The 1153433-nt window shown below is 39.7% G+C and overlaps 3 protein-coding genes and 3 pseudogenes across 15 annotated transcripts; 4 read left to right on the top strand and 2 right to left on the bottom strand.

Annotated features, from left to right (window-relative positions):
- Positions 1–206056: 206056 nt before the first annotated feature.
- On the top strand, positions 206057–647054 carry LOC140716830 (protein Aster-B-like). 2 transcript variants are annotated; one of them, XM_073029779.1, is made up of 31 exons: positions 206057–206157; positions 211285–211334; positions 213725–213919; positions 277148–277888; positions 308303–308380; positions 336826–336852; positions 352998–353024; positions 481227–481434; positions 498211–498231; positions 500714–500737; positions 528837–528857; positions 541828–541851; positions 565746–565830; positions 569507–569610; positions 576514–576609; positions 577706–577786; positions 579809–579924; positions 586513–586669; positions 588643–588820; positions 589433–589471; positions 591397–591540; positions 593437–593555; positions 593914–594056; positions 598869–598972; positions 602559–602762; positions 604711–604801; positions 612520–612627; positions 618177–618297; positions 625495–632331; positions 641522–641651; positions 646988–647054. In XM_073029779.1, exons 4-29 carry the CDS (start codon positions 277554–277556, stop codon positions 625579–625581), a joined length of 2742 nt encoding a protein of 913 aa, XP_072885880.1. In that variant the 5' UTR covers positions 206057–206157; positions 211285–211334; positions 213725–213919; positions 277148–277553; the 3' UTR covers positions 625582–632331; positions 641522–641651; positions 646988–647054. The 2 variants fall into 2 exon arrangements, with proteins under 2 accessions (XP_072885880.1, XP_072885881.1); XM_073029780.1 differs by lacking the exons at positions 206057–206157; positions 211285–211334; positions 213725–213919; ... (7 more) ...; positions 528837–528857; positions 541828–541851 and adding an exon at positions 552068–552599.
- Positions 321008–321136, top strand: LOC140716989 (U2 spliceosomal RNA; annotated as a pseudogene).
- A 75-nt stretch (positions 647055–647129) lies between the features above and the next one.
- Positions 647130–691242, bottom strand: scn3b (sodium channel, voltage-gated, type III, beta). 7 transcript variants are annotated; one of them, XM_073029787.1, is made up of 7 exons: positions 690602–691242; positions 689966–690071; positions 669270–669433; positions 664517–664742; positions 661167–661305; positions 659032–659128; positions 647130–654000 (listed from the first exon to the last, which is right to left on the bottom strand). In XM_073029787.1, the coding sequence occupies exons 3-6, from the start codon at positions 669366–669368 to the stop codon at positions 659062–659064; spliced, it is 531 nt and encodes a 176-aa protein (XP_072885888.1). In that variant the 5' UTR covers positions 669369–669433; positions 689966–690071; positions 690602–691242; the 3' UTR covers positions 647130–654000; positions 659032–659061. The 7 variants fall into 7 exon arrangements, with proteins under 7 accessions (XP_072885888.1, XP_072885882.1, XP_072885884.1 ...); XM_073029781.1 differs by lacking the exon at positions 689966–690071; XM_073029783.1 differs by lacking the exon at positions 689966–690071 and having other exon boundaries at positions 647130–653981.
- A 45004-nt stretch (positions 691243–736246) lies between these two features.
- On the top strand, positions 736247–756464 carry LOC140716705 (potassium-transporting ATPase alpha chain 2-like; annotated as a pseudogene).
- On the bottom strand, positions 752966–1147299 carry LOC140716828 (uncharacterized). 6 transcript variants are annotated; one of them, XM_073029773.1, is made up of 152 exons: positions 1147169–1147299; positions 1144241–1144367; positions 1141608–1141695; positions 1139341–1139529; positions 1138524–1138632; positions 1136916–1137110; positions 1136588–1136821; positions 1133121–1133372; positions 1126971–1127175; positions 1126250–1126365; positions 1120078–1120282; positions 1117113–1117274; positions 1112058–1112248; positions 1110292–1110380; positions 1107066–1107179; positions 1105890–1105976; positions 1105052–1105279; positions 1103454–1103607; positions 1103060–1103178; positions 1100665–1100888; positions 1099766–1099862; positions 1098898–1099021; positions 1095522–1095718; positions 1094025–1094150; positions 1090778–1090975; positions 1088854–1088938; positions 1085130–1085318; positions 1080982–1081086; positions 1077740–1077931; positions 1077339–1077449; positions 1075611–1075803; positions 1072619–1072755; positions 1071913–1072137; positions 1067556–1067697; positions 1065385–1065508; positions 1062496–1062687; positions 1049668–1049805; positions 1046616–1046798; positions 1044996–1045193; positions 1041060–1041208; positions 1038828–1038996; positions 1038029–1038163; positions 1034626–1034778; positions 1032519–1032720; positions 1032292–1032432; positions 1031896–1032081; positions 1029262–1029333; positions 1028488–1028614; positions 1028053–1028192; positions 1025119–1025322; positions 1023698–1023847; positions 1018047–1018226; positions 1017113–1017229; positions 1014891–1015040; positions 1013681–1013833; positions 1012730–1012945; positions 1010185–1010289; positions 1008853–1008997; positions 1007122–1007336; positions 1006634–1006852; positions 1004555–1004661; positions 1002342–1002495; positions 999067–999166; positions 997378–997544; positions 989755–989988; positions 986951–987138; positions 981117–981237; positions 979969–980119; positions 976852–976991; positions 976623–976769; positions 974787–975035; positions 970723–970857; positions 968609–968729; positions 967107–967309; positions 966516–966749; positions 963812–964063; positions 962313–962447; positions 956240–956386; positions 955310–955486; positions 954836–955003; positions 954495–954605; positions 953831–954016; positions 951111–951326; positions 949824–950002; positions 948641–948743; positions 948288–948452; positions 946853–947015; positions 945550–945653; positions 944223–944390; positions 943899–944006; positions 943149–943284; positions 941697–941830; positions 939131–939340; positions 936164–936361; positions 935222–935323; positions 928495–928650; positions 926256–926438; positions 925209–925370; positions 923835–924041; positions 922924–923103; positions 917142–917291; positions 915836–915958; positions 914236–914370; positions 908774–908998; positions 904514–904645; positions 903132–903296; positions 901315–901437; positions 900103–900280; positions 898949–899088; positions 897676–897867; positions 896849–897070; positions 894408–894557; positions 891454–891557; positions 882063–882280; positions 880516–880736; positions 879614–879760; positions 877817–877981; positions 876133–876278; positions 871927–872095; positions 865791–865899; positions 863485–863633; positions 860215–860340; positions 858266–858445; positions 857164–857388; positions 856323–856449; positions 854357–854556; positions 851440–851652; positions 848732–848877; positions 847580–847707; positions 845014–845161; positions 844468–844600; positions 841796–841969; positions 839641–839766; positions 839317–839443; positions 837018–837223; positions 833856–834018; positions 833186–833265; positions 832149–832309; positions 830552–830669; positions 828126–828298; positions 827124–827199; positions 822254–822388; positions 819572–819907; positions 818159–818298; positions 812156–812274; positions 806429–806565; positions 787321–787407; positions 782473–782589; positions 781924–781998; positions 780614–780730; positions 765950–765989; positions 752966–757079 (listed from the first exon to the last, which is right to left on the bottom strand). In XM_073029773.1, the coding sequence occupies exons 1-152, from the start codon at positions 1147206–1147208 to the stop codon at positions 757037–757039; spliced, it is 23652 nt and encodes a 7883-aa protein (XP_072885874.1). In that variant the 5' UTR covers positions 1147209–1147299; the 3' UTR covers positions 752966–757036. The 6 variants fall into 6 exon arrangements, 5 of the variants coding, with proteins under 5 accessions (XP_072885874.1, XP_072885876.1, XP_072885875.1 ...); XM_073029775.1 differs by lacking the exon at positions 765950–765989; XM_073029774.1 differs by lacking the exons at positions 752966–757079; positions 765950–765989; positions 780614–780730; ... (1 more) ...; positions 782473–782589; positions 787321–787407 and adding exons at positions 798884–799422; positions 800099–800236; positions 801873–801913.
- Positions 755600–818521, top strand: LOC140716829 (potassium-transporting ATPase alpha chain 2-like; annotated as a pseudogene).
- Positions 1147300–1153433: the final 6134 nt, after the last annotated feature.

Below are 1153433 nucleotides of genomic sequence, written 5' to 3'. Positions count from 1 at the left end.
CCGCACATACTGAGGTCTATCTGTCAAGTAGTCCACTATCCAATCCACCATGTGAGAGTCTACTCCCATCTCCGTTAGTTTTGCCTTAAGATCTTGGGCTGTTGAATTAATAGCTGCAATTAGTAGGCTTAAATTAAGCAAGTCACCAGGATCAGATGGGTATACGACAGAGTGGTACAAAGAATTTAAAAATGAGTTAATTCCTGTTTTACTCCCCACACTGAACTGGGCTCTAAAAAAGGCACAAATGCCACCCAGTTGGAAGGAAGCGATAATCTCAGCTATACCGAAAGAAGGCAAGGATAAAATGGAATGCGGGTCATTTAGACCAATATCTGTTCTTAATGTAGATTATAGATTATTTACCTCCATCATGCCCAAACAATTAGAGGAGTTTCTACCCATACTGATATGTAACGATCAGACAGGTTTTATACGACAACGCCAGACACAAGACAATATACGAAGGACACTTCACATTATGGATCATATACAAAAAAATTAAATTGAAGCAATAGTGATAAGCGTGGACGCTGAAAAAGCATTTGATTCAGTTAATTGGAATTTTCTTTACAGAGTTTTACATAGATTTGGTTTCCAAGACACAATTATTAAAACTATACAGACACTATATGACAATCCTACTGCTAAGATTAAAATCAATGGATATTTATCAAATAGTCTTACCCTAGAAAGGGGCACGAGACGGAGTTGTGCATGGTCACCGCTACTCTTCGCATTATATCTGGAACCATTAGCTCAATACATCAGACAAAATGAAGATTTTGGGGGAATTACTATTAAAGGGACAGAGCATAAATTGGCTTGTTATGCGGATGACATTTTGATCTATCTAGGGCAACCAACATACTCTTTCCCTAAATTGAAGCAATCCTTTGAACAATATGGTCAATTGTCAGGATACAAGATCAACATAGATAAAACCCAATTACATTCATATTACTATAGCCCACCAAGAGAAATTGAAAGTCAATACCCCTGGGCATGGCACACAGAGTCTTTCAAATATTTGGGCATCATTATGCCAAAAGATTTAGCAAAATTATCAGAATGTAATTATCAGCTTTTATATAAAAAAAATTAAGGAAGATGTGGCAAGATGGAACCTGGTTCCTTTTTTCAGTCTCAGTTCAAGGATTGAGTCTATTAAAATGTATATACTGCCCAGACTGTTATATCTCTTTCAGACCCTACCAATAGAGATTAATCAAAATCAATTCAATGAATGGAACAAGATGCTATCAAGGTATATTTGGCAGGGTAAAAGGCCTAGAGTTCGTCTCAAAACTTTGCAGTTAGCAAAGGAAAAGGGGGGATGGGGCCTACCTTCTCTTAGAGATTATTATTTTGCAGCACAGTTGAGAGCTGTGATATGTTGGTGCAACCCATCATATGATGCTCAATGGAAAAACATTGAGGAACGGGTACTTCCCATCCCCATACAAGCAATTTTGGCTGATAACAACCTGCAAAGGTACATAAATACTATTGATAACCCATGGGTGAAATTGACTCTTAAAATATGGAAAACTACTATAAAAGAATATAATCTAGAGGGAGATATTGCAATTCTTAAATGGTGTGCATATAACTCAGATTTTACACCAAATAAATTGGATGCTAGATTTAAAGACTGGACAGCTAAAGGAATAACAGTTGTTTGCAACATAATGAAAGAAGTTTTGAAATGCTTAAAGAGAAACACTTACTGGAAAAACAACATTTTTATTGGTATTTATAGATGCGACAATATGTTAATAAGACGCTTAAAAATGTAACGAAGGCAAGTACATGCTTGATAGAGCTCTTTAGAAAAGCATATAATTGAGATATTGGTAGTAGAATCATTTCAAGCATGTATAAGGGGTTGTCAAATCTTAAAACACATTTGACTTCATACATTAAAACAAAATGGGAGAAGGAAGGAGGGATAATTATATCGGAGGAAGAATGGACAACAATATGGAGGTATCAATGGAAGTGTACCAGTTAACATAAATGGAGGGAGGTTGGATGGAAAAACTTGATATTTTATTACACCCTCTCAGAAATCCCATTATGATAGTAACCTCCCTGTTTGCTGGAGAAATTGTGGAAATCAAAATGCAAATAATTATCATATTTTTTTGGCACTGCCCTGTTATCGAAAACTATTGGAGGGGGATACACAATGCCCTACAAGACATCTTTAAATGTGAAATACCCTTAGAGAGTAAGACCATATATTTTGGATATATACCTCAAGAATGGTTGAAAACAGTTAAATATTTAATGAATATACTGTTGGTGGCTGGTAAAAAGACTTTTACTTGGAAATGGTTATCACAGGAGAGCCCAACTTTAAGTACATGGATGGAAATTACAACGAACATTTACAAAATGGAGAAGATAACAGCATGTTAATCATAAGCTGGAACAATTTGATTCATACTGGGAAAAATGGTTTAACTACATAATGCCTCATAGGCCTGATTTTATTCTCTCAAATCAATGAATCTGCTGTAAAAACAAGATCACTCCCTACTTGTACATAGTTCTTTCCTTTTGCTTGTTTTTTCTTCCCACTCATTTCTATAAGTGTATACCTCAGATAAATACTTTGTGGAGTTTTGTGATATATATGATTATATTATATATGTACAATGTCTGAAATACATCTTATGGAAATGTTTGATGAATTTCAATAAAAAAATAAATTACAAAAAAAATGTATGTATCACTTGCTTATCAACTGTTATCAAAAGGTTAGTCTTGACTGTCTCCTACATACATTGCATGAAAATTCTTTCCTGAAACTTCATGCTCTCAACAATTAGGCCATTAGTGGCACGATAACATATCGGTTAGCATAACGATATTACAGTACCAGCTACCCGGGTTAATTTCTCACAGCTGTCTTTTCATGGTTGTTCTCTATGTGACCACCTAGTTTCCTTTGCGCGCTCCAGTTTCATCTCACATTCTAAAGACACGTGTTAGTAGTTTAATTGGTCACGTGTAATTGGATGGCATGGGCATATTGGACCAGAAGGGCCTGTTACTATGCTGTATCTCTAAATAAATAAAATAAATTTAAAAATATCCTTGTTAAAAATTTTTGAGGGATAAGGAATTGGTTCAGAAAAATGATACTGAAGTAAAAGATTAGCTACTATTGTATCAAATATTGAGGGGATGAATGGGCCACCCTTGCTTTATTTTTCTTCAATGGAACGACCAAAAAGGCTTCGTGAAATAAGGCCTTTTGGCTATATTATAATTATTCAAAGAACTATGCCTGGAAAAGTGGCAATTGCACTTGCTGCTGTGTTCATTTTTCATACATAAAATATTACAGATTAAACTCATGGGTTAAGTATTCCTGTTTTCTATTTGGAGAGGTTATTCTTCCCAATGTCAGTTTGGGGAAAAAAAACTTTGAAAATTTAACTGAACCTTGAGATAATGGGAAGATTTGGTTATCATTAAGACCTTGGCTTTTTGTGATAAATCAACTGAACTTGTTCCTCTATCCTTTGAATCTCAGCTGTAATACAGAGTTCAAAGTAAATCTAATATCAGACTACATATGTCACCCTGTACAACCCTGTGATTCATTTTCTTGTGAGCATGCTCAATAAATCTGCGGTAGAATAATAACCATAATAGAATCAATGAAAGAGCACACCAACTTGGGACACTCAACCAGAGGGCAAAAGACACAAAGCTATGCAAATACAAAAATAAAGAACTAATAATAATAAATAAATAAGCAATAAATATTGAGAGCATGATATGAAGCGTTCTTGAAAGTGAGTCCATAGGTTGTAGGAATATTTCAATGATGGGACAAGTGTAGTTGAGTGAAGTTGCCCCTTTCACTCACGAGACTGATTGTTGAGGGGTGAGAACTGTTCCTGAACCTGGTGGTGTGAGTCCTAAGACTCCTGTACCACCTTCCTGATGGCAGAAGTGAGAAGAGGGCATGTCCTGGGTGGTGGGAGTCCTTGATGATGGATGCTGTTTTCCTGTGACAGTGTTTCCCATAGATGTGCTTAATGGTGGGGAGTGCTTTACCCATGACGGACTGGGCCATATCCACTACTTTTTGGAGGATTTTCCATTCAAGGGCATTGATCTTTCCACACCAGCCTGTGATGCAGTCGGTCAATATACTCTGCACTGCAGAGCTATAGAATTTTGTCAAAGTTTTTGATGTTATGCTGAATCTTGCAAACTCCTAAGGAAGTAGAAGTGCTGCCTTGCTTTTTTCATAATTGCATTTGTGTGCAGGGCCTGGGACAGGTCCTCTGAAATAATAATGCCAAGGAATTTAAAGTTGCTGACCTCTCTACCTCTGATCCTCTGAGGACTGGCTCATGAACCTCCAGTGTTCTCCTGAATTCAATAATCAGCTCCTTGGTCTTGCTGACATTGAGAAAGAAGTTGTTGTTATGGCACCACTCAGCCAGATTTTTAGTCTCCCTCCTATATGCTTATTCATCACCACTTTTGATTCGGGCAGCGACAATGGTAATGTCAGCAAATTTAAATATGGCATTGGAGCTGTGCTTAGCCACACAGTCATAAGAGGAAAGCAAGTAGAGCAGGGGGCTAAGCACATAGCTTTGTCGTGCTCCTGTGCTGATGGAGATTGTGGAGATGTTGGCAATCGAAACTGACTAGGATATGCAAGCGAGGAAATGCTGAGCTGTAGTCAATAAAGAATATCCTAATCTATGCATCTTTGCTGTCCAGATGTCCCAGGGTTGAGTGAAGAAGCAAAGAAGTGGCATCTGCTGTGGACCTGTTGTGACGGTAGGCAAATTGAGGCAGATCCAAGTTGTTTTTCAGGCAGGAGTTGATAGGTTTCATTACCAACCTCTCAAAACACTTCATCACTACAGATGTAGGACGGGGGTTCCCAATCTTTTTCATGCCATGGACCAATAGCATTGAGCAAGGGGTTTGTTGACCCCAGGTTCGGAACCCCTGCTAAGAGCTACTGGAATATAATCATTGAGGTAATACAATTAGTTGAAGATTTTGTTTTCAAATGAATCTCTTTGGCAAAATCTTATTGCCACTTTCTTCCCTATCTCCTTCTTCTTCTTGAAGTCACTGTCACCTTACCATCCTCTCTTTTTCTCAAGCCAGTTTTGGTTTCTATCTCACATCTTCTTTCACCATGTCTCCTTAAGACTTGCCGGATTCAAATCAACTCCAGACCATTAATCCTGGTATCCTGACTTGCTGGTACTATTTAGAACTGTTTTTGCTTTTCCTTCAAAAATCACTGCCTTCTCTATCTTCAAAAACTTCTCCATGCTTCCTTTAGTGCTTGAAATGCTTTGTGTCTGGACTTTTGCATTAAGAAACTACCCATTTCGATATTGAAGTAAAAGCCTGCAGATACTAGAAAGCTAAATTTAAAATCAGATTGCTGCCAATGCTCAAGTAAGATGGCATCTGTGGATAACGTTTGAGGTCAATAATCTTTCGCCAGCATTGAAAAATACTATACGTGCTTAAAGTTACAGAAAAGATAGACAAGTAGGGGAGGTTCAGGGAATGTTTAGAAATCAAGAGACTGAATGACAAGAGGTGGGTGTGTGCGATGAGAGGTGTTGAAGGCAGGTTAATCACAACAGATCAAAGATTCAAAGTAAATTTGTTACTAAAGTATGTCTATGTAACCATATACTATCCTGAGATTCATTTTCTTGTAGGCATTATAGTACAAATAAATACATCTATCAGTGAAAAGCTACAAGCAAAGACTGACAAGCAACTAAAGTGCAAAAGATAATAAGCTGCAAATACATAAAATTACAAATTATAATAAATAAATAAGTAAATAAATAATACTGAGAATGAGTTGTAGAGTCATAGAAAAGTACAGTACAGCACAGCACAAAAGGAGGCCCTTCAGCCCATCTAGTCTGTGCTGAACTATTAATCTGCCTAGTCTGCTGACCCATGACTGTGCTGCAACACACAGTTCGAAGCATAACATCAAGTTCACCAGTGACACAACTGTGGTGGGTCTCATCAGCAAGAACGACGCGTCAGCTTACAGAGAGGAGGTGCAGAGGCTGACGGGCTGGTGCAGAGCCAACAACCTGTCTCTTAATGAGAACAAAACAAAAGAGATGGTTGTTGACTTCAGGAGGGCATGGAGCAACCACTCCCCGCTGAACATTGACGGCTCCTCGGTAGAGATCGTTAAGAGCACCAAATTTCTTGGTGTTCACCTGGCGGAGAATCACATCTGGTCCCTCAACACCAGCTCCATAGCAAAGAAACCCCAGCAGCATCTCTACTTTCTGCGAAGGCTCCGGAAAGTCCATCTCCCACCCCCCCCTCCACCCCATCCTCATCACATTCTACAGGGTTTGTATTGAGAGCATCCTGAGCAGCTGCATCACTGCCTGGTTTGGAAATTGCACCATCTTGGATTGCAAGACCCTGCAGCGGATAGTGAGGTCAGCTGAGAAGATCATCGGGGTCTCTCTTCCTGCCATTACAGACATTTACACTACACGCTGCATCCACAAAGCAAACAGCATTTTGAAGGACCCCATGCACCTCTCATACAAACTCTTCTCCCTCCTGCCATCTGGGAAAAGGCACTGAAGTATTTCAGGCTCTCACGACCAGACTATGTAACAGTTTCTTCCCCTAAGCCATCAGACTCCTCAATACCCAGAGTCTGGACTGACACCAACTTAACTGCCCTCTACTGTGCCTATTGTCTTGTTTATTATTTATTGTAATGCCTGCACTGTTTTGTGCACTTTATGCATTCCTGGGTAGGTCTGTAGTCTAGTGTAGTTTTTTCCTGTGTCGTTTTTACGTAGTTCAGTGTAGTTTTTGTACTGTTTCATGTAGCATCATGGTCCTGAAAAACATTGTCTTGTTTTTACTGTGTACTGTATCAGCAGTTATGGTCGAAATGACAATAAAAAGTGACTTGACTTAGTCCCATCGACCTGCACCAAGACCATAGTCCTCCATACCCCTCTCATCCATGTACCAATCCAAATTTCTCTTAAATGCTGAAATTGACTCTACATCCACTATGTGCGGTGGCAGCTCAATCCACACTCTGAGTGAAGAAGTTCCCTTTAAATATTTCACCTTTCACCCTTAACCAATGACCTCCAGTTGTAGTCTCACACAACCTCAGTGGAAGAAGCCTGCCTGCATCTACCCTATCTATACCCCTCATAATTTTGTATACCTCTATCAAATCTCACCTCAATCCTGTACGTTCTAGGAAATAAAGTCCTAACCTATTCAACCTTTCATGATAGTTCAGGAACTCAAGTCCCGGCAACATCCTTGTAAATTTTCTCTGCACTCTTTCAAACTTATTTACATCTTTCCTGTAGGTAGATGACCAAAACTACACAATACTCCAAATTAGGCTTCACTGACATCTTGTACAATTTCAACATAACATCCCAACTCCTGTACATTGATTTATGAAGACCAATGTACCAAAAGCTTTCTTTACGACCCTATCTACTTGTGATGTCACTTTCAATGAATTATGGATCTGTGTTCCCAGATCCCTCTGTTCGACCACACTCCTCAGTGCCCTACCGTTCACCATGTAAGACCCACTGGTTGGTCCTCTCAAAGTGCAACAACTCACATTTGTCTGCATTAAATTCCATCTGCCATTTTTCAGCCTATTTTTCCAACTGGTCCAGATCCCGTACAAACTTTGATAATCTTCCTCACTATTCAAAACACTCCCAATCTTGGTGTCATCCGCAAATTTGCTGATCCAATTTACCACATTATCATCCAGATCATTGGTATAGATGACAAGCAACCAGAAGACATGAGCAGAATTGGTCCATTCAGCCCATCAAGTCTGTTCTGCCATTTCATCGTGGCTGATCCCGGATCCCATTCAACCTCATACTCCTGCCTTCTTGCCATAACCTTTACCCTGACAAATCAAGAAATTACCAATTTTCACTTGAAATATACTTTCTGTCTTGGCCTCCACAACTGTCTGTGGCAGAGCATTCCTCAGATTCATTTCTCCCTGCCTAAAAAAAAATCCTGCTTACCTCTGTTCTAAAGGGTCACCCCTCAAGTTTGAGACTGTGCCCTCTAGTTCTGGACACACCCACCATAGGAAACATCCTGTCCACATCCACTTTATCTAATCCTTTCAACATTTGGTAGGTGTCAATGAGAACCCCCCCCCCCCCCCCCGCATTTTTCTAAATTCCAGTGTGTACAAGCCCAAAGCTTCTAAACGCCCCTCATATGTTAACACCTTCATTCCGGGAATCATCTTTGGGCCTCTCTCCAATGACAACACATTCTTTCTGAAATATGGGGCCCAAAACGGTTGACAATACTCTGAGTGTGGCCTGACTAGTGTCTTATAAAGCTTCAGCATTATCTCGTTTTTATATTCTGTTCCTGTTGAAATGATTACCAACATTGTATTTGCCTTTACCACAGACTCAACCTGTAAATTAACCTTCTGGGAGTCTTGCATGAGGATTCCTAAATCCCTTTGCACCTCTGATGTTTGAATTTTCTCCCTATAATAGTTTGCATTTTTGTTCCTTTTACCAATAATGGACCCAGCACTGATCCCTGTGGCACACTACTTGTCACAGTCCTCCAGTCAGAGAGGCAGTCATCTACTACCTATCTCTGTCTTCTCCCACAAAGGCAATGTCTAATCCAATTTATTACCTCCTCTTGAATGCCAAGTGACTGAACCTTCTTGACCAACTTCCCATGTGGAACTTTGTCAGAGACCTTGCTGAAGTCCACATAGACAACATCCACTGCCTTGCCTTCATCAGCTTCCCTGGTAACTTCCTCAAAAAACTCATTAAGCTTGGTTAGATACGACTTATCACGCACAAAGCAGTGTTGACTATTCCTAATTAGTCCCTATCTATCCAAATACTCATATGTCTGGTCCCTCCAGAAAAACTTTCAATAACTTTCCCACTACTGATGTCAGGCTCACTGACCTATAATTTCCTGGATTAGTTTTAGAGCATTCCTTAAAAACAATGCAACAACATTAGCTATCCTCCAGTCTTTGGGCATGCATTCCTTAAACAATTCAACAACATTAGCTATCCTCCAATCCTCGGGCACCTCGCCCTAAGGATGTTTTAAATACCTCTGCAAAGGCCCCTGCAATTTCCATGTGAGCCTCCCACAGGGTCTGAGGGAATGCCTTGTCAGGCCACCCTAATATGCCTCAAGACAGCAAACACCACCTTCTCTGCAATCTGTATGTGATCCATGACCACACTGCTGCATTGTCTCACATCTGTAGGCTTTGTGCCCATCTCCTGAGTAAATACAGATGCAAAAAAGACATTTAAGATGTCCCCCATCTCTTTTGGCTCCACGCATAGATTATCACTCTGATCTTCCCAAGGACTAATTTTGTTCCTTGCTATCCTTTTGCTCTTAATATATCTCTAGAAATCCTTATGATTCTCCTTCACCTTGTCTGCTGGAGCAACCTCATGCCGCCTTTTAGCTCTCCTGATTTCTTCCTTGAGTGTTCTCTTGCATTTATTATACTCCATAAGTACCTCATTTGTTTTTTTTTCTCTTAACCAGGGCCTCGATATCTCTTAAAACCAATGTTCCATAAGCCTTTTATTCTGACATGAACATATATAACCATATAACACTTACAGCACGGAAGCAGGCCATCTCGGCCCTTCTAGTCCATGCCGAATGCTTATTCTCACCTAGTCCCACTGACCTGCACTCAGCCCTTAACCCTCCATTTCTTTCATGTCCATATACCTATCCAATTTTTTTAAAAAATGACAATATCGAACTTGCCTCTACCACTTCTACTGGAAGCTCGTTCCACACAGCTACCACTCTCTGAGTAAAGAAGTTCCCCCTCATGTTACCCCTAAACCCCTATGGTATTCCAAGATGGCAGCACGACGCAGCTTGCAGTGGCCACTCCGGAGCTGATTATCTGTTAGTTGTGAAGCGGGGTGCCGTGCGCAATCATAATTGGATGAAAAATGGACGTGGGAGCACAGAGGAACATCTGGAAATCTCCAGGAAGACCTTCTTTGTTGCTGCTGCTGCTCTGAGGTCTGGGTCTCTGCTGGGAAGAACAGGCTCCCAGTTCTCGGGGTCGCGTTGCCGATGGCCGTTGGTGGGGGTGTCTTAATACACTCGGCAGAGGATGGTGCTCGGAGAAGCTGTGCCGGAGGGGATGGTCGGAGGCTCGGAGGTTCAATGGACTCTGAGTCCACTGCAGTCAAGTTGCTTCCAGTGTGTGCTGTGTCTGCGAGGCTGGGTTCGACGGAGCTTTCATTGTGTGCTGCGCCTGCGAGGCTGAGTCGGGCGGCACTATGGAAGTCCATAGCGGGGGTATTCCCTTCTGCTGCCTGCGTGAGATGACGAGTCTACCGGGACCCTGAGGACTTGCGGAAACTGTGGTGATTTCTTTTGAACTTATAGTCTTTTAACATCTTTGGACTATTTTTACTGTGCCCATGGTCTGCTTTTTATCAATTATGCTATTGTTTGCACTGTTGTAACTATAGTTGTAACTATGTGGTTTTGTGAAGGTCTTGTAGCTTTATTTTTTGGTCTTGTTTTGTCTGGTTGGATTGGAGCTCCTTTCCGGGGAATGCGCTAAGATGGTAGTGCAATATTAATACGCAGCAGCCTCTCCGGACTCTGGATTGAGGATTGCCAAACGTTATGTGGATTTTCTGGTGTAGTCTGTTTTGTCAAGTGCTTTTGTGATATCATTCTGGAAGAACATTGTCTCATTTTTTAACTGCATTGCATTTGTGGTTTCTAAATGACAATAAACTGAATCTGAATCTGAAACTTTTGCCCCTTAATTCTCAACTCATGTTCTCTTGTTGAATCTCCCCTACTCTCAATGGAAAAAGCCTATCCACGTCAACTCTATCTATCCCCCTCATAATTTTAAATACCTCTATCAAGTCCCCCCTCAACCTTCTACGCTGCAAAGAATAAAGACCTAACTTGTTCAACCTTTCTCTGTAACTTAGGTGCTGAAACCCAGGTAACATTTTAGTAAATCTCCTCTGTACTCTCTCTATTTTGTTGACATCTTTCCTATGTAACCAGAACTGTACACAATACTCCAAATTCGGCCTAACCAATGCCTTGTACAATTTTAACATTACATCCCAACTCCTATACTCAATGCTCTAATTTATAAAGGCCAACATACCGAAAGCTTTCTTCACCACTATCCAAATAAGAATCCACCTTCAGGGAACTATGCACCATTATTCCTAGATCACTCTGTACTACTGCATTCCTCAATGTCCTACCATTTACCATGTATGTCCTATTTTGATTAGTCCTACCAAAATGTAGCACCTCACATTTATCAGCATTAAACTCCGGCTGCCATCTTTCAGCCCACTCTTCTAACTGGCCTAAATCTCTCTACAAGCTTTGAAAACCTACTTCATTATCCACAACACCACCTATCTTAGTATCATCTGCATACTTACTAATCCAATTTACCACCTCATCATCCAGATCATTAATGTATAAAACAAACAACAATGGACCCAGTACAGATCCCTGAGGCACACCACTAGTCACCGGCCTCCAGCCTGACAAACAGTTATCCACCACTACTCTCTGCCATCTCCCATCCAGCCACTGTTGAATCCATTTTACTACTGATATGAGTAAAATATGATACATATGAGCTCAGAACTTCACTTGAAGGCCTCCCAGTTACCAAGGTTCCTACCTTTGCCAGAAAACAACCTATCCCAATCTACTTTTGCTCGATCCTTTCTAATACCATCAAAGTTGGCTTTTCTCCAATTTAGACACTCAACTCAAGGACCAGACCAATCTTTTTACTACTTTGAAACTAATGGTATTATGATCACTAGATGCAAAGTGTTCCCCAACACAAACTACTTCTGTCACCTGCCCTGTCTCATTTTTAATAGGAGATCTAGTATCACACTCTCTCAAGTTGGGACTTCTAAGTACTGATAAAGGAAACTGTCCTGATCACATTTGACAAACTCTTTCCCATTCAGCACTTTTACAGTATGGGAGTCCCAGTCAATATGTGGAAAGTTAAAATCATCGACTAAAACAATCTTATTTTTATTGCAACAGTCTGTAATTCCTTGACAGATTTGTTCTTCTAAATCCCGTGGATTGTTGGGTGGTCTATAATATACCCCCATTAATATGGTCATGCCGTTCTTATTCCTCACTTCCTCCCATAATGCCTCTCTAGATGAGTTCTCCTGTCTGTCGTGACTGAGCAACGACATGGCATTTTCCCTGATTAGTAACCCCATTCCTCCTCCTTTAATTCCTCCCACTCTGTTGCATCTAAAGCAATGAAACCCTGGAATATTACACTACCGGTCCTGCCACTCCAGCAACCAAGTCTCACTAATGGCTGTAATATCATAAGCTCATCTGCCTTTCCTACAATACTCTTTGCATTGAAATATACTGTATGCAATTTAGGATATTAGTTCCACCATGCTTAACCTTTGATTCCTGGCCTTGTATGTAAGTTTAACAATGTCTTTCTCTACAAAAAATTCACTCTGTTCTGGCGCTCTGGTTCCTATTCCCCTGCCTCTCTAGTTTAACCCCAATCCCCATGCAACTCTAACAAATCTTCCCACTAGGATTTAGTCCTCTTCAAGAGGTAAAGTCCCAATAATCCAAAAATCTGAAGCCTTGAAAGTGAATCCGTAGGTTGTTTACACTAACATTCAAATAAATTATGAGGGGAGTAGGAAATTCTCTTGGCAGAATCCTTGGAGTAGGATGAAAGCAGCTGCCCTCTTTGACGGACACCTGCAAGCTCCACAACTTTCTGAATGTAGACAATCTGAAAATCAGCACTGATTTTATGATCGTACTCTGACATTCGACAATGTGAGTATAATTATTCAACAGAGTTTGCTGAGATTTGAATTCAGATCTGTGAGTCCATTGGTTTGAAAAGGGATTATATGACTGGAAGGAAGAAAACCTAAAAAAGGTTGTTGCATTTTAAAATTTGTTTGTCTAATGCTTTAGAACAGCATATAGCACAGGAACAGACTCCTTGGCCCACAACGTTGTGCTGAACTAATTACATTAGTAATTAAATACCCAACTAAACTAATTGCTTCTGTCTACACAAGATCTATGCCCTTCAATTTCCTGCACATTGTAAGAGTGCCAAAGAGTCTCTTGAACACTTCATATTTGCTTCCATCACCCTTGGCAGTGCATTCCAGGCACTCAACTTGCCTCACATTTTATTTGAATTCCACTCCCCCGCCCCCCCCAATTTTATATGCACTTTATATTAGAGCAGTGGTTCCCAAACTTTTCTATGCCCCACACCCCTAGGAAATGTTTGATTAATGTTCGCACCCTTACAAAAGTAATATCACATTTGAAGATGAAGAAGTCTACTTTCTAATTTTTGAACCACATACAATACCGCAGGTGAACAAATTGAACTTAAAAAAAATAAGCTTTTAACTCAGTGCATAAAATGCAAATATAAATTGAGCAATTAGATTCTAATTTATTCAGAAAAAATTGTAAACAGTAAAATCAATCCCAATTGTGAACATAAAATTCAATGACTTTACTCCTGCTTCTCATTCATGATTTTGTCAAAACGTGGAAATTTCTTGCTGACTGCGATCTGCAGGTATGCCTGTGGATTCAGGCAATTTCTATATTTTGTCTTGATTGACAAGAGAGAACTGAATCCAGATTCACAGAAGTATTTTATTGCAAATGGAATGAGGACACGGAGTGCTTTTCCACCAAGTCTTGGGAACATATCCAGTGCTGCACACCAAAACTCCTCCAAAGTCTTGCTTTCAAATTGCATTTCAAGAGCTCGATTTGTCCGCAAATCAATAAGATCTTCCTTCAGCTCTTCATCATCTGATTTTAAGAGGACTAGCACTGACATCTGAGATGACTTGGTCCAAAATATCTTCACTCAAATCACTGATTCAGTTGTGAATGACATTATTTGATAGGGGCACCTGTTCACATTTTTTTTCTTGCGTCTTTGCCCAGGATAATTGTTGCCATTTCCAGTGCACATGCCTTGATGAGATCTTCCACAATTGTATGGGGCTTCTTGGATTTGGCCACTTTATATGCCACTTGGTATGAAGCAAGAAGTAGTGGTTTTTCAACAGAAACAAAACCTAATTTTGGAAGAGTTCCTTGTAAATCAAAACAAGCTCTTTTGATTTTCAATGACCCAACATCATGTCCTTCAACATCAGCTCCGCTATGCTTGTTCTTGAAGTACTCTTGAAGCTTGGATGGCTTCAGATTTGAGTTGGAAAGCACAATGCTACAAAGAATGCACTGGGGTTTTTGCAAGCCATCATTTCCTGTTGTGCAAGTGAAACCAAAGCACACATAATCACCATTCCATTTCCTTCTTTTTGACATGATGAAGGGTTAATGAAGGGTTAAGGGTAAAGAGAAAAATATGAGCTAATATGAGAAAAACTATCTGACTAAGTCAGGGATGACTGCTTTACTCAACCAGACATGCCTATAGCAAAGTATTGTGAGAAATATGCTTTCAAATATTATATTATGATATTATCTGCAGTTACGACAAGATAAATCATCAGGTGGAAATGCTACAGGGACGCGACGCGATTTATTAGGCTACTCTCTACTGAATTTACATACCTATTTCCGATGATTACTGGAGATATGAACTCCCATCACACGATTCAAAGTCCTTGGTGCTAACCATGCTACCTCCTCAACTAACACAATTCAAAATTATCAATGATTCAAGAGAAAAACCTTTTAAGAGAAAAAAAACCTTTGAAATTCAAAAACTTCTTTAATGCATTGAGACAAATACGAATGAATGACTTCAGCTGCTCTTTATCAAAATGCGGCTTTTTAAAATTTTATAATTGAATAATTTACCTACTGTCTGCGGGTTTGGTTTTAACGCGAAGTTGTTACTCGACGGTTGATTCGGGATGTATAAAGATTTTGGCATTATGAGATGATTTTAAACTCTGAGATGTAACCTTCTAGCTAACATTGATGAGACTCCTCAACTCTGAGTTGTAACTCCCAGGTAACACTGATGAGATTCCTCAACTCTGGGGTGTAACTTCACAGTTAACACTGATGAGAATCCTCAACGTTGACTCAGGCAGCAGGAGACTGGAGTGAGTTTACGTCTCTCTCAACTCGGGCAGCGGGAGACTGGAGTGTGCTTGGGACAAACATTACTACCACTTCTCAAGGCACACTGGCAGCTGGCTGAGTGATGACTCTTAACTTGTCACTCAAGGACACAAGCCACTCTTTGTCGCACCCCCTGAAATTCCATCTCGCACCCCCTGGGGGTGCGGGCACCCCAGGTTGGGAACCCCTGTATTTGAGATTTCAACCCTGGATGGAAGATACTGGTTACACACACAAAATGCTGGAGGAGCTTAGTAGATCAGACAGCATCTGTCTAAATGAAGTAATAGGCAATGTTTCAGGCTGAGATTCTTCTTCAGAACTGGAAAGGAAGGGGGAAAACAACAATAAAAAAGTGGGGGAGGTGTAGAAGGTTAGCTGGAAGGTTGAAATCAGGTGGGTAGGAAATATAAAGGGCGGAAGAAGAAAAAATCTGATAGAGGAGAGTGGACCATGGGGGAAAGGGAAGAAGGAGAGGCATCAGGGGGAGGTGATAGGCAGGTGAGGAGAAGAGCTAAGAGGCTAGCGTGGGGAATAAATGAAGAGGAAAGGGGGGTAATAAAATTCTTGGAAGAAGAAATTGGTGTTCAGGACATCAGGTTGGAGGCTACTTTGATGGAATATGATGTGTTGCTCCTCCACCCTGAAAGTGGCCTCATCGTGGGAAAAGAGGAGGCCATGGTCTGACATATCGGAATGAGGATAGGAATTAAAATGACATGTACAACAAGCTGGAGGAATTCAGCAGGTTGGGCAGCATCTGTGGAAACGAGCAGTCAATGTTTCGGGCCGAGATCCTTCGTCAGGACTGAAGAGGGAGGGGCAGGGGCCCTATAAAGAAGGTGGGGGGAGGGTGGGAAGGAGAAGGCTGATAGGTGTCAGGTAAAAAACCAATCAGAGGAAAGATCAAGGGGTGGGGGAGGGGATGCAGGGAGGGGATAGGCAGGAAAAGTGAAGAAGGAATGTAAGGGGAAAGCACTATGGGTAGTAGAAGGCGGCAGAATAATGAGAGAGGTGATAAGCAGCTGGAGGAGGAGGCAGAGTGAAACCGGGATGGGGGAAGGGAGAAGGAGGGAATTACCGGAAGTTGGAGAATATGGAGCCCCATATACCGTCTGAGTAGTCTCCAGCCCCTTGGCATGAACATTGAATTCTCCAACTTCTGGTAATTCCCTCCCTCTCCCTTCCCCCATCCCAGTTTCACTCTGCCTCCTCCTCCTCCAGCTGCCTATCACCTCTCATGATTCTGCGTTCTACTACACATAGTGCTTTCCGCTTACATTCCTTCTTAACCTTTCCTGCCTATCCCCTCCCTGCGTCCCCTCCCCCACCCCTTGATCTTTCCTCTTACTGGTTTTTCACCTGGCACCTATCAGCCTTCTTCCCACCCTCCCCCCACCTTCTTTATAGGGCCCCTACCCCCTCCCTCTTCAGTCCTGACGAAGGGTCTCAGCCCGAAACGTTGACTGCTCGTTCCCATGGATGCTGCCCGACCTGCTGAGTTCCTCCAGCTTGTTGTATGTGTTGCTTTGACCCCAGCATCTGCAGTGTACTTTGTGTTTAGGAATTAAAATGGTTGGCCACCGGAAAGTTCCGCTTTCCACTTTGGCAGATGGAGCAGAGGTACTTGACAAAGCAGTCTCCTGGTTTATGTCTGGTCTCACCAATGTAGAGGAGGCTGTATTGGGAGCACTGTTGCAATGGGCAACTCCAGCAGATTTACAGGTAAAGTGTTGCCTCATCTGGAAGGACTGTTTGGGACCCTGAATAGTGGTAAGGGAAGAGGTGAATGGGCAGGTGTAGCATTTCTGTCACCTGCAGGTATATATGATAGGAGGGAGATTATTGGGCAGGGATGAATGGACAAGAGAATCGGGGACAGATCAATCTGCGGAAAATGGAAAGTTGGGGGAGGTAAAGATGTATTTCGTGGTAGAATGCTGTTGAAGATGGCGGAAGTTGTGGAGAATAATGTGTTGGATGTGGAGGCTCATGGGGTGGTAGGTGAGGACAAAAGGGGCTCTATCCCTGTTAAGGCAGTGGGAATATGGGATTGGTGTAGATTTCTGGGAAATGGAGGATATGTGGGTGTGGGCAGCATCAATGGTGATGGAAGGGAAACCCTATTCTTTGAAGCAGAACATCTCTGATGTCCTGGAAAGGAAAGCCTCATCCTGGGAACAGATGTAGCAAAGTTGAAGGAACTGAGCAAAGGAAATAGCATTTTTACTGGAGGCAGGGTGGGAAGAGGTATAGTCAAGTTGGCTGTGGGAATTGGTCTGTTTATAAAAGATGTCAGTAGATAGTTTGACTCCAGAGATGGAGACAAAGAGATCAAGAAAGAGGAGAGATGTGTCAGAAATGGACCAAGTGAATTTAAGGGCAGGGTGGAAGTTGGAGGCAATGTTGATGAAATTGACAAGCTCAGCATGGGTGCATGAAGCAGCGCCAGTTCAGTTGTCTGTAAAGCACAGGAAGAATTGGGGAGTATTACTAGGGAAGATGCTGGATATGCCTCAGTCTTAAACCTCTGAGACTTCCCTTTAGTCTCTGCCACTCCAGAGAAAACAAACCAAGTTTGTCTAAACTCTCCTTATTGCACATGCTTTCTAATCCAGACAGCATTCGGGTAAACCTCTTCTGTATCCTCTCTAAAGCCTGTACATACTTCCTATAATAAAGCAACTAGAACTGAATAGTCCACATGTGCTATAAGTAGTGATTTACAAATCTGTAACGTTGACTCTGAAACTCAGTTCCTTGAATATGAAAGGCAGGAATACCATGTGGCTTCTTTACCACCCAATCAACCTGTATAGACTACAAGGCCAAAATGCATTTCAACATTATTTAAAGTTTTGTCATTACATTTTACATTTGAACTTCCAAACTGCAACATTTCACATTTGGCTGGGTTAAACTCCATTTGCTATTTCTCTACCTATAATACATCTGAACTATATCCTGCTGTATTCGTTGCCAGTGTCTTTGCTATTCACAACACCAGTCTTCATGTCTTCAAACTTACTAACCTACACATCTACATTTCTTTCAGGTCATATCAGTACCAATCTCTGAAAACGATGACTAGTTACAGATATCCAACCAAAATAAGTCCCATTGATTACTGTTTTCTATGGGCAAGCCAATTCTGATTCCAAATGACTAATTCACAGTGGATCCCATGCATCTTAATTTTCTGAATGAACCTGCCATGAAGGACCTTGTCAAACACCTTAATAAAATCCATGCAGACAATATCCCCAGTTTTACCTTCAATCATAGTAAGACACTACCTGCCTCGCAGAAAACCATACTGACTGTCCCTAATCAGGACTCATAAGTATTTGGAAAGCCATGGCCTACCTCCAAGAATTCTTTCCAGTAGCTTATCTACTGCTGACACAAGATTCACTGGTCTATTGTTTACAGGGTTATCCTGTTTCCCTTTTGGATAATGGAAGGACATCAACTACTTGCTAGTCCTTCAGGTCCGATTTTAGTGCCATTATGGTATTTATCATTTTTGTCATAGAAGAATAGTTACTTTTGTTTGGGAGCATGAATTTTGGATTGAGATTAGTTTATTGTAATTTTCAGAGTGCAGAGTGGAATGAAATTCTTTGCATGAAGCTCACTGTAAACTGCGTACATAGTAATGAATACAGCAAATGCAAAATTACAGAATGATGCAAATGAGTGCAATCTGAAGTAATGCAAAAAGAAATGCTGTTGTGAAAGTAATGGCTTAACCAAGAGAGGTAGATTGAATCTGAGAATGTGACAGCAAGATGGTCAAGTTTTTTTCTGAATGCTATTTTTCCCCTTTGTATGCACGTGATTACAAACCATCAATGTAATTGACTCTTCTCTGCCTCCTCAGTTCAGAGGTAATTAGTAATGAATAATAAATGCTGTCACTGTTTGTGACATCCACATCTATGGTACATATAGTTTGTTTTTCTTGTTGTTTTAATAAGGCTTTAAGTTCATTAGATTACACCTCAAGATCAGGCTCAAATGTAGCTAATTTACATATAGCAAGACTCTACAACTGGAAAATGAATAATTAATCAGATAACCTGCTCTTCGGCTTACTTTTCTGAAGGAAGACTGTTGCAAGGACACTGAGAACTGTTCTTCCCCCCCCCCCCCCCCCCCCCCCCCCGTAGAGAGGTGTTGCATATTCATAGTGCCTTTTGTAACCAACATATTCCAAAATCCTCCAGTCAATGAAGTATTTCTGACGTGTGGTCATTGTAACAGTCAAGTGCAGTAGGTAGCTTACAAGAAACAAAAAACTTCAAACAGTAATATATTCAGTGTTTGACTAGTTATTTAATCAGTCTGTTTATAAATTTGAAATTCGTGCTTCTGAATGTACTTAATAAAACCAAAACATTTTCAAAATCTTTCCAGATCTTTAAAGTAGATTGCACACTGTAGTTGAATCAGAAATAGTTAACTTCTTTTCTCTTGTCAGAAAGCTGGAAGCACATGAGTGTGAATCCCACTCTGGGGCCTTGAGCATTAGAATCTGGTATGACAATATTGGGGAAGAGCTAGACTGTTGGATGAAATTGTAAAGTGAGGTGTCATTTGTTGTTTCAGGTGTATGTAAAATATTTCATTTAAGTATTTCTGATAAAGAGCAGGAGAATTGTCCTTAATGCCTTGGCAATTATGGATAATTCTCTGTTAATTAAATTAAGAAAAATAGGAATCATCTGCCTATTTTTTCACAATACTATTTATGGAATCTTGTTTACAAATTGGCTGCCATATCATATTTCAAAACATTTCATTGGGTAATAAATGTTTTGGGGCGGCTTGTATGATACTGTCTGTATAAGTGAACGTTATTTAATTGCATCTAATCATAATAGTTTGAGCACTAACAATTTGAGACAGATCAAATATGACGTAATTCACTCATGCGATTGCAAACTTTTGCAGTTAATACAGCTGTGATGTACAAATTCCACTTTTGTGTTTAAAGAAGAAAATCAATTTTTTACTGACAGTGTACTTTGTCATTTACTAAAAGATGTTTGACATTCTGACAGTTTCAATAATGAACAATATTTTTTCTCTGAAGGAGTTCAAGTGCAAATACCATATTATTTTTATGCTATGACCTCCATTTTGATTGCAGACTTCATTTTTGACAAACTGAACTAACCTAACACTAAATTTTTGTTTTAGCAGTCACTTTGCACAAACACATGGAGATGGTTATATTTTCAATGGTAAGTTTAAAAACAGTTTTTATCTTAAGATTGCATTTAAAGTAATACGCGTGAACGTATTGGTCAAACATTTTTCTCTGAGTAATATTGTCTTTAATTAAGAAAAGCTGATGAATTTCTTTTCAAATAATGTATTCATGAATCAGTTTGATTTAACTGGGAAATCCTTGTAAAAATGGTTTATTAGAATGTCCAGTAACTGACATCACATAGTAGGAAGTTTTGTCATATTGCTCTGTATCAGCAAGAGGTATAAACATTTTTGCTACCTAAGCTATATTTAAATTCATTTAAGAGGGGTCCAACTATTGTGAATTCTTACAGGATACATTATTTTGTAGGAAACGGAAATGTAAGAGGCAACTGCTAATAGGGTTCTGGATCAGTGGGCTGATGTGTACAGCTGATCTAGGGAAGGGAGAGAACAAGCACTGAAGTTCAATTTGAAGCCAAAAATATGCCAAATAAATGACTGCCAGATCTCCTGAAGGTGATGTCAAATCTAGCTGTTTCATTCTTTGTGTAGTAGTGAGGTTACAGGTTAGCATTGTACTAGACATGGCAACAAAGCATGTTACTAACATTATAAAAGCAACTGGTCTCCAAAACTACTGATTGTGTTGCTTGCAAAGTACTCTGAGAACTGAGGTTGGGAAGATGTTATATAAATGCAATTTTAAATTTTTTTAAAAAGGTAATATAACGAATATTAATTGCCCAATAATAAAATCTAAAGTTTGGTAAAGACGGTCCTCCATCTTTTTTTGATTTTTGCAATAAGAGTTTATTCACTCTAGAGCTTTTATTATTCCAAACATAAGATAAAATCAAAGAATCTATTTTATCAAAAAATGTTTTTGGAACAAAAGAGGGAACTGCTTGAAATATATATATCAAAATTACGGTAGAATAACCATTTTTATAACATTTATTCGACCTATCAATGACATGGACATAGGTGACCATTTAGAAAGCGCCTGTTGAGTATATTCAACTAAAGGGAAGAAATTATACCTATATAGGTCTTTAAAATTTTTTGTAATTTTGATACCAAGGTAAGTAAAATGGTTTTTGGCAATATTAAAAGGTATTTGATCATAATCAGAATAATTATTAATAGGAAATAATTCACTTTTATTTAAATTAAGTTTGTATCCAGAAAAAGTACCAAATTCCATAAATATAGATAACATAGAAGGAATAGATTTCTTAGGATTTGAAATGTAAACTAATAAATCATCTGCGTATAATGAAACCTTATGTAATTTATCCCCTCTCCTAATACCCTGCACAGAATTAGAATCCCTAAGAGCAGTAGCAAGTGGTTCTAAAGCCAAATTAAATAATAAAGGGATAAGGGGACAACCCTGACGGGTACCTCTATATAATCTAAAGTAAGGAGACTTTGGATTATTAGTTAAAACCGCAGCTATCGGGGCATGATAAATCAATTTAATCCAGGAAATAAATCCTGGACCAAAATTGAACCTCTTCAAAACCTGAAATAGATAAGACCACTCCACCCTATCAAAGGCTTTCTCTGCATCCAAAGATACAATACATTCCAATTCTTTGGCTGAGGGGGAATAAATGATATTTAATAATCTTCAAATATTAAAATGTAAATACCTATTTTTAATAAATCCTGTTTGATCATTTGAGATAACATTAGGCAAGATAGTCTCAAGCCTATTTACTAGAATCTTAGAGAGAATTTAAAAATCTACATTCAGTAAAGAAATAGGTCTATAGGATACACATTCCAGTGGGTCTTTTCCTTTTTTTTGGAATCAATGAAATTAGTACTTCATAAAAAGTTTTAGGAAGGTTCCCAGAGGATGTAGAGTCGGTAAACATTTGATGAAGATGTGGTATAAGCATTTCATGAAAGGTCTTGTAAAATTCTACCATATAACCATCAGGTCCCGGAGCTTTACCTAATTGCATAGAGGATATAGCCTTGTCTATCTCCTCTTGTTTAATAGGTGCATCTAACATATTGGCATCTTGAATCGAAATTTGGGGTATGTTTAACCTTTGCAAAAATTTATTCATAGTCATAGTACTATCAGAGAATTCAGATGTATAAAGATTAGAATAAAAGTGCATAAATATCTTATTAATTTCATAAGGATCTAAAGTTTCTGTTCTATCTGGTCGGCGAATTTTTAAAATCTGTCTTCTGACCATCCCAGCCTTTAACTGACCCGCTAAAAGTTTAGCAGATTTTTCCCCATGTATATAAAATAAAATTTTAGATTTAAAAATTTGCTGTTCAATGGGAAAGGTCAGAAGTAAATCATACTGTGATTGAAGTTCGACCCTTTCTTTATATACCGTAAGTCTTCAGTAGGTTTAACTGATCGGTACCATTTGTGTTGTGTTATTTGTCCTGAATGGTGTTGACTTTTTTAATGTTCTTAAGGGTTGCAGTCATCCAAACAATGCACAGTTCAATCATAAACAAGAGGAAGTCTGCAGATGCTGGAAATCCAAGGAGCACACACAAAATGCTGGAGGAACTCGACTCTATTTCCATGTTTTAACTGCTTAAACATAGGACTGAGCAATTGTGTTAAGTTAAAGTTAGCTGTGTGCAGCATCTGCTGAGCAAATAATATTGCATAGAGAATTTATCTTAAGGAGCTTCTGTTTTGTAGAAAAATTGAACAATTTGAACAACACTGTGCTCTGCAGTAGTCTGTAATTCTGTAGTAAATTGCAGCTGCCTGCCCATGTTAGTGCTCTGTCAGATGTTTCTTAGACTATGATGGCAGATACTGTTTGAATATTCCAGCTACTTAATAGTGTAGAAGGTAAGCTTTTTCCAGAAGCAAACATGCTTGTAACAGAAGCTATGAAGAAAGCTATTTAATGTGCAAGCTGTTGTCAATTTACTGAATGTTGGTTTCAATTGTATGTGCTTCCATTTAGTACCCATATGATTTCATACTTGGCATACAAATTGATACTTGAAGATTCAGTTGCCAATAAATGATACATCAGGATTCAATTTATATGCAAGTTGAGAGGAACATTTGGTATGAAAAGAAATAATTAAGAACGTGAGCAGGTCAGTTGTTCAATTCCACAAGGAGATATAAAACATTGCTTTGTGAAGGATAATTTGAAATGCTTCTGATGACATAAGAACATGAGATTTCCATTGCTAGTGTTAATGATAAAGTAAGCTTAAAAGCAAAGAATAACACTGTTATTCTGAAAACCCAGTGGCCACACTTTTTAATTCCACGTCCCATTCCCATTCTGATATGTCTATCCATTGTCAAAATGAATCCAAACTCAGTTTGGAGGAACAGCACCTTATATACCGGCTGGGTAGCCTCCAACCTGATGGCATGAACATTGACTTCTCTAACTTCCATTAATGCCCCTCCTCCCCTTCTTACCCCATCCCTGACCTATTTAGTTGTTTGCCTGTTCTCCATCTCCCTCTGGTGCTCCCCCCCCCCCCCCCCCACTTTCTTTCTCTTGAGGCCTCCCGTCCCATGATCCTTCCTTCCCTTCTCCAGCTCTGTACCACTTTCGCCAATCACCTTTCCAGCTCTTAGCTTCATCCCACCCCCTCTGGTCTTCTCCTATCATTTCGCATTTCCCCCTCCCCCCACTACTTTCAAATCTCTTACTATCTTTCCTTTCGGTTAGTCCTGACGAAGGGTCTCGGCCCGAAACGTCGACAGCGCTTCTCCCTATAGATGCTGCCTGGCCTGCTGTGTTCTACCAGCATTTTGTGTGTGACGTTGTTAGATATGTGGGTTATGACTGAAGGAAAAATGGCTGGAGTCCCTTTGCACTACAGTGTAATAGTGTTTATTAAGTGCATCATAAATCTAAGTTTCAAAAATTAGCGAAAAGAAAACTGCCAATATTTACAAAAACTCCAGAGGAAAAACTCAATAAATAGCTCCATTGTGGCGACCCACTTTCTGCACAGGCGAACCGGCTCACAAATAGCCAGCGCACGGGGGGAGACTTTAGTAATGTACCTCTGACGTCATTTCCGCCTGGAGAGGGCGGGCGCTAGGGATTTAAATGCCAGCACCGCGAAGTTTGAATAAACTAGTCTCGAAACGACTTACCGACTGCGTGTCATTATTTCAGCGCTGTGTGTAGCACATCGCTACATTGGTGACCCCGACGGTCCAAACGGGATTTGGACCAAAGATGACCGACTATTCATCTGTTCACGCAGTTTTGCTAAAACTGCCGACTTTCTGGACGCTGCGACCATGCGTGTGGTTTAGCCAAGCAGAAGCCCAGTTCCAGATTCGGCAGATATCCTCTGATTCCACGCGTTACTACCACGTGGTGAGCACCCTTGACCAGCAGACGGCCACCCAGCTTGCGGATTTCATACATTCGCCCCCGGAAGAAGGCAAATATGAAGCATTCAAGGCGTTGCTCATTGGGACCTTTGGCCTCTCACGGCGTGAGCGGGGTGCCCGCCTGCTTCACCTGGACGGTTTGGGGGACAGACTGTCGTCAGCATTGATGAACGAGATGCTGTCCCTGGCTGACGGACACAAGCCCTGCCTCATGTTCGAGCAAGCGTTCCTAGAGCAACTGCCCGAGGACATACATCTGCTGCTGGCCGATGCGGATTTCAGCGACCCCCGGAAGGTGGCGGCCTGGGCAGATGTGCTGTGGAAAGCCAAGAGGGAGAGCGTGGCGTCCGTCGGTCAGATTACCAGAATAGGCCCGGCAGGGGGGCGCACATAACACAGAGGCAGGAGTGAGGAGGCCAGTGAACAGTGGTGTTTCTACCACCAGTGGTGGGGCACAAAAGCCTGCCGTTGTCGCCCGCCCTGCAAGGGCTAGGGCCAGCTGCCGCTAATGACTATGGCGGCTGGCCACCAGGACAGCCTCTTGTACGTCTGGGACAAACAGTCGGGACGCCGCTTCCTGGTCGACACCGGAGCGGAGATCAGCGTCTTGCCCCCAACAGGGTACAACACCCGCAACAGGAAGCCAGGACCTACCCTGAGGGCCGCAAACGGCAGCACGATACGGACCTACGGCACCCGCACAATGCAGCTGCAGTTCGGCGCCAGCCGGTTCAAGTGGGTCTTCACACTGGCCGCCGTGGCCCAACCACTCCTTGGGGCGGACTTCTAGCGAGCTCACAGCCTGCTGGTCGACTTGCAAGGGAAAAGACTGATACATGCCGAGACTTTCCAGACGTTCTCCCTGGGTGAAGCCAAGTTGCCGGCCCCACACCTGGACTCCATCACGCTGTCGGACAACAAATTCACCAGAATCCTGGCAGACTTCCCATCGATTCTGGCACCGCAGTTCACGGCAGCCATGCCTAGACATGGGGTACAGCACCACATTCCGACCCAGGGACCACCCCTCCATGCCCGCGCACGAAGGCTCCCCCCGGAAAAGCTCCGCCTGGCGAAGGAGGAATTCAAGCAGCTGGAGGAATTGGGGATCATACGGCGGTCCGACAGCCCATGGGCCTCCCCCCTGCACATGGTGCCCAAAGCAACAGGGGGCTGGAGACCATGCGGTGACTACAGCAGGCTGAATGAGGCTACAACACCAGACCGCTACCTTGTGCCGCACGGATCTTCTCCAAGGTAGACCTCGTCCGGGGATACCATCAAATCCTGATGCATCCGGACGATGTCCCCAAAACGGCACAGATCACCCCTTTCGGCCTTTTCGAGTTCCTCCGCATGCTGTTCGGTCTAAAGAGTGCCGCACAGACATTTCAACAGTTAATGGACGCGGTGGGACGCGACCTGGACTTCGCTTTCATCTATTTGGACGACATCCTCATAGCCAGCAGCAGTCGTCAGGAGCATCTGTCCCACCTCCGTCAACTCTATGCCCGACTGAGTGAATACAGCCTCACGATCAACCCGGCCAAGTGCCAGTTCGGTCTCGATACCATCGACTTCCTGGGCCACAGGATTACTAAAGATGGGGCAATACCTCTGCCCGCCAAGGTAAACGCGATCCGCCACTTTGCCCGGCCCAACACGGTCACAGGCCTGCAGGAGTTCGTTGGTATGGTGAACTTCTACCACCGTTTCCTCCCCTCAGCAGCCCGTATCATGCGCCCTTTGTACACCCTGATGTCAGGTAAAGGCAAGGACATTACTTGGGACGAGGAGGCCGCGGCAGCTTTCGTTAAAGCCAAGGAAGCCTTGGCAGATGCTGCAATACTGGTGCACCCCAGAACGGACGTTCCGACCGCCCTCACGGTGGACGCATCCGACACAGCAGTCGGTGGGATGCTGGAGCAGCTCACGAGGGGCGCTGGCAACCCCTGGCGTTCTTCAGCAAGCACCTACGACCACCCGAACTCAAGTACAGTGCTTTTGATCGGGAGCTGTTGGTGCTATACCTGGCGATCCAGCATTTCAGGTACTTCTTAGAAGGCAGGCCGTTCGCCGCGTTCATGGACCACAAACCGTTGACCTTCGCGTTCACGAAGTTGTCCGATCCCTGGTCGGCTCGCCAGCAGCAACATCTGTCCTACATCTCGGAGTACACAACGGACATCCAGCATGACTCGGGGAAGGACAATGTTGTGGCGGATGCACTCTCCAGACCAGCTGTCCAGGCTCTGTCCCTGGGGGTGGACTTATGCAGCACTGGCGGAGGCGCAGCAGGCAGGCGACGAGATGCCCAGCTACAGGACCGCAGTCTCGGGTTTGCAGCTGCAGGACTTTCTCGTAGGCCCAGGTGATGGGACCCTCCTGTGCGATGTGGCTACCGGCCAACCTCGCCCCATCGTCCGGCAGCCTGGAGGCGGCGGGTTTTCGACTCCATACACGGTTTGGCGCACCCATCTATCAGGACAACCGTCCGGCTGGTCTCCAGCAAGTTTGCGTGGCACGGACTTCACAAGCAGGTCAGTGAATGAGCCAGAACGTGCACACAGTGCCAAACAGCCAAGGTGCAGTGGCACACTAAAGCCCCACCGCAGCAGTTCGAACCCACCCACCGGAGGTTTGACCACATTCATGTGGATGTAGTGGGCCCCCTACCAGTGTCCTGAGGAGCGCGGTACCTCCTAACGATGGTAGACCAGTTCACGAGGTGGCCAGAGGCGGTCCCACTCACCGACACAGCTGCTGATTCCTGCGCCCGAGCACTGATCGCAACCTGGGTAGCACGCTTCGGGGTACTGGCCCACATTACCTCCGACAGAGGCGCCCAGTTCACCTCCAGCCTGTGGTCGGCTGTGGCCAGCCTGTTGGGAATGCAGCTGCACCACACAACTGCCTACCACCCACAGTCGAACGGACTGGTGGAACGCTTCCACCGTCACTTGAAGTCGGCTCTCATGGCCCGCCTGAGAGGACCTAACTGGGTGGACGAGCTTTCCTGGGTCCTGCTTGGAATTCGTACAGCGCCCAAAGAGGATCTGCACGCCTCGTTGGCCGAGTTGGTGTACAGCGTGCCCCTGGCCGTCCCGGGAGAGTTCATACCAGTCCCAAGGGGGCAAGAGGAAGAACCCGCAGCAGTCCTGGACAGGCTACGCGAAAGGCTCGGTAACCTGGCCCCCGTACCAACTTCACAGCACGGACGGACCCCGACCCATGTACCCAAAGACCTGCAAAACTGTAAGTTTGTGTTTGTACGAAGGGGCAGACACCGGGTGCCGCTACAGCAGCCGTACGAGGGGCCGTTCAAGATGATCAACAACAACGGGTCCACGTACGTTCTGGACATTGGGGGGAAAGAGGAGGTTTTCACGGTGGACTGACTCAAACCAGCCCATGTGGACTTGGTGCAGCCGGTGGAGGTTCAGGCACCGCAGCGCAGAGGCAGACCTCCCAAACAGAGGCTGATCCAGACTATGGACATTAGGGGGTGTATCGCCAGTTCTGGGGGGGAGTTATGTGGCGACCCACTTTCTGCGCAGGCAAACCGGCTCACAAGTAGCCAGCGCGCGGGGGGAGACTTTAGTAATGTACCTCTGACGTCATTTCCACCCAGAGAGGGCAGGTGCGAGGGATTTAAATGCCAGCACCGTGAAGTTTGAATAAACTAGTCTCGAAACGACTTAACGACTGCGTGTTGTTATTTCAGCGCTGTGTGTAGCACATCGCTACACCATACTATTTTGTCCAGTGTGAACGACTGGCAGCCCTGATTTTTCTCTCTGCTGTTGAGAGTGATCCACCCCATTTTTTTTTTAGGCACCAGGACATACCATTGTAGTTACCCACAAAGTTAACTTAAGACGACACATGAAACAGAATATAATACACCCCACTATGTAGTTACAATCATATTACAAAATAAACAGAAGTATCGACCTTAAATACAGTGCACAAATGACGTATACACATTTACACATCCCCTTTTCTAAAGAAATGGAATATTCTGTCATATATGGTGGGAAAACACCACAAAGGCAATGCATTATAAGACATTAAAGTACAGGGGACTTACATTTTTCGAACGTTTATTTTACAACACTTCGCTGTTACGAAAGACCTACCGGTATATTAGTTGCCTGTTTTCGCTAACAGAAGGTGTTTTCACTGTTACAAAAAAAAGAGCAGCGCACGCCCCGAGCAGCCAAGCTCCTGCCCCGGAATTGCATTCTAGCTGGCATTACTTAAACACGTGCCTGTGAGCATCTGTGCCTTGTGTTGATTTATTTTGTGCATCGGCTAGCAAGTTGAGTTCTAAGGTTGACATCAGTGGTTGGGAAGTTGTTGGAGTCGATTGTCAAGGATGAGGTTACGGAGTACCTGGAGGCATATGACAAGATAGGCAGAGCTCAGCATGGTTTCCTTAAAGGGAAATCCTGCCTGACAAACCTAGTGCAATTTTTTGAGGAAATTACAAGTAGGCTAGACAAGGGAGATGCAGTGGATGTTGTGTATTTGGATTTTCAGAAGTCCTTTGACAAGGTGCCGCACATGAGGCTGCGAAACAAGATAAGAGCTCATGGAATTACGGGAAAATTACATATGTGGATAGAGCGTTGGTTGATTGTCAGGAAACAGAGAATGGGAATAAAGGGATCCCTTTCTGGTTGGCTGCCGGTTACCAGTGGTGTTCCACAGGGGTCCGTGTTAGGGCCGCTTCTTTTTACGTTGTATATCAACAATTTGGATTATGAAATAGTTGGCTTTGTGGCTAAGTTTGCTGATGATACAAAGATAGGTGGAGGGGCTTTTAGTGCTGAGGAAACAGGGAGACTTGGATAGATTGGGGGAATGGGCAAAGAAGTGGCAAATGAATTACAATGTCAGAAAGTGTACTTTGGTAGAAGAAATAAACGGGCAGACTATTATTTAAATGGGGAGAAAATTCAAAGCTCTTGAGATACAACGGGACTTGGGAGTCCTCATGCAGGATACCCTTAAGGTTAACCTCCAGGTTGAGTCGGTGGTGAAGAAGACGAATGCAATGTTGGCATTCATTTCTAGAAGAATAGAGTATAGGAGCAGGGATGTGATGTTCAGGCTCTATAAGGCACTGGTAAGACGTCACTTGGAATACTGTGTAGTTTTGGGCTCCTTATTTAAGAAAGGATGTGCTGACATTGGAGAGTGTTCAGAGAAGATTCACTAGAATGATTCTGGGAATGAGAGGGTTAACATATGAGGAATGTTTGACCGCTCTTGGACTGTACTCCTTGGAGTTTAGAAGAATGAGGGGGGAGCCTCATAGAAACATTCCTAATGTTGAAAGGCATGGACAGAGTGGATGTGGCAAAGTTGTTTCCCATGGTGGGGGAGTCTAGTATGAGAGGACATGACTTGAGGATTGCAGGGCGCCCATTCAGAACAGAGATACGAAAGAATTTTTTTTAGCCAGAGGGTGGTGTATCTATGGAATTTGTTGCCACAGGCAGCAGTGGAGGCCAAGTCATTGGGTGTATTTAAGGCAGAGATTGATAGGTATCTGAGTAGTCAGGGCATCAAAGGTTATGGTGAGAAGGCGAGGGAATGGGACTAAAGGGGAGATTGGATCAGCTCATGATGAAATGGTGGAGTAGACTCGATGGGCCAAATGGCCGACTTCTGCTCCTTTGTCCTATGGTCTTATGGTATCGGAAAAGCCTAAAAGAGCTCGTAAGGGTGTTACACTTAGTGTAAAACTAGACATACTTAAGTGTTTAGATCGTGGTGAATGATGTAAGGACATAGTGAGTTTGGCTAAGGAGGCTGGGTTTGTGGAAGTTGACGAAGATGATGTTGAGGTTTTGGCATCCCATGACCAAGAACTGACAGATGAAGAGCTGATACAATTGCAAGAGGAAAGGATAACAATTGAAACTGAATACAGTAGCAAACGGTTCGAAAGTGAAGTCATCCAGGAACTGAATGTGAAGCATTTGCGTGAGATTTTCTCTGTGATTGACAACGCTGCAATGATTGCAGAAAAGTATGACTGTAATTTTGAAAGGGTACATAGGTTTAGGGTGTATTTGCAGGATGGTTTGAGTGCTTACAAAAAACTGTATGATAGAAAAATGTGCGAGGCTAAGCAGTCAAGCATACTGTTGTTTTTCACGCCTTCTACATCAACCACAGCAGACGACGAACTTTGACATCGAGGCAGGCAGACGTAGAAGAAGGTGACCTGCCTGCCCTGATGGAAATAGATGACGATGAGATGACACCCCAGTGTACCACAACCTCAACCTCGGACGACTCAGCCTTATACGCCATCATCATTGTGCTCACTGTATCACTGTCTCAGTGTGCTCACATTAGTCTGACATCGGTGGTGGGGAAAATGCTAGAGTTGGTTATCAAAGATGTGATAACAGTACATTTGGAAAGAGGTGAAATCATCGGACAAAGTCAGCATGGATTTGTGAAAGGAAAATCATGTCTGACGAATCTCATAGAATTTTTTTTTTAATTTTTTTTATTAGTTTTTCAAAACATTTTACAAAATTAAAAACCCCAAATCCCAATGAGGAGCATTAATACAGAGCAAGGTTAAGCATACAATAACAATATGCTACAAAGGAAGAGAATTTACCAAAAAAGCACCTAAATTAAAGACAAGTGAGCTTAGTGTCCTCCCCAAACCCCACAACACAAGAAAAAAACAACAATTCCAGACCAACCACCACACAATATAGAGAGTATAAGTCCGGACAGTCAAACTCCCAGACTGAGAATACACTTAGCAACAGAGGATAATAATGCCTACTACCAGAAAAAAAAGGAGCTGAAAGCAAGGGACCGAAAAGAAAAAAAAACCCTAGTCAAGAGGAAGGTTATGAAAGTACTCGATAAAAGGCCCCCAGACCTTATGGAACTTTAAATCCGAATTGCGAACTGAATAATGAATTTTTTCGAGGTCCAAGCAGGCCATAATGTCGTTAAGCCATTGCGCATGAGTGGGCGGGGCAACATCTCTCCATCTAAGGAGGATCAAGCGTCTCGCCAGGAGAGAGGCAAAGGATAGTATTCGGCATTTGGTCGGACCCAGACATAAATCTGTCTCGCCCCAAAAACCGAACAGAGCAATTAAGGGGTTAGGTTCTAGGTGCTGATTCAGAATACCCGATAATGTAGTGAAGACATCTTTCCAGAATTTCTCCAAGCTAGGACAGAACCAGTACATATGGATGAGAGAGGCCACGCCCCTCTTGCATTTATCACGGAGCGGACTAATGCCAGGGTAGAATCGAGATAGTTTAGATTTAGACATATGGGCTCTATGAACAATCTTAAACTGTAAGAGACAATGGCGAGCACAAAGAGAGGTTGAGTTAACCGATTTGAGAACTGAGTCCCAGCTCTCCTCGGATAAGGAGATATTTAAATCCTGCTCCCAGGCCATTTTAATTTTATCCACAGGGGCCCATCGTAAGGCTGCTAGTTTATCTTGGATAATTGAAATTAAACCTTTACCTAGTGGATTAATGGAAAGAAATGGGTCCATAGCATTTTTCGCAGGCATTTCAGGAAAGTTAGGAATTAAAGGAGCAGTAAAGTGTCGGATTTGGAGATATCTGAAAAAGTGAGTGTTAGGCAGGTTGAACTTAACAGAGAGCTGTTGAAAAGAAGCGAAGCGATTATCAATGAAGAGATCTTCAAAATGTCTAATGCCCTTCCTGTACCAAACATGGAATGCTGAATCGAACGTGGTAGGTAAAAAAAGGTGATTATGTGCGACAGGGCTAGAAACGGAAAACCCCTGGAAACCATAGCATTTCCTGAACTGAGCCCATATACGCAAAGTGTGTCTAACCAGAGGATTAGCTATTGATCTGGGCAGACTGCTAGGGAGTGCAGAGCCAAGAAGTGCAGATATAGATAATTCTTTAGTGGAGCTCAACTCCATTGCCACCCAGTTAGGGCACTCAGGTTGACCGTGGAAGAAAGACCAGAAGGCAGCACAACATATATTAGCTGCCCAGTAATATAAGCGAAAGTTAGGTAAAGCCATGCCACCCTCTTTTTTAGATTTTTGGAGGTGGATTTTATTAATTCTAGAGCGCTTATTCTGCCACAGATATGACAAAATAATAGAGTCTAAGGAATCAAAAAAAGATTTAGGAATAAAAATTGGGATAGATTGAAATAAGTATAAAAATTTGGGGAGAACATGCATTTTGACAACATTGATACGACCTACCAAGGACATAGATAGAATTTTTTGAAGATGTAATTAGTAGAGTGGATAGGGGAGAGCCAGTGGATGTGGTATATTTAGATTTTCAAAAGGCTTTTGACAAGGTCCCACACAGGAGATTAGTGTGCAAACTTCAAACACACGGTATTGGGGTTATGGTATTGATGTGGATAGAGAATTGGTTGGCAGACAGGAAGCAAAGAGTGGGAGTAAATGGGACCTTTTCAGAATGGCAGGTAGTGACTAGTGGGGTACCGCAAGGCTCAGTGCTGGGACACCAGTTGTTTACAATATATATTAATGATTTAGATGAGGGAATTAAATGCAGCATCTCCAAGTTTGCGGATGACACGAAGCTGGGCGGCGGTGTTAGCTGTGAGGAGGATGCAGGGTGACTTGGATAGGTTAGATGAGTGGGCAAATTCACGGCAGATGCAATTTAATGTGGATAAATGTGAGGTTATCCACTTTTGTTGCAAGAACAGGAAAACAGATTATTATTTGAACGGTGGCCGATTAGGAAAAGGGGAGGTGCAACGAGACCTGGGTGTCATTGTACACCAGTCATTGAAGGTAGGCATGCAGGTACAGCAGGCGATGAAAAAGGCAAGTGGTATGTTGGCATTCATAGCAAAAGGATTTGAGTACAGGAGCAGGGAGGTTCTACTGCAGTTGTACAAGGCCTTGGTGAGACCGCACCTAGAGTATTGTGTGCAGTTTTGGTCCTCTAATCTGAGGAAAGACATTCTTGCCATAGAGGGAGTACAGAGAAGGTTCACCAGATTAATTCCTGGGATGGCAAGACTTTCATATGAAGAAAGACTGGATCGACTAGGCTTATACTCGCTGGAATTTAGAAGATTGAGGGGGGATCTTATTGAAATGTATAAAATTCTAAAGGGATTGGACAGGCTAGATGCAGGAAGATTGTTTCCGATGTTGGGGAAGTCCAGAACGAGGGGTCACAGTTTAAGGATAAAGGGGAAGCCTTTTAGGACCGAGATGAGGAAAAACTTCTTCACACAGAGAGTAGTGAATCTGTGGAATTCTCTGCCACAGAAAACAGTTGAGGCCAGTTCATTGGCTATATTTAAGGGGGAGTTCTATGGCCCTTGTGGCTAAAGGGATCAGGGGATATGGAGAGAAAGCAGGTACAGGGTTCTGAGTTGGATGATCAGCCATGATCATACTGAATGGCGGTGCAGGCTTGAAGGGCCAAATGGCCTACTCCACCTATTTTCTATGTTTCTATGTCTTCCCAATTCTGGTTAGTGAAACTATACTGTACATAAATTACTTCTATTTTATATAGGCTGTGTATTTTTATGTGTTATTTGGTATGATTTGGCAGCTTCATAACCTAAAGGTTACTGGAGAGAATGCTTCTGCCGAGAGCGCTTGCGCCGAGTGTTTCTGCTGAGAGCGCTGTCGAGAGCACTTTATTTATCATATCATTCCTGCTTTTACTATATATTACTGTTATTTTAGGTTTTATGTGTTATTTGACATGATTTGGTAGGTTATTTTTTGGGTCTGCAAACGCTCACAGATTTTCCCCATATAAATAAATGGTAATTGCTTCTTCACTTTATGACATTCTGGCTTACGAACCATTTCATAGGAACACTCTACCTTTGGATAGTGGGGGAAACCTGTACACATACTCAGCTCAATGATGGCAGAATGACAAGGAATTGTGTATTCGTTTTCGTTCCCTATATTTCCATGGTTTCAGGAAGGGTCGCCAGGATCCTGAAGAAATAACTGATTAATACCATCCACAAACCTGTAAGGAAGCTCGAGTCACAGCTTGTGCGGTCAAAGATGATCTGAGATTCAGATCGCCTGGTGTTTACAGGATTCCCTGTGAATGGAGGGCAGCGTATATTGGTCAGACCGGATGCATGGTGGAAACCCATATCAAGGAGCATAGGAGGTGTATCTGTTTGGGTTACTTGGAGAAATCAGCAGTAGCAGAAAACTGCTTTCAAGATTCAAAAACTTCATTGTCATTCTAACCGTACATCAGCTCTGCAGGGCAGAATGAGACAGCGTTTCCCAGGAGCAGTGCAATCATAACATAACAAACGCAACACTAAATAATAAACATAACAATAAATAGTAAAACACAACAGCCACATGTCAGTTAAAAACAAGTTATAAGTGTCCAGTGCAAGTTAAAAGTGTCCAAAACAGAGTCAGGTAGAGCATCTATTTAGCAGTCTGACTGCTTGTGGGAGGAAGCTGTTTAGTAGCCTTGTGGTTTTAGTTTTGATGCTCCTGTAATGTTTACCTGATGGCAGAAGAACAAACAGTTCATGGAGAGGGTGTGAGGGGTCTTTAATGATGTACCATGTCTTCTGGAGGCATCGACTCTGAAAGAGGTCTTGGACAGAAGGTAAGGAGACCCCAATAACCTTCTCTGCTCCCTTAACCACCCTCTGCAAGGCTTTTTTGTCGGCAACACTGCAGCTGGAGTACCAGGTTGTGATGCAAAAGGTCAGCACACTCAACCACGCCTCTGTAGAATGTAGTTAAGATGTTAGTGGGGAGTGATGCTTGTTTAAGTTTCCTCAGAAAGTGCAATCTCTGCTGGGCTCGTTTCACAATCCCAGTGGTGTTCCTGGACCAGGTGAGATTGTCCGAGATCTGCACCCCAAGGAACTTGATGTTTTCCACTCTCTCCACTGTGGAGCCGCTGATGCTGAGGGGTGTGTGCTCAGGCTGAGACCGTCTGAAATCGATGATCATCTCCTTGGTTTTGGTGACATTAAGCATCAAGTTGTTGTCACTGCACCAGCTCTTCTAGGTGTTTGACCTCCTCCCTGTACATTGTTTCATCATTTTTGCTGATGAGCCCCACCACTGTGGTATCATCAGCAAATTTAATGATCAGGTTCTCCTTGAATCTGGCTGCACAGTCATGTGTTAGCAGTGTAAACTGCAATGGGCTAAGCACACAGCCTTGTGGGGATCCAGTACTCAGTGTGATGGAGTCAGAGATGTTCCTGCCAACACGGACTGACTGTGGTCTCTCTGTCAAGAAATCCAGAATCCAGCGACACATGGCAGTGTTAAGGCCAAGCAGCGACAGTTTCTCCACTAGTCTCCGCTGGTATTGAACGCGGAACTGAAATCAATGTACAGGATTCTGGCTTAAGTGTCTTTGTTGTCCAAGTGAGAGAGAACTGTGCAGTGTGGTGGATATTCCATCCTCCGTAGAACGATTTGGACGATAAGCAAACTAGAGGATCCAGCGTTGAGGGGAGGCTGGCTGTGATATGAGGCTTGACAAGCCGTTCAAAACATTTCATCACTATGGCGGTCAGGGCAACGGGACAGTAATCATTCAGACAGGCTACAACTGATTTCTTTGCTACAGGGATGATTGTGGAGGTTTTGAAGCATCTGGGGACAATGGCTTGACTAAGGGAGATGTTGAAAATGGCTTGACTTTGATGGCACAAAACTACTGTGCCATGCCAATGGCATTCGGGACCTCCTGGTAAAAGAAGCTATTGAAATAAAACTAGAGGAAAAGTATTTTAACAAAGACGCAGGTCTCACTGCAAGTAAAAACTAGAATTCAATTGTAAGCAAGGTGGGCAAGTGTAAACCTGATTGGATGAGGACTAGACAATCAGGAAATCGGGAGGGATGGACTAAGGGGGTATAAATGCCACTGGAGTAGACATGCTCAGGCATCATCCCTGATGAAGATGACAACTTTTGTCATCAAAATATTGGTTATAATTGATACCTGTACCTGGCTGGAATCCCGAGAAGAGTTTATTCGAAAATCAATATAGCTGCACTTTTTGCAAATCTGCAATTAAAACAAAAAATGTTGTGAGTACTTGTCTTTGACCTAAAGATGTGACCTAACCTGCTGAGTATCACCAACATTTTTGTTTTTAGATTTATTAGTTCAAAGTTCACAGTAAATTTATTATCAAAGTACATATGTCACCAGATACAGCCGTGAGTTTCATTTTGGATCCATAATAGAATAATGACCATAATAGAGTCTATGAAAGACTGCACCCATTTGGGTGTTCAACCAGTGTGTAAAACACAACAAACTATGCAAATACAAAAATAAATAATAATAATTTAATAAGTAATAAATATTGAAAACATGAGATGAAGAGTCCTTGAAAATGAGTCCATAGGTTGTGGGAACATTTCAATGATGGGGCGAGTGAAGTTATCCCCTTTGGTTCAAGAGCCTGATGGTTGAGGGGTAATAACTGTACTTGAACCTGGTGGTGTATGCCCTGAAGCTCCTGTACGTTCTTCTTGATGGCAGTAGTAGTAAGAGAGCATGTCCTGGGTGATGAGGGTCCCTGATGATAACTGCTGCTTTCCAGCGACAAAGTTTTGCGTGGATGTGCTCAATAGTGGGGAGTGCTTTACCCATGATGGACTGGGCAGTATCCACTACTTTTTGTAGGATTTTCCTTCAAGGGCATTGGTGTTTCCATACCAGGCAGTGATGCAATCAGTCAATGTACTCTCCACCACACATCTATTGAAGTTGGCCAAAATTTTAGATGTTATACTGAATCTTAGCAAACTCCTAAGGAAGTAGAAACACTGCTGTGGTTCCTTTGTAATTGCACTTGTGTATTGGGCCCAGGACGGGTCCTCCAAAATTATAACTGAAGAATTTAAAGTTGCTACCCTCTCCACCTCTGATCCTTTAAAGTGGATCAGCTCATGGACATCTGATTTCCTTCTGAAGTCAATAACATGCTCCTAGGTCTTGCTGACATTGAGTAAGAGGTTATTGTTGTGGCACCACTCAGCCAGCTTTTCAATCTCCCTCCTACATGCTGATTCATCACCACTTTTGATTCGGCCTAAGATAGTTGTGTCATCATCAAACATTAATATGGCATTGGAGTTGTGCTTAACCACACAGCTATAAGTGTAAAGTGAGTAGAGCAGTTGGCTGAGCACATAGCTTGTGGTTCACCTGTACTGATGGAGATCATGGAGGAGGTGTTGTTGCCAATCTGAACTGACCGGAGTCTGCAAGTGAGGAAATCGAGAATCCAATTGCACAAGGAGCTGTTGAGGCCAAGGACTTGTTTGGAGTTTATTTGTAAGTTTTGAGGAGGTGGTATTCAATGCTGAGCTGTAGTCGATGAAGAGCATCCTGATGTACACATCTTTGCTGTTCAGGTGTTCGACAGTTGAATGAAGAGCCAATGCATCTGCTGTGGACCTGTTGTTACAGTAGACAATTTGAATTAGGTCCAAGTTGCTACTCAAGCAGGAGTTGATATGTTTCTTTACCAACCTCTCAAAGCACTTCATCGCTGTGAATATAAGTGCTACTGGATGATAGTTGAGGTAACCTGCATACACTTTGTTTCATTGCTTCTAGTCTTGGATAATATGAAGGCAAAATCTATTTCGGTTGTCATGAAATTTATAAAAACAGTTGTAGAAGAGTGTGTCTCCACAAAATTATTTGGAGTCTTCCCCAACCAGAAGCCCTGGATGAACCATGAAATCTGCTATCTGCTGGGGGCCAGATCAGAGGTATTCAGGTCTGGTGACCAAGTAATATACAAGAGGTCCAAGTACAATCTCCAAAAAGCCATCTCATGTGTGAAGAAGCAATTCCGGACCAAACTTGAGTCACTGAAGGATGATTGACAGCCGTGCCAAGGCTTGAATACAATTACCTCTTCCAAAGTGAAACTAAGTGACATGGGTGACAACGAGGCTTTGCTTCCAGATGAGCTCAATATCTTCTTTGCTCATTTTGACCATCAAAACATGGAGGAACCTTTACGAACTCCCACAGCCCCAGATGACACTGTGATTTTAGTCTCTGAGGCCAACGAGAGCATCCTTCAGGAGGGTGAACCCATGGAAAGCATATGGTCCAGATGGCCTGGCCAAGTACTGATCAGGACAGGTGTTTAACTGGCTGGAGTATTCACTGATGTCTCTAACCTCTTGCTTCAGCAGTTTGATGTACCCACCTGCTTCAAGCAGACTTCAATTAGGTGCCTAACAAGAATGTGTCAACCTGCCTCAATTACTATCATCTAGTAGCACTTGCATACACTGTGATGAAGTGCTTTGGGAGGTTGGTTCGAAGTTCAAAGTATATTTATTATCTAAGTACATATATATCATCATATTCAACCCTGAGATTCATTTCCTTGCGAGCATACATAATAAATCCATAATAGAATAATAACCATAACAGAATCAATGAATGACTGCACTAACTTGGGCATTCAACCAGTGTAAAAAAAAAAACAAAAAACAATAAACTGCAAATACCAAAAGAAAATAGTAATAATAATAATAATAAAAAAATAAAGAATAAATATTGAGAACATGAGACGAAGAGTTCTGGAAAGAGAGTCATAGGTTGTGGCAACATTTCAATGATTGGGCAATTGAAGTTGAGTGAAGTCATCCCCTCTGGTTCAAGAGCTAGATGGTTGAGAGGTAATAACATTTCCTGAACCTGATGGTGCGAGTCCTGAGGCTCGTGTGCCACTTTCCTGATGGCAGTAGCGAGAAAAGTGCATGTCCTGGGTGGTAGGGGTTACTGATGATGGCTGCGTTCCTGAGACAATGCTCCATGTAGAAACATGATGAAACATATTAGCTCCTGCCTGAGAAGCAACTTGGATCTGCTCCAACTTGCCTTCCATCATAACAGGTCCACAGCTGATAACCATTTCTTTGGGCCTTCACTCAACCTGGAGCATCTGAACAGCAAAGATGCATATGTCAGAATGTTCTTTATTAACTGCAGCTGGGCATTCAATACCATCATCCCCTCAAAATTTATCAATAAGCTTCAAGATCTGCACCTCAATACCTCCTTGTGCTATTGGATCCTCTATTTCCTCACTTGCAACCCCAGACAATTCAGATTGGCATCAACATCTCCTCCACAATCTCCCTCAGCACAGGTGCACGATAGGCTGTGTGCTTAGCCTTCTGCTCTGTTCACTTTATACTTATGACTGTGAGGCTAAGCACAGCTCCCAAACCATATTTAAGTTTGCTGATAACACCACTGTTGTTGGCCAAATCAAAGGTGGTGACAAATCAACATATAGAAGGGAGATTGAAAACTTGGCTGCGTGGTGCCACAACAGCCTGTCACTCAATGTCAGCAAGACCAACGAGCTGATTATTGACTTCAAGATGAGGAAACTGGAAGTTCCTTAGAAATTTGTAAACTTCCTTAGAAGTTTGCAAAGATTCATCATGACATCTTAAACTTCAACAAACTTCCATAGACGTGTGGTGGAAAACCTTGAATGGAAAATCCTACAAACAGTAGCAGATATAGCCCAGTCCATCACAGGTAACGCCTTCCCCGCCATTGCATATATTTACATGGAGCACTGTCGTAGGAAATCAGCATCCATCATCGTGGAACCCCACAATCCAGGCCATGCTGTCTTCTTACTGCTGCCATCAGGAAGAAGGTACAGGATACAGTTCTCACACCACCAAGTTCAGAAACTGTTATTACCCCTCAACCATCAAGCTCTTGAACCACAGGGGATAACTTCACTCAACTTCATTTACCCCATCACTGAGCTGTTCCCACAAGCAATGTACTCACTTTCAAGGACTCTTCATCTCCTGTTCTCAATAATGATAAATAAGTAATAAATATTATTATTTGTTTTGTATTTGCATAGATTGCACATTGGTTGTTTGTCCATCCTTTTGGTTATGGCCTTTCATTGATTCTATTGTGTTTCTTGGATTTACTGTGTATGCTCACAAGAAAGTTAATCTCATGGTTGTCTATGATGACATATATGTACTTTGGTAATAAATTCACTTCAAACTTCGAACTTTGAACCCACTTATCTATCTCTAGTCTACTCATAGGACTATTTACATTGACCAATTTTTATTTCATAAATTTAGCAACCATGCCTTTGATATCTTCATCCAAATCATTTATGTATGTTGAAATAATTTGGGACAGTAGCACAGTAGCACATGATGTACCATTTGTTACATGTTGCCAGATTGAAATATGTTGGTTTGAGGATGGGGGGGGGGGGGTGTTGTTAGTTATTGGTGGATTAAGCATTTAGGATATTAGTACAGATTGGTATTGTGAGGATGGGGAATGGGAGGATGAAGATCTGCAGCAAAAGATGTAAATGATGGAACTGAACACAATCTGAGCCTGGATAAGTGTTACTAAGCACTACCTATTATTTCCAGAATTACCCATGGGGCAGCATGATTTGACCTAAAAATGGTTGCGTTCCCCTTTGGGGATTGGGGGGGGGGGGGGAATGGGTGATTGGAATTGGTTTTTCAGTTTATTGTTGCCAAAACTGTACTGCATATCTAGGTTTCAAGGCATAGCTAATAAAGTTTATTACAACTTGTGCTTTATAAATAGTGAAAGACCACTAAATTAAGGAGGGAAAATTAAATACATGATATTCATTGATTGTGATATGGTGCAACTCAAACTACCTGCGTCTCAATATCACCAAGACCAAGGAGATGGTGGTGGACTTTAGGAGATCTAGGCCTCATATGGAGCCAGTGATCATTAATGGAGAATGTGTGGAGCAGGTTAAGACCTACAAGTATCTGGGAGTACAGTTAGACGAGAAGCTAGACTGGACTGCCAACACAGATGCCTTGTGCAGGAAGGCACAGAGTCGACTGTACTTCCTAAGAAGGTTGGCGTCATTCAATGTCTGTAGTGAGATGCTGAAGATGTTCTATAGGTCAGTTGTGGAGAGCGCCCTCTTCTTTGTGGTGGCGTGTTGGGGAGGAAGCATTAAGAAGAGGGACGCCTCACGTCTTAATAAGCTGGTAAGGAAGGCGGGCTCTGTCGTGGGCAAAGTACTGGAGAGTTTAACATCGGTAGCTGAGCGAAGGGCGCTGTGTAGGCTACGGTCAATTATGGATAACTCTGAACATCCTCTACATAGCACCATCCAGAGACAGAGAAGCAGTTTCAGCGACAGGTTACTATCGATGCAATGCTCCTCAGACAGGATGAAGAGGTCAATACTCCCCAATGCCATTAGGCTTTACAATTCTACCGCCAGGACTTAAGAACTTTTTAAAAGCTATTATTAATGCTTTTTGAGATAGTGATTTAGATGCATATCATATTTTTTACTGAGTTAAGTATTGTATGTAATTAGTTTTGCTACAACAAGTGTATGGGACATTGGAAAAAAAGTTGAATTTCCCCATGGGGATGAATAAAGTATCTATCTATCTATCTATCTAGAATATTGGGCTGTGTAGTAGGCCATATTTTAGAGAGAACTTCAAGAACATAGGGAGGGTTTTATAGGTGACAATATGAAAGTCCAAATTTAAATAGAGATCAGCTAAGAGGTATTTTTTAATATTGCTTTTTGGTCAGGTAAGTTTAAGGAAGCCACTTTTGCAGTTTGGTGTGTTAGTAAATGAAGAACATTAACTTAAGATCATCAAAAGAAAGGTGAACAGGAGAATTGCTTTTATTTTCAACACTTGTTACGTGTGTCACCCTACCAGGATCACGGTGGCAGCAGAGTTTCTTAACTGAACATGGATAAATGGTTATTTCACAAGGAAAAACTGTAAGAGAACAAGTCTCTTTACCCTTTCAGAGATATACCACATGCATAATCAGAATCAGGTTTAATTTCAGCAGCCTATTTAGAAATCTGATGGCAGAGAGGAAGGAAGTGTTCCTGAATTGCTGAGTGTGTGCCTTCAAGCTTCTGTACCTCCTTCCTGATGATAACAATGAGAAGAGGGCATGTCCTGGGTGGTAGGGGTTCTTAATAATGGATGCCCACTTTCTGAAGCTCCACTCCTTGAAGATGTCTTGGATACTACAGAAGCTAATACCTGTAATGGAGCTAATTTTTACGACATCTGTATCTCTCTCGGTCTTCTGCAGTAGCCTTCCCCCCCCCCCCCCCCCCCCCACCCCCCCACCATACCAAATGGTGATGCAGCCTGTCAGAATGCTCTCTATGGTATATCTGTAGAAGTTTTTGATTGCTTAAATGTAACATTTAACAATTCTAATTTTATAGTTAATGTTTTACTTTTCCATAGATGAAATAAACACAGAAAATGCTGGAAACACTTGGCAAATTAGGCAGCGTTTATGGAAAGAACAATGCAATTAACATTACTGGTCTGCGAAAGGATCTCAGATGTGAAGTGCAAACCCATTTTTCTCTACACAAATGCTGCCTGGTCTGAAAGGTGCTTCCAGCATGTTCTGTCTTTTTTTCAGATTTCCAGCATCTGTGGTTTTTGATCTTTATTTTATAGATGATTGTATGAAGAGAATCTGGCAATTATTTTTGATAGAGATGTATCACATTTCCTAATTTCAGTAGCTTATGCTGCTCATCTGTTTTGATTTGAATTTTTTTTTGCTCTATTGTGTGTATTCTGGTTTAGCAATGCAGGTGCACCCAAATGGGTACACCACGTGTTTTAAGTAAAAACATGCCTGTGACCATTTAATTTTGTTGGTCTGCTTCTTCACACTATAGTGCCCAAGCCCTTGACATTTATGGAATTTTTTTTGTTGTGGCCGGGGATTAGACTGATTGTTGTCAGCATTAGACTAGGTTGTCAGCATACAATTAGGTGAATGGGGTGAGGCCTGTCCAAAAGTAAAATTTAAGCCAGTGGAAAGTGCTCAAGCAAGATTAAATCTTGTCATTCAAATATCTGCCTGTTCTCTGGCTCACACCATGACCCATTCACCAATCATATATTGTATTGTTTGACATCAGCACACGCTCCACGTTGAACAGCAGTTTGATTATTGGAATGTTCCTTGTTGCTTTCAAAGCATCTTCCCCATGTGAGAGCTCTATTCCAGCTCCTCAGCCATTTCTGTGCTGATCCAATTCTTGTGCATCCTTGGTTTTAATTGCTCCAAATTGGCATCTACAGAGATGCTAATATCTGGATCTTGCTCAGTAATTCTCTATTTCTTCCTCTTTAAAACTGCATAGATAGAATTTCAAAAGCAATTTGGCAGTGCCGGTCATTGAGTCTCTGCTGTGTGCAAGATCCAGTATCTACCATACAACTGATTGAACGTTACATTTTTTTTTCAGCATAGAAAATGTGCTGCCTTGTTTTCTGTTAACAGACTAGGTTCATGATGGTTAGATGGTCAACCTGTTTGGTGAATTGCAAGGCGACCAATATTAGGGTAGGGGAAAGGATGGAGTAAATTGCAGCCTTGTACTGGGGTAATCATGTGGACAGTGGCTGTAAATCCTGGTGTTGAAGCATAGGATAAGGGTAACTGGATAGAGCTGGTGGGAGGACTGGAACTTGTGCTGGTGGGGTGTTGCTACAACATTGGTAAGTGTAGGGTTGAAGATTAAGTTGTTGATTTAACTGGCAAGATTATCAGCTCAAGATTTTGCTGAGAAGAACATATTGTGAAGCAGTGTACAGCCATGGTCGTTCCCAGGACAAGATGGTCCACGTTCTATGTGTTGCTTCAAAACAAGTGTTTTATAGAGAATGATGTAATTGATACTGATTGTAAGGCATGGCTGATGCAGAATAACCCATAAGTGGCTGTTAATAAATTTCATTTTTGGGAGAGTTTTAGGGGTAGGTGGGAGTCTAATTTTTATTTTTAAAGCATTCCTTGATATCTAGCTCTCATTAAGCTTCTTTTATGGCCATCATCTTAATAGTTCTTTGTTCTTCATTGGCATATTTTAGTTGAAAGTGATCGTGTGAAAGGCAACATGTTTTAAATATGTAACAGGAACATATAAATACAAGTTCTTATCCAGAGTAGTGCTGCATGGTAGTAAACACAGTTATATTTTTCAGTACTGCAGCTGCTCACATACAAGCTTGTACTTGGCATAGATAATTGTAACTGAATACCCTGATGGTATAGCTGGTTTCCATCATTGTAACTAATGATGTTTTATTCTGTTTTCATCTCCCACCATAGTCTTTCATCAGCTGTTTTCTAGGTATTGAACGGTATCTAGGTATCACTGAACGAAAGCATTTGTAGTTGTTCATACAATTTTCCTGAACTCGCTACTTAAAGGACATAAGGTATACAGGGAAACTTATTATCTTGTATCAAAGCAAGCATTTGTGTGTATTTTAGTACATTTAAACTTTAGATTTTTGTAGTTTAACTCCCTGGAGCCAAGTCAGCTATGATAAAACTGTAATTGCACACACATTTTCTTTGAAGGCTGAGGAAAGTCCGTCTCCCACTCCCCATCCTCATCACATTCTACAGGGTTTGTATTGAGAGCATCCTGAGCAGCTGCATCACTGCCTGGTTCGGAAATTGCACCATCTTGGATCGCAAGACCCTGCAGCGGATAGTGAGGTCAGCTGAGAAGATCATCGGGGTCCCTCTTCCCGCCATTACAGATATTTACACTACACACTGCATCTGCAAAGCAAATAGCATTAAAAAGGACCCCACACACCCTTCATACAAACTCTTCTCCCTCCTCATACAAACTCTTCTCCCTCCTGCCATCTAGGAAAAGGCACCGAAGCATTCGAGCTCTCACGACCAGTCTATGTAACAGTTTCTTCCCCCAAGCTATCAGACTTCTCAATACCCAGAGCCTGGACTGACACCAACTTACTACCCTCTACTGTGCCTATTGTCTTGATTATTATTTATTGTAATGCCTGCACTGTTTTGTGCACTTTATGCATTCCTGGGTAGGTCTGTAGTCTAGTGTAGTTTTTTTTCTGTGTCGTTTTTACGTAGTTCAGTGTAGTTTTTGTACTGTTTCATGTAGCACTATGGTCCTGAAAAACATTGTCTTGTTTTTACTGTGTACTGTACCAGCAGTTATGGTCAAAATGACAATAAAAAGTGACTTGACTTGATTTTCAAGTGGTATTTGTTTTGCTTAGTCACATATTTGAAGGTATAATTTTACTCTGTGAATGTATGTCTATGCAGTCATGGACATGTATGTATGTTAGAAACGTATATGTGATTGCAGTACCAGAAACAATCATTAATTGACTATCACTTTTTAAGTCTTTCCTCCTTCTCAAGATTATATAGATAGAAGTTCTAAAGCTGTTTGATACCAGTGGTTGTTGCCTGGGATGGGCTGTTTCAGTTATGTGGAGATACTGGATAGACTGTGTTTGTTTTCCTTGGAGGGTGGGAATGGAGGGGACCTTATAGAGGTAATCAAAATTATGTGAAGCACGTGTTAGGTTGATAGTAAGAAGCTTTTCTTCAATGCAGAGGTGCATAGGTTTAATGTGTGGATTAAGAGGTTTGGAGGAGACCCGAGGAAGATTTTTTTAAATCCAGAGGATATTTGCGACTGATGTGCACTGCTTAAGGTGGTAAATGTACTTAAAAAGTATCTGGATGAGCACTGGTAAATAGGATTAGTATATGTAGATACTTGATTGCCGGCATGTCTATGATAGGCCAAAAGGCTTGTTTCTGTGCTGTAAGACTCTTTGACTCCATGCGTCACAAAAGCCAAGTCTATAAAATTGGCGTATTATCACAAACAGCAGGGGTCCAAGTACAGATTTCTGTGGAGCACTACTCATCACAGACCTTCATTCAGATTAAGTCCCATTGACCATTACCCTGTGTCTTCTGTGGACAAGTCAAATGCTGCCTTTACCATTGTTTCCTCTGTGCAGCCACTTTCAGGGAGCATTGGACTTGGACTCCAAGGTCTTGTCTGTACATGAATGTTGTTCTGTCCACCCAACCATGTTTTCATCCAAATCATTTATATAATATCACAAAGAGCGGAGGTCCCAGTACAGATCCCCATGGAGCGCACTAGTCACGAACCTACAGCCACAGTAAGTTGCATTGATCTTTATCCTCTATCTTCCATGGGCAAGCCAACTATGAATCTAAGTGAGTCACTGTTGATGACATGCATCTTTTTTCAGAATCAGTATCCGGTTTATTATCACTGGCATGTATCGTGAAATTTGTTAGCAGCAGCAGTTCAATGCAATGCATAATATAGAAGAAATAAATATATAAATAAATTACAGTTTATATTGAATATATTAAAAATTGTGCAAAAGCAGAAATAATATTTATTTATTTAAAAAGTGAAGTAGTTTTCATGGATTCAGTGTCCATTTAGAAATTTGATGGCAGAGGGGAAGAAGGTGTTCCTGAATCGCTGAGTGTGTGCCTTCAGGCTTCTGAGCCTCTTTCTGATGGTAACAATGAGAAAAGGGCATGCCCTTGGTGCTAGGGGTTCTTAATAATGGGTGCTGCCTTTCTGAGACACCACTCCGTGAAGATATCCTGGGTACTTTGTGGGCTAGTACCCAAGATGGAGCCGACTATATTTGCGACCCTCTGCAGCTTCTTTCGGTCTTGGGCAGTAGCCCCCTCCCACCCCCCCACCCAATACCAGACAGTGATGCAGCCTGTCAGAATGCTCTCCATGGTACATCTATAGAAGTTTTTGAGTGTATTTGTTGACATATTAAATCTCTTCAAACTCCTAATGAAGTATAGTTGCTGTCTTGCTTTCTTTATAACTGCATCGATATGTTGGGACCAGGTTAGATTGTCAAGAGATCTTGACACTAGGAACTTGAAACTGCTCACTCTCTCCACTTCTGATCCTTCTAGGAAGATTGGTATGTGTTCCTTCATCCTACCCTTCCTGAAGTCCACAATCAGCTCTTTCATCTTACTGACGTTGAGTGCAAGGTTGTTGCTGCAACACTGCTCCACTAGTTGGTATAACTTGCCCTCTGTACTCTTGGTATATCTTCTCCATCTGAGATTCTACCAACAATGGTTATATCATCAGCAAATTTATAGATGGTATTTGAGCTATGCCTAGCCACACAGTCATGGGTATAGAGAGAGTAGAGCAATGGGCTAAGCACACACCCCTGAGGTGCACCAATGTTGATAGTCAGCGAGGAGAAGATATTATTTCCAATCTGCACAGATTGTGGTCTTCTGTTTAGGAAGTCGAGGATCCAATTGCAAAAGGAGGTACAGAGCCCCAGGTTCAGGACTGTGAGAATGATGGTGTTAAACGCTGAGCTATAGTCATTGAACAGCATCCTGACATAGGTGTTTGTATTGTCCAGGTGGTCTAAGGCCGCATGAAGAGCCATTGATATTGCATCTGCCATTGACCTATTGTGATGAGAGGCAAATTGCAGTGGGTCCAGGTCCTTGCTGAGGCAGGAGGTAGTTCAGTCTTAATTTTCTGTATGAGCCTACCATGAGAAACCTTGCTAATCTATGTAGATAACATCCACAGGTCTACCTTCATCACTCAACTGATAAAGTTAGAAATGCATATTGCTGGGGGTACAAAGGATGACATTTATTATAGAATCCTCCATGAAACTTTGATAAAATTCACCTTTGCTTTCAGTGCCCCAAGAGATTAGAATGCAGGTAGATGAAAAGTTTCAAGGATATGCTCAAAGTCAGCAACCACACTTTGATCCCTGGCTCAAAATGGAGAAGAATCATTTGAGTACTGGTTACACATCATGTGGATGAATAAAATATGTCTGTGGTGTTTATGTGTCTATGCTGACATCATGTGGTATTATGATACAATTGCACTTTTATTTTTCTGCTCCATGCATAGTTGAGTTAAATATCTAGGAAGACATAATTTTACATTGAACTCTAGGTAGAAGGAAGATCTGGCATTGTTTACTGAAAAAATTAATGTGTTTATCTTCACAAATTGCATTATCATGTAACTGTTAACAGTTTATTTTTCAATTGCTCTGCGTTGCCTGTTTCCTCAAATCATAAGTAACAAATTTGAGATAATAATATCTTGTCTGATGTGATACAAATACCGCAAAGTTTGCTAAAATTTATGTACGAGGAAGTAAAAGGATTTTAAATCATTGGAGACCAATACCTTTTCTTTCCTGATTGGGAGAAGTTGTTCTGTATCTTAAGATGTATATGCTCTTGATATAGAGGTGACTTGATGAGGGCTTGATTATCTTGATGGGTAGGTTTGTAAAAGAGTAGGGTTAGATTAGATGTGATGCAGCTGATTTTTCAGAGGATAAGAGATTAATGGAAAAGGTGGTTGAATATAATAATTGTCATTTAAAACATTAAATATCTGATGTCTTCTATTGAAAGATCATTGAACTAAAGTAGTAACTTTTTTTAAACCACCTCCACAATTACTGTTTGACCAGTATCTGTTTTTCACCAGTTTCTGTTTTTATTTAAGGTTTTTAAGCATCTGCAGTTTGCATTCTTGCTAAATTAATTAAAACTTGATGAGAATGAAGATCTTAGAGAAGTTCACCTTTTGGTTGCCAGCTGTTTTTAATTGTGCAATGTTTACTGTATGTTTGAGTTGTCATGTACTGAGCCATGCTTGTGTAAATTTTGCCTCATGGGCAAAGCAAAACAAGTTCTGCTTGATGAATAGCTCAGAAAACCTTTTATGGATGGGAAACCCACATCCACAGCTTTATTGTTTGCCAGATATGTCACTTTTTTAATGTTTCTCGGTAGGTAATAATGAATTCAAATAAGCAATTTAAAAGAAATATTTTATTTAAAAAAGTCATAAAACACTTTGAATGATGAAAAGCATTACAACAAACTAAGGTGAGTCGAACTAGATGTCATATGTTTAGAGAGAAAAGTGAAGTATTGAAGTGGAACCTGAGGGGTAACTACTTCACTCAGAGGGTGGTGCAAGCTGTCAGTGAGCTGGAATGAGCTGGAGTTGGTGGATGTTAGTAATTGCAACATTTAAGAGAATTTTGTACAAGTACATGGATGGGAAGAGTATGGAGGGTTATGGTTTGGGTGCTGGTAGATGGGACCAGGCAGAAAAAAAGCAGGTCAGTATGGACTAGAGGGACCAAAGGGCCTGCTTCTGTGTTGTGTTCTTTGACTCAAGTGATGATAAAATGTACTGTTCTGTCTTTGTCACTTCTATATTCAGTAATTTATTCTAAAGTGTTTAACTGTGTGTCAAATAACCTCCCATAAATGTCTACACTACATGATTGTGCTGTTCTTTTCCTTGGGCAGTCTCAGCATCAAACAGATCCAAGTTATTCTTCAACAGTGTTCATTTGTTCTAATTTAAATTTCAAGTAAATTTAAATGCATTTTAGTTTTCTAGGACTGATATTAAATTTGTTCATAGCGTTTTTGTCCTCCATTTTATTATCCTAAAATTTTAAGAAATTTTGATAGCACTTGCTTTAAAAGTCTTTCAATTCAAGTTCAGTTTCTAAGGAGGGAGACATTTTCAAATACCTATTTCATCTAAGCAATTTTAATTGCAGTTGTTAGATATCAAAGTTTCATTGCTTTACAGTGAAGAATCATGCAGTGGATGGAGCAATTGTTCCAGCTGTCTGAATGACTATTGAGGCTCTTGAATTTAATTGACAATTTAAGTAATCTCATTATCTATTTGCCCCAAATATTTTTTCTGGCATGGTTGAGATACCATCAAATTGGGATTCAGGCTGAGTACTTGAGTCAAAGATTGATGTCATTCAGAAAAGCACAGCCTGTATTATTTTGTGTATTTGACTAACATAGCCCAGTTCTTTCCTATGGTGGAAGACTCAGCATGTTTTAGAATGTGGAATCTGCAGACAGGTTAAAAAATAAATTCTTAAAGGAACGGAAGAAATATAAGCAAGTGGATGCCTTGTACCTGTCAACTCCCCTCCCCACTAACCCCATTGAGTGGTGCAATAGGAATAAGATGGCTGATCCCCTATTTAAAGTGCATTCTTATTGGAACACCAAATATTTAGTTGACTTAGTTTCTAAGCATTTATTCAGTAAGTTCATCACTGCTGCAGCTGTCATCTGTGCAATCATTCTTGTACATCCTTTAGATGCATTTATCACGTCCAAGGAATTTGTGCTTTTAATAATGAACACAATTTAAAAATTAATATTAATTGAATTTAAATGTATTTCAAATTATATAGTCATTATAAACTTGTTTCCTTAATATTTTTGTCACATTTTATTGTTTTCTACCACTGTGCAAAATAGCTTAATACCTTCGACATTAATTTACCATCAATTCTTCTGCCTCTGCCTCTAAGTCTAAACATTTATGTTCATTTTCATTTCTTTCTTACTTAGCTGTACAAACACCATCTTTTCTTTAAAAAAACTTTACAGTTTATTCTCACGTTCTTCATCTGTATCAGCTTTTGCTGATCCACTGCTACCTCTTTGAAGTCTCCCTGGCTGGATTTTTTTTTCTAGCTAAGCAAGAGGGGAGCATGGCTTAATTAACAAATCAGAGATTTTTATTGTCTTTGACGTTCTTTAGTTCTAATCCCAGCTCCTCAGAATCTCTGTTGATCTGAGCTCTTACATAGACTACAACCACAGGACCATTTCCCACCCATTCTTGCAGTTCTGTGTTCTCATCTGTGTAGACACCAAGTATTGAGTTTGTTTGACAAAGTGAAAGAAAAGGTAAGTCTTTAGGAACTTGCAGTTTGAATGACTGATCAGACAGGTATGCCTCTTTAAGATCTCTGACAAAATTTTTGGTAATTTTTCTTCATTTACTTTTAACTCTATGTTACCATTAACCTTTCACCAATAATGGATGGTGCCTTTTTGCTTGGAGTTTTTATTCTTTAATAAAATGTCTTTAAATGTGTGCCATTGCCTATTGTTATGCCTGCAGCCCCCTCCTTTGTGAGAATCGCAGGTGTTATGCCCGCAGCCCCCTCCTTTGTGAGAATCGCAAGAGCACTTGGGGGGGGGGGGGGGCTGGGTCAATGGACCCAGGAAATGGGAGAGAGACGTGCCGGATGCCTCGTTCCCCGGCGATGCAAAATAACGTGACATTGGCCATTGTCTCTTGGAGACACATTTGTGGATTGGGGACTAGGATACGTGCAAGCCCTTGGGCAAAGTGGGCTGGTTGAGAGAGAGATTGCATCACCCCCAACCTGATTGACATCTACTACCCTGCGAGTCAAGATAAAAGAGGGGCTGTAGAGACGGCCCCTCAGACGCACCAGAAGAAACGCTAGTGATCCCGTAATAGCGGGAAGCCATTTGAAGGAAGCCACGTGCGTTCGGTTCCCTTGCATGGGAGCCGGTGGCGGGTACCGCAGAAACGATTTTCTTGAACTAACAACGGGGAACCAACTCCCCCGACTCAACGGATTGGCCTCATCAAAAGACCCGGGCAAGTTTCTTTTCTCACAAATCTCTCTCTCTCCAACAAGTGAAAACCCAGCGGTCCCCAAAGGCTGAAGCCTGCAGGACTTGAGTGACTTTTATATTTCCATCGGACAATATATTATCCCCTAGACTAACGATAGAGCTATTTCTTATTGATGATTATTACTATACCCGCGCTTTTAGATTGAGTATTGACGACGTATATTATCTGAATGTTTGTATTAATCTTATTTTTGTGCCCCTTTATAAATAAAGACTTTTAAAAATAGTACCATCAGACTTCAACGGACCTCTCTATCTTTGCTGGTAAGTGACCCAGTTACGGGGTACGTAACAATATCTACTGGCAAACCGTTAAATCTAATTTCCCAAAATAGCACAGCCATTTCTTTACTTTTCCCGATGCAGTTGGCCTTATCTAAGCTAAGCACTCTTGTTTCCTATCAGCTCTGTCACTGTCAGTCTCTTTCACTTTGTAATTATTTTTCCGTACTGGATCCTACACTGTGACATATACTAACCAACCATATCTGATTATAATAGGCAAAGTATAAAGTAGCCTGTTTTCAGTGTGCCCTATGATAAATTGTTCCAGAAGACTCACGTGCATTCTATGAAATCTTTTTGTGTTATTTCTGCCAGTTTGCCAAGTCAATGTGAAGATTAAAACCCTCATAATTATTGTATTATTTCTAGAACAGACTCTCTTTATTGTTGATTAATATTATACCCAACAGTGTTGTTGTTAGGGAGAGTGTAAACTAATTTTACTGTTTATTTATTCATGTAATCACTTCATCTATTATACTTCTATCTCTTGTTCTTCCAGCCTCCTGAAAATTTATACAAAACAACTAGACTCAGTAATGGTAATCATGAACTTTAGTAAAAAACCCATCAGGTTGTTTAATATTGTTCAGGGATAGAAATGTGTCAGGCTTAGCTGGTCTAGTCCGTATGTGACTCCAAAATAACTGTATTCCTGCTCTTCCCCTCCCCCCCCAACTGAACTCATATAAAAACTTGGCTCATTAACTGGCTCTGCGAACAGCCACAGGAAGATCACCTTTTTTAAACAATATACGTCTAGGGTCAGTATGATTTGGATCCAACCAAACAGGAAAGTTAGGATATTTTGATTAACGGAACCACGGTTTGAGCGAATGCTGTGTAAATATTGCCCATACACAACTATCTGTCAGCAAGAAATAACAGTTCATACACCACTTACTACTATAATGAAAGTATATTTACTAATTTCAGCTTTATCAACCAGTTATTAAGAGGAAAAGAGGAAAAAAAAGAGCCCATTACAATTAAACCAGTCTAAGTGTGCACATCGTTGGAGCTTGTATTGTCCAAAAGCTGGGTATGACCGTTCCTCGTGGCGCTGAATTCTCATCCTCGATCACTGATAGAACTTCCTATCTTGGACTCCTTTGAATCGCAAAGCACTCCTTACAATTGCATCTTCCCGTCGGATTGAATCCTATGGCCATCTCTTCCATTCTTCTCCTCTCCTGCCAGAAAGACCACAAAGCCCACCAGTGTTCGTCACAAATCTTTCTCCACCTTGCTTTCTCGAGAACTTAATTCCACCATCCTGATTGGCTGACACAACATTCCTAAGTTGAATGTCATAGCCCCTTATCTTTAGCTGAAACCCAAACATGCTATCGCAGGACACACTGGTTCTAAAGAAACCTGCTAAATGAAACACCCTGCAATACCAGCAGTTAAAATCTTAACCAGGGCAATGCATAACAAATATGATTAATTCTTAACTGCCTCCTCATTTCGGGAACAATTACAGATAGACAATAAATGCTAATTTGTCAACAACGTCCATGTCCTTGGGCAAATGAAAAAAAATCCCTTCCTCATTATCTTTGTTTATCATTACTTGTTGGCTTGTTTAAAGGTTTTTACCATTTTCCTTGCCAGAAACCCCCCTTTTCAGTTAAGCTTTAGATTGCAGAAGATATAAATAGCTTGTTAGATGGGCAGAAAGATAGCAAATAGAATTTGATCCAGAGAAGTGTGAGATAATGTCTTTGGAAAGTTGCAATAAACCAATAGGATATATGATAACCCAGAGAATATTGGGAGTTGTGGAGGAACACACGGTCCCTGGAGAGTAGGTCATCAGATGCTCAGCCTTATGTACAGTCTTTTTTATCCGATTTGTCATGACTTTGTTTTAATCCATTTTAAGTGAAACTTGACTCCCTCTCTCCCAGTACTTCACATGCCACTCATAATTTCAAGTCTCTAATCTGAAACTTGAAATAGTAGCTCCAAAAGTGGTTTGCGTGGTTTAGTAACCAATCAGAGTTTTTTTATTATCTTTGAAGTTCTTCAATTCCAACCCCAGCTCTTCATATTCTCAATGGAGATCGTTCTATGTAGATTGCAACCACTGACTCCTTCTCCCTCTCCAAGTTTTTCTCCAGCTGATTGCACCTCAGAGATTTTTTTCAGAGATTGTACCTTTTAGAACTCTAAGTCATGGCTGCATAGAATGGTATCTGTCCTGCTAAATTGTACTCCCCTGCCACTGCAACATTCTCATTACCTCTCAATGTTTGAATAGCATCTTGAGCTACTGTGCTGGGGTCTCATTATCTATTTTTGCAGTCCTATGCTTTCATCTGTATAGATAGCAAGTACTTTATTACTCTAAGCCTATAATTTTGTCCCACAATTACAGAGTACTACAGTAAAGAAACAGGCTCTTCAGCCCGTCTAGTTCATGCAAACCTGGTCTTCTCCATAGTCCTATCTACCTGCACTCAGACCATAGTCCTCCATTCTCTCATCCATGTACTTATCCAAATTTCTCTTAAGTGTTATATTTGAATCGGCATCCACCACTTCCACTGGCAGCTCATTTCACACTTGCAGCACTTCTGAGTGAAGAATTTCCCCCTCAGGCTCTCCTTTAAGTATTTCATTTTTCACCCTAAACCTATGACCGGAGTCTCACCCAACCTGAGGGGAAAAAGCCTGCATGCATTCACTACCTATACCCCTTATAATTTGTAGTTGAGGTTCTTAAGTTCCAGCACATCCTTGTAAATTTTCTCTGCATTCTTTCTATCTTGTTGATATCTTTCCTATAGGTAGATAATCAGAACTATGTACATCACTACAAATTTGGCCTTGCTCAACTTCATAACATCCAAACTCCTGTAATCAGTACCATGAATTATGAAGGCCAGTATGCCTAAAGTTCCTGTTATGACCCTATCTACCTACAATGCCGCTTTCAAGGAATTATGGATCTGTGTTCTCAGGTCTCTTTGTTTTACCAGAGCTTTACCATTCACTGTATAAGTCTTACTCTATTTAAAATCAATAAAAAGAAAGAAAAGGAAGTCTTACTCTGGTTTGCCCTTCCAAAGTGCAACATGTCAAACGTGAATTTATTGTCCTATCCTCCTTTTCATTCCTACTGACCTAGATCTAAATAATGCAAGTGTGTGACTTCCTCTTTGATGAAATTACCTTGCTAGCATTCCTGTTCCTGGTGTATTGAGTTAGAGTCCAAGCTTCAGACATTCTTGTGATTTTTGGAGCTAGTGTGCCTCAAAACAGGGTAATTACTGGAAAGTAATTGTATGGTTTCTCACAGGTCTGTACCAGCTCAGATATGGTTTAGTTGTACCAACTTACCTATCATGCCATTTCTATCAATACGCCTTCATTTATTCAGTTCTGTTGCATTTTTATTCAAGGTTTTTTTTGATAAATTAATATAATATTGCATTAGTTATATTTTGCTGGTTATTTTTTCAGCTCAAGTGAAGGCAATGTGATGAAGTTTGCATACGTTACAAAGTTGGCCTTCTAGATTGAAAGTAAGGAGCAAACTTTTAGATTGCAGGGTGATTTAAATGGCTTGGCATATGGACAAAAAAATCACAAAAGAAATTAAATCAGTGGAGTGCAAAGTAATTCCTTTGGGAAGATGCAATAAGCCAAGAAATTGCTCTCTTTCTGCACTACTTATTTATTTTTTAAAAATATATTTCTTATCATTATTTATAGTTTTATTATTATGTATTGCAATGTACTGCTGCTGCGGAATAACAAATTTCATGACATATGCCAGTGATTTTTAAACCTGATTTTGATTCTGACAACTGGCAAGATATTGATAGATGCGAAGGAACAAAGGAACCCTTGTGAGTAGGCACAATGATACTTAAAGGGTGCACATCAGATTACGGTAATAAGGCATTAAAAGGGGCCTGTGGGGCACTTTGCTTTTATTAGCCAAGATGCAAAACACAACAGCAGAAAGGTCATGCTGGAACAATACACAACACTAGTTGGGCCACAGTTTGAAAACTGCTTGCAGTTCTGATCACCACATCCCTTCATGGCACTGGTGAGGATGCTACCAGGCTAGAAAATTGTAGCTCTGGATTAGTTTGATTCATTTCTTTGGAACAGATGACCCTGAGAGTAAACCTTGGGACCGAGATAGTGTGTATTGAATGACTTATTTCCTACAGCAGGGCAACCACTGGGCAGGGAGATAAGTATATACAGAGATTGAAAGTCTGGAATTTATTGCTTGAAAAAAGATGGGTGGAAGAACAGGTAGTGTTGAGGGAGCAGGGAGTCTGCAGAAGAATTTATGGCAATGAAGTGGCAGATGGAATACAGTGTAGGGAAGTGTATGGTCATGCACTTTGGTAGAAGTAATAAAGGCATAGACACTTGCTACAACGGGGAGCAAATTCAGAAATGGGTGCAAAAGGACCTGGGACTCGGAGTGTAGGATTCCGTAAACATTAACTTGCAGAATGAGTTGGTAATAAGGAAGGTAAATGTAATGTAGCATTAATTTCAAGAGGACTAGAATATAAAAGCAAAGATGTAATGTTGAGGCTTTGTTAGGCATTGGTTAAGTTTGCATTTGGCGTATCTAAGAAAGGATGTGCTGGCATAGGAGAGGGTCTGGAAGAGATTCACAAGAGTGACCCTGGGAAAGAAAGCATTAATGTAGGAGGAGAGTTTGATGTCTCTGGGCCTGTACTTGCTGGAGTTTAGAAGATTGAGGGGGAGATTCGTTAATATGCCTAATTCAGTTCCTATATCTTATGGTTTTATGGTCTAACATTTGTTGCGTGTGGATATTGCTGCAAAGCCAACATTAATTATTGATCCCTAATTTCCCTTCAAATGAGCAGTTATCTCATTGCAGATATTTTGATACATGTGGGGTAGTAAGTTCCAAGATAAGATCTTGCAGCAGTGAAGGAATGGTAATATATTTCACAGATCAACAAGTGTCTGACTTCATGAGTTACCCGCTCTTGATAGCGTTCCCACAGACATGCTATTTTTCTTGGTGGTGGAGGCAGCAGGGATTGAAGGTGCCATCCATCCAACAATATCTTTGATCCCCGTACCGTCAGGCAGAAGGTATTGTAGCATTGGGACAAGGGCTGTTAGGATGAGAAACAGCTTCTTCCCCCCAGGCCATGAGTTGACTGAATTCCTTGCCATCACTCAGGTTTCATCAGATATGACGGGCCAGTAGTATTATACTGTTTACTTTTTAACTTGTGTCATAAGTGCATCTTATTATTTGTTAATTTATTTGTGGTAATGTTCCTTAATGTGTTGTGTGTGAGTTATATGTACTGTGTTGTGCACCTTGGCAATATACCTGTATATGGCTGAAATGACAACTAACTTAAGCTTGTGCTATCAGATAGAGCAAGTGAATAACTGTAGTACATTTTGTCACATTTCCATCTCTTCTCTGTATATAATAGTCTTTGGGGTGTGAGTAGGGTAGTCATTTAGCATAGATATTTGGCTTCTGACCTGCTGCAATAGCTGCAAAGTTTATTTGGCTAGGTGGCTTAATTTTCTGATAAATGATTACCTTCATGATGTTGATACAAGGTTTTGGTGATACAGTGGTGCAGTGGATGAGTTACTGAGCAAGTAACCAGAGTTCTGGACCATGGAGGTTTTAGTAAAGTTAGCTTTAGTAACAACCTATTTCATTTGCCATTGTTCTTCAGAGAAGGAAATGTGCCATTCTTGAAAATGTAAAAAAGATTGCAACCCCTTTTTTTACTGTGTGTCTCTAGAAATATGGCTGGTTAGCCCCTCGATAACAAGCCAATGGACTCAGCGGTGAGAAAAAGCCACCTTTCTCAAAATCCAGATGTCTCGGGTCGATATGACTTAGGTCCCACCAGACCAGGGGAGCTGGGATATTTCAGCCACCAGCACCCCAATTTGAGCAAATACTGTGTAAATGCTGCCCACTTGCAATTACCTGTCGCCAAGAAATAACAGATCATACATGGCATACAATTATAAGAAAGGTGTATTTATGAATGTCACTTAATCAAACTGTTTTTAAAGAAGAAAGAAATAAAGGAATAAAAAGAGCCCATTATAATTAAAACAATCAAATGTGCACAAAGTTATAGATCAGATCTTCCAAGTGCTGGAGGTGTCAATGTTCTTACAGCGTCAACTCCTATTCATCAATCACCGATAAAACTTTCCATCTTGGATTCCATTGAATCGTGCATTTCGGTTGGATTGAATCCTACCACTGGTTCTCTTGATCTTCTTCTCTCTCCATTTCCTGCCTAAAAGACCCTCTACCCCTCTAGTGTCCATCACAAAACTTCACCGCCCAGCTTTCTCTGGAATTCTCTCCCAATTCAACCATCCTGATTGGTTGACCTGACAGTCGTAAACTGAACAAGGCAACCCCTTATCCTTAATGGTAACCCAAACACTACCGGCAGAACACACTGTTTCTGCAGAAAACTATTCAATGAAATACCCTACAGCATTAGTAGTAAAAGCTTAACCAGGGTGTTACACTGGAAAACTGACATAAAAGCAGAAAATATTGGAAATACTCAACTGATCAAACAGGTCAAAACCCTGCAAAAGGCACGGGTACAGCTTGACCCACTGATTTCTTTCAGTCTTCTGTTTTTAAAAAATTATATTTTCCAGCATCTGTGGTCTTTGTCGTATTGAATAGCTAGACTTATCATAGATCTTGTGACCTAATCAGCAAGATAATAAGGAGATGGAAAGGAGATAAAATGATAAAAGGTTTGAAGGGGTATGTCTTAAATGACTTGCCCCATATTCTGAGAATGTAATCATGGATTATGAACTGGTCGGCGTGTTGTGACATCCTCTATGTATCCCTTCATGCTCTGACCAATCAAGAACCTATAAACCTCTGCCTTAGGTACACCCAATGACCTGGCCTCCACAGCCGCCTGTGACAATGAATTCCACAGATTCACCACTCTCTGGTTAAAGAGATTCCTCCTCGTCTCCATTCTAAATGGACATCCTTCTATTATGAGGCTGTGTCCTCTGGTCTTAAACTCTCCTACCATAGGAAACATCCTCTCCATATCCACTCTATCTAGGCCTTTCAACATTTAATAGGTTTTCTTGAGATTTCCACCCCTCTCCCCCATTCTACTAAAACTTATTGAGTACAGGCCCAGAACCATCAAATGTTATTATTCCCAGAATATTATTTGTGAAATTCCTTTTGAACCCTCTCCAATGTCAGCAAATCCTTTCTTTGATAAGGGGCCGAAAACTGCTCACAATACTCCAAGTGAGGCCTCACCAGTGCCCTATAAAGCCTCAGCATTACATCCTTGTTTTTATATTTTAGTCCTTTCAAAATGAATTCTCACATTGCATTTGCCTTCCTCCCCACCTGCAAGTTAACCTATAGGGAATCCTAAATGAGGACTGCCAAACCCCTTTACACCTCGGATTTTTGATTTTTCTCACCATTTAGAAAATAGTCTACAGCTTTATTCTTTCTACCAAAGTGCATGTCCGTACCACTTCTCAACACTGTATTCCATCTGCCACTACTTTACCCATTCTCCTAATCTGTCTAAGTACTTCTGCAACCATCCTACTTCCTCAACACTAGCTGCCCCTCCGCCTGTCTTTGTATCATCTGCAAACTTGGCCATGAAGCCATCAATTCCATCATCCAAATCATTGACATACAACGTAAAAATAAACTGTACCAACACCGACCCCTGTAGAACGCCACTAGTCACCAGCAGCCAATCAGAGAAGGTTCCCTTTATTCCCAGTCTTTGCCTCCTGCTAATCAGCCAATTATCTATCCATGCTAGTATCTTTCCTGTAGTACCATGGGCTCTTATCTTGCTAAGCAGCCTTGTCAAAGGCCTTCTGAAAATCCAAGTTAACCATATCCACTGACTCTCCTTTGTCCATCCTGCTTGTTAGTTCCTCAAAGAATTCTAGCAGATTTGTCAGACAAGGTTTTTCCCTTAGAAAAACCTTGCTGACTTTGGCCGATTTAAATTTTTTTTTTTATGTACCCCAAAACCTCATCCTTAACAATCGATTCCAATGTTTTCCCAACCACAGAGGTCAGGTTAATTGGCCTATAATTTCTTTTCTTCTGCCTCCCTCCTTTGAAGAGTGGAGTGACATTTGCAATCTTCCAGTCCTCCAGAACCATGAATTGAGTGATTCTTGAAAGATCATTACTAATGCCTCCACAATCTCTTCAGCTACATCCTTCAGAACCCTGGGGTGTAGTCCATCTGGTCGAGGTGACTTATCTGCATTCAGACCTTTCAACTTCCCAAGCACCTTTTCCCTTGTAATAGCTACTGCACTCGCTTCTGGTCCCTAACGCTCTCGAATTTCTGACATACTTCTGGTGTTTTCCACAATGAAGACTAATGCAAAATACTTCTTTAGTTCGTCGGCCATTTCCTTGACCCCGTTACTACCTTTCCAGTGGTTTGATATCTACTGTTGCCTCTCTTTTACTCTTTATACATCTGAAACTATTTTGGTATCCTCTTTGATATTATTGGCTATCTTACCTTCATATTTTATTTTTTTCCCTCCTTATGGCCCTTTTAGTTGCCTCTGTTATTTTTTTTAATCTATTATATGCTCTCTCTTTTGGTTTTATGTTGGCTTTGACTTCCTAGTCAGCCACAATTGTGTCATCCTGCCTTTAGCATACTATGACAACTTTGGGATGTATCTATCCTGCACCTTCTGAATAGCTCCCAGAAGCTCCAGCTCTGACATAATCCCTGCTATTGTCCCCTTCCAATCAACTTTGGCCAGCTCCTCTCTCATGCCTCTGTAATTCAGTTTACTCCACTGCAATACTGATACATCGGATTATAGCTTCTTCTCAAATTGCAGGGTGAATTCTATCACATTATGATCATTGTTTCTTAAAGGGTTCCTTTACCTTAAGCTCTCTCATCAAATCCAGTTCATTACACAACACCTCATCCAGAATAGCTGATCCCCTAGTGGGCTCAACCACAAGCTGCTCTAAAAAGCTATCTCATAGGCATTCTACAAATTCTCTCTCTCTTGGAATCCAAAATCAGCACCAACATGATTTTCCCAATATACAGCACCTATATATTGAAATCCCCCATGACTATTGTAAGATTGCCTTTTTGACATTTATTTTCTGGCTACTATTTGGAGGCCTGTTTTTAAAAAAAAACACAACAATAACAACTCCCATCAGGGTCTTTTTACCCTTGCAATTCCTTAACTCTACCTACAACGATCCTCCATCTTCTGATCCCATGTCACCTCTTTCTAAGGATTTGATTTTTTTTACCACTAGAGCCATGCAATCCCCTCTGCCTTATTGGACTGTCCTTTCAGTACAATGTTATCCTTCGATGTTAAGCTCCTAACTATAATCTTTTTTTTCAGCCATGACTCAGTGATGCCCACAACCTCACATCTGCCGATCTCTAACTGTACTACAAGATAATCTACCTTATGTTGTATACTGCGTGTATTCAGAGATAATACCTTCAGTCCTGCATTTGTCAGCTTTTTTGATTTTAGCCCCCTGTTACACTGCCTCATCCCACTGACTGCAATTTTGTCCTATCATCTGCCTGTTCTTTCTGACAGTTTCACTACACAATGCTTATATACCAACTGTCCTATCCTCAGACCTGTGACTCCAGTTCCCATTCCCCTGCCAAATTGGTTTAACCCCTCCCTAACAGTTCTGACAAACCTGCTGCAAGGGTATTGGTCCCCTTTGTATTCAGGTGTAAACCATATATTTAGTATAGGTCATACCTTCTCCAGAAAAGATCCTAATGATCCAGATGTGTGAAACCCTGCCCCCTGCACCAGTTCTTCAGCCAGTCATCCTATTCTTACCCTCACTGTCATGTGGCACAGACAGCAATCCCGAGATTACCCTGTAGGCCCTACTTTTCAGCTTTCTACCCAGCTCCCTAAATTCTCTCTTCAGCACCTCCTCCCTTTAACTACCCGTGTCATTAGTACCAATATGTACCAAGACTTCTGCCGGCTCTCTACCTCCCTTTAGAATGCTGCGGACCCGATCAGAGACGTCCCTGACCCTGGTACCTAGGAGGTAATATACTATCCAGATTCATGTCTACAGAATCTCATATATCTACTCCTTGAACTATGGAATATCCTATCACTATTGCAGTCCTCCTCTTCCACCTTCCCTTCTGAGCCACAGTGCCAGACTTGGTGCCAGGGACCTGGTTGTTGCGGCTTCCCCAAGTAGGTTCCCTCCCCCAGCAGAATCCAAAGTGGTATACTTATTATTGAGCGGAAAAGGCACATGGGTATTCTGCACTGGCTACCAATTTATTTTCCCTCTCCTGACAGTCACCCAGGTACCCGCCTCCTGCGACTTAAGGGTGACTGCTTCCTGTAGCTCCCATCTCGCATCTCCTCAGTTTCCCATATAAGCCAAAGGTCATCGAGCTGCAGCTCCAGTTCCTTAACATATACTCTGAGGAGCTGCAGTTCTAGTGTAGATGGAGTTATCTAGGAGGCTGGAGTACTCCCAGGATTCTGACATCTCACACAAAGAACAAGACACAACCCTTAGAGGGACCCTCACTGCTTGAAATATGTACTAACAGATGAAAAATGAAGAAGAAACTTAACAGATACATACCTCACCCAAGCCAGTTCTTACCGGAGCCTGATGAGCCAAAGCCTCTGCACATGAACACTGGTCTGCTCACACATTGGCTTCTCTGCTTAACCCTGCCTTATTTTTATTTGCCCTTGCTAATAAGTTGCTAATTGATTGGGCTGCTGAAAACCCATGAAGTTCATTTTTAAAAAATCTCAGTCATGGAGCTGTGCATTGCCTTCACACTTGCTCCCGTTTCTGGTACTAATTAACTGGTACTCTGTTATGTAGTTCTGGAAATATATATCAGAAGTTAGTATTTATGGAATCATGCATTACGAATTTGGTGAATTAGAAATTCTTTCAGAGCTGTTGATTTTTTTTGGTACTTTTTATTTTGAGCAACATGACCACCGAGGGGAAATTTCAGTTTGAGTGAATGTGATATTAGAGGTAGGAGAGACCATCTGTTAAATGTAATTTTTGAACAGTAGGTGTAGTTATTTTTAGAGTGCAGCATGAAATTAATGTTTACCTTTCCAAAAAGGATTCATTTCATTAGACTTCCATTTTTCAAATAAATCATATTAGTGCTATTTTAACATCAGATATGGTTGTCTGCAGGAGAAATGAACAGACATGACAAGGAAGAGTGATGAGGACATTCTAAAAATTATGAATAATTGTTTCTGGGATCACTTGTTTCTGACTTCTGAGCAGAAAACAGAAAATGATCATTTGTTTTGCAATATTCCTTTAGTCCTATGATTTATACATTTATTATACATTGCAAGTGATTTTTTTTATTAAGCCTGTTGTTGAAGCTGTACTGTGTTCTGAAATAAAAAGAATTTTAGAGAACATTTCTTTTTTGTTCTTTTTACATTGCAGGTGATTTAAATAATCTGTTTAAATTTTATTTTTACTGTGGTTAAAGTCCTGTATCTAAAATGATGGGTGGGGGCGTGGCACTGTTGATCAGGGATAGTGTCACAGCTGCAGAAAAGGTGGACGCCAAGGAGGGATTGTCTATGGAGTCTCTGTGGGTGGAGGTAATGGGAGATTTTAATTTCCCAAATATCGATTGGCATTTTCCTAGAGCAAGGGGTTTAGATGGGGTGGAGTTTGTTAGGTGTATTCAGGGAGGTTTCTTGACACAATATGTAGATAAGCCTACAAGAGGAGAGGCTGTTCTTGATTTGGTATTGGGAAATGAACCTGGTCAGGTGTCAGATCTCTCAATGGTAGAGCATTTTGGAGATAGTGATCATAATTCTATCTCTTTTACAATAGCATTGGAGAGAGATAGGAACAGACAAGTTAGAAAAGTGTTTAATTGGAGTAAGGGGAATTATAAGGCTATCAGGTAGGAAATTGGAAGCTTAAATTGTTCTCAGGGAAAAGTACGGAAGAAATGTGGCAAATGTTCAGTGGATATTTGTGTGGAGTTCTGCATAGGTACGTTCCAATGAGACAGGGAAGATATGGTAGGGTACAGGAACCGTGGTGTACAAAGGCTGTAATAAATCTAGTCCAGAAGAAAAGAAAAGCTTAAAAAAGGTTCAGAGAGCTAGGTAATGTTAGAGATCTAGAAGATTATAATGCTAACAGGAAGGAGCTTAAGAAGGAAATTAGGAGAGCCAGAAGAGGCCATGAGAAGGCCTTGGCGGGCAGAATTAAGGAAATTCCCAAGGCATTCTACAAGTATGTGAAGAGCAAGAGGGTAAGATGTGAAAGAACAGGACCTATCAAATGTGACAGTGGGAAAGTGTGTATGGAAATAGGAAATACAGAAGGAAATAGCAGTGGTACTTAATGAATACTTCAGTATTCACTATGGAAAAGGATCTTGGTGATTGTAGTGCTGACTTGCAGTACACGGAAAAGCTTGAGCATGTAGATATTAAGGAAGAGAATGTGCTGGAGCCTTTGGAAAACATCAAGTTCGGTAAGTCGCTGGGACCGGATGAGATGTACCCCAGGCTACTGTGGGAGGTGAGGGAAGAGATTGCTGAGCCTCTGGCGATGATCTTTGCATCATCAATGGGGACAGGAGAGGTTCCGGAGGATTGGAGGGTTACGGATGTTGTTCCTTTATTCAAGAAAGGGAATAGAGATAGCCCAGGAAACTATAGACCAGAGAGTCTTAGCTCAGTGGCTGGTAAGTTGATGGAGAAGATCCTGAGAGGCAGGATTTATGAACATATGGAGAGGTATAATATGATTAGGAGTAGTCAGCATGGCTTTGTCAAGGGCAGGTCCTGCCTTGCGAGCCTGATTGAATTTTTTGGCCTGTATTGTGCTGTAGGTTTTCTATGTTTCTCTGATAAAGCATGGCTTCTGTACTTGAGCCTGACAGCAGTTGATATGTGTGTTATATTATGTAACTCCAAAACAAAAAAATGAATTAAAAGGAAAACAAGGAAGCTGGAAATAACTCTTGTATGTTCTTAGTTTTACTTTTAGTGAGATGTACACTAAACACTATGCACACTATGACATGGCATGATGATATATGCCAATTGTTTACGTTTACATATAACTTGTAATGAATTCTTTAAACGAACAAGAATGCTTCAAGCAATATGCTTACAATATGACTCAAATATTACTGAAATATTAAATACACAACCTTCCTGCTTTGCTACAACTTGTATATTCTCCAACACACTCATACACACATGTATACTGTAACACCTGTAATACAGCTACTATACAGACATCCACAGCATAGCAAATTTTCAATTGTCTCATTTAGGCCTAAAGATTTAATCACTGTGGAGGATCTCTTACTCTTGTGGGACAATATCTTTCCTGGCTAGGGAAGTCACTCTGCTTGGCAGGTGGGACTTGTGGCTGTGAAACAATCTTATGTTCAGGTACCTCCTTCATGGTGGTTGTAGGCATTGACTCTGGGACTACAGGAAGTGGTTCTGAATGCTGTAAACACCTTTCTTCTGGATGTGTTGACATCCAAAACAGTGCATGGCAAGCTTCACTGCATGATGTGGATCAACATGTGAGTACACTGTCTGAAAGACCATTTCCTTTACCTTTTGAAAAGCCACCTTGCACTGCTTTATCCACAGCCATTTCTTTCTGATCTGTAGCAATGACTTCTCGGGGATGGAGCACAGTAGCCAGATTTGACAGGAACCTATTGTAGTATTTGACAAATCCTAAAAAAGGACTGCAACTATGACATGTCCTTTGGCCTTGGGACATCCACCGCTGCTTGAGTTTTCTCAGCATACTTGTGCTTCAATGGTATGACTACAGTAAATGATGCTTGGATTAAAGAATTCATACTTGCCGCATTGTGCTCTGAGCCCATCATCCTCTAATCTTTTTAACACTGTCATGAGATTTTGGAGATGTTCCTTGACATCCTTACCAATGACAATGATGTCATCCAGGTAACACTGAGTGCCTTGACAGCCTTGCAGTACCTGGTCAATAGCTTCATTCCAGAGTGCGGTTGCAGATGCTACTCAAAAAATAAGTATTATACTGATAAAACCCTTTGTAAGAGAGTCTGGTGAGATACATTTTGGACTTTTCTTCTGTAGGTAGGCTTCAGCAAAGTCCACTTTGCTGAAATGTTTTCCTCCAGATAGGTTTGAAAAGATTTTCTCTAGATAGGTTTGAAAAGATTTCCTCTATCCTGGGCAGAGACCATTGATCTACTTTCAGACTGGGTTGATGGTAACCTTAAAATCACCACAAGATCCTGGCAGACCCATTTTTCATGGCTACTGTGACCACTGGTGTTGTCCATGGGCTCCAATCAATCTTGTAAAGAATTCCTTCAGCCTACATGTGTTCGAGCACACTGGCTACTTTATCACAGATGGTATGAAGAATTGGACAAGCTTTGTAAAACTTGGGTTTGGCATTTTCATTTAACACTATTTTACCCTTAATATGCTTGAGTTTTTCCAAGGCCATCCTTGAACACTGATGCAGTATCATCCAGTGCCTTTCTTAATTTGCTTTCAGTTGACTCAGTTGCAGGGGAAGTGGCATGCAAATTGGGGATGGGTCAGCAATCAAGTTGTAGTTGACTCAGCTGCTCATGTCCCACAACGCTGGCCCTCCTGTTTTTACCACACACAAGTCCAATGTGGCTTGTTGGATCCTGCTCAATGAGTCCTGCCAGAGGGTTTCGGCCCGAAACATTGACTGTAATCTTTTCCTAGATGTTGCCTGACCTGCTGAGTTCCTCTTGCATTTTGTATGTGTTGTTGTGGGTTAATGGTTGTTGTATTTCACTGTTAGAAATATCATTCGTACAGGAGTTATATTTTCTAAAGTACAAGTTCTTAGTTCGATATCTGCAGTTTCAGTTTAGTATCTTTGTAATGCCATTCCAATGTCCAATTGTAATGTCACGCCAATGCCCAATTCAATTTTAATTTCCCTTTTACTTCTGGTGTAATCCAAATTGCTTGCCTATTGGTAGTTTTCACCAGTACTGCATCATTCTTATCATCAGATTTTTCACCAGCAGCATGCAGATTTGTACTCTTTTTGAAACTGCAACTTCTCATTTTTTTCTCTTCACCATGGAATCCATTTATTTTTGTCTGCCTAATGTGCTCTTTATGTGTGTTTGTGTTGCATTTTCTGCAAGCTTCGCCTTTAGACCTGCATTGGTCTGGTGTATGTGAGCCCCTTCTCTAGTGCCTTTAACACCATCCAGCCCAAGATCTTAAGGCACAAACTAACGGAGATGGGAGTAGACTCTCACATGGTGGATTGGATAGTGGACTACTTGACAGATAGACCTCAGTATGTGCGGTTGGGAGACTGTAGGTCTGACACGGTGGTCAGCAGCACAGGAGCGCCGCAGGGAACCGTACTCTCTCCGGTCCTGTTCACCCTGTACACATCAGACTTCCAATATAACTCGGAGTCCTGCCATGTGCAGAAGTTCGCTGATGACACGGCCATAGTGGGGTGTGTCAGGAATGGACAGGAGGAGGAGTATAGGAAACTGATACAGGACTTTGTGATATGGTGCAACTCAAACTACCTGCGTCTCAATATCACCAAGACCAAGGAGATGGTGGTGGACTTTAAGAGATCTAGGCCTCATATGGAGCCAGTGATCATTAATGGAGAATGTGTGGAGCAGGTTAAGACCTACAAGTATCTGGGAGTACAGTTAGACGAGAAGCTAGACTGGACCGCCAACACAGATGCCTTGTGCAGGAAGGCACAGAGTCGACTGTACTTCCTTAGAAGGTTGGCGTCATTCAATGTCTGTAGTGAGATGCTGAAGATGTTCTATATGTCAGTTGTGGAGAGCGCCCTCTTCTTTGTGGTGGCGTGTTGGGGAGGAAGCATTAAGAAGAGGGACGCCTCACGTCTTAATAAGCTGGTAAGGAAGGCGGGCTCTGTCGTGGGCAAAGTACTGGAGAGTTTAACATCGGTAGCTGAGCGAAGGGCGCTGAGTAGGCTACAGTCAATTATGGAAAACTCTGAACATCCTCTACATAGCACCATCCAGAGACAGAGAAGCAGTTTCAGCGACAGGTTACTGTCGATGCAATGCTCCTCAGACAGGCTGAAGAGGTCAATACTCCCCAATGCCATTAGGCTTTACAATTCAACCGCCAGGACTTAAGAACTTTTTAAAAGCTATTATTAATGCTTTTTGAGATGGTGATTTAGATGCATATCATATTTTTTACTGAGTTAAGTATTGTATGTAATTAGTTTTGCTACAACAAGTGTATGGGACATTGGAAAAAAAAGTTGAATTTCCCCATGGGATGAATAAAGTATCTATCTATCTATCTATCTATCTATCTATCTATCTATCTATCTATCTATCTATCTATCTATCTATCTATCTATCTATCTATCTATCTATCTATCTATCTATCTATCTATCTATCTATCTATCTATCTATCTATCTATCTATCTATCTATCTATCTATCTATCACAACGGTAGCACTATTTGTTCAGTGGTTCTCTTTTGATGTTGCCATTTTGATCACACTCACTTTCATTCCCGACTGCAACCTAATTGTGCCTGTCTGCTGTTTCCATTGATACAGCTTTTTCAAATGTTCTTTTAAATGTAAATTTTGCCTCCGTTAAGAGTCAATTTTGCATGCTTTCTTGTAAGATTCCACAAACTAAAGAATCTCTCATTGCATGATTAAGCCCATTGCTGAACTGACAATGCTCAGATAACTCTTCAATTCAGCCACGGATGCTGAAATGGACTCCACTTTGATATCTCTTTAAACCTAAAGCTTTCTGCAATCAATATTTGTTACAGTTCTAAATGTTCCTGTAGTACTTTCACGATATCAGCAAATCTCATTTTGGCTGATTTGGTTGGTACAGTTAATCTTCTCAGCAAATTATATGCCTTTAAATCCAATGCACTCAGCAAAACTGGCACTCGCTTCTCACTGGCTATTTTGTTTGCTTCAAAATACTGATCAATTTGCTGAGAATACATGAACCAGTTATCCACTGAGCAATTGAACCCATCTGTGTTTCTGAGGTAGCCAGTCATTTCTGCTTATGATTATGATTATTTATATCCGGTACTCGCTGTTTATGAAACTGTGACTTTGTCTTCTACCATTTTTAAACTTGACCATGTTTTTTTAACTCGTGCCCTCCCTGCTCCCCCTCCACCCCCTCCTCCCCTTCCCCCTCCTCCCCTCTCCCCCTCCTCCCCTCTCCCCCTCCTCCCCTCTCCCCCTCCTCCCCTCTCCCCCTCCTCCCCTCTCCCCCTCCTCCCCTTTCCCTTCCCCCTCCCCCTCCCCTCTCCCCTTCTCCCTTCCCCCCTCTCCCCATTCTGACGAGGCACATGCTGCACTGTTTTTTAAACTTGCAAGTCCCACCTACTTCAATGGGTAGGTCGTTGCCTCTGGTTTGTTTTAAAAATACCTTGTTGCCACTCTTGTGTTCTGTAGCTCCAAAACATAAAAACTAATTGAAAGAAAAACAAGAGGGCAGGGAATAATTTGTGTACATTCTTAGTTTTACATTTAGCGAGACGCACGCATATGACATGGTGGTATGGTGATGTCACCCACAATTAAGCAAACAAGAATGTTTAATCAAGCAATATGTTTACAATAGTACTCAGGTATTACTGTAATATTAAATACACAACAATATGTATTGGATATCAAAAAATTATTAGGCCACTGGCTTGGTTCATTTTGGTTAACCTCTTTATTGATGCATGTACTTGGTTTCAGTGCCGTGGAATGAAAAAGGATTGAATATGCACATAACTCTGCAAGTACAAGCAGCATCAGGAGTGATTTTGGTTTACTTTTCAACATATGGCTTCCATATACATGAAAATATTGTATATTTGGGCTCTTATAGGTTAAGATAGGCTGGGTTGGTTTTATATTATACCAGAGCAATTCTGTATAGGGGGTCTGCAGTCAATATGAAATTCCTGAAGTAACAAGTGGTTTTTCTTGCTTAGAAAAGTGTTTGCAGGTGACACTAAAATTGGTGGTATAGTGAACAGTAAAAAAATTGTTTAAGATTACAACAATGTATTGAATATCTGGGAAAATGGGCAAAGGATGTATAACTAAACTCAGACAGATGTGAAGTAATGCATTTTGGGAAGTTAAACCAGGCCGCGACAGGACCAGTGAATGCAGGGCTCTGGGAAGTTTTATTGAAGAGAAAGACCTACAGGTACAAGTATATAGGTCCTTAATAAAAATGTCACCACAGGTAGAAAAGGTGGTAGAGAAGTGTGCCACCTTTAGCCATGGCATTGAGCAGAACAATTTTGATGTCATGTTTCAATGGTACAAAATATTGGAGTATGCGGAGTATTAAGTGCAGTTCTGGTCACAACACTAGGACAGATATGAGTAAACTGGACAGTGCAGGAACGATTCACAAGGATGTTGCCTGAACTGTTGGGCTGGCTTATAAGGAAAGATTGTTTAGGCTGGGAGCAAAGGAGGCTGCAGGGTGACCTTACAGAGGTTTATAAAACTGAGGCGCATAAATAGGATAGAGAGCTACAGTCTTTTTTCCCCAGAGTGGAGGAGTCTAAAACTACAGGGTGGAGGTTTAAGATGAGTGGCTGGAAGGGCCTATTCCATGCTGTATCTCAATAAGTAAATAAAAAAAAGTAATTCAGAAGTTGAGACTGAGCATCATGCTTTTAGATGTGTAGATAACTTTCTCTTCAGAGATTATCTTAAGAATCACGAACATCTTTTAGACTAGTTTGTGTGCATGATGGAATATATTTGTTCATATATATTTTGCTTGATCTCCCACGAATGTTCATTCTTTTCTCCATGGTGCCGAGGCTGTGAACCAATCCAGGTGCTGTGTGTTTTTGCCCTGCTGGTTTGATAAACTGGGACCAATGGCTGGGCCTACTCCTGCTGCTCCAGAAGCCGATCTGGGGAGTCTCGTTCAGAATGCTGTTGGCTTGCATGATTTTTTTTTCTTTCTTTGCACGGAGGTTTTTGGTCTTTCTTTTTTTTAAATTGGATTATTTGGGTTTCTTGCTTTGAGGCAGCCTGTAAGTGATACATACATTCTTTGATAATAAATGTGCTTTGAATTGTGAGTCTTTGAATATACAAAATGGACTGAAATGTGCAAAATGATTTGGTGTGCAAAGGATTTTGATATGGGTTAATTTGGTGCATGCTATTGATGAAACATGGTAACACCATTATTATAAAATTTACTCTTCCAAGGTAGCATCTCATTTTACATTTCATTATCTTTTATTGGGAGCTTCTGTGGTATATCATACACATTAACAAAATAAGTCAAGGATGTCAAGGATTAACTCCCAATATTCATGGATCATCATCAGCATATACCTGTTACACTGCTGGCATTTAGAGCAGCAATGAAGGTTGATATCTGTTTGTCCTTAGCTATCTTCTCTATTATGCTCCAGGTATGGTTCAGGGTCCTAATTTCTGCCTCGACAGTATGGCGCCAAGTTGTCTTTGGTCTCCTGCATTTCTTCCACCCTTCAGGGGTCCGATGAAATGTTGTTTTGAGTTTGCCTCTCTTCTCATCGTGTGCCCAACCTATCTCCAATGCTTCCTCATCATGACTGTAGCCATGTCCTCTTGTCCTCTTGGTGACACTGAATAAGTAGGGCTTGGTTGGCAACACAAGCCAGAACACAGCTCTGGTACAGCTTCTCCTTGGTGTGGACCCTGTACTTGGTTGATCTCCATATATTGCTCATTGATCTCAAGATGTTTCTAGGTTTGCAGAGACTGCACTGAAGGTCGTCCTTGGTCCCACCACCCTGCCAAATGATGCTGCTCAGGTAGGTGTATTTGCCATCTGCTGGTGCTAGGTAAGTTGATGCCATATGGCTTATTGGGAGGAGGAGACTCTGCATTGAGAGTCATGGTCTCAGTCTTTCTCTGGCTTATTCTGAGTGCAACCTGTCCACCAAAGTACATGGGTGCTGAGTTTTTTCTTGCATGTGCTGGTATGTATGTGAAAGTAATGTGAGATCATCTGCAAAGTCAGTATCTTCTAGAGAATAAAGTCCACCTAATGCTTCTCTGCTATCTTTCGTTGTTTGCCTCATAACCCAGTCAATCACCTGGTTAAATAATATCGTCGATATCACACAGCCTTGCCTGATTTCTGTCTTGACTTTAAAGCTCAAATTGCAGTCAACTGTGCAGATGAAGTTAGCATGGGAACTCTGGATAAGCTGGACAAATTAGGAAGGGATTCTGTATATTCATGAAGTTTGAGAAATGTTCTTGAAATCTATCAGAAATAGATGAATGAACTTGGCAGTGATTAAAAGGCTGTTGTTATGCATCTGGATAGGTTTTCCCAGAACTCCTGGTCCCTAATAAAGGTGTCTTTCATAGAACAACATAATGTTTTCAGGTCGTACAAAAAAGCTGGATGAACTCAGCAGGTCGGGCAGCATCCGTTGAAAGGAGCAGTCAACGTTTCGGGTCAAGACCCTTCGTCAGGACTAAAGAAGGAGTGGGCAGGGGCCCTATAAAGAAGGTGGGGGGAGGGTGGAAAACCAATCAGAGGAAAGATCTAGGGGTGGGGGAGGGGATAGGCAGGAGAGGTGAAGGAGGAATCTAAGGGGAAAGCACTATGGGTAGTAGAAGAAGGCAGAGTCATGAGAGGTGATGGGCAGCTAGAAGAGGAGACAGAGTGAAGGTGGATGGGGGAAGGGAGAGGGAGGGTATTACCGGAAGTTGGAGAATTCGATGTTCATACCAAGGGGCTGGAGACTACCCAGACGGTAGATGAGATGTTGTTCCTCCAACTGAAGTTTGGCCTCACCATGGCAGTAGAGGAGGCCATGTATGGACATATCTGAATGGGAATGTGAAGGAGAGTTGAAGTGAGTGGCAACCGGGAGATCCTGTCTGTTGTGGCTGATGGAGCGTAGGTGCTCGATGAAGCGGTCCCCCAATCTGCATCGGGTCTCGCTGATGTAGAGGAGGCCGCACTGGGAGCACCGGATGCAATAGATTACCCCAACAGACTCACAAGTGAAGAGTTGCCTCACCTGGAAGGACTGTTTGGGGCCCTGAAGGGTGGTAAGAGATGAGGTGTAGGGACAGGTGTAGCACTTACGCTTTAGGGATAAGTGCCAGGTGGGAGATCTGTGGGGAGGGACGTGTGGACCAGGCAGTCGCGGAGGGAACGATCCCTGCGAAAAGCAGAGAGGGGTAGAGAGGGAAAGATGTCCTTAGTGGTGGGGTCCTGTTGAAGGTGGCGGAAGTTGCGGAGGATAATATGCTGGATCCGGAGGCTGGTGGGGTGATAGGTGAGGACAAGGGGGACACGGTCCCTGTTGTGGTGACGGGAGGATGGGGTGAGGGCTGAAGTGCGGGAAATGGAGGCGATGCGGGTGAGGGCATCATTGATGACGGCAGAAGGGAAACCACAATTCTTAAAGAAAGAGGACATTTGGGATGTCCTGGAACGGAAAGCCTCATCCTTGGAGCAGATGCAGCGGAGACGGAGGAACTGGGAATAGGGAATAGAATTTTTGCATTTGGCAGGGTGGGAAGAGGTATAATCAAGGTAGTTATGGGAGTCAGTGGGTTTATAGAAGATGTCAGTGGATAGTCCATCTCCAGAGATAGAGACCGAGAGATCGAGAAAGGGGAGAGAAGTGTCCGAGATGGACCAAGTGAATTTGAGGGCTGGGTGAAAGTTAGAGGCAAAGTCAATGAAATTGACGAGCTCAGCATGGGTGCAGGAAGCAGCACCAATGTAGTCATCGATGTATCAAAGGTGTTACGAAGGTGAAGCAACTCTGAGGGGCCGAAGGGTACAAAGTCGCCCCCTCCTTTTTGAGAATTGCAAGATCGCTATTATTTCGGGTCTGAGACCCAGGAAATGAGAGAGAGACATCCAGAATACACAAGGTTTGGAATGTGTCCTGACATCAGCAGAACGGAACCACTGATAACTGCTATTGTCTCGTGGAGACGGAATTGTGTATTGAGTACTGTACTATTCATTGAAACCCCTCAGGGAACAACCAGAGTGGTCTGGTTGAGGGATTGCATCATCCCAACCTGATTGACATCGGAGACCCCGTGAGTAAGGATAAAAGAGGGGTCTGGGGGAACACCCCTTTAGATGCACCAGGAGAAACGCTAGAAATCCCGTGACAGCGTTTTGTAGCGAAAGCCAGTGGGGGCTCGTGTGCGTCCTCCCTTGCCTGGGTGGTGAGCTCACCACGGAAGAACGGTTTAGCTAAAGGAGAGGTCACACTTGAACGGCCACGACAATGAGACACCTGACGGATCGAAATCATAAAGGACAGCCGGCAAGTTTTTCTCCTAATCTCTCTCTCTCTCTCCAACAATTGCAACACAGCGTTCCTCAACGGCTGCAGCCTGTATGAACTGAACGAACTATATATTTCCATCGGACAATACATTATCCCCTAGACAATGATAGAGCTTATTTCTTATTGATTATTATTATACCCGCACTTTTAGATTTGGTATTGACGACGTATTTTATCTGTATATTTGCATTGATATTATTTTTGTGTATTTTTACTAATAAATACTGTTAAAAAATAGTATCATCAGACTTCAATGGATGTCTCTATCTTTGCTGGTCAGTCACCCAGTTACGGGGTTCGTAACAAAGGAAAAATTGGGGAGCAGTACCAGCACAGGTTTGGAGCATAGACTGTTCCACATAACCCACGATGAGGCAGGCATAGCTAGGGCCCTTGCGAGTGCCCATAGTTACACCCTTGGTCTGAAGAAAGTGGGAAGAGCCGAAAGAGAAGTTATTAAGTGTGAGTACCAGTTCTGCCAACCTGAGGAGTGTGGTGGTGTTGGGGAACTGGTGAGGTCTATTGTCCAGAAAGTAGCGGAGGACTTTGAGGCCTTCTGACACATTTGTGTGAGCAAATTGTGAAGCTCTCTTATCAGTCTATTACCCCTTTGTTTCTACACCTGCTAAAATATCCAGTTCCAAATTTTGTTTCATGTTAATGTAGCTATAGGAATCGTGATGTGTGTATCTTTTTTTAAATTTTTTTAAATTAGTTTTTCAAAACATTTTACAAAATTAAAAACCCCAAATCCCAGTGGGGAGCATTAATACAGTGCAAGATTACGCATACAATAACAATATGCTACAAACGAAGAGAATTTAACAAAAAAGTACCTAAATTAAAGACAAGTGAGCTTAGTGTCCTCCCCAATCCCCACAACACAAGAAAAAAACAACAACAACTCCAGACCAACCACCACACAATATAGAGCGTATAAGTCAGGACAGTCAAACTCCCAGACTGTGAATACACTTAGTAACAGAGGATAATAATGCCTACTACCAGAAAAAAAAGGGAGCTGAAAGCAAGGGAAAGGGAAAGCAAAAGAAGAAAAAAAAAGAAAAGAAAAAAAAAACCCTAGTCAAGAGGAAGGTTATGAAAGTACTCGATAAAAGGTCCCCAGACCTTATGGAACTTTAGATCCGAATTAAGAACTGAATAATGAATTTTTTCGAGGTCCAAGCAGGCCATAATGTCGTTAAGCCATTGCGCATGTGTGGGCGGGGCAACATCTCTCCATCTGAGGAGGATCAAGCGTCTCGCCAGGAGAGAGGCAAAGGATAGTATTCGGCATTTGGTCGGACCCAGACATAAATCTGTCTCGCCCCAAAAACCGAACAGAGCAATTAAGGGGTTAGGTTCTAGGTGCTGATTCAGAATACCCGATAATGTAGTGAAGACATCTTTCCAGAATTTCTCCAAGCTAGGACAGAACCAGTACATGTGGATGAGAGAGGCCACGCCCCTCTTGCATTTATCACAGAGCGGACTAATGCCAGGGTAGAATCGAGATAGTTTAGATTTAGACATATGGGCTCTATGAGTGATGTGTGTATCTGTACAAGAGAAAGACTTGGGATAAGAAAATAGATAATATGACAGTTGGAAAACCTTAGAGCAAGGGTTTTCAATCTGGGGTCCACAAATCCCTCGGTTAATGGAAGGAGTCCATGGCATAAAAAAAGGTTGGGAATTCCCTGCCTTACAGAGTGCACAACTGTTTGCAGAACAAATGAATTTTGAAACTAAAAGAGGTGGGTGAGGGTGATAATTAAGTTTGTTAGGTAATTTGGAAATCCCAGAATTGCTTCAAGCAGGTTGAGCACAATTATTGGTACTGAGACTGTTGTCTTCTTTGCCTTGTCTATTTGTATATTGTATCATTTACGATGTGGGAATACTCATTTATACTGTAATCATTGTTCTTGTAATCTTTTATAGTTAGTTGAAATATGTACGTTTGTAATCCCATTATCTATGTATCAATTTTATTTTGTTGTTATTAATAATGATAATAAAAAGATGGAAAAAGAAAGAGAGACTTTTGTCTTCAACCTCCAAATTAAAAGACCAAAGTTAAAGGAATAGTGGATGTAATTGTATGTCTACAGAGTCTTACTATGCAGTAAGACATATTATTACCCTCCACTTTAAATAGACCCATTGACTTGGACTTCACAGCTGTCTGTGGCAAAGAATTGAACAGATTCACCACAAGACTTTCCTCCTTGTCTCTGTTCTAAAGGGATGTCCTTTTATTCTGAGGCTGAGCCCTCTGTTCATACACTCTGTCACTATTGGAAACATCCTCTCCACATCCACTCTATCTAGACCCTTCAATATTTGGTATGTTTCAATAAGATCCCCCCTCATTATTCTTAACTCTAGCGAGTACAGGCCCAGAGCCATCAAATGTTCCTCATACAGCAACGTTTTCTTTCCCAGGGTTATTCCTGTGAACCTCTCGATCTCCTCCAATGCCAGCACACCCTGGCTTAGATTTGTGGTCCAAAACTACTCTCAGTACTCCAACTGCAGACTGACCAATGCCTTATGAAGTCTCAGTATTATATCTTTGCTTTTGTATTTTAAGTCCTCTTGAAATGAATGCTAACATTGCATTCACCTTCCTTATTACCAACTCAGCCTGCAAGTTCAGGGAAATCCTGCACTAGGACTCCCTTTGCACCTCCGTTTTCTGAATTTGCTCCCTGTCAAGAAAACAGTTTATTCCTCTGTTCCTTCTACCAAAGTACATGAGCGTACACTTTTCTACCTTGTATTCCATCTGTCACTTTTTATCCAATCTCCTAATCTGCCCCAGACCTTCTGCAGACTTCCTGTTTCCTCAACACTGCTTGCCCCTCCACCTATCTTTGTATCAACTGTAAGATTGGCCACAAAGCCATCAATTCCATCATCCAGATCATTAACATATAACACGAAGAGTAGCGGACCCAACACCGATCCCTGTGGCACACTACTAATCACCGGCAGCCAATTAGAAAAGACCCCCTTTATCTCCACTCTTTTCTCCTTTTCAGTCAGCCAGTGATCTGTCCATGCTAATATCTGTCCTGGAAGACCATAGGCTCATCATGTTTAGCAGCATCATTTGCGGCACCTTCTGAAAATTCAAGTTTTAAAATAAACATTCACTGACTCTCCTTTGTCTATTCTGCCTCTTGTTTTTAGCACTCCATCCCCAGGGGGAAAAGGTTATGTGTTTTCACCTTGTCTTTGCATTCACATGATCTATGCCTTGATCAAGTCACCTATCAATCTCCTATGGTCCAGGGAGTATATGTGGTTGATGGGTAGATAGAACCAGTGGTCCATTAACAAGCCTTAATAAGGGGAAGAGAGATAGAAAAGAATAATAGAGAGAAGGAACTTGGGTGGACTGGTGGGAGTAGGAAAGGAATACAAGGGATGTGGGTTACCTGAAGCTGGGCAATTTACTGTTCGTACCATTTGGGTTGTATAATACCCAAGCAGAATATGAAGTGTTGTTTTTGTCATTTTCATTTGGTCTTATCATGGCAGTGGAGAAAACCAAGAACTGACAGATCAGTATCGAAGTGGAACGGGCAGTTGCCAAAAGCTCAAGATAATCACTGTGGACATGGCGCAGTTGCTATTCAAAATGGTCGCCTAGTCTATAGTTTATCTTGCCATTGTAGAGGAGGCCACATCATAAGGACTGAGTGCAATAGACCAGGTTGGAGGAGGTGCATGTGTATCTCTGCCTAACATGGAAAGGCTGTTAACATCCCTGGATGGGAGCAAAGGAGGAAATGAACAGACAAGTTTTGTGAAGGAATATACAGACACTGGAGTCTTTGAATAAAATTAAGAAACATATACGAAGTTTTAAGAGTAATGGGAAAGAGTTTTAAATTAATAGAAATACCAGTTTCCATTTATTAATATAAATTAATAAATTCTTATTAGTTTCAGCTTAAAATTATTTCCAGAAATTCCAGCACCGCCAGTAGCAGCCATAATCACGCCATGGCTGCTACTGGTGTCCTGGAATTTCTGGAAATACAAATAGCTTATTTGTAGGTTTCAAAAGAAAGAAACAAGGACATGGCAGACCAATTGAATAACTACTTTGGTTCTGTCTTCACTAAGGAGGACATAAATAATCTTCTGGATATAGTAGGGGACCGAGGGTCTAGTGAGATGGAGGAACTGAGGGAAATACATGTTAGTAGGGAAGAGGTGTTAGGTAAATTGAAGGGATTAAAGGCAGATAAATCCCCAGGGCCAGATGGTCTGCATCCCAGAGTGCTTAAGGAAGTAGCCCAAGAAATAGTGGATGCATTAGTGATAATTTTTCAAAACTCCTTAGATTCTGGATTAGTTCCTGAGGCTTGGAGGGTGGCTAATGTAACCCCACTTTTTAAAAAAGGAGGGAGAGAAAAACCAGGGAATTATAGACTGGTTAGCTTGACATCGGTGGTGGGGAAAATGCTAGAGTTATCAAAGATGAGATAATAGCACATTTGGTAAGAGGTGAAGTCATCAGACAAAGTCAGCATGGATTTGTGAAAGGAAAATCATGTCTGACGAATCTCATAGAATTTTTTGAAGATGTAATTAGTAGAGTGGATAGGGGAGAGCCAGTGGATGTGGAATATTTAGATTTTCAAAAGGCTTTTGACAAGGTCCCACACAGGAGATTAGTGTGCAAACTTAAAGCACATGGTATTGATGTGGATAGAGAATTGGTTGGCAGACAGGAAGCAAAGAGTGGGAGTAAACGGGACCTTTTCAGAATGGCAGGCAGTGACTAGTGGGGTACCACAAGGCTCAGTGCTGGGACCCCAGTTGTTTACAATATATATTAATGATTTAGACGAGGGAATTAAATGCAGCATCTCCAAGTTTGCGGATGACACGAAGCTGGACGGCGGGTGTTAGCTGTGAGGAGGATGCTAAGAGGATGCAGGGTGACTTGGATAGGTTAGGTGAGTGGGCAAATTCATGGCAGATGCAATTTAATGTGGATAAATGTGAGGTTATCCACTTTGGTTGCAAGAACAGGAAAATAGATTATTATCTGAATGGTGGCTGATTAGGAAAAGGGGAGATGCAACGAGACCTGGGTGTCATTGTACACCAGTCATTGAAGGTGAGCATGCAGGTACAGCAGGCGGTGAAAAAGGCAAATGGTATGTTGGCATTCATAGCAAAAGGATTTGAGTACAGGAGCAGGGAGGTTCTACTGCAGTTGTACAAGGCCTTGGTGAGACCGCACCTAGAATATTGTGTGCAGTTTTGGTCCCCTAATCTGAGAAAAGACATTCTTGCCATAGAGGGAGTACAGAGAAGGTTCACCAGATTAATTCCTGGGATGGCAGGACTTTCATATGAAGAATGACTGGATCAACTAGGCTTATAGTCGCTGGAATTTAGAAGATTGAGGGGGGATCTTATTGAAACGTATAAAATTCTAAAGGGATTGGACAGGCTAGATGTAGGAAGATTGTTTCCGATGTTGGGGAAGTCCAGAACGAGGGGTCACAGTTTAAGGATAAAGGGGAAGCCTTTTGGGACCGACATGAGGAAAAACTTCTTCACACAGAGAGTGGTGAATCTGTGGAATTCTCTGCCACAGGAAACAGTTGAGGCCGGTTCATCGGCTATATTTAAGAGGGAGTTAGATATGGCCCTTGTGGCTAAAGGGATCAAGGGGGTATGGAGAGGGTTCTGAGTTGGATGATCAGCCATGATCATACTGAATGGCAGTGCAGGCTCGAAGGGTGGAATGGCCTACTCCTGCACCTATTTTCTATGTTTCTAAACATGAAGCATAATTTTAGATGTAGATGAGGTTGACATTCATATGATGAGAAACATTATATACAGCAAAATGATCAAACCTATTAACATGTTAGATAATTTGGTTGGAGGAGTTTAAAAAAATAAATGTTGACATTGATTTGAAATTGAAATATCTTGTCATTGCATACTACAATTTGTCATGCACCAATATAGCAAAAATGAGTTTGCAACCCTCGTACTCAATGCTATAAAACAACAAATAAAATAAATAAACAATAAATAAAATCAAATAACCATATATATGATCCGTAGTTAGTTTAAGTTGTCAAGGGATAAGAATTTCATTTGACCAAAAATGAGCCATGGATAACTAAAAAGATGGTGCACTGCATAAAATCTACAGAAAAATCTTATAAAAAGATGAGGATTGGTATAAATCCATTAGCTTTGCAAAACATAATGTAGCAAGATTTGCCCACTTCTCCTTGCAAAATTGCTCAAGCTGTGCCAGGTTAGTTGGGGAGTGGTGGTGGACTGTAATCTTAAGGTCTTGCCAGAGATGTTTGATCAGGTTAAGGACAGGACTCTGAATGGGCCACTCGAACACATCAATTTTCTTCATTTGAAGCCACTCCATGGTTACTCTGGCAGTGTGCTTTTGTTGTTGTCGTGCTGAAAGATGAACTTCCTCCCCAGTTTAAGCTTTCTGTTGGAGGCTATCAGCTCTTATCCATTTAGAAGCATTAATCCTCCCTTCAATCCTGAACAGATTCCAGTCCCTGCTGGTGAAAAGCATCCCCATTAGCATGGTACTGCCTCTGCCATACTTTACAGTAGGGATGGTGTTACCTGGGTGATAAGCAGCTTTAGATTAAAGCCACACATACTACTTAGTGTTAAGGCTAAAAGATTTAGATTTACCACTTTAGTCTCATCTGACCACAAGATCATCTTCCATGTCTTTACAGTATCTTCTGTGTGATGCTTTGCATAGTCTTTACGGGCAAGGGGATGTTTTTGTTTTTAAAGTCAGGGCTTCTTCCTTGCCACTCTTCCATAATACCCTTCTTTCTTTTGCAAGGTCTTAAGATAGTGGAGCCGTGAACTTCATCTCCAGTTGCAGCTACTGACTACTGCAGCTCCGTAGCCTCTCTTACAAGTGCCATTCTTCTCCAACTGTTTTGAATGGAAGCCAGACCTAGGCAGTGTGGCTGTGGTTTCTTATTTTTTCCACATTGTCAAGATGGACTGCACTGAGCTCTGAAATGCGTTCAGTGCCTTTGAGGTGATCTGTACCCTTCCTCAGATTTGTGCTTCTCTATTACCATTTCCCTGACTTGCCTTGTTTGCTCTTTTGTCTTCATTTTGTTTGGTCTGTTGAAAATCTACCATACTGTTGGACGTTACAGAGAGAAGGGGTATTTATTCAGGTGATCATCCAGTTTTCTACATAGCAAATTGGATGAGTTGGTAAGGTAATATACAGTATTGCACGTGAAGAAAGTTATTGTAGTAATTACCAAAGGGGATGAATACTTTTTCCAGACTTGCAATTTTGTTTTCTTTTGATTTGACATGCACAACGTTTTGTAGATTAGCTCAAAAAATCCTACTTTAATATATTTTAAGTTTAGAAAATAAGAGTGAAATGTGAAAATAGTTGGGGATGAATACTTTTTCAAGGCACTGAAGTTAAGGTACAAAGAACAAAAATGACATTTGTATGAACTACAAAGAGAAAATGGGAAAAAACACAAGACAACACAAAATTACAAGAAAATTGGGTGTCAGGTACAATGTAAGCTTTTTAAAAGCTGCTGACAGTAAAAATCTGCATGAGAATAAGGAAAATGTATACATGGAATAGTTAAATTGTGCTAGTCATCAAGGCAGAGGAAAGGGTAACATGGCAGATGAGCATAAAATAACATAGCAGCACTAAGAGTAACAGAACTCCAAAGACAAATGGTTTCCATGCTAAATATTGAGATAGCTACTGGAGGTTTCAGGAATATTTTTTTTTAAACTTGTGATCTCTAGGGGCAGATTTTGTTTATATTTCTTTCAATTTTAACTTTTACATTTCACATTGCAGTTTCATTGGTTTTGTGATTATGCTGCCTGTCACTCTGTATCTCCCTCTTTCCTCTGAATTGAATATTTCCTCTTTTGTACCATCTCCACTTATAAGACCTTTGGAAATTACGTGGTAATTTACCTGTAGTGATCTGCATGTAGGTTGATGTTGATTAGGCTTAGCAAATCTGTAGTATACTGATAGAAAATTTATTCTTTCCCATAATATTCATGCAAGGGAGGGAAATCACTAGCTAAAGACAAACAGTGGCAGCGCTGTTATTATATGAATTTCTGTCCCTAAAATGTGTTAATTTAGACAATTATTTAAATGCCATTTCCTGACAGTGAACTGTTTTATTTTGTGATTAGGTTATGGCTGATTAATTTACTTTGCATATTAAATGTAGATTTTAGTTTCATATTTCACCATTCCCAAGTCTTAGTTCCTGAAAATGTTGAAAAAGAGGACTGTTTAATATTCTTGAACTACACTACCTAATAACAAAGCAGTGTTGCTTTGACAGACTCAAGCTAATGGCTAAATTTAAATTTATTCCAGCCCAAATATAACATTGGAGCCAATTGACAATCCATAAAAGCACATAACAGATAAGCAGGTATTTTGCAGAGGCTTCCATTACAGAGAATATCCTAGAAATAGCTGTAAATTGGGATTTGGAAGGGAGATGGAAATTCAGGGAAAATTGCAGTCATCAGGAAAGATGTGCTGAGAAAATTGTTGGATCTGTAGCCGACAGATCCCAGCTTCATATATAATTCATGCTGGGTTTTAAGTGAAGCGGATAGTGAGAAAGTTGATGTGTTGATTTTAATATTGTTAAAATCCCTATATTTGGGAAATTCCATAGTATTGGAAAATGGTGAATATAGCTCCATTATTAGAAAAGGGTGGGAAACAGATCACAGTAAAATGCAGGCTAGTTAGCTTCTTTCATAGGGGGAAAAAGGGAGCTATTAATAAAGATGTTGCAATCAGACTGTTAGAAAATTTCAAAATGATGGAGCATAATTCAAATAGTTTAGTAAAGAGAAATCCTGTTTGAGCAATTTATTGAAGTTCCTTCAATATTGTGAATATAGAGGATCCAGAAAGCATCAAAGGTTATTACAAGAACTAAATGCTCCTGGCATTGAAAGTTATGTCTTGGCATGATAAGAAGATTGGCTTGTTGACAGGAAGCGAAGAGTAGGTATAAATGGATCATTTTCTAGTTGATAAATTGTAATCAATACTGTGCCCAATGGATCAGTACTGGTTCCGCAACTTATAATTTATTTGAATGACAGATGAAGAGACTGAAGGTACAGTTACTAAATTTGCTAATGACACCAAGATTGGTAGGGAAGTAGGTTGTGGAGAGGACGTAAAGGGCATAGAGAGTTTAAGTGAAAATGTTTCATTTTACAGGATATTCTAAATAGCAAGAGATTGCAGAGCTAGATGCAGAAGGATCTGGGTGTCCCAGTGAATGGCATGCAAAATGCAAGAATGTAGGTGAAGCAATTAGGAAAAAATGCCTCCATTGCCAGTACATTTCAACAACATCAAGACCTCACTTGATTGGTACTTGGAGGGACTTTACCCATCAGATCCTTTCATTTTATTTTAAAATCTTTTTATTATTATTGAAGAGTAACAAAAAAAGATACATTAAGTCAATATGTTATATACAATAAGGAATTAAATTAGCAAATATCTGATTAACAAAGCTAAGCAATATATCAATAATAAGAGAAAATAAAGTGTTAAGAATATTTTTTGAAAGAAAAAGGGAAAAAAAGAACCCCTACTAACTTTAAAAAAACCCTACTAACTGGGGGAAAAAAAACAAAAAAAACCCCGTCGGGAGCACAGCCCCGGAGCTACACATCATGCAAGCTTCCATTAAAAAAAAACATCAATCCGACAACTCAAATCCATTTAAAGAAAAATCGGAAGGAAACCATATTAATTAACTCAAATTAGATGATAGTAGCGGGCAAATGAACCCCACCTTTTCTCAAAATCAACTCGAGGATTGAAAGTTCGACTTCTGATTTTTTCCAAGCTAAGATATAACATCACCTGAAAAAACCATTGTATCAAGGTAGGAGCAGAAGCATCTTTCCACTTCAACAAAATAGCCCTTCTGGCCAATAATGTAACAAATGCAATTACATGTTGGTCTGATGGACAAATACCATGAATATATTGAGGGATTATACCAAATAAAACTGTCAATTTATTAGGTTGTAAATTAATTTTTAAAACTTTAGAAATTGTAGACAAAATAGATTTCCAAAAATGTTTCAGTACAGAACACAACCAAAACATCTGTGTCAACGTGGCTGTCTTGGTTTTACATCTGTCACACTGACTACCAACATTAGGAAACATTTTAGACAGTTTCTCCTTTGTCAGATAGTAACGATGTACAATTTTAAATTGAATTAAAGAGTGATTGGCACTGATGGAAGAAGAGTTAACCGACTTCAAAATCTGCAACCAATCTTCTGTTATCAGGGTCATGTTAAGCTCTCTCTCCCAATCTTGCTTAATCTTAAGTGAAGGGTAATTGTGCTGTTTGTTGTAACAATAAATTATAAATTTTCCCAATAAAGCCCTTCACTAGAGGATTCATTTTTAAAATAATATCTAACAGGTCAGAATCTTGTATATATGGAAAATTACTTAAGTATTTTTGTAAGAAGTGTCTGACCTGAAGATATTGCAGGAAATGTGAATATGAGAGAGAGTGCTTAGTTACTAATTTCTCAAAAGACATCAATCGGCCATCTTGGAACAGATCCATGAAGGAATAAACCCCTTTATTCCTCCAAAAAAAGAAATGTAGGATCACTTAATGAAGATTTAAATAAATAATTTCAATAAATTAAACTAAAAAGTTTAAATTTTTTAAGACCTAAAAAAAGTTACGAAACTGGAACCAAATTCGTAATGACTGCTTAATCACAGGATATAAATTTAAATTAGTAATTTTGGCCAGTTGTACAGCTAAAGAAGCTCCTAATAATGAGGTTAAGTGAAACTGTTTCACAGCATTCAATTCCAAATCAGCCCAAGGCGGTCGTTCATCAGCCCAATATAACCAAAAACACATATAACGTATATTGACAGTCCAGTAATACATTCTTAAATTAGGCAAAGCAAGACCTCCATCTTTTTTTTAACTTTTGTAAATGATATTTACCAATTCTTGGTCTTTTATTATTCCAAACAAAAGATGAAATAATAGAGTCAACCTGATCGAAAAACTTCTTAGTTTAAAAAAAGGGATATTTTGAAATACATATAAAAATTTTGGTAAAATCATCATTTTAACTGCATGAATTCGGCCAACTAACGAAAGTGTAGGTGGATTCCATCTACAAAATAATTGCTTCATAAAATCCACTAAAGGAACCAAATTAGCTTTATAAAGGTCTTTATGATTTTTAATGATAATAATACCTAAATATTTAAATGAGTCCGTAACTCTAAAAGGAATGTCATCATATATAGAAGCAGAATCATTTAGGGGAAATAATTCACTTTTATGAAGGTTTAGTTATATCCCAAAAACTTTCCAAAATTGTTTAATAGTTTCAATAAACTAGGAATGGATTCTTCAGGATTCGAAATATAAACTAAGAGATCATCGGCATAAAGAGAGATCTTATGAACAGTCCCATTTATGAAAATTCCATGTATATCTTTAGTTTCACGAAGTGCAATAGCCAAGGGTTCCAGCTCCAAATTAAATAACAAAGGACTTAACGGACATCCTTGTCTTGTACCCCGCGAAAAAAAAATCTGCAATTGTTAGTAATAACAGTAGCAATAGGGCTTTTATATATCATTCTAATCCACTTATTAAAATTAATACCAAAGCCGAATTTCTCTAAAACACTAAATAACTATTTCCATTCAACTCTGTCAAATGCCTTTTCAGCATCGAGAGAGACAACACATTGAAGTCATCAGATCCTTTTTGCATGATCAAACTCTCACTCCCAATGCACGCTGCCCTCAGTAAGCTTTGTTGTCTACCTCTTTGTGGACTGTGCATTTTTGGATAAGGGTAAACGTTGTCAAGGTTTGTCTTAAGTAGCTGCATAATATCTCTCTGACCTATAGGCTGTTCCCCGGGGTATGTACAGAGACAGATTTAAACTGTTGCAGGAAGCTCATTAGCCCAGTGAAAGAGACATTTTGGTCTACTTGAAACTTACTGACTGGTCTTCCAGTGTAGAGAAACAGCCATAGATGAATGCTGCCTGTGGCACTTGCCAGGCTGCAGGTGTAAATTAAATGCTGAAGGGCGCACTGGTGCTTAGTGCAGATGCAATAAAGTCTTTGTGAAGAAGGACCACATCGTAAGGTCTAAGGGACTGGGCCATAGAGTCATAGAGGAATACAGCACAGAAACAGGCCTAATCCCATCAATCTGCACCCGGACCATAGCCCTCTATACCCCTACCATCCATGTACCTATCGAAACTTCCCTTAAATGTTGAAATCAAACTTGCTTGTACCACTTGCACTGGCAGCTCGTTCCACACTCTCACGACCCTCTGAGTGAAGAAGCTTCACCTCATGTTCCCCTTAAACTTTTTACCTTTCACCCTTAACCCATGACCTCTAGTTGTAGTCCCACCCAACCTCAGTGGAAAGAGCCTGCTTGCATTTGCCTTATTTATGCCCCTCATAATTCTGTATACCTCTATCAAATCTTGTTTCAGTCTTCTACTTTCCAAGGAATAAAATCCTAACCTATTCAACCTTTCCTTATAATTTAGTCCTGGCACCATCCTTGTAATTTTTTTCTGTACTCTTTCAACCTTATTTACATCTTTCCTGATGGTAGGTGACCAAAACTGCACACAGTACTCCAAATATTACTTCAACATAACATCCCCCTCCTGTACTCAATACTTTGATTTATAAACGCCAATGTGTAAAAAGCTTTCTTTGCGACCCTATTTAGCTGTGATGCCACTTTCAATGAATTATTGATCTGTATTCCCAGATCCCTTTGTTCTACAGCACTCCTCAGTGCCCTACTGCTCACTGTGTAAGACCTACCCTGGTTGGTCCTTCTGAAGTGCAACACCTCGCACTTGTCTGCATTAAATTCCATCTGCCATTTCTGCTGCAAGCACTGATAGCCTTCCTCACTGTCCACTCCACCCCCAATTTTGGTGTCATCTGCAAATTTGCTGATCCAGTTAACCACATTATCATCCAGATCGTTGATATAGATAAACAACAATGGACCCTGCACTGATCCCTGCGGCACTCCACTAGTCACTGGCCTCAAGTCAGAGAGGCAATCATATACTACCACTCTGTAGCTTCTCCCACAAATTCAATGCCTATTCCAATTTACTACCTCCTCTTGAATGCTGAGCAATTCAATCTTCTTGACCAACCTTCCATGTGGGACCTTGTCAAATGCCTTGCCTAAGTCCATGTAGACAACATCCACTGCCTTGTCTTCGTCAACTTTCCTGGTAACTTCCTCAAAAGTCTCTGAGCAATTTCTGCACTTGCCTCTCACAGGGTCTCAGAGAACACTGTGTCAGGCTCTAGGGATTTAGCTACCCTAATTTGCCTCAAGACAGCAAACATTTCCTCCTCTGTAATCTGTAAATTGTACTGTGTAACACTCTCTGAAATGTTTCATGGGTATATTGTTTAGAGAGAAGACCAAAGTGGCATTTCTAATTTTTAGGGATAATTCCTTGCTTTGATGGCAGAATGGTCGGACTGATCTGACGTCAAACTGAATATTAAAAAAATTGTGATTGTATTTCCTGTATATATTATGAATAAAGTTTTAAGAAATAAAACAAATCAGGAAAACAATATTTTCATTTCTGGTAAGAAATCAGAATACAAAGATAAGGAGGTCATTGTTCAGTAAGTTGGGTTGTTAGAGCATATCTGGAGCACTGTGTACAATATTGGTCTTATTTAAGTAAAAATATGAATACCTTGGAAGCTGGTGGGTAAAGGTTTTTGAAACTCAAAGCTGGAATGGTCTGGCTGTCTTATGAGGAAGGTTTGGACAGGTAAGGCTTTATCCATTAGAGTTCAGAAGGGCTTTTATGAGAACGGGACGTGGTTGTACCAGACAGTGGAAGAGGCGACTACAGACATGAAGGCCAGAGGGTTGCCCGTTAGTGTGACCAAATCGAAGGAAAGCCTGACTGAGGAATTATCCCGCTCTGCTTGGGAAATAGTGCGAGAATCGAGAAGGCAGGAGATGGGAGGAGGCCGAGAGAAATATATCAGGAAGAGACCGGGAGTTTCCTAAAGACAGTCCTCACCCCCTTCAGAAGAGCCATAAGGTTTGGCTAACTTTAAAAATGTTGAGAAGCTAAACGGAAGCAAAAGTACACGGTGATATACCTATCTCGAGAAATACTTATTATAATGTGGATTTTATATTACTTAGTTGTTATTCTTTATTCGCTCACTTACTCCTTTTTCCCCACCAAAATGAGAATATATATATGTAATGTGTGTGTGTGTATGTGTGTATATATATATATATATATATATATGTATAGGAGGAGTACGCAGGAAAATCTTTTCTGTGTAATGGATTTGTTCACTGACTTTTATGAATACTGCAGTGGGGGCCCTCAACTCACAAGTAAGAGGGGTTATCCCCTACAGCTAGACATTTCCTCCAGCTCAATGCAGGGTCATCTACTAGAGACCTCAGCCTTGGAATCATACGTTTGTTGCCATTTTTGTTATTATTTGCGTTTCTTGGTTCTTATTTGTTCAGGGAGTAGATCGATTAAGTTTTATTCTAATTTCAATGATACATTGACAGATAAATACAGATGGCTAAGGACAAGGTAAAATTCATTTCTTTTAATGTCAATGGGCTATTAAATCCAATCAAATGTAAGAGAATTTTATCCAATTTGGAACAATTTGATTCATACTGGGAAAAATGGTTTAACTACATAATGCCTCATAGGCCTGATTTTATTCTCACAAATCAATGAATCTGTTGTTTAAAAAAAAGATCACTCCCTACGTACATAGTTCTTTCCTTTTGCTTGTTTTTTCTTTCCACTCTTTTCTATAAGTGTGTACCTCAGATAAATACTTTGTGGAGATTTGTGATATATATGATCATATGATATATAGGTACAATGTCTGAAATACATCTTATGGAAATGTTTGTTTGATGATGAACTTTAATAAAAAAATAAATTATAAAAAATAGAGTTCAGAAGGGCAAGAGGGGACGAGAAAGAAATGTATTTGATCCTGTGGATTTTGTGTCCAGCATCAAAGGAATGGTGTCATTGATTCAATCTAAAGCTGTCCACAGAATTTATGTAGAGTTTTTTAGTGGCAATTTTCTGCCATTGAGTAGATAACCAGGATTGTACTCACCATTTAAAAGCTGTGATCTATGGGCAGGGTTGATCAATAGCACCTCACTTTATTGATTCTAACTAAAGAATCCCCTTTGAGAAGTGCTAAAATTAATCAAGAAATATCAATAAAAGGCTTAATTTTAAAATTGTACATAGAAAGCCAATTAAGGGAAAGAAAGATGGAATTAAAAGAAATGTGAAAATCAAGAAAATATTAATTTTAATTAGTGTTGGTGAGTAGGTACAGCGGGTTTTATGCCTTCTTTGAATTGCAACTCCAATTCTGTCAAGTGATGAAGATTGCAACGGGGACACAACGAACAGGAATATCCTACTGTTGGTATTTAACTGCGTACGCGAAAACTCGGAGTTGCCGACTTATTCCAGAATGATAGTGAGTACTTACCTCTTCGTTTTTTGTTATCCAGAGGAGAATAAGTATTCATAAATCTAGATTTTATGTTGGTGGCATTTAGTACAGCACCTTTATTGGCCGAAAGTTGCAGTTGATTCAAGTTGAAGCGCTGAGTTTTCCTTATACGCGTCAGCTTTGAAATGTATATGGAATACGTTTTGAAAATGACTGCGGATATATGTTTTTGTATTTATGTGCATCTTGCTGCAATTCGATGGAATATTATAGCCAGCCATTGTAGAGTTACAGTAGAACATGAACAGGCAAGATTTATCATCCTGACTCTATTTTTAGTTTATCCATGCGCCTACTTTGTCGTCTCACAACAACCTTTTTGGATTTCGATAACAGTTTGAATATAATGGTAATGTGTATTACCTAAGCAGTGTCCTGGTGGCGAACCTGTTTGTGCTACAGAGGCCCTGAATTCTGCCAGTAGGAGGCACTTGATTACAAACACTCCTTCATGTTCACTCGGAAAACCTCGGGCGTCGGAGTATGCGAAATACGACCCGACCTTTTCTGACAAGGAAAAGGCAGCTTGTCCAGTTCTTGGCTGCGCTAGTGTTCTGGGTTAAAAGGTTACAGCTTTTGTGTTCAATCAGTTGAAATGATTCACTGTTTCAGCAGATCCAGGTACCGGGATTGCACAACGCTATTCTGTTTTATTTTTAATTTTCGTATGTACTTAACACTGTTCGTATTTATTATAGGGTCTGTTTCTGTATTTCTGAAACTTCAGTAAGAACAAGTTAAAGGTGTAAAAGGAATTTGTTGGCTGTTTTACATGGAATGTGTTTATTGTTTGATATGTGAATGTATGATTGCTTTCTTCTTGAAAAAGATTTTAAGCTCCAACAAATCTTTTATTTTCCATGAATCTGTGGATTCATTGATTTAAAAATTGGGTCCCGAATTCTCTCAATACTGACTGCCTCACTACTAATGTTGAACCACTCTGCGATAGCAAGTGTCTCCAAACCTATAATGCCTGCTATTTTGCTCCTGTGAAATTACTTGCATGATATACAAAATGCTGTTTTTCTTTCCCTTCAAAATTGTTTTGGTTTACAGAATTGAGACTGAGATATCTAAGAGAAGCCAATGGCAGACTATTTTCAATTTTCTTCTTAGTGTTTTGAAGGCAGGAGGGCACTGTATATAACTGAAAATATTTTAAAATGTTATTAATGATCAAAATCAAGACAGCAATGTTGTTATAGTTTAAAATAAGTAACATGTCTGTACTGCACTTTAAATATTTCTTAACTGCTTTGAGAGACTGTTGGTCAATATACATTGAGTGTGCAACAGCTTTCTGAAGGGCATCAAGGGATTTTTTTATTATTGAGTATGTGTAACAGCATGGTTTGGCAGACAACCAATCTTTTTGATTTTTCTCACACCCACAATAATACTCCCAACACCAGAAGTAGAAAATGTGTGCTAGATGACTGCAGCTTGAAATCATGCTCTTAGTTTAGTAGTAGTTTACCTTGAGACATTATCATAACCATTTTCATAAGCAAACCTCCATACATTCCTAAAAACTCCCTCTGAGATTTTGGGTACCTATTCTAACGTGTTAGTGCCGTGGTATCAAATAATACAAATGCAAATTGGTGTTATTGTCAAACTTCCTGACATTAGAACAAAGATATATCAGGAATCTTGATGAGTTTTTTTTAGTTAAATTTGTGCAATTTATCACACTGTTTGTGATGCTGATAATTATATATTTGGATTAGGTGCAATGCAGATAGTGGCTATGACATCTGTCACAACAGCATATGTTCTATTACAGTATTTATAAATGGATTGCATTGTAAAGAATTTACTTGGGCTCAAACAGGACATGGCTTCTGATGAATCTTTAAATAAGCCTTGTACATTTTGATTTTTATTGGTCTGAATATAAATACAAAAATTTTCAATTCATTTTAACATAGAAATCTACAGCACATTATAGGCCCTTCAGCCCACAATGTTGTGCCGACCATGTAACCTACTCTAGAGACTGCCTAGAATTACTCTACCACATAGCCCTCTATTTTTCTAAGCCCCATGTCCCTATCTAAGAGTCTTTTACCATCATCGCCTCCACCAAAAATGTCAACATTTTTGGACAGTTTGCTTCTCTTAAAAGGAGCAGACCATAGTGGATTGAGCACACTTGGAGAAGAAGAAATCTTCTGTTCTGGTGGTATTCTTGGTTTTGATTTTGAATGGTTAATTGTCATATACATTGTGCACCAGTAACTAATTTGAAATAAATACGGATTCAAAAATAGCTGAATGATTGATCAGAATTAATTGTGAGAAAAATATATTCAGCTCACTGCCTTAGCATTGTTTAATCATTTTACACTCTTTCTTCTAGCAATAGCCTTTTAAACTACAAACGAGTACCACTGGAGGAAAAAATAAATGTCCAAATTATAATTAGTTCTTTTCATTATTAGTCTTGAATTCAGTTATCTTTTTAACATATTCTTATATATGCATTAGATGCAGCCCATAATCTGTGTTTGAATACTCATTGCAGTTTATTCCCATTATGTTTTAAACATTTATTGGCTTTCAAGATTAAACATTTAATGTTTCTCTTCCCTGTATGGTAGCAAGTATTTTAATATGATCTCAGTGTTTTTGGAATTATTTTTAAACATATAGCTGCATTGTTGGAGCAGCAGCATGTTTTTGAAATGAAAATTTTAAATTCAAGATTCTAAAGGAGTAGATTATCCTTTTACAGGCTCATGGTATTGTAATATAAAAGTTCCTGCCTCCAATTTACATTGGAGAAAAGTCAAAATAATGTGTACACCAAGGCACTTATACAGTCATCATTCACGAGACACACCTTTTGGTAAAGTATCAGTTTCTTACATGCAGCTTATAAATATCCAACAATGATTTGTTCTTTGATTGTGAATGCTTTGGATATAACAGTAATGGTTACTAAACATGGTCAATTGATTGATTTAATTTTACATCTGGATTGAAGTGACCAATCAAAATATAATTTTAATTATCTCAAACTATGGTAATGATGCTTTTCATTGTGATTTAAAAACAGATTAGGATGAATAATTTAAAATTGATCTTTTAAGTTTTATTGTAATACTGAATTTTCTGCACTGTGCTTGTCCATGAATTCTAACAAAGAGTTATATGCACCATTCCTTTAATTTCATGTCATTTTCAAGGTGCAGAAAATAAAACAAATTATAAAACGTAGCTATGCAGCTGCACTTGGATCTTGATCTAATTGAGTAAGAATAGGTAGCATCTATTCATTTTGTGAAATCAGTTATTTTTCAGATTCAGTAACTTTAAAAATCGTTTGGGGCTTCTGGAGGTTCTAAAGGTGGTTGTCTAAGGCATTTTTCTTACCTGACACCATCTGTTCTGTTATGAATGGAACATACTGAATCTTAGAAGGGTACATGCTGTATACGTTGATACCCAGTTTAGTGCTAAACTGCAGGGTGCTGGTGTTATTACGATCCAGGTTCTCCCAGACTTATCACCCATAGATTGGTGTATCCCCTTGCTTTAAAAAAGACATCAGTTTGGATTGTAGACTGTTGTGCTATCAGTCTAATGTTAATTCCTTCCCCTCAGTTGGTGCTCCTTAGCAATGAATTACCCTTTGATTTGATGTGATCGGGCTGTTCTGAAGGCTAGTGTTGGGTAGGCTAGTGCAAGTGATGCAGTTGCTTAGTGTTGATATGTGGGGTTCACAGCTGTATCCTGATTGGTACAGTGACTGTAGGCCCTTGTTGAGGATTAGTGTACTTGCTCCCTTCCTTAATGATCATTTGTTTGATGTGATGGAATATGCTTTGTTCAGGGGCACAATTCACCTCGGCCCGCTGAGTTGTTACCATAGCAAAATTGCAGGTGACTAGGAAAGAGATGGAGTATTCTTCACTTGTGTGGAGATATGTAGCTCCAATAAGGATGTTTACTATTTTGATCTAGTGCCTTTCACAGGTTTGTATTATCCCAAAATACTTTATATCCAAAGAAGTATGTTGAAGAATATGCAGCAGGCATTAGTGAACACTATCACTTCAAATTTCTCTTCTAAAATACACAACATCTAACTGTTGTCACCAAATTGTTGTTGGATCAAAATCTGGGCTGTGAACTGAACAGCACTGGAGCAGAAACTGCCATCACAAAGATTGCACTAGTTCACTTATTGCCACATTCATAAATGAAATTGGAGATGGCCGATAAACAATGCCCTTCTATGATGTAACTGTTCTTAAACTGCTTCGTAAGAGAATCAGAATCAGGTTTAATATCACTGGCATATGTTGTAAAATTTGTTTTGCAGCAGCAGTACATTGCAATAGATAATAAAAAAAGACTATAAATTACAATAAGTATATACAGAATTAACTAGGTAGTGCAAAAAGAGGGAAAAATAGTGAGGTGGTGTTCATAGGTTCATTGTCCATTCAGAAATCTGATGGCGGAGGGGAGGAAACTGATCCTGGAATGTTGAGTGTGAATCTTCAGGCTCCTGTACCTCTTCCTTGATGGTAGTATTGAGAAGAGGGCATGTCTTGGGTGATGGGGGGGGGGGGGGGGTCCTTAATGATGGCGCTGGCTGAGTTTACAACTTTCTGCAATTTTCCCCCAATCCTGTGTATTGGCTCCTCTATACCAGATGGTGATGCAACCAGTTAGAATGCTCGCCACAGTACATCTGTAGAAATTTTGAGTGTCATTGGTGACACACCAAGTTTCCTTAAATTACTAATACCCACTGTTGTACCTTCTTTGTAATTACATCAACATGTTGGACCCAAGATAGATCTTCAGAAATATTGACACCCAGAACCTTGAAACTGCTCACTCTTTCCACTACTGATCCCTTGATGAGTTTGATGTTACTTAACACAATACCCTTTTAAAATAAGACGGAGACTTGTGGATGTTTGAAAGCAGTCATGGTTCCACAGTTATAAATAGCAGCCTTTGATACATTACTAATTATAATGAAATTACCTGTTAAACTTTGTTTGCAGATTAGATACAATTAATTAACTGAGGTAAAGGATTTGTAATGCACATTTTACTACAATCTGGTGCTTTAATAAGCAAGGCAGCAAATGTGGATAAAACTCCATTAATTTCCTGTTTATATGTACCAATACTGATTTTGCTTTAAGCTACTTTCAGAACTTTGGCTCCAACCATCTGTCAGCAGCCGTTTTGCTGTATTGGCAAACAGCATTGAGCTGAATGTTTAATATCTGTATCAATGTCAGGTCACATAGAGCAACAGAGCTGGCATCAATTTGCTATTTAACTCCCTCATTGATTACCAGAACCATCTCTGCTATTTTCTTTGAACATTTAAACTTTGTGCAGAAATTTAAGAATTAAAGGTGATTGTTACTTAAGTAAGCATAGGAAATCAATCTCTGGAAGTGTGATAAAAGTAGTATACCAGGCATGCCTTGTCAAGTGCAATTATTAAAACTTATTCTTCAAAATCAAAAAAATTGCAGATACTGAAAATCTGAAATAAAAACAGAGAATGTTGATACAGTTAAGTTGGGCTGAAAGTGAAACTGTTATTCTTTTCAGAATCAGGTTTATTATGAGTAAGTCATGGAAGGGGTTATTATGAGGAAGGGGTTGTCTGCAGAGTCTCTGTGGGTAGAGGTTAGGAACAGGAAGGGTTCAATAACTCGACTGGGTGTTTTTATAGACCACCCAATAGCAACAAGGACATTGAGAAACGGATAGGGAGACAGATTCTAGAAAGGTGTAATAATAACAGGGTTGTTGTGGTGGGAGATTTTAATTTCCCAAATATTGATTGGCATCTCCCTAGACTTGAAGGGTTTAGATGGGGTGGAGTTTGTTAGGTGTGCTCAGGAAGGTTTCTTGACACAATATGTAGATAAGCCTACAAGAGGAGATGCTGTATTTGATGTGCTATTGGGAAATGAACCTGGTCAGGTGTCAGATCTCTCAGTGGGGGAGCATTTTAGAGGTAGTGATCGCAATTCTATCTCCTTTACCATAGCATTGGAGAGGGATAGGAACAAACAAGTGAGCAAGTGTTTAACTGGAGTAATGGGAAATATGAGGCTATCAGGCAGGAACTTGGAAGCATAAATTGGAAACAGATGTTCTCAGGGAAACGCACGGAAGAAATGTGGCAAATGTTCAGGGGATGTTTGCATGGGGTTCTGCGTAGATATGTTCCACTGAGACAAGGAAAGGATGGTAGGGTACAGAAAACGTGATGTACCAAGGCTGTTGCAAATCTAGTCATGAAGAAAAAAAGAGCTTACAAAAGGTTCAAAGGAACTAGGTAATGATAGAGATCTAGAAGATTATAAGGCTAGCAGGAAGGAGTTGAAGAATGAAATTAGGAGAGCCAGAAAGGGCCATGAGAAGACCTTGGTGGACAGGATTAAGGAAAACCCCAAGGCATTCTACAAGTATGTGAAGAGCAAGAGGATAAGACATGAGAGAATAGGACCAATCAAGTGTGACAGTGGAAAAGTGTGTATGGAACCGGAGGAGATAGTAAAGGTACTTAATGAATACTTTGCTTCAGTATTCACTACGGAAAAGGATCTTGGCAATTGTAGGGATGACAGCAGACTGAATAGCTTGAGCATGTAGATATTAAGGAAGAGGATGTGCTGGAGCTTTTGGAAAGCATCAAGTTGGATAAGTCACTGGGACCTGATGGGATGTACTCCAGGCTACTGTGGGAAGCAAGGGAGGAGATTGCTGAGCCTCTGGCAATGATCTTTGCATCATCAATGAGGACAAGAGAGGTTCTGGAGGATTGGAGGGTTGCGGATGTTGTTCCCTTATTCAAGAAAGGGAGTAGGGATAGCCCAGGAAATTATAGACTAGTGAGTCTTACTTCAGTGGTTGGTAATTTGGTGGAGAAGATCCAGAGAGGCAGGATTTATGAGCATTTGGAGAGGCATAATATGATTAGGAATAGTTAGCATGGTTTTGTCAAAGGCAGGTCGTGCCTTACGAGCCTGATTGAATGCTTTGAGCATGTGACTGAATACATTGATGAAGGTAGAGCCGTAGATGTAGTGTATATGGATTTTAGCAAGGCATTTGATAAGGTACCCCATGCGAGGCTTATTGAGAAAGTAAGGAGGCATGGGATCCAAGGGGATATTGCTTTGTGGATCCAGAACTGGCTTGCCCACAGAAGACAAAGAGTGGTTGTAGACAGGTCATATTCTGCATGGAGGCCAGAGGCCAGTGACCAGCAGTCTGCCTCAGGGATCTGTTCTGGGACCCCTACTCTTTGTGATTTTTATAAATGACCTGGATGAAGAAGTGGAGGGATGGGTTAGTAAAGTTGCTGATGATGCAAAGGTTGGGGGTGTTGTGGATAGTGTGGAGGGCTGTCAGAGGTTACAGCGGGACATTGATAGGGTGAAAAACTGGGCTAAGAAGTGGCAGATGGAGTTCAACCCAGATAAGTGTGAAGTGGTTCATTCTGGTAGGTCAAATATAATGGCAGAATATAGTATTAATGGTAAGACTCTTGGCAGTGTGGAGGATCAGAGGGATGTTGGGATCAGAGGCCATAGGACACTCGAAGCAGCTGCGCAGGTTGACTCTGTGGTTAAGAAGGCGTATGGTGTGTTGGCCTTCATCAATTGTGGAATTGAATTTAGGAGCCGAGGGCTAATGTTGCAGCTATATAGTACCCTAGTCAGATCCCACTTGGAGTACTTTGCTCAATTCTGGTCGCCTTACTACAGGAAGGATGTGGAAGCCATAGAAAGGGTGCAGAGGAGATTTACAAGGATGTTGCCTGGATTAGGGAGCATGCCTTATGAGAATAGGTTGAGTGAACTCAGCCTTTTCTCCTTGGAGCGACGGAGGATGAGAGATGTCCTGATAGAGGTGTACAAGATAATGAGAGGCATTGATCGTGTGGATAGTTAGAGGCTTTTTCCCAGGGTTAAAATGGCTAGCACAAGAGGGCACAGTTTTACGGTGCTTGGAAGTAGATACAGAAGAGGTGTCAGGGGCAGGTTTTTCACGCAGAGAGTGGTGAGTGCATGGAATAGGCTGCTGGTGGCGCTAGTGAAGGCAGAAACAATAGGGTCTTTTAAGAGACTACTGGATGGCTACATGGAGCTTAGAAAAATAGAGGGCTATGGGTAAGCCTTGGTAGTTCTAAGGTAGGGACATGTTCGGCACAGTTTTGTGGACCGAAGAGCCTGTATTGTGCTGTGGGTTTTCTATGTTTTCTATCACTGGCATGTGACGTGAAATTTGTTAACTTAGCCCCAGCCGTTCAATGCAATACACAATATAGAAGAAAGAAAATAATAATAATAATAAATAAGTAAATTAATTACAGTACACATATATTGAATAGATTAAAAGTGCAAAAAACAGAAATACTGTATATTAAGAAAAGTGATGTATCCAAGGGTTCAATGCCCATTTAGGAATCGGATGGCAGAGGGGAAGAAGCAGTTCCTGAATCGCTGAGTGTGTGCCTTCAGGCTTCTGTACCTCCTTCCTGATGGTAACAGTGAGAAAAGGGCATGACCTGGGTGCTGGAGGTCCTTAATAATGGATGCTGCCTTTCTGAGACACCACTCCTTGAAGATGTCCTGGGTACTTTGTAGGCTAGTACCCAAGATGGAGCTGACTAGATTTACAACTCTCTGCAGCTTCATTTGATCCTGTGCAGTAGCCCCCCCATGGTACAGCTACAGATGTTTTTGAGTGTATTTGTTGACATGCCAAAGCAATTCAAACTCCTAATACAGTATAGCCGCTGTCTTGCCTTCTTTCTAACTACATTGATATGTTGGGACCAGGTTAGATCCTCTGAGATCTTGACACCCAGGAACTTGAAACTGCTCACTCTGTCTACTTCTGATCCCTCTATGAGGATTGGTATGTGTTCCTTCGTCTTGCCCTTCCTGGTCAAAAACCTTCCATTCGAGTGTGTTTTGCTATTTTAATGTCAGTAGTAAATGCGTATGCCACTTTTCTGTTGTTATTTTAGTAAATTTTAATTTGTATATGACAAAATAATTTGAACTCAAATTATCTGGAAATTTATCCTTTATTAATAGCACCAAGCATCATAATAGCACCAATATGTTGATGCAGTTATAAAGAAGGCAAGACAGTGGCTATACTTTATTAGGAGTTTGAAGAGATTTGGCATATCAACAAATATACTCAAGAACTTCTATAGCGGTACAGTGGAGAGCATTCTGACAGGCTGCTTCATTGTCTGGTATGGGGGAGGAGGTGCTAGTGCACAGGACCATAAGAAGCTGCAGAGGGTTGTAAATTTAGTCAGCTCCATCTTGGGTACTAGCCTGCAAAGTATCCAGGACGTCCTCAAGGAACAGTGTCTCTGAAAGTCAGTGTCCATTATTAAGGACCTCCAGCACCCAGGGCATGCCCTTTTCTCACTGTTATCATCATCAGGAAGGAGGTACAGAAGCCTGAAGGCACACACTCAGTGATTCTGGAACAGCTTCTTCCCCTCTGCCATCTGATTCCTAAATGGACATTGAACCCTTGGACGCTACCTCACTTTTTTATTATATAGTATTTCTGTTTTTGCATGACTTTTAATCTACTCAATATAGGTATACAGAATAAGATTTACTTAGTATTATTATTATTTTTTCTTCCTCTACTTTATCTATTGCATGGAACTGCTACTGCTAAGTTAACAAATTTCACGTCACATGCCAGTGATAATAAAGCTGATTCTGATTCTGGGAAAAAAATTCTGCCTTGGAAATTAATTTCTTCAAAGTTACTAGACTATATTTAGGAGAGTAGGTTCAACATGTCACAAATATATAACACCTTAAGCACAATTTCTTGGCATATTCATGTATATTAATGCTAATATAAGCAAATTTCTTACAGTAAAATGACCTTGTACATTTATTTCTATCACTATTCATTTCTTGTCCAGAAATGTTTACATTAGTGAATTGAGAAAAAGTGTGTTTTTAAAACTGAACTGAAATAAAGTAAAATGTTAAAGGAAAGCATTGTGGCAATAATTGAATTTCTACATCTGCCGCCATATTGACTGGATTACGGTCACTCGTGGCATTCTACATAATTATAACAAAGATAATTTAATGTTCCTTGTCAGTCTTGACCTGTGTATAGCCATATATATCTGATTTGCACATCATTTAGTGTTTCTCTGCTACAATCTGCATCAATGGAACTGTGCTGCCTTGATTACATTCTTGTATATCCATTTGTAGCCAGAGAATCACCAAAAAAAACCACAGGTGCTGGAAATCTAAAACAAAAACAAAACGTGTTGGAAATACTCAGCAGGTCAGGCCACACACAAGTCATATAGGAGGAGAAGCAGGAACAATGTTTCAGGTTGGAGAGCTTTTGCCAGAATTTAAAAGGAGATAATGGAAGCTTATAAGATAGCAGGGAGGGATGGAGAGTGAGGGGATACATCTACAAGGTTATATGGCCAATGAATGAGTGGGAACAGTGAGAGAATGAGAAAGCCAACAGAAGAACATTTGTCTTTATTTGTCAAAAACAATTCTTTTGTTTATGTTCTAATTCTGTAACTGCACCCATTCACTCATTGTGCTGATATTTTTTTTCCACTGGTCCTCGTGTTCATAGTAGCTTTATCCTATCAGTGACTTCCCTTCTCCGTTCTCCTTGCAGCATTACAAGCTTGCTTTATCTCTTTTCGGTTCTGATGAAGTGTTTCTGACCTGAAACGTTAATCGTTTCTCCTCCCATAGATCCAGCCTGACCTGGGTATTTCCAGAATTTTATGTTTTTGTTGTAAATCACCAATAATGGCAACTCTCTCCACCTCTCTCATCAATTCTGATGTACCCCTTGATCCCCCCCCCTTATTTGTCAGTCTCTAGTTGCCAGTTGGAAATAACATCTAAAGATATTAGTTAGTTTTAACTTGAGCTCATCTCTTCATCTCTTGGTCCCTCAGTTAACTAAATTGCCTATCTGATTGTCCATTAGAGTGTCATAAGAATTTTTGATTTCTCTGTGAAGTCAATTAAATATTTAAAAAGTATTTTCCATGATATTTATTGGCCTTTAGAAGTGTGTTTAAGGCAAGATATTTATTAATTCTTGTTCTGATTTTTTTAAAGTAAAAAAACAATCTTTTCCATGTTTTTTAATATTTAGCTATTTTCCCACATGTGCCTTGATCACCTCTTACGAAGGATGGAAGGGTGCTTTGCTACTAGACCTGTTAAAGTTCAAAGTTAATTAATTATCAAAGTACATGTATGTCAGCATATACAGCCCTGAGATTCATTTACTTGCAGGCATACTCAATAAATCCATAATAGAATAAAAACCTTCTTAGAATTAATGAAAGACCGCACCAACTTGGGTGTTCGACCAGTGTGCCAAAGACAACAAACTGTACAAATATAAAAAGAAATAAATAATAAATAAACACTAAATATCAAAAACATGAGATGAAGAGTCCTTGAAAGTGAGTCCATAGGTTTTGGGAACATTTCCATCATGGAGCAAATGAAGTTGAGTGAAGTTATCTCCTTTGGTTCAAAAGCCTGAACCTGACGGGGTGAGTTCTGAGGCTCCTGTACCACCTTCCTGAAGGCAGCAGCAAGAAGGAGACCCTGATGATAGATGTTGCTTTTTTGAAACAATACTCCATGTAGATGTGCTTAATGGTGGGGAGGGCTTCACCCATGATGGACTGGGCCATATCCACTACTTTGTGTAGGATTTTCCATTTAAGGGCACTAATGTTTCCATACCAGGCTGTGATGCAGCTAGTCAATATACTCTCCATTACCCATCTACAGAAGTTGATTGAAGTTTTAAATGTCATATTGAATCTTTGCAAACTCCTTAGAAAGTCGAGGCACTGCCATGCTTTCTTTGTAATTGCACTTACCTGCTGGACCCAGGACAGGTCCTCCAAAATGATAATATGGAGGAATTTAAAGTCGCTGACTGTCTCCATTCTGATCCTCTGAGTACTGGTTTCCTCCTCCTAAAGTCAATAATCAGCTCCTTAGTCTTGCTGACATTGAGTAAGCGGTTGTTGTTATGGCATCACTCAGCCAGATTTTCAATCTCTCCTACATACAGAATCATCATTACATTTCATTTGGCATATGATGGTTGTGTGTCATCAGCAAACTTGAATATGGCATTGGAGCTGCGCTTAGCCACACAGTCATGAGTGGAGCAGGGGGCTAAGCACACAGCCTTGTGGTGGACCTATACTGATGGAGTTTGTGGAGGAGATGTTGTTATCAATCCAAATTGGGGTCTGCAAGTGAGGAAATCAAGGATCCAGTTGCACAAGGAGTTATTGAGGCCACAGTCTTGAAGCTTGCTGATAAGTTTTGAGGAGATGCCGAGCTGTAGTTGATAAAGAACATCCTGATTTATGCATCTTTGTTGTCCAGATGTTCCCGGGTTGAGTAAAGAGCCAATGAAATGACATTTGCTGTGGACTTGTGGTGGTAGGCAAATTGGAGCAGATCCAAGTTGCTTCTCAGGCAGGAGTTGATGTGTTTCATCACCAACCTCTCAAAGCACTTCATTACAGTGAATCTAACTGCTACTGGACAATGGTCATTGAGGCAGGTTACCACATTATTCTTGGGTACCTGTATAATTGAAGTCAGAAAGTAAGTTAGTATTTTTTTATAACTGTTTGTCTCTCACATAAACAGCTTGGATGAGTTGTTTGCCAGTACTTCCTCCTCCACAAGAAGTTCCTGGCATCATCTTGTTGTGCATGATTGAGAATGTGAATTCACAGTGTGGAGAACTGCAGCTGCATAACTACTGATTTGTCATATAATCCATTGATAAAAGTCAGTACCAATCAACTTAACAATCAACAATGAACAAAAACAGAATGCACACATCTGAAATTCATGGCTTTCTCTTCTCAGGTATACTTCAGCACTTAGAAACATAGAAAACCTACAGCACAATACAGGCCCTTTGGCCCACAATGCTATGCCGGACATGTACAGTACTTACTTTAAAAATTACCTAGGCTTACCTATAGCTCTGTTTTTCGAAGCTCTGTGTACCTATCCAGCAGTCTCTTAAAAGACCCTATCGTATCTACCTCCTCCACCGTCTCTGGCAGCCCATTCCACACACTCACCACTCTCTGCGTAAACAACAACAACAGCTTACGCCTGACATCTCCTCTGTACCTACTTCTATGCACCTTAAAACTGTGTCCTCTTGTGTTAACCATTTCAGCCCTGGGAAAAAGTCTCTGGCTATCCACACGATCAATACCTCTCATCCTCTGTTGCTCCAGGGAGAAAAGGTCGAGTTCACTCAACCTATTCTCATAAGGCATGCTCCCCAATCCAGGCAATATCTTTGTAAATCTCCTCTGTGGCCTTTTTATGATTGTCTGTTCCTATCCCTCTCCAATGCTATGGTAAAGGAGATAGAATTGTGATCACTACCTCCAAAATGCTTTCCACTGAGAGATCTGATACTTGACCAGGTTCATTTCCCAATACCAGATCAAATACAGCATCTTCTCTTGTAGGGTTATCTACATATTGTGTCAAGAAACCTTCCTGAACGCACCTAATAAACTCCACCCCATCTAAACCCTTCACTCTAGGGAGATGCCAATCGATATTTGGGAAATTAAAATCTCCCACCATGATAACCCTGTTATTATTACACCTTTCCAGAATCTGTCTCCCTATCTGCTCCTCGATGTCCCTGTTACTATTGGGTGGTCCATAAAAAACACCCAGTAGAGTTATTGACCGCTTTCTGTTCCTAACCTCCACCCGCAGAGACTCAGTAGACAATCCCTCCATGACTTCCTCCTTTACTGCAGCCGTGACACTATCTCTGATCAGCAGTGCCACACCGCCACCTCTTTTACCTCCGTCTCTGTCCTTTCTGAAACATCTAAAGCCATTCCTGCCCCTGGGAGCCATCCAAGTCTCTGTAATGGCCACAACATCATAGCTCCAAGTACTGATCCACGCTCTAAGCTCACCTGCTCGTTCATAATACTCCTTGCATTAGATGGACACATCTCAAACCATGGGTCTGAGCGCACTCCTTCTCTGTCACCTGCCTATCCTTCCTCTCGTGCTGTCTACAAGCTTTCTCTATTTGTGAACCAACCGCCCCTTTCACTGTCTCTTCAGTTCAGTTCCCACCCCCCCCCCAACAATCCTTGTTTAAACTCTCCCCGGTAGCCTTAGCAAACCTCCCTGCCAGGATATTGGTTCCCCTGGGATTCAATTTCAACCCATCCTTTTTGTACAGGTCACGCCTGCCCCAAAAGAGGTCCCAGTGGTCCAGAAATCTGAATCCCTGTCCCCTGCTCCAATCCCTTAGCCACACATTTATCTTCCTCCTCATTCTAATCCTATACTCACTGTCGTGGCACACATGATGGGGTGAATAAATGAAATGGTAGGCTGAATATAAACTCAGCTGCTATGTTTATGCTATTTTCTTAGCGATTCTTTGCACATTTGGAACTGGTTGTGGTACTTTGATTCCAATTTGCCTACCTACAAAAGTTTATAAATTATTTTCATTCTTTATTGTCACTATTAAAGTGCTTTTGGGTATTGCACAATTATAGGAATCCTGTTAAAGTGATTACATTATATGTCATGTAATTTTCAAGATAGATCATCCTCATTTTTTATTAAGTACACTATGTTCACTTGCATCTTGATCAGCGTTTTCAAGTAATTGTGGGTGTACAATTTATGAAAAATGCAGGTTAGGATTTATGAAATCAACCATGAAAAATCTCAGTCAGTAGTCTTTTGTGTCTACTCAAGTAACTAACTAGCTTTCTTTAATAGTAATTATTTGTGAATTTTCAGTAGAATTGGGACTGTGGCATTTAACATATAATATGCTTCTCATTGCACTTCAAACTCTCCCTTAGGAATTAAGAGATCATCTGGAACTTGCTTCACTTGGGTGTGCTACTTCCAGCTTGTCCTTTCAAAAGCTATTTTGGACTTTTATGTTGCTTTATGGATTCGTCCTCTATCATGAGAGCTGTTTTCCCATTCTCATTGTGTTGGTCTGCATCTTCTTAATAGACAAGAACAAATGTGGCCATCCTCATTTTAAAAAATAGATTTGATCTGTTTTCTTATTGAATTCAGTTGAACTCTGAAAGATCTGTACAGAATCAATTTTCTTTTTAGTGTTATTCACTTCAGGTTAATGTGGCAGGAGTAGTGGAAGATTATTCCCTTTTTAACCAATGGAGTATTTGCATTGCAATTTGTCTAATGCTGGTAACACGCAACGGAACATGAAGTTGGCAGTCTATGTGTCTTCAGATTTATAGAATGAATGTAATGGAACTAAAGATAATAATTTCCTCCAGAATTTATTTTTCTGTCTCATCTCTATTTTTTCTCCTTGTTTTGTTTCTGCTTGGTTGTATCAATAACTCTACATGCCTCTCATTTTTTGTTTTGTTTTTAATGTTCCTTTGATTTACTTGTTTCAAACATCTTTTCATTACAGATGTCTAATCTCTCTTTGATTCTGCCCCTTCTCCATAATTTCATTCACAGGCCCAATCGTCCCCATTCATCCAGCTCTGGTCAATCTGGTAGAGCTTGTTCTCATGTTAGATAATTTTTAATTGACTTAGTTCCTCCAATAAAATGTGTTTCTGAAAGATTGATAGCAGTTCCAACCTTTGTAAAAAAAAATGTAATATTCATTGTTGCAATAGTGATTCAGAATACATTTCTTGTCTGTTTTCCAAGAACACCCAAGGAAATAGGAGCAGGAGTAGGCCACCAGGTCACTCAAGCTTGCCCTGCCGTTCAATACGATTGTGGTTGGTATATTGCTTTCTGTAGCATTGTACCTCCCAAAAATGGAAATACCAGCAGTGCTTTTCCACTTACCCACATTTTGGCCCATCATTCTTTTCTCAACTTGACCTTCTTTCTCCATTTTTCACCATAAACTACTCAGTACAAACCAGTAAACCTTATTGAAATTTCTTCTTATCCTGCCCTCTGTAGAAAAGTCTAGTTTCTCTGAGTCCATTGAATTTGTTTTTAATATTTCACTTCCTGATTTGTGCTTTTGAGTGCTTCCATTTTCCTCAACAAGAATTCCCCTTGCACCATAGGTTTCCAAAGCATTGACTATGTTCTACCACCTACAGTTGTGTTTTTGCCTCAGTCCTGGAATGCTGATATGAGTTGTCCTTCCCTCACCTCCCACGCATTCAGTTTCCATATTCAGTGGATAAAACATATGTACATCCCTCTCATTTCAGCATTGTATGTAAATTCTAGTATCATATGTTACTTCTGCAATATTCTTGTGCACTGTTTAATAATTTCAATACTCCTTAGTAACTCGTTCACTTTACCTCTTACAGTGATATCATGGAACATAGAAATCTACAGCACATTGCAGGCCTTTCAGCCCATGATGTTGTGCTGACTGTATAACCTACTCTAGAAACTGCCTAGAATTACCTGCCACATAGCCCTCTATTTTTCTAAGCTCCATGTACCTACCTAGGAGTCTCTTAAAAGACCCTATTGTATCCGCCTCCACCACCGTCACTGATAGTGCATTCCATGCACCCACTACTTGCTGTGTCAAAAACCTACCCTGAATCCCCTGTGTACCTACTTCCTTAAAACTATGCCTCCTCGTGTTAACCATTTTAGCCCTGAGGAAAAGCCTCTGGCTATCCACACAATCAATGCCTCTTATCAGCTTACACATCTCTATCAGGTCACCCCTCATCCTCCGTCGCTGCAAGAAGAAAAGGCCGAGTTCACTCAACCTATTCTCATAAGGTATGCTCTCTAATCCAGGCAACATCCTTTGTATCTTGTATCTACCCATAAAAGCATAGAAAATGCATTATTTAGTAGTACCTCCTCCTCACAGTCTTAAAGGACTATAAACACAACTTTCAGGTGAAACTGATTTACTGGAGCTCCTTACTTAAATGTAATACAATGCGTTAGCTGATTGTAATATAGCTGCTTCTACATTGAGGAGATTAAACTGAGATTGATCACTTTGCCAAATGTTCCCCTTCTGTCATTTTTATCACCCCAGTCGTCTATTCACCTATCATTTTAACCATCCTCTTTGCCATCTCTTTAATCTTTTAGTCATTCTCCAATAACCCCATCACATACTTGTTTTCTTCTTTACTGTTGTCTCTTATTCTCTTTACTAGCTTTTTACTTAAAATCTCTTGCATCATTAATTTGATTAAAGACACAATTTCATTCTCCACAGGTACAGCCTGACTAGCTGAGTATTTTCAGGATAGTGCTTGCTTTCTCTAATTAGTATAATGTTTATAATTACTACTTCAATGTTACATTGAATATGGATTGATTTAATTTGTGAAATAGAATATTGATCAGTTCTTATCCTGATTTTTTTAAGTTACAGTAACACTTTAATGACAAGATTGTTATTTGTGCACTTTTCTATGAACAGGTTGAATCATACCAGGCTTTCTTCTGTATTTAGTCCCCACGGATCAGCTTCAGCTTGTTAGCAGGGAGGATGATGCATTTTTATTTTTTATTCATTTAGGGAGCCGTATCACCCAGTAACTCGCTTATTTAACCCTAGCCTAATCACGGGACAATTTACAATCACTAATTAACCTACTAACCTGTAGGTCATTGGACTGTGGGAGGAAACCAGAGCACCTGGAGGAAACACACACGCACTGGAAGAATGCACCAACTTTCTTACAGAGGACACTGGAATTGAACTCTGAACTCCGATGCCTAACCACCCTTACTTTGTCTTTTTTATTTGTTTAAGTTTATAATCAAAAGTATGTATATGTCACCATATACAACCTTGACATTCATTTTCTTGCAGATATTCACAGGAAAATAAAGAAATACAATAGAATTTATGAAAAAAATTACATTGACAACAACCAATGTGCAAAAGATTTAAAAAAAAATCTGTAATACTGAAAACATGAATTGTAGAGCCCTTGAAAGTGAGGCTGTAAGTTATGGAATCAGTTCAAAGTTGAAGTGAATGAAGTTACCGGCACTGGTTCAGGTGCCTAATGATTGAAGGGTAATAACTGTTACTGAACCTGGTGGTGTTGGACATAAGGCCCCTGTACCTCCTGCCTGATGGTGGTAGTGCGAAGAGAATATGGCCTAGATGGTGGGGTACCTTTATTAAACCTTTATCTTTATCCCATTTGCTGGGTCTTTTCCCAGCAAATGAAATAAAGATAAAAGACCCACTCAGCCATTTTATGAAGTAGTATTTGAGAAGAGGAGAAGTGTCATTATAACACTGTAAATGGTATTTTTAAATTTGAATTTCAGTACAAGAATTAAAAATTTCATTATGTCTTCTTTAAAAGCATGATTTCTGATGTTTACTGCGATACCAAAGTGTTAATTCAAAAATCTGTTTCTGTTTGTGAATTTTGTAGTATTTAGTACTTAATGCTCTGGTTTGGAGACATTTGCAGATGCACAGTGGTTTGACCTAACAATAGGATAAAAATAGATTGAAATGAAAGTGTGAATTAAGATTTTGAAAAGATCTTCTGATTGTCTAGCACTGGGAGTGTTTTTTTCAGAATCTGCTTTGGTGTATTCAAGTTTTTCTTTTTAATACACATGGTTCAGCACAATGGAAAAATCATTGCAAAAGCATTCAAGGAAGACAGTTGAATATCAGTATTTATACACTTTTAATTACAATTTTTTGTTTTTAAGATGTTTGCCTTTGTATGAATACTTGTGAACAAGAATTCTGTTCAACATGGTTTATCTTTTAAAAAAATTCTTGCTTGAATTGGTTATTTTAAATGACCAATGACATACCATTTTTGTGATTCATAATCTATTAATGTCAGCCTTTAAGTCAAATATAGATTTCCCCAACAAATGCATTACTTGTATTCTATTACTCTTATTCATCTTTCCCCCTTGTTAATTCTTGAAAGTGCTTCCAGTTGCACAGCATCACCCAGCTCTATTGATCCTCAATCAAGATGTATTATGCATTCAAGCCTGTATTGCATGATATTTACTTATTTTAACAAGAGGACACCAAAGTGATTTGCTTACTCATATACAATATGAAGTGATGTTTTCTAATATCTGAAAAAGGGCAAAAAACTTGCAAAGCATGATTAACTCAAGAAAGTTGATGACAATGCAGTGACATTCTAGCTTTGTGGTGCCTACTTAATGCTCAGCTAGTATATATTGTGCTGTTCATTAGTTTGGCATAGTATAAGGGGATCAATACCATGAGTGGATAGTTGGAAGTTGGACAGAATGAGAATGTAATTTGGGAAATACTGAAGAATGGCTTAACATGGGAGAGTAAGGACTCTGATTTTTCATACTGGAGGCTCTGGAAATGGGAGTACAGTGACGTTCATTTTCACTGCAAGCCAGATGGTTCTTCAAGCATGACCTGACAAATTTGAGAGAGTTTGAGGGACCATGGACATCACTGCAAAGGACCTGGATGCAATACACAAAAGTTCATTGATCTCAAACGACTATTCAATGTCAGCAAATGCCACATCTTGCAATCTACATTACTGGCCTCAATTTATTACACTCCATTACTAACCCCACAGTCAAGTATGTTGAGAGTCATACAAATATTGTCTTGGTTTACCTCTTCCATAGTATTGCACGAGCCACTGTACTGTTTTGACTGTGGTAACCATGTCATAAAAAATGCGCAAATCTCTCTAACATACTTTTCTCCTCCTTTTAGGAGTGAGTAATGCACTACTAAGGCAGCAGATGTAATTTGAGGGAAGTATGGATATCGTATATATCATAACTCCTGTAGAGTTACATCTATGAAATATTTGATTCTGCTGATTATTGCTACAGCCAGTGCTGAGGCTATGGGCAAGGACAGAACTGAAATACTAAAGATGATAATCCCATCCCTCTCCTTATTCTCCACCTTTTTTGTTGGCCCAGACACACACTTTTAATTTACAAGTTGCAAGTGATGTAAGCAAGAAGCTGACTGGGTAGTTAAGGACCAAGAAGAATCTGGCAAACTTGCAAATGAAGCTTCTGTGAAAGTTGTATGCAGGGTTGGTGTCGGCCTCTGCAGTGCTCTCTTATGCTTCTGACAATTTTTCAGAGACCACAAATATTCTGAGTATCTCAAAAAATTCACCCAATAGCTGTCACATTAAAATCCTCATCTGAGGCACTTAAAGCAAAACTAAAGTGTGAACTAGTCAGCTTTTCAGCAGAGAAATTAGGTTGTGGCTGCAGCACTGCTGACATTGTATTCAGAAGCAATCTTTTTCCAGTGATACTTCACGATGGACCTTGATGCTTTCTTGGCACGGTGACCTCTTTCCTCTTCACTTGTTTTGCGGGGGAAAAGTCATGGTGTCCTTCCTGCTCCATGTTCTTCAGGGATTTATCCAACATTCTGAGAATTGCTAAATGACTTCATAGTTGTTCAGGTAATGAGAGAACCCCTTTTGTGTTATGGTCATGACTTCAATCAATGGTAATTATTCAGATACTGTCAACTTTGATATTTGCATCTTGTGAATATGCACCAGTGCATTAAATAACCTTCATTCTGGCTGAATATTGCTATCATGATAAGTTATGTGCATAAATTTTAGGTGTGGCCAACATCAGGCCTGATTGACCAATTTCTCATGCACTATATTTTATCCTTGTTATCCTTTTCTGTTTTGTGAATTTGTAAAGTTAAATGCACTTAATACACTTTGAGCCTTACTGAAATACAGGAGCTCCAAATGAATTTCAGCTGAGATTTAGCATTCAATGGACTAGTGAAAAATAAATTCATGAGTTTGTTCAATAACAATCCATTAGTGAATTCACTGAGTTGGAGTCAAAGCAAGAGTTATCTATTTTCAAAACACATAGGATCCAATAAGATGGATTCCTGACATTTACAATTATTATCCCGGGATTATTTCTTTCTTATCTATTATATCGCTCATTGTATTCTCAGTAGAATCCAATTAAATTAATTGGTTGATTGATACTATATGTTAAATGGAACATTTTGAATAGTGTGTTCACTGTCTGTATTTAATGAGATATAATAAACTTATGCACATATCTGTCCTTTGACTTTGGACATTTAATTTTTTGGATTTAAGTCTTGCAGATTTTCTCAAATTTGTACATTCAAGAGCGAGATAACTCACCAAAAAAACTTTGCCTTGCTAAATGCAGTAAATTCTGATATTCCCATCTTTATAAATTAAGATTGATTCCTTATAAATTATGGACTTAAAAAGTAAGAAGGTATCTTTAAAGGCAACACGAGTGAATCTGCAGATGCTGGAAATAAATAAAAACACAAAATGCTGGCAGAACTCAGCAGGCTCTATGATTTGGCATTGAATTCATACCTTTTTGATGTGAGAATGTCCTGGGTTGATTGTAAAAGTTTTCTGCAGTAATGTGTTTAGGTAGTTGCAGACGTATTCAAAATAACATAAGCGTCCAAAACAAATCTAATTATAAACTGAATTAGAAATCTGGCTCAGCAAAAATGGTTTTGGAAAGAGAAAACAATCACATTTGATGCAATTGCAGTGCAGGTCTGAGATTGAATTTGGAACATACTATCGAGTTGAGAGGATTGTACACCTAATCATGCTTTATCTATTCTTAATATATTAGAAATTTTGATTGGCCGAGGTGATGCATTCTGACTGGTATACCTCAACTCAATGATTACAAAGTTCAATATTGTGTTGTATGTCTGTTAAACTGGTTCCAAAATATTGTCTGGTACACAACTTGTGGCTTGAGTGGTGTCAGCAATTACTGCAGGTTATCAATCAGTATCTTGCTTCAACAGAATCAAATTATTTTTAATTATTGCCGATGTGATATGTGACCTTGAATAGAGGTCAGGTCCTGGTATTGTGATGAGCTCCCATTCTGTGGCATTCTGCTGTGCAATCTTCATTTGAGTAACTGCAACCAACCAAAGAATCTGCAAGCAGTTAATGGTTATCTGTTGATGAAGTGGCTTAGGAATCTAATGTGCATGTGCTGCTGCAGACTGTGTCATTGATGTGTTGAAACAATACCTCAGCACTGATGAAGACCTCAGACTGAACAGAGTGTGAGTCAGGTTTTGTGATGCCGAGTGATTTGTTTCTTTTGTATCCAATATGAATGATGCATAAATGTAGTTTGAAATGTTAGTTTTGTATGGCTTTTCTGATCACTGAGTATCACCTTGGAGCTTATTTTAAGTTTTGCTTGTTCCAGTGCTGCCTCAGTGGCTAACAGCAGGTCTTGAGGAAAGTTGCCAACTTCCCATGAAAGTGACCAGGGATGACAGTGTGTGATCTTGTCGTTCTGGGGCTAAAAGCCCTGACATCAGATTTGAATCTTTTCAGCACGAGTAGCAGCCTATTTGTTACACAATATCAAGGTTATTGGTAGAGTAGAAGCACTGGGATCTTGGGTGTTAACTGTTGGAATATTGACATATCCCAAATGGATGTGGCAAGGATTTCGCAATCTTTATTATTAATTGGAACTTAAATTGCTGATCTGATGTGAGAACTTGCAGGTCCTTTTGAATGATCCTAGCAGTGAAATGAGGCAAATTGTAGTATGAGGATATATGATAGAGGTTTGAGTTTCCACTGTTGCATTCAGGAGTAAAATAGATTTTGCTGAGCTTCAGTGGTTTTCTCAGCTTCCATTCATGATTGGGTCTATAAATGTTCTGACAGTTGTTTTAAAGTTATATAGTCCATTTTACATGGAAATGGGCCCTTCTACCTGTTTTATCTGTGCCAACAAACAAGCAAACATGTGACTCCTATATTAATCCTATTTTATTCTAATATTCCAATCCACACCCCACTCCCCAAATTCCGTCACTTGTCTATACAATTCAGGCAATTCACAGTTGCCAGTCAATCTGTATAAAGATTGGATGTTGGAGGAAACCAAAGCACTCAGAGGAAGCTTGCGCTTACAGGAAGAATGTGCAGACTCCAGACGGAAAGCACCATCTAGATAACAATTGAATCCTGGCTGTTGGGTTAAGAGGCAGTAGGTCTACTAGTTGCGCCATTATGCAGGCCTTGCAGTGTGCTCACCACTTTTATTTCCATGTTATTGATCCCCATTTTCTGCACAAAACTTTGTGCCGATTTGGCACAATACTTCGCATAAATATACTTTCCAGTGAGTTACTGCAGTTCATTTATGCGCATCGTCTCGCGTCATTCAGATTTAACCTTCTAACCTACATTGAGAAGATGTGGTTGTTGATGTTTAATGGTATTTGACAGCTGCAGCTGTTAAATTGACAAAAAGATATAATTATGTTTTCTCTAATGTCCAGCTCTTCTGTTAATGCCTGTGCCAATGTATAATTTTAGCTCTCCACAAGGGGAAAGGCTTACTTTTATTAAAATGAGGGGTGGATGTGAATTAAGAGGAGCATGTTTACAATACCTGTAGATCAGACAAAATTATGAGATGTGGGAGAATGAGATGAGAAAAGATAATACCATTTTCTATTGTTTTGGTAGACTGCAGACCAGACAATAATCCCTATTGATTGCAAGCACCATTTTCATGAGGATATGGTAGGTTGCCAGACTTGTCTTCATCTGATTGGCTGTAGCCATTCCAATTATATGTCACCCTGGTTTACCCAACGAAGAAGAAGTGTGTCAGTGAATGACATACAATTGGTGGTGCACTGCAAGTTTTTGGAGGAAGAGCCAGAATTGTAATCCAAATGACCTTGCCGGTCTACTGATGACAAACATAACCAAACACTTGTGCTTCCTGCCCGTTGTTCCACTTGCTGTCAGTTTGCTACCTTCAGTCTTTGTTGTTCCAGTTGCATACATGTGGTTTTTCTTTCCACACATATGCCCTAGTACAGTGACAGATCAATGCCCAGAAGAATGGTATTTCTGAATCTGGAGCAGGTTGAAACTTATATTTGATTTAGATTTGGGTTCAGAAGATAGAACTGAGTCCAACATGGTTTGTGGATATCTTGTCCCCAGTGGTAAGTTTAATCTGGGGCCGGTAGCTGAAAATTGCCCAAGGACTCAGGCCTAGTATTGCATGGTCCCTGGGGAACAAGTTAGAATGGTAAGCCCAGCTCAGTCTTGATCTGTAGCTGCTGCTTTTGCAGTTTTCCTCCTAGTCCCACGCACTTCCCCGATGATATTATGGATCGCTCCTTTTTAATGAACTGGTGTTTTTCTAGGGACCTCTGGCTACTGTAGGCAAACCTTTGGCTGCTTTAGCTATCAAAGTGAATGTAAGGTTGTGAGGACTAGGATGGTGAGTATAAGCCAGACAGAACAGTTGCAGGCTGTATCTGTTCATGGCATACCTTGGAGATGGAAGGTGTGGTTGAAGTAAAGTTATGAATGTCCTGATTAAAAGTTGGTAAGGTGAGTAAATTGTACATGGTTGTTTAAGGACAGTTATATAGTTAGAGAATGGCATTTAAAGGTTGGTACATTGAACTTGTATGAGCTCATTGAATTACTTGTACTCCATGCAAATTCTTAGGCTTTAACTGCTGGAATAGATTGCCATTGCTGTCTAAGTCCACTGCTGTAGACTTAGACTTGGAAAGCATAGTGTGGCTGAAAGGCCTATTGAATATTTGTGAATGTAAAGTGGTGTTCCTCTGCTGTCCCCAGATGCACATACCATCTGTGGTATTCTGACTTTGGGGAAATTTGCAATTGTACTGGAGTCATTTGTTCACTCTTTTGCTTGCCCATGGCGTGCAAGAATGAAATGTTGCTGGCTTTCTTTGAATAAAAAACATCAGTAACCTTTCAGCATTCAGTTGACAGGACACAGTGTTGTATGTAAATACAGCAAAATATTCCATATGGTTCATTTTGTTACAGACTGTCTTGTCAAGCAAATTGGCAAAGCTATTGAAAAGGTAAGGCAACTTGTACAACTTCTTGATTTCCATATTTTATCATTTATGCACAGATGCTGGAATTACTTAATGATGGTGTGTGTTATTTGCATTGCAAAAGCAAGACCAATGACTTACAGAAAATGGTTTATTGTGCTTTGCTTGATCAAGGTATCAAGCTATTTTCTGGAAATTTATGACAATTGCTATAATTTAACATAAAAAAACTTGTTAAGAATTAAATTATTTTGAGATACATCAAAATTCTAGCACATTTCCAGTTCTTTATTTGGAAACCTCACATTTGATGAACATAACAGGGTTATGGGGCGGGGGGGTGGAGAGAAGTAGATGGTGGAGATGAGTCCGTAGCTAGATCAATCATGATCTTATTGAATGGCAGAGCAGGCTTGATGGGCCAGATGGTCTACTCCTGCTCCTGTTTCCTATGCTTTTGCATTTCAGAGAGTGTCCAGAGGCTTTTCACATTATTTTAGATGAATTCTTATGCAAATGTTTTATTTGGTTCAAGTTTTATTTCCAACTGTGTGCCAAGTTTAGTTACTTTTTTTTACTTATTATATTTCTATAAAATGCTCAAAGCATTTCTTATTTCAGGCCCTGAAAAGTGAATGATCTTGCAGCCAATTTGAATCAATGCAGTTTTGATATTTTACTTCAACATACAAAAAAACCCCACTAAAAACTAAAAGAGAACAAATACTCTTAAACTAGTCATTTTACAATCAGCCATCTATATAGACAAAATATAAACTGCTCAAAAATGGACTGGTTCTCAACATTTAGATTCATGTGTGACCTTCTGAACTCTTGGTGCTTCTGAAACTTGTGTGGTTAATATTAACGTAATTTGATATTAACTGTGCATTGGTTACTTTAAAACAAATCAAAGCTGCTGAGAGACTCAGCCAGGATTTCAACACTGTATGAGGTGCTTTCAAAATAACGAAGTTCTAAAATCAATAAAGGTACGTTTGATCCTTTACTACAGTACCAGCAAAAATGAGCAATCTTGTAGTGATACAAAACTAAATTAGCGATATAGCATTCAAATTAGTGGAGTAATGAAGTTAGTGGTCGAACTAACATATTTAAAGCTCTAGTTAGTGTTCTAATAATGTCCCAATTAGCGGAACAAAGCAGTCGAACTAAATTAGTGTTCCAATAGCGTACAAATAATGGTCAACAAAAAAATATTCTCTGTGGTTCAACTTTCTCCACCAGACTAAACCAAGCAACTGACCAAGTGTGAACATGTAACTATACATGTTTGATTTTACCCTGCCCCAACCTCCCCTCTCTCTACCCCCTCTCTACCCCCCTCTCTCTACCCCGCCTCTCTATCTCTCTCCACCCCGCCTCTCTATCTCTCTCCCTCTCCTCACCCCTCCCTCTCCCTGCCTCTCTCTCACTCTCCACCCTCTTACACTCTCCCTCCCCCTCTCTCCCTCCCCCTCTCTCCCTCCCCCTCCCCCTCTCCCTCCCCACCCCTTTCTCCCCACCCTGTCTCTCACTCTCCCTGAAAATTTCATTCCTGATATATGTCAGCACAGACGTATTATCGGTCAAAAGCACAGTATCCTGAAGCTGTATAGACAACACCTTCTACAATGTGTCCATATGGCTTGCCATCGTAGCAGCGGTGAGCTCCATATGATTGATGGAAACTAATGTCAGTAGAGTTACTCTACATTTTCCCATGATAAAAGCACTGTGCACCTGAGAGCATGTGTTTTGCAATAATAGGTAGGTCATTGCTCCATAGCCGTCTTTGCTTGCATCTGTAAAGTGGTGTAACTGTGCAGCAGTAACTTCTTCAAAATCCGAGGTTTTCAACTTTCTAACAACGTTGAAGTCTTGCAACTGACAAAGTTCTTCCAACCAGCTAGCCCACTCATGTTGGTATAGTGTCATCTCAGCCAAGCCCTTTCTTACATGTATCTTCTAGGATCTCCTTAGCAAATAGCATCACTGGACTCAATATTCCTAAAGGATCATTGATGGAACTAACTGAAGAGGATTTCCCTTGTGGTAAGTGGCCTATCTTGGATGGTGACTGCAAGCTTGAAATTATCAGACTGAATGTACTATTTTACACCTAGTACTCTCTAGTGAAGGAATACAAGAAGCTAGACTGGACTGCCAACACAGATGCCTTGTGCAGGAAGGCACAGAGTCGACTGTACTTCCTTAGAAGGTTGGCGTCATTCAATGTTTGTAGTGAGATGCTGAAGATGTTCTATAGGTCAGTTGAGGAGAGCGCCCTCTTCTTTGTGGTGGCGTGTTGGGGAGGCAGCATTAAGAAGAGGGACGCCTCACGTCTTAATAAGCTGGTAAGGAAGGCGGGCTCTGTCGTGGGCAAAGTACTGGAGAGTATAACATCGGTAGCAGAGCGAAGGGCACTGAGTAGGCTGCGGTCAATTATGGATAACCCTGAACATCCTCTACATAGCACCATCCAGAGACAGAGAAGCAGTTTCAGCGACAGGTTGCTATCGATGCAATGCTCCTCAGACAGGATGAAGAGATCAATACTCCCCAATGCCATTCGGCTTTACAATTCAACCGCCAGGAGTAAGATATGTTAAAGTGCCGGGATTAGGACTCAATGTATTTAAGTAAACTACTTAAGAACTTTTTAAAAGCTATTATTAATGCTTTTGAGAGGGTGATTTTAGATGCATATCATATTTTTACTGAGTTAAGTATTGTATGTAATTAGTTTTGCTACAATAAGTGTATGGGACATTGGGAAAAAATGTTGAATTTCCCCATGGGGATGAATAAAGTATCTATCTATCTATCTATCTTTATCCAAATTCAAATCCAAATCAGCATAAAAGCAATGCCATACCTTACCCACTGTCTTGCAACTGAACTGTTCTTCATTGCATTTCCTAAGAGTGAAATTGGCACAGCTCCATGATGAAGTTGCTCCTGTGATGGGCAAACCAAGTTTGAAACAGGGCCCAGAATTGACCCTATGAACTGTGCTGCTATTGAGAGAGAGAGAGAGAGAGAGAGAGAGAGAGAGAGAGAGAGAGAGAGAGAGAGAGGCGTCCAGCACAAATGAGAGAGGGAGAGACAAGATTTAATGTTATGGTTCCACTGCTGATTGTTTACCTATCTCCAAGGACACTTTGCCTGCTTGTTAAGATTCCTGCAGAGAGAGCAGGGCGGAGCCGATTGATGGACTGCTGGTGTCCAGCATATGGAGATAAAAAGCAGGTCCACTGGGACACAGACGGACACACCGTGGAACACTGAACGAGCTTTGTGCACCCATGTGAAGGTGGGGTTTTGGAGGATTGATTCAAGGAAATCAATGAGTGGCTCACAGTGTGAAAAGGTGCGACTGGTGGGGAATTATCTGTGTGTCCACCCATGCCTGGGTGATAGTTCTACCACTGAAGAACGGTCGTACGTAACCTGATAATAGTCGGTGACCACAACAGGACTTCGGAAGTCAACGGGATGATCGACGGCAATGGCTCTCTCTCTCTCTCTCTCTCTCTCTCTCTCTCTCTCTCTCTTCCCCCTCTCTCTTCTTCCATCTCTCCCTCTCTATCTCTATCTCCCTCTCCCTCTCTCTCTCTCCCCCCTCCCCCCTCTCTCTCTCTCTCTCCCCCCCTCAAATAACTACCTCGAACTGAACTGAACTCTTCACCATTGTAAGACTCTATCCATTTACCCCTAGCTTCAGAAGAGCCTGTTTTTGGTTCATTTTTCCACACTTCTGTATATATCATTGCTAACCTGTTTCATATATTTGCATTTTATATTACTGTATTGCTTAGTTTACTAATAAACACTATTAGTCACTAGTAATACCAGACTCCAAGTGTTTTCCATTTCTGCTGGTTCTTTAACCCAGTCACGGGGTACGTGACACTTCAAAGAGAATCCTCCATATCTTGGGTGAGGTCACCATAAGGCCACCAGAGAAACCTCAGGAGATCATCTTCTGCTGGTATTTTAACCTGATGAAACAGTGATTCAATATCTGCCATGATCACCACTGGTTCTTTTCTGAAACAGGTTATGACTCCAGTCAGTGACCTAGTAAGATCTGGCCCCTGTAAAAGCTGAGCATTAGGTGATATTCCCTGAAATGTTGCTCCACAATCAAACACAACATGAAGTTTCCCTTTTCCGGGGTGATAAACACTATCATGTGGAATTTACCAGACTTTTCCTTTCACTGCATTCCAGATCCTCTGCTGGTACTCTTTCGGCATAACCTTTGGAGATTACATCCTTCACGAAACCTGTGTAGTCAGTGTAAAATACCAAATCCTTCTTAAACCTCTACCTTAGATTTAGAGCACACTGTTCAATCTTCCTATTGTTTGGCATGTTAACCTCCTCCTTTCTCAAAGGTAAACTAATCTGGTAGTGGCCATCCATCAGTTTTGCAGAATTTGTAACCAGCTCCATAAACTTGTGGTCTTCTATTGACAAAACAGGTTGTTCATCCTGAATGCATTCAGGGAAGTCTGCCTTGAACTGCCGCTGCCAAAGCTCATCCAATTTCAAAATTGAGATAGTGTTAACTGTTAGTTCCTGCTGTGCATAGTCTCTTCCATCACCATGGTCTCTTTTCAGAGGTCTATTCACAGTCCAACCCAATGTTGTTTTAATTGCTTAGGGTCTATCACTAGCATATAGGGCAATTTCTTTATAACAATTGACATATTAGCAGGCATGTCCAACTCACACATGTACTGCACTTCTTCCATGGCATTGCAACAGCCTTGAAGAAAAAGACTAGTCTTAAGAGTTTTTATGTCTTCAGATTTGATAGGTACCCAAGAAAGAGCCTTCCACATGTAGGCGAGTGCAATTTTCTGTTCAATACCAAAATGTTCCTGTGGTAAAGCCTTAGCTTTTACATATCCTTTACATGTTTCACATGCTGACAACTTCAGGGAAGTTCTCTATGGAAACCTCTTGTGTATTGTTCAAGTAAATAAAGACAGCCACTATAGCTGTCAGTCTTGCCTTCAACAGAATCTTCAAAAGCCCTCATGAATACATGCTACTTCAATGGATCACCATTGAAGATTTGTATCTGTCTTTTAGGCAACATTAATGCATTGCTGTTGTACCAATAAGGTTGTAATTTCATTTTGCTTCCTCATAATATCAGTAATACTATACTGACATCTATTGTCTGAAATAAGAGTGTTTCTATGGTGTTAGTAGAAATCCCCATGAGCCCTTTGAGCTGTGATATAGGTTCAGAGTGCCTCCTTATTGCAGGCTGAGGATAAACACCCTGAATTACCTTTTGTAGGTCATGTTCATGTTTCACAGACACTTGAAAAAATGAAGCAACATTGACATTGAATATTCATGTTTTCTTCTGTGCCCTTTCAATATAGGAACGCACACAATAGGACTATCCCACTGGAGCACTTTTAGTACTCGCCATACTTGAAATCCTTAGCACATTAGCTTTGACCACCTGTATGGCAATTTCTTCCTGCAATTTAAGCTGCTCCTTCCTTTTCTGTAGCTGTTCCTCTTGCTCTTCCAGTGCATGTTTGTGCTTCAATAATTTATGCAGCTAAATCAGCCTCCATTTTAATGTGTGCAGAGAAGGTATTAGATACAGAAGATGCTCTGCCTGCAGTAAAACTTTTGAATGCTGACATTTGACACACTGTCACTTGGGACTATGTCATTCTGTGGGTCCTCTGCTCTATGCATAATCAAAACATGCCTTGGAATTTGAGAAACATTGTCTGATGGAAGGTGAGACATGTATTTACTTGTTGTAGCAACATGACCTTCAGTGGAACATGTTTGGGTCAGCCATTGTTTCATATCTTCTATGAGCACACTACTTAGGCATCCAATGTTTGAAAAACACTGGTCCTGTTTTTCTTACTCGATGTTGGGAAGTAATGAGATTAGCATGTGATGTTGCTTAGCTACAGATTTACAGAGACTAGTCAAGTCCTCAAGATAAGATTGCACTTGTAAGGTATTTTCCTTATTTCCCATAGTTCCTTAATTGATGGTATTAAACCTTTAATTTTGTTCACATTTGTTTTACATTCATTTTGAAGACTTTTGATTCTACTCACTGAAGCTTTCGAAGTAAGTTTACTTGCTCTTTTGCCAGCCTCGATATGAGGGTCGCTGGTGTCAGTTCCATGCTTTGACTCACTCTTGTTACGTTCTCCTTATTGTGTCACTGGCAATTAATTCTTTGTTTGCCCATAGCACTGGCGATATTACGATCAATACACGTAAGCAACAGTCTGTGCATCCATAGCGCTTAAACTAGACTGAACAAATAGTCTTCAAGTCAAATGTCGGCAACAGGAATTTTTCAGTACTTCAATAAAGCAAAGCGACAAGCCCTCAGGCAAACACCACACAGTTGAGCAATGGTTCCCCAATGGACAGGCAGCGCTGACCGTTCAAAATTGTTCAAACCACAAATACACAGCATGAATCAAAAAAAGGTTGTTTACTTGCTGCAAGATGCTCTAGCTTCTTGGTGTTGCAGTTCCAATTTCACCATGGTCTGAGGCAATCCTTTGCCATAAACTGATGTTCGTTTAGTCTTAACTATTTTTTGTTAACAGAATGTGGCTATTACTTTAAAACAAACCAAAACCACTGAGAGACTAAGCCAGGAGATTAACACTGTTTAAGGCTCTTCCGAAATAACAAGGTTCCAAAACTGAAAGGTATATTTGATCCTTTATTCCGAAATCAGCAAAGATGAACAATCTTGTAGTGATTTTTAACAGAACTAAATTAGCAATATAGCATTCAAATTAGCCAAGTAACAAAGCTAGTAGTCGTACTAACATATTTAAGGAAGTTAGCAATCTAGTAAGCTTTCCAGTAACGTCCCAATTAGCAGTCTCAATTAGTGTAACCAAGTAGTTGAGCTAAATTAGTATTCCAATAGCATACTAATAGTGGTCAACAAAAAAAAAATCATTCTTTGTGGCTCAACCCCTTTCCACTAGACTAAGCAACTAAAGTATGAATACATAACTTTTCATGTTTGCTTTTACTGTGCCCCAAACCACATGACATATTGCCATAGTAAATGCCATGGCTCCTACAAATTTATTGGGTATAATGGCATTGATCACAAAGTAAAAGCTAAAATGCATGTTCTTTTTTAAAAAAAATTGAATCTATTGTGCTATTGTTGATGGAGCAGTTTGGTTGGGTTTCCAAGGATATGAAAGCCTTTCAGAGTAATTAAGGGAAATTGGGAATTGCACTGAAGTAAATATTTGATGGATTTTTGGGAATAAGTTGACATGAAGGGTGGCGAGGCTTTATCAGTATTTGATAGCTAAAAGACACATTGGAGAAGTAAGTATTTACAAACCCCATTTCCTGAAAAGTTGGGATATTTTCCAAAATGCAATAAAAACAAAAATCTGTGATATGTTAATTCACGTGAACCTTTATTTAACTGACAAAAGTACAAAGAAAAGATTTTCAATAGTTTTACTGATCAACTTAATTGTATTTTGTAAATATACACAAATTTAGAATTTGATGGCTGTAACACACTCAACAAAAGTTGGGACAGAGGAATGTTTACCATTGTGTTACATCACCTTTCCTTTTAATAACACTTTTTAATCATTTTGGAACTGAGGATACTAATTGTAGTAGATTTGCAATCGGAAATTTTGTCCATTCTTGCTTGATAAAAGACTTCATTCAGCTGCTCAACAGTCCGTGGTCTCCGTTGTCTGATTCTCCTCTTCATGATGCGCCATACATTTTCAATAGGAGATAGATCTGGACTGGCAGCAGGCCAGTCAAGCACACGCACTCTGTCTACAAAGCCACGCTGTTGTAGCCCGTGCAGAATGTGGTCTGGCATTGTCCTGCTGAAATAAGTATGGACGTCCTGGGAAGAGACGTCGCCTTGATGGCAACATATATCTCTCTAAAATCCTAATATACGCCTCAGAGTCAATGGTACCTTCACATACATGCAACTCACCCATGCCGTGGGCACTGATGCACCCCCATACCATCACAGATGCTGGCTTTTGCACCTTTTGCTGGTAATAATCAGGATGGTTATTTTAATCTTTGGCACAGAGAACTCGACGCCCGTTTTTTCCGAAAACTAGCTGAAATGTGGACTCATCTGACCACAGCACATGGTTCCACAGTCTTTCGGTCCATCTGAGATGAGCTCGGGCCCAGAGAACTCGCCGGTGTTTCTGCATAGAGTTGATGTATGGCTTCCTCCTTGCGTAATACAGTTTCAAGTTGCATTTCTGGATGCAGTGACAGACTGTGTTAAGTGACAATGGTTTTCCGAAGTACTCCCGAGACCAGGTGGCTATAATTGTCACAGTAGCATGACGGTTTCTTAGGCAGTGCCGCCTGAGGGCTCGAAGATCACGCGCAATCATCAGTGGTTTCCGACCTTGCCCTTTACGCACTGAGATGTCTCTGAATTTTCTGAATCTTTTCACAATATTATGTACTGTAGATGTTGAAAGACCTAAATTCTCTGCAATCTTACGTTGGAAAATGTTCCTTTTGAACTGACTAACAATTCTCTCACGAATTTTGGCACAAGGGGGTGAGCCACGACCCATCCTTGCTTGCAAAGACTGAGCCTTTGATGGACGCTACTTTTATACCCAGTCATGATACCTCACCTGATACCAATTAGCCTGCTTAATGTGGAGTTGTAGTGGTGTGCTACACGTAACGCTGAAATAATGACACGTAGTCAGTGAGCTGCAGTTGCAAAGAGGTTTATTCAAACTTCGCAGCCTCGCTTTAAAGCCTTCCTGTTCCTGCCCTCCCCGGGCGGGAATGCGTATTCACAGTTCCGTCCCACGCGCGGGCTTTTCCCCTTGCTGGTGAAGCAGGCTTGGCACCCTCTTTGGGACCGGCCTCAATGCCGATGCTTGCCACTTTGTGAGCCGGTTCGAGTGCGCTGTGAAGTGGGTCACCACATAACCACCCCCTCCAGAACCGGCGATACACCCCCCAATGTCCTCAGTCTGGGTCGGACTCTGTTTGGGAGGTCTGCCTCTGCACCGTGGTGCCTGAATCTCGACCGGTTGTGCCATCTCCACATGGGCCGGTTTGAGTCGGTCCACTGTGAAAACCTCCTCTTTCCCCACAATGTCCAGCACGAATGTGGACCCGTTGTTTCTGATCACCGTAAACGGCCCCTCGTAGGGCCGCTGCAGCGGTGCCCGATGTCCGCCCCGTCATACAAAAACAAACTTACAGTTTTGCAGGTCTTTGGGTACGCAGGTCGGGTTCTGCCCATGCTGTGAAGTGGGTATGGGGGCCAGGTTACCGAGCCTCTCGTGTAGTCTGCCCAGGGGTGCGCCGTACACCAACTTGGCCAGCGAGGTGTGCAGATCCTCTTTGGGCGCTGTGCGGATTTCGAGCAGGACCCAGGGAAGTTCGTCCACCCAGTTAGGCCCTTTGAGGCGGGCCATGAGAGCCGACTTCAGGTGACGGTGGAAACGCTCCACTAGTCCGTTTGACTGTGGGTGGTAGGCAGTTGTGTGGTGCAGCTGTGTCCCCAAAAGGCTGGCCATAGCTGACCACAGGCTGGAGGTGAACTGGGCGCCTCTGTCGGAGGTAATGTGGGCCGGTACACCAAAACGAGATACCCAGGTTGCAATCAGTGCTCGGGTGCAAGATTCAGAGGTGGTGTCGGTGAGTGGGACTGCCTCTGGCCATCTTGTGAACCGGTCCACGATAGTCAGGAGGTGCCGTACTCCTCACGACACTGGCAGGGGGCCAACGATATCCAAATGAATGTGGTCGAAATGCCGGTGGGTGGGGTGGAACTGCTGTGGCAGCGCTTTGGTGTGCCGCTGCACCTTGGCTGTTTGGCAGTGCATGCACGTTTTGGCCCATTCACTGACCTGCTTGCGGAGTCTGTGCCAAACGAACCTGTTGGCTACCATCTGGACGGTTGACCAGATGGAGGGGTGCGCTAAGTTGTGAATGGAGTTGAAAACGCGCCGCCGCCAGGCTGCCGGGACGACGGGTCGGGGTTGGCCGGTGGTGACGTCACAGAGTAGGGTCCTCTCTCGTGGGCCTACGGGGAGGTCCTGGAGCTGAAAACCGGAGACTGCGGTTCTGTAACTAGGGATCTCCTCGCCTGCCTGCTGCGCCTCCGCCAGCGCTTCATAGTCTACCCCCTGGGACAGGGCTTGGATGTTAGGGCGGGAGAGGGCGTCCGCCACAACATTGTCCTTTCCCGAGACATGCTGGACATCCGTCGTGTATTCGGAGATGTAGGACAGATGTCGCTGCTGGCGGGATGACCAGGGTTCGGATGCTTCCGTGAACGCAAAGATAAGAGGTTTGTGGTCTGTGAACGCGGTGAAGGGCCTACCTTCTAAGAAGAACCTCAAATGCCAGATTGCCAGGTATAGCGCCAACAGTTCCCGGTCGAAAGCACTGTATTTGAGCTCGGGTGGTTGTAGGTGTTTGCTGAAGAACGCCAGGTGTTGCCAGCGACCCTCGATGAGTTGTTCCAGCACTCCACCGACTGCCGTGTTGGATGCGTCCACTGTGAGGGCGGTAGGGACATCCGTTCTGGGGTGCACTAGCGTTGCGGCGTTTGCCAAGGCTTCTTTGGTTTTAATGAAAGCGGCTGCGGACTCCTCGTCCCAGGTAATGCTCTTGCCCTTACCCGACATCAGGGTGAATGGGGCACATGATTCGGGCTGCTGAGGGTAGGAAGCGGTGGTAGAAATTCACCATACCCACGAATTCCTGCAGGCCTTTGATTGTGTTGGGTCGGGGGAAATGGCGGACCGCGTCTACATTGGCGGGCAGAGGGGTTGGCCCGTCTTTAGTAATCCTGTGGCCCAGGAAGTCGATGGTGTCGAGCCCGAACTGACATTTGGCCGGGTTGATTGTCAGGCCGTATTCACTCAGTGGGGCGTAGAGTTGACAGAGGTGGGATAGATGCTCCTGACGACTGCTGCTGGCTATGAGGATGTCATCCAAATAGATGAAAGCGAAGTCCAGGTCGCGTCCCACCACGTCCATTAACCGCTGAAACGTTTGTGCGGCATTCTTTAGGCCGAACGGCATGCGGAGGAACTCGAAAAGGCCGAACGGGGTGATGAGTGCCGTTTTGGGGATGTTGTCCGGATGCATCGGGATTTGATGGTATCACCGGACGAAGTCTACCTTGGAGAAGATCCGTGCGCCGTGCAGGTTTGCTGCAAAGTCCTGAATGTGCGGCACAGGGTAGCGGTCCGGTGTTGTAGCCTCGTTCAGCCTGCAGTAGTCACCGCACGGTCTCCAGCCCCCTGTTGCTTTGGGCACCATGTGCAGGGGGGAGGCCCATGGATTGTCGGACCGCCGTATGATCCCCAATTCCTCCATCCTCTTGAACTCCTCCTTCGCCAGTCGGAGCTTGTCCAGGAGAAGCCTTCGAGCACGGGCGTGGAGGGGTGGTCCTTGTCTCGGGATGTGGTGCTGTACGCCGTGTCTGGGCATGGCTGCTGTGAACTGCGGCGCCAGAACCGATGGGAAATCCGCCAGGACTCTGGTGAAGTCCTTGTCGGACAGCGTGATGAAGTCTAGGTGTGGGGCCGGCAACTGGGCTTCACCCAGGGAGAACGTTTGAAAGGTCTCGGCGTGGACCAGTCTCTTCCTTGGCAGGTCGACCAGTAGGCTGTGAGCTCGCAAAAAATCCGTTCCCAGGAGTGGTTGGGCTACGGCGGCCAGTGTGAAGTCCCACGTGAACTGGCTGGAGCCGAACTGTAGCCACACCATACGGGTGCAGTAGGTCCTTACTGTGCTGCCGTTCGCGGCCCTCACGGTGGGACCCGGTTCTCTGTTGCGGGTGTCGTAACTCGTTGGAGGTGAGACGCTGATCTTGGCTCTGGTGTCGACCAAAAAGCGGCGTCCCGACTGCTTGTCCCAGACATACAGGAGGCTATCCCGATGGCCAGCCGCCATAGCCATCAGTGGTGGCTGGCCCTGGCGTTTCCCGGGAACTTGCAGGGCGGGTTACAGCGGCAGGCTTCTGCGCCCCACCACTGGTGGTAGAAGCACCATTGTTCGTTGGTCTCCTTACCCCTGCCTCTGGGGTTAGTGGGCTCTGCGGCTGGGCCTGGTCTGGTTTGCTGCTGGGAGCGTGGCCTGGTGATCTGTGCGACGGACGCCCCACTCTCCTTCTTGGCTTTCCACAGCACGTCCGCCTGGGCTGCCACCTTCCGGGGGTCGCTGAAATCCGCGTCGGACAGCAGCAGGCGTATGTCCTCGGGCAGCTGCTCCAGGAACGCCTGCTCAAACATGAGGCAGGGCTTGTGACCTCCGGCCAGGGACAGCATCTCGTTCATCAAAGCCGATGGTGGCCTGTCCCCCAAACCATCCAGGTGCAGTAAGCGGGCAGCTCGCTCGCGCCGTGAGAGTCCGAAAGTCCTTATGAGCAAGGCTTTGAATTCTGTGTACTTGCCGTCCTCCGGGGGCGACTGTATGAACTCCTCAACCTGGGTGGCTGTCTCCTGGTCGAGGGAGCTCACCACGTAGTAGTAACGTGTGTCATCCGAGGTTATCTGCTGAATGTGGAATTGGGCTTCTGCTTGCTGGAACCATAGGTGAGGTTGCAGCGTCCAGAAGCTTGGCAGTTTTAATGAAACTGCATGAACAGATGTGGCGTCATTCATCTGCGGTTCAAGTATCATTTGGGCCGTCGTGGTCACCAATTGTAGCGGTGTGCTACACGTAACGCTGAAATAACGACACGTAGTCGGTGAGCTGTAGTTGCAAAGAGGTTTATTCAAACTTCGCGGCCTCGCTTTAAAGCCTTCCTATTCCCGCCCTCCCCGGGTGGGAATGCTGTAGGGGGCGCGTATTCACAGTCCCGTCCCACGCGTGGGCTTTTGCCTTGCTGGTGAAGCAGGCTTGGCGCCCTCTTTGGGACCGGCCTCAATGCCGGCGCGCGCCACTTTGTGAGCCGGTTCGAGTGCGCTGGGAAGTGAGTCGCCACAGAGTCTTCCAAACCAGTGTCACTTGAATATTCTGTGCACTTTTCAATCTTATTTTAACTCTGTCCCAACTTTTGTTGAGTGTGTTGCAGCCATCAAATTCTAAATTTGTGTATATTTACAAAATGCAATTAAATTGGTTAGTAAAACTGTTGAAAATCTTTTCTTTGTACTTTTGTCAGTTAAATAAAGGTTCACGTGAATTAACATATCACAGATTTTTGTTTTTATTGCATTTTGGAAAATATCCCAACTTTTCTGGAAATGGGGTTTGTAAGAGCACTTGAGTTTTAAGGAATTGTGTGGGTGCTACAAATTTATTCATGTGTATGGAAAGAAAAGAAGGCAAATGAACCGAGTTTAAAAGGGATAGTAGAAAGAGAAGAAAACAAAAATCAAACTACTTGATCTTGGAAGGTCAAGCAGCATCTGTGAAATGAAGGGAGGGTTGGTGTTTTGGATAGTTGATCCATCAGGACTGTGTAGAGTGGATTTTAGCTTTATAAAGAGATAAGGAGGGTGAAACAGGCTTATAAATGAAGGCAGACAAAGGTGGGTGGTGATGTTGGGATTAACAGCTGGTGCATGATAATTAGAGAGGTAAGAAGTGAGAGATTTTAAAAAATAGGGGGAAGATAGATCCAGGCTGAGGAAGGGGAGGTTGGAGAAAGAGAAGGAGGCTGGAAAATGATGAGAGGAGCCATCATTCCTTCTGATGCATCCAGGTTCTCCCCTCCATCACCTGGTCCTTTCTGCTTATCCCTTCTTTGTTTCCATTTATCACTTTCCTTGTTCATCAGATTCCAGCAGCCGCAACATCTCGTGTCTCCACTTTTCACCCATCAGCCTTTGTCTTCATGTCCACCCAGCAGTGTTCCACAGTGGCCCCATTTGGCTTATTTACTTTCTGTCTTTATCGATCTCTACCAATAATGCATCATCTGTTCTCACCCAACTCCACTTTTCACCCTCTCCCAATTGTCTGTCTTCCCATTTCCCCTCTCCTTACCTGGTTGCACCTATCACCTGCTAGCCACTGCCTCACCCTTACTTCTTGCCTCTTTTTTTTTTACTGGTTATTGCCCCTCATCCCTCTGCACACTTGGTTCTGATGCAGGGTCTCAACCAGATACATTGACTTTCCCTTTGCCTCTACAGATGTTGCTCAACCCACTGAGTTCTTCCAGCCCTTTGGTTGGCTGCCAGTGACTAGTTGTGTTCTGCAAGGGTCAGTGTTGGGACCACTTTTTTTATGCTGTATATAAATGATTTAGATGATGGAATAGATGGCTTTGTTACCAAGTTAGCAGATGCTATGAAGATTGGTGGAGGGGCAGGTAATGTTGAGGAAACAGGTAGGATGCAGAAGGACTTGGACAAATTAGGAGAATGGGCAAGTAAGTGGCAAATGAAATACAGTGTTGGAAAATGCATGGCCATGCACTTTGGTAGTAGAAATAAATGTATGGACTATTTTCTAAACATGGAGAAAATCCAAAAATCTGAAATGCAAAGGGACTTGGGAGTCCTTGTGCAGTACACCCTACAGGTTAACTTGTGGGTTGAGTTGTTGGTGAGGAAAGCAAATGCCATGTTAGCATTCATTTCAAGAGGTCTAAAATACAAAAGCAAGGATGTGATGCTGAGGCTTTATAAGGCACTGGTGAGGCCTCACCTTGAGTATTGTGAACAGTTTTGGGCCCCTCGTCTCAGACAAGATGTGCCGGCATTGGAGAGGGTCCGGAGGAGGTTCACAAGGATGATTCCAGGAATGACAGTGTTATCATAAGAGGAACTTTTGATGGCTGTCCTTGCTGGAATTCAGAATGATGAGGGGGGGGGGGGGATCTCATTGAAACCTTTCTAGTGTTGAAAGGCCTGGACAGAGTAGATGTAGAAAGGATGTTTCCCATGGTGGGAGAGCCTCAGGATAGATTGGCACCCTTCCAAACCAGAGATACGGAGAAATTTCTTTAGCCACAGGGTGGTGAATTTGTGGAATTTGTTGCCATGTGCTGCTGTGGAGGCCAGGTCGTTGGGTGTATTTAAGGCAGAGATTGATAGGTTTTTGATTGGACATGGCATCAAAGGTTACAGGGAGAAGGCTGGGAACTGGGGTTGAGGAGGAGAGAAAAAAGGATCAGCCATGATTGAATGACTGAGCAGACTCAATGGGCCAGATGGCCTAATTCTGTTCCTATGTCTTATGGTCTTTATTTCTTGAAAAAGGGTTCTCAAAAGGTGTGGCAAACAATAAGCATGTTTAAACAATAATCAGTATATTCTGTTGTAAATAGTTTTTGAAAAAGGTTGATGGAAAGGCCTTAAGAACAAACCTTTTTTAATAAAGCAAAGCAAAAATAGATGGAGTAACTGCAATGGAGTAACAACTAAAAAGACTATAAAATGGGAAGGATATTTAGTTTCAAAATACAACAAAGAAGAAAATAGCATAGAACAAAAATTGAATAACTATTGTGCAACCATCAGGTGTCTATCTGTACCATTCCCATTAACCAGCAATTAACCTCTCACCTTCTATTCATTGGCAATTCAATGGCTCATCTAAGCACCTCCCAAATTTTATGAGAGTACCCATACAGATTCTAAATGTTCTCTGGATGGAGAAAATTCCTTCTCTTGATCCTCTTTAAACCTCTCACACCTCACCTAGCTCCTCTGGCAGCAGATGCCCCTGCCACAAGAAGTTTCCTACTGTGTACTCAATCTATGCTTGTGATAATCCAGTATATCTCAGTCAGATGCCTCTCCTTGGACTCCACCATTCCAACAAAATTCAAGCCTGGCTTATCCAGTCTTTGCTCATATTTGACATGTTTCATCCAGGCAACTTCCTAATGAATCTTCTCTGCACTTTCTTCTCGTCCCTCCTACAGTCTTATGACTTGAACTACACATTAGACTCCAGTAATGACATTATCAGTGTTTATAAAGTTTACCATAATCTAACTGTTCTTGCACTTGGTTCTGCAGCTAATGAAGATAATATCCCATATAACTTCACCACCTTATCCATCTGTACTGTCACCTTCAGAGATCTTCAGACTTCAGATGAAGGTTGCTCTGGTCTACAATGCTCTTTTGGGCCTTACCATTTATTGTGTGGGCCCTGTCTTTGTTAATCCTTCCAAAGTACATCCCAATTATCAGGACTAAGATTCATCTGCCATTCCACTGTCTACTTTATCTATGGTGAATATGAATAACTTGCCAGTCATACCTCTTACATTCTTATCTAAATCATTAATACAAGGATTTGTGGAAATTTTTTGTGGAACACCATAGGTCACATGCTTCCAATCACAGAGTCAACACTCTAGCATTATCCCCTGCCTTCTACTATCAAGCAAATTAGGATTTAATTTGCTCAGTTGCCTCTGATCCCATGGGCTTTTTTTTTTAGACCCATTTCCCATGTGGGTCGTTGACAAAGACCACCTGAATTTGAGTGAAGACCAGCAGAAGTTCTCATCAACACACACAAAATGCTCGAGGAACTCAGCAGGCCAGGAGGCATCTATGGAAAAATGTACAGTTGACATTTTGGGCCAAAACCCAAGGGGTAGCCATGGGTACTCGCATGGGTCCCAGCTATGCCTGCCTCTTTATCAGCTACGTGGAACAGTCTATGTTCCAAGCCTATGCTGGTGACCATCCCGCACTTTTCCAATGCTACATTGATGACTACATTGGTGCTGCTTCCTGCACTCGTGCTGAACTCGTCAACTTCATCCACTTTGTTTCCAACTTCTACCCTGCCCTCGAGTTCACCTGGTCCATTTTTGACACCTCCCTTCCATTTCTCAATCTCACTGTCTCTATCTCTGGAGACGGCTTATCCACTGATGTTTATTACAAACCCATAGACTCTCATAGCTACCTGGATTACACCTTGTTCTACCGTACTATTTGTAAAAACACCATTCCCTTTTCTCAATTCCTCTTTCTCCACTGCACCTGCCCTCAGGATGAGGCTTTTCATTCGAGAATGAAGGAGATGGCCTCCTTTTTCAAAGAAAGGGGCTTCCCTTTCTCCACCATCAACGCTGCCCTCAACCGCATTTTGTCCGTTTCACGCACGTCTGCTCTTACTCCATCCTCCTGCCACCCTACTAGGGATAGAGTTCCTCTTGTCCTCACCTACCACGCCACCTACCTCCACATCCAGCACGTAATTCTCTGAAACTTTTGCCACCTCCAACAGGATCCCACCACCAAGCACGTCTTCCCCCCCCCCCCCCCCCACTTTCTGCTTTCTGCAGGGAGCACTCCCTACACGACTCTCTTGTCCAGTCATCCCTCCCCACAGATATCCCTCCTGGCACTTATTCTTGCAAATGGAACAAGTGCTACTCCTGCCCCTACACCTCCTCCCTCACTACCATCCAGGGCCCTAAACAGTCCTTCCAGGTGAGGTGACACTTCATCTGTGACTCTGTTGGGGTCACTTACTATATTAGGTGCTCCCAGTGTGGCCTCCTGTACATCGGTGAGACCCGACATATATAGGGAGACCACTTCGCCGAGCCTCTATGCTCAGTCCTCCGGAACAAGCGGGAACTCCCAGTGGCCATTTTAATTCCACTTACCATTCCCATTCCGATATGTCAATCCCTTACCTTTTCTACTGTCATGTTGAGGCCACACTTAGTTTGGAGGAACAACACCTTATATTCGTTTTGGTAACCTCCAAACTGATGGAATGAACATCGATTTCTCAGACTTCTGTTAATGCCCCCCCACCTTCCCCACCTCTCCATTTCCCACTCTCATCTTATCTCATTTTTAATCTCTCCCTTTTCCAGTGTAGAGTGCCCTCCTGTTTCAAAACATCCACCATTACCCCTGTACCTAAAAAGACCAAGGTAATATATCTGAATTCTGGTGTCCTGTCACAGTCACCTGAATAATAAGCAAATGCTTGGTCAAGGATGACATCTGCAGCTTGCTATCACCCACACTGGGTCCCTACAGTTTGCCTACCGACACAACCTCTCGACAGATGATGCAATAGCCACAGCTCTACACACCATCCTTACACATCTGGAAAAGTAGGATGCTTATGTAAGAATGCTGTTTTTGGACTATAGTTCAGCATTCAACACCATAATTCCCTTCATGCTTGACAAGAAGCTCAGAGATCTCAGCCTTCACCTTGTCTTGTGCAGCTGGATCCCAGACTTCCTGTCTGAAGTGTGTTGGGCTTTAAATTCTGCCCTGTGTTCGTTTAGGAAGAGAGACAACCAACACCGGAATATTACAAAACTTGGCTTTAATGCAGAACCGTGACTAGCACAGCGAATACAAGTATCGCTGGAGAAGGCGCGTTCTGCCCTCCCCTTACATTCTTTTCTTATTTATACCCCTTTCCCTTAGCCCACCCCTCGTTACACATATTTGGTAATGCTGGACACTTGTGTCCTTCTCACTGGTCTGATGCCATTCTTTCACAAGTTCCCTGTTTTACTGAATCACGTGACACTAGCAGTTTCGGCACAAAGGAATCCTTTGTTTCGCTCCCTCCCTCCCTTGTATTTCTGTCTTCTAATATCACGCGAGCCACTCCTGACTTGAACTGGCAGTCGCAAATTAACCCTAACAAGTGCAAAGTGTGGGCTCCCTCACCTCTGCCCCTCTGGCCCTCAACACAGGTGTGCCTCAGGGCTGTGTCCTAAACCCCCTCCTTTACTCTCTGTATACCAATGATTGTGTCGCCACCCACAGCTCCAATCTGCTAATTAAATTTGCTGATGATACTACATTGATTGGCCTAATCTCAAATAATAACGAGGCAGCCTATAGAAAAGAAGTCTTCACCCTGGCACAGTAATGTCAAGAAAACAACCTCTCCCTCAATGTCACAAAAACAAAGGAGTCGGTTGTGGACTGCAGGAGGAATGGAGACAGGCTAACCCCTATTGACATCAGTGGATCTGGGGTTGAGAAGGTGAACAGCTTTAAGTTCCTAGTCATAAACATCACTGAGGATCTTACCTGGTCTGTACATACTGGCAGTGTGATGAGAAAAGCACAGCAGTGCCTCTTTCACCTCAGACAGTTGAAGAAGTTTGGTATGGGACCCCAAATCCTAAGGACCTTCTGGAGGGGCACAATTGAGAGCATCCTGACTGGCTGCATCACTGCCTGCTATGGGGACTGTACTTCCCTCAAATGCAAGACTCTGCAGAGTGGTGCGGACAGCCCAGCGCATCTGTGGATGCGAACTTCCCACTATTCAGGACACTTACAGAGACAGGTGTGTAAAAAGGGCCTGAAGGATCATTGGGGACCTAAGTCACCCCAACCACAAACTGTTCCAGCTGCTATCATCTGGGAAATGGCGCAGCGTAAAAGCCACGACCAACAGGCTCCGGGACAGCTTCTTCCACCAGGCCATCTGACTGATTAATTCATGCTGATACATTTGTATTTCTATGCTATATTGACTGCCCTGTTGTACATACCATTTATTACAAATTACCATAAATTGTGCATTGCATATTTAGACAGAGACATAATGTAAAGATTTTTACTCATGTATGTGAAGGATGTAAGAAATAAAGTCAATTCAATTCCTTGCCTGCCCATCACCTCCCTCTGTGCTCCTTCCCCCTTTTTCTTTCTTCCATGGCCTTCTGTCTCTTTCACCAATCAACTTCCCAGCTCTCTACTTCATTCCTCCCCCTCCAGGTTTCACCTATCACTCGGTGGTTCTCTGTCCCCTCCCCTCACCTTTTAAATCTATGCTCAACTTTTTTCCTCCCGTCTTGCCTAAGGTTTTAGGCCTGAAATGTTGACTGCACTTTTTTCCATAGATGCTGCCTGACTTGCTGAGTTCCTCCGGTATTTTCTGTGTGTTGCTCGGATTTCCAGCATCTGCAGATTTTCTCTTATGTACAGTTCTTATCGACACATTGTCACCTCTTCAAAATAATCAAGTTGATGAATCAGGAATTCTCCCTAACAAAGCCATACTATACTTTGCAAGTGTAGAATAATTTTGTTCCTCAGAATTCCCCCCCCCCCCCCAGTAAATTGCCTACCATTGATTTGGGACTCGGAGACCTTTATTTGCCTTCTTCATACCTGGTGATTCTTAAATAAAGATTCCTGCAATGTGTTCATTCATTATTTAATTTTTAACTTTGAGTATGCAGCCTAATTATTTTTTGACATGTCCATTTCATGTGGTTGAAACGTCATCCAATTAAATGATCTCTGTGGGCCCTTCTATCTAGCACATAGATTAGGAGAAGAGTAGAGATTATATTTATTCAATGTTTTGAGACCTTGAGTGAAAGCTGAAGCATTTAGGTATATTTTCATAGTGAACCATATTTCAGATGCATGGACATGATCCTTGGATTCATGATTTTGTCTAAGCAACCAATGCCACTGAAATATACTTCATATAATAACTTGCCCTTTTGGTGAAATGCTTCAACATATGGTCGGCTCCAAATTTATGTACACTGTTTTGTGATAAAATATTTTGTTTTTGTACAGTGCACCAATACGCAGGTTACAATGTTGATATTTGATTTCTCTAGTTACTGGCTATGATTAGACTAATTGTAAGCTAAACAACTCTGGCTTTTGTTATTCTTATCTAATCAGTTCCAGGCAAATGCTATAAATAACTTTATTTTTGTGCTTGAATAACCTTTCAGCAAACTGACAGAGTTCTGATATTTGGTAGCTAGTTCATTTGAGTCAAATAAGGAGGTTGTTTGCCATGCAGTTGTATCAAGTTGCTAGCCAGAAATACCAATTTGTTTATAATATGCAAATATAAATTAAAACTGTTTTAATTCCAAGCCTAGAATGCTAAATAAGGCGTCAATTTTCAATGTAGATCAATAGCATTGCAGTCCATGTAAAACTCAATTAATTTAACGACAGTGCCTTGAAAAAATATTCATCCCCGACACCTATTTTCTTAATTTATTCTCACATTTTCTAAATTTAACATATATTGAAGTAGGATTTGTTCAAAAGATTGTGCATCATGTCAGACCAAAAGAAAAATTCCAAAACCTGCCAATGATTTACTAAAAATTAAAATCCAAAATTGTGAGGCTGGAGACGTGTTCACCCCCTTTATAGTTATTATGCTAACTTTCCCCATGTGCAATACTGTATATTACTGGACCAACTCATCCAATTTGTTATGTTAAAAACTGGAGGATCACCTGAATAAATACCCCTTTTCTCTGTAACGTTCAACAGTATGGTAGATTTTCAACAGACCAAACCAAAATGAAGACAAAAAAGCATTAAGGATAATGTTAATAGAAGAGCGCACATCTAGGGAAGGGTACAAGACCACCTCAAAGGTACTGAACAGAACTCAGAGATCAGTGTAGTCCATCATGAAAAAGTGCAAAAGAATATGAAACCATACCCACACTGCCTAGGTCAGGCTGTCCCTCTATATTTAGATGCTGGAAACGAATGGCATTTATAAGAGAGGCGACTGTGATGCCAACAGTCACTCTGAGTGAGCTGCAGAAATCAGTAGCTGTAACTAGAAATGAAGTTCATGGCTCCACAATCTCAAAGGCCTTGTATAGAAGGGTATTTATGGAAGAGTGACAAGGAAGAAGCCGTGGCTAAAAAAAAGCATATTCGTGCCCATAAAGACATTGCAAAGCATCACTTAGAAGATACTGTAAAGATGTGGAAAAGGGTGCTATGGTTGGATGAGACTGACTGAAGTGGATCTTTTTGGCCTTAACACTAAGCAGTACATGCTGCATAAATCTAATACTTCGCATCAGCCAGGTAGCATCATGCCATAGGGAGGCGTTTCAGCAACAGGGACTAGAAATCTGGTCAGGACGGATAAGAAGATGAATGATGCTCTGGATAAAAGCCTGCTAGCCTCCGCCATGATGTGTTTGGGTGGCCCAATCAGAGTCCTGACCTTAACCCGATCGACCATCTCTGGCAAGAGCTCGAGATTGCTGTCCACCCTACTCTGCAACTAATCAGGCACAGCTTGAGCAATTTGCAAGGAGAAATGGGCAAATCTTTTTCCATCATGTTGTGCAAAGCTAATAGAGACTTATCCAAAAAGACTACTGACGGTAATAGCTGCAAAAGTTGGTTCTACTAAGTATTGAGCAGAGTATTTTTGAACTGCTGACATCTCAGTTTTTGAATTTCTAGTTTTTCATGCTTTACAATATTCCCTGTATTTTGGCTCCACTGAGGGGGAAAAAGGAACATATGATTCACAAATAAAAATTGAGTTGAAGTGATCAAAATCACTGGTTGTAATATTCATTTATGTGAACAGAGGGTTGAGGGCTGAATGCTTTAACAAGGCACTGTAGATGTGCAATAATAGATATGGTATGAGAGGAAAGAAAAGTTTACAACTTGGTTCAACACAGACTATATTGCCAATATTTAGTTTGCCTTTTAATATAATAAGCAATCTACCAAAGTGAGGATTTTATGAATAATTCACCAATTTGACACCGACATACTTAAAATTTCAGTCTTCTGAACCAATCTGCAATTGGCCTTCTGCAATTCAGTGGCATCTGTAGCGTAGCAGTTAGTGCGATGCTATTACGGCTTGGGACGTCGGAGTTCGGAGTTCAAAGTTCAACTTAGTACGTTTAAAGTACAACTTGGTACAGCATCCTTAATTAAAACAACTTTTGATTGATTAAAGAAGTCCTTTTGAATTCACTTATGAACTTTGTTGAGCAGGCTGAAAATTTGCACCTTACAGCTTCATAGCCTGATGATGCAGTGATTCTTAGTTTTCACAGTTCTGTCCAAAAAGTTGGTGCTACAGCAATATTTACTTCATGTTATTTTAACGTGTGCTTTCGGTACCAAATGCAATGAAACTCTTCCAAAAATACATACTTCAAAGAAATCTTGAGGTTTAACAAAATTACTTGCAAACCAGAATTAAAATATGGTACATCCATTGACTATTTGTTGGATTGTGGAACCAGTTTAATATTACAAGGGACCAACATTGGTCTGGGCAAATAATTTCCAATTTAACATCCTCTGGATCTTGCTTAGGCTGTCCCGTTTTGAAATTCCATTCTAAATTGTACTAGTACTTCAGTTGAAGGAGCAAATATTAATTGGGAATAAAGGACTTCTCTTAGCTGTATTTCTTAGATCACTGCTAAGTGGTATTGTAACCAGGAGCTATGTTCAGATTACTTTTCTGACTAGGTAGCCATGGGTTGGTAGGTACAACATAAAAAAATGTGCAGAAATATATAATAACACACTATTTCCCATGCCTGCCCACTGAAAAAGAGCTACCCAGTGTATCCTGTTTGTTTCTAAACTTGCCAGTAAAAATACGCACTCTGGCTGGTATTTTTGTTTCCGTAACAATCTCTGTATTCAAAATACAGATGGTTTATCACAAGAATTAAAGAAAAAGTTGTATAGCATATATTCCTTAATATCAAATGATTTTTAAATGATTAAATGACATTCATGTAGAATAGTATGAGGATCTATATAAATTTCGTTCCCTCTGCCCATTTACAGGATGTGCATTGCACAGGTGCAATATAACCATATTTTTCAACTAGATGCAATCAATGCGTGCTGCACCTTTTTGAATATGGCATCTGTGTCATTTCCTTAGAATGGTTGCCCTCCTGATAAAGGCCTACTCGGGTACACTACAGGTGAAACAAGATTGCAGTTGTTGCTTTAGTCCGACCTTTGAAGGATTCTCTCTAGTGTTATTTGGACTCTTGCTCATAGAGAAGCTTAGGATACACCGCAAGTAAAATGGTTTCTTCCAGCCAAACATGTTATCTGTGGGTCTGCTATATGTTAGATGAGCTTCCTAAAAGGTATATGGTAGTTCGCAGACCCTTGAAATTCTCAAAATCAAGAGGGGGAAAAGACTCAGCATTATGCGTTTTGATCATAGTTTTCATCTTTAATGTCTACAGAATAAAATGGCTTCCCTGCCTCAGGAAGGAATTATTTCCAATAGAGGGAGTGCAGTGAAAGTTTGGCAGATTGATTGTCAAGTTTCTTACCTTGATGTATGAGCTAAAACTGAGGTTTGGCCTTGAGTGCAGAAGAATGTAAGATGATCTTATTAAAATGAACAAAAGTCAGGGTAGTTATAGAATTGATATTTTACTTAGCTGGAATGCCTAAAATGAGGCACCACAATAGGGCAATGGCCTACACACACACAGATGCCTTGTGCAGGAAGGCACAGAGTCGACTGTACTTCCTAAGAAGGTTGGCGTCATTCAATGTCTGTAGTGAGATGCTGAAGATGTTCTATAGGTCAGTTGTGGAGAGCGCCCTCTTCTTTGTGGTGGCGTGTTGGGGAGGCAGCATTAAGAAGAGGGACGCCTCACATCTTAATAAGCTGGTAAGGAAGGCGGGCTCTGTCGTGGGCAAAGTACTGGAAAGTTTAACATCGGTAGCTGAGCGAAGGGCGCTGAGTAGGCTACGGTCAATTATGGAAAACTCTGAACATCCTCTACACAGCACCATTCAGAGACAGAGAAGCAGTTTCAGCGACAGGTTACTATCGATGCAATGCTCCTCAGACAGGATGAAGAGGTCAATACTCCCTAATGCAATTAGGCTTTACAATTCTACCGCCAGGACTTAAGAACTTTTTAAAAGCTATTATTAATGCTTTTTGAGATAGTGATTTAGATGCATATCATATTTTTTACTGAGTTAAGTATTGTATGTAATTAGTTTTGCTACAACAAGTGTATGGGACATTGGAAAAAAGTTGAATTTCCCCATGGGGATGAATAAAGTATCTATCTATCTATCTATCTATCTATCAAGACAGAAAAAAAAAATTGTCCCCCAGACAGTCATGAACCTTTGAAATTAGTAACTCAAAAGAACTTTGGAGACTCAGGTGTTGAGTATAGTTAAGTCAGAGATCAATGCATTTGCAGAGACTGAGAAAATGATACGATATGGGGATCGTGTTTTTAAATAAAGTGGTGCTGAGATAAAATAGTACCGGTAGTTCTGACCTCATCGATCAGCAGAGTAGGCAGGAGGAAACAAACAGCCGTCTCCCGATTTAATTTACTATTTATCCACAGCCTTAATCGCTGTAATGAACTTGCATAATTTATAATATTCTTTAAAATACTGATGTAATTCTATATTAAAAATATCTTTTCATTTGTTTTTGTTTTTCTTTAATTATTAGAATGGCTTCAGAATAAAAAGTTGCTGCAATTCTGTCACCTCATTCCATGCCTGAGGTGTTGAAAACATTAAAGGTTGTAGAGTGCCATAGATGCCTTGATTTGTTCTCTGTTCCTGTTTCCTGACCTTTATGTTTATGTTCTGTTCTGTTTTCATATCTATAAGTATAATTGACAGAGAGCTGTTTGATTTGCAGGGCAGCTTGAGTTCTATAGTAGATTTATTAATTAAAAGCAAAGCTTAGTTACAACTATGATTATCAGTCCATATTAACATCTGCCATGGTTTTTCTTTTTTGCTACAGCATTTCTTATTAATAAGTTTAGTTGTTTAGTGCTCCATACTGCAGAGTAATCTTGAAAACATATGTAAGAATATTTCATTTTTAATTATTATTTCAAGAATGGATGTGCACTGACAGTTTATTTTAAAATCAATTATTTTTTCTTATTTACATTTTGAATGTTCTCTACAGCTGTAATATCATGGTAGGATGACCATTCCCCAGATGACTGACAATGCCAATAAAATAGATATACACTTGTTCTTCACACCATAAAGCCTTGGATGCATTGTACAGCATCTGAAAATGGAAGTTGAAATCATAAGCATACTGTATTTGATCTGAGGCATCTCTTTTACATGTTGTAAGTAATAGACTAGACTCATACTTACCAATTAGTTTTGCTTTTGTACCTTGTTAGCTGGTGCCTCAGTCAATTTCCCATGGGAAGAATCATGTATTTGTGACTTTCTCACTACTGTGATGGTAGCTAAGTTTGCTTAATGTTTATAATCAGTTCTAACTGCTTTGCATTTGTTAATGTTGTGTGCATTGTTGCTCAAACAGTAGTAGAAATCACGATGGAGCCATTTCCCAGAAGCTTCAAGGTTCAAAGCAATAGTTGACAAACTTCATGATGTTCACAGATTATATAGGAGGCTTTGGTGAATGATATTGAATCAGTACAGTATTAACAGAGGACCAAGATGTCCACCTGATAACTGCTCAAAGGATGAATACCATGAACTAAGTTCTGACATGAATATGCTGTAAGGAATTAAATATGATTATGATAAATTAGTGAATCTTCCAATAACATATCCCACAAATTTCATGACTGATAGGAGTTATAAACAGATCTTCGAACATTAGGCAGGATGTGTAGTATAACTTACAATGGGAGATAGAAAAGGCATGTAAAAAGGACAGTCGTGGAGGATTTCAGTATACAGATAGATTGGGAAAATCATGTTGGTGCTGGTTCCCAAGGGAAAGAATTTGTAGAATTCCTGCAAGATGGCTTTTTAGAGCAGTTTGTGGTCAAGCCTACAAGGGAAAAGGCAATTCCTGATTGGGTGATATGTAATGAACTAGATGTTATTAGGTAGCTGAAGATAAAGAAACCCTTATGAGACAGTGATCATAATACGACAGAATTCATCCTGCAGTTTGATAAGAAGCAGCTAAAATCAGATGTCTATGTTTGGCAGTTGAATAAAGGGGACAACAGAGGCACGAAAGAAGAGCTGGTTAAAGTTAGAAGGGATCAAGGATGATGGTAGAACAGTAGTTGCTGGAGTTTCTGGAAGTAATTTGGGAGACACAGGAACAGTACATCTCGAAGGAAAAACATTCTTAAAGCGCTAGCAAAGGAAATCAAAGACAACATAAAAGCATAACCATATAACAATGACAGCACGGAAACAGGCCATCTCGGCCCTTCTAGACCGTGCCGAACGTAAGGATCAAGGATCAACTTTATTTGAAATATACATGTATTAGGGGTTTGTGTGATGTATTAGCACGGTGTGGAACAGAAAACAAAATTCAACAATTATAAAGAATGATATAACAATAAACTTAAAGAACAGATAGAGGTTAAAGTACAGATAGAGAATAAAATATGCATGAATACATAAATACCAGCATTTATTTACTATGCAAACAGCATTCTGAAAAGTGTTTTGAAGTGTTTACAGTGCAGCACAGTGACTGAGGTAATAGATAGAGGGGACTGGGGTGCTTTACTGGAATGGTTGATCAGTTAAGTGTCAAGGGAAATAAATTTTTAAGATAGTGTGGTTTTTGTTTTAATAGCCGAATCGTGCTTTCCAGAAGGAAGCTTTTGGAAAAGGCAGTTTGCTGGGTGGATGGTGTCTGCAATGATTTTCCTTGTCTACTTTTTTGCCCTGGACGCATACAAGTCTTGCAGTGATGGTAGACTGCAGCTAATTGCCTGTTCTGCTGACCTGATAGCTTGCTGTAGTTTTTGCTTATTGTGAGAGGATATGCTGCACAAAACCAGACAGTAATAGCTGATGTGAGGATGCTTTCTATGATGGCAATGCAGAATTGCTCTAGTATGTTCTGCAGAAGATAGAATTTTACCACCTGCCACAAGAAGTACATCCTCTGCTGAACCTTTTTGTTAGTGAAGTAGATGTGGTTCTCCCACATGGGGTCCTGTGAAATAATGGTGCCCAGGAACCTGAATGTTGAAATGGTGCTAACTATAGAGTTGTTGATGATTGGGTGGTGAGGAGACACATTTCACTTGAAATTGAATATGCATCTCCATGGCTTTGAGGGCATTCAGCTCCAAGCTGCTGTGATTGCACGAAGACAATAGGTTGCTTATTTGCTGGTGGTAGTTGGATTAGTCATCTCCCGTAATTAATCCAATGTCAGTAGATCATTGGAGTGCAGTCATTGGTGTAGGTAGAAAATAGGAGATGGGAGGGAACCCATCCATGTGGCACTCCAGCATTGACTGAGTGAGATGTGTTTGCCTAGTCTCACAATTTGCCTCCTGTCAGAGAAGAAGTTTGTGATCCACCTGCAGATGGGACTTGGTACATTAAGTTTAGAGAGGTTCTCTTGCAAAGCTCAGGGATGATGGTATTAAAGGTTGAAGTGACATTGAAAAGAAAATTCTGACATACTGTATGTACGAGAGGAGTCAAGGTACTGCATTGGTTACATGCAAGGCAGAGGCTTGATAAATCAGAGTGTCAAAAGTTATTGGGAGAAGGCAGAAGAATGGGGTTGAGAGGGACAATAAATCAGCCATGATGGAATGGTAGTACAGAATTGCTGACAGTAGGTGAACTGCAGTGGATCTAGAAAATTGAGTTATGGATTTGAGAAAAATTAGGAGCAGAATTAGGTCATTTGGTCCCTCGAGTCTGCTCTACCATTCCATCATGGCTGATTTATTGTCCCTCTCAACCCCATTCTCCTGCCTTCTCCCAATAACCTTTGGCGCTCTGATTAATCAAGCCTCTGCCTTGCACATAACCAATGACTTGGCCTGCATAGCTGTCTGTGGCAAAGAATTCCACAGATTCACCACCCTTTGGCTAAAAAAAAAAATCCTCATCTTTGTTCTAAATAGATGTCCCTCAATTCTGAGGTGGTCCTAGACTCTGCTACTATAGTAAAACATCCTCTCCACATCCACTCTATGCAGACTTTTCAATATTCGATAGGTTTTAATGAGATCCCTCATTGAAACGCTCCTCATATGTTAACCCTTTCGGTCTTAGTATCATTCTTGTGAACCTCCTCTGGACTGTCTCCAATGCCAACACATCCTTCCTTAAATAAGGGGCCCAAAACTGCTCACAATATAAGTGCAGTCTGACCAATAACTTGTAAAGCCTCAGCGTTACATCCTTGCTTTTCTATTCTCATTTTCTTGAAATGAATGCGACCATTGCATTTGGCTTCCTTACCATCGACTCAACCTGCAAATTAACATTTAGAGAATCCTGCACAAGGACTCCCAAAGTCCCTTTGCACCTAAGAATTTTGAATTTTCTTCGTATTTACAGAATAGTTAACACCTTTATTCTGTCTGCCAAAATACATGAGTATACACTTCCCTACATTATATTCCTTCTGCCAGTTCTTTGCCCATTCCCCCAATCTGTCTTAAGTCTTTCTGCAGACACCCTGCTTCCTCAACACTACCTGCCCTTCTACCTATTTTCATATCGTCTGCAAACTTGGCCACAAAGTCATTGAAAAGAAGTGGTCCCCACACCGACCCTTGCAGCATACCACTAGTCACCAGTAGCCAACCAGGAGAGGTCCCTTTATTCCTACTCTTTGCTTCCTGCCAGTCACCCAATCTTCTATCCATTTTAGTACCTTTCCCATAATGCCACAGGCTGTTATGTTGTTAAGCACCCTCTTGCAGCACCTTGTCAAAAACCTTCTGAAAGCTAAATAATCAACATCCATTGACTCTCCTTTGTCTAACCTGCCTGTTATTTCCTCACAGAATTTCAACGGAGTTGTCAGGCAAGATCTCTCCTTTAGAAAACTCTGGCGTATTTTATCATATGCCTCTAAGTACCCCAAACCATCATCCTTAATAATATACTCCAACATCTTTCCAATCACTGAAGTCAAGTAAACTGGCCTATAATTTCCTTTCTTCTGTCTCCCTTCCTTCTTAAAGAGTGGGGTGACATTTTCTAATTTTGTAGTCTTCCTGAGCCATTCCAGAATCTAGTAATTCTTGAAAGATCATTACTAATACCTCCACAATCTCTTCAGGTACTTCTTTCAGAACTCTGGGATGTAGTCCATCTGGTCCAGGTGACTTACAGAGCCTTGTAAATGTATTCAGCTCCCAAAGCTTTCTCCACATAAATGAGTATTACAACCAGGGATTTTGATCAATTTAATCGAGAGTTTTTATTCGTGAATAACATGCTCCTTTTTTCACAGTGGAGCCTAAAAAAAAAACCCAGGGAAAATTGTAAAGCATGAAAAACTGAAAGTCCAAAAACTGAAATGTCAGTAATTCAAAAGTATTCATCCCCTTTGCTCAGTGCTGACAGTGGTGCTAGAAAGCTTGTGAACCCTATAGAATTTTCTCTATTTCTGCATAAATATTACCTAAAATGTGATCAGATCTTCATGTAAGTCCTAAAACTAGATAATGAGAACCCAATTAAATAATTAACACAAAACATTATACTTGTTCATTTATTTATTGACCAAAATGATGGACTGGGTTGTATTCACTACTTTTTGTAGGCTTTTCTGACCTTGAACCTGATGTTTATATACCAGGCCATGATGCAACCTGTCAGGATACTCACCACTGTGCATCTATAGCTTTACTTATGATGATGAAATATACAATAAGGGGAGTAAAGATGAACTATGAAGGTCAGCTAGCCAATAATATAAAAGAGGATACCAAAGCTTTTTTCAGTTATATAAAGATTAAAGAGGCAAGAGTGGAGAGGTAGTAATAGGGAACAAGGAAATGGCGGGCAAACTGAATAAATATTGTGTGTCTATCTTCACTATGGAAGACCCCAGCAGCAGGCTAGAAATTTGAGATTGTCAGGGGGCTGAAATGAGTTTAGTCACTATTTCTAGGGAGAAGGTGCTCAAGAAGCTGAAATTTTTGAAGGTAGTCGAGTCACCTAGATCAGATAGACTACTCACCAGGGTTCTGAAGGATGTAGCTGATGAGATTGTGGAGGCACAATAACGCAAAGGTTGATAGGGTCTTAATTAGTAAGGGTGTCAAAGGTTACAGGGAGAAGGCTTAAGAATGGGGCTGAGAGGGAAAATGAATCAGCCTGATCAAATGACAGAGCAGACTTGATGAGCTGAATAGCTGAATTCTGCTCCTATGTCTTATGGTCACAGTGAAATGTGTAAACTCAACACAAAGGTCTAGAGGTTAGGATTGAACCCAACAGCTCTACTCGCTGTGCTGACCATCTCTTTGGAAGCTTTTACGGTCTTTTTAAGTTCTTGACTGTACCCTCTTATTCAGATTACACTTGCTTTATCAGGGCTTGTGCCCTCTTTACTGAATTCTGTAATTATTGCCATCCCTAAACTTTCCTGGATCAGTGCAAGCTTTTTTCTATGACCTAATACTGTCCATAACTTCTCTTATAGTGAAGCAGAATACTTTTTGTTGGATATTTTTGCTCTCATAGGATATAAATTGCTAATAGCTATTAATTATTTAATTGTTATTGATTGTTTTCTGTCATAACAGATAATGTATCTTCCTTTTCTAATGTGGCTAACTCAGGCCTCATGCATTCATATTGTTTTATTCTGATATGATCTGGTCAGCAACCTCTCACTCAAAGTCAGCAAGACCAAGGAGCTGGTTATTGACTTCAGTAGAAGGGAACCAGTAGTCTGTGAGCTAATTCTCATCAGGAGATCAGGGGTGGAAAGAGTCAGCAACTTTAAATTCCTCAGTGTTATCATTTCATAGGATCTGTCCTGGGTCCACCACGGAAGTGTCATTATGAAGAAAGCACGGCAGCGATGCTACTTCCTTAGAAGTTTGCGAAGATTTGGCATGACACCAAAAACTTTGACAAACTTGTGTGGTGGAGTGTTTCTTGACTGGTTACTGAGTATGCCCAGAAGAAAATAAACACCAGGGTTGTATATGGTGGCATATATGCACTTAGGTAATAAATACAATGAAAATAATTTTTTTTCATTTTATGATCAAGTCATCCACAGAGGCCTATCAGATGATGAATTACCCTTTTTTTTAAACCCAATTGGACTGTTTAAGATTATAAATAGCTCTTTCTCTTACAGTTTCTTCAACATCCCAGTCTCAGATCACCTCTTGTACACTCCATGACTTTGCCTTCTGTACAAATACTGCTAATTTGGCTTGCCCAGTTTCTGTAAATTACACCTCAATGACTATTGTAGTATACACTTCTGGCACCTTTAATTTCTTAATTTATTCTGCTCTGTTGGCCACCTCTATTTAGGGTCTTATTATCCAAATCGCAACAATGTTTTTGTCTTTACTGTTTCTTATCCCTTTAGAACAGAGATGAAAATCATGAGGCCGTGCTGTCTTCTTTTCTGAGGCCATGCCCTCTGGCCCTAGACTCTTGCACTATAGGAAACCTCCTGTTCTGTTAGCTCTATTTAGGCCTTTTAATTTTTGGTAGGTTTCAATGAACATTCCCCCCCCCCCCCCTAAATCTTCTAATTTCATATTGGCTGTCTCTTTCTCAACAAATGTAAAATAATCTGCTCTATGTTGTGGTTTGTTTAAGTTTCTATATTTTGCATTGTTTATTTTTTGTTAATATTGCTAATACAGTTCAAACATATTATTTTGAGCTCACTCTTAAGAAGGAAGTTGAAATTATTCTTCTATTTGGTGAACTGGTCAGAAATATGAGGTAGTAAATAATTGCTCTTGCAAAAATACAAATTTGCTTCCACCTCTGACATGTATTATGTTATTACAAAACAGAATTCAACAATAACTAACAGGTGTCTTCAGATTTTAAATCCTGACCCAATAGAGAAAGGTTGTTTAAAATTGCTCAATGCTATTCAGAAACGGGTTTTTAGTATTGCTATCGAAGTAAATGTTAGCCCTGAATTATCTTTAATATAATTTTCTCTGCACTCAAGAAGTCACATGCTTCATTAAACAGGAGAGTGGGCGTATGAATCATGTCTACCAGCTCAGCTTTCAATGGTTGTATTTCTCAACATGCAGACGTGCTATCATTCCCTGCAGGTTGAGAAGGCGTTAAAGCATTTCTCTGAGGTGCAAAGATCCAGTTTGCAGCCCAGCTGAGATTTGACACTTCATCAGAGTTTAATTTCTGTCAGAATGTTTTTATTAATTGTGAAACTTTTTTATTATAGAGTTCCTCTTACAAGTGCTACAAGCCTTGGCATCCAGCACATCATTCTCCACAACTTCCATCATTTTCAAAGGGATCCTACCACTAAGCATATCTTTAATTCCCCCTGTCGTTCCCCCCCCCCCCCCCACACTCTCTGCTTTCCACAGGAATTTCTCTCTCCATGACTCCCTTGTCCTTTTGACCTTCACTACTGATCTCCCTCTTGGCACTTATTCCCTCATCACCATTCAGAGTCCCAAACAGTCCTTCCAGGTGAGGTAGCACTTCACCTGTGAACCTGTCAGGATCATCTGCTGTATCTGGTGCTCCCAATGCAACCTCCTTTACATTGGTGAGACCCAATGTAGATTGGTGGACTGTTCTGCTGAGCATCTTTGCTTTGTCCGCAATAGGCAGAATTTCCCAGTGTCCAACCATTTTGATTCCACTCCCCATTCCCATTCCAATGTTGGTTCTTGGCCTCCTCAATTGCCAAGATGCGGCCACTCACAGGTTGGGAGAGCAACACCTCATATTCCGTCTGGATAAACTCTAACCTGACAGTATAAACATAGATTTCTCTAACTTCCAGGAATTTCTCCCCCATCCCCTTCCTCTCTTTTTCCGTTCCCTTTTCTGGCTCCTCACTTACCGTTTCTCTTCTCAACTGCCAGTAACATCTCTCTGGTACCCTCACCCCCTCCCTTCCTTTCTCCCATGATTAACACTACTCTCTTATTGGATTCCTTCCTCTTCAGCCTTTTCCACCTGTCACCTCCCAGCTTCTCACTTCATCCTAACTCCCCCACCCATCTGCCATCTCCTCACTTCACTTCACCTATCACCTACCAACTTGTACTCCTCACCCTCCCCCACCTTCTTATTCTGCCTTCTTCCCCTTTCCTTTCCAATCCTGAATAAAGGGTCTTGGCCTGAAACGTAAACTGTCTATTGCACTCTTTCGATGCTACCTGACTTGCTGAGTTCCTCCAGCATTTTGTGTGTGTAACTCCAACATCTGCGGAATCTCTAGTTTACTTTTCAATGGTTCAATTTTTTTTATTCATTATTTGATTCTGACTTTCACAGTCCTGGTCTGCAGTCATAGAAACATAGAAAACCTACAGCACAATACAGGCCCTTCGACCCACAAAGCTGTGCCGAACATGTCCCTACCTTAGAACTACCTAAGGTTTACCCATAGCCCTCTATTTTTCTAAGCTCCATGTAGTCATCCAGGAGGCTCTTAAAAGACCCTAACATTTCCGCCTCTGTTACTGGCAGCCCATTCTACGCACTCACCACTCTCTGCTTTAAAAAAAAACCTACTCCTGACATCTCCTCTGTACCTACTTCCAAGCACCTTAAAACTATGCCTTCTCATGCTAGCCATTTCAGCCATGGGGAAAAGCCTGTGACTATCTACATGACCAATGCCTCTCATTATCTTGTACACCTCTATCAGGTCACCTCTCATCCTCCGTCCCTCCAAGGAGAAAAGGCCGAGTTCACTCAACCTATTCTCATAAGGCATGCTCCCCGATCCAGGCAACATCCTTGTAAATCTCCTCTGCACCCTTTCTATGGTTGCCACGTCCTTCCTGTAGTGAGGCGACCAGAACTGAGCACAGTACTCCGTGGGGTCTGACCAGGGTTCTATATAGTTGCAACATTACCTCTCGGACCTTAAACTCAATCCCACGATTGATGAAGGTCAATGCACCGTATGCCTTCTTAACCACAGAGTCAGCCTGCGTAGCAGCTTTGTGTCCTATGGACTCGGACCCCAGGATCCTTCTGATCCTCCACACTGCCAAGAGTCTGAACATTAATGCTATTTTCTGCCATCATATTTGCCCTACCAAAATGAACCACTTCACACTTATCTGGGTTGAACTCCATCTGCCACTTCTCAGCCCAGTTTTGCATCCTATGAATGTCCTTTTGTAACCTCTGACAGTCCTCCACACTATCCACAACACCCCCAACCTTTGTGTCATCAGCAAATTTACTAACCCATTCCTCCACTTCCTCATCCAGGTCATTTATAAACATCACAAAGAGTAGGGGTCCCAGAACAGATCCCTGAGGCACACCACTAGTCACTGGCCTCCATGCAGAATATGACCTGTCTACAACCACTCTGTCTTCTGTGGGCAAGCCAGTTCTGGATCCACAAAGCAATGCCCCTTGGATCCCATGCCTCATTACTTTCTCAATAAGCCTTGCATGGGGTACCTTATCAAATGCCTTGCTAAAATCCATATACACTACATCTACGGCTCTACCTTCATCAATGTATTCAGTCACATGCTCAAAAAATTCAAGCAGGCTCGTAAGGCATGACCTGCCTTTGACAAAGCCATGCTGACTATTCCTAATCATATGCCTCTCCAAATGTTCATAAATCCTGCCTCTCAGCATTTACCGTTATTACCTTACCTGAAGGAAAGTGAAGATCATTCAAAAATAAAGATAAATAAGTGAAAGATAAAACTTGGCAATAATCTTTGAAACTATTAATGTCTTTAATGCTTGATACATATTTTACACATTTTTTGATAGGCGTGTCATAATAATAATAAGACACTGGTTTAAGATAACATATTTTTCAGCGTAGTTCATTAAAGTAGTCACACAATAATTGATCTTGTAGTGAAAGGAATGTAATAGCACAGAATTTGTTTTTGGATTCATATCCAGGGTCTTGGGTATTGATTTAGAGACATGAATTTTAATCCTGTTACTCCCTTCCTGCTCTCCTCTCCCCATAGAATATTGAAAGCATAAATTTAACCAGTCACATAATTCTCAAACCACAAGCAGATATTAACAATTATGACCATGAAATTTGCAGATTCTTGGAAAAGCACACTTAACTCGTGTATGTTCTTCAAGGAAAAAAAATCTTTGCAATCTCTGAATCACAGCAATGTATTTGATTCTTAAACTAATAAGCTACTTGGTTTGAGGGCACATCCTCTCAACATATAAAAAAAGAGTTACAGTGTTCCAGTTTTATTTCTTTCTTTTCTTAGTTGTAACTAAAGTAGGGTTTTAGTTCAATACAGAAGCTTGTTGGCAGAGCTCAAGGTTTACAGTGGGAATGGTCTGAATGGTTATTGATATTTGAGTGAATGGTTATAGGGCTAGTAGTCTGGAATGTATGAATAAACCTAAGGTTTCCTTGTAATTCTAAGGTGAATAAGAATTAAAATAAATGTGTGAAATTTGAAATTAAAGTTAAAAAAAGCTTGAAAATCTTAACAGAGCAGGTAGCATCTATGAAAGGAGAAACAACTAATATTTCAGTTGAATATTTTGTGTCAGAACTAGGTTAGAAAATAGGTTTAAAGTTGTAGAGATGGTAAGGGAGGAATGGATTAGACACAGAATATCTCTGATGGGGTGAGGCTGTGGTTGTAATAGTGATAAGTGATTGATGAAGCAATCTTTTTATTTGAGTACATCGAGAAAAAACAAACTAAGTAAGCAATCAGAGCTTGAGGAAATACCCAGAGATCAGGCAGTGTAAGTGTAGAGAGACCAACAGAGATAATGATGGAACGCTTATTACATTATTATAATGTAATGTAAATATTACTATTTATAATGTAATTTGGGTAGAATTGATCAGTTCTGATTCAAGCAGAGAAAATGAGTTGATTTAATTGATAGAATGGTGCAATATGCCAGATGGAAAATGAGATGGGATTCCTCAGGTTTACTTTGGACCTTGTTAAAAAAGTGTAGGAGAACACAGATGGATAAGCCATACAGGGAGTGGAACAGAAAAGTTAATGTGGCAGGAAACTGGAAACTCAGGATTGTCCATGTGGACTGAGAATGATTATATAAACTGCTTTTGATTTACCCAGTGTATAGTAGACCATGTCATGAGCACAAATGTAATGTGTTCATTTGGAAATACTGCAAGTAAATTGCTACTGCATCTTAAAGAACTCTTAGTGTCTCTCTGTGGTGCAAAGATAAAGGTGTTTCATCACAGCAGGTGAAAGTCATAACCTAAGAGAAGAGAGTAGGACTGTTACAAATGTGGGAGGTCCTCCTCAGGCACCGGAAGGGAAGAGGAGAGAAAGACTCATGCAATGACTTTTCCTGTGGCAGAAAACAGGAAGTTTTCGCTATAACTATCACAACCTGGTGTCTCCTTACTTGAAGCTAGTTATCATTACAGCTTCTCTAGCATGCTCTGTCTTTTAAATGTATGAGGAAAATGAGGTCATAGATTTGTATTTGGATTGCTTTTCACCATGTTTAACACTGCAGCATGATTTCATAGTGTTCAGTCCTATCTTTTCAGTGGTTGTACATCCTTTTAAACCTCTTGTTTGGGTGGGTTATGGTAGGATTGCAGAATGAAACATGCTGTAACATAGAGTTAAGGTCATTCACACAGTGTTTTTTCCAGTGGATGTTGACCTTGATGTATTCTGCAAGGTTATCACACAAACTGCTTTTGGTTCATCCATCCTTGTACTTCAGTGAAGTTGGTGATTGGCCCATATTTGGTCTTCACAGTATTGAAGAATCTGTCCTTGAATGCATGTTGATAAATATTGATCGTCCTGTATTTCAGGTCATCATTTTTCCCTTTTGATTCCAATAGGTTACTTCTTCCCCTAGAATTACAGTGGTTCTTCCAGTTCAAGAATGGCAACATGGATGATGCCAACAGGCTCAATAAACTGTTTAGAAAGGTTAGCTCTGTTATAGGAGTCAAACTGGACACTGGAGGCTGTGGTAGAACAAAGCACCCTCAGGAAAATCCTGGCAATTCTGGACAATGTTTCTCAGCCTCTGCATACCACCTTGGCTGAACAAAGGAGCACTTTTAGAATAGACTAAGACAACTGTGCTGCTCCAAAGAGTGCAATATGAGATCATTCTTACCCCCGGTCATTAGGCTCTATAACGAGTCAACTGCTTGATGGGGAAGTGATGACCCCCCACCCCCCCCCCGTTAGATTGTTTGAGGTAACTTATTTTTCTTCTTATATTTTTATATCTGTGCACTTGTAATACCACTGTGATACTGTAATTCCCTTTGGGATCAATAAAGTGTCTGTCTGTCTATCTATCTATTTATAATGTAATAGCCCAATTTCCTGGCTTTTCCTATCAAACCATACAGAATGCTTTTGGGTAGAAAAAAACATGAGCTAATTTGAGTAGAAAAGGCGAAAAGTGTACAACAGCCGAATTGATGTGTGAAAGATTAGTAACATTTTAAGATGTAACATTTTATCAAAACATAATTTTCATATGCATCTTGTCCATTGCCAACATTTTTGGCTTTTAACTATTTTAGGAATATTGCTGCTGACCTTCCTCTCATAATCTTAAATACTACAGCTGTTGGAACTGAAAGCAGGAAAACATTTTGCCTTTTATTTCGCTCAAAATATATTATTCATCAGTAGCCAGTAATTTGATGTACAATTAGGTGCCTGATGTCAGCTGTATGTGCCAATTGTGTCTCAGTGTTAATATTTTCACTTTTGATTCGAAATTGATTGGGTTTAGTCTTCATTCCAATTATTTAATTGTATAATCTGATCTGACATTTCAGTGCAGTACAAAGGGCAAACTGCGTTGTCAGTTGTCTTCTCCTTTGGAGAGCCAATACTTCCGATGGAAGCAAAAGAAAAGGTACTGGAATATTGATATCCAGGAAAGTACTTTTTCCACATTCAGTATTGAACAATGCATCATTATCATGACATTTATTACATTGCTGATAAGATCTACAATTCCCAGCATTACCACATTGATTAAACTTCAGAAATACTTCATTATTTGTGAAATGTTTTGTGCCACCATGAGGATACAAACAGCTGTAGACAAGTTCAGTTTTGATGTTTATCTTGGTTTATTTGGTTTCATCCTGAACAGCTGGGAAGTCAAAATGAAGCCACAAACTGGGTTTCCACATGGCAGCAGATGCCTGCAGCCCCAGAGTAACTCTCAAATTCATACAGCCAATCTCCCAAATGCTTATTCATTTAGACGGCTTGTACGTACATAAGTCGAGCTCAGGACAACTTGCATTCTCAATCTGTTGAACCCCACCAGTACTGAACAGTAACAGGTAGAGGATTAATTTAGGCTGTCATCAGTACATGAATTGCAAACCCAGAGGTCTCACTGTAACAGGAAAGAGAAACCTGTGCTCTGCTAACTTGGCTCAGAAAATTACAGAATTTACTGTACATGTGGAGTATTAACTACTTTTCAACATAAGTAACTACTTTTATTCATGCATAAAATCATAGTTTTTGTTGATAAAAACACTTTTAGTAGTAAAAATGCTGATTAAGTTTAGTTTATTGTTTCAATGTTTTCACCATAGGATGAACTGGAGTTACATTTCAATCAGGATTGCTGATAAACACTGGTATTTGATCTCTCAGTATGATAGCTAGTGAAGTGACACTTGAAATCTTATTTATGCATTATGATTCATGATCAACTTGCATTAATGTTTTTCAGCATTCACAATGCACTACATGTGTGTAGCTACACTGTTGTTACTCATAGTGTTATGTTATACAAATGTAATGTCTTAAATAGATACTGTGCAAGTTCGTAATTGTAGGTTTTTTTCAGAAAATTCATTGGTCTGAAGTGAGGAAAAAAACTTGGAAAACAATTTCTTAAAGTATCTTCCAATAAATGTTCAATTCCTGAAAATGGAATTTAACATCTAGAAAGTACAGAAACTGGGGAAAACAACTCAAGGCTTCATGCATGGGGGTAAGCTTATTAGGCACTACTTAGAGAAATGAGATAAATCATTTTACCAAATAACTACATAAAATTTCATGGTGATTTGGTTATTAATTTTATTACAATCCCATTAACAAAGGAAGATGTATGACTACAATTGTGTAATACTGTTTTGGGGAAATTTAGCTAGATTATCCCATAGCAATCATCTTTAATCAATCCAAAATATCCAGATCGTCATATCACTAGACTGAAACTTTGCTGAGATAAGTCACACATTTACACTCTTTGTGTCCCACCCATTGGTCAACTCACAAAATGGAAACTTAGTTAACTTGGGCCCTGAACCACAACCCAAGTCTTGAAGAAGGGTCTTGACCCAAAACCTTGACTGTCAATTCATTTCCATCGATGCTGCCTGACCTGCTGAGTTCCTCCAGCATTTTGTGTGTGTTGCAAAGATCTTTTCTACAGTATCATCTTCTGAGGCCCTATTTTCCTTTAGGTCCATAATGAAAGGTGTACCCAGCAGGTGACTGAAAAACTGTGCCAGTCAACTGGATGGACTGTTCAAGGGCATCTACAGCCTCTCACTGCTGCAGTCAGAGGTTCCCACCTGCTTCAAATGGCATCAATCATACTGCTGCCCAAGAAGAGCAGGGTGGATTGCCTCGACAATCATCACCCAGAAGTGCTCACATCTACTGTGATGAAATGCTTTCAGGGGTTGGTAATGGCTAAAATTAGCTTCTGTCTGAGCAAGGATCTGGACTCACTACAATTTGCCTAGCAGTACAATAGGTCTGCAGCAGATCCAATCTCACTGGCTTACCACTTGTCCTTGGAACACCTGGATAACAGCAATAACTATATCAGGCTGCTGTTTATAGATTACAGCTCAGCATTCAACACCATCATCCCCTCAGTACTAATCAATCGTACGGTACTAATCAAACCTGGGACTCCCTCTGCAACTGGATTCTTGATTTTCTCATTGGGAGACCACAGTGAGTGCAGATCAGAAATAACATTTCCTCATCACTGTCAGTCAAGACAGGTGTGCCTCAGGCATGTGGGTTTAACTCGCTATTCTGTCTTTACACTTATGACTATGTGGCTAGGCACAGCTCAAATGCTACCTATAAATTTGCTAATGACACAATTGCAGAATCTCAGATAGTAACAAGGTGGTGTACAGGAGTATGATTCAATGGCTGGTTAAGTGGTGTCACAACAACAACCTTGCATTCAATGCCAGTAGGACTAGAATTGATTGTGGAGTTCAGGTAGGGGAAGTCAGGATAACACCTACCAATCCTCATCAAGAGGTCAGCAGTGGAAAGGGTGGGTAGCTTCAAGTTTTTGGATGTCAATATCTCTGAAGATTGATACAGTTAATAAGAAGGCAAGCCAGTGGTTATATTTCATTAGGAGTTTGAGGAAACTTGTTATGTCACCAAACTCCAGCAAATTGCTACAGATGTACTGTGGAGAGCATCTAACTGGTTGCATCACTGTCTGGTATAGATGTGCCACTGCACAGGATCAGAAAAAGCTGTAGAGGGTTGTGCTGTGTTTACTATTTCAGTAATATCGTAAATATATTGTTTGATTAAGTATTCTTTATTTACATAATTCGTTATGGGTTATATGTAAGGAGTACTTGAATGGCATATGTCATTATGCTACCACGTCATAAGTGTGCACCTCATGAAAAGTAAAACTAGATGTACATGAGTTAACACAAGGAAATCTGCAGATGCTGGAAATTCAAACAACAACACACACAAAATGCTGGTGGAACACAGCAGGCCAGGCAGCATCTATAGGGAGAAGCGCTGTCGACGTTTCGGGCCGAGACCCTTCGTCAGGACTAACCAAAAGGAAAGATAGTTAGAGGTTTGAAAGTAGTGGGGGGAGGGGGAAATGCAAAATAATAGGAGAAGACCGGAGGGGGTGGGATGAAGCTAAGAGCTGGAAAGGTGATTGGCGAAAGTGATACAGAGCTGGAGAAGGGAAAGGATCATGGGACGGGAGGCCTCAAGAGAAAGAAGGGGGCGGGGGAGCACCAGAGGGAGATGGAGAACAGGCAAACAGCTAAATATGTCAGGGATGGGGTAAGAAGGGGAGGAGGGGCATTAATGGAAGTTAGAGAAGTCAATGTTCATGCCATCAGGTTGGAGGCTACCCAGCCGGTATATAAGGTGTTATTCCTCCAACCCGAGTTTGGATTCATTTTGACAATAGAGGAGGCCATGGATAGACATATCAATGGGAATGGGACGTGGAATTAAAATGTGTGGCCACTGGGAGATCCAGCTTTTTGTGGCGGACCGAGCGTAGATGAAAGCTACTGGGAGACTGTTTCACTGAACACCTATGCTCGGTCCGCCAGAAAAAGCAGGATCTCCCAGTGGCCACACATTTTAATTCCACGTCCCATTCCCATTCTGAAATGTCTATCCATGGCCTCCTCTATTGTCAAAATGAATCCAAACTCGGGTAGGAGGAACAACACCTTATATACCGGCTGGGTAGCCTCCAACCTGATGGCATGAACATTGACTTCTCTAAATTCCGTTAATGCCCCTCCTCCCCTTCTTACCCCATCCCTGACATATTTAGTTGTTTGCCTGTTCTCCATCTCCCTTTGGTGCTCCCCCCCCCCTTCTTCTGAGGCCTCCCATCCCATGATCCTTTCCCTTCTCCAGCTCTGTATCACTTTCGCCAATCACCTTTCCAGCTCTTAGCTTCATCCCACCCCCTCCGGTCTTCTCCTATCATTTCGCATTTCCCCCTCCCCCCACTACTTTCAAATCTCTTACTATCTTTACTTTCGGTTAGCCCTGACGAAGGGTCTCGGCCCGAAACGTCGACAGCGCTTCTCCCTATAGATGCTGCCTGGCCTGCTGTGTTCCACCAGCATTTTGTGTGTGTTGTTGTACATGAGTTATCCTGGGCTCCTGTGTTATTCTTTAGATTAGTTTTGTAGTTACAAAACGTAACAGTGGTGATGAGGATGTTTTAAAACTAACCCGAAACGACTACCTAGCAGGATTTTTTCTTCTCAAGTGGAGAGATATGTTCGAGTTTGGGGGAAAAAAAACACAGGATGTGTTTCTTTGGAAGGGGAGAGGGACAGTCGAGTTTAAAAAAAAAAGGTGGAAAACAGACAAAATTTACAAGCACTGTGAATGGCCACGAGTTCATAAACAATGTAATTCATTCATTCAGTATGTGCTGTGTCATGTGATGTAGGCTATCATGGTCTTGCCTATGATTGTTCTTCGCACGTTTTTCTACACAAGTGGTTTGCCATTCCTCCTTCTGGGCTGTGTCTTTATAAGACAGGTGACCCAGCTGTTATCAATACTCTTCAGAGATTGCCTGGTATCAGTGGTCGCAAAACCAGGACTTATGATATGCACCAGCTACTCATACGATTATCCATGACCTGCTCCTATGGCTTCACGTGACCCTGATTGGGAGGCTAAGCAGGTGCTACACTTTGCCCAAGGGTGACCTCAAGGATAGTGGAGGGAATGAGCACCTTAAACCTCCTTTGGTAGAGATGTATCTCTACCCCATAATCCAAAAATTTAAAAAAGCAGAAATGTCTGACCACATCAGAAAGATAGGTATGTTCAATTGCACAACAGATAACTGAGCTAAAGTGTTGATATGATCAAAATGAAAGACCTGAAGCTTTCTCAGATATGTTGCCAACAAAAACTGCTGTAGTCGGACCACTGCTTTTGTCACTTTCACGATTCCTCTGAGCAGCGTGGTCCTTACTTGGTGCAATATGCTTTCCAACCAGAGGCACAGATGTTGGCACCAACACTTGATGTCCTCTGTTGGACAATGGTTCATGGTATTTGGCATGGAGAGAATTGTGGCATCAATCAGTATCTTTCTTAATTCACTCTATATGAATCCATGAATTCCTCTGTTTTCAGACGTTTTAAAAAGAAAATGTGATGATTGCCCATTTGGTCATGTGAAATCGGGATTTCATGACTGGATATTGAAGTAACTACTTTATAACTTTTGAGCTTTGCCTCACAAAGTCCTTCAACAATATTTTGAAGTATCCAAATTCTCGGCCTGAAGAGTTAGTGTTAATTTCAATTAAGCCAAATTTTTGAAGGAATAGAGTTAGTAAATCGAATCTGTGGTTACTTGAACAAGTTGGAAGGAGGGGTAGAGGAGGGCCAATAACTTACAGAAGGTGATTATTAAATCTATTTACCGCGGTTTCAGAAAAATACGCAACTTTGACATGTAAACAAATAATGCTTGCTTGAAAAGACAACATTCACGTCTATTATGTTATTGTGCAAAGATTAAAATGTTTAGTTTCTGTCTTTCAGTGTATTTTCCCAATAATGCAATGTAGTTCTAGGGTGAACATTATTCTTTATCATTTGGATTTTGGATAATTATGCCAGTCTTACTTTCAGTCAAGGGTGTGATCAGTCAAAACTGTAATGTAAAATTGTTGGTGTTTTTAGTTCCATATTGTGATATATAATTGCTCCTGAGACTTAAAAATTGTTTTGTAAACCATTGAGATCCTCCAGGATACAATATATATAGCAATATATTTGAAAACTAATTTTGTAGCAAGGAAAGTATTTCATTGCCTTTTCTCTCTGCTCTCAAATGGTTACAAATGCATGAGTTATTTTGCAAGAAACTGTAAATGTGCTCAGTTTGTGACGAATCTTGAAATCCAATTTTAATCTAAAGGGGGGGGGGTTGCATTTATTTTGTATGTTCTTGGGACTTCCCAAAGAACAATTTTGCTAAATAAATGCATTTTGAGCATTATTGTTAAATGAAGAAAAACAAGAAAGGCCTCATGAGTGACAATAACACTAATCTATTTTAGTGATTGGTTTATTTAAAATTGTGACCATATGTTTGAGTAATATGAAAATGATCAGGGATCTTTCCAAATACTATCAATGTGGAGGTATTGTGTGCATGGAGTCTAACTTTGTGACTTCCAACTACAAATGTACTCTCCATCAATCAGAAGAAATAAATTAACCTTAAAGCTCTGTTTGGCTTGTTCAGATAAGAAATTGCAGTATTAGGTTATTGGAAATGTGGGCTTAGAAACTGTGCAGTACTTATGTGGGGCACCTGACTAGGCAGCGAGTATGTGAGCATTTGAATCAAAAGTAAACATGTTTCATATTCTTTATTTTTTAACGAGGCAAATTTTATTCACCTGTGACAAATGATCAGAATAGCTTTGTATTTGTACACTGCAGGCTCATCTATTTCTGCAGTAGACAATACAAACTAAACCAATTATGTTCCTAGATTAGAGTAATAAATAAATTAGGGTACTAAACTTAGAATGTTTATTGAATAAATGACTAACATCAAGTATTCAAGAAATGTGATTTAGCATCATGATTTAAATGCTATAAAAGGTCTGCAAACTGTTTAAATAGTTTAAACTATTTGTGCTTCCTCCACCAAATGATTTTAGCAAATTACCACAATTAATAAATGTAATTGTAATTTTTCTATTTTATCTGGTTCATCTTCAACCACAGCTTTTGAAATTTGTCCCACAAGTACGATGCAAAATTATACCTGGTCCCTATAATTGCTTTCCTTATCTCCTTGCATTTTAATCTTCTTTACCTTTTCTAAAAGGTCCATCCATAAAACAGACATTGTTAAAGTGCAATAATTGTAGATGACTTGCCTGGTAAGTAAAGAAAAATAGTCGCATTTTTGCAAAAATGAAAGCACCATCTGAGCACCTATCTGCCTGGCTGTCATGGAAACCTTTGTGTATGTGATAAACTGGGAGCTTTTTCTGCCTTCCTTTGTCGCTTATTTTCTCTGAAAGCTCTCATTATGAAGAATGGCATGGTACCATGATTCAGGATGAACAGCAAATCATCATGAATAAATACTTCAGGAATTGAAAAAGAGCATCATTTAAATCCGATATTTACGAGTTGTGTAAGTGAGTTAGAAATTATGAATTTTGTTAAATTGACAAAGATTTATTCAATTCTACAGCAAAACCCTGATAATTTTGATGGTTCTATATCTGCTTAGCAGTGAAATATTTTCCAAACTCTCTTTATACTTTCCAGGGTCTGGTTCCCACATCCCTTTTAAACCTACAGGTGCCCCGTTCCCACTGGGACCTCATTCTAAATATCTTTTTAAATTTACTGGTGTCCATTTTCCAAGCTCCTTTTAAACTCACCAGGTTTTGTTTGCTGCACTCTCTTTAAACTCGCCTTGATCATGGAACAATTTACTATACTATTATGTAGCATGAAAAAAATTATGTAGCATGAATTGTTTTAAAGTGGGTTGGAGTATTAACAGGAGGAGGGTCAATTGTCTGAAAAATCTGCTAGTCTGACACCACCAAAATCTCGAAGGTGCTGGATTATTTCTGTTTTATTATATTTCTGCTTCTGCTAATGCAAGTAGTCATTAAAATTGATCAAATTAATTAACATCTTGATCACAGGTGACACCTGAAACTGTGTTTAGTGAATACTGTGTATTATGGACAGACTGTTTTGAAAAGAGGATATCAAACAAGTTTTAAGTCCTAATTTGCATAAGGAAATGGTAGCCTATGTTTGAGTGGGAATCCATGCTAATCCATGTTTGGAGCTAGTATGCCCCTCACAAAATTTGTGTCTGGTATGTTTTTTCCAGGCCATGTGATATAATTTCAATAAACTTTCAATTGCAAAATTAATTTTTGGACTAAATGCAAGTTTCATTTAGTTCTGCTTTTCTTTCAGGGTGCTCTGTGTATCTGGTGCACTAATGCATGAATGATAATGAGCTATAGAGTCAGAATGGGTGGTCTAACTATGTTGACTTTATGAGGTCATGTTAGGGATTTCAGATTGTCCTGTTATAATTTCCTTAGTTTTAACGTTTTTCCTGTCACTGATGTTAGGCTTTTGGAATAGACCGAGAAAGAGAGATAGACAACAAATGGAGAATAACATTAGAAAATGTGGGGTATTCTGTCAGAGAATGATGAATAGAAAATCAGAATATTATGTTGGACGAATGTTAGGGCTTTTGTTAGGTTTCTCTTTTGACTACTAGTAATACTTGCTGTTATGAAAACAAGTTATGTTAAAATGGTCTTTTGCACCTAATACATTCATTGGATCAACAGAAATTTTTAAAAAAATGAACCACTGTTCTTATGAGATACCCTATTTAATCTCTAAACTCTGTTTCTCAGACTCGTTGGATGAATTTTCATCTGTGGGTTCATCTACATTGATTGTAATTGTACCCAGGCATGTAAACCATTCTACAGCTTGATTAAACTGTCCAAATTCATGTCGGCATTATCAAATGAAAGAGGTACCATATCATTGTCAGCCTTCATAAAACACGTTCCATGTAACGACAAGTGGAGATTCCACCTTCAGTCTCTTGCTCACAAATTCAAATTTTCATTAGCACAATCTCGTTAGAGTTAAATTAATTTTTTTTCATTTTGTCCTAATAAACCATCAAATCTAGCTAGAAGTTTCTGCAACATCATATAGTATATAAAATTAACAAATAATAAACTCTGGAATCATGATAGTCCTAAAATTCTCTTGTTTTTGAGTGGCTTTTTCAAATGTTTGTAGAAATTGCTCACCCATATTTTGTTTTAGGTTCTGATGCAACTTAAAAGCCAAGGTACTACAAATCTATCTCTCTCTCTCTCTCTCGCTCTCTCTCTTTTCCTTCCCCCCCCCCCCCCATGGAAGAGTCATCAGAACAAAACCTTTTTTTTTTTAGTTTTTTTTTATTAGTTTTTCAAAACATTTTACAAAATTAAAAACCCCAAATCCCAATGAGGAGCATTAATACAGAGCAAGGTTAAGCATACAATAACAATATGCTACAGAGGAAGAGAATTTAACAAAAAAGCACCTAAATTAAAGACAAGTGAGCTTAGTGTCCTCCCCAAACCCCACAACACAAGGAAAAAACAACAATTCCAGACCAACCACCACACAATATAGAGAGTATAAGTTCGGACAGTCAAACTCCCAGACTGTGAATACACTTAGCAACAGAGGATAATACTGCCTACTACCAGAAAAAAAAAAGGGAGCTGAAAGCAAGGGACCGAAAAGAAAAAAAAAACCCTAGTCAAGAGGAAGGTTATGAAAGTACTCGATAAAAGGCCCCCAGATCTTATGGAACTTTAAATCCGAATTGAGAACTGAATAATGAATTTTTTCGAGGTCCAAGCAGGCCATAATTTCGTTAAGCCATTGCGCATGAGTGGGCGGGGCAACATCTCTCCATCTAAGGAGGATCAAGCGTCTCGCCAGGAGAGAGGCAAAGGATAGTATTCGGCATTTGGTCAGACCCAGACATAAATCTGTCTCGCCCCAAAAACCGAACAGAGCAATTAAGGGGTTAGGTTCTAGGTGCTGATTCAGAATACCCGATAGTGTAGCGAAGACATCTTTCCAGAATTTCTCCAAGCTAGGAAGAACAAAACCTTTCCTGTGTCCTCACCACAAAATTCAGTGTCAGAAGTTTGCAAAGGAACATCTAAACAAGCCTGATGCATTTTGGAAACAAGTCCTGTGGACTGATGAAGTTAAAATAGAACTTTTTGGCCGCAATGAGCAAAGGTATGTTTGAGAAAAAGGGTGCAGAATTTCATGAAAAGGAGACCTCTCCAATTGTTAAGCACAAGGTTGGATCAATCATGCTTTGGGCTTGTATTGCAGCCAGTGGCATGGGGAACATTTCACTGGTAGAGGGAAGATTGAATTCAATTAAATACCAGCAAATTGTGGAAGCAAACATCACACCATCTGTAAAAAAAAAAGCTGAAGATGAATAGAGGGTGGTGTCTACAACAGGATAATGATCCTAAACACACCTCAAAATCCACAATGGACTCCCTCAAGAGGCGCAAGCTGAAGGTTTTGCCATGGCATTCACAGTCCCCCGACCTAAACAATATCGAAAATCGAAAAATATCATCGACCTCAAAAGAGCAGTGCATGCAAGATCGCCCAACAATCTCACAGAACTAGAATCCTTTTGCAAGGAAGAATGGGCGAAAATCCCCCAAACAAGAATTAAAAGACTCTTAGCTGGCTACAGAAAGCGTTTACAAGCTGTGATACTTGCCAAAGGGGGTGCTACTAAGTACTGACCATGCAGGGTGCCCAGACTTTTGCTTCGGGCCCTTTTCCTTTTTTTGTTATTTTGAAACTGTAAAAGATGGCAATAAAAAAAAATCTTGCTTAAAATAGTAAAGAAATGTGTCATCTTTAACTTTATGCCTTTTGGAAATTAGTTCATCTTTTACTCACTTAGCCATTCACAGTAACAGAAATTTTGACCAGAGGTGCCCAAACTTTTTCATGCCATTGTGTGTGTACACGCACACACACACACACACACAGAGTCGGCCCTCCTTATCCGCGGGGGATTGGTTCCAGAATCCCCCGCGGATACCAAAAAATGCGGATGCTCAAGTCCCGTATTTAACCTGTCTCAATGTAGTGGTCTTTAGGACCCAGCGGAACACCGGACCTTATTTAACATGTTTCAGTGCAGTGGACTTTAGGACCTGACGCATCTCTGAATCCGCAGGGTTTCTGTTCACAAAAATAATCACGATTGAAAATAAAGTGGAAGTAATAAAGCGATCGGAAAGAGGTGAAACTCCATCGGTCATTGGAAAAGCGTTAGACTACAGTCGGTCAACGACTGGAACAATTTTAATGGAGCATTTGAAAGGCCCTGCCCCGATGAAAGCTACAATTACTACTAAGCAACGCAGTGGTTTAATTATTGAAATACATATGTTTCTTAAGTTTTTTATATGCATAGAAAGGTAAAATATACACTATATACTAAGACAAACGTTTTACTAACTGAGGCTACATAATACCGGATGTACCTGTTCCGACTTCAAATCCGACTTAAAGACGGACTCAGGAACGGAACTCGTTCATAACCCGGAGACTGCTTGTGCTTTAAAATCATCCCTAGATTACTTATAATACATAATACAATGTAAATACTATGTAACTAGTTGTTATACTGTATTGTTTATGGAAAAATGACAAGAAAAAATAGTCTGTACATGCTCAAACTACGAGTGCTGGAGAGAAAACTTCTGGGTTTTCCTGATCTGCGGTTGGTTGAACCCGTGCATGCGGAACCTGCGGATAAGGAGGGCCAACTGTGTGTATATATAGGTGTGTGTGTGTGTGTATCACTATATCTCTCTATTTCTCTCTCCTCTATTAACTGAGTAAAAATAATGTCGTCCACTGTACATAGTTTATTTTGAGAGTGAACAAAACAGGATCACTAATGCCTCCCCCCCCCCCCCCCACACCAATCGATGAGTTAATAGTTTTGGATTGCTTAGCATTGCTGCCTCACATTAACCCATGTACATTGGACTGGTTCTTCTTGTCCTTCAAAATCAATGCCTCATTTAAAAACCTGAGCAAGAGACCCTTTCTTACTTCAACTCTTGATTGCTACAGCAGAACTTACACCTTCACCATTTTGGTAACATTATTCTGCTCATCATTTCCAAACTTTTCTTTAGTTGTATCAGCATTATTCTCCTCATGTTGCATTTTTCCAGCGGTGTTCACAGCACTGCTCTGACAAGCTGCCCTTTCCAAACCAGATTCAGCTTCCTGCATGTGGTCAAACACTGTAGTCTGCCTCTCATGTTGTATCTTTTTATTTATCTCGGTAGACAAATTGCTTATAATCAGAATATTAATATTCTTCTTTCCTAAAAACTTCTCAAGCTGTAACAATCTCTTTGTCGTCTATCTATACTTGATTTGACAGGGGCATTATTGAATTTCGTGGCCCCTGTGTAGTGTATTTCATTATTACTGATTGGTGGATGATTATGCCTCTTCTGCTGTCCTAATTGTATTTTAGAGACAAATGAAAAAGTTTCAAATTGAGCACATTGATCAATTTCACTAAGCCTAGCTACTTCTACATAATCAAATTTAACTAGACCACTCAAACACTTGGAAAAAAACAACTTGCTATTGTGTGAATTTGTTTTGCTACACTTGGATCATGTGTTTCCTCTCTGAGTATTTAACAAAAATCCTTTGTACATGTCACATAACAGCATTTTAAGATGATTAATGATTTTGCCATCAACTGTTCTAACACTGTCTTGTCCAGTACTGTGCTTAGTACCTATAATACTAAAATTTCCCACATTTCTATTATTGTCACTGTTGCCATTCCCACCAAAGGCTATAAAGGTCTTGGCCTGAAACATAGACTTTGTATTCCTTTCCATAGATGCTGCCTCATCAGCTGAGTTCCTCCAGTATTTTGTATATCAACTTTGTTTTGTTTCAAAATGCTTAACCTAATTGACCATCAATATCAATGCTTAAAGGCCTTAAACAGCAAGTCTAAAATCATCTTTAAAAAAGGTAAAACATTGATTGGCATTGCAGACAGGATAAAATATATACAGTTCAACCAGAATTCTCTGATTTTTCACAATCTTCAGTATCATTCTCAGTCTCAGGATAACAAATAAACTCAAATGGAGCTATATGAATGGTCAGGAGAACTCAAAATTTCTCAGTTAAAATAAAGTCACCTGATAAATTTGTAGCAACAAACTTAGTAACACCAGCCTTGCACTCAGTGTCTTCCTGACCAAGACCAAGGAATTGTTTGTAGACGAAGGAGAAGTCAGGAGACAACTGTTACATGGTGGGCAACAATGAATATAGAATTGAAACAACACACACAAAATGCTGGTGGAACACAGCAGGCCAGGCAGCATCTATAGGGAGAAGCGCTGTCGACGTTTCGGGCCGAGACCCTTCGTCAGGACTAACCGAAAGGAAAGATAGTAAGAGAATTGAAAGTAGTGGGGGGAGGGGGAAATGCGAAATGATAGGTGAAGACTGGAGGGGGTGGGATGAAGCTAAGAGCTGGAAAGGTGATTGGCGAAAGTGATACAGAGCTGGAGAAGGGAAAGGATCATGGTACGGGAGGCCTCAGGAGAAAGAAAGGGGGGAAGCACCAGAGGGAGATGGAGAACAGGCAAACAACTAAATATGTCAGGGATGGGGTAAGAAGGGGAGGAGGGGCATTAACAGAAGTTAGAGAAGTCTATGTTCATGCCATCAGGTTGGAGGCTACCCAGCCGGTATATAAGGTGTTGTTCCTCCTACCTGAGTTTGAATTCATTTTGACAATAGAGGAGGCCATGGATAGACATATCAGAATGGGAATGGGATGTGGAATTAAAATGTGTGGCCACTGGGAGATCCTGCTTTTTCTGGCGGACCGAGCATAGGTGTTCAACGAAACGGCCTCCCAGTCTGCGTCGGGTCTCACCAATATATAAAAGGCCGTACTGGGAGCACCGGACGCAGTATACCACACCAGCCGACTCACAGGTGAAGTGTCGCATCACCTGGAAGGACTGTCTGGGGCCCTGAATGGTGGTGAGGAAGGAAGTGTAAGGGCAGGTGTAGCACTTGTTCCGTTTACAAGGATAAATGCCAGGAGGGAGTTCGGTGGGAAGGGATGGGGGGGACGAGTGGACAAGGGAGTTGCGTAGGGAGCGATCCCTGCAAAAAGCAGAAAGAGAGGGAGAGGGAAAAATGTGTTTGGTAGTGGGATCCCGTTAGAGGTGGCGGAAGTTATGGAGAATTATACGTTGGACCTGGAGGCTGGTGGGGTGGTAGGTAAGGACAAGGGGAACCCTATCCCGAATGGGGTGGCAGGTGGATGGGGTGAGGGCAGATGTGCGGGAAATGGGAGAGATGCGTTTGAGAGCAGAGTTGATGGTGGATGAAGGGAAGCCCCTTTGTTTAAAAAAGGAAGACATTTCCTTCATCCTGGAATGAAAAGCCTCATCCTGAGAGCAGATGTGGTGGAGACGGAGGAATTGTGAGAAGGGGATAGCCTTTTTGCAAGAGACAGGGTGGGAAGAGGAATAGTCCAGGTAGCTGTGAGAGTCTGTAGGCTTATAGTAAAATGTGTGGCCACTGGGAGATCCTGCTTTTTCTGGCGGACCGAGCATAGGTGTTCAACGAAACGGAGATGGAGACAGAAAGATCAAGAAAGGGGAGGGAGGTGTCGGAAATTGACCAGGTAAATTTAGGGCAGGGTGAAAGTTGGAGGCAAAGTTAATGAAGTCAACGAGCTCAGCATGCGTGCAAGAGGCAGCGCCAATGCAGTCGTCGATGTAGCGAAGGAAAAGAGAGGGATGGATACCGGTATAGACTTGGAACATGGACTGTTCCACAAAGCCAACAAAAAGGCAGGCATAACTGGGACCCATATGGGTGCCCATGGCTACACCCTTGGTTTGGAGGAAGTGGGAGGAACCAAAGGAGAAATTATTGAGAGTAAGAACTAATTCCGCTAGACGGAGGAGAGTGGTGGTAGAGGGGAATTGGTAAGGTCTGGAATCCAAAAAAAAGCGAAGAGCTTCGAGACCATCTCGGTCGGGGATGGAGGTATATAGGGACTGGACGTCCATGGTGAAAATAAGACGGTGGGGGCCAGGGAACTTAAAATCATTGAAAAAATTCAAAGCATGAGAAGTGTCACGAACATAGGTGGGAAGAGATTGAACAAGGGGGGATAAGACAGTGTCAAAGTATGCAGAAATGAGTTCAGTGGGGCAGGAGCAAGCTGAGACAATAGGTCTACCTGGACAGACAGGTTTGTGGATCTTGGGTAGAAGGTAGAAACGGGAAGTGCGGGGTGTGGGAACTATGAGGTTGGTGGCAGTGGATGGGAGATCCCCAGAGCTGATAAGGTTGGTGATGGTATAAGAGACAATGGCCTGGTGCTCCTTAGTGGGGTCATGATCAAGGGGTAAATAAGAGGAGGTATCAGAGAGTTGTCGCGGTGCCTCGGGCAGTTAGAGGTCAGTACGCCAGACAACAACAGCTCCCCCCTTATCAGCAGGTTTTATAGTGAGGTTGGGATTAGTGTGGAGGGAACGGAGAGCAGAGCGTTCGGAAGGAGTGAGGTTCGAATTGGAACAGGGTGTGGTGAAGTCAAGATGGTTGATGTCCCGTCGGCAATTAGCAATAAAGAGATCCAGAGCAGGCAGAAGACCAGAGCGGGGTGTCCATGAAGAGGAGGAGGGTTGAAGACGGGAGAAGGGGTCATCGGTGTGGGTAGGAGAGTCCTTGTCAAAGAATTAGTATAGAATTAATATAGAATTGAGTCAGGTTTTATAAACAAGCTTAAACATTTATTAAACTCTGCTCAACAAAAGTGAAAAGTAAACAAACGACTAACTTAACCAGAAGTTTACTGCTATACAGCAATTTAACAGCCAAACTCTGGAATAGTTCTTAAAGTGGTAAATTCGAGCACAGTCTTAAAGTGGTAAATTTGAACACAGTCTTAAAGTGGTATCCAAGTGATTTATACAGTCAGTAAGGAGAGACTTCCCTGAAAACTGATTTCTTCGAAGACATGGCGTTACTGCTGATCCCAGCCGAGATATGTCTTGTCCAAAGGATTCACGATGAAGGAAATAAACAGCTTAAAGGATCTGACCTTTTTGCTGGAGGGTGAACACTGCACAAACCTTCCTGATCTTGCAGGGATTCTCTCAGATGCAGGCCATTATTCCTGAACGAAGATTCAATAAGGTCGATACTTTATAAAACTGCTGAATGACACCAACTTTACTCAATCCTTCGGGTTCCTGTACTTCAGTAAGGTCTTCACTCTCCAATACTAGACTGTAGAGGTAAAACAAAGGTGCACAAATTAAACCGGCAGCGATTGGTGAAACTGCCGGCACAACAGGTTTGCACCTTGCAATAGAAAGTAAAACTCCACTTTAAAATGAAACTGTGTCATGAGGCGAATACGTAGCAAAACTAACTCACGAACTAACCACATGACAACAGGGGTTTCCCCTTAATATACCTGTTGGAACATGCCATCACGTGAACTCACACCGCAGGAAAATTACATCATGTGACCCCACACTGGCGGGAAAATTATATCACCTCACCATCACAAGACAATTACATCGTGGTCATAAGACAGTCACAAGATACCTACAGGGTATGTAACACATCACACCAATCCTCAGTGAAGGGTCAGCAGTGGAAAAGGTGAGCATTTTCAATTTGCTAGGTGTCAACATTTCAGAGGATCTATCCTGGGTTCACTATATAGATGCAATCATGATGAAAGCATGTCAGCGGCTATACTTCATTAGGTATTTGAGGAGATTTGGTATGTCACGATAGAATCTGTAGCTAATTTCTACAGATGTATCGTGGAGAGTATTCTGACTTGTTGCATCACTGTCTGGTGCAAGGCTCCAATGTGCAGGATTGTAAGAGGCTTCAGAGGGTTGTAGACTCAGCCAATTCAATCACTAGCATAAGCCTCCCAACCATTGAGAATATCTTCCATAGGCAGAACCTCAGGAAGGCAGCATCCATCATTAATAAACCTCACTACCCAGGACATGCTCTCTTCTCATTACTACCATCAGGGAAGAGGTACAGAAGCCCGAAGACCTATACTCATCATTTTAGGAACAGCTCCTTCCCTTTAGCTATCAGATTTTGAAATGGATCGAGAACACTAATTTTCTATTTTGCGTTCCCACTATTTATTTATTTATTATTATTAGAATGCATAGTCATTTGTTATGCCTGCACAGTACTGTGGCTACAAAACAACACATTTCAGGACTTATGTCAGTGGAAATAGACCTGATTCTGATTTGGATCCTGGCTTTAGTAAATCTTTCCATAATTAGTGTGTTTATTGAAAGATATCCCTATGGAGATCACAGCAATGGTTTTATTCATTTCGGTATAGCCCCACGTGAATTTGAAAGCTCCTTTGGGAATACAACTCACTGACATTTTTAATGTCAGGTTAGACAAAGCACTTACTATGCAGCAGTTCTCAAAGAAGTATTAGCTATTAAAAGCCATTGCCCAGGTGATCCATGTGAAAGTTGGAGATTGTGGCTTTAAAGTATAGTTTCCGGCAAGTCATTTATATAATTTCTAGTGGGTGAGGCCTCTGTTCATTCATATGTCCCAGTTGCTGAATATTATGATCTAAGGTCTCATAAGCTCATACTCCAGTATTTTGGCTTCTTGTTTCTTTTTACGTCCACAAAGCTGATTTGACTACCCGATCTTTTGAACTCTTGATTCCAGATTTTTTTCTCAGTAATGTCCTAATGTCATCCTTTATCATCAGATATAACCCAACCACTCATAACATGTCATGCTTATTAGAAAATTCCTTTTATGCACCTTAGGAAGAGGCTGGTCCATTCTTAGCACCGTATGTACGTGCCTACAATGCTGCTGCAAGATTTTCATTGTACCTCTATTTCATTGTACTTGTGCACATAGTGATAAACTTGACACTTTCTGATTTTGATAGACATTTCTATGTGCTATACAATTTCCAGTTTGTTGCCTAATAAAATTCTGAGAAGTTTACTTCATAGATAGTTTGAATTATGTGCATATAGTTAAAATGTCAAATTAACTTGCACTTACTTTGCTTCTTTAATGTAGCAAAATATCAAGGTGCTTCATATAATTCACACAAGTGATTAATTTCTTTTAAAGAATTTTCTTCCTCTTAAGCCCGTCACCCCTAATGAGGCATAAACTATCGATAACAGCTCACAAGAATTTTCTGTCCTTGGCCGATAGAAGGGTCATCGGCCCTGTGGCTTCTGCTTTTAGCACATGATTTCATATTTCGGTGAAGATCCTCCTTCTCCCAGGAGTGAAACTTTCAGAGCTTCTGTTGTTATTTTTTCTGTAGCTCTGGGTTTTCGCGGAATGAGATTGCTAGCCCCATGCTCAACCTTCCTTTTTCAGCCGGGCTCTGGATCCCCAAGGTGGAGTTTTTAAAAGAATACAAACCTTGACATGAAGTGATTGTCCATCAGCTTCATGGGAGCTTATGTTAATGAGGTCCATAAATATTAGAAAAAAGATAAACGTGAATATTTTAATATTCATGTCCTTGTGAAATAATAAGCAAATTATTTAAAGATTTATTCTCTGTGCATTCAGAATCTCATTTGATAATGATGTATAAAACTGTCTACTGATGATGATTAAACTATGTTTCATATTTCTATATTTCCATGCTGTGTAGTCATTAATTTTGTCCTACGGTTCAAAAGAATCAATTTGTCTTGTGTTTAATTATTCATATGGTATTAAAAGATGTTATTGGAAATAATGAGGCACTGGTTGAACCCACATGTTTTTATAAAGCGATGAATATTTTTTGTGGAAGCTTTATATTCTGATTGTTTGGTTGAGGTAGAGAACATGAGGACAAAAATAAATGGTAGTTAACTTAGCATTTGTGCCAGTTCATATGAAATAAAATGAATAGTAACTTGTTAATCAAGGTCACTTATTGTTTGCTTGCACTTTGTTCAAAGTCAAATGAGGGCAGTTTCATTATAATATTAAAATAAATGATACAAGAACCACATTTAGAATACCTCTCAAGTAATTTTCTGGTGTTTACGCTGAGCTGCAGCATTTCAGTGGCCACTCAGAAAACTGATGTCCATCAATGTTTGGCAGTGAGCAGCAAAGAGCATTAAATAAAAGCAGGGTAAAGGTCAACTCCTGAGTTTTTAAGGCCACTTTTTATTCTATGCAATCAGGTTTATAGCATTTATCAATGGGAGTACTTTTTGTTGTTTGGTAGTCCCTTCCGATCAAGGGTGACTGGTTTCCACTTTAGTTTTGTGAGCTCTGAAGTGGATAAAGAAGCCAATGTAGGAACTACAAACCCTTCCACAGATAGGATAGGAAGGTGGTTGACAAAGCAGTACTCCTTAGCAACTTCAATACATTAGTGAAAAGAGACTCAACCTTCTGGCAAGGAAGAAGAAGGAAAGACCAATTCCAACAGGATCCTTGTCTTGACAAAAATGCTTATAATAAACACACTGCTTCATCAGAGGGGTTAAGTATAAAAACCCATGGCAAGGTGGAGAAGAAGGCATATGGGATGCTTGCCTGCTTCGGCTGTAGCTTAGAATACAAGAGCTGGGGTATCATGTTACACACTTGGGATATTGTGTGCATTTCTAGTCACTACACTTCTTTTTCCATAGTGTGGATGTCTAAGACAAGAGAACATAGGTTTCGAAGTGGAGTCTGGAATGTGCTGCCTAAGAAGGTGATACACCTCCTTAGGTAGATGTACTGAGTCATCTAGTCAAAAACTTGAATCACCAAGGCATAGAAGGCTATGGACCTAATGCGGGTAAATGGGATTAAAATTGGTGGATATATTGAAAGAGTTGCCAGAGGGGATGACAGAGACATGTACAATTAAAATATTTAAAAGATATTTCAACAGGTACATGGATGATAGACAAAGTCTGGAGCTGGGGTTCTTAATTTTTTTTTATGCCATAGAGCACCTCGGCAGTGTGGTGAAGCCTTTGGATCCCTTCTTAGACTAATGTATTAAAATATATTAAAGAATACATTACAAAAGAAACCAATTATTTGAAATAGTTATCAAAATATTTTTTTAATTGTGTTAAGTAATGTGTGTTTCTTTATTAACATTGGTAACAAGACTATACATTTAAAAATATAGAAAAGCTAAAATTATTTTTTTAAAGGCATATCAGTGCGATGGCTGTTGTTGCTCAGCTTGAATAAGAACATTAAACTGTGGGGTGGTCTTTGACAATACGTCATATTTAACATCCAATTGATTTTGATTTTTTTTTTGTTTTAATGGTTATGTGTTGAAAATCACGATTCTCAAAGCTATGTTGTTATAAATGGAATTAAAGCTTCCATGGTTCACTTTACAAGGTAAGGACAGGCTTCCCTCAGGGAATCCCAGTATTCTCCAAGGCTTTTTGAGTTATCCTTTAATTAAAGTAAGTTTTTTGTCCTAAGATCAATGAGTTTATCTTTGGCTAGATCGACACCTTCGATACAGTTAATATCAGAAAGAAAAGGATTGTGGATCTATGGTTCAACTTTAATGCTGTCAAGATAGAAATAACTTGAAAGAGTTTCCAAGTGTTCACAGATGTCCCTCTTCAAAGAAATTGACAGAGAAGTTTGTATCTCAACTCCATTTTTGGTAAAGCATTTCCTGCAGCATTTCAAAGTTTGCAAAGATATCAGCCACTATTTTCTTCTTCCATATTGGCAGCTTAGCCAAGAAAGCTTGTTATTTTTCAGTAGCATCCATAATAGTGACTTCAGGACCTTGAATTGAAGGATTTCTTTCATTCATATGGTTAAAAATATCTGCCAGGTAAACCAACCCATGGATACAAACAAGAGAAAATCTGCAGATGCTAGAAATCCAAGCAACACACACAAAATGGCTGGAGGAGCTCAGTAGGCCAGGCTGCACCTATGGAAAAAAGTAGTTGACATTTCGGGCAGGCCTGCTGAGTTCCTCCAGCATTTTGTGTGTTCCATGGATACAATCCTTTTTTTCAAACTGCTCCAAGAGTGGGTTTTCTTTTTTTCAGGAAAAAGTGAAACTTCTATTAAGCGCTTCAAGACTGGTCCTCTTGAAAGCCAGAGAACTTCTGTGTGGTAGAGAAGCACTTCATACGCTGCACTTATTTCTCGACAAAGTCTTTCAAAAAGTATTCATTCAGAGATCTGCTTTTAATAAAATTGTTGACAAACCTTTCAAAGTTGTTGGAAGAGTCTTTGTTGCCAGTGCATGTCTGTGTAGAAAAAGCAATGAGGAGCTCCATCTGTGCAAAGAGTATGAAATTTTTCTCTTCAGTCAAAGTTTTCAGAATCAGGTTTAATATCACTGGCATATGTCATGAAATTTGTTAACTTAGTGGCAGCAGTACAATGCAATGCATGTTAATATAGAAAAAATCAATTACAGTAAATATATATGTGTGCACATGTGTATATTTATTAAATGGTTAAATTAAAAATAGTGCAAAAACAGAAATAATTAAAAAAATGTTTTGCTTGGAAAAAGTAACTTTTTACCTTTTCCAAGATGTCGACGGCCTTTGTAGTTTCCAAAAGGGACTCACAAAATAAGAATTCTTCTTTGATGGCGTCAGCATGCACATAATTAACAAAATCAAGGAGTTGACTACATTAAGAAATGTCTGTAGTTTCATCCAGTTGCATACTGAATGGGAATTGTAAGGCTACCAATTCCTCAATGACTTGCTTCAAAATGTTAAAAGAAGTATCAACTCTTCTAGAAGGTATCACATAATTTGATAAGGAAACTGCTTCCAGCTTTTCCCTCTGTTCTAGTCCACAAACCAGCTTGACTACTTCCGGTGCACATGACTTAACTAATGTCTCTCCAATAGTGTGGGGCAATACTGGTAAGCAATTTTATAGGATGCTTCAAGAAAAGGTATTTGTGAAATGGCAAATCCAAGTTTTGGAAGTGTTGCAACATTTTTGAATTGAGCTTTCTTTGCACAAAAAAACCCTTATCTTTAGATGTATTTTTGGGATGAACAGACATGAGGTGCTGTTTCAGTTTTACTGGCTTCATACTTACTTTCACAAGAATTTTTCTGCATAAAAACACCATGGCTTTTGTGTTCTCTTGTGTTCATTAATGCAAGTGAAACCATATAATATATAAAATAAAGCTAAAATAAAATAATTGATTCAATTAACATTTTTTGAAACTCAATATTTTTGTATGTTTCTTAAGTAATTTGATAAATCTGCAAAGAAATAAGTAATCAGAATCAGGTCTATTATCACCGACATGATTCGTGAAATTTGTTAACTTAGCAGCAGCAGTACAATGCAATACATGATAATATAGGAAAAAAACTAAGTGAATCAATTGCATTAAGCGTGTATGTATGTGTATATATGTGTATATATTAAATAGACTAAAAATGGTTCAAAAACAGAAGTAATATATATTAACAAAAAAAAAGTAAGGTCATGTTCATGTGTTCAGTGTCCAGTTAGAAATCGTAAGGCGGAGGAGAAGATACTGTTCTTGAATTGCTGAATGTGTGTCTTCAGGCTTCTGTACCCCCTTTCTGACAGTAGTAATGAGAAGAGGGCGTGCCCTGGGTGATGGGAGTTCTTAATAATAGACGCTGCCTTTCTGAGGCACCGCTCCTTAAAGATGTCTTGGGTACTGTGGAGACTAGTAACCAAGATGGAGCTGACTAATTTTACAACTTTCTGTAGCTTCTTTTGGTCCTGTGCAGTAGGCCCCACCGCCAATACCAGACAGCGATGCAGCCTTTCAGAATGCTTTTCATAGTACACCTGTAGAAATTTTTGAGTGTTTTAGGTGACAAACCAAATTTCTTCAAACTCCTAATGAAATATAGCTGCTGTCTTACCTTCTTTATAACTGAGTCGATATGTTGGGACCAGGTTAGATCTGCTACGACCTTGACACCCAGGAACTTGAAATGGTTGATGTTCTCCACTTCTGATCCCTCAGAGGATTAGTTTGTGTTCCTTCGTCTTACCCTTCCTGAAGTCCTCAGTCAGCTCTTTTGTCTTACTGACATTGAGTGCAAGCTTGTTGCTGTGACATCGCTCAACTAGCTGGTATATCTCGCTCCTGTACGTCCTCTCCTCTCCGTCTGAGATTCTCTCAACGACGGTTGTATTGTTAGCAAATTTATAGATGGCATTTGAGCTATACCTAACCACACAGTCATGGGTATAGAGGGAATAGAGCAGTGGGCTAAACGCACACCCCTGAGGTGCACGAGTGTTGATCGTCAGTGGAGAGGAGATATTATCACCAATCCGCACAGACTGTGGTCTTCCGGTTAGGAAGTTGAGGATCCAATTGCAGGGGAGGTACAGAGGCCCAGGTTCTGTAGCTTATCGATCAGGACTGTGGGAATGATGGTGTTAAACGCTGAGCTATAGTCATTGAACAGCATCCTGACATAGGTGTTTGTATTGTCCAGGTGATCTAAGGCCGTGTGAAGAGCCATTGAAATTGCGTCTACTGGAGACCTATTGTGGTGATGGGCAAATTACAATGGGTCCAGGTCCTTGCTGAGGCAGGAGTTCATTCTGGCCATGACCAACCCCTCAAAGCATTTCATCACTGTAAATGTGAGTGCTACTGGGTGATGGTCATTAAGGCAGCCCACATTATTCTTCTTAGGCACTGGGCACAATTGTTGCCTTTTTGAAGCAAATGGGAACTTCTGACCGTAACAGCGAAAGGTTGAAAATATCCTTGAATACTCCAGCCAGTTGGGTGGCACAAGTTTTCAGAGCATTACCAGGTTCTCCATCAGGGCCTGCTGCCTTGCAAGGGTTCACCCTCCTTAACGACAGTATAACATTTGCCTCTAAGACAGAGATCACAGGGTCACCTGGTAGTGAAGCATCGCTGCCATTCATGCTATTGGGTTTTGATTTGAAGGAAGTAATGTCCTGCTAACCCTGCCAGAGTTGACGTGCCCCCAATGTCGCTTCCAATCTCACTCAGAATTGCTTTTTCACTCTTGAAATAGCCTTTTTCAAGTCATACCTGGTTTTCTCATACAGACCTGGGTCACCAGACTTAAATGCCACAGATTTAGCCCTCAGTAGGTGACAAACCTCCTGGTTCATTCACAGCTTTTGGTTTGGGAATGTACAGCAAGTTTTTGTAGGCACACACTCACCCAGACAGGTTTTAATGAACTCGGTAAAGACTGCGGCATATTCATCCAGATTCAAAGATGGATCCCTGAATACAGTCCGGTCCACTGACTCAAAGCACTCCTGTAAGTGCTCCTGTGCTTCCCTTGTCCATACTTCCTTGATCCTCACTACTGGTGCTGCAGTCTCCAGTCTCTGCCTATACTCAGGGAGTAGAAGTACAGTTAGGTGATTAGACTTCCTGAAGTGAAGGTGTGGAATAGTATGGTAGGCATTTTTAGGTGGTGGTGCAACAGTGGTGTTGTTTGACTTGGTACTACAGGTGATTTGTTGATGATAATCATTTAGTGACTTTCTCAAGCTGGCCTGGTTAAAATCCTCCGAAAATGATGGTGAAAGTGATGGTGATCCATGAAGGGTGTGCTGTTTTGTGCATGTTGAGCCCATTGCTCAGATCGTCCAGAGCCTGTTTGACATTGGCCTGAGGTGGAATATACACCGCTATCAAAATGATCACAGAAATCTCCCATGGCAGGTAAAATGGATTGCACTTGCAAGGTATTCTGGGTCTGGTGAGCAGAATTGGGACTACACTGAAATACTTGTGCACCAAGAGGAGTTGATCATAAGGCATACACCTCCACCTTTGCTTTTGAGAGACTCAACAGCCCTTTCCTTTCCTGACAGTAAACACGTCAATCTGAATTGCTGCATCTGATACAGAAGAGGGTTAATCAGGATTCTATGAAACAAAGGACGTAAGCAGTTCCAATGTCGCTCTGATACAGCATCCTAGCTTGGAGATCTTCGATTTTATTTACCAGTGTTACGATCCAGCAACAATGAATATATAATTGAGACAGGTATTTTATAACAAATAAAACATTTATTAAACACTGCTTAAAAAAAAGCCCAAAAGTAAACAAACGACTAACTTAACCGGAAGTCAGCTGTGATACAGCAGCTCAAACAGTTCTTAAAGTGAGAAATGCGAACACAGTTCTTTAAAGTAGTATTGCAAAAAGTCCAAATGATTTACAGTCAGTTAGGAGAGACTTTCCTTGAGGTAATACATTCTCCTTCATGGCGTTACTGCTGATCCCAGCTGAAGTATGCTTTGTCGAGGGATTTACGATTGGAGGAAATAAAACGGCTTAAAGGCACTGACCTTTCCTTGGTGAAACTCTGCGTTCAACTCTTTCTGCTCTTTTGGCAAAACAGGAGTTATCTTAGACACAAGTTACTAATTCCTTGTACGAAGATTAAATAAAGGTCGAACCGGTTTTACCGCCGACATCAACTTTCCTTGATCCTTCAGCTTCCCGAACTTCGATAAATCTTCACTCTCTGACTGGACTGAACTGGCAGTGATTTCCAGAACTGTTGGCAATAACCTTTGAGACTTAAAACTCCAATTTAAAACAAAACTGCATCATAACATTGAATATGCAGCAGAACAGTCACTGGCGAATTCAACCATGAACTGCCCCGCGTCACAGGGAGGGGTTCTCCTTTTATACCCTGTTGAGAAAACTATCACGTGACCTCACTGGCGGAAAATTACGTCACTCCACCATCACAAGACCATTACATCATGCCCAGCATATAGCCTCAATTACATCATGGTCATGTGACAGGCACAAGATACCCACGGTTACGTAACACTAGAGACTGTATGTTTTCCTGCAAGATAGTCAGTATTGGGAGTTGAAGACCCCATTTTCTTAAATGTACTTGTGTCCCTGACCAGCAGCCATGTTTCTGATGAGGAGTCTGGCGAGAAGTACAGTACAGCCGCAATTGGCATTAAGACATCTTTATTAACTGTACAGACTGAAACAGGAATATTTAATCGTATTCATCGAGCTGTGCTGCATGAGATCGCAGTCTTCAAGGCGCCCTGGAAGTAGAAAATGTATCCTAATGAAGTGAAGTGTAAGGTATTCAAGAAATTTGTATGCCAAATAAGTAAAATAAGGCAGAGTTTATAATTTATCAAACTTTTAACATTTTAGTGACTTTTAGATACTCAGATAAACACAAGGATTACATCAGTAGCTTGTGTCCTTCCTGGAATTAGGCTATTGGTGCGCATGGAGTCGTGTGGTATTACAGAAGGTCATGCGGCCTTATGGAGAGTTAAGAATTCTCATTTGAACTGTCTCGTTTTTCACAACTTTAACAAATAATAAAAGCAACTCACCTCCTTCTATGCATTGATCCGCGAGTAATTGTAGGCAGGAAATAATGGAGAGCAATGTAGATGTCTGGGTCACAAATGTGAGAACAAGCGACTTCACTGTTTGTTGACTGAATGACTACTAGGTGCATGGCTACCTGATAGGTGGCCAGCTATGTTGCTTGAGCATCTGCAGACAGTAAGACTGCAATCACATTCGATCTAATGATGGGTTTCCTAACAACCGTACTTTTGAAGTAATGATGATCATGCTGTAAATGATATTTTGAGATATTTGTAACAACTGTAATGTGTGAAATTATCTGCGATTTCTATTGGTGACAAAGTCACAGGTACTGCTAATGCTACTGTAGTTTGTTGCCTACATTCATAATTGAAGGAAATGTTAAATTTCAGTTAGAGCATATATGTCAAACTCAAGGCCCGTGGGCCAAATCCGGCCCGCGATGGAATTATCTTTGGCCCGCGAGATAATATCTAATTACTATTAAAGCTGGCCCCAGTAATCGAAGCGCCTATGGCGTATGATATGGCTAATGCTGAGTTTATTCAGGTACCAGGTTTTCAGGGTTTTTAGTGTTTATTCGGCAGTCTTGCTCGGCAGTCTTCTTCATAAGAAACAGAATTTGTAAAGTGAAACACTTTGTAGTTATAGCAGAGACTGAGACACATGAGAGCAGGCTGAAAAAACGGAGGCAACGAAAGCTGCGTTCGCACGCATCCGACTGATCCGGCCCGCATGAAGCTGCATTTTGCTCAATCCGGCCTGTGACCTAAAATGAGTTTGACACCCCTGAGTTAGAGATTTGTGAAAATAAAGATGTAAATTTTAGCCCATCCAAGTTTATGAACCTCTGGTTTCGAGGAATATGGGGTAAATGCAGGTAAATGGGATTAGCACAGGTAGATTTGGGCAAGTTGAGCAGGAGGTCCTGTTTCTGTGCTGTGCAACTCTATGAATCTATCAGATCGCTGGCAGGTGGTAAGAGTAGGCTCCCTCAACTCTGCCCCTTTGACCATCAGCACAGGTGCCCCTCAGGGCTATGTCCTAAGCCCCTTTCTTTACTCTCTGTATACCCATGTCTGTGTCATCACCCACAGCTCCAATCAGCTAATTAAATTTGCTGACAACACTACACTGATTGGCCTAATCTCAAATAATAATGAGGCAGCCTACAGAGAAGAAGTCATCACCTTGACACAGTGGTGTTAAGAAAACAACCTCTCACTCAATGTCACAAAAAGAAAGGAGCTGGTTACGAACTACAGGGGGAGCGGAGACAGGCTAGCCCCTATTTACTTCAATGGATCTGTGGTTGAGAGGGTGAACAGCTTTAAGTTCTTTGGCATAAACATTACCAAGGATCTCACGTGGTCTGTACATACTGGCAGTGTGGTGAAAAAGGCACAATAGTGCCTCTTTCACCTCAGACAGTTGAGAAAGTTTGGTATTGGCCCCTAAATCCTAAGAATTTTCTACAGGAACACATTTGAGAGCATCCTGACTGGCTGCATCACTGCCTGATATGGGAACTGTACTTCCCTCAATCACAGGAACTGCAGAGAAGTAGTGCAGACAGTCCAGTGCATCCGTAGATGTGAACTTCCCACTATTCAGGAGATTTACGAAGAAGGGTGTGTAAAAAGGGCCCAGAGGATTATTGGGGACCCAAGTCACCCCAACCACAAACTCGTCATGAGGCATCTCAAGACCCAGCTGCCCCCCTCACTGGATCCCCTGCAGTTTGCATACAGTCCCAACCGCTCAACAGACGACGCCATTGCCATCATCCTCCACCTGACCTTAACCCACCTGGACAAAAAAGGCACGTACGTTCGAATGCTGTTCATAGACTTCAGTTCAGCATTCAACACAATCATTCCTCAGAAACTGATTGGAAAGCTGAGCCTACTGGGCCTGATCACCTCCCTCTGCAACTGGATGCTAGACTTCTTGATTGGGAGACCTCAGTCAGTCCGGATAGGGAGCAGCATCTCCAACACCATCACACTGAGCACGGGGGCCCCCCAGGGCTGTGTGTTCAGTCCACTGCTGTTCACTCTGCTGACCCATGACTGTGCTGCAACACACAGCTCGAGCCACATCATCAAGTTCGCTGATGACACAACCGTGGTGGGTCTCATCAGCAAGAACGACGAGTCAGCTTGCAGAGAATAGGTGCAGTGGCTAACGGACTGGTGCAGAGCCAACAACTTATCTCTGAATGTGAACAAAACAAAAGAGATGGTTGTTGACTTCAGGAGGACACGGAGTGACTACTCCCTGCTGAACATCGATGGTTCCTCGGTAAAGGTCGTTAAGAGCACCAAATTTCTTGGTATTCACCTGGCGGAGAATCTCACCTGGTCCCTCAACACCAGCTCCATAGCAAAGAAAGTCCAGCAGCGTCTGTACTTCCTGCGAAGGCTGAGGAAAGTTCCATCTTCCACCCTCCATCCTCACCACATTCTACAGGGGTTGTATTGAGAGTATCCTGAGCAGCTGCATCACTGCCTGGTTTGGAAATTGCACCATCTCGGATCGCAAGACCCTGCAGCGGATAGTGAGGTCAGCTGAGAAGATCATCGGGGTCTCTCTTCCCTCCATTATGGACATTTACACTACACGCTGCATCTGCAAAGCAAACAGCATTATGAAGGACCCCATGCACCCCTCATACGAACTCTTCTCCCTCCTGCCGTCTGGGAAAAAGGCACCAAAGCATTGGGGCTCTCATGACCAGACTATGTAACAGTTTCTTTCCCCAAGCTATCAGACTCTTCAATACCCAGAGTCTGGACTGACACCTTACTGCCCTATTGTTTTGTTTATTATTTATTGTAATGCCTGCACTGTTTTGTGCACTTTATGCAGTCCTGGGTAGGTCTGCAGTCTAGTGTAGTTTTTTTCTGTGTTTTTTTTTTACATAGTTCAGTCTAGGTTTTGTACTGTGTCATGTAACACCATGGTCCTGAAAATAAGTTGTCTCATTTTTATTATGTACTGTACCAGCAGTTATGGTCAAAATGACAATAAAAAGTGACTTGACTTGACTTCCAGCTGCTAGCATCTGGGAAACGGTACTGCAGCATAAAAGCCAGTACCAACAGGCTCTGGGACAACTTCTTCCACCAGGCCATCAGACTACTTAATTCATTCAGATGCCACTGTATTTCTATGTTATATTGACTGTCCTGTTGTATATAATATTTATTCTAAATTACTATAAATTGCAGATTGCATATTTAGACAGAGACGTAACATAAAAGTTTTTTTTCTCCTCATGTATATGAAGGGTGTAAGTAATAAATTCAATTCAATTCAACTCAGTCTTGATGTAGTGTAATTAATCTTGATATGGAATGTGTTCAGTTCTGACAGTTAACATGACAGTTAGGTTTACGCATGACTGAAGTGAATCTGATTTTGACTATTAAATTGTAAATTCAGATACTGTGAAACGGAGCAGATTAATGATTTTAACCAGGGTTCATCTTATTTAATGGTATGATTTTGCTTCAGTAAAACTGGAAAAAAGTATCTATAGGCACAGACTCTGAATTCAAGGTTGGAACATCCAACTATCATAATGAAAGTCCTTGGGTAACATGATTAGCTTGTTTATGCACATTACTGACGTCATTGTTTCTGCAAATGTATTTGTAATATACCTAATGCTTAAAAGTAATACTCTTTGAAGCAAACATTTGTAGAAAGTTATGTTGCTGGATCTGAATTTTAGGATGGGTTTGGTTGACTGGGGTATATAATTTAGGTAATTTGAAGCCACGCAGACACACAAAGGACACACCAGAACACATGAATGCAGTTTATAAAGCAAAATGTCAATTAGCAGTTTTCTTCCAAGAAAGTCAAGAGAGGAAATAAAAGTTAATTAAAATTCTCATATTTTACAAAGAAAACCTATTAGATAGATGTTATTTTGTTAGATTGTATTATAAATATTGTATAGAATAAATGTTTTTTATTTGGCTTGAACTCCTCAAAGGCAACATCATAAAAGCAAACTCATTGCTAGCAGGTATAAGTCATTCTGCTCCATGTGCCTACCCACCATTCAATACGATCATGGTTGACCTTCTTTCTCAATATCTACTCTAATTCTGTGTTGCTTGATTTCCTTAATAATCTAATGTACATTGATCTTGTTATTAAATATATTCGGTGACTTGTCCTCAAATTTCTTCTAGGGAAATCAAATAAGTTACTATTCTCTGAATGCCTTCTCCCTCATTACAGAATGACAACCTCCCTTTTATTTGAGACTGAACCCCTGGTTCTTGATACTGAAGACCGTGAAACCATTATCCCTATACTTAAACTGAAGAAGTCCATAAGAATCTTAAACACGAGAGATTCTGCAGATGCTGGAAATCCTTCCTTCTCATTTCATAACAAATTCAGCAATGTGTGTGTTCCTGTTGTGTCCTCCAGTATATCAGTGAGACCCGACGTAGATTGGGAGACTGTTTTGCCGAGCACCTATGACCCGTCCACTAGAAAAAAACGGGACCTCCCAGTGGTCACTCATTTTAATTCCACTTCCCTTTCCATTCCAACATGTCAGTTCATGGCCTCCTCTACTGTCAAAATCAGGCCACACTCTGGTTGGAGGAGCGATACCTTATATTCTGTTTGGGTAGCCTCCAACTTGATGGCATGAACAAAGATATCTCGAACTTCCAGTAATGCCCCCCCCCTTCACCATTCCCCCATTCCCATTTCCCTCTCTCACCTTATCACCTCCCACTGCTCCTCCCCCTTTTCTTTCTTCCATGGCTTACTGTCCTCTCCTATCAGTTTTCCCCTTCTCCAGCCCTGTATCTTTTTCACCAACTTCCCAGCTCTTTACTGCACCCATCCTTTCCCCCTACCACTCCTCATTTTTTTTTATCTCTAGTCCTAATGAAGGGTCTTGGCCTGAAATGTCTGTACTCTTTTCCATAGATGCTGCCTGCCCTGCTGAGCTCCTCCAGCATTTTGTGTCTGTTGCTTTGATTTCTAGCATCTAAAGATTTTCTCTTGTTTGTTTATTCTGTAGTTTACTTTTGCCTGTACTTATGACCAATTTTTCATTAAACTATCAATTCAATCTTAAAATGTGTATTCTATCATAGCATAATCACTGAATTGTTACTGGTCACTCACCCAGATCTAAAATAGTTTATTTTCAAGTTCGTCTGCATTCTTACCAAGAAAACTGTCCTGACATCCTTGTTTTAATTTCATTAATTAGTAATTAAATTTCAGCATGATTCCTTGTCCTGTGCTTTTAGATATTACAGATATTTTTTACATGTAATTGACGACTTGAAAATGACACAATGCTTCACAATTCAGAAAACTCTGTGTTTAGTTGAATAACTTAACAACTGCAGAAGCAGGTGTGTTTATGACTCTTATGACTACTGTGTACTTGGACATCGCAGGCAGCATGCTAGCAATTGCCACGATTTACTCTTTACATTCCTCTTTTCACTCTGGTGACTCCCTGTGGAACAATGCAGATAACAATGAATAATTCTGAATTCTGCTCATTGATCATAATGACTTCAAAGATACTTCAGCTTTTCACAGAAAATAATATTCTTGCATTTATTGAATGGAATTTATTCCATAATTCACTGATAGTGAATTTGTACATGTTTTTCAGTCTTAAAACAGAAATTTATAGTGCAGAAGGAAACCATTCTTAAAACATTTTTCCCATTGTACTCTTGTTCTGATGTATTAATATGCAGGAGCATTGTGTATTACCTGGAGACAAATTCAGCTACGAAATATGTAATTCATACTATTAGGAATGCCAGATGAGGTGTGTACTCAAAACATTTAGGCTGGTTTAACAAGTAGGTGGCATCAGAGTTTATTTTACTGCATGTGGTAATTGCAGATTGTTGAAAATATTTCTTTCTTTAAATCTTTACCTTTTTAATTATTTTAATTGTCACAGTAGTAGTCAGATTAGATAACTTCTTAGAAGCAGCATATTTAATTGTTCATTTAACCAAGTTAACTTCAGTTAAAGTTCTTTAAACAAAAAAAACACTTGTGACTTGAGAACTGCAGATGTCCTTGAAAATTCATTATTTTTGTAATGTTACTGAAATATAGTATTGGATAAACAATTGTTTTTAGCCAGCTATGGTTGCAATGTTGCCTCCAACTTTTGGCAACCTCAAGGAGGCGCTGTGGGTTAATATTTTACTGTGATTAAATATAAATTCATTATTTAGAACTATAATGATTTACCATAACCAACGAATGAGAGGTGTTAGTTCATCTTCATCTGGTCCTGTGTACCACGTGAATTTAATTATACCTCCTTGTACAGGAGTTCAAAGAAATGAAGAAAATAATGTCCAAATGAGACTGTCTTTGAGGAAGAATTCCTGTGAATCATAGCTAGGTAAAGTTTACCATATAGCATAGTTGAAGTTTAAATCATTTGTAGTCCTTCATCTTAAAATGATTCGTACATTTTGTCAACATGATACTCTGCTCCAATATGAAGATGAAATTGCATTTTCAGGTAGAAAAAAATGGAACAAATAGGTATAAAATGTTCTTCAGCATGAATCTGGAATGTATTATGTGTGGTTTGAAATCATTTGCATTAGATTCAAAGTATTATCACCAGTAAATAAGTGTGAGTACTTTCTTTCATTAACCTGCATACTCTGTTCATAATTCTAATGGAGTGTATTATGCATTCAGACTCATTCACAGGTGATGCTGTGGGATACATTGTCTGGTAGTTCTATTTATAACATGGCACAAGGGAGTTCATTTTTGTTCACTTCAGTATATTGCAGCTCATTATCTTAGAACTTCATAAAATATACCGTAATTCCATTGATCAGAATTTCTCCATATGTAATTGAGCTCTTGCAGTCCCCTTTGTTGAAAAGAAAAATTGAAAAAAGCAAAATTTGAAATGTAAAAACTGCTGTAAATTCGCTCTGTCTCAAAAAAAGTCTGTGTCAGTTGGGGGGGGGGGTAGAATTTTGTCAATTTTCTGTTTTAAAAAAATAGAATTAAGTCAACCATATTCATTTTTTGTTATGAATTCTGTTGATTGTCAAATAAAGGAATGTTTGCTGAGGAGAATGGCCTTCAGTTTCAGGGTCAAACTCATTATCTGTTAATCTATTTTGTACCATATAATTGAGTTCGTTTGTGGAATTTAACTAGAATAGCATAAGATGCAAGCAGATGTCAAAAAAATTAAGGAAGTGAGTTCATGCAACATTATTTTCTTATAGAAGTAACAATGTTTACTTTAAAAGAATGCTAGAATGTGAGCTGCTCACTCCTTATATACACCTTCTGCACCTTCTGTGCCTTTGATTTCAAATGAACTTATTGTGTAAGAAGTGGGTACAGACAGCACACAGATACTTTAATATTTAGTGCTAGCAACCAAGAGAACATTTTAACCCATAATTGTTAGCTCTTTTGAGGGAGAATATTGCTATTCTAGAGAATGGGAATTGTACCTGCCATTTAAAAAAAAATATTACAGTCATTCAGCATGGCCTTCAGAGCAGTGAATTGTGCCAGCCATCAAGCCCCTAATTACTCTATCCTTATATCAATTCTATTTTACTCTCCCACACTACTCTCACTTCCTCCAGATTCTATCAGTCAACAACATGCTAAGTACAATTTACAATTAACATAATAACTTGACACGTTTTTGGGATGTGGCACAAAACCAGAATAAACAGGAAACCCACATTGCTACAGAGAGAACATGGAAACTGCACAGGCAGCACCAAAGATGATCAGTTGCTGGAGCTGTGAGGTAAGAGCTTTACAAGCTGTGCCACTATACAGTCCTATTGAAAAGGTGCTTCGTATGATAGTCCATCTACTGCATTATAGAGTCCTGACTTATTTTTTAAGTTTCTTTTTCTGGTGATTCATTTGCATATCTGTGGAAACATTTGTCATTCTGCTATCATTGCTGAACGATCATGTCACTGGGATGATGAACAGAAATACACAATCAAAAAACAACTATTTTATGCATAATCTCTAAACTACTGTGATGTGATTTCTTCAGGGGTTTTCCTAAATTCTCCTTTATTGTAGAGAGAAAATCATTAAAAACTTACAGCTACAACAAATACCTTTCTTCATATGATTTCTTTTGCTGAAAACAATGAATGATCAACAAGCTTTGGTGCATTTTGTTTCATGCTGCCAAAGAGTAGTGCTTGCCATTCAAATTACGAGTTTCCAGAGCTTTGTCATCAGTAGAAGTTTCCTTTAGTTTGGTGTCTCTTCATGATATGTACAAAGTTTCTGATATACTTATGAAGAAGTAAATGAATGCCAAAATATAGCTGAAGTAATAATCATACTGAAAAATCTAAATTGTTATCAAAGTTTCCTGTTGTTAGCCTGTGCATATTTCATTTTTCATTTTTAGAATCTTTTTATTGATATATAATCTTCAACAGCGATAAAATGATACAAAACTTCAACAGATTAATATGTATACAATTAATAAAGCTGAAGAAAAAGACAGATCTTAAAATATAAAAATGGATTTTTTTTTATATATATAGGAAAAAGAAGGAAATGAAAAGAACCCCATCTAACTAGGAAAAAAAACCCCACTAACTACAAAAAAAACCCATTAGGAATCAACCCCCCCGGAGCAATACATTTGACCATTATCTAAATATATAAAAAAAAGTCATCAACTGCCATTTCATATTTATAAAAAAAATAAAATTGGAAGGATGCCATATAACTTAATTCAAATTAAATGATAATATTTAGCAAAAGAACCCCATCTTCTCTCAAAATCAAATCGAGGATCAAAAGTTCTACTTCTAATTTTTTCCAAACTAAGACATAACATCACTTAGCTATACCAATCACAGTGCAAACACCATTGATGCACATCATTTGTTGGTGATTTCTGGAGTCCCATGCATAATTGAATCCTATGGTAATTCATGTCACGCCTGTATCTTTTGAATGGGAGTAGTCACTGATTTCAACTACTGCTGGATGTCATGGCATAGGTTTGTGGATAGGGGTTGTTTTTAGAACAAGTTGCAAATGGAAACAGATATGGGCACCTGACTGAATAGATACAAATAGTGGCCAAAGAAATGAACACTCAAGAGAAATTTGAAAATCGGAGTTTTGGAAATCCATTGAGGGTAAAAATATTAGACCAAAGAGAAGAAGTAATCAGAGAGCTCAATTCTTGGATTGGTGCTTGAATTATCTAAAGGGGTGCAAGAAAAGGAGGAAAAATCCCTGCCATTGAAACTGGCACATTCATCCAGCATCTTAGATTTTGGCACTTTGCTGATGTAATCCAGAGGCTAATCCACATGTCCAGTGTGAGAGTAGTCTATAGCTCTCACCCTTCCCTAAAGTCTGCTGTGCCATTATAAGTTCATGGTAGATCTAATCCTGCCCCCAGTACTACTTTCTTATGCTTTCACTTGTCCTCCTTGACTTCCTTGAGTTTTAAATGTCTGTCAATCACTGCCTTGAAGATGTTCAATGACTCCATAACCATAGCTCTTGGATAGAAAATTTTAAATATTCAATTTCCTCAGAAAAATGGAAATCATTCTGATCTTTATCTGAAATAGATCTTTTTCTGGAACTGTGTCCAAGTTCTGGATATCCCAGTAGATGCAATCGACTCTCAGCATCAACCATGCCAATTTCCCTTCATTAATAATTTGGCCCACTCCAGTCACTCATCTCAAGTTTTGTTTGTGAGTCCATGCTATGTGGAAATTTGCTGCTCTATATGACAACATAATTTAGTCACACAGATATTGATCAAATTTTTAATTTCTAACTACAAAGGTGTTTGATTGTCAGCATTGAATAAAAGTTGTTTCAGTAAATGTTGCAGGTACAGAAGTGTAATAGTCAATGGAAAATATTAATCCAGCAAGTATGGACTAAAAGAAATAGTAGAAATTTCTGTGTAACGTTGACATGCTTCAGATGATCTTGATTTTGAGGATATTTTCCCATTAAAATTTGATATCGAGAACAACCCCACAGTTAAATAATTTATTTAACATCTTTAAGAAGCATTTTGCATAATGTGAGGAATATAAATATAGATAAGTGGATTAAATGTTCTCTAAAACATCTATCTGACAGTGGGAATATGGAAATGTCACTACAAAGAAGACTGCTTTCAAGATGACAATGTTAAAAAGCCATGTAATTTTATTAGGAAATGTTTTTGTTCATTTTCTCATGAACAACAGGAGTCTCTGATTATAGGAGATTTTAGCTTTTGCCTCTTCTGAGTGAGCGAAAGCTTGGGTGGGTGTGAGATGAGAAGAACATGTGGGTGGCATCATAAGTGTGTTTCTGATCATAATTTTAAAAATCTTGCAAAATGGTTGTCTTGAAATGGTTACAAATATTAATTTTCATTTAACGGGATCCAAATCCTTTCAACTCGGTATTATAATTACCACTCTGAAGAATTACCTCCCTTGTACATGCAACTTAAAGCTGTTGAAATCATAGCGGTACATGTACATAATTTCATTTTATTTCTTCAAAACATGCCTAAAGCTATTACTCCTAATTTTTCATTTTAAAATTCAAGGCAAAATTGTTTTAAAAAAAATGCCAGTTGTATTCAATAATGACAGTCTTTCTGGCCAAGTACAATTATTTCTAGTACAGTTAAACATATCTTCCATTCAGTGATGTATGGCTTTAACTCCATAATTAGACTGACAACTCACTGAGTGGATAATTGTTCCATGATTCAAAGGTGCAGAATTCCAATGTACAGTTCTTTCAAGTGTCAATATCTTGCTCTACTTCCTTTCCTCCCCTTTCCATTATCAACAGTCAGATTTCTATCTGCTCTAATGACAAGGGAAGCACCGGTGCAGTTATAGGGCTGGGATTTTTGCCACTTTTCCCACAAAGCTGTGTATATCAATGATGTAGTGAGCTATTAAAAATAATATTCATTTCTATTGTATGGGAATTTGAAGGCACTTGGATAAGATGCAATAATTATGTCTGCTAATAAAGCAGCTGAGGAAGTTAGCTTTACTATTCATAAAATATATTAATGATCATTGTAATGCATTTTGAAACAATTTCTAATTGAATAACAGCGTGGAAGGTAGGGTGGTGAACATATTTATAGATATTGTAGAAAAAAATTTGCTTATTTTGGAAATGTTATTCTGTATCAGGCACAGTGTTGGCATTGGATTTCCTGTATGCTGAAGGGTAAGATTGTTTGAGTTATAGCCCTGTATTTGTCAGGGAATACTCTGGAGTTATGTGGATATTGTTAAGTACCCCGTAACTGGGTGTCTTACCAGCAAAGATAGAAGTGTCCTTTGGAGTATGGTGGTACTATTTTCAACAGTGTTTATTAGTAAAAATATACAAATCAATATCAATGCAAATATACAGATAATACATGTTAGCAATAGTAAAATCTAAAAATAATAAAACAAGCTCTATCGTTGTCTAGGGGATAATGAATTGTCAGATGGAAATATAAAGTTCAGTTCAGTTCATGCAGGCTGTGGTAGTTGTCGGTCGATGTGTTGCAATTGTTGGAGAGAGAGAGAGAGACTAGAGAAAGAGAGCGCGCAAACAGTAACAGCTATGGTCTTTGCCAACCTTCCTTTACGATTTCGATCCGTCGATGTGTCGTTTTGTGGCCATTCAAGTGTGACCCCTCCGTCCTTTAGCTAGACCGTTCTTCCGTGGGGGACTCGTCACCCAGGCAAGGGTGGACACACACACAAGCCCCCACCGGTCTCGCTATAAACACTGTGAGTTAAAATTTACCGACCCTTCGTTCGGTCTCCGATGTCCCACACTGTCTCGTGGCTTTCTGCTGCTCACTAGCGTTTCTCCTGGTGCGTCTCAGGGGTGTCACCCCAGGCCTCAATTTTATCCCCACTCACGGGGTCTCAGGTGTCAATCAGGTTTGAATGACTTAACCCATCAAACCAGCCCACTCTGGCTGTCCCCTGAGGGATTTCAATGAATAGGACAGTACCAAGTAAACAATCCTTCTCCCAAAAGACAATAGCAGTAAATCAATGGTTCCGCTCCTCTTTTGTTAGTAGGAGCCATTCCACCATGGGGTACCTCTTAGCTGTGTCTCTCTCTCTCATTAACTTTCATGAGCTGTTATCAATAACAACTGCCCTGGCAGATTTCCTTTTGTCTCTCTTACTTCCTTGTTAGCAGCATCGAAATAGTAGCGATTTGCGATTCTCCAAAAAGGGTGGGGCATGGGCCACTCTGCACCCTTCTGCCCATCAGAGTTGTTCATCCTTCGTAACAATATATTATTAATTTAAACAATCTTTAGTTATTGTAAATGTTGAAAAGTTCAGGACCCTTGCAATTGGCCTTATTGTAAATTGCTAACAGTAAATCAAAGTTAAGTTGGCCCACAAACTAAGAGATTGCATATGCAACAGACAAACGTTAAGACAATGTAGTCGTGTTAATTGACTTGCATCAAACCAGGCAACATGGGCTAATTTATTTGCACCATTGTGACTTGAGTTCAAGCTGGCAGACCAGACAGAGGGATGTTGTTGTGTAGCATATCAAACATGGCCGCAGATATAGGCAATTAACAGTTTTTGTGTACTTACAATATTTGTGTACTCAGAGACAGCCCTGACATTAATTTTGGGTGTCTGCCTGTCGTCAAAAGGTTTGAGAATATTGGTGTTAATTAGTTTCTTCCAGAGGTGTTCAATCTTGAGAGGAGTCTTATCAATTACAAAGTGTTTCCACTATGTATCTCAAAGGAACCATTTGTCCACCAAAGTACAGAAGTAAACAATGCCATTGTAACTATTGAAATGGTATTGAATCACTTACAGTGAGTGATTAGATCTTACGGGTGTAAAAATGTGATGTTCTTTCGGGTTTGTGAGCCTGTACCGAGAGTGTTACTAGAATGATGCCTACTTGTTGTGCTGAATAAAGACGTGGATCACCAGCTTCAGTGCCTCTCCAGTGACTTTGATCACAGTCACAGCACTTGGGCTTGTCCCCCGGGATATGTACTTGGTCCACTGTGTGGCCAGTGACTTTAGCAGTCTAAGGGGAGTGAGTATTTTTTTAAGAGTCATACCCATACCCCTTCCCTTCACCATTTCTCATCCCCTTGCCCACCACTCATCTTATCTCCTTGCCTGTCCATCGCCTCCCTCAGGTGCTCCTCCCCACCTTTCTTCTTTCTTCATTGGCCTTCTGACTCTTTCACCAATCAACTTCCTAGCTCTTTGCTTCATCCTTCCCATCCAAGTTGTTTCACCTATTGCCCCTCCCCCCACCTTTCAAATCTGCTCCTCAGCACTTTATCTCCAGTCCTGCCGAAGGGTTTTGGCTCAATACGTTGACTGTGCTTTTTTCCATAGGTGCTGCCTGGCCTGCTGAGTTCCTCTAAGATTTTGTGTGTGATGCCCATACTTAGATCTGTTTAGGATCACAAAGTATCAAAGGACACGGGTGGGGGAGAGCTGAACTGGTAGATATACAAATGTGGTGTGTGTGTGTGTGTGTATGTGATTTTCTGTGTTTGTGTAAGAGACCAGCTACCAGACCAATGTTCCCTCTTTTTTTTAACAGCTGCACAGACCAACCATTGCTTTGAGCAGGAAATTTTTACACGGCCTGAAAACTCCATGGCACTTTAATAAAACATTACATAAAAGAAAATTCCAACTGCACAATGCTGGGTAGTTTATTGATACAGGGCTACCAGTTGCAAATGATGGTTACTGTTTGGGATGCCAGAGAAGGTGTGTATATTTGTTCAAGGAATCATTTGTGTGTTTCTGACTTTGGGGAAACCTGAAAACCAAAGCCCAAGACAGGCAATAGTGCAGAAACATTTAACTTTCTACAGAAAAGGGATACAGCAACATTATGGGCATAATTGTGAAGAGGGGAGAACTCAAAAGAGTGTATATTCCATAAACTTGAGGAGGTTGAACAGGAATGGACAAAACTGGGTGGGCTAAGTCCTGGAACATGGACAGTAGTGAAAAAGCCAATCAAAGAGGAAGGGAAGTTGTAAGGTGGCTGTAGTGAATGTAGCTGCTATGACGATGCAGAAGACTTGCTATGTGTGCCAGCAACCAGGACATCTAGCAAGGGAGGGCCAGAATAGATGTGGAAGGGTAAAGGAGATTTTTTTAAACAGCTGTGGCCTATTGGGCCATCGTTGGAGGCACTGTCCTAAACAGGGAGAAGGTGTGAGAGTAACTCACCAAAATTTTCAGAATTGACAGCAGTGCCCTCTCTGTCCAGTTTAATTGCTGACCAGATTATGGAGCTAGAGAAGACAAGATCAAGGTCAGACAAATGGCTGACGGCAGCCTCCATCGGCAGTACTTGTCACCCATGGATATATACAAGAGGTTTATTCCGGGGCTGGCAATGTGAAATGTAAGTAGACACAAGGATGTCAGTATTGATAATATTGGACAACAACGATTTTGCTTCCTGAATACTTTTGGGTGTATCTTATGGATTTTGGGCTACTGATCATGAAAATCAACATGAAATTTCCCTATCATGCACCTTTTTTTTGAAATTGCCAGTGTTTGTTATTTCAATTCAAAATTCAGATCAGAATAACTGATGCCAAGATTAAGGAAGGCATCTTTTTGAAGTCATCATCAACGACAGGCAATTTGAAGAACTCGTGGGACCAGAAAAAAATCACTTGGACACCATTCAAGGATGGTGTTGAAAATTTTCTTGGCAACTGCAGAGCACCAAACTATGTACAGCTGGTTGTCAACATGTTCAAACATACAAAACCATGAAGTGCAACATGTGACTAAAGATTCATTTTCTGCATCCCCATTTAGACTTCTTCCCTGCAAATCTTGACACTGTCATTGACGAGTATGGTGAAAGGTTTCACCAGGACATGGTGGTGATGGAGAAATGGTATCAGGGCAACTGGAATCCATCAATGACGGCTGATTATTGTGGGACATTTAAGTGAGAAGCCTCAGATACTGAGTACAAACGGAAATCATCAACAATCATTTTTAGCTGAGTTGAACTGTTACAAAATGTCAGCACCTTTTTTTTTAAGGCATCCGTTAGTATCGTGAGACCATGGATTTGCGCCTTGGAAGGTTTCCAGGGCGCAGGCCTGGGCAGGGTTGTATGGGAGACCGGAAGTTGCCCAAGCTGCAAGCCTTCTTGTCTCCATGCCACTGATGATCAAGGGAAGGGCACTAGGACCCAAGCAGCTTAGCACTGGTATTGTCGCAGAGCAATGTGTTGTTAAGTGCCTTGCTCAAGGACACAACATGCTGCCTCAGCTGAGGCTCGAACCAGTGACCTTCAGATCACTAGACCGATGCCTTATCCACTAGGCCACGCGCCAACACTCAAATGTCAGCACTATTATGCAATTAAACGCATCATATTCAATAGAAGTTAATTTCTAGTTTCTCCAAATTCCTACGTGATGCATGTTGTCTAAAATTATTTTTGTGTTCCACTTCAAGTGGTCTATCATAACCAAAAAAACATTTCTGAGGAAGCAACACTTTTGAAAAAATTTGTTGTCCAGTGTAACTGATCTACCCTTGCCCACAACTGAAGAGGCCACTTACATGAACAGTGCAGGAGGTGAAACAATGAGAGCTTCTGGTACTTGAGATTGAGGGGATACAGCTTCCTGTAGATTTCTGGGAGTGCCCAAACAATGAGGGCACTGTCCTGGGGATAGACACACAAAGTAAGACAGTGGCTACAATCATAGATTTAGGAAAAGGAAAATAACATGGATAAAGACAGGGACAGGAAACATGTATGATCCCCTGAACAGACAACACAGCCTACAGGGAGACAGCAGCCCCAAGCAGGGGTAGGAAGTAGGACCGTGATTATGAATAATGTCAGAAGGTCCCAAGGGTAGGGACCCAATGTAGACAAGAACTGTTAGAAGCAGTGCAGCTGCCTGCAGAATTAGCAGCAACTAAAATAAAAGCTCACTGAAAAGGGGAGAGTAAGGAGCAGAAAGGGAATGAGTTATATAACTCATTAATTCAGTTGATGAGTTATATAATTGAAGTTATGTCATGGGGTTGATGATATAAGTAAGGCACAGCATGATTATGACCCTCCGGCAGGCCTAGTGGTGGCCAGGGATGGACAAGAGATGTTGCAAAATTCTATCGCTGTTGTATCATTTGTGCCCAGCATAACTCTGGTTAAGGCATAAAGGTGCAGCTGGCAAACCAGCCATGGCTGAGGAGGCCCTGGGGAAACATCCCGATGGACTTTATGGGGCCATAGCTACAATCTGGTGATCATGGATCACTTCACCTAGTGAGTAGAGGCTTTCCCAATGAGAAATTGTACTGGCAGCATAGCAGCACGGATTTTGGCTCAGGAAGTCATCCCCAGGTAGGGAACCCCAGCCCAGGTGGTTTTGGATCAGGGAGCACATTTCACAGGGAAAGTGATGAAGAAAATATGTACAGTGTTAGAAATTCAACAAAGATTCCACATATCCTACCAGCCTCAGAGCTCCGGGATGGTAGAAAGGATGAACCAACCAATCAAAATTGCCTTAGCCAAAGCTATTACATAGGCAGGAATGACATGGGTTGATGTATTGTCAGGAATCCTGATGAGATTGCAGGCAATCCTGAATTGCATGTTGGGTCTGAGATCGTACAAATTACTGATGGGGCAGGTAATGTGACTCTCTTAGGGGGTGACTAGAAGTTGCAATGAACCTGAAACTTACAGGGGTAAAATGACCCAGTGTGTAAAGGTCCTCTGTAACCAGCTTAAAGTGTCGAGGGACTGCACAAGAGCAACACATTGCTGATCAGAGAGACCAGAGGGAGAGAAGATAATCCTCCCACAGCTGGGAGACCAAGTCATGGTAAAAGAGCTTCCTCAACAATCATTGTTCGCTCCCATGTGGTGCTTCTGACAGATGACAACTGTGCTTGTGTGCAGACCCGGCGAGGCAACCAGTGGAAACACTGGACTCAGGTTAAACCATGTGACTCACCTTGTCACCTTCACAGACAGAACAAGGGATCAAGTCCACCCATTAACAATGTCATTAAAGAGATCTTAAGTGATGGTCACCAGCCTGATGCATCACATCTGACCACACCTGATGGAAGTAGGCGCACAAATGAAAAAGAACGGAAGCGCAAATGCAGAAGACGGAGTGTGTCAGTGAACCATAAATAAAAAAAAGTTTAAAGTGTAATGGTAGCTATACTTTGTAATGAAGTCTGGTTCTTGGAGATATATGATTAGTTGTATTAATCAGAACAGAAAGGTATTGGGGAAAATGGAATGGAAGGGATCAGAGTTCCGGCTGAGACATCAAGTTCCACAACCTCCATGGCAAGGCTGACTGAGAAAGAGAGAAAAGTTGCACACAGCGTCAGAAGGCAGCCACTCCAGCTGAATGGGGAGTGACAACAAATAAACTGGACCCTTTCAGTGGTAGGGCCAGTGATTGAAAGGACAGTCTGGGAGGAGGTGCTATTGGGACGAGGTCCTTGCAGTTATGTGAATAGAGACCACCCTTGACCTTCCTGAAGATCAATCTAAAAGACTGGTTGTCAAGATCATTCTGATAATCCGTCATGGCATGGAATGTGAACTGTTGCCTGTGAACCTGAAACAAAGTTACTTTGCTGTGACCCTGCCCAAAGAGTGACTACTGATGGTCACTACTGACAGTTTTAGCTATCAGCAATAGAAAGGCCAAAGAGGATGTGATCAAATTTTTGGAACATTTTCTTGCCATCTCTGCTCAGTCTTGTAGATATCCAATTAGGCATGTTAAGAAACTGTATATGTAGGTACACATAGGGACATGATAGTTTAGAAATTGGGGAAGGGATCCTAAGTGAAAGGCATTTTTGCCACCCTGTTTAAAGTTTCAAAAGTTCCAAGCACATTTATTATCAAAGCATATATAAATTATACACCTTGAAATCTGTCTGCTTAAAGGCAGACACAAAGGAAGAAACCTGCAATAACCCAATTAAAAGAAGAAAGACCAATAACCATTGCTCAGAGAAAGAGAGAGAGAGAAAAATACAAATCATGCAAACATTAGAAACAAGGCAACAGCATTCCAAACCAGACCGAGTCCCAGATCCACTCCTGGAGCAGCCAGAGAAGGGCTGTGCCTCAGTCCCAGTTCACCATACCAGTGGGGCAAAAAAGCAAAGCAGACAGATCAGTTCACAGCCTTGGTGCTGCAGAGAAAGGAATAAATATTTGTGGGAGAGTGAGCGAAATTAGCCTGACCCTTGCCTCCATTCCCTACATTCAGCTTCCAGACTCTATGTGTAGGCGTTTAAATTGCCTAAGGTAGTGTCTTGCTCTAGGACCTGGACCCCAGCACCATGATACACTTGGGCAGCCTAGACTGAAGCTATTCTCGATCTCACCAAATCAGCTTGGTGCTTGGAGTGATCCGGGCTTGTGCCGGGGTTGGGTGGATGAGCATCAAAACTCTTCCGCATCAACTCCTTTCCAAATTGCTCACTCGATCTCTGGCAGTGATAGGAACTCTGTCTGCGACCCTGGCTCAAACGTGTTGCACCTCGCAATGCTTGTACACAGCTCATTCCCCGAACCACCCTCACAGTCTGTGGTGACAGTTCATCACAATTTGCTTTAGAAAAGATATTATAAGTAATGTTTTTAGTTGAATCTCTTGCCTTTTGATCTACCAGTAAGCTGTCACATGCCTTTGGTAGCGCTATCTTTTTAGATCTTGAACAGATCTTCCTTAAGGTTGGTCTTCAGAGGATGGATTTCTGTCCAAGGGCCAAGAGGAGGGTATGTTAGGAAGTATTCTGGAGTTATGTGGATATAACAGATATTAATTCAAACAAGAACCAACCTTCCGTTCTTATTGTAGGTTGCAAGCAGTAACTTGAGATTAAATTGACCCACAAACTAAGTGATTGTATACGCAACAAATAAGTGTTAAGACAATGATAGATAGATAGATAGATAGATACTTTATTCATCCCCATGGGGAAATTCAACATTTTTTCCAATGTCCCATACACTTGTTGTAGCAAAAACTCATTACATACAATACTTAACTCAGTAATAATATGATATGCATCTAAATCACTAACTCAAAAAGCATTAATAATAGCTTTAAAAAAAGTTCTTAAGTCCTGGCAGTTGAATTGTAAAGCCTAGTGGCATTGGGGAGTATTGACCTCTTCATCCTGTCTGAGGAGCATTGCATCGACAGTAATCTGTCGCTGAAACTGCTTCTCTGTCTCTGGATGGTGCTATGTAGAGGATGTTCAGGGTTTTCCATAATTGACCGTAGCCTACTCAGCGCCCTTCGCTCAGCTACCGATGTTAAACTCTCCAGTACTTTGCCCACGACAGAGCCCGCCTTCCTTATCAGCTTATTAAGACGTGAGGCGTCCTTCTTCTTAATGCTTCCTCCCCAACACGCCACCACAAAGAAGAGGGCGCTCTCAACAACTGACCTATAGAACATCTTCAGCATCTCACTGCAGACATTGAATGACGCCAACCTTCTAAGGAAGTACAGTCGACTCTGTGCCTTCCTGCACAAGGCATCTGTGTGGGCAGTCCAGTCTAGCTTCTCGTCCAACTGTACTCCCAGATACTTGTAGGTCTTAACCTGCTCCACACATTCTCCATTAATGATCACTGGCTCCATATGAGGCCTAGATCTCCTAAAGTCCACCACCATCTCCTTGGTCTGTTATTTGACTTGCACCAAACTAGACAACATGGCTAAGTTATTTGCACCATTGTGACTTGAGTTCAAACTGCCAGACCAGACGGAGGGATATTGTCACTTAGCATATCAAACATAATCACAGTTACAAGCAATCAACAGTTTGAGTGCTTGCAATATTTTGTGTACTTGGAGACAGCCCTGACAGCATTAATTTTGAGTTTCTGGCTCTCTGTCATCAGAAGTTTTCAGAATATTTGTGTTAATTAGTTTCTCCCAAAGGTGTTTGGATCTTCAGAGATGTCTTGTGAACCCAAAGTATTGAAGTGAACAATATTGGTAACTACTGAAATTGTATTGAATCACCTGCTGTTACCTTTGATCCTATGGGTGTAAAAATGTGATGAATCTTTGGGTTTGCAAGCCTGTACTGAGAGTGCCCCGGAATGATGCCTGCTTGGTGTGCTGAATAAAGATTTGTATATCACCAGCTTTGGTATCTCTCTGGTGACTTCTATCACGGTCACACCACTCTTCATTGCTGTTGATGTGGTTAATGTGCTGTTAATGCCTTGCACTTCAGATATGTGAAATTAAGTTTCCTTTTGTATCTTCTTTCTTTTGTATTATGTTAGCATTTATGGTTTTCTGGGCTCTTGCAGAATAGACCATGGAGCAAGAGCTTATTAACTACAGAACTACAGTTCACTGTAGTCAGGTGTGTGTTCAATTTTTAGCAATATGTTACAGTTTTCTTCTTTCTTCGTTGATTGGCAGATATATTTGTAATAGGAGATATCAGGAGTATAACAGTGGGTAGGGTGGTGCTAGAAATAATTATTTCAAAACCAGGCTTTGCAATACCAATTCTACTGCTGTTGCACAATTGAATTGCAAACAGAAGTGTTACCATGACATTAAAACTTATTAAATTCTGAAACACATTTTGGTTAACATGTATCTTGACATTTCATTTATTTTCCTGTCACAGGGTAGGAAGTATATGTTTGTTTCAGCTTTGCTTGAATGGACTGCAAGCAATTATAGGTGGTTTTACTTTGTTGTATCTGTACAGAAAGGTCACAAGTACATATTTTATATTGTATTTTGACTGAAGTATTGCAGATCACAAATGTCAAAGAAAATAATGGGCCAAATTGTAGAGGATGCATTCCACACATCATCCTGGTCAGAAGTGATTATAGTTCAATATATGTAAATCAATCAATACTCTGCCATGTGCAGAAGTTCGCTGATGACACGGCCATAGTGGGGTGTGTCAGGAATGGACAGGAGGAGGAGTATAGGAAACTGATACAGGACTTTGTGATATGGTGCAACTCAAACTACCTGCGTCTCAATGTCACCAAGACCAAGGAGATGGTGGTGGACTTTAGGAGATCTAGGCCTCATATGGAGCCAGTGATCATTAATGGAGAATGTGTGGAGCAGGTTAAGACCTACAAGTATCTGGGAGTACAGTTGGACGAGAAGCTAGACTGGACTGCCAACACAGATGCCTTGTGCAGGAAGGCACAGAGTCGACTGTACTTCCTTAGAAGGTTGGCGTCATTCAATGTCTGCAGTGAGATGCTGATGATGTTCTATAGGTCAGTTGTTGAGAGCGCCCTCTTCTTTGTGGTGGCGTGTTGGGGAGGAAGCATTAAGAAGAAGGACGCCTCACGTCTTAATAAGCTGATAAGGAAGGCGGGCTCTGTCGTGGGCAAAGTACTGGAGAGTTTAACATCGGTAGCTGAGCGAAGGGCGCTGAGTAGGCTACGGTCAATTATGGAAAACCCTGAACATCCTCTACATAGCACCATCCAGAGACAGAGAAGCAGTTTCAGCGACAGGTTACTGTCGATGCAATGCTCCTCAGACAGGATGAAGAGGTCAATACTCCCCAATGCCATTAGGCTTTACAATTCAACTGCCAGGACTTAAGAACTTTTTTTTTTAAAGCTATTATTAATGCTTTTTGAGTTAGTGATTTAGATGCATATCATATTATTACTGAGTTAAGTATTGTATGTAATGAGTTTTTGCTACAACAAGTGTATGGGACATTGGAAAAAATGTTGAATTTCCCCATGGGGATGAATAAAGTATCTATCTATCTATCTATCTATCTAATTATAAGTAATATAACATTAAAAGATAGAAAAGCATTGCCATGCAAGTAAATGGTACGGCCCTAAAAACTTCATTGAAATAAAGTGGTGGGACCAAATATGAAGTGTACTTCCCTTTCATGTTGTGAAACTGCCATTAGTTCAGCATGTTGTGAGACTGCCATTAGACTTGATAATGAGTTCAGCATCGAGCAAGCATGGAACAAAGATCAAATACACTGCTATCGGAAGTTTGGCCCATTTTGTACCTTTCTACTGCAGGAATTAGGCATACAACACCAAAATATGCAGATATGTAAACAGAAAGTACACTGCGGATGCTATGGTCAAATCAACACGTACAACAAGCTGGAGGAACTCAGCAGGTCGGGCAGCATCCGTGGAAACATTGACTGCTCGTTTCCACGGATGCTGCCCGACCTGCTGAGTTCCTCCAGCTTTTATGCAGATATGTGTTGTAGCTAGCCTAAGATGTTTTACAGAATCTCTGGCTAACTATTAGCATGACTTGGCACATTGAGCTGTCTCCATATAAGTAAAATGTAGAAAGTGATGCTAGATTCAAGGCATCAGACATTGCAGGAGTCTTCTGATTAGATGGTTGTCTTGCATTGAATCTTAAATTCTGTCCAGAACATCCCTAAGTGCAATTTTTATTATTTTCACTTTGGTACATTTCACATCATAAGAGTGGGACGATTCACTGAGTGTGAAATTCTTTTGAATACCCAAAGTATGAACTAAGTGCTTTATTTATTTTGCTTCAAAATCAGAATGACCTGAATCATTAATTCATAAACTCCTGTAGGGCCTGTGTTTCCTGATGAAGTATGTTGCAACATAGTTTTCATATTATGCTGGTTAATTGTCCAAAATTCAAAGGTGTTATTAACAGCTGATCTCAAGTTGTGAAAGCACATGTATGTTTTGCAAATTCAAGTATAACTTAACCATGAGAAAGTTGTTCAGCCATGTAGTCAATTAAAAACATAATACTGTAGTAAAACCTTCTATAATTTTTCATTGTTCGTACTTGTGCATATGGCAATAAACTCTACTTTGACTTTGAGATATGAAAAAAAATCTTTGAGTTAATATGGGTCCCTTACAGACTGGGATGAGAGAAGTTAGTTGAAGAATAAAGTAAAGACAGAAATATTTTCTGCCTGAATGAAGACAACAGAGAATCTCCTAGAAATAGTGGAGAACTATGTGTCTTGAGTGAAGAAAAAACATAGAAAAGTAGGATTATTTAAAAATTAGCTTTCGAAATGAATGGGGCTGAAAGGCATCAAATCCACTGGACCTGATAAAGGTGCCATGAAGTTGGTGGATGCACTGATTGTCATTTTAGAAAAGTCTATAGATTCTGGAATGGTTCCCACAGATTGGAATGTAACAAATCTACTATTTAGAAAATGAACAGAGAAAATAGAGTGGATCTATAAAATCATTAGCCTGACCTTAGTAGGCAGAAAAATACTGGAATGTATGATTAAGCAAGTGATCAAAGGGAATTTAGAAAATAGCAGTTATCTCAGGCACAATCAAGGTGAATTTATGAAAAGAATATCATGCTTGTCAAAACAGTGAATGTTTTGTATTTAGACTTTCATTAAGGTGCCATGCAAAGATTGTCAAACAAATTTTAAGTGCATACTATTGCAGATAAAATACTGGTGTGGAGTAAAGATTATAAACCAAACAATGAGTAAATAGATCATGCTTGAGTTAGGAGGTTGTGAGTCGTAGATGCTAAAAGGATTGTTGCTATTGCCCAAGCTTTTTGCAATTGATGTCAATAATTTGGACTAAACTATTTAGTGTAATATATGCAAGTTTTGCAGAGGATCCAAAAATAAAGGTTTTGATAGCAATATTGAGGATATAGAAAGCCTTCAGGGGAATAAATACTGGTTAAATGTATGGGTTGGGATGTGGTAGATGGAATATTATGTGGGAAAAATATGGGGTCATCGACTTTACTGAACAAAATAGAAGCTAGGAGTATTTTTAAATTGTAAAAGATTGAAAGGTGTTGACACTCAGAAATATCTGCATGTCTTTGCATGTGGTACTTGGCACATGGAGTACTGCTGAGATTACAATTCCAGAGGTCCTTCTTTTTAAGACTCAGCCTAACTCCAAAAATTCTCTTTTCAGGACCTTCCTTCTTGCCTGTGTTTTTACTACAAGTATAGAGAACAACCTCTAGCTGGTCACCCTCCCATTTCAGCATAGCCTTTGCCCACTCAGAGACATCTTTGTTCCTGCACCTGGGTATCAACAGTCTATCTTGGAATCAGTGACTATAGAAACCCCTCTTGGCATGGCTTGCCCAGACTTTGCCCTATCCCACTGTACAACATAGCTAGTCATAGTTCCACTGATCTAGCTGCTGTAATTTCTTCCTGAGACCCGCACCCACCATATCCAATGCAGTATACTTACTTGAGAGTGGAATAGCCCACAGGAGAATCCTGTACTATCTGCCTTTACTTTCTGGTGGTTAGCGATTTTTCTGGCTGACCCTTCGGTGTGACCATCTCCCTGAAACTCTAACACTATCTGCCTCCTATATGTTTCTCAGTGTGTCCAGTTGCTGTTCTAACCAATCCAGTTGTCTGAGAGGAGCTGTAGTTAGATGCACTTCCTGCATAGTCACCTGAGGTATTTGAATTCCTTGCTTTTTACAGGCGAAACTACCACTCCACTGACTGCCATCACTATTCCTTTGAACAACTTGTGGAGCCAAGGAATAACGAGTTGATTCAGAAATTCAGTCTTGCATCAGTAAAAAAAATCTGGGCACTAGTCTGTTTTGCTCGGATGAAATTACTCTTAAATTTGTGAACAGACAAATTTAAATAATTCTAAGAATTGAGGTAAACAATAAAGTTTTCTGTAATAGCGCCCTTGTCCCACTGCTGGAGCCATTGAGAAAACACTCTATTTGCTGTGCAAATCATAAGGAAAAAGCTTTGAAGGCCTGAATATATTCTGTTGCTTGTGTTTACTTTCATTGCAGTTGGACTCGGCAAATGGACATTTTAAGCACAATCATCAGCTGTAAAGATGCCATTTAAAACTAAATGAAAACAACATTTTCATATATTTCAACTCGGACGTATGACTAGTTCATGCAGAAGCTCATGGAGCCAGTTATGTGATGGTTCACCACTTCTGTCTAGACCACTCTCGCAAAAATTAATAACAAAATAAATCCTGTGCCTGTGACGTTGTAGTGCGTTTTTAATTGCTTGCCCATCAAGTAGCTTTGACTTGCTGATAGGCTGTTTTCAGTGGTCTGCTACATTTTTTACGCACACCATGTGAGAGGCAATGTTTCTAACGGGATCGTCTTAGCCCTGCCTCCGACCTGAAATAATTGGTGCTCTGTTGGGACTTAGTATATACAACCCGTTATGTGATTGGTAAACAAAACTGTCAGTCAAAACCTTGAGCCCGCACTGTTCCTCTAAGTTGAGCTGGCTTGAATGGAGGCAACTACTATTCATGTGGGGGCAGCTACTTAGGTTATGATTTTTAATTTTCACAGAAACATATTTTAAACCTACTGTTCTCTCATGTTTACTAAATTACTTCAGTACCGGTTCTAACATGAAATATAGGTATTGCGTGGTTGAAAAAGTTAGAGAAATTATGTGAAATAGTTCAGAGACTTTGCTGTAACCCCCTAAACTGCTAAATGTTTGCTGTATTTGACAGGAAATCTAGAGTGGTGAGAAAAAGAAATCTCGAAAGTAGAAGGAACTGGTGTTCCGGTTCTAAAATATTTCAGAGACCAAGTGAGGATTAATATCTAATTTTGTGTTTAAAGTGTAAGGTAAGTGAAATAAGTGGCGATTTTGGGAAGAGGGTTAGTGTAAGGGGAGTTTTAAAAACATATCTGTTTGGATGATATCATCAATTTGACACACTGTTTTCGCGGAAAGTTTTGGAAGAACAGTTATTCCAAGAGTTAAAGGCCGTCCGAGCATCTTGAGTATATATAGAAGTAGGACAATCCGACCTCCCCGCAGGAATAATCGTCATTCTACGTGCCCGCGTTGTGAAGTAGCAAATACTGAAGTCGCTTGAAACTTTATTATGTGCAATTATTTTTCCGAAAGTGTTCTAGAAGTATTTGATTGAAGTACTGTTTTATTTCGGAGTAGGGTCATTAACAAGATCGTGAGACCATACTCAACTATTTTTAAGTAGGTTTGAATTCTTTGCAATTATACTGTACATTATTTCAATGACATTATATACTCGCCTTAGAACAAGAATAAATATATATATACATATATATATCCTAGTTCTAAGTGATGTAGAATACTGCCATGAATGTTTGATTTCTGCTTTGTCAAACTGGGGAGGCAAAGTGATGAGTGACGTTTCAGATCAAGACCCTGCATCAGGACCTTTGTGTTCTGTGTATGTTGGTTAAGATTATGTATATGATACTGCAGTTTTAACAGTTTAAACCTTTTAAGATTGCACATTATAATCATAATTAGATTTATTTTTGGGAGGTATAATGTGTGGTGCCAATTTTATAATAGTAGAAAATATTGGAATTGGAAACTAATGATTAGAGTGAATTGTTCACATGAAAGGGTCAGATAATAAAGGATTATAAATTTAAAACTTTGGTAAAAGAAGACCATCCTTTACTTTTATTGTAGTATAAGATCATATTGAAGGTGTTTGCAGTAAATAGATCCCATATATAAGTAAATACACCCTTACGGAAGAAGGCATCAGCAAACGTTGGGAGAAAGTTTTGAGACCAATCAAAACATCTTTTTTACTGCTTCTAGAAAATTCTTCATTCAGTTTCATTTATTTATGGTAATTTGCTGTGCACTTTTATTTTATGCTGCATCCTAACAAAAAATTGTAACACATCAATCAAACTTCTGAAGAAGAAAGTAACTTTCCAGTAGAATCTTTTCTGTGACAGAAGTCAGTGTCATTTGAGCCTCATAATGTAGTAAATGCTGTTGCCATTTATCTCCTGACTGTGAAGCAAAAACTTCCTACTCCTTTCTAGGCACTTTGTCTCTAAATTAAAACCTATAATATTGTTTCATCAAATTAAAAGACATTTGTTGAAGTTGGCTCCCCTTCCCCACACTTGTATCCCATGTCAAGTACAAGAGGCCTTAGACCATGAATGGCATGGGACTAGTGTTAGAAATAACCAGTGATATACTGCCTAATCCAGCTGAAGGAAAATATCTTAATTTCCCATGCCATACATCCTTATTACTTATGAGTCATTGGGCTGTAAAACATTTTTTTGCAATTACACCACACCAAATAATGGGCAGTTTTGTGGACTGATCACCAGAGACAAAGCAGTTGACAACCCTAATCTGGGCTGCAGTCAAGTTCTAAGTTTAAAGGAGACAGGGTGGAGTATACCAGGCAATTCTCACCTCAAGAAACGTTTCATCAAATTTTATGGTTACTTCTAACCCTATTGGAGGATTTGGTTTTTGTTGCCCTTAGCAGTCTCTTCAGAGCATTTCTTTATGTTCACATAACAAAAATGTGGTGATATAGTAGTAGGGCATTTTGCTGTTATTTAATTTCAATTGATACATGAGAGTGGAGGTGACTTAAAACCCAGGAGTCTGAAAAATTCACAGAAAGTGTTTAACTTACAGGAGCATCATCCTGAGAATGGCTTCTGTTACTTTTAGATTTCCTCATTAAAATTGCTCAATGTTTTCCAGAAATAGATCATGTCAACAGAATTCTATCACTGGTGCACTGCTTATATGTGCCAAGATATTCTTTATGTTGTTAGCCAACTTCCTAAAATTAGATGCGAGACCACCATGCCCATGATGCACACAGACAGAATTTCACAAAATTGCATTGTGCATCAAAAAAGCTGTGAATGTCATGGACCTTTCACAATAAAGCAACAAAACATTTTTTATCTGGAGAGTTTATTTAAAGTAGTTGACCTTAACCTGGGCTGTTGACATTAGTGTTGTCAGTGGGCTCATATTGCACAGGGTGCCTGTTATTTAAGCAGAAGCTTAGCTTCCCAATATGGTATCAGTATGGGATATTTGTTTTCCTCATATAATTTTCCTAAACTAGATTTGGCCTTTGGCGAATAGGTCTTGAGCTAGTACCAAGGCAAATGGGTTTGATTTGGTATTTGTCTCTGTGTCACTCTAGTCACTGTTGCACGCAGTTTTACAATCACCATTGTCAGTTGGCCATTGTCCTTTCAAAGAAATTGAAACCTGCCTTGGAGTGATTATCCCAATTTGATTGCTGCTATGATGACTCCTTTGTGAAGGGTTAGATAAAACCCTGCCGACAAAATAATTTTGTAGGTAGCTTAAATAAGCCAAACCTTGATAGAGTCGATTATTAAATTTACATTTAAGTACTGCTGCTACAAAAGAATGTGATGTGGAAGAAGTTGAACAATCAGCAATTTGCAGATCCTGGAAATCCAAAATTAAACAGAAATTACTTAGAAAAACTCGTAGATCAGGCAGCATCTTTGGAAAGAGAAACGTAGTTAATATTTCAAGTTGAAGGTCCTTCATTAGAATGTTATTGGGTAGGATAGACGGGATGAAGAGAGGCAAGAGAACAACAATGTCCGTTGGAGACGCTTAAGATCATTCTTTAGGTTCCTCATAAGATTTCTTTCTTTATGACTATTCTTAGCTCTATTGCTGCCAGCCTTTTTTAGACCTCAATAATCTACTAAATATCTCCATGATGAAAATAGGTCCTCAAACTTCACCTTGACCTCTCCCTGCCCTGCTTTTACCCCCAACCCCAACTATAATGCAGTGCTATCTTTGCCCTCTTCCTGCCTATGCTCACCCCAAACCCACCTGCAGTCCTCAATTTGCTGCATCTTCCTCTCTGTCCTTTCCATGTCTTCCTTTCTATTCCCTTCCCAACCCCCGCCCCACCTTACTTACAATATCCTCCTTGCCTTTCCAATCCTTAACCCTAACCATGAGCCTTCTCTTTTTTCTGAAACTCTGTGATCCCTTTCTCTTCCACTTCCTGGGGTATTTTCTATTCACCTTTTGGATCTCTTTCCCTCTCTGGTACAAATTCTACTGTATGTACACAAAGGAATAGTAAGTACCTTGTGTGTAATTTCCATTTAATCTCTGTAACCCTGTTTTATCTTGGATTTGTCATTAACTGTGATTGACTGTAAATTGAACAACAGAGTTTAAATTAGACTGCCATTTAAGTCTTTAGACTTAATGTGGAAATATTTCACATTAAACTTAATTGTTCAGACTAAACTAAAAATAGTATTTTAAACAAAAAATTACAACATTGAATGCGTGATACTGTATTTCAAAGATAAATGTAAAACTACAAGCTCTTTGAATTGTCAGCAACCTTTGCCCAGTTTTTAAACTTGTTAAAATTGTCAGTAAATATTTTCATTAAAAATGTCACATAAAAGTATGTAAACCAAACAATGAAAGGACTAACAGCTGAAGTACATTTTAGTGTCCTGTTGCAAAATTGAACAGTTGAATGCTTGGTCTTAATCTCATATTATTTTTTAAATTTTGTTTACTGTCCATTTATAAATACTGTGATAAATAACTATTGTCTGAAATCTTTCTTTCACTATACATCCAGGCATCAATAGCCGAAGAATTCTCAAAGGCCAATATATTAGTCAGTCATCTCACAAACTAAAATATGTGCAGTTTACGAGGGGTGATTGATAAGTTCGTGGCCTACGGTAGAAGGAGTCAATTTTAGAAAACCTAGCACATTTATTCTTCAACATAGTCCCCCCTACGTTTACACACTTAGTCCAGCGGTCGTGGAGCATACAGATCTTGGACCTCCAGTAAGTGTCCACAGCATGGGTGATTGATAAGTTCGTGGCCTGTGGTAGAAGGAGATGAGTTATACAGCTCTCGTTACATGCACATGCAGTTCAACTCTTTGAGTGATTATGCAGAAAGTTTGAAATTAACTCATCTCCTTCTACCTTAGGCCATGAACTTATCAATCACCCCTGCTGTGGACACTTTCTGGAGGTCCAAGATCCATATGCTCCACGACCGCTGGACTAAGTGTGTAACTGTAGGAGGGGACTATGTTGGAAAAATAAATGTGCTAAGTTTTCTAAAATTGACTCCTTCTACCTTAGGCCACGAACTTATCAATCACCCCATCGTACATCAAGATTAAGAAAGTAAATGTATAAATCTTGTTTGTTTTAATATTAGATGTTAATGCAGAAATCAATGACTGTGAGCTAAATCATCTTATCAAAATAGTGGGTAATTAATTTTAGCAGTTTTTATTAACATGGCATAAATTCTCTTCCACTCAGAAGCTTTTTGTTGCAATTACTTTGAACTGCAAAAGCTTCATATAAAATATGGACAACAGTCATTCTAATTTTCTGTGGTGGCCTTTGTTAACTAGAATTGAATATTGCCTGGATGCCATTATAGGAAGAATGTTGCATGGTGGAACTCTGAATATTAAAACAAAAATAGTGAGGTAGTGTTCATGGGTTGGTTCTTTGAGAAATCTGATGGTGGAGGGGAAGAAGCTGTTCATAAAGTGTTGAGTGTGGGTCTTTAGACTCCTGTACTTCCTCCCTGATGGTAATAATGAGAAGAGGGCATGCCCCGGAGGCTGAGCATCCTTTGTGATGGATGCCACCTTCTTGAGGCACCACCTTTTGAAGATGTTTTTTTTTGAGGCATCCATCATTAAGGATCATCGCCCAGGACATGCTCTCTTCTCATTGCTACCATCAGGGAGGAGGTAGAGGAGCATGAAGACATAGACTCAATGTTTTAGAAACAACTTCTTCCTCTCCACCATCAGATTTCTGAATGGACAATGAACCCATGAACATGACCTCACTATTTATTTGCTCTCTTTTTGTACTACTTATTTAATTTTATTTTTAATTCTTATTGCACAGTATTGCTACAGCAAAGCAGCAGATATCACAACCTCAACTCAAAGTTCAAAGTAAGTTTATTATCAAAATATATAGTGCCAATAAAAAGTATTAATCCCCTATGGAAGTTTTTATGTTTTATTGTTTTAGAACATTGAATCACAGTGGATTTAATTTGGCTTTTTTGACACTGATTAACAGAAAAAGACGCTTTCATGTCAAAGTGAAAACAGATTTCTGCAAAGTGATCTAAATTAATTACAAATATGAAACACAAAATAATTGATGGCTTAAATATTCACACCCCCCCCCCTTTTTAATATGACACGCCAAATCATTGGTACAGCCAATGGTTTTAGAAGTCACATAATTAGTTAAATGGGGATCTGATTTTGGAAGGGTCTCGGCCCGAAACGTTGACAGTGCTTCTTCCTATAGATGCTGCCTGGCCTGCTGTGTTTTGTGTGTGTTGTTTGAATTTCCAGCATCTGCAGATTTCCTTGTGTTTGATCTGATTTTGGAAACCTGTGTACAGTCAAGGTGCTTCAACTGATTGTAGTAAAAGTACACCTGTGTCAGTATCCTGGCAAAAACTACACCTTGAAGACAAAAGAACATTCCAAGCAGCTCCACGAAAAGGTTATTGACGAGCACAAGTCAGGAGCTGGATACAAGAAAATTTCCAAGTCACTGAATATCCCTTGAAGTACAGTTAAGTCAATAAATACTGTAGAAAGAATATGGCACAGCAGTAAATTTGCCTAGAGCAGACTGTCCTCAAAAATTGAGTGCTTGTGCAAGAAGGCGTCTAGTGAGGGAGTCCACCAAGAGTCCTTTGACAACTCTGGAGGAGCTACAAGCTTCAGTGGCTAAGATGTGAGAGACTGCACATATAGCAAATGTTGCCCGGGTCCTTTACCAGTCACAGCTTTATGGGAGAGTGGCAAAGAAAAATCTTGGCTAGTGTTTGCCAGAAGGCATGTAAAGAAGAATGGGAAAAAATTTCAGTGTCCAGGTGTGCAAAGCTGACAGAGACCTGTCCACACAGACTCAAAGATGTAATTGCTGCCAAATGTGCATTTGATAAATACTGACTTGAAGGGGGTGAGTACTTATGCAATCAATTATTTTATGTTTTATATTTGTAATTAGATCACTGTAGAGATCTGTTTTTACTTTGACATGAACGAGTCTTTATTTCTGTTGATCAGTGTCAAAAAAGCCAAATTAAATCCACTGCGATTCAATGATATAAAACAAGAAAACATGAAAGCTTCTGGGGGAGGGGGATTGAATACTTTTTATAGGCTCTGAATATGTTACCATATACAACCCTGATACTAATTTTCTTGTAGGCATACTCAATAAATCCAATAACCATAATAGAATCAATGAAAGACCATGCCAACAGGGCAGACAATCAGTGTGCAAAAGACAACAAGCTGTGCAAATACAAAAAGAAAGAAAAAAGATAATAATAAATAAGCAATAAATACTGACAACATGAGATGAAGAGTGACTGGGTGAACAAGAACTAACTGGGATCTGCAAGTGAGGAAATAGAGGATCCAATTGCACAAGGAGGTATTGAGGCCAAAGTCTTGAATCTTATTCATTAGCTTTGAGGGGATGATGGTATTCAATTTTGAGCTGTAGTTGATAAAGAGCATCCTGATGTACGCACCTTTGCTGTCCAGATGTTCCAGGGTGGAGTGAAGTGCCAATGAGGAAGTGATGAAGTTGATATGATTCATCACTGACCTCTCTTACTTCACCAGTGTGCTACTAAGGGCTACTGGATGATGGCCATTGAGGCAGGTTACCATGTTCTTCTTAGGCACTGGTATAATAAGAAGCCTGCTTGAAGCAGGGGTACTTCAGTCTAGTGAAGCAAGAAGTTAAGGATATTGGTGAATACTCCAGCCAGTTGATCAGCACAGGTCTTCGGTACTCGGCCAGGTACCCCATCTGAGCCTGATGCTTTCTGTGGGTTCATTCTCCTGAAGGATGCTCTCATATCGACCTTAGGGTCTGAAATCATAAGATCATTGGGGCTGTGGGAGTTCGTGATTGCTCCTCCATGTTTTGACAGTCAAAACGAGCATAGAAGGCATTGAACTCTTCTGGCAGCGAAGCCCTGTTGTCATCTGCATATGTCACCACTTTGTAAGATGTGAAAGCATTCAAGCCCTGGCACAGCTGTTGAGCATCCTTCATTGATATAAGTTTAGTCCAGAATTGCCACTTTGCCTGCAAGACGGCTTTCTGGAGACAGTAGCTGGACTTGTAATTTTGTTGGGCACCAGACTTGAATACCTCTGGTCTGGCCCTCAGCAGATTACAGATGTCATGGTTCATCCAGACTTCTGTTTGGGGAAGACTGAATGATTTTGTGGGGACACACTCATCTACGGCTGTTTTTTTTTATGAAGTCTGTGATAACTGTGGTGTATTTATTCAGATCCACAGATGAGTCCTTGAACATGGTCCAGTCCACAGACTAGAAGCAATCCTGTAGCTGCTCCTCTGCCTTCCGCGACCACCTATTTGTTGTCCTAATCTCTGGATCCTTGCTCTTTAACCTCTGCCTGTATGCAGGTAGGAGAAGCACAGCCAAGTGATCAGATTTCCCGAAATGCAGTCTGGGCATGGAGAGGTAGGTATTCCTTATCTTAGTATGACAGTGGTCCAGTGTGTTGGGACCTCTGGTGCTACAGGTTAAATGCTGATTGTAATTGGGCAGGTATTTCTTCCATCATGCTTGTTTGGTGACATTATCATGCAGTATCTCAAGAGCTTGATTGGGGACAGCCGCAGATGGTATGTAAACTATGGTTAGGATCATGGAGGAGAACTCTCTTGGTAAATAGAATGGTTGGCATTTGATTGTTAGGCATTCAAGGTCTGGGAAACATGAGTATGCCAAAACTGCCTGATCAGAGCACCACAGAGATATGCCAGTGATATTAAACCTGATTCTGATTCTGGTGGGGAGGGTTGTGCCTATGACAGAGCTGGTTTAGTCTACAACACTCTGTGGCTTCTTTTGATCCTATGCGTTGGACCCTCCATACCAGGTAGTGATTCAACCAGTGAGAGCGCTCTCCATGGTTGTTGTTGGTAGGTCACATCTGGAATTGCCAGTTGGCGGACGATTGCCCTCCATGCCACTCTGACATATATTGGGAAATCCTGTTTGTGGCAGGTTACAGCAGTGCTTTGCCTTCTGCTGGGTGAGTTTAAAGAGATCACCACCTCTAGCAGTGGATAACCAGGACTTCTAAGTGCCTTGTTGTGCTCTTAGCGCTCCACAAACGCCTGCTGGCCTGCCTTCTTGACCGTTGGACCATTAATTGGTCTCTTCCACTGAATCCACCATGGCTAGACTTCACACGCTGGGACAGACAAATCCCCTACCTCACTGAGGGTTGAAGACCCATCAGCTACCCTCACCTGGTTTGGCCCGTCTGTCAAGACGTTTTACTGGGGTGCGGCTGCTGCGCATTACAGCTACTTGGAGCCATAGGTGAGAGCTGAGCACCAGGTGGGGTCCAAATGTGGATGAGCTGCCCTGAAAAAGGGCATAGCAGGCCCTCTCCCTGCCATAGGTGCTACCCCTCCCTAGACACCCCATACACCCCATGATACATCTGTAAAAAATTTGTTGGTCTTTGGTGACGTACCAAATCTCCTCAAACTCCTAACAAAATAGAGCCACCGGTGTGTCTTTGTAATTGCACCAATATGTTATACGCAGGATAGATTCTCTGAGATATTGATGCCCAGGAACTTGAAACTGCTTACCTTTTCCACTGCTGACCCCTCAACGCAGACTGTTGTATGTTATTCTGACTTACCTTTCCTGAAGTCCATGACCAGTTCCTTGATCTTGCTGACGTTGACGGCAAGATTGTTGTTGTGACACCATTCAACCAGCCAAGCTATCTCACTCCTGTAAGCCTCCTTGTCGCCATCCGAGAATCTGCCAACAGCAGTGGTGTCATCACCAAATTTACAGAAAGCGTTTGAGCTGTGCCTAACCACACAGTCAGGAATATAGAAAGAGTAGAGCAATGGGCTAAGCACACACCCTTGAGGTGAGGCAGAGACGTTATTACTGATCCACATTGATTGTGGTCTTCCAATGAGGAAATCAAGAATCTGGTTGCAGAGGGAAGTACACAGGTAGACTTTTACCTACTTGGTGTAGGTAATGGTTGCAGAAAAGGAGAAAGTCATAGAGGGATGATCTACTGAGTCAGTGTGGTGGAAGTCAGAAACAGGAAAGGGGCAATAACTCAATTGGGTGTTTTGCATAGACCTTCCAATAGTAACAGGGATATTGAGGAGCAGGCAGGGAGGCAGATTCTGGAAAGGAGCAATAATAATAGGGTTGTTGTGATAGGAGATTTTAACTTTCCTAATATTGATTGGCATCTCCTTAGTGCAAGGGGTTTAGATGGGGTGGAACTTGTTAGGTGTGTTCAGGAAGGTTTCTTGACACAATATGTAGATAAGCCAACAAGAGGAGAGGTTGTACTTGATCCGGCATTGGGAAATGAACCTGGTTAGGTGTCAGGTCTCTCGGTGGGAGAGCATTTTGGAGGTAGTGACCACAACTCTATCTCCTTCACCATAGCGCTGGAGAGGGATAATTTGGGAAAATATTTAATTGGAGTAAGGGGAAATATGAGGTTATCAGGCAGGAACTTGGGACCATAAATTTTGGGAGCAGATGTACTCAGGGAAATGCACAGCAGAAATGTGGCAAATGTTCAGGGAACATTTGCATGGAGTTCTGCATAGGTATGTTCCATTGAAGCAGGGAAAGGATGGCAGGGTTAAAGAACCATGGTGTGCAAAGGATGTAGAAAATCTAGTTCAGGAGAAAAGGAAAGCTTACAAAAGGTTCAAGAAGCTAGGTACTGTTAGAGCTCTAGAAAAATACAAGGTTGCTAGGAAGGAGCTTAAGAATGGAATTAGGAGAGCCAGAAGGGGCCGTGAAAAGTCTTGGTGAGCAGGATTAGGGAAAACCCCAATGCATTCTACAAGTATGTGAAGACCAAGAGAATGAGCTGTGTGAGAGTAGGACCAATTAGGTGCGATAGTGGAAACGTGCATGGAGTCGGAGGAGGTAGCGGAAGTACTTCGCTTCAGTGTTCACCAGGGAATAAGACCTTGGCAATTGTGGGGATGACTTACAGTGGACTGAAACTCTCGAGCATATAGACATTAAGAAAGTGGATGTGCTGGAACCTTTGAAAAGCATTAAGTTAGATAAGTCACCGGGACTAGATGAGATATACCCCAGGCTACTGTGGGAAGTGAGGAGGAAATTGCTGAGCTTCTTGTGATGATCTTTGTGTCATCAGTAGGGATGGGAGAAGTACAGGAGGATTGGAGGGTTGCAAATGTTATTCCCTTGTTCAAGAAAGGGAGTAGAGATAACCCAGGAAATTTTAGACCAGTGAGTCTGACTTCAGTGGTGGGCAACTTGTTGGAGAAGATCCCGAGAGGCAGGATTTATGAGCGTTTGGAGAGACGTAACCTGATTAGGGATATGAGCCCGATTGAGTTCTTTGAGGATGTAACAAAACACATTGATAAAGGTAGAGCAGTGGATGTAGTATATATGGATTTCAGCAAGGCATTTGATAAGTTTCCCCATGCAAGGCTCCTTCAGAAAGTAAGGAAGCATGGGATCCAAGGAGATCCAGAATTGGCTTGCCCACTGAAGGCAAAGGGTGATTGTAGATGATTCGTATTCTATATGGAGGTCAGTGACCAGTGGTGTTCTGCAGGGATCTGCTCTGGGACCCCTCCTCTATGTGATTTTTTAAAAAAATTTTTTGGATGAAGAAGTAGAAGAGTGGGTTAGTAAGTTTGCTGATGACACAAAGGCTGGGGATGTTGTAGATAGTCTGGGGGGTTGTCAGAGGGTAGAGTGGGACAATTGATAGGATGCAGAATTGGGCTGAGAAGTGGCAGATGGACTTCAACTCAGATGAGTGTGAAGTTCATTTTGGTAAGTAAAATTTGAAGACAGAATATAATATTTGTGTAAGACTCTTGGCAGTGTGGAGGATCTGAGAGATCTTGGGGTTTGTGCCATTAGGACACTTGAAGCTGCAAGGTTGACAGTGTTGTTAAGAAGGCGTATGGTGAGTTGGCCTTCATCAACCGTGGGGACGAGTTCAAGAGTCATGAAGTAAAGTTACAGGTAGATAAGACCTTGGTCAGATCCCACTTGGAGTACTGTGCTCAGTTCTGGTCACCTCAATACAGGAAGGATGCGGAAACTATAGAAAGGTTGCAGAGGAGATTTACAAGGATGTTGCCTTATGAGAGCGATGGAAGATGAGAGGTGACCTGATAGAGGTGTATAAGATGATGAGGGGCATTGATTGTGTGGATAGCCAGAGACTTTTTCTCAGGGCTAAAATGGCTAACACGAGGGGGCATAGTTTTAAGGTGCTTGGAAGTGGGTACTAAGGGGACGTCAGGGATATGTTTTTAACACAGAGAGTGGTGGGTGTGTGGAATGCACTGCCTGCAGCGGGGGTGGAAATGGATATAAAAGGGTCTTTTAAGATCCTCTTAGATAGGTACATGGAGTTTAGAAAAATAGAAGGGCTATGCACTTGGGAAATTCTGGGCAGTTTCTAGAGTAGGTTACATGGTTGGCACAACATTGTGAGCCGAATGGCCAGTAATGTGCTGTAGATTTCTATGTTCTATGGATTTGCCATTTGGGGCACACTTCCTTTATCTTGTCATTATCGTTTTTTGAAAGAATCCTTCCCCATACTGGCTCTTTAAATTTCTGTTCCAATACTTCTTCCTCTCACTATTTGCTTAAGAAAAAGACTGAAAAGAGTGACATTTTGATTGAGAAGCAAACTGTGATTTTGTTTTTTAAAGAAGCAAAATATGCATCATTGCACAGAAGTGGAGAGATATTTTGTACAAAATATTTCACCAAAAGTTACCTTGACCTTCAAACATGATTTTTTTTTTGAGGATGTGACTAAACACATTGATGAAGGAAGAACAGAAGATGTAGTGTACATGGATTTTAGCAAGGCATTTGATAAGGTAACCCATGCAAGGTTTATTGAGAAAGTAAGGAGGCATGGGATCCAAGGGGACATTGCTTTGTGGATCCAGAACTGGCTTGCTCAGAGAAGGCAAAGAGCGGTTGTAGATGGGTCATATTTTGAATGGAGGGCCAGTGGGGTGCCTCAGGGATCTGTTCTGGGACCCCCACTCTTTGTGATTTTTATAAATGACCTGGATGAGGAAGTGGAGGGATGGGTTAGTAAGTTTGCTGATGACACAAAGGTTGGAGGGGTTGTGAATAGTGTGGAGGGCTGTCAGAGGTTACAGCGGGACATTGATAGGATGCAAAACTGGGCTGAGAAGTGGCAGATGGAGTTCAACCCAGATAAGTGTGAAGTGGTTCATTTTGGTAGGTCAAATATGATGGCAGAATATAGTATTAATGGTAAGACTCTTGGTAGTGTGGAGGATCAGAGGGATCTTGGGGTCCGAGTCCATAGGACGCTCAAAGCAGCTGCGCAGGTTGACTCTGTGGTTAAGAAGGCGTACGGTGTATTGGCCTTTGTCAATCGTGGAATTGAATTTAGGAGCTGAGAGGTAATGTTGCAGGTATATAGGACCCTGGTCAGACCCCACTTGGAGTACTGTGCTCAGTTCTGGTCACCTCACCACAGGAAGGATGTGGAAACCATAGAAAGGGTGCAGAGGAGATTTCCAAGGATGTTGCCTGGATTGTGGAGCATGCCTTATGAGAATAGGTTGAGTGAACTCAGCCTTTTCTCCTTGGAGTGATGGAAGATGAGAGGTGACCTGATAGAGGTGTAAAATAATGAGAGGCATTGATCGTGTGGATGGTCAGAGGCTTTTTCCCAGGGCTGAAATGGTTGCCACAAGAGGACACAGGTTTAAGGTGCTGAGGTGTAGGTACAGAGGAGATGTCAGGCTGTTTTTTACGCAGAGAGTGGTGAGTGTGTGGAATGGGCTGCCGGCAACGGTGGTGGAGGTGGATAAAATAGTGTCTTTTAAGAGACTTTTAGATAGGTACATGGAGCTTAGTAAAATGGAGGCTATAGGTAAGCCTAGTAGTTTCTAAGGCTGAAGGGCCTGTATTGTGCTGTAGGTTTTCTGTGTTTTTATGATATGCTGTATATTTTTATACATGTACTGTCTCCAATGTAGCCTTATTCACTGTAGCTGTTGAACCACATTTTTTGAAGGTGGAAATAATTCAAAATTAGTTTTACATGCTGCTTTAATCTGTTAACTGAGCAGAGCCTCCTTGTTTTTAAGTCCATCTGATTAATTGGCATTTTATTTTATCCCTTCCAATCTATTTATACCAATATATGAGAGATGTACAGTACAGTGCATATATAACATACTGTACATATATAAAAGGTGTGTATGTATATAATTTTGGCTTTCACAGTACTGTAGTAGTTTTATGTATTGCATTGTACTGCTGCCACAAGGAAAAAACATGAGTGATGTTAAACCTAATTCTGATATAGGCCTCTATTGTGGACTGAGAGTGGGAAATCATTGTTGGGTAAGGGGAAGGAAGTGGGGAGGGAGCGGGAGGCACCAGAGGGATGTTCTGTAATGATTACTAAACCAATAGTTTGGAATCAGATGACCTTGCCTGGTGCCTCAGGACTGGTTATGCCTGCTGCTGTGTCAACCCCTGCCCCTGGCACTCCTTCCCTGCCACCTGTCCCACACACTTCCTGCAACACTCAACCCTCACTATTCCTAACATCCTTTGCTCCTGCCAGATTTACAAACTCACTGTTCACTGCACATTGACAAATACAGTACTGTGTAAAATTCTTTGGCAGCTTAGATAAATGTACCTAAGATTTTTGCACAGTACTGTAAATGTTATGTAGATTCTAGCGATACTGTGGTATAGTAGTTAAATTACTGTGGTATAGTGGTTAAATTACTGAATTGTCAGTTCAGTGTTGTTGTCAGTTCATCCAGAGAACTTAGTACTAATTCCTCCATCAAAATTTAATTGAGTTACTTGGCAGGAGGACTGATTTCTTTTAAAAATCTCTTGAAAATTGATGACCTCGATGATGGAAAACATTGGGCATAAGTTTTGGAATCCACTGTGCTCATTTGTTCTATTGGAGCAGGTGTTGAGTAGGGATCTTCTGCTAAGTAGAAAGATGTGCTTTCCCTCCCCAATGAGCCAAAGTAAATGGAGGAATGGCTGGGTCAAGATGAGCAGAATTGAAAGCGCAGAGCAGACTTAACAACTGAGTCAATTAAGCCACTTTTACTGTGCTTGCTTGCTCTGCTGTGTTAGCCATTTCAGAGATCTTGGTTTTTGTTCACTTTAGACTTGCAAACAAATTGGATTATTAACAGTTCTCAGGAACTGAATCTTTGTATCCTGGGAAATGACTGTCTAGGCAATAATTTCTATTAAAAATTATGTACATTTATGCAGTGCCTTTCATGGCCATTTGAGGAAATTCCAAACTCCTTGCAGTAAAAAAAAACAACAATCAATCTTAACGACCAGGTATAAAGACTGTATAAATCCAATTTTTGTTGGCTTAAAGATAAAAATATTGACCAGCAGTAACTTCTTCAAAATAGTGGCATGGGATTTTTTACAACCAGATGAGCGCACAGAGAGCATTAGTTCACACTCCAAGCATTAGTTTTAACACCTCATCCAAAAGAAATTAAGCTCTTGTCTCACCTAGGTGTAAAACAGATTTTCTATGTTGATCGTTTAAAATCATATTATAGCCAGTCTTTTATTAAATGCCCTTTCTCACCACCATATCAGAGACAAGACACCTATACTGTTTCTTCAACACACCTGCAAATAATAAATGCGCTAGTACTTACCCTAAAGCAACTAACATTGAAAGCTCATTACAGGTTAGCATTTACATTCGACCATTGAGATGCTAAAATAGCAAAGTTATATTTCAAAGTTTCATAAATCTCAAACCACATAAAAGTAGCTTATTATCCTAAAAGGTGGCAATAAAAATGCTGTAAAATATTTAAACAATATTTCAGTAATGTTCTTTCATATATAAGCCGTAAATTCAGAAATGAATGTTGAGTTAATAGACGAAAATAGATAATAGTTGAATATTCCTCTTCACGATCAAGAATGTGCCTCTACTCATTTTGGCGAATGGAATTAAGTAGCAATCACAATCAAGAGTATTCTACTTGATCTGCCTTAGATTTAGCAACTTAAATGCTTTTAGTTTTGATGCTGGTTCTTTTTTCCAACATAATTGCACATGAGGAAATCTGAGTGATGAAGGTGGAACTATTTATTTACACACAATTTGAATTGTGTATCACTGATATAGAGAGTGGTACTAACGTTTTGATCATTGTAACCAACTTTCATTAGAAGATTCAACAGGTAGAATTCACTCTCCTGATTCCTGATGCTATCATTTTCTTCCATTTGTTGTACAGCAGGATTTTTTGAATCTGTTCTTGCTGCAAACAAAAATGTTTTACTGATGAAGCTTTTGAATACTTTTTCATATAGATAGTAACTTGTGTATTGTTTCTATATGTAATAGTTACATTTAGATTGTTTCTATGCTTATTAGATATTATCCTTAGTTACATGCTATTGAAAAGCATTTTGTGTATACAGTCAGTCCTCCTTATCACCTTATTGCTCAAGTCCCTTATTTAACCTGTTTGAGTATCATGGACTTTAAGACCCGGCAGTGTTCCGGACCTTATTTAACCTGTTTCAGTGCAGTAGACTTTATAGGACCTGGCAGAGCTTGGGACCTGCCGCCCACAGTGTTTCATTTCCGTTGACGGAAAACGATCACAATTGAAAATAAAGTGGAAATAATAAAGCGATCGGAAAGAGGTGAAACGCCATTGGTCATTGGAAAAGCGTTAGGCTACAGTCGGTCAATGATCGGAACAATTTTAAAGGATAAAGTGAGAATAATGGAGCATGTGAAAGGCTCTGCCCTGATGAAAGCTACAATTATTACTAAGCAACGTAGTGGTTTAATATTGAAATACATACGTTTCTTAAGTGTTTTATATGCATAGGATGGTAAAATATATACTATATACTAAGACAAATGTTTGACTAACTGACGCTAAATAATACCGGATGTACCTGTTCCAACTTAGAGAACTTCTGGGTTTTTTTCCGATCCTGATCTGTGGTAACCTATGCACATCCTCCCGTATACTTTAAAACTTCTCTAGGTTACTTATAATACCTAATACAATGTAAATGCTATGTAAATAGTTGTTATACTGTATTGTTTAGGGAATAATGACAAGAAAAAATAGTCTGTACATGCTCAAACAACAAGTGCTGGAGAGCGAACTTACGGGTTTTCCCGATCCGCGGTTGGTTGAATCCGCACATGCGGAACCTGCGGATAAGGAGGGCTGACTGTATTTTATTTGAAATAGGGGGAATCCATCAGAGATGTTGCATAATGTTGAAAGGGTCAGTGATATACAATTTTAGGACATTGTATTGTTTTGAAAATTAACAATAAATGTTAAGGCAAATAATTTTCCCCAGTTTTTCTTATAACTGTGGGGAACACAATAAAAGATCTGTTTTGTTATGCAGTGGAAGATGAAACCTCAGTATCGATTAACAATCTGTTCAGGAGCAAAGATACAATATAGCCTTTATGCTGGAAAAACAATGATGTCATATGTCATTTATTATTCATTTCCCAAATGGGTCACATTGTTCCTATGCGGATAGTTAGTTTCTGCATGTTGCTAAGAAACTGTCATCAGAGCATCTTTACTATTGCATCATAATAATTACAAAATCTAATAAAAATCATAATATAAATGTTAATTTTGAAATTATGTTTTGTTTCAGTGCATTTCTTGTGCAATTCTTTGTACTTGGTAAGGTTTGCTAAAAAGTATAGAGGCAGTAGCATTCATCAATAAAAGAAGTTCAGCCTTTTTGGACCTAAGAGAGGAGAAGAAAGTGGTTAATGTGTAATGATTTCTCAGCTGTTACATTAGTGGTGAAAATACCAGAGTAAATCATGAGCTATCCAGTCAAACGTGATTGCAATCTGAAATTGAAATTGAGGGTCCATGGCAGTGTAATCAGTATCATTAGCTGAAAATTTTGTGGATATCTATCACTACAGACTTTGGGGTAGTTTTGTTTGCTTTATCTAATTTTGAAATTAGTTGTGGTTGCTATGATTTCCATGAAGGTTTACAGGATAGGCCTATTGTCTCTGCCTGCTCCTGCTTCACTGAACTCGTGTCCATATAGCTTGACTCCATTCAATCCCCTTTGATACAATCCCTTCCCACCTCTATCCGCAACCTTTCATGTGCCCTCAATATCCTCAACAACTTTCAATTCCCAGGCCCTGACCGCCTCATTTTCACCATGGATGTCTAGTCCTTATACATTTTTATCCCCTGTTATTAAGGCTGTAAAGCTCTCCACTTCTTTCTCCACAAAAGAGCCAACCGGTTCCCCTCCATCACCACCCCTTTCTGTCTGGCAGAACTGGTCCACCCCCTCAACAATTTCTTCTTTGCACTTTACACAAACTCAGGGGATAGCCATGGGCACTTACATGTGCTCCAACTGTGCCTGTGTTTTCTTTGGTTACCTAGAACAATCCATGTTCTAAGCCTTCCCTTGTAATGTTACCCAACTCTTTCTGCACTACATTAACGTCTGCATTGATGCTGCCTCATGTACCCATGCTGAGTTTGTCAATTTCATCAACTTTGCCTCCAACTTTCACCCCTGCCCTTAAATTTAACTGGTCCATTTCTGACAGCTTGTTCCCATTTCTTGATTTTTCTGTCTCCATTCCTGGAGACAAACTGTCCAATGATGTATTTTATAAACCTACCTACTCCCACAGCTATCTTGTCTATATCTCTTCCCACCCTGTCTCATATAAGAATGCTATTCTCTTTTCTCAGTTCCTTCGTCTTTATCGCATCTGTTCCCAGGATGCCGCTTTTCTCCTCCTTCAAAGAATGGGGTTCCATTCATTCACTATTGAAGCTGCCCCCACCCGCATCTCCTCCATTTCACAGAAACCCACACTTAGCCCTTCTTTCCAACACCTTGACAGGGATAGAGTTCCTTATGTCCTCACTTACCACTCCATGAGCCTACCCATCCAACACATTATTCTCTACAACCTCTGCCATTTTCATTGGGATCCTACCACCAAACACATCTTTACATCCCTGCTCTCCACTTTCTGCAGGGATCATTCCCTCTGTAATTCCCTTGTCCATTTGTCCCTCCTCACTAATCTTCCTCCTGGCACATATCCCTGTGAGCGACAGAACTGCTACACCTGCCCATTCATCTCCTCCCTTGCCTCCATTCAGGGTCCCAGACAGTTAGACAGCACTTTGCCTGCAAATCTGTTGGGGCAGTCTGTTGTATCCGATGCTCATCTACATTGGTGAGACCCAATGCAAATGGGGGGGGGGGGGGGGACCTCCACTCTATCCCAAGCAGAATTTCCTGGGGTCATCCATTTTAATTCTCCATTTCTGTTCCAACATGTGGACCCATGCTTCCTCTTTTTGCCATGATGAGGAGCAACATCTCTAATTCCATCTAGGTAGCCTCCAACATGATGGCATGAATACTGATTTCTCCTTACAGTAACTTTATTCTCCTCCCCTTCTATTCTTCTCTGCTTCTATTCCCCACTCTGGCCTCTTAACATTTCTCCACACCTGACGATCACCTCTCCCCAGTGCCCCACCTCTTTCCCTTTTTCCCATGTTCCACACTCTTCTATCAGATTGCTTCTTCTCTCCCCCCCCCCCCTTTACCTTTCCAATTCACCTGGCTTCACCAATCATCTTTTAGCTTGTCCTCCTTCCCCTCCCCTATCTTATTAGTTTAGTGTCTTCCCTCTTCCTTTCTAGTAATGAGGGAGGGTCTTAACCCAAAACATAAAGAAGTTGCCTGACCTGCTGAGGTCCTCTATTATTTTGATTGTGTTTCTTTGGATTTACAGTATTTGCAGAATCTCCTCCGTTTAAGGTTTACAGGGGCTTTTTTTGGTGGACCATATCACAATTTCGAAGAAGCGTGGGGTTTAGATGGGGTGGAGTTTTGTTAAGGTGTTCAGAAAGGTTTCCTGAAACAATGTGTAGCTATGCCTACAAGAGGAGAGGCTGTACTTGATCTGGTATTGGGAAATGAACCTGGTCAGGTGTCAGGTCTCTCGGAGAGCATTTTGGAGATCATGATCACAATTCTCTCTCCATGCATTGGAGAGGGATAGGAACAGACAAGTTAGAAAAGTGTTCAATTGGAGTAAGGGGAAATACAAGGCTATCAGGCAGGAACTTGGAAACGTAAATTGGGAACAGATGTTCTCAGAGAAATGTACGGCAGAAATGTGGCAAATGTTCAGGGGATATTTGTGTGGAGTTCTGCATAGGTATGTTCCAGTGAGATAGGGAAAGGATGGTAGGGTATAGGAACCATGGTGTACAAAGGCAGTTGAAAATCAACTCAAGAAGAAAAGAAATGCTTACGAAAGGTTCAAAAAAACTAGGTAATGATAGAGATCTAGGCAATTATAAGGCTAACAGGAAGGAGTTTAAGAATTAAATTAGGAGTGCCAGAAGGGGCCGTGAGAAGGCCTGGGCGAGCAGGATTAAGGAAAACCCCAAGGCATTGTACAAATACGTGAAGAACAAATGGATAAGACATGAGAGAATAGGACCAATCAAGTGTCACAGGGAAAGTGTGTATGGAACCAGAGGAGGTAGCGGAAGTACTTAATAAATACCTTGCTTCAGTATTCACTACGGAAAAGGACCTTGACAATTGTAGGGATGACTTACAGCACACTGAAAAGCTTGAGCATATAGACATTAAGAAAGAGGATGTGCTGAAGCTTTTGGAAAGCATCAAGTTGGATAAGTCACTGGGAGCGGACGAAATATATCCCAGGCTACTGTGGGAAGCAAGGGAGGAGATTGTTGAGCCTCTGGCAATGATCTTTGCGTCATCAATGAGGATGGGAGAGGTTCTGGAGGATTGGAGGGTTGAAGATGTTGTTCCCTTATTCAAGAAAGGGAGTAGAGATAGCCCAGGAAATTATAGACCAGTAAGTCTTACTTCAGTGGTTGGTAAATTGATGAAGAAGATCCTGAGAGGCAGGATTTATGAACATTTGGAGAGGCATAAAATGATAGAAAGAGTCAGCGTGGCTTTGTCAAAGGCAGATCATGCCTTACGTGCCTGATTGAAATTTTTGAGGATGTGTCTAAACACATTGATGAAGGAAAAGCAGTAGATGTAGTGCATATGGATTTCAGCAAGGCATTTGACAAGGTACCCCATGCAAGGTTTATTAAGAAAATAAGGAGCCATGGGATCCAAGGGAACCTTCCTTTGTGGATCCAGAACTGGCTTGCACACAGAAGGCAAAGAGTGGTTGTAGATGGGTCATATTCTGCATGGAGGCCGGTGACCAGTGGTGTGTCTCAGGGATCTGTTCTGGGACCCCTACTCTTTGTGATTTTTATAAATATCCTGGATGAGGAAGTGGATGGATGAGTTAGTACATTTGCTGATGACACAAGGGTTGGGGGTGTTGTGGATAGTGTGGAGGGCTGTCAGAGGTTATAGCGGGACATCGATAGGATGCAAAACTAGGCTGAGAAATGACAGATGGGGTTCAACCCAGATAAGTGTGAAGTGGTTCATTTTGGTAGGTCAAATATGATAGCAGAATATAGTATTAAAGGTAAGACTCTTGGCAGTGTGGAGGATCAGAGGGATCTCGGGGTTCGAGTCCATAGGACACTCAAAGCTGCTGCACAGGTTGACTGTGGTTAAGGCGTATGGCGTATTGGCCTTCATCCACTGTGGGATTGAGTTTAGGAGCCGAGAGGTAATGTTGCGGTTATATAGGACCCTGGTCAGACCCCACTTGGAGTACTGTGCTCAGTTCTGGTCACTTCACTACAGGAAAGATGTGGAAACTATAGAAAGGGTGCAGAGAAGATTTACAAGGATGTTGCCTGGATTGGGGAGCGTGCCTTATGAGAATAAGTGGGGTCTCAAGATGGCGCTTATGGAGTGAAGAGGTTTTAGGCTTTGCTCCAAACCTTTTACTCTTTTTTAACCTACAAACACCCCCTAATTGATCTTTTTATACCTATTCTAAAGGGGTTTAAACATATGAAATTTTTTTCAACTCTTTGAATTACTTTCAACTTGCTGAAATGTCTAAAACAAAGGAATCGAAACAGACGAAAGAACCGGTAACTTTAGAAGCAATTGCGAATCTTATGGACGACAGACTTGGAAAACTGGAGAGTAAATTAACGCAAAGCTTTCTACGTTTGATGAAATTTTAAAGTCACTTGATGTAAAACTTCAAGCGCTTACACTGGAATCACAAGAACAACAAGCAAGTATTTTAGTTCTTGAAGAAGCCGCTCGCCAGAGAGATCGTATTATTGAAACTTTGCAACAACAGCAAACTTCGACTTCTCAACAGATGGATCGTTATAAATCTAAAATCACCGATCTTGAAAACCGCTCTAGAAGACAAAATCTTCGGCTAATTGGGATTCCGGAAAAATTTGAGAATAGCGATCTTACTGTTTTCTTTTCCAAATTTTTAATGGATGTCTTTGGCTCAGAAGTACTGGATTCCCCTCTAATAATCGACCGTGCACATCGCATTTCTCGTTTTCATTCAGATTCAAGTTTGAAACCACGACAAGTTATTCTCCGGATCCATTACCCCCATACCAAAGAACGTTTGATTCGGGCTGCACGGAAAAAGGGTATGATCAGCTTCCAAGATTTTAAATTCCGTATTCTGGAAGATTACAGTCCCGAAGTTTTAAGGGCAAGAATGGCTTTTAAATCGGTTATGTCGGAAGTTCATCAGAAAGGCTACAAGCAAGCGCTGTTATTCCAGCACATTTGAGAGTTTTTCTCGAAGACGGAACTTATCGGTTGTTCAAATCTCCAGCGGATGCTCAAAGATTTCTGGAAGAATAACATTTTACCGGGTTGACTAATATAATAATTAGTCTATAGATTTGGATCTTTTATAAAATGATGTTTTTCTTTACTATGTATGGCTTACATGTATTTTTTATACATGGTAAAAGTTTGATTTTGGTTTATTCTGAGTTTGTTATTTTTTCATATTAATCTGTTAGTTTTGATAGTAATTTACTAGGGTTTTCTTCTAAGTTCGTATATACTTTTTAATATTTTTAACATTTAAATATTAAGATTTTTTAAAAAATAAAATGTCGTTTCTTCTTCCCGAAAGGCTTTAGTGCTTGGAACGTCACATCCGTTTTGATGTGTTTGAATAAGTTTTAAACTTTCTTTTAAAACACTAATTCAGTATTATTCATTTATGGGTTTTATCATTTTAATTTTTATCTTTAAAAGTCCTTTTGTTTTATATATATAATACTAACTTTATATTTTAATTTTTGTCATACCAACCCTTTCTTATAATATGGGTGGTTTGTATCTTTTATTCAACTTTTTTCCTGTTTGAGTTGCCGTCTTGAGACATGGGGGTAATTTTAGTGTTAGATTGCTTGCTTGCCTCTTTTTGGCTTTTTTCCTGGGGTTTTGAGGGTGGAGGGAGGGGGATTTTTTTTTCTTTCTTTTCTTTTTGCTTGCTTTATGCTTAGTTTTACTTCATGGGCTTATATGAAACTACAAAAATGGTTGCAGTGTCGTGACTTCTGGTTCATCCTTGAACTTACTTTCCTCTTCCGGATTCATGAGTTCATCTTTTCTTTAACCTTATGTGTTAATTGTAATAAATATTGTCAATATGGATAGGGTTATTAATTTTGTTTCTTGGAATACTAATGGTTTAAATCATCCGATTAAACGGAAAAAAATATTCAAAGTATTCCATAGAATGAATGCTAATGTTATCTTTGTACAAGAGACTCATGTAAGGAAGGTGGATAGTCAACGCTTTTTTAGGTTTTGGAAAGGCCAACAATATCACTCGAATTCTCAAGCCAAAGTAAGAGGCGTTTCCATTTTTATAGATTCTTCAACCTCCTTTATACTTCATGAAACAATTTCAGACCCACAAGGTAGATTTTTGATTATTACTGGTTTACTTTTTAATCAAAAAGTTGTTTTAGTTAATGTTTATGCTCCAAATACTGATTGTCCTGAATTTTTTAAGTGTCTATTTACATCCTTTCCTAATTTGAATCAGTACAGACTGATAATGGGTGGGGATTTTAACTGTTGTTTAAACCCTTCGATGGATAGATCCAAGCCCATACAAGTTCTTCCGAATAAATCGGCCTCTCTTATCAATTCCTTTATGACTGATTCAGCAATTTGCGAAATTTGGCGTTTTCTACACTCCAATGACAAAGAGTTTTCATATTTTCCTCATGTTTATCATAATTATTCAAGAATTGATTACTTTTTCATTGATCAATGTTTACTTACAGATGTTATCGATTGTAAATATGACTCTATTACCATTTCTGATCATGCACCTTTGAAGTTATCTATTAAGATAATGGATTCATCTATTAGCGCTAAATCATGGAGGTTCAACTCTATTTTATTGCAGGACTTAGACTTTGTTAATTTTATTAAACAACAAATTCTACAGCAGAGATCTCTAGTGGAATTTTATGGGACACTTTTAAAGCATTTATTCGTGGACAGATTATTTCATACTCTGCTGGAGTTAGGAAACGAACTAATTCTAAAATACTAACATTGGTTGATAAAATCAAAGCAATTGATAAGATTTATTCAGTGACCCCCAGCAAAGAACTTTATAAAGAAAGAGTGGAACTTCAAATGGAGCATAGTTTGTTATTATCCTCTTCGATTGAAAATCAGTTAATTAAGTCTAGAACCCAGTTTTATGTATATGGAGATAAGTCTGGTAAATTATTGGCTAATCAATTGAAAACTGCTTCGGTTAAACGACAGATTACTAGGATTCGTAAACAAGATGGCACTTTGACGATCGACCATAAAGAGATAAATAAAGCCTTTCAAGATTTTTATAATTCCTTATATCAATCAGAATTTGCTGAGGATTCTTCTATAATAGATGAATTTTTAAGGAAATTGAATATTCCAAAATTAACATTAGAGGATAGTGTATTCTTAGGTACACCTATCACGGAAACTGAAATAAAAAAGGCTATTTTTTCAATGAATTCCGGTAAAGCTTCTGGTCCAGATGGTTACTCTGCAGAATTTTTAAAATCCTTTTCCTCTATACTCTCTCCTTGGCTTTGTAAAATTTTTAAAGATGTGTTAATTATAGGCAAATTGCCACAATCTTTTTATGAAGCTTCTATTTCTTTAATTCTTAAAAAAGATAAAGACCCTATTGAATGTGCATCCTATCGGCCTATATCCTTGTTGAATACGGATTTTAAGATTTTTAGTAAAATTTTGGCTACTAGATTAGAAAATATATTACCTCGAATCATTTCTGAAGATCAGACTGGATTTATTAAAAATCGCTATTCATCTTTTAACATTAGAAAATTAATTAATATTATCTATACTCCTTCATCCAAAATACCAGAATGTGTCATTTCTTTAGATGCTGTAAAAGCATTTGATAGAGTTGAATGGCCATATTTATTTAATACGATGCAGCATTTTAATTTTAGTTCAAAATTTATATCATGGATTAAATTAATATACTATAAACCCCTGGCTTCTGTTTTTACCAATAATCAAAGGTCTCCTTTTTTTCAGTTATTCCGTGGTACAAAGCAAGGATGTCCTTTAAGTCCTTTACTATTTGACATTGCTTTGGAACCTTTGGCTATAGCTATTCGTGAATCACCCAATATTTTAGGTATTACTCGTGGGGAGGGGACGTATAAGTTATCATTGTATGCTGATGATTTGTTACTATACATATCTGACCCTGAAAGATCTATTCCTGCTATTTCGTCCTTGCTTGCTCAGTTTAGTAACTTTTCTGGTTATAAATTGAATTTTAATAAGAGTGAATTATTTCCATTAAATATGCACGTTCCAATTTATAAACATTTACCATTTAAAGTTGTTACAGATTATCTTACTTATTTAGGTATTAAAATTACTAAAAAACATAAAGATTTATTTAAAGTTAACTTTTTACCCTTAATTGACCAAATTAAGCAACTTGCTATCAGGTGGTCTCCGCTATCTTTGTCATTGGTTGGTAGAATTAATGCTATTAAGATGATGGTATTACCCAAATTCTTATATTTATTTCAAGCATTACCAATTTTTATTCCTAAATCTTTTTTTGATATTATTGACTCCAAAATATCTTCTTATCTATGGCAGAATAAAAATCCTAGACTAGGCAAAAAATATCTACAGAAGCCTAAGAACGAGGGCGGTTTGGCTTTGCCAAACTTGAGATTTTACTATTGGGCAGTTAATATACGATATTTAATATTTTGGACACAAGAATTGACTACAGCTGCTTGCCCACAATGGGTAAATTTGGAATGTAAATCTGTACAAGACTTCTCATTGTTTTCAATCTTAGGATTTTCACTTCCTTTTTCTTTATCTAATTTGAATAAACAAATAACTGATCCTATAGTCAAATATACATTGCGAATTTGGTTTCAATTTCGTAAATTTTTTGGTTTGAATAAATTTATTTTATCATGCCCTATAATATCTAACTATTCTTTTCGGCCCTCTCTTATGGATCAAGCTTTTCTTTTATGGAAAACAAGAGGTATAACATGTTTTCGTGATTCGTTTTTGGATAATAGCGTTATGTCCTTTGAACAGCTATCTAATAAATATAATTTACCTAAAACCCATTTTTTTAGATATTTGCAAGTTAGAAATTTTTTGTACAATGAGTTACAGTCTTTTCCGAAATTATGTCCATTGGACATTACGGAAAGAATTTTAGCTCTGAACCCTTGTCAAAAGGGTTTAATAGCTGTTATTTATAATATGATCATGAAAATACAGCCAGAAATATCAGGAAAAATTAAGAAAGAATGGGAAGAAGAACTTCATTGTCTTATATCCACTGAGCAGTGGGAGAAAATTTTACTATTAGTCAATTCGTCCTCTATTTGTGCTAAACATACCCTAATACAATTTAAGGTTGTACATAGAGCTCATATGTCTAAGGATAAACTTGCTCGCTTTTACTCTTATGTTAATCCAACCTGTGACAGATGTCACTCTGATGTTGCTTCATTGACCCATATGTTTTGGTCTTGCCCTTGTTTACAAAACTACTGGAAAGATATTTTCAGTATTATTTTAAGAGTTTTGAATATCCATCTCCAACCACATCCTTTTACTGCAATTTTTGGTTTACCAATGGTGGATAATAGTTGTTTATCCTCTTCATCTCGACGAATGATTGCATTTGTTACATTAATGGCTAGAAGATCTATTTTATTGAATTGGAAATAAATTAATCCTCCAACTATATTTCAGTGGTTTTCTCAAACTATCTCTTGTTTGAGCTTAGAAAAAATTAGAAGTGTTGTTTTTGATCCTTCAGTTAAATTTGAAGAAACTTGGAGACCATTTATTCAACATTTTCATATGAGTTAAATTGTCTTTTCCTAAACCTCACTTTGATTATCCTTAATTATTTGGATGGAGGTTTGGAGTTATTGGCACTACTGTATGTATTTAACATTATGCAATGGCCCATGTTGGTTAGTGTTTTTTTCTCTCTTTTTTTTGTTTTTTTTTCATTTTGTCTCTTTTGTTCATAAATACCATGAGTTTGGGAGGCTATATATATTGATTATTATATATTTGAATGTCTACTTAAAATATTAGTTATGTACTCTCAAACACTTTGTATTCATGTTTCATTTATGTTTGTTTAAAAAATTAATAAAAAGATTTAAAAAGAAAGAAAGAGAATAAGTGAGTGAACTTGGCCTTGTCTCCTTGGAGTGACAGAGGATGAGAGATGACGTGATAGAGGTGTATAAGATGATGAGGGGCATTGATTATGTGAATAGTCAGAGGCTTTTCCCAGGGCTGAAATGGTTAACACAAGAGGACACAGTTTTTAAGGTGCTTGGAAGTAGATATAGAGAAATTGTCAGGAGTAAGTTTTTTATGCAGAGAGTAGTGAGTACGTGGAATGGGCTTTTGACAATGGTAGTGGAGTCGGATACAATAGGGTCTTTTAAGAGTCTCCTGGACAGGTACATGGAGCTTAGGAAAATAGAGGCCTATGGGTAACCCTAGGTAATTTCTAAAGTAAGTACATGCTCGGCACAGCATTGTGAGCCGAAGGGCCTGTATTGTGCTGTAAGTTTTCTATGTTTCTTACTCATGTAACAGTAGTTCCTCATGTATTGATTGAATGGGCGTGTAGCTAAACCTCATTAGCCCTATATAATCTGAGACATAATTGATACTTTCCATTTGTATATAGTTTGTTTTGCATACCTTTATTAACCCTCTTGATGAAGGTGTTCAATACCATTTATTGATCTTTTATTCAAAAAATTTTGTTTTTTATGTAAGAATAAAAGAAGAAACATTGAAAGACAAGTTCTGATAATTGATCAAATTGGCTATTCAGCCCTTGAGCTTGTTCTCTAAGGTTAAATGTCTGTTGGCTGTACATGATCTGATGCAAGGATTTACTTAATGATAGCAAGGTGGAATTTCTTTGTCCCTGGTGACCTACCTTTACTAAAAGGAAAAAGTGCTTGAAGTCCTCAGTGTATCTGGCATGATCCTTTGAAGGGAGAAATAGAGTTAGAACACTTCAGGGGCAACAGTCTTCAATTGAGTAGACCATCTAGAACTGAAAGGGACGCAATTCATTTTCTCTGAGAGATGAACCTTAGGACCACTCTATTGTGGATGGCTCTGATAATGCAGTAATTGAATACATTCAAAACTATAATTGATCGATTTGTCAATTTTATGGAAATTAAGAGAATTTTGTGCAGGAAAATGAATCAGAATCAGGTTTATTATCACCAGTGTGTGTCTTGAAATTTGTTAATTTAGCAGCAGCAGTTCAATGCAATACATAATATAGACGAAGAAGAACAGAATTAAAAATTTAAATCAATTACAGTATACGTATATTGAATAGATTAAAAATCGTGCAAAAAAACAGAAATAATATATATTTAAAAAGTGAGGTAGTGTTCACAGCTTCAATGTCCATTTTGGAACTAGATGGCAGAGGGGAAGAAGCTGTTCCTGAATCACTAAGTGTGTGCCTTCAGGCTTCTGTACCTCCTACCTGGTGGTAACAGTGAGAAAAGGTCATGCCCTGGGTGCCAGAGGTCCTTAATAATAGACGCTGTATTTCTGAGACATCGTTCCTTGAAGATGTCCTGAGTGTTTTGTAGGCTAGTACCAAAGATGGAGCTAACTATATTTACAGCCCTCTGCAGCTTCTTTCGGGCCTATGCAGTAGCCCCCCCCCATACCAGACAATGATGCAGCCTGTCAGAAAGCATCATGGTACATCTATAGGAAGTGTTTGAGTATATTTGTTGACATACCAAATCTCATCAAATTCCTAATGAAGTATAGTTGCTGTCTTGCCTTCTTTATACCTGCATCGATATGTTGGGACCAGGTTAGGTTCTCAGAGATCTTGACACCCAGGAACTTGAAACTGCTCACTCTCTCCACTTCTGATCCCTCTATGAGGATTGGTAGGTGTTCCTTTGTCTTACCCTTCCTGAAATCCACAATTAGCTCTTTCGTCTTACTGACGTTGCGTGCAAGGTTGTTGCTGTGACACCACTCCACTAGTGATGAACTATAATAACAGAAAATCAACCATAATCTTGACTAAAAGTAGAACAGTGTTAAGGCTGATGACTTAATCCCACATATAATTATTATGTAGGGGGCTCCACGGCAAAATTAACTCAAGGATCTTGATGGGAAATTCATCTGTTTTGTTTTTGTGAAATGTGCAATTTGTTGTCGTCACTCCATTGTAATCAGGTTACAAAATGCACTTCATTTAGTTTACTGGTACTGCAATACTGGTACTGCAACCTTGTGTGAATGCAGAGTAGACCAGAGGTTCCTTAAGGTTGTCATAGCTGAGAAGAGCAATGGGGATAAGCTCCCAATCGCTGTTAAGTGCTCTCAATAGCGTATGTCTCAAATAGCCTCTGAGAACCAAGTGTAGCTCCTGGCCTTATTGTGTGGCTTAGCTACTAAGCCTGGCAGAACTGTTTCTACTTGTCGGGAGAAAGGGCAAAGGCAGGTCATTGGCACCTTAGAACCAGTCGCTCTGGACAGATAGGGCTTATTAACTGTGGTTGGTAGCTGATCCAGGAGAAAGAGATCTCCAATCTCAAACCTCCGCTGCCTTGCGGCTATACCCGCTCATGGAGAAAGCTTTGGGAGTAAACCTTGAGAAAAAATCTGGATTTGGAGTCCTTAAGGCTGTCCTATATTGGCTTCCTCATTGACAGGCAATTCCTGTAGCACCACTGGTGCCAAACTGTATGGTCTCTGCTGTTCCTTGAGATTCATCAGCTGTGTGGAAACGGAGAGCCTGCTACAAGGGTAACAGCTTGCTCTCCATATTGTACTGCCATGGCTTATGTAGACAGCTAGGATGCAACATCCATGGTCGAACCTGATCAATGGAGGGCCTACTACTGGGCCAAATTATCAAAGGGGACATGTCTTCATGATTCTTGATTAGTTGTAGCCAAAATATGTGCCACTTGATTTTATTGATGAGGCTACTGAACTATTGATGCAGCTTGGTAGATGGATCATGTGCCAAAATCTATAACTTGACAAGTTAAGTCTGATACCTGAATTCCTTTGTAACATATGTGTGAATAAAATTTTGTCATGTTGATTTGTTTGATTCTTGAAAACTCAACATTAAAACAATGTGTAATACAGTGGATTCCGGTTAATTAGGACACATCGCAGCATAACAGCCAGGACCAACGGGCTCCGTGACAGCTTCTTCCACCAGGCCATCAGACTGATGAACTCATGGTGATTTTAGTGTACTCTATATTACGTTGACTGTTCTATTTATTATAAATTATTATAAACTACTATGATTGCACATTTAGATGGAAATGTAAAGATTTTTACTCCTCATGTATGTGAAGTATGTAAGAAATAAAGTCAATTCAATTCAGTCGGGACCAGTGCATTTTGGCTCAATTAAGCGACTGCCCCAATTAGCCAAAGTTTCATGGAAATAGTGAAAAAGTATAAAAAATGACAAACTGAGTCACAAATTCTAACTGAAATACAGAACAAATTGGAACACTACCAATAGTACTACAGTACTTTAAAACAGTATTATTTCTTAGTAGTTATTGATGGAGGAATTCATCTGGTGTACACATTGAACAAAAGCAGTGTAGACACCCAGTGCAGATAGTGGATTGCCTTCATTCAATGCTATCGATGATTGGATCCCCTAAATCTTCATTTTCATTGTAACATTCAGTATGATTGTGGATACCTTGTTGAAGTAGTGAAATCATTTCATTTTCACTTCTGGCTATTTCTGGTATCTTCAAACCTGAATGCTCAAAACCGTACTGAGCAAAATAGTTTGGAATTGTCTTACTGCTTATTTCTCAGAAACTTTTCAGTGACAGAAATCACTGCTTTTTGAACACAAGCATATGCAACTGTCGTGATTTAAAAGTTGTTTAATCTATGCACGGTGTAGTGTCTAACGGCCACACAAGTGCGCACGACTGATGCTAGTTAGAACCTGTTCAGCGACAATCTCCTACCCAAGTTAAGCAGCATAGTGTCCCAATTAAATGAACGGAATCCCAGCTATTTTCTTGATTAGTTTTTGTTCTTCAGGCATTGACCCATATAAGTGGCTGTCCCGATTAACCGTTGGCCCAATTAATTGGAACCCATTGTAATTTAAAACAGCTGACCAATAAAGCACGGACTTTAGAATTACCAATGAAGAGGAAGTCTATTCTATTTATGCTTTTGAATAGGCAAAGCATTTAATCCTTTTTTATATGTGCCTTTACAGGCTTCAGATGCATCCAGTTTTATTTAATAGTTTGTGTTTAATAATTATCAATGTTCTGATGGATTTCAACACTGTGGAGTGATATGGAATAAAAGTGAAAAGTAGTGCTCAGGATGTTTTCCTGGTATTAGTACAGTACTTTGAAACAAACCTAGAAGCATACTAAATTCAAATTCCTATGTTTGTGTGCTCATGAGATCAACCATGGTGAATTATACTGAGAAATTTTGCTTATGTTTTTGCTATTGATACCCAACTGGCAAGTTTCCACAGTGTATTAGAAGATTAAGGATGAGATATTGAAAAGCACTGAAGGGACTGCAGGATACCTTTTTAACAAGGAAGAAGAAATCAAATTAAATAATACCATAGCCATTTCCATTAGTTTTAGCACATCATATAGTATAATTTTACTTTGTTAACTGGCCATTCATTTTGAAGGAGAATGCTGCTTTGTGCTGGGTAAATAATTTTCTATTTAGAGCATGTGACAAAAGATGTAATTGTATTAGAAGTAAAACTAACTGTAATTGGAAGTCTCGGCTGAGGTAAAATAGATTATAGATTGAAGGGTAATACTACAGAGTATTATCTCAGCCTATGTTTGGGTTTCCATTAGGATGCAGATGATAATCTGGCTTGAATCTAATATTTTTGTAATCAACTAATAGCCTACACTCATCCATCCTTCCCAGTTTTAAGAGATAAGCAAGATAAAAGCCAACAAAGGAGCTATGAGATGCAAGTTTCCCTGTCAAATAATTTTATATGCAGGTAGAAGGCTGTCACAGGGTATCTTCTTTTTACTTTTTGTTCAGACGGATCAAATAATGCAGTTGAGAAATGTTTATTCCTTCATATTGTTTGGATTAATTGATATAAATCTAAGTATTATAATAGATTTGTACATAGAAATAATAAATTACCTTTTATGCGATGTGGATTTTTAAGAATTTCACAAAGATAGTGGGTTTGAGTTATCTCCATGAAGGAGGAATAATTTAAAATTTTATGTAATTTTACTCGGCAGGTTGTACTGCTTGGGTAGAATAGCTTCCTATTAGGTAGATAATTTTCTGCAATGAACAAAAAATCCCTAACACAAAGCACAGGAGTTACTTTTGAGTGCAGACAGGCTAACAACTTGCTAATTGTTTTGCAGTACATGCTAAAATAGCATCAGTTCTAGGTTGTTAAATGCCAGTTATCTGAGACTATTTTAAAGTTGGTCTGATTTGATTCCATTTGTCAAATAGATCATTGAAGATTTTTGCTGCATTCCCATTTATGATGACTGATACTCCTGCCTAACTTCACCCCACCACTACCATTCTGTTCCCACTTTGCTCCATTCTTCCTCCCACTTCCTGTTTCCCCTCCCACCTCCTATTTCCCTCTACTTATTGTAGACAAAACTGAAGCCAATCTTGTATCCTGACATCTCAGTTTTTCTGAGTCCTCACCAATCAATGCTAGATTGGCTGGTGGAGTAGTGGCATCCGTGCTGGACTTCGAGGCAAGTGGTCCTGGGTTTGAATCTGGCCGGTTCCTTGCATGCTTTCCATCTGTGCTGGGTTGAGCGTTGAGCTGCCAACTCGGCCTTGTAAAAATACAGACAAATGCTCAGGAAACGGCAAAGGCTGCTGCCTGATGTGCCACAAGGCAAGGAGAGTAACAACAAAAAAAATCATGTCCAGTCGTATTAATAATTTTCTGTGAAACAAGGAGCGGTAGAAGAGGGTCTCCAACCTGAAACATTAATTCTGTTTCTCTTCTCACATGTGCCATCTGGCCTGCAGTGTATTTTCAACAATTTCTGTTTTTGTTTTAGATTTCTTGCATTTTTAAATTTTTGCTTTCTAGAAGAGGAGACTTCCTGCTGACATGAAATTTGAGAGGTTTAATTTCCATTGACATAATAAGGGGCCAACTCGACTCGAGAATGGACAGTTCTCATTTTAGTGAATGCTGAGTGACTATGATACTCTGCAATGTAAAATGGAGGTTTGTACAAACGGTTACATCTGTAACTACCAGTGTTCCAGCTCAGCATATTTAGTGGTACTGACTAGGAGGAATTCTGGAATACTTATTGCAATAATTCTTCTGTATAAAGATTTAAACTGATAAAATATATTTAACACAAAGGACTGAACAAAGCAAAGTATTGCACCAAACATTGTTAGACCTCATTCCAGTAAACTGCAAGTTTCCTGTTAGATTGATCCTTCCCTAGATTGTAAATTATTTGAATTTTTTAATGAAACTTAACTTAACAATACATTTACAAGCTGTTGCTGAGACTCTAAAAGCTCCATTATCTAGCCCATGGTAAACTTGTTTTAAATACAAGGTATGCAGTCATTTCCTATAGACCCTGACCCTAACCTGATTATATCATGCCTACGGTTTTCTTGCATTAGATATGTGAATAATGCTATCACATGGCTGTATTTTAACCATTACGTGTCAACAATTTTCAGATTGCTTGCCTTTTCCTTGTAAGTTCGAAAGACTTCTGATGTTCTTATGTAGTATTTAATATTTCATGAAAGTACACCATTTTTATGCAGACTCATGAAACAGAAATGACTTGTAATTATTAATGTGGAATTCCATGTTCAGATCAGATCTCCTAAGAGCTAAAAGAGTTACATGAAGAATGCTGCTCATAGATAACAGTATTTGACCTTTAAAACATGATGTTTCCTTGTTTTTCTGTTAGAAAAAAGAATCAGAATTACAAATGTCTAGTGATGGTATTGCGGTTTTGTATGCTTGTCATAAACATGAGAAATTCTGCAGATGCTAGAAATCCAAAACAACGCACACAAAATGTTGAAGAAACTCAGCCGATCGGGCAGTATCTATGCAAATGATTTCAGGACTCAAGAAGGGTCTTGGCTTGAAATATTGACTGCTTAATTCATTTTCATAGATGCTGCCTGACCTGCTGAGTTCTTCCAGCATTTTGTGTAGATATGCTTGTATTGTTCGCTTATCAGCTAAGGTTAGAAAATCAATATTCACACTTCTTTCTACTTCCTCTTGGCAGTGTGACTTAGATAAAGACATCTGCCTGGCCATTAAGTTCCTAATTTGTTGGGTAAACTGCAAGACTCCCACTTCCGATGCATTACTTCCCTAGTGATAGTCCTGATGGTGTGACATTAAAGGTATAAAGTAAAATTTTTAAAAATCATTGCTGTGGAAAGGACAAACAACCCATTAGCTGTATAAAATTGCACAATTTTGCAGCATCCTATCCAATCCTGGTATAGGCTACAAAGCTGATGATCTTGCTGAGCAAAAATCTGAATCAGTTAAGTAATGAGGAAAGTTTTCTATGACTGTTTCTATTGTTTCTTCTTTGAATTTTGTACTGAAACAGCAATTTAAAGGCATTGTCATTTTTTTTACTGATAGGTAGAAGAACATATTTTCCTCTTCTGAGTAAGGCTGCAAGGGCATCCTTGACATTTTCACCCATGTGCAACACACACAAAATGCTGGAGGAACTCAGCAGGTCAGGCAGCATCTATGGAAATGAATAAACAGTTGATGTTTTAGGCCAAGATCCTTCTTCAGATCTGGGAAGGAAGGGGGAAGATGCCAGAATAAAAAGGTGGGGGGAGTGATGGATGGAGAAGAAGGAATCTGATAGGAGAGGACAGTGGACCATAGGAGAAAGGGAAGGAAGAGGGGATGAAGGGGGAAGTAATAGGCAGGGGGGAAGAAGTAAAAGGTCGGAGTGTGGAATAGATGAAAAGAGGGCAAGGATTGAAATTTGTTTACTGAAGGGAGAAATCTATATTTGTACCATCAGATTGGAGGGTACCCAGACAGAATATAAGGTGTTGCTCCTCCACCCTGAGGGTTGCCTCATCTTGGCACAAGAGGTGGCCATGGGCTGACACATTGGAATGGGATTCAGAATTAGAATGTTTGGCCATCGCCAAAAGGGCTATTGCAGTTACTTGGAAATGGGATACATATTTAAGTATAGATCGTTGGAAGAAGGAAATTTATAGCTGTATTCCATTTGAAAAAATTACTTATAATTTAAGAGATAAATATGAAACATTTTTGAAAATTTGGCGCCCTTATTTACAAAAGACAGGATTAAATATATAGGTGCTCCGAAGATGAAATAATTGGTTATTTGGGGAAAAAAATATATATACTAAAGTTATTACGAACTCCATGGAGCATGTGGGGATCTTCCGATATCCAGGCACTCTTTCTTTTTTTTTTCTTTCTTTTTTCTATAGGGGTGTTAGGGGGGAGGGGGGAAGGGTATATATATATTTTTTTCATATATTTTCTTTTATTTCTGTAATTATTTGAAAACTCAATAAAAAAAAGTCATGCTTTTGGCGGATGGTGCGGAGGTGCTTGATGAAGTGGTCTCACTAATGTAGAGGAAGCCGCATCAGGAGCACCAGACACAATAGATGACTCTAATGAATGCTCATTTAGATTGTTTTCCTCTCCCAGAATATTTTAGGGTGCTTAATTTTGGGCTTCCTGTTTACTTATTTAAAGGTACAGTGTCAGAATCAGTATCAGGTTTGTGATCACCGGCATGTGACGTGAAATTTGTTAACTTAGCAGCAGCAGCTGTTCAATGCAATACATAATTTAGCAGAGAGAGAGAAAAAAATAAAACATAATAATAAATAAACAAGTAAATAAATTATGTATATTGAATAGATTTTTAAAAATGTGCAAAAACAGAAATACTGTATATTTTAAAAAAGTGAGGTAGTGTCCAAGGGTTCAATGTCCATTTAGGAATCAGATGGCAGAGGGGAAGAAGCAGTTCCTGAATCGCCAAGTGTGTGCCTTCAGGCTTCTGTACCTCCTACCTGATGGTAACAGTGAGAAAAGGGCATGCCCTGGGTGCTGGAGGTCCTTAATAATGGATGCTGCCTTTCTGAGACACCGCTCCCTAAAGATGTCCTGGGTACTTTGTAGGCTAGTGCCCAAGATGGAGCTGACTAGATTTACAACCTTCTGCAGCTTCTTTTGGTCCTCTGCAGTAATCCCTCCATACCAGACAGTGATTCAACCTGTCAGAATGCTCTCAACGGTACAGCTATAGAAGTTTTTGAGTGTATTTGTTGACGTGCCAAATCTTTTCAAACTCCTAATAAAGTATAGCCACCGTCTTGCCTTCTTTATGACTACATCGATATGTTGGGACCAGGTTAGATCCTCAGAGATCTTGACACCGAGGAACTTGAAGCTGTTCACTCTCTCCACTTCTGATCCCTCTATGAGGATTGGTATGTGCTTCTTCGTCTTACCCTTCCTGAAGTCCACAATCGGGCTCTTTCGTCTTACTGACGTTGAGTGCCAGGTTGTTGCTGCGGCACCACCCCACTAGTTGGCATACGTCACTCCTGTACACCCTCTCAGCACCACCTGAGATTCTACCAACAATGGTTGTATCTTCAGCAAATTTATAGATGGTGTTTGAGCTATGCCTAGCCACACAGTCATGTGTATACAGAGAGTAGAGCAGTGGGCTAAGCACACCCCTGAGGTGTGCCAGTGTTCATTGTCAGCAAGAAGGATATGTTATCACCAATCCTCACAGACTTCCGGTTAGGAAGTTGAGGATCCAATTGCAGAGGGAAGTATAGAGGCTCAGGTTCTGCAACTTCTCAATTAGGATTGTGGGAATGATGGTATAAAATGCTGAGCTATAGTCGATGAACAGCCTCCTGACATAGGTGTTTGTGTTGTCTTTCTTTCTTTTTCAATCTTTTTATTAATATCAACATATTGAAAGTAACAGATATTGATACAGAATTATTGGGATTACATTGTTAATAGTTAACATATATATATAATTGAATATATATTCAATTGGTACAAGGGACAATTGGTACAAGTCTCCCAAAATTGTACAAAATACAAAGATGATGTACACAAAGCAAAGAAAATTGGAATAACAATAAGAAAAAAGAAAAAAAAAGGAAAAAAATTATATATACCCCCCAAAAAATTAATCTATCCAAAGCTAACCAATAACTAAAAAAAAGGAAAAGAAAAAGAAACATGGGCTGTTTATAATATCTAAAAAAGAAAAAGAACCATAAGTGTCATCAATTTTGATCCTCTCTACATGTATAAAACCAGAAGAAAAAAAAATAGGTTTGGAAAAGATCAGATTACATCATATGAAAATATTGAATAAATGGCCTCCAAGTCTTTTCAAATTTAATAGAAGGATCATATATAACGCTTCTAATTTTTTCCAAGTTTAAACATAACATAGTTTGAGAGGACCAATGAAATGTGGTAGGGGGATTAATCTATTTCCAATTCAACAAAATAGATCTTTTAGCCATTAATATAAGAAATGCAATCATCCGATGAGCTGAGGAATGAATTGGCCCTATCATTGGTAAACCAAAAATTGCAGTAATAGGATGAGGTTGTAAATCAATACTCAATACCGTTGAAATAATATCGAAGATATCTTTCCAGTATTTTTTCAAAGACAGACATGACCAAAACATATGAGTTAGAGAAGCTATCTCAGAATTACATCTGTCGCATATAGGATTTATATGAGAATAATAACGAGCTAATTTATCCTTGGACATATGGGCCCTGTGCACTACTTCAAACTGTATCAACGAATGTTTGGAATATATAGAGGATGAATTAACTAATTGAAGAATTTTTTCCCATTTTTCAATAGGTAAAGTAAACTTAAGTTCCCTTTCCTAATCATTCTTAATTTTGTAAGATACATCTGAACATATTTTCATAATTATATTGTAAACAGTTGCTATTACACCTTTCTGAAAAGGATTTAAATCTAAAAAAATTTCCAAAATACCCATAGAATCCAGATTCGGGAAGGTAGGAAGCACAGTGTTTAAAAAGTTTCTAATCTGTAAATATCTAAAAAAAAAAGTGGAATCTTGGCAAATTATATTCATTAGATAATTGTCAAAAGACATGAAACAATTATCCAAAAATAAATCAGAAAATCGTAATCTACCTTTAGTTTTCCAAGCTAAATAGGCTTTATCCATAATAGAGGGATGAAAAAAGAAATTAGATATATTAGCAGTTGCTAGAATAAATTGATTCAACCCAAAGAATTTCGGAAATTGAAATCATATTCATAAAGTGTATCTAACTATCGGATTATCCATTTGTTTATGCAATTTAGAAAAAGCAAATGGAAGTGAAGTCCCTAAAATAGAACCCAATGAAAACCCTTGTACAGATTTGGTTTCCAAATTTACCCAGTGAGGACTTGAAGTTATATCCAAGTCCCATAACCAAAATTTCATCTATCGGATATTAATTGCTCAATAATAAAATCTAAAATTCGGCAAAGCCAGTCCACCCTCCTTTTTAGACTTCTGTAAGTATCTTTTACCTAACCTAGGATTTTTATTCTGATATATATATATAGATATATAAAGAAATTTTAGAATTAACATTATCAAAAAAGGATTTCGGAATAAAAACTGGTACCGCTTGAAATATATATAAAAATTTAGGTAAAATAATCATCTTAATAGTATTGATCCGACTTATCAGTGATAGAGACGATGGTGACCATTTAGTGAATAAATGTTTAATCTGATCGATTAAAGGTAAGAAATTAGCCTTAAATAAATCCTTATGCTTTTTTGTAATTTTAACCCCTAAATATATAAAGTGATCTGTAACCAATCTAAAAGGTAAACTTCCATAAATTGGAACCTGCATATTTAGGGGAAACAGTTAAGGTTATTAAGGTTCAGTTTGTAACCAGAAAAATTACTAAACTGAGCCAACAAGGATATAACTGCGGGAATGGATTTCTCAGGATTAGAAATGTATAATAACAAGTCGTCTGCATATAATGATAACTCATGTGTCTCCTTCCTGCGAGTAATACCAAGAATATTAGGTGATTCTCGAATAGCAATTGCTAAAGATTCCAGGGCAATATCAAATAGTAATGGACTAAGAGGACAACTTTGCCTTGCCTAATAGGCGAAAAAAGGGAAATATTTGATTATTAGTAAGAACCGAGGCTACTGGGGTGTGATATATCAATTTAATCCAAGATATAAATATCGGAGTAAAATTAAATTTCTCAAGCACAGTAAATAAATATGGTCATTCAACTCTATCAAATGCTTTCTCAGCATCTAATGAAATAACACATTCTGGAGTACTACGTGAAGGAGTATAAACAATATTCATTAATCTCCTGATGTTAAAAGATGAACAACGGTTTTTGATAAATCCAGTTTGGTCCACAGAGATAATTTGAGGTAATACCTTCTCTAATCTAGTCTCCAATATATTGGAAAAGATCTTAGAATCTACATTTAACAGGGATATCAGTCTATAGGATGCACAATCAGTAGGATCTTTGTCTTTTGTTAGAATTAAAGAGATAGAAGCTCTATAAAATGATTGTGGTAATTTACCTAATCCAACTGTTTCTTCAAAAACCCTACATAACCAAGGAGAAAGAGTAGAAGAAAAAAACTTGAAAAATTCTACTGTATACCCATCTGGACCTGGTGTTTTACCAGAATTAATTGAGGAAATGACAGCTTTTATTTCTGCATCTGTAATAGGAATTTCTAATGTTGAACGTTCTTCAGGTAATAGTTTCGGAAAATTCAATTTCCCTAAAAAATCATGCATGGTATTGGGATCATGAGGAAATTCAGAGTGGTACAGAGAGGTATAAAATTCTTGAAAAGATTTGTTTATCTCGTCATGATTAACTGTCAGATCATCATCCTGTTTACAAATCTTGATAATTTGATGTTTAACAGAGGCAGTTTTCAATTGGTTAGCTAATAATTTGCCCGATTTATCACTGTGTATATAAAACACACTTCTGGTTTTCAGTAATTGATTTTCAATCGAGGATGTAAGTAATAAGCTGTGATCCATTTGAAGCTCAACTCTTTGTTTATAAAGCTCCTTACTAAGAGTGATAGAATATTTCTTTTAAATTTCTTTGATCTTTTCAACCAATAGGAGAGTTTCATTCTTAATGCGCTTTCTCAAACCAACAGAATAGGAGATCATCTGTCCACGTATATATGCTTTAAAAGTGTCCCGCTGGAGATTTCCTCCATAGTATTAGTTGAAAAGAAGAAATCAATCTGTTCCTACACAAATTTAACAAAGTCCAAATCTTGAAGCAGAGTAGAATCAAATCGCCATTGTCTAATACTAGGAGCTGTATCCATTAATTTGATAGAAAGTTTCATTGGAGCATGATCAGAAATGGCTATAATGTCATAATTACAATCAATTACAGATGGAATAAAATGAGAGTCAATAAAAAGTAATCAATTCTCGAATAAGAATGATAACCATGTGAGAAGAATGAAAACTCTTTTTCCTTAGGGTGTAGAAATCTCTAAATATCCAAAATTACAGAGTCAGTCAAAGAAGAGTTGATAAGAGTAGCCGACTTATTTGGTAAAGTGTGAGTAGATATGGATCTATCCATCAAGGGTAGACAACATTTGAAATCACCACCCATTATCAACATATATTCATTTAGATTAGGTGGAGAAGTAAATATAGACTTAAAAAATTCGGGATAGTTCACGTTTGGAGCATGAACATTGACCATAGCAACCTTTTTATTAAAAAGTAACCCAGTAATTAACAAAAATCTACCATTCGGATCCAAAATAATATCATGCTGAACAAATGTAATTGGGGAGTCTATAAAAATTGAAACTCCTTTTACTTTGGCATGCAAGTTCGAATAATACTGTGACCCTTCCAAAACCTAAAACAACGTTCATTGTCCTCTTTCCTCACGTGAGTTTCTTGTACAAAAATAATGAGCATTCAGTCTTTGGAATACTTTGAAAATCTTTTTCCGTTTAATTGGATGGTTTAAACCATTTGTGTTCCAAGAGACAAAATTAATAATCTCAGCCATATTTCCTAGGATCAACCCTTTGGTATATAAAGAGTTAAACATACTGTGACTCATGAACCCAGAAGAGGAACAAAAATTCAGAGAAGAACCGGAAGTCACGACACTGCAGACATTTTGGTAGTTCTAAATCAGCCCATATGAAAGAACTAGAAAAATTAATAGAAAAGATCCCCCCACCCTCCACCCACGAAGACCCCAGACTAAGCCTGAAGAAGGCCAGAAAAAAGAATAATACTAAATCTCCATGTCATACATGGACCCATGTCTCCAGAAGGCAACTCCAAAGATATATATTAAAAAACAAAGAACCATCCAAAATCCAAAAGAATTGTTAAACACTATACTAAAACAATCTTCATAATATAGTTTCTAAAAAGAGAGAAGAGAGTAAGCACTGATACATATTCTAAGTCAGGTAAAAACCAAAGCAATTAAAAATAAGATTACAAAAAAAAGGCATTATGGGAAGAAGAACACGAAAAAAGATGGCGAGGTAAAAGAACAAAGGGTGTTTTAAAGAAAGGAAAACAAACTGCCATCTTAATTAAACGAAAAATGAGAAAAACAAGATATTCATCCTGAACAATAAAAATTCACCATCAAATTATTAATGTGTCCAGAAAAAAAATTGAGTAGTTAAAATTAGTAAATTAAAAAAGGTAAATACATCAGCAAAGAAAAACTTTAATTGAAATATAAAATGAACCTACACTAGTAACCAAAAACAAAAATCTTAAATTTACAAAGATCAAACTTTGTAAGATGATTATAGACTTTAAAAAAATACGAAAGAACAGAGCTGCGAAAGCCATACATTTATTAGAGCTGAGAGACCAAAACAGTAGGATAGTGCTCATCCAAGAAACTTCGAGCTTCACTTACAGAGAGAAAAATACGACGTGGTCCTTCCGAGGGTGAGATTCTTAGATGCGCAGGATATAATAACGCTGGTTTGAGATTTTTCTCATAACATTCCGACATCAAAGATTTAAAAGCGAGCCGCGCCTTCATCACTTCTACCCTTCTACTCAAATCTACCTATATCTACCCTTGACTCTCTTACCCTTTATATACTTAAAAAAGTATCTTCTTTGATATTAGTTGCCAGCTTCCTTTCATAATTCATCTTTTCCTTCCTAAAGACCTTCTTAGTTTCCTTCTGCAAGTTTTTAAAAGCCAAGCTATTGGTGCTTGGATGAATGAGAAAGAGGCAAGACAACATGTACACTTATAGATGGATCAAAACAGAATATAAAAGAATTATATGGTGAAAGAATAAGTTGTAATAATAATAGAGATCCCTGAAAAAGAAAGGACATGGGAAATTAACTTGAGACAAATATTGGAAGAAGAGACATTGGGATTACTGTAAAATCATACGATGATGATAGTCTCATCTGCAGACTAGCTGCTACATAACAGTCAGAAAATGTTAAAGTATAACTGATATCGTGTACCATTCAGCTAGGTCTTCTAACCTAGAGTAATAATCTATAACAAGTTCAGAGTGGATCAAATTATAGGTGCATTTTATTCACTTCCAAAGAGGCTCCTCTACAGGCTATCGTTGGAGAATAGCTTCAATCTTGTAGCTCAAACAAACCACTTTTATAAGTTTTACAGAGAACAGTAATTAGATTGTTCCATTCCATGATAGCATTCCTCCATTATCTGCAATCAGTGTTTGTCATGTATATTGCAAATGGAAGAAGGTAAGGAGTTTCTCCAGACGTCTCTACTCTAATACAGGATGTGGGTGATCTCTTGTTGACCTTCCCAAGCAAGGAAACTTGTGAGTTTCAGTTCCTGACGCTTATTCTTCAGTTTGTCTTTAGAAGCTTTATCTTGTTTTTCTATGTTGTGAAAACGTCCCCCTTCAATAAAACACACAGATCCCCTGCCATAAAACACTCATAGACTTGTAAGCTTCCTATCTAAACCAGCAATGCACCCTGGAATGTCACAGGTTCCATTTTGTCACATTAAATTTTATAAAAGTTACAAATTCGTTAAGACTTCAGGGTTACAGATATTCCCACATTCTCTCCTTTTTGTCATTTCATGATCTTCAAAACACAATTGTTAAAATGTGAGTGCAATAATCAAAGCAATTTCAAATATTCATATCATGATACAGTCTCAGAACTTTAGTTAAGCAAAGTCCCCATTTTCTAGTCCGGACCAAAGGTGGAAATATATCTGTAATCCTGAGCAAGCTCCTGTAATGCTGCCAATAGTTTTGAATTTTTAATAGGGGAACCCCCCCCCCCCAGTCAAAAATCCCTGTAATTTCCAAATCTGTCCATAATCAGGTGCTCCTTCAAAGGTTCAGCATGAGTCAGTATAAATATTAGCAATTTGGCCTTTAGCAAGTATACAAGCCCTAGTAGGCGTAAAGAGCTCGCTTGTTATCCCGAAATCAACATGGGAAGTGCCGCTGCCTCCACAACATGGATGAGGGAAGCAATTGCATATCTTGAGCATGGTTTTCCCATACTGTTAAGTAAAGCCAAGCCATCAACAAAACCATCAAAGGTCCACGTGGGGTTTTATTACTTCTTGTGCAACAGTTTCACAGCAGTGTGGATCGCCGTCTTCCTCCATGGGGAGAAGTGTGGCTTGATTACAAGTTGCTCAGTGGGTAATTTTAACTTAGTTTGCCTAGTTCAGGTAAGGTATTATGTGGCACAACGAGTCAGTAACGTTTTCACTGAATGTGGGACATAGACATGAGTAAGATGATTAAGAATCAAAGACTGCATGTGCTTAACAAGGCAAGTGGCTGCCACCGCTGGAAGACAGCCTGGTAAACCTCTGGCTATTGGGTCCAAATGAGCACCAAAATAAACATTTGGTCTGTGTCTTTCCCCGTGCGTTGAGTCAAAACGACCTGAGCAATGAATGATGAACAAAAAGGTGAATCTATTTCTATAGTGTGGGAGGCCAAAAGCTGGGGCAAATATCATTGCCTCGTTTAGACGTTTAAATTGTTCTTCAACTTCTGGCATCCAGCATTACAGATCTGGTTGACTGGGAACAGATGTTTTCTGGACAGGCCTAACATTAGCAGCATAATATAAAATTCACTGTCTACAATACTCAGTCATCCCCAGAAAATGCTTCATTTCCCTGAGTCATTGGCTGCGGGACTTAAACTATTGCATCAATCAGAGTCTTAATCAATGATCTTGTGTCCTGTGATACGGTGTGTCCAAGACAAGTAACTTCTGGTACAAACTGTACTTCCTGCTTTGATACTTTATGACCTTTATTAGCTAGTTTATGTAAAAGGTAGAGTGAGTTCTGCTGACAAGTTTCCTTGCTTGGGAAGGTCAACAAGAGGACATCCACATCTGGTATTAGAGTAGAGTCCTGACGAAGGGTCTCAGCCCGAAACGTCGGCAGTGCTTCTCCTTTTGGATGCTGCCTGGCCTGTTGTGTTCCACCAGCATTTTGTGTGTGTTGTTAGAGTAGAGTCCCCTTGGGAAACTCGTTACCTTCTTCCATTTGCAATATACACGACAAACACTGATTGCCTCAAAACTATTTTCCAAGGAATCTCAAACTCAAAATCAATATGTTAAAGATTCCGAACAACATATTTTAGGTTCTGTAAAAAACCAGTCTTATTAGTAAAGCAACTTCTAGAATTGCTCCCAAAAATATTCCAATCGTATCATAATTGTTCATTTCAAATTCCCCATTTAATTATTTACTGATGAGCAATTTTCCCCAGATGCACAAATTTCCAGCTTTCTTAAGCCCAAATTCACTTGGCCAGTGCAGAATCGGGGTTCTCTAAAATCAATTCCATTGGAAACAAACAAAAAATACAAACCAAAAACACAGACAAAATAAAAATCCATGCTTGTACTGTTCTTCCATGTAAATAACTGCAAAACTCAGAATAAGCAGTTAATCCTCACTGTGAAAACTTTCACATGTTTTACAAAGAATCAAGAGAGAGGGGAAAAAACCTGCCTCGTGGAGCCCTGACACATGTACACATTTTAAAACACAAAAGTAAATTCAACCCAGAGTAAAATATTTCACTTTGATCTAAAGCACTAGATTAATCTGAATATCCCAATATCAATTGTGCAAACACAGAACCTACTCTTTCCCTCTTCCGCCCCTTCCCTTCCCCCACATACTTAAACTCACCAGTGAACTCATATGTGGCCACACTTCACACAAAAGATGCAAACCATTCACACTTTAAAACATTTCAGAGAATCTCTGGTTCCTAAGGGTTTAAACTGCGACCAAAATATTCAATTACAATCAGACAAAATTGAGGAAATAAGTTATTTTAATACTTTAAAACAAAGAAATGTTGGAATCTATTCATAATGCACAAGTAAACATTGAGCAACTTTAAAGCATGACACCCCCACATTAACCAATATTGCAACATATTCTGACCATTCTGTAACTCCTATCTTTGATTAAATGTTAATCCATATATTCTTTGGAACACCATCCATAAACAGGATGCAAATACAATGGGGTATTCTCCTTTCCTCTGGTAACATTTGGCTAGTGCATCTACTGGGTCCCCTCTGTTAACACCTACAACAGTCTATATTGCATTCATTAATTCCTCATTTATTCTCCCAGCATGTCGCTGTGCTTCTGGCAAAGTGGAGTGTATGTTCAGATAGATAGATACTTTATTGATCCTAAAGGAAATTACAGTGTCACAGTAGCATTACAAGTGTACAGATATACAAATATTTGAAGAGAAATAAGAAAGAATAAAAAAATAAGTTACCACAAATAATCTAACAGGAGGAGGGTCATCACTTCCCCAGCTATAGGTTGACTCATGGAGCCTTAATGCTGAGGGCAAGAACGACCTTATATAGCGCTCTTTGGAGCAGCGTGGTTGTCTTAGTCTATTACTAAAAGTGCTCCTGTGTTTAGCCAAGGTGGCATGCAGAGGGTGAGAAATATTGTTCAGAATTGCCAGGATTTTCCCGAGGGTGCTTTGTTCTACCACAGCCTCCTATAACATTGGATTGCATCTCACCAACCTCTCAAACCACTTCTTCACACTAGATGTGAGAGTCACTGGGTGATAGTCGTTGAGGAAGCTCACCCTGTTCTTCTTGGGCACTGGTATGATTGTTGCCCTTTTGAAGCAGGTACGAACCTTTGACTGCAGCAGTAAGAAATTGATTATGTCCAAGAACACTCCTGCCAGTTGGTTGGCACAGGTTTTCAGAGCCCTACCAAGTGCACCATTAAGGGCCGATGCTTTTCACCCTCTTGAAAGTTGTTTTGATGTTGGCCTCAGAGACAGAGATCACAGGGTCAACAGATGTTGCAGGGATTTGCAAGTGTAGCTTTATTCTACCTTTCAAAGTATGCCCAAAAAGTGTTGAACTCACCTGGGAGTGAAACATTAGGCATTCATGATGTTAGGTTTTGCTTTGTAGGAAGTAATGGGCTGCAAACTCTGCCAGAGCTGATGTGCATCCAATTCCATCTTGAACCTCAACTAGAACTGTTTTTTTTGCTCTTAAAATAGCCTTCCATAGGTCGTACCTGGACTTCCTGTATAGGCCTGGATCACCGATCTTGAATGCCACAGATCTAGCTTTCAGCAGACTATGAACCTCCCAGTTCATAGTCTGCAGCTTTTCGTTTGGGTATGACTGGTATGTTCTATTAGGCACACAATCATCCACGCAGGTCTTGATGAAGTCAGTGACAACTGAAATGTATTAATTCAGACTCAAAGATGAATCCCTGCATAATGATGACCCGTCCTCTGACTCAAAGCAATTCTGTTAGTGCTGCTCTACTTCCCCTGATTATACCTTCTTGATCCTCACCACTGGTGCCGCAGTCTTTAATCTCTGTTTATATGCTGCGGATTAGAAGCATAGCCAGGTGATCAGACTTTCTAGAGTGTGGGTGTGGGATGGCACAGTAAACATTCTTGATGGTAGTATAACAGTGATCAAGTGTGTTGGCTCCTCTCATTTCACTGGTGATATGTTGGTGATCGTTGTTCAGACTTATTCAAGCTGGCTTGTTTGAAATCTGCAATGATAGGGAAAGCATTATGGTGCGCAGTTTCGTGCAAGCTGATTATGTTGCTCAGCTCCTCCAGTGCTTATTTGATGTTGGCTAAAGGTGGAATATACACAGTTACTAGGATGATGGCGGAAAACTCCCTTGGCAGATAAAAAAGATATTTGGCCGCTAGAAGTTCCAGGTTGGTTGAGCAGGATTGAGGCAGAACTGCCACATCTGTGCACCATGATGAGTTTAATCATAAAGCATACTTAACCTCTTCTACCTTTAAACGACTGAGCTGTTCTGTCTTTCTGGAGAATGATGAAGCCATCGAGTTGCAGTGCTTCATCTGAAATGAAGGGGGATAGCGATTTTTCTGTGAAGCAAAGTATACAGCAGTCCCTGATGACCCTCTGGTTTTACAATCTTGCTCAGAGGTCTTCAGTTTTATTTTCCAGAGACTGTTCATTTTCCAGCAGGATAGTCAGGAATGGAAGTCTAATGCCTTTGTGTTTCAGTTGTACCTGTAGACTGGTGTGTCATCCGCACTTCTGTTTTCTTAAAGGGAAACTGCACTTGCGATCCAAGTCTGCTGTCTGAGGTTTGTCGATTTTAAGTATCGACCGACTTTTTAAAAAAATGTCTTAATATGATGCTGATTACTGAATACCCAATACCCATGGCTGTGACTGTGGATTTCAGCTGTCGTAGTCCTAAACGGGAATATTTGATGATTCCCTTCGGAGCTAAACACCACTTCATGCGCCACTTACTACTTCAGTCAAATGCATTCTGTGAAACAACACCTCGTCTTCTGCTGAATTAGTCTACAGCTTCCTGGTGTGAATAATGGACTTTACATTTTCAGGTAATTCCACATCTCCTGTGGCTTTCTGTCTCCTTCTGTTCTATCCAGGTTCTCTCATTCAACTTTACTGTACCTCCTCTCTCAGGCCCCTGTAATGTAATTTCATGCCCCTCTTCCTTACCCAATTCCTCCTGCCTGTCACCACCAACACACTTTACCTACTGACTCTCTAATTCCCCTCTCTCAGCTGGTTTCAGTGTCTTGTGTCTCCAGTTGTCACCTTCTAGCTTCTATCTCTATCTCCATCTCCACCTCCTTAAAAAAAAACTAGTGCCATCTGCTTTTTTACTTTTTCTCCCCATCCATTTCTACCCATCACCCACGAACTGCATTCTACCAAACTCCACCATCCTCTTCTCCGACCTTACTCTTCCTGCACATCATCTCCCTTCTCACCTGGTTTTGAAACAAATCCCATTTTCCAATTAATTCTTCTGTTTTCCTTCTCTGTCTTTGTTCACCACTCCTAATTCTATGATGTGTTGTTTTCATCCTTGTGTAAATTTATAATGTAGAAACACTATCATATTGTAATTATGCAGATATTGCCCTTTTAAAACAGATTAATACTAATTAACTAAATGCAGCATGTGTTCAGTACTGCCCATAGCTGTGGCTGAATAAAAACTGGATGAATACATTGCAGTAGTTTTGGTCAAGTGACTTAGATCTTACCCCAATGTGCATAAAATATTGTGTTGGGTCCTTTTTGTGAGTGGCTAGAATTGTGTTGCCAAGCCTAATAATTACTTAACTACACAAAGTTCACCTGTGTCACAGGTGTTTTCACAGACATAAAAAAAATCAATGTAGCCCCATCTTCGTAGTGTTAAAATTGATTCTATGAAATAAATAAATTAAAGAAGTTTACAAATGTGTGCAAACATAACTTTTAAAAATTGAGATCACAGAGCAGTGTTTGCTTCTCTGCGAACAATATACAGTGGCATATGATAAAGCTGTAGGAACTGCAATGGAGGCCAATGTTATATTCTGAAGTATCACTGAATGTGTGAAAGATCGCAGATTAAATTAATCAAGCCATTTATTTTTAAGAATTATCTTTATTATTTTATGATGAAAGTAGAAGCTCTTTAAAAGCAATTGTAATTTTGGGAGAAAGAGTGCAAATTGCAATGAATAGTGAAACTAATTCATGTTATTTGAAGTGGAAAGCTGATTTCAAAAAATCAATTCTAGGTTGTAAAGCAAGAAGATATTTTTAGTTGATCCAGGCTAGTTTTTTTGCAGCTGAGGACTTTTGTTCTTTTTTTATATAGTTAAAAGCAATCATTCTGTGTTACAGCAAAATTGGACAGATGTGAAATATGTTTAATTAAGACCTTGGAAGCAGCATCTGGCCTTAATTACTGACAGATAATGTGAAGTGCTGTGTTGAGCATTTGTATTGGAAACCAAATAGTGGCAACATGATTTCCATAATTGAAGTGTGTGAGCAGCAAGATGGAGAATGAGTTATTTAATCACATTTACCCTCAATGTATGAATTGCAGTTACAAGGCTTCCTCTAACTTATCCATTGAAATAATTAGTTCTGTTATGACCCCAGCCCCCTCCTTTGTGAGAATCGCGAGAGAGAGAGAGAAGCTTTACAGCTTGGAATGTGGGCTGGCCTCTCAGCCAGACAAAAGCCATGGACATAGCCATTGTCTTGGGAGACACCTTTGTGGAATAAGGGACTGGACTACGTGCAAACCCTCAGGGCAACGTGGGCTGGGTGATGGGGGAAAGATTGCCTCACCCCCACCCTGATTGACAACTACAACCCTGCCAGTCCAGATAAAAGGTGGGCTGCCGAGGCGGGGTTTCAGACGCACCAAGGAGACACACGAAGAAGACACGATAGCGCATCCCATCGGAGCGGGAAGCCATTTTGAAGGAAGCCACGTGCGTTAGATTCCGGATCGGGAGTCTGTGGCTGAAACCAAAGGAAAACCGTTTTAACTAGCAACAGGGATTTGCTTCGCAAAGACGACGGGCAAGTGTTCCTTCTTTCTCACCACTCTCTCTCTCCAACATGTGAAATGCCAGCGGTTCCCAAAACGGGAAAGCCTACAGATTTTGAGTGACTCTTATATTCCATTGGACTCAGTATTATCCCCTAGACAACGATAGAGCTTATTTCTGATTGATTATTACTATACCTGTGCTTTAGATTGAGTTTTGACGATGTATATGATCTGAATGTTTGGTATTAACCATACGTTTGTGCCCCTTTATAAATAAAAACGTTTGAAAATAGTACCATCAGACTTCAGCGGACCTCTCTATCTTTGCTGGTAAGTCACCCGGTTACTGGGAACGTAACAGTTCACATAAGCTTAGCTGTTGTCTATTTTATAAACGTTAGTCATTTTACATGTCATTATACCACTAAGAACCCAGTGGTATTACAGTTGATTTTTTGTTGAACCAAACGTTCCAATGAATTGAGAGCTTATGACCTTCAATAAATATGTTGAGAGTTCCACCTTTTTTTTGTCCGTGCAAGCAGTAATTCAGGTGCAACATTGATGATGAGGGTGAGATGTTGCAGCAGGAAAATAGAAATTGTACTGCACTTTGTAAAGCAGTGATTATCTTAGACAGCGGGTATGAAGAATAGATTGATGAGATTGAGATTGAGAGGTATAAGTGAACAGAATCAGTAAGCTCTCAGGGAATGGTACTGAAGGAGGTTGCGGGTATGGAAGAAGTGGCACACTCTCGAACAGTAAGTACAGGGGCGTATCTATGGAAAATAGCGCCTATGGCAAGCACTGAAATTGCGCCCCTGTTCAAATATCTGACACCCATCTTTTAGATAACTTTACCATTATATCAGCTCAAAAATACAAGTCAAGCTCATTAATCTTTTAATTAACATATTATGGCACTACATGAAAATTGTAACTGCGCCTTCCTTGCTTTCACTGTTGCAAATTGGTCTATGATGTGATCAAAGTCAGTTTTTTCAGTTTCTTCTCTTTCTACACTCAGCAGAGCAAGATCAGAGTCTGCCTTGACCCATGGAGGCTCTCAAATACGAAAGTATTAGTTTTAACTTGCTGAATGATCTCTCACAGCTGGCGATGGAAACTGCGATGGTTAGCATTATCTGAATAGTAATGCGAAGATTGGGGAAGACGCTCTCATTTCCATACTGAACAATAAATTCAAGAAGCTCTTCAGGTCTTGATATTTTCATGTTGACCCGCCTTGATAGCAACATTCTGCAATCCAAACTTACTTCATATTTACTTTGAGGAGATGCGCAGGGATTTAGAGAGAGTGGATTGGGTCAAGTTGTTTTATGGGAAGGATGTAATAGAGAAATGGAGGTCATTTAAGGGTGAAATTATGAGGGTACAGAATCTTTATGTTCCTGTTCGGTTGAAAGGAAAGGTTAAAGGTTTGAAAGCGCCATGGTTTTCAAGGGATATTAGAAACTTGGTTTGAAAAAAGAGGGATGTCTACAATAGATATAGGCAGCATGGAGCAAAGGAATTGCTCGATGAATATAAAGAATGTAAAAGAAAACTTAAGAAAGAGATTAGAAAAGCTAAAAGAAGTTACGAGTTTGGTTTGGCAAATAAGGTGGAAGTAAATCCGAAAGGCTTCTACAGTTATATTAAAAGCAAGAGGATAGTGAGGGATAAAATTGGTCCCTTAGAGAATCAGGGTGGTCAGCTATGTGTGGAGCCGAGGGAGATGGGAGAGATTTTGAACGATTTCTTCTCTTCGGTATTCACTAAGGAGAAGGATATTGAATGGTGTAAGGTGTGGGAAACAAGTAAGGAAGTTATGGAACTTATGACAATTAAAGAGGTGGAAGTACTGGCGCTTTTAAGAAATTTAAAAGTGGATAAATCTCCAGGTCCTGACAGGATATTCCCCAGGACCTTGAGGGAAGTTTGTGTAGAGATAGCAGGAGCTCTGACGGAGATCTTTCAGATGTCATTAGAAACGGGGATTGTGCTGGAGGATTGGCGTATTGCTCATGTGGTTCCATTGTTTAAAAAGGGTTCTAGAAGTAAGCCTGGCAATTATAGACCTGTCAGTTTGACATCAGTGGTGGGTAAATTAATGGAAAGTATTCTTAGAGATAGTATTTATAATTATCTGGATAGACAGGATCTGATTAGGAGTAGCCAGCATGGATTTGTGCGTGGAAGGTCATGTTTGACAAATCTTATTGAATTTTTTTGAAGTAGTTACGAGGAATGCTGACGAGGGTAAGGCAGTGGATGTAGTCTATATGGACTTCAGCAAGGCCTTTGACAAAGTTCCACGTGGAAGGTTAGTTAAGAAGGTTCAGTCGTTAGGTATTAATGCTGGAGTAATAAAATGGATTCAACAGTGGCTAGATGGGAGATGCCAGAGAGTAGTGGTGGATAATTGTTTATCGGGATGGAGGCCGGTGACTAGCGGGGTGCCTCAGGGATCTGTTTTGGGCCCAATGTTGTTTGTAATATACATAAATGATCTGGATGATGGGGTGGTAAATTGGATTAGTAAGTATGCTGATGATACTAAGGTAGGAGGTGTTGTGGATAATGAGGTGGGTTTTCAAAGCTTGCAGGGAGATTTATGCCAGTTAGAAGAATGGGCTGAACGTTGGCAGATGGAGTTTAATGCTGAGAAGTGTGAGGTTCTACATTTTGGCAGGAATAATCCAAATAGAACATACAGGGTAAATGGTAGGGCATTGAGGAATGTAGTGGAACAGAGAGATCTAGGAATAACAGTGCATAGTTCCCTGAAGGTGGAGTCTCATGTAGATAGGGTGGTGAAGAAGGCTTTTGGAACGCTGGCCTTTATAAATCAGAGCATTGAGTACAGAAGTTGGGATGTAATGTTAAAATTGTACAAGGCATTGGTAAGGCCAAATTTGGAATATTGTGTACAGTTCTGGTCACCGAATTATAGGAAAGATATCAATAAATTAGAGAGAGTGCAGAGACGATTTACTAGGATGTTACCTGGGTTTCAGCATATAAGTTACAGAGAAAGGTTGAACAAGTTAGGTCTCTATTCATTGGAGCATAGAAGGTTGAGGGGGGATTTGATCGAGGTATTTAAAATTTTGAGAGGGATAGATAGAGTTGACGTGAATAGGCTGTTTCCATTGAGAGTAGCGGAGATTCAAACAAGAGGACATGATTTGAGAGTTAGGGGGCAAAAGTTTAAGGGAAACACGAGGGGGTATTTCTTTACTCAGAGAGTGATAGCTGTGTGGAATGAGCTTCCTGTAGAAGTAGTAGAGGCCAGTTCAGTTGTGTCATTTAAAGTAAAATTGGATAGGTATATGGACAGGAAAGGAGTGGAGGGTTATGGGCTGAGTGCGGGTAGGTGGGACTAGGTGAGATTAAGAGTTCGGCACGGACTAGGAGGGCCGGAATGGCCTGTTTCCGTGCTGTGATTGTTATATGGTTATATATGGTTATATAGCTGCTGTCCATCAACATCAGAGCTGTGCAATTTGCCCAAATTTTCGCACTTCTTCTTTAGGTCGTTACTGTCGGCGCCGTAACACAGTCCCTCAACATCGAGAAGGAACCCAAACTTGGCTTCAGTGTCATGCAAACGAGCGAACCTTTCGTTCCATTTCTCTGTGAAGACAATCGATTGTTTTCTTCATGACTCTTTCCATTTTCTCCTTAGCTGTTAACCCAACGTCTCTCGGGTTTTCATCAACCATTTGTTTCTTTCGTCCCTGATGTCTTTCAACTTCAATATTCCATTCTTGACAGAGACCGACTCCTTCTTCGAGTGACTCACTGACCAACACTTCTCTTTCATCATAAAAATGATCTCGGAGGGCTTTCAAATCCCGGGCAGCATCGTGGAAGTTCATGCTTGGATCCTGTAGCCTCTTTTAAATATGGTCAATGTGAATGAGTATTTTGTTCCAAAATCCCAGCAAAATCAGAAGATCGTAACTCAGCATGCAGTTGTACAGCAGCCTTGCGTCACTTCTTGTTTCACTGGTCTCGTTTTCATTGTCTATCATGTCCTGGAGAACTTGAAGTATCTTCTCAAGGTACTTGTTGATGGCTTCACTGCTTCTGTCCTTGCATTCCACCTGGTTTCGGACTCCGACTTAACAACCACAGGCACAGTGTTTTTGAGCTTTTCCCAGCGCTGTGTTGAACGAGAGAAAATCACATAGAGAGCTTCGATGGTTCCAAAAAACGTGACCATCATTGTATCCTGCTTGGCTGCATGTATACCCACCAAGTTGAGTGAGTGATTGTCGCAATTCACAAACACTGGCAGGTTGTTTTTCTCACTTATTCTTTGACAAACACCACTTCTGTGTCCAGCCATCACAGCAGCGTTGTCATAGCACTGTAACTGACAATCTTGTAACACCATTTTGTCCTTCTCTAGCTGTTTCAAAATGTCTTCAACCAAGCTGTCAGCATCCTTCTGGCTTATCTGGATAAAACCAAGGAAGGACTCTCTAACATGGACTGTTTTCCTCTCAAAATCAATTTCCACATACCTTGTTACTTCTGACATCTGCTCACAGTGTGCCTGATCAGGAGTCGAGTTGAACATGAGACCATAGTACTTGGCTTTACCGTTTACGAATGCTTCTCAGTAAACTCTGGCAAACAGTGGATGCCATCATGTGGATGAATTCGTTCTGGACACCTGGTGAAAGATAAGACTTGGATCCAGGATGACTTTCCAAATGAGTGAGGTGTTCTTTTATGACAAGGTCAAAGATGGCCAGTAGTTTCAGTAAGCCAAGGAAATTTCCCTAATTGGAGTCATTGTCTAGCTGAACTGACTCCCTGTGACCTTGCAAAGCCAGGTTCTGAGTTGCAAGGAATTCAATGTAGTGAAAGATTCTCATCAAGATATCACGCCACTTCTGCTTTTCCTTCTCAATCTGTGACTGAAATACCGCGTCAATAACTCCTCTGTTTCCAGCTAGATTTCTTTCCATTTATTTTCACTGTGTGAAGCATTCCCGATGATTCTTGGCATTTTCATGAACACTAATCCTTTCAAGTGCTTTCCACTGGTTGAATCCACTTTCCTGCTCCAATGAGGATTGATGGTCTGACTGGGAATAGAGAAGACAACAGATACAAAATGCAGACTTTTTAGAAGGGGACTAGACCAGCCATGACTGAGGCACTTCCTCACCACGTCCATTTCCCAGTTTCCTCTTGAACCAAATTTTGTTCATTGAGCGGTTATTTGTTGGTAGGAAAGGTAACTCATTATTCTGGAAATTCTTCAAACCCAGCTTTATTATTTCTGTTCTCGACGCATCAGGCAGAATTGCTTTTCCAGTATCCATGTCGAACTTCAGAAGTCCAATGTCATGCTGTTCAATCACTTCTGGTATGACATTTCATGCTCTTTGACACCATCCAGTTCACTAGGTTCAGTGTCGTCAGGTTCAATCTCGTCAGGTAAAACTTCGTCAATAAACTCAACATCACCACCACCACCACCGTCTTCCACTCCTGTCATGTCCACTTTCTCTGTGGTAGCCTCACACATAATCTCGTCATACTTGGATTTATCTGACTTGACTTCCTCCTCAGCTTGTGACGCATTTGTATTTGATCCACTTTTAGATTCTAACAAACTTGTAGCAGGTGCAGGCGACTCCATGGAACGTGTCGAACTACTTGTGTCGGGCTTTTCAAAGAAGGGCATGAAGAACTTGTTTGACTTCTTGGCTTCCTCCGCCTTCAACTTTCGTCTCTTCCGTCCTTCAGCTCCACTTTCCTTCTTCTTCACGAAGAAACGTCTCATGGTCTTCTTTCACAATGCTCTGAGTCAAGGCTATCCTAATGCTTTTCACCCATGATAATCAAAGACAGATCATACATCTGAAGAAAACTTTTTTTTCAGTGTCCGACAATGGCTTGTCTGACTATAATAGAAACTGCTCAGTGGCGCCCCCTTTGAGTTGCGCCCAGGACACATGCCATATCTGCCATACCTTAGATACGCCACTGAATAAGTATAAGTACCAAGATGTGGTCTCATGTTGAAAATCTGAGGAGCTTGCATTTAGTGCAAGGTGTCTTTTTGGTGAAGGGATTAAAGCCTATTCTAGACACGAGATTCCACAGATGCTGGAAATCTTGAGCAACATGCACAGGCATGCCTGACTTGCTGAATTTCCTCCAGCATTTTGTGTGTTGCTCAAGCCTGTTCTAGGATTGGTTTATGGATTCTCATGAAGTGTCTGATTGATATTTCCTAGCATTCATTAAGGCATCTGAACAGTATTATTGAATATCTCGTCATTTCTCTTCTGAATAGCAGCTAACTAGACAGGAGTAAACCAGTTGTTAATAATTGATTTCAAGTGGTATTTAAAGAGATACATGCTATTTCACGCGCAATACTACTGGAATTCTGATACGTGTTGAGTCTTTCTGGGAAACTGTCAAAATTTGCTATGCCTATTTTCATAAAGATAGCATCACCGAACTCTTCAGTAGAACTTTTCTCTCATTTTCCATTAAAAAATTAAATATCCTAGTGTCTGCCCACATTGTACTGTGTTTGTAAAATATCAATTTCATTCATGAAAATGGAGCCAACTTTTGACTGTGGAGTACAGCTGCTACTAAACTCAGTGGCCAATTTATTAGGTACTTACTGTACTTAATGAGTGGCCACTGAGTACATATTTGTGGTCTTTTGCTGCTGTAGCCCATTCACTTAAGGTTTGATGTGTTGTGTGTTCAGAGGTGCTCTCTGCACACCACTGTTGTAATGCATAGCTGTTTGAGTTATTGTCACCTCCTGTCAGCTTGGACCAGTCTGAACATTCTCCTCGGACCTTTCTCAATAACAAGGCTAATTAACTCACAGAACTGCCAGTGACTGGATGCCTTTTGTTTCTCACACCATTTTCTGTAAACTCTAGAAACTTGTGCATGAAAATCTCAGGATGTTAGCAGTTTCTGAGATACTCAAGCCACTCCATCTGGCACCAGCAATCATTCCATGGTTAAAGTCACAGATTTCTAGTTGTTTGGTCTGAATAACAACTGAACCTCTTGACCATGTCGAGTTGCTGCCATGTGATTGGTTGATTAGATATTTGCTTTAACAAGCAGATGTACCTATTAAAGTGGCCATTGAGTGTTAATTCTGTACCTAGCTTGTGCCATTGAGTGTGAACTTTTATTGCTTATGATATCTGTCAAGTATATTTCATATTTCTAAACTTTGCTTATTTGTGAGTTCCTTTTATTATGTCATAATAAATGATATTTTTATATATGCAACATTGAGAGACAAATAAGTTGGACTTTTACAAAATTTGCTTTTCCTGCACAGGTATGGAGTCCACTATCTTGAAAAGTTACACAGTATCTTGATGTTTATTTTAAACATCAATTTAGAAGATGCATTAGGTGTAACACCTGTCCCCCTCCAATCATGTCATTAATTTGGACGGGTGTATTCCTGATAATGAGAATGTGATAGAGCTAAAGAGGTAAAATGTAGGGAATGTAGTTTTAAAATGGTGACATGTCTGAATGCCTAAATACTTTCTTCGGAGCTGTTGTATACTTTCTGCATCTCCTCATTGTCTCATTACCAATTGATGACCTTTCATCTTAATGCTATTATTTAGTAGAAGAATGAGGGTAGATTGTTTAGTTTGAATTGAGCAATAGTTAATACTTGATTTGTTCAGAGAAATTCTGGGATTAAAGTTTCATTTGTAGATCAGTAGCATTGCACAACATTAAAACTCAAAGTTTTTTAAAGACTTTATTTGGAAGAAATTACGTAAATTATATTGCTCATATTATTTAAGTATAATTAATTAATTGAAATGAATCCCTAAATGTGAAATCTTCCACCTTAGTTCCAGATTTCTTTTTACCCAGAGTTGGGTTGGAATTGGGAACAATGCCTTACTAAATGGTGGGGCAGGTACTTGCACAGCTTTTAACCAGTTGACCTATCTCACTCTGGTAAGCTGAATAACGGGGAATCTTACTCAAACATAAGATTCTGACAAAGATAAGGAAGAGTTTCTATTCTCAGAGTTATTATGAACCTGTGGAATGCTCAACCTCAAAGCTTTGGAGATTGAATCATTTTAATTTATCTGGTGTCTAATATAATAAAGTGTTCAAAGTCAATTGACATGAATACTATCAAACTAAATACTGAGAATCAAAAAGTATCTCCTCTGGACTAGGCAGGTGGAAATTTGAAAGGATATTCTTGTTCTTGGATAATCAGTACAGGAAGTTTAGTACTGGTGTTTTTAGTATTGAAGCAGCTGTTGACTATTTTGTCGGTAGCTGCTAAGTTTAATGCAGTGAGTGAAGCAACTGCTTTAGTAAATGATCTACAAATATATGTGTATAACTTACACTGGGAGCTTTAAGAAGTTGGCTATTTTAATCAGTTATCAAAGCTGAAAATCTTCAGGCTTCACCATCATCAACAAATATTATTGACTTCTTAGAATAGGATTTCATTTGTATCTGAGGCAGATTGTGCACAATTAAACCTGTGGCACAGCATATATCTGAGAATCACAATAACAAATGATTGTCAATATATAACTTAGTAAATAAGAGCAAAAGATTGAGTGACATGATCCTCAGCAATTCTTTTAAAATTATCTTAATTGTACAGAATGTGCATTTCTTTGACGGCTTTTCTCTATTTGACAATCTAGAAAATTGTTGTCTGATTACTTACTATTTACTCCAAAATGCTAGATAGCAAAGGTTTTGCTTGTAACAATTAATTGAATGGGGTACAGAAGTATCATAATTTGCATTCTCCTTTCTACATTCCTCAACCTGAGACTATGTGTTTATTTCCAGTTAAATAACAGTAAAAATAATTGCTAATTTTTGTGCTGTCTGTTCCTTGTTTAAATGTATGATTTTCCTTGTATCCAGCTTTGAGCAAGAAAGATTATTGTGTATTTTTATGTCTTTTGTCTGAGTTCATCTTGCATTTGGAATTCATAGCTCTGTGATGGATTCTTCCGGAGAATGGTGTGGCATGCTGATACCATCATGGGCTACTGTGATACTGTAATTTCCTTTGGGATCAATAAAATATCTATCTACCACAGAAGTTGTCAATATACAATGGTAATATAGGAAAGGATGAATTCCTACAAAAAAAATGGATTTAATGTCATAAATCTAAAAGGCTCGGCAACTCTATGATTGTAATTTTAGCACAATATATTCTTGTGCACAGTGAATGTGTGCTATTCATTGTTGTGAAGTACAGAGTTGTAAATTGAAGACTGGTTTTCCAAAAAGTTGGTCTTTCTCTTGGAGATGCAAAAATTTAATGTTTGTAAATTAAGAAGTACCTGCAAAGCACAATCATTTTTATTCATAGAGCCATTTAAGTGTATAGTGCAAACCTCTCAAGTTGGCCTTAGCCAGATTTTAAACCATGCATGGCCTATCCTTGAGTTGGGAAGATCAAAAATTTCTGCATGGTCAGCATATTGCCCAGATTTCAGATCTTGCCTCATAGCCCATTTTCTTTCTGTTGGCTCCTAACTGGCCAACCCGGGCACATGTGCAGATTGTAAGTAATCTATTTTCCACTGCCCTGCCTGTGCTGACTTCACTGCCAGTCTCTGCAAGTTGTGCCTGCCTTGTGAGTAGCTCTTTGGCTGGCCATAGCTCTGAGAATGTTTAAATTTTTATTCTAGTGAGGATGTCTGTTAATGCTAGAGAAACATTGCATGAATATAGAGGATCCAAAATAAAAAGAGCAGAATGAGCTGCCTCAACAGCTATCGCCCAGTGGCACTCCCATCTACTGTGATGAAGTGCTTTGAGAAATTAATCATGGTTAGAATCTACTCCTGCCTAAGCAAGGAATCGAACCCACTCTATTTGCCTATCACCACAATCGGTCTACAGCAGTTGCAATTTCACTAGCTCTCCAACTAGCTTTAGATCACCTGGACACAATAGTAATACCCAAGTCAGGCTGCTGTTTATTGACTACAACTCAGTGTTCAACACAATCATGCCCTTAGTTCTAATTAACAAGCTCTAAATCTTGGGTCTCTGTACCTCCTTCTGCAACTGGACCCTTGACTTCCTCACTGGGAGACTACAGTCTGTGCATCTTCTCCTAGCTGACAATCAACACTGGCACACCTCAAGGATACATGCTTAGCCTACTGCTCTACTCTCTCTACACTCATGATTGTGTGTCTTGGTACAGCTCAAATGCCATCTATAAATCTGCTGATGACACATTATTGTTGGCAGAATTTCAGATGGTGGCGAGGAGGCATACAGGAGTGAAGTAGTGAAATGGGTGAGCAGTTTCAAGTTCCTGTGTGTTACCAACTCTGAGGAACTTTCCCGTGTCCAACATATTGATGTAATTACAAAGAAGGCACGGCAACAGCTATATTTTATTAGGAATTTGAGGAGAGTTGGTATGTCACCAAAGATGTGCAAATGGGGTGCCATGGAGAGCGTTCTAACTGGTTGCATCACTATGGGATATGGTGGGGTCACTGCATATGATCAGAAAAAAACTTCAGAAAGTTGTACTGTGCCAGCTCTGTCATGGGCACTAGCCTCACCAGTCTCCAGGACCTTCAAAAGGTGGCATCCATCATTAAAGACTCCTATTACCCATGGTGTGCCCTCTGCTCATTGCTATCATCAAGGAGGAAGTACAGAAGCCTGAAGACACACACTCAATGTTTCAGGGCAGCTTCTTCCCCTCTAAGATCAGATTTCTGAATGGATAATGAGCCCATGAACACTTCCTCAGTATTTTCCCCCTCTCTTTCTGCACTACTTAATTTTGCACATTATGAAAATGAGCAGTAAATTATTACCTGAAAAATAATCATCCAGAAATTTGCACATTTAAAATGATAGGTACACATACCAAAACCACGAGGTTATTCTTGCGCTATATTTTCTTTGTGTTAATTAATCCTCAACCTGTACCAGTATTTTACTCCAACCTCAACATGCCTAACTTTTGTTCATTAGCCTTCAGTCAAAAATACCAGATCCCTTATGTATTTTGCTGGTTACTGTGGTAACTTCTACTTTGAAAATGGACCACTTGACAACTTCATGCCCAAAGGAACAACTTTATCTGTCATGACAAAACTGATATTTACATAAAGAGGCTTTCATTGAACTGTATTACATGGCAGAGGAGCTATACACATGCACACCTGACAAGAGGAAGTAAACCCCCCCCCCCCCAACCCCGGAACCAGCCTCTCTTTACAAACAACTTCCCCTAGCGCGAGTATTGCTATATTACCATTATCCTAATTAGTATTAACTTATTTTCATAATGCTCACATTGCAACAGGTACATCCTCAAAACATTAACAGATTATTCTAACATGATTTCCTTTTCATAAATGCAAGTTGACCCTGTGAAATCCTTTTTTTTAATTTTCTTAGTGCCCTGTGACCATTTCCTAGTGTTCTAGCATTTTCCCTACAAATGAAAACAGGTCAATTGATCTATAGTTTCCGGTTTCCTCTTTCCTACCTTTCCTAAACATCAGATTCACATTTGCTACTCTTCAATTTGTAGGAACCATTCTGGAATTAATGGAATTGTGTAAAGCACCAACAGGTGCACTCTAATTGTTTACTCTAAAATTTATTGCCATTCCTGCTTTTTAAAATTACTCAAATCATCAAAATCCATCCAAAACACGTGGGGCTACTTACACAGATGATTTGACAAGTAGAGGGCTTCATCTACACTGGGCACACTTTAATAGCTGCACCTGACAAGTTGACTTTCTACTATGATGTTAATCAACCTAAAGTCTTTCCATGAATATGGTTGTTCTTGGCACATTTTTCTACAGAAGTGTTTTGCCATTGCCTTTTTCTGGGTAGTATCTTTACAAGACAGTGACCCCAACCATTATTAATACACTTCAGAGAAGTTGATAGATTTTGGCATGTTAAAGAGTATCAGAGATTGGGGATTTGTACAGGAAGGTGTCACTGAGAAAATATCATCCATGCCCATATTAAATCATGCATTATACTGAAATTCAGAGGACTGTTGCTGAATTGAAAATTTTCTATGAACTTGCAGGGAAGTTAAAATTATACCTTGGCAAAAGTGGTGTAAATACATTGAAACAATAATGGCAAAAGGAACAATTAATTTAGGAAAAAGATTAAAAACAATTGGGGAAGCGGCAGATAAAATGAAAGTATCAATATATTTAGAAATATGTCAAATACAGAAATAAGGAAAAAGCAAGATAAGACTAAGGTAAAACTGAAGCAAGGATTCTGAATAAATTGCTTTTAATTTCACTGGTGAGGTTATTAAAAGGAAATTATGATCGTGGAAGAAGTCCAAAAGAACATTAGGGCAACTAAAATACAAAATAAAGAATAAGTCAGATTTGAAGACAAGCATGCAACACCACAGACTGCATTCAGCTAAGTTAATTTAGAGACAACGCTAGTATTTTTGTTAAATAATTGAAATTAAATGGAGAAAAACAGGAATAATTCCACAAAGCTGGTAACTATTTTGGTATTATCATATTTTTTGGGCAATGAGATAAAATAATCTAATAAACTTCAAAGCAGTTGAGAACTACAGCAATTTTGTTACTATTCTCTCTGTGAACATGTGTGATCTGAACTTAGGACTGTTAATGATTATCATCAAATTGTTCTGTCTACTATTTCAAATATTTGCGTTTTGTCTACAGACACTTGACATAGAAATAAGAGGGCAGCTGTGTCATTGCCATAGGTAATACTCATTCAGATTATATTACAGAATATAGGTAATGAGAAAATCAACAAGTGGATTTAAAGGGTCAACAATTTTTTTTCTTTTACTGGGTCCATGCCAGATCCCAGAAGGGCAATGACATCAGTTCCATTTGCCCTCTCCTTATTTTCATTGTAACCTCCCTTTTCTCAAGACTGTCAGCAACATATTTGAGGAAGGAAGGTGAGCTTTATAAACATTATACTACTTTAAAGAGCTGACAGTGACTAGAAGATAGTGAAGGCTGTAGATTATGTCTATATTTGTAAATTTCTGGAAGACATTTGTAATAGTTACGTAAAACAGGCTTCTAGGGCAGGGGTTTGCAACAGGCTTCCAGCACACATCGTGCCCACACAAAGCAAGATACCATTGGGGTACCATTACTATTTGGGTGGAGTTAAAATTCTTCTGAAGTATATTTGAGTTCAATATTTTAAGTGCTAAAACATGCTACAAGATAGGGGCGTCCTTATGTACTCCATGAGATTTATGGGAGGTCTGGAAGGAATGCAGATGGAGAATTAGAGGAGATCTACCGGAGCCAGCTACTGAGAATTTGACTCATCATCTTCAAAAGCATTATTCATGATTGGAATTTTGAGGGTGAATCCCACTGATGGAGCGATTCATCATGAAATTGTGATCTGTTCAAAGGTCCAATTTAATGTCAGAGAAATGTATACAATATACATCCTCAAATGCTTTTTCTTCGCAACCATCAACGAAAACAGAGGAGTGCCCCAAAGAATTGACAGTTAAATGTTAGAACTCCGAAGTCCCCCCCCCCAGCTTCCCTCCCATGCATAAATGGCAGAAAGCAACAATCCCCCCCTCCCCCACCGGCAAAAAAAAGCATCGGCACCCGCCACTGAGCAATAGCAAAGATACAGACTTGCAGTTGCTGCAAAGACTTTACATTTCACCCAGTATATGACATACCACAGGCTCTCTCTCTCCCTAATAAGGGAGAAGGGGGTGTCTCTGTTTTCCCAGCAGGCGGGGAGACATAACAAACAACTCGCTGGTTTACGATGTTATAAGTCCCTTACGTTACTTTTTTCAAGTTCTGTGCCTAAAGATCTCGGGTCTCCAGTCACACAGCTGTAGATATTTCAACTTCCCTGACGACACACGGGTCTTCTGCCGTGACACCGACCCTCATTCGACCCGTCTCCAGAGCCCCAAGGTCCTAGGCATCCAAATCTGAGCTGGACTCCTAGGCTGAGCCCTTGGCATGCTGAACAACGGCCAGTTATGAAACCCTGAGAGTGGGTCCCATTCCCGCAAAGAACCGAAGTCAGCATATAACTTCAGGTCAGGGTCTTCAAAAGAACCCTGAAAGGGAAAAATAGAGATATTAAAGATAGAAATAGAGCTGTTTCTGAAGATGCAAGCAAAGGAGTCACCGTTTAGCACCATCATTACTCTGGATAAAGTAACAATTTAGCTGTAACACTGAAAAAAAATGTCAGTGAAGAAGTTCAAATTTCTAATCTGTGCTTTCCGTGTTGTATAAATTTCCAGGATGGGTTGTTGAACAAGCTATTATTTTTCTTTTTTTCGTTAATTTAAATTTAAGGAGCACCAGAGAAGTGGGCTGGTTGGTACATGGGATTTCTCCTGCCTAAAACTATTATTAAATGAGTAAGTTGTCAAACATTAATAGCTCCTTTACCAATAAGCTCTCTTCCTTGACATTTGGTTCATTTAAATTTCAGTGCTGCCAGTAGAACACATGTTTTCCATCAGCTTGTTGGTTGTGTTTTAACTCTAATGGAACACATAAGAAGACCAGATCCTAGTCAGCAGCTCAGTGACACCATATCATTCTATTTAGTAACACATTTTTGGTTCTCAATAGCTTGAATGTAAACATACTTGCAGAAGCCAATTGCTGTGCGAGTGAATAGATTATGTTCTCTACCGTCAAATAGTTTAGGTAGTAAATTACTTTTAGGGCTGTAGTTTTAGGTCTCTGTGCAATGTGATGCCCATGAGATGATATGTAGCTGTGAACTATTGGAAAGTAATGCAAGTACGGCATCCTCAAAGTAGAAGAGGTCTCCTTGGTGTAAGAATTTACTTCTACATCTCTAACACTGTAGGTAGTTGTACACAGAAATTAGATCTTCAGTGAGAAGGCAAGAAGGTAATCATGAGTTGTCAGCAAGGGTAGGGTTTGAATAGGATTGAAAACTTGTGTGTGGTTATTTTGGAGTCTGTAAAGTAATCCTTGATTGATGTGAGAATCTCAGGTAGTTTAGTAACTTACAGAATAATTAGGTTACCAAGTAACATGAGGTAGCAACAGAAGAGTAACTGGAAAAGAAAAACACTGCATATAAAGTATGTGGGATTTATCCAATATCGATTCAGAATGATGAATAGGAGAGGGGGTTATTGGTTTATACCTTTGGGTTCCTTTTCTTTCTTGAAGCATTTTCCTCAGCTCAATTGTAGATGTATTCACTAGTTTCTTATATTTTCTGTGGTAGTTTCAATATCTATTCTATTTCTTTGCTAAATGAGATGATGCATTCTGAAATATATCAGCAAGGGGAGTAAAGTTAGAGAGGAATCTTGTTTTGGGATTTGTTGTATTTTTTGATAGAAAGTTGTAAAAATGTTGTGTCCTGCAGCAGTTGGAATATATGCTGGACTGTAGAATAATTACCATACTCAATGGGTCAAATTAATCAGAGATGTTGTTTTCCAAACAGATTGTGAATCTTTTCATTTCTATTGGTACTTGGAATTCTGTTTATGTATAAACTGCCTTCAGTTGAATGTTAATTTTAAAACATTTTTCCTTTGTGTATATTCTCTATTGCCAATTCATTTATGTGGCAGGATGTCTGGAAGAGAATTCTATTATCTAGTCTACCAAACTTTCATTCTGATTGTTATCTTCCTGGTTCAAAGTTAAAAAATTCAAAGTAAATTTTATTATCAAAGTACAAATATGTCACCATATACAACCCTACGAATTATTTTCCTGTGAGTATACTCAACAAATCAATAGAAAAGTAAATTATGACAGGATCAGTGAAATATCAACCAGAATGCAGAAGCCAACAAACAGTGCAAATGCAAACATAAATAGTAATAAACAACAAAAACATGAGATAATGACATAAAGAATTCTTAAAGTGAGATCATTGGTTGTGGAAGCATTTCCAGTGGATTGGCAAGTCAGTGTAGTTAACCTCTTTGTTCAAGATCCTGGTGGCTATGGCGTAGAAACTATTCTTGAACCTGGTGGTGTGAATCCTGAGGCTCTTGTACCTTCTATCTGAAGGCAGCAGCAAGAGAAAAGCATGGCCTGGGTAGTGAAGATCTTTGATTATAAATGTTGCTTTCCTACGATATGCTCAGTGGTTGGGAGGGCTTTACCCGTGATGTACTGGGCTGAACGCTACCTTTTGTAAGATTTTTTGTTCAAAGGCATTGGTGTTTCCATACCAGGCTGTGATGCAATCACCGCTTTCCACCACACATCTATAGAGGTTTGTCAAAGCTTTAGATGTCATGCAGAATCCCCGCAGACTCCTAAATTAGTAGAGGCACTGACATGCTTTCTTTACAACTGCACTAACGTGCTGGGTCCAGGACAGATCCTCTCAAATAGTAACAAGCAGGAATTTAAAGCTGCTAACCCTCTCCACCTCTGATACTCTGATGGGAACTAGCTCATGAACCTCCTCCAGAAGTCAATAGTCAGCTCTTGCTGACATTGAATGAGAGGTTGTTGTGGCACCACTCAGTCAGATTTTCAATCTCCCTCCTATATGTTGATTCATCATCATCTTTGATTTGGCCCACAACAATGGTGTCATCAACAAACTTGAATATAGCATTGGAGCTGTGCTTAGATGCACAGTCATAGATGTAAAGTGAATAGACCAGGGGGCTAAGCACACAGCCCTGTGGTACACCTTTGCTGATGGCGATCATGGAGGAGATGTTGTTGCCAATCCGATCTGACTGGGGTCTACAATTGAGGAAATCAAAGATCTAATTGCATGAGGAGGTATTGAAGCCAAGGCCTTGGAGCTTATTGATGACGTTTGAGGAGAATAATGGTGTTAAATGCTGAGTTGTAATCGATAAAGAGCATCCTCATGTATGCATCTTTGCTGTCCAGATGTTCCAGGGTTGAGTGAAGAGCCAATGAGATGACAACTGCTGTGCCTTTGGTTCAGAACTATTACAAGGAATAACTTCAAATATCTTAGAAAATTCTTTAATAACAAATAATTCTGTTTAAATGAAATCTATAATCAGCTGATTTAAGCTGATGTTATACTGGGTGAGTTATGGGTAACTTGGTTGCTTATGATATTAAAATTTTGCTTATTACAAAGAAATTTCACACAGCAAATTTTCTCACCAAAGTCATTTATGTGAGTTGTTCTTATTTTAAGAATAGCCTCACCTTAAATTTTCCATTAGCCTAATTAAAAATAAAATTATTGTTAGTTTTATATCCCAAAACACAATCAAGGTTCCAATACGCAAGTGTAAAGGGGAACAAACTAAATGTCATTAAACTTTATTATGAAAGATGATAAAAGTGAAAAGTAGAAATTAAATATGAAATGGCTGGAATTGTTAATTTTCTAAACTAGTTGTATGTATGTATGTTGAATCCAGAAGACTACAATATGCTTTATCAGAAAATTAGTGTATCATGTGTTGTACCATTATGCAGTTTTCAATGTGTAGATTTGGCATTTATTAATACAAACCCCATTTCCAGAAAAGTTGGGATATTTTCCAAAATGCAATAAAAACAAAAATCTGTGATATGTTAATTCACGTGAACCTTTATTTAACTGACAAAAGTACAAAGAAAAGATTTTCTATAGTTTTACTGACCAACTTAATTGTATTTTGTAAATATACACAAATTTAGAATTTGATGGCTGCAACACACTCAACAAAAGTTGGGACAGAGTTAAAATAAGATTGAAAAGTGCACAGAATATTCAAGTAACACCGGTTTGGAAGACTCTACATTAAGCAGGCTAATTGGTAGCAGGTGAGGTATCATGACTGGGTATAAAAGTAGCGTCCATCAAAGTTGGGTCATGGCTCACCCCTTTGTGCCAAAATTCGTGAGGAATTGTTAGTCAGTTGAAAAGGAACATTTCCCAACGCAAGATTGCAGAGAATTTAGGTCTTTCAACATCTACAGTACATAATATTGTGAAAAGATTCAGAGAATTCAGAGACATCTCAGTGCGTAAAGGGCAAGGTCGGAAACCACTGTTGAATGCGCGTGATCTTCGAGCCCTCAGGCGGCACTGCCTAAGAAACGGTCATGCTACTGTGACAATTATAGCCACCTGGGCTCGGGAGTACTTCAGAAAACCATTGTCACTTAACACAGTCCATCGCTGCATCCAGAAATGCAACTTGAAACTGTATTACGCAAGGAGGAAGCCATACATCAACTCTATGCAGAAACACCGGCGAGTTCTCTGGGCCCGAGCTCATCTCAGATGGACCGAAAGACTGTGGAACCATGTGCTGTGGTCAGATGAGTCCACATTTCAGCTAGTTTTCGGAAAAAACGGGCGTCAGGTTCTCCGTGCCAAAGATGAAAACGACCATCCTGATTGTTACCAGCGAAAGGTGCAAAAGCCAGCATCTGTGATGGTATGGGGGTGCATCAGTGCCCACGGCATGGGTGAGTTGCATGTATGTGAAGGTACCATTGACTCCGAGGCATATATTAGGATTTCAGAGAGACATATGTTGCCATCAAGGCGACGTCTCTTCCCGGGACGTCCATGCTTATTTCAGCAGGACAATGCCAGACCACATTCTGCACGGGCTACAACAGCGTGGCTTTGTAGACAGAGTGCGTGTGCTTGACTGGCCTGCTGCCAGTCCAGATCTATCTCCTATTGAAAATGTATGGCACATCATGAAGAGGAGAATCAGACAATCGAGACCACGGACTGTTGAGCAGCTGAAGTCTTATATCAAGCAAGAATGGACAAAATTTCCAATTGCAAATCTACTACAATTAGTATCCTCAGTTCCAAAATGATTAAAAAGTGTTATTAAAAGGAAAGGTGATGTAACACAATGGTAAACATTCCTCTGTCCCAACTTTTGTTGAGTGTGTTGCAGCCATCAAATTCTAAATTTGTGTATATTTACCAAATACAATTAAGTTGGTCAGTAAAACTATTGAAAATCTTTTCTTTGTACTTTTGTCAGTTAAATAAAGGTTCACGTGAATAAACATATCACAGATTTTTGTTTTTATTGCATTTTGGAAAATATCCCAACTTTTCTGGAAATGGGGATTGTAAGTGCTGTTGATCCTACAATTTTATCATGCGCATTTATAAAGCCTTTTCTTTCTCCGTTGAGTTTTGGACTTGCATGTTACTCTTTTGAAAGAATGCAATTCCAGTAAGCTCTTGTTCATCTGGAATTCTCATTCAGCTGGCAAAAGTTAGCTGGAACGTTAAGCAATTTCATAATTTTTTTTCAAATTTAAATTTGGCACTCTGGGTTCTGACATAATTCTACCTCCCATCAACCTGCAACACAGCAGCTTGACTTCAGCCCCTTATGTGATTGCAGGTTGTAGTTTGTTCCAGTTGTGTTCCATAAGCTACTTTACTCAACTATCCACTGTGTCAGATATGAACACTCCCAGTAAATGTACAAAGTAGAAGCATGTTGAAACAGAAAATGTAAATATGTTAGACTGGAAAAAGGTGAAAATTGTTCTGAGAACAAATCCAACATCGGTCCCTCAATAATTCATGGCATTAAATCACAAAGTGGAAAATTTGAAGAGTTCTTCCTAAACTTAAAGGGATAAAAGGTTAAATGTATATAATGCATACAGCGAAGCTTGTTGATCTGGATCATGCTTTATATAACTGATATTCCTTAAGGAGATCAGAGAGCATTTGTATTTCAGGGCTAATGCCAGTTGAAAGAGCAAAGAAACTTTATGAAAATCACAAAGCCATGTGCTTCTTCCCAAAGGTTATGATAGAATGTTAGTGTGATATATAGAGTAAATTTTTGAGCAATTTTCATAACACAAGCATATTCTTGCTACTGGCAACCCCATTCCCCTTGGATGCCAGATGTCTGAGAGCATACTGTATTTCAATGATGGGAATTCTTTTAGTTCAGCATTGCTGCAAACTTTGAGAATTAACATGCACATTCCAAATGCGGATTAAGTTGTTTGCTTATTCTTTCTGAGACTGCCATTTTGGGAATGCAACATTTTTTTGCACGTCATGAAGTGCGGTATCCAATGTTCAATATAGCTGAGAGAATAAACCTAATATAAAATCCTGGTCATGTTTATTCATTTGCACATCTATCCTCTGTCAGTGAAATGTCTCAGTCTTAGTCTTGGAACGTTGTTGGTTATCCTCATCTCAGTCTAATGTTTTCATTATTGTAGATTTTATTTATTTTGAGGATTGATTCAGTTTCATGGTCTTGTGCCCTACATAGATAAGTATTTTCTCGGCAAGAGGACATATTCAAATAGGGATTATTTTGCATACTATCTTGAGGAAGATCAAAAATCCAGAAAATTTTCTCCTTGCATGTACAACTGTTTTAATTAAGGCTCACTTATATATTTTATTCAATTGTTTTGAAATAATATTTTAAAAAAGTTTCAAGTGAGTGTTTTAAAAAATGTCTCAGTATTCCCCTGCACGCCCTCACCTCCCCACCAACCAAACATACACACACAATGAATAAAAAAAACTTCAATAATTTTGAATCACAACACTGGTATGTCAGCAAAGAATTGTGTTGTTTCTTCAAAATGTTCAAATATATTATAAATATGAGTTGTAATAAATTTTTAATGACTAATTACTCAATTCTCATTTATGTACTGTATGTTTAAGTGGTTTAGTGGATGCATACAGTATCTATGCAGTCTGGTTAGTCACATTTTTAAATATTTCTCCAAATCTGCATGTATTAAAATTACATTTTGAAAAGTTGTGTAAAATAATTGAGACCATGATGGTCTTGTGCAGATCTGAAATTTGGTGGTTAATGATTTCATAACCGCTGCTGCTCAAATAAACAATATTATTCCCATTGTGATTTTGATTGGTTTTTAACTTTTGTTTACAGTATCTGCACTCAAATGGTTTGGGTCTGTAGTCGTCCAGCCTACTAATAGCTTGCTGCTGACAGTTTGTCCATTCAGGAGGCCTAAAGGACAGCAAAGAAGTTCCAGCTATATTATTTCAATTTCACGAACAACTAGAAAGACAACTACTTCCAAAATCTTAAGTTCAATTTATATGAAGTGTTTGACTGCACAAAGCCCTATTTTACCTAAAAGGACCACCACAGATAAGTAAGTTGGAAAGGTACTGGATCTAACCCTATGAATCATTGATTTTTCCTATTGATTTCATGGTGACACTTACCAGTTTCTGGTGTGTCTTTGGTGTGCATTCATTATTATTTGTTTAAGACTGTTTTTAGAACTATGTTGAACGGCTCATAAAGGAATCTTGCTGAAATCATAGAAATGACTGATATGCTGCAGCTTCCTGCTGTACAGATTTCATCTTCAGTCAGTGTGGCCTGGTCAAGATCATCAACTCCAACACTTCGAAGAAAACGTTTCAAAATGAAACGTTGGAAGAATGTTCAGAGTGAGAAGGAACAAATGGTGAACAGTATTTACTGTGGCTCAATAGCCAAGGAGTACCTTCAGCTTCCTTCGATTGAAATCACTCCCTCAAGCGATGAGGATACTCCATGGTCAAATTGTTCGACGCCAAGTGCTTCCCCTCGTCGAAAACGTTTCCTGTTGAAGAAATGGCTGAAGGTTCGTGAGAAGAGGGATGCAAGTGAAACCAGGTAGGTATTGAATATAGAATTGTGAATTGAAGAAGTGATGTATTGTGAAACAGAAACTGTAATGCATATAATTACTGACACTACACTATCTATTTCTAACACATATAAATATGAGCTATAAGTTTTTTATTTGTAAACAATATCTCTTCTGAAATATGCAAACATTTTTCTATACATGTTCTAAACTTTAGGGAAAAAGTAGGACAGGAACTTCAATTCACAGGGCATAAGGATGACTTGCTCCAGAGAGTAATTGTGTTTCCCGATTAATTATGACATTTATGCAAGGTTATTGAAAAGCTTCTTGTTTTTGATGGAGAATGGCTAATCAGTTCATTCACCATTTTTACATGTAGTTGTAACTAAATGTTCAGACATATTTTAATCTCTTGATTTCTAGCATTGTAAGGAATCACAGCTGTCCTTAAATAAATTGATCCGTTTTCTTGATACATTTTGAAAATTACTTCTTGTATATGGTTCATGCAAGATTGTCAGTTCATCCTATTAGGAGGTAAAAATAACAGAGTAGAAGAATCTGTCTTTATCTAGCCGAGAAACGGATTAGACATTAAGTATTAGATTTCTCATTTAACCAATCTAGCAAAAATAATTGTTAACTGGAAGGTGTACTCATCAAAGGTATAATATGTTACATAAAGGCTAATGCAATGCTAATTTTTATCTTTACCAGATTGGAATACATAAAAGATGAAGTAACATTGTATAGAGCAGGGTATAGTTCTCACTCTATATGTAGTACTATATTCAAATTTGGGCACAACATCTCCATAACAGCTTGGGGTGTTGGTGACAGTGAATAGGGTTGCAGCTACAACAATGCTGGTTTACTAAAACAATGACAGGCCTAAAAAGGTTAATTCTTGAATGGATGTTTACATTTGGTTTGTACTTTGTTGAGTTTAAAAGGTTGAAGGATAGTTTAACGTAAGTATTAAAGTGCTTAAAATGTGTTTGTGGTCGATGGTTAAGAACTATTTTGGTGAAAAACATCTCAAAATTAGAACTGGCCAGTTAAGTCTAAAATCATTAAACATTCTGCACACACAGTGTAGTATAAATTTGTAATTATTTCTTGTAAAGTGCTTTGAATATCAGATTAATTGAAATTATCAAGGTTCAGATTTTTATTAGGCAAATGTAGTGGAATATGTGAGATGAAGTATATAGCATCTCCGTTTGCTCTGATCGTTGTGCTCTTTTGCGGTTGTATTAAAGCTAATGTAAAGTTTCGCAGGTTTAAATGTCGAAAATCACTTTGATTCTCACGTTGATTAACATCAGGACATAAATATGCAGATTTAAAGAAAGTTTTAAAATAAAGACAATTAATGAGAAAGAATAACCCAGCAGTTATACTTAAGGCAATTATTTTACTTGATTGTGCTGCTTTATGCTGCAATTCTTAATGTTAAAAATGCGATATGATTTTTGGCCTGAGTACAAAAGTTTTATATATAATGTCTAGGATGAAGCTATAGTACAGAACCTTTTAATGAGTCAGTTGCCCTCACTGTGGAAATGTGAACTGAGGTAATTTAAATGTTTGAAATGGACATAAGTGTTGCTGGACTCTAATTGAAAAATCTGCTGTTACATTTCTATTTCTGTGCAAGTTTGCTAAGTGCTAGGTTCAACATAATGGAAAGGAGAAGAGTAGTGGGTAGGGCAATTGACCACAATGTGGTAGACTCTCTGAATTTCCCATCCATATTTGCATTTAGGACTTACCAGCATCATTTGTGTAAAGCTTCTGTGGGTTGATCATGGTTGTGGTAATGCAGCACATTTGCCGAGAAAATAAGTTATGGAAATTACAGTTTTTAAATACAAGATTAACATTTTATTGGACGTATCTATATAATCATTGACATCACTTTTTCTCTTGCCAGACTAAGATTTTCATTCATCAACTATTAACCTTTCACATATGGGTTGGCAAGATCTGATGGGTGCATTCTTTCTGAGTAGGGATAGAGTTAACATGAAGTTGTTGTATTCACAAAACACTGCAGCTTCCTGTAATTTCTGATGAGGTGATATTTGCAAGCACTAGTGGTCAAGATATCATTTGAATTGGTTCCTTTTTATTCACTTCTTTTAGACCATTTTTTCCTTTATCTTGGTGGTGATAACTAATAGGCAAAGGAAAATCTGTCTTAAAGCAGCCTGTGAGAAAGCTTTTAGATTCTTCAGCCTCATGAAATGGGAGTAAAGAAATAACATAGGAAGCAAGTTCTAGATTTTCATGGTCAAGAATAAATTCTATTCAACTTTAGGGGATCAAAACTAATCCATAAGATCTTTGCAGAATGGTGATGTGTATCAGAGCCATTTCCATTTCCTTTTTTTTACAGCAGACAGTGAGAGCAATTGTATTGGTCCTACTTTTTGGCTGATATCAGGAGTGTGAATGAGTCATCTATCAGGCTTAGGATCTTCAGAGAGCTTATAAATTTTATGTACCAGCCCACCAAGTATGTGTAAAGTTTGAAAACAAACCAGAGGCGATGGGTCCTATTTCCTACTGAAGCTATGAATGTGTTGCTAATTTGAGCTGAACCAGAAGCACTGTTATACTTTGAATTGCTCCTTAGTGACTTAAAAAAAAATAATTGAACTTATTTTATTTTGATGCCATACAATCAGTCCTTCATTAATTTTTCCTTGGGTCTTTCGCAGAATTTGAGAGTTGACGAGGTTATGCCAGTAAACAGCATTTTGTTTTCACTTTTGAAGAAATTTTTCTTAGCTGGTCCTACTCAGAATAAAATCTTCAAGTATAGTAAAGTGATATTTTGAAATATTAATGGATAAAGTTATTGTTATTAATCATATATATTTTGTTCTGTCTGGTTTATTATAATAAATTTTAAATTACTTGAATTTTCAGCACAAATGAAATTGCCAGTGATAATTTTTGATGAGTAGATTTTGAACAGATTGCGTTGGTGCTAGAAGTTCATAACCTTACTTTCAAATGACCATATTTATATCTAAACAGTAAGCACTGAGAGGACAAATCATGAGAGTAGAGAAGACAGAGTAGAGAACCAATATTTTATATAGATATTTCAGGCACAATGGAGCGGAGAACAAAAGAGGTGTGGCATTGCATTATTGATCAATAAGACCCATCATTGCAGTAATAGAAGATATCTTAGAACTATCCTTGATCATCTTACTGTGATTTAAATGTAATGTAATTCATATTACTTGTATCCTTATGAACTTTGTATTTATACCCATGCAATTTATATAATATTAGTAAAAATATAGAAAGAGAACTATCCTTAAATGTGGCCAAAAGAAAAGGTACATTCAGTTTGTTGAGATCACTATATAGGCCTTCCAAGAGTTAGCAGGAGACATGAGCAGATAAGTAAGCAGATCACAAAGAGGTGTAAGAGGAAAATTGCTGTGGCATTAAGGAATTTCAACTTCCCCAATATTAACTGGATCTCCTTAGTGTGAAAGAATGAGATGAAGCATTTTTAAAGTGCATTTAAGAGAGCTTTTTGTGGCAATACACAGACAGTTCTACTCAGGATGAGAAAGTGCAAGACCTAATCCTGGGGAATGAAACAGGCAAGTAGATGAAGTGTGGTGTAACTGGGCAAGCACTGACCAGCACTTGATGTTTCAAAGTGCTTTGGAAGGAGGGTAAATATTCTCAGGAAATTAAAGTCGATAAGTCTGAACTTGGAGTATAGTGTTCAGTTTTGGTCACCCTGATGTAAGAAAGACGCCATTAAGCTGGCAATAGTGCAGAAAAGATTCATGAGGATGTTGCTGGACGTGGTTAGAGGGAGAGGTTGGGCAGGCTAAGACTTTATTCCTTAAACCATAGCAAACTGAAAGGTGATCTCATAGAGGTGTATAAATTATTCAGGACATACAGTGCCTTATGAAAGTATTTAGCCCACAACGCTTTGTTCAGTATTAAAACCAGCGATTTTGATCAATTTAATGGAGAATTTTTATTTGCGAATCACATGATCCTTTTATTCACAGTAGAGGCCAAAAAACAGGGAAATTGTAAAGCATGAAAAACTAAAAATACATAAACTGAAATGTTAGTAGTTTAAAAGTATTCATCCGCCTTTGCTCAGTACTTATTTGAACAACCTCTTGCAGGTAGTACAGCCAGTAGTCTTTTTGGATAAGTCTCTATTAACTTTGCACAACGTGATGGAGCAAGATTTGGCCATTGCTCCTTGCAAAATTGTTCAAGCTGTGCCAGGTTAGTTACAGAATGGTGGTGGACAGCAATCTTGAGGCCTTGCCAGAGATGTTCGATTGGGTTAAGTTCAGGACTTCAACTGGGCCTCTCAAGGACATCAATTATTTCCATTTGAAGCCACTCCATGGTTTACTCTGGCAGTGTGCTTTAAGTTGTTGTCCTGCTGAAAGATGAACTTCTTCCCCAGTTTAAGTTTTCTGGTAGAGGCTAGCAGATTTCTATCCAGAATCTCTGTACTTAACAGCATTCATCTTCCTATCAATCCTGACCAGATTTCCATTCCCTGCTTCTGAAAAGTATCCCCACAGCATGATGCTACATCCACCATAGTTTACAGTAGGGATGGTGTTACCTAGCTGATGTGCAGTATTAGATTTATGCAGTATGTACTGCTTAGTGTTCAGGCCAAAAAAATCCACTTCAGTCTCATCCAACCACAATACCTTTTTCCACATCTTTACAATATCTTCCAAGTGATGCTTTGCAAAGTCTTTATGGGCATAAATATGCTTTTTTTTTAGCCAGGGCTTCTTCCTTGCCTCTCTTCCATAAATACCCTTCTATACAAGGCCTTTGAGATAGTGGAGCCATGAACCTCATTTCTAGTTGCAGCCACTGACTTCTGCAGCTCACTCAGAGTGACTGTTGGCATCACAGTCGCCTCTCTTACAAGTCCGGTGACTAAGTTTAGAAGGGTGGCCTGACCTAGGCAGTATGGCTGTGATTTCATATTTTTCCCACTTTTTTACTATTGACTACATTGAGCTCCGTGGTATGTTCAGTACCTTTGAGGTGGTCTTGTACCCTTCCCCAGATCTGCATTTCTCTATTATTATTTCCCTAACTTGTCTTGAATGTTATTTTGTCTTCATTTTGGTTTGGTCTGTTGAAAATCCACTATACTGATGGACTTGACAGAGAGAGGGAGTATTTATTCTTATGAATTCATTGCAAACATGTGATACTCCAATTTTCTTTATCAACAAATTGGGTGAGTTGGTAAGATAAAATACAGTGTTGCACCTGTGGAAAGTCAGCGTAGTAATTACAAAGGGGATGAATACTCTTTCAGTCTCACAATTTTAATTTGCAATTGTTGACAGGTTTTGCCATTTTTCTTTTGATTTGACCTGATAGACAATATTTTGTAGATTAGCTCAAAAAATCCTACTTTAGTATATTTTAATTTTTGAAAATAAGACAACAAAATGTGAAAATAATTGTGGGGCTGAATACTTTTTCTAGGCATTGTAGGTAAGATGAATGCACAGTCTTTTTCCCAACTATGGGGAATTAGATGGCATATTTTTAAGGTGAAAGGGAAAAGATTTAATAGGAACCTGAGGGGCAAATTCTCATTAAGAAGGTGATACATTAATGGAATGAGCTGCCAGAAGAATAGGTATAGAAAAGTACAACAACATTTAAAAAGATTTGGGCAGATACATGGATAGGAAAGGTTCAGAGGGAAATGGGCCAAATACAGGGAAATGGGACTAGGTTAGGTGGGAGTCATGATTGGATGAGGCAGTTGGGCTGAAGGGCCTGTTTCTGTACTTCCCTCTGCAATTGGATCCTCGACTTCCTAACTGGAAGACCACAATCTGTGCGGATTGGTGATAACATCTCCTCCTCGCTGAGATCAACACTGGTGCACCTCAGGGGTGTGTGCTTAGCCCACTGCTCTACTCTCTCTATACCTATGACTGTGTGGCTAGGCATAGCTCAAATACCACCTATAAATTCACTAATGATACAACCATTGTTGGTAGAATCTCAGGTGGTGATGAGAGGGTGTACAGGAGTGATATATGCCAACTAGTGAAGTGGTGCCGTAGCAACAACCTGGCACTCAACGTCATTAAGACAAAAGAGCTGATTGTGGACTTCAGGAAGGGTAAGACGAAGGAACGCATACCAATTCTCTTAGAGGGATCAGAAGTGGAGAGAGTGAGCAGTTTCAAGTTCCTGGGTGTCAAGATTTCTGAGGATCTAACTTGGTCCCAACATATCAATGTAGTTATTAAGAAGGCAAGACAGAGGCTATACTGTATTCGGAGTTTGAAGAGATTTGGCATGTCAACAAACACACTCAAAAACTTCTATAGTTGTACTGTGGAGAGCAGCTGACAGGCTGCATCACTGTCTGGTATGGCGGGGCCACTGCACTGGACCGAAAGAAGCTGCAGAAGGTTGTAAATGTAGTCAGCTCCATCTTGGGTACTAACCTACAAAGTACCCAGAATATATTTAAGGAGTGGTGTCTCTGAAAGGTAGCTTCCATTATTAAGGACCTCCAGCACCCAGGGCATGCCCTTTTCTCACTGTTACCATCAGGTAGGAGGTACAGAAGCCTGAAGGTACACATTTAGCGATTCAGGAACAGCTTCTTCCCCTCTGCCATCGAATTCCTAAATGGACATTGAATCTTTGGACACTACCTCACTTTTTAAAAAAATATACAGTGTTTCTGTTTTTGCAGGTTTTAAAAATCTATTCAATATACGTATACCACAATTGATTTAATTATTATTATTTTAAAAATTTATTTATAATTTTTTTCTCTGCTATATTATGTATTGCATTGAACTGCTGATGCTAAGTTAACAAATTTCATGTCACATGCTGGTTGGTGATAATAAACCTGATTCTGATTTATTCTTGCTGAATTGCTGAATTAAAATGGATTTTCAAGTTATCCATGCGTTATACCAGCCAGTATTTATTTATTTAATGATACAAAGCACACTGAAGTAGTTTGCATTCACTACAAGGAAAACAGATCTGTTCATCATTTATAAAAATGGCTAATTATTGTTAATTTTGTCTTTGTGTTTATGGAGCAGTACAACACAGAAACAGGCCCTTTGGCTTATAATGTTCTGCTGAGCTAATTAAACCAATAATTAAACGCCTAACTAAACTACCTTCTGCTTTGTTTGCACATCCATGCACCTACTTAAGGGCCTCTTAAACACTTTGATCTGCCCCCACCATATTCCCTAGCAACATATTCCAGCTGCCCACCACTCTGTGTAAAAAAAACTCTTGCTCCGCATATCTCCTTTGAACTTACCCTCTCAGCTTAAATGCATGCCCTTTAGTATTAGACATTCAGACCCTAGAAAAAAAATATATAGCCTGTCTATCTATACCTTTCATAATCTTAGAAACTTCTATCAGGTCTCTCCCCCCCCCCCCCCCAGCCTTCACTGTTCCATAGAATGGAACCCAAGTTTGTCAAACCTTTCCAATAGCAGGCCTTCTAATCAAGGCAGTATCCTGGTACACTTCTTTTGCACCCTTTCCAAAGCCTTGACATCCTTCCTGTAATGGGCAATCAGAAAATTATGCAATACTCCAGATGCAGCTTAACCAGACTCTTATAAAACTACAACATAACTTTTCGACTCTTGTACTCTCCATTCCCGAGGATTCTGAAGTCAGTACAGTTGTGAGCCCTGATGAGCACAATACCTGATCTCTGCACTTTGCAGTTCAGATTGCTAACTATTATATTGAAAGGGAATATTGACTGAAATTATTATAGATTTGAATATGGTTAAAGGAATAGCTGTTTGTTCTTATTGCCTTCCGGGGGGAGGGGGTACAAAAAAGCCAAGTGGATAGGTATATAGATGATAAGCAGGTTGTACCTGGTTGGGGAGGGTAACTAATCAGGATAATATAGGGCTGGTGGGTGGGTTGGAGGGAATGGAAATGGTGAACAAAGGGATACGGAAGACCAGTAGGTGTTGGAAAGGAATATAGATGTGAGTGTTGTGTGTTACGTGCAATTGAAAAATTCAATGCTCACACCATTGGGTTGCAAGTTTCCCTAGTTGAATATGAGGTGTCATTCTTTTGGTTTGTATTTAGCCTGGCCATGGCAGTGGAGAAGGCTGAGGACAGACATATTAGTATGGGATTGGAGTCTGGAGTTGATATGATATGCATCCAGAATATCAGGAATTCTCTTCCTAAATGTCTATTATTATCAGATGTCCTTTAAAACCTACCTCTTTGGTCATCACTTTAGTCTTTTGGTGCCTAATGCTGTCTGATAATGCTCCATTGAAGGACTTGAGACATTTTCTTAATGTTTGCTGTCCTCTGCAAATGTCACTTATGGAACAAATGTATTAAATTTTAAGAAACTTCTTGCTAATTTTCAGGAATCATCTGAGCAATTATGTACTTTTTCACTTGTCTGAGAAGGTGGTAGGGAACTATTATTTGATAGAGTTGATGGCAGTTAAATATAAAATAGAGTGGGATTTGAATCATATTGGGGCAGACCACACAAAGAAGGAATATTTTCTTTATTCTTAAGAGACAGTATTACTGAACTTGCTAGTTTCTTTCATTTTAAGCTGTTTAATGTATTAAAAATGCTTTACTATAATTGGTAATGCTAATTTTCCATTGTTTAGAAAGTGATGAGATAATGAGTTGAGTTTATAAACAAACCCTTGTGAATTCTGTGAATCGCTAGTTTTATCAGTAAGAAACCACAGAAATTGCAATCAAGCATTTTGTTTGTTGATCTTCTTAAACTGACATTACTGGGACTACTAATCCTTAGAATTGAATATTTAGTCTCCTGGGATTTCTATTGATCTCAAGATGGAGAATATTGGAAATCACTTATTCAGTCATGATTAGCAAACAGTGATTGGAACCAATATTCATGATTGTTCATTGTCTTTCTTGAGTACACAAATGTGCAGGGAAACAAAATGATAGTTACTCCAGATCCAATGCAGCATGAAAAACACAATAAATAAAATATGTAAGATTAGTTTATATGCATAGACTGATTTATGTACATTAAGTGACACTAGGTTCAGGAGTATCTGTACATAAGGTATCTCTATGGGTTGACTGTTTGACGCAGAGGTGATCTGGTATACATTTTCTTTCAATTATACCCTCCAACTGATTCTATTAAAAAGTCAGGGGTAATGAATAGTGCACCATGGATTGCATCTGACTGGATTGACTGGACATCTTGTCCAGATGGGGGTGTGTGCATTGACAAACTGCCTGTATTAAGGTTACCATTAACTCTGGGTAGTGTTACTCACAAGCAATTGAGTTGTACTGGTGATCATTCATGTGGTAATACTTGTTATATTAAAACCTACCCGATGCTTGTATCAAAAATACATTATAATTTAATGCACTCTGGACACTTTCTGTTTAATTAATGTGGTCTTATTCTTTCTGTATTACCAACCTTGTTGAGTCATGTTGCATTACTTTCCCTGGTGACCAGGCTTTCTGCTTAAGATGCTATGGTGTAAAAGTGAAAAATCTGCAGTGATAGGAATCTGAAATTGGAAATAATCAACAGATCAGATGGAATCTGGGAACAGATGAAATAAAATCAAGCTTTAAGGTCCTGAAGCAAGGTTATCAATGTGAACAGCTAACTTTTTCCAATATTTTCTGTTTTTATTTAAAAAATAAAATTCTGCTTCTATTTATGCCCATGCCCATACAGAAACCCACATGAAGTATTCATAGCCATTGCTGGAAGATCAGGTTTCCGCTGAACTATAGCTGTGTTTTGTCATTGACTACCAACAGTTATGAATTGAATATTTTAACTGTTTATGGAGGAAGCGGAGGGTTTGATTATTAGTAGATGGAATTCGAATGATTTTAAATTTAAGCAATAATTTGAGACCACAACTTTCAACTCCCAAACTCAGTCATCAATCAGAATTGTTTTATTATCACCAACGTACTGTATGTCGTGAAATTTGTTGTTTTGCGGCAGAAGTATAGTGCAATATATTAAAAGTTATAATAAATTACACCCAAGCTGGAACACCCAAGCAATCTCCAAACTTCCGCACTCCTTGATGTTTCAATCACCCTTGTCAAATTTAATCGGTGAAATGGGGTCAAACATTGGCTTACATGGTATCCTGCAGCCTTCTCACCACGAGGTTTGCTCAAGCTGCATTTGAATCCTGGAATTCTCTTGGAGACTGCAGAACGCTGAAGCACTCAAATGATCTCCAAACAGCAAAACACAGGCTCCAACAGTTCCAGAATCACATTCAAGACAAGAAGAAAGCATAAAAGACATTAAAGAAGTGAAAAACATGGTTTCATGATCTATCCAGAAGATGTTAACCAAAGGAATGTTGTACGCAGTCGCCATCTTGACTGGAAGGAAGATGTTAAACTGAGGCTGCCTTCCTGAGTTGATTGGAGACATCAGATGGTTAGTAGGGAATTTTCTCAGCAAGTATTTAGCCATAAGCCTGAATCATTGGTTTATATTTTACAGGGCTCTCACAGTGGAAAAAATAGTGCCCACAATGATCAGATGACCTATTTGTAATGGCTTTCCTCTTCCTTGAAATCAATTGTCAGTCACCAGATTTAGAAACTTTCTGCAGTGATGATGCTATCAAGCAGATTGGTCAACCAGTCATACTGAAGAATTCTCACAAATTTCAAAAGAAAGTACATAATTTTTAACTGACATTTTAAGTATGCCCAGAAATGTGAAATATTTGAGCCTGCACATGGAATTAGATAGAAGCTGAACTATTGTAAGCTTTGCAGCATAAAAATGATCTTTCACTATATCAACACACAGAAATTTGAACTAATAATTTCAGTAAATAGCAATTTACATATACAGTTAGCCCTCCTTATCCGCGAATTCTGCATGTGCGAATTCAACCAACTGTGAATCGCGAAAACCTGGAAGTGCTCTTCCAGCACTTGTTGTTCGAGCATGCATAGACTTTTTTCTTGTCATTATTCCCTAAACAATACAGTATAACAACTATTTTACAAAGCATTTACATTGTATTAGGTATAAGTAATCTAGAGATGATTTAAAGTATACGGGAGGATGTGCGTAGGTTATCGTAGATCACGATCGAAAAAAAATCGGAAGTTCTCTTACTAAGTAAGTCGGAGCAGGTTCATCCAGTATTATTTAGAGTCAGTTAGTCAAACGTTTGTCTTAGTATATAGTATATATTTTACCTTTCTATGCATATAAAACACTTAAGAACCTATGTTTCAGCGTCGGGCCATTCCCGAGTTCGATCCAGTGACAGATTGCTCCCGAGAGCGCTCTCCGCCGTGCTGGGTTGATGTGGAGGATCAAAAACCCAAAACCCAATAATTAAACCACTGCGTTGCTTAGTAATAATTGTAGCTTTCATCAGGGCAGAGCCTTTCTCACTTTATCCTTTAAAATTGTTCCGATCGTTGACCAACGTAGCCTAACGCTTTTCCAGTGACAGATGGCGTTTCACCTCTTTCCAATCACTTTATTATTTCCACTTTATTTTCAATCATGATTGTGATTATTTTTGTGAACAGAAACACTGCAGATTCAGATCTCTGCTGCCGGGTCCTAATGTCCATTGCACTGAGACAGGTTAAATAAGGTCTGGGGTTCCGCTGGGTCCTAAGGTCCACTGCATTGAGACAGGTTGAATAAGGGACTTGAGCATCTGCGAATTTTGGTATCTGCGAGGGGTCCCGGAACCAATCCCTCGCGGATAAAGAGGGCTGACTGTACTCAAAGAAACGTAAACTTTAGTCTCAACACATTGTGGAAGTTGGCCATATTGGAAGTTCCCATGCCAAGGCAACTTGCACCTATGGGATTAATAGGAATTAGAGAGCGGGAGCTTAGTAGGGATGATGATTGAAGAGAATCAGAATTACACTTAATATCACCGGCATATGTTAAATTTGTTAACTGCGGTAACAGTACAATGCAATACATAATAGAGGGAAAAAACTGTCAATTATAGTAAATACGTATACAGTTGCAAGAAAAGTTTGTGAACCCTTTGCAATTACCTGGTTTTCTGCTTTAATTACTCATAAAATGTGGTCTGTTCTTCAACTAAGATGTTTCAATCACACATTCACTTTAATTGGTGCACAATTAAAGCTTTAATCAACGAAATGGAGTCAAACATTGGCTTGTACCCCGTCTCGCAGCCTGCCTGCCAGAAGATTTACACACACTGTCTTCATCTTAGTATAAGAGGGAGATTTAAAATCTGGCTGAGTGGTGCCATAGCAATAGCTTTTTACCCAATGTCAGCAAGTTTAAGGAGCTGTTTATTGACTTCAGGAGGAGGAAAATAATGGTCTGTGAGCCAGTCCTCATCGGAGGATCAGAGATGGAGAGGGTCAGCAACTTCAAATTTCTATGTGTTATTATTTCAGAGGGCCTGTCCTGGGCCCAGCATGTACGTGCAATTACAAAGGAAGCATGGGGTTGCGAAGATGACATCTAAAACTTTGACAGACTTTTATAGATATGTGTGGAAGAGTATATTGACTGGCTGCAACACAGCCTGGTATGGAAACACCAATGCCCTTGAATGGAAAATATTACAAAAAGTAGAATATGACCCACCATTGAGCACATGAAGCATTGTTCCAGGAAACCAGCATCCATCATCAGGGTCCCCCATCACCCAGATCATTCTTTCCTCTCTCGACTGCTATCAGGAGCCCCAGGACTCTCACTACCAGGTTCAGAAACAGTTGTTACCCCTCAGCCATCAGGGTCTTGAACCAAAGGGGATAACTTCACTGAATTTCATTTGCCCCATCAGTGAACTGTCCCCATAACCTATGGAGTCACTTCTAAGGACTCTTCATTTCCTGTCTCAATATTTGTTACTTGCTTGCTTATTTATTTATTATTGATTTTCTTGTATTTGCACAGTTTATTTTTGCACATTGGTTGATTGCCCAGTTGATGTGGACTTTCATTGAGTTTTTTATTGAGTATGCTCACAAAAAAATGAGTATCAGGGCTCTATATGGTGACAAGTATGTACATTGATGAGAATAATAAATAAGCAATAAATATTCTCTCCCTCTCCCCCTCCCCCTCCTCCTGTCACAGATAGTACCAGTACTATCACCAGAAAGCACTAGAGATTAGGATTGAACCTGAGTCTTTGGATCTGTGAGATAGCGGTGTTTCTAGTTGCACCATTGTACTGTTCACCTCCGTGTGGAAATCTCCACCTTTTATTTTGTAGCTTCCTCTTGATGGCTTGGAATTCAATATGTGCAATGGTAGGACACATACAATCGTTCTGTGCAACATTTGATATACCAGTGTAATATTTCAATAATCAGTCGCAGCTTATTCACCTTACTAAAATAGGCCATGTTCCTGTTTATAAACCTGAGATGATCTGAAGTTTTGCTGTCAGTGTCCCAACTTGCTCCATTACTATTTAGCCTTGATGTCTATTCTTGCTGACCTAATTAAGAGTTTTAAAATTCTTATTTATGGCCTTACACACCCTATCTTTGAAATCTAAGCATCCTGCCTACAGAGTCACTCTTCTCGTTCTGGTGTCCTCGTCATCCATGAACGTAAATATGACACTAATGGCAGCTATAATTTCATATGTCAAACCCTAAACTCTGAAATTCACATTAAATATTGGTAGCCTACTATCTCTCTTTCCCCCTGAAGTTATCTCTCAAAACCCACTATTTTGATTGTGATTTAAAGTATTTGCACCAATATGTGGCTTGGTGGTGCCACTTCATTTGATGATATTTCATTAAAATGATGTGGACATTTTTTTAAGTTAAAGTAATTATGTAAATACTAATTGTTATTAAAGTACACAATGGGCACCATGATGGCATAGCAGTTAGCGTGACGCTAATACAGCTTGGGGCATTTCGGTATTCAGTTCCAGCGCCGTCTGTAAGGAGTTTATACGTTCTCTCTGTGAGTGTGTGAGTTTCCTTTGGGTGCTTCAGTTTCCTCCCACAGTCTAAAGATGTACTGGTTAGTAGGTTAATTGGCTATTGTAACTTGTCCTGTGATTAGGCTAGTGTTTATAGGTGGGTTGCTGGGTGGTGTGGCTCATTGGGTTGGCAGGGCCTGTTTGGCACTGTATCTCTAAATAAATGACAATGAACTGTACTGGAGGAAGTGTTTATTGCTGCAGTCTTCCAAGTTGCAGAATGAGTTTTTCACTACAGGCTATTGTAAAAATTAACCTTAAGAAAACAACCAGGGTCATCAGATCACCCCTTTTACAATTATTTATTTAGTTTTTTTTAATTCTACTGTATTTGAAGCTTGAGAAATATATTCTAAAGTAGAAGTCCATTGTTTATTAATGCTATCAAAAAGTGCACAGTAAATGCCATCATCTCTCAATTGTAATAATTTTACCACATGTTGTAAGGTGGTTGTGATTATTATAGAAGACACATGTTCAGAACTTGAAGTTTAACTTTTCAGAATCACATTCTCACTTTTGCAATTTTCACAGTATGAGCACAAAACATGATATTAATGGAAAATTATCCCTTCAACCATTAACTGTAACTTTACTTTCCCCCTTACCTTTGATCCCATAGACAATTATAGATATAACAGGATTTAGCTGGTACAGAGTAATTTAAAGTATGTGTGATTAAGAGGAATGCGGGACTCTTGAATGCAGTTTTTAGATTTTAGTTAATAAGTAGTGCCTTACAGGTTTAATACTTAAGCCATTTTGGTTAGTTTTTCCAGTATTATAGTGCTATCTCATCTTGCTGGAACTCCCATACAGTGGGAAGTGTGAAATTTTTGTATGGTATGACTGAATACAGGTAACAAAATTGTCATTGAAGCTTCTACACCAGGAAAGATAAAACTACACATTTTCATTTCAACCTATTCAAAGCTGTAATTTTGCTTTGGCCTTCTTAAATGGCTAATAGCTATGATCCTTTCGCTTGTTATTAGAATTTGTCGATGATAAATCGGAATAGGAGGAATCTAATACTAGATGCATATTTTCTTTGAAACCTGTTTAGCTGCAGTTGATCCTTAATGTAAAATGTGAGCGTAAGTAAGAGTTTAATATATGTAATATATAAACAATTTTTTTGTTCAGACTGATGAGTCAAATTTCAAGTTGTGCATACATACTTTACAAACATTTTTAAAGGGAAGTGTACATACTTTCTTTATTTTTAAGATAAAGTTAAGTGTAATCTTGGATTACATGTCCCTAAAAAGACGAATCTGTTCTCTTAAGTGTTCTAAATATGTAATGTGATGGCATTATTAAACAATTCAGAATTAATCTCCAGTAAAGAAGTGTCTCTTTAATTAATGTGTTTTAGTACCACGTTATTGGCAACTTAATTGTTGGAAATTTATGTATACAGTTTGGTAGCCAGTTATTTTGATCAAATTTATATCTTTTGTCAATGTAGCTTACTGTTTTGGGTGTTTCAAGCAATGTGAATGTGTTGCTCTGTGTGTGTGTGCACGAGCAAGAGAACACAACGAGGTTTTAGCCATATCCTCTTTTTTAGTTTTTTATTTCAAAGAAATACTTCCTTTAGTAATGATAAATTTACTATAAAAAGCAACATTTTATGCTAATAAAGCTTATATTGATATGGATGCAAATCAAAACTCAGTAATTTCTAGCACTGAAGTAATGGTGTCAAGTCACAGCAGATGTGATAGAGTTACTGCCTTAAAATCATTTGCCATTATTTGTTTGGAATATTCTATATGATGCTAGGTTTAAAATAAATGAATTTCATTTTATAGTGCTGTGGAATGGAGTGTGACAACTTTGTGAAGGAGGTGCTGTGGGCCATGAAGTTATATTGTATATTATCTCTGATTCCTCAAGTTATTAACTTGTTTATCAGTTAGTTATCTGGGATTGAAATGCAAAAATATTATTTCACAAATATGTTATAAAAAATTTTGTGAAATGTCATTTGTCAACATATAAAATGGAAAAATAATTTGAAGGAAAGCAATTTTATAATGACAATTTTATTAAAATTTACAATTTCATATAATTTACAATTTGATTAAAATTAGAAGTAGAATAACATTGGGAAAATAAAGATTAATGCATGAGCGGAAATTTTAAATGAAAAGAACAAAATGCAAGTTTATGCGATTTGTCAGCATAATTCAATAATGTGAGTGAAGTCAAAATAAATCTGTGGTTCAGAGACCTGAGAAGATACAAATGGGTCAGTTGGAAAATGAGAAACTGGGGAGTTGTGAAGACAGCATGTAACCAGAATGCAGAAACTTCTAGCTTTCTGGTACTTTGTTTATAAATTCATGAGGCAGAAGCTCAACTTTCAGATCATTGCCAATGAAGCTGTCCAGTCTCCATCTGCCTCTATACAGAATATTTCTGGTCTCTGTTTGATGAATGGGCAGTGATTGACATTGCACCAGTTTTTCTCCCTTCCTTTTCAGGCATATTATTTCACTTAGGTGGATTGAATCACTCTCCAAAACTGCTGATACTGCTGTTTTGTTGCTGACTGCAGTTGTGCATTTCTTCCGTTACAAAATAGTGATGAAGAGTGAAGTGAAAATTTAATACACTATTCACTAACAGCAAGCCAGCTTGAGTAATAGGATATCTTGAAACTCAACCTTAACCCTTAATTTTCATGAGTTCGTTCTCAACAAAATATCATGGGTCATCCCGAGTCCTAATCATAATTCTGAGTAAAGTATAGCTACAATACCCCAATGTTACTTATATTTATTTGTTCTAATTCTGATGTGTCTTCCTTATGTATTATATACCTTCCCAACAAATGCCAAACAGAATTCTCTGCAGCTGTGTTAACAGCATTCCAGTGATATGTAAAATAAAGGCTGCATTTACACTTAAAAATTTTCCCTCAGAGATTATAGTGAAGTGTCATGCCATAAAGAGTTTGTAGTTTCTCTTAAAGACTGTAAGGGATGTTTGTTTAATCTGTTGTCTTTCACGAACACTTTAACTTGTAAATGCAAAGATTAAATTTCCTAGATGAAAGCATAAATAAATGGTTCAGAATATGTGGCTCTTAATTTCCTCGGCCAAAATTACTGACAAAATAGTCATATATGTTCTCATTTTCATTTACCAGTGAAAGGTCATCATTAATGATTTAGAAATGATTCTAGTTTCAATTTAAGTTTCCCACCATGCATACCTGTCCTACTAGTTAAAGTAATTTACTGAAATTGTTTGTTATAAGACTGACTAATTGAAGATCTCCTTTGATTATTATTTGAAGTTTCTAAAGGATGACATGTGTCAAACATTTTTGTAATCTCTCATAAGTAACCAAATGCACTACTTTGTAGTCACAGTGAATTTATTTTTGCAAATTTTGCATTAATCTTCAAAGATTCTTTGATGTTAGCTTTTGATAACTATTATTGCCTTGAAATTGGGCCATGTTAACATTTTTTTTAAAAAAACTTTAAGAAAATGAGAAATAGAAAGTTGTCATTGAAGTCCTTTAACCTGATTCTTTCAATAAGATTGAGGCAGAGCTGATCATTGTCCTCAAATCCATTTTCCTTCCTGATAAGTATAGAGCTGCAGAATGGTTAAGTTATTGGGCTGAGAAATAGTCATAGAAGTTGTAAAATCATAGAAAAGTACAGCGCACAAACAAGCCCTTCAGCTCATTTAGTCTATGTAGAACCATTTAAACTGCCTACTCCAATCGACCTGTACTGGGACCATAGCCCTTCATACCCTTACCATCCATGTACCCCTCATAATCTTGGAAACCTCTATCAAATCTCTTAATCTTGGCTCATTGGCTCAATGGGAGAAGTCAGAGTGGTAGTGGAGGGATTGCTTCTCTGAGTGGAGGTCTGTGACTAATGGTGTGCCACAGGGATCAGTGTTATTTGTCATCTATGTCAATGATCTGGATGATAATGGGGTAAATTGGATCAGCAAATTTGCCGATGATACAAAATTGGAGGTGTAGTGGACTGTGAGGAAGGTTTTCAAAGCTTGCAGAAGGAACTGGACCAGCTGGAAAAATGGGCTGAAAAATGGCAGATGGAGTTTAATACAGACAAGTGTGAGGTATTGCACTTTGGAAGGACAAACCAAGGTAGAACATACAAGGTAAATGGTAGGGCACTGAGGAGTGCAGTAGAACAGAGGGATCTAGGAGTAGAGATACAAAATTCCCTAAAAGTGGTGTCACAGGTAGATAGGTCAGTAAAGAGAGCTTTTGGTATGTTGGCCTTTAGAAATCAAAGTATTGAGTATAAGAATTGGACTGTTATGGTGTGGTTGTATAAGGCATTGGTGAGGCCGAATTTGGAGTATTGTGTGCAGTTTTGGTCACCGAATTACAGGAAGGATATTAATAAGGTTGAAAGAGTGCAGAGAAGGTTTACAAGGATGTTGCCGGGACTTGAGAAACTGAGTTACAGAGAAAAGTTGAATAGGTTAGGACTTTATTCCCTGGAGCGTAGAAGAATGAGGGGAGATTTGATAGAGGTATATAAAATTATGATGGGTATAGGTAGAGTGAATGCAAGCAGGCTTTTTCCAATGAGGCCAGGGGAGGAAAAAACCAGAGGTAATGGGGAAAAGTTTAAAGGGAACATTGGGGGGGGGGGGTCTTCTTCACACAGAGAGTGGTGGGAGTGTGGAATGAGCTGCCAGATGAAGTTGTAAATGTGAGCTCACTTTTAACATTTAAGAAAAACTTGGACAGGTACATGGATGAGAGGTGTATGGAGGGATATGGGCCAGGTGCAGGTCAGTGGGACTAGGCAGAAAAATGGTTTGGCACAGCCAAGAAGGGCCAAAATGCCTGTTTCTGTGCTGTAATGTTCTATGTTCCAAGGAATAATGTCCAAACTTATTCAATCTTTCCTTATAACACAGGTTCTCCATACCCAACAATATCCTTCTAAATGTTCTCGATGCTCTTCAACCTTATTTATACCTTTCTGTAGGTCGGTGACCAAAACTGCACACAGTACTCCAAATTAGGCCTCACCAAGGTCTTAAACTGTAACGGTGATCAACCTGATGTATTGAAACAAGTACCACAGTTGATTCTTTTCCACCTTTATTAGTAGCAAGCTATGAGAGAGAATCTTTCGTCTGCACTCACAGAAAATCAGACACGGAAGCCTCTCTCTCGAAGCACAGAGATACAGAGTTTTTTATACAATCTTTGTCACGAAAGCCTAGCAACAGTGATAGTCCAAGACAAAGGCCACTTTATCACCTAAAACAGAAGTAAACGTACTTGACAATGAATACTTAATCACATCAGGCAGAAGAAACCGAGAACAGAGTATAATTAATTCTCAACACATACAAACATGCTGGAGAAACTCAGCAGGTCGGGCAGCATCCATGGGAACGAGCAGTCAACGTTTCGGGCTGAGACCCTTCGTCAGGACTGAAGGAGGAGGAGGCAGGGGCCCTATAAAGAAGGTGGAGGGAGGGTGGAAAACTAATCAGAGGAAAGACCAAGGAGTGGGGGAGGGGATAGGCAGGAAAGGTGAAGAAGGAATGTAAGGGGAAAGCACTATGGGTAGTAGAAGAAGGCAGACTCATGAGAGAGGTGATAGGCAGCTGGAAGAGGAGGCAGAGTGAAAGTGGGATGGGGGAAGAGAGAGGGAGGGAATTACCGGAAGTTGGAGAATTGGATGTTCATACCAAGGGGCTGAAGACTACCCAGACGGTATATGAGGTGTTGCTCCTCCGGCCTGAGTTTGGCCTCAACTACCTCAATCAAAGCTTTCCGTTGTAGTTTATTCTCATAGACTGTTTTGTTTCTTCAGTAACTTAAAATTCTGTAGTTCTTTCAGAATTTTGGCAAATATTCTGGCTCTGGCTAATGCATTCCTTTAGGGGGAAAAAAAGGAGCAATGGGAAGTGGTATTAGAGTTTTTATTGTATGTATCTAATGCATCCAAAAATGATTGTAGACAGCTTGCAGCTATTTTTCCACATGTAAATTAATTTTTCAACAAGTATTTTAACTCCAACTCTGTGCGCTCTTTAGCAACTAGGGGTATATTTTCTAGCTTTTCTGCTGAGAAAATCAACCTTCCAATTTGCATTTCTGGTAACAGCAAGGTTGCTGGATCTCATGAGAAATTGGACAAGTGCTGTTTCATATTTAATGTGGGATGCAAGACTTAAGGTCACTGCTCCCACTGAGGACGTGAATGTTCCAGCTTCAAAAGCAGTGTATGTGCTTTTAAGTTTTGAAGACTGGTGCTTTTCTCAAGTATGACTAAAAACAAAAATTAAATATTTAATGCATAGGGCCGTTGTTATCTTTTTATTAAACGTGGAATATTTGGATAGGGATAAAATCACACGTGCATGCATACCTTTCATTGTTATTGCCACAAAATTAAATTAATCTTTACTGGCTGGCTGAATTTTTAAAAGTTCTCTTGGATAACTATAGCAGAATATTGTTATAGCAATACTTTGGGCTCCATAGGATGTCCATTTTCCATGATATATAAATAAAAGTGGATTTCGTAGTTTTACAATGTTTATTGTGAGTCTACAATTTCATAATTTTAAAACATAAATTTTAGCTGTTTTGTCAAATATCAGTCACTTCCTTCTTGTTGCTTTGGGATATAGAGATGATGAGCAAGGCCAGCATTTTGTTCTCCATCCATAGTTACATCTGAAAAGGTGTATGCATTCTGTTTGAATCATACTACTGGGTGGGAAAGGTACTCCTGCAGTACAGTTAGAAAAGCAGTTTGATTCGGTAATATTTTCAGGTCCAAGTGTTTTATGCATGTGAGGGGACTTGTTATTTACTCTTTCATTGCATATTTAGAGCAGTGGGGTTGCCAGGCAGGATAGTGAAATGATCCTCTTGCAGGATGTGGGAAGGCAGGGAGTCCTCCAGTGTCCCTGACGACTACACCTGCAAGAAGTGCATCCAGCAACAACACCCTTCCATGGCACTGGGACTTAAGAGTCACATTGCTTTCTTTGTGCTTATAGATAATTGATTGTATTGAAAATTAAAACTTCTGTTGTCATCTTTAATAGTGCTTATTCATCAAGAAATATTCCAAAGAAAATGAAAGCTTCAATTCAGCTGTCTGCTATTAAGTTCTCTAGCAATGGATAAAGCTATATTTTTTTAAAAATGAAAAAAAACTGATGGAAGAAGATGACTGATGAAAATTCATTTGACAAATATTTAACTCCAGTTAAAGTCTGGCTCATTTCAGATATCTTTGGTCATTTTATGGTTGCAACACCTTGATATCTGATGTATTTAAATTGTTGAAGGACATGACTGTAGATTATAAGAACATAATAAATAGGAGCAGGAGTAGGCCATCCAGTTCATCGAACCTGCCCCGTCATTCAATAAGATCATGGCTGATAAGTCCGTAAACTCAGCTCCATCTACCTGCCTTTTTCCGCATAACCCTTAATTCCCTTACTATGTAAAAACCTATCTAACTGTTTCTTTGATATATTTAGTGAAGAAGCCTCAACTGTTTCCCTGGGCAGAGAATTCCACAGATTCACCACTCTCTGGGAAAAATAGTTTCTCCTCATCTCCATCCTAAATCTTCTCCCCTGAATCTCGAGGCAATGCCCCCTAGTTCTAGTCTCACCTACCAATGGAAACCACTTTCTTATTACTATCTTATCTATCCCTTTCAAAATTTTGTATGTTTCTATAAGATCCCCTCTCATTCTTCTGAACTCCAGAAAGTATAGTCCCAGGTGACTCAATCTCTCCTCGTAGGTTAACCCTTTCATCCTTGGAATCAACCTGGTGAACCTCCTATGCACTGCCTCCAAAGCCAGTATATCCTTCCTCAAGGATGGAGACCAGAACTGCACACAGGACTCCAGGTGCAGCCTCACCAGTACCCTGTATAGATAGATAGATAGATACTTTATTCATCCCCATGGGGAAATTCAACTTTTTTTCCAATGTCCCATACACTTGTTGTAGCAAAACTAATTAAACTAATTACATACAATACTTAACTCAGTAAAGAATATGATATGCATCTAAATCACTATCTCAAAAAGCATTAATAATAGCTTTAAAAAAAAAAGTTCTTAAGTCCTGGCGGTAGAATTGTAAAGCCTAATGGCATTGGGGAGTATTGACCTCTTCATCCTGTCTGAGGAGCATTGCATCGATAGTAACCTGTCGCTGAAACTGCTTCTCTGTCTCTGGATGGCGCTATGTAGAGGATGTTCAGAGTTATCCATAATTGACCATAGCCTACTCAGCGCCCTTTGCTCAGCTACCGATGTTAAACTCTCCAGTACTTTGCCCACGACAGAGCCCGCCTTCCTTACCAGCTTATTAAGACGTGAGGCGTCCCTCTTCTTAATGCTTCCTCCCCAACACGCCACCACAAAGAAGAGGGCGCTCTCCACAACTGACCTATAGAACATCTTCAGCATCTCACTACAGACATTGAATGACGCCAACCTTCTTAGGAAGTACAGTCGACTCTGTGCCTTCCTGCACAAGGCATCTGTGTTGGCAGTCCAGTCTAGCTTCTCGTCTAACTGTACTCCCAGATACTTGTAGGTCTTAACCTGCTCCACACATTCTCCATTAATGATCACTGGCTCCATATGAGGCCTAGATCTCCTAAAGTCCACCACCATCTCCTTGGTCTTGGTGATATTGAGACGCAGGTAGTTTGAGTTGCACCATATCACAAAGTCCTGTATCAGTTTCCTATACTCCTCCTCCTGTCCATTCCTGCCACACCCCACTATGGCCGTGTCATCAGCGAACTTCTGCACATGGCAGGACTCCGAGTTATATTGGAAGTCTGATGTGTACAGGGTGAACAGGACCGGAGAGAGTACGGTTCCCTGTGGCGCCCCTGTGCTGCTGACCACCGTGTCAGACCTACAGTCTCCCAACCGCACATAGTTGCAGTATGACCTCCCTGCTCTTGAATTCAATCCCTCTAGCAATGAAGGCCAACATTCCGTTTGACTTCTTAATAACCTGTTGTACCTGCAAGCCAACTTATTGTGATTTCATGCACAAGCACTCCCATATCCCTCTGCACAACAGCATGCTGCAATCTTTCACCATTTAAATAATAATCTGTTCTTCTATTATTCCTTCCAAAGTGGATGATCTCGCATTTAACAACGTTGTATTTCATCTGGCAGACCTTAGCCCACTCACTTAGCCTATCTATATCCCTCTGCAGACTCTCCACATCCTCTGTACAATTTGCTTTTCCACTCAGTTTACTGTCATCAGCAAATTTTGCTATGCTACACTCAGTCCCCTCTTCCAAATCATCAATGTAAATGGTAAACAGCTGCGGGCCCAGCAGCGACCCCTGTGGCACATCACTCACCACTGACTGCCAACTGGAGAAACACCCATTTATACCAACTCTCTGCTTTCTATTGGTTAACCAATCCACTATCCATGCCAATACACTTCCTCCGACTCCATGCATCCATAATCTTAAAGTCTCTTGTGCAGCACCTTATTGAACGCCTTCTGGAAATCCAGGTATACGACATCCACCTGTTCCCCTCTATCCACTGCACTCATTATGTCCTCACAGAACTCCAGTAAGTTTGTCAAATAGGACCTGCCCTTTCTGAATCCATGCTGCGTCTGTCTAATGGAACCACTCCTTTCTAAATGTTTTGCTATTTCTTCCTTAATGACAGCTTCAAGCATTTTCCCGGCTACAGATGTTAAGCTAACTGGCCTATAGTTGCCCATCTTTTGCCTACACCCTTTTTAAAAAAAGTGGCGTGACATTTGCTGTCTTCCAATCTGTCGGGACCTGCCCAGGGTCTAGAGAATTTTGGTAAATGATTACCAATGCATCTACTATAACCTCCGCCAATGCCCTCAGCACCCTGGGATGCATCCCATTAGAACCAGGGGACTTATCTGCCATCAGGCCCTCCAGTTTGCTCATCACTATCTCTTTAGTGACAGTGATTTTATCGAGGTCCTCACCTCCCATTTCATTCATACACATCATTCTTTTGCATATTAGATGTGTCCTCCACCGTGAAGACCGACACAAAATAGTCGTTCAATGCCTCAGCCATTTTCTTATCACCCAGTAACAATTTCCCCTTCTTGTCTTTCAAGGGACCTATGTTGACTTTAGTCACCTCCTTCTGCTTTACATATTATCTTCCCTTTCCTTACTTCTTGTTTAGTTGTTCTTTCTTTTTAAAGTTTTCCCAGTCCTTCAGTGTCCCACTACTCTTTGCAACTTTGTACACAAGCTTTTAATTTGATACTATCTTTTATTTCCTTAGATCTAATTATTTCATCCCCCATCTGTATGCGAATTTCAATCATACTATGATCACTCTTTCCAAGAGGATCCCTGACTACAAGATTGTTAATCTTACCTGTCAAATTGCACAGGACTAAATCTAAGATAGCATTTTCCCTTGTAGGTTCACTAACATGCTGCTCAAGAAAGCCATCACGGATGCGTTCTATGAAGTCCTCCTCAAGACTTCCTTGACCATCCTGATTCACCCACTCTATGTGAGGCTTTTTCCCAGGGCTGAAATGGTTGCCCCAAGAGGACACAGGTTTAAGGTGCTGGGGAGTAGGTACAAAGGAGATGCCAGGGGTAAGTTTTTTACTCAGGGAGTGGTGAGTGCATGGAATGGGCTGCCGGCAACGGTGGTGAAGGCAGATATGATAGGGTCTTTTAAGAGGCTTTTAGATAGGTACATGGAGCTTAGTAAAATAGAGGGCTATAGGTAAGCCTAGTAATCTCTGAGGTAGAGACATGTTCGGCATAACTTTGTGGGCCGAAGGGCCTGTATTGTGCTGTAGGTTTTCTATGTTTCTATGTAGAAGTTAAAATCCCTCATGACAACTGCTGTTCCGTTCTTACAAGTCTCAGTTATTTCTTGGTTAATCACCTCTACCACTGCAATAATTTTATTAGGTGGTCTATAGACAACTCCCACCAGTGATTTTTTTCCCTTTACTATTCTTAACCTCTACCCAGATGGACTCAATATTCTGCTCTGTAGATCTTATATCGTCTCTCACAATCACCCTGATCTCATCCTTAATTAACAGCGCCATCCCACATCCTTTGCCTTCCTGCCTATCTTTCCGTATTACTTGATACCCTTGGATATTTAATTATCTGTTTATCTTGCCTCAATCATCTTAACCTGTACATCTGATTCCTAGAACTTCCTAGAGTAAGACATCTACAGCTGCCAACTTGTGCAGCGACTGTGCTGTAACAGGTACTTCCTAAGTAAAAACAAGTATTGTAGATGTGAATTTGAATTAAAACACCAAGATTCTGAACAAGGATCGTTGCCCTGAAACATTAGCTGTGCTTCTCCCTCTGCAGATGTTGCTTAACATGCTGAGTATTTACAGTGTTTCATGTTTTTATTTTGTGCTTGCAAAGCTTGTGAGAAGAGAACTGTGGTAAAATAATTTGATAACCTGTAATGCACACTGGCTACAAAATGACCCCACTCACATGTTCACAAAGGGAAATCCAACAGCTTTATTTTTACTCATAAAGAACCCGCAAACATCAATTTAAATAGTGACTATTTTACTTTGGGTGAGTGATAACTGTTGGCTAGTTCATTATGGAAAAACTCTGTTCTTTGCTGTAAGTTTCCAAATGAACAGGCCTCTGTTTAATATTTCATCTGGAAATTGACACTGAACCTAAGAGAGATAAACAATAGAAAATAGGTTGGATTAATGATTCTCAATGAGGAAAGTTTCTTGATTATAATAAAAGGAGGACATTTTGGAAATTTGGATGTGAAAGATGGAATGGATCTGTGTAACATTGTAGTGGCAGCAATGAAGTTGTCAGATCTTGCAAGAAGTAAGGTAGGAGGAACTTGAATGAACTTTTTTCCTGAGCTCTTTTGCAACTATTCGCTAGGTGAAAGATTTTGTCTCAAAAGTCTTTACAAACTATAGTAGTGCATTTATAAATGAATGCCACGTGTGCCAGCATTACAGGTAGTGACTGATTGGTATGCAGTTTAGATATCAATCCATTTGTCATCTCTCATTATCTGTTAAATTGTCTACCACAATTTAGTGAAACAGATGGAAATATCGCAGGGGAATTGGTTTTGATACTGTCAGAAATGTCAAAGTTTGTTGGCTAGACTCATTGTTTCAGTTAGTTGTATTGCTTGAGTCATGCCATTTATCACACCAATCTAGAAAGTTCCCTGAGGCTTGCTACATGCAGATATGAACAACTTCATTAACTGCATGAAAACATTCAGCCCAGACTGGGTACCTGGCCAAATACTAAAGACCTGTGCTGATCAACTGGCTGTTCACTGATATTTTTAACCTCTCGCTTCAGCAATCTGAGGTACCCACCTGCTTCAACCAGGATTCAATTATATCAGTGCCTAAGCAAAATGTGGTAACCTACCTCACTGACTATCGTCCAGTAGAAATTACATCCTCCATGATGAAGTGTTTTGAGAGGTTGGTGATTTTGACTCCTGTCTGAGAAGCAAGGTGGATTCACTCCAGTATGCCTACTGTCACAACAGGTTCACAGCAGATGCCATTTCATTGGCTCTTCACTCAACCCTGAAACATCTGGACAGCGAGGAAGCATACAACAGGATGCTGTTTATCGACTGCTGCTTGGCACTCAATACTATCGTCCCCATCAATAAGCTTCAAGTCCTAGGTTTCAATACCTCCTTGTGCAACTGGATCCTAAATTTCCTCACTTGCAGACCCCAATCAGTTTGGATTGGCAATAACATCTCCTCCACAATCTCCATCAACACAGGTGCACCACAAGGCTGTGTGCTTAGCCCCCTGCTCTACTCACTTTATACTTATCACTGTGAGGCTAAGCACAGATCCAGTGCCATATTCAAGTTTGCTGATGACACCACTGTCGTAGGCTGAATTTTTAAAAAAGTGACAAATTAGCATATAGGAAGGCGATAAAAAATCTGGCTAAGTGGTGCCACAACAACAACAAAGCACTCAATGTCACCAAGACCAAGGAGCTCATTATATTGACTTTAGGAGAAGGAAACCGGAAGTCCATGGGCCAGTCCTTCGAGGTGCAGTGAGTCCTGCCTGACCTGCTGAGTTCATCCAGCTTGTTTGTACGTGTTGATACAGACTCAGGAAAGCAGCATTCATCATCAAGGACCCCCACCGCTCAGGCCATGCTCTCTTCTTGCTGCTGCCATCAGGAAGAAGTTGGAGGAGCCTCAGGACCCACATAACCAGGTTTAGGAACAATTATTACCCCTCAAACATCAGGCCCTTGAACCAGTAGGGATAACTTCACTGAAATGTTCCCACAACCTATGGATCCACTTTCAAGAATGCTTCATCTCATGTTCTCGATATTTATTGTATATTTATTATCATTAATATTATTTTCTCTTTTTTATTTGCACATTGGTTTGGTTATCCATCCTGTTGGGTGCAGTCTTTCATTAATTCTATTGTATTTCTTGGATTTACTGTGTATGCACGCAGGAAAATGCATCTCAGGACTCACTGCACCTCAGGTATATGGTGACGTGTATTTACTTTGATAATAAATTTACTTTGAACTTTTTTGAACTAACCACAACGGCTTCCATCACTTTGCACAGAGTTGAGAATAGAATAATGAAGCATGCATGTATAGTAGTGACTCAACAAGCCTTCTCTGACAGCACTTCAAGCTCATGACTTAGATCATACTGAGGGAAAGGGCAGGAGATAACAGGTAATGATGCTATTCTTTAAGTTCCCTGTCAAATTACTCACCATTCTGGTTTTTACATATACTGTATCTGTACTTTCTTCAAAGCTGCATCAAACTCTGGAACTGCTTATCATGCAGAACTGTGGGAGTACCTTCGTCATATGGTATACAGTTTTCTAAAAAGCATTTGCTGCCAACAAAAATGGTTAAAGTTTGGAAAGTTTAGAATAAAAGGATGGTTGTTAAAGTTGTTGAGTATAATTAAAATGCATTGAATTATTTGGATCTGAAATGTGGTGTTGATCACTGAGATACTGATCACTGAAATAAATATTATTATGTTGTTACAAAGCCAGATTCTTGTACAAAGGAGAATATAATATTCAACAATTTATTTCTTCTTGTTCCGAATTGTGTTTGGGTAGAGTACAGAAAATGTGTTACTGGAGCAGAACTGGATTTGCTTCAAAGCAATAGCATTGCCATCAGTCATTGTTGGACTTGAAATCAAGTTTGATTCAGGCTCCTTGATTGAATCCTGTAGGTCCAACCTTATTTGACGGTTTTGAGTCAGGTGAACATTCAGAAAATTTGAGTATTTTATTTGGATTGCCCTAAGCTTATCAGCTTCATTGCTTTATCCAGGTCAGAATCATTGTATTTAGTTTCATTTTAATGAAGAATCAGTTTCAGATTGATTATCATCAGTTTGTGTTTTAACTTCATAGCAGGACAGATTTCTGAACCGAATTTATTTTCCTGTTTATCATATATGGATAACTGTTTTCTGGACAATGCTGCCATCTCGTGGCCATTCCCCATACGTGACTTTTTGTGCCATGAAATTTACATTGCGTTTACAGAGTGTGTAATGAAGCGAGATTTGCAGGCTAAATCATTAATCCAAAACTGTGCAAAGCTGAATAATGATTCAGATTGTTCATTCGGAGTGATGTTATTGCATATTTTAAGGCAAATGTCTAGGTAGGTTCAGATACTCAAGTTTCTAATTTTTTTCTATATCTGTCTTTTCAGTAGACATGACAGTAAAGCAAAAAGTGAATTGCATTTGTTTTTTTTAATCAAATAGACGCAATTTGAATTAAGGGACTCTGCCTTCTGAATTTAAAATCAAAATAAACTGTCACTAATAGAAATCAGAAATAAAACCAGAAAAATGTCTGAAACACTCAGTAGGTCAAGCGACATCTACAGAAGAAGAAACAGTCAACATTTCAGCATTACTGCTTGGCCTACTGAGTGTGTCCAGATTTTCTTTTTTTTTCCACAGACTGAATTTTTCCTCTGTTTAATTTGATGTGTATTGAATTAACTGTTCTGAAATGTGACAATTAAAACCCTGCGTTTTGATGAAGAGTTATTTTGGTGAAAACATTGACTCTGTTTCTCTTTCCCATGGACGCTGCCTGACCACGACATTTTCTGTTTCTTGCTTCTGCTTGTTAGTAATCTGACATACAGTTAGTGGTACAGAGTCATAGAACACTACAGCACAGAATCAGGCCCTTTGACCCATTTAATCTGTGCCGAAGATTAATCTGCCTAGTCCCTTGCGCTGGCAGTTTCTTCCACACTCTCACCACCCTCTGAGTCAAGTCAAGTTTATTGTCATTTTAACTATAGACACGTATATAATGTATATAGAAACGAGACAACATTTCTCCAAACCTGAGTGTAAAGAACAGTAGTACACATAGCACACAAGAACTTATGAATGTAAGGATAAAATCTACCGATGAATCACGCATAAATAATGAACTGAAGTGCATAAATTAAATACTGTGGTAAGGTACAGAATAGAAACTGTTTCCCATCCTGACTCTTTTTTTATGCATTGGAGTCTCCTGCCTGATGGTGTGAAGAAGTTCCCCCTCATGTTCCCCTTGAACATTTCACCTTTTGCTCTTAACCCATGACCTCTTGTTGTAGTTCATCCAACCTCAGTGGAAAAAGCCTGCTTGCAGTTACCCTATCTGTACCTCTCATAATTTTGTATATCTCTATCAAATCTCCCTTCACTCTTCTATGTTCTTGGGAATAAAGTCCTAACCTATTCAACCTTTCCTTGTATCTCAAAACTAGTTGTTGTTTAACTAGTTGTTTTCCCTCTTCACAGATGTTTTTACATCCCTTGGAGTGGAAATCAAATAGACAGGATTTTATTTTCATGTCCTTGACTTTGTTCTAATTTGACAACAAGGCTACTAGGCATTCTACATTAGGCTGTAAATCAGAGAAGTGGCTATGCCTAGTTTATCTAGCCAATCAGTGTTTTAAAAAAATCAAATAGAAATAGCTTGTGCTATGCATAGCATTTTGTAATTCCACGTCAGTTAACTAAGTGCTCTTGTTCTGGCAACCAATTTAATGTTTAAACATCAGGAAAGAAAATTACTGTTTATTTTGTTGAAGTGTGTTAAGCAGAAGATGACCGAGGGGGTAGGTCAGTAATTCCTGGTGCCACATATTCAGAGTTAAAATAATTTTAATTAAACAAGAGACATTAATACTAAGTCTTGCTGCTCCTACTATTTGTGATTCATCGTTCTTTTTCAATCTTCAGCAGCCAGCAAAGCAGTCAACAAAGCAGCCATGATGATGATTCTTCTCGGTTCCTGACTCCACACGTTCGAGAGGAAAGGTGAGCTTTGGCTCAAAAATCGTTCAAGCTTGGTTATTGTGAAATATGTGTATATGCTAGTAGGTCATTGACATCTGGACATTGTTGTAACTCAGAGAAATAATTTGTTTGGAAAGCAGAACAAATTCTAATGGTACAATTTATCATACAAAGGCAATGTTTGAATAGTGTGGATATTACTATCTACTATAAAGAGTCTTGGTAACTTAGGACTTGAATTTGTTAGAGTGTTAGTATATTGGGATGGTACATTCTTAAGAAAATATATTTCTTTATAATTGAGATTTAACTGAAATAGTAAATTAGTTCCTTATCTCTTAATTGGAGAAGCAGAATTTTTGATCACTATCGTATTTTCTTCCTATTCTCTTTCTAAATTGTCAAAAAATTAGGAGATGCAATATAAAGAAAGTACATAATGATAAGGTAAGGGTTAGACATGGAAGATAAACATAGTCTTCCCTCAGGATGAATACCTTTTAGTTGAAAAGGTTTGGAAGACTTGTCCCTGACTGACTGATGAGTAGGATTTTACAGTCTTATGAATTGTAACACTACAGATTCCATTGAAGGTTAAAAATATCCATCACTATCAAGGGTAACAAAAAGCTTTGGGCCTCAGATTCTGGTTACTGCAGAAGAGACATGTAGTTTCAGCAACTGACTTATGTGGGCAGATAGTGCTCTAAAACCACAGGTCATCTGACCCTGAGCTGGGCTATTTGTTCTAGTCTTATACTGGAACCCACCTTCCAGGACTTTAATGTGGTGAAAGGCACCGTAGGGCCCCTACATTGTGGGCAGCCTGTGTTGTCAAGATATCATTCTCAGATATCTTAAAGGAGGGGCTAGTTCAAAATGAAAAAAAAATCCTTCCTTACATTTAACACAGTAAAGTGCACAAACTAAATAATGAAAATCATTGAACCTAACTCTGAGGAATAGTGATTACTTTAATAAGTTTTACTATAATAACCTTTTGGCCCATTATAAGACCATAAGATATAGGCAGAAGTAGGCCATTCGGCCCATCGAGTCTGCTCCATCATTCAGTCATGGACTGATCCAATTCTTCCAGTCATCCCCACTCCCCTGCTTTCTCCCCATACCCTTTGATGCCCTGGCTAATCAAGAACCTATCTATCTCTGCCTTAAATGCACCCAATGACTTGGCCTCCACAACCGCTCGTGGCAACAAATTTCACAGATTAATCACCCTATGACTAAAGTAATTTTTCCGTATCTCTGTTCTAAATTAGCGTCCTTCAATTCTGAAGTCATGCCCTCTTGTCCTGGACTTCCCTACCGTGGGAAATAACTTTGCCATATCTAATCTGTTCAGGCCTTTTAACATTCAGAATGTTTCTATGAGATCCCCCCCCCTCTTTCTCCTGAACGCCTGAGAATACAGCCCAAGAGCTATGGTGCTCAACGTTAAACCTTTCATTCCTGGAATCATTCTTGTGAATCTTCTCTGAACCCTCTCCAATGTCAATATATCCTTTCTAAAATAAGGAGCCCAAAACTGCACACAATACTCCAGTGTGGTCTCACGAGTACCGTATAAAGCCTCAACATCACATCCCTGCACTTATATTCTATCCTTCAAGAAATGAATGTCAACAATGCATTTGCCTTCTTCACCACTGACTCAACCTGGAGGGTAACCTCGAGGGTATCCTGCACAAGGACTCCCAAGTCCCTTTGCATCTCTGCGTTTTGAATTCTCTCCCCATGTAAATAGTAGTCTGCCAGTTTATTTCTTCCACCAAAATGCATGACCATACACTTTCCAACATTGCATTTAATTTGCCACTTCTTTGCCCATTCTCCTAAACTATCTAAGTCTCTCTGCAGGCTCTCTGTTTCCTCAACACTACCCACTCCTCCACCTATCTTTGTATCATCGGCAAATTTAGCTGATTGATACATTTGCCGTAATACCGTAGTCCAAATCATTGACATACATCGTAAAAAACAGCGGCCCCAACACCGACCCCTGTGGAACTCCACTGGTAACTGGTAGCCAGCCAGAATAGGATCCCTTTATTCGCACTCTCTGTTTTCTGCTGATCAGCCAATGCTCCACCCATACTAGTAATGTCTCTGTAATTCCATGCGATCTTATCTTGCTAAGCAGCCTCATGTGCGGCACCTTGTCAAAGGCCTCCTGAAAATCCAAGTACACCACATCTACTGTATCTCCTTTGTCTACCCTGCTTGTAATTTCCTCAAAAAATTACAGTAGGTTTGTCAGGCAGGATTTTCCTTTCAGAGAACCATGTTGACTTTGGCCTATCTTGTCATGTGCCTCCAGGTACTCTGTAATCACATCCCCAACAATCGATTCCAACAACTTCCCAATCACTGATGTCGGGCTGACAGGTTTATAGTTTCCTTTTTGCTGCCTCCCACCTTTCTTAAATAGCGGAGTAACATTCGCAATTTTCCAGGCACGAGGTACAGTGCCAGAATCTATCAATTCTTGAAAGATCATTTTTAATGCCTCTGCAATCTCTCCAGCTACTTCCTTCAGGACCGGAGGGTACATTCCATCAGGTTCAGGAGATTTATCCACCTTCAGACCATTAATCTTCCTGAGCACCTTCTCAGTCGTAATTTTCACTGCACATACTTCACTTCCCTGACACTCTTGAATGTCCGGTATTCTGCAGATGTCTTCCACTGTGAAGACTGATGCAAAATACGCATTCAGTTCCTCTCTCATCTCTGCGTCTCTCATTATAATATCTCCAGTGTTATTTTCTTTTGGCCCTATATCTACTCTCAACTCTCTTTTACCCTTTATATACTTAAAAAAGCTTTTAATATCTTCTTTGATATTAGTCGCCAGCTTCCTTTCCGATTTCATCTTTTCCTTCCTAATAGCCTTCTTAGTTTCCTTCTGCAAGTTTTTATAAGCTTCCAATCCTCTATCTTCCCACTGGCTTTGGTTTCCTTGTATGCCCTCTCTTTTGCTTGTACTTTGGCTCTGACTTCACTCGTCAGCCATGATAGTGTCCTTCTTCCATTCGAAAATGTCTTCTTATTTGGAATATATTGCACTTCCCTCATTTTTTGCTAAACTCCAGCCATTGCTGCTCTGCTGTGCTTCCTGCTAGTGTCTCTTTCCAGTCAACTTCAGCCAGTTCCCCTCATGCCATTGTAATTTCCTTTATTCCACTGAAATACTGACACATTGTAATTTAGTTTCTGCTTCTCAAATTTCAAAGTGAACTTCATCATGCTGTGTTCACTGTTCCCTAAGAGTTCCTTAACCTTAAGCTGTCTTATCACCTCTGGATCATCGCACAACACCCAAGCCAGCATAGCTGATCCCCTAGTGGACTTAACAACACGCTGTTCTAAAAAGCTATCACTTAGACACTCTACAAATTCTTTCTCTTGAGGTCTAGTACTGGCCTGGTTTCCCAAACCACTTTCATGTTAAACTCCCCAACGATTATCATGATACTGCCCTTCTGACATGCCTTTTCTGTCTCCTGCTGTAATTTGTAATCCACATCCCGGCTGCTGTTTGGAGGCCTGTATACAACTGCCATTTGGGTCCTTTTACCCTTGCCATTTCTTAACTCAACCCATACAGACTCTACACCTTCCGATCCTATGTCATCTCTTTATAATGACTTAATATTATTTCTTGTACACAGGGTCACACCACACCCTCTGCCTACTAACCTATCTTTCCGATGCACCGCATATCTTTGGATGTCCAGTTCCCAATGGCAGCCGTCCTTTAGCCAAGTTTCAAAGATGACCACAACGTCATACTTGCCAATCTGTAGCTGAATTTCAAGATCGTCCATTTTATTTCTTATGCTGCATGCATTCAAATATAACATTTTCAGTCCACTATTTGTTGCTTTCTATTTTAACTGCACCACACCTCTATTGCTCTATTATATCCATGCCAACCTTTTTTCCATGTATTCTACTGATTCCGGTTGCCTGGGTTAGGACTAATTCTTTCTATGACTTCCCTATCAAATGTCTGTCAAAATGATTCTTAAGCATAGTAATTGTATCAGATTCCATCACCACCCCTGACAAAATGTTCTAGATACCAGCCAGTTTCAATGTAAAAATAATATTTTTTGCTAATACTGCTTCTTCTCACTTTAAACCATGACAACTTGTTATTGGTATTCTTATCATGTGGAAAAACATTTTGATTATCTATCCTATCTATTTCTCATGAAGTAAATATTATAAAAATCTGTGCTCTGTCTAGCAGCTGATGTCTCCTTTAATTGAATGGGGCTCAGCGGGTAGGTTTCCCAGTGTAAGAACTGGGAGACATAGAAAGATCATATACTGTTGTATTCTGATCGCTTTCAGTTTATATGCCAAAATGTTTCTGGAAACCAGAAATTTCATGGGGAAACAGTTGAATTCCAAACAAGTGAATGCACCATTGTTCTGAGAATTTATTCACCTGGGTTTGTATTTTGTTGCACGCCCTCTGTCAGTTTCTGGTACCTGTGTTTTACATCTTGTCCACTAAAAGGCAGTAAAATCAAAAGTATGAACATCAAGTGTTTTACCTTATAGTTCGGTTTTCATTAATGCTTCCATTGATGTTCCTCCAAAAACCTAAGAGACTCAATGTTTAAATATAAGAATGTAAAATTTACCAAAAAAATAGGATGTAACATTTCAGACAAATTGCTTGGCACAAAAAAAATTACAGAGTAAAGGTCAACTTTTTACCAGTTTTTCACCCTCCACCCACCCCCTTTTACCCCTCTCTCTCTCCCTGCTCTCTCTCCAACCCCCCTAACCCACTCTGCCTCCCTCTCCCTCCCCTCTCCCCTCTTTCTTTCTCACCCCCGCTCTCCCCCTCCCCCTCTTACCCCTTCTCCCCGCTTTCCACCTCACTCTCCCCCTCTGTCTCCCCCTGTCTTCCGCCCTCTCACTCTCTTCCCCCTCCCCCCTCTCCCCCACCCGCGCTGCACCCCCTTGCTCTCTTCCCCCTCCTCACTCTCTCTCCCCCTCCTCACTCTCTCTCCCCTCACACTCTCCCCCCTTGCTCTGTCCCCCCTCGCTTTTGCTCTCTTCCCCACCCCCTTCGCTCTCGCTCTCTCCCCACTCCCTTCATTCTCTGGTAACTGATTTGTCTTCAGAGCAGTCAGGTTACAGTAAACTTGCGGAATGGTGTCATCAGAAGCTCCCAATTGATCCACTGCTCGATCCTGCCCTTGTTTTCTGTCCACCTGCACCATGATGGCAACTGACACATGGCTTTCACCCCCGGGGCAGGAATGCTTTCCCACTCTTCGTCCCTGTCCAGCCCTTCATGTGCATGTCAGGACAAAGCATCAGCATCAATGTTGCTGCTTCCTGGCCAGTACTTCAGGCTGAAATCATAGGCAGACAATGCTGCCAACCACCGATGGCCTGTGGCATCCAATTTTGTCGAGGTCAGGATATAAGTTAGGGGATTGTTGTCCGTCCTCATCTCAAACTTGGCACCATAGGGGTAGTCAATTAGCTTATCCACCATAGCCCATTTCAATGCCAGAAACTCCAACTTGTCCGTGGGATAATTTTTCTAAGAGGGTGACAGACTCCAGCTGACAAACGCAACAGGTCTAAACCTGGTGCTCTGATCCTGATACAGGACACCCCCTAACCCCTCTCTGTTGGCATTCGTATGCAGTACATACAGCAATCAGGGGTCTGCAAAAGCCAGCACAGGTGCCTGGGTCAGCATCTCCTTCAGCAACTGTAAGGCCTCTTCACATTTCACATCCCACCTCGGTCCAAAAGGCTCCGAAGGGCTAAGATACTCTTTACCCTCCTCCCTTTCTTCCCCAAGGGAGGGTAACCACACAGAAGCTGTTTCAATGGTCGACTTACTTTCATGTAACCCTTCACGAACCTCCGATAGTAGCCATGGAACCCGAGGAACGAGCGCAAAGCGCTCACAGTCTGGGCCCTTGGCCGTCTCTATCTTAGACGGTTCAGTAGCTACTCCACACCATGAGACTATGTGTCCAATGTAGCTAACAGACATCTTGCAGAACTGGCGCTTGTCCAGGAAAAGTTTTAGCCCTTCAGCTTTCAGGTGGCCGAGCACCTTACGTAGCCTCATTTCGTGTTCTTCCAAGGTGGACCCAAACACTATGAGGTCAGCCAGATACACCAATACCTCAAGCAAGTTTATATCCTCCACCATTTTCTCCATGACCTGCTGGAAGGTTGCAGGGGCTCCCGATATGCCCTGGGGTATCGTTTCGAACTGGAAGAATCACAGTGGACATATAAGTACTGTCTTCTCTTTGTCAGCCTCACTCATGGGGATCTGGTAATATCCACTCCTCAAATCTAGCACACGGAACCACTTAGCACCACTCAGACAGGCTAGCACGTCTTTGATTCTTGGGACCGTATACTAGTCGGGGAGGATACGCCTGTTCAGAGTCCTGTAGTCCACACACATCCGTACCATCCCATTCTTCTTTCTGGCCACTACTATTGGGGGCTTTGGGACTCGGTGATGATCTGAGTTTCCTTCAACTTACACAAATGCTGGTGAGTGTCTTCCACCTCTGCAGGGGCCAGTCACAGCAACACCTCTCTGACGGGGTGTCCTTGGTCACCCGGATAGTGTGGCGAGTGCTCTTGGAACAACCTGCATCAAACTTGACAGTGGAAGAGACACCTTAGAGCTTCAACATCTTCTCTATCAACCTCCTCTTCCAAACCACAGGTACCAGGGAGTCCCCGAAGTTGCTCCACTTTACAGAGGTTTCTCCCTGGCTTGTTTCACTGGGCAGCTAGACATTACCATCACCGGGAACAGATGTGCCAGGGGCATCCCCTGCTTGAAAGTGACCTCCCTCTTCGCAGTGTTCCTGACATTCACTGCCATCCTGCTCGCCTGTACAACTGAGGGCTTCTGCGGTTCGGGCCTCACCAGTACCCCAGCAGGAAATCCCGATGACTCCTCGTTGTCTTCCAGAACCTCCAATAAGAGGGTCTTGCCCTAAGGCATTCCGGGAAATTTGGGTGTCCCCATCACTCTTGCTACTTCCTCGGGCTGTAACATGATTGGCTTTAACTGGGTGAACCACACAGTCCTTTGTCTGAATTCAGTATCCGGCCCAATGCAGCCACACACTTCTTCAAAAGCAGCCCGAAACACCAGGTGCATGGACAATGTTCCCTGAAAGCTCTCTCCAGCGTTCTCCTTGTAGGCCCCTATGAGCCTCCCCACAAGAGGAGTGTTGGTCCCCTCCAGAATTGAAACACCGCCATTCTCAATGGGGTCCGGACAAACCAGTACTAATGTATCAAGGACCTCAGCCACTCCCACATCGGCCTCCAAAAACTCCAGCTTCACTGACAGATAACCATCGTATGGATAATCACCAGCACTAGGACCCCAGATCTCCAGTGCACTGAATGGTGTCAATGGTAAATGCGTCAGATACCGGTTGTAAAACGAAAGGTACAGCAACGTGACCTGCAACCCGGTGTCGAATATTGCTTTAGCATAAATACCCTCTATCTGTAGTGATACACTGAAGCATGGCCCCACTAAGCCTTCAGGAATAGGGTCTTTCACTTTCGGGGGTTCCTTGGTATATTGCTGGGAGTATGTTCCCCCAGAGACACCAGGCTGTTCCCTCACTGCGTCACCTCTAATTTTCCTGATGTACCCCTCTGCTTAAGTACCTGGGGGATCACTCTCCGAGTGGCTTCCCGCCACTCACACTCCTGCCTGAAGTGTCCCTCCTCACCACAGTTATAACAGACGATACTGGCTGCTCCCCCTTTTCATGGAACCCCGGCCACCGGCAGCCCTCTGTGTAGTCTGTTCCCTTAGGGGGTCCGTCTCTCTGTCAGTCCCATCATACGGGGGGTGGGGGGGGGGCACACCTGCTGTTAACAACCGGGACATCTCAGTTCTCAACTTTGCCACAATTTCCTTTACCACTCCTCAGGTTGGGCTAGCCATGGTCACTTCACCACAAGGGGCTGTTACCGAGGACTGTACCCTGCTGACGGAGCCCTCCCGCGCCTCCGACGTGTTCTCCTTCTCCCGTACCTCTCTGATCAGCTCGACAAAAGAGGGAGGGAGACATGTCTTTCTTATGAGATAGTCGGAGATCCCAAGCGATCAGGTTTTGGGTCTGGGCGTCCTTTACTATTTGGTCTTAACTGATCCACCTCAACCACCTGAATGACCCCTCTGCACCGCAAGCAATTTAACTGCCTCTCTAGATGAAAAATGTAGGCAGAAAGCTTCTCCCCTTTCTCCTGATGCATGTTCTGAAGCCCTGAAATGAGCTCCATTGGGCTCCCTGTCATGCCAAATGCATTTCTCAGTGCTCCCATTTAATTGGCAGCATTGGCTAAGGGGCACCGGGACTTCACGGCTCTCACCACGTCAGCACCCCTCAAAGTCTCAACCAAACTCTGTCGCTTTACGTCATCAGAACACTGCCACTCATCTAACAACTGAGACGTCTGCTCCGGCCAAGTCTCATACTCCTCTTCCCCCTCGGGGTGGGCATTATTCCAGAGAATATCTTACCCTCTGGTGTGGACCGTCTGCCTGTGCACTGGGCCACTTATTCGCCAGAGTTAAGAGCTGATGCGAACTCAGAACTCTGACTCTTCACTGGGAGACGGGGACTAATTAGACTTTCCAAATCTGACCACTCCTCAGAAACAATAGAGCCCTGTCTTTGAAATCTCCGCCCCCAGCTATGGGAAACTCAACATGATTCGGCCCGCTCTTCTACATTGTCCTCCTCCCTGAAAGTATGGACAGTCCACGCGCCCCCTCCCCCCACCTGGGGCACCAAAAGGACTGGGCAGCTCCACTGCCATTACATCAGCGCTAGTCTGCAGTAAAATGAGGTACAATCGTAACTTTGCTGAACTTTAACAATACTTAACAGGTGAATTAACAATTCATCCAGAGTACAAATGTCTACCCCACTCAACATGCACACATTAGTTACTGGTTAACCCCGTGGAGGCACACCACTGCTCCACTCTGGCAGCATCCGTTCCAGCACAGACTTAAAACACCCAACCCACTGGTTCAATGCTCAGGGCAATCATACAGCATCCATCAAAATCAAGTCCCAGATGAGCCCCCACAATTGTAATCCTCAGGTTCGGCCAGCGGTGTCAGTCTAGGGGAAGATGGTCTCTGGCCCCGCCAAACTTGTGAAATCTTGTTTGTGTGGATTTTGTATGATGTATTTCCCTGTTACAAATCAGTATCACGAAATATCAGACAGTACACCATATGCAAATAAAGCTCAATCATTTAAGATTCTTAATTTAACTATAGGGTTAGTAAAGAAAACAAAAAGAAAAAGGGTCCAGTTTAATGAAACAGTCTAATGTGCACGTTGGAGCTCACAGTTTTCCATTCATTAGTTCCCCATCGATTTCCTTCAAGCGTTGTCGACTCCCGGACCTTCACTTCAAGTCCACTCTGTCCTGCGGTCTAACAGCTCTCTCCTCTCGCACCTTCTCTCTTCATCTCTCGTCAGTAAAAGACCGCGAATACCTCCTCTCAGACACACAAGGAGGAAACAACACTCCCCTTATTGGATGGCACACATTCCAAAGCCCCTGCCCTGTTATTTCTAGTCATAATCCAAACACTGCTGCTACAAAGAAACCATAACATTAGCAGTGAATCCTTTCCCAGGGCATTACACCAGGATGCAATGAAATTCTTTGCTCCTGTGAAGCTCACAGAGTAAATAGTATGTGTGATAATAATAAATACAATAGTGTGTGCAAAATGGCAGAATAGTGCAATGATTGTATTGTAAATAGAAATGCTAATTTGACAATAATGGAATAACTGAGAGAGGTAGAATTAAGAGTATGTGAATGTGGCAGCACTACTGTAAAGAGCACATGAAAGAATTGATTTCTACAAAAGTCTGCTGGCAGTGTAGAATAATTTGTTCTTAAATCTGGAAGTCTTGGCTTTTAAAGTCCTCTACTTCTCCCAGAAGTTAGAAGAGACAAAGGGAAATGCCTTGTGTGGTGGGAATCTACAACAAAATTATTAACCTTCCTGAAGCAATACACCATCTAGATTAGGGGTTCCCAACTTTTTTTTTATCAAATGGACCCCTACCATTAACTGAATGGTCTGTGAACCCCATTTGGGAACACCTGGTCTAGGTGGACAGGATGTAAGTGATAAATAAGCTTGTGATGGAGAGGGCTATATTTACCACACTCTGCCAGTTCTGCCAATCCAAAGCAGAGCAGTTGCTGCACCAGGCTGAGAGATTTAACCTATCAGGTTACTTTCTATGGCATTACTGTAAAGGTTTGAGAGAATCCTATTGGACAAATGGAAACTTCTCAGGTGTTCATGGACGTAAACACACTGTTGTGCTTTCTTGATCACTGCATCAGTGAAGTTGGTGGTAATATAGATGCCAAGGAATTTGAAGTTGTAACTCTCTGTAGCAACTCCTTTGATAAGGGCAAGGTTGTGTTTAACATCTGCCAATTCCTTGGATCTACAACCAACTCTTGTCTTGCTGACATTTAGGGCAAGCTTGTTCTTCCAACGCTGTAGCATAAAGGTTTGCAATCTCTTTCCTGTACTCTGTCTGATTGTTGTGATCTAGCCCACAACAATGGTATCATTGGCAAACAAAGATTCAGCTGGTGCTGGATCTGTTACGTGGTCATGGTATACAGGGATTAGAGCAGGGGACTGAGCACACAACCCTCAGGAAGACTAGTGTTGAAATATTATGACCAATTTGAATTGACTAAGTTCTGCTGGTCAGGAAATTTAGAATCAAGTTGCAGGTGTAGACCCCCAAGGTCAAGGTCCAATAATTTAGAGGTGATCTTATTTGGTGTTTTGATGTTGAAGGTTGAGCTATAGTGTATGAATAGCGTCCTGGTATGTGTATTTTTATTATCGAGGTGATCCACAGCTGAATGCAGTGCAATGGAAGTGCCATCCTCAGTAGATCTATTTTTCCTGTATGCCAATTATAAGAAATCTAGGTTACACTTGAGAGGCTGGTGCTGATCTGGACCATTATTAGTCTGTTAAATGATTTCATATGACAGACTTCTTTCTCTATCTTGTTCACTTTAATACCAAGTTCCCAGTTTAATGAGGAATACCAGCAGCGTCTCTACTTTCTGCGAAGGCTGAGGAAAGTCCATCTCCCACACCCCCTCATCCTCTCCACATTCTACAGAGGTTGTATTAAGAGCATCCTGAGCAGCTGCATCGCTGCCTGGTTTGGAAATTGCACCATCTCAGATCGCAGGACCCTGCAGCGGATAGTGAGGTCAGCTGAGAAGATCATTGGGGTCTCTCTTCCCGGCATTACAGACATTTACACCACACACTGCATCTGCAAAGCAAACAGCATTGTGAAGGACCCCACGCACCCCTCATACAAACTCTTCTCCTTCCTGCCATCTGGGAAAAAGCACCTAAGCATTCAGCTCTTACGACCAGACTATGTAACAGTTTCTTCCCCCAAGCCATCAGACTCCTCAATACCCAGAGTCTGGACTGACACCAACTTACTGCCCTCTACTGTGCCTATTGTCTTGTTTATTATTTATTGTAATGCCTGCACTGTTTTGTGCACTTTATGCTGTCCTTGGATAGGACTGTAGTCTAGTGTAGTTTTTTGTGTTGTTTTACGTAGTTCAGTGTAGTTTTTGTACTGTTTCATGTAGCACCATGGTCCTGAAAAACGTTGTCTAGTTTTTATTGTGTACTGTACCAGCAGTTATGGTCAAAATGACAATAAAAACTGACTTGACTTGACTTGATGTTTCCATACCAAGCTGTGATGCAGCTAGTCAATGTACTCTCCACTACATATCTTTTGAAGTTTGTCAAAGTTTTAGATGTCGTGCTGAATGTTCGCAAACTCCTAAAGAAGTAAAGGTGCTGCTATGATTTCTTTGTGCTGGGCCCAGGACAAATCCTCTGAAATGATAATGCCCATGAACTTAGAAGTTGCTAACCCTCTCCATCTCCGATCCTCTAATGAGGACTGTCTCATGGACCTCTGGTTTCCTCCTCCTGAAGTCAATATTCAGCTACTTGGTCTTACTGACATTGAATAAGAGGTTGTTGTTATGGCACCACTCTGCTAGATTTTCGATCTCTCTCCTACATGCTGATTCATCACCTTTGATTTGGCCAATGACACTGATGTCATCAGCAAATTTGAATATGGCTGTGCTTAACCACACAGTCACAAGTGTAAAGTGTGTAGAGCAGGGGACTAATCACACAGCCTTGTGGTGCACCTGTGCTGATAGATTTCAAGTCATTCCAATTTACTGGATAATGTGTATTTATTTTGGAATAAAGTATATTTTGTTTAAATAAATACAATAACCATTCAAAGACTTTCAATTCTTTACAGTTGGTACCATTACTGTCTTTACATTTTCAAAGTTCTAATGTTTTGCCACCCGCGTGACACTTTATTCTTTCATATTTACATTCAGGGGGTATACCCCCAACCCCTTACACTTCAACTCCCACGGGAGAAGGACCCTAGACTGTGGTCCTTCCCCATCGGGCCCTTGCGGTGGCTGCACCAAGTTTGAGTGCGTCCCTCAGCTTCTCGGCCTTTTGGCTAAGATCAAGTGTAGTATCTGTTCTTATCAGATCAGAAGGCGGAGAAGGTTTTGCGCTGATGCAGGGGTGGATCCTAATGCTGACTGGCTCCCAATCTAACACCCCTTTCCAGCGACGACAATGACAGCGATGAACAGGATGGCTGAAGACAACAGCGCATCGGCCCGAGGGCTGGGCATCAAGAACGCTGTCTGGCTGACAGTGCGACGCCAGAGGGCAATGGATTCACGAGAGTGACCTTCATCCAGAAGGTCCTGATGGACTGCTGTGGATTTACGATTTGACGACATCTACTGTGTCCAGGACTTTGCTGGGTACTTCGACGTCACCTTCCGACGACCCGCAGGGTGGCAGAAGTTGCTCCAGCTATTCCAGGAGAAGGGGAGAGAGGCGCCGCTGTCGCTGCTGCAAGCACAGCCCCTCTTTGCTGCCGCCCAGCAGGAACGGACTGCCACCGTGCAGATGTTCAACCAGTACGTGCCGGTGGCCGACGTCCTTACATTCCTCGCTCGGTATGTGGAGAGCGAAGGAGCTTGTCTGGATGTGAAGGATAGCCTGGGGTGCTGGACCAGCAAACGGCAGGTCAAGGTGAAGCTGAGAGTGGACTCCAACGACTGTGTCGTCCACCCGCCCTCGGTCTTCGCCATCGGAGGGAACCGAGGCTACCTGGTCTACGCCGGGCAGCCCAGGGTGAGCCGCAACTGCGGCAAGGCGGGGCATGTCGCAGCCCAGTGCAGGGCTACAATCTGCAAGAACTGCAAGGTGGAGGGCCACCTCATCAAGGACTGCACGCAGGACAAGTCCTGCAATCTCTGCGGAAGCACCGACTGCCTGTACAGGGCCTGTCCGAAACGTGCCGGGACCTATGCACAGGCGACCGGGGAGGTGCTGGCACTGGAAGGGCCCCGGCAGGATCGGATGTACCCGCCACCCCTGCTGAGGCGGCACCCGAAGCGACGGAAGACGCCAGTGGAGGAGAGGACGCAGCCACCCCGAGGGCCCCCTCCCCCTTGCAGACCCTGCAGGACCCTCCACAGGAAAAGGAGGAGGAGTCCATGGAGGAGGGGAGAGATGAGGGGGAGGAAGGCTGGAGTGTGGTGGGCAAACGAAAGAAGGCCCAAAAAGCTCCGGCTAAACGACAGAGGGCCGAAAGAAAGGAGGGCATGAAGAGAAGGGCAGGGGACCACACAGCCTGCAGCAACCTGTCCACTTCAGACGAGGAAGGGGTTGGGGAAGGCCAGCAGCAGTCCCAGAAGACGAAGCGGTGGGCAAGGCCGGCAGAGGGGAGGAGAGAGAGTGAGGAAAGCCTGCTGGCCACCTCCCAAGCACAAGCAAAGGAGGCGGAGACCACCAGGGACCCCCAGCTCCGGGAACCCGGGAGCGGAGCCACGTATGGCGCCTCGCAGCCTGAAGGGGCAGCAGGCCTGGGAGACACCAAGCCCCCAGGCACAGAACAGGAACTGCCACACCCAGGGGAGAATAACCTGCAGTTCCTGGGCCCACAGAAGGTGAAGGACTTCACAAAGGCCGTGGGCTTGAAGGCTCAGGACTGCGAAGGTAAGGACAGTGTGCTGTTAAAATAAAGAACCTTAATGGCAGACATTTCACTGGCATCAGTTAATGTGCGCAGTCTGAAGAGTACCGGGCGATGCGTCAGCACGCTCCAGTACTTGGACTTGGGAAAGGCCGACGTGACCTTCCTCCGGGAGTGTGGACTGCCACACCTCCGCAACTACCGGAGGTGGTCGCGTTGGTGGACCCGGGGTTTGTCGGTGTGGTCGGGGGGCAACGATTGTCGTGCTTCCAGCCTGAGGATTCTGCTACGGTGAGGCAACTTCTCAATCACCCAAACCAAAGAGGTGGTTGCCGGGCGCCTCCTGGTAGCAGACGTCAAATACCGGGGCACTCTGCTCCGGCTGATCACCGTGTACGCCTCCCCCGTGCGGAGCGAGCGGCTCCCACCGTTGCTGGTGACGGCCCGGCCTGTCGTTCTGGCTGGAGACTTCAACTGCACCATTGATGTGGCTGGACGATCCGGCAGCGCTGACGGCAGGCTGGACAGTACCTCCAGACTCCTGATGGACACGGTAAAGACAGCCAAGCTGCGCGACGCCTTTGGCGCCCCCACAGGTGCAGCTCAGCCGCAAGCTACCTGGACACGATCGGACGGCTCAGCCCGTTCCCAGATCGACTTCCTCTTCCTGTCAGAGTCCCTCACGGTCAGAACCACTGACGTCACGCCGGTGTTCTTCTCTGACCACTGCCTCCTGCGAGCCACCTGCCACCTACGGGAGGACCGGAAGGCAGGGAGGGGGACATGGAAGCTGAACGTCAAGCTGCTGACCCCAGAGAACATCGAGGAACTAGAGAAGGAGTACACAGGTTGGAGAACCTTGAAAGCCTTCTTTGATTCCCCGGTTCACTGGTGGGAAGCCACCAAGGAGAACATCAAGAGGTTCTTCATCCGCAAGGGTATCCAGAGAGCAAGGCAGGGGCAGAGGGAACTGCGTAAACTCCAGACAGAGTTGCAGCAACTCCTCCTTCTGCAGTCGAGGGGGGTGGATGTCAGGGAGGAACTGTGGGAGGTGAAGGGCCGGCAGGCCCAGCACTTTGCCGCCGAGTCCTCCAAGATCATCTTCCGATCGAGGGTCCAAACCGTGGAGCAGGACAAGACGTGCTTACGATTCTTCTTCCAAAAGGTGCACAGGGGGAGCTCTGTGATCCACGACCTTAAGGAAGAGGACGGCTCAGTCGCGTCCTCGCAGACAGACATACTGAGGATCTGCAGGTCCTTCTATGCCGGTCTGTACGGAGAAAAGGCCACAGACTCCACAGCCTCCCGCAACTTCGTCGTCTATCACGCAGGTCTTAGACGACGGTAAGCAGGAAAGTCTGGAGCAGCCACTGACCCTGGACAAGCTGACTGGCTCCATTCGTTCCTTTGAGTCGGGTAAGACTCCCGGAAGCGACGGCTTACCGGTTGAGTTGTATTCGGCTCTGTGGAACCGGATGGGCCCCGACCTGCTGGAAGTGTACAACGCTACGCTGCAGGCAGGCAGCATGTCCGAATCCATGCGGAAGGCCATCATCACCCTCATCTACAAGCAGACGGGGGAGAGGGAAGACATTAGAAATTGGAGGCCCATCTCACTTCTGAATGTGGACTACAAGATCCTGTCCAAGGCTATCGCCAACAGGGTCAAGTCTGCACTGGAGCAGGTGATCCATCCGGACCAAACCTGTGCTGTACCGGGCAGGAAGATCTCAGACAGCCTCGCGCTGCTGAGGGACACCATCGCCTACGTGCAGGACAGGGTGGTGGACGCCTGCCTGGTCAGCTTGGACCAGGAAAAAGCCTTCGACAGGATATCGCACACTTACACAGCGGATGTACTCTCCAAAATGGGATTTGGGGAGGGAATCTGGAATTGGATCAAACTGCTCTACAGGGACATCTGTAGCACAGTCCAGGTCAACGGGTGGGAAACAGACAACTTCCCCATCAGGTCTGGAGTCAGGCAGGGCTGCCCTCTCTCCCGTCTTGTTCATGTACTGCATAGAACCCTTTGCCGAAGCCATCAGGAGGGATGGGGGCATAAGAGGGGTGACGCTGTCAGGCAGCGGAGGGACACAAGTCAAAACCTCCCTGTACATGGACAACGTTACCGTCTTCTGCTCCGATCCGAGGTCCGTTCGCAGGCTGATCAGCATCTGCGAACAGTTCGAGCAGGCGTCGGGGGCCAGGGTCAACCGCACGAAGAGCGAAGCCATGCTCTTCGGCAACTGGCCCGACCGATCCAGTGTCCCCTTCACCATCAGGGCTGATCACGTGAAGGTGTTGTGGATCTGGTTCGGAGGGGCTGAGGCGTGCAACAAGAACTGGCGGGAGCAGACTGCCAAGGTGAAACAGAAGCTGGGGCTGTGGGGAGGGCGCTCCCTATCGATAGCGGGCAAGAACCTGGTCATCAGGTGTGAGGTGCTCTCAGGGCTGCTGTACTTGGCGCAGGTGTGGCCAGTCCCCCGCTCCTTCAGCTCGGAAATCACCTGAGCCGTCTTCAGATTCATCTGGGGATCCAAGATGGAGTGGGTCAGACGGACCACCATGCACAAGTCCCTGGACAACGGGGGCAAAAACGTCCCCAATGTCGCCCTCACCCTGATGGCCAGCTTCGTGTGTGGCTGCATCAGGTTGTGTGTGGATCCCAGGTACGTGGGCACCAAATATCACTATGTGCCCAGGTTCTACCTGTCGCCCTGGCTACGAAGGATGGGTCTGGCCCCTTTCCCGCGCAACACCCCTGTCAGCTGGTCGTTGCCGCCATACCTGTCCTTCATAGAGAAGTTCTTTCAGGTCAACGCCTTTGACCACAGGGCCATCAGGCAGTGGTCAGCACGTAAGGTCCTGCAGGCACTGCAGGAGAAGGACGAGATGGACACAGTGGGGTGGTTCCCTGAGCAGACCGTCCAGTTCATCTGGCAAAAAGCCTCATCGCCAGACCTCACCAACAGGCACCAAGACCTCGCCTGGCTGGCGGTGAGAGGGGCCCTCCCAGTCCGATCCCTCCTGTTCGCCCGGAACGTCGCCTCCACACCCCTCTGCCCACGGGAGGACTGCAGTGAGGAGGAGTCGGTGACCCACCTCTTGGCACACTGTGGGTTCGCGGAGAAGGTGTGGAGGAGGATGGAAGGGGCTGTGTCGAGGTTCATCCCCAGCAGCTGCGTAACAGAGGACTCTCTGATCTACGGGCTGTTCCCGGGGACACACACCGAGACCAACATCTGGTGCTGCTGGCAGATCATCAACTCGGTCAAAGGCGCTCTTTGGTCGGCCCGAAACTTGATGGTCTACCAGCACACGGAGATGTCCGTGGGGGAATGCTGCCGACTGGCACATTCTCGGCTGCAGGAGTACGTGCTGAGGGACGCACTCAAACTTGGTGCAGCCACCGCAAGGGCCCGGTGGGGAAGGACCACAGTCTAGGGTCCTTCTGCCGTGGGAGTTGAGGTGTGAGGGGTTGAGGGTATACCCCCTGAATGTAAATATGAAAGAATAAAGTGCCATGTGGGTGGCAAAACATTAGAACTTTGAAAATGTAAAGACAGTAATGGTACCAACTGTAAAGAATTGAAAGTCTTTGAATGGTTATTGTATATCATTTTATTTTGGAATAAAGTATATTTTGTTTTAAAAAAATGTGTCTGCTCCATTGTAAATGTTGCTTGAAATAAGAGGTCAGTCTTGACCTACTTGTGAGTATTAGAAAATTGCTTCTGCTATTTAAATAAATTCTCACAGAATGTTTGCAGTGATATTTAATGATGCATGAACTATTTTAGTGATGAGATCGGCAGGCTCTACCATTCAGCTCTCCAGTAGGATAAAGGGAAATGCCTGGAGATGGTCCCTGAATCCAGAAGTATTAGATTATTCTCAAGGGTTTTGAAGATCTGGAATTTATGCAATATTTGTTAACTTTTTGAATATCACATCTGACGAACACATTGACTATAGAATAATATTTGGGCTCCATGGGTTAAATTACTAGAGATAACTAGATTGGATTGCTAAACCTCCTCAAGCAAAAGAAGAGGTTCATAGGTTTAAATGGCTTACTCCTAATTTTATTTTGTTCTCTCTCTTAATCTAACCCTTCTTTCTCTCTCGAACTAAATTTGATTCTGATTCTCCCTATTTTGTTATTGCTATCTTTCCTGTTTTCTTTCATTCATCATTATCACAAATGTTATCTTGTTACTTACTTGCATTTCCAGAAATATCAGGCTAAATGATGAAGAAAGAGGTTCAACAAGACAGCTAGTGTCCTGTGGGCTACTTTCAGCAACTCCTCAAACATGCGTGTTGAACTCTTTCAGCCCTTTTAGTCCAATTCATATTCTTCTAATTCCCCTTCAACTCCATGTTAAAGTTCATCCCCTCCTGCGTTTTCTTCCTGGATAATATCCAGGAATAGAATCAATTTCGTGCAAAAAAAATCTTTGATAATGAGAGAATTTCCAAAAGAAATCTGTAATCTCATTCTTGAATATGGGAATCTTTCATTGTGATTCATGTTAAGTTATGATTCTTCTTTGAAGTGTGTGGCATCTGTTAGTCTTGTGAGACCATGGATCTGTGACCTCTCCAGAGCACAGGCCTGGACAAAGTTGTATGGAAGACTGGCAGTTGCCCATGCAGTGAGTCTCCCCTCTCCACACAACTGATGTTGTCCAAGGGAAGGGCAAAGGCCGATACAGCTTGGCACCAGTGTCGTCACAGGAGTTGCCAGAATGAGGTTGAAGACAACGTCGGACTGCCTTAGGGACTCCAGCTCTGGATTTGTCCTCAGGGTTTACTCCCGAAGCCTTTCCCATCATTGGGTATGACTGCAAGGCAGCGGAGGTTTGAAATCAGAGAGTGAAACTCTTTGAAGTAATATTCAGATAAAACCATAAGGTTAATTACCCTGATTGATTTTCAGTGAAGAAATAAAGTTTCCAATAGAATCCCAGAAGATAACTGAAATCAATTGGCAGGCCCAGTTTGAGCCATTAAGTGATGGTACTATAGATATTGATGTTGCTAAATTTATGTACAATATCACTCGGATGCTGTAGACATTTCAGTGTAAAATTTAAACATTTATCATGTAATTACCGTGTGAGAAAAGCAATTACTAAGCAGTTCATCTCCAGGAAAAAATAACTGTTGTTTAGGAACTTTTTTTTTCTCAGCAATATTTTTATTGGTTTTTTAAATCAAGAAAGCATAGTACAAAGGACGTTTGTGCAGTACATAACAAATGTACAATTCACATCTACGAAAGAGATGCACCCATAGTACAATCATGTTTTGGAACATTTTTAAAAAAAGAGATGAAACTAAATTCTGAACATACAGTCAGAATTGCCTGAAAGAGTTTTGAAAACTGATTCACTGATGGCCTTTAGTATACATTTGAATGTACATATTTAAAAAGACATTTTCAGCGCAGTGGGAGTTACTCATAGAGCCGGCAAAGATATATTGGGCTAAATGGGCTTTTATTAGTCTCACATCAATATTTTAATTAAAGTAAGGAATATTACTCTTTGATATACCTTTGCAAGAAAATTTGTGTTAGTAATTCAGTGCATTTTCACAAGTTCACCAGCATTGTGATTGATCTTGAGTTTATTTCCCCATTCCACATGCATCTTCATTGAAATTTTTCTTAATCAGCATCCTGCTTACTTTTTCAAGCTCGTTCAACTTATTGTTGCTTGTATCCTTGCTTATTAGTCTTCAGTGATGCTGTCTCCTTTACCAATGTCACAATTCTGCTTTGCTTTGAGTACTTACAGAATCTTCCAAGTAACATCTTTCAGTTCTGTTTCTATCTTTTGATTATGTTACATTGTAAAACAGGTAGTCCCCAAGTTACGAACGTCCGACTTACAAACAGCTCGTACTTACAAACCGAGGAAGGAGAATGCCGTCCGCCATTTTAAGTTGGATCGTGACGCTGTCTGCCATTATAAGTTGGATCACGACGCCTTCCGCCATTTTAAGTTGTTGCCGTTGATACTGTGTTGAGTGTGTAACTTTGTATTTGGCTTAAGTTTTTCTGAGCAAGATTCACCGTGACCCCCCCCCCCCCCCCCCCACTTTTCCGGTTGGCTGGTGGCGCAGTGAGATCAGCGCCGGGCTCGAGGACGAAGGTTCCCGAGTTCGATCCAGTGACAGACCGCTCCTGAGCGTGCCGGGCTGATGTCGAGCTCGCAACTCAACCTCGTAAAAAAAACACAGCCACCTCCAGTTTAAATTCTCACGTGAAATGTTGGGGAGGATCAAATACCCAAACCAAGCACAGCCCCCACTTGTCCCATTTAACCTGCAGTGGACTTCAGGACCCGGGGAATTCAGTGCAGTGGTCCTTAGGACCCAGTGGACCTCGGGAACCGGCGGACGTCGGGACCCACCGCCTGCAGTGTTTCTGTTCCATTGACGAGAAGCGATCACGATTGAAAATAAAGTGGAAATAATAAAGCGTTTTGAAAGCGGTGAAACATCATCAGTCATTGGAAAAGCGTTAGGCTACAGTCGGTCAATGATCGGAACAATTTTAAAGGATAAAGTGAGAATAATGGAGCATGTGAAAGGCTCTGCCCTGATGAAAGCTACAATTATTACTAAGCAACGCAGTGGTTTAATTATTGGAATACATACGTTTCGTAAGTGTTTTATATGCATCGAAAGGTAAAATATATACTATATACTAAGACAAACGTTTGACTGTTGCTAAATAATACCGGATGTAATTGTTCCGACTTACGTACAAATCCGACTTAAAGTCGGACTCAGGAGCGGAACTCGTTCGTAACCCGGGGACTGCCTGTACAGACTGAGGGAATACAAGGTATCGGGACTGTTCCTGCTGTCTCCTTCTTTATTATAAAAAACAAAAACTGTTCTGAAAGCATTTCTGAACATGAAGAATAGAGTCATAGAATTATAGAAGCATAGGCATTACAGCACAAAACAGGCTATTTTGTCCATCTAGTCCGTGCCAACTTGTTTTCTATCTAGTCCCATCGACCTGCACCCACACTAAGGCACTCCAGATTAAATTAGATTATCTTTATTTGTCACCAGTACATCAAAACTTGCAGTTAAATGTGACACTCGTGCCAGCAGTCAGAGGATGTAGAAGTGTCACCATGCTTCTGGCACCAAAACAGCACGCCCACAACTTACTATCTTTGGAATGTACGTCTTTGGAATGTGGGAGGATACTAGAGCACCAGGAGCAAAACCCTCACTGTCCCTTACAAGCTCCTTACAGACAAAAATGCCCTGTACTTCAAACCCCCTTCCTCAATTATCTATCATATCCCTGTCTACATCTATGCTATCATCCCTAATGGCTACTCACAAGGCTCTATGCAGAGATCATTCAAGAAGTTGGACCAACTGTCTTTAAAATGTAGCTTTGTCATTCGTATGCTTGTTGACTTCTTCGCTGCTGGCTGATTGTGTTTTAATCACGTTCATCTTCACTCTATTCTCTGATAGCTCAACTCAGCAGTGGTTATCCTCTGGTCAGGGGCACCAGCAAGGTAAATGTATCAGGCTCACAGGCAACAGTTTACACTCCATGTCATGACAGCAGATTGTCAGATTCTTGACAACTAGTCTTTTAGACATTCTCATTAATATACAGGAGGGGTTGGGGTGCTTTCTATTTGAATGACTGCAAGGACTTCTCCCCGGTGGCACTCCCTTCTGGACTGTACTGTCAATTGCTGGCCCAACCACTGATAAGGCCCAGCTCATTTGAATTCACTCCCTATTCAAGCTGCCTTTAAATGCTGTGTGTAATTTCTTTGTTCTTGGTCTGCCATGAAATTGAAGTCGTGGAACCTGATGTCTCTGCTCTAACTCAAATCCCTTCCCATCTATTTTTCCCAATATTTTTCTATTCTGAGTTATACAACTAATCACCTACCTTCAGCAACCAGCCTTCATTACAGAGTACCGTTACTGTTATACATTAACATGCTGTTCATGACTTGCTGTCACGTTCTCTAGGTGTCTTCTGCTTTTGTATTTGCTCTGGGTCTGCTTTCATCAGGTGTGGTCAGGTCTGATGCAGCCAGCTGGTGTTCATCACTTAGGTTCCCTGTAATGACACAATTACCAGGTACACTTGATCTTTTGCTCTGTCTGTGGGGGCAACAAGAAGGTGAGTCATATGGTTTAACATGTGGCTGCCTCACTGGGACTGTGCACCAGCAGAGGTATCATCCAGAGCACCGCCTGTGTTTCTATCTACCTGGGAGCAAAACATGTCTTTTCAGCCAGTTCCCTTGCTGTGACTTGGTCACCTGGCAATGGGAGGACCATCTTCTTGGCCCAGGTTCTCTCTGATTAGCAATATGTTGCTGCTGTTTTGTTCAATCTGTCAATGTGTTACCCTGTTTACAGTAGTTTTTCACATCTCCATGCAACCTTACTAGCTTGGTATTTGTACTTTTTTCCTGTATGTTTGTAATTTCTGTTGCTTCTTGTTCTTCTGCTGCCTTCCTCGTGCTGATGTCTGCCCATTCATTCCCTTTCTGCTCCTTACTATCTTCTTTCTGGTGAGTCTTTACTTTCATCACTGCTACCTCTAACAGCTCCTCACTATGCTTGGCCCTTACTCTTGAGACCTCCTGACGTAATTCCCACACACTCCCCTGTCTCTCTGCCTTACTTGGGATTGCTGTCTCTCTGTGGGCAATGGTAGCTGCTCTGTGGGTCACACATGTTCACTGTTCCTGTCTCCTCCATGTTATTTCTCCTTTTCCTGAGTCTATGATAGCACCTGCCTTACTCAGTTTGTCTGTCCCTGGGATAGGACCTACATTGTTTGGGCACACCCAAAAATATGCAGAAAGGTGCACTCCCTCAATCTCAAGTAACTGGGGTGACTTTTCTCTGCCCTCAATGTTTCACCTTCTGCACTGGTAATGTAAATCGCCTTTCCAGTTGTGGGCAAGGGTAGATTAGTTATCGATACTGAAACCCCGTGTCCACTAACGTTTTACATTGCTGGCCCCCTAATAAACCTCCTGTGTACACCTGTGGATGACCACCACTGGCAATAGAGGCTGCCGTTAGTCATTTGTTTGCCCTCACCAGCTTTATAATCTGGTCAGCAGCCAAATAAGAGAGAGAGGACGCTGCTGTGGATTCTGCCTGCTTCGGTCAGTGATTCTCACACTTCCCTCTGTTCTCAGGACACTGCTTCTAACCATAGTCTGAGAAGCCACAGCTGTAACAAATCATCTCCTTTACTCTTCTATGTCTATTCCAGCAGTTCCTTGCTAGATGTCATGGTTGTTGGCATACAAAGCAAGTCTTCAATGACGTCACAGCAGCCACATCCACTGCAGCTACTTTATGACTTCTCTTCCCTCTCCTCTGGTATACCTCTACAGCCCATGATGCTATCATGGGGTTGGTTGACCCCACCGCTATCCCCAAGTCTAAAACTTCCTGGTGAGCTGAGCTCAGGCCTTCCATCATCATTTCCAGGAAGACTGGGTCATCCCTCCCTGGATTATCCAACCCTGAATACTGCTCATATGTTGATATTTATGTTTTGCATAATCCATGGCAGGCTCATCAGCTCTCTGAACCACTGACCTTATCATTCCCTAGTTACACTCACCTACCCTCAGTCACTGCCTCACTTCCTTTTTAAAGAAGTGATATCTCTCTTCATTGCTGGAGTTCCCTGTAGTTGTCTGTGTACCATACTGTCCCATGTATTCTTCGGGCATTTTGCTTTTACCAACACGTGTATACCTTTCGGGTGCATTTGATGAATTTCAACCATTTCTTCAAGCTTACGCCAGAATTCTGCATTCCCACAGACGATTTTCAATGAGGGCAGCTCTGATAAAGTGCTCTACTTTTCCTCAGGGGAAAGGGCTTATCGATGGTCATAATCAAGGTCAAAGGCTGGCTCTGGTTGTCAGGGTTTTCAACCTGATGTTGCCTGACCTCAATCGATGCCATCCCAATATATATATATATATCTGGGTATAACCTCTCCTTCAAAGATCTCCACACTAATCCCCATGCTACGCAAAATATAAAGAATGGATAAAAATTGTACAATACATACTTAAAACCACAGAGTATGTACTCTGCAATCTGCCACTTATCTGTGTCTGAACTCATAATGTCTGGTATATTCCTTTGCATTTAAAACTGTTAACCCAAGGTTACAGACGTATTCTTACAACAAACAAACACATTTGCAAACATGTCTGCTACTATGCAGTTTCCCCGAACAAGTATCCATGCACCCCACTGGCGTCCCAAATGGTCAGTAACCACTCTTCACAACAGCTGGCCCTGTCTCACCAAATTACACAAAAATATCTAGCCTCTTACATAAACACACATGCTTGCACACATACCACACTACTTTTACGTCTACCGGTTCAGTTCCCCACCCTGTTCGTGATACTTCGTGATCCTGTGGTCTCCAACCTGAACAGATCCAAATGTGTGTGCTGATCTTAAAAATAGTCACTTGCTAAGATTGCTGGCCTCACAATGGGTCATGAATGTATCCTGGACAAGCCCCAAATGTTGTGACTGTGAAGTCACCAGAGAGACGCATCTGGTAGATATAAAAGTCTTCATTTAGGACACATACAAACTGACAGCTGTTGGAGTCATAAGAGAGAGAAACAGACTCCCTGATGCAAGATTATAGCACATTTTTATATGTTAAAGAACAAAGGTTACAGGACAATTTCTATAGTTACAATGCTGTCATAATGCTGCTTTTGAGTTGCATGTAATTTTTCAAATGCCTGGATTTTCTCATCAATGTAACCAAAATGAGTGGTTATTACTGTGGACTCTGAGTCGTATTCACGCGGTGGGGTGTTGATTGCGTCCATGCAAAAGCAGACATCTCAAGTCAATGGGATGTTTCCTGGTCTGCAATTTATTCTAAAATGAAGCTTCAGGAAGACCATTGTTCCAAACTACATTGTAAATTTAATCTACAATCCATATTCAGATCTGAAGACTGGCTGCTGTTGAAATTAGTATTTGATATATATCATAACTTCAGAATACACCCTAGCACCTATATCCTTTATTTCTAGTCTCACCCTAGTTTGTTGTAATAGTTTTAATCATTTAAAAGTGTTTTATGGTTTCATTTTTTTAATATTTCTTTTAATTGCCAACATGAATTTATATTTGAAAAAAAGTGACATATTTGGTAGAATATAAAGTTGTGAGTGTGAATTTCCCATCCATAAAAGGTTTTCTCAACTATTCCATAGGCAGAGCTTGTTTTGTTTTTCCCATGTGGAAAAATTTACACAAGCAAGGTCCAGTACACATAAACCATGTTTATGTGATCTGGTATTTCACCATCTCGTGAAGATAATAAGGATGGAAATTCATCATGTGTCACCAGCACCAATCACATGCCATAATACTGATGATTGTCATAGTCAATTCAAATATACAGTTCCACTGAGGTATGCATAAACAATGCACAATTGAAAAATGCTGGCAACCAAAGGTGGACCAAAAATCTTCTTTCTAGCCAAGTTCTAATAGATTTTGCAAAACAAAACAAAAATGTAAATGCTAAAAATCTTAAATAATAACAGAAACTGTTGAAAATACACAGTAAGTCAAAGAGCAATTGTAGAGAAGGTAAAACAGAGTTAATGCTTCAGGTCAATATAATGCATCATACACAACTGCATTGTAGAACTAGATAGTTACTTTTTTAATCAATGCACACAAAATGCTGGAGGAACTCAGTAAGTCGGGCAGCATTCATGGAGGGGAATAAACATTTGATGTTTTGGACTAAGATGCTTCATCACGACTGGAAAGAATTGTTGATCTTTTTTTGTAATGGACTAGGTTGATTGGACCCAAATGGGCCCAAGCAATTCAAGTGTCCAAGAGATGTGGTAATAAGTAAACAAGCACAACATGTAAAATGAGCCTAATTTATTATCATGGAATAGAAAGCAGAAATGAACTACATAAAATACCATGTAGTATGTTACAAAAATTTTCACAAAGATTTCAGGGTTCAAAATTCTTAGTCTCCCCTTGATTGCTGATATCATTGGAGGACTTGATTGTCACTGTTGTAGGGGGAACTTTGAATTCCAAATCGTGAAACCACCCACTGTCTGGGTCCAAGGCAGCTGATCATAATTCTTCGGTGTAGGTGAAGTCTCAAGAACTGAGTGAGATTTACCCCAATAAATAGGGAGTTCCAAAAGCATAGAGATTCACATGGAGGCAGACCAGTTCTTTGCTCTTTTATTCGCATGCCACTAACTCAGCATGTTTTCTTTAGGAGTTCCACAAGCATTGAGAGACACGCAGATACAGATAAACTCTTTGGTTTTTTACTCTCACGCCACTGGTGCCTGAGGCCAAAGAAGACTCGAGCACCATCAGTAATCATTGGATATTAACAATCCTACAGTGTTTAACTTTGCCAGGCGCCTTGACACCTTGCATGCTGTGGGCTCACAAAGAGTTAAAATTTCACTTGGAATTGTTTAGAATTTCATCCAATATTTTACAAAATTTAATACATCACAACAAACCTTTGCTTTATCCACCACAATAGGCAGGATTTCTCAGTGGCTAGCCATTCCATTTCAACTTCCCATTCCCACTCTGATATGTCTATCCATGGCCTCCTCTACTGCCATGATGAGGTTAAACTCGGGTAGGAAGAACAACAGCTCATAATCCGTCTGGATAGCCTCCAACCTAATGGCATGAACAGCAATTTATCGAATATCCAGTATTTTTTCCTGCCTTCCTCCTGCTCTCTTTTTCCATTCCTCATTCTGGTTACTGTTTCTCTTCTCCTCACATGTCTATTAATCTGGTTCCCCTCCTCCTTCTCTTTCTTCAATGGCTGACTGTCCTCTCCGATTAGATGACTTCTTCTTCAGCCCTGTAACTCTCCTAACTATCCCCACCCAGCTTCTTACTTCAACCTCCCCTCACACACCCACCTTTGCCCTCTCTTGGTCTCCTCTATCATCTGCCAGCTTGTACTCTTTCCCCTCCCCCACATTCTCATTCTGGTTTCTGCCCCTTTTCTTTCTAGTCCCAATGAAAGGTCTCAGCCCGAAACGTTGATAGATTATTTCCCTCCATAGATGCTGCCTGACTTGCTGAGTTCCTCTGGCAATTTTTGTTGCTAAATATTTCAGCAGCTGCAGAATCTCTTGTGTTTACTTTTTAATGTGTACTTTAGATATGATATATTGGATTCCATGTTGATTAATTGCGATAAATGTTTTGAGAATGGTTTTCAAATGCTCCAGTTGGTAATTGTGAAATTCAAATTCTTCCTCTTTTAGATATCTAATTAATTACATCAGATGTAATATGTAACTGTCTTAACATTTAGATGTATGCAATTGTTTCTCCCATTGGGATTGGTCTTTCGTTTTATGAAGTGATGGCATTTAAATTGAAAATATTTATTTTAGAAATTCTAAATATTTCCTATAGATTTCACTTTATTATATGTGAGGAGATATGTTAATCAATGGCAAAAGGTAATAAATTGTATAAAGCCTCAGCAACCGAAAGATTTAGTAATAAGTATGAGATAGTTGAACTAAGCTTGTATATTTTGTGAAAACCTTACTCGTTGCATTGGATGAAATTGCACTGCAAAAAAAATGCTCTTCCACAATTGGGCCAACAGGAAGCTCTGCTCAAAGGCATTCACCTTAGCTTGAGTTTGCAAAAACAAATGTAAATTGGTTGCGACAGGAAGGTCATGTTCCCTGGTTATGCAGTTCTACCCTCTCAATGCAGTCTTGCAAATAATAGGGAATGAAAATTATTTATTCTTAAAGTTGAGTATGATTTGAAGCCACACACTTCTGCAAGACTGCAGTCTCTAATGGACCTGACATTCTGCAACACGGAGGAAGACAGATACTTGAAAATGCACCTGTGCTGCTTAAAACTCAGAGTATTTACGTATCCTGCAGAAAACTGCTTTATTTCAAATTTGAGAGTAAAATTTTCACTGTTTCTGAAGATTTTTTAAAATTTCCTCATGTATGTATGACAACACTAAAATGCACACTTTAAAGCTATTTGGCTGCTTCTAGTTGCTGGACAGGTTAGTGTGAGTTGATTAATGATGTTTGAAACAGAGAGTGAGACATCGGAGACCATTTCCTGTACGTCAGCTGTAAAACAGAGCTGCCATTTCTGTATTTTTTCTTTCAGAAAGCGACTACCATTCAAAACATCCAAGTAAGTTTTTAGATTGCTTTTTTCCATTTTTGACCACACTTTGCAGTAAGCATTTTCTCTTCTGAAGTATCAATTGCACAAATAGTAAAATGAATATACAATTATTGCAGGATGGTATGGTGAAAGTGGTATGCTTTTTCTTAATATCCTTGTTTTTATCTTAAACGGATATGTAGTCCAGGCAAGATCTTTAATCAATTCACAGGAAAATTAATGTAGAAAACAATCTACCGTGATCATATTATTTTGTTTTCTGTCCCTTAGTTTTATTTGCTGTTTCACTACTCTGTATAGTTTCCAACAATAAATGTTGAATGGTTTGTTCATGCTCTTGAAGTTCTACTGCTAAGTGGTCTGGAACATAATATTATGTAAACATATTGTTTCTCAGAGAAAAATGTGTTCTTTTAGTGACTATGTCTTTGTCATAATTTCTAGTTAAAGCAATTAAAAACATAAAATTATGTATTGACATATTTTTGCACATGGTAGCATCAGAATTAGGTTTAATATTACTGGCATATGTTGTGAAATATGTTGTTTTGTGGCAGCAGTACAGTGCAATACGTGATTTTAAAAGTTCCTATAAATTACTGTATATAATATAATAAGTGGTTCTTATTCTCTTCCTGTATGAGGATTAGAAGCACAGCCAGGTGATTAGACTTTCAAAAGTGCAGGTATGGGATGGCACAGTAAGTGTTCTTGATGATGGTGTAACAGTGGCCAAGTGAGGTGGCTCCTCTGTTTCCACAGATGATATGTTGTTGGTAGTTGGTCAGAGACTTCAAGCTGGCCTTGTTGAAATCCCCTGCAGTGATAGGGAAGGCATCAGGGTGCTCTGTTTTGTGACTGCTTATCATGGTGTTTAGCTCCTCCAGTGCCTCCCTGATGTTAGCTAGGGGTGGAATGCACACTACTACCAGGATGATAGTGGAAAACTCCCTTGGCAGATAAAATGGGCAACACTTGACTGCTAAATGTGAGGTGAGGTGAGTTCAGGTCAGGTCAGGTGAGCAGGACTGAGATGGAACCACCACGATTAAATCAGGTTTTATTTGACTTAAAGAAAATATAAGAAATCAAATATCCACAAAGATGAGATTTCTGTGTGTGATAAGAAACAGGGCAAAGAGTGATAAAAATATTGGTATAATAGTTTCCCTATTGCTTGTAAAAACGCCATCCCCTTCTCTCAATTCCTTTGTCTCTGCTGCATCTGTTCTCAGGCTGAGGCTTTTCATTCCAGAACAAAGGAGATGTCCTCCTTTTTCAAAGAAAGGGGCTTCCTTTCCTCCACCATCAACACTGCCCTCAACTGCATCTCTTCCATTTCACGCATGTCTGCTCTTACCCCATCCTCCCGTCACCCTACCAAGGATAGGGTTCCTCTTGTCCTCACCTACCATCCCATCAGCCTCCACGTCCAGTATGTAATTCTCCCGACCTTCTGCCATCTCCAATGGAATCCCACCACCAAGCATATCTTTCCCTCTCCCCCCTACTTTTCACTTTCTGCAGGGATCGCTTTCTATGCAACTACTTTGTCCATTCATCCCTCCCCACTGATCTCCTTCCTGGCACTTATCCTTGCAAATGGAGCAAGTACTACACCTGCCCCTACACCACCTCCCTCACTATCATTCAGGGCCCCAAACAGTCCTCTCATGTGAGGTGACACTTCACCTGCGAGTCTTTTGGGGTCATATACTGTGTCCAGTGCTCCTGTTGTGGCTTCCTGTATATCGTTGAGACCCGGCGTAGATTGGGAGACCACTTTGCCGAGCACCTATGCTCCAACCACCAGAAAAAGCGGGACCGCCAAAGGCCACCTATTTTAATTCCACTTCCCATTCCCATTCCGATATGTCAATCCATGGCCTCCATTACTGTTGCGTTGAGGTCACACTCAGGTTGAAGGAACAACACCTTATATTCTGCCTGAGTAGCCTCCAGCCTGATGGCATGAACATCAATTTCTCGAACTTCCGTTAAGGCCCACCCCCCACCACTCCTTCACCATTCCCCATCCCCTTTTCCCTCTCTCGCCTTATCTTTTTGCCCACCCATCACCTCCCTTTGGCCCTCCCCTCCCCCCTTTCTTTCTTCCTTGGCCTTCTGCCCTCTCCTGTTAGGTTCCTCCTTCTCCAGCCCAATTAACTTCCCGGCTCATTACTGCACACCTCCCCCTCCTGGTTTCACCTATCACCTTGTGTTTCTCCCTTCCATCCCCCACCTTTTAAATCTTCTACTCATCTTTTTTGTTCCAGACTTGCTGAAGCGTCTCAGCCTGAGACGTTGACTGTTTTCTTTTCAGATTGCATTTCATAGTTTGAAAAATTTAGCGCACTACAATTGTGCATACAATAAACACCTGAATCAGACTTGTGCAAATGGCTTTAAATAAATGTTGCAAAGTGCATTTGTGGTATTGTTCATCAGTTACTGTTGTATGGTAAATAAACTTAAAAGATTCGGTTTCAGTTCTACCTCAGTGCACCATAAATTAAATGAAGGTGTTCTGGCAGTGAAAATCTCTTGCTTTAACTTGATAATTTTTGTTTTGATTTATATATTCCTGAAATATATTCCTGTGTTCAGAGTGTCAGAGAGCACTACAGTATAGAAATAGGTCTTTCTGCCCATCTAGTCTGTGCCAAACTATTATTCTCTCTGATCCCATTAATTCGCATATGGATTTTAGCTCTCCATACCCCTCCCTTCCATGTACTTATTAAAATTTCTCTTGAATGTTGAAATCGACCCTGCATCAACCACTTTCATTGCAGCTTGTTCCATACTCTTAGCACTCTCTGAGTGAAGAGGTTCCTCTCAGGTTGCCCTTAAATGTTTCACCTTTTGCACTTAAACTATTAGTTCCTCTTCTAGTTTCACCCAACCTCAATGGAAAAAGCCTGCTTGTATTCACTCCATCAATACCCCTCATAATTTTGTATGCCTCTATCAGATCTCCCTTCATTCTCATACACTCCAGGGACTGAAGTCCTAACCTGTTCAGCATTTCTCTATAACTCAGGTCCTCAAGATAATATATTTGTAAATATACTTGATAATATACTTGTAAATTTTCTCTGTGCTTTTTCAATCTTGTTGGTATATTTCCTGTAGAGAGGTTACTGGAACTATACACAATATGCCAAATTAGGCGTCACGATCATCTTATACAAATTCAGCATAACACCCTAACTCTTGTAGTCAATACTGTAGCCAATATGTCAAAAGCTCTCTTTACGGCCCTATCTACCTATAATGCCACTTTCAAGGAATTGTGTATCTGTATTCCCAGATCCTTGTGTCCTATCGCACTCCTCAGTGCCCTACCAATCCTTATGAAAGTCCGTTTCACCGAGCACCTATTCTCCATCCGCTTTGCTGAGAACCTACGCTTCATCCACCAGAAAAAGCAGGATCTCCCAGTGGCCACCCATTTCAATTCTACTTCCCATTCCCATTCAGACATGTCAGTCCATGGCCTCCTATACTGCCGCGATGAAGCCACACTCGGGTTGGAGGAGTGAATATTCCATCTGGGTAGCCTCCAACTTGATGGCATGAACATTGATTTCTCGAACTTCTGGTAATTGTCACCCCTCCTTCACCATCACTGTTTCCTTCTCTCACCTTATCTCCTTATCTGCCCATTACTTCCCTCTATGTTCCTCCCATTTCCCTTTCTTCCATGGTCTTCTATCCTCTCCTATCAGATTCCCTCTATTCCAGCCCTTTATCTCTTTCACCAATTAACTTCACAACTCTTCACTTTCTGCACTACCACTTTCTGGCTTCTCCCATGAAGCCAACGTTGAATCCAATTTGATACCTCATCCTGAATGCTAAGCGACTGAACCTTCTTGGTCAGCCTCAGATGCAGGACCTTGTCAAAGGTCTTGCCAAAGCCCATGTCAACAACATTCACTGCCTTTTCTTCAACTTTCCTGATAATCTCCTTGTAAAACTCTATAAGATTGGTTAGACACAACCTACCACGCACAAACCCATATTGACTTTCTCTATCAACCTCTGTTTATCAAAATACTTATTTATCCATTCCCTTAGAATACCTTCCAGTAACTTACCCATAAGTTAACTCTCAATAATTTCTAGGCTTATTCTTAAAGCCTTTCTTAAACAACGGAAAAACATTAGCTACCTTCTAAACCTCTGGCACTTCATCTGTGGCTAAGGACGTTTTAAATACCTCTACTGGGGCCACTGCAATTTCTGCACTAGCCTCCCGCAAAGTCTGAGGTCCACGTTGTCAGGCCCGAGGGATTTAGCTTCCCTAGTTTGCTTCAAGATAACAAGAACCTATCCCCTATAATATGTATATGGTCCTTGACCTCACTGCTCTTTCATCTCAGTTCTACAGACTCTGTATCCACCTCCCATGTAAACACAAATGCAAAAAATTCACTTAAGATCTCTTCCATCTCTTTTGGCACCATGCATGGATGTCCACACTGATCATTAAGAGGACCAATTTTGTTCCTTGCTTTCCTTTTGCTCCTAATATATCTGTAAAAGCATAAGACATAGGAGCAGAATTAGGCCATCTGGCCCAACAAGTCTGCGTCGCCATTCAATCATGGCTGATCCTTTTATTCTATCTCCTCCTCAACTCTAGTTCCCAGTCTTCTCCCCATAACCTTTGATGCCATGTCCAATCAAGAACCTATCAATCTCTGCCTTAAATACACCCAACTACCTGGCCTCCGCAGGGTCATGTGGAAACAGATTCCACAAATTCACCACCCTTTGGCTGAAGAAATTTCTCCATATCTCTGATTTGAAAGGTCACCCCTCTATCCTGAGGCTGTGCCCTCTTGTCCTAGACTCTCCCACCATGGGAAACATTCTTTCCACATCTACTCTGTCTAGGCCTTTCAACATTCAAATGGTTTCAATGAGATCCCCACTCATCTTTCTGAATTCCAATGAGTACAGACCCTGAGTCATTAAACGTTTCTTGGAATATAAACCTTTCATTCCTGGAATCATCCTTGTGAACCTCCTCTGGACCGTCTCCAATGCCAGCACATCTTTTCCAAGATGAGGGGCCCAGAACTGTTCATAATACTCAAGGTGAGGCCTCACCAGTGCCTTATAAAGCCTCAACATCACATCCTTGCTTTTGTATTCTAGACCTCTTGAAATTTATGCTAACATTGGCATTTGCCCTCCTCACCACCAACTCACTGACCTGCAAGTTAAACTTCAGGGTGTTCTGCACAAGGACTACCAAGTCCCTCTGCATCTCAGATTCCTGGATTTTCTCCCCGTTTAGAAAATAAGTGCACATTTATTTCTATGACCAAAGTGCATGACCATGCATTTTCCAACATTTTATTTTATTTGCCATTTTATTGCCCATTCTCCTAATCTGTCTCAGTCCTTTTGCATCCTACCTGTTCCCTCAATGCTATCTGCCCCACTTGCTACCTCCTACCAATCAGCCAGTGTTCTAACCATGTAGTAACTTTCCTGCAATACCATGGGCTCTTAACTTGGTAAGCAGCCTCATGTGTGGCACCTTGTCAAAGGCCTTATGAAAGTCCAAATATACAACATCCACTGTATCCCCTTTATCTATTTAACTTGTAATCTCCTCAAAGAATTCCAACAGGTTCTTAAGGCAGGATTTTCCCTGAAGGAAACCATGCTGACTTTGTCCTATTCTTGTCCTGTGTCACCAGGTATTCCATCGCCTCATCATTGACAATTGACTCCAACATCTTCTGAACCACTGAGATCAGGTTAACTGGTGTATAATTTCCTTTCTGCTGCCTTCCTCCTTTCTTAAAGAGTGGAGTAACATTTTCAGTTTTCCAGTCTTTTGGCGCCATAAAATCCAACAATTTTTATAAGGTCATTTCTAATGCCACCACAATCTCTAATGCTACCTCTTTCAGGACCCTAGGGTGCAGCTCCTCTGGTGTGGGTGACTTATGTACCTTCAGGTCTTTCAATTCTTTGAGCACCTTCTCTCTTGTAACAGTAACTTCACCCACTTCTCTTTCTTCATACACTACAACATCAGGCATACTGCTAGTGTCTTCCACAGTGAAGACTGACGCAGAATATTCATTTAGTTCATCAGCCATCTCCTTGTCCCCAGTTATTATTTCTTCTGCCTCATTTTCTAGCGATCTTATATCCATTTTCATTTCTCTTTTATTTTTAACATACTTGAAAAAACTTTTACTATCCACCTTGATATTATTTGCTAGGTTGCTTTCATATTTTATCTTTTCCCTTCTAATGAATTTTTTAGTTGCTCTCTAGGTTTTTAAAAACTTCCCAATCCTCTATCTTCCCACTAATTTTTGCTTTGTTGTATGCCCTTTTGTTTCTACAAGAGCTTTGACTTCCCTTGTCAGCCATGGTTGTACTATTTTACCATTTGAGTGTTTCTTCATTTTTGGAATACACATATCCTGCATCTTCCTCACTTTTCCCAGAAACACACGTCATTGCTGCTCTACTGACATCCCTGGCAGGAGCTCCTTCCAATTTACATTGGCCAACTCCTCTCTCATACCACTGTAATTTCCCTTACTCCACTGAAATACATCAGACTTTACTTTCTCCCTATCAAATTTCAATTTGAACACAATCATATTGTGATCACTGGTTCCTAAGGGTTCTTCTACCTTAAGCTCCCTAATTGCCTCCGGTTCATTACATAACACTCAATCCAGTATAGCTGATCCTGTAGTAGGCTCAACAACAAACTGCTCTAAAAAGCTATCTCTTAGACATTCAACAAACTCACTCTCTTGAGATCCATTACCAACCTGATTTTCCCAATCGACCTGCATGCTAAAATCTTCCATGACTACCATAACATTACCCTTTTGACTTGCCTTTTCTATTTCTATTTCTTGTTGTAATCTGTGGTCCACCTCCCAGCCACTGTTGTAACTGCTATCAACATCCTTTTACCCTTGCAGTTTCTTAACTCAACCCACAAAGATTCAACATCTTCCAACCCTATGTCACATCTTTCTACTGATTTGATGCCATTCTTTACCAGTAGAGCCACACCACCCCTTCTGCCTACCTTCCTATCCTTCTGATATAACACGTAACCTTGGACATTCAGCTTCCAACTACAGCTGTCCTTTAGCCATGACTTAGTGATGGCTACAACATCATACCTGGCAATCTGTTATAATGCAACAAGATCATCCACCTTATTTCTTATACTATGCACACTTAGATACAGCACCTTGAGTACCGTATTTGCTATCCTTTCTGATTTTGCATCCCTAATGATTTGATACTTAGCCTGTTGGCTACAACTAAGTTCCATCACCTGCCTGCCCTTCCCGACAATCTGACTGCATGCTATCTTTACTTTTTTACCATCCATCCTATCCTGAGTCCCATCACTCTGGTACCCACCCCCTGCCAAGTTAGTTTAAACTCTCCCCAACAGCTCTAGCAAACCTACCCCTGAGAGTATTGGTCCCCCTCGGGTTCAGGTGCAACCTGTCACTTTTGAACAGGTCATACCTCCCCCAGAAGAGATCCCATTTATCCAAGAAACTGAAACCTTCCCACTGCACCAGCTTCTCATCCACACACTTACCTACCAAATCATCTAGCTTTCTACCCTCACTGGCACGTGGTACAGGCAGCAATCCAGAAATTACTACCCAGGAGGTCTTGCTTCTCAGCTTTCTACCTAGCTCTCTAAATTCTCTTTTCAGGACCTCATTGTTTTTCCTTCCCATGTCATTGGTACCAATGTATACCAAGGCATCTGGCTGCTCCCCCTCCCTCTCCAAAATGTTGTGGACGAGATCTGAGACATCCCTGACCCTGGCAACATACCATCTGGGTGTCCCATTCACGTCCACAGAATCTCCTGTCTGTTCTCCTCGCTATTGAGTCCCCTCTAACACTACAGCTCCCTTCGTCTCTCTCTTTCCCTTCTGCACCATGTACCCATGCTCGGTGCCTGTAATCTGGTCGCCATGGCATTCTTCTGGGAGGTCATCCCCCACAAAAGCATCCAAAGCGGTATACTTGTTTTTGAGGGGAATGGCCACAGGGGTGCTCTGCTCTAACTGCCTATTTCCATTTCTCCTGACAGTCACCCAGCTACTTGCCTCCTGCAACTTCAGGGTGACTACTTCCATGTAACTTTGATCTATTATATCCTCACTCTCCCGTACAATCTGAAGGTCACCCAGTTGCTGCTGCAGATCCCTAGCACGGTTTTCAAGGAGCTGCAGCCGGGATTCTCCTTCACATTGTCTGCTCGAGCAACTTTGTGTCTTTTAGCCCTCCTGAATTCCTTCTTAAATGTTCTTTCATTTCTTATACTCAAATATGTCATTTTTTCCTTGCTGCCTATATCTGCTATGCACTTCCTTCTTCTTAACCAGGCTCTCAATGTCTCTTGAAAACAATGATTCCCTAAACCTGTTTGCCTTGGGTTTTTTTCTTGTCAGGAACATGCATACAAACTGTTCTCTCAAAATTTCACTTTTGAAGGTTTTCCACCTACCAAACACACCTTTGCCAGAACAACTTATGCTGTTCCACGCTTGTCAAATCATTTCTGATGCCATCATAATTGGTCTTTCTCAAACTTATAATCTCAAACCAAGGACCAGACCTATCCTTCTCCATAATTAACTTGAAATTAGTGGAATTATGATCACTACATCCAAAACATTCTCCTACATGCACTTCTTTCACCTGCTTTGTCCCTAATAGGATCACACTCCCTTTCATCAGGGGCAATAAAAGCAAAGATTTTAAATTAAAATTGTGACTGAGCATTTTATTTATTATTGTTTGTATAATGCTAGTTTGTTATACATGGAGATTTATTAGATAGATAGATACTTTATTGATCCCAAAAGAATTTACAGTGTCACAGTAGCATTACGAGTGCACAGATAAACAAAAATATTGGAAGAAAAGTAAGAAAGAATAAAAATAAGCTATCTCAAACAGTCTTAACAGAAGGGGGTCATCACTTCCCCAGCTATAGGTTAGATCATTATGGAGCTTAGTAGCCGAGGGTAAGATGACCTCATTTGCATTGTTTGAAGCAGTGCAGTTGTCTTAGTCTACTGCTAAAAGTGCTCCTCTGTTCAGCCAAGTTGGCATGCAGAAGGTGAGAAACATTGACCAGAATTGCAAGGGTTTTCCATAGTGTCCTTTGTTCTACCACAGCCTCTAGTGTATCTAGTTTTACTCCTATAATAGAGCCAGCCTTTCTAATCAGTTTATTGAGCCTGAAGCACTGTTACACTGGTATGAACAACAGTCAGCAACTGCTGAATGCTTTGTGAAATTATTTTGATTTATGGGGAGTTTATGACTTAACGCATAGATTAAGTTGGATTCTGATTTATGGGGGATGTGAAAGTTAAAACCTCTTCAATAATCTTTGTGTTACAGTATCCTTTCCAAATCTGGGTTTGGGTTGAAGTTTCAATAGAACTTGATTAAAGTATTCTTTTTAAATTTGCTGGCCATATCATTGAAGTATTCTATGTGCCTAACTAGAAGGTTAACATTTTATTGAAACAATCCTAAGAGATGGCCTGTGATATGTGTGGTGCTCCCCTCACAGCTATAGTTTTGATTTTTTGTCACTGTGGAAAGAGGCGTTCTTGGAAATGGAGACACATAGTGTTAAAAAACACTGCTTTGTGAGTAAATGCCCTACTTGTCTACTTCAGATATATACAGGGATGTCATTTACACATGCAATTTCCAACGAACTAATTTTTTTCTAGTTATTGCAGAAATCATCTTATCCGAGAGTAATAATTGAACACAAGTTTAAGTTGCTTGCATTTTCATCTATCAGGCCTGCTGTTGCCTATGATAAATGTATTTAGTCCAGTATGCATTTTAGTCATATGTTTTAAAACTATTTCTTAAAAAACACTGCTTGTGTAATTGTTCCTTCTCTGGGAATTAACACCAATACTTATTATCTTGGAGCCTTTATAGTTGAAACTGTATTTTATTTAAATTGTTCAATTGATCCAAAATACAACTACTATGACATGGGTTAAAACTTGACATAAGAACTGAATTGGGAAAAGTAAACCAAAATAAAATTTGAGTTGTACTTGCAGTCATCATGCTCTGTGTCAAAAACTTTGGGTTTTTTTTATTAAGTATTTGTAAAATCTAATAACTACTCTACATGTGACCTGACTTACAAAAGTTAGTTGGTCCTTGGTAAATCCTAGGATGTGGGAGATTTTAGAAGCTTACTTTGGGATACCATGGTTAGTTTAATTAATCCTGGGGTTGGAATGGGTGGTATGATCAAGGTTTTGTTTCATATTCTTGCTTCCTATGCATTGATCACTGCTGGTAAAATTATGTTCATGTTTTGCACAAAAGAGAATTGTGAGGAACTTCATGGTTGAAAAGTGTGCTGATATTCATTGCTTCAATTCCTATCAGAAGAATAACCTCTTGGAGGAGGTAGCAGAGAACTCCTGGCTTCCATGTTATGATCATATGGAAGTAATGGAATAACTGGGGAAAAAGAACTAGCTTTCTCTCCTGCAATTGTGTTTCTACCTAATGCTAGCAACACTGTGAAAGGTATTGCTATTCACCATTTACACTATTGTCCTGTCATTTGAAATATTCTCAGAACGCATATACATGAAATGAAATAAGCCTGCCTGAAACACCATTTGAATAAAATGTTCAGCTGGGTGTTGCATAATTCTAAAGAGAAGGCCTTAATTGTAGTAATAAGCATTTCATTCCCCCACATTGCACGCCCCTCTCCCCTCAATCAGCAAAGCACCTGTTCTGTTGATCAAACTATTAAATCTCTACTAGAGTCCCTGCTGTATTATTTCAAAATTATATCATGACATACTTGTTTTATTAACCCTTCGAAGACTGAGGAATTTGTTTTTCCTGTTCTTTGGACTCAGTAGTGAACAAACTCAGTTTTTGTTTGCCTTAAGCAATTTTGTAAAGAATCATGCATGAAAATGCGTAGTTGATGTAGTAGCAAGTACTAATGATGCTCTCAGAATCTTATCTCAGCACGAATCATTACGTGACAGAAAGGAAGGATGTGCAGAAAATAGCAAGGAAAAATTGAAAGGGGACCTATGTCATGACATATAGGAAGTATTTCCTACATCCAGACCACACATATTTTAAGGAGCTGCTTTCTGGAAGTATATTTTTCATGTATTCCATAATTAACATCAAAATTGATTTTTACAGCAAATGAGACTTTTGGCATATACTGTATAATTATAGTGGTTAGCACAACACTTTAGAGTACCAGCGACCTGGGTTCAATTTCTGCCATTGTCTGTATATTCTCCCTGTGACCACGTGGGTTTCCTCCAGGTGCTCTGGTTTCCTCCCACAATCCAAAGACCGACCAGTGGGTAGGTTAATTGGTCATTAGAAATTGTCCTGTAATTAGGCCAGGGCTAAATCAGGGGATTGCAGGGCGGCACGGCTCAAAGGGCCGGAAGGGTCTATTCTGCACTCTATCTCTATAAATAAATATACTGTGGACTGCAGTACATGTGCCTGGACATTGAGACCATTGCGATAAGGGTTGGCCATTTATGTACTGAAGAAGTCACTCAGCTCTTGAATAGAAAGGAGGAGCTCAATAGAAGGAAAGAAGGTTCTGTTCACTTGTATATGAAAATGGCTGGCACTTTAACTGGAGAAGGGAGCAGCATTAAGTAGAAATTTGTGAATTCTGTAAGGATAAATTTCCCAAATGGCTGTAATGTGGAGGTCTCCTGGACTGGGATTAGCTCAACAGTTCAGCTGGGTGCCCATTTTCTACACACATTTTTCTCTCTCTCTCTCTCTCTCTCACACACACACACACACACACACACACACACACACACACACACACACACACACACACACACACACACACACACACACACACACACACACACACACACACACACACACACACACACACACACACACACACACTTTGGGCACCCCTGGTCAAAATTTCTGTTACCGTGAATAGCTAAGTGAGTAAAAGATCACCTGATTTCCAAAAGGCATCAAGTTAAAGATGACACATTTCTTTACTATTTTAAGCAAGATTGCTTTTTTATTTCCATCCTTTACAGTTTCAAAATAACAAAAATGGAAATGGGCCCGAAGCAAAAGTTTAGGCACCCTGCATGGTCAGTACTTAGTAGCACCCCCTTTGGCAAGTATCACAGCTTGTAAACGCTTTCTGTAGCCAGCTAAGAGTCTTTCAATTCTTGTTTTGGGGATTTTCGCCCATTCTTCCTTGCAAAAGGCTTCTAGTTCTGTGAGATTCTTGGCCCCTCTTGCATGCACTGCTCTTTTGAGGTCTATCCACAGATTTTCGATGATGTTTAGGTCAGGGGACTGCGAGGGCCATGGCAAAACCTTCAGCTTGCGCCTCTTGAGGTAGTCCATTGTGGATTTTGAGGTGTGTTTAGGATCATTATCCTGTTGTAGAAGCCATCCTCTTTTCATCTTCAGCTTTTTTACAGACGGTGTGATGTTTGGTTCCAGAATTTGCTGGTATTTAATTAAATCATTCTTCCCTCTGCCAGTTGAAATGTTCCCTGTGCCACTGGCTGCAACACAAGCCCAAAGCATGATTGATCCACCCCCATGCTTAACAGTTGGAGAGGTGTTCTTTTCATGAAATTCTGCACCCTTTTTTCTCCAAACACACCTTTGCTCATTGCAGCCAAAAAGTTCTATTTTAACTTCATCAGTCCACAGGACTTGTTTCCAAAATGCATCAGTCTTGTTTAGATGTTCCTTTGCAAACTTCTGACGCTGAATTTTGTGGTGAGGACGCCGGAAAGGTTTTCTTCTGATGACTCTTACATGAAGGTCAGATTTGTACAGGTGTCACTGCACAGTAGAACAGTGCACCACCAGTCCAGAGTCTGCTAAATCTTCCTGAAGGTCTTTTGCAGTCAAACCGGAGTTTTGATTTGTCTTTCTAGCAATCCTACGAGCAGTTCTCTCGGAAAGTTTTCTTGGTCCTCCAGACCTCAATTTGACCTCCACCATTCCTGTCAACTGCCATTTCTTAATTACATTACAAACTGAGGAAACGGCTACCTGAAAGCGCTTTGCTATCTGCTTAAAGCCTTCTCCTGCTTTGTGGGCATCATTTATTTTAATTTTCAGAATGCTAGGCAGCTGCTTAGAGGAGCCCATGGCTGCTGATTGTTGGGACAATGTTTGAGGAGTCAGGGTTTTTATAAAGCTTTGAAATTTGCATCACCAGGCCTTTCCTAGCAATGACTGTAAACATGCCATAGCCCTAACAAGCCAATTAAGGTCTAAGACCTTGGTAAAAGTTATCTGAGAACTCAAATCTCTTGGGGTGCCCAAACTTTTGCATGGTGCTCCTTTCCTTTTTTTCACTGTAAAATTGTACAAAACAAAAATAATACACTAACCTTGCTTAAAATGTTGAAAAGAATGTTTCATCTTTAACTTTATGACTTTTGGAGATCAGTTCATCTTCTACTCACTTAACTACTCACAGTAACAGAAATTTTGACCAGGGGTGCCCAAACTTTTGCATGCCACTGTAAGTAAGTAGTGCAGAAAGAGAGGAAAAAAGAGTAGTGAGGTGTTCATGGGTTCACCTCACTTTTTTAATAGACATTAAGAAAGAGGATGTGCTGGAGGTTTTGGAAAGCATCAAGTTGGATAAGTCACTGGGACTGGAGAAGATGTAATCTGGGCTATTGTGGGAGGCGAGGGAGGAGATTGCTGATTCTCTGGCGATGATCTTTGCATCATCAATGGGGATGGGAGAGGTTCCGGAGGATTGGAGCGTTGTAGATGTTGTTCCCTTATTCAAGAAATGGAGTAGAGATATCCCAAGAAATTATAGACCGGTGAGTCTTACTTCCGTGGTTGGTAAGTTGATGGACAAGATCCTGAGAGGCAGGATTTATGAACATTTAGAGAGGCATAATATAATCAGGAATAGTCAGCATGGCTTTGTCAAAGGCAGGTCATGCCTTACAAGCCTGATTGAATTTTTTTGAGGATGTGACTAAACACATTGATGAAGGTAGAGCATTAGATGTAGTGTATATGGATTTCAGCAAGGTATTTGATAAGGTACCCCATGCAAGGCTTAATGAGAAAGTAAGGAGGCATGGGATCCAAGGGGACCTTGCTTTGTGGATCCAGATTAGCTTGCCCACAGAAGGCAAAGAGTGGTTGTAGATGGGTCATATTCTGCATGGAGGTCGGTGATCAGTGGTGTGCCTCAGGGATTTGTTCTGGGACCCCTTCTCTAGATGATTTTTTTAAATGACCTGGATGAGGAAATGGAGAGATGGGTTAGTAAATTTGCTCATAACAGAAAGGTTGGGTATGTTGTGGATAGTGTAGAGGGCTGTCAGAGGTTACAGCGGGACATTGAAAGGATGCAAAACTGGGCTGAGAAGTGGCAGATAGAGTTCAACCTAGATAAATGTGAAGTGGTTCATTTTGGTAGGTCAAATATGATGGCAGAATATAGTATTAATGGTGAGACTCTTGGCAGTGTGGAGGGTCAGAGGGATCTTGGGGTCCGAGTCCATAGGACACTCAAAGGTGCTGCGCAGGTTGACTGTGTGGTTAGGAAGGCATATGGTGCATTGGCCTTCTTCAACCGTGGGATTGAGTTTAAGAGCTGAGAGGTAATGTTACAGCTTTATTGGACCCTGGTCATATCCCACTTGGAGTACTGTGCTCAGTTCTGGTCACCTCACTACAGGAAGGATGTGGAAACCTTAGGGTGCAGAGGAGATTTACAAGGATGTTGCCTGGATTGGGGAACATGCCCTATGAGAATAGGTTGAGTGAACTTGGCCTTTTCTCCTCTGAGTGAAGGAGGATGAGATTTGACCTGATAGAGGTATATAAGCATTGATTGTGTAGATAGAGGCTTTTTCCCAGGGCTGAAATGGCTAACACGAGAGAGCACAGTTTTAAAGTGCTTGGAAGTAGGTACAGAGGAGATGTCAGGGGTAAGTTTTTTACGCAAAGGGTGGTGAGTGCGTGGAATAGGCTGCCGGTGATGGTGGTGGAGGCGGATATGATAGGGTCTTTTAAGAGACTCCTGGACAGGTACATGGAGCTCAGAAAAACAGAGGGCTATGTGTAACCCTAGGTAATTCCTAAGTAAGTACATGTTCGGCACAGGATCATGGGCCGAAGGGCCTGTATCGTGCTGTTGGTCTTCTATGTTTCTATGTTCAATGTCCATTCAGAAATCTGATGGCAAAGGGGAAGAAGCTATTCTTGAATTGTTGAGTGGGGCCCTTCAGGCTTCCTCTACCTCCTCCTCGATGGAAGCAATAAGAAGAGAGCATGTCCTGGGTGATGTGGGTTGTTAATGATAGATGCAGCCTTTTTGAGGCATCAATCCTTGAAGCTATCTGGTGCCCGTGATGGAGCTGAATGAGTTTACAACTTTCTATAGCTTATTTCGATCCTGTGCAGTAGCCACCCCATCCCCAACCATATCGGACGGTTGTGCAGCCAGTTATAGTACTCTCCACGGTACATCTGCAGAAAATTTCGAGAGTCTTTGGTGGCATAACAAATCCCCTCAAAACTCCAAATTAAATATAGCTGCTTTCATGCCCTCCTTTGTAACTGCATTGATATGTTGTGCCCAGGATAGATCCTCAGAGATATTGACACCCAGGAAATTGAAACTGAAATTACGATGAAGTTATGAAAAAATTCTCCTTGTTTAAATCACAAAATTGGCAGGAGTATGTTATTTGTTGTTAATTTTCAAATGTGCTTTTGCTAGAAAGTAGTTTAAATATTATTTGAGGTAAATAAATCAGCATGATGTGTGATGTTTGATAGGCTTGAAATGCATACTCAGTTTCCTACTATGCCTGGGTGGATACCAGTGATTGACTTTGAGGTCCAGATTTGTATTTGACATTAATCTTCTGTTAATGAGAGTGATGTTGTTGCAAATCTCAATATAATAATTACTATATTACCAACCACCTGAAGAATTATTGATGAACCATTTAGTTACATAAAGTATCAATATTGTAATATTGAACTACCAATTTGTTAAATTTTTCATATTTCCATTTCAGGTCTGACAGTACTACTGACAGGGTTTGGTAAGTGGTGAACTAAATTTATTATAGTAAAGGACGGACATTGACCATCAGTATTAAGTTATTTCAGTGTAAAATGGACTGATCATTGGCATATATTTTAACAAACTGGGAAGGCTTCAGTGTGATGTAAGACCAACCTGTGATCAACAGCTATTGTCTCACACATCTGTCTTTTCTGCATTGGCAGTGTAAGCCTTTGCTGACACTTCTCACCTTGAGGCTCCCACTTTGTGAGAGTTGAAATTATGAACTACAATCTTGTGGAGTGTGTATTATATAAGTCTTCCATTTGCAATTGTTCTCCATGCCCAATTGCTTCTACTGCAGTTCTTCATATCAGTTCTGAGATTATTCCACATACCTCCTTTGTATGGGCTGTTCCAGATTTTTGTAATGAGGCACAACATTATTATGGTTGGATGTGTTTCAGAAATATATGCATAGACCTAATGTAAGCTCACAATTAAAGTTGAACAGCATTTAAAAAGGAATAGTTACTTGTACTGGTACCTTGAGGCAAAGTTTGTATTTATTTACTGCAAAGATGAATAGTTGTTTGCTTATATAATTCAGAGGATTAGATTTTAATACAGTGTTGGTTACATCGTATGTCTTGGAAGGGTGTACTGAATAAGACTAACCATTACCTAATATTGCTAATTATTGTCTATCCTCAGATAATGTCCCTCTATCTTACAACTCTGCTGTCATAGTCGTAGAATTCCTCAAAAAACACCATCTCTTCATCCAGATCTCTCTGTGTACTTACTCCTCAAGTCCTTATGCGTATTGTAGCCTGCAAAATGTGTGCCCTTGTTTCTCTGAACAACATGTTTGAGATGCAACATTATGTTGGTATTCCTGCAAAGTGTCTAATGACAAAGAAAATCTGTCCTTTCTTAGTTTCGATCTGTCTAATGCATTGATAATGTTTCACACATTTCCATTTCCTCTTCACTGTTATCTATCATTCTTAAAGTTCAAAAAAGCATTTTTTCACAATTACAATATCATTTAAAACCATTTGGAGAGATACATGAAGGGGTTGGAAATGGAGGGATGTGGGCCAAATGCAGAAATGGATTGAAGGCCTGTATCCATCCTGTGTTGCTCTATGACTCAATGACTCTAAATTACCTCTCCATCATATCTCTTGTTCCCTGCATTGATTGGCTCTGGCCCAGATGAATACAAGACTGACTGTGGTCCAGGTACAGCTCAGTACAGCAGAATTTTCCAGATTCGTTAATTTTTACCTTGACTGGCCAGTCAAGGAAAACTGCAGATGGATGCTCAACACTTGTCTATGAAGAAGGAAAGAATACTGAAGACTGACTGAACCATGATGGCTGTACAAAATTTCCCAAACACTGTTTTTAAAAGTTGATGTTCAGATAGTGAGGATGAGGTGAGGACATTTCTCCATGACATTACTCTGCATTATTTCTTTACCTCCATAAACCTGTATTCTGAAGAACGAAAAACATTGATAAATATAAACAGATGGGATTTCAAATGATCTAGGTTTACTGGCTACATATGTGCTGGTGTGCTACTTTATGTGTAGGTATGTTAATGTTCACCTAGTATTAACAATTAAAATGCTGATGAGTTACACAATGGAACACCATTTTTTTTTAAAAGCAATACATTCAGTTTACAATGAATAACATTTTCCCTGAACATATAGGCATATTTTGACTCCTTTATAACTGCATTATGAACAGTCACCATAATCTCATTTTAAAATTAATCTATTTGATTATTTTACTGCTTTGAAATATTTTTTCATAAGTTATAAAGAACCTGGTTGTAATCCAGCAGAGTATGCTTTACTGTGTTTTGTTATTTATGTACCATAAAAATAAAAACAACTTTGCAGCACATATTTGTGCAAAAAGCTCTCAGACTGTTCAGAGATGCAGTACTCTCAATGGATAGGATTAAATATTCCCGTTTCAGCCTGATGCAGTTAAACAGCACAACTGCTTCTAAGGTCAGTACAGTCAACAAAGATGTCTTAATATGTTTAAACAAACTATCCTTGCTTAAAACTGACGGAAACAACACTGATTGTGGTCGGAAGCACCCACGTTGGACACCTCGGAGGAAGCGCGCATGTAGAGCAGGGTTACAAGTGCGTTTAAAGAAACGGGATTTTATACTCCCTATACTGACTGTCTTGCTGGTGAACGGTGCAGCCTCTAGTGAATAAAATCAATGATCTCAGAGCCAAGGTGCTGAATCAGAGGGACATTAGGACTGCGTGTGTCCTTTGTTTCATGGAATACTGGTTAACCCCTTCCATACCGGATGCGGCGATTCAGATCGACAGGTTTACTATACACCGTCAGGATAGATCTACAGTGTCTCTCAAAAGTAGAGGTGGAGGAGTATGCCTCATGATCAACTCTTCTTGGTGCACAAATATATCAGTGCTGTCCCAATTCTGCTCACCGGTCCTGGAATATCTAGCAGTAAAGTGCCACCCTTTTTACCTACCACGGGAGTTCTCTGGGGTCATTTTGGTAGCAGTTTACATTCTACCTCGGGCCAATGTCAATCATGCTTAGGGTGATCTGAGCATTGGGATCAACATGAACGAAACAGCGCACCCCAATGCCTCCACCATTGTTTTGGGAGATTTTAAACAGACCAGTCTGAAAAAATCACTAAGCAACTATCATCAACAGATCACGTGCAATACCAGAGGAAACAACACGCTAGACCATTGCTACACCACCATCAAGAATGCCTACCGTGCTATTCCATGCCCTCTCTTCAGGAAGTCTGATCACCTAGCTGTACTTCTATTCCGTGAGTATAGGCAGAGACTGAAAACTGCAGCACCAGCAGTGAGGACCAAGAAGGTATGGACAAGTGAACCACAGGAGCGCCTACAGGACTGCTTTGAATCAGTAGACTGGACTGTATTTAGGGATTCATCTTCAAACTTGGATGAGTATGCTGCAGTTCTTACCAACTTCATTAAAACCTGTGTGGCTGAATGTTTGCCCACAAAGACTTATTGTACATTCCCAAGCCAAAAGCCATGGATGAACCAGCAGGTATGTCGTCTGCTGAAGGCTATATCTGTGGCATCCAATTCTGCTGACCGAGGCCTGTACCAGAAAATCAGGTATGATTTGCGGAGGTCTATTTCAAGGGTGAAGAGACGATTTCATACGAAGTTGGAGGTGACATCGGATGCATGGCAACTCTGGCAGGGTCTGCAAGACATTACTTCCTACTTCCTACTTCCTACAAAGCAAAACCCAACAGTATGAATGGCAGCGATGCTTCACTACCAGATGAGCCTTCTGTGCATGCTTTGAAAGGGAGAACACCACTACAGCTCTGAAGATCCCTGCTGCACCTGATGACCCTGTGATCTCCATCTCAGAGGGCAATGTTAGGCTGTCTTTAAAGAGAGTGAACCCTCACAAGGTGGAAGGTCCCGATGGAGTACCCGGTGAGGCTCTGAAAACCTGTGCCAACCAACTAGTGGGAGTATTCAAGGACATTTTCAACCTCTCACTGCTACGGGCGTAAGTTCCCACTTGCTTCAAAAAGGCAACAATTATACCAGTGCCTAAGAAGAATAATGTGGGCTGTCTTAATGACTATCGCCTGGTAGTACTCATGTCAGTAGTGATGAAATGCTATGAGAAGTTGGTCATTTCTAGACGGAGCTCCTACCTCAGCAAGGACCTGAACCCATTGCAATTTGCCTATTGTCACAATAGGTCAATGGCAGATGCAATCTCAATGGCTGTGCACACAGTTTTAGACCACCTGGACAGCACAACCGCCTATGTCAGGATGCTGATCATCAACTATAGCTCAGCATTTAATATCATCATTCCCACAATCCTGATTGAAAAGTTGCAGAACCTGGACCTCTGTACCTCCCTCTGCAATTGGATCCTCGACTTCCTAACTGGAAGACCACAATCTGTGTGGATTGATGATAACATCTCCTCGCTGAGATCAACATTGGTGCACCTCAGGGGTGTGTGCTTAGCCCACTGCTCTACTTTCTGTATACCCATGACTGTGTGGCTAGGCATAGCTCAAATACCATTTATGAATTTGTTGATGATACAACCATTGTTGGTAGAATCTCAGGTGGTGACGAGATGGCATACAGGAGTGAGATACACCAACTAGTGGAGTGGTGTCGTAGCAACAACATGGCACTCAATGTCAGTAAAACGAAAGAACTGATTGTGGACTTCAGGAAGGGTAAGATGAAGGAACACATACCAATCCTCTTAGAGGGATCAGAAGTGGAGAGAGTGAGCAGCTTCAAGTTCCTGGGTGTCAAGATCTCTGAGGATCTAACCTGGTCCCAACGTATCAATGTAGTTATAAAGAAGGCAAGACAGCAGCTATACTTTATTAGGAGTTTAAAGAGATTTGGCATGTCAACAAATACACTCAAAAACTTCTATAGTTGTACCATGGAGAGCATTCTAACAGACTGCATCACTTTCTGGTATGGAGGGGCTACTGCACAGGACCGAAAGAAGCTGCAGAGGGTTGTAAATCTAGTCAGCTCCATCTTGGGTACGAGCCTACAAAGTACCCAGGACATCTTTAGGGAGTGGTGTCTCAGAAAGACAGTATTCATTATTAAGGACCTCCAGCACCCAGGGCATGCCCTTTTCTCACTGTTACTATCAGGTAGGAGGTACAGAAGCCTGAAGGCACACAGTCAACGATTCAGGAACAGCTTCTTCCCATCTGCCATCCAATTCCTAAATGGACATTGAAGCTTTGGACACTACCTCACTTTTTTAATATACAGTGTTTCTGTTTTTGCACGTTTTTAAAAATCTATTTAATAAATGTATACTGTAATTGATTTACTTGTTTATTATTATTTTTATTTATTTTTTCTCTGCTAGATGATATATTGCATTGATTGAACTGCTGCAGCTAAATTAACAAATTTCATGTCACATGCCGGTGATAATAAACATGATTCTGATTCTGAGATGTTATATGACTTCCAATGAGTTGTCTCAGCTGTCACTGGAAATTAGAAGCAATGACAATTTGTAACCTGTTGGAATATCCAAAGGTTAACCTTTCTTCCCTCAAAGTATGGGAAGTTGATTCAGTATTCATTCATGTGTTAACAACTTCCTTGATTAGTTATGATCACTGCTTAATCAGGTATAGTTTTTTGTTGCATATGTTAATGAAAAAACCTCAAGACTTTATCAAAGACTAACATGGAACTGTACCAAGACTTCCTTTGTCTTTTACATCTACTATATATACCATTGCTTATCCACGAGTATTGTTTATAGGTGCATTATTAGTTTGGATGCTCACTCCATTTTTGCTTTGTAAACTGTCATCTATTTTCTCTTTATTGAAATATTATGGTTTATATTATATACATAGAGGGATTTATTTCTAGCTCAGTAACATTGCATGTTAAGCCATAAGACATAGGAACAGAATTAGGCCATCTGGCCCATTGAGTCTGCTCAGCCATTCAATCATGGCTGATGCTTTTTTTCTATCTCCTCCTTAACCCCAGTTCCTGGCCTTCTCCCTGTAACCTTTGATGCCATTTCCAATCGAGAACCTATCATCCTCTGCCTTAAATACACCCAACGACCTAGCCTCCACAGCTGCATGTGGCTACAAATTTCACAAATTCACCACCATCTTTGGCTAAAGAAATTTCTCCGCATCTATCCTGTGGCTTTGCCCTCTAGTCTTAGACTCTCCCACCATGGGAAACATCCTTTCCACATCCACTCAGTCTAGGCCTTTTAACATTTGAACGGTTTCAATGAGAATCCCCCCCTTATTCTTCTGGATTCCAGCGTGTACAGACCCAGAGCCATCAACAGTTCTTTGTATAATAATCCTTTCATTCCTGGAATCCTTGTGAATCTCCTCTCCAATGCCAGCACATCTTTTCTAAGATGAGCGGCCCAAAACTGTGCACAATACTCAAAGTGAGGCCTCACCAGTGCCTTATAAAGCCTCAGCATCACATCCTTGCTCTTGTTGGCTCCTTGCATGGTTTCCATCTGTGCTGGGTTGAGTGTTAAGCTAACAACTCGGCCTTGTAAAAATACAGACAACTGCTAAATAAATGACAAAAATTGCCGCCCAATTTGGCACATGGCACAGGAAGAAACAAACATATTAATATAATAGATATCCAATGTTATTAGTGATTGATTGATATTTTTTGCCAGTGACTGACAATGAAGGGTTAGTGTAAATGGCTATTTCATTGGTGGTGTGGACACAAGGGTCTCTTTCACTGCTCTATCTTTCTCAATGAATTCTGTAATTTTGTAACAGAATTAAAGAAAATATTGCTTTAATTATGTATATCAGATTTTAACAGTTGCGTATGCAACAAGTTAGAAGCTACACAACGTAAATATCAACTGTATTTACAAATTATATAGTTTTTGTTTTGCACAGAAGACTTCCACTGGTCATATTGATAATGGTAATCCAAACTTTAAAATTTAGTTGCAGAGTCTTAATACCAATATACAAAGTTAAAAATGGTATAGAATCTGCAAGGGCTATTATAAAGATAAATGGGTCACTCGACTACTAAAATTAAATTTAGTACCAATGGATTAGTTACCATTGTAGTCCAATAATCCAGTATAGTGTTCTGTTTCATAAAAAACTTACAATAGAGATGGAAATGAAAATATTAGTACTTTAGAATTCTTTGAAATCAGAGTCACTGAAAAACATACTTTGATTAAACAGAAAACGTTTTTCAGTTCGTAAAATGAATTGCAATAGTGGCTGTTCACACTTTAAACCTAATAGCTAGCAAGCTAACTATTCAGTTGTATTATGGAGACCGATAATTATTATGCCTTAATTTACATCAGAATGCAAGTCTTTTCCACCCCATGCCTTATTTGCAGCTAATGAAAAGATGTTAATGTGGGGTTAGAACAGGAACTAGTATTTTATTTAAAGATAGTTCTAATGATCTCACTGATGTTGTCTTCTGGTAATATGTCAATCTTTCAGGTCAATTCATTGTGAATTGATACTCATCAGTGTTTATTTTAGCTCTGTAATCTTTTTAGGTTTTGTCTTGTAACATTAATGTTTAATAATATTTCATAAGCCAATTTTCACAGCTGTTTTTCATGAAGATAGAATGTTCTATTGAAACTGCTCATGTAGTGTCAGTGCCATGAATTATAGCGAGTTTTGCTGAACATCTTCTGAAATTTAATTTGACAGGTAGAATAATAAATGTTAGCAAAACTAAATTTGCTCATAATTTTTGCCTTGCTCATAATTTTTGGCACTACAGTTTACATTGGTTGTATTGTGACATACTGTACTCATTTTGTTTTTTGAGTTCTGTATCCCTTGTCTATTTTGCCAAGCACAGTACAGGCTCTTCGGCCCATGATGTTGTGCTGACCTTGTAACCAAGAGCAATAAACAGTTTCCTACCACAGATCCCTCCATTTTTTTTTCATCCACGTGCCTGTCTAAAAGTCTCTTAAATCTCCAATGCATCTGTGTCTACCACCACCCCTGGCACTTACCAGTTCCTGTGCAGAGGGGAAAAAAACCTACTTCCGACATCTCCCGTATACTTTCCTCAAGTCATCATATTAGCCAATTTCATGCTGGGAAATAGGCACAGGTTGTCAACTTTATTTATATCCCTTATCATAGTAGGGAGAAACTGAGAGGAGATCTGAGGGGTCGTATTTTTCACATAGAGTGTTATCCCGGGGAAGTAGGAGAGGTGATAAAATTACAGCATTAAATACATTAGAATTAGAGGCACTTGGACGGGTATTTGAATATGAAAGGAGTAGAGGGATACAGACTTAATGTGAGCAAATTAGCAAAGAAGGCATCACATTCAGCTTGAATGAGTTGGGCAGGAGAACCCATTTCTAAGCTGTATATTTCTGTGACTTTATAAGCTGGACCCAGCCTCTTACATTCCAACCTCTCTTTATAAGTAAAATCCTGCATTTCAGGGAACATCCTGTGATTCCCTTCTGCACTCTTTCTAATGCTACCACATCCTTTTTGTATTGTAGCAACCAGAATATACACAACACTCTAGATGTGTTTTTACACAGCAGCAACATGACTTCCTGATGAAGAGAGGCTACACTTGATTTGGTATTGGGAAATGAACCTGGTCAGGTGTCAGATCTCTCAGTGGGAGAGCATTATGGAGATAGTGATCACAATTCTATCTCCTTTACAATAGCATTGGAGAGAGATAGGAACAGACAAGTTAGAAAAGTGTTTTAATTGGAGTAAGGGGAATTATGAGGCTATCAGGCAGGAAATTGGAGGCTTAAATTGGAAACAGATGTTCTCAAGGAAAGTGAGGAAGAAATGTGGCAAATATTCAGGGGATATTTGTGTAGAGTTCTGTGTAAGTACGTTCCAATGAGAGGGAAATTATGGTAGGGTACAGGAACCGTGGTGTACAAAGGCTGTAATAAATCTAGTCAAGAAGAAAAGAAAAGCTTAAAAAAGGTTCAGAGAACTTAGTAATGTTAGAGATCTAGAATATTATAAGGCTAACAGGAAGGAGCTTAAGAAGGAAATTAGGAGAGTCAGAAGGGGCCGTGAGAAGACCTTGGCAGGCAGAATTAAGGAAAACCCCAAGGCATTCTACAAGTATGTGAAGAGCAAGAGGATAAGACATGAAAGAATAGGACCAATCAAGTGTGACAGTGGGAATGTGTGTATGGAACTGGAGGAAATAGCAGAGGTACTTGATGAATACTTTACTTCAGTATTCACTATGGAAAAGGATCTTAGTGATTGTAGTGATGACTTGCAGCAGACTGAAAAGCTTGTGCATGCAGATATTAAGAAAGAGGATGTGCTGGAGCTTTCGGAAAGTATCGAGTTGGATAAGTCGCCGGGACCAGACGAAATGTACCCCAGGCTACTGTGGGAGGCGAGGGAAGAGATTGCTGAGCCTTGCAGTGGAGCGTCTTTCTATATGTGTACACTCCCGAAATCCCTGCCATTTACTGCATATGATCTGTTGATATTCGGCATCCCAAAATGTATTAACTCAAACCTGTCCGGATTAAATTACAGCTGCAGCTGCTCAACCCAACTTTTGCAGTGATATATGTCCCTCTTGTTATCTATTACCGTAGATTCCGGATTTTAAGCCGCTACTTTTTTCCCACATTTTGAACAGCTTTGAACTTTGCGGCCTTTAAAACGGAGCGGCTAATACATGATTTTTTTTCATGCCGCCTCGTAAACATTTTGCCTCGTAACAGTAGACCAATAAAATTGATGAGTAGTACACAGAGGTCCAATGAAATTGTACGATAAATCAAGCGCACTTTCACAATTAAATTATTGTAAATCAGTCATTTGTACTCACCCTCATCAACATGGAAAACACTCGAAGAAAAGCATTGTGCTGCCTTTATGGCAGTTATTTAGTTTATAATATTTTCGCTTAGTAATTCATTTTCTAGTTAAAGTTAGAAGAGTTTTAACTATATTTGTTTTCTGTACTACATCGCGGGATGCTATGACGTCACACCCGGTTTCGCCGCGTCTTGTGGGATACCAGTTTGTGATAAACGGAAAGGAGGGGGCGAGCGGCGGAGTGAAACGCTGCTTTTAAATGCCGTTTGCGATAAACGGGACGGCAGGGGGGGGAGCGGCGGAGCGAAAACGCTGCTTTTAAGTTAAAGGCGATCAATAACTTTTCCTGGTAGGCTGCAGTATATATATTTTTTACCAGTCGTTAGGAGATATTGGAATGTTGTTCAGTAAAGAAGTATACGCAACGTTTATTTAAAAGTAGCCGCGTTACGGGCACGGTTCAAAAAAAAGCATTTGCAATATGTATTTGTTTTTGTTACCATATGGATTTAATTAAAAGTTAAAAAATCCTCACGTGTAATATCTTTCTGTGTAAATATCTCATATTACAACGTGGGACACCTGCGGCCGAAAATCCGGTGCGGCCTAAAATCCGGTGCGGCCTTTACAAGTAAAAAATTGATTTTATTTCTAAAATTAGAGCCAGCGGCTTTTAATCAGGTGCGCTCTGTAGTCCGGAATCTACGGTACTTCATCAAGTATATGTGTTGTCAGCAATCTTATTTATCATTCATCTAAATCATATAGAATTGACTAACAGTAGCCCTGGCATCAATCCCAGCATTACAGATTTTTGAGAAAGAAACGCCTCTCAACCACCTCCTTATATCATCATGTCAATTTTAAATTCATTTTGCCAACACACCTTGGATCCCACGTGTCCCAACCTTGAAGATTACAATTCACACATTTTCAAAATTTTACCATTTTCACAAGAAAGTAATCTAGAAGTAACCATAGCTAGAAGTAAACAAGAGTTTCTCTCATACTGGAATTTTTTTATATCAAATATTACTGAAGTGAATTTCTCTTGAAAAGAAATATAATTTGAAGAAGTCTAAATTCATGATCGAAAAGTACACCATAATATGATATTGCACTGTTTAGCATACAGGATTATGTGCTGTATCGCCTTAATGGTATTCAAGGACTTGATTTCATACATATGAGCATTGCTGGTAGAAAGCTCGTTCAAACCAAAATGTAAATTGTGTTGGATGTTGTTCTAACAGTTTATGGACTGACTTATTATTGCTATTCTCATGGTTGCCAAACATCTTCTGGAATTTAATTGACTGGTAGATTGCATGCTGGAGTTTGTGTTTATATTGAGTATTGTAAGTGCAATTTGTAGATCATTGTTTATGTTATAGACAATGTTTAATATGACATGTTTATATTGTGAGTAATAACACTGGTGTGGTCTAAGAAAATAGTTGTTAATAGTTGACAAATTCAGAATGTTCAAAGTAAATTTATTATCAAAGTACATAAATGTTATCGTATGCAACCCTGAGATTTGTTTTCTTGCAGACAAACACAATAAATCCAAGAAACACAATAGAATCAATGTAAGACCGCACCCAACAGGGTGGACAAATAATCAATGTGCCAAGGACAACAGACTGTGTAAATACAAAAGAGAAAAAAAAAAGCAATAATTGTCGTGAACATGAGATGAAGAGTCCTTGAAATTGAGTCCATTGGTTGTGGAGACAGTTCATTGATTGAAGTTACCCCCTCTGGTTCAAGAGCTTGATGGTTGGTGGATAATAACTGTTCTGGAATATGGTGGTCTGAGTCCTGTAGCTCTTGTACCACTTTCTTGATGGCATTAACGAGAAGAGAGCATGGCCTGGGTGTGGGGGTCCCTGATGCTGGATGCTGATTTCCTGCAACAGTGCTCCGTGTAGATGTACTCATTGGTGGGGAGGACTTTACCCATTATGAACTGGGCCATATTCACTATTTTTGAAGGATTTTCTGTTCAAGGGCATTGGTATTTCCGTACCAGGCCATGATGCTACCAGTCAATAGACACTCCACTACACATCTATAGAATTTCTGAAAGTTTAAGATGTCATGCTGAATCTTTGAAGAAGTAGAAACACTGCCGTGCTTTCTTCATAATTGCACTTATGTACTGGGCCCAGGGCAGATCCTCTGAAATGATCACATCAAGGAATTTAAAGTTGCTGATCCTCTCTACCTCTGATCCTATTTCATTGGATCTGCCCTGGGTCCACCATGTAATGCCATTCCAAAGAAAGCATAGCAGTGTGTCTACTTCCTTAGAAGTTTGTGAAGGTTCGGCATGTCATCTAAAATGTTGACAAACTTCTATAGGTGTGTTGTGGAGAGATTATTGACTGGTTGTATCATGGCCTGGTATGGAAGCACCAATGCTCTTGAACAGGAAAGCCTAAAAAAGTAGTGAATGCATCCCAGTCCATCACAGGTAAAGTCCTCCCCACCATTCAGCACATCTACATGGAAAGCTGTTACAGAAAAACAGCATCCATTATGAAGAACCCATACTACCAGGTCCAGTGATTGCACATTGGTTGTTGTCCACGCTGTTGAGTATGGTCTTCCATTGTTTCTATTGTGTTTCTTGTATTTACTGTGATTGCCCATGAGAACTTGAACTCATGGTTGTACATGGTGATACATCTGTACTTTGATAATAAATTTGCATTGAACTTTGAATTTTGGTTACCTAACAAGCTTAATATCACATAAGTGACTTCCACCAGCACAGAAGACAGACAATCAGCACCAGTGAAGTTTATTATTGCTGACATGTATATTGTAATGTTTGTATTTATTTGACAGCAATACAGTGCAAGACATAAAAAATATGATAAGCTACAATAAAAATAAATAATAAATATGTTAAAGAGGAATACAGTAATGAGGTAGTGTTCATGGACTGTTCAGAAATCTGATGGCAGAATGGCAGATGCTGTTCTAAAATGAGTTTGGTTCTTCAGGCTCCTGTACCTCCTTCCTGATGGTGGTAATGAAAAGAGGGCATATTCTGGGTGAAGGGGGTCTTTAATGATGAATGCTGCCTGCTTGAGACACTGCCCTTTGAACATGTCCTTGATAGTGGGGTGAGTTGTGCCTATAATGGAGCAAGTGAGTCTACAACCCTCTGCAGCACCTTTTAATCCTGCATATTGGAACCTGCATACCAGGCAGTGATGTATTTTGTCTGAATGCTGTCCATCATACATCTAAGGAAGTTTGCAAAAGTCTTTGGTGACATAACAATTCTCCTCAAACTTCTAATGACGTATAGTCGCTGGCATGCCTTCTTCATGATTGCATCAATGTTTTTGGTCCAGGATAGATCCTTTGAGATGTTGACACCCAGGATCTTGAAGCTGCTCACCTTTTCCATCATTGAGTCTTCAATGAGGACTGGTGTGTGTACTCCCGACTTGTCCTTCCTGAAATGCACAATCAATTCCTTAGTCTTGTTGATGTTGAGTGCAAGGTTGTTGCAGCTCTACTCAAACAGCTATCTATCTCTCTCTTGTGTGCCTCCTTGTTGCCACCTGAGATTCTGCAACAGTAGTATCATTAGCAAATTTATAGATAGTATTGCAGCTGTGACTAGCCACTTAGTCTTGAGTGTAGAGCAGTGAGTCAAGCACACATCTTTAAGGTGTGTCTGTGTTGATTGTCAGTGAGGAAATGTTATTACCTATCTGCACTGACTATTGTCTTGAGATCAGAAGTCAATATTTCAGTTGTGGAGGGAGGTACAGGGGCCCAGATTTTAAAACTTGTTGATTAGTACTGAGGAGATAATGGTGTTGAATGCTGAAATGTAATCAATAAGCAGTAGACTGACATATGATTTGCTGTTGTCCAGGTGGTCCAAGCTTTTTCTCCGTCTAGAATCCTTATGTTGTTATTTATTGGTTATAATTCATGATTACACAGGAAAATTAATGAAAGAACAAATTACAGGCAGTCCCTGAGTTACGAATGTCTGACTTACAGACAACTCGTACTTATGAGCGACCTGCCATAAAGCCTATTATACTGAAAATCTGAGTTAAATACAATGGCTCGTAGTAACGAACGCACGCACTATGTTGTGATGCTCATGAAAACATTGCGCGGCTTCAGTGGTTTGTCACTTCGTGGAAAGCTGTCCCGCCATTTTAAGTCGGATCATGTTGCCGTTAACACTGTGCTGAGTGTGTAACTTTGTATTTGGCTTAAATTTTTCTCTTAATTACCCTTGTAATCATGTCTCCAAAGCGTAAATCCAATGCAAGTGCTGGTGATGCATCAAAGAAAAGGAAAACGATCATGGTTGAAAATAAGGTGGAAATAATAAAGCGATCGGAAAGAGGTGAGACACCATCGGTCATTGGAAGAGCGTTAGGCTACAATTGGTCAACGATTGGAACAATTTTAAAGGATAAAGTGAGAATAATGGAGTATGTAAAAGGCCCTATCCCGATGAAAGCTATAATTATTACTAAGCAACGCAGTGGTTTAATTATTGTAAGTGTTTTATATACATAGAAAGGTAAAATATATACTATATACTAAGACAAACGTTTGACTAACTGACACTAAATAATACCGGATGTACCTATTCCAACTTACGTACAAATCCGACTTAAAGACAGACTCAGAAACTGAACTCGTTTGTAACCTGGGGACTGCCTGTACCTGAAAGCTGCAAGTTGACTAAAATTTAATGTAGCTTTCTGCTCGTGTTGTTTTCCTTCAGAGCAGCATTGCACAGATGTTAGCTTTGACTTTGTAACTGTTAAAGATACAAAGGAGTTGGATGTTTTCCTGTTGCAGCTTTTATTTTCCTTGTTCCACCAAAGGCAGCTGTACTCCAGAAATCTGATGACTACAATTAAAGTTGGCATTTATGGCTTGTCAGCAACTGCATATGCACGAGGCTGAAAATAAGTGGTTCTTTCTGTTTTGAAGCCAATGTTTTAATCTCTGTCAAAAGCCAGTGTTGCAGGTTGCATCACTTGCAGACAAATTCTAAATTATGAAGAGAGATTGCAAATAACACCTGACATTCACAGGAAACACAGCATGTGTTGTGTGTAGCCACTCTGAACTGGTCATCTGAAAGACAGAGCTTGCATCTCTCTGTTGGTTTTTACATTAAAAGGTATAGCAAAGCTCCTCACATCAGAACATTAATTATTAAAGATTATAATTCAAGTAGTTCATGCTATTGAAACCACTTATTAGAGATTAAAAATAAACTGTTAAAATCAGAAATATCCTCAAGAATTGTTACTGGAACAGAAGTGCACATGAATATAAATCTCTATATAAATATATATATATATATATAAATATAAACTCTTGAATATAATATCTGGAACTCTGACTTATCCATCCAGTCACAAAGCTATCTGCTAAGCTTAAACTTTGGCAATCATTGTTGAACCCTCTGTTCATGACTTGGACCATTTTCTTTCTTGAATTCAGAGGAGTTTCAGTTTGTTACTGTCAAGATGCAAATAGATCATGCATATTATTTATTTGTGTACTGTATGCATACGAAAAGCAGTTTCCAGTATACATGATCTGAAGTGGAGAACAGATAAGTTCCCATGAAGACCTTCTTGTAACACCAATGAGAGTGTTCTTGGTTAAATGCAACAATGACATGTACTAATTAAGTTATGACCAGTTCCGAATTTTTATTTGTTTAAGCACAATTAGACTGAATCAAGAGTAGAACTTTTGCCAACAGAAAGTGTCATTGAATAAAATTCTTCAGTTGTTAGCAATCCAAGAGTAAACTGCTTTAACCCATGCCTCTTGCAAACTAATAATTGTGGCAGTTGTAGGAAAATAAAGCTACACCTGTGTGAATTGTTGCAGCATCTGGTGACCTTGTGATTTGTCTTGGAAGCTGACATCAGAACATTTTTCAAGAGGGTGAACCCTCGCAAGGCATCAGTCCTTGAATGTGTATCTAGTAGGGCTCTGAAAACCTGTGCTAACCAATTGGCGGGATTATTCAAGGACATCTTCAATCACTCACTGCTGCAGTCAGATGTTCCCACCTGCTTCAAAAGGGCGACAATCATACCAGTGCCCAAGAAAAGCAGGGTGGGCTGCCTCAACGACTCATATCTACAGTGATGAAGTGTTTTGAGAATCTGGTTATAGCTAGATCAGCTCTTACCTAAGCAAGGGCCTGGACCTGCTGCAATTTGCCTATTGCCATAATAGGTCTAGAGGAGATGCAGTCTCACTGGCTCTCCACTCGGCTTTGGATCACCTGGATAATAGTAATACGTACGTCAGGCTGCTGTTTATTGACTACAGCTCAGTGTTCAACGTAATCATATTCTCAGTTCTAATCAACAAGCTCCAAAACCTGGGCTTCTGTATCCCCCTCTGCAACTGGATTCTTGACTTCATTACTGGGAGACCGCAGTATGAGCAGATGGGAAATAACATCTCTTCCTCACTGTCAACCAACATTGAAACACCTCAAGAATCTGTACTTAGCCCACTGCTCTACTCCCTCTACACCCACGATTGTGGTTAGGCACAGCTCAAACACCATCTATGAATTTGCTAATGACACAACTCTTAAAATTGGCAGAATATCAGATAGTAATGAGGAGGCATTCAGGAAGGAGATAGATCTGCTGGTTGAGTGGTGTCACAACAACAACTTTGCACTCAAATGTCAGTAAGTTCAAGGAATTGATTGTGGACTTCAGGCGGGGGTAGTTGAGGGAACGCACACCAGTCTTCATCAAGGGATCAGAAGTGAAAAGGGTAGGTAGTTTCATGTTCCTGGGTGTCAACATCTCAGAGGATCTATCCTGAACCCAACATATTGGTGCATTTACAAAGAAGGCATGACAGCAGCTATATTTCATTAGAAGTTTGAGGGGTGTCTGTATGACACCAAAGACACTCAAATTTCTTTAGATGTACTGCGGAGTGGATTCTAACTGGATGCATCACCACCTGGTGTGAAAGGGCCACTGCACATGATTGGAAAAGCTGCAGTAAGTTGTAAACTCAGCCAGCTTCATCATAGGCATTGACCTCCCCAGCATCCAGGACACCTTCAAAAGGTGATGCCTCAATAAGGTGTCATCCATCATCAAGGACCCCCATCATCCAGGACATGCCCTTTTCAAATTGCTATCATCAAGTAAGAGGAGGTACAGGAGCCTGAAGACATACATTCAATGTTTCAGTAACAACTTCTTTCCCTCTGCCATCAGATTTCTGTATGGACAATGAACCCATGAGCATTACCTTAGTATTTTTCCCCTCTCTTTTTGCACTACTTATTTAATTTGATTTTCTTTTTTACATATTTATTGCAATTTATAACTTTTATTATTCTGTATTTACGAGGAATGTAGTTACGAGGAATGTTGACGAGGGTAAGGCAGTGGATGTAGTCTATATGGACTTCAGCAAGGCCTTTGACAAAGTTCCACATGGAAGGTTAGTTAAGAAGGTTCAGTCGTTAGGTATTAGTGCTGGAGTAATAAAATGGATTCAACAGTGGCTAGATGGGAGATGCCAGAGAGTAGTGGTGGATAATTGTTTATCGGGATGGAGGCCGGTGACTAGCGGGGTGCCTCAGGGATCTGTTTTGGGCCCAATGTTGTTTGTAATATACATAAATGATCTGGATGATGGGGTGGTAAATTGGATTAGTAAGTATGCTGATGATACTAAGGTAGGAGGTGTTGTGGATAATGAGGTGGGTTTTCAAAGCTTGCAGGGAGATTTATGCCGGTTAGAAGAATGGGCTGAACGTTGGCAGATGGAGTTTAATGCTGAGAAGTGTGAGGTTCTACATTTTGGCAGGAATAATCCAAATAGAACATACAGGGTAAATGGTAGGGCATTGAGGAATGCAGTGGAACAGAGAGATCTAGGAATAACAGTGCATAGTTCCCTGAAGGTGGAGTCTCATGTTGATAGGGTGGTGAAGAAGGCTTTTGGAACGCTGGCCTTTATAAATCAGAGCATTGAGTACAGAAGTTGGGATGTAATGTTAAAATTGTACAAGGCATTGGTAAGGCCAAATTTGGAATATTGTGTACAGTTCTGGTCACCGAATTATAGGAAAGATATCAATAAATTAGAGAGAGTGCAGAGACGATTTACTAGGATGTTACCAGGGTTTCAGCACTTAAGTTACAGAGAAAGGTTGAACAAGTTAGGTCTCTATTCATTGGAGCGTAGAAGGTTGAGGGGGGATTTGATCGAGGTATTTAAAATGTTGAGAGGGATAGATAGAGTTGACGTGAATAGGCTGTTTCCATTGAGAGTAGGGGAGATTCAAACGAGAGGACATGATTTGAGAGTTAGGGGGCAAAAGTTTAAGGGAAACACGAGGGGGTATTTCTTTACTCAGAGAGTGATAGCTGTGTGGAATGAGCTTCCTGTAGAAGTAGTAGAGGCCAGATCAGTTGTGTCATTTAAGGTAAAATTGGATAGGTATATGGATAGGAAAGGAGTGGAGGGTTATGGGCTGAGTGCGGGTAGGTGGGACTAGGTGAGATTAAGAGTTCGGCACGGACTAGGAGGGCCGGAATGGCCTGTTTCCGTGCTGTGATTGTTATATGGTTATATGGTTATATGGTTATTTCAATTTACTGCTGCCGCAAACCAACAAATTTCATGGCATATGCCAGTGATACTAAGATTCAAGATTTAATTACTTTATCATGAAAGGATGCACACCTTGAGATTTGTTTGCTTACAGGCAGCCACAAAGCAAGAAACCCAAGGAACCCAATTTAGAAAAGAAAAGACCATAACCACTTCATTGAGGAAGAGGGGAAAACACTCACTCACTCAGAACCAGATTGAGTCCTTAGATCTGCTCACTGGAGTAGTCAGAGTAGGCCTAAGCCTCAATCTCACAACCTGATTCTGATTGAATTATTTATCTAAAGGAACAGATCTGCTCTGATTTCATGTTTTTAAAAAACTGTCTGGTGACAGTTGTCATTCTATTGTTGAAAAAATATTTATCACAGGTTAAGGAGGACATGAAAGTAAAGTACATTGATTAGCTAATTAACCAATGGCTAACCAATGGTTAGCTGATTTACTGTAAAACTCAAAATGCTGTTTAATAAATTCATGCAGTTTTAAAGCTGTGACATGGAAAGCTGGAGTTCATAAAAAGTCTTGTGTGTATAAATTAGATCAAATCACAAAAATTTCTGTGAGCCCAATAATTAAATCACATTGATTAATTATGTTATGCTCTATGTCCCTGGGTAGCAAATGGGTTCTAATTTGTCATTCATGGGTAAGTCAACTTCACTCCATAAGTTGAGAAGTACACAAAAAAAATTGGTATGGTAACCATTCCCCTAAGGTATTATAATGACTTGGATCAAAAGAACGTAAAGCTGATAAGAAAGAATAATTATTCAAAGTGGGGTGACAGAGATAGGAAGTTAGTTCTGCCATTCATGAGAATTTAAAATGTGGAAGCTTGTTTATATGTTGGTGTTTCCATAAGTGGGGCATTTGTAAATTGGGGCTGCCTGTAGCTCAGTTTCTGAACTTGAAAAAAGTGAGTAACAATTGGGATATAGTAGAGTTAGCGATTTTTATTATGGGTTCTAGAGGTGCTGGAAATGCAACAGGAAAGTTATTTGCTTTCTCTCCTTCAAGCCCTTCTACCCTGTGGAACAAACCCCAACCCTATCTCAGCTGTTGAACTTGCAATCCTTGCCTCACCTGATGTGATCCCTATTCCTTCCAGTAAATACTATGGCATCCACCATTGTGGCCATCAAAATTTATTGTCTGCCACAATGATCCCGGGCAGCTGACACTCATCTTCCATACTCCACATTTCCACCTTTCCCATTTCCCATTTCAAATGCCACCCCACTCTAGTCTAGACTATAGCCCTGAATTTTACTAATTTCTTTTGCCTTTTTGCAGTGGTACAGAGCCTGAACAAAAGTTGCACCCAATTCCCCATTGAATTTCCAAACATTGGATCTTCAAGTTATATGCACAAAATGCTAGGAACTCAGCAAATCATCTATGAAGAAGAAGAAAACCCTTAACTCCGAGTGGAGTGGAGTGGATGCCATAGTGACGGCATTTTTTTTAGCAGGCTTTCTTGTTTTTACGAGGCCGAGTTGCTAGCTCAATGCTAGCTCAACCCAGCATGGATGGAAAGCGTGCAAGGGAGCCAGCTGGATTTGAACTCAGGAGCCTTTGTTCCGAAATCCAGCGCTGATGCCACTACACCACTTAATCCAGCCAGTTTAAGTATCATCTGGGAAATAAACAGTTGGTGTTTCCGGCTGGGACCCTTCATGAGTTGTTGTGCAACATCCGTTCAGTATGGCTCTGTGGGCACTGAGAATATTCTAGGCCTGGATTTTTTAATATATTAATTCCTCAGAAGGATAATTCTGACATTGATTCGCAAACATATTTCTTTAGAGAGAGAAAAGTTCTAACTTACACGGTCTGCTTGAAGCTTACATTACATATTAAGTACCTGAGAAAGATATTAGTATCTTTTCAACAGTGGAAATTTCAAAACCTGCAGGTTTTAAGTTGAATGCTTCAGAACTGCAATAAGGCTTCCATCTGTTGTAGGTGGTGCCAGGGATGTCCAATCAGAGCAGCATTACTTTGCATTGACAATTTCTTAAAATTGCTGTGTTGCACAGTGTGCTAGTGCGACCAACCTTTCTAGAGGGCTAGCTGTTATATAATTGATGGCTTTGGAACGTATATCTTTTCTAGCGATGCTAACGAACAGGAGTGCAGTATGGTCACTCAGCAGTCATTTCCAGTACAATGCACCGCTGCAAGGTCAGGTATTCTTTCTTAGCCCTGCCCTTAATTAACTGTGACTAGAACTTTGTGTACATCAGCTTAGCAGGATATTGTTACTCTGATTATGTATATTTACAAATGTCAAAATTTTAGATGATGAACTGATATTAAGGTACTGTGTTATATAGTGGTTTGGAAAGAAGTTAAACTTTGTATCAGTCAAATTTGTTAGAAAGATCACCATTGCTATGGCAGCCTATTCTAAAATACAAGCTGTATAATAATATCTCACCTGATAAGTAAGCACTTTTACCATCAGATAAATAATTAAATATTTTGTATATTTAAATATTTCTTCCAATTCTTAAGAATAGAGTATGAAATCTACAATCCAGAATTACAATGATCTATGTCTGTAAATGTAGAGTTATTTGTAATAATTCTGTAAAATGTGAAAAATGTGAAGGGATAAATTAATTCAAATTGAGTTCAGCAATACAGTTATAACAATGAATGCATTGACTTCTGCATTCAATCTTGCACTGTATTGTTTATTGAGGTATCTTTACTTTTTATGATAGTTCAAATTATAGTTAACATTTCTAATTATTTTCCATTAAGTGGATTAATTTTCAGCAACTTCAATAATATGTTAATATTGTACAGAAGGTTTATGTTTAAAAAAACATACAATTGAATCATTTCAACCTCTAGATAAATAGAAAGGTAGCTTTCTCTTCAATCATTCTCAGTTCTATCTAACTTGCTATCTACTTCAGTTTGCCATGACTTTGTATTTCGCAATCTTTTATTATTCATTACATTCTCTGGTAAGAGCTTGCGATTAACAACTCACTGCTCCCTGGTTCAGAAAACAATTGATCTTTAAAGGTTCAAAGTAGTCTAGATGCTTGTGAAGACAAAGCCATACAGAATCTCCTTGACTCCTGAGGAGAAAAACATAGGAACTGCAAGATCAAACTCAGTGTTACTTTAACTGAACTTGCTGAGACTATGGTTAGATTATCAGAATCATCGTCAGCGACGTTCGCCAAATTAGGAGGGGTTACTCATCCAGACGTCCTTCTGTGTGTTTCTGAATGATTTCTTCCCAACATCTCGATGTTTGCATATTTGATGTTAGAAGAGGGCATGGTTGACTGAGAATTTCCATAGTTCAATAACACTATATGCACTGTTCAGGCTCATACATTTAATAGAAGTATTAGATGGCTGCTAAAATCTGTGGATCTGTACATAGTCATTGATACGCTAGCTCATCAGGAGGGCAGCGTTTACAGGTCTGCTTCTGTCTTTGTTGAGTGATTTGCTTAATGAATGTGGATTGGAATTGGATCTGGGAACTTTTTAGATATGATGTGACATAATGTCATGATCTGCATTCAACCATTAAGACGTTGGATAGCTGAGGCTGATATGCAGCATGAAATACTCTGCATTTTTATGTCGTAGATAGTCAACTGATGTATTACATCATAGCACAATGAAGCTGTTGTGAACAGTCAACCAAATTCAAATGCATAATATTTTAAATGTACAAGTTGCAAGTCAAATATTATTGTTATTATTTCTAGCTGTCAGATCTGGCACCCCAGTCTCGAGTAGACTATAGCCCTGCAGTCTGATTGTTAAGAAGATAATATTGTATTCCAATATGTGTAATAATGATACTTTTTCATTTGAAAAATCCATAAAAGTTTTAAAATAATCAAATGACTCAAATTGTTCAGTTTAATATCAGAGTATGTATACAGTATACAGCCTGAAATACTTGTCTTTGCAGACATCCACAATAAAACAGAAGAACCCCAAAAGAATAAATGGCAGAAAGACATTAGATAGATAGATAGATACTTTATTCATCCCCATGGGGAAATTCAACATTTTTTCCAATGTCCCATACACTTATTGTAGCAAAACTAATTACATACAATACTTAACTCAGTAAAAATATGATATGCATCTAAATCACTATCTCAAAAAGCATTAATAATAGCTTTTTAAAAGTTCTTAAGTAGTTTACTTAAATACATTGAGTCCTAACCCCGGCACTTTAACATATCTTACTCCTGGCGGTTGAATTGTAAAGCCGAATGGCATTGGGGAGTATTGATCTCTTCATCCTGTCTGAGGAGCATTGCATCGATAGCAACCTGTCGCTGAAACTGCTTCTCTGTCTCTGGATGGTGCTATGTAGAGGATGTTCAGGGTTTTCCATAATTGACCGTAGCCTACTCAGCGCCCTTCGCTCTGCTACCGATGTTATACTCTCCAGTACTTTGCCCACAACAGAGCCCACCTTCCTTACCAGCTTATTAAGACGTGAGGCGTCCCTCTTCTTAATGCTGCCTCCCCAACACGCCACCACAAAGAAGAGGGCGCTCTCCACAACTGACCTATAGAACATCTTCAGCATCTCACTACAAACATTGAATGACGCCAACCTTCTAAGGAAGTACAGTCGACTCTGTGCCTTCCTGCACAAGGCATCTGTGTTGGCAGTCCAGTCTAGCTTCTCGTCTAACTGTACTCCCAGATACTTGTAGGTCTTAACCTGCTCCACACATTCTCCATTAATGATCACTGGCTCCACTCTACCCCCCTCGCGCAAGCTGCAGCAAGCATCAAAGCATCAGTAATACATTCATCAATAATTTTATTTTCTGAATATTACAATCTGTTTTAAATCAGGCAATGAAATCAGACTCTTTTATAAAACATGGCTTTAAAAATGAGCTGAATATTGTACAAGAAGATGTAATAATCATTTAGTTAGTAACAGAGTCAGTTTGAAAAGTTCTTAACTAAATTTTGTATTTGTAAAGGGGCATTTTCAAACTGAAAAATAGTTATATTTTCCTGAAGTATGCTAATGATGAATTTATGCTAGTGATCAAATCTGTTTGTTAATATTAATTATGTCTACACAATGTACAGTGCAAGTATGGCCCCCTCACTGACTCAATCTCTTATCATGATCAACCCAAGCTCCACAGTGATTTCTTTCCAACAAAAAAAAGCAAGCCATAAGAATCTGTACAAAAGCAAGAGTTCTTTGCCATTCCACTCCACTTCTTTCCTTATCCAGATGAAGTCATTGATTGAGGCTAGATTACCTAATAAGAGTTAGGTGATATATTCCAATTAATTGGGATTCATTGGGACCAGTACATTTTGGCCCAATTAAGTGGCTGGCCTAATTATCCAAAGTTTCATGGAAATAGTTAAGCAGGTATATAAAAAAGAACAAAGCACCATTTAATTGAGTAACAAATTATGTATTTAAATAAAATACAGAACAAATGAGAAAGCTATCAGTACTACTACAGTACTATAAAATGGTGCATTAGCTCCTCCTGGTTATCAATGGAGGAATTCATTCAGTGTATGCTGGTGGATTCTTTTCATTGACTGTAAATTAACAAAATCACCATGGACACCTAGTGCAGTTAATGGATTGTGTTCATACAATGCCATTGACGATTGCGTTCTCCAAAACTTCATTTTTTACTGTAACATTCAAGATGATTGTCGATACCTTCAAATTCTTCATAGTTCCTAACTTATTGAAGTAGTGAAATTGTTTCATTTTTTAAATTATTTCATCGCACCTGACTATTACTTCTCACTGGGTCCCCTCCTCCTTCCCTTTCTCCTATGATCCACTCATTTCCTTTCAGATTTCTTCTTCTCCAGCCCTTGACCTTTCCCACCCACCTGGCTTCACCTGTTACCTTCCAGTTTACCTCCTTCCTCTCCCCCAGCTTTTTTATTATGACATCTGTCCCGTTCCATCTCAGTCCTGAAGAAGGGTCTCAGCCCAAAACATCGACTGTTTATTCATTTCCATAGAAATTTTGTGTGTTTGCAATTAATCCAAACTGCTTCTGATTGAATTTCCCATTTTAATTGACCTCCCTTTCATTAAAGCATTTCTGTTATGCTACACTTAAGAGGTAATAAGTATCATGTGGAAGTTGTGCTTGTATGCAAATGTATTGGTTTTACAGAACAGGCTGCAAGCTGAACATGACACCATTATAAATAGTTGTCAAGAAAAAACAGTTTTCATAAGATGAAGGCACGTTTGATATGGTTCAGACCAACAGAATGGAACAATTCTGCTGTTATGTGTGCCTCCAGCATTACATGTAAACTTGTCAATTCTGAGTCTGCTGCCCATCAGAATTATTTTGCACAGGCTGGTGTAACACAGCATCATTTTGAAGGTTGACTTTGAATTATATTGTTAAATCTTAGTAATACAAGCTGCTGTCTTTCTATTTTTTAACTGATTTGAAAGTATTTCATTGTGCTGGACAAAGTTGAAAGTGCATCATTTGCAAGAGATGAACATGCACACTATGCAGATTTTCAATTTAATAAATATGCTTTTTCCTGTTTGAATAGGTGCTTAGTTGCACATTTTCTGTCCATGCCATTGCTTAAGTGCTGTGCATTTGTGAATGTGGGTGTCTTTCTAAAAATTAATATTTGGACACCGTAATTTTGTCATAGTTTCAAGTACCACATACAATGTGCAGTTAAAAAAAAGTTAGATAGGAACATGTTCATGGTGTTGTTTTAGTGTTGCACCTGACTGATAAAATAAGAGAGTTTCTGATTGATATTAACTCTGAAAACTTCCTGTGTTCAAAGATATAGTGCCTTTGAAAAGTATTCAGTCCCCAACCCTCTGTGCACATAAATGAGTATTACAACCAGGGATTTTGATCAATTTAACTGAGTATTTTTATTTGTGAATCACATGTTCTTTTTTTTACAGTGCCCAAAAAACAGGGAATATTGTAAAGCATGAAAAACTAAAAATTCAAAACTGAAGTGTCATGTGCTTTTTTTTTGTATTAGCTCTACTATCTGTTACTGTCCTCACTGCTTTCTGTAGTGCTGGCTTTAATTCATCTCTACTAATCTTTTTCCTGTCCCCACTACCAAAGCAAATCTGAGAATTCTGTCTTAATTTCCTTCAGCATTGCTCTTAGCCTCTTTATTTGTTGAGGGTATTGTAACAAAATTGAACATAGTTGAAGGATGTGGGTGAGATTTCCAAAATATATGTATTTGTCACTTTACTAATGTACAGAACTCTGAATATTGACAAACAATGCAACATTCACATAAACTGTAAGTCTTAGATATTATTTTAGTCCTAGGACATATAAAGTTCATCAGGCTCCATAAGACTTCTCCATGGATTTTTAAAAAAACAGACAGACAGACATACTTTATTGATCCTGAGGAAAATTGGGTTTTGTTACAGCCGCACCAACCAAGAATAGTGTAGAAATATAGCAATATAAAACCATAAATAATTAAATAATAATAAGTTAATCATGCCAAGTGGAAATAAGTCCAGGACCAGACTATTGGCTCAGGGTGTCTGACACTCCGAGGGAGGAGTTGTAAAGTTGTAAACCCTTACAATATGGATTTCTTGTAGAATTAAATTAATTGCAAAGGACTTGGATAGCACCTGAACTGCATTTATGTCACTGCACTCCTTACGCATCCAGGAAGGAAAGTTTCAGGACCACAAGAAATTGAATCAGAATCAGGTTTATTATCACTGGTATGTGACGTGAAATTTAACTTAGCTGCAGAAGCAGTTCAGTGCAATACATAATATAGAAGGAAATAAATAAGTAAATCTTATTCAGTATACCTATATTGAATAGATTAAAAATCGTGCAAAAAACAAAAATACTATATATTTTTTAAAAAGTGAGGTAGTGTCCAAAGGGTTCAATGACCATTTAGGAATCTGATGGCAGAGGGGAAGAAGCTGTTCCTGAATCGCTGAGTGTGTGTCTTCAGGCTTCTGTACCTTCTACCTGATGGTAACAGTGAGAAAAGGTCATGCCCTGGGTGCTGGAGGACCTTAATAATGGATGCTGCCTTTCTGAGACACTGTTCCCTGAAGGTGTCCTGGGTACTTTGTAGGCTAGTACCCAAGATGGAGCTGACTGGATTTACAACCCTCTGCAGCTTCTTTCGGTCCTGTGCAGTAGCAATCCCATACCAGACAGTGATGCAGCCTGTCAGAATGCTCTCCACAGTACATCTATAGAAGTTTTGAGTATGTTTGCTGACATGCCAAATCTCTTCAAGCTCCTAATAAAGTATAGCCACTGTCTTGCCTTCTTTATAACTGCATGAATATGTTGGGACCAGGTTAGATCCTCAGAGATCTTGACACCCAGGAACTTGAAATTGTTCACTCTCTCCACTTCTGATCCTTCTATGAGGATTGGTATAATTTCCTTCGTCTTACCCTTCCAGAAGTCCACAATATGCCTGCTTCATTTGTTTAGTTTTGGGGGCACTGGCAGCTATTGTTGCTGTAGGAGGCATCCCATATCATCAGCCTCATTTGACAGACTTTTCGTAGAGAGACCCAGCACTAAAACAGGCTATCCAGCTCACTGAGCCTACACCAACCATCAAACACCGATTTAGATTGATCCTACATTAATCCCATTCATTGGCACAGAAGATAAACCAATCACTAATGATATCATTTATCCATTCAATATATCGATACTTTGAGATAGTACTGAGCATGTTGGCTGGTGCCTACTTTGAGATAGGGTTAAAAAAAAGCTTGTGCTTTCTTGCTTTTTTTTTCAAATTGCTTACATCTCTATCCCTGAGTGAGAAGATTGTGGATTCAAGCTTCACTCCAGGAACTTGAGCACAGAGCTATAGATTACCACTCCAACACAGTACAGAGGGATGCTGCCTTTAGGAATGAGTTGTAAAACTGTCTAGAGTTGCAGAAAGATAAAAAAGAATCCGTGGTGTTATTCTGAAGCAAAACAAGGATTTATTCACATTGTCCTGTCCAGCATTTATCTCACATCACCTGTCACAAAATGTGATTGTGATGTGGCTGTGCGAGACTGCTATGCACATATTAACTGATAATTGTTAAACATTTGGAAAGATGTTGCAAGAACATGCCAAGCCTGTGAAAATTGCCTTGTAAATGTATCTTTCCTTTAAGCAGGTTACTGTATTTCTAAAAAACCCAGCTGTTGAGCATAATAGGGTAGACTTTCCATTGCCTTGCAGTCATGAACCAGCTTACTCTGTGCTACACTGTTTCTTTTAGTGCACACAAAGTGCTGGAGGAACTCAGCAGGTCAGGCAGCATCTATGGAGGGCAATAAGCAGTCGAAGTTTTGGGTTGAGACTCTTCTTCAGGACCATATGAATGGTCTTGATCTGAAATGTCAACTGTTTAAGTTATTTCATAGATGCTGCCTGATTTACTGAGCTCCTCCAGCATTATGTGTGTGTTCCTTGAGAATTCTTTTAAAATCAGTTAATTTTCCCCTAAGCCCAAAGCACGAGCAGACTGTTTTGGACTGAGACCCTTCATCAGAACTGAGTGTTGGCTGTTCTTCCCTCAATAGCTGCTGCATGACCTGCTGAGTTCGTCCAGCATTTTGTGCATGTTACTCCAGATTTCCAGCATTTGCAGTCTCCGTTGTGCCTGCATAAAACATACAGAACACTAATTAATATAGTGATTTTACTTCCTGGTTTGTTGTTTCTGCGAATTTTTCAACATAATTGGCTGCCCAGTCTGCTTGATGACATTATGGTTGCTGAATGCCAGAGATTAAATCGTGGTACCTGACAGCAGTCAATGTAAGGAATTTATAGTATAGAGGCCACTTGATCTTTATGAGCCCTTTTACATGATGCCAACTGTGACCACTTTCTAAAAAACTGAACATGTGGAAGTTCATCTGGCTGTTGAACCTGAACTTCACTGTTCCCATAACTTATGAACTCACTTTCAAGGACTCTTCATCTCATGTTCTCAATTCTTACTGCTTACTTATTATGATGATTATTATTTCTTTTTCTTTCTCTCTCTCTCTCTCTCTCTCTCTCCCCCCTCTCTCCTCTCTCTCTCCTCTTTTCTCTCTCTTTCTCTGTATTTGCATAGTTTGTTGTCTTTTGCACATAAATTGTCCACCCTGTTGATGTGGTCTTTCATTGATTCCACTATGGCAGGGGTGACAAACTCATTTTAGGTCATGGGCCGGATTGAGCAAAATGCAGCTTCATGCGGGCCGGATCAGTCGGACGCGTGTGAACGCAGCTTTCGTTGCCTCCGTTTTTTCAGCCTGCTCTCATGTGTGTCAGTCTCTGCTATAACTACAAAGTGTTTCACTTTACAAATTCCGTTTCTTATGAAGAAGACTGCTGAGCAAGACTGCCGAATAAACACTAAAAACCCTGAAAACCTGGTACCTGAATAAACTCAGCATTAGCCATATCATACGCCATAGGCGCTTCGATTACTGGGGCCAGCTTTAGTAGTAATTAGATATTATCTCGCGGGCCAAAGATAATTCCACCGCGGGCCGGATTTGGCCCGCGGGCCTTGAGTTTGACATATATGCACTATGGTTATTGGATTTATTGAGTATGCCCACAAGAAAATGAGTCTCAGGGTTGTATATGGTGACATGTATGCACTTTGGTAATAAATTTACTTTGAAATTTGATTTATTTATATATTGAATCAAGTAATCGAATCTCTTTTTAACAGAATTATATTTAGGGAGCACAATAAATTCTTCCATTGGTACTGAGCTTATGTGTGCTGAATAATAGGACATGAGCTTGCATTAAAAAAAAGATGAAGAGAAGGAGTATTAAAGAAGATGAAAATCTGGTTATTGCTTAAAATATAACTTGAGTTCTCTACAATTTACACTTCATAGGGGCCTATTGTTGAATAGTACCCAAAGCAGGATTTAATCAGTTACCAAAATCACTTTTGGTTAAATGCTGAATTATTCCCACGTTTTTCTGTTTTATCAGTTTTAAATAGAGTAAGGCTGATCATTAAAAAGGATAGGCCGTGAGTTGCATAAGAAAATAGGTTGATGCAGCAATGGATGAAGTAATTTGCCTTCCTTCCCCCCCCCCCCCCCCCCCCCCACACCCCCACACGCTGTCTGCTCTGCTTATTTTGCTATTCAGGAAAGTGCTGTACACTTTTTTAGTGATACCTTAACATTATTAGCATTTCGAGTGAAATTTATTTTCAGATAATCTACCCATTTGTAGCAATTACTAGGTAAACATCAAGAAAACAAAATTTGAATAATATTATAATTGAATGATTAATCTATAATTCCACTGATAATACATTGGCCACAGTATGAGGTGATAAGTTTTCAGATAAACTTTATTACTTTTATCAGGTAAACAGTCTTATTGGCAACTTTATGCACCCACTTTGATTGTTTAGCAATTATTTACTTTTTCTGTAGTCACTTTTCATATTAAGTATTTGGGATGATCAGCTGGAAGAAATATGTATGTAATATCCAGTAACAAATAAATATGGGTATAAGACAGTGATTAGGCATGCTCTATAATTATGCAAAGCTTGACATATTTGTCATTCAGTGAATTGGTATATCTGGTGCCAAATAATCGGGCATTGATTCATGATTGTTTTTGACCTTTGTTTTTATATAGAATTTCTCTGAGTATATGACAGAATTGGATCAGCTAGAACACATCATTATACTGTTCTCCATTACATTATATCCTGTAGCATCTTATTCAATTGCATTTCTTTTTAACATCCTACTTTATTGCATCACATTTGTAAAGGCTTGCGTAATGCTTGTTCTCAAGTTAAAATAGATAATGAGCATCTCTTTCCATTTCAGAAGATCTAATCTAATTGATTTGATACTACAGCTTTTATATTGCTGCCCTATGTTAAAATGACCAAGTGGTAGAAGCTAAAAAATGTCATGGTTGGTGGATGTTTTAGTGACTGGAATATGCATGCCAAAGAGTTATACAGCACTGAAGCAGGCCCCTTGGCCCAATTTGCCCTGGTGACCAAGTTCCTACCCGAACTAACCTTATTTGCCTGTGTTTGGCCCATATTCCTCTAAACCTTTCCTATCCATCTATATGACTGAATTTCTTTTAAATGTTGTAATCGTACGTGCTTCTACCACATTCGCTGGCAGCTTGTTCCATATAGCTACCTTTGTGGAAAGATTTGCCCCTCTGGTTCCCTCTAAATCTTCCCCCACCCCTCAATTTAAACCTGTGCTTTCCAGTTTTAGACTGTCCTCCTCTGGGGAAGAAAGACAGTGACCATTCACCTTATTTATGCCCCTCATGCTTTTATACGCCTCCATAAAGTCACTCCTCAGCCCCCCACACTTTAGGGAAAATAGCTTCAGCCCACTCTTCTTATAACTCAAGCCCTCTAATCTTGGAATCATCCTTGTGACATTTTTCAGTACCCTTTCTAACCTAATCATATCCTTCCTATAACTATGCAGAACTCCTAGTGCGGTTTCACCAATGTTTCTCATCTCCCTAATGTCTTGTATATCTCACTAATGCAATTGACTAATGTCTTATAAATCTGTAATATGACATCACAACTCTTTTCTCACTGCCCTGAGCAATCAGACAAGCATTCTAAAATGCCTTCTTCACTACCCTATGCACTTCTGTTGCCATTTTCAGAAAACAATGTACTTGTATCTATTAGTATCTTTTCTACTGCACTCTCCAGGGCCCTGCTACCTACTTTGTAAATCCTGTCCTAGTTTTATTTCCAAAACTGCAGTACTTAGCATTTGTTTGAGTTAAATTCCATTTGCCATTCCTTGCCTCATTTTCCTAGTTGAGCTAGATCCTATTGTAATCTTAGATAATCTTCTTTAGGGTCCACTTTTTCCACCAATGTTAGTATTATCTGCAAACTTACTCATCATGCCACTTAATTAGAACAGAGAATATGGACATACACAGCAGGTCAGGAAGCACCTATAGCAGAAGAAACAATGAGCATTTTCATACCCATGATTTTTAACAGAACAATCACAGCTATATGAGCCTGCTTCCCTTACTACTTTATAACAATATTAGCCATTGATGCAGCAGATTTTTTTGTGAAATCAAACTGCTAAATGCAACTTTCATCACTGGTACAACCATTTATAACAATTAGAGCTCACCTTGGCCATCCATGCATAAAAACAAGAATGTATCAGGGGACATAGATTAATCATTGCTGAATTTTGCTTTAATAAAATGAAACTGATCAACGATTAGAATAATTAGAATGAAGTAGTGTATTGAATAGCTTCATTGCGGCAGCACGATTCAAGAAAATCCAGAATGAGTTGGGACAGTTTTGTGATTAGTCATATTATAAATAGTCCTTATGAGATTAAAGTAGTAGACAACTTAATCTGACATTTATATTAAATTAAACATTGTTGACCAGTGTTGAAAATAGGTTATTTTTTTCACAGATGCTTTACATTTCTTGTGCCAGTGACATCCAATTAATACATTCTAGTTATCTTAGCCTTAAGGTGGTAAAGAATACTTCAGCTGGCATATCCAGAATTAAACAAATATTTTCTATCGAGTAATGCCCTCATGTCCTGTTGTAATCCTTTACCATGTATTTGTACATAGTGGTGTCATCAGTAGAGAGGGTGGTGAAGAAGTCTTTTGGCACATCAGGCTTCATCTATCAAAGCACTGAGTATGGAAGTTGCCATTGTACAAGGCATTGGTGAGGAAACACATGGAATATTATTTTCAGTTTTGTTCACCCGCTATGTGAAAGATGCCATGATCCTGGAGAGAGTGCAGAAGAGACTTACAGGCATGTTGCCAGGACTCAAAGAACTGGGCTAATAAGAGAAGTTGGGCATGATAGGACTTCATTCCTTGGAGCGTATGAGACTGCGGATTAAATTTATAGAGTTATATGAAATCATTGATAAGGACAATTGTTGGCTTTTTTTTTCCCACGGTGGTAGACTCAAGAGCCAGACAGGAAGCTGACGAGAAAAAATTAATAGGAACCTGAGAGGCAAGTTTTTTACACAGAGGTTAGTATATATTATGGAACAAGCTGCCTGAGGAAGTAGTTGAAGCAAGTACAGTAACAATGTTTAAAAGACATTTGGAAAGATGGATGAGAACAGTTTCAAAAGGATATGGGTAAATGGGACTAGTTTAGATGGACATCTTGGTCTTCGTGGATGAGTTGAGTCGAAGGCCCTGTTTCTGTGTTGTCAGATTCTGACTCCATAACTGCAAGAGATGACTATTTTGTTTCAAATAACTTGTAATTTAATCATTTGATAAAAAGTCTTTCTTGCGAACACTTAAGACACAACTACTTCATTTTGCTAATTTATCAGCAAGCAACATGACTTGGTCACAAAAGCAAATTGTTTTCTGCTCTTCATCTTGACTTTGACAGGGAAAATCAAAGTTCAAAGTAAATTTATTATCAAAGTACTTGTATAGCACCATGTACAACACTGAGATTAATTTTGTTGCAGGCATTCATAGTTATAAAGAAACACAATAGAATCAGTGGAAAAACTGCTTACAAAACAGATGGACAAGCAACTAATGTGTAAAAAAACAAATAGTTCAAATACAAAAAGAAACAAAAACAAAATAATAATAAACTGAGAAGCTGAGTTGTAGAGTCCTTGAAAGTGAGTCCATAGGTTGTGGATTCAGTACAGTATTCAGGTGAGTGAAGTTACCCAGTCTGGTCAGGAACTTGATGGTTATGGGGTAATAACAATTCCTGTACGTGATGGTGTGGGATCGAAGGCTCCTCTACCTCCTTGATGGCAGCAGTGAGAAGAGGCCGTGATGGACTGAGCTGTATCCATTACTTTTGGTAAGCTTTTCCATTCAAAAGGTGTTTCCATACCAGGCTGTGATGCAACCAGTCAGTATGCTCTCCACCATGCATCTATATAATTTTGTCAAAGTTAAATCTTAACATCTAAGAAAGTAGATGTACTGCCATGCCTTCTTTGTAATGGCACTTGTATGTTCAAACCAGGACAGATTCTCTGAAATGATAATGCCAAAGAATTTAAAGTTTCTGAGCCTCTCTACCTCTGATCCCCTAATGAGGAATGGCTTGTGGACCTCTGGTTTCCTCCTCCTGAAGTCAATTATCAGTTCTTTGGTTTTGCTGGCATTGAGTGAAATGTTACCTATTGTGATAGATAAGTCTACTGCACTAACCTTTGCAATACTTGCCCGCTAGCATGAAAATGATATGTTTGATCCTACTCTTTCTTTCTATATTTTATCCTAGCTATCACCCATGTTTATATATAACTCCAAAGACCATGAGGCTTTTTAGATCAGTTCAAGTTTATGAATGGCTGAAGTTGGAGGCTGACTGGTAGTACATTGGATAGTTGAGACCGGGTGTTAAAAAATAACGAGGCTCTCAGTAACTAAAGCTGGTGCAGATCTGTGCATTTGAAATATATTGGGGATGGAAGTGAATGTTCTTTGTGATGAAATAATAAAGGTTGGCTCAAGGTCAATGGAATGTCTGTTATCAACAGTTTGGTTCAGCCTTCCACAGAGACCATGGTATGCATTTAAAAGTTTGCTCAGAGAACAAAGTTCTTGATCTATTTAATCCTACTCTCTGTTTTCATATTTTGTCCTACCCTTTACCCTAGCTTAGCTATAACACTTGATGCTATAACTTTTCAGATTAGCTCACGTTTATGGATGGCAGAGGGGACAAAAATAGAAATTTATCAATACAATATACACCCTCTTTTAACTGATGTGTTTCCAGAGTTATGACTTAAAATTAAGCTTGACTGTGCAATCATGAAGAAAAATGTATCAGAAGTATTCCTATGCACTGTTGAAGGTGCTTATCAATGCCATTGACTGATGAACCATGAATAGCTCAGGTGGCAAATGATCAATTATTTTCTCCCACAACTGAACTAAATTATCTTCCATATTCTGCTTATGTTGTGTAGAATCATTGATGTTCCTTGTAAATGGATGGTGGAATTTACTTTCCTTTGGTCACTACAATGTGCTTAATTTCTTACGCTAAATTCAAAGTTCCAAGTGGAGAAATAATTGCAGATAAACTCACAGAAAATAAGATATAGACAGGAGCAGAGATTACAATGTCTTGATTTGAGTAGTTGAGAGATTTGCAGGATTGGACCCTCATTATTACACTGACTCATCTGCGATTTAAAAAAAGGACATTTTAATTGAATTGGCGATTCTTTTTTTTAATCTTGGCCTATTTAGACCTGCCACATTAAACGTTCAATTTTTTGAAGTCAATTTGAGCAGGAGTTTTTCATCTGGCCTCATAAGAAACTCGAGTTATATCTTGTTCTGGCCTTCACCCTTTACATCACAGTGTTGCATATCTTGTAATTGATCTACTTCCAGCAGGTCATCAGTGACAATATCCTCTACCAGGCAACAGTTTCTACAGCTTCACATGAATATGTGAGTGACCTTCAGCTATCCCAGATTTGCTGGTTATCTTCGTCTGGATCTCATGGTCACTGGTTCCTTCAAGGACATCAGCAAGATGCAAAGCAACACAGTCTTTTAGAGCACAAATGACCACCTACAGTGGCGAAAACAATGTGAGATCTTGCACCATATATCCACAGATAGTCAAAACTGCTTTTCAATATTTGTTCATTGGCATTCAGAATTATTTGATCAGGATCTACCAAAACTAAAAAATAATGTAAAAAATAATTAAAGTGCTTAAAAGTAAATGCACACATGTCCACATTTCAAATGCTAAAGCATTCAAGGTTCAAAGTATGTTTATTATCAAAGTATGTATAATCTATGCAACCTTGAGATTTTTCTCCTTACAGGCAGCCACAAAACAAAGAATTCCAATAGAACCCATTAAATAAATACCTCCAAACACCTAATGTACAGAAGAAAAAACAAACGTTGCAAACCATAAAAGCAATAACATTCAGAACTGAAGTTCACAAAAATGAGTCTACAGCCACAAAGTCAGTCACAGATGATCCAGGCAATTAAAAAAATAACTTCACTAATTTCCTGACAGCAAATTTCTTCCATTGATTCCAATGAGTTTGCTGTACCTGGTATAGAAAGTTCAGCAAACAAATTTTCCTGTGGAGAGCTGTGTGGTCTGTGGAAGTATGTACTGTCTGGTTGGGTTACTAGTGTCCATCAGGGCAGTGGAAAAGATTTGTGGCAAGCACTGTACATAACAGCAGGCTGGGTGATGGTCATATCTCCACAACTGTAATTGATTAATACTTCTCATCAGTAGCAGTGGAAAAAAGAATTCTCTTAATTCTGGTTTCTTTGCATATTGCATTTACAGTTTTGATAATTCAGGCTGTACTTATTGCGCTAAGCTGATAAGATTCACAAGACACTCGGGCATTTAATATTGTACTAGGTGCTCATAGCAGAGGGTAGGTCAGGCATTTAATACAGATTATTACAGCTACAGCATGAGTGTAAAGTACCTATTTTTATGAATTCTGCAATTTTCTAAGTACAAAAATATTTTTTTGGTGTTTGTCATGTTATTTTGTGGACATTTAATGTTCTGAAACCTTTTTTGCATTTCTTATTGATGATATATCTAATGAATCTGATTTTCCATTTTTACCAATTGATCTTGAAGGTGATTGAAATAATTAAAATATCAATCTTGTTTTTATTCATAAAATACCAATTAAAAGCCAGAGCTTGTCCACTTGGAAAAATAGATTGTAGCCTGAAACCTTGCACCATCATTCAATATTCAGCATGTATAGGCTTTTTTGCAAGTACTGTATAGAACCATGCTGTAAAAGCATTTTTCTTCATTAAATATGCTCCTTCTGTTCCTGCATGGCTTTTACTTCTAAACCTCCCTCACATTGATAGACGAAACAGAAGAAATGGGGAAAACTGATCTGGAAACAGTTAAGGTAAGATGATAATTTTACCCAGCTCTGTGAATCATTGTAATTGGCATTCTACATTCAATCAGTAATGAGTGAAAAATCTTGGTGGAGGACCATGGTTTGGTTTGTTATTTATCTCTTGAACCAGGAAATTATGTTAGGGTTAGCTGAACTAGCAAGGTTTGCTGAATATTGTCAGAGGGTAAAGGGCATGGAAAACATATTCTTTTCAAAATAGTTCCCATGCAGCAGCCTCCCCCTCTCCACGCAGCTGATTAGTCCAAAGGAACGGCAGAGATCGATACAGTTTGGCACCAGCAGTGTTGCAGTAGTTGCCAGTCAGCGTTGAACTCAATGTAGGACTGCCTTAGGAGACTCTAGCTTCGGACTTTACCTCTGTTTTTTCTCCTGAGGCCTTCCCTATTAGTGGGTATGAGTGGGCAAGGCAGTGGAAGTTTGAGATCAGAGTTTTCCTTCTAGTTGAACTGCCAACCACTGCTGATTAGCCCAATCTGCCCAAAGTGACTGGTTTTAAGGCACCAGTAACTTCTTTTTGCCCCTTCTCCTGTCAGTAGAAATGGTTCTGCTGGGCTTAATTGCTGAGCTATATATGAAAGCCAGGAGCTGGACTTGGTTGTCAGAGGCTATTTGAGATGCATACCATTGGTACACTTAATAGGTAGTGGGAACTCATCCCACTACTCCTCCCCACTGACTATGACAATCATAAGGAACCCACCTTGGGATTCATGTGCACATATCTAACAACTGTAACCCATATTAATAACCAGTTTCAGGCAAGGAACAACTACTGGTTGTTTAATTGGTAACAGACTTGTCTCGATGTCAAAAGCTGTCATTTCCAAAAGTGTTATAGATTTGGGCATATCTATGCTGGTACCAGGATAACCTGAAAGTTAGATGTTATCTGTCTCTCATTGAAATTATGAGATGGAAACTTAAGAATTCATCTATTAATTTGGCCAGTTCACTAGGCAAGATTGCAATATTTGTAAACTTGAACACCTGACTCCTGAAACAGATGCTCTATTCTGAGATATATTCGTGGAAGAGCTTACTAAGCAGACAGCAAAATAGCGTCAATAATGTGCTCAAAGCTTCTTCCCTGTAAAATTGCATCAACCTTGCTGACTCCAGGAAATTTTTGGCCCATGATTGTACAAAGTCGCAAAAGAGCATTTAGAAGTCATTGAGAGCGTTGGGAGCTTGCACGCGGTATGAAAAATGACAGAAGCATTTCACAAGTTAACCATTAACCTGTGTTGGCAGAGGCACCTTTGCCTTATCGGAGAAAGTCTTCAGTCCTCATATTAGCCTCAACAGTTGCCTCAGAACCCACAAAACAGTGGAAACAAGTCAACTTCAATCACAAAAAGAAGAAAGAAAGCTTAATGCTAAACCTCTATAATAACTGAAGATTATATAATCATTCATACTTTTTATGTGCAAGTTACTGAGCTACAATATTTTCCACCTCTAAAATGTAATTAGTTTTAAAACTCTTTGGAGGCTAAACTGAAATGCAACAAGCATTTACATAAATGCAAGTGTTTCTCTTTGTCCTTTCCAGTGCAGGAAGTAGTACTTAATTGTAGGCTGACGTTGATCACCCTAAAGTAGTTCCCTATGCATTGTAAATCAAACAAGCAATGAGAGCAGTACTGATTGATACCACTAGTAATAGCCATCAATTGCAATAAGGTATGAATCAGAATTTGGGTCTACTCAATGCAGGGAAACATTGAACCTTAGCCAGATGGAATAATAGCAGGAGCTGAAAGATAAATATGAAAGGCTTCAGTGTAATTGCAGCTGAAGTTGGATCCAATGCATGTACTATTTGGCACCAATATAATGTTGTTTGTCCAGCAGTATGTATAGCTTAAATATTTTTGTACTTTTAACTAATTTCAGATTATTCAGGTGTCGCCTGAGCTCATTTGGCAAAGCAACAGCAGAGAATTCTGCAATACTCAACCATCATTTAATAGGAGAAAGATATTTGTAAATGATACCTCAATATTTTAGGAATAGACGTTTCATTAGACCTAGAAACTGGAATATATCCCCCTTAATGGAACTGACAAAGAGGAAGGGAACCAAGTTTGACCATATCTTTCAGTGTGCATAACATATAAGTCAGTGGCTTCTTACGCCACTGAATATAACATAACTGGATACTGCCCCTTTTCCATAGATAGAAGCATTGCATGTTTTTGCATTTGGTATCATAAAGGACTTGCTGCCAAGACTTTTCTTTCAAACATTAAACAATTTTTTGCAATTTTTATCCCATCACCAAACCTTGTTTTTCTTTCCCTTTATAGCTGTTGTCAACACTGTCACAAATTCTGGTAGAAATTTAGTAATATGTTGGACATTACCTATAGAAATTAAAGTTCAATTATGTTTTCAGGGTTTCTGGCTCTGATCATGACCTCAACTTTCCTGTTGACTGGCTGCAGTCCAATTTCATTTATTTTATCTAAATAAATTGCTTCATATTGCATAAAAACACATATGCCTTTTTATGTTGATAGAATCTTCTAAACCCTTCCTCAGATGCCTGAAGGTTCTCTTCCTCTGTGGCTTTCATAATTAGAATTTCATCTTGATTAAATAAACAATGCTGGATCCCTTGCAGCATCTTATCCGTTCTATGAGTTTGGAATATTTTTGGAGATAATTTTACCCCATGGGGCAATTGTGTAAAAATACAACCCTTCGTAGGTATTCATTGTCAAACAATGTTAACTCATATTTTCAGTTTTGAGCTGATTAGATGCATGGGATGGCTCAAGCTTACTGATCATCTTTGTGAACTTTGCATGAAAATCTTGATTTGGAAAGGGGTTATTGCACATCTATGGTTGTATTATGGTCACTTTATAATTTATGATGTCTTTGACCCTGCCACTGTTGGTGTCACTCAGACACCTCATGCTAATTTCAATAGTAAAAGTTCAAAGTAAATTTATTATCAAAGTACATATTTGTCACTATATAGAACCGTGAGATTCATTTTCCTGCGGGCATAATCAGCAAATCTATAGAATAGTAACTATAACAGGATCAATGAAAGATCAACCAGAGTGCAGAAGACAACAAACTGTGCAAATGCAAATATAAAATAACAATAAATAAATAAGTAAATAAGTAAGCACTCCATGCTCCTCAAGTTTTCAGTGCAGAGGTCTTCTGGCCTGGATTTACAGTGTGACAGTTTTATACCCAGTGATGTCTATGTATGAATGATCGTCATGGAGTCATCCAGCATAGAAACTGGCCTCCCGACCTACCATGTCCATTCTGACCATAAAATGCTTTTCTGTATTTATCCAATTCATGAGCATTTCCTCCATAGCCTTCTATGAGTTGGTAATTCAAATGCTCATCTAGATGCTGCTTAAATGTTGTGGGAGTGACTGTCTTGGCCACGCGCTTGCACAGTTGTTCCAAATTTCTTGGATCCCCTCTAAACTCCCTTTACTGTAAGTTGCTGTACTCTGCTTTTAGATACCTCTGCTTTGGGGAAAAGTTCACTACCAGCTACCCTACCTGTGAACCACTTAATTTTGTAAACCTCAATCAGGTTTCCCCTTTGTCCTGCCCAGACCCAGACAGTTGATTTCTGGTTGGAAGTGAAACGGTCCATCCCAGATACCCTCCTAGCACCCTCTCCAATGCATTCAGAACCTTCCTTTAGAGTAGCACCCAGTACTCTTGCTGTGGCCTATGTTTTACTTATAACCTGTATCTTAACTTTCCTCCTCTTATATTCTGTAGCCTGGCTCGTGTAGGCAAGTATCTACACAATTTCTTCATCCCCTTCAACATCTTTTCATTTTGCTCCAGAGGCATGCTTAGACAGACACGTGACATATTCATGCTAACCTATTCTCAGCTTTTTCAACTTTTTTCTTCCTCACAAAATTATCATCGTAATCATCAACTGGAATCTTCCTTTTTGCACATTTTAGATGGCAATTATGAATATACAAATTGAAGGTCTGTCATACTTTATAGTAACTACCTAGATCTTTTCTTCTAGTTTTCAGGTGATTGTGGAGCTGTTCCTTTTCATTGGGGAAAGGTAGAGTTCCCAATCCAATAAAATCTTGCACTTACAGTTAGCTCCTGGATATTCTTACCATACCAGGGTTGAAAGGAGGAAGGCGATGGTGGGTGCTATCAGTGCTGCTTGTTGATCCAGATTCCTGCACCTGTAATCTCCTGGGGTGGATTTGCGGGGAGTAGGTAGAGTGGAAGGGATGGTCTTTGTAGAGAAAACTCAAGACACTGTGAACATACCACCAGTAGTATCTTTAGGTAAGTAAATTGCAAAATAAACACGATACCACTGAGGCCCTAAATGCACAGAGGCAGGTTGTGTCATTCATTGGTCTTATATCACACTTCCAAAATGGCACTATTTCAAATATTGTCCTAAGAAGACATTGCCATGAGATCAGAGAAAATGATTTATGAATATTTTTAAAAGGTTCTTAGCAAAAAATGCAACATCTTTACTGACCAATAGAAATTCTTGGCTTGAAAGTGGAGAAGGGACACTGAGGATGAAACTGATAACCACAAGTCCATGCGTCAGCAGCATACAACAGTAACCCAGCATAAATGACAGAAGGAGCACACTACTACACAGACTGTCCTACCTGTCCTCTTGGTGGATTGTGCTGGGTTATATTTTTTACTATCATTAACCATCAAAAAACAATTATCTGATCAATTGTCTTAAGGATCCTTGCTTTGGCTAAATAAGGTGTTACATTTTTCAATATTAAAATGGCAATATTTTTTATTTCAAAAATAAATTTTATTCACAGAATTATATACAAGAAATAGTAAACAGTACATGGCTTTCCTTACTTTTATAATGTCATCCAGTCATTATATTCACAGTATTGTGAAGTCAATATATTTGCAGTTTCAATAAGTTAGAACTTTCTGTATACAAAGCACAAGTGCCACTCTTGAGGTTTATTTGGAGAATGTGCCCTCAGATGTTTGCTGGACTGTTATTGGGGGTATAAAGTGAAATTATAATTTCACCATTTAAACTACTTTTATAAGCAATCTTATGAACATGTTTAATAAAAGTAGAAGAGTCCTTTGGTACATAGTGGAAATAATTAGTAATGATCATCCATTCGCAAATTAGGTCGTTTTCTTTCAAAATAGAATATCTTAAGGTTAATAAAGGAATTGTATGAAAGACTACATACCCCTACACATGCAAAGGCACTGCAAAAGGTTACTTTGGATCTATGGTTCCCAAATCTCTATACACTGATGTTATTGTATAAATATCAAAACTGATGGTTAAGCAATGCTTTGATTTTAAAATTATCATCTTTGCATTCAAATCTATGTCTACCTTATTCTTTCCTGTAACTTTCAGCAATACAATTGTCCTAGTTATTGGTGCTCGTCCAGCCTGTCTAATGGAGCTTATCTGAACTCAATCACTGCAACAGTAGCTGCTAGAACATCACCCAGCAAGGTGTTAAGCTCCAGAATTCCTAGTATAAACCTCTCTGCTTTTCAACTTCACTTTCTGCCTTTAAGATTGCCCCTTAGAACCATATGAGCTTTGACATAACTTGTTCAATTACATAGCTGCGATGCACCTTGGGATATTATTGCTATACAAAAGTAGGTACTTAAATGATTTTCTGTGTGTAATGTCTTCATCTTTTAAGATTAATCAATAAAGATTGATTGCTCTGCATAGTATTTATGTCTAAAAGCACCCTTAAAATCTAATTGAGTTATATAAGATACTTCTGTTTAGTTGAGAGCTACTGTCTTTAATAAAGGATGTTCTGTTTATAGCTCTATCAATGTCCATTTGCTTTTCCAAGAAGCAGCACGAAGGAACCTACACTGATTAGTTAATAGGCCATATGGCAAATAATGAACCTGCACTGATACCTCACTTGTAACTCAGGACATATTCCCAGGAATGAGAGCATTTATGAAGTTGATTCTAATATAGAGATCCAGTAATGACATTGCTGCTCTGCTGTAAACCTGCCACAAATCTAGCGATGAATTGCCTATGGCGAAGCTGTCTATGGAGGCTGGTGTTTGACAGGTGTGGGTGAGTGGTGTGATCACTCAGCACAAATATGGACTTTTAACGGGAACCGACAACACTTACACCATGTATTGATAGACTGACTGAATCCTGTGGTGTCTGTCACCTCCTGTTGAAGGGCATGGAAGTTCCTGTCTCTTTGTTTGGTTACACAGCTCTCCCCAGGCCAGAGACAACTTGAGTTTCAAGCTCAATGGTGGTCGCTAGCCTGTGAGCTTCTGCAACCAAATAAAAAGATGGGAAGACAGCTGCTTCTATCACATCTAACAGCTGGTGATGACAGAAACTGCAGCAACAGGATGGTTATCAACATAGTCTCCTGCAATGATCTGTTTTCATCATGACTCATGTCAGTGCTCAGTGGCTGCACTCCAGTCTGCACTATACCAGGATTCACAGACAACTTCTCCGTATCAGCTATTTCTGTGAAAGCACGGCTAAAAGCCAACACTTGAACCAGCTTCCTAGTACAGGAGTAGGGCAACCTGAGTGGATACTTCTTTCTGAGTGGGGTATGTAACTGAGTGTTCTGACTGGAAGGCAGAGAGCACTATGATGAATCAACATTCTGTGGGGAAGTGAGGAATGTGTACTTGTGTAGACTGTCTTTGTTGAGGCATAATTCCACAAGGATGCAATTACTCTTTTGAAGCACATAATTCTTTCAAAATATCTGCTGCTTTCGAGTAGCTGTTTTTTAAAACTTGTGGGAATTATTTGGCTTTTAAAATCCAGGAATGTCAAATCTGGTAAACTTCCTACATATGGCAGGCAAGATACAATCATGAAGATCTGTTTTGCAGCTTGTTATTTCTTTTTCTCTTGAAATTGATTCTTACAGCCAGATTCTCCTAACTGAATCAGTTCTATGAATAAGGGAAATAAGCAGCATTAATAAACAAAAATATTGATTAAACTAAACTAAGCTCCCTTCCTAGCTGCCACTATTTCTTCTTATCTCATTAAGCAGGGGTGTCAAACTCATTTTAGGTCACAGGCCGGATTGAGCAAAATGCAGCTTCATGCGGGCCGGATCAGTCGGACGTGTGCGAACGCAGCTTTCGTTGCCTCTGTTTTTTCAGCCTGCTCTCATGTGTGTCAGTCTCTGCTATAACTACAAAGTGTTTCACTTTACAAATTCCGTTTCTTATGAAGAAGACTGCTGAATAAACACTAAAAACCCTGAAAACCTGGTACCTGAATAAACTCAGCATTAGCCATATCATACGCCATAGGCGCTTCGATTACTGGGGCCAGCTTTAATAGTAATTTGATATTATCTCGCGGGTCAAAGATAATTCCACCGTGGGCCGGATTTGGCCCGCGGGCCTTGAGTTTGACATATATGATCTATAGTATATAGGTCAGCTGGTGGCGCAGTGACATCAGCGCCGGACTCCGGAACGGAGGTTCCCAGGTTCGAATCCAGTTGGGCCATTCCCGAGTGCACTTTCCATCCGTGCTGGGTTGAGTGTTGAGCTCGCAACTCAACCTCGTAAAATAAAGAAAAATACTGCGAAATGTCTGTGAGAGGAGTGGTGCACCACACAGTCTTTCGTTCTGCGCCTTGTAAGGCATGAAAATGCCTGACGCTGGCCTCTCAGGCCTGAGTCGACATCATCATCATCATATAGTATTAGTCTAGCTTTTCAGTGCACAATAATTTGCCTTTTTTATCCCAACACTGCTTCCTGTTTTGTTGTGCTAAATAAGGAGTTGGACTTGGCCACACTGTCCCTCCGGGATCAAGAAAGCCATAAAAGAGAAAGAAAAATCTTATGATCTTTCCCAAATTAGTTATTCCACTTGAAGATAATAGTACAAATTTTCTTAATTCTCCTATTATTTTCAGATGTATATGCAGCAGTAGTATCCTGTCTTTATGCAATAGCATAAAATGTCTTCAAAATACATTCAAATCTCACAATCTGATCTTTTCTTTACAGATGATTTTCCAAATTATGTGAACTCAGGTTGATTTGCTGCCAGGTTTAAATGTGAATACACCACTGGGGTTTTTAATCCTGGAATTTCTTTAGCTTCTTGGCAGATAAAGAATTGTGCACATTAAACTTTCTGGTTTGTCCTGGGTATTATCCAACAGCTATTGAGAATATTCAATAATACAGATTTCCAAGTTAAGAAAACAACCTGATTTTGATATTTTCTTAATATGTTTTTCTTGGAAGAGACCTTCCAAAAACCCATTTCCTTTCGGTATCTTAAGCCATCACATTTAGCCAAAAGGTTCGAACTAATTTACTTTATAACTGTTACTTTTCTGTACAAGATACTTGGGTATACAAATTGAAATGATAAGCTGCTACTGAAATTAGAAAGGGATTTATTCTTAAAATCTGTTCTTCATGGCAATATTGAGTAATGCATTTGTTGGGCATTTCCCTCTTTAAAAAAAGACATCCTAAATTATAGATCTACAAAGAAAGTTTGAAATTACTCATATTAGAGAAGCACACCTTCTTCTAAACTTGCAAATGGCAGAGTTTGCAGAGGGACATCTTGAAATTCCGTGTAATGCCAGTCAGACCTTTCTCATCATTTTATATATCCTAAAGGTTGGCAACTAGAAATACTGAATATAATAGCATAAATCCTTTACTAAATGTTGATGTGAATTGCTATAATGAAAATCTATTTGTAGTTTATCTAATTTAGACTGAAAAGCATTGACATTTTTAATATCAATGCACAGTATATCCATTTATCTAACCTAATCATGCAAATTGGATTAATAGTGCTGTTGCCATGATGACAGTACTATATATGAATCCATTCCTTGGAAGTTCAGTGAATTGCAGTTTCAAAGTTCAAAGTAAATTTATTATCGAAGTACATATGACATTCAGTTTCTTGCGGGCATACTCAGTAAATCCAAGAACCATAATAGAATCAGTGAGGAACCATACTCAATAAGACGGACAAACAACCAATGTGCATAAGACAACAAAGTGCAAATACAAAGGAAAAAAAGAAATAATAACAATAGATAAGCAGTAAAAATCAAGAACGTGAAATGAAGAGTAAGTCCATTGGTTGTGGGAACTTGAAGTTGAGAGACGTTGTCCCACTGGTTCAAGAGACTGATGGTTGAGGGGTAATAACTGTTTCTGAGCCTGGTGGTGTGAGTCCCGAGGTTCCTGTACTTCTTCCTGATGGCAGCAGGGAGAAGAGAGCATGACCTGGGTGTTGGGGGTCCTTGATGACAGATTCTGGTTTCCTGCAACAGCACTCTGTGTAGAGGTGCTCCATAGTGAGGAGGGCTTTACCTGAATGGACTGGGCCATATCCAATACTTTCTTAAAAAAAACACAAAATGCTGGCAGAACTCAGCAGGCCAGATAGCATCTATGGGAGGAGGTAGTGATGACTTTTCGGGCTGTCACTACCTCCTCCCATAGATGCTATCTGGCCTGCTGAGTTCTGCCAGCATTTTGTGTTTTTTAAATTTATTTCCAGCATCTGCAGATTCACTCGTGTTGCTCCAATATTTTCTGTAGGATTTTCTGTTCAAGAGCATTGGTGTTTCCATATCATGCCATGATACAACCAGTCAATATACTCGCCACCACATATCTATAGAAGAGTGGCATGGTAGCGTAGTGGTTTCTTTTTTCTTTTGTATTTGCACAGTTTGTTGTCTTTTATGCATTGGTTGTTTGTCCGTTCTGTCTGGTACGGTTCCTCATTGCTTCTACTATGGTTCTTGTATTTACTGAGCACAATGCTTTACAATACCAACAACCCAGGATCAGTTCCATCATTGTCTGTAAGGTGTTTGTACATTCTCCCCTTGACCACATGTGTTTCCTCTGGGTGCTCCAGTTTGCTCCCACAGTTCACAGACATAGTTGTTGATAGGTTAATTGGTCATTGTAAATTAACCTATGATTAGACGAGGATTAAATTGTGTGCTGCTGCGCAGTGTGGCTTGAAGGGCCAGAAGGGCCTATTCCACACTGTATCTCAAAAAATAAAAGTTTGTCAACATTTTAGATGTCATGCCAAATCATCACAAACTTCTAAGGAAGTAGAGGCACTGCTTTGCTTTCTTTGTAAGTAATTGCACTTACGTGATGCGCCCAGGACAGATCCTCTGAAATGCTAACACTGAGGAAGTTGATGACCCTTTTGACCTCTGATCCTCTGATGAGGACTGGCTCATGGACCTCTGGTTTCCTTCTCCTGAAGTCACTAATCAGCTCCTTGGTCTGGGTGACATTGAGTGACAGGTTATTTTTGAGACATGACTCAGCCAAATTTTAATGTAAATGGCAAACAACATTGGATTTATTTATTTATTCTTTTCTCTGCTAGATTATGTATCACATTGAACTGCTGCTGCTAAGTTAACAAATTTCATGTTACATGCCGGTGATAATAAACCTGATTTTGATTCTGATTCTTGATAGAGGTATTTAAAATTATGAGGGGGATAGATAGAGTTGATGTGGATAGGCTTTTCCCATTGAGAGTAGGGGAGATTCAAACAAGAGGACATGAGTTGAAAGTTAGGGGGCAAAAGTTTAAGGGTAACACGAGGGGGAATTTCTTTACTCAGAGAGTGGTAGCTGTGTGGAACGAGCTTCCAGTAGAAGTGGTATTTAAAGTGGTATTGTCATTTAAAGTAAAATTGGATAGGTATATGGACAGGAAAGGAATGGAGGGTTATGGGCTGAGTGCAGGTCAGTGGGACTAGGTGTGAGTAAGCGTTTGGCACGGACTAGAAGGGCCGAGATGGCCTGTTTCCGTGCTGTAATTGGTACATGGTTATTTTCAGTCTCCCTCCTATATACTGATTCATCACCACATTTGATTCGGCTAATGACTGGTGTCATCAGCAAACTTGAATATGGCTTGGGAGCTGCGTTTAGCCATGCAGTCATAAGTGTAAAATGAGTAGAGCAGTGGGCTGAGCACACAGCCTTGTGGTGCACCTGTTCTGAGGGAGATTGTGGAGAAGATGTTGTTGCCAATCCAAGCTGACTGAGGTCTGCAAGTGAGGAAATCGAGGATCCAATTGCACAGGGAAGTATTGAGGCCAAGTTCTTGAAGTCTATTGATTAGTTTTGAGGGGATGATGGTATTGAATGTCCTGATATTCCATCTGGGCAGCTTCCAACCTGGTAGCATAATCATCAATTTCTTGAATTTCTGGTAAACCCCCCTCCCCCTACCTCCACCATTCCCCATTCCGGTTTCCCTCTCTCACCTTATCTCCTTACCTGCCCATCACCTCCTTATGCTCCTCCCCCTTTTCTTTCTTCTATGGCCTTCTGTCCTCTCCTATCAGATTCCTCCTTCTCCAGCCCTTTATCTCTTTCACCAAACAACTTCACCGCTCTTTACTTAGAACCATAGAACATTACAGCACAGAAACATGCCTTTTGGCCTTTCTTGGTTGTGCCGAACCATTTTTCTGCCTAGGCAGAAATTACAGAAATAAGTAATTGATTTACTTTTTTCTTTCTTTCTTTCTTTCTTTTTTATTTATTTATGTATGTATGTATGTATGTATTTATTTATTTATTTATTCATTCATTCATTCTCTGCTAGATTATGTATCACATTGAACTGCTGCTGCTAAGTTAACAAATTTCATGTTACATGCTGGTGATAATAAACATGATTTTGATTCTGATTCTTGAGTTTTCAGAGAATGGTGCAAAATAAAACAAAATCATGCAGTGAGCAGCAGATATGTGTGCAAAAACACCTTGTTAATTAAAAGGGTCAGTGGAGAATAGACAGACTAGCTCAAACTGACAGGAAGACATAAGTAACCATGGGTTACAACAGTGGTGTGCAGAACAAGACATTCACTCCTCCCCCCTCCTGGTTTCACCTATCACCTTGTGTTTCTTTCTCCTCTCCCCCACCTTCTAACTCTGACTCCTCATCTTTTTTTTTCTCCAGTCCAGGTGAAGGGTTTCAGCCCGAAACATTGACTGTACACTTTTCCATAGATGCTGCCTGGCCTGCTGAGTTCCTCCAGCATTTTATGTGTGTTGCTTGGATTTCCAGCATCTGCAGATTTTCTCTTGTTTGTGAGCTATTTATTTTCTTCAAGAGGAGGAAACCGGAGGTCCATAAGCCGGTCTTCATCGGGGGATCAGCGGTAGAGAGGGTCAGCAACTTTAAATTCTTTGGTGTTATAATTTCAGAGGATCTGCCCTGTGGTCCAGCACGTTAAGTGTAATTATGAAGAAAGCATGGCAGCACCTCTACTTCCTTAGTTTGCGAAGATTCGACATGGCATCTAAAACTTTGGCAAGCCTGTTTAGATGCATGGTGGAGAATATACTGACTGGTTGCATCACAGCCTGGTGTGAAAACACCAATACCCTTGAATGGAAAATCCTACAAAAAGTAGTGGATATGGCCCAGTGCATCACAGGTAAAGCCCTCTCCACCATTGAGCACATCTACACAGAGCGCTGTTGCAGGAAAGCAGCATCAATCATCAGGGAACACCCATGCTCTGTCCTCGCTGCTGCCATCAGGAAGAAAGAACAGAAACCACAGGATCCACACTACCAGTTTCAGGAACAGCTCTTGCCCCTCACCCATCAGGCTTTTGAACCAGAGGGGATTACTTCACTCGACTTCAGTCGCCCCATCACTGAACTGTTCCCACAACCTATGGACTCACTTTCCAGAACTCTTCATTTCATGTTCTTGATATTTATTGCATGCTCGCTTGTTTGCTTGTCTGCCTATTTCTGTATTTATTTATTTATTTACTTACTTATTTTCTTTAGTATTTGCAGTTTGTTGTCCATTTGCACATTGGTTGTTTGTTCTGTTAGGCATGGTCTTTTATTGATACTGTTGTTTTTTGGATTTATTGTGTATGTCCACAAGAAAATGAATCTCAGGGTTGTATATGGCAACTTACTGTTATATGTACTTTGATAATAAATTTACCTTGAAGTTTGTACTTACTAATCAAGAATTTATCAATCTCTGCTTCAAATGTACCCAATGGCTATTCAGACCCACAAGATGTTTTAAGGAGCTGACAGTGAAGTTACTTTGGAAAAAACGTGTTATGTAGACATAACACTCAGTGTGTGGCAAGATCCCATAGGCTGCAGCACTGACAGCCAGTTTGGGTTTTTTTTGTTGATTTGATCAGATACTCTTGAAATGAACTGAACAGATACCGTAACAGGTTTAGTGAATGTGTTGATATCGGAAGAAAATGGAATCATTTAAGAAGCAAATATAACCTTCATTTGCAGAAAATGAGAGCACTTTAAGAATGCCTGTCTGAATGCTCCTTTGAATCTATAGTCCATCAGTCGCCATGGAGACAATTCCTAAGGCAATTGCATTGAATGGTGTCAGTAAGCAGGAAGCTAGGCCTTGCTCAGTAATCATTCTATTACTGGAAAATGTTGATAAAAGTTCCATTATGCAACAGGAAATGTGCCCTGGAGAGAGAGAAGCAAAAAGATATTAAGAAAATGGAATAGTCTGAGGTAGAAGAATTGTAGTTGTTTTGCAGAAAATTATGCTACCATATGTTTTTGAAATTATGTTTATTTAAACTGCAGCCGGTTTTAATGTTGCCATCTACTTATTATACTTATTTGGGTATGTAAGAATTCCTGTGTTAATTATCTCACAGCGTTGGGAACAATACAAACCCTCTTGTCACCCAACTTGGTAAAAGGAGTTGAGGGTACAGTACCTTGGAAAAAGTATTCAGCCCCCAACCCTTTGTTTACATAAATGAGTTTTACAACCAGGGATTTTGATCACTTTAACTGAGAATTTTTACTTGAATTACATACTCCTTGTTTTTTGCAGCAGAGCCCCAAAAAACAGGAAAAATTGTAAGGCATAAAAACTAAAAATTCAAAAACTGAAATGTCTTCAGTTCAAAAGTACAGCCGGCCCTCCTTATCCGCGAGGGATTGGTTCCAGGACCCCTTGCGGATACCAAAATTCATGGATGCTCAAGTCCCTTATTCAACCTGTCTCAGTGCGGTGGACATTAGGATCCAGCGGTAGAGATCTGAATCCGCAGTGTTCCTGTTCGTGAAAATAATCACGATCACGATTGAAAATAAGGTGGAAATAATAAAGTGATCGGAAAGAGGTGAAACGCCATCGGTCATTGGAAAAGCGTCGGTCAATGATCGGAACAATTTTAAAGGATAAAGTGAGAAAGGCTCTGCCCCGATGAAAGCTACAATTATTACTAAGCAATGCAGAGGTTTAATTATTGGGTTTTGGGTTTTTGATCCTCCACATCAACCCGGCACGGTGGAGAGCACACTTGGGAGCGATCTGTCACGAGATCAAACTCGGGAAATTCCGTTCCCGAGCCTGGCGCTAAAACATACGTTCTTAAGTGTTTTATATGCATAGAAAGGTAAAATATATATTATATACTAAGACAAATGTTTGACTAACTGACGCTAAATAATACCGGATGTACCTGTTCCAACTTACTTAGTAAGAGAACTTACGATTTTTTTTCGATCCCGATCCACGATAACCCACGCACATCCTCCTGTATACATTAAATCATCTCTAGATTACTTATAATACCTAATACAATGTAAATGCTATGTAAAATAGTTGTTATACTGCATTGTTTAGGGAATAATGACAAGAAAAAAAGTCTGTACATTCGCGATTCACGGTTGGTTGAATTCGTGCATGCAGAATTCGTGGATAAGGAGGGCCGACTGTATTCAACCACCTTTGCATGGTACTTAGTTGAACCACCATTCTTCATTTGAAGCCACTTCATAGTTGTTCTGGCAGTGTGCTTTAGGTCTTTGTCCTGAAAGATGAACTTCCTCCACAGTTTAAACTTTCTGATAGAGGTTGGCAGGTTTTTAATCAAATGAAGAAAATTGATGTCCTTGAGTGGCCCAGTCAGAGTCTTGACGTTAACCCACAAGACCATAAGATATAGGAGCAGAACTAGGCCATTTGACCCATCAAGTCTGCTCCGTGATTTCATCATGGCTGATCCAATTTTCCTCTCAGCCCCAGTCTCTTGCCATCTTTTGTATCTCTTCGTGCCCTGATTAATCAAGAATCTATCAACCTCTGCTTTACATTTACATAAAGACTTGACCTCCACAGCTGCCTGTGGCAAAGAATTTCACAGATTCACGGTTAAAGAAATTTCTCATCATCTCTGTTCAAAAAGGACACCCCTCTGTTTTGAGGCTGTGTCCTCTGGTCTTAGACTCTCCCACCATAAGAAAGATCCTCTCCACATCCACTTTGTTGAGGCCTTCCACTGTTCATTAGGTTTCAATGAGATCACCCCTCATTCTTCTGAATTCTAGCGAGTACAGGCCCAGAACAATCAACCACTCTTCAAATGATAAGCATTCAATCCTAGAATCATTTTTGTCAGCCTTCTTTGAACCCCCTCCAATTTCAGCACATCCTTTCTAAGGTAAGGGGCCCAAAACTGCTCACAGTACTCCAACTGAGCCCTAACCAGTGCTTTATAAGATCTGAGCATTACATCCTTGCATTTATATTCTAGTCCTCTTGAAACAAATGCTAACATCACATTTGCCTTCCTCACCACAGACCCAACCTGCAAATTAACCTTTAGGGAATCCTGCATAAGGACTCCCAAGTCCCTTTGTGCCTCAGTTGTTTATATTTTCTCTCCATTTAGAAAATAGTCATCCTTTTCATTTCTTCTACCAAATTGCATGACCATACACTTCCCGACACTGTATTCCATCTGCCATTTCTTTGCTCTGTCTAAGTCCTTCTGGAGCTTCTCTACTTCCACAAAACTACCTGCCTCTCCACCTATCTTCATATTGTCTGCAAACCTTGCAACAAAGCCATATATTCCATCATCCAAATCATTGACATATAACATAAAAAGAATCAGTTCCAACTGCCAGAATCTTTCCTGTAATACCACAGGCACATAGCTTTTTTTAGCAGCCTCATGTGTGTCACCTTCTGAAAATCCAAGTCCACAACATCAACTGGTTCTCCTTTGTCTAAACACAAAAATTCCTGATTTTTCTTCATTCCTGATGAAGGGTCTTGGCCCGAAATGTTGGCTACTCTTTTCTCACGGATGCTGCCTGACCTGCTGAGTTCTTCCAGTGTTGTGTATGTATTCTCCTTTGTCTATCCTGCTTGTTATTTCTTTAAAGATTTCCAACAGATTTGTCAGGCTAGATTTTCCCTTGAGGAAACTATGCTTCCTATGGCCTATTTTATCATTTGCCTCCAAGTACCCTGAGACTCCAACATCTTCCCAACCACTGAGGCCAGACTCACTGCCCTATAGTTTCCTTTCTTCTGCCTCTCTCCCTTCTTGAAGAGTGGGGTGACATTTGCCAATCGAACATCACTGGCAAGACCTCAAGATTACTATCCACTGCCGCTCCCCAACTATCTTGGCACAACTTGAGCAATTCTGTAAGGAGGAATGGGCAAATCTTGCTCCATCACATTGTGCAAAGATAATAGAGACTTATCCAAAAAGACTATTGGGTGTAATAGCTGCTAGAGGTGGTTCAACTACAAAGTGTAAGTACTGAGCAAAGGGGGATGAATATTTTTGAACTACTGACATTTAATTTTTTTGATTTTTTTAGTTTTTCATGTTTACAATTTTTTTCTGTTTTTGGGCTCTACTGTGAAAAAAGGAGCATGTGATTCACAAATATAAATTTACAGTTAAATTGATCAAAATCCCTGGTTGTAATATTCATTTATGTAAACAAAGGGTTAGGGCTGAATACTTTTTCAAAGCACCGCATTTTCAACCATCCACCTGCATATTTGCCAAGATCATGACAAATATCAAACTCAGACCATGAATGGATATAAAATGCTTCACCACTGGACTCCAGTGAGTCATAGGCGCAGTCGTGCTGTTTTTGCTATCAATCAGATAGAGGAGAGAAAGCAATCGGAGGTCATAAACTTTTCACAAGATTTAAGCAGATCAGAGGATTAGTAATGTGATCTACACTAATATACTTCCTTGAACTGGTTTAAGAAGGTGTATCAAAACATTTATTTATTTATTGAGATACAGTGCAGAATAGGCCTTCTCAGCCCTTCGAGCCGTGCTGCCCAGCAATCCCCCGCTTTAACCCTAGCATAATCGCAGGACAATTTACAATGACCAATTAATCTACCCACAAGTACATCTATGGACTGTGGGAGGAAACCAGAGCACCCAGAGTCCACTCACACATTCCACAGGGATTTCTTACAAATGATGTTGGAATTGTACTCTAAGCTCCGAAGCCCTGAGCTGTAATAGCGTCACTAATCACTACACCACTGTGGAAGAATATTGTATTGAGCAATTATAAAATAAATACAGGATCAATAGAGGAAAATTAGCTGGTTTATATGCTGGTAATTATTGAGGATAAAAGGCATGTAGTATTTGGCTAAGCAGTTTTGAATGTTTGATATTATTTCATACAGCGTTCATGTTGTAGTTTTGGAGTCATTCTTCCAAGCAACATATTGGATATACACAGGAAAGTTTTCTTAGTATTCTGGTCAATGTTGAATTGTCACCCTTCTTTGAGGATTATGACCTTGTCATGGTGGACAGGCCTGTGAGTTTGTGAGATCCCGAGAGCAATGCCATCTGGAGTTTAGCCATATGGTGCTTAGCTCCTGGTAGGGTCACCCATGGTGGTAAGATCTAGGGAAAAGTTCCAGGCAAAGAGTGAAATAACCAAGACTCCAACCATAGAGCTGGCAGAAGATGATGATGACACATCACTTTGGCAGTGAATGGTTCCCATTTGTCTTGTATTCCATATCACTAGACCCTGACCGTGATCTGTCAAAGACCATGTGGCAGCTGTCCATGCATCAGCCTCCCCACATTAAACAAAGTCATGCACAGGTGTTCTCCATTAAGGGAATCCACCCTACGCCAGAATATGTGGATCCTGGATCGGCCTTTACAGCCACCCTCAGACCCCTTAGTCATACTCAACTCAAATGATCGCATTACCATTACTAATCTTCAACTAACATCATTAAAGTATTTCTTCCACTACTATCTGTTGGACAATGTTTTGTAAATCTATTAGACATATGCACAGCAAACAAATCATGAACTTAAATTGCCCTGAATTTAATTCTGCCATTTTGGAGTTTAGTGTTCTCATAAGATCCTCTCAACTTCTCACTGCTGAATTCATGGTCGATAGTAGGAAAGGCCATCTGCCAGTGTTACTTAAAGGAATCATCCAATCCTTGAATGTCAGTTAGATACAGTGGCCGCCAGACAGAAAATGCTAGAAATAATTACCAAGTTACGCAGCCTTTGCAGAAGAGAAGTGGAGTGAGCATTTTGGAACTGTTCTGATGAAATGTCTTTGACCTGAAATGTTAACTCTGTTTCTCCTTCCGTGGATGCTATCTGAAGTGGTGAATATTTCCTGCGTTTTGTGTTTTTAATTCAGAGAACAAAGTTGTGGGCACACTTTTCTGCAAGGGCAAAATACCTTCAATGTGTATGTACTTTGTCAGAAAAAAAGAGATACCTACCTTGATACCTCAACAACTCTTACTATGGGTAAATAAAGGCTTCATGATCATCTGGTTCACTGTATCATAAGCTATTCAGCTAAGGATAGAGGTGAATTTATCAAAGCTATTGAGATGATCAAACAGCTTTGAACTGTGACCCTGTCCCTAATGTGTGTGCCCTTGTATACAGTCCACAGCAAACTAATCAATCTAACCTCACCATCATCTTGACTGATGAGGGCCATATGAGGGTCAAACCAGCTGTATGACAACCTACTAGGAAGTATGGCAGACCTAAGAAGGCAATGCAGAGCTTAATTTCTGTCAAATATGTGTACTCTCATCTCCTATCCATGTGGGAAGAAGAAAAAGTGTAAGGGCATCATTAAAAGCTGTATTCAGAATCACTGTGTTAGTTATTTATAATCAGAAGCTTAATGACGATGATCTTCACCATGCTAAAATTTGACGAATTTCTAGCATTAACTACAATATGTAGCCTTTTTTAATCTCACAAATATCTTTGACTTTGTTAGTTGAGACTGAAGCATCCTCAAATTTTCTTGTCCACAGAAATTAGCCCACATCTTGCTTTTTTCTCATGGTAGCATGTAAGCTGTGGCCTTAGCCAGTTGATCCCTAATACACTCCATCTAAGTGGAGGCTGTTGTCTAGCAAGGCTATATCATAGTCTCAAAACTTTTGTCGAGCTTTCTTACATTAATATTACCCCCACCTTCAACAGGTTTCCTGCTGGAGTATAATTGAACGTAGGACAAATGGGAAGCTACTCAATGTAGATTCTGTAACCCTCAGGTTCGGCTAATGGCTTAATCTAGGGGAAAATAGCCTCCAGCCCGGCCAAACTTAAGAAATCTTGTTTGGGTGGATGCTGCATCATGTGTTCCTCTGTTACAAATCAGTACCACAAAATAACAAAACAGTACACGATATGCGATTAAACAATTGAGCTTTATAATTCTTAATTTGGCTATATGGTTAGTAAAGAAACAAAAAAGAAAAGGGCTCATTCTCATGAAAAAGTCTAATGTGCAATGTTGGAGCTCACGGTTCCGTCCATTTGTTCCCCATTGACCTCCTCCGAGTGTAGCCAACCCTCAGACCCTCGCTCCAAGTCCACTCAGTCTGGCAGTTTGCCAACTCTCCCCATTTGTGTCTTCTCTCCTCATCTCTCCCCAACAAAAGACCATGAAATCCCAGCTCCCAGACCCACAAGAAAGAACAACATCCCTCTCATTGGGTAGCACACATTCCAAAGCCCCATTTTCTCTAGTCATAACCCAAACATTGCTGTTACAGAGAAACCATTACCTTAGTAGTGAAACATTACAGAGAGGCCATTACATTAGCAGTGAAACCTTACAACACGTTACCATTCCATTTCAGAAACATGGTCATTCCAACTTTTGTTATCAAGCTTTGGTACACAGATATGTGTACAACTGGAGAATAAGTGCCACACCATTATTAATCTGATCACTGAGCTAAACAAATGGACTTGAACTTAATGTGTGTAAAACAAGATCCTGTAACAATCAACCTTGCTATATAGCATTGTGACAATAAAGATTACAACAAAGAAGATTTAGAAGATTGAGGGGGGATCTTATTGAAACGTATAAAATTCTAAAGGGATTGGACAGGCTAGATGCAGGAAGATTGTTTCTGATGTTGGGGAAGTCCAGAACGAGGGGTCAAGGATAAAGGGGAAGCCTTTTAGGACCAAGATGAGGAAAAACTTCTTTTTTGGTGAATCTGTGGAATTCTCTGCCACAGGAAACAATTGAGGCCGGTTCATTGGCTATATTTAAGAGGAAGTTAGATATGGCCCTTGTGGCTAAAGGGATCAGGGGGTATGGAGAGAAAGCAGGTACAGGGTTCTGAGTTGGATGATCAGCCATGATCATACTGAATGGTGGTGGAGGCTCGAAGGGCCAAATGGCCTACTCCTGCACCTATTTTCTATGTTTCTATGTTAACAAAACAAAGTGTTGGAACACTTGCCACATGGATGATGAAATTCACCATCATTTTTTTCAGTTTGAAGATCGGTATCTCAAAACTGATATAAAATTCTTGATTGAATGGGCTGCAGCAATCACTGATGGATGTACTGAGACATTGAATATCTATAAAACATGCATCAAAGTACTGGTAGAACTGTTACCAATATCATCCACACAATTCTTTCAAATCCATCAACAGAATGGACAAATTAACATCAACCTCCTCTTGCAAGCTGATATTTCCAACATTGAGACCCCGTTTAAACTCAGATGACTGATGAACAGACTAAATTGCTCTGCATACTTGACACCAGACCATCAAAACACTCTAGTTTGAGCTTTGTTGTTGCATGATATTTACACACGGCAGTAATACTTTAGGATGTTTTCAAAGCCTCCCTGAGAAAGTGTCACATCCTCACCAGCTTAGAAATAGGAAAATTGTTCATTCAAGCATTGAAGGACTGTCCTTAAAATTAGGCATTAAATTGTGACTTTTTGTCCCTTCAGAAAGCCCCACAGAACTATTTCTGAAAAGACTGGCGGGTCATCCCAATATCTGCACTAATGTTAATCACTCAGCTGGCATCATTAAAAGCAGATTACGTTCACAATGACCACTTTGCTCTAATAAGTGGTTGCATTGTGCCAGCTGGTTGCCTTTCACCCATTTTACTAAGAGTGCAGTGGATTGAAGCTGGGAGTAAAACCTTAACTACATATGTTATTTTGGTATGAAATAAAACATCAAAGTTTTTAATAATTTAAAGTTAAAAACAATTGTTTTTATGGTGCACTTCATTTGCAAGATGTTGTGCAGTTTCATATTTCATGCTAACGTTTTCATTATTACTTATTTAGATATTTTCTCAAAAACTTTAGGCTATTTATCCATTCATAATTAACATGTAGTAGGAAAGACTATATTGAGTAGCCATGTTTGGGTTTGTGTAAAGAATTAACAACAAAGCAATGGGCACTTTTACCTCCAGATGCTTAATTACAGGTGATTTAGAATTGTCCACATGATGAAAACAAACTTTGAAATAGTAAAAGCAGTTTGTTAATTGCCAGAAGTCAAAAAGATTCTTCTCAAAAGATTAATTGGACTGTTTAACAAATATTGTGTCCTCCAAAGGTCCAGAAATGTGTTTTCAGTCTCATGGTCCAATAATGGCTATGGTCTGCCAACCAAACTTTGATGTGATTTCTTGATTATGCAGAGAAAGGCATTGAGCAGAATACCAAACAGTAGGGGAACAAACCTAGAAATTGGAAAGTTTTCATTCTTCATTCAATCATTCTTCAATGTTGAAATAAAGCTTGTTTCTGCATAGCACATACATACAGATCTAGTTATAATGATAAAACTTGTGTTTCCTGTTGTGAAATCTTTTTTCCCAATCTGGCCTATTTATGACACTAGAAACATAGTATTGTGATTGGCTGATAATGACCCTCTAAAATGATCTTGCAAGACGTTCATTTGAATCTTAATTACTGCATTAAGACGGTATAAGAATGAAACTAGATGGACTACTAGGCATCAACCATACTAAGAAATTTTGACATTGTATGTTGATTGTCAGCCAGTTGACTCTATTTTCCTCCTTGTGTAAATTTGGGGGTTGGTGTCTACATTGGGAGAGCTGTATTCAGTAGTGGTGGTGGTTTGGGAGGTGCTGTCAGAACGATTTAAGCCAGTAAGTGCAAAACCTTGCATAGTTCCTGAAAGTTCGACAAAGGTTGGTAAAGAAGATGTTTAGCACATTTACCTTTATTGGTCAAGGCACTGAGTACAAGAGTTGGGACATCGTAGTATAGCTGTAGAAGACATTAGTGAGATCACACTTAAAATAATGTGTGCACGTGTCACTCAGCTGCAGGAGTGGGTGCAGAAAAGTTCATAAGGATGTTGCAGAGACTGGACAGCTTGAGTTATTTTGAGAGATTGGATGGACTAAGGCTGTTTTCCATGGAGTGAAGGAAGCTGAGGGGTGACCTTACAGAATTATATAAAATCATGAACAGCATATAATGTGAATCATCACAGTCTTTCTCTTTATCTAAGGACGTTTGAAAGTAGAAGCCATAGGTTTAAGGTGAGAAGGGAAAGATTTAAAAGGGACCTGAGGGACAAGTTTTTCCACACGGCGTTTGGTGGTTAAATGGAACCAGTTGCTAGAGGAAGTGGTAGAGATGAGTTCAATTACAGTGTTTGAAAGACATTTAGACAGGTACCTAGATTCAGAGGAAAATGGCCAAATGCAGGCAAATGAGACCAGCTCAGGCTGGAATGTTGGATTAATATGGATGAGTTGTGCTAAAAGGCCTCTTTTCATGCTGTAGAACTCTGAGTTTATTTGGTACATTGTATACACTACAGTCATAGTCATGTTATATGAATTAATGCTTAAGATTTTTGGTTGGTGTAATGGTGATAATGCATTGAATATTATGTGAAGTTGGTCGTGTAGTGGAAAAGCACACATCAAGTCACTGAGTTTCTTATAGCATTACATTAGAGTTCTTGGGTTTGATTCCTAGCATTGACCACCATCTCTCATTGAGCAAATATATAGAGGCACCATTGCCTCCTGTAAGTACAACTCAAATTTTCTCTGGGCCTCTTTTACTCAGGCCACACAACATCACCTCCCTCCCAAGGGGGCCTTATTTCTAGGAAAGGTACAGTTGCTTCTACATAACTTCCATCACCTTTTGCAGGCAGGATGCAGGTAAGCTTTAACCAGTGAAATTTAGTCACCTTCTTGAAACTCCAAAGTTATTCAGCAGCATGATTACTGCTGACTAAATGCTGAAATTAATTTAATAAATCACCCAAAGAGCTCAGATTTAATCTGCTTCTATCAGTTGAAATGAGCATGGATTAATCACATTCCCAATGACTGTTTTCAGTACTGTTCCGGGTTAGTCCAGGGAGAGAGTTCTGCTGATTACTTTTGTAGAAATTATTTATAATAACTTAATTTCTGCAGCATTACCCACATATCTATTCTGTCCTTGGTTGATTGCTGTGACCTAGTTCCTGCAATGACAATAAGCTATTATAAGTCTTTGCCAGTGATTTCCAATCTGAATAAAATGCAAGCTCTCCTTCCTCCCTTCCTCTATTAGATGCAAAGATTTGAATATATTTTTAATGGATCTACTATAGTACTTGCTGAAGTGATATTGACAGGAGAGGGAAAGATTGGGGAATGTGATTAGGCCAGGAAACACTGCTGTACTTCTGCCCCAATTTTTACTATCAGGCATCCACCTTTATATTTTCATTAAAATTATATAGTCTGCCTTTATGAAATGGTATCTGCCTTTGTAAACTCATTCTGTTAGTGGTCATCTATTAACCTTCAGATACAATTGCAGCCAGAAGGTATTGTGATTTTCTTTTCATAAATGTTGATGTAAGAATTACATTTTAAAATAAGAAGATGAGAAGTGGATGGCATTGTCAAGACATTTTAAAATTGTCCTTCAGTTGTAATATACAAATGATGAATACATGTTTTTGAAAATATCTATTTGTAGTTGTAATCAAATGAGTTGGTGTTTTCATGGTCCTTTTCAGTGGTTACAGATCCAAGCCACTCTTCAGTTGAGTAGCTGTTTCAAACTACAGTATTGGGCAAGTCTTAGGCTTTTGCATAGTACTGTAGCAATTTTATATATTGCACTGTACTCCTGCCGCAAATAAAAACACATTTCATGACATGAGTGATGATGAACCTGATCCTGATATGGGTCCCTACTGTGGACTGAGAGTGGGAAGGGGTCAGGGAGAGGGGAGTCATAGTTGGGAAAAGGGAAAGGAAGAGGAGAGGGGCGGGAACCACCAGAGAGACATTCTGTAATGCTCAATAAACCAATTGTTTGGAATCAAATGACCTTGCCTGGTGTCTCAGGGCTGGATATGACTGTACACGTGCCACCCTCTGTTCCTGGCACTCCTTCTCTGCCACTTGTCCCACACCCTTCCTGAGGTGCTTCACCCTCGTCATTCCAAACATCCTTTGCTCCCACCAGATTTACAAACTTACTCTCTGCTCCACATTGACAAATACAGAACTGTCCAAATGTCTTCGGCAACGTAGCTACATATATGTGCCTAAGATTTTTGCACAGTACTTTACTGATCACAGTACTGATATGGGGTAGAATTTGTGCAATTTCCACAGACTCTAGAGCACTTTGATTAACTTTTATTTTTAACAGCTGTGCATTCTTTATGAATTTTCTGATCCTTGCATGTGTTGCCAGGTGTTGCTGCATCTTTCATTGTGCCCTAGTGGCTAGGCCCAGTCTTGCTGAGACTCTTCAGCATTTTGCTGTGTAGTCATCTCTGATTTTATGCCAGTTCTGCCCTGACGTACAACAGGGTAGACAACTCCGTTGATCTCAAAGAGGATTCCAGGCTAACGGAATAGGAGGTAAAGGGAATATCAGTAATTCTTTAAAAATATATATTTTTAGAAATAATTAAAATATTAAACTAAATATTTAATGTTTAAAAATGTTCTAGTTTTAATCTTTAATTAATTCAACCTTAAGAAGATTTTAAACTGTCAAATTTGCTTAAGGTTAGACATGAGGAAAACCTATGCCCTTTGAAGCTAAGGATTCTAAGTGCTGCATTGTGTTTGGCATTGTGACTGCTGCGACCTTGTGTTGCATCAAGCATATAGAGGGTAAGAGAGGTTGGCCTTCTACATTTGCACCGTTAATATTAGAAAGTCGGATCTGTAGCTGACAATCAACTGACTTAATTTATTGCCCTTTTCCCTTTTGAATCTGTTATGAAAGGAGTCTGACTTAATGATTTATTTCTTCTACATGACCAGAAATATAGTTTCTAAGCTACGATGAGAATCAGAACCTGCATAATAAGCTCTGAAATACTTGAAGCTTATCAGTTTTTTGGGGATGGTTAGGTGCCTTACTTTCAGGAGGAAATAGAATTCCATTACACCATCAAGTGAATAACTAAATGATCACACTATGTGTAAAGGTGTAATGTTTCCATTGAATGATGAAATGCCAATTCTAATAAATTCCCATCCTCACTAGTTTTTTTTTAAATTGAGGGAATATCTAATTTCTCTGCAGTCCCTCAAGATCAAGGATGACTTGCTTCCACTCCATTTCTCTATGTACCGATAGGCTGATGAGACTAAAGGCATGCTTGATGGGGCAGGTGGTTTAGTGGATTTTGGAGATGGTGTTCTTCTCTGTATCCCAATGAAAGGACAGAAGTTTCTTCGTGTCACCCTGATTGCTCATCATCCACATGAGTCAGACACTTCAGAGAATCAGTAGATGAATTGCACTTTTTTTTCCATGGACATTTCACCTCTTGTTGATGTGGTCCTCTTGCCAGGACAAAACTTTGAATATTGTTTTGGAAAACAAGAGTATGGCAGGTGAGCAACTTGGGCAGTCCATCTGAGCTGAATGAATGGCCTGGGAGAGGATGCTGACATTAGTTTCTTTATCTAACACAATCACAAAGTTCATAAATCTATATTATCAGTAAAGACGAATTAATGTTGTCATTATGCAGCAGAGTTGAGTTTGACCAGGATGACGGTATTACCATTGTAAATTGAGTATTTCACACTATAACTGAACTTTTCTCTTTATTAATTAACTAACTTAAATTGTTCTCAGATGTTAATGTGGGGACAAAATTTGGCAAGGTTGTCTTCCTGGTTGTCTTCCAGTGTTATAAAATATATTGATGAGATAAGACTGGAATGTCTGCTGTGATCTGATTTTGTGCTGACATACCCTGTGTTAGATACCACAGACCGACTTTATAAATGGCAATGTTTCTATCATATTGTAGAAGTTTTAATTGTATTGTAAATGCACATTTGTAATTGTGGCATTACCTTTATTTCCAATTTTGAATAGTTGGTTTTGGTTTTAATTTTAACTTTGCTGCAATTTATATAATTAGTGGAAATACTGAACTCTTTTTTAAAAGAGGGAAACCAGGATTCAGAAGAGGTGATGTTTCTAATTGTAGAGAAGCCCAGAACTAGGGTTTCCTAGCAAATTAAAATAGGTATTCGGAAGAAATGTCTTTTCTGAGAATGGCTAGAATGTAGAGCTCATTGCTACATGGTGTTATTAAGACAAGTGATACAGCTGCATTTAAAGGGATGGTAAGAACATGCTAGAGGGAGAAACAAAAATCTTACTTTGCAGTGCTTTTGATAAAGTTAACTTTAAACTAGAGTATTATTAAGTAAAACTGAGCAACATAAGTAGACATTAAGGCAGGTAAGTTAGTTTGATGCTAATAAATTAAAGATGTAGTATTTACCCAAACTAGGCAGCTTTTAAGGGACAACATAAAGGGGAAAAAAATCAAAGGCAGAAAATTTTAAGGATAGGATTCCATAAGGGTTATAGCGAAGACCATGGTTCCCAATGATAGATCACCAGAAATCGGCAATGCACAGCAAGGCAGAATTGGAGGTCTGCAGAAACTGCAGAGCAGTGGAATTGAGGGGAAACAAGGCAAAAGAGTGTGAAGTGTTTTAGAACAAGAAGTGGAATTTAAAACAATGGCTGGAAGAGGTTCAGTAAGAAGTGAGAAACTCTTGGAAGCATAAAAACTGGCAAAAATCAGCCAACTTGTCTGAATGACCAATTTCCGTGCTGCGTAGTCTACTGTATATCTTTGATATAAAAGCTGCACAACCATTTCAGGTTAAAATGCTTATTTTTTTTTAAATACTGTGTAAGTCAAGGTCAGAGAAAAAGAAGTCAATTCTTTAAAGATTTAAGATTCTGCTGCTTCTGAAAATATGCTTAAAATGCAACTTTTACCATTTGTCCAAATGTGATGATTATGAGGAACTTAGTAAATGCTTCTTTTCCACATTTCAGCATAGTATGCAGAATGAAAATACACGTCAAACCAACAGATGCCTTAAAACAGTTAGTTAAATTTATAAAAGTTCACTGAATTGAGTATAATAAAGCAAAAGCTGGACCCCTGATTATTGTATAATGAAAGCAGATTGCAGACATATAATGCTGGAAATGTCACTTGACATACAAGAGTTGAAAAGCATCTGGTACCCACAAAGATCAAAAACATGCCCTGCTTCTCTTTTAATTACCATAATAATCTTTTGAAAAAATCAACTACATCTTTGTGTCCTAATAACAGTGCTTGGTGTCAGCTGTTGCAAATTCTTGATGTTTTATTTCTGACTTTCAAACACAAGGTCAATACCATGATAAATGTAATTTAGATCTGAAGCATTACCCAACTGAGCTCTAATATTTCATACCTGCCCTTTATTTTTGGCATGCAGGTGATCACACCACTCGAACTACATAGGTCTGTGTGGCATTAAGTTCTGATGAAAATAGAAAGTTGGAACCTTTGAAAGGTCTCTGAAAATTGTAGTGAGCTTAGGTTGATAAAGGGAGGGTATAAAACCTGGCATTTATGATTTTATTCAGGTGCATATTCCACCCTCTACTCCCAAAGCAAGATTTTTGGCTCATTTACATTGTTAACATTTTACAAAGGTTCTATCACCTACAAGAGCATTATTATTTTTAAGTTAATAATTTTGGGGGCAGGGAACAACCAAGGAGATATGCTGTTGTTATTACATGTTGAAATTAATATCACCTGAACTGAAAAACTGTTGCCAAAGTTTTTTTTTAAAGTAGAACATGTTTTTAAGTCATGAATTGAAAATTACTGGTTTCTCATTTCCAACATGTTTGTAATAATCACTTGATTGTAAATGTGATTCAGATTTCTTGAAATATTGATTAGTTTGGGCAAAAATCTTTATACTTTAATCATGTATTTGGAGCATCCTGTATAGATACAGCTTTGCTGAATCATTGAGGATAAGCCAGTGCTTATCAGGTTCTTCAGGGAGTAATCATATCACCTGAGAGTCTCTCAAGAACACAAACCAAAAAATTTTCAGTTTTGTGATTAGGTTTGTTAGTTGGTCACAATGGATATTCAAGATGTTGGCATAAATAAGTTTCATTTCCCTTGGGATAGTGAAGGAAAATCTCAGCCGAGATTTCTGTTCCTGAATGATGGGAAATGACCTCTGCATGTGTGCATTTTAGCAGGAGACAGAATCAGGCTCAGCTGTGTTATCCTGGGGTGAATAGATCAGCAGGCAAAAAGGATGTGCAAAACCGTTTCATCTCAAGTATTTGTTACAATCTTTCTAGAAATTTAACTAAGTATTATTTATCCATTTTCATGTTTGCTTCAGAGTATTGTGTCCAAATGGGTTGTGCAATTTGAAACCAGTGAAATGAAGATGATACTTTGCAAGTCACAATACCTGTAGCAAGAAAATAATGGTCATTTTGAATTATTGAAATAATGGAAGGGAAATGAGAAAAATCTGGGCTAAAGCTGAGAAGCGAACAGATAACTTTACAAGAATGGAACATAATATGGTGTTCGGCCATTGGTTGTACAAATTTTCAAGCTTTGTCCCAAACAGCTGTCTGGGCAGTCAGTGGGATTGGGTAAAGGATGTATTCATAAAATTGTCACAACATAAGGGAGGTATATTTATTCTGTCAGGTTGAAAGTGAAATTTTTTTTAGCCCAATTTCTAATTTAGGGCTTCATTCTTCCCTTGGAAAGGTATAAATGAACCTATTTTCTCCACCTTTCTGGCAGTATATTACAGACCATCTGCAGCAGGAGTAAGTTTCACTTAATATTTCCCTTGGTTCTTTTGTCAGTCAACTGAAATCTTTATCTGGTGAATTTTGACCCTTCTATTGCTGGAACAGTTTCTCATTATGCACTTTGTCTTCATGATCTGAATGCAGTCAAATCTTCAATCAGTCAAAGTGCAATCACCCAATGAATTAATCCACATAGCTCAATTTGCTCATCCCTGGAATCATTCATGTAAATAGTTTCTGTACTCTTATTAAGCAGTTCTATTGTGTGAATATAATATTCTAGATTTGATATTCCTATCAAAATGTATTATATTTCTCTGTATAAATTGTAATCTTCTAAATACCCACTCATTCCAGTAGCCTGCATGTTTCTTCTTGAGGGCCAACATTATCATGTTTTGAATTGTTTTCCCAGTGCACCAAGGCATAAGTATGCAAAAATGAAAGCTATAAGCCAGGATACGTTTTTGGGAAATACCACCGTAAAGTTATCCCAAAAAGGAAAATACATTAAAAAAAGAATGATCACCATTGTCCTCTTTCCTGTTTCTAAACCAATTATATATTCATTGACCATTTTATTCCATGGAATTAAATTTTGCTGAGGGGATGTTATCAAAAACCCTTCAAATATATTTCTGAACTCCATCAACAGCATCATCCTCATCACTCCACTCTGAATGGATCAATAAATTCAAATTGTTAATTTGCTTTCAAAAATCTTCACTCGCTTTCCGATTTATTAATCTACACATACCAAAATGACAGTGAATTTAGCTTTCTTTGTATCCTTGTTTGGACAAGAATATAACATTTGCAATTTTGTAATTATCTGGATTTATCACCAACATCACTAACTCCTCCAACTAACCCAGTGCCTAAGAACATCTGATGTCTGGTTCTTCTGCAGTTTCCACCCCTCTTTTTTTTAGTATTTCATCTCAGGTGATTCTTCCACTTCAAAGTTCAACTTTCAGTACAACACTTTTATGAATTTTTAGCCTAGGAAGTGTCTCAAGTATCTTCTCTTTTATTATGAATATTGGATATGTGGGGGGGGGGGGGGAAGGGTTGGAGAGATTTTCCCACTTTATTCAAAAATCTCCCAATTTTACAAATTGTTGAAAATGTTCAAGTGCATAAGGATTAAACAGAAATATGGGAAACACAGAACAGATATTAGATTCTAATCTTTAAAAGATCTTTGGGAAAAATGCAAACAGATGGATATTCAAAGGGTTAATAAATAAGTCTTTTCAAGTGCATTGCAGAACTTTTTGTTTACAACATTCATTGCTGAAACAATTATCATTGTGCCCTAGAATCTGCAGGTTCTCTGTATTGGCATGCATTAGCAACACTCTCCTTGAACAAATATGTCATTGGAGCCAACAAGGGAAAAGGCTATTTTAGCTATTATCTTGTGCATTGAGACAGGATTAATTTGTAATTATGTGGTAAGGAATTTTCTGAGGGAAAATATTCAGAAAGTGATAGAAATGTATGTTGAGTTCAAAAGTACATTTTTAAAATTGAAAAGAAGACTTAAAACTTAACTAGGACCTGGTAACCTACATCCTAGAATTCCTAATAGCTATAGTTGCAAAATTACTGGGTGTATTAATGGTGATCTCTCAGAATTCTATTGAATCTAGAACAGTTCCAGTGATTTGGAGAATAACAGATAACACAGCTATTGAATAAAGGCTGGATAGAGAAAATGGAGAATTATAGACAGTTGATATAATAACTGAACTCTATTATTATGGAAATAGCATGAGGATACTTCAAAAATGATGATTTTAGGTAGAATCAACAGATTTATGGAACAGACAAGGTATGTGAAAAACCTAATAAAATGATTTAAGAATATAAATTCGCAAGGTGGCTAAATGAGATTTTAAAAAAACATTTGGTGGAACGCAGCAGGCAGCATCTATAGGTAGAAGTACAGTCGACATTTCAGGCCGAGACCCTTCATCAGGAATTTCCAGCATCTGCAGATTTCCTCATGTTTGGGTAAAAAAACATTTGATTATTTACTGTGTCCAGTATGAAAAAGGGCTCAAGAGTTTGAGGTAATATATCAATTAACAATTTAAACTCCCGTAATTCAATAGTTGAAATAAATGGGTCACTTTCAACTTGACATACTGTTACTGTTAGATACATAGGGCCATCAGTTACTTAAAATCCAATTATAGCAGGTGAAAGGAAGAATAAATATCTTTAGTTTTCTGTGATATGAGCCATGTGAGAAAGTGACTTGTAGTCATGTGGTCATTCTTTGTATTGCATATTCTAAAATTCTGTCAGTTTAATTGTATTAATTATGTGGTCCAACTTAATTGTTTCAGAATCAGGCTTATTATCTCTAAGGTATGTCATGAAATATGTTTTTTCAGCAGCAGTACAGTGCAAAACATAAAATTGCTATAAGTTACAAAAAATAATAAATAATGCAAATAAGGAATAATGAGGTAGTGTTCATGGGTTCCAAAAAATTGCTCTTTCTAAAACAGTGAATAATGCGGTGAATGAATGACCTCCTCCCCAATGATAGTAATAAGAACAGGGCATATCCGGGATGATGAGGATCCTTAATGATGCATGCTGCCTTCTTGAGGCACCACTTCTTGAACATGTCCTCAGTTTCGGGGAGTGTTGTGCCAATGATGAAAGTGGCTGAGCCTGCAGCCTCTTTTGATCCTGTGCGTTGGAATCTCCATGTGAGGTGATAAATCAACCAGTCAGAATGCTCTCCGCTGTACATCTGTAGAAATTTGTGAGAGTCTTAGAATAAAATCAGGTTTATTGTCACTGACACAAGTTGTGAAATTTGTTGTTTTGTGGCAGTGGTACAGTGCAGGCATAACAAATTACTATAAATTGCAACAAAATAAATAAATAATAGTTCAACAGAAAGATAGTGAGGTACTCTTTATGGACCATTCAGAATTTGATGGCGGAGGGGAGGAAATCTTTAGTGACATACCAAATCTCTTCAGACTCCTTATGAAGTAGAGCTGCTGGTGTGCCTTCTTTGTGATTACATCAATATGCTGGGCCCAGGATAAATGGTGGTTTCATCAGCAGATTTATAGATAGCATTTAAGCTGAGCCTTGCCTCTCAGTTATGACTGTAGACAGTTGAACAGTGAGATAAGCAAACATCCTTGAGGTATGCTTGTGTTGTTTGTTAGCAAGGTGGAGATGTTACTACCAATCTGTATTGATGGTCTCCCATTTTGGAAGTCAAGGATCCATATGCAGAGGGTGGTACAGGAGACCCAAGTTTTGAAACGCGTTAATTAGTTCTGAGGGGATGATGGTGTTGAATATTAATCTATCACATATCTGCAAAGTAGCCACAAAACTTATTAACTCTTGAATAAGCACATTTAAGTAATAACTGATAATATTTGATAATTGACATAGGTGCTTGGTGGTATGTCTCATTCAGAAATTTACTATTTTGTTTGAACTAAATTCCAGCTTCGTGTTCTCAATTTATGTGTCACTCAAACCTATGGCTATATGATGTATTCATGTGTTCCCCAACCATCGTGCTGTTTTAACTTGAAGGTAACATTACACAAGATAAGGCTTTACTGTTTGAGAAATGTGCAGCTTCAATTATCACTTCCTGAAGTGTTCAGAGGTTGGCTGTAGAAAAGATTATGGGTGTGAATTTATGTCCCATTTGATGCTGAAATGGCTGGCTGCGCTGTCTTTAACTGACAGTAATTCCAGTGAACATTTTACTAAGAAATGAGCAATCTCAAATCTAGGTCAAAGCAGAGTATTTTAGCATGAAGGAAACAATTTAAATAGTTACTAAATCCATATTTTGATACATTTTATTAAACACCATAAAGAATATGTGCGATTCCTATAGAGTTCAGGTCATTCAATATGTACTGTACATATCAAGTTATTTAAGAACAAATTGAAGTATACGATTATTTGAACTGAATCTTTCTTTAATTTTCATAGCAGCAAGACTGTGAAATGAAATGTACAGTACATCTGAGAGATGAAATCTACCAATTTGTACCTGTTTAAATGTATGGCCCATATTTCCTGGGACTGTTAAGAAATTTACAAAACTCTCACTGAATCCTGACAATAATGTTTTAAAATAATTTGCAACCTTGTAGTGGAATTTTTATTTAAATGTTGTTGGATTATGTCATACTAATAATCAATGTACTTAAATGGGTTGTATTTCACTTTATTGAAATGGAAAAAGAGACAATAATGCAATAACATTGAGTGCCTTTTCCTTTCCCTGTCTGTATTACACTTGATAGCATATTAGTTCCAGTGTGCAAGGTCCCATTTAAAATCAGTAGGAGAATAAAATCTATAGTGACGCGAGATCCAAGATACTGGCTGAGAAGCACATCTGATCCCCTATATGCAGCATTTTGGCATTGATTAAGAGATTACACTTAAGCTGCCATCAGCTATTTCCAGTGACGTGCTATGCAGCTAGCTGCACTCAGTCCATTTAATCCTTTACTCATTTGAGGGCATAGCATAAGAAGGCGGATGGTGGCGATGCTATGAATATTTCCTTCCTTCAGCGATCAGCTCTCATCAGCTTGCTTCAATCAGCTGTGCTCTGTGTGGAATGTCAGTAGCAGAGTTTGGTGCTGCTGGCTCTGTGAATGTAGGTGCCTGCAGAACTGTTGGCTGTAGTGAAGTGTCAATTGAAGGTGAGACACTTATCTTGCTTTACAGCACAGATAGGAGAGCTCTGCTACATTTGTGAATGAGCACCCACTGTTGTGTATTAGCATGTCGTGGAGCTGTCAACCTGGTGTTTGGGGAGAAGAGGCTGTGGGTGTTGGATGCTGTATACTGCACTGATGAAAGGTTTCAAGCTTGCTTGGTAAGTATAACCTACAGCAAAGCTGACATACACAGTGTATGTTTTGAGGAAATTAAATCAACTCAGTTTTTCTGGAGGAGATGCAGAGAACTGCAAAAGTAGGAAATTACTGCTGATAATGTTTGCAATTTTTTGTATGATATTAATGGCTTTGAACTGGTTAGCTAAATCAAAATTAAAATACATAATTCAGAACAAAATAAGTTTAGTTACAGGTTCTGAATGCTTACAGGTTTTTAAGTTAAGTACAGTGATAAGATTTATAGAAATGCTTGTAGCAATATAAGGCTATATGCATATTTGTACAAAGAATCCCAATAAAACTTGGCAGTTGTGTAGAGATTGAATGGGATAAGCATGTGTGACATTTAGTCTTATTCTACCTTAAGACTAAAAGTGCTGTCTAGTTTGGAACTCTGTGTCCATGAATTGGAAGTGACTGTGAGGAATGATTTCCTGCTACTAAACATCACATTTGTGGATATGCAGGTGCTCTGCTGCCATCCTGAGTTTGATAAATACAAATACAAGCTGTGGGATGGATTTCATTTTCTTAAGATGGTTGAGGACAGATTTTTCAAAGTAATGCCTTGGTGTAATCTAATGTAAGTATGGCCTATGTTTCATGTTTGTCAGTTTTATTTAGTAATGAGTTTGCCAACTTAGGTTGGACTTGCTTGTGAAGATACGGTTACTTGGCATTAAATTATGTGGCAATTTCTTACAACTGTTATCCATTTATGTAATTAGAACACAAGAAAACATGAGAAGCTTAGGTCACCAGGCCTCTAGAGCTTGCCGCCATTTAATATGATCATGGCTGATTAATGCTGGTCTCAACTCTTCTCCCCATAAATCCAATACCTTGACTTTTTTCAAATATTTATCTGTCTCCCTCCTAAATACATCTAGTGGTTGGTATCTACTATCTTCACCATCACCTTCTCTCAAAAGATGATGAATTCCAGAGGTTCAATATCCTTTGAGAGAAATTTCTAAATGAGCGTCCTATTATTTTGTAACTATGTCTCCTTGTTCATTATGATCCCACTAGTGAAAACTAATGGTTGGTCTTGTTTTCAAAGAAACCAGAATAGATTCTAAATGTTCTGAGAATCTTGAGCAATGAACACCAAATGCTGGAGAAACTCAGCAAATCAGGCAACATCCATAGAAGAGAATAAATAATCGATATTTTGAACTGAAACCCTTCACGGGTACTGGAAAGGAAGGGAGCAGGAGCCAGAATAAGAAGTTGGCAGGTAATTGGTGAGACCAGTTGAAGGGGAAGTTGGGTGGTTAGACGAGAGGGCATGAAGTAAGAAGCTGGGGAGTGATAGGTGGAAAACATAAAAGGGCTGAAGAAGAAAGAATCTAATAGGAGAGCACAGTGGACCATGGAGGGAAGGGAAGGAGGAGGGAACCAGAGGGAGGTGATGGGCAGGTGAGGGGAAGAAAAAGGGTGAGAGGGTAACTAGAAGAGGGAATGAAAAAAGAGTGAGAGAGTGGAAGAAATTACTGGAAATTTGAGAAAACAATGTTCATGCTATCAGGTTGAAGGCTACTCAGATGGAATATAAGGTGTTGCTCTTCTAACCTGAGCTTGGCCTGGTCTTCGCAATAGAAGAGGCCATGGACTGACATGTCAGAATGTAAATGGGAAGTCAAATTGAAATGGGTAATTATCAGGAGATCCTGCCTTTGTGGCAGACAGAGCGAAGGTGCTCAATGAAACAGTCCCCCCATCTGCGTATCTGCGTTGGCTCTCACCTATCACCTGCTAGCTTGTACTCCTTTCTCTCCTCCCCCCCCACCTTAATCTGGTTTCTGCCCTTTTCCTTTCCAATCCTAGTGAAGAGCCTCAGCAGTTCACTAGGACTGCTGACAGACTTGCAGAGTTCCTTCAGCAATTTGTAGATGATTCTGCATGTTGTTTAATGGCAGCTCAGTGTTGGGAAAGCTCCCAAGTTCTTCATCAATTGCTTCTATTGACCAAAATTGGGCTTTGATGCCTCATTGTTCATTCTTTTTTTTCCAATCATCATTTAAGTGTTAGCCTTGCACTTTGGCAATTTTGCACATTGTCTTTTTTTTTCCAAAGGCTTTGGTGATGCTGCATCTGAATAATACTTCATCATGAATTATGTGTCAGATGGTTTCAATGAATCACTGGGACATTTAATATACTCTGTTAGATTTTTTTTTACCAAGTTAGTGCATAGATTTTTGTGTCATGTCATAGATGCACAAATAAACTTCAAAATTACTTAAACATTTTAACATCATTAAAATAGCCTCATTATAGTGGAGCAGTGAGTCAAATTTGTATTATACTTTAATCTATTGATGTTTAATTATTATTTTGTTTTATTTGATGAGATACTTTATAGAATGCTTACTAGTGACAGAAGCCTTTCTTCATTTCTTGTAAGTTAGCTCTTTCAGTACTAGTTCCAGTTTTAAGCAGAACTTCACAAGAATAAAATTGTTTAATATTTTTTAGTATTGGAAAGTAATGCAGTTTGTAGAATAATTGATGCCTCAAGAAGGTGACATTGATCGTTAAGGACTCACACCATCCAGGACTTACAGTACCTTCTTCTTGTTACTATCATCCAGGAGGAGGTACAGGAGCTTGTAGACCCACATTCAACAATTCAGGAACAACTTCTTCCCTTCCACCATCATAATCCTGATTGATCCATGAACACTACCTCATTATTCCTTGTTACTTGGCACTTTCTATTTATTTAGTAATTTTGTGCACTGTACTGCTGCTGCAAAACAAAAACTTCTCATCATATAAGACAGTGATAATAAACCTAATTCTGAGTCTAATTGTAAATTCAATAGACAGAGTTATGTGGCACTGACCAGAAGCTTGGAAACAGAAACCTTTATGTCAGAGATGAGTGAGAAAAGCTGCTACGAGAGATCTGGTTTAAATTTAACAGTAACTGTGCAAGTTTCTCAGAGCTCAGGAAACTGGTAGCAAAATTAAGTCTGGCTACTCAAACGGATAAAAGAAAACACATATCCTCCCTACCTACCTCTCAGTGAAATCTTTAGTCTCATTCTGTTAGTTAAAGTCTGTCTAAACTTTGCTGCAATTAGATACTCACCCCATACCTCTCACAAAACCTTGGCTGTGACCTTGTACTTGTAGGTTTTTCTACATGTTAAACTGTCATTGCTCTGACTCCCAGGTAGGGAATAGAAGTAAAAAGTTAACCTAAAATCCTGCTGTTGAAGTTGGCTGGATTTCTACATTCTTGGTCTTGCTGGAAATCTTCTTGCACCACAGCACTTCCATGGCTAACCCTACCCCCATCCATGGCACCATGCCCTAGTTATGTTTAAGACAGATTTAATCGGAGATTGCTGTATTAAAAAGCCATGGCTGATCCTCCTGCTTGCTTAATTGTTCTATTAGATTGCATTGACAAAGGTAAAATCAATATGTTTGCTTTGGTCATTTTAATAATGTCTACTTGAGGTGATGGAGCTTAACTTGAGAATTTTCCCCTTTCAGATAAAAAAGGTTTGCATCTTTTTTGTTTTAACCATTTGAAATACTGATTTGCCACCCGACACATTTATCAAAACAGAGGCCTCTACTCCTCCACAAATGCAATATTATTGCTTCTGATTTCTAAGAGATCCAGTCAAGTTGGCTTCTAGTTGTTCCTCTTCTTGGCTGCTGCTAAAGAAACAGAGGAGAGGCTACTTAAATTGTAGAAACTATGAAGACAATGGAATAGTTTTCAGCATTGTTTACTTTATGAAGCTTGCTTGGTCTTTGTTGGATCAGAGGAAAACAAGTTCTTGAAACTCAGTGAATGACTTTATATGCCACTGCTACATCTGTAAGTACCATAATGTTAGATTGCTTGAGTTCCAGTTATCTTAGGAAGCTCTAACAAGTAGAGTAGTCAAACCACCTCTGGAACTGTACAAACAAGAAATGGAGGGTTTCTTTCATTTAGCTTAGCTTTTGCTGTTTCACTTAGATCATAGATCATATCCTATTCTGCCCTGATTGCTCTTATAAATAGGCTAATTTAATCAGCAGAAGAAATTATTTGTATTTCTTTCATGATAAAATTCTTCTAAGTACCCTAATGGATATTTGATCAACTTCAGTATACACCCATAACGCACTAATTTTGCTTTCACACTAAAGTTCATGACTTTGTAGATCCATTTCATGTGTTCATTTGTTCCAAATTTGTAGTACATGCAAAGACCAATTGTTGTGGAAATATAAACAGCTGAGATAATTTCCTCTGGTCAGATTTCAAATTTATCACAATATCCCTCCGCCCCACCCCAACCCCATTTCCCCTATACTTAGTGCTGGCTGTGCGTGGATTTTTTTTTACTTTTTTTTCCCTGTACTCTTTGTTGCATGATCACTCTTGTGTCAACATTTGCGTTCATATTTCTTGCCATCAGTTTAGTTACATAATGGGTTCTTGAGTTAACTTTCCCTAAAAATTTAATACCTCAATATACAGTTTTCAGATTTTATCTTGATATCGCTTGCCCCCTCCCCCACCCCATTGCATGGTAAAATGTTATTTGTTCAATTTACAGGTGAAACATTGATAATCTGTTATTCAATTGTTTGGACATTTTGCAGCATCCCAAATAGTCCTGTTCTACTTGGATTCACCAGGGCCTGATTTCTAATGATTCCTTGAAACCCATTGGTCATGCTCCCTTAAAAGCTCATTGGGGATCTGTTTCCTGCACTTCGTTTAAACTCACTGGCACCGTGATTGCATCCATCCTTTCTTTATGGGTAGCAGGTTTGATAGAAACCTTACTGTATTATTGGTTAATGTCTAAATAGAAGTGCATTAGTAGAGAGTTGGGGTAATAATTTAATGTAAATTCTGCCAACCTGATACGACCAAAGTCCTGAATGTGTGGGATTAATTGAATTTTACTGTGTTTTCATACTTATTCTTTTATGATAAATATTGGCCAAATGCCCAGTAATACTTGGATCTGGTGAAGCATGAGAACATAGACCTTTTTATATATATTCCATTTAGAAAGTCTAAGAATCATGATTGCATATTACAGACATAAATGTATTACTCAAAATGTTTTATTAATTGGAGGGCATGTGATCCACATAAAATATAATTTGACAAATTGCCTTTTAAAATTGCGGAACATGCTATGATATTGCTGTTTCAGCTTTGATACTGGACTCAGAAACCAGTTGGCAGCATCTCCATCACACTGGGCTTAGAACATGTAGGCATGCCTCTGCTCCACTTAGCTCCAGCTATTAGTTTATGTTATCAAATCACAAACAAGAGAAAATCTGCAGATGCTGGAAATCCAAGCAACTCACTCAAAATGCTGGAGAAACTCAGCAGGCCAGGCAGCATCTATGGAAAAAAGTACAGTTGACGTTTCGGGCTGAGACCCTTCAGCAGGACTGGAGAAAAAAAAGTGAGGAGTAGATTTAAAAGGTGGGGGAGGGGAGAGAGGTGATAGGTGAAAACCTGAAGTAAAGAGCTTGGAAGGTGATTGATGAAAGAGATACAGGGCTGGAAAAGTTGGGGATGTGGGTCCAATTCTGATAGGAGAGAACAGAAAACCATGGAAGAAAGAAAAGGGGGGGAGGAGCACCAGAGGGAGGCGATGGGCCGACGAGGAGATGAGGTGAGAGAGGGAAAAGGGGATGGGGCATGATGAAGGTGGGGGGGTATTACCGGAGATTCAAGATATCAATTTTCATGCCATCAGGTTGGAGGCTACCCAGATGGAATATAAGGTGTTGTTCCTTCAACCTGAGTGTGGCCTCATCGCAACATTAGTGGAGGCCATGGATTGACATATTGAAATGGGAATGGAAAGTGGCCAGTGATGTTGTGGGGGTGGAACTGGACTCTCTGACGGTGGTGTCTGAAAAGAGGATACTGTCCAAGTTGCATGCCATCTTGGACAATGTCTCCCATCCACTCCATAATGTACTGGTTAGGCACAGGAGTACATTCACCCAGAGACTTATTCCACCGAGATGTAACACTGAGCGTCATAGGAAGTCATTCCTACCTGTGGCCATCAAACTTTACAACTCCTCCCTCGGAGTGTCAGACACCCTGAGCCAATAGGCTGGTCCTGGACTTATTTCCACTTGGCATGATTAACTTATTATTTAATTATTTATGGTTTTATATTGCTATATTTCTTCACTATTCTTGGTTGGTGTGGCTGTAACGAAACCCAATTTCTCTCGGGATCAATAAAGTATGTCTGTCTGCCTGTCTGTCTGTCTGTCTGAATTAAAATGGGTGGCCACTGGGACATCCTGCTTCTTCTGGCAGATAGAGCATAGGTGCTCGGTGAAACGGTCTCTCAATCTACATCGGGTCTCAGCGATATACCGGAGGCCACATCAGGAGCACCGAACACAGTATATGACCCCAATAGACTCACACGTGAAGTGTTGCCTCATCTGGAAAGGCTTTGGGGCTCTGAATGGTAGTGAGGGAGGAGGTGTAGGGGCAGGTATAGCACTTGTTCCACTTGCAAGGATAAGTGCCAGGTGGGACATGTCCATGTTATTATCTAACCTTAAAAAAGGAATCAGTGTCAGTTTTCAGTCTTTTTATGTAAGTGATATTCATGGTTTAATGTTTAGAAATTCATACAAACTTCAAATTGTAGATACATGGTATACTAGAATGAGATGAAGTTTATAAATGTTGGATGTAGATCTAGGTTTGTGATGATTTTAGCTTGGTCGGTGCTGGAGAGGAAGATTTGATGAATAATAATGCAGTTAGTTCAATATGACATCTGTACACACACCGTAGGCCATGTGATTCCCCTTGTTTCAGTTTTCCTGAGGTCATTGAATTTGTTATGGACAACAGCAATAATGAAAACATTTTAATGCTCAGAAACCCAAGTTGGCCCATAGTCAATTCAGAACCTATTCAATTGGAGTGGAAGCAAAGCATTCTTGATCCTGAAGGAAAAGAAATTTCCTCTGAGAACTAGTCATCTCTCCTACTTTGCTTTTGCCTCATGAGCAGCTAACAAACAGTTGGCAGCCTGTGCTTTCTCATATTTACTTACTCTGCAGCTTTTCCTTGATCTGATTATTTCCAGAATGATTATTTGCATTTATTTCTTGCGTGATGATGCTTTAACCAGTTCCAACCACTTACAGAATTTCCCTTTCCCTCACCCAGAGATGTGCCCTGTGACATGACAGCACATTTAATGCTGATAACGGTTGAGTTACAAGACTAATGGATGACATAAGTTTGGATCCAAGCTGAAGGATTGAGATTAAACTTAATAGTTGAATATATCTGAAATAAAATGTTATATTAGCATTGATGACTATAAAACTATTAGATTGTTGTAGAAACTTACGGTACTTGTTTTCTAATGCCCTGTATGGATGGAAATCTGCAGTCTTTACCTGTAGAGCTTATATGATCTCAGGTGTAGAACAATGTTGTTAACTTTGCAGCAGATTTTGAAATGACTGTCGTGTTTAGGGGATATTTAAAGGTGGACAATTAATGTTCTAGTTGGTAAAGCCCAAGTTCTCTGAACAAATAAATAAGTGTCCAATGTGATTCTCCTTGTCTATATTCAGATATTATCAGTTATAAAGTTAGTTTTCTTTTCATATTCACATTGTGGAATGTGACAGGTTTAAAAAACTAAATTTATTGATGATTAGCTATTCTGAAGTTCAGCTTTTGGAACTAAAACAAGTCCTGGACTTGAATTTATGCTTTATAAAACAAAGATGTAGGAAATCAGCTGAGAAATTCAAAACTCAAACGTGTTAGTCCGACCCAACACTGAGTCCAGTGAATGAACTTATTTTTGCTGAGCTATCCCCACATTCCACTGGGGATTCTCCATTTGGAAAAACTGCACCATATCAGACCTTGTGCAGAATTTATTACCCCTTTTCAGAGTAATAGTGAAGATTTAGGAGGCAAAGTGAAAAGATAAGCTACTTTTTAACATTATTTTGTTTGAACCTTTTTATATATATTTACATATTTTAGTTAACTAGTTTGCCATTTTAATGCCTTCAATTATATTTTCAAATGTTTTAGCATCATTAATGGTTAAAATCTACTGAAGTTATTACAGGCTTACGTATCAGTGCCACAGGCCTTCTGAGATGTCTTTTGGGTAGACCTCCCCACTGCACTGCCTGACCCCTTATTGTAATGTTACTATTTTGGAATAAGAATTCTCCTTAACCATAAAACAATATCTGAATGTTGATCACAGAATTTAATTATTTAAATAATTTTATTTGTGATAATGTATTATGCAATCACAATTTGTTAAACTAAATAAATTTAGATGAAACAGTATCTTGATGTTAATTACAGAAGCTTGTGGTGCTGGAGGTTGGCTAAAATTTTACTATTATGTTTTGCAGTCATTAATAAATGCCAGAAACCCCAACAAATCTATTAAAATAAAGAAGAAACAATTATAATTTTTGCACCACAATATGATTTAAAATCTTCACTTTAATGGTTATGTGATTTTTCTGTCTATAAGCACAACCTTTAAGTACAAAATAAATAGTCTAATTATTCACTTTCAGTAGATGGAATTGAATGGTTCTTTTTGAGAACTGAATCTCGCAACAGATGTGAGATTCCACCAGAAGAATGGCTTAACATAACAATAAAATGTCAGATAATTTTGCTTTTGATGCATTAACAATAATATTTTAGACTTTTTAAAGGCAAGGGACTAACGTTGGCTAACTCTTCAAGGGCTTCAGATTACATTATAAACTTATTAATACTCAAGTTAATTAAGACATTAAAATCAAAGATGACAGTATGCTCTTGTTAAGTGTATGGTAAATAAGGGTTTTAAGTACTTTTTAATTGTTTAAAAGAAACATCACTGAATTGTTAGATTTGAGAAAACTCCACTGTATTGGTGATAGTGTCCGCAATAGTTTTAGTATTTACCCTGCTGCTCTTTAGGTAGTAACTTCTAAGGATTTGGAAGGTCCATGGAAAAAAAGTTAACATTTTCAGAGAGTGTTGGCTCCATTACCTATAAAATGGGCATGAGAAAATATGTTGTGAGCTTAAAATATACATGAAAAGGTAGCTGGAGTACTGGATTAAATCTTTCTACTAAATCGCCAAAAAGCTCCTCATTATATTAAGTGGTTTCCAAAATCAGAATCAGAATTTCCCAAAGTCTGTTTTCAGATAATGTTGAGCTGCCACTATCTGAAATGCCCTTAAAATTAGCCTCGATGTCTTGTACCTCAGGAGGCTAAAGCAGCCAGGGTTTCCATTTTCAGGAGGAATAATAGGTCTCCTTGATATTCTTCTTGCCTCTCTCCCTCACTGCTGCCTCCACTCTCCACCTTGCTCCCTCTCCATAATCTTTAACACCGTTTCCAGGGTGTATGAGTTGTGACCACTCCTGTCATTTGTTCTTGCTCGCTTGCATGTACTTCACTTCAGTGTATACATTTTCCAGAATGGATCCTCAGTTTGCTGTTTTGGGTAAGATGAGATCCTAAGTCTCTCTAACGGTGGTGTCTGAAAAGAGGATGCTGTCCAAATTGCATGTCATCTTGGACAATGTCTCCCATCCACTCCATAATGAACTGGTTAGGCACAGGAGTACATTCAGCCAGAGACTCATTCCACCGAGATGCAACACTGAGCATCATAGGAAGTCATTCCTCCCTGTGGCCATCAAACTTTACAACTCCTCCCTCGGAGTGTCAGACACCCTGAGCCAATAGGCTGGTCTTGGACTTATTTCCACTTGGCATAATTTACCTATTATTTAATTATTTATGGTTTTATATTGCTATATTTCTACACTATTTTTGGTTGGTGCAACTGTAACAAAACCCACTTTCCCTCGGGATCAATAAAGTATGTCTGTCTGTCTGTCTGTTTTTATACAGCTTAGGACTTTTAGCTTCACCCTCTATAGCTGTATTTCTCTTTGCTCTCTATATCAAATCTCTTTCCTTCTTGCTACTTGTTGCCATTTCTTCCTAGCTTGTAGTTCCACCAGGATGGTCATTCACAGTTTCAAGCAGTGAGTCATCGGGATACTCATTTCCTGTTTCGCTTTGAACTTTCCCTGCTCCTCTTACTCATGTGTTTCTGAAGAGGGAACATACAATGTATATTGGCTCACTGGAGGCCTTCCAAATCTAGTGGACACTGTAGGTGTTCAAGTGCATCCTGGACAAAGAGAGCAATATTTTGATCTAAACTTTTCTTTGATATTTTTAAAAGTGAAGTGAAAGGAAAAGCTGATATTTAAAGTTAATGACCTTTCACAAACTTGGTTTTGTGTCATTAGCCTGAACACCTTATATAATACTTTGCTTCTAGAACATAGAAATCTCCAGCCCACTACAGGCCCTCCAGCCCACAATGTTGTGCCGACCATGTAACCTACTCTAGAAAATGCCTAGATTTACCCTACTGTTTAGCCCTCTATTTTTCTAAGCTCCATGTATGTTCCTAAGAGTTTCTTAAAAGACCCTATTGTATACGCCTCTACCACAGTCGCCAGCAGTGCATTCCATGCACCCACCACTCTCAGTGTGAAAAACTTACCCCTGACATCCCTTCTGTAACTACTTCCAAGCACCTTAAAAATATGCCCCTTCGTGTTAGCCATTCCAGCCCTGGACACAGTCTCTGACACAATCAAGAGTAAATAGAATTTTTAAAATTCTCTTTCAGTTATGTCAAATGGTAACAAAATCATGCTTAGCTTAATTTATGACATTGCTTTGTGTAAATCAGTAAATGGAGTTTGTTTTTCAATTTGAAGCTTTGTTTGGGAAATTACAGTCACATACAGTGGTATGCAAAGGTTTGGGCACCCCTGGTCAAAATTTCTGTTACTGTGAATAGCTAAGTGAGTAAATGGATTCAACTGTGGCTGGATGGGAGATGCCAGAGAGTAGTGGTGGATAACTGTTTGTCAGGCTGGAGGCCGGTGACTAGTGATGTGCCTCAGGGATCTGTACTGGGTCCAATGTTGTTTGTCATATACATTAATGATCTGGATGATGGGGTGGTAAATTGGATTAGTAAGTATGCAGATGATACTAAGGTAGGTGGCGTTGTGGATAATGAAGTAGGTTTTCAAAGTTTGCAGAGAGATTTAGGCCAGTTAGAAGAGTGGGCTGAATGATGGCAGATGGAGTTTAATGCTGATAAGTGTGAGGTGCTACATTTTGGTAGGAATAATCCAAATAGGACATACATGGTAAATGGTAGGGCATTGAAGAATGCAGTAGAACAGAGTGATCTAGGAATAATGGTGCATAATTCCCTGAAGGTGGAATCTCATGTGGATAGGGTGGTGAAGAAAGCTTTTGGTATGTTGGCCTTTATAAATCAGAGCATTGAGTATAGGAGTTGGGATGTAATGTTAAAATTGTACAAGGCATTGGTAAGGCCGAATTTGGAGTATTGTGTACAGTTCTGGTCACCGAATTATAGGAAAGATGTCAACAAAATAGAGAGAGTACAGAGAAGATTTACTAGAATGTTACCTGGGTTTCAGCACCTAAGTTACAGGGAAAGATTGAACAAGTTAGGTCTTTATTCTTTGGAGTATAGAAAGTTGAGGGGGGGACTTGATAGAGGTATTTAAAATTATGAGGGGGATAGATAGAGTTGACATGGATAGGCTTTTTCCATTGAGAGCAGGGGAGATTCAAACAAGAGGACATGAGTTGCGAGTTAGGGGGCAAAAGTTTAAGGGTAACACGAGGGGGAATTTCTTTACTCAGAGAGTGGTAGCTGTGTGGAACGAGCTTCCAGTAGAAGTGGTAGAGGCAGGTTCGGTATTGTCATTTAAAGTAAAATTGGATAGGTATATGGACAGGAAAGGAATGGAGGATTATGGGCTGAGTGCAGGTCAGTGGGACTAGGTGAGAGTAAGCGTTCAGCACGGACTAGAAGGGCCGAAATGGCCTGTTTCCGTGCTGTAATTGTTAGATGGTTATATGGTAAAAAATGACCTGATTTCCAAAATGCACAAAGTTAAAAGTGACACATTTCTTTAATATTTTAAGCAAGATTACTTTTTTATTTCCATCTTTTACAGTTTCAAAATAACAAAAATGGCAAAGGGCCCGAAGCAAAAGTTTGGGCACCCTGCATGGTCAGTACTTAGTAACACCCCCTTTGGCAAGTATCACAGCTTGTAAACGCTTTCTGTAGCCAGCTAAGGGCCTTTCAATTCTTGTTTGGGGGATTTTCGCCCATTCTTCCTTGCAAAGGCTTCTAGTTCTGTGAGATTCTTGGGCCATCTTGCATGCACTGCTCTTTTGAGGTCTATCCACAGATTTTTGATTATGTTTAAGTCGGGGGACTGTGAGGGCCATGGAAAACCTTCAGCTTGTGCCTCTTGAGGTAGTCCATTGTGGATTTTGAGGTGTGTTTAGGATCATTATCCTGTTGTAGAAGCCATCCACTTTTCATCTTCAGCTTTTTTGCAGATGGTGTGATATTTGCTTCCAGAATTTGCTAGTATTTAATTGAATTCATTCTTCCCTCTACCAGTGAAATGTTCCCTGTGCCACTGGCTGCAACACAAGCCTAAAGCATGGTTGATCCACCCCTGTGCTTAACAGTTGGAGAGGTGTTCTTTTCATGAAACTCTGCATCCTTTTTTCTCCAAACATACCTTTGCTCATTGCAGCCAAAAAGTTCTATTTTATCTTCATCAGTCCACAGGACTTGTTTCCAAAATGCATCAGGCTTGTTTAGATGTTCCTTTACAAACTTCTGACGCTGAATTCTGTTTGTTTTGAGTTTGAAGTGTGAACCATGGAAATGTAAATAGAATTATTTCCTTGGAATGCAGAAAAGAGAAGGAGGAGAAAGTGAGTTTAGTGATGGAATAGAGGAGTAAAGGAAATTTTTGAAGACAGTTCTTAAGTTTGAAGATCTGAAGGCTAGGAAGGGAGGAGAAGAATCCTATCCTTGTTCTGGCTGGGAAGTTGGGTTTTGGGGACAGAGATGAAGGGAAAGAGACCAGATCTAGTTGAAAACCTTGTCAATAATGGTAGGGGGGAAATGACAATTCAGGGCAATGGAAGACATCTTAAAAACAATTTCATTCTAATTGATCAGCAGATCACCACTGACGAAGTCCATTTGAAACCGTCAATATTTAGTGCAAATGAAGTAACATTTCATGATCTATAATAAGAAAAATTGTATCAACCTTATTTTAGGAAATTTTTTTGCAATCATGTTGTCCTTTGAACAGTTTGAGCATGTTTGGCACATATTTTGTTTTCTCTCCTTGTATCTGAATGTGGCCAGATTATTTTAAGTCAGTAAATGTCAATGATGAGTAACAAACTGTATTATCAATGGAAAAAAAAGAACAGTTTATGCTGTAATGTGGGAACACGTTAGTACCGCGTAGCAAATTAGAAGGTGCTTAAAGGCATCCTTGTGCATTCATATGTGACTGTTGTGAAGGTTCCAGAGAAATTAATTAGATCAACATCTGCAGAGCAGTGAGCCAGTAGCAGTCATTCTCCCCAGGATGGATTGGAATGGTATCTGTGCTACTGTCCCATGTGTTTAATATAATACAAATTAATAAAAATCTGTTAACTGTTCAGCTACAAATGTTTAGGGATAATATGACATGGGTTGCAGACAATTTTGTTCCAACACTAAGCTTCAAAGTGTTATCACACAAACTGACTCTGAAGCAAAGTACAATCACATTCAATCTTTGAGGAGTCCCATTAAACTGATTTTCTATTAGTAGGTTGGTCTTGATGTAAGATTCAGTTGTGCATGTGCATTACAGCAGTAAAAGACTAAAATGGCTTGCACTAGTTGAGTGAAAGCACCTTAACATGGTCAAAGTAGTCGAAGAGGCCTAAACTAACAAATTAGCAATCAAAGGAGCAAGGCAAAGGGCAAGTTGCTGAGAATTTTATAAATAAGGGTTTTAAGTTATAGGGCTTGTGTGGTTTACCCAACAGAGCCCCAGGTCTCTTTTTATATTTACTATCCTTCTGCTTGAATGTTATTCTGACTGTTGTCAGAAGGTGACAATGCATTTTAAACAAGATGAAAAAAATTGAACTTGAGTCTAGACAAAGTTTGAAGATTTTGAACTGGTTCCATTTCAAAATGTGAAACTTTCCTCTAATTTCATAAATAAATCTTAAAAATGTTCACAACATAGAAAGACTACATAGTTAGCCTACCAGCTGTCTGTGGAGCAATCTAGTCAATCCTCTTACCCTGCTCTTTCCTCATAACTCCATATCATCAAATATTTACCAACTCCTTTTTGAAAGCTTTAGTGTTATGTGCACTTATTACAGTTTCAGTTAGTGCATTCCAAGTCAAAAATGCTTTTCGTATGACGAAGATTTTTCTTCTTTTTTTAATTAATTCGAATTTAAACCACCTGTTAATGGGAACAGTTCTGCTCAATTCATCTGAACTTATGATATTGATTACCACTAGCACCATGAAGGACAAGGGGAAAAAGCATATATGAGCAACATGACTTATAGGTTGTCCTCAAGTAGCCCACCATCCAGACTTGGAAATGTACCCTGGAGTCCCTTGTGTAACAAAATTGTGTGGGTATCTTCACCAGAAAGATTTCAGTGATTTAAGAAAACAGCCAACTACTGCCTTCTCAGGTTTTTAAGGTTGGGCATTACAGTATACACTAGCTTGCATCCTAAAAATGAAGAAAATAGAAAAAAAGCCAGGTTCCTTGGTATTCCCCAACAATGTTCCCTCACTGGTGCAAAGCCAATATCATTGTCTTCTTTCAATCAAATCATGAACATGTCTTTAATTGTGGGCAGATTTTATGCTGTATATTTTGGTTCCATCTTATAATTATCACCTTCACATTTTCTAGCTTCAGAGTTGATTGAGACCTTATGCAATGGAATGCTGTTAAAACTATCGAGAGAGGGTTGTCATCTCATTAGCTTGAGATGAAGGACATTGGCCTGCAAAAGCTCTTTTAAAGAAAATTTTATAATGGATTTTTCATAGGGCTGCTAAGTGATTTGCACTGTTGGAGGTTGATTCACTTCATATTTGTGGTTCCTAAATAGACCCACAGTTGTCAGAGTAGAAGAGCTGATGTTTTTGAGGTCTGAGTAGTGTTGGATGGGCTACAGAAGTGTTATTGTAAAGCTGTGGTGAAAATGAACAAATGCAGTCGCATCACAAGTATTTGGTTTCATGTGGCCCCTTTCCTTTTAACTCAAGTTTGTAATCAATTTGTGTGCATTGAGCAGCAAAAAGTACTTATCAGCTGTTTTCCATTCTTCCATGGCCAAACTATGCACTAATACTTGACACCAAACTATTTCAGTTGAAAATACTAATGTTGAGTCTAATGAATTGTGTATTTATTGTGGGATTGGCTCCTAGATTTATTTTCATAAAATTGCTGAGTGTAGGACATACAGCAGTGCTTCATATTACCAATATTTCCAAATTTGTTTCCATTATGGAATGCCCAAATTGGCATTCATCTGTAGAATTGGCGCTTTTAAATTTGCAGCTACAATGCATTTATGTTATATTAAGATTGATCTAAATCTATAAAGTTCTCATGGAAACTGTTTAAAGGATCAGAATCAGGATGGTAACATTTCTTGAGATGCATTTTCCTTATATATATATATATATATATGTACCTAATGGGTTCACAGTAATACAGTGATTTACTAAGAATGGTGGAATTTGATGCAATTCAAACTTCAGCAATGGTTAGAGTGTCATTTCTATATGTGATGTCTCAGTATTTGTTGTTCCAGGAACTAGTTTAAAAATGCATCCAGTCTGAATAGGCTACTTCTGCATCTGTTCTAAATTAGACACCATTGGAATTATAAGTATTGTGAGACTGTGTAATTTATTTCCAGGCTGTATCAACACTTCTTCCTCTCCATCTGAAAAGATTTTTTTTGGGTCTGTTGTGAGGACTAAAACAACTGATATAGGCTTATATTCATGGGGAGAGTGTCGAAAGCAGAGCAGGGCCTGTTCACAGCCTAAAAATGACACAAATAAATGAGTTGATATTTGTGGAGGTAGAATGTTTAAAGGATCATTACTAAGTTGACAGAAGCCCTATAATCTTGAACTTGAGCAGAGTGTTGCACAATATGAATGATCAACAATTTCAGGTACTGGAAATACACATATCTTCCAGCATTTTGCATGTTTTACCTAATCCATACAAGTTTTATTGTCAATTGGACAAAATGAATTGTAGACCTGATCCAGGATTTGTGTGATGCACATGTTGTAGTCTTGGCCCTGAAATGCAGATCTTATCTGCTCAATAAATCTACATTTCATTTTTCTTTGCTAGAGAAATTTGCCTTGTACTGCACTTAGGGCAGGATTATTTTTTATGCCATGGACCCTTACCATTAATCGAGGGGTCTGTGGACCCCAGGTTGGGAACCTCTAATTTAAGGTGTCTCGGTTCTGCCTGCTCTAGCAGATTACTACTATAAACTTTTTAACTGAATACAATTATAAGCATGATCTTACAATCTCATTAACTCCTACATAAAAATATGAAAATATTTGCTTTGCCTTGAATCGCCATTTCTACTCAATGGATTGCGTAAAAGGTAAGCACAGTTGTTACATATTTATTGTGCTTGCATCTTATCTGGTTCCTATCACATTGGGGATTACCCTATAAGGGAGGTACTGGTGGGAATTGATGGGAAACTAGGCAGCATATGTTACAGAGAATATTAGTGGAGGAATGGGATTGCTCTGTGAATCGGCATAGACTCGGTGGACTGAATGGTCTCATTTAGAATTGAACTAGAAATATTTCTCTTTGCTCATTAGATGTTTATATAGGATTAACACATTATGCTAATCCAGATTTGGGAGTTTAAAAATATTCAGATTTCCCCATGCTTCAGTTAAAATGCTGACACATGGAGTTCAGAGGATAGTGAACACATAATTTCATTAGTTTTAGCTCAAGTGCTACTACAAATTACTGGCAATGAGAGTACATCACAGAAAAAGCCATTGCAAACCCAATTCAAGATAGCTATAAATAATAGTCTAGAAAACTGCTTTTGTACTCCTTCAAATGCAGTCTTTTTAGTTTGTTGTGTATTGCATTAATCACAGCTCAGGAACAAATGTGAGTAATTTTTTTTTGCAACAGCCTTTGAGACAAACAGAGCCAGTGTAAGTACTAACAAGTTTTTATTTCAACCAGAGTTAATTTATAGAAATTCTTACTATTATTCTATTCAGAAATATAGATTTAAAATGTACACCTTAACCTCCATGTTTGTATGGCAAAATATCCATTAATTGGAAAATGATTCTGTTACGGTACAAAGTAACTGTACATAAGAAAATTGTGCCAGGAATGATTTGAATGGATCTGTTTCTGTGTTGACAAACAAATTTGTTTGTCTGATATATACACAACAAAGCTGTGTGGAAGAATTGTGTCTCAGTATAAGATTTCTAAGACTGGCTAAGTTAAGAAAATGACTTTTGAAATATTTTGTACTGTCTAAGAATAGAATACAATATTTGAAGTTTTGTTGCTTCCCAAAATGTTCTTCTGCACCAAATTAACCCCATTATTGACAGGGTTAATTTAGTGCTATACACTATTAGTTTAAGATTGATTGCCTGCAAAACAAATAAAAAGAATACCTTAACTTTAGGATCAGAATTGAGCACTTATTTGGTAACTCCAGGCAGAGTTCTGGAGGAACTCAGCAAGTCAGGCAGCATCTATGGAAGGGAAGTAACAGTTGCCATTTTGGGCCAAGACCCTTCATCAATGCTGTTTATTCCCTTCCATGGATGCTGCCTGACTTGCTGAGTTCCTCCAGCTCTTTGTGTGTGTTGCTCAAGATTTCTAGCATCTGCAGAAGCTCTTGTACCTACTGTATTTGGTAATATTGTGTGCTTCTCAGCGAATCAACAAGTACTTTCAGAATCTCTATTTTATTTCCATCCTCTCCCTGTTACTTAAGATATAGCTGTGCTGAAAGCTGGAAGTCTTTCCTCTAATTTTGTAATTTTAAAGAATAGTGTAAAATGGGATTTGTTTTTATCTTGATACTGTCTTAAGTATCATACTGATTGCTGACGATCCTCCTGATGGTTGTACCTTCTATGCTTCTATCTGTCTTCTATTATTGGATTTTTCATTTCACTTATAATCAGCTCCCATTATAATAAGTAATACAGTGTTAGTCTTTTTCACCAAAAAAGGGGAATTATTTATTTGCATATAGTTCTGAAGAATGTACTGATTTACATTGAGTTGCACAGTTTTAAATAATGGTTCTGAAGATCTTTGCTGCTAAATGCAGTTAAGTGGAATTACAGTTTGTGTTTGTCCGGGGTTAATGGCACCAAATTCTGGGGGCTGGTTCATTCACAAGGGCATTTTCTTTAGCCTTAACCATACCATGAAGAGATAGTAAGGATTTGGAATCATGAAAGGGAATCATGCAGTGTCTATCATGGCTTCAGATGAAACCTTCCAAATAGCTTAGGATGGATTTCTTGAGGAATCTGGAAGCTTGCCAGGCTTCCTTTGTTTGTTGGAGAGCAGCTGGAAGATTGGGATTTTGCACTTTCCATTTTCAGGCCTATCATAGTTTCTTAATAATGCATACTGTTATACAGCTAAAACTACCCTGGATGCCTTCAAACTGCAAATTGTGCAGCCTCTGATTCTGGCTCCAGCCTGGATATTGGCTGCCAGCACCTCCTGGCCAAGACTTTCTTCACTGTTGTTAGGCCCCTGGGCTCCCCTTCCCCCACTACCACTCTCCAACCCCTGGTCTCTCAGGTTCCACAGTCACCTCTTGGGTCTTCAGAGCCTCCGTCTTCCTCCCACCCTACCTTCCATGATCACCCTAACCCTCCTCCTCTGATGCCACCAGCTCTCCTCCCCCCTTCAATCCCAGCTCTAATCCCTGCCACATCTTCACCATTTCCATCATCCTTCCCCTCTCTGACACAGAACGTTCTGTCCTTAGCAAGGGCCTTACCTTTGCCCCCTTTCACCTGCACTTCAGTGTGATCCATTGTTGTAGTGACTTCTACCTTGCTAAGGCCAGGCGGCAACTCTCAGATACCTCCTCTTACCTACCCCTTGAAGAGGACAGTAAGCTGTTTCTGACAGCATCATTGACCTCATTAACTTTAGTGAACTGCCACCAAAGTCATAGTTCCCTTACCCACTCTGCTCACTCCCACCTCCTACCCAAGATCCACAAACCTTACTGTCTGGGTAGGCCTATTATCTCCACCTTCTCTTGCCCCACTGATCTTCTGTTCTCATACCTCGACTCCATTCTGTCTCTCTTCGTTCAGTCCCTTTCCACCTACATCCGCAACACTTCTCATGCTCTCATTCTCCTCAGTAACTTTCAATTCCCTGGCCCTGACTGCCTCATTTTCACCATTTATGTTCAGTCCCTATACACTTATATCCCCCATCAAGGAAGACTTAAAGTTCTCTGCTTCTTTCTCAATAAAAGAACCAGCCGGTTCCCTCCACCACCACACTCTTATGTCTGGCAGAACTTGTCCTCATCCTCAACAATTTTTCCTTTGGCTCCTCCCACTTTTTCCAGATGTGAGGAGTAGCCTTGGGCACCCGCATGGGCTCCAGCTATGACTGCCTTTTTTTGTTGCGTAGAAAAGTCCATGTTTCAAGTCTTCCCCGATGATGCTCCCCAACTTTTCTTCCACTACGTTAACGACTGCATTGGTGCTGCTTCACGCACTCATGCTGAGCTCGTCAATTTCCTCAAATTTGCCTCCAACTTCCACCCTGCCCTTAAATTCACTTGGTCCATTTCTGACATCTCTCTTTCTTGATCTCTCTGTCACCATCTCTGAAGACAAACAGTCCACCAACATCATTAACCCACTGATTCCCATGGGTATCTTGACTCTTCCCATCTGTCTCCTGTAAAAATGCTATTACCTTTTCTCAGTTCATTTGTCTGTGTCGCATCTGTTCCCAGGATGAGGCTTTCTTTTCCAGGACATCTGAGATATCCTGCTTCTTCAAAGAACAGGGATTCCCTTCCTCCACCATTGATGCTGTGCTTACCGTCATCTCCTTAGAATCCTGAACATCTGCACTCACCCCATCTTCCCGCCACTTTAACAGTTCCTCTTGTCCTTACCTACCACCCCATGAGCATCTAACACAGCATTCTCTGAAACTTCCGTCATCTCCAAAGGGACCCTACCATGAAATACATTTTTTACCTCCACTACCCTCCCCACCCTGCTTTCCACTTTCAGCAGGGATTGTTCCCTTTGTGAGTCCCTTATCCATATCTCCCTCGTTGTTAATCCCACTAATCTCCCTCCCAACACTTATCCTTGCAAGCAGGGAAAGTGCTACACCTGCCCATTCACCTCCATCCAGGGCCGCAAACAGCACTTCCAGGTGAGGCAACAATTCTATTGCGAATCTGATGGGGTTGTCGATTGTGTCTGGTGCTCCCGACACGGCCTCCTCGACATTGGTGAGACTCCTCTTAAATTGGGGGACCACTTCATCAAGCACCTCCACTCCATCCACCAAAAACTGAACCTCTGGGTAGCCAAAAATTTTAATTCCGATTCCCATTCCTGTTCTGACATGTTGGTCCATGACCTCCTCTTGTGTCATGATGAGGCCACCCTCTGGATAAAGAAGCAACATCCTATATTCCACCTGGGTAGCCTCCAACCTGATGGCGTGAATATCGATTTTTCCAACTTACGGTAAAAAAAATTCCCTCCCCTTCCCCTCTTCTTCTATTCCTCTCTCTGGCCTCTTACCTCTCCTTACCTGCCTATCACCTCTCCCTTCCCTTTCTCCTATCTTTCTCTCTCCTCTCCTATCAGTATATTTCCTCTCCAGCCCTATACCTTTCCTACCCATCTGGCTTCATCTATCACCTAGTTATCCTCTTTCCCCTCCTCTTTCCTCCTTCCTTTCCGGTTCTGAAGAAAGGCTTTGGCAAAAGTCATTGACTGTTTGTTCATTTCCGTGGATGCTGCCTGACTTGCTAAGTTCCTCCAGCATTTTGTGTGTGTTGCTTTGTATTGCTAGTTCACTGAGATATTTTCATCAAAATTCTAATATAAATGCAGTAATATGTTGTTGTAATTGTGTATTGTCACAAGGCAGCAGGTTGTATTTGATATCGTACATTCAAATAGTATGTTCTGCAATTTTGAATGTACGAATGAAAGCATTGTCTGTTGTTTAGGCTTGGTTCTGAATCTGCAATCAAATGCTTTTATCATAGATTTTGTTTGAATGGAAGTTTATTTTTGTTTTCTATTTATGGAATGTTGTGCAGAATTGGCACTTTGTATCAGAATATTCATATAATAAATTAGGAAGCTAGTATTCTTAAAGCTAGGTTTGTATAAATTCCTCTTTATAGTCCAATGTAACTGGAAACCCTATTTCCATCAAATGAATTTTAGTGATCCCAAAAGGTCTGCCATTGTTACTCAGGAAAAGTGAATTTAAAGAAAGGAAGTGTCAAATGATTGCTTAGAGGTCTCATGAGAGTTGTTAGACAAATAGAGTACATAATTAGTTGTACCAGGTGTAAATTAATGTTATGAACCCTTCTGTTTGCTCCTAAGTTGTTATCAACATTAAAAAATAATACTAGAAGAGAAAGACACATTTTAAACTTCCTGATAAGAGTGTTTATTGCCCCATTGCTTTATTTCTCTTGGTCTGGCCCTTGCAATGTTTAATTTGCAACATTTTTATATCTTAGGATTTATTTTGACACTTAATTGACTTGACTTCAAAGCATGTCAGAGAACCTGTCATTTCTGAAATCTGCCTGTTGATGGAAGAACCAAAATACTTAGATTCTTTAAATTTCCACCAAAGATAGCATTCACTCAAATAAATCTGATAAGCAGAAACCCGTCTCCAGGAGTAATTGTTCCGCCTAATTCTCCTGTGTAATTAATTTTTCTCAGTGTTAGTGAGATGATTTTTGTATTATATTTACCAAATTATTTTACTTTTATTTATGGAGCTATTATATTCCTCTCAGGACACAAGAATTCAGACAAGGAATACCAAGGTTTCATTTCAGAATCAGGTTTATTATCACTGACATATGTCATGAAATTTATTATTTTGTGGCAGCAGTTCAGTGTAATACACAAAATTACTATAAATTACAATAAGAATACATAAAAATAAGTTCATTTGTTACATTCATTATGTGCTGCGTTTTATGATGTGGATCTTCATGATCCTTCCATGACCATGATTGTTCTTGGCAAATTTTTCTGCAACAGTGCTTTGCCATTGCCTTCTTCTGGGCAGTGTCTTTACAAGACTGGCGACCCCAGCCGTTAACGATAGTCTTCAGAGGTTGTCTGCCTGGCATCTATGGTTGTATAACCAGGACTTGTGATACGCACCAGCAGCTCAATATGACCATCCACCACCTGCTCCCATGGCTTCATGTGACCCTGATCAGTGGGAGCAGGGGGTGTTGTGTGCTAAGCAGATGCCACACTTTGCCCAAGGGTGACCTGCAGCCTGCAGGTTAGCAGAGGGAAGGAGCCACCCTGCCACCCAAAAAAAAGTAAATAGTGCAGAAAGAGAGCAAAGTACTAGTGTTCATGGGTTAATGGACTGTACAGAAGTCTGATAGCAGAGGGGGAAGAAGCTGTTCCTAAATAATTGACTGTGTATCTACAGGCTCCTGTACTTCCTCTCTGATTGCAGTAATGAGAAGAGCACATGTCCTGGATGGTGAGGGTCTTTAATGATGGATGCCTCCTTCTTAAGGCATCGGCTTTTGAAGATGTTCTTAATGGTGGGGAGGCTGCTGCCCATTTTGCATGTCCCCAAGCCATTGTTGTTTAGTAATATTGCACAGTTACATATTTATTTGGTGCATATAAGCTTAGTCTTTAAAAATATAAATCCTAAATTAAATCTACGAAGTGCTTCATACAGTTCATTGGAATTTTCTTTTATAATGGTCTCCCACCCATCCCTCCCCAACAGCCCAGGAAATGAATTTTGATGTTTGTGTCACTTTATGGGAAAGGAAGTAACAATTTTGAAATCCATCCTCAGAATCAGACTTCATAGTACTACCCATAATAAAGTAATTTTTCCCACTGGTAGATGGTTCCATAGGCTGTCAATGACTTTCTCCTCATGATCAGTACATTTCTGACTTCCATGCCTGTGTATTGATTTCAGACCTGAACTCTCACTCAACCACTAAGTCCAGGGGCACAGTACAGATGTGACAAGATGAGGGGCTGGATGTATCTTGCTGTTCAAATGCATGCTGGGTGTGGCTGATATAGAAACTTAGTTCTTAATTGAAAAGATTTTAATTAATTGCTGATAATTTAAGTTTTTTAAAATTCTTGCATGTTTGTAAATTTGTTTTATTTAATTAAATTTGCATGAACTTTTAAAAGCATCCGTAATTATTAGGGACATTCAAAAAAAGTTCAAAGATTTTTGACAGAAGAGAGATAGGTGGTTGTGGCAGCCAGTTATTGAGCTTGTTTGGAATCACAGAACCACAAATGACAATCAAGATCAAATGAACAATATGGAGGGCAAGTCTGGAAAATAAGCTTGACTGAAGTTCAAAAAGTTCAAAGTAAATTTATTATCAAACTACATATATGTCACAGTATACAACCCAGAGATTAATTTTCGTGTGTACATTCACAGTAAATACAAATAAACACAATGGAATCAATGAAAGACCACACATAACAAGACAAACAACCAATGTGCAAAAGACAACAAACTGCAAATACAGAAAGAAAAATAATATTAATAACAATAAATAAATAAGTAATGAATATTGAGAACATGATATGCAGAGTCCTTGCAAGTGAGTCCATAAGCTGTGGTTGAGAGATGGGGTGAGTGAAGTTGAATGAAGTTATCCCCTGTGGTTCAAGAGACTGAGCCTGATTGTTGAGGAGTAATAACTGTTCCTGAACCTGGTGGTGTTGGTCCTGAGGCTCCTGTACCTTCTTCCTGATGGCAGCAGTGACAAGAGAGCTTGGCCTGGATGGTGGGGTTACTTGATGAATGCTGCTTTCCTGTGACAGTGCTCCATACAGATATGCTCAGTGGTGGGGAGGGCTTTACCCATGATGGACTTTGTGTAGGCTTTTCCATTCACGGGCGTTGGTGTTTCCATACTAGGCTGTGATGCAACCAGTCAATATACTCTCCACTACACATCTACAGAAGTTTGTCAGAGCTTTCAATGTCATGTCAAATCTTCGCAGACTCTCAGGGAAGTAGAGGTGTTACTGTGCTTGCTTTATAATGGCACTTGCAATGTGGACCCAGGAAAGATGCTCTGAAATGATTACATTGAGGAATTTGAAGTTGCTGACCCACTTCACCTCCGATTCTCTGATGAGGACTGGCTCATAGACCTCCAGTTTCCTCCTCCTGCAATCAATAATCAGCTCCTTTAGTCTTGCTGGCATTGAGAGAGGGGTTGTTGTTGTGGCACCACTCAGCCAGAGTTTCAATCTCTCTCCTATATGCTGATTCATTACTACCTTTGATTCTGCCAATGACAGTGGTGTCATTAGCAAATTTAAATATGTCGTTGGAGCTGTCACAGTCATAAGTATAAAGCATGTTTCTTGGTGTTGGGTGTTAATCCTCAAATCATCTTAAAAGATCCATTTCTTTTGGCTATTTCTGAGGAACGTAATGCAGATCCATCCAGAGACAGAGAAGCAGTTTCAGCGACAGGTTACTATCGATGCAATGCTCCTCAGACAGGATGAAGAGGTCAATACTCCCCAATGCCATTAGGCTTTACAATTCAACCGCCAGGACTTAAGAACTTTTAAAAAGCTATTATTAATGCTTTTTGAGATAGTGATTTAGATGCATATCATATTTTTTACTGAGTTAAGTATTGTATGTAATTAGTTTTGCTACAACAAGTGTATGGGACATTGGAAAAAAAGTTGAATTTCCCCATGGGGATGAATAAAGTATCTATCTATCTATCTATCTATCTATCTATCTATCTATCTATCTATCTATCTATCTATCTATCAGATCATCAAGTTCTTTTTCTCTTTCTGTTCCACTGGCATGTGTCTATATTTTCTGATTAGCTGTGAAGTCAACATTGAATGCCCAGCCTTGTGGATAAAGCTAGGTAACATGGATAAGTTTTTAAGCAATGTGTTATTTGGTCCTTGAAAACTTAACTAAGCAGTTCAAATGTGCAATGCATTGACACATTTGAACAGCTTAACATCTCTAGTTATAATTTTAGCTCACAAAAATACAATATCTGTGCAAATTTCCATCTTGCAATGGTTCATCAGACTTGGGAGGAATATTAAGCACATGTAGTATTTTAATTTTTTACCTCAGACTTGATGCTATTATAAGAGTTAAGAGAAGTGTTACTACTGATTAGCCACAATTTTTTTTTCATTTACAATTGAAAGTGTTTAAGCTTGTTATAATTTTGTACTAGATTCTCTCTCTTCCCTGAAAGGTTATAAACAAGACTACATTTAGTAAGCTAGTTTAGCAATAAAAGTGATGAAATCTACAGTTTGAAGTGGCAATTATCTCTCTTGCAGAGAATAATGTGGATGTTATGTTAAGCTAGCATTTTGCCTTTTGTCCTGGTTGCCCAGACCACTTTCCAATCTGATAAGATGATGTGCTGGTGCCCAAATTGTATGTCATTCATTTAGTCATCTTTATGAGCTAAAATTGATGCATTAATTTCCTCCTTTGGAATTGAAGTGGCCCTTTGAGGACTTCAAAACACTTTTAATACAAATGAAAAAAGATTTAAACCCTCTTTACAGCTTTTTTAGATATTGTTTTGAGTAAAACCTTTATTTGTTATGTATTTTCATGCCTGTTGAATAATTCATTCAAATTAATATAAAATGCCTAATTACAAGAATACTTTGAAAACCTCAAAGAACTCTGACATTAACTGGGTAGTGAACTGTTAATAAAGGCAAGTGTATTTTAAATAGGAGTTTTTGAGACTTTTACATTTAACATGACTTCATGCTACCTATCATCTTTTTTTAAAATGTAGGCTGTTGTTTTCCCAAAATTAGGGATCTACCGAAAAGCAAATCATGTTCTGGAGCTTACTTTGATTTCACAAACATTATATTTTGATTATTATTGATGGATATCAAAGGATTCTCTTTTATTTCACAACAAATTAACAAAAGTATTCCATTTGTTTTGTGTACCACAACTCATTTTAGTAAGTAGCCTTATGATCTTAATTCAAGAATAGAGTCTATTGTTTTCAGTTGCAAAACTTAGCATAAAAGTTACAACTGAAATGGTAGTTAATGTGAGCTGAGCTGATGAACACATGGAAGCAGCATGTGAATGTTTAATGCACAAAACAAAAGGAAGGCAACATAACTGAGAAGATCAAGTTTTAATTCTTCATTCTGAACAGCAGTGTCTTCTTCGATTTCAGCATAATGAGTCAGTGAGGTATCAGATAGTAATGCCCAGAAGAACTTCTTGAAAGCAAAATTTAGTGTGTTTGTATTTAGTCCCTGGTTATGTTGCACAGCTGTCCATTGGTAATTCAAGAACACAATTCAAATTTTTGAGTAACTAAATAGTCCTTTAGCAGTAGTTAGCCTCTATTTAATAACAATATTGCTTTTGTTCAATGTACGTCAGTGCATAATTCAGCATCTTAGTGTAAAGCTTTGTTCCTCACCAAAAGGTATAGACTACATGAAGCTTATAGTACAGACTGTCTAATTAAACTTCCTTGTATCCAATAGAACTTCAAACTGAACTTTATAAACAGAATCAATTCTTGTTTTTTTGGTGAAATTATTTGAAATTCCTTTTCATTCCCCTTAATCTATTGTGGAAATGGGAGGAATATCTGTATGAAATAATCAGGTTGAAATAAACCTCTTGCCAATAAATGAAAAGTGTTATTGATCCCATGAAGTGTCTGAGAGAGCATCTTGTGCAGTACACAGATATACAGTAGATATGCATGCAAGGAGCTCTCCAGGGTCCTTACTCAACAAAAAGTTCACTCGTAGCATGCTCATTTCACTTTTTTATTCATATGGAAATTATTCGGAATTATCATTTTGCAAGAGTTAAAGGGTGTTGCAAGATTTCTTTTTTGTCATACTTTTTGCCAACCAGTACACACTTACAAAGTGTTTTCAGCCTTCATTTAATAGCTGTGTACGGGAGTTGTCAAGATAAGGCTATTAACAAGTAACACTCACAAAGGCTTCCTGATATGGAGGTCCCTTAGAGGGAGTTGCTGGTTATTATTGTCTTATTCCGCATGTTTTCAGTGAGAATGTGCAAGAGCTTATTTTAACTTTATCTTTGGAATATGCTGGGAGTAGTAAACAAAATAGGTAGCCATATCTCCTGTGAAATACTTAGTGAAATAAAATAGGGTGATATAGGGCCTCTGCTGGTAATTGGGAAAACTTAAAGCAGTGCAAGCTATGACAAAAGATAACTAACCTCAAACTTACTTCAGAATATTTCATTAATGTTGCCTTTTATTATAATTAAAGTAATGTACTATTATTATTTAACATTTAGTACTGAATAGTGGTTAGGATATTCAGTTACAGTTTATAATTTGAATTATTTAATAAATCATAACATTTTTGGCTTTGTTTTAATTTCTTCAGCACTGTGTACATGTTACATTTAATGCAGGTAACATCCTTTGTAAGAATAAATAATTGTTTTCTCTGTTTCTTGAATTGTTGTACTCAGTGTATTAAGGCTGGAGTTTTAAATCTCATTGAGAGCGCCAGTACAAATTTGCATAACGGCAACTCCTAATCTGAACGAAGGAGTGCTGTGGTGAAAAGAGAATTTGCATAACAACATATTTAAAGGAGGAGAAATAAGTAAGGAAATTTCACAAGAATATTATTATCATAAAATGGATGAATGAAAGTTGACTGCTAAGTGTTGAGCCCATGTTAAGTATATCAGTTCATATTTATATAACTATAGAAATATTAAAGAACAATTAACAAATTAAGCATGTATAAAATAGTTTTATAATTTCTGATTATTTTAAATTGATTAATTTATTATTCTCAAATAGCTTTTGCAAATATATATAAGCTATATGGGGTAATATTGTAGGAATTAAACAAGAGTTTCTGGAGTTAACTGGGCTGAACATATCTGTCTGTGGGTTTGTAGTCATTAGCATTCTTCAGCACTGTGTACGTGTCACATTTGGCTTCTCCTCTCAATTGGTAGCATTAATCAGTTCAGCTGATTGACTGATTTGGCAACCTCTTGACCTGCTATTATTTCATCAAAAGTTCTAAAATCATCAATGACTTTCCAACATTTCTTGGATACTGATAGATAGATAGATAGATAGATAGATAGATACTTTATTCATCCCCATGGGGAAATTCAACATTTTTTCCAATGTCCCATACACTTATTGTAGCAAAACTAATTACATACAATACTTAACTCAGTAAAAATATGATATGCATCTAAAATCACCCTCTCAAAAAGTATTAATAATAGCTTTTAAAAAGTTCTTAAGTAGTTTACTTAAATACATTGAGTCCTAACCCCGGCACTTTAACATATCTTACTCCTGGTGGTTGAATTGTAAAGCCGAATGGCATTGGGGAGTATTGATCTCTTCATCCTGTCTGAGGAGCATTGCATCGATAGCAACCTGTCGCTGAAACTGCTTCTCTGTCTCTGGATGGTGCTATGTAGAGGATGTTCAGGGTTTTCCATAATTGACCGTAGCCTACTCAGCGCCCTTCGCTCTGCTACCGATGTTATACTCTCCAGTACTTTGCCCACGACAGAGCCCGCCTTCCTTACCAGCTTATTAAGACGTGAGGCGTCCCTCTTCTTAATGCTGCCTCCCCAACATGCCACCACAAAGAAGAGGGCGCTCTCCACAACTGACCTATAGAACATCTTCAGCATCTCACTACAAACATTGAATGACGCCAACCTTCTAAGGAAGTACAGTCGACTCTGTGCCTTCCTGCACAAGGCATCTGTGTTGGCAAGTTCCATTCAAAACATTCTTTATGACCTTATAACTGAAAATTTTGCATGTATGGAGCACTTAAACCCCATTATAGTTCTACCATCAAAATTTGAGGCATTTAGCATATATTTGAATAATTTATAAATATAGATCATTTGTTTTTTATTAAGCAAGAACGTATCATGGTTTTAAATTATAATCTATTCTCTTACATTTCTGACACTGCATCCCTCAATCTAAAATCAAAAGGGAATTTGATTCATTCCTTTTGAGCTTTATACTCTGTCCCCTAATATCAGCAGTATCCAAAGTGTTTAATACTTTATTTGGAATCATAACTTTGTCTTTTTTCATCTTAATACCAACAGTACAAAATTGGCCTGGCAAGTATTCAATGTCATAAAGAAAATAATGCAATAGTTTAAGCTGCTCAATCCTAGCTGAGGAGAATACAAAGTAGATTTCCGATTTATTTGTATCTCTTTTATAATGCAGAACTATTTCTAGGTGGAGGCAGTTATGTAATGCAGGCTGATCCCTGTTACTATGCAAGATTTGCCCCATTTACACAGCAGAATTGATTTAGGTTATTAACAACTGCAGTGGAATAATGGAGAATTGCATCATATTCTGAATACCTTCTTCTGGAACTAGGGCTGTGGTGTGCATAGGATATTGCTTTCTTATGAACGTTATCATATAGAAAAATATGTGACCAATGATAATTCAATTCTGAGCATAGCGAACAACCTGCTTTAGAAAGCTAATATTTACAAAATCTGAATGCACTTCTTAAGTTATATTTTGGATTCAAAAAGGGCCACTGCCATTTTTCAGTATCTGAAAATAAAGTTTCCACCTATATATTTCAAAGAGATGGCAATAAGAAATATTTTAAATAAACAATAGAATAGACTCAGTTTATCATCTGTAGCCTCCTTTGTGTAACAAATAACAGTTCACTGATCGAGACAATTTGTAGGTATGCAGTGACAAAGCAGTGTGGCAAGAACAAAAATTTCCATGTGTCTGTGGCTCACTCTGCAGAACATGTAGCATTGGAAGTTTGACATAGATCCTGAGTTCAATTACAGACAAGGACAGCTGGTGATTTACAAAAGGAGTTGAAATATCCTCTGAACTATTGTGTGGCTGTGTAAATAATGTAGAGGTCGCGTATATAAAAAATCACAGTGTCTTTTGCTGGTCCCTGGTAATGAAGTCAGATATATCACAAATTCTCCTGTGATCTGGCTTAGAGATGTTTCCAGGTCCCTCGACAGGTGAAAAGGTGAACAAACAGGAAATTATAGCTTTTGTTTACAGAAGTACTTTCTTTTAAATTGAGCAATTCTACATAGTATAGTTGTAAACATTAATTGCTGCATCTTATGTCAGTCAGTAGGATATCCTCTAAGTAAGCAGATAATGGGATCAAGCCAAGGTTGAATCATCCATGGTTTTACTGAATGGTGAGCGAGGCCAGAGGGACAGATTGGTTTACTTTTGCTTGTTTCTTATATTCTCATGGCAATCCAAAGAGGTTTCCTTGCACAACATGTTAAACCAAATCCATTTATGCATGACACATTGGATCAGATGGATATTGAAGGCTAACACGCTAGTGACGTTGTATGGTGAGTATACAGTATTAGTTATGGGATTTTTGCAAATCAATCCTGTTGCTAAGGTAGATGAGTGGTGTCCATAGCAGCAATTGTTGACTTTTAAACATAATTATACATTAATCATTTTGCTTACTTTTCAGGGGTCATAAAGTGCATTATGAATGCATTCTTTTTTCCTGGTGAGGTAATTATGGATACCAAAAACCAGTAATTTCATGAATTCTTGTAATTGCTATATTTTTGATGGATAGATTGTTGAAATATTTCCTTGGCTATTGTTCAATAAGTAGTGTTCATTTAAAAATTTCATTAATAGGTAGATTAACTGTCAGATGATTAGGTACTTGACATAGGATGTATAAAGTGAGCGCTTCAGATGCCAAATAGTCCCATTTTTGATGGAGAAGATCTTTCCATGAAGATGACATTCCTCTTCTAGTTTGCCCCTACAGAAGCAGGAGTGCCCACTGACTTGTTCTTTAAACTGACCATAGGTGAACAAGATCTTCACACAAGTCAGAGGAGAATATGGGGAACAATGCCAGTAGCTATAGATTTTTTTTCAACCTAACCAAAACCTTTTTGATTCTATCAATAAAGAGCTACTGTTGTGCATTTTCCTCAAATTTGATACTTGTTCATATATTTCAGTGAAAACCAGTATCAAAAAAGTGTCTGTGCCCCAATATTTTCCTCAATCCTTTCTACAATGTTGCTTCTCGTAGCCAATAAACTTCCCATTGGAGCAGAGTTAGTATTCAGACATCAAACTCCTGAAAACAAACACTGTGGGCTGAGCTCTGTCATCGGAAATGACACAGGAAATGGTTTGGCAATGTACTCAAAACCTTGAAGAAATGCAGCAACTTCATTGATTCCTGGAAATCTCAGCCTTATAACCTCTCAAAGGGTGGCGGGGGGGCAGTGGGGGAAGAGAGCATTCAGAGTGATATTCAGAGCTTAAAGGCAAAGCATTAAGAAGATACAGAGGCTCTATGTAAGCAGCAGAAGGGGAATATCAGCTCACAAGTGAAGCACCCACCTGCTCACACTGTCACGTGTGTCCTGCCCACTGTGGAAGTTTGTGGTTCCCTCATTGGTCATTTCAGAATCCACAAAAAGGAAGGTAATCTTCCCTTAATCTTGAAAGAGTGCCTAAGAAGAAGAGACATATAGCACTATGCTATCGTAGAGGAGCAGGTGAATCATGAAAATGAGGACAGGTTCGTGATGAATAGAGGATAGGAGATTAATGGCCTGATATTAGGAGACTAGAAGTCACAAAGATCTGAGCCAGTTATTGGGGGGAGATTGAAGGTCAAAACAAAGATTGGAGCCCGTAACAGAAAGGGTGAAGGCCCTGATTGGTGAGGAGATTGGAAGGAGTGTCTGTGAGATGCAGGTGATTGGTTGGTGGAATATATCAAGGTTACAGGATCCAGCAGTGAGTGTAAAAGGACATACCTCCTGGATTTTATAATTCTTGTTCCCCTTTACAGAGTCATGGGACAGCTACAACATGGAAGATAGCCAATTGACGGGTCAATGCTATACGAGCTCTATGTCAGAACAGTATAGCTTGTCTCTTTATGCACAGACATTACAAGTTTTATCTCTTGAAAACTGTAATTGGAACTGCCTCTGCTATTATCACTCTCTATGTATTTTTAGGTCTGAACCACATGTGTTTAAAAAACATATCTTTATATTGCTTTTATTTTGTTTATCATTCTGTGTTTTGCACTTTCTCCAGTAATAGAAACAATTTGTTTGCATCTGCTTTGACTATGCATTTTGTGCTTTTAAGTGTCCACATCAGATCCTGCAAACTGTGCCAAGGAGCTTCTTTGTCTTATCCATGCAACTAACTGCATTCTATCTAAATGTCCTTAAGCTGCTATCTTTCCTGTGGTTTGGAAAATTCAGATCGCCAAAGTATCTTTAAAATAATTGTTAATTATAAGGAACACAGTTAGATTTTTTGTTGCTAAGCAATATATCCCCAATAGAGCTGATTGCTTATTCCCAGCCCAGTTATGGTGGGGTTAAAACGTCTTCTAAATGAGTGTTGCTTTTCCATTGTCAGTTTCTTTCCTTACCTCATTTTGTGATTCACATTCTCATGACCTATATTCTTCTGTTTCATTAAAATGATATTTACATATCATGGATTTTTAAATTACTTTTGTTTAATACAGTACTGTAGACATCATGTGTGAACCTTTACAATAGGAATAACATGCTTTCTTGGATAAGAATACTTGGTTATAACTCTACATACTATTATAGAACCTAGATTATATTGCAGAAATATGTGAAAGCAATATTCTAATTACTTTGCAAGTGTTTATAAATAGAACATGTATTATCTATTAGAAAATTCCTGAAGCCTGGTAATTGTCTGCTTGGGCATTATCGTACTTGGATGTGCAATGGTTAAATCCAGGAAGGGAGGGTCTTGAAGTGATGCTGTTGATGAAACAGATTGGTTGAGCTAACATTGATGTGGACATGCAGCCATATCAGCCTGAACCGAATGATGTCACCTCCATTCATGAGAACATGAATAATTCAACAACTGGCAGACTGCACCAAGCAGCAGCGTTTTGTAAAACAGCATGAACCGGTGTGTGCTTTGTGTGTGTATTTGTGTGTGAGGAACAGGACTGGAAAGGCAGCCACAATATAGCAATGATCGAAGAGAACCTGACTGGGCTGCTTACAATACCGAATTTTCTATTCAAAAACAGGCTTTGACTCCTTTAAATCAGGTCTTGAGCTGGTAGTGGAGGTGAGTATCCTCCCACCTCCTCACAGACCCTGAATGTATGAATGAAGCTCTAGGTACTTGTCAGTGTGCTGCAGTTCTTAATGGCTTCCAGGTTAGTTTTGCTGCTTGGACAACATTTTTACATTTGTTTTGTTGTGAAGAAAAGGTCCTGAAGTGTTTCTTTTGATGTCTATGTATTTTTCTGACAAGTAGGAGACAGATCTGTTAGAATTATTGCATTGATTCTTGGTAGAATTAATAGTAGGGTTCAGATTCTATAAAAATGATTGTCTGTTTAGCAGTGGTTTCTGGATTATTGCTGGCTTTTGTTTTTCAGGCATGCTTATGAAAGCAATTTAATTCTAAAATCTTTATGGGAGAGTGGGGGAGGAGAAAAGGATTTCATTTGTAATCCTGAGGCCTAGTTATGTGGTGCATTGTTCTTTATTCCTTTCTGTTGAGATGTAGTGGGATTGATTAATTCACTGTGCTTTTACTGTGTTTTCATAGAAATTGAAATAACTGATCATCCACAGAAAAAGAATGCTTAATTCTGAATGCGTCATAGGGTGGATGCAGGGGCTGGCTGGCATGAAGAACTGGAGTTTGAATCAGTGCTGCATGCAATGCAGAGCATTGTCCATATGTCTCCCTAATGTGTATCATGGTGCTGACTTCTAAAATCCTCTTTTCAATATTTCTGTAAAGGCTACTGTAGAGATGGCAAGTCTGGCTCTGTGCACTGCAGTTTTGAGCCTCACATGGTAGTTTTTCATTTATCCTCCTGATGTACGTATTTAACCCTTGTATATCTCCAAAAACAAATTTTGCAGCATTTCAACAAGATTTTGCATATATTTATCTAAAAATTGTATTTAAGTTATTAGCATTTCTTCTGTAAACATCGTAATTCAGCTTGATAATAATTAAATTACTAATATGTAATTTTGGATAGTAAAGTATTTTTCATTGAAGCAAAAGCAAAATGCTTTACAAGAAATTCCTCTAGAGATAGCCTGTTGTATTACCTGGACCAAAATATGAAATATCAGTGACTGACAGCTATCAGTTTACCCAGCAGCTTCCAGGCAGAAACAGGAATAGCGATGACAAATCAACACACAGAAAATGCTGGAGGAACTCAGCAAGTCAGGCAGCATCGATGGAAATGAATAAACAAGTGGTGTTTTAGGCTGAGACCCTACTTCAGAATTGGAAAGGAAGGGGGAAGACATCAGAATAAAAAGGTGGGGGGAGGGGAAGAAGGGTGAGCTTGAGGGTGACAGATTAATTTCTTGAGCACAAGTCTTATCTGTTGCTGATGTTGGTCTGAAATCCACTAGATCTTGAGTTAAAATATTTGGCAATGTCATTGAACTTTCAAGATGTATGCTGTTTCTGTTTGAGCAGAAAATGACAGCTCTGAGGAATATTATACAAAGTCAGCACATAGACATATATAGTTTCATTATGTTGCAATTGAGGAGTAGTACTTCTGCTACTTAATTCAGTCTGTTAGATGGAAAAATATTGCATATTTCAGATTTGAGTCAGAGCAGCCTGCAGGAAAAGTCCTGTGCAAATATAATGTTGTTTTCAAACAAGGAGGTGTGGGATTGTACTAAAATGGTAAATCCAGCTATGAATTATTACAATTTAACATGTTGATTATGTTGAAAATTTGTTTTCACCACTCTAACCTTATTGTGAAATTAAGATGGTAGTTGAAAGAATTTCCCCAGACAATTTGAATAATATTTCCTTCTTGGTAGTTTTTTTTCTACCTGATTGTTCACTGGTAATTTTTTATTCTATAGAATTGACATTGTTTAATTTGTTAAAAAAGGTTAAAATATGCCTTGTGCTGGTGATACTTCAAATGTGGTGAAACATTTTTTTCTAGTGATATTTTTGATTTGTGGGTACACACCAGGCCTTTATAAAGTTTAGATCGAAGCAGTTCTATTTACAAATGTTTGTTTAAGCAATATTTATCACAGTAAAATGCTTATGTCTTTTTATATCATGCAACAGTGGAAGAAGTACTTTTCTAGCCTTATTTTTATTAACTTTGTGATACTTTGTGAATTGAATAAATAAATGTCATAAGGTTTATAAGAAATATGATGGACTCCCCATTTAACAGCATGTAACAGAAGTAGACAGAAATTGCCCTGAAACACACTTGTATTAATCATTGAGAATATTGATGTTCCGTGAGCCTAGGCTGGAGTACATATTCCATTTTTCACCTTTAGCCTATGTTTCTTTTTCTGAAATGGAAAATGCAATGTTGGTTACATAATATTTTTAAGAAATTTCTGGTTCTGTAAAAAGTTACTGAGAATAAGTAGTACCTTCGAGTTTAATGGCAAATTGAACAGTTGGCGGGCATTCATTGCTATCTTTTTGCTGCATCTGTGTTTTAGGTTTTTGTACTTAAGATGGATGTCAGTGTTGCCAAATGAAATCCATTCCATCTCAGGTGTCAGACATTAATTCAAAATACTGTGTCCTTATTATCATGTATGGCAGAGTAAAGATTTCTCTATCTATATTCAACACGAGGGCTGTGTCATATCTATTCCCCAGTTCATCCAGAACCTTGGGTACTGACTGTGTGGTGTTTGCACATTCTCCCTATGACTGGATGGCTTGTCTCCCACTCTCAAAAATGTGAGAGTTGGTACTGTAAATTGCCCCAAATGTGTGAGTGACAGAATGTTGGGGATGAGTCAAAGTGAAACTTAAAGTAAATTTATTATCATAGTACATATATGTCGCCTTCTACTATCTCGAGATTCCTTTTCTTGCAGCAATTTACAGGAAAATAAGGAAATACAATAGAATTTATGAAAAACTGTACAGTACCTAAAAAAAAAGGCAGACAAACAGCCAATATGCAAAAGATGACAAATTGTGCAAATAAGTTAACAAAGAAATCAATAAACAAATAATACCGAGATCATGAGTTGTAGAATCCTTGACAGTGAGATTGTAGGTTGTGGAATTGGCAAGAAAGCAGGAAGAATAAAAATGGGATTAATGTAGGTTTTGTGCAAACAGTTGTTTGATGGTTAGCATTGACTTGGCAGGCCAAGGGTCTATTTTTGTGCAGTATATCTCCATATCTTTCAAATATTTATTATGAACTAGAATTCGCTGGACTCAGGGAAATTTGCTCTTTGCGTGAACGGAATGCTTTGCCAATTATTTTTAATTCACAGGTTTTTTTTGTATTCAGTAATTACATAAAGGTATTGTTGGTAAACTCGCTGTTTATTGGTAGCTCTGATTGCTGCTAAAGAAATGTGGTGCATCACATTTCACAGTGTTGATTGCTAAAGGCATGATAAGCACACCAGAATGTCTTAGACCTTCTGAATGTCATATCCAATGGTCTGTTTGGCTCGATGAAATTTAACAATATAGAAAGAAACAGAGCAATTGACTCAGAAGGAAATTGAATACTGTTGAACAGTTGAAATAAATAGAGAAAAATAAGGAAATAAGACTAAAATGGGAAAAACACCTTGAAGGTTATTTTATTAACTGCAGGAGCGATAAGCTGCAGGGTTATTCTTCCTTTTCCAAGCCTCTAAAATTGAGTTACATATCTGGACCACCAAACAGGTGGTATCAGCAGGGTCATGGCCACAGCAATTATATTATGAATTTTATATCTATTAACAGTACAACTCAAATAATTGTATGGATTAGTGACCGTTAGGGAAGAGGTATAGGAGCTTGAAGACCCACACTCAATGATTTTAATACTCTAATAATGGTGGATGCCTTGGATCCATCATTGTTTTCCAAGTGATTTTATAGTAAAGTTGCATATGATATTAGTCTTCATGTGTGAAAATGTGTTTTCATATTCTGTACGTATCTGAATTTTCAAATGGTTAATATTAATACAAAAGGAACAATTTGAAAAATAAAACAGGATATCATAAATTAGTAAAGCAATTGCACCTCAGCTGAAAAGATTTCTTTAGCCTTACATTCAAGGTTTATATTAATACTATCGACATTTGATCATATTATTTGGAACTAGATTTCAGTTATGTGTAGTTATATTGCCAAAACTGTATTAGGAAAAGAATATTCCTATGGCTGGCTTTGACAGACTGAATTGGGAAATATGCAACAAACATCTAGACATAAGGACAAAAGAAATGGGAGGATTGGACCATTTGGCCTTTAAGCATGATCTGCTATTCATCGAATATGACAGATTTCCTTGTTCTCATTTTGCTTTCTTTCCAAAAATAGTAGTTTATTAGCACTAGCTCCATATACTCTACATTTGTAAATCAACCTTTTATGTGGGTTTTTATCAAAAGCCTTCTGAAAATCTAAGTTAATCAACCCAGCTAAATCTCTTATTGTTTAGTCATGCATGGTTTTCTTTTCATAAATCCATGATGAGACTACTCAGTCGTATTGTGCTTTTTAAGCTATTCTGTTGTTATATTTTGCATTATAAATTCCAGCGTTTTCTCTACCAGGCTAATGATGTCTAATTTCCTGTTCTCTCTCTCTCTCTCTCTCTCTCTCACTCTCACTCTCACTCTCACTCTCACTCTCTCTTTTCTAAAATAATAAGGTCACATTTGCTATCCTCCAGTGGGACCAATTCTGGATCAATGGAATTTTGTAGGATGATATTCAAATTATCCATTATTTCTGTAATGATCTCCCTGAACGAGGTCCAGTATAAGCATAGTGAAAACTAAGAAATCATTTGGGAGGTAGATAATTGTAATCTTTGTATTTAACTGCACCTGCAAATGTCATCTCAAAAAAAGTATCACTTAAAGAGCTGGTATTAGTGTCTTCTAATACAGTGCCTTCCACTGTCTAGAAGAAACCACAAGAGAGGAAATGTGCTCCTAAAATTGAAAATGGTACTGTTTCATCTTTCTTGCCATTTTGCGACACTATATTTTTCTGGTGAAACAGGACAATGGCTGAGAATTATTTTTTCAAAGGATGTGGTGATCTGCTATTTATATATTTCAAATATGTTCTTAATATAAACATAGTTATAACATAATTTGCCTACTTATATATATCACATTGTATTTGCAGCTTTGCATCCTCCATCAGGAGATTAGAAATACAGAGAAACATCTTTAACAAATGGGTTTCCATGTAAAACTTGGTTGTAAGAATTTAGAAAAATAATAATCAGCAGGTAATCAAGTGGCACAAATCGGAAATATGTGAAATCTTAAAGGGCTGGGCTTTGAATTCAGTAGCAACAGGGTGGTGGTCCCATTTGACCTCAAAGAGCACTGCTGCCAAAGCTTCATTGAAGTTTGTGGCATGGATTTCCTTTGTTCTGATGTATGTTGATGACAGGCACATATGCAGGAGATATTTTATGTTTGGCAGCAGCTGTGTCGTAAATCTGGCTCAGAGAAGAGTTACATAAGAACTATAACTTGATAGCCACCTAGTTAGGAAATAAAACACTTTAATATATCTTTACCAACTCAAATTTGGAATATACAAATTCATTTAGATGGACACTGTAATATCATTAATAATGATTTTAAAATCTAAAGAACTTGAACATATTTGTTCTGAGCTAGATTCCCTATATACAGATTGGGTTTTTTTTTACAATGCAGGGAGGCTGCTCAGCAATAATTCTAAGAGGTACTGTTGAATAGATGGATACATAATAAGCTGTTTCCTTAGTGTGAAGAACCTCAAACTGGGAGACTTAGTCTGTATGTATTAGTTAAATAGAAGCAGGGATGGTCTGCAATTTGGAAGAATTCAAGGGGGAAATAGGAAGAGTCAAGACCACAAGTTCTTGGAAGGGTAAACGCTAGGGATAACAAATCCAGAAACTTCTGGATGTTGAAAGTTATTGAGGATTAGATAAAGAGAAAAAAGGAAACATCTAAAGTAGGTATAGTGAATGAAAGATGAGTGAGGCCTGTCAGGAGTGGAGCAAGTGTAGGGAGGTGCACAAAAAGAAATTAGAAAGCAAAGAAAGTTCACAGAATATCACTAACAGGCAAGTAATTATCATCTAATGTCGGTTGTAGGGATGTTGTTTGAGAAAATGCTGAATGACGAGACTAATAATCACTGGGGAACTACAGAATTTAATCAGAGATGGCCAGCGTGGTTCTGTGAAGTGCAGATCTTTCTGGCCAATCTGATTTGATTTTTTTTTTGAAGAGGTATCCAAAGGTATCAATAAGGGCAGAGCAGTAGATGTAGTTTATGTGTACTTCATTGAGCATAAAACAGTATAGCACATGGGTAGATAACCATATATGATTTTGGCCTTAAGTATGGAGGTCAATGAATACAAAAGCAGGGAAGTCATGCTCCAATTTTATAGAATGTTAATTAGGTCTCAAATGGAGTACTATATGCAATTTTGGGAGCCATACTAAGGGAAGGATGGGATAGCACTGGAGAGGGTATAAAGGATATTCACCAGGATGTTGCCTGGATATGAAGAGAGACAGGTCTCTCTGGAATGGAGGAGCTTAAGAAAGGACATGAGGTGTATACAATTATGAGAGGTTATAGACAGGGAAGTATGCAAGAAGCTAGAAGGAGTCAAACTAAAAGGACATAGATTAACACAAGATGAGCTATAAGGGGTTCTTTTCCAACTAGAGAGTGTGAATACCTAGAAAGTACTGCCCAAGAAAGTGTTGGAATCGAGATTGCTAACAGTACTTAAAAAGTACCTGGATGAGCACTTGAATGGCTTTGGCAGAGAAAAGAATAGGCTAAGTGCTAAGAGATGGGAATTATACAAATGGGTACCCACTGGTTAGTGTTGTGAGCCGCACAGTCTGTTTCATTGCTGTATGTCTTTATGACTCTGTCATGAATCATGAGTATCTGATTACTGAGGGCCTGTGCGACTGAACTGGGAGAACCACTGCAGCGCATCTTCAACATGAGTCTAGATCAGAGAAGAGTACCCAGACAGTGGAAAACATCTTGTATTGTCCCGGTACCGAAGAAATCACAACCAAAGGAGTTGAATGACTTCAGACCTGTTGCCTTGACGTCGCACGTGATGAAGACCATGGAGCGGCTGATAATACAGAATCTGAGGCCACAAACCAGGCACGCCCGGGATCCGCTTCAGTTTGCGTATAAGGAGAAGGTGGGAGTGGAGGATGCTATCACGTATTTGCTGCACAAATCACTCTCTCACCTAGATGGGGTCAGTTGTGCTGTGAGGATTACATTCCTTGACTTCTCTAGTGCCTTTAACACCATCCAGCCCAAGATCTTAAAGCACAAACTAACGGAGATGGGAGTAGACTCTCACATGGTGGATTGGATAGTGGACTACTTGACAGATAGACCTCAGTATGTGCGGTTGGGAGACTGTAGGTCTGACACAGTGGTCAGCAGCACAGGAGCGCCACAGGGAACCGTACTCTCTCCGGTCCTGTTCACCCTGTACACATCTGACTTCCAATATAACTCGGAGTCCTGCCATGTGCAGAAGTTCGCTGATGACACGGCCATAGTGGGGTGTGTCAGGAATGGACAGGAGGAGGAGTATAGGAAACTGATACAGGACTTTGTGATATGGTGCAACTCAAACTACCTGCGTCTCAATGTCACCAAGACCAAGGAGATGGTGGTGGACTTTAGGAGATCTAGGCCTCATATGGAGCCAGTGATCATTAATGGAGAATGTGTGGAGCAGGTTAAGACCTACAAGTATCTGGGAGTACAGTTGGACGAGAAGCTAGACTGGACTGCCAACACAGATGCCTTGTGCAGGAAGGCACAGAGTCGACTGTACTTCCTTAGAAGGTTGGCGTCATTCAATGTCTGCAGTGAGATGCTGAAGATGTTCTATAGGTCAGTTGTTGAGAGCGCCCTCTTCTTTGTGGTGGCGTGTTGGGGAGGAAGCATTAAGAAGAAGGACGCCTCACGTCTTAATAAGCTGATAAGGAAGGCGGGCTCTGTCGTGGGCAAAGTACTGGAGAGTTTAACATCGGTAGCTGAGCGAAGGGCGCTGAGTAGGCTACGGTCAATTATGGAAAACCCTGAACATCCTCTACATAGCACCATCCAGAGACAGAGAAGCAGTTTCAGCGACAGGTTACTGTCGATGCAATGCTCCTCAGACAGGATGAAGAGGTCAATACTCCCCAATGCCATTAGGCTTTACAATTCAACTGCCAGGACTTAAGAACTTTTTTTTAAAGCTATTATTAATGCTTTTTGAGTTAGTGATTTAGATGCATATCATATTATTACTGAGTTAAGTATTGTATGTAATGAGTTTTTGCTACAACAAGTGTATGGGACATTGGAAAAAAATGTTGAATTTCCCCATGGGGATGAATAAAGTATCTATCTATCTATCTATCTATCTATCTATCTATCTCATTCGCTGGAATCAGTTGAATAAATCAATGCTTTACTGCATCTGAGGCAAATGTTCTTCTTGGTATATGCAGGAAAAGCTGCATACAATAGGTGTTATTACATCAATACTCTGGTGAGACACTTTAACTGAGCCCACACATGGAGTGCTTTTGGAGTAAGACATGATTACCGGTACTTTAAATATACTCTAGGCCAGTTAGCCTTTCTTATTAGTTGCTGCACTTAAAGTCATAGGACACTACAGTACAGAAACACGCCAAATTATTTACCTGCCTAGTGCATCGCCCTGCACCTGGACCATAGTTCTCCATGTCTCTCCCATCCATGTGCCTCTCTAAATGTCCTAAATTTCGAAATCAAACTAGCATCCACCACCTCTGATGGCAGCTCATTTCACGCTCTCACCACCCACTGACTGAAGAAATTCCCCCTCATGTTTCCTTTAAACATTTCACCTTTCACCCTTAACAAATAACCTCTAGTTTTAGTCTCGCCCAACCTCAGTGGAAAAAGCCTGCTTGCATTTACCCTTTCTATACCTCTCATAATTTTGTATGCCTCTATTAAATCTCTCCTCATTCTTCTATGCTCAAGGGAATAAAGTCTTAACCTATTCAATGTTTCCTATAATTCAAGTCCTCAAGCCCTGGCAACATCTTTGTAAATTTTCTCTGCATTCTTTTAATCTTATTGACACCTTTCCTGTGGGCAGGTGACCAAAACTGCACACAGTACTCCAAATTAGGCCTCACCAATGTTCTATACATCTTCAACATAACATCCGACTTAAACTTTGCACTTAAACTTTCTGTGTTTCACATGCTGGAAAAGATCCCTCTGTCCAAAACCGTTCACTAGTTACTGACTATTTCAAACAAAATTTCACTGTCATTGATCTGATATTTTTCCAGGTGATATTCCATCTACCACATTCTTTCCCACTTACTTAAGCTGACAATATCCCTTTTAGAGCTTCCAGTCTCCTCCTTACAGCTCACTTACTTGTCTTTCTTTCATAGACAACCTTGAGTAAGCTATCCTCTGATTGTTCATGTGCGAATTGTAATAAATAGTAAATAGCTGAAGTCAAGTCCAGTCAAGTCAAGTCACTTTTATTGTCATTTCGACCATAACTGCTGGTACAGTACACAGTAAAAATGAGACAACGTTTTTCAGGACCATGGTGCTATATGACACAGTACAAAAACTAGACTGAACTACGTAAAAAAACAACACAGAGGGAAAAAAAAGCCACACAACTACATTAGGCTACAGACCTTCCCAGGTCTGCATAAAGTGCACAAAACAGTGCAGGGATTACAATAAATAATAAACAGAACAATAGGGCAAGGTGTCAGTCCAGGGTCTGGGTATTGAGGAGTCTGATAGCTTGGGGGACGAAATTGGTACATAGTCTGGTCGTGAGAGCCCCAATGCTTCGGAGCCTTTTCCCAGATGGCAGGAAGGAGAAGAGATTGTATGAGGGGTGCATGGGGTCCTTCATAATGCTGTTCCCTTTGCGGATGCAGCTTGTAGTGTAAATGTCCGTTATGGCGGGAAGAGAGACCCCGATGATCTTCTCAGCTGACCTCACTATCCGCTGTGGGGCCCGATCCTATGCCGGGTAGCACCCACCAAAATGCCAGTGTACAGAAAACCTTCTCTGTTTTCTCAGTCTTTCAACCAATTGTTTATCCATGCCCAATTCTTTTAATATATAAGTAGACATATATTTTGTTTTACTACCTTTTGTGTGGTACAGATCCAAATATGTTGCATCTATTGATTCCCTTTTAGTGACCTTACTGTTTACATTTCAAAAAGAACTAAGTTCGTTTATTGTTATAGGCATACATACCTAGATTATAAATGGCATAAAAATTTAGATTTTGGAGCAGCAGCACAATACGTTACAAATATGACAAACTTAAGTAAATATAAACTTAAATTAACATAAATACTACTGATATGTAAGAGATAAATTTTCATTCATAAATCTGAGCTAACTCAGCATGATATTATTACAATTTGTCAAGCAGAATATCATTCCAGAAATTTGCTCTCAGTTTAACTTCATTACAATCACATATTCTGGGTTCAACATGTTATTTTGCAGAGAGTGACAATGAAAGGGCTAGTGTCAATGTAATCACTGTATGACTGGGGTAAGCATGCAGATGGTAACAAAATACCTGCATGACTTGTAAGAATTTCCAGGAAAGCAAATGTGAAAAGTTCCATATTCCTGCCTATATCTACAATCTTTTTATGTTTGATCTTTATAATATTTTCTTAATAACATTGGTTTACTAGTTTCTCCAATTACAAAATCCCTTTTGTTAGATCCTTTGAGGTGCATGCATTTAAATTTAATGTTACCTCAAGCTTGTTTTATTAGCTGTGTTAAGTCATCACCATATTATATAACCTAGCCAAATTAGCAGCTATGGACATTTTGAATAATATATGAGAGTATTATCTTTTATGTATCAATGAGATCACTATTTTTGTTGCACAGGTTACACAGTAGAACAAACAGTCACAGAAACAAGATAAAATTATTACTTTCTATATGACATAAACACATCAGGAGTATTCCTAATGATGCATCAGTAACCTATCAAGTTCATCATTACAGTTGTGCTTAACATTGAAAGGCTGGTTGGAAGAAAGCTAGTTGTCCCATTTCATGACTATCAAGTGAACAATATTTGAAATATATATTGAATGTGTTCCTGTCTTAATGTGCATTTGGTTGCTTTTCTCTGTAGTTATATCTTACATTGTGATATGGTCACCCCAGCTTGTGATATGAACCACTTCTTAATTAGTTATTATTTGCTAAAATTAATCATCAATTTTCGGACATTTGTGGAAAGGGAAGCAGGTTAATAGTCTCAGATCCATGAACTTTGTTGGGATGAAAGCTGATCAATTTTGGATGAACAGTATTGCTCCCTCAAATGAAGAGGTTGCCTTGTTATTATAGATTAAGCAAGTTGGCTCTATACTGAAATAAAGACCAAAAAAAGCCACAGCAGATCATGTAGTGTGGAGTGAGAAATGCTTAGCCACACAGATACTGCTGTTTCATCAGCATTTTCTGTTTTTATTTCAAATTTCTAGCATCAGCAGTATTTTGCTTCAGGGTCTAAACTTGTTAGAGCTTAGCAAAGTAAAATATTATTCTATTTAAATATAGGGACAGTTTAAGTGATATCTGCTGAGAAGATATTTCCCCTTATAGAACACTCTAGAACTGGGTAAGTATCGTTTCAGAATAAGTGGTCACCAATCAACGGTATGAATGAAGATTTCTTTTGCCAGAGGGCTTTGAATATTTGAAATCCTCTACCCTTTGAGGCTAAATCATTGAACATTAAGATCAGGTCAGAAAGAATTTTGGATCTGTAAGAGAATTGAAGGTTATGAGGGGTAGAAGGGAGAGTGGAGTGGAAGCTCAGATCAGGTCAGCCATGAACTTATTGGATGACAGAGTAGGTTCAAGGGATCATACAGTTTACTCCTGCATCTATTTCTTGTACTATTTGAGTCATAGAGGAAATACTGGTTTCGACCCAATGGGTATATGCCAACCACGGTGTCCACACAGCTGGTCCCAACTTCCTACATTTGGCCTGCATCCCTCCATGCTCTACCCCTTCATGTATCACTCCAAGTGGTTTTTAAAATGGTGCTTGTAATTTTGGAAAATAATACCTTTGAACTTTATAATGTTTTTTAAAAAAAGTGGAATAAGGTAAGCAGAAGCAGACCCATGTAGTTAACAGAGAAGATGGGATAGAAATTATTTGAAACAGTGGCAAATCTGTGGGACATCTTCACCATTTTTTGTTTTTATTTTGAATTTCTTATATCCATTTTTATTAGGTGAAATGCCATAAAGTTATGAAAAATATAGGTTGCAAAAAAATGGGGAAAACTAAAGAAAAGGTCCTTGTTAAGACAAAGGTTAAATGACACAAGTAGGGTGGTGCCATGTGAAGAAGGATGGTAAAATCTAGTGAATAACAATGCCTGTGGAGAATGTATACTAGGAAGACGCAGGTGAAGTCTGAAGTATAAGAAGAGGTAAGAGAAAAAATACTAAATACAGAAAATGTGAATTGCAAAACTGATATGGCTGATTATCTGAAATTGTTGAATTCATTATTGGGTTTTGAAGATTATAATATACCAGCTGGGTAGACAAAGTGATGTTCTCCATATTACATTGTTCACATTGAGACTTTGTAGGATCATTGTAGGAAGCCAAACATAGAGGTGGAAATGGGCTGGAGAATAAAGTGGAAGACAACAGGAAGCTCAGAGTTGCCTTTATGGACTGAGTGGTTTCCACAATGTAAAAGAGATTATGACTGACAGGAGGCAGAAAGGTTTTTCAGTTTTTATAAAGTGGGCTTTACTGACAGTGTATTGCCCATTCATTATTGTCCTTATGAAGGTGTTGATGAGCCTCATTTTTATACTGCTTTAGTCTTTCTGGTGAAAGTATTTCCACAATGCTGTTTGATAGAGTATTTCAAGATTTAGACTGACCAATAACAAAACACAATTGATATATATTGCCAAGTCAGTGATTTGTTCATTTCTTGTGGTTACGTGATACAGTGCCATAAGAAGGAGTGGGTATTTATGCAGGTGGAAGAGTGGACCAGGGTATCACATAGAGAATGGTTTCTTCTGGATGCTGAAAGAGAGGATGTGGTTGCCTGATTGAGTTTGAGGCAGGCAGTGAGGGTACCAAAATAAAGGATAACCCTTCTTTATCTTGTTATCATTTACCTGTGTCAGGTTCATCTTTGCATGAAGTGACAGCTCCAATCTTCTTTGAGACTCCTATCTTCACAGAGGGCACCCTCTATTATGTTGTGAGATAAGTGAGAGATACTCAGAACAGGTCTTCTTGCTCAAAGTTGGACATCCATGGGTCAATGTGGACCATCAGCAGCAACAAAAAATTGTAACCATACAATCTATAACCTCATCACCTCATATATTTTTCTCTCTACCATTATTATCAGCCATGGTTCAGTGGAAATGTGTGTGTTGGGAGCAGCACTGTCTGTACCTAAATATGAGGTGCCAATCTGGTGAAGCTGTAATATATAACTACATATATGCTAAACCACAAAATTAGCATGCAATAAAGTTAATCAGTTCTCACAATTAAGATCAGATAAAAATCTTGTCGTTATGCCATATTTAGTTGTGAATGATGGTAGAGAAAAGAATCACTAACAGTTGGAACAGACTAAGAACATCTCAATCCCCAAAGAAGACAAAGCTGAACAATTTGCTTGCACATTCAGCCAAAAATGCAAAAGTGAGTGATCTATTTCAGCTTCCTCTTGAGATTTTCACCTTCATCCAAAACAGTTTTCACACAATTTGATTCACCCAGTGCGAAATCAAGAAATGACTGTGACTACTAGATATGGAAAGGCAATGGAACTGGACAATATCTCAACTGAGGTAAAGGGGCCACCCATTTCCCTTCACAGATTAAGTTCCTCCAGGAGTTTGTTTTTAACCCAGCTATAATTCTGAAGGCCTGTGGTATTGATCTGCACCTCTAGCCAATTGCTACACCTAGAGGTGTTGCACTTATTCTAGTTATTCTAGTGCAGTTACAACAGTGACCTCTTCAGGCAATGTGGAATATTGCCTTTGTGCTCTGTTGGGGGAAAAAAGAGAGGACAAGTGTAATCTGGCGATTCAGTCTACTTTCAGATCATCTGCAAAGTGATGAAATGTGTTTCTGTTGGCAGCTTGATTTTTGCAAGGACCTTCAGTTCTAGGCTGCATTATGTCTATAGTCCAGACATGGATCATAAAGCTGAATTCCAAAGGTGAGGTGAGAATAACATCAAAGCAGCATTGGATTAAGTGTGGCACTAATAGACCATGGTAAATTTACAGTCCTAGAGCATAAGAGCAAAAACACTTCAAGACTTGAATTATACTTCATGCATAATAAGATGATAGATGTTGTAGTAGGCCAATCGGCCCAGCTCCAGGATGTCACTGCTGGAGATCCTCAGTGCAGTGTCCCAGGCTTAATCATCTTTAGCTGTTTCACCGATGACCTGCTTGACATCATGAGGTCACATAGGAGATGTTTGGTTGATGATTGCAGTGTTGACGCCTACTTCCAACTCTTCAGCAAATGTAACAGTCCAAACAGGCCATGCTTCCAAGTAGCAAGATCTAGGCTATGCTCAGGCATTGGGTTATTGTGGCAAGTAACATTCCAGTAACAAAGGGATGGACCATCTGCAAAAAGAGGATGTTTGACCACTTACCATTGACATTTCAATGGCATTACTACTAGCAAAACCTGCATCAACAGCAACCAGAAACTCAGCTGGACCAGCATGAATTCTGTGGCTTCATGAGCATTTGGAGACTGGGTATCCTGTGGTGAGTAACTAATCTCTTCACACTTCATCTTTCTGGCAAATTCAAGGCATAAATTAGGAGTGTGATGGAACACTGTCCACTCTCCTGGATGAACACAGCCCCGACAACTCTCAGTTGGAATTGGACTTGTATTATTGTCACATGCTGCAAGGTACAGTGAAAAGCTTGTCTTTCATTCTGTTCATACAGATCAATACATTACACGTATAAAGCAATAATAGAATGCAAACCATAGTGTAGCAGCTACAGAGGAAGTCCAGTGCAGATGGAAAACAATCCAATGTCATAACGAGGTAAATTGTGAAGTCAAGAGTCTATCTTATCGTACTAGGGAACAATTCAATAGTCTTATAATAGCAGGGTAGATGATGCTGTCATTGAATCTGGTGGTTAGTGCTTTCAGACTTTTATATCTTCTGCCCATGCTAGAGGGGAGAAGAGAGAATGTCTGAGGTAGGTAGGGTCTTTGATTATACTGGCTGCTGTGCTGAAGCAGTGAGGTGCACTGAGAGTCCATTGAGAGGAAGCAGGTTTCTGTGATGTGCTGAGTTGTGTCCACAAGTCTTTGCAGTTTCTTACAGTCACAGACAAAGCAGCTGCCATTCCAGGCCACCCAGTTAGGGTGCTTTTTATGGTGCATCGATAAAAATTGGTAAGGGTCAATGGAAGCACCAAATTTTTTGTAATCTCCTATAGGCATTGGAGGGCTTTCTTGGCCATGATTTCTATGTGGTTGGACCAGGACAGGCTAATGGTGACATACACTCTTAAGAACCTGAAGTGAACGACCAGCTCTTTTATTTTGCTGACATTGGGGGAAAAGGTGTTGTCATGATTCCATGTTTACTAAGCTTTTTACCTCCTTCCTATACTCTGATTCATTATTGTTTGAGATATTGCTCACTGTGGTGGTATCATCTGCAGACTTATAGATGGAGTTAGAGCAGAATCTGTCCAACATAGTGATTAGAAAGGAGATGAGGAGGAATTTCTTTAAGTAGAGGGTGGTGAATCTGTGGAATTCTTTGCCACAGGCAGCTGTGGAGGCTAAGTCTCTATGTATATTTAAGGCAGTGCTTGATAGATTCTTGATTGGTCAGGGCATGAAGGGATACAGGGAGAAGGCAGGAGATTGAGGCTGAGAGGAAAATTGATCAGCTATGATGAAATGGTGGAGCAGAGTCGATGGGCCAAATTCTGCTCCTTTTTATTATTGTCTTATAAGTGTATGGGGAATGGAGTTGGGGGCTGAGGATGCAAGCTGAACATCATCATGGAGAAAGTAGTGTGCTTGATTGATACCAAATTTGCCACCTTATTTTCTTTCCTTTTCACTGGCAACGTACAAAATGCACTGTGGTTAACCACTTATCCAACTCCAACATCATCTCCTAAATTTAAGGTTGCATACTCCATATAACCATTGCAGATTAGAGGTTCAGTACATGGGATTTCCACTACCTCTTGCACGGTCACCTTCAAGTTGCACACCATCCAAACTTGGAAATATCCTACTATTGCTTCTTTGCTCAATATACAGTCCAGAACTCTCCCTGACACCATTGTATCTTCACCAGTTATTGAGGAAGGAACTCGCCATCACCTTCTCAGATGCATTTAGGTATGAGGAATAAATGCTGGCCTTGCCTTGCCAAAAAAAATGGGTGATTAAAGCCAGTTCTTTGTCATGAATTGAGTTGTTTTGTTCACTACCCACCTAACTGGCAGTGTTTTCGTAATAGGATTTCTGATACTGATAACCATTTTCAAATTCAAAATTGATGCTTGTGATTTAGATTTCTCTTGTGGTAAATTATATTGGAATCTTTCTTGCTTTCACATGTTTTCACTTACTAATTTTTTACATTGTTGAGCACTGGAATGAAAATGTTGGTAAATGAATACTTTTGTGCAGTATTTCTGTGCAGCTGCTAATGCACATTGATGTAATTGAAAGCTGCTTTTTAGTTGAAAGCAAAGATTCAAAGACATTCACTTCCTGTGAAATATATGGATATAGGTGTTAACTATAGTTGTTCATTTGGTGAGGAAATTTTCAACATAAAAGGTTATGTAGATTAATGGACGTTAATCAATGGAGATGAATTAAGTAATTTTAATTTTGTTTTTTACCATTCGTTCTGGGAAGAACATCATTGAACTCAGAGCCATAGAGGATTGACAAAGCTGCAAGGTCACACTTTTACATTAGGGATTTCCATAATGAGCCAATAGTAAGTTTGACGACAAGGTAATGAATAAAGCTATTTTAGGTACTGTTCAAACAATCTGTACTTTATACAGCATGTACAGCAGAGTTGAGCCAAGGCAAATGTGTTTCAGATGTGAAGTGTGAAGCAGTGTAGTGCTTCATTAGTTGTGAAGAATTACTTCCAAGTAGCATAAAACCTGCCCTTTCCAACTTGCTTTTATGTTGTTTATTCTCATGCAGAATAGTAATGTTAGAAATGGAATAGTTGCACATTGGCACCAATCTCAACGCTCTTTAATTATAGGTCAGACATAGCAGGTCAGGTCACATAGATGCAAGCTATCTGACATAGAAGTAGATGGTAACCCCACTAAGATATTAAGTCCGTTAATATCCAACATTAAACCAAGTTGGTCCGTTAAACCAAGTCCATTTTATGCTGCATGCAACCCTCTTTTGAATGGACTTTGTTTGTTTTCCATCATATTCAATTTGTATTACCATTTGCAAAATGTACTGCATTACTTTTTAATTATAACATCAATTTTAGTTCTGTAAAGTTCATCTGCTTAGAAGCTAGGTTTATAATGCCTAAATATATTTTTTCAGGCACATCAGTAGCTGAAAAGAGTGGAGATGCCTGTGTATGAACACTTTTAGGGTGGCTCTTGCACAGGAGCTGCCCTTGTTCGTGTCCCATTTAGCTTGCTTTCAAACTTTAATATACCTTTTACCAAATCTTTATCATGAAACATCAACACAATACATCATTGGTGGTTCAGTACATTTTTTTCATATTTTAAGTTCCTTACAGTATAAAGTGAATGAGGCATTTTTGTTCTTAAGACCGTAAGACATAGGAGCAGGATTAGGCCATTTGGCCGATAGAGTCTGCTCTGCCATTTCAACATGGCTGATCCAATTTTCCTCTCAGCCCCAATCTCCTGCCTTCTCCCAGTATCCCTTTATGCACTGACCAATCAAGAATCTGTTAACCTCTGCCTTAGATATGGTGGTGGCATCCGTCGGTCTCGAGAGACCATGGATCTGCGCCTGGAGTTTCCAGGGCGCAGGCCTGGGCAGGGTTGTATGGGACACCGGCAGTTGCCCAAGCTGCAGGCCTTCCCCTCTCCACGCCACCGATGTTGTCCAAGGGAAGGGCACTAGGACCCATGCAGCTTGGCACCGGTGACGTCGCAGAGCAATGTGTTGTTAAGTGCCTTGCTCAAGGACACAAACACGCTGCCTCAGCTGAGGCTCGAAACAGTGACCTTCAGGTTACTAGTCTGATGCCTTGCCCACTAGGCCACGCGCCAACACAAGATATACATAAAGACTTGTCCTCCACAGCTGCCTGTGGCAAAGAAGTCCACAGATTCACCAGCCTCTGCTAAAGAAATTCCTCCTCACCTCTGTTGTAGGAGGATGCCCCTCTGTTTTGAGGCTGTGTACTCTGGTCTTAGACTCTTCCACCACAGAAAACATCCTCTCCATATCCACTCTGTCAAGGCCTTTCACCATTCAATAAGTTTCAATGAGGTCACCCCCATTCTTCTGAATTCTAGTGAATACAGGCCCAGAGCCATCAGGTACTCTTCATATGACAAGCCATTCAATCCTGGAATCATTTTCATGAACCTCCTTTGAACCTTCTTCAGTTTCAGCACATCCTTTCTAAGATGGGGGCCCCAAACCTACTCAGAGTACTTCAAGTGAGGCATCACCAGTTCTTTATAAAGCTTCAACATTACATTCTTGCTTTAATATTCTAGTCCTCTTGAAATGAATACTAATATTGCATTTGCCTTCTTCACCACAGATTCAACCTGCAAATTAACCTTTAGGGAATCCTGCACAAGGACTCCCAAGTCCCTTTGCATCTCAGTTTTTCGTATTTTCTCTCCATTTAGAAAATAGTCAACCCTTTCATTTCTTCTACCAAAGTCCATGACCAAACACTTCCTGACATAGTATTCCATCTGCCATTTCTTTGCCCATTCTCTTAATCTGTCAAAGTCCTTCTGTAGCCTCTCTACTTCCTTAAAATTACCTGCCCCTACATCTATCTTTATATCATCTGCAAACTTTGCAACAAAGCCATCAATTCCATCATCCAAATTATTGACATATAACGTAAAAAGAATTGGTCACAACACAGACCCCTGTGGAACACTACAAGTCATCAGCAGCCAACCAGAAAAGGCTCACTTTATTTCTACTTTTTGCCTCCTGCCTACCTGCCACTGCTTTATCCATGCTAGAATCTTTTCTGTAATACCATGGGCTCATAGCCTGTTAAGCAACCTCATATGTGGCATTTTGTCAAAGGCTTTCTGAAAATCGAAGTACACAACATCAACCAATTCTCCTTTGTCTATCCTGCTTGTTACTTCTTCAAAGATTTCCAACAGATTTATCGGGCAAGATTTTCCCTTGAAAATGGCCTGTTTTATCATGTGCCTGCAAGTACCCTGAAACCTCATCCTTAATAATCGACTCCAACATCTTCCCAACCACCGAGTTCAGGCTAACCGACCGATAGTTTCTCTTCTTCTGCCTCTCTCCCTTCTTGAAGAGTGGAGTGACATTTGCAATTTTCCAGTCTTCTGGAACCATTCCAGAATCTAGTGATTCTTGAAAGATCATTACTAATGCCTCCACTATCTCTTCAGCTACCTCTTTCAGCACCTGGGATGTACACCATCTGGTCCAGGTGACTTAACTACCTTCAGACCTTTCAGTTTCCCAAGAACCTTCTCTCTAGTTATGGTAACTAACCTCGTTTCATGCTCCCTGACACCTGGAACTTCCACTATACTGCTCATGTCTTCCACAGTGAAGACTGATATAAAATACCTATTCAATTTGTCAGTTATTCATCAACCTTTTCACCAGATCCAGAAAATGTTTTAATAGCATCAACAGAGTGCCAGTTTATGCTTGAATCATATCTTTTTACTTTTGGCCTGCTGATCAACCCCCATCTGTCGGACATTGCAAAGTACATGAGTGCCAATAAGCTGGCTGAGAACTCATTGTACTCTTAAGGCCCCAAAAGGGTATGTAAATTACGAGTGAACGACAAATGCATTTCCATGTATCCAGGCTTCTCCTCATTGCTGATAGGCAATTTATGATAGGCTGTTGTCACCTTTCCTAAATGCTAGTAGATGAGTTCCCTCTATGACTCAAACTAAATTTTTTCATTCCTCCAACAGTGATTAGAAAAACTGATATTAAGTAGCACTTATTCAGGTTTGGAACTTATATTAAGATAAACAGGGTGCAATCTGTCAGGAGGGCAACATTCTGTTATAAGTTATGCTATCATTCATTTCAACTGTGGTATCAAAATACTTTGTGCATACACTTATGTTTGAATGTCATTACTATGTCACTATATTTTATACATTGCAAGTGAGTTCTTCATTTGTCAATACAAAATCAGTTCTTTTATTCATAGTAATTGAAGGGCTTAAAGCATTGAAGAAGGAGAGTTGGTATTTTTGAATTTTGCATCAAAGATTGTTATTTATATTGTTATTACAACATGACTTAATTGTTTTGCCTCTTTGACAATGCACTGGCAGATGCCTCTCGCTCAGAAACAAATAATAGCCACTGTTTTGCCTACCTGTGGTCTGACTGAGTTTAGAAACCAACAGGCTTCAAAATATGCTATGCTCCACAATTTTCTATTCTAAGTACCCCCTTTGACCTTGAATACAAATTATGCTTCATTTGTGCCAAGAAGATGTGTTGACTATCAGTGCCAGATTCCTGATAATAAGTCAGAATAATTAGAATGAAGAGATCTGTGATTTTGCAACTTTGCCTAGAAGATTACACCTAATTGTCTTTTTTTCTGGCAGTCCATCTGTCCATCTCTGTGGTGGGTAACTGGGATCAAGAACAGGCCATCTGAGAACTTGAACAATAAATATGACATAATTTGCTGAGATAAAATTGTATTATTCCTGCACAATTAGTTTTATGCTTAAATGATTCATTTTTTTTATCCTCTACTAGTAAGTAAAAGGAAACCACCATTTTCACAGGATTACATGTATTTCCATTTGTGTTTTTTTGAAAAGTAATCATCCTTGAGCTATTTTGTGACTTTTTTTCCATCGCCTCCCTCCTTAAGCCTTGGTTCATCCCACTCATAAAAATCCTTCCATCTCATAATAGCTAACGTTAATTTGTTACAATGTTACCTCTACCATAGCCACAGCTGACATCCGCTTTTACATATAAATATTGAGGAGAAAGAGACCATTTACAGTTTTGAAACAGTAGCTCCAATTCTTAAAATATCGTCACATGCGGCGTTCTTGGAAAACACATCTTAGATTTCAGTGAGTATTTTTCCGATTTATTTGTGTAAAAAAAAAGTTGCACATTAAAACTGTGATGGAAAATGAGAATACCAACATTTTTCATATGGAGACAATTGTTCTGAAGTGGCTTATGAAGCACAACCTATTGAGGTTTTATTGGTATGGCAAAACTTTTACTTGTCTTCCCTGTGATTCAATCAAATTGTATTTGTGGAAGTTTACTTCAGCTGTCAAGATATTGTGTGGAATTCCTAAATAAAAATCCATATGAATTCATCTATACACAAGTTTAAAAGAAAACCCTATATAAAAGTGATTAAATTCTTAAATTCTACTTTCCTTTGCTTGACAACATAACACAATATTGTCTTAAACTGAGTGATCACTTTGAATTGTTCATGTAATGTCTTATAATTCTGAGAGTTTCTACCAGGCTACACTTCTCTCACTGTGCTTGAATAAGTAATGTGTACGTTGGAGCCCTCTTATCTGTAGTGCTTGGGGCCGGATTTTTTCAGATTTTGGAATATTTGCATCTATATAATGAGATTACCTTGGGAATGGAACAAAATCTGTTTAAATTACATATACAGCTTATACCTATATCCTGAAAGGTAGTTTTATATAAAAATTTTAATAATTTTGTGCATGAAACAATAATGTGTATATTGAACCATCAGAGGGGTAAGCTGTCACTACCTTGGCTGCCCAAGTGGACAGTCAGTCCCAAATTTAATCAGACAGTCAGTCACTACCTTGGCTGTCCCAAATTCAATCTGCTGCCAGTAAGCAGTCTTTGTCTTACACTTGTTCATCACATATATGTACTGATGCAGCAGCTCAGTGTGTTAGATTTTCATCATTGCCGATCTTGGCAAGTTCATTAATGAATTTCTCTGCTGCTTCATGATCAGCAGACGTGTTATCACCACAAGACCTTAAAACTTCAGCAACCAGTCTGCTGAATATTTACAATTGCCTTCACTTTGCAGTTCATCATAATAGATCTTTGCTTGTTTCATGATCAGCATACCGTTACGCAGCCTATGTTCACTCTGATGCTGATGAATCCACTCTTTCAGTACACATACGAGATCTTCATTTTTCACTTTATACAATGTTCTTCCATTTTTCATTAACTTCTATTCATTACATATATGAGATCACTTCTCTGAACTGTCAGATGTGCAGAGTCCAACACATCATCTGGGACCTTCCCAGTACCTTGTGGAATTTTCTATTTGTGACCCGTTATGTCAGTGCTAACGGGTGCTCAACCTGTATTTATTTTGCAACAGTTCTTAATTTGTAGATGTGCCAGTAGAGTTGCTGGAGGAAGTGGTGCGGGATGAGACAAGTTTCTTTTCAGTTTGCCCAAAGATTGAGTTCATTCAATCAAATACTGAACTGTACAGACCAGATTTGAAATTTATTGCTTCATACATTTGTTGATCTAGGTAGCAATAAGAAGCCTACAAAAGGCATTTTGAAAAACAAAAACAAAAATAAGGCAGGAGTTCCCATTCTTGATCAACACCTATTATGATGAGATACATCCTAGGATGCGCTGAGACACATCATCAGTGATGTAACCTGGGGTCATGGGGCCTTATGAATCTTTCAACATCAGATCGCCTTGCCTAGGCGACCCAGCCAGGATTGATCAGGCCCTGGCTTGTGTCCCAGCAGCACTGGTCCATGGGTCACACCTCTTGATCCATAGCTTTTTGGAGGCTTACTCAGCAGCCCCTGTGATGGTCCCGGTCCGGTAATACCAAGGAGGGAGTAGGGTCTGCACAGCGAGCAGCCAGCAAAACCTATAATAATAGCTGACATGGTCTGGAGTCATCTATCAACATCTCCCTTCACTATTGCCACAATGACATGGATTACATCCTCCTCAAACTGCAGCCACTCCCTCAGATTGCTTGCTGGAGACCAGTTAACCCGCTGGTACTCTGCCTGGGGTGAGAGTTTCTGCCATTTGGACCTCTGCTGAGATCTTGGGCAATTGATTCCACTGTAATGCCATGCTGATTGTAATTTAGGGAAATTGTGTTTCTGGTGCCAAATCTCCTTTGCTCTGATGTTCTAGGTTGAGATTTAGTCAGGAATGATATTTTTGGGTGAGAGATCATAGGGGAGTATTCTGGGGAGAAATAAATTTCAAGAAAATGAGGAAGAGGAGGAAATAATCAAAAATTGGCGAGGTATAAAATATTCTGTTGCAAATAATGAAACGTTATTTTACATATGCTATGTCAAGTGATAGGGTGGATTAATTCTGTGCAATATTTCGTTCATTTCCTATGTAAGATGCTGCATTATAGTGGCAAAAATGTTCTTGAGCAACTGACAGGTTAACCCACTGGTACAGGATCATTTTTGCCACTATGACAAACAGATATTTACAGATAACGGAGTGATATTGTTTAGAGTCTTTATGTAATGTCAAATATAGGGATATTATTGTGGTCTATAATAGCCCACCAAAAGTATCAAAAGAACGTTTTTGCCAGTACATAAAAACAATATTCTTTGTGGTTAATAATCCATATCAGAGACAGTAATTTTTTGACTCAGCATTACAGAGATTATCCAGCAAGATTTTGCACTGAACAAAGTACTTAACATAAGTGGAATGTTGTATGTTAAGAATGTGTATAAGGAAATGAAAATTTACTTACTGGGGGGAAAAAAACAAAGGTCAAAATGTGTTAATCCCCTGTGAGGCAGAACGGAAGGAATTTTAAACTGATTAACAACTGAAAAGAAGAGTTGGCAGAAGGTTTTCAAGTGGCTAAACTGTTGCAGCTCTGATCATTTCTTACCAAGATTCTCCCTTTTCTCATCAGCACTGCCAGTAATTCTGCTCGGAGCACCCCAGCCTGCTCACCCATCCTGAGGAAGAGATCAAGATCCCCAACGCCTCAGAATCTAGAGGGTGAGAACATGGTGGAAAAGGGCTCGGACCATTCCTCAGACAAATCACCTTCCACCCCTGAACAGGGAATCCAACGAAACTATTCTTCCCAATCTGGTCGAAGCAGCAAGAACTCCAAGGTGAGCCAAGTTTAATGGTCATGTAAGAGAAGTTGTTTGGGAATGGAGAACACACTTTATATAAAAAAAGATTTGTTACCTTTTGTATCACTGTTGTAGACCCATTATATAGTAACAAAGAAATCTGATGAAATTTAAAAAAAATTGAGGAAAAAGAATATCTACATTATAAGGACTGGAATAAAAGTGGTCATTCATATTTTAAATCATGATTATTTAAAATGTCATTTAATATTTTCAACAAATTTGAAACTGCTATACGTAGTAATTATTATTTTGTTCATGGATGTTTCTTTTGGGTGCTGTACTTGTGTTCTTGTGAAAACTAATTCATTTTGCTAATTTTGTCCGCATTAAGTAATTATGTTGCTAATTAATAACTTGCATTGATCTTTCGATTGTGAAGTTTGCTTTCTTCACCTCATTAAATATCAGACTTTCGGGGTGTAAGCTTGTCCACTAACTCATTTCATTTAGCCATAGCGGTTAGCACAGCACTATTACTGTTCAGGGTGTCGGAGTTCAATTCTGATGTCATCTGTAAGGAGTCTGTTCGTCCTTCCTGTGGAATGCATGGGTTTCCTCCGAGTCCTCTGGTTTCCTCCCTCAGTCCAAAGATGTGCCAGTTAGTAGGTAAATTAGTCATTGTAAATTGTCCCGTGATTAGGCTAGAAATCAAATAAATTGGGAGTTGCTCGTCAGTGTGGCTCGAAAGGCCAGAAGGGCCTATTCCATGACGAATACATAAATAAGTAACCATTTTAAAGTAGGCTGGACTACAGGAACTGAGATATTTTGTGATAGTATGTCAGTATGTAGGTTATATGTTAGATTAGGGAGGAGGAATGTCCATTTATATACAGTACTCATTTGATTCACACAAGAAAGTGCATGTATATGCATATCAATGAGGGGGATGAGTTTAATTGCATAATTTAAATGAGTTTAAGATCCTTTTGATCTTCACTGCTTTGCTGACCAAGCACTTTGACAGCTTAATTTGTAACACACACAAAAAATGCTGGAGGAGCTCAGCAGGCCAGGCAGCATCTATGCAGAGGAATAGTCAACGTTTCAGGCTGACACCCTTCATCAGGACAAGAAAGCAAGAGGGAAGAAGCCAGAATAAGAAGGTGGGGCTGGGAAAGGAGTACAAGCTAGAAGATGAGAAGCCAGGTGGGTGGGGGGTGGGGTGAAGTAAGAAGCTAGGAGGTGAAAGGGCTGGAGAAGAAGGAATCTGATAGGATAGGATAGTGGGTCATAGGAGAAGGGAAAGGACGAGGGGCATCTGGGGAGGTGATAGGAAGGTAAGGAGAAGAAAAGAGATAAGAGAGGAGGCAAAATGGAAGTGCTTTTTTAATTGTATTAAAACATATTTAATTTTTTAAGCTATTCAAATATTTTGAAACATTGAGAATGTTTGAAAAGATCTAAGACTAACTCTGGGGCATGAATATGCTGATTGAAAAATTTCCCTTAACATTTTATTTATGGAGTTAACTCATTACAATGTGGAAGGCTACACCATGGAAAAACTACTGAATAAAATTCACAAGTTCCGACTGGAAGAATTGCAAAGTGCATTTTAACCATTGTTATTGGCCAGCAGAGTTCGCACCCAATCAATTTAGAATCAGCCACAAAAGCCTGTGCATATTGTTCTCTGGAAATTCTCGGAACAGAATGTAACACCCATGATACTGTGTGTGTGCATGCAAATACAGACAGACATACTTTATTGATCCTGAGGGAAATTGGGTTTCGTTACAGTCGCACCAACCAGGAATAGTGTAGAAATATAGCAATATAAAACCATAAATAATTAAATAATAATAAGTAAGTTATTCCAAGTGGAAATAAGTCCAGGACCAGTCTATTGGCTCAGGGTGTCCGACACTCTGAGGGAGGAGTTGTAAAGTTTGATGGCCACAGGCAGGAATGACTCCCTATGACGCTCAGTGTTGCATCTCGGTGGAATGAGTCTCTGGCTGAATGTACTCCTGTGCCGAAGCAGTACATGCTCCATACTCTCCACCAGCTCCAGTTGTTTGGCATTGATTTAAACCAGAATTAATTTAGGATAATGTAAAAGCTGTGAGTCCTCACTGGGTTACATCTAGATTCAGGAAGAACTGTTCGGGACAAAGAGATCTGCATATCCCAAATGTTGGAAAAATTGCCCTGAACCTGCCTGTGTTTGAGCCAGTTGCTAGAGAATAAACGGTGAATCAGATGGAATGATGGATATCTGAACTGGGAGAGAGTAGACTAGCAGGCTGTGCATCTCCCCATCAACCGCTGTATTTCCCTTTCTTTCCACTTTCTCTTCCACACCTTTAATATCACTCAAAAATTGTCCTGTCTTTTCCCGCTCCCATTCTCTTCTTTTTTCACCATTACCTATCCCTTACCCTGTTTCTGCCCCCTTTATTCTTCTTTTCTTTCACCCCACCCTTTTTTCATGTTCCTTTTCTTCTTCAACTCACTACTCTCCTCCCTCCCCATTCCATTCTAGCTTTCCAGATTACCCTTTCTTTCTGTCTCACCTTGTACCCCACCTCTTTGTGCTCTCTTCTCTCCGTGTTCCCTGTTCCCTTCATCTTAAAACATTAAAACACTCAGCATTTCACCCTCTCTTTCTCAAATCCCTTTGTCGTTTTTCTCTTTTTCTCTCTCCCTTTATACTCTCTATCTATCCCTCCCTCTCTTTATTTCTTGCTTCCTCTTAATCTCTATTCTCCCATCAACGCCTTCTCTGTTTACCATCACTCTCCCTCATCGAACTCCAATCTTCTCTTTCCCTTTTTCTTCCCCTTCCTTCTCTTACCTCATTCACTTTTTGGTTGTCTACCCTTTTCATTAAGTTCTCCACCCTCTCCTCACCCAGTACACTCTATAGCGCAATGATATTAAATGTCAAAGTCAACTGATAATTACCTGCAGTGTTATTACGGGATGTTTATGTTTTATGTAAATAACTAAGTCAGTGGTGTGGGAGGTATTCTTGTCTGGGATGGTGAGAGTTTAGGGCCAGAGAGTGGAAGGTTCTTAGACAATAGTTGGGGGTGAGTAGAACTCCAACGCGAAGATTGACACAAAGTGAAGTAATGGTAAAGAAGGGTTGTTCAACTCAACAGTCAGTAGTGTATGGGGCAACGATTGAGACCTATGCAGAAGTGGTAATCTAACGCCAATATTTTCAAGAATTCTTTGAAAACTTGTGAATTTTTTGTCCAATATGCACAAATAATGTATTAACATTAATGTGTTAATAGCATGAATTGATATGTATCTGCAAAGTGACAACACTAGTTCTTCACATTTCTACCATAAGTGCCATTAATTTATTGGCCCACAGGTGCAGTCATCTTGAGTTGCTAGTACTAGTCCCTCAATGAAAGTCAGATGGACCAGCTGTGGTTTCTCATTAGAAACTTATAGTTCAGACCTAGTTCAATCACTTGGTATCAGGCCCTATGTAGACCATAAGACATGAGAGCAGAATTAGGCCATTCAGCCCATTGAGTCTGCTCCACCATTCCATCATGGCTGATTTATTATCCCCCTCAACCCCATTCTCTTGCATGCTCCCTGTAACCTTTGACGCCCTGATTAATCAAGAACCTATCAACCTCTGCCTTAAAATACACCCAATGTCTTAGCCTGCACAGCCATCTGTGGCAATGAATTCCACATATTCACCACCCTCTGGCTAAAGAAGATTTTCCTCATCTCTGCACTAAATGAATGTCCCTCAATTCTGAGGCTGTACCCTCTGGTCCAAGACTCCCCCACTATAGGAAACATCCTCTCCATATTCACTCTATCTAGGCCTTTCAATATTCAATAAGTTTCAATGAGATCACCCCTCATTCTCCTAAACTCTAGTGAGCACAGGCCAGAGCCATTAAATGCTCCTCATATGTAAATTCATTCATCCTTGGGATTATTCTTGTCAAACACGAGGAAATCTGCAGCTGCTGGAAATTCAAGCAACACACACAAAATGCTGGTGGAACACAGCAGGCCAGGCAGCATCTATAGGGAGAAGTGCTGTTAACGTGTCGGGCCGAGACCCTTCATCAGGACCAACTGAAAGGAAAGATAGTAAGAGATTTGAAAGTAGGAGGGAGAGGGGAAAATGCGAAATGATAGGAGAAGAAAGGAGGGGGTGGGGTGAAGCTGAGAGCCAGAAAGGTGATTGGCAAAAGGGATACAGAGCTAGAGAAGGGAAAGGATCATGGGATGGAAGGCTTAGGGAGAAAGAAAGGGAGAGGGGAGCACCAGAGAGAGATGGAGAACAGGCAGAGTGATGGGCAGAGAGAGAAAGAAAAAAAAGGGAGGGGGAAAAAACAACAAAAAACTAAATATATCAGGGATGGGGTAAGAAGGGGAGGAGGGGCATTAACGGAAGTTAGAGAAGTCAATGTTCATGCCATCAGGTTGGAGGCTACCCAGCCGGTATATAAGGTGTTGTTCCTCTAACCTGAGTGTGGCTTCATCTTGACAGTAGAGGAGGCCATGGATAGACATATCAGAATGGGAATGGGACGTGGAATTAAAATGTGTGGCCACTGGGAGATCCTGCTTTCTCTGGCGGACAGAGCATAGGTGTTCAGCGAAACGGTCTCCCAGTCTGTGTCAGGTCTCACCAATATATAAAAGGCCACACCGGGAGCACCGGACGCACTATACCACACCAGCCGACTCACAGGTGAAGTGTCGCCTCACCTGGAAGGACTGTCTGGGGCCCTGAATGGTGGTGAGGGAGGAAGTGTAAGGGCAGGTGTAGCACTTGTTCCACTTGCAAGGATAAGTGCCAGGGGGGAGATCGGTGGGAAGGGATGGGGGGGATGAATGGACAAGGGAGTCGCATAGGGAGCGATCCCTGCGGAAAGCAGAAGTGGGGGGGGGGAGGGAAAGATGTGCTTGGTAGTGGGATCCCGTTGGAGGTGGCGTAAGTTACGGAGAATTATACGTTGGATCCGGAGGCTGGTGGGGTGGTAGGTGAGGACAAAGGGGACCCTATCCCGAGTGGGGTGGTGGATGGATGGGATGAGTGCGGGGTGTGGGAACTATGAGGTTGGTGGCAGTGGATGGGAGATCCCCAGAGCTGTTAAGGTTGGTGATGGTATAGGAGACAGTGGCCTGGTGCTCCTTAGTGGGGTCATGATCAAGGAGTAAATAGGAGGAAGTATCAGAGAGTTGTCGCTGTGCCTCGGCCAGGTAGAGGTCAGTATGCCAGACTACAACAGCATTTATAGTAAGGTTGGGATTGGTGCGGAGGGAGCGGAGAGCAGAGTGTTGGGAAGGAGAGAGGTTGGAATTGGAACAGGGTGTGGTGAAGTTGAGACGGTTGATGTCCCGTCGGCAATTAGCAATAAAGAGATCCAGAGCAGGCAGAAGACCAGAGTGGGGTGTCCATGAAGAGGAGGAGGGTTGAAGATGGGAGAAGGGGTCATCGGTGGGGGTAGGAGAGTCCTTGCCAAAGAAGTAAGCTCGGAGACGGAGCTGGCGGAAGAAGAGTTCAGCGTCATGGCGTACGCGGAACTCGCTGAGGTGTGGGTGAAGGGGGACAAAGGTGAGGCCCTTGCTGAGGACAGAGCACTCTGCCTCAGAGAGTTGAAGGTTGGAGGGAATGGTAAATGGTAATGGTAAAGATTCTTGTCAACCTTCTCTGGACCCTCTCCAATGGCAGAATGTATTTTCTTAGATAAGGGGCCAAAACTGCTCATAATACTCCAAGTGTGGTCTGACCAGTGCCTTATAAAGCCTCATCATTGCATCCTTGCTTTTATATTCTAGTCCTGTCAAAATAAATGCTAACATTGAATTTGTCTTTCTCTTACCACCGACTCAACCTGCAAGTTAACATTTAAGAAATCCTACACGAGGACTCCTAAGTCCCTTTGCACTTCTGATTTTTGAATTTTCTCCCCATTTAGAAAATAGTTCACTCCATTATTCCTTCTGCCAAAGTGCATGACCATGCACTTCCCTGCATTATCTTCCATCTGCCACTTCTTTGCCCATTCCCCCAATCTGTATGTCCTCCTGTGGACACTCTGCTTCCTCAACACTACCTGCCCTTCCACCTATTTTCACAAACTTGGCCACAAATCCATCTATTCTTTCATCCAAATTATTGACATATAACATGGAAAAAAGCAGTCTCAAAACTGACCTCCGTAGCACACTACTGGTCACTGGCAACCAACCAAGAAATTATTCCCACTCTTTGCCTCTACCAGTCAGCCAGTCTTCTATCTATGCTAGTACCTTTCCTGGAATATCATGAGCTCTTATCTTGTGAAGCAGCCTCATGTTTGGAACTTCGTCAAAGACATTCTGAAAATCCAAATAAACAACATCCACTGACTCTCCTTTTTCTATCCTGCCTCAAAGAGTTCCAACAGATTTGTCAGGCAAGATTTCCACTTTAGAAATCCATGCTGACTTTGGCCTATTTTATCATGTGGCTCCTAGTACTCTGAAACCTCATCCTTAATAATAAACTCCCAATATCTTTCCAACCGCTGAAATCAGACTAACTAGCCTGTAATCTCCTTTCTTCTGCCTCCCTCCTTTCTTAAAAATTGGAGTGGCATTTGCAATTTTGCAGTCCTCTGGAAGCATTCCAGAATCTAGTGATTCTTAAAAAATCATTACTAATGTCTCCACAATCTCTTCAGCTACCTTTTTCAGAACCCTAAGTGTTGTCCATCTAGTGCAGGTGACTTACCTACTTTCAGACTTTTCTGCTTTCCAAGCTTCTGCTCCTTACTAAGAGCAATGATACTCACTTTTGCCCTGACATTCTCGCATTTTTAGCATTCTGCTAGTGTATTCCACAGTGAAGACAGGCACAAAATACTTCAGTTCATCTGCCATTTCTACCTCTCATTTTTCCATGGTCCAATATCCACTCTCGTTTTTTTTTTACTCTTTATATATCTGAAAAAACTTGTATCCTCTTTTATATTATTGGCTGGCTTACCTTCATATTTCATTTTTCTCTCTTTATGGCTATTTTAGTTGCCTTTGGTTGATTTTTAAAAGCTACCCAATCCTCGACCTTTCCACTAATTTTTGCTATATTATCTACCCTCTCTTTAGCTTTTATGCTTTCTTTGACTTCTCTTGTCAGCCGTAGTTGCCTCATCCTCCCTTTAGAATACTTTTTCGTCATTGGGATGTATCTTTCCTGTACCTTTCAAAGTTCTCCAGAAACACCAGCCATTGCTGTTCTGCTGTCATCCCTGCTAGTGCCCCATTCCAATCAACTTTGGCCAGCTCCTCTCTCATGCATCTGTTATTCCCTTTACTCCACTGTAATACTGATACATTTGACTTTAGCTTCTCCCTCTCAAATTGCAGTGTGAATTTTATCATATTATGATCACTGCCTCCTTTATCATAAGCTCTCTAATCAAATATGGGTCATTACAAAATACCTAATCCAGAATTGCCATTCCCTTAGTGGGCTCAACCACAAGGCTAAAGAGTCATCTCATAGACATTCAACAAATCCCCTGGATTTGGAACCAGTATCAACCTGATTTTCCCAATCTACCTGCATATTGAACTCCCCCATGATTATCACAACATTGCCCTTTTTAACATCCCTTTTTTAAAATCTCCCGTTGTAATTTGTAGCCTACATCATGGGTACTGTTTGGAGGCCTGTAAATAACTCCCTTCAAGGTCTTTTTACTATTGCAGTTTCTTCTACCCACAAGGATTCTACATCTTCTGATCCTATGTCACCTCTTTCTAAGGATTTGATTTCATGTTTTTACCAACAGAAGCACCCCACCCCTCTGCCTACCTGCCTGTCCTTTTGATACAATGTGTATCCTTGAATGTTAAACTCCTATGATCTTCTTTCATCAACGACTCCGAAATGCCCACAGCATCATTCCTGACAATCTCTAACCGTGCTACAAAATCATCTACCTTATTCTGTATACTGCATGTATTAAAATATAACATCTTCAGTCCTGTATTTATCACCCTTGATTTTGACCCCCGTTACAAAATTAACTCATCCCACTGACTGCAATTTTGCCCAATTTTACCTGTCCTTCCTCACAGTCTCACTACCCACTGCATCTAGTTGTTTACCAACTGCCCCATACTCAGCCTATCACTTCGGTTCCCAACCCTCGCCAAACTAGTTTAAACCCACCCCAACAGCTGTAGCAAACCTGCTTGCAAAGATATTGGTGCCACTTGGGTTCAGGTATAACCTGTTTTCTTTGTACAGATGATACCTTCCCTAGAAGATATCCCAATGATCCGGAAATCTGAAACCTTGCCCCCTGCACCAATTCTTCAGCCACTCATTCATCTGCCAGATCATCCTATTCTGACCCTCACTGGCATGTGGCACAGGCAGCAATCCAGAGATGACTACCCTGGAGGTCCTGCTTTTCAGCTTTCTGCCTAACTCTGTATATTCTTTCCCCTCCCTTTTTCTACTGTTCTTCTGTTGGGACCAGAGTAGTCTGAGCCAAAATGTAGCTGAGAATATCTTGAAAAGCACCTGGCTTTTCTATCTGTAAAAATTATTAAAATTTCTGAAATTTCTGACATTCATAAATACATATTAAAATAAATCATTAAAATTGTTTTTAAAATGTATAAACTTCAAAGAATTTTAAAAAGGGAAAAAGATAATGTATGCAATAAACATCTAAAATGTTCAAATAACTTTAAAACAAATTATTTACGTCACAGTTTGACATGCCAAATATAGGCCTTGTATTGTAATTAACACTATAAAGCAGTGCTATCATTCCAATGTCCAGTAGCCAAACCACTTGGGTTACAATTCTTACAGGGGCTAGTTGAATATTACTAAGTATATACTATGCAAGTGGTTTGTGTTTCACCATGCAAATTGTGGTGGAAATAATGAAGAGAAAGTAATCTACTTTGTGTAAGCAAACAGTCGTCTAGGTTCCCATGTATGCACTTACAAATATGGTAGAATGGCAGGTAATTATGAGGTTGAAGTTTTTGCTTTAAACAGCCTGCAGCAGTTGTCAGTGACCCTTAAAGTAGCATTGTTACAGAGTAAACGTAGCAAATAAAATATAAATGTCATTCATTAAAAACAGCATGACAAACCAACATGTTCCTACATTGCCTACTTGGAATCAACAGCAGTTAAGTAAAACAAGTAATGATGTCATTGCTGAGAGGTCTGTGATATGATATCAGCCTGAAAGCAAACCATGATAGGAACTTCCCCAATGTGACCACAATTTTGTCACTTAATGATCCAAGTTTCATTCTACTGAGGCAAATTGATCAGTACAATCCAACATTAGTTTAAGTGGATGTTAATTTAGAAGTAAAATATCACAGATGCTACAAATCTCAATTAAAAACAGAATATACTGGAAACATGTTGGTGAGGCAAAAGAAACTGAGTTAATATTTTCAATCAATGACCATTCAGTCTGTAGTAGGATGAAATATGGATAGAGTAATGATAAACTAAATGGCAGTGACCTCAGGAACGTTGATCCATAGAGGGATTGTGAAGTGCAAATTCACAACTCCTTGAAAAGGTGACACAGGTGGATTATGCATTTGGCATGCTTGCCCTCATAGTCCAAAGCATCAAGTAAATGAATTGGGATATCATATTTGCTCCTGTGCAAAGCACTGGTCAGGCTGCGCTTGGAGTTTTGTGAACAATTTGGTTGCTACGCTACAGGAACGACTTGGTAGCATTAAAAAATGCAGAAAAGATTCACCAGAATGTTGACTTGATGAAAGCTTAATTTATAAGGAGAGATTGGATATTCTCATTGTAATGTAGGAGGCTGAGGGGTCACCTTTTAGACCTTTATAAAATTATGAGGGGCAGAGATAGGGTAGATTGATTTTTCCTTGGTGAGGGAGTTCTAAAACAGAGGGCATAGATTTAAGGTGAAAAGGGAAAATATTGAAGTAGAATAGACAGACACCTTTTCATACAGAGGATGATCATTATACGGAACAAGTTGCCAGAGGAAATGGGAGCGGCAAATGAAAATACAACATATAAAAGGCATTTGGACTGGTTCTTGGTGAGGATATAGACAGAATGGGATTAGTGTAAAATAGATCACAGTTGGCATAGATGAATTGGGCTGAAAGGCCTTTTTCTCTGCTGTGTGACTATGATTTAAAGTTAACAGGTTTTTTGGAGGACTGATGTTGGAAATCAATCTTTGACAACTACAGAACACCTTACAACTACTGTAATTCCATTTAATTTATTTATCTCAATGCTGCATTTCTGTTAGCTTTTATCATTTTTTTAATCTGAAAGTTGCTTGTAACTTTCCTCCAAAATATTTGCCAAAAAAATGACATTTGGAATTATATGATGCCTTTCATGGCCATATGATGTCCAAAAGATGTTTTTCATCCGGTGAAGTTTTGTGAAATGTAGCTATTGTTGAGATACTGGCAGTTAGTTTGAACATAGTAATTTCTCATAAACATAGAAACATAGAAAACCTACAGCACAATACAGGCCCTTCGGCCCACAAAGTTGTGCTGAACATGTCCCCACCTTAGAAATTACTAGGCTTACCTATAGCCCTCCATTTTACTAAGCTCAATGTACTTATCTAAAAGCCTCTTAAAAGAACCTATTGTATCCACCTCCACCACCATTGCCAGCAGCCCATTCCACGCACTCACCACTCTCTGAGTAAAACACTTACCCCTGACATTTCCTCTGTACCTACTACCCAGCACCTTAAACCTGTGTCCTCTTGTGGCAACCATTTCAGCCCTGGGAAAAAGCCTCTGACTATTCACACGATCAATGCCTCTGATCATCTTATACACCTCTATCAGGTCACCTCTCATCCTCCTTCACTCCAAGGAGAAAAGGCTGAGTTCACTCAACCTATTCTCATAAGGCATGCTCCCCAATCCAGGCAACATCCTTGTAAATCTCCTCTGCACCCTTTCTATGGCTTCCACATCCTTCCTGTAGCGAGGCGACCAGAACTGAGCACAGTACTCCAAGTGGGGTCTGACCAGGGTCCTATATAGCTGCAACATTACATCTCGGCTCCTAAATTCAATTCCGTGATTGATGATGGCCAATACACCATACGCCTTCTTAACCACAGAGTCAACCTGCGTAGCTGCTTTGAGCGTCCTATGGACTCGGACCCCAGGATCCTTCTGATCCTCCACACTGCCAAGAGTCTTACCATTAATACAATATTCTGCCATTGTATTTGACCTACCAAAATGAACCACTTCACACTTATCTGGGTTGAATTCCATCTGCCACTTCTCAGCCCAGTTTTGCATCCTATCAATGTCCTACAGTAACCTCTGACAGCCCTCCACACTATCCACAACACCTCCAACCTTTGTGTCATCAGCAAACTTACTAATCCATCCCTCCACTTCCTCATCCAGATCATTTATAAAAATCACAAAGAGTAAGGGTCCCAGAACAGATCCCTGAGGCACTCCACTGGTGACAAGACCTCCATGCAGAATATGACCTGTCTACAACCACTCTTTGTCTTCTGTGGGCAAGCCAGTTCTGGATCCACAAAGCAATGTCCCATTGGATCCTATGCCTCCTTACTTTCTCAATAAGCCTTGTATGGTGTACCTTATCAAATACCTTGCTGAAATCCATATACACTACATCTACTGCTCTTCCTTCATCAATGTGTTTAGTCACATCCTCAAAAAATTCAATCAGGCTCATAAGGCATGACCTGCTGTTGACAAAGCCATGCCGACTACTGCTAATCATATTATACCTCTCCAAATGTTCATAAATCCTGCCTCTCAGGATCTTCTCCATCAACTTATCAACCACTGAGGTTAGACTCTCTGGTCTATAGCTTACTGGGCTTTCTCTACTCCCTTTCTTGAATAAAGGAACAACATCCGCAACTCTCCAATCCTCCAGAATCTTTCCCGTCCCCATTGATGATGCAAAGATCATCGCCAGAGGCTCAGCAATCTCTTCCCTCGCCTCCCACGGTAGCCTAGGGTGCATTTTGTCCGGTCCTGATGACTTATCCAAATTGATGCTTTCCAAAAGCTCTAACACATCCTCTTTCTTAATATCTACATGCTTAAGCTTTTCAGTCTGCTGCAAGTCATTACTACAATCACTAAGATCCTTTTCCATAGTGAATACTGAGGTAAAGTATTCATTAAATATCTCTGCTATTTCCTCCGGTTCCATACACACTTTTTGTGTTGGCACGTGGCCTAGTGGATAAGGCATCAGACTAGTAATCTGAAGGTCACTGGTTCGAGCCTCAGCTGAAGCAGCGTGTTGTGTCCTTGAGCAAGGCACTTAACAACACGTTGCTCTGCGATAACACTGGTGCCAAGCTGCTTGGGTCCTAGTGCCCTTCCCTTGGACAACATCGGTGGCGTGGAGAGGGGAAGGCTTGAAGCTTGGGCAACTGCCGGTCTCCCATATGTCACGAGACTAACGGATGCCTATACACACTTCCCCACTGTCACACTTGATAGGTCCTATTCTTTCACGCCTTATCCTCTTGCTCTTCACATACTTGTAGAATGCCGTGGGGTTTTCCTTAATTCTGCCTGCCAAGGCCTTCTCATGGCCCCTTCTGGCTCTCCTAACTTCCTTCTTAAGCTCCTTCCTAGTAGCCTTATAATCTTCTAGATCTCTAACATTACCTAGCTCTCTGACCTTTTTTAAGCTTTTCTTTTCTTCTTGACTGGATTTATTACAGCCTTTGTACACCACAGTTACTGTACCCTACCATATCTTCCCTGTCTTATTGGAACGTACCTATACAGAACTCTACACAAATATCCCCTGAACATTTGCCACATTTCTTCCGTACTTTTCACTGAGAACATCTTGTTTCCAATTTAAGCCTCCAATTTCCTGCCTGATAGCCTCATAATTCCCCTTACTCCAATTAAACGCTTTTCTAACTAACAGCAATGTGAAAGTCACAATCAGATGGTAACTTAACCTATATATTCCAGTGTTGTATTTGATTGTATTGTGTCCTCATTTTCACTGATAGGTTTTGTCTTGCTTTTGAAATGTAGATTAGCACATTTCCAGTAAGAAACTGAGCTGCTTTGATCAGGAAGGTATAACACTCAATCTCTAAATTTAGAGTTAGGGTATTAGTATTGATACTATAAATGACCTTGGTGTCTCTCAACTAAGAAGGAGACAAATTAGCTCCACTTGTTCCAAGTGCAGTCTGATTACCCATGTGAAAAGCACAATTGTACAAATAGGGAGTTGATGGGATTAGCTTGCTTGTGATTCTCTCCACAGCCACTGGTAAGGAACTGGCACTCATTCTGTGAAGTCATCAACCAGAACAGCTATGTCTACGGAAGAAAAGAGAATATAAATATATAACTTTTAATGTGTGCTCCAGAAATTTCCATACACAATCTTGGGAAGTATTTCAACATGAGCTGCTAAACTGATATTCCATAAAGTAAATTTAAGAGATCCCACATTATTATTAAAACAAAAGCATTCTTCTGGTGCATGACTTAATGTTTATTTCTCCAGATACACACAGAAACAGGTTATTGCTTTTGTACATCCTACTTAATGCAAATTAGCTGCTACATTCCTTCAGAAACTGTTAATAGTACAGCATTTTGGCGTATTCTGAGGGCAAAAATGCTGCAATTTTTTTCTCTCTTTAAAGGAGCTGAAGTATTAATTGCAAATACTCAGTCCTCTCAGTCCTGCCCAGAACATGAAAAAGTACACTAAAGAGGGATGCAAAATTGATCTCTACAACTGTTTATGTACCATTTATAATTCTGTGTACTGCCTAAATAGGATAATAGACAAAGTCTAGTGATTATGTAATGAATTCTTCATAATTAACAGCACTGAGAGAAAGTGAAATATAAATTAACCATGTTGAGAATCAATTATTTCACTTGTGTGGAAATTTACAATTAAGTTAGTCTATCTAAAGAACCTTACATGTTTTAAGAACATCCTGAAATAAGAATAGGCAGAAGAAGATAGTTTGCTGCCTATATTTTTCTTTTCCTTTGAAGGAATTGCTGACTCAGTTTATAGTTTCAGTTGTAGACAATATATAAACTTTGACAGTGGTTGAGTTTGATGATGCAGTCACATTCAGTCTAGTACTTACTCAAACTGATTAAAAGAGTAAATCTTGTTTGATATCCTGTTTCTTAATGTTGGGCCTATGGGAATGGTCGGGGGTACACTGAAAGGTGCTGATAGCAAATTGGATAATGTGCTGTAGCAGTAAAATCCAGTTTCTATATGACCTGAGCTGTATCCAACTTAAATGGAATATCTGGAATTTGGATTGAAGAATAATGCAAAGTGGAATTAGGACTATGAGAAGATTATACTGTATGTTCTGCTAATTTTATAGTTGGCTTGATTATGCGGTCCATTAAAGTCATTGATAAAGTAAGGAGCCAGGTCTCAGTGGAGCAGATCTGCTCACTGCCAGTCCACATTCACCTTGTCCAACTACAGAGGGCTAATCTTGCTGTCCCTTCAAAGCCTGGAATCTGGTAGAAAAGCATTGCATGAGCGTTGGGCTTTAAGAGACATAGATTTAAAGTCCTACCGCAGAAAACCCTGACGACCTTTGACAGAAGGCAAAGTTTGACTTGCTATCAAAGTTGGATTCTTAATTTTGAATATTTTATATATTATAATATTCAGGGACATTTAAAAATCATTACAATGGATGTAAATAATATTAAAAAGAATCATTGAAAATAAAACTAAGAATAATTAAAAGATTAATTATTATTAAAAGATTATTGGTAAAATTCTTTATTTCCTGATTTCCAGCTAGGACTCTATATACAAATAAATGGGGACCTGGATCTTTGATAATGCTGGATAATTCAAGCCAAGTAGGCTTCTGCCATTTGATTCCTTGTAATGCCCAATATTGAGCACAGATCACTGGTCACTTATTAAGAGATTGGAATGGCTCAGACCCTAAATTAAATGCTTCGGGCAACAAAATTCATCTCAAATTAAGTGGGCTGCAGTTTCTGTGTCCTGGCCTAATCTTTTGCTTTCCTATTTTGTAATTAGGTTAAAGTTACTTATTTAAATTATAAAAGTTGAAAGCTCAAGAAACACTTATGTTTTGCTATTCAAGAATTCCTTCTGCTAAGTGACTTACTTATGAAAAAGGATCTAGTGTTTCCCGGCATATATGACGGATAAACTCTTCTCGAGCTTCCAGCCAGATGCAGGTATTGATTTTGACCAACGTTTCGATGACAAACTCTCCCATCTTCATCAGGGATGATGCCTGGGCATGTCTAGTCCAGTAGTATATATACCCCCATTGTCCGTCCCTCCTGTTTGGTTTTTCCGGTGATAGCAGAACTTTGCTTTCACAATAGATCTAGAGTTGACTTTGACGGCACAAAACTAGGTGGAGTTTTGGGGCCACCTAGTGAAGGGTGCCATTGAAGTAAAACAAGAGAAAAAGAATTTTAACAAAGACGAAGGTCTTGCTCTAAGTAAAAACATTCAATTGTAAACAGGGTGGGACAGCGGAAACCTGATTGGATGAGGACTAACCAATCAGGAGGGATGGATGATGGGGGTATTTATACCACCAAATTAGACATGCTTAGGTATTATCTCTGATGAAGATGGCAGAGTTTGTTATGGAAACGCTGGTTAAGATCGATACTTGTACCCGGCTGGAAGCCTAAGAAGAGTTTATTTGACTTACTTATTAACTTATCCGGACATTTCAGTCAGATTAAATTTCAAAAGTTCATTTTTTCAGCTCATTTTTATGTAGAGCTTGGGGGGCTCTAAATTGCTGACATCATTGTAGGCATCATTACAATAATTATGTAAACTATGCAAAAATTGCATAGTTTACATAATTATTTTGCACCAGAATCATATGCCTAATAAATTGCTAGTCATTGGCATGTGACATTATTTGTGCTATAAACTTAATAAAGCATGATGGCACTGATTCTGTCCTAACATAGTGAATCAAATGCTTTTGCTGTCAGCCAATAATGATCCTAATTTCTTAGTTTCTGAATCATTTGTTGTTTTAATCTAGTTGTTTAAAGAAAGTTGATAAAAACAGGAGCCATCACCACCAGGAGAAAGTAAGACAAAATAATTGCTTTCTGGACACCCACAGACATCTTGTAGTAAGAAATGTAATAATGTAGGTGGGAGCAAAGTTAGGAGATTCAACCCCAGCCCCACCAATCTTGCAACACCATTCAATACTTAATGGCTGATCTGACATTTCAGCTCAACTTCAATTACTTGTATGCCTCTCATAACCCCTGATTCCTTGTCCGCACCATTTCACGTGTGCACACTCTTATTACCACCCATCTGCCACCCCTCAACACTTCCACCAGTGAGAATAACCATATTTCACAAAATGCAGCGTGTTTATCGTGTTCAGGTAAATGGTGGCATTATGCAAAAGCTGAGTTTCCAGATTGACTGACTGGATGTATTGTAAGTATCTCAGAAATAATATTTGTAAGGATAGCATGTTTCACATGAATACGATGTACTGCACCCAGCATAGTTCAGAATAAAGATTTCCATGGGCTCCGTTAGTTAATAAAAGCAATATTGTATTTTGACATTTTGATTCACTAACAGCTTGGCTTGAAGTTCAATTAAGTGCTTTATTTCTTAAAATTTCAATCAATTTTATGTTGTGATTTCTTTGTTCTCTTCTGTGCATGCTCTGTCTCTTCTAGTCTCACAAGCGACTTTCAAAAGTAAGCATTTTATTTTCCGTTTCCTTAATAGATTGTGGTTTCTGATTGTATTTTTGTACTATTACATATCCTACATCAACTGCCTGAGTAGTCTATACCTTCTTGACCTAAACTCATTTTAAAATATATTATTAAATACTTCTTTGTGCTTTGAACCATAAGGACATGCATTGTGGAATGCACAATAATTGTACAGCAGACTTTGTTAACATTTACTAGAGTAAAAAATTGGTGCTTTGAAGTATTTATTATCGAGCTCATATTATTCATTTTGATGTTTTCAAGTGTGTGTCTCTCTTCTGAATGAAAACATCCATTTTCAGTAAAACTATGAATTCAAACCTTAGAAGAACATTAACAAAAGTAAAATTTAGTCTTGAGGTATATTATTTCATAAAAGAATTCAAATGATGGAAATCTGAAATATTTCAGAAAATACCAATAATACATGGGTCAATTATGCATCCATAACTGAAAAATACATTTCTAATTTTTGACCATTCTTCAGCACATCAGTATCAGAATATAACATACTTCAGTAACTAGTTTTGTTTTCTACATTTTGCATATTTGCATGTAAAAGTATTCATTATTCCATTCTTTGCAATATTCATATTTGTTTGATTACTTAAGAGGAATTTTTAAACAGTTGAGGTTTTCAGAATAGCTGTTACTTCTTGCCTCGTTATTTTAATAGTCAAGCCTAAACGTCACATAAAACTTTTAATTGATATATGTATTCTGGACCAATAAAAATTTTTGTGATCTACTTTGACATGTCCATTCAAAGGGATAAATCTACAACTGGAAATGGAATTTATGGTTAGTCCGTTTCTAAAAAAACTAACTCAGCCATTTTGGTTTTCTGTAAGATCATAAATTAGTATAACATATTACATAATAGATAACTTGTATGACAAGGTATTAACAATACCTAAATGCTACTTCAGTAGCTACCGTAATCACTATGTTACTTAAATTCTGAAGTAAGAGTACCATACCCTGGGTCTGTTTGTATTGCAGTTTGTTTCAACTACAGATTTGGGCTGCTGTGGCAGATTTTGACAGCTGGATTTTTACCAACTTCATCTTCACAGTTTCAGCAGAAAATGCAAATAATTTCAAATGTTTAACTGTTGAAGCTGCCCCTGAGCAACAAAATGTCAATTTGCTTTCCACATGTTGTTATTCAATCAACAATGGTCAAAGGTGTATTTTCTGTCAGGTAGATGTTCTGCTTGTTAACAGCCAGCAGAACGTGTAAATAAACTGCTTCATGGGACTGATGCTCTAACCTTCCCCTTTAATCCTGCCAATTGCAATGTTAAATTTTAACTGTCAAGTTCATTGCACTTAACTGCTTAACTACAGTATATCTAACCCCTGCAGTCAGTAATCATGTTGTGAGTTATAGGCCAAACCAATATGCATACATACACCAGAGGCTGTCTCAGCAATAATTTTTTTTTGTTTTGAATTTCTTTGCTATATTGCAGGTAAGGCAAAACAGCAGTCCTTCTCTGAATCCTTTTGAGAAATCATAGGCTTTCCCTGACCTGGGGTTGCTTTCACCTTCTCTGATCACAATCTCCTCCAAAATCTGCCCTTCTCAATTTTAATCCTTCACAACCACAAAAATCCCAGCAGGTAAAATTACTGTTATTCCCACCAATCTTCTCATTGTTAAAGGAACCTTTGGCTAGATGTTTTTTTACATTTCTGGAAGGGATGTGGGCTTCATTTAATTGTGCATCCCCAATTGCCCTTAAGAAGATAAGCTGCCATCTTGAACACAGTCTTCTTTAACCACGAACCTTGATTACAGCTCATGCCGAAAGCAACCCTGAGCCTCCTACGGATATTCCTACTTGTCCTATCCATTTGTTTCCACCTTCCCTGCAGCTTGACACTAACTTGTTTTCTCTCTCATTCATTTCTGTGAAGAATCTTCACCCTGTAACATTAACTCTTATTTTCCTGTGCACAAATGCTGCTACATCGGTTGTATGTTCCCACAATTTTCTGTTTTTATTTCTTCTGTTTGTTTAATGGAAATGTTCTCAAAATTATAGGAAGTATCTTTGAAGAACACCATTGGCTGAAGTCTTTAGAACTGCAAATAAACCCACATACTGTACTGAAAAATGAATAAATTTTGAAAAATAACTTGTTGCATGTAAAAGCAGCTGCAGTAGCTTAATGGTCTCTCTTCATACTAATAACTATCAATTTTTGTTGTTTGAGAACATGATTTAATTTTTGTATAGTGGTTTTACTTCAGCATCAGCAAAACAAAAGAGTATAATCATGTTATTTTGGATCTGTTATTAAGTAATCTTTAAGGCAACATTCTTTTTACAATAGCCAAACTTTGGTGTATTTTGAACATATGATTTTATTAGTTGAAACGATTGCATGAATATTTCTAACATTTTTGTTCATATTTTTATTATTTGCTTCCTATTTTTTGTTTCTTTCTCAGTATGACCGCCTAAACCTGATAAAAGTAAGCCCAACTCAAGTTCATTCTTCTTCCATTCTTCTATTTGTCTAGATAGAAGTGAACTGATAGCTCTGAAATGCTTTTTGACCAGTATTCTTGTGCATACTTAAATTCCTGTCCTCTGCTAGTAGCTTCCAGTTTGCAACCTGAAGTCTACTTATAGACATTTAGCAATGTAAACTCTTCCTTCATTTGTTACATGTTAATAATGTAGAAATGCCAAGCGTTGCAAATGTATGACCACTCTGGTTACTATGCTGGAGGAATTGTGTCTTTGCAACCAAAAAGCTGGTACGCTGTAATTTGAATGAAGAATTCAGTGACCATTGAAAGGACAGGATATTGTAACTATGTAACTCAAGCTGTGACTACCGTGATTCCAATCATGTGATGCATACAGAATTGTTATGTCATATATTTACCACTCTTTCAATATGACCTTATTTGAAAATAAATCTTTATGAAACAATCTCTTCTATAGCCTGTTAGTGTTACACAAGTTAAAGGGGTAGGAATGTCTTGGCTGCTCATTATAGCAAACCAGTGACATGCAAACCGGAAATTTCTTTTTATGTTCCCACAGCCACCCAAAACTACTGCCTTTCACCCAAACCAGGGTGGTTAAGCCAACCTACAATTCTATGGTTCACTGAATACCTTAATTTTTAAATGTACTCAGCTGTTGTATGATCTTGAATAATTTATTCTAATGTGAAGGAGGTGGACTTAGTATTTTTTTCACCATCCTTGCCTGGTCTGGCCCTACTATTACTACATGGGTTTGGACCCACCCTTTGTGGTTGACCCTTAAAAGACCTAGCAAGAAGTATTATCATTACTTTCAAACAGAGAAAGAATTAGACTGAATGGAACACCTGGCATCAATCAAGCCACCAAATTGGGACATGAAAATGTTATTCCCAGCTCCATTGATCTTACACATTTGTCCTCTCAAATATCAATGGACTAATCCCACGTTGGCTCAAACAGCAGCCTGACACAGTGATACTCTAAATAATGATTTATATTATGTAAAAGAGAATAGGTGTGGCACCCTCAAATCTAATATCAGGCCCTCTTCATTAAGCCTCATGGCAGCAAGTCAAATGTGGGCCAGAAAACATCCTCCTGATTACTACTATTCTCCTCCTTTAGGAGATCAATCATCGCTGCTCCACGTTGAAGAATAACTTGGAAGAAACACTGAAAGCAGCCAGGGCACAAAATTTCCTGTTGTTTGGACATTTTAAAATCCAACACCAGGAGTGGCTTCTAAACAACACTGTAGATTGAGCTACCATTTCCTAAAGAACATAGCTATGTGACTGGGTCTGCAGTAGGTAGTAAATCAATTAACCTGAATGATAAATCCACCTGATCTCATTTGTTCATAGCAATTTAACTGAGATTGGATGCATGTCTATGATAGCATTGATTATAGTGGCCACTGGACATCCCCATGGAGACATTATTGTCTTCACACTGAGGTCTCTCTCTAATGTATTTCGTTGCACTGTAAGCATGCTATATAGGATAAATTCAGAACAGAACTAGCAGCTGAAATATGGACCTTGATTATGCTCTGTGGCTGTCAGCAGAAGCAGCAGGACTATATACCACCACAAATCTGTAAATGCATGACCTGCTGCATCCTCCACTTCCCTATTACCATCAAGCTGGGAGCAAAATCCTGGTTCAATGAGGAGTGGAGAAGGGGAACAGACCACCTGCGGGTTCCCTCCAAGTTAACCAATGTCCTGACTTAGAAATGCACTGCTAGTCCTTCATTGTCACTGGGCTTTAATTCTGAAAATGTGCTTCATTACAAAATGTGCTTCATGTGCTTCAGTAACAAAAGCAAACTTATTAATCAGGGTGATGAATGCTTGGTCAGGAAGTTAAGCTTTTTAAACATTATCTTAACATGTGGAAAAGAGAAGAGAAACCAGTAGTGATAGAGCATTACAGTACAGATGTAGGCCCATTGGCTCAACAAATCCATGCCGACCAAGGGTGCCCATCCAGTTAGTCACAATTTCCTGTGTTTGCCCAATATCCCTCAAAGCCTGACCATGTACCTATCCAGTTGCTCCCAAGTGATACTTCTGTACTTGCCTCAACCACTTCCTCTGGCAGCTTGTTCCATATACTCACCACCCTCAGCATGAAAAAGCTGTTCTTCAGTTCAACTTTAAATCTTTCTCCTTTCACTCTAAATCTATGCCCCTAGTTTCCCCCTACTCTGGGGAAAAGATTGCTACTCTCCACCCTTTTTATGCTCTTCAGAATTTTATAAACCTGTATATAGTCACCCCTCATTCTCTTCTACTCCAAGAAATAAAGATCTAGTCTGGCCAACCTCTCCCAATAACTCAAGCCCCTCTATGAGGTAATATCTTGGTAAATCTTTTCTGCACTCCTTCCAGTTTAACCAAGTCCTTCCTTTGATAGAGTGGCTAAAACTGTACACGGTACTCCAAGTGTGGCCAAACCAATGACTTGGATAACTGCTGCCCAATGTCCCTACTCCTGATTGAAGAAGGCCAACATAATAAAGGGCTTGTCCACCTATGATGCAACTTTCAACAAACTATGGACTTGTATTCCTTTGCCGTTCCAGTGCACTCCCTAGTGTCCTAGCATTCATATTACAAGTCCTACACTGGCTTGACTTTTCAAAATGCTTTTCCCTTACCTCTATTGAAATCCATTTGCCACTCCTTGGTCCACGTCTCTAACTGATCAAGATACCCCTGTAGTCTGAGTTAACCTTCATCACTTTTAACAACACCTCTTAATGTCATGCTTTCTGCAGACTAGTCTCAATACTGATCCCTGTACTGCACCATTAGTCACAGGCCTCCATTCTGAGAAACAACTTTCAACTACCACCCTCTGCTTCCTACCTCTTAGCCAATCTTGAATCCATCTGACTAGTTCCGCTGGACTTCATGAGACCTAGTTTTCCAAACCAAACTACAATGTGGAACCTTGTACTTGGTAAAGTCCAAATAGACAATATCCACTGCTCTGCTGTCATCTACTTTTTTCGGTTACCTCTTCAAAAAGTTCTGAAAGGTTTGCCAAGTACGACTTTCCATAAGACCATAAGACAAAGGAGCAGAAGTCGGCCATTTGGCCCATGGAGTCTGCTCTGCCATTTCATCACGAGCTGATCCAATCTCCCCTTTATTCCCATTCCCCCACCTTCTCACCATAACCTTTGATGCCCTGACTACTCAGATACCTATCAATCTCTGCCTTAAATACACCCAATGACTTGGCCTCCACTGCTGCCCTTGGCAACAAATTCCAGATTCACCACCCTCTGGCTAAAAAAATTTTTTTGCATCTCTGTTCTGAAAAGGCACCCTGCAATCCTCAAGTCATGTCCTCTCGTACTAGACTCCCCCACCATGGGAAACAACTTTGCCACATCCACTCTGTCCATGACTTTCAACATTCAAATTGTTTCTATGAGGTTCCCCCCTTCATTCTTCTAAACTCCAAGGAGTACAGTCCAAGAGCGGTCAAACATTCCTCATATGTTAACCTCATTCCCGGAATCATTCTAGTGAATCTTCTCTGAACCCTCTCCAATGTCAGCACATCCTTTCTGAAATAAGGAGCCCAAAACTGCACACAGTATTCCAAGTGAGGTCTTACCAGTGCCTTATAGAGCCTCAACATCACATCCCTGCTCCTATACTCTATTCCTCTAGAAATGAATGCCAACATTGCATTTGCCTTCTTCACCACTGACTTAACCTGGAGGTTAACCTTAAGGGTATCCTGCACGAGGACTCCCAAGTCCCGTTGCATCTCAGAACTTTGAATTCTCTCCCCATTTAAATAATAGTCAAAGCACAAAGCCATGGTAATTCCTCCTAATCAGATTGTGTCTATCCAAATGCTGTCCCTCAGAATTCTCTCAAGTAACTTCCCTACTATGGATGTCAGGCTGACTGATCTGTAGTTTCTTGAATTGTTCTTCCTACCCTTCTTCAATAATTGACCAACATTAGCCACCTTTCAGCCCTTGTGAACTTCATCAGTGGCCAACAATGAAGCAAATAACTCCATAAGGGCCTCTGCAATTTCTTCTCTAGCCTCCCACAAGGTCTGAGGATCCATTTAGTCAGGCCCTGGATTTATCCAACTTAATTCACTATAACGTTGCAAATAACTTTTCCCTGGTAATATGAATTTCCTCCACAATGTTTCCACTAGTTTCCCTTATCTCTTGAGTAACCACGATTTTCTTCTCAGTAAACACCAAGAAGAAATATTTGTTAAAAATCCCGTCCTTCAGTGCCTTAACACAGGTCGCCCTGCTGATCTCTAAGTGGACCTACTCTCGCTCTCTCTCACTCACTCTAGTCACCCATTTACTCTTAATATAGCAATAGAACTTGTCAGGATTTTCCTTAACCTTATCTGCCAGGTTCATCTCGTATCCTCTCTTGGACCTATTGATAGCCCTCTTAAGGATACTCCTAATCTTTTTATAGTCATCAGGGGGTTCACTTGTTACCCACCTCCTGAACCCAATGCATGCTTTCTTTTTTTTCTTGACTAGGCCACAATAGTCCTCGACAGCCAAGTTTCCCTAAACTTGTCAGCTTTCTCCTTTATCCAAACAGTGATACGCTGCTCCAGGAATTTTGATATTTCACTCTTAAAAGCCTCCCACTTGCTATTTGTTCCTTTCCCTTCAAAAGCGCTCACCAATTGACCTCTACTAGATCCTGCCTAATTCCCCAAAAATTAGTTTGTGTAGACCTGACCTATCCTTTTCCAACACAATCTTAAAATTAATATAATTATGATAATTAGAGCCAAAGTGCTCCCTGGCTGCCTCTTCCACAATTTGCCTTTCCTCATTTCTTAAGGTGAGATCCAGTATTGCACCCTCCCGAGTAGGGTCCTCCATATATTAACTCAGGAAACTTTCCTGGACACGTTTTACAAATTCCACCCCATCCAGCCCTTAACAGTCTGGGTAACCCAGTTAATACTAGGGATATTAAAATCTTCCAATGATACAACACAGTTATTCTTAGTACTATTAGTAATTTCTCCCCACACCTGTTTCTGCTGACTATGGGGAATCTATAATACAACCCCACCAGAGTGACCCTCCCCTTCAGCAAGATAGTGCCAGTGACCAACAGCAATGTTTTGCAGACAGCTCACAAGAATCCCAGCTACTCTAGTAGATATACTTCTTCCTCTGAACTGTGATTGCTGCAATCTGCAGCCTGTAATTTCCCTTTTAAGGATGTACTTTCGAACCGACTAAATAATCTGGTGTTTTTGCGATCTCTTGGGAGATTTGGTGAACTAGACTCTTGAGAGTGCAGATACGGCTGGGGTGGCCGCTGTGTGGAAGCCTGATGGTGGAAGATGAACCTGTGGTCGGCTCCATTACTGTGTATCAATTAAAGCATCTAGCAAGATTAAAATCATTGAGAACTAGGGTGGAAAAGGAACAAGTGTTCAGCGCCATCTTCCTGCATCTCACCCTGGGAGGGTGGGCAGCCAGATGTTGTGGTCCATGAAGGGACCAATGACATGGATAGGAAGAAGGAGGAGGTCCTGCAAAGAGAATTTAGGGAGTTAGGTGCAAAGTTGAAGGACAGGACCTCCAGGGTTGCAATCTCAGGATTGCTACCTGTGCCACATGCTACTGAGGCTAGAAATAGGAAGATAATGCAACTAAATACGTGGCTAAGGAGTTGGTGCAGGAGGGAGGGCTTCATGTTTCTGGACAATTGGGCCTTGTGCCAGGGAAGGTGGGACCTGTTCCGACGGGACAGGTTGCACCTGAACTGGAGGGGGATGAACATCCTTGCGGGAGGGTTTGTTAGTGCTGCTCCAGGGGGTTTAAACTAGATTTGCAGGGGGAGGGGAACCAGAGTGTTAGAGCAGATGGTAAGGTGGAGGAGGATAAAGGACATGTGAGAGCTGCAAATATAGTGCAGGGAGTAAAGCCAGATCTAACATATAAAGAGGCTTTGAGGAAAGAGAAACAGAATAAAGGGCATAAGGGTGGTAAGGTAGAAGGGCTAAAGTGCATGTACTTCAATGCAAGAAGCATCAGGAACAAAGGTGATGAACTGAGAGCTTGGATACATACATGGAATTATGATGTAGTGGCCATCACAGAGACTTGGCTGGCACCAGGGCAGGATGGATTCTCAATATTCCTGGATTTCAGTGCTTTAGAAGGGATAGAGAGGGGTGAAAAAGGGGAGAAGGGGTGGCATTACTGGTCAGGGATACTATTACAGCTACAGAAAGGGTGGGTAATGTAGCAGGATCCTCTTTTGAGTCAGTATGGGTAGAAGTCAGGAACAGGAAGGGAGCAGTTACCCTATTGGGAGTATTCTATAGGTCCCCTGGTAGCAGCAGAGATACCGAGGAGCAGATTGGGAGGCAGATTTTGGAAAGGTGCAAAAATAATAGGGTTGTTATCATGGGTGACTTTAACTTCCCTAATATTGATTGGCACCTGATTAGTTCCAATGGTTTAGGCAGGGCAGAGTTTGTTAAGTGCGTCCAGGATGGATTCCTGTCACAGTATGTTGACAAGTCGACTGGGGGAATGCCGTATTAGATCTAGTATTAGGTAATGAACCGGGTCAGGCCACAGATCTCTCAGTGGGTGAGCATCTGGGGGACAGTAATCACCGCTCTTTGGCCTTTAACATTATCATGGAAAAGGATAGAATCAGAGAGGACTGGAAAATTTTTAATTGGGGAAGGGCAAATTATGAGGCTAAAAGGCTAGAACTTGCGGGTGTGAATTGGGATGATGTTTTTGCAGGGAAGTGTACTATGGACATGTGGTCGATGTTTCGGGATTTGTTGCAGGATGTTAGGGATAAATTTGTCCTGGTGAGGAAGATAAAGAATGGTAGGGTGAAGGAACCATGGGTGACAAGTGGGGTGGAGAATCTGGTCAGATGGAAGAAGGCAGCATACGTGAGGTTTAGGAAGCAAGGATCAAATGAGTCTATTGAGGAATATAGGGTAGCAAGAAAGGAGCTTAAGAAGGAGCTGAGGAGAGCAAGAAGGGGGCATGAGAAGACCTTGGCGAGTAGGATAAAGGAAAACCCCAAGGCATTCTTCAATTATGTGAAGAACAAAAGGTTGACAGGAGTGAAGATAGCACAGATTAGAGATAAAGGTGGGAAGATGTGCCTGGAGGCTGTGGAGGTGAGCAAGGTCCTCAATGAATACTTCTCTTCTGTATTCACCAATGAGAGGGAACTTGATGACGGTGAAGACAATATGAGTGAGGTTGATGTTCTGGAGCATGTTGATATTAAGGCAGAAGCGGTGTTGGAGTTGTTAAAATACATTAGGACGGATAAGTCCCTAGGGCCTGACGGAATATTCCCCAGGCTGCTCCACGAGGCGAGGGAGGAGATTGCTGAGCCTCTGGCTAGATCTTTCTGTCCTCGTTGTCCACGGGAGTGGTACCGGAGGATTGGAGGGAGGCGAATCTGTGTAATTATAGACCAGTGATACTTATGTCTGTGGTGGGAAAGCTGTTGGAAAAGATTCTTAGAGATAGGATCTATGGGCATTTAGAGAATCATGGTCTGATCAGGGACAGCCAGCATGGCTTTGTGAATGGCAGATCGTGTCTAACAAGCCTGTTAGAGTTCTTTGAGGAGGTGACCAGGCATATAGATGAGGGTAGTGCAGTGGATGTGATCTACATGGATTTTAGTAAGGCATTTGATAAGGTTCCACAAGGTAGGCTTATTCAGAAAGTCAGAAGGCATGGGATCCAGGGAAGTTTGGCCAGGTGGATTCAGAATTGGCTTGCCTGCAGAAAGCAGAGGGTCATAGTGGAGGGAGTACATTCGGATTGGAGGGTTGTGACGAGTGGTGTCCCAGAAGGATCAGTTCTGGGACCTCTACTTTTCGTGATTTTTATTAATGACCTGGATGTGGGGGTGGAAGGGTTTGCAGACGACACAAAGGTTGATGTTGATGTTGTTGTGGATAGTGTAGAGGATTGTCTTAAGATTGCAGAGAGACATTGATAGGATGCAGAAGTGAGCTGAGAAGTGGCAGATGGAGTTCAACCCAGAGAACTGTGAGGTGGTATACTTTGGAAGGACAAACTCCAAGGCAGAGTACAAAGTAAATGGCAGGATTCTTGGAATTGTGGAGGAGCAGAAGGATCTGGGGGTACATGTCCACAGATCCCTGAAAGTTGCCTCACAGGTAGATAGGGTAGTTAAGAAAGCTTATGGAGGGTTAGCTTTCATAAGTCGAGGGATAGAGTTTTAGAGTCGTGGGGTAATGATGCAGCTCTATAAAACTCTGGTTAGGCCACACTTGGAGTACTGTGTCCAGTTCTGGTCGCCTCACTATAGGAAGGATGTGGAAGCATTGGAAAGGGTACAGAGGAGATTTACCAGGATGTTGTCTGGTTTAGAGAGGATGCATTATGATCAGAGATTAAGGGAGCTAGGGCTTTACTCTCTGGAAAGAAGGAGGATGAGAGGAGACATGATAGAGATATGCAAGATATTAAGAGGAATAGATAGAGTAGACAGCCAGCGCCTCTTCCACTGCTCAATACAAGAGGACATGGCTTTAAGGTAAGGGATGGAAAGTTCAAGGGGGATATTAGAGGAAGGGTTTTTACTCACAGAGTGGTTGGTGCGTGGAATGCACTGCCTGAGTCTGTGGTGGTGGCAGATACACTAGTGAAATTTAAGAGACTACTAGACAGGTATGTGGAGGGTTATATGGGAGGCAGGATTTAAGGGTCGTCGGCACAGCATTGTGGGCAGAAGGGCCTGTACTGTGCTGTACTGTTCTATGTTCTATGACCGGTTTCCTCCTCTTCCCTACTACAGTCGGACAGGAAGATAAAGAAGTCTTGGGTCCCATGCTGCCAGATTTAGGAGCAGTTGTTGCCCTGCAGCCATTGGTCTTCTGGATGAGCTTCACTTGCCTCAGCGTTCATTGGGCTGTGCAACTATGAACTCACTTTCAGGGACTCTGCAGTTCATGTTCCATGTGTTTTTGTTTACTTTTTTCACTTTTTGCTTAATTTGATAAAGGCATTAAAGGTGAGGGCAAAGGAAGAACCAGTGTTCAGCTCACTACACCTCAAGGTTTACTTCATTCAGCACTGAACTGACTCTACAGCTGGTCGTGCAACCATCGGCACTCACTTCAGTGCTGAACTAGTGTCGTGGCTGTGGACTTGCCTTCAGGAGCTCTGCATTTAATTTTCTGGGTTTTATTTGTTTACTTTATATTGTTTTCATGATTTGTTCTTTTTTTCCGCACATTGGGTGTTTTGTGGCTGCCCGCAAGAAGACGAATCTCAAGGTTGTATAGAGTATACATACTTAGAGAATAAATGTACTTTGAGGTTCTACCCTATGGCCTCACTGGAAGATACCCCAAGAATGTTATCTCTAAGTAGTGCTGTTATATCCTCCCTTATTAAAAAGTCCACATCCTCTATGTCACATTTGTAGCATCTGCATCTTGGAGTATTGAGCTGTCAGTTCTGCCCTTCTCTCAGTCTCATTTCTATTATGGCTATAACATCCCATTTCTGAGAGCCAGTCCATCCTCTTAGTTTAACTGCCTTACCTGTTAAACCTTGTGCATTGAAATCAATAGAAGGATTTATAAAAGATAGAAGAGTTTCTGCAGTATAAGGTCTCTTTAAAGAATAATCACTAAGATTGGAGTGATTATTCTGGGTTTGATCTTTTTAGAGCTGAATTTACATATAGCTACAGTATATAAGGGGGCCTTATATATGTATTTATACTTAGGTTTAGGATTCCAGAATCAGGTTTATTATCACTGACATGCAGTAGATCATGAAATTCGTTGTTTTGTGCAGCAGTACAGTGCAATACATAAAATTACTGTAAGTTACAATAAGAAATATAAAAGAATAGTACAAAAAGCAAAATAGTGAAGAAATTTTGGACAGATGGGGCTCATCAGCTGTGGTTGGCAGCTCATCTAGGAGAAGGAAAACTGATCACAAACCTCTGCTGCATTGCCACTATATTCACTCAAGGAGTAGACCCTGAGGGAAAAATCCAGAGCTGGAGTCCCTAAGGCAGTTTTGTGTTGAGTACAACGCTGACTAGCAACTCCTGCAAAGCTGCTGGTGCCAAACTGTATTGGTCTCTGCTGTTCCTTAGGGTTCATCAGATGGCGTGGAGATGAGGAGCTTGCTGCATGGGCAACAGCTTGCGCTCCATATTGTACTGCCCAGGCTTGTGAATCTAGACAGTTAGGATACAACATCCATGGTCGACCCTGACTGACGGAGGCCTCATCATCATCAGCGAGGTGGTGTTCATGGACTTTTCAGAAATCTGATCGTGTAGGGGAAGAGGCTGTTCCTGAAGTGTTGAGTGTGCATCTTTAGGCTCCTGTATCTCCTTCCTGATGGTAGTAATGAGAAGAGGGCATATCCTGGATGGTGAGGGTCCGTAGTGATGGATGCTGCCCTCTTGAGACATCGCCTCTTGAAGGTGGCCTCACTGGTGGAAGCTGGCTGGATTACACCCCTCTGAAGATTTTATAGATCCTGTGCATTGGAGCCTGCATACCAGATGGTGATGCAACCAACCAGTATGTTCTCTACACTACATCTGAAGAAATTTACTGGAGTCTTTAATGACATACTGAATCTCTTCAAACTCCAAATGAAATAAAGTTGCTAGTGTGCCTTCTTCATAATTGCATCAAAATGTTGGGCCCAGGATGTTCTGAGATGTTAATGTTCAAGAACTTGAAACTGCTCACCCTTTCTACTGCTAACCACTCAACAAGGACTGGTGTGTGTTCTCCGACTTCCCCTTCTTGAATTCCACAATCAATTCCTTTATTGTAATGATTTTGGGCGCAAGGTTGTTGTTGTGACACCACCTAACCAGTCAGTCTATCTCATTCCTGCATGCCTCCTTGTCACCATCTGCAATTCTACCAAAAACAGTTGTTCAGGAGTTCATTTATTCCAGGTTTTTTGGTTTTACAGATTTTTTTTCTGCAGCAGTCAGTCAATGAATGCCATTAGGCTTTAATTTTTTCATAATGATTGAAAATGAAAAAACCTGAAAATATGAAATAAAAACTAAGTGTTGGAGGTATTCAGCAGATTAGAGATCATTCCATGGGGAGTTTGTGTTTCAGTCTATGTGGGAGACAGCCTGTATGGATCTTAAGTTTTCCCAACATATTATTAAGAGAATCTGGGCAACACAATTTTTAACTTGTATGTTGACTACTCAGCATAATACCCTGGATTAGAAATTTGTTTGCTGTTGCTTGCATTGAAAGCATCTTTATAATTTCCTTCTGAAGTTTGGTTCTTAAAGTCACTGGAGCTGAATTTCAAAAGTCAGATGCCCATTGTTTTGTACCTCTCAAAATGACCTTTTTAATAGTTACAAGTATTATTTTGAAGGTTGCATTGTTTTTCTACCCTTCAAAATCATAGTTATAACTGTTGAAGAAATACACACTTCCTCGTGTTTGGCATCCGATACACAATAAAGTGTTACTGTAACAATTTTAAAAAAGGGTGTTGACAGACTTAATCAGAAACTCCATTATTCAATAAAATTTAATCATAAAGATTTATAATTAACTTTGACATCCCTCTTGTTTGTTTCAGTCATTTTGTTTTTCAGGATGTTATTAGAGCATTGAGTGTTGAGTTTTCCTTTGGGGAAGTTGCCTAAAAGCTACTTCCTGAGCATTTGTTTAATAGGGATGAGGTTACTTCATAATGTAGCAATGATCCGGGGATTTGATTTTGTTGTTTCCTTTGTTTCCTCATGGCCGGGGTAAGTAAAAATGCCAAACTAATATCGCATAATAATGCCATTTTTATTGTTCATCGTTGTTCAACATATACTTTAGTATCGAGGTAGAGCAGTTTATTGTGCCTGGGCAAATCTCTGGGAATTTACTTAAGGTCATTAGTGAAACAAGGGAACATATTCCATTTTGCAGATCTGCTAGCATTCCCCTTAGGTTAAACCTAAGCAAGGATGATCTAATTAGTATGCTGTTAAGAAATTGTAAACACAGGGGATTTTGCAGATGCTGGAAATCCAGAGTAACACCAACACCAACTCAACAGGTCAGGCAGCATCCATAAGTCTTGATGGAGGGTCTCGGCCCAACGCGTCGACTATTTATTGCTTTCTTGTATGCTGCCTGTCTGCTGAGTTTCTCCAGTATTTTGTATGTTACTCTGTTGTGAAATTGTCTGCTCATGTTATTTAGCAAGTGGAATTATAAAGTTAGTTTCTTGTCACATTTAGGTATGATAAAAGAATGGGAATATAATAAACATTTGTATTAAATAGAACAAAGGCAGACAAAATAACTTAACTGCTCTGAAGAATATTCACAGTTCCAAATTCTGCGACCTGTATTCCAGCTCACACCAGATTCCAGCTTCACTAATCTGACTTATGGCTTCTGATTTGAGAATGGCTGTTTTTCAAAATGTTTATTCTTTTATTCACATCACACACCTACCCTTATCCCAGCCACCTCACATCACTCCACCATTGCTAGCTGTTCCCAAAACATTAGATTTTCTTTCTAAACCTTTCCACCATTTTAGTTCTTATAAATTATACTTCAAAGCTATGATCTTTTTTTCACCTGCCCTAATATTCCCTTAAATGCGTCAGTGCCAAACTCTGTCTGCTGTGCAACACCCTTATATTCATAAATCAAAGCCACTGTGTAACTATTGTATGTGAGTTCTGATTCCGGAAACCAAAGTAAGCAATTTGGTCCAGGACATTTTTTGGAGGTGCTGTTGTTCCTCATTTCAGCAGATATCTCAAAATCATCAGGAGCTCTGTTCACCTATATATAAAGTGCCTTGAAAAAGTATTCCGCCCCCCACAACTTTTTTTTTCCACATTTTACTGTCTCATTTTCTACATTTAAAATATATTGAAATAGGATTTTTGAACTAATCTGGAAAATATTGTGCATCATGTCAAATAAAAAGGAAAATTCCAAAACCTGTCAACAGCTTACTAAAAATTAAAAGCCAAAATTGTGAGGCTAAAAAAAATCATCCCCTTTGTGATTATTTTGCTAACTTTCCTCACGTGCAATACTGTATGTTACCTTACCAACTCACCCAATTTGGGTTGATGTAGAAAATTGGAGGATAACCTATTTTCAATGAATTCATAACAGTAAATACCCCCTCTCTCTGCAAGGTCCAGCAGTTCAACAGACCAAACCAAAAGGAAGATGAGCATTCAAGGCAAGTCAGGGAAATGATAATAGAGACGCATGAATCTGTGGAAGTGTACAAGACTATCTCTAAGATACTGAACGTACCTTGGAGCTCAGTGCTGTCCATCCTGACAAAGTGAAAAAAATATGAAACCACAGCCAGACTGCCTAGGTCAGGCCGCCCATCAAAACTTAGTCACTGAAGAAGAAAGGCGCTTGTAAGGGAGGCTACTGTGACACCAACAGTTACTCTCAGTTAGCTACAGAAGTCAGTGGCTGCAACTGGAGATGAAGTTCATGGCTCCACAATTTCTAAGGCCTTGCACAAAATGGGTATTTATAGAAAAGTGGCAAGGAAGAAGCACTGGTTAAAAAAAAAACAGCATATCCTTGCCCATTAAAAACTTTAGACCAGAAGATATAGGAGTAGAAGTAGCTCATTTGACCCATTGACTCTGCTGCACCATTTCATCATGGCTGATCCATTTTCCCACTCAGCCCCAATCTCCTGCCTTCTCCCTTCATGCCCTAACTTGTGAAGAATCTATTAACCTCTACGTTAAATATACCCAATGACTTGACCACCACAGTCATCTGTGGCAAAACATTCCACAGATTCACCACTCTCTGGCTAAAGATATTCCCCCTTATCTCCATTCTAAATGGACGTCTCTCTATTCTGAGGCTCTGTCCTCTGGTCCTAACTCCCCCACCTTAAGAAACATCCTCTCCATATCCACTGTGTCGAGGCCTTTCAACATTTGATAGGTATCAATGAGATCCCCACTCATTCTTCTGAATTCCAGCAAGTAAGGGCCCAGAGCCATCAAACACTCCTCATATGATTAGCCTTTCAATCCCAGAATCATTTTTGCGAACCTCCTTTGAACCCTCTCCGATGTCAGATTTTTTAAATAACGGGCCCAAAACTGTTCACAATACTCCAGGTGATGTATCACCAGTGCTTTATAAAGCCTCAATGTTACATCCTTGCTTTTATATTCTAGTCCTCTTGAAATGAATGCTAACATTGTATTTGCCTTCATCAACCTGCATATTGACCTTCAGGGAATCCTGCATGAGGACTCCCAAGTCCTTTTGCATCTCAGAGTTTTGAATTTTCTCACCATTTAGAAAATAGTCTAAACTTTTATTTATTCTACCAAAGTGCATGGCCATTCACTTTCCTTTTTTGTAATTTATTTTTTATTGAAGTTCATCATCAAACAAACATTTCCATAAGATGTATTTCAGACATTGTACATATATATCATATAATCATATATGTCACAAATCTCCACATAGTATTTATCTGAGGTATGCACTTATAGAAAAGAGTGGAAGGGAAAAACAAGCAAAAGGAAAAAACTATGTACAAGTAGGGAGTGATCTTTTTTTTTTACAACATATTCATTGATTTGTAAGAGTAAATTAGGCCTATGAGGCATCCCAACACTGTATTCCATCTGCTACTTTGCCCATTATCCTAATCTGTCTAATTCCTTCTGTAGTTTTCCTGCTTCCTCAACACCAGGTGCCCCTCCACCTATCTTCGTATCATTTGCAAGCTTGGGCACAAAGTCATCAATTCCATCATCCAAATCATTATCATATAACGTAAAAAGAATTGGTCCCAAGACAGACGCGTATGGGGCTAGTCACCGGCACCAGACAGAAAAGGCTCACTTTATTCCCACTCTTTGCCTCCTGCCAATCAGCTACTGCTTTATCCATGTTAGAATCTTTCCTGTAATACCATGGGCTTGTAACTTGTTAAGCAGCCCCGTGTGGCACCTGGTCGAAGGCCTTCAGAAAATCCAAGTACACAACATCCGCCAATTCTCCTTTGTCTATCCTGCTTGTTATTCAAAGAATTCCAACAGATTTGTTGGGCAAGATTTTCCCTTAAGGAAAACATGCTGACTATAGCCTATTTTCTCATGTGCCTCCAAGTACCCTGAAATCATATCCTTTACAATCGACTACAACATCTTCCCAACCACTGAGGTCAGACAAACGGGTCTATAATTTCCTTTCTTCTGCCTCTCTTCCTTCTTGAAGAGTGGAGTGACATTTGTAATTTTTCAGTCCTCCAGAACCATGGCACAATCCATTGATTCTTGAAAAATCATTACTAATGCCTCAACAATCTCTTCAGCCACCTCTTTCAGAGCCTTGTGGTGTAGACCACAGGTCCAGGTGATTTAATCTAAATTCAGACCTTTCAGTTTCTCAAGGATCTTCTCCCTAGTGATGGCAACTTCACTCACTCCTGCCTCCTGATGCTCGCAAACTTCCGGCATACTGCTAGTGTCTTCTCCAGTGGTGACTGATACAAAGTACTTATTCAGTTGATCCAACATTTCCTTGTCCCTCATTATTTCCTCCCCAGCATCATTTTCCAGTGGTCTGATGTATACTTGAACCTCTCTTTTACACTTTATATACCTGAAAAACTTTTGGTATCTTCTTTAATATTATTGGCTAGCTTATCTTTGTATTTTATCTCTTCCTTCTCTTTGACTTTTTTAGATGCCTTCTGTTGGTATTCAAATCTTCCCAATCCTCTAACTTCTGACTAATCATTGTTTTATTATATGCCTTCTTTTAGGCCTTTACGTCGACTTCGACTTCTCTTGTCAGCCACGGTTGCATCATCCTACCTTTAGAATACTAATTCTTTGCGATGTATCTATCCTGCACCTTCTGAATTTTTCCCAGAAACTCCAGCTATTGCTGTTCTGCTGTCATCCCTACTAGTGTTTCCTTCCAATTAATTATGGCCAGCTCGTCTCTCATACCTCTGAATTCCCTTTACTCTACTGTATTGCTGATACATCTGACATTAGCTTCTCCTTTTCAAATTGCAGGGTGTATTCGATCATATTATGATCACTGGACCCTGAGGATTCCTTTACTTTAAGCTCTTTAATCAATTCCACAACACCCAATTCAGAGTAGTTGATCCCCTAGTGAGCTCTACCACGAGCTGCTCAAAAAACCCACCTCGTAGGCATTCTATAAATTTCCCCTCTTGGGATCCAGCATCAACCTGATTTTCCCAATTTACCTGCATATTGAAACCCCTCAAAACTATCATAACATTGTCCTTTTGACATGCATTTTCTAGCTCCCGTTGCAATTTGTAGACCATATCTTTGCTACTGTTTGAAGGTCTGTATATAACTCCCATCAGGGTCTTTTTAGCTCTTAGCTCTACCCAAAACAATTCTACACCTTCCGATCCTATGTTCCACTTTCTAATGATTTGATTTCTTTTTTTTTACCCACCCTTCTGCCTACCTGCCTGTCCTTTGGATACTTTGTGTATCCTTGGATATTAAGCTCCCAACTAGCCACGATTCAGTGAAGTCCACAACATCATACATGCCAACCTGTAACTCTGCTGTAAGTTCATTCTACCTTATTCCGTATACTGCGCCCATTCAAATATACCTTCAGTCCTGTATTCATCACACTTCTTGATTTTGTCCCCCTTTTAACATTGCAACTCATCCGTTGCCTCTCATTGCTAGCAGTCTCACTACACACTGCCTCTGTTTGTAAACCATCTACCCCTTCCTCAGCCCTATCATTCTGGTTCCCATCCCTCTGCCAAATTAGTTTAAACCCTCTCGAATCTAGCAAACCTGCCCATAAGGATATTGGTCCTCTTTGGGTTCAGGTGTGACCCATCCCTTCTGTACAGGTTGTACCTTCCCCAGAAGAGATCCCGATGATCCAGAAATCTGAACCTTGCCCCCTGTGCCAGTTCCTCAGCCACACATTCATCTGCCAAATTATCCTATTCTTACTTTCACTGGCACGTGGCACAGACAACAATGCAGAGATTACTACCCTGGATGTCAAACCATTCAGCTTTCTACCTAGCTTCATAAAATCTCTCTTCATGAACTCCTTACCTTTCTTACTAATGTCATTGGTGCCAGTATGTACCAAGACTGCTAGCGGCTCACCCTTCCCTTCAGAGTATGATGTCCCTGACCCTGGCACCTGAGAGGCAACATACCATCCCTGTGTTTCCATTGCATCCACAGAATCTCATCTATTCCTCTAACTATGGAACCTCCTATCACTGCTGTAGTCCTCTTCACTTCTCTTCTCTTCTGAGCCACAGCACCAGACTCAGTTGCAGAGACCCGGTCACTGCAGCTCCCCCCACGATAGGTCTTTGCCCTCAACAGTATCTAAAGTGGTATACTTATTATTGAGGGGATAGTCCACAGGGGTACTCTGCACTGGCTGCCCATTTCCCTTCCTTCTCCTGAAAGTCACCCAGTTATCTGCCTCTTACAACCTAGGGGTGACCACCTTCCTGTGCCTCCTATCTGTCACTTCCTCCATCTCCTGTATGAGCTGAAGGTTATTGAGTTGCAGCTCCAGTTCCTTAACATGTTCTCCGAGCAGCTACAGCTTGGTGTACCTGATACAGAAGTGGTTATCCCACTTCTCACACACAGTAGAAGCACAGCCCCTGAAGTTGTTCTCACTGCATTAACAGTACCCTAAAAGGCTAGGGATGAAGAATAATGAAGAAGAAAAATCTTACCAGATACTTCCCTCACCGAAGCCTGATGTGCCAAAGCCACTCTAACAGTGGCCCACTCACACAATGCCTTCTCCACTTGCCCCTGCCTTATTTTTATTCACTCTTTCTAATGAATCCTGTTCACTGATTGGGTGCAGTCCAACTACGAAAACTGCCATGAAGTGCTGCTGTTTTTGATCTTCAGCTGCGTACCTTAATGAAATCACCAGTTCTCCTTGTGGCTCTGCTCACTATTGGATGCAGGCCAACTCCAAAAACCACCAGGCTGCTCTACTGTTTTTTAATATTCAGCTACATACTTAAGTGAAATCACCACTTCTCAAGTCTCACTCACTGATATGGCGCAGTCCAACTGTGAAAACTACTGGGATGCTCTGCTTTTTTAAATATTCAGCCACGCGCATACTTAAATGAAGTTGCCACTTCTTGTGCTCCCAGTCACTGATTAAGCGCAGACCAACTCTGAAAACTGCCGCGATGCTCTGCTTTTTAAAAATCTTCAGCCATGTACTTAAGTGAAATCATCGTTTCTTCTCGTGCGCCCATGCACTAGGCACAGTCCAACTCCAAAAATTGCTGCGAAGCACTCCTTTTTTTTCCATCTTCAGCCACGTAACTAAGTGAAATCGCAGTTTCTTCTCGTACTCCTGCTTACTGATTGGGCTCAGTACAACTCAGGAACCTGCCACTATGTGCTGCATTTTGTAATCGTCAGCAACACACCCAAGTAAAATCGCTTCTTCTTATGCTCCCGCTCACTGATTGAGCGCAGTCCAACTCTGAAAATTTCTGTGATGCTCTTCTTTTTTTAATCTTCAGCCACACACTTAAGTTGAATCACTGCTTCTTGTGCTCCTGCACACTGCTTAGATGCAGTCCAACTCTGAAAACTGTCGCAAAGCACTGCTTTTTTAATCTTCAGTCGCATACCTTAGTGAAGTCGCTGCTTCTTCTCGTGCTCTTGCTCACTGGGCATAGTCTAACTCTGAAAATTGCCACAATGCTCTGCTGTTTTTAATCTTCAGCCATGTACCTAAGTGAAGTTGTTACTTCTTCTCAGACTCCCTGCTCAGTGATTGGGTGCAGGCCAACCCGAAACCTGCCACAATGCTCTGCTTTCTGTAATCTTCAACCGTGTACCTAAGTGAAATCGTTGCTTCTTCTCGTGCTCCCACTCACTGATTGGGCGCAGTCCAACTCCAAAAACTGCCGCGATGCTCTGCTTCTCTTAATCTTCAACCATGTACCTAAGTGAAATCGCTGCTTCTTCTCGTGCTCCCGCTCACTGGGCGCAGTACAACTCCAAAAACTGCCATGAACAGTTGCTTTTTTAATCTTCTGTCACGTAACTAAGTGAAATTGCTGCTTCTTTTCAGGCTTGTGCTCAGTGATTGGGTGCAGTCCAATCTGAAACCTGCCACAATGCTCTGCTTTTTAAAATCTTCAGCCACATACCTAAGTGAAATTGCGACTTCTTCTCATGCTTCCGCTCACTGCTTGGTTGCATTCCTACTCTGAAAAGAGCTGCTTTTTAAAATCTTCAGCTGTGTATCTAAGTGAAATTGCTGCTTCTTCTCATGCCCCCACTTACTGTTTGGGTACAGTCCAACTCCGACAATTGCCGTGATTATCTGCTTTATTTAACCTTCAGCAATATACTTATGTGAAATTGCTACTTCTCATGCTCCTGCCCACAGATTGGTTGCAGTCCAACTCCAAAAACTGCCATGAAGTGCTGTTCTTCTAAATCTTCAGCTGCGTACCTAAGTGAAATTGCTGCTTGTTGCGCTCCCGCTCACTTTTTAGACGCATCCAACTCGAAAACTGCCGCGAATCACTGCTTTGTTTAATCTTCAGCCGCGTACCTAAGTGAAATTGCCTCTTCTTCTCTTGCTTCCGCCCAGTCCAATTCTGAAAGCTGCTATGAAGCGCTGCTTTTTTAAATCTTCAGCTGTGTACTTAAAGTGAAATTGCCACTTCTCATGCTCCTGCTCACTGATTGGGAACAGTCCAATTTCAAAAACTGCTGTGAAGTGCTGCTTTTTAAAATCTTCAGCCATGTATCTAAGTGAAATTGCCGCTTCTTCTTGTGCCCCTGCTCACTGATTGGGCACAATCCAATTCTTTTGCAATGTGTCACTTAGAAGATACTGTGGAAGAAGGTCTTGTGGTTGGATGAGATTAAATTGGAACTTTTTAGCCTCCACACTAAGCGGTACATGTGGATTAATCTAATAGTGCGCATCAGCCAGGTAACACCATCCCTACAGTAAAGTATGGTGGAGGAAGCACCATGCTATGGGGATGCTTTTCAACAGTAGACTGGAAATCTGGTCAGGATTGATGGGAAGATGAATGCTGCTAAATACAGAGAGATCCTGGTTAAAAACCTGCTAGCCTCTGCAGGAAAGCTTAAATTGGAGAGGAATTTCATCTTTCAGCAGGACAACAACCCAAAGCACACTGCTGGAGCAACCATGGAATGGCTTCAAATTAAGAAAATTGATATCCTTGAGTGACCCAGTCAGAACCTTGAAAGGGGTTGCTGACATCTCTTGCAGAAAACACGATGACTTCACAGCTGCAGTTTCTCTGGATCACTGTCACAGTCCTACATCTTGGAGTCAGTCCTCGACGTCCCAGCCAACTCTCAAGGTTCTACCATGGTCTCCGCGTGATAACAGGCTCTCCTTCCATCCCACGGGAATGGCTGACCTGTCCTTCACCACTACTGTATTATGTATTGTATATTGTACTGCATACAAAAATCAAAACCCCTCTAAACTGGCTTGGAATTATCCCACTCCTGGTACCAAATTTTGTAGCCTGGTGAAAAATACACACGCAGGACAACAAATACTTTTTTAGGTCTTCAATTCCTTTATCTGTTTTTGATGTTTTAATGCAGAAAGAGGGTATCAAAATAAAAATGACAAAATGAATTTAAAAGAACAGTTTCTGCTGTTACAATCTCAGCTTAATTTCGGTCCACACCCTTGCTACGTATGCAGTATGAAAATAAATACAACAAAATATACAAAACCAATACGGTAGTGGCAAATTTTGGCATACACATGCTTAACTTCCAAACACACATGCTACTACTAGCAGTACATATACTACTACTACTGGCTGTAATAGCTGCGATAGGTGGTTCAGCTAAGTACTGAACAAAGGGGAATGAATGCTTTGAACTCTTCACATTTCAGGTTTTGAATGTTTAGTTTTTCATGCTTTTCAGTTTTTGGGCTGTGCTGTGGAAAAAGGAGCATGTGATTCACAAACAAAAATGTTAAGTTAAATTGGTCAGCATCTCTGGTTGTAATACTCATTTGTGTGAACAAAGGGTTGAGGGCTGAATACTTTTTCAAGGCACTGTAGATGAGGTTATTTTGAAATATCATGGTTACTGATGTTTTGTTAATTTCTGCCTTATTTTGAAAAGTTGGCAATTTTGTAACTTTGCTTATCATGCAGAAAAAGGTATTTTTAAAGGAATCAGTATCTTGTGGAGTACTTAGAACTAATTCATAATGTTATTTTAGAATATTAATACTGGCACTTTATCAAACAAATACTTATCTCCCCCAGCATCACTTCATGTTCAGATTTCATGTTTATGAATAAATATTTCTGTGCTGAATTATTTAGAATATAATAAAACAAAACTAATGACTGTATCAAGCACCTTATCTTTTGGACATAAGCAAAGGATTAAGAATCTGGGTATGAACAATATGTTGAATATAATCTCCCTCAAGGAACCCAACTAAGAAATTTAATTTAAATTTAAATTAAGACTTACTTCCAAATTGGTGAAATTGCAATATTTAAAAACAGAAAGGAATAATCAATGTGAGCAACACACACACACGCACGCACGCACGCACACACACACACAATGCTGGAAGAACTCAGTAGGCCAGGCAGCATCTAGGAAAAGAGTATAGTCGATATTTCGGACCAAAACCCTTCAGTGGGACTTGATTAGTGTGATGTGTCTGAACTCTAACCAAATAATGCTAGTCGTCCCAAATATTCACTTTAGGCTGATTTGATATTAATCCTTTTGGCCTGTCATCTCTTGTGCATTACGTGAATAAAATCTGGTCCTGCAGAGAGCTTGTTAATGAAACTTTTGTAAAACAATAAATAATAAGATCTAAAAGAGATCGTTCACTTCATTTCAAAGGCCATGAATCATAGCAATTTCCCAAGCAGTAAATTACATATAAAAAACTAAACCAAAATATAGTTTCACTATGACCCAAGTTGTTTTTCAATTTTTTTATTGTAAAATCATAGAATAAATTACTTATAAAATTAATTTTCAGTTTTCACTATCGAAACAATTTATCCCTTTAGAACTAGCACTCATTTGAATGCAACACACACATTTTGTGTGTGTTGCTTGAATTTCCAGCATCTGCAGATTTCCTTGTGTTTGCATTTTTAAACTCATTTGAATGCTATGTCTTTTATTAAAAGATGTGTTTCTTAATTTCTTTGCAATTTAAGTAAAAGAAGTGCTATGCAATGTGTTTTTTCTTGTGCTTATATACAGTAGTGTTCAAAAATCTTAGACATCCTCATTTTTTAATAGAAATTTGTTTATTTTTTGTCTTCTGCATTAGTGTGTCAGTAGAAAAGAGCATATTTTTATAGTATTTTCAAATATTCATTTTCCAAAAAATTAAATGTTAGAGAATTTTTTTGTATTTCATTAAAGAAATTAACATATTAAGTAATAGAATAAAAATGTGCAGAAACCATTTAAACTGCCTACTCCCAGTGACCTTCAGTGGGACCGTAGCCCTCCATATGCCTACTATCCATGTACCTATCCAAACTTCTCTTAAACATTGAAATCGAGCTTGCATCGACCACATGTGCTGGCGGCTCATTCCACATTCTCACAACCCTCTGAGTGAAGAAGTTTCCCCTCATGTTCCCCTTAAGCTTTTCACCTCTCACCCTTAACCTTTGATCTCTGGTTGTAGTCCCATCCAACCTCAGTGGAAAAAGCCTGCTTGAATTTACTCTATCTATACCCCTCATAAGTTTGTATACCTCTATCAAATCTCCTCTCATCCTTCCACGTGATTACCTACCCTTTTATTCTCTAGTTGCTGTCTTGAAGCCAGGTAGCAATCGATTTTGCTGCTTTTCCCAATTTAAAAAGTCTAGATAATTATGTATGGTGCATTACCATGGCCGACTCTATCTGTTACCTCTTCAAAAATGCATCAAACAATGTCTTCTCCTCTGAAATTCATTTTGAGTATTCATCATACTACATTTAGTTTCTAAAAGTTTTCCTTTTCTCTTGATGAATAGGGATTCCATTATTTTTCCCATTTATGATGTTGAGCTCACAGGTCCATAACTCTTTGGGCATGTTCAATTCCCCTTCTTAAATATATGTGCTATGTTTTCTATTCATCAATCCTCTCGCACTTTTTTTCCAATGAATTTTTAAGAATGCTTGGTGATCCCTCTATCATTTCTTCTCTTGAATCTTTAAAATACATGGATGGTGTTATGTCCTCTGAGTTTTATTAATTTATTTTAAATATGCATTTTATCTGGTTTAAGTGTACTCATCTCATTATCCAGTGTAATATATAACTGTTTTATTTCTTGGCAAATACTTAAAAAATAATTATGTACTATTTTTGCCATCCAGCTGTTGTTCCCTGTAGTGTTGTCTAATATATCTCTTCATGTCCCTATTTCCATTCAAATGTCCTTTTTCTTAAAAATGTGTCTGTGAAGTAATTTTCAAATTTGCCTTGTGTTCTTTGATGATTTAATTTCATAGAATCTCTTTGCCTTCCTACTTCTTTTTATTTATTATTCATTTCCTCACATCTAGCGACATTTTTTCTATTTTATTTTAGCATGACAATCTGAGGTTAGCTCTCTTGGCAATAGAGCTAAATTCTCACACTAACCTTTTGTCCTTCTTTGTTGCAGCTCAGTGTTTGGTGGGTTTGACCTCTTGCACAAGAAAACCAGTGACTTTTTTAACTTCTTCTCTACATTTATATGACATATCAAAACAAATTTTGATTGGCTAGTTTATCTTTCATGACAGTACCCATAAATAGTCTCAGATTGGTGCACCTCAGGAGTGTGTGCTTAGCCCATTGTTCTACTCTCTATATACCTATGACTGTGTGGTTAGGCAAATCTAAAAAGTTGCCGATGATACCATTGTTGGTAGAATCTCAGGTGGTGATGAGAGGGTGTACAGGAGCATGATATGCCAACTAGTGGAGTAGTGTCACAGCAACAACCTGGCACTCAACATCAGTAAGACACAGAGCTGATTGTGGACTTCCAGAAGGGTAAGACGAAGGAACATATACCAATCTTCATAGAGGGATCAGAAGTGGAGAGAGTGAGCACTTTCAAGTTCCTGGGTGTCCAGATCTCTGAGGATCTAACCTGGTCCCAACATATCGATGCAGTTATAAAGAATGCAAGACAGTACCTATACTTCATTAGAAGCTTGAAGAGATTTGGTATGTCAGCAAATACACTCAAAAATTTCTATAAATGTACCATGAAGAGCATTCTGACAGGCTGCATCACTGTCTGGTATGGAAGGGCTACTGCACAGGACTGAAAGAAGCTGCAGAAGGTTGTAAATTTAGTCAGCTCCATCTTGGGTACTAGCCTACAAAGTACCCAGGGAGCGGTGCCTCAGAAAGGCAGTGTCCATTATTAAGGACCTCCAGCACCCAGGACATGCCTTTTTCCTCACTGTTACCATCAGGTAGGAGGTACAGAAGCCTGAAGGCACACACTCAGTGATTCAGGAACAGCTTCTTCCCCTCGGCCATCAGATTCTTAAATGGACATTGAACCCTTAGACACTACCTCACTTTTTTAATACATGTTATTTCTGTTTTTTTGCACAATTTTTAATCTATTCAATATACATATACTGTAATTGATTTACTTATTGGTTTATTATTTCTTTCTTCTATATTATGTATTGTATTGAACCGCTGCTACTAAGTTAACAATTTTCACGTCACATGCCGGTGATAAAACACCTGATTCTGAAATTCTGATTTGATGCATGGTTGTAATGTTGAACAAGTGCAACTTGTGCACAGATTAACACTCACTAATACTTAGTTGGATTGGAGTTTCAGCAGATTTACTCTGGGAAACTTCTCTCCCAATAAATATTGCTGGCAATTTGAAGTATGTGTTAAGTGTAACCCAACTCTGTAATTTCAACATTATTGGGTGTAATTTTGTAAGTCATGACTCTACTTTCACCGTGTTATCTCTTTAAGCCAATACTTTTCAATATACTTAATAGTAGTTAAAGTCAAATAAAATTTATTATCAAAGCATGTATATGTTACCATATTCTACCTTGACATTCATTTTCTTGCATGTAATTAAAGAAAAAATACAATAGCATTTTCATAAAACTAGAGATAAAGACTGACAAGCAACCAATGTGCAAAAAAAGACAAACTGAGCAAAATTTTAAAAATAATATTACTGAGAACATGAGTTTTGAGTCCTTGAAAGAGAGCCTCAATTTTGTTATGTTAGTGTAGTTTCTGCCATTTCAGCCTTGTGGATATATACATTATTTTTTAAAAATATCTTAAGTGTAATGCAAAACAGCAGTTGAAATAACTTTTAAATAAATTTAAAAGCAGTGGAAATAAATTTAAAATATAAGGGCTAAGTGTGCCTGTCTCACAAATATTTATAATTAATTGCTTTGTGTGTGTGTCTTGAGTAAAATGGATAATTTTTCCATCTGTTTTTCTTTGCACATTATGAGAAACCATTTGCTCCATCATCAGCTGTCTATTTTTTTCCACTTCCATAGTTAAAATGGAAAAAGGCCACATTGACATCGTTTGAGCTCAGCATTCTATATTGTTAATGCTAAGCTCTTGCCATTGAAGTGCACCACTGTGCAATTATTGTCAGCCTAAATGCCATGATCACAGCAGAAGCGTTACTGACGTGGCCATTTGTCTCCTTCAGCCCTTTTGTGTCAGAATTTAAATTTGGATGTTCATGAATAAAAGCTTGGTCAGCACGCACCTGCTTTCTTTAAACAGATATCATCTTGTGATACACAAAAAACATAAGAACATAAGAGATAGGAGCAGGAGTAGGCCAATCGGCCCCTCAAGCCTGCTCCGCCATTCAACAAGATCATGGCTGATCCAATCTTAACTCTAGTTTTCACCGAATCCCACAAGGCAACAGTGCCAACCAACAGGGCACCATGCCGCCCATTTTATTTTATTATTCATCCCGCCCAAACCCATGTGATCACCCGGGGGGAAAAAATCGAGTTGCCAATTGAGGAGAAAAAATCTGGAAAATTCCTCTCCGACCCATCCAGGCTATCGAAAACTGGTCCAGGAGATCACATGGCTGATCTAAACCTAGCCTCATGTCCACTTACCTGCTCGCTCACCATATCCCCTAATGCCATTTTTATCCAGGAAAATGTCTATCTCCGTTTTGAATTTATTGAGTGTAGTAGCTTCCACAGCTCTCTGGGGCAGTAAATTCCACAGCCCCACTACCCTCTGAGTGAAGAAGTTTCTCCGCATCTCAGTCCTGGAACGGCATCCCCTTATTTTAAGATTATGCCCCCTAGTCCTAGTTTCGCCCATCATTGGGAACATTCTCCCCGCATCCACCCGATCAAGCCCCTTAACAATCTTAAATGTTTCAATAAGATCGCCTCTCATTCTTCAGAACTCCAATGAGTAGAGTCCCAATCTACTCAACCTCTCATCATACATCAACCCACCCATCCCCGGAATTAACCTAGTGAACCTTCTCTGCACTGCCTCTAGAGCCAGTATGTCCTTTCTTAAATATGGACACCAGAACTGCACGCAGTACTCCAGGTGTGGTCTCACTAATACCCGGTACAACTGCAGTAAGACCTCCCTGTTCTTATACTCCATCCCCCTAGCAATAAAAGCCAGCATTCCATTGGCCTTCTTGACCACCTGCTGCACTTGCATACTAACTTTTTGTGTTTCCTGCACCAGCACCCCCAGATCCCTTTGCACAGAAGCACTTTCCAGTTTCTCTCCATTTAGATAATAACTTGCTCTATTATTTTTCCTGCCAAAGTGCAAGACCTCACACTTGTCAGTATTATATTTCATCTGCCAAATGTCTGCCCAATCACTCAGCCTATCTATGTCCCCCTGCAGGGTTTCAATGTCCTCCGCACTCATTACACTCCCTCCCATCTTTGTGTCATCAGCAAACTTCGATACATTGCACTTAGTCCCTTTCTCCAAATCATTAATATAGATTGTAAAGAGTTGGGGTCCCAACACCGACCCCTGCGGAACACCACTAGTCACCAACTGCCAGTCTGAGAATAAACCATTTATCCCAACTCTCTGTTTTCTGTTAGAAAGCCAATCCTCCACCCATGCCAGAATATTATCCCCAATCCCATGATTTTTTACTTTAAGTAATAATCTTTGGTGTGGCACCTTGTCAAATGCCTTTTGGAAGTCCAAATACACCACATCCACTGGTTCCCCTTTATCTACCCTATATGTTATGTCCTCAAAGAACTCCAACAAATTTGTCAAACATGACTTCCCTTTTGTAAAGCCATGCTGACTTTGTCCTATTAAGCTATGTTTATCCAAATGCCCTGTTACTGTTTCCTTAATTATCGATTCCAACATTTTGCCAACCACAGATGTTAGGAATCCTGGTAGGAAAAGGACATCATTGGAATTTAACCATTTACCCACTACAACCAACATGATCTTAGAACCTTTAGATTGAAAAAGACATTCTGTAGATTTATCACTGGCGATATTAACCAATGGATGATTGTAGCATTCGGTACAGTTGCAGTATCATTGACAGTTTTGGTTGTAATGGGTGGAGCAATGTTTTCCAATGTATTACAGGGTTAAAAAGGCCCCTTCTGTTTTTCACTCTAATAATCTTACTGAACAGGTAATCACTGGTGTTTGGTAGAGTATCTATTTAATAAGTCAATCAATATTACTCTTCATGGATTTGAATGTAAGTAAGAAAGGACTAAGTATAAATTTTTTTGTTGGTTTCTGATGGACAAGTTGGGTTAAAGTTGTTTCGTAAGATTATTTACTTGTACAATTTGAATGTTTTTTTTTAATCATATCCTGCCTCCTGCTTTTTTCTTCACTTTTGATATTTACTTTTTTGCTTTTTTTTCTCTTACAGAAAAGCCAGAGCTGGTACAACGTAAGTCTTCCTGTTTAATATCTGTTTTCTTGTGTTAAATCATCTGTTGGATACAGATATTTCCATTTGACTCCTGTAAGTGATTTCATTCAATTCTAAATTTCTCTTCATCACACATGCCCACAAATTACCAGGCATTAGTATAATTGCTAATGAATAATTTAGATAGAATATATTGTAGCGACAGGTCAATAAAAGACCAATTGATTCTTTTTTTCCAGAAATGTTAAGTCTTAGTCTTTTGTTTCAATTTTTGAGTCTGGTAGATTCCTGTTAGTTCCTTTGTGTTGTAAAGACATCTTGTTATGACAAGGAAAATCAAATGCATTTGTTGAAATTGAGAGGATTTTTTTTTTACATATTCCCTCAGCAGCACCAGGTATAATAGTAAGGCACTATAGGGGAATGTCTTGAACATGATTGATCCTAGGATAGTGTGGATAAAGCATAAAAATATATCAATAACCTTAAATACTTCAACTGATATGATGGTGCAATAATATGTCTCTCAATCAAATCCTGATTTCATCCATTTTCTTGGCTTAACTCAAACTCACAAATAGCATGGACACAGCCACTAGTAAAATATGAACAGCCATTCATACATCTATGTAGCTATACTCCACTAAGACTTCATTGCAGAGATTGTTTTAATTCTTTCACAACGTGATTGGTTCTAGTGAAAGTATTATTTTTTAAGGTATTACTTTGTTACGGAATATTTTTGTCCCCTCTGTGGACCAGTATCAAATGTTCTTGTCACTTCAAGTTGTGGCCCTTGTTTATATTTCTGAATAATCCAAAGTCTGAAATAAGATTTAATAATTAATATTTACCACAATATACAGCTTCTTTTCAATAAAGACTATTTTTACAACAATTTCAAGAACTGAATTACAATCAGGAATGTCAATGGTGGATGCTGAAATGATGACATCACAATGCAACAAATGCTAACTGGGTTTTTGCTTGCACATATTAGTAGAATGGTGCATGCTGAAATGAATTTTATTAATGCTTTGAGCAATCCAATATTACCGGTACATTTGCCAATTTTTATGGTTCACTATATTTTTCATTATAATGTTACATTACTTCAATACTATAGAACTGGGTTTAGTTGTGCCTCCCTTCTGTTTTAGTGCATGTTACATAAATGATGTGGATGTTAAATTGCAATGAATATTTACTTCACTATATGAACATTTATCTTAAATACTTACAATTTTATAGTAATTAAAATGCTAATTAGAAATAGGAGAGAATATTCAGGTTGCACGGCTAGTTTCTTAACCAGGATCATGTTTTGTATGTCTACACCCAGTTCATGAGAAGACATCTGTTGCCCAAGTGCTATAATTTGATATAAATGTCTAGTAGCAGTTAAGATGGCAGACAAAGAGGATGCAAGATTATATCCTAACAATTGTTAATGGGTAAATGTCCAAAATTGTAAGAAAATTCTTCATTAGAGTGCAGATATTTTGAATTGTTTATAATAATAATTGGAAGAAATATGTTTATTGAGCACCTTGTGTTTGATAGAAACAGAAACAGTGAAATAGAAGCTGGTCATATCAAATCTGATAGCTGAAATCAAGCTATGATATGGTTGCTTTGCTCTTGGAGACTAAAATTTCTTTAGAATCTATTAGTATTTGAGACTGATGTAACTGGAAGAACTATTGGGTTTTTATTTATGAAGATACATGGCTACTGCTTTTTGTCGAAGGATTCCTTATTTCTGCTCTCTTAATGGCTCCGAACTAGATGAGTTGGTGCATGTAAAATTGATAATATTTAGCAGATATTTATCATTTATATATAAAGCCAATCATATAATAATTACATAAATTTCATTTAAAAAGCTCCCACTGCTGTTGCTTGTGCATGGAGTCATGTTGATGGAATATTGTTTGGTTCCTTCTGGCTTTTCCACCTTCCCAAAACATTATGATAGTTGTGCCGCCTTAATTTCAATAGAAGGATCAGCAGGCAAAGACACAGCTGTTGGGTATTTGGTGCTTGACCCAGGAGATGAGCAGTGTGTTGTCACAATTTGCAGAGTAGTGCTTGAGATGAATTGCCTTAAGAAGATGTAAAGCTGCAAGCCTGCTTTTTGTTGGAGATACATATGCAATAGCTGTAGTCTTTAGGTGGCGCCAAAGTACTCATGTTGGAGATTCTGTCTTTGAGTCTGTCATAACAATCAGTCTGCTGAAGGAACCCAGCAGGTCAAAGCAGCATCTGTGGGATGGCGGATGTTTCAGGTTGCAATGCTGCAATATGACTGAGAGTGGAGAGACAAGATGGCGAATGTAAAGAGGAGAAAGGGAGAGGTGAGACAGGATTCCAAGGTGATCATCTTTAGCCCTTTGTTGCCCCCACTTATCTCTCACCTCTATCACTTTTTCCACTTACCCCTGCTCCATCTGTCTGTCACTCCTCACCTGGATCCATCTGTCACTGGCTAGCTCTTGCTGCATACCGTCCCTTCACCCTTTTATACTGGCTATCTTTTGTCTGTGTTTCAGCCCAGGTGAAGGGTCTCTTAACTGTCCATTTCTCTCCATAGATTCTGCCTGATCCATTGAGTTCCTCCAGCATGTGTGTTATTTATAGTAAAATAGGCACTTCCTCTGAGATCTGCGCAGAGAAGCAGACAAATTAGGGAAGAGTCAAGTAGGTCAGACATATAATTATGATGGGATGGGGTGGCTGGATAATCAATCAGTGATAGAGAATAGTCAAAGAATTGAGGTGGGAGCCAGATAATTGAGGTGCTGGCGGTAAACCACATGGTTGGTGCACATTGAGGCAGTCAGACGTGATTGGAGATGGGGGCTTAGAGTGGTGGGAAGGGTTGAAATCAAGCAGACATTGGAGTTTGGCATTGTGGAGCTGAAGATGTTGGCAGTGGTTGGGTGAGTCCAAATGATCAGAAATAATGGAAAGACAATGAAGGAAGCTGGACACATTGGACCCTTGGACAGAAGCCCTGCAGGATAAAGCTCTTCAGTTAATAGCTAACAAAGCAATATTTCAAATAGGTGAAATAGTAACTTGCAAAATACCCAAGACTGAGAACCACAGGTTGTGGAGACGAGGACTGATTACATGGCTCCACTTGTTCATGATTGCTTCCCTTTAAGACATGTCATTGTGATTTTTAAAAAAGTGAAAACTTGGAATCTTACCTACCCCCACACTTGCCAAGATTACCAGCTAAATTTTAGAATAATGGTATGATTTCTATGATTTTATAAATGCAGGAGATTCTGCAGATGCTAGAAATCTTGAGCAAAACACACAAAATGCTGGAGGAACTCAGCAATTCGAGGAGGATCTATGGAAATTAATAAATGGTCAATGTTTCGGCTGGCCAGAAATATTTTCATTAGTGTCTAGTTTTTTCATTGATTCTATGGTATTTCTTTATTCTACTGTGAATACCTGCAAGAAAATGAATCGTAGGTTAGTATATGGTGGTGTGTGTGTGTGTATATATATATACACACACACACACACACACACACACACACACACACACACACACACACACACACACACACACACACACACACACACACACACACACACACACACACACACACACACACACACACACACACACACACACATATATATACATGCATACATATATATATATATATATATACACACACATATACATATATATACACACACATATACATATATATATACACACACACACATATATATATGTATATATATACACACACACACACACACTTTGATAATAAATTTTCTTTGAACTTTGAAATGTTGACTGTTTATTCCCCTCCATAGATGCTGCCTGACTTGCTGAGTTCTTCCACTATTTTGTGTGTGCCTCTGCTTCACAATGGGTGAGATTAGATCGAGATAATGAGTCAAATCTTCCTCGATGTGGCACATTATATGGAATTGCCTCCCTTCATCTCACTGAACCTATTGCAAAGTAGGGCAAGATCTAAGTGCTGTAATATGAAAGCCTTAGGTGATGCTATCTTACCACACCCTGCCACGCTTTTGTAACTCTTCCACCATCCAAAGCTTGTTTTTTAACTTGAACAAAACAATACCTATCACCTGAATTTTTTTTATTACCAGGGACTGTGATAACAAAAATTTCCTCACTGCAAATTTTACCATGGCACATTTTGTGTACACAACAAATTGTTTCATAACCTGGCATTTGGACCCTAATGCATTGAATGCTGTTGCAGTGTTAAACTCAAAATCATTTTAATCATTCTCTGACTTCTTGAGTGTAATCAAATCCTTTTTAGTGAGACTTGAATACAGTTTGTTACCATGAAGTTTTCAGTAGCAACTCCTGTTGGTTAACATTAATTTATTTAATCTTTCATGGAAGTAAAAAGCTGGAATTTTTGTATAGAGTATGCCATTAATGTGGCTCTATGTTCATAAAACTACACTGTGGGCAATCAAAGCAGAAAATGTTGGTAATACTCAAAAGGTCAGAGACTGTTTGTAGAGAGAGAGCATGTTGATGATCTTTAGTTAGATCTCTGATGCTACCTATCCTGCTGAGTATTTCCAGTAGGTTCAGTTTTCATGTTGTGTACTTTAGTGTACATCACTCATAGACCTATGGATTTAAAAGCCGTAGAAGATATTGCAACACAATTAATCCTGCAGTCAAAAATTCAGGGCTAACACAGCAGCACTTCTACACAGAAAAAAAAACACAAACTTTTGGGCACTGAAAGAATATTTGATATCTTCAGCATTGTTCATCATTGATAAGGTCGGCTTGGTTGCACTATGCTTTCACTTTGTGTGGAAAAATAAGGTTTGCTAAAGGCTGTGTTCATGATGGGGATGGAGAGAGACAAGGAAATTATTGATACTTAGTGTGCCATCACTTCATTCAAAATATTGGCTCATTAGCTGCATGTAGCTAAAATTGTTAATCAAACTGAAAGAAAGTCTCTGTGGCCCCCCATTGCTGAATAAGTAACCAGACTCTTGCAAAACAAAATCTTGCAGCTGCTTCTCTATTCTCCTTCACAGCTCACTAGCATATCCCTATTCATTCTCATAGAGACATAGAAAATAGGTGCAGGAGTAGGCCATTCGGCCCTTTGAGCCTGCACCGCCATTCAGTATGATCATGGCTGATCATCCAACTCAGAACCCTGTACCTGCTTTCTCTCCATACCCCCGATCCCTTTAGCCATAAGGGCCATATCTAACTTCCTCTTAAATATAGCCAATGAACCGGCCTCAACTGTTTCCTGTGGCAGAGAATTCCACAGATTCACCACTCTCTGTGTGAAGAAGTTTTTCCTCATCTCGGTCCTAAAAAGCTTCCCCTTTATCCTTAAACTGTGACCCCTCGTTCTGGACTTCCCCAACATCGGAAACAATCTTCCTGCATCTAACCTGTCCAATCCCTTTAGAATTTTATACGTTTCAATAAGATCCCCCCTCAAGCTTCTAAATTCCAGTGAGTATAAGCCTAGTCGATCCAGTCTTTCTTCATATGAAAGTCCTACCATCCCAGGAATCAATCTGGTGAACCTTCTCTGTACTCCCTCTATGGCAAGAATGTCTTTCCTCAGATTAGGGGACCAAAACTGCACACAATATTCTAGGTGCGGTCTCACCAAGGCCGTGTACAACTGCAGTAGAACCTCCCTGCTCCTGTACTCAAATCCTTTTGCTATGAATGCCAACATACCATTTGCCTTTTTCACCGCCTGCTGTACCTGCATGCTCACCTTCAATGACTGGTGTACAATGACACCCAGGTCTCGTTGCATCTCCCCTTTTCCTAATCAGCCACCATTCAGATAATAATCTGTTTTCCTGTTCTTGCAACCAAAGTGGATAACCTCACATTTATCCACATTAAATTGCATCTGCCATGAATTTGCCCACTCACCTAACCTATCCAAGTCACCCTGCATCCTCTTAGCATCCTCCTCACAGCTAACACCCACCGTCCAGCTTCGTGTCATCCGCAAACTTGGAGATGCTGCATTTAATTCCCTCGTCTAAATCATTAATATATATTGTAAACAACTGGGGTCCCAGCACTGAGCCTTGTGGTACCCCACTAGTCACTGCCTGCCATTCTGAAAAGGTCCCGTTTACTCCCACTCTTTGCTTCCTGTCTGCCAACCAATTCTCTATCCACATCAATACCATACCCCCAATACCGTGTGCTTGAAGTTTGCACACTAATCTCCTGTGTGGGACCTTGTCAAAAGCAAAGCCTTTTGAAAATCTAAATATACCACATCCACTGGCTCTCCCCTATCCACTCTACTAGTTACATCTTCAAAAAATTCTATAAGATTCGTCAGACATGATTTTCCTTTCAAAGTCCATGCTGACTTTGTCCGATGATTTCACCTCTTTCCAAATGTGCTGTTATCACATCTTTGATAACCGACTCTAGCATTTTCCCCACCACCGATGTCAGACTAACCAGTCTATAATTCCCTGGTTTCTCTCTCCCTCCTTTTTTAAAAAGTGGAGTTACATTAGCCACCCTCCAATCCTCAGGAACTAATCCAGAATCTAAGGAGTTTTGAAAAATTATCACAAATGCATCCACTATATCTTGGGCTACTTCCTTAAGCACTCTGGGATGCAGACCATCTGGCCCTGGGGATTTATCTGCCTTTAATCCCTTCAATTTACCTAACACCACTTCCCTACTAACATGTATTTCCCTCAGTTCCTCCATCTCACTAGACCCTCAGTCCCTTACTATTTCCGGAAGATTATTTATGTCCTCCTTAGTGAAGACAGAACCAAAGTAGTTATTCAATTGGTCTGCCATGTCTTTGTTCCCTATGATCAATTCACCTGTTTCTGACTGTAAGGGACCTACATTTGTCTTAACCAATCATTTTCTTTTCACGTATCTATAAAAGCTTTTACAGTCAGTTTTTATGTTCCCTGCCAGCGTTCTCTCATAATCTTTTTTCCCTTTCCTAATTAAGCCCTTTGTCCTCCTCTGCTGGTCTCTGAATTTCTCCCAGTCCTCAGGTGTGCCGCTTTTTTTGCTAATTTATATGTTTCTTCTTTGGACTTGATACTATCCCTAATTTCCCTTGTCAGCCACGGGTGCACTACCTTCCCTGGTTTATTCTTTTGCCAAACTGGGATGAACGATTGTTGTAGTTCATCCATGCGATCTTTAAATGCTTGCCATTGCATATCCACCGTCAACCCTTTAAGTATCATTTGCCAATCTATCTTAGCTAATTCACGTCTCATACCTTCAAAGTTACCCTTCTTTAAGTTCAGAACCTTTGTTTCTGAATTAACTATGTCACTCTCCATCTTAATGAAGAATTTCACCATATTATGGTCACTCTTACCCAAGGGGCCTCGCACGACAAGATTGCTAACTAACCCTTCCTCATTGCTCAATACCCAATCTAGAATGGCCTGCTCTCAGTTGGTTCCTCGACAATGTTGGTTCAGAAAACCATCCCACATACATTCCAAGAAATCCTCTTCCTCAGCACCCTTACCAATTTGGTTCACCCAATCTATATGTAGATTGAAGTCACCCATTATAACTACTGTTCCTTTATTGCACGCATTTCTAATTTCCTGTTTAATGCCATCCCCAACCTCACTACTACTGTTAGGTGGTCTGTACACAATTCCCACCAGCGTTTTCTACCCCTTAGTGTTATGCAGCTCTACCCATATCGATTCCACATCCTCCAGGCTAATGTCCTTCCTTTCTATTGCGTTAATCTCCTCTCTAACCAGCAATGCTACCCCACCTCCTTTTCTTTCCTGTCTATCCCTCCTGAATATTGAATATCCCTGGATGTTGAGCTCCCATCCTTGGTCACCCTGGAGCCATGTTTCTGTGATCCCAACTATATCATATTCATTAATAACTATCTGCACATTCAATTCATCCACCTTGTTACGAATGCTCCTCGCATTGACACACAAAGCCTTCAGGCTTGTTTTTACAACACTCTTAGCCCTTATACAATTATGTTGAAAAGTGGCTCTTTTTGCTTTTTACCCTGGATTTGCCTGCCTGCCACTTTTACTTTTCACTTTACTACTTTTTGCTTCTACCCTCATTTTACACCCCTCTGTCTCTCTGCACTTGTTCCCATCCCCCTGCCACATTAGTTTAAAGCCTCCTGAACAGCAGTAGCAAACGCTCCCCCTAGGACATTGGTTCCAGTCCAGCCCAGGTGGTTATACCGGTCCCCCAGAAATTTGAATCCCTCCCCCTTGCACCATTTTTCAAGTCACGTATTCATCTGAAATATCCTTCTATTTCTACTCTGACTAGCATGTGACACTGGTAGTAATCCAGAGATTATTACCTTTGTGGTCCTACTTTTTAGTTTATCTCCTAACTCCCTAAATTCACCTTGTAGGACCTCATCCCATTTTTTACCCATATCGTTGGTACCTATGTGCACCACGACCACTGGCTGTTCACCCTCCCATTCCAGAATGTCCTGCAGCCGCTCAGAGACATCCTTGATCCTTGCACCAGGGAGGCAACATACCACCCTGGAGGCTCGTTTGCGGCCACAGAAACGCCTATCTATTCCCCTTACAATCGAATCCCCTATCACTATAGCTCTCCCACTCCTTTTCCTTCCCTCCTGTGCTGCAGAGCCACCCATGGTGCAATGAACTCGGCTGCTGCTGCCTTCCCCTGATGAGACATCTCCCCCAACAGTATCCAAAACAGTATATCTGTTTAGGAGGGAGATGACCTCAGGGGACTCCTGCACTACCTGCCTACTGCTATGCTGTCTAGTGGCCACCCCTTCCCTTTCTGCCTGTGTAGCCTTTACCTACAGTGTGGCCAACTCACTGAACGTGCTATTCACGACTTTCTCAGCATCGCGGATGCTCCAGTATGAATCCAATTGCAGCTCCAGACGCTCAATGCGGTCTGCCAGAAGCTGCAGTTGGACACACTTCCTGCACACGTAGTCGTCAGGGACACTGAAAGTATCCCTGATTTCCCACATGCTGCAGGATGAACAAACCACGATCTCAGCTGCCATGAGCTACCCAATACTTGCCTCAACTTTTGAAACTTTCTCCTTTGAAAGGAACTTACCCGGCCTTACCTCACTTGGAATGAAGCTCGTTCGCCGCCTCTTCTCGTCAAAGCCTCAAATCTCCACTCCTTCACTGGCCGCTTTCCATAGGCCACTCCGCTTGAGCTACCCCTCTATCTATTTGTTTGAGCTTTTCAAACTGCTTGGTCACCTGACCTTGATTGCCCAATCAGCTGCTTTCTGCTGAGTCTGAGCTATTCAAATCTTGATTGTCTAATCAACGGCTTTCTGCTGAGCTATTCAAATCTTGATTGACTTGATTGCACAGTCCAACTGCCAAAACTGCCAGAATCTCTCGAGTCAAAGCCTCAAATCTCCACTCCTTCACTGGCCCACTCACTCACTTGTCGCTTTTCACAGGGTCTTGTACACCTAAAGATGTCTTAACTCCAAGCCTCCATCATCTGCCCAGCTATTGTCATTAGGTTTACTATAATGTAAGTTAATGTATCAGACCTTGATGTATAATTTACAATCACAAAATCACCAATCCCACGCACCTCCAATACCTGCTCCAACCATTCCACTAACTCCCAACAACCATTCCGCTAACTACCCATATTATACATCCTTCAGCTGATTCCCAGATTGACCCAAAGACACCGGTCCTTTCCAAGGTCCCTCTCACACTGGTTATGCCTGTCAAAAAGTTTGGTTGAGATTGCATTACACATGAGGAGATTTTCCCTATCCTTCTCCCTACCCCAAAGCAGAGGCTGGATGCAGTTGTGAAGATCTGGTGAGTAAAAATGGAAAGGCCACCAGCACAATGAGTAGCAAGTAACTACACCAATCTGTCCACCTTCCATGTTCAAAGGAAAGTAAATGCTGTCAGTTATGGCAGTAACTGCAGGTCAGAGGATCAGGAGATTCAATCCATAATTTCATGTTCATTGTTCACCTAGCGATCATTTGTAGTGACAAGCTAGTTAAGTGCCGTTAAATGGGTACTTTTGAGAAATAAATATCCTGTTCAGAGCCACGTCTATAAGACCATAAGAAATGGAAGCAGAATTCTGCATTCGGCCCATTGAGTCTTCTCCACCATTCATTCATGGCTGATATATTAACCCCCTCAACCCAATTCTCATGTCTTCTTTATGACAGAATTTGTCATGGCTTAAGCCATGGTATATTCTACCATACCTATACTTCTCCCCTCTATCTATATACAGTATATCCATATCTATCATGGCTTATAATTACAGAAGAAAGATGAGTTCTTGTATTTCATATTGCAGGCTTAATTTAAATTTTAATACTTTATAAATGAGTTTGTGCAGCAAACTCAGATGAGTTGATTAGTGATGCACTGAAGAGTGGTGATGCTGATTAGTATAGGTTAAACAATTACATTGCATTAATTTTAGTGCAGCTTGTTAAATCAATGTGTGATCTATCCCTTTCCATACAATTAGGAATCAGATGAGAATGTAATTCAACCTTCTGGTAGTGCACTGTTAACATCTTCCTAGTAGTTTACATTTTGCTCAACCAGTTACAAATTAATGTGCTTAATGAGGATAATCTCATTGTACAAAAACATTTTCTTTCGGTAGCATTGTGAAGTATGTAGTGACTTTAAGCCTGAAACATTCAGAAGTTGCAGCTGCATCTTGGGCCTTTGGGGGCAGCATTTCAGAATTAAACCCATGACCCAGTGAACTGTTATATGCTTAATAATTGTTGGCACTGTTGTTCTCGTTTAGATGTATTTAGTAATGTGGCCTTTTGATACATTTCAACATGGACAAGCTAGCAAATAATAATAGTGCCACAGTCCTTAGTAATAAAGATCATTTTGCTTATCGAAGTATCAGGTAATTGGCTGCCTGATTTTTCATTGTCCTAATACTGCTCTGGATGAATCCTGGAATGAGATAGAAAGGCTATAAATTGGAGTTTTCTGCTTCTTTTGTCAGTCAGTAATTTTTTCCTTATTCTCTTCAATAGATGTAATACTGCAAGGCAATATGCATGGAAATGAAAGAATTGGGTCTTTTTGTATGGCTGTTCAGATGCCATTGCCATAGTCTCTAGATGGCACCAAAGTTTACATGTTGGAGATTCTGCCTTTGAACCTGTTGTAAATGGAGCAGGACTAGGTTATTATGTCCCCCAAGAGTCCCTTAGTCTTTGATTGCGGCAACTCCCTGGTTGGTTTGCTGAAGGAGCTTTCACACTTTAATGCTCAGGACCAGCAAGACATCTTCACCCGAGATCTACACAAGAATTGTGCAAGTTGAAGCAGAGCAGGTAGGTTAGAGAGGTGATTGGGGTTGGGGGTATTCGATAATTAATGGTAGGGATAGTTAAAGAACTGAGGTGAGAGTAAGATAATTAAGGTGCTGGGAGTAGATCAGATAGTTGTTGCAATGGAACATATGTAAGCAATCAGACCTGATTGGTGATGGGGCTCTGGGGTCAGGCAGATAATTGGGGAACAGGGTGGGCCAGTGTCCAGTGTGGTGGAGCAGAAGATCTCAATAGTAAAGGTGCAAATGTGGACAATCAGAAATAATGAAAAAGATAAAGAAGGACTATGGTCACATTGGATTCTCAGATAGGATAAATCCCTTTAGCTAGCAGGAATTTGGGTTACAATCTCTGGTTAAGACTTGGTTCATTGGTCAGATTGTGATTTTCAACATGGATCTGAACATAACCTTCCAAAATAGACAAATCTATGATCCATATTCCTTGGTGGCTTTACCTAATCAAAAGCTATGAATCTTGGTCTTGAAAATATCAGCATCTGAAGTGTTTTAGATAATGAGCTCTGGAAGTGCATTATCATATGTAAATAAGTACCTGCTGATTCAAAATCTGAATAGCTTAGGTTTAATATTTATACTGTCTTGATATTATAATAGAAATGGTAAATAAATTAGACTTTTTGTTTATTTTCATTTTTCACTCCTTTGTAAAATGGCATGTATTAATGGATGGATTTATTAGTTGATTAATTCCATGACTACCTTTATACCAGCTGAGTAATTACACATTAGCTGTGATAGCTGTGTATTCGTATCCAAGCAGATTTCTCATACTTCCTGTTTATTAACTTTCATAGTGCATTAATGGATCAAAACCTTTCATTTTCACAGTCTAGCATTGCATCCTATCAATTAACTTTTCCAATTCTTTGATAGTTCTTGTCCATTTTCTTTATCAGTCTACATGCAACTCCAGTTCATTGACTTTGCTCGTCCAATCACAGCCCCTAACTTATTAGTTCCCTTCTATTGGTGGTATCCAAACTCTTTATGGTTCTCATATGTTCTTAGTAAGTGATTCCGAACAACTAACTATATCAACCCATTTATAGTATGGATCATTGACTTTATAATCTATTAATAGCTCCCATCCATCAACTTCCTTGATACTTCATTAGAGGATGCTTTATCTCATAATCTATGCTTCAGAAAGGAAATGGTTACCAATTATGTCAGCTTCTGAAGCTAATCTGTTGAAGATTATGCTTTGATGTGTGCTCTGATTTTAAAGAATTGAAACGTTTCCTTTGTTTAAAAAGACCAGATTTATGCTTTCAGTACATAGAATAGATTTTCTAATATCCCTGTGAAGTCGGAATTTTGTTGAAAATGCATTATTTCTCAGTGTTGAAGAAGAAGATCTTTACATCTTTTCATCTGTACACCCCCTCTAGTAGCAACTTATGTTACTGCTAGTATTACACATTCCTTGTGTTTTAATCTCTGATTGGCTTTTGTTATGCAGTTTCATTTTTTGTAGTTATTTTTATACCTTGAGCCATTGTCTGTATCGTAAAACCCAATCTTATATATCCTTTTTTTCTCTATAACTTTCCATGTTTCCGTTAGCATGAACGTCAGCACATCATGAGAGTAAGCACCATTTCTATTTTTTATTTATTTTCAGATCATTTTCACATCAGTAACATTGTAAATCTGAATGTTGCAATTTCTTTAAGAATTCAGTAGCAAAGATCTTGTGACTTTTTTGTGATTTTATTAAAATAATATTTCTTCTGAATGTTTTGGTAGTATCTTATGCTTTAGGAAAGAAGAGTTAGTTTTGATTCAGATAACTTCACGTGAAACTTAACTGATCTTTGATGAGAGATGTACTTCTTGATATTGCTTCAAATTAATCAGCACCTGCTATTTATATTTTACCATATGTTAAGTTTGTGACAGAATGAAAGGTTTGACCATAGCTGAAAATAGATCTGAAATGTCATTGTTATGTGGAATATTACAATTTTATTTTCGTCAAAATCAGTTTCGTTCCTCATACAGATAAGAAGGTTAACATTATTTCCTATTACAGAGCTCTATTTCTTATTTCATTAATAGAGTTCTTGGTCACTATATCCTACTAATAAGAGATTGTGCATTTTTATTTACTGTATATTTTAATGATTTTAAGTTCGTGACAGGTGTACACCTATGTGCGAATCTCGTATGTATTCAATAATTCAAACATAGCTTAGATACAGAATGTATGCACATTTGTCCATTACTTGTATAATGCAATACTAATGGAATATATTTGAGAATTGTCTTTGTTTCTTGTGAGGAACTTTTAAATTTTACTTGGTTTTGGTACTCAGTGTATAGACTACAGATGATTCAAACAAATTGCTTCAAAACTGTATGTAAAATTATTATGTAAAGGCATTTGTTCACAGTGATACTTTTGCTGCTGCTGATGATTTACCCAATCTCTCTCACACATTAGCTGAAACCAATAGTCTTGGTCCATATCCACGGGCGATTCAGGTTCTCTTGTCTTTTCATCTTTGACTATCAGCTGGTTCTTCAAGATTTCATGTACTATTTGACCTCCCTTCCTTTCTTTAGCATAAGAAATAGGAGGTGGATCCCACAGCTTTTTAAACCCATATTAATGTTCAAAAAGATCATGGCTGATCCTGTGCCTAGTCTATTTTTGATTCTCAGAATATCTGAAAATTTATTATTCAGTCTTGAATATCCTGAGTATCCACAGCCCTCTGGGGTGGAGAATTCCGAAGATTTACAACCATCTTCTTCTGAAAAGATCAACTTCTTATCCCATGACAATGTTTCAATTGTAGATTTTCCAGCCAATCTGTCCCTTTATAAATCTTCCATGTCTTACTGAAGTGACAGATCTTACCCAATATTTCCTCACATGACAAGCCCCTCATTCTGGAATAAATCCAGTAGAACAATGCTTCAACTATTCCAAAGTCAGAATACTCTTGCTTGGGTACGGAGACACTTTGTTTAGATTCACCAGTTTTTTTTTTAATCCTTTGTCCCTGCCCCTCTTACAGATCTGATGTTAGAAAATTCTGGAGAAATTTTTTTTAAGTTGAAGTTACACAAGGATAAAAGCAGAAAGTAAAGAAATGAAATTGTTACTTTTGTATGTTTTATTGACTTTATCATAATTTATTTCTCAATTATTAGGTCTAATTTGGCTTAAATTTCAGACTAAAATTCCATTCATTTTTCCATTTCATATTTCTTGCTGTGATATACAATTATCTGTCTTGGCCATGGGTCTTAAAGGAGACAAGAGAAGATAGTAAAGGGTATACAAATGTGGGCCTACTTCTGGGCTGGAGTTGCTAAAATGCACGCAAAATAAATTGAAGATTTTGCCAGGCTTGCTTTGAGTGCAGATTTCACATGTACTTATTAGTACAAGACCAAGTATGAAACCTTCCTTGAATCAGAATAGGCAGTTTTGGATGGGTTCCTATACTAGACAAAGGAAATACATTTCCTTTCAGTGGGAGACAGTAAATCACAAAGCAAGAGACTTTCAATTAACCCTTAGTTAAGCAATCACTTGAACACAGCAAGGCATATTTGTTGACTGTTGGTCTTCAATGTTAATATACAAAAGGTGAGTTAAATAATTCATTTTGAAGTAAATGTGCAGGAGAGGTAAGAACAGCTTGGGTCAGGCTTCCTTTGTAGGACAAGTAATTAACATTGGATTTAATTTGATCAATGGTACATGTACAATGTAGCCTCTGAGTAGAATCTGAGACACACTTTTGAATGGACCCAATCGATGAAAACTTTCACATTGTAATTTAAGGGTGCGGTCAGTTTTAAAGAAACTGCATTGGGTAAATGGATTTAGGTGCAGTTTAACAATTTGTGTATATTTTAACATAAAACGGTTTTAGGCAAAGGACAATGCTGAAAGTTCCACAATGTTGATATCTAATTGTATGAGAAGGTCAGTCATTATGTGCACTATAGGATTTTGTTGAGCACAAGAAGTTGCTGTAAATAGTTAGAAAGTTTTTTGATATTAACCAATAAAGATGTATCACTTATTCCAGTTATGTGACTAAGTGGTCAAATTCATTCCTGCAGTGAGGATACTCAGGGTATTCAATAAATCACTAACAGCCACGTGCACTAATAAAGCTTCAAACAGAATTAACAATTTCAAGTGCAACGGCAGCTTAAAGGAAATTTTAATATGTTGCTCAGAAATTGCTATCTCTCACTGATCAAGCTGTACCTCAAATTTGAATATGTTAGTCATCCATATGGAATTGTAATAAACTGTTTGTTAATCTTGTATACAAAGTGCCAGAGAAGATTAAGTATTTCCATCTTTGGTCCCTTGGTTTAGAGCCAAAAATGGTATGAGTCACCAGCAATGGTAAACACCCTAGTACTGGAACACCCTAGCATTGGAACTTATGCTGCATTATCCAATAGATTCCTCTTAAAATATTAACTATTATATGGATACACATTGATTGTTCAGTGTTGCTGTTTTTTCCAAAATGAAAGAGCAGATATTATGGTGTAACTCTCGCTTCGGCTAGCGGCTTAATATAGGGGGTGATAAGCCCCCAGCCCGGCCAAACTCTGCCACAATCTCACCGCTCCCTGGGGTTGGCTGTCTGTGGTCACTTCACTGCAGGGGGCTAATACCGAGGACTGTACCCTGCTGACGGAGTCCTCCTGTGCCTCCGCCGTGTTCTCCTCTTCCCGTACCTCTCTGATCAGCTCGACAAAAGATGGAGGGGGGGGCGTGTCTTACAAGACTGTCGAAGACCCCAAGCAATCAGGTAATGGGACTGGGCGCCCCTCACTATCTTGTCCATTCTTAACTGATCCACCTCAGCCGCCTCAATGACCCCTCTGCACCACAAGCAATTTAGCTGCCTTTCTAGCCGAAAAATAAAAGCAGAAAGCTTCTCCCCCTTCTCCTGACGCATGTTTTGAAATCCCACCATGAGCTCCATTGGGCTTTCAATCAGACCAAAAGCATTGTCCAGTGCTTGCAAATAATTAACAGCTGTCGCTACAGGAGATTTCAACTTGACAGCTCTCACAAGTCAGCGGCTGGCCCATCCAAGCTCTCAACCAATCTCTGTCGCTTTTCATCATCAGAGCACTGCCTCTCATCTAACAACTGAGAGGTTCGCTCCGCCCAAGTCTCATACTCCTCCCCTTTAGGGGTGGGCATTATTCCAGAGAATAGGCGGAGCCAGCCATAGCTGGGAATTTGAATCTGATTTTTCCATTTATTCGCCAGAGAAGTAAGGGCGGATACTAATTCAGAATTCTCACTCTTCACCGGGGCACGTGGACTAATTAGACGTTCCAAATCCGACCACTCTTTCCCCTCAATCCTCAGAAATGAGAGAACCCTGTCTTTGAAATCTCCGCCCCCAGCTACTGCTACCTCAGTACTGGTCTGCATTACTACGAGAGCTGCGCCAGCCATTTTTTCAAACCTCCGCCCACAATCGCAACTTCAACAGTACTTAACAATGGAATTAACAATTCATCCAGAGTACGATTATCTGCCCCACTGGTTCGTTGCTCAGGATAATCACACAGCATCCAACGGAATCAGTCCCAGTCGAGCCCCCACAATTGTAACTCTCACTTTGGCTAGCAGCTTAATATAGGGGGTGATAGCCCCAGGCCCGGCCAAACTTAAGAAATCTCGCTTGGGTGGATGATGCGCGATGTGTCCCCTGTTACAAATCAGTACCCCGGAATAACAAACAATACACAATACATGATTAAACTTTATAATTCTTTCTTTGACTATGTGGTTAGTAAAGAAATGAAAAAAGAAAAAAAAAGGGCCCAATCTTATTAAACAGTATGTTGCGCAATGTTGGAGCTCACTAGTACGGCCATTCATCCACCATCGACCTCCTTCGATCGTTTCTGCCCTTCGGACCCTTGCTCCAAGTCCACCCTGTCCAGTAGTCTACCAACTCTGCCCATTCGTATCTCCTCTCCTCATCTCTCCCTGGCCAAAAGACCGCAAAAAAACTCCCTTCCAGCTCACAAGAACAACAGCATTCCTAACCCTGTTATCTTTAGCCTTAACCCAACGTTGCTGCTACAGAGAAACCATTACATTATCAGTGAAATCTTACAGCATGTTACAATGGTATTTGAGATGGTCCAATAAAGCAAAGCATTTAATAAAAAGGGGAGGAAAATATTTCTTTTAAAATAAAGAAAATCATGATTTTGAATTATAATTTGTCCAGGTAGGAACAACAGTTCAACTTATAGTATTAGATTCTTTTTCAAAATGAATTGAATATAATAGCTGAGAGCAAATATAAGACAGGCGCTATTTTTCAGCAGAAGAAATTTATGGTATATAACAGGAAGTTTTATATCCTGTGAAAAAGAAAGCATTTGATTTATACAAAGCATTGACTGGTCCTTAACAATATCTTACATAAATGAGAGTTTCTGCATTTAAAACTTTTTCATAATATTTACACTGGAATAGTGAAATTGGTTTTAGAATGTTTTGAGTTGATTCATCAACTCACCTACCTTATCTATTGCTTTTCTGCCAGGCTATTTGATTCATGAATCAGAGAAAAGTAGATACCATGTTAATTAGATATTTGGCAATAGTATTGAGAATTATTAGCTTAGAAATGGATTGTAGAGATCAAACCCTGTGCAGAATATCAAAGTTTCTGCGTTGTTGAGTTTGGACAATTTTCTTCACCGGCCCAGAACTGAGCAGCAGTGATGATAATCATTAGAAATTGGGAGAATATGTTGAAGTGGAAGAAGCTAATTTACACTTATTATAGATTGTGCATGGTTCATAGAAAGAGCAAGATTTCAAGTTTTTATAGACTTACGGTCTTTCCTCCCTTTCAAATGTGCATCTTGCACAATAATGGAGGTAACAAAAACATAATTATGTTATTACTTCTCAGGGATGGACGGTGACCTTTTGGTTTCACATAGCATTCTGAATCTAAAAGTTGATCAAAGTGGTCTAGATAGGGTAGTGAACTAAAAAAGTGGTTTAGCTTATGTTCAGTACTACATGAAATCAAAGAGAAAATGAAGGGACTAATTGCTGCTTCAAGCAAATGTCTGCAGTTGTTTATTAAGTAGAATGTTACAGAAGACCAAATAACACAAGCAACAGATACAAATGCTGGAGGAACTCAGCAGGCCAGGCAGAGTAAACAGTTGCTGTTTCAGGCTGAGACCTTTCATCAGGACATGGAACTCTTTTCCATAGATGCGGTCTGGCCTGCTGAATCCACCAGCATTTTGTGTGTATTGCTTGGATTTCCAGTATTTGCAGATCTTCTCTTGTTTGTGACCAAATAGCACACTTTGTTAGAGCTTTACTATCACTCTACCAATAGCCAGGATTTTGCAGTCACAGTGTTTACTGCTATTTTTATGTGACACTAGTTTCAGAGGTCCTTGCATGTGCATTGTATTATGAGAATTCTCAAGCTGCTGGCAGTGAATTGGAAGGCTTCCACAGGCTTTTCTATTTGTAACAATATTACTGTTTCTATTTCTAGTCTTGAATAAAATATATGAGTTCATTGTTAGAGAGACCTTCAGAATATGATTAATATATGATATGAAATGATACAAAAACAACATACCAGCTTTCACATCGTTATACATTTGAAGAGCTTCATAGTTCATTTTCTTATGAGAGGAATGGAATTTCAAATGCATTTGCAAATCAGAGACTCGGTAGACATGTATGTTACAAATCATGAGCAGAGTTGTGGTGCTCCTGCAAGGTGAATAATCAAGTAACTCCATTGATCTCTGTAAATGTACTTTACTTTCTTATTGCAGATTTTCAATTCTGCACACAGTTTCCTTTTCAATAGTAAACAAATTTGCCAATAAATTCAGTTATGTCATGCTGTTCCTGTACATGTGATAATTTCTAAATTTCCTTACAACACAAATCTTTTGGCCCATTGAATCTTTGCAGAATCTTAGAACATTCTCAATCCCCAATCCTCCAATAATTTTCCATTAACTTAATCTGTTCTTCCAATATTTCCATTAACTCCATCCCCTTCCCTACAGTCCATCACTCACCTCCTCATTCAGGACAATTTAGAAAGGCCAATTAACCGAACAATTTGTGTCTTTGGCTGTGGGAGGAAACTGGAGCAAATGGACGAAGCTCATGTAGTCACAAGGAGATGGTATAAACATCACACCGAGAGCACTGTCAGGATCAAATTCAGATTCCTGTCATTGTGAGGTACAGCTCCATTTTTTCCAGCACTGTTTCTTCCCCAGTTGAGTTTCCTGATTGGATTGCAGTCTACCAGAAATTCATCTTAGTACTCACTGTTATGTGGTTAGTTTGTACATCAGAGGCGCACATGATAAATGTCCCATACAACAATGCTTTCACTTCAACAATATAGTTTAAGATGGTCCTTTTTGACCAAATGCTGGCCTTGAGCTGAAACCCATATTAGTTAGGTTTACTTTAATGGCATACTTACTTTTTCCATTTTGGATCCTTTCAAGCTCAGAGAAGATGGGCAACATCAACTCCATGACCAACGTTTCCCTCAAAGCCCATATTTCAGATCACAGACACCCAGCTCTGATACTAACACCCCTTCATTTTGCATACAATGTAGTTGCAATCTACACCCATTCTGCCCTCAATTCCTGTTCAGAGTGGTGTTGGGGGGGGGGGCAAAACCCAGTAATTGCAGACCAGCCAGTTTAGCCACAGCTGTAGCAACAGCTCTAGAGGCAATATTCAATAACAGAATTAGCAATCATTGGGTGACTGGATACATTAAAGGATGTCAGCATGGTTATCTTAAAGAAAATCTGTTTAAAAATGTTCATTGAGTTTTGATGAAGTAGCAGAAGGGATCAATGAGGGAAGTGATATCAGAATGTTGGGAAGAGTAAACACAAGAGATTCTGCAGTTACTGAAAATCCAGAGTAATGCACAAAAAATGCTGGAGGAGCTTAGTAGGTCAGGCAGCATCTATGGAGAGGAATAAAGGGATTTCGGGCCGAGACCCTTCATCTGGACTGGAAAATAAGAAGGAAGAAGCAAGAATAAGAAGGTAGGGATGGAGTACAAGCTGAAAGGTGATAGGTGAAGCCAGGTGAGGGGGAAAGTAGGGGAGTGGGTCGAGAAGTGTGAAGTATTCTTTTTTTTTGAAGAATGGGATCAGCAGTATAAGCTAGGGTACAAATTTATCTTAGGTTATAAACTCAGGGCCACTTTATTAGGTATCCCCTGTAAAAGAGCGCCTAGGATATGAAATAGAGGAACAGAGTAAGAAATAAGGAAGTTTGATAGAGTTTTGTGAAGCACTTGTTCAGCCAGAGTTGGAGTTTTGGATGCCACACTTTAAGAAAAAAGTAAAGAGGACGTATCAAAAAGTTTCTAAGCATGAGTAACTCCAGTTCTCTGGATAGACTGCAAAAACTGATGCTCTGCTTGGAAAAGAGCAGTGAATGTAGGAATCTGATTAGATATATTAGAAATCATTCAGTGTGTGGACAGAGTGGAACAGGAAAAACTACATCATTTGACACAAAGGTCATAAGCAAAGAAACATAGAAAGAAAATCTTTGACAAAAGAACGAAAAGGATCATGGGAAAAACATAGTTTACATGGTAAGCGATGGTGTCTGGAATGAACTGCCAAAAACAATAGTGGCGGCAAATTCAATTCTAACACTTTGAAGGAAGCTGGATAATTACTTGAAATAATTTTCAGGGCTATGAGAAGTGACTGCTGTTACATAGTCAGATAAGACTATAAGATATAAGATCAGATGTAGCCCATTTGCCCATTGAGACTACTTGCTAATTCCCATTTAACAAATAGTCTCTGCCTTTATAATTTCTCCCAAAGTGCATGATTATACACTTCCAAATCATTGTCATATAATGTAAAAAGATGCAGTCCCAACACAGACACCTGTGGAACAGCACTAGTCTCTGGCAGTCAACCAGAAAAGTCTCCCTTTATTCCCATTCTGTGCCTCCTGCCAGTCAGCTAATCTTCTATCAATCCATGTATCTTAACTGTAATACGATGGACACTTGTTATGCAGCCTCGTGTGGCACCTTGTCAAAGGCCTTCTGAAAATCCAAGTAAACAACATCCAATGACTCTTCTTTGTCTAGTCTGCATGTTATTTCCTCAAAAAATTCTAACAGATTTGTCAGGCAAGATTTTCCCTTAAGGAAACCAGATTGACTTCAGCCTATTTTGTCAAGTACCTCCAAGTGCCCCGAAACCTCATCCCTAATAATGGACTCCAACATCTTCCCAACCACAGAGGTCAGGTTAACTGATCTATAATTGCCTTTTGGCTGCCTCCCTCCCTTCTTAAAGAGTGAAGTGACATTTGCAATTTTCCAGTCCTTCAGAACCATTCCAGAATTAAGTGATTCTTGAAGGATGACTTCTAATGCCTCCACAATCTATTCAGCTACCTCTTTCAGAACCTTGGGATGTAGTGACTTATCTACTTTAGAAACATAGAAAACCTACAGCACAATACAAGCCCACCAGCCCACAATTCTGTGCCGAACATGTACTTACTTAAGAAATTACCTAGGGTTACCCATAGCCCTCTATTTTTCTGAGCTCCATGCATCTATCCAGGAGTCTCTTAAAAGACCCTATCATATCCGCCTCCACCACTGTCACCAACAGCCCATTCCACACACTCACTACTCTGTGTAAAAATCTTATCCCTGACGTCTCCTCTGTACCTATTTCCAAGCACCTTAAAACTGTGCCCTCTCGTGTTAGCCATTTCAGCCCTGGGAAAAAGCCTCTGACTATCCACACGATCAATGCCTCTCATCATTTTATACACCTCTATCAGGTCACCTCTCATCCTCTGCCGCTCCAAGGAGAAAAGGCCAAGTTCACTCAACCTATTCTCATAAGGCATGCTCCCCAATTGAGGCAACTAGGTTCTTTCATACCTTTCAGCTTCCTTCTCCTTAGTAATAGTAACTACACTCACTTCTGCCTGCCCGACACTCTCGAACTTCTGGCATACTGCTAGTGTCTTTATTATGCTGCTATTGGATAAGTAACTTTTCTTTTAAATAATGGTGCAATGTATTATATATTTTACTTGAGATAATGCCTTGGTTTAATACCAGAAAATGGTAGAACGGTATAATGTGCACAGTCTGTGCAATCCAAATAGAAATGTTGTAAGCACCTCCAATTAAGGGTATTGTGTGCACTATTACAGGCAGAGACACGATCGGAAGCATAAATGAAAGGGTTAAGTACTCTGTAAAAGATAAACTATTAGAGCCTAGCAGTTTGATGTCTGTTTGTGTGATGTGCACTTTATCTGGATTGCAGAGAAATAGAACTTGGAGTTCATTCATCTTGTGACCTTGATGCCATTGCACCCATGTGATAAACAATACGCCTCATATTAGTTTCATATGGTACTCCTGTCTTTGCATTAACTCATGCAATGCTTGTGAAGGAGTATACCCTGAAAGTATTAACATGCACATTAGCTATCTGATAATTCATCTACAAGAGAGCAAAGATCTCTCTTTTAGAAGTTTTTAAAATAGTGAGTCACTGCAGAACAAAGCTTATTATGATGGAGAAGAGTGTCTGTTTACGTACCAGTTTGTCCCATAGCTTACTATTTGCTGACAGGTTAATAGTTAATGTAGCCATCGCCCAATAGTTGGCACATGTGCAAAGCCTATGTTTGTTCAGGTTATAGAATCATATCAAACTCCTCCTACTGTGAAGAATCAGAACAGTCTGATGATCCTTTGGTACTTCGTTAAAAGTGCAGAAAAACCCTTTACAGTCATTGTGTAATTGTGTGAAGTTACATTGACAGGGTTCTTGGAACAGTTTTTCTTCCTTCTTGCTGACAGGAAACATCTGTGGTTGGTGATTTGCAAGAGCTGAGGTTACTATCGGACAGTATAAACGCATAGAATCAAGGCAGTCGGACTCTTAATTTGTTGCATGTGAGAATCAGACCGATTCTGCCTTCCAACAGTACTGGCAAACAGCAAAAATAATTAAACTGAGAGCAAAGAGAGCAGCTGAACTCAAACTGCAGTTGAGTAGCAGCAGCAAAAGACAGTTAATCGGGAAACTAGATTAAGAAGTCTGAGTTTAACTAATTGCGAATTATGAACATTCAAAGTGAGCTGTATCCTGGCTGGGATGTCCCATATAAGCCTTACGAGGCAGCAGTGGCATGGTATCTGGAGAAGAATCGTTATTTCCCAGACAACCTTGATATTTGGATTGACCCAGATATGGATGATGAAGAAATCCCAGCAGTGAGTTGAATGCTAACTGATCTTTGCTAAAGTGTTTCTATAAGATGTAAAAAAAAATTTTAATCCCTCACGCGCTGAGCCTGTCCCATTGAAGCAGACACTGTTGGTTACAAGCTATAAATATTAATGTCTTTTAATCATTGTACAAATCCAAATCATGTTATCATTAAATGGGTATTTTTCCCTGAATTAAAACATCTTGCGTTTTAGAAATGGCTTATTGCACTTCACATTGTGGTTTTCCTAAGCTATTTGCTATGAGACAGTGAAGCTATGCTCTCTTCCTTTTTCAACCTTAAATTAAGCTGGGGATTTTACTTGGTATAATAACTTACTTTAATGTAACAGAATTTGCTCCTTTCAAAGATGTTGAGTCTTATAGTATGTACAACATCCAAAAACCTGTGGGAAGGAACAATCACTCTGTTATTGCACCACAAGTAAGTGGATAATTTGCATCACTGCTAAATTGCTGGTTACCCTTTATTTTAAGAACTGAGATTTTATATTGTATAATGAGACTTGGATCAAGTGCAGACTGAGCAAATGCAAGATTTCGGTGCTACCAGATGAGCAGATATTCTGCAATATTCCTATTATTACCCTACCGTACTTTTAATTAGTTTTTAGACATCATGCAGTATTATAATAAACTCACAGTGAACCTGATAAATTTCAATGGTTTGCAGTTACAGACCCTGGTAAGTTTCACAGAACATAGGAACTAGGGTGCTGGTGAGTTTCAGGCTAGCCCAGGATACGTCACACAGTGAGCATTTTAATGGAGTTTTATTATACAGTGGATTCCGGTTAATCGGGACAGTCGCTTATTTGGGGTAATTATTAAAAGAACAAAAACTAATCAAGAAAATAGCTGGGATTCCCTTCGCTTGTTTGGGACACTATGCCACTTAATTGGGACAGGAGACTGTTGCTGAACATTTTCTAAACAACATCAGTCATGTACACTTGTGTGCACATTAGACACTACATGCTCAGAGCGAACAGTTTTTAAACAGCGTGAGTTGTGCGTGTTTGTGTTCAAAAGGCAGTGATTCTTGTCACTGATAGTTGGTGAAAAATAAGAAGTAAGACAACTCACCAATGCTTTACTCACTGTGGTTTCAAGCATTTAGGCTTGGAGATGCCAGAAATGACCGTGAGTGAAACTGAAATGATTTCACTACTTCAACAGGTTAGGAATTGAGAAGAATTTGAAGGTATCTGTCAACAATCATCTTGAATATTACAACGAAACTGAAGATTTGGAGAATGCAATCATTGAAAACGTATGAAGGCAGTCCATTATCTGCATTAGGCGTTTGCGCAGATTTTGTTCCTTTACATTCAATCATTAGGACACGGCCGCATACACTGGATGAATTCCTCTGTCGATAACTGTAAGGAATTACTATAGCAGCATTGGTAGTGTTTTAATTTGTTCTGTATTTTATTTAAATATATAATTTGTACTCAGTTAAATGGTAGTTTGTCTTTTTTATACCCTTTTAACTATTTCTGTGAAACTTCGGCTAAGTGGGACAACCATTTAATTGGGCCAAAATGTACTGGTCCCAGTGTGTCCCAATTAACTGGAATCCACTATATTTGAATTAATCTCACGAAAACAGGATAGAGCTTCCATTGTTTGGTACCTCCCTTTAGTAATGCCTCCTCATGTTACTGTTGTCCATGTGATGTGAATTAACGGATATTAAGTACCCGGTAGTAAAACAGTTTTCTATCTTCTGACATTATTTCGCCAGAAGTTGATTCACAAAGCTTGCTATGTGGTGGAGAGAAAAGAATTCTATGATATTGAAAGCACCCACTTACAATCTGCGTACCAGTATCATCTCACGTTTTCTTAAAACCGAGAAGGAGGCATTCAGCCCTTTGGGGCATTGTTTGCTCTCTGATCTTACTCCATACTCATTCCTCGAACCTATCTTTCCTCATGCGCCACCCTAATTCTCCCACTACAAATCTACACTAGGTCTGATTTAGAGCAGTCAATGAATCAACATTAGATTTAACATTGGCTTCATAGGAAAAGCCAGAAACTGGTAATAGGTGGTTGCCTCTTTGACTGGATGCCTGTGAGTAGTGGTGTGCCACAGGGATTGGTGCTGGGTCTGTTGTTGTTTGTCATCTGTGTCAGTGACCTGGATGATAATGTGGTAAATTGGATCAGTAAATTTATGGATGACACCAAGGTTGGGGACATATTGGACAGTGAGGAAGGGTGTCAAAATTAGCAATGGGATCTGGATCAGCTGGAAAAATGGGTGTAAAATGGCAAATGGAATTTAATGCAAACAAGTGTGAGGTGTTGCATTTTGTGTGGATAAGCCAGGGTAGAAATTACACAGTGAATGGTAGGGCACTGGGGAGTGTGGTAGAACTGAGGGAAATACAGATCCATAATTCTTTGAAAGTGGTGTCAGAGGTAGTTAGGATTGTAAAGAGAGCTTTTGGTACATTGGCCTTGATAAATCGGAAAGTATTGAGTACAGAAGTTGGATGTTACGTTGAAATTGTATAGGACATTAGTGAGGCCTAATCTTCCTAAAAAGGCATCCAAAAGGCAATAATACAAAATGCATTTGAGGCCCCTGTGTGGTGCTCAAAGGCAATTTAAATAATTCATTGAAAATAAGTTTAAAAGGTAAGAATTCATAATTGCAAACAAAGGAGTAAAGGAAAACACAAGTGTCAAATTGTGAAGCAGAATGCTGCAGATATTGGAAATAAACAAAAAGAAAATTCTGAGGATGCTCAGCAGATCAGGCATCATCTGTGGAGAAACAGTTAATATTTAAAGTATTCCTCTGTTCTCTCCACCATACCCCAAGCTACAACTTAAAATGTGGTTATCTGTCACTTTTCCGGTTTTGATGAATGTTCAGTTCCTTCCATTTCTGGACATGTAGAAGGCTCATTATTTTGGAATAACAGGTCTGCTCGTTCGAAATCTATCTGGGACATTTTAATGCCATAAGACGTTGTAGAGAATTAGGCCATTTGGCCCATTGAGTTTGCTGTGCCATTCCATCATGGCTGATTTATTATCCCTCTCAACCCCATTCTCCTGCCTTCCCTATGTAACCTTTGACGGCTTGACTAATCAAGAACCTATCACCCTTCACTTTAAATGTATTCTATCACTTGGCCTCTACTGCCATCTATGGTAATGAATTCCACAAATTCACCATCCTCTGGCTAAAGAAATTCCTTCTCATCTCTGTTCTAACTGGACGTCCCTCTATTCTGAGGCTGTACCCTCTGGTCCTAGAAACATTCTCTCCACTTCCACTCTATCTAGGCTTTTCAATATTTGATTCATTTCAATGTGATCCCTTGGCCACAAAGCCATCATCCAAATCATTGATATATACTGGGAAAAGAAGCAGTCCCAATACCAACCCCTGTGGAACATCATTAGTCATTGGCAGCCAACCAGAATATTTCCACTCTTTGCCTCCTGCTTGACAGCCAATCTTCTATCCATGCTAGCATCTTTCTTGTAACACCATGGGCTCTTGCCTAGTTAAGCAGCCTCATGTGTTACACCTTATCAAAGCCCTTCTGACATTCTATGAGTGGTCAAGTAAGCAACATCCATTGACTCTCCTTTGTCTATCCTGCTTGTTATTTCCTCAAAGAATTCCAACAGTTTAGTCAGCCAAAATTTCCCCTTAAGGATACATCCTCTGACGTTGGCCTACTTTATCATGTGTCTCCAAGTACTCTGAAACCTCATTCTTTTTCTTTTTATTTTTCAATCTTTTTATTAATATCAACATGATAAGATTAATACATAGATAATGGGATTACAAACTTACAAAATTAAAATGAACATAAAAGGATACACAAGCAATAAGTACAATATAGTTAAGTCTTCTCAAATCATGAATGATACAAATATCATATAAACGAAACAAAAAAAAAATTATTACCCTAAGAAAAACTAATCTAACAAACTAACCACTAACTAATAAAGGGAAAAAAGGGGGAAAAATGGGCTGTTTATAGTATCTATAAAAAGATACAAAATCATCAGTGTCCCCAACTCCGATCCTCTCAACATATATATAATCAAAACTGGAAAAACAAATAGGATTGGAACAGGGTCAAATTACATCATGTGAAAATATTGAATAAATGGCCTTCAAATCTTTTCAAATTTAATAGAAGGGTCATATACAACACTCATTCTTAATGATGGACTTCAACGTCTTTCCAACCACTGAAGTCAGGCTAACTGGCCTATAATTTCCTTTCTTCTGCCTCCCTCCCTTCTGAAAGAGTGAAGTGACATTTGCAATTTTCCAGTCCTCCAGAACAATTCCAGAATCTAGTGATTCTTGCAAGATCATTACTAATGCCTCTATAATCTCTTCAGCTACCTCTTGCTGAACTCTGGGATGTAGTCCGTCTGGTCAAGGTGACTTGTCTACCTTCAGACCTATCAGCTTCCCAAACACCTTCTCCTAAGTAATAACAACTGCACTCACATCTGCTCCCTAACAACTCTCAAATTTCTAGCATACTGCTAGTGTCTTCCACAATGAAGACTTCCTGAATATTTATTAAGTTCACCCGCCATTTCTTTGTCCCCCATTACTACCTCTCCAGCATCATTTCCACTGGTCTGATATCCACTGTCATCTCTCTTATACTCTTTTTATATCTGGAAGAACTTTTTGTATCCTCTTTTATATTATTGGCTAGTTTACCTTTATATTTCATCTTTTCTCTCTATATGGCATTTTTCATTGCCTTCTATTGGGTTTTTAAAAGCTTCCTAATCCTCTAATTCACCAATAATTTGCTATATCATATGCCCTCTCTTTTCCTTTTATGCTGTCTTTGACTTCCCTTGTCAGCCGCAGTTGCCTCATCCTTCCTTTAGTATACTTATTGATCTTAGGGATGTATCTATCCTGCGCCTTCTGAATTGCCCCCAGTTTTGTGCTTTGGATTGAAGACTTATTTGGATACAGATCAATATTTCAGTACTGGCATGTGAGAATCACTATTATCTGTTCAGGTTCTGAATTTAGCATACTTTTCAGTCTTTCATCAAATAACTCCAATTTTATATGTGTTTTCGTTCACCTTCTTCAATCATCTATCAGTTCTTCAAACATACTTCTTAACTATTTAAAATAACAACATACATCTTTCCTCCATTCAAAGTAGTTTATTTCAGAATCAGAATCAGGTTTAATATCACTCACATATTTCAGGAAATTTGTTGTTTTGTGGAAGCTGTTCCTAAAATATTGAGTGTGTGTCTTCTGTCTTCTATACTACCTTCTTGATGGTAGCAATGAGAAGAGGGCTTGTCCTGGGTAATGGGGGTGCCTAATGGTGGTTGCTGCCATTTTGAAGATGTCCTCAATGCTGGGGAGGCTAGTGCCCATGAGGGAGCTGCCTGAGTTTACTACTTTCTGCAGCTTTTTCTGATCCTGTGCAGTGCCCCCCCCCCCCCCATAACAGACAGAATGCTCTCCATGGTACATCTGTAGAAATTTGTGTAAGTCTTTGGTGCCATACCAAGTATCCTCAAGCTCCTAATGAAATATAGCCACTGTCTTACCTTCCTTGTAATTGATCAATATGTTGGGCCCAGGATAGATTTTCCAGAGATGTTGACACCCAGGGACTTGAAACAGTTCACGCTTCCCATTGCTGATCTCTCGATGAGGGTCGGTGTGTGTTCCCATGACTTTCGCTTCCTGAAGTCCACAATCAGCTCCTCAATCAATTTGGCTCAATATCTAGCTGCCTTAATTCCTTGTGAATGTACCATATTTGGTTTAGAAAGGGAACGATAGAACAAATTTGTAATTGTAGATAACAGGTACAATTAAGATATATATGGTATATGCAGTGACTCCCATTTTTCCAGGCTGATTTCAGTATTAACTAAATTGAGTCAATTGGAAAAGATAGCTGGTTATAAAGGAGTTAGATTTTGTTATTGTTCTTAATGTTTAATTAATGGTTTGTCTTGTTGGCAAATTGAGAGTTATATTTTGGCCTTGAGACCACATTCCTGGATTTACTTATCAGCCTTTCTTTACATGCCTGAATATGAGAGGAGTACCAGGAACTACTTCCACCAAGCAATGTGAGGTAAAATATTAATGATTATCATGTTCTGCAATGAAAGAGAGATGACCTGCATCAATTAGGATGCATGGGAATTATCAACAGCACTACCTTCTACTTTTTCCGCCATGCAGGTTACTTATTACTGCTATAGACCTGACACCAACATTATTGAATAAGCTATTGTAAGCGAACATCCCTACTAGTTCCTATCCAGTTACTTTTGCTCTATCTTTTTCCCCTGTTGAAAATGTGCCATCCTGCTACTCTGAGTGGTCAAGAGTTTTGCTAGTCACCTGGCAAGCCACCTTAAAGTCTTCATGTTTGTCAAAATTCATGATGTGATCTTCCCACTGCATGAAAATCATAATTTCAAAAAAATCTGCATTTTGCTTTATCTGCACACAAACTTCATCTGATGAGTAACTTTCCCATATAAGCTTTGGAATGCTGCAGATACAAAGCATGTGTCTTGCAATGAAACAGACATATGGCATGATTGGTCCATGAGGCATTCTCATCACTTGCACCTTTTTAAATTCAATAGTTGCCAAGACTGATGTTGCAAGAGAAGGGGAGGTCATGGGGAGTACTTTTAATTTAAAGTACTCACTTGATTACATTTAAAAATGCAATGGATGTAAACACTTTTCTGGTAGTGTGATTCTACAATGGATGTCATTTACTGGCCCAAATTCTCTGTTTACCTGTACTGAGGAGACAAACCGACAGATTTTGCTTGAAGTAGTGTTGCAGTTTTATTTTAAACTAGAGGATAGTATCTCATTTTAAAAAATGATTGTTCAACACATTGTGTAAGGAGTACTCCTTTCTGACCTTCAATTCTCTTTGACTTCAGTATCCTTGAAGCTTGTTTTCTGGGAACTTCTTTGATCTGTTGAATAGTTATGGAGCAATTAGTAATTATCTAATAGCGCAAATTGTGTTGGAAGAATTCAAGATCATTGGTGCATGAAGGGGCAGAATTATATGAAATGGGTGTGTGCCTAATGTACTTCTGGATAAACCAGCCAAATGTAATCAACCCTCAGCTCCTTATGCTAGAGCCCAAGTAACATGCCCAAAGAGAACGCACCAGTGATGCTGCTCATATCCATTACTTATACCAAATGATCAAGAGCAATATTACTGATAGTGTTTGGTGGAGGGGTGGGGGACAATTATTTTTAAACCGGTTTTAACAGTGAAGACTCCAGTTTAGGTTATTCTTCAACTTTTTACCTTCTGCAGTTTTGTTGTTTATATCAGTCATTTGTGATGTTACGATTCAAATGTATTTTTTGCCCTCCATTTTCTTCCTTTCCCCCTTCCACCCAAGGCCACTCACCCCAAAGCATCCTCCTTAACCCAGGAGGACGAGGCGGACGGGAACGCAGGCTTCTCTTTGACGACTTCTGATGGTGCTCCATGTTCAGTTGATAGGAGTTGTGCTTGCTGCGGGGTGAGTTGGACGATGTTTTTCCACCGTCCCACCTAGTGGCCCTATTGAAAACTAATAACCATTGCACATGTGTTTGGTAGATTGGACTGCTAGTAGGTGCTGGAACTCCAATCTGCAACCACCAGTGTGCAATGTAAGTACCCTATGCTACTCTAATGGACTTCTCATAAAATCCATATCTCCATCCTAACTGCAGTCAATTCTGCCTCATTGTTTTTATTGGGTAAGCTCCCGGAATTTTTAATTTACTAATTAATTAAACAAGAGAAAGTATTTCCTCCAGAAGACTGTTAAAATCTGGTGTATGTGCCTTATGGTATATAACTTCCACTTTTAGTTTATAATTGCCCATTTGATATAAATTGCATGCCTCTACTTGGAGTATTAGTAGAGTTTCTGGATTTCCAATGCATACACCAGACTTTAAAGTACTTTAAACTGGTGCTAACCAACAGAGGTAGTACCATAGACTAACATACAGGTCAGATATCCAGCACTTGAGACTGCAGGGGTAATTACTGTGTTTTATTTATGCACTTCAAGTTGAAGGATGGAATAGAACATTTTCTGTATCTTTTGATATCAAATATTGCTGTACACAAAACTCTCTCAACAATGCCTAAGTGGCTGCCATGTTTAAACTCAGCTGCAGAAAGCCGCCTCTTACTTCATCTGTCCGATATTTCTTTTGTGACAACCAGTCATTCTAGCCTCTCTATGAATGATTTATTCTTTAGTCCTAAATTTGAAGCATTTTGTGTTTTTTTTTGAAGGCTTCTTGCAACTGTCAGGAGCTTTGCTATTCTTGTTTCAGTTGAGGCTGCTTCAGTAGATCAATGGCCATTCCTATCCTGAAATAATGAAGTTCTATACATTTAATGTATTTAATAATGGGGAATACTCACTCTGCTTTTCACTAGTATCTTTCTTGATACTTGACACAACTTTTTTGTAAAACTAATGAACTTAAAGATAAGCAGACATAATCATTATGAACTGTTAGAAGGCGAAGAGGACCATGTACTTCTAAGTGATGCAGAAATGACTGGATGGCAACGAAGCTCTTTGGCATGTGGGCCTTCATCAGTCAAGGATTGTATATAGAAGTTAGATTATTATGTTGCAGTTGTACAAAATATTGGTGAGGCCACCTTTGGAATGTTGTGTTCAGTTTATGTCACCTTGCTATAGGAAAGATGACATTAGGCTTTAAAGAGTGCACAGAAGATTTACAAGGATGTTGCCAGGACTCAAGGTACTGAGTTACGGAGAGAAGTTGAGACATTTTTCTTTGGCATATAGTAGAATGAAGGGTGATCTTACAGAGGTGTATTAAAGTATGAGGAGCATAAAAAGAGTGAATGTGTGCAGTCTTATTCCCAGGATTGGTAAATCAAGAAGGCATAGTTTTCAGATGAGAGGTGAGAGATTTGATATGAATTTGAGGGGCTCATTTTCACCCATAGAGTGTCCAGTCTGTTGAATGAGCTGCTAGAGTAAGTGATTGAGGCAGGTACATTAACAAAATTTCAAGGTTATCTTGACCGGTACATGGATAGGAAAGGTTTGGAGAGATATGGGTCAAACGTGTGATGAGGCTAGCTTAGATGAGAATCTTGGTTGACATGGAGCAGTTGGGTTGAAGAGCCTGTTGCTGTGTTGCATTACTCTATGACTCTTTGACTTTAAGAGAGAATTCAAAAGATCTAGGCCTGGGGATCCTTCACATCTAGATGGTGTCAAGAGAACCCTGCGTGAGACACCTGTTGTTTGGTTTAAGACCTTGGGAGCAGTATGATAGACATGATGCATATGTACAGTATGTGACAAATAGATTTTATTCCACAATGAAAGGGCTGCTATCTGAAAATGTATAAAATTTTGTCTCCGTATTCTATCTTATGGCTGCAGCTCTACAAGAGCTTCATTGGCACAGACATATGAAAATTTAAGCTTGGGAATTTTGCATCACCAATGACCAGCGTCAACGCTGACATAATGGCCTAAATTGTTTTTTTCTATGCTGTAAGACAGTAAATAGCATCCATAGTTGTGATCATGTGCAAATGAGCATAAAGGAAAGCCTAAGGATTTGCAAGAGAATCTTACATATAGAGAGGCAAATAAGGAAGAAAATGGGGTGGAGTGGAGGGGTGGGGGATGGAATAAGCTGTGAATATACTCTAATGTCTCATGTACTCTGTTTTCAAAAGATCAGTAACCAGTTAGGCTTTGCCCTGGTGGTGTGCTAACTCAATTAAATAAAGTGTCTGTAAACTCTATTTACATATTAAAATAGGACACTCAATGTATTGTGTGGGGAGAGGAGAATGAAAGTGGTTGGGGTATATGCTGGCTATGTTATTTCAATCATGAAATTTTGTGATGGGTAGTTGATAAGCAAACTGGATTCTTAGCTTTGTTTCATGTGTTCATTGAACTGATCTCAGCGAGCACTGCAGTTACCCTCAGGCTGTTTTGTCCACCAAGACAAAGCTACAGCCAACTTTCCTGTTGTTGATCGTAATCCCACAGCCATAGTTGGGAGTGCTATTTAATTGTCAGCTGACTGAGTTCAGTTGTGTTCATTTCCATAAATCAAAAAAGCAGAATGGTAGTTGATGAAGTGATCAGCTTCTTCTGCTAGGTTCTCCTAAATTATGGCTTTGAGGTTCTCAATTCCATCATCAATGCTGGTCTTCCATTTTGAAAAGAGATGGGTTAGATATTCCCAGAAGTTCATGGGATGCTGCATTTTTCTAAGAAAGCTTTGACCATATCCATGAATGATTTCCTCTGACCGCTTAGTAATCTCTTCCCGTGACAGAGCTTGGAATAGAATATCTGTTCAGGAGTCTGATGTTGGGCCTGCAAGAGGTGGGCACTGCCCAGTGTAGCTGTCTCTAAGTTCTCAATACTTGAGATGTTGACCGAGAAGAAAACATTTGTTTGCTTAGCCTTCCATTGAATCGAGAGGATTTTGTAGAGTCTACAGTGGTGGCATTTTTCCACTACTTTGAAATGCTATGGTCAGAGTTTCAAAAAGATTTAAGAAGGCATTCTTAAGAAGGTTCACCTATGCTTTCCCACTCTGGTCCAATCTTATGTGCAATAATAGAAAAAAAATGTACTTTGTTATTTCTCTGAAGTATTTTTATTGTCAATAACTTTAGAACAGTTACATCATCTAATCCTAAAGACTTATTGAATTATTACTAATATGGCATTTTATTTGACATACAGACTTTAAGGTTGTTTATCTTATTTCCCTTGTTTTATTGACCTAATGTTTCCTAACAATGTGAACATTATAGAAATCTAAGGTATCCCAGAGTTGATCTCTGGTCACTGTGAATTGTTCTTGGCCAGGAGAATAATCCAGGTTGCTGCAAAATGTTTGTTCTGGGAAGGAAAAATAAAGCAGTACTCCTGCTTCTAATCATCATCCAATCATCTGAGTTGGGCAATGTTTATTTGTGGTTGAGGATGAAAGTAATTTTGCTAATATATTGTTAGTGGCCTTTCTGTTGCTAATCAGCAGGCATGTCTTTCTTGTGAAATTGCAAAGTACCATTCCAAATAATTTAAATCTCATTCATTTCAAATCTATTATGTAATCTGTTATGTATCACACAATTCATTCCAATATTGATTTTGTCATCGGTTAAATTTTATATTCTGTATATTTTAATTCCTGATTGTAATATAAAATAGCCATGACATAACCTCTTACAATATCTGCTGAGGGCCTGTAGAATAAACTACAAGAATATAAGATGGCACATAATTCATAAATAAGTAGATTTGAATGAGCTTCTCCTGGTCATTATTAAACATGATTAAGTGAAATATATACATACCTCATGCATATACTGTATGTACCAAGTTTCCATCTGGATTTTTAATATAATCAAAGTGTTTCAAAAGAAATATGTTTACATTGTAATATGTTACTGCATTATTGTATGCACATTTAAATCATGCATGTTAATATTTAACAAAACTAAGTATTTGTAGGAACATTGTGACTTCTTGAAATTGGAAGCCTTCTTAACCTTATAGATGTTCTAAAATAATCAAACATTTGATTATCCTTGTGTAGTAATTGAGGTTCTGTTTGATTGTGTGAAGGAATTCACCAGAACGTTAGATCTTTTCTTCAGGCTTTACATTGGCTTTGAACATTTTTGTCTCATTTGTAATGTCCTTCAATTAAATTGTGCTCGGTTACTGGCATTTTGCTGCTAACCGGTAAATAAATCCTATACTTGCTGTAAATTTGGATGTGCTGTGTGACAAATGCCAGTGCATCTATTGCTGTACTTAATTGTCCAAATTGCTATCCAGTCCAACAATGGAGAACCAAAACAGGCATGACATTAGTGCTCCTTCATTTGAGTGGGGGTTCCAAGCCTGAAGAGTAATAAGATAAGAAGTTTTTTTCCCACTCCATCATTGCTTAATGTAAAATAATGTTTTAATTATATTTTATTGTTTATTTTTTTTTAATAGTCTCAACAGCATTTAAATATCTCTCAATATTAGAGACTGTTAAAGATCTTATTTTGGAAGTGAGGCTGTTAGACCTTTATGATGGGCAAGGTTTCAGCAATATATCACCTGAGCTTGCTTACCACGCATGTCCCATTATGCTAGACCTTTTTCCAGGCATAACAGTTTAACATCCGCCCCAGGTAAGTGCAGATTGGCAGAGACCGCAAATGAAAGTGAATTCTGGCACTGGCTGAATCCAGTTTGATTTGACTTTTTAATGGTCTGTCATTTATGATTTTGAGGGCACAAAAATATTAAGAGCTTTTTTCTCATCAGTGAATATTTCAAAATGCCACCCATGAACTCTGTGGCATACCTGTGTGTACAAAGAGATGAGAGTAACACACAATCTGCTAGAAGAATTCAGCAGGTTGAGCAGCATCAGTGGGAAGAAAGAAGTTGTTGATGTTTCGGGCTGAAACCTTGAATCAGAACTTGGAGTGGAGAGCCATGATGGCCAGCATAGAGAGGAGAAGGGGAGTGGACTGAGGAGAGTTGTAAGATGACAGGTAAGGAGGGGAGGTGAGCAATGATAACTTCAGTGTCAGTCCTTATGCAGTGTTTCGGCCAGAAATGTTGACAGTTTCTTTCCTTCCACTGATGCTGCTATTCTTGCTTAGTTCTTCCAGCAGATTTTGTGTTGCTCCAGATTTATCTGCAGTGTCTTGTGTATACAGAGAGAACAGCCTAATACTAAAAGGCCTTCTTCTGGAAGAACTGCATTGAGGGTGGTATAACTTGGCTACCAGGAAGTGACAGTTTGTGTGAAAATGTTATTTTTATACTCCAATCAAAATTAGTCACTACAGAAGTCAATGGAGACCAATGCTATGTAAAATCAACAAAAAATGATTAGTTCTTATGTTTCACCTGTTAAATTATGCACAAGTTATCTTTTGAAATGTATTCATGGATAGCAAGAGTTTGCTTCTATTTCAGTCAAGAATGTTCCGAACATTTCATTCTAGAATGTTAGAAAACATTAAAAAGAGCTTGTTGTTATGTTTCAGGTTTTGAGTCCAACATACAAGCAACGGAATGAGGATTTCAGAAAGCTCTTTAAGCAGCTGCCAGACACCGAACGGCTCATTGTTGGTAATGAATAAGCATCCATATGTATCAATTGTGTCATTTCACAGAACAAATGGCTACAGCATTGTTTAAAATATATTTGTTTCAAATAAGATGCATTTTGGTGACTAAAGTGTTAATTTATTGCCTTCAGAAAATAACACTGGACAGCAAATTTTTTTTTTCAAAAGTGTTGCTTCCTCAGAGATTTTTTGTGGTATGATAGACCACTTGAAGGTGAACACAAATATATTTTCAGACTACTTACATCATGAAGGAATTTGGAGAAACAAAAAAATAACTTATTGAATATGGTGCTTTTAATTGCATAATGGTGCTGACACTTTGCAATAGTTCAACTAAGCTAAATATGTTTTGTTAATGATTTTCATTTGTACTCAGTGTCTGAGGCTTCGCGCTTAAGCGTCCAACAATAATCAGCCAGCGTTGACGGATTTCAGTTGCCCTGATACTGTTTCTCCATGACCGCAATGTCCTTGTGAAACCTTTCACCATGCTCATTACTGACAGCGCCAAGATTTGCAGGAAAGCATTTTAAAGAGAATGCAGAAAATCAATCTTAATTGATATGTTAGACCTCATGGTTTTGTATGCTTGAAGCATGTTGTCAATTAGCTGCATTTAGTGCTATGTAGTTGTCAAGAAAATTTTCAACAACATCCTTGAATGCCTTCCATGTGATTTTTCTCCAGTCCCACTAGAAGTTACTCCTATTGCCTGTCATTGATGACAAGTTTGATTTGTGGACCAACAAAAATGCTTTCCTTAATCTTGGCATTAGTTATTCTTGGAAACATTTGTCTCAAATATGGAAATCCTTCACGGAAATTTTTGTACCTGGTGACAACAAATTCTAACTTTGCAGTCTTGAACGCAGTAATTCTGCTTTTGCCTTTGATTATCCCAAATCTCTCACCAGGTCATTTAACTCAGATTGAGTTATCAGATGAGGCTCACTCAACATAAAGAGTTCAAAATTTGTATTAGTATGAGTGTCATTTTCCATTCCTGGTTCATGCATCATAGCATGTTCGTCTGCCTCCTCTAGACTTCTTGTTTCTGGTGGCTTTGGTACTGGAAGACTATCATCATGTGGCACAGGCCTTATGGCTGAAGGGAGATTAAGGTATTCAGTGGTTTCTTGTTTTTAGCAGAGAAACCAGATACACTGGTCAGACAGAAGTCGCAGTGTACCGTATGATCCTTCTGCTGTCATCATATCATCAGGACAGCGAATGGCATTGATTTCAAGTACCTAAACTCTAAGATTGACAGCGCATGTTGCACAACAAATCTGAAGAGCCCAGGCTTTGTCTTGATCGCCAATTTTACACCCAAAGTAGAGCTTATTGGCTTTCTTAATAAGAGGAGTTATGATTCGTCTTTGAAACTTAAGCGTATGCTCGCCACAAATATAGCAGAAAGTATTGCGGCTGTTGCAACATTGGCGAGACATTTTGCTATCACAAATACTTTTGAAAATACAATTACTTTATTATAATGAGTACACACAATATGCTATGCACGTAAAGCATGCGCATCAATATGATCGCAAACCGATATAAGCGCAATGCAGAGAACGGTGTGTGCGTGATGCTTTTATAGCCTTCCTAAAACCTGTCTTGCCATGCAGCATCCACCCTGTCTAAGCATGCACAGGCATGCCTGGACAAGATAGAAAACTTTGCAGCTTACATTGTGGGCAACATTTTATTTGACTTGAATTATGAATTGAAATAACAAATATAGGCAATTTTTAAAAAAAGATAGGGATCCATGGTGATGTTCATGATCAGCAGCCAAAAATCCATAAGGTACACCCAAAAGTATTCAGGAAGCAAAATCTTTGTTGTCCAGTGTAAGCAACCTCAAAACTTCAGTGGTACTGCATTTTTTGCATAATATTTTACATTTGTGTTTTGGTATGTAATTTCTGCTAAAGTGATGGAAGGGTTCCCACTCCAATTGAGTTAGCAGCATTGATTCACAAATAACCTGCTCAGTCATGATCAACTATGTCCTGAGGTAGCTCAAGACTCCATTTCAGCTTGGCTCCAGACAAGGGCAAATGAACTGAATTCCACACTCGAGATGAAGTCTGAGTGACAGCTTTTGATGTTAAGGCAGCAACCAATTAGCCATAGTAATTAAGGAGGTCTAGTGAAATTGAAGTCAGAAGCAATTAAGACAAAATTCACCACTATCTGCCTGAAACAGAGAAAATTGCTTCTGATTATTGGGGACCTGTCATCTCAACCTTAGGGTGTTCCTCAAACAGTAGTTTTGGTTTTAGATTATAAGCTTACTTTTTATTTCTGCATACCCATTTTCCATGCAATACAGACAATACTACTCATCTTCAGCACTTTATAACTTAGTAGTGCTGTTTTACACAGAAAATACCTCCAAACCCATGATCTCTCACCACCGACAAATGATGGAGTAGCAATTGTATAGAAATACCATCATCTCTGAGTTCTCCAGGTCACAAACCATCCTTCCCTCATTTCAACAATAAACTGATTCACCCTCCCTATTTGCTGTGTTGACTCATTGCAAAATATCTCATTAATATGTTAAAATCAAATCTTTCAAGTTAATAAAAGGGAGTGTATGATTATATCAGTAATCCATCTGTAGTCTAAGTGCACACTGGAACCAAAATCAGTCAGAACTGGCATTGGACTAAATGGATCGAAACAGTATGTGCCCCTTTATTTCAATCAATTTGTATCTAATGTATGTAACTGATTTTAGTGGACTTGGATTTCCTTATTCATTTGCAATAAGACCTGGCTCATAGTCCTACCAGTGGCAACACTTGCCCAAACTGAATGCAGAGGGCTGATAGCGCTGGGACTCTATGACCTGGGTTGGGTGACAAGGACTCATAAGGAAAGAAACAGAACCCCTGGTGCATGTCCCAAATAATACTGAAAATTCCCAGAAAACCTGGACTCCACATTTGGAGTGTATGATTATGCACGGAAACTCAACAATTGTTAATGTTGAAAGCTGGTAGTACCTTTCTGAACCAGTGAATTCAATCAGCTAGTTTTGTACCAATGACTAACCTTATTTCCATAAGATGACTAAAATTTCAAGGCATAATTCAGATACCTATTTGGTTTCAAAAGTTGGTTATATATTTAAAATTAATCTTGTTTCACAGTGGAAGTCAGCAGTATTTTCTCTGTAAGTGGGAAAGCAAGATATGATGTGTTCATTGATAAAATGACACAAGTAGTAACAAACTAAATGAACAGTTTAGTTTCTAAAACAAATACTTTCTAGCTTTTTGTTGGAAATCAAAGTAGCTTTTAGTATATATTGGTTCACCACAATTTTAATGTAGATCATTCATTTCATCTTGCAATAGTCTAATGTTAATGAATTGAAGAAAAATGGAGCGCTGTGTGAGAGAGAAGGGTTAGATTAATCGTGGAATAGGTTAAAACGTTGGCACAACATCATGGGCCAAAGGGCCTGTGATGTATTGTGCTGTTCGATGAGTTATGAGTCAATGTCATGCAGACTAACTTTAAAAGTGCGATGCTTTAGAATATATACTATGTTGCTTTAGCTCTTTGGTTTATTAGATGGCATAAGGTTCGAGTGAATTGTTTTACTCATATTAGTAATGACTCACTTTCTTTCCTTATGAACTGATATTTTCCAGATTACTCATGTGCGCTCCAAAGGGACATCCTCCTTCAGGGGCGACTCTACCTCTCAGAAAACTGGATCTGTTTTTATAGCAACATTTTCAGATGGGAAACACTGGTAAACTCATGCTAATTTTTCTTATTTTGCGCATCATAACACAAAGAAAATATATTACAGTAATGATTTACAAGTACCAGCAATTGCATTGTGTCACTTAGAGAGGCTTATAAATTGCAACACACGCAAAATGCTAGAGGAACTCAGTAGGCCAGGCAGCATTTATGGAGCAGAATAAACAGTCAACATTTCAGGCTGAGACCCTTCATCAGGACTGGAAGAACAGATAGGAAGTCAGTGTAAGGGGGTGGGGAGAGGGGAGGAAGAAGTGCAAGGTTGTAGATGATAAGTGAAATTGGGAGGGGGGAAGGGTGAAGTAAAGAGCAGGGAAGTCGATTGGTGAAAGAGATACAGGGCCGGAGAAGGGGCAATCTGATAGGAGCGGACAGAGGCCATGGAAGAAAGGAAAGGCAGAAGAGCACCGGAGGGAGGTAATGGGCAGGTAAGGAGATAAGGTGAGAGACGGGAATGGGAAATGGTAAAGGGGCGCGGGTATTACCGGAAGTTCGAGAAATTGATGTTCTTGCCATCAGTTTGGAGGTGGAGGTAGAGACAGTAGCAGCAGTAGAGGCAGCCGTCGACTGACATATGGGAATGGGAGTAGAATAAAAATGGGTAGCTACTGGAGATCTCCCTTTTTCTGGTGGATTGAGCGTAGATGCTCAGCGAAGCAGTCTCCCAATCTGCGTCGGGTCTCACCGATATACAGGAGACCATACCAAGAGCACAGGGTACAGTAGATAAATCGAGCCGACTCGCAGATGAAATGTCGCCTCACCCAGAAGGACTGTTTTGGGCCCTGAATGGTAGTGAGAGAGGAAGTGTAAGGAACAGGTGTGGTACTTGTTCCACTTGCAAGGATAAGTGCCAGGAAGGGGGATAAGTTGGGAGGGATGAATGGACAAGGGAGTTGCATAGGGAGCAATCCCTGCAGAAAGCAGAAAGTGGGGTGAAGGGAAAGATGTGATTTGTGGTGGGATCCCATTGGAGATGGGGGAAGTTATGGAGAATTATGTGCTGGGTGCAGAGTCTATTGGGGCGGTAGGTGAAGACAAGAGGAACCTTAACTGCCTGATGTGGCAGCAGGAGGATGGGGTGAGGGGAGACATGAGCAAAATTGAAGAGATGCAGGTGAGGGCAGCGTTATGGTGGAGAAAGGGAAGCCCCTTTCTTTGAAGAAGGGGGACATCTCATAGGTTTTGGAATGAAAAGCCTCTTCCTGAGAGCTGATGTAGTCGAGATGGAGGAACTGAGAGAAAGGGATGGCATTTTTGCAAGTGACAGGGTGGGAAGAGGTATAGTCCAGGTAGCTGCAAGAATTAGTGGGTTTATAAAAAAATATCAGTAGATAGACTGCCTCCAGAAATAGAGACAGAGAGATCGAGAAGGGGAAGGGAAATGCACCAAGTAAATTTGAGGGCAGGGTGGAAGTTGGAGGCAAAGTTGATGAAGTCAACAGTCTCAGCGTGGGTGCAGGAAACAACACCAGTGCAGTCATCGATGTAGCATAGGAAGAGATGGGGAGCGATAATGGTGTAGGCTTGGAACCTGGACTTTTCCACATAGCCAATGGAAAAGCAGGCATAGCTGGTACCCATGCGAGTGTCCATAGCTACACTTTTGGTTTGAAGGAAGTGGGAGGAACTGAAGGAGAAGTTATTGAGAGTGAGGACCAGTTCTGCTAGACACAGGAGAGTGGTGGTGGAGGGGAACTGGTTGGGTCTGTTGTCCAGATTGGTTCAGTTCTAGGGATAGCTAAATGGATGACTGTCATCTGTGAGATGTTATAAAATTAGTGATGGGATATTCTGTCCAAATAAGATGTTAATCATTTAATAGGTAACTAAAATTGTGGTCTTAATCTTAATTGGAAAAACAAGTTAACATTTAAAATAGAACTTAAAATTACTAAACACATAAATAGTGCAAGAAAAGGAACAATGAGGTAGTGTTTATCAGTTCAAGGTCCATTCCGAAATCTGATGGCCAAAGCATGCAGTAATAATTTCATGTTTCCCGATTATTTGAGTTTTGGTATTTCCTTCTAATGCAGAGCATTTCTCCTGATATTGCATCACAGTTCAGAAAGAAAAATAATAGGATTCCCAGTCAAATTGCTGAAACTTGACATAACCTTGTATTACCAGAGCTTCGATGATTTGCCTGTTACAGTATAAAATGAAACCTTTCCAATATTATAGAAGGAATTCACAATAAAAATTTGTACACTATATTGAACAATATATGATTTTAATACAGGTGTGGACACTGATCTAAGCTTCTACTGACCTGAACAATCCCTCCTAACCTGGATCTACATACCGCTTTCCAGCTGCTCCTCCAACCCTTCCCCTTATCTCTTTATACTGGCTTTCTCTCCTCTATTCAACCTCAACTGACCATCAGGTGCTGCCTGACCCACTGAGTTCCTTCAACAGCTCTTTTTTTTTTCTTCTCCATATTCCAGTGTCCTCAATCTCTTATGTCACTACTTGAAGATTTTATCTGGTTTACTTCTCTGGCCTTGAAGTCAGTGTGGGTCAAATTAGATGCAGTCAGTCGTAGGCATGGGTGTCTGCGTAGTCTTGAGATTCCTGTTATTGAGTCTAAAACCTCATTTATATGATACAGTTGGATAGCAGCTGCCTACTCAGGAGCAGTGGACTTAAGTATCCAATGTGGTGAGGATCTGATGCAGGTGAAGTGAATTTTAATTTGACTTATTTCATTGACATTCGGGATGCTCTACAGTATATGCCTATGTTTAGAAACCTGTCAGTTTTCATCTGTTCTGCCTTTGAAAGGTAGCAAACATCCCACATCAGGACATGATTCCAAGCTTTGCTGCTTTGGAACAGTTGCATCTCTCCATCATAACTCCTTTGAAACAAATTGTCCAATGGCTGCCTATAGCAACTTGTTGCATTGCTACGTGGTGACTCCACTACAGAAAGAATTTGCTGTTAACTGCTTTGGGATATCCTGGGATTATAGAGCCATGGATCTATACAGCAGAGGAACAGGTCCTTCTGGTCCATCGCATCTATACTGGCCATCATACCTATCTGTACTAATGCCAGTCGTCACTTTGAAAGGGTGTACAGAAACAATGGTGATTATTGTAATAAATAACCTATGAAAAGCATCATTGTAGTGTATTTTTTATATAAAGTTTAGCTTTATTTGTCACATGTACATTGAAACATACAGTGAAATGCGGTTGTTTGTATCAACGACCTACACAGTCTGAGGATGTGCTGAGGGCAGCCCGCAAGTGTTGCCATGCTTCTGGCGCCAACATAGTATGCACACAACTTACTAACCCTAACCTATACGTCTTTATGGAAAGAACCTTGAGTACCTGAAGGAAACCCATGCAGCCACGTACAGACATCGACATGAATTGAACCCTAATCACTGCACTAACCGCTATATTACCATGCTGTCCATGTTAGGAGAATCAAGCAGATTTCAATAACTGTAAAGGGAACAAGAGGTGAAGTCACTAACTATCCTTGTGAAGGGAACCTGAGAATGGCAGGGTGGAGATATCTGCTTGAGGGTTTTGATGTGAAGTGGAAGACTGGCACTTGTGAAAGGGATCTGGGAGGGTGGAGGAGAAGACACCAGTACTGGAGTTTTTCCTTCACCTTCCCATGTCCCAACCACATTGGATGCTTCAGTCCATTATACTAAATTTCCAATGACTAATATGCTTAAATTGTATTTAAAATGTTAATTCATTTTCTAATTAAAACCAATTAGTTATCTATTGAAAGAATTACATTTTATTTGGAAAAAAAATTACACTGCTAAATTAAATCACACAGTTTTAAAGTAAATGACAATCTGGTTATCTCCAGGACCCAACCAATTTATAAATCTGGGTACCAGCATATTGGAGTTGGGGAGACAGGGTCTTGGGTCGGGTGTCATCTGAACTGGATTGATCCTAACCTCAGGTGATGTCCATATCGAATCTGCATGTTCTGTCAGTGACCATATAGGTTTTCTCCAGGTACTCCTGTTTCCAATAACTTCCCAAAAGACATGCTGTAGATATGTAAGTTACCTCATTGTTGGTAAGTAGGTAGGAAAAGAATCAAAAGTAAATTAGATATGTGAGGGGAAAAAAGTGGCAGAGATACAGGAGATAAGTAATTACATCAAGCTAGCAAGGGTAACTAATTGTCAATAAGTATGAGTATCTGGATTAGCACAGTTCTTATTGCATTTTAGGAAAAAAGAACCTTTACAGCTATAAAATGTTAAAAAAAAGTTAACTTTCTAGTGAATCATTTCAGAAGATTATTTTGTGATTAAGAGTCCCAACAGATCCTTTCATTTTGAACACCTCACAGTTTTCAGAAGTGGTTTTGGACCTTGTCAAAGTAATAGGTAAACAATTAAAATAAATCCTGAACAAGAAGAAATTTCAGTAAATGATTTTATCAAGTCTGTCAACATTGCTATCTTTTCAGTTCCCCACAAGGACAAGTTAAAACACTAGATAACTGGGATTACACGATTCCTCCCAAAGCAAATATTGCTGTGTAGTTTGAGACTATTCATTTTTATGCACTTCTGCATAATTTGAAACTGATATTTCACTTATCTCATTTGTTTTCAAAAATTAAGATTAATATTTCAAAATAACTTCAAATTAAATTTTAAAGGCTTATGATATGTTCTGATTTTTCTGTTATAATTTTTTAACATTCATTTATTTGTGTTATTTTTCCATTGGGAAAATCATGTCAGAGTGCCTCATTGTTATTAGCCACATTAAAAATGTTTTAGTGTAACTTGGAATGACCTCCGCATTTAAACTATGGAAATTTCTACTTCCTGTTCAATGAATAGGGTTGTGTCCGAATTAGTGAAGTCATATGAATCCCACTCTGTGATCAACTCAGTTGCTTGCTTCATCATGATCTCTTGATCTTCTCCAAATTAGAGGTCATCATCAAAATTACACAATTATATGCAACCACATGAGGAATCCAACAATCTGATAACTTAGAAGTCAAACAGATAATAACATTAACATCAACATCCTCCTTGCATTTATTTTTGCATTTTTAAATGTTTATAATTGAGCGTTGAACTTTAGCCAGAAGAGCAAATTAATGAATGCAGGAGGACTGAATTAATGCTCCATCAATACTTTGTCATTGTTTACAATGAACCACCCTTCCCCCCCACCCCACAAAGATAGGATGTTTTAGTATTATCTGTTATTATATTATCTATTATAGAGCCCCTAGGTTTGTGACTCATCCCAACCAAAATTAAAAATCAATTTGACAGTCACCAGTATTTAAATAAGCATTTAAGATACAAATGTTCAAATAAACATTAATTTGAAATATGAGGCTTCTTAATATGATTGTGTTTAGGCATCTGTTTAGGGGTTATATTATCTGCAAAGTTAGCTGTTGCGTTAACAGCTTTACAAAGGGTGGTGCAGATTGAACTGATCAATGAAATTATTTGACAGCAGCTTCACAATAACCATGATAAGTTCTTCCGATATGTTATCCTCCAGTTTTAATGTTCTTAAATGCAAGGAGGGAGATTCCTCTTTCTGATATAAAGGAGAGGAAGATTGTTTTTCCTTAAGATTTTTGTATTCAGTTAGCAGTGAAGAAATTTTCGGTCCCATGGAGTTTACAGCAATAAGGATATGATCTTTTGTGATATTTGATACTATTTATTAGATTGCTTGCTTCAATAAAAGTAACTTCTGATTATTCTGGTACCACAATTAAGTTGATTCTATATCATCATGAAATGCCCCACATTTTTATCCAGATTTAATATATTCTACTTTCATGCCCATTTATTTCTCTCCATCACATTCAAGAGGGAATATTTCAACTTAATTTCTAATCAAACTGCAGATGCTAATATATGAAAAAAAGCACAAATGCTGGAAACATGCAGTCAGTCAGGCACCATCATTGAAAAGAGAAACAGAGCCAACATCTCAGATCGAAGACCCTTCACTAGAACTGATCAGCTGAATGCTTCTAGCACTTTTAGTTTTTATTTTTTTTATTAAACTCATTAGAAGTTGGTCATCTTCAAGTTTAGATTTAAAATGCTTCATTTAATTAAACTTGGGGATTTTGACATATTCTAAATTGGAAGAGCTAGTTGTAGTTTAGAACCTGAATTGGAAAATGACTGATGTACAACTCTCTGTGGCTTTGTGCATGTACCTAGTCATATCTGAATGACTTCAAGCAATCTGCTGCAGCAGAAGTGGCTATGCATTTCTTTTGATAGGTGTGATAAAGAGGAGAACATTTTGAAGTTACTTCTTTTCAGAAAACATAACCTCATTAAACTACAAGAATATGATTAGTGTACATACCTGCCTTTAATTTCAGCAATTTGCCTGCTGTTGGATATTCCAGAGTTATGAAGTGACAAATGCTCTTTTATGATAAGCAAACTCACCCTACTTTAAAAGAAAAAGAAACTTTCATAAATTAAAATGATCTAAAACTGTTTCACAGGATGTGGAGGATGGTGGCAATTTCTTACCCATTCCCCATTGTCCCTGAGTTAATGGGAGTAAGGAGTCAACCACATTGGTGGGTCTAGAGTCACATATAGTCCACTCCAGGATTTCCTCCACTAAAATAACATTAGGGAACCATGTGAGCTTTCATGTCAGTACAGTAGTTTTATAGTTACTGTCGGTCATTCTTTTTATTCCAGATTTTTATGTTAATTACATTGATTTAAAATTCTCAGCTGTCATGATGGAATTTGAGTAAATATCTGGATCACTAATTCACAACTCTGACTGTCAATCAATAATTTAATCATAATGCTGCCACCTCTCGTAATCTCTGGCAGTCTTTCAATATTTGTTCTCTTTGTTTGATTTAGCTCACTGTTCGCCTCAAAGATGTTTGTTCAATGACAAAGGAGAAAACAGCCCGGCTCATTCCCAATGCTGTTCAAGTTTGCACTGACACTGAAAAGGTAATCACAGTTACATTAATGTGAGTGTTAACAAAAGGATTCAGCCAGTGCATAATGTTGAAAATAATGTTCTGTCAAGTGTAATAAATTGATATTGTTAGAAAGCTAGTGACCTGAGTTCTCTCTGTCAATTGAGAGCTGCATTTTTACACTTTATACTCAAAATTGTGCACTTAAATGTATAAAATCTTTGCAAAGTGTTTTCAAACTTCAGCAAAACCAAGTTCCTTCTACAAAACTGCCTCTGCAGCACCACATTGATAGCTCATGGTAAGGTCCTGGAAAATGTGGACTTTACCTATATCTCAGAAACTACCTCTTGGCAAAGGCAAAGATGATGAAATTCACCACTGGCTACAATACACAGTCACACCATTTATCTATTGAGGAAAAGCAATTTTGAAGATGACCTCAGACCTGGCATTCAACTTATGGTCTATTAAGTAGCAGTGATCTCCCTTGGGTATGGTCCTGAGATCTGGATTACCTACACAGCCAGTTAAACCACTTGAAAATAGGACCAGCATGGTTATTCCATGTGTTCTAAATTCACGAGAAACATAAATAAAGCAACCTTAGGGTAGTCTCCCAGGCCAACATCTCAAACACTGGCACTGGGGCACCAGTTATGCTCATATGGCTTCTTAGGACAGGCCACGCAACTACTGTACGTCCAATACCAAACTCCCAAAATGGATATTCTGATGGAAGGGGCTTGAGAGAAAGATTCAAAACTGCTTCTTGTCGCAAACTAATGCAATGCATTTTTGTGTTTTCTTCTTGATATAAAGTCAGTGACAGCTGAACCAATATTATCCTGGAAAGGCCATTTCATATGGTGAAGATGTTCTTGCAGTACTTGTGATATTTGTGATTTTTTTTTAAGTGTTTGTTCTGTGCTCTGGGAATTTATACCTCCACAATAGTTGAAATTTGTGTCATATTTTGCAACTGCGCAGAGGGCAAATGATTGCACCAAATGATTTTCTACAGCATATGACTAAGGTTGTTTGACATTAGATTTTTTGAAATTCATTTTTTGAAATTTCCTTTTCTGTATTGTGGGGCTAATTGTTTGTATTTATCTTGTTCGTAGCACTTTTTTACTTCTTTTGGAGCCCGGGACAGAACTTACATGATGATGTTCAGACTCTGGCAGAATGCACTGCTTGAAAAGGTAACAATTAAAGCTATTTAAAATTGAGATATATATTAAAGTAATAATATTGAATAGTGCGATCTAACAGAATATGAAAGTAATATCCCATAAAGTAAAAATTGCAATGTTTCCTTTCCTTCCAACTTCAAAAGATCAGAGATCAGGCATGATGCTTTGAAGAGAAGTCATTCACTGAGCATTATGTTTTCATGTAAAACTACATTTTCAAATATTTGCTATGTATCTTCACAACCTTGGGAAAAAGGAGCTGCAAAAATATAAGGAGACTAACCTCATAAAAAATATAACCATAATTGAAACAGGTGTCTCATGCAAAAGCAGATCAAAGAGGAATTTTCAGTTCCCATTTGAACATCTGCATGTCGTTCTTTACTTGACATCACTTTCTGAAGTAAGCATTGGAAGGAACGATCTAGTTAAATTATGGCATTCTGCCCAAAACGGACCTGCAGCTTCTTCATTTAAGAGCTGTAAATGTAGTGCTATTCCCTTTTCTCAGTTTCTTTGCCTCCTCCGCATCTGTTCCCAGGATGCAGCTTTCAATTCCAGGACAGCAGAGATTTCTATTATCCGTACATCCGCACTCACCCCATCTTACTGCCACCGCAATAGTGATAGAATCTCTCTTGTCCTTACCTACCAATCCATCAGACCTTATCCTCCATAACTTTCGCCATCTCCAAAAGGATCATACCACTAAACATATCTTTACTCCTCTCCCCCCCACCACCACTTTCTGCAGGACCGCTCCCTCTGTGATTCCCTTGTTCATTGGCTCCTCCCCGCTAATCTCCCTCCAGATACTTATCCCTGCAAGTAGTCTAAGTGCTACACCTGCTCATACACCTCTTTCCTCACCTCTGTTCAGGGCCCTAAACTGTCCTTCCAGATGAGGCAACACATCATCTGCAAATCTGTTGGGGTTGTCTTTTGTGCCAGGTGATCCCGATGCAGCCTGCTCTACATTGGTGAGACTGGGGAACTGCTTCATTGAGCATCTCCGCTCCATCCGCCACAAGCGGGACTCCCCGGTGGTCAAACATTTGAATTCTGATTTCCATTTCCATTCTGACGTGTCGATCCATGGTCTCCTCCCTTCTCTTGTGCCAAGATGAGGCAACCCTCAGGGTGGAGGAGCAACACCTTATTTTCCATCTGGATACCCTCCAACCTGATGGCCTGAATGTCAACTTCTTCCAGTGAACAAAATCAACCCCCTCCCGTTCCCCACTCTGACCTTTCACTTCTCACCTGCCTATTACTTCTCCCTGGGTCCCCTCCTCCTCTTTCTCCTATTGTTTACTATCAGGTTACTTCTTCTCCAGACTTTTACCTTTCCCACCACCTTTTTATTCAGGCATCTTCCCCCTTCTTTCTCAGTCCTGAAGATGGGTGTCAGCCTGAAAGGTCAACTGTTTACCTTTGCTGACCTGCTGAGTTCCTCCAGCATTTTGTGTGACTTGCAGTAAATGTGGTATGATTGGTTTTCATTACAAAAATAGATTTTTTTTTTGAGGGAAGTATCTATCAGAACCCTGTCTGGAGCTTTTGAAGTTTGTGGTGATATTGAGCTGAATTTTTGATCTCCACTTCCCTTTGAGACCTGGTCAGTGAAAGCAAAATTTATCTGTGCTAGCATCAACATATTGACCACTTTGAGGAACATTCAATAAAACAAAAATCTCTAGAATGTGCTACATTTTTAATAGTATAAACAATGAGGAGAATTGCAAGAAAAAGTAACTGATAAATTATTTGATAAATGTAATTTATGTATTTAAAACTTGTGCATATATCTAGCACATTTCAACAGACATGTTAAATTGAGGTAGTTGTTCAAAATAACCATGCAAGGTCCTGGTATTAAAACTGTTTTCTGATGTTTTTGAATTAAAATCCAGTTTAATATATATATTTATTGGTTAATGCAAACTCAATTATATTTTATTCAAAATAATGGTCTCACATTAATTTTAGTATTATTCTATAATCACTGTGGATTTAATCCTATGATTGCAGCCTCTTTGTCCCAAAGAGCTGTGGCACTTTGTTCATCAGTGTTATGGGAATGAGCTTGGTCTGACCAGTGACGATGAAGATTATGTTCCCCCAGATGATGACTTCAACACAATGGGGTGAGAAAACATTTTCTTTCCTTTGAACAAAGCTATTTCTCTTTGTACTGATTTACTGTGACATAACACCAACAGAACTGACAAATTTAGGTGGGAGTGGAGACTACTGACAAATTAGGTTCCACATCAAGATGGCATTCATCAAAGAAAGGCAAGAGAAATGGTATATTCCTTTTTCCTATGTACCAAGTGACAGTTATTCCATGCACTATTAAAAGAGGAACAGATATGTAGATAGATATCAGAGACTTACAGAAAAATAGAAATATTGCATTGGAAATTTCAGTTTCCAAATAGTATCTGAGATTGTCTCAGTAATGAAGGCTCAGAGAGGGGAGAAATTTGGAGGTGTGTCCAGGAGAGCTTTTTAATACAGTAAGTAGATAAACTGACAAAGGAAGCTACATTACTTGACCTTATCTTGGGGAATGTAGTCAGTCAAGTGGAAAGATATCAGTGAAGGATCATTTTAGAGATAGTGACCATAATTCCATATGTTCTGAAGTGGATATGGATTAGGGTAGTAATAAACCAGTAACTAAGATCTTAAAATGGGGGAGGGCACTTTTATTACATAAGAGAGGACCTAGCACAGGTAGATTGGGAGTATCTACTTGCTAATAAGTCTACATCTGCACAGTGGGAAGCATTCAAAGGTAAAATAACAAGAGGTCAAGTCCAAAATGTTCCTATAAATATAAAAGCTAGGATAACAAATTTAGGCGATCCTGGGTGTCGAAGGATATTGATAAAGAGGCGAAAAATGAAGCATATGACAAGTATAGGGAGCTAGTGATAGGGTGGGCCTATCAGGATAATAAAAAATGTAGTGGGGCCCTTAAAAAATAAATTGAGGCTAAGAGGGGTCACAGGAAATCACAGGGTTAAGGTAAATCCAAATGCTTTGCATAAGTATATTAAGGGCAAAAGAACCACCGGGGAAATTGGGGCTCATTAAGGAGCAATCTGTATGTGGAGCCAGAGGTATAAGTGAGATCCTAATGAATACTTTTCATTGGTGTTCAGAAAGGCAATTGACTTTGTAGTTGAAATATTCAGTGAAGGGATAGGTGAAAGTCCAGTGCTGATCTCCAAAAATAAAAAGGAGATATTAATGCTTTATTTGGCTTAAAAGTGGACATATCTCCATAGCCAAATGGAGCAAAGGCAGCAGCAAGAAGCCTGTTAACTGTAGACCTGGGAGCCTAACATCAGTGATAGGGAAGATACTGGAAAAACATTCTGAAGGAGAAGATTATGGTCTCTTGGAAAGGCAGGGACTGATTAGAGGCAGCCAACATGGCTGCATTGTCAAGGGTGGATTTTGGCTGACCAATTTGATTAAAATCATTAAATCATTTGAAGTGATAGCAAAGTACATTAATGAGGTCAAGACAAAATAGATGTGATTTAAATGGAGTTTAGTAACTATACAAGGTTCAATATGGGAGACTGGCTCAAGATATTAGGGTCATGGGATCCAGTTCAAGTTGGCAAATTTAATTCCAAAATTGTCTTGGCAACAGGAAACTGAAGCTGATTGTACAGAGATGTTTTCATATTTGAATGCCGATTACTAAGTGGTATTTAGGGTATGTGGGGAGATTTAAAGGGGTCATGAGGGGAGACCTTCTTCACCCAGAGAGTGATAAGAACGTGGAATGTACTGCCTGAGAGAGTGATTGCTGCTAAGTTCCTGATAGCATTTAAGAAGTGTCTAGAAACTCTAGATCAGGGGTTACCAACTTTTTTTTATGCCATGGACGAATACCATTAATGGAGAAGTCTGCGGATCCCTTCTCTAGATAAACACTTGAATTGTTTTGGCATTAAGAGCTATGAACCAAGTTTTGGGTGACAGAATTAATATGAAGTCTGTCCATTAGTTGGTGTGTATAATTGGACCCAATAGCTTGTTTCTGTGCTGTATCATTTTGCAATGCTAATGAATGAAGCAGGTCTTGAGATGGGAAAATAATGGGGCAACAGTTGGGACATGTCAGTTAAAATATATACAGTGTATTGTAAAAGTATTCAGCACCCTACCCTTTGTCCACATAAATAAGTATTACAACCAGGGATTTTGATCAATTTAATTGAGAATTTTTATTTGTGAATCACAAGCTCCTTTTTTCATTGTAGAACCTAAAGAGCAGGGAAAATTATAAAGCATGAAAAACTAAAAATTCCAAAATTGTAATGTCAGCAGTTCAAAAGTATTTTTTGCTCAGTACTTAGTTGAACCACCTCTCGCAGCTTTAACCTCCAGTAGTTATTTTGGATAAGTCTCTATTAGCCCATTCCTCCTTGAAAAATTGATCAAGCTGTGCCAGGTTAGTTGGGGAGTGGTGGTGGACAGCAATCTTGAGGTCTTACCAAAAATATTCGAAAAGCATCCCATAGTATGATGCAACCTCCACCATACTTAACAGTAGGGATGGTGGTACCTGGCTGATGCGCAGTATTAGATTTACACCACAAATACTGCTACGTGTTGAGGCCAAGGGGTTCCATCTGTTACTCTCATCTGACTACAAGACCACCTTTCTTATCTTTACAGTATCTTCTAAGTGATGCATTGCAAAGTCTTTATGGGCAAGAATAGGCTTTTTTGTTTAGCCAGGGTTTCTTCCTTGTCACTCTTCCAATAATACCCTTTTTGTGAAAGGCCTTAGAGATTATGGAGCCATGAATTTCATCTCCATTTGCAGCCATTGACTTCTGTAGGTCACTCAGAGTGAATGTTGGCGAAACAGTAGCTTCTCTTACAAATACCATTCTTATCCACTGACTAAGTTTAGATGGTGACGGGAACTAGGCAGTGTAACTGTGGTTTGAAATTTTTTCCCCCGCTTTTTGATGATGGACTGCACTGAGCTCCAAGGTATGTTCAAGTGCTTTTGAGTTGATCTCGTACTCTTCCACAGATTTGTGCTTCTCTACTATTATTATTTCCCTGACTTGCCTTGAAAGTTCTTTTGTCTCCATTTTGATTTGGTCTGTTGAAAATCTACCATACTGTTGAACCTTACAGAGAGAAGGAATATTTATTCTTATGAATTCAGTGAAAGTAGGTGATCCTCCGATTTTCTACATTAACAAATTGACTGAATTAGTGAGGTAATAAACAGTATTGCACCTGAGGAATGTTAGTCTAGTAATTAAAAAGGGGACAAATACTTTTTCAGCCTCACAGTTTAGCTCTTTAATTTTGTTGTTGACAGTTTTTGGAGTTTTTCTTTTGATTTGACATGATGCCCAATATTTTGTAGATTAGCTCAAAAAATCCTACTTTAGAAAATGAGACAGTAAACAGTGAAAGTAGTTGTGGGGGCTGAATACATTTTCAACGCACTGTATAATAGTTTGGATTAGAGGCTATAGCATAGGCATTTTAGTATATTAACCATTTAATAAACAGTTTTGAAACCATACAAAAAGAGTTGGAACTGTCCAATTTGAAAGCTTACAAGTTTTGTATCTTCTAAGATCTGCCATTTACGCTTGGATATCATAACACAATCTTTGTTCAGTTTCTCTTTTAAGGGTATGTTGTAGCAATTTAAATTAATTTGTATTTCTTGAACTCTGATAATGACCATAAGACTGAGTTGTTACTTAATTAAGATTCCTGGCTTAGATAGACACGTGTACTTTGAGTGTTGGACAAACAGCTTATTGTATTTATTTGTCCACCCATGCATTTTAATGATTGGTACTGCTCAAAAAAACTGCAGAAATTCTCTTATGTTGCATCCAGTCATCTCAGCACATATCCATCTGAAGATCAACATCATCATAAATAGCTTCAGAGAAATCAAGATATCTGATGGTTAATCACAATGAATAGTTGTAATTGGAGAATTGATCAAGAACATTAATGAATTGAAAAGAAAGGGTATTTGTGAAAGTTGACAGTTTTTATTAGTATAGAGAATTAAAATGCTCTGATATTTTTGAAGATTAAAATAAACATTTTGAAACATTTAAGGGCAAATCTTCATAATGTATATTTTTTATTTGGAGATACAGCGGTAACAGGCCCTTCTAGCCCAATGAGCCACGTTACCTAATTACACATGTGATCATATGTCTTTGGAATATGGGAGGAAACCAGAGCACCCAGAAGAAACCCACACGGTCACAGAAAGAACGTACAAACTTCTTAATGGCAGAATTGAAGCCAGTTTGTTGGCGCTGTAATAGTGTTCCGCTAACTGCTATGCTACTGTGCCACTTAATACGTATATATAAATACATATACTCAATTAGCACTGTTACGTTCCCCAGTAACCGGGTGACTTATCAGCAAAGATAGATGGGTCAGCTGAAGCCTGATACTACTATTTTCAAACGTTTTTATTTATAAAGGGGCACAAACGCATGGTTAATACAAAACATTCAGATCATGTACGTCATCACAACTCAATCTAAAGCACCGGTATAGTAATAATCAATCAGAAATAAGCTCTATCGTTGTCTAGGGGTAATGTAGATATATATTGTTTGCTGGATATTTAAAAGTCTTTTTGCGGTCACTGCAGTTCCACCAGCTGCCGTTGTCGTGGGGTGTCGCGTTGGTGCACTTTTGTTAGAAAGAGAGAGAGAGAATGAAACATTTACCCGACAGGTTTTCCAACCTGTAGGAGGTAGTCGGAAGTCTCGTTGGGGAATGGACTCTCATCTGTGGCTTCCCCTGTAGCTAGGCCGTTCTTGCGTGGTGAGGTCGCCAATCCCAGGCAAGGAAAAGACGCACACGAACCCCACCACCGGCTGTCGCTCTCCAAACGCTGTCGCAGGAATTCTCGCGTATCTTCTGGTGCGTCTGAAGGGGTCCTCCCCCCCAGACCCTCCTTTATACTTCCTCACGGGACTGCCGGTGTCAATCTCTCTCAACCAGCCCACTTTGCCCGAGGGCTTTACACGTGGTCTTCATGAGACAATAGTCAAAGAGTCGCTTTATTCTGCTTCCCGGGGGAACGTGGTCTTCAGCACGTCTCCCTCTCTCTCTTGGGTCATTTGACCCCCCCCCCCCTTGACTAGGGCTCTTGCGAATCTCACAAAGGAGGGGGCTGGGGTCATAACAGCACGTTCAGAATTGGTATACACCTCAGCAAAAAGGTTGCAAATAACAATTTATACTGAATTTCATCATAAACAAAAGATTCTGTTATTAAAGAAATAGTAATAACACACCTAAAAATAAGATTGGGTAGAGTATGAAAGAAAAATAACATTTGAAAAATCTGTTTTTGAAGTTGTAACTAGCAAAATAGATAAGGGGAAGTGGTTGGTGTGATGTTTTTAGATTTTCTAAAGGCCTTTGATAAAGTGCACAATAGAAGGTACAACAGCACATTGAAAGTAACACACACAAAATGGTGGAGGAACTCAGCAGGCTAGGCAGCATTTATGAAAAAGAGTACAGTCGACATTTAAAGTACATGATAAGGGACAATCTGCTGACGGGAAAGGAGAATTTGTTAACAGACCAATAGTGAGAATAAATCAATAATTTTCAGATTAGGAGATAGTGAATTGTGGGATACTGCAGGGACCCTGATCACAAGCTATATCACTGATTTGGTCAAGAATATGAAGCATAATGTTTCCATATTTTCTGATTATACAAAGCTATAAAGCAGTGAGGAGGCTGCAGGGAGACATAGACTGTCTATCTAAGTAGGTAAGAATGTAGCAGAGTGAATTAATGTGGTAAATTGTTAAGCCATTCTTTAAGCAGGAAAAAAGTGGGCTTTTGTCTTTAATGGAGACAGGAAGATGTGTAGATCTAGATCCTAGCTGATCTCAGTTAACATGCAGGTGGAGCAAGTAGTTACAGAAGAGACAATTATAAAAGAGTATTTGAGAACATGAGTCATTTTGCTCCAGACACTGGCAAGACCTTGTTTGAAGCATTGCATACAAATTCTGGTTTTCGTACCTAAGGAGAGCTGGAAAGATTACAGTCAAGGTTCATCAGATTGATTCCAGGCTTGTTGGGCTTGTCTTTTGAGGAGAGATTAAAACATTTTGAACTTGTGCTCTCCGGCATTTAGAGGATTGAAAAGTAATCTCACTGAAACATACAGAAGCTTTATGAATTATGAAGAGTTAGGCAGAATTTTGCAGAGTTGATGCTTCTCCTGGCTAGAATGTCTGAAACTAGTCATCCCAAAATAAGAGTTCAGCCATTTAGGACAAATAAGAGTTCAGCCATTTCAGTTAGTAGACGATGAATATTTGGAACTCTGTATGCAAGAGGGCAGGTGAAATTCATTTATTGTGTATATTCGAGCCTGGAATAGGTAGACATTTAACTAATAAAGAATATTAATGGGGTATAAGTACAAGAAAATGATATTCACATAAAGTATCAGCCATATTGAATGATGGAGCAGGTAGGAAGAGCCAAAAGGTCTTCTGTTTCTATTACTTGTGTTTTTATTTTCATTGGGATTATACTTAATTTATATTTAACTAACATAAGGTTCTTAAAATGCAAATTGCTATATACAGACAGTAACAGAATGGAAAGTTGTCTTTCTTAGTTATAGTGAAATATATATGTATATTTGTGTCTGACAGGTTTTGCGAGGAGATCCCAGTCGAAGAAGTAGAGGTGAATGATAACTCGTCGAAGAGCAGCGTTGAAGTAAAGACGGATGCTAGTCCTCAGATGCACAAGAAATCAGTCACGAACAGCACACTAACCTCTACGGGGAGCAATGAGGCTCCTGCCTCAGTACGTGAATAACTTGTTTTAATTCACGGCCAGAAGATAAGTTTAATAAAACTAAGTAGTAACAATACAACTCAGAAATAAAAAAGAAATGTTTCAATTTCTACAGAGCTTCTGAAATAGTAAAGTCAATTTTAGTTTAAGGAAAACATATTTAAAGTACTGGAATTAAAGGATAAATATTTTAAATAATCCATTCACTCAACATATATTTAATGTAACAAATTTGAGTACCTCACCTGATGCGAACTCCAGAAGAAGAGCAAGAAGAATGTAAGAAAAAAATGATCATTGTTATTTTGTCTATTGGATGACCAGCAGCACATGTGTTCTCAGACTGTGCCCCACAAAGTGCACTCCTCATATTCCACTCTTTCAAAAGTGTTTCAAGGTTCAAGATACATTTATTATCAAAGTATGTATGCAGTATACAACTCTGAGATCTGTCTTCTCCAGACAGCCATGAAACAAAGAAAGCCACGGAAGCCATTCAAAGAAAGCCATCAACCCCACCCCACGCGCAATAAAAGCATTTTGCGCAAACGGCAACAAGAACATCAAACCCCACCATGCGCAAAAAAAATTGTGCAAATGGCAACAAGAACATTAAAACCCAAACCTCCCTTCATGCAAAAAAAGCAAATTGCGCAAAAAGTGCCTTCCCATCTTCAAAACAAATTAGCTGTAAATACAGTCTTTACCTTCATTCAAATATGTCATCAAAGAAAATTGATAAGAAATGATAGAAAATAGCCTTGAACAATTAGCCTTCAGAATATTTTCAGATGCTTCTTCAAATCTTGCAGAAGAGTGCAAAAAACAAACTTTATTGATCATGTTGAATTAAATGATTTCTGTCAGAATGGTAGTTGAGGCACTGCAACCAGTTGCTTTACGTCCAGGAACAGAAAGGAACATCAGCTAAATTTCTTGTTGTATCTTTATGGATGCTTGATAAATACAAGATCTGAGATGGTCCCATGGTTAAATAACCCAGCAGCAATAATTTTCTAGGTTTGTCTCTCCAAGAATACTCTTGGAACTATATTTAAATGTTATTTATCTTTAAATAAGAAAAATAAGGACATTTAAAAAGAAGATGGCGACTGCACCAGCTTTGCTTAAATGTTTAATTATATTTAGAATTTTAAAATGCATAAATTTTACTGTCCTGCAAGTAATCAAGATGTGATTGTGCAATTGGACCACTGATCAGATGTATCAAATAAAACTTCTTGAAGATAGACATCAGTTTTAAAAGCTAAGGCAAACTAAATTTGTAATATATTGAACTGTTCTCCATTCCAAATTGTGATGACATTTTAATGATTCACTGCTTGGCGATATCCCGTTTCAGCAGTTTAACATGTTCAGCTGCTGTTTTGGAAAGGACTGTGGATCTGATTTATGTAGTTCCTATATCTTCCTTTAGTTAACTGTCTTCCCTCCTTCCCTTTTACCACCTCTTGCACATAAAAGTTCCTTCAGTGATGACCCATTTTACCTAAGGAACCTTAGTTGGAGCACTCTAGTCTTGCACAGTAGCTTAAGATTTACTCATTAATATTAGATTTTATACATATTAGATCTTCTCATTTTAATATCTATCTTTTGTCATTAGCAATGACATTTATTCAATTTATTGGAGGTAGACTGAAAACAGAAAAAATTTTGCTCAGTATTTAAATCTTGCTCTTATTTGGTCACAATACAATATCTATTATAAGTAAACTCATTTTAATCCCACATAGGATTTATAGAATTATAGGAACTAAAGAATTCATCAGGTTCAGTTTTGCTTTAATCAGTGGAAAAAATCAGCAAACATATTTTAAGGATACCATTAAGAACTAAAACTTTATTGCAATGTAATGAAGGAAATGAAATAACAACCACAAATAGACCTACACCCTCTAATTCACGACAGAGTTTTAGAGCTACTGCTGCAAGTTGAATTTATTTTATTTCTGTTGTAGTTTGATGGTATTACTGCAGATGATGAAGTTGATTGTCAGCTAGAAGGTGAAATTGGAGATCTTCAGGTCATTGACAGGAATGAGATCAATTTGTCTGCAAACTCTCCATCTCTGGACTTCAATGATAATGAGGACATTCCAACAGAACTGAGTGACTCATCAGAAACACATGATGAGGGTATGTCATTACACCTGTGAATCTTATGTTATTTTCAATTTATCTCAGTAGGTTTTCCATCACCACAGATTGGACTGGAGGGTGGGGAAAAATCTACGATTAGAATGAGGTTTCAACAATTAGTAAATATGAAATAGTCCAATGAAACTGATCAGACAATATTGATTGTATCATGTTGATCGACCATCATGCTGAAAATGTGAACTTTGTGGGAATTATTTTAAATTAGCCAAGGCACGTTTTGCATAATTTTATCCAGCTTTACCTGCTTTAAAACCGCATGGGAGCAAAACCCTCTCACCTTGGGACAGAAAAGAGCAGTGAGACTTTTAGAAATAAGTGAAATTTTGCATGTAAAATAGAGCACAGCAAGCATTTTTAAAAATGTGTTTTTTTAGTTTTATGAAATATTCAGAAGCATCCTTGTTTATTTTGATTATCTCTGCGCACATAAATTCTAGAATACTTGCCCCACCATACTTTAGCGAATGGATCACAACTATGAACACCAAGTACAGTTGGGAGATGTGATAAAACTGGAGTAAACATGACACTCATTACAAAATTTTGTCCTGTTTTCACTTTCATATTTCCTGTCTCCATTCATTTCAGTGGGACTAACTACAGCTGATTTTAAAAAACTGAAGACAGGTATGGAACCATTGAGTTTAACAATAAACAAACTTTTGAAGATTTTAAGATTACTTAATAGATCTTTTTGTGTCTTGTGAATATTTTAAAGGTTTCATACCTATAAGGGGAATTCAACCCAATTTAAAAATCAATGGACAAATTTAATAGCATACTTAGAAATGCAAATTCTACTGCCAAAATCCCCAAATTAATTAAATGTTTATTTATTATTCACATTCAGGATAGTAATCTCAGATCACATAGTTAATCTTTAGAATTGCTGCACAAGCTGACTCATTTGCCTACAGTTAAACGTGGCAGACATTCTTCACAGCATTTCATCCCTTCATTCCCTGAATTATACATACACAACTGGCTGTTATTGTGGAATTATCCACTTATAACTTAAGCTTTCCACAGATGACACATTTTCTATCTCCTCCCAGTTCCCTCTTTCCCTACTGATTAGCAGTTTATTTCACAATTTTATTCCAACTGGGAATTCTGGCAAAAATGTTATGAAAGGATTTTTCTTTTTTGTAAATTAATGTGAAGGAGCTTTTGTGGAGAGTTGCAATTATATCATGAATACAATAATAAAGTTAAAGATTGTGTTGGTGAGTAGATATATCACATTGTTTTAATTTTAAATGGGGTTGAAATTTCCTTCTTCCAAATAAATTGGGCATTTTACTGCATGTAAGCAAAGATATTAGACAAGTTACTGCATTTGTGACGCAGTTTTACTTTTTCAATTCCCTGTGTTCATAAGTGACTTGCAGGTTGTTCTAAGTAAAAGAAATAAGCACATTACCACTGCAATTATTCTTTTTTGATTTTCAACCTGCTTTTGTAGTGCATGGTTGTTTCTATCTGTTTTAAACTGAGCCCCAAAGTTGACACATGATGTGGATCATTTACTGGTAATCAATTCAAGCAAAAATGTATTTTTCTTAATTGCTACTTTAAATTATAACACAGGAGTAGGTTTTCACAAGTATTCAAATTATAAGAGTGATATTCACCAAAAAATGATGCATATGGATGGTTATTAGACAGCACAGAATTCAAAACAAATTGCCTTTTACTTCTGAACTGTAAAAATAAATCAAAGACAGTAAAGGCTTTGTGTTGATTGTTCAGGACATATAGACATCTATTGATGAATGTTATTAACACTGCTAGGCAAAAATGTGGTCAGTGACTTTAATTGTTCATTTTCCTGAGAGAACAGTGTAATGAGTGGATACTTAATTTCTCATTGTCTGAGAGAATAGTATAATGAATAGATAATCCCTAACCCACATCCTACACCACTGAGTAGGACAAGGATACCTGACTCATGGGACCACCTCCATCTGCAAGATATCCTCCAAGTTGCCATTACAGTGATATTGCTAGTCTTGATTCCAGAACTCTTCCCCCAAAAGCAGTGTGGGTAAACCTTCATTAGAATGACTCCAGTGGCTGAGGAAGGAAGTGGGGGACAGGAGATAAATGTTCCTTGTCCAGATTTTTAAAAAATGCTTGAATATTTAAAAAAAATCAATGTAATCTTTGAGCTTCTCCCATCCAATTTATGTTGACTTTAATATTGCTTCTGGTTGGGAAATAGTTTCTTATGTAACCAAGAGAGTCAGAGACATTTTATTTTTGTTCTATTGAGTAATGAAGGGATTACAGGGAATACAGCAAGCAAGCATGCAGCTGGTTAGTTTGAATTATTAGAGCAGGAGAACTTACCATTTGAATATCTCCCTAATGGATCCATAATTATTGAGCTGCTGTAACTGCATATTAGGATATGAGGCCAAATAAAAGAAAATCTAAGATTCTTCATTTTTCTGAATATTATAATATCCAGGCAACTGTATATCATGTAGTTTTCTAGAGCAAAGTAAATTTGAGTCTGATCTTATTTTTAAATCCATGCCTTACACCAGGTGAAGTACAAGCTTTCTACGAAGACCTCAACGGCCGACAGTACATTAATGAGGTTTTTCATGTGAATGTGGACAAGCTATATGATTTGCTCTTCACTGACTCCCAGTTCCTACGAGATTTCTTTGAGCAGCGACGGTTTACTGGTACACTAGTTTTCATTATACCTCATTAATTATACCTGGGGAGCTCCCTATTTCCAAAAAAAATTCATCGTGGCACATTAGTGGGTCATACACCGACATGTTAGAATGGGAACGGGAATCAGAATTAAAATGTTTGGCCACCGATGCAGCGGAGGCTGTTTTGGGAGTACTGGACACAATAGCCAACCCCGGTAGATTCGCAGGTGAAATGTTGTCTCATCTGGAAGGACTGTTTGAGGCCCTGAACAGAGGTGAGGGAGGAGGTGAATGGGCATGTGTAGCACTTTTGCCGCTTACAGGGCTAAGTGTTGGGATTCAAATGACTGCTTGAAAGAAAGCTCAATAATATATATATATAGATCTGTGCCATTTGCCCATAGTAATCTGTAGGGCTTGGAATGGATGAGATAGTGCCATCTTACAAATTAATAGACAATATGGTTTTCTGCTACTGAGCTTACTGAGACCAAAAAATCTTATTCTGTAATTTGACTGTTTTGGCTGTCGACTACCTGCCAGCTCTGTGTCCACCCCTTCCCTCCACCTTTTTATACTGGCTATCTCCTCTCTTTCTTTCCAGTGTAGATAAATGGTCTCAACCCAAAGCATCAATTGTCTATTTCCCTTCTGATCCGCAGTTCATCCATCTTTAACGTGTTTTATCTTATAACTTAATATGTCATTGATAGAGAAAGTTTTCAGCTTGAGATTCTTATTAATTCCCAATTTCAGTTTAGAAATTTCATTTTGATGTAGCTGCTCTATCGATCCCTTTTTAAGACGTAGGTGAGAAAAAGTAATTTGGATACTGTTTACTAAAGAGCGTTAACTTGATTATTTTATATTGTAAAACATTATGTTGTTTATATTTGTATTGAAATGTTGTCTTTCATACAAAATTTCTTATTTCTCTTAACCCTGACTTAGAAACATTTGATAATCTGACTTGTGATATCTAAAGTGTGATAGCACCTTTAGGTTTCATACATAATTTCAAATGTTTGCAATGTTATATAGAAGACTCAATACCAGATATAGGTAAAATTAGAGGAGAGGAAATAATTGGATCACAGCTTTTATGCCTAATTCAATTCCCACTTTAAAGTCATCCAGAGACAGAGAAGCAGTTTCAGCGACAGGTTACTATCGATACAATGCTCCTCAGACAGGATGAAGAGGTCAATACTCCCCAATGCCATTAGGCTTTACAATTCTACCGCCAGGACTTAAGAACTTTTTAAAAGCTATTATTAATGCTTTTTGAGATAGTGATTTAGATGCATATCATATTTTTTACTGAGTTAAGTATTGTATGTAATTAGTTTTGCTACAACAAGTGTATGGGACATTGGAAAAAAAAGTTGAATTTCCCCATGGGGATGAATAAAGTATCTATCTATCTATCTATCTATCTATCTATTATGGGGTTTTGAATTAATGTTATTTATAATTAAATTGCAAACATTAAAGCAAATGGGGAAACACAGGAAAAGTTAGTTGGAATATAATCTTTTTCATTTACTAAAGGCAGAAGAGTGTGAAGGTATAAAATTGAAACACAATAATAGAGCATGATGAATTTACATGGTCAAGGCAGAAATTAAATGTGAAAATTAACACAATACTGATGCTTAAAAATGACTGGTGTTTTTTGGACAAAAAATTTCAAATGTATCTTAGAAAAATAATACATCACAATTTTTTTCAAAAGGTATAAAATAAATTTTACTATATCAAAAATCCACTTTTCACTATTATGGTACAAATATATATTTCCCATCTGTTTATGATAAAATTTAATACATTACTCAGAGTGAATGTTGCTGTTTATATTTTCAAGTTGTAACTCTAGAACAATAACGACTATCCAGTAAAGCTGATCTTATTTCTCTCCAGACATGGTTAGTCATCCCTGGAAGAAGGAAATTAATGGCAATCAGACTCGAGTAATATTGTATACTATCGCTCTCTCAAATCCACTTGCGCCAAAAACTGCCACAGTCACTGAGACCCAGGTGAGACATCTCCATTGAAGTTGGCACTAATATAAATGTCCTCATTATTTTAAATTTTAATAGTTGTTTCCTAGACATCTCATTTCATCTTCTTCATATTTTATGATACTGCAGATAGCTTTAGACATTAGATTACAGTAGGTACCTTGGAGCATTGGAAATGGTATACAGGTTCCCAAACACCAAGGTGGAGCCAGTAATTTAAGGTTTCACACAGCTAAATGACATTGTTTTGGAGGAGTATTTCTTGAGGATTAATCTTGGAACAAGCAGTTCCCATTGGAAATACCGATCCCCTGACAATCGTTCCATCATACTTCATGTGATCTGTATCCTTTAAACTTTATTTTCATTACAGACATTGTACAAAGCCAGTCAGGAGAGTGAGTGTTATGTGATCGATGCAGAAGTAATCACTCATGATGTTCCATATCATGATTACTTCTACACAATCAACAGATATAGCCTTACACGAGTTGCAAAGAACAAAAGCAGGCTGAGGTAAGTATCTATTTTCATTTGGTACAATTTTTACAGTAATGTATTGACTTTTATTCTGTGGTACCTTTTGAATCTGGCAGGTTATACAGAAGTGTCTCTGGTTACAGTATTCATATTTTTGTGTTTCTTACTCCAAGGAAGCATAATTTAAAACCTCCCTCTGCACAGTAGCTAATCAGTGCATCCCCTAAATTTGGATCGTTAAAATCTAAATGCAATGGCAATGAATACCCACCAATGAGTTATCATGTACAGTCCTAAGGATCATCCAGGTGGATGAGTTGTTGCAAATAATTTGGATAGTTATGGCACAATATTTGGTAATAAAGAAGTTCAAAGCTAAAACATGAAATTGCTTCATTTTAATTATCATCCTATAAATATCGTAAACCATCACAATAGTCTTCAAGATTTTGGAGAATAATTCAAGAAATACTGTCACATCGAGAACTAGCAAAAAGTTTATGGAATAACTACAAATAATCAACAAAAACAGCTAATTCAGAAGATAAGCGACACACACAAAATGCTGGGGGAACTCAGCAGGCCAGGCAACATCTATGGAATGGAGTACAGTCAACGTTTCGGGCCAAGACCCTTAATCCTAACTGGGCAAAAAGAAGATGAGTCAGAGTAAGAAAGTGGGGGAAGGGGAGGAAGAAACACAAGGTGGTAGGTGAAACCGGCTGTGGGGGAGAGGGGTGAAGAAAAGAGCTGAGAAGTTGATTGGTGAAAGAGATACAGGGCTGGAGAAGGGGGAATCTGATAGGAGAGGACAGAAAGCCATGGAAGAAAGAAAAGGGGGAGGAGCACCAGTGGGAGGTGATAAGGTGAGAGAGGGAAATTGGAATGGGAAGTGGTGAAGGGGAGGTTGTGGGCATTACCGGAAGTTTGAGAGGTCGATGTTTGTCCCATCAATCTGGAGGCTACCTAGGCAGAATATAAGGTGTTGTTCCTCCAACCTGAGTGTGGTCTCTCCATGACAGTAGAGGAGGCCATGGACTGACATGTTGGAATGGGAATGGGAAGTGGAATTAAAATGGGTGGTCACTGGGAGATCCCGCATTTTCTGGCGGACGGGGCATTGGTGCTTGGTGAAGCGGTCTCCCAATCTGAGTCGGGTCTCATCGAAATACAGGTGGCAACACCGGGACCCTGGATACAGTAGATGACCCCAACAGACTCACAGCTGAAGTGTTGCCTCACCTGGAAGGACTGTTTGGGACCCTGAATGGTGGTGAGGTAGCAGGTGTAGCACTTCTTCCGCTTGCAAGGATAGGTGCCAGGCAGGAGATCAGAGGAAAGGGATTACCTGCCCCTACACCTCATGAAACCTGAGAACAGATGTAGCAGAGACAGAGGAATTGAGGGAAGGGCGTGGCGCTTTTACAAGTACTAGGATGGAAAGAGGTATAGTCGTGGTAGCTGTGAGAATCAATGGATTTATAATAGATATCAGTAGATAAGCTGTCTCCAGAGATAGAGACAGAGAGATCAAAAAAGTGGAAGGAAGAGTTAGAAATGGACCATGTAAATTTGAGGGCAGTGTGGAAGTTGGAGGCAAAGATGATGAAGTTGAGAAGCTCCACATGGGTTCATGAAGCAGAGTGCCATGACACTGTGCTCTTCTTACGCTTCTTTGGCAAGAAATCTCCGCACCACACCGATGACCTCTTCTCCCATCTTCAACCCTCCTCCTCTTCCTGGACACCCCACTCTGGATCTTTTCATTGCTAACTGCTGACAGGACATCAACTGTCTCGACTTCACTTCTCCTCTCTAATTCCAATCTCACTCCTTCCAAATACACTGCTCTCCAGTCCCTCCATACTAATCCTAACCTCACCGTCAAATCCGCAGATAAGGGGGGTGCTGTCGTAGTCTGGTGGTCTGACCTCTACCTTGCTGAGGCCTGGCAACATCTGTCAGACACGTCCTCTTATTTACCCCTCGCACAGGACCCCACTAAGGAGCACCAGGCCATTGTCTCCCACACCATCACTGACCTTATTGACTCTGGGGATCTCCCATCCACTGCAACCAACCTGATAGTTCCTTCACCCTGTCTTCCTGTTTCTACCTCCTACCAAGATCCACAAACCTGACTGCCCCTGAAGACCCATTGTTTCTGCTTGTTCTGGCCCACTGAACTTGTATCTGTATACCTCGACTTAGTTTTATCCCCCCCCCCCCAGTCCAGTCCCTTCCTACCTACATCCATGACACTTCACATGCTCTGGATCTTTTCAGTGATTTCAAGTTCCCAGGCACCAATCGTCTTATTTTCACTATGAATGTCTAGTTCCTATACAACTCCATCCCACACCAGGAAGGCCTCACCGTTTCTTTCTGAACACAACCAGTTCCCTTTCACCACCACTCTCCTCCATCTGGTGTAACTTGTCCTCACTCTCTTTCTGCTCTTCTCTCTCCCTTCGTACAAAAGGGGTAGCCATGGGCACTCGCATGGGCAGCTTTGCCTGCCTGTTCGTCGGCTATGTGGAACAGTCTATGTTCCAAGCCTACACAGGTATCTTTTCCCAACTTTTCCTATGTTATGTGGACAACTGCATTGGTGCTGCTTCCTCAACCCATGCTGAGCTTGTTGACTTCATCAACTTTGCCTCCAACTTCCACCTTGCCCTCAAATTTACCTGGTCCATTTTCAACACCTCCCTCCCTTTCCTTGATCTCTCTGTCTCTATCTCTGGAGATAGTTTATCTATTGTTATCTATTATAAACCCACTGATTCTCACAGCTATACCTCTTCCCACCCTGTTACTTTAAAAAAATGCCATCCTCTTCTCTCAATTGCTCTGTCTCTGCTGCATCTGCTCTCAGAATGAGGTGTTTCATTCGAGAACTGAGATGTTCTCCTTCTTCAAAGAAAGAGGCTTCCCTTCCTCCACCATCAATGCTGCCCTCACCTGCATCTTTTCCATTTCACACATGTCTGCCCTCACCCCAACCTCTTACCAGTCCACCAGAGATAGGGTTGCTCTTGTCCTCACCTACCACCCCCACCAGCCACTGCATCCAACACATAATTCTCTGTAACTTTCACTAGCTCCAGCGGGATGCTACCACCAAGCACATCTTTCCCTCCCCTCCACTTTCTGCTTTCCGCAGGGATCGCTCCCTTCGCAACTCCCTTGACCATTTGTCCCTCCCCATTGATCTCCCTCCTAGCACTTATCCTCGCAAGCGGAACAAGTGCTACACCTGTTTCCCCTACACCTCCTTCCTCACTGCTATTCAGGGCCCCAAACAGTCCTTCCAGGTGAGGCAGCACTTCACCTATGAGTCCGTTGGGGTCATTTACTGTATCCAGTGCTCCTGGTGTGGCCTCCTGTATATCGGTGACCCCAATGTAAATTGGGAAACCACTTTTCCGAGCACCTATACTCCGTCTGCCAGAGAAAGAAAGATCTCCCAGTGGCCACTCATTTTAATTCCACTACCCATTCCCATTCCAACATGTCAGTCTGTGGTCTCCTCTACTATCGTTTGGAGTAACACCTTATATTCTGCCTGGGTAGCCTCCCGACTGATGGCATGAACATCAATTTCTCGAACTTCCGGTAATGCCCCCCACCTTCCCTTCATTCCCATTTCCCTCTCTCACCTTATCACCTCCCTTTGGTGCTCCTCCTCCTTTTCTTTCTTCCATGGCTTTCTGTCCTCTACTATTAGATTTCCCCTTCTCCAGCCCTGTATCTCTTTCACCAATCAACTTCCTAGCTCTTTACTTCACCCCTCCCCCTCCCAGTATCACCTATCTCCTTGTGTTTCTTCCTCCTCTCCCCCCCCCCCCCCCCACACGTTCTAACTCTGTCTCCTCATCTTTTTTGTCCAGTCCTGATAAAGGGTCTCAACCCGAAACATCGACTGTACTCCTTTCCTTAGATGCTGCCTGGCCTGTTAAGTTCCTCCAGCATTTTGTGGGTTTTGCTTGGATTGTCAGCATCTGCAGATTTTCTCTTGTTTGTAATACAGAAGATATATTAGTATTTTTCAAATGTTCTAGGACAGGAAATAGTAAACATGTGAGTTTTTTTTTACTGACTTTCTCATTAATCCTGGGTCTGAAAGGTATCCCTCAATAATAACTTTGCAAGATACTTTTTGCTGTCCATCACATGTAAAGTAATTGCTTCTTATTCACAAAACTAGTAGATACTTGGAACTCTCTGCAGTTCTCTCAATTTCAGAACTGAGATTTATAGATTTTTCATGAATCCTAGCTATTAGTGATTATGGAAACAATGTGAGTAACTGGAATTAAGGTACAGATCAGCCTTGATCTAATTGAATGGTACAATTTGTTCGATGAGCAACACTGCTCCTTCCTTCTCCAGTAATCCTGATACCTTCCATGGCTACATATAAAACTGAGAATATACTCTGAGATGCTCTGCTAGGAACATTAAATGCTGAGAAGGCAGAAAGGCATTCAAAAATGTTGCTGTCAAGATCCCAATATGATCACCAGCTACTTGTACATCTAAAGACAAATGGAAGATTGTAGTTTTAAAGCATTGACAGTTTTCTTCAAATAATTGTTGGACCAGTTTATCATCCGATTACAAATTTGATTTATGTTAATGGGCAAGAGAACAAACAAACTTATTGCACTTTAGCAATGGTAAGATCCAATTAATTCATGCAGACCTTAGGTAATTTAGTCAGGTAAATAACTTATCACATTTTTGTCATGAGATTGCTTTTGTAAACGAAGAAAAGTACGGTTTTGCAAAATAACAATTGTACATGTATTTTTTAATGAATAACTGTAAACTTCTTGTATGCAGGATATCAACAGAACTGAAGTATAGGAAACAGCCTTGGGGCTTGGTGAAATCGTTCATTGAGAAAAATTTTTGGAGTGGTTTAGATGACTACTTCAGACATTTAGGTGAGGAATATTTAAATTTCATTTTTGATGACAGGTTATCAACCCAAAAAGCCAATAAATGCTGAGCTTATTTTCTCACCCCACAGTTGCTGCTTGACCCTGCTGTACATTTCCAGCAGCTTTGATTTTGTTTCAGGTGTCCAGCAGTCTTTTGACTTTATAATTTTCGTTCCAGTTTTATTGCCAGAATACAGTATTAGGCAACTTGCCAGATTTGATCATCTATTTGGCTTATAATTCTCATAGTTAGTGTTGGCGTCACCACTTAGGCCAATACAGCCAATCTGCATCCTGCACCATATCTGAGTGTAGTTTCCTTTGAAGAATGCTAACTGTTAATCAAGTGCAGGAACTTTACAAAATCCCTTTAAAACCAAGGTGAGCATCAAGATTAGCATCAGCAAACACTAAGAGAGAAAGCTTTGTTCTTGGAAAGAAGCATTCTTTGAACAGAAATGAACAATTGGAATAATTAATTTTTCTGCTATTGCAGTGTCACTTCTGGTTAACATTTAGTAGCCTGGTCCTGAATGCTAAGTATTGACAAGTATTCTATCAGTGTTGCCCTGACAGTTGTATTGAAATGGAAGTTGACGATACTTACTATGTACTTTAATTTTACCTGTGAATATCTACACAAAACTGTAGTGACCTGTGTTTAGTCCTGGCTTTCAGTGCTCTCTATGTAAAGTTTGCATGTTTTCCGTATGACTGCTTGGGTTTCCTCTCAGTGCTCTAGTTTCCTCCCATGTACCAAAACCAATTAGACTTGAAGTTTAATTGGTTACTCTGAATTACCTTTACTGTAGGTGGGTGGCAGGAGCATCACGGAGGGTTGATGTCGTACACTTGGATTTCCAGAAGACGTTCGATAAGGTGCCACACCAGAGACTTATAAATAAGAAACGGATGCATGGAGTCGGAGGAAGTGTATTGACACGGATAGTGGATTGGTTAACCAATAGAAAGCAGAGAGTTGGTATAAATGGGTGTGTCTCTGGTTGGCAGTCAGTGGTGAGTGGGGTGCCGCAGGGGTCGCTGCTGGGCCCGCAGCTGTTTACCATTTACATTGATGATTTGGAAGAGGGGACTGAGTGTAGCGTAGCAAAATTTGCTGATGACACTAAACTGAGTGGAAAAGCAAATTGTACAGAGGATGTGGAGAGTCTGCAGAGGGATATAGATAGGTTAAGTGAGTGGGCCAAGGTCTGGCAGATGGAATACAATGTTGGTAAATGCGAGATCATCCACTTTGGAAGGAATAATAGAAGAGCAGATTATTATTTAAATGGTAAAAGATTGCAGCATGCTGTTGTGTAGAGGGACTTGGGAGTGCTTGTTCATGAATCGCAAAAAGTTGGCTTGCAGGTACAGCAGGTTATTAAGAAGTCAAACGGAATGTTGGCCTTCATTGCTAGAAGGATTGAATTCAAGAGCAGGGAGGTCATACTGCAACTATACAGGGTACTGGTGAGGCTGCACCTGGAGTCCTGTGTGCAGTTCTGGTCTCCATCCTTGAGGAAGGATATACTGGCTTTGGAGGCAGTGCAGAAGAGGTTCACCAGGTTGATTCCAGGGATGAAGGGGTTAACCTATGAGGAGAGATTGAATCGTCTGGGACTATACTCTCTGGACTTCAGAAGAATGAGAGGGGATCTTATAGAAACATTCAAAATTTTGAAAGGGATAGATAAGATAGAAGTAGGAAAGTTGTTTCCATTGGTAGGTGAGACTAGAACAAGGGGACATTGCTTCAAGATTCAGGGGAGAAGATTTAGGACAGAGATGAGGAGAAACTGTTTTTCCTAGAGAGTGGTGAATCTGTGGAATTCTCTGCCCAGGGAAGCAGTTGAGGCTTCCTCACTAAATATATTTAAGAAATAGTTAGATAGGTTTTTACATAGTAAAGGAATTAAGGGTTATGGGGAAAAGGCAGGTAGATGGAGCTGAGTTTATGGACAGATCAGCCATGGAGTATTTGGAGTATTGTGTACAGTTCTGGTCACCGAATTATAGGAAAGATGTCAACAAAATAGAGAGAGTACAGAGAAGATTTACTAGAATGTTACCTGGGTTTCAGCACCTAAGTTACAGGGAAAGGCTGAACAAGTTAGGTCTTTATTCTTTGGAGCGTAGAAGGTTGAGGGGGGACTTGATAGAGGTATTTAAAATATTGAGGGGGATAGATCGAGTTGACGTGGATAGGCTTTTTCCATTGAGAGTAGGGGAGATTCAAACAAGAGGACATGATTTGAGAGTTAGGGGGGGAAAGTTTAAGGGTAACACGAAGGGGAATTTCTTTACTCAGAGAGTGGTAGATGTGTGGAATGAGCTTCCAGTAGAAGTGGTAGAGGCAGGTTCGGTATTGTCATTTAAAGTAAAATTGGATAGGTATATAGACAGGAAAGGAATGGAGGGTTATGGGCTGAGTGCAGGTCGGTGGGACTAGGTGACAGTAAGCGTTCGGCACGGACTAGAAGGGCCGAGATGGCCTGTTTCCGTGCTGTAATTGTTATATGGTTATATGTTATATGGTTATATGATCTTATTGAATGGCGGGGCAGGCTCGATGGGCCGAATGGCCTACTCCTGCTCCTATTTCTTATATTCTTATGATGGGTGTGTAAGAGTGAATAGGTTACAGACAACTTCGTAGGAGAATGGAACTGAAAGGAATACTGTGGCCATTAGCATATGCTTAGTGGACCAAGTGCCCTCTGTGTCTTAAGGAAACTTGGAATATGAAATTATTGTTGCGGTTACAGACAACTAAGTCAATAAGATAATTCAACTTGAAACCTTATCTCTGTTGTCTTTCAAGACATGCTGCCTGAATAGAGCATTTCCAGCCAATGCTGTTCTCATTTCAGCTTTCCAGAATTTGATTTTTTTTTAAAAATCCAATTAATAGACAGTAATTAATGATACAGCTCATCATAAAAGAAATGGGCCATCTGGAATATGCTAGTATTTACAAGTAGACTTTAGGACGTAGATTCTGAGGCATTAACCCCAACCTTTTGACAGCTCCCTTCTATTGAGGAAATTGAACTGTCTTTTGTAATCAAAAACAGTTTTAAAAAAAACAGTTCAAAAGGGTTAAGTAATTTTGAAGGTTTTTTTTAAAAGTAATAAATTTGCTTTAAATGTATTTAAGTGGTAGAACAAAGAACAATACAGCGCAGTACAGGCCATTCGGCCCACAATGTTGTGCCGACCCTTAAACCCTGCCTCCCATATATCCCTCCACCTTAAATTTCTCCTTAACATTCAACAGAATAAAATTGCCTCTTTCTAATTGAAGTAAGAGAATGGGTTTGGGGAACATTCACCAACCATGGCTGTTTTATCGCTGAGGGGATGAATATGAGGTGTATTCAGCCCCTCATCTTGGAATTTCTAAGCTCTGTACCTGAACTTAATTGAATCCAGTGCTTGAGAGGTGGAGAAATACCACTCACCAGGATTTCTCAGTGGAGCTGGCAGATAGTGAGCAGCAAGATTTTGCCTAATATTTGATTAAAATGCCACCATTTTCTTTAATTTACTGTGGGTTGAAAAAATTTGTTATTTGTTTTTACTACAGATATTGAGCTTGCAAAAATAGAGAAACAATATGCTGCTGAACTGCACAGGCAATCTCCAAAAGATAAAAACAACAAATCATCCACAATTCGGCGGAGAAAACGACCTCACATTCATGTGCGAGGCCAGCACCTCGATGAAACCGCCAGCCCTGTTACCACACCAACTGACGAAGAGGTGGGCCAGAGGATTAAACATGTGGCAGGTAAAAAGGAAATCTAGAAAATGAGTCTCAAGTCCCTTTTATTTTTTGTAGCCTCATGAATCATTGTACAACTAATGAAATCTGAAAGGATTTGCATTTTTCCCAAATGCAAGTATACAAAAAATGGCATTTATTATTTCTTACTTATTCATTCATTTCTGGAATTTGGATGTTGCTAACAACATTATTATCCGTCTATAGTTTCTCTTGGCAAGATGGTGTTGAGTCACCATCTTGATCAATTGGGTGTACCTTACTTGTTTTGAATTGTGTTTCATACAGTTTCTCACCTAGAATGAACATAGTGAAAACATAGAAAAAAAACATAGAAAACCTACAGCATGAAACAGGCCCTTCAGCTCACAAAGTTGTGCCGAATATGCCCCTACTTAGAAATTACTAGGGTTACCCATAGCCCTCTATTTTTCTAAGCTCCATGTACCTATCCAAAAGTCTCTTAAAAGACCCTATCCACCTCCACCACCGTTGCTGGCAGCCCACTCCACGCACTCACCATTCTCTGCGTAAAAAAACTTACCCCTGACATCTCCTCTGTACCTATTTCCAAGCACCTTAAACCTGTGCCCTCTTGTGGCAGCCATTTCAGCCCTGGGAAAAAGCCTCTGACTATCCACACAATCAATGCCTTTCATCAGATGACACTTTGACAAGCAAGTTGTTTATTTTTTCTCCTCTGGCTTGAAGCAATCGCCACAAAATAATTAATGGAACATCTTAATTACTTCAGAATTCTTTCTGGTTGTATGATTTGCATATCATCTCCATAATATGGTCTTTCACTTTTTATTAATAAATTACATCTAAATATATGCAAATAAAATCTTCTTATAGTAAAAATATAAGAATTTAGTATGTACAGTTTTAAATAACTATAAATAATGGGCATATAGCATTGATATATCTAAAAGAAATTAACAAAAGATTTATTAATCCGAAGTCAAGTCTGCCAATTCTGTAAATGATTTGTTCACTTTATATACTTACTATGAGATTTTAAAGGGATTTCTTTATCTCAAAAACATCTGGAGACAGAATTCTGTGGAACAAACCTTGCTGCAATTATTTATTTTCCTCAGCTTTGAACTTTTTTTTCCTCACACTTTAACTCCAACTTTGGTAGTTTGGTAACAATGCTAACAGATGACGACATAGTGTTAGATGTGAGGCTAGTAGGTTTTCTTTGATTTTGACCTCGGAGATTTAAGGATGTGTAAGTTTTAGAAAAACAATGGATTAGGCGGTTGAATTAGTGTGCATTAATTCGAGTCCAAGTGACATAGAGGGAGTAGCTTTGGACATGTATTTTCACCAGAAGGGCTGTTGTATTGTACTACCTTCTTCTTAAGCAGGGTGGATCATAAATGTAAGCTGAGCCAGTAATACTCACATCTTGAAAAAAGAATTTTGAAGAAGATTGGACTCAGGAAGAAAAATGTGAAGAAATTAATAACTTGTAGTTTTCACTATCTTAACAGCAACATATTACTTGCAGGAATAGGATAGTTTCTGCCTGAATTAGAGAAGTAAATATTATGACAGTAAAAAATTACTTAAAAGTATTGATTATAGGCCCTAACAAATTTAACACATCAGTTCTTAAAATAATAAGTGAGATGTCATTTGGGTGAATAAAATGGCAAACAATACAAGTTAATTAGCAAGATTTATCTAATGACCTTGCGTTCATTTTGCACATTAATAGCAGTGGGGATAGTTGCTTTTATGTTTTCCAGTATGATTTGATCCGTTATTTTAGCTCTGGGAGCTGTTCATGAAATTTTTGCACTTTGTGTCTGCATTTAGATTTTCAACCGAGTTATTATATAGGACAATTTAGTCAGGTTATTACAAGATGTTTCCAGTCTTAATTCAAAAATTGTCTGATAGATGTATCCAAAATATCACTTTCTGGCTTCTAATTTGACAGGTTCCACACAGACAAAACACATCCCTGAAGAAATTACAGGAGGAATTCAGCTTTACAGTGTTTCCAAGTTATTGCTCATCATTACCTTTGTGTAGGTAACATTCTTGTGAGATGCTTTTGCTGATCATTTTATTATACCATTTCCTGAATGCCTTGGGTGTATATAAGCCCATAAAACTGTTTGGTAAATACATCCAGGGAATTTTCAGTTGTTGGAAGCATATTTTGGAAAGATTCCCTTGACTTTATTTGATCTGCATTCATTCCTTTAATGCTGGTACGGTCAGTATTTACCGCCCATACCTAATTTCTCTTGAACTGAAGAGATTGCAGGTCTGCTTCAAAGAGCAGTTAAGGATCAACCCATGCTGAGAGTAGAGTCACATGTGGACCAAATTGAGCAAGGAAAGTAGATTTTTTTCACGAACCAGATTAGTCTCTATCACAATCTATGGTTCTAAGTTCACTATTATTGATGCTAATTCTTAATGTTTATTGAATGTTAATTAAATTGAATTTAAATTGGTTTTATGCTATTTCAGCTCTTGTCTCTGGACCACTAGTCTAGTGCTCCAGATTACCAAACAGCACTGCTTCTTTGAGTTGAAATGGTATTAACTATATGCCTTTCCTCAATATTCTCAAAGGTTTTGCTGGGGTGAAATTATATCCTAATAGATTGTGAGTAGGCATTTGAGTTAATGAGAAAAAGCATAAATTGATCACATAAGCAGTAAAGAGAGAAACTGGGAAACAATATGATGTTTTGTCAGTTATAAAAAAGATGAAATTTTATTGCACATGAGCTTTGTGTGTGTGCACAGTTTAAGGGCTGAGAGTTTGATCAATCTCCATGATGGAAAACATTCCTTTGCATTGAGAGTGAAGCAGCAAAATCTTCAAAAAAATGCCAGGATGCTTGAAACTGATACGATTGCTTTCATTTTCTTTTTCCTATAACTTTGTAGAATGAGAGACACCAAACCAGATTTCATTATTGTGTTTGGTCGATGCATTCATATTTGACTGAAATTTGGCGTAAATTCAAATTATGAGTGATTTGTGGCTGCGATCTTTTGAAGTAGTCTTGATGAATAGCTGGATTAAAAACAGTAATAAAAGCTGTTTTATAATAAAACAAAGATAACCAGTAGGGAGTGAATGAGTTTTGTAAATATCACACGAACGTGTAACAGTGGAAAAAGGATCTTCTAATGTTCCTTTACTTTTGTGTGAAGAATAATTAAATTCTGCAATATACAGATTTGAAATTTAATAGGGACATATAACAACTTATATATGTCCTTGAATATATTCATAATCATTGAACTTTATAATTTATGGCAATAACAAAGTTAATTCACTTGTTCGTCTTAATTTGTGAATAATTTTGTAATTTCAAAGTTGGCATAAGCTTCTGATCCATTTCTGCTGCTACATCATTAGCCTTGCAAAAACTGAAGCTTGGCATCATCATACCATTAGTTTCAGGAAATTGCTGTTTTCTCTTTTCAAACTGACAAATTTAGAGCCAATTTTTACTGATATTAGCTTCCTTTTATTTTTAGCAATTCATGTTCTCATATTGCAAAACATCTTCTATGGCCTAGAAAGGCAGCAACTGAAAACTGTAGAGTCACAATGCTCCAGGATTTTTTTAATGAACAATTCTACAATTCAACAGTATGTTGCCAGCCCAACATGGGAGAAATGGTTGGAGTGGGGCTACAAAAATACAGCCTCATTTCCAATGAATGTGGGCCATATTGTGGAAGTTTGGGACTCCTTAACATTGAATAATTGTTATCTTCTATAATAAACATGGGGAGTGCATGAACTGCTAGTATTCTTTTCTTGAAGGGTTAAAGCTGTTTCAAACAGTTTCAAACTTTGACTAAATATATTTTACAGAGTATGGAGTTTTCTGGGCTATTTGCAGTCAACAGCCCTTATATGCATTAAATTATGTATATCTTTATACTTCGTCAAATTTTCATGATAAAATTGGTTTATTTTGACTTATCTATCATAAGCTGGAATACTGCTTATAAGAATTGAATGTTCCGATTGGCATGTTGTGAATAAATAATGTAGATGAGCTTCTGCATTTGAGATAACAAGCATCAGTAATTTATCTAATCACTCTGTGATGTATAGAACTTTCCTTTCTGATCACTATTTTCCTCTTCTGTTTGCTGCTGTCTTTAGGATCTGTTTAAGGTACAACTATAGTTATTTCACAGTCTCTTAAGTTCTGCTTTCTATGAGATACTTGCTTAAAAAGGGGGCTTACTTCTAACTTGTTCAGATAGAGCACTTAAAACTCTCTGGAATTAATTTCAGCTTAGAAGAAGCCTGTATCCAATTTAAAAGTCAGATTGAAAGAGTATTGTTACTTATACAAGTTGTTTTCTGAAATCTCAGTTGCAAGTATGGTTTTGAAAAAACTCAAAAGTGCAGCAGAATTTACTTTTTTAATTTGAAGAAACACTAAAGGTTTGCATTTTGTTTATATTTGTAGCCTCAGTAGCTAGTTCAGGCTCTTGAGTAACACATACAAAATGCTGGAGAAACTCAGAAGGTCAGGCAGCATCTTTGGAAAGGAATAAACAATTGACATTTCAGACCGAGAATCTTCATCAGGATTGGAAAAGAAGCCGGAATAAGAAGGTGGGAGGAAGGGAAGGAGTACAAGCTAGAAGGTGATAAGTGAAGCCTGGTGGGTGGAAGACTGGGTATGAAGTGAGAAGCTGGAAGATGATAAGTGATAGGAAGATGAAGAAGGAGGAACCTGATGAGATGGAGGAGGGGCGCCAGGGAAAAGTGATAGGCAGATGAGAAGAGAAGTGGTAAGAGAGGTGCCAGAGTAGAGAATGGAAGAAGAGGAAGGGGGAGAAATTAGTGGAAATTAGAGAAATCTATGTTCATGCCATCAGTTTGGCCTCATTGTTGGCATACCATTGGATGGTTTGCAGTTGTCCTCCAATATCTTATCCAGTTTTCTACCATTCATATAGTATGTATGCTATGACTAAAAGTTTCAATGGACTAGACTTGTTCAATGTACTCCACTTGCTGCAGAACATTTCCAATGGAATAAGGAACAAGAAACACATCTAATTTCCTCTAACAACAACCCAACTCACTCAGTGCAAACCAGGCACCTTGGAAACCAAAGCTACAGGAAAATAACCATGGTCCTCTCTGCCTGCTTACAGTTGTAGAGCAGATATAGAGTGAGAAAGGTACATTTATGTAAGGTGTTAACAGATTTCCCAGAAAATTCTCAAAAAGCACTTCATGTTGAATGATTACATAGATAGTGCAGCAGAGAAACAGGCCCATGTTGTACCAAACTAATTACATTGGTAATTTGATTAGTAATCAAACTAATCCCCTCTGCCTGAAAAATTTCCATATCAAGTTCAAATTCAAGTTTATTGTCATTTGACTGTACATACAGTATATACAACCAAATAAAACAACATTCCTCTGGACTACGGTGCACCCACAAACCATATAGCACACATAGCACAAAAGAACAAAATATTACCATAAATAAGCTAATAAAATATAATTCAAAATGCATGTAGTGCCCAGGACAGGTAAGCAATAAAATATCTTTCCATTTCCTGCACATTCATCTGCATTTCTAAGAGCCTCTTGAATGCCTCTATCATACTTTGAAGTGCAGTTGCTATTGAAGTGTGGCAAATGAATAATAATTCAGTGCTGAAACAATGTTAAAAGTGTCTGTTAATATTTAAAGCAAGTTTGTTTGCCATCATAGAGTAGGAATATAGGGAAAGTGTCATATTATTTACACCTACATGTCTGATTTGGCTTTGAGTGTGGTCACGGTTTACTAGTGACATATTTCAAGCTACCCTCTTCTGCCTCATTTTCTTAAGAATTTTGGTTGACAAGAAGCCATCAAACACTTAAAATTAACATGACCAAATACCAGTTTCTATTCATTGAAAGGAAAATCAAAACTTCTTGCTACCATTTTTGTTTCTTAACTTCAGGCTTTCCTCTAATGTCAGTCACTACTACCAAACTAGGATCAGCAGAAATAGTTTCTATCTACTCCATTAAGATCTCCTTCTCTTCTTGAAAGCTTCAATAAAATCATCTTGTTAACTTTTGGTTTATAAGAGTCATAAATTTACACCTATTCCTTACCTAAGGTTTAGAGTGTTGAGCAGCTCACTGTACCCCATCTCATTGGAAAGCCACTTGTTTTCTAGTTCTCTGGATAGAAAAGCATACAATCTCTGAATGTTGCTTTCTGCTGTTATCCATAAATTTTAAATAGTTTGAGTGACTGTCCATTATTTTCTGGGGATTGTCACTATTTCTTGCTTTTTATCATTTAAAAGTTACTCTTTTATTTTCAGGTTCAAGATGGCAGACCTTCCACTTAATGTTTTATTTAAAACATTTGTAACAGGGGTTGTCCATTTGTTTGTTATCTTTTCATTATACCGTTTGTCTCTGGTGTCATTGGCAAACTTGGAGATAAGACCACAAGACATAGGAGCAGAATTAGGCCATTCAGCCTATCAAGTCTACTCTGACATTCCATCATGGCTGATACCGGATCCCACTTAACCCCATACACCTGGCTTCTCGCCATATCCTTTGATGCTCTGACCGATCAGGAAACGATCAACTTCTGTTTTAAATATACCAATGGACTTGGCCTCCACCACAGTCTGTGGCAGAGCATTCCACAGATTCACTACTCTCTGGCTAAAAGAAATCCTCCTTACTTCTGTTCTAAAAGGTCACCCCTCAATTTTGAGGCTGTGCCCTGTAGTTCTGGATACCCCCTCCATAAGAAACATTCTCTCCATATCCGCCCTATCTAATCCTTTCAACATTCGGTAGATTTCAATGAGATCCCCCTCATTCTTCTAAATGCTAGTGAGTACAGGCCCAAAGTTGCCAAATGCTCCTCATATGTTAACCCCTTCATCCTCGTGAACCTCCTCTGGACTCTCTCCAATGACAACACATCTTTTCTAAGATATGGGACCCAAAACTGTTGACAATACTCCAAGTGCAGCCCAACTAGTCTCTTATAAAGGCTGAGAATTATCTCCTTGTTTGTATATTCTATTCTCCTTGAAATAAATGCCAACATTGCATTTGCCTTCTTTACCACAGAATCAACCTGTAAGTTACCTTTCTGGGAGTCTTGCTTGAGGACTCCTAAGTCCCTCTGCACCTCTGATGTTTGAACCTTCTCCCCATTTACTATTCTCCCCATCTCTGCACTATTGTTCCTTTTACCAAAATGCATTATCATACATTTCCCAAAACCGTATTCCATCTGCCACTTTTTTGCCCATTCTTCCAATCTGTCCAAGTACTGCTGCAATTGCATTACATACCTGTCCACCTATCTTCATATCATCCTCAAACTTTACCACAAAGCTATCAATTCCATTATCCAAATCATTGACAAACAATGTGAAAAGTAGCGGTCCCAGTACTGACCCCTGAGGAACACCACTAGTCATCGGCAGCCAACCAGAAAAGGCTCATTTTATTCCCCCTCACTGCCTCTTGCCTGTCAGCCATTCAGCTATCCATGCCAGTAACTTTCCTGTAACGTGTAGGATTTTATCTTGTTAAGCGGCCTCATGAGTGGCACCTTATCAAACGCCTTCTGAAAATCCAAGTAAATTACATCCACTGCCTCTCCTTTGTCCACCCTGCTTGTAACTTCCTCGAATCTTAACAGATTTGTCATGGTTCCTTTACAGAAACCATGCTGGCTTTGACTTATTTTATCATTGGTCTCCAAGTACCTCAAAACCTCATCCATAATAAATAGACTCCAACACTTTCCCAACCACTGAGGTTAGGCTAGCTGTCCTAAAATTTCCTTTCTTTTGCTTTCCTCCCTTCTTAAAGAGTGGGAAGATTTGCAATCTTCCAGTTCGCCAGGACTATGCCAGAATCAAATGATTCCTGAAAGATCATGACTAATGCATCCATTATCTCTTCAGCAACCTCTCTCAGGACTCTGGGATGTAGTCTATGTAGTCCCGGTGACTTATCCACCTTGAGACCTTTGAGTTTGCCGAGCACTTTTTCCTTTGTAATAGCAATGACATTCACCCCTGCTCCCTGACGCTCACAGACATCTGGCACACTGCTAGTGTCTTCCACAGTGAAGACAGATGCAAAGTACCCATTAAGTTCACCTGCTATTTCCTTGTCCTCCATTAATACCTCACCAGCATCATTTTCCAGTGGTCCAATATTAACTCTCACCCTCTTTTACTCTTTATATAACTGAAAAAAACTTTTGGTGTCCTGTTTTATGTTATTGGCTAGTCTGTCCTCATATTGCATCTTTTCCCTTCTGATAGCTTTTTTACTTGCCTTTTGTTGGATTTTAAAAGCTTCCCAATCATCCAACTTTCCACTCACTTTTGCTACTTTATATCCTTTTTCCTTGGCTTTTATACAGCCCATAACTTCCTTTGTCAGCTGCGACTGCCTACCCTTGGCTTTTGAGAATTTCTTCCTCTGTGGGACATATCTATCCTGCGCCTTGTGCACTATTCCCAGAAACTTCAGCCATCTCTGCTCTGCCATCATCCTCACCAGTATCCTCCTCCAATTCTCCTGGGCAAACTCCTCTCACATGCCTCTGTAAATCGCTTTATTCCATTGTGATACTGATACATGTGACTTATGCTTCTTCCTTTCAAATTGCAGTATGAATTCAATCATATCTGGCTTTCCGTCCTACCATTCAAATGACCAGCAAATATGGTGAATAGTAGAGGCCCCAACTGAGAGGCATGTGGAAAACAACTAATCACCCATTGATCTGTCCTCTAATTTCTGTCTCTTCAGAAAGTTTATTGAAATTCACCAGTTATACTCTTTCCTTACAAATCCATGGCTGATTTGTTTTCTGCTCAGCTGAACATTTTCCAGGTCTTCAGTCAACCTTAGTAATGCAGTGATTCCCCGACTGATGTGTAATTCCGTTAGTTCTTTCCTAGTTTCTCTCTTACCTTTTTTTATGTAGCAGAGTGAACTCCACAATTTTCCAAAGGAAGTAATGGTTCCCAAATTGAGAGAACTTAGGATAACTAGAATTAGAGTTTGTATAATGATCTCATATACTTGCTGTAATGCAATTGCAGGATTTAATTTTATCATCAACAATTAGGATTTGGTTCCTCCAATAGCTCAATAACTTATCAAGAGAGCATATTAGTTAAAAAGATTAGAAAGATCTCTGATTCATTTCCAGATTTCAGCTATTCAGATTTATGCATGAACATATATATTTGACTCATAAATGTCCATGAAATTATATTCCTGGAAAGGATTTAGTGCCAGAGATGGCGAATGCTGGGTGCATGTTTGGCAAAAAAAAACATTTGTCTAAAATATTGAGGAATCATTGTTTTCTATAAAATTTAGCAAGTATGATTTTGAAATCTCTTTTATACACATTGTATGATTTTGAAATCTCTTTTATACACATTGTATGATTTTGAAATCTCTTTTACACACATTAACTATTAAGATTAAAAAACTCAGTATTGAAAATGAAGCAGCAGATACACATGAAATTACATAGCTGAAGCTATTCAGAGTACTTGAGGAACTGATATTCAAATGTAGATTTTGTATTTCTCCCATTTCATCTGTTTACCTTTGCACTACAACCAATCAATACACAGATGTAGCACTGAACATTGTCCTTTTTCTATACCATGGGATTCTTAGTTTCGTCCTGAATGATAATTTTAACAATCTTGTTTACTTTAGCCTGGTGTTGCTAGTATTTCTGAATATGATGCTGTTTTACAAGCTGTGGATGTTGGAGTATACAACGCAGAGTCTCACTACTTGGCATGGGATCAGGCTCCAGGAAAGGTATTTGTTCTTTTTTTTAAACTTAAGCAAAATGTACTTAAAAGAAATTTAACAAAATAACTGACTTCTTCAGGTATTGGACTATATCTGTGCTTTTCTCCTGCACTCTTTAGGAAACTTGTATCTTATGTCACTAATGTAAGAAATGTCTTTATTTTTTTCCTGTGATTGTTTGGAATTTTAGGCCTTCAGTAAAACCCATTGGTAAAGGCAGAAATTATTTTCAATTATGTACTTTTCATAACACATCAAAAACTCATTTGGACCAACTTATCTGCAGCAATGTTTATGCTCCACAGTTTCTCCCACCCATCTTCACCGCATTTCATCATTATATAATCCTGTTTTTTCCTCTGTCATATACTTATCTAGTTCCCTATAAATGTATTAATGCTAGCCACCTAAACCACTCTTTGATTTAAGGAGCTTCACATTTTTAGCAGTCTCCAGGTAAATAAGGAAGGTTTGTATGGACTTCTCTCATTGGATTTATTTAGTATTTACAGTATCTCATGTTGTGGAACTGAATTCAGATCTCCACGATCCGTTCAACTGAAAGAGGGTTACTAGTTCACCCCATTCTTGTTTTAGTGGAGGAAAAATCCAGGCCTTTGCTATTCATTATTTTCCAAATAAGTATAATCCTTCCATCTATATTTTATCCTGCTTTCCCAGTTCCTGCTCATTCCTTTTCATAATACAAAGACTAAATTTGTTCATAATGCACTAACTGTGGTTTAATTAGATATATAGAGGTAATGATGTGCATGAAGTGGTGTGTAAAACAAAAGGCTAAATAGAGATAGGTTCAGAAGATCAGATGCTAAGGAATATGAGTACTGATCTTTACTGTTTATAATGTGGCCTCCCCTACGTTGGAGAAACCAAATGAGGATTGGGTGATCATTTTGGGAGCACCTGTTCTAATCCACAATGGTATTCCTGAGTTTTCTGGAGTCTACCCCATAATTCTTAATCTCAGTCCAATTGTGAACTGTAGGTCTGAGGCTACCTCTACTGCCACAGTGAAGGCCAATGTAAACAAGAGGAACAGCACATCATCTTCCATCTCACCTTTGGAGTGATTGTTGAATATTCCAATTTAAGATAAGCTGCTTTCTCTGATTGATCATCTAGATAGGAAATAATGATTAGTCGACACAGATTTCAAAAGGAAAACCCTTGTTTGACAAATTTGATTGAATTGCTTGAGTTGGATAATTAAAGTTAATGCAGTAAATACATTGATAAATAAAATATATAAATGTCTCACCGTAAGGTCACGCATAAAAGACTATTGAATGTCAGAGCATGCAATGTCAGAAGACCAGTAATAGAATGGTTAGCCAACTGCTACAAGGCAGAATGCTGAGCAAGAGCATCAATTCAAAGTACAAAAAGTGGGAAGTAGTATTTCACAGGATTAGTGTTGGGACTGTTGTTGTTTAGAAGTTATTATCATAAGCACAATTTATAAATCTGTGATGTCACCAAGTTGGGTGAGACATTCAAAACTAAGGAAAGTGGCAACAAAATAAAGTGACAGCAATAAATTTGCAGAGTGGACATACAATTAAACTTGATAAATTAATTTAACTTGTGTAAATGTGAGATATATATTTTGGTATGAAAGATAAGTAAATTGCACTTTAACTTTTAGGTAAGAATCTAAATGAAGGGTTTGAGGAGGCTGAAGTAGGACACCAGCATAGATTGGTTAGGCCCAACTTTCTGTTGTAAGTGCTATTTAAAAACATGTCATAAGATGAATTTTGACATATGTGACTTCTTCTGGAATGTTGCAGTGTTGGATATTGTGAATATTGGTCATCTTTTTATGTGGCACTGTAGCAGTTAACTCTGAACTGTAGCTTCCTTGTGAAACAGTTGAATTAAACAATTGCAGCAGTAACCTGAAGGAATCTTGCAAAACACAAAACAGAATAGTAAATATCTCTGGAAGCAATTCGGAAGGCACAGGATATATACATTCCAAAGAGGAAGAAGTATCCTAAAGGAAAGATGAACAAGGGAAGTCAAAACCAACATAAAAGCCAAAGAGAGGATATATATTAGAGCAAAGATTATTAGGAAGTTAGAGGATTGGGAAGCTTTTAGAAACCAACAGAAGGCAACTAAAAAAGTCATTAAGAAGGTAAAGATGGAATTTGAAAGTCAATAATATTAAAGAGGATTTCAAAAGTTTCTTCAGGTAGATAAAGTGTAAAAGAGAGGTGAGAGTGGACATTGAACTGCTGGAAACTGATGCTGAAGAGGTAGTAATAGGGGACAATGAATTAACAGATGAACTGAATAAGTATTTTGCATCAGTCTCACTGTGGAAGACGCCAGCAGTATGGTGGAAGTTCCAGGTGTCAGGGGTCATGAAGTGTGTGAAGTTACCATAACTAGAGAGAAGGTTCTTGGGAAGCTCTGACAGTAGATAAGTCACCTGGACCAGATGGTGTACACCCAGGGTTCTGAAAGTGATTGCTGAAGAGATCGTGTAGGCATTAGTAATGATCTTTCAAGAATCACTGGAATCTTGAATGGTTCCGGAACACTAGAAAATTGCCAATGTCATTCCACTCTTCAAAAAGGGAGAGAAGTAGAAGAAAGGAAACTATCGGGCAATTAATCTGACCTCAGTGGTTGGGTCGATGTTGAAGTCAATTATTAAAGATTGAGGTCTCAGGGTACTTAGAGGCACCTGATAAAATAAGCCATAGTCATCATGGTTTCCTCAAGGGAAAATCTTGCCTGACAAATCTGTTGGAAATCTTTGAAGAAGTAACAAGCAGGATGGACAAAGGAGAATCAGTTGATGTGCATGGATAAGGCAGTGACTGATTGGCAGGAGGCAAAGAGTGGGAATAAAAGGAGTCTTTTCTTACTAGTGGCAGAAGAAATGAAAGTGTTGATTATTTTCTAAATGGAGAGAAAATATAAAAAAAAGATGCAAAGGGACTTGGAAGTCCTTGTGCAGGGTTCCCTAAAGGTTAATTTGCAGCTTCCGTCTCTGGTGAGGAAGGCAATGTTAGCATTCATTTCAAGAGGACTAGAATATAAAAGCAAGGATGTAATGTTGAAACTTTATAAATCACTGGTGAGACCTCACTTGGAGCATTGTGAGCAGGTTTGGGCCCCTTATCTTAGAAAGGATGTGCTGAAACCGAAGATTCATGAAAATGATTCCAGGACTGAATGACTTGTCATATGAAGAGTGATGGCTATGGGCAGAATTCAGAAGAATGAGGGGTGACCTCATTGAAACCTATTGAAGGGTGAAAGGCCTTGATAGAGTGGATGTGGAGAGGATATTTCCTTTGGTAGGAGAGTCGAAGGACACGGCCTCAGAATAGAGAGGTGTCCTTTTAGAATGGAGATGAAGAGGAATTTCTTTAGCCAGAGAGTGGTAAATCTGTGGGGTTCCTTGCCACAGGCAGCTGTGGAGGGCAAGTCTTTATGTATATTTAGGGCAGAGGTTGGTAGATTCTTGATCGGTCAGGGCATGAAGGGATACGGGGAGAAGGCGGAAGATTGAGACTGAGAGGAAAATTGGATCAGCCATGATGAAATGACAGACCTGATTCAATGGGCCAAATGGCCTAATTCTGCTCCTCTACTTATGGTCTTATGGTTTAAAATAATTGATGAAAGAAGCATAAAAGAATCAGAAATGTTGCTTATTTGTGATGCATAAATAATGATTGTAGACTATAATCAATTGAAATAATCATTTAATTGCAGTTATTTCTACTGCACAAAGTGTATTGATCAGTGAGCAGAGATACATATATTAAGGAAGATAGAACTTTAATTTCAGTGCTGTTATCTGGAAACAAGCTTGTTTTGTGAGGGCGGTTTCCTGCATAGCAGAGACAATTGGTTTCAAAATAATGTGGCATTTGTTTCTTCTGACTTAAGAGCTTTAGAGTATGTGATTTCCTTCACAAGGACAGGGAAATATATTCTTAAACTCATTTGTCAGTCAATATTTTTGAGTTTTACTTTATAGATAATAGTCAAGATTGAGACAGAATTGATCATGTTAGTGCAAAAAGAAATCCCATCTTACCAGGTATTCCACATATACTAAACCTTAGCATCTTGATCAGAAACATTTTTGAAATGACGTGACAGAAGTGCATTTGGGACAGTGCATTGTGGCTAGGAGCAGGGGAAGGGACATACGGGAGGCTGGCAGAAACAGTGAGAGGTGACCATGACTAATAAACAGCTTGAAAGAGGTTGGGGAGTTCAAAGATTCAAAGGTTCGTTTATTATCAAAGCATGCATCCATATACAACTCAATTTTTTACTTCTCCAGATAACCATGAAAGAAAGAGCATAAAAGTAATTTAGAGAGAAACATCAACCCCCCGTACAAAAAAGAACAGCATCCTGATCATCAACCACCCCCCCCCCCAAACCCCCACCCCCACACAAAACAGAACAGGACTATTGACCCCCAAAAAACAACCCCTCCCCTGCACAAAAAACTAACAAAACACTCCCCTCATAACGAAAAGGAATGGATGATAAAAAAATACAAAATATAAAAACCATAAGACTGGAAAAGTCCATAGTCCATAAATGCTATAATCCAATCCATAAACCCAGAACCAGGATACCATCCTACGATATCACCAACATTCAATGAAAGAGAGGGAAACCACATGAGACAGAGAGGCCTACTCACCAGCCGCAGCAAGCCACACTATGATAGGCCGCTCACAGACTCCTTCTCCAGCAGCTATCAAAAGGCAGGCAGTTGGTGCTTAATCTCTTGCTTGCCTTCTGCATTCACCTTGATATCTCAATCTTCCTCAATGTTTTGATCGGCAACTAATGGATGGTTTAACTGGAAACATGGAGTCGAACATCAGCTTGCACCCCATTCTGTTCTGAAGGTCAGCCAGGATTAAGACCCTGTTATCCAAGAGCCCACTGACAACGAGGTGCACATTCCCCTGCAGTGCTCCTGATAGAGCATTGCGCAAGGAATGACATCATTCTGTGAATTCAGGTAGGAAATTCACCTCTGGCCATAAGGATGGTGCAGAATACGTTAAATTGGCATGACCTGAATGGTAAATGGCCACAAAAATTTATTTACTGCTGGTTAATACATTTGCACTTGTATGTTGCTGAAAAATTAAGTACTTTAATTTGAAATTATACGTACTTGAATTTCTAAGCAAATAATTTTTGATAAAATAAAGTAACTTGATTTGCACTGTTTATAATTTACATTGGAGATGGCCAATTGAAAACAGAAATGTCCAAAAATATTAGGATGGTGACAGTTGTTGTAGCACACCAGGGAATAAACAGCTGTTGATGTTGTTAAAATAAGATGGCTTTGTGAAAAATAATTTTCAGCACTCTAATTATAAGATGGGTTGAGCAACACCTGCCATAATCACAGTACGGCCGAAAGGCCTGTTTCGGTGCTGTATAATTTAATGACTCTGTCTCTGATTCCCACAGTATTGACTCCAAGTTCCCCAAACTGTTGTTACTTTTTTTCCTTCTCTTCCATACAGCAAACTGCCCCAGTCACAGGTGGAATGGGCCCAGTTATTAGAGTCACAACAGCGTTACCACGATGCTGAGCTACAGAAATGGAGAGACATTCTAAAATCATCAGTGGTGCTTCTAGATCAGGTGATTGCTACAGATGTGTCTAATGAATGGTTGAGGGATCAGGTGTACAATGTAGTTCTAACAGTGAGCAAGACTCATTCTGCTCTGAACAATTATTTTAAGTGTTCATCCCTCACCCTTTTGTTTTTTAAGAAAAAAGTAAAAGAAAGGATACAAGTATTTTTAAAAACTGGCCTGTTTAACCCTCCATTAATTAACTATATAATACAATCATCATGTAAAACAGGTGGGCTAATGGGTTAGATCATCAGAAAAGTCTGGATTCAAATTATGTCCTTGTTGATGCCGAATTTTTTATTGTCTGTTATGAACTTGTCTGTTAGGGACTCACACCCCTCCCTAAATTGCAGTTAATTAATACATACAGTAGATTCTAGCTAATTGGGCCACTGGTTAATCAGGGTAGCCGTTAATTTGGGACAACTCTTAAAGAACAAAAACTAATGGAGAAAATAGTCGGGATTCCCTTTGTTTATTTGAGACACTGTGCCGCTTAATTTGGGCAGAGAATCATTGCTGAACAGTTTTCAACTAGCGTCAGACGCATACACTTGTGTGACTGTTAGACACTACACCATGCTTGGAGCGAACAGTTGCTTTTCTAAGAGTGGGATAATCTTGTGGTAGCTTTAATTTGCATCTCAGATCATTATTTATAACAAGTGCTAGCTTGTAACATTGGTGCTGAGGATGCACACTGCTCTCGCTTTGATTGGGACATATCTGCTCCTGAGGTGAACACCCACTCCAACCAGGGCTATATAAATTTAAGACCATATACCATAAGAGTTAGGAGCAGAATTAGGCCACTTGGCCCATCAAGTCTGCTCTGCCATTGCATCATGGCTGATTTATTATCCCACTCAACCCCATTTTTCTACTTTCTCCCTATAACCTTTGACTCCATGACTAACCAAAAACGTATTAACCTCTGTTTTAACTTGACCCCCACAGCTGTCTCTGGCAATGATTTCCACAGATTTCCCACCCTCTGGCTAAAGAAATTCCTCCTCATCTCCGTTCTAAATGGATGTCCCACTGTTCTGAGGCTTTGTCCTCTGGTCCTAGGCTCACTACTATAGGAAACATCCTCACCACATCTTCTCTATCTCAGCTTTTCAATATTCATAGAAATGTAGAAAACCTACAGCATAATACAGGCCCATCGGCCCACAAAGTTGTGCCGAACATGTCCCTACCTTAGAAATTACTAGGCTTACCCATAGCCCTCTATTTTTCTAAGCTCCATGTACCTATCCAAAAGTCTCTTAAAAGACCCTATCCACCTCCACCACCGTTGCCAGCATTCCACGCACTCACCACTCTCTGAGTAAAAAACTTACCCCTGACATCTCTGTACCTACTCCCCAGTACCTTAAACCTGTGTCCTCTTGTGGCAACCATTTTAGCCCTGGGAAAAAAGCCTCTGACTATCCACACTATCAATGCCTCTCATCATCTTGTACACCTCTGTCAGGTCACCTCTCATCCTCCATCGCTCCAAGGAGAAAAGGCCGAGTTCATTCAACCTATTCTCATAAGGCATGCTCCCCAATCCAGGCAACATCCTTGTAAATCTCCTCTGCACCCTTTCTACGGCTTCCACATCCTTCCTTCAATAGATTTCAATGAGATTCACCCCCTCATTCTTCTAAACTCCAGAGAGTACAGGCCCAGAGTCATCAAACACTTAACATACATTTTAATTTCTAAAGGTTTATAAGTAGTTTTATTTACTCTTGTTTGAATTGCATTTATTGTTTTAGAAGTCTGGTCTGTTTTTAATTGCCGTGCAAGGACCTTATGTGATCTTTCACCTAGTTCATAATATCTCTGTTTAGTTCTCATAATTGCTTTTTGTGTTCGATATGTCTGGAGTGTATTATATTGTAACTTATTAATAAGTTGTCTTCGTTTTTCTTCTGTCATATTTCTTTGAGATTCTTTTTCTAATTTTGTAATCTCTTTTTCCAATTGATCTATTTCTATCCTATATTCCTTCTTAATTTTAGTATAACTTATTATCTGACCTCTCAAATATGCCTTCATTGCTTCCCACAATATAAATTTATCATCAACTGAATGTGAATTTGTATCTAAAAAGAACTGAAACTGCTTTTTCATAAAATCAGTTGACATTTTAGTAATATTGAATTAAATCTCCATCTATAAATTGATTCCTCTTTATCTATCATTATCATTGTCATTATCAAAGGAGAATGATCTGACAATATTCTCGCTTTATATTCCATATTTTTCACTCTATCTTGAATATTCGCTGATAATAGGAAAAAATCTATCCTTGAATATGTTTTATGTCTATTTGAATAAAATGAATAATCTCTTTCTTTTGGATTGATTCTTCTCCATATATCAATCAAATTTAAGTCTTTCATCAATGATAGAGTTAATTTTACTACTTTTGATTTTGTGACAACCTTTGTTGATCTATCTAAAACTGGATCTAGACAAAAGTTAAAATCTCCACCTATTAATATTTTGTCATGTGCGTTAGCCAAATTCAAAACGACCTCTTGTATAAATTTTACATCATTTTCATTTTGTGCATAAATATTCATAAGAGTCCATAGTTCTGAAAAAATTTGACAATGTATAATTACATATCTCCCCGCTGAATCAGTTAATACGTTTTGTATTTTAATTGGTAAATTTTTATTAACCAAAATTGCAACTCCTCTCGCCTTTGAATTAAATGAAGCTGCAATAACATTTCCAACCCAGTCTCTTTTTAATTTCTGATGTTCTATGTCTGTTAAATGTGTTTCTTGTAAAAAAGCTATATCTGTTTTCATTTTTTTAATGTATGTTAAAATTCTTTTTCTTTTTACCGGTCCATTAAGCCCATTAACATTAAAACTTTAAAAATTCAGTAAATTAGTCATTATTTTTAATTATGTTACTCCAATCTATAATAATACCTAATCTTTCAACTTTTGTGGTATCTTGGGAAATCTTTTTTAAATTCTCCATGTTGCTATGTGTGTCCCCACCGATCATCCAGGCAGAAAGATAGAAGAAAAATAGAGCACAAAGAGAAAAACAAAACACCCCCCTACTAAAGTTGTGGAAAAAAAAGAACACAACATTACCCCCCTCTGTTGTACAGGTCATGGCGATCGCCATGATTACACACGTGAATCGCGCAGTAACCGATCCAAAGCTCCCCAGCCCCCCCGCAACATAAAAAAGTATATACATATAAGAAAAAAAATATTATTCTCAATTAGTATTTCTGAAATTTTACTTTTCTCCCCTGTATCATCCTTAAATGTCCATCACTTCCATTCACTGTCTCTATCTTCATCTTTAATCCATTACACTTGGAAGTCTCTATGTGTAATTAGCGAATAAATGGAAGTTTTTGTGCGAACTCCTCCGTTTATCGATAATCGGTAAAAAATCTTCTTTTTCCCTCCTCCAAAAAAATTATCAGTGTTGCTGGGTGACGCATTATAAATTTATAACCCTTTTCCCATAAGACTTTTTTCGCTGGGTTAAATTCCTTCTTTCTATTCAAAAGGTTATAACTTATATCAGGATAAAAAAGAACTGCCTTCCCTGCTATCATCAATGGCCCGTTTCTCTTTTTGGCACATTGGGCAGCTGCCCTCAGGATCTTTTCTTTATCTTGGTATCTTAAGCATTTTATCAAAATTGATCGTGGATTTTGATCAGCTTGAGGTCTTGACCTTAAGGCTCTATGAGCCCTTTCAATCTCAATTAGAGTTTCTCCTTCCATTTCCAATTTTTTAGGGATCCATTTTTGAAAAAAATTTATTGGATCTTCTTCTATATCTTCGAGTCCAACAATTTTAATATTGTTTCATCTACTAAAATTTTCAAGCTTATCAATTTTTTCCATAAATTGTTTTCTTTCTGATGTCCAGGCAGTAATATCATTTTCCATTTTATTCATTCTTTCAACCATGTCTTCCATTGTAGTTTCCAAATCTATAATTCTCTTTTCCATTTTTTCCTGTCTTTTTGTCATTTTATCAAACATAATCTCCATATTTGTCATTTTTCTTTTGATTACTTTTAATGCGCCTAATTTACGCATTATTTGCATCAAAGTCTTTTCTATATTTCCAGAAAAACTTTTACCTCTATCTTCATCTGATTTTTCCAGAGAATCTGACTCTCCCTCAGATTCACTTTCACTTTCGGTTTCAGTCGTAACTGGGATTTGTAGTTCTGGTTGCTCTCATTTGCGCATGCTCCTTCCTTCACGTTTGCGCAGTTCTCGTTGGTCTTTTTCTTTAGAAACGGTCGATGTTGCCGCAGTTTCCTGTTCTGTATCGCCGGAGGTGAGATGTACCTGAGCCCGCGGTTCTTTGGCAGAAGTGGGCCTTGATTCTGTTCCAACTTGCGTTGTCTTCACGGTAGTAGTTTTCTTCATCTTCTGTTTGTGAGGCATAACTTGAAACAATCCGAAGTAGTTTATAAGTAACTTTTAGAAAATATTGACTAACTTTTCTTCACTTAAACATTAATTTATTGATTTTTTACGGGAGAGCTGGGTTCCAGCGTCTCGATCCTATGTCATCACGTGACATCCCCCCACACTTAACATACATTAACCCAGAGGCGGTGTAGTGTGGCGTCCATGCTTGGTTGGCGGCTGGCTTCTCCCATTGGTGCTGCCCTCCAGTGTTCGACAGGCGGAATGACAGGCTGGATTGCCGGCAACTGTATTGACAATTTGTATGTTGCTCAGGGTCCTGGACTATACATGTGTTTTCTTGTGTAACAATTTTTTTTCTCTTGCTATTTCGAATGTATGTTATGTACCTTGGCTCCAGAGGAATGCTGTCTCATTTGACTGTATCCACGTATGGTTTGAATGATAATTTAACTTGATTTTTCATTCCCGGATTCATTCTCATGAACCTCCTTTGGACCCTCCCCAGTGCCAACACATCTTTTCTTAGATAAGGGGCCCAAAACTGCTCAGTATACTCTTAAGTGAGGTCTGACCATTGGCTTATAAAGCCTTGGCATCACATCCTTGCTCTTAAATTCTAGTCCTCTCGAAATGAATACTAACATTGCATTTGAACATACCTCGGAGCTCAGTGCAGTCCATTGTGAAAAAGTGTAAACAATATGAAATGTCAGCCACACTTCCTATGTCAGTCCACCCCTTTAAACTTGGTCATTGAAGAAGAACGCCACTTGTAAGGGAGGCTGCCGTGCTGTCAAAATGTCACCTAGAAGATACTGTAAAGATGTGGAAAAGGGACTTTTTGTTGGACAAAACTAAAGCGGAATTTTTTGGCCTCAATGCTAAGCAGTACGTGTTGCGTAAATCTAATACTACACATCAGCCAGGTAACACCATCCCTACTGTAAAGTATGGTGGAGGTAGCATTATGCTGTAGGGATGGTTTTCAGCAGCAGGGACAGGATATTTTGTCAGGATTGATGGGAAGATGGATGCTGCTAAATGTAATGCGATCCTGGTTAAAAACCTGATAGCCTCTGACAGAAAGCTTAAACTGGGGAGCAAGTTCATCTTTCAGCAGGACAGCAACCCAAAGCGCACTGCCAGAGCAACCATGGAGTGGCTTTGAATGTAGAAAATTGACGTCTTTGAGTGGCCCAGTCAAAGTCCTAACCTTAGCACAATTCAAAAAGACTACTGACTGTAGTCAACTACTGCCTGGTGGTTCAACTAAGTACAGAGCAAATGAGGATGAATACTTTTGAACTGCTGACGTTTCAGTTTTTGAATTTTTAGTTTTCCTGCTTTACAAATTTCCCTGTATTTTGGGGGGGGGGGGGAGGAGCATGTGATCCACAAAATAAAAATGTTAAGTTAAATTGATCAAAATCCCTGGTTGTAATACTCATTTATATGAACAAAGGTTTGGGGGCTGAATACTTTTGCAAGGCACTGTATAATTCTTTCAGTTCTGTATTCATCACCCTTTTTGATTTTGCCCCCATGTTACACTTCAACTCATCCGACTGACTGCAGTTTTGCCCTATCACTTGCCTGTCTTTCACAGTCCAGTACACGCTGCATTGACTTAAATACCAATTGCCTCATCCTCAGCTTAAAAGCCAAGACTTCCTGGCATTTGCACCACTCTGTTGATGAAGGGCTGAGGGTTTGCCACAGATGACTTCAAATCCTTTAATCTATCATCTTTTTATCTTCCTCCCCTCCTCTCATTCTATACAGTACTCTGGAGAAATGTTTTACTGAGTTGATGAACTGGCCAGCAGAAAATGACAGGAAAATGAAACAGTGGAGCATGGCTTCAAGTAGCTTTACCGTTACAAGAACATTGAAACAACAGCTTAGGGCTGAGTATTACAAATGAGAAGGTGTTTCATTTATTGACACTATTGTGTTTTAAGCACCAACCTCACCAAATTCAAGTAAAGTTGTTCTTTGATCAGGTGATTCTAAAAATGTTTTCCACAGTCTGATTTCATTCTGCATGAGTGCAGCTACATGTGGTGAAGAGCAGCAGCTGTAAATCCTGATGGAGTTTGTACCCACATTAATCTGGCCCTCAACCAAAGTAGCAACTGTGACTGACAAAGAGGATCCATGGGTCTGTGATTCAGAGTGTAGTTCCAATAAATTGTTCGGCAAAGATTGGTTAATTAGAATCTTCATCTTAGATGCAAGAAAGATTAACCCTTCCAGAGACTACTATTCTGCACTTAACCAGCAAATTAACATTTATTCTTTTAAAGTTTAACATTGTTTTGTCCTCTAATTAGAATACCACATGGAGAAAATTAAATGTAAAATTCCTACCAAATACCAGAAGATATATTTTAAAGACTGTTTCATCAACAAGTCTTTTGAATGTTGTAACGTACTGAGATAGTCAGTTTGAACGATATATTTTTTGAGCATGGTTTCATCCCGAAGAAAATCATTTTCTTTCATTTTTAAAAGTTCATTGTAGGACTGCTCTTTTTTTTTTTGTCCTTGTCCAGTAGCAGAAAAATGTGTTGTGATGCTTCCTTGAGTATTTGCTATGCCTGGTAAAGGTGTATGTAATATACACATAAATGGAATCTGACCTTAGCTCACTTTGAAAGTATGGCCTTTACCTAGGCTAGATTTGAGCTTCATCTGCATATAATGCTAATGTAAGTTAAGCTGGTCAGATAGACTCTGGAATTTCACCTTTTCTCTCATTTATCCCACAGATGAGAAATTCGTTAATAACTCTACAAAAAGGCATTGGTTTGCGTGATTACAGTTCAGAAACAGACAAACATGATCGATTTCACTGACTGGCATTACCGAGGCCGAAGAGGGAATTGTGTGCAATATATGTTATGTATAAATTATATATATGTTAAATATATATATATATATATATAAAAGAAATAAAAAGACACTGGAACCGCAGGCCGAGTTGGATCCCCAGGATTGCTGTCTGAATCAGCAAATTCACAATTGACAACACCAAGATCCTGCACTGATGTGAAAACTAGGAGAGCTACTGAAGCATTGTGGAAAACAACAGCCACACTAATCTCCCTTCACACTCCTGTTATAAATCCTAGAACATTGTACTGTAAGTGTAACATCTCACAAAAGCATGTAATAATCTGTAGGCCTTCTCTTTTATGGAAGATGTGTAACTGAAGTACCATGTCGACTTTGTTTAAAATAAGGTATTCATCAAGCAGAGATAGGAGCAGGGTGAGGATCTTGAAGCTGTTATTAGTTAATTGTGCCTGCAGAAACACAGAATACATCCTATTTAATATTAGCAAAATTAACCTGATGGATTGATTCTGGCTCAGAGTGAATGGTTTTAGAAACTGTGAATATCTGTATTGAAAAAAACTTGAAGATTTTCTAAGTTACAAGTGAAAAGTAACTGGAATCCTGATGCAACTAACTTAGTTATTTATTATTGTTAAGAACAGTCTAAACAATCTATCACAGGCAGGCCCAAGAATATGTAGAGAAAAAATGTGTTCTACTCTGTTATCCTCATTGCAACATGTCTACAAGTTGCAGGTCGTTCACCTGATAACTGCATTGAACACGTGTGAAGTCTGATTCTGAAGAATCCCATATGTTATGACAAATTAGGAATGAATTTCATGATCAGCACCATGATCGTAGTGAGGCACGTACAGGGAAGCGTGAGGCCCCCACGAAATGTGATGTCATGTTTAACTGCTGCAGAGGTATTGCATGCTAGTCTGACCTATTTTTTAGTTTCGTGGTTTTCTGATGGAAAATTGAAGAATTATAGATTAGTATAGCTAATCTATAAATATCCCAAACTGAAAATAATTAAAGTGATTTCAGTTTTCTAACATGTTAATGAGCCACAGTTTAAAAAAGGAAAATATTAAAGATTTGTCTTAAAGCTTACTGTGGAATTTGATTCACAGATCAGACAGGATCTTAATAGATACAATGAGATATTTGAATGTCCTGTCATTTGATAATATTTCTTACTTGAAAAGCATGGAAATTGTGCTGTGCACATGCTAATCTAGTATAGTATATGACAGATACAATATTTAGTGACCAAATTTCAATGTGGTTGTCTTATTAGAACAAAATCCAGGCAGGTGTAAGTGCAAAATGATGCATGCTGTGTCATGGGATAGGCACAGAACTAAAGAGACCATGTAGCAACAGTCAAGTGGTTTAATCCAGTCAACACTGAACTAGTGGATGCTGGCACTTTAACCTTTGGTAGGCAATTTGCATTAATAATGCAAGAATAAACCAGATTTAAAGTGGATTTTGAAAATGAATATGTCCGATTAAAATACAATCTTCAAACGTGTCTACAAAAATTGGTGCTCATCTGTGAGCTGTTTTGGTATGAACAAATAATCAGCTATTAACATAGTCCAAGAAAATAAGTATTTAAGTTGTTTATTTATAAGTATATTGTGTCATGGCTAATGTACAGTATGAACTGATAGAACTGGGAGATATGGTGTTAGGGTTAACAGGTGGAGAATTGCCTCATAATTCTGTTCAAAAATTTGATCATTCATTTATGACAGTTATTTTTAATGAAAGTCCCTGATCTGATAAATTAAGAGAGTGGGGGAATTCCAGCATTTTGAAACAAAATTATTTTGATGAATTTAGTGCTCCTCAATGTGAAATTTGAGACATTTTGGCCTACGTATTTTGTGGGCAGCTGTATGACTCTCTAGCATATTAGATTGTATTTGGAATACTTACTGTCAAATGTAAAGCTGAAATCTCAAAGGCATTCAATAATTTCTGGAATGAGAACTTTGTGATTTAAATTTATTAAATATACATGAACTCCAGTAACTAACCAGGTAAATACACCTTATCTAAGGGTATAACATCTGGACAATTATTAGCTAAGTGATACAGCTGCCAATATCTGCCTTTTCAATAGAATCAGATATAATAAGATTTGATGTTAAATATGAGGTGCTTTTAATATGACTGATACAAAAGGTTGTTTTCTAAAATGAACAAAGCTTTCTATTGGTCAGAAGTTTTTGCTGCCAATCAGAAAGTATTTAGCATATTTAATTTATTAAGAGGAGGTGTGATTGGCCAGTCGGCTAACTGCATATTAAATTATGTGGGCAGATATTCCAAAGTGCACTATTTACACCTAAAGACTAATTTTTTTGGTGCAATGGATTTTGTGGCCACAATATTTTATTTTAAGGACTTGCCTCATGTCTCTGATCATAAATCATTGGGAATATTGACAAAGGCAGTGTCTGAAGACAAATATCAGAGTTGTATTGAACATGCATACTTTGACAATAAAATGAACCGTTGATTGATATATACATAATGGCAAATGCTGACAAATCCATTTCTAACTAAATTGTGGCATCATATTTTCTTTAAGCAGGTCATCCTCATTCAGTGCTGCATTCACTTTTTCACTTAGTTTTTTTAAATTGACTATTGCTTCTACATTCAACAAGACTAGTAGAATCATGATCCTTTGTAGTATGCCATTGAGCAGATTTAGTAGGTTGTGTTTGTGATGTTAATCACTCCATATATAGCATCATTTTGATGAATATGGGTTCTAATTTTTGCGCTATGGTAGTAACTTTTTTTTAAAAAATTCTGGATCAAACTTTTGTTGCCTTTAATATTTAATTTCACATTTTTAATATGAGATACTAATAAGTCAGCAAATAGATTTGCACTGTAGAATCAAAAAATGATATCTTGATACTGTGCAGCTGCTTATGCTTCTTGTATTTTTATTTTTGTGCTTGGTATAGTAGGGGATTGCTGGAATATAATGAAGTGATTTGAATCCTTTGTTTTTAAATTAGCTGACATTTATGGCTAGTTTTGTTTATAGTGTTTACATTATGTGTAACACCAAAAATCATTTCAAGCCGGATTCGTGAATAGTAAAAAGGTCAGATTTGAGGGTAGGTTTACAGGCCTGAAGTGAGTGAGAGTGTGTATGAGTGTATGCATGGGAAAGTTAATATGCACATTAAGAAAATTCAAATTGCTGTAACAGACTACTGGTTGTTAACCCATAAATCAAATTTTGGAAGCACGGGGGATACTGTGTAAACAGACAAAATGAAAGCATTTTCTTATCAAAACCAAGTTTTTAATTTTGCTTGAAATATAGCTGGGCCTATACCTTGCTCAGTGAGTCACCTTACTGAAATATCTCAAAGCTTTCTATTTCAAAACAAAAATTGATTTAGGACATATTCTAATGAATTTTATGGGAGTGATAAAATCTTGCTGGATTTTTGATGAGGATAGTGTTTTAATGTATATTTTTATACATTGTTTATTTCCTGTTTTAACCTGGATGACCTGGTTGAAGTTTCATACTTTCTTTTCTTACAACTTATATAATTACCATGTTGTGACAGAGGTGGTAAAGTGTCTCCCATGCTGGAAAATAACTTGTGACCAAAAGAACTGAGTCAAGCAAAGATAGAAATGATGATGAATTTTAGTGAACTTTAATGATGTCATTTATTTCTAAATCATTTTGTAATCATATGACACTTTTGAAACATTAATGTATTAATATTACTTAGAACTAAAGTGCTTTTGTCCTCTATTGAAAAAGATACAAATAATGTGGATGAATGTTCAAGGCCAACTTGTACATACTGCTATTATTTGCTTTCTTTACAGTCAAGCTGGTGGTCATGTCTGTTGGCCATCTTTTACTTCCTGATTTCTGTATTTAATGGTTAAACAAGTTTGAACACAGCATCTATCAATCATTCACAAATTCAGTATATCCTAAAATCAGATTACAGAGAAAGGAGATTCCATGTCTGATAGCTGAGGAAGCTATGCAGTCACTGGTATTTAATAATTGATGTAAGCCTGTAAATTTCCTTCCCAGACCTCCAACATGGAGGACAGGAATCATGTGTTCATTGTGAACTGGTAGTGGGTTGTAGCCCATAGACAAAGACCAAAAATCATATGCATATGCAATTAAAGGGTCTAACAACCCCTCCACAAGGCCTCCACCAGTGCTAATTTGCCCTAAGGTACCAGTGCTGGCACTGGCTACACTTTGGGAAAACTAGTCTTAACATGCAGTGCATGGTGGTCAGAGAAGGACCACAAACGATATGTGGGAGGTTTCAAAATGCTAAATATGGAACCAGTGAGAGTAGGATTGCTGCTCCTTAACCCATGTTTAAAGATATTGCCAATCATTGTCTTCTCACTCCCTAAAAGTAATTGCTATTTTCCTCCCCTTGATCATTGGCAATACTTAACTTCCTTAAAAAACACTTTCTTTCCACTCTTTCCTCCACATTTCTTATCTCTACGCTTATTTGTCCTCTCTAGTTATTTACTTATTTACATGACGGCTGCTGCTGTTGACGTGGTGGTATGATCATCAATCTCTCATTGAAGCCAAATATAACTGTGTCATGAAATTCACCAGTCAAACAGAAGAAGCTGTCCCTGTGACCTCCCATTCCCTCCACAACTCTCACAACCCCATGCATGTCCAATATGGGGATGTTTAAATTCAAGACTTTGGACCTTTGAGAGCACCATTCCTCTGTGCATACATTGCAATGGCTTATGTTGCACATCTACTATATCTATAATCAGGCACTGTCTACACTGTAGCCATCCTCCTGTTTGTTGCTTGTTACTCAAGGTAAAGGCTGTATTATTACGTTTTCTTTTCCTTGAACTCAATATTAAATATAGTATTGTTTCAGAAAAAAATAGACAGCTCCTAACATGTTTTGCAGAGTCAGTTACCGCACCAATGTTGAAATGTTAAAATTTTGTTTAGGGCTCTGATGTGTCGTGTAAAAAGTAGACCCGCAGTGGAATTTGCTGTTCAAGAGTGTTTTTGGGCTGTGTATTTTCAGCAATATATGGAAGGCATTTTATTGAATTGATTGTAATTTTACAAAACATTGAACGATTATCATTGTACTGTATGCAGGATTTGAAAATGTGAATACGATAAGAATATAATTTAAGAGGGATAGAGTCTGCCTCACAGCGTACTCAGCTTGTTTGTTTGCATTTAAATAATGCAAAGAATCAGGAAAGTACAGATCCCCAACCCACGCTCCACACCGACATTACAGGGAGGTTGTGCTGAGAAAATAACCTGTATTCACAATTTTCCCTGATGTCAATCTGCGTCATATGCACATGTGTCAAGAAACAAGACTTGGGAAATCAATAATTTCTTGTTGATTTTATTTACTTTTTACACAAAAACTCAGTGAGAGCAAATTTCAATCTTTCTCAAAATTGGGTAGTGATTTTTGAATACTGTAAGGAGGAATTTTCATAGATGTAACAGCTGTAATGCAGGAGTGTGTGGTCATAATTGTTGAATTGAGATGTTTTAAATTGGCACAGCTAATGGACAATTGAACACATTAATGTTTACTTCAGCCTTTCAAACCTGATACTCAGTAACACATCATTGTTTCAGATTCTATGATATTATCAACTGAAAAAAATGCAAAAGATTTTCTGTGCACAAGAATGCAGTGAAAACTTTTGTTGTAAATGGCCTAATTGTACAAACTGATTCCTCTATCCCATTGTTTCAATTAAGTAATCTTTCAAATGTACAATAAATAAATTGCTCCCCAAGGGAAAATTTCCCCTTTTTAATATGATCTTCCCATTGAACAGCATGGTTGTTAGTTGGCTAATGCTGTATTATAATGTAATTTAGTTCATCGATAAACACTGTACCCACTCCAGGACTTTTTTTTAAAGATGCATGTGGATCTGATGCTGCCTAATGCTAGCCTGCAGGGTATGCAACCGTCATCAGATGAAGTAAGGTAAAATTGGATGTGTGGCTTGTCTACGCCATTACATTATGTAACAAACTATCTTAATGTGCATTCAAGAAAAATATACATTTTTTAAGAACTGTTTTGATCTCCATATATGAAACATAACTATGAACTTTGCGCTGTGCGCAGGTTTAGTTTTAATAACCTTGCCTACTAGAGTTTCGGTTATCATGGTATCCCACCTGCAAGTTCATGTAAAGTAGAAACAAGCTATGAATAAAAAGTGTTGGAAAAAAATCTTTAATTGTCACCTTTCTTGTTTGGGTGATGTTGAAGAATAATGTTTGGTTATTAAAATCTTTTTATCTGTTCTATTAAAGAAAATGTGTTGGAAATTTTGACAACCACACATTTTCAGCCTCCTGGTTTATCTCGGATTCTTTTCTGTATGTGTCAATGATGCTGGTGTGTTTTACTGAAAGTAAAAGTTTTGTTCTCCATCCTTTTTCAAGAAAATGCCATGTAGGATATAATTTTCACTAACTGTTGTTTCACTTTCTTGGGTGTGTTACCTTGAAAATTAGCCACGTGAGTAAAATGTTATTGATTTCTGTGGAAACCCTGTTTTTCTCTATATCAATTTGTGCCATACTTAAAATGAATATTTATCTCTCTCTATTAAGGGATAAGCAGAAAAGAGGACAAGGATCTAAGGAATTTGAAAGATCCCAGCCAAAGCATTAACTTGCTTCTGGCAGTGAGGTAGGATAAATTACAGCCCATGGGTCCTCATTTCAGAAACCTGTATTTCCCCTTTTTATAGGTTCCCCAGTCTATTTTGGTTTGAGATCACAACAATAAAATTTGTGGTATGTAGCATGTGTTGAGTTGGAAGGTGATTCGTATATTGCAGTATCAGAAGAGAGTTCAGACTATTGATAGATGCATACAAGCTTACTGACCTGACAGATAATTCTTGCCAGAGTAGCAACACTAGTGCGTATTTAGACATTTAGAAAAAAAGTGTTTCAGTCTATACAGTTAGTGCAAGTGATTATAAAATTCAGTTTCACATTCGGAAAGTCTATATACCATCTCAGATGGAGTCTGCTTATTTGGCTATTCAAGCACATTTGTAAGATCTTACTCCATTTTATGTAGTCGCTTCTGAGTTACTTGGGGAGAAAAGTACCACAGGAATTAACGATACTGCAAAAAGTCACATGTTTAAGTTATGTTGCCTTCTAAGCAGATTCCAGTGGATTCCAATCTATATTTTAACATTCTATTTAAAGTTTTTTTTCTAACTTTCCTGCATATATATCTGGGAATTAATATTACAGACACACTGTGAATATCCCACAAGTCCACAGGAAACTCAAAGGAATACAAGGGAAGCTATGAGAGCAATTACAGCCCAGAATTTCATGAGAAGGTTGCCTGGACTAGTGAGTCTTTGCCCCTGTATTTTTTTTTTGTGTGGTCTGAACAAAAGAGGTCACTGCAAGTCTTGTAAGATTGATCCCTGCTTAACACATAAACATCTCAAAAATTTGATGTTTACATATTGATTGCTATTTTTATTTCAGTATAAATGGAACTTAATGCACATATTATTTGAACAGCATTTTACAGTGAACAGCTGAGAATTACAACCTTCTTTCAACCTTGTTTAGAAAATCCCATTTTCCTGAATCCCCAACATATATTTGTACATGTATGCAATGTCTTCAGCCCTTCTGTCCTGAGACTAATCCAGAAATGATCAAAAATATCAACCAATCATCGGGAGACCCATTTTGTTCAAGGTCTTGGGACTTTATATAAGTATTTTTCTTTTGCTTCATACAAAAGCTTTAGTATTCCTTCATTTGATGGCATGTCCTGGAGATCTTAAATATAGAAGTTTTAGCTGAGCTTCTTTACTTGTATAGACTTAACATAAACAGCAACCTTCCAGAAAATGCCGATATGCCAAAAAAGGGAGTTATGTTTCAATATTATATTTCAACAACTTCAAAACGTAACTTATTCTTAAATGTAAATTATGAGAAATAAAATTAATCCATGTAATCATTCCTTATTAAGCACCATCTTATAAAGTCAAAATCTAAATACAGTTCAGTTCATCAACTTGAAGTTCCAGCCAAAGATTTGACATCAAATTCTGCAATGTCTAATTTGTCTGATTGTTAGAACCTAACCTTGTCCCATTGATGGGTATGAAGAAAAGTTATTTCTTATCTTACATGATACCTTCTAATTCTGTTGCTAGTACCTGGTTAAGTTTTCTAAGCACACATTTCAAGAAACAAAAGAGTCAATAGAAAACAATAATATACTATCCTGGAAATTTGAGTCTAATAGATCAGCAGAACTCCCTTTATCTATTTGTTCATCTATCTCCATATTGTGACTATTCTTGCCAATTATGAATCTCCTTACACTTCAAATGCACCACTCAAAATTCTGTGCTTGACTGTTTCTTTGACAGGTAGATTTAAATTTTTGTGGATTGTTCCATAAAATAGTTTGATCTAAAAAGCTGCCTCATTTTCTGGACCACATTAATAATTGCATGTCCTCTTCTGACTGAGTTCTTTGGTGCAAGTTCATTATGCACTTCCTCATGCATTTGTCTCATGTGTAACGACTCACTTTTGTAGATATTCATGCTGGATATGACATACAAGCCATCCTTGAGATTTCAGGTGACATTAAAAAAATTCAGATGGTCCATGAAAATTGTTCTCATCCCAGCATAGGGCTAGTGTCTCAGATAATGTCCTAAACATTATATGAGAAAATCTGATTTCCAAGTGAAACCGATCAACTTACTATTATTGATTTTGTTTTGCAAAAATGCTAGGTTTCAAGAAGGAGCTAGATAGGTATCTTATGGACAGGGAAATCAAGGGATATGGGGACAAGGCAGGAACCAGGTATTGATAGTAGATGATCAGCCATGATCTCAAAATGGCAGTGCAGGCTCGAAGGGCTGAATGGTCTACTTCTGCACCTATTGTCTATTGTTTCAGATGCCAAGATCAGTATTATATTTCAATCTTGAATTTTTTTTTCAATCAGCTTTAAATGACCCATTACCATTCTATATCATTTATCAACACTGGGGAACTTGACTATCCATTACAAAATTAAAATTAGAATATTTAGTTTAAACTTTTCTTTGGTCACTGGTACAATTTGCTTAAGCAATCTCTTACTTCCAAATATGTTCTCATGAACTCCCAGAATTACATTTCAACCCCCCTGCTTCCAGTTAGGACTCTATTGTCTCCTACCAGTTTTACCTGTTCCGTTCACCCATGTTCTTTCCAGATAGCTTCCTTTTTCATTAACCATGACCAATCCTCCAACATTGACCGATGCATCTGTTCCATTTAATACACTTTTGTCTCTCCTCCAACACAGCACAATCTTCTCGCCATCAACTCCAGCAGCTTCTCTATCCTCTGATTTCTGTCTCCATGCATGATATGCTGCTGGCACATTATCCCCTCTCCACTCCTTTTGGTATTTTGAAGGAATCAGTCCCTTCATGACTGCCTTGTTAACTCTTCCATTTCCACTAATCTCCACCTCTTCAGTTGCCTGCCAGCTTTAATTCTACTCAAGCAAAAGAAACTCTGCAGATGCTGGAAATCCAAGCAACACACCCAAAATGCTGGATGAACTCAGCAGGCCAGGCAGCATCTACGGAAAAGAGTATTGTGGATGTTTTGGGCTGAAACTCTTCATCAAAACTGGAGTAAAAAAGATGAGTTAGAAGGCAGGGGGAGGGGAGGAAGAAGCACAAGGTGATAGGTGAAACTTGGAACGGGGTGAACTAAAAGCTGGGAAATTGGTGAAAGAGTTACAGGGCTGGAGAAGACAGAAGGCCATGGAAGAAAGAAAAGGGTAAGAGCACCAGAGGGAAGTGATGGGCAAGTAAGGAGATAAGGTGAGAGAGGGAAATGAGAATGGTGAAGTGGGTTAGGGGACATTACCGGAAGTTTGAGAAATTATGTTCATGTCATCAGGTTGAAGCTTACCCAGACGGAATGCAAGGTGTTGCTCCTCCAACTTGAGTGTGGCTTCGTCGCGACAGTAGAGGAGGCCATGGATTGACATAAGAGAATGGGAAGTGGAATTAAAATGGGTGGCCACTTGGAGATCCCGCATTCTCTGGCAGTCAAGAGTGCAGGGCGAAGGGATTTCCCAATCTATGTCTCATCTCACCAATATACAGGAGGCCACACGGGAGCACTGGATGCAGTAGATGACTCCAACAGACTCACAGGTGAAGTGTCGCCTCACCTGGAAGGATGGTTAGGTGATCCCTCCCCACTGATCTCCCTCCTGGCATTAATAGTTGTAAGCGGAACAAGTACTACGCCTCCTCCTTCACTACCATTCAGGGACCCAAACAGTCTTCCAGCTGAGGCGACACTTTACCCTTGAGTCTGTTGGGGTTATCTATCCAGTGCTCCCAGTGTGGCCTCTCCTGTATATCAGTGAGACCTGATGCAGATTGGGAGACCGCTTCACTGAGCACCTACACTCTGTCTGCCACAAAAAGCTGGATCTCCCAGTGGCCACCTATTTTAATTCCACTTCCCATTCCCATTCTGACATAAGACCATAAGACAAAGGAGCAGAAGTCGGCCATTTGGCCCGTCGAGTCTGCTCCACCATTTCATCATGAGCTGATCCAATCTCCCATTTAGTCCCATTCCCCCGCCTTCTCACTTTAACCAAATACACCCAATGACTTGACCTCCACTGCCACCCGTAGCAACAAATTCCACAGATTCACCTCTGGCTAAAAAAATCTCTTTGCATCTCTGTTCTGAATGGGCACCCTTCAATCCTTAAGTCATGTCCTCTCGTACTAGACTCCCCCACCATGGGTAACAACTTTGCCACATCCACTCTGTCCATGCCTTACAACATTTGAAATGTTTCTATGAGGTCCCCCCTCATTCTTCTAAACTCCAAGGAGTACAGTCCAAGAGCGGTCAAACATTCCTCATATGTTACCCCTCTCATTCCCGGAATCATTCTAGTGAATCTTCTCTGAACCCTCTCCAATGTCAGCACATCCTTTCTTAAATAAGAAGCCCAAAACTGCACACAGTACTCCAAGTGAGGTCTTACCAGTGCCTTGTAGAGCCTCAACATCACATCCCTGCTCCTATTATTTATTCTTATAGAAATGAATGCCAACATTGCATTTGCCTTCTTCACCACCACTCAACCTGGAGGTTAACCTTTAGAGTATCCTGCACGAGGACTCCCAAGTCCAGTTGCATCTCAGAACTTTGAATTCTCTCCACATTTAAATAATAGTCTGTCCGTTTATTTCTTCTACCAAAGTGCATGACTATACACGTTCCAACTTTGTATTTCATTTGCCACTTCTTTGCCCATTCTAACCGTTTGCTCCCTCTTGTACTTGTTTCAGACTTACTGGCAACTGGCTGTATGGTCCTTGACTTTTCATATGGATTGTCTCAGTACTTGTGCTGCTCCAATAAAACACTCTCCCATAGTTCAAGTCTTACCTAAAATTTATATTCATTCCAAACAGCTTCCTGGCCAATCACCGTCAGAAATTGTATGCCTAAATATTTATGTTATATAGTCTGAAACATACAGTCCCTATGAAAGGTATACAACCCACCCACCGCCTCCCCCACTTGGAAGTTTTCATGTTTTATTGTTTTACAACATTGAATCACTGGATTTAATTTGGCTTTTATGACACTGATCAGCAGAAAAAGTCTTTTACATGTCAGAGTGAAAACAGATCTCTACAAAGTGATCTAAGTTAATTACAAATATAAAACACAAAATAATTGATCGGATAAGTATTCGCCCCCTTCAAGTCAGTGGTTAATAGATGCACCTCTGGCAACAATTATAGCCTTGAATCTGTGTGGATAGGTCTCTAACAGCTCTGCACAGCTTTGAAAGGGAGAATATAACTACAGTTGTGAAGATTCCTGCCGTACCCGGTGACCCTGTGAACTCTGTTTCAGAAGCTGATGTTAGGCTGTCTTTAAAGAGGATGAACCCTCGCAAGGTGGAAGGTCCCAATGGAGTACCTGGTAAGGCTCTGAAGACTTGTACCAACCAACTGGCGGGAGTATTCAAGGACATTTGCAACCTCTCACTGCTATGGGTGGAAGTTCCCACTTGCTTCAAAAAGGCAACAATTATACCAGTGCCTAAGAAGAATAATGTGAGCTGCCTTAATGACTATCATCCGGTAGCACTCGCATCTACAGTGATGAAATGCTTAAAGAGGTTGGTCATGACTAGACTGAACTGCCTCCGCAAGGACCTGGATCAATTGCAATTTGCCTATCACCACAATAGGTCAATGGCAGAGGCAATCTCAAGGGCTTTTCACATGGCTTTAAAACACCTGGACAATACAAACACCTATGTCAGGATGCTGTTCATTGACTATAGCTTAGCATTCAACACCATCATTCCCACAATCCTGATTGAGAAGTTACAGAACCTGGACCTCTGTACCCCCCCTCTGCAATTGGATCCTCGACTTCCTAACTGGAAGACCACAATCTGTGTAGATTGGTAATAATATCTCCTCCCCACTGACGATCAACACTGGTGCACCTCAGGGGTGTGTGCTTAGCCCACTGCTCTACTCTCTGTATACACATGACTGTGTGGCTAGGCATAGCTCAAATACCGTCTATAAATTTGCTGATAATACAACCATTGATGCTAGAATCTCAGAGGGAGATATGCCAACTAGTGAAGGTACTCATCCTGTTGGCTGCAACTAAGTCCCATCACCTGCCTGCCCTTCCTGACAGTCACTCTGGTTCCCATCCCCCTTCCCAACAGCTCTAACAAACCTGCCCGCGAGAATATTGGTCCCCGTCAGGTTCAGGTTCAACTCATCACTTTTGAACAGGTCATTCCTCCCTCAGAAGAGATCCCAAATATCCGAGAACATGACGCCCTGCCCCCTGCACCAGCTTCTCAGCCATGCATTTATCTGCCTGATCATCCTGTTTTTACCCTCATTGGCGAGTGGCACAGGCAGCAATCCAGAAATTGCTACACAGGAGATCCTGCTTCTCAGCTTTCTACCTTGCTCTCTAAATTCTCTTTCCAGGACCTCATTGCTTTTCTTTCCTATGTCATTAGTACCAACATGTACCAAGACATCTGGCTGCTCCGCCTCCTGCTCCAAAATGTTGTGGACACTATCTGAGACCCATCATACTCTTATGTAAAAAAAAACTTTCTCCACACAGTTCCTTTTAACTTACCCAATCTCACCTTAGGCACATGCCTTTATTTAGCCTGAAACAGCAAAATATTCCCATAACACTTCAAAGGGATTTTTTAAATAATGCTTAACATTGGACTATATTTGGAAACATTAAGTCTGGGAGGCAAGTTTTGCAGACTAACTCAAAGGAAGCAGATGTACAGAAATAGTAAAAGGAAATGAATCCAGGACTTTAGAGTAATAAACGCAGTAAATGCTTGGAAACACTCAACAGGTAGGCAGCATCTGTGAAAAAAAGTTAACATTCAATCTGTTTGTCAGATCAAGGATGAGGATCTTGGACATGAAACATTGACTCTGTTTTTCATCTTACAGTTGCTTCCTATTCTCCCATGTGTTCTAGTACTTTGGTTTTATTTCAGATTTCCAGCATCTGCAGTTTTTTTTAGATTTTCATTCTTTGACTTCACAGTTTTGTCACTGGAAGGCATAACAATGATAGACCAGTTACACTTAAAGAATAATCAAATGCCAGAACTTCAGGAGCACGTATCAGTAGGCTATGGGTCTGGAGAAAGGTTCGGATGTAGACTAATTGAACTGATTGCATTTTTTTTTAAAGGAGTTAGCTAAGAAAAGTGATGAAGGAAGAGTGATAGATGTGGTTTATGCAGATTTTAGTAAGACTTTTGACAAAGTCCCACTTAGGAGGCTGATTCATAAGTTAAGATGCAAGGGATCTGAGGCTTGTTGACAAATTGGATCCAAAGTTGGTTTGGTGATAGGAGACAGAGGGTAATGGTGGAAGGGTATTTTCTTTTGATTATAAGTCTGTAGCAAATGGCAATGGCAAAATATTGATTTTATATCTGTCTTTATGCCTTTTTAATATCTGCAAAATAAATTTATTACAGGGACAGGGATTTTTTCATTGTTTGGAATAAGTGTCTTGGAGAAGAATGTCGATAGTCTGATTATTTTGCAGGTGATATAAAATTTGTAGAGTTATAGACAATGAAAGAGATTATCTAAGGATACAGTGGGAGATGGATCATCTGGAAAGTTGGGTAGGTGATGACAATTTAAATTTAATTCAAACAATTGTGAGGTCATGCACTTTGGAAAATCAATATTTTGGTGGTACATGTGGAGTAAATAGCAGGGATCTTCAGAGCACTGATGTGTGCAAATATCTTGTTTGTCAAGTCCATAGCACCCTTAAAGTGATGACATGGGTGAATAGAGTAGTGAAAAAGGCATATATGATGATAAACCTGAACTTAGTTTGGTATGGTTATCCTCATAGACTGAGACATTGAGTATAAGTGTTGTTACATCATTTTGCAGCTACACAAAACATTGTTTAGACTGTACTTAAGGTATTGTGCACGATTTTAGTTGCCACGGTACAGGAAGGATACAGTAGCACTAGAGAAGATGCAAAAGAGTTTCATCAGGATGTTGTCTGGAATGAAAGGCTTTGATATATAAGGCGAGAATGGATGGGCTGGGTTTATTCTTACTGGAATGTAGGAGGCTGATGGATACCTTATTGAGGTTTATAAAATTTAGGAGGTACAGATAAGATAGAAAATTAGAGTCTTCTTCCTAAGTCGTGGAAGTCTAAAAATTGGAGGGCACAGGTTTAAGGTGAGAGGGGAGAAGTTTAATTTAAACAAAGTATTGGTTATATGGAATAAGCTGTAAGTGAAACTGGCAGTAACAGATACACTTAATATGTGTTTAGATGGATAGGAAAGGAGTCGAGGGGTATGGGCCTAATGCAGACAAATGGGATTAAGGTAGATAGACATCATGGTTAGTGTGGATGAGGTGGACAGATAAGACCCATTTCTGTGCGGTATGATTCTCTAGCTGTGAAGGAATTTGAAAACAAGGCTAGAACCTGTTGCTACTTAGCACAGACGTAGATCAGCAAACATGGGCTTTATGGAATATGGTATATTTTGGCATGAGCTGCAGAGCTTTGGATCATGTTCAATTTAAGATAAATAAAATTAGGGAGACTGACTACGAGTGGGAAAAAATAAAAATGTTTCAACAGTGACTGAGTTCTGAAGGAGAATGCCGTTGACTATGCTGAAAGCACAGTATGTGGTCCACAGCTCAACGTGGAATTATAATATGATGCAAAGTTGTGAACTATCTAATTAAGTTTCAGATAGATGCCAAAGCGATAGATGTTTATGATCGAGACCATGGCATTCTGGAAAAGGGCCAGTAATATCATGAAGGATCCCTGCTCATGGACTGTTTGTCCCAGTCCCATAAGGGAGGAGATTGTGGTAGCATCCACGACAATGTAGCACCAGACTCAAAGAAGTTACTTACCCCAAGCAGTAAGGCTGATTAACACCACCACCCACTAACTAACCGTTCCATGATTCCAACCATCACTACTTTATTATTTCCTGTCAGTCACCTTATGTACAGACCTAAGCATTACTTTATGGATATACAGTCTATCTTTGTATTTATATACGCTACCTTATGTATTTATATTTATTTTGTTTCATTATTGTTGTGTTCTTTATGTTTTGTATTTTTTGCATTGCATCAGATCTAGAGTAACAATTATTTTTTTCTTTGCATTTGTGTAAAGGAGATAACATTAAACAATATTGAATCTTGAATCCTTCTGCTGTTTTTATTCTCCAGAATTGTGGGAGTTCATAGAGAAAGATCTCCAACCTCGGAGTGGTAGAATTCAATGAGACAAGCCAAGAGCTGCAGACATACCTACTTTTAATGCTTCTAAGGAAATCCTCAGCTTCTCAAGTCTATTTATGTAATTATTATCCCTTACCCTGAAACTCTTCTTGTAGCTGTATCTGAAGTCACTTGTGTTTCTGAATCAGTAGGTTGTGGTTGGACACATTCCTGACATCTTCAGCACAATGCAGCAGCAAGAGTATTACTCTGCTGGAGCAGTTGCATATTTCAGCTAGCTTTTTCCGCTTTATCAGAAAGCTATAAGAGATCTGACAATAATGTTTTGTACAGAAGGGTGAAGTTAAATTTGTTCCTTGCTCTGCTTTGCAAAAACATGTATCCTGGTATCCCATTGTTGATGGGAGGAGCTTATTACAGTACAAGATTGGCTACATACAAACAAATTTTACCTGGCTGTACTTTGGAATGATCTGAAAAGGCCATAGAAGGCACCATGTAATACAAATCTTAATAGCCATTTCTGAAGTATGCTGTTTAGAAACAGGGACAAATTAGGGTAGTTCATCCTTCGTAATATGTGGAATACATGGTGTAGCTTTTGCTTTCTTTCTTTTTAAATCTTTTTATTGATTTTAAACAAACATAAATGAAGCATGAATACAAAGAGCTTGAGAGTACATAATTAATAGGTTAAGGTATAAATACAAATAGATGATAATCCATGTATAATAACCTCCCAAACTCATAGTGGTTACAAAAAATGGAGTAAATTAGAAAACCCCCCCCCCTCAAAAAAGGAAAAAAAAAACTAACCAACATGGGCCATTGCATTATATCAAATATACATAGTAGCATCAATAACTCCGCACCTCCATCCAAATAATTAAGGATAATAAAAGTAAGGTTTAGGAAAAGTCAGTTTAGCGCCATGAAAATGTTGAATAATGGTCTCCAAGTTTCTTCAAATTTAACTGAAGGGTCAAAGCTAACACTTCTAATTTTTTCTAAACTCAAACAAGAAATAGTTTGAGAAAACCACTGAAATATAGTTGGAGGATTAATTTCTTTCCAGTTCAATAGGATAGATCTTCTAGCCATTAATGTAACAAATGCAATCATCCGCCGGGCTGAGGGGGATAAACAACTATTATCCACCATTGGTAAACCGAAAATTGCAGTAATAGGATGTGGTTGCAATTTGATATTCAGAACTATTGCAATAATACCAAAAATATCTTTCCAATAATTTTGCAAACGGGCAAGACCACAACATGTGGGTCAATGAAGCGACTTCAGAATGACATCTGTCACAGGTTGGATTAACATAAGAATAAAATTGAGCAAGTTTATCCTTGGACATGTGAGCCTTATGTACAACATTAAATTGTATTAGGGCATGTTTAACACAAATAGAAGAAGAATTGACTAATTGTAAAATTTTCTCCCACTGCTCTGTGGGTATAAGACAGTGAAGTTCTTTTTCCCATAGCTTTTGCTTTCCTGCAAATTTAATACATGTAACTCAGGAGAAAGTTCTTTTCCAGATTCCAGCTGGTGTTGGCTTTTGTACTGAATGCTCTTATCTATAGTTTTAGAATCATATGTTTTATTAGTTTTATTGTTATCTACCCTGCCAACTCCATAAGAGTCATTTCTTGCATATCTGTAGAACTCACTATTGAGTTTCTTTATTCCTCGTACAAAAATGTATCACTTCCTACATTTTAGAATTGAATTTCACTTTTCTGTGCTGACAGAGTCCTAATGAAGTCCATCACTGTGGGTCAAAAGGCCTGTTCCTGTGCTGTACTGTTCTATGTTCACTGATTACTTCACTGTTCCTTACACCTGAATGTTTTAAATTGCAAAATTTGAAATTATGTCCTGGTTATTAACATTTACCAAATTCTGAAGTGATGCTGGTATTCGACAAGGGAAATTCCAATTTAAGTCCTCCACCAAACTGAAAAATAGCAGCTATTGTTGAGTTGAGTTGCATTCCTTCCTCATTCCCATAAGATGATCTGGGAAGGGACAAGATCCAGTACACCAGCCACGGCCTTTTTCCCTCTGTTCCAGCATCACCTCTCTATGCATGCATTCTGTACTTAAGTTAATAAAGGAAACTGCACCCTATTCTTTCTGAACTTCCTTATTTGTCTTTGGTTGTGGATTCTAAGAATACCTCAATTCATAGTACAGAGGTGGAGCATAGAACAGTACACTGTGTCGTACTGACCTTTTAACCTTCTCCATGATCAATCTAATCCTATCCTTCTATGTTGCCCATAACCCTCCATTTTTCTTTCGTCCATGTGCCTATCCAAGTCTCCTAAATGTCACTGATGTATAAGTCTCTATCACCACCCCTTACAGTGCACTCTGTGTAAAAAAAAATATTTCCTCTGACATCTCCCCTCAACTTTCCTCCACTAATCTTATTCCACCACAAATCTCATCCAGCTGTGTCTTGACTGCTTGCTTGACCTTGCTAAGGTTCTCTTTTTTTACTTTGCACTTCTCTGTGCCCACCTAACAAGTCCCGTGATAACTTCCTCTAAATTAGAACTTACCTAAGCCAGTTATGAAGTTACTGTCTTTATCATGGCCCCCAATGTTGAAGTCGAAATCATCCAAACGCAACAGCCTTCTGGGACATCTCTGCATACATCACTACAAGCACATGCTTGTGCCAAGTATTATCTATTGCATACGCTTACTGAACCACATGCAACATCACGTTTCCTTGGGATATTATTGGAAAAGCATGGATCTGCGCTCCTAAAGAAACAGTCTTATTTTAAAGCCATAAAGAGATTTATTTTGCTGAAAGACACAATATAAATATGTGCTCCATAACACAGTTTGTGAATCATATCAAATGTGACCATTTTGAGAATCTAGAAAACAGCATTGTGCCAGAATAATGATCATAGGTCAGTGCTAAAATACAAAGAAATGTTACAGTGCATTCTTTGAATCTAGAAAGAATATAGGTTTGAATTTGGTTATACATGTTCTAATCCTATTATCAGTTATTTATTCCAATGTTTACATAGATATTTGCATCTGTTAAATATATTTGCTTTAAAAACTTGTTTGTTTTACTGAACATGACATCTAGCTATTTAAGTAGTTGGATAATTCTGAATTAGATATAAACTTGCTTCTAATCATGTGTTCAGCCACACTTTATCCAAATGCCTGAGCTGATGACCGAAGGCACCATTTTCCAGTTAATGACTGATCTACTTATTCTGGCATCAATGGTTATTAGACTGAGCACAGCAAAACAGTAGGAATATATACTACATACAGAAACCATTAAAACTTCAATTTAAAAATTCATTTGTGAGATGAGATTGGTCCCAACTTTTACTTTCTATAGCAACCCACAAAAGCATGATGCAGTTAAGTAAACTAGGGAATGGGTAATTAAAGAACTATCACAACATTATTGATGCTTTTGTAAGCCATTCCAATGCTTTTGCAGTTTTCTATCCATGTGGGCAGGAAGACTTCTATCAGTCCACAAAGACACTTAGCAAATAGTTAGAACATTGATACTTGGATTGATACTAGTTCAAATTTAAAAGGTAAATTATAGTCTTTATCCAGTTTTACATTGTTTTTGCATTGTTATTTAATTTGTTACAGTGGCATTACTAAGAACTACTTTCGACCTCTGTATCCATTCTTTTTTTTTGCACGTGTATTTGGGGTTGGAGGGAGGATAATGAATTCCAGAAGTCGGGGTGAAGATTGCTTGAAAAGTTGTTAACTTTCGTTTACAAAAAAAATAAAGGTAGGACTAAATCAAGATAATTGAAAAGATGTAAGACAGAACATAAATTCCACCTCTTTACAGAAGTTTTTAAGAGAAAGGTTGATTATGCTTTAGAAAAAAGATATACAGTATATTATAGTGGATGTTTCAGAGTATTACCTATACCCAGAGATGAACAGGTGAATAAATGTTATCAAAGCCAGCTATTACAATAATTGAAAATGTGAGAATCAAGCAAGTATTACTAAAGCTACGTATGTTTACTTCATCATTAGCCTGATGAATGAGCTGATGAATACTATGACATTTAATTAAGTCCTTATCAGAGTAATTCCTTCATATTAGTATAACAGTAATCTAAAATTCACATATCTTAATGAATTCACAGTTAAAACAAATCATTTGTCAAAAGTGACCAGGTTTGCAGTTCTAAATTTTACTATTAGAACATTTTAAAAAATGTCTATAATGTAACAACGTGCATGTTAAATGAATATGTATTAAAATATGTTGCACTTTTCTACCACTACTCAGTGTAAGGATAGAAAGCTTCAACTCATTGTACTGTATTTAGCACAACCACAGTTGACAAGTATGACAGAAAATTCTTACAAATGTTACTGTGAGTAATTAACAAATGAATGTAATATTTAAAAAAATTTCACTCTAGGTGTTAACAGTTTAGAATGACATAGTAATAAATCAACAATTCATCTGTTTTATTAATCCTTCTATCCGCATCAGGGTGAACTTGTCAAAATTAACATGCATTTGGCACTTAACATACACCCAGCAAGCAGTAATGATGCTTAAAATTGGATTAAAAATCTTGGTCAGCCATATATTATGGCTTGCATTTTGCAGATGCAGTATATTGATAGCAAAACTGTCAGCATTCACTATGAATCTGGAGTGTAAACATCCACAATTTACCGTGGAAGATTAGAATCTGCTGTCAGTGAACGCATATTAAAGGATGTACTGTTTTGTAGCCTTTTCCATTCTGATTGGCAAGAATTACAGAGCTAAGGAAGACTAAAGAAAATTACCTCAGGGGTACTGTGCCTTGATGCATGATTTATAAACGTTTTCTTAGCATGCTAGATTATTTTGTTGCTTTGAAATTTGTGTGCTGCTAAGAAAACCAATTTTACATGTGTGACTTTTAACTCCCTCAAATTTTTCAACAGATAGGCATTTTGAACTAACAGTTTTGAATTAAATTTTATGTCAAGTTCCACTTTAATTTGGGTATGAGCTAATCTTTTTTGTTCTCTAAAATATGTACATTATTAGTTAAATTTGTGCTTTAAAACACTGGCTTACTTTCTGTGAAAATCCTACAATATGATTGCCATTAAGGAGGCTGTACAGCCATTTATGCTGGATAACATTGATCTTCTGATTTTGCCTCTTAACAACAAACATTGGAAAAGGTACAGTTCAAATCACAGGGATCTGTAAATCTTTGTGGGAGCTTTCTTTGAAGTCAGTGGCAAGCATCATTGGAACACCATTTCTAGTACTGTATGTGGTCTAAATCCCTCCAGGTGGTTTCAAAATAATAATATCAACTCTGATGTTAATCATAAATTGCTCAAGCTCCACTTTCATGACATATAAACAGAGTTACATTTTCTAATTGTACTCTTCATTTCAAATAGGATTGGGGTGGAAGCTCATTACCTGGAATTTTGCGCTACTCCATCTCTGCTCTTCTCTCATTAACCCAAGGAAATTATATCCTGCAACTTTGGACTACAGGCATGATGGATAAAATTGCATCCTACATAAACCATACTGGAATCGAATTAGGGAAAATGGTCCATTAAATGATAAGCGTGTAATGTAACATAAATTAGTGTGATACTATTGTCAATTGTACACAGCAGGGATTGATTTTAAAGAAAAAGCAAAATTGATATTGGGCCAAATGAATTATATTTTGAGTATTCAAAGTAAGAAACATTGTTATGTTTCTTGTTGGATTTTTTGAATGTTATGTTATATTCTTCTTAGAGGTATTTAATCATCTGTCTTGTATGAATCCTCTGGCTGATGTGCATGTTTTAAGAAGTTAAGATTGAAGCAAAAGCTCATTTGTGACATGCAGAGCAGTCCAATCACAACATTATCAATTACAAAATTGGTTTGACTCGAAATCACTCTCTCATGTGGGCAAATGCATTTTTAATTTATATTATCTAAGTCAAAATCTGCTGCATGATGTTCAACTTGGAAAAACTTAAAAGTAACAAGAGCAGGAATCTGCCAAGTAGTATCTCAACCTGCTCCACTATTCAATTTTTAGCAATAAATGAAGCATGCAAAGTAAACAGCACCACTCCAGTCCCTTGTGAGTAAATGATAGTGATCAGTTTTCAATTCTGACATCACCCAGGAGATGGTGATGTTTTCAACAGAGGGCTGATCCTCTTTGTCCCTCTGATCTTTAGTATGTTTTAATTTAACATGGTGCATCTATTCTTAAATGACTTTAATTATAATATAGCATTTGGGGTCTGGTGTAAATCAATAAAGTGTACAATTACAGTCCAATTAAGTATACACAAGGGTTGACACATTACATTGAATAATACAAATACAGTATGGAGACAAAACAGACTTAATCTGTTTTATTTTACTCCATTCAAGTGATTTGGGTAGTTGATCATTATTTAAGAACATTATGGCATTAGTCATAGTTTTCCTAAGAGAAAAGTAAATATCTCAAATCAAAATACGTCTTTGTCCAGGACTTTCACTTATCAAATATCACAGTATTTTGCAATTGCATTTTCTGCAGTGGATGGTGAACTGAGATAACTAAATAGATCAAAGGATAGTTTGGAAATGGAGTCTAGGTTTTTAGTAGAGCTTACAAATAAGATGCAAAGGCTGGTGTTGTGATTCCCGATGGAATGAATCATATGTTTCGCTTTGTGCAATTGTAGTGTGCACTGAGATCTGTGGCTCAAAATAGGTACAACTAGACATTTCACCTCAGTGCATCTCTGTTGGAAAATTCTCAACAATCCTCTTAAGTGCTGCTGTTTAAACTACTGGCTCACAGTCCTTGAAAAGATCCTTAATATAAGTGCTTTAATTTCTCCTCTGCACAAGCAACATTACCTAGATTTTTTTTGGCAACCATCTCCCTCTGCCAAACAGGTTTACTGTATCTCAAAACTAGCTGCTGGTGATGAATGACAATTTTAGAAGGTGCTTTCCAGTAAATCTGGGTATTCATTTGTTCAGCTAAAGGAACCTGGCTCCAGAACACTGCTAGGTCTCCCTTATAACATTCTTAACAAAGGTGTACCCTTCATCTCTATAAAGCTGTACCTCCCACTGCATTTATTCTGTATTCAACAGATCAGAAATGTGCCTTAAGTGGCAAGCATTTACAAAGTAAACTGAGATCTTTACACTTCTCCTGATTTTAAATACTTTGTTCCATTTTTCAACAGTCAAATGGCATTAGTTGCCATGGCATTATTTAATAGTGCTGACAATGGTAATGCATTCACAGAAAATCTATATTTAGAAGTGAGTGCAAATGAAGTTGATTTGAATTAGAAGCTCTAGAGGAATGCTATAAATCTTATCTCATGAAGCCCTTACTACAGGTTAAGTCACATATGTAGGCTGTAAAGCAAAACTATAAATATTATTTGAAAAACATATTTTAATGTTCATTTTAAATTAACACAACCTGACAGAAATAGCCATAAAAATCTTTGAACAGTTGCCTACAATGTTAAACAGAGCTTTTTGCTGGATGTTTTGATAAAACAATTCTGAAACAATTTTGCTGTGAGTTCTGCTTGTTTTGTTGCCATTCCCACTGTTTGCATTACTTTTCAGAGCCAAGACAGTCATTAAGTAGTTTATGGTAGAATAAGCTGTCATATGAGCAACTCTTTGTCATTATTTATAAACTGACCTTCAGCTAGAGCAACTTTAACAATGAAAGAAGGTGCAGCTTTTCCCTCTCTGAATTTATCATAGACACCACATTTTGCTCATTCTGTCCAACCTAAGCCAGCCTCATTCTGCTTCCTAGTTCTTTCTTGCTATCACATCACATTGAGTGCACTTTATGAATGCGATAAATGTTTCTGTGACTGATGTTCATCCAGGTGGTGAAGATGTATTAGACAGTGAAGACTTTATCTTAGTTCATTTAGATGTGTGTATCTCAGGAAGTCAAATTGCCTTCTTGATTCATTACAGTTGTGCGCTGAACTCCCTTCTTATTCTTAAATCTCTATCTCTTCAGAATTCATTTAGTTGCTCGGGAGAATACATCTTATCTATTCTATCTCTGATACTCATAAGTTGCACTGCTTTATAAATAAATTTTATCAACTATCTACCATTCACTCCAAATTAACTCAACAATACCTGTTACTGTGAGTTATCACTACAATTTAACTTTAGCTCCAACTGAATCATCTATAGCATATCATATAGCTTTAAATACAGAAAAAAAATTTGCCTTTTGTCTAAACCAATCCATACATGTTTTGGCTTTCTATCATTAATTTGCTCCAATATTGGCCTTACAAAATGAAATTTCTGTAAAAGATAGGCACATGGTTTTAAGCTAACATATTAAGATAATGAACATTAAGTTTCACGTCAGAAAGAAGTTGCACTCTAATTTTATGCCTCAAAAATTCCTAAATAATTTTAATTGAAATTTAATGAGTTTATTTTGGAGTTCAGAGAAGTCGGCCTTGAATGACTATAATTACTGATGAAAGAATTCAATGTGCTACTGGTAGTGAATGAGGATGTTCATTGTTTAAATCTTTTGATTGTCATAAGCTACACACACTGAAAAGATATTTTAATAATTTATTTTCTTCCTTCCTATGCTAAATGCCAATACTTTTCTGACATTAAAGACACACAATTCTCTTTGGATCTTCACTTAACATCCAAAATGGCACCCTGATATGTGTCCTAAAAACTGGGCTCTATTCATTGATCTTTGCTTTTCTATGTAGACAGATTATAAATTGGGCTAAGCTCCCCTTCCAGCAGCACAGTTAAGTGATGTAGGATAGGAATAAGAGAAATAAATATTATCCTATCGTTCCACCAATAGGTTCTGAGGTTAGGTTAAAGGACCTTTTTGGGACAAGGTAGGAGGATCCCTCTTTGTACTCCTAGTCATCCAATATTTTTATCTTAATTCATTTAGGGAACATGGATATCTTAAGGTGAGCGCCTTTTTGAGCTATTGCGGTGAAAATACTCAAGTGTGATGTTAGTGATTTTCACAATTTTGATCCAGCAACAAATGAAGAATGGGAAAATGTGTCCAAGTCAAAATGGTGTGTAGTCTAGAAAAGAGGTGCCAAATGGCAGTGTTTCTAAAGACTTGCTGCTATGGCCTTTTAGGTGATGGAGATTGCAAGCTTGGGATATCAAGGTTGATACCAGTATTTAATGCTTACAAGTTATTTTCCCCCCCGTACAAACATGTGTTATCTTAATAAACATACTATTTCCAATTGGCACTTTCTTACGTATTTTTGTAAATTATTTAGGTTTCACTGCAATTAATCTTGAGTAGAATTAACTAATTTTTTTGTTGTTGAACTCTTGAAATTTTCAAATAGCAGTCACTGACCTACAAAAAATGTCAAATTACAGCAATAAAAATGGTTAGTGGAAGAACAAAAAAATTATCACTGGGAAAAGGAAAAAGAAAAGGAACAGTGTATCTTTTCATGACAAATCCATTCTTCCAAACCTTTTTCACATAGTCTTCATTATTTCTAGGGACTAAAATACCTGACAGAGCATGGCTTAAACCCAACTGTTAACCAAGAAGTTATAACCCAAAACATTAATAATTACAACAAAATAATGTCTCAGTCAAAATCTGTTTTGGTGGCAGAGATGTAATTGCAACCTGCAGTTCACAAGCAATAATAAATTGAAAAAGATCTGTTCAATTATATACTTGTTTTCAGTTTTATATAGGCATATAATTATTTCTGTAACATTGTAAAGTGAGCAGGTTTCTATATAATTGTACTGTGATTCTGCTGAATCTGGATTTGGAAAAAAATAACATGACAATTTCCGATTGGGTATTAATAACTGATATTACTCAATCATTTTTAGGGGAGAAATTGTGTAATTGACAAGTTCTACCTAATTTACTGTAAAATACTTTGATATTTTAAAGATTTAAAATGCATATTAAAGATGGAAAAATGATACTACTTGGGCAAATGGGAACAGCTCAAAGAGGCATCTTGGTCGTTATATAGTAGATGACATGAGATGAAGAGTTTGTTTCCATGCTGTATAACTCTATGACTCTACTAGCAAGATCTTGCCTAAGTTTGGCTTGAGAATTTAAGTGATTAATTTTACTATGGTTATCAGCATTTTCTAATTCAGAATTAGAAAATAAATTGTATCCATACAATCAGAATAATTTTGTAAAATACATTAAGTTGTAACTAGTATTATTTGCAAAGAATGCTGTCAGCACTGGATCATTTTGAGTAAATGAATTATAGCTTGGCAACTCGTTCGTGAATGTTAGGGGAAAGGATTCATGTTTGGCCAGAGATTTTTGAGATATAACCAACTGTTATTTGTAAGATGAAGTGAAGGAGAGGAAACATTCAGTCAGGGGATTCACAAATTTAAATAAAAAGACAGATAGATTAAAGAAAAATAGCCTGCTGGTGCAATGTAAATTCTCAACTCCCTTTAATAATTTACATACTCTTATTGTTTCATAACCATTTATTACTAAATGCTTATTCTCTCTAGTGAAGGAATGTAGAATATTGCATCTCACTTACGCAAAATCTGTTTTTTTATGTACTGGTCAAAAATAACTGATCAGATAGTAGAACATTCTACCTTCTTTTGACTCCAAAATGATCTAATGAAGGATAATTATTAATTCTATTGTCTCCTTCACAAATTCTGTCTGATATGCTGAGTTTTTTCATTACTTTTTCCTTTAACTTTGAACTTTATTGTAGGATAGGCCTGCTTTTTCAAGTATCAAATTGTGGATGAACAGTATTCTTTCTGTATTATCTGTAGTGATTTTTAAGTGTTCCGTATAAATTGCTGCATGCTGCATTTAGATTATTCAACAAACGTTTTCGATGTCTGGCCACACTCTGTATACTACATTTAACTCGAGACAGAATAAACAAATGTATTGAGATAATAGAAAAGAAGAAAGCATGAATGGTTTAATACTTTATCATTTTATGAGCAGTAAGGGGATTTGAATGACTGCCATTAGAAAACAAAGGAAAGGCTCCCAGATTAAATTGTTGTCTTTTTACTTTTTCCACAGATGCTGTGTGGCCCACTGAGTGTTACCTGTTTTTATTGAAGGAAAATATTGACATAACTTAATGTGGTTAATATCTTTGAAATACAGAGTTGATAGCTGGAAGATCTTAAATTCAAACTATAAGCTGATAGACATGATGTAATTAGTAGTTGTCTGCACCAATTCCAGTGTGTTGGAAGAGTTGAACTGCCTCAATGAGCACAGATTTTTGATTTGCAACAAACTGAAGGAAAATTGTTCTTCTCTCAGGTTTGTAGTAATGATTTAACAGAAAATGTACTGAATATAATTTCTGTGCCCTTTACTTTCTTCAGCTGTTACTGTTTTTTCACCATAGGGTTGCTGTTGTATGCTATAATTCCATCATTAATCCATAAAAGTTTAATTATCAAGATAAACATTAGAAAATATTTTTTAAAAGCCCTATTTAAGGAAATGCAGCAATTGGATGTACCAGCCCACAGAATAGAACTGATTATGCAAAAGCCACACTTGGCAGTGCGATTTCTATGTGTACATATTAAATGTGGTACATATAAATAACACTCTTATTTCAATTTATCCAAACACTGTATAAGACACTATAGCTATTATGAAGCTTGTAAGTAAATTTTAGCACTCTTCTACAAAGAGAGGGAAATGAACAAAACACTTTACACCAGGAATGGAACAATCTCCTTCTTTCAGTTTTTTGCGTAATGTTTAAAATATTACAGTCGTTAAATAGTCTCCCTTTAAATATAAGCAAATGCAAAAGGTTTTGCACAACAGATTGTGATGAAATCAAGTTTTATCCTTTTATAGCAAAATGAAGTTTATCCTTCAAAAGCCAATAACCACGAACTGAGAATTATAACCATCGGATGTCATTAGTAGATTTTGTACATTAATGATTCAGCCCTGTTTACAAGGAAAGCAAATAGACCATCAGTTAACCTGCATTCCATTTGCAAACTTGTCAACTGGGAATCAAATCTGTACAAATAGTAAATTTAGAAAAATACTTCAACCATTAAGTAAAAAGGTCATCTAAATAAAACTTAAAAGACTCCAAATGAATGTACAGGAACATATTGTAAAATGTGCTGTAAAAGGGAGAGTTTGATTCCTTTTAATCACTTGCCTACAGGTTGTTGGTTGTAAATAAAGAATATGGCATTGAGTTCAATCCAAGGGAGTCCATACATTTGCTCTTTTTTCTAGTTTTCAACATTTCAGTCCATTGCAATGCACGTGGCTGATCTTCCTGGGGACGGCAGTCAATGACCTTGAGTAGGTGGACAAGGTACCGGATATATATTCTAAACCTATTACATGGCAAAATATCTGTGAAAATATATTACAATATAACATGAAGTTATTGATAATGTTATTTATTGCTAAATATTTAATTGTAATATGAGTAATTAAATATCATAAATATTGAAAATTTCAACTGAAATATGGTGAACATTAATCAATATTAAAAAGTAGAAACTCATTTGGCACATTGAGTCTTGTGCTACAATGGCCTACTCTATCTTACTGTTCCAGAATTAATCTAGAAATACAGGCCAGATAGACAGAACCTGAAAGAAAAACAGAAAAGTCAGTATTTAAATTAAACTAGGCAATTTCTTAGCTGGAGTCAAGAATAGTAATGTGGTCTTAAAGATTGGTTTATTTCCATGAGATGGTCAGAGTGAAATTTTTTTCACTTTCCCCTCCTCTCTCATGGTTTATTTTCTTTTTTAAAGGACTCGCCTGAAATACTTTTTTGGTGGGTCAGAAGTGTCTAGCCAGGCTGCTCTAGTGAAATCTTTGTTAACAGGTTTTCAACTGATCTCTGAGCATTAGGATGTGATATGAGATAAAATCGAGCACAAAGATTTTTTTTTGTTTTGTTCCTTGCTATTCTGTGAAAATTGTATAGAAATCTAACTTTTTATTTGGGCCCTTTTCATAAACTTACTCTGATCTATCAATAAAATAGGTAGAAGGTACAGGACCCTCAGGACTCTCACCACCAGGTTCAGGAACAGTTATTACCTACCCCTCACCATCAGATTGTTGAACCAGAGGGGATAACTTCACTCAATTTCACTTGCCCCATCACTGAACTGTTCCCACAACCTATAGATTCACCTTCAAGGACTCTTCATCTCATGTTCTCAATATTTATTGCTCATTTATTTATTATTATTATTTATATTTTTCTTTTTTATTTGCACAGTTTGTTGTCCTTTGCACATTGGTTGTCTGTCTGCCCTGTTGAGTGCAGTCTTTCATTGATTCTATTATGGTTCTTGGATTTACTGAATACGCCTGCAAGAAAACAGATCTCAGGGTTGTATATGGTGATATATATGTGCCTTGATAATAAATTTACTTTGAACTTTGAGCATTCAAATGCAGCAAGAGGAGGACAATGTCCAGCCTAGACTGATAAGTGCCAAGTAACATCTCAACAACACGTGCCTGGCAATGACGATATCCAACAAGGAAAATGCCAGCTGTCACCTCTCTGACATTCAGTAATATTCCCATCACTTAATTTCTACTTAAAATATCTCGGGGGTTATCATGGACCAGAATCTGAATTGAAGTAGACATGTACACAATGTGGCTACAAGAGGAAGTAAAAGACTTGGAATCACGAGGCAAGTAACTTGCCTCCAAACTCCCCAAATCCTGTTCATCATCTATAAGGCTCAAATCAGGAGTGTGATAGAATATTCTCCACTTGCTTGGATGAGTGCAGCTTCAACAGTACCCAGACAGCTTGACACCACACAGGAGATGATCGCCAGACCCTATCAATAACCATTTCAGCACTGAGGCACAGCAACAGCATTTTCTGCCATCTAAAGGATGCACTGCAGCAACTCACCAAGTTGTCTCAGACAGCACCTTCCAAACCCACAACCTCGACCAACTAGGACAAAGGCAGAAAAAGCAATGTAACACCACCACCTGCCAGTGTCTTTCCAAGCTGCATACCACGTTGACTTGAAAATATCATATCATTCCTTCACCTTCGTAGGGTGAAATCCTTAAACTCCCTCCTAAACAACATTCTGGGTCTACCTATACCTCAAGTTCTGTAGCATTTCAAGTTGGTAGCTCACCACCACCTTCTTTGGGGCAGTTAGGGGTATGCAATTTATTGCTGGCTCAGCCTGAAAAGCACACATAAGGAGAATGTATAGTATAAAATACAATTTAGAGCAACAATTGATGGGGCATTATCTGTTTATTACCAGCAATAGACTGGAAAGTACATTGAACATCCATCAAAGAGTCGCATGAACAAACAATTAGTCAAAATACTGGCTAAAACACAAACTTCCGCTATACACCTTAGGAGTATGTCTTTTGTTTATTTTTATCCTGTTGATGCAGAGGTAATTGATGCCTTTGGGCCATTACAGGCATCGTGGTAGGATTAATGAGTTGTGAGACACTCTAACTTCAGCAGTGCTGCATTAAACCCTTCATTATAGGGAAGGATAAGTGTTATCTAGTTCTGTTACTTTATGTTCACATTTTTGGATGGGGTATGATCTGGAAATTTCACTAAACTGATGAAGTTAACTGATTATCTTTAAGTGCAACATTGGATTGCACTTAAAGGTCTAGCTTCTTGTATATCACAGTGTTTCATTCCCAATAAATCTACAAGCCATCCTTGTAGATGTCCTGATGAAGGGCTCAGCCTGAAATGTAAACAGTTTATTCCTCTTCATAGATGCTGCCTGATCTGCTGAATTCCTCCAACACTTTGTGTATGTTGCTCTGGATTTCCAGCGTCTGCAGAAGCACTTGTGTTTACAATGCTATCCAGATCAGGAGTGGATTCTCACCTTTAATTATAATATCAAATGTATCATAGACATGCATGAACAAGTATTATTATGAGAATTACAGATTGCTTTACTTGAGTATCATTTTCAAAATCCAAGATGAACTTTCATGTTTCATGATCATCCTCCAGTAAAAGTTAATCTTTTCTGATGCAAAATGAACTCATACTAAAAGTGTTGTAGAGAAATCAAATCAAATCAGGTGATCAACTGGTGGAGATCTATCAGTATATACAGTATGAAGTAAATTTTGATTGATACTGTAAACTGAGGCAGACTGCTACATATGCTGCTTATATACAGAGGACTGAATACATTTAAAATAAAAACAGAAAATCCTCAAAATATTTAATAGATCAGATTAGACCCTTTGATTATCTACCCAAGATAGTATATCCATGGATAAGAACAATTTGACTGTTCCAATGAGTTCATGTTAACTTTTATCAAAAAGAATTAGCATTTTCCTTGTTTGTATTCATGTCCACTTAAAATGCTTTGATTAAGTATAGACATGGTACAATAATGGATGTATGTGAGGTGTTGAGGTGTCTCTTTGCTATCCATAGAATACTGTGGGAATGTGTTTGACAGGAGGTATTTGTCTGATGATATTTACTTCATGTTTATTGGAGAACTCTACTGGAGTGATTGTAATAGCACCATATGTTGATCCCTCCATGACATTCTGCTGCTTGTGGGGAAGCAGAGAGGTTTGCACATATTAAAAGATGCCTTGAATAATAAAGTCAGAGATAAATTTTCCACGGCCCCACAGTAAATCATTGGTTAGAATAATATTTTAACCTGGTACAATGTTGCACTTCTGGTTTTATTTTGATGCTACCATCTCTGCAAACATTTGAGCTACTTAGAGGGGAAAATAGAAAGGCAGCAATTGAAATAAAAACAAAGTCTTGAGGCAAAGAACAGATTTTTGAAGAATTAAGTGATATCACACTGGCGGTCGGGTATGGTGAAGTACTTAGTCTATAGTCCAAAAATGAACTTCATTCATCTTAGAAATAATCAGAAATGCCTGTGTAGATCAAATGAAGATATTGAAGTAATGTATGATGATGAACCTGTTCCTCATGTTAATTTTGAGTTGTCACAGGAAGCAGTAACTTTAAAAAAAAACTGCCAAGTTCTTTGGTTGAATGATTCTAATTGAGTGTTAGCAGCTTTTGTTTTAATTATGTGTGTCCTGGGAGATACTAAAGGCTTGTGAATGCCAAAGTGACTCTGTGAGTGAAGCTGACTGCATGCTCTGAGCTGTGCCAAAATGCTGGGAGCTGGGGACATGCTGGAACTGATGCACCATCAATAACTCTCAGAGACGGGAGGCGAACGATAGGCTTTTATTAGCTGCAAGAGACCACGATTAGCAGCAAGAGACCACCACACAACATCCTGGAGACTGAGGGAGGAGCAGTGCCTCCAATCGCCTTTATACAGGGGTCTGTGGGAGGAGCCACAGGAGCAGTCAGCAGGGGGGCGTGTCCAGACAGGTATATGTAGTTCACCACAGGAACCAACAGTCTTGTATGGGTTGGGCAGAATGTGATTCTGCCACATTAGAATCTTTATCACAATTTAGAATTAGTTTCTTAGTTTACAAATTATTCCAGTTAGTGATGTGTCACATTTAAGACTCACAAATGCTCCCTAGCTAAGGGAAAGGAATTAAACTCGTTTTCCTTGACCTTATGGTATCAGGCAGTGCAGGCACATGAATTTTCCCAGGATTCCTGAAAGTGTAGGCTGTGATTGAATGCATCCAAGTAGTCCTTTGTGTCCACTTAATCACTCCTGAACATCCATACTGGGAATTATCATCAGTAAAAGATCTTTGTGGACAATGCCACTGCCTCGGCAAAATCTACATCACGTCCTTTCTGATTCAAAAGAATGGTTACAAGATGGTGTTTGTTGTGTGAGGGGGAGATTGAATAGACCAGGTTGGTATGTTTCAGAGATTAGAAGAATTGTTGGTGATCTCACTGAAATATAAATTCTTAGAGGGTTTGAAAGGCTGACTGCAAAGAGAATAGTTGCAATAACCTCAGAAGTAAAAACAAATGGCCTTCACCTGTTTTTACTTGTGTTCTTCTGAGAGCCTTTATTCATTGTAAACCTAATTGAAGTTAACTAACAACGTAGGAGATAATTTTGATTTGCTTTAAATCCATGTATAAAAACTCTAATGATAATTAAATGGAAAATAATCAGAATTTTAATTGTAATGCATTTGCTTCAGTTTGAAAATAGTAAGAATCAGACTCCAGTAATTACTGTATAGGGACTATTTTCAGTGAGGCTGTTAATAACAAACATTTGGTTCCATTGTATATTTGAATCCATGTATATCGCCAAAAATCGTCATGAACTAAAAACTGAATTTTTTGTTAACATATACCCCCAACATATTCTAAGATACTTCATGTTATCTAATAGTTCTAGACTTAGCAGCTTTGAGTTTTTTTAAACAAAACTTGTTTCAAATTATTCTTACCAATCTATCTGCTATCCAAAGCAAATGTGCCTATTCCTCTACAGGAACAGTTGAATGGTTTTCTTTATTTCCGGAGGGTATCGCCAGATAGTCTGCTCTGTAAAGACAATTGGATTGGAAATCAATTTGAATGTTCAGAACGTCATAGAAAATTCATTGATCACCTTGAACCTAGTCTACTAAAGGCAGACAAAACTATTTTCAGTTATTACCCAGTACTTTCCATGAAATATATTTCCTTACCATTTTTATTTGATTGAATTTCAAAAATTAAGAATAATTAACATAAGCACCAGTAAGAAAAATAATCAGCTGTGATATTGCACAAAATATAGCAAGAGCTAAAAAAGGTCTGAAAATAATTGTATATATTTAATTACTTAAAGTATCCCAGAGGATGATTAGGACAAAGATTTATGTGATATTCAAACTTTGATCCTGTTTTCATAGACCTTGTGACGAGAACTTGAGGGTGGGCCAATGTGATGATACAGTAATTTCCATGTGATTTCTTGCAGAAGATGAGGAAGGAGGGAAGTCAGGTGACAGGTGCTTTTGTTTGTCTGCATCAACTCAGTGTTGCAGGATTAAGCCACCTATTCTGAATATATATAGGAATGGGTTCCAGGTGCTGAATTTACTGATGCATTCTAGCTCTGTGAATATGCCTGCCATTTGGAATCATTATGTTGTTGCAGAAAAGTGAAGGTGCCCCACGGTCTAATTGCTAGGTCTAATCCCCCTTAAAATTGTGGGTTAAAATACTGTTTTCAAACCTGAGTTGTTAAACTTGTTTAGCTACTTCAAAATATTAAATAGCTGAAAAGGTCTTTAAGCTGTTGATTAGAAATCTGGACATCTCACAATGTTGGCTGCTTTGCCAATTTCATTTTACTTCTAACATGGCTATAAATCCATTTCAATATGCAAGAGTAGATTGAACTTCAATTCAATTCACATGCAAAGGTTATACAATGTATTTTAAATGCCAGCTGTTAAACACATTTTTTCCCATAGAACGTTGAATTTTTTACAGCACTGTGCTCAACATAAAAATAGCATATAATTAATACATGCAAAGAAAGCACTGACTGTTTGCATTTTTTCACAGAAGATTGTAATAATAGCTCCTTCTTTGAAGTCCAAAAACACAAGGGAGACAATTTAGTTGGAGAAACTGCTGGGTTTTGAAGTGCCTGGATTTCAATTCTAATCATTAAGCATAGTGGTCCACTGTCTTAAAATCAAATGAACAAATGTGGATCACACCATTTTGTTAACACATCCAAACATGGGTTTGCTAAAATTAATGACAGAAATTTAGAAATTGGAAATTCATCCTCACTCAAAATCACCACTGTGAGGTTAGTGTAATTAACTGATAAAATAGCTTCTTTGCTTACTCTTGCTCCAAAAATGTATTTGTTTTGATTGCAATGGAATTAATTTTTGAGGCTTTAACATTCATACATGAAGATTGCTTTTTGGGCAGCTACTGTGGATCAATAAACTTGCTTTCATTTGAGCTTAGTGAGCTCTGAGATGGCTGATAAGCTATTGCAGGACCTTCAGAGTCCACAGATGTGTCAGGAAAGACTTGATAGAGCAGGTTGGAGCAGAGGTTTGTGAGGTAATGCGCCCCTTCTGCTACAGGCATTCTGTGGGCACCCAATGAAATGTCAAGACTTATAAGCCAACCTGAATACTTTGAGCATTTGTGGGTCTGGTAGTCTCACAAGTTAGTGGGAATGTTAGACATCTTCAAGGAGGCTATGGGAACACTCTTTAATCTTTTTCTCTGTGCACCTGGTAAGCTTTTGCCATAACAGGGCTCAGAGCAGAATGTCCATTTTGGTGTTGACCATGCAAGCAATGTGTAACCTCCCAATGGAGCTAAACAAGTATAATTAGGTCTCAAAGTGATTGCTGTTGGCCTGGAAGAGGATGCTTAAATTAGTTCATCCTATATCTGGAGGATTTTGCAGAGGCAGCATACCATCTGAAGGTGAATTGCTATTGCAATACATCCTCTGACTTGCATATAGTAGGTGGTATAAGAGTAATATTAAACCCCTTTGGCAATACCTCAGCAAAATCAGGGTTATATAAGTACACAATGTATTGATGTTACTTACGCATTTTCTTGTGCGGCTTGTTCTGATTTCAATATTTTTCTGTAGCAATATATCATCTCTATAACAAGCCATAAAGTGAGGAAAACAAGGAGAAGATACATCATAATTTCTGAAATGTATGAAGTAAAATCTTCAAGGGCTAGAAAGAAATGGAATTAAAACCAGTTAGCCTCTGGAAAGATCACATTATTTGAAATCTTCTCTCCTAGATGAGCTAAACTTTCTTTGGAATCTAATGGTATTTTCTTTGAGGCCTAGTTTCCCCATCTACTCTCTTGGGAACAACAGCTGGTCAAGGTGTTTGAAATGCAATCAGATACATTGCCATAGGGTGTGGTTCACAAGCCACATTGCCTGAATTTTTAATCAGAAATATGTCTGCTATTTTAAGGCTTAAACTTGAACTGGTAAACAAGATGGCCCAGAATTTTCAGATGCAATGGTGATGAATTCATCATTATGATATGAAAACTAACAGCAGCTTCTGGATGTATGAAACTAGACACAGGAACCCAAAAGCCATTGGTGATCCTGTTCTTCTCCTGGGGGAGCATAGTCATAGAGTACTACAGCACAGAAGCAGACCCTTTAGCCCATTTAGTCAATACCAACCTGATCTTCTGCCTAGTCCCATCTACATACACTCCCAGACCATATCAGTCCAAACTCCAATGTGTACCTATCCAAACTTAAGTGTTACAATTGAACCCACATCTACCACTTCTGCTGGCATCTCGATCCACACTCTTTGAATGAAGATCCCCCATATATTCCCCTTAAATTATTCACCCTTCACCTCAGACCTATGACCTCTAGTTTTGGTCTCAGTGAATCTAAAGGACAAAGCCTCTAAGCATAACCCAATCTATACCTCTCACAATTCTGTATATCTCTAAAACAGGGGTTCCCAACTTGGGGTCCATGGACCCCCTTGCTTAATGGTATTGGTCCATGGCATAAAAAAGACCATATGATATAGGAGCAGAATTAGGCTATTTGGCCCATTGAGCTTGCCTCATCATTTCATCATGGCTGATCCATTTCCCTCAGCGCTAATCTCCTGTGTTCTTCCTGTATCCCTTCATGCCATGACTAATCAAGAATCTATCAATCTCTGCCTTAAATATACCCAAATGCCTTGGCCTCCCCAGCTGTCTGTGCAATGAATTCCACAGATTCACCACTCTCTAGCTAAAGAAATTCTTCTTGTTGAGGAAGCAGAGGTTGGGAACCACTGCTGCTCATTCTCCTGCACTCCAGAGAACAAAGTTCTAACCTCTTTAACTTTTCCCTATAACTCAGGCCCTCAATTCCCGGCAACGTTGTCATAAATTTTCTTTGCACACTCTCAAACTTATTGATTCTCTTTTCCCTAGGTAGGTGACCAGAACTGCACACAATACTCTTAAGTCTGTTCTCACAACGTCTTGTAAAGCTTCCTAACATCCAAACTCCAGTACTCAATGCTCTGGTTTATGAAGATCAATGTGCTAAAAGCTTTCTTTATGAATGCCTATGATACTATTTTCAAGGAATTATGGACTTGTGTTCCCTGGTTCCATTGCCCTACCATTCACTCTGCAGGTCTTCTGCTGGTTTGTCATTCTAAACTGCAACACCTTACGCTTGCTTGCATTAAGTTCCATCTGCCATTTTTTCCGCCCATTTTCCAACTGGTCAAAATCATGCCACGAGCTTTAATAGCCTTCCACCCAATCTTGGTATCATCCGCAAACTGTTAAGATGGTACAGTCGCAAACCTAGCATCAATATATTGGTATAAATGTCTGTTTTCCATTCAGAAATCTCAATGTGAAAGTCACTTAAAGTTTGAATCTTGCTTAATTAGTTGCAAGTAATTATTAATGGTGTGATGAAATACAATTAATGCTGAACAACTGCTCTGGCTCTGAAAAAGTATTCTTTTGTGCATGGATTCTCATTTCTCCAGAATAACATCCATAAATACTACTATTTAAAAAAAATTTTTGCTGTCTATTTAATCCTATATGTACTGTACAGCCTAATCAATTTTACTTGAATGTTTATGAAAACACTTCTCAATCTTCAGTAATGACTTTTCCTTACGTCATGTTATTATTGGAGCCAAATATAGCCCACAATTGCTGAACTCTCTTAAATCATGTTGGGGATGATTTTGTTCTCTCATTTGTCCCATGTTTAGTATCATTAACGTACATTTTGCAGTGTTCAAAGACCTTGGATGTTGAAAGCTTCTGCCTTGAAAAGGGAATCAAACCATCTATTAAATATATTAAATTCAAGTACACTTGGATAATGTAGTTTGCATAGAGCTGTCTTGTGAGGTAATGTTCCTTTGGCACTTGCCTCGTCGTCATAACATTTGTTCTGATTATTATTTACTGTATCGTTGTTTGCTGACTTCTAAAAAACTTCACTCATTATTAGTATCCTGTAACTGTCATTTTTTCAGTTTTTCCTTTAAAATGCCAAAATATTAATAAATTGTGTTTTGCATCTACATTTTTAAAACTGTCTGTCAATTGGATGTGTGTTAACATTACATAATAAAACATTTCAAAATGATGCGTAAGAACATTGAATTAAAGTTCAAATGGCAATAAATAATTTACTTAAATTAACAGTAAGCTATTTGTTCAGTATTTTCTAGTTAGAAATTGAATTTATGTGTATTCTGTAATAGAATATGGACAATAAAAATAATTCACTTCATTTGGTTATAATTGCTATAATCCAATGAAAGATTAAGTGTAAGCTTTTCCCTTTTGCCATATAACACTTGCTTTTCTAACCGGATAAACTGCAGTTGCATCATCACATTCTTAGTTAAGATTTTCATTCTATGCTTTTGCCTCTTCTCCTGAGGGTGCTGTTCCTGTTCAAGAACCACTCATTGACATTGCTCTTCTGCAAAAGAGGTTCTTTATATGCTTGGACAATATGTCAGGAGGTTTTCCCATGGAACACAGTTTGAATCTCTAGGCTGTGATCTAAAGGATCCTGTTTTATTTTTGTTTTTCCTTGCCCCACAGGAGTCCAATAGCCAGCTGCCTCCTAAACTGAAATTAGCCGGAATTAGACTGGCTATGAATTACTAGGTATATCTTATGTCATGAAAATAGAATGTTAACCTGTATGTGAATACCATTATCTATGAGTAGCATTATCTATTTATTAATTCAATTGCAGCCTTTAAGCCAGTATGGGTTTGTGGAGTATACTGCAACACCCTTATCCGTGAAGGAATGTTCAAAATGTCGGTACCTTTCAGAAGTTGAACAGTATTGATCATCAGTGCAGGGAACTAAATACTGAAATTCTCAGCACACAGAACTTAATCTCCTCACCATCTTCATGTACTGTTAGCTGAACCTCTTTCACATCTGTGACAGAAGGTCTGTGCATTTCATAATTGAAATAACGTTTGATCGTGCACCGGTACAAACCGCTGTCGTTAAGTGTAACATTCACTATGGTTATGGATACATCTTGCAGATCTTTGCTTCCATTCCACAGAATTCTGCCCTGATAAGGTCCTTTTAGCTCTCGTGGCTCTCCGTTGTACTCATAAATCTGTCACAAAGACACAGATTTTATCATTGATTAATTGCTAAAATGTCAACTTTATATGTCAATTTATCCCCCAATATCTTGCACTTGACACACTAAACTTTGCTGAGAAGCAAATGAATGTAACTTTTTGACACCTTAAGCATGAATTTTCATGGAGTGTTAGACCCTAGCGGTGAATCCAAGCTAACCCTGACATTGTCATCACCAACATGTTCCTTCCAAGTGGTGTACCCTTCAGTTGTGGGCTGTATATTATTTTTTCTTCTTTACTTAGCATTGGAATACTGAGATCAATTCTGAAACTAAAGCTTTCACCCCAATGAGACATACCAATTGACCACAAACCTCCCATTAAATGCAGAACCTTTCTGGGATCTGTATGGACTGAGATATCTGTATACTGAGATAGACTACTTAATTGCAAAGCAACTGAAGTGCTTTCACCAGGAAATGGTACAAACTCTAACTATTTAATAAAAATATATCTAAAGGCTAAATATTCCTGAAAATGGAAATGGAGAAATAAGAACCACTAGACATTGCTAGATTCCCCACATAATGGATAAATTAAAGCCATTTAAGATTAAGCTTAGAAGCAAAACCTAATGGTACAGTTGTCCTTGTGTTGTTAATGCACATCCATGTCTGTAATAACATCTAGTAGTTGGAGGTTAGGCATGGAAATGTGAGGAAAGTATCATTTCATTTGAAACAGGATTCCACCTAAAACTTGATGGGATGAATCTGGTGAGACGAAAATACTACCTCTTTAATTCTGCCTTGACTTGCCAGTAAATTGATCCAGCATACATGGAGACTAAATATTTAATCAGCACCATAATTAGCCAGGGAGTATTTCATTCTAATATTGATTATACAATGGTAAGCATAAGCATCTTATGTTGGGCACAAACTCCACACACAAGTAGTATTATTTACTCATTGTGCAATGTATACAGAAACAGGTGAATTATATTATAGGTGTCAATTAAAAATATGTTCAGTAAAATGTAGTAGAAATACATTTTGAACGCAACCAAAGGTGGTGTCCTTCAGACAATTCGCAAAATTACTTTTTTTACTTCGTTCACTAATAATACTTATTTCAAATATGATTCTGCTACTGGAACCTGTGATTTACATTTTGATGATATGTTTTCAGGCTGATTGAGCGATCTGGCACTTTGCTGTCTCTGAGGGGGTTCGGTGAGATTTCAAGTGAAGTATGCAGCCTGATGGTGAGCGAGCCGGTGATCAACTCCATTTCTTGCCGATCTTGCAGCTTAAAGTATCGAGGCAGATTGAAATAAATGAGGATAAGCATGTGTTCAGCGCTATCTGCCCGCAAGTGACCGGTGTATCACTCGCTTTTGCTCACTGCTCCTGGAGGAAAGTGCCTGTGTTGGATCGGTCTCTCTCTGTCTCTCACTTGTTGCTGCTGGAGCATGGTGTTGGAGTCTTGAGTCTTGGGCAAGGTTTAATTAACGCCGTTTGTGATTAGACTTTGTAGTTCATGTTATGATGTGTTTCTGGTTTCTAGCTGCTTTTTTTGTTGCTATTTTGTGCGATTTTGATCTGGGCGGACTGGTTCTGTGGCCTACAGTCAACAAATGATACAGCATTAGATTGAACTGAGCTGAAACTAAACATTCCTGGTCTGTTTCAATGACTTGTGGTTTGCTGTTTTATATTCTGCATTTTTTGCTCGTTTTATTTTGCCATTTGCGCGATTTGTTCTTTTTTTGCGCGTTGAGGGTTTGATGTTTTTCTTTGAACGAACTCCATAGTTTTCTTTGTTTCATGGTAGTCTGTGGGAAGACAAATCTCAGGGCTATATACTGCATTCATACTTTGATAATAAGTGTACTTATCAATTAAATTGTATTTGGGGATCTTTCTCCATTTGATTATGCAAACATTTTTAAAAAATAATTCTTTTTGATTGACAATGCAGACAACATATTTGAACATTTCCTTCATCTTATCTTCATCCCACTTTTCCAACCAGAGGTTAGAATCCTTGGTCACCTATTTCTGCCCAGTTCTAGAGATTTTGGAAATTTCCCCATCAGTCAGTAGCAGTGAAATGTGCAATATGGTATGACTTCATATTGCTTCAAATTCATTTTCATTAGTTTTGAAAGCAAAGTTCAGCATGCAGCAGCCATTAGACTGCATGTTTAATGCTTAAAAAAAGATAAGATAAAATTCTGAATTAAAAGTCATAAATAAAATATTAAGAGCAAACACGAGGAAATCTGCAGATGCTGGAAATTCAAACAACAGCACACACAAAATGCTGGTAGAACACAGCAGGCCAGGCAGCATCTATAGGGAGAAGCGCTGTCAACGTTTCGGGCCGAGACCCTTCGTCCGGACTAGTCTCGGCCTGAAACGTCGACAGCGCTTCTCCCTATCGATGCTGCCTGGCCTGCTGTGTTCTACCAGCATTTTGTGTGTGCTGTTGTTTAATAAAATATTAACTTTGTTTCTCTCTCCACAGTTCCTGAGAGTATTCCAGCATTTTGTTTTTATTTCATATTAATGGCAGGTCTAGTTTTACTTTAGTTTTTAATAACAAAATGTGTCTGTATGAACAAAAACAGAATACTAAAAAAACCTAGTGGGTCAAACATCATCTGCAGAAAAAAAAGTTGACATTTTGTTCAGAACCCCACACAGAACTGAAAGGGAACCCAGTATATTAGCAGTCCAAGGGAGGGATAGGGGCTGGTAGGTGGAAGCAGATGGGGAGGGGATGACGACAGAATGGAACAATGAGATTGAGAAGAGGATGGGGACAGAGGCTGCTATATACTGTCACTCTTCCTTGATCCCCCCTCAGTCCTGCTATGGAATCTTGAGCTGAAAATTAATCTTTAATAATAATGCCCTGTATTTAAACACTACCTTTAACACAAGCCATCCAATATGTTTCACAGGAAGATTAACAAAAGAAAACAAGTCACATGAGATGTTAGGGCAGATGACCATAAGCTCAGTCAGATGCTCTGTAAAATTTGCACCTTAAAGAAAGAATTATAGGCAGGAAGATGAAGTTTGGGTAGAAATTCCAGACAGTAGGGGCTTGACTGGGTCCTCATCCACCATCAGAGGAATCTGTTTAAAACCGAATGGTTATTTTAAAAAGTGTTTTTCTTCTTCTTCTTTACCTTCTGGAAAAATATTTGCACATTTTTTGTAACTTAGTTTTCTGAAAGTTATGATATGTCTGATTTAAAATAGGTTCAGAATTACCTGCACTCCTCAATTCTATGTACCCAATAAAAACATTGGATAATTATCCAATTACATAAGTTGTGCTTCCTACTAAACAGCAAAATATTCCTCCCATTAATTTGGTTCAGTTGATAAAAATTATTACTAAGAATATTATACAATAACAATGTGATATAAAAATCTTCTATTTTAGTTTTATATTACAGGTGGAGATTGCATTCCTCCAGACAATGCATAATTGTTTGTTTCAGCTGAGTATAATTTATTTGCTATGTGCCGTGTCGTATGACGTGGGGGGGTCATTGTCTTTCCATGACCATGATTGTTCTTTGCAGTTTTTTCTTCAGAAGTGGTTTGTCTTTGCCTTCTTCTGGGCAGTGTCTTTACAAGACGAGTGACCCCAGCCATTATCAATACTCTTCGGAGATTGCCTGGCATCAGTAGTCACATAAACAGGACTTGTGATGTGCACCAGCTGCTCGTACAACCATCCATCAGCTGCTCCCATGGCTTCATGTGGACCATGATCGGGGGTGGGGGGGGGGCTAAGTAGGTGCTACAACTTGTCCAAAGGTGAGTTGCAGGCTAGGGGAGGGAAGGAGCACCTTACACCTCCTTTGGTAGAGACGTATCTCCACCCCTCCACCAAGACTTTCATATTTAAAATGTGTAAGTAATTTACTTACTTTAATATTAGAAATATTTTGTTATAAGGATTGCATAGATAATGTTGACAATGGCAATTTGGTGTGAAGCCCTGAATTTTCATAGCAGACTCTTTTTAATGGACCAATAATGAGGCCATGTCTGTTTCAGAGTTTTATCTATTTAGTTTGTTAAAGCAATAGCATCTAGTTTTAATAAAAAAGTAAATCAGTCTATTCTAAAGCAAGAAAAGTGACTAAAAGCATGATTTACAAATGTTATAGAATACTGATATGTATACACTAAAAGACATTTATAATTTTCTATGTTGTTGGTTAGCATTCTGAAATTGACCACATTAATTTATTAATCTAATGACTAATCAGACTTGATTTATTTGTTAATGTGGAAAAAATCAATAAGAAATGGCATGTCTTCAATACTGTAGCCTGATATTATTGTGTTTACTGCAATTTTTAAGAAAACCCTTTCAAAAGTTTAACATAAGCAATGTTAACAGAATCTTTACATTAGGCCATTGTTTATCTATAAATATCAATCTGCACATTTAACAGACAACTGTTTTAATTGGTGAATGAAGTATTTAACTTCTGCATTTTATATTTTTAAGTAGACACATACTGAAATCTCTTCTCCATCACTGTTGATGTAGGTCCATTCAACCATAGTGTCTGTATTTACTTCTTCTCTCTTCACACAGGAAATGCAAGTGAGTTTCATATTAGTTCCATGTAGGGCTTCAGTATCTGAAGGAACTTCAACACAGACTAAATGGCAACTATGTACTATAAGAGAAAGAAGCAGAAATCAGTCTAAATTCACCTCAAGAAAGCATCTTCTCATCATTGACAGAAGGCTATATAGGAAATCACATTCTGCTTGCTTTTGACTGATGGTGTTTCATAAATCCAGTCTGAATTCAACAATCTTAATGCACCACACTGTTGTGTCACTTTTACCATCATAATTTTTGCGCTATGTATTACATATATTTTTGAATTAGTAATTTTAGAGGAAAAATGGAAATGGTTCACTTAAAATGTTCAAATAAAAGTTAAAATATTGTAATTACTTCAACTATTTAAATATTTCTTCAGTAGTCAAGTATGTTACCACCACATTAGCAATGGAAAAAATGCATTTAAACAAACAGTAATTAAATTTTCTCATTTCAGTAATCAGTTAGCATCCTTATTTTGTCAGAAGCATTTGATGGATAATTTTGATGCCATGGCAAACTCAACCCATGCATTGTTATCGTCAATAATATTTTAGCATTTAGCGCAATTGCTTTGCAGCACCAGAAATCGCCAGAGTTTGAATCCCGCTATTGTCTGTTAGAATTTTGTCCGTTCTCCCTGAGATTGCGTGGAGTTCCTCTGGATGTTCCAGTTTCCTCCCACGTTCCAAAGACATACAGTTAGGTTTATTGAGGTGTCGGTACTGGAAGTGTGTCGACACTTGCAGGCTGCCCCAGCGCAGTCATCTGACTGTGTTGGTTATTGATGCAAAATGGCACTTTTCACTGTATATTTCAATGTACATGTGACAAATAATGCTAGTCTTAATCTCATATTAAAACATACATGATGGATGTGAACAAGGGAAATCTGACTCCCCTGCACAAGTCCACCCATAATACTTTGGAATCTCATCTACCCTAGCCAGAGGTCTACATCCTTTAAATTTGTTCTCATTTTGCTATACTTTTCTCAGTTTTAATCTAGTGGGTTCTCTCTAGGAAGGTCCTGTTCTCCAGAACTGTAGGTAGACAGCTTGATTTTCCTATTGTCATTTTACATTCTTTTCTATAGTATGTGTGTAAATGGCCTGAGGCCATCTTCACCATTAACAGAATGATACCAGGACTCTAGATGTCCCAGAGCTGGTTCACCTATACTCAGCTGGGCATATCTCTGCAAGAAACCTGCATCATCGATTTGTAAGATGGAGCAGTAGTATGAAGACAAGACTACAGATGCTGGAATCTAGAACATAAACAGGGTGCTAGAAGAACTCAGCAGGTTGACATTTCAGGTCAACACCCTCCATCAGTTCTGAAAGGAAAATGAGGGAGGAGCTGGTAGGTGAAGACTGGATGGGGAGGGTTGCTATGGAGAGGCCAAAGGTAAATTGGAAGAACAGCATCCCATTTTCTGCTGGGAATTTTCTGAATTTAAGGTAACCTAAGATCTTGTGTTCTTCAACTGTCCACTATGCTTTCATCTCTATCAGTTCACCTTTCCCATTCCCTCCATGTCCATCTGGTTCCATCTGCCCCTAAACTGTCCCATTTGGTTCCACCTATCACCTACCAACTTCTTCACTATCCCTCTCTTGTATTGCTGTATAATGGCAATCTTTCCTCCTCAGTCCTGACACAGGCTCTTTACCTGAAACTTGTTTCTTTTGCTTCCATAGATACTGAGTTCTTCCAGCATTTTGTTTCTGGTTCTAGGGTGGAATATGTTGATATTGTAGTGCCTAGCATCACAATGGTAAGTAGTTTATAAGTAAAAGTTTCAAATTAAATTCTGACACGACATGCTACCATCAGCTAAATATTAACAGAATTTTCTCATCTTGTTTAATGGTATTCAATTCTTCAAGGAATTAAATATCACTGTAGTTGATTTCTAAACTTGATTTATTAATTGGCTCTGGGCGTGTATTCACTAGAATTCAGAAGAATGAGGGGTGATCTCATTGAAACCTAGTAAATGGTGAATGGTCTTGATAGAGAGGATGTTTCCTATGGTGAGAGAGTCAAAGGAGAGAGGGGCATCCTTTTAGAACAGAGAAGCAATTTCTTTAGCTGGAGAGTTGTGAATCTGTGGAAGCCAAGTCTTTTTGTATATTTAAGGCAGAGGTTGATATATTCTTGATTGGTCAGGGCATGAAGGGATATGGGGAGAAGGCAAGATATTGGGGATGAGAGGCAAATTGGATCTGCCATGATGAAATGGCGGAGCAGACTCTATGGGCCAAATGGCCTAATTCTGCTCCTATATCTTATGGTCTTATGGCCTTAAACAGATTGTTCTTTACTAAAACCTATGCAATTCACCCATTGAGTTTCCACTGTATCTAATTATAAAGGCTTGTTTCCATCCTTCAATCTTGCACTTTAATCCCTTTGCCATTCTCTAATTATAATTTTATCCTTCTGCATGAGTAAATGATACAAAACCTGTAATTTTGATGTCAACCTTGCCTCATTCTTTTTGCACTGTTTTAAATCCTATCTAGATCATATGTAATACACAGTACACAGTCGCACTAAAATGTTATAGTTTTTACACTGGTTTCAAAAGATTAAAATGTTACTCCAGACATTCACAGAAGTAAATCCATTTGAGAAGTAATGATCAAGTGAATTGGATTCATGAAAGATTCTTGTTATTTTTGTAATCCACCCCTTTGTACGTTTGTAGATATATACGTGTGTGTGTGTGTGTGTAATATGTACCTATATATATTTAACAGACTAAGTAAAGGGTATAATACATCTGATCCTGTAAGTCTCAATCAAAGTCCTCAATGGAAAAAGAGAAATGAGGTTACTCAACCAGAGATTTGTGTTAGAAAATTAGAATTATTGGAAAATTTCTTTAGAAATAATTCCCAATGCAAAACCAGAGGAATGTGTAAAATAATTTGCAATAAATACAGAAAATTCTCAACAGATTGGGCATCATAGAGAAAGGAACAGGTAACATTTTAAGTTGATGATAGTTCTACTATTTAGACCTTATCTCTTAAATAATGCCCAGTAACTGGATACGAGGTGATGTATGACTTCTAATGGGACTCTTTTTTCTGTTAAATGAAGCCTCATTTTCAATGCAAAGTTGCTTAATTGAGTTCTGAAGCTCACTGTTTGGAAAACAAATTACAAAGAGCCCACGGGCTGATGCTCTGTATTGCATCATTACTGTATTTGCTAGAGAGTAGCACAGGTATAGACAGGATTGACCAGATAATTGGTTTTCCAGTGCTCATGGTCTAAGCAACACAACTGAGAAAGAACCTAAAGCAGTGTTAAATAAAACCAACCAAGGAATCAATGTCTTTGGTTCAATTGTATAAACAGGTCAAATATATTGACAGCTGATCGACTGAAACATGTTTGGAGTCAATTTTTATCTAATGAAGCCCTAAAACTGTTGGGGTAAAATAAAATGTGGCTAGTTGGCTGGCTATTTGCTGGACAACTTAGCCAGGGCCAGGCTTCCTGTCTGAAATGCGTGTATTTTCTCCAGATGCTCTGGTTTCCTCCTACAGTCCAAAGACAGGTTAATTGGTCATTGTAAATTGTCCCCAGATTAGGCTACGGTTAAATTGGGGTTGCTAGGGCAGTGTGGCTTGAAGGGCTAGAAGGGCCCGTTCTGTGCTGTATAGCTAAATAAAATAATGCCAAAGCGTTATGACACTCTCTACAAAAGAGAAAATTAGATCCATCTCAGCTCTAAATGGATGATCCCTTCGTCTGAGATTTTGTCCCATTAGTCTAGAAATTTTGTGCTTGTCCAGGAAATGAGTAGCCATCCGCTTGAAGCAGTAAGTGTTACAACCCAGCAATTACATTTGGGTTTTCACCTAGAGCTTGCAAATTCTACCACATGTAATACTTTATTGTCACCAAACAATTGATATTAGAGCGTACAATCATCACAGCAACATTTGATTCAGCTAATAGGATGACAGACATCTCAACCCTGACTATTCAGCATTACAATGCCCTCCAAGAAGTGCTCAGTACAAGACCAGAAGGCAAATGAAAGAGGTGGGGCCTCTCCTGTCACTCTAATAGGAGGACCCACATATTTTGTGTGAATAATTTATTTTATTTATTTATTGAGATACAGGCCCTTCAAGCCATGTTACCCAGAAGACTCCTGATTTATCCCTCACCTAATCATGAGACAATTTACAATGACCAATTAATCTACCAACCAGTAAGTCTTTGGACTGTGGGAGGAAATCGAAGCACCCAGAGGAATCTCACATGGTCACAGGGAGAATATACAAACTCTTTACAGACAGCAGTGGAATTGAACCTGGGTCACTTGTACCGAAAAGTGTTGTGCTAACCACTGCACTACTGTGCCACCCCAAGGTGGGCAGGGGTGGAGATGGAGTTGTCATAATTCACATCAGCTGAATGTCCTAAAAAATGATTTGAGTCTCTTTCTTTGTTGAAGCCATGGCAGCTACATGTTGGAGAATGAATAGTAAACACTTAATACATCAACTCACATAGGCATTTTACACAAGTGCTGCATTCATAATGTCTATGTTCTGCCCTTGGGCAACTCATTTATGATTTTCTATGTGATTATGCACATTCAGCTTTTATTTTAATGAGCAGATTCTAAGCTGTATGAGGTCACTTCCTGAACAGCCAGGAAGTTGTAAGTAGAAAAGGACATTGGCTGCAAGGAGGCCAAAGGTTTATGTTTGGAGCAAAAGAAGTTTCTATCTAAAACTATCCTGTTGTTGCCCAGGCAGAGGAATTGCTTGTAAGTTGATGTTATATTGCTTAGAAGTTAAGCTAAAAGTATCAATAAGATTTTACTGAAATAGAATGTTATTTTTGAGTTTATTAGACACTAACCTACAAATGTGTAGATGCTAATAGTTTATGTATACTATTTACCTGTAGAATTTACTTGTTGGAATGTTATAATATTTGCATGTGTATATTTACTTGTGTGAATGGAACAGCGAGGTGATGGCACTGTATTTTGTTGTTTTTCAGTTTCACTCCTTACTCACTCTGTCATGCCATCGAGTCTGAAATAAAACCAAGGAGCTGGGAGGCTTTTCCCTGACTCTCATGTCATTTTTGAATGGAGTTTGGCTGACTGTCTAGTTGATGTTACAACACTTCAGCAATGGCAGTACAGTCTGTTTGCTCACTATGAAAACATAGCCCAGAAATTAGATTGTATAATGATGAATTTTACCTGAAATAGTATAGAACTGTATCATTTCAGATTCAGATTGTTTATTTATTATTTGAGTCACAATGATAGTTCAGATATCGTACTGGGTATTTCCTGCTGTCAGCCACCCTTGCAAACCTGAATCAGTTCCAGGGAATCGTGGATATGGATCTCCTGAGATTCCTCGAAAATGGCGGGACAACAAGTCTTATTTGTGCAGAACTTAGCTACACCCTTGTGCCTCAATTTACCAGACTAATTTGAACTTCAAACATCTCCATTTTCCAAATCTGAGGCACCCTGACCTGTTTCATCAATGTGTGGTGATCCACGTATCTCCCTCACTCAACCCTGCATCTCCACATCACTGAAGCCTCCCAGCAATATCTGTAAGACTTTTTACCCTGATCCTTTCATAAACCCCATGCTCTTAAATTTTCACTGACTGCTGGCCCACTCCCAGCAAGATTCTAACTACGGATTCTCCCATCCCACTCCAATTCCTGGTCCTGAGCTGATTTTCTATTTGTGTAAGTTGTATGCAGACTTTGGCTTTGTTAAACCACAGCAGTGCAACAGCAAGCATTAGTGGTTCAGGAACAGTCTGCTACTTTTCCTCAAGTCCAAGGTTCCATAGTATTGCTCAACAAGCAATGTAAACTGCAGTAAGCAAGTGGGAAGAACCAGAAATAAGTAACAAAGTTAATTGTCCTTTCAAAATTCCAACGTTTATCAAGATCCAGTACAACCTTTTTGTGGGAATGGGGTGGGGGAGAGAACATTCTTTAACAGAATCACACGGGAGAGCAATGTCTATTCTCAACTCCCTACTTTTTGCCATGGGTGCACTGGCAAGTTTCAAAACCCTGAGAAACTTGTATATTTAGGATTAAATTAAAAACCTGCAACTCAACTTTGCTCTTTAATGAGTGATTAATGTATTTTATATTACAATTTGTCTCTGAATTGAATCTGAAACTGGATGGGGTAAAATTTCTCTCTACAGATTTACACGACACCTCATACTGCCAATGTAAACACACTCACAGTTGAGGGATTAAATCTACCCCTTACCTCCACTTGCCCAATCTTTACTCATGTGGATACTCAGATTTACAGATAAGAGCTGTTGAGGCTTGGGAGAATACTTAAGTATATATATTTAAAAACAAAAAAAACAAAATATTTATAATTACAGGAAATTGGATCATATATAAAAGCTGAAAAGAAACTAATTTCAAAAAATGTGGGGAGAATCAAAAACAGTAAGGAATGTATCAGTAGTTTTATAAAAATAATTTTTATACTAATAAATTCACTTCTGAGCAAATGTATTGAAGTTCTAACTTGCCAATAATAATGTAGGAGGAAAATTTGCAAGGAATAACTGGTAATTTTTCTCTTTCTACATCCAAAGTTCTTAATTATCCTAAGAGTTAACTAAAAAATCCATAAACCCAAAAATGCCTATCAGTTATTAGTTATCCATCTCATATCAGGTGATGTTTCAGATTTCCCCATTGTTTAAGGAAGAATATTCCTCCCCATAAAATAACAGCTATAAATTGTTATTAAAATAAGCAGGACCTTAACAACTGGCAGCATAGCATTCACAATCACAGCTGCTGACTGGTTTTCCTATTTAGCGTGTAAGGTATTTTGTTTGAACTCTAAGCCAATGTAAGGAACATTTGGTACTCGCCAAGTTATCCAACACTGACACATGGAGCAAATGTTGTCTCTTAATTCCATTCTTTTGAAATCCTCCCCCTTTTACCTAGGGGAAGCTTTCAACTTCAGCCTTCTGATAAAACACAATTAAAGAATTTGAATTATATCATAAAATAGGTCAGTTTCTTGCAAGTTAGCATACTCAACAACTTGTGCAGTGAATCCAAAAATAAATGCCCATGAGGACCTTGAGACATTTTTGTGATAGGATATATACTGTATAATTAGGTACAGCTTTTATGAGAAAAGTGATTGTGAAATAGCTACAAAATATATAACAGTCCTCTGTTCAAATAGATATAAAAATGTATCAATTTTTCAAAAAAATTGATCATAATTTTAAAAAAATCAAATTTAATCTGGCATTAGTGAAATAGAAATTCCCAAATTTGAACATTAATGTTGTTGTTAGATGTGCTATATGAATGGAAAAATTATCCGTATTGAGAGTGTTATCTGTCTAAGCTTATTTTTTTTACATATATAGTACACCCATACTCTGTATTGCAAACCTGTTGTATCTTTCAGTAGTACATGGCCTGTAGTCTTAAAATAAACATGATGTCACCCACAGATTTAAGTCTTAACAGCTAATTAAGAAACCCTCTGGGACAAAAACACCACAGGATGACATTTGTGTAATGAGAAAATTCTGTATCAAACAATAATATGAATGCAGAATTTGATTATTTAAAGTAAAATTCAAGACTAACCTGAGGTGATTGTGTATTTGTAGAGACTGCATAAAAGGCAACTGATGTGGCTGCATATTTTCAGTCAATGATGAACTGGGAAACTCATAATTTTGTGGAAGATTCCAGAATACTTACGCAAAATAGTAAACATACATTCAACCTTTCTGCCATTTAAGTGCAACATCCATTTGTGGATGAGGGAAAATGGGCTGGACCTTCACTTTAATGTCCAACTATGGGAATAATTTGAGTCAAATCAAAAATTTAAGTCCAAAATAGATATTTGAAAAATTCAACGTGTTCAACCCAAACTTGAATTGTTAGATTGAATGAAAAGTTCCAGAAACAGAAACCAGGTTAATCTGTTGATCAAATAGCATGAGAAGCTAGAAATACTCAGTAGGTCAGATAACATCTGTAGAAAGAGAAACAGATAACATTTCCATTTGAAGACCTGTCATCATTTTCCCCCATGGATACTGCCTCATTTGCTGACTGTTCCAGTATTTCTTGTTTTGTTTCAGGTTTGCATGTTTTTCTCAAGGCTTTAAATGATTTCATTACTAAAGTTAGAAATAAAGTGATTCAATGCATATTCAAGGAAATACATGAAAGGTTAGCAAACCTTCTCATTTGGATGTTAACATATTCTGGCATGTAGACAGCTTTGATTGGGAAGGAGGAGTTCATTAAAACAAAACTACAGATATCTAGTGTACAGGAAGCCACAAATGGATTGACTACTCAAATTTCAGGTCAGTGCCAGGATGTAAGCAGGTTGATGCATGAGGTAACAGATAGACGTTTAGATATTAAAGGCATCAAGGGATATTAGGTTAAAGCAGGGAAATAGCTGTAAGACCATAAGACATAGCAGAATTAAGTCATTCAGCCCATCGAGTCTGCTGATTTATTACCCTTCTCCCTATAACCTTTGTCACCCTTACTAATCAAGAACCTCTCAACCTCTGCTTTAAATATATCCAATGACTTGCCAATGTATTCCACAGATTCGCCGGCCTCTAGCTAAAGAAATTCCTCCTTATCTCTGTTCTACAGGGGCGTTCTTCTATTCTGAGGCTGTTCCCTCTGGTCTCAGACTCTCCCAATATTAGATACTTCCTCTGCTTACTACCCATACTATCTAGGCCTTTCAATATTCATTAGGTTTCAATGAGGTAAACTCCGCATCCCCACTACTGCCTCATTCGTCTAACTCTATCAAGCACAGGCCCAGAGCCATTACATGCTCCTCTTACATGAGGCGTTTCATTCCCAGGATCATTCCTATAAATGCCTTCTGGACCCCCTCCAATGTCAGCACATCCTTTCTTAGATATGGGGCCCAAATCTGGTTAAGATACTCTGAATGTAGTCTGATCAATGTTTCATTACATCTACTAATCCCAGAATTATATCTCAGTCATGACAAAATGAATGCTAACATTGCATTTGTCTTCTTTACTACTGACTCAACATGCAAGTTGACCTTTTAAGTAATCTTGCACTAGGACTCCCAAGTCCCTTCCATCTATGATTTCTAAATTTGCTCCCCATTTAGAAAACAGCATGTCTTTATTGCTTCTATCAAAGTGCATGACCATACTCTTCCCTACACTTCATTCGCCACATTTTTACCCATTCTCCAATCTATCCAAGTCCTTCTAACAGACTTCCTGCTTCCTCAAGACTACTTGCCCCTCCACTTACCTTTTGTCATTCAGAAACTTGGCCACAAAGCCATCAATTCCATCATCTAGATCATTAACATGCATAATAATGATAATAACTATAGAGCAGTTTTCATACAAACATAAAGAAGTGGTCCCAACACTGACCCTTACGAAACATTACTTATCACTGGCAGCCAACCACAAAACGTTCCTTTTATTCCCACTCTTTGCCTCCTGCCAGTCTCTCAATCTTCTATTCATGCTAATAACTTTCCTGTAATACTAGGAGCTCTTATCTTGTTAAGCAACCTTGTGCATGGCACTTTGTCAATGACCTGAAAATCCAAATAAACAACATCCACCGACTCTTCTTAGTCTATTCTGCCTGTTATTTCCTCATAGAATTCCAACAGACTTCCCCTTAAGGAAACCTTGCTGATTTCAGCCTACTTTATCATGCACGTCCAAGTACCCTGAAACCTCATCCTTAATAATGGACACTAACATCTTTCCAGCCACTAAGTGGCCTTTAATTTCCTTTCTTCTGCCTCCCTTCCTTAAAGAGTGGAGTGACATATGCAATATTCCAGTCCTCCAGAACAACTCCAAAATCTATTGATTCTTGAAAGATCACTACTAATAACTCCACAATCTCTTCAGCTACCTCTTTCAGAACCCTGGAGTGTCGTCCACCTCGCCTAGGTGATTTTAAATAAGGTAAATTTCTGACTTGTCAGCTTCCGAAGCACCTTCTCCTTAGTAATAGCAACTGCACTCACTTTTGCTCCCTGCCACTCTCAAAATTCGGGCATTACTGCTGGTGTCTACCACAGTGAACATTGGCACAAAATTCTTACTAAGTTTGATTGCTATTTCTTTGTCCCCCATTATTACCTCTCTGGTGTCATTTGCCAGTGGTTTGATATCCACTTTCATTTCTCTTTTACTCCTTATGTATCTGTAAAAACATTTTGTATCCTTTTATAATATTGGTTAGTTCACCTTCATATTTCATCTTCATGACTTTTACTTGCCTTCTGTGGTATTTAAAAGCTTCTCAACTCTCTAGCTTCCTAATAATTTTTGTGATATTATATGCCCTTTCTTTTGCTTTTATGCTGTATTTGGGATGATCTATCCTGCATCTTCCAAATTACTCCTAGAAGCTTCAGCTGCTCAGCCATCAACCCAGCTAGTGTCCCCTCCAATCAATTTTAGCCAGCTCTACTCTCATACCTTTGTAATACTGATATATCTGACTTTAGCTTCTCCTTCTCAAACTGCAGGGTGAATTCTATCATACTTCATCTGTGGGTTCCTGTACCTGAAGCTCCCTGATCAAATATGGTTCATTACGTAACACCCAATTCAGCATTGCCTTTCCCCTTGCGGGTTCAACTACAAGATGCTCTAAAAAGCAATCTCACAGACATTCTACAAATTCTCTCTTTTGGGATCCAGCACTAACTGGATTTTCTCAATCCACTTGCACATTGAAATCCCCCAACACTATCATAGCATTGCCCTTTGGACATGTTTTCTATCTCCAAGTTGTAATTTGTACCTTACATCCTGAGGTACATATCAAGGTGCAACTTCAAGCAAAAGAGGGGGGATTTGTTTTCTGCAACTGTATACACTAGAAATGGAATGGAGATCAATGTAAATTTAAGTTGCACTGATAACATGCAGGTATTTTGATACAAATTTGAATCTCTTTTAAGATGCAAAACTTAAAATATATCTGCAGGAAGATTGATTTCTGTTTACATTTTCAATTTAGAAATCTAAAACTATTGTTAGATGTACACATTAATTTGTTAAAACAGTGTGAATGTTTACATTTTATGGAGGAAATGTTATTTAGAATGTATTGATGTTGATATAAATGCTGAAATTAGTCAAAGAGATGGTATTAGAAAGTGAAATTCATGCATATATCCATATATCACTTCATTATACATATATCCACATGTAAAGTCTTAGGAGAATATCAATAAGCCCTAGAAAAGTATCAGAGCAGGCCATAGTTCTCACGTAATACTCTGTAACATCTCCATAATTGCACACAGTTCATCTTAATGTGTGCAATCATCCAACAATTCTGTCATTATATGTATAGAATAATTAATAGTTTGTGAATATCCATTTTCATCTTTCTTAATAATATTTAGTTTTTTTTCATGCAGGCACAGGTTAAATTTCACTGTATATTTCAAAATGTATGAAAATGACAAAATTGTTATCAAAAATTTGCAGTCTGCTAAATTTTCCTTCCTCGCTGCTGCTGAACCCCTGGTCATCCCTTCCCCCACTACCACTCTCCAATCCTGGGTCTCTCGAGCTCTATTGTTACCTTTTGGGTCCTCAGAGCTTCCATCTTCCTCCCACCCCACTTTTCCTGAACATCCTAACCCACCCATCTCCTCTGACGCAACCAACTCTTCAACCCCCCCCCCCTTTGATCCCAACTCTCATTCCTACTGTGTCTTCACCACTCCCACTGACTTTCCCCTCTCTGAGATGGAACGTTCTGTCCTCAGCAAGGGTCTTGCCTTTGCTCCCTTCACCTGCACCTCACCAAATGCCAAGCTCTTCAATGCTTTCATCTCTGAGCCCAGTTCTTCGGCAAGAAATTCACCACCCCACACTGATGATCCCTTCTGTTTCCAACCCTCCTCATCTTCTTGGACACCTGGGGCTGGTTCTCTGCCTGCTCTGGATCTTCTCATCTCTAATTGTCAAGCTCAACTTCAGCACTCCTCACTCCTCCTCAAACCTTACCCCTTCTGAACGCACTGCCCTCCACTCTCTTCATACCAATCCCACCCTTGCCATCAAACCCGCAGAAAAAAGGGGTGTTGTAGTGTAGTTGAATGACCTCTACCTTGCTGAGGTCAGGTGGCAACTTGCAGGCACCTCCTCTTACTTTCCCCTTGAAGAGGAACCCACACTGGACCATCAGGAAACTGTTTCTGACACCATCAGCCACCTCAGCAGCTTTGGAGAACTCCCACCCACTGCCACCAAACTGATTGTTCCCTTACCCCGCACTGTTTGTTTCTAGCTCCTACCCAAGGTCCACAAACCTGATTGTCCAGGTAGGCCCATTGTCTCTGACTGATCCTGCCCCACTGAACTCGAGTCCAAATACCTTGACTCCATTCTATCCCCCTTGGTTCAGTCCCTACCCACCTACGTCCATGCTCTCAATCTCCTCACCAGCTTTCAATTCCTAGTCTTGACTGCCTCATTTTCACCATGGATGTCCAGTCCCTATACACTTATATCCCCCATCAAAGCTCTCTGCTTCTTTCTCAATAAAAGAACCGACCAGTTCCCCTCCATGACCAACCTCCATCTGGCAGAACTGGTCCTCACCCTCAACAATTTTTCTTTTGGCTCCTCCCACATTCTCCAGACTCGAGCGGTAGGCATGGGCACCCGCGAAGGCCCCAGCTATACCTGCCTTTCCACTGGCTACGTAAAACAGTCCATCTTCCCTGGCTATGCTCCACAACTGTTGCTCCACTACATTCATGACTGCATTGGTGTTGCTTCATGCACCCATGCTGAGCTCATCAATTTCATCAACTTTATCTCCAACTTCCACCCTGCCCTTAAATTGATTTGGTCCATTTCTGACACCTCCCATCCCTTTCTTGATCTCTCTGTCTTCACCTCTGAAGACAAACTGTCAAACTGTCAAATGACAATTTTTATAAACCTACCAATTCCCGTGATGCTTTCTTTCCCTTTCTCAGTTCCTTCGTCTCTGCTTGATCTGTTCTCAGGATGAGGCTTTCTTTTCCTGGACATTAGAGATGTCTTCCTTCTTCAAAGAACCATGTTTCCCTTCCTTTACTGCTGATGCTTCCCTTACCTAGACATCAGTGCTCACCCCTTCTTCTTGCTGTCTTAACAGTGATTGAATTCCTCCATGAGTCTCCACATTCAACACATCATCCTCTGCAACATCTGCCATCTGCAAAGGGATCCTACTACCAAACACATCTTTACCTCTTCCCCTCTCTCTTCTTTCTGCAGGAATTGCTCCTTTCATGATTCTCTTGTCTATTCATCCCTTACCACTCATCTCCCTCCTGTCATTTATCTCTCCAAGTGGCCAAAATTCTACACCTGTCCATTCACCTCCTCCACCACCTCCATTCATGGTCCCAAATAGTCCTTCCAGGTGAGGCAACACTTCTCTTGTGAATCTGTTAGGGCTGTCTTTTGTATCTGGTACTCCAAATGAGGCCTCCTTTGTGTTGGTCAGACCTGTTGTAAATTGGGGGACTACTTTGTTGAGAACCACAGCTCCATCCACTAAAAGCAGAACTTCCCAGTGGCCCAACATTTTAATCCACATTCCAATTCTCATTCTGACATGTCAGTCCATGGCCTCCTCTTGTGCCATGATGAGGCCACCTTCAGGGTGGAGGAGCAACACCTCCCCTCTTCTGTTCCCTACTCTGGCCTCTTACTACTTCTTACCTGCCTAAAACCTTCCCCTGGTGCCCCTCCTTTTTCTCTTTCTCCTATGGTCCACTCTTCTATTTGATTCCTTCCTCTCCAGCCCTTTACCTTTCTCACCCACCTGGCTTCACCTATCACCTTCTAGCTAGCCTCCTTCCCCTCCCTCCACCTTTTTATTCTGTCATTTTCCCCCTTCCTTTCCAGTCCTGAAGAAGGGTCTCGAAATGTCAACTGTTTATTAATTTCCATAGATGCCGCCTGCCCTGTTGAGTTCTTCCAGCATTTTGCGTGAGTTACTGTACTCTGGATTTTCAGCATTTGCAGAATTTCTCATGTTTAAATTTTCTAGTCTGAAATTTTGGCAGCTCAATGAAAGGATTTGGTTCTTTTATGCATTTTAAATCTCCATCAAGTAGGCAACCATTTCTATTTCTTGCCTACCTTTCAAAAAAAAACAAAAGCTGCCTGGGTATTAAATTCCAATATTAGCTTCCTGCATCTGCCCCAGTTTGTGTTACTCCGTTGTCTTTCAGTTTCAGGCACTCCATTTCTCAAACTTTTCTTCCTATTCACAATGTAAGCATAGTGTTACTTATTTTTTAAGTTATTTTGTCTTTCCTGACAGCTTAAAGAATGTGATTAGTTCCTTGGATGTGGGTCAAACTATAACTCATTGATCGGGTGTGTATTTGGTCCAATTGCTTTGCTATGCTTGACTATTTTCACCAGAAAATTGTTTGAACACAGGACATAGAACAGTGCAGCACAGTACAACACTTTTGATGTTAGCTTTATTTATGGTGCCAAGATTGTTTGGACTTTGGCATGTGTATAATGCGTGACAAGCTGTTTTTGTTTTAGTGTCCCCAACCCTATTAATATCATGCTTCAAAATAAAATTGACAATTAACATAGAAATATTTAAAGCTGTCTCATTCACATGGCACTAATTGCGTATGAACATGAAATAATATCACAGAGATGAAATGGCAAAAATTGGTATTGTATTTCAGAAGCTTGCTTATTACTGAAGTGTTTTTGACAAGTTAAACAGTGATGAATAACCTTTTTAATTTAGAAATGGTTATTTGAATTTTTAAAACCACGACAGCTGACTGACATTTAAAATTCAGAAAGTTTACTTATTAATTAAGTTGCTAGAAAGTCTCTCTAGCTTCCAATGATTGTATCCGTTTATCATTGTGCAAAAATATTTTAAAATATTACAATTTTAAATATATTCCCTTGGAAAGGCATCTGAACGATTCCTAGACAGATTTATCAGTGAACTCTGGGAGACCTCCAGTTTCACTGATAACTACATCTGCACAAAATACATTGAGCTGCAGCTCCTTAGAGACTGTGTTGAGGAACTGGAGCTGCAGCTCGATGACCTTCGGCTCATAAGAGAAAATGGGGAAATAATAGATTGGAGCTACAGGGAGGTAGTCAATCCTAAGTTGCAGGAGATAGGTCCCTGAGTGGGCAGCCAGTGCAGACGACCCTTGTGGCTATTCCCCTCAATAATAAGTGAACTGCTTTGGATACCTTTGGGGGGGGGGGAACAATCTACTAGGGGTAAGCTGCAACAGCCGGGTCTCTGTAACTGAGTGGGGCTTTATGGTTCAGAAAGGTAGGGGGAGAAGAAGAATGCAATCGTGATAGGGATTCTATAGTTGGAGGAGCAGACGTGATTCTGTGGACATGATAAAGATCCTGGATGGTATTTTGCCTCCCATGTGCCAGGGTCATGGACGTCTCAGACTGGGTCCACAGCATTCTAAAGGGAGAGGGTAAGCAGCGAGAAGTTGCGATACATATTTGTACCAATGACATGGGTAGGAGAAGGGAGGAGGTCCTGAAGAGGGAATATATGGAGTTAGGTTGAAGCTGAAAATCAGGATCTCCAGGGTAGTAATCTCTGGATTGCTGTCTGTGCCATATGCCGGTGAGGATAAGCATAGGCTGATTTAGCAGATGAATGTGTGACTGAAGAATTGGTGCATGGAGCAGGGTTTCAGACTTCTGGATCATTGGGATCTCTTCTGAGGAAGGTGCAACCTGTAGAAAAAGGATGAGGGACAGCTGAACCTGAAAGGGGGGGGGGGCAATATCCTTGCAGACAGGTTTGCTACAGCTGTTGGGGAGGACTCAAACTAATTTGGCAGAGAAATGGGAACTGGAGTGATGGGGCAGTTGGTATACAACTATAGTGTAGCAAGACTGCGAGGAATGACAGGCAAAAAATGATAAGGTAAAATTGCAGTCAGTGGGATGAGTTCAAGTGTAACATGGTTGCAAAATTGAAAAGGGTGATGAATTTCAGGACTGAAAGTGTTATATACTTGGTGCATTCAGGTATATGGAGTAAGGTAGATGACTTTGCAGTGCAGTTAGAGATTGGCAGGTGTACAACTCATTGTGGGTACAACTGAGTTGTGGCTGAAAGAAGATCATAGTTGGGTGCCTAACATCCAAGGATACACATTGTATCAAGTGGACAGGCAGGTAGGCGGAGGGGGTGGGGTGCTTCTGTTGGTGAAAAATGAAATCCAACCCTTAGAAAGAAGTGACATAGGATCAAAAGATGTAGAGTCATTGTGGGTAGAGTTAAGAAAATGTAAGGGTAAAAAGACCCTGACGGGAAGTACATGCATGCCTCCAAACAGTAGCCAGGCGGTGGGATATAAATTACAATGGGAAATAGAAAAGGCATGTAAAAAGGGCAATGTTACAATAGTCGTGGGGGATTTTGATATGCAGGAAGGTTAGGGAAAATCAGGTTGGTGCTGGATCCCAAGGAAGAGAATTTGTAGAATGTCTACCAGATGGCTTTTTAGAGCAGCTTGTTGTCGAGCCCACTTGGGAAGAGGCAATTCTGGATTGGGTGTTAGATTTGATTAGGGAGCTTAAGATAAAGAAGCCAATGATCATAATATCATAGGATTCACCCTGCAGTTTGAGAGGGAGAAGTAGAATTGTCATATATATCAGTATTACAGTGGAGTTAATGGAATTAGAGAGGCATGAGAGAGGAGCTGGCCAAAATTAACACAAAAGGACAGTAGTAAGGATGACAGCAGAACAGCAATGGTGGGAGTTTCTGGGAGCTATTCAGAAGACAGAGGATGGATACATCCCAAAGATGAAGAAGTATTCTAAAGTGAGGATGAGGCAACCGTGGCTAGCAAGGGAAGTGAAAGACGGCATAGATGCAAAATAGAGGGCATATAATAAAGCAAAAATTAGTGGCAAAAACTAATAGAAGGCAACTAAAAAGCCATAAGGAGAACAAAGATGAAATATGAAGGTAAATTAGCCAATAATATCAAAGAGGAAACCAAAAGTTTTTCAGATATATAAAGAGGAAAAGAGAAGCGATATCGGACCTCTGTAAGATGACACTGGAGTAATGGGGGACAAAGAAATGGCAGATGAACTTAAGTATTTTGTGTCAGTCTTCACTGTGGAAGACACTAACTGTATGCCAGATATTTGAGATTGTCAGTGGAGGGGGCAGAAGTGAGTAGAGTTACTATTACTAAGGAGAAGGCTTGGTGAAGCTGAAAGGTCTGAAGGTAAATGTCACCTATCCAGGTGGACTAATCCCCTGGGTTCTGAAAGAAGTAGCTGAAGAGCTTGGGGAAGCACTAGTACTGATTTTTCATGGATCTCTAGATCCTGGAATGTTTTCAGAGGACTGGAAAATTGCAATCACCACTCCACTCTTTAAGAAAGGAGGAGGGCAGAAGAAAGGAAATTATAAGCCAGTTTGACTTGAGTGGTTGGGAAGATGTTGGAGTTCATTATTGTGGATGAGGTTTCAGGGTACTTGGAAGTACATGACAAAATAGGGCAAAGACAGCATTGTTTCCTTAAGGGGAAATCCTGCCTGACAAATCTGTTGGAATTCCTTGAGGAACTAACAAGCAAGATAGACTAAGGAGAATCAGTGAATGTTGTTTACTTGAATTTTCAGGTCTTTGAGAGTGCATGGTATTACAGGGAAGACACTAGCATGAACAGAAGATTGGTTGACTGGCAGGAGGAAAAGTGTGGGAATAAAGGGGGCTTTTTCTGGTGGGCTGCTGGTGACTAGTGGTGTTCTACAGGAATCTGTGTTGGGACTGATTCCTGTCCTGTTATATGTCAATGATTTGGTTGATGAAATTGATGGCTTTGTGGCCAAGTTTGTGAATGATACAAAGATAGGTGGAGGGGCAGGTAGTGTCGAGGAAGCAGGGAGTCTGCAGGAGGACTTGGACAGATTGGAAGAATGGGCAAAGAAGTGCAGATAGTTCTATGGTGGGGTAGTCTTGGACTAGGGGGTAGAGCCTCAGAATAGTGATATCCATTTAGAACAGAAATGAAGAGGAATTTCTTTAGCCAGAGGGAAGTGAATCTATGGAATTGATTATGGAGGCCAAGTCATTAGCTATATTTAAAGCTGAGGTTGCTGAGTAAGGGTGTCAAAGGTTACAGGGAGAAGACATGAGAATGGGGTTGAGAGGGATAATAAATCAGCCATTATAGAATGATGGAGCAGACTTGATGGGCTGAATGTCCTTATTCTGCTTCTATGTCTTATAGAATAACCTTATTCACTGTCCACTGTACCACCAATTTTGGTGTCATCTGCATAATTGCCAACTAAGTGACCTTAATCTCATCCAAAATACTTAAAATAGATGACTAGCAACAGTGGACCTGCCACCAATCCCTGAAACATTCCAACAAGCCAACTTTGTATCCAATTAGCCAGCTTGCCCTGCACCTGATGTGACCTTCTGACTCAGCCTATCATGTGGAGCCATATCAGGAGCCTTGCTAAAGTCCATACAGATAAGGTCCGGTATCCTACCAGTTGCATTAGGCTCATGGCAGCTTTTCATAACTAAAGACAAAACATTAACTACCCTCCACTCTTTCAATGCATTGCCTCTGTCCAGCAATGATATACTGTAAGCATCCCCACTAGGGCCTCAGCAATACATTCCCACACTGTCTTGAATACACTTGATCATGGCAACTCGGTGATTCATCCATATTTTATGTTATAAAATGCCTTATTTATGTAAAGTGGATATGTTTCAAGGCATCACCGTTCACTTCCATTAATTCCATAGCTTCCATTACCAACTCCACAGGAATGACAGATGAGAAGTATTAATTTGAAGCCCAATCCATCTCCTGTGGTTCCATACATAGATGACCACATTGAACTCTAAGGTACCCTATTCTCTCCCTCAATACCCTTTTTGCTGTTGATACAGTTACTGAATTTCATAGGATTCTCTTTTGCCTCATTACAAAAACAATCTCATGTTCTATGTGTTTTCTTGGCTTTCCTCTTAAGTGTAACCCTACATTCTACATGAGATTCTCTCATTTCCAGCCGACTCACCCAACACAGGCCTTTACTGACAAAAGTCTCCAATATTCCTCATGACCAAGGTTCCCCAATCCTGCAAGCCTTGCCCTTCACTTGAACAGGAACAGACTGGCCCTAAATTCTCCCTATCTCACTTTTAAAATGTTCCTAATTAGCAGCCATCCCTTTACCTGCAAATAGCCTCTCCAATCAACCTTTGCAATTTCCTGAGTAATGCAATCAACATTAGCCTTGCCCTAACTTGGGACTTGTACATCAGTCCTATCATTTTCTGTAAATATTTTTAAACTATTAGAATTATGGTGTCTAACTGTAACTGTTGACTGACTATAAGTGGATGCTAATATAAATGGCTATTCCAGACTGTTATTTCATTAACTTTGATTAGAAAAATGTTGTATCTGTATTTGTACACAAATTAATTTAATTTGATATCCAGGGACAGCCAGTCAACAGTTGTCAGATGAGATAGGAAAAGTTATTTTTATCCATATCAAACAACGGAATTTTCTGCCAAATGTAGTTAAGAAATAGAAATCAAAAAACCTAAGAATCAAATGCTTAAAAATTTGGATAATCTTGGCCACAGTTCCTCATTAGGATACCCTGATCACAAAGTATTCATATCCTGCCAAGTGGTTAATAAGCTAAAACCTCCACTATAGCTTGTATCCTTTCAGTTTTGGAGTAACAGGGTCTTGTTAGGATGATTAATGTACAACCATGATGTTTAGTTATACCAATTTTAACTCCCTTTCTTTCCCGGAGTCAGCATCATTTAGCTTCCTCTTTTCCTCCGTCAAGGGCTGTGAATGTTTGACTCTTATGGTTTGCTAGTTATGTGCAGCATTTCTTTCGTGCGCGCCCTGGCTGGGCTGGGAGTGGGTCCAGTGGAAAGGGAGTGCCAGATCTTGGCTTTTGGATTAAATGTGTGTTTACATTGATGCGGCTCTACATTCTTGTCATATACAAAATACCCTCTTCCTATTGGCTGCATGCCTAGATAATACGAGGAAGACCTGCGAGGAAATAATAGAGACACTGGCTCCTCAAGGCCAAACTGGTCCCTCCCCTGTAAATTTACATCGAGGCGTGCATCGAATTTACACATGAATGATGTCGGCTAACACTTCCATAAAACGAACGTTTCTTTATATACACATAGGCGCGCCTCTTAACCTGCAGCCTCTGTCCCCGCTTCCCAACGAATACCTTGAGTCCAGTTTTCCTCTTCCAACAATAAACGTAGAACCTGTTGCGTGTTTACAGAGAGAACCCTTCAAGGTAAAAAGAAATACCTAACTTGCAAACTATTAAAAGCTGAAAGATTGAATTGACGTTAGATGTTTCATGTTTTATGCTTATGGTTGGATGCAACGGCTAAATTTTTGTTCCTTACTTTGGATGAGCTTCTGTTTCCTATATCGAATAATCTGGCTCTGTTTTCCGATGAGAGCGCTGGTAGAGCCCGACCCCCGCCCTTATACTGAAACTTCATTGAATACCTCGGTGTAAAAGAGTCTTATTTTGAAAATGCACACAAGTAATGATCGCGAAGACAGTAGAAGCCAACACCCAACATTAAATATTAAAAATAAAAGGGAAGCGAGATAATTTCCCTCTTAAAACAACGAACAAAAATACACACATTAAATTTTAAAAATATAAGTTAATATATATTGGCGTTGATGTGTAGGTTCGCTGCGCTTTTTTTTGTTCTCACCGAGTCAACCCGGACCAACGCTGTAAAATTACAAAAAGATGGAGATACTGATTTAAAAAAAATAATAATATTGAAGTCAACGTTATCAATTCTGTAACCTGTTGAGGGCCTGAGTACACAATAATTACAATACTTCAAAAATGATATATCAAGTTACACATTTCTAATAAATTATAATATTAACACATCCAACATAATGGGATTTTTATCCCATCTCATTCAACCATTGATGATAGCGGCTCAGCTATTGTTTCTCAGCAATGCAAATTGCCAGTAAATTGAAATATCTATTGGTATAAATTGTCAACTTACCTAACAGAGTCATTAGCAATGGAACCGAATAAAGAAACGTGTTCCACACACTCATAGTCGGGGTAAGCAGAAACAACCGGCTTTAAATAGCTCTCACTGATCCACTTGTAGCTGTTTGGTTGGAACTCACCCCCTCTGCCGATGCACAGTCTATAGACTGGTTTGCATAAAACAATACTGGTTAAAACAAGCGACTGGGTTTTAATACATTCTTAAAACAATCGCTTCCTCGTAGTCCTTTAATGCCCGTCACCAACAGGTTTCCAACCGTCTGTGTTTGATTCCTTTGTGTTGTTCGGTCTCCCTGCAGATGATGTTGCACTTCAGATTTCAGCACTACAGACAGCGCCTGATAATGCACATTCACAGATACGAATGGTGCCTTAAATTCGATTTTCGAATACCAGCGCAGCCTCGAAATCGATCCAGTGTTTGCCTTCAGACCAACACGTTGAGTATCTCAAAATGCCCAGTCTTTTGTTCACTGTCTGCTGCGTTTACAGTCAGATGCAAACGAAATATATTTATAACTATGTATGTATTTGCAAAATAATCTGCTTTTGATCCCCACTATTTTATCAAGATATTGCGCGTTTGAGCGCCTGGTGGAGAGCCTAGTTGGGTTGTGCTTCTCTTGTCTGTCTCGGTTCCTCTATTAATATTTCCACACTTACTCCACCCTCCTTCCAGAAAGAGTAACAACACAGACACGCATGCGTTGGCAGCCTACATTGTAACCTGTTATACTCGGTGTTTATATCATTTGTACTGGTTATTGCAGCCACGTTTGTGTAGAAGGGACAGGATTTTGTCTGGTAACGTCTATAATAAATCCATATTAGATTCGCTATGAATTCAGATCTGAATATTTTCCTGCCATTGTATTTGAATAGCTTAATGATCGATAGAAACTAGAGGAATTCTCCTCATCCTATTTGAATGCGTCCTTTTAATTCGTCCCGATCTGTTAGTAACGTCCATTTCACACTCTGATATTAAGTACTGCTTCATCTCACCCTATCCATCGAGCTCTCCCGAGATAGAGTCAAGGAAAACGATGCCAAATATGGTGTCCGATGTTTGTTCGGGGCGATCTCTGCCCTTGGGAAAGGTGCCAGCTGCATGCCATCTACACGCTGGCATTTGCTTGTAAAATAGGAACTGCTTTGGATGGCTTTACTCACAGCTCCAATAGAATGGAGGAGCGCTTTTTATTGTTCATCCCAAGTCGTTCTTTTACTCTGAGTATTTCATTAGATTTACTCAGTGCAGTTATTTGTGAAGACTATAAAGCTTTGGTTGAAATTACTATCGATCATTTGTTACTTTAAAAGAGGGAAAATGGGCAACAATGTACTTAGTTATATGGAGACTTTTGATTTTTATCAAATATATACCAAATATGTTTAATTGAATACAAAATGAACCCTATAAATAAATATACAGCTACATCAACAACTAAGCCTATTTTCATCACATTTTTCCTAAAGGGAATCAGGACAATGGTTGAAATATTGAGAATGCTGTCAGCAGTAGGTAACAGATCTACAGTAAAATATTTAAAGCATATTCCATTGATCTCTAAAATTTCATATGCAATATTTTCAGAAATTCCTTGTATCATTCCTATTGATGTGAAAAGGAAAATAGTGAAGTACTGCACATGGGTTCATTGTCCATGCAAAAATCTGATGGTGGAGGGGAAGAAGCTGTTCCTAAAAAGTTGAAGAGTGTGTTTTTGGGCTCTTGTACCTTCTTGATGATAGCAATGAGAAGAGGGCACATTCTGGGTGATAGAATCCTAAATAATGGATGCCTCCTTTTTGAGGCATTGCCTTTTGAAGATGCTCTCAATGCTGGGGAGGCCAGTAGCCATGATTGAGCTGGCAGAGTTTGCAACTTTTTCCGATCTTGTGCCGATGACACAACTATTGTTGGCTGAATTTCAGATGGTGTCATTGGCAAATTTGTAGATGGTGTTTGAGCTGTGTCAGGCCACACAGTCACGGCCATAGAGAGAGTAGAGCAGTGGGCTATCCTTGGTTGACAGTGAGGAGGAGATGTTATTTCTGATCTGCACTGACTATGGTCTCCCAATGAGGAAGTCAAGGATCAAGAGTGAGGTACAGAGGCCCAGGGTTTGGAGTTTGTTGATTAGTACTGAGGGTATGGGTGTTGAATGCTCAGCTGTAATCAATACACAGCAGTCTAATGTAGTCATTACTATTGTCCAGGTAATCCAGGGTTAATTGGAAAGCCAGTGAAATTGCATACGCTGTAGACCTATTGTGGCAATTGTTCAATTGCAGAGACCCCAGTCCATAGGCAGGAGTTGATTTTGGCCATGCCAAACCTCTGAAAGCACTTTGTCGATGTAGATGTGAGTGCAACTGAGGCAATCATCATTGAGACAGCTCATCCTGCACTTGGACACGGGTATGATTGTTGTCCTTTTGAACCTACAACTGCAGCAACAATGTCCTTGAAGACTCCCTCCAGTTAGTTAGCACAGGTATTCAATGCCTTACCAGGTACACCATCAGAACTTAATGCCTTGCGAGGGTTCACCTTCTTGAAAGATGTTCTGATGTCAGCCTCTGAGACAGATCACCTTGTCACCAGATGTTGCAGAGGTCCGTGCAGTTGTAGTTTTATTCTCCCTATCAAAGCACGCATAAAAGAATTTATCTCATCTGGGAGTGAAGCATCACAGTCATTCATGATGTTAGGTTTTGCCTTGTAGGAAGTAACGGCCTACGAACGCCGTCAGAGCTGACATACATCCAATTCCGTCTCTACCTTCATTCAGGATTGTGCTTATACTCTTAAAATAACCTTTCATAGCTCATACATGAACTTGTATAGTTCTGGATTACCAGTCTTAAATGCCACAGATATAGCCCTCAGCAGACTACGAATCTCCTGGTTTATCCATGGCTTTTAGTTTGTTAGTTCCAGTTATGCCTGCCTTTTTGTTGGCTTTGTGGAGCAGTCCATGTTCCAAGCCTATACGGGTATCCGTCCCCCTCTTTTCCTTCACTACATCGACGACTGCATTGGCACTGCCTCCTGCACGCATGCTGAGCTCGTTGACTTCATTAACTTTGCCTCCAACTTTCACCCTGCCCTCAAATTTACCTGGTCCATTTCGGACACCTCCCTCCCCTTTCTTGATCTTTCTGTCTCCATCTCTGGAGACGGCCTATCTACTGATATCTACTATAAGCCTACAGACTCTCACAGCTACCTGGACTATTCCTCTTCCCACCCTGACTCTTCAAAAATGCTATCCCCTTCTCACAATTCCTCCGTCTCTGCCGCATCTGCTTTCAGGATGAGGATTTTCTTTCCAGGACGAAGGAGATGTCTTCCTTTTTTAAACAAAGGGGCTTCCCTTCTTCCACCATCAACTCTGCTCTCAAACGCATCTCTCCCACTTCCCGCACATCTGCCCTCACCCCATCCGCCCATCACCCCACTCGGGATAGGGTTCCCCTTGTCCTCACCTACCACCCCACCAGCCTCCAGATCCAATGTATAATTCTCTGTAACTTCTGCCACCTCCAACGGGATCCCACTACCAAACACATTTTTCCCTCCCCCCCCCCCCACTTCTGCTTTCCGCAGGGATCGCTCCCTACGCGACTCCTTTGTCCATTCATTCCCCCCCTCATCCCTTCCCACCGATCTCCCTTCTGGCACTTATCCTTGCAAACGGAACAAGTGCTACACCTGCCCTTACACTTCCTCTCTCACCACCATTCAGGGCCCCAGACAGTCCTTCCAGGTGAGGTGACACTTCACCTGTGAGTCAGCTGGTGTGGTATACTGCGTCCGGTGCTCCCGGTGTGGCCTTTTATATATTGGTGAGACCCGACACAGACTGGAAGACCGTTTCGCTGAACACCTACGCTCTGTCCACCAGAGAAAGCAGGATCTCCCAGTGGCCACACATTTTAATTCCATGTCCCATTCCCATTCTGATATGTCTATCCATGGCCTCCTCTACTGTCAAGATGAAGCCACACTCGGGTTGGAGGAACAACACCTTATATACCGGCTGGGTAGCCTCCAACCTGATGGCATGAACATTGACTTCTCTAACTTCCGTTAATGCCCCTCCTCCCCTTCTTACCCTATCCCTGATATATTTAGTTCCCCCCCCCCCCCCTCAGCAGCCTGAACAAGGAGTTAATGGTTTCTCGTACAAGAGCATTGCTGCTGTACACAGATTCAGCAGGCTCAAGGTCTCATCAGCAGGCATTGAGGTCCGAACAGGCAAGAAGTAGAAGGCCCAGGATGCAGTGGAGATGGCCGAGTCACATCTGAGGCAGAGGGATCTGGTAGGGACAGTGGTGTCTGGTCAGTCAGGGCTGGGGCCGGTTCCCTTCAACCCACCTTGTCAGGGCCCAGGGCAGGGACAGACAACAAATGGGTTCATGAGAGAGGTGTGAGCAGCTGTTGAGGAGGTGTGTACCACCAAGAATGGTAGGAATGGGGCAACAGGGAGCTTGGACTAGGTGGGAGAGTATACTGAAGTGGAAAATCTCCTGGTCCAATAGCTGGAAGGCAGAACCCCAGTGCCTGAAGTTCATGATCCAGGCTCTGTACGACGTCATGCCTAGTCCAGCGAACTTTTTTGCTTGGGACAAAGGCGAGACACCATCATGTCCTCTCCGCCCGGCTGAGGGACACTGGAACACATCCTCAGCTGCGTTTAAAAGCTCTGGGAGAAGGCCGCTACTGCTGGCACCATGACCAGATGCTGAAGGCAGTGGGAGAAAATATCTCCTTGGCCATTAACAATAGTAGGTACCTCTGCCAACCCAGAAAGCCCATAGCCTTTGTCAAAGCTGGAGACCAACTACAGCCTCCGTCCAGATCACCAGCAGGCTTGGTCATCACGGCACCTGACTGGCAACTGAAAGTTGATATTGGCAAGCAACTAAAGTTCCCTGACTTGATCACTATATCATCATTCCTGAGGCCTGACATGGTCATTCTGTCAGAAACCTCAGAGCAGGCGGTCGTTGTAGAACTGACAGTGCCCTGGGAAGACTGGATTGGGAAGGAATTTGAGTATAAGAAAATCTAATACCAGAAGCTGCTAGAGCAGTGCCAGAGACAGGGGTGGAGGGCAATTGTGAATCTAGAGAGATGGGGTGCTGGCTGCAGAACCTACTCTCTCCCTGGCATCATGGGGACTGCTGTTAGCCTCCAGATGGCTATGGATCAAGAGGTGTGACCCTGTGTATCAATACTGCTGGGTCACAAGCCTGGGCCTGATCAACTCTGGCTAGGTTGCCTGGGCGAGAGAACCTGAAGTTGAAAGACCCGAACCACTCAATGACCCTAGGTTACATCACTGATGATGTGTCTCAGCACATCCTAGGATGTATCTCAGCATCAATGATTCCTGATAATATTATTGGTAGATTTTATATGTATGCATCTAATAATTTAATTTCATGCTTGATGACAAACATAAATTGGTGTAATTGAAGAAATTATGCTCAAATGTGGCGAGATTCCAACAAAATGTAATATCATTCCCTGCATAAAATTGCAAGAAATTTTTGTCATTGTGTCTGCTAATTATAAAGTATCTATATACTTCGTAGAATAACTATATGGCACAAAGCTACATTTTTCTCTATAAAAAGACCTGGAGATGACTTTTAGATTGGCAGTAATTTTGCCATTTTTGTTGGATTGCAGAAAACGATGACACTCTTGACATGAATGATTGATTAGGGATGGATAAAACTACCTGAATTTGATATGTTCAGACAATCTTCTGTGCAACTTTGTCAGAAGATCTTGATTGCCAAGATTTTATTGTAATCTGAAAGTGCAAACTTATCCAAGGCCAGTTCCCAGTTATTTCAGAGAACATAAGAAATGGGAGGAGGACCAAACCATTGAACCCCTCAAACTCACACCACTGCTCAACAAGGCCATGGGTGTTTTTTTCCCGTTTCAACTCCATCTTCCATTCTTGTTCCCATACTCCTTTAGTGGCCTGAAATCTATCAGTCTCTGTTGTGAATGTAGTTGATGACTCCAGAGCTCTCCAGGGTAGAGAATTCAGAAATTCACTCTGAAGAGTGAAGACATTTCTCCCCATTTCATTCCTAAGTGGCTTGCTCTCATTTTGAGACTGTGATTCCAAGTTCTGGAGCACGCTGCCAGGAGAAGGTGGAAGCAATGTTGGAGAGACATTTATATTATTGGGATATTTAAACATATGTTCAAAGAACAGGGAAATGAGAGATATGTGAGCTGGCACTGCAGAGGAGATGAGGCCTTGAATGACAGGGTGGACTAGAGGAAATGTATGGCCTATCTCTGCTTCTATTTTCTTATGTTTTTAAAATAATTTGTTTAATTCTTCTCTTATTTACTCTTTCCTCATCAAACATTCTTCCATCTGTCTACAACCCTTATTTACCTTCACTATTATTATTAAAAATGTCTTGTAGAAGGTATTATGCTTGCTTGTTTAGTCTCGTATTGTACTTTCCCCTTTATCATTTTCTAGGTAATTCTTTGCCAAATTAAATTCTCTCTCAGCTCATGGGCTTATTTCTATTATTTCTGGCAATTTTATAGGCTTTTGCCTTTTGCCTTGGAATTAATAAAATCTTTAACTGCTCTGGTCATTCATGCTTGGACCACCTTCCCTATTATGCAGTAAGGGCTTGTACAATTGTTGAAAATCATGTATTTTGTTTAAGTGCTGATCATTGTGTGTCCATTGCCATGGTTTCCTTTGTTCAAGTGAAAACCTTGGATTTCAAACAGTATAATTTTTATACATATTATAAAATTCTATCATTTTATGGTAACTTCAGATGCTTTTTTTAAACAAAAAAAACCTACTTATTTATTATTGCGCAGTACCAGATCTAAAATATTCTGTTCCCTGGTTGTTTCCCCAATGCATTCATTTGGAAATCTATCTCACATACATTCCAAGAATTCATCCTCTATGTTGTTTGTATTCATTTGACAACCTTCAAGTTCCTCATTTATATTTGCCATTTTATATTTCTTAAAATTAGTATTTCCTCATTATATTAGGTTACTTCCTAGTTGAGGCAGCTTTAAGACTGATCTTGTTTTAGTGTTATGTTTTCTATATAAAATAAATGATATCGATAGATAGAAAGGTATTCAGGTGCTTGCTTTTGATATTTAAATTTGATAGCTCTACTCTTTCCTCCTAATATCCCAATTCTTCGGCAATCCCTAGGGATTGAGTGTGGTTTGCATCTGGCCTGTAGGTTCAGAGGTGACTTGAGACTGATGTCTGAACCACAACTGGAGTATGAGGTGGTTGGTGGAGTGGATGTATGAGTAGCTTGTGAACTGCTGCATTCCTTCCACTACTCTCACAGCACTTGAGGTGAATTAATAGATTGTTGAAAAACTTTGTTTGATTAAATATTTTCAAAGGACAAAATCTGTCATCTTGCAAAGTCTGAGAAGGATGTGACTCCAGATCCTTAAGCTGTCACTTGTGAATTTCATTCTGAAACAGCCCACATCAAATTACTCAGTCAGGGCATTTAGGAATTATAATAAAGGCCAGCAATGGCAAGACCCTTGGAAAGAAACACATTAAAAAAAAATAGCGAGAAATTTAAATCTTACCTTTCTTTTGTTTATAACACAAGGTGTTTGTGCTTTCAGTATGAAAATATTTCTGAAATTAGGATATAAACTGTGAAAAGGTCATGTATGACAGATAATGCCAGCGACTGTAAGTGGTCCGTAGATCACAAAATAAATTTTGCTTATGAAACTAAAAAAAAATAAAATGCACAGCTATCCATTTGCTAATAAATGGCTTTTATATGTTAGGTATATAAAAGAATACAATAGGAAATGGTAGATTATGGTTGAAATTTATTTCACAAATGCAATGTATTTTGCAGTGTAGTTGACAACCTTTTTGTATTTACAAGGGGGCACTGAAATTGGGGCAGGGATTCAAACTACCATGTGACTTGCTGCAGATTCGGGTGACCTTATTGAACAGCACAAGCACTGATCTACTTTGCTCTAAATTATGAGGACGGCCAGTCTGTACATTGGACAATTGATCCCCATGAAGAACATTTGGACATTTGAATGCATTAACCAGAAAAACTGTTGATAATATTGGGTGGATACCAATTCTGAGATATGACACAATCTTTTTTAATGCTGGCCAAGCAAATTAAACCAAGCAGTATTATGTGTTTGCCTTGTGTTTACTCATCCAGATCCAAATAGCAGCCACAGATGATCACACAATAAATCAATATGTCTGAGTACATAGTAAAAGTTGCCAAATTCAGCAGGTCGTTGTAAACATTATATAGATGATGATTTATGAATGTATAGTGTCTTATTCTTCCTCTTACTGAGAATGACTGTGATACATAATACATTTCTCACCATTCCTCATCCTTTCTATTCTTTCTGGTGTCTTTTTCCCAGGGCTGAAACATCTGAAACTAGATGGCATACATTTAAGCTGAGAGAGGCTAATTTCAAAGGAGATGTGGAGGGCAAGTTTCTTACAGAGTGTTGGGTGCCTGGAATGCATGTCAGGGGTGGAAGTGGAAATGTTCAAGAGACTTTTAGATAGGCCCATGAGTGCAGAGAGTGCAGGAGTATGGGCATTGAGTAGTTTAGTTAGGCATTTACTTCCTAGCTTAAGTAGTTTGGCACAGCATTGAGGGCCAAAAGGCTTGTGCACGTGCTGTACAATTTCTATGTTCAATAAAACCTAATCTATCCCTTTCTTATTTTAATACTATTTCACATCAGCCTATTTAATTATGCCTGCAGCCCATTCAAAGACAATGGCATTTTGAATATATGAACTGCACAGAGCTGTTATGTTGAAAGTAGTTAGCATCATTAAACATCTTGTATAACCTGATTCAAGCTCCTTTTTCTTTCTTTATAGTTTTATGTGATCCTATGTTCTGGGCTTAGAGACGTTTGTTTGAAATATTTGGAATATTGTGAATGAAGGTGCTGATAAAATGAGAGGGATTTCACATGCTTCAAATGATACTGTAATGTTGTCTGTAGTTATCCCCTTTAATTATTGTATTTACTGTTGTATATGACTGATGTACCATGAAAGGCAAATTGCACTGAGGGACTACTCACAAGGAATAGCCACGAGGAAAAGAAACATATCTGGAGCTTATAGTTCACTGCGTGCAGTTCTTCATGTACTGCTGGACTATCTCCTGACTGGAATTGGGCTTAACTATGAAGGATTCCGCCTACTGTGCAAGTTTGTAAACTAGCCTTTCCCCTGGTTAAACTGTTTCAGTACTTTTATAGGCTTTTGATAATGTGAAATATTATCCAGATATGGCTGAACCAGAAAAGAACCCAGGACGTACCTAATCCAGCTATTTATTGCTATATCCGTGCTCCTCACAATCTAATTGATGTAGAGGATTTCCTATCCTGTTAAACAACAACTCCTCACCAATAACCTGTACAATGAATCAGTTTTCAACTTTGTCACAGCATTGATCCTGATATTGGTGCATGGATTGGAGACTCTAGAGAGGTGAGAGTAATCAATTTGATCTTCAGGCAAACCAGAAACTGAATAAAAGTGGCGATTATAAATAAAATCACATTCCTTCGGTGGCTGGAGTCAATATGGTGTGATTGCCAGAGGCTGGTCATCAGACCCCGAGGATATGATTGCAAGAGTGCTTCAGGCGAGAGTCCTGTACTAGACCATCAGCTTCCCTTCCACAAAAGGGATATAGAGGGCTATTGTCCGGATCCAGTTAGATGGGACAAGGCAGAGACATAGGTTGACATGGACTGAATGGGCCTGTTTCTGTGCAGAGGTACAGTGGCCTTGACTCTAGAGCAAAACAGATCAGCCCACTGAGTTTTTGCCATGTCACAGAACAACCTTGCTCCTCCTATAATTTTAAGAAGGTAAAACAGTGGGATTGTTTATCATCAGTTTCATTGTTTTCAACACCCAATACATTTCCTAACATAAAGCCACCTTGCAGCACGACATGCACAGCATCTTGACTTGCAAACAGTGAGAACAGACATCTCTCCTTTACTTCAGAGGCATTAACACCATCACAGTCCTTGCCATCAATATCCTGTGGCATCATCCGTCCAAAGCTGAACTGGAGCAGTCATATCGATATGGCAGTTACATGTGCAGGGGATAGGCTGGGGGACTGCAAACAACTGGCTCACCATCTGAAATAAAAGCAGAAAAATGCTGGAAATACTCAGCTGGTCAGGCAGCATCTGTGGGGAAAAGAAGCAAGCAAAGTTTCAGCTCAAAGACACTTCAGAGCTGAGAAGAAGACAAAAGAAGCTTGTTAACCTGACAGGGAGAGGTGTGAAGATGCCTCTAATGGGGCAAAACTGGGGTGATCAAGGCTTGAGTTGTAAAAAGAATTGATCTGGCCAATGAATAAGTGGGAGCAGTTAGCAAGTGAGAGCATAGACAAAGGAACATGGATAAAAGAACATGGGGGTTGCAAAATGCATGTCTTGTAGGTCAGGGTGTGCATGGTCTCTACTGAAGGGCGAGAAGCTGAGCTCATGTCACAGTTGGAGTGAGAGTAATCAGATTACCAGAAGTTGTAGAATTCAATATTGTAATCAATAGGCTGGAACGTGGATGATGTGCCTGTTCCAGAAGGATACAAGGTGGCAGTGAGATGTTGTGGGCAGCAATGGGAAGCTCAGGATTGCTCAGTCACTGTGAACTGGACACAGTTGTTCTTCAAAGTGGTCCCCAGTCTGTGTTTGGTTTCTCTGAAGATGAGGAAGCCACATAGTAAATACTGGATTGGAATGTGCCAGTGAATCGCTGCTTTGGTTGGAAAGACTGGGTCCCTGGCTGGTGGGAAGGGAAGAGGTGAAAGGACTTGTCACATGGGTAAGTGTTATAAGGAGAAGGATAGTTGGTGTAAATGAAAGAGTAGGCTGGGGGAGGGGGCACTAGCAAATGAATGGTCAATGAACACATCTACTTGAAGCGTACCCCCACTTCCTGACCTGGAGACCTCAGTCAGTCCGGATCGGGAGCAGCATCTCCAACACCATCACACTGAGCACGGGGGCCCCCCAGGGCTGTGTGCTCAGCCCACTGCTGTTCACTCTGCTGACCCACAACTGTGCTGCAACACACAGCTCGAGCCACATCATCAAGTTCGCCGATGACACGACCGTGGTGGGTCTCATCAGCAAGAACGATGAGTCAGCTTACAGAGAGGAGGTGCAGCGGCTAACGGACTGGTGCAGAGCCAACAACCTGTCTCTGAATGTGAACAAAAGAGATGGTTGTTGACTTCAGGAGGCCACGGAGCAACCACTCCCCGCTGAACATCGACGGCTCCTCGGTAGAGATAGTTAAGAGCACCAAATTTCTTGGTGTTCACCTGGCGGAGAATCTCACCTGGTCCCTCAACATCAGCTCCATAGCAAAGAAACCCCAGCAGCGTCTCTACTTTCTGTGAAGGCTGAGGAAAGTCCATCTCCCACCCCCCCATCCTCATCACATTCTACAGGGGTTGTATTGAGAGCATCCTGAGCAGCTGCATCACTGCCTGTTTGGAAATTGCACCATCTCGGATCGCAAGACCCTGCAGCGGATAGTGAGGTCAGCTGAGAAGATCATCGGGGTCTCTCTTCCCTCCATTACGGACATTTACACTACACGCTGCATCCACAAAGGAAACAGCATCATGAAGAACCCCATGCACCCCTCATACAAACTCTTCTCCCTCCTGCTGTCTGAGGAAAGGCACCGAAGCATTCGGGCTCTCACGACCAGACTATGTAACAGTTTCTTCCCCCAAGCTATCAGACTACACAATACCCAGAGCCTGGACTGACACCTTGCTCTATTGTCCTGTTTATTATTTATTGTAATGCCTGCACTGTTTTTGTGCACTTTACGCAGTCCTGTGTAAGTCTGTAGTCTGGTCTAGCTTTCTCTGTTGTTTTTTCTACGTAGTTCAGTCTAGTTTTTGTACTGTGTCATGTAACACCATGGTCCTGAAAAACATTCTCATTTTTACTATGTACTGTACCAGCAGTTATGGTCGAAGTGACAATAAAAAGTGACTTGACTCGACAACCCTGATCATGCTCTCTTCCTGCTGCTGCCATCAGGACGAGGGTACTGGAGCCTCAGAAATCACACCACCAGGTTCAGGAAGTTATTACCCTTCAGCCATTAGGCTCTTTGAACCAGAGGGGCTAACTTCACTAATCTTCCCACAATCTATGAGCCCACTTTCAAGGACTCTTCATCTCATGTTCTTGATATTTGTTGTATTTTTATACGGTTTGTTGCATTTTGCACACTGGTTGAACACCCAAGTTGGTGCGGTGTTTCATTGATTCTATTATAGTTATTATTCTATTATGGATTTATTGAGTATGCCTACAAAAATGAATGTCAGGGTTGTATATATGTACTTTGATAATAAATTTACTTTGAATTTTGAATAGTCTGTGAAAACAGGTCTCATCGGACCCTCACTCCCCAAATCCCAAGCTTCATCACCTACAAGGCCCAACAGAACTTCAGTTTTAAAAAAAAAACCACCTCTCACAGACTAAGCTGGGACAGCTCAGATCTCTCCAGAGTTCTTTTGGCCCTAATAATCATCTTTCTGGTACTTGCATACTCAAGTGCTATATGCTGCTTATTCAATTGCATTTCCTTTCTTTGTGCCATTTCACAAATAGGTAAAAGTGCAATAATTGATATGGGAACATGATCTCTCAGAACATTTTCTCCTTATGTCCAGCTCTGTAGATATATATTATCAGCAGTTTGTCTCTGAGTCAGAATCCAGGAATTTCCTGCTTAAGTCAGTATGGGAGCACAGTCATCAGAAGCTGCCTGCCAGCTTTCTCAAGGCAACTATGGTTAAGCTGTTAACAAGCATAGCCTAAGAATTTTTCTTTCCATTAGGTGTGAAGTTGATGTGGAAGGGCCTTTTGATGTGTGCGACTTCACTGCAGAGAATCCTTTCTGTGGTTTCAACAAGTTTCTCTTGAGTAAATTGGAAAGGTAAGTTTTCTTTTGAACGGACATTTCTCACTGCCAGTTACAAAATCCACTCCAGTATTGCACTGATGTTAATGGCAACAGCATGACTTGTTGACCCACTGGGTTACCATGACTCATTGATTAATTTTGATGGGAATTAACACAATAAATAAAAAGAAATATTGTGCAATGTCAGCATTTAAAACTGTTAGATGTCGGAAACAAATACTCAAAGCAACGAAAACTTCCTGTACTACTCATGCAATACATAAATTCTGCTCTTAATTACTCCCTCCATAATGTCGTTAACTGGCTTCCCTTGCATCTGTTCCCTGCTTGTTTATTGTTAGTCCCCGAGAGCTGCATCACACATAGCTGTGCTCACTCTCATTGTGACATTCAAACACATTGTGGCAGAGCTTAGGGACCCAGATTCAAGTTCAGACTGGAAAGAGGGCAACAGCTGCTATAATTTATTACTGGAACAAGAGTTTGAAGCCTTGATTTAGTATTTTGCAGAACCGCAGAGTTCTAAACTTAATACCAACTCTGTGTAATTATCCACACATTGCTGGCAGCAGATTTTCTACTGTTGATGACTTCTAATACTCTTGATTATCTCACTTCAGACACCAGTTAAGCATTTTAATACTTTCTTCGCAAAATTTACATGAGCAATTGTTGGTCTAGCCATCAGCAAGGGGCCATTCTGCAAAGATACCCAGGAAAGACTGGGGCACAGCTCTTTATTGCACTCTCAAAGGACACTGGCAGATTTCAGGCTGCATTGTTTGCTTTGAGCTGCATATTAACAGGAGACTAATAAAATGACGCAGAATAAAAATGCATGTAAAATAATAAAAAAGTAATGTTGTCATCCTACTAATTGCTGTTATTGCAACATAATGAAAAAATCCAAATATTCTCACCTAGACGTACAGAAATGAAAATGGAACTTAGCACTTATTTTTAGACATGCATTTGGGAGAGTTCTGTCCAAAGATGTGACTCCAATGACATGATCATCTATTACCAGCATCCAACTGAAATGCAGCAGTCACATCAAACTAATCCCAGCACTTTCCATTGCTGGCCAAACACTGAATGGTTAATTGTTAATTATAGATGGAAGGTTTGAGGCCCCTATGCAATTGCAACTGTTTGAATCTCCAGTTTCTAACTGCATGTACAACAGATGAACTTATATACCCACATCCTATTAATAATGTTTGCACTGTTCTGTTTCTCTTTTAAGACCATAAGACATAGGAGCAGAATTAGGCCATTTGGCCCACTGGGTCTGCTCTGCCACTCCATCATGGCTGATTTATTATTCCTCTCAAGCCCATTCTCCTGCCTTTTTGTAACCTTTGATAGCTTTACTAATCAAGAGCCTATCAACCTCTTTAAATATACACAATGACCTGGCCTCCACAGTTATCTGTGGCAATAAATTGCACAGATTTACCACCTTCTGACTAAAGAAATTCCTCCATCTCTGTTCTAAAGGAACATTCTCCTTTTGTGAGGCTGTGCCCTCTGGTCCCAGACCCTGCTCATTATAGGAAATATCCTCTTCACATTCACTCTATCCAGGTCTTTCCATATTCGATAACTTTCAGTGTGATTTTCCCCACCCCACCCCCCAATTCTTCAAGACTCCAGTGAGTACATGCCCAGACCCATCAAATGCCCTTCACATGTTAACCCTTTCATTCTTGGAATCATTCTCATGAAACTCCTCTGGACCCTTTCCAAAGCCAGCACTTTCTTTTTTAGATAAGGGGCCCAAAACTGCTCGTAATACTCTGTGTGGTCTGACCAATCCCTGATAAAGCCTCAGTATTGCATCCTTGCTTTTATATTTTAGTCCTCCTGAAATGAATAGTAACATTGCATTTTCTTCTCTTACCACCAACTCAACCTACAAGTTCACCTTTAGGGAATCCTACACAAGGACTCATAAGTCCCTTTGCACCTCTGATTTTTGAATTTTCTCCCCATAGAGAAAATAGTCTTTGCCTTTATTCCTTCTACCAAAGTGCATGATCATACACTTTCCTACACTGTATTCTATCTACCACGTCTTTGCCCATTCTCCCAATCCTTTCAAGTCCTTCTGCAGACACCCTACTTCCTCAACTCTACCTGCTCCTGTATCTACATTTGTATCGTTTGCAAACTTTGCCACAAAGCCACCAATTCCATCATCCAAATCATTGACGTATAACATGAAAAGAATTGGTCCCAACATTGACCCCTGTGGAAAACCACTAGTTACTGGCAGCCAACCAGAGAAGGCCCCATTTATTCCCGTTGTTTGCCTCCTGCCAGTTAGCCAATCTTCTATCCATGCCAGTATCTTTTCTGTAATACCACAGGCTGTTATCTTGATTAGCAGCTTCATATGCAGCACCTTGCCAAAGATCTTCTGACAATCCAAGTAAGCAACATTCACTGACCCTTTGTCTTTCTTGCTGGTCGCTTCCTCAAAGAATTCCAACAGATTTGTCTGGCAAGATTTCCCTTTAAGGAAGCCATGCTGACTCTGGCCAATTTTATCATGTGCCCCCAACTACCCCGAAACATCATCTTAACAATGGACTCCAACATCTTCCCAACTACTTGAAGTCAGATTGTCTGGCCTATAATTTCCTGTCTTTTGTCTCCCTCCCTTTTTAAAGAGTGGATTGACATTTGCAATTTTCCAGTCCTCTGGAAAGTTCGACAGTTGTCATAGTCGTGAAGGTGGGGGTGGGGGGGGGGAAGTAATGGGGATAAGTTCCCACTACCTATTAAATGCTCCCAATAGCATGTGTTGCAAATTGCCTCTGAAAACCAAGTTCAGCTCCTAGCCTTTACATGTGGCTTAGCTACTAAGCCTGGTGGATCCATTTCTGCTGACAGGAGAAGGGGCAAAGGCAGGTTACTGGCACCTTAAAAACAGTTGCTCTGGGCAGATGGGGCTCGTCACCCATAGTTGGCAGCTCATCTAGGAGAAGGAAAACTCTGATCTCAAACCTCTGCTGCCTCGCGGCTGTACCCACTCATGGGGAAGACTTTGAGAGTAAACCCTGCGGGAAAAGTCCAGAGTTAGAGCCCCTAAGGACGTTGAGTTCAATACTGACTGGCAACTCCTGTGTTGCCACTGATGCTGAACTTCATTTATCTCTGCTGCTCCTTTGGATTCATCAGCTGCATGGTTAATAGCTTACTCTCCATATTGTACTGCCCAGGCTTGTGTATACATAGACATAGGACGCAACATCTGTCGACCCCTACCAACAGAGGCCTCTTGAGTCCTTCAGAACCATTTTAGAATCTAGTGATTGCCAGGTTGTGAATGTTGTGGTGTGTCAAAATACCATTGTTTATCTAGTGTCTTTGTAGATGAGTTTGAACAGAATATTTAGGTTTTACAATCAAACCAGGTCCTCAAATGTATTCCTAACTGAGATTTGAATAAGAGGCGACCAATGTTCTACCAGTGCAATCCAGAGTACAGTAAAACTCCATTAACCTGGCATGCTTTGGACTTTGTTGGAACAAAGTTGACAGATTTTTCAGACTATTAGATAATATTCCTATGCTAATGCTTATAATTCACATTTTTGAAGCAGGATTGTGGTGGATTTCAAATCATTGGAAGAAATATAGGGCCCAGTGAGTTTCAAGGAACTGTGGGAACTGAGGCCCTGGCAAATTTCAAGGCAGTGGGAGAAACGGGGCCCTAGAGTGTTTCAAGGGAGTAAAAAAAGGAGGATGTGAAACAGAGACTGGTGAGTAGCAATGGAGCACAGGTAAAGGGGGGGAGGGGTGGTCAGAGAGTTTTAAGAGAGAATTAGTAAGAAGGCCTTGGCAAGTTCAAGAGAGTGATGGAAATAAAGCTGATAAATTTAAAGGAGTGTGGAAAGAAACACTGAGTTTCAAGTGAGCACAAGAAACACCAGTTGGTGGGTGAGATGCTGAAGGATTGAAGAGTTGGTTATTAGACATTTTGTGCACTGAATGTCTAAGAAATGCTATAACTGATCTATAACTTGTTTTATTCTTGGTCAATTTTATTTGATGCTAAATATTTCTCAGATATTATAAGCAAAAACAACTTCTAGAATTTGAATCAGGCTTTTAATTAAACCTGCATTTTTATTGCGCAAAGTGGGTAATTCAATTATTTGCACACACCATAAGTTTGACATTAGTGTGCCCTTGAAGCTACTTCACTTTGATTTACAGCCCAAGCTTAGCATTAGATCAGAAGAACAAAAACGATTTTTACTGTAAATCATTTGAAATGAGATTGTGTCCTTCAGGAAACTCAATTTGAACACAGTCTGAATTTACACGAAACTGTTGTTATGTGAAGTCTAAAAATAATAGCCAGGGTTATGTCATACTCCTGAATTGATATCAACCAAGAATCTGCCACTGTGACTTCTGATCAGTTGATAGACAAATCAATTTAATGCCTACATTACACATCAGGTTTAATGTGGTAACTGTATTGTGTGGATAATCTAGAATGCAATTAATGGGGAACTTAGGTTTGACAGGATATGATCTTTGACAGATGTAGAATTATCTGTTTTTAATGATCAAATTCAATAATAGATTGGCCATCAGGTAAATGAAGGGGATGTCCTGAGGAGCTTTTTTTTTTAGTACATTTTGGGTTATTTCTTTATTGTAAATACAATTTTCAAATGTATACAATGGTCTAAAATGTGTATATGATTTTATGTTACAGTATTAACTTTTTGCACTTAGCACTGTTGTTTTTACTGCTCTGCCATCATTGATGAGCTATCTGCTTCCAATCTTTCAAACTTTGTGTGATTCTAAAAATTCAAGTCAATACAAACCAAAATAAATCCCAATAAACACCAATTGTATCAATAGAAAAATAAAAAAATGAGTTCTGACTTGCTTCTCTTTGTATAATTGCTACAATAAAGTTAGGACCCCATTAAGTTTTAAAAAAACAACTTTTGCTGTACTTGTTTGGCAACAATGGAAACATTCCTTTGAAGTGACAGAATGGTGAATCATGGAATTTTCTGTCATTTCCTCAAGTGTTCCAAAGTACTTCGTATTCAATTAAGTGCTTCTGAAAAACTGCAGAAAATACAGTACATGCTATCAAGATATCACAATAAGATATTTTTGTGGAATGGTTAATACATCTGCTTTTAGTCTGGCTCAGTGCAGCAAGCAGTCTCGGTTTCAAACCTCATCTGTAAGATGGCACCTCCTATAAACTGCTTTCTCTCCACGCTGCAATGTAGTGCCAACTGAGCTGACGTGCTCATGTGCGAAACCCAAAATGTTTATTTCCATGGAAACAGCATTTCTGAGAACAAGGTCAGAAAATGCCATATCAAATCTTGATAGTGGTCATTGCTTTTGTCAGTTCTCTCACTTAGTAAATTATACCTATTTGCAGAAAAGGTCAATTTTATACTTAAATCTTTATGATATGTTGCTCTATATTATGAGACTTCATTCTAAGTGAGTGAACCATTTTTGTGCACTAGATTTTGAAGCTGATATAAGATTGGATAATTTTTTTAAATGTTAAAGAGCAAAATGAATGGATTTGATGATGAGTTCCTGTGTACAGTAATACCACTTAGTTGAGATGCTTAAGAAGTTGCATTGTTTTAGTTGTGAAACATTGACTGTTTATTCCTTTATATAGATGCTGCCTGACCTGCCGAGTTCCTCCAGCATTTTGTGTGTGCTGATTTAGAAAGATGTTTTAAATCATCTGTGAATGGTTTCAGTATGTTTGGTACGTGCTACAAGTTTAAATACATTTAAATATAATTTACAAGTGCTACATCTCTGTCTTGCAAAATTTTTATGCCTAACCGAACAAAAGAATCAAATGCAATGCAGCATCTATTCCTAATAGCTCTGATATCACAGCAGCCTCGCTGAATCCTGGGTTTTATTCAGTGCTGTTGGCTATTGTGCCTTTGCTTTCAATGTCTTGATTGGCCCAGACCTGGCATACACTCACAGAGAGACATCATCGTCTTCCTCTCATTCTAACAAAACAGTTGTTGGAAAAAATTTTAAAAAGCAGAGTAATTGATGGGTGAAATACTTTCTGGAAAAGTAATCATCATAGATATTTTTCTTCTTTCAACAGATGCCAAATAAAAGGGCAAGACCCAGATTGTTTGTGAATGTTGTAGTTTTTTAAACACCGAGGAGCTAAAAGGGAATGAGCCACTGCACTTAGCTGACAGTACAATTTTCAGCAGGCACAGATAATGAAAACTGATGGATGCCACAGATAAGTGTTAGATTATTTCTCAGTTACAAGCACTAGAGAACTAAACAGTACAACAAACATGTCTTTTCCTTCAGGAAGTTGGATTCAAACGCAGTACAGTCATAAAGGATGCTCCCTGCTTTCCTATGACTGTAAGCATCCTGTGTAAGATGAAATTGAATAATCTTAAATAAATCGCTAGAAATAGTTCAAAAGGCATAAATAACCATCAATCAGTAAATTCATCATTCTGCATTCAGCTTTAATGGCCAAGATTTTGCATGACCCTAGTAAGAAAAATAAAGTCTAAAGTTTTTTTTGATGCTTCTAATGGGAATGCGAAAAATATTGCAGTGTATTTTCAGTTGGGAGGCCTTCTGCAATGTAAGGAAAGTTTGGCAGCATAAAAGAATCATAACTGGGAAAATGAGAAAATGTGTCCTAATTGAATAAGTCACACCCAAGTTCTAGCCAATAAATGCACTGAATTTTCTGACATATTTAAAATGTTAAAAAATACTTTGTACAAACTTAAATGCCTTAAAAGCATTCAGTATGATTTAAACACATTTTAAAAGTGACTAATAAGACATAAGAAATTAGATTAGAAAAAAAAATCTTGGGAAGATTAGGGAAGTATTTTTATAATAAATAAACCATCTGAAAGTATTTAATTTTAAAAAAACCTGAACTCTTATAGCCACTCCTTTCCATTAAATCCAACAGGTGAATACCATTTGTATCTGGTGCAAAACTATTTGTCATGTTCATTTTTATAATTACCGGAAATCTAATCAAAGTTCCTCGTTTGCTGCTGAACCTCAAAATGGGACCGATGCTGTGCTGTAGCTCCAAGCTCCAGTCTAGGAATGATAGACTGAAGATTTCTGCTTTCTTGTATCCATATGCAGAAATCTCAAGGATGTCATCAACTCCGCAGGAAAATGAAGGTAAATACCACACTTTTGTCACAATTACTGCATAAAATCTGTGCGGTGTAATCTTCAAATGTTGAGCTTACTTTATGAAGAATGCATGCATCAAAAACACAAATTCAATTCCAAACAAGAGAAAAGATCTGCAGATGCTGGAAATCCAAGGAACACACACAAAATGCTGGAGGAACTGCTGAGTTCCTCCATGAATTCATTTCACTGATTTTTAAATGTGCCTTTCAAAGACTATCTTAATATCACACGATGGAAAAGTTTAAATAATAAAATCTGGTACATTTCAAGGAAACCAAATGAAGAGAACTTTAAGGTGGGCACAATGACTGTAACATGACTTCTCTTCTGTCAGTTTTTCTGTTAGACCAAAGGAAATATCTATGACTCCTTGCACACTTCTCCATGATGGTTTGGTTGGGACTAGTAACACAGTGTGAGAGAAGCTATTCATCAGTAATTATGAACTGTAACTCTGGCAGTATTGGTTTTCTAGGCCAGTCAATTCAGTAATATATGCAAGTATTTAAATGCAAAATGCTGGAAATAATTGGCATCTAAAACAGAAAGAATATAATTTTGGTGAACCAAGGTAGTAATTGGATTCCTTTTGTGTTAATTTGAAAGAGTAAATAAAGAATATCCATAACATCCTTCAACAGAGAAGACGCTGTGTAATCCCAGTTACATCACTTAATTTGCAGATGAAAGAAGTCAATTGTTTTCTTCCAGTGTGTTGACTGGATGTGGATTATTTACTGTCTGAAATCAGTGATTCAGCATGAATCGAGGGAATATTTTGAATTGTGGTGAAACTATAAAATCTTAATGTCTCAAGTTTTTACAGTAATATTAAAAATAAAACTCATTTTGATTAATTAAGGCATCTATATGCAAGTCATTAAAAAGGTTACTACAAATCTGTCAGTGCAATTTCAATAATTAACTTGACTCAGTGTGTTTTTATTCACTCTTCCCTGTTGACCCAAGATTAACTGATTATTTTGAAAACTAATAATACTTGTGGGTAATTGCTTTATCCCTTTTCCAATTAATGTAACATTTCTAAAAGGTACCATTGGCATTTTCCACCATTTTTATCCTGTATCTTCCAGCATATGACTTTAATTAACAGAGGTTACATGAATACAAATGACACATAACCCAAGAACCTTCATCAGTGGATAAGCTATGATTATGTATAAATGGAAGTTTTTCTAGCAATTTTTTTGTTATATATGGAACAGAAACATGCCAAGATTTCCAGATAATTTCAGTATGCTGCGAGCAATGTGGCTCGCAAGCAATCATTTAAACTAGTGGGATTATTATTATTTAGCACAGAGCAGGTAGATAATAATTGGTATGTGGAGCAATTGGCATGACTTAGTTGAAGGCTTCGACTATTGTGGAAAGTTGTAGCTGGTTGATAGCTACCACTTGAAGGATCAGATTAGATTTACATTTAATACTTAGAAGATTTTTATTGCAACTTTATAAGAAGATTTGATATTTCCCTCAGAAGAATGTTAACTTGTACATGTGATCATCTTTATTTATTGGCTGCTAGGCTTGGAGTTAGAGCACTTTTGCCTCTGATTCAGTTGTTTGTAAACACAAATTACACTAATAGACATGCAATCCAGGCTGATGCTTTGGTGGGTGACTGAAGTACCAAATTTCAGGAGAAATATTAGATCAAGACTTTGGCTGTTCACTTTTGATGTAAATGATCACATAGCAATGTTTGAAGAGCAGTAGGTAAATTCTTCTGGAATCATGACCAATATTTACTACTTAATTATCATCAAGAAAATACATTGTGTGGTCACGGGTCTTATTCTGTTCTTCCACTTTACATATTTCGCAAGTAGAAAGTAGTATAAACAATTGTTTCAGTTAAATACATTAGGCAGCTGGAAATAAAACTGCTAATTTGCAATCTGCAGAATCTGTGATACAACTGAGATAGTATCTGACTTGATAGTCCAAATCCAAGTGCAAAAATTCCTGTTGGGTTGTTCCTTAAATTATCTCATTAGGAAATATGCAAATATGATCTTTTGTCAGAAGTGCTTCTTAATGTAATTTGATGTCCTTTAAAGTAGTGAAACAGCTGATTACTCTCAGTGAAACAAGCATGAAATATAGGCAATTTATCAGTAATTATCAATTATGATAGAGCACAATGCTGAGGATTCTGGCAATTTGAAGCAAAAAAACATTGAAGATATGGTTGAACACAGCAGGAAAAGATGCATCAGCAAGTGAGAGAAATAACATTTCAGATTTTTTTTCCAGTAAATTGTTAAATTACCAAAGTTAGAACAGAATAAATAAATAATAATGGCCACGTGGAGCAATTTGCATGATTTAGTTGAAAGCTTCAACTATTGAGTGATGTTGTACCTGGCTGATTACATTTACCTAATGTTAAATGATCTAAGCAGACAAGATTGGTTCCATAGCCAATTTTCTTTACACTGGTGTATTTGCATGCCGTGGCTTATCACGTGGAAAAGTCAAGGACATTATTTTCAACAGGTATTGCTTTCTTGCACTTTTTCTGTATTACCAGCAGAATTGTGAAAACAAAGTTAAATGAAGCCCATTGCATTCTTTAAGCAGCCAACAGAAGGAGGCGATATCCTGAAATAGTAATGACAGATTCCAGATAGATGAGTTCCACATATTACATTACAAAGCACGCAGAGACTCCATTTTTAGCACAGCTATATTTTGAAAAGGACAGTTGATAAATTCTGTGTAAACTACATTAAGGACTTCTGAGCTGTTTTATTTTTGCTTCATACGTAAATTGTGTTTTTTTTATTTACTGTTCTCAGCACTTTTTTTGAAGAGTGATCAGAAATGTATGAGTATTTGTGTTTCTAAAAGTGTACTGACCAATGATACATATAGCACGATGATACAGACTCACTGGAGACATCCTCCACATACATTGCAACTTCAAGATAAGTTTAATCTCTTTTTCTTTGCTTAATCAAGCAAACAGCAACAGTAATGAAACTGGGCAACACGGTAGCATAGGGGTTTACAGCTCCAGTGATCACTGATCAGGGTTTGATTCCTGCCACTGTTCTGTAAGGATTTGTACATTCTCTCCATGACCGTATGGGTTTCTACCGGGTGCTTCGGTTTCCTCCCACATTCCAAAGACATACGGGTTAGGGTTAGGTTTAGAGAGTTGTGGGCATGCTGTGTTGGTGCCAGAAATGTGTCAACACTTAAGAAGTGCCCCAACCGCAATCCATGCTGTTCTGATTTGATGCATATGACTTGGGGGTCCTTGTGCAGGATTCCCTAAAGATTAACTTGCAGGTTGAGTCGGTGGTGAAGAAGGCAAATGTGATGATATTTGAGAGGACTAGAATATAAAAGCAAGGATGTTATATTGAGGCTTTATAAAGCACAGATGTGCCCTCACTTGGAGTATTGTCAGCAGTTTTGGGCCTCTTATCTAAAAAGGAATGTGCTGACATTGGAGAGGGTTCAAAGGAGTTGGGATTGAAAGGCTTATCATAGGAGTTGCATTTGATGCTTTTCGTAAAGGAAGAGACAAGTGAGTAAAAAAACGGCAGTAAACGGAGTAATTTGCGGGCTCATAAAAAGTGAGTACTGGGTGATGATAATCAGGAAAAAAAAAGCAGAAATGTCTGGCTATGTCGAAAGAATTGAAACGTTTGATTCTATAAAAGATAATTGAAATATGTATACTGAGTTATTTCAAAAATATTTTCAAGCAAACGAAATAGCCAATGAGAAATGAGTACCAATTTGGTTGAGTGGATTGGGTTTAAAAGCATACAATTTGCTTTGAAGTTTGACGGCACCAACCAAACCATCTGCAATCAGCTTTGCTGATATTGTCAAAGTAATGTAGGAACATTCAGAACTGAAGCCATTGTTGATTATGGAACACTTTGGGTTTCATAAGTGGAATTAAAGAGAAGGGGACTGAATTTTTCAGCATACGTGGCTGAATTGAGGAGATTGAGCATTGTCAGTTCAGTAATTGTCTTAATGAGACTCTGAGAGATCGCTTAGTTTGTAGAATCTTACAAGAAAGCATTCAAAAATGACCCCTAACTGAAGCACAACTTACATTTAAAAGAACAGTTAAAATCACTGTTTCAATGGAAATTGCAGACAGATGCAATTGAGTTGCAGTCAAGAATGGAAAGGAGCATGAACAAAATTGTAGCATCTAAACAGAAACTGGCCTGGCTGAACAAATTGCGTTACCCTTGTAGCATGGGCTCACGTATATCAGACAAATGCAGGTTTAAAGGTGAAACTAGTAGGAAATGCAACAAAGTAGGACACATACAAAGAGCATGTTGGGAAGACAAAAATAAATGGACTGCACAGGGAAGAGAAAAAGCAAAAGAGTCAAGTTGCAGTTTCAAAAAGAGCACTGATCTGCATATTGATGAAAAATCTGATAATGATGAGAGTGATGCAGAGTGATGGGTACCCTTGAGATTTTCAATATGAAAACTAATAATAGACAAGCAATATGGCTTATGCCTGAAGTGGACCACAAATTAATTAAAATGGAATTGGATGCTAGTTTAACCATTTCAGTCATCACACAAAATGAGTTTGAATGGCATTTCAAAGATACTAAATGAAAGCCTCAGATATCCAGCTAAGAATTTATATCGGAGAAATGATAATTCCTGTTGGAGTGACACTTGTCACAGTGAAATACAACAACCAACAAGCCACATTGAGCCTGGATGTGGTAAAGACAGGAGGGCCAGCATTGTTGGGTGTGATTGGCTGAGACAACTACAACCTAATTGGAGATCCATCCACAATTTGCATACCACGTCCCCTACTATGAAGCCATCTGAAAGCAAGTTAAGAAAGGTACTGGATGATGACACAACTGTCTCCATGCTGAACACCGTGAATTGTGGCACAACAGAGGGCAAACAGGTGTTGGTGCCAACCTCTGTGCCTCTAGTTGGAAAGCATATTGGACCAAGGAAGGACCATGCTGCTCAGAGGAATCATGAAAGTGACAAAAGCACTGATCTGACTACAACAGTTTTCATAGGCAAAATCTCTGAGAAAGCTTCTGATGTGTTAATCAGGCAATTACTTGCAAAATGTGGCTTGTTTTTAAGCTGGAAGAGAGTTCAGGGAGCTTCAGGAAAGTTGCAAGCATTTGGCTTTTGTAAGTATAAAGAACCAGAATCTACTCTGCGTGCATTAGGTTATTGCATGAACTTCAAGTGGGAGACAAAAAGCTGCTTATAAAAGTAGATGCAAAGACCAAAGCCCAGCTGGGTGAATGGAAGGCCAAAAAGAAAGGAGTCAATGGAGAAATAAAAACAGAGGATTCATCAGAAGATATTGTGGTTGAGGAAGTCAAGAGAGAGATCAGATTATATAGGGAGCAATAGAAGATTACTGGGAGAGTACTTCTGTGAACTAAATGGACTTTCCCAAGAAGCTCAAACTAGTAGAAGGAAGTTGGCTACCACTATCAGAACCACTTCCCACAATCACAGAGTCAACTCCTACAACCACCACAGAGGAGGACCCAGAACCTGAGATTGGTTTTACAGTCACTGTCAAGCAGGGTGATTTCCACCCCCCCCCCCCCCCACCACCCCTTGTCAGGAAAGACGTTATCCCACAAGACTAAGGAAGCTTTCTCAGCAATTAAGCAATTAAATCTTTAGGCCTGAATGGGACAATTTAAAGTTTACTATGCTGAGGATGTCTGTATAATAGTTGTACTATATAATGTGTATATAGTTGAGATGCATTCAACACTCAGTTGGAGTTTATCGCTAAGCAGGAAAGAGTGCTGTGTTTAATATTTCAGTAATATGAGTGATATTGTGTGTGTGTATATATTGATTAAGAATTCTTGTCATTTAACTAATTCATTACGAGTTATATGTATAGATGAATTGCATACATCATTACGCTACCATGTGATGCATATGCTTAAAGTAATCTCGAAGTTAGACCCACGTTTTGGACTCCTATGTCTTCCTTTGAAAATTAGTTTAATATTTTGAAGTTACAAAACAAAACGCACACCTTCATGCATCCTCATCGTACTTCACTGAGCTGCAAGCTGAGCATCATCTCTTAAAGGTACAGGACTTATGGTAAACAAGCAGCTGCATCATCCACTATAACTGTTACGGAGGATGCAGGCAGCGAGGAAGAGAGCTCCTAGGCTCACTCAAAGGGACAAACAAGTTTCATACACTGAGGTGCAAATCAGGTGATAGGTAAAGTAGAGATCACCTGTGCCCCCAGAAGACTTTGACAGTTATAGTGAATGAATATATCAGCAGCTAAATACCAGAAAAATGTGCGTTATTACATTGTGCAAAGTTCACAGGAATGTGCATAGTGTTTGAGCAGCCTGCAGTGAGCTTGGAAGAAACAAAAAATGTCCTCTGTCATCAGAATATCCCTTTAAAGAGCAAGGAAAGCAACACACTAGTGATGTGTTCTCAGTTATTTAGAGATTGTTCAGTAATGGTTGTTCACTGGTATTCCATTTAGTGTGACCCTGCAGACCACTGATTCATTATTAAAAGTTAAAATTAAAGTCCGTCCTGAGCCTTATAGACTCATCAGGCCGGTGCTTATACCGGTTTCCATGGTGTGAAGCGACTGAGAGTACGAGACTAACCCCCCCCCCCCCCCCCCCAACCCCGGATAGGATGCCAGTCTATTGCGAGGTTAACCCCAGCATTTTGCCGGTACTCATTTTCAGCTGGACTGGAGCAATGTGTGGTTAAGTGCCTTGCTCAAGGACACAACACACTGCCTCGGCTGGGGCTCGAACTCACGACCTTCAGATTGCTAATTCAACGCCTTAACCACTTGGCCACGCGCCACATACTGATTCATCATACAGCCCTTGATTTCTCAGGTCTGTACCCTACTTTAAAGAGGTCTTTTGCTCAGGACGCATGCTGATGGCTGGGCAGTGGCCTCCTTGCATGTTGCCGTGTAGTAAACCTCATGCTAATGCCCGCTGTATGCAGTTGCTCTTGCAGCAATGGCTTGATGCAGAAAAGCTGCCTGGCGAACAGAAAAGAGGAGAACAAGAAGCTTTCATCACACCCTACAGAAGCCATAGACTTGGATGGTCTGTAAACACGTAGACAATGGCTCACAATTGCCATCCATACAGAGTAGTGTCCTGAGCTCTGTACCTCAGCGCTGACTTGCCACACTGCTCTCCCTGGTCTGCGCACTGTACTGCAGGAGATTCTTGAGACAAGGGCAACAGTGGAGGGTAAAGATTCACAACCCAGCAATAAGGCTCCCAGTACAGTAGCACTGTCAGTAATATATCTCTGTTTATATAATGCTAGAATTACCCCATTTATTGCTGATTTCATTAGCACACTTGATTCTGGGAACACATCCTAAGGGTTAAGTGAGATGCCAATGGAATTTGGAGCTTCCATCTCCAATTCACATTGGTAAGCGTGGAAAGGGTGTGCGTAGAATCTCTTTCTCTCAGTGGAAAATGAATTTCTGGGATTCTCTACCCCAGAAGATGATGTGGGCAGAGAATTGGGTATAGTTAAGGAGGAGATAGATAAATATTCCTCCAAGAGCACCATAACCTTGCCATTGGCTTTGGAGGCTTACTTGCCTCAATGATCTGGACAGCTATGTTGGTTGGAGTCAGGGCTTTATGCTTTGGCTCTTGGCTCTTTGACCCATGCCAAACAGGTCAAAGGGTAGAAGACAAACTAAGAGTGGTCCACTGGTTCTCCAGGTTTGGATGTTCAGCTGAGGGCTAACAACTCTGACTGGTAAAACAAAATTGTTACGGAAACATCAATGAAGAATCCTTCTACATCTGAGTGTGACGGTATTCCTGAGCCTCCACCTGGGACTTGCATAAGTGACAGTAGTGAAAACCGAGAGGAAGCTAATGACGCGATGAAGGAAGCTCTGTACATGGCCAGAGATGGAGGGCTTTCATTGCTGCCCACATAAGTAAGATAAATATTTGAGAGATTGAGTAATTGACAGCAATTGGAAACTGACTTGCATGGATTGGCCATGATCATACTGAATTGTGGGCAGGCTGGAGGAGCCTGTTGGCCTACTGCTCACTTCTTGTACATGAATCATGATATCATTGGATGCACATGTAACAACGGTCAGGCTTACGAACATGGATCGTTCGCAGAAGTACTTGGTCCAACTTCATAATTGGCTTGGCTTAGTCACAAAATATCAGCTCCTGTTTTCTGCTCAGGATAAAGTCAGCTTTTGCCTGATTATCACCTTAAACAAATGAGGTACTCTCCAATCCAATTTTTAAAGAAGAAACTAATTGTTTTAATAGATTATATAAATTAGAAAAAAATGCCTCAATCAAAAATTATGAAATTAAGTGATGATTTGAGCAAAGTTTTCAAATTAGCAGGGAAATAATAGGAAAAATAGATGGGAATGTTTTTTGCTGATTTTCGGATCTCAGGGCCAAGCAGTTAGTCTACAATCTGACTTTTTAGAAGTTCAAAAATTGGCAAAAATTTGGAATTCTCTTTTCCAAATGGCATTGTTACATTGCTAGCCCCATTGTTCACTTTAAATTGGTAGTTTTATTTTTCAAGGAAGCTGCTGGGTATGCACCTCAATAGAAAAGAGATAAACTAAAATCAACAAACTGTCTCAGAGCAGAAAGAGGGAAAATCTAGGGGAATAAATGTTCTGAACGTCAGGAGCAGGCACCATTATCACCTTAAACTGAATCTTTCGATTACAAAAGAACTGACTTGAATAATCCAAATCAAGAATGAAAATAGATAGCCACTTGTGATATTCCAGGTCTAGGGTCTAGAAACTATCTAGAAACTGGTGATCTATATAAAAATGATCTGCAAGTCCAAAAAGAAAACCCGGTATTGTAACCGGTTAATATTAAAAAGAGTTTGATTATACTCCAGTCTGATTGATTCCTTCCCAAATCACACGCTTACCAGTTTAAAATAGTACATCTATCTATCCAAGCAAATTCCATTTCACCTACTCTAAGGAAAATAAATAGATTTTTATTCTATTAAGGGCTGGTCATTTGTGAAATAACCAGCTTAACTTAAGTTTTATATTCTTAACCAGGCAAGTGGAATGCCATAAACATTAAACATATTTGGATTTACCCATTACTTCCTGATCCCAGAAGCATGGGTGGGGACTCGAAGAGTTGTCAGTTGGTTCCACTTTCCCGCCCTTTCCTAAACGGTTGGTCGCTGTTGTTTTGGAAGCGGCCATTCAATTTGCTTCAAAGCAGGATTATTTTTATGTTGTTATGTGATGAACCAATGGGAAAATGTAATGACATTGTTTCATTGTTGTTAATTGGGCGAAGAGTGTGACTGGCGTCTCTACAAAGTGACTGAAGTTTGAAAATGAAATTGTAGATGGTAGAAAACTGAGATTTTTAAAAAAAATACTGGAAACACTCGGCATGTAGGGCAGCATCTGTGGAAAGAGAAACTGTTGATGTCTCCAGTTGGGCACCCTTCACCTGACAAGACTGTCAATAATTTCTCTTGCCATAGATAGCGCCCAATCTGCTGAGTGTTTCCTACATTTTCTGTATTTATTCTATTAAGTATGTAATGGATTTTCACATCATTTTGATTGATTGCTGAGTGTCCTCTGTATTTTTGTTTGATATTTCTTTTGATCACTTTAATAAAATCTAACTTGCAAAGCAAGCTTTTAATTTTGCCCAGATCGGAATTAAAGATAGAAATTATTGGTAATGCTCAGTTTGATTAATATTGTTGGAAAGAGCAACAGAATTGATGTTTCAGGACAATGATCTTCCATTTAATCTAAAATATTTGAATAAATATTCAAAATACAGCACAATATATCAGTCCTCATTGCCACCACTTCAAATAAGGGAAGCTGAGAACTCATCCTTGTTCAGCTCTTCCCCAATTCTATGAGTACAGCTTGAGGCAAGAAGACTCTGCAGTAGTTCCTCAACTCTACAGTAATTATACAAAAATATCATACAAGTATTTCATGTAGAAAATGAGAAGTAAAACAGGAAATATTGAAGCTGAACTGCCCATGACCTCCTGATGTGTCCATCAATTCATTCATTGCAACTCTGCCACGTTACAGAGACCGGCGAACAATGGGCTGCTAAACAACCGCAACTGAACATGTCATTTTTAAGGTCCTAATTAATGTCAACAACTGATAGGGGTTCTAAAACAAAGCCACTGTGGCTTGCCTGCTGTGAAGAGGACAACTGCAGAAATGGAATGCATCACCGTGGCCCTGTTTTGGTCCATGGGCTTGGACAAAGATTGGGTGTGGCCCACAAATGGATGAAACTGTCTGTGGTCTGTGAAATCTATCTAGGAGTAATTCATCTGTAGGAAATAATGTATTATCAAGACACAACTAACCTCCAATAGGCAAGTAGAATTCTGATGTTGGCAGTGGTAAGCTGATGTGCTTTAGGGAAGGATGCTAAAATCTTTGAAATTCAGTCTATGCAGCCTTTCATTCAGATAACCTACACGTCATTGCACTTTGACTCTTGATGGTATCTTTCATGAGATTCTGAAATACTGATAGATTGAGATGAATTTCCTCTCCTTCAGAAAGCCTATGTTTCATGCTGGTAGAGATCTCTGCCTTGTTGCAGTATATTCCTGCTCATTGTATTATGCACCAGCTTTAAAAGCAGCCATTGTTTGTAGGCTTAGGCAGATTAGGGTTAGTTATAGAAACAGACTGAGCCATGTTATTTTGTACACTTTAGTCATTTATTGTACAGCCATCAGCTATTGGTTTGCTTTTAGATGGTATATAATTATCGGGTTATCTATAATGACAGTGCATTGAGTCATATCAGGAGAGGTGTAGTAATCATATACATTTAACATGTACTCAGTAGATCTTGCATAAATATTAAAATTAATTTCTTTAAAAATTTGTGTTAAGTTTGTATTTCATTGTAATAAATTGTTTAACCTGAAACTAAACACTGAGGAGAAGCAGTGCTGTCTGTGGGTATGTGGGGAGCTACTTTGGGTAAGGATGTTGACAATAGTGACCTTCATTACACTGATAGATGCAATAGAGATTTATTGTACTTTACAGGACAACTAAAGTAATTCCCTTGTGTTCCTTATTGATGCACTACAGTCAGTCCACCATGTTCTTGCACAATAAACTCTTGCCTCTATGAATCATTTATTATTTCTACTAATCCTATTACCTCTGAGTTCAATAGCCAGGAACAGTAAATTGTCTCTTGTATGAGTTTGTGCTGAATTAAAGTCACGAGGTTTTGTTACTTCTTTTTTCCCTGAACATTCTCATCTCAGAAATGTTATCTTCTCAATAAAGACTGATATTCTGGAAGCTATACTTCCACTGCAGTTTTCCCTTAGTATGACGCATTACATGCAAACTCATGGAAATGAGCCATTCAGCCTAATCAGTCAATGTCATCCCTGACACACATAACCAAATAGTGAGGTGATGTAGTATGGGAGCACTAATGAGGCTAGAACATACAGTATGAATGGAAGGGTCTTAGGGAATATTGAGGAACAGAGGGACCTTGGAGAAAGCTGAAGGTGGCAACACGGAAATAATGTGATTAAGAAGGCAAATAGGATACCGGCCTTAAATTGCTGGAGTATTGAATGCAAAAGCAGGGAAGTTATGCTCCAGCTTCATAAAACCTGCAGCTTTTCTCTTGTTTGTGAATGGAGAAGATGCTTTGTTTGCTATAAAGGTACAGTTAACCTAACCCAAGCACAGCTTGTTACAAGAATCACTCCTTGTAATAATGATCAGAGAGATCAGTATTTACCCCAAGTACCTCTATTGTCTAAATTAACAATTACATGTATTCATACTCTAGGTGCCTTGTGTAAGTTTTCCCGACCTTCCATGAACAGTCAAAGAAGAGAAAACAGAATAGTAGTTAAAAAGCAGTTTCTGCTGCTGGCCGTGATGCACCATCAATAACTCTCTCTGAGATGTGAAGGCGAGATATCAGCTTTTATTGACTGGAAGAAAGAACAAGCAGTAGTTGACCACCATACTACATCCTGGAGACTGAGGGCCGGGCTCAGGCCTCAATCGCCTTTATACCGGGGTCTGTGGGAGGAGCCACAGGAGCAGTCAGCAGGGGGCGTGATGCACAATCAATAACTCACTCTGAGACGTAAGAAGCGAGATATCGGCTTTTATTGACTGGAAGAATGAACAACACTACATCCTGGAGAATGAGGCCGGGCTCAGGCCTCAATCGCCTTTATACAGGGGTCTGTGGGAGGAGCCACAGGAGCAGTCCAGACAGGTATATGTAGTTCACCACAGGGCGTGTCCAGACAGGTATATGTAGTTCACCACAGGCCGCATGTTCCTCGTAGTCCTGTTTTGAATCTCCACGTGTCTGTGGGGCACCTGACATCCGTGATCATCGTTCTCCTACAAAGTTACCCCCGCCAGCACACTTAAAGTGTCTGCTTTTATATCCATTTCTTACCAATTCAAATATTGCATTCCAGTGTCATTGGTGTAGGTCATGTACTTGACCTTTAATACCTTTTTATTGGCTCTGCTCCAGGCCAGCATCCATTTATTGCCCTCTTCCCAGCAAGTGACAATCGGAAATTTATGGCTCTTTGTTCACAATCAGCTTGAATCACACAGAGCAACATTCACAAACCTGCATGCTATATCCAACCAAAGAACACCACACAAATAACTTCTTATATGTTCCCCAGTTCAGCTGATTACCTGAAATATTATTGTATCTTCTTTAAACCACCAATCAAGCCAAGCAACTAACACACAAGATGGAGGATGTAAAACAATTCCACAAAATGACAGCCTTCATCTCCAAACACATGGCAAGAACAAAGACAATTGGTCTGTCTGCTTCCACTGTCCTTTATTCATTTGAATTCACTGGTTTACAGACTAGTTCTTTCTGACCAACAAGTTTTAACAAAAGGTGGCTTTATGGAGAAAGCTTCTCAAAGAAATTGAATATTTTAACATCTTTAATCCCAGTGCCAGTTGGTTTTTACAGTTTAAATTGAGATAATCTCATCCATAAACATTTTTATTGGTAATCTAGCTGTCTAGTGAAAGGGTATTCAAGAGTTTGTTCATGAATTTAATCTCACTAATACCTTTCATGCAGACAAATCTGGCCTTTGACAAATGCAAATGAGATGAAACCTGCCCTGCTAAAGGCAAAGCCATAGTTGGTGGTAAGCAACCAAAAGATCAGGTGTCACATCTTATTGCTGCAAACGTCTGGAACTGAAAAACAGCTTGTTATTAGCAGTTTCAAAAAGCCAAGATGCTTTAACTAAATTGACCATTTGGTAGTCAGCTACATAGCAAACCAAAAGGCCTTGGTTAAAATCAACAACTTCATGGGCAAAGCAACCTGATCGTTTCACGCAGTTCCAGAGCATATGGCCCTATTGCTTGTGGATAATTGCTCACCTCATCTGAGTGTCCTTATATGAGTCAAATTTTAACAATGGATTTTCCCCATGTAATGTCACAGAGAATGATGTTGATGCTATATTTCTCCCAAAATTAGTATCAGGGAAAGAAAGATCTGTGGATGCCACAGCTACTGCTGAATGTTATGCTGCACCAATGGACAAAGTATTGTGGTATTGTGAAAGCAGTAGCATCTGAGGGGGCAGTTGAGGAAGATGACTTGTGTACAGGCTTATGCCAAATGTCTACGTTTTACTAGTGTTGGGCATTCAATAGTTTAGACATTGTGCGATTCTTTACTCCAAATCGTAAAGTATTCAAGTACTCGACCAGCTTTCCAATCTTAGAAAGAAGGAAACTTATCAAGAACAAACCAAATGACATTTAACTTTGTTTTACAAGCTAAATGATTAATTGTGCATAGTCAGTATCTTAAGTTTTGAATGTTTGCTCTGTGTACACATTATAAGGGAAGAAGCATGATTTCTGATGTAGAGATTATGGACTGTTTTGCAAATAAGACCCTGAGACTTTTTCTCAGGGTAGAAATAGCTAATATTGGGGGTGGGGGGGATAATTTTAAGCTGATTGTAGAAAAGTATAGGGGGGATGTCAGCGAAAAGTTTTTACATAGAGCATGTTGGGTGTCTTGAATGTGGTAGAGGCAGATATGTTAGGAAAGTTTAAGAAACTCTTAGGGACATGGATAAAAGCAAAATGGAAGGCTATTGGGGGGAAGGATGGGTTAGATTGATCTTAGAGTAGGGTTAAAAGTTGGCACAACATCATGGTCAAAAGGACTGTATTGTGCTGTAATGTTCTGTGATCTGAAATCAAGTTTTAGGATTTTGCCATTCATTTTTTTAAAAATTGGCAGTGGTCTAACATCATAATTTTTTAAAAAAAGTAAATTAACCAGAAAGAAACTCAACTTCAGTCTGAATTAAAAGGATGTAGCTTAGAAATTGCATTTTTTATGATCCTTTCTTGATAATTCAAAGGTTAATGAATGAAAAATGGGTTATCCGATAATTTGAAATATGCAATATACATATTAGGATTTGTGCAAAATGTTATTAGACATTGAAAATGTTAACATTATCTCAGCAGATTATTCATCTTCTTTGTTCCTACTGTTTTTATAAAAAATCAAAGGATTTATTTGTGATGTGTAATCTCAATACTGTAGCACAGCAGCCTATAGAATAAATCAATTAATTCCAGTCAAAACAATAACTGTCATTGAACAAAATGATTCACCATATCAGTTTATTAAATTTCTAATGCATTACTAATACTGGTACACAGCAAGGAGGACAGATAGAGCTAAATATGTCTTTCTTGAACCTGCTGTACTGTTAACTCCGGCTGCGGTTGATGTGTACTTCAAATCCATCTTTCATCCACATCCCATATACGTATGCAATTCTATCTGTCTCAGTATGTTAATTCACCAATTATAACTTTTAGGTATTGGGAAATGCATCATTTTAATTTATGTTGTATGAACATATAATTCCACTCTTGAAAGCTGTATGTCTATTCTGAATCTCACAAAGGTCTACTAACTCTGATAAACAAATGCTCACACAGTACGGCTGATGACTTGAGCTTCCCTATTATTGATTTAATCTCACTGTTTCCTGACTGGTCATGAACTTGTATCATTGATTTCAATGGGAAGTGAGTACGGTATTTGAAAGATCGAAAAACAGATGATTTACATTTAGTACTAATAAAGGCAAATTTTCATCCCATGCATTTTCCTGATAGTTTGGCCACTAGCTTATGACTTCTGTAGGGAAGCAGCAAGAAAACCCTTTTTAAGGTATTCTGGAAAGCAAAGTACAAAGCCTACTGACTTTGTGTTCAAATTTTATTCACGCTGCAGTGAATTAGTTAAGTATACCATCCAGATGTTGCTAAACACAGCTTGCAGTGTAAATGTCAAGCCAAAGGGTATTTCCCCATTGGAAATGTGAGATAGCTTTGGTAATTTACAGCTGCATTTATTTACTATGGGAATAAAAATATGGAACTTGATGTTCTAGTTATTCAAAATGTTCATTGCTGATAATCTATGTTTTCTTGCCTTTCTCTCTCTGGCGTTTCTTTTCCTTTCGCAAAAGACATATACTCCTTGCTGACATTATTTCTGGACGAAGGGTGCACAGTAGAACATAGAACAGTACAGCACAAAAAGAGGCCCTTCGACACACAATGTTGTCCTGAACCAGTTAAATTGGTAAATGAATGGCCAACTAATCGCTTCTGCCAACACAATATCCATATGCTTCAACTTTCTTCACAATCCTGTGCCTATCTCAATGTCTCTTAAAAGTCCCTGATGTATCTATCTGTACCACCACCCCAGGCAGCATACTCCAAGTGCCCACCACTCTGTGTAAATAAAACAACAAACAAACAAACCTGCCCCTCACATCTCTTTTAAGATGACTCCCTCTTGCCTTAAATACATGCCATCTGGTATTATATATTTCAACCCTGGAAAAAGATGCTGTCTGTCTATTCTATCTATGCCTCTCATAATCTTATAAACCTCTATTAGATTTTCCCCCTCAACCTCTGCCACTCCAGGGTAAACAACCCAAGTTTATCTAACATGTCGTTATAGCAGATGTCCTCTAATCCTGGCAGCATCCTGGTAAGCCTCTTCTGCACCCTCCAAAGCCTCGACCTCCTTCCTACAATGAGGTGACCAGAACTGTATGCAATTCTCCAGATACAGCTTGACTAGAGTTGTATAAAGCTGCAACTTACAGAAATGGGGCCACGATTGACTCTATTTCTTGCCAATTGAAGTGCCAAGGAGGATTGAAATGTCGAGGTGAATGCTAATGAGGCTGGGATGGTGGTCACTCTCCATGGGAGGCAGGTCGGCAGTCTCTCTCCTCAGGAGGCCACGTCGGGCCGTAGGATAGGAGGCTGCATGTCAGCATCGCTCCCTACAGAAGCACTGAGTTTGAGCTGTGGCTCTCCTTGATGCCGACGGAGAATGGTTTTGAAATTCTCAGTCATGTGTGATTATTGAATGGTCTCCTTTAGTTTTTCTGTGTTTTCTTTCTTGTTGCGGATTGGCAGGTGTTTTTTGGGGCAAGGGAAGGGTTTGGGATTTGGGGTCTAATGTTCTTGTTGCTGAGTGATCTGTTAGTTTTTTGTGTGCACGAGAGGGGTTGGGTGTTTGATGTTATTGTTGCTGATTTTTTTTCGTGTGGGAGGGGATTAGGGGTTAGGGGTTTGATGGTTTAGCTGTCATGTCCAGTTGAGTGATCTGTAAGTTTTTGGGCAATGGATAGGTTGGGGGGGGGGGGGGAGTGGTTTGGGGGTTTGCGAGTTTTGTTTCTTTTTGTTTTTTGTGTGGTGGGGGAGTGATTGATGTCATTTCTTTCAATTACTTCTATTTCATGGCTATCTGGAAAAGACAAATCTTGGAGTTGTATTCTGTGTGCATACTTTGATTTTAAAATGAACTTTTGACCCTTTGAACGTAATTTCCTGACTTCAATGGCTCAACTAATAAAGGCAAGCATGCCATATGACTTAACCACCCTATCAACCTGTGTAGCCACTTTCAGGGAGGTATGAACTTTGACCCCGAGATCTCTCCGTTCATCAACACTGTTAAGGGTCTTACTGTCTCTTTACATTTGATCTACCAAGTTGCAACACTTCATGTTTGGCCTGGTTAAACTCCATCTGCCATTTCTCTGCCCATACCTGCAATTGATCTATATCCTGCTGTATTCTGTTGCCAGTCCTTTATATTAGGCACAACACTAGCAATCTTCATATTATCTGCAGGCCTACTAACCCATTCATTTACATTTTCATCCAGATTATTTATATACAGTACATGACAAACAGCAGAGGTCCCAGTACAGATCCCTGGGAACACGTCTAATCACAGACCTCCAGCCAGAATATGTCCCTTCGACCAATATCCACCGTCTTCTATGGGCAAGTCTGTTCTGAATCCAAAAGGCCTGTAAGTCCAAAACATAAAGTTAAGGAGAAGAAAAAGATGGAAGCCCAAGAGACGTGAGTCTTGGTTTGTTCTTTGTATCATGTGGTAGCATCATGACATATGCAAGTTACGTACTTTTTTTTACATATAACCATAATGAATTATATAAAAATGCTTTATCAAACAATATATTTACAATATTACTGAAATACTACTGAAATATTAAATACACAACAAAACACCTTACTAAAATCCATGTAGACAACATCCACAGCTCTACTTTTATCAATCACCCTTTTCAGTAGTGTGTGAATTGTCAGTGTGATGAGTTGAAGGTTATTTGACAATTGGAATCATCATTTTCTGAGCTAGTTTGGCATACATTGGGTGCTTCCAGTCGGAATTTCTAGAGCTTTACCTGGAGTGGAAACCTTAGCTGACTTTGCCCTTAGCTTGGTGCTTTTGAGCACCACTGTAAACCAGAATCAATGCCTGACATCGATTAACTCGGAGGAGAGCTGCAATTGAGCTAAAGATCTGTTGAATTTATATGCCTCAACTGTCATACAGCCATAGTTGTAAAGCACAGAAACAGACCCTTCAGCCCATCTAGTCTGTGCAAATGTCCAATGGTTAAACTCACTAAGTCTAATAACACTGGAAAGCAAATATTTTCAAAAGTGTTACTGCCTCAGAAATCCTTTTTGTTGATGACAGATGGCTTGAAGCTGAACATAAATACCAAGTCAGACTACTTGTATCATGTAGGAATCTGGAAAAACAAGAAATTAACATTTATTGAATATAATGCATAACGGTGCTGATGCTTTGCAATAGTTTAACTAAGCTAAAAACGTTTTGTTGATTTTCATTTCTACTGCATGTCTGAGGTTTCCCACTTAAGTATCCAACAATAATGTACCAGCATTGATGGATTCCAATTGCCCTGATACTGTTCCTCCATGATCACAATGTCCTGGTGAAACCTTTCATTATGCTTGTCACTGACAGTGCTAAGATTTGCAGGGAATAAGTAAATGGGAATACAGAAATTGAATCTTTAGTGACATGTTGTACTTCATGGTTTTGTATGCTTGAAGCATTTTTGTCAAACAGCTACACGTAGTTTGGTGCTCTGTAGTTGCCAAGAAAATTTTCAACAACATCCTTGAACGCCTTCCATGCAATTTTCTCCGGTCCCACTAGAAGTTCTTTGAATTGCCTGTCACTGATGATCTGTTTGATTTGTGAACCAACAAAAATGCCTTACTTAATCTTGGCATCAGTTATTCTGGGAAACATCTGTCTCAAATATTGAGATCCTTCACGGAAATTTATAGCCTTTCTAAAATGCGTCCTGCCATGCAGCATCTGCCCTACCTAAGCATGCCCAGGCATGCCTGGACAAAATAGAAAACTTCAATTTACATTGTGGACAATATTTTAATTGAATTGAGTTATGAATTGAAATAACAAATATAGGCGATTTCAAAAAAACGGTGCGTGATAAGGAAATTTCAATCTGATATTCATGGTTTGCAGCCAAAAATCCATAAGATACACCCAAAAGTATTCAGGAAGCAAAATCTTTGTTCAGTGTAATCGGCAAGAAAGCATTCAATTTTGTACAATTATCAGTAGCTGATTTTCTAAGCTTGAAATTGAAGTTAAAAATGTACCCCAGAATACCAATGAATGAAGACAGGCTTACTTATCCCTCACTGAGAAAGAAAGCAGTATGTTTTTGGTAAGGAAATTGTATACCCACTATTGTATGGCTGTCAAAAGCAGTAGGTGGGAAGTGAAATTGTGGATCTGTTTTTTCAACATTTTTTTATATTGGACTGTCTGATGCAAAAATAATTAGCTTATGAAGGTAGTGTTTTTCAAATTTGCAGCATAGTTAATTTTTATAGAGTCTGAGCTCCATTATAAATTTTCCAGTCCCAACATGTCTTTCTGAATCTGTACAGAATATTTTTGAAAGTTCATAACTGAGCTACAGATCATGCATTATCAAAGGACTTCAGCATTAGATTAGCTTCAATTGTCATCAAAACGTACAGTGAAATGTGTCATTTGCATCAAGTCAAATCAGTGAGAATCAATACTGGACAATAAGTGTCGTCACACCTCTGGTGCCAACATAGCATGCCCACCACCCTCACCATCCATCTTTGGAATGTGGGAGAAAGCTGGAGTACCCAGAGGAAACCCACACAGTCACAGGAAAAAGATACAAACTCCTTCCTGTCAGTGGTGTGAACTGAACTCTGAATGGTAGTTGCTGTAAAGAGATGTGCTAACTGCCATGCTACTGTTCTGCCCTATTGTAGCTTTATGCGCTTGTCAATATTTGGATGGTGCTTAGAACAGAGCTTTATGGATCATTATTCTTATTTATTTTCAGTCAAAAAATGATAGAGGAAAATGATGGAACGGATATAAAGGAGACCATAAAACATCATGTCTTATCAAATCAATTGGCCTTATTTTTGATGAAGGCTGTTTGACTTGCATCATTTGCACATGGTATGACCAGCAAAAGAGCAGCAGAGGTACTGGTGCGGGATAGCCCCAATGACCTCACACCTCCTAAGTGCACTCCAGATACTGTCAAGTTCTTGATGAAAATGATTGGTGGTTTCTCCCTTCTGCTTTGGATTGGAGTGATACTTTGCTGGATTGCTTACGCCTTTCAGTTGTCAGAAGGCAACTCCACGGCTAAAGTAGGTGTAACGTTCTCGCTCGGGTGTAACGAACCCGAATTAAACGTCAAGGTAAACCGTAGTCAATGAAAACAAGGTCGCAGTAAGATTAACCATTTACTGTTAACTCTTCACATTAACGTATGGTGAAAACTGTTGATAAAACAATACAAGATTGGTACAGTGTTTGTTTCCTTCTAAATATCACATTTACATCGTGAATACTTGCAAAGGTAAAACTACAATAACTACATTACATTAAAGTGCAGCATACAGTCAGAATCTACCTGCTCCATTGACTGCTTTAAATACACTTCAACACAAACTATCCCGACTCTTTAACTAACGAAAACATAAACCTTATCGACCGTCATTACTTTTAACAGAATCGGCGTTAACATTTTAATTCAACATATCGATTATCTCATGACTTACAGCGTTGCTTTCACTGTGTCTTTGGTGCGTAGAGAACAAACTGCTCGCGCTGTAGCGCCACATGTGAGCGCCCCCCACCCTTGCATTTATCCCGAACCGGTATTTTCCTACAAGACGTGGCGAAACCGGATGTGACGTCATCGCAGCCGCGATATATTACAGACAAATAAATTTACTTAAACAATCCTAACTTTAACTAAAAAATGCTAACAAATTACTAAGCGAAAATATTATAAACTAAATAACTGCCATAAAGGCAGCACAGTAGGTAATGTCGGTAAAAACAGCATACCCTCTGTGTAAAGCTGGGAAGCAACAGTCATGAAACCTAACAGCTTCTGTGCTGATTCCTGTTAGTGTCTAAAGTTTTGGTAGTGTCCAGCCTTCTAAACCCATGATATGGTGAGGAGGACGTGCATGTGCATTGTCAGCTGGAAACTTGCCACCTTCCATTTTGGCAAAAGATCAACATGCAGTGGTAATGCTAAAAGGTGTTTTTTTGTCGATTTCTGAATAAAAGGCCCAATAGTTTTGAAGCTTTATTTTGCAGTGAATCAACCAGTTGGTGCATTTTCCCCATTGTATCCTTCCCCCTCCTATTGTTATGCATCTAGATCCAACTTAATTGTCTTGGTAACTTCTCACCTCCTGTCTACCATTCCTTCTTCCTCCCTCCTTCTCGTACAGGGTGGTGAATCTCCAGAATTCTGCACCACAAAAGGTTGTGAAGGCTCTATCATTGGGATTGCTTATAAAGGAATGTGATTTAATTTTTTCAAAGATCAGGGTATTTGATTTATGGAGAAGTGGAATAAAGAGGAGGTGAGGTTTAGTGCAGATCAGCTATGACAATACTGAATAGTAGCACTGGGTGGATATTCAACCTCCTAGTTTCTGATGTGAACTCCTGCAGTTCCCCAGTAATGATGCTTGGAAAATTGAGCAGATCCGTTTGGACTTAGCACAGGTTCAGCAGTCCACTTCCTTACAAGCATAAGAAATGCCTCTGAGGGAGGGAGGAAAAGTTTCAGGTCATGAACATGTTTTAAATGTATTGGTAATTTTATTGTCAACTTATAAACAATGAAAACAGAAAATGATTAAATACATCTAAATACATTCAACTGTTTTAATTAATTTAATATTTGAAAGTTCTTATTTTTAAAGTTCCAAATAATATGTTTAACTATATGGTTCATTTTTAGTAGTTTTAGAAATAAACTCCAAACTATCCTGCAATATTCTAAAGGGAATGATATTCCACACAGCTCCCATGGAGACCTCACTGATGTCATGATGACTTGTGACCAGAAATATCCAAAACAATTTCATACCAACTTGGTTGATTCATAACTGCTCAAGTAGCTAATAAAATCTCTCAGTTGTCTCTAGAAAAAAGACCCACAACTCAACTTACCTAGGACATCAAGGGAAGGCCAACAAGTGGAGGACTTCCCAACAGTTCTGAAGGCTGGATTATTACCCTTGCACGAAAAGTCAGTGGGCAACTGGCAAGGCAGCTTAAGTGCTTATCTTTCTCCTGTCTAGCCAACCTACAATTCATTTTAAATTTGCATAAAAGTGAAAAGCAGTTGGAACAATGAATTTTTGTTTGATTCACTTGGTAAAAACGTTGAAAATTTCTATTTCAGGCAGCCTTTGTCATTAGGGATAACATAAAGCAACAGATTACTACAGATAAGCTAGTTGATGATGATAATGTAGTGATCATATTCCAGTAGACATCCGATTCCTTTCTGTCCAGGGTTGCAAGGTAGAGTTCATTCTATTTTAGGTTCATGGGTATTCCTATACTTGGTTACTACAGCTATATTATAAATTCTACATGAGCACTTCCTTTTATTATGATGATAATAAAAGAAAAAAAACAAAGATATTTTCAGTTGATTGTATTTGCTATTCAGTTTCCCAATATCACAAATTATTCTGTGTTTGAAAAGTTAACCAACCCATCCACTCCCAGTTTTCCCATCACCATCTATCAGATGGTGCCAGAGGAACTGTTCAGGCTGTCAGTTTTGCATTCTCTCTTCACCCGTGGAATTAAATCAACTTATTCAGACAGGAAGCAACTGAGATCCTCCAGCTTCCTGTGTGTTGCTCCAAATTCCAGGATCTGCAGTTTCATATTTCTTAACTCCTTCTGTGCCAAGCAACACAGGATAGAGCAGAAATCTCATTCATTGAAGAAACAAAAGAACAGCCTCTTTATCATTATTTTTAAAAAGCAAAGCTCAAAATTAAATTTATTACAAAACTACATATATATCATATGCTACCCTGAGATTTAGTACCCTACCCTGAGAGCAGCACTGGCATTTCCTAGAATTGTGCAGATTAGAAGGTGTAGATTAGAGCTATCATGTATCTGAGCCTTCTCTTTGAATAAACATTGGATTAGCCTCAGGAAGTGTAGGGTGGATGTCAGTGTTGAACACGAGGAGCAATACCCCTAGAGTCTCCCGAGAAGGGGGGAGGATGAGAGACTCAACGGGACGGACATACCGGCAACAGCCAGGACAGGAAACACAACTACGAGGAAGCTAAAGCAAACAACACTGACCGGAGAGGAATTCACGGTAAGGTGTCATTGCGGGAAAGTCTGCAAAAACATCAGAGGGCTCAAGATACACCAGAGCAGGTCTAGATGTGGATCAATGGTGACCCAAGTGCAGCGCACGGACTTCGCATCCGGTGAGACGAAGGAGAATGTCAGTCAGGAAACACCCCACAGAGCTGAAGATCTCTCCGCACTTGAGTCACCTCAGCACCAAGCAACAGACCAAGTGAGTTCCCCCTCGGCTACCCCAATCAATTCATCAAGGAAAGACAGGATCAAATGGCCTAGATCGTCAGACATCGTCGCCTGGATGCAGTTTGATGATGATCTAGACGGCATCCTGGAAGTTGCCTTAGTAGGCCCAGTACACAGAAAGATTGACTCACTCACAGCCATAGCGTACAATCTAGCTAAGGAGCGATTTGGCCCAATGGAGCAGAGAAGTCAGCACCAGTTACCGCGGCAGCCAAATGGGAGGGAAAGGGAGGTTCGTCACTTGAGAGGCGAATTAAAGACCCTCAACAAGAGATTTAAAACCAGCTCATGGGCTGAAAAAGAAGGTATCAAGGACTTAACCAGCATGCTGCAGGAACAGTTGTGTAAACTCCGGAGGGTGGAACATCTTCGACAGCAAAGAAGGAAGAAAGAGAAAAGGCAAACGTAGTTTGTGAGAGATCCATTCAGCTTCACCAGGGCTCTTCTCAGCCAACAAAAATTTGGTATACTATCCAGCTTGAAGCCAGAGGTAGAGGAGTTCCTACGGGAGGCACACAGTGGCCCACGGAGGGGTCAGGGACTAGGAACCAATCGGGCTGTGCGTAGACCAGGAAAACCATCAATTGAACTGAATGTGAAGGAGCCTACATGGCAGGGAATCCAGGACATCATCCAGAAAGCTAAAGCATCAGCTGCCCCAGGCCCAAGTGGCATACCTTATAAGGTGTATAAGAAATGCCCAAAACTACTTCGGAAGCTGTGGAAGGTCATGAGAAAGATCTGCGCCAAAGGTACTATTCCATCAAGCTGGAAATTGGCAGAGGGATGCTTTCCCAGTTTAGGACAATTTATCTCCTGGATGTGGAATGTAAGATTTTCTTTTCTGTGCTTGCAAGAAGGCTGAATTCTTACGTGACGCAGAACCGCTGTATCAACACATCCATCCAGAAAGGCGGCATTCCAAGCCTCTCAGGGTGTCTGGAACACACTTCAATGATTAGCCATTTGATCCCTGAGGCCAAGCAGAAAAAAGGCAACCTAACAGTTGTCTGGTTAGACCTCGCGAACGCCTACGGGTCTATTCCACATGACCTCATCCTAGAAGGGCTTGACCTCCACTACATCCCAGTGGCTATTCGAGACATGATCACCAGCTACCTAGGAGGATTCAAACTCAGATTTACATCAGCTATTTCACAACTAGTTGGCAGGACGTCCAGAAGGGGATTCCAACAGGGTGCACCATCTCCCCCACCCTATTTATTATGGGAGTGAACCTCCTAATATCAGCAGCAGAAGATGTAACCCGTGGCCTGATGCTGGAGTCGGGCCATTGCCCAGCCGGTTCTATGAGGGTTCATGGACGACATCCCTATAACAACTGTGTCACATGTCCAAGCAAGATAGGTATTGGAAACCCTGGACAAAGTAGCCACTTGGGCGAGGATGCCCTTCAAGGCCAAGAAGTCCAGGTGTACAGTGATCAGAAAGGGCAAAGTAACTAGCAAGTTTAGCCTCCAAGTTCAGGGTGAGGGCATCCCTTCCATCGAAGATAACCCAATAAAATGCTTGGGGAAGTGGTTTAATGCATCACTGACAGATGGGGCAAATGTCACCAATGCTGTGAAGCAGACAGATGAATGGCTGAAGGTCGAGAAATCCGGACTTCCCGGTAAATTCAAGACCTGGTCGTACTAAGACGGCCTTCTGCCCAGACTTCTCTGGCTCTTCACAAGGGGGATAAGAGAGGACCCGAACTGTAAGCTCTGTGGTCAAAAGGGGACACTGGCTCATATACTGTCCGGGTGTAAAACAGCTCTAATTCAAGGGCAGTATAGGTGGCGTCATGATAAGGTGCTGCTGACACACTAGAGTGAGAGAGATGCAAGAAGATGAAAACTGGCACAGATTTGAGGAAGTCCATCACCTTTATCAAAGAGGGAGCCAGGCCTTTCATAACTACACAACCAAAGCCCAATCTGCTGCTAATGGCCAGGTCCCGGGAGATGACGGTCAATGTGGAAAGGAGGCTGCAGTTCCTGGAGTGATGCACACAACCCTCCGCCCGGACATTGTATTGTGGTCAACTGAAGACCGGAAAATAACTCTGGTTGAGCTGATGGTGCCGCGGGAGGAGGGATGGGAAGAGGCCCATGAGAGAAAGGCCTTGAAGTTCCAGCCTTTAGTGCAGGTGTGCAAAGACAAGGGATGGCAGGCATGGTTGTTCCCTGTGGAGATCGGCTGTAGAGGTTTCCCAGCCAAATCAGCATGGTGGTTGTTGTCAGCTCTGGGCCTGGACGAAAGGAGCAAAAAACAAGCAGCTCGTAGGATGGGGGAAGAGGCAGAATGAGCCTCTTGTTAGATTTGGAGTAGGCGAGAGGAGGGAAGCTGGAAGCCAGGAGCAGATGGGCAGTGATTTGGCCAGCACTGCCGGCCTACCAACTGGAGAGTGTCGTGGTTAAGGGTTGGAACACTCTGTGAAGGTTGGGAGCCACCTGATGACATCTGCTCCTGGCTGAAGGCTACGGTTACCTCATAAGGTATCTGGAGAATGCACCATGCAGGTGTATGTAACAAGTCAGGGGTATTTTTTTAACAGACAAAGTGGTGGGTGCCTGAAACGCTCTGGGATAGTGGTAGAGGTAGGGACATAGATGGCAGAAAAATGGATTGCAAAGTGGAATGGAAGGGTTAGATTCACCTTAGACTAGGTTGAAAGATTGGTACTATATCATGGCTGAAGGGCCTGAACTGTGCTGAAGTCTTCCATGTTCTATATAGCCTCATTAGTTTTATCATTGATAGTGTACATTTCCCCCTGTTTTTGGTAGAAGTCCAATTTTCTTTCAAAATATACATTTGAATCACCTTCCACCAACATTTCAGGTGAGGAATTCAAGACTAATGTGACTTAAAATAATGTTTAAGATCACTTTATTAAAATTAGTTAATAACATTTGAATTCAATTCTGTTTCATTGATATGGTTTCTTTATGGAAGGTTGATAATTTATCATATTGGTACCTTATTTTTAAGAAGAAAGCTCAAAGTAAATTTATTATAAAAATACATACGTGTTATCATATGCTATCCTGAGAACAGCACTGGCATTTCCTAGAAAGGTGAATCTGAAGCAGTATCAAACGCACCTACTTGAAACCAAGAACATCGGCTACTATTCCACCACTTGTCTTGAAGGGAGGCTGGAAATAGTTGGCAGTATTTTACATTTCGTTCTAGAGAACATTCCCCCCCACCCCTCAACTGTATGTCTACAATGCAACTTGAAGCCACTAATCATAGTAAGCAACAATTCCTCTGGCCAGCCTGCATATTTTATGTGTGAATTTATATTCTGAATGAGGAGCAAATGTCATTGGAAACGGCAGTAGTAGATTATATCTTTTTTTTTGCCTTGAGTATGTAGAATGTGAGAAAGCAATAGGGACAGGAATTCATCTTTTTGTTGAATAGTGGCAACAGTACATTGTACTTTGCATAAAAAATTAATTTGCATTGACATCAGTAAGATCAAATTCTGGAAGAGGAGAATAATGTACAGCCATTACTGTATTGTCATGGAGACGGCAGATGAATTTTTGCATCTTTCAAATTGCATTCACATGCATGGTGCGTTCAACTGTGCTTCTGCTTTAAGAGGAATTGTTATTGTGTGATTCCGTTTTTGGAAGGTTTGAATTTCAGATTCTTTAAAAGCTGCTGTAATCTGGAAAAAAAAACACAAAATTTTGATCTTGCTGTTTAGGAATGACTTTCCTCTGTAGAATGTGAAATTCCCTGAGACTGAGAAACCTTGTTGCTCTCCAAGAATACTTTTCACTCAGTGCCCGTCATTTTGGACTTCAGCTAAATTGCCACTCTCAACTAATCCAGAGAAATGATTGTACAGTTGGAAACTCTGTCCCCTGTACTGATGTAGTCATGGGGAAAACCAGTCATAAAAGTTCATGTAGACTGGTAAGATTGTTTGGTCCAGCAGTAATTAAACATTTTAGACTTTACTTGATCATTATCTGCCAATGCTTTTTCTCACCTACCCTTTGTCTTCCAAATGTACTGTACTTCTTAACTTAATTGCACCAATTAATAAAGTATTTTTACATTTTAAAGGCAGGGTGATCAACACAGGAGATCATACCATCAATGGAGGGAGTGCATCTCTTGCATCCAGACTACAAAATGAGAGGACTCCAATCACAAAAGAAATTGAGCACCTTGTCTATGTTAGTACTGGATTGGCTGTGACTATGGGAGTGATGTTCTTCATCATCTCAATATGTCTAGGGTACAAAATACTAGATTCCATCATCTTATTGGCATTATTGTTGCTAATTATACCTGAATGTTTGCTGGCCATGCTCACTGTAAGTACACAATGCTAACACAACGTCCCATTCTTCATCTTCATTTATTCAAGAGCTTTTGGTAGTGCGAAAGGCACAAGGACAATATGGAGGAACAAGTTTTAAACAGAAGTAATGCTGGCAATTCACTAAACTGGATGACTAACTTGCTCAATTGTATATGCAGTTAGTTGAGGCGAAGCGCTAGTGAGGGTTGTGGGGGAAATCTTGGGAAGAATGAGCAAACAGGGAGCCAAAACATCATGGTGGGGAAATGATATTCCTTTTTTACAATTCAAGTTACAAGACCAATAGTCACTGCATATCCTGGAATCTATGTTCCAAGAGGCCGTCACACCCCTCAGAATTAGTCAGTCAAGAGTAAGAGGAGAGTGTAATTGGAAAGGAATCCGGTACGGGCATCCAGAAGGTGGGAGGAACCACAACACCTGCTCTTGTCTGATAGGTGGCAAATTTAATGATCTGCTTCCATTTGAGAGCAGAGACTACAGGAATGGTGAGCAAACTGCCCATAATGGTCTGGTGCAGAGGGTCAGCTCACAAAAAAGAACTCAACACGTCAGGCAGCAACTATGGAGGGAAATGGACTTTTGACTCTGGCTCAAGACCTTTCCTCTGGACTTGAAAGATTGAGAACAAATAAGAGGTGGAGCAGAGCTGACTGGATTCAGGTGAGGAGGAATTTTAGGCACATGGGGAGGAGAGAACGGGAATAGTCCCAGAAACTGGGAGGTGATAGGTACAAGTGACAAAGGGCTGAAGATGATGGAATCTGATGGGAGAGGGAGGGATGGGTTGTCAGGGGAGGGAACCACTGGGTGGAATTTGTGAGTGTTGGGCAATTGGTGGAGGGAGGTGCACACTGGGTAATTTAGGAGGAGAGAGAAAAGGGACAGTGTTGTTTAGGTTGGGGAAGTGAAATGGAAGCAGAAAGGACAGAGGATAGTATCCGAAATGGGGTATTTACTGCAATGATGAGGTCAAGTGAAAATATTGCACTGTCTGACTAGTGTCAGGTTTAAGGTTGTCCCTTTAAGGTCGAGGATGAGCTTGGAGTGTGAGGAGAAACACCCAGTTGTCTAGTCTACATGGGAACCAGCATCATAAAGAGGACTAAAGAGCATGTTTCCCTGCAAGAGTCTGAGCAGTTAGGATCCATGTTCAAAGGGACAACAACAAAAATAACAACTGGATTATTACCTGCACATATGCAAATTGACACAGAGGTAATAAAATCAAGGATTTAATATGTGGCTGAAAGATTACTGTGGGAGAAAGAAACATCTATTCCTTTAACTTAACTGTTTAAAAAAACTTGCCCCACACATATCCCTTAAACTTTCCCCCTCACATCTTAAAACTATGCCTTATACTCTTTAATATTTCTGCTCTAGGAAAGAGTTTCTGTGCTTCTAATAAGTTCATAAACTTTGATCATGTCTCGTTTCAACTTCCAACACTCCAGAGAAAATAATCCAAGTCTGTCCAACCTCTCCTTTTTGCTAATAATTTTAATGCAGACTGCATTTCAGTTAACCTCCTCTTCACCCACTCCAAAGTCTATCATCTTTCATGTAATGGGATAACCAGAGATTAACACAATGTCACAAATGCGGTCTGAACTCCACCACATAAAGCCATGCTGACTATCCCTACCGAGGTGTGCTTTTACAAATGTGAGTAAATCCTTTCATTGCCATTATATATGGCTGTCTGTCTACAGCTCCAACCAATGCATTCTGTACCTTACTGATTCTTAGCTGCAACCAAATGGATTCTACTTCTTGACTTTCTAAGCTAAGATCCTTTGCCTCCACTGTCTTTATCCCATTATTTATCATTAAGGATATCCCTCCTCCTTTTCATCTTTCCTTAAATTTAAAAATATTGGAGTATTTAATTGCCAGCATTGGCCACTTTAACAACCACATTATTTGTTCCTAATTTATATTATCTATGCCATTAGCTTGTCCAATATTAGACATATTATGTGGATTCTGATAGGAGCCTTTAATATTGCCTTTACATATTTTTTTTCAAATCTGACTCTAATTGGAGTTATGTCTGTTTACACAGTATCTTCCTGGCATTGCACATATCATTCGCCTGTATTTTGTTTGAACTATCACTCTGCTGTTTCTCTTCAATTTCCTATATTTCTGTGGTGAACTACATATACCTGCCTGGACACGCCCCCTGATGACTGCTCCTGTGGCTCCTCCCACAGACCCCGGTATAAAGGCGATTGAGGTCTGAGCCCGGCCTCTCTGTCTCCAGGATGTAGTATGGTGGTCAACCACTGCTTGTTCCTTCTTCCAGTCAATAAAAGCCGATATCTCGCCTTTACGTCTCAGAGTGAGTTATTGATGGTGCATCAATTTCTATTCAGCAGAATCTTTACACCACCAACCCCCAACTATGTAGACCAAAATATCATAAGATACAGAAGCAGAATTAGGCCATTTGGCCCATTGAGTCTTCTCTGCCATTTCATCATGGCTGATCCATTTTCCTCTCAGCCCCAATCTCAGCCCCAGGCCTTCATGCCCTGACTAATCAAGAATCTATCAATCTCTGCCTTAAATATACTCAATCATTTGGCCTTCACAGCTGCCTGTGGCAATGAATTTCACAGATTCACCTCTCTCTGGCCAAAGAAATTCCTCTTCTTCATTCTAAATGGATGTCCCTCTATTTAGCTTAAAATGTTGTATACAGTCTCATTCATGAACACACTGCCAAAGCTGGTGCTGGAAGCAGAAACAATAGAAGTGTTTAAGAGGCATTTAGACAGACAGAACATGAAAGGAATGAGGAATGTGGATCATATGCAGACAGATGGGATTAGTTTAATTTGGCATCATGTGGGCTAAAAGGCTTGTTCCTGTGCTGTACTGTTCTATGTAGGATATAGTATATTAGAGGTGATTGAAACAAAGGGAATGCAATGATCCTAGGTGACTTTAACTTTAATCAAATTAGGTATTAATAATGTGGAGAACAAATACATTGAATTTTTTTAATTGCCATTGACCTGTTTGGAGGTTGTGCATAGGAATAGGAGGTTGTGAATAGGAGTTCACTTATTCACCAAGAGCAACACTTGAAAAATGCTGGAAGAAAAATCAGCAGGTCAGGCAGCATCTATGGAGATGAACTAACAGTCAACTTTTCTGGCTGAGACCCTTCATCGGGCTCCTGTTGAAGGGTTTTGGTCTGAAATGCTGGCTGTTCATTTCCCTCCATAGATAGTGCTTGGCCTGCTGAGTTCCTCCAGCAATTTGTGTGTGTTGGGCTCCTAATAAAGTGTGCACTGGTGTTAACTTTTAGAGGTCTTCTAAGAGGGATTAGTTTGCCATGACAAATTATGGAGATAGAGCAGTGGATGTAGTGTATATGGATTTCAGTAAGGCACTTGATAAGGTTCCCCATGCAAGGCTCATACAGAAAGTAAAGAGGCATGGGATCCAAGGAGACTTTGCTTTGAGAATCCAGAATTGGCTTGCGCACGGAAGGCAAAGGGTGGTCGTAGATAGTTCGTATTTTACATGGAGGCCAGTGACCAGTGGTGTTCCGCAGTGATCTGTTCTGCGATCCCTCCTCTTCGTGATTTTTATAAATGACCTGGATGAGGAAGTGGAGGGATGGATTAGTAAATTTGCTGATGACACAAAGGTTGGGGGTGTTTTGGATAGTGTGGAGGGCTGTCAGAGGTTACAGTGGGACATTGATAGGATGCAAAACTGGGCTGAGAAGTGGCAGATGGAGTTCAACCCAGATAAGTGTGAAGTGGTTCATTCTGGTAGGTCAAATTTGAAGACAGAATATAGCATTTAATAGTAAGACTCTTGGCAGTGTGGGGGATCAGAGAAATCTTGGTGTCTGTGTCCATAAGACACTCAAAGCTGCTGTACAAGTTGACAGTGTTGTTAAGAAAGTGTATGGTGTGGTGGCCTTCATCAACCGTGGGATTAAGTTTAAGAGCTGAGAGGTAATGTTGCAGCTATACAAGACCCTGGTCAGACCCCACTTGGAGTACTGTGTTCAGTTTTGGTCACTTCAATACAGGAAGGATGTAGAAGCCATAGAAAGGGTGCAGAGGAGATTTACAAGGATGTTGCCTGGATTGGAGAGCATACCTTATCAGAATAGGTTTAATGAACTTGGCCTTTTCTCCTTGGTGCGATGCAGGATGAGAGGTAGTCTGATAGAGGTGTATAAGATGATGAGAGGCATTGATCGTGTGGATAGTCAGAGGCTTTTCCCCAGGGCTGAAATGGCTAATATGAGGAGACACAGTTTGAAGGTGCTTGAAAGTAGGTACAAGGGGGATGTCAGGGGTAAGTTTTTCACACAGAGTGTGGTGGGTGCATGGAATGCACTGCTGGTGATGGTGGTAGAGGCGGATACAATAGGGTCTTTTAAGAAACTCTTGGACAGGTACATGGAGCTTAAAATATAGAGGGTAATGCGGTAGGGTAATTCTAGGCATTTTCTAGAGTAGGTTACGTGGTCGACACAACATTGTGGGCTGAAGGGCCTATAATGTGCTGGAAATTTCTATATTCTATGGAGAGAGAGTTGAAAATCTCTTGTATCTGGAATATTTTCAGAACTAGTTTATTTGATAAAGTTATCTGTTGATTTGCTAGGCTCTGAAGTCAATATGGAATGCAATATGTTGGTTTCAACATCTTTGATACACTAAATATTTCTAGGTGTAATTCTACACACCAGTTATTCCTGTCACAATGTGATAGTACCATTCTTAAAAGTGTAATATTCTTGTTCTTTTTTTTTATATAACTAGTTGTATTTCAATTACTTGGAGTTATTTACTGGAATAGTCTGAATCTGCATCATATTTTGGATAACAAATGATGCTTAAGTTTGCCTTTTGTCCATTTTTTCCCACAGATTAGTCTCACTCTAATAGCCAAGAAGAACTACCTAATAAAGAATTTGAATGCTGTTGGGACTTTAGGCTCCATCTCTGCCATTTGCTCTGATAACTTAGAATCGAATGACTGTCGCACATTGGTGCTTTGATAATCAAGTCTACACAGCAGATACCAGTGAAGATCAGGCAGGTATTGGAGGCGTGTGATTGAATCTGTCTTTATATTGATATAATTATGCTGAATCTAATCCAATATCCCAACACTCTAACTAGATTACATTCGTGATTAATTTTATTTACTTTAGTTTTGATAAGTAAACAATCACCCAAAGATGCCTTCAAATGATTTCTATTGCCATTTTAGTTAGGATAATCAATTACATAATTTCAAGCATGAAGAGGAATTTGTATTCTGAGTGTAATCTTTTGCAAAGTACAGTGGAACTCCAATATAATGCAGTGTTATGGGACAAGTTTCAAAAGTTCATTTATTATCAAAGTACACAACTCTGAAATTTTTACCACCCCTTTTGTAAATGACATTAATATTTTTGTAATTTGAACATTTTTTAATATAACACAGTAGATGTTCAGGCTGTTTGAACAGATTTTTCCAGCATCTACCCGCCCTCATTGTGTCCACAGTCTTCACTGCTGTATCCCAGAAATACAATCTGAAGCAGGGGTTCCCAAACTGGGGTCCACAGACCCCTCAGTTAACGGCAGGGGTCCATGGATTAAAAAAGATTAGAAACCTCTGAAAGGATTGTTTATCCTTTTCCAGTATCTGTTGCTCCTTCCTCAGTGGTACCATTGTCTTAGTGATATCCATGAACAAAGGTCTGTTACATTCTGTTGGGAATATCACTACTTCCCTGTAACCTTGGAAACAAAATGAACATTGTCTTGGGGGATTTGATAATACAGTATTTCTGAAGCTGTGATTTATCAGCGGGGTATAGATCATTTGCAGAACTGGTGAGAGAAATGGCAGATGGTCTAATCCTATCAAAGGTGTGTTTTTGCACCTTAGGAGCTCAAATGTCAAGGGACAGTAATGGCAGGAACCTTAACAGCATTGATCTACGGATGGAAGAATTTTGAGGTCTCGGTCCATAGGTCCTTGAAAATAGCTACGCAGCCGATAGATGGATAAAGAAGTCGTGTGACATGCTTGCACTATTAATCAAGGCACTGCACTTAAGAGTCAGGAAGTTATGTTGCAGCTTTATAATACTCTGGTTAGGCTGCATTGTATTCAGATCTGGTTACCCCTTTATAGTACAGATGTGCAGGCTTAGGAGAAGGTGCAGAAGAGGTTTATTAGAATGCTCCCTGGAGAGGTTGGACAAACTAGGGTTGTTTTCTCTGGAATGGAGGAGGCTGAGGGGAGACCTGATAAATGTTTATAAAATTATGAAAGGTATAGATCGACAGCCTCTATCATTTTCCAAGGTCAATGTCTAAAACTACAGGGCAAGTATTTCAGGTGAGGCATGTAAATTCAAAGGAGATGTGCAGGGCAGGTTCTTTTGCCGAGTGGTGGGTGCCTGGAATTGACTGTCAGGGGTGGTGACGGTTGCAAATATGATAAAGGTGTTGAAAAAGCTCTGTGGTAGGCACATGAATGTGCAGGGAAGTGAGGGGTATTATCAGACATAGTTTGTTTATTTTTTTATTTAGCAATACAACATGGAGTAGGCCCTTCCGGCCATCCAGCATCCCTGACAAACCTGATTAATCCTAACCCAATCACAGGACAATTTAGAGTCACTATTTAACTTACCCGGTATGTCTGTGGACTGTGAAGAAAAAATAACAAGATGTTTAGTGCAAGTGTTTCAATCATTGTTACGAAAATTGACCATCAGCCCGAAGAATTTGGTCTGATTTATTGAGTAATATTTCTACCTTAAATCATGAGTAATATTTATCTGTTCTTGTTGGCCATTTCAGCCCCTTATAAAGCACTGAATCTATAATACATTGCAATGGGAATATTTTGCTATGAAGCTCATATTTGTAACTGATCGACTGTGCAGAGAAGCAATCTGCTCTCACTGTAGCAGTGAGGTGTGAAATAAGGGTGAGGTGCAGACTCCCAAGTGGGAAGTGGAGTCCTTTGAAATTAGTGCTTGTTCTATTTAAGCATCAGTGATGCCAAAATTAATCAGCTTACTTGGCAAACTCACAGCTTCGGTGCTGAAAGTGACGATAATCTACATATTCTGAAAATTAATTTATAACAAATAGAACTGTGTGTTATTTCTTGTTCATGAAGTTGCTGCCTGAACTGAAAATTAAATTTCTACTCACTATGAAACCTCCAACAATTTTCAGGCTGGAACATATCTTTCAAGCCATACCCATGGCCCAGCAGTTGGCGCAGGTTTTATTTCACTATGCATTTTATTTCTGTATTTTATTGTAAAGGAAGTACAACCTCTGGCATCTTTGTGATAGTTTTAATGGAACAAACCATTTCAGGCCAATAGTGGACAAAATTGGCATCAAACTAAAGGAGAAGCCTTCAGATCAGGTGACTGAGTTCTTGGTCAATCAAGTAGGCTTCAACAGCATGTTAAAAGAAGGCAAGATATAGAAGTGCAGGGTTTGGGTTGAGAGGACTGAGCTGGAAGAAAGCAAAGCCACTAGTGATGTGGTGAAGGAAGTGAAGATTCCACCTGTAAAAAAGAATGGAAGAAACAAATTTTGCAGTACTGGAGTTCACAGGAGTTAGAAACATTGGGTCCTTAGAGACATTTGAAGAGATTTGAAACTGAGCTGGTGACCATAGAGCTGGAACAAGAGATATAAGATGAATAGGACCAGTCAAGGTAGGAAAGGGGAGGGCACGATTCCCTCGGACCCTGCAGAGGCAAGTGCCAAAATTGCAGGGGCCCTAGCAGAGATATTTAAACCATCCTTTGTAACGTGAGCTACCAGAGGGTTGGAGGATAGCCACTGTTGTTCCACTCTTTAAAAAAAGCTCTAAAAATAAACTGAGAAATTATAGGCCGATGAGCCTGACATCAGTAGTGGGAAAGGTATTGGAAAGTATTCTAAAGGAATGGCTATATGATGATTTGGATAGACATAGACTGATTAGGTGTAGTCAGCATGGTAGGTCATGTCAAACCAATCTTATAGAGTTTTTTGAGTAAGTAACCAGGAAAGTTGATAAAGGCATTGTCTACATGGATTTCAGCAAGGCGTTTAACAAGTTCCCGCATGGGGGGGGGGGGGGGCGGGTGGTGTTGGTCAAGAAGGTTCAGTTTGCTTGGCATTCAAGATGAGGTAGTAAATTGGATTAGACATTGGCTTTGTGGGAGATGCCATAGAGTGGTAGTAGATGGTTGCCTCTCTTGACTAGAGGCCTGTGACTAGTGGAGCGCCATGGGGTTAGGTGCTGGGTCTGTTGTTGTTTGTCATCTATATCAATGATCTGGATAATAACTGAATCAACAGACTTGCGGATGACACCAAGATTGGGTGTGTAGTGGGCAGTGAGGAAAGTTATCAAAGCTTGCAGTGAGTACAGGACCAGCTGGAAAAATGGCAGATGGAATTTCATGCAGACAAGTGTGTGGTGTTGCACTTTGGTAGGACCAACAAGGGCAGATAGTGAACTGAGGAGTGCGGTAGAACAAGGGGATCTGGGAATAATTCATTCAAAGTGGTGGCACCGGTAGATAGGGTTGTAAAAAAAAAAGCATTTGGCACATTGGCCTTCATAAATCAAAATACTGAGTACAGGAGATGGTTTGTTATCTTGAAGTTGTATAAGGCATTGGTGAGGCCTAATTTAGAGTAATGTGTGCAGTTTTGGTCACCTACCTACAGGAAAGATGTTAATAAGATTGAAAAATGGAAAAGGGTGAATATAGGACTGAAGGTGTTATATTTGAAAACTCACAGTATATGGAATAGGGTGGATACATTTGTTCCACAGTTGCAGATTGGTATGTATGATGTTGTAGGCATCACTGAATCATGGCTGAAGGAGGATTACAGCTGGGAGCTGTATGTCCAAGGATACACATTGTCTCAAAAGGACAGGCAGGAAGGCAGAGGGTTTGTTGGTAAAATAAAATGAAATCAAATCTTTAGAAAGAGGTGACATAGTGTTGAATCATTGTCGATATAGCTAAGGAATGACAAGGGTAAAAAGACCCTGATGGGAGTTGTATACAGACCCCCCAAACAGTAAGTAAGGATGTGATCTACAAATTGCAATGGGAGATATAAGATGCATGCCAAACGGGCAATATTACAATTGTCATGGGGGATTTCAATATGCAGGTAGATTGGGAAAATCAGGTTGGTGCGGGATTCCAAGGGGGCGGGGGGATTTCTAGAGTGCCTACGAGATGGCTTTTTAGAGCAGCTTGTAGTTGAGCCCACCAGGGGATAAGCTATTCTGGATTGAGTGTTGTGCAGTGAACCAGAATTGATTAGAGAATTTAAAGTAAAAGAACGCTTCGGGGCAAGTGATCATAATATGATCAAATTCACCCTGAAATTTGAGAAGGAGAATCTAAAGTCAGATACATCCATATTAGAGTGGAGTAAAGGGAATTACAGAGGCATGAGAGAGGAGTTGTCCAGAAATGATTGGAAAAGGACATGGCAGGGATGTTGGCAGAGCAGTAAGGGCTGGAATTTCTGGAATCAATTTGGAAGGCACAAGATACTGTATATACATCAAAAAGGGGAATAAATACTCTAAAGGAAAGATGACACAGCCATGACAAACAAGAGGTCAAAGCCAATATGAAAGCCAAAAAGATGGCATATAATAGAGCAAAAATTGTGGGAAGTTAGAGGATTGGGAAGCTTTTAAAAACCAACAGAAGGCAACTAAAAAGTCATTCAGAAGGTACAGATGGAATATAAAAGTGAGCTAGCCAATAATATTAAAGAGGATGCCAACAGAGCAAGGTGAGGGTGGATATTGGACTGCTGGAAAACAAAGCTGGAGGGGTAGTAATCGGGGATAGGGAAATGGTGGATAAGTATTTTGCATCAGTCTTTACTGTGGAAGACACTAGCAGTATGGTGGAAGTTCCAAGTGTCAGGGGTCATGAAGTGTGTGAAGTTACCATAACTAGAGAGAAGATTCTTGGGAAACTGAAAGGTCTGAAGTTAGATACATCACCTGGACCAGATGGTGTACACCCCAGAGTTCTAAAAGACATGGCTGAAGAGATGTGGAGGCACTAGTGATGATCTTTCAAGAATCACTAGATTCTGGAATGGTTTTGGAAGACTGGAAAATGGCAAATGTCACACCACTCTTCAAGAAGGGAGAGAGGCAGAAGAAAGGAAATTATTGGCCTGTTAGTCTGACCTCACTGATTGGGAAGATGTTGGAGTCGATTATTAAGGATGAGGTCTCAGGGTACTTGGAGGCACATGATAAAATAAGCTGTAGTCAGCAAGGTTTCCTCAAGGGAAAATCCTGCCTGACAAATCTGTTGGAATTCTTTGAAAAAAATAACAAGCAGGATAGACAAAGGAGAATCGGTTGATTTTGTGTACTTGGATTTTCAGAAGGCCTTTGAGACGGTGCCACAGAAGAGGCTGCATAACAAGCTCCAAGGCCAAGGTATTACAGGAATTCTAGCATGGATAAAGCATTAGCTGATTGGCAGGAGGCAAAGAGTGGGAATAAAAGGAGCCATTTCTGGTTGGCTGCCAGTGACTAGTGGTGTTCCTCAGGGGTCTGTGTTGAGACCCATTGTATGTCAATGATTTGGATGAAGGAATTGATGGCTTTGTTGCAAAGTCTGCAGATGATATGAAGATAGGTGGAGGGGCAGATAGTTTTGAGGAAGTAGAGAGGCTATAGAATGACTTAGAGAGATTAGGAAAATGGCAAAGAAATGGCAGACAGAATACATTGTCAGGAAGTGTTTGGTCATGCACTTTGGTAGGAGAAATGAAAGGGTTGACTATTTTCTAATGGAGAAAAAATACAAAAAACTGAGGTGCAAAGGGACTTGGGAGTCCTTGTGCAGGATTCTCTAAAGGTTAATTTGTGGGTGGAGTCTGTGGTGAGGAAGGCAAATGCAAAGTTAGCATTTATTTCAAGAGGACTAGAATATAAAAGCAAGGATGTAATGTTGAGATTTTATAAAGCACTGGTGAGGCCTCATTAGGAGTATTGTGAGCAGTTTTGGACCCCTTATCTTAGAAAGGATGTGCTAAAACTGGAAAAGATTCAAAGGAGGTTCACAAAAAATGATTCCAGGATTGAATGAAGAGTGTTTGATGGCTCTGGGCATGTATTCACTGGAATTCAGAAGAATGAGGGGTGACCTCATTGAAATCTATTGAATGGTGAAAGGCCTTGATAGAGTATGTTTCCTATGGTGTGAGAATCTAATACCAGAAGACACAGCCTCAGAATAGAGGGTCATCCTTTTAGAACGGAGATGAAGAGGAATTTCTTTCACCAGAGGGTGGAGAATCTGTGGAATTCTTTGCTACAGGCAGCTGTGAAGGCTATGTCTTTATGTATATTTAAGGCAGAGGTTGATAGATTCTTGATTGGTCAGGGTAGGAAGGGATATGGGGAGAAAGTGATTGGGGGTGATAGTAAAATTGGATCAGCCATGATGAAATGGCGGAGAAGACTTGATGGGGAAAATGGCATAATTCTGCTCCTATGTCTCATGGTTTTGTGTTAGCGTTATTAGCTATTTTAGAACCCACAAAACCAGAGAGGAAGCAAGTTATCCTCAGCCATGAGGGCTGCTGAAATAGAAAAGACTGAACTGATATCTGGAATGGGCCTATGGCCCATTACAGGAAGATTAGATAGATTTGATATTTAAATACTGGAGTTCAATGAGGTGGAAAGGAACTTGATGGAAACAAAAATATTCTTAGGGCCCTTGACAAGGTGGATGTTTCCTCATGTGGAAGAACCAAGAACTAGTATTTACTCATTTAAGACAGCGATGAGGCAGCATACTTTTTTTTCCCTAAGGGCTGTGAGTCTTTGGCACTATCTTCCTCAAGGTGCAGTGAAAGTGATATCTGAAGTCAAACGAGACTTTAGATAGATTCTTGTTAAGTAAAAGAATTAAAGGCTTTGGCAGATGGATAGGAATAGAGGGTTAAGTTTACAGTTAGATCTTAACTATATTGTACTTATTGCTTGTGTATCCTTTTATGTTCATTTTAATTTTGTAATTCTGTAACCCCAATAACTATGTATTAATCTTATCATGTTGATATTAATGAAAAGATTGAAAAAGAAAGAGTTTACAGTTAGATCATCCATGGTCTTACTGAATGGTGTAGTAGGGTTGATGGGCTGAGTGGTCTACTCCTGATACTAATTCAGATGTTTCGATGTTTATATGTTCATAGCATTAATTTGTTCATCTGCTGCATAATAAATAGAGAGCAGATAAATGGGAAAAAGACTACTAAATATATGAGTAACATGTTGTATTTATTTATAGTTCAGAGCTATGACCAAACATTGCACATGTGGACAGCTCTTGCCAAGACTATTGCTCTCTGTATTCGTGAAGAATTCAAAGCAGCACAGGATGATGTCCTAATTCTGAAGGTAGCACAGAGTCAATTATTTTATTTTCAAGAAACTTTGCGATAAAATTCAAATGTACAGTAGATGGATGTGGGGCGCCACAGAGGATCACAGAAAAATTGTGGGAAAGGAAGTGTCACTGTTTTATGTTAATAAGAGGGAAAACACCACACTATCTTCATCCAGCACAACCTCAAGTGTTCAGTTGCCACCCTATCCAGCATAGCATTCAAAAGTGAATTATTTGTTGCAATTTAAAAAATCTAGACCATAAATTAATACTTTAGCTTATTTAGCATGTCTCCTATGCTGTTGTTATACACATCTGAGATTTTAGTCCAGCTTACTGCTTCAATGTCTGAAATTCTATCACACAAAACCAAGGGCTTTGTTTAACCAGAATTTGTTAAATAACCTGACCTTACCTTGGCCAATGAATTTGAATGCACAAGTTTGTTTCTTCATTAAGTTTTATTTGTTACTTTGTCACCTTTACACCACTTTTTGCTGATGTCCTCATGTTCCTCCACACATTGTCTCCCCTAACTCTCGCTAATATCACTGACCAATTACTTTTTACTTTCCTGCCAATCATCTCTTCAAGCAAATCTATAGCCTATCCTTGCATGCAGTCTGCTCTAAAAGACAGTTCCTCTTTCTTTTATGTTCTGTACTCAATAACAGGTTTTGTTCCATGAAGCATAAAAACATTTAATCTTGTGCATAATAGATTTGCACATTTTGATTTGGAGCCCTGTGTCTTTTTTTGCCATTTCCATTAATGGCTAAATGTTCTTCGGTCCACCTTTAATATTTTGGCCAATCCTTGAGATTTGGCCACAAGTCCTGACGAATTTAACCAACAGGCTGGAAAGCGTCAGCACAATCTCTTCCGGCTTCCACTTTTGTAATTTCGTTGTCATGTTCAGCATTCTGAAGGCATTATATGTCATACTCCATTAATAGTGGCTTTATAGCTCATTAGTAGTTTAACCTTTAAGCAGAGTCTCTTAAATACAATCAATAAATGGATGAATGGGCAGTGGACAATCAGTCTTATTGGTATAAGTAACAAATTGGTATAATTGATGACATTATTCACATTTTATCCTTAATATTTCTATTAAGGATATTAATTAACCCAAATGTTACTTTGTTTTTTTGTGAATGCAGAGAGAAGTGGTTGAAGATGCCTTGGAAAGTGCCTTTCTGAAGTTCTCAGAAATTGTATTTGGTAAGTGATGGAATTCAGAAGTGAAAATATAAAAAATATTTGAGAAACTATTCAATTCTACCAACAAGTTTCAGGTACTGGACAAGTTGGAAAGCACAGTAGAATTTTAAGTTTCCAGATAACACACAGAATATTCTCTACGTAGTTCAGTTAAGGAGCAAAAGCATTTGACCAACCTTCAGTCTGTCTGTGCTTACTAAGATTATAAAGAAAGAAAAAACCTTCATTTAAATATTGCTTTTCACTGTGTGTGAATGTCTCAAAGATTTTCACATCTGGTGAAATACTTTGATTTGGAAGACCCATGAAGGACCTAGAAATTAGCCATTTTGCTGATGTCAGTTGCATACAGTCAGTTTTATTCTTGTCACGTTCAAATGAATATAAAGGTGGATGGAGTATACTGAAAGTGGCTACACAAATAGATAAGTTGGTAATGATGCTGTATGTGCTGGCATGCTTGTCTTCATTGGTAATGTTGTGGTTACTTGAAATGACCAGGAGACGCAGACAATTCCTCGAGAAGTTTAAACCTTTATTTGCAAACAAAGGCTGAGGCAATCAATGAACTTGTCACCGAAAGCCCACCGAGCTCCGGTGTACAGCATTCTTTATAGTAATTTCTTATCTCAGTTACATTTCGGTTTCATCAGCATACCCAATCAATTTTTAGTTGCATATCATCTATACATTAACTAATCAATCGCTCTTGCCCAGCTCTCGGTGCGCCACCAGTATTTCTTTCCAGTTCACATCTTGGGCCTCATTTCTGGCCACGGTTGTTTCTCAGTCAGCCTCCCTTAACCTCCCTCACATTCCATTTCCTGTTCATACTATCCTGTCTGCCACCATTATCTCTTCATAAGCCATTCTATTGTATAATATATGGGGTACATTTCAGCTAATTAGTGCTGCTAGCTAAACAGGTGTTCTTTAAGTATGTAGCTAAGAGAATACAAGGTATCTAGTTAATACATAGCAAAATGTGTCTAGTAAACTAATACATAGTAATATTCAGTAGATAGAAGTATAGTAAATAGCCAGTACATAGTGGTTATATTTCAGGTATGTATAGTGATTATGTCAGGTATATTTCTCAATAGTAAGAAGTCATGCTGCAGCATTTATAGAAGATTAGTCAGACCATACTTGGAGAACTGCATGCAATTCTGGTTGTCTTATTATTGGAAAGATGTGGAAACTGGAGAGGGTGCTGCAGATGTTTATCGGAATACTGCTTGGATGAGAATGTATGAGCTGTAAGGAAAGGTTGGATAAACTTGTGCTGTTCTCTCTAGAGCATTGGAGGTTGCGGGGAGATCTGATAGAACTCTTTAAAAGTATGAGAGGCATAGATAAGGTTGATAGTCGGAATCCTTTCCCCAAGGTAGAAATGCTTATATGAGTGAGAAACTTAATGGTGACGTGAGAGGCACATTTTTTATACAGAAAGTAGTAGGTGTCCAGAATGGGTTATTCTGGTTAGTCGTGGAAGCGGACAGTCTGGTGATGCCTAAGAGGGTTTTAGATACACGCAGGAAAATGAAGGGAATGGAGGGCTATGTACGATACACAGGAGCAGGACATTTGGTATAAATTGACATCAAGATCAGCGCAGCATCTTGGGCTGAATGGCCTGTGCTGTGTAATAGTATTCTATGTTCTATTTCACATGTTCTTTTTTTTAATGCAAGTTCAATTCACTTAATTATCATTCATGTATATTTGAGAGCATATAAACTGCATTGACAGTGTAAAAATATAACAAGAGAAATAGGAAATATGAGAGACATTTTCAGTGATGGTGCAGCATTCACAAATCCTCCTCTCTATTTCTGTTTGTAAGGCAAGCAAACAGGATAAAACTGTGAATGAAATATCCTTAACTGCTGGCAAACAATAATCATCTCATTGAAATAATGATAAAGCAATGTATTCAAAGTCATACTGCATATCGCACATAATTCTTAAAAGTATATCAAATGACCAATATTTATTAGAGACTAAATGTGAGTTGCAGTGTAGAATGTTTCCTTGCTGAGCCTGGCCTCACTGTGAATTTGCTGTCTTAGAAAATAGATGTCGAGATTTTGCAACGAGTTCTGTTTTGCCGGTAGAGATTTATTAGGACTGTAGGTTTGATGGATGACCAAAAAAAATTATTTGGGTAACTACGGGTAAGTTATACTCTCATAATTTTTTTATGCCCAGAAATCTGCAGTATTGATTGGAACTGATCTACACAGAGGCAGGTTTCTGAAGGCATGTCATTTTGTATCTCATACCTGCCACAGAGATGACAACAACCATGGTTATTGTGGGAAAAGTAATCTTTATAAGATCACCAAGAAAATGATCACACAACTTGCTGATGCTGGAATATTTGGGATAAATTCATACTGTTTTTAAAAATGAAATGTTTGCACTTTTCCAATGTTAACATAAAAATTCTAAGCTTTGTGTTGAATGTGGTAGTATGATATTAAGCTGCCTGTTGGAACATTTTAGATAAACTCAAAATCAAATACTATACACCTCATTTTCTGAGCTTATGTCACTGGTGGGATTTGCTACAGGTAGGGTGTCATGCTTAAATAGAAGAGCTGTGCTCATACTGAATTAGATCTTTAGGCCTTATTGCAATGTTGCGCACAATGGTTAATAAATGACATACTATGCAAGGCATGCTAGTGCAGCGGTTAGTGCCCATGCCTTTTAACTGCATTGACCCTAGTTCAATCTTGATCCTTGGTGAAGTTTAAATATCATCCTCATGACTGTGTGGGTTTTCCATGTGTGCTCTGGTTTCCTCTCCTGTTCCAAAGATGTACTGGTTAGTAGATCAGCCGGCAATTATAAACTGCCCCTAGTGTGGATGGGTAGTAGAGGAATCGGGGTAGAGTTGATGAGCATGTGAGAGGCGCCATTTGCACGGAATCAACATGACTAATGGAGTTTTGCTAAGACCCAGCAAACACTTGATGGGCTGAATGGCCACTGCCTCTACAGTGAGAAATATGATATAAGTACTTGTAGGCAGACATGCTTATCTAAATCACTTTAATTTTTAGCTTTTCATTCATAAGACAATCCATATGATGAAGGCCTTCTCTTGGTGCTGAAGGGAGAACTGGAACGCATCTTGGAGTCTTGTTCTACCATAATGCTGCAGGGCAGGGAAGTTCCATTGAATGTTGATGAAAGAGACGCTATTCATACAGCTTATGTTGAACTTGGAGTGGTGAGTGAGAAGGATTTAGGTAACAGAACCGCACCGTGTACAAATCTGAACTCAGTGTCACACTCAAGAGTCTTTTATATTTTGGTATTGTTAAAGTGCCTTTTGATGCATTTTAGATGGACTGAAATGAAAGCCTAAAGCTTGACACGTTTTCTGAGATCATTCACTGATGGGACCTCTGTTTTAAAATTAATTAGATCTAAAAGCTGACTGGTGCTGCTCACAATGCAATTAGGTGTCACTTTGAATGTAATGTCTGATTCTTCAATTTTCTGATAAATCTCAGGAAACATCTCAAAATAGGTTTAAACTATATGGACAAGAGCAAATCTGCAAATTATATGGAATTATATTCCTCACATCTACCAGAATTATTGTCTTTCAATTCAATTCTTAGTGTTCATCTATGACTGTTTTTTTGACTTTTGATACATATTGTTTAATATAATCAGTGAGTTTCTGATGATTTATAATTCCAGGATTTTGCCATCAATATTTACCAAGAGACAAATATATGGATTTGAAAAAGGAACTTTCCAATGTCTGATTTATGTTTTGTTGGCCTTACACTCTTTCTGGACTATGGACACTGCAATCTGCAGTCTGTACTTTCCCTTTGGAAACTGTGATTTTGAACCCTCTGTATGTCCTAGCGTTTTTGTGGTATCCTGAAAGATTCAGCAAACTGGATACTCGAGATTGCAGGTACGGCTGTGGTGGTCGTTAGTGCAGCTTGGGCCTGGATCAAAGCAGTGAGGCCCGGGCTTGGGGGCTAAAAACAAACTGATATTTAGCCATTGCTGAAGCAAACATGGGGCCAGATCGAAGCAGCAGGGCTGGGGCCCGAGAGTGAAAAACGAATGATGTTTGGCCAATTAAAGTGCCAATCCTGATTTAAAAAGATCAGGGCGTCAAGGCCGAGGGTGAAGGATGAACCAGTGTTCAGCTCACTACTCCATGAGGCTTACACACCTCAGCACTGAATTGGCTCTGTGGCTGTAGCCTGCAGCCCTTGGCCTCCTGAAGCAGCTGCAAAGCTGAACTGACTACAGCTGTGGATTCACTTTAGGGGACTCTGCGGTTTGTATTCTGTATGTTATTGTGCAAACAATAAAAAAAGGAAACAAATTTGTTCTTTTTTTTTTGCACCTTGAATGCTTGATGGTCTTTGTTGTGTTTGGTTTTTTAATCAGTTCTATTATATTTCTTTGTTTTTGTGGCTGCCTGCAAGAAGACAAATCTCAAAGTTGTATATAGCATACATACTTTGGTAATAAATGTACTTTGAACTAGGATTTCTAACCACGGCAATCTCTAAAGATTTGGAGTAGATTTGACTTCCTTGTCTCTAAATTATATTGTGTATTTGAGTTCTCAGCGATCTTGATGCCCTGTTGCAAAAAAAAACAGAAAGTAAGTGGGTTGGGTTGAAAGGAAGAAAATCAATCATTGCATTATTTACTGAACATCTGAAATTAATAAAGGATGTACGAGATTTGCAGTATTTTATTAGCTATTATGAGAAATAATAGACTAAATTTATTATCCAGGATAACCTAGGGTTAAATTTACAAATGACCTTTCCCTTTTAAGATGTGAAATGTTCCAAATAGGAGGTCAAAAATGATCATTAATTGATTCAAGCTCCCAGTGTCTGGAGAACTGATAAAAGAAAACCAGAAAATTTTGGGAACACACTGTAGGTCAGGCAGCATCTTTGGAAAGAGAAACATAATTAAAATTTTGTTTGATGGCCATGAACATCAGAAAAGTGATACCCTTTGAATTGAAAAGTCAATTTTCCAAAAGGCTGTCTGACCTACCTGTATGAGTAGCACTTGCATGAGATTTTGGATAAGTTTGTCCCATTGAGGCAGGGAAAGAATGGTAGGTGAAGGAACCACGGTTGACAAGAGATTGGAACATTTAGTCAAGAGGAGAAAGGAAACATACTTAAGGTTAGGAAGCAAGGATCAGACAGGGCTCTGGAGAGATGTATGGTAGCCAGGAAGGAGCTTAAAAAGGGATTCAGGAGAGCTAGAAGGGGACATGCTAAGGCCTTGGTGTGTAGGTTTAAGGAAACCCTAAGGTATTCTATGTGTAACATGTACGTGAAGAACTGGAGGATGACTAGAGTCAAGGTAGGACTGATCAAGGATAAAAGAGGAAATGTGCCTGGAGTTGGAGGAGAGGAGGTCCTTAATAAATACACTGCTGCAGTATTTACTAGTGAGGGGGACTTTGATGATTGTGAGGACAGTGTAGAACAGGCTCATCTGCTAGAACAGGTTGATGTTAAGGAATAGGATGTGCTGGAACTTCTGGAAAAAATTAAGTTAGATAAGCCCACAAGGCGGGATGGAATATGCCCTAGGTTACTACGGGAAGCGAGGGAAGAGGCTGATGCACATTTGGTGTTTCTTTGTGTCCTCACTGGCTATAGGTATAGTACCAGAATAATACACACAAAATGCTGGAGGAACTCAGCAGGCCAGGCAGCATCTATGAAGGGGAATAAGCAGTCGATGTTTTAGGACTGAAGTAGTGTCAGAAGACTGGAGGGTACAAACGTTATTCCATTGCCCATGAAAGGTAATATGGATAATTCAGAGAATTATAGACCAGTGAGTCTTTTTAGTTAATAGTGGGCAAACTATTGAAAAGGATTCATAGAGATAGGACTTATGAACATTTGGGGAACCCAACTGCTCATAAAGTGCTGAGATTTTTGTTGTAACTCATTGTGTTATGATCTGAAGGTTTTCAAGAGTAATTTTAAGAGTTTGCATTTCTGCATTGATTTGAATAATTTACACCAGTACTGTAAGATTTTATGTGGGAGGAAGCTGTCTCCTGTCAGTATAAATAAATGTGTAATATCTTGTCAGCTGCATGATGTATTCTGCTTTTGATATTGTGTTTCATTAACATCAGACCAATACATTAGAATAGTCAGTTCCAAAAGCAGCAATGGATGCCTCTTTTGTCACTGATGTGTTGATGTGGGTCACAGCCAAGATGGTCACAGAAGGAGAAATAGGCAGTTTAAATAGAGCAGATATGTGGATGAGAATTCAGCACTATGATTGTACCTGGTAGGAATGGTGGTCAAAACACTAAGGTTAGGGATCAAACAAATTGTTCCAAGCATTTACTTGTAGGGAATCTTGTTCATTCGGTCTTGGGTACCAACAATGTCTGAAGCATTGGAGTGGATCAGAAAGGTTAAGGCATAGCTTTGTGTCATTCCTATACTTGTCAATTCTGATCTTGTGACTTTGAATGTTGACATAGATGGGTAACATGTAGATAACATATAGAAAGGCCAGTGCCATGTCATTGGGCCAGTCCAAGGCTAAGGGTGCAGGGGTGGGAACAGAAAACGTTTTTCAAGCTGCAATTTAATTGGTCAGAGCATCAGACTGGCCAGTTGAATGATGAAAGCAAGGCATTGGCGAGATCAATAGAATTAAGACTGTGGGTTCATTGAGAAGAATTATAAGAAAAAGTTCCACAGCATAAGCTGCAAAGAATGTAATTTGCCACTTTGAGGGTTATTTCAGTACTGTTGTAGAGATTAACTATTTCAATTCTTGTAAAATGTCTGTATTTATCACCATTTTAGAAGTTCATCGAAGTTAAACAAAGCTTGGAGATGATATGTTCAGAGCCTTGGGCTCTCCCCCTCAATCAAATGATCAGCAGCTAAAGCTTTAGTGGTATGTGAAACTAAGTTACTGAACACTCCCACTGCTTAAATTATTTGGCAAAAGGTATTGTAAACCTGTGCCTGGAGTAAAAAATATACTGTGGCTTTATTGCAAATTCTTTTCTATCAGAGTATTCATCAAACACCTGTCAAGGCTAATTCGTCAAAAAATATTTTACAATTACCACAGTGGCTCTTGTTCATAGACAGGGAAAAGTATACATTTGTGAAATATAATTTTAACCATATCATCATCTATAGGAATATCTACAGAAGCTCTGAATGAAAAGCTTGTTTCTTATGATCTAGACTTAGCATTTGAAAACATTTGGAAAACACATCAGTGCATACAAATGAACTCGCACACTAACTTCACTGGTGAAAGCTTAAGAACACATGTGAATAATGTAAATCGAAAACTAATACATATTCAGTTTCTGAATTACATCAGATAATATGGGTATAAAATCAAAATGTTGTTAATTTGATTATTCTAAATTTAGCAATTTTTAAAATGTTTTTAATTTGGTTCAGAATATTCTAAATTATTCAAATCAAAGAAACATCAATGTATGAAATACTGGAATTAGCATCAAATTTTTAATGGCTCTTAATTATGCTTTTTTGTTCCCTCCAGGTAATTTATGATCTCCAGTAATCCTTTAATCATCGCAATGGCTATAGCAAAAAGTACTGGTATTATCTCAGCTGATAATGAGACAGTGGAAGATGCTGCAAAACGCCTTAATGTCGGTCAAGTGCTTAAAAGTTTTAATTGAGGTAATCTGTGACATGACAGATTTTTCCTTATTGAGATTTAGTTTGAGCAGAAATTGTACTGAGGTCAATGTGCAGATCACACACTTCACACATCTGAATGCATATTTTTGCACTTCTAGCTAATTCTGTGTTGGAATAGAGGATAATACCAGTAAAGGAGGACTGATGGACGTGGGCCCACAACATTATATATGCAGGTGTCTAATCTGAACTTTGTTGACACAGCTCCCTGTTAGGGGTGTAGCACAGTGGAGCTAACAGCTGGATCGGTACATTTCCACTGATGGGAGGGAAGAATTACAAGGTTGTTTGTATGTCTGGTGTTCAGTGGCACAGCTGGTGTTATGTATTGTGGGAATTGCCCTGTGGCTGCCTGAGTGTCCCGAGGAATGCCAGTTTCCTTCCACATTCCAAAGACGTGCTGGCTGTTTGGTTGGTTAATTGGCCATTATAAATTGCCCTTAGCATGTATATCAGTAGTAGAGTCTTTGGGGAGTTGAGGGGAATGTGGGAAGAATAAAATGGGACTGGTGTAGGATTAGTGTAAATAAGTGCTAAAATAAAATGGTTATTTTATTTTATTTAGGGTTACAACTGACTAGGCCCTTCTGGCCATTTAAGCTGTACTGCCCAGTAACCCCTCACAACCCAGATTTAACGCTAACCTAGTCATGGGACAACTTACAATGACCAATTAACCTACCCAGTACATCTTTGGAGTGTGGGAGGACACTGGAGGACCCAGAAAAGACCCACACATTCCATGGGGCATGGCATACAGAGGCTCCTTACAGAAGATGCTGGGATTGAACTCTGGCGTGAGCTATAATAGCGTAGCGCTAACCACTACACTACCATGGCGCCCAGTGGTGCTCTGTTAGTGGTACTCAGCGGGCTGAGAGCCCTTTTTTGTACTGTACATCTGTGACTCTTAATTGACTTGTCAGAGCTTTTGCATTCCAGACATAGCTGTTGAAAATGGACCCCTCTAAGCAGCATCTCTCAGGTGTCTTAGAGGAAGCTCTTTTGAACAGAGGGAGAACTTCTTTAAGCCTACTTCGTGTATTTTATATAGGTTTCAAAACCAATAGATGGATTCTGAGGTGTAAGTGGATCTAATTCATAGGCACAATATCAAATAACTGCAAATTGCCATTGATTTCATGCTTTGTAAATTTATACTAAAATGCAGTATTATACAGTATAATAGTGACATATTTCTTATTATTTTGAGTGATCCAGAGATGTCAAAGCTGCTGTTATAAATAGTTCTGAAGTCAAAGACATGAGCTCAGAGTTCTTAAGTGATATTTTGATGAGTCACACTGAAATTGTATTTGCCAGTACAGCACCACAGCAAAAATGAATTATTGTTGAAGCTTGTCAAAGACAGGTAACTTTCGTTGAGTTGGCAAGTTAGTTTGGACCAGTGCTAGAATGTTCACTTTCAAGTCCATAGTTTTCACCCCTCCTTAGGAAACAATTCATTGTATCAGCTGCACACTGGAGAGAGTGCAGCACTGTTGTAGTTACCAGTTTTCAGATAAAATATCCCACAGCTCTTTTTGTAGAAAGGCAAGTGGGTTTTTCTGCCTTGCCAAAACTGTCTTAAATTAATTGTCAAAACTATTTAATTTAGATTAGATGAACATTTCATCTCAATTCTGTTTGTGCCATTTTCATTGTGTCTTACTTGTTTTACTGTGCAGTCCTGATTATGTGAAAGAAAGGACATAATTCCTTCTTTCTTTCTCCTTTCATTCTTTGCTGAATGAATTTACTCCAGTGGGTAGGTAAAACTAAACTATGATCTACAGTTCAATACAAAACCAAAGTGTTTTTTTTTCTAGTTTTAGTGTTCTTTTGATTCCAGTTCAATCATTGGCTATCTCTGATTCCCTCCTACGCTCACCATCCCAGCCCTGTGTTACAGCCAAAGTCTACCTCCCCCATTTCAGTGGAATCACTGTTTAGGCTCATGAACATATCTGCAACATTTGAAAGCTTATGAGATTGGGGGTTGGGATGAAGTTCCATTAGCAGTAGAATTACAACAGTAACACTTCACAGTAATAGGATTTCCTGATTCCAAAGAGGAGCCAATGTTGAAACATGAGATTCTGCAGTTGCTGGAAATCTTGAGCAACAGACACAAAATGGTGGAGGAACTCAACTGGTCAGGCAGTATTTACATTTCTCAGCCCAAAATGTAAACTGTTTATTTCCCTTCATAGATGCTGCCTGATGTGTTGGGTTCCTTCAACATTTTGTGTCTGTTGCCCAACATTGAAAGCATCCTTTAAGAACAATCCCTCCAAAATTTGACCCAATAAAAAACATTAGGCTGCATAAAGGTTAGTTGAACTTTGCAAAGTTGTTGGGTTAAACTTACCTCTCAGGTTATAGCTTAAAACCCTCCAGTCTAAAATATCCAGTCTAATTTACTTGCTAACCCTGCATGTAACTTCCAAAATCCAAGAAAATGTTAGGTTAGAGTAGCTTCCTGACAACTTCAGAAAGCAACCAAATATGGAATATCATCCTTCAGCTTTTGTGGTTATTCTACACATTGTAAGCACTCAGGTACAGTGAAACATTATCAAAGTAGTTGGTAACAACTAGATAATCCTAGTCACCCTCATTGCATTTTCAGATCATTTGTGGATTGAACAATCAACACACACAAATCTTTAGTTCTCAGTTATAATTTTCGCCTCACAGAAAGAATTGAACTGGCAATCATCTCTTATGGCTACTATATTTGACTGATCCAGTAAAAACTAGAATACATTTTTAGTTGCAGTTTTTATTTTCTATAGGAGTCTTTCACCCCTCTGTAACTTGACCTGAAAAGTATTGCTCCTACTGTCACAATACATTTGTCATTTAGACTGAGGAATACAGAGCTTCATAATGATTCTCATCTAGAAAGTATCTGGTAATCTCATCAGATTCTTATTTATAAAACAGGGATCCATTGTGGCAGTTACAGGAGATGGTGTCGATGCATCAGCCCTGAAGAAAGCAGACATTGGATTAGCTATGGGAATTGCAGGCTTAGATGCAGCTGAGAATGCAGCCAACTTTTCCGATAACTTTGCTTCAATAGTCAAACCACTAAAATATAGTTACAGATATGATCAGAGTATTACCAACATGTACAATTAATTTCTTATTGACCTAACTTTCAAACCAAGGGAGAAGAATGTGTGGGAGATGGTGGGTATCAGGAAGAAAGGTTTTAAACAACCTTCCTTTTAAAAGATATTTCAGCAAGAAATTTTAATTTTCAAAAGTTACCGTTAGCAACTTTGTTTCCCAGTTTAACAAATGAGGGTTTTCAGGGGTCATATTTCCTTAGGAAGCATACAGTTTCCTAGATTTTTCCCTCACTCTTCATTGAGAGGTCCAATTCTGTAAATATTCATAAAAAGTGTTTTACTTTCACAAATTATGAGCTAATACATTCAGGAATCTGGGGTTATCCGTTCAGAGTAACTGACAGCTTTACATTACAATACCCAATAAATGTTCCTGTATTTTACACTTCTACTATCCTCTATTCATTAATCCCTCATTGAAAAAAGAGTCATCCCAATTATCGGAAGAACTCAGCAGGTCAAGCAGCATTTGTGATGACAAAAGAATGGTCAATATTTTGTGTTAAGACCCTGGATATCAGGACGGAGTGTGCAGTGGTCAAGATTTCAGCACCCACAGACTCCTGTCCTTCCCAATTACCCACTTGAATTTGTATCCCCATGTTCAACTCTGTTTCATGCATTGTAACATTTGTATTTGCCTTATCCATTAGTATTTAATTATCATATAGACCTCTGTAAAATAAGCCTTGGCCAAAACCCCTTACCTTTGCTTCATAATTCTGCTTTTTAGTTTTCCTTGAAGTGCTCCCAGGATTTGAGAATCTCTTTACTTTCTCAGTGATTACATAATGCAATTACACTACATTAGCATGGTGGATACGTTACACAACTTGTATTTAGTGACCTAGTCTATTGATCTGAACATAGAACATAGAATAGTACAGCACAGTACAGGCCCTTCGGTCCACAATGTTGTGCTGACCCTCAAACCCTGCCTCCCATATAAACCACCCCCACCTTAAATTCCTCCATATACCAGTCTAGTAGTCTCTTAAACTTCACTAGTGTATCTGCCTCCACCACCGACTCAGGCAGTGCATTCCACGTACCAACCACTCTCTGAGTGAAAAACCTTCCCCTAATATCCCCCTTGAACTTCCCTCCCCTTACCTGAAAGACATGTCCTCTTGTACTGAGCAGTGGTGCCCTGTGGAAGAGGCGCTGGGTGTCCACTCTGTCTATTCCTCTTAATACCTTGTACACCTCTATCATGTCTCCTCTCATCCTCCTTCTCTCCAAACAGTAAAGCCCTAGCTCCCTTAATCTCAGATCATAATCTATACTCTCTAAACCAGGCAGCATCCTGGTAAATCTTCTCTGAACCCTTTCCAATGCTTCCACATCCTTCCTATAGTGAGGCGACCAGAACTGGACACAGTACTTCAAGTGTGGCCTAACCAGAGTTTTATAGAGCTGCATCATTACATCGTGTCTCTTAAACTCTATGCCTCGACTTATGAAAGCTAACACCCCATAAGCTTTCTTAACTACCCTATCTACCTGTGAGGCAACTTTCAGGGATCTGTGGACATGTACTCCCAGATCCCTCTGCTCCTCCACTCTACCAAGTATCCTGCCATTTACTTTGTACTCTGCCTTTGAGTTTGTCCTTCCAAAGTGTTCCAAAGACACAAGATCAAACCCTAACTACAGCATCTATCGAATTTACATTTGAACTAAAAGAAGTATCGACAATGGAGACACTGAAACCATCAGACAATTGCAAAGCAAACCATTGGTTCATTAATGCTTTGAAGAAACTGCTATCTAGACTTATAGTTTTGATTTAATTGCCCTCTGAAAGGCCCCAACAAGTTGAGGATCATTTGGCATTAATGAACAATTTTAATAAAACTATTCAATATGTGGCTTCACTAGAATGCTCTGATTTCTTGAAATTAATATTCTGCTTGCATTGACTGTCTAGTTTTCTGTCTAGACAATTAACCATGCAGAGATTGGCATATTCAGTGTTGATTCTAATATCACTATATGGACATATACAATACTAGGAAAAGAGAGACAAGATTTTTGCAAGAATGAACAATGTTGTCTTATGATTCCACAATTTGACTAAGTTAATTAGGCTTAGTGCTGTGGACTTAGATTTGCTAAGTGGTGTGTTGATATATATTAATTCAGGTTGTATGTAACTGATGAAAGGGATTTCATCCTTTCGAAGAATTAGATTTGAATTTAACTGATAAAGAAAACTCAACACTAATGGAGTCAAGTATGTGGAGGAGGGACTCCAATTAAAATGGAATGGTGTTCATAATTGAAATACAGTGGATTTTGATTATTTGGGTCATCAGTTAATCGAGGCAGCCACTTATTTGGAACAATTCATAAAGAACAAACACTAATCGAGAAATTCCCTTCATTTATTTGGAACACTATGCCACTTAATTGGGACATGAGACTGTTGCCGAACAGTTTCTAAGTAGCATCCGTTGCATGCACTTGTGTGGCCATTAAACACTAAGAACTGTTGGCTCTGAGCACAGTGTAAATAGTGTCAGTTGTCTGTGTTCTAAAAGCAGTGATTTTTGTCATTAATAGTTGGCAAGAAATGTGTGGTAGGACAATTCAAAACTGTTTTGCTCACCATGGTTTCAAGCGTTCAGGCATGGAGATGCCAGAAATGGCTGGAAGTGAAAATGAGACAATTTCACTATTTCAATAAGCTAGGAACTACAAAGAATTGGAAGGTACCATCAATCATCTTGAATGTTACAATGAAAATGATGATTTGGAGGATGCAATCATCAAAAGCATTGTATGAAGGCAGTCAGTCCATTATCTGCACTAGGTGTCTGCGATGATTTTGTTCATTTATAGTCAATCAAAACAACACACCATTCTACACTTTGTGAATTCCTCTGTTGATAAATATTAGGAAAAATACAGTTTTATAATTGGTAGCATTCCAATTTGTTCTGTATTTCACTTAAATACATAATTTGTTACTCAGTTAAACAGTAGTTTGTCTTTTTTTACACCTTTTTAACTATTTCCATGAAACTTTGAATTAGGGCATCAACCAATTAACTGTAATCCACTATATATCCAAGCTAAATATAGCTTCTTATGTAATCCTGTTTTTCAGCACTTGGTCTGTTGCCTGCTATGCCTTGGTGATTCAAATGTGCGAGAACACCTGCCTTCACCACCTTCAGTCAATACGGTACAGAGAGCTGTGTAATAATGTGATTTGCATATTAGTACATAAAAGTTTAATTAATTGACCAGTAGGTCATCTGATTTTTGACAATCTGAAGAAGTCAGTTGCCTACACCCTAACCAAGAACATGGCTGAATTGTGTCAATTTCTCGTTTATACCATTGCCAGTATACCCCTTCCTATAAGTACCATCGCCATCCTCGTTGATTTGGGTACTGATATTGTATATAATTACTAATGATTTGAAATTGGTTTCTACTTTCCTTCTATTGTGTCCATTTTACCATCATTCACTCAATTAATGCTTAGTTTTAGTCGATCAAGAAAATAATGAGCAGCTTAAGTTTCAATCTAAATTAGATTTTCCATTTCACAAATTACATTATTGTTCATAGATGATTAATTTATCATTATATTTAGCTCATAAAGAAATTTAATGTGAACATCAGATAAATAGAACATTTTAGATTTATTTTTCAGTAAGTGAGTATTGCTGATTTATTACACACTTTAATTTCCTTTCAGACATGCCATCGTGACCAAACAAAGTCCTTCTGGTGAAGGTCCTCCTGCAACGTTTTTGGGCAGAGAGTTCTAGGATTTAGAACTAATGCATATGGAAAGACAATTAGGGTGCATAATAAATATTGGCCACCACATTCCGATAAAAATGATCCATTTGTCCAGTGAGTTCTTTCTTTGTGTGGGCTGAATATAATGATGTCTATATACCTCAGAAGGTTGTAGATACATTAGAGGGGGACTGGATGGAGGGGGGTCTTTACTGTGCTCTTTTTCTTCAGCTTTTGGACATTGTGATTATTGCTGTTAGCTACTTCTGAAGAGCAACAGGAAGGATGGTAGTTTGATAACGATGCAAGCTACACCCTTTCCCTTTCCCTTAATAGTATTTACATTAGTATTAGGATTGCTACTCTGAGTGGAGGCCTGTGACTAGTGGTGTGCCACAGGGATCAGTGCTGGGTCCATTGTTATTTGTCATCTATATCAATGATCTGGATGATAATGTGGCAAATTGGATCAGCAAATTTCTGATGATCCAAAGATCGGAGGTGTAGTGGACAGTGAGGAAGGTTTTCAAAGCTTGCAGATGGGTTTGGACCAGTTGGAGGAATGGGCTGAAAAATGGCAGATGGAGTTTAATGCGGACAAGTGTGAGGTATTGCACTTCGGAAGGTCAAACCAAGGTAGAACATACAAGGTAAATGGTAGGACACTGAGGAGTGCAGTAGAACAGAGGGATCTGGGAGTACAGATACATAATTCCCTAAAATTGGCGTCACAGGTAGATAGGGTCGTAAAGAGAGCTTACGGTACATTGGCCTTTATAAATCAAAGTATTGAGTATAAGAGTTGGAATGTAATGGTGAGGTTGTATAAGACAGTGGTGAGGCCGAATTTGGAGTATTGTGTGCAGTTCTGGTCTTCTAATTACAGGAAGGATATTAATAAGGTTGAAAGAGTGCAGAGAAGGTTTACAAGGATGTTGCTGGGACTTGAGAAACTGAGTTACAGAGAAAGGTTGAATAGGTTAGGACTTTATTTCCTGAAGCATAGTAGAATGAGGGGTGATTTGATAGAAGTGTATAAAATTATGATGGGTATAGATAGAGTGAATGCAAGCAGGCTTTTTCCACTGAGGTCAGGGGAGAAAAACACCAGAGGTCATGGGTGAAGGGGGAAAAGTTTAAAGTGAACATTGGTGGGGGGCTTCTTCACACAGGGAGTGGTGGGAGTGTGGAATGAGCTGCCAGATGAAGTGGTGAATGCGGGCTCACTTTTGACATTTAAGAAAAACTTGGACAGGTATATGGATGAGAGGGGTTTGGAGGGATCTGGCCCAGTTGCAGGTCAGTGGGATTAGGCATAAAAATAGTTTGGCACAGCCAAGAAGGGCCAAAAGGCCTATTTCTGTGCTGTAATGTTCTATGGTTCTATTAAACAAGCAGAGAAAGGATGGCTGGCATTGATCCTAGGCAATATTGGGAAGAGAAGATGGTGGCAGTTTGCATTTTGCCATTTTCCGACTGGTTCTGCAACTAAAAGAGAAACTGTAGTGGGAAAGATAGTGTTGTGGTGCTTAAAGACAAAGTAATAATATTGCCAAAAAATAAATTTCAGTGATGTCCAGAGATTTTCATCAAGAAGATCTTTCTTATAAATTTCAGGTAACATTAACAATCAAGGTTTTTTTATTTTTAAATATGTGCTTGAAACTGTAGTGGAAAATACTTGAATCACACTTATTGCTAAGCCACTGTCCGAGTGATTTGTCTCATTGATAGATTCCATCTATTTCTCTAGCTTATGAGAAAGCTGAAAGGGATATAATGAATGCCCATCCAAGAATTTCAAGCAGAAATTTCTTCTTCTTGCAACTTGCTTCTTATTCATATTTTCAAGTAGGTGAGTACAGAAACTTCACCTGTTACCTTTCCATGCAACCTTGTATTTGCTGGAACTTGAGCAGTCCTGTGCTAAAGTGATCAGTCCTAATTATATAACATGATTAGGGATGCATATTTAAATTTGCATAGTGATTAGTGTGATGCTGTTACAGCTCAGGGCACTGGAGTTTGGAGTTCAATCTCAGTGTATGCGGATTTCAATATGCAGGTAGATTAGGAGACAGTGATCGAAATATGATAGAATTCACCCTGTAATTTGTGAGGGAGGAGCTGAAGTCAAATGTATCATTATTACAGTGGAGTGAAGGAAATTATAGAGGCATGAGAGAGGTGCTGGCCAAAGCTGATTGGAAGGGGACACTAGCAGGGATGATGACAGCAGCAATGGCTGGAGTTTTTGGGAGCAACTCGAAAGGTGCAGGATAGATGCATCCCAAAGAAGAAATAGTATTCTAAAGGCAGAGTGACACAATTGTGACTGAAAAAGAAAGTCAAAGCCAACATTAAAGCAAAAGGGAGGGCATATAATAGAGCAAAAATATGTGGGAAATTAGAAGATTAGAAAGCTTTTAAAAACCAACAGAAGGCAACTGGAAAAAGCCATAAGGAGGGAAAAGATGAAATATGAAGGTAAGCTAGCCAATAATATCAAAGAGGATACCAATGAGTTTTTTCAGATATATAAAGAGTTAAAAGAGAGCTGAGAGTAGATATTGGACTGCTGGAAAATGATGCTGGAGTGGTATTAATGGGAGACAAGGAAATAGTGGATGAACTGAATAAGTATTTTCCATCAGTTTTCACTGGGAAGTCATTAGCAGTATGGCAGAAGTTCAAGAATATCAAAGGGCAGAAGTGAGTGCAGTTGCTGTTACTAGGGAGAAGGTGCTTGGGAAGCTACAAGATTATGAGAGGCATAGATAGGGTGGAAAGTCAGTACCTGTTTCCCAGCGCACCAATAGCAAACACCAGAGGACATATGTACAGAGTTAAGGGAGGGAAGTTTAGGGGAGACATCAGGGGTAAGATTTTTACACAGAGGGTTGTGAGTGCCTGGAATGACTTGCCAGGGATAGTGGTGGAGGCTAAAACATTAGGGGTATTTAAGAGCCTCTTGGACAGGCACATGGATGAAAGAAAAATGGAGTGTTATGGGGTAGTGTGGGTTTAGTACTTTTTTAAAAAAGGATTATATGGGTCAGCACAACATGGAGGGCTGAAGGGCCTGTACTGTGCTGTAGTGTTCTATGGTTCTATGGTTTGAAGGTAAGAAAGTCACCTGGACCAGATGGATTACATCCAGGGTTCAGAAGGAGGTAGATTAAGAGATTGTGGAGGCATTAGCAATGATCTTTTCAAGCATCAATAGATTCTGGTATGATTCTGGAGGACTGTAAAATTGCAAATATCACTCAACTCTTTAAGAAGGGAGGGAGGCAGAAGAAAGGAAATTATAGGCCAGTTAGCCTGAGCTCAGTGGTTGGAAAGATGTTGGAGTTGATTGTTAAAGATGAGGCTCTGGCATACTTGGAGGCACATGAACCAGTCAGCTGGTTTCCTTAAGGGAAAATCTCGCCTGACAGATCTGTTAGAATTAACAAGTAGGACAGACAAAGGAGAATTGGTAGGTGTTGTGTATTTAGATTTTCAGAAGATCTTTGACAAGGAGTCGCACATGTGGCTGCATAGCAAGATCAGAGCCTATGATATTACAGGAAAGATGCCGGCAGGAGGCAAAGAGTGGGAATAAAGGGAGCCTTTTCTGATTGGCTGCCAGTGACTTAGTGGGGTCCCACTGGGGTCAATGTTGAGACTGATCCTGTTTACATTGTATGTCAATGATTTTGATGATGGGATTGATGGCTTTGTGGCCAAGTTTGCAAACAATACGAAGATGAGTGGAGGGGCAGGTAGTGTTGAGGAAGCAGGGAGACTGCAGAAGAACTTAGATTAGGAATGAGTAAAGAAGTGGCAGGTGGAATACAGTGTTGGGAAGTGTATATCCATGCACTTTGGTAGAAGAAATGAAAAGACTGACTTTTTTTTAAATGGGAGAAAGATCAAAAATCTGAGGTGCAAAGGGACTTGGGAGTCCTCATGCATCTAAAGGTTAGTTTGCAGGTAGAGTTGGTGATAAGGAAGGCAAATGTAATGTTAGCATTCATTTTGAGAGGACGAGAGTAGAAAAACAATGATGTAATGCTGAGGTTTTAAAGCACTGGTGAGGCCTCGCTTGGATTATTGTGAGAAGTTTTGGGCCCCTTGTCTAAGAAAGGATATGCTGACCATTGGAGATGGTTCAGAGAATGATTCTGGGGTGAAAGGATTATCATATGAGGAGCTTTTGATGACTCTGGGCCTGTACTCTTTGGAATTTAGAAGAATGAGGGGGTATCTCATTGAAACCTATTGAACATTAAAAGGTCAAGATAGAGTGGATGTAGAGAGGATGTTTCCTATAGTGGGGGAGTCTAAGATCAGAGGGCACAGCCTCAGAATAGAGCAGGGGTTCCCAACCTGGAGTTCACTGGCCCTTTAGTTAATGGTAGGGGTCCATAGCATAAAAAGGGTGGGGAACTTCTGGAGTAGAGATATGTCCATTTAGAATGGAGAGGAGGAGGAATTTCTTTAGCTAGAGGGTTGTGAATCTGTGTATTTAAGGCAGAAGTTGATAGGTTCTTGACCTGTCAGGATGTGAAAGGTTACTGAAGGAAGGCAGGAGAATGGGTTTGAGAGGGAAATGGATCAGCCATGATGAAATGGCAGAGTAGACTCGGTGGGTCAAATGGCCTAATTCAGCTCCTATGTCTTCTGTAAGGAGTCTCTGTATGTCCTTCCCGTGGAATGCATGGGTTTCCTCCAATTTCCTCTGACTGTCCAAAGCCTGGAACCTACTGTACCAGGTAGGTTCACTGGTCATTGGAAATTGTCTCGTGCTTAGATAAAGGTTAAAGTGGAGATGCCAGGGGTGGCTCGAAGGTGGGAAGGGCCTATTCCACACTATCTCTAAATAAATAAAATATTTTCTTCAGTTGTGAGGCTTCATGTTTACTGGCTGTTCAAGCATTTGTAAGTCTTTGAGCTATATCTTGAATTATTGACCTTTTGGGCCACTTGCATTTTCTAACTATGTGAACATATTTGCTATATGCTATGCTGGATTAATGGAATCTTTGGTTTGTGAGCCACATTCACAGTCTTCACCCAACCTTCCAAGTTCTTTTGGGCTGAGACTACCTGCAGATTGGTGGCACTTGATGTTTTGAACTTGTGGTTTCTTATACTTTGGGCTGGAAATAGCAGGTATGACTTTTCATTCAAGAGCTTCAAGTAGATGGGCAGAAGATGCCAGGTGGATGCAGGTTGAATGGTCTATCAGGAATTTGCAGAAGATGTTATTGGCTTTGGAGCCAGTGATGTGCTGCGACCATGAAGAGGTGCATGGTCCTTTAGCAATGACAATGGAGCAAGAAATCTAGGGTGAGGTAGACAAAGAGGGTATTTGCACCATAAAAGGTGATTCAATTAGAAAAAAGCTATATTTTAAATTTTTAACTCTGATCATTTGGAGATCCTTAAAATGATAAAGGGATTTAGGAGCATGGATAAGAGGGGAAAACAAACACTTTCTCTGATGGAGGAAGAGCTAGGCTATTTAATAGTGAAATAAGGGAACATTTCTCCCAGCACAGGGTGGTGAAAAGCTGGAATTCCCTCTTCCACCAAAACACTGCATAATGGTTGTATATCTTGAGTTTGACAGGATTTACTGTCAAAGCTTTTAAAGGGTGTGAATCAAGTTGAATGACTAGAGTTGAGTTTAATTAGGTTTAGTTAATTCATTTGAATGTTATCAGCTATGATCTAAAGAAAATAATATTGAGAAATATATAGGGATAGAAATGCCAATAGTTCTGTAATGCATTAATTGCATTTATCGCAGCTCTATAAATATTCATATAGAAGTCCCGAACCTCTTGTATTGAGTCTGGTAGAGTTCCGGTCCACAAGTTGTTATAAATATTTGTAAGGCTATATCTTTTTTTATAATTTAAAGAATTCCTACTTTGTCTTCGAGCCTAGTCAACTTTACATAAGGTCTTCAGGTATGGAACCTAATGCAGACAAGTGCGAGATGTTGTCCCTTGAGAGTACAAACTAAATGGTAGGGCACTGAGAAGTGTGGTAGAACAACGGGATCTGGGAAAGCAGGTCCATATTTCCTTGAAAGTGGCATCACGGGTAAATAGGGCTGTAACAAAAGCTTTTGGCATATTGGCCTTCATAAATCAAAGTAAACAGGAGTTAAGATATTATGTTGAAGTTATATAAGAAGTTGGGGCGAGGACAAATTTGGAGTATTGTGTACATTTCTAGTCACCTACAAGAAATATATCAATAAGATTGAAAGAGTACAGAGAGAAAAAAAATAAAAGAATGTTGCCTGGAACTGAAAACCTGAGATACAGCGAAAGGTTGAATAGTTTAGGACTAAGAGCATAAGAGAATGAAATGAGATTTGACAGAGATATACAAAAACTGAAGGGTATAAATATGGTATATACAAGTAGGCTTTTTCCACTGAGGTTGCGTGAGACTTGATAAGGGTTGAAGTGAAATATTTAAGGGGCACTTCACTCAGAAGGTGGGGCGAGTGTGGAATGATTTGCCAGTAATGGATTCGCAATATTTAAGATTAGTTTGGAAAAGTACATGGATGGGAGGGGTATGGAAGGCTATGTTCCAGATCCAGGTCAATGAGAATACGCATAGTAAATGTTTGGCACAGACTAGATAGGCTGAAGGACTTGTTTCATTACTGTAGAGCTCTATCACTATGACTTTGACTATGTAATTGGATGTGACCTCCAAGAGGACCATAACCTTGCCTCAAGGACTGTCTAGGTTGGCTGGAGTCAGGGCTTTATGTTTTGGCTCTTGGTAGGGTCATCCATGCCAAACAGGTCAAAGGGTAGAGGCCAAACTACCAGTCCTCCAGGTTCAGGGTTCAGCTCAGGGCTAACAACCCTGACTTGTCAAACAAAACTCTTACGGAACTGCAACAATATTTCTGAGTCTCTACCCAGGACTTCCGGGACTTGCATGACTGGCAGTAGTGAAAACCAAGCTACTGACATAATGAAGGAAGCCCTGAACACTGCCAGAGATGGGGGAACCTTCATTGCTGCCCTAAATGCTAGCAGAGTAACGGGCAATAGATAGGTAATTAGATATGAACCAATTCTCTACTTCTATCTGTACGTCGTGGGGTGACACCGACATATGGATGATTTCTCTGTTATTTCACTGTCTTGGCAGATCAAGGCTGGCTTCCTTCAAGGAATCTTGGGAAGATATCACTAACAACAATGTTGAAGACAGCTATGGACAAGCATGGGTATGAACTTTGCTAAGTGAGACACTGTAAAGCCATTATTTCCAGAGTGTTTAGAATCTTTATATAACACTCATTCTGAAGCGTAGTTACAGTTGTCTGGAAGATATGACAGATATTCATATATGCTTAGATCTTTATGGCTGCTTTGATGGACTGTTAAGATTAAGTTCCCCATGAATAGTGATGGAACCTAGCTCTACATCTCAAACTCTATTGTTCTGTTTCATTCTGTTGCAACAACGTCATATATTTATTTCTGCCTCCATGCTGAACTACCTATTCTAGAAATGCGTACTTTGTTGAATTGTCTAAATGTGCGACTGCATGCAGGTTTAATGCCACTTCTGGTTTTCAGTCTAATCAATGGAAACTGATTCCAGCAATGGCATTCAAAATAACATCAAATATTTAACTGCACCCTCCAGACAGTGATCTATCCATTACCCTAGTAAACAACCCCTGAGGTTTGAAGGATATGCAGCTTCTCTCAGTTAAGTAAGAGAACCAAAGGTTTATAGGGATTGGACAGTATAGGCAGCCTTGAGGAAGAGGATTAGCCATAACCTAACAGAATAAAAGATTATAGCAGGAGTAGGCCATAATCACCACTCAAGATCATATCTGATCTTCATCTCAGATCCTCTTTTACATTCTAAAATTTATCAATCTCATTCCTCTGTGGGCTACAGTTCCCAATAATTCCTATTTAAAGTTATCTATGCCTTTGAAATTCCAGTTTAATTTCCACCCAAAATCAAGGACGTTTTTCTGAGATCCTGTTCAATTTACTTGCAGATTGCTGAATACAAAATATTCTATGAATGACCACAGTTTTAAAATAAGGTATTAAAAATATCAGGTTGAGAAATATTTTTGATTCATCTCTGTGTACTTTGATTAATACTACTGAAAATAGTTTATAACAATGAGTAAATGTTTTTAATCAGCTGATCAGGCAGCATTAGTGAGAATGACAGTAAACATGTTGGTGATGCTTTGTCTGAACAGGGAAAAATAAATGAAATAGCTTTAAATTATAGAGAAACAAGGGAATGTCAGAAGGAGCAAAGTAGGTGGTTTGAAAAAGGTTGGAGACCAAAAGAGATAGATGATGGGCTTTTGCCTAAAATACACCTGTAATCTGTAACTGTTCAATAGTTTCTCATGCAGACATATGAATAGAGGTTGTACGTGGAATGGACCTGTAACAGAACTTTCTTTGTTGGCATAGTTATTGAACAGCTTGCTGACTTCATGATGCACTATCAATAACTCTAGGAGACTGGAAGTAGAGTACATAATGATAGGCTTTTATTAACAGCGAAAACGGAGCACGGCCATGTTGAAGACTGTGGGAGGAGCCACAGGAGTAGTCAGCAGAGGGGTGTGACCAGACAGGTATACATGGTTTACCACACTTCATTATTCATAAAACCAGACAGAACTCTATTTTCCAGCAGGAATTAGGTATCTTGTTTAATTTTCTACAGCACATTATTAACATAAGTGATAGCAAACTTTCAACCTAACTACCCAATGGTTGAGCTGTAAACGTTTGGGATAGATGGAAACAAAAAGGAAATAATTTCAGAACACTGGATGGTGCAGTTGCCCGGTGTTTTTCACTATTTATTTCTGATAGCCACTATTATTGCAGCATTCAGATTTGTTTCGTAGCTGTTTAACCATGGATGAGCACTTATAATAAGCAATGATTCATTCCACTACCTTGAACTAAAGTAGACAAAAGTACAAACATGAATTTGAGAAATGTGGTTGGGAAATTAAATGAGTGAAGCAGGCATCATTTTTTTTTTAACTCTCTATACCTATTGATTTACATTTTCTAGAAATAAACTGTTGTGGAAAGGTCTTCTCTCTCAGATTGGCATTGCTGTTATCCTTTGCAATTGCCCTGGGATGTTGAACAGCCTAGAGTTTACTACTCTCAGGGACGAATGCTGATTATTTTGTAGAATGCTGTGGCTCCTATGACATTGTTTAATTCTTCAAAGTTTGCAAGATCATACTCAGTAATCCATATTTAATTAATGGTTTGCAAAACACACAGCAGACAATGAATTAGGCTTCAGCTTCCTTTAAAATCAGAATATTTTAAATTCATCTTGCAGGTGCAATACAACTAATTTAAGTTAAAGTTATTGGGAAAAAAAACTTTTCTATCTTCACAAAGCTGTTGATATTTTTCCTTGGTTTATTTTTTATTAAACTCACTTCCCAAAAAAACCTGTTGAATATGGATCAAGTGAAAATTTCAAAATTGAGATTTCTAAATTTTATGTTATGACAAGATGCATAACACAGTGAGCTGCAGGTACGCAGTAGCTGATTCCTTCTGTGCTGAATAGAAACACTGCATTAGAGGCTACTGTTCGCCCTACAGTTTACAATGAAGAAGTACTATTAACTGCACTCCGGATTTACATTGACCTGTAGTTCTGTAATTTTTCAGTGAGTCTATTTAAATAGTGAAAAACAGATGCTAAGAGGCACATTAGTAGGAGAGATTCTTGAGCCTTTATACCAATGTCAACAGTTGATAAAACATATAATTATTGGAAAAGAACTGATTGCCAGCTTTATAAATAAAACTCTATCATCATACCATGGAGTGGTGTAGAGATGTCTGATGGTATCTGCAGATTTAGAAATAGCTTCTGTACAGCATAAGCAAACATTCTTTCAGCATTTAGATTGATTATAAACATAATATAATCAGGATTGTTTAGTCATTAAATATTAACCATTAGCTATTTTGAAAAGTAATCCAATATATGCTCATCTAATAAATACTTCTATTCTTGGCAGGGTTCAGTATTGGTTCATGACCATGTCTTTTCCCAATGTAATTTTTGTATATGATGAAATCTGTAAGTTCTTCGTTCACAGTTATGCTGGAAGTAAGTATTTATACGCTTGATTCTCATTCTTAAACCTTTAGTACAAATGACAAATTAGTTCATAATTAACTTTGGCATGCTAACATTTTGATTCTATAATCAATTGTAGTTTATTTTTGAATAGTTTCTAAGGGAAGAGGTATACAATGAAGATTGTCCAAAGCTCCAACTTCTTTTGGTCTATTACAAATGAAGAAGTAGCTTAGCAACTAAGAGGGGAAAATGCAGAATACTTTCAGGAATAAGAAAATAAACCAACTTATATTCTACCAGGTCTAATTTGTATAGTTCGTCCTGAAATTTTGAGAGCACTTTTATATCGGGGGTAGCATAATGTGCAGTAGAATTACAGTAATCCAGGTTCAATCCTGACTTTGGATGCTGTATGTATAGACTTTGCATATTCTATGTGACTGCTTGGAATTTGTCCAGATCCTCTAGTTGATATGTTAATTGGCCACTTTAACTTAAGGTAGGTGGGTGGCAGATGAATCAGCGGCTGTCGACAGTAATGAGAAAGCGAGAGAGACGAGGTTAAAGTAGTGATGAGAAACAACGTACACGTAGTGGATTGAATGGTACCCTATGGTGTAAGAAAATATACATAAATACAAATAGAAGTAACTTATACAGGCATCACTCGCTTCCTCGTGTTTAATCATTTAATTTTGGTGCTCCAGAGCTCTACAGGTGCTGGAAATTATAACTAGAGTCACTGCCAATTGTCTTCAGCAGATTATTTTTTAAAGAGAGAATCTTGTATATTGTATGTGTTTACTGTGGTAGTAAAAGGCCTTCTAACAGTCTATGGCAATTGGAGGAACAGATATGTAAGCAAGTCACAAAGGTATGAGAGAAATAGGGTTCCAGTAAGGGAGGATTTTGATCTTCCCAATATGCAATGGGCTTAGATGGATCAGAATTTGTTCAGTCTGTTCAAAAGCTTTATTGAAAAAATATGTAGAAGGTCCTACTGGAGATGGGGCTCCACTCCGGAATATCTTGGTGCAGGTAAATGGTTAGGAAAGGTTTAGAGGTATATCAGTCATAGGTGGGCAGATGGGGCTAAATTAGGTTGCCATTCTTGATCAGTATGGGCAAGTATGGCCATAGGGTTTGCTTCCATGCTATATTATTACAATATGACTAAATTGCAAATGAGCAAGTAATAGTTGTGCCAGTGGGGAAATAATGACTACAATTTTGTAAGTTTCAAGGTAATTTTGAAAATGAATAGGTTTGTTCCTTAAGTTCAGATCCTGAATTGAAAGAAGGGTTAGGATAAATGGAAGCCTTTTAAAAGCATTCAGGGTCAGCATTTTCTGGTCAAGTTGAAAGACAAAGATGGTATGATTAAGAACTTTGGAAAGCAAAGGGTATTGAGAGTTTGATTATGGAAAGAAAAGGAAGCATATGCCAAGTATGTTCCACTGGAATTGAGTGAGCCTCTTGAGGAATATAGGGAATGTAAGAGAAAACTTGAAGAAATTAGGAGGGACAAAAATTTGTGGCAATTAACAATAAGAATTCCATAAATAAATCAGGAGCCAGTAGGTATCCAGGAGAAGACAGCGTCCCTTTGGTTATTTTAAAGGTAATCTCTTAGGACCTCCCTCAGATCACCTAGCTCCAAAGTGAATACTTCTCATCTGATCTGTCTTCACCAAGGAGAAACCATGGAAGGTAGTGAGTTTTGAGGGTAATCTGGAGTATGTCAGGAGAGGGTGTCGTGGAGAATGAGAACTGTTGTCTCAGACAACAGAAGGATACTGATCAGATGGAAATTTAGGCAGAACATTTGGTAGTTGAAATTTAATCTTGACAAGTGTGAGCTCTTTTGGTGAGTTCTGATTCACACTTCACTACTTGAAATAAAACTAATGATCTTGGGGTCATCCTGGATTTTAGTGCTAAGTTTTACTTTATATCCAGGGGCAAGACTACATTTATAGGTATAGTTTGCTTTTTGAAATATTTTCAATACTTCCAGGAATTTTAATCACACCCATTTTGTGATAAGTGTACACATAACATTCTTAACCTGCTGAGATTACAGAAACAACAGAAAAATCATCTTAGTTCAGTTCAATATTCTGAATTAAAAGGTGAGTTCTTAATTTGTGCAATGGTTGCTGTCATCATATTTGCTTAATTCTCACTGTTATTGTTCAAGGTTGCTGGGAGAGGAACATACACTATTGAAGGTGGAATTAAACTGCCATTTCATTTGAAGAGCATGGCTATAAAATGGAAGTGGGGTGGTCTAGCCAGCAGTTATGGCCAAGCAGGTAGAAGAGTGAAGAATTACCACCTTTGTGTACAAGACGTAGGGTTCGGCCAAGGTCCTAAGTCAATACTTCTCAACTGTCTTCATCAAGGAGAAGATTTGCTTCTTAATGCAAATAGAAGCATTCCAGTGCAGCAGTTTGCTTCAATAGAACTGGTGGTGTTTCACACTTATGTTTAAAAATACTAAACAGTTGCTGGTTACTTCTCGAGCAATTCAGGTTTAGCACTGATGTTAGAAAAAAGTCATCCCATCATTTCCCAGCTCTTTTAACTTAATGAATTCTCAGCTGATTAGTATCTTATTACATTAGTCATAATGAATCAATAGAAAATGAGAGCTTTGAATGTATTTTAGTACTTTTTCTCATTGTTTTATACTTTGTTCAATAGAGTAAACCAACCATTCTTGTATTTGGAGAGAGAGGATGAAATATGCTGTAATTGTAAAATATGCAGTGCTAGTTTTTTTTAAAAAGTATCAGTCAGAAAATGTCTTTTATCAATTTCCAAGGCAGGTAGCTAGTAGGGGGACAAAAGTTGAAAAGCATCATTTCAAAACACTGACCAAAAATAAGTTGTATTAATTTATGTTTAACAACTAATTAAATGCAATGACATAACTGTTAGGTAGACTGCCTCACATGTTCTTCTGATAGAGTAGTTCCCTGATAGAGGTGTTAAGGTATTTTTAAGTCTCCCTTGAGGTGAAATGCTGTGTTTACCTGATAAATAAAACACGAGCAGAATATTTACCAAACAGAAAAGCAGTAGCAAATCTATTGCGCAGAAATACAAGAACTTTTACATATACATTTGCCAAAATTTTTGTGCCTGACAGGCATATAGAAGAACTTAAAGCCAACAATTTCATTTGATAGGTGGCCATTATGTTTCTCAAACCAAGGACAGTGTGTACAGTTTGAAAATAACCATGCCCATACATTGCCAGGAACAAAAATACAGTGAACCTATTTGGGGCTCCTATCTGATTGTATAAACCCAATCTGGCTGCAGAATGCTCAATGAACTGTAGCAAAATTAGGGTTCTTACCATCTGAAATGAATGAAAGAGAGGAAGATGGTGATACAGACATCTTTTGCAGCCTCTTTGCTTTCCCTTGGGACTGACTTTGCGACTCCACTTTGTTTTCCTTTTCTTGAAGCAAAGCTAGGAATCCAAGGATGACATAAAGCTTTATTCAATACAGGATGGCCAAAACAGTACTGTTGGAAAAGAAACTATAAAGCCGCATTGGTATCTTAAATTGAGCTACAAAGCAATTATTAAGGCTTTACCATCTCAGTAAGTGCTGGAAACATCAAACAGTATGGTAGTTTTAAAGGGAGTATGGGTGAGGCCATTGACTAGGAAGTCATAGCCTTGTCTGTCACGGTAAGTGCATTTCACAGTGGTGGCTGTGCATTTCAGAAGCAGGGTAGAATATGCAGTGACTGGCATATATGGAACATTGACCCAGAATCAGAATCGGGTTAATATCACTGGCATACATCGAATGAAATTAAATGTCTTTGCTGCAGCAGTATAATGCAATACATAATAATAGAGAAAGGACATTGAATTACAGTAAGTGTGTGTGTATGTATATATATATATATATAAATTAAATAGTGCAAAAAAAAAAGTAGTTCATGGGTTCAATGTCCATTCAGAAATTGGACGCCAGATGGGAAGAAGCTGTTCCTGAATTATTGAGTGTCTGCCTTCAGGCTCCTGTACCATCTTTCTAATGGCAGCAATGAGAAGAGCATGACTTAGGATCTGGGAGTCCTTAATGAAGGATGCTGCCTTTTTGAGATTTTGCACCTTGAAGATGTTCTGGATGCTAGTACCCATCATGGAGCTGACTAAGTTTACAATTTGCTGCAGCTTATTTTGATCCTGTGCAGTAGCTCCCCCATACCAGACAGTGATGCAGCTAGTTTGAATACTCTCCACGGTATATCTGTAAAAATTAGCGAATATCTTTGGTGACATACCAAATGTCCTCAAACTCCTCATGAAGTACAGTCTAGTAAAATATAGGGCATGCAGGAGCGCGATGTATCCGGTAGTTGAATGGTATTGCAGCAATAACTCTGCACTCAGCATTAATAAGACCAAAGAACTGATTGTGGCCTTCAGAAAGGATAAGGGAATAGACACCAGTCCTCATAGTGGGATCAGAAGTGGAAAGAATGAGCAATTTTAAGTTCCTGGGTGTCAACATCTCTGAGGATCTATTCTAGGCTCATGCATTGCAATAATATTTACTCTATTACTTTCAGTTGTTACACAAAGAAGGTGCTTTCTCTTAATCTCCATGCATAGAATTAAAAATCTTTGAAGTCTTTTTGACTTACCTAAGAAATTTGAATTGACAATATAATCATTGTTAAGTAAAGGTGTATATCCTGATTTGGAGGGACTGGCAGGTCCTGAAAGAATGTAAAAAAAATTACCATTTGAAATCAATTTTACAAAACACTATAATTAGTGCTTAAATATTGCTGTGTCCCCTGATTAGTGCTGCTTTCATACATGGTGGCTATCTTCCTCCAATATAGAGGGTAAGATAGTGAGATTTAGAGAAGAGTGGAGTCCCCATGTTCTACCAGAGTCACTAAAGATATCAGAAAAAGCTGTATTTTTCCATTGCAAGAATGAACACAACCCTAAGTTTTATAGTGAATCTTTTTAATGTAAAATGTTAATTTGCAAGCATCAGTAGTTTTTAACCCCTTTCCATCTCTCATTTATATTACTATATTTTTATATTTCACAGGTGTGACTGGCAGCTATCTGATTTGAAATGAGTGCTTATTTTCCCTTTGTTATGGCAGCTGGAAGCATACCCATCACTTTGACTTGCCCATAATAACACTTTACTTTCCTTTGATGAACCTACTTACTGTTCACACCCAGAAGAACATAGACCTCTCTTGCAGTCAGGATATCAGAGGCACAGCCATGCTGGGCTTGTAATAGATTTTGCACCTCTCCATGTTCATCTGCTAGATCAATCTCAGCTGAAAGTATAAAAAATAATCAGAAAAGGCAAATAGTGATTTCTTTCACAAATTGACAAATTCTTTCTGCTCTTTTATAAAGGAACCCTTTCCAAAGAACTTGTGTTGCTTTTTATTTTACCCTTGGATAGCTAACATCACAGCATTCTCATTTCTTCCAGTCTTGTCTCTATCCTGTTTGTCACAATACCTTCAAAGTAGCCCTGCAATCCTCAAATACAGAACATGCACAGTTGAGCAGCTTTAACATGTGTTTCTATATCCAAAGCCAGTTTTGGATGATCAGTTGGACATGACAGGGAGTTGATGACATTTTCTGAGAAATTGCATCTCTCAAAGGATCACCAAATATATTCCCCCTCAATGCAGTTGTAAACAAAGTAATATGGCAAAGCTTGAGGACTAACATTTTCATATTTACAAATTTAATTTCTCTCATATTTGACTTGCTAAATTTGTGCCCAAGTTTGCACTAGAATATCACCAGCCGATAGTAGTTCCTCTCTGAGATGTTTTCTCCTTCACTTCATCTATTTCAACAGGTGAGGAAGCTTCTAGACACACTAGACACTAGAACACTACAGCACAGTACAGGCCCTTCAGCCCTTGATGGTGTGCTGACCCATATAATCCTTAAAAAAAGTACTATACCCACACTACCCTGTAACCCTCTATTTTTCTTTCATCCATATGCCTGTCCAAGAGGCTCTTAAATACCCCTAATGTTTTAGCCATCCCTGGCAAGTCATTCCAGGCACTCACAACCCTCTGTGTAAAAAAACTTACCCCTAATGTCTCTCCTAAACTTCCCTCCCTTAACTTTGTACATATGTCCTCTGGTGTTTGCTATTCGTGCTCTGGGAACAGGTACTGGCTATCCACCCTATTTATGCCTCTCATAATCTTGTAGACCTCTATCAAGTCCCCTCTCATTCTTCTACGCTCCAAAGAGAAAATTCCCAGCTCTGCTAACCTTGCCTCATAAGACTTGTTTTTCAATCCAGGCAACATCCTGGTAAATCTCCTCTGCACCCTCTCCATAGCTTCCTTCCAGAACTGAACACAATACTCTAAGTATGGTCTCACCAGAGATTTGTAGAGTTGCAACATGACCTCTCTACTCTTGAACTCAATCCCCCTATTAATGAAGCTTAGCATCCCATAGGTCTTCTTAACCACCTTATCAACCTGTGCAGCGACCTTGAGGGATGTATGGATTTGAACCCCTGGGTCCCTCTGTTCATCCACACTCTTAAGTAAACGACCATTAACCCTATACTCAGCCTTCTGGTTTGTCCTTCCAAAATGCATCACCTCGCACTTGTTGGGATTGAACTCCATCTGCCATTTTTCTGCCCAACTCTGCATCCTGTCTATATCCTCTTGCAACCTTCGACAACCTACAGCTCCATCCACAACTCCTCCAATCTTCGTGTCATCCTTCTATGTCTAACATTTCTTCATCCGGTTCATTTGATGGTGTAACCTTCCATGCCTTATGTAATCTTGACGATGCTTCATCAAATGAACAGGTGAATTATGAGCAAGATTATGTCAGTTAGCCCCTCAGGTTTGCTCCACAATTTAATAAGGTCATAGCTGATCCAATTGTAACCTCAACTTCTACATTCTTTTCATGCTTTACTGAATCAAGAATCCTTCTACCTACTGTCTTAAAAAAAGTTCAAAGACTCTCACTTGAAGGGCAGTGGAAAGGGAGAATACTAAAGATTCATGACCCTCAGAAAAAAAATCTTGCCTCACTTATTTTGAAAAAGTAATCCCTCATATGAGGAAACTTCTGACTGACTTTCATTCCAACAAGGCTCCTCAAGATCACATTTTTCCCCTCTCACACTTATATACATATCAATGAATATGACCTGTCTAACTTTTACTCGTAAGATGATCTGCTCATTCCAGCTATCAGGTTCACCTTCCCTAAACTACTTTCAATCTATTTACAGCCTTCCTTAAACAAGGTGGTCAATCTGAATACATATGTACTCTAGATTTGGTCTCAACAATGCCCTATACAACTAAAGTACAACTTCGGTATTCATTTCTTTCAGGAGTAATGCTTAACATTCTGTTAGTTTGCCTGATTACTTCCCACACCTGCATGGTAGCATATCTCACAGTATGGTAGATCATCACTTGATTGCTACCCTATTCATTCACAATTGAAACTGGCCCAGTCCAATCAATAATCAGCCTCCTTGTACAAATGGAAGACTATCAACTTCAAATGGTGATCATGAACATTAATTTTATATTGTTCCATTGATTTATTTAGAATGCACAGTTGCAACGAGATCTGGCTTCAAATCAAAATGATTTCTAATGCAGCGACTTGATGGTTGCCCATCCTACACCTGTGGTCTGATTATGAAGTAGTAAATGGGCAACTCGGATTTTGATTTCATTTCCTTAATCATTTTCAATCCACCTTTTAGTCTGAACTGTCCTTCATGCCACACAGTTAGAGGCTGAGTGGCATGGGTGCGTAGGCACGCACCTGACTCCAGTCCTCCTGACGAATTCCTCTGAAAACTTGCCACCAGTGAAGGTGCCTCCATGCTCAGCTGATTAAACAATTCATCAGAGAAGATGAATTGTTTATTAATGGTCTTAACTTTCAACAGAACTCTGTTTTTGCATTCACATGCTGCTGCAAGTCTAACATTCCTCTTCCAATGACCCTTCTCTTTTCATAATGGTGCCATAAAATTATACCCCAAACTTGCACACACACTGGGACTTTCCTAAGTGATATTGCAAATCCTGCACTTGCTTGACCACTTCTCTGTCAAAGCTGATGAATTGAAATTTAGTTACTTCTAAATGTATATGTCAAGTATTCCATAAATTCTGTGCTCTCACATCTCTTACCATACTCACCAACTCTAGCACAATCTGTCTCAAGTCCACCATAAAGTTTGCACTGCTTCAACTGGGATAGTTGTACAATTGGACAGAGGACTAGGCTAACAATTTAGAACCCTGAGTTCAAATCCAAACTGAGCAGCTGGTGGAATTTAACTTCTGTTAACTGTAGAGTTAGAGTCAGAGAGTATTATAACATGGATACAGGCCGTTTGGCCCAGGCAGTCCATGCTGACTACAGTGTCCACTCAGCTAGTCCCAATTTCCTGCCTTTGGTCCATATGGAAGCCCTGCTACTCCACACACCTATCCAAATGCTTCTTAAATGATACTATTGTACCTGCTTCAACCACTTCCTCTGACAGCTTGTTCCATATACTCACCAATCTGCATGGAAAACATTGCCCCTCGGGTCCATTTTTAATATTTCTCCTTGCAGCCTAAACCTATGCCCCTATAATATTGGACTCCCTATTTTTAAAAAATAAAACATTACGTAGTAGTAATGATGACTACAAAATTACCAAATTATTCCTAAAATCTCTTTTGGTCCACTTTGGGGAGGAAGTTTGCCATCTTTCCTTGATCAGACCTAAATCTGCCCGCAAAGCAACCAATGTTTCTGATCCTTTTGCAATGGCCTGACAAGGCAATCATTTCAAAAAGAATTTGAGAGGGCCAATAATACCTGGTCCTGCCAGTGATGCCTAAATTCTGCAAAATATTTAGAATAGGCTTATATTACACACCAGGCAAATGGCAAACTCTCAGCTATCTTCTCAGCTAATTGAGATTGTAGATGTGAACATTTATTATTTTAATGCACATTAGCCTCTCAATAATCTAGCTTTATGAAAGCAAATCCTCCCTCTGACGACAAACATGGACAATGCAGAGAACAATGCACAGCACATTAAAAGGCTTCAAAATTATTAACTTATTTACCGGTAGTTTCTTTATTCTTTGTCATAGCACCCAGTCACAATGCATCTCTAATTGCATCAACTAACCTACATTCAATATGCATTTATTACTCTATCTAACACTGACCATCTCATGTCTATGAGTTGGACTGTCCACAAGCAGGAACTCCTCTACTTCTGGGATTTTCCTACTTCTTTGTCAACCAATGGAAAGAAAAACCAAATAAGAAATCTTTTTAAAAAAGTGCATTTTTTGATTGGTTTCATAACTCCTCCACATAAGCTGCAAAAGACATATTGTTGAATCCAATTAAAATGAACCTCTTTAGAATCATTTAACATATATACTGATTTCTTAGGGGACTTTCAGCTAATAATTGCTAAGCAAATAATTAGGTAGATGTCAAACCCTAAGCCTCAGAATGAACTATTTTAATTAGAATGTTTACTGCGTAAGCTTTCCTTCCTCTCTTCAGTCTCCCTACACTCCTTTGCAATGAAACGTCTTTAAATAGTACACAAAAGTAGTAAGAGATAGCAGATTTTCTTACTGACCCTCAACATTTTCCATCCACTTAATGCAGCTTTTGAATTTGTCTTTGTCCCTCCTTCACCACAACTGGAACTGAAAATGCACTGTGCTGAAAAATTCATGGAACATTATTTGTTGGTCATTGTCAGTTAGTCAAGTCAAACTGTGTAATGGATCTCCTTCTAAATAATTTAAAAAGAATATGACACCTATTATAAGCAGCCTCAGGCAATTTCTAAAATACGAGGCATACATTCATCCCAAAGAGTTAGATGGATTTACATCATTATTGGAATCACACTGAGGAACACTGGAAACACATTAATTACAAATGGAACCTCTTCCCATCTCTATCATGGGGATTATGGCAAAATGAATAATTCCTCTTACCTTCAGTCTCATAGTGGCAGCTCTGCTTGATGTAATCCAACAGAACTCGGGTCTTGCAAAATATATTGAAATGAGCATGCTCATTATCTGCAGTATACAGAAATAAGATTGCTAAATTAATTACCAAAAAAATTCAGATGGTTTTACCTGTTGCTATTGTGATGTAGAATCAGAGAATTCATTAAGCCCAATTGCTCTGAACCTGATCTGCTGGCTGAAGTCACTGCCTGCACTGTCCAACTACTTGACAAGTATCTTGCAAATATAACCTAAATTTTGTAGAAAGCCCCAACAGTTCATTGGCCATCAAAAGTAATTTAACATCAAAGATATTTAAAACCTATCCAGGCAGCTTGAATAATTGAATAAAATATATAAGTTATTAGTGCAGTGACTTCAATTAAATGAGTGATGTTGCTCATGATAGAGACTTCCATCACTGGACTGGATGCAAAGTACTATCCTTGAACATGGCTAGGCCCAGTTACTCAACAATAATCAATTTTATTTGAGTATTAAGTTACTTCTTATTCCCTCTCCTTTACAAAGGAAACATTTATGGTGTGTGCTTATTATTAGGAAAATCTGCAGTTCAGAAAATCATGGAAACAAACAGAACAGAAACAGGCACTCTTGGCCCATATCGTCCAAGTCACCCATAATGCCCATCTACGACAGTTCCATTTGTCTGCTTTAGACTATGCATTTTTCACACAAAAATACCTGCCCAAACACTTTTAAAATGCTGCAATGTATCTGCCTCCAGCTCATTCCAGATATTCACCAGCCTCTGTGAAAAACCTATCCCTTATTTATTACCCACCTGAGTTCAATTATGGTTCTACCATGGCTTCAACTGGCCATTTGCAATTCCTGGGCCCAAGCAAGATATTTAATCAATACTTTCTGTATGGCTAAACATAGATATCAACTTGAGCAAAGATTCAAAAAATTAGCATTTGGCATAGAAAATATACTAAAAACAGTGGGGGTTCAAACCACTAGCTCTTGTTCATATTCACTTGCAAATTTTACAGCTGTGATAGGGAACAGGAGCTGCATTGCCTATGGTTTATTTGGGAGAATAAGGAGGTGATAGGCAAGATAGGAAATCACACCCAAGTTGTAGGTGGCAGATAATTGAGCAACTGTCAGGAGAGGTAAAGGGAATAGGCCAAGTACACCTGTGTCCATTCCCCTAAATAACAAGCATAATGCTTTGAATACTTTGGGGGTCAATTTACCTGAGGAAAGCTGCAGTGACCAAGTCTCTGGCACTGAGTCTGGCTCCATGGCTCAGAAAGGAAGAGTAAGAGAGCAGAAGTGATAGGGGATTCAATAATGAGAAGAACAGACAGGAGATTTTGAGGATATGAAAGAGACTCCCATATAGTATGTTGCCTCCCAGGTGCCAGAGTCAGAGACAACTCAGATGGAGTCCACAATGTTCTTGGGAGGGGGTGTGACCAGCCAGAAGCCATGGTACATATTGGTACCAAAGACACAGGAAAAGAAATGAGCTTCTGAAGACAGAATATAAGGAACTAGATAGGAAACTGAAAAACAGGACCTCATGGGTAGTAATTATAGTAACCTCTGGGTTGTACCACGCACCTGTTAGGGTTCAAATAGAATAATTTGGCAGATGAATGTGTGGCTGAAGAATTGGTGTAGGGGGCAAGGTTTCAGATGTGCAGATCATTGGGATCTCTTCGGGGAAAGGTATGGCCTTTACAAAGTGGATGGGTTACACCTGAACTCTAGAGGATCAATATCTTGCGGGCAGGTTTGCTAGAGCTGTTGGGGAGGGATTAAACTAGTTTGGCAGGGGGATGGGAAACAGAATGACAGGGCTGAGGATGAGGCAGTCAGTGTAAAGATAGATGCAGCCTGTAGAGAGATTGTGAGGAAGGATAAGTAGCGGATAGGGCATAACTGCAATCAGTTGGATGGGTTGAAATGTGTCTCTTTTTAATGCTAAAAGTATCAGAAACAAGTGTGATGAACTTAGTGCATGAATCAGTACATGGAACTATGATGTTGTGGCCATTACAGAGATTTAGCTGCCACAAGGATAGGAATGGCTGCTGGTGTTTTGGGGTTTTGGTGAATGCTCTTGTTAAGGACATGCCATTCCTCGCCCACCTCCCCTGGCTTCAGGCATAAATCCACCCCCCCCCCCCATTCTTACCTGCTTGTTTTCAAATGTATGTAGAAACTGCCTCAGCATTCTCTTTAATTCTACATGGCCCCTTTTTTGCCCTCTTACTTCCTTAAGATTTCTCAAAGACTCTGTTCATTTTCAGTTTCCATCTCCTTAAATATGCTATCTTTACAATTACATTTGGCCTTAGCCATCATGCAGGATTCCCAAACCATGCCATCCTTGTCTTTCTTCTTCACAGGAACATGCTGGTGCTGAATTTTGATCAGCTGACCTTTAAACAATGCCTACATGTCAGATATTACCTTGCTCAATAATGGTTGTTCCCAATATACATCCCCAGCTCCTGGCCAATACTAATTGTAATTTGCTGGATGCATCTAACAAATTCTGCCCCATGTAAGTCTCTGGCACTATGGGAATCCCTGTCAGTATTGGGAAAAATGAAGGAGGTGGTACACAGTTTAAATTAAATAACCCAACGTACCCAAAGAGGTAGGCAAAAATGGGGAAGGGAGTACCTAGTGCTCCTTTTAATCCTTTCTTTTTTAGTAATTTGTAGAACTTTTGTGCCTTCCTGCTGGGAAGCCACATGTTCACAGGTGTCCTGGAGCCAAATGAACACTACATTGAAATTTGCATTGAAAGGCTGCATGCAGTTTGCAGTTTAATTATCAGAAGAAAAAGTCTTTTTTTTACTTTTAATTGGTAACATTAATGACCAACAGATAGCATCTAAGATTAAAAATTAATGAAGCACAATAATGGCATAGATACATAATCCAAACTATGATTTAGATGTTACTGATGTGAATAAATGTGCAGACAATTGCATTACAACCCCATTATTGTACACCTTCCTGTGCTGTTGCTTGCTCAGCCTGCATTTTAGAATACAGTTAGACGTAGTTAGCTGAGACATTTTACTCTACTTGGCAGATCTACAGTATTATTATTAACTATTACCACATAGAGCCACGGTATTCTGTGTTTAAAATGAAAACACTGTCAGGGAAAGAGGCATTATTTTGACTGTTTAAAAGGTTCTTGCACTTACCTCCGAACAACACTGTGATAAACATGATACCTTGTAATCACCACAGAAAAATTCTAACAAGATCTTGAAAATTTGCCAGGTAAAAGTTGGGGCATCTGACGATAACTGTGGTATTCGTGCAGCTTCGAACGTCAGAGCAAGACTGAACATGTTGCTGTGTGTTCTGAACATAATTAAATGATTCAGTAGAAGCAAACTGTGCTCATTGAGTAAGTAAGGTTAAATATAGTATTCCATTATTTATTAACAAAGAGCAGTTCAAAGCATTAATTTCACAAAGCATACAGTTAAGATAAGTAAAAAAGGTCATTGCAGAGTTGGCTTTAACTTGTCAATACTGTATTCAGAAGTTGCCAGGTTTTATTTTATTGAAAGCCGTTTTACCAGAAAGAAAAAAACATTCTGTTCTGTTCCGTGGATCTTCAGAACTTGAATTTATTTCACATATTGAATAAACGTGACTTAATACCCAATCATTTTTCCTTGCAGTACTACTAACTCAGAAGAGCTATCTCTTCAAATCATAGTCCAGGACTCAAACAGATTACTTAGATTGACTTATCTGTGTAGGAATCAGGGAATACCGTGTTGCTGGAACCTAGTAAGCAAGATATTAAAGCAAGACATGATGATGATGGTGGCATCCATCTGTCTCAAGGGACAATGGAGAGCAGCGCTGGAGTGACCTCTCCAGGACACAAGCCTGGCGTAAGGAATGGAGATCTTGGAGTACCCAATTGTCCAAATCCCCTTTTGGCCTTACTGATGTAGTCGAAAGGAAAGCTTATGAAGCAATACATTTGACACCACCTTGGCTGCAGGAGCTGCCGGAAGGAACTCAGTGACGTCCAGCTGCCTGAGGGGCTCCACTCTTGATTTTCTGTCTGGGTTTACTCCCGTAGCCTTCGTCTGTCCCAAGGCTGCCCACAAGGTTATTTACTCATAGCTGGGGAAAGCAAGACATAATCTACAGGGAATAAAGGATATCATACATCTGTTGTGCATCAATAGCTAATGTGGGTTCATACAGTAAGTTTATATCAGAAGGAGCAGAAAAAAACCCCAAAATCAATATCCTTTTCCCAGTAAATAATTAGTGAATTGTTGCCTTGCTGTTGCAGCATCTGGGATACCATGTATAATCACAGATAGATACACCTGTAAGTAGCAGACAGTCCACTTTTTACAGGAACAGAACAGTATTGTTCCTGTCAACATTCTACGCCGAAATGAGAAATAAACGGAATCATACTCACAGAAGCAGACTTTCCAAATTACTGCTTTGACAAGTCTGCTAATTGATACTATTCATGCATCTTGGGTTCACTGAATATTGTAGAATTCAATGGTATTACTTCAAAAAATATATAGACACTGAGATTAATATTGTAGCAGCTGAGATATTTTAATTTATAAAGCAGATTATCAGCACTTCAATACAATTTACCATGTTTTTCAATGAATATTATCATAACTATAATGCTACAACAGGAAAGAAAGACAAATTTGAAAAAGGTTTTAAGCAGAATCCAAATTTTTGACAAACATATTAGTATCCAATGTCTCAGTTTAAGCACAACAGTGGGGCATATTAACAGATTTGGAACAGAACAATCACATCAAAACATGATTATTTTACCAAGTTCATGTTTCAAAATCCACTCACTACCTTCTGTTCTCAGAGACCATCAGAAATAACTGTACGGCAGGACAACAGTAACCAGTGTCAATCATAAGATCATGCGGATAGACAGAGGCTTTTTCCCAGGGCACAGTCTTAAGGTGCTTGGAAGTAGGTACAGAGGAGATGTCAGGGGTAAGTTTTTTTTACACAGAGAGTGGTGAGTGTGTGGAATGGGCTGCTGGTGATGGAGGCGGATGCAATAGGATCGTTTAAGAGACTCCTGGACAGGTACATGGAGCTCAGAAAAATAGAGGGCTATGGGTAACCCTAAGTAATTTCTAAGGTAAGGACATGTTCGGCACAGCTTTGTGGGCCGAAGGGACTGTATTGTGCTGTAGGTTTTCTATGTTTCTATAAGATATAGGAGCAGAATTAGGCCATTTGGCCCAGTGAGTCTAGCCACCACTGATTTATTATCCCTTTCAAACCCATTCTCATGCCTTCTCATCGTAACCTTTGACCGAGTAATCAAGAACCTCCCAACCTCCGCTTTAAATATACTTAATGACGTGACCTACACAGCTGTCTGTGACAACGAATTCCAGAGATTCACCACCCTCTGGCTGAAGAAATTCCTCCTCATCTCCGTTCTAAATGGATGTCCCTCTATTGTGAGGGTGCGCCCTCTAGACCTAGACTCACCCCCCATTGGAAATATCCTCTCCATATCCACTCTATCTAGGCATTTCGATATTTGATAGGTTTCACCGAGAACCCCTCTCATTCTTCTAGACTCCAGTGTGTACAGGTCCAGAACCATCAAACACTCCTAATATGGTAACCCTTTAAATCCTGGAATCATTCTTATGAACTTCTCTGGGCTCTCTCCAATGCCAGCACATCTTTTCTTTGATAAGCAGCCCAAAGCTGCGCACAATACTTTAAGTGTGGTCTGACCAATGCCTTATAAAGCCTCAGCCTTACATCCTTGCTTTTATATTCTAATCCTCTCAAAATTACAGCTGACATTGCATTTGCCTTCCTTCCCACTGACTCAATCTGCAAGTTAACCTTTAGGGGATACCGCACAAGGACTCCCAAACACTTTTGCACCTCTGATTTTTGAATTTTCTACTAGTTTAGAAAATAGACTGCACCTTTGTTTCTTCTACCAAAGTACATGACAATATACTTCCCGACATCATATTCTAGCTGCCACTTCTTTGCCCATTCTCCCAAACTGTCTAATTCCTTCTGGTTCCTCAACACTAACTGCTCCTCCATCTTGTATCGGCTGCAAACTTGGCCACAAAGTTATCCAAATCAGTGACATATAATGTGAAAAGAAGCAGTCACAATACCAACCTCTGTGGAACACCACTAGTCACTGGCAAAAAGAACAAGAAAGGCCCCCTTTATTCCCATTATTTACTTCCTGCCAGTCAGCCAATCTTCTGTCCATGCTAGTATCTTTCCTATAATACCATGGGCTCTTATCTTGTTAAGCAGCCCTATGTGCAGTACTTTGTAAAAGACCTTCTGAAAATCCAACTAAACAACATCAATTGACTCTTTTTTTTGTCTATCCTGCCTGTTATTTCCTCAAAGAATTCCAACAGATTTTCAGGCAGGATTTCTCAACAAATCCATACTGACTGTAGCCTATAATATCATGTGCCACAAAGTACAGCAAAGCCCCATCCTTAAAAATGGACTCCAACATCTTCCCAACCACTGAGGTCAGGATAAATGGCCTATAGTTTCCTTTCTTCTGCCTCTCTCCCTTCTTAAAGAGTGGATTAACTTTTGCAATTGTCTGGTTCTCCAGAACATTCCAGAATGTAGTGATTCTTCAAAGATCATTGCTAATGCCTCCACAGTATCTTCAGCTACCTCTTTCAGAACCCTGGGGTGTAGTCCATCTGGTCCAGGTGACTTACCTACCATCAGACCTCTCAGCTTCCCAAGCACCTTCTCCTTAGTACTCACAGCACTCACTTCTGTCCTCCCGCAACATTCTCAAAATATCTAGCATACTGCAAGTGTCTTCCACAGTGAAGACTGATGCAAAATACTTATTAAGTTCATCTGCCATTTCTTTGTCCCCAATAACTTACCTCTCCATGGTAATTTTCCAGCATTCTCAGCTCCCTTTTCTTCTTTATATATCTACAAAACTTTTGGTGTCCTTTTATTATTGGCTAGTTTACCTTCATATTTTATTTTTTCTCTCCTCATGGCTTTTTTTTAGTTGCCTTCTTTTGGCTTAGAAAAGCTTCCCAATCCTCTAACTTCCCACTAATTTTTGCTATATGTCCCCTTTTTCCCTTTTATGCTGTCTTTGACTTCCCTTGTCAGCCATGGTTGCTTCATCCTCCCTTTAGAATACTTCTTCACCTTTGGGGTGTTTCTATCCTGCACCTTCTGAAATGCCTCAGAAACTCTAGCCATTGCTGTTCTACCATCATCCTTGCTGGAGTCCCCAACCAATCAACATTGACCAGCAACTCTCTCATGCCTCTGCAGTTACATTTGCTCCACTGTAATACTGATACATCTGACTTTAGCTTCTCCCACTCAAATTGCAGGGTGAATTCTATTATAGAATGATCACTGTCTACTAAAGGTTCCTTTACCTGGAGCTCTCTAATCAAATCTGGTGCATTACGCAACACCCATTCCAGACACGAGGAAATTTGCAGACGCTGGAAATTCAAGCAACACACACAAAATGCTGGTGGAACACAGCAGGCCAGGCAGAATCTATAGGGAGAAGCACTGTCGACGTTTCGGGCCGAGACCCTTCGTCAGGACTAACTGAAAGAAAAGATAGTAAGAGATTTGAAAGTAGGAGGGGGAGGGGGAAATCCAAAATGATAGAAGACCAGAAGGGGTGGGGTGAAGCTGAGAGCCGGAAAAGTGATTGGCAAAAGGGATACAGAGCTAGAGAAGGGAAAGGATCATGGGACAGGAGGTTTAGGGAGAAAGAAAGGGGGAGGGGAGCACAGGCAGAGTGATGGGCAGAGAGAAAAAAAGGGGGAGGGGGAAAATAAATAAATCAGGGATGGGGTAAGAAGGGGAAGTTAGAGAAGTCAATGTTCATGCCATCAGGTTGGAGGCTACCCAGATGGAATATAAGGTGTTGTTCCTCCAACCTGAGTGTGGCTTCATCTTGACAGTAGAGGAGGCCATGGATAGACATATCAGAATGGGAATGGGACACGGAATTAAAATGTGTGGCCACTGGGAGATCCTGCTTTCTCTGGCGGACAGAGCGTAGGTGTTCAGCGAAATGGTCTCCTAGTCTGCGTCGGGTCTCATCAATATATAAAAGGCCGCACCGGGAGCACTGGACGCAATATATCACACCAGCCGACTCACAGGTGAAGTGTCGCCTCACCTGAAAGGACTGTCTGGGGCCCTGAATAGTGGTGAGGGAGGAAGTGTAAGGGCAGGTGTAGCACTTGTTCCGCTTACAAGGATAAGTGCCAGGAGGGAGATCGGTGGGAAGGGATGGGGGGGGACGAGTGGATTAGGGAGTCGCGTAGGGAGCGATCCCTGTGGAAAGCAGAAAGGGGGGGGGGGGGGGAGGGAAAAATGTGTTTGGTAGTGGGATCCTGTTGGAGGTGGCGGAAGTTACGGAGAATTATACGTTGGATCCGGAGGCTGGTGGGGTGGTAGGTGAGGACAAGGGGAACCCTATCCCAAGTGGGTTGGTGGGCGGATGGGGTGAGGGCAGATGGGCGGGAAATGGGAGAGATGCATTTGAGAGCAGAGTTGATCGTGGAGGAAGGGAAGCCCCTTTGTTTAAAAAAGGAAGACATCTCCTTTGTCCTGGAATGAAAAGCCTCATCCTGAGAGCAGATGCGGCGGAGACGGAGGAATTGTGAGAAGGGGATAGCCTTTTTGCAAGAGACAGGGTGGGAAGAGGAATAGTCCAGGTAGCTGTGAGAGTCAGTGGGTTTATAGTAGATATCAGTAAATAAGGCGTCTCCAGAGATGGAGACAGAAAGATCAAGAAAGGGGAGGAAGGTGTCAGAAATGGACCAGGTAAATTTGAGGGCAGGGTAAAAGTTGGAGGCAAAGTTAATGAAGTCAACGAGCTCAGCATGTGTGCAGGAGGCAGTGCCAATGCAGTTGATGTAGTGAAGGAAAAGTGGGGGATGGATACCTGTATAGGCTTGGAACATGGACTGTTCCACAAAGCCAACAAAAAGGAAGGCATAGCTGGGACCCATGCGGGTACCCATGGCTGCACCTTTGGTTTGGAGGAAGTGGGAGGAGCCAAAGGAGAAATTATTGAGAGTAAGAACTAATTCTGCTAGATGGAGGAGAGTGGTGGTAGAGGGGAACTGGTTAGGTCTGGAATCCAAAAAGAAGCAGAAAGCCTGGTGGGGGATGGAGGTATATAGGGACTGGACATCCATGGTGAAAATAAGGCGGTGGGGGCCAGGGAACTTAAAATCATTGAAAAAATTCTAAGTGAGACAAGTCAAACCCAGTCCAGAATTGCCTTTTCCCAAATTGACTCAACCTCAAGCTGCTCTACAAAGGCATCTCAAACATTCTAACAAATTCCCCCTCTTGGGATCCAGTACCAACCTGCATATGGAAATCCCATAACATTGCCCTTTTTACATGCCTCTTCTATTTCCCATTATAATTTATATCTCACATCATGGCTACTGTTTGAAGGCCTATATATAACTCCCATCAGGGTCTTTTTGTGTTTGCAGTTTCTTAACTCTACCCAGAAGGATTCTACATCTTCCGATCCTATGTCAACTCTTTCTAAGGATTTGATTTCATTTTTTTTTAACCAATTGATCCACTCCACCCACTTTGTCTACCTGCCTGTCCTTTCTATACAATGTATACTCTATCCTTGGATGTTAAGCTCCAAACTATGATCTTCTTTCAGGCATGACTCAGTTGATGCCAATCTCTAACTGTGCTACAAGATCATCTACCTTATTCTGTATTCTGCATGCATTCAGATATAACACCTTCAATCTTGTATTCATCACCCTTTTTGATTTTTCCTGTGTTACACTTCAACTCATCCCACTGACTGCAATTTTGCCCTGTCATCTGCCTGTCTGTTCTCACAGTCTCACTACACACTGTATCAACTTGTATACCAACTGCCCATCCTCAGTGCTATCACTCTGGTTCCCGTCCCCCTGCCAAATAGGCTTAAACCCTTCCCAACAGCTCTAACAAACCTGCCCACAAGGATATTTCTCCCTTTCAGGTTCAGGTATAGTCTGTCCTTTTTATATAGATTATACCTTCCCCAGAAGAGATCCCAATGATCCAGAAATCCGTAACATCTAAAAAGAAATCATGGTTAGGCGAGGAAACTGAAGGAATGCTTGTAGTAAGTTTGGAGTTGGGGAGAGTTTTGTCAGGTGTTTCAATTTTGGGATAGAACTCAAGAATGTAAGGTCACCATGGCTGAGTAACAGCCAGTGCTGATAAACCTTAAAGATTAGAGAGTTGAAACAGAGACACTGTGCATAGTGAGAAGAAACATTCTGTAGATGTGATGGTGGAGAAGAATAGAAGCTTCAATGATACATAGTTCAGAATTGGTCTTCATTCACTACAGTGATGAGACTTGAAGCTCTATAATCCACCCCGCCCCCCCACCTCTCAAAAAGAAAAAAAGAAAGTAAAGGAGCACTGTCTTGTCACACTCCTCATGTGCAACATCTGTGTGGAAGCTTGAGTGAATCTAGCAGAGGCCCATGGTTTATTTACAAGGCTACCTCTTCTGCTGTAGATGGACAACTACCTAAGGCAGCATTCATCTGAAAATAAATTATCAGCAAATTACTGAGAAAAAATACAATCATTGGAACCTAAACTTTAAATCTGAATTTCAAGAGGCGAGTAAAGAGTTCAAACACAACAAAAATAGGTTTTATAAACCAATAATCTCCAAAGATGCAAATTAAACACTAGTTACTCAATAATATTTCTGACAAAAAAATTAAGATTTCAATATGGAAATTTCAAAGTGGTCTTTGAAATAGAAGCCTCTTTACATTTATAAATAAAAGCAACTTGGAATATGATTGAACAACTTCTTGTCATTGCAAACAGCAACATCAAGTTATTAAGGGGTTAAACTTTTCATTATTACACTCCTAATCAAACAAGGCTACCTCCAAAATTGGCTTCCTCACTAGGCTTCAGGATCATGGAAATAACTTGTATTTTGACTTGTTAAATTAACGTTGATCTTATGTTGACATTATCACATTCCATTAACAAGGGCACATTCCTTTGATTGTTTCTTGTGCTTTTGAGGGCTCTATTACAGCCAAGCAAGTTGGTGTAAGCATAAAACTAAGAAATAATGTAAATTAATAGAACTTGCCAGCAGGGCTAAGTACATGTTGCATTTTAAATCCACGTCGAGGACATCTTTAAGAGGCGGTGCCTCTAGAGGACGGAATACATCATGAAGGACCCTTAAAATTTGGGACGTGCCCTCTTCTCATTACTACCATTTGGGAGGTGATACAGGAGCATGTAAACTCACACTCAATCTTTTAAGAATAGCTTCTTCCTTGCCCTGAATGGCCTGATTTCTGAACGGTCCATGAACTCATGAAAACTACCTCATGGGTTTTCTTTTGCGTTATTTATTTATTTTTGTAACTTATAGTAAATTATGTGTCTTTCACTTTATATGTCTTGCACTGTATTGCTCACACAAAACATCAAATTTCATGACATATGTCAGTGATAATAAACCTGATTCTGATACTAAAGTTCATTAGACGTTCAAAATTAATGACAAACTTAAACATTCCTGCTCTCTAACTCTTGGTGTCTCCTAATCAATATGTACAGGTTGCCACCAGGTGTATGATTTAGTTTGACTGGACAGAAGATGGTTTAGGGGATCTTCAAATCATAAATAGAGGGATGTACAGAAGATATATTTTTTCCATATACAAAATAATAATGACCACTACAGCTTTACACTACATGCTTTACACATTCATCTTCCTTGACTTTACGATCATGTTCTGAATATAGTTTTGCTCTCATGGCTGAGGTACTGGAGGGGTTGGTTTCCAGTGTTGTGTAAAGGTCTATTAATCTAGGCTCCAGTTCTGACAGCTTGTTCATTACACAGTGTCTTTGTAGATGCAGAATTGACACTTTTTGTCGGGCTTGTGCGAGCTTTCGCAACAAATTACTGAAATCATCTGGTGGCATTTCCAAACTGCCATCGTGCTCCTGAAACAGAGTTTGTGCCACAGCAAGAATTAAATACATTTTAGAGAATATTAATCATATTATTTACAATGTTTAATTTCCTTTTTAAACACTCTCTTCATCTCATATTGATTGCTTTGGTTTTAGTGGAACAAAGCTCCATACATTGACATCTCTGGGGATTCTCCCTCATCCAATCCCCTCCCCTAAAACACTGATGTTACTTTTTGGTCACCATTACCAATATCTTCTTTGATTTGATGTCCTTTTCCTTTCTATACTGCTCTTGTTGAAATGTCTGGATTATGTTCAGCTATTACAAAGGCTCTGCTCAGTGACTGATTGAAAGAGATGAGATCTCTCAGGGAAAAAAATGTTATAATTTTATTGAATATTATATTGATATGAAACATGAGCAGGATTTTTGTAAAAGCATTAAGTTATAATGTATTTGGTAACTGTGATTTCGAACTTTGTCTCAGTAAGTAGACATCATTAACTCAGAACAAAACTGCACATAAGCAATTAAAATTAAAGGCTGTTCTACATGTTTTACACAGTTTACAGCTTCCTATTCTATTGTGGGTCATAATTAACCTACTCAAGAACTCCATAAGGACAGCAAGAAATGAACATAATATTTCCAACAAAGATGGATACAGGGGAAAAAAAAAGCTGTGCCTGTCTGTGTCCATACCTGCATAAAATTATCCTGGATCCTTAGCTCCTTCTCTAAGTATTCAATCTGTCGATTGTACTCTGCGATCTTTGTAGTGCACAGAGAAAATTCTTCGTTCATTTTATCCACCTCATTCTCCAATTTTAGAATACTGATCTATAACAAAAATGTGGGTGTCTAAGCAAGTAATTTGACTCATTAGTCATTATGGAACAATTTGCTCCTCAAAACTGTGCTTTGTAGTGCAAAGAACTGAAGTGAATCCAAAGTAAACAGATGCTTTTCCCACTCCTTGTAAGTTATAGTTTTATGTGATGCATTATTTTAAACCATCCTATGAGTCACTTCTAATTTTCTGATTTTTTTACCACCCACTGAATGTATTGAGAATACAATGGATTGCCAATCCACTGCATTTTCAATATATTCAGTGGGTGGTTAAAATCAGAAAATTAGAAAAACTACTACAGAGGAACTGGATTTCCTGTCCTGCAGTTCTATAAATAGGGTAATGGTTTACCCTGATTGTGATTTTCTTTGAAATTAATTTCCACATTTCTCTAGGATGATGAATCATGCTGATAAACAATCCAATGATGCCAACAGCTGTCTGGGACCTTGCCAAGGTGGCACCTTTCCAAGAAAGTTCACTGGGTTAAGATCATATTTTGCTTAGCTTCCTCATAGGCAACTGTAATCCTCCTGTGGAACTCAATATTCCTTGGCAGTCATCTCAGAAAGGAGACACATATTTCTGAAAAGACTGAGTTAATCAGTCGAATTCTCTGCCAATGTAACTGGTAATCTTGATTTAATGAAACAAATCAGTCACCAAGGTTTGTGAAAGAAAGAAAATGAGAAAAGCGATTCTGATGAGAGACTAGGGGACAGGAGAAGAATGGTGTTGTTTAGTTTTATTTTGTCGTCATTGCTTTGGGCTTGGAAGTAATATTGATTTTAAATGAAGGTTATTTGGAATTTTATAATCTAAGTATTTATACATTTCATTGTAATATTACTTAAAATCACTATTAATAAGACCATAAGACATAGGAGCAGAATTAGGCCATTCAGCCAATAGAGTCTGCTCTGCCATGCAATCATTGCTGATTTATTTTCATATAGAAAATAATCTATGCCCTTTATTCCTTCTACCAAAGTGCCTGATATACACTTCCCTACACTGTATTCCAACTGCCAGTACTTTGCCCATTCTCCTAATCTGTCCAAGTCCTTCTACAGACTCCCTGCTTCCTCAACACTGCTTGCCCCTCCACCTATCTTTGTATCGTGCACAAATTTGGCGACAAAGCCATCAATTCCATCATCCAGACCATTAATTATATAACGTGAACATAGCCGACCCCACACTGACCCCTGTGGTACACCACTAGTCACTGGCAGCCAATCAGAAAATGCCCCCGGCATTCCCACTCTTTGCCTTCTGCCAGTCAGCCAATTGCCTGTTCATTAATAAGACATATGATGCTAATTTATGTAACAGCAATAGAAGCCAACTCTTTTACCAACTGAAAACATAGTTTGATCATCTCCCTACCAGTTCAGCCTGTCTTCTGAATTCATTGCTAGCTTGCTACATTCAAACTTTTAACTGCAGTAATTTTAGAGGGATTTAATTATATTGGCACAAAGTGAAATGCTTGAGGAAATGATATTAATATAAGCCTCATCAAAACAATTCTTTGCTGTTAAACAAACACTGTTGTTATTAGCTTGCTGTTAGCAGGCAACCTCATTTGTCAATTGTTTACAATTTCTACTGCAAGGGTACCTGTGTGTTAGATTCCATGAGGTCTTCGTTGTCAGATTCCACTGAAAGGAGATCAATTTTATGAGATTAATGACAGAGTTTAGTATTATTCTTTATATAGCAATGGAACATTTTCTTAGCACAGTCATGTCAATATACACTATGCATGCAAAGTTGGTTTGTACCACTTTAATAATTAGCTCATGACCAACTCTTTGTATATATTGCAACAGTACTTGGCGTTGTACCTTGCAAAGATTTTGTCTACATCTGGGCAGAAGCTGTCAGCTTATGTGATTATAAACACGCAGAAGAGAAACACGAGCTACACAGGCATTTCACCCCAATTCGTACATGCAGGCTAAGATGCTGGCTAAGCTAAACTTGAATGCTTTTGGCCCTCATCCCTCTCTAAACCTTTAAAAGATCCCTTTTAAATCTTACCCATCTCACATCAAATTTAAGTCTTCCAGTTTTAGATTCCCATATCCTAGGAAAAAGACTATCTATCCCCCTCATAACTTCATAAAACTCAGCCCTCTACACTCCAGCAAAAACATCTTTTATTAATTGTTTGTCAAATAAATAACAAGTATCTTAGTGAGTTCATGAGGCAAATATATTTAAACGCCAGCTTTTTTCATCAAGTAAAATTTTACTTTATGAAACTCTTAGTGTAGTCATTAATTAATATAAAAAAGAGATGTGATTAATTCCTGAAGAGATCTTTCTATATTAATAGCTAAATTAAGAGTAAAAGGTGGCTGGAAAATGTCCCCTTAGACCTAATGTCATTCTGTTGTTTAAGAAGGTTAGCAAGGACAAGCCATGGAACAACAGGCCAGTCAGCCTGACATCAGTCATGGGGAAGTTACTGGAGGGAATTTGAAGGACAGGATCCTCTAGCATTTGGACAGACAAAGTCTGATTAGGATGATGTCTTCATGTGTGGAAAGTTGTGCTTGACAAACCTTTGAGAGCTTTTCTGAAGAAAGGCTAGATGAGGGGAGGGCAGAGTAGTGGAAGCACTTGAGCAAGGCCTTTGACAAGGTCCCATATGGTAAGCTGGTCTGAAAGGTTAGCTCTCATGGAATCCAAGGAGAACTAATTAGGTGGATTCAAAACTGGCTCGGAGATAGGAAGCGGAGGGAAGTGGTTAGAACATAGAATAGGACAGCACAGATACAGGCCCTTTGGCCCACAATATTGTGCTGAACCAGCTAAAAAAGGTAAATCAAAAATCCCCAAAAATGGATCCCTTTTACCACCATACCAGGCAGTACATTCGAGGCATCCACCACTCTGAGTAAAAAAACTTACTCCTCACATCCCCTTTGAACCTACCCATTCTCACCTTCTGGTATTAGACATTTCTACCCTGGGAATCCCTGTCTACTCTATCTATGCCTCTCATAACCTTATAAAACTCTCAGATCTCCCCTCAGCCTCTGCTGCTCCAATGAAAACAACCCAAATTTGTCCAGCCTCTCTTGATAACACATGCCCTCTAAACCAGGCAGCATCCTGGTAAACCTCTCCTGCACCCTCTCCAAAGCCTCAACGTCCCTCCTATAGTGGGGTGACCAGAACTGTATGCAATACTCCAGGTATGGTGTAGCTGGTTTGAAGGTTGTTTCTTGGAATGGGGGCTAGTATTGGGACCCTTATTATTCATTATTAGTGTAATGCCCTGGTTAAAATTTCTACTGCTATGCTGTGAGATAGTTTATATTAGTTTTCTTTAAAAGCAGTGTGCCATGCTGGAAAGAGTGCTTTGGCTTCAGCTAAGATAAGGACCCACATTGTCCAACTTAGGAATGTGAGTCAGCCGATCAGGATTGTGGGATGTGAGCGAAGGTTCTAGAGAGCTGTGGAGAAGAGTTTTCTGAAGGACAGTAGTCTGGTTTGTGGTCTTTTGGCAGGAGATGCGGTTATAAGAAGATCGGGAGAGACACCCGTAGGATTTGATCCGATGGGGTGATGCGATTGCAGGGGGCGCTTTGTGAGATGAAGGAGTCCAAGATGGGCAGTTCTACCAGTGATTGGTGATGACAATTCAGCACCATGAGTAACGGTTATACACAGCTTTTGGAAGAGACGAGCTCCAACATTTGTGTGCACATTTAGACTGGCTTAACTGTAATGGGCCCTTTTATTTATTTTTTTCTTTTCTTTCTCTTAATAACTGTTTGATAAAGCTGAAATCCCAACTTTCCGGTTTAGTTGAACCCCAAATCATACTGACCCTAGACATATATTGTTTATGAAAGATCATCTTCTCACCACTGAGTCACGTGGATGTTAGCAGAGGTAGCTAATGAGTCCCAGTGAGAGGGTTACATTTATATAACTGATTTGGATTTCAGTGCACAAGGCTTGATCAGTAAGTTTACACATGATAAAAATTAGGAGGTGTTGTTGATAGCGAGGAGGATTATCCTAGACTACGAGGGAATGACAAATGGATTTCAATACAGGTAAGTGTGAGGTAATGCATTTTGGAAAGTCAAACTAACACAGGACTTGTACTATGAATACTATGGAACTAGAGGGTGTAATGGAGCAGATGGACCCTGGTGTACAAGTTCATAATTCTTTGAAAGTAGTGTCACAGGTGGTGAAAAAAAAGTTTAGCATGTTGGCCTTCATCAGTCAGGGCACTAAGTATTGGAAATGGGGAGTTATGATGTAGTTGATGAGGCTGCACTTGGAGTACTGTGACCATTTGGGTTGCTCTGTTATAGGAAGGATGCAGTTAAGCAAGAAAGAATGAAGAGAAGATTTACGAGGATGCTGCCAGAGCCATGAGTTATAGGGAGAGGTTGGGCAGGACAGGTTCTTATTTCTTGGAATGTAGTTGAATAAGTGGTGACTATATAGAAATGGTTAAAATTATGAGAGGCACATATAAGGTAGTTGGTAATGAACTTCTCCCCAGGCTAGAAGAGTCCAAAACTAGAGGGCATTGACTAAGGGTGAGAGGAAAAAATAGCCTCATTTAAATGTAATGGTTATGTTCTATTCACTTTAATAGCTTTAGCAGAAATTATTCACTGGAAATACAAAAATACATGCGTAAACTTTGACATTTAATATTTGATTGAGATACCAATATGCACAAGATTGAAAAATGAATTATGTAACCTTGCAGAATTTTTCAACCACGTTATTTTAAAAAGGCCAGACCCTTGAGTTGACATTAAAAGATGTAATTTATATTTGCATCTCTGCCTTCATTTTGTTCTTTCATGGGTATAGTCATCACCATCATCAGGTGCCGTGCCCAGTTTGAGCTTTGACTGCCGTGGCCCACACACTCCTGTTTCAGGTCAAGTGGATCAGTTCATTGGTATTCATTTCCAGTTCTCTGGCTGCTGTCTCCATCATCATTTGTCTTTGCCTTCCTCTTGCTTTCTTCCCTTCAACCTTTCCCATAATTACCGTGCATTCTAACTCCTCTTTCCTCATCACATGTCCAATGAAATTACGTTGCCTTTTCATGATCTCATACATTATTTCTCTTTTTGTGCTTGCTCTGTTCATGACATCCTCGTTAGATATTCGTTTCATCCATGATATTCTTTGCATCCTCCTCAAAAACCACATCTCTGCTGCTTCAATTCATTTCCTCATGTTACTAGATACTGTCCAGCATTCTGATCCATATAACATAAATGGATGAACGTAACATTTCAGTACTCTGAGGCGGGTTGTCATGCCTAGTTTAGTGTTGGTCAGTATACTCTTCATTCTCGTAAAGGTATCTTTTGCCATCCCTATTCTTCTTGTGATGTCCATGTCGCACCTGCCATCTGATGTCACCCAGCTTCCTAAGTAGAAAAAGTTCTGTACTTGTTTTATGTCATCCCCATTTATTCTCAGCCTGCAGATAGGATTCTCCTTCTTTGTGGATATCACCATACATTCTGTCTTTTTGCAATTGATAGACAGACCCATTTTTGCACCTTATTCAACAACTATATCAATTAAGTTTTGTAGTTCTTCCTCCGTACTTGCAATTAACAATGTCATCCGCATATCTGAAATTATTGATGTTTTCACCGCAAACTTTGATTTCCAAGAGGTCTCTAATTTTTTGTAATATTGCTTCACTGTACACATTAAACAAATCAGAGGAGAAAACACACCCTTGTCTAATGCCTCTCCTCATTTTTGTAAACTGACTCATTTCTCCATTTATTCTTACAGTGTCAGTTTGTTCCCAGTACAGATTTCTGATTAGGCGGAGGTCTTTTGAATCTAGATCTAGAGTTTCCTGTAATATTTCAAATAACTTATTGTGTTTCACTTTATCAAATGCTTTCGTGTAGTCGATAAAACAAACAAATCTTTTTGCGCTTGAATAGCTCGTTCTGATAGCATCAATAATGCATTCTTGTACCTTTGCCTTTCACAAAACCACATTGTTCTTTACCTATTTCAGCTTGTATCTTACATTTACATGGGTATAGTAGCTAAGTTAATTGAAAGCATAAACTTCAGCCTGTAAAATAATGCTCTTTCTGGGCTACTTAACAACGCTCCACAGAAATCTAAACAGGGTTCTCAAAGGTTACCTGTTTCTGTACTGACGCCTGAAGTCACATCAGTCATTCGTCTTGCTTTCTGGACTGAGAACCCTTTGTAAGAATCTGTGGACTTCAGGATTTGTTGTAGTACATTATGCAATTTAAAGATTGTGTATTTCTTAAGTCTGAAAATTAGAAAGTTGTGTCAAAAGTGAAAAATAACAAAGCAAGTTATAGTCATAAGTTACTTCCATCTCACAGATTATAGTATTATAAACTTAAACTTTTTTGCTTGACCACAGTTCTTATGTTGGGATTTATATTAATTCATTGGATAAAGCAACAACAACAACAACTCATATCTAAGGATGCTGGATTTCCATTGCTGAACCCACCCTTGTGTCCTTTGGCCTTACAAAATATAAGGGAGTGAAATAGGTCGAATTTCCAGCTTCATTGCTACTGAAGATGGTGTCATGTATATAGTGCAAGAGTAAAAGAAGAAAATTAAGCAGAAAGTGGAAGCAAGGCAAGTTCACCCTACTTTTATACTGTTATGGCAAAGGCTTCCCAGCATTTGTTGCTGTTTCACGATACATCATGGGAACAGATGTTCTCAAGGAAATGTACGGCAGAAATGTGGCAAATGTTCAGGGGATAATTGCGTGGCATTCTGCATAGGTACGCTCCAACGAGACAGGGAAAGGGTGGTAGGGTACAGGAATTTGTGGTGTACAAAGGCAGTTGAAAATCTAGGCATTCTACAAGTACATGAAGGACAGACGAGAAAGAATAGGACCAATTGAGTGTGACAGTGGAAAAGTGTGGATGGAACTGGAAGAGATAGCAGAGGTACTTAATGAATACTTCGCTTCACGATTCACTACGGAAAAGGACCTTGGCGATTGTAGGGACAACACAGCGGATTGAAAAGCTTGAGCATATGGACAATAAGCAAGAGGATGTGCTGGAGCTTTTGGAAAGCATTAATAGACAATAAGTGCAGAAGTAGACCATTCGGCCCTTTGAGCCTGCACCGCCATTTTGAGATCATGGCTGATCATCTACTATCAATACCCGGTTCCTGCCTTGTCCCCATATCCCTTGATTTCCCTATCCATAAGATACCTATCTAGCTCCTTCTTGAAAGCATCCAGAGAATTGGCCTCCACTACCTTCTGAGGCAGTGCATTCCAGACCCCCACAACTCTCTGGGAGAAGAAGTTTTTCCTTAACTCTGTCCTAAATGACCTACCCCTTATTCTCAAACCATGCCCTCTGGTACTGGACTCTCCCAGCATCTGGAACATATTTCCTGCCTCTATCCCTTAATAATCTTATATGTTTCAATCAGATCCCCTTTCAATCTCCTTAATTCCAACGTGTACAAGCCCAGTCTCTCTAACCTCTCTGCGTAAGACAGTCCAGACATCCCAGGAATTAACCTCATGAATCTACGCTGCACTTCCTCTACAGCCAGGATTTCCTTCCTTAACCCTGGAGACCAAAACTGTACACAATACTCCAGGTGTGGTCTCACCAGGGCTCTGTACAAATGCAAGAGGATTTCCTTGCTCTTGTACTCAATTCCCTTTGTAATAAAGGCCAACATTCCATTAGCCTTCTTCACTGCCTGCTGCACTTGCTCATTCACCTTCAGTGACTGATGAACAAGGACTCCTAGATCTCTTTGTATTTCTCCCTTACCTAACTCTACACCGTTCAGATAATAATCTGCCTTCCTGTTCTTACTCCCAAAGTGGATAACCTCACACTTATTCACATTAAACGTCATCTGCCAAGTATCTGCCCACTCACCCAGCCCATCCAAGTCACCCTGAATTCTCCTAACATCCTCATCACATGTCACACTGCCACCCAGCTGAGTATCATCAGCAAATTTGCTGATGTTATTCTCAATGCCTTCATCTAAATCGTTGACGTAAATTGTAAACAGCTGTGGTCCCAATACCGAGCCCTGTGGCACCCCACTAGTCACCACCTGCCATTCCGAGAAACACCCATTCACCGCTACCCTTTGCTTTCTATCTGCCAACCAGTTTTCTATCCATGTCAATGTCTTCCCCCCGATGCCCTGAGCTTTGATTTTACCCACCAATCTTCTATGTGGGACCTTATCAAATGCCTTCTGAAAATTAAGTGGGATAAGTCACTGGGACCAGGTGAGATATGCCCCAGGCTACTGTAGGAGGTGAGGGAGGAGATTGCTGAGCCTCTGGCGATGATCTTTGCATCATCAATGGGGACAGGAGAGGTTCCGGAGGATTGGAGGGTTGCAGATGTTGTTCCCTTATTCAAGGACGGGAGTAGGGATAGCCCAGGAAATTATAGACCAGTGAGTCTTACTTCAGTAGTTGGTAAGTTGATGGAGAGAATCCTGAGAGTAAGGAGGCATGGGATCAAAGGGGACATTGCTTTGTGGTTTCAGAACTGGCTTGCACACTGAAGGCAAAGAGTGGTTGTAGACAGGTCATATTCTGCATGGAGGTCTTGTCACCAGTGGAGTGCCTCAGGGATCTGTTCTGGTACCCCTTCTCTTCATGATGTTTTTAAATAACCTGGATGAGGAAGTGGAGGGATGAGTTCGTACATTTGCTGATGACACTAAGGTTGGGGGTGTTGTGGATAGTGTGGAGGGATGTCAGAGGTTACAGCGGGACATCGATAGGATGCAAACCTGGGTTGAGAAGTGACAGATGGAGTTCAACCCAGATAAGTGTGAGATGGTTCATTTTGTTAGGTCAAATACAATGGCAGAATATAGTATTAATGGTAAGACTCTTGGCAGTGTGGAGGATCAGAAGGATACAATAGGGCCTTTTAAGAGACTCCTGGATAGGTACAATCCTCCCCTTATTTTGTACACTGCACTGCAAATCTCACCAACAGCCACCAGGCTAACACATTAAGTAGAAGAACTGAAGACAGGAATTATTTGCTCCTGGGAAATCAAGTGTCAGAAGAATTACCTGCTGGAATCTTATTTTGAGCTGGTTTATATTTACCTACAGACAGCAGTTCCATAAAGAACAATTAAGCTTTCTTCTGCTTGCTCTTTACCTGGTCTCTGATTTACATACAGTACATGCTGAAACCTGGAAGTCAAAAATGAGCTGGAGGTTGGATGTCAGTCCCGCTGACACACCGTTTTGCTGAGTACTGACAGCACTTTGCATTCTAGTGCTCACTTTAATGCCTAGGAGGCCTGGCATAAGAACAAAAAAGGTCTCTGCCTCAGAGAGCAAATGTATGTGTAGGTTGGTAGTTAATTTATCTTGCTTCATCTTAGTTAGTTCCTAGTACTTCAAGGTGTCATTAGTTTTTAAAATTCTAAATATGTTTTAATTGTCTCTATCAGAGATTTTAAAATAATTCAGAGAGGACTTTAACAACAGGGAGCAATACCAAAGCACCATCTGTGGAGGCAAACTATATGTTGTCAGAAAAGAGGGAATGGGAGCAAGACATAACAGCTGCCTCCCTCAATACCCAACCCACACCTCTATTGATTAGAGGATGGCATTAGGTACGTTTCCTTGTGCATTTTTGCAGTAACTTGAAAGAGAGCAGATAAAAATTGATTCACTATCAATAACAAGTGGTTGAAACCCTCTAGCATCTCAGTTAGAACAACTGCATATCCAACTATATGTTTGTCTAGATACAGGTTGAACTTCTAAACCAAGTAAGCAGGAGTAGTTAGTAATTAGTTTTGCTACAACAAGTGTATGGGACATTGGAAAAAAGTTGGAATTTCCCCATGGGGATGAATAAAGTATCTATCTATCTATCTATCTAGTCCTGAGTTTACATGGCTTTGGTGAGGCTCTTTATGCACAAATCTATGCAGTTTTTGTCTTAATAACCAAGGAAAGTATGGTGGCTTGGAGTCTGTGCAGTATAGACCTACAAGACTGGTGTCTAGGATGACATACACTGTACATTGTATAAAGAACAAATGGGCCTATACCCTAATATGTTTAGAAGTAGTATTGATGGGATAATATGGCAAGACAGTTGCAACTGTCAGGAAGTTTAAAGTTAGGGGATATGGACTCAAATTAAATTAACTCTCTGGATTTGGGTTTGATCATTTAGCGCCAAGAAATTCTTCATACAGAAGGTACTGAAATCTGGAGTTCTCCATTTCAAGGAGCTATGGATACTCAGCTACTGAGGATATTAAAGGCAGAAATCACCAATCTTTGGATAATTAGGAATTGTGACAGGAAATTGGGTGAGAGGCAAGACCAGCCAAGATCTCATTGAATGGAGCAGGCCCGAAGTCTATTCCTACACTGAGTAGAGAAGTTTGGAAGTTACATTGCAATTGTATAGGATGTTGATGAGACCACAGTCAGAATGTTCTATTCAGCTGTGAATCACCCTGCAATAAGAAAGATACCGTTAAGCAGAAAAGAATGCAGAAGAGATTTGAGGATGTAACCATGACTCAAAGGACTGATTTATGGAGGTGGGTTGAGCAAATTGGGACTTTTTTCACTGGAGCATTGAGAATGAGGGGTGATCTTAAAGAAGTGTATCAAGTTAGAAGCATAGGTGGTCAATATCCACAGTCTATTTTCCTCAGGATTGGAGTATCAAGAAAAGGTGCTCCGAAGATGAAATAATTGGTTACTTGGGGAAAGAAATAAATGCATACACCAAAGTTATTACGAACTCCGTGGAGCGTGTGGGGATCTTCCAATATCCAGGCATTCCTTTTTTTTTCTCTTTCTTTTTTTTTTAGGGATGTCAGGGGGGAGGGGTTAAGGGGAGGGGGGCTGGGTAACATTTTTTTTTTCTCATACACTTTTATTTTGTAACTATTTGAAAACAATAAAAAAAGTTTTAAAAAAAATAAAAAATAAAAATGCTGCATTATAAAAAAAAAGAAAAGAAATGGAGGGTATAGCTTTAAGATGGGGGGGGGGAAGGGATATTTAATAGGAACCCGAGAGGCAACATTTTCACCCAGAGGGTGGTCAGTTTATGGAATGAGCTGTCAGAGGGAATGGTTGAAACAGGTAAATTAACAACATTTAAAAGGTAGTTGGACATGTACATGGATAGGTATGTTTTAGAGCATATATGTCAAACTCAAGGCCCGCGGGCCAAATCCGGCCCGCGGTGGAATTATCTTTGGCTCACGAGATAATATCTAATTACTATTAAAGCTGGCCCCAGTAATCGAAGCGCCTATGGCGTATGATATGGCTAATGCTGAGTTTATTCAGGTACCAGGTTTTCAGGGTTTTTAGTGTTTATTCGGCAGTCTTCTTCATAAGAAACAGAATTTGTAAAGTGAAACACTTTGTAGTTATAGCAGAGACTGAGACACATGAGAGCAGGCTGAAAAAACGGAGGCAACAAAAGCTGCGTTCGCACGCGTCCGACTGATCCGGCCCGCATGAAGCTGCATTTTGCTCAATCCGGCCAGTGACCTAAAATGAGTTTGACACCCCTGTTAGGGGATATGAGACATGTACATAGATAGGTGCATTTTAGAGGATACAAGTCAAACACAGGTGTATCTGACTAGCTTATATGAGTAACTTGGTTGGCATGGACCAATTGGGCTGAAGGACTGTTTCTGTGCTGCATGAATCTCTCTCTGACTCGATATCCTGCAGCTATTTCTTCTTAGCAATTCTTAACCATCATAATCATTGTGCTCAGTTTCTACTGGCCTTTGGAACTATATGACAATTGCATATGAAAATTAGTCAATGCATACTGTTAGAAGAGGCATACCTTTCATTTAGAATTTTCTCCATAAACTTCGTTTCAGGTGGTACTTTGATATGAATAAGGTCTTCAAAGATTGATTGAGTGGATGGAACTAGTTTATTTTTCTCCTCGTTTTTGGAGTCCTGTAAAGCAGAAATAGCACTGCAGTTCAAACCCAAATTTGATCTTTCTTCTTCTAATTGTTTGTTCTTGTAATAATTATGCATAATTTATATTTATGTTTTTCTTGTGAATGCTGCATATATGATGTTATATTCCTGTGATGTTGCTGCAAGTAAGTTTTTCATTTCACCTGTGCATAAATGTACTTATGCAGATGACAATGATCTCAACTTCAACCAAATAGTGCTCAGAAATCACACCTAAGCACTTCACAACTGGTGCTGGTCATTCACAGCCAAACAGTAGCCAAGAAATTCAATTACAACATATTAAATCTTTCAGCACTATGTGTTTGAAAAACTAGTGTGAAACATACTACTGATATTTATGGATTATTTGGAATCACTGTGGAAACTTGACTACATACTTTCTGACATAATTCTCACTTAAGTGTCAGATGTAATCTCCATCTTAGTCTGATTCTGAATGATGCTATTCCTCAAGTAATACTGTACTGGTTTGGTGTGTTGCTGGGGAAATATGTCCCATGGTGCATACTGTTGGGCGCTCTTGGGACGATGATATTTCAAACAAAAGCAGAAGATGACAGAAACATTAAGCAGATCAGGCAATATCTGTGAGAGTGTAAATCAGAATCAATTCTTTGGACCAATGACTATTCATAAGATCTTTTCTTTTAAAACAGCTACATTCATGTTGTAAAACTTATTTTCTCAATTGTGACCCTTTGAGGCAAGAACTATTATTCTATTCCTCAACCGCTTTCTCACAGTGACAAAGATCAGGTTGGGTGATAAAGAAAGCAGTTCCTATGCAGAAAAGAAAAAAAAACACAGATGTGCAGCACCTAAGCATAATTAACAACAGGTTTTAATATTGGATCAAGTAAGTTAATCCATATTCATTATTGGACAAAGCTATCTAACAGTGTTTTAGGAAACAGAATTGCAGATTTTGACATATAGCAAATACAAATGGAGGCTCCACTTGGAACATTGCATCTATTTCTAAATAAATATTCAAAAATGTGGAAAAATAACAAGGGCCACAAAAAAGACCAGTTACAGTCGTTTAATACTTGAATTTGTTTACTTTACATAAACAGTGATAAACACTTAATTTTCCTCTGGTGGTTAAAAAGAGTGCATAAGAGTCATGTGTTTAAAATCAAATTGTAATTAATAGAATTAATAACTTTTTTTGTGTGCCATACTCTGCCAGAGCCTTGGCGACCACTTTTTTTTTCAAGTGGTTGGCTTGGAGGAAAGATTCTGTGAGTGGTCTCCTATGTCCTTCTCACAGCGCAGTTGTTTTTTTGTGAGACCGAGTTGCGAGCTCGACACTCAACCTGGCATGGATGGAAAGAGTGTCCAGGAGCGGCCCGACTGGATTCAAACTCGGGAATCTTCGCTCCGGAGTCTGGCACTGATGTCACTGCGCCACCAGTCGGACTGCAATAACTATTTAGTAAAACACAAATCATAAGTAAAAAGACATGACGATATTAGGAAGTCTGGAAATTAGCTGACAACATGAAAGAATGAAAAAATGGTATATTTAATTTAAGAAAACAAGAGCTTTTTCTGAAGAGGAACATGATACATTTTTCAAACTTCACAGTTTAAATTAAAGACTTGGTAACTGAGGAGGTTGTAGACATGAGAAACAGTATATATGTAAAAATAATTCAATCAACTAAGTTAAAGAACAGCAGACTGGGTGTTCATAAATATCAATTACTTCATAAATATCAATTACTTCATATTTCATTTCTGGCTCACAGCTGCTAAACTGAAGTGGAGGCCAATAAAAACATACTACATCAACACTGTAATTAAAATCTGAACTATGGAAAGCAAACAGCCGTGAACCTCTGCTAAAGCTGGATGAACACAGTGATGTGTAGTAGACTGCTGTGATGCATAGTTATTTTATATACCATATTTCATAATTGGGTGCCACAGTAGCATAGTGGTTAGTGCACCACTATTACAGCTTGGCGTATTCAGGAGTTCATTTCTGATGTTGTCTATAAGTAGACGGCACAACCTTCCCGTAGAATGCATGGGTTTTCTCTGAGCACCCCAGTTTCCTCCCACAGTCCAAGGATGTACTGGACTGTGGTCCCTTGATTTGGTGAGGGTTGATCGGGTTTGTTGGGGATTGCTGTGGCAGTTTAGCTCGAAGAGCTTACTCAGTGCTGTATTGCTAATATAAATAAATAAAAACTATATTTTAAAATTCTTAACAGACTGACATCCACAAAATTAAATGTGTTTCAACTATTAGAATAAAATAGATAAAGCTGATAAGCTTAAAGAGATGAGCCTGCTTTTGTTAAATAACCTGCAGAAAAGACTTGTTAAATCCCTGTTGTCAAACTGAAAGATGAATAACAAGGAGCAGATTATGCCAACTAAGTGAGCATTTTTGTCGTTATAAAAGTAAGATAGTGAAGGATCAATTCTTCAGGTTCTTGTTAAACTATTTGATATTAGCAGTGAATGGACCACAAAGGTTAAGGTTTGCATCATTCCTTTGTAATAGACAATAGGTGCAGAAGTAGACCATTCGGCCCTTCGAGCCTGCACCGCCATTTTGAGAGGTAGTGGAGGCCAATTCTCTGGATGCTTTCAACAAGGAGTTAGATAGGTATCTTATGGATAGGGGAATCAAGGGATATAGGGACAAGGCAGGAACCGGGTATTGATAGTAGATGATCAGCCCTTCTGCTGGCAAAAATTATTACAACAATTCAGACCAAACATGAAGTCCAGCAGCAGGGTACAAATATGAAAGAATATTCTAGCAATTATTCCAAGGGATCTGAGTGTGAATCCTTTGGTTGGTTACATTAGACTGTAATGCATAATGGACAATCATGATGCATAGTTATACTTTACAAAATGGACCTGATGCAGTATCAGGAAGGAAATTATTTGGAAGGAGTTTTTAGAACTCTGAGGAAGAAAGATTAACATTTTCCCCCAGGGTTTGTGTTTGTTGTGTCTGAATTATTCAAGATTGCATTTTTAGTGGCTTTCATCTTTTTTTATTATTCTTAATAATTTTGAGGGTGCCTGTATGTCAGAAACATTTGCAAACATTGAAATAACATGACAGTTTTAACTGATGGCTTCATTTTGTACAGGGCTTGTTTTGATCTGTCCTTGTGCACCAGCTCCTCAAGTTCAGGATGTGTGTGCTCTGCTCCAGGATGCCCAGGAATGATGATATTGGGTTTGCTGACCGCCAATTTCTAAACTCAGACAAAGACCTTAAGCCCTATCGGATATAAATAACCATGAGTACTCTCACTAAAGGGAGATTTTCTGTAACTATCTAATCTTCAAAGACCAGTTCACTTCACCGTTTTGTTCTTCACGGTTAGCTTAGCTGACAATACCCACTATTTGAGTGAGGGTCCTCTCTCCATACCAAGGAGAAGATACTTCCAGCTAACAAAGTAATTTAATCACAGTTCATTTATTTTCAATGATACACGTTTATATCCAAACATTTTTAAAAACACATTTAAGACTCAGAGGATTTCCATCTTATAAAACATTTCCAAATTAGAAAACATTTCTAAAATACGAAGAATTTCCAAAACACAGGTACAATTCCTATAAACTAAAAAGACATACCAACAGTGTGCAGATGAACAAATTGTCCGTCACAAAAGTTGAAGCCAGATGAATAGACCCTAATTCACCTCGTGTTTCTTTCATTTTTCTTGATATCAGCTAGTTAAGTGGTGTTGCAGCAACAACCTTGCTGACATCATCAGTAAGACCAAAGAAATGATTGTGGACTTCAGAAAGGATAAGGCAAGGAAACGCACCCCAGTCCTCAAAGAGGGATCAGACGTGGAAAAAGTGAGCAATTTCAAGTTCCTGGGTGTCAACTTCTCTGAGAATCCATCCTGGGCCCAATATATCAATGCACTTACAAAGAAGGCATGACAGTGGCTATATTTCATTAAGAGTTTAAGGAGATTTGGTATTTCACCACAGACACTTACAAATTTCTACAGATGTACCGTGGTGAGCATTCTAACTGGCTGCATCACCATCTGGTATGGTGGTGGGGGGGCACAGCACAGGATTGAAATAAGCTGCAGAAAGTTGCGAACTCAGTCAGCTATATCATGGGCACCAGACTCCCTGGCATCCAGGACACCTTCAAGGAGTGATGCCTCAAAAAGGCAACATCCATCATTAAGGACCCCCATCATCCAGGACATGCCCTTGTCTAATTGCTACCATCAGGAAGGAGATACAGAAGCCTGAAGGCTCGCACTCAACCATTCAGGAACAGCTTCTACCCCTCAGCCATTAGATTTCTGAATGGATGTTGAACCCACGAACACTACCTTATTACTTTTATCGCACTACTTATTTAGTGTGTGTGTGTGTGTGTGTGTGTGTGTGTGTGTGTGTATATACACATACACACACACTTTTACTGTAATTCAGTTTTATTATAAATTGCAATGTACTGCTGCCACATAACAACAAGTTTCATGACATATGTTGGTAATAGTAAACCTGATTCTAATGTCCCTTATCCTATTCCTCAAAAGCCTGAACTGCCTGAAAATTCAGTTTCTTTGCCATTTGATGACTTCACACATGTGATATTTCCTCATATACGCTTTTAACACAAAAGGCCTAAAGGCTTTTTGGAAACAGAGATCTCAGCTACCTACAATAAATGCTGTAAAGCTAACTTCTCTGAGTACATAAAACTTCCAACATTAATAGGTCTGTTTTTTTGTGCTGAATGTTTGTTTCCATTTTGTCTGCAACCCTTTTTGAACAAAGCAACTTAGTCAGCTTGCCTGTTTTGAAACAAGCCAAGTTAAATTACCTATTGTCTTATACTGCACCTCTTCAGCAGTTGGACAGGATGCTATGAGCCAGCAAGTTTGTAGCTCTTTACAGAGCTTATTTGCAAAGCTGCTCTATAAGACAGTGCCTGTTTAGCTTCAAACTGATAACTGCTTTCTATTTACATTTTAAGTACTGAAGATTGACTCCCATTTATGACCAGAAGCTAAACAATTGCTTGACATTGACAAGTGGCAGCTGTGGTGTTGAAAAGGCGGGCTTGGGAAAGCATGAGACCTCCTAGCCTAGGAAGTGAATATCCATCATACAGGCATTACATGAGGTAAGCTTGTCTCTGACCTTTACATTGAAATACATAGGAATGGAAATTGGAAACAAGCTAAATTTTAAAAATGTTCCTTAATGCTTGCTGCAGGTTAGTCCACCTTTTACATTAGGAGTTTCATCAGATGTATGCAGAGTTACAGTTGCTTGTAACTGTTTGAGGATATTCTCCAAATCAGGGTTTTTTTAAAGAGGGGGTGGGAGGGAGATTTTAATTATTGAATATTTAAATTATTAAGACTAGTAACGTGCCTGTCAAATGAAGTAACAAATAGCTCAGTGTTTAATTTATTTATGATGAATTAAAATCAGATTACTCATCCTTATTAGAAATACAGTATTTGACAAACACATCTTCATATTAATAAAACCATTCTAAAGTTTTAATTCTTGAGTAAATAGGTGATTTTTTAAATGGAAGAGGACAAAGTAAACAATTATGCTGTGCAGTTGTGCTCGCTCATGGGAGATTTTGCTTTTTTGAGATTATGCAAATAAGTTTGGAAAAGTGCACCATCAATTTATTTCAGTAAAATAGTGTAATTTGTTCTAAAGTGTGCTAACTTTGCCCAATGTGGAACTTTTATCCCTGAAATTTAAATATTGCATACCCTCAAAGCAACCACTAGAGCACTCTTTTGAAAAACTTGTTTTATATACACGTTTCCTTAAATCATTTCTACCACAGGCTAGACATTCAAATTACCGATATTTCAGCATCTTGGTGCACCTCTGCCATGGAAGAAGTGGTGTCAAAGAACATTTGGAACAGGGTGGTGGCCAGAATGGTAACTGCGTGATCAAATTCCTCAGTAAAGATAGGGTGATCATCATTTATTTGGATTCCTGAAAAGAGTGGTAGAATGTAAGATACGTAAATTACACAAAAATGCAATTTCTGGTTTTAAACCAATGGAATGGTATTGCCTACTCTATAATCTCCTAAATTGGAGCATGTAACATGCCAATTTGTCAGAATTGATAACTACTTTTATAAGAATGAGCAAAGCATGAAAGGTGGGTCAAATGGCATGTTTTAATTTGCCAAAGAGTAAATATGTTGAATACTTGAGTAATAAACAAAATGAAGACTTCAAATTTCTCCATCCACTAAGCCCTTTCTCTTCATTTCTGTTTTGCTTAAATCTGAACCCTCTTTGCTAATATCTGAACCTGCTGGCCTAATTCAGGATTCTTCAGAGAAACCCTCTCCACAATCTCAACGCTTGCTGTCCCCACAACGCAATGGACAAATATCTACATCTTGACCCCAGCTCATCCAACAAAAGATAATCAAATCTACATTCTCCTTTGATCCTGGGTCGGTTTTAGGATTTAATCGGAAGTGGAACTCTCACGGTTTTTCAACAATGAAAGCATTTCTGAAAAAGTTTAATAAACTATTTTGGATCATCTGATTTGGTGGATTCAAATCATATTAGGGTACTTATTAATACTGTACATTGGAGATTCTGCAGGTGTTAGAAATCCAAAGCAACACTCACAAAATGCTGGAGGAAGTCAGGATTTTTTGTGTGTTGCTATTAATACACTAATTAGGGTACATATTAGCTATCATCTCAAAAATATTCTTCCCAATAAAGATTCATGTATCTGCCATACTGATATTTTGGCATTATTTTTCTTAAGAATTGATGTATTAATCTGACCACTTCATATTAATGTTTGAAATAATATTCTCATAAATTTGAGCTCCATTGAACAGACATGACAACTAGCAGTGTAAACCAACAGTGCTTTATATGTATATATAGATAACAGTTCTGTCAATGTAATAATGCTATACTTAAGAAATATTGATGCCTAAAAGGGTGTTATTAATGAATCTGTCCCAAAATTAAAAGCAAGTAGTCATTAATGTAAGAATTTGTTGGGTGCATAATTTTGTTTTGTTGGAGAAATTTATAATGGTTAATTTTCTTTCAAACCCTATGTAGAGACATATATAGCAGCTGAACATGTAGTAGTCTGATACTGGAGTGTAGATCTTCAACAATCGTTTAGAGATCTCTCTAAAGTTCTTCAGATCTTCCTATTTACAACAGTTATACAGGAAACAAAACAAAGATCTGACAAGCACACCAGTTAGTTAACTTACCAGCTTTAACATGTGCCATTACATGCAGAATGAGAACAATAAACTGTCCTACATTGTTGAGCCAGGTTGATTTGATGTACAGTATCCGGTTGTTAGCATCATAGTAAAAGCCATTGGTGTATGACCTATTTTTGCAGTGGATGCCTTGTTCATTGGGAACGTCATCAGCCATGAGAAGGGTTAATGGAGTGTGGTCACAACTACTGTAGAGTAGGTGAGTGATAGAACACCCAAATCTGTAGATCACAAAATGGTGTGGACTCAGGTTGCCTAAATCAGCCGGAATGAGACTGTTGTCACTCAGTGGAGTGGGATCTGGTAGATTATTATGGCTTTCTATAAAGAGAAACATATTAATGATCTAAATTAAGAAATTTGTAATGTCATAGGTACGGCATGGAAACTGGACCTGCAGCCTAAAAAGTTTGCAATGACCATCAACCACTCATTTATACTAATCCTACGTCAATCCCATTTTATTCACCCCAAGTTCTCATCAATTCTACCCCCGCTGCTATCACTCACATGCACACTGAGGCCTATTTACAGTGGCCAATTGACAGACCACACTCACATCTGGAAGAAACCCACAGTCACAGGGAGAACACGTAAACTCCACACAGACAGCATCCAAGATCAGGTCTCTAGCATTGTGAAGCAGCTGCTCCACTGGCTCTGTCCCTGTGCAGCCTGTGTCTTCCATGTGGAAGATGGACAAACATAGTCAAAATAAAATGAAGCAATACACTCAGTTTTCTTACTCGTTGCTCCTACTTTCCTTGAACATTGACAATTAATGTAAATAGATATTTTGCTTTGGAGAGGTGTTGCTGTTGTCTGTATTCTCTGCCAAATATCCCTTCTCCCACCCTGACCTCATTCCCTGGAACACTATTTATAATCGGCTTATCCATGCCGTTCCCTTTGAAAAGGGCAATACCTTTCCCTCTCTAATTCCGGCATTCTCACATGGTGGTCAGATGTTAACAATCTTTTGAGTAGGACACCTGTAGGGAGCTGGCAAGGTCCTGTTTAAGTTGGAAGACCAAGAATAATAATTATTTTGCATCAATTATGCTCAGTTTACACCCAGTAATTGGATTGTAAATTGTTTTGGCAATAAGCCCCAAGACATTAAGAGCACCTAGGCCCTTGTGTATCCCCACTCCTAGGGATTTACTATCCCTATTTTGGGGACCACAGCATCTACCCTTCAAAACTGGACAGTGCTTTTTATTATTTTATAATACGCAAGACATGAAGCTGCATGGTAGCATAGCATTTAGTGCGATACTATTACAGCGATATCGACCCGGGTTCAGTTCTGCTGCTGTCTGCAAGGAGTCTGAACATTATCCTCAAGGCCATGTAGGTTTCCTCCGTGTGCTCTGGTTTTCTCCCAGGTGCCAAAGACACATGGATTTGTAGGTTAATTGGTCACATGAGTGTAATTGGTCCAGAAGAGTCTGCTATCATGTTGTTTCTCTAAACAAAGTCAAAATGGTTGAAAATCAGTGTTATGATCCAGCACTATTATCCCATTAGAATTAAGAGGGAATCAGTGAGTGAGTTGGGTTTATGAAACTACACTATCAATCCAGTAGCTGTGGCCAATTCTATAGGAAGATGGCTGCTGAACTGTCTCAGTCAAATTATGCAAAAATACTTACGCAACAAAAATCCTTCCCACCTTCTACTGTCTTAAAATAATAAGCAGGCAGAACTTTTAGTCAGGGAGGGAAATTGTGGAGGAGGGCTTTCAGCAGGAGAGTTTCCTCAAACCAGTTACTTGCCAGATTGCCTCAACATCCCACAAAAGCAATATCAAGCACCTTGTGTCAGATTACCGTACACACTGAGAGACCAGGCACCAGGAAGTCTGAATAAGATAATAATCACGCACAAACATCACATTAAATAGAGCCATAGAGTACTTCAGGATAGAAACAGGCCTTTCAGTCCATCTAGTGTATGTCAGCCTGGCTTTCTGGCTAGTCCCATCTGCCTGCACGTGGACCATAATCCTCCATGCATCAAACTTCTCTTAAATGTTGCAATCGATCCTATATCTAGCACTTCTGCTGGCAGCACACTCTGCATGAAGTAGTTTCCTCTTAGATTCCCCTTAAATATTTCACCTTTCATCCTAAACCTATGATTTCCAGTTCAAGTCTCACCCAACCTGAGAAAAACCCAGCTTGCATTAACCTTATCCATACCCCTCATAATTTTGTATCATATCTCCCCTCATTGTCCTGTGTTCTCGAGAATAAAATCCTCACCTACTCAACCTATCTTCATAATTCAAGCCCTGGCAACATCCAGGTAAATTTTTTCTCACACCCTTTCAAGCTTATTGATACCTTTCCTGCAGGTAGATGACCAGGTGGCCTCACTGTCTTATACAATTTCAAATTAACGTCCCAACACCTGTATTCATTTCCCCAATTGATGAAGGCTGATGTGCCAAAAGCTCTTTCTATGACCCTATCACTTGTGATGCCAAAAGTAAATAGATTAGACAAGGTTAGTTGGCTTTGATCAGTGATTGTACAATTAAACTAAAGTACTTTTTGTTAAGAGTTTATTTAATACAAAATACTTGGCATAAATTCAATGGCAAATTTTCTATAGTGTTCAAGCCAAACACAGTGAATAATTTGTATTTTATCAACTCCCTACCTGCCTGCAGTTCATGTTGATGATTTATTAATGTTTGTTTAATTTCTTCCAGTCTTTTCAGAAGTGGATAGGACAGTAGGATCTCAGTAAGTTCCTCATTGTAAGGAAGGTTTGAATCAGGGATTGGCACTTCTTCTGTATAAACAAAACAGTCGTAGATATAATAGATATTTTATTAATCCCAAAGGAAATTAGTGTCACAGTAGCATTACTAGTGCACAGATATAAATATTAGAAGAGAAGGAGAAAAAGTAAAATAATAAGTTACCACAAACAGTCTAACAGGAGGAAGTCAACACTTCCCTGGCTATAGGCTGACTCATTATAGAGCCTAATGACCTCGGGTAAGAATGACCTCATATAGTGCTCGATGGAGCAACATATTTGTCTTAGTCTGTTACTAAAAGTGCTCCTCTGTTCGGCCAAGGTGGTATGCAGAGGGTGAGAAACATTGTCCAGAATTGCCAGGATTTTCCATAAGGTCCTTTGTTCTACCACAGCCTCCAATGTGTCCAGTTTGACTTCTATAACAGAGCCAACCTTTCTAAACAGTTTATTGAGCCTGACATCACATTGACATCACATTGACATCACCCATATTGATGCCATTGCCCCAGCACACCACCACATAGAAGATTGTACTGGCAACAACAGACTGGTAAAACATGTGAAGGAGAGGCCTGCATACTCCAAAGGACCTCAGTCTCCTCAGGAAGTAGAAGTGACTCTGGCCCTTCTAGTCCACAGTCTGCGTTGGTGCTCCACTCAACTCTGTCATCCAAGTGCACCCCCAGGTACTTGTAGGTCCTCACTACATCCACACCATCAATAGTAACAGGGAACAAAGCAGGCTTAGTCTTCCTAAAGTCTACTACCATCTCCTTACTCTTACTGATATAACCATATAACCATAACAGCACGGAAACAGGCCATCTCGGCCTTTCTAGTCCGTGACGAACACTTACTCTCACCTAGTCCCACCGACCTGCACTCAGCCCATAACCCTCCATTCCTTTCCTGTCCATATACCTATCCAATTTTTTTTTTTTAAATGACAATATCAAACCTGCCTTTACCACTTCTACTGGAAGCCCGTTCCACACAGCTACCACTCTCTGAGTAAAGAAGTTCCCCCTCGTGTTACCCCTAAACTTTTGCCCCCTAACTCTCAACTCATGTCCTCTTGTTTGAATCTCCCCTACTCTCAATGGAAAAAGCCTATCCACGTCAACTCTATCTATCCCCCTCATAATTTTAAATACCTCTATCAAGTCCCCCCTCAACCTTCTACGCTCCAAAGAATAAAGACCTAACTTGTTCAATCTTTACCTGTAACTTAGGTGCTGAAACCCAGGTAACATTCTAGTAAATCTCCTCTATACTCTCTGTATTTTGTTGACATCTTTCCTATAATTCGGTGACCAGAACTGTACACAATACTCCAAATTTGGCCTTACCAATGCCTTGTACAATTTTAACATTACATCCCAACTCCTATACTCAATGCTCTGATTTATAAAGGCCAACATACCAAAAGCTTTCTTCACCACCCTATCCACATGAGATTCCACATTCAGGGAACTAGGCACCATTATTCCTAGATCACTCTGTTCTACTGCATTCTTCAATGCCCTACCATTTGCCATGTATGTCCTATTTTGATTAGTCCTACCAAAATGTAGCACCTCATACTGATGTTGAGCTGCAGATGATTCAGCTTGCACCATTTGACAAAGTTCTCCACAAGGGCCCCGTATTCATCCTCCCATTCTCCCTTTATACACCCAACTATTGCTGAGTTATCAGAGAATTTCTGCAGATGTCAGGACTCAGTGTTGTATCTAAAGTCTGAGGTATACAGGGTAAACAGGAAGAGAGCCAATAATGTCCCCCGTAGAGTCCCATTGCTGCTTATAGCCATGTCTGACACACAGCTCTGAAGCTGCATATACTGTGGTCTGCCAGTCAGGTAGTCCATTTTCCAGGATACAATGGAAGTGCCTATCTGCATTGAACAGAGCCTCTCCCCCAGCAATAAGCACTGTATGGTATTGAAGGCACTTGAGAAATCCAAAAAAAAAAACATGATCCTCACAGTTTTCCCTTGCTTATCCAAATGTTTTGTTTATACATTTCTCAGAGCAAAGTCACATCATACTCTTTAATTAATTAGTGACAATAAATGCAGATTAGATGATAGAAAGTTAACATCACTCAAGGCTTTGAGGTCAAATCTTCAGGTCAGAAATTTCCAAATCTGGAAGGGGTTGGAAATCTATTAGGATTTGGCAGGAATAGAGAAATACAGGTATATCTGAAATTAAATGAAGAGCAGGCTTCAAGGGCCAGGTATCTTATTCCTGCTCATAATTTGTATGACTATTGGACTGAATGCTGATGAATCCCCAAGGCCCGATATCCTACGTGCCAGGGAACTAGAGGGAGTAGCCATGGAAACAGTGACTGACATGGTTCAAAATTCTACAGTTTATGGAATGATTCCTGCAGATTGGAAGATGTAATGTTATTTAAAATAAAAGATGAAGAGAGAGCAGGGAACTATAAACCTATGAGACTAACATGAGCAAGAGGGCAAGTGATAGAGACTTTTATAAAGGACGTGATAACAGAGCACTTGGAAAATATCAACAGGATTAGAACATAGAACAACACAGCACAGGAGTAGGCCCTTCAGCCCACGGCATCCTCACCAAAAACAAAGTCAACATGGATTTAAGAAATAAAATATTGTTTGACAAAGTATTGGAGTCTTTTGAGAATGTTGCTGATAGAATAGATAAAGCAGAATCAAGGAATGCGATGTATTTGGATCTTCAAAAGGCCTTTGATCATCTCTACATAAAAAGTTAGTGTTCACGATTAAAGCACGAGGGTTTGGAAATATTAACTGGCATGGACAGAAATCTACACTCAGTGGCCACTTTCTTAGGTACACCTGCTTATGAATGCAAATATCTAATCAGCCAATCATGTGGCAGCAACTCAATGCATAAAAGCATGCAGATATGGTCAAGAGGTTCTGTTGTTGTTCAGACCAAACAGCGGAATGGGGAAGAAATGTGATCTAAGTGACTTTGACCATGGAATGATTATTGGTGCCAGACGGGGTGGTTTGAGTATTTCAGAAACTGCTGATCTCCTGGGATTTTCACACACAACAGACTCTAGAGTTTACAGAGAATGATGCAAAACTTAAAAAAAATACAGTGAGCAGTAATTCTGTGGTCAAAAACACCTTGTGAATGAGAGAGGTCAGAGGAGAACAGCCAGACTGTTTCAAGCTGACAGGAAGGCAACAGTAACTCAAATAATCATGCATTACAACAGAGGCGTGCAGGAGAACATTTCTGAATGTACTACATGTAGAACCTTGAAGAGGATGGGCTGCAGCTGCAGAAGACCACGAACACACACTCAGTGGCTACTTTATTAGATACAGGAGGTACCTCATAAAGTGGTCACTGAGTGGAGTTGATAGCCAGGAAACAGCACAAGAACAAATGGGAAATGTTCAGAGTAACAGGGATGTCCAGAAGGGGAACTGCAAGGATCAGTATCAGAATACACATCACGGATTTGAATGAGGGAACTGAATGTAATATTTCCAAGTGTAATGATGAAGCAGAACTAGATGGGATTGACTGTTGTGTATTGCATGCATAGAGCTTCAAGGTGATTTAAACAAGTTCATTGTGGGGGAAATTGCATGGCAGATCTTACATAAGGAGGGAAAACAAATGCAGAATATAATTTAAGAGGTGCTAGATTGGGAAATGTTGGTGAGAACGGATCTGAATGTGCTTCTATATTGTCACTGAAAGCAGTTAAAAAGGCAAATGGCATGCAGCTTTCATTACCAGAGGTTTTGAGGGATACAAGGCTTTTGCGAGAACACAATGTGTGCACTTTAGACTTCCTTTACCGAAAAATATACTTTCCATGGAGGAAGTACAACTAAACTTCACAAGCTTGATTCCAAGGGTAGTGGGATTTTCATATACACAGTGGTTGACTTGGTCTGTAATCAGTAGAGCTTAGAAGAATGAAAGGAATCACATTGAAATGCACAACATGCTGAAAGACGAGTGAAAAATCAATAAAAACTGCAGACGATGGAGATCCGAAACAAAAACATAAAATGCTGGAAAGCACTCTGTTGGCGAGGTCCCATCAGTGAGAAAAGGTAGTGATCTTGAGGAATTCTCTGTCATAAAGACTGAAGATGCCAAGTTGTTGAATGTATTTCAGAAAGAGATCGATTCTGAGACTCAAAAAAATCCAGTGTTTTAGGGAGAGATCTGATAAACAATCAGCTATCATTAACACAAGAGATTCTGCAGATGCTGGAAATCCATAGCAACACACACAAAATGCTGGAAGAACTAGGCAGGTCAGGCAGCATCTATGGAGAGGAATAAACAGCCGATGTTTCAGTCCGAGATCCTTCAACTTGACTGCTATGATTGTATTGAATGGCAAAGCAACATGATGGGCCAAATGGCTAAGTCCCACTCTTATGTTTTATCCTCAAAGAGAGAAAAATCTAACTGCTGGTCAGTGACTAACTGTGTGCTCTTGCGTAATGGTGTGGGGCTGGTACAGTCCTGAGCTTGGCCATGTAAATTATTGTGATATGATCAGAACCACACAGAATAAATGGCTTGGGAAGCTAATAAATCTTGAGAACCATAACAATTCAAGCAGCTTTCTGATATCTATGTTTAACAATATGTTAGACATTGCCACCTGATTTAACCTGTAATAGTATGTTACTGATACCGTTGCTGCTGTCTTCCTTACAAAATTCAGCACTGATGTTGAAAAATTATGCAAGGCATTTCAGACTCACCTTTTGTCAAAGATGAACATGTTTCTTGTATTTGAACAGCGCTTGATTTTTTTGCACTGTCAACATGATCTAGTCTCTGCAGAGAAAACAATGAAACATGGAGTTTCACTGGCTTTGTAGTTAAGATAAATGGAATACTAGCAGTTACATATTGACTTTGTCAAGTATTTCAAATCACCACAAAACGTTTCACACCCAGTGAATTACTGAAGAAATACAGCATTTAGCTTGAATATGGAAAGCTCTCATAAACAGCAGTGTGATGTCTAGGTAATCCCTTTTAGAGATGTTGATTAAAGAATAAATGTGGCCAGGACGCTGAGAATAACTCAACAGTTCATCATGGAAACAGTAATTCCTCACGTTCACTGTTCAGGGTATACATGTTCTTAAAGGGAGTTGCCTCTATTTGTTGCATTCTCACTGAGTCAGAGTTATAGAGCACAAAAAAGGTCCTTCAGCCCAACCTGTCTATGCCTTCCTGAGCTAGTCTGCATTTGGCTCATAGCAAACCTAAATGCCTAGATGTTTTTTAAATGTTGTATTGTATCCTCCCCAATGCCCCTTCCTTCACCACTTCCTCTGGAATCTTGACTGAGGTTATATTTTTCCGTGCTCTCTCAGGTAACCACATGGCAGCCACATCATATAACTATTTCAGGTTTCAATGACCTACTTAAAACATTCTAATACTTAATAGCTGCTTTACCATGATGAACCACTGAACTCATTCCTGTGCTTCCTGAATTAAAATGTTTCAATCTTTTTATGTACCTTATGTAGATGTTGCTCCATTTACATAATGTACATTGTATACATATCATAATGTAATGGAGATCACGGAGAGCTACTCAAAGGCCTACTTGTGATTCCACCAACTATTTACTGATGAGATTTCACCCTCCCATTACTGTTACATGTGTTAAACATTATATTAAGTGTCATTTATTACACAGAGTTGCTGATTGATAATAAAACTATGGTCCTTGTTTTATTTATTACCTCTGGTTTTATCTGGTCTTGAGTGGGCATATCCAAACTACTTGGAGACCCATACAGTTCTTGTGCCTTTTCAATCATTTCTTTGGAGATAGTAATGTGTCCAGAGTTGATTTTATAAACCAAGCTGTGTAGATTAAAAAATAGTTCCTCAAGTTGCTGACTTACTCCATCTCCTGAAAATAAAATATGGAGAGTTATAAACATTAATAATTATTTGGGATAGTAACAATGTTACATGCCAAGGCTGGTGCTATAAATCGCTTCTCTTTTGTAACCACTGCATTTCTATTGCTGCCTCCTTTGTGCTATATGGTGCTAATTTGCTCAAATATTTATATTACACTGTAATTATATCATCCTTAAGAAATAAATATCACATCTGACTATATTTGTATATAAGGTTGTGATTTACATGCTGTGCTTAATTAACATCCTGTTTTCTTGAAACACGATAATCTCAAATCAGCCAGAACCCATTGATGAAATTAAAGTGATGAAATCAAGTGTTATGTGTTATGTTTATGTTTTTTGGACTTCAAGACCTGAGCCTCCATACCCATACTGCACATCTACATGAAATGTTGCCATAGAAAAGCAGCATCTATCATCAGAGATCCTCACCACCCAGGCCATGCTCTTTTCTCGCTGCTGCCATCAGGTAGAAGGTACAAGAGCCTCAGGACTCGCACCACCAGGTTCAAGAACAATTACTACCCCTCAACCATCAGGCTCTTGAACAAAAGGGGATAGCTACACTCATTTAAGGACTTTGCTATATTGTTATTTCATGCTCGTTATTTATTGCTATTTACTTCTATCTGCATTTGCACAGTTTGCTTACAGTTAACAGTTCCTGATGTTTACAGTTTACAGTTACTGTTCTACAGATTTACTAAGTATGCCCGCAGAAAAAGAATCTTAGGGTTGTATGTGGTGACGTGTATCTAGTCTGATGATAAATTTTACTTTCCACTTTGAACATTTACCTGCTATAATCAAACTTGTGTATTGGTAGCCAGCTTTAATAGGGTTAGATGAATTCAATAAAACATAGGGCAACTTTCCCAAAGGATATGGAAATTCTCAAAATGAGTTCAACATTATACAGAAAAAATAGTCTGCTATGATATTGGCTGCCTCCTGCATAACCCCAAGGTCACAGAATTATAGGACACAAAAAAACAGCCATTGACCTATGTCCATGCTGACCATTGTATTGATTACAATACTAGTCCCATTTACTTGCATTCGTTCCATAGTCTTCTTCCCCATTTGATCTAAATGCTTGTCTTGATGCTTGTTAAATATTGTGAGACCTCTTGCTTCTATTACCTCTTCAGGCAGCGCAAACCAAATTCCAACCACTCCCTCTGTGTAAAAGTTCTCCTTCAGATCTTCTTGTGTATGGAGGGATATGGTCCAGGTGCAGGTCAGTGGGACTAGGCAGAAAAATGGTTCAGCACAGCCAAGAAAGGCCAAAAGGCCTGTTTCTGTGCTGTAATGATCTATGGTTCTGTAAACTTTCTATCTCCCACCTTTCAACTACGTCCACCACCAAAGGAAACAGACGAAAAGTGTGGCTGAAAGGGAAATACAGTATACCACTCCTTTACACAGTGAGTTCCAGGCTGGTAGAGGTCTGGAACTTGCTGTCTGAGAGGGCAATGGAGACAGAACAACACATACAAAATGCTGGAGGAACTCAGCAGGTCAGGCAGCATCTATGGAAAGGAATAAACAGTCGATGTTTCTGGCTGAGATCCTTCAACAGTTGGAGGCCTTATTGCATTCAAAAAGTTCTTGGAAAGTGCTGTGACCTGCAGGACTATGGAGCTGGAGTTGAAAGTCTAGACAGCATGAAAACAATTACTTCCTTCTGTGTTACAAGTTAACTATGATTACAACCACCTATCTGCCTCCTTATCCCAGGATTTGTTCAAGTGAATCAGAGCTGTATTAACTCCATGTTGCATCAGCACAATTCAAATCTACAGTTCAAATAACATGAGGTCTGAGAATATTGTGTCTGTTACCTTGCTACAGGAATGTGATGCCAATCAGTACACCACCACTAACTGACACAAGAACAAAGCTGTCTGTGGGTCTCAGTGAGTGGAAATAAAATGATTTTGGGTTAAGAAAAGGTACATTGCCAAGATAATAACATTGGATCAGTTAGGCCTGAAAGCTGTGAATAGTGCAGAACTGAGTACAAGATGTTTGTTTGTATAACTGGAGCTTGTAGAAAGCTTAAGGATCTGAAGAATTGCATTGGTCTGATATTTAATTGTAACTTTCAAGGAAAAAGCAGTCCAATATATTTTGTACAGCACTAACTTCAGGAACGCAAGATATTTTTGGTTTCTTTGCTGCATTACTGGGGTCACTGACATGGTAGTTACTGGTACCACTGTCAACTTTGTTACCTTTTGTTTTATCAGAAGTTTCAGCATCAGCTGTCATTGAGGTTTCCAACTTGTCTACTATTATCCATTTTCCTTCCATATTTTGGCATTCATAAGGGTTTAAACATTCTAACAATTCCTAAAGTAATACAAAAAGAGACACTTTTAAAATGTGATCTCTCCAATTCAATCGAATTCCCAGCTATTCATGAGTGACATCAAAAAGCCCATCTGCACACAAAGAGAATGGAAACTTGCACCCGTGATCCAAAAGGTATGAATGCCTGGAGCCAATTGCAACATTCAAGAAATTGACAGAAAATTATTGGACGAGTGTCTTCATGGATATGTAATAAAATGAGCTTGTGCTACATATAAGACACAACCTAAATGAAGTTAAGAAGCAAAACTAGATTAGACCCAAGTGGGTTTGTCTAGCTATACCTGTGATTTGGAGAGGGTGAACAGATAAATGGGTGTGATGATAATGTTCAGTCATTTTGGTATGGGATACAGATGTGGAGAGATAACTTGTGCAAGGTGAACTTCAGATGACTGGGAATGGGAACTATCAAAATCACGGATGACATCAGAAGTGCCATGCATAGCTGTGGGAAGAGACTGAACGATGGAAGAAGGAATAGGACAAAATGTTCTGTGTGTCTAGGACAGGATGAAACTAGGAGTCGTCTCAGGGCAGTTCAGCTTGTAGATCCAAGGGAGAAGGTAGAAATGGGCTCAGTGTGATGAGCTCACTGGATAGGATAATAGGGTCCAAATGATAAGAAACTACAGGGCTGATTTTACATTAGAGCTGAATAGAATAGGCCTAAGTGCTCTGAAGTATGACTGTAAGGTAATCCATTGGAACACATAGTATTCTGAATAGGCTTGTTTGAGTAGATGATAAGATGGGGAATCTTAAACCGGGGAGAAAGGCTTAAGATAAAGAAGCAGAAAGTTTGGATTTGGGTCAGGAGGAATTTCTTCAATTGGCAAAGGGCTATTCAATTGTTAAATTCTCTGATGCTCAAATCAATGAGTGCAAGAATCAAAACCAAAACTGATAAAATGTTGGGAGCTGGGGAATCAAGGATTATGGGAAATGTTGGTAAATCAGCCATGGTTGTATTGAATGATAGATCAGGTCTGAAGGGCTGTGTGCCTAATCCTACACTTATTTTATACTCTTGCTTTCTAATGAAGGGAGGGGAGAGGGAAGACATCATAGGTTGTTTTGTTTATAACAGAGAGTGGTGGGTGTGTAGAATGGGCTGTAAAGGATGGTGGTAGAGGCAGATACATTACGATCATTTAAGAAACTCTTAGATAGGCACAAGGATGAATGAAAAATGGAGGTCTATGCTGGAGTGAAGTGTTAGATTGATCTCAGTAGGTTTAAAGGTCAGCTCAACATCTTGGGCTGAAAGGTCTGTACTATGCTGACTGCTCTATCTTTGAACACTAAAACTTTCAGCATCAATACAATATTTCAATGAGAATCCAGTGCAATGCCTGAATTATTTCAGACCGTCAACAACAGTATTTATTATTAACTACTGTTCAACATTTTTTGATCCTATTCTTGAAATTCATTGCTGTTATTTGCGTTCTGAACCTTTAGCTCATGAATCTGTTGGCTGATATGTCGATAAAATGCCTGTAGATCATTCTTCTGTTTGCTTAGCTGAGAAGCAAGGTGAAGATTCTGGTCCTCCAGTTTATCAAACAAAGTGTGGACACTAAAATCCTCCAGTTCCATCTCCTGTTGCCTTTTAGCTGTTAACAGATAAAATCTGTAAGATACTTTAAAAAATTCTTTTTCCACTGAAAAACATTTTTAATTGACTATATAATGCAGTGTAGCTTTCATTCTATACAGGCATGTAACCCAGATGGCATTGTGGTGGCAAAGTATTGTAGTTCTGAATTCTGATATTGGCTCCCTTCCCAAATCAATTCAACAGCAATTTAACCAAACAAGAAGAATAAAGAGCAAAATCTACAAATCTGTGCCGCCTTTAGTGTCCTTGAGCTGCTCCATAAACTCCAGCCCACTGAAATACTGCTCTGACATAGACGAGCATCATGGTGAGCATGGACCATAAGGATCTCGCAATACGATCCAGCAACACCTAATGTTTTATGAGCAAATCATGCATTAAAGCATTTAACCTGGGGAGATACTGTCTGTGATCATTTATAGGTGCAGCCATGCATAAAACAAGAACAACAGCCTGGACACCAATTCACCTGCATGCAACTGCATTTCTGCTGATGTCACCTGCATAGCTAATGACATGTCATGCACTGTGTTTCCTCCATTCCAGTATAAACTGGAGCTGATGAATGCAACTTATATTCCAACTTATAATTGTCTCATTCAATAACTGGTACTCTGGCAAGCAGCATTTCCCTTGGTAACATTAGGAAAGTTGATGTTCCCACATCCTATAGTTAAACCTGAACCCAAATGCTGAACATTGGTCCTGATACATAAAGGGTATTTACTTTCTCAGCAATATTCTTTTAAATATGGAAGTACTGATAAATAAATTAAGTCCAAAATAAATAAGTGAAATTGATTGCAACTATGGAAAAGAAAACATGGCATGAGACAAAGAGGGTAGAAGAGAGGATTTGTTTTGTCATTACCTACAACGTGGGTTGACTCCTCTTCTGTTTCTGCTCCTTCTCCAGCACCTCGAGGCCCAAGGGCTTGGTAAAAATCCAAGCTAAGAAGAAAGATTACATCTCTCGTTACTGCCCTGAACTAAAATTTAACCCACAGGAAAGATGCTGTTTGGGAGCTGTATTATTCTACATCAAAACATACATAAAATATACATGTTTTGCTTTGTATAATTATTAAGTGACACTCTATTTGTGATTCCTCTACAAATTGCGTGAGGTGAAAGGTAGTTGACCCGATTGACGGGCTCTACTAGTACTACCATCAATTGACCATGTATTTGGTGGTGAAACAGGGAATTTGGCAAGTAGAGAAAACTCACTGTACCAGTCAAAGTTACTGTACCAACATGTTGCACAACTGTGCTATCCTGTAGCAAAGGCATTCACAAATTAAGAAAAAAATCACAACATTACTTGGCTATTGAACAGATGGAATATTTCAGCTCCTAAATGCTTCCTTGATAAATATGCATCTCCTTAAATATTAAGCAAAATCATAGCACTACTTTACAAAAACAAAGGTAAGATCTTTTTGGATTTCACTTCAATCTGAACTATATGGTGCTATTTCCTGATTAGTAGATCTGTTTCTGATTCAGCTCACTTGCTTATTGCTTACTATTTTGCTTACCTGTCTCTCAGTATGACATATTCAGGTGGGACATAAGGTTCTCCCAAACTGCGCCACTTTGGCTTCCACTGCTGCATGGGGTTTAATGAGGACTGTATAGGCTTCAACATCAAGGTGGCCATTGTGAAAAGTGCAGTCATCACAGCAAGGACACTAAGAGTTCCTGAAGCAAAAACAGCAGGTGGATATTAACCCTCCCGTTTCTTGTCAGTTATCAATGATTTGCTGAATCAACCATATAAAGATTTAAGAACAGACAAAAAAGTAGTTATCCTAAAACACTGATCAATGTCAATAATATATTATTATACCATGTAGAATTATTAAGTGCTTAAGTAGCACCATATGCAATATTGTTTCTTTAAGACTTAATGGTCTTTAATATTGAATTGTGTAAGGTAAGGGAAACAAGTAGGGAAGTTATGGAAACTATGATGATTAAAGAGGAGGAAGCACTGGCGCTTTTAAGGAATATAAAAGTGGATAAATGTCCGGGTCCTGACAGGATATTCTGTAGGACCTTGAGGGAGGTTAGTGTAGAAATAGCAGGGGCTCTGACAGAAATATTTCAAATATCATTAGAAACAGGGATGGTACTGGAGGATTGGCGTATTGCTCATGTGGTTCCATTGTTTAAAAAGGGTTCTAAAAGTAAAGCTAGCAATTATAGGCCTGTCAGTTTGACGTCAGTGGTGGGTAAATTAATGGAAAGTATTCTTAGAGATGGTATATATAATTATTTGGATAGACAGGATCTGATTAGGAACAGTCAACATAGCATGGAAGGTCATGTTTGACAAATCTTATTGAATTTTTTGAAGAGGTTACGAGGAAAGTTGATGAGGGTAAAGCAGTGGATGTTGTCTATATGGACTTCAGTAAGGCCTTTGACAAGGTTCCGCACAGAAGGTTAGTTAGGAAGGTTCAATTGTTAGGTATTAATATTGAAGTAGTAAAATGGATTCAACAGTGGCTGGATGGGAGATGCCAGAGAGTAGTGGTGGATAACTGTTTGTCAGGTTGGAGGCCGGTGACTAGTGGTGTGCCTCAGGGATCTGTACTGGGCCCAATGTTGTTTGTCATATACATTAATGATCTGGATAATGGAATGGTAAATTGGATTAAGAAGTATGCAGATGGTACTAAGGTAGGTGGCATTGTGGATAATGAAGTAGGTTTTCAAAGTTTGCAGAGAGATTTAGGCCAGTTAGAAGAGTGGGCTGAGCGATGGCAGATGGATATTTAATGCTGATAAGTGTGAGGTGCTACATTTTGGTAGAAATAATCCATATAGGACATACATGGTAAATGGCAGGGCATTGAAGAATGCAGTAGAACAGAGTGATCTAGGAATAATGGTGCATAGTTCCCTGAAGGTGGAATCTCATGTGGATAGGGTGGTGAAGAAAGCTTTTGGTATGCTGGCTTTTATAAATCAGAGCATTGAGCATAGGAGTTGGGATGTAATGTTAAAATTGTACAAGGCATTGGTAAGGCCGAATTTGGAGTATTGCGTACAGTTCTGGTCACCGAATTATAGGAAAGATGTCAACAAAATAGAGAGAGTACAGAGGAGATTTACTAGAATGTTACCTGGGTTTCAGCACCTAAGTTACAGGTAAAGACTGAACAAGTTAGGTCTTTATTCTTTGGAGCGTAGATGGTTGAGGGGGGACTTGATAGAGGTATTTAAAATTATGAGGGGAATAGATAGAGTTGACGTGGATAGGCTTTTTCCATTGAGAGTAGGGGAGATTCAAACAAGAGGACATGAGTTGAGACTTAGGGGGAAAAGTTTAAGGGTATCATGAGGGGGAATTTCTTTACTCAGAGAGTGGTAGCTGTGTGGAACGAGCTTCCAGTAGAAGTGGTAGAGGCAGGTTCGGTATTGTCATTTAAAGTAAAATTGGACAGGTATATGGACAGGAAAGGAATCGAGGGTTATGGGCTGAGTGCGGGTCAGTGGGATTAGGTGAGAGTAAGCGTTCGGCACGGACTAGAAGGGCCGAGATGGCCTGTTTCCGTGCTGTAATTGTTATATGGTTAATGTTTAATAAACATATTTATGATATATAAATATTGTAAAATTTCTCTCTCGCTTTGTGGGAAAACACAAGTATCATATGCAAAAATGAAAGCTCTCTCTCACTGATTTTCTCCAGGTCCCTTCCAAGGAACAGCACAAACATTTGCATGTGTGATGTTTATTGCACATCCTAATAAATTGGACTCATTGATTGTGTAGATGTGATATTTAACTATTAGCTCTGCCTGCGCTTTTAAGGTCATGCACACCTTCAGGAGATCCAGTGAATGTCATCGTTTATAAATTTCTTTGATTCACAGCAAAATAATTCTGCAGGTCTGCCTTCAGTCAATTACTGGCGTCACTTGTTTTATTACTGGGGGAGCATGGGATTGATCTTATGTGGGAGATGTGCGTTGAAAGAAATTAATGACAATTAAGACTCACTTCCATTAGTAATAAGGAGGTTTCTCAGTTTCCTGTTTATACTTTAACTCCATTGCTAGAAGGTACTTTCATTCACTGGGGCTTTTTCTTACCCACTCACCAGTGTTAGAAGTTACAGTAAATAAGATCATAATTGTGGTGGAATGATCCACACATAGAGTTATCTGGGGGACTGTTGTCAGGTCTTCTCAGACTGGCTACTATTTCTTAAAGTGAGGACTGATAAGTTCCGGAACTGCATCGGGTCTTTGATGGATCTCAAAGACCCTCTGTGGGGTTTTGTTGTTGAGCTCATTCTGATCTCGGCAAGTCAATCACCAAGATTCTGTTGCAGCTCAGCGCCTCATAGTTAGCTACGGTACATCCTGTCCAACAGGATTTCCTTCTGGACTGAAGAGAAAGTTAATTCACAGGACTGAGGTACATGTTCTACAAGTGGGGCAGAGATGACATTCACAAAAATCTAGGCCAACAAGTTACCATCAGATTTCTTTCAAATTACAGCAGCACATAATTAACAATTGTGCAATCTGATTCTTCTATGGTTTCACTCAGACCTACTTAAATTTTGAGCAAGGGAACTGGTACTTTTGAAACTCTGCAGCAGTTACCTCATATTTTAATAGTAATCTCTGAACTTGATTTCTGTTTGTACTACAGTCAATGTTGGAACAAAATTTTCTATTTACCTATAATGAGAATCCAATCAGGTGTCAGGTTGAGATTTTGCCGTTTTAGAATTCCATGTCTCACAAGCTGGAAGGGGGAGGAAGGCTGGACAGGTAGAGAGTCGCACTCTGCCCCAAACATGCTGACACTTACAATTAGGGTCCAATCCTTTTCTGCATTGTCATGAAAGACGTACTTCCCAGGTTCCATGAAAGCATGAGCAAACCTAGCTTAAAGGAAATCACTGTTATAGCAGCAATGCTCATGGTAATGGATCAGATTTTGGATTGCAATGATGATAGAGTTATAGGCATTCATCATTATTCCAAGAAACTGAAAACAACTGGGATAGCCCCACATTCGGAAGTTCACGCAGAAATCCAGATGGTTCCATCATATTCCTAACTTGCCGACATTATTTTCAACAGATTGAATTTTTTGCAGCCTTTTTTCAACAGAGAAAAATCAGTTAAATTGCCATGAAATTGTCCCCTAAGACCATTAGAAATAAGTGCAACAGGACATTTCACCATTTGTACCTGTTCTGTCCATCAGTAAGAACATAAGTACATGGCATTTTATATCAGTGCCAATTCCATGTGCTAACTAGATATTCTTAGATTTTAGCAATTTCTATCAATCTTTGTATTTAGTATATTCAAGAAATAATAGCCCTTTTGGGCATTGAATCCTTAAATTCCATTCTCCTCTGGGTGAAGACATTTCTTATTTGCGTCTTGAATGGCCAACCACTTGCACTGGACTATGAAGAGGTATCCAGCACACCAGCCAAGGGAAATGTCAAGTTTGTATCTACATTGTTAAGCTTGAGAAGAAATTTCAATTACATTTCATTGTCGAGTCCAGGTTCTATACACTTCTCTCGGGCAACCAATTTCAGGAATCAATCTGGTGAATCCACTTTACTGTTTCACTATTACAAATATATCCTTCCTAAGGTAGGGAGTCCAGATCTACATAGAGTATTCCAAGCATGGTCAATCCAAGACACAATATAACTGTGGTAAAATGACTTTGAACTTTGCTGGTAAGACATCACCTGAAATATTGCATGCAATTCTGGCTGCCCCACTATACAAAGGATATAATTTAGGAAGAGAGGTGTAGAAAACAATTACAAGGATGTTGTGAAGACTGGAGAGATTGAGTTACATGGAGATGCTGGATAGTTGGAGTAAAGGAGTTTGAGGGGAGAACTTAAGGGATATATACAAGATAAATTGTTACGGTCTTTTTTTCCAAGACAGGAAAGTCTAAAAGGGAAGGGCATAGGTTAAAGGTGGGAGGGGAAAGATTTAAAGGGAACCTGTGAGGAAGTTTTTTATTCTGGGTTTACAGAATGAGCTGCCAGAGGGAGTAGGAGAGGTGGATATCATCACAAATTTTAAAAGATTTTTCTACAGGTACGTGGATAGGAATTGTTTAAAGGAAAATTGACCAAATGCAAGCAAATGGGACTGGCTCAGGAAGACATCTGGGTCAGCATGGAAAAATTGGGCTTAGGGGCCTCTTTCCATGCTGTATTATTCTATGACTCTCAAGTGTTACATTTTATTGAGTGAGGCTCAAGTGAGTTATTAACGGTGTGCTATATCAAACTTACTGCTTAGCAAATTCTCTGACATTATTGTAGTGATTTAGAATTCCAATAAATATTTAAAACAAAAAGAACTTAGATTTATGGTATCACAGCTCCTATCTCAGCCATTATATGTTCTAATCTTTCTTTAGTGTTCTATGAAAGATAATTAAAACTGTTATTTTTTATTCCTGACTTGTGCCAATGACAGTTCTGTAATATGATTGGCTGCTCAGACAAGTTGATGTCATTATGGTTACTGGATACCTTGGAATCCTTTGAATCAGATGTCATAATAAATGGGAGGTCCATACAAGGGAGCTTGGAGCAGGAGAGGGGACATAAGGGGGGGGGGGGTAGAGGATAAAGGGGGGTGGAGGGAGGATAAAGAAGGAGGAGAGAGGATGGATAGATGCAGGAGAGAGGCAGTGAGAAAGGCTAAGAATGAAAGTGACATAAGTGGCAGTGGGTGGTGAGAGTTAGCACAAATGTTCGTGTGTGTGACAGAATCTGTTTGAATATCTGTTAGTTATAGAAGCTAATAATCACAACCAGGATATGACCTGCAGTGGAATGAGGTCTATAATTAAGCTGCTTTACTTCAGTTTAGAGTTTAAGAACAGCCAGAATGAAAGCCAGCTGCTGACTGACAGTAAATACAAATCCAAGTATTGATCAAGAATAAACAGTCAATGTCACAGATACTAAAGTATTGTCACCTGGTAATGTTGAAATTAGTTTCCCTAATGAAATGATCCAATTTCCTGAAAGATCCAAAATCCCACTCTGAGTTTGTGTTGAACAGGTGGTCTTTCTGGTAAACAGGGTAGTGACTCAAACTACGATCTGTTATAGAGAATTAAAAGTAAAACCTGTTTACGCCCTTTAATACTGGACTTGCTATTCAGAGTTATTTGCAAGCCAACCACAGACAAAGTCAGCTGGTTATAGAAATGAAACATTGATGCATCAGCAAAACAAAAGCTTTACACAGCTAGGCATAAATCAATTTCACAGAGAAATATGGAGAAGTGAATGGATACCAAAAATAATTCCAATGCTGCTTTTGGAAAACTTGATTCCCAGCAAAAGCTGACCAGTAAAATCTTTTCCATGATCTGGAATTCCTTGCACGACAGAAGCAGATTTAATTGTAACTTCCAACTGGTCTAGTGTAATTATTGAAAGGAAAAAAAAACAGTACTATTAGTATGGTACTGAGAGGATTGCTCTTGTAGAGAACTGTAGATGGGCAGAATGGTCTCCTATGCTTTATTAATTCCATTCTGTCTTGACTCTGCTATACGCATTACTTTGACTAATATTATTCTTTGAAGGTGTTAATGACATCATTAGCTGTAAACAGCTTTGAGAAATACTGAATGTGGACGTTATTACTTATTGAGACACGTGTGAAATAATGCCAGTGGCCAAAATACCTTCTTGTGCATTGAAAGCCTTGATAGCATATTGTACATAGTTTGCATATTTTCTTTTGACATTGGTGGGCACCATTGGTGGAGAGGCAGGTGGTGTCGAGGAAACAGGTAGGATGCAGAAAGACAGAGTGGAAGAATGGGCGAGAAAGTGGCAAATGAAATATAATGTTGGAAAATGCATGGTCACACACTTTGGTAGAAATAAATGTGCGGACTATTTTCTAAACGGGGAGAAAATCCAAAAATCTGAGATGCAAAGGGACTTGGGAGTTCTTGAGCAGAACACCCTAAAGGTTAATTTGCAGGTTAAGTTGGTGGTGAGGAAGGCAAATGCAATGTTAGCATTCATTTCAAGAGGTCTAGAATGCAAGAGCAGGGATGTGATGCTGAGGCTTCATAAGGCACTGGTGAGACCTCACCTTGAGTATTGTGAAGAGGTTTGGGCTCCTCATCTTAGACAATGTGCTGGCATTGGAGAGGGTCCAGAGGAGGTTCACAAGGATGATTCCAAGAATGAAAGGGTATTCATATGAGGAACATTTGATGGCTCTGGGTCTGTACTCACTGGAATTTAGAAGGATGCGAGGGGGGGATCTCATTGAAACCTTTCGAATGTTGGAAGGAGTAGACATGGAAGAGGTGTTTCCCATGGTGGGAGAGTCTAGGACAAGAGGGGCGCCCATTCAAAACAGAGATGTGGAGAAATTTCTTCAGCCAGAGGGTGGTGAATTTGTGGAATTTGTTGCCACCTGCTGCTGTGGAGGCCAGGTTGTTGGGTGTGTTTAAGGCAACGACTGTAGGTTCTTGCTTGGACATGGCATGAAAAGGTTATGGTGAGAAGGCTGGGAAATGGGGTTGAGGTGGGGAAAAAAAAGATCAGCCATGATTAAATGGCGCAGCAGATTCGATGGGCCAAATGGCCTAATTCTGCTCCTATGTCTTAGTCATTTGGCCCATTAAGTCTATGCAACTCTCAGAGCATCCTTGGCCATTCCATTCTTCCCATGTACTTGTTATGACCTATCCTTTCTCTCCTTTGTTCATCAATCTCTGCCATCTCCCCCACCTGCCCTTCGTAACCCTACCATTCTCCAGCCACTTTCTGACACTAGTAGGCACAATACCAGAACCAACTAATCTATCAGCAAATCTTTGGGATGTGGGAGGAAACCCATCTGGCCATTAAGGGAACATGCAAACTTCACATAGACAGCACCAGGGGTCAGGATTGAACCCGGCTAGCTGTTGCACTAGCTGTTGTATCGCTGTGCTGCTCCTTACTTGTATAAAGCCAGAAACTTTACTGTGATAAAGCAGTAAAAACAGTACAACTGGCATCAGAGAACACAGTGAGAGACAGGAAAGAAAACCAACAATGCTAAATAAGTACCTTGTGGAACTTCTGGCCTTTTGCCCACTAACTAATTCTCTACATAATCCAAGGAGAGAAGAAATTATGAACAGAGCAACAAGAAGCTTGATATCAGATGTCAAAGTTCTTGTGGCTGTGCATTAGTTTTAGGATAATGTATAGGTTATTTGCATAATTCTGTCATGTTTAAATTAAATAGTTGTGTCATTCAATAGTAAAGTAAGCTACAAAGAGAATTGTAGGATAAACCACAGTAATATTCTCTTATAGTGAAGAACTTGGGAAGATGAGCTAATTTTCTGGTGGACTATGGAGTAATCATGTAGCTGAGATAAGGAATAGTTCCTTCAGATATAACCTTATGATTCACAGAAAAGAGACACTCACTTCTCGGATAGATGTTGAGCTTGAAGAGGATCAAGTCTTTTGGTTTTAGGCAGACGATAGGATTTGGAATTTTGTGAACTCCTCCATGCAGCTCTCTAGAAGTGGTTCTTTTTAAGTATCCTGGTGCTTTTGACCGATATTGTGGATTTACAGACATTACTGTCTGCTCTGGCTCTGCACAGATAAAAATGGAAGAAGACATTTAGTCACTGATCATAATCCCACTGGCTTGGAGGGTACATAAAATAGTGATCTGCTTTCCAACTTACCTTTATCAAATTAGGTTTAAAGCCTAGTCTGAATACAAAAAAAAGAACAGAAATTTGCTAAGCAACACACACAAGATGTTGCAGGAACTTAGCAAGTCACGTAGCACCTATGGAGGGGAATAAACAGTTGATGATTCTGGCCAAAACCCTCACTGGGCCCTGCAACATTGACTGCTTATTCCCCTCCATGATTGCTGCCCGACTAGCTGAGCTACTCTAGTATTTTGTGTGTGTTCCGGCATCTGCTGAATCTAGGGATTCTGCAAATGCTGGAAATCCAGAGCTACACACACTTCGCAAACTCCTAAGGGAGTAGAGGCGCTGCTGTGCTTCCTTCATAATTGCACATACCTGCCGTGCCCAGGACAAGTCCTCTGAAATGATAACACTAAGAAATTTAAAAATGCTGACCCTTTCCACTTCTGATCCTCCAATGAGGACTGGCTCATGGACCTCTAGTTTCCTCCCCCTGCAGTCAATAATCAGCTCCTTGGTTTGGCTGACATTCAGTAAAAAGTTGTTGTTGTGGCACCTCTCTGCTAGATTTTCAATTTCCCTCCTATATGCTGATTCATCACCACCTTTGATTCGGCCAGCAACGATGGTATATGGCATTGGAGCTGAGCTTCACCACACAGTCATAAGTGTAAAGCGAGTAGAGCAGGAAGCTAAGCACACAGCCTTGTGGTCAAACTTTGTTGAGGGAGATTGTAGGGGAGATGTTGTTGCCAATACAAACTGACTGGGGTCTGCAAGTGAGTGAATTGAGAATCCAACTGCACAAGGAGATGTTGAGGCCAAGGCCTTGAAGCATATTGATAAATTTCAAGGAGATGATAGCATTGAATGCTGAGCTGTAATCAATAAAAAAACATCCTGATCTTGTAGTGAACTACATATACCTGTCTGGACACGCCCCTGCTGACTGCTCCTGTAGCTCCTCCCACAGACCCCTGGATAAAGGCGATTGAGGCCTGAGCCCGGCCTCTCAGTCTCCAGGATGTAGTATGGTGGTCAACCACTGCTTGTTCCTTCTTCCAGTCAATAAAAGCCGATATCTCGCCTTTACGTCTCAGAGTGAGTTATTGATGGTGCATCAGATCTATGCATCTTTGCAGCACAAATTTTCCAGGGTTGAGTGAAAAGCCAATGAAATGGCATCTGCTGTGGACTTGTTGCGCTGGTAGGCAAAATGGAATGGATCCAAGTTGCTTCTCAGGCAGGAGTTGATATATTTCATCAGCAACCTCTCAAAACACTTCATCACAATGGATGTAAGTGCTGCTGGATGCGGTTCCCAGCAAGTTAACACTCAGTAGTGGGCAGGCTGTTAACACCAGATCAAATCTTTCGCATTGCAGAATAAACCAAAAAGAGAATCTAAATTTAAGCACAATTCAACTATGAATTTAAATGAGTTGCATCGTAATTTGCATTCATTGCATTGCAAACTTTCCTATCTAGAAATTATAATAAAGCTAAGGATCAGCAGCCAGTTGCTACACTACACTAAATTCGCTGTCTGATTAAATTCGATTACGTTCTCCAATGTTTAATTTGTCAAACTAGACAAATGAAAGGTTTAAGAAAGGTCATAATTCATTAATTCTTCGCTGGATGACACATTTTGGAAATTACCTTGTAAAGGGATAATTTCCCATGAGTTGAGTTGAACTGAGACCAACCTAATGAGTGATAAAAGACTTCTCTATCACGACTGTTTTCTCATGTTTGATTCTTTTGCTCAGGTTCTTTCAATAATGTCTTCAGTCATTGTAGTAACCCATTTATTTCTGTGTAATGATCAACTGGATTGTTCTAATAGATGAAGCATTTTGTCTTTTACAGACTTGAAAATCCAGCAAACCCTCTGCATCATTGGTCTCTTCTATTGAGTTTAGAAACACATTTTCTTTATTTCAAGTACAAGTGACTATAAAGATAATTTAAATAAATTTATGGTCAATTGTGATTGCTTAGTATATTGAAGATATAAGATCGAATGGACAAATACCTTCATCTAGTGGCCACAGCCTGTAACTGCAGATCAATTGGACCAGCTTCACAGAAATCTAGTATTAGAAATGCTTGCATAGATGTTTTCAATGTATAATGTTGACATAATATCACAACAAATTTTATCTGTGTGTACTTAATCAACAGTTTTAAAACAAGTGGTGGATGACTTTTAAAAGACTTCATTTTGTTAGCAATGTCACTTAAAATGTTTTTTTCTGTTGCAAGATATTCAATCAGGAATAATAACATGTTTGAAATAATTGTTAAAAATCATGTCTAAGCCACAGCAGTTTTTGTCTTTTCTAGGTCTCTGATTGCTCAGTCAAGCATTATCAATCATATTTCTGACAGCAAGTCAGGATTGGTCATGCATCAATTGCTGACCTGCTAGGAACTCATCAACCACATTCTTCCCGGATAAAATCCAACCAAAAATTCCAGCAGGCTCAAAGTGGATGAAATGCACTCTTGGACTTTTGGAAATGTGTTCTTCTGGACCAAGCACTTCTGCAACAACCTAACAATACAAAAAAAACTTCACTAAGCAAATAGCTACTGCAATGAATATGCATTTTTTTAGCTTAATTCTCCTCCTTTTAAAAAAATCATGCATTTCCTGTGGTAATCAGGAAAATAGCAGTTGATTGTATTAACATATTCAGTTGACGGCTCAGCTGTAATCCATTCCTGAGTAGTTTCAATAGTCATAAAGTGTACATTGGAAACAAATATTTAGTCTCTAGTCAAATAAACCTAACTAATTTCTGGATCCTGTCTAATGCATTTGTACAATTCTATAATAACGGGACAATGAATCAAGAGCCATCAGTTTGCTTATACAGGCTTTGAAACACTGAAATCTTACCAATGGAACAGCAATGAAGGAATTGAGATCAGAGGAACAGTAAGATTCAAAGCTTGTTGTCTCACCCACTCTTTCTGATCTTTGGGCATTCCATTCTGAATGGTTAAAACAAACTCTCCAGTTGTTCGGATACTTGCAGAGACATTCAGTGTTCCAGCCACACAAACTCTGTCACAGAGCTCCTCGGCAGAGATGTATTTATTACAATGGCATCTGGAATGTAACAGAAAACTTGTGCACTGCAATTTCAGGTGAAATTTCACTCAGTGACTTACGTTTGGACAATAAAACATGAATGGATATAAAACTGTGTGCAGGATAAATATTTACTTTCTTGCCTTGTTTGTTTTATCCCCCTCCTTTCTCCTAAGAGTTATCCAAGAAATTCACAAGATCTTCTGAAAGCTAACAACCGTGCTTTCCTTTACCCAGTGTTCCCACTCCTCACTTACATAAGTTCCTCAAAGGATGACTAGATGGAATGTCTACCAAATCTGATTTTCCCCACTCCTCAGTCTAAAACAGCCAATTGGCCAATTGTAGTTCTGCAACTTCAGTCATAGCAATGCTCAGCCAATGTAATTTGATGAGTTTATAGGTCTAATCAGTTGTTGCACTCACTAAGTAATCTAAATTACTAAGGTAGCTTTCAGTCAACATTCAGTAATCAATGCAGTAATTGATGGCGAGACTCTTCACAGCATTACAGAAGGATGTTGGGGTCCAAGTCCATAGTTCCCTGAAAGTGTCTGTTCTAGGTGATAGGGAAGGAAAGATAACATGTTTGCTTTTATTAGATGAGACAATGAGTTAAAGAGTCAGGAAGTTATGTTGCAACTTTATAAAATTTGTGTTAGGCAGTATTTGGAGCATTGCATTCTGTTTCGGTTGCAACATTATAGGAAGGTTGTGAAGACTTTGGTGAGGGTGCAGAAGAGTTTATTGGGCTGCTATCTGGATTAGAGGGCTTGTGCTACAAGAACAGGTTGAACAAAGTTGTTTTCTCTTGACCAGCAAAGGCTGTGAGGAGACCTGATAGAAGTTTATAAGATTACGAGGGAGATAAATAGGTAGCGAGTATCTTCTACCTACGATCAAAATGTCTAATGCCAGAGGGAAGGCAGTTTAGGTAAGGGGGGGGTAAGTTCAATGGAGATATGTGGGGCAAGCTTTTACAGAGAGTGGTAGGTGTCTGGAATGCATTGCCATGGCGGCAGTGGAGGTGGATTTGATAGAGGAATTTAAGAAGCTCGTAGGTAGGCACATGAAAATGTATAAAATGGAGGGATATGGAACCATATTCAGGTAGAAGGAATTATTTTAATTAGGTGTCATTAGCTTAATTAATTTGGCACATTATGGGCTGAAGGGCTTGATCCTGTGCTGTGCTGTTCTATTTTCTTATCCAGCGAGATTTATTGAACTACAGTATAGTCAGGTGCTAAAATTTGTTCTACAAGCATTACTCTGACAACACTTACCACCTAAGTGGAGGAATAATGAATTCCAACAAAGGGAACCAGTGAATAACTTTAAAATTGAGAATGAGTGCTCTCCGTTTGCAGAAGGTACCAAGGAATTGGGGCAAAAGTATGCACTTGGAGTTAACAACAAGAATCATTATCTCATTGAACAGTAGAACAGAATCAGAGGGCTATGTTTCTTTCTAAATACTTGTAAGCACTCAACACACGGGGAAACCTTACGAGGATTATTACTAATTAGACAATGTTCTTTCTAGCAACTAATGCTTCAGGCAAAAATGCACCCCTGCTCCCCACCACAAGAGTGTATTCCCAATTTCAAAGTGTATCACATATAACAGCTCTCAATAAGCCATATAGGTTTTCTTCTGACCTTTGAAATTTATTGAGAAAGGCAAGAAACCTTTCAATGAGTCACATGTGTGGTATAGGATGGTACTTTGCACAGAAAGCAGAATACAGAATCTTGAAATAAATGTCATTTACTTTATATAAATCACTTGGGAATTAGAGAGGGTTTATATTTAGTGTGAACATGTTGCTGATTAATGAATGAGTCAAGCTGCAGTAGCATCCCTGGAAATATTCAGGTCAGGAAGCATTTGTGGGAAACATCTTAAGGTGCTGAGGAAGCAAGAAGAACATAAGAACGTAAGAAATAGATTAAGGAATGAAACGGAAGGCCTGATGTAGGGCAGAATGCTGAAGAGATTGGCTAACAAAAGGAATATTAGTGAAGGAGAACAAGGCTGGTAATATGGGTCATGAGATCTGTCTTTAGAAGGTGCAGTTAAGAGAAGCAGAAACATTATTAGAAATGACTAAGGAGAATCTATCACTGGGGTAAATCTGAAATAAAAATGAGAAATGTTGATTACCTGAAATTGTTATTCTCAATATTAGCAAAGTTACGATCTGCTTGATTAAAAGATGCAGTGTTGTGCTGTAGCCTCACTATAAGCTTTAATGAAACAGGGTCAGCGGTCAAGAACAGAGAAGTTAGGATGTCAGGAAGAATTAAAGTGACAGATGTTTAGAAAGCTGGAGTTAACGGACTGAATAGTCAACAGTAAATGATAAGTATAAAGTTGCTGAATATTTGCAAATATCTTTCTCCTGAGGTGTTGTTAGTGTCTAAGTGACTAACATTCCCAGTTCCACATCCAGCTTTCCTCCACTTTCCCCACAAAATGGAGTACAGTTATGGTGCTCAGGGAGAATACATCGTCTCGAAGATGCTAGCCGTGCCTCATTGGTGCTGCAACGATCATCCACCTGAAGAGAGACAATGTGCAATCCAGATCAAAAACTGAGAACTTCACAATATGCAAATCTACATGTAAATGAACCAAGACCTGAAAACAGTAGATCCTCCACACAAACATTAATTTCTTAATAGCACTTGCCAATATCAGCATTAACATCAACTCTGCTTTGCAAGTCTCTCATTTCAATTGACTCAGGAATGAACAGTACAGTACAGGTCCTTCCGCCCACAATGTTGTGCCAACCTTCTAACCTACTCTAAGATCAATTTAACCCTTCCCCCTCACATTCCATCCATTTTTCTTTCATCTAAGAAACTCTTAAATGTCCCTAACATATCTGCCTCTACCACCACCCCTGGCAGTGTGTTCCATGCATCCACCATTCTCTGTGTAAAAACTTATTTCTGACATACTTATTTCTGTACTGGCAAAATGTCCCTGGCTGTCTACTAAATCAATGCTTCTTACACACTGAATGCCTCCATGAGAGATATCTCTTCCTGATAAGATTAAGTGCTTATGAACTATGTTTTGTCTAAAGTCAAGAACAAAAAATAATTAAAAGTAGTGACTAAAATTTATGGAGTAAATTGTACAGTTATTGGAAATAATCATAAGAGCAATTCTAATTGAAAAACCATTTCAAAGAATTGCCTATGGAATGGTGCAGTGGATAATACTCTTCTGAGTGCATCACCAGGGTTCAAACATTGAATCTGGTGCACCCTGCACAATACTCTGTCCACTGAAACTGATTCAGACCTCTTCATCTGAAATCAGGATCAGAAGTACTCCTCGCCTGTGATGCCTTAACATTGAAAGTCCACCTTAAAATCTATCCCAATACATGATACGGACAGCACAACTGTAAAACCTACCCAAACAAAAACAGGAAATTGGAATCAATAGATAATGTGAGAGTTTCAACTTCTAGCTCTTTAGTTGATGGTTGAACTTCAATATTGACTATAACTAGCCAACTCAAAATTTAATTAGCATCTTCAAGAATGTGTCCTTGTATTTCCTCTTACCTCGGGATAACAGTCCATGCCACTGTTACTGTTTGAGCTTTTCTGATCTGCCTCATTATAGTAAACGTAGCCAGTCTTACAAATGCATGATCCATCAGATTCCTGGAAAGCCCGGTTCAAACCATGGCACTCGCATGTTGTGGAGCCTAAAGGATGCAAGGAGATTTTACTGGTAACATTGCCAACATTCTAAAAATCTAAGCCTTTAAATGTCTTTTTTTCCTCATATTGTCATAAATTTCAGCACAAATTCTCCAAATTATTATTATTGATTCCCTAAAGTCATCAAGCCTAAGTCTGCACTGAATTAACCTGGACATACAAATTTGAGCCAGCCACTTAACTTAGTCTAGAAAGGAACAGACCTGGATTTCTATGTTTCCAAAATAGTTCAGCTCTACTTCATAAACACAAGGCATTCTGCAGATGCTGGAAATCCAGAGCAACAAACACAACATGCTGGAGGAACCCAACAAATCAGGCAGCATCTATGGAAAGGAATAAACAGTCAACATTTCGAGCTGAGACCCTTCACCAGTCCTAATTAAGAGTCTTGGCCCATAACTTTAACTGTTATTCCACTTCACTGAGTTCCTCCAGCATTTTGGGTTTGTGCCTTTACTTCAGCCTTGATCCAAGTATCATTGAATGACTATTTACAATTCCATTAACTTCTTGGGTCATCACCGGCAAGACCATCATTTATGACTCCTCCATAATTTACCATAAGAAGGAGGGGATGGGGGTAGGGGAAGCCACCTTCTTGAACTACCGTGATCCCTAACACAGGTTGGCGTGTAAGGGTCTTGCTTTAAAAATTAGTAAAGCTGAAACTCATCTAAACTAACTCCTAATCTTCTGCAGATTCTCATGTTGGTAAGAGAAGCATGGAGACCAGCTTATTTAGGAGATGAGAACAAAAGATTCTTGACAGAAGTACATTGGAATCAAGTTACTTTTCAGCGATTTCAATAAAATATCCAACTGACTCTCCAGTGCAGGGAAAGCTATATTTCCAGATATGCCATGCTTTGGACAAAGCGGTAACTTGAAGTTTTTGACACTTGGGTAGATGTAAAACGTTCCATATATATTTTGAAGAAATTTCAGAGAATTTCAGCCTACACTCATCTTTCCAGATTATCTGACCCTTTCCTCTTTATTTGCAAAGGATAATTGAGTACAGACTGAATGCTACAAGAATGGTTACATTGTAAGAAGCATTTTGTTAGTTGTAAAGTGCTCTCAGAAATCCTAATAAGGTTGGGGAAAAATGCCACAAAAATACACCTTTCCTTCTCTTTTTGAAACTGTTTACAGCCATATCCATAAATGACAGTATTAAGTCTTGCTTAAGTACCTTAGCAACAGAATTATTGCTGCTTTTTCCTTTGAGAAGTGTCATTGAATATTCTGTACCCAATCTAAGATGCTGAAAATGATTTTTTTAGAATGGTTCCCAATGATAAAAGGACAGATGTTCTTACACAACCTCAGATTTCTTTTCCATGATGCTATAAAGAAAGTAACACTAAAATTGCATTACTTCAATACAGGTCTAATATCAGCAAAAAGTGAATTGCAGCTCATGGTCACCCACTGGAAGGATCCATTGGTGGTTCTGGACACAGTCTCCTACTTCAGCCATTAGGACCCAGTCAATAGACTTCTGGTGAGACACAGCAATGCTTTACTGGCAGCAAACAAATCTACTAACTACTCTATTATTCACTTTTTCTGGATAATGATCACTACAATCAATAGCCTGTAACTTCCCTTTCAGAGTTGTCTTTTTGAACCGCTTGTATGACCTAGCATTTTTGAGGTGTTCTGGAGGATTCGGTGAATTGGAGTCTCGAAAGTGCAGTGCGGCAGCGTGGTGGGTACGGGCCAAATTGAAGCGGCGAGGACCGGGCCCAAGAACATGGAGTGAGCCGATGTTTGGCCAATTTAAGCACAGGGCCAGATTGATAAGGTTGGGGTGTTAGGGCCAGAGGTAAGAGATGGGCAGGTGCTCATCTCCCTACGGCATGAGGTTTACTCATCTCTGTTATGAACTGAGTCTATGTCTTGTAACTAACAGCAACCATGGCCTGAACTGGCTGCATTGATGAACTGGCTTCGTGGCTGTGGACTCACTTTCGTGAACTTTAACTCTCAATGTAATTTATTTACTTTTTATTGTTTACACGATTTGTTTCTTTTTTCACACAATGGGTGTTTGATGGCCTTTCTTAATGGTTTCTATTCCGTTTCTTTGTTTTGTGTCTGCCTGGAAGGAGAGACATCCAAGCCTGGAAGGTTGTACATGATATACATACATTGAACAGACTGTCAATTCAAATATGAGGCAAGAAACCAACTTGATTGCAAGCACCACCAAATTTTTCTACTTTTGTCAACTCTCCGACCACAGCACCATATTTTCTAGACATCTAGATCCTTGGGCACCTGAAAAATGAGGCTGCACAATGTGCTCCATTTTCCCAGGGAAATTCCAAGGAGATCAGATCAGGGCTTTCAAAAAGTAAAGGAAGCCAATTGATTTGATATCTTCAACCAATTTTCCTGATTTTGCACACAGGAAACTAGGGATCGCCAGGATCAAGGATCAGAAAAATTTATCTTTAACTGTTCCTTCTGTTACATCTTTTACATTTGCCTTCATATTTTTTGCATGTTTTTCATTTGCCACACTCAATGCACACCTAGTCCTGAGTAGGAAGTACTTCCACATGGAAAACAAGCTCTTTGTGCAGGGAGATGATTGAATGTGTTTTCAGGGCATGGGTAGCATTCATGGAGATGCTTTGCATGGCTGCTGTTTCCATATGTTCCTGGAGGGCAAGGCACTGGCAATGTAGTCTTTTCAGCACAATAATAGCCCACTGGACAGGGATGTGACAAATAGCTTGCAGAACCTGGGAGGAATTAAATGGAGTGGAAGAAAAAATAACAAGACAAAATTAGAGCATGCATTACTGAACTGAAGCATTGAGTTTCAAGCAAATTCTGCTGTTTTTAACCATAATACTTTCAATGTAACTTAATAATGATTTTTAAACCACTGTAAGTTCATCAACCTTAGGTTGTCACAATAGGCCAGGTCATGCTTGATCTGATCTTCATTTGGAACTCACTAGCTACTACATTACTACCCCTCCACTCCCCCTCCAAATCCTTTATCTCAGGCTGTTTGTTTTCCATCTCCAGATTCAGACGCAAGCAGAGTGGGAGCTCAGCTGAGCCAGCATCTGACCTGAAGCACATCTCTATTTATCCACTTCAGTATGTAAAAACTGCCAGTTCAAGATGAATTTTGGCCAATTACTCATCTTGCATTTCAGCTGCAGGCAGGCAGGCAGAAGTGTCTTTTCCACTCATGTATAAAATGACATTTCACGAGCTCTTGATGTATTGAACACATACTGTATATTTTTGCAAACACGAGGATCTTATTTGGGAGCTGACACTGTTAAGGTTCATAAAAATACTTCGAGGTGCAGCAAGGAAACAAGCCACTGGGGTTAAACAGTCCATGTTGTTATTACTCCATCACCAGAGCAGTTCTTTAACTGCACCAAAGTGTTAGACTCCATTAATCAGGAGGGGCTATGGGAACACACTTTAACAATTCACCTGTTCACAGAAATACATCTCTGTCTTGAGATCGCAAGCCATGAGATTAACCAACAGGTCCACAAATGAACCATTTCAATGAAGACCTGTGTTTTACTGCTCTCCACACTTCTCTCAGCTTTTCTTACTTCAATGTTGTATCTCATCTCCAGCAAATCTCCTGTGGGACTTGTGCTAATCTTCAGAACTATTGGAAAACTGCTAGAACTATGGCAACTGCATGTCATAACCAAGTCTCTAAATCTCCTCGGCTGAGCTGCAGAATAGAGAAAGTCCTACTGCTTGTACATGCTGAGAAGCTGAGCAGCAATTCCACTGAAGCATAGAGTAGGATGGGCCTTGCACTCAACTTGTGGAACAGATCTGCTCCCTGTACTGCCCTCCAACAGTGTCATTTCATGGGAAGATACTAAAAAACATGGATCACTTCTCAACTCTTGGTGAAAGCAGACATTGATGATAAAATTCATCACCACCTTTAATGCAGTAATGCAGACTTTGTTCAAATATTCATAAGGATGTTTGAAGATCTTCAGAATGGCACAAAATTCACTGTCTATTGGACAGAGATCACCCCTGTCCTCTTGTATGCTTCTGAGGCCTGTGTTATTGCCAGCAGGCACCTCAAGGTGATAGAAAAATACTAGTGCCATCTCCACAGTCCTCGAAACTCACTGAAAACAAATGCAGGGCTTTTCCCAGTATGAAGCTGCAGTTACTCAGCCAGCTATATTAGACAGCTAATGCCATTTACAGATACTCTATTTGAGCTCAGTCATAGGAAAAGATTACCAGGTGGATAGAAGATTCAAGGATGTGCTCAAAGTCTGCTTGAAGGAAAAAAAAACAACTGACTTGTGAGATTCCATTGCCCATGATGACTTAAAACAGGCAGGAGAATTTGGAATCATATTGAGAACCAAAGTTATGTATCAAGAGCCACACACAGGCAATGCTTAGGAGCAATTTGCCTTCTCCTAAAATACCCACCCAGTCACCCTATTACCACCTGCCCCATTATGTGGAAACATCTGGGACTTCCAGATCCTGACTGTTGATGAAGCTTCTGTCTTGAACACTACACCACATTTACATTTACACCACACACTGTATCTGCAAAGCTAACAGTATTGTGAAGAACCCCACACATCCCTCATACAAACTCTTCTCCCTCCTGCCATCTGGCAAAAGGTACTGAAGCATTCGGGCTCTCACGACCAGACTGTGTAACAGTTTCTTCCCCAAGCCATCAGACTCCTCAATACCCAGAGTCTCGTCTGACAGCAACCTACACACACCCCCTCCGAACACCACTCCACTCCCTTTGCAATTTTTGCTCATTTCTTTCTCAATTCCTGCTAAAATATTACATTGTTTACATTTATATTTACATCATTATGTTGTAATTTGCCCTTTACTGTGCCTATTGTCTTGTTTATTAATTATTGTATTGTCTTTCACTGTTTTGTGCACTTTATGTAGTCCTGTGTAGGTCTGAAGTCTAGTGTAGTTTTGTGTTGTTTCATGTAGCACCATGGTCCTGGAGGAACGTTGTTTCATTTTTACTGTACCAGCAGTTATGGTTGAAATGACAATAATAGTGACTTAACTTGACTAGACTACATCAGGAAGTGAACTCCCCAGCCCCATAGCTCCATAAATAATTCTGACATTGAAGATCTTTCCTCATTAATATGAAAAACATTTATTTTAAAACTACTTTTTTAATTTATGGTGGAATTATTTGTGATGTGCCTGCTTTATACATGGGTGACTGTTGACAAGGCAAGGCAGGTACGGTCCAATCTGTGATCCGCCTTCTTTTGTGAACAGCTACCGACCCAGATGAGGATTTCTGGACCACATATTTAATGGTTTGATCTTTGGTAAAAGATAGGAACAAATTGTTTATGTTGTAAAGATTTCTCATTAACAGAATCCACACATATTGAGCACATTGACGAGAGTGGTCCTGGTCTGACATACCCTTTGGACAGTGGAAACCTGCAGGACATGGTCTGCAGTACAGTTCAGCAGCTGAGTACCCCCGATAAGTTCCAGCCTCACAGATTAGACAGGCTTTCACCAGCTGATCCCTCAAACCTGTCACGTTGATTGGCATGTACCCTCCATAACAAGGCAGCATCGAAGAACTATTAGCAGGACAGAAATAGGGGAACATACACCTGCAACAAGGAAGTCAGTTCATGACAAGGTTAGAGTGAAAAGATCAGAGATTTTTAAAAAATAGCTCTTACAGGCATAGATATACCCTCTTTGAACACCCTGCTGCACTCAAAATTGCTATTAAAGTAAACTGAAGCTAGGCAAGGATCAAAGTGCCTCTCTTACTGTGTAACTGCCACATCAAACCATATCAATATGCTTGTTGTGACAGAATTAACCCTCCATTACTGTGATTGACTGACATATAGTGAGACCATGTCACAGACCACAAGCATCTCAGCTTGTTGAACATCTTTTTCACTTCATTCATACAGATTTTAGTGATTGGAACTCATGTAGCTTTAGTATCCCACACATTAGCTCAATTTTCTCACACCCCTGCTGTTATAATGTCCAAAAAGCATGATGAATGTGCACAGCCTGCATTAACACTCTGCCTTCTGATGCTTTTATTATGAGTCATGTGTTCAACTATTAGAAGGCACAATTAAAATCAGTCTTTCTTTCCTATTCGTGTTTGGTGAATATAATTGCAGAAATCATTTGATGTCAATCCTAAGAAGTGTCAGTATGGATTTATGAAAGGGAAATCACATTTGACCAAATATGACAGCTTGTTGAAAATATAAGTGGAAGAGTAGATTTAGAAGAAATGGTGGATATGATGTAATTACATTTTCAGTTATGTCTTTGATACTGTTCCACACAGCACACACAGCAGGACAGTCAACAATGCTGGTGCATATAAAGTTGGGAATAATAAACTGGTGTATTGAGAAATGGTATCAAACTGAAAGCAAATCATGTGAGTAAACAGATCTTAGGCTGATAGATGGAACTTAGGTAAGTGCTTGGAACCAAGGCATTTACAATCAAATGATTCAGCTGAGGAGACAAACTTTTGTTTGCTGATGATACAAAACTAGGCAGAATTGTGAAAAATAAGGACATAAAAACATTCAAAGAGGAAATAGAGTGCGTGGACCAGAACATGGCAAACGGAATATGGAAAAATCAGTCATCCATTTCAATGTAGAAGAAGAGTATTTCCAAAAAGGTGACAAATTGGTAAATGTTGACGGAGAGAGGGTTGCAGATGTCCTTAGCAAAAGTCACGGAAAGCCATCATGGACATCCAGAACGCATCAGATTGAGGGATTATGAAGTTAACAATACAAGGATTGAGAAGGAAGTGGGATCCAGAGCTGAAGAATTAACACCATACATTTCATGTATGGAGAATTAAAAAAGCGAGAGGGAAAGAAAAACAGATCAAGACATGGGAAAAAAAGACAGAATGAAAAGTAAACAAATTTGGCAAGTTTGGAAACGCGAACATATGTGAAAATGCAAGTTTGCAAAAATGAATTTCCTGTTCCAGAAATATTGTTTGGCAATATCTAACAATTGTTTAGTTAAAATGGTTCTTAGATTGAAATGGGAAAAAGTAAATAATCTTTGTGAAATATACTGCGCAAATGCAGATCTTTCATACTAATGCATTTTAATGTTGATGCAGAGAGCAAGATGTTACTTTTGTCAAGTAAAGGTTGGAATGAAAGGAGTCAAAACAAATCCAGAACATATCACAAATCACAAACTTGCGTCTTTTTTGTAAGCCTTAGGTTAAGGCTTACAATTAGGATTATCAGTTTTGTTTTTTATTTAATACTGTATAATAGCAAAGCACCATTATCCCCAATTATAGCTTGACAAGAAAATTTGACTGATGTAATCATAGGAGTAATAACTGATTGATACATACAGTTGCTCTGGAGTATTGTATGTGTGGGATCCAAGTGGACAGAAATAACCACCAGGGCACAGGAATGCAACCCCTGTCCTGGCACTACAATAGGAGCCTGCTCTGCACAAAACCTCACTTACTGAACCTGAAACGAGAAACTACAACAGTTAGTTATTGTCCTGAGATACAGTAACAGTTCTAAAAATTAAGCTGAAATTAAAAACATCTAGTACAGGTGACCCCCATGTTATGGGTTAGTAACGGAAATTCACCCTTACAGAATTCACAAATCACTCCCCAAAAATTTGAGATAAGCAGTAAAATACATTCCTCAAGAAGTTATGTGAAAAAAGGAAAACAATTAAAAAGACAAATACAAAGAAATCTGCAGATGCTGGAAATTCAAGCAACACACACAAAATGCTGGTGGAACGCAGCAGGTCAGGCAGCATCTATAGGGAGAAGCGCTGTCAACGTTTCGGGCCGAGACCCTTCGTCAGGACTAATTAAAAGAATTTGTTTTGTTCAATTTGTGTTTCATGTCATATGCACAGATGACGCAGCTTCGCGTCATGCAAAAATCGCAATCCAGCCCATTTCCTAGGATTTGTTTGTTTTGTTGCATGATCAACCCCAGTGTAGGGTCTGAGTTCTTCAACCAACCTTCTGAGTGAGGAATATGCATGCATTACATCTCTGGTTTAAGCCTCACCAGTCAACTGCTACTTCAAAAGACCAGTGACTGCATGAGACTTTACTCAATAAGGTAGCAACCTTAAAAAAACAGAGCTACTCTTTAACAGCATTTAATACATAAGTAAACCATAGCTTCTATTTACAACTTTTACTTTAAACTCACCTTCCAGGCACTCGTATCCAGCTCGACAGGGTACTCCATTGATGTTCGGTTGACCGATTTGTTTTGGATCAGGGCAGTAGTAACCTGGTGCACATGGTTGACAGTCTTTGTAACTGGCAGCTCCAGTCTTGTTTCCCACTGTTCCACCGGGACAGGGCATGAGGTTCCCTTTTCCAGGACACCAGTAACCCAGCGGGCATTTGTAATTTTCATAGGTGGTCAGTCCTGATAACAAATGCCTTAATTATTACAGCAAACTGACATTTTGAAATGGCATATACTAGAAAACTACAATAATCTGTTATCTGACCATTAGAAATCCTGACAGCTCGGGATCTGGCTCACCAGATGATGTTTGCCGCACTTTCTTCCTGCTCACTGGGACCTCAGCTCTCATGCTCCCTCTTCTTTCACCAAGAATACCATTCCCAACCACCTTTTAAGTTACTTAGTTCACTGCAAAATTTATAATACTGCACAAGGTATTTTTAAAAAAACATGTGTTGGCCTATGAATATTGATAACATCCAATAACATCCAGAAGATCTACCAGTCCTGCAATATCAAAATTCCAACCACACTAGATCATCGGGGCTTTACTATATTATTTAAATACTCAGTGATACAGAAGAAAATTGTAAGTATTGATGAATACAAATGAACACCATTCCCATAAGTAACGTCAGTGAATTTAAAGTGAGTTAAGTAAATGTGGCTAAAGTAACTTTGTGATGTGCTCATAGGGACTTGTACTCTCAATTTCCATTATTAGATTTTGTGGTCCCTTGGTTCATATTCACATGCAAGTTCAGTTTCTAGTATTCAGGCACTTTAAGAATAAGGTTTTGATGACAAGTAACTAACAAATACTGAATGTAGTTTTAGGTGCTTATAAACTTAAGGTCTTATAGATTATATTTTTGCTTTTAAATTTAAAATTGCAGGTGGTTAGCATTTTTTCAATCTAAAGGACAGAAAAGTAATAAAGACCATTTTAAATATTATTTAGGAGAAGCACTCATCTTTTATGCCAAGCTTCAGCAACTGGATTGATAGACAATTTTATTTGAAAGCATTGCTTTACTGTATAAGTCAGAAATACCTGTTTCGTTGCAGAAGTAGCCTGGAGGACAGGTCTGGCACACTGCCTGACTGGCTGCTCCACTAACATTGGAGTATGTGTGCACTGGGCACTTCTGAGGTCCAACAGGAAACATATGCAGAACCTGGATAACTCCATCACAGAAATAACCAGCAGGACAGCGATAAAGAATGGGATCACCTGAGTTCAGGCAAACATTAACTGTTAAGTGCTATGGAAGAGACTTGAAATATTTTCTGTCAGATCATTGATGTTAGTAAAAATGTTTACAAATACTGTTTAAATTTTCAGCGGAGCCTTTAAACAACAGGAGGAAAAAACTGGTACTGCAATTTTTAAAAAGTAAAAATTATGAAATCTCCATAAGACCATATCATCAGTACTACAACTGACTTGTTGTTTTATTCTGTAGCTATATAAGACCATAAGATATAGGGGCAGAATTAGGCTATTCGACCCATTGTCCACTCACTATTTCATCATGGCTGATCCATTTCCCTCTGAACCTTACTCTCATGCCTTCTCCCCATATCCTATCACGCCGTAATAGTAAACCCAGCAACCTTTACGTTTAATATTCCCAGTAACCTGGCCTTCACGGCCACTTGTGGCAATGAATTCCACGTATTCACTACCCTCTGGCTAAAGGAATTCCTCCTCATCTCTGTTCTAAATGAAGCCCTCTATTTTGAGGCTCTACCCTCTGGTCCTAGACTCCCCCAACAAAGGAAACATCCTCTTCACATCCATTCTATCTAGACCATTCAACATTCGATAGATTTCAATGAGATCTCCCTCATTCTTTTAAATTCCAGTGAGTACAGGCCCAGAGCCTTCAATCACTGCTCAAATGATAACTCTTTCATTCCCTCTGGACCCTCTGCAATGTCAGCACATCCTTTCCTAGATAAGGGACCAAAACTTGTTACAATATTCCAAGTGAGGCCTCATGAGTTGTCTTATAACCTCTCAGCAATACATCCTTGGCCTTTATATTCTACTCCACTTGAAATGAATGCTAACATTGCATTTGCCTTCCTCACTATCAATTCAATATGCAAATTAACCTTTAAGAAATCCTGCATGAGGACTCCCAAACCTCTTGGCACCTCAGAATTTTGAATATTCTCCATATTCAGAAAATACTCTATCCTTTCATTTATTCTACCAAAGTGCATGACCATACACTTCCTGACACTGTATTCCATCTGGCACATCTTTGTCCATTCTCCTACTCTAAGTCCTACTGTAGCCTCTCTTCTTCCTCAACGCTACCTGTCTCTCCACGTATCTTTGCATCGTATGCAAACTTGGTCACAAAGCCATTAATTTCATCATCCAAATCATTGGCATGCAACATAAAAAGAAGTGGTCTCAACACAGACCCCTGTGGAACATCAGTAGTCACTGGCAGCGAATCCAAAAAGGATCCCTTTATTCCCACTCTTTGCCTCCTGCTAATCAGCCAATACTTTATCCATGCTGGTATCTTTCCTGTAATACCCTGGGCTCTTAACTTGTTTAGCAGTCTCATGTGCGGCATCTTGTCAAAGGCCTTCTGAAAATCCAAGTACACAGCATCCAGCAATTTTCCTTTGTCTATCCTGCTTGTTATTTCTTCAAAGAATTTCAACAGATTTGTCAGGCAAGATTTTCCCTTAAGGAAACCATACTGACTTTGGCCTCCAAGTATTCCAAAACCACATCCTTAACAATCCACTCCAATATCTTCCTAATCACTGAAGTCAGGCTAAATGGCCTATAATTTTCTTTCTTCTGCCTCCCTCCCTTCTAGGAATGACATTTGCAATTGTCCTGTCCTCCAGAACCATTCCAGAATCTAGTGATTCTTGAAAGATCATTACTCTTGTCACTCATGTCACTTTCAACATTCTAATCAGTTCATGTGGACTCAAAAGATGTATTTTGACAGTAAATTTAATCGGTACCTTCTTTGCACCAGTATCCAGGTGGGCATGGCTGACAGTCCTCTTGCTGTCTGCCACCAGGCAGTAATCTAATTGTATTTGCTGGGCAGGGTTTGGTTACTTCAGTCCCCTCAGGACAAAAGAAACCTGAAGGAGGAGTCCAGAGAATTACTTTCACACTGAAATGAAAACAATTTACACACAAAACTACTCAGAGGCATTTCTCCTATTTCCCTGCTGCAACTTTGCAAGAACATCTTCAATAATAGCAGGAAATCGTTTAAAAGCTCTCCGTGGCCTTTTTATGAGGTTCCTGCAGCTCTTTCATTGACGTTACAGAGGATGACTACGGGAGAACTGAATGACATAGCTAATTTAAACACAAAATGCTGGAGGAACTCACAGCAGGCCAGGCACCATCTATGGAAAAGAGTAAACAGTCAATGTTTTGGGCCGAGACCCTTCATCAGGACTCACTTTGTGTGTGTTGTTTGGATTTCCAGCATCTACAGATTTTCTCATGTTTGACAGTTAACTTAAAAATCAAATTTACAATTAAAATTTTCATTGGCATATTGAGCGGACTGTTAGAATTCTGAAGTCATGGCTTTAATTATTTAAATGCAGCAGTTCCTGAATGATGAAAAAAGATCCAGGGATAAAAATTACTGATGTTATTGTGTGTTATATTGTGTTACACTACAATCTGATTTGACTAGTTATCAATCAATCACTTATTCTGACATCATACATTCCTTCATTGATTTCTCTGCTAGGAAAGTTGATGAGAATGTGGGAAGAACAATAATTAGGATAAATGTTGGATTAGTTGTAAGTGAGCTGTTAATTGCTGATAAGGACTTGGTGGGCTGACATTACTGAGCTTTAGCGTCGTAATACATTTCTAAAGTGTTCAATTGCAGGGAACATCACCTTAATGGTAAACACAAAAGACTCTGCAGATGCTGGAAATCCGGAGTAACATACACACAATGCTGGAGGAACTAAGCAGGTCGGGCAGCATCTATGGAAATGAATAAACAGTTGACATTTTGGGCTGAGACTCTTCCATCAGCACCCGCTTGACCTGCTGAGTTCCTCCAGCATCAGGTCCAGTTTGCCCCCCAGAATATAAACTGACTACCATAGACAGCCCATACCACACCAGTACCCTCCTCTGTGAACTTCATTATTGTTGTCAGTGCATCCAGACAAAAGGAGGCATGGCCCTCTCTCAATCCGAAATTAGTATTTTTTTAAGTCAGATCCATACTCTCTCATTCTTCTATCAATACTTTTCATCAGATCCATTAAAATATGAGATCCGTATAAAATGTTCATATTTCTGTGCAACCTTAAAGAAAGCCATCCAATCTCTGCTGACTCATGAGTAATTCCATTCTCCCACTCTTCTGAAAATGATTGAGAGACATTATGGCATACTGGAACTGAAATTGAGCCAAATGACCATCACTGATACAATCTGATGCTGGTCATGGACATTTAGGATTCATCAACTTTCCTCACTTGGCTACATTATCTTCAATATACCAGATATTATCATTGTGTTTGCTTCATGATAGCTGTTTTGGTCACTTTACCAAAGGAAAGATGTCATTAAGCTGGAAAAAGTGCAGAAGAGACTTGTAAGGCTGTTGATGGGACTCAAAGGACTGAGTTATGGAAAGAGGCTGAGCAGGTTGGGACTTTTGTCACTGAAAAATAAGGGGTGATCTTATAGAAGTGCATAAATCATGAGGGGCATCATCATTGGCTGACTGGCAATAGGCAAAGAGTGGGAATAAAGGGGGCCTTTTCTGAGAGGCTACCAGTGACTAGTGATGTTCCACTGGGGTCTTTGTTGGGAATTCTTCTTTTCATGTTATACGTTAATGATTTGGATGATGGAATTGATGGTTTTGTGGCCAAGTTTGCAGACAATACAAAGATAGGTGGAGGGGCAGGTAGTATTGAGGAAGCAGTGAGTACATAGAAGGACTTAGACTTGGGGGCAAGGAAATGGCAGGCGGAATATAATGTCAGGAAGTTTATGGTTATACATTTTGGTAGAAGGAATAAAGTGTAGATCATTTTCTAAGTGGGGAGAAAATTTTTAAAAATCAGAGGTGCAAAGGGACTTGGGAGTCTTTGTGCAGGATTCCCTAAAGCTTAACTTACAGGTTGAGTCGGTGGTGAGGAAGGCAAGTGTCTTCATTTAGCATTCATTTAGAGAGAACTAGAATATAAAAGCAAGGATGTAATGCTGAGGCTTTATAAGGCATTGGTTAAATAGCACTTGGAGTATTGTGAACAATTTTGGGCCTTTTATCTAAGAAAATATGTGCTGCCATTGGTGAGGGTCCAGAGGAGGATTGGGAATGAAAGGGAGCATTTGATGGCTATACGCCTGTACTTGCTGGAGTTTAGAAGAATGAGGGAGGGTGGGAGAGTCTCATTGAAACATATCAAATATTGACAGGCTAGATGTGGAGAAGATGTAGGAGAGTCTAGGACCAGAGTGCACAGCCTCACAATAGAGGGATGTCCATTTAGAACAGAGATGTGGAAAAATTTCTTTAGCCAGAGGGTAGTGAATATGTGGAATTCATTGCCACAGGCAGCCGTGGAGGCCAAGTCATTTGGTATATTTAAAACAGAGGCTGATAAATTCTTGATTAGTCAGGGCATGAAAAGTTACAAGGAGAAGGCAGGAGAATGGGGTTGAGAGGGATAATTAATCTGCCATGATGGAATAGCAGAGCAAACTCAATGAGCTGAATGGCCTAATTCTGTTCCTATGTTTTTTGGTCTTTTTCCCCAGAATTGGGGAATCAAGAATTAAAGAATAGAGATTCTAGGTGGGGGGGGGGATATTTAATCAGAACTTGATGAGCAATCAATATATGGAATGGGTTGCCAGAGTAAGTGGTTGAGGCAGGTAGATTAATAACATGTAAAAGGAATTTGGACAGGTACATGTTTGGAGGGATATGGGCAAAATGTTGACAAATGGGACTAGCTTAGATGGGAATTTGGTCTGGTCAGCTTGGACCAGTTGGGCCTAAGAACTTGCTTCTGTGACTCAATGACCATTTCCCAAGGGCCTTCCATGAAGAAAGAATAATTAGAAATTGTGAAATATGACTCATTCTGATCACAGAATTGGTAACAATTCCAAGGAGCATAAAGTAACTTGGACAAAAAGTGCTTTCTGCATTCAATAGGAATACAGACCATCTGTAAACAATAACTAAACTAATAAATAAATTGAAAATTTGTTTGATGTCATACCTGCAGGACATGGTCCAGCACACGACTGGCCCCACTTACATGGATTATAGTCAGCTGAGGCATTAGGGAGAATTCCAGGAGGGGTAAAATTAAAACTACCAGCAAGGCAGAAGTAACCAGCAGCACAATTTCCTTGAATCTTTCCTTCTCTGTAAAGAAGCACAAGTTTCAAACTTACATAAATGCACAAGAACATTGATTATAATATACATTGTTTTGGAGGAAGAACACGTCTGGAGTTTGTGCTGACTCATAGGATAAATACTGCACAATAATTTTCTGCCCAAATAATAATCTCCAAGAACCTCTGATGTAGTGTCTGTGGGCTGAAACATTGACTGTTTCCCTTCCTGCAGATGCATTCTGACCTGCTGAATGTTTCTAGCATTTTCTGTTTTTAATTTATAATCAGGAGTAGTTCTTTATTTATTGAAGATTATTACTCAATGCAATTCTCCAAACAAGACAATGGATTATATAGGTGGCAGCAAGATTCTGTGATAGAAGACTTAACACATTAGGAAGGAGAACCATTAACCTTAATGGTTTTTCTAATTATCAGCTTTGGTTTTACATTCTTGTTTAGTCGGAACTATAAAATATTGTTTAACATTGAGTAATTTATATACACTTCTAAGCAAAAGAATCTTAATAAGTACAGTGACAATACTAATTTCTGATAGTTGATGTTATGGAGACATTTATCCTTTCGGATTTGTGAATTGGATTATTCTGGTGATTTTGTGATGTAGCTTGTGGATTATTAAGTGAATACAATCCTTTATGGAATGCAAATTATCTGTTATAATATTATTTCAATATGCTGCCTAGGTAATAATTGAAGACAAATGTAGTGTACATACTCTGCAATGTGGTTACACTTAAATTGTAGCAGAGACTGTCAAAACATTTAAAGATGTAACAATTATGGCTGTAAAGGGCAGTTCAGTAATAGAGTTGGAGATGAAAACAATTGAGAAACCTAATGAATAGAAAATTCTGGATGTGTATGTACATTAGGAGAAATTGTTTCTGAAAAGTTAGATATGTCTCACCAGAATCATTTACTGGAAGGTTAGTTTATCCCATGAAGGCTTGCTCCAAGTCATTAACTAAATGCTGATTGAACTGAATTTTATATTTGTCCTTGTAAGAAAGCCATTTAAAGGACTGGTATCCCATTCAATTTAGCCCCCTGCCAATATTATCCCTTATGAGTTGTTTGTTCCATTACAGCAACCTGCAGAGAGCCTCAGGACTTGTGACATTTACACAATTTCAATAAACAATGTTGAAAAATAGCTGTACCTTGAGTACACAAGTGCACTCAATTCTCATTTTCTGTGGATTTTTGAATTTTAACCTCACTGCTCAAGAAAAAAAACTATCAGTTCTTGTTTACCACAGAATAATTAGGGTGAACTAAGCCCAATTGTTCATTATTTAACAGGCTTCAGCCGCCATAAATACAGCTGCACACATTCCAGGGTCACAGGCAGATCCTGCTAAATCTCAGTATCATACCAGGTTGCTGCTTCTATGGCAATGAAGGACTAGGTAAGCACCATGCACAGGGACAAGGAGTTTAATTTGCCACTTCTTTAGGCCACAGGGGCAGGCATGAGAATTTGCTATGCCATGGAAACTAACACAATGACGACAGATTCAACTCATTCTTACAGAGACCTCCTCAGTCACCTCCAGCCCGGAGTACCTGGTTGTAGCCCAGAAGGGACTCCATGTATAAATAATATGTCTTCTTTAGGCATTGGCCAACACCTCCATGCCCCTCTGTCCTCCTCAAAACACTATCCTACACCTCTTATTATTACACGATCTGTCTATTCAGTAGCAGCACTTGCCTGTGGCTGGAGGAGTGTTCTTGTATTTGGGCATGTTTCTGCAGAGGTAACATCTGCTCAGCTGCATGCCAATACTATGAGGACTTGCAACACATCAGTATAGAACACCATACTGAACTCTCAACACAGTCATTCTTTGAACTTTGCAATTAAAATTCTTGTTGTTTATGAGACTTTTACTAGCAGCATTATGCCGAGCTGCAATTCTGTTTTAACCACAGAATGGCAAAGAGCACTATTTACACTGCCTCTGCTAAGGTTAACGAAAGGACATCTGATGATCAAAATGGAAGTGAATGTACATTCACCACTTGTTTCGCCAACCTTCCACATATACTGAAAGCATGAAGCACTTGACCTTACTCATAACTGAACAGATATTTCTGATTATCTTTCAATCCCATATGTAACAACCTTGTATCTAAAAGAGAAGCAAGAACTGACCTGCAGTATTTACCAGTGGGACAAGGTAGGCATTGCTTTTCCTCCTTCAAACCTGACATTTCTTTCCAGGTGAATGTTCCAAGACGACAAGGAACAGGAATCACCGTACCTATTAATGTTGTAACAAGCAGGAGTAAATAAAGGCGAAAGATCCTTAAAGATTAGTTTTATTTATCACATATACATCGAAACATATAGTGAAATGCATTGTTTGTGTCTATGACCAACACAGTCCGAGATGTGTAATGGCCTCTTACAAGTGTTGCTATGCTTCTGGTGCCAACATAGCATGTCCACACCTTAATAACCCTGACTCATATGTCTTTGGAATGTGGGATGAAACCAGAGCACCCAGAGGAAACCCACATGGTCACAGGGAGAACGTACAAACTTCTTACAGACAGCAGCGGAAATTGAACCCTGATCTTACAGCTAGTGTATAAAGTATTATACTAACCACTAAGCTACTGTACTGCTTTTAAAGAGAAAATCCAAGCAAGTTAGAGAAACCACACCAGTGTCTGGCATGGGATTTGACACCCACAACCTTCTTTCTCTGTGGCAAGGGTTCTACCCATAGTCCAGTGCTTTGTTTGCTAGTCCAATTACATCCTTGAAAGAGATGACCAATAATAATCCAATGACAATTATTTTGTCATTATTCCAATGAGCACATTGATTCATAAATTGAAGATCAATAAATTGCAGATGCTGGGAATCTGAACTAAAACTGACTATAATAGAAACTCTCAGCAGGTCAGGTCACATCTCTAAAGAAAATGAAATTATGTTTCAGGTCACAGATCCTCGATCACAACTAGGAAGTGAGAAAACACTTTCTCTGCAACTTGTAGCTACCATGTTTTCTTGTAAAGCAGTAGTCAAATCTTCAGAGCACTTCAACAAACTATAGCCAATCACAGGTTTGAAATATAGCCGTTAATTTTCCTCCCGCTAAGGAAAATGGTGGTTAAATTACACAATGTGATCACGTTAACAGCGGTCAGATAATAATCAATTAATCCACTTTTCATATCACTTTGAGTGAGAAAAAATATTGGCTGGGATTCTAAAAGAATTCACGACTTTTCTTACACTTGTCCAACATGATCTTTAATGATTACTTAAGGAAGCAGATGGGGCTATAGTATAACACCTGATTCAGAAGGCATCACCTTTGATAGTGGAAAGTGGCCAGTGAGTGAGTGGGCCAGTGAAGGAGTGGAGATTTGAGGCTTTGACGGGAAGAGGCGGAAGATGAGTTTGTTCCCAGTTAGTCTTTGCAATGCCTCCTGAGACGATGATGTGCCTCTCCTGTGAGATGTGGCACTTGAGGGAACTCCCCTCTCCCACAGTGTCACATCTGCCAGAAGTGCATGCAGCTGGGCAATCTGGAAGACCGTGTGAGGAATCTGGAGCAGCACCCCTGTAGCCCTGTAGCCATTCCCCTGAATAATAAGTTTACCGTCCTGGATGCTGTTGGCAAGGATAACCGACCAGGTGTGAGCCACGGTGGCAGGGCCTCTGGCACTGAGTCTGACCCTGTGGTGCAGAACGATGGGACGGAGAAGAGGAGAGCTGTCATCATTGGAGACTCTATAGTCAGGGGAGCAGACAGGAGATTTTGTGGACGTGAGAAGGAAACCCACATGGTTTGTTGCCTCCCGGGTGCCAGGATCCGGGATGTCTCTGATCGGGTGCATGACATCCTGGTACGAGAGGGAAAGCAACCAGAAGTCGTGATACATGTTGGGACCAACGACATAGGCAGGAAGAGGGATGAGGTCCTGAAGTGTGAGTTTCGGGAACTAGGCAGAAGGCTGAGAACAGGACCTCAAGGGTGGCGTTCTCAGGATTGCTGCCAGTGCTACGTGATAGTGATGGTAAGAATTGGAAGAGATGGTAGTTGAATGTGTGGCTGAGGAGTTGGTGCAGGGGGCAGGGTTTTAGATTTTTGGACCATTGGGATCTCTTCTGGGGAAGGTGGGACCTGTACAGATTGGATGGGTTGCACCTGAACTCGAGGGGGAGCAATATCCTTGCTGGTAGGTTTGCTAGCATGGTTCGGGAGGGTTTAAACTAATTTGCAAGGGGGATGGGACCCGGAGCGATAGAGCAGTGAAAGAAGTGCATGGAGTAAAGCCAGATCTAACATATAGAGAGGCTTTGAAGAAAGAGCAGCAGAATAAAGGGTATAAAGGTAGTAAGGTAGAAGGGCTAAAGTGTGTGTACTCCAATGCAAGAAGCATCAGGAACAAAGGTGATGAACTGAGAGCTTGGATACATACATGGAATTGTGATGTAGTGGCCATTACGGAGACTTGGCTGGCACCAGGGCAGGAATGGATTCTCAATATTCCTGGATTTCAGTGCTTTAAAAGGGATGGTGGTGGGGGGGGGGGGGGGGGGGAAGGGGAGGAGGTGTGGCATTACTGGTCAGGGATACTATTACAGCTGCAGAAAGGGTGGGTAATGTAGCAGGATCCTCTTTTGAGTCAGCATGGGTGGAAGTCAGGAACAGGAAGGGAGCAGTTACTCTACTGGGGGTATTCTATAGGCCCCCTGGTAGCAGCAGAGATACCAAGAAGCAGATTGGGAGGCAGATTTTGGAAAGGTGCAAAAATAACAGGGTTGTTATCATGGGTGACTTTAACTTCCCTAATATTGATTGGCACTTGATTAGTTCCAAGGGTTTAGATGGGGCAGAGTTTGTTAAGTGTGTCCAGGATGGATTCCTGTCACAGTATGTTGACAGACCGACTAGGGTGAATGCCATACTAGATCTAGTATTAGGTAATGAACCGGATCAGGTCACAGATCTGTCAGTGGGTGAGCATCTGGGGGACAGTGATCACCGCTCCCTGACCTTTAGCATTATCATGGAAAAGGATAGAATCAGAGAGGACTGGAAAATTTTTAATTGGGGAAGGGCAAATTATGAGGCTAAAAGGCTAGAACTTGCGGGTGTGAATTGGGATGATGTTTTTGCAGGGAAGTGTACTATAGACATGTGGTCGATGTTTCGGGATTTGTTGCAGGATGTTAGGGATAAATTTGTCCTGGTGAGGAAGATAAAGAATGGTAGGGTGAAGGAACCATGGGTGACAAGTGGGGTGGAGAATCTGGTCAGATGGAAGAAGGCAGCATACGTGAGGTTTAGGAAGCAAGGATCAAATGAGTCTATTGAGGAATATAGGGTAGCAAGAAAGGAGCTTAAGAAGGAGCTGAGGAGAGCAAGAAGGGGGCATGAGAAGACCTTGGTGAGAAGGGTAAAGGAAAACCCCAGGACATTCTTCAATTATGTGAAGAACAAAAGGATGACAGGAGTGAAGGTAGGACCGATTAGAGATGAAGGTGAGAAGATATGCCTGGAGGCTGTGGAAGTGAGCAAGGTCCTCAATGAATACTTCTCTTCGGTATTCACCACTGAGAGGGAACTTGATGACAGTGAGGACAATATGAGTGAGGTTGATGTTCTGGAGCATGTTGATATTAAGGGAGAGGAGGTGTTGGAGTTGTTAAAATACATTAGGACGGATAAGTCCCCGGGGCCTGACGGAATATTCCCCAGGCTGCTCCACGAGGCGAGGGAAGAGATTGCTGAGCCTCTGGCTAGGGTCTTTATGTCCTCATTGTCCACAGGAATGGTACCAGAGGATTGGAGGGAGGCGAATGTTGTCCCCTTGTTCAAAAAAAAGTAGTAGGGATAGTCCGGGTAATTATAGACCAGTGAGCCTTACGTCTGTGGTGGGAAAGCTGTTGGAAAAGATTCTTAGAGATAGGATCTATGGGCATTTAGAGAATCATGGTCTGATCAGCGGCAGTCAGCATGGCTTTGTGAAGGGCAGATCATGCCTAACAAGCCTGATAGAGTTCTTTGAGGAGGTGACCAGGCATATAGATGAGGGTAGTGCAGTGGATGTGATCTACATGGATTTTAGTAAGGCATTTGACAAGGTTCCACATGGTAGGCTTATTCAGAAAGTCAGAAGGCATGGGATCCAGGGAAGTTTGGTCAGGTGGATTCAGAATTGGCTTGCCTGTAGAAGGCAGAGGGTTGTGGTGGAGGGAGTACATTTAGATTGGAGGGTTGTGACTAGTGGTGTCCCACAAGGATCTGTTCTGGGACCTCTACTTTTCGTGATTTTTATTAACGACCTGGATGTGGGGGTAGAAAGGTGGGTTGGCAAGTTTGCGGACAACACAAAGGTTGGTGGTGTTGTAGATAGTGTAGAGGATTGTCAAAGATTGCAGAGAGACATTGATAGGATGCAGAAGTGGGCTGAGCAGTGGCAGATGGAGTTCAACCCGGAGAAGTGTGAGGTGGTACACTTTGGAAGGACAAACTCCAAGGCAGAGTACAAAGTAAATGGCAGGATACTTGGTAGTGTGGAGGAGCAGAGGGATCTGGGGGTACATGTCCACGGATCCCTGAAAGTTGCGTCACAGGTAGATAGGGTAGTTAAGAAAGCTTTCATAAGTCGAGGGATAGAGTTTAAGAGACGCGATGTAATGATGCAGCTCTATAAAACTCTAGTTAGGCCACACTTGGAGTACTGTGTCCAGTTCTGGTTGCCTCACTATAGGAAGGATGTGGAAGCATTGGAAAGGGTACAGAGGAGATTTACCAGGATGCTGCCTGGTTTAGAGAGTATGGATTATGATCAGAGATTAAGGGAGCTAGGGCTTTACTCTTTGGAGAGAAGGAGGATGAGAGGAGACATGATAGAGGTGTACAAGGTATTAAGAGGAATAGACAGAGTGGACAGCCAGTGCCTCTTCCCCAGGGCACCACTGCTCAGTACAAGAGGACATGGCTGTAAGTTAAGGGGAGGGAAGTTCAAGGGGGATATTAGAGGAAGGTTTTTCACTCAGAGAGTGGTTGGTGCATGGAATACACTGCCTGAGTCTGTGGTGGAGGCAGACACACTAGTGAAGTTTAAGAGACTACTAGACAAGTATATGGAGGAATTTAAGGTGGGGGGTTATATGTGAGGCAGGGTTTGAGGGTCGGCACAACATTGTAGGCCGAAGGGCCTGTACTGTACTGTACTATTCTATGTTCTATGTTAATTCTTGTAACCTAGAATAACAGTTCAGTGAAGGAAACACATCAATTTTGCAACAGAGCTTGAATCTTGAAGTGTCATAAGGCAAAATTGTCTACAGAGCCATCATGTCCACTTGGACGACCATGAAGCAACCCATGTTCTGCAGCCTTTCTTCAATAGGTTGGATCATGCTGAAGGCTAATTTTTGGTTCTGTGGAGGCACCTGGTGAGCGGCATTGTTGATGTTAATGCTTTTTGGACCACTGTGCTCATGCATTATATATTGCAATAATGCAACATGCCAGGGGTCACATGCCAGTGCATATGATCTCCTGCTGCACTTTTGGAGTTGGCACCAATAGCAGAGTGCAGCTGCGGACACCCCGTGAGATGCAAACATGATGCACGAGTCGGGTCAAGGACAATATGGCCCATAATGCTGCTTTAGTGCGTCTAAGCATTGTTCAGTTAGCTACAGGATGGATGCTGCAGACAGTGGAACTGTTGTCTCGTACCTTTAGCAGCCTGGCTTTAATCTTGATCTCTAAAGCATTCTATGTGGAATGCTCCCTGTAATTGCTTGGAATTCCCCTGAATGCTCCAGTTTCCTCTCACATTTCTGAGACCTGTTGGCTGGTAGATGAATTGGCCATTGTAAACTGTCCTGTGTGTGTGTGTGTGGGTGAGTGGCAGAAGGATGAAATCAAAGGGAATATAGGAAGAATAGGCTCTAGAGAGATTAATGAGGGAATAGGAGCTAATTACATCTCAATTGACTGATATTGACTCATTCTGCAAGAAAACATTATAGCATGAATCTCAAAGATAAACTATTGAACTGCCTGCATGACAACCTTGGCATGGCCAAATTTGTTCATTAGTTATGCCCAGAGAGGAGAAATGCCAGTACTTCTAATTCTTAAAACTATATGTAAATCAGGGATCACTGCTAGGAGGCCCAAACAACTCTGAAAAGTTTTTACATTGTAATTTTGTCAACATGAAATGAATTACAGCCAAATGCACAATGGAAAAGTAAACGCAACACAAAAAATAATAATGCAACAGTTTATGGAATTACTCACCTTCTGGGCAGTAAAAATGAGGTGGGCAAGGTTTATGCTCAACTGTTGCAACTTTATCACAGTAAAAACCAGCCTGGCATGGAATGCACACACCGGAATGTGAATTTGGCTGATATTTTCCCATTGGACATGGGATAGGAGTTCCTGAACCTTCGGGGCAAAAATGTCCCTGGACAAAAAAAAAATCAAAAATGAAGTTATACTTCACTATATCTCAGATGTTAAATGGATTTCAACATTTTTGATAGGAATAAATGATCAAGCATATTGCAAGACTTAATGGTTTTCCAGATAACCTAGACACTAATATTTGATTTCAATGTGGAAAATAGGAAGAGATTGTTAATTCAAGAATAACATTTGTTACCTATGCTGGACATGCTATATTTTGGTAATCATGCTAATTTTATAAACTGAACTTATTGCACCAGAATTTGCCAGTGAATAGCAATAGCAAAATAGAATAGCAAAATAAAGAATTTCATAAGCAATACAACTGATTTTATGGAAGAAAAGTACTACCATAAATTAACTTCCTGTGGCATAATACCGATTCATGGTTGTGATGGTGCCAGTGAACAACGCAACCAAAGGCGACATCCTCCAGACGGTTCACAAAACTATTTCCTTCTCTTTTTATCCCCCCATCTTTTTCTTTCAAATGTGGTTCTGCTACTGTTGGAGCCTGTGATCTACATTTTGGTGGTGTGTTTCCTGTGGGATTGAGGAATCTGTCTCTGAGAGGGTTCCATGAGACTTTGAGGGAAGTGTGAAGCCGCCTGAAGACGAGTTCATGATCAGCTCCACTTCTTGCCGATCTTACCGATTAAAGTGCCGAGGAAGATTGAAATCATCAAGGAGTGAGTAGAAAGCGAGCAGGTGTTCAGCGCCATCTACCTCTTGCGCACTGCTGCTGGAGGAGGGTGTCTGCATGTGATGGTCTCTCTCTCGCTCGAAGGAAAGTCCACGTCTCTCTCCATTGATACTGTCAGAGAATGGTGCTGAAGTTCTGGGTAGGCGGTTTGTGGATTGAATTCTGTAGTTCACTTTACGATATGTTTCTGGTTGCTCCTTCTTTTGTTGCTATATTGGGTGATTTTGAATCGGGGGGCCTGTAGATAACGAACTGAATATGTCTGGACCCTTTCAATTTTGTGCTTAAAATTCTGTGTTTTTCACTCGTTTTTTTTGTTGTCGTTTGTGAGATTTTTTTTGTGTGTGTAGGTGGGTTTTATGTTTTACCTTGAATGGGTTTCATGGATTTCTTTGTTTTGTGGCTGTCTGTGGGAAGACAAATCTTAAGGTTGTATACTGCATACATACTTTGATAATGAATGTATCTTGAATCTTTGAATACATAATGTACAAATCAAAAGTAGGAGTAGGTGATTTGACCATTGAAATTGCTTCACATTTTGATCTGATGGTAACGAGAACCTATCTAGCTCTACCTTAAAAATATTCATTCGGTTTCTACTGCCCTTTGGGAAAGGGAGTGCTAAAGATTCAGCACCCTCTGAGAAAAAAGAGTCATCTCATCTTTGTCTTTAATAGGTGGTTATTTTGAGCAATGACTCTAGCTCCAGATCCTCACACTGGAAGAAGGATCCTCTCCACATTCACTCTGCGAAGACTGCTCAGGATTTTAAATGTTCAAATCACTTCTCACTCTTCTAAACTCCAGTGAGTGGAAGCTCAGCTATCTAAACTTTCCTCACAAAACAATGTATGTGTTGTAGGTACCAACCTTGTAAAGCAACTCTGAACTGCTTTCAATGTATTAATACCCTCCCTCGAGTAGAGAGGCCAAGCTATACACATCCTAACAGATGTGGTCTGTCCAATACACTATCACTGAGCCATGATAGTGCTCTGTTTGCTTTCTTAATTACTTGTTGTACCTCCAAATGAGTTCTTTGCAAAGAATGCACAAAGACAGATTCCTCTGCACTTCCCCATCACTTAAGTAAACTTATTTATGTTTTTCTGCCAAAAGGAAGAATTTCTCATTTGTCCTTATTGTACTCCATTTGCCAGATTATTGCTCACTCTGTTAACTTATCCACATGCCTTTCTAACCTCTATAGGTTCTTTATAGCTTTCTTTGCTACCTGCCCCTGTGTCAACAAAGCCAAGAACCATTTGTCCAGTCAAGAAAGTACAACCTAAAAATGAGGCATATCAGCTCATGTCAATAATTAAAAATGTTATAACATTTGAACATGAAAATATTATAAACTTTTACAAATTGTTACAAACAAATAGATTCTGTACCTCAAATTATATAAATGGTACAAAGTGTGCATTTCAAACAATCCTGGCATTATATTGTTCTCACTTTTCCCAAGTGAGGGAAATTACCTCATACACTAAGTTGTAGTTATGAATCAACATGGTTATTAATAATGAAAACAATAGCTTTCATTATCTGATTATTCTATTCCAATGTACAGTGCCTATAAAAAGTATTCACCCACCTTGGAAGTTTTCATGCTTTATTGTTTTACAATATTGAATTACAGTGGATTTAATTTGGCTTTTTTGACACTGATCAACAGAAACAGACACTTCTGTGTCAAAGTGAAAACAAATCTCTAAAAAGTGATCCAAATTAATTCAAATATAAAAAACAAAATAAGTAACTGCACAAGTATTCATCCCCTTCAAGTCAGTATTTAGTAGATGCATCTTTGGCAGCAATTACAGCCTTGAGTCTGTGTGGATAGGTCTCTATGAGCTTTGCACATGAAATTTTCCCTATTCTTCTTTACAAAACTGCTCAAGCTCTGTCAGATTGTATTGGGATCGTGAGTGAACAGCTCTTTCTTCAATTGGATTGAGGTCTGGACACTGACTTAGCCACTCCAGGACATTAACTTTGTTGTTTTTAAGCCATTCCTGTGTAGCTTTGGCTTTAGGCTTGGGGTCATTGTCTTGCTGGAAAAACAAATATTCTCCCAAGTCACAGTTCTCTTGTAGACTGCATCAGGTTTTCCTCCAGGATTCCCTGTATTTTGCTGCATTCATTTTACCCTCTACCTTCACCAGCCTTCCAGGTCCTTCTGCAGTGTAACATTCCCACAGCATGATGCAGCCACCACCATGCTTCATGGTGTGGATGGTATATTTTTGATGATGTGTGGTGTTTGGCTTATGCCAAACATAACATTCAGCTTTATGGCAAAAAAGCTCAATTTTGGTGTCTTCCAGCATTCTTCCAGCTGACTTTAGAGTCTCCCACATACCTTCTAGCCAAGATTTTATGTGAGATTTTTTCATCAGTGGCTTTCTCTTTGCCAGTCTTTCATAAACCTGTGACTGGTGAAGCACCTGGGCAACAGTTGTTGTATGCGCAGTCTCTCCCATCTCGGCCACTGAAGCTTTTATCTCCTCCAGAGTTGTTATAGGTCTCTTGGAGGCCTCCCTCACTCGTTCCCTTCTTGCATGCTCACTCAGTTTTTGAGGATGGCCTGCTCTAGGCAGATTTACAGTTGTGCCATATTCTTTCCATTTCTTGATGATTGACTTAACTGTACTCCAAGGGATATTCAGCGACTTGGAAATTTTCTTGTATCCATCTCCTGATTTGTGCTTTTCAATAACCTTTTCACAGAGTTGCTTGGAGTGCTCTTTTGTCTCCATGGTGTAGTTTTTGCCAGGATACTGACTCAGCAGCAGTTGGACCTTCCAGATACACATGGATTTTTACTACAATCAGTTGAAATGCCTTGACTGCACACAGGTGATGTCCATTTAACTGATTATGTGACTTCTAAAACCAATTGGCTGCACCAGTGATGATTTGGTGTGTCATATTAAAGGGGGTAAATACTTATGCAATTAATTATTTTGTGTTTTATATTGGTAATTCATTTAATAGACTATTTTCACTTTGACACCAAAGAGTATTTCCCTGTTGATCAGTGTCAAAAAAAATTAAATCCACTGTGATTCAAAGTTGTAAAGCAATACAACGTGAAAACTTATGGGGGGGGGGGGTGAATACTTTTTTTTATAGGCACTGTACATTTAAAGTTTGTACTTATAGCACTTGAAGATACTCAGGGATTATAACTATTTTCAACACGACTGACTAGTTGCCTTTTCTCTGATCAGTTTGGATAGTTAAATCACAAGCTGTAATGATTGCAGAGGTGATAGATGATGAGGCAATTACACTCCTTAGTTTAAAGTATTAAAACATACCTGTGGGCAAAAGAAACTGTACGGTGAGCTGTGGTGGGCAGGACAGTAGAAACCAGCAATGCACAGCCCACTGGGATGGCTCAGCCCTTCCCTGGCACAGTAATTGCCAGAGTGGCATGGAATACAGGATTCTAGTGAAGCTCCTCCTATCAGCCAAATATAATCAAGTTAATTTGATAACTGGTAATTGCTTTATTATTTTGTCATCTGTTTTCAGATACAGTGAAAAACTTTCTTTTGCATTCCATCCATACAGGTCATTCCAAACACAAATACATTGAGGTAAGCAGATTTAAAAGAATATTGTTAGTATTTCTTAAATTCATAGAATTGTGGAAAAAATGTAAATGCTGTAACTGTAATTTCAGTCTTGGTAGCCTATAGCATTATCATTAATTTCTCTGACTTCCAGTAACCACTCCCCTCTGCCCCCCCCCCCGAAACCCCCATTTCCCTTTTGGTTTCCCTTATCCCTCTGGCCCGTTTACTCCTTTTCATTTGCCTGCCCATCCTCATGGCCTGCCCATCACCAACATATTCTTCCCTGTGATTTCCCACCTCCTTCCCTTTATTGAATGGTCCACTGTCCTTTTCTATTAAATTCCTTTTCCTTCAGCCCTTTACTTCTTCCATTTCGCACCTCCCAGCTTCTCACATCATTTCCTTTCTTTCCCCTCCTCCATCTGCCTACCTTTCCCTCCTCTCACCTGGATTCACCAATTACCTCAGTATGCCTCTCCCTCCCCTTCCCCAATCTTTAACTCAGGCTTCTGCCCTCTTTCTTTCCAGTCTTGATGAAAGGTTTCAGCATGAAACGTCGACCGTCATTTTCCTGTGCATTTTGTGTGTGTTGCTTCTAAAATAAACTTCAGTATGATCCCAGCATGCATCATGGTACTTGTCATATCTGTTACTTGCTATGGTTACACATCTAATTGAATTTACAGTCATGGTTTGAGTGCTACTCCAGTTATGAAGGGTGTAAAAATGTGGAATAGTAGTTTGTGTTCCCAAATCAAAATGTTAGCTCAAACCTTCTCTCTCTTCCTCTAGGAGTATAATTATAAAATATTCATTTTCCTGTCTTTTGGGAGAATAATATCTAAGATTTTGAAAGCAATCAGATAATTTTATTTATTTATTTGGAGATACAATGCAGAATACAGTTCCGGCCCATTGAGTCACACCATCTAGCAACCTCCGACAACCTCAATTTAACCCTAACGTAATCATGGGACAAGTAATCTACCTGGTATGTTTTTGGGCTATGGGAGGAAACCGGAGGACCTGGAGAAAACCCATATATTTCACATAGAGACTCCTTACAGAGGATGCTGGGATTGAACTCTGATGCTCCGAGCTATAATAGCGTCACATTAATTACTATGCTACCATGACACCTTGGTTGACAATGCTTTTGAGTAGAACCACTTTGCACGTTGCCAGCCAGTGTACATGCTCCAGATGACATATTCTTCCTTTTGCTGGTTAAATTCCTCGCCAGATTCTGACATGTGACACTGGCCTGTGGTTTTCAACCAAAATCAGAAAACCATTGAATTATTCATTCCCTGCCAATATGAATGCCACTTGATAATTTAAAACCTCTCAGATTAGTTTATTCATTCAAACACAGCACAATTGTGGAACAACCTAGCACAACAAATCAACCCTTTTCACTCACCAGTTGTATTCTTAAATGTTCCCACCGGGCATGGAATTGGTGCTTTTGTGCCTGTTGGACAGTAATGTCCCTCAGTACATGGACCACTCAGTGGAAAAACTGGATCACTATGTAGTATGGGAACTCTTGCTCCTCCCTGACAGTAATATCCTCCTATGCATGGACCTGTAACAGAAAGTGAAACTGCATTTCAAATCATAGAATCAATGGAACAAATTAAAGGCCCCAGCCAGCCTGGACATTTTTCTCCCCTCTTACATTGGGCAGAAGATTTTTTTAAAAAGCCTGAAAGCACATACCACCAGGTTCAAAGGCAGCTTCTACCCTGCTGTGATAAGACTATTAAATAGCTCTCTAGTATGATAAATTGGACTTTTAATCTCACATTCTACAATGTTATGATCTTGCACTTTATTGTTCACCTGCACTGCATTTTCTCTGTAGGTGTCAATAAGGTCTCCGCCAATCAGGGTCGAAATTGGATGTTGCGTCCTGTCTAGATACACATGCTATGGTGGTACAATATGGAAAGCAAGCTGTTGCCCACGCAGCAAGCTCCCCCTCTCCACGCATCTGATGAACCCTAAGGAACGGCAGAGACCAATACAGTTTGGCACCAGCAGTGTTGCAGGAGTTGCCAGTCAGCATTGAACTCAGTGTAGGACTGCCTTAGGGACTCCAGCTCTGGATATTTCCCTCGGGGTTTGCTCCCGAAGCTTTCCGCATGAGTGGATATGGCCACAAGGCAGCTGAGGTTTGAGATCAGAGGCTTCCTTCTCCTAGATGAGCTGCTAACCACAGCTGACAAGCCCCATCTACCCAAAGTGACTGGTATTAGGGCGCCAGTCACCCGCCTTTACCCCTTCTCCTGTCAGTAGAAATGTTTCTGCTGGGTTTAGTAGCTAAGCCACATGTGAAGGCCAGGAGCTGGACTTGGTTGTCAAAACGCTATTTGAGAGACATGCCAATGGGAGCATTTAAAAGGTAGTGGGAGCTTATCCCCATTACCACCCCGGCTATAAAAACCTTAAGGAACCACTCTGTAGGTGTATTGTAATTGTTTTACCATGACCTATCGCAATGCACTGTGTAATGATCTGATCTGCCTGAACAGCAGACAAGGCGAGCTTTTCACTGTATCTCGTTACATGTGACAATAATAACTGAATCCCAAGAATTATCTAGCATAGAAACAGGCCCTTCAGCCCACTGAGTCCATGCCAACCATCACGTTCCATTTACACTCATCCTATACCAACTCTCTTTTATTTTCCTTTCATTCTAATGAATGTCCACCAAACTCTACCACTCACTTGTAAACTAGAGCCAAGGCAACTTATGGTTCACCTAGGGGCAACTAGATGGCAAATTAATCTAGCAACTTGCAAAGACTTGGAATGTGGGAGGAAACCATGCAAGCTCAGGCAGGAAGTGCAAACTCCACTCAGACAGTATCAGTTCGGGTTGAGCCAGGGTTGTTGGAGCCATACTAGCTGTATCACACTGCAACCCCTCAGGAACATACTCAAACTGATAGCCTTTGGAAGATTTAAACAATTTGTGAAGACCAGTGAGTTTTCTTGTTAAATTGATTATCAGGACCAGATTAATTCAGAAGCTTGTATAACCAGGAAACCAAAGAGGTGGGCAAGGTTGAGTAAGACTTCACAAAGATAATATATTCCACCTGCTTAGCTCATTATTGATTCTTTACTTTTGCTCCAAATAGCATCAGTTTCCATTTTGCATGGTTTGAAACATAAGAAATATGTTTTTATATCAGGAATAGGCACTCACCATCAGGTTCAGAGTTTGCCACACCTTGGCAGTAAAAGCCAGCTGGACAGCTTACACATGCATCAATGGAGGAGGCACCTTCCAATGTATTGTATGTCCCTTCTGGGCATGGCACCGGGACACTTGTTTTTGAGAAACAGTAGTATCCTGGAGATGAAAGGATGAGGAAGTCAGGCCATCAATCCATCAGGTGCTCAAGGGAACAAAATTAACACTTCAAAGCTATTTCATTGGTTGTAAAATGCAATGGATGTCTATTGACTTCAAAGCCATCTAGAGAGGTTCTTTATACAGTGCCTTTTGTTTCTCATTAATCTGCATATACTTCCCTGTAATGTTATGGAGAAGGGTATATACATACGTGATTTGAGTTGATGCACATACTCTCAGTGGTCACCCAGTTCAACTTCAGCAGGGAAAGGAATATTTCATTTTGTGTGTAAGGGGTTCTTTATGTTACTGCATATGTTAATCAAAATGGCTTCTTTGTTTCCCCTAGACATACACCAGCCGATCGCTTGAGCATTACATTTGTATGTTGGAAGGCTGATTAGCTACCTATCACTCTCTGGCTCTGAGGTTAAATTTACCTTTCGTGATAGTCCACACTGACCCAATAGTGAAGAAATTTCCTCTTATTATTCATCAACAAAGGAAGTTGGCTACTTTGATTGTGAAATTATATGATTCTACCTACAGGAATTTTCACTTCTTGATGGTGATGTAGAATGATTTTAATATTAAGACGAATGAGACTAAACTGGGTCCAAAGTGCAGATTTTTATTAGGAATCCTTTTAAGTGCCCAAATGCATTGTGCATGTTGCTCATAAAACTCCAGACATCTGTGCTAATGACAACATCAATTTGTCAGTTTTAACTTGTGATAAATAAAAACCTTACCTCTGGGGCAGAGAACAGGTTCGACTGTACTGCTGTTGATGCACATAGTGCCAGCAGGGCAAGGTAAGCAACTTCCAGCTCCAGGAAATGGATTGTAGGTCCCAGGATTACAGGGCAACTCACTAATTGTACCAGGAGGACAGCAGACACCACTGGGGCACACATAACCCTTAATGCCATCCGAAGGACAAGGCACAGTACTTCCAGCATAGCAGATGTACCTGATGCACAGTAACACACATGAAATGTTGGAGACCTCAGGTCAGGCGAGACCCTTGCAACACACACAAGATACTGGAGGAACTCAGCAGGCCAGGCAGCATTGCTTAGACTTCCAGCATCTGCAGATTTTCTCTTGCAGGCGAGACCCTTCATCAGTAACAAAGGCATACACTGCATTTCAGATTATAAACAATATGACATCTACAGGAGCAGATGGTGCTTTATGGCTGCTTTAAAATGTCAAAAAAATAAATATTTCAGAAATAACAGTTTTCATTGTTGATAATGGATGAAGAAGTATTCAGGTCAAAGACAGTGGACAAAAGTGAAAATAAAAATCACATTTGGTTGAAATTGGAATATAGAGCAGGCCTGCTGGGTATTAACATTTTACCCAAGAAACTTAATCTGATTGTAGCTGCCACATTGGGTCATCCTGTCTCAACCTATGGCAGAAACTCCCTTTGTTCCACCTATTCCCCTTCCCCCCCATCTACTACTTAAAACCACCTCGTTTCTCTCTCTCTCTCCCAGTTCAAATTAAGCGGCCTGGAAATGAAACATCAATCGTTTCTCTGTCCAAAGTGCGGAGTCCTTCGAGCATTTTCTGTTCTTATCACAGCTGGTGAACAGACGAGCATTCCATTATGTAGCAATCTGCTTTTTCCCAGAATTAATTCACTTACAAATAATCCGGGAAATACAGTATGTGCAGACTACTAATGTTACTATCCAAAGCATTATGTGCTGGGGGACCTCAGGAGGTCACGATGCTGCCTGACCTGCTGAGTACTTCCAGCATTCTGTGTGTGCTACTGCTATCCAAAAGGGTTGTAACTTTAGTTACATATTTTATGTACAGGCTAAGGTTTCCAGAGTAGTTATTTGCCTCTTTGTTCACTCAAATGCCACCTTAAAATATTGGTTATCTGATTAATGAACAGCATTTTGTAATGTCACTGGGTCGATCAGACATCGAGAAGTATCACATCACTAATGGATAGCAAACTCAGTGTTGACATTTACCAAAATATCACCAGCTTTCAGGTTCATCAATTAAAAGCACGTTGTGGGAAGATTTTTTCAGAACTGTGCTGTTAGTTCAAATAATGGTGCTGATCAAAAATTAAGGTAAAATTAAACCAAATTCATGAAGAGAGTGAAAGGTCTGACAAATTGGGTATTTAGAAGTACAGTGTTTTGACTTTATATACATAAAATACAATATTTATCATACAATAAGCCTGATTCTTGAGAATTTGATTGTACAGAACAGATTAAAGTTTTCACATTAAAATGTAGGAGAGTATTAGCGTAACACTTACCCTGGGTCACAGAGTTGAGCTTGATTCAGGTCTGTCAGTCCTAATTGACTGCAGTAGTGCCCAATAGGACAGTGTTGACACTGGTCTTCACTGGTCAGCCCTGTAGTGGGAGAGTATGTTCCGGCTGGACAAGGCAGTGGATACTTGCTGCCCTCTGGACAGAAGTGACCCATGGGGCAGATATCGTTACCACTAAAAGTGGCATTATCAGAATTAACCTATTATAGACATGTTTAAATACATAAAGATAATAATTCATGAGGCAGCTCCCTCCGCGTAAATTTGCCTCTGTTGACTAATATGTTCGCAATACAACTTCAGAATAAATTGTACAAAAACATATATGTACACATTAAAGATCTTCTGAAAATCTGTTAATTTCAAAATAATTGCATGATTTGAATATTAATTAGTGAGAGATATTACGAGGCAGCACAGTGGACAAATTCGGTAGAGCTACTCCCTTTCAGCTCCAGAAACTCAGGTTTCAATTCCGACCTTAAGTGTTTTCTGTGTGGAGTTTGCATGTTCTTTCCGTGATCATGATCACGTGTAGCTTGGCAGATCAACTGGTCACTGTAAATATCTTCTTGTGCAGGTGAGCAAACTGGGAGGGAAGTTGTGGGGAGAGTGGCAGGAGTTGATAGAATGTGGGGAAACTAAAATGGTATTAGTATAAATAGATGCTTGATAGTCAACATGGACTCAATGGGCCAAAGGTACTATTTTCATGCTATAAGAACTGATGAGTATCTATTCTGTGAGCAGTTTTCATTTAGGACTATGCATTTGAAGTTGCATTTACTCTTTTTACTCACTCATTTGGTAATTCTTATTGGTTATGCATCTAAGTAAAATGGATGAATTGGCTGATACAGCACCTAAGCCTATTTCAATACCAGACTATGATTAAAAACTCCCCAAGAATGCAATCAACTGAAATGCTAAATAAAGATAGGCAGCAGGAGATTTGAAGTTATTTGAGTATTGGGCAGATTAATGATAGAGAATCTTCACTCTATGGAATATTAAAATGCTTCATATCAAAATAAAATTACAAAGAATATGACTTAATTGGGACCAAAATAATATGCATCGCAAGTGATCTAAACAATTTGACTGACAGTAAACCAGAATATAATTGTTGACAGAATTAAAGTAAATCAAATACAAGTTCTCCCTGGTTACAACAGAGTTCTGTTCCTGAACAGTTCAGAAATCAGAAATGCAGTCACTTTGCAATATCTTTCAATTAAAACATCAGCCAACCAAGAGATGCATGCAGTTAAAAGTTCATATAAAGCTGCAAGCCAAGTTCCTATAGGGCAGATGATGCCCGCAGCCAGCCTGTAAATCCAACTCACTGGTCTCAAAAACACCCATTTGTTTATATGGGCTGTATATAATTTGGGTGTTCATAATGTGGGGAGGACCTGTATTGGGATGTATTAACACATCAACATGTGGCTACCAAATATCATGTCATAAATCATGCCTAACTGAATGAGGATATTGCTTTCATCAATGCAGCGCAAAGAGGATATTGCAGTAACAGAGCAGATGCAGAAGTGGGTTGGCAGAGCAGCTGAGGGCCTGCTAATGATTTAACACATCCAGAACAGAACAGAACATGAATTTGAAGGGTTTAAATTTAAACCTAATTTACCAGAAACATTCAGGCACTTTTTAAAGCCACAATATCGGTTTGTTCAGATTGGATGGCACGCAAAATGCACAAATTTGGAAATTATATCTGACCCTGTCTCTACTTGGCTTTAAGGGAGGTATGAAATCCTTCATTGGCAAAACCGCTGATCTCCCAGAAAATCTCATACCACTCTCCCTCTATTTTACACACAGCCTAGTGAAGACCTATTTCCCAACAGCCAACAAACTTCCCAAGCTTGGGGTCTGTGGTCTACAAACTTAGTATAAGGTTCTGACTTGAGTTCATCAGTGACACAGGGAAATATATATTCTTCTGGGTTTCACTGTCCAACCCACAAGTCAAGTTTATGCCTGACATGTAAACCACACTCAATTTTAAATAAAGTTCTGGCTTAACTGAGCTGAAAAAAACATTCAAGTATTTCTAGTGATTTAAATATTAAATAGCTGGTTTTAAAAATGTTGAAGGTCACCCCTCAGCTTCCTTCACTCCAGGGAAAACAAGCCCAGCCTATTTAAATATCTTCCCATAATGAGAGTCCTACAATCCAGGCAATATCACGGTGAATGTCCTCTACACTCTCTCTAGCCCAATCACATTCTATGCCCCCGCCTATTAAAACAAGCCTCCTTCACCAATGTTACCATAGGGACCTATGGACTTGGACCCCTAGGTCAAATGTTAGAGCCATAGAGCACTACAGCACAGAAACAGGCCCTTTGGCCCATCCAGTCTGTGCTAATTTGTTTTTCTGCCTGGTCCCATTCACCAGCACCCAGACCATAACCCACCATACCTTTCTCATCCAAGAACTTAGACAAAATTCTCTTAAATGTTGCAATTGAACCCACATCCAATTCCACTGACAGCTCCCTCTGTGTGAAGTTACCCTCAGATTCTCCTTTCACCTCTATTTCTAGTCCCACTTAGTTTGTTGAAATGTTTTTAATCATTTAACAGTTCCTTGTGATTCAGGTTTTTACGTTTGTATAATATTTGATTTTTTAAATTATTTATTTGAATTTATTATTACCTATTATGGAGGAGCTACTGCACAGGACTGAAAGAAGCTGCAGAAGGTTGTAAATTTAGTCAGCTCCATCTTGGGCACCAGCCTACAAAGTACCCAGGGCATCTTCAGGGAGCAGTGTCTCAGAAAGGCAGTGTCCATTATTAAGGACCTCCAGCACCCAGGGCATGCCCTTTTCTCATTGTTACTATCAGGTAGGAGGTACAGAAGCCTGAAGGCACACACTCAGTGATTCAGGAACAGCTTCTTCCCCTCTGCCATCCAATTCCTAAATGGACGACGCTGCAGCAGTATTCAAGGATGGTATTGGTAAACTCAAACGTATCAGGGGTAAAATAGTGTTAAATGAAAATGTCACACCCAAGGTATACAAAGCCCAAACACGAGGAAATCTGCAGATGCTGGAAATTCAAACAACAACACACACAAAATGCTGGTGGAACACAGCAGGCCAGGCAGCATCTATAGGGAGAAGCGCTGTCGACGTCCTGACGAAGGGTCTCGGCCCGAAACATCGACAGCGCTTCTCCCTATAGATGCTGCCTGACCTGCTGTGTTCTACCAGCATTTTGTGTGTGTTGTTGTATACTAAGCCCATCCAGTTCTTTATATCATCCGTGATGAAGTAGCCAGTGAGCTAGATTGCACGGAGGCTGAAGGAATTCTTTCCAAGGTTGGGTGGAGCCCATGGACAACGCACGTGGTCCCAGTGGCCAAGAAGGATGGGTCTGTCAGGATCTGTGGTGATTTTAAGTACTGAAAGTAGATCAATACCCTCTGCCCAGGATGGAGGATATCTTCACAAACCTTTGGGAAGGAAACACTTCAGCAAAGTGGACTAACTGAGGCCTGCCTACTGATGGAGATGGAAGAAGAGTCCAAAGTGTTTCTCACCATAAACACTCACAAAGGGCTTTATCAAAATAATATTCTTATTTTTGGAGGAGCATCTGCACCTGCACTCAGGTGCTGCAAGGATGCCCAGGCACTCAGTATTACCTGGATGACATCATTGTTACCGGTGAGGATGACAAGGAACATCTCCAAAATCTCAAGGCAGTGTTAAAAAGATGAGAAAATTATGGGCTTAGAGCACAACACAACAAATGTGAATTCTTTAAACCAAACATCAGTTACTCTGGTCACACCATCGACACAAAAGGTCATTCTTTAAACCAAACAAAGTTTACACAAGTGTGCTGAGAAAATTCAAGCAGTGGTGGATGCCCCAGGGCCAAAGGACAAGACATTGTTGTGATCTTTTTTAAGATTTGCCAATTACTATAACAGTTTCCTGTCGAAGGTGGTTACTGTGCTCCACCCCTTGAACTCATTACTACAGATTGGGAAGAAATGTCAATGGACAAATCAGTGCGAGGTGGCTTTCTAAAAGGTAAAAGGAAATGATGACATCAGACACTCTACTCACACATTATGATCCACATCGTCCAGTGAAGCTTCACATGCGCTGGTCGTGATGCCAACATGCCCAGAAGAAAGGTGTCCAGAGATGTCAGAACCACTTCCTGCAGTCCCAGAACCAACTCCTACAACCACCACAGAAGAGGCCCCAGAGCAAAAAATGTTTCACAGCCACAAGTGTCAATGGCCAAAGAGAGTGACCCCCCTCCCCCCACCCTTGTTAGGAAAGATGTTATCTTACAAGAGTAGGGTTTCTGAAGACGGGATCCCAAGGGTGGACCTGGGAACCGAGCATCGTGCCTTCCCAGGGAGCCCCGATGGAGTGAGTGTGCCTAGGATCCCCAACCCGGGGGGCACGGTGGAATGCAATACCCGGCTCCCTCGTGACCCACACCGGGGAACCCAAGACGACGCAGGCATGGGAGGACCCTACGGCAGATGCCGCCGGAGCAAGAGGAAGACCGATGGGTCTCGGCAATTAGTGCTACCAGGGCCACCCTGAAGCTTCCCAGATACAACGGTAACAGCCACCTGGAGCCTTACCTGGCGCAAGTCAAATTTGCTGCATGGCACAAGGGGTGGAGTCCTACCGAGACGGTGGTGCACCTTGCCCTGGCACTCAATCTAACGCTGGCGCAGCCACGTGACTACAGGGCAGAGGCCACTGGCGGAAGCAATGAGGGAAGGACCGTGCAGCAGACAGCGCCGTACAGGGGAAAGCACAGGTCGCTGCTACTGCGCTCAGCATGGCTACCCAAGTTTCCTCCCACTGCCCAGTAAGAGCACGCTTTTGTAAAAGCGCTGACGCTGGAGTGCCTTCGCCTGAGATCACCATCATCGCTGACCGAGGCGCTGGCTGAAGCAGAGAGAGCAGAAACAATTTTAACCCCCCCACCCCAAGGCATTCCAGCATCGCCCGAGACCTCCAGCAGAATCCCTCTGTTGTCGCCTCCCCGGGAGGGCAAAGAGCAGAGCGTGGACTGCGTGGTGGAGGGCATCAGATGCCAGGCATTGGTGGACACGGGGTCAACCATCACCATCACCCATCCCGCGATGGTAGTCCGGCTGGCTCCAGTCACCGACAACTGTGCGACGATGAGAGGGAGGAGGTGACTGCGCATCGCAGTGGGGAAAAACACAGCGGAGCACGAGGAGCGGCTAGCCGACATCCGGGAGTCCTGCATCACTGGCCTGGAATTGTTGTCCCGCTGGTGGGAGGCGGGGGCCTGTGTGGATGTGCCGGGGGCAACACTCTACCTCGGTGCTGAAGCCATTGCTCTTCGGCAGGGCAGCTCCAGGAAGGTGCGGTAACAACCACCATTGGCTTCCCCAGCGCAGCACACCGTGCTCCTGTCATCAGCAAATGCATCGATACAGCACAGTGACATTCTGCAGCATCCTCCAGTGAGACCGTCCGGGCAGAGCAAGAGCAGGACCGGGGCGGCGGCTGAAGGACCTGCTGGGCCAGCACAGCGATATCTTCGCAGCCAGGGGCGAGGACTGCAGGCGCACGGGGCTGGTCCAACTCCACATTAATACTCGGGACGCCTGGTCCATCCACCTGCGTCCTCATCGCCCGGCCCTCGCTAAGTGCCGGGCAGCGGATCAAAGAGATGGCAGTAGCTGGCATCTTTGAATCCAACGACAGCCCGTGGGCAGCCCCAGTGGTGTTGGTGAGGAAGAAAGATGGGTTGTGGCGGTTCTGCGTGGCATTGCCTGCCTTCTCAATGCCGTGGCCCAGGATTCCTACCCGCTGCCCAGAACTGATGATGCTCTGGACTACATCGCAAGTTCAACCTAGTTCAGCTCTCTCGATCTCCCCAGTGGCCACTGGCAGGTCGAATTGGCCCCAGAGGCCCGGCCAAAGACTGTCTTCACCATTGGTCAAGGGCTATGCACTTCCAGGAGCTTCGTGCAGAAGGAGTGGCAACTGACCCTAAGAAGGTGGCGGTGGTGAAGAAATGGTCCACCCCCCGCGATGTCTCCAAGCTTTGCAGCTTCCTGGGGCTGGCATCATACTACCACCAGTTTATTAAGGACTTCGCCACCACTGCCAGTCACCTGCACCAGCTCACTGAGAAGGGGAGGCCCTCTGCCTGGACTGACACCTGCGCGGCCGCCTGCGACCAGCTCCGAGCTGCGCTCACCCAGGTCCCGATCCAGCATGCCCCTTCAATGCTGACACAGGGGGCTCAGTGCAGTGCTGTCAAAGGAAGGGGATCAAGGAGAGCACGCTGTGGCGTACATCAGCGCACCCACCGCCAGGAGCTCTTGGCCACGGCTCAGCGCCCCTACTTCTTCGGCCGACGGATCCTGCGTCGCTGACCTGGCTGTTGAGTGTCCGCGGTCCTGAGGGTCGAGATACAGCATCGTGCCGGAAGACACCACGGCAATGCTGACGCCCTCTCTCGCCGTCCCCGTGAGGCCACCGAGTGTCGCTAATGTCGGCGACTCGAGGAGCAGAGCCGAGAGCGAGCGGCGGTGCTCTCCCCACCATTGACCAGCCGCACCTGCGCAGCCAGCAGGTGAGAGATCCCATGCTGGCCTGAGTGAGGCGATGGCTGAGCGTGGGACAGCAGCCGGGGTGGGGGGAGGTCTCTGCTCTGGATCCAGAGACCAAAGCCCTATACTCCCAGTGGAGTACGCTGGAGGTGCGCGCTGGATTGCTGTTCCAGCGTTGGCAGACCCCGCATGGCGACTGACGCCTCCTACGGCTGGTGGTCCCCCAGGGGCTCTGCGCCACAGTGCCGCGGTCAGAGCATGAGCTGGTCACGGCCGGCCATTTTGGAGTAACAAAGATGTTGGGCAAGCTGTGTGAACAACTCTATTGGCCTGGGTGCAGGCAGGACATGGCGCTGTTCGTGCACTGCTGTGAAGCTTGCACGTCCAGAATAGGCCGGGCCGCCAGTCTAGAGTATCGAAGCAGCAGTACCTGGTGGGAGCCCCAATGGAGCACGTGGGGGGAAGGGGATATCCTGGGCCCCTTCCCCCACAATGACGCCGGGAACCGCTACGTTCTCGTGGCCACGGATTACCTCACAAAGTGGCCAGAGGCGTGTGTGATCCCGGACCAGCACTGCTGAGAGACTTGTGGGGGAGTTCTTCTGCCATTTCGGCACCGCTGAGGAACTCCACAGTGACCATGGACGCAACTTTGAGGCGCAGGTGGTTAGCGGCTGGGGTTCGCAAAAACGCGGACCACCCCCGTGCACCCGCAGAGCCACACTGGCTACGCAGCTTGCCACCCTCGTCAGCCAGCACTGGTGCGATTGGGATCGCCACCTTCCCCTAGTCTTGTGGGCATACTGGGCAGCAGTTCAGGAGAGCACCGGGTGTACGCTGGCTGTGCTCATGTTCGTGCAGGAGCACTCTGAGTGCCCTGCCTCTTGCCTCCCCAAACAGCGTCTCCCCTGGGGAGGCTCCAGGAAACCCCCAGCACCCCAGGCGGCAGCGACGACCACCACTGGGACTTTTGGACTTTGTGATGGACTCTGGGACTGCTGCGGATGGCTGCTGATCCCTTAGGTGGGGCCAGTGTGACGCTCCGGGGGGTGGGGGGCGTGTGGTCGACAGCTCACCCTTGCATTTCTAATGACCAGCACCGTTCATGGTTCTTGTGTTAAAATGCTTTCGTGGAATTACAGTGGGAAGTTTCATTTCATTTGTTGTTACATTTTGGCTTGGGTTGTATCGTTATTTGCTTGTGTATTTGTGGATCACCCTAACTGTAACCAGGATGTGTGATGGTCACCTCCCCATCTGTATGAAATGGAGCTATTCTCTCTCTGGGTTATGGGCCCGGTCTGTATTGCTGTGTATCACAATAAAAACTGTTGTTGAGTTAGCTTCCTCGTCTGTCATTCTGGACCAAATGCTCACCACAATTTTGTATACTCTGCATATAGTTGAGATACATTCTATACTGAGTTGGAGTTTATAGCTAAGCAGGGAGGGGTGTTGTGTATTTAATGTTTTAGTGACATTTGAGTAATTTTGCAAATATATTGTTTGATTAAGCATTCTTGTGCATTTAAATAATTCATTATATATAAACGTGCGTGGATGACATACGTCAGTGGTCCTCAACTACCGGGCCGTGGACCAGCGGTTGGGGACCACCGACATACATTATCACGCTAACACTTCAATAGACAATAGACAGTAGGTGCAGGAGTAGGCCATTCAGCCCTTCTAGCCAGCACCGCCATTCACTGTGATCATGGCTGATCATACACAATCAGTACCCCGTTCCTGCCCTCTCCCCATATCCCTCGACCCCGCTATCTATAAGAGCTCTATCTAACTCTCTCTTCAGATGTGCGTGCCTTGTTTAAAGTAAACACAAAGTTGGACTCGTATTTCCAGCTCCTTTGTTCTCCTTCAAATTAGTTTTTATGCTTTGGAGATTGAATAGTTCACCACACTGCTGGGATGGTGAGATTCTCATTACGAGGAGAGATTCTAAAAATTAAAGATTCGCTTTATTTGTCACACGGACATCGAAACATATGGTGAAATGCATCGCTTTGCACCAATGACCGACACAGTCCGAGAATGTGCTGAGGGTATCATCAAGTGTTGTCATGCATCTGGCCCAATATAGCATGTCAATAACTTCCTAGCCTGTACATCTTTGTAATGTGGGAGGAAACCAGAGCACTTGGAGGAAATCCACGCGGTCGTGAGGAGATCGTACAAACTCCTGACAGGCAGCGGTGATCACTGGTACTGTAAAGCATTACACCACTGTTTTGTTGCCATGCTGCTAGCTAGGTATTAGAATTTAGAAATAAAAGAAATCTCATTGAATCTTGCAAAATTCTCACAGGTTGGGTCAGTTGGATATAGAGAGGATGCTTTCCCTAGCTGGGGCTTCTGGAATGAAGAGTCACACTCTCAGATTACAGGCAAGAGATGAGGAGAAATTACACCACCCGGAGGATGGTGATCTGTGGAATCCGTTACTAAAGAGGGGTTTAGAGACAAAGTCACCGGACAAATGTGAAGGAGGCAGATAAATTTGTTAACATAACCAGCATCAGTGGAGAGAAGAGGAATAAGGTGTTCAGATAGGCGATCAGAACAACATGATTTTGAATGCTGATCGGCCTACTCCTTTTTACTACGCATCAATATTTTCGTAAGATAATAAAACCAACATATTATAGTTCAACATTAATATATCTAATAAATAGATATTAGATTGGATCAACTTGGTTCAAACATTATTTTAATTCATTCTGACTCCAATATTTCTGTGCAGATTATACCCAATGTTTGCTGGGAGTCGGAGTGACGGCACTTCCAGTACAGTAATATCCAGGATAACACAGTCCACTGGGGTTGGAGAGACCACTGGAAGCACAAAACATACCTATCAGGGAGAGACGCAAGAGTTACAGCAATAGGTTGAAGAAAGAACTAAAAATAACAAACTGAGCTGAGCATCACTTTGTTTGTATGGTAGTGCTTTGATTATTGTTTTAAACAGGGAACTTAAGGTGTAGCCACACTCCTAATGCAGCAATTTATGGAGCTAATCAGGTGGGGGGGGGAGGGGGAAACTATCCCACTATTATTAGACTCCTGGACAGATACCTCATATGTTGAAATAGAGATAAACTCTTGATTTCTCGATCTACCTCACTTGGCCTTTACACTTCACTTGTCTACCTACTCTGCACTTCGTAACTGTAACAATACATTCGGTATTGTTTTTCTATTTGTGTGGAACGAGCATCCACTGTGTGGAACGAGCTACCAGTAGAAGTGGTAGAGGCAGGTTCGATATTGTCATTTAAAAAAAAAATTGGATAGGTATATGGACAGGAAAGGAATGGAGGGTTTATGGGCTGAGTGCGGATCAGTGGGACTAGGTGAGAGTAAGCGTTTGGCACGGACTAGAAGGGCCGAGATGGCCTGTTTCCGTGCTGTAATTGCTATACGGTTATGTATTTGTACTACCATGATGGTGTCAAAATGGCTGTTGTGATGCGTCTAGTGCAGTAGTGTAGTGAGTAGTGCTTGTCACTCTCACTTTCAGCTTCCACCGCTGACTAGCGGTCTTGCGAAAAGGAGAGCTGAATGTGTCAGTCTCTCTCTGCCAGTACACAGTCTCTCCAACAGCAAGCCTCATGTAGTGCCTCCTCGCTGGCGACACACGGGAACTGAACCCCTTTCGGACTCAGGCTGATCTACAGAGGATGGGGAGGAGGTCTGGTCCCTGCACACGTAGCGCGCAGGCCCACCGGTGTGTGGACATGCCCTGGTACTTGTGAAGCAGATCCCCAGATATGGGTAAATAGCCCCACTGCCTTGTGTATGTGAAGACTTATTGCTTCATAAGCTTTCCTTTGGACTACACTGATGGTGCCAAGAGGGGTCCATGACAACTGGGCATCTCAGGATCTCCATACCTTCCTCCCAGTCTTTTGATGATGATGATCATCACCCATTGTCCTTCGAGACAGACGGATGCCAAACCACCAACCACCACTACCTTGACACACTTATGGGTTGGGAATGATGTGACTGGATGCCATGCCAATAAAGCTTTTCAGTGTATCTCAGTACATGTGGCAACTTTAAACCAATTGAATTAGCTCTAATTATTATTATTTTATCTTCGTACAGTTTGTCTTTTACGCATTGGTTATTTGTCAGTCTTTGTTTAAGTATAGTTTTTCATAAATTCTACTGAATTTTTTTCCCTGTAAATGCCTGCAAGAAAATTAATCTCAGGGTATACAGGCAGTCCCTGAGTTACGAATATCCGACTTACGAACAACTCGTACTTACGAACGGAGGGAGAACACCATCCCCCATTTTAAGTTGGATCACGACGCCATCTCCTATTTTAAGTCATTGCCGTTGACACTGTGTTGAGTGTGTAACTTTGTATGTGGCTTAAATATCTCTTAGCAAGATTCACCCTGACCCCTCCTTTTCCAGTCAGCACCGCCCCCACTTGTCCCATTAACCTGTCTCAGTGCGGGTGGACTTTAGGACCGGGGGAAGCAGGGGACCCGTGGCTGCTGCTGAATCTTCAGTTTTCTGTTCCACTGATGGAAAACAATTGCAATTGAAAATGAAGTGGAAATAATAAAGCGATTGGAAAGAGGTGAAACGCCATCGGTCATTAGAAAAGCTTTAGGCTACAGTCGGTCAACGATCGGAACAATTTTAAAGGATATAGCGAAAGGATAAAGTGAGAATAATGGAGCATGTGAAAGGCCCTGCCCTGATGAAAGCTACATTTATTACTAAGCAAGGCAGTGGATTAATTATTGAAATACATATGTTTCTTAAGTGTTGAATAGAAAGGTAAAATCTATGCTATATACTAAGACAAACGTTTGACTAACTGACACTAAATAATGTACCTGTTCTGACTTGCATATAAATCCGACTTATAGGCGGACTTCGGAATGGAACCCGTTGGTAACACAGGGACTGCCTGTATGTGGTAATATATACATACTTGGAGAATCAATTTACTTTGAACTTAAAAGCCAAAATCCATTTAACTCAAGTTGACACAATGTGATTAAATCTGAAAGTCACCTGGAATCCCATTGGCCGATCACCTTTCTAGGTTAACAAAGGATAACTGGAATATCAAGCTACATCATCATTGACTACAGCTTGAAATATGTTTATGCAAGAAACAAGTTAAAGTGCATTTAATTGAAAGGAAAAGAAAATTAATGATGCAACATTAAATATATATATTTGATAGTACAAAATGTCTCTTATGGGTGCCTGCAGCTTTTTAAGGCAAACATTTGTTCATTTCTGTCTACATGAGGAAAGTGTGTAGGCAAAATATACAACTTCTGTACTCTTTCAGTACTGTACAAATAGTTATTCTAATGTTAACGTGCTTTGCTCATGAAAGACCAGGAACATAATATCAACATTAGCTACTTAATTCTTTAACTTACAAAATTACAAGAACAATTTATTAACAGTTACTTCAGGACATTAGGAACTTGTGCTGCTTCGACTCCAGAAGAACAAATTTAACATAATATCAACATTAGCTACTTTATTTCCTTAATTCCAAAATACTATTTTATAAAATTACAGGTACACTTGATTACTATTACTTCAGAACATAAAGTACTTGGGGTTGCTCCAACTCCAAAAGAACAGAATGAACAAAGTCATACTGCTTTCCTCAGAGATATATATTCTTCATTGCACATTAATTGTCATTACTAACCTGGTGAACAGGGTAAACAGCCTGCCTCATTCGCTGCACCGGGCAAAGGACCATATGTACCTGCAGCACAGGGATGCTCTGTACCCAAAGCAGTGCCAGGAGGGCAGACGAAGCCCATGGGACACAGTTCAGGAACATTCCCACCAAAACCTTCAAGTGACAAAGAAAATGACAACAATGTGACTGAAAACGAGGAGCATAGATAATTTGATGCACTGTAATATTAAATGATGCTAAATTTGTCATATATAATATTCCAGATAAACTCAACTAGTTTTATCTAACAGACCTCATTCTATTACCAGAGGCCACACTTAAGATTACAAAATGGCTTTCCACAATTACCATCAGGGAAGGCTACATTTGCATCACTCATGTAAGTGTATTGTAGATGTGCACCATTGAGCACATCTACATGAAACGCTGTCACAGGAAAGCAGCATCCATCATCATGGACTGCCACCACACTGAGGTCATGCTCTCTTCCTGCTGTTACCATCCGGAAGTGGTACAGGAGCCTCAGGACTCAGACCACTGGTACAAGAACAGTTATTACCCTCAGTCATCAGGTTCTTGAACCAGTGGGGATAACTGCACTGAACTTCACTTGGTCTATCACTGAACTATTCCCACAACCAACAGACTCACTTTCAAGGACTCTTCATCTCATGTTCTCAATATTTATTCTTCATTTTTTAAAAAATTATTATTTTCCTTTTGCATTTGCACAGTTTGGTGTCTTTTGGACATTGGTTGTTTGTCCATCCTGTTGAGTACGATTCCTCATTGATTTTATTGGATTTATTGAGTTTGCCCACAAGAAAATGAATCTCAAATTGTATATGGTGACATATATGTACTTTGATAATCAATTTACTGAGTTTTGAACTTTGAAGATACAATCCTGAAAAATGATAATGACTTAATTTCCAAGAAGATCTTGCAGTATCGCCCTTCCATTTGTTTTCTTTTAAAACATGCTCTTTGTGAATTTTTCCTCATCAATAGTACCTGCAATATGAAGTTACAATATATACTCAGGTTACTGCTGACTTTCAGTAGAAAATGCAGCAGGAATGGATTCAGACAGGTTGTAACCATCTCTGTACTAGATGTAAATGAGCGAAGCAGGAAGTATGTGAGAAATGTTGTGAGATCCCAAATGGCATGCATTGGAAGCTAGCATTATCCATTAGGGCTGTTATTTCATACCCATTTGGAATGTGATCCCTTTCCAATCACATAATCAGAATCAGATTTATTATTATTAATTTAGATCATGTGAAATTATTGCTTTGCAGTAGAAGTACTGTGCAAAGACAAACATTTCTATAAGTTACAAAAATAAATAAATAGGTAAATAGTATAAAAAGGATAATGAGATAACCTTCCTGGATTCATGGACTGTTCAGAAATCTGATCATGGAGGGGAAAGAAGCTGTTTCTGAATCATTGGGTGTGAGTGTTCAGGCTCCTGTTTCTCCTTCCTGAGGGTAGTAACAAGAAGATGGTGAGAGTCCTCAAAGGTGAGAGTAGCCGGTGAAAGAGGGACACGTCTGACCAAGCATGTGAAGTCAGCTCCAGCAGATTGGGTGGATAAGATCAACAGTGAAATCCAACTCCCAAGGCGGCAGACCTGCAACGCTTCTTGGAGGGTGACGGAGGTGATAAGGCACAGAAGTAGTCAGGGTTATCCACTGCAACAAGGAAGATCCCAGCTTGTTATGATCACTTGTACTACTGGACCCAGACTTCCGAGAATGAGAGGGTGGAGCTGTCCCAGAGTAATGGCTTTTCCAGTTTAAAAACTCTCCCGCACAGATTTCACTGTCATCATCAGATAGAACGGACAACAAACATGCTGCTGTGTTCTTTTGATTGACAGGCACCTAGTGTACATAATGGACTGCCTTCATACGATGCTGTCAACAATTGGATCTAATAAATCTTCATTTTCATTGCAACATTCAAAATGACTGTTGATACCGTTACATTTATCATAGGTAAATGTTGAAGTAGTGAAATACTTTCATTTTCACTCCCAGCCATTTCTGACATCTTCAAGCCTGAATACTTGAAACCGCAGTGAGCAAAACAATTCTACATCATTTTACTACTTATTTCTCAACAACTATGTGACAAAAAGCACTGCTTTTTGAACTCAAACACTCGCAACTGATACTATGTAAGAACTGTTTGCTCTAAGCATGGTGTAGTGTCTAATGGTCACACGTCCACGCAACTGACGCTAGTTAGAAACTGTCAGGCAGCCGTCTCCTGTCCCAATTAAGTGGCATAGTGTCCCAAATAAAAGAACATAATCCTAGCTATTTTCTCGATTAATTTTTGTTCTTTAAGAGTTGTCCCAAATGTCCTGATTAACTGATAGAATCCACTGTATTATCATTAATATTAGTATAATAATAAATAAGCTTTCTTACCATTAGAGAATTCACAAAAGAAACCAGCTGGACATGATTCACAGATCTCTTGGCCTTCCTGCATTTGGTAAGTTCCTCCCTGGCATGCAAGTGGAATGGAAGTTCCACTAGGACAATAGTGACCAGGTGGACAGAGGAATGAAGTAGGACTGGCTGAACTTTGACCAGGGGGACAGTAAAATCCATGCAAGCAAGGACCATCGGGAGCAACATTGCCATGCCCTTAAAAACAAAGTAATATTATTTAAGAGAAATAAATTTTAAACAGCTCATTTGGTTCAAGTAATAATCGTGTCAGTATATTTCACCTCGCCTGGAGTCACAGTACATTAGTGCACAGCACCATGCCACGGCCCAGAGCTATTCCCACACCCTTCAGAATATTCTTGGTTTCAGACTCTATTTTATGTGCCAGCTTGAGGGGTGATGCTGAATGAAGGACTGATGTGTCACTTAGAGATATAGGTAACTTAGAGCGAGTACATGAACTTCTCCTCGTGGCCATATGTTGAAGAGCTCTTAATGTGTTCCTTCAACAGTCTAAGTACACTAGATCACCAAAGAGCAGGAACAAAGCTTTTATTGAAGTTCACAAATAATTTCTATGCCTATCAATAGATTTTGCTCTGAGGATCTTTTGGGGAGTATTTACTTTGCAGTGTTAGAATTTATGCCAAATGTTCTAACGTTGTAAATACTTAATTTTTATACCTTTTGCAAAAGATTAAAGTAAATTTAGCTTTAATGCCTTTTTCACATTTTCTTGCCATGCATTTTTCTCAGCACATTGCATTTTCTTTGAGTGCAGGATTTTAACACTTCTTTACCTTCACAGAACTGTCCACTAAGACAAAGCTGGCAGTCTGATTCCTTTTCATTCCCAGTGTTGTTGCTGTAGGTACCAGCTAGACAAGGTATAGGAACCGCTGTGCTGTCTGGGCAGTAAAAACCAGCAGGACAGATGTGTTGGTCAGGCTGTGTGGAGCCAGTATTGCAATAATATCCAGCATTACAGCCTCCTGTATCAAGCAGAGGAAATAATAAACTATGATACAATTACATTTTTGTGTTAATTCAGAAAATTTCCCCCCCCTCTACAGACTAGGTAGTCTCTGCAGGAATATAATAAAGGGTTTGCTTAAGAATCCTCAGGGTAATGGGAGTGACCATAAAACTGTATTTAGAACAATGAAACCAAGAAAGCAAAAGAGCTGCAGTGTAGAAAAGGAACAAAACTGATTTTTAATTAACACACACAAAAAGCTGGAGGAACTCAGCTGGTTAGGTGGCTTCTGTAGAAATGAAATAAAGAGTCAAGGTTTCAGGCCGAGTTCCTTCATCAGGACTGGAAAGAGAGAAAGGGGGAGAGGTGCGATATTACTAGAAATCGATGTTCATACCATCAGGTTGGAGGCTACACAGACAGAATATGAGTGTTGCTCCTCCAGACTGAGAGTGGCCTCAATGTGGCAGTACAGGAGGCCATGGACTGGCATGTTTGAATGGGAATGGGGATTGGAATTAAAATGGTTGTCCATCCTCCCCCTTCTCTTCTTTTACACTCCCCATTCTGGCCCATTCTCTTTTCCTCACCTGCCTATCACCTGTCTCTGGTGCCCCTTCTCCCCTTACTCTCACGGTCCAGTTTCCCCGCCCATCAAATTCCTTCTTCAGTTCTTTATCTTCTCCACCATCACACCTCATCACCCCTCCCTACTCACCTGGCCTCACCCATCACCTTCTGATTGGTACTCCTTCCCCTTCTCCCACCCTTCTTATTCTGGCTTCTTCCCCCTTCCTTCCCAGTCCTGATGAAGCATCTTGGCCCAAAACGTCAACTCTTTATACCTCTCCACTGGCATGACCTGACTGCTGAGTTCCTTCAGCATTTTGTGTGCATTGCTCTAGGTTTCCAGCATCTACAGCCCTTCTCATGTGCTTCTGACCTGTGATTTACAAGCAACCCAAAGAGAGATTCACAGCACATCAGAGCAACTTATTTTCGAATAAATGTTATCATTGTGTAAGATTTTGTAAATGCTGCAAAATTAAACAGACTGGTACTATAATTTACATGAACAATATTGACAATTGTTATACCTGTTGGTGCAAAGAGTTTTGTATCTGAACAGTATGTCCCTGCATCACATGGTACTGGAGAGGGAGATCCTGGTGGGCAATAATAACCAACTGGGCAAAGCCCACCTGTCATTTGGTTTTGTTCCAGACTGAACGTCCACCTAAAAATGTCAATGAATATCAGAAAAGTTGGTTTCTAGATTGTTATTCACATGCAGCATTAGAAGGGTAAAAAAATCTGATGACCAAATTTGCTATGAAGAGTCACATCTAGCCTTCTGTTTTACAGTAACGTAACAGAAACAGTGTCACAAATGGAAAAGTAAATACAATAAAGAATCAAAAATCACAATACACTTAAACTCTGTAATCTATTACCCAACTTACTTTATTATAACTTACTTTATTCCCCTTTCCTTTTAAAGATATTACACAGTTGCACAATACATTTTCCAGTGAATCCAGTGAGTTCATATGTAGCAGGAAATTTACAAGCTGCAAATCTACTCATATTCCTGGGCCCTGATATTGAACTAACGGGTGAGCTGGATACCAAACTATCAGGAATGCCAAACAATGATTGAAGTTTTACTGTATTTCATTGCTGTCACTGTGCTAACGAGAACAGTTAAAATGTGCATTTCAGAAAAAGGAAACATAATCTTTACGCTTCAATAATTGTAGCTCTTGTTCTGAAAAGTTGGCCAACTAAAATGAGATCGGAATGCAGGGCCACAAGCAAATTAAATCAATAACGGCTATCTAAACATAATCCTATTGAACATGATATTGACTATGACTTAAATTTTGGGAAGATGAGAAGACTGTACATGCAGCATGCATCTGATGTTCAGATGAAATGCTAGATAAACTACAGGAAACTGATATTTAGAATATCTACTCTCAGTGTATTTGAACAAAAATTTCCCTTCATTTTTATTCAGAATGGGAGAAGATATTCTGAATACATCTAAAGATCAACAAGGTCTTAAATTAGATTCATGTGAATTCAGTTCCAGATGCAATTTAGAACTTGAATGTGTGTAATTATTCCAAAGGTGGTGTCTACGTTCACTTAAAACTATAATGTAGATCCAATATAGTGTGTGTAAAAACAAATTATCCTGAATATTACATTTTAGCTTAATGGTAAAAGATATATTGGCAAAACATACTCAGAGGTGGAGTTCAAGAAAGTATTAAACTCCAAATTATTAGTGGTTGGTTCGCTGGTTGAAGATCCCCCTGTGCAGTAGTAACCCGCAGCACAAGGCCCAGAAGGTTTTGTGAGGCCGACTCCACTGCAGTGCTGCCCTGGAGGGCAGGTCTCACACTCCCCCTCACTTCTACTACCTGGGGAAAGTTAAAGCAAGAAGTTAGGTTTATAGGTTAGTGCAAAGGCCGATCATGGCTCATTAATATATTTGCTGCCTGTCTACAAAAAGATGAGCACCTAAACTACATATGCATCAACATACTGTATTTCACATTCAACAGGTTCAATTTGCAAAAATCCTTCATTGGTTCCAAATGGCAACCGAAAACAGTTTCTTTTGAATAAGTCAATATAACAACATTTAAAAAATGCACCAGCTATTACTCTGAAATTCATGACACACATGAAATTCGTGTACAGTATGTGGAAGTACTTGGATGAACTTCGGTTCTTTGTGGAAATGAGACCCGCTCTCGGGGTCTCACGACTGGCTGCTATTCGACATACCAAGCACTCGTCCTAGAAGACTAGTGTGCCTTCAGGATTTTGTGTTTTTGGAGGCGGGCTGACTCGCGGTTGGTGCCTCTGCAGGAAATTGGTGAGTTGTCGGAGACGAAAGATCGAAAGCAGCGAGCTGGCTGCTGGCTGTGTACCCAGAGACCCGAGTTCTTTGGGCACAGAGCTCCGAAAAAGCAAAGCAACAGACTTTTAACATTGTAAATCAGTGAGTTGTTTGTTATGTCTCCCCTCTCGCTGTGAAAGGGGGACACATCTTTTCCCTTATTAGAGACAGAGAGCCTGTGGTATGTCGAATTACTGGGTGAACGAGTAGTCTTTGTGGTTCTCCGAGTCTGTGTCTTTATTGATGTTTTGCTGCACACTTGAGTGCTTGGCGGGGGAGCGCTGATGTTTTTATTGCTGGTGTGGGGGGGGGGTCATTGCCTTGCTGTTGCTTATGCGTGGGTGGTGGTGGGGGAGCTGGGGCGGACTTTGGGGTTCTAACATTTAACTGTCATTCATTCTTTGGGGCACTCCTTTGTATTCGTGGATGCTTGTGAAGAAAAAAAATTTCAGGATGTATATTGTATACATTTCTCTGACATTATATGTACCTTTGAAACTTTGAACACTATACTTACTATACCAAGATGTACACTGATAACAATAATACCTGGCCATTCGTTGTATGTTCCTGGAGGACAGGGATACTGTGTGGCTTCCTCGGTTCCAGAGGGACAATAATAACCCGGTAAACAGGGCTCAGGAGTCGCCGCTGTAGGTTGACAGTAATATCCTGTACCATTAGCATAAGAAGGTTTGCACATTGTTAAATGAGGCATTGATCATTAAAAAAATCTTGTCAGCATGATCTATGTTGTCTGCTGCTCATCACATTATTAATGAGAAACCTGGATATTCTTTACCGACTTTTTGGAACCTGGCCCCACGGGCAAGACCAGGACATAGAACCCTTCTGTAGTTCACCTTTAGAACATAGAAACATAGAAAACCTACAGCACAATACAGGTCCTTCGGCCCACAAAGTTGTACCAAACATGCCCCTACCTTAGAAATGACTAGGCTTACCCATAGCCCTCTATTTTACTAAGCTCCATGTACCTATCTAAAAGCCTCTTAAAAGACCCTATTGTATCTGCCTCCACCACCGTTGCTGGCACAGTACTCCAAGTGGGGTCTGACCAGGGTCCTATATAGCTGCAACATTACATCTCGGCTCCTAAATTCAATTCCGTGATTGATGATGGCCAATACACCATACGCCTTCTTAACCACAGAGTCAACCTAAGCAGCTGCTTTGAGCGTCCTATGGACTCGGATCCCATATGATGAGTCACATTCAGATGAACAGGTAGGGACTAGAGGATGCGAAATAAATGTCAGGTAAATGGGTTAATTTAATTTGGCACTATGGCCGGCACAGCCATAGCGGATCGTTTGAAGGGCCTGTTCCTATGCTGCACTTTTCTATATTTCTTTTCATTGGTCCTTCTGGTGACGGTGTTTAGGGTAGGGTGATTTAGTCCTACATTTCAATACTATTCTGATTCACAGATATCATATCCATAATACTTGCCTTGTCCAAATTGCACTGCCATGATGAAACCCAATATAATAGCATATGTAAACTGATATGTATACCAGCTTGTAGTTTGGCTGTCATGCAAGATGTAAAAGATGTGGCATCAGCCATCAACTTATTTCTTTCTATGAACATCAGTGCTTGCCTGCCTCAGTTCAAATGGGCCATTCTTAATAACTTATGATCTTAGCAAGGCCTTTGGGCAGTCATCCTACACTGTCTATTGTGGCTTCTTCAATACAATAGAGGGCCATTATAATGCAGGTTCAATCTTGGCACATGTGAACAAGTCTTCACTAACCAAATTGGCTCTGTGAGCTACTCTGGTCACCAAGACATCTTTTGCTTGGCCTGAAATACCTGAAAATGTTAAATTATCTAAACTTGCACAAAAAAAATGATTGACTTCAAATCCTGCTGCTCTAGGCGATAATCAGGACAGCAATTTGGGAAGTGACATGCAAAGGTTTAAAACAAAATGTTAACTAACGTAAAACCTCATCAAGCAACATACACATTGGCAATTCCTTGGAGATGAATTGTTAATACATCAAAATGCAATACATCAAAGTTCATTGCACAATCAGGGTATAAAAGTAGGTTAGAATTTCTACAAAAATGTAAATAGCTTTGGAATTATCGGTAGCTTGATCACAGTGCAGGTCCTCAAATTGGAATTTGCTGCAGGTAATGGTGCAGCCAGGTGCAGGTAAAGCTTCTCAGGTAATGGTGAAACCAATGATAGCGAAAGGAAGAATGAAGGAAGAGAACTTCTTGCATATGCAACACTCCCTCACAAAGAATATGCTATAAAAATCACTACTTCTATTCCAGAATTTTGATATGCATAACTGATTATACTTGCTAAATAATCAGGAATGTTTCACCTGGAGGACATTTTTGACAATACCCCATTCCCTCTTCTTCAGCATAGGTTCCTGATGGACATGGCTGTGGTTGGGCTGATCCAGCAGGACAATGCTGTCCAACACCACACTTTCCACCTATTCCCAAGAACTCCTGTGTTGGCCCAGGGTTGGGGATGTTCACTCCTGCAAATAAGACAATACCGAAATTATTTTGAACTGCTTATTTTCTGTGGTTTCTTCTTATTACAGCTTCTCTATAATAACTTTAATAGATTTTTACAATATACTTTTCATATTATTATACTCCCTTCTAGTACCCAGAACATTAAAATAGTGATTTGGAGAGATAATGAAGAGGTACTATGTAAGAAGTTATTTGGCTGTGTTTTGGGGCAGTATGATGATAACTAGGGTAATGAAGAGTGGAGGAATCACATCTAAATTTCTAATCTTATGAGCAAAAATTGTTGGATACTAATCAATTGTTGGGATCTTGGCTGTTTACGCCATCACTTTGTAAGTGGGATTATCTAGCTCTGTAAAACAAAAATCAATTATTCACTGGATTAACTCACAAAATTACAAGTTCGTAATTTTCATGGCTGGATGCATTTTATTATGTGCTTCATAACTTGCTGCCAAACTCTCATAGGTTATATGCTTCCTGGTTAATAAAATATTATGATCAACTTTTCCATGATACTGTATATCATTAGTACAACATGCATTCTCAGCCAGCAAAGTAAAAACAGTTGTTCACGGTGAGTTAAATTATTTTTGCTTCCCAGCAAGAGAAACAAGAATGTGATTTATGAGGTTCGTAAGAACAAATGCATTGTACATCCATAAACATTTTTAATACTTTGAATTTTACATTAAATTGGTTTTCTTTATGTTGATATACCATGATTCTCTATCGTAGGAGTATTTCACATTACATCAGCCTTAGTAGGCCAATCATTGTGCATCAAATGTATTTAAATGGCTAAAGTCATGATACATTTTTTGTCAAAAGTATTAGAATAAAACAAACTGAAATTTGAACACCATTAATATAAAACCTATGAAAGGGAGATTATAATCTAACAATTCAGCTTGCATAATACCAAAAACTTTTAATAAGATAACGGGATATATTCAAGGACTGATCCACATGATTTCAACTATCTTTGTCCATAATCACTGTTAAGAGAAATAAAGTCTATAGAACAAGATTTTTATTGCACAGATATTAATGATTTGCACATGTGCAAAAGATTCTATGTCTGAACTGTAAGGTCATGTTTTTAAAAATAACTAAATTATTCATAGTTAAAAGGATACTACATCAAAATTCTGACAGCTACTTTTGGAGCTCTCTCAATTACTGTTGCTGCAATCTAATGACAAGCTTGTCATACCTGATGTACAGTAATGCCCAGGATCACACTTCTCCTGAGGCCATGGAAGGCCATCTTGGGCACAGTAGAACCCCCCTTTGCAAGGCAGACAATCCTTCTCTTCCTTCAGTCCTGTACGGCCTCCGTATGTACCTGAGGAAGAAGGGACACGAGGTGGAATTTTATCTTGTGTATGTGTTACATGTTGATTTGGTGACAGAAGCCCATTAAACTCTGCTTCTGAAACTTGTTTTTTCTTAATGCTCACCATACAATGCAATTACAGGATTTGAGTTGTAGCATGCAGAGAGAAAGAAGAGAAAATCTGCAGATTCTGGAAGTCCAAGCAACACGCACTAAATGCTGGAGGACTTACAGTAGACGTTTCCAGCTGAGACCCTTCAGCAGGACTGGAGAAAAAAAGACGAGGAGTGGATTTAAAAGATGGGGGAGAGGAGAGACAAACACCAGGTGATAGGTGAAACTGGGAGGGGGAGGGATGAAGTAAAGAGCTGGGAAGTTGATTGGTGAAATAGATACGGGTCTGGAGAAGGGGGAATCTGATAGGAGAGGACAGAAGGCCATGGAAGAAAGGAAAGGGGGAGGAGCACCAGAGGGAGGTGATGAGCAGGCATGGAGATAAGGTGAGAGATGGAAAAGGGGATGGGGCATGGCGAAGGAGAGGGGGTGGGCGCATTAACGGAAGTTTGAGAAATCGATATTCATGCCATCAGGTTGGAGGCTACCCATAAGTGACTTACAGGTAAAGTGTCGCCTCAGCTGGAAGGGCTGATTTTGTGCTCTGAATGGTAGCGTGGGAGGAGGTGTAGGAACAGGTGAAGCCCTTGTTCTGCTTGCCAGGATGTGCCGGGACATGCCACCCTACCAGGGATAGGGTTCCTCTTGTTCTCACCTACTACCCCACCAGCCCGTGTCCAGTACATAATTCTCCGCAGCTTCCGCCATCTCCTACAGGATCCCACCACAATGCACATCTTTCCCTCACCCCCACTTTCTGCTTTCTGCAGAGATCACTCCCTATGTGACTCCCTTTTCCATTCATCCCTCCCCACTGATCTCCCTCCTGGCACTTATCCTTGCAAACGGAACAAGTGTTACACCTCCGCCTTCACTACCATTCATGGCCCCAAACAGTCCTTTCAGGTGAGGTGACACTTCACTTGTTAGTCAGTTGGAGTCATATACTGTGCCCAGTGCTCCCGGTGTGGCCTCCTGTACATCAGTGAGACCCGATATAGACTGGGAGACCGCTTCGCTGAGCACCTACGCTCTGTCTGCCAGATGAAGCAGGATCTCCCAGTGGCCACCAATTTTAATTCTACTTCCCATTCCCATTCTGATTCCAATTTGTCTATCCATGGCCTCGTTTACTGTCGTGATGAGGCCACACTCAGGTTGGAAGAACAACACCTTATATTCTGTCTGGGTTGCCTCCAGCCTGATGGCATGAACATTAATTTGTTGAACTTCCAGTAATGAACCCCCCTTCATCATTCCCCATCTCCCTCTGGTGCTCCTCCCCCCTTTCCTTTCTTCCATGGCTTTCTGTCCTCTCCTATCAGATGTCGCACGTGATGAAGACCATGGAGCGGCTGATAATACAGAATCTGAGGCCACAAACCAGGCACGCCCAGGATCCTCTTCAGATTGCGTATAAGGAGAAGGTGGGAGTGGAGGATGCTATCACGTATTTGCTGCACAAATCACTCTCTCACCTAGATGGGGTCAGTTGTGCTGTGAGGATTACATTCCTTGACTTCTCTAGTGCCTTTAACACCATCCAGCCCAAGATCTTAAGGCACAAACTAACGGAGATGGGAGTAGACTCTCACATGGTGGATTGGATAGTGGACTACTTGACAGATAGACCTCAGTATGTGCGGTTGGGAGACTGTAGGTCTGACACGGTGGTCAGCAGCACAGGAGCGCCGCAGGGAACCGTACTCTCTCCGGTCCTGTTCACCCTGTACACATCAGACTTCCAATATAACTCGGAGTTCTGCCATGTGCAGAAGTTCGCTGATGACACGGCCATAGTGGGGTGTGTCAGGAATGGACAGGAGGAGGAGTATAGGAAACTGATACAGGACTTTGTGATATGGTGCAACTCAAACTACCTGCGTCTCAATATCACCAAGACCAAGGAGATGGTGGTGGACTTTAGGAGATCTAGGCCTCATATGGAGCCAGTGATCATTAATGGAGAATGTGTGGAGCAGGTTAAGACCTACAAGTATCTGGGAGTACAGTTAGACGAGAAGCTAGACTGGACTGCCAACACAGATGCCTTGTGCAGGAAAGCACAGAGTCGACTGTACTTCCTTAGAAGGTTGGCATCATTCAATGTCTGTAGTGAGATGCTGAAGATGTTCTATAGGTCAGTTGTGGAGAGCGCCCTCTTCTTTGTGGTGGCGTGTTGGGGAGGAAGCATTAAGAAGAGGGACGCCTCACGTCTTAATAAGCTGGTAAGGAAGGCGGGCTCTGTCGTGGGCAGAGTACTGGAGAGTTTAACATCGGTAGCTGAGCGAAGGGCGCTGAGTAGGCTACGGTCAATTATGGATAACTCTGAACATCCTCTACATAGCACCATCCAGAGACAGAGAAGCAGTTTCAGCGACAGGTTACTATCGATGCAATGCTCCTCAGACAGGATGAAGAGGTCAATACTCCCCAATGCCATTAGGCTTTACAATTCCACCGCCAGGACTTAAGAACTTTTTAAAAGCTATTATTAATGCTTTTTGAGATAGTGATTTAGATGCATATCATATTTTTTACTGAGTTAAGTATTGTATGTAATTAGTTTTGCTACAACAAGTGTATGGGACATTGGAAAAAAGTTGAATTTCCCCATGGGGATGAATAAAGTATCTATCTATCTATCTTCTCCAGCCCTGCACCTCTTTCACCAATCAACTTCCCAGCTCTTTACCTCATCCCCCTCTCTCTCTCTCTCTCTCAGTTTCACCTATCACCTTGTGCTTCTCTCTCCCTTCCTGCACCTTTTAAATCTACTCCTCATCTTTTTTTCTCCAGTCCTGCTGAAGGGTCTCGGTCTGAAATATTGACTGTACTTTTTTCCATAGATGTTGCCTGGCCTGCTGAGTTCCTCCAGCATCTCGTGTGTGATGCAGATCGAGAGATTAGGTTTGCAAGATCTTACGAGATAAATGCCAGGCCACTTGTGACTTATTCACTGAAACATACAAGTGTATAGGTGTCACCCTCAACACCTGTGTGTCAAATGTCTTCTACTACCCTGCCCTTGCTGTACCTTCCAAAAATCAAGGTTCATAGTGTGAAATGGTGGCCACTCCCCATATCTCAGAAGCCTCCTCTTACAAAAGCCAAATAATGATTCGGCCTTCAATACACCATTCTGTGGGTCTCACTTTGACCTCAAAGGTCACCTCAGAAACCCATTGGAATACTTAATCATCAATATACTTACTTCAGGTATAATAGTCAGCAATTTAAATACTTAATGTAATGAACACCCTTGGGGAAAAATATTGAGGAGAACGTTGGACTACTGATTGCTGAGTTATCAAATGTGGTTCCACACATGATGTCTAATTAAATCAGTTCCTTCATAATCCAAACCCTCCATTCCCTGCATATTCCTCCATCTAAAAACCTCTTAAACACTGCTGTCATATCACTCCCGGCAACATGTCCCAGGCACCTACCATCCCTGCGTAAGAGTAAACTTGCACCAATTATTTCCTTTAAACTTTCCCCCTTTCAACTTAGAGCTATGTTGTTGAGTATATGATATTTTAACCCCAGGAAAGAACTTCTGACTGTGTTACTCTATCTATGTCTTTCATTATTTTATAAACTTCTATCTGAACTTCCCTTACCCACCAACATGCCACAGAAAACAACCCCAATTTTGTTACAATCAGTACCATCTGGTGCAGGAAACATCCTGATAAACCCCTGCATCCTTTTTCAAAGCCTCCACAGTTGTTCTGTTGCAACATTCCAATTCTAGATTTTAGATTTGTTGGTTCATAATTAAATAAAAGAACACCCAGTAAGAGTGAGTCATTGGACAAATCTACACTAAAATGCATGAATGTTGTTTTTTTAAAGTTTAAATTCATTTCTCTAATGTTGAGTATATTTCAGTATTGGTTTGAAAGAATCACAGGTTCAAAAATTGAAATTCATCCATGCATGAAATATTTAAACACTGTAGATCACAAAGAATTCAAATGTCAAAACCATGAAGCATTTTTGTTGCATCCCACTCACCTACAGGACATGCTGGGATTTCTACCCCAGTGCTGGCTGGACAGTAGAATCCTGGCGGGCAGAGATTAATCCTGTTGCCATGAGTGCAGTAAAATCCAGCAGGACACATAACACACTCAGCACCACCACTGTGATTCAGAAATGTTGTGGCAGGACAGGGGACAGGATTATGTGCTCCAGCTTTGCAATAAAACCCCACAGGGCAAATTCCACCACTTTGACCATCTACAAAAAAAATTTTTGAAAACACAGGCAAAAGCTAAGTTTTGATTTTATGCTTTAATACATTTGTTTACAGTCATCAACATCAGGCTGGATGTTGCGATTATTTTAGCATGAGTGCCAAAAAAGGCAAAATCTAGAAGAGATAAACCAACACTCTTGTGGGGTCACCATGTTTACTGGAAGTAATTGATATGTTTTTTTTACAAGGCCAAGTTTCTAGCTTGACACTAAGCCCAGCACAGATAGAAAGCATGCAAGCAGCCGGCTGGATTCGAACCTGGGACCATTGGCCTCAAAGTCTGGTGCTGATGCCACTACACCACTGGCTGGCTACTGAGTAGGATATAACAGATGGAAAAAAAAAGGTTTACATTTATATAATGCCTTTCATAAGTCAAATGTGCTACAGTGTTTCATGGGCAGCCAAGTATATTTGAAGTTTAGTTGTTGTTGTAGTAATGTAGGAAACACATTAGCTTCTCACAAATAGCAATGGCCAGACAATTTGTATTTTTTTTAAAACAATGTCGGTTGATAAGTGTAAAGCAGAATGATAGAAAAACCTCCTCTGCTCTTCCAGACAGCATTAACTTGTCTTTTTCTATTGCCTTGAGAATGATTTAATGTCATCTGAAAGATGGCATCTTCAATGATGTAGTACTCCCTTAGTAAAATGCCAGCCTGGATTAAATACATAATATCTCTGGAATGCAACTAACCAAGGCTAAATTTCTACTTCAGGATATCCATGGCCTTGTACTGGGAGATTGGGTGAGGCAGAGTAAATAATGCAGTAATGAGAGAATGATGCATCTTTTAATTGGAGAACGATGTGCTTCAGTCCATTGTATCAACAGAAATACACAATTACATAATATTTTCAAGATGTTTAGCCTCAGGTATTATTTATTAGTTTAATATTGCTTGCTTGTCACTGTCAGTAATGCTGAGTCTTTTTGGGACAAAGTAGTCCTTGAGCAGTGAAGATGCCCTGCCTTCTCATGGAAATCATATCACATAGCATGAAAATAATCATCAATGTGTCTGCACTGACCATTAAAAACAACTCCTACACGAACCTGATTAAGAAGAAAGAGAAGGTGCATGACAGGTATAGGCAGCAAGGAACAAATCAGATACTTGAAAAGTATAAGAAATGCAGGAGAACGCTTAAGAAGGAAAACAGGAGGCCTAAAAGAAGGCATGAGATTGCTCTAGCAGACAAGGTGAAGGAGAATCCTAAGGGCTTCTGCAGATACGTTAAGAAAAAAGGATTGCAATGGACAAAATCGGTCCTCTGGAAGATCAGAATGGTAATGTGTGTGTGGAGCCAAAAGAGATGGAGGAGATATTAAATGGAATTTTTGCCTCTGTATTTACTTGGGAGATGGACACAGAATCTGTAGAAGTGAGGCAAAGCAGTAGCGAGGTCATGGACCCTATGCAGATTACAGAGGAGGAGGTGCTTGCTGTCCTGAGGCAAATTAGGGTGGATAAATCCCCAGGACCTGACAAAGTGCACCTCAGACTTTGTAGGAGGATCATGCAGTAATTGCAGTGGCTCCAGTAGAGGTATTTTTTTTACATCCTTAGATAGGGATGAAGTGCCAGAGGATTGGAGGCCAGCTAATGTTGTTCCATTCTTTAAGAAAGGCTCTAAGAATAAGCCCAAAAATTATAGGCCTGTGAGCCTGACATCGGTAGTGGGTGAGCTATTAGAGGGTAATCTAAGCAACAGGATATATAAGTATTTATACTTATATATCCGACCCCCTGCAGTTCGTGTACCGTCCCAACCGTTCAACAGTTGACACCATTGCCATCACTCTCCACCTGGCCCTAACCCATCTGGACAAAAAAAGACACTTACGTTTGAATGCTGTTCATAGACTTCTCTTCAGCATTCAACACAATCATCCCTCAGAAACTGATTGGAAAGCTGAGCCCACTGGGCCTGAACACCTCCCTCTGCAACTGGATCCTAGACTTCCTGACTGGGAGACCTCAGTCAGTCTGGATCGGAAGCAGCATCTCCAACACCATCACACTGAGCACGGGGGCCCCCCAGGGCTGTGTGCTCAGTCCACTGCTGTTCACTCTGCTGACACATGACCGTGCTGCAACACACAGCTCGAACCACATCATCAAGTTTGCCGATGACATGACCATCAAGAACGATGAGTCAGCTTACAGAGAGGAAGTGCAGCGGCTAATGGACTGGTGCAGAGCCAACAACCTGTCTCTGAATGTGAACAAAACAAAAGAGATGGTTGTTGACTTCAGGAGGGCACGGAGCAACCACTCCCCGCTGAACATCGACGGCTCCTCGGTAGAGATCGTTAAGAGCACCAAATTTCTTGGTGTTCACCTGGCGGAGAATCTCATCTGGTCCCTCAACACCAGCTCCATAGCAAAGAAACCCCAGCAGCATCTCTACTTTCTGCGAAGGCTAAGGAATGTCCATCTCCCACCCCCCCCCCCCCCTCCACCCCATCCTCATCACATTCTACAGGGGTTGTATTGAGAGCATCCTGAGCAGCTGCATCACTGCCTGTTTTGGAAATTGCACCATCTTGGATCGCAAGACCCTGCAGCGGATAGTGAGGTCAGCTGAGAAGATCATCTGGGTCTCTCTTCCCGCCATCACAGATGTTTACACTACACGCTGCATCCGCAAAGCAAACAGCATTATGAAGAACCCCACGCACCCCTCATACAATCTCTTCTCCCTCCTGCTGTCTGGAAAAAGGCTCCGAAGCATTCGGGCTCTCACGACCAGACTATGTAACAGTTTCTTCCCCCAAGCCATCAGACTCCTCAATACCCAGAGACTGGACTGACAACTTACTGCCCTCTATTGTGCCTACTGTCTTGTTCATTATTTATTGTAATGCCTGCACTGTTTTGTGCACTTTATGCGGTCCTGGTTAGGTCTGTAGTCTAGTGTAGTTTTCTGTGTAGTTTATGTATTGTTTCATGTAGCACCATGGTCCTGAAAAATGTCTTGTTTTTACTGTGTACTGTACCAGCAGTTATGGTTGAAATGACAATAAAAAGTGACTTGACTTGATTTGGAAAGACAAGGACTGACTAAGGATAGTCATCATGGCTTTGCACATGGTAGGTTGATTCTAACACACCTTATAGAGATTTTTGAGGAAGTTACCAGGAAAGTGGATAAAGGCAAGGCAATGGATGTTGTCTAAGTGGATATTAGTAAGGCCGTTGATAAGGTCCCTCATGGGATGTTGGTCATGAAGGTTCAGTGGCTTGGCATTCAGGATGAAGTAATAAACTGGATTAGAAATTGGCTTTGTGGGAGAAGCCAGAAAGTGCTAGTGGATGGTTGCCTCTCTGACTGGAGGCCTGTGGATAGTGATGCACTGCTGGGATCGGTGCTGGGTCTGTTGTTCTTTGTCATCCATATCAATGAATTGGATGATAATATGGTTAACAGGATCAGCAAATTTGCAGGTGTTTCCAAGATTGGGAATGTAGTGGACCATGAGGAAGACTATTAATGCTTGTAGTGGAATCTGGACCAGCTGGAAAAGTAGGCTGAAAAATGGCAGATGGAACTTAATGCAGCCAAATGTGAGGTGTTTGCACCTTGGGAGGACAAACCAAAGTAGGACTTCTATGTTAGGGCACTGCAGAGTGCGGTAGAATAGAGGGATCTGGAAATAAAGACACATGATTCTTTGTAAGTGCAGGCACAACTAGATAGGGTCGTAAAGAAAGCTTTTGGCACATTGGCCTTCAGAAATCAAAGTATTGAGTACAGGAACTGGCATGTTATGATGAAGTTGTATAAGACATTGGTCCAAATTTGGAGTATTGTGTGCAGTTTTGGTCACTTATTAACAGAAAAGATATCGATACGCTTCAAAGAGAGCAGAGAAAATTTACAAGCATGTTGCCAGGACTTGAGGACCTAAGTTGTAGGGAAAGGTTAAATAGGTTAGGATTTCATTTCCTGGTGTGTAGGAGACTGAGGGGAGACTTGATAGAGATATACAGAATTATGAGGGGAATAGATAGGGTAAAGGCAAACTGGCATTTTTCACTGAGGTTTCATGAAACAGGGACTAGAGCCATGTGTGGTGAACTACATATACCTGTCTGGACACGCCCCCCCCCGCTGACTGCTCCTGTGGCTCCTCCCACAGACCCCGGTATAAAGGCGATTGAGGCCTGAGCCCGGCCTCTCAGTCTCCAGGATGTAGTATGGTGGTCAATTACTGCTTGAACTTTCTTCCAGTCAATAAAAGCCAATATCTCGCCTCACATCTTGGAGAGTTATTGATGGTGCATCACCATGCAAAGTGAAATGTGAAATGTTTTAGGGGAACATGAGGGGGAGTTTCCTCACTCAGAGGGTGGTGAGAGTGTGGAACGAGCTGCCAGTGGAAGTGGTGGATGTGAGTTTAATTTCAACATTTAAGAGAAATTTGGATAAGTACATGGATGGGAGGGGTACCTGGGTTATGGTCTGGGTGGTTGTGGATAGGACCAGGCAGAAAAAAAAACAGGTCAGCATGGCCTAGACAGGCTGAAGAAATTGTTCCTGTGTTCTACAGTATGACTCTATGATTCTAACCACATCTCCCCACAATCCCATCAACTCTCCTTTACCTCCCACTGGATTCAACCACTCACTTACATACTGGGGACAATTTAGTGGCCAATCGACCAAATGACTTTCATGTTTTTGGAATGTAGAAGGAAAATGGAACACTCAAAGGAAACCCGTAGAGTCACAGAGAATGCACAACTTCACACATTAAGCAATTGCATGTGTGTGCTTGAAAATCAGATTTATCAACCAGTTTATTGCTGAAACCATTTTCATAGAAGTCAACCTTAAGTGCATTAGTGTGCTACAGTTTTAAAGCTCTGTTTAGGTCATCACTATTTTCAGATAAATGCTATGAAATCAGACAATATCTTGGGAAGTTAGAACACATTTAGTAAGGTTTTCAGGGCTTAAAGTACATCACTTAAATAAACAGGCTTCAGAGGAAAACATTCTGTTCCAAAGGATTGGAATAAATTGTTTTTCTCTGAAAACTTTAGATATTAAAAGAAAACCCCATCTCTGTACAAGCGCAAGCATCTTGATTTCAGAGTTTACTGGAATTTACCTCCTGCCAAAATGCAGGTAACTCTTACAATTTGCATGGAATGTTCTTCAAGAAAGAAAAGTCTATACTGTAAGCGAAAATGTTTACACATACCTTGTGGATTAGGCTGGGAGGCACTTCTGGTGCAATAAAAACCCTCAAAGCACAAGCCGCTGGGTTGGGCTTGACCAGCAGTTGAACAGTAATGTCCTGGCTTGCATGGTAAACAATCAGATGATGAAGACATTCCTACAGAAAGCACAGGAACATCCCCAGATCAGAAATGATCAGAGTGAGCATGTAAAATGACAGCTTTGAGAGCTGGATGCTGATCAGGGCACGAGAACATTTCTTCAGTGCGCCAGGGATACACCAGCTGAACAGGCAACCAGGCCTCTGGAGCAGCCTCTTCTCATGTTCAGGTTCTGGAATTTTGCTGATACCCACCTGACCAGGAAATTACAGTGCAATCAGTTAGGTTAGGGTAACATTTATTTTTGCATCCAGACACAAATCATAAGCTGTCATTTCCTGTAAACTGCTTGTGCTTACTGCTCCCTTAACTGCTAGGTTCACATTAAAAAGTATCAGGTAGCATCTGGCTGACATTCGTGTTCAGGTGAAGTGTCTGTCTAAACAGTTGAGATATTTGCAAATGCCTTTCACAAACATTCAAAAAACTCAGAAGTTAAAACATTTAACAAACATTAGAAAACATTTTAAATGCAAATTACCAAGAAAACCTATCCATTTCACTCTTCCTTGAGAAGAATGGAATCACTCAATGTATACCCGAACCACCCTGCTACAGGTTGTATGGGTAGAGCAGATTTACTATTCTTTCATTTGATTCAATGAGGAGTCTGCTGTCAAACTATAGTTCTATAATTGTTGGTGATCAGTTCTGAGGAAATTCAGTGCTAGCATGTACACACAGACCCAACAGTTCTGAGAGTTACAAAGGGAAACTGGCAGCCAAAGTCTGGCTCAATGGATATCTTATTTTGTGAGTTCCTTTGATCATGCACATATACTGAATGGAAATGATAGTGTCAAATTTAGATAAATAGAATTTAAGTTAATTTCAACATTTATTTCTAGCAAGTTGACTTCCTCTGAAAGCAAAATTAAGAACCTCATTTAAAAAGATTGTATTTTAGACTTACTAATTTATCTTAGTGAAGAGAACATTAGAACTAGTGTCACTTTAAAGACATTACAGTACTGTTTCTTTTCAAATCACATGTAAGTGCCTTCACTAGTGGCCAATCACAGAATCATTTCTCTGATTCAACTTTAATGAACAAAGATGATTTATGTATGCATAATGCATCATAAAAGCAAATATATTTAGCTTTATTACACATGAATGAAAATTTCTCTGAAATTTCACATACCATTAAAGATAAATTTATATAGTAAATATTTGCGAGTTAGGGGGCAAAAGTTTAAGGGAAACACGAGGGGGTATTTCTTTACTCAGAGAGTGATAGCTGTGTGGAATGAGCTTCCTGTAGAAGTAGTAGAGGCCAGTTCAGTTGTGTCATTTAAGGTAAAATTGGATAGGTATATGGACAGGAAAGGAGTGGAGGGTTATGGGCTGAGTGCGGGTAGGTGGGACTAGGTGAGATTAAGAGTTCGGCACGGACTAGGAGGGCCGGAATGGCCTGTTTCCGTGCTGTGATTGTTATATGGTTATAAATAGCATTTATACCTTTAGAAGGATTATAGGTCCCAACTGGACAAGAGGCTGGTCTTGTTGTTCCAGTTGTACAATAGTAACCAGCAGGGCAGAGAAATCCTTCAGTCCCATTGTTCGGATCGGGTGTTTGAGCACCTGTGAACAATAAGATATGCTTTATAATCCTAATTCCAAAAATCTCCCTGAATCCAAGTGAATAGTCATTGGCTTTGCTGAAATAGTTCGTGAATATTCTAAGCAAGGAATACCAGAACTCATTCATTTATATTCCACATTGCTTTGACATATGATATATGTAGAAATGCACTGATGCAATGTGGACAGTAGCTCACAAAAAGGGACAACTGCTGCAGTTGCACTTGTATCACTGTACTCAGACCTTTGCAGGAGTTACTTGTAAAGGTAGTCACATAAATGTTAGCACCCCTCTTCATGTACCAGAGAATGTTATATGAGCACACTGATTATTTGTTTCTTACATTAATGCACAGTATTTCCTATCATCTGACAGTATAAGAATTGTTAATATGAAATAATTATCACTGCTGTTTATGATAACATTGTAATCACATAAATGTATTTATTTTCATATTAAACAGTAAGCAATAAACAATGTGTATCTATCACTGATAAAATGCTGCATTGCTACTAATAGTCAACTTACATTAAATATACAAAATGAATCTAATATAGTAAAATTAATTTAAGACATATTAAGGAATGCATACATGTGCTCCAAATTAGCCTGTTTAAAAGTATGAATGACGTTTTATTCCACATTCTATTTGCACCAATATCCCTGCAAAGAAAATACTCCTTACAGCATTAAATATTAGCAAAATGAATATACCTACAAGTCAAATAAGTAAAGCATTGTAAGTAACAGGGAGAGATGTTGGAATAGCTACTCAAACCACTTTAAGTTAATAAATGGGAATTTAGACTTTATTTAACAGGAAAGAGGATGTATAGTGTAATTTCCACATCATCTGGCTAACACAGATGTGCTCCACTTCAGGCTGAGGTGTTTATTATTAAATATTATCCAAATTTGCTTACCGAGCAATTTGGTAAAAGTATTTTCTTGTCCAACAAGGAGCAGGTAGTATGTGTGAAAACACAAAAATACAACTGCAGATGCTGTGGATCAAAAAATACGTACATAATGCTGGAAGAATTCAGCAGGTCAGGCAGGATCTGTGAGAAAAGAGTAGCCAACGTTTCAGGCCGAGACCCTTCATCAGGAATGGTAGTATGTGTGGTCTTCCCAGTCTTACCCACATTCCAGGCAAACAAAATGTAAAGACTATTCTCTTACCCAGTTTACAGTAGTGCCCTGCTGCACATGGACCTTGGGGTGATGTCATCCCAGGGCGATTGCAGTAAAACCCAGGGTCACAAATGGTGCAATCATCTGGAGATGTCAAACCAGTTTTATTGCTGTAATAGCCAACTGGACAATCAACACCTGTTTTGTAATAATAGACATTTAAAGCTTTCAATGATCATGGCAACTAAGATCAAAAAGGTATTTCTTATAACTTTCAGGAAATGTAACTTGCATGGGGAATTGAATGTCCTTTCTCCAGCAAACTTTGCTTGGTGGGAGCACAGATAAGCAAATTAGTAAGCAGATACACATCTGCTGCTGATACCTAGCTTGTGGTGATCAAATTTTCAGTTAATTTATTTTAACATTTGGAAACCCAGGGATTCAATAACTCGGCTTCCTGACTAACGTTCCCAATCTTTTATGCAACCCTCCATTTCGTGAGGTTATGTGTTGTGTCAAGACCTCAGAATACTCTTATATGCATGATCTCACATTTAAAACTTAGAGTCCCAGTGCCATGTGTGCAGTCATTTATTCTCATCTTATCTTATACATGGTTCCAACTGGATATGTTATTGGACAAGCAATAACATATCCAGGCAATCTAGAGACCTGAACTATTGACAGGAAGACAATAGCAGCAGCAGCGGGGGAACTTAAATTCAGAAATTATACAAGTTGGAATAAAATGCAACAAAACACCATTTGTCAGTAATGGTGACAACAAAAAAAAACACTAATTGTTATAAAAACCCAAAAGGATTCATTAATATTTGTCAGGAAAGGAAATATGTCACTGCTACATGGTCTGCAACTCCAGCCTCACAATCATCAAACGTTAACTGCAATGCCTCATCAATGCTCTAGTAGTTGGCAATGGACAATAGATAACACAGGCAGAAATATGCAGCACAGAAACTGGCTTTCTCAAAAAAACTCATCAATTGCTCCTTAAAAAAGCTCAGTCAAATTTGAGACACAATTTCCAGACAGACAGATTTGAATTCTGTCTATCCAACTTGCCACTTGAAGTTTTTTTCAATAATTTCCCGACTATTGTTTTTTAACAAACTCGTATTTTTTACACTCATTGGCAGAAAGCAGTATAGCAGCTAAACTAACGGTTTATCACCTTTCTGATTTTTCATTGGCTAAGTATTAGCACACTACCCACGTGATGTAATTGTTTGAATTATGCAACCTATTAACTACTTCATTCCTATCTAAGGAACTTTCCTCAGCTTATTATAAAAGTGACAAATTTTTCAGTAGTGCCATCTTTATTCCTTTGTCTTATATTCTTCAGCATCGCTCATCAGTTCTTTATTTAGCTTGCTTAATATTTGTACGTCTGTACTCTAAGTGATCGATTTGGATACTGTTGGGGGGGGGGATGACTTATCTGGGACAAGCTGCGGCAGCCGGATCTCTGGCACTGAGTCTGGTTCTGCAGTGCAGAAGGGAGGGTGGAAGAAGAGGAGAGCGGTAGTAATAGGGGACTCGATAATTAGAGGTACAGACAGGAGGTTCTGTGATCGTGACAGAGACTCCCGGATGGTTTGTTGCCTCCTGGGTGCCAGGGTCAGGGATGTCTTTGATCGCATGCACAGCATTCTGAAGTGGGAGGGTGATCAGCCAGATGTCGTGGTACACATCGGTACCAATGACGTAGGAAGAAAGAGTGAGGAGGTCCTGAAGAGTGAGTATAGAGAGTTAAAAAGCAGGACCTCGAGGGTGGTAATCTCACTTGTGCCACGTGCCAGTGAGGGTAAGAGTAGGATGCTCTGGAGGATGAACACGTGGCTGAGGAACTGGTGTAGGGGGCAGGGTTTCAGATTTCAGGATCATTAGGACCTCTTCTTGGGCAGGTGGGACCTGTACAAGAGAGATGGGTTATACCTGAACTACAGGGGGACTAATATCCTTGCAGGGAGGTTTGTCAGTGCTATTGTGGGGGGGGGGGGGGGGTTTAAACTAGATCTACAGGGGGATGGGAACCAGAGTGCCAGAGCAGATAGTGGAGCGTGGATGAAAATAAATGATGTTACAGGTTCATGCAAAGTCACAAATAAAAGGGTTGCGTGTAGTGGTAATAATCTACTGAGGTGTGTCTATTTCAATGCGAGGAGTATTGTGGGGAAGACTGATGAGCTGAGGGCGTGGATTGACATGTGGAATTATGACATTATAGCCATTAGTGAAACTTGGCTACAGGAGGGGCAGGACTGGCAGCTTAATGTTCCAGGGTTCCGATGTTTCAGATGTGATAGAGGCAGAGGGATGAAAGGTGTGGGGTGGCATTGCTAGTCAGGGAAAATGTTACAGCAGTGCTCAGGTAGGACAGATTAGAGGGCTTGTCTACCGAGGCCATATGGGTGGAGCTGAGAAACAGGGAAGGTATGACCACATTAATGGGGTTGTATTATAGACCACCCAATAGTCAGCGAGAATTGGAGGAGCAAATCTGCAGAGAGATAGCAGACAATTGCAGGAAACATAAAGTTGTGATAGCAGGGGATTTTAATTTTCTAAATATTGATTGGGACTTCCATACTGTTAAAGGCCTAGACAGGTTAGAGTTTAAATGGGTTAGACGGGTTAAAATGTGTTCAGGAAAGTTTTCTAAATCAATATATCGAGGTACTGACTAGAGAGGATGCAATATTAGATCTCTTATTAGGAAACGAGTTAGGACAGGTGACGGAAGTGTGTGTAGGGGAACAGTTTAGTTCCAGTGATCATAACACCATTAGTTTCAACTGGATCATGGATAAAGATAGATCTGGTCCTCGGGTTGAGGTTCTAAACTGGAATAAAGGCCAAATTTGAAGAATTGAGAAAAGATCTAAAAAGCGTGGATTGTGACAGGTTGTTCTCTGGCAAGGATGTCATTGGTAAGTGGGAGGCTTTCAAAGGAGAAATTTTGAGAGTGCATAATTTGTATGTTCCTGTCAGGATTAAAGGCAAAGTGAATAAGAATAAGGAACCTTGGTTCTCCAGGGATATTGGAACTCTGATAAAGAAGAGAGAGATGTATGACATGCATAGGAAACAGGGAGCAAATAAGGTGCTTGAGGAGTATAAAAAGTGCAAAAAAATACTTAAGAAAGAAATCAGGAGGGCTAAAAAAAAAGACATGAGGTTGCTGTGGCAGTCAAGATGAAGGATAATCCAAAGAGATTCTACAGTTATATTAAGAGCAAAAGGATAGTAAGGGATAAAATTGGTCCTCTTGAAGATCAGAGTGGTCGGCTATGTATGGAACCAAAAGAAATGTGGGAGATCTTAAATGGGTTTTTTGCATCTGTATTTACTAAGGAAATTAGTATAGAGTCAATGGAAATAAGGCAAACAGGTAGAGACGTCATGGAACCTATACAGATTGAAGGGGAGGAGGTGCTTGCTATCTTGAGGCAAATCAAAATAGATAAATCTCCAGGACCTGACAGGGTATTCCCTCGGACCTTGAAGGAGACTAGTGTTGAAATTGCAGGGGCCCTGGCAGAAATATTTAAAATGTTGGTATCTATGGGTGAGGTGCCCGAGGATTGGAGGATAGCTCATGTTGTTCTGTTGTTTAAAAAAGGCTCTAAAAGTAATCCGGGAAATTACAGGCTGGTTAGTTTGATGTCGGTAGTAGGTAAATTATTGGAAGGAGTACTAAGAGATAGGATCTACAAGTATTTAGATAGACAGGGACTCATTAGGGAGAGTCAACACGGCTTTGTGCGTGGCAGGTCATGTTTAACAAATCTATTAGAGCTTTTCGAGGAGGTTACCAGGAAAATGGATGAAGGGAAGGCAGTGGATGTTATCTACATGGACTTCAGTAAGGCCTTTTACAAGGTCCCGCATGGGAGGTTAGTTAGGAAGATTCATTCGCTGGGTATACATGGTGAGGTAGTAAATTGGATTAGACATTGGCTCGATGGGAGAAGCCAGAGAGTGGTAGTGGAGGATTGCTTCTCTGAGTGGAGGCCTGTAACTAGTGGCATGCCACAGGGATCAGTGCTGGGTCCATTGTTATTTGTCATCTATATCAATGATCTGGATGATAATGTGGTAAATTGGATCAGCAAATATGCTGATGATACAAAGACTGGAGGTGTAATGGACAGTGAAGAAGGTTTTCAAAGCTTGCAGATGGATTTGGACCAGCTGGAAAAATGGGCTGAAAAATGGCAGGTGGAGTTTAATACAGACAAGTGTAAGGTATTGCATTTTGGAAGGACAAACCAAGATAGAACATACAAGGTAAATGGTAGGGCACAGAGGAGTGCAGTAGAACAGAGAGATCTGGGAATACAGATACAAAATTCCCTAAAAGTGGAGCCACAGGTAGATAGGGTAGTAAAGAGAGCTTTTGGTACATTGGCCTTTATAAATCAAAGTATTGAATATAAGAGTTGGAATGTTATGGTGAGGTTGTATAAGACATTGGTGAGGCTGAATTTGGAGTATTGTGTGCAGTTTTGGTCACCTAATTACAGGAAGGATATTAATAAGGCTGAAAGAGTTCAGGGAAGGTTTACAAGGATGTTACCGGGACTTGAGAAACTGAGTTACAGAGAAAAGTTGAATAGATTAGGACTTTATTCCCTGGAGAGTAGAAGAATGAGGGGAGATTTGATAGAGGTATATAAAATTATGATGGGTATAGATAGAGTGAATGCAAACAGGCTTTTTCCACGGAGGCTAGGAGAGAAAAAAAACCAGAGCACATGGGTTAAGGGTGAAGGGGGAAATGTTTAAAGGGAACATTGGTGGGGGGCTTCTTCACACAGAGAGTGTGGGAGTGTGGAATGAGCTGCCAGATGAAGTGGTAAATGTGGGTTCACTTTTAATATTTAAGAAAAACTTGGACAGGTACATGGATGAGAAGTGTATGGAGGGATATGGTCCAGGTGCAGGTCAGTGGGACTAGGCAGAAAAATGGCTCGGCACAGCCAAGAAGGGCCAAAAGGCCTGTTTCTGTGCTGTAGTGTTCTATGGTTCTAAAATAGACTGAAATCTTGGAATTAAGACTGCTCATTGTTCCTGACTCCAGGAAGAACCTTGAGGATCAGAAGATAAACAGAGATCCAACATTCCTACATGTCTTTTTGAATAAGAGAGCAATATTAACTGCCTTACAAATCTGGTACCTTTTTCGTGGCAAATGAAGATGCAAAAATCTCCATTGGAGGTCCAGAAATCTCCTCTCCTGCTTTTGATACCGCCCTGGAACAGATTCCTTCTGAGCCTGGAGATTTATCCACCTTAATATTTACCAGTACCTCAAATACTTCCTCGTTCTTAACACAGATATGTTATGGCATGGTGCACCTGCTGCCCTGGTCTTTGATTGTAGGTTTAAGATAAATGCATTATGAACATGCTTGGGGACATGCTTCATGTTTTCTGGGACACGTTCGAAATGTATTTATCCCACATCTGCAATAAAACCAATGCCAAGAGCAACAGGTATGCAAACCAGGTGTAAATTCTCCCCCAAGTCTCACACTACCCTGACTTTGAAATGCATTATTGTTCCAATATCGCTGTTGGACAGAAATCCTGTGACTCCTGACTCAGCTGCACTCTGGGACTGCTTTTACCAGAAGGACTGAGATAGTCCTATAAGGTGGCTCACCAGTGTTAGGGTTGGGCAATGAATGCTGGCTATGCCAGTGATGTCAACGTCCCCAAAAATAAATAAAAGTAAATTTATTTCCCATATATAGTTATACAGAATTATACAAACATCTTAAACACAGAGGCTTCTTACCTGTGGTAGAGCCTGCCACACAATACTTGCCCGCTGGGCAAATGTCACCAGTGATGCCATCAGTTGGGGTGGGAGTTGTGGCTCCCCCAAGGCAGTAAAAGCCTTTCGAACAGGAACCAGAGGGTTCAGTCTGAGCTTCTTGGCTGCAGAAAAGGCCAGGTGGGCAAGGATCACATTGAGCTGGAATTAGAGGATAGACAATATTTTAAATATTATCTTTTGAATTTCCAAGGCATAGAAGACTATGGATCAAGTGCTGGCAATTGGAATGAATATAAATGGCCCCCATCGGTGGTCACATGTTTGTGGACCAAATGTCCTGTTTCTGTGCTGTATGATTGTTTGCACTCAAGTGGGCATTATTGAAGGCATCTTTAATTAAAGAGATCGATATGTATTAATACTAAATTTCATGTGTTAATACTCCAATACTAAGGATCAATGAACTGTCTCACTTTAAGAATGGTCAATGGGAGCAATAGAGCATAAAGAGGTAGTTTGAAGTGTAACATTCCTGGTTGGAAGTAACATCAACAAGGTACGTGCTGAACAGTTAGAGCAACACAGTGCAAAAAAATATCATACAGGGCACAAATCACAAGATGGATTCCATTGGGAATTGTTGGGCTTTGTCAGTAAGTGTAATTTAATCGGACTCCAGTTGGTATTTTGGTACTAGTTAAATAAATTTCAATCAATGCACAAAGTCATCACAAAAATGGAGATGGAAAGAAAATGACAAGCCAAAAAGATTAATTTAGACATAGCATTAACCTAGAATTTCTTTTGATGAGTCAAGAACATTTTTATCGTTGAACTAATGGTTATGCGTGAAAGCTTGAATCTAATTACTTACAGATATGACTTTTTTTTTCAAAAGGAAAGATGATCAGAATAGATTAAGCATTTACCTGCTGAGGTTTGACCTTCTTTGTTGCTGAAAGTCCCACGGGGACATTTGTACTGGGTAGCAAATTCTGTTTTGACTGGACAGAAATGTCCTGATGGACAGAGCTGGGGGATTTTTATTCCCCTGTTCTCCAAATCCGATGTGCTACAATATGTTCCAGTAGGGCATGGATTGCAGTCACGCTGGCCTGTCAGAGCTTGATAGAACCCTATTGATCACAGAAAGCATTGTAATCTTGATGGAGAGAAAATTAAGTTTTAAGAATCTTCATTGTGATTCTCAATAGAAATCTAATTGCTGAGCACTTCTGGTGTTCTGGTGTCCACACAGAGATTGAAGATGATCAGATCATCATGGAAGCATCTTTCAAAGCCAATAGGTGCATGAGAGCACCACAAAGCCCTCAAAAATCACACCAAAGGTTCAAGATTGTTTTATCTCGTTTCCAGTACACAAGTGTAAAGGAGAACAAAATAATTGTTACTCCGGATCTGAGCAGATGCAGCAGAGAAAAAACACAAGATAAGTACACAAATATAATAAAAAAGACAAAAAATATAAATACATAAGACAGCTTATATACAAAGATTGACTGTTTGTCCTTAAAGTGACGTTCGACACAGGAGTGTCTGTACATAAGGTGACTGACAAGAAATGATAAAATAGTGGAGGGCTGGATTAATAGGTGGAGGAGTTGATCAACCTTACTGCTAGGAGAAAGTATCTGTTTTTGAGCCTGCTGGTTTTGGTGTAGATGTTGCATAACCTCATCCATGATCAGAATGGATGAGATCCTTCATCATGTTACTGGCCCTTTTCCAGCATCTTACTGTATACATTTTCTTGATGGTGGTGGGCTGGTGCCAGTGATGCGTCAGGCTGTTTTGACTACCCATTGTAGAGCTTTCCAATCCTAGGTGTGTTAGATGCAGCAATAATGCAGGAAGACATTTTAAGGAAGCATTCAATGATCTATCCATTCAGGTAATGATTATAGCTGAATATGACTGGATTCTTCCTTGTCTGCTCTGTTTCACTACACGTACATGATCCAAGACAAATGGTAGAACCAGGAAAACCTTCTCTTTGCATGGAAGTGGAAGATTACTTGACTGCCTTCTTAGCTTAATTGGGATGAGTTTATTCATATCCAGATGAGCTACACTACCCCTCTCAAGTGAACAAAGGGAAAACAAGACTGCACTCGAGCTACGACTGAAGACATTGCTAATCTACTAGACAGAGCAGGAGGGAGAAAGGACAGAAGGAAAGAATGATAACTTTGAAGAGAAAAAGCAAAAATGAGAAAAGAGAAAAGTCTTCAAAAATCATATTAGATTTAAATAGAAGTATTTTTTAAAATAAATGATTTTACCTCTTGGACAGGGTTCAGGACTGGAACTTCCTGCTGGACACCTTGACCCAGCAGGGCACAAGAAATCTGCTGGGGTTGGAGAGTTCTGGCCTCCCGGGCAGTAGTAACCAGATGAACAGACACCAGTGGGGTGAAGTAACCCAATGCCTTCACAGAAGAACCCTAGGAAAGGGCAACTTGTTTTGATGAAAGGTCATTGATCTGAAACAGTAATTTTGCTGCCTAATTGCTGAAACTTTTAACATTTTCTGTTCTTATATCAGATTTCCACATTTGTATTAATTTTAAATATGATTAGATATCACTTTTAAGCTTTAATTAGAATTGATTTGCAAGTAAGTGCAGCAGATACTTTTCACTAATGCCAACATGTTTTACTGAAGAGTTTTACTAATGTGGCCACTTTATTAAGTACTCCTGTACATCTGCCCGTTAATGCAAATATCTAATCAGCCAATCATGTGGCAGCAATTCAACGCATGAAAGCATGTAGACGTGGTCAAGAGGTTAAGTTGTTGTTCAGATGAAACATCAGAATGGGGAAGAAATGTGATCTAAGTGACTTTGACCATGGAATGATTATTGATGCCAGATGGGGTGGCTTGAGTATCTCAAACTGCTGATCTACTGGGATTTTCACACATGACAGTCTCTAGAGTTTACAGAGAATGGTGTGAAAAGAAAACATCCAGTGAAGGACATTTCTGTGGGCTTGTTAATGAGAGATCAGAGGAGAATGGTCAGACTGGTTCAAGCTGACAGGAAGGTGACAGTAACTCAAATAACCATGCATTACAACAGTGATGTGCAGAAGAGTATCTCTGAATGTACAATATGTCGAATCTTGAAGTGGATGGGCTACAGCAGCAGAAGACCTCACCAGGTTCCATTGCTGTGGCCACTTTATTAGGTACCCTTCTGTACTGAACGAAGCGGCTTCTGAGAGTATTTCAGAAGGGTCTAGATGATCTTGAAGTGGATTTCATGTAACACCACGTAATATTTTCATTGCCTATCAAACAATTTGACAGGCAAGCACCGTTTTACCTTGTGTGCATGGCAGGCAGTTGTCCAATGCCTTGTTCCCAGCTGTGGTGGAATACGTTGCTTCAGGGCATGGTTCAGGCACCGCTGAACCCTCAGGACAGTAATGCCCTTCAATACACTTGAATTGGTCTGGAGCACGATCAGTGCTGCCACTAGGGCAATAATACCCTGCATCACAAGGCCCTAAATTATAATAAAAATAGAGCAAATATCACTAACGTTTTTGATCGCAATGTACTTTTTAATATTAATATGTCACTGAAATGCAACAATTTTCTGAAAAGTATCTGAAAATTGCATTCTGTGGACTAAAATAAATCAAGTATTTTGATCTTGTTGAATCTAACCAGCATTGTGTTATATATGAACAGTTCACTTGACATTAGTGGATATGTAGTTCGTGTGAAATGAAAATTTAAGCCTGTTGTTTGGAATTCCACTAAATGAAGTATTCAGAATTACTGCAATTGTATTAGATACTTAAATCTATCTGGGCTAGTTCCATGTACTAAAATAGCTCCAAGAAGAGTACTCCATCAGCTCAGGTAGGTGATTTCTCCGTGTAGCGTGAGGAACATTCTTTATACTTAATTTTAGGAACACCAACTCTCAGTCTTTTCTCAAAGATAATGGAAGTCTCTCTTTACAGGAAACCAAACCAAAATAATAATTTTCAGTTCTACATTGTGCAATGCATACAAAATGTTGCATTTTTGAGGCAACAGACTTTGCATTAATTCACAAAGAATGACAAACTTGGAGATTTAAATGTGCTTTGGAAGAATGGATAGTAGGATGATGATTTTTTTTCCTATGAAAGGAGGTCTTAATAGTCCGAGAGAAGATATAGACAGGTTAATGTTATTAGTAGCCATGGAATGTGGTAGAGGAAACTGAATGATGTAAAGCTCCATTCATACAGCACACCTGTGACTCTGGTGCTTTTCCGAATTGATGGTTATTATTATCAGACTTCAATAATTCTCCAACACACTATTAATACAGGTTTTTTTTAAAAAGATGTTGCACTGTAGAATAATACATTTTCCAGTGAAACCAGAAGTTTTAAAGGAAGCATGGGAGTAGGTCCTCAGTAAATGTCAATAGGGCTGATGAACAGAACTAGGTGAAAGGAGTGTGGAAACTGGAGCTCCGTTGAGTCAAAGGGAACACAGGAACCAGCACCTTGTGAGCCAGATACTAAACTATCAGGATTTCCAAATAATCATATAGTGGATTAATGGAGAATTACCATATACAAGGGATGTGAATGAAAGGGATCAAAAGGGCTTTGTGAAGGAAGTAAGTGTACTGAGAATGAAGTGATGAAGGCAGGAAAGGAAGGAGTTAAAATTAAGGAGAAACTATCGCAGTGGGAGTTCATTTAGCAAGAGATTAACAATTATTACTCACAGTTGAGAAGCCAGAAGAGCAGTGGAGGCATGAAGCAGAGATCCTGTGAAAAGCCTTCGTTTTGGGGCTAAGGCAGCCAAATGTTCCTTACATTCATTGTTGGAATTGGGAATGAATTGTATGGCATAGGAAGGTTAGAAATGATTGGACCTAGAGGAGAGGAGACTGGAGTTGCTTTGTACTCCAAAGTAACGGGATGCAGATAGATTTGGTTGGCAATTGTACTAAGTCCAGTGGTGGCAGCATTCCAGCAGGACCTTTATTCAAATATTCAAAGATTTTGTATCTGTGGCTAGGGAGATGCCTGCTCCAAAATGCATTGTATGTCTAATAAATATGAAAATGTCTAAGATGGAGATGCAGATGCCCATTGGGTTTGATAATCAATCACAAACTGAATGCTAGAAAACTGACCTGTTTTTTATTGATTTTTCAAAAGTATAGCTAATATATTTCAATTTGACATATGCCGACTGGTATACGAGCGGCTTGTCTAAAATTTGTCAATAATCCATCTACATTGCTATCTCAAATAAACAATATTTTCTTCGCTGATCTAGGCAGCTATTTCTTCAGAGATGTTCTCCATGATAATCTGCAGATGCTGCTACCTGCTCACCTGCAGCAAATTTTATATTGATCTGAATTTACAGAGCAGGTCTCCAAGAAAGGAAGCTAATAAAAGATTAACTAAATGACACATTAACACTCAATGTTGTGGATTCCCCATTGGAAGATGCTCATTTATTGCTTACTGTGGATCAGATATGCAATGAAATTGCCTGAACTTAAATTCATCTCTGAGTAGACAATCGAGAAATCAAACCTATTGGTTCAGCAAGCTCATGTTGATCACAGTAGTATCCTGCTGTGCATTTCTGTGGGAGAGAGGATCCCTCTGGGCAGAATGACCCTAAAGGACAACGATTTCCTGAGGAAACACTTTCTGGGTTGCCACAATTGGAACTGCTTAATAATTTACCTGTAAAAAGATACAATTTCAAAACAAAATGTGAATCACGACTTCTGAGAAATATTTGAAATTCTTCTCAATGAAAAGCAACGCTATTTCTTTAACACATTTGTCCTGGGACATGGTTGATATTGGTCGATTTGCTGCTATTCCTTGTTACACTGAGAAAGTTATAGTGCAATTTTTCCTTAATGTGCTGACAAGCTTGTGTCATCATGCTAGCTCCCTGTTGGGAAGCTCAGTTTATTCATCCAATGATTATGGAGTGCTCATTATGGATTTAAGTCTGATGGTATGTGATCTGGAGGTAATGTTTTTCTGATTGGGTGTTAGCTGAGGCTTGGTGATAGAGAATCACAGGTTCAAATCCCAATTTAAAAATTTAACCATAATTCAGCTTGATAATTTGGTGCTTTACTGACGGAGGTGCTAGCAAATGAATTGCAGACTCTTCTTTTACGAGGATGTGAAAATGAGCAACTACATTAAAGTAAAGCAGTGAAGCTCTCCTAATGGACTGACCAATACTGGTTATTCTCGTTGCACCCAAAGCAAGTGATCTGAATATTTTATCTCAAACCGTTACTCTGCATAATGTTGCTGCACTGTTGCATATAAAAGCAGCAATATATTTCAAAATTTGCTTCATTAGCTGCGTACTTCTTTGGCATGTTCCAAGATTACAAAATGCACTTTATAAAATGCTCATTTATTTTCTTTTTGGTAGAAGGACTGTGGGAATTCGACACAAAGTCTATATACTCGATGTCCTCTTAATTAGGTACACCTGCTCATTAATGCAAATATTTAAAGATACAGTGTGGAGCAGACACTTCCGGCTGAATGAGCAGCACTACCCAGCAACTCACTCACCTATTAGTCTAACCCCATCCGGCAACCATGATGGAATGGTGGAGCAGACTCGATGGGCTGAATGGCCTAATTCTCTTCCTATGTCTTAAGGTCTGAGACAGGACAATTTACAATGACCAATTAATCTACTAACCAGTACATCTTTGGAATATGGGAGGAAACACATCGCTCATGGGAAGGACCATAAGACCTTAAGACATAGGAAGAGAATTAGGCCATTCAGCCCATTGAGTCTGCTCCACCATTCCATCATGGTTGATCCCGGATCCCCCTCAACCCCATAACACCTGCCTTCTCGCCATATCTTTTGATGCCGTGACTGATCAGGAAACGATCAACTTCCGCCTTAAACGTACCCACAGACTTGGCTTCCACCATAGTCTGTGGCAGGGTAATCCACAGATTCACTATTCTCTGGCTAAAAAGAATTCCTCCTTACCTCTGTTCTAAAAGGTCGCCCCTCAATTTTGAGGCTGTGCCCTCTGGATACCCCCACCATAGGAAACTTCCTCTCCACATCCATTCTATCTAGTCCTTTCGACATTCAGTAGGTTTCAATAAGGACCCCCTCCCCCCACATTCTTCTAAATTCCAGTGAGTACTGGTGCAAAGCAGCAAACACTCCGCATATTTTAACCCCTTCATTCCCAGAATCATCCTCGTAAACCTCCTCTGGACTCTTCAATAACAACACATCCTTTCTGAGATATGGGGCCCAAAACTGTTGACATTACTCTAATTGCGGTCTGACTAGCGTCTTATAAAACCTCAGCATTATCTCCTTGCTTTTATATTCTATTCCCCTTGAAATAAATGCCAACATTGCATTTTCCTTCTTTACCACAGACATGACCTGTAAACTAATCTTCTGGGAGTCTTGCACGAGGACTCCCAAGTCCCTCTGCACCTCTGATCTTTGAACCTTCTCCTCACTTAGATAACAGCCCGCACTATTGTTCCTTTTACCAAAATACATTATCATAGATTTTCCAACACTGTATTCCATCTGCCACTGTTTTGCCCATTCTTCCAATTTGTCTAAGTCCTGCTGCAATCGTATTGCTTCCTCAACACTACCTACGCCTCCACCTATCTTCGTATTATCTGCAAACTTTGCCACAAAGCCATCAAGTACGTTATCCAAATCACTGACAATGTGAAAAGTAGCGGTCTAAATACTGGCCCCTGAGGAACACTGCTTAGTCACTGGCAGCCAACCAGAAAAGGCCCCTTTTATTCCCACACGCTGTCAGCCATTCCTTTATCCATGCCAGTATCTTTCCTGTAATGCCACAGGATTTTATTTTGTTAAGCAGCTTCATATGTGGCACCTTATCAAATATCTTCTGAAAATCCAAGTGTGACATCCACTGCCTCTCCTTTTTCCACTCTGCCTGTTACTTCCTTGAAGATTTGTTCGACAATATTTCCCTTTACAGAAACAATGCTAACTTTGATTTATTTCATCATTGGTCTCCAAGTACCCCAAAACCTCCTCCTTAATAATAGACTCCAACACTTTCCCAACCACTGAGGTTAGGCTAACTGGCCTAATATTTCCTTTCTTTTGCCTTCCTCCCTTGTTAAAGAGTGGAGTGACACTTGCAATCTTCCACTCCTCTGTGACCATGCCAGAATCAAGTGATTCTTGAAAGATCATGATCAATGCATCTGTTATCTCTTCAGCAACCTCGCTCAGGACTCTGGGATGTAGTCCATCTGGTCCAGGTGACTTATCCACCTTAAGACCTTTGAGTTTGCCTGGCACTTTTTCCTTTGTAATAGTAATGGCACTCACTCCTGCTCCCTGAAACTCATGGACCTCTGGCACACTGCTAGTGTCTTCCACAGTGAAGACTGATGCAGAGTACCCATTAAGTTCATCTGCCATTTCTTCGTCCCCCATTATGGCTGCACCAGCATAATTTTCCAGTCGTCCAATATCAACTCTCACCTCCCTTTTACTCTTTATATAACTGAAAAAACTTTTGGTATTCTGCTTCTTATTATTGGCTAGTTTGCCCTCAGATTTCATCTTTTCCCTTCTTATAGCTTTTTAGTTGTCTTTTGTTGGATTTTAAAAGCTTCCCAATCATCCAACTTCCCACTCACTTTTGCTACCTTATATGCTCTTTTCTTGGCTTTTATGCAGTCCTTAACTTCCCTTGTCAGTCATGGCTGCCTACCCCTGCTATTTGAGAACTTCTTTCTCTGTGGGACATACCTATCCTGCACCTTGTGAACTATGCCCAGAAACTTCAGCCATCTCTGCTCTGTTGTCATCCTCACTAGTATCCTCCTCCAATCTACCTGGGCAAGCTCCTCTCTCATGCCTCTGTAATTCCCTTTATTCCATTGCGATACTGATATATGTGACTAATGCTTCTCCCGCTCAAATTACAGTCTGAATTCAATCATATTATGATCACTGCCTCCTAAGGGTTCCTTTACAATAAGCATCTGGGTTATTACACAACACCCAATCTAAGATAGCCTTTCCCCGAGTAGGCTCAAACACAAGCTGCTCTAAAAATCTATCTCATAGGTATTCAACAAGTTCCCTCTCTTGTGATCCAACACCAACCTGATTTCCCAATCCCCTTGCATAATGAAGGCCCCCATTACAATTTGTGACCCTACCCTTATTACATGCCTTATCCAGATCTGTTTGCAATCTCAACTCCACACCTTGGCTACTATTTGGAGACTTATATATGACATACAAACTCCTGGAAATTGAACTCCAATCTCCAACGTCTTGAGAAGTAATAGTATCTATGCTACCATGGTGCCCCAACCTAATCATCTAATCAGCCAGTTGTGTGGCAGCAACTCAATGCTTAAAAATATGCAGACATGGTCAAGAGATTCATTTGTTTTTCAGACCAAACATCAGATTGTGGGAGAAATGTGATCTAAGTGACTTTGACCGTGGAACGATTGTAGGTGCCAAACAGGGTGGTTTGAGTATCTCAGAAACTGCTGATCTCCTGGGATTTTCATGCACAACAGTCTCTACAGTTTACAGAGAATGATGCGAAAAACACAAAAAAAAAGCATCCAGTGAGCAGCAGTTCTCTCTGCAAAAATACTTGTTAACGTGAGCAGTCAGAGGAGAATGGCCAAACTGGTTAAAGCTGACAGGAAAGCAACAGTAACTCAATAACCATGAGTTACAACAGTGGTGTGCAGAAGAGCATCTCTGAACACAGAACATGTTGAAGCTTGAAGTGGTTGGGTTCCAGCAGCAGAAGACCGCACTGGGTTCCACTCTGTGGCCACTTTATTAGGAATACTCCTGTATCTAAAAAAGTGGCCACTGAATGTAATGATCATGAGTACCAGTTTAGCAAACTGTTTTGTCATGCACAGAAGCAAGTATCTTGTGTACTGTCGCAACTGGATTCATCCATCCTGCTGCTGAATGGAGCCTTGTTGATGACATAGTAGCATTGGTGGAATGGATGATTACCTCCATGCTGGAGAAACCTGGAATCTGCTCACATTTCAATGTTAACATGGCTACATTCTGTCTAATGGTGACTCATTAAGATGCTTCGGCAGAGGTCTCATTTGAAGATATTTATACTTCTAAACACAGGTGAGAAATAAATAGAATTTTCAAATGTACATTAATTATAAGTAAATACAATCTGCTATTTAGCAGTCTATCTGATCTAGAAAATAAGTGGAGCGGAACACTTTAGAAAGATGAGTAAAGAGCATGAACTAAACTGTTTTTGTCATTATAGCCCAGAGAAGGTCACTTGAAGATGGTCAAATCCCTGATAGACCACTATGCTCAAGTTGTGACTAGCTTTTTATAAAACCACCTTCCTTACATCCAGATAACCAATGAATGTACTAACCCAGACAGCTTTAGAATATGGGAGGAAATTGAGCACCCAGAGGAAACCCACACAGTCACTGGAAGAACGTACACAATCCTTACAGTCAGCAGTGAGAACTGAACCCGAGTCATTGGCCCTGTAATACCATGTCGCCCCAATGGGATTCAAGCAGAATTAGTGCAAATGAGTCTTTGATGGCCTGCATCAGTTGCATTACTGATTTTGTTCGGCATAACTCTAAGTTTTGAAGATCATATAATGAGGACACAAAAGAGTGTTGATAGGTTAAGCTTGAGGGTAAAGATCTGGCAAATAGTGTAGAGCATGGAAAACTGTGGAATTATCCAATATGAAAGGAAAACAAAAATAGAAAGATTATCTCATTAATTTAGAGATACAGCATGGTAACAGGCCATTCCATCCCAATGAGCCAATGCTGCCCAATTGCACCCATGTGACCAATTAACCTACTCACCTGAACGTCTTTGGAATGTGGGAGGAAACTGAGGAAACCCAGAGGTAACTCACACAGTCACGGGAAGAACGTGCAAGCTCCTTACAGACGGTGGCAGGAATTAAACCCAGGTTGCTGGCGCTGTAATAGCGTCACGCTAACCACTACGCTATTGTACTTCCCTGTGGTGACAGTTTGCAGAGTTGAGATGCAGAAGGATCTGGGTGTTTTGGTGAATGATTCACAAAATGGTAGTGTGGAGGTACAGCAGTGAAGAAATGCCAAATAAAATGTTTATGATGAGGGAAGCAGCGTATAAATGTAGGGGATATGTATTTAATATACAGATATATATTTATTGCAATTGATTGATTTACTTATGCATTTTTCTATATTATCACGCATTGAACTGCTGCAAAGTTAACAAATTTCATGACACATACCAGTGATAATAAACCTGATTTCGATTCTGATTCTGACAATGCCTTAGTTATGTAAAGCATTACTGAAACCATATCTGGAATACTGTGTATAATACTGTCAGCTTATTTAAAAGATGAGACGATTGGAGGTGGCTTATTTGCCTAATATCTGGAATGGGTAGATCATCTTAAGATAAAAGCTTGGATAGGTTAACCTGGTATTTGTTGGAGTTTAGAAGAGTGAGAGGGATCTTGATTGAAACATGCAAGGCCTGAAAGGGTGTATGAGAGTCAATGTGGGAGAACCTTCAATGAATGGGGTTGGGGGTAAATTTTCTTGCACCTAAAGTGGAGGTAAGGAATTTTTGTTTATTTTGGAGGGTTGTATGTTTTTGGAGCTCTCTTCCCCCAAGGAGAGTGCAACAAGAGTCTTTGAATGTTTTTAAAGTAGGGGTAGATTGATACATGACAAGCAGAGAGTGAAAGGGTATTGTCAATTGACACAAATGCAGAATTGATTTAACAATCAAATCAGCTGTGATTGTATTAAATGGCAGAGCAGGCTTGATGGGCAGCCAGAAATATTCCTGCTCCTAAGTCATAATTAGTAATCACTGATGATTAGATGATGTTTGATAAATCCTTGGTCGCTTCATTGATAACTGGAAGGCAGCTAAAGTTTAACAGGAGAACAGTTGGTTTAAGAAGTTAGGTTAAACATTTTGAAGATAGTACACACATAGGCAATGACTAGATCTAAGCAAAACCTGCAAGAGGACCTGTACATGGATACACTTGGTTAAGACATACTTAAAACCTGCCCAATCAATGTCTTTTCCCATATTTATAGAAATTTAATTGAACAACTTGAACAATGCAAATCTAGTCCTTTCATTCTAAATACAAGGTGATCTTCCAACATCAAGCAAATGCTTTTTACCAAAAAGCACAGCCTACACTGGGTCTCTGCAGCAACTTACCTGAAGACAAAGGTTTGCTTGTGGATGCACCTCCAGTACAAAACCAACCTGCAGAGCAGTTCCCGCTGGGCGTACTCAAACCATTTCCTTCACAGAACTGACCTATAAATAATAGTATTTTGAGGAGAAAAATAGCTCAGGTTTACTACATTTGCAACATTCTGTTATGACCAGAGAGCTATTCACTGAGGAAATATTGCTCATACTTCAGGACAGCAATCCCATAGAAACAGTACAAGTATTTTGTAGGGATTAACAGTATGCAATGTAAAAGATGATGTTCTTGATTAGCATTATTTCAATGGTCAAATGAATTAACAGCAGCTGTACCCTGACCACATGCATATGGAAAGAATTGTGGGTATAAACCTGAACACCGTTGACAACTGGGCAAACAACACTGTCCTGTTTCATGGCGCATTCCATGTAATAGCTTTCTGAAACCCAGTGTACAGACACAGTCTTACAGTATTTGCACCACACAGAAGTGAATTCACTTTGATCACATTCAGCATATTTTATATAGGAATGCTCCACAAATTTGGAATTTTACAGTGGGATAAATAATGGAACATTGCCTGAAGCATATGACTTGTTATTTAAAGCTATTTTTCTCCCATGCAGCTGTGTCCTACATGGAATGCTAGTCAAGCAGAATAATGAAAGTGGTCCTTCAGGCTAGGTGATAATATTAATTTCACTGCAAAACACTTCAACCCAAAAATAAAAGTAGAAATTTTTATGATAAATTAAAGGCAATGAGTCTGCATAGTGGTAAAAACAGAATGACTTTGGTCCTACAGCATTCCAATGTGATATACAATGGTCTTGAGAATGACTGTGATTGACATGCTAACTACCCGGACAGTTTTGGTTATGGGGGAATGGGGAGTTAGCAGTAAAAGTGTCAGTGATTGGTTTAGAATGTTAATGTTTGCTTACCTGGAGGGCAAGACAAGCATCCAGCTGAGCTTTCTTGGCCAAGCAAACTGCCATAGGTCCCAGGGGGACAAGGATATTCATTTGCAAAGCGGGTGGATTCTGGACAGTAATGTCCCGACGGGCATTGTTGTGGAAAGGGGTTGGAAAGACCACCGAAACAGAAGTAACCAGCTAAGCATCTTTGGCAGATACCCTGACCTGAAACATTTCAAAGAGTCACACAGTTAGGTAGAAGAATACAGAGAAGGAATCACCCATATTCATTCAATACTGAGTGTTACATGTTCAAGTGACAGGTCCTTTGGCTCACAAAGTTGTGCCAAACTAATGAAACTAATGGCACCTAATTAAACAAGTCTCTTCTGCATGCACTGGTCCATATCCCTCCATTTTATAAATATTCACACACTTATTTAAAAGCCTCTTAAATGCTTTGATTTTATCTGCCTCCACCACTACTGTTAGTGCATTCTAGGCACCCATCAGTCTCTGAGTACGAAAACTTGCCCTGCTCATCTATGAAATCACCCCTTCTCATATTAAATGCATGCCTCTCATTTTACAGTCTGTCTAGTCTATGCTGCTCATAATTTTATAAACTTTTATCAAGTTTCCTCTCAGCATCCACTGCTCTAGAGTACACTACCCAAGTTTGTCCAACCTCTCCTCATAGCCAATGCTCTCTAATCAAGGCAGCATCCTGGTAAACTACTTCTGCACCAGCTCCACAGCCTCAACATCCTTTGCATAATGGAGTGACCAGAACCTAATACAACATTCCAAATGCAGCTAAGTGTAGTTTTAAAAAGCTGCAATGTAACTTTCCTACTCTTGAACTTAATGTCTTGACTAATAAAGGTAAGCATACTAAATGCCTTCTTTACTACCCTTGTATGGCCACTTTCAGGGAGCTTTGGATTTGGACCCCAAGGTCCCTCTGAACATCAACAGTTTTAAGGGCCCTTCCATTAACTGTGTATTTTCTCTTTAAATTTGATCTCCCAGAGGTGCAACACTTCAAACTTGCTCAGATTAAATTTCATCTACTATTTCTCCATCTATATTTGCAATTGTTCTGATCCTGCTATATCCTTGTCCATGACCCACAACTCCACCAATCTCCTGTCAGCTGCAAACTTGTACATCACAAATGGCAGTGGTCTTAGTATGCATCCATTAGTCACCATCTGTCACAAACCTGCAGTTAGAATAAGACTACTACTCCGTCTTCTCAAGCAATTGTTATCTAAAATGGTCAGGCCACTGCGGATCCCATGTATGTTAATCTTCTGTATGAGCCTTTCATGAGGGACCTTGTCGAATGCCTTACTAAAATCCATGTAGGAAACATACACTGCTCTACCTTCATCAATCCCTTTTGTCACCTCAAATCACATGACCTGCCCCGCACAAAGGCATGTAGACTGATATAATATTTGCACTTTCCGTAGCAATGCAGAAGTTAAAGACAGAATCCAACAGAATGGAAATAGGCCCTGGGACTCTACACTGGTCACCCATTTGCTTCCATCCTATTCTTTTCCCCCACACCCTTTCACCTTACACCTGGGCTGATTCACAGCACCACTTATCTGATCAATCCATGAAACTCTGGGAAGTGGGAGTGAATTGGAGCACCTGGGAAAAGTCCATGCAATCACAGGGAGGACATGCAAACTCCACACAGACCGCACCAGAGGCCATAAACTTTATTTCTTAGACCATGTGAGATTTTTGTGTAGAATGATGGCTTTTTGTTAACCTAACAAATTATTTTTCCTCTATTAATATTCATTTTCAAGCATGATTCAATTCAAGCAGTAATTGGGGCAGTATATTACAGAAGGGTATTTACTGCTGCTAAAACGTCTTACCAACAAGTCAATATAGAAAATCCTATTATTTTGATTTCCACATTAAACCTCAACTATCTTACATTTCACAATGCTTCAGAAAAGAAGAGCCTTACTTTATTTTGCCACTCAAGTGACCATTCCAAAGACTGACAATGAAACAATGTCAACCCTCAGAACATTTTAAATCTGGGAAACAGATGCTTGTCTTCTACAGAAAGAAGACATCAAACCCAATATCAATATAAACACCTGTAGCACAATGTCTTTGAGTAAATATTACAAGAGGAAAGTTTGACAACTCTAATATAATGAACTTGACTTTGAACTTCTATTTACTGCACTGCTCTATGTTCTACTTAATCATACTTCTTAAAATCTTCTCAATGAAATAATTTAATTTTGATTATTTACTCTACACAGTAACTGAAAAACAGTCCTTTTACTGACAATTGATATGGACTTATCTTGATCTTTTATCAATTGTAATCCGAGATACATTCTAAAATTGTGTGGCACTTAAAAATAAATAGTAAGGCTAAATATCGTAACTTTTAGGAGTTAATATTCAACTACTCCACTTACTTTTCATGAAATGTTAAACACAGATTCTTTTAAGACAACAGAAACAGACAGCACTGTGTACAGCAGGTTGTGCTATTTTCTCAGCTCCACACTCTTATGCTTGATCTTGACCCCCAGTGCTTTCTGGTCCCCCTGTGACTGAATGGTTTTGACCTGGGTGCTGTTTTCCTGCCACATTCCAAAGATCTGTTGATTAGTTATATTGCTACTCTCAATTCCTCTTAGGATGGGAGGCTATAGGAAAATCAGGAGAGAATCTGTTACAGAGAAATAAGTGAGGGAATGGGACTGATGGATTGTTCTGAGACCAGGACATTGATGGTTCAAATGTCCTGCTTGCATGTGGTAAGAAAATTTGAGTAAGAGGAGACTGATTTAACAAATTAATAAATCAATGTATTTAAATTATTTTCCATAGTCATTATGTATAAGCATGCATAGTATTCAAGTGACATTGTGAGATGATTTATGTTGCTGAGTTTCAGCCTGAACACAAATGAAAGCAGAGTGCCACCAGGAGGCTCTGTACCTGTTTCAGAGTTGTAGGTCCCAGGTGGGCATGGGGTAGGTAGTGTAGAATTTCTGGGACAGTAGGCACCTGCACTGCATTCTCCACCATTCCCTGTGTGATTGAAGTGCATGGAGGGACGTGGAGTATTAACTCCAGATACACAAAAAAATCCAGGATCACAGGGGCCTTCAGTTTGTGTTAGGCCTAGGCTACTGCAGTAGAAACCACCTAAGGATGAAGAATGAGGATTGATTTGAAATTTCCCAATATATCAACATTAGAAATGGCAAAAAAATACATCTTATTTTGTAATATTTTCTTTCCCTGGGACTTTAGATTTAGTTCAGACAAGAAGGTTGTTTTGTTTGAGCTGGTTACTGACCAGCCTATGATCAAGGACTCATTGTACGTGAACTAGAGGTAAAAATCTGTATTCTTTTAACTCTTACTCACTATTTGGTTGTGACTGGTGAGTTAAGTATTTTCTGCACAGCATAATAGCTCTTTAACCAAGCTACTTGTTAGGTCATCTTAACTGGGAGTTAAGAGTCAATGAATGTAGTGTGGGTCTGGAGTCACATGACAGCAAAACCAAGTAAAGACAGCATACTTCCTTCTCAAAAGATATCAGTGAACTGGATTGCATGACAATCCATCTGATACTGGCTTTATATTCTACATTCAGTTAGGTAACTAAAGTTCAATTCTCTGACTGCTGTGGTGGCTTCTGATTTCCTGCCTCCAGATTACTGGTTCATACTTCAGGACTGCTGTTCTGGAAATATAAATATTAAACTACTGTGCCCTGCTCTAGCACTCCGAGGAAACTAACTCACTCAACGTTCAGGATGCCTTTTCTGCGTGGTGATAGCCCAAGACAGAAAGGATCCATAGTCTTGATAGGGCGGTGTGGAGGAGTTTTTGCAAGGACACATTAAACCCACTTTATGTTGCATCCATTCCATGCTTAAAGATTACTTTGCAAGATCTAGGGATAAAGACCAGCTCCCACCCAACATATGTGTTCACCAGATCAGGAGAACCTAGATGGTTGTCATGTTTTGTGATCTTAACTCCAAGAAATTATATAAAACTCCAACGTCAAGAAATTATAACCTCCACAGGTTAAGTATTGGTGAAATGGATTCACGTATCTACAAGGCATTCTTCCTGTTGTATTTTAGAGTTTCAGTTATTGAAGATTCTGTAAAATATTAACTTTTTATCTGCATGATTTTTTAGCTGTACAAAGCACAGAAAGCAGAATTATACAAAGAGGCACTCAACTGTCTCACAGGTATCATTTTTAAATGAATAAAATTGAAGATGTAACTGCCTATTATATAGTTTTATTTAACAAAGAGCTAAATAATTAACAGTGTTAGTGGATAAATACACAGAATTATGTTTCAATACAAGTCTTTGAAGTTGCCACACTGTCAGAGAGAGATATTGAAGGTTTGCAAAGGCTTTCTGCTTTCTGAGCAACCTTGTATGACAATGTATTGTCGCTACCAAGGTCAGGTTGTTGAGCACCGCCATGGATCCACCAGGGGCATGCAGGCAGGTGACAGATCACAGGACACCAGTTCCAAAGACTGTAAGGTTCACATTGGGATGGGTGAATGAGATCAATATATTAGATGGTTGAGGTGGGGTGGGATGGATGAAGGTTTGTGATCACCTTTGAGCCTCAGTAAATTGGAATGAAATTGTGAGAGGTTGGGGCAGTAGGAGGAGTTTGGAGAGGTATCTAAATAGTGAGAAGGGAGGACAGGATGGGATCAGGGGTACAACGTATCCTGGGGTCTGGCATTGGAGGTCTGAAAGACATTTGCAGCAAAGTAATTGTGTGCAGAAGGTGAATTAACAATATTAGTGAACCTAACTGTAATAGAACCTAAACAGAAAATGCTGGAAATCCTCCTCAGGGTTTCATCATCTGTGGAAAGATGAAGAGAGCTAATGTTCAGGTCCAAGATTTATTAACAGTCAAAGGGTCCTGTACTCAAAATATTAACTTTGTTTCTCTTTCCACAGACGCTGCCTGACCTACAGAGTTCCTCCCGTAGGTTGTTTGTTGCTCCAGATTCCAGCATCGGCAGTCTCTTGTATCTCCATGTTGTTTAAGGGATATACATGCCAATGATTTATTGTAAAAGTTCTGTCAAAAGATGGGTAGAATGCATTTCACTCCTTACAAGAACATTTGTGATTATGTCTCCCCAGCTTCAGAAAAGCTTGAATTGACCTGCAGCCAAAGATGTCTCTGGCAGCCTATAGTGCAAGAGCATTAAATATCCTGTCAAAGTTGGTGCTAACATCAATGCTAACTATGTTATCTGCAAGAGTTCAATGGAATGTGGCGTGCCTGCATTTTAGCTTCTGTTGTATGGGAGCAGGTAGAGACCATGTTAGCTGAGAGAGAGAGAGGAGGATTGTGATTGGTGGCTTCCATACAAGAACACTTCAAAGGTCTGAGAATAAATTTACCAAATGTCTCAGAGTATCAGTCACCAATTGGGAAGACTTATTAAGAAATCAGAAGCAAAATTTACGCAAATCAAGGACCCCATTCTCTCACCAAGACATGGAGTACAGTCAGATATCTTCCTCAGTCCCTGGGATGCTCCAAATGTCCCAACAGGACAAGGTTGGGGAGATATACCAGTACCCTTTGGACAGTATGAACCTTGGGGGCAAGGTTCAGCTTGTTCTCTGCCAAGAAAGAGATGGGCATGAGGATGATTAGAAATGCCTAATCAAATCTTAAAGAAATATTGGTGAAATTAGGGGTTTTGCAATAGCATGAAATGAAAGGTAACTCATTTTATAATCTGCCCAAGAGAAAAATACACAATTACCTGTCAACATTTACTCATGACTAGTTTCACCCCCAATATTACTTAGGTCATTTCATAGCTTGTCACACCAGACAGTCAGCCATTCTTGTCTGGCGCGTAGTGTCAGGACTGGATTCCTTTTGGATTAACTGGGTCACAATATGAATGCTCCTGACTCGACCCTTGTTTTTTTTTAAACGAGGCCGAGTGGCTAGCTCGACACTCAACCTGGCACAGATGGAAAGCGTGCCCCGGGGGGGGTTGGGGAGCGACTGGGTTTGAACTTGGGAACCTTCGCTTTCGAAGTCTGGCGCTGATACCACTGCGCCACCAGCCGGCTATTTCTTCGGTGAGTAATAGAACTAAATTAGCCAGCTGAAATCGAAGCACTAAAATATCTAAAAGGCAAAATGAAGCCTTCAAAGAAAGCTTGTGGGAATGAGGCAGTGAAAATATTGTAGGTTAATATGATAGGTGCAAGAATAGAACCAATATATTATTAGGATTTGAAATTCTATGTAGCTTCATATGGAGGCCTTGATCTGACATACATTTACTGATGTGGAAATCATTTCACAATATGACTGTAAATGCTTGTTAAACAGTTACAAAATGTGCTTGTATATTCTAATTTCGTTTTATACTTGAAGCTTAAAATAATTACATACCATATATAAAGTTAGAAAAATGCAGATATTCAAATTTTAGTTAAAATGAACCTTCTGAAATATTAAATTCCATCTGCTTTGTGCTGAATTCCTATTAAATGTGATGGAGCATGTTCTGGTGGCTAATAGTTTACATGGGATAATATAGCAAGCAAACAAAGGAAAATAACCTCATTTCAGATTGTCATGATTGCTAAATATGCATTTTACATTTAGAAATACAGTATTTACAGTTTAATTTGTATTCTATTTTTCTCCTTCCTTAAAGTTTTGATTTCATTATGTGGCACTCACGGATGAAGGTTGCATGAACCTGATTTGACATCACTATCGAGACAGATGAAGTACTACACTCACTCAAATCACGTAAATGAATTATAAACTAGTGTGATATAATGATTATAACACCTGGTCGTTGCATGTCTGAGTCTGGAAGCTTCTGGTGTCTTGCATAGATTTTGAAAGCGAGTATGTGTCATCTCTATAAGAGTACATTCCAATGCAATGTACTCCTTACAATCTTACCTGTTCGTGCACTGGTATCCTTCAGGGCAGGTGAAACATTCTTCTGCTCCTGTGTGGTTCACAAATTTCCCATTTTCACATGGTGTTGGCACAGCAGAACCCGATGGGCAATAGTGACCAACAGGACAAATGTCACCTGAATTCATAGAAAGTATTAAATGACGTCTGAGTGATGCTCAAGAGAACATTGAGCATTTAGTAACAGCTGCTGTTCTCCTGCATAATTACCAGTATTATTTAATCTTACTGTGTATTCTGTAGTCATTCATACTTGCACAGAGCTCTATTGAGGGAGATCTGCTCAAGGTAGGAATAGGATTAGTGGTTAGGCACAAAAGTGCATTTCACTGATCCCAGAAAGATCAATTTAAAACCAAATGACACTAAAAAATTAAATAGAGGGTCTTGGAAGATTTGTTTCATAATATAATCTGAGTTTTATTTACAGGTTTGTTTATCAGTATATCTCACTGCTGACTTAATATTCTCAGAAGCATTTTCAATAGGATATGTAACTATCTTTACCCATTCCATTGCAAATAAATACAATATAGATATACTTATGTTTTAGCATTTATTCTGTAAGATAGAATTAGAGCTGTACTCTTTAAGAAATAGAATGTTTATATTGGAAGACTTTTCAAAACATGTTTAAGCTCGCTCGAGAACTGCTTGAGAGAAGACACCATTTACTCTCATTGGCTACACAGCAGAGCCAAATCAAAAACAGTTGATAATTAAATATGGTACCTGTAATGCCGTCAAGAGGTGTGGCACTCTTCGCTCCCTCCTTACAATAAAATCCCGGGTCACAAAATTCTCCAGCACTGTCTCTGCCCATTTTGCTACAATAGAAACCTTCAGAAATGCAAAATCAGGTTCATATCATGACAATAAACTTAGGCGTGGGCTCCACAATGGCATGCTTTGTTAGACACTGTGGGTCAACGATCACTTCATTTGCACAAATGTATATTATTTATTCGTCCAGAGCCATATAGATTTAAATAAGGACCTAAGCTGGTAAATGCACTCAAATATCAATGATGAATATAGTTTTAATTGCACACAAACCTGAGGGACACAGTGCACAGTCTTCCTCACTCGTGCCTTGTGTTGTTGATCGGAACGTTCCAGATGGACATGGGATGGGTACGGCCGCAGCTTTGGGACAGTAGTGACCAGGAGGGCAAATATCACCAGTGGGAGCTGGAGATTGGGATCCCTTGAGGCAGAAAAATCCTAAAGTGAAAAAAAAACTCGGGACAGTGATTGAAAAGTGGTGGAATTAACAGCATTCTGGTTTGCCTTTGAACTCTAATCCAGTTTAACTTCAGAACATGTAGTAAGATGAGAAAGACTGAGGTGTCTTCCAGAGTCACTACTTGTGCACTGAATCTTTAGACAGCTGGAAAAGGCATTCTTCATCTTTGGTTAGGTATGCACATACTTTTATCTTAGACAATCAATTTTAATTCTGTGCAATCCTTCACATATTTCTAATGGTTTTTGCCGATCATAAAAATAGCCCACTTGACAGCCCATCAGAATACAAGATTTTGAAATCTTTTACATTATTAAACCAAGTACTACTCTGTCCCATTGCTTTATTCATGAATCATACTGTTAACCAAAACCTCATAGATATAGTAACAAGACCCAAAGCTTGTAGTAAGTCGACAATTAGAAATCAATAGAACAAGAGAGCGTGAGAAGCTTGAAGGTGAGGTGGGTGGGGGGGGGGGATCCAAGTAGAAAGAAAGTGCTGGAGATGTGATAAAAGGTCATCAATGGGGTGGTGGGGGTAAGATTCCTTGCTGGAAAAAAGGGGGCGGTAGAAAGGATAGAGCTTACTTCCAGTTAATTTAGCAATAATTCAGTGGTAGTGATGCATTATAAATGTATGCCTATGGACACCTGCACATATGAAGGAGCTCCCCAAATTATTAAACTCAAATGAGAACCAGTCTTGAAAAGTATGCAACTTCCCCACCGCAACCAGACTCTATTACGTCTTAAGAACACGGGCTGACAATTCCATTGCGGGAGGCCACTTGAAGGAGTTGCTTTGGAAATTGACAAGAAATTGCTGCTGTTTGTGCAATAATACTCTATTAAACAATGGAACAGCCGCTAATAAGGAACAGGCACAAAGGCAGCGTGGGCCATCCTGATACTGCTCCACTGTAACTGGGCAGGGGAAGACAATAAATTAATGATTGTGTTCAGGTTCATATCACATTATTCAGTACTGTATTCAATATTATGGAAATAAGGTTATCACACCAAATTATTTTTGTGTATTTTCTGACTCATGGACAAAATCTGTAAAAATGGAAAATGTTTGTAAACTGGTGATGGCCTGAATAAGAAATTACCAGGACTCGATATGACACATTACCTGCCTGACAAGGCCCTGACACCGCAATAGCTCCCATTTCATTGCAGTACTGTCCAGGGGTACAAGATTGACAGTGCGAGGCTTCAGTTAGTCCTCGTTTCTCGCTGTAAAAGCCACAAGATTAAATGTTACATACCAAATGACAGATAGGAATGCAATAGTGTCAGTATTACTCTAAATCAGGGTTTCCCAACTTCTTTATGCCATGGACCAATACCATTAAGCAAGTGATCCATGGACGCCAGATTGAGAACCCCTGCTTTAAATATTTTCAGATGAATTCATTAAAGAGGAATACAAAATCATAAGGCCAAAGTCAATACTTCCCTTTCTTAATGTTTTGGAATTGTAAGAACAATTGCTACTGGGCAATTTTCAAAATTGTTGCACAAAACAATGAGTGACAAATTAAAATGGTGGACATTTAATTATAACCAAAAGAGATTAATATAAAATGGAAAACCAACAAGCATTGATTGGAATATTTCAAAACGAAAGGCACTGAGGCTGATGAAAGGATTAATTTACTTTAGTCTTTCAACAAAATCTGAGTATGTAATTCACCCCATCCCATCAAACACGAGTTAAAGTTCAAAAACTGATATACAGATATAATGTTTGTGCCAGCTATGAAAGGTTAGACATCCGCTGGATAACATTTCAAGCTGCCTGTTACACCTGCTGGTATTTAGGACAGCAATAAAGGTCCTCATTCTGCTTGGCAGTGCTCAGGGCTTCCTTTATCATTGCAGTAACTTCCACTTGGCTTTTACTACTAATGCAAGTCCCAGGTGGAGACCCAGGAATACCATCACACAAAGATGTAGAAAGATTCTTCATTGCTGTTACCATAACAGTTTTATTTGACTAATCGGGGTTGTTAACTTTGAAGTGAACCCCCAAACCTGGAGGATTGGTGGACCACTCTTAGTCTGTCCTCTACCCTTTGACCTGTTTGGCATGGGTGACCCTACCAACAGCCTTGACTCCAGCCAATATAGCTCTCCAGATCACTGAGGCATGTAAGCCATCAAGATATGACAAGGTTGTGGTCCTCTTGGAGCCACAAAGCTGGGGCCCAGTAAAAGGGCTTTAAAGGCTTCTGTCTAGCTTTACTCATGCAGGAGCCTCCATTTGGAGAATCAGTCTTCAACCTTAAGATCAATATTGAAAACGTGAGCAAAATTATTGGGTGTTTTGATAGTGAATTAATAATTACACAAAACTTTTTATACTTGCATAACTGGCATTTAAAAACACTCACAATGATGCTTCAACAGGGATTCTGTCTTATCAAAAATACCTGAAGGTTCCTTTTGGACAAGGCCGTGCTGTGATACTACCAGCTGGACAGTAGGATCCTGGTAAACACTGTTTTCCTGTAATCCCATCAGTGGGGGTTGGTACAGTAGCACCCTGGATACACAAGTACCCAGCACTGCATGATCCAGATGGCTTAATGTTTCCTGAGAAAAAAATAAGAAGTCAATACATTCTACTTTCTGCATACAACAATCTAATTAACCTTTGTAATACCAGGTGAATACCCCTTATCCAAAATGCTTGGGGCCAGAAGTGTTTTGGATTTTTTAGGATTTTGGAATGTATAATGAGCTAGCTTGGGATTGCCATCATTTCCAGCTCTGAATTTACGTGCTACTGATAAGAAGTCTGTGTCTTACGCTTGTTCATCACACATATGTACTTAACAGTAAAAATGATTACAAACCACTAATATAATGAGCACATACCAATCCTTATAGAGGGATCAAAAGTGGAGAGAGTGAGCAGTTTCAAGTTCCTGGGTGTCAAGATCTCTGAGGATCTAACCTGGTCCCAACATATCGATGTAGTTAGAAAGAAGTCAAAACAATGGCTATACTGTATTAGGAGTTTGAAGAGCTTTGGCATGTCAACAAATACACTCAAAAACATCTATAGCTGTACCATGGGGGGGGGGGGGGGCTACTGCACAGGATCAAATGAAGCTGCAGAGGGTTGTAAATCTAGTCAGCTCCATCTTGGGTACTAGCCTACAAAGTACCAAGGACATCTTCAAGGAGTGGTGTTTCAGAAAGGCAGCATCCATTATTAAGGTCCTCCAGCACCCAGGGCATGACCTTTTCTCATTGTTACCATCAGGGAGGAGGTACAGGAGCCTGAAGGCACACACTCAGTGATTCAGGAACAGATTCTTCCCCTCTGCCATCCGATTCCTAAATAGACTTTGAATCTTTGGACACTACCTCATTTTCTTAATATATATTATTTCTGCTTTTTGCACGATGTTTAATCTATTCAATATACGTATACTGTAATTGATTCACTTATTTATTATTGTTTTTATTATTATTTTTATTATTATTTATTCTTCTTCTCTACTATGTATTGCATTGAACTGCTGCTGCTAAGTTAACAAATTTCATGACACATGCCGGTGATCATAAACCTGATTCTGATGTTAGCGCTAAATTAAAAAATTCAGACTTTGGAGGTTTTAGGGTTTTGGAAATTTGAATAAGGAGTACTCAACCTCTATAGATTTTGGTGAATAGTAAATCTGAAAGCAGCTTAAACTTGAATTCAGTGTGCACTATTTCCCCGAATTTCTCTGTAGAGCAGGATCAGCGGTGGGTTGGGATTCATTTTTGGGAGTATTTTTATTTCATTTGTTTAATTGGGGACTTTGGGAATTGTGAAGCTGAGTTGCAAGTGAAGCATAAGTGTCTAGAGGATACCTGAACCCAGACAGTACATTCCAGGATCACAAGGTAAACAGTCCGATGCATTGTGCATCCCAGTTCGATTCCCGTAGGTACCCTCAGGGCAGAAGAACTGGCTTGCAGATGCAGTACCTGGTGGACAATATGAGCCTAATGGGCAGATGATAGGTTGATGAACTCCTTGAAGAGAGACACAGTGGGGGGGGAGGGATTGGAAGCAAACATATAAATAAATGAGAATGAAACACTAATAAATATAACGGCAAGCGTGAACTAGCCAGTTATACATTTCTACATCATTTTATTCTTAAGATTATTCTCTGCCACATCAACCACAACACATCAACAGAAAGGTATTCCATTGTTACCTTGTGATTGGCAGAAGAATCCTGCGGGACAAACTTCACACTCTTCCGTTGCCCATTTAGATTGGTAATGGCCTGGCGAACAGCTAGTTTGATTGGCACTTCCCTAGGAATTTGAGAGTGCTATTATATCAAGATAATACACCAGCATAATTTTAACTCACTGAGACAATGTCAGTCACTTTCATGAACCACTCTGTATTCGAGCAACTTCAGTCTTGTTTCACAGATATCCAACACTACTTATTCTTAACTTATTTTTTCTGATTCTGTTTTCAATTATTCTTAACAAATTCTACTTGAAAACAAAGACTTCTGTGCTGGAGAAGAGATTCATTCAATAATATGCAAGTGAGATACGATAGACATTGAGAGATCATTGGAATTCCGATAAACCTACACAAAGAAAGCACTCAATTAATGCCACATCTGTTTCTTTTAATTGGATGGGATGCTAAATTCTGAATTACATAAAGTGGCAAACAATGGAATAGTAGAAATCTTTCATTTTAATGCACTAGCTTAAAACATCTCCAAATGGAGCAACTAATATATAGAATCAAAGTCGTCCAGGGTTCAACTCAGATTCCACTGTTTGGTAATGTGCTGAAATTTTCAGCTATTCTTGGCATCAAGCTGGAATTAAATAGCTGGCATCAGGATCGATCTTCCATGATCAACATCAGAGACTGTTACAGAAAGCCCAATGATAAGTATTATCGTCATCGTACTGGAATTTATTTGCATCATTTCACTGTAAACCTGACAGTAGTTTCTAGCACCTGCTTATACTTAGTGAAGTGCCTACAGTACTATCTATGAAACCCCATTTTTCCATAGGGAACCCCATTAGAGGCTTTTAAGATGCACTTAATGTTGAATCATAAAATAAATAAGTCAGCATAAAATGTTACTGAGATTATGGCACCAATGAACAAAAATCTTATCTTCTCAAATTAAACAGATTTTAAATAGCACACTAAGCAAATTATACAGGCAAACAATTGCTTGTGCCTGAAAAAAAGTGTACGGGGGCTGTAATTAATAGGCCACTGGAAAAATATTGGGGAAAAGGTAAGATTAATGAATATAACATATGTTTTAAACATCACAATGGTCTTCCTTCAAATTGCATGCTACTTGCACCATTTTAGAAAAAACAAAAGAGAATATTCATTCCGCTGACCTCAGGGCAGAAATGACCTGGCGAACACGTGAACTCCAAAGGCCGTTGCACAATCTGCCCTCCTGGACAGTAGTATCCTGCACTGCAAACACCCGATGGAGTTGACAAGCCGTAACCTGTACAGTAATGACCGGATGGGCAAGGTCTGCAATCAGTTAAAGCAGCTCCTCCTAAAACAGCTTTGTGAGGAAAATGACAAAAAAAAGTTAAAAACAGCAAGACAAAAAACATTATTTTACAGTCAATAAATGAGGACTTGTATCGTTATCTTAAAAAATGTGTGTAGGGTACATAAATTTTATGTTATAGCTTTTGATAATACTTCTATTAGTATTCTTCTTGTAGATTGTATATTCCTAATAATATTATTGATGATGACCAGAATGAAATTGTAGGTTCACACCACTTGAAGCCTTTCCACAGTAAACTTGTGCACCTTTTATTTCAGCTCCATATTATACATAAAAAGATTCATCTAAGAGGACCACCAATTTAACCATTAATTTAATATGATTTGTGCTTTTGTACACCCTCAACAGGTGTGGCTGTAGTAAGACATGAGCTAGGTAACTCTTCTTAGGATCACTGCACACCAGAAAATGGGAAATTATTAAAGAAAATAACTGAATGAGATATATCTGCTGAGGGACTCTTTTTTTAATGCTTATACAGAGGAAATGAGATGTTGCCTGTTTGCCATCTGCTGGCAACAAGAGGAAATGTAGCTGAATTAGATTTTTAAAATTTCAACATGGAAGTTATTATCCATATCTAGATTATTACATCAAAAGTATCAACATAAAATATGATAGAACAAAACTGTAATTAAATCCATTTGTTTACTGTTTTGTAGGACCAACAAAGAACTGGCTGGAGCACAAGGTTCCCTAAGATTCAGTAGGTCCATCATCATACTGATATGAAAATACTGATGCAACTGTAGCTTAAAATATCCTGCCAGAATATAGGTAAGAATATTTATTAAGCAGCAATCAAAACACTGGAATTTCACAAATGTCTTTTTGGTCTCCAACCTGGGTTAGGAGTTTTTAATTTTCCTTTCTTTCATCTTACGATGGAAAGGATAGATGATGGATATATTAGTAAAATGGAAGTGGTTGGGGAGGGGGGAAGATCTTATTGGATGTCTAGGGTCAGCTTGGAGGGTCAATGTGGTCATTTGTGTCCAGATCTTATCATATATTTGTACCTTCAAAAGAAAATCATTAAAATTTTAACAAACCCTATAAAACTAGAACTCAAAATCAATATTACTAATATTCTTACCCAACAGGGTCCCAGGAGGGCAAGGTTTTGAATAGCTTGTTCCTTCTGGACAGTAATGTCCTACAGGACAGGGCCTGGAGTTGGGAATTGTTGCAGTACCCTCACACAGAAACCCAGCAGTACATAGGCCAGTCGGAGCTGAGAGACCGGACTGCTCACAGTATAATCCAACATCACATGGAACTGGTTCAAAAGAACCTTCGGGACAATAGAATCCTAAGGGAAGAAATCATTGTCACCCACTGATCAACTATTAATTGAATAATAAGTTGTACAGATAATACAATGATATACTGGGTTAATATTATCAAGGTGACTTGCTGGATACATGGAATGGGAAACTAAAGAGATGATAGGCAACCATAGATTCATTTTTAAGAACAAAATCACAGCATCATCTACTGTTTTTACACCTCTAAAGATTCAACTGAAATATAGTTTATATAAAACCTTTACTATGGCTGTACAATCCCTTTATATTTCCATAATATACAGGATCCTCCATTTCTTTCTTGAGTAGAGGCCCAACCTTTCTCCTTCACCTGCACATGCATTCACCTGGTTAAACATTAAATAACTTCTTCAAATCTCCTCACTTTCTTCATATGAACAGTATATCTCTGGGCACTCACATGGACTCAGCTACATCTGTTTTTTGCAGTATTTGTTTCGGTCCTACCCGAACACACTCCCTCAGCTCTATTTCCGCTACATCAATAGCTGCACTGGTGCTGCTTCCCCTACTCAAGAAGAACTCACTATTCATTACTTTTGAGGCCAAATACCACCTTGTCCTCATCTTCACAGGGTCTCATCTAAGTCACCTCATCTTTGTCTGGATCTCTCTGTCTCCATTTAAGAAGATAGTCTATCCACATCCATTACAAGCCTACTGATTCCCACAGATAGCCTACTGTCTATCCAACCCTGCCTCCTATAGGACTCTATTCCATTCTCCATCCATTGCATTTGCTGTGATGATGAGCCTCTAAAAAGGGTTCATTCTAACTGAACTGTGCTTACCCCTACTATCATTAACAAAGCTCACGACAGTATCTCACTTGTTTCCTCTATCTCTGCACTTATATTCTGGGACAGAACAAGGAGTTTCCCAGGTCCTCACTTTTCATCCTACCAGCTTCCACATTCAACATATCATTTCTGCCACCTTCAGAAGAGATTCCACAACTAGACATATTTTTCCTTACAGCATTTCAGAGAGTGAACCAACTCATTACAGAGACAAAGTCAACTGAAGGCACAGCAATGACATTGTCATCTATTATGATCCACATCATGCTCGACTCTAGTGATGTCTTACTACTATTACCACTGCAAAGGTCACAATGGCTTACCCACAGTGCTGCTGGCTTTCTGTGATATCTGACCCTATGTGCACTTGAAGCATTCCTGTTGATTTTGGTTTAAAAATCAGTAGAATTTGACAGCAGAATATAATGCTAGGATTATATTCTACTATTATATTCTATCATGTATTAGCATTCAAAAATGTTCACAATGTTTTAGTCTGGTGATATGATTTCCATTCAACTCTGAACCAACTGAAGTTCTCCATAATGTTTCTAGCTACACGATTTACATAACATTAGTATTTTTTTTATTTGAAAAAAAATAGTGGACTCCATTTAACTGGGACACATTGGGAAAACAGTGCATTTTGGCCCAATTAAGTGGCTCCCGAATTAGCCAAATTTTCATGGAAATAGTTAAAAAAGGTCTTAAAAAAAAGACAAACTACGATTTGAGCAACAATTTATGTATTAAATGAAATACAGAACAAATTGGAATACTACTAATATTACAGTACTATAAAATTGTGCCATAGTTCCTAATAGTTATCGATGGAATTCATCCAGCACACACAAAATGCTGGTGGAACACAGCAGGCCAGGCAGCATCTATAGGGAGAAGCGCTGTCGACGTTTCAGGCCAAGACCCATCGTCAGGACTAACAAAGGGTCTCGGCCCAAAACGTCGACAGCGCTTCTCCCTATAGATGCTGCCTGGCCTGCTGTGTTCCACCAGCATTTTGTGTGTGTTGCCTGAATTTCCAGCATCTGCAGATTTCCTCGTGTTTGCCTTTGGAATTCATCCAGTGTTCTTTTGATTGACTGTAAGTGAACAAAATCAGCGCAGACACCGAGTGCAGATAATGTACTACCTTCATACAATGTTTTTGATGGTTGCATCCTCCAAATCTTAGTTTTCATTGTAATATTCAAGATGATTGTTGATACCTTCAAAATTTTTTGTAATGCCCAACTTGTTGAAGTAGTGAAATTGTTTCATTATCAATCCTAGCCATTTCTGACAACTCCAAGCCTCAATGCTTGAAACCACAGGGAGCAAAACGGTTTTGAATCACCTACTGCTTAATTATCACCAACTATCAATGACATAAAGCACAATTTTTTGAATTAAAACACACGCAATTGACGCTATTTCAAAACTGCTTGCTCTAAGCATAGTCTAACAGCCACACAATTGCACATGACTGATGTTAGTTGGAAACTGTCGAACAGAAGGTCCCAGTTAAAAGGCATAGTGTCCCAAATAAACAAAAGGAATCACATCTATTTTCTAAATTAGTATTTGTTTTTTAATAGTTGTCCCAAATAAGTGGCTGCCCCGATTAACTGATGGCCCAATTAACTGGAATCTACTGTATACTCTAATAATTGACATGTGTTAATGGATACCTGGAGGACAAACAAACTCTGTGAAGTTTCCACGCTGGTCAAGGGAGTGAGGGTGGGACCCAAGATCCCTGGACACGTTGGCTTGAATCTGAGTTTGGCTGTTGCATGTTCCACCTGGGCAATAAAAACCCGGGCGGCAAAGGCCTGAAGGAGCACTAAGACCTTTTCTGTCACAGACATGACCGGCTACAGAAGACAAATTCATTAAATAAGATATGGTTAATAATGAAAGAAAGCAATCAGAATTCAAGCTGAAGTTGTCAGTTACAGTTTAAATTTTATTCACCAGATATGATAGCCACCATAAATATCATATTCACTGCTGGGCCAAGGATCTGAACATTGTAAATATATCTTAAGGTGCATCACTTACTGTTGGTTCATAACAAGGTTATATCAGGGTTGCAAGGTGACTTGTGACTAGAAGTGCCCAGATGAATTTCACTAAAAGCATGATTAGACTTTGAAATGGTAATAAATGTGATTTACTCTTGGCTAAGTTGTTTTATTTTAAATTGCAGAGTAAAACATCATGTGATTTAAATTTCTAGGTGCATCCGCGAAGTTTTTTTCATAATCAAATTCTCAAATTTTATTCCATACCCAACCCAACCCAACTAGCTAACTGCCCTAGTGAGCTACAGTCATTGGTTGTTTCACTAACCTGGACAAGCAAGGCACTCCAAGTCACTGTGAGCTGTTGTTCTATTGTTATAAGTTCCAACTGGGCATGGATATTGAGTAGGATGTGAAGTACCTCCAGGGCAATAATAACCTAATTTCAATCAAAGCGATAACTTTGTTATTTGTTACACAATCAGTATCAATTATGAAGAGCTTGCTGTAAGCAACGCTGTCACCATGAACAAAAGGTAGCATTGGCTTGTGGAATTTACCATCAGTAACAATGCAAGTTAATTTGGCAGATTTTCTATACGCAGATAAAAATGCACGTATCTGATATAAGATCATTTTCATATTAAAGGCTATTAAGTATGAAATTACCTGGCCAGCAAGGTGTCAAGAGAAATGATGTAGAGGATTCTGCACAGTAATACCCAGGTTTACAGAGATCACACTCTGATTGACGGCTTCTGTCACTATAGCTCCCTGCTGGACATGAGGTTGGTTTTGAGCTCCCAGGTGGGCAAAATGTCCCTTCCAAACATGGTCCTAAAATGAAAATTGTGTGCACATCACTGTGATGACCAGATATACTTATTACTATTGGAAGTAACTGGTAGTTGCACGTGTATCATAAATATGCAATGCCCATTGTAAAACAAAAAGGCTAAAGGAAGATATGATAGAGATGGTGACAATTGTGTAAGATTTGAGAGAATGAAAAGAGGACAATTCCTCCAGCTGGGTTATGTATTGCAAAGTGCCAGCAGAAAATGGAATCCAATTACATGTCTCTACAGTCATACGCTGCTCTGAAGAAGTATTAATATTTCACTATGCTGGCTGCAAGCTCACCTCCTATGCCTGCGTTGTTGCCTTCGGGTGTAGGAGTATCAACTCCCATCTGACAGTAATACCCAGGTGAACATGGCCCAGTCACTTGATCTGCTCCATCTTCACTGCAGAAGAAACCAGCATCACATGGAGTGCAGTCAGACATTGCCTGTAGTCCCAGAGCTGCACCATATGTACCTATGAAAGCAAAATATAAAATGTTTACAGCTGCTGAAGTTAACAATTGTTTGTCATAATGATGTCTGTGATCATAAAGATACATTGTCCAAAATACAATTAACATGTTTGGCTCCATTTTTAAGAGAAAGCCCAGCTTTGCGATTGGAATCAGTAGTCAGAGTTGTACTGGTCGACAGAAGCATTCACTTTCTAAATGCAACATCCATTAAAACTAAGCTTCTGCAATAATTAAGAAGTTCACAAAATGGAAAGGTTGAATGGCTATTTTTCCGGCATTGAACTATGACAGTGTTTATCGTAACACCATGTCAGTAGGCTCTCTATGTTGGTAAAATCTACAAACTTGTAGATGGAGTTAGAGTAGACTCTGATCACACAGTTGGGAGTGTCCAAGGAGTAGAATAGGGGGCTGAGGATGTAGCCTTGTGGGGCACCAGTATTGAAAATATTATTTGCCATTTACATTAAGAACCAAAGACGGGCTCCTGATTACGACAAGACGTTGAACAAAGAATATTGGTTGGGTCTTTAACTTACTCAGAAAAGGCACTTTGATCTCTACAAGTGAGAGCTGCTATGTTTTTTGCAAAGCTGATCTGGGCAAAAAAAGGCCTTGTGGCCCTGGACAGTGAATATCCATCACAACTGAAGGGGTTGAGGAGGAGATTGAAAGTACTGTGGTTTACAGAGAACCTTTCCTAAGCAAAAGTAAAGGAAATTAACTCATGCACCAATTTCTACATTTGTTACCTTTTGGACACTTCTTCCAGTTGAGACCAGTTTGCGTTGGACAATAATATCCTTTAAGGCATTTTTCAATTCTATTACCATCGGTACAGTAGTGTCCTGAAGGGCATATGTCACAGCCATCAGCATGTGTGTAGAGCATATATGTTCCTAGAGAAACAAAAGATAAGTATCCTGTTTCAAAATTAAATAAATAAGGTTCTTAGAGCTTCAAAAGGTTTAAAACCTACATTGTGAAGGTAAAATTCATGAACATTGTAAGACCATAAGACATAGGAGCAGAATTAGACCATTTGGCCCAGCGAGTCTGCTCCGCCATTTCATCATGGTTGATCCAATTTTCCTCTCAACCCCAATTTCCTGCCTTCCCCCCATATCCCTTCATGCCCTGCCCAATCAAGAATCTATATACTCAATGACTTGGCCTCCACAGCTGTCCATGACAAAGAATTCCACAGATACACCACTCTGGCAAAAAAAATATCCTCCTCATCACTGTTCTGAAATGACACTCCTATATTCTGAGACTGTGTCCTCTGGTCTTAGACTCTCCCACCATAGAAAACATCCTCTCCATCAAGGCCTTTCACCATTCAATGAGGTCACCCCTCCTTCTGAGTACCAGTGAATACAGGCCCAAAGCTATCAAATGCTCTTCATATGACAAGCTGTTCAATCCTGGAATCATTTTCATGAACCTCCTTTTCACCTTCTCTAGTTTCAGCACAACCTTTCGAAGATAAAGTGTCCAAAACTGCTCACAATACTCCAAGTGAGGCCTCACCAGTGCTTTATAAAGCCTCAACATTACAGCATTACATTCTAACTTTTATATTCTAGTCCTCTTAAAATGAATGCTAACATTGCATTTGCCTTCCTCACCATAGATTCAACCTGTAAATTAATCTTAGTGAATTCTGCATAAATACTCCCAAGTCCCTTTGCGCCTCAGAGTTTTGTACTTTCTCTCCATTAACAAATAGTCAACACTTTCATTTCTTTAAAAAGTGCATGACCATACACTTCCTGACACTGCATTCCATTTGCCACATCTTTGTCCATTCTTCTAATCTGTCTAAGTCTTTCTGTAGCCTCTCTGCTTCCTCAAAACTACCTGCCCCCTCCCACCTATTTTCATATTGTCTGCAATCTTTACAACAAAAGCATCAATTCCATCATCCAAATCATTGACATATAACGTAAAAAGAAACAGTCCCAACACAGACACCTGTGGAACACCATTAGTCACCGGCAGCCAACCAGGAAAGACTCCCTTTGCTCCCACTGCTTGCCTCTTGCCAATCAACCACTGCTTTATCCATGCTAGAATCTTCCTTGAAATACCATGGCTTGTAACTTGTTAAGCAGCCTCATGTGTGGCATCTTGTCAAAGGCCTTCTGAAAATCCAAGTACACAACATCAACTGATTCTCCTTTATCTATCCTGCTTGTTATTTCTTCAAAGAATTCCACCAGGTTTGTCAGGCAAGACTTTCCCTTGACGAAACCATGCTGATTACGGCCCATTTTATCAAGTGCCTCCAAGTACCCTGAGACCTCATCCTTAATAATCCACTTCAACATCTTCCCAAACAGTGAGGTCAGACTAACTGGCCTATAATCTCCTTTCTTCTGCCCTTCTCCCTTCTTGAAGAGTGGAGTGACCTTTGCAAATTTCCAGTCTTCCAGAACCATTCCAGAAAGATCATTCTGGAAAGATCATTCAATCTCTTCAGCCACCTCTTTCAGAACACTGGGTGTACACCATCTGGTCCAGGTTACATATCTACCTTCAGACCTTTCAGTTTCCCAAGAGCCTTCTCCCAAGTAATGGTAACTTCACACATATCATGACCCCTGACACCTGAACTTTCACCATACTGCTAGTGTCTTCCACTGCGAAGACTGATGCAAAATACTTATTTAGTTCAACTACCATTTCCTTGTCCCCCATTACTACCTCTCCAGCATTGTTTTCCAGAGCTCCGATATCTACTCTCGCCTCTCTGTTACACTTCATGTATCTGAGGAAACTTTTGGTATCCTCTTTAATATTATTGGCTAGCTTAACTTTTGCATTTTATATTTACCTTCTTAATTGGTTTTTAGTTGTTTTCTGTTAGTTTTTAAAAGCTTCCCATTCCTCTAACTTCCCACTATTTTGCTCTGTTATATGCTAGCCTCAGTTGTGTCATTTTGGCTTTAGAATACTTCTTCCTTTTTGGGATGTATATATCCTGTGCCTTTCGAAATGCTTCCAAGAATTCCAGCAATTGCTACTCTACCGTCATCACTGCCAGTGTTCTTTTCCAATCAATTCTGGTCAACTCCTCTCTCATGCCTCTGTAATTCCCTTTACTCCACTGTAATACTGATACATCCGACTTTAGCTTCTCCTTTTCAATTTTCAGGGTGAATTCAATCATATTATGATCACTTTCACCTAAGGGTTCTTTTACCTTCAGCCCTCTAATCGATTCCAGTTCATTGCAAAACACCCAATCCAGAACATCTGATCCCCAAGTGGGCTCAACCACCAGCTGCTCTAGAAAGCCATCTCATAGGGATTCTAGAAATTACCTCTCCTGGAATCCAGCACCAACCAGATTTTCCCAATCTACATGCATGCTGAAATCCCCCATGACCATTGTAATATTGCCCTTTTGGCATGCATCTTATATCTCCTGTTGTAATTTGTAGGTCACATCCTTCCTACTGTTTGGGGGTCTATATATAACTCCCACGTGGAATCGTGAATCCCTTGATTTACTTATTAATTTTTAACAAGTCAATAAAAATTTCTTGCCTGCACTGGAATTCCCTGAAACTTGATAGATTTAAAACCATGGACTAAGCAAAGATCTGCAAATTCTAGGCAATAATATTTTGCCACTCAAATTTCAGTGCTCATTGTAATTTCCTGATCCAAGAAATTCTGGGTCCTACCATCCATGGCTCTGCTTGGCTAACGCTCACACAAGGTGGAGGTTCAATGGAAGTTGGTTCACTGACATCATTGACTCATTTGGTGCTTCACTCACTTCCCAAAGGGCAGACTAGGGTGGACTACAGTGAGAGGAAAAGTAAGGGAGAGGCTGATAACTATACATTAACTGGGGTAGTGTTCCTGCAGAAGAAAGACCTTATGACAACTGAAAAGTATTAAATTAATTTGGCAAGCTTTTAAATTGGTAAAATTAGTTGATTATTTTCATATGTATTGAGGTACAGTGAAATGCTTGCATTCTGTTCATACCGAGTAATTCAGTACAACAGTGCTTTGAGGAAGTACAAGATAAAACTATAACAGAGTGCAGAGTAACAGCTATAAAGTGCAGTGTGGGTAGATAATGCGGTGCAAGGTCATAATGAGGTAGATTGTGAGATCAACAGTCCATCTTATCATATTACGGAACTGTTTGATAGGCTTCTGTAACTTCTGGAGAGAGAAGAGAGGATGTCTGGAGTAGTTGGGGCCTTTGATTATAGAACATAGAATAGTATAGCACAGTACAGACCCTTTGGCCCACAATGTTGTGCTGACCCTTAAACCCTGCCTCCCATATAACCCACCCCCACCTTAAATTTCTCCATATACCTGTCTAGTAGTCTCTTAAATTTCACTAGAGTATCTGCCTCCATCACTGACTCAGGCAGTGCATTCCACACACCAACCACTATCTGAGTAAAAACCCTTCCTCTAATATCCCCCTTGAACTTCCCTCCCCTTACCTTAAAGCCATGTCCTCTTGTATTGAGCAGTGGTGCCCTGGGGAAGAGGCACTGGCTGTCCACTCTCTATTCCTCTTAATATCTTGTATACCTCTATCATGTCTCCTCTCATCCTCCTTCTCTCCAGAGAGTAAAGCCCTAGCTCCCTTAATCTCTGATCATAATGCATACTCTCTAAACCAGGCAGCATCCTGGTAAATCTCCTCTGTACCCTTTCCAATGCTTCCACATCCTTCCTATAGCGAGGCAACCAGAACTGGACACAGTACTCCAAGTGTGGCCTAACCAGAGCTTTATAGAGCTGCATCATTACCCCACGACTCTAAAACTCTATCCCTCGACTTATGAAAGCTAACACTCCATAAACTTTCTTAATTACCCTATCTACCTGTGAGGCAACTTTCAGGGATCTGTGGACATGTACCCCCAGATCCCTCTGCTCCTCCACACTACCAAGTATCCTGCCATTTACTTTGTACTTTGCCTTGGAGTTTGTCCTTCCAAAGTGTACCACCTCACACTTCTCTGGGTTGAACTCCATCTGCCACTTCTCATCCACCTTCTGCATCCTATCAATGTCTCTCTGCAATCTTCGACAATCCTCTACACTATCTACAACACCACCAACCTTTGTGTCATCTGCAAACTTGCCAACCCACTCTTCTACCCCCACATCCAGGTCGTTAATAAAAATCACGAGAAGTAGAGGTCTCAGAATCAATCCTTGTGGGACACCACTAGTCACAACCCTCCAATCCGAATGTACTCCCTCCACCATGACCCTCTGCTTTCTGCAGGCAAGCCAATTCTGAATCCACCTGGCCAAACTTCCCTGGATCCCATGCCTTCTGACTTTCTGAATAAGCCTACCGTGTGGAACCTTACTGTTGCTGGCTACTTTACTAATGCAATAAGAAATGTCAACAGAGTCTATAGAGAGGAGACCATTTCCATGATGTGTGGTGTCCAGAATGCTTTACAGTTTCTTCAGTCTCATGTAGAGCTGTTGCCAACCAAGCTGTGATGCATCCAGATAGGATGCTTTCTGTGGTGCATTGATAGAAATTGGTGAGGGCCAAAGGGGGCATGCCAAATTTCTTTAACCTCCTGAGCTTTCTTGGCCATAGCATTAACATGATTGGAACAGGACAGGCTATTGGTAACATACACTCCTTGGAACTTGAAGTTCTCAACCTTGCCGACCTCGGCACCATTGATGTAAACAGGACCATGCGTGCTGCTGCCTTCCAGAAGTCGATGACCAGCTCTTTGGTTTTGCAGTTATTGTGGGAAAGGTTATTGTCATGGCATCATGGCTCTAGGTCCTCTATCTCCTTTCTGTAGTCTAGTACATCATCATTTGAGATACAGCTCACATATTATCTGCATACTTGTAGATGAGGTTACAGCAGAATCTGGCCACTCAACTGTGAGTGCATAGGGAGTAGAATAAGGCAATAGGGACACTGCCTTGCAGGCACCAGTGCTAAGGATAATCATGGCTGAGGTGTTGTTGCCTGTTCTTACTGATTGCTGTCTGTCAGACAGGAAGTCAATTATCTAGTTGCAAAGGGAGATGTTGATTCCCAGGTGTAGGAGTTTGAAGATGACTTTGATTGGAATTATAATATTGCATAATTATAGTATTGACTGTTAGTCAATAAGCAATCGTCTAATATTGGTGTCTTGATTGTCCAAGTACTCCAGAGTTGAGTGTAGGGCCAGGTAGATTGTGTCCGACATAGACTTTTTTCGGCAGTAGGTGAATTGCAATGGGTCACATTGTCTGTGAGGCTGAAGTTAATGCATGCCATGACCAGCCTCTCAAAGCACCTCAGGATGGTAGATGCCAGAGCCAGAAGGACTATTTTTTAATTTAACTGCAATGGTAGTAGCAGAAACTGAAGAATTATGATTGGAGTGGATCTTGCTCAGAGTTGTTCGAAGCTCTCAAAAGTGTCTATCACTCAGCATTAACCCCTCAGCTAATTGTGTAGTTTCAGCTAGCTGCCCAGGATGCCAAAAACCTTGTGAATTCAGTTGTAGGACCAAATGTGCAATTTAAGCCCAAACTGCTTCACTGTTTTGCATCTCGAAAAATTGAATTCTGTTTTCTATCCATTGAGATTTGTAAGTTATTTTGTTAAACAATTATAAACACAAAAGATTCTGCAGTTGCTGGAAATCCAGAGCAACACACACAAAATGCTGGAGGAACTCACAGGTAAGGCACTATCCATGGAAATGAATAACCAGTCAACGCTTCGGGGCAAGACTCTACATCCAAACTCCTTTCACAAACAGATTCACTTGTTATGAATGCATGCTTGAAAGATTTACTTGCCATTTCTACATGCCCAAGGCTGGCTCGAAGCAGCTGGGCAATAATGCCCCACAGGGCACGGAGCACCCATGCTGCCATCCAAAGGGAAGGCACTTCTCGAACTAGAGACGCAGTAAAATCCAGCTGAACAGTCTCCTGAAAGAAAAGGGAGGAGATTTCTTTCAATTGCGAACTTGGAATTATAAATTTATTGCTCCATTGTTAAAAATGACAAATATAGGATTGACTTAAAAAACTGTTCATCTTTTAATTTCCTTCCAGTTTATTAAATCATTCTGGAAATGAACACTTTGTATTCTGCAGTTACACCTTCTATTTGATATATTCTGGTCAGTCCTGCTGACTGATTTGATACACAGAGATATATAAAAGCAATATAATGGAGTTAAATAGAGATAGATAAAATACTTTATTATTTTAAAATTGTTCTGACATCATTTTTATTGCAGCCTTATTGGTAACAACTTAAAATAGACTGTTCCTTATGGTTTTGCAAGATTGAATCAGTCACATGCTAATTCCAATCTAAAGGGAGAATACAAGGTGTGCTGAAGGCTGAATCATCTTCCTAAAAACTGGAACAATTTATTCTCATAATTCTTAATATATTTCCCTCATACTGTCTTTAATCATATTAAACCAACAACACAAAAGGTTATCTTTCCTTTTGAAGTGGCTCTAGAGGTAATGTGCCAAATTGCTGTGAATTCATGTTTAGTGATATTACTACTTAAATAGTGACTTCACAATCTTCATTCAACCATACAACTGTGTTGAAAACAGGTTTGGCTTTCTGGCAGAAGAAAAGCTTGGATGTAAAGCTGGGTACTAGAGAAGCAGAACTGATTCTGTGGAAATACATTTTCTCCGACTTTTCTCTTGAACCCACACTTCCCAATCTTACCTTAGTCTGATAAATATGAGAATGGCTGCAGTTTCCAAACTATATTGGTGAACTCAAAGAGATAATGGACGGAAGATCACTGTGATCTGAGTCTGGGTCATACCGCCCTATCATCAAAGATCCTGCCATCCAGGCAAAGCCTTCTTCTCATGGTTACCATCATGGAAAAGCTCCAGAAGTTCAACACCACCAAGTTCAAGGTCAGCTAATACTCCTCAATCATTTGATTCTTGAACCAATCTGCATTACTCTAATCATGGCAACACCATGACTACTTTGATCATTTTGCGGTACTTTGTCCTTTTTGCTGTAATTGTGTTCTTTCCTGTAAAACTTGGTTGTTTTTCTTGAGAATGCTGCTTATCTGTTGCAAGAAAGTTTCTCATTTCTTAGTGCATATGACAATAAACTTGACTTTGATTTCATTTGCTGCTCAGCATGCTTTGCTATATTATTTGTTAAATTTTGAATGACATTCTATTTGACTGAATAAATATCATTTCATCATATTGAAGAACACATATTAAATTAACTTTGAATGTGATGTGGTTAGACACAGTTAATATACTCTTAAAGTATTGGAACAAATCCTTACCAGAAACATTACTTTGTCCTTGACTTTCACAATATTTTCCACCTGGACAAGGCAGACATTCATTTCTGGAGGTCACACCTGACAAAGGTTGGTAAGTTCCTGGGGGACAAGGTTTAGGACTGTCAGTCCCAGAAGGGCAGAAGTAACCTGGTGGACACTTATCCCCTGTTTGATCTCCAAAAGGACTCCCTGTTCTGGCACCAAGCACACAGTAATGCCCTGGGAAACAAGGTCCAGTTGGAGAAGCAAGCCCTGGGAAAAAAAGATAAGAGGTAGAGAAATTGAACATTTGAAACACTCAAAATAATTGTAAAACACTATCTGGCAAATTCCATGATCCTACCTGGCTAATAGAGACTTTGGTCAGAGTACAGATCCAAGCATATGGTTACAGCATATCATGATGTAGAGAATAATACATTTACACAACTCTGTAGTATTTAATCTGACCTACTGTGGGTAATCAAGTACTTCATAAAATTGTAACATTAAATCTGTACAATTGTAGAATAATAAATATTGAAGTTTATATAGGTTTAAAATAAGTTGAGAGTGGAACCAGAAACATTTTCTTGTGAATAATATTATTTGTCTGTGAAAATACTTTACAAAGAAAATACCGATGTTATCGCCAGTAACTGAGCTAGGAAAGAAAAATATGTTTACAACTAATTTGCTCATGGTTGTAGTGTTTGGTTATATTCTTAATCATGCCCCCTTCAAATCTAACCTCATTTTCATGTTCGAAAAATGCAATTTTGATTTCATAGTCCTGATAAATGCCTGCTCCAGCAAAAATTTGAGCATTTTGTCACCTACCAGATCCATGCGTTTATAACACTGTACTTGAACCTCTCCAGTCAAACTGCAGTTTTTTGGCACAGTATCAAAGTCATTGGCATGCCATGAGATCATGACAAAGATAATCTGACCCTCCATCTCCAGCGCAATCTTTGACACAGATGACCACACCATCCTCCACCAATGTTTCTCTGCTACAGTATAACTGAATAGAACTGGCCTTGCTAGTTCCATTAAAATGTATTCGCTGGAGTCAATGAGATACCAGTGATGGTTTATTTTCCTGTGGCCACATTTCTTTCTGGCATTCATGAAGGATATAGCCATCTACCCATTCTATTTCTTTTCCTGCTCTTCATGAATACAACATTGGCTTCCAGGTGTTTGGTGATTATTTCCTTTTTACTTCTGCGTTCCCTTTCAGGGCTGTTCCATTATCTGAAATTATCAAACTAGTTGCACCAAATCCAGCTTTGGATGAACAGACATTTCCTCAATTAAACACTAAGAAGACTAAACCAATGTCCATCATTCCCCACAGCCTCAAATTAAGGTAATGGCCCTTTAAAGCTGAGTTGAGGAGGAATTTCTTCAGCCAAAGGGCAGAGACTCTGCAATTCATTGCCACAGAGGATGGAGAATTCATTTGGGTATATTTAAGTGAAAGATTGAGAGGCACTTGTTTGAATTATGAGAAGGCAGAACAGGGTTAAATAAAACATGATTGAATGGCAGAACAGACTTAATGGGCCAATGGCCTAATTCTGCTCCTATTAAGGTCTAATTTGTTTGATAATATCCCTTTGAAACACCTTGTGCTTCAATTCTTATGTTAAATGCACTAGAAGATATTCTTGCTGATTTTGTTGAAGACTACAGACAAATTTGATTATGAATATCTTAGGAATGATTGAGTTATGGTTTTAATGAACAATGTGTAATGTTAATAAGCTCCAAAAAGCTGGAGTTGGGTCTTAAACATTTGTGTACAGTGTCTGAAACTCGCCTACTCAATGAATTGGTTACATCATGTCTTCACAACTTGTGGATATAGAAATCAGTGTACCTTTTGTCCAGATTTTTAATAATTAAAATAACTGGCATTGCATCTAGGTAAATATCTGTCAGCAAGTGATGGGAATGTTCCTCCACCTCAATGATAGAATTCTTGTCTGATATTGTACTGAAAGAGTTAAAAGCCCACAGTCTCCACAATGAGCAGGTACATTAAATCAGGAAGATAAGTAAAGCAAAAGATCTTGATTCATAGGATTCTTGAGGCTTTGAAGCATGCAGATGAGGCACATTAATGCATGTGAAATGACAAGATCACTTGTTATTTTCTTGGAGACAAGTGAGTCTGGTTCAGTTGATAACATAAAACTTGTTAAGGAATAATTAGTTTCAGAATTGTAGCTGACTGGAATGCATAGATTAGAAAAGAAGTGTGGACTTTCTTGATTATATGAGTAGCAAACAAGCTCTTTGTACTTCTCGGCCGGATCTGTGCCAAGGATCCAAGGATCTCTGAGATTTTCCAGACCACTCGTTGTAAATTGGAGTCCCTGATGAGCAGAAGGGTGTGAGACTTGTTCTTTCATCAATCATTCTACACTCATTTTTATATATATTTTTTTTCATTATCATCTTGTTATACCTTAAACATCCTGTAGCAACCTTGAAGTGTTCTTTCTCCCTCATTGATTTAAATCCTCAAAACTCGCTTATTTCCTCTTATAGATATCAGAGATCTGCATTTCAAGCAATTCTAGTTGCTGATACAAAAACATTTTGAATTTCATAAATTCGAACAACACATGGAGGTTTAAGTGCTAAACTATTTTAATTATTTATTATCACATGCCAATAAGACATCTATTTTATAGCTTTTATTTTCCTATACCTTCCATGTCACAGTAGAAACCTGGTGTACACAGAACACATTCCATAACAGATGACAGACCACCCCTCGGGCCAAATGTTCCGGCTGGGCATCTTATTCCATAGCCAGAACCTTGGGGGCAATAGTGCCCAGGTGGACACAGGTAACCAGTGATGTTATCTGAAGGGCAGGAGGTGGTGGCCCGCAGCAAGCAAACACAGCCTGGGTCACAAAGACCGGAGTAATGACTCAGACCTGAAAAACAATTGAAACAATTGAAAAATGAGCACTGCAAAAAACTACTTTTGACAGAAGACATTTTGATAGGTACATGGATAGAAAAGACTTGAGAGATTTGGGCCAAATGCAGGCAAATGGGGCGAGCTTAGATGGGCATCTTGGTTGGCATGGATGAATTGGGACAAAGGACCAGTTTCCATGCTGTATTATTCTATAACTCAAAGAGTTGAAATGTGCAAGGTCTCAGCAAGGAAATATCAAATTCTAACATACGTATAAAAGGTACATGTTTCTCACCAGTGGTGATGTGGACTTTGGTGATAGTATCATTATTATTTACTTCATTCCTAACTACTGAAGCGAAACTCTTACCTTCTACTGCACAATATTTCCCTCTCGGACATGCCTCACACTGCTCAGCACTGACTTGAGCCGTCTGGTTACTGTAAGAGCCCTGTGGACATGGATACTGGATTCCTTGAATGCAGTAATAGCCAGCTGGACAGTCAATAGGTTGGACTGAGAATGGTTTATTTTCGATGTGTCGTCCAGGCAGGTGCAGTGGACCACAGTACCTAGAGCAATATAAACTAGCATTTTACTCGCCTGCAAATTTCATACATAAACATTTCAATGCAATGGAAAAAGTTAAACAGCATCAAAAAAGATGGCTTCATTGAGCAGACTCAATTTGTTTTTTTTAAACTGAGCTGCCTTTGTCTCATTAAACCATACATCAGTTACAGCTTTCTCCTCCTCAGTCCTCCACAGATTCTCTTCACCTTTGATCCAGTCCCATTATCTTAGTTGTTTTATCAGTCTTAATTCAATGGTCAAACTTATAAAATTGCTCCCATGGACCATCTGTCTCTTAGCATAAACAAGAGAAAATCTGCAGATGCTGGAAATCTGAACAACACACACTAAATGCTGGAGGAACTCAGCAGGCCAGGTATCATCGAGGCACAGGTATCATCGAGGAAAAGAGTACAGTCGACATTTCGGGCCTACTCTGGAGAAGTTTAATTCTTCTCTTTCCAGCATTTGCAGATTTTCTCTCGTTTGTAATTCGATTGCTACACTGTGAAGTCTCTTCCAGGGATGCCTACCCTGAAGAAGTTTAAATCTTCCCATCCTGCCAAAGGGCTTTGGCCCAAAACGTTGACTGTACTCTTTTCCTAGATGCTACCTGATTTGCTGAGTTCCTCCAGCATTTTGTGCATGTGTCTCTTAGCATGCATTGTTGCCATAAGACATTGGAGCAGAATTAGGCTATGTGGCCCATCAAGTCTGATCCACCATTTCATCATGGCTGATCAATTTCCCTCTCAGCCCCAATCTCCTGACTTCTCCCTGTAACCCTTCATGTTCTGACCAATCAAGAATTTATCAATCTCTGCCTTAAATATACATAACGACTCGGCCCATTATTGCCTATATCTACTTTAGCTGTATAATTCTGATCCCTTTACTGATGCCTACTGCCTTCACAAAGCTTTACCATGCCAATGTATCTTGGCTGTTCCTCTGTTCATTGGTCTCCCTTAAACAGCTGAACTTAAATTCTGTTCACTACATTCTACATTGGTTCATTCATTTTCAAAATAAACACAGGGATGAAAATATTTAATCCATTTCATGATCTCTCCCTATACCTCCTTGATCTCAAAAATTACTATCCATCTTACACCTGCCCATTCCTTGGATAATCACCCCCTGCTTATGGCTCCATGCTTGGGATCTTCTCATCTAAAGCTTTTCTCTTTAGTTAACATGCTTCTGAAAATCCTTTTGTGAAAAGCAGAACACCAATTTCTCCCAAAACCGGAACAAGACGATGTTTAAACTAATATTTCCGTTTTGTGGAAACTTACTTTCCAAATGGGCATGGCTTGCAATGTATTTGTCCATTTTGATCCTGATACTGCCCAGGAGGACATGGTTTGGGATTTGAACTGCCAGAGGGACAGTGGTGATCAATTGGACAAATGAACCCTGTGAAAGATAGAATGAATAGGTGAACTGCAGACACACAATCTGCTGAAGGAACTCAGTGAGTCGAAGAGCATCTGTTGGGGGGATAGGAACTGTTGGCTTGTCAGGTTGAAAGCTTGGATAGGAGAAGGTTGGGATAAACTGCGGAAATAATGTCAAATGATGCTACCACAAACCTGACTGAGGTCAACATGCACTGACAGCAGATATCAAAAGTTGTGAAGACAAATAAGATAAAGGAGTAAAAGCAGAGGAGAGAGAAAGGACAGAGTAATGAAAAGTAAAAAAAAAATCACAAGAAAATGATTTAGCAAATAGAGTCAAAGCAAAAATAGAAAATCAGTAGAGACCAAAAACAGAAATTGAAAGAGAAGGAGTAAATAAATGAGATGAGATAGATGTACATAGATAAGGAAGGAAGGAAAGAAAGATAGTGATATTACAACACACACAAAATGCTGGAGGATCTCAGCAGGCCAGGCAGCATCTATGGAAAAGAGTAAACAGTCAATGTTTCGGGCTGAGATCCTTCATCAGGACTGGAAAAGAAGGGGAGACGTCAGAATGAGAAGGTGGGGGAAGAAGAGGAAGAAACACAAGGTGAGGTGAAACCGGGGTGGGGGGGTTGAGGGTAAGAGGGGTGAAGTAAAGAGCTGGGAAGTCGATTGGTGAAAGAGACAAAGGGCTGGAGAAGGGGGAATCTGATAGGGGATAACAGAAGGCCATGGAAGAAAGGGAAGGGGGAGGAGCACTTGAGGGAGGAGATGGGCAGGTGAGAAGGAAACAAGAATAGGGAATGGTGAAGGAGAAGAAAGGGGGTAATTCCCGGAAGTTCAGGAAATTGATGTTCATGTCATCAGGTTGGAGGCTAACCATAAAGTGTTGCTCCTCCAACCTGAGTTGGCCTCATCCTGGAGGTAGAGGCGGACATGGACTGACATATTGGAATGGGATTAGTAATAGTGATATAGAACTCTATGTCCACAAGGTAACTTAAAATGTTAAAACGTTACCATAGGCATATAATCAGTCATTTGAAAGAGTTTCACAGACATCCTTCAGATGAAGGAGCAGATAATAGTTTAAGAAGTATTTATTTCAGGGTCATTGATACTGTTCTCATTACCACCAAATTCACAGAACAAGCAAAGTGGTACATCAGGGGAAGGGGAAGTAAAAATAACAAATGCTGGATACACTCAACAGGTCAGGCAACATTTGTGGAAAGAGAAACAAGAGTTAATGCTTCTATCTTTATTTCAGATTTCCAGCACCTACAACTGATTTACTGACAAAATTCATTGAAAACTTGGAGGGTGTATGGGTATAAGTCAAAAATAGACTCGATAATTTACATGTTATTTAACAGCTCCCAGTTGACCATTTCCACCCAGTTGTGGTTACCCACTTATGCAAAGGAGAAAAAAGTTTTATAAGGGTTTCTGCTGCAGCAGGGAAAGAATATTGATAATCCCCAATGTAAAGGATGAATGGTAAAGGTATAAGAATAGATAGTGAAGCTAGAAGAGTGAGTAGCGTAGAAGGTTAATGAAGAAAGCGGAGGCATGTGTTTTTCAGCTAATTAGCACTCAGTCATGGCAGGACAGTACATTCCATTGTTTCAGTATAGGCCTTGGTGGAGGGAGGGCTTACAAACACAGTGATGTCAACAATGACTGATTGCAAGGTCACTTTCATCTGATTGAGCCTGTGCTGAAAGCAAAATGGGTGAAAGTGCTGTACGCTGATGTTCCTTGCATGTGATTATGTATAAAAATGTCATACTTTGTTCATCTGCAGAGAAAGTGTGAACCATCTTCTCCTATTTGCAAGTACAAGATGGATGGAAATAATCATATTTCTGTTTCACCCAATGAATGGATGGTATGAGCACTTCTTTTCAAAAAATGGGCTGGATTATCCATTCACTCATATCCAAGGGGTAGATAAATTGAGAACAAAATCATAGCCTTTCACATTTGTGATTTCTTACCTACTGGAGCTGGCTCTGATTGACCACTAGGACAGTAGTACCCTGTTTGACACTCTTTGGTAGCATTAATATTTGCAAATCCAGGACAGTAAAATCCAGGAGTACATAAATGACAGTGAGAGACATCTGTGTTACCTGAATCCAAAAAATAAACCCTTGTTAGAATTTATGCAGCACTAGTAATTCCTGTTGATACTACTTTTGTTTCATTTGAAATGATACATGGGCATTTACCAGTGGGTCTTGAGAACATAGACATTATCCTTAGAACACAGTTAATACCTCCACGTTTGTATTGGATAGGAAATTTCAGAAAATATACTCACTGATGATAAAGGCTTATATCTACATCAGGACGATGAGAAATTTGGACAGGTAAAAGAGATTTGGAAAAAAAAAATGGAAATGGTCTTCCTGCAATCTTGTTGACTTGTCCTCCTCGCTGTGACAAATGCAAAGCAAGGAGATAAAAACATAGAAAACCTACAGCAGAATACAGGCCCTTCGGCCCACAAAGCCGTGCCGAACATGTCCTTACCCTAGAAAGTACCTAGGATTACCCATAACCCTCTATTTTTCTAAGCTCCATGTACCTATCCAGAAGTCTCTTAAAAGACCCTATCATTTCTGCCCCCACCACTGTCGTTGGCAGCCTATTCCATGCTCTCATCACTCTCTGTGTAAAAAAACTTGCCCCTGACATCTCCTCTGTACCTACTTCCAGGCACCTTAAAACTGTGCCCTCTCGTGTTAGCCATTTCAGCCCTGGGAAAAAGCTTCTGACTATCCACACAATCAATGCCTCTCGTCATCTTATACACCTCTATCAGGTCACCTCTCATCCTCCGTCACTCCAAGGAGAAAAGGCCGAGTTCACTCAATCTATTCTCATAAGGCATGCTCCCCAAACCAGGCAACATCCTTGTAAATCCCCTCTGCACCCTTTCTATGGCTTCCATATCCTTCCAGTAGTGAGCTGACCAGAACTGAGCACAGTACTCCAAGTGGGGTCTGACCAGGGTCCTATGTAGCTGCAACATTACTTCTCGGCTCCTAAATTCAATCCCACGATTGATGAAGGCCAATGCACCATATGCCTTCTTAACCACAGCATCAACCTGCGTAGCAGCTTTGAGTGTCCTATGGACTCGGACCCCAAGATCCCTCTGATCTTCCACAATGCCAAGAGTCTTACCATTAATACTATATTCTGCCATCATATTTAACCTACCAGAATGAACCACTTCACACTTATCTGGGTTGAACTCCATCTGCCACTTCTCAGCCCAGTTTTGCATCCTATCAATGTCCCGCTGTAACCTCTGACAGCCCTCCACACTATCCACAACACCGCCAACCTTTGTGACATCTGCAAACTTACTAACCCATCCCTCCACTTCCTCATCCAGGTCGTCTATAAAAATCTCGAAGAGTAGGGGTCCCAGAACTGATCCCTGAGGCACACCACCAGTGATCAACCTCCATGCAGAATATGACTCGTCTACAACCACTCTTTGCCTTCTGTGGGCAAGCCAGTTCTGGATCCACAAAGCAATGTCCCCTTAGATCCCATGCCTCCTTACTTTCTCAATAAGTCTTGCATGGGGTACCTTATCAAATACCTTGCTGAAATCTATATACACTACATCTTCTGCTCTTCCTTCATCAATGTGTTTAGTCACATCCTCAAAAAATTCAATCAGGCTCGTAAGGCATGACATGCCTTTGACAAAGCCATGCTGACTATTCCTAATCATATTATGCCTCTCCAAATCTTTATAAGATCCTGAGAGGCAGGATTTCTCCATCAACTTACCAACCACTGAAGTAAGACTCACTGGTCTATAATTTCCTGGGCTATCTCTATGCCCTTTCTTGAATATAGGAACAACATCTGCAACCCTCCAATCCTCCGGAACCTCTCCTGTCCCCATTGATGATGCAAAGATCATCACCAGAGGCTCAGTAATCTCCTCCCTCACCTCCCACAGTAGCCTGGGGTTCATCTCATCCGGTCCCAGCGACTTATCCAACTTGATGCTTTCCAAAAGCTCCAGCACATCCTCTTCCTTAATATCTACATGCTGAAGCTTTTCAGTCCACTGTAAGTCATCTCTACAATTGTCAAGATCCTTTTCCATAGTGAATACTGAAGCAAAGTACTGATTAAGTGCCTCTGCCATCTCCTCCCATTCCATATACACTTTTCCACTGTCACACTTGATTGGTCAGATACTTTATTGGTCAGATTGGTCAGACTGTTCAGCATGCAAAGTTATTAATATCTTAAGTTTAATGAGAAAGTTCCTTAAATATCACCTGATGCTTCAGATAATGTTTCAGAAATACACAGCAATCCACATTTCTCTTTTGCATGAAGTTGCTCAGCATGACAGAGCTGAAGGACACCATAGTGAATAGCAATTCTCCTTTGCTAACAGTAGGAATGCCCACTATATTTTGTCCACATTCCCAGAATTGCTATTGGCAGTGAGCAGACAAATAACACATTCAATTGTCCATCTTATTCTCATTGTTTTCTTTATAAGGTCTAAATGAAAGAATGACATGAATCACAAAATATTGGCGGAGATTATTCTTCAGCATAAAAGGGACTTCAGGTGAACCAAGGCAACCAGATCATGTGGGGTAGAGTGGGAAACAGGTAAACATGAAAAGTGGCAAACAAGCTCCAGGTAACAGTGGGCTCTCCCTATGGGCAAAATGGGTTGTGTGTGGATACCTTGGAAATGAGTTATCACAGTATTTCGTCTGTCTCTGTGGTACCACATACAGGCCCTGCAGTCTACTATTAGCAAGGCATGGTAGAATTCATATGATACCCTATTTTCCATACAATATTAGCCTATATGGATAAGGAAAGTCAAAAACAACCCCAGGACATTACATTTACCATACTATGCATGAGCCTTAGGCACATATATATAGATAGTATGCCCAAGACTTTTTTTTGCACAGTACTGTAGTAATTTTATGTTTTGCACTGCACTGTTGCTGCAAAGAAAATCATGATATAAGTGAGTGATGATAAACCTGATTCTGATATGGGTCTCCATTATGGACTGAAAGTAATGTCACCATTAAATGTACTGGCCTTTTGAGCACTTTATTCCTCACTTTATTTCCCTCTTTTATGGAATGTCTTCGTCAGCCAGACCACACATCAGCCAGATTTCACAACACCAGCAATATATTACACTGACAAAGGAGATGAACAGTCCATTTAACAGACATATCATTTCACCATTTTCAAGGCAATCTGTTTGCTCCACCCATTTTCCACCCTGCCTTCTCCACTACCTAGAATAATTGGTTTTGATGATGAAGGGTCTTTGGCCAGAAATGTTACCTGTTTGTCTTTCTACAGGTGCTGCCCTGACTTGCAGAGTGTCCAGCTTTTTCTGTTTTATCTCAGATTTCCAGCACCTGCAACTCTTTTTGATTTTCATTCACTATAGGAATTTGAAAGTCACTTTCCAACAGCTATGACATAACTAGTGTCAATACCGAGAAGGGTAGACTTTTTTTTTTATTAGCTTGGAGTATGAAAGCTTAAAGAACTAATTTGAGAAAAAATGTATGCAAAAGAAATCATTTTATGATTTTATTGAATAATGATACAAATCCAAGGGCTTGAATTTCTTATCCTTGGTCTCCAAATGAATTACATGTGTCTTGTTGTTACTTTTCGCACCTTTGTGGTGCATTGAGTGTCATTTTTTGTCATTTCCTTAGCATATCTGTTTTTTTATGAGGCTGAGTTGCTACCTTGATGCTCAACCTAGCACGGATGGAAAGCATGCAAGGAGCTAGCCAGATTCAAACCAGCATTATTTGCATCAAAGTCCCTTGCTGATGCCACTACACCACCGGTTGGTTGAATTGCATGTGTAGAACTAATCAAAAAGATTACATTGTGGAAGGAAAAACTTTACTGATTATAAAGTACTTATATGGTTAGTTGTACTCAGTGACCTTTCTTAAAAATATACTTGCTATTATGCAAAGAAAGCTACCAAATAGAAAGAAACTACGGGTCTTACCAGTTGTACCAGCAAAGGACCCTGGTGGACAGGGTGAGGCAGCTTTTGATCCTGCAGGACAATAATGTCCTGGTGGGCAAACATTCTCCGGTGGATCAGGTCTATAAGCGTTTCCATCACAAAAATAACCAGCTCGACAGGGGCCAGAAGGAGTTGACAGAGCAAACCCATTGCAGTATTCACCAGGATCGCATGGAACTGGATGTGCAGCACCAGCTGGGCAGTAGCTCCCAGGCTTACACATACCACCTGAATAAGTTCATTACAAAACAGCTTATTATCATTCTTCAAAAATCTCTACTGGCTCATGCAAATTAATATCTTTTAATAACTAATTCAGAAATGAGGGTAATTAAAATATTTCTGATCAAACAAGTTTTTGAGCAGTGCTAAGTATAAACTTTGACCTCAGATTGTTTCATTATATACAAGTGAGAATTTACAATGCTTGTATCTCTGTCACTCACTTCTGGCAACTCATTAATTAGCACATCATTGCTTGTTGCTCACATACCTTCCAGAAATGTTTAAACCTAAATCAGAATCACTGAATAAATTTGCTATAAGTTTACACTTTTGGTTGTTCCACACCCTTGCTATTTAGTTGCCAATCTGTTTCTGAATATCGACTCAGTTTCTGAATCTCCATTATCTTCAATGCATCTTGTTTACTTGGAAAACAAATCAACTAACTATTTCAGCAAATCATAGCATGTCTCTGTGCTATCTAGTTCTTTCATTAGAAGAGGAACGCTTGCTGGAGAACAAAAAAAATTCTACGTACTTTCAACTCAGATCCTTATAGGGCAGATGCACGACTACAAGGTGAAGGAAATCAATTGGGCCCTTAAAAGGACCAACGGAAAAACCAGGAAACCTGACAAGGAGGAACCCTTCGCAACCACTGTCTTCCCTATATTTCCACAGCTTCTGAAAGCATCGCCAGGATCCTGAAGAAATACCGGACTGATACCATCCACAAACCCGTGAGGAAACTCAAATCACAGCTTATGCGGGTCACAGATAAACTGGGACCCAGGACAGCTGGCGTTTGCAGGATTCCCTGCAAATGTGGAGCAGCGTATATCAACCAGACAGGGCGCACGGTGGAAACCCACATCAAGGAGCACAGGAGGTTTATCCATTTGGGTTACCCGGAGAAATCAGCGGTAACAGACCACCTCATTCGCAATGGCCATTTGATTGACTTTGATGGCACAAAATTACTGTGCAGTGCCAACAGTTTTTGGGACTGCGTGGTGACAGAAACCATTGAAATAAAACTGGAGGAAAAGAGTTTTAACAAAGGTGAAGGTCTTGCTCTAAGTAAGAACTGGAATTCAATGTAAACAAGGTGGGACAGGTGAAACCTGATTTGGATGAGGACTAACCAGTCAGAAGGGACGGACTAGGGGAGTACCAATACCACCGGATTAGACTTGCCTAGGCATCACCCCTGATGAAGATGGCAGTGTTTGTCATTGAAACGTCAGTAATCGATACCTGTACCTGGTGGGAAGCCCAAGAAGTGTTTATTTGTCCTATATGCCAGGAAAGCACTAGATCTTTTTTCAATAAAGGGATAACATTTAAAATTAACATTTAACCACAACCAATTGAGGTTTATATAACAAAGAGCTTCGAAGTTACAGCATTTGGTATGAAGAAATATTTCCTAACTGCACTCCAATTTTTAGATGATCCCTTCCCAATGTTAAATAGTAATAGTTCAAGATAATCTGCATCCACCATGTTATTTTCACTAATGTTGTTAAACAGATCAGAGGATGACTGATTGGATTAATATTAACAATGGATGGACGTACTGCAATTTACCTGTCATATGATCTATGGGTGCTGCTGTCTTTGAGCTTCCTGTACAGTAGTAGCCAGCATTGCATTTTCCAGTTGCAGCCACCAAGCCAGAGGAGTTACAGAATAATCCTGGCGGGCAGGGGAGACAATCAATTTCTGACCCACTACCTAAAAACAGGGAAAGCAGTTTTTACTTCCAGCATAACATTGGGCCTACAAAAGAAAATAAATATAATAAGGCGTTAGTTACCTTGCATAGGCCCAAAGTGTCCAATTGGACAGGGTAGAATATTCACAGTACCTTTGGGGCAATATGAACCTCTGGGGCACCTCTGACCTGTAATTCCATCAGTTGGATTTGGAGAGGAAGATCTTTCAATGCAATAATACCTGGAATTCAGACAATACATATTTCTATAATGTTTACACCATCATTCGCCGCTTCTTTTAGAAACATACAACTGATGGAATTAAAACCAAAACACCAGCCAGCACTGGTTTCATTCACCACCTTTCAGTAATTTTGCTCGCAAAAATATTAGCTGAGAAAGAAATATGAAAGCTTCATCTTTAAAACTACATAACTTATCACCCACAATTCAATATTTATGAGCAATGGAAACAAAAGAAATAATGACTTGAAACTTGATGAGGTAGGCAGCAGCTTCAACACAAACAGCTGGCACTTACTCGAGCAAATATAAGCAATTTTGAGCATGCATGTTCAAATGCAGATGCCCAAAGTGGCTGACAGATTTCTAGTTCAAAGTTCATAGGAAATTTTTTATCTGAGTACATATATGTTACCATATACAACCCTGAGATTCAAGTTCTTGCAGGCAATTATAGTAAATACAAAAAACACAATAGAATCAATGAAAGACCACACCCAATAGGACAGACAACAACAAATGTGCAAAAAAAAAGCACAAATACAAAAGAGGAAAATAGAAATAACAACAACAATAAATAAAAATCAATAAATAGAAAGAACATGAGAAGAAGAGCCCTTGAAAGTGAGTACATTGTTTGTGGGAACAGCTCAGTGACGGGGTAAATGAAGTTGAGTGAAGTTATCCTCTCTGGTTCAAGAGCTTGATGGTTGAGGGGTAATAACTGTTCTGGAACCAGGTGGTTTGGATCCTGAGGCTGTTTAATCTTTTTCCTGATGGCAGCAGTGAGAAGAGAGCATGGCCTAGATAGTGGGGTCCTTGATGATGGATGCTGCTTTCCTGCGTCAGCTCTCTGTGTAGATATGCTCAATAGTGGGGAGGGCTTTACCTATGATGGACTGGGCCATATCCATTGCTTTTTGAAGGATTTTCCTTTAAGAGCATTGGTGTTTCCCTACCAGACTGTGATGTAGCCAGTCAATACACTCTCCACCACACATCTATAGAAGTTGTCAAAGTTTTAGATGACACACAAATCTTAGTATACTTGTCCAAATGTAGAGGCACTGTTGTACTTTCTTCGTAATGGCACTAATGTGCTGGGCCCAGGACAGATCCTCTGAAATGATAACACCAGGGAATTTAAAGTTGCTGACCCTCTCCACCTCTGATCCTCCAATGAGGACTGGCTCTTGGACCTCTGGTTTCCTTCTCCTAAAGTCACTAATCAGCTCCTTGGTCTCGCTGACATTGAGTGAGAGATTGTTGTTATGGCACCACTCAGCCAGATTTTCAATTTCACTTGTTTGGGCTGATTTATCACTATATTTGATTCAGCCTACAACAGCAGTGTCATCAGCAAACTTAAATATGGCATTGGAGATGTGCTTAGCCTCACAGTCATCAGTATAAAGCGGGTAGAGCAGGGGCCTGAGCACACAGCCTTATGTTGCACCTGTGCTGATGGAGATTGTGGAGGAGATGTTGTTGCTAATCTGAACTGACTGGGGTCGGCAAGTGAGGAAATCGAGGATCCATTTGCACAAGGGGGTATTGAAGCTTACTGATGACAATACTGAATGCCAAGCTGTAGTCAGTAAGGAGCATTCTGATGCATTCATCTTCATTGCCCAGATAGTCTAGGGTTGAGTGAAAAACTGAAGAGATGGCATCTGCTGTGGACCTGTTGTGCTGGTAGGCAAATTGGAGTGGATCCAAGTCACTTCTCAGGCAAGAGATGACATGTTTTATCACCAGCCTCTCAAATCACTTCATCACTGTGGATGGAAGTGCTACTGGATGATAGTCATTGATACAGACTACCACATTCTTCCTAGGCACCGGTATAATTGAAGCCTGCTTGTAACAGGTGGGTTTCTCAGACTTCTAAATTGAGAGGTTAAAGATCTCAGTGAACACTCCAGCCAACTGATCAGCACAGATCTTTGGTACTCAGCCGGGTACCCCATCTGGGCTGGATGCTTTCCGTAGGTTTACTCTCTCATCGGCCTCAGAGACTGAAATCACAGGATTATCGGGGCTGTGGGAACTCGTGAAGGTTCCTCCATGTATTGATGGAGCAAGCATCAAAGGCATTGAGCTCATCTAGGAGCGAAGCCTTGCTGTCACCTATGTTACTTGGTTTCACTTTGTAGGAGGTGATAGCGTTCAAACCCTGTCACAACTGTCGAGTATCCTTCACTGATTCAAGTGTGGTTCGGAATTGCTATTTCGCAGGTGAGATGACTTTCTGGAGATCATATCTGGACCTCTTGTATTCAACTTATTTGCCAGACTGGAATGTCATTGATCTGGCCCTCAGCAGATTGCAAATGTCATGGCTTCTGGTTGGGGAAGACTCTAAATGATTTTGTGGAGACATGCTCGTCTATGATTGCTTTTATAAAGTTCATGACCATCAAGGTGTATTTATTCAGATCCACAGATGAGTCCTTGAACATGGCCCAGTCCACCGACTTGAAGCAAACCACAGCTGCTCCTCAGCCTCCCACGACCACCTCTTTGCTGTGTGAATCTGTTAACATACTCTGTCACTGGATTAATTGAAGGACCACAAATTTGCCAAGATACTCCAGCACTTATAATGGGCAATCTACTCAATCACACTTCATCAGGATGTACTGTATTTCGTTCAGGTGCCTGGATCCAATTTTTTTTAATTGGAGACTTCACAGTTATGAGCAAGAATAGAACAGCTTATAGTATTTGCATTTGTTTGATTTTTTTCATTTATATATGCATTAAATTATCTGGTGGATTTTAATCTCTGATCATTTAATAGTTAACATTTGTAATAATTTATCTGATTTTGACATCATTTGAATGCTTCTGACCAGCAGAAACATTTAGTTTGACTTGATAAATCTCCCATGGAGCATCTGTGTATGCTTCAAGAATGTTTATACTAACTATTGATACATAAATGGCTAAAAATGAAAATTGCCATCTCACACCCTTCCCAGCAGTCTCCTGTTGGTTCAGTCAGGCCTTCTTGGTCACAGTACTTCCCATGAGGACACAATAGACAATCTGTGACTGCACCCAACCCAGTACGGTTGCTAAATGTTCCAACTGGACATGGAGATTGGAAAGGCAACCCTGAACCTGGAATTGAAAGAGAACCGATGAGTCAGTGACAAGTCATAGTTATTGTTGAATTCATTCGTAGGTTTCTTAGGATCTATTATTGATCCCTAACTGGCCCTGAAGTGAATGCCTTAACAAGCCAGTGCAGAGAAAAGTTAAGAGCAGTCAATCTTTTTGTGGATCTGGAATATCATAAAGAGTGGCAGAAGTCCTTCTCTTAACGGTGAGCAAAATGAACTTCTATGACAATTTAATATGGTATTTTTAATGTAATATTTAATGTAATATTCATGAATTGCAACACCAGATTGATATTCCAGGCCTTTGTATGTAAGTTTGGTAAATGAAATACCAAACTGATCTATTTTATAGTATTGAGCATGGGCCATAATTTTTCATTCATAATGTGCGATGCTGGTTCTTATTCTGTTACAATACACCCATGTTCACTTTACAAATTAAAGTTGACTTGTACAACCTCTCTCCACAAGATTCCTCGCCCAAGTTAAGTTTTTGAATGGAAACCACAGAAGACATCATTGGATATTACAAATTAAACCCCTTGATATTTATTTACTGTCTGCAAAATCATTCAAGTTTTGTTTACATCTTCTGGGGAGCATCCCAGGTTTATTAACCGAAAGGTTATTTGAAATGAGTCTCAGCCCAGCATTCTTGTTATTTAAAAGGACTAATTACCTTTTGTTTATAAATTATGCTCTGATTTCTATCAGAACCTTAGAATACCTATATTCTACCAAATCTCTGTAATGACACTCCTTCCATATTATGTTGAGCACTTAATTCAATTTTTGCTGTACCAATTCTTGTACCACTCCATTCATTCTATTAAATCTCTATCATCATAAGCTTATTAATCTAAATTATTTTTAATTTTTATTTTCCTTTCCAGTTTGCTGGTATCAATTATAAAATGTTATTGTGTTCTAACTTTTTGTGAGTGTGTTCACTTCATAAGAATCCCAATTGAAATTGTAAGCTAATTAAACATTACCTTCTGGGCAGTAATATCCTGCAGGACATGGGTGAGGTGCCTGCACTCCTTGCAAAGAGTTAGAAAAATTGCTGGATGTTAAATGACAGAAAAATCCAACAGGACAAGGGATGCAGGAGGCCTTAATGGAAAAAGAAGTTAATTAGATTGTTATCCATGAAATACATCCAAAAGTGAAAAATCTAAAATGGGAAAGAGTTAAATGTAATTAAGATTTCTTTTTAAAAAAGATGAAAACAGTGTTTGTGTGCAGAAATATATAAATTTGCAGTCAGAGTAGGTCACTTGGCTCCTCAATTTTGCTCTGCCATTCAATAAGATTATTGCTATTCGGTTTGTAACCTCAACTCTCCTTACCATCAGACCAACCTTTCATCTTGCCTATTGAAGTCATTTTAACTCTCCCTTAAAACATTAGATTCTGCTTTTACAGCCTTGAAGGAAGAATTCTGAAGCCCAACAGCCTTCAGAGAAAAGAAAATCTCATCTTCATCTTAAACACGTGAACCACATATTGTTACAACAGTGACCCCAGTTCTAGATTCTCTCACTGGAGTAAACATCCTCACCACCTTCACCCTTTCAAGACCTCTCAGTATTTTTCAGATTTCAGTCTGTCACCTTTCACTCTTTTAAACTTCAGTGGATACAGGCCTGCCCTCTCCAAGGTTTCCTCATAATCCACCCATTCCAGGTATCAGTTTATTAACCTTCTCTGAATTGATTTCCTCAAGGTACCTCAAGGTAAGGTGACAATATAATTGATTCTCCAGGTATGGGCTTATACACAACTGAAGCAGACCTCCCTACTTCTGTACTTCATTCACCTCACAATAAACAATAACATTGTTAGTTTTCCTAGCTACTTGCTCTATGTGCTATTTTTATGAAGCATGCAATGCAGACCTTTCTACATCTCAGAGATTTGCAATCTCTCAACAGTTAGACAAAGTGCTTCTCTTATTTTTTTCCTGTGTTAAAATGGTCAATTTCTTTATGTTGGGGCCCCTTCATCTCACCAAGTAAAAACAACCCTTTCTTATCTCCTTTTTTGCTTCCTATTAGCCAGCCAATCCTTCTATGCCAAATGTACCTCTGCATACACTGTGTAACATCAGTCTACCCTGAGTTATGGGCAGAAATTTAGATTTGACCACTTTTGGACTAGGACATTAAAACATGAAGATACAGGTGTAGGAGGAGGTGATTCTGTGATGGGAGAGTGGTGGAAGTCTGAATTTTCTGGGATTGCCCCAGTCTCCCTGTATCCCTTCATGCCCTGACCAATCAAAAATCTATCAATTTCTGCCTTAAACACACTCTTGGCCTCCACAGCCACTCTGTGGCAATGAATTCCACAGATTCACCACTCTCTGGCTTAAAGAACTCCTTCCTCATCTCCATTCTAAAATGAGACCTCTCTATTCTGATGCTTTGTCCTCTGTTCTTAGACTCTCCCACCATAGGAAGCATCCTCTCCATGTCCACTCTATCAAGGCCTTTCACCATTCGATAGGTTTCAAGAGGCCAACCCTCATCCTTCTGAATTCCAGTGAATACAGGCCCAGAACCATCAAATGCTCTTCATATGACAAGCCTTTCAATCCTGGAATCATTTTCGTGAGCCTTCTTTGAACCCTCTCCAGTTTCGTCACATCTTTTATAAAATTAGGGGCTCAAAACTGTACTCAAAGTGAGGCCTCAACAGTGCTTTATAAAGTCTGAATGTTACATCCTTACTTTTATATTCTAGTCCTCTTGAAATGAATGCAAACATCGCATTTGCCTTACTCACCATCGATTCAACATGCAAACTAACCATAAGGGAATCTTGCATAAGGATTTCCAAAGCCATTTGCATCTCAGTTTTTTGTATTTTCTCTCCATTTAGAAAATAGTCAACCCTTTCATGTCTTCTACCAAAGTGGGGGACCATACACTTCCTGACACTGTGTTCCATCTACCCACTTCTTTGTCCATTCTCCTAAGCTGTCTAAGTCCTTCTGTAACCTCTCTACTTCCTCCAAACTATCTGCTCCTCCACCTATATTCATATCATCTACAAACTTTGCAACAAAGCCATCAATTCTATCATCAAAATCATTAACATATAACATAAAAAGAAACGGTCGCAACACAGACCCCTGGGGATCACCACTAGTCACCTGCAACCAACCAGAAAGGGCTCTCTTTATTCCCACTCTTTGCCTCCTGTCAATCAGTGACTGCTTTAGCCATGCTAGAATCTCCCCTGTAATACCACGGGCTCGTAGCTTGTTATGCAGCCTCTTGTGTGACACCTTGTCAAAGGCCTTCTGAAAATCCAATTACACAACATCAACTGATTCTTTTTCGTCTATCCTACAGATATGGTGCAGTAGTGCAACAGTGAATGATTCTGAGGATGAATTAAAATATTAAACATTTTTATGCAATAGTATGCAATGCAAATGCATATATTTAAACAATAAATTCTCTACAGGTGATTACTGCACATCTGAAATGAAGTGAAACTTCAGAGCTGGTTTATTATATTTGAAATCTGCAAGTAAAAATACATTTCTTCAAACTCAGAGAAAGATAAACTGGCCCTGGAGGTAGGCATCATGGGTTCACTAGACTTGGGGTGAAGAGATTAAGATAATCTTAAACACTGTGGAGTTTCAAAGAATAGGAGGTAACCCCATTGCAGACCCTTTGAATAACTTAAGGTGACTAGTTACATGGGAAATGAAAAGCCGATGCTGGAATATGAAACAAAAACACAAATTACTGGTGGAACTCAGCCAATCAAGCAAAAGCTGTGGAAGGAGGCGCCAATGAATATTTTTGGTCATGGACCAAGAAAAGAGTAAAGGGGGGTAGTTATATACTTGATAACCAAATGAGTGAAAGTTCCTGGGAATATAGATTTTGGGTTACAATCAGATCAATTATGATCTTATAAAATGGTGGAGCAGGCAAGTGTCCTAATTGTCTATTTATTTCCTGTGTTTGAAACATATCAGATAGTGCAGTTGGTCCACAGGTAAGATGCTGAGAGGCTATCCCTTTGGATTGGGAATATATGCAAAACATTGTCTGCTCAGGATATTATTTGCTGTTTAAGACTGAGATGAGAAAGTATTTCTTTACTCAAAACATAGTGAATTTTTGGAATTCTCCACTTCTGAGGGATATGGATACTCAGTACACCTGAGACTTAGTGAGTGTTTTTGGGACTGAATAAATTGAAGGTTATGGGAAAATGGGTCAGGAAAGCGAAAGAGATTGAGAATTGTTTTTGACATTGAAAGGCAAAGCAGGCTCATGGGCCTGTATGACTAATCCCTGCTTGGAATTCTCACATTATAGGTAAAGTGCTCACAGCTGAGAGTCTGACTGCACTCATTTTCTATTATGTCCGTTCTATAACAGTACTGTGCAAAGGCCCAAGTCACATACTGTACACATAGCTAGGGTGCCTAAGACTTTTGCACAGTACTGGAGTAATTTTCTGTATTACACTGTACTGCTGCAAAAAACCCCACAGATTTTATGATATACGGTATGTGAGGGATGATAAACCTGATTCTGGTATGGGTCTCTGTTGTGGACTGAGAGTGGGAAGAGGTCAGGGAGAGGGAAATCATGGTTGGGAAAAGGGGAAGGGAGAGGGGAGAGAGCAGAAAGCACCAGAGAGACATTGGAATCAATTGATCTTGCCTGGTGTCTCAGGGCTGGGTGTGTCAGTACCCATGCCACCCCCTCCACCCTGGCAATCCTTCTCTGTCACCTATCCCACACCCTCTCCTGTGGCATTCCACCCTCGCCATTCCCAACATCCTTTGCTCCTGTCAGATTTTACAAATTCGCTCTCTGTCCTACATTGACAAATACACCCCACTGTAAATATGTGCCTAAGACGTTTGCACAGTACTGTACATCCATAGCAAATGATGAGTATTCTTGTACACCTAATACGATTCCATAGTGCCTAGTGAAAATGTTTACAGTGTCAGCAATCAGGGTTCAATTTCCACAATGTTCTGTAAGAAGTTTGTGCGTTCTCCCTGTGACTGTGTGGGTTTCCTCCAGGTGATCCAGTTTCCTGCCATTCTAAAATTCTAAAAACGTATGGATTAGTAAGGGTTAGCAAGTTGTGGCCATGGCACAACCCTAACCCTAATGCATTTCATTGTATGTTTCGACGTGCATGCAATAAATAAAGCTAATTTTTAATCTTGAGACTGCAGGGGCTGGAATCTGGTCTGATGGACTATCATCATACTATACGGACTATTGAACATACTTTGTACGTTCGGATGCTGTTCATAGACTTCAGTTCAGCATTCAACACAATCATCCCTCAGAAACTGATGCACCATTAACAACTCTCAGAGATAGAAGGCAAAAGATAGGCTTTTATTAGCTGCAAACGTGACCACAACATCTTGGAGACTGAGGGAGGAGCAGTGCCTCCAATTGCCTTTATACAGGGGTCTGTGGGAGGAGCCACAGGAGCAGTCAGCAGAGGGGTGTGTCCAGACAGGTATATACATAGTTTACCACAGAAACTGATTGGAAAGCTGAGCCTACTGGGCCTGAACACCTCCCTCTGCAATTGGATCCTAGACTTCCTGACAGGGAGACCTCAGCCAGTCCGGATTGGGAGCAGCATCTCCAACACCATCACACTGAGCACAGGGGCTCCCCAGGACTGTGTGCTCAGTCCACTGCTGTTCACTCTGCTGACCCACAACTGTGCTGCAACACACAGCTCGAACCACATCATCAAGTTTGCCGATGACACAACCGTGGTGGGTCTCATCAGCAAGAATGACGAATCAGCTTACAGAGAGGAGGTGCAGCAGCTAACAGACTGGTGCAGAGCCAACAACCCGTCTTTTAATGTGAACAAAACAAAAGAGATGGTTGTTGACTTCAGGAGGGCACAGAGCGACCACTCCCTGCTGAACATCGACGGCTCCTCGGTAGAGATCATAAAGAAATCGTAAAAAATTTCTTGGTGTTCACCTGACGGAGAATCTCACCTGGTCCCTCAACACCAGCTCCATAGCAAAGAAAGCCCAGCAGCATCTCTACTTTCTGCAAAGTCTGAGGAAAGTCCATCTCCCACCCCCCATCCTCATCACATTCTACAGGGGTTGTATTGACAGCATCCTGAGCAGCTGCATCACTGCCTGGTTCAGAAATTGCACCATCTCGGATCGCAAGACCCTGCAGCGGATAGTGAGGTCAGCTGAGAAGATCATCAGGGTCTCTCTTCCCGCCATCACAGACATTTACACTACACGCTGCATCCGCAAAGCAGACAGCATTATGAAGGGCCCCATGCACCCCTCAAACAATCTCTTCTCCCTCCTGACATCTGGAAAAAGGCTCCGAAGCATTCGGGCTCTCACGGCCAGACTATGTAACAGTTTCTTCCCCGAAGCTATCAGACTCCTCAATACCCGAAGCCTGGACTGACATCTTGCCCTACTGTCCTGTTTATTATTTATCATAATGTCTGCACTGTTTTTGTGAACTTTATGCAGTCCTGTGTAGGTCTGTAGTCTAGTGTAGCTTTCTCTGTGTTGTTTTTTTATTACGTAGTTCAGTCTAGTTTTTCTACTGTGTCATAAAACACCATGGTCCTGAAAAACACCGTCTCATTTTTACTATGTACTGTACCAGCAGTTATGGTCAAAATGACAATAAAAGTGACTCGACTTGACTTGATCTGCTGGAGGAACATAGGGAGTCAAGCAGAATCTGTGAAGGTAAGGATCTGCCAATGTTTTGGATCAAAACCTTGCCTTAGGACTCTTGAATAATCTTGTACTTTGTACCTGTCCAGCCTGGTCCTGATATGTGCCAGAGGAACACGGTTGTTGTTCTGCACTTCCCTGAGGGCATTGGTGTCCTTTAGCACAGATGAAAGGAGCTGGTCTGCTGGAATTCTGGGCAGCTGGACAATAAAACCCAGCATCACAGGCTTGGGAAGGTGAAATGAGTCCTTTCCTGTCACAGGAAAATCCTAGCAAAGAAAACAAACTTTTCAATATTTTTCATGCTGCTGAGATACTAAAATTTACTAAAACTTTAATGTGCAAGATTATCTTTTATTCCAAATGTTCTGCTTAGAAGTTGATATTCAGAATCAAGCTCTGCAAAGCAGTGACCCCACCAAGAAGGATCTGTTTCACTTCACATTAACATCACTCAACTGGTAGCAAGCTGGCATGCTTCACCAGGAGTACCTCATTTACTTGGATTTTCAAAGGGCCTTTATCAAGGTGCCACATATGAGGCTGCTACACACAGTTGGAGCCCATGGTATTACAGGAAAGATACTAGCTTTGAGAGAAGATTGGCTAAATGGCCGGAGGCAAAGAGTGGGAATAAAGGGGACCTTTTCTGGTTTGTTGCTAGTGACTAGTGGTGTTCCACAGGGGCTGGTGTTGGGTCCATTATTTTTCACATTATATGTTAATGATCTGGATGATGGACTGATACTTTGTGCCAAGTTTGCAGATGACAAGAAGACAGGTGGAGGGGCATGTGGTATTGAGGAAGGAGAGAGACTGCTGCAGAACTTAGCAGAATAGCAGAAAGAGCAAAGAAATGGCAGATGGAATACAGTGTAGGGAAGTATATGGCCATGCACTTTGGGAGATGGAATAGCAAAGGAGGAGCAAAGGGTCTTGGGAATCCTAGTGCATGATTACTTAGGGGTTAACTTACAGGTTGAGTCCATGTTGAGGAGGGCAAATGTAATGTTAGCATTCATTTTGAGAGGACTAAAATATAAAAGCAAGGATATAATGTTGATGCTATATAAGCATTACTCAGACCATACTTAGAGTATTATGAGCAGTTTTGAGCCCCATATCCAAGAATGGATGTGCTAGCATTGGAAAGGTCCAGAGGAGGTTTATGGGAATGATATTGGGAACAAAAGGGTTCATATATATGAGGCTCCAGGCCTGTACTCACTGGAGTTTAGGAGGAGTGGGAAATCTCATTGAAAGCTACTGATTATTGAAAGGCCGAGATAGAGTGGATGTGGAGAGGATATTTCCTATAGTAGGAGCATCTAGGACCAGACTCAGAGTAGAAGGACATCCCTTTAGAACAGATATGACAAGGAATGTCTTTAGCCAGTGGGTGGTGAACTTGTGGAATGTATTGCCACAGGCAGCTGCGGAGGCCAAGTCATTGGATATATTTTAAGGTGGAAGTTGATAAGTTCTCGATTAGTGCTGATGTCAAAGGTTATGGGGAGAAGGCAAGAGAATGGGATTGAGAGGGATAATAAATCAGCCATGATGGAATGGTGGAGCAGACTTGATGAACTAAGTGATCTAATTATGCTCCTATGACTTATGGTCATATAGTAACTAGCATAACATCCCTGTTAAATGCCATGCCTTTTCGATAATAATGTACAGCACTCTCCATGCATTTTAACTCCATTTGTGCTTTTTGGAAGTATGCTCCGACCCATTTTGTTCCTCTATACGATCAACATTACTCCATTTATTGCATAATCCCTTCAGCATTGCACTTCCCCAAATATACTACTTCATATTTCTCTGGATTTAATTCCATTTGCAGGATTCACTCACTAGTTTCCTGTTGTAGGGTTAGAACCTGGCACCGCTGTGAGAGGTAACACAGATTTTCCCTCCATCAAATACCTGAACACAGCAGTGAAACTTTGGCCACAACTATGCTTTGCTTAGCAGAATCATTTACCAGAGGGTTTTCAGAAATCCCATTTGCATCCTGATCAGTGGAAGCCTGCAATTAACATGAGGAAAGGGAAAGCAGCTTTGATCACATCAAGCTACTCCCCAAAACTGATGTATTACTCATGAATTGCAGCTACTTTGACAATGCAGGAAATCCAACAGTCAATTTTCAGACAGCAATTCAGTTTTATTTTTAAGATGTGGCCATCATCAGCTAAGTCAGAATTTATGCCTAACTGCCTTTCAAAAGGTGCCGTGAAGCCACCTTCTTGAACTGCTGCAGTTTTTCTGGTGAAAGTTCTCCCGTGATACTGCTGGGCAGGGAGCTCCAGCATTTAAAATCAGTAATAACAAGGTGCTGAAGAAGGAATAAATTACAAAGATTCCAAGATGTCTTTTGCATAGAATTCTGGGGCCGCCTTCTTCAAACTATGAGGGCAGACCTTTTGGATTTAGTGCCTAACCTGAGCATTGGCAATTACAATAATACAGAATACAGTATTGCAGTGACGTACCAGTCCAGATTGCTCACTTAAATCCTTGGTATTGATCTTGAATCTAAAATCTTTTAACCCAGTGAGGGAGATGTTACAACAGATACTATTTATGATATTCAATCTTTGCATATACAGATGAAACTCCTTAAGAAATAGATATTCTTATATTTATGTTCCACTGGAATTTTGTCATGGAAATTGGCAGTGAACTGTGTAATTTTACACATTTTTAACATATAATTAACAAACTTTACAGTATAGCATAAGTTACCAAATTTAGGATCTCCCTGAAAATGCCAAGTTGAGTTAGAAGAACAATAATAGAGGTGGAGTCAGCCAGACTAAACCAAATATTCTTGAGCTCATTGATATACTTGAAGCAAAGGGCAATGAAGTGATTACCTGGGGGGCATGGAAGGCAATCTTCTACCCTGGAGTTCTGAGAGCTGTTGCTATAATAACCAAGTGGACATGGTTGAGGAGCAGTGGCTCCACTGACACAGAAATGTCCTGAAGGACAGGCTTTTCCAGAAATACCATCATTTGGAGTTGGAGTTGTCGCCATCTTCACACAGTAATATCCAGCAGCACAGAGTCCTGTGACACCTTCTTGACCAACCCCTTCACAGTAACGTCCTAAGGGAAACAATAAAGATATCAATTTCAAAGAGTATTACATTTTCTTAGTAAAGTGTCATTCGTCTATTGCTCTCTGACAAAGCGCATGAGGAAATTTTCACTTCAAAATTCCAGACAAAGATTTTTGTTTCTTTGGGGCTGCAGAAACCTGAGTAAAACAGTTCCATTTTTAATGCCAAATCAATTTCCATGGGCAATTTTTAAGTTTAGAAATGCTTTCACATTAGTAATACAATGATAAGAAACTATTAACAGCAATGGCAAACTATCTTTTGACACCAGGAGTGCAGAGTGATATTTTGGGAGTCTTAATTAGACAACTGTAACCAGAGTGCCGGAGAGGAATCCAGCAATGGCATCTGGAAACTCAGAAAAACCTTCAAGGAACAGGAATGAGTGACAGTGGCAAAATAAGCCAGAAAGTTAAAATAGAATTTTCTGAGTAAATTACTATTTTCTTTGTAAACATTCAAAGCAATGTTGAAATGAAGCCGTTGCTACAAAGGGGTATGGAAAAAGTGGAGAGGTGTTTTGAAATTCAGGACTCCATGAAGTGGGTTCACAACTCATGAAAACAACTTTGATGTGCTATTGTGGTCCCTCAGTAAACGAGATACAGTATGCAGATAATGGTTCATTTGTGCATATACAGAGGCTAAGCTCCAAGTCATTGTGGACTATACTGAAGCATTAAGAATACGAGTTTTATACTTAACATCTCCTATCACCACCCAGCCCCTGCTGTACAACACCATTCTCAACAACAAAGGATCACAATGAGATCTTAGAAATTTCAATTCTCTTCCCTTTTCTCAGGAGCTAACTTTCAGTGAAGATGGAAAGGATATTCACTATCCAGGTTCAGGAGGCTTTTTGCTAAACTCAGCTTTTTAGCACAGCAGAAGAAACTGTTCAAGGTTCAAGATGTTTATTGTTAATGTTTATTTGTAGTATTTCACCATCTTTGAGGAATAATACTTTCAAGGATCAGGAAGTCTACTGTTAACTGAGTCTCCAATCTGATCAGAAGAAAAAATATTGTGTGTTAAGGATCCTGCCATCTGACCTAATCAATGCAATTGCGGGGGGGGGGGGGGGGGGAAATGATGCAGATGACTGCCAAAAACAAAGTTATAAATATTGGAAGGCAGTAAGGGGGAAGGAGTTACAGAGATGAGCACAGTGTCCACTCTTCAGCCTTGATTTGCGAAGGAACTCTTCCCAGAGAATAGTTTCCTAGAGCCTTTTTGAGGCCAATGGCATTTTCAACTGTACAAATCTTGGTTAAAGTTATTACTCAAAATAAATGTGTTCTATTTAAGAGTACAGAGAAAAATCATAAGGATGTTGCTGGTACTTGAGAACCTGAGTTATACGGAAAGGATGAATAGGTTAGGACTTTATTCCCTGGAGCATAGGAGAATGAGGGGAGATTTGATAGAAGTATAAAAAAAAATGAGGGTTATAGATAGGGTAAGTGCAATCAGACTTTTTCCACTGATGTTGGGCGAGACAACTAGAGGTCATAGGTTAAGGGTGAAAGGTTATATTTTTAAAGGGGAACCTGAAGGGGTCTTTTTCACTCAGAGGGTGGTGAGAATGTGGAATGAGCTACCAGTGGAATAGGTGGATGCAGGTTTGATTTCAACATTTAAGAGAAGATTGGATAGGTACATGGATGGGAAGGCTATAGTCCAGGTTCAAGTCGATGGGATTAGGCAGAATAATAGCTTGACACCAAGTAGATGGGCCAAAGGGCCTGTTTCTGTGCTGTAGTGATTCTATGACTATGAATCTATGACTGTTTAAAATAAAACAGCGACGTTTAATCTGCTTTGTTAGCTGGAATTATATCCTCCTTGGTTTGGTGGGAGGGGGAGAATCACCACTCAAAATAGTAATTATTGAGAGCTAAGACCCTTTGGAAGAGACTAAAATAGTTGAGTTAATAAGCGGTCCCGCTGCAATCCAGGAGAGACGATGCTGGAGGCGGTATAGCATGGAGTCTGTGCTTGGTTGGGAGCTTCCTCTCCTGTCAGCACTACACTCTAGCGTTTGACCAGCAGCAGGACAGGCTGGATTGCCGGGAGTTGTACCATTAACATGCATGTTCCTCAGGGACTTGGACCCAGGGATGTGTGTTTTCTTGCGAAATGATGTGTTTTTGTTTCTCTCTCGCTATTTTGAATGTATGTTATGCACCTGGGCCCCAGATGATCACTACCTCATTTGACTGTATCCATGTATGGTCTGAATGATAATTAAACTAGATTTTATTTGATAGTATTTTGAAATATAGGCTGATATAATTTCCCAAAATTTCCCAAAAACTTTTAGACACCTATATCTATAAGACTAAAGATCTTGGCTTAAGTTTAAGACTCTAGAACAGGTACACTTAATAGCATCACAAAGGCAGACATTAATGATGCTATTCATTGTCATCTTTAATGCACCAACACAGCCCTTGGATGGCCAATGAAATGTGTGTTTGAAGACCAATATCTCAAAATTTTACCAGGCACCAGTGATTGCTGCCCTTCTTTATACTTCTAAGGCTCAGAATACTTACAAATGCACCTAACCGCAATGAAAACCAATAGTCTCGCTACTAAATGATTTCAGTCCACAAGAAGGATTACTTACCCAACATTAACGCCCTCTCCAAGACCAACATCCCCAGCACTGAAATCTTAATTACAATTCCAAACAATGTCATTTGACTACCAAACATTAGACTCCTGAAACAGTCGTACTGTTCTAAGCTGGCAGGGGAAGATACTACCAAGTGTGACAGAGAAAAACTTAGACAAATAGCATCTTGATAAAATACTGCATTCCTAGTACCTACAGGGAATTTCTAGCACTTGGTTGCTCTAAATAAAGAAGGGGCCTTTGGATTTGCACTGAGACCTCAAGTGCATAAATTTGGAATGCACAGAAGCTCAGTATAAACAGTAGGAGTGTGTTACTTCCCAATAACCCTACTGTCCATCTGGTCAGACTCCTCCTCTACCAACTGTGGAAAGTCCATGGTTCTCACATTGGCCTTAGTCACCTCAGAACCTACAGAGCTTGAAGTGAAAGTCATCCCTGATGCTGAAGTGCCACCAAAGAAAGAGTAATAGAGGGATTTGGTGAAAGGGATGTAATGCAGCAGCCCATTTAGGCATCAGAATCCCATAAAGAGCGACAAGATAAATGATCAGTTATTTGTTTTTGGCAGTATTGCTTAAAACATAAATATTAATCAAACCACTTTAAAACCTAACATTGTGAAGGTCATTTTTAGAATAAAATCATTAAAGCTGCTGTCAAATGTGAAAAGATTGAAACAATAGACTATTACACTTTCTAAAATGTCTGAATAAAATTCCTAAAACTCTGTGTTAAGAGCAGAGGTAAGCCGATTTTTTTCCTGCAAACAATAGAGATGTACACAGATATTCATCTGAACATTGAACACTTTTAATCAGATTAAAGATGGCCCTAGTTTTGTTCAGAAGTGGAATGCAATCTGAATTCAATGCTAAAATTATCTGTAAGTTAAATCGTTAGGTGGCCCAGTCACCAAGGCTCTAAGAGCTAAAAGGAGATTAGGATGAGCCATGATATAGAAGTGCGAAATATTTCATTTGATAATTTTTTAACAAGAATTTTGAGAGAAACAGAAATTTCACTACTACACAATAACAAAAACTGCCAAATAATTTGCTCCCAACTGTAATCTTACACTCAGTGGTCATTTTACTAGCTACACTTGCTCGCTATGGCAAATATCCAATCAGCCAATTGTGTGGCAGCTACTTAATGCACAAAACCATATTGACATTGTCAAGCAGTTCAGTTGCTATTCAGACCAAACATCGGAATGGGGAAGAAATGTGATCTAAGTGACTTTGACCGTGGAATGACTGTTATTGCCAGATGGGATGGTTTGAGTATCTCGGAAACTGCAGATCTCCTGGGATTTTCATGCACAACAGTCTCTAGAGTTTAGAGAGAATGGTGCGAAAAACAAAAAAAAGATCAAATGATGTGGGCAAAAATGCCTTAGAAATGAGAGCTCAGAGGAGAATAACCAGACTGGCTCAAGGATTAAAGTATTTCTCATTTTTATCTTAATATTTTGTCATGGAATTTGTATGTCAATATTATTTCAACCTTTGAGCTCCACTCCCCACACCACGAGTGTTTGTGAGCAGACAACAAAGACACATTCTAGGATGTTATTGGCTTATCCTGGTGGACACTGTTCCCCAGGCTAACAATGATCATTCATCTATTCCAAAAGCACTGTAGATATTTCCAGCTACAGTTAGTCTATGGCCAAACTCACAGAATTCAGGACTCCTAGAACAGCGAGTTCCTGAATAAGGCAACAATTATACCAGTGCCTAAGAAGAGTAGTATGAGCTGCCTTAATGACTATCGCTATTAAGTCACTATTATGACTTAATGAATTTCACTCACAGCTACAGTGATGAAATGCTTTGAGAGGTTGGTCATGGCTAGATTGAACTGTTGCCTCAGCAAGGACCTGGACCCACTGCAATTTGCCTTTCACCACAATAGACCTATGGCAGACACAACCTCAATGGCTCTTCAAATGGCCTTAGAAGATCACCTGGACAATACAAACACCTATGTCAGGATGCTGTTTGTTGACTATAGCTCAGCATTTAACACAATCATTCCCACAGTCCTGACTGAAAAGCTACAGAACCTGGGCCTCTACCTCCCTCTGTAATTGGATCCTTGACTTTCTAACTGCAAGACCACAATCTGTGCGGATTGGTGATAATATCTTCTCCTTGTTGATAATCAACACTGGTGCACCTCAGGGATGTGTGTTTAGCCCACTACTCTATTCCCTCTATACCCATGACTGTGTGGCTAGGCATAGCTCAAATGCCATCTGTATATTTGCTGATGATGCAACCATTGTTGTGAGAATCTCAGATGGAGATGAGAAGGTGTACAGGAGTGAGATACACCAGCTAATTGTGTGGTGTCATAGCAAAAACCTTGCACTCAAAGTCAGTAAGATGAAAGAGCTGATTGTGGACTTCAGGAAGGGTAAGGCGAGGGAAAACGAACCAATCCTCATAGAGGGATCAGAAGTGGAGAGAGTGAGCAATTACAAGTTCCTGAGTGTCAAGATCTCCGAGGATCTATCCTGGTCTGAACATATTGATGCAGCTATAAAGGCAAAGCAGTGGCTATATTTCATTTGGAGTTTAAAGAGATTTGGTTTGTCACCTAAAACACTTCTATATATGTACCGTGGAGAGCATTCTGACAGGCTGCATCACTAGTATGGGGGGTGGGGGGCTATTGCACAGACCCGAAAGAAGCTGCAGAAAGTCGTAAAATTAGTCATTTCCATCTTGGTTACTAGTCTCTGTAGTATCCAAAACATCTTCAAGGGGCAGTGCCTCAGAAAGTTGATGTCCATTATTAAGAACTCCCGTCACACAGGGCACACCCTATCCTCATTGTTACAGTGAAGAAGGTACAGAAGCCTGAAGGCACAAACTCAGTGATTCAGGAACAGCTTCTTCCCCTCTGTCATACGATTCCTAAATGGACGTTGAACCCATGAACATTACCTCACTTTTTAAAAATATACTGTGTGTTATTTTTGTTTTTGCACTATTTTTAAACTATTCAATATACATATATATACTGTAATTGATTTACTTTTTTTTCCTTTCTATATTATCATGTATCACATTGAACTGCTGCTGCTAAGTTAACAAATTTCACGACACATGCCAATGATAATAAACCTGATTCTGAGTTACGTAAAGTCTTTCAATTCTGTCACACTTGGATAATCAAAGGAAATTAATTTTGAATCAGGGGCGAATGTGCATTCAATTATTTTTACACAGTCCCCATGAGATGTTTGTGAAAATTAAGGCAAATGATTGACCTAGCTAAGAAACTGGATATGAACCAGAAGGAGAGGATAATAGGCAGGAATTCAATAGACATAATGTGACTAGTAGTATCCCAAAGGGAGTTGTGTTAATGCCACAGCTAATGATTTCCTCATTTTGGGGTGATAAAGCTGTTGGATCTTAACAGCAGAACATACCTAATGCCTATTTATGTTCTTAATTCCCACGTTCTACCGTGCAGTACTTAACTAATGAACAAATTAATGAACCATTGTCTATTAATGGAGAGTTGTGTGCAATTTTGCTGATGGTGCATTAACCTGATCTACTACAAATGGGTCTGAAGTCCAGCTGCTCAGAATCAATAAGATTCCAAAAAGTTGCAACAATAGTTTACTTTTGTTGGTTTTAACTTTTGAACTGCAACGTTTTGTTCCAGATCTTCTCCTGAGATTAATGAAGTTAACATAGAATGAAGATAGGACATCACGAGTTTAAGATTGCTTGAAGCAGAACGGTTCCACTTGACAAATTGGAAAAAATGAGAAAGAGTTAAGTGACAACATTGAAGCAATGGCTCTGCACTCTCTAGGTCACTGTGTAGCTAGGAAGTGTGCCAATGGAATCCAAATATTTATCTCTCAGATACCCAAAGGTGGGTTTTGTATACTTTTGTAATCCTTTTTCAATGCCAAAGTTTTCTAGTTTTTCCTCTGTTACCCCGGACTGTGACGTCAGGGATCCACTTTGACATTCTGCTTTCTTTGTTGGCCCTATACCTGTCATCAGTGAGCACAATTGGAAACAATACTGAAGATGTCAGGAGCAGGTGGATTATACATGCTGATGATGGCCTCATTTGACTTGCTTTATTGGCAGCTGTCATTTCTTCTTCATTGAACATTGTGCAATTCTTCGTTTATTCCTATCAAATATTGAAAGGCCAAGATAACGTAGATGTTTCCAATATCAGGAGAGTCTAGGACCCGAGAGCACAGCCTCATGGTAGAAGTATGTCTCTTTAGAACAGAGTTTCTTCAGCCAGGGGATAGTGAATCTGGGGAATTCATTGCCTCAGATGGTTGTGGAGGGAAAATCATTGGGGATATTTAAAGCTGAGGTTGATGTGTTCTTGGTTAATAAGGGCATCAAAGATTACGCGGAGAAGGCAGGAGAATGGGTTGAGAAGGGAAACCATGATTGAATGGGGGAGCAGATTCGGTGGGCTAAATGGCCTAATTTTGCTTCAACGTATGTCTCATGGTCTTATTATTATTTACTTAAAGTACATGGTATCACACCTCCCCAAGGTAACACCGTCAAATCCTTGAATGGCAGATTGCATAAAAATAATCCCCTAGTAACTAAAATTCCACATATAGTATGTTGTTTGAAAAAAAGCACCTCTAATGTATATTTGATTTTTACATTTATTATAATTAAGAAATGCTAGAATAGAAATAATATTTTAATTTTCTACCTGCGTCACATGGCTCGCAGTCCAAAACACTTGTCCTTCCTGATTGTTGGTTATAAGTCCCTCTGGGGCAGGGAAATTTGTCTTTAGATTCTGTTCCCAGAGGGCAGTAATAGCCAGGTGGGCAGATATTATCTTCATAAGATGAAGTATTTGAAGGACAGAAGTAACTGTGGGAAAGCAACAGAGTTAGGGAGAACTCCTGGAATACAAAAAAAGTCAGATGTTTAGTTTTACATCTTGTGGACTGTGTGTCTGTCTCTAAACAGAGACAGACACTTACAGTATAATATGTGCCAAGTGTTTTAAAAGGTGGAAAATATTATTTAGGCCACAAATCTGAAGCATTGTCATCACTTTCTGCTTCCATGATTGCTGCTTGACTTATTATTTCCCGCATTTCCTGCTCAAGATTAAATACTATTTTATACAAAAGTACTATTTTAAACATCATCTGAATGGAATCTGGAGACACAGGCTAGGAGCACAGCAAAACAGCCAGAATGGAAACGGTCCAAAGTAAAAAGGCAAAAGATTTAGTAGTCTCTAGTTCAACAGTTTCCCATACATACTGCAAATGGAAAATAAATGTGAATTTAAATGTGACTGATGTGATGTGAAGTACTGAAGCACATTCAGACCAGCTTATAAATAATATATCACTGTTCAGAATTGCTGGTGTCACTATCAAAAGCTGCTGTGCACAGATGAATGAGATAGGCTGTGCATGTATGGCATGCTCTCGTGTGTAGGTTGATGTGCCGCATCTTTTGTGTTGACTGCTGTTTTTTCCATCTCATCTCACTGATTGAGATATCTTCTGATCATCTCTGCTCTGTGTCTCCCATTCCCTCTTTCCTATTGCTCATCACCCTGCTTATTCACTGTCATTTCTGTTTCCCTAAGCTATCTGTCTGCTCCCATCTGATTTCCCATCCTCAAAATCTCTCACCTCCTACTCTAATTTCTTGCTCTCCTTGAGCTCCTGAGATTCTGATTGAACCTAAACTTTTCAATCCAGGAAAGCTGAAAATTGATGACACTGTGCACGTGGCTTAAATGAAGATGGGTGGAGGAGAATAGCGCAGAGGCTTTTAATGTCTACCATAGAAAAGCGGACCATTCCTGCCAAAAGATACTGCCAACTCATCAATACATTTGTTACATTTCCAAAATCCTAAATGCATCTTCCAGAAATGTTGTTTATTAGTGGGTACAGCAACCCACAAGGGAACTGCCACTGAACATGTGGCAGTACTTTAGATCTCAGTGTACTGCACACTGATAACTATCTTTACGTTGCCAGAAAATCAAACAGGTCTTTCAGAAAACTATGTTCATAATCATTTCTACACTGGGAATGCACAAATTGTCCACTGTTGTTTTTTTGTACCCTTTTGTCATTTTATTATGAGCTAGAAACAAGCGTTTTATACCCATCTGTTCCTTAAATATTCACCTAACTTGGCATGATTTTCTTCCCCATTACTCTGGTGGTGGACTGGTAGAGCATATTACCTGGCTGTTATAAAATTAATCCACGTTTTCCCTACTGTTGATTGTATGATTGGTTTACTGCCCAACACGAGCAGTGAGATTATATTTGTATATGTAGATTAAACATGTATCATGTCTTGATGTTTCAATGTTTCCAATAGTCATGCCAAAGTGGTTTAATCAAATGGAAATTACCCTTCAACACATGGACTGCAGGAACTCTGACCTTCAAGAGCATTGTAGGTTCCTGCAGGACATCCCAATGGAAAAGTTGTTCCACTCGGACAGAAGTGTCCTGCAATGTGCCATGATATAAAGTCAGTGTGATCATACAAAAATGAACTACAGAGATTAATATGACATTTACCAAATGCTTAAAACATTGAGCAAGTGAAACATAATCCTAACATAACCTAATATTTTGTGTCAGATGCAATTGCGAGTAACTGCAACAATTGATACAATAAACCATAATGCATTAGGTGTTGTCATCTTACTTCAGTACACAGTTCAGCTTGTTTTATGACATTAAAAATAAAGATGATGAATGTCAAAAACACAAGAGGTTTTTGACAAGTTAATACAAAACAGTAAATTGTTTTAGATCCTTTCGTAGCATTTGAATGCCCCAAATCGATTTACAACCAAGGAAGAACTTTTGTAAGTGAAAATTAAAAGAAACTGATGCTGTAAATTTAAACAGAAAACAAAAATGCTGGAAGTACTCAGTTGATTAAGACAACTACGATGCTCCAAAGAGCAGACTATGAGGTCATTCTTAACCTCAGCCATTAAACTCTATAATGAGTCAACCTACAGCTGGGGAAGTGATGATCCCCTTCTGTTAGCCTGTTTGTGGTAACTTATTTGTTATTCTTTCTAATGTTTATATCTGTGCACTTGTATAATGCTACTGTGACACTGTAATTTCCTTTGAGATCAATTAAGTATCTAACGATTTAGGTCAGGCTGCATTTGTTAACAGGATTAACATCTCAGGTCAAAGACCTGTTGTCAGAACTATGAAAGGAAACAAAAGGAGCTGTGGGGCGTGTCACCAATAAGGTAAAACCAAGGTGACCATGGAGATAAACACTGAACAAGATAATCTGATCAATGAGTGAAAGGGAGCAGTTACAGAGTGAGAATACAGACAACATAACGCAGGAGTTCTGAAATGCAGAACATTTGGACTCAATACTGAATTCTATTACTTCATATAATTTGATATTACAGTCATCCATCTGTAGTTTTAGGTCAGTTTATTTATCTTTTCCCCATAAATTTCCTCTGGAAGTGGAAGAAAATTCCCAGCCTGACCTGCTGGACATGTCCTAAGCAACGCACACAAAACGTTGGAGGAACTCAGCAGGCCAGGCAGCATCTATGGAAAGGAGTACAGTTGATGTTTCGGGCCCAAACCTTTCGGCAAGACTGAAAGGTTTTCCATAGATGCTGCCTGGCCTGCCGAATTCCTCCAGCATTTTTTGTGTGTTGCTCAGATTTCTAGCCTCTGCAAGTTTTCTCTTGTCTGCAATTGGACATATCCTACTGATGAGCATTTCACAACTCTTACACACTTTTGTCTCGGTTCTTTTTCTCTTAACTGCTCCCATTCACTCTTTCAGTTTATCCCTAAGGCCACACTGGTTTTGCCCTGAGATATTCCCCTCCTCCATCTTCTGTGCAGCCTTAAAATGGTTCTTTTGTCCACCCACTTAGTTCTGACCTGAAATGTTGACTCCATTTCTTTTCCCATTGATCTACTGAGTATTCCAGCATTTTCTATTGTTAATGGTAAACATTTTTGTATTATCATTACTGTTGAAATTTTGGAAATCAAACAGTTGAAGGCATTGTGCAAGGTTCCAGAAACAGTAGAGTAGTAATGATCAGCAGAGTCTGTTCTTTGATATTGGTCTTCATTAGCTTCAAAATAGTCACAGATTTTTTTCTTCCCTTCCTTGGTAGAGCAGACGGGCTTCAGTTTAACATTAAATCCATAAACTGCTTAACAGTAGAACATTCTCAGAGAGTGATAACGTCACACTCTCTTGGCACAGCTGTAGTGTGTCAACTTAAATATTTTACGCTAGGACCTGAAATTATAATTATCTGGTTTTAAGCAGGAACACTCCCAAATGAACCACACGTTTTAAATAATTTAATTACTTGCTTCAACATTAAAAATAGGTTAACTGCTCAGTCATCAAATGTCATCAAGTTATCCGTTCTAATTCTTTCCTAAACCTCATGAACGTTTCCATCCCCTTCCACAAAATTTATGTTTGAAAACCTGGGATTGGTGTTACAAAATCACTCTTTCTCTAAAGATTCTGCTCTTCAAAATATTGATGTTTCTCTGTGTTTGTTTTGTTTTGCATTTAGAATGTTTAATAACAAAATTTCTCTGGAAATCCTGTGTTGTTTGTGGCTGAGGGAAGGAAAACAATCTTTGGACAGTGGCTAAGGCTGAGTGAAGATTCTGGGCAAGATTTGCTGAAGGTGAGCAGGCCTTGTATTCTGCTAAGGTCCCTGATGTTGGTCCTGATTCTATCAAGAATCAGTTGGATTTAACTTGAAACTTTATAGAGGCATTCCAAAATTTACCAGCATTTGCCACCTTAACTGCTTGTGATGATGTTTGGCCAGTTTATAAGCAGGATTTGTCTGCAGACAAGCAGTTAAGGAATGCTCCAATTTATAGTTGTTAATTTATCTTAGTCTAGATCGAAGTCCTTCAACATAGAGAGGAGAAAATCAATCTATTTCTGATATTAGGTAAATATCCACACTGGAACATTTGACTGTGCTGTCAATAGCTGAATGACTGATTCACTAACGAAGAGTCTTGACTTCACTCAGAGACTTTAATGGTGTGCTTACTGCTTAAAACAGTCTCTTGAAAGGAAGCAGAAACTAACATTATTGGGGATAAAAAGACAGATAATTGTTCAGTCAACCCAGCAATTTCCAGGTTCTATATACATTCTTTGATAATAAATGCACTTTGAATCTTTCCAATATCATCCATAATGGTCACTCATTTAATAAATATTTTGGTAGCAAAAGAAAAAATTGTGAGGATAAAAAGAAAGAAAATTTAGCAGCAATTAGTTGTAAAATTAACATTTAACAACTGATTGATAGAACAGGCCAAATTAAATGGATTTTTTAAAACTTTTTATGAATTCAGTCTCTGTTCTGAACATTTCCCCAGAGGTTTGTCACATTATTTATAGAAAAGTACAAAAATGAATATTTGTTCTGAGTTTAGAAGCAGCCCTTTTCATTCAGAACAATTTAGCTAAGTCAGTAGTTTTCAACATTTGTTACATATTCAGGTTGTTAATCTAAAGTTGACACAATAAAAAATATAGCAGTTGTGGCCACTAAGAACATTAATACTTAGCTCTAGGTATTCCAGGTAAAGCACTAATGGACAGATACAAAGTCCAAAATGTACCTACCTGGAGGGCAGGGTCCTCCAGTGCCATCTGCGACTGGATTCTTTGGCAGTTTTGCTCCTTGTAAGCAATAGAAACCTTCCCAGCATTCACCTGATGGTGTCACGAGACCTTCTGAGCCACAGTAATGACCATAGATACAAGGAGTACAGTCACTCTGAAAAAGACAATTGATAATAAGCTGTGACACTAGAGATTCTGCAGATGCTGGAAATCTGGAGCATTTGGAGCTCCATCCTAATGAAGGGTCTCAGTCCGAAACACTGACTGCTCATTTCCCTCCACAGATGCTGCCTGACTTGCTGAGTTCCTCTTGCATATTGTGTGTGATAATAAACAGTAATGTACTGCCTTGGATTCCATATTTAGGATCTTAAAATCTGTGATAAATGAAACAATATTACCACAGTATCTTCAATACAAAATATTTTTGTGAGGGAGTAAATTATTTTTCCTTACTTTGAAAAATTCTGGGAATTCTGGAAATGCTGGCTGAATTCAGGTTACATAAAAGATCATTTTTTAAAAAAGTCTTGTGAAACCACAAGGTTTCCCTAGAAGAGTCACATCAACAAGCTACCAACCATTTCCACTGATGACTCTTCAAATAACACTTCAGGTTATTGAAGGACCAAGGGTAGAGATACAACATGCCAGGTTTTGCACATATTTGGAATCCCTTCCCGAGACTGGGCTTGAGATGCCAGCTGTCACAAAGTCTGTGCTATGCCTTGACAAGGTATATTTTGTATTTAAGCCATATTCAGCTGGCTTAATCGACATTGTGTATCTAAACTATGGGACAACAGAGGCAGCATATCGACTGTAGCTAATTCATGCAAGTGCTTCAAGCTATGTGATGAAATTCTTTCCATTTATTTTCCCATAACAAGATGTGGAAATCCTATTAACTGCTACATCCAATTTGTGCAGTAGCACAAGATAACCTAGAAATGATCTTTAATATCTGATGTTATTGAATTTATGGGGTAATTTCTTTCAAGCAGAAAAAAATAGAGGAAGAATTATATTGCTTAAAGTTCATATATGAATTAAAATTGGTACATGGTTTTAAAACATAGAACAGTACAGCACAGGAACAGGTCCTTCAGCCCACCATACCTGTGCTGACCACGATGTAGATCTAAACTAATCCCATCGACATGCATATGGTTCATCTCCTTCCACTCCCTGCCTGTTCGTGTGTCTAAATTGTTTTTGCACCTGCTTCTATCAGTTCTGACAAGTAAAAAAAATTCTATCATTTATTTAATGTTTTCAGATCCAACGCATATCAGAAATTAAAAGGAATACATCTAACAGATGCGTCTATGTGTAAGCTTATGTCTTACAAAGTTGTTTTGCAAAGAATGGGCACTGGCTAGTTTAGAGGTCAATTTTTAAGGGAATTCCCAGGATGGATGTAGAGATGTTTCCACTTTTGGGAACTTCAGTATTGTGGGCCCTAAAAAAAGGTCACCATGAAATTCTACCAGAAACAAAGACAGAATGTCTTTATTCAGTGTGGTTGGAATTTGAAAGCTGAAAACCAAAAAGAACAGTTGAAGTAAATAGTTTGGATTGCTTAATAGCATTATGGAGAAAGGAAAGAGTGAATTCAATTGGCTTTATTACTTACATCCTTCATTTACATGAGGAGCAAAAATCTTTACGTTACATCTCCGTCTAAATGTGCAATGTGCAATTTATAGTAACTTGGAATAAATAGTTTGTACAACAGGACAGTCAAAATAACAATTGTATCATCATGAATTAATCAGTCTGATGGCCTGGTGGAAGAAGCTGTCCTGAAGCCTGTTGGTCCTGGCTTTTATGCTGTGGTACCATTTCCCAGATGGTAGCAGCTGGAACAGTTTGTGGGTGGGGGGATTCGGGTCCCCAATGATCCTTCAGACCCTTTTTACACACCTGTCCTTGTAAATGTCCTGAATAGTGGTAAGTTCACATCCACAAATGTGCTGGGCTGCCCGCACCACTCCCTGCAGAGTCCTGCGATTAAGTACAGTTCCCATACTAGTCAGTGATGCAGCCAGTCAGGATGCTCTCAATTGTGAAAGTTGATTGGATTAAATGGAATAAAGTGCAGATGGTTAGTGTGGGGCACAATCATCAATATCTAGAGCCAAATTGCAGGTTTCTGTGATTTAATTTCAATAGATGTGTATAGTGCAATTCATATTCTTCTAAAACAGTACCTGTGAAACCAGCTTGGATCGGTTGCTAAATGTTCCTGATGGACATGGCTTGGGACTAGGTGTTCCCAAGGGGCAATAATACCCCAGTGGACAAGGCCCAGCATTCCCTGTGTTAATAAATGGAACATCAGATATTCAGCAAAAATATATAGCTTTTAGCTTACACTAATGTGCTAGTATTAATTAATAACAAGTTTACGAGTGATGAAAATAATCTCTCTTACAACACCATGACTTTCCTTTACATCATCTCTCACAATTTTCCAGTTGCTATCAAATAAGTACTATTAAAATAAATAGTACTTTCCAGCACTGAATGCATGGCGTTCTACAGAATGTTGCCAGTTGGTTCTAGATATAAATCTTGGTCTGGGCCAGAGTCAGAGTGCGGGCGGTACAACTAGACTCAGTGCTTCCAAAATGGTGAAAAGAAATATAGCCAGATAGACTTTCATTCACGATGTTTAACCAGCAACTACTACCGGGTGTCTGTATGTGTGAAAAATGAACAGAGGCAAAATACTCCAATAAAGCAGGACCTGCACTTTATTAGGTACATCTGCTCATTAATACAAATATTGTATCTAACCAGCTAATCATGTGGCTGCGACTCAATGCGTAAAAACATTGAGATTCAGATAAAACACCAGAACGGAGGAAATGTGTTCTAAGTGACTTTGACTGTGGTGCCAGATGGAGTGGTTTGAGTATCTCAAAAACTGCTACTGTTCTGGGATTTTTACATACAACAAACTCTGCAGTTTACAGAGAATGGTGCAAAAAAAAACCAAAAAGAAATCATCCAGTGAGCAGCAATTCTGAGGGCAAAAATGCCTTGTTAATGAGAGAAGTCAGAGGAGAACAGCCAGACTGCTTCAAGCTGCCAGAAAGGCAGCAGTAACTCAAACGATCATGTGCTACAATAGTGATGTGCGGGAGAGCATCTCTGAATGCACGACACATTGAGAGGACAGGCCACAACAGCAGAAAACCATACTCCTGCGGCCACTTTACGAGGTACACTACTAATTTTTATAAAGAGGTTACTGAGTGTATAATGGGTGAACTGCTTCAGGATGCTGGCTGAACACTCATTTCTAACTGTGATACGCTGTGGTATCAGAATGTCATTGGCTTCTTTTTTTCTGGCACATCTGAGGGGCTGTCATGGTCCACAACCTTACAACCTCCACAACACACAATACTAATGAGAAAATGTCACCGGTTAAAGACAGAGAGACTGAGGAGTGGAAGATTGACCAAAATATGAATGTAGATAAGGAAAATGAAACAAAATAGACCGAAAGCCAAAGGAAAAGAGATGAAAGGAAAAGTCTCTATACATCAAGGTTTCCTATTCCACAGACACAAAGGTAACAGTATCTCATCACCTGCCAAGCTTGTCCTCCTCCCCCTCTACCCACCCTTTTATCCTGTCTTCTGCCCCCTTCTTTTCCTGTCAAGGGTGTTGGCCTGAAACATTGACTTTGTTCATTTCCCTCCATAGAAGCTACCTGATCTGCTACATTCCTCCAGCGTTTTTTGTATGTTGATCAAGATTTTCAGCATCTGCAGAATCTTTTGCCTCATTAACAGTAGCCCTGCTGTTTCCTTGTAAAGGTGTGCCAATATCATCTGGAAAATTTTTGAATACCTTCAGTTGTGCTTCTTCCTTTCACAATACCTATATCGTTCTCTATCTTTGCTACTCTAAAAAGTTTTCTCAGATATGTGTTCTTGTACTTATGTTCTTCTGAACATCTCGAATGTCGTTACCCTGTGATTGGCACCACATTTCTGTTAACCAAGATCTTAATTTCTGGAAATCCTTTCCAAAACCAGTGACCCACCACTTCTCTCAAAGAATGCAGCTTAAGGCACAACTTTGCTCAAGATTTTGATCATTTTTTAAAATCTTATGTGACTTGATAATGATGTTGTTTGAGAATGCAAAGAACCTTGGAAAAAATTTTTATGCTATATATGTGTTTTTTTTTCTGGGGATATTTTGAGGCAGGGCACAGCTAGAATGAACCCTCTCACTATGAGCACGGGGGAACCTTCCGGTTATGAGCTCACCGCTAAGACTGAAGTCAGGTGCTGGTGAATCAGCTCCCTCCGTGCAGTAGTACCCCTCCCAACATTCCCCCGTGACTTCCACTGAATTCTGAAATGCACAGTATTTTCCTCCATCGCAGGCTCTGCATTCCGAGACGCGTGCCAAACCTTCCACAGGGCTGTAGGTTCCACGTGGACAGGGCTGCCAGTCATAGCCTGTTCCTTGTGGACAATAGAAACCTGTTGTATAAAATAAAAATAAGCTTCTGAACATTTCACTCCTGATGAAGGGTTTCGGCCTAAAACATCGTCACTACCTCCTCCCATAGATGCTGTCTGGCTTGCTGAGTTCTGCCAGCATTTTGTGTTTTTGTTCTGAACATTTCAATGTATTAAACAGACATCACTGTACTGAGATCCACATTTTTACGTGTAATGCAGGCAAAGTTTACATACTGTATAATGAAGTTTTCCTCATAAGACTGTGCGAGTTGTGGAATCTTCCATACCTGCAGGACATGGTGATGGTTCCAACCCAGTAATGCAGTATCTGCCATTTGGACAGACCAGACACTCGCTGGCATGTGTTGCCATCATATAGGCTCCAGATTTGCAAGGAAGGGGGTCAATGCTCCCTTCTGGGCAAAAGTGGCCCACCGTACATGGGTTCCCAGTAATCCCATCAGTGGGCCTGGGAGAAGTAGCTCCTCTGGTGCAGTAGTACCTGTGAACAGAGATAAAACAAAATAATGCACATCATCATATCTCACTAACATCGAGAACTCAGTACTGAGATAAGGTGACACAAATTGACATTCAACTGCAGAACCAACTTAAATAGAAAACATGATTATTGTCAATCTTGATTTCAGAAGAGCTACTTCAAAGCGATTCTTGTGATAATATCAGTTTTCTTGTTTTAAAATAAAACAAAAGTGTTTCATTTTACTCATTACTTCCATTACTGTCAAAATGTAACACAAGGATGGGTAAATATTAGGAGATATATTTTTGTCTAAAGGCCTGTTGTGTCTCCTTTATTTCTCTTAAGAAAGCGTTTCAAGCATATGCAGATTGAGAATTATGATGAATGGTATTAACTTTAATCACACAGGACAAAATAGATTTGGTTTGTGTTTTTAAAATAGTTTCTATGACAGAGCAGTGGAGACTGGACCTTCTTTTCTGCATGTTGCCTTCAACAAAAGACTTGTGAGTGGTATTCAGCAGAGAGAACAAGTATTATTTTTTGGAAAATGATATACATTTACAGCATTCATGGTGTATGTAAATAGTTATCATAATTTTAAAATGAATGACAATCAAAACAGAAATGAAATAACCTGGAAGATGGTTTGTTGTTAGATAAAGTTGCTGAGACTATTGTAAAATGTGAGGAAACAAAGCTCACAGGCTATTTGGGGAGATTATATTATTCACCAGAGTCAGTACTGACATTTATTAAAAAGACATCTACATTTGTACTCAGATATTTGAAAAGCTCAATATGCATCAATTGTCAAAACTACTTCCCCCTCTCAGAAGAATGATCACCATTCCTACAAAGCAATTCTCTATTGCAAACATGTATTTTCAGTGCTAGTATTCTTATCTGGGTACATTATCCCTTTTATCAATGTTGTAATAATGGCAATGGAGAAAAGAACAATATAACAAAGTAATTAAATTGATTGTAAATACGAGAAAGTTTGCAGATGCCGGAAATCCAAAGTCACACACACAAATTACTGGAGGAACTCAGCAGATCAGGCAGCATCTATGGGAATGAATAGACAGTTGACGTTTTGGGCCAAGAGCCTTCTTCAGGTATTAAATTGATTGTTGTTATTTTTAAGGAATAGGACATCCTTTTTTTTTATTATTTCAAAGACACTATAATCAAGCATTGCCAAGTTAAGTGCAAGATATAAATGAAAGATGTTCTACTGTATCTACCAATGCATAGAACCAAGGAATGTCATCTTCCACAAGATCTAAGAGAAACATTTTATCCCTCTACTCAGGCTCTCTCTACTTTAAGACTTTTCTATCATTTGGTTTAGTTGTTAATCAAATATCAGTTTATAACTTTGTCTACCAAAGTTAACCTGGGTGCCATTACAAAAGCAGTGTCTGTAGGGAGAAGTTTATGGTAGAAAGGTAGCCAGCAGAGGTTTGCTAATGGTGTAGTATAATGTTAGAAATCAACTTGGCACTTTGCAAGTTATATATTGACATACCCAGGGGCACATCGTCCTGATGGTGATTTCAGCCCAGTGCTGTTACAGTACCATCCCTCAGGACACAGCTGACATTCCTCTTGGGTTTTACTGCCCGTGCTGTTTGACCAGGTACCAGCTGGACATGGAATGGGAATAGGAGTTCCTGTCCGGAATAAAATTTTGCACAAATTAGAAATTTCATATTTCATCATGAGTGCTAAATGGATGCAACAATATCAACAGGGCCTGCCGCATTTGCTTCAATTGTCTTCAAGTGTAATATTGTGGTAGACGAGTCAGTGCCGGAGACTACTGCACCAACTTATTGCGAGTAATTGCAAGATAAAGCTCTCTCCATCTCATACAAGTTACATTATGATATACTTGTTCCACTTTATTTGAAGCCAATGGATAATTTAAAGGAGTATTTAAAGAGTTACATCCCATAGTAAGATACTAATTATATAAGTGTACATACAAATGTTAATACAAATTAATACAAATGGTTAGAAATAAAACAACCCTTTTGTTAACAGTGGATTTATTTTCTTTCCATATACTAATGAATTGTCACATATGTTTCACCCATTCATTTTCAACTACTCTCCATTATTCTTGTCAGTCTCTCCATTTACTTTTGGTTCTCCTTTATTTTCTGTCCTGCATTAAGTATTTACCTAATGTGTTTCTTCTCACTTTTTCAAATCTTAGAGGACAAGTTGGTAAGCAAGGAGGCAACAGAGGCATGATAAGGATGGTACTGTTACAATGTCAATATGATAATGAAATGAAGGAGAGGAACAGGCATTTCAGCAAGGAAGGAATGAAGAGGGAAGCCTGAACCCAGTAAAGAGCAGGAGGGGAGGTGAGGGTGAGAGATAGGAAAGAGCAAGGAATTCATAGACTGGGAATGATTGAGGAAAAATGGACGAGGCTGTGAGAGACAGGGATTGGATTATGTTGTGCAACTGGGAAGAAGACAAGTTAGTGACAAGTCCGCAATATCTGTATGACTAGAACTTAAAATAGCAGAATGTCAGGAAATGGAGTACGAGACCAAGACATTAACAGGTGGAGCAGCAGAGAATGACACTATCACTAGAGCAGAGAGTAGACAGGGTACAAGAGGTGAAGTTCAAAATATGTGAACAGATGCCTAATTTTTTTCATTAAGGTCTCCTGTCTTCAAAGTCTGCAGACACATGCCAATTAGCTGTGGATCATTGCTTGAAGTTGCAAATGTTGCATTCTGAAAGTATGTTGTGTTGGGACTGAGTCAGTGAGCTTATTCATCTGTAAACTCTTTAGAGATGGGATCTGTTAATAGTGAGAACCATTGTGTGGAATTACCTGATGGACAGTAGCTTCCGGTTGGACAAGGTTCTCCAGTCTTCCCATCAATTGGACTTCCAGTGTCGGATGCATTTTTACACCAAAATCCACTCAAACAATCTCCTTGTTATGAGATGCAAAAGCAGAGAAAAAGAAACAATTCCATGATATTAATTAGAACCATAGAGCATTACAGCACAGAAATAGGCTTTTTGGCCCTTCTTGGCTGTGCCAAACCATTTTTCTGCCTAGTCCCACTGACCTGCACCTGGACCATATCCCTCCAAACCCCTCATCCATATACTTGTTTTTCTTAAATGTCAAAAGTGAGCCCGCATTCATTCACCACTTCATCTGGCAGCTCATTCCACACTCCCACCACTCTCTGCGTGAAGAAGCTCCCCCCCATGTTCCCTTTAAACTTTTCCCCCTTCACCCTTAACCCATGACCTCTGGTTTTTTTCTCCCCTGGCCTCAGTGGAAAAAGACCTGTTTGCATTCATTCTATCTATACCCATCATAATTGAGTTGCATCAGTGAACTATGTCTTTGTGAATGGTTTAATTTGTATTAAACCACTTTCAATTTATTTACGTTTTCAACTTCTGATGATCGCAGACATCTGCAGAAAGTAAAGTGGGATGAAAACAAGATGTGGAAGCATACAAAGAGATGCTATACGAGGTGACTGTGGCATCAGTGGGGCAAGTGCCAGATGTGGACTGAGCCTAATTTGCTCTGGCCCATACAGAATATAAATCGGTGTCATGCTTATTGGTGTTACAGTACAGTTAACAAATTCACACATCATAACTGATTAAATGGGTACTTGAGGTAGTTAGTACCACATCCCTTGCACAGAAATTCTGTGCAGCACTTAAATGATGTAGATGTGATGAGTCAAAAATCTTTTGGGTGATCAGGGCCTGCAATGGAACATGCTACCAGACCTTGAACCCAAGGAGGACTGGCTCAGGTTTCTTGGTGGCAAGGAACCTCACTGGAGCTTGACAGATGTGACAAAAGTTGGGGGATGATGTCAATGCCAGTAGGAAAGTTGGGGGAGATTGAGAAGTTGGGGATAAAGCTGCAGTTTGTAGGATTGGGGAAGGCTGGTGATGGGTATACTGGAGAAGATTGTTCTAATTTTGGTGACAAGTATATGGATAAATAAATTTGCTTATTGTGTAGCATCCCAGGTTGACTCTACAATTTGAGACTGTGCATTGATTGGAAGCCTGTTCCCCTGTTACACTCCCAAACAATGGATGGAAATTAATGGTGGTGAGCATGGCTTTGATGTGGAGATTGTGTCATCATCACAAAAGTAACCAGTAGAATTTCAGTGGTACATCACAGCTCAGAAATGACCAATGTCAAGACTTAATCATGAAAGCAAAGAAGATTTTTCATTGCTAACATTGTAAAAAGCAGGTGAACTTCAGTTGTTTTATCTGCAATTTCACAGAAAAATCTAATTCAATACAGTAGCTCAAATACTGTATTGACCACACAGTAAAAAAATCTGTTGCTTCAGAGCCAAGATTTCAAACATGTTATATGTAAATTTAATTACTCCACTCCTACATCAAATGTAGATAGGAATCCAACCAACAGACCATACATTATTCTTTATATTCTAATACTTTACATTGTTGGAAGATTATGTGGCAACTTAGAATGCTCACTGTAATCTGTAGATTATAATGATCTAAAATGAGTGTTTTCCTAAGTCTTCACAATTCCTTTGTTCACTGTCTAAGGTATACAAAATGTTCAATTATTTAACTCAAAGGTAATTTATTCACAAAACAATCATGAAACTGGCCGGTATCCTTACCGTCACTTTCTGTAATTTTGTGTTTTTACCAATTATTGCAACAACAGTTATGTTTTATAACTCCAAAAAGTTACACTAACTGAAAGCAGAAACATGGAGCTGGGAATACCGTATCTTAAGTTTATTCATACTTTGAGGCGAGCACATATAACACAGCGGCGTGATGACGTATGCCATTCATATACCTCGTACCTATAACCATAATGAATTATTTAAACAAGCAAGGGTGCTTAATCAAACAATATATTTATTATAGTACTCAAATATTTCTGATATATTAAACTCACAACACAGTCAACAGCTTGTCACATGAAGCAAACCACAAAGGGACAATGGCCAATATTATCCTTCAAGTATTGAATTACAAAGCAAAGCAGCCAAGCAGGTAACCCATCAAGAGAAGGAATAAGCTTTGAAATCCAAAAGGAGGAAGTTCAAGTAACAGGGCCTTGCTGTGTAACCATATTTGGTCATTCTTTTCAAATAAATGCAATAGAGAAACTTCAACCAGCTTTGGAAAAACCTATGGTCATGAAAAGCAGTAACGAGTTTGCCCATTTTTAAAAATTCTTCCTCAGTCCCAACACATTGTTATTCCTCTCTGCACCTTGGGGTTCACAAGGTGGCAACCTTGTTGTTTCATTAGCATTTTGTCTGCATTTTTATGGTCAAGTTGCTAGCTCGACACGAGCCCCTCACCCAGGCTATTGAAATGCAGCTCACCTGAAGGTGCCTTCAATGCAAATGATGCACAGTATTTCCCAGGAGAACATGGTTGACAATCATTGATATCCTGCTGGCGTACACTCTGGCCAAATGTACCAGGAGGACATCCATACTGAGTCGCAGCCCGAGTTCCCACAGGGCAATAATACCCCTGTGGGCATGGGTAAAATTTAAACTCAATAACTGGTCCAATGCTGTTGTCACAATAATATCCTACAGGAAAGAAATATAATAATGCATTTGGCTTACTTATTCCTGTTACAAATAGAAATGACCAGCTTTATCCACATCTATTTATTATACATGAAGAGTGTGCCAACATTCACAAATTCAGATATGATATTTCCTGGAGCATATTGCGAAAGAGAAAAAGAATCTTCCTTTTATCATTTGGGAAAAACACAAACTTTTTCCAATTTGTATTCATTCCCCAACAAAAAACAATGGAACTAAATAGTAAACTGCTGGTACATACAAAAACAAGACGCTGATTCCTTAATGAAGGCTTAAGCACAAGTCATTTAGTGGCAGAGTAGCTTGCTCTACTTACATAAGCTATTCTTGAAACAAAAGCTGCCTTCATTAAAAAAAAGAGGTGTAATTTATTCTGGTGGCACACCCAATAATGTAGAATGATTTGGATATCGACTATTCAGGCAGTCTTTGAAACTCCAAGGCACAACTGGATAATGAAGAGTGAACTTATTCAGTTTTGCTTTCCTCTTATTTCACTCAGTCCAAACCAATTTCTATGTAGAAGCATTGGGTGCCTAATTTACATATAAATGTCCATCCTGTGTGGTTGGTTACAGATATTTTCAAATTGTCACTTTAAGATACATAATCTGGTTTGTCTTTTGAGCCCACAACATACTAATACAAAGGGGAGTGCTGTTTTATGGACGCTGAACAATGCTAAATACTTTCATAAATATTATTTGTCTGTACCTGCTTCACATGCCTTGCAATGTCCCTGGCCCTCCAAATCCTGCCATGTACCAGAATCACACAGTTGAGGACTGGGACTTCCCTCTGGACAGTAGTGTCCTGCAGGACAAACAAAAGCCTGACTCATGTTTTGACCTGGTGGACAGTAGAAGCCTAGAAAAAAAAGGGAACAAGTTAAATAAGTAATGGTGGACACATTATAGTGTCAGTCAGTGTTGTTAACTTTTGTAATGCTGGATTTATTTTCAAATGAAGGCAAAATTGGTAAAGCAAGACTTTTTTGTCCATTGCAACTTATCCTTCAATTTCAAATACAATACATTCTTGGATTAGTGACAAATACACATCTGATTGAGTACGAGGTAGTTCCTTTTTGGTGAGTATAATTAAGAGGTAAAATCAGCATCTCTATCAAATGGAGAAGAATAATCCAGGAGCATAAATTCACAAATACCTAAAAGTAGTAGTACTAGAAAATAAGGACAGAGAATGTGCAAACAGTCTACTTGGATTCACTTCCAGAGAAATAAAATTTAAACTTGTATGGAGCCTTGGTTAGATAGACCACTCTGTGCATGGTTCAAGTCAATATATTACACAAAAACCTGACAATTGAACAGTTAATGAGAAAACAGGATAGAGGCAATGTGAGAAGATGATAGACTTAAAGGATAATGCCAAAAGTGAGAGATATATGCACCAGGAAAGAATATTACGCTAAAAAAAATGCACGAGTGATCTCATCAACACTGATAAAATTACGCATAGTTTAAAGAAAAAGTGTTGAGGAAACATCTTGTGGAACAGCAAAACCAAAGACCATAAAATAATAGTTACCAATATAAGAAGTTAACATTTCAGGCAAAGCACTTTTACACAAGGGGTGCTTAGAATATGATACAAATGAACAGAAAGTGTGCTGGGGATGAATATATTAGGAGCTGTCGATGATAAGCCAAATAATTTGATGAAGGAATAAGTAATAAAACGGCCTGAAGGAAAGGGCTACATAAACTGGGTGGCAGGTGAAAGCTCATTCTAGGTCCTACCAGTATACATTTTAAGAAATCTAATTTAGCTAGATATTCTTACAAATCTCTTTGCCAATCTCTCTCATTGACAGGTTGAAATGCGATCCCATGATTTATATTGTGAGTTAGTTTCTGATTCTGATTTGTCTAGCTTAATCGTATCAGGCTTGTAGCTTTACCTTCAGAACAGGGATTAGTTGGTGCAGTAAGTCCAGGGCTTTCACAGTAAAACCCAGCTTCACAAGGTAAACATTCTGACATATCAGACAGTGCTTGGATATCAGAGAAAGTTCCTGGTGGACATGGAGTTGGTTTCTTTGATCCAGGACCTGGGAACAGCACACTTTAAAATAATAAGAAATTCAAAGAGGAAAAAAGAACACTTATGTCCTCATGTAGATCACAAGTAAAATCCCCAGAACTATGGGCACTTTAATGAAATGTCTGTTCCAATAAAATCTGATCTCTTACATTTAATGCATTATGAACAGACGTATTACTGAAAAAAGATCTAGTGTTTTCCTGATGTATATGACGAATAAACTCTTCTTGGGCTTCCTTATATTTCCATGGTTTCTGGAAGGATTGTGAAGATCCTGAAGAAATACCAGATTAATACCATCCACAAACCTGTAAGGAAGCTCAACTCACAGCTCACGCAGGTCAAAGATGACCTGGGACCCAGGACGGCTGGCGTTTTACAAGATTCCCTGTGAATGTGAAGCAGCGTATATCAGCACAGTGGAAACCTACATCAAGGAGCACAGGAGGTGTATCCATTTGGGTTACCCGGAGAAATCAGCGGTAGCAGAACATTGCATTTGCAATGGTCATTGGATTGACTTCGACAGCGCAAAACTACTATGCCGCATCGATGGCTTTTGGGACCGCCTGGTGAAGGAAGCCATTGAAACAAAACTAGAGGAAAAGAAGTTTAACAAAGACGAAGGTCTTGCTTTAAGTAAGAATTGGAAATTGATTGTAAACAAGGTGGGAGAGTGGACACCTGATTGGATGAGGACTAACCAATCAGGAGGGACGGACAACGGGGGTATAAATTCCACCGGAGTAGACATGCCCAAGCATCATCCCTGATGAAGGTGGCAGAGTACCCGGCTGGGATCCCAAAAAGAGTTTGCTTGTTACCATTACCTTTTTTGAATTACTGCATTGTTTTCAGATTGTGCATCAGAGTAATGACATCTGTTAAACTTGTCATTTGTTGTGCCTGACACTTGCACACAGTCCTTGAGTGATCTCTGAGCAACATGGAAAATTTGGTTGTTTAGTACGTGAGGCAGGCTTCCATGTTGGATTGAAGCCACCAGGGTCTGAAATGACACCACCTGAAACAGTCAGTGTTTTCAGCCTGGGAGAGGGCATAGGTCCTTGAATATAAGAAGACCATAAAGCAATGGAAATGGTTTAAAACAATACCATCCACAAAAAAGGGTTACTAGTTCACCAGTTTTATTTGTTTAGGGGTGGGGATTTGGGACGGGGTGGTGAGTGAGAGAAAAGGGGAGGAATTTAAACACTTTCCTGAGCTAGTCAACATCTGCTGGTATTTTGGGTGATCTGTCAGGTATGGAAGTTCCCTCTGGCCAGGCACTAAGCTTCCCCCACCATACAATATGATCATGGCTGATCTATACTAGCCTCAGCCCTTTTTCTAAAGTACAAAATTTGTAGATTTATTATTAAAGTATGTATAAATTATACAACCTTGAGATTTGTCTGCTTACTGGCAGCCACAAAGCAAGAAACCCAAAAGAACTCATTTAAAAAGGACCATGCCCAATGTGCAGGGGGAGGGGGAGAAAAGCACAAATTCTACAAACAATAAAAGCAAGGAAGAGCATTCAGAACAAGAGTGAGTCCAGAGCAGCGGGAGCAGGACACAGCCTCAGCCCTGAGAGCAGAGTAAACATCACGGAGCACCCGACCCTTGCCTCTGGTCCTAACACTCTGTCTTTTCAGTCCACCTGGCCTGGTGTTTAAATTGTTCCCAGTGTGGCTTCCTGTACATCGATGAGACCTGACGTAGATTGGGAGACCGCTTCGCTGAGCACCTACTTGCCGTCTGCCAGAAAAACGGGATCTCCCAGTGGCCACCCATTTGAGTGGCCAGAGTCTTTAAACATTGCTTTTTTTCTCCTGGAAATACAGCATTTAAATGTCAGCTGGGGTTTGTAGGATGTATCACATGGTGACTGTAGTCTCCAGGCATTTGGGTGGTTGTAGACTAATTTACCAATATTCTTAATCGATAAGTAGGCCCAGACTTCTTTCTTTGGGATGACTGGGGGAATAGGAACCAGTGAGTACATTGCTCGTACGTCATGGGAAAGCTGACCTTCCTTTGCTTGTTTCCTTTTACGTTTGTATTTACTGTACTTACCACAGTAAGAACCTCGGGGACATATATTACCGGTGATACCATCAGTATTCTGTGGTTGACGAGCTCCTCCTGCACAATAATATCCTGGGCTACATTTCCCACTTGGTTCTGACAAACCTGTAGCACAGAGAAGGTAGTGTGAGTAAGAAAACAACAGAATCTACAAGTTACTATAAAATACAAAACAGCTATCTACCAAAATAACACAAGGTAGTGTTCTGGATCAAAATGCTTGCTGTCAGTGTTGAGGTGCCTGGTAAGTATGAAATTAACAATTTGTTTTATCCACCATTGTAAACGTGCTTGTGTTGTCCAAAGGAGTCTTAAACCTAAACACAGCCTCCTTGCCGACATAACTTTGATCGATATATCAATTGACATAACACCATTACTCATCATACAATGCTACGTCCCTGACTCTATTGTATGAGTTGTTTGTAGCAGTCAGTCAGCTTTGTAATCACTTAAGATCTTTTAAAGAAATCAATTTTTGTTGCATATTTGAAGCAGCCAATTTGTTTTGAGCTCAAGAACAAATGAACAATACTTTTGTTATGAATAATTCAGAAAATAGTTGTTTCGAGACAATCGTTGTAAATCATTAACTGAAGAGCCTGGTCAGAATATAAAATATTACCGCATTTTAATTCAGTTGCCTAATAATTATAGTGTCCGTGTTCATTATACTTATGTTGACAATAATCACCTGCTGTTGATCTCAACTTTTTTTTTATGATGAGTTACCTGCTCTCAGTTTTCCATTGAAAAGCTTAGCTTTTCCCCAATATTGTCTAGGGTCAAGTCCATTGTTTGAGACTTAACCTATTTTTGAAAGATTCTGGGATAAGTCTGCACCAACCTCCAGCCAATGACAATTGACACCAAATATGCAAGTGGTATGAAGTGCTGAATACAGAAGATATGTTAAACCAACCTGAGTCATTGCAGTAAGCACCTGGTGGACATGGTATTGGCTCAACACTACCCTCAGGACAGTAAAAGCCTGGCTGGCATTTTCCCCCTGTAGCTGTTGCTGGACAAAGACAGTTTGCAGTTGTGTAGTTATCAAGGTCAAATGGCTGGGCTGTCCAAGCAGCTGATACACAAAACCAGCCTAAAGCAAACAGAACATGACAGAACAAAATTAAACTTCATCAAGCAGCATTACAGTCAAAGACAAATTCCACCACCTTTCTCTAGTATTCTTGTTGTGTCTGTGCAACTTCATATCAATTAGATAAAAGCACGCATGGGGTGGGGGGGGGGGAGAGACATCAATACACATGCATAGACAACAGATCAATGTGCATTGGTAAGTTAACACTCCATAGGTAGTGCTAAGGTGAGTCACTGCTCCAAAAGAAATCTATCCATATATTACAATTCTGATGGTAGCAATTGTTTTTCTTCCTGTCCAAATTAGCTAAAGAAAAAGCTGGATAGATGAGTGAATAAAGAAAGACATGGCAAATGGTGCATCATTTGGCAAAAATAAGAGGTCTCATTCTTTGATAGAAAAATACAAACATAAATTAAAAGAGAAATGGAAAAATATTGGTGTTCAGAAGGATATGGCTGCCTGCATACATTGATCATTGTACAGCAAACAATTCTGAAATCTGTTAGAATTGGAAATGGTTCTTAAATATAGTGGGGAATCTGGTTTTGGGAAATAGTCGCCATTAGCACCTACCTCATATTCTCCTATCAGAATCGTATTAATACAGGACAATTTGAAAGTGTAAACTGCAGCTCATACAACTAGCAACCTCTAAATATACTAATTACATAGACTGCGGTATAAATGTATACATTGCTCTGTTAAAACACTGCAAATGTAACCTGACAAAGTCTGCTACTGCACTTGAATAAGTTAAGAATTTCAGAATACCAGAAGCAAACGAACTGGCTCCGTTGAACCAGCTAAATTTTAGAACATTTGGCTAAAGACACAAGAATGTTAAATACCATATTAAACATAAAGTATACTGCAGATGCTATGGTCAAATCAACACATACAAACAAGCTGGATGAAGTCGGGCAGCATCTGTTGAAATGAGCAGTCAACATTTCGGGCCGAGACATTGACTGCTCATTTCAACGGATGCTGCCCGACCTGCTGAGTTCATCTAGCTTGTTTGTACGTGTTGATTTAAATACCATATTATTACTTTGAAAAGTGGGAGACAAGGGTAAGCAGAGTCATCCATGTTTCAATAATGAGCCCCAGTAATGAAACAGAAAACATAGGTATGATATGTTGAGTTACATGCAGTGTTGAGAATAACATGGAAGATTAGTGGTGTGAGCGGAAGTGCTCATCATTCATAAGCGACACCCATTGTCATATCTCTCTGTTAATTGTCAATATTCTTTGTCAGCACCAATAACAGTCAATATACTCTTCACACATTATTCCATATACTGTATACTTATATTGACTGAATAAAGGCTTGACTATTAGACCCTCCTGATTCCAAACGGTGATTGGTCCACAATATTTTTCTCTATTGCAAGAGAATTAGAGTACAAGAGCAAAAATATCTTACTGCAATTAAGTAGACCACATCAGGAATATTGTGTACAGATCCACTCCACTTACTTACATGAAGAGTGCATTGGATATTCACTTTATCAGTTCTTGGCATAGAATACTGTGACATATTGTTTTTTTTAATAAACAATGAATGAATGTCTGTCAGGTCAATGACATAACTCTTTCTTGGCTCGCAGCATGTGAGGTTTGCAGAGTAAACATTGTAGGTCTGTTAGTGACTAAAAATCTGTTAATGTCTGTAGAATGTCTGTTGATAGCTGGATTCCTTCTGCCTTATCGTTTATACAGTATGCAAACATTAATACCCTTTGTAAGTCCAAGGACTGTTATGTGTCCAGGTACTGGAAAATTAACAAATGTTGTGTGCTATGAGATAATGAGGAGTGACCATGAAAATGTCTATTTGATTTATGAAGACTGTGTTAAGGGCATGAGAATGAAAAAATAAAATCAAAGAGCTTGTCTGTCTTATGGTTGCTCTGTGCTTGTGAAGCTTATGCGTATATTGGGCTGTTTTTTGAATTTTCTTTGGACTTCACCCAGATCAGAATCACTATCAGTGCCTCGGGCCCAGAGATGGTTTCAGGAGTGAGTCAGAAATCAGAGCTCCCCCAACAACAGCAAAAATCAAGTGGTGACTAAGAATCGTAAGCCCAGAAATCTTTGACTTGCTACGTAGTATTTTGTGTGGTTTATTTCTGCTTTCTATTTTATGTTAATAAATTAGGCTCAAGTTACTTTGTTGTGCTTCTACACATATTACATCTCCTGGACTTGGGGATTGTTGTGTCTGATCAACCCAGACTGCTACAAAAAAATCATCTTATGAAGACAGATTAAGCAGATTGAAGTTTACTGAATAAATAATGAAAGCCAAACTTATTCAAACCTATAAAGTTTTTATGGAATTTCCAAAGGTAGAAGCAGGGATGATATTTCCCCTGGTTAGGGTGTCACAGCCTCAGAAAATGGAGTTGTTACTCAGGACTGAGATGAGAAAAAAAATGATCCACAGTTTAATAAACTGTTTGAATTTATTTACTCAAAAAGATTAAGGGGGTTCAAACATTTATTCAAATCAGATATCAATATTGAGGGAAGCAGGAAAATGACACTAAAAGATCAACCAGGATCTCATTGAAAGGCAGAACATGCACAGAGGAGGGCCACATAAGGAGCACTAACAGAACTGCTTTGAATCGGTGAACTGGACTGCATTCAGGGATTCATCTTTGAATCTGGATGAGTATGCTGCTGTCGTTACCAAGTTCATTAAAACCTGTGTGAATGAGTGCGTGCTTATGAAAACTTGCTGTACATTCCCAAACCAAAGGCTGTGGATGGACTGGGAGGTTTGTCATCTGCTGAAGGCTAGATCTGTGGCATTTAAGTCTGGTGACCCAGGTCTGTACAAGAAAACCAGGTATGACTTGCGGAGGGCTATTTCAAGAGTGAAGAAACAATTCCGAGCGAGGTTGAAAGTGACTTCAACTCTGGCAGAGTTTTCAGGACATTACTTCCTACAAAGCGAAACCCAATAGCATGAATGGCAGTGATGCTTCACTACCAGATGAGCTCAACGCCTTCTATACCCACTTTGAAAGGGAGAACACAACTACAGCTGTGAAGATCCCTGCTACACCTGATGACTTTGTGATCTCTGTCTCAGAGGCCAATGTTAGGCTGTCTTTAAGGAGGGTGAACCCTTGCAAGGAGTCAGGCTCTGATGGAGTACCTGGTAAGGCTCTGAAAACTTATGCCAACCAACTGGTGTGAGTATTCAAGGACATTTTCAACCTCTCACTGCTACAGTCAGAAGTTCCCATTTGCTTCAAAAAGGGAACAATTATACCAGTGCCCAAGAAGAGTACTGTGAGCTGCCTTAATGACTATCACCCAGTAGCACTCACATTTACAGTGATGAAATGCTTTGAGAGGTTGGTCATAGCCAGAATGAACTCCTGCCTCAGCAAGGACCTGGACCCTATCACCAAAATAGGTCAACGGCAGACACAATCTCCATGACTTTTCACACAGCTTTAGACCACCTGGACAACACAAACACCTATGTCAGGATGCTGTTCATCGACTATAGCTCAGCATTTAACACCATCATTCCCACAATCCTGATTGAGAAGTTACAGAATCTGGGCCTCTGTACCTCTCTCTGCAATTGGATTCTCGACTTCCTAACCGGAAGACCAGTCTGTGTGGATTGGTGATAACATCTCCTCCTCGCTGACGATCAACACTCGTGCACCTCAGGGGTGTGTGCTTAGCCCACCGCTCTGCTCTACTCTATACCCATGACTATGTGGTTAGGCATAGCTCAAATACCATCTATAAATTTGCTGATGATATAACTATTGTTGTTAGAATCTCAGATAGAGATGAGAGGGCATAAAGGTGTGGGATATACCAGCTAGTGGAGTGGTGTCACAGCAACAAGTTTGCACTCAATACCAGGAAGATGAAAGAGCTAATTGTGGCCTTCAGGAAACACAAATCAATCCTCATAGAGGGATCAGAAGTGCAGGGAGTGAGCAATTTCAAGTTCCTGGGTGTCAAGATCTCTAAGGTCCCAAAATTTCAATGCAGCTATAAATAAGTTAAGACAGTGGTTATATTTCATTAGGAGTTAGAAGAGATTAGGTTTGTCACCTAAAACACTCAAAAACTTCTACAGATGTACCGTGGAGAGCATTCTGACAGGCTGCGTCACTGTCTGGTATGGGGGGGGGGGGGGGCACTGCACAGGACCGATAGAAGCTACAGAGAGTTGTAAAATTAGTCAGCTCCATCTTGTGTACTAGCCTCTGTAGTATCCAAGACATCTGCAAGGTGCAGTGACTCAGAAAGACAGCATCCATTATTAAGGACGCCCATCACCTAGGGCATGCTCTCTTCTCATTATTACTGTCAGAAAAGAGGTACAGAAGCCTGAAGGCACATGCTCAGTGATTCAGGAACAGTTTCTTCCCCTCTGCCATATGAATCCTAAATGGATATTGAACCCATGAACACTACCACACTTTTTAAATATATATATTATTTCCATTTTGCACTGTTTTTAATTTATCTGTTAATATATATACTTACTGTAATTGATTTACTTTTTTTCCTTTCTATATTATCATGTATTGCATCATACTGCTGCTGCTAAGTTAACAAATTTCACAACCAATGCCAGTGATAATAAACCTAATTCTGATCTCATACTCCAAATACTTCAGTTCCTCATGATTCACAGTTATCTTTTGTGCATTATTATACTGACCTCACTACTCAGTTGAAGACTGGTGATCACAAAGAAGCATCATGCTTATTTGATACTTCATGCCTTTGTGGACAAGTAACATGGATCCTCAGGTTTGCAGACTTGCTTCAGATGAATCCACAATCACTAAATGGGTGCAAGGAATTTTAGGTGACCCACCCACTCACTGATTGTAGCTTGCACTAACTGATGAACCACCTGCATCTCTTAAAGGGGAGGTGTGTGCTAAAGGCAATCATTGTGCTGTTTGTAGTGCAGAGCAGAACAGATCTGAATGCTGGCTCCACATTTGATTAATGCTCTCAATAATACATAAAATCTTATAGCTGCACATGCATGGTTGGAGGCAGTAAAATAGCAACTAGTCCCAGCCACTGGAAAATATACTACTGCACTCATATTTATCATTATGCCAGCACTCACATTTCTTCCACTATATATTCACTTTCAGCAATCAGTTTAACCAGAAATGCATGAATTTTTTTTTTCGATACCAAGACAATTTTGATACAGGTTCCCCTGGAATCACTGCTAATATCTGAAGTTGAAACAATACACCTGAATCTTTGTTAAATAAATGAGCATTTTTGAAGATATCTGCATATATATAGCTCTCCCACAATACTCCACTGAGTTATCAGGCCTTGATTGTATGAACACATTTTGGAAGAGCCATTGAGTCCACAATTTTCTGACTTGGAGACTGAATCTTTGTAAGATGGTGTTGTGGTAAGCTGGGTGAAGCACTCACCTGCTTTGCATTTTCCTGATACAGTGGCGAGCTTTTCTTTCTCACAGTAGTGCCCTGGAGGGCAGGGCAAACAACTGTCCAAGCTTTGAGTCATTGATTCAGGGTTGTAGTAGCCCCTCGGACAGGGAAATTGTGTAGCATGTTTTGTTCCTGGAAATAAAGAATAGAACTCCATGTTTCTGTTACCAATATGGCCCAGAGGAATTACTATATTGAATAGGCAATAAATACTTCATCAACTAAGCAATTAATAGCAACAATGACATGCTGCCTTTAGTAATTATCTAGCTAAAATGTACTCATCTTATCTTGTTTCAATATAACATATAATAGTACTTAAATTCTAATTCATACCAAACAGCAGTGGAGGGCGGAGCTTAGTCAAGATGGCTCTAAATGGCAACTCCTTTGCTTGCATCTTTGGAAACAGCTCTATTTCCATCTTTAATATCACTATTTTTCCTTTTCAGGGTTCTTTTGAAGATCCTGACCTGGAGTTACATGCTGACTACAGTTCTTTGCAGGAATGGGACCCGCTCACGGGTTTCACGACTGGCCATTACCCAATATGCCAAGGGCACAGCCTAAGAGTTCGGCTCGCCTTTGGAGGCCTAGGACCTCGGGGCTCTGGAGACGGGTGGATCGAAGGTCAGTGTCCTGGACCGGTGTGTCGTGGAAGCTGGAAGGTCTTTGGCTGTGTGCCCAGAGACCTGAACTCTTTGGGTACAGAGCTTGGAAAAAGCGATGCAACAGAATTTTAACATCGTAAATCAGTGAGTTGTTCGTTATATCACCCCTCTCGCTGAGAAATGAAGACATTCCTTTCTCTCTTATTAGGGAGAGAGAGAACCTGTGGTATGTCGAATACCGGGTGAACGAGTAGTCTTTGGAGTACTGCAAGTCTGTGTCTTTGCTGTTGCTTTTGCTGCACGTTTGAGTGCTCGGTGGGGGGTGCTGATGCTTTTTTTTTGCCTGTGGGGGGGGGGAGGAGTCATTGCTTGCTGCCACTACATGCAGGAGGGAGGGGAGCTGGGGGGACTTTGGGGTTCTAACATTTAACTGTCATTCATTCTTTGGGGCACTCCTCTGTTTTCGTGGATGGTTGCGAAGAAAAAGCATTTCAGGGTGTATATTGTATACATTTCTCTGGCATTAAATGTACCTTTGAATTTCACCAATTACACAGCTTTTCTTCTCAGTTCAGTCTGACAAAGCTTCTAATATGATGAGCAAGCTCTTTGACAATCAGGTCTTTCCAGTTAAATGAGCTGGCAATATCAATAACCCCATGACTAATCAGAGTGCAGTGCCTCAATGAGGTTCAAGTGAACAATCAACACAGATGGCTTACACTCATCTCAAATGCAGCCAAAGCTGTTTTCCCATTACAGACATTAAATGAAAAAATGTGTCATTCTCACCATTGGGACAGTAAAATCCTGCAGGACAAGGGAAGTCAGTGTAAGTGGTGCTATTCTCTGGACAGAAATATCCCAAAGCACAGGGGAAGCAGCTGGCTTGTCCGCTTAGGTTATTATATGTTCCGGCTGGACATGGTATGGGTTGAGCAGTGCCTGTTGGGCAGTAATGGCTGACAGGACAAAGACCTCCACTGTCATCTGAACCTAAAAATAGAACACCAATATAAATACAAATCTGTAGATGTTCTTCTTTAGAAATATCTGTATTGCCATCTTTGCTTCTTTTGACACTGGAAGAGTGTTTATCTTGGATCAACTAAGAAAAAAGACCTCTCTTTTTGGTTCATTACATCCCAAAAGAATTAGTAAAGGTTAAACTATAGAAACAATGGTCAAGCGAGAAATAAAGTACTAACTGTTTGTGTCAGTGATGTCTTCGCGTGCGGATTAAGATGCAGTAGAAATACTGTATGTTCTTCAAAATAGATACTATGTTATCTGCAAGTCAAGAGCCTTAATCTTGATGCACATTCAATTTTCACACTCCTGCTAGAGATGGCTTGTTCTGGTTATTGCTGAGTCTCATTTTATTACAAAGCAGGAACACCATTAGTTTCCCATTAGTGCCTTCGTATGAGTGTATTACCAGATCCATAGGCTCAGCTCCAAGGTTGGCAGACTGTCACGTATTATGGAACCATACAGGGCTCAGGTTGACATAATATTACAATATTTATATATATTTATCATTGGGAAATATATTAATAGATAATAAAAGAGATTAAATTATTTTAAAACAAAGTTAACAAAATACATTTAAACACATGGAGTTTATACAGTACTGAAACAGACCCTTTGCCCCAACATAATCAAAACACATCAAGTAAAGCAAATAATTTTTAGCAATGCAATTAACCTTCCCTCAATCCCTTTTGGGGTCTGGAATTCCCCATCATATCTGTCTTGGAATAAAAATCAAGAGAATTTGTCCATGCAAAGAATCTCAGTAAGATTGACCTCCTGAATTTGGCATTGTCTAAGATTTTTGCTTTTGATTGTGCATGTGTGTGAGATCTAACTGTTCAATGACCAAATGCTATTTGTTCCAATTAAAACGATTCACAATAGATAGTGAGATCTGGCCTACTGGATTGTAATGTCGCAACATGCTCAATGAAAAAGGCACAAAGTCAAGAGGGAACAGCTTGTCATTGTCAGAAGAACATGGTAAACTCCCTCAATGACTATTGTCCAGCAGTACTTTCAACCACTGCAATGAAATGCTTCAAAAGGTTAGCCATGAAGCCTATCAACTCCTGCCCAAGAAGCAACTTGGATCTGCTCCAATTTTCCTACTGTTACAAAAGATCAACAGCAGATGCCATTTCATTGGCTCTTCACTCAGCTCTGAAACCCTGGATGATACATCAGGATGCTCTTCATTGACTACAGCTCAGCATTCAATACCATTGTCCCCTTGACACTCATCTCCAAGCTTCAACATCCGGACATCAGTCCCTCCATGTGCAACTGTATCCTCACTTGCAGACCCCATTTAATGCAAGTTGGCAATGACGTCTCTTCCACATTCACCACCAGCATACTTGCACCACAGGGCTGTGTGTTTAGCCCTCTGTTTTACTCACTTAATGCCTATGATTGAGTGGCTGTATATAGCTGCAGCGGCATATTTAAGTTTGCTGATGACACCACTGCCATTGGCTGAATCAAAGGTGGTGATGAATCAGCATATAGGAGGGAGACTGAAAATCTGTCAAGTGGTGCCACAATGGTAATCTCTCCCTCAACAGCAGTAAAATCCAAGAGCTGATTATTGGTTACAGGAAGAAGAAACCAGAGGTCCATGAGTCAGTCCCCATTAGGGTAGCAGTAGTGGAGAGGGTCAGTAGCGTTACATTCTTTTGTATTAACATATCAGAGGACCTCTCCTGGGACCAGCACATAAGTGTCATTACAAAGAAGGCACAACAACACCTCTACTTTCTTAGGAGTTTGTGTAGATTTGGCATGTCACTAAAAATTTGACAAACTTCTATAGGTGCACAGTAGAGAGTATCCTAACTGGTTGCATTGCAGTCTGGTATGGAAACACCATTGACCAGGAATGGAAAGGTCTGCAGAAAGTGATGGATATGGCCCAGTCCATCACAGTAAAGCCCTCCCCATCATTGAGCACATTCATATGGAGCACTGAAACAAGAAAGCACCATCCATCATCAAAGACTCCCAGCATCTAGGCCATTCCTTCTTCTTGCTACCAACATCAGGCAGGAGGAACAGAAGTAAGAGGTCCTACACCACCTGATTCAGGAATAGTTATTACCCTAAAATCATCAGGCTCCTGAATCAGTATAACTTCAATCTCTACTATGAGCTGATCTACAACCAAAAGTTCACTTTCAAAAACTCATGTTCTCATGTTTGTATTTTTTATTTGCTCAGTTTGTCTTATTTTACGTATTGGCTGTGTATCAGTTTCTGTCTGTTTAGGTATAGTTTTTTGTAAATTCTGTTGTATTTCTTCTTTCCTGTAAATGCGTACAACAAAATTAATCTTAAGGTAGTATATGTAATATACATACTTTGATAATAAATTTACTTTGAACTATGTTTTTCCTTGATTAGAATGTCAGATTCACAAGATCATACAAATCACCGATTTTTAGTGCGATGCATTTCATTTGGTACAGAGGCAAAAAAATAAGGAAATGTACTTGTCAAACATCAGAAGGATTTAGTTTTTGTCAATGTTTGTCAACTTCAATACTTGATCAAATGCTGCTGTTTCCCATTTATTATGCAGGATTGTTGAAAAGATTGGATTAAAGTTTAATTCTTCTTTTTTGTTTACAGTTCTAGAAAATGTAATGCTTTATGGATGATGCTTCAATCAACATTTAAAAATCAATTTACCCAGTGGTGTTGGTGTTTTGGCATTACCCAAGCAGAAGAAGCCAGCCTCACAAGACCCTGAGGGTTTCACCAAGCCTGTAGATCCACAGTACATTCCGGGACCACATAATGTACAGTTAGATGCTACTGACAGATATAATCTGTGATACAGAAAAATGGATACAGACAGAAAACTGTCAGTAATACAAATTGATCTCAGTTTCTTGTCAAAATACAGCTGCAATTATGCCCACAAAATTACATATTAAGAAGTAAATTCTATAGGAACGGCTATAAACTAATCCTACACTAGAACTAGATTACACTAGACTACACTACACTAGATTTTGTGCATGAACAAAATTATCAGGACAGAAATAAGCTTTTAAGGACTTTACTCTGTGAAAATCTAAAACGAATTTAGGAGGGAAAATTTAGTCCAAACATAGTACTTACTGGTCAGAATATGTACCCATTGGGCAGGGCAGAGGAATACTTGTGCCTGATGGGCAATAGTGTCCCATTGGACAGGGCCCTCCTACACCTGTACTGTGGTTGCCATCTGGATTTCCAATATTGACGCCTAAAGACAATTAAATGCATGATTATTTTGTAAGCATGATATTCCAGTGAATTGAGAAAGCAGCTTTCTGAGTTAATCCAGGGTTGCTTTCTGATTATTTTCACATTTTACCAATCATGTGAATTAATTACATTCTGATGCAATCCAACAAATCATAAGGTAGAAAATGAAATGTTATGCATATTAACCTAGCCTAACCCGAGCACTCTACATAAACTTAATTTCATGGAAACAATTTTACTTTATGATGAAATAAACTAAAATAGTACAGTCACTGTTTGCAGAGATACAAATGTCACCACCTCTAACTGGATCTTGGTCACCAAGAAACAAACAAGATCAACTTTGGACTAGCCTGGTTTAAAACAAAATGTTTTAGTCATGCACAGACTTCCGTGTTCCCTCAGCTGCAATTAGACAAACTCAAACACCCAATACCACCCTCTTCTGGTTTTGCTATTAACATAACATTTTATTGGCAAATGGCCCATTTCTCCAATTCAGTAAATGTTCGTGTCTACATTGAAGGCTTTTTTTCTACTCCAGTTTGGGTTGATACGTGTGCATGATCTATTAAATATCTGCAAAGTGCCTCCAGATCTGCCTAATGAAATAGGATCAGAATTAAATTGAAACAAATACTCAACCCGTTAAGCAGAAAAATCCTTGGTGGCAGGATCCAGTTGGAGCTCTTAATCCCCAAGCATCACAAAACATCCCTATAAAATAGAAATGAACAGTTGAGATATTGATAGTATTTATTCTTCAATATCAAGTACTTTGCACAATTACCTCCAGTCAGTTATTGAGGGTAAGTAATGAAGGACAGTGTGTCCAACTGCTCTACTTAGAAAAACCTTTTCATTCAGGAATCTAATGCCTACTGACTCATTGATCTAATAGAAACAAAATAGTAAGCATGCTTTACAATTCATAATGCATGTACTATTCTGCATATGCATATTGCAAATTCTGTACAATGTGAAATGATCTTGTACTGATCAGAGGCAAGTATTTCACACAAAATGCTAGAGGAACTCAGTAGGCCAGGCAGCATCTATGGAAAAGAGTAGAAAGTAGACATTTTGGGCTGAGTTACTTCTCCAGGACTGGAAAGGAAGGGGAGAAGTCAGAGTGAGAAGGTGGGGGGGAGGGGAGGAAGAAACACAAGGTGGTAGGTGATAGATGAAACCGGGGGGGGGGGGGGGGTGAGGTGAAGTAAAGAACTGGGAAGTTGATTGGTGAAAGAGATAAACTGCTGGAAAAGGGGGAATCTGATAGGAGAGGATAGAAAACCATAGAAGAAAGGGAAAGGGGAGGAGAACCAGATGGAGGTAATAGGTAAGTAAGGAGATAAGGTGAGAGTGGAATAGTGAAGGAGAGGAGGGGGAAATTACCAGAAATTCAAAAAAATCAATGTTCATGCCACCTTGTGCTTCTCCCCTCCCCCACCTCTTACTCTGACTTCTCCTCTTTCTTTCCAGTCTGGGAGAAGGGCCAGGAATGTTGACTGTTTACTCTTTTCCATGGATGCTGCCTAAGCTGCTCCAACATTTTGTGTCTGTTGCTCTGGATTGTCAGCATCTGCAGATTTTCTCATGCTTAAGAGGCAAATACTTGTTTGTAGAAATTGAAAATACCACTAAATGCCCAGACCAACATAACTCTGGAATAGCAAAGGCAATAGTGGTATGGGCTGCTCTTTGAGGGCAGGGAGACACACAACTTGGGAAAGAGTGGAAGAGTTTTACTCTGGACTCAACCATGCATGACAACTCAATGGCGACATTGTTCTCTACAAATCAGACCAATTACCATATGTAAGATATTCCTGGTTTAGATCATACTGGGTCATACGGTGCTGAACAGGAAGTCATTGTTGTGTAAGATTCAACTTAGATCATGGATGGCTATGCATGAAGAGGATCAAAGGACATGAGATTAGTATGGGGAAATGATGCTGAGCTGGAAGACCATCAATGATTTAATGGTTAGTGGAGCAGAGTAAGGAGCTGAATGCTTTCTCCTCTTATGTCCTTAATTTATCTGATGCGTGTCTGTGAAACACCTAATGACATCGTAGATCACAGGACATTCATTTATTTCAATGGCAGCAGAAATTGAAGCTTTTAGAAACAACCTATAACCTTGACTGGTCAATCACAGAGCAACTATGAGATTATTGTGTAGGGATTGTGATTAAGCCAGTATATACAATCATTTCCATTGTCACTTCAACGTCTTTTTACCTCAGGGTTTAGTTGTCATCAGCTTGGAAATTTGATCAGTGCTGTATCTTCGACGATCACAGCCTTCTGTAGATTATCTGTGAGCTGTACACTGCAAACACTTGCCCCTTAATCAGCCAGGCACTGGCAGTAGCATAGGATCACTTCTGGCGCTACATTAAATGGGCTACTTCATCTCATAGCAGGTGCCATTGGAAGTGTTCTTAGAAAGTGAGCACTGCCTCACTTTCCAGCTGTCAGTGGAGCAATGACGAGGCAGATGCATGCAGCTCCTGATGGCAGCTATCTAGGACCTGTTTCTACTAATAAATCAGTGTACAAAGCTCCACAGCTCAAAGACCTTTCAAATTTCCTCCAGCCTTTTTTAGGAGACCAGACTATCTATATAGCACTTGCTTAATGCACAATAAAAAGTGAAATCCAATTTCTTCACATACACATCCAATTTGGGAAGTTTTCTCCTGTTCCAGATCTAATGTTCATCTTTCCAGTCCAGATAAAAGATCTCAGTCCAAAACCTTGATATCCTTTTGCCTCCACAGAACCTGCCTGATCTAGTGAGTTCTTTCAGCAGCTTGTTTCCTTTTTCTCTCCTCATCCCACCATCTGTCCTCTCTGGTTTCTCCATTCTTCTTTACGCTTTCTGATTCAGCAAGTTGAACTGCTTTTGGAGACACGTGAGACTGCAGATGCTGGAATATGGTGCAAAAAAAGTGTTTTGGAAGAACGTAGCAGGATCAAACCAAATCTGTGAAGGCAAAGGGCTAACTGACATTTCAGATTGAGATCCTGTAACAGGACTGAAGGTACAGAAGGATGATAGTAGTGAGAAGGAGGGGTAAGAAAGAGGGGTAAGACAGAGGCTGGTAGGTGATAGGTAGCACTAGCAGAAGATGATGAGCAGTTTGAGTTAGGTCAGAGAGGTGGAGGGGAAATCTTGAGGCGGAGGCATTGCCTCAATAGATGCTGCTTGATCTGTTGAGTTCTTTCACCAGTTTAGTTTTGCTCTTAACTCCCAATGCTTTAACTAACCCGCAGTGCATTGTAGACACTGTTCCAGTTGGCTCAATCCTGTATTTGGATTATAAGTTCCTGGTGGGCAAGGCAGAAGATTTTTTCCCATGTTCTTTAAGCAGTAATGCCCTTCTGGGCAGGGTCTTACATCATGTCCTTTGATGCAATAAAATCCAGGAGGACAATCTGAACACCTCTCTTGTCCTACATTCAGAATAAAAGTAAACAATGTGTTTGGATGCTTGATAGGTTTAATCGATTACAACATTACAAGTATAAATAGTTGTCAGCCAGATAAAAGCATCACATCAATTCCCTATTCAACATCTTGTTTTCTATATTAATATCAGTAAACATCACATTTTAAAATTTCTATGGCTAAAACCAATAAATTCCATTCATTTAGCTGCTTACCTGTGGCATTGTTATAAGATCCATCTTCACATTGTATAGGCATTGTTGTACCCTCTGGACAGTAGTAACCTTTAGGGCACAAACCACCTGTTTCACCATCCAAAGGCCTTGAGGTCTTTGCTCCATTCTTACAATAAAAACCTATTGTAAACAATTAATATGAAATTCACGGAGATGTGAAAAAAGCAACTGAATTACTCCCACTCACAATAAAGCAAATTTCCTACCTGGAGAACATAATTCATTGGGATGAGTGAGTGCAGTTTGGCTGCAGGAAAATCCAGGTGTGCATGGAAGACACAAGGCAATATCTTGGGCACTTGTAAAGTTACTCCATGTCCCGGCTGGGCATGGGTTTTCAAAAGCATGCTTGGTTCCTAAAGGACAATAATAACCTGCTGGACAAATGTCACCAAATGGCATTGCCACCTACCAAAACAATAATATATCATTAGAAGAAATCTTCGGTATTGATCATTTTAAGCAAAGCTGAAAATCGACACATCAGTGTTTAGATTCCAGTTATATGTTTTTGAATGCAATGAATTAGAACCTGCATTTTGCAGCAGACTTCACAATCTCAACTAGTTGCACGTCCTAGCCAGTGACACACTGTTGAAATGTAGTCACTGATGTAGTGTATGCAAATATAATGGACAATACGCATATTGCAAATGCCCACAAGGGGCAGTTGTGAGATAACCAGTAAATCTGGTTTAGCAGCAGAAAAAAAACTGTTGGATGAAGGATCTCAACCTGAAACATTGACTCAATTTTCCTCTGCAGCAGGGGTTCCCAAACTTTTTTATGCCATGAACCCCTGCTATTAACCGAGGGGTTCGTGGACCCCAGGTTGGGAACCTCTACTCTACAGATACTGCTTGATCCACTGATTTCCTCCAGAAGTTTGTTTTTATTGCTAGTTGAATGGTAAATCTTTCTTTGTAATTTCTGCTGTTTGTGTTATACCACCTGACATGGCAAGTAGGGCCTCAGTTTGGTGCCTCAGTCAATAGACACTATTTTGTCAGTGCAGCATTCGGTGTCTGAGCTGATCATTGCATTTGAATCTCAAAATAAGCCCGTGAAACATTAACGGGCTGATCTGCTACTGAGATCTTTCCTGAGTAGAGGCCGCAGAGCAGTCTCCCACTCAGAGTCCTCTGCACCAGTGGACTCATTGTAAAGTCCAACAAAGCAGTGTGAATCTCCTCAGGCTGGGAAATCTGTCCTCTGAGCCATGAAATGGTAATCTCTCACTAGTAGCCCCATATAAATGAACATGAGTAATCGGCTGAAGAAAGGCGAGTGGAGATGTTTAATTATTTGAATTGATTTAGTTAGATTAATTATTTGTGATTAAGAATGTATTTTTTCCCACCTCAAAAACTTTTTCAATAATTATAATGATTATTTAAAACATTTTTATTATTTGTTTAACAGGTTTGAGGGATTTGCATTGTGAAGGCCATCAGCATCGCTAGTGAGCTGTAGATGAGGCCTGGCCGGTTGTCAGAGCCTTTCTGTCAGTGCAGCTTGTCAGGTGTTCAGAGGGACCCTGCACTGTATTAAGCAACGCTGACATGGTAGTAGCCAACTCTTCAGAGAAACACTGAATCCACAACTGCAATGGGGGAAGCATCGTGGGCCAGGGCTTAGATCACCAACAACCTTCGGCAGCCAAAAATCTATCATAGAGACATCATGCTCCAGCAGTAAACATTAATACTTTGAGTTCCTTGAACAAAAACTCTCAACAATGTTTCTTCCAAATTCATTTGATTGAGACCAAATGTTAGAGGTGGGTACAATTAGAATGTTAAAAGGACATTTAGACAACTATATGGATAGTAATACACACAAAACAGTTAACATCAACTGTTTATTCCCTTCCATAGATTCTGCCTGACCTGCTGAGTTCCTCCAGTATTTTGTGTTTTTACTCTGGATTTCCAGTATCTGCAGAGTCTCTTGTGTTTATGATTAACAACATGGATAGGTAAGGTTTAGAGCAGGAGTTCCCAACCTATTTTATGCCATGGACCCCTACCAGGTTGGGAAGCCCTGGTTTAGACGGATATGAGCCAAACAGGTGGAAATAGGGCTAGCTCAAGTAGACAATTTGGTTGGTATTGACGAATTAGACTGAAGGGCCTGTTTCTGTGTTGTTTAACTTTAGAACTATGACATGTTGGACAAAATATGTCACTATAATCATAAGAAGATTCTGCTGAATTAAAATGTCTGTCACACCAAATAACGTATCTTATAGAAGTCAAAATTCTTTTGAAAATATAATATTGAATTGGTATTAGTTTAACTGTGTTGACTCACTGGAATGGAAGTATTGGAACCTCCAGTACAGTAATAACCAGGCCGACAGGGTCCTTCAGGCGCAGAAAGACCTACCACACTGCAGTACATCCCTGGGTCACAAAGTGTACATGAGCTAATGTCTGCTGCTCCTTCCTGATGTAAATAGTGTCCCTGAAATGCAAAAAAAGGTAGTAAAACTTTTGAAAACATATTTTAAATATTGTCATTCCTGCCTAGCATCACATGAGTGTAAATTTAGACGTGAGTCTAAAGTGTAAATTTCTGATGTTCCTATTTGATACAAAACAAAACCCCATCTCATTACCTAAGTATATGTCTGTTTTACCATAAATCTCTCTTCTTGGTGTTGGCTGTAAAGCAGTGTAAATAAATATTCATTTTCAGAAAAATACAAAAAAGTTATTCTATTTGAATTTATGAATGTTGCCAAATGTAGCATAGCTGCAGTAAGTGAAGTTAAAAGTTCATGGGCTTTGTGTGTATTGTGAAACTGCAAATTGCCAGTTGTCACACCAATTATGAATGCACTGACACACAAAGGTAAAAATGAACAGACATATTCCTGTTTTCCTTTGGAGATTTCTTTCCTAAAACTGATTGCTTCTAGGGAATTATCAATCCCCTGAGGTTGAGACCTTCCTTTCATCAAATTAACAACACTGGATGGAAGATAAAGGTTGCATATTTTAGTGATAAAATAAATTGTAGCTCTCTATATTTTAACAATTGCAAAAATGCATATAATTGTACAAATATATCATACAAAGTGCACTCACACACTAATTATACATAATAAAATAATTTGCAGCAATGTATGCAATTTTGTTCTTCCTTTATTAAAATATATTCCTGGTCACAGGATGTGTACTAATGAGCATGTGTTGTTTGTGTACTCTGGTGTTGGTTGAGTGTTCATCTTTATGAAATGCTGTTGGTAAACATTTCAATTGCCTTCCTATTATTGGAGTATAAAAGTTGCATTGTTTGCTGTGTAACCAAAACTATGTAGTCTGAGTTTGCTATTTGCTATGCATGTATCCAATTGAATGTAGAAGACAATGGTGTGTTAATGAGAGGTAGCTAAGAGATGTAGATTAGAACATGATTAAGTCAATAGGTAGAAACAATAGTGGCGGATGTACTTGTGAGACGCAACTGTAGACCGATTGGATATGCTAATGCAACTAAACCAGGAGATTGCTATAAAAAATGCTATGTACAAGGATCGGTGGGCAATCAGCAACTAGCTCAATGACTGTCTCAGCCTTGATTTGCAAATTAAAGTTTAACCCTTCTTGAAGAATCTTCTGCATCTGCTGGTCGTTTGTGGGGCACGATAAACCATGACACTATCCAAACAATATTCCACCAGATCATGCTTCTGGGACTTTATGTAAGTGGGTACTAATTCAGCAAAAAGGTCACATATAGCCAGCTAGTTAGCCACTGGAACAGTCGGTGATGTACTTTCCAAATGTGAAGCTACAGTTATCAGCATATTTTTAAATTAAGAAATTCTCCCTGGTCAGGAACACAAAACAAAGTATACAATAATATCACTATAGTACACTTTGCCCCTTTCGGAGGCAGAGTACAATAATCTCATGCACATTTCAATTTAGATTAATTTAAGCAGGTATAATGAAAGGAAACAACTAAAAAAATAGCTGCAAAAAATTACAACTTAATCCATTTAAAAATAAACAATTCCTACATCATTCACGAAAGACATAGTACAATTAAAACAAATTGATATTTTAACTCCATAGGAGCCGCATAGTTAAACTATTTCTGACAAGGGGCCTTTGGATGTTTCAGTTGGTGAATGTCTTTGGATGAGAAATTTTGTGTGAAATGAAACCCAGATATAATAGGTCAGATTAATTAGAATATAAAAGCAAGGATGTAATGTTGAGGCTTTATAAAGCACTGGTGAGACCTCACTTAATGTATTGTGAGCCATTTTGGGCCCCTTATCTTAGAATTGATGTGCTGAAACTGGAGAGGGTTCAAAGGAGGCTCACGAAAATGATTCCAGGATTGAATGGTTTCTCATATGAAGAATGTCTGATGGCTCTAAGCCTGTATTCACTAGAATTCAGAAGAATAACAGGTGACCTAATTTAAACCTACCCAACGGTGAAAGGTCTTGATGGAGTGGATGTGGAGAGGATGTTTCCTATGATGGGAGAGTCTAGGGCCAGAGGACACAGCCTCAGAATAGAGGAATGTCCTTTTAGAATGGAGACGAGGAGGAATTTCTTTAGCCAGAGAGTGGTGAATCTGTGTAATTCATTGCCACAGGTGGCTGTGGAGGCCAAGTCATTGAGTATATTTAATGCAGATGTTGATAGATTCTTGATTGGTGAAAGCATGAAGGGATACAGAGAGAAGGCAGGAGATCGGGGCTGAGAGGAAAAATGGATCAGCCATGATGAAATGACGGAGCAGACTCGATGGACCAAATGGCCAAACTCTGCTCCTATATCTTATGGTCTTCTTTTCAGTTGTTCAAAATGACTTGAAACACTGATCTAGGAAAGCCCTCTTTAGAAGTCAATGAATGCCGCACTCTGAATGGGAGAATAAGATACTTCTCATCAATCAAGGACACTCTATGGACATAGCTTCCTTGCAAATAGAAAAAAACTCATTTGAGGAGACCTTCATAAAACAGTGACAAATGTTCACCATAATTTACTTATGTATATAGGCTTAAAAGGCTGCATGGTATATGCCTGTTTTTGTTTCCCTTCATCCATCTGCTATAAACTTCAGTCTCTACGTCTAATGTCACACTGCCTCATTTTTCCATCGGCCCTGCTTATGTTATCCAATGCAGGTGACTAGTCCACAGAGATAAAATACTCATCCTTGAGTTTTAACTGATAACCTCATCTCATCTTAACTCTGCAAATTCCTCTATTCCAACTACCCTTCTCCAAAATACTCAGGTCCTTCAAGTCTCTGTGTCCTTCACTAGTGTAATCATCTTGGGTTATTTTTCTACATTAAAGCAGTAAACTAAATGCACTTTGTGCTGTGCAGTATGGTTCATTATCACAGGGAATCTATGTTTTGATCTCTGTAATTCTAACTGATACTCTCAGTTATCTTCCAAATTACAGAGTGAAGTATGAGTACCGATGGAAAACATGATTTGAATGCAGGATATTTGTACTGTTCCATTTATAACACAGAACTATGAAATATGACTGTTTTCTATAGTTGTTGAAAAAAAACTTTTAAATATTTGTTTGGTGTACAAGAACCATCCTTCCCTCTGCATAAACATTGCTCATGAGCAAAGAATTTCTGAATTCTGATTCATTCCAAAACTATCTCCTTTCTTGCTCTTGCTAAAACATCCTTAGACTTAGCAATACAATAACAAACTCACCACAGGGCAGGGGATGGGCAGAATACTCCCAGGAGGGCAGTAGTGTCCTTGCATGCACAGTGGAGGAATGACCAAGCCTGTCTGGTTACAATACCTTCCCTGGGAACAAGTTAGACAAGAAGACTGCAGAGATGCCTATGAGGATCAAACCAAGAGAGTGGATCAACTTTTAGATTATAAACTTTCATTACTGAAAAGACACAATTTCAAAGCATTGTGTCAATGGAATTCATTTTTATTTTCTTCTACAAATATTTAATACTGTTAAGAAAATGTACTTGATTGTCTGAATGGTTTAAGTCAGCTCTTATGGTATTCCAGTAGCTTCTCTGGAGCCCTTTTAGAGAAACACTATCTCTGCAACTAATTGTGTACGAGAACAGGAATGGACTTGCAAAATTAGAAAACAAATTTAAAAGGCAGCAATAAAACTTTTCAATCCATTATCTTGCTTGTTAGTTGATAAAAGTCTGTCTTTGGATTTGAATTTCATGTTAACAGGATACAGCATTCAGAGCTGCAGTAATGTGACGTGCTTACAACTATCAGGCTCTCCAAACAATTTCATCCTGAACATCTCGAGTTTCCATATGAAGCTAATAATGGCAAAATTAATGAAATGTTGGAACATATTCCACCCTCTGTAATTGATATGACAGATTAAAACACGGGGTTATGCCTGTGTTAAAAATTTCAGGTCTATCATCTAACACTCAGTAAGCTTCAGAAGATCCAGGTTGAAAGATTTTGCAGGTTGTGTCCTATTGGGTGAAGGATGGAGAACTTGAGCCACACACACCGATTGAAAAGTGCCCAGTGGGCAGGGCACAGGGCTTTCTGCTTCGACACGCGAGTAGTGGCCCTCCTTAGTGCCATGCTGGGTTGGACTGCTGGCACCACCTGTGCAGAAGTAACCTGGTCTGCATGGTCCTGTTGGAGCTTGGGTGGTTAATCCAGAACAGTAAAGTCTGAAAGAGATGAATTGGTTTAGGTGAGCTGATTTTCCTCTAGTGTGCTTTCTGTTAGTTGCTTCCCAAATCTTATGCAAAATAAACTATTATTCCTTTGATCACTGCTTGGTTTAAAAGAGGAGCAGTGATGAAACTTCAATACAAATTTCATAATTATGTTAATTTTTGTTGAAACTATTTCCTTGTGAATACAGTAATACATTAAGAATGAATGCAAACGTTTGTTATGTGCCATGTATGACGTGGACAATCATGGTCTTTCCATGACCATGATTGTTCTTGGCAAAATTTTCTACAGAAGCTGTTTGCCATTGCCTTCTTCTGGGCAGTGTCTTTACAAGATGGGTGACCCCAGCCATGACCAATACTCTTCAGAGACTGCCTGGCATCAGTGGTCGCATAACCAGGACTTGTGATATGCACTGGCTACTCATACAAGCCCCCCCACCAACCACCTGCTCCCATGGCTTCACCTGACCCTGACCTTGATCGGGGATGGGGCTAAGCAGGTGCGACACCTCGCCCAAGGGTGACCTGTGGGCTAGCGGAGGGAAGGAGTGCCTTACACATCCCTTGGTAGAGACGTAGCTCCACTTCACCACCTAAGTTGCAGTCAAGATGTTAAAATTCAGCACCAATTGCTTTTATGTGGATCTAAGAGACAATTGACCCATTTGACTTCATACTGGTTTGACCGCTCCTCTGATTTTTTGTCTGTAATATCCTCCTGTCTATACCTAGCTGGACTGGATGCCAAGGGCTGATTGGATTGAAGGTCCCTACACTGCATGTACATTGAGAATTCTCAGTGGTGAGTAGACCTCAAGCAGAGCAGCATAATTGAAAATATAAACATAATTAAAAGATAAAATCATAAAAAAAAATTAAACACTAAGAAATAATTGAAAGCATTAAATAACTTGCCTCTCTAACCTTCCAGCTACGAATCTCCAATAAATGATTTAACACCAAATCAGGCTGACTTTGGTTAGAGTTCAGCTTTGAAGTCTAATGATTAGTTGTGGACTAAATGGCTACACACTGTCTGCACCTTTTTATACTCTAATAAAACACTTAAACACTTGGTAGTTGTCACATAAGCCAAAGCATAGAAGTGTTTGATGAGATGAAGATGTCTCTGCAAACTGAAAGCTGTGATGAGGCTTAAGTAATAAGGATCACTAAAACTGCAATGCATTTCCCAAGGGACTGAAATCTGAATCACAGAACTGTCCATTATTAATCAATTATGACAGGCAACAAACCTGTACAATAGGGTAATCATGTCGTTAAACGGAAGATCTGTTGCTCTCTACAAATAATATACATTCATCATTCAGGACATAAATGCCAGCAGTATCATTACACTTGTAACTGTTTTACATCACCAGGGTACTTTGTGCAGCCACATCATTCTCACCATTACACAAGTATTTTGCACACACCAGAGAACACTGTGGCAATAGTCAGCACTCAGCTGTCCTTGAAATGGTGCAATATTTCATCAGAAGCAATACAAATAATTTAAATTTATTCTTTTGCCCCCTTAATGGTTTTCAGAGTGTGTTTCATTGCTTTTTGTTAAGTTAAGGCAGATGATCAAGGGAATGGCCACTAAAGTTTATCATTTTCTTCGGACAGTTATAACTCAGTACATGGTTACTTGCTGAGTAGCTTATTTATTTAGCAGTACAGCGTGGAATAGGCCCTCCCGGCCCTTCGAGCCACACCACCCCTGCACCTGATTAAACTTAATCTAATCATGAGACAATCTGCAATGACCAATTAATCTACCCGGTACGTCTTTGGATTGTGGGAGGAAACTAGTGCTCCCAGAGAAAACCCATGCACTCCACAGGGAGGACATACAAAAACTCCTTACAGAGTGGCACCAAATTGAACTCTAAACTCCAGAATGCCCTAAGCTGTATTGGTGTCACAGTAACTGTTGCTACACTACTCTGGTGTTTTAATTATTTTCACAGTGTAATAGTCCAAAACACTGGGACTATGCTATGACACTCTGCAGAAATTTGAGACAAGAAGACCTTTGACCATACCCTGGAGGGCAAGGCAGACACTCCTTGGAGCTCCGCAGACCACTGGTATTACTGAATGTGCCCATTGGACAGGGTATAGGGAATGCTGAACCAACAGGGCAGTAGCCTCCAGCTGTGCAAACATCACCTGTGATCCCATCAATTGGGGCCTATGAAGAAAAACACATTAATCACTTGTTGAAAACACAAGTTTCATTATCAATGCTGTATACTGTCAATGCTTGTTGATGGATATCAGAAATAAATCTTCCTCTTCAACAACACATCAATAACATGTAGGATACTAACCACAAAGCACGATGGTATTTCAATTGCTTAGAATGACCAAAGTACAGACATTGGAAACGAACAAGAACAGCTCCCTAAAACATAATGAGCATCAGGAAAGGGTGTTTCAAAGAGATTCCTCCAATGGCAAAGTTGGTACATCAAATCATGTATGACTGGTTCAGACTGCAAAGTTCTTAGTCCAGTCTCTTGCCTATGAGATGTTACTGATATCATGCATTACCAATATGAAAAGAAGAAGATTGTTCTTCTTGTCAAGCCAAGGATCAAAGTGTTAACACCCAAAAAACAACAAAGACAGTGCTTCTCCCTATTGATGCTGCCTGGCCTGCTGCGTTCCACCAGCATTGTGTTTGTGTTGCTTGAATTTCCAGCATCTGCAGATTTCCTCATGTTTGCTTTTTAAAGACATATTTTTCTTTTTTTTAACAACTTTACTTTCAATGTATCCATTCAGTACCTGAGGGCCGCCACCTGTACATCTGATTTTGACATACCACTGAGAGAAGTAGAGAGACTCTGATGTACATGTTGTTGAGTCTTTTTGGAGATCTTCTATGTTCAGTTCCTCAAAACCTCTAGCCACCAGACTTTTGGTATAATTCCTGTCAGGATTTCTTTTAGGGTGCACACCCATCTTGTAGACACTGTCTTTTGGCCAATGTCTCTAGCTTCCTCAAAAACTCCATTATTTCTCCAAGTTTTGATTTCATCCTGTTTTGCAGATTCAAACAACACCTCTTTAGTTACTAGGACATCTTCACCTTGACTTTTTTCAGATGGTCCAGCTTGATCTATACTTGATTCACTATGAGGTCTGTCTACATTTGACATGTTGACTAACCCTGCAGTGCCAGTGACCGTGACTGGTTCTAGGTAGTTCAAGTTGTACCAACTTTTATTTCTCCCAGTGGCTTTGCCTACTCATCCTAAGACTTCAGTTTTGTATGAGATACCAATGTCTTTGTCTCCAAATCTCTCAGTTTGTCCTGTTTTAAGAATGAAACTTCCATGTTGTCTTTGCACTTGTGATAATTTCTGTTCAGGCAACTCTGTTGGGTCCTTTGCTGCACTCTCCTCATCCCTGTCTGTGCTATATGGCCGTGTATCAGGTAAGTGCTTTTCACTTTTTATGTTATTCTCCATGGAGATCTAATGGTCTTCAGTTTGTGCTTTATGTAGTCTGGAGTGATGTGCTCTCACATATGTACCTCCATGTCTCACCTATACAATGGCACTCTTCTACATCTTTGGATTTGTTATGTTCTTCAGTTAGTCTAACTTGTTTGGTTCTGTGCAGACAGTTTCTTGCCCAGTGGCAAATACTTTGACATACTCTGCACATTTTGATCTCCTACGGTACTTGTTTATTGGATTGGTGCCAGGTAATGGTAGTCTTGTCTGGTCCTTCTGAGATTATGCTTGCTATACTCTTGTTTTGGCTCAGTGCTTAGTTTCCTGGCTCAAACTAATTGTGACTGTTGCCCTATCGGCCTTTTTTCCAAAATCTGCTTCAGTGCAGATTTCGTAGATGCAAATGTCAGTTCTGTACATGCAGTTAACGCTAGCTGTCTGTCCTTTATGTCTAGACACACAGTATCCAACAATTTAAAGTTAATACAGCGTTAGGAAGTTCCATTTTGTATTGAGTACATTTTGTAAAAGTACACATGCGACTGTACTTTTGTTCAAAATCAATAATATAATCAGCCATATTTTTAGAATTGTCTCTATAAATGTTGTCAAAGTCTGAATATGCCTCATAAATCCGATCCTTTTCTTCCTTCAAAAACAGTCAAGTATATTTATTAGTGTATTCATACTGTCTTCTTTGTTCAAGTCTTCCACCGAAATTCTCATCACGGTCTCATTCTTCCCAAAAGTGACAATACAACAGCCAAGGCTTGCTCCAGTTCTGTAACATGAGTCCATATTACAATTTAATTTTTCCAGCTTTCGTAAGGCTTACTCTCATCAAATGCTGGCAGGATCCTATAATTAGTAGCCCTCCTCTGCTACCACTGTTGACGCCCAAACAACAAAGACACAGTTTTCTTTTGTTCATACAAATTTACTTTCAATGTATCCGCCTAGTATCTGAGGGCCACCACCCTTAATCCCCCAATTCTCCTTCCACTTCCCACGCAAGCGCAAAACAGGGAGAGTGCGCATGTGTACTAAATACTTACATTGTCCAAATGAACAGAACTGAACTCAAAGCATAGAAGAGTGTTATGAGGCCCATGCTTGGATGGTTGAAGGGATTCTCCAATTACCAGTGGAACACCATAAATCTACTTTGACTCATCCTATCACAGACATCCCTTTGTTCCACACATCCCTTCCCCACCTTCTCTCCTTCTGAAAGCTAACGTTCATCTCTCTCTTTCCCATTTCTGACTTAAGGTTGCAGTCTATAAACATTAACTGTTTCTCTTTCCACAGATGCTGTTTGACCGGCTGAGTTTTCCTGCTGTTTCTTTTTCTACACAAAGAAAAACAAAGTATGGCCCAACAGAGGTTCTTCTCAAAACTCATTGCAATAAAACAATCAGATGGGAACTACAAGATCCATTCATAGGTATATTTACATAGATTCAAAAGACTCAATGTCAGGGCATAATGGCTAATGCCATTGTCATATAACTCTACAGGCTGGAGTTCAATTCCAACTTCAGGCTGTATCTCTGTGGAGTTTCCTTCTTCTTTCTGTCACTACATGGGTTTCCCCTCGTCCTGTGGTTCCATCGCTCATTTCAAAAACATCATAGGTTAACTGGCTGCTACAAGTCTAGGCAGGTGGTAGAAGAATCACAGAGAGTTAATGTGCAAGTGGGAGAGATTAGCTCATATGGAAATAAGTGGGCTAATGGCACTGATGAGAATGCTCCTAGAAACAGCATAGACTTGATGGACCCAATGGGCTTCTTTCCTGTCGTATGAAAATATGTGATATTTTGTCTCTCATCTCAGTGAGGTTTTTTATATGTGCTTTATGTTAATCATGCAACTCTTCACCCTTATGCAGTATATCATGGGGATTTTGCAGAGCTCCTGCTGTAACTCTGGTGGAAACATGAAAGGAGGAGGGCTTCCTTTGTACGTTTCTGCTGAATGTGTACCAGTGTAGTCACTGAACCAAACACGTGGAATTGAGTACAGCCAGAGGCTCATCTCTTGCACATGATTAGTGCAGGTGGCTTATGAGGAGCTACTCCTGTCAAATACTTGATTTCACGATGAGTCATTTTGATGATTTCCATGAAGACTTTTTAACATGCTCACTTTTTACCAGTCAGGGGCATGAAACAGATGGAGCCAGAAGTGATCAAAACCATCTCTTGACCTATTAGCAACCTGGCAAAGGCCTGAATGCTTGTTAGATTATGTAAAATGCTTAATGGTGGATGACTTGATACTTAAAATTTTGAAATTGATGTATGATTGTCACATGTACCAAGGTACAGTGCAAAATTTGTTTTGGATCAGTACATTGAGATAGGACTGAGTTAGTGGCAGAGTGGATGTGGGGCTCCAACAGTCATGGCAGACTTTGGAAACTCTAGGTGACAATTTTTGAAAGGGCAATTCTGCTTTGGAAATGAAAAACGCCGAAATAATGGCACATTTCCTAATGTTGATACTCACCGCAGTGGTTGCTCTTTCTCTGCAGTAGAATCCAGCCTTACAGTAACCAGTGGGCTGTGTCAATCCCAGGTCAGTGCAGTACTGGCCTCCTCCACATGGTGTGCAAGCAGATGATGTTCCAAGGCCCACACTGTTGCTATATGTTCCACGTTCACAGGGTTGTGGCTTCTCTCTGCTTTCAGGAGTGCAATAGAAGCCCTACTGAGACAATACATAAAGACATGGGCAAACCCTGAGGCGATAATCTGGATTTCATTGCACTGAGAAACGTGATGAAGCTAGGTACACACTGAACAATCAAGCTGTGTTTAAATTCCAATCTCTGCCTTCATTCCTATTTGTAGAATTTTAAATGCTGCCCACTGTGAAGCAGAATGTAGTGCGACATTGTCAGGCCCAATAAAACATGTTGAATCAATCCCAAACAACAGGACAACTCATTTGACTTCCATCATGGTAGGATGGATAACAGTACTAAAGATGGTGATCGTCCAGAATACCTTTCTCTCTCACTCACTATAACAAGATATGTCAATGTTTGATGGTTCAGAGAACAAGTCTCACTTCGAACAATGGATTCTAATTGTTATTTCCCAAACAGACTGAAAGTGAGGTCACAAGTTCAAAGCGAGTTGGACGTCTAGTGAAGGTTTATTAAGTGCACAAATATAGATTTTTCTAACCTTTGTTCCAACCATTAAGTTTACAAGAGGCTGCATTGTGCTTAGACTTGGAGTCTGTACAGCCCAGCACTGTGATGGTTACTATTAACTGTGATCATTAACTTTAGTGGATCAGAAAGCTCTATGGTCTCTTTACGTAAAGTTCTCATTGTTAAAATCTGTCAAATCTTTTTTTTCTCTTATCCCTTGGACTGATCAAATTTAAAATGGCCATCCAAGAAACTGAAGGAGCTATTCCAAGTATATCAGCAAGTTTATACTGCACTGAGGAGATAATGGGACTGGAGGTGAACTTTTAGATATGTGTCTCCACTTAGGTCCCACCACTGTGAGCATCAACAACTATCAGTGCATTGTACATCCTCAGTGTTTATAATCCAGATAGAACTGAGAGATCCTACCACTGCTCTCCTTTTTATTATTGGTCATTAGAAAGAAAGTCTTGCATCCATGTGGAACCTATCTCAGTCTCCAAAAGTAGTGGAACACTTTCCTAAAGTATAATTACAATTGAAATATCGGGATGCAACCACCATGTTGCATTGTTCTCAGTGTAGTAATGACATAGTTTGTAATGATAATTTGTTTCAGTGATGGTGGATCATCAATACATATTGGCCAAGAGACTAGTGGTGCTGTGGAATAGCTTACAATCTCTGGAAAGAGTGCATGATGTTTCAGTTTAACAGTTCACACTGAAGATCACATTTCCAATAGTGCAGTGCATAGAGTGCCAGTACAGATTTTGTGTTTGAACTCTGAAGTGAGGTTTGAACAGACAACATTTGGACCACAAGATGAATGTTACCACTAGACCATGTCTGATTCCCTTGAAATCGAACCCAATGCTTCCATTTGGAGCACTGGGAGAGTGAACATCAATAAAACGTCATTGCCTATTCCAACCCCTACCATTTACATAGCCCACAAACAGTACCTTAGGACAAAGTTTGGGTTTCTCCAAACCAGAAGTATCACAATAGTGTCCTGTTGGACACTGTGAACAACTGTCTTCTCCCTCTGCAGCAGAGTTACTCTGATAAAAACCACGTTTGCATGGGAAAGAGAATGGATTGCCTGTCCTCACTGGGCAGTAGTGTCCTTTAGGGCAGTATCCCGTCTGTAATATAAAAAAGTATGAACTATGATTATACATGAAATAAATATGTAATGCCAACTTATTAAACACCATTAAATTCTCTAGTTGTCACTTAATTTCTGAGTAAATGATTCAAATTCTTTAATTATGAAGCAGCACTAATTCTATGTTTCTACCTTTTAATATATTTGAATTTTTTATAATATTCTCTCTTTCACTGTCTGGAGCATTACATTTTTCTTAAAGTATTATTTCTTCCGCTTTATCATCCAGTTTTTATTGGAAATTGGTCTTTGCTAAAATAATAAATGATTCATGAAGAGATCCATTCTCAGCTAGAGCCTTGTCTGGAGCCCAGTTTTGGAGAACTTTAATGTCTATATCCACTATTACAAGGGAGGAATAGGGATGTATCCTCTGTGTAGAGCAGGCTGTTTTGGCAGTGAAACAGGTAGTAAAAATGTCCTGACATACTCAATCACCAGGAAGAACTTAGATTAAGGTCTATTTAAAATTCTGAACAGGCTGCCTATTTGCTCAAACAAAGCCTTTGGACATGCAAATGAAGTTCTCATTGGGCTCCCCGCACATACAAATGGTGACTTTAACACAGATTTACTGCTTCATTTATTGTAAATAAATTGGGACTCATCGGAAAGGATCAATGGTCCCAAATGGGCAAGTGTACCATTCCAAGTATGTTCACAGCCCTCTGTCGCAATTCCCAAGTTCTTTACTACGAGACACCCCCACCTCATTCTTCCCACACTTACTTTTATTCCACTGAGCAAACAATGGTGGCCCTAATTCCCTTCTGGAAAGATCAGAAAATAAATGACAAAGCTTAAAGTTGAGCAAAAAAAACTTGGGTCACAAACTTACTCCAGTGCACTTGACTTTCACTTGCTCCTATCAGGCTCACCAGACGAGAATTAAACACAGTCTATATCCACTGACTGATTATCTAAAGTGTTGTGAGGGAATGCTCATTTCAGTTTTCAATCTTGCCAAGAATTCTGTGCTAACACGGATCTTCAGACTAGAAGAGGCCAGGACTATGAACACAGGGCGACACTGGAGTTCAAACGACACCACTCACCCAACAAATGTGCTTTCAATTTATTGCAGGCTCTGATCCAGAAAATAGATCAATTTTTGTGAATGAATTCCACAAATCTGCCTTAATTTTGTAATTATCCTACTATTAGATAACAGATATCCCATTTTCATTGACTGTTTAATACAGTGGATTCTGGTTAATTGGGACACATTGGGACCTGTACATTTTGGCCCAATTAAGCGGCTGACCCAATTAGCCAGAGTTTCATGGAAATAGTTTTAAAAAGACAAACTATGTAACAAATTATGTATTTAAATGAAATACAGAACAAATTAGAGCACTACCAAAATGCTGGAGTCCTGCTGAAGGGTCTTGGCCCATAATGTCGACTGTTTACTCTTTCCATAGATGCTGCCTGGCCTGCTGAGTTCCTCCAGAATTTTGTGTGTGTAGCTTGGTCTTCCAGCATCTGCAGATTTTCTCTTGTTTGTGATTAATACACTACCAATATTACTACAGTACTATAAAAGCTATTGATGGAGGAATTAAGTCAGTGTACACTGCTGTTGTTCTTTTGGTTGATTGTAAACGAACCAAATCAGCACAGACACCTGGTGCACTTAATGTTCTACCTTCATTGCCTTCCTGCATGAAATGGTGTCAAAAATCACTGCTTTTTAATTTGGCGTCAGTTGGCCCAAATGAGTAACATAACAGAAGCATATGCAACGGAAGCTATTTTAAAAACTGTTCACTCTAAGTATGGTGTCCTGTCTAACTGCCACACAGATGTACATGACTGACACTAATGAGAAACTGTTGCATTCTCCAAATCTTCATTTTCATTGTAACATTCAAGATACTTGGTGAATCCTTCAACTTCTTCGTAGTTCCTAACTTGTCGAAGTAATGAAATCATTTCACTTTCACTCCTGGCCGTTTCTCACACCTCCAAGCCTGAATGTTTGAAACCGCAGTGAGCAAAGCAGTTCTGAATTGACTTACTGCTTATTTCTCACCAACTATCAGTGACAAAAATCACTGCTTTTTGAACACAAGTACACACAACTGACGCTATTTAAAAACTGTTCGCTCTGAGTACAGTTTAGTGTCTAACAGCCACACTGTGCATGCGACTGACACTAGTTAGAAACCGTTTGGCGACAATCTCATGTCCCAATTAAGTGGCATAGTGTCCCAAATAAACAAAGGGAGCCTTGGTTATTTTTTGTTCTTTAAGAGTTGACCTAAATAAGTGGCTGTCCCAATTAACCGATGGGCTAATTAACTGGAATCCACTGTAATTAAAAAAGAATCAAAGTTACATCTACATTCTGGCTTTTTGGTCAATCCACTTCACATGTTATGTAATTTGTCCAAGTTAATCTGTATGTATATTCTCATTATTAACTTAACTATTACTGCTTTACAATTCTTCATTATTGCATAGGTACAACTGGGCAGGAATACATAACAAGTGGCATAGTACTCAAGTGAAAAACACTAGAAATTCTGCAGATGTTGAAAATCCAAAGCAACACACATGAAACGCTGGAGGAACTCAGAAGGTCAGGCAGCATCTATGAAAATGAATAAAAGGTCAACGTTTTGAGCCGAGACCCTTCTTCAGGACTCAATTATTTGTCTGGTAAGAGGGTTAAGAAACACAAAGAGAAGGGGATTGGGAAAAAAAATCCGCCCTGATCGAATGGCCTAATTCACCTTTTGTACGTTATGGTCTTACACTCTTATGTTTCTGATTTAAAGTGTTATACTGTAAATCTCCTGATGATTACAACTACAGAGCTACAGTAATGAGATGTTACTCACAGGCTGAGAGATTGCTTTGGGCGTTGTGCCTTCACTGTAACAGTACATTCCAGCTGGACAGGGAATACACTGTGACACATCCTCTAGTCCTTCCTGGTCACTGTAAGTACCATTTGGGCAAAGTCTGGGGTTGGGGTTCTGAGATGAAATAAAAGGAGAAAAAATTAATAGAGACACAAGTAACTACAGATTCTGGAATCTGAAGCAACAGCAAACTGCTGGAGGAACTCAGTTATCAGTTATCACCTTATATGTTTCAAACACGAGGAAATCTGCAGATGCTGGAAATTCAAACAACAACACACACAAAATGCTGGTGGAACACAGCAGGCCAGGCAGCATCTATAAGGAGAAGCACTGTCGACGTTTCGGGCCGAGACCCTTTGTCAGGAACCTTATATGTTTACTGCTTTCAATAGAGCACGAATTCTTACCCCAGTGTTTTGTTGATTACCACATAGAACTTTTATCTACTTAACAGCAAAAATATGAAGATTCCACTGCAATTCAGTACCAAAAGAGCACCACATTCTTGACTTCTTCAGATGGGAATCAAAACAGTTGAAAATATTCAGAACTTCATCTCATATACAGAATACATTCTGAATCTGTTTGTATTATTTACAGATATCGACAGATCATTGGTGATCTGTTTTTCTATTGTTTTTCCTATCAAGTTAGAGGACTTTGCATATGTCCATATTATATTTTGTCTGCGATGTTCTCATCTATATTCTAATATACCTTTGCACGCCTTTTGGATTGAAGAATGCTACCCTCACTGATCTGGTGCTTGGGGTGGAACGGTCTTCTGCTTTGCCAGTGTTCATCAATTCCAGCAGATCCCTGGCATCCAGCAACAATGACTATTCAAACTCAATTACATGAAAAGTTTCTCCTGAGAGCGCGCAAGGAAGGTAATACATTCAACAGTCTACATAAAGCAAAAATGAGTTTAGAACTTACACTTTAACAAAGTTGAAGTTTAGGAAGACAGAACTATAAAACTACACAAAGAAGATTTATTTATTTTATTTAGCAATACAGCATGGAATAGGCCCTTCTGGCCCTACGAGCCACGCTGCTCCAGCCACCCCCGACAACCCCGATTTAACTCTAACCTCATCACAGGACAATTTACAATGACTAATTAACCTAGCTGGTATGTCTTTGGACTGTGGGAGGAAACCAGAGCACCTGGAGAAACTCATGTATTCCATGGGGAGGATGTACTGAGAGTCCTTACAGAGGACGCTGGAATTCTGAACTCCTACGCCCCAAACTATAATAGCATTGTGTTAACCACTATGCTGCCGTGGCATCATGCTTATATTATTTTAAAATACTTGATATTTGATATGTGGTGTCTAAGAATCACATTCTACATCGGTTAAGGTTAAGATTAGGGTTAGAATAACTAAAATAACTTGAAAATTGATTATTTTAGATTCAAAATTCAACATTGTTTAATGTGATTTTCAGCACAGAAATGTGAAGGAGAACGAACTACATGTTACTCTGGATCTGATGCAGCAGAAAAATACACAATAAGATCAAGAACACAATAATAAAAAAACACAACAAATACAAATTAATAAAATAGCTAACATACATAGATTGATTGTACATCCACAAAATGGTGGTAGGTACAGGAGTGTCTGTACATAAGGTGACTGTGACAGGAAATGATAAAGTAGTGATGTTTGGAGGTGTAGAGGGGTGGGTTAGTAGGTGGAGGTATTGATCAGCCTTGTAGTTTGGGGAAAGTAACTGTTTTTGAGTCTGATGGTCCTGGCGTGGATGCTATGTAGTCTCCTCCCTGATGGGAGTGAGATAAACTGTCCATGCGCAGGGTGGATGAGGTCCTTCATGATGTTACAGGCAGTCCCCGGGTTACGTACGAGTTCCGTTCCTATAAAAGTCGGATTTGTACTTAAGTCGGAACTAGTACATCCGGTATTATTTAACGTCAGTTAGGCAAACGTTTGTCTTAGTATATAGCATATATTTTACCTTTCTGTGCATATAAAACACTTAAGAAATGTATGTATTCCAATAATTGAACCACTGCGTTAATTAGTAATAATTGTAGCTTTCATCGGGGCAGGGCCTTTCACATGCTCCATTATTCTCACTTTATCCTTTAAAATTGTTCTGATCGTTGACCGACTGTAGCCTAACGCTTTTCCAATGATCGATGGCGTTTCACCTCTTTCCAAACACTTTATTATTTCCACTTTATTTTCAATCGCGATCGCTTCCAATCAATGGAACAGAAACACTGCGGGCGGCGGGTCCCAAACTGCGCCAGCTCCCGAGGTCCACTGGGTCCTAAGGACCACCGCACTGAAACAGGTTAAATGGGACAAGTGGAGGCTGTGCTGGGTTTGGGTATTTGATCCTCCACAATATTCCGCATGGGAATTTAAACTGGAAGTGGCAGTGTTTTTTTTAATGAGGTCGAGTTGCAAGCTCGACATCAACCTGGCACGGATGGTACGGGAGTCACTGGATCGACATCAACCCGGTCTGTCACTGGATCAAAGCCGGGAAACTCCGTTCTCCAGCCCGGCGCTGATCTCACGGCGCCACCAGCCAACCGGAACGGGTGGGGGGCGGGGTCAGGGTGAATCTTACTAAGAAAAATTTAAGCCAAATACAAAGTTAAACACTCAACACAGTGTCAACAGCAATGACTTAAAATGGTGGACGGCGTTCTCCTTCCTCGGTTCGTAAGTACAAGTTGTCCGTAAGTCGGACGTTCGTAATTCAGGGGCTACCTGTACTGGCTCTTTTTGGGCACCTTCCTGTGGATATGTCCTTGATGGCAGGTAGGCTGGTGCCAGTGATGCATTGGGCAGCTTTGACTACCCGATGTAGAACGTCCCTGACCGCCGCAGTGTAGTTTCCGTACCCTGCAGTGATGCAGCACGCTAGGATGCTCTCCACTATGCATCTATAGAATGACGTGAGCATAGATGTACACAGTCCAGCTCTCTTCAGCATTTTAGTGTCAAGGAGTTTGCTAACAGACTATTCTTGGTATAGTAAGAAGTTTCATATTCCCCTCACAATAGAACATAATATTTTCAAGGTATATTTATTCATTCATTCGTTATGTGCCGTGTCGTATGACATGAGCGACCATGGCCTCATGACCATGATTGTTCTTGGCAAATTTTTCTACAGAAGTGGTTTGCGATTGCCCTCTTCTGGGCAATGTCTTTACAAGATAGGTGACCCCCAGCCATTATCAATATTCTTCCAAGGTTGTCTGCCAGATGTCAGTGGTCGTATAACCAGGACTTGTGATATGCACCACCTGCTCCCATGGTTTCACGTGACCCTGATTGGAGGGTTGGGGAGGGGGGAGGCTAAAGAGGTGCTACACCTTGCCTGAGGGTGATCTGTGGGCTAGCAGAGGGAAGGAACAGCTTAAGCCTCCTTTGGTAGAGATGTATCTTCACCCTGTCACCCTACAAGGCCTATTACAGGAAGAATTATTCATAAATATGAGGTTTGCTGTGGTTTACCAATTTACCTCCATTATACAGAAATAGGATGGTAAAAGATGCAGCCTTGGAGGAGCTGTGAATCTCTGATGGAGATGCAGGATTTTGCCAATAAATTATGGATGTGTGAAAATGCATGGGCTGCTGTCAGCTTGGTTAAGAGAAACACTGTTTCACTGTTCTAATGTCTACAAAATCTGGGCCATTTTGCTCTAATATCAGTGCTGTTCCCAGTTGTTGCCACCAGATGGCAACATGCGGCTTTGGATATAATGTTAAGAACATTATTTTTTGTATAATTTTCCACAAAATACTTTGATATCAGCTTTGGAGTCTAAAATCTTTCCTTTCATTTTATTAACCATAATATGTATACTGGACCGTGAACATTTCCATTTTGTTGTTTGCTGTTCCTCATGATGGTTTTAATCTGAGATAAAGGATGCTCTGCTGGAATAGCTCTCTGCTTCCACCCTATTAGACACTACAGCTTCCAGACAAACTTTCATTATTTATTTCCTTGCACACTGCCTCCATTAACCCTTGGTCTGCTTTGAGTATGTTCTAGTATAATGTATGGTTTCTGATGGAAACTAGAAGATTACCAATCTTCTACCCTCACCCTTGACCTTGTTTCTTACTTTCTCAATGTGCTCCTTAAAATGCACTACTTCACAGCCTGCTCCATCCTCTCACACTCTGTTTTCGTCCGTTGTTCCTCTCCTGTCCCATCCACTCTGCTCTCCGACTTTGTCCTACTCTTTCACTATTGTCACAGTTAAACATTAGTCATGCACAGTTATCATTTACCATTTGTTGGATCTGTGTAAAATGTCAAAAATGGTAAGTAGAAGTGAAAGGCAACTGAGTAACCCTTGCAGAGTGAATGGAAGTGTTTTGCAAAGTGATTACCCAATCTTCCACACCTTCCTTTTAAAATGGGCTCATTTGTCTTTTTTCCATTTCTTATTGAAGCGCATCAAACTGCAATGTTAATTTTGTTGCTCTCTTCACAGATGCTGCCAAATTTTCAAATCATTTCTGGCATTTTTGGATTTCAAAGTAAGTACACAGTACAGGACACAAACAGATCCTCTGACCAACCATGTCTGTGACAACCATGATGTCAAATTAAACTGATCTCATCTGTCCACACATGGTCCCTATTCTTCTACTTCTAGCCTGTTCATGTGTCTGAGTAAATGCCTCTTAAACATTATGTCTCCTTATACCTATCAGGCCAACAAAGGCAGGCATTTCCCAGTCTCCACCTAGTTAACAGAAGTCATTTCCAACTCATCGCCTGCAGCCTATATAAACCAGCTTTAATGCACAGTCCTTGTTCACTTCTTGAACCAGCCAGCCTCAACCAGTTGCTTCTGGCCTTTGTCATCTCTCTCCTCACTAGGCAAGTTCTGACTGGTTCACCGCTAATTGGGACAACAAAACCACCATTTGCAATAAGTATGAAGAATTCGCTGTTGAGTTGTGTCATTTCTTTGACCATCTGGGAAGGGGAAGGTGGGGGGGGGTGCAGCAGATTGAATACTTTGCCTGCGCCAAGACTTGGTACAACGCAGAGTTCAGGACCTCGAGGTGGAGTGCAGCTGGAATGCAGAAGTGCTATTGGCCCACCTCGGCCTCTCAGAGCAATTGAAAGACAAGCTGTCTACCCTGGAGATGCCTACCGACCTTGAAAGCCTTATTGCTCTGGCCCTCCAAATTGCTCCTCCCTCCAGATCATCAGCTCCATTCCCAGAACTATTTCAAGTTGCAAGACCCTCATCATCAACATCTCCAGAACCCACGCAGTTTGGGAGAGCTCCCTTAAACCCCTAAGAGCATGAGCACCGGTGGAGAAACAATTTGTGCACTTACCGAGGAGCCGCCGATCACACACACATCAGATGCCCACTGCGTCCGGGAAAACAATACCACCAGGTAGAGACAAGGAGCCTTCTATCTGGTAAGTTCCCCCAACCTCTCGTTCCAGCAGCATAACCTGACTCTCTCTCTCTCTCTGTGTCCTCCTTCACACTTCGATAGCTCTATGCACAGAGAAGGCTTTGATGGATTCCGGTGCAATGGGCAACTTTCTGGACTGGACTCTGTGTGTGAAGCTTGTACTCCCTACCAACCCTATCTCTCACCCATTCTACACCACGGCCATTGACAGACGTCCCTTGGTGTCTTGGATGGCTGGAGTGTGCACATGGCCTGTGCATATCAAAATTGTAGAGCATCGCAAGACCACCCAATACCTCTTGATTGACTCACCCAACACGCCTCTCATCTTGGGCTACCCCTGGCTCTCTGCTCATGACCCTCACTTTGCCTGGCCAATCGGTTCACTACAGAGTTGGGGACCCACCTGCTGGACCATCCGTCTGCAACCACAGCGGACTTCACCCTGTAAATCCATGGAGATGCAAGAAACTCTTGACTTCACCAAACTCCCACATGAATACCAGAACTTAGGCATTGCATTCAATAAAAGGGAAGCTAGCACTCTGCCGCTTCAGAGACCACACAATACGTGAATCACCTCGTCCGGGCACCACCCTTCCCTGAGGTTGTCTGTTTTCCCTCTCCCCTCATGTCCCAAGGCATGAATAACTACATCACCAAAGCACTACACCTAAGCCTCACTTAACCATCTCACTCCCCAGCTGGTGCAGGATTCTTTTTTGTCAAAAAAGAGATAGGGGGTCTCCGTCCCTGCATTGACTACTGTGAACTCACAGTATTCAAAATCACTATTAAGAACTGCTACACCCTTCCCCTTGATGGATAGCACATCTGAAACACTCCACAGGGCCAAGATCTTTAGCGAACAGGATCTACAGTGTGTACAACCTGATCTGCATCCGCCAAGTGGTTGAGTGGAAGATAGCATTCATAACACCCATTGGCCATTACAAATACTTACTGACACCTTTCGGACTTTCCAACAGTCCAGCCATTTTCCAAGCCTTCATTCGTGTGATCCTCTGAGACATATGCAACCCCCTGGTTTCCTTGGCTGCGTAAGTCGAGGGAAGACAACCTCCTGCCCCACCAAACTTGTGAGATTGAGGTGCTCTCCCACCCCAAACCCCGGTTTGTGTGGATGCTGTGTAATTTACTACCTTGAAACAAATTAGTGCCACAAAATAATAGACAGTGCACTGCATACCATTGAAAGATTATATTTATGTATCTTAAATTGACTAAAGTGTTAGTAAAGAAAAGAACAAAAAAAAGGGCTCATTTTAATGAAACAGTCAAATGTGCACGTTGGAGCTCAAAGTTTCTCCATAGTCACCAATCCTTAATCAATCTTGCCCCTGGCTTTGTTGAATCATGGTCCCACTCCGGGTCGAATCTGGCATCCTCTTTCCTGCGTCTTCCCTCTTCATCTCCTCTTGAACAAAAGCCCCAAGTCCAACCTTAGTGTCCCTCACCAGAGAAACCTCCCCTTAATTCGACCATCCTAACTGGGTGGCACACGTTTCTCCTCATCTCTTATCTTCAACAATAACCCAAACAAGCTGAAAGCAGAACAGACTGCTCTTACAAAACTGCTAAATGAAATAGATACATCATAACAGTAAAAATATGAACCAGGGCATTATGTATGCTACATAGGTATTTGTTCATCTACCTTGATGACATCTTCCTCTTCTCCAAGGACCTCCAAGACCACGTTTGTCACATCCGTTCAGTCCTTCAGCGTCTCCTTGAAGACCAGCTCTACTGCAAATTGGAGAAATGCCAGTTCCACACCCCAGTCATTTCCTTTCTGCTTATGTCCTTTCATCACAAGGCATAACCATGGACCCAGAGAAAGCACACATCATGGCTGAATGGCCCTACCCCTGCTCCTTCAAACAGCTACAGTGCTCCTTGGGCTTCTCCAACTTCATCTGCCATTTCATCAGAAACTACAGCCAAATTAGCATTCCTCTAACCTCCCTCACTGAATCACTGACCTCACGGATAACCTGGTCTGGATCACACTGTCAAGGAGCTCAAGAGACACTTAATCATCGCTCCCATTCTCCACCATCTGTACCCCTTCAGATCTTTTGTGATAGAGGTCAATACATCGGACATGGGCATTGGGTCCCTCCTCTCCCAGCGAGGACCAGACGGGAAGACAGAGACCGTTGTGCCTTTTGCTTGCACAAGTTCGTATCTACACAGCACCGTTGTGGAGTAAGAGACAGTGAGCTACTCAGCATTACATGGACTTTGGAGGAATGGAAACATTGGCTGACGGTCTTTCCTGATCTGAACTGACCATAAGAACCTCATATCCATACAACAGATGTACCAAGTCAACTCACGCCAGGTTTGCTGGGCCCTCTTCTTCGAGCAATTCAATTTCATCATCTCCTACTGACTCAAGAACACGAGAGTCAGAATACAAGAACACCCCCAGCTCCAAGAACGCTAATGCCCTGTCATGACAGTTCAACCCAGCTGAAACAGAGACTGACCCTCAGCCCATCATTCTATTCTCTCAGATCCTTGGATCTGGAACCTTGAGAACCAGTACCACCAGGACCTACAGCTCCGGCTGACAACCATACATACATGCAGGCAGCTGTGCCCTCTGAGGTACTCCAGTGGGTCCATTCCTCACCCCACTCCGACCATCCAGGTGCAGGATGGACTATGGATTTTCTGCGACGCCGGTTCTGGTGGCCCACCAGGATTGTGGATGTACATCAGCTTGTTGTTGCCTGCCCTCAATGTGCTAAGTCCAATTCCTCCAAGTAGCAGCCCTTTGAGCTCTTGCAGCCTCTACTGGTCCCCCGATGCTCATGGTCCCACATCGTCATGGATTTCATCACAGGTTTACTACCTTCCAATGAGGTCATGGTGATCACGAGAGTGGTGGACTGTTTCTCCAAGGCTGCCTGCTACATTGTCCTTCCCAAACTTCCATCAGCCACTGAGATGGCAAACCTGGTTCTCCAACATCGTAGTAGGTATGCACTGTTTCACTCAGGGCATTGTGTCAGACCAGGACCCACAATTTGTCTCCCAATTCAGGTGAGCTTTCTGCTCCATCCTTCACACCTCAGTGAGTTTGTCACCTGCAGACCGACGGTCAGTGTGAAAGAGCCAATCAGCAAGTGGAGAAGTTTCTGCAATGCTTTACCACTTCTAACCCTTCCACATGGGAGAAGTATCTGCTCTGGGCTGAAATGTCCCACAACATGCACACATCCTCTCCCACAGCTCTGTCACCCTTTGAGGAACTTCATGGCTAACAACCCCAATTGTTCACCAAGGAGGAGCCAACGTTGGAGGTTCCATCAGTCATGGCCCCGGTTTACCGATGTTGGAATGCTTGGAATAGGGTACATAAGGCCAACCTTGCCTACTGCCACCAGGTTAACTGCTGTCAGTGCTCAGCCAGACTACTCTGGCCTGGGACCTTGTCTGGCTTTCCACCTAATATCTGCCCCTGTGCATCAACTCCCACAAGCTCTTGCCCTGGTTCCTTTGAGGGTTTCCCATTGCAACAGTCCAGTCACTTACCATCTCCAGCTACCACCATCCCTCAGGATCACACCTACCTTCCACGTATCTTGCCTCAAGCCTGTTCTCTATGGACCACTCAAGCCACCTGAGCCTGCACCTCCAGAATCAAGGATGGTGGAAAGTGGTCCAATGTACATGGTTCGCTAGTTGATGGATTCTCATCATCATAGATGAGGTGTACAGTACCTGGTTGACTAGGAAGGGTGCAGCCTGAGGGAGAGATCTTGAGTGTCATCCAGTTTAAGCTTTGATCCATCGCTTACAAAGGGGTTCCACTGGACCCACCAGGATTATCCTGGGCTGTCGGGTGCCAGCATTAGGAGGTGGGGGAGTCCTGTCAGTCCGACACAGGCAGGCACCTGCCAGTCTCCACCCAGCTAAAAGGAGTCACCCGCCACTCATTTCTAACTCATGACCTGCAGCCTATTTAAACTCAGCTCTCATCCATAATCCTTGTTCACTCATTTGAACCAGCCAGCCTCAACCAGTTTCTCTTGGCCTTCAGTTAGCCTGTTGCCTCATTGTGTTAAATATCTATTCTCTCTTGTTTTGTGGCCCCTCATTAATTTTCAGTTTATTATTATTGACTGCTTAATTATCCCTGCTGTTCTGTGTTTGGGTCCTGCCTTCTTTATATTTCCCGACAATACTACTTCCCCTAGCAGTGTTTTTCAAGTACCTACCACTCTCTCTAAAGAAAACTGTCACATAACTTTCTAACAAATCTCCAATGATGTAGGCCCACCAGCATATAATTTACTGGTTTATCTCTATTACTGTTCTGAAAAAAGGTGTAATAACACTGGCTATTCTGCAGGTCTCTGGGACTTTTTAATCCAGCCAAAGTGGATGCAAAAATCTCTGTTAAGGCCCCAGCAAGATCCTCTCTTACTTTTCTCAACAACCTGGGACAGACCTCATCAGGAACTGAGAACTTGTCACATTACTCAAGACTGTCCATTCTCCATTAAATCTGTGCTAGTTGTTCTACCCTCAAGTGCAGCTATGTTGAAGTTATCTTATTAAAGAACCTTTAATTCTTTGTTGGTGGGATTTTTATGAACATTTACATTCATCTAAAAAATGAATTCAGTGTCTCCTTGCAGTTCTATTCTCAGGACACCAGTAACCTCTTCTCCAGTACAGTAACCTGTTCTCCAGTTGAACCAATGACCAGAAATCTCATCGATGTCAGTGGGAAGTGAAATGTTAGCACTTAAAAGCTATTAAGATTTCAAATGTCTGTGTTCTTATTAATATGGCTCACATTAACCTCCCCCCCCCCCCCCGACTTCACCCCTCTCCCCCGGGTTTCACCTATCACCTCGTGTTTCTTCCTCCACTCCCTCACCTTCTTGCTCTGACTCATCTTTTTTACTCAACTGGCCTGCTGAGTTCCTCAAGCATTTTGTGTGTGTCACATTAACCTTTCACCATGTTTCCTTATTTAATACAATGACCATCTTGGATCTCACTTTCATAACTTGCTTTCTCTTCACTGCTATCCCTTGGCTAAATTTCTGGTATCTTCCCTCTTCCTTTCCAGTCTTGGTAAAGGGTCTCGGCCCCAAATGGTGACTGTTTATTCTCCTTCATAAATACTATCTGATCACCCATGTTATACAACATGGCACATAATGAATCGACGAGCTCCCTTCAGGAACTACTCAGTTCCCCTCCAGTAAGTGGTATCTCGCTGCTGCCATCAGGTAAAAGGTACAGGAGCCTCAAGACTTGAACCACCAGGTTAAAGGACAGTTACCAACCCTCAACCATCAGGCTCTTGAACAAAAGGGGATAACTTCACTTACTTGCCCATCCATTGAGATGTTTCCTCAACCAATGATCTCACTTTAGGACTCATTATCTTGCTATCTCATGTTTTTGTTATTTATTGCAATTTATTTATACTTGCATTTGCACAGTTTCTTGTCTTCTGCACTCTGGTTGATCTTTCATTGATCCTGTTATAGTTACTATTCTATAGATTTGCTGAGTATGCCCACAAGAAAATGAATCTCGTGATTGTATATGGTGACATAGATGTACTTTGATAATAAATAAATTTTGAACTTTGAAGTAAATCTCTTTTCTCATCCCTTTCCTGCTCCTTTCCCAGTTTCCTCCACGCTTCATTCTTTCTCTTCCTCTCTTCATTCGCACACTCAACTTCACCTTCCCTTGCCTCTTACATTTGTGCCTTGCATGTTCAAGGAACACAAACAGGTTTTGAAACAGGAAGCCAAAAGAGAAGCAGTCAGTGCACTCTGAACAAATAAAAATTGTGACAATGTTTCCAGTTCATTGTGTTCCACGGTGTTTGGTTTACTCATGCAAGGAATTAGAAAACAGTTGACTTATATTGAGCTGAATCAGTACTATTGTTATCCTCTTGTTCCACCAAGTAGCTTGTTGCCTCAGGGCTATTTACATGTAGTCTACTTGGAGGGCAAGTGTGCATTAGAAGGTCACTTCATTTAAGGTGGACGAACTTTTTTCTGATTATCATTCTTCTGTTACGAAGGATGAACAACTCTGATGGGCAGAAGGGTGCAGAGTGGCCCCTGCCCCCCCCCCTTTTTTTGGAGAATCGCAAATCGCTACTATTTTGATGCTGCTAACAAGGAAGTAAGAGAGACAAAAGGAAATCTGCCAGGGCAGTTGTTATTGATAACAGCTCATGAAAGAGAATGAGAGAGAGACACAGCTAAAAGGTACACAAGGTGGAACATCTCCTACTGACAAAAGAGGAGATTTACTGCTATTGTCTTTTGGAGAAGGATTGTTTACTTGGTACTGTTCTATTCATTGAAATCCCTCAGGGGACAACCAGAGTGGGCTGGTTTGATGGGTTAAGTCATTCAAACCTGATTGACACCTGAGACCCCGTGAGTGGGGATAAAATTGAGGTCTGGGGTGACACCCCTCAGACACTCCAGGAGAAACGCTAGTGAGCAGCAGAAACCCACGGGACAGTGTGGGACATCGGAGACCGAACGAAGGATCGGTCAATTTTAACTCACAGTGTTTATAGCGAGACCGGTGGGGGCTTGTGTGTGTGTCCACCCTTGCCTGGGTGACAAGTCCCCCACGGAAGAACGGTCTAGCTAAAGGATGGAGGGGTCACACTTGAATGGCCACAACGACGACACATCGATGGATTGAAATCGTAAAGGAAGGTTGGCAAAGACCATAGCTGTTACTGTTTGCGCGCTCTCTTTCTCTAGTCTCTCTCTCTCTCTCCAACAATTGCAACACATCGACTGACAACTACCGCAGCCTGCATGAACTGAACTGAACTTTATATTTCCATCTGACAATTCATTATCCCCTAGACAACGATAGAGCTTGTTTTATTATTGATTATTATTATACCCGCACTTTTAGGTTTAGTATTGCTAACGTACATTATCTGTATATTTGCATTGATATTGTTTTGTATATTTTTACAAATAAATACTGTTGAAAATAGTATCACCAGACTCCAACGGACACTTCTATCTTTGCTGGTAAGACACCCAGTTACGGGGTACGTAACACTTCAGACTGTCAACGTTGACTGAGATCACAGTTTTTGTTCACATTTCCATTGCTTATTTTCAAACTGATGAAAATTATATTTTGGCAGATTCATACTTTCTTCAGCAAATTAGATATCCATACAATGAGCTAAAACACCTAGACTTTTGTAGATAGCAGAGATCAACAGATAGATTTTAAACACGCTCTGATAATCAACCCAAAGTAAGATAGTGTTGAAGAAGAGAAATGGTTGGCTCACCATGTTTCCTTGGAGGCAGTAATATCCCTTGGGACAGGCATCTTTGTTGAAATCAGGAATTCTGTTCAGGCCCTTCCGACAAAACATTCCCTTTGGACAAATCAGCTGTTTTATCATCACTTCCCAGCTTGTTGATTCGCCATCACAGTAATAGCCCAGCAGGCAAAGGTCACAGGAGCTGGAGCCAAAGTCCTGGGATCATATATACAGAAATGTAACCAAGAAGCCATCTGGCTAATTCAATCAAGACAGAACACTGAATATCTAGGTCTAATCACTGGAAATGAGAGAACAGCCTGACAAGATATGAGACTGGGTGTCCCAACTCCGTGGATTATTCTTCAGAGTAGATTGTTCTAAGCTAGACATATTATCTCACAAGAAATTTAATCAATCTTTAAATTGTGAGTGCTCTTTCCAACTATTAGCTTCTCTGCCATTCTCTGACAGCGTGAGGAATTATCTTGCCTGCTTTCACTCCTGGTTAGCCAATCAAGGTCTGTCACAGTTCAAGAACTTTTCATCTGCATTGTGCTTTTTGGTAAGGTCAGTTAAAGAGCACTTTCCACATGTTTACAGTCAGCCCTACCTCATCACTCTTACTGGTATTGCTAACCCTGCCACACAACAGACTCAATGATAAAATTCTAGCAGTTAAGTATTGCGAAGTCTGAGACTATTGATTTTGAGTTCTTATCTCCACCCTTGTTGGTTACCGAGGCTGATCTCGATTCTTTGTGATCTCAGCATGGCATTTGATCTGGGGCTGAGCTCCAATCCTCTCCATTACTAAGCATCCACATCTTTAAGCTCCCACCCTCTACCTCTAACTGTTGAAAAACTCACTCATGTGATTATTATTTGTAGTCTCAATTTATCGAGTGGTTTCCCCATTGACTTCCCAACTTAAATTCTCTTCACTTCAATAAAAGTACTGCGGTTCACATCAACATAGTCATCCATCAAATTTATGTCTGCATTCAAAATTCTCATTGTTTTCAAACCTCTCTACAGATTCTTCACATTTGTCTTCCTGCAACTTTGTCTCTGTCTGTCTCCCGTGCTATTGTTCTCTACTAAATGGTGTGCTGAGCCCTAAGTTCTCAAACTCTCTTTGTTTCGCTCTCTTCCCTTAGTGCACCTACAGTATTGATCTGACCAGGTTTTGGTCAACTATTCAAACATCATATGTGGCTAGAAGTGGGGATCTGTCTGATAAAGATACTCTATCAAATCCATCATGGTTGTAGTACTTTTGAGGGGTATGAAGAAAAACACAGCTACGATGATTTATGAATGCATCTGCTCCAGTGGACTAACCTGCCTCCATGAGAGATATATTTCCAGCAGAGCCTATGGAAAAAAGTAACTTCCTGTCCCAAACTACATCACTGTGATCGGAAATAGGGATCCCTGACATTGGTTCGTGCAGAATTAAGCACTAGTTGACAAAGGGATACATCAATGATGTTGATGTGATAAGGTAAGACTGTGAATTTCTAATTTTGTTATTTGACCAGAGGTGGGACATTGCCAGAATGTTGTTAGTTCTGGTGCTTCTGGTATTTCAGATTCAGATATAAATTTATTTATCACCTGCACAATGTACCATACAATGAAATGCGTAATTTGTGTTAACAACCAACACACCTTAACTATATGTTGGGGTAGTCCGCAAGTGTTGCCATACATTCCAGCACCTTGTGCCTAGACTTGACAGCATTCATTAATTAATGTTAATCAGCAACAGTTAAAAGTATATTGAGTGATACTTCAAATTCTGCGCTACCATCTGTGGGATGTGAATCTGAGTAGTAACAGCAATGTCATTTCAGGGTTTATAACCAGGATGAAATCATTTATGAGGTACTGTCACATACAGTGCAAATAGAAAAGATATGGTTATAATTACACAGTCCTACTAATACTTTCTTCAGCCAGTACCATGGATCTCTAGGCAGAGCTAGCATAACTTTTTAATGGGCACATCTTCAGCATAGCTATTACCCTTTTAAATTAAAAGGTATTAAACTGACCATTGCATTCAAAGAGCTCTTGGAGATGGCTGTCATGGTGAGGAAGAGGTGCCACAGAGTAGAAAGGAGAATGAGATCAGTAATCATAGAGACATTCCTGATCAGAGACTGTTCGATCAAGGGCACCAAAATATCATGGTTGCCATCATGGGCACCATGTACTCAGTTCATCACGGGTAAAGCCCTCGCACCATTGAGCACATCTACATGAAACACTGTCACAGGAAAGCAGCACCCATCATCAGGGACTTCGACCCTTTAGGACATGCACTTTTCTCACTGCTGCCAGCAGGAAGGCGGCACAGGAGCCTCAGGGTTCACACCACCAGGTTCAGGAACAGTTAGAACCCCTCAGCCATCAGGCTCTTGAACCAAAAGGGATAACTTCACTTAACTTCACTTGCCCCATCATTGAAATGTTCCCATAACCAATGGACTCACTTTCAATGACTCTTCATCTCATGTTCTCATTTTTTATTGCTTATTTGCTTATTATTATTATTGCTTCCTTTTTATATTTGCATAATTTGTTGTCTTCTGTACTCTGGTTGAATGCTCAAGCTGGACAGTCTTTTATTGATTCTGTTATGGTATCATTCTATAGATTTGCTGAGCATGCCCTCAAGAAAATGCATCTCAGGGTTGTATATGGTTACATATATGTACTTTGATAATAATTTTACTTTGAACATAACATATGACATATGATGCTGACAGGGATTAAGGAATATTGACAGGACACCATTCCTCAACCTGCATAACTCACTTTAACAACAATTTACTCTCCTTTCCTTCACCCTACCCAATTCCAAAACCTTCTGTGTCTGTTGAATGTTTTGTCACACAAACTGACCGAGTATCTGCCAGCGCCACAGCTCTGTGGAGTTATTGTTCCAGGTCCTGAACAAAAGAATCCGGAAGGGCAGAGCTGGCAGTCCAGAATTGATGCACCACCCTTCTCACTGTGATATGTACCCCTGAAAAAAAAAAGCTGAAATCAATCTCTCCACCAATAACGTTTGAACTGTACTGGCCAAGAAACTACACTTCAATGAACAAGATTAACTGAGCTGAACCTTCTTATGTAGGAACATGTGGTCAGAGCTAGACTATCCAGACCCTCATCATCTAGAATAAGCTTACTGATGTTGATCTAGGCATTTTCATCTGAACCAGCTCCAATAGGGAAGAGAAAGAGAGAGGGGGAGAGAGAGAGGGAGAGGGAGAAAGGTCTTTATCATGGCTTCCCATTAACAATTATCAATCCTTAAACTGATACTTCTTGCCTCTATTGCACACCCTGAAAGACACAAAACCTCCATACTGCAATTCCTGGTTCTGTAAGGTATAAAATCCCAGTCAGTTGGTCTCTGCCATCTATGATCTGGGCCTGGAGTTGATACAATGGTTTTCCTTCCAACTCTGTCCTGGACCTTTATGAAATCACATTGGTGTTCTTTGGAAATTACAGTATGCAAGTCTAGACAAGCTATATTGATATTCATTCATAAACTGTAGATTTGTTCCCATGTGCTGATACTGTTCCATATCTTGTATATCCCTTTTCTTCAAATACTTACCAAGCCAATATTCAAATTGCTATTACTTGTGTTTCAGTCCCTGATTATGGTAATATCTTTCACTGTCTCAGAAATCTGTTGGTAAAATAAATTTCTTTGGCTTTATCATAATTTCTATACTCACATGCTTAATTACCCTCAATGCCAGAATACAACACATCTATATGAATCCTCTCCAAATGCTTGAATTATTTTAACTATAGTAATCTCCCTTAATCTCCACTACTCTAACAAGAACAGATGCAAGTTTTAGACTGTTAGCAACATTCCGGTGTTTTGAGAATGAATCCCAGTTGGGGACCACACACATGGCACTGCTGGGTAGCACTTGTCTCCTCTCCCAAAGTAGCAATACACTTACATTCCAATATATCAAGTCACTTGACAGCTCTCTTTATAAAGTAGTTCTTATACCCACAGGGAGTAGGAACAACTTGGTGATGGCAATACTTCTATTTGTTAAATATAGCAGCCTACAATTACTAGGGTTGGATTTCTGCGTGGTAGGGGAAGAGAAGTCCGCACTGGGAATGAACTATATGGAGTTTTAATGACATAAATTCATGCCTTCATTAATCAGGTTCCCATATGGAAACCACCCTAATTAGCAGGTATGGAAGGAGTCTTACTGAAAAGGCTACATGCCTAGAACTCAGATTTTCTTCTCCTTGTGCAGAGACTGTGAGGTGGAAGTGTGGTAATTGCTGTTCGTTGAAATGGTAGGGGTAATTGTAGAGTAGATCTAATCCCAGACAATTGAGCAATTTTGGGAGGAAGGCAGGGAAGACTCCTGCTGATCTGGGGACATTACCTGAGCTGGAAAAGCACTTCACTCATTCATGCAGATTTGTCGTTTAAGTTTCTGGGTTTCTTAATACAGTTCATGGTGAACCCTGCATGGCCAATATTACTGCTGGAAAAGAGACCAAATTTGAAGCTTGCTGATTTGCTTAAATGATTGTCACACCTCCTGGAAGATTATCGATTCCCCAAGCACTCTTCCACATATTTCACCTCCATTAAAATCACACAACCAGTCTGGGCTGTGTTTGGCTTGAAATGGAGACTTTTTAAACACTTGGTACAAACACACCATTGAAGTGGTTGAACCGATGGTACTGTGGTCAACTTTGTTGAAGTGAAGCCCTTTTAAAAGGAAGTGTCGCGTTGGCCTCAAATTCAGTGCATGACAGGTACCACGGGAGAGCTCAACAACACTGCTGGGTAAGGCCATTGTTACACTGGGAGTGCTCACTTTATTTAATGTGGTAAATTCCTGACCACATTTTGAATGATACTGAGTAAGATACCATGAAAGTTCTGCATTTCTAAAAAATACACTATACCTTTAATAGTCAATGAGTCAATTTCACCGTGAATAACTCATAACAATGGCATTTATAGTTGCAGCTTCTGAACAGTACTGCCATATAATGTTACTTACTTTGGACACTCTTTTGGTTTGGAGGTAGCTTCTGGACAGTATGAACCCTCAGGACATTGGAGGCAATCTTCAACTCTGCTGTTTCCTAGTCTTGTGCTGTATGAGCCAGGAGGACATGGGAACTGGGAACTGAGCTGTGTACCTGTCACAGAGTAAAAAACATGCAATCAGAATAGAAATATTCCTCTTCTTTCTTCTAATCCTTCCCTTCAATTTTCATGCTATGCCAATCCCATGACGACTTTATACTCTATGGTAAACTGCCCAACATGGAAATGAACCACTCTGACTGGAAAGCTCCCTACCTCAACTCCTAAGATATCTAATCTAATCTGAACTGCTGTAAGACTGCCAGTGTTGTGGAAAGGATCAAAGGCTGATCTTATAGAGGTGTGCCCATTTCTTTCAAACTATTTTCCTGCCTGGCTAAACTTTATGTCTGTATTTCCCAAATTTAAAAGAAGATATTTTCATAAGTTTAGTATCATAAATGGAAACATACAAGATGCTAACACTTATGTGCAGAATCTTGCTGGCATCTTGCCATTAACAATAAGTCCCAAACAGACCCACATACTAAGTGAAATGAGGAGTGAAGGGGTGGAGTGGCGTCTAATTTTGCTGGGATTTACCCATGTTGCTCTGGAGAGTTGTTACTCCAAAACCCGAGTAATTTCAATAAGGCTCAGAGGTGATAGGTTTTAGATCCAAAGGATAAAATAATAGTCTTTTTAATTTTTTTTAGTTTAATGTTTAATGGTTTTAATTATTTTCAAGAATTTTATAGGGTTGTAGTTAACTTTGTGTTTTTACATTTTGAACTGAATGTTGAGTTGACCACCTCATCACCTCTAACTCTTAACTTCTCCCACCTTCATTCTTTCCTCCACCAACTCCATCCTCAGCGTCTGCATCAATCTCCCATTCAACCCTCCTTGCCAACTCCTACTTTAGTCTCTTTTTTTTTTATCAACTCTTAATCCTTCAGATCTTTTTATTAATCTTTTCCTTCCACAACGCCACCTCCATCCCCTTCATACTTGTTCCTCCACTAACTTCCATGGCCCTCACCTCTTCACTGGAGTCTCACTCTTGTCTCCATCAGCAGCTCTTCCAACCTGCTCCCTCCACACCCTTTCACAATTACTTTCTAACCACTCCGCCCTATCACCTTTGTCCCCTCCATCAACAAGACAAGCACACCCACTCCGTCATTTCCGTACCCATCCACCACACCAACTGTCCTTTCCACCGAACTCCATCCTCCTCCACCAAACCTCTTAGCAACCATTACCTACTCTCCTTCCTTCAGCCACCTTCACCCTTCTCATTCCTCACTCACCCCTTCACCAACTCTCATCCTCCTTCCCTCCATGATCCCCACCCCTTCCATAATCACACCTTGCACCTCCGTTTCCTGAATATGCTACACATGTGCCCTTTTCTCATGGCCCTTTCTTTCTTGGTCAATCCCTTCTGATCACATTTTGATTGCCTAGAATGTACTACCTAACCAAGGGACACTTGAAGGCAGATGAGCCGAAGGTTATAAGGCACTGAAATTAAATTTCAATGAGGACTGTAGAGCCTCTTATCTCAAATCACCACAGCAGACCTATATAAAGAAGTTTATTGGCCTTAATGTTTCCAGCTGTGTCATGTAGACCAGGGGTCTCCAACCTTTTTTATGCCATGGTCCAATACCACAAGTGGACCACAAGTTGGGAACCTCTGGTGCAATTTTTCATTTGTTCTTTTCCCCAGGGTAATTGTCAAGTTGTTGCAGCACTCTAGTTCATTACAATTACAATCTATCTTTTGCTTAGTCCTTAAGAAATAAATATGGAATTTTGTAAAATATTGTCCAACATGTCCAGCTTGCATTCTTTGTGCATCTGGTGGTAAGTTTTTCTGAGTGGCAAGGCGTTTGTAGAAACTAGCCCTTGCCAAAAAAAACAAAATTGAATGAGGTGCATACATGTGAATGATGCAATACTGCACTCAGCAAAAATTTGGTATTAGCCATTTCCTCACAATGTGGATACATCCAACCAATTTATGCCTTAATGGTTAAATACTCTCACTTTCCAAAAATGCAATGAAGTTTGGACCCAGTTAGCATATGCTGCATTTCTTGTTTTACTTAAAATTTAGGCATATGCTTGGAATATATATTGAGAAAAGTGATGAGTCTAACAGAGCTCATTGTTTTTTATGGATGAATAAATCAATTTCATTTCACTAATGTGGAAAATCAGTCCTTCAGGAATTTAATTAATCTTGGAGATTTACATTTTCATGTATTTTCCATTTTTCTCTTTTATCTCTCACTTAGTCCCAGTTCTTATATTGCTTTTATATTTCCTATTAATTTCTGGTTTTTATCTCTAAATAACTCAGTCAGGATTCTTCAATCTGATTGGTTGACTACTTTTCCTGTTCACGGAGGTGGAGGCTGCCTCAATGAATCAGGCATCTGGTGGTAGTCTGTCTGTGCTCAAAAATTAGTGAACGTTCTTGGATACAAAGTGAAGAGTGGGTGTAGTTACTTCAATTTACAGGTTGAGTTCCCCACTATCTAAAATCCCCAAATCCGAAAAACTCCAAAATCTGAATTTTTTTTTAGAGCTGGCATGATGTCACAAAAGGAAAATTCTTCAAGATGCCGGGAAGCATCCCAGGCAATACATAGGTCTCTGTGCACTACAGGCAGCTCTGAGAAATGATCCCACATATATAATGAGCAGAAGTTAATGAAGAGTAGAAAAACACTGCATAAAGCGAAATATGAAGATCTCGAACGTGTATTAAAAGAGTGGATTCATCAGCATTGGAGTGCATATATGCCACTTAACAGTATGCTGATCATGAAACAAGCAAAGATCTATCATGACAAACTGAAAATTAAAGGTAATTGTGCAGAAGTTTAAGAAGTGGCACAACATTAAATTTTTAAAGATTTGTGGTGATAAAGCATCTGCTGACCACAAAGCAACAGAGAAATACATTGAAGAGTTTGCCAAGATTGTTGCAGCCAAAAATATAACATGCTGAATGGCTGCATCAGTACATATGTGTGATGAATAAATGTAACACAAAGGCTGCTTACTGGTAGTGCATAAGTTTAGTGTCAGAAATGATTGCAATCCCAAATGATCTCATTATATATTCCAAAATCTGAAAAATCCAAAATCCAAAGCACTTCCAGCCCTATCATTTAGAATAAGGGGTACTCAGCCTATAGTCTGCAAAATCCAGGCCATAGTATTTAGTTGAAAATTTTCCCGACTTAATCATATAATGTTTCTCTCATTAAGTGTACTAAATAATCTCATTCAATCATTACACTCTGCTCATTGTTGATATGCCCATACTACTTACACTACAGATGATGGTTTTAGGAAAGCAAAGGGGAAAGGACGTTTTCTAATAGCTCATTTTGAATTTACACGGTGACTGATTGGCTCAAATTGTAGTCATAGAAAACTACAGCCCAGAAACAGACCCTTCCACTCACCTAGTCCATGTTGAATTGTTATTCTGCATAGTCCTGTCGACCCATACCTGGACCATAGCCCTCTACACCTCTCCCATCCATGTACTATTCCAATTTTCTCTTAAATGTTGAAATTAAATGCACATCCACCACTTCTGTTGGCAGTTCATTCCACAATCGCACCACCGAGTGAAGTTTTGCTCCAGATTCCCGTTAAATGTTTCACCTTTCCCCTTTAACCTGTGAGTTCTAGTTCTAGTCTCACCCAACCTCAGTGGAAAAAGCCTGCTTGTAATTATCATAGCTATACCCCTCATAGTACAGGTATACAAAATTAGGATATTAAGACCTGAGAGTACCGTGCAGTTTGAATTTTGATGCACTGTTGTACCAGACACTGCCACTGGTTGAAAGATTACAACTTTCAAAAAGGAGATTATTCGTAGTTCTACCTGTGATTTGCCTTATTGAGCAGCAATACCAAGCAACCTGTGGGCAGCACATTAGTTCAATCTCTTCAATGGATACAAGTAACCTTGGTTAGCACTTCAAAGAATAAAGTCATGTAGACTAAAAACAATTAAGTAACAAAAAAAAATCCCCAGAAAACGTTTTCAAACTCTCAGTAATTAGACTCTGCAGATAATTTCCAAGGATCTTAACATAACTGAAGTGAAAGGAGTCCCATGGATGTTTAATTACCAGGGTCAATGTTATTCCTTTTCACTTTCAACAAGATGTGTAATGACTGGTGTACAATTATAAAAGGCCCTCGGGAGGCTAACAATTCTTTGTCTCTCTCTGTGAAATCCTTCAATGACAATTACTGCTGCACAAACATTCTACAATCTGGACATTTACCCAGTGGACAGTAATATCCAGACTTGCACCTCCCTGTGGGAATGCTGGCTCCAGCTAAACAATACCATCCTCTGGGACATGGGAAGCACTCCTCCTCAGATGCAAGATTAGTCCGATTACTCCAGGAACCTGCTGGACACTTGTACTCGGTGGGATACTTTGTACCAGCAGGACAATAATGACCCGGTGAACAGGGCAGTGAAGGTCTGTACCTTCCACCAGTGCCTAAGAAGGAAATAACATTAATTAGGCAAAAATGAGAGCTGTAAGAGCTGAGAACCTTTCAGCAATTTTCTAACATATTATTGCAAAAGAACAAATGTCCATTTGTACTCTTGGTCTCCACTGCATGACTGCACTATGGCGGAGATATTTAATCACAGATCTAGGTTTACAATCCAGTGCAGTACTGAAGGAATACCTCACTCTTGGAGTTAGTGGAAGGAACTTTAAAATAAAGGTTTGCCTGCTTGTAAGGTCACTTGAAAATACCAATGCACAGCCTTTAATGAAAAGGGCATTTTGCTTTTTGTCTTAGCCATTATTGATACCTAATTAAGTTTACTAAAGCTAATTATCCGCTTTTGCCATTCAGTCAATAGTTATACCAGGGTATCAGAACAACACTGCAGCCTGGCAATTGACCATTAAAAGGTTAAATCTTAATACTCTGAATTTGCTGGCTCATCTCATGATATCTACTCACCTTCGAGACAGGCCGATCTCATTGGGCAGATTTCACAGTGGGATTTGTCTGTGAGATTTCGGAATTGACTAAAGGTTCCAGGTGGACAAGCATTTTCAGGATCCTGGGGATTGGATGAACCAATTGGGCACACAAAGCTGTTTAAAAAAAAGCTGTAAGTCAAACTAAAAGTATAATAATAATAAATAATAATTTTATTTGCAGTCTGTCTTCTTTTGCACATTGCTTGTCTTGGCATCTGTTTATATATAAATTTTCATTATATTTTATTTGTATTTCTTTTCTCCTGTAAATGCCTGCAAGAAAATGAATCACAAGGTAGTATAGGGTAACATATAGCACTTTGATAATAAATTTACTTTGGACTTTGAACTTAATGTTCAAGAAAATAGACCTAGTACTGCATGCACTGAGTAAACATATTTAGCTATATTTATCTCTATCTGCATATTTCCCTCCTACTTTTCTTCTACACGTTTCTGTGTCTCATCACTTTAAAGATATTCTGAGCTTAGGTGACAGAATCAGTGGCCCAGCACTCCTGACAATACTTAATTCATTGAAGAATAAAACATTAGACTCTTTTACTCTTGAGAAAGGTTGTATTTCAGCATGAAACAGGCCCTTTTGGCCCAATGAGTCCCGTTGCCCAGCAACCCACCTGTTTAACCCTAGCCTAATCACAGAACAATTAACTTACTAACTGGGATGTATTTGGAATGTGGGAGGGAACTGGAGCACCCAGACAAAACACACGAGTTTATGAAGTGGACATAAAAAACTCCTTACAGATGGTGTTAGAAATGAACTCTGAACCCCGATGCCCTGAGTGTTGTGTTAACTCTTATACTACCAGGGTGCCTCATGATCATGGTCAGGCTATAGGTTTGAGGTGGCCATGATTGGTTTGAAGTTGGTGGAGTTTTTGGTAGTAAATGGGTTTGGTGATGTACAAGAGGCTCTAAATACTAGAGCAGCAGTCAGATTTATGTACAGCAGCAGGGGACTGCAACAGCTCAGAAAGGCCATTAGTTAATTCAAGACTGCTTTGCTGCTTGGATTGAACAACTTTAAAGGGTAAATCAACTGATATTAGTATAAGAATTATAGGTAAAGAACACCCAGATGCAGTTCTTCTGAAAATATGGTGCAACTGTCTGAACAAAGAACATAGCTATACTTGGTAATTTTTTTATTACAAGCTAATGTGTAAAGGAGAGTTTTGTTGTTTTGTCAGATTCAAGAGAAGTGTTGGATTTGAGGATTCAATACAGATCACACCACCGTCACCCCCTGAACCTAAACTAAGGAGGTTTTAGAACCCTAAAATCCTCAGTAATCTCTATTTTAGCTATTCACAGTTGTAAAGAGAACATCATATTTCATACAGAGCGATCACATTACAGAGGAAGGACTTCCTATAGCTGCAGATAGTACGCCTTTCCCAGTTTTTCCATTACTGCTTGTAGGCACAGCTCTGATAAAGATATTATGAACATAGGATATGAAACAGCAACAAGAATTATCATAGAAGGGTGGAGACGTTATCTTTAAATTGGAATTGTTGGTATTGCACTATATAATTACCTCTTTCTTATTAACCAGGGGTACTCTGCCAGATTTGTGCTGGCTGCTCATTATAATCATTTCCAATTTAACAATGGTATTACTTGCCTTCTCATCCCCTGGAGCTAAATGCCATGAGTGACAGGCACACACTTAGTTTAACCTGTGATGCTTAAGTCAGCCCACTCTTCCTAAAGTCAAAGTACATTGTGGTTGCAACAATCGTGGGGGTAGCTGTGTTTTACCCAAATGCTTATGATAGACCATGGCTTTCTGGGGAAGAGGAGTTGAAAGGAGATTGATGTCCAGTACTTGTAAAGGACCAGAAGACCACCAGGCATAAACTCTAAAGGCAGGAGAAAAGACAGCTTGAGAGATTAATGTCATTAGTGAAACTCAGTGACATGGATGCAGTGCAAGTCTGTGTCCTCAAATACGTGTGTAACTGACAATAAAAGATAAGCCATAATGAAAGCCAGATTGTGTAGCAAACATCAGACAATCATGAATCTTGAGATCTGTTCTGCTCAGCCCCTTGCAGATTTCTTCTGAAGAGATCCAGGTGGGGGAATTGTTCATTAAGAATGTAAATTATCTTCCAAATGAGATTGGATTGATTGTTATTTTGAATGATTATTCTGGGGTTGGAGGACTGTGTATATGTGTGGGAGCAAGAGAGGAACAGGGCTTGTTTTGTTGCTTATTGTGTTCTGCCAAGCATTGTGGGCATGCTATATAAACGCCGGAATGCGTGGCAGTGTTTGCGGGCTGCCCCAGCACACCTTCGAGTGCGTCGGTTATTAACATAAAATGTCGCATTTCAATGCACGCTTCGATGTGCACATGATAAATATATTTAAATCTTGAACCTTGAAGCACTTGTTGGATAAATACTGATCACGTATGAAGATTATGCACCAGAATCAAAATTCAGGTGCCCATCGGATAGCTCTGGATGTTCAATAGTTTGTTTTATGGTTATTGCTCAAATATATGTGGCAGAGCAAACTGCTGCAGAACAAAGCAGTGTGACTGCCATCAAATTGCCTGCTTGATTAGCTCCCTATGGTCATTGAATAAGACACCATTTAAAATATTGTGCCTATGCTACTCATTAAAGCAGCTATCTAATTATTCCCATCTCCCTAGTCTTTTCCAAGAATCAACAGAAGAATTTTTAAGCCGTTTGTAAGGATGTTCCTTCTCATTAAGCCAATAAATTTAAACTTCATACTGATTTCTAACACATCTGTGGCTTGTGACAATGAGAGCCGGTAATTAGACCATAATAGCAACAAATTCCAATAATAATTACAGTAATATCAGAAGTTTAAACCCAAATGTTACATTACATTTTTCTTCAAATATAATATTAAAATGGTGGTGGTTATGTTTACACTCCAGTTTAGAAATAGATCGTACTAACCCAGCAAAACACCGAGCATCTGGCCTGGTCAAGGCGACCTGTGTGCAGGCATATCCAGCAGTACACAGCACACAGTCAGTGACATTAGACTGGCCAGGCCTTGGGTTATATGTCCCTCTTTGGCAGGGAATTTTGTGACTGCTTCCTGATGGACAATAATAGCCAGGTGGACATTTGATACACATGTGAATTCCTGGGAAATGCCAAAGACAGATAGAATTACATCAGATAAATAAATGCAGGAAATTATAAATACAAGCCTTGCACAAAAGCTTGTCCTTTATGTTAAACATTTTATACGTATTCAGTTTTAGCTAAAAAGTGGACATCATCTGTGATTTTATAGAACGTAGAACACAGAGCAGTACAGCACTGTCACTAACGTATCTGCCTCTACCTCTATCCTCTGGCAGCACGTTGCATGCACCTACCATTTTCTGTCTAACTAACCTACCTCTGACATCCGCCCCCTTAGTTATGCCCCCTTGTGTCAGCCAATCTTGCCTTAGGGAAAAGTGTGACAGAACATGTGGAAAATTATGTTGGCTGCAACATCAACACAGAGAAAATAGCAAATCATCACCTTATCCAGAGATAATACATTCAGAGCAAAGCATCCTAGTTACTCTTCCATTTGTGAAAAAAATGTAATTAACTGGATATAACTATAGTGTATTGAATTGATTATCTTTTCCTTTTTCTTTGCATTTACCTTCTCTGCTCCATATGACCTGCTTAGAACCATAAGTGAATGTAATTTGGAGTTGTAGTTGAAGTAATTAATTGTCCAGTATTTTTCCTTTCAGTGCTAAAGACAATGATGTTTTCAGTCAGGTGGAAATGGGACAGTAATGCCCTGCAAATGAGGTTGGAGATATACCACCAAAAGTCCTGGAACTTTTCCTTTGCTCTGCTTGGGCATAGTAGTACTCTTCCTCTCTAATAAGAATTTGCTTTGTTTCATTTTCTTCCATTAGTTTCCGATCCCCTTCTTGATTTTGATAAAGGATTCACCAAAGATTAGCTCACCATCACCACTCATCCACTCTCTTCCTATCTTCACCCCATCACGGACATTCCAGTTGATCCTTCCACCTTTCACCCTTCTCTGCTAACTTCTCTCAGTTCTGGTGAAAACTTATTGACCCGAGAAGCTACAGATGTTGCCTTGTGCCGGAAAGCACCACAATAAAGGTAAAAAGAGCTGGAGATACTCAGTGGGCCAGGTAGCAAGTACAGAGAGAGAGAAAGCACCGGCTGCACTTGCTTCAGGTCAGAGACCCCTTGCCAGTAGTTAGCACCTGATAGTAAACATTGGGACAAAGCCTGTGCAATATAGGAGTAACTATTACTAAATAATCATCAGGACTGCATTGTGAAAATTAAAGACTAGAAGAAACTTCTTTGCAATTTTAAATATTATTTAAATTTCTGACTGTTTCAGAGACTGTTGGTCATCCCCTCAGCGAAAGACACTCTAAAGCAGAATTTTCCAATTGATCACCTGGGACCAATGGGTCCTGGAATCCACTATACAGCCTGAGAGGGATTCCAATTCCATTCAGGCCATACAGTAGACCCACTGAAGTGATATCAGATCCAATGCTCATTCCCTTATGTTTTGGTGTGGTGTAAATCTGGGCAGCCTTTGCTTATTAGTTAATTTTGGAATTCTCCAAATTGACAGACAATTCTCAATGAGATAGGAAATGTGAAGGACTCTCTTACCTGAAGCTCCCCGCTGTTGGGTGAGCATTCCCAGTGGACAGTCTAATTCGACTGTTGTTCCAGAAGGACAGTACTTTCCTTGACTGCACAACCTTCCACTATCCACAGTGCCTACAAAGTTGAACATATTGGAACTGATCCAGGACAAATAAACATATATTCATAACATATAAATAAGTCTATCTGAAGTAAATACTTTTCTAGATGACAATAAAATCCAAGGTTGTTTGAAAAATAAGAATTACAAGTAGTCATTGAAAAAGATTGCGCTGTAATATCAAAACATCCCACCTCTTGAATCCCATCCAGTCTGCATCTTTGCTTTGTGATAGATTGTGGGCAGGATGGGTGGGGTTTTAAAATCTCCTTCTTTTACTTTCTAGATCATTCATTTCTCTTACCCGCACTACAGATTCGACCCTCTGAACACTGTTTGCAGTTTTCTTGGGACTTCAGACCCATTTGATCACTGGAAGTTCCAGGAGGACAAGGACTACTGTGAGCATGCGATGTTCCCTCCTCACAATAATAACCTTTTGGACACAGAAGGGATGCACTTGGGTATCCAGCTGTACCTTCAGGACAATAATAACCTGCACAAAATACAAGTAGCTATTAACAAACGGTGACCTGGAACGTGGCAAAACATGGACAACATCTGCCATGCACTTTCCTCCTGATGGGCATTTCCAATACTGTGTTAACCATTATTCTTTTGAAAAAAGGAAATCTTTACTGAAGATAACATATTCTTAGTAAAGCTAATGCTTGATTTCCAGAGGTAAATCAAACCTTAAATAACCAGCTGCACAAGAACAGTTGGATATTGACTGAGCTTTTTACTATCTTCAGTGGGAATCACTCAAATCTATTATTACCTCAGTAGGAATACACCCATGAACACATTTTGATAGCTATGGACACAACATCATACAATCATCACACAACATCATCACATTTCTGTTACCTCTGCTGTCTTGTAAATATGCTTATGATCACGGCAATCTGTTAGTGTTTGCTACTAAACCACTATAAAAGTGGTGGCAACTTTGGGATTTCTAGTAATGCATAGTTTAACACAGAAACCCTGAAGATGTTGGGAAGTGCTTGGGAAGTTGTTGGAATCGATTGTTAGGGATGAGATTACTGAATACCTGGAGGCACATGACAAGATAGGCCAACGCCAGCATGGTTTCGTGGAAGGAAAATCCTGCCTGACAAATCTACTGCAATTCTTTGAGGAAATTACAAGCAGGGTAGACAAAGGAGATGCAGTAGATGTGGTGTACTTGGATTTTCAGAAGGCCTTTGACAATGCGCCGCACGTGAGGCTGCTTAGCAAAATAAGAGCCCATAGAATTACAGGGAAGTTACTAGCATGGGTGGAGCATTGGCTGATTGGCAGAAAACAAAGAGTGGGAATAAAGGGATCCTATTCTGGCTGGCTGCCGGTTACCAGTGGAGTTCCACAGGGGTCGGTGTTAGGACCGCTGCTTTTTACGATATATGTAAATGATTTGGACTATGGGATTAATGGATTTGTGGCTCAATTTGCTGAAGATACAAAGATAGGTGGAGGAGTGGGTAGTGTTGAGGAAACAGAGAACCTACAGAGAGACTTAGATAGTTCAGGGGAATGGGCAAAGAAGTGGTAAATGAAATATAATGTTAGAAAGTATATGGTCATACACTTTGGTGGAAGAAATAAATGGGCAGACTATTATTTAGATGGGGAGAGAATTCAAAATGCAGAGATGCAAAGGGACTTAGGAGTCCTTGTGCAAGATACCCTAAAGGTTGAGTCAGTGGTGAATAAGGCGAATACAATGTTGGCATTCATCTCTAGAAGTATGGAATGTAACAGCAGGGATGTGATGTTGAGGCTCTATAAGGCACTCGTGAGACCACGCTGGAGTATTGTGTGCAGTTTTGGGCTCCTTAATTTATAAAGGATAAACTGACATTGGAGAGGGTTCAGAGCAGATTTACGAGAATGATTCCAGGAATGAAAGGGTTACCCTATGAGGAATGTCTGGCAGCTCTTGGGCTGTATTCCCTGGAGTTCAGGAGAATGGGGGGGATCTCATTGAAACATTCCAAATGTTAAAAGGCCTGAACAGATTAGATATAGCAAAGTTATTTCCCATGGTAGGGGTGTCTTGGACAAGAGGGCACGACTTCAAGATTGAAGGACGTCCACTTAGAACAGAGATGCGGAGAAATTACTTTAGTCAGAGGGTAGTTAATCTGTGAGATTAGCCAGGGCATCAAAGGGTATAGGGATCAGGAAGGGGAGTGGGAATGACTGGAAGAATTGGATCAGCCCATGATTGAATGGTGGAGCAGACACAATGGGCCAACTGGCCTAATTCTGCTCCTATATCTTATGGTGTTATGTTGTCAGTGGTTTAGTCAACCTCTACAGCCATAGCTATTCGGTTGCCTTTTCTACTCAAGTCAATAGAATTGACCAACTTAAGGTATCATGAGTTAATACATAAAAATTACCCTGAAAATCCAATACTTTGTCATGTTTGGCCAAACTGAGTTTTGAAGTCATTTACCAAGCCATAGTTACTGCTTATAAAGTATCTGGTGTCATATGTGCATTATAAATCTTTCTGATAAGTATATCCAAATCTAAAACATATTAAAGTAATTGTGTTATTAGGAGTATTTATGATACCTCTACTTTTCCTTTGATTCATATTCCCTGACTTGAATATATTCCAGTCTTATTTGTGACATGGCAGCGTGACAGCTAGCATAACATTATTGCAGCACCAGCGACCTAAGTTCAATTCCACCACCGCCTGCTCTCCCCATGACCACGTGGGTTTCCTGTGGGTGCTCCAGTTTCTGCCCACATTCCAAACATGCTTGGGTTAGTAGGTTACATGGGTGTAATTGGGCAGCGTGGACTCATTGCACCAGAGTGGCCGGTTACCGTGCTGAATCTCTAAATAAAAAAATTAATTTATTAACTTTTCATTCACAAGCAGTCAATGTGAATTCTTTAATGTGCAGCTTATTGGACGACATATTTATTGGTGGACATTAAGGACTACTAGAATAGTGGTTTAAGCTGAAAAATCCTGGCCATGGCAACACTGACTTTTGAATTCAGTTATTTTTTTTATTTTAAATTGCACACATCTAATATCTATTCACACCCTGTTCTCCTTGCTATTAATTAGAAAGATATTTTTGGATGCAAGACAGAGATTACAAATTATCTCTTTTTCAATAACTTGATGACATCTACACTCAAGAGGTGAAACAATTACAAAAAGCAAATATTTGATTTAAACTTAATTCTTTGGCCCATCACATTTGTAGGAGGATGCTTCTTGTCATACAGAAGGTCACAGATAAAACTATGCATAACTCATGCATGCCAGAAACAATATTGGACACATTTCTTAAAACAAGGTTAGCATAATATTTGTCAAAGTCAGTATATTTAATAATTGGATAAGATTGAATGTTAATAATGCTATGTCAGTGAATGAAATTTATAAACTTAACATCAGGACATGAAACATTCTTATGCCAGTCTTTGCTTTAGTCAAATTAGTCAGCTGAATTGTCATATTATGTTTGAGGTAATTTGGAGAAACACGCTTGACCTACTTTTACAGACCTGAAGGACAAGCAGAGCACTCAGATTTTTGCTGTAATCCTTTGCGAGCTCCATAGGTACCTGGGCTACATTCCTTTGGAGTGATGCTGTCATCACAGTAGTAACCTGGCATTAAAAAAAGACACAGCAATTTAAACCTAGTCATCTTCCAGAAAAGTATTACAGGATTTTTTTTTCCAATTCCCTGCAAAGCAACAATTCTTCAGCTATCTTGTAGTTTTTCTAATTCTATTTCTTTTATATACTGTATAGGCATTACAGTCCTATCATTTCTCATTCACTTTTCTCTCCAGACAGAAATAGTCACAGAAAATCTACCTAGTTTAAAATAAAGAACCTTTGGAAGGAGCACAGAAGATGTTAGCTCCTCCTTGCTGAGGTTAATGCAGCAATGTTCAGAAGCTAGAATGTAAAATCTATTTCTTCTCCATAGTTTATTGCCACTCAGGAGTCCAAAGTTAAAAGTGAGAACTGTTTGGTGTACACAATCAAAAACTGAGGATTTTCAATTCAGTTTTGTAGGCTTATATCTCCACAAGGGTTCTTTATCATCTGCTCTTTGCCAACAACATATCCAAGGTCAGGAACTCATTATTAGAAAAGAGAGGCAGAAGGAGAATGAAAGGAGTCTTACCATTTCCAGCTGATACTGCGGGCTCAGCGAAACTGCTGAGCTCCTGACTGATCTTTGATTCATTAACATAAATCAATTCATGGTGTGTAGAAGGATAGCAATTGGACAGCTTCAGTAATTCTGGGGCATTGGCGAGCTTGGGGTGGGGGCAGAAAAGTCATGAAGCATAGACTTTTCAAAGATTACTTCACCCTCTTCTCAAATGTGATTGCAATAATAAACAAAACATCAGAAAGACTACTGAGGAAAACAAAATCAACTTTACTTTGAATTTCAGTTTATACACCATCTGGTTTAGCACCTGGTAGCCTTATCTCATACCAAAGCAGTCATTAGGTTGATGTACACCCATAGTAAACATACCACCTCCTTCATTAAGTCTCAAATTAGTTGTTTCCTGTAAACTATTGTAATAACTGACTGCATTTACATTCTCAAAGCAGGAAATAATATGGTGTAACTTACAGATTAAATTATACCATTTCAAAGTCAATGTAATAACCAATTCACTAAGAGTACAACAGATGGTACTCCAAAGTGGCACCATTTCTCATTATTATCTAAATTTAATTTAGAAATGTCTGTTATAAAGTTATAACCCTCCATCCAGCACATTATACAGTATCAGAATCTTTACAGTTCAATCCACTCTGTCCATGCTGACTCTTTGTACAAAAAATGTGGCTAATCTCACTCCCGCACCCTCTCCCTATAGACTGTAGATACTGCCAATTCAGTTACTCATCCAGAGTCATTTTAAAACACCACAATTAAAACTGCTTCCACCACAATCTCAGTGATGCAATCCAGTCTTACACATTTTTTCTTTACATTGTGTAACACTTGTGCCAGTCATCTCATTCTATTTAGACTGTTTTTAACACTTCCACCAACGGGATCAGGTTCTCTGTAGCGCCTAGACTCTGTACATACAGTAGATGTCATGATTCTTAATAAAACTATTAATTGCTTTTACAAGCTCGTCTGTTCCAAAGAGGACAGTCCCAGATTCTCCAATGCATTCACCTAGCTAGTGTCCATATTCCCTCGAAACTTTCTCTTAAATATTTTCAGCACTATCTACAAAATCTTTTCATCTTTTCTGAAGTGTGGAGCCCAGAACTGAACCTAACATGCCTGAACCAATGGTTTGTAAAAGTCCAAGGGAATTTCCTTGCTCTTGAAATTCATGCCTTTATTTATAAAGGCTGGGATATCCTGTGCTTTTGCATCCACCTTCTCAACTTGCTGTCATTTTCAATGAACTGTACACATGTACACCTTCTGGTACCCATTTAAAATTGGATTTTAGCACAACTTTGTTCTAGCAAAACATTCTAACTTTGGTCAATCTCTTTGTTGGGCAGGGAAAAGTTTGTTTTATTCATGTTACAGGACAGAATGTTACTGGAATGCCGAACATTTATTGGTTGGCAGTTTAATCTCCCCTTGATCATTGACATACCCTTTGTTCTCTCACTCCCTTTCCCTCTCAGCAACTTAAAATATGCTTGTTTTTTTCTAATTTTATAATTTTGATGAAGTGTTATTGACCTGAAATTTTAGAGATGTTTCACTCTCCACTAATACTGCCTGACCTATTGAGTATTTCTAGGTTCAAGATTCAAGATTGTTTAATGTACACAAGTGTAAAGGAGTACAAAATAATTGTTACTCCGGATCTGATGCAGCACAAAAAAACACAAAAGATAAAGAACACAATAATAAAGAAACACAATAAATATAAATAAATAAGATAGTTTTTATACATAATTTGATTATATGTCCACTAGGCACAGGAGTGTGTGTACATAAGGTAACTCTGATAGAAATAATAAAGAAGAGGTGGTGGGGTGGGTTAGTGAGTGGAGGTATTGATCAGCCTTACTGTAACTATTTTTGAGTCTGGTGGTCCTGACATGTATGCTACTTAACCTCTTTCCTGTTGGGAGTGGGATAAACAGTCCATGATCAGGGTGGGTGGAATCCTTCATGATATTGCTGGCCTTTTTCCTGTACCTTTCCGTATGTCCTTGATGGCAGGATTTGCTGTTTTTATTTCAGTTCAGTTCACAAGTACTTCTAGGTAAGGTGTTCCAGGGTTCAGCACCAGTGATGACGGAAGTCTGGTAATATAACTTCAAGTCATGGTGGGATAATGACTTGGGAAAAGAAAGGATTTGAATTGTCAGGGGTGATATTTTTCTGCTCTTTTCCTATTTCATGTTGAATGTCATGGGCTAGGAACTGTCCTTTCAGTAGCAGAGATGAGTAACCCTTGAGCAGCTTGTAGACTGTGCCCACTGCAGTAGAAGAACGCTGGTGGTGGAGGCGGCGAATTCTTAAGGTGGCCGATTGGATGATAGTCCAGCAGTTGACTTGTCACTAAGAGTGTTGAGTTTCTTGACTGTTGGTGGAGATGCTCTCATCCAGACAAGTAGAGGGCACTCAGTCATGTCTCTCACCTGCAGATAATGGTAGGACTTTGTGGAAATGGGAGGTGAGTCACTGGTCACAGATTATTCGGCCTGACATTCTCGTCACCGTATATATGTGCTTGGTGATGGTGGGAAACTCGGGGAAGATGAAATGATCATCAACAGGGCACATCTGCTTCAAACTGTCCCTTGTGCTTGCATGACTTGCCCCACCATTTTTAAAGAATGAGATGTTCTTGGACATTCCTCCTCTTGGTATCTGTTTATTTGTCTATCACCATCACAATTAGTTGTGGCAGGAGTGCAGTACTTTGATTTGATCTATTAGATACAGGATCACTTAGCTTTGTCTTTGTGGTTCAGGATGTCTAAGGTCTGTATTACCCCTTTGTTTTGGCACCTCGTCTTTAGGGATGACTGATTACCTATTATCACCCATCCTGGCTTAATAGTAATTATAGGGTGAGGACTATGCTATTGTGAGATTATAGAATTAAGTGAATGAATTTCTCTCATTGTTATTAACTCCAGCAAATAATCAATGTCCAACTTTGAGTTGCTAGTCCTGTTGTATTCTGCTTAGCGCAATGCCAGTGCTGTGCAACTTGATAGGAATTAACTGCTGAGAGTGTTTTACGGCCTTAAAAACTATGCTGTGGGCATTCCGACCAATATTGTTATGTGCAGATAAATTCTGCAATACGCAAGTTGCTGAGTACAGGGCCAAGTAGGTTCATATTTTTACTTTAATTTATTTGCTCTCTGCTACCAACCCACTTAAGACACTTTGTCTTTTAGAACCCTGAGAGGTGGTGCACCATTCCGTTCTCGATAAGGGACATGAAGATCCCCACACAGAGCAAAGGCTATGCCTTATTACTGTCACTGCTTCTTCCACACGTGGTTTAATGCAAAACCACTGATTCACTGGCAGAGGAAAGATGGCAAGTGACATGTCCTTTTGCAAAACAAGGACCTCTATTATTGCTCTGAATGTTTGGATATGTCTGGCTGTGCCTTAGTAGCATGTACACAGTTTATCAAGTGACCAACAGATTATATGAAATGAATCTTACCTAGAGGACACTGCTGCTCTTCAGGTGCTGAGCTGTTACTGCCTTCAGGACAGGTATAACCAGGTAAACATGAAGAGCAAGAAGATGCTCCATGACTGCTGTAAGAGCCAGCTGGGCAGGGCTGTGGGAGTTTGTCGGGCCAAGGGCAGAAATATCCTGCAGGGCAATGTTTACAGGCAACTTCTCCACCTGCACAAAGAGTTAAAAAACTGTTACCTGAAGATTAGAAGAGGTATGTTACTTTTGTTATGTTGAACGTTAAAGACCCCAAAGTTCAATGTTTGAAGTAAATTTATTATCAAAGTACATATATGTCACCATATATAACCCTGAGATTCTTTTCCTTGTAATAGAATCAATGAAAGACCGCACCAACTTGGGTGTTCAACCAGGGTACAAATGATAACAAACTGTGCAATTACAAAAAATAAATAAATATCGAGAACATGAGATGAAGAGTCCTTGACAGTGAGTTCAAAGTTTGTGAGAACATTTCAATGATGGAGCAAGTGAAAATAAGTGAAGTTATGCCTTTTGATTCAAAAACCTGATGGTTGAGGGGTAATAACTGTTCCAGAGCCTGGTGGTGTGAGTCCTGAGGTTTCTGTACCTTCTACTTGATGGCAGCAGTGAGAAGAGGGCATGTCCTGGGTGGTGGGGGTCCTTGATGATGGATGCTGCTTTCCTGCAACAGTATTTCCCATAGATGTGCTTAATGGTGGGGTAGGCTTTACCCATGATGGACTGGGCCATATCCACTACTCTTTGTAGGATTTGGCATTCAAGGGTATTGGTGTTTCCATACCAGGTTGTGATGCAACCAGTCAATATACTCTCCAACACAGATCAATAGAAGCTTGTCAAAGTTTTAGATGTCATGCCAAATCTTCACAAACTCAGAAGGAAGTAGAGGCACCGTCATGCTTTCTTCATTATTGCGCTTACATGCTGGGTCCAGGAGCGTTCCTCAGAAATGATAACACTGAGCAACTTAAAGTTGCTGACCCTATCTATCTTTGATCCTCCAATGAGGACTGGCCCATGGACCTCTGGTTTCCTCTTCCTGAGTAAAAGATTGTTGTTCTGGCACCACTCAGCCAGATTTTCAATCTCCCTCCAATATGCTGATTCATCATCACCTGCAGTTCAGCCTACGACAGTGGTGTCGCCAGCAAACTTGAATATGGCACTGGAGATGTGCTTAGCCACACAGTCATAAGTGTATAAAGTGAGTAGAGATGGGATTAAGCACAAAGTCCTGTGCTGATGAAGATTGTGGAGGAGATATTGTTGCCTATCTGAACTTACTGGGGTCTGCAAGTGAGTAAGTCGAGAATCCAATTGTACAAGGAGTATTAAGGCCAAGGTCTTGAAACTTACTATTAGTTTTTTGGGGATGATGGTATTGAGTGCCAAGATCTTACCAGCAGTACCTGCCAAGGCCTATTATAGTTGTCAGGAAGCTACATATTTAATAAAACTGATTGTTTTCCAGTCCTAGTTTCAGAGTTTTAATACTGCTTGACTTTATTTACATTTCTAAGAATGAAGGAATAGACAACAAAAGGGCTAGTGATATAAAATACTGGCTTCTGAAACAGCAACTGTTGTGTCTTTCAAAGTGCTCATTTAATTTTAAAGCATGAAAAGATAAGGCATGCATCTTGTGTATGTAACAAGTCAAGCATACTGTATATATATTAATGTGTGATGGTATAGGGTTTGCTGACGCAAAGTTCTAAACTCAAACAAAGCTGTATTGGATATAAATAGCCACGGGTACTCTCAGTAAAAGGAGGTTATACTGTAACTACACAAACTTCAAAGACTAGTTCACTTCCCTGTTTATTCTCTATGGTGAGTTTAGCTGCCAATACATTCTCCCTACCAAGGTGAACATACTTCCAGCTAACATAGTGGTTTAAACATAGTTCATTTATTTGCAGTGATACACATTTAAATCCAGATAACATTCTTAAAACACATTTTAAACTCAGAGAATTTCTACCTTAAACATTTCCAAATTATAAACTATTTCTACAACACAAAGCATTTCCTAAACTCAATGGATTTCCAAAACACAGGGACAATTCCTATAAACTAAAAAGACATACCACAATGCAGATGAACAAATTATCTGTCACAGAAACCGAAGCCGTAAGAATGGTCTCTAGTTCATCCCATGTTTCTTTCATGCTTTTTGATGTTCCTTATCCCATTCCAAATAAGCTTGTACTGCTCTTTACATTTGTACCCTATCTCTGCCACTTGTATAGTATTTCCTCAGATACTCCTTTTACACAAACAGTCTAAAAACATTTTGGAGACACAGATCTCAGCCACCCATAATTAATGCTGGGAAGCTTACTTTCTTAAGTACATAAAACTCCCAACACTAATAGATCAGTTATTGATGTGCTAAATTATTTGTATCCATCTGGTATGCAATCTTTCTTGAACTAAAACAACTTAGTTAGTGTTATCCCTTCTGAAACACGCCAAACTAAATATACTGCACCACTCCAGCAGCCAACCTCATGGTACGAGTCAGCAAGTCTGAGGTTCTATACAGAGCTTGTTTGCAAAGCTGCGTTTTTTTTAACTCCAAGCTGAATACTGCTTTCCATTTACATTTTAAGAACTGAAGGCTGTCTCTCATTTACGGCCAGAAGCTAAACAACTGTTTGATCTTGACAGGTAGCAGCTGTTGTGTTTAGAAAACAAACCTTGCAAAAAACCTAGAGGTCCACTGGCCTAGGAAGCGAATGTCCTTCACAGTAAAACTCCTGTAATCTGACAATCTCAGTACTTTGGTAATGTCAACTGGTAGATTTTTTTGGACTAATGGACCAATTAATGCCACAACAAATTTAATTTGCTTTATTTAGATGGTATAGTGCAGTATAAGAAATATGCCAGTAAAGCAAGTGAGCTTAAAGCGAGCATGGTAACAAGGTCCTGAGTTTAAAAGGAGGGCAGAAATTAGGCCCCAGTGAGATGAAAAGAAATGTGGGAACAGGATACAGTACTTTTAAAGGGAGCATGGTGTACCGGTCCCAGTGAGTTTAATGGGATCTTGAGAAATGGGGTCCTGGTGAATTGGGCATGAGTATGGTTCTCTGAGAAGCTAAAAAGGAGCTGGGGAGTGCAAGGAAACATTGGAAGAGGACCTGTGTGTCTAAAGAATGTGTGAGACCCTGGTCTTGATGAGTTTAAAGCTAATGTGGAAAACAGAGCCCGGTGGGTCAGCTGCCAAACAATAATAGTGGATAGTTGGAGCTTCACTGTATTCAGGCTAGAACCAGGAACAATGCAACAGAGATTAGTTGAAATACAATAACAACAATTCTACATTAGTAGTCTCTTTGAAAGCTGCAGCATATGAGATGTTCATTGATCTGCAATAGAAGCCACTGCTAAGTTCTAGTTCCAGGTCAACACACAGAATATATCCTCCACGAACTGGATCAACACTTTGATGTCGTGTGGAGGCTTGAGTGCTTCAAGGACACCATCAGACGATGCCAACTCAGGGCCAACCATTTTGGAAAGGCTATGGACGAGCTGCCAGACAAAGATTGGTTGGACCCCAGCTCGTGAATGGATAGACTCACATCTGCACCTCCTGAGCCACACTTCATCATGAATCAAGCCATGCAATTAGAAGTGAGAGGAGAAAAGCACCTGCCATATGAAACAAACAACTCAGAGTACATGTCTTTACCTAGACTGTAAGTGCCGGACGGACAGTTTTCGCCAGTTGCGTTGGTGAATGGACACTGCTGACCAGCTGGACATTGAATACATTGCTTGAATATAAACAGAAAAGATACATAAACTTACATTTATTACAACTGGGATAACAGCAAGTCAGGTATCATTTAAATAATAATTTGAAGATTGTGATTCCTAAATTACTAAGGCTGGTTTTAATGACAAGATGCTCTTTATCTATGAACTATAAACAACTAAGATGTCTTCACAAGAAACAAAGAATAAAAGATTAGACAGATTTCCCTGTTCTTTTACATCACCTAGTGCCGCCTAACTGTGATAGGGGGTAGGACGTGTTCCCATCCTCTGGACAAACAATGTCTGGATTTGGCTGAGAAAGCCATGGAAGAAAGAAGACTAGGAACTGGAAAAAATATGTGTGTTCTCCTGGAAGAATAAACACTCCTTTAAAAGAATGACTTCTCAAACGCTTTCATACTTATAGAATTAACAGTTAAAGATTATAGTGCAGTCTTTAGATGCAAGCTGTATATTAAACCATTTCAAAACTGCCACAAGCAGTATTTGGGTTAATGGGTGTACTGTTGGTAAAACATTTTTTGAAGGGAACACTTACTCAGACATTGATTTATTTCTTACATTGTCTAATGAAAAACCACTAGACTAAAAAATCAGTTCAGACAGGAGTTAATGCTTCACATCATCATTCTTCACCAACTCCACAACAGATCCATTGTTGCATTACCAGGTGAAAGCATTTTTAAAAAAAGAATGGCTTCTGAATATTGTTGAACCAGAAGCTGTCTCAAACCTCTATTTGTCAATGTGTATCAACAGAAGAAGTCTTGTAGTTTCCATTGGTTAAAAGAAAGCTCAGATTCACCAGAAAACCAGCTCAGCAATGCCTGTTTGCAGCTCTCTGTTCCTATCACCTGATTATCAGGTACGCAGGACTGACGAGCAAAAGGAACCACTGTATATGTATCTCATGGCAGATGTATTTGAATAAAATTGGTGAATAAAGACACTAATTGCAGGGACAAGGGTTCAATATGCAGATTCTTACCTAACATTTCCGGCTGAGTCTCAGAGCACAAGTACAGGACCTTTGGCCCAACCAGTACATGCCGACCATTTTGTTCCATTCAGCCAGTCCCAACTTCCTGCATTTGGCCCATATCTCTCTAAGTCCTGCCCCCTCCATGTACATATATTCAAGTGTTTCTGAAATGATATTATTATTATTATTATTATTACTACTGTACCTGCCTCAACCACTATCCCTGGCAGCTAAACACTTACCCTGAATTAAAAACTTGCCCTCATCTCCCTTTAATTGTTCTTACATCCATGCCTCCTAGTTTTGGACTTACCTACCCTGAGGAAAAGATTGTTGAGTAGTTAAAATTCAGCCTGTAGTTTCTTATTCCTCACTTTCTATCAGTGACTCACTGTAAGTGGGTTTGGCAAGAATACGGTGAGATGGGACCCAGCTGAATCAACTGATGAAGTAATATTCACTGCCTTGGCTGAATAACATTTCAAATGCATGTTAGGGTTACTTAACTGTTCCTAACATCCTCGGAACTGGAGGCCACTAAGGGAATACTTTCATGTGCAAAACATACAGCACAAGTGTTGAAGAGGCAAGACTTCAATCTAATTACAATTCACACCAAATATCAGGTTGGGGCAATCTTGCCTTATCTTCTTCTTGCACCAAAGTGTCCGTAAATTATTGCATGACAACAAATTTGCCCATATAATCATGAGTTCATTTGTCTACAAACCTTCTAATTTGTTTTTAGAGTTTTAAAAATGTAGAAATATATGAATGAAAACAAATAAGGTGAAGGCATTTTGAGCAGGTAAAATCATTTTGATCAACATTAAAAAATATTGATGCCACTTACTATATATCCAGCAAGGGCAAAAGTTCCTGGCAGGCAAGTGATTTGGAGGACATCAAAGCGTGAAGGACAACCAAAGCCAGGCTGACAGGGTGTACAGGCTGCAGCTCCACCTGCACTATAGGATCCTGGAGGGCAGGGCTTCACAATGGACTCTGTGGTTGAAGGGCATTCATATCCAGGTGGGCACACTGTACATTCCTAATAAGAATATGGAAAAAAGTACATTGCTATACAGGCCGATAATTTTCACCTTTCATGCTCGACTGTCATGCCCTACTAACTTACATTCATAAAATTGGAGCCAAAAGGTCCTTTAAGAATTAGAACAATGTTACTTCAGTCATTCCTGCCTACCCTCTAAAATGTTGATTCAGCGTTACTGCTGAGAACTCTATTGGACACTTCACATCTTCATTGGCTGATCTACAGTTATAGCCAGTGAAAATGAGACAGGTAGACATTAATTTCAACATGAATACAAACACTCTGTTGCATTGTATAAAATCATTGCTAATATAGCTTAGCACAAGGTTTCTGTTAATAAATGTTATTTTTCCTTAAAATATATGTGGCAAAATAGAATAGAAATTCTTTGGATCTACAAACGTAGTTTGCAAGAAATTAGTCAGGAAATACAATTGTATATCACTATTTAATGCAGTATGTTACATGATTGAAATGTGACTCTTCACTCCCTGACGAGCTCAATGCATTTGTGCACATTTTGGAATGGAGAATAATGTCACACTTCTGCAAATCCCCAGAGCATCCGGTGACCCTGTAATCTCTGTCTCAGAGGGCAACATCAGAATATTCTTCAAGAGGGTGAACCTTCGTAAGGTGTCAGGCTCCGATGGAATACCTGGCTGGGTATTGAAAATCTGTATCGCACAGGGGCATGTTCACCTTCATATTACTGTAGTCTGAGGTTCTCACCTACCTCATAGGGCATCAATGTCCCCAAGAAGAGCAGGCTGAGCTGCCTCAACAAACATCACCTGGTAGCACTCACAACTACTGTGATTAACTGTATTGAGAGTTTGGTTATGTCTAGAATTATGGCTAGATTAAAATGAACAAGGACTTGAACTCAATGCAATTTTTTTACTGTCACAATCAGTGTACAGATGATCTCACTGGCTCTCCATTCTGCTTTGGGGTGCCAAAAGTAAAACATACATTAGGCTGCTGATTATTGATTACAGTTTGGCATCCAACACTGTCACCCCCTCAGTACTAATCAACAAGCTTCAAAACCTGGGCCCTGTAACTGGATCTTTGAATTCCTTATTGAGAGACCACAGTCTGAGCAGATCAGTATTAACATCTCCACCTCCCTGACAATCAACACAGGTGCACCTGAAGGATGTGTGTTTAACCCACTGCTCTACTCTTTTTACTTTCATGATAGTGTTGCTTGGCACAGCTCAACCACAATCTACAAATTTGCAGATAACACTACAGTTGTTGATAAGGTCTCAGATGGCAATGAGGAGTGAGATAGATTGAAGTGAGGAGTGCGGAGTGAGATGGACTGGCTGGTTGATTGATGCCACGACAACAACCTTGTATTCAATGCTAGGAAGACCAAGGAACTGATTGTGAAATTCAGGAAGGGGAAGTCAGGAGAACACACACCAGTCCTCATCAAAGGATCAGCAGCTTCATGTTCCTGGGCGTCAACATCCTGGTGGATCTTTCCTGGGTCCATCATATTGATGTAATCACAAATGAGGCCCACCGATGGCTTTACTTCATCATGAGTTTGAGAAGATTGTATATTGCTGAAGACTCTCTCAAACTTCTACAGATGCATGGTGAGATCAAACCACTCCTGTAGAAAAATATGCCTAGAACAATCATGGTCATGGAAAGACCATGATCGCCTCCCTCTGACTGGTTGCATCATAGCTTGATATGGAGGCTTCAATGCACAGCTCCATCATGGGTACAACCCTCCTTACCGTCAAGAACATTGTCAAGAGGTGGTGTCTCAAGATGATAGCATCCATCACTGAGGACCCCCACCATCCAGGACATGGCCTCTTCTCATTACTGTAATCAGGGAGTTGGTGCAGGAGCTTGAGGACCTACATTCAATGATTCAAATACAGATTCTTTCCCCTCCACCATCAGATTTCTGAATGGCCAATGAACCCATGAACACTATTATTCATTATTCCATTTATGTTTGGCAGTATTTATTTACTTTGTAATTTATAGTTATTTTATGCCTTTGCACTGTACTCCTGCTGCAAAACTATGAATTTCATGATATACAAGTCAGTGATAATGCTGGAGGAACTCTGCAAGTCAGGCAGCATCTATGGAGGGGAGTAATTGGTAGACATTTTGGGCCAAGGCCCTTCTTCAGAAATGAAAAGGATGGGAGGAAGAAACCAGAATAAGAAGGTGGGGAGAGTGGACAAGTACAAACTGGCAGATGATATGTGAAAACAGGTGAAGGGGAAGGGTAGGTGGTTGAGGGAGGGTTAAGTAAGGGAGGGAGAAATTACCGGAAGCTAGAGAAATCAATGTTTATGCAGTCAGGTTGGAGTCTACCCAGACTGAATATGAGGTGCTGCGCCTTCAACCTGAGAGTGGCCTCATTGCAGCAGTAGGAGATGCCATGGCCCAATATGTTGGAACAGGAATGGGAAGTAGAACTAAAATGGGTAGCCACCAGGAAATCTTGCTTATTGTGAAGGAGCTCAACAAAGTGGTCACCCATGTGGAGGAGGCTGCACCAGGAGCAATAACATAGTAGATGACCCCAACAGATTTGAAGGTGAAGTGTTGGTTCACCTGGAAGGACTGCTTTGGGCCCTAAATGCTGGTGATGGAGGAGGTGAAGGGGCGGGTGTAGCACTTGTCTCGCTTGCCCCTGCAGTGCCAGGAGGGAGATCAGTGGGGAGGGACGAGTGAACACGGGACTCGTGATGTTTCCAGTTGAGACTCTTTATCTGGATTGAATATCCGTGGATGTTGCCTGACCCACTAAGTTTACCCAGACATTGAGAAAGGCACTGAACTATGAGCAACTACTTCATAATCTGGAGAGAGTTTTAAATAGGAGACCAATTTAACTCAGCCTCCATTACAATTCAGAAAACAACTACTTAGTACAATAATACCTACAGTTTAAGAGCAGGTTATCAGTACTGAAGAACAAAATTTACTCACATGTTGTTTTTCAATAGAAAACACATAGTACTGGTAAAAGTTTTGCTATAAAATAATTGCTTACTGTTTGATATCCCACAGAGTAGCTCCCAGGCAGGCAAGGAATGGAGTAATTGGTGTCTGTGGATGGACAGGCCTTTCCAGCAGGACACCGTATACAAGACTCTTGTAGACCAATAGAGAAACTGCCCTATAATAGAGAATAGGCCAGGGTAAATGTTTTGTTAATGCTATTTACCATCACTTAGTACTAAGTGCTGTATAATATAGAAGTTTACTGAAATCAGGATTGCTTCGCTAATGCCATCTTTGGACTGTGGATTCCATCCTTGGAACTTCAAGACTAAATTTTAAACCTGCTTCTTTCGCTTGTTCCTATGGCAATTTTCCTGTTTCCTTCATTTACCAGTGGCTGTTGTATTTTCAGTTGTCTGGGTCCTATCTCTGGAATTTTACCCCCAAATCTCTCTCTCCTTCAAAACTTTCCCTGAAATCCACCTTTTCCTTTCGAACATTATTTAATATGGTTCAGAATCAAACTGTATTTGAATGTACTTCTAAGATGTGCTTTGAACTAATTTTACTACAATAGAACTGTAAATAGTTCTTTTCTCAGCAACACTGATACCTTGAGAGCAGCAGCAAGTGAAAATGGGATGTGAAAATCCGTGAGGTTTCTAACCAACTTCCCAGCAGAATTCCTCAGTAACAGGAATAGACAGGTGTTTGCAGAATTTTTAATTGTTTTCATGGGATATGCAAGCTTATGGATAAGATTACAACTAAGGTTTGGCAATGAAATTTGAGGAGATGGGTTACTACACACACTCATTTCTGCTTCTCCTCTCACACCAGCAAGAATATGGCCACACTCCTGTTGTGGCAATGTGAGGGTATCCATTACTTTAAAATATTTACAAAATATCAAATAGAATGCTTTTAAACAACAACATGGAAATCTGGGTGTCTAGGCTTTTCAGACATACTATACTTTCCCCCTTGTGACCCACCTAAATAGAGTCAAAGTTAGTCCCTTATTGTAAACTGTAAAACCATTCGGAAGTATTGGTCATTCATTGACCTCTTCTCTGCACAGCTGGTTCTATTAAAGCTGAGGAAATGGGATGTACAGAGGTGAGTGCAGTTGACACCATTGGCTAAGTTTAGGGCAAGTAACCAGGTAGAACTTCAACTTGTAACGTTTGTTTTACATCCTAATTAATTTACAGATCTCTCAAACTAGAGGTACTCACAGAGTATCCAGGTTTTAGGAATCATGTTCTCATGTTAGCTAAAGGTAAGATGCTTTTAACTATGTAATTCTCTATTTGAATGATCCATCATTGAATATTCAAGATCATGATCAATAAAATTTGAGCTTGAATTCATTAATTTTATCTTTGTATGTCGAAGCCAACATAGCAGAGTTCCCAATTCACCTTTCGCTTACCACCTCATAACACTTTGCAGTATTTCCAGTTTGTAATCTTTAGCAATTAATAAAATGGAAGATGGCATTTGCTCAGCATTATCCTGAAGATATTATTTCCAAACAACATACCTTGGGACACTGGGTGTTCTGACTTCCATCCCGCTGTGGACATTGCCAGCCTGCAGGGCAAGCTCTACAAGATGCATATCCAACGTAGGCATAGTATCCAGAGAGACATGCAATCTTGGTATCCAGCCTAGTATCCGGGCAGGAATATCCGGCAGGGCACACTGTGCATTGTGATTGACCTCCCAAAGAATACGAACCTGAAATTCGAAAGGTAATGAAAGGCTTGAGCTCTGGGACAGGAGCAGACATTGGTTAAATTACAAATTTCATGTCCCTCTTAAATATGTTCCGCACTGATCATTCCCACAAACGGTCCCTGTATCTAACGTTTCAGAAGTGAGGCTTTAGAGTTACTCAATATCTGATCAATCAACAGTGAACTGTGCAATCCAGAAACACGTTAATGAGACAATTTCAAACAGAACTCATTGAGGATGTTTCTTTTACAGAGAGCAGGTGAACAGAGAGAGAGAGGATCAATTTATTAAGTGCTTTGCTTTATATTACAACGGTGCAGTCAGTACTTAGATCATAAGACAGAACATCAGCAGAGCAGGCTTTTGGGACCACAATGTCGGCACTAACCATGATGCCAATCCAAACTAATCTCATCTGTCTATATGGTCTGTATCCCTCCATTCCCTGCTAGTCCACATGCAGATTAAATGCCTCTTAAGTCCCTCTGGGAGTAGAGCTGCTGTCTTATAACTTCGGTGACTTAGGTTTGTTCCTGACCTCCAGGGCTGTCTGGACTCTGTATATATGTTCTCCTCGTGACCATGGGAGCTTCATCAGGGTGCTTCACACAGATTCACTGGTTAATTGCTTGTTGTAAATTACTTCTAGGGTGAAGATAAATGGTAGACACCAACAGGAGTTAATGAGAATGTAGGAAGAATGCAATTAGATCAATGTACGATTAATGTAAATGAAGTGCTTGGGTAGTCAGCCTCAGTGAGATGGGCCAAAGGGCATTTTCCATGCACTGTATGTTGTATAACTCCATGTTTCTAAAACCTTCAAGTAAAAAGTTGCCATCAGTTTCTCAGTGAATGAGACTTAAATGAGTTTTAAATGGAGCATTAGCTGGCCCATTCAATATTAGAACCACAAGTCCAATGTCCAATTTAACGTTTTCGACTCAGACATCTCACCTAACATGACTGATCCTGAATTGAATGAGTCTGGGGAAAGTGCACCAGTATGTCCCTTAATATTAAGGATGCCAGCAAGAAACTCTGGGAATGAGTGAAAGCAGTCCTTTATGGCAAGGCACAACAACTGCTCCCTGGAATAAGCCAAACTCACGACAACATTGGTGGCTAAGCACAATAGCGGTTGTAATAGTGGTACTGAGATAGATTTTATCATCAAAGGTAGCAATAAAAGACAAGATGTAGATTAGTTTAGTTGGCCCTATATTAGGTAGAGTATGTAGAATAATATGATGAAAATCAATTCAAAGTTCAATGTTCAAAGTAAATTTATTATCGAAGTACAAATATGTTGCCATATACAACTGATATTCATCTTCTTGCAAGTATACTCAATAAATCCATTGAATAATAATCGTAACCAAATCGGTAAAAAACTGCACTAACTTGGGCATTCAGCCATTGTGCAAATACAAAAAGAAATAATAAATAAATAAATAAATAAATACACAGATCAATAAATAAGTAAGCAATAAATATCAAGAAAATGGAATGAAAAGTATTTGAAAGTGAGTCCATTAGCTGTGGGAACAATTCAATGATAGGGCAAGTGAAGTTGAGTGAAATTTTCCCTTTTGGTTCAAGTGCCTGATGTTTAAGGGTGTTGCTGAACCTGGTGGTGTGAATCCTAAGTCTCCTGTACCTTCTTCCTGATGGCAGCAGTGAGAAGAGAGCATGTCCTGGCTAGTGGGGGTCCTTGATAATGGATGCTGCTTCCCCTACGACAGTGTTTCGTATAGATGCATGTATCATCAGTGATTCCCACCATCCAGGGCAATGGATAAAGCATGTTTAACTGGTTTACTCATTATTAAAATACGTAAAGGATAAGAATGTGTAGTGTTACTTTGAGACATTTTATCATTTTATGGCCGGACTGAAATCTTCCCTATGAATTTTAGTATAAAGTAAAGGCACTTGCAAAATTCTGAGGTGTTAAGACATCTGCAGAAAGACTAGATATGCTAAACGCGTCAGTCTTCAGGATCCGTGCACAAGCAAAGCCCATTTTACAATCAAATTAACTCTTGCCTGCCAGTGGAATTCCAATGTAGTACCTGAACAAAATCTACTGGCTCCCAGCCAGGTCCCTGCCCAGAAAGAGTTGCAAACTCACTTCATAGGGGAAAAAAGGTCCAGGATTGGCAGTGCTGATTTTGATAAGATGTTGCTTCTTGGACTAGGAATAACATTTTGGGAGTATACCAGTCAGACGCTACTTTCTGCTTTCACACTTAACTAGTGTTTATAAGAAAGCACAAAACACCCCCACAAAAGAAAACAGATCATAGTTTCAAGATCTCTTAACCACCACTAGTGACATAATAGACATAAGAGATTCCAGCAGATGCTAGAAATGTTGAGCAATAAACACAAAATCCTGGAGGAACTTGGCAGGTCAGGCAGCATCAATGGAGAGGAATAAACCTGATGAAAGGTCTCGGCCTAAAATATTGTCTGTTTATTTCCCTCCATAGATGCTGCCTAGCCTGTTGAGTTCTTCCAGCATTTTGTGTGTATCGCACTAGTGATATCATCATCTCTTCAGAGGAATTGTCTATCCACAACGCTGAGAGTTTAGCCTCCATCCTCTCCCATGCGGTAGCATGCCTCTGCCAGACTCAAATAACTTCTACTTTTTGCATATGTTACAAGACGATGAGGGGATGTTTCTCTTCTATGCAGCCTCACTGCAGAGCTTGGCACTGTGAAAGTGGTGTTCACCATTTTCAGGCTATCTATTTGTTATATGGACTGAAGAAATTTGCTGCCTGTAATCGTGCAACTAATAATTAATGATTTTCTATCTTATTTAATGGCTGTTCCAAAATAGAAATAACTATGAATTGAAAGGGGCCCTGAATATGACTGCACAGGTTAATAGGGTGGTCAAGGAGGCGTAAGGCATGTGTGCCTTTATTGGATGAGGTATTAAGTTCAAGAGTCAACAAGTTACATTGCAGCTTTATAAAATTCCAACTAGGCCGTATCTGGAGTATTGCATTCAAATCTGGTCACCCAATTATTGGAAGGTGCTGTACTGTTCTATGTTCTAAAATAGATTCAATTTTCATTTGTTCTGTATTCATGAAATAACACATTTCCCAAAAAAGAATCTTTGCAAATCAATATCTATATCCAGAGATGATCTACATAAATACCTGGCAAGCATTGAATCTCTTCCGCTTTTGTTGTAGTAGGGCAGGCATAGCCAGGACGACACATTGTGCAATTCTGCTGTCCATCAGTAGAGTAAGACCCAACAGCACAGGGTACAGGGACAGACTAAGATGAGAGAACACATATTTCTGTTGTTTTTAAGAGAATGGCAAGTTATGACAAAATAATTTTACATGCACATTCAACAAAGGTGGGGTATCTACCTACATTTTCTCCCTTGCAAAGGGGTTGAATTTGAGAACTCTGCTGTAGGTTTAAAGAGTGGATTGCAGCATTAACATGGACAGTGAATGACAGGACGGTGCTTCTATAAAATGGGAATGGGTATGGGTGAGGAAGAGTTTGACAGCATGACTTGAATGGAGGTTAGAGGGAGAGAGCAGCAGTTGTTGGATTAGCAAACTGTGAGAGGTTACAGGGGAAGGTTGTGAGGTAGGACATGGTCCCGAACAAAAGAGAACTTACTTGCTTTTCTTGAAATGGAGTGTTTTATGTCTGACATGGAACATTGGCTTAACAACTTATCAACTCCAACAACAAACCAGAAAGTTAGTCTGAAGTAGTAAGCATGGGTCTTGGCATTAGCGTTGGAATCTACAAAGGTACGGGGCTGCCAGCTGAAATGCAGATAGCACAGGCACTTCTAATCAGAATGGACAACCAAATAATTCTAGTATCAATGAATACAACCTGACAAGAGAAACAACAACATAGGGGATACCCTCTAAATATAACTATAGGATAGTTAAATGTCAGAGAGTCATTTTGCTGAGTATTTTATGCAGGGTAAATAAACCCAACTGTTAAGTAACATCAGACTGAGACTTGAGAAGATTATTAGTGACTTACGGATGTCTTTGGACAAGCATTCCCAGCAGGACATAGGATACATAAGGTAGATCCTTCAATGCTGTATGTACCAGCAGAACATTTTTTAGGGCGGATTCTAAAACAAAGGATATACAAGTAAGGAAAACTATTTGAGGGGGAAAGTAAACTCACTTTTTGGTGAGTTTTGTATCTTTTATATAGATGTGGGATGCTAAGTTGTCTATTAAGACTAAATTCATTAGAAAGTATAATGAAATATGACTTGTACCCCATCAATAAGAAATAGTTTAATCAATATAATACTGATGATCTTTTCTCACTGTGTCATGCCTGAAAAAAAGAGCAGGGAAAAATGGGACAAAAAAAGAAGCAAATCATAACATTAAAAAGAGTTTTATAGCACCATTCTTGTAGGAACTTGTATCGTAGAGTCATACAATGTTGAAGCACACCCTTTGGCCCATCGAGTCCACACACTCATCAAGTGTTAGTTATAATCCTAAAATACTTCAATTGTATTCTTCCCACTTTCCTAGGGTATGGTGAGATGGGTGAGTACAGGCAGTGGGCTTTATGAAAGTTTTGGGATGATAAAAACACTAATGTTTTAAACCCATGCTCTTATCGCTGTGCTTCCCTTTTTCTGGATGAGACCTCTCTCACATCCATTTTATTACAGTTATTAACACTGAATCAAACTCATTCATAATTGTGCTTTCGAATTTAACCTTACCCCTGACACCCTCCCCCACCTCCACATCTGGTTTGAAATCTGGAGGTCACATTACAGTTTCGAACATTCTTAATATTGTACAGCGTAAGGATTTATCTAATCTTCCTGCCACAATCGCAAGTTGGAAACAGTTTTTCACCTGATTATAATCCCCATAGTTGCTTACAGATGCAAAAATACGTACTGTGGGTTTTCACAGGCAAACCCTGCAGGACATGGTTGACATTCATTTATTCCTTCCTTCCCAAATGTAGTGTGACCTGGTGGACATGGAGCCTGGGTTTGAAGAGATGTCAGACAAATGAATTGACCTTCCAAGCTATAGAAGCCCAAGGTGCAGTTGTTAGGAGAGTCTCTACTGTTGGGACATTCCACTCCATCTGGACAACCCTGTTGCCTTGAAACAGCCTGAAAATGAGACCAATTTATTTGAATAATCAGACAAGATGTGAACATCATGAATCGGAAATTCCCTTGTTTGATCTTAAACTGATGAAAATTGAGGCAAATCATGGCGGCTGATAGCAATGTTTGTGAAGGAAAATACTGGCAATCAGTGTATAAGCTTCAAGAAGACTCAATTTTCTACAAGTGTGAGTATATATCAGTTTGAATCACAATTAGCCCACGAGTAGAGCAGTAATTCTTCAGCACAGTGTTGGGAAAAGCTTTGCAAATAGCTTCTAGCTCTATGACAGATTGGGCTGGCATATGACTAGATCCCCAGTCAGTGACAAACAATACTATTGAAATAGGGAAGTATAGGTGACAACTTTCTGATCATTTGTGCTCAAATGTGTGTTTTATTAATTTAAAATGTTTCAGATTGTATGTTTTTGTGTCTTAAATTATGTAAATAAGTTTGACTAATTATTGGCTTCTAAAACTTAGAATTTTTAAAGCTGAGAAGTTAATAAAATTTCTCTGAATACTTTGGATATAAAAAGTTAACAGATCCACGTTTCATGAGACTGTGAATATATAGTCAAACAATGTGTGGTCAAGTTTTAATTGGAGAGTGGAATTACTGGGAAATGACTGAAAAACAAGATTATTACATCATTGTGTTGACTAGTTTAATTACACCGAAACTAACATATAATCTGTTATTCTTCTGACTCCAAAAGAAACAAAAAGGTTATTTTGTATTCACTTCCTGTTCCTAAAATAATAATTCACCAAATCATATCATAGACCTTAGATCCCAGTTCACCACAAAAATCAAACCTTTGCAGAAACTTTTTTTATACTGTGTATTGTGCTTACAGTGCTTTGTTGTATGCCATAGTTTCCATTAAAGCAACACCAAGTTTGCATTAACACATAAAGCCAAATATCACTAGTGCTGTGACTACAAATGTTCCTTTTTCAAACATACAGAGCAAAATGCATTACTCTTGATGTTTCCTCATCCCGATCATAACTAATGGAATGAACCATAGCTTAATGAACTATGGCTTAATTTACCTCTACTCAAGATGCAAGGGTGAGGCAGCATTCCCATTTGGCTTTTATTAACAACTGAGCAAGTTCAGAGATACTTACACTCTACTAAACAATTGTAATTACAGAGCAGACATGCAAAATTCTGCTTTCTGAATGGACTAGCACAGCGGTAGATTTTACTTCCTCTAAGCATTTACCATATCACTATCATAGTTCAGCACACACCGGAGCATGGGCGTCCAACTTAATTCAATTATTACAACACCAGAGACTGTTTCCAATCAGTTCAGCTTTTATGACTTCATTTTGAACCATGTCACTCAGGAGAAAGCTACTCAAAGAAAGGTAAATACCAATTTAAGCCCACTGTTACATCTGAAGGTTCCTTTGCATTGGCCTTGTATGCACTATTTCTATCTCCGTTCAATAAATTTTTCAATCCACTATCTGTTCAGCATCACATCATATTTTATGATTGAAGCTTCACATTAGAATGTGGTACTGACCCTTTGTATCAGCCACTCACTGGCTTCCAGTCAAAAATCTAGTATAAGCCCAGTTTAACCTGTCATGTCATTAGTAGACCTTCTTATTTTTTTCTAGATGGGGAAAAGCCTTTTTGGTTGCAGCCAACCAGAATGCTCGGAGCTTCTCTGAAGACACAATGGTGTGGTGTGCAAAAATAAACAATATCACATACTGTGGATCAATTCCACTGACCACATTAATTGGTGACTTTCTGTGATCTGCCAGTAATCACTTACTCTGCATATGTTAAAATACATTCAAAAATTTAAGGAAGGAATACAAAACATCTTCCTAGCCAAGTGTTTCTCTTCCAAACATATCTCGTATTCCTTAAAAGAGCTAGCCTTTAGAGGAATTTGAGACAGCATTCCTAAAAAGGCAAGGTGAGGGAGAATTAAAATCCGAAGCCAAGTTACAGCATGCTATTTGTAAAAGTGTAGAGCTATGCGTGTAGAGCACACATTCTTACGTAAGTAGGCGATGCAGTGCACTGAGATACAAGATAGTGGATCCATGCCTTGGATATGTCAGGTGCAGGTATTTTTACATTAGTGTTTGAATGCAAAAGTTTAAGAACAAAGCTAAGAAACTGAAATGGAACTTACATGCTTTCTCCGGGTGCGAGTCACTAATACATTTAGTTCAAGCTGTTTTGCAGAATTTGAACATGAGTAATCCAATGGACATATGCTGCAGTCTGACCAGCCAATGCCAGAATAGGTGCCTAAGAACATCAATAAATATTTATGTGAGCTTCTGTTTCATGGTCCCCTTCTCCTCCAGAAGCACATCTCGTGTTTATATTTTGAGAAAGGTGATGAGATGATTCTGAGCTAGACTTTAGCATATTTTTTACTGATATCAATCAGTTTAAGCGTTATAAATCAGCTAACTGGATACAGTAGATGCTCAGCAGCTTTTAATTCCAGTTTTCTTTGCAGAATACAGCAAAACATGTGAACAAAGGAATAATCCATTAATCCAGGTGACTAATTGTACCTGAAGGACAGGGCTGGCAGTAGCCTTGACTCTGATGACTGTAAGTCCCTGCTGGACAGCTTTTTGGTCGCTTGCCTTCTTTACATTCCTGTCCGGGAGGGCATGTCAGACAGAATTCCCACCCACTTTCACTGTACTGACCCAAGGGACACATCTGGCAAGTAATAAATAAAACAATTTTCATTACAACAGAGCACAGAAATATTAACATGCATCAATTCAACAGCATTTACAATTAAATATTTTCCACTCAGAATTACAATCATTTGAGAAAACAAAATGACAGTTAAAGCGTTAAGGCCAATTTAATGTGAAATTCATGCGATGAATTGTAGAGAATGTTCAACTCAAGTCCTCATGATAAAATTCATTATCGCAACCATGTACACTAGGTTGCAAAAACCTAAAGTCTAAGCCAAGGGGCGGGATAAGCTGGAGCCACCATTGCCATATTTGTACCTTGGATATGAAAAATGTTGACAGAGACTAAAGATGGTTGTCTCCCATCTTTACTGCTTCCCAATAACTCATCACAATGAAAATCTGAGACAGAAATGGGAAGCATTCAAGGTAAAGCACTATTTTTTTCCTTGTCCATTCGTCCCTCCCCACTGATCTCACTCCTGGCACTTATCCTTGCAAACAGAAGAAAGTGCTTCTCCCTACACCTCCTCCTTCCCTACCATTCAGGGCCCCAAACAATCCCTCCAGGTGAGACGACACTTCACCTATGACTCTGTTGGGGGCATGTACTGTGTCCAGTGCTCCCAGTGTGGCCTCTCCTGTATAGCGGTGAGACCCGACGTAGATTGGGAGACCGCTTCGTCGAGCATCTACGCTCCATCCGTTAGAGCAAGGGGAATGAACCAGTGGCCACCCATTTTAATTCCACTTTCCATTCCAATATGTCCATCCATGGTTTCCTCCACTGTTGGGATAAGGCCACACTTAGGTTGGAGGAACAACACATTATGTTCCACTTGGGTAGCCTCCAACCTGATGGCATGAACATCAATTTCTCAAACTTCCAGTAATGCCTCCAACCCCCCCACACCTTCACCATTTCCCATTCCCTTGTCCCTCTCATGTTATCACCTTGCTTGCCCATCGCCTCCCTCTGGTGCACCAAACCACCCCCCTCCATTCTTCTGTGGCCTTCTGTCTCTTTCACCAATCAACTTCCTAGCTCTTTGTTTCATCCCTTCCCCTCCAAGTTGTTTCACCTATTGCCTGGTGTTTCCCTCTTCCCTCCCTCCACCTTTCAAACCTACTCCTCAGCTTTTTTTCTCCGGTCCTACCAAAGGTTCTCGGCCCAAAACGTCGACTGTACTTTTCCATAGATGCTGCCTGGCCTGCTGAGTGCCTCCAGCATTTTGCGTGTGTTGCTCGGGCAGCTTCTACAGATTTTCTCTTGTTTGTATTTTTTTTCCTCATTGTTCATTGCTTAAATTTTCAAAACCAGTAATTCTAGATGTGAACGTTATTTGTTAGTGAATATTTCTCATCACAAAGTCATTTGGGAAAAAGATGGCCTATAAAGAGGAAAAGACAGGGAGATTAATATTATTTTCCTCCTAAAAGCCTAGTAATCAACTTACCGAGCATCTCTCTGCCCCTGCAGAACTATAAAACCCTTCAGCACAGGGCTCAGGGGACCCATTTCTGTCTAGGCAATGGAATCCTGGAGGACAAACCTTGCAATTGGGCATTCCCAAGAGGTCTTGATAAGTGCCGGGTGAACAAGCTTGAGGTCCAGTGAATGGAGAAGGACACCGATATCCAATGGGGCACAATAAACAGTTTGTGCCATTGGTAATGGAGCCAACCTACCAAAGAATTATTGTGTCATGAGATATTTAGTGTCATACTGAATGTAATAAAATCAGGGTTATCAAAATTGATCTTTCTCCTCTAATACTCAGGGATTGTCAACATTCTGTATTTGATACCATGCAGTAGGTCAAAATTTTTCCTTCACATTCTACTTGTGATGTTATCGCATTTGCATACTGTACTTGCAAAGTTCAGTTCTAATGAAGTCAATAGGAACTTGTTTCCAAAGCTGACTGCAGCTGCCTTTGCATTGTGCATTTAGTACAAAATCTTGATAAACTATTGAATGAGCTTCCAATTCTCATCTTTTACTGTTTTCATTGAACAAAGTCAGGCAATTGCGATGTGACTATTTCTCATAGTGAGGAAACAGCAAGAAATTTTGACAACATTTAAAAAATTGCTGTTTATCTATGAAATAATAAAATTGTGAACAGAAGAAAATATAGAAAATTCTCTACAGAAAATTTATTTTTTTCCTTTACTTTTAGATTAAACTTTACTTTGCAGCAATTAGATTGTGGGCCAGCTGTTTCAGGGATATGGAAACTGAGAGTGTTAATTTAAGTTACATCAATATTGTGATGAAATTCTATAGCTTACCTGACACTGAACTGGGTTCGAGAAAGGATCTGAACAGGCTGCTCCAAGAGGGCATGGGGAACACTGACTGGATCCTTCAGTGGAATACTACAAATAAAATGTAAATTCTAATGATTTAAATACAGTAATTGCATTAATTGAACGTTAAACGTAGAACAAAAGAAAATAGGAGCAGAAGTAGGTCATTCAGCCCCTTAAGTCTGCCCATCATTCATTGGCTGATCTGCCCCAGGCCTCGTCTCTACTCTGTGCAGTTCACATAGCCCTAAATTCCCTAAACTTCCAAAACTACCTGCTTCCTCCTTAAATATCCCGGCATGGCCTTGTCTCCACAAATGTCCGTGGCAAAGAATTCCAGAGATCACTGCCCACTAAAAGTCCTGTTCCTACGCACCTCAGTTTTAAATGTCCATCCCTTAAGATTCTCCCACTAGTCTAGTAGAAACATTTTTAAATATATCTTCTTATGCCCCACATTAATCCTGCATGTTTCAATAACAACCCACATTCTTCTAAACTCTAAAGATTAGAGATATAATTTCTTTAGTTGTTTGTGATTAGACAATCCACAGATTGCTCAATACTCCAGGTGTGGCCTCACCAACACCCTGAAGTAACATTGCATTGTCCAAAGTAATAAAGCAGTTATATTGAGAAGGATGAGGACACACAGATCATGTAGTTTATTCATTTTTCACTACTCAATTCACAATGTGGGTACCATTGTTGATATTATCTCATAAAAGTAAAATAATTGCCACAGTCAGAACAGACTGCCCTGTTAAGATAATTTAGGCAAGATAATTTTTTTACTAAGGATATTTCAATCAGGGGAGACTTTCAGCGAAGGACTCCTCAGTCAGGAAGCATCACCTGATGGGGTCACAGTCAATGGACTTTCCGTTGAGGGAAGCTCAGTCAGCAAATATTTCTGCTGAGGATATATCATTCTAGGTAAACATTCCCACAAGGGTATTGTAGTCAGGGTAAATTTGCCATTGTGTATTCCCTAGTCAGGAAACTTGTAGATGAGAACATTTCAGTCAGAAAAGAATATCATGGACAGTTTTCATATTGAAGATCATTTTAATTGTTGACATACGTCATCTTAAAGCAAAATATATATTTATGCTTCATCTTTGATGGAAATATGTAATTTTGTAATAGAAACTTTACCTGTCCATGACTACATGGGATGGGCTGTTGACTTCTTTCTGGACACCTAAAACCAGCAGGACATTTGGTGCAGGTCTGAGAACCTATCGACTTTGTGTAGGAACCAGCAGGACACTAAAATAGAACATTACATCTGTGAGAATATTACAGTTATGTTTAATGAACATTATTTCATTATTTCCAGATTAAAGTAATAGCACTGGTTTGAATTTTTACTTCAGAAAATTCCACCAATATTTTAGTGAGGGTCATTTGTGCATTCATGACAGATTCAAATCAAAGAGACAGTGGTAGCACTGGTCGGCATGAAGATTATCAATTGAACCATCAGTCCAGATATAGATGTAATACCTTGATTGACTATTTATCAATAACTATGTTACATTCATTTGAGTACAGCAAAGTATTGTTTTGTTTAATCGCAACACCTTGTATTTTTTATCTTCAAGATATTAAAATGCGTCATTACTAACTCTGAGCTGCATATGGAGATTGTACAGCCATGTTATTTTAATGCACTTAATGGGCTTCGGTACTGAATTGGGCTTGAGAGATGTTTAATAGGTCTCAGAGGTTGATTTGTTTAATGCGCATTTTTATTTGAAATGTTATGTTAGCCTAAGATGCTTTAGGTACCTGAGGTGATGTGTTAGTTTGAACTGTGGCATTGTTGTAAAATTGTCAGAAACAAATTTTAAGGTGTATTTGTTAGGGAGGAGAGAAATGTCTTACAATTCTCAGACCCTGGAAAGATTCAAGAATGTGAACTGCAAGAATGTGCAATTTCCCCAACATTGTGGTGACACTCATATAAGCTTGAAACAGTTGAAGTCAGGAATCGGAGCGGTTTGCACGTTTCTGTTTACATCAATGTACTGTGGTGGGGGTAGTTGAGAGCTTCAAGTTCCTAGGTATGAACATGGCCTTGTAGAACCACGTAGTCGGCATGCCAAAGAAAGTGAGTCAGTGCCTCTACTTCCTCAGGAGGTTAAACAAATGTGTCATGTTCTTGTTGACCCTCACTGTTTTTTATAGATGCACAACAGAAAGCATTCTATACAGATGCACCATGGCTTGGTATTGCAACTGCTCTGCCCAGGACTGCAGGAAACGGCAAGAGTTGCGGACACAGCTCAGCACATTATGAAAATCAGCCTCCCTTCCATGTACTCTTCCTGCACTTCTCTCTGCACAGCATAATCAAAGACCCCTCCAAAGCTGGACATTCTCTCACCTCACCCCTCCCATTGAGCAGAAGATACAAAAGCCTGAAGCACATAGCACCAGGTTCAAAGACTGCTTCTATCCTGCTGTTATAAGACTGTTGTATGGATCGCTTGTATGCTAAAGTGGATTCTTAACCTGACAGTTTACCACATCATAGCCTTGCATAGTATTGTTCACCCGCACAATGCTTTCTCTGTAACTGTAACACCATATTCTGCATTTCCTTTTGTATTACCTTGAGGTACTGATGATGGTGTAATAGTCTGTGTGGATGATATGCAAACAAATCTTTCCACTGTACACGTGACAGTAAAAAAACAATTACCTGAGTCTTCACTCAGATACTAGGGTCTCTCTTCCCCAGCACATGGAGCTGAACTGAATATTAATCCTAGACACCAGTTTAGTAGTGGGTGATAGTTTAAAGTGTAGTCCAGAGAGGATCTGGCTTAAACCCCAACCCATTAATCCTTAGGGCAGAGATGCATCAACGGTACCAAGGGCCATATGTGGTCTTCAAGCCTTGATAACCGATCCCACATAGCCATTTCTCATCCATGTCTTTTTTGTGAATAATTATCTGAGCTTGCAGGTTTGGGCAGAGCTATATTTGGCGTTTTTAGTTCATTGATGGATTAATCTTAAATTGGAACAGCAAAATAGGTTAGTATTAGCAGCTGGAGATACAGTAGAAGTAAATTAATGGCAACGCAAATTTAAACTCTACATTTATATCATGATGTTCCAATATATATGTCCAAACAGCTCATGTGGATATCCCTGTCTTATATAGATAACACAAAATAATCTGATAACTCACCATCTTCTATATGTCACTAGAGGCTAAATAATATATTGATCATATAAAAGAAAAATAACACTATCAGAAAGTATTTGTTATTCTATTCTCTTAAGTCCTTCAAACATATAGTTTATGTTATAATTTTGTAAATACTATTCCTGTACATTTTTGAAAAACAGATATTAACGAGTGAAGGGAACTTAAAGTAGACTTTTGCTTTACAGCACATAGACAATTAAATGTACCTCATGTTGTTAACTCCTTCTCTCATGTTCCTATTACTGCAATATGCGGAATATATATTTTTCCTCATCTTCCAGATACCTCAATGAAACTGCCCTGTTCCTATTTTTTTCACATGCTCAATTTCGGAAGAGGGATACTAGCATAATTAGCCGTGCCTTTTTATTTCTCATTCCTAATTGCCTTTGGGAGGTTGTCAAAGAACCATCATCTTGAAAGCAATGAAAATAACTCTGTTAGGAAATGAGCTCCATGACCTTTCACCCTGTGATGATGGAAGAACCCCAGAGCATATCCAAAGCCGAACCGTCTATAACTAGTAGAGGGATCTGCTGGTTGAGTTGCCCCACGTGTTCTCATGTTGCAGGTGATGAAAGTTAACAACCTTGTGTCACCAGCAAGAAGACATAGAATGGTTAAGTTTTGTAAACTTGCTCTATTTTTGGTAGCTTCATTGCAGAGACCAATAACCCCGTGCAACTTGACTTGAAATCTTGATACATATTCCCCAAAGTATTCCAGCCCCTGGTACGAGCCATGTATCTGGAATAAATCAGAACATTAAGACTACACCTGTCAGCTTTTGTGCTAGAAGGGAAAATGTGCTGCGTGAATGATGGCTAGCACATGAATTTTCAAGGGGAATAAATCTGACAGGTGATGAAAGCAAAAAAAAAACAAAAATATTTTTGATGTGAAAGAAATAATACAGGTACACAGGGAGAACTTAATGCTAACATTCCAGACCAGACCTCTGTGCTCTAGTAAACTAAAATACTAACACCCAATTAAGTTTATGAGCAACTCTATAAACTGAACAGCTTACGGCAGAAAATGCAATAGAAGCACACCCTTTGGCCCAACTAGTCCATGCCAACTTGCGAGTCCCAGTTGCCTGTGTTCAGGCCATAACACTCCAAACCCCTCTTCTCCATGTACTATCCAAATACTCACTGGAATACAGGCTTCTGATCCAGAATCTTCTGAGTAGAGCCCAGGCTCACAAGGTTTGGGAGGGAGAATCTTTTCAGCACAACTATTTCCTGCAATATTAAACATATATTTTTTTCTGAGATATAATTCAGGGTATAGTATAAAAACATTGCATTAACACATTTGTCCATATTGTGTTTGCTACCACTTTGAGCTTCAAGGGCGAAGGTATCTGCAAATAAATGATGTATTTGAACAAGTGAACTTAGGATTTTTATTTTCAGAAAAAAGGATTCTTAAAGTTTTTCTGAATAAAACATTACATTCAATGAAATTATGGGATGGGCCTGCCTCTTCCACTCATGCCCAGGCTATTTTTATTACTGTAGTTAACTTTTGTGAGCCCATAATCCAATAGTCAGAGTTGAACAACGCAAAAAATACTCTTTGCCCGCTACATCCGTGTGACCTTTTTGCTCATCTACACTGATCCAATTGGCATACTGACCATTCACACATAGAAGAGTGATATAGCTATGACTGAAGGTGGTTTGATGTGGTGCTGGACTGGCTGCTTAACATTACTAGTTACAGCTATCCCAGGGGGCAGAAATGGAAGCAATATTGTTCAATGAACCAATCACAGCAATGAGGAAGGATAAATATTTGGAGGAATATCAAATGAGGCTAAATGAGACTAGAACAAAAGAATGACCATCATTCCGCTGAGAGTGCATACTTCTTGTTGCTTTCTAGTTCTTAAGAACTAGAAATTATAAACAATGATCAAGTAATAAAAAACGCTTTAGCAGCATTTACCTTTCCAATCCAAGTTGACCCAATTACAATGAATTGGAACAAGCTCTAAACAGTTATTTTTAATGAACTTTTTAAACACAGCTTAAATAAAGATTATCACTTGGGTAATTAAAATAGAAGTTACAAAAACATCAATAAAAATATTTATCTTATTTACAATGTCTTCATATTTTGAAATATATTTGTAAAGCTATCTGAATCTACATACATAAGGTTAGTTCTGATGAAGGGTCTCAGCCTGAAATGTCAACTGTTTATTCCTCTTCATTGATGGTGCCTGACCTGCTGACTTCCTCCAGTATTTTGTGTGTGTTACATGAAGTCAATTTCATGGGCAAGTCATTTGTGCTGATAATTATAGATGAGAAGATCATCAAGAATCCTGTGTAACCAAGGGTGAGATTTCAGGGTGCTGGAGGGAGGACTAGTTTGTGAAGAACTGCAAGTTACATCAGTCCTTTGAGCATGTGGGGAAGACTGAACAGCACTACCTGTGGTGGGATGGATGAATCACTGAGATTTCATTATTTAAGCACATGCACGCATACATTCATTTCCAGCAGTTACTCCATCACGACTTTACAAATTTCAGGCTAATACATGTGGAGCATGAACTTATGTATCCATCATCATCGTGTACTATCTATTAGTGAACTCCCTGTATCAGTTTTTAATTTCTTTATTAATTTGCCTCATGGTTTTTGCTCGTCTCTTTCTTTTTCCACTATTGGCGTCTATGTCTTCAAAGAACATGCCCTTACTCTTTGAAATCACAAGCAAAGGAACACTTTCGATGCCATTTCATTCTGTTCAGTTGCATTTTCTGCTTACCTTTCCTATAAAACTTTCTCAAACATTCATCAACTTGACAGTCTCAATAACAAAGCAAATTGTTCAATTAAGCTGCCCTACTCAATGTATTCGATGCTCTATGGTCAGGCATCTACAATTCTATTAACTGACAATACCTGGAGGACATGGGATGCACTGGCACTGTCCGGGATTCTCCTGGTACCATCCAGCTGGACAGGGTATTGGCCCTGAAAGCCCATCTCTAGGGCAGTAGCACCCTTTCGGACATGAAGTGCATTCTCTGCTGTTCGATGCTGCAAATGTCCCTGCATTGCACAAATGTGGGGGCAAGGCTTTGTCTGTGCACCTGCATAAAATAAAAGTAAAGAAAGTGACAAGACAGGAAACAGCTACAAAATATTCTTTGGTCCTCTCCCGAGCCTGCTGCCAAAAGCACACAGCAATAACTTAGCTGTGGCAGCATGCATGGAGGTAAAATATATGGGGCAGAGTGCAATGCACTGAATGATTGGACAGTGCATGTCAAGATGAATAACAAATTCAATCAATCAACAAATGGGATGTTCAAATGAGGCAGCACATGTAATACATCTCCTGCTAGTAGTGGATTGTGATTAAATTCTGCTTTGAGCAGCTACCTGAACAGCAAGATTCATAGCATTTCTTGTCAGCTTTTGAGTGCTTTGGGGCATGAGCTTTGAACAGAGTGAAGGCCAGCTTTTTGCATCCTCATGGCTGGTAAACTGTTATCCACTGAGCTCTCCTGAGATGTTTGACTGTGTAAAGATGCTATGTAAATACAAGCTGTTGCCATTGTAGTATCCACATTGGATACTGGGGCGCACTGCCTTTTGGTTGTTCACCATTTCCATGCCTAATTTTAAAGGTCTAACCACCTACATTTCAGATGTGTACAGTAGTCCTAGTGGTTACAATTCCCTTCCCATACCCCACTGACAACTTTTAAGATTTCGTATCTATAGCATCATAGAGAGTTACATCTCGGAAACAGGCACTTCGGCCCACTGAATCCATTCTGACCATCAATCACACACTTATACACATTCTACATTAATGCCATTTTCTATTCTTCCCATATTCTTATCACTTCCCTCAAATTGTACAGCTAGGTTTAATGCCCAACTAAACTACTAACCGGCATGTTTTTGAGATGCGAGCGGAAACCAGAGGGGCTAAAAGAAACCCAGGAAGAAATGTGGAAACTCCACACAGACAGCACCTGAGGTCAGGATTGAACTCGGTTCTCCGGTGCTGCAAGAAAATGACTCTACTAACTGCTGTTCATTTGCAGTGAAAAATTAAAGGTCCCTTACAAAATTCCTTCTCTGACAATCTGCAGCATGGTTCAGAGTATAAAGCTTTATTTAACTGGTCACCGAGTTCTAATCTTGAGGGTACCCAACAATGCATCCTTGTTGCAGTGGGCCAGAAAGAACTACAATCTGTGAACAGGAATGGAGGCAGCCATTTTGTGAGACTGGCTTTACTGCTGCCATTTTGTGAACTGGTTGGTGAAGTGAATTGATTCTTGCTTTGGGATAACTTAACAAGAGCAGTTGAATGCGGGCACAAGGAGTTTTTGCTAATGATCTGCTGCACCTGAGAACACTCCCAGATAAGAAGCTGATTATTGTGTAAAGTAGGAGGTTAGCAGAAGTATTCTCGTCATCTGCACCCAGAGTCTTGGTAACCCAGTTTGAATGGTTTGATCTAGTCAAAGTTGAATAGAACAAAATAAGTCACTAGGGCACTAAGTTGAAGGTGAAGAACATAAGACAATACTGCTTGAAGCCCTAGGGTACATCCAGTGGGAAGTCAGATGACCTTGAGCCAACAAAATTGAAACATTATAAACTGACCTTATAAGGAAAAGTATAAAAAGAGATGATATCGGGAGCTCAGGCAGTGACAACTCTCCGGAGACCAACCATCACGGATGTGAAGGACACCGTGTTGAACATGTGGTGATCACATCAGCACCACAAGGGATATCAGATCAGTGTAGACTTTTTCCTGGGTATTACTATTTCTATTCTTTGATTGTTCATGGAGAGCTAGGGAAACTTAGTAGGTGTGTACACAGGTATTCAGTTGTGTAAAATCATGTGTTTGTGAGCTGAGCCAATGAAGGCACTTGTCCATAAATACAGATTCTCTCTGTGCCTAACTGATCATAATTAGTAAGAGGTAATCCTTGTAACATTGGTTATCAATTTTATATTATGCATGAGAATTCTGGTTGAAAAACCTATTAGTTTTTCACATTTTTACAATATATTAATGCAGTCAAATGTGTATAAGCTGATTTTGGAAAGAATGTACTTTGTTAATGTTTTAATAAATCATTGTTTTTGGAAACAATCAGTACGATGTTTCCAAGACTGTAGGACATCAAATTGATGGTCTTGTGGGAGTGTTCTCTGCAATATGTCTATCTTCTTTGTTGCCTTTCCTTACACACTGAGCTGATGTGGTAATGTTACAATGACTCTGAGATCTTAGTTCTCCAACTTCCTCTAAGATGCGACCAAGTTCCAGAATGACTCAGTCTGATACAACATGAGATTGCAGAAACACCCTGGAGTCATAGAATCATAGTCACCTAGCTTGGAAACAGTCCCTGTGGCCAAATTGGTCCATGGCAAACGAGGTTCTCACTTGTGCTGGTCCCATTTGCCTGCATTTGGCCCATATGCCTTTAAACGTTTCCTATCAATGTACCTGTCCAAATATCTTTTATATGCTGTTAATGTAGCTCCCACACCACTGCTTCTGACAGCACATTCCATTTAGAACCACCCCCTGGGTGAGGATGTTGCTCCTCAGATTCCTATTATATCCCTTTCCTCTCATCCTAAACTTTTGCTGTCCGATTCTTGATTACCCAACAACGTGAAAAAGACTGTGCATTCACCCTTTCTATGCCCCTCATGATTTTATACACATAGAGACAAGTTTTACAAAACATGGCCTGATAATTGGGGATTGAAGATTGACTATGAGTCAGTTAGAAGGAAAGAGGCAGATAACAGGCCAAGCTAAGAAAAAAAAAGCTATCTGATCTTGTGCCAGATCCAAATAAGAGAAAATCTGCAGATGCTGCAAATCCAAGCAACACACACAAAATACTGGAGGAACTCAGCAGGCCAGACAGTATTTATGGAAAAGAGTACGGTCGCCGTTTTGGGCTGAGACCCTTCAGCAGGACTGAAGAAAAAAAGCTGAGGAGTAGATTAAGAAGGTGGGGAAAGGGGAAAGAGAAACACCAAATGATAGGTGAAACCTGAAGTGAGAGGATGAAGTAAAGGGCTGGGAAGTTGATTGGTGAACGAGATACAGGGCTGGAGAAGGGGGAGTCTGATAGAAGAGGACAAAAGATCATGGAAGAAAGAAAGGGGAGCACCAGAGGGAGGCGATGGGCAAACAGGGAAATAAGGTGAGAGAGGGAAAAGGGGATGGGAAATGGTGAAGGAGTGGAGTGGGCATTACTGGAAGTTCGAGAAATCAAAGTTCATGCCATCAGGTTGGAGGCTACCCAGATAGAATACAAGGTGTCATTCCTCCAACCTGAGTGTGGCCTGATTGTGACAGTGGAGGAGACCATGGATAGACATATCGGAATGGGAATGGGAAGTGGAATTAAAATGGGTGGCCACAAGGAGATCCCGCCTTTTCTGGCAGATGAAGTATAGGTGCTCAGCGAAGCGGTCTCCCAATCTACGATGGGTCTCACCAATATACAGGAGGCCACACACAGTATATAGCCCCAACAGACTCACAGGTGAAGTGTCACCTCACCTGGAAGGACTGTTTGAGGCCCTGAATGGAAGCAAGGGAGGAGGTGTAGGGGCAGGTGTAGCACTTGTTCCGCTTGCAAGGGTAAGTGCCAGGAGGGAGATCGGTGGGGAGGGATGAGTGGACAAGGGAGTCACGTAGGGAGTTTTTTGTTGTAATTTTGTCCTATGAAATCATCGTAATGAAATCATCATTGTAAATTATGCTTTTTGTTATGTTTGTACTGACCAAAATAAATTAATTTCATTCATTCATTTATCCCTGCAGAAAGCAGGAAGTTGGCAGGAGGGAAAGATGTGCTTGGTGGTGTGATCCCATTGGAGATGGAAGAAGTACCAGAGATGCATTTTTCTTCAGAGGCATGAAGAAGGCAGCATTTTCAGCTGTGGGTAGAGTGTAGTTTGATGCCAAAATGAAGCAGCACAGCTTATGTGATCTGGGTTCAATCTCAACCTCTCTGCCAGTGTAGAATTTGGACATTTCCCAGGGATTGTGTGGTGTTCTGGTTTCCTCCCACATCCCACAGATATGCTAGTTAGTAGGCTAAATACCTTTGGTGGGTGTCAGGAGAGCCTTATAGAATTGAGAGAGTGTAGGATTCAGGGAAAAAAGTGGAGTAATAAGATTGACAGGAATATTCTGAGAGCTGGCATAGACTCGACATTTGAATGGCATCCTTATATGTTGTAAAAAAATGTAATGTAAAATATATATAACCAATACCAGATTGTGCCCTGAGAGTTTTTGATTAGGATTTATGAGTTGGAAGCAAAAGGCATTCATCAGATTTGGCTAAGGATCGTCCTTAACGCACTTCAAAATGCATATTACACACAAAATTACAGTCCCCCAAAATTCACCATTTTCAGCTTGTATATTTAAAAGTAACTGCAGGTAATAAACCCAGATTTAAGTACATAGTGGAGATCTACAATATATTCTGTTTTGTTTAGTTTTGATGATATTTAATTCTGCTCATTTTTGGAGCAAGCTTTAGCATTAATATTCCAGTGCCAGTAATTAGGACTGGAAAGACATTTTCTCTTTACATTTTGCTGAAAGCCTTTAACACCATCTTGCACCAGGGTTCTCCTGGTCTCAGTTAGTGAACTCTGAAAAGCAGGCAGCCTTAGTAACTTATTATCTTTCAGGTAAAAACCCAAAGGTTTCAGTGAGCCAAGACTGTAGCAATAGTCATAGCTGACCTCCTCTAGGCAAGCATGGACCAGTATATTTTTCATGAAATTTTCTATATAAAAATAGCATTGTAAGAATCTTAATTTCATGCATCCTCAACTGCATATGTTAATTTAAAATGTGATTTAGAATTTACCTTCCCCCTTCCCCCCAATTTGTCCATTGTAGAACTTTTAAATCAACTGGGGACAGCTTACCTGAATCCTTCTGGGCAGCTTGTACAATTTTGTGACCCCGGCAAGGAGAAGAATCCATTTTTACATGGAATTGGGTGTTCAGAAGGATCTGGGCATTCATAGCCAGCTGAACACTCTTTGCATAACTCAGAACCCATCATACTGAAGAAACCTGGTGCACACCTTCAAAAGAGAGGAAAGATAACGGAGATGACCTCCTCTAATCCCTTAAAATATTGCACAAAAACACAACGTAGTTATTTTGCAAATCTGTGTGCATCTAAGAAACCATTGCCTCTTTGAGATAGTGCAAAGGTTATCAGTGTTAGAGTCTGTGGGTGGAACTCTGTCATCCTTATTATGAAGGTTATCCCACACTTCTTTAGCTTGACACCACATTAATCTTGTTGTTTTATTGATTTGCGGGATGATTTCAATACTGTATTAGGCAGAAAGACAAGGTAGCCTGAGCCATTTAGTGACCAGAATATCATTGAGATCCTATTGTCCACGATTTTAGTTGCTCTCCTGAGCAGTAACAAGGAGAAGTGTTCAAAACTGGTACCATTCACCTTCCTAGAATGTTAGAGTCATAGAGAACTACAGCACAGAAACTGACCCTTCGGTCCATCTAGTCCATGCCGATCTGTTATTCTGCCTAGTTCCATTGATCATCACCTGGACCATCATCTTCCATACTCCCCCTGTTTGTGTACTTATCCAAACTTCTCTTAAATGTTGAAATTGAACCCACATCCACCACTTCCTTTGGCAGCTTGTTCCACATACGCACCATCCTCTGAGTGAAGGTTTTCTTTAAGTATTTCTCCTTTTCACCTTTAAACTCTAAGCTCCAGTTCTAGTTTCACCCAACCTCAGTGAGAAAAAAAGCCTGATTGCATTAACTCTATCTATATCCCCCTCCATATACCCACCCCCATTTTTTTTATACTTCTACCAAGTCTCCTCTCATTCTCCTACGCTCCAGGGAATAAAGTCCTAACCTATTCAACCTTTCCCTGTAACTCAGATCCTCTTCTTCATGAGGCTAAGCCAGGAAAGAAGAGGATCGGCTCCAAAAATAAATGTTGTTACTCTTTTCTTTGTGGAGCTTTAAACAGCAAGAGTACTTTAGATTTTCCAGACCCTCTTGGATCTGAATATGAGATGCTTCAGTGCTACCTGCTTGTGGTAGAAATGGTTAAAACTAGTGTATGATGGGATACTTGGCCATTCTGGAACAGCTGGGCTTAAGACTGCTGATGCGTGTCGAGAATAACCTTGGATGATAAGCACAGTACCAGGAACTCCAATAAATAAGATACTAGGCCCTTGGACCCAGGAGGGAGGATGCCTTTGGGGGTAAATTATGAGTCCTGATAACAGGAAGCAGGAAGAATTGTTAGACTCGCGCTGAGAGATAATTGACATGTTTTTTAAACGATTGATCATGTACTGACCGTGGTATGCCAAACAAAGTGATGTGAAGTTGTTTGTCTTGCTGTATAAATATGAGCTCTGTACAACCTAAAATCGGAGTTTTGGTGGCGGTGGAGACTGCTGCAGACTCTCCATGATATCGTGTTAATAAACTTTTAAATCGAAACTCGAAGTCACTCTGGTGTTCCTAGTTAGTGTTTCCACATTGCTTCACAGTGTCATGACAGACATTATTAAGATTTTTATAGTTTTGTCTTTTTACCAAAATCAAGTTTTAATAGGTCAGAATTGTATTCATATATAAAGTTTATGAGAAATTGCAATTATAAATGCTTAATTTATTTTCTCAGTTATCTTTGTAAATAGATTTTGTATTGTTGCAGCCCACACTATTTGTATCTGTATCCCAGTACAATCTGAGAGTCTGACAGAGCTCCTGTGAAATCATAGGGTATAAGGGCACCACAGCAACACAACTAGTAGAGCTGCTGTCCCACACACCAGCAACCTGGGTTCAGTCCTGACCTCTGAAGGTGACTGTGTAAAGTTCTCCCTGTGACTGTATGAGCTTCCTCTGAGTGCTCCGGTTTCCTCTCAACCCGAAATTGCGTGGGTTGGTATATTAACCACCCATTTTAAATTGTCCCTACTGCGTAGGTGAGTGGTAGAATTTGGGGAGATGAGCAGTAGACTTTGTAAAGGTTTGTTCAAATGGGTGATTGATGCTTGGCACACACGCAAAGGGCCTATTTTCATGCTATATCTATGACTCAGTGCTGGGTGGCATGTGGTTTCCAAGCAATCTAAGTAGATTCAAACAGATTTCACCAACCACAGTACTCTAAGTATCTAAATGCATTGGCATTAAACCGAATGTGTGCTGCAAGTCAAGTTTCAAAGATCTGTCAATAATTCAGATCAAGTTGAATGCGCCTGTTATTTTCCAGTGACAGTGCCTTTACATTAATTAGTTCCTTCCTTCCTTTCTTTTATCATCCTTTATCATTGGATGAAAAGCTACCTCTACAGCAGGCTTTCAGAGTTCAAGACATAGGGAATACTGGGACACTTGGGGTGGTAGGACAGCACACATTTGACAATGACAGCAATAGCTGTGAAGACAAGTAGTTAATATATTTAACTGCATCAAATTTGGGATGGTTGTGATCTTGAACATATTTAAAGTGCACTACTTATATATTTTGCGGAGGGCAGCCTGCAAGTGTCACAACACTTCCGGCACCACATAGCATGTTCCCAACTCACTGATCCTAACCACACATCCTTGGAATGTGCGAGGAAACCCGAGCATCCAGAGGAAACCCATGTGGTCACGAGGAGAACTCATTAGAGACAGTGGTGGGAATTGGACCCTGATTGGTGAACCCTGGCTCTGTAAAACAACTGAGCTAACTGCTATGCTACCATGCTGTACATTTATATTTCTATTCAATTACAGTTAGCACAACTTTCTTAAGATTAGTCTGAAGGTTATCATCTTCTTCTCTTGAGGGAAATTATTATTTAAAAAAATCATTTTTCTGACCTGGTCTGAGCAACGTTTCCTTCTTGAGGGCAGTAGAAACCTGGAGCACACATCTGGCACATGAACTGGCCCGAGGTGGAAAATGTACCAGCTGGGCAGATTTTGGGTGCTGATGATGCATTGGAACACTCGTATCCAGCAGGGCAGAGCGTGCAGGAAGTTGCGTTACCCAAGGAATATTGCCCTGCCTCACAGGGTGATGGGCCTAAAAAAGCAAACAAGATTATTAATGGGGGTTGTCCAAGTATTGGAAGCAATGCTCGTATTTCTGCACAATTATTAAAGTAATCTGATCAGCAAGGGGCGCCGGGTGGCAGCAGATCCCGACACACCTGAATGTCATTTATTTCGGTTTATTAGACTAATTTTATCATTAAGCTGCCACTGTGTTTTTTGTGACTCATTATATGAATGAGTACCTATTGTCTATTGAATATGGTCTCCTTATGCTTCTCGTTCTTAAGTGATTAGTTTTTGATTTCAACCTGCATGGGTTTCCTGTGTTTTATGATCTATTTAAGGCTATTTTGGACCAGACTCATTGCTGAGTCCTGGATTTGACTTCTGTGTGAACTACTGTTCTTTGTGCTCAAGTCCTGAGTAAGGGATTGCTTAGTTTAATTATTCCCTGTATTATTCTCCAAATAAATATTCATCAGTAATTTCTACTATCCAGTCCCAAGTTTACTTCACATCTGGGATTGTCTGAAGATTGTTACAGAGAGCATGTTTTGTAGTTTCTGTCAGTAAAATAAACTATTTCTGAGAAAAGGAACACACTATCTTATGTCCTTCAGGTTTTTGAAGGGTTAGAATGCAGTGATAGAGGGTAGTGGTTTATTCACCAAGAAAAATTCTGGATTAGTCTACTGCCAAAGGAGATTTTAGTGGTATTTGGTGCAGTGCTGCAAAGCTGGTGTGAACATCTGAAGTAAGGGTCTGAGATAAGGATGATGTGATTAGAATCGAAGAAACAGAACTCGTCATTCATACAAGGAATAATATGTATAGGCAATACGGTAGAGAAAATGGTTATTTGACCTAACCCATGAATGACGGTTCTTATCTAATTCCATCAGGATAACGCTCCTTTCTCATATACTTGTCTAACCTCACTTGAAACATTTCTGTGATGCTCACAACAACCATACCCTGCCTTGTGGCACCAAATTCCACATTCTGGTCACCCTATGGAGAAAGAAACATAGAAAACATACAGCACAGTACAGGCTCTTTGGCCCACAAAGCTGTGCTGAAAATGTCCCTAGCTTAGAACTACCTAGGCTTTACCCATAGCCCTCTATTTTTCTAAGCTCCATGTAGCCATCCAGGAGTCTCTGAAAAGACCCTATCGTTTCTGCCTCCACTACCGTTGCCGGCAGCCCATTCCACGCATTCACCGCTCTCTGCGTAAAAAACTTACCCCTGACCTCTCCTCTGTAACTACTTCCAAGCACCTTAAAACTATATCCTCTTGTGCTAGCCATTTCAGCCCTGGGGAAAAGCCTCTGACTATCCACACAATCAATGCCTCTCATCATCTTGTACACCTCTATCAGGTCATCTCTCATCCTCCGTTGCTCCAAGGAGAAAAGGCTGGGTTCACTCAACTTACTCTCGTAAGGCATGCTCCCCAATCCAGGCAACATCCTTGTAAATCTCCTCTGCACACTTTCTATGGCTTCCACATCCTTCCTCAAGTGAGACGACCAGAATTGAGCACAGTACTCCAAGTGGGGTCTGACCAGGGTCCTATATAGCTGTAACATTACCCCTCGGCTCTTAAACTCAATCCCACGATTGATGAAAGCCAATGTACCGTAAGCCTTCTTAATCACAGAGTCAAACTGCGTAGCAGCTTTTAGCATCCTATGGACTCAGACCCCAAGATCACTCTGATCCTCCACACTGCCAAGAGTCTTACCATTAATGCTATATTCTACCATCATATTTGATCTACCAAACTGAACCACCTCAAATTATCTGGGTTGAACTCCATCTACCACTTCTCAGCCCAGTTTTGCATCCTATTAATTGTGGCCTTGCATGCTATCCACAACACCGCCAACCTTTGTGTCATCAGCAAATTTACTAACCCATCCCTCCACTTCCTCATCCAGGTCATTTATAAACATCACAAAGAGTAGGGGTCCCAGAACAGATCCCTGAGGCACACTGCTGGTCACTGGCCTCCATGCAGAATATGACCCGTCTACAACCACTCTTTGCCTTCTGTCGGCAAGCTAATCTGGATCCACAAAGCAATGTCCCCTGGATCCCATGCCTCCTTACTTTCTCAATAAGCCTTGCATGGGGTACCTCATCAAATGCCTTGCTGAAATCCATATACACTACATCTACTGCTCTTTCTTCATCAATGTGTTCGGTCACATCCTCAAAAAATTCAATCAGGCTCATAAGGCATGACCTGCCTTTGACAAAGCCATGCTGACTATTCCTAATCATATTATGCCTCTCTAAATGTTCATAAATCCTTCCTCTCAGGATTTTTACCAACCACTGAAGTAAAACTCACTGGCCTATTACTTCCTGGGCTATCCCTACTCCCTTTCTTGAATAAGGGAACAACATCTGCAACCCTCCAATCCTCTGGAACCTCTCCCGTCCTCATTGATGATGCAAAGATCATCGCCAGAGGCTCAGCAATCTCCTCCCTCACTTCCCACAGTAGCCTGGGGTACATCCCATCCAGTCCCAGTGACTCATCCAACTTGATGCTTTCCAAAAGCTACAGCACATCCTCTTCCTTAATATCTACATTCTCAAGCTTTTCAGTCCACTGCAAGTCATCCCTACAGTCTCCAAGATCCTTTTCCACAGTTAACACTGAAGCAAAGTATTCATTAAGTACCTCCACTATCTCCTCTGGTTCCACACATACTTTTCCACTGTCACACTTGATTGGTCCTATTCTCTCACGTCTTATCCTCTTGCTCTTCACAAGTTCCTTCACAATATACTAATGAATCTCTTGGCCACCATTTATATTGATGCAGTCTAGTTACGCTATTTCCACCACATGGAAAATTCTTTGATGTATCACTCCAGCAAATCCTCTTAAAATTTTGAAGAGGTCCCTTTGTGTTGAACTCTGAAATCTTGCTGGATAGAGCTAGTCATCCATTGAAAAGAGATGATCACGAATGTAAAGAATAAAACACAAAGTCTGTCCATGCTTTCTTGATATGTATACCTTCAGATTTCTGATTTGTTGTAAATTTTCTATGTACCTTTTCAAGTGACCACCATTTTTTTTATAATATGGCAACTTAAACTCTATACAGTAATTTGTGTGGTCTAAATAAGGAGATCACAGAGTGAGCTTAAATCCTTACTGTTTAGTGCTATTTCTTGAGAAAGGAATCCCAATTCTTCCTTAGCCTTGGTAACCCTGGGCACAATTTTTAATAATTTGGTCTTCTATTCCATCGAGACTTGTACCTTACAAGTAATCAGCTTTGATTACACAAAATTTGGCCACAATGTTTCAATAGGCTCTGGAAATTAGAATTTATCTTTTCAGAATTCTCTCATCTTAAGGTTAACCCCTTCTACAGAAGACCTGTGGCATCCAGCAGGTGGCAATGCAGTAAATATAAAATGAGAAATATTAGTTACATTTAAACATTGTGGAGGAAGTTACATAAAGGTTAGGACATTCACTTTAGGTTTAGGGAGAGACTTAAATAGACAATGTTTATTCATATTTAAATTACTAATTTATCTTTTTAATCAAATAATTTTCTTCATAGGAAAATGAAACTACATACTTGTACAATTAATTTTTCATGGGCAGATGAACTGTTCAAAATTAATTATTGCTTCCAATATTGTTGATAACTGTTGCTCCTCACTGGACAACCTTTACAACTGTCACTAGCACAATAAAATGGGTAATTAATTTAACTTTCTGACTTTACCGTAATTTCTGTGTAAAAGCCATCATGTGAGGTCTCAGCCCAAAATGTCAGCGTCCTTTTTCTTCCTCAGATGCTGTCTGACCCTTTAAGGTCCTCCAGCAGATGGTGTTATTTTGCTCTACTACTGCACCCCTTTGGTTGAGCAGCTGCCTCTGACAGCAACTTCTGGTTTTTCACATTGGGTATCAGACATTACAGGCAGCTTTGTACAGGTTTTACCAACAAAGGCTAACTGGACAGCAAACTTAGAGCTAGAGCTTTCTTAGAACTTAGAAAGCTAAACTAGCTTTCTATTCAAAACCCAAATAACCTAACAACAATTGGATTAATATCACAAGATTTAATTGCTGAGGCTCTGAATTTATTTATACATTTTTCTGTTTACGAATTGAGTTTATTTGGAAAAATGATGTGGAATTAGAATGTGGAAGACATCAAATAATATTTTGGATTTGTAGTTTTAGGAACAGCTTCTTCTCCCTCCATTATCAGATTTCTGAATAGACAAAGAATCCATGAACCTATGAACTACCTCACTATTTTTATTCTCTTTATGCACTGTTTATTGAATTTATATTATTATTACCATTACTGGCTGTTATACCACTGGTGTTTAGGGCAGCAATGAAGGTCCTCCATCTCTGGCGGTGTTCAGTGCTTCCTTCATCAAGTCAGTAACTTCCTCTTGGTTTTCACTACTGTCAGTCATGCACTCAGGAATAGCGTTGTACTCAGACGCAGAAGAATTCTTCATTGCTGTTTCCGTAACAATTTTGTTTTTCCCGTCAGGGTTGTTACCCTGAGCTGAACCCCTGAACCTGGAGGACCAGTGGACCACTCTTAGTCTGGCCTCTACCCTTTGACCTTTTTGGCATGGGTGACCCTACCAAGACAAAGCATAAAGCCCTGACTCCAGCCAACATAGCTGTCTGGACCATTCAAGCATGCAAGCCTCTTGGAGAATTTTATATCTATCGCTCTAATTATAATTTATAGTATATCTTATGTATTGCACTGTACTGCTGATGCAAAATATTGAATATCATGACATATGTCAGTGATAATAAATGTCTGATTCTGATTTCTGTGAACACATAATCCCATGATCACAATTATCCGGTAGGATTTTATAATAAAGGCATGGGCAAAAAAATAACACAGGAAAAATCTTTGAAGTGAATGCCACCAAGACACATCTGTAGATTGGTAAGGTTAGAAGTCAGATATTTATTTTCATCTACTTCCAATCAGTTAATTACACTCTCAATTAAATAAAACGCAACTTCTGAACCTTTGAGTAATACTTGTAATTATGTGCTCTAATCACTAGATGGCTCTATGAGTCATGCTTTTGAGGTATTTACCACTGGATCGATACTAAGACTCATTTCTATCAATCGGCAAGGGCAATGTCATTGTCAAGGTAAAAGTAATATTATCTAATTATTATGACATTTATATGGTTATTATGTCATGATTGATTTTAATATGGCTGTGCACATAAAATGAATATTAGCTTTATTCACCAGGCTTGAATATTTTAATTGTTACACGTTATACTTGATAATCATAAATTAGTTGATTTTTCTGAGGGATTAGACAGTAGATTGTTTTGAAGGTCTGCAAAATTTTGAATTACGTTCAGGCAGATGGTCTTCGCTGTTTAATCCCACTGGAATTTTTTCCCTGACCCACCTCTCCTGAACTTATTGGGCTGGGGGAACTCCAGAATCTGTGCGTAGTCTGAAATTTGGAGCTTGTCAGAGCATCTAATGGTGAGTTGCATCACAAATAGGTATGACTTTCATCACTCAAATTTCATATTCAGGCGTGTGAATGAAAACACGAAAACACACAAGCACACACACACTCATGTGGTGTATGTGGCCCTTCCCCAACCTGGGAAAATATTTCCTACATAATGTCGATGTCCTGAGGCCAATTGAAATTTCTCTAATGGGCTTGCTAGAAACCAATTAAATTCACAAGCTGGGTTCTCTTGTGTCCATATCATTCAGCAACTGACCTGATAAAATGACATAGAAAACTGAGGTGACCTCATTTAGTTTCTCCAATGATGGTTTAGAGACTCTGGATTCTAAAGGTTTAGTACATTTGATGCATCAATATGTTTTTCTAAATACTGTACATTTTACAAAATAGAAACCCTTAATGTGCACATTTCTACTGAATTTGTCAAACAACATCTTATTTTTTCAAGGAATACTGACCTTGCTTTGGGTTTGGGCAGGCAAAGCCAGCAGGGCAGAACAAGCAACCCTCTGGATAGGCTCCATTATTGTAAGTGCCTGGTGGACATGAGGTACAGAATGTAGATCCAGGGGTACTGTGTAAAAGAGAGGAACGGAAGATATGATTACAGCTCAGAATTTGTAATTGGCCATTTACTACCACAGTGCTTAATGCCTGTTGTAAAGCAGAGCAGCAAGGGTGACTTTATAAATCACGAGGATTGAATGCTTTTTGTGAGAGTCTCTGCAGTACGTGTTCAATGAGTGAACAATCTGAAGCTGCTGAGGTAACTGTGATTTATTTTACATGGAAACCATCACAGTCAATGGAGATTAGTTTCTCCATGCTGGATCTGAGCCTTCAAGACAGTGGTGAAAAACCATCGCGATTAAAAAAACTTTCTTAATATTCATGACAAATACATTCCAGTTTTGCCTCTCAGATAATCCTTAATCAAGACTTATTATTCAGACAGGTTTCTGAACCACTTTAAAGACATCTACAGAAAAGGAAGAGGGGAAGTGAGAGCAAAAGGACAAAATATTTGTATTTCGTTTACACCTTAACATGTCTCAAGGGGCTTTACGGGCAATTAAGTAATTTCTTATAGTCAGGGCTGTGAAGTAGGTCACATGGTAGTTGATTGCAGAGCAATGTTCCACAGACAGTGATGTGATGTAAAAGACGTGCATTACTGACCTGAAAGATCCCTTGGTGCAGGGCACAGGGTCTGAAGCTGGTTGATGGCAGGCAAATCCTGGTGGACAGACATGGCATACAGAGCCTCCAGTACAATTGGAATAGGTGCCAAGTGGGCAAGGTTGGCAATAAGTTTCCCCCAAGAGACTGAATGTTCCTTGTTCACAGGGTTCAGGAGGCAAGCCAGACGCAGCACAGTTGAAACCTGAAGCATAGAGCACCTAGGGTGAGGCCTTTTAATCCCAATAATTAAAGACCTATTGCAGATTTAACTCAATTGCTTTAGTTCATTTGTAAGTGCAGCGTCTAATTCATGGCTTGTAAAGTACAACAAATAAGACATAGGAGCAGAAATGGGCTATTCAGCCCATCAAGTCTGCTCCACCATTTCATCATGGCTAATTCGTTTTTCCTCTCAACCCCAGTCTTCTGCCTTCTCCCCAGAACATTTCACACACTAACAAATCAAGAACCTATTAACCTCCGCCTTAAGCATTATGGCCTCCACAACCGCCTGTGGCAACAAATTCCACAGATTCACCCCCCCACTGGCTAAAGAAATTCCTCCTCATTTCTGTTCTAAAGTGACGTCCCTCTATTCCTCTGGTCCTGGTCTTCCCCACCATAGGAAATACTTTCTCCACATCCACTCTATCTGAGCCTTTCAACATTTGATAGGTTTCAATGGGATGCCTCTCTCTTCTAAATTCCAGTGAGTGAAGGCCCAGCCCAGCACCATCAATCGGTCCTCATAAGATATTGAGGAATTTTTTGTCGATTGTTAGCTGCAGGTAGGTCAGATGTAAGTGAATTTAGCTCCTAGTCATCGACGGCTGTGGATGTTGTACATCCTCATAAGCTGGCATTTTATAAATCTTGTTCTGACGATTCTTCATCAGAAGTTTCCTAGATCTGGTAAAAGCTACCAACAATTTGCCATTTACAAATTTGTTAAGAGCCATTTTAGGTATGAAGATTTTTAATAGTTTGCAAGAAAATATTCTCTCCAATAAATCTGCTCCTTGTTAATCTCCTTTTGTGTGCAGGCCATTTCAAAAATAATTTTTTTTCAAGGCATCAGAATTAGCCGAGCAAGGGAGAGAGCATGGAGAAATGGAAACTTGCCCCAAAGTTGTCTGGTGCCATTAACTCTGTCTGGAACACAGAGTAACACACACAAACTGCTGGAGAAACTCAGCAGGTCAGGCAGCATCTATGGAAAGGAATAAAGAGTCGATGTTTCAGGCTGATGCCCTCAACATGCTGATACCCTCTGGCATTTTGTGTGTGTCACCCTGGATTTCCAGCATCTGCAGAATTTCTTGTGTTCTTAGCCCTGGAATACTGTTTGTTTCCAAACTGTTAACTACCTTCAGCAGGTTGAGGTGAGGAGACCTTGGGGCAAACTCTCGTGATTTAACAGCTTATAGTACATATATAGGGCCTCTAAAACATGGGTTCTGTATTGGAATGAGACAGGCTATCAAATTAAGAATACTGGACCCAGATTATACTGCAAATTCTGCACTGCCTCCTGCTTACGTATAAGTAGAGCCCTATGACTATGTTAATATTAACAAAGTGTCATTGCGGTTATTATTGAGTTAAAATGTTTTCCAAACTCTGAATGCTCTATTAAGTATTAATTCTTATAAGCTTACCACCTTCCCTGGGTCATATTTGATGAAATTTTACCTGATTGATGAAGTATGGTTTGCATCAATGCAAAGTCAAATCCTTGTAGAGATGCCACAAATCGTACATTTGAAAAGGGCCAGGGAATAGTATCAATTGAATGGGGACACTTGTTCCATGCCGGCATCTCTGCTGTGGTTTCCTTTTCCCTTTATCAAACCACTGAGCTAAAAAAACAAACTCCCTTTAGCCTGTCATTATATGAGTGAAGGGCCAAGACAGGTCTAAGTTAGTTGGATGGATGTTTTTGCCCAGTGGTTGTCAAACAGCTGCCTGTTTCAGAAATAGTCCCAAGTGTGAAAATAGAAATGGGCTGACTTCCATGACAGCTGGACAATCTACAATGCTAATTTCACATCTGGGCACCAAGTGAAAGTTTGCCCCATTATTTTATGATTGACATGCAATAAGTTACAATTATTTGCCAAGCTTCGTCAACTTATGCTGCATTGTTACGTTACCAGTCAATCAAAGCACCAGAAATAATTTGAACACTTGTATCTCTTCATTGTACTAGAGGAGCATCCCCTGCAATGTCATAAATTATAAATGTTATGTCTTTCATGTTTCATAAAATAAAATGATTTATAAAACATTCATGCTGTTTATTACTGGTCTTCCATGCAGTTATAAAGGCTCATACGCAGGAGGCCAGAAAGATAGAGTTAGAGCATCTGCTTTTAAATAAAATGTACAACTGAATTCAGGAACAACATTCAATTTCCTTGTTCCCTACTAAATTTTAAATTGCTTTACTGCAACATCTTGAGCTTTATTGGCAAAGCCTTCTTCACAACAGAATATACAAAAATAAACCCTTCAGAAAATGGGGTTATTGTGATATCAAAATGCTTCTTGGCATTAGTTTCACAGATTATTAGAATATTTCATCATCTTAATATATTCACACCTGCACCACTACATACCAAGCTGTTTAGTGTAAACATTTTTCTAAATTAGTCAATGTTTGAAATGTAAGATAAATATCCATTTCATTTTTCATTCTTAATAAAGAAAGCCGAAATGTATTGGCTGTGAGTATAACTTGTGCATATTTAAACAACGCAGACAGAAAATACAATTTAATCCTTCAAATCAAAAAATTACATAGCATGGATATTCAGGGGACCTGTGGGTTTGGTGCACTAAAGAAGGTCCGGATAAAATCATGCATGAGCATAGTGTTTCAAAAATCCTGGGTCATGCTGCATCTTGTTCTTTAGATTTGAATTGCCAGCAGAGTTTGTGAATGCAAAAATCCTTTTCCATCATATCAAAGAAGTCTTTGCCTTGGGGAGTAGAAACACTGAGCAGGTGAAAATTAGAACAGGAATGCCCTAGAGCTCTGTGAATTTGCAGACAAATTTGATGGACTTAAAGGGGAAGAGGTTTTCTTTTCATTCAGATAACTGCCTAAATTTAAAATCATATTTCAATTAATAAACCACTTACGCTAGACAATTTACATTGATGCAAAGTGGTTTTGAATTTGCATCCCATTTTATGCAATTCAAATGCAGGTTAGTCAAAGCACTGTCAGGCAAAAGCCATGAAACCACTTGTAATAAGTAATTGCACATTGCCTGAGTATCACATCTACTACAGTCGTGTTGCATCCAGTGCCAAGTTAAGGTTAACCTGTTTCTTAATGGTTTATAAAATTATCCAGGAACTACTTAACACGAAATGGAAACTGATAATCTTGTCACTTGTTGAATTTCTTTAATAAAGGGCAGAGCATGCTTTACTATGACTCATCATGCCCTCAAGACATCATGGCCAGTGAAGTACCTCTTAAAGATAGTTATTATTATGCAAACAATACAGTAGTCAATTTCCTCACAGCAAGGCCCTGAAAACTTTAATGAGGTAAAAATTTATTTTGTTTGCTCCAATTCACAGCTTGAATCAGTTCAAAGTTCAAATAAAATGGGTTGGAGTAAACAAAATAAATTTTCTCAGCAGTTTAAGAAATCAGAGAAAAGAGAAACTTCAACCTCTTCTGCCAATAAAAGTGGGGCAATTTTTACAGAAAAATGCAGTGTGGAGGATAATTACATATATGCTGCCTGCATAAAATTAATTGGTCACTTACTGACAGTGGTTGATGGGGAAGCTGTTTAATCACGATAGTATCTGGCTCTAGTATCACTCATTGGTTTTGAAGGCTACATTGATATAAAGTATACTCCCCATCTCTTCCATTATAGATAGACAGCACTCATCTTTCTTAAACACAAGAGATTTTGCAGATGCTGGAAATCCAGAATAACACACAAAATGAGGGAGGAACCCAGCGGGTCAGGTAGCATCTGAGAGGAATAAAGAGAGTCCTCATGAAGGGTCTCAGCTTGAAACGTCGACTCTTTACTCCTCTCTATAGATGCTGCCTGATTTGTTGAGTTCCTCTAGCATTTTTTTGTGTATCCCATTTTTTGCTTAGTAAAATCTCGCCTAGCCTCTACCCATCTCTGTTATTTTCCCACTGTCCTGAGCCTTTGTGGCTCATCAAGCCGGTGCTTATGCTGGCTTCTGTGGCGTGAAGCGACTGAGAGTATGAGACTCCCCCCCCCCCCCCCCCGGATAGGACGCCAGTTTATCGCGAGGTTGACCCCCAGCATTTTTTGCCAGTACCCATTTTTCAGCTGGGTAGACTGGAGCATTGTGTGATTAAGTGCCTTGCTCAAGAACACACACGCCTAACCACTTGGCCACACTTTCCATACAATGTTCACACCTTAAATACATTCTAGTTCTTGCCTTGATGACCTTTCTACTGCTTCCTTCTGCAGACTCGAATGAACCTGAAATACAGCTGCCCAATGTGACAATTTACACAGAGAGCCCATTTATGCCAAGCAACACTTGTCCCATTATCCCTTAACTCCCTCCAAATCCTAAACCTCAGGAGCTCTCATAGTTTCCTGCAGACTTCTTTCCTTTGACTAACTGTACCCACTGGAACTCATTGCCTCTACCTCTTTTGGAAAAGTAAATCTCTCAATCCTTCTCTTTTTAAAAATATTGCTTTCAGTTACCTTTTCTAATACCATGCCCCATGCCCCAGTCTCAAATATCTACCTTTAACTTGAAATATTCTGTATTTTTAAGGTGCTACATCAAGGCAAACTATGTTAAATTTACAAGCAACTTTGGCTAGACCACACTTGGTGAATTGCAAACATTTGTGGTTTCCATGTTGCATGTTAGATGAAGAGAAAGAACAAACCAGATTTACAAGGATAACAATAAACTAACTTTCATCTATCAAAAAGAAAACTGAAGAAGCAAGGAGAACTGATAGTTTATTTTTCGCATTTAGATGTAAAAAGGGAATTTCTAAATGTAAAACCTGGGTTGTTAATATAAAGCAGTCAATAAGCAGAATCGATTCAATAAGGAATTAGGGAGAAACATTTTTCTTAGGAATTGGAGAGAATAGAATTCTCTACCACAAGGAATATTTAATGTAAATTGTGTGGAAGCACTTACAGGAAAGCTGAACATGTAAATAAGGAGAAAAGAATGTACACACGCTCAGTGGCCACTTTATTAGGTACACATGTACATCTGCTCGTTAATGCAAATATCTAATCAGCCAATCATGTGGCAGCAACTGAATGAATGAAAGCATTCAGACATGGTCAAGAAGTTCAGTTGTTGTCGAGACCAAACATCAGAATGGGGAAGAAATGTGATTCTGAAGGATTTTGAATGTAGAATGACTGTTGGTGTCAGACGGGGTGGTTTGAGTATCTCAGAAGCTGCTGATCTCCTGAGATTTTCACACATAACAGTCTCTAGAGTTTACAGAGAATGGTGCAAAAAAAAAATTTAGTGAATGGCAGTTCTATTACTGAGGTCAGAGGAGAATGGCCAGGCTGGCTCAAGTTGACAGGAAGGCAATGGTAACTCAAATAACCAGATGTTACAACAGTGTTGTGTGGAAGAGGATGCAGGCATTGAAGTGGATGGGCTACAGCACCAGAAGACCACAAACATACACTCAGTGGCCACTTTTTTAGGTACAGGAGGTACATAATGAAGTGGCCACTGACCGTAAGGATAGACACTAAAGGCACATAATTTCTGTGGTAATTGAGTGAATTGATTGAATTGCTCTACCAGGAGCTGGAGTAGACTCAGTAAGCTGAATGGCATCCTTGGGTACCATAACAATTCAATGATATAATAATAATTCATTCTGCATGATGACATAGCACGGAAGTGTCTTGTAGAGAGAAAATGGTGACTTTTTGAATCAAATTAATTATTATTATGCTGCAAAGTTTTCTCCAATTTTACATAATGTTAAAGACTGTCATAATTCACTCATCTTGAAGAAGAATGACCTGAAATGGAATGACTGAGAGGAGGAAAAGACTGCATTAAACTGGTGCCTTGCGTTCAGTGACTCTCCACTGCTATCAGTTTATATCTGCTGCTGCCACAAACCTGCTGGGCATGACTGACACTGTGTGCTGCCCTCTGCATCTGTATATGTTCCGAAAGGACAGCTCTGAGCAGCTGTAAGCCCTGCAGTCTCACAGCGTTTCCCAACTGGACAGAGCACTGGGTCACTTGATGGGTTTTCACAGTAGCTTCCAGGCTCACATCTCTTACACGCAGCCTGCCCGCGTCTATTGGCATAGTATCCAAGAGGACATGGGATGGGCTCAATTGTTGCTTCATAGGGACATTGGTGACCTGTATGGAGGGTAGAGGCAACAAAGAGAAATAAAACGCATTGTACAGAGCAGTTTTCTTTTACTGAAATCAAGCCAAATATTTCTTTCTGATTTAAGCTAACATACATTTGTAAGACTTGAGTTCAGAAACCATATATTTAAAACACAGGTTTCAAAACAATGGGAAAAACATTGAAATTAAAAAGAGCTATGAGCTTCGCAGGACCAATGGCTGTCAAAATGAATCAAGCAAGAAGTGGATTCATGCCAAGTACTGAACACATTCCTCACGATGATGTCAAGGATTCAGATATTTAATAACATGGACCTTCATGTTATTGAAGGTACTGTGAATGCAAATAGATTTTGTAGGGCTCAGTTTAATTTAGATTTCAGCTTGAAAGCTGGCACTCATGAATAGAACATTGCACGTAGCAAATTCAAAAACCAAAGCACTAGACTAAATACAGGAGCTCGTTTTCATTGTTTATTTTGTTTACAGAAATTGAATGCATATCGAAAATGATTCGCAGTTTGTCTTTCTGAGAGCACCTTAATAGTAACATGCAACAGTAACCTTCAGTGCCAGGGCTGTCACAAGGAGCAAGTCCCAAAGCCATCTCAAAATTAAATTGGGATGGCAATAAATGTGGGACTCTTCAAAGACTGTAATGAAAGGTCAGCAGGGTGGCATAGTAGCAAGGGGCATAGTTGTTAGCACTATCAATTTACAGCGCCAGCGATCACCAGTCAGAGTTCAATTCATGCAGCTGTCTGTAAGGAGTTTATATGTTCTCCCTGTGACCGCATGGGTTTCCTCTGGGTTTTCTGGTTACCTGCCACATTCCAAAGACATATAGTTAGGGTTAGCAAGTTGTGAGCACGCTATATTGGCACCAGAAGCATGGTAACACATTTGTGAGCTGTCTCCAGCATAACCAATGCTGATTTGATTTGATTTGACACATTTTGCAATATGTTTCAATGTCATCATCATTATGTGCTGTGTCGTATGACATAGGCGATCATGGTCTCATGACCATGATTGTTCTCGGCAAATGTTCTGCAGAAGTGGCCTGTCTTTGCCTTTTTCTGGGCAGAGTCTTAACAAGATGGGTGAGCCCAGCCATTAGCAATACACTTCAGAGATTGTCTGCCTGTGGTCTGTGGTCGCATAACAAGGATCTGTGAAATGCACCGGCTGTTCATACGACCATCCACCACCTGCTCCCATGGCTTCATGTGATCCTGATTGAGGGGCTAAGCAAATACTACACCTTGCCCAAGGGTTGTCTGCAGGTTAGCAGAGGGAAGGAGTGCCTTACACCTCCTTTGGTAGAGATGAATCTCCATCCTGCCAAATGTTTCAAAGTACATGTGACAAATAACACTAATATTTAATCCTTAACAAAAGAGCAAGAATCTTAGCATTTTGGGAAATCTTCTCAAGGGAGTGGAATAATAATAATAGACTCTAAAATTTTGATGATATACATTAGTTAAAATGTTTGCACAATTCTTAAGGTTTAGAGAGTAAAAGCATTGTTCTCTATTTCAATCGACCCTCAAGGTGAGGTGTCCATTAAACTCTCCTAAGAAGTCCTGAAATGGTTAGCCTCATTGTTGAGTCAATCTAGACTCACATATAAGGACTGGCCACACAGTAATCTTCTGACACAGCTGGAGGTGGAATCGTTGGGAGAGAGAAGCAGAAGATCATCTGGGGAGGGAAACAGGAAGTTTCTGTGAGGAGTAGAAGTTGAATCTGTGGATCAGAAAAACGCGTGAAGACTATATGGAAGGACAATAACTGAATAAAGACATGAAGCAAAGTTTCTAATGAAATAAAATTGGTGAGAAGGAATATTCTGGAAGTGGTGATACACTTTTCACTTTAAATGATTTTCAGTAGACCCTGGACCCTGTACACAAGGTCCTCTGGGGAAATGTGCCACTTACTGCAATGGACAGAATACATATGAAATGATCTGAAATAAATGATGAAGAAGAACATATTAGAGCAGGATTTGAGTTTATCAAAGGAAGGTAATCAACCTAGAGGGTTTTGCGAACTTCTGAGAAGAGAGAAGAACTGTAGGGTATTTTCTCTCTGGTTCCATAAAGATGCTATAATAACATTGGTTGACCTTACAGGCTCATAATCAGTGCAAATGCTCTACTCTGCAGCAGAACTCTCACTGTGCCCGTTTGGTTTCACAGTTGGCCATCATATCATCTTGCCACTAGCTCCACTGTGCTTCATAGCCAATTGATCACAAACTAATTATCCTATAAATTAATTATTGCAATTAAAATTTCAGAGAAAATACAAATGGATGACCTTCAGAGACAAAGGTTTAGAAATTATTATTAATTAATTACTAGTTTCTACATTACAGAAATGATCCTCCACTTGGCTGTATTGGATACCCAAGAGAGACGTGTTCTAGGATTTCAGGCTTGTATGCTTTCCCTTTTCTCATGCTCGTCTATTGTTAAAGTGAATGAGCTGCATTCTTTCAGTGTCATTGATGCTGATGGGAAGTCAATGATGGTCAAGATCTGTTTACATGCCCAAAATAGCAAGAAATGGGGGTATACAAACAGTCTGGGGAGGAGAACTGCTACCAGCCCACAGACAGTAATTTCCCTGAACTTCACTACAAAAGGAAGCGATTTTTTTCTTGCAATGAATTTAGGTTGCCAACACATGCTTCCTGCCCCATCCACTGTTGCAGCCTTGTCTCACACCTCCACATCCTTACATATAATGAATAAAAACACTTAAAGAAAACGAAGAGAAAGATATTTTTATACATGTCACCTTGCTCCTTGATTTATTTCTGTATTGCCCGGGACTTGTATCTATAATTCTTATAGATGTCTGCCAACATGAGAGGATTGGTAACTCTGGGTGCCCAGATTGTAGCTTTGAAGAATACTGCCTCAAAACCATGGAAAATGATTTTCTTTGGGGGGGGGATGTATATTTGGAACATAGTCACAAAAGTAAATTGAACGGTAGCAGATTAAGAAGGCAGCTAACCTCCATCTTCTCAAGGACAATTAAGGATGGGCAATAAATGCTGGTGTTACCAGTGGCACTCAGGTCCAGAGTCACTGCCTGTCAGGGTCATTTAGTAATTTTACAGGAGGCTGAGAGTCCCTTGTTTTCCTCACCACTGTAAGTGATCTTCAATTCTCAAATAACGGTGACTACACATATTCTCCTACCTCTTGGACAATCTTCACAGCTGATGCTTCCATTCAGAGCAAACTTGCCAAGCCCACAGGGCTTTGGTTGCTGAAGACGATTACAGCTGAAGCCACCAGGACAGGCTGGACAGCTGGTCATGCCAGCCTCACTGTAGTAACCTGGCTCACATTCAATAGCTTCAGTGGGTGAACAGAATGAGCCAGCAGGACATTTGATGCAGTTGGAAGCACTTGACTTGTCATTGTAGAAACCTTGAGGCAAAACATTATGATCATACATTTTTTTATAGAATAAAACAAGAACAGTGGGCAAAATAAAACAAATCTCAATAGATTATCAGCACACCTGCAGCACAAGGTAAACAGCCAGTTCCTCCTTTAACACTGTATGTTCCGGGAGGGCAGGGAACTGCTATTGAAGGGTTGGTGCAATCACTTCCAGCAGGGCATGGTATACAATGTGACCCACCTGGCTCTGGCTGATAGGTGCCCGCAGAACACAAAATAGGTGAAATTAATCCTGGCACTGGGCAGAGAAAGCCTGAAACAAATAATAATGTATTGAAAGAACTATGCCAGTAATGGTCATGTTGCTTTTGTGTCCTAAGCATGGAACTGAACTCTGATACAGCTTGCAATTTGACTAAAATGAAACACATTGCTTTTAAAGCCTTAGTTTCCATGTTCAAATACCTCAACATTCAGTCTCTACAGCCACCTACAGAGTTATGGGTGTCCTACAATATCTTCACCCCACCACCGAAAGCCAAGACTTCATTGCCTTATACTTGAGTTGCATTATTTTCTCCTTAAATCTTTCTACCTCTCCTTTCCTTTAAACCCTTCTTCTTAGGTCATACTTTTGGCTTCTGAATTGCTGCCGGTTATTTTCCTAATTATGCAGTTATGAAGCATTTTAAGCGCCATGCAGTCAGCACCCAGGGTTAGGATTGGACCCAGATCACTCGAGCTATGCAGCAGCAGTAGCAGCACACTACCCTTTACACTACTATGCCACCAATATGATATCATGACCATTCCCTCTGTTTTCCACTGGGAGGGGAGTTACTTGGCATGTGTACTTACTGAGGTGAGCATTGGATGCAATTTACCTATGTCCCGTTACCCCGCTGGCGTTTAGGGCAGCAATGAAGGTCCTCCATCTCTGGCAGTGTTCAGGGCTTCCTTCATCATGTCAGTAGCTCCCTCTCAGTTTTCACTACTGTCAGTCATGCAAGTCCTGGGTGGAGACTCAGGAATACCGTCTCACTCAGATGAAGAAGGATTCTTCATTGCTGTTTCTGTAACAGTTTTGTTTGACCAGTCAGGGTTGTTAGACCTAAGCTGAACCCCTGAACCTGGAGGACCTGTGGACCACTCTTAGTCTGGCCTCTACCCTTTGACCTGTTTGGCATGGGTGACCCTACCAAGAGCCAAAGCATGAAACCCTGACTCCAGCCTACATAACTCTCCAGGTCATTGAGGCACACAAGCCTCCAAACCATGGCAATGTTGTGATTCACTTGGAGGAATGGATGTAGCTGCTAATTGGTTTATTATTGTCATGTGTACCAAGGTACAGTTTGCATGCATGCATCAGATTATTCCATACACAAGTATATCAAGGTAGTACAAAAGAAAAAAACAAAACAGAATGTAGAATAAAGTATTAGAGATGGTGCAGTGGAAATAGACAAATTAAAGTGCAAGGGCTATGATGAGGTAGACTGAGAGATTAAGAGTTCATCTTTATCAAATAAGCGCTCCATTTGAGAATCTTATAACAGCAGGACAGAATTTGTCGTTGAGTCTGGAAAAAGGTAGAAAGATTAAAAAAATTCAGCAAACATTTGAAGAAGAGCTGGAATGACTCGGGTGAAGAGCTGTCAGTGTTCTCTAATAGTAGCTTCACCTAAGCTGCACCTTGTAGACCATGAAGGAGTGTCTACCTTACCTGTGGGGCATGGGTAGCACTTTAAATCACTTTCCCTAGAGAAATACCCAGTCTGACAGTCCACACAACTGCTGTGGTCAGAGTTAGGTTCCGATCCTGGAGGGCATTTCTGCAAAATATTAATTCAAACTGTGAATACTGCAAAGAATTTACAAGGTTAAAATTCAAATGAAACTTCTGGTGTAACATTATCAATTCCAGGTGAACTCCCCTTTCTCCCCAGGACAAGCATCTCTTCCTCATGGCACCTACACTGCTCTTCTTAGAATAAAACAAACCATGTAATGCAAAAAGCTATTTAAAATTGCATTTGTTACTGTAGACTTTTCTCTTTGATGGCTGTTTAGTCTTTTATGTCACATCATTTTCAATGTCTTGTGTCACGTGCCAATCTTCCTATATTTTAGGAAGTAACAGCCCAATGAACCCAGAACTCAGAATGTCGATTCACAAACGTTGAGTGACAAAGTAGGTTCCAGGCTGCCTTGGCAGCTGATAACCCTCAGGGGATGCTTACTGATGTAGAATTGGAAATCCATCATTCTGAAGAACAGGGCACTGCTCTTCATTGCCAGTTAACGGCCTCAATAGCAATGAACTGGAAGGAACTTGACGAAACTTCCTTCCCTGAGCACAACAGCATCAAGCAAATAATGGCATCAGTATTTCATGCCAGCATTATGGAAGTAAAAATGATTTTTTTTGCAATAGATTTTAAAATATAAACAAGAAATAAAGAATTCTGGAAGCCATAGTAGTGATCAAAAGCACACTTTGTGGTTCAGGTATCAAATTCTGATAGGCATGAATTACCAACCTGTGGGAGGTTCCCATCTGGGCAGATATACCCCTCCATGCAAGGAAGACAGCTGAGGACTCCTTCTGGAGACCAGCTCCCAGGATCACAAGCAACGAGAGTTCCTTCCTTTGGATCACAAGAGGATCCTGCTGGACATGGCCTGCAGGCAACACTTGAAGCTGCACTGATGTAGCCATCTGGGCAAGCCTAGGAAATGGGAAGCATAGAAAATACACTTTACACTCCTACGTACACAGCCCCAAATCTCGAAGGCAGACTCCTGCTGGAAGTGGACTGCTGTTTGGCATTTCACAACTGTTTACACAAGCACTTTTCACAATCATTTTGCTGTGGTATAAAGATGTGAATTTCAAAGGTGGATGGGTTGCATTAAATAGAAATGGTCAGTTATTTTGTGTGAACGTGAAGTGATGAGGGGATCACAAGTGCATTGGTAAATCCAGTTTGCAATCTTGCTGCAGGATTTCTATCCGAAATATCAACAGTTCCTTCCCCCCACAATTGCTACTCAACCCCTTGAGTTCATCAAGCAGATTATTGGTTGCTCCAATTTCCAGCATCTTCAGACTCTTGTGTCAGTTTCAAGTTCTGAAGACCTAACCTGGTCGCGGCATATCGATGCAGCTGTAAAGAAGGCAAGACAGTGGCTATATTTCATTAGGAGTTTGAGGAGATTTGGAATGTCACCAAAAACTCAAAAATTTCTACAGGTGTACTGTGGAGAGCATTCTGACTGGCTGCATCATTGTCTGGTATGGGGAGGGCTACTGCACAGGATCAAAGTAAGGTGCAGAGAGTTGTAAAATTAGTCAGCTCCATCATGGGTAATAGCTCCATAGTATCCAAGACATCTTCAAGGAGCGGTACCTCAGAAAGGTGGCGTCCATCAATAAGGACCCCCAGGACACGCCCTCTTCTCGGTGTTACCATCAGGAAGCAGTTACAGAAGCCTGAAGGCACACACTCAGTGACTCAGGAACCAAGAACAGCTTCTTACCCTCTGCCAACCATTTGGGTAGCCTCCAACCTGATGGCATGAACATCGATTTCTCAAACTTCCGGTAATGCCCCCCCCCCCCCTTCACCATTTTCCATCCCCTGTTCCCTCTCTCACCTTATCTCCTTGCCTGCCAATCACCTCCCTCTAGTGCTCCTCCCCCCCTTTTTCTTTCTTCCATGGCCTTCTGTCTCTTTCACCAATCAACTTCCTCGCTCTTTGCTTCATCCTTCCCTCTCCAGGTTTCACCCATCACCTGGTGTTTTTCTCTCCCCTCCCCACAACTTTCAAATCTACTCAGCTTTTTTTTTCTCCAGTCCTGCCGAAGGGTCTCGGCCCAAAACATCAACTGTACTTTTTTCCACAGATGCTGCCTGGCCTGCTGAGTTCCTCCAGCATTCTGTGCGTGTTGCTCGAATTTCCAGCATCTGCAGATTTTCTCTTGTTTGTGCATATATATACTTACTGTAATTTATATTTTTTATATTGTAGTGCATTGCATTGTACTGCTGCCACAAAGTGAACAAATCTCATGACATAGGCTGCTGATACTAAACCTGATTCTAATTCTGATTCCTGTTTTCTATTGTTTGCTTTAGATATGTAAATAAGATTTTGACCAGACAGGTCAGACGTGTGCACTAATTCAATTATCTCTATATTAGAACAATGCTATTGTAAGGAGGTGAGGAGAACAGATGGATCAAGGCAGGGTCAAATAACAGAGAGTCATAGATCAAATTGGATGATTTGTTTTGAGTGTAGTTGCTCTTCATTGTTCTGGTGTGATCAGGACATTCATTTGTATTCTTGCTTCAATGGTCATGTTGAGAGTTGACTTTTTAATATGTCAACACTAATAAATCTTTCATGTGAAGTCCTTTAGAAGATCACTGAATGGGGATAATGATTATAGAATCTCCACATTTTCAGATGGCCAATGTACAACTTCAATTTGCATAACTTGTTCAATCCTACTTAAATACACACACACACACACACACACACACACTCTCACGCATCAAAAGAAAGTTTTATTTTTAATTGATAAGATCATTAATAAATAATGGGCTTCTTTTATAAAATATATTCTTTGTGTATTTTAAGACTGCGAGTAGCATTTTGTGCAATGCCATTATCCAATATTCATTTTAACTCTTAATAATTTAAAAGTCTTTATCAAGAAGGACAGAATGAATATGCTGAAATGTTTTGCAGAAAATTAATCACATCATTATCTCTGTGGTCAAATGACCAAAATTCTTACCTTACAGTCTGTAATATCATTTTCCCCAGGAAAATAATTGGCAGTGCCAGGGTAACATGGCTTTGGACTTGACACTCCCCCTGGGCAGCTAACACGGAAAAGAAAAGTTATTAAAATGCTCATTTTAAAAGTGACATCAAAGGAGTAATTGATGGTGTGGAATCTGAACAGATACATTAGAAATACAGAAGGATAGGTTAAAACAAAAGGCAGTCTTTGCCTTTGTCTCGATATACCAGGTCAGACCATGTGATCTTGCGAATAATCAGATCCCAAGTGTTAAGACACACATGTACATTCCACAGGCTGACAGTCAAGCTGGTTCCCTTCTCCGTGATCTTTAATCTTTCATGTGACCTATGCTGTTTAACCCCCATGGAATACTCTCGAAGTATTTTCTCTGAGCTAATTAGTTCAGTGGATGCTTCACTGTGTGAATTAACCACCAGCAGAGGAAAGTTGATCACTGCTCCAATGGGTGTTTATAATTATATTTATGTGACAGCAAGAAAATATTAAAAATTGTCTTCATTAAAACAAATGGACATTCCAGTCTTCTCATTGGCTGCAATGAAATCATTCATTTACATTTAATACCTTGTTGTTTATGTACCCAGTCCCAGTGGACATAGAACCAATCATGTTTACACCACAATCAGTTATTCCCTACTGCAGATTTTAGCAATAAAATATTCTCCCATGGATTATTATTCTGAAAAACAAAGCCTGAGTGGATTGTTCATTTTGTTCCTTAATTTTCTAGTTTAAACTCAATACACCGAACCTTAGAGAAATACGAAAATCTCTGGAAACATGAACATCCAGCAGAATAAACTCAGTTCAGTGCCAGGGATGGAACTTACCTTCTCTGTATTTGCATGAAAAGCATTTACAGTATTTTAAACTGCTTTGTGGTCATTCATTAATTGTAAATCTGTTCCTTGTGTGCTAACTCATTCATTTGAATATATCGATCCTTATCGATCCTTAAATTGATGAATTTCTGCACCTTATAACAACTTGAAATCAAAATTATGAAGATTTTATAGGCTTTTGTTGAAAATCCCATGACTTACTCTGTTTACATTTCATATAATCAAACAAACCATGAGGATAACTGGCAGTATCACGTGTTGCTAAAATTCTGCTTTATTGTAGATAAAGGATTTACTCTTGAATTTAGGTAATGGTGAAAAATGTTGAGAATTAACAACATGGTTTGAATGTTAAATCTCTTGAAGAATCCAAGCAAGAAGCTTTAATACTATATTAAAATGTAACAACAAAATTGCCCAAATTTTGGTGTTCCTTTGCACATTTTGAATACTTGGCCCATATCTGCTCAGATCAGCTATAATAATATTGACAATAATAGCTCAGTGCAAACTACTAATTCCAGGTTTATTTCTGTCATCCTTGGAGCTGCTCACTTAACAGCCTGCAGTTCAACTTTGTGCAATTTGTGGTATTTTCTCTTCTGCTTCCATGGATAATGATACCTTCATGATAATAGCTGATGGACATAGAATCCAGAGTAGGCCAGCATTCAGAATCTCTTTACACCAGTTTGACCTGTCCCTTAAGTATCAAGTCTAGTTAATAGTCCAGTGGAAGTGAGAATAATGACAAGTATTTCAGTATGAAATGTCTCTTTTTTAAAGTATTATTTTATAAGCTTTAAAATATCATCACTATGTGATTTGTTTTGTGTTTCTCTTATCCATCTTCTCTCTTTGCTTAATGTTCCTAGGAATAACCTGTAACCAAACACACCCACACAATAAGAAAGAGAAATGAGAACAATGGGTTGGTTTTGTTGTTGAAATGATGAGATGACAACCCTTTATCCCTGGAGCACACAACATTGATTCAGTGTTTCATTAGCACATGGTTCTGCACTTAAACCGAACAGTAAGACTGAATACTCACATCACACAATGGTATGTATTTTAATGCTAGTACTAACCCTGAGCAGAAAATGAACCCTACAACTTGCAGTCATGGGCACAGGTGTTACAAGATCAACCACTCATTCTAGGCCTCTCATGAATTTCTTCTGCATTGAATTTAATAGAAATTCAGGTCAGGAAATGAAGGCAGGTGCACCAAAGATTCACAAGGATGTTGTCAGAACTGAAGGATGTGAGTGAAGAGGAGAGAATGGATAGGCTGTGATTATTTTCCCTGAAGCGAAAGAGGCTGAGAGATGACTTTATAGAGGATAATAAAATCATGAGAGGCATAAAGAAGGTGAATGGTCACAGATTTATCGAGATTAGGGGAGTCTAAAAATAGAGGGAATAGTTTTAAGGTGCAAAAAGAAAGTTTTAAAGGGGACCTGAGAGGCAAATTTTTCACCCAGGGTGGTGCTTATATTGAACAATCTGGCAGATAAAGTGGCAGGAGTGGGTGCAATTACAATGTTTAAAAGATATTTGGACATGTTTATAGATAGGAAAAGTTCAGATAGTTATGGGCAGACTGCATAAAAATGTGTCGAGCTCAGAAAGACACCTTGATTGGCATGAAAGTGTTTGGCTAAAGAGCCTTTCTGTGCTGTATAATGCTATGGTTTTGTAACTCCATGATCATTGCACATTAACAAAGCATACATGATATGTTGGATTACTCACTAGAAACCAGCTGGGCATTCAATACAGTTGCCGAGCGTGTAATAGTGTCCTTTTGCACAGTTGATTATGGAATCTTCATCACACTTCATGATGCAATCATTAGCAACAGAAACATCTGCTAAGAATCCTGTGCAGAATAAATCACAGAATTAATATTACAAGCAATGCTTCTGTATTTCCCTCAGGATAAATTATCTTAAGGAAGTTAGGAGTCTTTCAATGATAAGCTTTCCAACTACATGTAAAATAATCTACAAAAAATTGTGTTGTTATGGAGTCAGAGCAGGCACACATCATTCATGAGGCAGAAGTGTTTGTTACAAAATACATCTTTTTCATTGTTCCACAGATTAGTACTGGGAAGATCTCCATTTCCCAAAGTAAAGTAGTAATATTTGATGAGCAAACGGCCAAGCCGTCCTCAAGCATGGTCCATCATTCATTTGTGCCATGGCTTTATAGTATTACAAAGTCTTGGTGCCTCAGATACCACTGATTGTCGCTTATCCATTCCAAACAGTCCATGTCCACAATTATGTGTTATACTATTCTCTTCCCACCTTTCTTCACCATGGTAACATCTATTCTCCACCTTTCTTCCTTATGATCATATCTACCTTTCCCTTGAAAACATCAGTTCCATTCACAGCAACTCTTTATTTTTCACGTTTCACATTATAACTACTCAAAATGCTTGAAGCACCCAGCAGATTAGGAAGCATATGTGAAAGGAGAAACATTTAGGTTCCGAGACTCTTCATTGGAATTTACTCTGTTTCTCTTTCTACAGTTTTTGCTTGACCTGCTGAGATTTTCATGCATTTCCAGTTCTAATAATGTTCTACCTTCAAAGATCTGTTCATGTTTAACTGAAGATCCAAAAGGAATCAACCACCTCTGTACTTACTCGGGTGACAGACACAATGTTTATTGAAATGGGGCAAAATGCTGAGGTCAGAGATTGTATCCAGATTTCAGAGGAGGAGGTTCTTGCTATCTTGAGGCAAAATAGGTGGATAAATGCCCTGAGTCTGAAGGAGATGTCCCTTGGACATTCTGGGAAGCTAGTGCAGAAACTATAGGGGTCCTGGCAGAAATATTTAAAATGTTCTTAGCCAAGGGTGAGTTGTTGGAGGACTGGAAGATAGCAAATGTCCCGTTGTTCAATTAAGGCTTTAAGAATAAGCCAGGAGATTACAGGCTGCTGAGACTGACACTAGCCATGGGTAAATTTTAGCAAAGTATTCTAAGGGACAGGATATATAATTATGTGGATAGACAGGGCCTAATTAGGGATAGGTAATATGTCTTTGTGTGCGGTAGGTCATGTCTAACCAATCTTATATAATTTTTTGAGGAGGTTCTGAGGAAGGTTGATGAAGAGAAGGCAGTGGATGTTCTCTACATGGAGTTTCGCAAAGCTTTTAACAAAGTCCCACATGGGAGCTGGTCCAGAAGGTTAAGTCCCTTGGCATTCAGAATGAAATAGTCAATTGGATTTAGCGTTGGCTTAGTAGTAGTAGTAGGTGGTTGTTTCTCTGACTGGAGGCTTATGACTAGTGGTATTCCGTAGGGATCAGTGAAGGGTCCATTGTTGTTTATGATCTATATTAATGATCTTGACGATAATGTGGTAAACTGGATCAGTAGACTGGGGACATAGTAAACAGTTAACAAGGCTATCAAAGTTTGCAGCATGACCTGGGCCAGCTGGGAAAATTGGCTGATAAATGGCAGATGGAATTTAATGCAGACACATGAGAATTGGTACTTTGGGAGGACAAACCACAGTAGGACTTGCACAATGATTTGGTAGAACACGGAGGTGTGCAGTAAAATAAAGGGATCTGAGAATACAGGTTCATAATTCCTTAAAAGTGGTGTCACAGGAAGATAGGGTTGTAAAGAGAACTTCTAGCATATTGGCCTTCAGAAATCAATGTAATGATTACAGGAGTTGGAATGTCATGTTGAAGTCCTATAAGACATTGATGGTGCTGAATTTCAAATATTGTGTGCAGTTCTGATCACCTACCCACAGAAAAGATATCAATAAGTATGAAAGAGTGCAGAGAAATTTTACAAGGATGTTGTCAGGAGTTGAGTATCTGAGTTATAGTGAAAGGTTGAATAGGTTAGGATTTTTTTTTCCTGGCGTGTAGGAGAATAAGGGGAGATCTTATAGAGCTGTACAAAATTATGAGGGATAGAGATAGGTAAATGCAAGCAGGCATTTTCCCCTGAGAGTGGATGAGACTAGAACTAGAGATCATAGGTTTTGAGTGAAAGATGAAATATTTCCGGAGAAACTGAGGGGGCCTTCTTCACTTGGGGTGGTGCAAGTGTGGAACAAGCTGTCAGCAGAAGTGGTGAATGTGGGTTCAATTGCAAAATAAGAGAAGTTTGGTTAGATAAATAGATGAGAGGGGTATGGTCCTAGTAGGAGCAGAAAAACAGGTCAGCATGGACTAGATGGGCCAAAGGTCCTGCTTGTGTGCTGTAGTACTCTATGACTAAAAATTTTATCACCCAGAGGATAGTTAAAACCTAGAATGTACTGCATGAGAGGGTGGTGAAGGCAAGTTCTCTTGTAATATTTATGAAGAAGTATTTAGATGAGATCTTGAAATGCTGTACCAGAGAGAGCTATGGACAAAGAGCAAGATAGAATAGATCTAGTAGAGACACAGTAGGCTGAAGGGCCGTTTTCTGTGCTATTTGGCTCTATAGCTTCATTATTCTAAGCAGGTAAAATGAAAAAAAGATGCAATAATAATTTTGAGATGGATTTGAGAATTAACATAATTATTCACATTGACTTAGCAGGTGAATTGATTTAAACCAGCAAATGCCAAAGAAAGAACTTCAAAGCACTAAAACATGACAAACAAAGTGATCTAAAACAATAATATTCTGTATTGTACTTACCAGAAATCAACAAAATATAAATACTTGCTGAGGCAAACATATTTCGATCAAAACTATGGAAGGTTCTGTCATATATAAATTATCACCATGCTGATGCTGTTTCACATCTTGATCAATAGGACTGGTAAGGGCATAATGAATGTGTGTTGATCCCTCAAAGAGCCCACAGCTTTCAGCATGTCATATGAGCCCAATGTGTAACAAATACTTAAAGACATCAGACGTTTGTAATTGACACTTCGCTGTTTCCGAAAGCCTGAAAGGGAAAGGCTTTCAAATGCACTAGATAAATCCACAGAACACGACAGTCTTTATTGCATAAATGAAAATAAACAACAATCAGTAAGGCTGGCAATAATTCAGCATTAGGACAGAACTCTAATGATAATCAGAATGTAAATTAGACCTCTGAAGAAGAAATGTGGAAGATGCAGAAAACAGCAGCCGGAAAATAGTTTCATTTAGTTAGACCTAGACAGTAGCAATTTGAAAGTACTGCCTACATTGCAATGCATGCACATGTCAAATAAGCTGACCTTAAATATTAAAATTCCAGGCTAGTATTAACCTTGCTAACATTGTAACCATTTAGTTTCTATAATAACTATTGCTAATATGTAAGCTGTAAGCTGGTTAAGACCTTTGAGCCACATTTTAACCCATAGGCATTTAAATGATAATGAACTTAATTATGATCAGAAACATTAATCAGAATATATTTTCTCACATACAGTTTAATAATGGAAATGTGTTATCTGCAGAAAAGAAAACAGATCTTCAGATTAAAGCTAAATTCTCAACAGGCTTGCAGCTTTGTTTGTGAATAGATCTAGTGGACAGACAAGGGGTACTCCTCAAGACAAGATAAATGACAGAATTCTCAGCTCAGGGATAAATGGGGCTGCTGAATGGAAACAAACTATTGCATTACAGAACCATTGTGCATTAGGACCACTCTAGCATGGCTAATTGAAAGAGGCACGTCCTTCACTGAGGTAAATATATTGCGTACAATATATCTAGTGTATTTTCAGAATTATCCAATACACCCTTTGTCATGTTTCAAGAGACTCGGGCTGCACTGATAAATTCCTGCTTCTTGTGTATCTATTGTCTGCTTGAAATTCCCTCCTACGTTTGCTTTTCAAAGCAAGCCAGACTCTTCAAGTAGAACAAAGTTTGGAATATTACATTAAAATATTCTATTTTGTTTTTACAATTTGTTTGAGACTTACCTTTACCAGCATTTTCAGACTATCTGTAGGCATCTTATTTAGAAATATGTTTGATTTCGCTTTAGGAAAAATGATCTAAATAAGCTCTCAATCAAGGGAGACTAATGTCTGAGCTTTGTCTCATTTCCTTGGGGAATGAAGCTTTTACCTCTGTTCCACAGAGCAATTTGAATGTTTATTGAGTGACTCAAAGGTATCATGTTAGTACCGTGGGGCCCCACATCAAATAATGGGCATTAAGATCACTTCCCTCTGTTGTAGGAAAGAATAGTGAGGATTAATAACCATTAAATAGTGAGGTGGATTGTGCTAATGTGGAAACAGGGAACTGCAGACAAAGCCTAGAAGTGGAGACATGGAATGCAGCAGTGATGTCACCCACATTTCAGGAACTTCACTAATTATGTTATTGCGCGCCCCCAATGGTATAGTAGAAAATTGGATTTACTGTCAGACCTATGGATAACCGTTTTATTCTATTATCAAGACCTAGCCAGTTACTTAATTAATTTTTTTTCTGGAACCACCATTCTGTTATCAAAATTTAGTTTTACTGGTAATCGTGTCAACTGCTGTACCAAACTCATGCTCAGGTAGATCAGCTTTGAGTGGTCTCCTAGTGTGCACCAGCTTCTTTTTTAATAATTCACCAACTCCATGTGGCCTTTCAGTTTGCTCTTACACCCCTATGGATATTACTATACAAATACAAATACGATCTCATTCGGCCAGATCTAGAATATCCAGATATCGGCACTTTGTCAAAGGTTGAGCTGTTGCTGGCTTCTTGTTACAAACACTAACTGTCAACTTTCAACTAACCCTTGCTAGTTTGAGATGAATACAAAAAATGCCTGTGACATTTTACAAGCACATCTCCTCTTCTGAACTCTTCAATACCACTTAAGCAGACACAACGAATTTTGCTGTCATGTGCACCAGGTTTTATTTATAGAACTAATGGATAGCAAGTGATGAAATGTTGCCAAGCTCAAATTGATGAGCAAAGCTCAAAATATTAATGCTATTTTCAGCACTTAAGAAAACAAGCTAGTTGAACTCTCCATGAACAAAAGTACTCCGGGCAGGTTTTTTCCAAGAACTTCTTCTAAACATTAACAGTTGAAATCTGTCAACAATTCTCTCTTTTCAATCCATTCAATTGATGACCTCTTCTGTGGCTACTGCGTTATAAAGGAAAATGAATCAATTAGCCTCCATAATCATTAGCAGGGCATTCTAGATCTGACAAAGACATCCTGTCATTTTGAACATCCATTGGCATTCAATTGCTTTACAAGAAACATTTATGTTACTTGATGGGCTTGTTGCATGATTGCATTCATTCTAATGGAGAGCCACACATTATCCATACATATTATTAAGTGGATTTTGATTAATATGGGAGATTTATGTTGCACTTGTGCTTTACACATCTGGGGAATTTTCTTCCACATTTGTACTTCAGACTACATTGGCAGTTTGAGATTGATTTGCACATGATGCTCATCCAAATTAAAATGAATAGCTACAATATTTTGCTTATGTCCAATAGAAAATCAAAGGCAAATGCCACTAATTACAGCATGAGCATTTCAGATAAGCAGAGGCTGACTCCACTGTGCAAACAATATGCTTTGAAGCTTCAAAGAAAACTCCCCTGCTTTTGAACTCTTCCTTTTCCAACTCCCATTACAGCCAGAAGCTGCTAAGCGAACTGGAAAGTGTAGATTTCCCTAGAGCTTGATCTGCATTAATAATCACTGATTTGAAAGGAGGAGAAGAGAAGTAAGTTTACAGAAGTTAGTCTTCCACTTCTGAGCCACGTCACTCCCCCTCACTTTAGTTCAGAGCTTGCCATGAGTAAGTAACACAAGAAGATACATGCCAAGCCTAACATGCCTCTGTTTCATGCATCCACATGTATACCTTTATACGGATAAAAGATTTATGAAGATGTTGTCAGGGTTAGTGGGCCTGAGTTATAGGGAGATGCTGGCTAGACTAGGACTTTGCACCATTGAACATAGGAAAATGAAAGGCGACCTCATAGAAGGGTCAGGGCAGGGGAGACAAAAACTTGGGGGCATAGATTTAATGTGAGAGGGGAAAGATGTAAAAGAGACTTGAGGGGTAACGGTTCCATGAAGAGGATGGTAAGGATGTGGAATGAGCTGCTAGAAAAAGTGGTTGAGTCAGATAAAATTGTATAAATTTAAAAATCACTTGGATAGATACATTGAGACGCGGGGATATGGGCCAAACACTGGAAATTGGGACGAGTTGGGTGGGCCCCGTGGACTTGTTGGACTGAGGGTCCTGCAGCTATGCTGCATTGCTCCATGACTCTATGACTCTATTTTGCATCATGAATCCTTTATAGTTGGTGATGCAAAGCTAGACACAGCAGCAGTGTCTAATGACAAACAACTATCATCTGGTCACTGACCTCAGTCGTCACCTGTTGAACTTAACCTGCTCTTTTATCAGATGTCCCCCTTCATCCTTATTAAATGAGTAGAGAATATATATATATATATATATATATATACATATACACACACACACACACACACACACACACACACACACACACACACACACACACACACACACACACACACACACACACACACACACACACACACACACACACACACATATATATATATATATATATATATATACATATATCACTATAGAATCAGCAAGAACATTCACTCATGATGCAGGCTAGATGTTAGTACAAACTGTGGATACGTTCCCTAAATAAATTTACTGACTGAGAACGGAATTTACACATTGGCAGCAAAGATGACTCAAAATCATAGAGAATTTACATAGTTGTGCCAGTCAATTAAAGAGCCATATCACACCTTCCTACTCCAGGCCATGTTTTGCACTTTTATTGTGCTAGCCAGAGTTATGGAGAGCCCTGGAGAGTGTTGTAGAACTGCGAGAAATACAGGTACATAATTCCCTGAAAGTGGAGACACAAGTAAGCAGGATAGTAATGAATGTGTTTGGCTTGCTTGCCTTCGTCAGTCAGGAAACTGAATACGGGAGATAGGAGCATCATGTTACAACTGTACATGTTGTTTGTGAGACCATATTTGGATATTGTGTGCAGTTTTGATAGGAAGGATGTTATTAAGCTAGAAAGTGTGTAGACAAGATTCATGGGGTGTTAATGGGACTAAACAGTTTGTGTTATAAGAAGAGGTTGGATAGGCTGAGGCTTTTCCCCGGAGTATATGAGGAAGAGGGTGATCATATAGTGGTATATAAAACCCAGAGGAGCCTAGATAAGGTTAATACTCACAAGCAAGAGAAAATCTACAGATGCTGGAAATCCAAGCAACAGACACAAAATGCTGGAGGAACTCAGCAGGGCAGGCAGCATCTATGGAAAAGAGTACAGTCCACGTTTCGGGCTGAGAATCTTCATCAGGTCTGGAGAAAAAAAAGAAGAGGGGTCAGAGTTAGAAGGTGGAGAGGAGGGGAGGGAGAAATACAACTGTCTTTTTCCTACGACAGGGGACATTGCTTTAAGGTGAGAGGGTAAAAACTTAAAAGGGACAAGGGGGTGGTGGGTTTAGCAGAGATGATGGTAGGGAAAAGTACACATACAACATTTAAAAGATATTTGGATAGGTATATATATAGGAGGAGTTTAGACAGATATAGAACATATGTAGGCAAATAGAACTAGCTCTGGTAGACAACTTGGTCTGCATGGACAAGTTGGGCCAAAAGGCCGGTCTCCCTGCTGTGTAAGACTCTGAATTTATGTCTTATTAAGGCAACTTAGAATGAAGTAAGATTTTTTTTACAGTAGATATCTAGGCCCACTGGCAACACTGGTGAAACATTCAATATTTACAAATCTAGTTCAGCCATGATGCAAAATTGTTCTTTAATGAAGTGCAGAACATGCTAAACATGATCCATTCAAATTTTCATAAATCACTGGAGGCTGTCACCTGAAGACAATGCTTCAACAGTTTTACTTACTCTCAGATTCTCTGCTTACCCAAATCAGAGGCAATGTTGCAGGAAATGCTTCCCCTGACCCCACACCATTGGCCTCTATTCACTGTGCCTGCTGTACACTCAAGGACCACCCAAACCCAAGGACCCACCTTTGGGGTTCAGCCAGTGTCGATTTCAGTTAGGATGATGAACCAGTTTGTCTAGTCCATTCATTCATCTCAGGCTTGTGAGTGTGGTTATATCGCAGTTTGAGTGTGTCCCATTTTCCAGGCTATTAATTACTTTTAAAAATAGTTCCAGAAGTGCAAGATTGAGTGTAAAAGGCATTCAAGGCCAGGAATGTCTACATCTAAAAATAAAATCACAATTCAAAGACATATCTGCTAATTTCAATTAAATAATCCCAAACTGTCTTTAATTAAAATATAAAATATTTATTACATGAATGCAACAAGAATAATAAATCTCCAAATTCACTGTTAAGCAAAGTAACCTAATTAGGATGCAATCAACCATTTTAAACTAATATTTATGATACCTAGCCTAGAGTAAATCTTGGTAAATTCATTAGATTTTTACCCGTGAATGTAAGCAAGTATAAAATCAGCCTTAAGTAATCAAACACCAATTGCTAATGTACTATGTATGACTTTTAATGATATCACAGTTTAAGTATGAGACTGAAAATCTAGTTAAACTTTAATGGAAAAACAATTCTCCAAAAAACATGAGTTAAATAACTGAAAATACACACAATGGGTATTTGAAACTGAATCTAATTTAATCTGTAGGCAACTTCAGGACAGCAATTCAGTCATGAAGAGCAGAATTGCTCATTCATTTTCTGTGGTCCTGGTGCATTCTATTCTGAGCCCAATTATGGAAAGTGGATCCCTGGTGATTAGAAAGAGAAAAAAATAAGGAATGTGCTCAAAGCCTCCCTGAAATAATGCAGCTTCCCTAATAATTCCTGGTCCATGACTACTGAAAGTGGAGCATGAGCATTCGGGATAGCATTGGGAACTTGAGTCCATTTA

This window comes from Hemitrygon akajei, chromosome 26 (genome assembly GCF_048418815.1).
Source record: "Hemitrygon akajei chromosome 26, sHemAka1.3, whole genome shotgun sequence".
Lineage (NCBI taxonomy): Eukaryota > Metazoa > Chordata > Chondrichthyes > Myliobatiformes > Dasyatidae > Hemitrygon > Hemitrygon akajei.
The sequence above is the reverse complement of the archived record's forward strand: the minus strand, read 5'-3'. Positions and strand labels throughout refer to the sequence as shown.

Coding starts and splice junctions, on each gene's coding strand:
- scn3b (XM_073029781.1), bottom strand. CDS start 690,656: ATGAGTGTGTGGAACACGTTTCTTTATTCGGTTCCATTGCTAATGACT. Junction 664,743..669,269: donor GTGATGGAGAAGAGATTTCA/GTATGTGTCTAC, acceptor TCTTTGTGACAG/ATTTATGAGTACAACGGAGA. Junction 659,129..661,166: donor CAAGCCGCACAAGAAAATGC/GTAAGTAACATC, acceptor TTGTCTTTACAG/AGCAGACTATCTGGCGATAC.
- LOC140716828 (XM_073029773.1), bottom strand. CDS start 1,147,208: ATGTTTGCCTCAGCAAGTATTTATATTTTGTTGATTTCTG. Junction 997,545..999,066: donor TGCAGTCCATGTGTTGAAGG/GTAATTTCCATT, acceptor GCTTTCCCACAG/TTACTTCTGTCCTTCAAATA. Junction 812,275..818,158: donor ACCAAGATGCTGAAATATCG/GTAATTTGAATG, acceptor TCTGCTTTACAG/GACTCCAAAAACGAGGAGAA.
- LOC140716830 (XM_073029779.1), top strand. CDS start 277,554: ATGACTGATATGCTGCAGCTTCCTGCTGTACAGATTTCATCTTCAGTC. Junction 541,852..565,745: donor AACGTCAGCACATCATGAGA/GTAAGCACCATT, acceptor GTTATGTTTCAG/GTTTTGAGTCCAACATACAA. Junction 588,821..589,432: donor ATCAGAAACACATGATGAGG/GTATGTCATTAC, acceptor CATTCATTTCAG/TGGGACTAACTACAGCTGAT.